At 35.3% G+C, this 1,011,148-nt stretch overlaps 162 protein-coding genes, 8 long non-coding RNA genes, 14 other non-coding genes and 6 pseudogenes across 351 annotated transcripts; 91 read left to right on the top strand and 99 right to left on the bottom strand.

Moving 5' to 3' along the window:
* The first annotated feature begins 6,346 nt into the window (after positions 1-6,346).
* On the top strand, positions 6,347-14,011 carry LOC111782096 (protein BTR1). The gene is made up of 9 exons (XM_023662890.2): positions 6,347-6,594; positions 7,690-7,928; positions 8,012-8,118; positions 11,090-11,283; positions 11,638-11,714; positions 12,646-12,741; positions 12,867-12,928; positions 13,509-13,593; positions 13,679-14,011. Exons 1-9 carry the CDS (start codon positions 6,510-6,512, stop codon positions 13,691-13,693), a joined length of 960 nt encoding a protein of 319 aa, XP_023518658.2. The 5' UTR covers positions 6,347-6,509; the 3' UTR covers positions 13,694-14,011.
* LOC111782103 (uncharacterized) lies at positions 6,601-7,467 on the top strand. Its single transcript, XR_015411655.1, has 2 exons — positions 6,601-6,951; positions 7,034-7,467. It is a non-coding gene; the product is annotated as an uncharacterized LOC111782103 (long non-coding RNA).
* Positions 14,012-14,347: 336 nt separating the features above from the next.
* Positions 14,348-15,309, bottom strand: LOC111808384 (uncharacterized). The gene has a single exon (XM_023694320.2). The coding sequence runs from the start codon at positions 15,165-15,167 to the stop codon at positions 14,526-14,528; it is 642 nt and encodes a 213-aa protein (XP_023550088.2). The 5' UTR covers positions 15,168-15,309; the 3' UTR covers positions 14,348-14,525.
* A 1,497-nt stretch (positions 15,310-16,806) lies between these two features.
* Positions 16,807-19,602, bottom strand: LOC111787424 (beta-phenylalanine coenzyme A ligase). The gene is made up of 5 exons (XM_023667384.2): positions 18,350-19,602; positions 17,930-18,195; positions 17,784-17,851; positions 17,370-17,472; positions 16,807-17,043 (listed from the first exon to the last, which is right to left on the bottom strand). The coding sequence occupies exons 1-5, from the start codon at positions 19,476-19,478 to the stop codon at positions 16,918-16,920; spliced, it is 1,692 nt and encodes a 563-aa protein (XP_023523152.2). The 5' UTR covers positions 19,479-19,602; the 3' UTR covers positions 16,807-16,917.
* A 1,523-nt stretch (positions 19,603-21,125) lies between these two features.
* Positions 21,126-24,977, bottom strand: LOC111802017 (NAC domain-containing protein 53). Its single transcript, XM_023686279.2, has 6 exons — positions 24,620-24,977; positions 24,224-24,501; positions 23,903-24,097; positions 22,143-22,673; positions 21,941-22,061; positions 21,126-21,845 (listed from the first exon to the last, which is right to left on the bottom strand). Exons 1-6 carry the CDS (start codon positions 24,783-24,785, stop codon positions 21,439-21,441), a joined length of 1,698 nt encoding a protein of 565 aa, XP_023542047.2. The 5' UTR covers positions 24,786-24,977; the 3' UTR covers positions 21,126-21,438.
* A 730-nt stretch (positions 24,978-25,707) lies between these two features.
* On the bottom strand, positions 25,708-29,728 carry LOC111803491 (NAC domain containing protein 50). Its single transcript, XM_023687925.2, has 4 exons — positions 29,360-29,728; positions 28,790-29,079; positions 28,282-28,524; positions 25,708-26,662 (listed from the first exon to the last, which is right to left on the bottom strand). The coding sequence occupies exons 1-4, from the start codon at positions 29,580-29,582 to the stop codon at positions 26,078-26,080; spliced, it is 1,341 nt and encodes a 446-aa protein (XP_023543693.1). The 5' UTR covers positions 29,583-29,728; the 3' UTR covers positions 25,708-26,077.
* A 1,677-nt stretch (positions 29,729-31,405) lies between these two features.
* LOC111797120 (zinc finger protein ZAT5) lies at positions 31,406-33,320 on the bottom strand. Its single transcript, XM_023680028.2, has one exon. The coding sequence runs from the start codon at positions 32,598-32,600 to the stop codon at positions 31,605-31,607; it is 996 nt and encodes a 331-aa protein (XP_023535796.2). The 5' UTR covers positions 32,601-33,320; the 3' UTR covers positions 31,406-31,604.
* A 1,966-nt stretch (positions 33,321-35,286) lies between these two features.
* LOC111797112 (putative pectate lyase 18) lies at positions 35,287-38,586 on the top strand. The gene is made up of 5 exons (XM_023680016.2): positions 35,287-35,667; positions 35,890-36,366; positions 36,496-36,922; positions 37,338-37,543; positions 38,247-38,586. Exons 1-5 carry the CDS (start codon positions 35,429-35,431, stop codon positions 38,527-38,529), a joined length of 1,632 nt encoding a protein of 543 aa, XP_023535784.2. The 5' UTR covers positions 35,287-35,428; the 3' UTR covers positions 38,530-38,586.
* Positions 38,587-39,025: 439 nt separating this feature from the next.
* On the bottom strand, positions 39,026-39,098 carry TRNAK-UUU (transfer RNA lysine (anticodon UUU)). Its single transcript has one exon. It is a non-coding gene; the product is annotated as a tRNA-Lys (tRNA).
* Positions 39,099-40,766: 1,668 nt separating this feature from the next.
* LOC111797103 (protein NUCLEAR FUSION DEFECTIVE 4-like) lies at positions 40,767-42,930 on the bottom strand. The gene is made up of 2 exons (XM_023680005.2): positions 42,030-42,930; positions 40,767-41,942 (listed from the first exon to the last, which is right to left on the bottom strand). Exons 1-2 carry the CDS (start codon positions 42,894-42,896, stop codon positions 41,010-41,012), a joined length of 1,800 nt encoding a protein of 599 aa, XP_023535773.2. The 5' UTR covers positions 42,897-42,930; the 3' UTR covers positions 40,767-41,009.
* A 2,668-nt stretch (positions 42,931-45,598) lies between these two features.
* LOC111797095 (protein NUCLEAR FUSION DEFECTIVE 4-like) lies at positions 45,599-47,721 on the bottom strand. The gene is made up of 2 exons (XM_023679993.2): positions 47,203-47,721; positions 45,599-46,976 (listed from the first exon to the last, which is right to left on the bottom strand). The coding sequence occupies exons 1-2, from the start codon at positions 47,669-47,671 to the stop codon at positions 45,667-45,669; spliced, it is 1,779 nt and encodes a 592-aa protein (XP_023535761.2). The 5' UTR covers positions 47,672-47,721; the 3' UTR covers positions 45,599-45,666.
* Positions 47,722-51,311: 3,590 nt separating this feature from the next.
* LOC111797047 (glycine-rich RNA-binding protein RZ1B) lies at positions 51,312-55,950 on the bottom strand. 6 transcript variants are annotated; one of them, XM_023679953.2, is made up of 4 exons: positions 55,210-55,769; positions 53,186-55,134; positions 51,991-52,454; positions 51,312-51,783 (listed from the first exon to the last, which is right to left on the bottom strand). In XM_023679953.2, exons 3-4 carry the CDS (start codon positions 52,449-52,451, stop codon positions 51,546-51,548), a joined length of 699 nt encoding a protein of 232 aa, XP_023535721.1. In that variant the 5' UTR covers positions 52,452-52,454; positions 53,186-55,134; positions 55,210-55,769; the 3' UTR covers positions 51,312-51,545. The 6 variants fall into 6 exon arrangements, with proteins under 6 accessions (XP_023535721.1, XP_023535688.1, XP_023535713.1 ...); XM_023679920.2 differs by lacking the exons at positions 53,186-55,134; positions 55,210-55,769 and adding an exon at positions 55,776-55,950; XM_023679945.2 differs by having other exon boundaries at positions 53,186-55,769.
* Positions 55,951-56,554: 604 nt separating this feature from the next.
* On the bottom strand, positions 56,555-59,650 carry LOC111797031 (ACT domain-containing protein ACR10). Its single transcript, XM_087121576.1, has 6 exons — positions 59,232-59,650; positions 58,815-59,036; positions 57,802-57,907; positions 57,246-57,582; positions 56,887-57,171; positions 56,555-56,807 (listed from the first exon to the last, which is right to left on the bottom strand). Exons 1-6 carry the CDS (start codon positions 59,383-59,385, stop codon positions 56,673-56,675), a joined length of 1,239 nt encoding a protein of 412 aa, XP_086977702.1. The 5' UTR covers positions 59,386-59,650; the 3' UTR covers positions 56,555-56,672.
* Positions 59,651-61,414: 1,764 nt separating this feature from the next.
* LOC111797038 (Papain family cysteine protease) lies at positions 61,415-62,915 on the top strand. Its single transcript, XM_023679909.2, has 3 exons — positions 61,415-62,008; positions 62,078-62,197; positions 62,272-62,915. Exons 1-3 carry the CDS (start codon positions 61,544-61,546, stop codon positions 62,782-62,784), a joined length of 1,098 nt encoding a protein of 365 aa, XP_023535677.2. The 5' UTR covers positions 61,415-61,543; the 3' UTR covers positions 62,785-62,915.
* Positions 62,916-63,193: 278 nt separating this feature from the next.
* LOC111797077 (vacuolar acid trehalase) lies at positions 63,194-66,262 on the top strand. 3 transcript variants are annotated; one of them, XM_087126015.1, is made up of 9 exons: positions 63,194-63,455; positions 63,809-63,882; positions 64,059-64,100; positions 64,486-64,527; positions 64,753-64,836; positions 64,929-64,958; positions 65,158-65,245; positions 65,568-65,665; positions 66,032-66,262. In XM_087126015.1, the coding sequence occupies exons 1-9, from the start codon at positions 63,281-63,283 to the stop codon at positions 66,056-66,058; spliced, it is 660 nt and encodes a 219-aa protein (XP_086982141.1). In that variant the 5' UTR covers positions 63,194-63,280; the 3' UTR covers positions 66,059-66,262. The 3 variants fall into 3 exon arrangements, with proteins under 3 accessions (XP_086982141.1, XP_086982144.1, XP_023535741.1); XM_023679973.2 differs by lacking the exon at positions 64,929-64,958 and having other exon boundaries at positions 63,200-63,455; XM_087126018.1 differs by lacking the exons at positions 64,753-64,836; positions 64,929-64,958 and having other exon boundaries at positions 63,195-63,455.
* A 171-nt stretch (positions 66,263-66,433) lies between these two features.
* Positions 66,434-69,575, bottom strand: LOC111797085 (U-box domain-containing protein 14-like). Its single transcript, XM_087126021.1, is given in 5 exon segments — positions 66,434-67,581; positions 67,583-67,903; positions 67,995-68,411; positions 68,544-68,660; positions 69,151-69,575. Coding segments are annotated over 5 exon segments (1,911 nt in total). The 5' UTR covers positions 69,433-69,575; the 3' UTR covers positions 66,434-66,807.
* Positions 69,576-71,585: 2,010 nt separating this feature from the next.
* On the bottom strand, positions 71,586-72,088 carry LOC111808229 (uncharacterized; annotated as a pseudogene).
* A 1,848-nt stretch (positions 72,089-73,936) lies between these two features.
* On the top strand, positions 73,937-81,548 carry LOC111797016 (amino acid transporter AVT1C). The gene is made up of 13 exons (XM_087118712.1): positions 73,937-74,038; positions 74,312-74,553; positions 75,411-75,757; positions 76,790-77,004; positions 77,188-77,211; positions 78,205-78,385; positions 78,692-78,917; positions 79,042-79,177; positions 79,325-79,348; positions 79,884-80,025; positions 80,114-80,157; positions 80,237-80,299; positions 81,155-81,548. Exons 2-13 carry the CDS (start codon positions 74,372-74,374, stop codon positions 81,251-81,253), a joined length of 1,683 nt encoding a protein of 560 aa, XP_086974838.1. The 5' UTR covers positions 73,937-74,038; positions 74,312-74,371; the 3' UTR covers positions 81,254-81,548.
* Positions 81,549-83,002: 1,454 nt separating this feature from the next.
* LOC111808452 (lysM domain receptor-like kinase 3) lies at positions 83,003-84,510 on the top strand. The gene has a single exon (XM_023694438.2). The coding sequence runs from the start codon at positions 83,120-83,122 to the stop codon at positions 84,419-84,421; it is 1,302 nt and encodes a 433-aa protein (XP_023550206.2). The 5' UTR covers positions 83,003-83,119; the 3' UTR covers positions 84,422-84,510.
* Positions 84,511-85,684: 1,174 nt separating this feature from the next.
* On the top strand, positions 85,685-87,825 carry ZR3 (Zim17-type zinc finger protein). The gene is made up of 2 exons (XM_023694427.2): positions 85,685-85,874; positions 87,122-87,825. Exons 1-2 carry the CDS (start codon positions 85,811-85,813, stop codon positions 87,586-87,588), a joined length of 531 nt encoding a protein of 176 aa, XP_023550195.2. The 5' UTR covers positions 85,685-85,810; the 3' UTR covers positions 87,589-87,825.
* A 3,205-nt stretch (positions 87,826-91,030) lies between these two features.
* Positions 91,031-103,734, bottom strand: LOC111795121 (thioredoxin-like 3-2, chloroplastic). Of its 26 annotated transcripts, none has more exons than XR_015422066.1 (9): positions 103,139-103,732; positions 102,896-102,970; positions 102,748-102,814; positions 102,224-102,241; positions 102,041-102,140; positions 99,528-99,761; positions 92,727-93,114; positions 92,552-92,610; positions 91,031-91,681 (listed from the first exon to the last, which is right to left on the bottom strand). XR_015422066.1 is itself a non-coding variant. In XM_023677416.2 (6 exons), the coding sequence occupies exons 1-6, from the start codon at positions 103,477-103,479 to the stop codon at positions 101,627-101,629; spliced, it is 606 nt and encodes a 201-aa protein (XP_023533184.2). In that variant the 5' UTR covers positions 103,480-103,731; the 3' UTR covers positions 101,185-101,626. The 26 variants fall into 26 exon arrangements, 3 of the variants coding, with proteins under 3 accessions (XP_086981990.1, XP_023533184.2, XP_023533174.2); XR_015422067.1 differs by having other exon boundaries at positions 91,031-91,602; XR_015422049.1 differs by having other exon boundaries at positions 91,031-92,915; positions 93,006-93,114; positions 99,520-99,761.
* Positions 103,735-105,060: 1,326 nt separating this feature from the next.
* On the bottom strand, positions 105,061-106,369 carry LOC111795152 (GCN5-related N-acetyltransferase 8). Its single transcript, XM_023677429.2, has 2 exons — positions 106,356-106,369; positions 105,061-105,813 (listed from the first exon to the last, which is right to left on the bottom strand). The coding sequence occupies exons 1-2, from the start codon at positions 106,367-106,369 to the stop codon at positions 105,228-105,230; spliced, it is 600 nt and encodes a 199-aa protein (XP_023533197.2). The 3' UTR covers positions 105,061-105,227.
* Positions 106,370-107,536: 1,167 nt separating this feature from the next.
* Positions 107,537-108,423, bottom strand: LOC111795115 (GCN5-related N-acetyltransferase 8 pseudogene; annotated as a pseudogene).
* Positions 108,424-109,261: 838 nt separating this feature from the next.
* On the top strand, positions 109,262-110,301 carry LOC111795091 (synaptotagmin-3). Its single transcript, XM_087128213.1, has 3 exons — positions 109,262-109,666; positions 109,761-109,889; positions 110,104-110,301. The coding sequence occupies exons 1-3, from the start codon at positions 109,319-109,321 to the stop codon at positions 110,230-110,232; spliced, it is 606 nt and encodes a 201-aa protein (XP_086984339.1). The 5' UTR covers positions 109,262-109,318; the 3' UTR covers positions 110,233-110,301.
* A 1,009-nt stretch (positions 110,302-111,310) lies between these two features.
* LOC111795161 (cytochrome C oxidase assembly protein) lies at positions 111,311-114,215 on the bottom strand. Of its 4 annotated transcripts, XM_087128271.1 has the most exons (6): positions 114,070-114,211; positions 113,734-113,825; positions 113,106-113,488; positions 112,212-112,424; positions 111,612-111,738; positions 111,311-111,522 (listed from the first exon to the last, which is right to left on the bottom strand). In XM_087128271.1, the coding sequence occupies exons 4-6, from the start codon at positions 112,403-112,405 to the stop codon at positions 111,448-111,450; spliced, it is 396 nt and encodes a 131-aa protein (XP_086984397.1). In that variant the 5' UTR covers positions 112,406-112,424; positions 113,106-113,488; positions 113,734-113,825; positions 114,070-114,211; the 3' UTR covers positions 111,311-111,447. The 4 variants fall into 4 exon arrangements, with proteins under 4 accessions (XP_086984397.1, XP_023533215.2, XP_023533207.2 ...); XM_023677447.2 differs by lacking the exon at positions 113,106-113,488; XM_023677439.2 differs by lacking the exons at positions 113,106-113,488; positions 113,734-113,825 and having other exon boundaries at positions 114,070-114,215.
* Positions 114,216-114,780: 565 nt separating this feature from the next.
* LOC111777473 (BTB/POZ domain-containing protein At5g03250-like) lies at positions 114,781-117,708 on the bottom strand (annotated as a pseudogene). Its single transcript, XR_015420752.1, has 4 exons — positions 117,403-117,708; positions 117,090-117,159; positions 115,664-116,887; positions 114,781-115,551 (listed from the first exon to the last, which is right to left on the bottom strand). The product of XR_015420752.1 is annotated as a BTB/POZ domain-containing protein At5g03250-like (transcript).
* An 8,023-nt stretch (positions 117,709-125,731) lies between these two features.
* On the top strand, positions 125,732-128,588 carry LOC111809967 (GATA transcription factor 8). Its single transcript, XM_023696472.2, has 4 exons — positions 125,732-125,966; positions 126,290-126,346; positions 126,437-126,686; positions 127,446-128,588. Exons 3-4 carry the CDS (start codon positions 126,450-126,452, stop codon positions 128,259-128,261), a joined length of 1,053 nt encoding a protein of 350 aa, XP_023552240.2. The 5' UTR covers positions 125,732-125,966; positions 126,290-126,346; positions 126,437-126,449; the 3' UTR covers positions 128,262-128,588.
* Positions 128,589-131,727: 3,139 nt separating this feature from the next.
* LOC111787481 (mRNA-decapping enzyme subunit 2) lies at positions 131,728-135,201 on the top strand. Of its 2 annotated transcripts, none has more exons than XM_087123362.1 (9): positions 131,728-131,903; positions 132,397-132,548; positions 132,678-132,805; positions 132,922-133,017; positions 133,707-133,859; positions 134,147-134,250; positions 134,342-134,409; positions 134,592-134,777; positions 134,893-135,201. In XM_087123362.1, exons 1-8 carry the CDS (start codon positions 131,824-131,826, stop codon positions 134,738-134,740), a joined length of 930 nt encoding a protein of 309 aa, XP_086979488.1. In that variant the 5' UTR covers positions 131,728-131,823; the 3' UTR covers positions 134,741-134,777; positions 134,893-135,201. The 2 variants fall into 2 exon arrangements, with proteins under 2 accessions (XP_086979488.1, XP_023523225.1); XM_023667457.2 differs by having other exon boundaries at positions 131,730-131,903; positions 134,882-135,201.
* A 3,320-nt stretch (positions 135,202-138,521) lies between these two features.
* LOC111808048 (putative aquaporin PIP2-1) lies at positions 138,522-140,672 on the top strand. Its single transcript, XM_023693829.2, has 4 exons — positions 138,522-138,894; positions 139,240-139,535; positions 140,156-140,296; positions 140,397-140,672. The coding sequence occupies exons 1-4, from the start codon at positions 138,588-138,590 to the stop codon at positions 140,514-140,516; spliced, it is 864 nt and encodes a 287-aa protein (XP_023549597.1). The 5' UTR covers positions 138,522-138,587; the 3' UTR covers positions 140,517-140,672.
* A 683-nt stretch (positions 140,673-141,355) lies between these two features.
* Positions 141,356-142,672, top strand: LOC111790298 (caffeoylshikimate esterase). The gene has a single exon (XM_023671162.2). It carries the CDS (start codon positions 141,496-141,498, stop codon positions 142,495-142,497), a length of 1,002 nt encoding a protein of 333 aa, XP_023526930.2. The 5' UTR covers positions 141,356-141,495; the 3' UTR covers positions 142,498-142,672.
* A 1,509-nt stretch (positions 142,673-144,181) lies between these two features.
* LOC111802165 (WPP domain associated protein) lies at positions 144,182-154,302 on the bottom strand. Of its 3 annotated transcripts, none has more exons than XM_023686433.2 (4): positions 145,596-148,700; positions 145,263-145,389; positions 145,024-145,125; positions 144,182-144,915 (listed from the first exon to the last, which is right to left on the bottom strand). In XM_023686433.2, the coding sequence occupies exons 1-4, from the start codon at positions 148,178-148,180 to the stop codon at positions 144,829-144,831; spliced, it is 2,901 nt and encodes a 966-aa protein (XP_023542201.2). In that variant the 5' UTR covers positions 148,181-148,700; the 3' UTR covers positions 144,182-144,828. The 3 variants fall into 3 exon arrangements, 1 of the variants encoding a protein (XP_023542201.2); XR_002816226.2 differs by lacking the exons at positions 145,024-145,125; positions 145,263-145,389; positions 145,596-148,700 and adding exons at positions 150,408-150,507; positions 153,371-153,456; positions 154,150-154,302 and having other exon boundaries at positions 144,239-144,915; XR_015421405.1 differs by lacking the exons at positions 144,182-144,915; positions 145,024-145,125; positions 145,263-145,389; positions 145,596-148,700 and adding exons at positions 148,826-148,958; positions 150,408-150,507; positions 153,371-153,456; positions 154,150-154,302.
* Positions 145,278-150,499, top strand: LOC111802195 (uncharacterized). Its single transcript, XR_002816229.2, has 3 exons — positions 145,278-145,410; positions 145,515-145,587; positions 150,359-150,499. It is a non-coding gene; the product is annotated as an uncharacterized LOC111802195 (long non-coding RNA).
* A 6,111-nt stretch (positions 154,303-160,413) lies between the features above and the next one.
* PLP6 (PATATIN-like protein 6) lies at positions 160,414-165,210 on the top strand. The gene is made up of 3 exons (XM_023686459.2): positions 160,414-162,119; positions 163,022-163,322; positions 164,487-165,210. The coding sequence occupies exons 1-2, from the start codon at positions 160,986-160,988 to the stop codon at positions 163,292-163,294; spliced, it is 1,407 nt and encodes a 468-aa protein (XP_023542227.2). The 5' UTR covers positions 160,414-160,985; the 3' UTR covers positions 163,295-163,322; positions 164,487-165,210.
* Positions 165,211-169,394: 4,184 nt separating this feature from the next.
* LOC111796007 (aminodeoxychorismate synthase, chloroplastic) lies at positions 169,395-181,147 on the bottom strand. Of its 4 annotated transcripts, none has more exons than XM_087125585.1 (14): positions 181,017-181,147; positions 179,106-179,527; positions 178,278-178,409; positions 177,968-178,035; positions 177,819-177,883; positions 177,515-177,581; positions 176,994-177,266; positions 176,785-176,911; positions 176,290-176,570; positions 175,467-175,546; positions 175,176-175,278; positions 174,670-174,752; positions 170,168-170,785; positions 169,395-170,037 (listed from the first exon to the last, which is right to left on the bottom strand). In XM_087125585.1, exons 2-14 carry the CDS (start codon positions 179,431-179,433, stop codon positions 169,557-169,559), a joined length of 2,706 nt encoding a protein of 901 aa, XP_086981711.1. In that variant the 5' UTR covers positions 179,434-179,527; positions 181,017-181,147; the 3' UTR covers positions 169,395-169,556. The 4 variants fall into 4 exon arrangements, with proteins under 4 accessions (XP_086981711.1, XP_023534479.2, XP_023534504.2 ...); XM_023678711.2 differs by lacking the exon at positions 181,017-181,147 and adding an exon at positions 180,005-180,205; XM_023678736.2 differs by lacking the exon at positions 181,017-181,147 and adding an exon at positions 178,682-178,730 and having other exon boundaries at positions 179,106-179,244.
* Positions 180,411-184,536, top strand: LOC111796051 (uncharacterized). The gene is made up of 2 exons (XR_002815277.2): positions 180,411-181,377; positions 184,190-184,536. It is a non-coding gene; the product is annotated as an uncharacterized LOC111796051 (long non-coding RNA).
* Positions 184,537-193,206: 8,670 nt separating this feature from the next.
* On the top strand, positions 193,207-201,417 carry ATATH8 (Protein kinase superfamily protein). The gene is made up of 16 exons (XM_087126569.1): positions 193,207-193,675; positions 195,036-195,211; positions 195,539-195,698; positions 195,832-195,884; positions 196,128-196,271; positions 196,366-196,470; positions 196,551-196,676; positions 196,756-196,947; positions 197,032-197,138; positions 197,212-197,374; positions 197,501-197,566; positions 198,598-198,691; positions 199,044-199,156; positions 199,876-199,946; positions 200,414-200,567; positions 200,659-201,417. Exons 1-16 carry the CDS (start codon positions 193,354-193,356, stop codon positions 201,097-201,099), a joined length of 2,487 nt encoding a protein of 828 aa, XP_086982695.1. The 5' UTR covers positions 193,207-193,353; the 3' UTR covers positions 201,100-201,417.
* Positions 201,418-201,806: 389 nt separating this feature from the next.
* Positions 201,807-204,460, bottom strand: LOC111789687 (uncharacterized). The gene is made up of 6 exons (XM_023670342.2): positions 204,066-204,460; positions 203,783-203,810; positions 202,805-203,035; positions 202,561-202,624; positions 202,415-202,480; positions 201,807-202,253 (listed from the first exon to the last, which is right to left on the bottom strand). Exons 1-6 carry the CDS (start codon positions 204,188-204,190, stop codon positions 202,198-202,200), a joined length of 570 nt encoding a protein of 189 aa, XP_023526110.2. The 5' UTR covers positions 204,191-204,460; the 3' UTR covers positions 201,807-202,197.
* Positions 204,461-205,046: 586 nt separating this feature from the next.
* MLO12 (Seven transmembrane MLO family protein) lies at positions 205,047-210,783 on the bottom strand. 2 transcript variants are annotated; one of them, XM_023662505.2, is made up of 15 exons: positions 210,277-210,783; positions 208,711-208,768; positions 208,376-208,608; positions 208,147-208,263; positions 208,016-208,076; positions 207,398-207,486; positions 207,118-207,192; positions 206,939-207,033; positions 206,821-206,870; positions 206,684-206,724; positions 206,424-206,597; positions 206,300-206,335; positions 206,026-206,093; positions 205,877-205,937; positions 205,047-205,725 (listed from the first exon to the last, which is right to left on the bottom strand). In XM_023662505.2, the coding sequence occupies exons 3-15, from the start codon at positions 208,601-208,603 to the stop codon at positions 205,291-205,293; spliced, it is 1,530 nt and encodes a 509-aa protein (XP_023518273.2). In that variant the 5' UTR covers positions 208,604-208,608; positions 208,711-208,768; positions 210,277-210,783; the 3' UTR covers positions 205,047-205,290. The 2 variants fall into 2 exon arrangements, with proteins under 2 accessions (XP_023518273.2, XP_023518265.2); XM_023662497.2 differs by lacking the exon at positions 210,277-210,783 and adding an exon at positions 209,082-209,514.
* Positions 210,784-214,068: 3,285 nt separating this feature from the next.
* LOC111803921 (tetraspanin-6) lies at positions 214,069-216,427 on the bottom strand. Its single transcript, XM_023688540.2, has 3 exons — positions 215,832-216,427; positions 214,591-214,916; positions 214,069-214,327 (listed from the first exon to the last, which is right to left on the bottom strand). The coding sequence occupies exons 1-3, from the start codon at positions 216,324-216,326 to the stop codon at positions 214,288-214,290; spliced, it is 861 nt and encodes a 286-aa protein (XP_023544308.2). The 5' UTR covers positions 216,327-216,427; the 3' UTR covers positions 214,069-214,287.
* A 1,541-nt stretch (positions 216,428-217,968) lies between these two features.
* On the bottom strand, positions 217,969-222,791 carry LOC111789129 (serine carboxypeptidase-like 27). The gene is made up of 9 exons (XM_023669787.2): positions 221,828-222,791; positions 221,653-221,748; positions 221,447-221,539; positions 221,281-221,366; positions 220,907-221,167; positions 220,653-220,780; positions 220,479-220,574; positions 218,797-218,902; positions 217,969-218,459 (listed from the first exon to the last, which is right to left on the bottom strand). The coding sequence occupies exons 1-9, from the start codon at positions 222,186-222,188 to the stop codon at positions 218,316-218,318; spliced, it is 1,371 nt and encodes a 456-aa protein (XP_023525555.1). The 5' UTR covers positions 222,189-222,791; the 3' UTR covers positions 217,969-218,315.
* A 2,705-nt stretch (positions 222,792-225,496) lies between these two features.
* On the top strand, positions 225,497-233,805 carry LOC111780021 (uncharacterized). The gene is made up of 4 exons (XM_023660274.2): positions 225,497-226,199; positions 226,415-227,260; positions 228,277-229,434; positions 230,323-233,805. The coding sequence occupies exons 1-4, from the start codon at positions 226,040-226,042 to the stop codon at positions 233,193-233,195; spliced, it is 5,037 nt and encodes a 1,678-aa protein (XP_023516042.2). The 5' UTR covers positions 225,497-226,039; the 3' UTR covers positions 233,196-233,805.
* A 1,713-nt stretch (positions 233,806-235,518) lies between these two features.
* On the top strand, positions 235,519-240,015 carry LOC111808494 (protein IQ-DOMAIN 2). Its single transcript, XM_023694505.2, has 6 exons — positions 235,519-235,680; positions 236,022-236,127; positions 236,223-236,492; positions 237,385-237,612; positions 238,084-238,203; positions 239,096-240,015. Exons 2-6 carry the CDS (start codon positions 236,056-236,058, stop codon positions 239,729-239,731), a joined length of 1,326 nt encoding a protein of 441 aa, XP_023550273.1. The 5' UTR covers positions 235,519-235,680; positions 236,022-236,055; the 3' UTR covers positions 239,732-240,015.
* Positions 240,016-241,329: 1,314 nt separating this feature from the next.
* On the top strand, positions 241,330-248,600 carry LOC111778634 (uncharacterized). The gene is made up of 8 exons (XM_023658570.2): positions 241,330-241,658; positions 241,778-242,938; positions 243,490-243,907; positions 244,762-244,906; positions 245,089-245,204; positions 245,303-245,381; positions 246,126-246,359; positions 247,871-248,600. Exons 2-8 carry the CDS (start codon positions 241,825-241,827, stop codon positions 248,225-248,227), a joined length of 2,463 nt encoding a protein of 820 aa, XP_023514338.2. The 5' UTR covers positions 241,330-241,658; positions 241,778-241,824; the 3' UTR covers positions 248,228-248,600.
* A 370-nt stretch (positions 248,601-248,970) lies between these two features.
* On the bottom strand, positions 248,971-251,243 carry LOC111778624 (ATP synthase subunit d, mitochondrial). The gene is made up of 5 exons (XM_023658557.2): positions 250,999-251,243; positions 250,083-250,164; positions 249,508-249,572; positions 249,346-249,432; positions 248,971-249,272 (listed from the first exon to the last, which is right to left on the bottom strand). Exons 1-5 carry the CDS (start codon positions 251,167-251,169, stop codon positions 249,171-249,173), a joined length of 507 nt encoding a protein of 168 aa, XP_023514325.2. The 5' UTR covers positions 251,170-251,243; the 3' UTR covers positions 248,971-249,170.
* Positions 251,244-251,644: 401 nt separating this feature from the next.
* On the top strand, positions 251,645-259,457 carry MUS81 (Restriction endonuclease, type II-like superfamily protein). 2 transcript variants are annotated; one of them, XR_002812582.2, is made up of 15 exons: positions 251,645-251,969; positions 252,478-252,566; positions 252,672-252,750; positions 252,826-252,912; positions 252,989-253,114; positions 253,975-254,209; positions 254,482-254,614; positions 254,857-254,978; positions 255,361-255,506; positions 256,454-256,511; positions 256,867-257,025; positions 257,571-257,650; positions 258,308-258,427; positions 258,506-258,592; positions 259,079-259,127. XR_002812582.2 is itself a non-coding variant. In XM_023658544.2 (15 exons), exons 1-15 carry the CDS (start codon positions 251,773-251,775, stop codon positions 259,187-259,189), a joined length of 1,947 nt encoding a protein of 648 aa, XP_023514312.2. In that variant the 5' UTR covers positions 251,646-251,772; the 3' UTR covers positions 259,190-259,457. The 2 variants fall into 2 exon arrangements, 1 of the variants encoding a protein (XP_023514312.2); XM_023658544.2 differs by having other exon boundaries at positions 251,646-251,969; positions 258,190-258,427; positions 259,079-259,457.
* Positions 259,458-260,437: 980 nt separating this feature from the next.
* Positions 260,438-263,830, top strand: LOC111778596 (uncharacterized). 2 transcript variants are annotated; one of them, XM_023658532.2, is made up of 5 exons: positions 260,438-260,678; positions 261,661-261,766; positions 262,003-262,124; positions 262,230-262,351; positions 263,344-263,830. In XM_023658532.2, the coding sequence occupies exons 2-5, from the start codon at positions 261,661-261,663 to the stop codon at positions 263,651-263,653; spliced, it is 660 nt and encodes a 219-aa protein (XP_023514300.2). In that variant the 5' UTR covers positions 260,438-260,678; the 3' UTR covers positions 263,654-263,830. The 2 variants fall into 2 exon arrangements, with proteins under 2 accessions (XP_023514300.2, XP_023514291.2); XM_023658523.2 differs by having other exon boundaries at positions 261,636-261,766.
* A 710-nt stretch (positions 263,831-264,540) lies between these two features.
* LOC111778577 (uncharacterized) lies at positions 264,541-276,570 on the top strand. Of its 2 annotated transcripts, none has more exons than XM_023658490.2 (14): positions 264,541-265,313; positions 265,736-265,825; positions 266,936-266,998; positions 267,599-267,685; positions 267,765-267,917; positions 268,001-268,158; positions 268,814-269,048; positions 269,323-269,433; positions 270,504-271,562; positions 271,683-271,943; positions 273,094-273,279; positions 273,483-274,637; positions 275,190-275,528; positions 275,750-276,570. In XM_023658490.2, the coding sequence occupies exons 1-14, from the start codon at positions 264,897-264,899 to the stop codon at positions 276,110-276,112; spliced, it is 4,677 nt and encodes a 1,558-aa protein (XP_023514258.2). In that variant the 5' UTR covers positions 264,541-264,896; the 3' UTR covers positions 276,113-276,570. The 2 variants fall into 2 exon arrangements, with proteins under 2 accessions (XP_023514258.2, XP_086982089.1); XM_087125963.1 differs by having other exon boundaries at positions 265,178-265,313; positions 265,715-265,825.
* Positions 276,571-277,007: 437 nt separating this feature from the next.
* LOC111778587 (HIT-type Zinc finger family protein) lies at positions 277,008-280,159 on the top strand. The gene is made up of 5 exons (XM_023658503.2): positions 277,008-277,225; positions 277,327-277,399; positions 277,560-277,713; positions 278,397-278,438; positions 278,665-280,159. The coding sequence occupies exons 1-5, from the start codon at positions 277,152-277,154 to the stop codon at positions 279,546-279,548; spliced, it is 1,227 nt and encodes a 408-aa protein (XP_023514271.2). The 5' UTR covers positions 277,008-277,151; the 3' UTR covers positions 279,549-280,159.
* An 887-nt stretch (positions 280,160-281,046) lies between these two features.
* Positions 281,047-281,908, top strand: LOC111778570 (uncharacterized). The gene is made up of 3 exons (XR_002812577.2): positions 281,047-281,221; positions 281,316-281,379; positions 281,577-281,908. It is a non-coding gene; the product is annotated as an uncharacterized LOC111778570 (long non-coding RNA).
* Positions 281,909-282,596: 688 nt separating this feature from the next.
* Positions 282,597-286,309, bottom strand: LOC111778564 (U-box domain-containing protein 24). 2 transcript variants are annotated; one of them, XM_087125953.1, is made up of 4 exons: positions 285,328-286,309; positions 284,954-285,254; positions 283,018-284,411; positions 282,597-282,711 (listed from the first exon to the last, which is right to left on the bottom strand). In XM_087125953.1, exons 1-4 carry the CDS (start codon positions 286,072-286,074, stop codon positions 282,697-282,699), a joined length of 2,457 nt encoding a protein of 818 aa, XP_086982079.1. In that variant the 5' UTR covers positions 286,075-286,309; the 3' UTR covers positions 282,597-282,696. The 2 variants fall into 2 exon arrangements, with proteins under 2 accessions (XP_086982079.1, XP_023514240.2); XM_023658472.2 differs by lacking the exon at positions 282,597-282,711 and having other exon boundaries at positions 282,899-284,411.
* A 3,411-nt stretch (positions 286,310-289,720) lies between these two features.
* On the bottom strand, positions 289,721-290,572 carry LOC147793813 (uncharacterized). The gene is made up of 2 exons (XM_087123919.1): positions 290,407-290,572; positions 289,721-290,128 (listed from the first exon to the last, which is right to left on the bottom strand). The coding sequence occupies exons 1-2, from the start codon at positions 290,510-290,512 to the stop codon at positions 289,884-289,886; spliced, it is 351 nt and encodes a 116-aa protein (XP_086980045.1). The 5' UTR covers positions 290,513-290,572; the 3' UTR covers positions 289,721-289,883.
* A 666-nt stretch (positions 290,573-291,238) lies between these two features.
* On the bottom strand, positions 291,239-295,950 carry ANNAT3 (annexin 3). Of its 2 annotated transcripts, XM_023658423.2 has the most exons (6): positions 295,605-295,946; positions 294,332-294,477; positions 293,052-293,279; positions 292,261-292,473; positions 292,074-292,163; positions 291,239-291,619 (listed from the first exon to the last, which is right to left on the bottom strand). In XM_023658423.2, exons 1-6 carry the CDS (start codon positions 295,777-295,779, stop codon positions 291,416-291,418), a joined length of 1,056 nt encoding a protein of 351 aa, XP_023514191.1. In that variant the 5' UTR covers positions 295,780-295,946; the 3' UTR covers positions 291,239-291,415. The 2 variants fall into 2 exon arrangements, with proteins under 2 accessions (XP_023514191.1, XP_086980042.1); XM_087123916.1 differs by lacking the exon at positions 292,074-292,163 and having other exon boundaries at positions 295,605-295,950.
* Positions 295,951-299,762: 3,812 nt separating this feature from the next.
* On the top strand, positions 299,763-303,098 carry ANNAT4 (annexin 4). Its single transcript, XM_023658435.2, has 6 exons — positions 299,763-299,916; positions 301,073-301,248; positions 301,340-301,564; positions 301,935-302,168; positions 302,377-302,448; positions 302,718-303,098. Exons 1-6 carry the CDS (start codon positions 299,874-299,876, stop codon positions 302,925-302,927), a joined length of 960 nt encoding a protein of 319 aa, XP_023514203.1. The 5' UTR covers positions 299,763-299,873; the 3' UTR covers positions 302,928-303,098.
* Positions 303,099-303,852: 754 nt separating this feature from the next.
* LOC111778545 (annexin-like protein RJ4) lies at positions 303,853-306,419 on the bottom strand. The gene is made up of 6 exons (XM_023658443.2): positions 306,240-306,419; positions 305,995-306,140; positions 305,503-305,721; positions 304,708-304,920; positions 304,437-304,529; positions 303,853-304,245 (listed from the first exon to the last, which is right to left on the bottom strand). The coding sequence occupies exons 1-6, from the start codon at positions 306,313-306,315 to the stop codon at positions 304,045-304,047; spliced, it is 948 nt and encodes a 315-aa protein (XP_023514211.1). The 5' UTR covers positions 306,316-306,419; the 3' UTR covers positions 303,853-304,044.
* A 4,053-nt stretch (positions 306,420-310,472) lies between these two features.
* Positions 310,473-319,419, top strand: LOC111794810 (agglutinin-like protein). Of its 4 annotated transcripts, none has more exons than XM_023676965.2 (9): positions 310,473-310,820; positions 313,485-313,827; positions 313,963-314,083; positions 315,048-315,339; positions 315,426-315,515; positions 316,752-317,402; positions 317,457-317,644; positions 318,578-318,962; positions 319,070-319,419. In XM_023676965.2, exons 1-8 carry the CDS (start codon positions 310,797-310,799, stop codon positions 318,930-318,932), a joined length of 2,064 nt encoding a protein of 687 aa, XP_023532733.1. In that variant the 5' UTR covers positions 310,473-310,796; the 3' UTR covers positions 318,933-318,962; positions 319,070-319,419. The 4 variants fall into 4 exon arrangements, with proteins under 4 accessions (XP_023532733.1, XP_023532749.1, XP_023532742.1 ...); XM_023676981.2 differs by having other exon boundaries at positions 310,475-310,820; positions 313,485-313,770; XM_023676974.2 differs by having other exon boundaries at positions 310,475-310,820; positions 317,487-317,644.
* Positions 319,420-321,084: 1,665 nt separating this feature from the next.
* On the top strand, positions 321,085-324,582 carry LOC111788670 (E3 ubiquitin-protein ligase DIS1). 2 transcript variants are annotated; one of them, XM_023669103.2, is made up of 4 exons: positions 321,085-321,563; positions 322,483-322,709; positions 323,664-324,050; positions 324,138-324,582. In XM_023669103.2, exons 2-4 carry the CDS (start codon positions 322,500-322,502, stop codon positions 324,456-324,458), a joined length of 918 nt encoding a protein of 305 aa, XP_023524871.1. In that variant the 5' UTR covers positions 321,085-321,563; positions 322,483-322,499; the 3' UTR covers positions 324,459-324,582. The 2 variants fall into 2 exon arrangements, with proteins under 2 accessions (XP_023524871.1, XP_023524879.1); XM_023669111.2 differs by lacking the exon at positions 321,085-321,563 and adding an exon at positions 321,595-322,302.
* A 605-nt stretch (positions 324,583-325,187) lies between these two features.
* Positions 325,188-328,706, top strand: LOC111791725 (putative ADP-ribosylation factor GTPase-activating protein AGD11). Its single transcript, XM_023673198.2, has 9 exons — positions 325,188-325,577; positions 325,666-325,792; positions 326,053-326,137; positions 326,905-326,980; positions 327,090-327,253; positions 327,334-327,580; positions 327,732-327,848; positions 327,940-328,035; positions 328,127-328,706. Exons 2-9 carry the CDS (start codon positions 325,720-325,722, stop codon positions 328,406-328,408), a joined length of 1,140 nt encoding a protein of 379 aa, XP_023528966.1. The 5' UTR covers positions 325,188-325,577; positions 325,666-325,719; the 3' UTR covers positions 328,409-328,706.
* A 772-nt stretch (positions 328,707-329,478) lies between these two features.
* Positions 329,479-332,091, bottom strand: LOC111795751 (uncharacterized protein At5g39865-like). Of its 6 annotated transcripts, none has more exons than XM_087128660.1 (3): positions 330,891-332,091; positions 330,293-330,361; positions 329,479-329,822 (listed from the first exon to the last, which is right to left on the bottom strand). In XM_087128660.1, exon 1 carries the CDS (start codon positions 331,725-331,727, stop codon positions 330,945-330,947), a length of 783 nt encoding a protein of 260 aa, XP_086984786.1. In that variant the 5' UTR covers positions 331,728-332,091; the 3' UTR covers positions 329,479-329,822; positions 330,293-330,361; positions 330,891-330,944. The 6 variants fall into 6 exon arrangements, with proteins under 6 accessions (XP_086984786.1, XP_023534105.2, XP_086984785.1 ...); XM_023678337.2 differs by having other exon boundaries at positions 329,479-329,709; XM_087128659.1 differs by lacking the exon at positions 330,293-330,361.
* Positions 329,479-337,092, bottom strand: LOC111795776 (cytochrome C oxidase assembly factor). Of its 8 annotated transcripts, none has more exons than XR_015422974.1 (8): positions 336,979-337,092; positions 336,226-336,443; positions 335,850-335,954; positions 333,812-334,135; positions 333,360-333,407; positions 332,088-332,312; positions 330,293-330,361; positions 329,479-329,822 (listed from the first exon to the last, which is right to left on the bottom strand). XR_015422974.1 is itself a non-coding variant. In XM_087128671.1 (5 exons), exons 3-5 carry the CDS (start codon positions 336,292-336,294, stop codon positions 334,094-334,096), a joined length of 216 nt encoding a protein of 71 aa, XP_086984797.1. In that variant the 5' UTR covers positions 336,295-336,443; positions 336,689-336,733; positions 336,979-337,039; the 3' UTR covers positions 333,835-334,093. The 8 variants fall into 8 exon arrangements, 3 of the variants coding, with proteins under 3 accessions (XP_023534123.1, XP_086984797.1, XP_023534138.1); XR_015422973.1 differs by having other exon boundaries at positions 329,479-329,709; XR_015422971.1 differs by lacking the exon at positions 330,293-330,361.
* Positions 337,093-337,436: 344 nt separating this feature from the next.
* On the top strand, positions 337,437-349,303 carry LOC111790251 (F-box protein At3g54460). Of its 13 annotated transcripts, none has more exons than XR_015419872.1 (12): positions 337,439-338,207; positions 339,324-341,918; positions 341,998-342,211; positions 342,304-342,552; positions 342,678-342,737; positions 342,834-342,964; positions 344,189-344,303; positions 345,451-345,763; positions 345,840-346,366; positions 346,477-346,557; positions 348,172-348,272; positions 348,588-349,303. XR_015419872.1 is itself a non-coding variant. In XM_087121342.1 (8 exons), the coding sequence occupies exons 1-8, from the start codon at positions 337,630-337,632 to the stop codon at positions 345,616-345,618; spliced, it is 4,110 nt and encodes a 1,369-aa protein (XP_086977468.1). In that variant the 5' UTR covers positions 337,439-337,629; the 3' UTR covers positions 345,619-346,370. The 13 variants fall into 13 exon arrangements, 2 of the variants coding, with proteins under 2 accessions (XP_086977496.1, XP_086977468.1); XR_015419839.1 differs by having other exon boundaries at positions 345,451-346,111; positions 346,253-346,297; positions 346,477-346,515; XR_015419816.1 differs by having other exon boundaries at positions 345,451-346,111; positions 346,253-346,297.
* Positions 347,679-348,910, bottom strand: LOC111790276 (two-component response regulator ORR3). The gene is made up of 5 exons (XM_023671143.2): positions 348,795-348,910; positions 348,559-348,674; positions 348,405-348,482; positions 348,227-348,297; positions 347,679-348,093 (listed from the first exon to the last, which is right to left on the bottom strand). Exons 1-5 carry the CDS (start codon positions 348,898-348,900, stop codon positions 347,907-347,909), a joined length of 558 nt encoding a protein of 185 aa, XP_023526911.1. The 5' UTR covers positions 348,901-348,910; the 3' UTR covers positions 347,679-347,906.
* A 2,785-nt stretch (positions 349,304-352,088) lies between the features above and the next one.
* Positions 352,089-354,867, bottom strand: LOC111790287 (Major facilitator superfamily protein). 2 transcript variants are annotated; one of them, XM_087121411.1, is made up of 5 exons: positions 354,708-354,867; positions 354,168-354,637; positions 353,461-353,738; positions 352,840-353,180; positions 352,089-352,755 (listed from the first exon to the last, which is right to left on the bottom strand). In XM_087121411.1, the coding sequence occupies exons 1-5, from the start codon at positions 354,832-354,834 to the stop codon at positions 352,217-352,219; spliced, it is 1,755 nt and encodes a 584-aa protein (XP_086977537.1). In that variant the 5' UTR covers positions 354,835-354,867; the 3' UTR covers positions 352,089-352,216. The 2 variants fall into 2 exon arrangements, with proteins under 2 accessions (XP_086977537.1, XP_086977572.1); XM_087121446.1 differs by having other exon boundaries at positions 352,840-353,177.
* A 12,591-nt stretch (positions 354,868-367,458) lies between these two features.
* LOC111790243 (glycoside hydrolase family 2 protein) lies at positions 367,459-374,526 on the top strand. Its single transcript, XM_023671108.2, has 18 exons — positions 367,459-367,661; positions 367,749-367,881; positions 368,264-368,503; positions 368,878-369,024; positions 369,104-369,182; positions 369,450-369,633; positions 369,760-369,825; positions 370,465-370,704; positions 370,797-371,003; positions 371,416-371,719; positions 371,877-372,036; positions 372,123-372,231; positions 372,382-372,517; positions 372,621-372,676; positions 372,760-373,059; positions 373,153-373,275; positions 373,372-374,064; positions 374,213-374,526. Exons 2-18 carry the CDS (start codon positions 367,752-367,754, stop codon positions 374,381-374,383), a joined length of 3,345 nt encoding a protein of 1,114 aa, XP_023526876.2. The 5' UTR covers positions 367,459-367,661; positions 367,749-367,751; the 3' UTR covers positions 374,384-374,526.
* Positions 374,527-381,996: 7,470 nt separating this feature from the next.
* Positions 381,997-383,797, top strand: LOC111790742 (protein LATERAL ROOT PRIMORDIUM 1-like). The gene is made up of 2 exons (XM_023671773.2): positions 381,997-382,889; positions 383,246-383,797. The coding sequence occupies exons 1-2, from the start codon at positions 382,235-382,237 to the stop codon at positions 383,476-383,478; spliced, it is 888 nt and encodes a 295-aa protein (XP_023527541.2). The 5' UTR covers positions 381,997-382,234; the 3' UTR covers positions 383,479-383,797.
* Positions 383,798-384,946: 1,149 nt separating this feature from the next.
* On the bottom strand, positions 384,947-389,272 carry LOC111790741 (phosphatidylinositol 4-phosphate 5-kinase 6-like). The gene is made up of 8 exons (XM_023671771.2): positions 387,511-389,272; positions 387,133-387,300; positions 386,895-387,060; positions 386,571-386,687; positions 386,304-386,497; positions 386,028-386,152; positions 385,859-385,925; positions 384,947-385,675 (listed from the first exon to the last, which is right to left on the bottom strand). Exons 1-8 carry the CDS (start codon positions 388,653-388,655, stop codon positions 385,387-385,389), a joined length of 2,271 nt encoding a protein of 756 aa, XP_023527539.1. The 5' UTR covers positions 388,656-389,272; the 3' UTR covers positions 384,947-385,386.
* A 7,893-nt stretch (positions 389,273-397,165) lies between these two features.
* LOC111790237 (Eukaryotic aspartyl protease family protein) lies at positions 397,166-399,549 on the top strand. Its single transcript, XM_023671096.2, has 3 exons — positions 397,166-397,714; positions 398,428-398,902; positions 398,988-399,549. Exons 1-3 carry the CDS (start codon positions 397,217-397,219, stop codon positions 399,341-399,343), a joined length of 1,329 nt encoding a protein of 442 aa, XP_023526864.2. The 5' UTR covers positions 397,166-397,216; the 3' UTR covers positions 399,344-399,549.
* Positions 399,550-401,130: 1,581 nt separating this feature from the next.
* Positions 401,131-403,039, top strand: LOC111790229 (uncharacterized). The gene is made up of 2 exons (XM_023671083.2): positions 401,131-401,913; positions 402,473-403,039. Exons 1-2 carry the CDS (start codon positions 401,338-401,340, stop codon positions 402,887-402,889), a joined length of 993 nt encoding a protein of 330 aa, XP_023526851.2. The 5' UTR covers positions 401,131-401,337; the 3' UTR covers positions 402,890-403,039.
* A 7,094-nt stretch (positions 403,040-410,133) lies between these two features.
* Positions 410,134-412,869, bottom strand: TFIIIA (transcription factor IIIA). Of its 2 annotated transcripts, XM_023671065.2 has the most exons (6): positions 412,698-412,869; positions 412,079-412,213; positions 411,111-411,393; positions 410,779-411,017; positions 410,543-410,686; positions 410,134-410,456 (listed from the first exon to the last, which is right to left on the bottom strand). In XM_023671065.2, exons 2-6 carry the CDS (start codon positions 412,211-412,213, stop codon positions 410,310-410,312), a joined length of 948 nt encoding a protein of 315 aa, XP_023526833.2. In that variant the 5' UTR covers positions 412,698-412,869; the 3' UTR covers positions 410,134-410,309. The 2 variants fall into 2 exon arrangements, with proteins under 2 accessions (XP_023526833.2, XP_023526840.1); XM_023671072.2 differs by lacking the exon at positions 412,698-412,869 and having other exon boundaries at positions 411,111-411,677; positions 412,079-412,218.
* Positions 412,870-413,547: 678 nt separating this feature from the next.
* On the bottom strand, positions 413,548-423,521 carry KEG (protein kinase KEG). The gene is made up of 16 exons (XM_023675078.2): positions 422,492-423,521; positions 421,618-421,977; positions 421,290-421,520; positions 421,016-421,147; positions 420,590-420,926; positions 420,327-420,484; positions 420,028-420,185; positions 418,457-418,578; positions 418,175-418,309; positions 417,164-417,288; positions 416,885-416,989; positions 416,567-416,800; positions 415,937-416,270; positions 415,678-415,866; positions 415,267-415,572; positions 413,548-415,149 (listed from the first exon to the last, which is right to left on the bottom strand). The coding sequence occupies exons 1-16, from the start codon at positions 423,241-423,243 to the stop codon at positions 413,932-413,934; spliced, it is 4,896 nt and encodes a 1,631-aa protein (XP_023530846.2). The 5' UTR covers positions 423,244-423,521; the 3' UTR covers positions 413,548-413,931.
* Positions 423,522-424,725: 1,204 nt separating this feature from the next.
* On the bottom strand, positions 424,726-425,472 carry LOC111779029 (sigma factor binding protein 1, chloroplastic-like; annotated as a pseudogene).
* Positions 425,473-429,748: 4,276 nt separating this feature from the next.
* LOC111780125 (transcription factor TGA2) lies at positions 429,749-434,964 on the top strand. Its single transcript, XM_023660422.2, has 11 exons — positions 429,749-430,156; positions 430,375-430,491; positions 431,809-431,866; positions 431,952-432,045; positions 432,292-432,363; positions 432,449-432,508; positions 433,130-433,207; positions 433,295-433,346; positions 433,524-433,795; positions 434,279-434,527; positions 434,609-434,964. Exons 4-11 carry the CDS (start codon positions 431,980-431,982, stop codon positions 434,753-434,755), a joined length of 996 nt encoding a protein of 331 aa, XP_023516190.1. The 5' UTR covers positions 429,749-430,156; positions 430,375-430,491; positions 431,809-431,866; positions 431,952-431,979; the 3' UTR covers positions 434,756-434,964.
* Positions 434,965-435,911: 947 nt separating this feature from the next.
* LOC111810255 (LYR family of Fe/S cluster biogenesis protein) lies at positions 435,912-439,108 on the bottom strand. The gene is made up of 2 exons (XM_023696946.2): positions 438,803-439,108; positions 435,912-436,288 (listed from the first exon to the last, which is right to left on the bottom strand). Exons 1-2 carry the CDS (start codon positions 439,013-439,015, stop codon positions 436,103-436,105), a joined length of 399 nt encoding a protein of 132 aa, XP_023552714.1. The 5' UTR covers positions 439,016-439,108; the 3' UTR covers positions 435,912-436,102.
* A 526-nt stretch (positions 439,109-439,634) lies between these two features.
* Positions 439,635-442,150, bottom strand: LOC111810128 (protein unc-13 homolog). 5 transcript variants are annotated; one of them, XM_087122685.1, is made up of 6 exons: positions 441,958-442,150; positions 441,682-441,866; positions 441,440-441,552; positions 441,106-441,281; positions 440,961-441,025; positions 439,635-440,213 (listed from the first exon to the last, which is right to left on the bottom strand). In XM_087122685.1, exons 3-6 carry the CDS (start codon positions 441,445-441,447, stop codon positions 439,941-439,943), a joined length of 522 nt encoding a protein of 173 aa, XP_086978811.1. In that variant the 5' UTR covers positions 441,448-441,552; positions 441,682-441,866; positions 441,958-442,150; the 3' UTR covers positions 439,635-439,940. The 5 variants fall into 5 exon arrangements, with proteins under 5 accessions (XP_086978811.1, XP_023552519.2, XP_023552599.2 ...); XM_023696751.2 differs by having other exon boundaries at positions 441,682-441,819; XM_023696831.2 differs by having other exon boundaries at positions 441,682-441,799.
* A 131-nt stretch (positions 442,151-442,281) lies between these two features.
* PRMT3 (protein arginine methyltransferase 3) lies at positions 442,282-446,172 on the top strand. The gene is made up of 7 exons (XM_023696629.2): positions 442,282-442,691; positions 442,828-443,361; positions 443,457-443,554; positions 443,727-443,805; positions 443,892-444,152; positions 444,224-444,391; positions 445,430-446,172. Exons 1-7 carry the CDS (start codon positions 442,380-442,382, stop codon positions 445,886-445,888), a joined length of 1,911 nt encoding a protein of 636 aa, XP_023552397.2. The 5' UTR covers positions 442,282-442,379; the 3' UTR covers positions 445,889-446,172.
* Positions 445,724-453,717, bottom strand: LOC111809917 (retinoblastoma-related protein). 3 transcript variants are annotated; one of them, XM_087122662.1, is made up of 20 exons: positions 453,435-453,717; positions 452,982-453,090; positions 452,780-452,884; positions 452,552-452,694; positions 452,356-452,452; positions 452,204-452,250; positions 451,871-452,069; positions 451,276-451,342; positions 451,025-451,204; positions 450,730-450,923; positions 449,763-450,642; positions 448,929-449,091; positions 448,760-448,832; positions 448,344-448,520; positions 448,141-448,260; positions 447,913-448,060; positions 447,698-447,810; positions 447,439-447,554; positions 447,115-447,291; positions 445,724-445,862 (listed from the first exon to the last, which is right to left on the bottom strand). In XM_087122662.1, the coding sequence occupies exons 2-19, from the start codon at positions 453,078-453,080 to the stop codon at positions 447,138-447,140; spliced, it is 3,075 nt and encodes a 1,024-aa protein (XP_086978788.1). In that variant the 5' UTR covers positions 453,081-453,090; positions 453,435-453,717; the 3' UTR covers positions 445,724-445,862; positions 447,115-447,137. The 3 variants fall into 3 exon arrangements, with proteins under 3 accessions (XP_086978788.1, XP_023552284.1, XP_023552199.1); XM_023696516.2 differs by lacking the exon at positions 445,724-445,862 and having other exon boundaries at positions 446,910-447,291; positions 452,982-453,104; XM_023696431.2 differs by lacking the exon at positions 445,724-445,862 and having other exon boundaries at positions 446,910-447,291.
* A 2,477-nt stretch (positions 453,718-456,194) lies between these two features.
* Positions 456,195-460,129, top strand: LOC111781494 (putative choline kinase 2). Its single transcript, XM_023662124.2, has 8 exons — positions 456,195-456,433; positions 457,172-457,590; positions 457,703-457,824; positions 457,918-458,113; positions 458,744-458,861; positions 458,938-458,985; positions 459,520-459,620; positions 459,771-460,129. The coding sequence occupies exons 2-8, from the start codon at positions 457,237-457,239 to the stop codon at positions 459,882-459,884; spliced, it is 1,053 nt and encodes a 350-aa protein (XP_023517892.1). The 5' UTR covers positions 456,195-456,433; positions 457,172-457,236; the 3' UTR covers positions 459,885-460,129.
* A 718-nt stretch (positions 460,130-460,847) lies between these two features.
* LOC111787189 (proline-rich family protein) lies at positions 460,848-463,083 on the top strand. Its single transcript, XM_023667311.2, has 3 exons — positions 460,848-461,176; positions 461,632-461,766; positions 462,571-463,083. Exons 1-3 carry the CDS (start codon positions 460,997-460,999, stop codon positions 462,976-462,978), a joined length of 723 nt encoding a protein of 240 aa, XP_023523079.1. The 5' UTR covers positions 460,848-460,996; the 3' UTR covers positions 462,979-463,083.
* A 777-nt stretch (positions 463,084-463,860) lies between these two features.
* LOC147793812 (DNA-directed RNA polymerase III subunit 2-like) lies at positions 463,861-464,865 on the top strand. Its single transcript, XM_087127765.1, has 4 exons — positions 463,861-464,041; positions 464,162-464,279; positions 464,412-464,530; positions 464,724-464,865. Exons 1-4 carry the CDS (start codon positions 464,010-464,012, stop codon positions 464,863-464,865), a joined length of 411 nt encoding a protein of 136 aa, XP_086983891.1. The 5' UTR covers positions 463,861-464,009.
* Positions 464,866-466,198: 1,333 nt separating this feature from the next.
* LOC111808869 (uncharacterized) lies at positions 466,199-475,087 on the top strand. Of its 8 annotated transcripts, none has more exons than XR_015419996.1 (12): positions 466,214-466,319; positions 466,474-466,550; positions 466,644-466,732; positions 467,885-468,071; positions 468,165-468,274; positions 468,393-468,478; positions 469,628-469,681; positions 471,619-471,757; positions 473,225-473,414; positions 473,506-473,627; positions 473,733-473,875; positions 474,734-474,872. It is a non-coding gene; the product is annotated as an uncharacterized LOC111808869 (transcript). The 8 variants fall into 8 exon arrangements; XR_015420000.1 differs by having other exon boundaries at positions 466,396-466,550; XR_015419999.1 differs by lacking the exons at positions 466,474-466,550; positions 474,734-474,872 and adding an exon at positions 474,949-475,087 and having other exon boundaries at positions 466,199-466,319.
* Positions 469,314-478,677, bottom strand: LOC111808859 (uncharacterized). Of its 2 annotated transcripts, none has more exons than XM_023695069.2 (13): positions 478,499-478,677; positions 477,469-477,561; positions 476,710-476,844; positions 475,237-476,145; positions 474,921-475,011; positions 474,768-474,841; positions 473,054-474,047; positions 472,664-472,962; positions 472,065-472,171; positions 471,179-471,323; positions 470,352-470,504; positions 469,549-469,709; positions 469,314-469,470 (listed from the first exon to the last, which is right to left on the bottom strand). In XM_023695069.2, the coding sequence occupies exons 1-12, from the start codon at positions 478,535-478,537 to the stop codon at positions 469,575-469,577; spliced, it is 3,174 nt and encodes a 1,057-aa protein (XP_023550837.2). In that variant the 5' UTR covers positions 478,538-478,677; the 3' UTR covers positions 469,314-469,470; positions 469,549-469,574. The 2 variants fall into 2 exon arrangements, with proteins under 2 accessions (XP_023550837.2, XP_023550846.2); XM_023695078.2 differs by having other exon boundaries at positions 475,237-476,142.
* A 927-nt stretch (positions 478,678-479,604) lies between these two features.
* On the bottom strand, positions 479,605-483,161 carry LOC111778801 (carbamoyl phosphate synthase small chain, chloroplastic). 2 transcript variants are annotated; one of them, XM_023658779.2, is made up of 11 exons: positions 483,020-483,161; positions 482,618-482,831; positions 482,389-482,521; positions 482,123-482,211; positions 481,980-482,040; positions 481,811-481,878; positions 481,585-481,713; positions 481,392-481,501; positions 480,937-481,284; positions 480,671-480,836; positions 479,605-479,827 (listed from the first exon to the last, which is right to left on the bottom strand). In XM_023658779.2, the coding sequence occupies exons 2-11, from the start codon at positions 482,760-482,762 to the stop codon at positions 479,778-479,780; spliced, it is 1,299 nt and encodes a 432-aa protein (XP_023514547.2). In that variant the 5' UTR covers positions 482,763-482,831; positions 483,020-483,161; the 3' UTR covers positions 479,605-479,777. The 2 variants fall into 2 exon arrangements, with proteins under 2 accessions (XP_023514547.2, XP_086977819.1); XM_087121693.1 differs by having other exon boundaries at positions 482,618-482,828; positions 483,020-483,126.
* A 168-nt stretch (positions 483,162-483,329) lies between these two features.
* Positions 483,330-484,309, bottom strand: LOC147793811 (F-box protein At2g35280-like). The gene is made up of 2 exons (XM_087127762.1): positions 484,257-484,309; positions 483,330-484,077 (listed from the first exon to the last, which is right to left on the bottom strand). Exons 1-2 carry the CDS (start codon positions 484,307-484,309, stop codon positions 483,330-483,332), a joined length of 801 nt encoding a protein of 266 aa, XP_086983888.1.
* Positions 484,310-485,456: 1,147 nt separating this feature from the next.
* LOC111807811 (putative F-box protein At1g67623) lies at positions 485,457-486,422 on the bottom strand. The gene is made up of 2 exons (XM_023693691.2): positions 486,370-486,422; positions 485,457-486,192 (listed from the first exon to the last, which is right to left on the bottom strand). The coding sequence occupies exons 1-2, from the start codon at positions 486,420-486,422 to the stop codon at positions 485,457-485,459; spliced, it is 789 nt and encodes a 262-aa protein (XP_023549459.2).
* A 1,482-nt stretch (positions 486,423-487,904) lies between these two features.
* LOC111808029 (F-box protein At2g35280-like) lies at positions 487,905-488,880 on the bottom strand. Its single transcript, XM_023693805.2, has 2 exons — positions 488,828-488,880; positions 487,905-488,652 (listed from the first exon to the last, which is right to left on the bottom strand). The coding sequence occupies exons 1-2, from the start codon at positions 488,878-488,880 to the stop codon at positions 487,905-487,907; spliced, it is 801 nt and encodes a 266-aa protein (XP_023549573.2).
* Positions 488,881-491,112: 2,232 nt separating this feature from the next.
* On the bottom strand, positions 491,113-492,134 carry LOC111776506 (MIZU-KUSSEI-like protein (Protein of unknown function, DUF617)). The gene has a single exon (XM_023655973.2). The coding sequence runs from the start codon at positions 491,990-491,992 to the stop codon at positions 491,270-491,272; it is 723 nt and encodes a 240-aa protein (XP_023511741.2). The 5' UTR covers positions 491,993-492,134; the 3' UTR covers positions 491,113-491,269.
* A 1,268-nt stretch (positions 492,135-493,402) lies between these two features.
* On the top strand, positions 493,403-494,380 carry LOC111807904 (F-box protein At2g35280-like). Its single transcript, XM_023693724.2, has 2 exons — positions 493,403-493,455; positions 493,633-494,380. The coding sequence occupies exons 1-2, from the start codon at positions 493,403-493,405 to the stop codon at positions 494,378-494,380; spliced, it is 801 nt and encodes a 266-aa protein (XP_023549492.2).
* A 1,487-nt stretch (positions 494,381-495,867) lies between these two features.
* LOC111807759 (F-box protein At2g35280-like) lies at positions 495,868-496,832 on the top strand. Its single transcript, XM_023693630.2, has 2 exons — positions 495,868-495,920; positions 496,097-496,832. The coding sequence occupies exons 1-2, from the start codon at positions 495,868-495,870 to the stop codon at positions 496,830-496,832; spliced, it is 789 nt and encodes a 262-aa protein (XP_023549398.2).
* A 1,811-nt stretch (positions 496,833-498,643) lies between these two features.
* On the top strand, positions 498,644-499,635 carry LOC111807706 (putative F-box protein At1g67623). The gene is made up of 2 exons (XM_023693549.2): positions 498,644-498,696; positions 498,864-499,635. The coding sequence occupies exons 1-2, from the start codon at positions 498,644-498,646 to the stop codon at positions 499,633-499,635; spliced, it is 825 nt and encodes a 274-aa protein (XP_023549317.2).
* A 2,955-nt stretch (positions 499,636-502,590) lies between these two features.
* Positions 502,591-505,865, top strand: LOC111776488 (WAT1-related protein At5g07050-like; annotated as a pseudogene). The gene is made up of 7 exons (XR_015420239.1): positions 502,591-502,881; positions 503,003-503,065; positions 503,188-503,304; positions 503,434-503,674; positions 504,419-504,580; positions 504,684-504,835; positions 505,491-505,865. The product of XR_015420239.1 is annotated as a WAT1-related protein At5g07050-like (transcript).
* Positions 505,866-507,737: 1,872 nt separating this feature from the next.
* On the top strand, positions 507,738-507,809 carry TRNAK-UUU (transfer RNA lysine (anticodon UUU)). The gene has a single exon. It is a non-coding gene; the product is annotated as a tRNA-Lys (tRNA).
* An 87-nt stretch (positions 507,810-507,896) lies between these two features.
* On the top strand, positions 507,897-507,968 carry TRNAK-UUU (transfer RNA lysine (anticodon UUU)). Its single transcript has one exon. It is a non-coding gene; the product is annotated as a tRNA-Lys (tRNA).
* A 90-nt stretch (positions 507,969-508,058) lies between these two features.
* TRNAK-UUU (transfer RNA lysine (anticodon UUU)) lies at positions 508,059-508,130 on the top strand. Its single transcript has one exon. It is a non-coding gene; the product is annotated as a tRNA-Lys (tRNA).
* A 557-nt stretch (positions 508,131-508,687) lies between these two features.
* Positions 508,688-514,452, top strand: LOC111778984 (cytochrome P450 714C3). The gene is made up of 7 exons (XM_023659007.2): positions 508,688-509,059; positions 509,781-509,980; positions 510,494-511,141; positions 511,253-511,403; positions 512,337-512,513; positions 513,133-513,296; positions 513,927-514,452. Exons 1-7 carry the CDS (start codon positions 508,780-508,782, stop codon positions 514,032-514,034), a joined length of 1,728 nt encoding a protein of 575 aa, XP_023514775.1. The 5' UTR covers positions 508,688-508,779; the 3' UTR covers positions 514,035-514,452.
* Positions 514,453-515,293: 841 nt separating this feature from the next.
* Positions 515,294-518,756, top strand: LOC111807077 (cysteine proteinase inhibitor 12). Of its 2 annotated transcripts, none has more exons than XM_087122281.1 (4): positions 515,294-515,678; positions 516,170-516,389; positions 517,099-517,244; positions 518,404-518,563. In XM_087122281.1, the coding sequence occupies exons 1-4, from the start codon at positions 515,448-515,450 to the stop codon at positions 518,431-518,433; spliced, it is 627 nt and encodes a 208-aa protein (XP_086978407.1). In that variant the 5' UTR covers positions 515,294-515,447; the 3' UTR covers positions 518,434-518,563. The 2 variants fall into 2 exon arrangements, with proteins under 2 accessions (XP_086978407.1, XP_023548422.1); XM_023692654.2 differs by having other exon boundaries at positions 515,295-515,678; positions 518,426-518,756.
* A 1,206-nt stretch (positions 518,757-519,962) lies between these two features.
* LOC111779979 (uncharacterized) lies at positions 519,963-524,109 on the bottom strand. Its single transcript, XM_023660200.2, has 6 exons — positions 524,024-524,109; positions 521,741-521,813; positions 521,558-521,651; positions 521,170-521,283; positions 521,040-521,094; positions 519,963-520,851 (listed from the first exon to the last, which is right to left on the bottom strand). Exons 1-6 carry the CDS (start codon positions 524,054-524,056, stop codon positions 520,375-520,377), a joined length of 846 nt encoding a protein of 281 aa, XP_023515968.1. The 5' UTR covers positions 524,057-524,109; the 3' UTR covers positions 519,963-520,374.
* A 2,099-nt stretch (positions 524,110-526,208) lies between these two features.
* On the top strand, positions 526,209-533,582 carry LOC111804466 (type I inositol polyphosphate 5-phosphatase 12). 4 transcript variants are annotated; one of them, XM_023689284.2, is made up of 11 exons: positions 526,216-527,494; positions 528,016-528,268; positions 528,885-529,692; positions 530,304-530,428; positions 530,583-530,667; positions 531,137-531,302; positions 531,405-531,445; positions 531,526-531,793; positions 531,957-532,080; positions 532,152-532,512; positions 532,990-533,582. In XM_023689284.2, exons 1-11 carry the CDS (start codon positions 526,699-526,701, stop codon positions 533,260-533,262), a joined length of 3,300 nt encoding a protein of 1,099 aa, XP_023545052.2. In that variant the 5' UTR covers positions 526,216-526,698; the 3' UTR covers positions 533,263-533,582. The 4 variants fall into 4 exon arrangements, with proteins under 4 accessions (XP_086981584.1, XP_086981586.1, XP_023545043.2 ...); XM_023689275.2 differs by having other exon boundaries at positions 526,215-527,494; positions 531,137-531,445; XM_087125460.1 differs by lacking the exons at positions 532,152-532,512; positions 532,990-533,582 and having other exon boundaries at positions 526,210-527,494; positions 531,957-532,084.
* Positions 533,583-535,834: 2,252 nt separating this feature from the next.
* LOC111810195 (protein ELC) lies at positions 535,835-537,602 on the bottom strand. Its single transcript, XM_023696809.2, has one exon. The coding sequence runs from the start codon at positions 537,384-537,386 to the stop codon at positions 536,118-536,120; it is 1,269 nt and encodes a 422-aa protein (XP_023552577.2). The 5' UTR covers positions 537,387-537,602; the 3' UTR covers positions 535,835-536,117.
* Positions 537,603-538,189: 587 nt separating this feature from the next.
* On the bottom strand, positions 538,190-541,942 carry LOC111798347 (uncharacterized). 3 transcript variants are annotated; one of them, XM_023681438.2, is made up of 2 exons: positions 541,754-541,942; positions 538,190-540,267 (listed from the first exon to the last, which is right to left on the bottom strand). In XM_023681438.2, the coding sequence occupies exon 2, from the start codon at positions 540,248-540,250 to the stop codon at positions 538,379-538,381; it is 1,872 nt and encodes a 623-aa protein (XP_023537206.2). In that variant the 5' UTR covers positions 540,251-540,267; positions 541,754-541,942; the 3' UTR covers positions 538,190-538,378. The 3 variants fall into 3 exon arrangements, with proteins under 3 accessions (XP_023537206.2, XP_023537196.2, XP_023537215.2); XM_023681428.2 differs by lacking the exon at positions 541,754-541,942 and adding an exon at positions 540,979-541,576; XM_023681447.2 differs by lacking the exon at positions 541,754-541,942 and adding an exon at positions 541,358-541,576.
* Positions 541,943-543,389: 1,447 nt separating this feature from the next.
* LOC147793810 (uncharacterized) lies at positions 543,390-550,317 on the bottom strand. 7 transcript variants are annotated; one of them, XM_023656057.2, is made up of 12 exons: positions 550,177-550,317; positions 548,808-549,095; positions 548,104-548,158; positions 547,736-547,771; positions 547,584-547,628; positions 547,273-547,356; positions 547,035-547,118; positions 546,858-546,896; positions 546,383-546,482; positions 545,333-545,483; positions 544,289-544,410; positions 543,390-543,721 (listed from the first exon to the last, which is right to left on the bottom strand). In XM_023656057.2, exons 2-11 carry the CDS (start codon positions 548,984-548,986, stop codon positions 544,374-544,376), a joined length of 810 nt encoding a protein of 269 aa, XP_023511825.1. In that variant the 5' UTR covers positions 548,987-549,095; positions 550,177-550,317; the 3' UTR covers positions 543,390-543,721; positions 544,289-544,373. The 7 variants fall into 7 exon arrangements, with proteins under 7 accessions (XP_023511825.1, XP_086985340.1, XP_086985336.1 ...); XM_087129214.1 differs by having other exon boundaries at positions 547,035-547,097; XM_087129210.1 differs by lacking the exon at positions 550,177-550,317 and adding an exon at positions 549,511-549,659.
* On the bottom strand, positions 550,078-553,687 carry LOC111776715 (Tetratricopeptide repeat (TPR)-like superfamily protein). The gene is made up of 2 exons (XM_023656040.2): positions 553,578-553,687; positions 550,078-553,099 (listed from the first exon to the last, which is right to left on the bottom strand). The coding sequence occupies exon 2, from the start codon at positions 553,076-553,078 to the stop codon at positions 550,766-550,768; it is 2,313 nt and encodes a 770-aa protein (XP_023511808.2). The 5' UTR covers positions 553,079-553,099; positions 553,578-553,687; the 3' UTR covers positions 550,078-550,765.
* Positions 553,688-554,692: 1,005 nt separating this feature from the next.
* On the bottom strand, positions 554,693-559,780 carry LOC111790086 (mediator of RNA polymerase II transcription subunit 15a). Its single transcript, XM_023670890.2, has 7 exons — positions 559,521-559,780; positions 559,078-559,173; positions 558,081-558,265; positions 557,713-557,991; positions 556,540-556,779; positions 555,921-555,997; positions 554,693-555,267 (listed from the first exon to the last, which is right to left on the bottom strand). Exons 1-7 carry the CDS (start codon positions 559,678-559,680, stop codon positions 555,051-555,053), a joined length of 1,254 nt encoding a protein of 417 aa, XP_023526658.2. The 5' UTR covers positions 559,681-559,780; the 3' UTR covers positions 554,693-555,050.
* A 1,489-nt stretch (positions 559,781-561,269) lies between these two features.
* On the bottom strand, positions 561,270-562,184 carry LOC111807647 (uncharacterized). The gene has a single exon (XM_023693455.2). The coding sequence runs from the start codon at positions 562,182-562,184 to the stop codon at positions 561,270-561,272; it is 915 nt and encodes a 304-aa protein (XP_023549223.2).
* Positions 562,185-564,639: 2,455 nt separating this feature from the next.
* LOC111791778 (uncharacterized) lies at positions 564,640-567,554 on the bottom strand. Of its 5 annotated transcripts, XR_015420250.1 has the most exons (4): positions 566,292-567,554; positions 565,895-565,942; positions 565,531-565,656; positions 564,640-565,401 (listed from the first exon to the last, which is right to left on the bottom strand). XR_015420250.1 is itself a non-coding variant. In XM_087122078.1 (2 exons), the coding sequence occupies exon 1, from the start codon at positions 567,420-567,422 to the stop codon at positions 566,301-566,303; it is 1,122 nt and encodes a 373-aa protein (XP_086978204.1). In that variant the 5' UTR covers positions 567,423-567,554; the 3' UTR covers positions 564,640-565,401; positions 566,292-566,300. The 5 variants fall into 5 exon arrangements, 1 of the variants encoding a protein (XP_086978204.1); XR_015420252.1 differs by lacking the exon at positions 565,895-565,942 and having other exon boundaries at positions 565,531-565,721; XR_002814695.2 differs by lacking the exon at positions 565,895-565,942 and having other exon boundaries at positions 565,531-565,653.
* A 1,653-nt stretch (positions 567,555-569,207) lies between these two features.
* On the bottom strand, positions 569,208-570,735 carry LOC111783884 (uncharacterized). The gene has a single exon (XM_023664730.2). It carries the CDS (start codon positions 570,606-570,608, stop codon positions 569,487-569,489), a length of 1,122 nt encoding a protein of 373 aa, XP_023520498.2. The 5' UTR covers positions 570,609-570,735; the 3' UTR covers positions 569,208-569,486.
* Positions 570,736-571,491: 756 nt separating this feature from the next.
* On the bottom strand, positions 571,492-578,817 carry LOC111795836 (uncharacterized). Its single transcript, XM_023678449.2, has 9 exons — positions 578,582-578,817; positions 577,533-577,675; positions 577,270-577,367; positions 576,883-577,109; positions 575,076-575,645; positions 574,174-574,322; positions 573,613-573,825; positions 573,059-573,208; positions 571,492-571,952 (listed from the first exon to the last, which is right to left on the bottom strand). The coding sequence occupies exons 1-9, from the start codon at positions 578,778-578,780 to the stop codon at positions 571,857-571,859; spliced, it is 1,845 nt and encodes a 614-aa protein (XP_023534217.2). The 5' UTR covers positions 578,781-578,817; the 3' UTR covers positions 571,492-571,856.
* A 2,226-nt stretch (positions 578,818-581,043) lies between these two features.
* On the bottom strand, positions 581,044-585,247 carry LOC111795864 (Gag-Pol polyprotein/retrotransposon). The gene is made up of 9 exons (XM_023678489.2): positions 585,127-585,247; positions 584,896-585,024; positions 584,293-584,344; positions 584,107-584,158; positions 583,233-583,328; positions 582,717-582,770; positions 582,470-582,535; positions 581,460-581,538; positions 581,044-581,374 (listed from the first exon to the last, which is right to left on the bottom strand). The coding sequence occupies exons 1-9, from the start codon at positions 585,184-585,186 to the stop codon at positions 581,297-581,299; spliced, it is 666 nt and encodes a 221-aa protein (XP_023534257.2). The 5' UTR covers positions 585,187-585,247; the 3' UTR covers positions 581,044-581,296.
* Positions 585,248-585,882: 635 nt separating this feature from the next.
* SAC3C (SAC3/GANP/Nin1/mts3/eIF-3 p25 family) lies at positions 585,883-590,090 on the top strand. Its single transcript, XM_023678469.2, has 8 exons — positions 585,883-586,377; positions 586,712-586,812; positions 587,426-587,647; positions 588,485-588,706; positions 588,815-588,900; positions 589,039-589,135; positions 589,534-589,626; positions 589,721-590,090. The coding sequence occupies exons 1-8, from the start codon at positions 586,056-586,058 to the stop codon at positions 589,865-589,867; spliced, it is 1,290 nt and encodes a 429-aa protein (XP_023534237.2). The 5' UTR covers positions 585,883-586,055; the 3' UTR covers positions 589,868-590,090.
* Positions 590,091-590,920: 830 nt separating this feature from the next.
* Positions 590,921-595,842, top strand: LOC147793809 (Pentatricopeptide repeat (PPR) superfamily protein). 16 transcript variants are annotated; one of them, XM_087127297.1, is made up of 7 exons: positions 590,921-591,321; positions 591,670-593,781; positions 593,921-594,070; positions 594,166-594,254; positions 594,781-594,987; positions 595,107-595,134; positions 595,703-595,841. In XM_087127297.1, exon 2 carries the CDS (start codon positions 591,683-591,685, stop codon positions 593,741-593,743), a length of 2,061 nt encoding a protein of 686 aa, XP_086983423.1. In that variant the 5' UTR covers positions 590,921-591,321; positions 591,670-591,682; the 3' UTR covers positions 593,744-593,781; positions 593,921-594,070; positions 594,166-594,254; positions 594,781-594,987; positions 595,107-595,134; positions 595,703-595,841. The 16 variants fall into 16 exon arrangements, with proteins under 16 accessions (XP_086983423.1, XP_086983416.1, XP_086983419.1 ...); XM_087127290.1 differs by having other exon boundaries at positions 595,107-595,175; positions 595,703-595,835; XM_087127293.1 differs by having other exon boundaries at positions 595,107-595,175; positions 595,677-595,796.
* On the top strand, positions 595,729-599,282 carry LOC111799823 (protein NCA1). Its single transcript, XM_087127451.1, has 8 exons — positions 595,729-595,867; positions 595,958-596,342; positions 596,441-596,675; positions 597,044-597,189; positions 597,679-597,766; positions 597,851-597,997; positions 598,450-598,599; positions 598,689-599,282. The coding sequence occupies exons 2-8, from the start codon at positions 595,981-595,983 to the stop codon at positions 598,758-598,760; spliced, it is 1,200 nt and encodes a 399-aa protein (XP_086983577.1). The 5' UTR covers positions 595,729-595,867; positions 595,958-595,980; the 3' UTR covers positions 598,761-599,282.
* A 940-nt stretch (positions 599,283-600,222) lies between these two features.
* On the top strand, positions 600,223-606,535 carry LOC111800310 (sphingoid long-chain bases kinase 1). Of its 3 annotated transcripts, none has more exons than XM_023683951.2 (9): positions 600,223-600,405; positions 600,490-601,350; positions 601,434-601,805; positions 602,110-602,203; positions 602,317-602,354; positions 602,986-603,132; positions 603,778-603,877; positions 604,640-605,574; positions 605,701-606,535. In XM_023683951.2, the coding sequence occupies exons 2-9, from the start codon at positions 600,868-600,870 to the stop codon at positions 605,848-605,850; spliced, it is 2,319 nt and encodes a 772-aa protein (XP_023539719.2). In that variant the 5' UTR covers positions 600,223-600,405; positions 600,490-600,867; the 3' UTR covers positions 605,851-606,535. The 3 variants fall into 3 exon arrangements, with proteins under 3 accessions (XP_023539719.2, XP_023539728.2, XP_023539710.2); XM_023683960.2 differs by having other exon boundaries at positions 600,223-601,350; positions 605,701-605,854; positions 605,953-606,535; XM_023683942.2 differs by having other exon boundaries at positions 600,223-601,350.
* A 707-nt stretch (positions 606,536-607,242) lies between these two features.
* LOC111807839 (uncharacterized) lies at positions 607,243-607,973 on the top strand. The gene has a single exon (XM_023693722.2). It carries the CDS (start codon positions 607,326-607,328, stop codon positions 607,857-607,859), a length of 534 nt encoding a protein of 177 aa, XP_023549490.2. The 5' UTR covers positions 607,243-607,325; the 3' UTR covers positions 607,860-607,973.
* A 5,129-nt stretch (positions 607,974-613,102) lies between these two features.
* LOC111799328 (katanin p80 WD40 repeat-containing subunit B1 homolog KTN80.4) lies at positions 613,103-621,052 on the top strand. 2 transcript variants are annotated; one of them, XM_087125815.1, is made up of 19 exons: positions 613,103-613,383; positions 613,743-614,004; positions 614,271-614,401; positions 614,841-614,958; positions 615,101-615,327; positions 616,529-616,631; positions 616,811-616,881; positions 617,007-617,081; positions 617,176-617,319; positions 617,457-617,682; positions 617,826-618,377; positions 618,506-618,565; positions 618,669-618,787; positions 618,888-619,016; positions 619,598-619,672; positions 619,757-619,869; positions 620,260-620,376; positions 620,479-620,547; positions 620,640-621,052. In XM_087125815.1, exons 2-19 carry the CDS (start codon positions 613,977-613,979, stop codon positions 620,701-620,703), a joined length of 2,421 nt encoding a protein of 806 aa, XP_086981941.1. In that variant the 5' UTR covers positions 613,103-613,383; positions 613,743-613,976; the 3' UTR covers positions 620,704-621,052. The 2 variants fall into 2 exon arrangements, with proteins under 2 accessions (XP_086981941.1, XP_023538621.2); XM_023682853.2 differs by having other exon boundaries at positions 613,729-614,004.
* A 598-nt stretch (positions 621,053-621,650) lies between these two features.
* Positions 621,651-625,696, bottom strand: LOC111799337 (uncharacterized). Its single transcript, XR_015421838.1, has 4 exons — positions 625,138-625,696; positions 622,900-622,958; positions 622,138-622,258; positions 621,651-621,913 (listed from the first exon to the last, which is right to left on the bottom strand). It is a non-coding gene; the product is annotated as an uncharacterized LOC111799337 (long non-coding RNA).
* A 2,090-nt stretch (positions 625,697-627,786) lies between these two features.
* On the top strand, positions 627,787-632,767 carry LOC111805077 (phytochrome-associated serine/threonine-protein phosphatase). 2 transcript variants are annotated; one of them, XM_023689954.2, is made up of 11 exons: positions 627,787-627,851; positions 627,939-628,065; positions 628,709-628,855; positions 628,959-629,026; positions 629,358-629,415; positions 630,443-630,553; positions 630,711-630,761; positions 631,420-631,563; positions 631,635-631,730; positions 631,818-631,889; positions 632,225-632,767. In XM_023689954.2, exons 2-11 carry the CDS (start codon positions 627,985-627,987, stop codon positions 632,306-632,308), a joined length of 912 nt encoding a protein of 303 aa, XP_023545722.1. In that variant the 5' UTR covers positions 627,787-627,851; positions 627,939-627,984; the 3' UTR covers positions 632,309-632,767. The 2 variants fall into 2 exon arrangements, with proteins under 2 accessions (XP_023545722.1, XP_086983415.1); XM_087127289.1 differs by lacking the exon at positions 627,787-627,851 and having other exon boundaries at positions 627,859-628,065.
* Positions 632,768-634,158: 1,391 nt separating this feature from the next.
* Positions 634,159-640,387, top strand: LOC111780697 (uncharacterized). The gene is made up of 11 exons (XM_023661172.2): positions 634,159-634,480; positions 634,684-634,967; positions 635,065-635,259; positions 635,698-636,044; positions 636,492-636,783; positions 637,279-637,437; positions 637,860-638,225; positions 638,715-638,780; positions 638,986-639,034; positions 639,211-639,334; positions 640,049-640,387. Exons 1-11 carry the CDS (start codon positions 634,174-634,176, stop codon positions 640,128-640,130), a joined length of 2,271 nt encoding a protein of 756 aa, XP_023516940.2. The 5' UTR covers positions 634,159-634,173; the 3' UTR covers positions 640,131-640,387.
* Positions 640,388-644,900: 4,513 nt separating this feature from the next.
* Positions 644,901-647,073, top strand: LOC111788236 (uncharacterized). Its single transcript, XM_023668521.2, has one exon. The coding sequence runs from the start codon at positions 645,007-645,009 to the stop codon at positions 646,789-646,791; it is 1,785 nt and encodes a 594-aa protein (XP_023524289.2). The 5' UTR covers positions 644,901-645,006; the 3' UTR covers positions 646,792-647,073.
* Positions 647,074-651,006: 3,933 nt separating this feature from the next.
* Positions 651,007-653,065, bottom strand: LOC111806578 (protein ASPARTIC PROTEASE IN GUARD CELL 2). Its single transcript, XM_023691953.2, has 3 exons — positions 652,545-653,065; positions 652,109-652,428; positions 651,007-651,942 (listed from the first exon to the last, which is right to left on the bottom strand). The coding sequence occupies exons 1-3, from the start codon at positions 652,954-652,956 to the stop codon at positions 651,217-651,219; spliced, it is 1,458 nt and encodes a 485-aa protein (XP_023547721.1). The 5' UTR covers positions 652,957-653,065; the 3' UTR covers positions 651,007-651,216.
* A 1,997-nt stretch (positions 653,066-655,062) lies between these two features.
* LOC111788785 (uncharacterized) lies at positions 655,063-657,900 on the bottom strand. 3 transcript variants are annotated; one of them, XM_023669299.2, is made up of 7 exons: positions 657,304-657,895; positions 656,924-657,026; positions 656,781-656,846; positions 656,381-656,551; positions 656,070-656,166; positions 655,358-655,492; positions 655,063-655,261 (listed from the first exon to the last, which is right to left on the bottom strand). In XM_023669299.2, exons 1-6 carry the CDS (start codon positions 657,827-657,829, stop codon positions 655,367-655,369), a joined length of 1,089 nt encoding a protein of 362 aa, XP_023525067.2. In that variant the 5' UTR covers positions 657,830-657,895; the 3' UTR covers positions 655,063-655,261; positions 655,358-655,366. The 3 variants fall into 3 exon arrangements, with proteins under 3 accessions (XP_023525067.2, XP_023525085.2, XP_023525077.2); XM_023669317.2 differs by lacking the exon at positions 655,063-655,261 and having other exon boundaries at positions 655,391-655,528; positions 657,304-657,899; XM_023669309.2 differs by lacking the exon at positions 655,063-655,261 and having other exon boundaries at positions 655,425-655,562; positions 657,304-657,900.
* A 706-nt stretch (positions 657,901-658,606) lies between these two features.
* Positions 658,607-662,228, top strand: LOC111780513 (transcription factor SRM1). Of its 6 annotated transcripts, none has more exons than XM_023660977.2 (3): positions 658,607-658,882; positions 659,753-660,181; positions 661,404-662,228. In XM_023660977.2, the coding sequence occupies exons 2-3, from the start codon at positions 659,808-659,810 to the stop codon at positions 661,891-661,893; spliced, it is 864 nt and encodes a 287-aa protein (XP_023516745.1). In that variant the 5' UTR covers positions 658,607-658,882; positions 659,753-659,807; the 3' UTR covers positions 661,894-662,228. The 6 variants fall into 6 exon arrangements, with proteins under 6 accessions (XP_023516745.1, XP_023516726.1, XP_023516737.1 ...); XM_023660958.2 differs by having other exon boundaries at positions 658,608-658,882; positions 659,712-660,181; XM_023660969.2 differs by lacking the exon at positions 658,607-658,882 and adding an exon at positions 658,931-659,085.
* A 1,381-nt stretch (positions 662,229-663,609) lies between these two features.
* LOC111777657 (putative GEM-like protein 8) lies at positions 663,610-664,954 on the top strand. Its single transcript, XM_023657361.2, has 4 exons — positions 663,610-663,815; positions 663,901-663,984; positions 664,242-664,519; positions 664,598-664,954. The coding sequence occupies exons 1-4, from the start codon at positions 663,677-663,679 to the stop codon at positions 664,766-664,768; spliced, it is 672 nt and encodes a 223-aa protein (XP_023513129.2). The 5' UTR covers positions 663,610-663,676; the 3' UTR covers positions 664,769-664,954.
* A 1,962-nt stretch (positions 664,955-666,916) lies between these two features.
* Positions 666,917-668,157, bottom strand: LOC111777649 (putative GEM-like protein 8). The gene is made up of 4 exons (XM_087125928.1): positions 667,994-668,157; positions 667,826-667,909; positions 667,291-667,568; positions 666,917-667,212 (listed from the first exon to the last, which is right to left on the bottom strand). The coding sequence occupies exons 1-4, from the start codon at positions 668,127-668,129 to the stop codon at positions 667,042-667,044; spliced, it is 669 nt and encodes a 222-aa protein (XP_086982054.1). The 5' UTR covers positions 668,130-668,157; the 3' UTR covers positions 666,917-667,041.
* Positions 668,158-670,370: 2,213 nt separating this feature from the next.
* On the top strand, positions 670,371-671,701 carry LOC111777644 (putative GEM-like protein 8). Its single transcript, XM_023657335.2, has 4 exons — positions 670,371-670,557; positions 670,663-670,746; positions 670,925-671,202; positions 671,292-671,701. The coding sequence occupies exons 1-4, from the start codon at positions 670,419-670,421 to the stop codon at positions 671,463-671,465; spliced, it is 675 nt and encodes a 224-aa protein (XP_023513103.1). The 5' UTR covers positions 670,371-670,418; the 3' UTR covers positions 671,466-671,701.
* A 1,624-nt stretch (positions 671,702-673,325) lies between these two features.
* On the top strand, positions 673,326-674,428 carry LOC111807421 (GEM-like protein 4). The gene is made up of 2 exons (XM_087125932.1): positions 673,326-673,981; positions 674,077-674,428. Exons 1-2 carry the CDS (start codon positions 673,805-673,807, stop codon positions 674,248-674,250), a joined length of 351 nt encoding a protein of 116 aa, XP_086982058.1. The 5' UTR covers positions 673,326-673,804; the 3' UTR covers positions 674,251-674,428.
* A 115-nt stretch (positions 674,429-674,543) lies between these two features.
* On the bottom strand, positions 674,544-677,017 carry LOC111788341 (RNI-like superfamily protein). Its single transcript, XM_023668669.2, has 2 exons — positions 676,206-677,017; positions 674,544-675,761 (listed from the first exon to the last, which is right to left on the bottom strand). The coding sequence occupies exons 1-2, from the start codon at positions 676,576-676,578 to the stop codon at positions 674,869-674,871; spliced, it is 1,266 nt and encodes a 421-aa protein (XP_023524437.2). The 5' UTR covers positions 676,579-677,017; the 3' UTR covers positions 674,544-674,868.
* Positions 677,018-677,693: 676 nt separating this feature from the next.
* LOC111788352 (FAD synthetase 2, chloroplastic) lies at positions 677,694-681,642 on the bottom strand. Its single transcript, XM_023668670.2, has 5 exons — positions 681,303-681,642; positions 681,174-681,208; positions 679,807-679,942; positions 678,841-679,016; positions 677,694-678,741 (listed from the first exon to the last, which is right to left on the bottom strand). The coding sequence occupies exons 1-5, from the start codon at positions 681,545-681,547 to the stop codon at positions 678,236-678,238; spliced, it is 1,098 nt and encodes a 365-aa protein (XP_023524438.2). The 5' UTR covers positions 681,548-681,642; the 3' UTR covers positions 677,694-678,235.
* An 836-nt stretch (positions 681,643-682,478) lies between these two features.
* LOC111788331 (myosin-1) lies at positions 682,479-695,070 on the bottom strand. Its single transcript, XM_023668662.2, has 24 exons — positions 694,701-695,070; positions 693,625-694,009; positions 692,881-692,982; positions 692,655-692,798; positions 692,407-692,557; positions 692,288-692,315; positions 691,735-691,900; positions 691,562-691,625; positions 691,443-691,456; positions 691,260-691,344; positions 690,348-690,451; positions 690,086-690,224; positions 689,271-689,389; positions 688,453-688,605; positions 688,251-688,340; positions 687,645-687,722; positions 686,796-686,954; positions 686,252-686,458; positions 685,574-685,779; positions 685,344-685,479; positions 684,600-684,729; positions 684,368-684,514; positions 683,834-683,901; positions 682,479-683,494 (listed from the first exon to the last, which is right to left on the bottom strand). Exons 2-24 carry the CDS (start codon positions 694,003-694,005, stop codon positions 682,838-682,840), a joined length of 3,528 nt encoding a protein of 1,175 aa, XP_023524430.1. The 5' UTR covers positions 694,006-694,009; positions 694,701-695,070; the 3' UTR covers positions 682,479-682,837.
* A 7,085-nt stretch (positions 695,071-702,155) lies between these two features.
* LOC111810498 (pentatricopeptide repeat-containing protein At3g09040, mitochondrial-like) lies at positions 702,156-705,455 on the bottom strand. The gene is made up of 2 exons (XM_023697209.2): positions 702,544-705,455; positions 702,156-702,409 (listed from the first exon to the last, which is right to left on the bottom strand). Exon 1 carries the CDS (start codon positions 705,257-705,259, stop codon positions 702,893-702,895), a length of 2,367 nt encoding a protein of 788 aa, XP_023552977.1. The 5' UTR covers positions 705,260-705,455; the 3' UTR covers positions 702,156-702,409; positions 702,544-702,892.
* Positions 705,456-705,681: 226 nt separating this feature from the next.
* Positions 705,682-705,753, top strand: TRNAT-UGU (transfer RNA threonine (anticodon UGU)). The gene has a single exon. It is a non-coding gene; the product is annotated as a tRNA-Thr (tRNA).
* Positions 705,754-706,507: 754 nt separating this feature from the next.
* LOC111778416 (transcription factor TCP7) lies at positions 706,508-708,210 on the bottom strand. The gene has a single exon (XM_023658223.2). It carries the CDS (start codon positions 708,006-708,008, stop codon positions 707,256-707,258), a length of 753 nt encoding a protein of 250 aa, XP_023513991.1. The 5' UTR covers positions 708,009-708,210; the 3' UTR covers positions 706,508-707,255.
* Positions 708,211-709,611: 1,401 nt separating this feature from the next.
* On the bottom strand, positions 709,612-712,750 carry LOC111780037 (uncharacterized). The gene is made up of 4 exons (XR_002812790.2): positions 712,613-712,750; positions 712,240-712,539; positions 711,906-712,109; positions 709,612-710,014 (listed from the first exon to the last, which is right to left on the bottom strand). It is a non-coding gene; the product is annotated as an uncharacterized LOC111780037 (long non-coding RNA).
* On the top strand, positions 711,200-713,499 carry LOC111780028 (sugar transport protein 10-like). Its single transcript, XM_087128132.1, has 3 exons — positions 711,200-711,670; positions 711,785-712,104; positions 712,225-713,499. Exons 1-3 carry the CDS (start codon positions 711,541-711,543, stop codon positions 713,314-713,316), a joined length of 1,542 nt encoding a protein of 513 aa, XP_086984258.1. The 5' UTR covers positions 711,200-711,540; the 3' UTR covers positions 713,317-713,499.
* Positions 713,500-714,255: 756 nt separating this feature from the next.
* Positions 714,256-720,555, bottom strand: LOC111801371 (RING/U-box superfamily protein). The gene is made up of 7 exons (XM_023685351.2): positions 720,103-720,555; positions 718,943-719,279; positions 718,804-718,844; positions 714,973-715,014; positions 714,781-714,902; positions 714,589-714,697; positions 714,256-714,517 (listed from the first exon to the last, which is right to left on the bottom strand). Exons 1-7 carry the CDS (start codon positions 720,370-720,372, stop codon positions 714,467-714,469), a joined length of 972 nt encoding a protein of 323 aa, XP_023541119.1. The 5' UTR covers positions 720,373-720,555; the 3' UTR covers positions 714,256-714,466.
* Positions 720,556-721,153: 598 nt separating this feature from the next.
* On the bottom strand, positions 721,154-723,595 carry LOC111808168 (BTB/POZ domain protein). Its single transcript, XM_023693994.2, has 2 exons — positions 723,016-723,595; positions 721,154-722,194 (listed from the first exon to the last, which is right to left on the bottom strand). The coding sequence occupies exons 1-2, from the start codon at positions 723,484-723,486 to the stop codon at positions 721,322-721,324; spliced, it is 1,344 nt and encodes a 447-aa protein (XP_023549762.2). The 5' UTR covers positions 723,487-723,595; the 3' UTR covers positions 721,154-721,321.
* Positions 723,596-724,067: 472 nt separating this feature from the next.
* Positions 724,068-728,951, bottom strand: LOC111803176 (thioredoxin-like protein YLS8). The gene is made up of 3 exons (XM_023687468.2): positions 728,507-728,951; positions 725,797-727,467; positions 724,068-725,668 (listed from the first exon to the last, which is right to left on the bottom strand). Exons 1-2 carry the CDS (start codon positions 728,624-728,626, stop codon positions 727,159-727,161), a joined length of 429 nt encoding a protein of 142 aa, XP_023543236.2. The 5' UTR covers positions 728,627-728,951; the 3' UTR covers positions 724,068-725,668; positions 725,797-727,158.
* Positions 724,589-726,549, top strand: LOC111803145 (chaperone protein dnaJ C76, chloroplastic). Its single transcript, XM_023687433.2, has 4 exons — positions 724,589-724,933; positions 725,006-725,262; positions 725,505-725,688; positions 725,789-726,549. The coding sequence occupies exons 1-4, from the start codon at positions 724,589-724,591 to the stop codon at positions 726,401-726,403; spliced, it is 1,401 nt and encodes a 466-aa protein (XP_023543201.1). The 3' UTR covers positions 726,404-726,549.
* LOC111803154 (nicotinamidase 2) lies at positions 728,476-730,632 on the top strand. 4 transcript variants are annotated; one of them, XM_023687444.2, is made up of 3 exons: positions 728,476-728,617; positions 728,948-729,638; positions 730,539-730,632. In XM_023687444.2, the coding sequence occupies exons 1-3, from the start codon at positions 728,606-728,608 to the stop codon at positions 730,562-730,564; spliced, it is 729 nt and encodes a 242-aa protein (XP_023543212.2). In that variant the 5' UTR covers positions 728,476-728,605; the 3' UTR covers positions 730,565-730,632. The 4 variants fall into 4 exon arrangements, with proteins under 4 accessions (XP_023543212.2, XP_023543219.2, XP_023543224.2 ...); XM_023687451.2 differs by having other exon boundaries at positions 730,535-730,632; XM_023687456.2 differs by having other exon boundaries at positions 730,408-730,632.
* Positions 730,633-736,744: 6,112 nt separating this feature from the next.
* LOC111806537 (ferric reduction oxidase 2) lies at positions 736,745-740,284 on the top strand. The gene is made up of 7 exons (XM_087122871.1): positions 736,745-736,969; positions 737,046-737,151; positions 737,231-737,392; positions 737,465-737,699; positions 738,050-738,377; positions 738,461-739,405; positions 739,973-740,284. The coding sequence occupies exons 1-7, from the start codon at positions 736,813-736,815 to the stop codon at positions 740,110-740,112; spliced, it is 2,073 nt and encodes a 690-aa protein (XP_086978997.1). The 5' UTR covers positions 736,745-736,812; the 3' UTR covers positions 740,113-740,284.
* Positions 740,285-750,087: 9,803 nt separating this feature from the next.
* LOC111809812 (zinc finger CCCH domain-containing protein 46) lies at positions 750,088-754,216 on the top strand. Of its 3 annotated transcripts, none has more exons than XM_023696263.2 (7): positions 750,088-750,480; positions 750,728-751,945; positions 752,024-752,209; positions 752,283-752,462; positions 752,566-753,141; positions 753,229-753,423; positions 753,512-754,216. In XM_023696263.2, the coding sequence occupies exons 2-7, from the start codon at positions 750,957-750,959 to the stop codon at positions 753,582-753,584; spliced, it is 2,199 nt and encodes a 732-aa protein (XP_023552031.2). In that variant the 5' UTR covers positions 750,088-750,480; positions 750,728-750,956; the 3' UTR covers positions 753,585-754,216. The 3 variants fall into 3 exon arrangements, with proteins under 3 accessions (XP_023552031.2, XP_023552022.2, XP_023552014.2); XM_023696254.2 differs by having other exon boundaries at positions 750,089-750,389; positions 752,283-752,468; XM_023696246.2 differs by having other exon boundaries at positions 750,089-750,480; positions 752,283-752,468.
* Positions 754,217-757,451: 3,235 nt separating this feature from the next.
* Positions 757,452-759,836, bottom strand: CKX6 (cytokinin oxidase/dehydrogenase 6). Its single transcript, XM_023696283.2, has 5 exons — positions 759,257-759,836; positions 758,779-758,906; positions 758,428-758,688; positions 758,063-758,325; positions 757,452-757,980 (listed from the first exon to the last, which is right to left on the bottom strand). Exons 1-5 carry the CDS (start codon positions 759,834-759,836, stop codon positions 757,659-757,661), a joined length of 1,554 nt encoding a protein of 517 aa, XP_023552051.2. The 3' UTR covers positions 757,452-757,658.
* LOC111809849 (uncharacterized) lies at positions 757,791-763,754 on the top strand. 6 transcript variants are annotated; one of them, XR_015422944.1, is made up of 4 exons: positions 757,791-757,931; positions 759,204-760,360; positions 761,045-761,134; positions 762,555-762,632. XR_015422944.1 is itself a non-coding variant. In XM_087128575.1 (3 exons), exons 1-3 carry the CDS (start codon positions 760,208-760,210, stop codon positions 763,263-763,265), a joined length of 339 nt encoding a protein of 112 aa, XP_086984701.1. In that variant the 5' UTR covers positions 760,034-760,207; the 3' UTR covers positions 763,266-763,412. The 6 variants fall into 6 exon arrangements, 2 of the variants coding, with proteins under 2 accessions (XP_086984701.1, XP_086984705.1); XR_015422941.1 differs by lacking the exon at positions 762,555-762,632 and having other exon boundaries at positions 761,045-761,220; XR_015422942.1 differs by lacking the exon at positions 762,555-762,632 and having other exon boundaries at positions 761,031-761,220.
* Positions 763,755-763,883: 129 nt separating this feature from the next.
* Positions 763,884-768,731, bottom strand: LOC111809831 (glycosyltransferase-like KOBITO 1). Its single transcript, XM_023696271.2, has 11 exons — positions 768,301-768,731; positions 767,871-768,020; positions 767,729-767,781; positions 766,784-766,892; positions 766,534-766,668; positions 766,336-766,380; positions 765,289-765,476; positions 765,068-765,209; positions 764,783-764,829; positions 764,619-764,706; positions 763,884-764,376 (listed from the first exon to the last, which is right to left on the bottom strand). Exons 1-11 carry the CDS (start codon positions 768,646-768,648, stop codon positions 764,092-764,094), a joined length of 1,590 nt encoding a protein of 529 aa, XP_023552039.2. The 5' UTR covers positions 768,649-768,731; the 3' UTR covers positions 763,884-764,091.
* A 262-nt stretch (positions 768,732-768,993) lies between these two features.
* Positions 768,994-772,973, top strand: UBP24 (ubiquitin-specific protease 24). Its single transcript, XM_087118910.1, has 8 exons — positions 768,994-769,362; positions 769,901-770,566; positions 770,709-770,893; positions 771,108-771,355; positions 771,597-771,742; positions 771,867-772,043; positions 772,424-772,736; positions 772,767-772,973. Exons 1-7 carry the CDS (start codon positions 769,348-769,350, stop codon positions 772,610-772,612), a joined length of 1,626 nt encoding a protein of 541 aa, XP_086975036.1. The 5' UTR covers positions 768,994-769,347; the 3' UTR covers positions 772,613-772,736; positions 772,767-772,973.
* Positions 772,974-775,969: 2,996 nt separating this feature from the next.
* LOC111794972 (LOB domain-containing protein 1-like) lies at positions 775,970-777,156 on the bottom strand. The gene is made up of 2 exons (XM_023677195.2): positions 776,801-777,156; positions 775,970-776,441 (listed from the first exon to the last, which is right to left on the bottom strand). Exons 1-2 carry the CDS (start codon positions 777,107-777,109, stop codon positions 776,124-776,126), a joined length of 627 nt encoding a protein of 208 aa, XP_023532963.1. The 5' UTR covers positions 777,110-777,156; the 3' UTR covers positions 775,970-776,123.
* A 4,655-nt stretch (positions 777,157-781,811) lies between these two features.
* LOC111794895 (uncharacterized) lies at positions 781,812-788,857 on the bottom strand. Of its 2 annotated transcripts, XM_023677092.2 has the most exons (4): positions 788,725-788,857; positions 787,320-788,489; positions 782,992-787,232; positions 781,812-782,770 (listed from the first exon to the last, which is right to left on the bottom strand). In XM_023677092.2, the coding sequence occupies exons 2-3, from the start codon at positions 788,475-788,477 to the stop codon at positions 783,000-783,002; spliced, it is 5,391 nt and encodes a 1,796-aa protein (XP_023532860.2). In that variant the 5' UTR covers positions 788,478-788,489; positions 788,725-788,857; the 3' UTR covers positions 781,812-782,770; positions 782,992-782,999. The 2 variants fall into 2 exon arrangements, with proteins under 2 accessions (XP_023532860.2, XP_023532851.2); XM_023677083.2 differs by having other exon boundaries at positions 782,992-788,489.
* Positions 788,858-789,927: 1,070 nt separating this feature from the next.
* Positions 789,928-792,381, bottom strand: LOC111794925 (putative RNA-binding protein ARP1). Of its 3 annotated transcripts, none has more exons than XM_023677124.2 (6): positions 792,035-792,381; positions 791,747-791,900; positions 791,501-791,627; positions 791,338-791,389; positions 790,979-791,210; positions 789,928-790,477 (listed from the first exon to the last, which is right to left on the bottom strand). In XM_023677124.2, the coding sequence occupies exons 1-6, from the start codon at positions 792,191-792,193 to the stop codon at positions 790,446-790,448; spliced, it is 756 nt and encodes a 251-aa protein (XP_023532892.1). In that variant the 5' UTR covers positions 792,194-792,381; the 3' UTR covers positions 789,928-790,445. The 3 variants fall into 3 exon arrangements, with proteins under 3 accessions (XP_023532892.1, XP_023532900.1, XP_086980653.1); XM_023677132.2 differs by having other exon boundaries at positions 789,928-790,500; positions 792,035-792,325; XM_087124527.1 differs by having other exon boundaries at positions 790,979-791,207; positions 792,035-792,322.
* Positions 792,382-797,794: 5,413 nt separating this feature from the next.
* LOC111794949 (nuclear transcription factor Y subunit B-1) lies at positions 797,795-802,275 on the bottom strand. 3 transcript variants are annotated; one of them, XM_023677168.2, is made up of 7 exons: positions 801,879-802,275; positions 801,522-801,754; positions 801,233-801,362; positions 800,846-800,851; positions 800,644-800,727; positions 800,475-800,516; positions 797,795-798,131 (listed from the first exon to the last, which is right to left on the bottom strand). In XM_023677168.2, the coding sequence occupies exons 1-7, from the start codon at positions 801,897-801,899 to the stop codon at positions 798,090-798,092; spliced, it is 558 nt and encodes a 185-aa protein (XP_023532936.1). In that variant the 5' UTR covers positions 801,900-802,275; the 3' UTR covers positions 797,795-798,089. The 3 variants fall into 3 exon arrangements, with proteins under 3 accessions (XP_023532936.1, XP_023532952.1, XP_023532945.1); XM_023677184.2 differs by having other exon boundaries at positions 801,926-802,232; XM_023677177.2 differs by lacking the exon at positions 800,846-800,851 and having other exon boundaries at positions 801,879-802,262.
* Positions 802,276-802,462: 187 nt separating this feature from the next.
* LOC111794909 (D-aminoacid aminotransferase-like PLP-dependent enzymes superfamily protein) lies at positions 802,463-805,973 on the bottom strand. The gene is made up of 8 exons (XM_023677105.2): positions 805,799-805,973; positions 805,000-805,480; positions 804,619-804,736; positions 804,374-804,495; positions 803,636-803,721; positions 803,145-803,254; positions 802,997-803,029; positions 802,463-802,725 (listed from the first exon to the last, which is right to left on the bottom strand). The coding sequence occupies exons 1-8, from the start codon at positions 805,887-805,889 to the stop codon at positions 802,669-802,671; spliced, it is 1,098 nt and encodes a 365-aa protein (XP_023532873.1). The 5' UTR covers positions 805,890-805,973; the 3' UTR covers positions 802,463-802,668.
* A 746-nt stretch (positions 805,974-806,719) lies between these two features.
* LOC111778014 (sporulation RMD1-like protein, putative (DUF155)) lies at positions 806,720-809,948 on the bottom strand. The gene is made up of 7 exons (XM_023658020.2): positions 809,474-809,948; positions 808,977-809,085; positions 808,737-808,896; positions 808,157-808,305; positions 807,913-808,064; positions 807,196-807,310; positions 806,720-807,081 (listed from the first exon to the last, which is right to left on the bottom strand). Exons 1-7 carry the CDS (start codon positions 809,896-809,898, stop codon positions 806,944-806,946), a joined length of 1,248 nt encoding a protein of 415 aa, XP_023513788.2. The 5' UTR covers positions 809,899-809,948; the 3' UTR covers positions 806,720-806,943.
* Positions 809,949-811,311: 1,363 nt separating this feature from the next.
* On the bottom strand, positions 811,312-814,062 carry LOC111795283 (ethylene-responsive transcription factor RAP2-7). The gene is made up of 9 exons (XM_023677613.2): positions 813,262-814,062; positions 813,085-813,110; positions 812,965-812,995; positions 812,759-812,846; positions 812,528-812,673; positions 812,398-812,444; positions 812,227-812,318; positions 811,923-812,024; positions 811,312-811,618 (listed from the first exon to the last, which is right to left on the bottom strand). Exons 1-9 carry the CDS (start codon positions 813,720-813,722, stop codon positions 811,382-811,384), a joined length of 1,230 nt encoding a protein of 409 aa, XP_023533381.2. The 5' UTR covers positions 813,723-814,062; the 3' UTR covers positions 811,312-811,381.
* An 11,777-nt stretch (positions 814,063-825,839) lies between these two features.
* LOC111795280 (Zinc finger C-x8-C-x5-C-x3-H type family protein) lies at positions 825,840-830,894 on the bottom strand. Its single transcript, XM_023677598.2, has 8 exons — positions 830,612-830,894; positions 830,398-830,482; positions 830,148-830,288; positions 829,962-830,050; positions 828,974-829,162; positions 828,679-828,809; positions 828,499-828,601; positions 825,840-826,182 (listed from the first exon to the last, which is right to left on the bottom strand). Exons 1-8 carry the CDS (start codon positions 830,777-830,779, stop codon positions 825,997-825,999), a joined length of 1,092 nt encoding a protein of 363 aa, XP_023533366.2. The 5' UTR covers positions 830,780-830,894; the 3' UTR covers positions 825,840-825,996.
* Positions 830,895-831,578: 684 nt separating this feature from the next.
* On the bottom strand, positions 831,579-835,971 carry ELP6 (elongator protein 6). Of its 2 annotated transcripts, XM_023677586.2 has the most exons (6): positions 835,638-835,971; positions 834,938-835,010; positions 832,776-832,981; positions 832,541-832,684; positions 831,923-832,010; positions 831,579-831,831 (listed from the first exon to the last, which is right to left on the bottom strand). In XM_023677586.2, the coding sequence occupies exons 1-6, from the start codon at positions 835,872-835,874 to the stop codon at positions 831,806-831,808; spliced, it is 774 nt and encodes a 257-aa protein (XP_023533354.2). In that variant the 5' UTR covers positions 835,875-835,971; the 3' UTR covers positions 831,579-831,805. The 2 variants fall into 2 exon arrangements, with proteins under 2 accessions (XP_023533354.2, XP_023533346.2); XM_023677578.2 differs by having other exon boundaries at positions 831,579-832,010.
* A 746-nt stretch (positions 835,972-836,717) lies between these two features.
* LOC111782315 (putative serine/threonine-protein kinase PBL7) lies at positions 836,718-840,908 on the bottom strand. Its single transcript, XM_023663180.2, has 5 exons — positions 840,734-840,908; positions 839,619-839,818; positions 838,569-838,758; positions 838,060-838,451; positions 836,718-837,339 (listed from the first exon to the last, which is right to left on the bottom strand). Exons 1-5 carry the CDS (start codon positions 840,831-840,833, stop codon positions 837,073-837,075), a joined length of 1,149 nt encoding a protein of 382 aa, XP_023518948.2. The 5' UTR covers positions 840,834-840,908; the 3' UTR covers positions 836,718-837,072.
* Positions 840,909-843,761: 2,853 nt separating this feature from the next.
* LOC111782292 (Ypt/Rab-GAP domain of gyp1p superfamily protein) lies at positions 843,762-857,003 on the bottom strand. 2 transcript variants are annotated; one of them, XM_023663157.2, is made up of 19 exons: positions 856,718-857,003; positions 855,930-855,999; positions 855,156-855,791; positions 854,877-855,062; positions 854,676-854,789; positions 854,189-854,247; positions 853,811-853,877; positions 853,628-853,679; positions 853,424-853,516; positions 853,167-853,250; positions 852,821-853,045; positions 852,636-852,727; positions 852,026-852,087; positions 849,551-849,620; positions 848,767-848,847; positions 848,588-848,689; positions 846,551-846,693; positions 845,923-846,040; positions 843,762-844,110 (listed from the first exon to the last, which is right to left on the bottom strand). In XM_023663157.2, exons 1-19 carry the CDS (start codon positions 856,786-856,788, stop codon positions 843,961-843,963), a joined length of 2,475 nt encoding a protein of 824 aa, XP_023518925.1. In that variant the 5' UTR covers positions 856,789-857,003; the 3' UTR covers positions 843,762-843,960. The 2 variants fall into 2 exon arrangements, with proteins under 2 accessions (XP_023518925.1, XP_023518916.1); XM_023663148.2 differs by having other exon boundaries at positions 852,636-853,045.
* Positions 856,889-861,725, top strand: PGPS2 (phosphatidylglycerolphosphate synthase 2). Its single transcript, XM_023663168.2, is given in 10 exon segments — positions 856,889-856,944; positions 857,076-857,128; positions 858,802-859,103; positions 859,105-859,420; positions 860,159-860,256; positions 860,373-860,423; positions 860,527-860,640; positions 860,872-860,928; positions 861,016-861,101; positions 861,200-861,725. Coding segments are annotated over 10 exon segments (1,254 nt in total). The 3' UTR covers positions 861,321-861,725.
* A 619-nt stretch (positions 861,726-862,344) lies between these two features.
* GSTL2 (glutathione transferase lambda 2) lies at positions 862,345-865,772 on the bottom strand. 4 transcript variants are annotated; one of them, XM_023670634.2, is made up of 10 exons: positions 865,510-865,772; positions 865,086-865,160; positions 864,877-864,937; positions 864,641-864,727; positions 863,840-863,938; positions 863,663-863,756; positions 863,497-863,573; positions 863,150-863,257; positions 862,866-862,946; positions 862,345-862,574 (listed from the first exon to the last, which is right to left on the bottom strand). In XM_023670634.2, the coding sequence occupies exons 1-10, from the start codon at positions 865,704-865,706 to the stop codon at positions 862,563-862,565; spliced, it is 891 nt and encodes a 296-aa protein (XP_023526402.2). In that variant the 5' UTR covers positions 865,707-865,772; the 3' UTR covers positions 862,345-862,562. The 4 variants fall into 4 exon arrangements, with proteins under 4 accessions (XP_023526402.2, XP_023526395.2, XP_086981736.1 ...); XM_023670627.2 differs by having other exon boundaries at positions 863,663-863,762; positions 865,510-865,769; XM_087125610.1 differs by having other exon boundaries at positions 863,663-863,762; positions 864,882-864,937; positions 865,510-865,650.
* Positions 865,773-866,384: 612 nt separating this feature from the next.
* LOC111781318 (Protein phosphatase 2C family protein) lies at positions 866,385-870,509 on the bottom strand. Of its 2 annotated transcripts, none has more exons than XM_023661851.2 (5): positions 869,718-870,509; positions 869,037-869,578; positions 867,824-868,206; positions 867,495-867,731; positions 866,385-866,962 (listed from the first exon to the last, which is right to left on the bottom strand). In XM_023661851.2, the coding sequence occupies exons 2-5, from the start codon at positions 869,359-869,361 to the stop codon at positions 866,738-866,740; spliced, it is 1,170 nt and encodes a 389-aa protein (XP_023517619.1). In that variant the 5' UTR covers positions 869,362-869,578; positions 869,718-870,509; the 3' UTR covers positions 866,385-866,737. The 2 variants fall into 2 exon arrangements, with proteins under 2 accessions (XP_023517619.1, XP_023517626.1); XM_023661858.2 differs by having other exon boundaries at positions 867,824-868,191; positions 869,718-870,508.
* Positions 870,510-870,743: 234 nt separating this feature from the next.
* On the top strand, positions 870,744-874,872 carry LOC111789577 (Nitrilase/cyanide hydratase and apolipoprotein N-acyltransferase family protein). Its single transcript, XM_023670223.2, has 9 exons — positions 870,744-871,028; positions 871,557-871,693; positions 872,007-872,135; positions 872,343-872,401; positions 872,601-872,713; positions 872,790-872,882; positions 873,019-873,121; positions 874,171-874,253; positions 874,602-874,872. Exons 1-9 carry the CDS (start codon positions 870,807-870,809, stop codon positions 874,641-874,643), a joined length of 981 nt encoding a protein of 326 aa, XP_023525991.2. The 5' UTR covers positions 870,744-870,806; the 3' UTR covers positions 874,644-874,872.
* Positions 874,873-875,829: 957 nt separating this feature from the next.
* LOC111807721 (uncharacterized) lies at positions 875,830-879,448 on the bottom strand (annotated as a pseudogene). Its single transcript, XR_015422650.1, has 6 exons — positions 879,308-879,448; positions 878,787-878,917; positions 877,779-878,130; positions 876,750-877,618; positions 876,390-876,612; positions 875,830-876,099 (listed from the first exon to the last, which is right to left on the bottom strand). The product of XR_015422650.1 is annotated as an uncharacterized LOC111807721 (transcript).
* LOC111807713 (LisH/CRA/RING-U-box domains-containing protein) lies at positions 879,308-884,073 on the top strand. Its single transcript, XM_023693559.2, has 7 exons — positions 879,308-879,693; positions 880,097-880,291; positions 881,130-881,252; positions 882,452-882,637; positions 883,190-883,323; positions 883,647-883,833; positions 883,926-884,073. The coding sequence occupies exons 1-7, from the start codon at positions 879,379-879,381 to the stop codon at positions 884,025-884,027; spliced, it is 1,242 nt and encodes a 413-aa protein (XP_023549327.1). The 5' UTR covers positions 879,308-879,378; the 3' UTR covers positions 884,028-884,073.
* Positions 884,074-884,739: 666 nt separating this feature from the next.
* Positions 884,740-887,685, bottom strand: LOC111800490 (uncharacterized). 4 transcript variants are annotated; one of them, XM_023684217.2, is made up of 7 exons: positions 887,579-887,685; positions 887,283-887,394; positions 886,531-886,570; positions 886,254-886,349; positions 885,784-885,977; positions 885,620-885,700; positions 884,740-885,469 (listed from the first exon to the last, which is right to left on the bottom strand). In XM_023684217.2, the coding sequence occupies exons 2-7, from the start codon at positions 887,387-887,389 to the stop codon at positions 884,875-884,877; spliced, it is 1,113 nt and encodes a 370-aa protein (XP_023539985.2). In that variant the 5' UTR covers positions 887,390-887,394; positions 887,579-887,685; the 3' UTR covers positions 884,740-884,874. The 4 variants fall into 4 exon arrangements, with proteins under 4 accessions (XP_023539985.2, XP_086981519.1, XP_023540002.2 ...); XM_087125393.1 differs by having other exon boundaries at positions 887,603-887,676; XM_023684234.2 differs by having other exon boundaries at positions 886,531-886,781; positions 887,603-887,621.
* A 776-nt stretch (positions 887,686-888,461) lies between these two features.
* On the top strand, positions 888,462-897,482 carry SAC3A (SAC3/GANP/Nin1/mts3/eIF-3 p25 family). Of its 2 annotated transcripts, XM_087126783.1 has the most exons (14): positions 888,462-889,072; positions 889,875-889,996; positions 890,093-890,741; positions 891,330-891,755; positions 892,227-892,328; positions 892,725-892,822; positions 893,395-893,578; positions 893,840-894,325; positions 894,449-894,589; positions 894,732-894,791; positions 895,037-895,167; positions 895,782-895,915; positions 896,021-896,250; positions 897,051-897,482. In XM_087126783.1, the coding sequence occupies exons 1-14, from the start codon at positions 889,016-889,018 to the stop codon at positions 897,150-897,152; spliced, it is 2,922 nt and encodes a 973-aa protein (XP_086982909.1). In that variant the 5' UTR covers positions 888,462-889,015; the 3' UTR covers positions 897,153-897,482. The 2 variants fall into 2 exon arrangements, with proteins under 2 accessions (XP_086982909.1, XP_086982908.1); XM_087126782.1 differs by having other exon boundaries at positions 889,875-890,741.
* A 574-nt stretch (positions 897,483-898,056) lies between these two features.
* On the bottom strand, positions 898,057-903,531 carry LOC111798612 (Pre-mRNA-splicing factor 3). Of its 2 annotated transcripts, XR_002815728.2 has the most exons (7): positions 902,666-903,531; positions 901,103-901,387; positions 900,525-900,968; positions 900,234-900,428; positions 899,986-900,146; positions 898,571-899,765; positions 898,057-898,291 (listed from the first exon to the last, which is right to left on the bottom strand). XR_002815728.2 is itself a non-coding variant. In XM_023681862.2 (6 exons), exons 1-6 carry the CDS (start codon positions 903,401-903,403, stop codon positions 898,889-898,891), a joined length of 2,700 nt encoding a protein of 899 aa, XP_023537630.2. In that variant the 5' UTR covers positions 903,404-903,531; the 3' UTR covers positions 898,348-898,888. The 2 variants fall into 2 exon arrangements, 1 of the variants encoding a protein (XP_023537630.2); XM_023681862.2 differs by lacking the exon at positions 898,057-898,291 and having other exon boundaries at positions 898,348-899,765.
* A 328-nt stretch (positions 903,532-903,859) lies between these two features.
* Positions 903,860-907,336, bottom strand: LOC111806545 (Protein kinase superfamily protein). The gene has a single exon (XM_023691912.2). The coding sequence runs from the start codon at positions 906,531-906,533 to the stop codon at positions 904,065-904,067; it is 2,469 nt and encodes an 822-aa protein (XP_023547680.1). The 5' UTR covers positions 906,534-907,336; the 3' UTR covers positions 903,860-904,064.
* Positions 907,337-911,333: 3,997 nt separating this feature from the next.
* LOC111801105 (structural maintenance of chromosomes protein) lies at positions 911,334-924,945 on the top strand. The gene is made up of 18 exons (XM_023685091.2): positions 911,334-911,649; positions 912,261-912,482; positions 912,970-913,065; positions 914,036-914,088; positions 914,590-914,686; positions 915,533-915,606; positions 916,375-916,492; positions 917,187-917,297; positions 917,423-917,499; positions 918,162-918,228; positions 920,598-920,663; positions 921,074-921,181; positions 921,274-921,404; positions 921,572-921,638; positions 921,738-921,805; positions 921,889-921,979; positions 924,149-924,219; positions 924,334-924,945. The coding sequence occupies exons 1-18, from the start codon at positions 911,500-911,502 to the stop codon at positions 924,731-924,733; spliced, it is 2,067 nt and encodes a 688-aa protein (XP_023540859.2). The 5' UTR covers positions 911,334-911,499; the 3' UTR covers positions 924,734-924,945.
* A 1,546-nt stretch (positions 924,946-926,491) lies between these two features.
* On the bottom strand, positions 926,492-931,554 carry LOC111790601 (uncharacterized). Its single transcript, XR_015423323.1, has 2 exons — positions 930,155-931,554; positions 926,492-927,044 (listed from the first exon to the last, which is right to left on the bottom strand). It is a non-coding gene; the product is annotated as an uncharacterized LOC111790601 (long non-coding RNA).
* On the top strand, positions 928,145-929,303 carry MAKR4 (membrane-associated kinase regulator). Its single transcript, XM_023662602.2, has one exon. The coding sequence runs from the start codon at positions 928,145-928,147 to the stop codon at positions 929,192-929,194; it is 1,050 nt and encodes a 349-aa protein (XP_023518370.2). The 3' UTR covers positions 929,195-929,303.
* Positions 930,718-930,834, top strand: LOC111782867 (U5 spliceosomal RNA). The gene has a single exon (XR_002813213.2). It is a non-coding gene; the product is annotated as a U5 spliceosomal RNA (small nuclear RNA).
* Positions 931,555-931,781: 227 nt separating the features above from the next.
* Positions 931,782-934,167, top strand: LOC111788741 (uncharacterized). Its single transcript, XM_023669211.2, is given in 6 exon segments — positions 931,782-932,018; positions 932,021-932,047; positions 932,143-932,192; positions 932,685-932,820; positions 933,672-933,778; positions 933,854-934,167. Coding segments are annotated over 6 exon segments (522 nt in total). The 5' UTR covers positions 931,782-931,858; the 3' UTR covers positions 933,896-934,167.
* A 301-nt stretch (positions 934,168-934,468) lies between these two features.
* LOC111782889 (U5 spliceosomal RNA) lies at positions 934,469-934,584 on the bottom strand. Its single transcript, XR_002813219.2, has one exon. It is a non-coding gene; the product is annotated as a U5 spliceosomal RNA (small nuclear RNA).
* Positions 934,585-935,258: 674 nt separating this feature from the next.
* LOC111782879 (U5 spliceosomal RNA) lies at positions 935,259-935,372 on the bottom strand. The gene has a single exon (XR_002813215.2). It is a non-coding gene; the product is annotated as a U5 spliceosomal RNA (small nuclear RNA).
* Positions 935,373-936,604: 1,232 nt separating this feature from the next.
* LOC111782902 (U5 spliceosomal RNA) lies at positions 936,605-936,723 on the bottom strand. The gene has a single exon (XR_002813221.2). It is a non-coding gene; the product is annotated as a U5 spliceosomal RNA (small nuclear RNA).
* Positions 936,724-937,420: 697 nt separating this feature from the next.
* Positions 937,421-937,538, bottom strand: LOC147793808 (U5 spliceosomal RNA). The gene has a single exon (XR_015413611.1). It is a non-coding gene; the product is annotated as a U5 spliceosomal RNA (small nuclear RNA).
* Positions 937,539-938,609: 1,071 nt separating this feature from the next.
* Positions 938,610-938,722, bottom strand: LOC111782908 (U5 spliceosomal RNA). Its single transcript, XR_015413612.1, has one exon. It is a non-coding gene; the product is annotated as a U5 spliceosomal RNA (small nuclear RNA).
* Positions 938,723-944,152: 5,430 nt separating this feature from the next.
* Positions 944,153-946,205, top strand: LOC111809428 (exocyst complex component EXO70H1). The gene has a single exon (XM_023695893.2). It carries the CDS (start codon positions 944,297-944,299, stop codon positions 946,127-946,129), a length of 1,833 nt encoding a protein of 610 aa, XP_023551661.2. The 5' UTR covers positions 944,153-944,296; the 3' UTR covers positions 946,130-946,205.
* Positions 946,206-947,475: 1,270 nt separating this feature from the next.
* On the bottom strand, positions 947,476-949,088 carry LOC111787528 (large ribosomal subunit protein uL29). Its single transcript, XM_023667520.2, has 4 exons — positions 948,933-949,088; positions 948,644-948,779; positions 948,336-948,492; positions 947,476-947,746 (listed from the first exon to the last, which is right to left on the bottom strand). The coding sequence occupies exons 1-4, from the start codon at positions 948,934-948,936 to the stop codon at positions 947,672-947,674; spliced, it is 372 nt and encodes a 123-aa protein (XP_023523288.1). The 5' UTR covers positions 948,937-949,088; the 3' UTR covers positions 947,476-947,671.
* A 595-nt stretch (positions 949,089-949,683) lies between these two features.
* Positions 949,684-954,601, bottom strand: LOC111802475 (spliceosome-associated protein 130 A). Its single transcript, XM_023686862.2, has 4 exons — positions 951,384-954,601; positions 950,753-951,244; positions 950,309-950,463; positions 949,684-950,214 (listed from the first exon to the last, which is right to left on the bottom strand). The coding sequence occupies exons 1-3, from the start codon at positions 954,396-954,398 to the stop codon at positions 950,326-950,328; spliced, it is 3,645 nt and encodes a 1,214-aa protein (XP_023542630.1). The 5' UTR covers positions 954,399-954,601; the 3' UTR covers positions 949,684-950,214; positions 950,309-950,325.
* Positions 954,602-955,144: 543 nt separating this feature from the next.
* On the top strand, positions 955,145-955,882 carry LOC147793807 (dirigent protein 9-like). Its single transcript, XM_087127562.1, has one exon. The coding sequence runs from the start codon at positions 955,145-955,147 to the stop codon at positions 955,880-955,882; it is 738 nt and encodes a 245-aa protein (XP_086983688.1).
* A 1,182-nt stretch (positions 955,883-957,064) lies between these two features.
* LOC111780850 (dirigent protein 24-like) lies at positions 957,065-958,949 on the top strand. Its single transcript, XM_023661240.2, has 2 exons — positions 957,065-957,295; positions 957,849-958,949. The coding sequence occupies exons 1-2, from the start codon at positions 957,110-957,112 to the stop codon at positions 958,827-958,829; spliced, it is 1,167 nt and encodes a 388-aa protein (XP_023517008.2). The 5' UTR covers positions 957,065-957,109; the 3' UTR covers positions 958,830-958,949.
* Positions 958,950-959,648: 699 nt separating this feature from the next.
* LOC111789995 (glutathione S-transferase DHAR2) lies at positions 959,649-962,629 on the top strand. Its single transcript, XM_023670754.2, has 6 exons — positions 959,649-959,918; positions 959,992-960,082; positions 960,149-960,292; positions 961,348-961,465; positions 961,551-961,691; positions 962,357-962,629. Exons 1-6 carry the CDS (start codon positions 959,861-959,863, stop codon positions 962,444-962,446), a joined length of 642 nt encoding a protein of 213 aa, XP_023526522.2. The 5' UTR covers positions 959,649-959,860; the 3' UTR covers positions 962,447-962,629.
* Positions 962,630-963,649: 1,020 nt separating this feature from the next.
* LOC111808986 (uncharacterized) lies at positions 963,650-964,500 on the bottom strand. Its single transcript, XM_023695270.2, has 3 exons — positions 964,377-964,500; positions 964,202-964,307; positions 963,650-964,007 (listed from the first exon to the last, which is right to left on the bottom strand). Exons 1-3 carry the CDS (start codon positions 964,437-964,439, stop codon positions 963,868-963,870), a joined length of 309 nt encoding a protein of 102 aa, XP_023551038.2. The 5' UTR covers positions 964,440-964,500; the 3' UTR covers positions 963,650-963,867.
* Positions 964,501-968,495: 3,995 nt separating this feature from the next.
* Positions 968,496-973,615, bottom strand: MTP11 (Cation efflux family protein). Of its 4 annotated transcripts, none has more exons than XM_023685362.2 (6): positions 973,338-973,615; positions 972,437-972,546; positions 972,103-972,348; positions 970,035-970,115; positions 969,621-969,854; positions 968,496-968,983 (listed from the first exon to the last, which is right to left on the bottom strand). In XM_023685362.2, exons 1-6 carry the CDS (start codon positions 973,504-973,506, stop codon positions 968,636-968,638), a joined length of 1,188 nt encoding a protein of 395 aa, XP_023541130.1. In that variant the 5' UTR covers positions 973,507-973,615; the 3' UTR covers positions 968,496-968,635. The 4 variants fall into 4 exon arrangements, with proteins under 4 accessions (XP_023541130.1, XP_086983500.1, XP_086983499.1 ...); XM_087127374.1 differs by lacking the exon at positions 973,338-973,615 and adding an exon at positions 972,841-972,996; XM_087127373.1 differs by lacking the exon at positions 973,338-973,615 and adding an exon at positions 972,673-972,823.
* A 2,450-nt stretch (positions 973,616-976,065) lies between these two features.
* Positions 976,066-976,226, top strand: LOC111782847 (U1 spliceosomal RNA). Its single transcript, XR_002813209.2, has one exon. It is a non-coding gene; the product is annotated as a U1 spliceosomal RNA (small nuclear RNA).
* A 1,876-nt stretch (positions 976,227-978,102) lies between these two features.
* On the top strand, positions 978,103-982,614 carry MKP1 (mitogen-activated protein kinase phosphatase 1). 2 transcript variants are annotated; one of them, XM_023686330.2, is made up of 5 exons: positions 978,105-978,433; positions 978,810-980,535; positions 980,644-981,418; positions 981,822-981,983; positions 982,431-982,614. In XM_023686330.2, the coding sequence occupies exons 2-4, from the start codon at positions 978,911-978,913 to the stop codon at positions 981,876-981,878; spliced, it is 2,457 nt and encodes an 818-aa protein (XP_023542098.2). In that variant the 5' UTR covers positions 978,105-978,433; positions 978,810-978,910; the 3' UTR covers positions 981,879-981,983; positions 982,431-982,614. The 2 variants fall into 2 exon arrangements, with proteins under 2 accessions (XP_023542092.2, XP_023542098.2); XM_023686324.2 differs by having other exon boundaries at positions 978,103-978,433; positions 978,810-981,418.
* A 165-nt stretch (positions 982,615-982,779) lies between these two features.
* On the top strand, positions 982,780-988,462 carry LOC111807128 (uncharacterized). The gene is made up of 6 exons (XM_087127521.1): positions 982,780-983,959; positions 984,049-984,136; positions 986,074-986,144; positions 986,417-986,470; positions 987,520-988,179; positions 988,385-988,462. The coding sequence occupies exons 1-6, from the start codon at positions 983,294-983,296 to the stop codon at positions 988,460-988,462; spliced, it is 1,617 nt and encodes a 538-aa protein (XP_086983647.1). The 5' UTR covers positions 982,780-983,293.
* A 1,025-nt stretch (positions 988,463-989,487) lies between these two features.
* On the top strand, positions 989,488-991,013 carry LOC111807095 (large ribosomal subunit protein uL23). Its single transcript, XM_087125595.1, has 4 exons — positions 989,488-989,602; positions 989,706-989,748; positions 990,184-990,547; positions 990,743-991,013. The coding sequence occupies exons 2-4, from the start codon at positions 989,736-989,738 to the stop codon at positions 990,825-990,827; spliced, it is 462 nt and encodes a 153-aa protein (XP_086981721.1). The 5' UTR covers positions 989,488-989,602; positions 989,706-989,735; the 3' UTR covers positions 990,828-991,013.
* Positions 991,014-992,141: 1,128 nt separating this feature from the next.
* TRNAG-GCC (transfer RNA glycine (anticodon GCC)) lies at positions 992,142-992,212 on the top strand. Its single transcript has one exon. It is a non-coding gene; the product is annotated as a tRNA-Gly (tRNA).
* A 951-nt stretch (positions 992,213-993,163) lies between these two features.
* PHIP1 (phragmoplastin interacting protein 1) lies at positions 993,164-995,782 on the top strand. Its single transcript, XM_087116684.1, is given in 7 exon segments — positions 993,164-993,635; positions 993,638-993,824; positions 994,233-994,248; positions 994,250-994,405; positions 994,917-994,963; positions 995,050-995,243; positions 995,246-995,782. Coding segments are annotated over 7 exon segments (1,272 nt in total). The 5' UTR covers positions 993,164-993,328; the 3' UTR covers positions 995,611-995,782.
* A 1,057-nt stretch (positions 995,783-996,839) lies between these two features.
* Positions 996,840-1,000,968, top strand: LOC111804801 (PIF / Ping-Pong family of plant transposase). Its single transcript, XM_023689597.2, has 2 exons — positions 996,840-997,465; positions 999,673-1,000,968. Exons 1-2 carry the CDS (start codon positions 997,324-997,326, stop codon positions 1,000,713-1,000,715), a joined length of 1,185 nt encoding a protein of 394 aa, XP_023545365.2. The 5' UTR covers positions 996,840-997,323; the 3' UTR covers positions 1,000,716-1,000,968.
* A 1,009-nt stretch (positions 1,000,969-1,001,977) lies between these two features.
* Positions 1,001,978-1,004,341, top strand: LOC111804810 (uncharacterized). The gene is made up of 3 exons (XR_002816579.2): positions 1,001,978-1,002,156; positions 1,002,764-1,002,842; positions 1,003,628-1,004,341. It is a non-coding gene; the product is annotated as an uncharacterized LOC111804810 (long non-coding RNA).
* A 2,893-nt stretch (positions 1,004,342-1,007,234) lies between these two features.
* Positions 1,007,235-1,008,043, bottom strand: LOC111804792 (zinc finger protein ZAT12). Its single transcript, XM_023689585.2, has one exon. The coding sequence runs from the start codon at positions 1,007,934-1,007,936 to the stop codon at positions 1,007,382-1,007,384; it is 555 nt and encodes a 184-aa protein (XP_023545353.2). The 5' UTR covers positions 1,007,937-1,008,043; the 3' UTR covers positions 1,007,235-1,007,381.
* Between the last annotated feature and the right edge of the window lie 3,105 nt (positions 1,008,044-1,011,148).

Below are 1,011,148 nucleotides of genomic sequence, written 5' to 3'. Positions count from 1 at the left end.
ATAGTAATTACCAAATATGGATAAGAATATTTTATGACTCAAATTAAGATTTGTTTTGTAACGGCGCAGATCCACCGCTAATAGATATTGTCTTCTTTGGGTTTTCTTTTTCGGGCTTCCCCTCAAGGCTTTAAAACGCGTTTACTAGGAGGAGAAGGTTCCACACCCTTATAAATGGTGGTTTGCATAACAAATTATAGGTTCGTAGTATAAGTTAGTATAGGTTGAATTTCGTTTGCATTCAAAGCATAGATTAGTTTAGGTTGAATTTCTGTTTGCATAATTAGTATAAGTTAGAATAGGTTGAATTGTAATCGCATAATAAATCATAGGGTAGTATAAGACAGTTGTTTCAGTGTTGTTCTTTTTCCTTTTTTTCCCACGAGTTAATAAAAGACTGGCGTAGGTCACATTTATGATAAGAGCATATTTAATGTAAATTCCACATTTCAAGGTATAATAGTAACCTTAGATTAAATAAATAAAATTTAGAGTTCTTACGTGTTTAAATATATTGAAGGATGAGGTTGCATTGTTATATTTTGCTATCAATTAGAGGACTCCTCCCATACTGACGCATAAGCAACCAACTGGATCGACCCAATAGTAATCGGGCTCATTCAACTAATTAGTGATCTCTGGTTCTATTTAAGATAGAGATGTCTGTGAAGAAGTCAGTGAATTGGTTGATTGAAAAGAGATCAAGCAAGAGGACATCTCACAAAAGAAACTTTCCTCCAATCAAATCAATATTTTAACTGACTCAATATTTTAACCGACTCAACTAAGATTACAATGTTGAAGAAATATTTTTTTTTTAGTTCATGGTTCTAAAAGTAGCAATTATATTAAATAATATTTATAAATTCGGGGTCGCAAGTCACGCATTCATAATACACATAAATCCAAGAGAAAAAAAACCCAGAATATTATAATGAGTTAGGTAGATACTAAATCATATGGTATAAGTGCCGTAAGACTGAAGAATCATATCTTATAATTAAAAACTATACATAATCAATTAAATGTCCATTAAAAAGCAGACAACTGAATTGAAGGCTAAATTCAGTAATGTGCATTTACAGACAGTGGATTTGTCTCATGTCGACGACCGGTTTTGTCGCCGTCTTCGAGGAAAGCTAAACTACGGGGTTTATGGCCAAACGACATGTCGGAGAACCTGGAAACCCCGACAGACCAGTGTGGGCTTAGAGATTGCAGAAATGGTGGACTGTTTGGGAAGCAGAACCCACGTTGGAAGTTCTGGGTTCTGGTTTGGCCCTTCTTGGGTTTTCAAAGGTTCGATCATCAATGAGAATCCTATGCTCCGTTGGGACATTCGGAATATGATATTATTCGCTTTGAATTGATTAATTTTTTTAATTTTGTTTTAAAGAATCATATTTTTTTTAACAACGATAGGATTTGACTACCACAAAGACTTGTCGATCAACGAACAACAGTAAATTAGGTTTCAGAGAATTCAATTCCCGTTCTCAACCCATGACCAATATGAGCTCGAGGTTTCTTCGTAACTCCTAGAACTTCTTTGTAATAGCTCCGTTACATGCCTCATTCCATAAGGAACCTCAAAGTGGCTCTATTTTATTATGTTCCATCTATATCCCAACTTCATTCATTTAATATCCGTGTAGTATCATTGAGATAAGAGATGTCATTTCTAGCGAAATTACAAATATTTGCAAAATTCAAATTAAGATTTAAAAAATATATATAATTTTGTTCAAAGTTATTATAAAGAAATTATGATAAAGCGATACAATTTTCAAAAATAAAATATTTGTCAATCATAATCATAATTTTAATTCTTTTTATAATTAGAATTTAATTAAGAAAGCAGATAGCTCCACAAAAGATGCAAAATCTATAATAAAAAAAAGTGTAAAAAGAAACGGACAATATTTTTTTAAACAAAATTATTATGAAACGAGAACTTAAACGACATGAATGAATTTTGATAGTTAAGAAATGAAATTAGGATTTAATAAGCGAAAATGAGAGTTAAAATAAACAAACGAGCACTTTCTTTAGTTTCTAATTAAGAAATCAAAATGGTACACATGTCTTATTCATGTCCAAGGATCCCTAAAAATGAGGGCAATTGGAACTGCTAGGTGTGCTCCATTTGTTGCAGTTCAATAACACGTGCCACATGCCAATCATTCTTTTTTAACATAAATAGAGTTTTTAATTTTCAACCATACTGAGCGGCCCGTCAGACCGGCCGCTGCAGAAAATGATTGTAGTGTATTACGGTCATGCTTGTTCAAGATAGACCGTGACACGGTGAAGTTAGCTGCTAAGTTTTACTCTATCTTTAAAGCAGCAAAAACAGAAGGATCCAAGTTCTAAATTGTCTATAGTCTCTCCCAAACATCTAAAAGAAAGTTTCCCATCACCAGCTCAGAATTCAACCTATGATTGACAAGAATAAATAAAATGCAGTTAAAAGTACATTTACTCTTTGATCAGAAGTCAGATCAGGACATGTTACAAAAAGCTGGCTTCAAGAATAGCCTGAACGTGATTCCTGACAGTCCACAGTCAGCTGCACAGTAATTAAATACAGTATCTCTCTCTCTCTCACTGACATATGAGAAAGAGAAACATTTTGGCACAAATGGAAAGAGAATCTGAGGAAATGATAAAATTCCATTGGAAAAAAGTCGAGTAGATTAGAAAAGAAACACCCAAGTTGACATAAACAGGAGGAGAATTGAACTGACTAATTAAAGAAGCCTTCCATCTAGAGGCTGAGCAGAAAATTTGTCCAATTTCCTTAGGTTGAAATGTAAACGAAAATTCTTGATCCTTTTCTAGCCATAATCCTCAATCGATGGCCTTAACCCTTCACTAGTTTTGGAACAACAAAATTGTGAGATCCACATCGACCAAACATTCTTTATAAGGGTGTGAAAGTCTCTCCCTTTTAAAAACTTTAATGAAAAATTCGAAAGAGAAAGCCTAAAGATGACAATATGACCTTAACCCTTAACTAGCTTCGGAACAATAAAATTTTGAGATCTCACGTCGGTTGTGGAGGAGAACGAAACATTTTTTTATAAGAATGTGGAAACCTCTTCCTAGGAGACGCGTTTTAAAAACCTTGAAAGAAAGCTCGAAATGAAAAGTCCATATAGGAGCTAGTAATGGGTTTGAGCTGTTATAACAAATGGTATGGAGCTGGATAAAAAGTTAGGATAAGGTGTCCATGGCATTAAAAGAGCTGCACCAACTGAAGTTAAAGGTGCAGTTGGACTTTGGAGGCAAACTCAGAAGTGAAGAATATACAAACAAGGCAATCAGCATCTTTATGACAGAGATTACACCACAGGGGTGTTGGGAACAGTGATATTATCTGTTTTTTTTTTCTGAGCTAATTACCATGGGCAGGGACTAGGGAGACCACAAGAATTTTTTAATTTTCTTAAGAGTTTAAGCCTTCCAAATTGAATCAGATAAAACAAACGAGCTGCCTACTCATGAGCTGGCCTCCAAGCAAGTCAAGATAAGGAGAAGTCCTTGTTTATCAAGCAAGTCAAGACAAGGAACCATCCAAGAAACAGGAGATTAGGAAACAAATCAGAAATAATCTCAAGAACATCAAATGAAAAAATAGTCAACATGAATGACTTTCTTTTTCTCCTTTTATTTACATGTATGTCACGATTAATTAACAAGTCTTCAAATGTTTGGCCGGCTGTGCTTCTTGAGAGATAAAATGGCTTGAAGGGTTAGTTGACCAAGAATAGTTTAGAATTTCAGAAAGAGAGAGAGCTGGCTATGAACATTTAGAGACTAAAATTGGAAACCTTGTTTACTCAACCGCCTGCACCTCCCCTTTGAACTAAACATTTGAAGTTTTAAACTACTAAAGCATATCAGAGCATAGCACAAAAGGGTATTTCTCAAATATGAAAGAAAAAAACGGGAGGAAATAGATAGAGATTATAAAGATTAGCAAACTAAAAGCCTGGCATTTGAACAAGAACAAGATCAGCCTCCTACTGGGTGATTACTACAGAGACAACAGAAGGAATTTCTATAAGAATGTGAGGTCTAGATGTCCAAACCGAAACAATTAGGAAATTGAAAGGAAAAATCCCTTTAGATCCCTTTAGATTGAGGAGTAGATTAGCCAGGAAAAGATTTCTACATTATACACCCCATATCACTAGATTTTCGATAAAAAGAATCTTCTACCCATCACTTTAACCCGGGAAGAACTCTTCCCAAGGCTGCTTGTGAGATCCCACCCACGAAACAATTTTTATAAGGGTATGGAAACCTCTCACTAGCAACGCATTTTAAAAATCTTGAGTGAATACTCAAAAGGAAAAATCTAAAGAGGACAATATCTATTAGCCGTGGGCTTGGACCTTTACCATGCTAATACCACGATCTTTAATAGGATCTGGATGCATTTTTTTTTTCTTTTGATCACTAAGCAGCAAAAGCAAAAGGATAGCCACCCAATCAATGACAATTACAAATCGTGACATTGACTGTTTCATAGATTTTGAAGGTTGTGATAATCTATTCAAAGACTAATACAGCTGCCACAAGGCCCCAGATAAATTTATTAACCACTAAGATAAAAACTAAATTTGGCCGTATTACGCTGTATTCCCTGTACCAATACCTATCCAATTGATTCTCAAGCAGATATAGCAACAAACTATTCCAATATGAAAGAAAAAAATATATATATATATCTACTCAATCGATAGTATGTTTCGTTGTCATGAATGACGAAAGAGAAAATTTCAATTTACTGAGTATCACTATCGGCCATTAATTTGGCCATTCCTCATGGCTGCAAAAATCGAACATCCGAATATATAAGAAAGCGACTGGAAACTAAAACTGTAATGATCTTCATGGAAATGGATGTGAAAAAATCGGAATAAGAGAAAATAATTAAAAAGAGAATTAATACAGCTTGTAACCTTGCCGGAGAATATCTCAAACTTCTATGGAAATCTGCTTGCTTCGATCAATCAACAACGCCTGGGGAAAATCTGGATGGGCACTAACAGATTAATTGCAGGCTCTCTCAGTCACCGGACGGATTCGTAGAACAGACAACGAACGGATTCGTCAGAACTCAAAACTTCCCCGCCATTTCATTGCGAGCGGGAGCTCTGCTTGTTCACTCCTTTTATTTTTTATTTTTATTATTGTTATTCTTTATTTTATAAAATATCTTCAAATTTAAGCTTATATTAAACATGAAATTAAACGATTAAACAATTAATAATCCTTTTTTAAAATTCAACAACTTATTTGAAACCATGGTTATAATTGAATTTGTAATTTAATATTTTACTGATTTTTAAGGTTGAAACTCCGAACAACATCGTCAGACCTGCCTCGTCCCTACATCCATAAACATCTAGACCATTTACTCAGTCGAGGTAAGGTGGAATGGGCCAAGAAACATTCTTATTTCCAATGACATTCAATTACGTGTTCTCGGCTCGAGACCCTTCGATTACACACTCACCTACAAAAATATATTAGAAAATTTTAAAAGTTGAGTAAACTAAATTCACAATTTAACCATTTTTAAATTTTTTCGGTTCATAATTTTTTTTTCTGTTTTCATGAGCAATTTTAACAATACCATTTATTTTTTAATATCTCTGTAAATATTTATTACTATGGAGCAACTTTGAGTTTTTTTTTTTTATGCAAATTATAGATGAAATTTTGAACAATAAAAACGACATTGGAGGAGTACGTTTGAGTCAATGCCACGTAGATACTCTGTTACAAGCGAGAATCTGGATCTTAAACCATTTTTCGAGGTGAATTTGACGTCCATGCTAATGCCACGTAGGTACTCAATAATTACGTTACGCTCGAGAATATGGATCTTAAACCACTTTTCGAGGTGATTTCGTAGGTTACCTTATCATTACAGCAGACCCAATAGAAATAAATAGCTTAAGACACTAAGTGGATTGAAGTCCGAGTAAGACCAATGCGATTGGAGCTTGACCGAAAGACTATAGAACTACTAAATAGACGATGAAATAATAAATTAATTATAAATTTTGGACAACCATTTTATTATACAAATTTTTAAAATTTCGAATATTGAACAAATAAAAAAAAAATATTACTCTAATTTGGAAAGTGGATCTTGTACTTAACCCTAATAATTACGTAAAGACTCACTCGCAGATAAGGGTTTTCGCGCCCCCAAAATATCTTTATTATTAAAAAAGAAAAAGAAAAAAAAGAAAGAAAAAATTGCATTTTTTAGACAATCCAATAAAATAATTAAATATACAAAATAAAAAGGAAAAAATATAACTGCATATTCAACTTGAGCTTCCATTTTGGCTTTGGTGTTGAACGAGTCGAGTTTTTGCGAGCGCTCTGCCACACCTTCTTCCCCATTTATCAACTACTCTGCAACTCTATCTCTCTTTCTCTCTCGCCGCCGCCGCCGCCGCCGCCGTGAAGGAGGAGGAAGGAGAATGGAGTCCACCGAGTCCTCATACGTCTCGTCTCCGGAGGCACCTATGAAGCGATCTCCACCGCCGCCAAAATCTCCGAACTCAGGTATCTGATCTGATTTTAATCGCTCTTTTACTGTCATTTTCAACATTTTGATTCCTACTCTCACTGTTTTGTAAGAATTGTGTATACTTGGAGCTGTTCTTGTATGCGAGTGTTTTTGTTTCAGATCGGTTTGTTTGACGAATGATGCAATTGCGTCTTTCTCTTTCTCTCTCTCTCTCTGTTCAACCTTCTTATTTTTCTTATTATTTTTTGAATTTAAACCCTTGCCTTAAGTGTTTTGTTTGATTTATTTGTGCCGTCGGAGGGAATGAGAAATCGTGCAATTTCGACCTCCAATGGCCTGGAGACTCCTGCTTCTTTGCCTGGAAAGCTTAGAAGAAGAGAGTCTGACTTCTGGTAGGTCTTTTTTGTTTTTGGTCTGGGGGAAGGATTAGTCTATTGAGATTTATCACAGTTGACCGAATGAATTGGGGAGCAGTTGTCATTTTCTTTAAGTGCCATTGCCACCGGTTCACCCGTCGATTGACAACAAGCGCACTGCGTCTCCTGGTGTATGTCATAATAGTCGAAAGTTCGCTATCTTTGGTGATTGGACAGCAAGTAGAAAAAGGATAAGTTTCAAGTTTGTTCAAGCAGAGTATTTAAACTGTCTTTTAACCATTGGTTCTTCTATAATTTCACGAAGGCAGCTGAACGTTGAATGCTCTTTGCACATGACGAACTTGTTTTTCCCGTGTATTTCTTATTTTAATTCCTGAAATTGCCTCAATGAGAATCTGTATGACGATTTCTTCTAATAGGGATTGGGATGTAGATAAAAACCTTTCCTCAATTCTTCTTCACCATTGATGTTTATCATTTTTTCTTTTGTGAAAACGCAGTAAATAGTCTTATGTAAAATTTGATGAGAAAGCAAGGATTCATAAGACGTTCTATATTTACCACCTACACTGGAATATGCACGATTCTTTACAATGTATAATTATGATTTATGTCAAAGGCTTTAGCTCTGTCACATTCTCAACATTGTAGATTAATTGATGGTGCATATGTGCCGTACATTTTGCGGATATCAAGATTACTTCCTTTTCTGCTTATGAATGTTGTCTCAGTCATCCTAATTGCTATTGTCAGATAATATGGAAAAGGCTACATATATTAGGTTTCTGGTATCAAACGCTGCAGCTGGTTCTGTAATTGGGAAAGGTGGTTCAACAATTAATGATTTCCAGTCACAATCTGGTGCACGAATCCAGTTGTCAAGGAATCATGAATTTTTCCCTGGAACCACTGATAGGATCATTATGGTATCTGGAACAATAAATGAAATACTGAAGGCCATGGAACTCGTTCTTGCCAAGTTGTTGAGTGAGGTAACCCCACTATACAGTACAAGTTTACTCTAGAATTTAAATGTTCACTGTTTATGATTGATTAAAATTGTGTTTGCTGGTAGCTTCACGCTGAAGAAGTAGATGATGCTGAACCGAGAACAAAAGTGAGATTAATCGTTCCCCATAGTTCATGTGGTGCTATAATTGGCAAAGGAGGATCCACTATAAAGTACGATGATTATTCCTTATTTTTCTAACACCATGGTTACTAATTGCTTTATAATTTACTAGCTTAAACGGTTTATTATTAATTATAATTCGGTTAAATTATTAGTTTAGCCCAAGTTGTAAAAGTGCCTAATTGATACATGATCTTTTAATTATGTGTTTAATTATGTGTCTAATAGGTCCATACATTTTGAACTTTGTGTCTATTAGGTTTGTGAATTTTAACAAAATATTAAAATAGGTTCAGGACCTATTACACACAAAAAGAAAAGTTTATGGATCTATTAAACGCAAAATTGAAATTTAGGCTTTTTAAATTTTAGGGACCTATTAGACAATCTAAGATATTAAGGTTTTAAGTATCTGTATTTATTCAACTTACAGATCAGAAAAAAAAGTGCTAAGTGAACATTTTTTTTATAGTTCCTTGAAGGTATTTTCTAGCTAAATTTGTATGAGGGTTCACTTTCCTTGCACAGATTGTTAAACAACTGCTGGCTTGTTTATCTAGGAACTTTTCCCTTCAACTCTATGTCTATATAGGTAATTGTGTAGAATGCAGATTTAGATCCTATTATGCTAGTTCTTGTTTATGCTTTTATTGAAAGGAGGTACACATTCTCGTCAGAATCCATTACTTTCAAGTTTCTCAGTCATGTCCAGGAAGAAAGTACCACTTGATAGATTATGCTGTTTTCTATTTGAACTCCACTTAATTACTGTTAAACATGGTTCAATCTAATATAGAACAGATTCTATGCTAGTAAGGTCACTCCTTTTTTTTTTTTTTTTTTTTTAAGAAAGAAATTGTATTAAGAGAAAAAGAAAGGAAAATACATCCTAGGGGCAGGGGGTTGAGTGAAATTCCTCCCACAAAAAAGCTAAAAGAAAGAGCTTTCCAACAGTTAAAAGTTGTGGAAGGATTGTAATTTCAAAAATAATTCTTGTGACTAAAACAAAAACTCTACCAAGAAACGGTAAGCTATATATATACTTCAACAAGAAAGTCTCAAAGAGGATGACTTATCTTCAAAGATCGTCTGATTTCTCTCCAGCCAATATTTGCCTTTTTGGACGCTTCCACCTCAAGAAACTTCAAGGAGCCAACCATCAATAGTCTTTGGCAAGTAGCCACACACACCAAATATGTTCGTAAGGGAATTCCACCCATTGACAGAAAAGGAGGAGTGGAGAAACCAATGGTCTAAGTTCTCTCTTCATTCCTAAGACAGAGGCAACGGGTTGAGGGAAACTGAGCCCAACTTTGACAGTTTCTTTAAAGCCAATCTTGAGTATTCTAACCTCTATGGGCCAACGACCACATATTGAATTTGATGTTGTGACAGATCTCTTATGTGTTAAGTTTTATCAACCCATAAATGGTGTATGTTAGATGATAATTCCTCACAGCAAGCAAGTAATGGTACTGTAACAATGTTGTTTAAGGATTTCAATCTTGCACGTGACTTTTGATTTGGATGACAAAATGGATTTCCTTGGGTTTTCATATCATGGTTAAGGAGTAAATGTTTGAGTATCAGAGTGTTGTGTTCGTGAGGTTAAAAAAAATAAATAAATAGGAGAGAGAGAGTCTGCCCATAGATAGATGATCTCAACTTGTTGAGATTTAAGTATGGAATAGAAGGTTAAAGGATGGAAATAATTGTTGCCTCTAGGATGGTTATGCCGTCTTGTCTAAGCATATTGAGTGGCATTCCTTTCGTTGCATACACACATTGATTTAATGAGTGTACCTTTCCTACACATACAGGATATGCATAAAACAGTTGTAGTTTATCTCAGTCAGGTAATTGAAGATTCCAGAACTATATGAAGAAAATTTGTCGCGTTGGATAAATGACTCATAAATGAATGGGAAAAAGAAAAGGGAAAGGAAGAAACATAAGGGACAGAGTTTCCATAATCAGAGAAATTTGAAATTTACATAAATCATGCTTTATTACTCTGCTTCTTTTCTTGGCTAGAAGATGACCTAATCCTTGACTTTTTAGGAGCATCAAATAATCATTCCATTGGCTTCTGATTCAGTTTAAAATTGTTGCCAAAGATTTGGTAATTTCTCAATAATTTTTTTCATCTTAACCATCTAAGTGTTAAAATAGCCATCTTAATAATAAAAGACTCAAAGGGAATGAGGTAAATTTATGGTGGCCACATTCTTACGAATTTATTATTTTAATATCCTACTATTATCTTTCCAACCAAATGTTATAGGATCAAATCGTTGTCATGTGAGAATGTATGTGCTCGCCAAACCAAACACTCATGGATATAATTTATTTTTGTTTGCATCTTTGACTTTTTCTCTATCATTTTTCATTTGTGCACAATCATTTATTTGAATTCCAAATTTATCATTTGATTTTTATATGAACATAATATCATTTGATCTTTGGAGTGACAGGCCAACTTTAGCAGCTGCTTAAGTTTTGAGCTCTTTAAAATGTCTGATCATCAGAATTTCCAGAAGAAAAACTTCTGCTTATTTCATGTGCACTACATCAGAAAATAAGACTGACAGTGACAGTTCCGATTATGATTTAACTTATCATTCCAAAGATTTTTTTTTTCAACTTGATTTGCATTAATGATTTCTAGTGGTTAGTAGTATTTGGTTTTAAAACTTGTCAGCTGGTATTATTATTATTTCTTTTTTATATGAAACAGAACTTGTCAGCTGTTACTGGTTTGGCCAAATTCCAATTATCTTTTTGGTGTTTCTTGATTTGTCTTGTAACTATACCTCCTTTGTAATTAACGCAAGTTTGGTTAGTTCCTTGGAAACTCCCAATGGAGGTTAATAGATAGGTTATGTCTTTAGGTAACTTTCCATCTAATCGACAAAAAATCAGTCTGATTGAAAACTTGTATTCTGTCATTTATGGTCGCCTACCTTAAAAACACCATAAAAGTGTGTTTTTGGGCACTAACGCACCTGTACCATTATGCAGGACATTTATTGAGGACTCTCAAGCTGGCATTAAGATATCCCCACAAGATAATAACTATATGGGATCCACTGATAGGCTGGTGACGCTGTCTGGAACCATAGAGGAACAGATGCGAGCTACTGACTTGATTGTCTCAAAGCTATCTGAGGATCCACATTACACCCAGTCAATGAATTATCCATTTTCACACCCGAGTATGTCTTTATTTAGCTTTTCTATTTCATTGTGGTATTATATTATTCCGAACAAAAACTATTAAACGCTCACTTGCATTTTGTGGTTCACAAAATGTCCATCTTTTTTGGGGCACTTTCTTTCATCTGCTATATGTGATGCTGTTGCCTTTTCTTTGTTATGACATGAGTAATTTATGCTTTTATGCAAATCAAACAGGTATTGTAGTTGTAGGTTTAAATCACAACTGAAGAAAAATATTTATACTTAAGAAAAAGAAGGAAAAGATGAATAACTAGCTTTCCCGCATGTAAATTCTTGCTGTTCTCGTTATTTTCCTTAGCCATTTAATCTTTTACTTGCTTTTGCTACAGCATCATACAATGCTATGAACAATGCTATGAACTCCGGATCCAACGGAGGAACTGGAGGGAGGTTTCAGAACAACAAGGTTTGTGATACCATGGAAATTATCACTATTGCTGACCTTTCTTTCACAATGGATTTGGTACAGGCTTATGATACCATGGCAATTTATATCGTAATTATGAGATTTTCCAGAATGTAATTGAGAAATAATTAACGATGGTTTTATGTGGATGATAGATTATATTGTCTGAGCAACATTCCCATGCCATGCGTAGTATTAACTAATATAGTTGATGTTGACGATAAAATGACTTAAATCTCATCAATGTGACGCTTCTGTTATTTTATGACTTCCTTACATTCAAGAATTTCCTGACGCCAAAATTAGGCAGTAAATATGTTCCTTTGATACTGGATTTCTTTGTCAATGAGCAAACATTCACTGCGACAAAAGGCTAAATTGCAGAACAATGTGGATTAGCTGTTCAACTTTCAGTAGGGTAAACAGAAGCGAAGTAATGATGAAAAAGAAAAGAAGAGTGAAAACAGGAGAGCGAGTAAATGAAGCCATTTATCATGGTGCAGAACTCAATTGAGCTTCATGAAAAAAACCGTAGATAGCCTTCCTGTATTATGGTGGTCTGAAAGAGAAATTTTATGCATTTTCCGTTCTTTGTTGCTGTTTAATCCATCTTTTTGTTGCTGTTTAATCCATCTTTTTGTTGCTGTTTAATCCTTCTTTTTGTTGCTGTTTAATCCGTCTCTTTGTTGCTGTTTAATCCGTCTCTTTGTTGCTGTTCAATCCATCCCTGTAGACTTAAAAGAATCTAGATACTGGTTTTCTCTTTTAACAACTATGTTTCTCTCTGTCCCTCCAACTAACTGCTGAAAAAGTGTTTACAATGCATGCAACTGCATGAAATGAGGACTTTATGCAATTGCACATATATATTTCTTATACTTCTCTGTGACTTTATGATATTGCTGACAGAAGATCTTTTGAAATTGTCTAGGAGGAACGGAATAACTCCTTGACTATTGGCGTTTCAGATGGCCACATCGGATTAGTTGTTGGTCGTGGTGGAAGAAACATACTGGAAATTAGTCAGGTTTGTGTAAACCCCTCCACCTCCAATGCTTCCTATTTCCTTTCCGTGCAAGGTTGATAATATTCAAGTCACAAATGTTACTTCATGTATTACTTTTTTACATTCAAAAGCGTTTCTTATTACAGGCTAGTGGTGCCAGAATTAAGATATCTGATAGGGGAGATTTCATGTCCGGAACCACTGACAGGTACAGAGGTTCTTTTGATATATTTACTCCCTTTATACTGTTGGTCTGTAAGTTCTTCATGGTAACAGTTGTATACTTGATTTGGAAAAGAAATAGGAAAGTTTTAGGGAAATATGCAACTGTTACCATGAAGTCAAAGGACTCCAGTGAAGCAAACATAAAACGTAATGGATAATTATAGAAGTCTTTACGCATGCAGAGATCCAAAGAGAGGCATGATATGTAAAGATTTTTGTAATTATCATTAGGTTTTATCTTGTTTGATTGGAGCCTTTCTTTGACCAGCCGACTCTTTTAGGGTGTTTCTTTTTATTAAATTACAAATTTAGTCCGTGCACTTTGAGGTCTTTCGTCTGTTGGATTCTAAACTTAAAAAATTAAGTCATTAAACTTAATTTCATTTTATTTTATGTCTAATGGAACCCTTTTCAATTATATGTCTAGTACGTATGTGAATTTTAAATAGTTTGTAAATTTGGAAGATTAGAGACTAAATTGGTACAAATCTCAAAGTTGAAGAACTAAAATTTTAATCTAACACTCATTTTTAATGCATACTTGATTGGTCCACAATTTGCAGGAAAGTAACGATTACGGGTTCACAAAGAGCAATCCGTGCTGCTGAATCGATGATTCTGCAGAAAGTAGCATATGCTTCTGAGAGGGTAATGCCTTTGAAATCCATTAACGATGCTTTGTACAGTTCTGTTACGATCTATAGCATTTTTTTTCGTTATCGAATCGATGCAGGTTCTAGCACAGTGATAGAATGGCGAAAGCTCTGAATGTTTGTAGAAGCAAGGCCGGGAGAGTTTCAGTTTTACCATTGAGGGAGAGCATGGCAATGGCAATGAGCGGAAAAATAGAGTTAAGATGTCCTGGTGCTCTCTAATTTGATTGATGAGCCAAATAGAAAGATTAGCAGTGTCAAGTTGTTTATACAATTGTAGCCTTGAATTTATTTTATATTTATGTTTTGAGCTTTATCTCTATTATATTGTTTGAACCTGCCTTCTCTTCACAACAGATTGTAGCTTCTTAGGATGTTCTATTTTTATTAATTGGTGAATTCTTTAGTCTTTATGTTGGGGTTTGCTGAGAGATTTTGTTCTTGTATGTTCTGTTAGCAATAACTATCATATATATGCATATACCTCCCATGTGGGCTTCTGGGCCATCTTTTGGGCCTCATGAATTTGAGCCCAACTCTATTAGTCGTTTTGCTAGATGTCGACATGTCGGAACTCAATTTGTTGAGTGTTTCCTATCGTTTATAATATTTTATGTTCTACAGTTAAGATAGATCTGGTCTTTTAGATTTTTTGTTTTTGAAATTTGGTTTTATTTCCCCTCTCTATTTTACGTTCCTTTTGATTAGTAGCTTTTATTGATTAAGAGATGATAAGAAAGAGAGTAAAATTGTTAATAACTGGAAGATATATTATTTGAAGCCTCGCAATACAACAAACACACCACATTTTATTATCATCTTTCTAAGTCGACGCTGCTATTACACTCTTTATTTCTTCAAATGCTTACCTCATATATATATATATATATATATATATATATATATATATTATGTTCATGACCATTCTTAATCCCCACCTCCTCCATATCCCGATCCATATCCCGAACCATATCCTGACCCTCCTCCCATTCCTTCTCCGCCCCCGCCTCCGCCTCCGCCGCCACCTCCTCCTCCACCACCCCTACCCCCACCATTTCCATACCCTCCTCCACTCCCATATCCCGAGCCATATCCTGAACCACTTCCAATTCCTGAGCCTCCTCCTCCTCCTCCACCTCTGCCACCTCCTCCACCACCTCCTCCGCCACGTCCTACTCCACCACCAGACCCATACCCTGACCCACTTCCCGATCCAAACCCGTGACCATACCCGGCTCCATTTGCACCGCCGCCTCCTCCCCCACCACCACCTCCTCCTCCCCCTCCACCTCCACCACTCCCGTATGGCCCATATGGCCCATATGGCCCATACCCTTCATCTCCATATCTAGGATAGCCACCATCGCCATATCCCGAACCATACCCAGAGCCATACCCCGAACCATATCCCGAACCTGACCAAGGTCTTGAACCTTCTCCGCCACCTCCACCCCCACCACTACCACCCCCACCACCACCTCCGTACCCCCTAAGGAATCTAGCAGCAAGAGTTAAGTCCGCCATTAACAAAACCAAGAGCACCAAACCGATAGCCCCGGTGGTAGCCATTGATGATTAAACTCAATAACGTAGAGAAAAGTTAAAAGCAGGTTATGTGAGAATAGGAGGGAAGGGAAGTGTTGGGATGCTTTACGTAAGCCAAAGGTTTGATTTTTGATGCGTGGAATTGATGGGATTTATGGTCCCTTATTTATAGGCCTCGCAAAGCTTACGTTTTGAAACTCATTTTGGCAATTCTAGTACCTTCTTCCTCACTTTAGTGGAGTTGGTGAGTGTAGTGGCCATCAAATAAGCACACACTACCGCCCTTCCTTTCCTACCTCTCTACTTCTCTCTCAAATTATTCCCTTTCTCTCATTCCAATTATTCTATCAAATCGCTACCGATTCTAATTGAATTTTTTTTTTTATCGATGAATAAGAGATATATACATTTTTAAATTATATCAAACGATTATTTATGATGAAACCGTCGCATCGTAGCAGTTTCGTTGAATCATCTATTTCGATCGTTCTTAGTTTCATGCATTTTCATTACATAAAAAAAATGCATTTCTTTCTTCCACTTTTTGACTTTTATTACAAAGGCCGTTGTGGTTTGTGTTCATATGTTGAGAAGATAATATTAAAGAATTTATATCTTTTCTTCATGTGCGTACCATTATTATTATTGTTTAAGTGCTTTCACGATCATGTTTGGTGAAGCTTTTTAATTTTAAGTTATTTGGGAGATCATATGAATTCCAATTTATGAACCAATCTATGGGTTAGATAGCAAAATTTACGATTGTTTTTTTATTAAATTATTTAGTTAATTAACCCAAATTGAGATTAACGACCTTACAATAAGATGTAAGATAGTAAACAAATATGTAATGTGTTAACACTGTTAAACTATTCTTTATCTTATATTCCTATATAATGGTTAATTAGAAATTATTAGAAAACCCCAAAAAAATATTAGAGAAATTAACCAACCACAATTTAATATAATTAAAAGGATGAGAGAAGAATAAAATTACTAGTAAATCTATTATTTGATCTAAAATTTAAAAAATTACTAGTAAATCTCTAATCAATTTTACTTTAATTTGAAATTAATTTTATATCTAATATAGACACATTTACAAGCCACGTGTCGTCTTTCTCTGAAGTTATGGCAATGAACCGCGTGAGTCAAAGTGGTGCTTGTGCTTGTTTTATTAATCATTACATAAATTCTTCAGACGGAGAATTTCAAAATAATTTTTTATTTATGACCAATAGGCAATTGACACAACATTGAACCTTCTAGAGATACTTATTTATTTATTTTATTTTTTCAATATATAAAATGTTCACTTTTTAATACGACTTATTATTATCATCATATTTAATAAATAAGTAAATTATAAAAAAAAAAAAAAATTATTAAGAACAATAATTAAAATTTGAATCCAATTCCACAAAATTAAAACTCCAAAAATGAATGGATTTGCGTTAGTGGAAAATTATATCTAATTTCATCCCTTCAATTCTAAAGCTTAGAATGACAAATGGCAGTTCCTTTTGTGGATTATATAATATGGTTCCTTAGAAATCATATTAACATTACCATATGCTCCCATAGGAAATAAATAAATAATAATCCCAATCTCTTGAAATTTTACCTTTTTTGAGTGAAAGTCAGATGAATTCACAACCATACATTTGGAATATATAGGTGAATTTTTGTTATTAATTATTATTATTATATGGTTCAAAGTGATCTCCCATCATATATTATAGATATCATATGAATAATTTATTTTGAAGGGTCTTTAGAGTTTGGACAAAACCTGTTGTTTGAGTTGTGAGACAAGATCCTTCCTCAAGATTTTGCCTGCAAGTGACCTTGGAATGCTACTCATGAATCTCACCCCTCTTATCTTCTTGTAGGCTGCCACCTGAAAATTTTCACTCCTTTAATTACAGTAATTTTTTAAATAAGAACAGTACTAATCTTCATAATTTGAAGCAATTTTTTCAATTTAGATTAGATTAATGATCATAATCATGATCAAAACAACACTAATTATTTATTTTAATTCATATTTATGGTGTGATAGCTGTCCGCGTCATTTCCTAATTAAAGCAGGAGAAAATGGATACATTTGGAGGGTTGCGTGGGCTAGGGCTGATCCATTTGAGACTGGGCCCATTTGAGAATGGACCCATTTGAGATTGGGCCCAATTAGGGCAAAATTAGGAGATGGGTGCAAAGAGGAAGTACCTGGGAAGCGACAAATTGGATGACCTGTTCTTCTGTGAGCTTACAACTGGGTGCTTTCACCACACAAGCCACCGGAATCTGGCCGGCTGCTTCATCCTCAGCTCTGCAAACACGGTACAGTCTCTATATTCAATTCATAGGTTCATTATTTAGGGAATGATCCTGAGTTTATGAGTGAAGAATACTATCTACATTCGTATGTAGGCCTCTTTGGGAAGCCGAAAAGAAAGGCTTATGCTCAAGGTGGTATGTTCATTATTTAGAGAATGATCTTGAGTTTATGAGTAAAGAATACTATTTACATCCGTATGTAGGCCTCTTGGGAAGCCCAAAAGAAAGGCTTATGCTCAAAGTGGTATCTTCATCTAACACATTAAAGAGAAAAGAAAATTAGGAGAAAGAGATTAAACTCACGGTATAACGGCAGCATCTAGAATTTCTGTATGGCTCAAAAGAATTGTTTCCAGTTCAGCTGGAGCAACCTTCGTTGAAAATTTTGAAGTTCTTGAGCTTAATCAGAGTATGATACGATATAATTGAGGTGAGGCGTTTGTTTGTACCTGATATCCATTGTGTTTGATCAGTTCCTTGATTCGATCAACGATGTAAAGGAAGCCATCTTCGTCTATGTATCCGAGATCTCCTGTTTTCATCCATCCTTCTTTATCCATGGTGGCTTCTGTTGCTTCCTTGTTTCTGAGATATTCTTTCATAATTGTTGGACTCTTCAGCCACACTTCGCCTTCCTTCATCGGCGGTTGTCCCTCTCCTGTTTCAATGTCTACGATCTTTGCACAAAATCTCGGCATCAACATTCCACATGAACCTTGTTAGGAATGTGAATCAATGATTAAATTTACAACAATTTTGGATTCAACAGTAAATTTGTAGTCACTTGTTCGATCTAATACCTAATTTCAGATCCACAAATGAAAGACTTAAGAATTAATTTGAATTGGTGATTGCTAATGTTGTAGTACCTGGATGAGCTCTTGCGTCTTTGTCTGTAATCATGCAAGTCGCTGCGCCGGTACTCTCTGTTAAGCCATATCCTGGCCGAAGCTCCACCCATGGAAATTTCTCTCGGAAAGCTTCTTCTACGTCTTTTCCCAGCGGTGCAGCTCCAGATCCAATACGTCTCAGCGATGATAAGTCTGAACCACTGCTCGATTTCACTAGCCCTAAGATCACCGGAGGTACTGCCGGTATGTTATTGACTTTGTACGTTTCAATAGCGTCGATCATGGACTGGAAATTGAATCTCTGCATCAAAACAATGGTAGTTCCTCTGCAGAAGAGTCCGAGTCCGAAGAAGACGAGGCCGTAGATGTGAAACATCGGAACGAAGCACAAAAACACGTCGTCTTGAGAGGAACTCGCGTCCACGTACCAGGTTAGAAGTTCGATAACTGAGATAAGATTTGAATGCGTTAGAACAACACCTTTACTCGTCCCGGTAGTTCCCGACGAGTACAAGATAGCCGCTGTATCCGACTGAGTGATTTTCGTTTTCGGCATTTGCTCAAACGATTCGATACAGGATTCGATCAACTCTTCAACCGACAAAACATCGCCATAAGAAGGCCGAGTAGTTAGAATCGTCGGTATTCCAGTCGGAATCAATTTGTGAAGCTCCTCGGGAGCCGAGATAGCGAGTTTCGCACATGAATCGCTCACTTGCTTTCCGATTTCCGACGCAGTATTTACAGGATTAGCCGTCGTTATCACCGCACCAATCGACAACACAGCCAAACAGATCACCGGATACAAAACAGAATTCGCGGATAAAACGAACACCACATCGCCTTTTCGAACTCCAAGTGCGTGATAAAGTCCGTAAGCGAGGGAACGAGTCGACGCACTGAGTTTTCCATAAGTAACTCGCGAGCTCGTGACCGAGTCGATAAGAGCAACTCGCGATTCGGCCGTCGGAAACTGCGATAAAACGAAAGTAGCCGTGTCGAGGTCTGGACTGGTGGAGATCTTAGGAGCTTCATCAAGCTGGACGAGTGAATGATAAACCGCAGTATTCACATTGTAACCACCCGGAGAGTTCATCGGCCGAAAGTCTACGGCGGCCGGAGCAGTGCAGGATTCTTCGCGGGACATATTTTTGCGTCGACGAGTGAAGGTTCAAAAATCGGTTATCAGTGAGTGCAAAAGGTATCAGAAACAGGATGACAAACTTGTGATGCCTTTGGGCGACATAATCGACGTTTCCTTTATTTATTTATTTATTTATTTATTTTCGTCTTTTACTTTAAAAAAAAAAAAAAAAAAAAAAAGCAAGACAACGAAATGTGGGGTTTTAATTATTTTTTGAACAAATTTATATATACTCGGCCGGCCAAAATTATGGTTAAATTATACCAAAATTAGAAAGAAGTTTCATTTTTAAGCTTAGATTTTAATTAGGGCTGAAAATATTTATTTCTTAAAATTATATATATATATATATATATATATATATACACCCCAATTTATTACCTAATTTCTACTCCCTCAACTAGAATTTTGTATTTTGTGTTAATAAATTTTTGATATTCAGCGCTATAAAAAAATAATCCCATCGCAGAAATCCGAACATTTATCTATACATTCATGAGATAGATCAGCCGTGATTCCCTCGATACGAAAAGAATTATGCACTTCAATCATAAACTAATTCTCTTTCTCTAAAAATATAGAAGGAGGGAGTCTGTGCGCCAATATCTGCCATAAAAGGGCCAAGCCATAACACCAATATCCGCCATAAAAGGGTCAAGCCATAACAGATGTGAAGCTATACGATTCAATTCCAACATAATTACTCTCATATATATATATATATATATATATATATATCCATATTTATTGGTTAAATTTCTTTGAATTATAATTTATAAAGCGCGTTTAATATTATTCTTATTCCAACTCATTATTCTAACTCCCTCTAGTGTAATTACTATTTTGAGTTTTTGATTGAATCTTATTTTAGTTATGATTTTTAAATTATAAATTAAAATTTTAATCTTGTTTATTTAGTATTTATTAATTTATATGGCATAAAATTATAAAGTTCAGAATTTTATTAGTAATTTGTAAAATTTAATGAAAATTCAAATATTAATTTAACAACAATGGTAAATGAATGATGAATAATGAGACAAATCCATTGGAATTGAGCTTATGTTTGCAAATACATGACTTATTATGCTCTACACTTTTCTACAAACAAAAACATAAAAACAAATGTGTGTAATTAATATCAAAAAAAGATTAATTTTTTTTTTTTTTTTTGTTAATTTGATAAAAACGAGGATCACAGTTCACATACCTACTTTAACTACTGAGTTATGCTCTGATTTAATAATAATACATTTGCTTTCCTAACATGTAACATATTTTGGAACAAATAAATCGTCTGTACTTTTTTAATTGCCAGCTAACTTTGATGCAGATGTATTAATGGAACATTATTACATAGTTGAAAATGACGGTGGCTAATTTAGAACTTATTTCATAACCTTTTTTGTTTTTGATAATTATGCTTTTTTCATTTTTTGTTAAAGATAACATTTATTTTTAAAAACTTTAAAACTAAAATCGACTCAAATTTCGAAATTTCAAATAAAGAAACTGTATCGAGAAAAAGAAAAGTCAACAGTTAAACAAAGACGGAAGAGGTTTAGAAGGAAGAATTGTTCGAGTAAATCATATGGCAATTCATGATATTAACGACACCATACAAATGAACTTCGAACTCATAAACACTGATTGATTTGAAAGTATATACCACTGGAAATCCTTATGGCATAGCCAGAGGAGACAGATTTTGCTTATTCAAGATTACAATGGTTCATCCAAAGAAGTTCGCAACCTTTACTCTCATAAAATGGTAAGTACAGCAAAGCCCTGCAACTATCAACTCTGGAAAGTTAAGAGGTTGAAAAGCAAAAGAAGAGAGAGATAAAAGGTTAGCAAACAATTCGTTCACAGTTGGTCTAAATGTGGTTGTATTTGGGAGCCTAGAAAGTTTCTAAACAACCAGCTAAAGCTGATACTACTACAAATTTTCAAACTCGACGAGTCACCTTGAACGGATGCAGCTTCCAACTTTGAAACTCACCGATAGGATTAGAACCCAGAACAAGATGAAGAAGTACATGAAGTAGCGAGACATCAGAGGTCCTGACTTGCTGGAATGTACACCAGTAGTTGGTAACAGCTGAGACGAATCGATGTCACATTCGATGATCCCGTACAAATAGATAAAGTTGAGGTCTGAATTCTTGCCATACAAGTTGTTCACTTCCTCTCCATTTAGTGCCATGTTTCTTATGATAATCATGCCTGCAGTGACACGAACCGAACTTGAAGCTTGTGGAGCTGAATTGAGATGGATTCCAGCATCTTTTGAAGTGAACTGTGAAGCAAATGGAGCAGGAATGCTGCCCAGCATATGGCTTGTATGTTTGAGGAATGGATACTTGATGTCTGGCACGAGAATATAAATATGGTAAGAGTTAACGAACCAAAAACGTCGCAAGTGTCTGAACGGAACGGATAAAATAGAAACTGATTGAACTCACCTGATTCTGCTTTTGGATCCTCCGGTTTTTGCATAGAGGAGGAGGAGGAGGCTTCATTATCGTGACGTAAATCTGCAGTATGTGTGCAGGAAGATGCATGTTCAGTAGCATCACGAGCGACCTAATGACATACGCATTAGTGAGAAGTAAATTCAATGTCACAAGACAATAAAACTAAGTGGTGAAATGAAGCAATATTGACCTCTGAAACAACTGCTTGATCAGGAACAGAACTGTCACTTCCGAGAATTTCAGAAGGATCGAAAGACATATCTTCATTTTCACCGTCTGCGTCGAAGAAGGTAAGATACTCCTCAAGCACGTCAAAAGCAGCAGGATCACTTTCAGTAGGGTTTGAGAGCTCATTGGATTCCAAAAGTAGTTCATCACTAAAAGAAAGATTATCAGAAGCACTAAAGAATGGCTCGTTCAATACGTAACGACCATCCACATCACCAGCATCGACCTCATCAGCAGCATTAGCATCAGCATCATTGCTCGACTCAGCAAGATACTCATGTTTGACCAATCTATCGCGTAACCCACACTCGTCTGGTAGAACAAATAACGTCTGTCCATCAGGAAGCTCTGATGTCTCACATATGCCAACTGCAGCCTTTTGATCATCTTCAATGAAATTGTCAGGCTGCTCAATTGAGTTGCTGGTCTCACCATAATAGAAGTTAAATGGTGGGGGCGGAGCAGTTTCAGATAGAATACCTTCATCAACATTCTGTGGAAAAGAGTTCAACAAAATAGTGATTTATCAAACAGGAAACGATCACGAAGCCATCCACTTCAGTAAACAGAAATCATGGATAAATAGTCTATATCTCAAGGACTAAGGCATGTTGGGTTATGGGGATCCATATCATACAGTTTTTCTCTTTCATTTCCTAGGTTTGACGACGATATAGACTCGTACAACATAACTTAGCTACAAGAATGTCAAATAGTGAACTGAAATGTTAATCATTCTTCTTAATATGTTGCTTTTGACACATTCTTTTATAAGAAAGTTCCAAGCCTAGTAACTTACAAAACAGTAAAGCCATAGTCCAGCTCAATTTAGCATGCTTCTGAAAATTGTTCAAATAAATTGTAGTCAGTTCTCACTCTTTTTCACCCACCGTCCTAATTTCTTTACATTGTCTCATGTTTCCCATAATTAATATTTTTTTTTTCATTTATTAATCTCGCAAATCTGTCTAGTTTCTCACTACATTTTCCACCTGATAGCTATCTCTATGACACCAACATGCACATCATTTTTTCAAGAAACAGATTTCACTGATGTCTAAAACTACAAAATAAGGGCATAGGCCCAAAAAGGGAGTTGCAAAAGATTTCTCCAATTGGTCAAAAGCATAGAGAGATCATAAGAGCAGTAAGTAGACGTACGCTTGCACCAAGACATAGCAAGAAAGACAATTTGTGACCAACTCCTACCACATCACAGGCAAGGTTATACAAACTTGATCTGTTAGCCACTCGCTCGTTTAAATTTTAATCCTAACCAACATGTATATAAGTGGTTTCGACATTTAAAAACATTAACTCTAAGTTTCAGGTAGCATCGTCCATGGTCATAAGGGTTTTTGCTTCAGGCCTAAAGGGTTCTAGAAGCTTATCACTTATACTTCAACGGTTTTGGAGTATTTTACCCTCTTCTTGAATCGTTCAATCATAGTTTACAATTCATGCTCAACCACATACTATTCACTCAACAATTGGGCAAACATTCCTAATAACCTCAGGCAATTGATTAGCGATCATTTTACGTGTTCAAAAGTTCAGGTTCCTTTCAAATCTTCAGCAGTTCTCATATAGATCTACCCATAATCCCCTTCAACACATTCTATGTCATATTTCTGAAACACTTCCTGACGGCAGATATACTACACAGCCATTTCACTTGAAGAGGCGAGTACTTTATAAAATATGACATGGTAAAGTGCATACCTCGCTGAAGTCGTCGCCTTCAACATGAACCCCTCCACCGCCTAGCAATTCATCAGCCACTTGTTCATCACCAGGTACCAGAGGCAGCTCTTCGTTTGCTTCCCATTCCTCCTCAATAAAAGGGGCACCATATTGTTCTCCATTTTTTGGTCCAGTACCACTCTTCTGAAATATCCTACATAGCACAAACGCATCCTTCCAACCCAACAAAGAAACCAAAAGATCCCAAGAAAATTACAACATCATCTTCCAAAAAGGAACAAATCACGAATCGAAGAGACAAAAAAGAGAGAAGGGGCTAAAACTTCGCCCTATTCTAACCTGAACAATTGAAAATTTTGCCATCTCCTCGTCAGTGAGTTTGTATTCGTGCATCACCCAATTGGTGCGTGCACCACGAGGAGCCCGCCCAATATGATACACAAGGGTCTTCTTCATTCCAACAGTCGTCGAGTTATGACGAACCGGCCTGTCCTTTCCCGTTGTCTTCCAGTACCCTTTCTCCGTAGCCCTATTAGTCCTCGAACTATTGCCATATTTCCTATCCAAAGCACTGAAGAAGTACCACTCCAAATCTCTAGTTTTCAGCTTCGACTTCCCTGACAAAGCCCACGATACAACTTCAATTCCACACAAATCCGAAAGAGGAGAAAAATAATTGAAAAAAAAATCAAACACAAATCTCAACAACAGGAGAAGGGAGGGGGGGTGGTTAACCAGGGAGATCCCAGGGTTCTGATTTGTAGATATCAATGACCGAAATAGGGTCAAGACGAAAGGGTTTTCCAGAGACTTTGCGCTTCAGGTAGTAACTGACGAGCTCTTCATCGGTTGGGTGGAATCGGAACCCCGGTGCCAACGAAGTAGCAGAATCTCGACCCATAAATCAAGCAAAATTGGATTTAGGGTTTTGGAATGAAACAGAAAATTCAGATTTGAGATTAGAATCGAATCGAATTGGAGGAGAAATTAAGAAGTTGAAGAGTTAGGGTTACGGTTTGTTCGTTCGGAAGGGGAAATTTTAAAAAAAAAATCTCGAAACGAGGCGGAGAGGGAGAGAGATATGTATAGAGAAATGTCCGTGGAAAAGTCGACTCCGAGGAGGGGGAATGCTACTGTCACATGTGTCGACAAATAAAAGCGTCACAGCGCCTACGTGTCAATAACAGACTTTTTCGATAATTGGATCAACGTGTGTGGCAATGCTGTTGACGGTGACACGTGGGTGACACTAAAATGTCCAATCATCTGTTAACAAAATTCTTGTTGACGTGTCTTGGGTTAGTTTTAGTTACTTTACCTAACTTATTATAAATAATAATAATAATAAAATATAAAAAATATAAAAAATAAAAGAAAAAGTAACTAATAAGAATCAACTTTTTTACCTTTCACTTTATTTTACTATTTATTTCTGTTTACTTTTCTTTATAAAAAAAAAAATGTATCTAACTTAAAACAAATTTTCTAACATATCCTTAAGAGAATTTAAATAGAATATCTTTTTTATTTCACCTTTAAAAAAAAGTAAAGTAATTTTTTAATACGTTAAAAGTACATATGTCTAGTCAGATCCTCGTGCTAATTTTGACTTCATCTAACTTTACACGTGATGTATATATAATAGAAATATTCTTTTAAAATAAGAATATTCATGAATTTATAAAAATATCGAATAGATAAAAAGTTCATTCATGACAAACTAGAAAGTTGGAAGACCGAGCAAATTTAACGTAATAAGCTCAGTAAATAAACATGAAATAAGAAGTAAATTTGAAGGGTAAGAAAAGAAAAGGAAGTAAAAATGACTGGAAATGGGGGGTTAAATTAATAGTTAAGACAACCTTATTTCATGAAATGCCAGCAGCTGAGAAGTTGAAGTTAACAACATCATCAATGGTCTTTAGGCATAGCATAACATGAAGTTCTAACATGGGTTGAAGTTCTTCCAAATTTAAAGGCTTCACTAAATTGATACTCTTACAACACAGCTTAGTTGCTTATTCAACTGAACTAGTTATATTAGTAGCTACTACAACAGCCCGGATTCGAATGCCGATAAAGTACAAAGAGAGCAGAATGGTAGCAACAATTTACAGGGCATAGCCATAGGGTGTTGTCGACATCGTTACGGTCTCCTTATTCAGCATGGTAATCCAGGATTCAAGGATGATATTAATTATTATCATACTTCGACTTCAAATCACTAATTTCCTTATTCAACACGACAATCCGGGATTGAAGGATACTAATCATGGCTCGAGCGCTCAACAGCTCAAACTTCAGTGTCTCCCTTTCCATAGATGTCTTGTGGATCTCATGTTGCAAATCTTGGATGAATTTCAGGATGCTTGGATGAACAGATGAACTAAGATCTGAGGTTTCTAATGCAGGTGGAGGAGCAGGAGTATCCTTCGGTTCTGCAGATTCTAATAGTGAATATTCCACTAAGGTAGAAAGGAAATTCTTTGTTGTTGGTGTTGTCGCACTCGTCGTCGTTACATCCGTCACGGTTTCAGATAAGCTGAGCTCTTCATTTGACATGGATGAGTTCTCAGAACCTTTGGAAAATTCAGAGCTTAGGTCACTTTGCCGCCTTCGTTTATACTTCATTAGCGGGAAGGGTTTAGGATTAGCAATAATGGAGGGTGGGGTATAATCCTCCAAGTTCTCACTTTTGCACATAAACAAAAAGTTGTGAGAGTTTCTTGGAGGATCCTTCGATATAACAGGATCTTTACTGATGAAATGAGTTTTTTCCTGGCGAAACAACACAAAAATGTAACTTATCTTAGGGACAAGAAACCAAAAATGAAAGGCACTTTCAGAAATGTCAACCGACCGTCATGAAGTCGATGTAAAATACATGAACGAATACCCTCACTACATGTGCATTTTCCTGGAAAACGTTTCGAAAAACAACCCGACAAACAAACTCAATTACGCCTTACAAGATGAGTAAACAAAGAGTGATGCACCCCATTGCACAATAGTTGGGTAGATTTCATCTATCAATGAAATTGTTCCTTAATCCAAAAAGAAACAGATAAAGATACTAAAAAGAACCCTCTTTTATCCAATTGATTTTCTAAGAGACATTCTCAACTTTATGGTAACGAATAATCATGGAACCTTCTCAACCTTCCTATGAGATAAGGAAACGGATTCAAAAACCATAGGGCACAACTTTTTCCATGAGAGCTGAAGAAATGGAAGCTTACATACATTCTGAAGTTTTTGGTACCATGGATATTACTTCAATTTTCGACCATTCGATCATTTGGCAAGTAAGGTTTGAGACTCTCGACTGAAATTCGGTATGAAGGATGAAGGGTAGTGTATATTCTCCCAGAATCGCTATATCCTCGGATTCCTGCTTCTTTCGAAGATGGCAGGAGTGACAGACTAAAGCAATCTCCATTGAGGTCCTCGATTGTACACCATTTCCGACGCACAACATGCAGCCATATGGGTTCAACAGTCAAGTCTCCAGTTGGTATCCAAGTGTAGAAGGGGAATCTAACTTGGGAAGTAGGGAAGGCTACATACCAATTAAAGGAGAGTATGAAGGTCCAGGATCCATTTGCAAAGGAGCAACCAAGAAAATGTGACCTTGCAATCAGATTCTATCCGGGACAAGGTACACCGACTTGGGACGGGTGCCTCCTTCGTATCAAAGTTCCACATCCCCATGAAAACTTTCACTCTTTTTAAGGATACCTACCATGAGAAATGCTATTGAGTAAAGAGGAGCACAAAGAAGCACGCCGGACGGCTAAACCTTTCAGCTCCTTTCTTGTGCACCTTTTGCTTGCAGGTTAGATCAAGGGCTGTAAAGCCATGACCTATCTAAATTATATCCTTGTTTGCAATTCCAAATCACGTATCTTAGCCCACTGTCTGTCCTTTCCCCCATTAAACTACTTTTCATTGAAAATTAGTAGTTTCTAATTTCCCAACCCTACTCATTCGGTGCAGTGCAGCGAAGTAATTACTATGGCAATAATAATTAACACTTATAATTCACCGTGATTAGTCAGCATTGATGATGCATATAAACCAAATCAACAAAACAAAACAAAACAAAACAAAAAATCTTCGTATTTAAGCATGGGAGATGCATCCCTGGCTCGAAAAATATATACATGTCTAGAACAGGTTAGCTTGCTGCATCATAGAAAACAAACCTACATTTGATCAAATGTTTTAGATGCGTTATACCAAGGATTCTACACGATGTCGCGTAGATTTTTCTATATGCGGGTATGTAAAAAGAAGAAAATTACTAACTCTGTAACTCATTTATTCATATTATTCAAAACAAACTTCAGTACTTCGCATTGAAATGATTTCCTAACTAAGTTCGAAGAAACACATACCTGAATACCGTCCTTCCCTTCGTCACGTGCACCATTGTTACTACCCTCAGCAGCACAGACACTATTGCTGTTCCTTTCGGACTGTGCATCGTAACTAGCTATTTTACCATCAGCAATCTCTTCTCCAGGAATCAAAACTGATCCAGCATCATCCCATTCCTCCTCAATAAACGGTGCATAACGGTGTCCATTCGGGGGTCCTATATTACTTTTGTGGAATACTCTGCACAAAACATATGCATCCTTCTCCAAAGAAGAGGACGGCGGAGAAAGAGAGCTGAGTAAGAAGCTGAACTCCACATACAAATCCAAACACTATGTTTGCTGAAAAAAGTACATAAAAAAAATAACACTGAATCTTAAAATCGTCACTCGAACTCTAAACTTCACCTAAACATATTTTACAAGTATCAGAATCCGTACATTCCTTCGCTTTTCTAAAGCACAGCACAGCCGCCAAAACAACACAAAATGGACTGCTCATGGAAAATTTTCATGATGGCCTCACCTGCGAGCTTCCCGTTCCTGCTCCTGCTTTCTCCAGTTCTTCATCTACAAGCCTGTATTCATGCATGACCCAATTGGTCCGCTTGCCATCTGGTGCTCTACCACTATGGAACACTAATGTTTTCTTTAAGCCCACAATCCTTGAGTCATGGCGGACCGGCCGATCATTACCAGTGGCTTTCCAGTACCCTTGGCATGTAGCCCTGTTCATCCTAGCCCCATTTCCATATTTCTTGTCCAACAGACTAAAGAAGTAGTACTCTTGGTCCCTGCTCTTCAACCTTGACTTCCCTAAATATAACATTAAAGAACAAAACAAATCTAATTAAAGGACCTGGTTCAGAAACTCAATAAAGAAACATGCAGCCGCCAATTGACCATGGAAGCTTTATAAAAATGAGACCAGAAAGCAAGAAGGCCATTTAAAACTAAATTTCCATCAGTAAAAAAATCAATAGACGAGCGACCAACTAGCTACCCAAAATCAAGCCAGTAGACATATAAACCGAGCATAAATTTGAAGAATCAAAGAAGATGAGAAGAAAGAGTTCGTAAGCAGCAGCTAAGTTACCTGCGAGGTCCCAGGGCTCGCTCTTGTAGATATCGACCTCGGAAATAGCATTGAAACGGAAGGATTTTCCACAGACCTTCCGCTTAAGGTAGTAAATAACGAGCTCTTCATCGGTCGGATGAAACCTGAACCCCGGAGCTAGTGCTGTTGGTGCAGCTGCCTCTGCAGCGACGGGCTTCGTCGGAGCTAGAGGCGTTGATAAAGTCAAGGCTTCCGAACCCATTAGCGAGAATCTCGACTGGTTCTGCGAATTGGAACTACGAGCTCTGGAAATGGAGATTAGGGTTTCCAAAGGTTGAAGATAAGACTTTGATTGGTGCTGAAGAAACTACATAAAGATACCTTCAATTACAAGGGATTCTTTACGGGGAAAGACGAAACCAACCCTGGTTTTGAATTTTTATTTATTTATTTATTTATCTAAATTTGAATCTCCGATAATTACTTAAATTAAGCTATTTCATAATTAATTAAGTTATTTAATGATTTATTTAAGCTAGGATTGTTTAAAGTTTCTTACATTTTTTTTAAATATTTTTATAATAAATTAATTAGAATTAAATGTTTTATTCTATCGTATTACATAAAATATTAATTACCATTAAGGTGGAGAGTGATATTTAAACGACGACATTTTTTAATATATTTAATTATTTTTTTAGTTTACGTAGGGTAAGAATGAAAACGTTACTACAATATTTTGGATAATAATTAATATTTTTATACTTGTGTTCGGTTTGACTTCAGTGCATTTAATAGTTGATAGATCTTGAACGGTTATCTTGAGTTTTAGATCGAACTAATCATTGACACAAATAGTTCATAGATACGACATATTCGCCCCTCCCTCCCCCAATTGCAAGACAGTATGGTTTTGACTAAAAGATTTTTACGTCAATATTACCAAATATAAACTTTTAACAAATTTTTATCGTTTTCAAAATTTTAATTTAATTCTGGTAGCTTAATCGAGCCACTAAAATTATTTCTAAATTGACGTTTTTATCCCTCTAATACTCCCACGAAAAATTATCCGTTCGTTACCAAAAAAAAAAAAAAACATGTGAATGTTGTAACTAGATGTGTCGTTTTTTTTTTTTTTTTTGCAAATATAACGAAAAAAATAAGACACTAATTATCGAGGTATGAGTATGGCGCACGATAGCCGATGTTGGGACTTAGCCTGTAAGGCAAGCAACCGTTGCATCATTTTCCATTATACAAATCCACCAACTTATCGATTTATATTGTTTTTTTATTTTACGTTAACTTATATTCGTAAAATAATTTTAATTTCATTTCTATTATTTTTTAAATCATCTGATTAATTTATTTATAAAAATAATTTATTTTTACTTCTGAAGTTTGACAAATCACAATAATTTTATTAAAAATTTTAAATTTTATAGGGACTAAATTGCAATTAACCTTAAACTATGAGAACTAAATTTAATTTTTTGAGATTATATGGACTAATAATAAAATTTGAGAATTTGAGCTCATGACAACATTTATCATAGCAGAACTTGGCCGGCGTTAAGCTTAAACCAAGCCTTCTTCTAAGCTTTCATTTAACTTTCTGTTCTTCATTGCCGGCGCCGGCACTTATGTGTTTCAGACCAAAAGGATTAAATTGGCAGCTTCTTCTACTTCCCGTCGATCAATTTTCAGAAGGCGGCTGGAGGATTCGGACCGATTCGTGTTAACGATTGGAACGTGATTGCTGTTCCCTTTCTGAAACCAGAAGATGAGTTTGATCTTCTTGCTGGTGATTGGTCTTTCGACAACTATAAGGTAACTGTAGTGATGGAGTTGTTCTTGGACATGTTGGGAGTTATGTTTTTTTTTTTTTTTTTTTTGTTTTTATGTCTTCAGATCCATGATGAATGATCCTATAATCGCATTTAATAGCATCCCGAACATCATGTTGATGAATGGGAAGCCACCTTTCGGCTGCTCTGAAGGAAAGGCGTTCGAATCATTCACTGCTACACAAGGTAACCACAATTTTTCTTATTGTGAAAACCTCTCACTAAAAGAACAAGATTCGTAAAAGAATTTCATTACTTCCATTATAACATAAAAATTAAAAGAATTTGGTGACATTGAAAGGTAAATTTTCCAAACAAGAGGAAAAAAAATGAAGATAAACTCATATAATCACATCAAGTTGATCATCAGTAACAATGATATGATGGAAAGTAAAAAATTTAGGGTGAAAAAATTTTAGAATTCTTATCCATCCTTAGTAATGACAGTCAACCAAAGTCCTGGCAGAAAAAACAAGTGGCTGCTGCTGTTGCTGTTGCTGTTGTTTATTATGTTGTTGTTGTGGCTGCTGGTTTGACTTTATTAAGAATGATTCTCTTTGATCATGTTCTTGAGGAGCAGGAAGGTTGAGATCCAAATCCAAAGAAAGAACACTTCTTTGCCGCTTTGGTTGTCTTTGATCCTCAGTTTCAATAGCCATTGGAGTCAGAGACAAGGCGGTGTTTGTCCCGACCGGCATGGCGCGGTGGCGTCTCATGTGACCTCCCAAGGCCTGCCCAGATGTAAATTCAGCTCCACAGATAGCACACTCATGAACCTTAGCCTTGCCACTGCTATACAAACTCCCCCTCTGATTCAATTGCAGAGAAAGTGAGTTTGTGATATTGTTTCTGAATTGCATCTCTTCATAGTCTGAAGACAAATGCAGCTTCTTTTCAGCTTCCATGGCCTTAGGCTTCTTATGGCTAGCCCTGTGTCCTCCCAATGCTTGAAACGATGGAAATGTCCTATAACAGGTCTTGCACTCATAACCATTCCATCCACTCCCACCCTTTTCTGTTCCAACCGCGACATTCTCCGTTGGGAATCTCCGCACATTGTTAAGATGATGAACCGGTCTGGCGTCGACATGTTTCGGCGGCGAACAAAAGGGTCTCCCTTGAGCAAGGAGGATAAGGCAATTAGCCATGTCTTCTTCTTCTTCAGTGACGATATTGTATGGCTGCAATTCACCACCAGAGGATGAAGAAGTTGAAAAATTGTTCTGATTCTGAATCAAAACCTCATAATCATTGTTCTCTGCTACAGAATTACTGTCATCAACAACAAATCCTCCTTCCCCACTTGAAGAATTGGCTGGAACAGCAAAAGGGATTGGAGAATGAAGCCTTTGGCGCTTGGTTCTCTTGCCTTTGGCTATCAGTGCTTGTTCCTTAGACCCCATGATAGCTTGTTGATGATCAACTTCCATTCTTTCTTCTCCAACCCCAAAATTCCTCTTTCAGAATGGCAAAGGAAGGGAGAAATTGGGAGGACTATGGGTATAGATGTATGAACAGATGGGGTGATGTAATATTTGTTGAATGATTGAATCTCAATAGAACAGTAAAGTACGAATGATTTCGATTTTCCAAGGCTCAGAACATGTGATATATATATAGATATACAGGAAAAGGGGCAAAATGGAAGAGATATAGCAAAGGAAAGAGGACAGAATGAAGGAGACAGAGCCATACAGTAAAACTAAAAACAAGCATTTCGTCGAACAGATTGTGTGCAAAATTAGGGAGGCAGTGTCGCAGAATATTGATGGAGGAACAGCCAGTTTGTTAGCATTTTAGCCCGTTTCACTCTCTTTCTCACACTTTGCCAACCCACTTTAGCAGAGATAGAAAGAGAGAGAAGACCCCAAATGCCAAATCCCATCAGAAAAAACGAGGAAAAAACCAAACCAATGGTAATTTCAGGCCCTTTCTAATTTAAGCCTATTTTAACTTCAGTAGCTCTTGTTTGGGGAAATCGACAGAAACCTAAATTCATGGCTAAGAAAGACTCGCCTCAAATGGCGGATTTTGGAGAGAAACAGAGACATTTCCAAGTCCACAAACAATGGAGTTTCTTCTTCTTCTTCTTCTTCCTCTGTCTTTGCCTCTGCACTCTGCCCACCGCTACTCCAATCACGTCCTTGCACTCATTAATTTAAATTTTAATGTATAACTTTATATTCCTTTTTTAATTCCCTAATTTAATTTAATTTTCCATTAATTCTATTTTCGTCTTTTTACATATGGGTCGAACCCATATCATATTATTTTTACGATTTCGTTTACTTATAACCGACCCTAACATTTAAAATGATAATAGATGTCTTTTTTGATCTACGTCCTTAAATTTTCTAATTTTTTTCTATTTTAATTTTAAAATGTGTATTAAGATTCCGGAGAGACTGTCACATAATAATGTATTAAGATTTTTTTTTTAAAAAAAAAAGGTTTATTTCATATATTTATCTTCAATTATTAAAATTTTCTAACAACTTTGTTTAAAGTTTTAGAAAGAATCTAGCTTTTTTTTTTTTCTCTCTCTTTAAAAAGGGATTTTAATTTGAAAAATAAAAAGAGTAATTTTGAAGCAAACATTAAATGAAAATTATAGGTTGGTAAAGAAATGAAAGGTGGGGCCCAAATGAATAATAATAACGCTTTGACTTGTACATCTAAGCAAAAACTATATTATATATAAAAAGATACACATTATTAGGATGAAATGTGACAACAAAGGACCTAATTTAACCCTAAGTTTAGCATATTTAAATCTAGGTTAAATATTATTAAATATTTTCTAAATAATAAACGTTCAAATCTCTATCCTCCTTTTTCGTCAATTTTTATTTATCGTTCAATGAGTATCGGTGAAGATTCAAATCTCCAAATTTTTTTATTGAAAACGTCGTGACCAATTGAGTTATACTCAAATTTGACACTCTACGTCTTTATTTGAACTGAATAAAAAATATAAATGAAGAATTATATAATATTATACGTCTTTATTTGATGATAAGGGTGTACATGGGTTGGGTGGGAAGAATTTAATCTTTTGACCGGGTGACTCGAGCAACCCAAATAAAGTACACAACCCATTCTTTATTTTCGAGAAGGGTTGGGTTGGATTGTCGAGTTGTTCCTTTTCTTTTTTTTTAATTATATAAAAAAATCTTACTTTGCCACGGTACATATTACATTAATAACTAAAATCTTATAAAATTCAAATATAAAACATCTACAAATCACAAACATTAGTTACAGACGTCAAATATTTATTGATTTTCATAATAATCCTAAAAGTACAGTAAGATAAGATTGAATTACAACTCTATTTTCGGGCTGGTCGAGTTGACTTGACCAAACAAACGCCAATTTTAAAAATCAACCCTAATGTTAAAGGATTAAAATGAAAATTATAAATTATGGATCGATAATTAATGCAATTAGACTAATAATAATACACTTATGGGATGAATGATTTAAATTTGGTAGATTGGTTAGGTAGGGATATACTTTATGGTGTGCTATCATATTTGGAATAGATTTCAAACAAAATAAAGATAACTAAATTAAAGCTATAGTTTGAACCCCACCATATGTATATATTATATCTTTAGTGGGTAATGAATGACCAAATTTTGATTTTTTATTTTTTTACAAAAATTTCAACTCATATATATTATACAAATAATAATGATAACCCGATTGAAAATCTTCGATAAAAGTTTTTGGACTCGATTAGGTAGAAAGAGTGTTATTCATTCATAATGTGAGATCCCACGTCCCTTTGAAATTCCCTAACAAACTTGTTTTAAAACATTGAGGTGAAGCTCAAAAGGAAAAGTCGAAGAACAATGATATATATTCGTGATGCAAAGAACTACTTAGCCCTCTCGTACAACGATACAACGACTCTACTGTGCTGGATGAGAGTTTGTAGTACCCAAAACACTGGAGTTAGGGAACGAACGTGAGAGTTCTAATTAAAACGAAACTTTTCAAAGTTGAAGGACGGATAAAATCGCTATCTCTAAACCCATATATTGGGAACTCGAGGAATAATTCCAAAACCCTAATGTCGGAAAAAAAAAAAAAAAAAAAAAAAAAAAAAAAAAAACAGGGAAAGGAGCTGTGGGTTATAGAAATCAGCTTCCATGGAAGCCCCACCTCTCAGCCATTAAAGTTTCTACTTTCTTTACTGACATGGATGCCAAGAACCCTAATACCCCACCAAAGAAAGTAACCCTTTTCAGACATGTTTTTATTCCTGTTTCAGAAACCAGATTTGTTTCGAACACAGTGTCTTTTTCTTCGATTAATACCGCAGAACAGCCCGGCCAGAAACATCCTCAAATTCCTCGTTCTACCTTCGAGGATGTTTCTTGTTCTTACCGTTCTCTTGTTATGGATGTCTGGTTCTTCTGCTGCTTCTTTCAATCTTACATTACCCCATCAGCATCCTGACCCTGACTCTGTTGCTGATGAACTTCAAAGGTATAATTTAGCATTTTTTAATGTTTTTTCTTCATGATTCTATTGGACATTGATGTTTTTCATCTGGGTTTCTTTGGATTTGTTTTCCTTTTAAGAAAATGGATGAACCCATCTGAAAATTTCTCAGTTTTTACTTTCTTTTCCTGCGTTTTCTCGCCGTCCAAACAAAAACAGAGCATCCTCTGTTTCTCTGAAACCAAACATACTCTGTTTTCTCTGCAGGACAGTCAATGCATCTGTATGGAGAAGACAAATGCTGTCCGAATCGAAGGATCAAACTTCCTCTTGCCTCACCGGAAACCCTATCGACGATTGCTGGCGGTGCGACCCGAATTGGGCGGCGAACCGGCAGCGACTAGCCGACTGTGGCATCGGGTTCGGCCGCGATGCCATGGGTGGCAAAGGCGGCAAAATCTACATCGTTACCGACTCGTCGGATTCGGATCCGACGAACCCCACTCCGGGAACTCTCCGCCACGCTGTGATCCAATTCGAACCCCTGTGGATCATCTTCTCCGCCGACATGAACATCAAGCTCAAATACGAACTTATCATCAACAACTTCAAAACCATCGACGGCCGTGGCGCCAACGTCCACATCACCGGCGGCGGATGCATCACCATCCATTCCGTGTCCAATATCATCATCCACAACATCCACGTGCACCACTGCAAACCCTCCGGCAATGCCAACATAAGGTATGTGTTAGTGTTAAAGCAAAATCACGAAGAAAGAGAATATCTTACCATTACAGAGGTTCGTGATTTTTAACGAATTTGATGATTACTATCGAATATTGAAAAATTTAAGGTAATGGGTTATGATAGGTCGACCCCGAGTCATGTGGGGCATTGGGGGCTATCGGACGGAGATGGGATATCGATATTCGACTCGAGGAAGATTTGGATCGACCATTGCTCGCTTTCATACTGCAAAGATGGGCTGATAGATGCAACAATGGGATCGACGGGGATAACAATATCAAACAGCTACTTCTCGCACCATGACAAGGTGATGCTGTTGGGGCACGACGACAAGTACACGCATGACTCAGGGATGCAAGTCACCATTGCGTTCAACCACTTCGGCGAGGCGCTGAGCCAACGCATGCCGCGTTGTAGGTATGGCTACATTCATGTCGTCAACAATGATTTCACCGCTTGGGAAATGTATGCCATTGGCGGCAGTGCCCGCCCAACCATTAACAGTCAGGGCAACCGTTACACCGCGCCGGTGGACCCTAATGCCAAAGAGGTCTTTTTCTCTCTCTAAACCTTTAAAAAAAAATTATTTGATTTTAAAATATTTTAAAATATTAAAACTAATGGAATAAACATTAAATTTAGAAAAAAAAAAAGTTTTGATTTTTTTTTTTTTTTTTTTTTAAAATGGAATTATTCGGGGAGGGGAGCGGCGGCGGTAGTCATGAGAGGAACTTTTGACTTAATGCGAGAAGTGGGGGAGGGGAGAATTAGATTCCTTATCCCACTTGCTTAGGCGGCGCCTGACGTTGACGCGCAGCCAATAAATCACTATTTCTTAGTGGGCCCTCTGTTTTTGTGCCGCGGAATTTGAGGGAGAAAAAAAACACAACAGAACAAAACTATAATTGGGTTTTTGTTTTTATATTGTTCTGGTAAAGCGCGTTACAAGCCGGTGATGATTATAGGTGACGAAACGTTTAGACACGGCGGAGACGGAGTGGGCGGCGTGGAATTGGCGGTCGGAGGGTGATATTTTGGTGAACGGCGCGTTTTTTGTGCCGTCTGGTGCCGGACTTAGCACCCAGTACGGTAAGGCCTCCAGCGTCGAGCCTAAGTCGGTGGCTCTCATCAATCAGCTCACTATGAACGCCGGCGTTTTCGGCGCCCCCAGGTAACTTTCTATTTTCATTTACTTTTTTTTTATTATTAAAAAAAAAAAATCTCCATTTTATTATCTAAATTAATTACTATTTAATAATTGACAACTAAATGACTTATTAAATATAAATTTTAAAAAATTAAATTTATAATTTAACAATTTTAATAGATTTTTTAAAAATTTTATTGATTAATTTACTAAAAATACATGAATTAATGTTTTTTTTTTAATTAATATTAAGATTTATTAAAAATAAAAATTTTAAAATATAATGTGAAGCTTTTTTAAAAGCTACTTTTAAAGTGCTTCTAAATGTAATAAAAAATAGTCCCAAAATTTGGTGTAAAAAAGGAACAAAGAATGAGGGAATTGATTCAATTGGAACCCAAATTGAGCAACAAATGCATGTGTTTGAGCACACAAAAAGAAAGGCTAAGCTTTTCTTCCTCTTCTCTTCCCTTTGCTTTACAACCATGGGCCCCCCTCCCCGTTCTCGATCGTTCGGTTTTATCTTATCACCTTTAAGATGCAAGATGACTTGCTCTATAGATTAACGAACGTCGGGGTCGAATTTTGATTTTCGAGGCGAATACTCATTTAGGGTTTCATCTATTGATATTGAGAAGAATAACTCGATGTGTATCTTATAAACATTGCGATGTTTATGAGATTCTCAACGATTAAAACTAGTTTTGACAGTTTTTGTAACGTGTAGGTACAATGCAGGTCAAGGAATTGTATATCAAGGGTTCAACGGTAGCAACGGTGGCGATGACAATAGCGATGGCGATGATGATGGCGGATATGGTGGTAACACTGCCATAAATAACAATCCAATTTATGGGAATGGCGGTGGTAGCGATGATGACTACCACGGAATGATATTTAAAGGTGACGGATATAGATCATCATCACTATTGTCGTCGTCAAACTTATGTATCCAAATTATAATAATTTTGTATATAGTAAAAAATTATAGCACTCTATCGACATTATAGAAAATATAAAAGAGTATTAAAAAGCTCATATAATTAAATTAAGTTAAATTAAAGATATCTCGAGGTTATTTCAAATTCTTTAGAGTTAACTTGTTTACGAGTATCATGAACATGCGCTTTGCATTTTTTTAGATATTTATTTTTAAAATAATAAAGCGTTCAAGCCATACATGATATATTTAAATATTAAATAAAAACAGGAGAACGAAACTAAATACAACATAAGACATCTCGGGATGACCGTTCTCTGACATTTTTGTTCGAGATTTATTATTCTTTCAAGGCAGTAGTGATTAAATATTTGATCTATTTTAACGGTTTATTTTGCTTGCGTTAAAGTCATAAATTAAAGATTCCTTCCAAAATGTTTCAAAGTAAAAAATAAAAAAGGTAAAAAAAAATGAATATTAACTTTTTATGGTCAATAGTTATAAATAGAAGTAAATAAAATTAAAATTAAAAAATAATAGAATTTTATAAAAGGGTACCTCCCTTTCGCCGTCTGTGGGAATCGAACCCACGACCACATGGTTAAAAGCCATGCGCTCTACCAGCTGAGCTAAGACGGCTCTTTGAAATGTTTACGAAATTAATTATATATATTTTTTAATATGGATGTTGGGCCTTCGTGGGCTTTTGTTGATCCACAGAAATTACGCCAATCAAAAGGCTATTTATGTCATTACGCCGATCAATCTTGCAAGAGGTCCACAAATCAATAGCCCAAATGTTTCTGTGGATCAACAAAATAAATTTTTATAAAATTTTATTAAAATAATTTTTTCTTTTTAAACTGTCCTTCAATAAAAGATTATTAAATTATTTACTTTTCCAAAACCAAAACTAACGGTTAACTGCCACATCACTTATATGTAGACCATTTCTTTTACGAACCTCGTAAAAAAGGACTCTGTTGGTCTGTGAGGACAATAGTTTCACTTTTAAAAGCTATGTGTAGGTAACATCTCCGTGTTGTAGGGGATGCAGGGAGATCAGGTGCTAGATCCAGATTCCAATTCTTGATTTGAATCCTTATGAAAAATAGGCTATAATGACTCGTGTTAGTCTATGGGAATATTAGTTTTTACTCATAGAAGCTACAACCAGATAACATAACCATGTGTTGAAGCCATCAAGTCCTGATTTCAGATTCCAAATCTTGTTTTTAATCTTTAAAATGACTCGTGTTGGTTTGGGGATAATAGTTTTTACTCCTAGAAGCTACAAGGAGGTAACGTGTAGAGATTGTAGTCTTTACTCATAAAAGCTACAAGTAGATAACGCAACCGCGTGTCGATCTGAACCCTTAAACATGAGACACTGCAATATCATAGAAAATGTGGGTTCGCATCGTTTTAGAATTAAGTATTAGGTTGTTATCTTATCTATCTTTATCATAAGCACTATTTCTATGTTTATCCATTTGTTAAAAACAAACATGAAATCCCGACATCACTACACTTCCCAACCTAGTGGGAATCAAAGTCAAAACCATACCCTCATCTATATAAACATAAACTAAGAACACCTCCTTCTTCATCCTCGTAAACATCACCACAAAAATGGACCCAAACTCTGCACGATTCAATTTACCAAATCCTTCAAGTTGTTTAGAGTTAACTTGGCTGAGATATATTCTTCAAGACTTAAAAGTTCCGTTGACCGAACCAACATTGTTGTATTGTGATAATCAAGCAGTATTACATATAATAGCCAATCCAATTTTTCATGAACATATGAAACACATTGAAACAGATTGCTATATAGTTCGAGAAAAGTTACAAGCTCGAATCATCAAAACCATGTTATGTTTCGACTAAAATGTTATTGACACATGTTTTCATTAAAACTTTGGAAATACAGCAATTTGATTGACAAGTACTACCCAACTTGTTAAGTGTGATAGACAAGTATTACCCAACTTGTTAGGTTGACACGTACTACCCAACTTGTTAGGTGTTATTTAAATGTAATCCGTAGTACTCTTTCCTCATTTGTAGGAGTTAGTTGGTAACATATTTTACGTCGTTTCCGAATTTGGTTAATAGTATATCTTTTATATTTTATCTTATTTTCAAGATTTAGTTGATTGAAATACTCTGTTTTTTCATTCTTTGAGTGTTTTTTAAAATCTCTAGATAAGTTGAGTGATATTTATGTTAAAACTTAATCACGAGTAAATAAACACTTTAATTTCATTGGTTAGTTGACTAGAAGTGAGTCAACGTGACAAAGAGTTATCCTACAAACGTGGAAAAGAGGGAAATTATAATTATGAAATAAAAAATGTCAACCTTTCAAACATAGTTTCCTTCTCTCTCTCGCTGTCACGAGGAAGATTACAATATTCATTAAAGTCAACACTTTTAGGGCTGTTTTTACCAATTTAACCTTAAAGCTTTTAAATTAAAAAAACTACAATTACAATAATCCAAATTAAAGGGTGACCATAACAAACCAATCTAAAAATGCTGACATCATCATTGCCTAATCCCCTGTTTCGAGTCCTCCACTATATCGCCGCCGTTTATGAACCCACCGCCGTCTTCCTTCTCCGCCTTCTCCGCCTTCTCCGCCTCCTCCGCCTCTCTAAATCTCCGATAAATGTCACTCTTATAAAACTTCCTCGTCCTCATCACCAAAACCAAAGAAACCAAAGCCCCAAACAAACTCACCGCCGTAATAATCACAAACGACAGCTTGAAACACACCGTCCCATTACAAATCAACTCCTCCCCTGTTTTTCTTATTCTCCCCGTCGCCGCCAGCTGCTTCTTCGCCTCCTTGTCGTATAAATACCCCGCCACATTCACATTCAGCAAATAAAGCCCCACGGGGCTCGCCACTGACCCGAAATTATACAGCGTCGCGTAATATTTTAGCCCAAAAACCTCTGAGACGATGGCGAAAAGCAGAGGCCATTGGGCGCCGTAGCAGAATCCGGTTAAAACAGAGGCAATGTAGAGGCCGCCGCTCGGGTTGAAGGCGATTAGAAGATGGGCGATGCAGGAAAGAAGAAGGACGATTGTGAGCATTGAAGGACGAGGGAATCTGTATTTGATTAGCAAATGTTCGGAGAGGAATCCGGCCATTACTCTGCCGAGGTAATTCCATATGCTGACAAGCGACACGAATGTGCTTATGCTTTTTTTTGGGTAATCTTGTGACTGTCCGATTTGTCCGAGGTTGTCGATGGCGGTTAGTGTCCCGCCGACGCCGCACGCGGTGGCGAGAAAAAGGAGGAACATGTCGACGCTGAACAGAGCTTGGAGAATTGTCCAATCTTCTCCTCTTTCCGGCGGACTGAACACGTTTTTCCACCATTGAATTTTGGTGCTGCTTGCTGGTTCTGTCTCCTTTGGTTTCTTCGGGAGGAGTGCCATTGGTGTCGTGTTCTTCAACGCCGGCGTCCCCTGTTTTTTTAACGTTTGATCAAAATGGCAACTTTGGCTAACCTTAAAATTTCCAAAAAATTAAAAATTGATTAAATTTTCACTCACCGGCTTGGAGGAAAGCCCATTCTCAATCACCGGAGGCTTATTCAAGCGCCGCCACGCCTTGAATTCCTGAGCAACAACAACCACAATCGGCAAAAGGAGCAACAGAGTAACCACCGCCGCACTGCCACCGTACTCCCCTCTCCCAAAACTAAATTTCTGCTGCAAAATTATCATCAGCATCAAAAACCCAGCCAGCCCCAACGAGATATACAAAAACCTGTAAAAAACCCTCAGCTCATCCTCCTCGTGCTCCACCTTCATCCGCCGCACCGTCGGCAAGAAAATAAACGAAATCACCGCCGGCAACCACCCCAACAACAAAATCAACGATTTTTCATCTTTCCCATAAATCGCATGGTAGAGCTGCGTAACAATGGCCCCACTCAACCCCATGTAGCCCTTAAGAATTCCGATGACGACGCCGCGCCGTTGCGGGTAATTCTTAACGCAGGTGACGAGGGCGCCGGTGTTAGCGAACGTGGTGGCGTTGGCTCCGACACAGATATATAAGCACATGAGCCAGACATGGGTGGGGATCTTCTCGGAAACAGAGAGCCAAATCATGAAGTAACCGAAAAAATTGAGAAGAGCTCCCATGGCAAGAATGGACCATGGTGGGGTTACTTCGTTGATTAATCCGGCCAAGACACCGACAGTGGTGCCGACATCTTTGAAGAAGCTGATGAAATTAAGGGTGGTTTGGTCGTAACCCAATACAGATTTGATGGTGCCGGAGTAGAGGCCGAACATGTAAGGGATGCCGGCCATGGACATAATAAGGAAGGAGGCGAACATCATGAACCATGGCCCTTTGATTAGTTTGAGGGTGAAGGATTTGGTGTTGAACCCTGCAGAGATTGGGTCCATTTTTGTGGTGATGTTTAGAAGGGTGAAGAAGGATGTGTTCTTAGTTTGTGTTTATATAGACGAGGATTTGGGTATGGATTTGACTTTGATTCCCGCTATCTATCTTACTCGCATGTAGCTTCTATAAGTAAAAACTACTAGTCACACCGTCCCACACGATTAAGATCAAGATGTAAAATTCTGAAACGAGGGCTTGAATAAGCTACGTTAGCTGCTTAGAGTGAAGACTATTATCCCCACAGACAAAGTTGAGTCATTTTAGCATTCTCTTTTTTCATAAGGATTCAAATTAAGAATTGGAATTCCAGCACGGGACACCTATGACCTCCTAGCATCCCCTACAACACATAGCTTTTAAGAGCGAAGATTATTGTTCTCACGTACCAGCACGAGTGTAACAAACAAAACATGTTTTACTTTTGAGTTTTTATGATCAAGATGCTGAAACAGTAGGTGCAACATGTTGGTATATGTAATAACTTCGAATTCTTTCAAAATATTCTTAACTATTCTATTTGTATGATCACTCTTATTCGAATGTGGTCCCCATTCATTCATTCTTGTCCCTATGATCACTCTTATTCGAATGTGGTCCCCATTCATTCATTATCGTCCAAATGTCACATACCCACCAGCTTCCTCCTTAGCTCGTCCAGCACTCCTAAAAAACTCCATACCTTTATATAATTGGATTTTTTAATTATTAAAAAAAAAGTACACGCATAGATGATGTGGCAGTTAACCGTTAGTTTTGATTTTGTAAAAGTAAATAATTTAATAATCTTTTATTGGCAGGAATTTCTTCTTCGTCGTCGTGGTTGGTCTTGTTTAATATCACTAAAATAATTTTGCCATTATTATTTATTTTAAATACTTTTTACTTTTCATACGCTTTGCAATTTTAAAAATGTTTTTTTAATTTAAAAATATTACAGCACATTTACATATACATAAAATAAAAAGTCAACTTAGGGGAATTTATTTTAAAATAGATAAAATCAAATTTGATATGATTTTATATTAATTAATTATATAAAATATTTGTTGTGATTCATCAACAATTATATTTTGGTTTAAAAACATCAAAAAACGACGTAGTTTTATGAAAAATATTGGATTTTCATTAATAATAATATTTAGAATCTTGTTTTCTAAATTAGTATATACCAACCACGTAGACATGGAATTAATAATATTAAACGGTGCCGTAATGTAATTAAATTATTAATTATGAAATTAATTATAAAGTAATACAAAAGAAGAAAGCTTCCCCAAATACATACTCTAAATGACAACAAATATTTGTGGTATTTAATCTTTGTTAATTATTCTTAAATTAATTAAAATAAAGTATTTTTTTAATGGATGATAAATAATTGAAGGTTTTTTTTTTATTATATAAATTTAAATCATACGTAGCTCATTTTTTAAAAAGAAAAAAATATTTTAATAAATCTTATAATTTAATTGCAGTTTATTCGAATTTTGTTTAGAATTTTCACAAAGTAGAAATTCATTACAATTAAGTCATCTAAAAAAAAAATTATATTTTGATATTAATGGTTTAAATATTTTAAAATATCCCGTAATTATCTATATATTTTAGAAAAATGATTTAGATACTTTAAGAATAATATTGTTTCGTTTTTTCTATATATACTCCTCTACCCTATCAAAGTTTTCATCTCGAGAAATTCCAAACAGTCTAGACTCAGCTAGAGAAAAGTGTAATAATATTCTACAGAGTGTCTTGTAATCTCTCATAGACTGGTGTTAATAAACAATGTGACTGTTTCCCACGTTGGGATAGTTTGGATAAGGCTTACATCTCCCGACAATGTCATAAACCGTGTCGAAAATGACCATTTCTTTTGATACCATTGAAACGACGTTGGGAGAGTTTATTTCTCCTATCGACATTTAAATAGCTTCGGGATAAGATAATTTTAAAACCCTGAATCAATTTTGAAGAATAAAAGATATTTATAATATTTGGTATTTAAATGTTATTATGGTAAGGACCAATAGGTCAATTTTTTAATGGGTGACAGAAAATAAAATGTTATAAAATTAAGGTTGAAATTGAAAAATGAGACATAGAAATCATATACTAAGCCATAAATACGTAACTTACAAAGTCACGATGTTCAATGAATAGTATTATAAAATATCCCAATAAAAAAAATTAAATTAAACAATACTTCATTTTGCTTTATTTGAAAGGGAAATTCCACCTCATTAATTAATCCAGAAGGACCACGTGGGGACAACCGCCCAAGAAAATAGGGTCTTCCCTCTCATTAAATTATAGCTAAACATTTTCATACTAAACGATGTGGGACAAAAAAAAAAAAAAAAGTATATTTTTTGGTATATTTTTTAAAATTTTAAATACTATATTTTTATTCCTTTATTTAATTTTTGTTTCAATTTAGAGTTTCACGTTAACTTAATTAAAAAACTCGCCTTAGAGTTTTATTGGACCAGCAATGTGCTCTAGAGAAGACGGGAGTCGTGTGACTATTTTAAGGAAAGGCTTGATAGTGTACTTTATTTTCGAAGCGTTCGAGAGCTCTAACAAAGAGAAAGTTGTGTACTATGTCGAGGAAACGATTCAATATTTGTAAATGTCATATTTATTATGAAATAGAGTATGAAAGAGGGCAGAGGGAAATAATAAATCACTGAAAACAAACTTAGAGTTTAATATTTTCTTTTGATTTTTTTTTTTTTAATTTTCTTCTCCTTGTCGGGCCAACATGCTTCCCTATCATTTTCTCGTCTCTTCCGGCGGTCCGGCGGCCACTACAGCGCCATTTCCGGCGATCTCTGTTTCAGCTTCATCTCGAAACTTCTTATAAATATCACTCTTGTAAAAACTCCTCGTTCTAATCACTAAAATCAATGAAACAAACATACCCAACAAAGTAACTCCGGTGATTACCAGAAACGAGAGCTTAAAACACTCCCCTCCGAAGCATTTCAGCTCTTCCCCTGTTTTTCTAACAATCCCTTTTGCTCTCAGCTGCTTCTCCGCCTCTCTGTCGTAGAAATTTCCGGCCACTTTCACGTTCAGAACATAAAGCCCGATTGGGCTCGCCACCGACCCGAAATTGTAAAGCGTGGAGTAATATTTCAACCCAAATAGCTCTGAAATTATGGCGAAAATCAACGGCCATTGTGCTCCGAAGCAGAATCCGATTACGACGGAAGCCACGTAAAGCCCATTTGGGACATCGAATGCTATCATCAAATGGCCGACACAAGACACGAGAAGGGTCATTGAGAGCATTAAAGGGCGAGGGAATTTGTATTTGGTTAAGACGATTTCAGAGACGAAACCAGAGGTTACTCGGCCGAGGTAATTCCATATGCTAACGAGTGTTACAAATGTGCTAATGCTCTGTTTTGGGTATCCTAAAGACATTCCGATTTGACCCAAGTTGTCGATGGCTGTTAATGTTCCGCCGACGCCGCAGATTGCTGCTAAGAACAGAATCAGCATGTCAACGCTGAAGAGAGCTTGGAGAATTGTGAAATCCTCGCCGCGTTCTGGTGGGTTGAAGATTGTTGTCCAGCATGATGGTTGTTTTTGATGCTCTGTTTTTGGGATGTGTTTTTGATGCTCTGTTTTTGGGACTTTCTCTGTTACGATTTGAACAGGGTGATTTGGAGATCTAATGGCGGCCGTGGTGGCGGTGGTGGCGGCGGTTTTGAGGTTCCAGAGATTGTATTCTTCAATGATGACGACGGAGAGTGGGAGGAAGAGGAGGAGGAGGACAACGGCGGCGCTGCCGCCATATCCGCTCTGACTGAACTCTGTTTTGCTTTCTACGATGATCATTAGCATTAGAAATCCGGCGAGGGCTAGAGAAATGTAGAGGAAATTGTAGAAGACTTTGAGCTCGTTTGGCTGTCGGATCACTTTCATTATCCGAATTGTCCGTAAAAATGCAAAGGATATCGCCGCCGGCAGCCATCCGATGAGGAGAATCAAGGATTTGGTGTCGCCGCCGTAAAACGCGTGGAAGAGTTGTGTGATTATGGCGCCGCTCAGCCCAACGTAGCCCTTCAAGATACCTAAATTTAACGGTAAAGTTCTGTCATTTATTTATTATTATTATTTTATAAAACTTTTAAAAATATTAAAAAAAACCCGATAAATAATTAAACTTTTTGATCTCTTAACCGATGATATATATTAAAAATTTTACTTACTTTTGTAAGTAAATAAGAAGTTCGAGCGACTAAAAGTTGCAATTAAATAAAAAAAAATTGATATGAAATGCAACGAACGAATACTTACCGAGAACGACGCCCCGACTCTCGGGGAAGTTCTTGACACAAGTAACAAGGGAACCCGTATTGGCAAAGGATTGAGAATTAGCTCCAATACAAATATACAGACACATTTGCCAAACTTTAGGAGCGGAGATCTTCCGAGTAACAGCGAGCCAAATCATGAAGTAACCAAAGAAGTTCATAACGGCGCCGATGGATAGAACCACCCACGGTGGTGTAACCTCGTTGATAAGTCCAGACAAAACGCCCACGTTTGCACCCAAATCCTTGAAAAAGCTTAACAAATTCAACGTGGTTTGGTCGTAACCTAAAACTGACTTTATGTCACTAGAATACAAGCTGAACATGTAGGTTGCTCCCGCTGCTGCCATGATTAGTAGGGAAGCGAACACCACGAACCACCGCCCTGTGATGACGTGGACGGCGATGCTGCTGATGTCGGAGCACCCGGAGATTCCACCGCCGGCCACCATTTTCGGAGAAAAAAAGGATTTTGGAGAGAGAGAGAGAGAGAGAGGGTAGTTTGGGGTTGTAAATGAAAATATATAAATTTTTTGAAATAAAAATGGAGACTTTATTTGACTTGAAGAGTCCAAATGGAAGATTAATTTAATTCATGTCACTGTCCCATGTCCCCCAGCCCCGGGGATACCCTAAATCCGATCCCACGTGTACTTTCGACTTTTCTTTTTATACTAAATATTGCTCGGTTCTGACTCTAATCTTCAACACGATTATGTTAAAGAAATCTTTTAGATCAACTCGATATTTCGAGTTGATTAAGTTGGAGACTCGAGCAACTAGAATAGAGTTTACAACCTAAACGAACCTGCATTACTAACATAAGTTACAAATGTCAAATATTTTTAAAGTACTAGGATTGTCACCCTATTTTTAAGTCGATCGGTTGATTTGACCAAAAAAAAATGTCAACACGTGAATTGAATCTAACTCAACTTGGGTTAAATTATCATCTGACATAAATTAGATTTAGATGAGATTAAATTTTTTAATATTTAAAATTTAATATATACATATGACAGTAATTATAAATAAACCAAAAATATATTTATTTATGTCTCCACTTGTGAAATTTAATGTTTTTTTAAAACATAGATTTATGGGATAAAACAAAACTAAGCTTAGACTAATTTATTAATTAATATATGTATTAAAAATAATATAATGTAAGCACAAAGTCCAATACGAACATTATCGTACAAGGATTAAAATATTTAAAATATTTAAAATATTGAAAGAAATTAAGAAGATTATTCAATAAGTAAATTAGAATTATCACATGTTTGCAGTTTAGTCCTTCATTTTTTAATATTTATAAATTTATTCACAACTTATGCTATATTATCCTTTTTCTGACTCGGTCGGTCGTGAGTTTATTTTATTAAAATTCGAGTTATAGAAAGTTTCAGGTTAAATCCGTTCAACCGCTAAAGTTTTTATATCTATTTAGTATCAACGCATTCATTTTCAATTTAAAAGTTTTTTTTGCCTATTTTTTTAGATAACTTCAAGTTAAGCTTATGTAATTCGGGTGTGGATGATCCTCGTTGAGTCGGGTCTAAGGTAGAGATGACCTAGTTGATGTGAATAACTAGCACATAGAATTTTTCTCGATCGAAATATGACGTGGGTCATATTATTTATAAGGAACATAGAAGGATATGCCACCATCTGGACGTTTAATATTTGGATTTACGTCGTTTTTCGTACATCTAATGATGTCTCGATCGAATCTGTATGTTGTAAATGTTTGAAGTACGACTAAAATTTTATATTGAGTAGCTGTAGACAAATTCATCCAAGTGAAATGACAATTTTACCACTAGTATTAGGCCTTTTGGATGATTCAAACAACAAAATTATGAAAGGTTATAAATGTAACTTTGTTCACCAAAATCGAACAGATCCTCATAAGTCACTTTGAATCTGAAAGTGACTTCAATTCAAACACGTTCGACTCCTCATTTTATGTCCGTATGCCCACAAGTCAGATCGAAGCTTTAAACTCTTTCTTTCCATGTAGGGCAATGCTAAAGAGAGAACGGGATGCATCGAGACATCAAACAACGAGACTACATATCAACTTCTACTTTACTTCTTCTTCTACACGATTAACAGACACTTTTTGATACTCAAAAACACCATAAAATCGAAAGCTAAAAAATTTATTATATATTTTTAAAAGTTTCGAGATTGATTTGATACAAATAAAAAAATTGAACAGGTTTAAAATTATACGCTTTACATTTGAATGGTCTTTATAAGACAAATAAACTCAATAGTCAAAGTTACGTAATAGAGAAAAGAAAATGACGTTTAAACCTTATTATATAACTCATATATATTAATAATATATATACATAAATAGTTCCGCTTATATAAAGACTTTTTCAACTATCCTATATTAATTACACCGTTTTTTCTTATCATTTTTTTAATAAATCAATGTTCGGTAATACATATATTTTTAATGTTAAATACTATATTTCTTACATTTATACGTTGAACTAAAAAAATTGAGCTAACCCAAATAAATGTCGGAAACAGAAAGATTCGTATAAATAAATAAATAAATAAATAAAAATGGAACAAATATATTGTGAGATGGAGAAAAGAGTTGGTCAATAGTTTGGCATGGATGCATAAAAAAATAATAATATATTTCAAATCACCAAAGCCTAAAGTCTAATTAAAATATTATTGATGTTAGAAATATTAATATTGTTGGAGTATTTTGTGCCAATGATTCAAGTTTTCGAACTCAAGGAGATTTCTTTGGATTTTTTTTTAATTAATTATATTATTATATGTTTTAAACTAATAAGACATATAATTGGATAATATGAAAATGGGTACTATGAGTCAAGAGGATATGTGCTTACCTGCCAAATTTGACCTTCATTAATGCATTCAAATAAGCCTAAAAACAAGAGGTTAATTAGGTTTTTTAAATGGTCGATATCTCATATAACAAAAACTATTATATAATGTGATGCAATAGTTATAAAATTGGTTTTCAAGAGCAGGGGTTGGAGGCCGGAACAAATGTTATCGGTGCCAACAATGACTCAAGTTTAGTTAGTTGACTTGCTCGAGGACGAGAATAAATGTCGCATAATTACGTTACGAGTCTTCAGCACTAATTAACCTATACTTTTAGTGAAGCTAAAGATTCAAGTCTTCTGGAGATATTAAAAAATTAAACTTTGAATATGTTCTATTATATATTTTAGTGAAATGGGTCTACCCGACTCACCAATAATAATGTTGCAATGTTTCGGTCAAGTCAGTTTAAAGAAGTCCATCAAATCACATCAATATTACATATTAAATAGTAATGGAAATTATGTAACGTTACATAGAAAGCTATGCATAATTAAATATAAATGTTTTTATTTTCCCAAGAACATGGAGGTTGACTTGTGAAAATGAGGCCAGAAGATGGACAGCCTGAGAGTATGGTTTTCAATTAATTTCGTTCCAACAAGCATTCAAGATTCAACCATAAGATAAAGATGATATCAATACATTCAATATTGTTTTATGGTCATCATATTTGCCCATTGTCAATGATTTGGAATTCAACTCTTACACCATTGGACTCGTGGGAGTTTATCCAAAAACGACAGCTGCTTTATTGCCCGATCATCCAAACGAGATATTATTTGAATTTCTGATCTATAGATGACGTAAATGACGTAAATCTTAATTGACCAATGTTCAGATTGACAGGAGAGTTCTTGGTGCTTATCGAGAGACCAGCTTCATAATGACAGATCATCCAAACGAGATATTATTTGAGTTTCTGATCGATAGAAGACGTAAATTGACGTAAATCTTAACTAATTGACCAATGCTTAGATCGACAGAGGCCAATTTCAAGCTTCATACTTCCTCTATGATTGCTCTATCCGGCAGAGAACTAGGTGCTGCTCAATACACAAATATGGAGAGGAGCCTCTTGCTTCTAGAATTGTATTTACTAATCTGTTTTGTGGCTTACGATTCAAACGAGCCTCGGGGGCCCCCCGACTCGACCTTCATATGTCAGCTCAGTACGACAATCAGCTCAACATTTTAGGAATCACAAAATTGTCAACTTAAATCTGTCTCTGTCCATTCATCGTTCTTCAGAGCATTTATCTAGTCTCTGAACAAAAACCCAGATACATGAAAGCTAGACGAAACCGCAACAATCTGTCTGTCGGTCGGTTCGGGCCACGGTACTGCAACTAGATCCTAGATAACTAACAGCACAACACCCAGCATGTAGTACACTTTTACTAGATAAACCAGAAAATGTGCTATCTTCTAACAACAAAACATTCAATAGCGATCAAATGAGGATGGTCGCCCACCTCGGCTAGGGCGATCATAAGGAGTTGGTCTGTTCCTGTAGCTTCTTCCCTCGTCACGTGCTGGACCGCCACTTCCATACTTATCAACCCCACGAGGTCCACCATCTCTATAATACCCCCTATCTTTGCCATAGCCATTTGTGGGAAATCGATCAGAATCGTTATTGTACCTACTGCTACCAAAGCGATCTCCACCAGGTGGGTATCTGCAGATTTACATATAAGATCAGGAATGCAAGGATGGATCAACTATATGATGGTGCAAGGAAATAATTGAGCAGTGACTCAGATTAATCAGCAAAAGAAATGACATAGGATCTCCATTCTGCCCATTTATCAATTCCTAGTGATCATTACTTTAAAGCAAAAATTTTAAGAATATATTATGCACAGAAAATAATATCAGTCAGTACCTTTCACTGACATAGCGATCACGAGTTCCATATTTACTGTCCCTGCTGTTATCAAAACGATCCCGATCTCCAAAGCGCCCGCCACCTTCATAACGATCATCCACATATCGATTATTATCTCCAGCAAAGCGATCCCCACGATCACTATCTCCAAGCCGAGAACGTGTAAGAAATGAGTCTCCTCCCCTTCCTCGGCCACCACCCACTGAAGGACAATCTCTAGCCCAGTGTCCATGACGCCCACATTTGAAGCATTCATCTTGCCTCGCAGATCTATCTCCTCCCCCCCTGTAACCATGGTCTATATCTTCTCCCATTTTAGGTTCAGCCTTGTTCACTGAAATGATTCGTTCTCCAAATTCTCGTCCATGCATCTCTCTGATGGCATCATCCATTCCCCGGCGATCTGAAAATGTAATAAACCCAAAGCCACGTGGGCGGCCAGTATTCTTTTCCAACATGATCTACAGGAACATCAAAGAGGTAGTTTACGCCAATCAATTGAACAGCCAATATAACTTAAATCAAGTCATTAAACCAGAGCTAAAGAACATCTCATACTAATAATGTATACAAGTGACCTACCTGCCATCAACTTAGTCTAAACCTAGACTATGAAGTAAATTTGTCTAATGTAACAAAAACCGGCATCAAAGAAACAGGGATGAAGACCATCACAATTAAAACCGGCATCAAAGAAACAGGGATGAAGACCATCACAATTAAAGATAAATAAACAGCCAAAATTCCCACCTCATATTCAAAGATGACAGGCTATAGCCTAACCACTAATATAAGGAGGCTTTGTTTTGGTATTTAAGATCCTAGTTGACAACCTTGGAGTTAATAGACATGGAGTTAATCTAAGAGCATGGAATACTATACCCACTCTTGGGCTTGAAGCCCACAAATACAATTGTGACAGAGTCAAGATGTATAAATTCGATACCATACAGTTGACATGACCTACAAGTTCGAGGTTTCAAACTCCAAATTATCATAAAACATGGTTACAAGCCTACATTGCATTAAGAGAATGCAGAATAATAGAATAAGTTAGGTACAAGCTGGTGATGGTATACACTATAAAAAGTACAACATCAAAGAGAAGTTGTTCAAAGTTTAAACTTATAGCAATTGATAATAACAGCATAAATATGTTTTAAAATATATAACTAACAGTCGGACAACTTACATTTTTCTTCCATTTATGAAGAACTCATTGCAACATGTTACATAATTCCTTAACAAAACAAAAGAGCCTGTACGTCTTTATCTCTATGTTCTGAAGTGGGAATCTCTTAGACCTCTCTAGTCCCCTTTTATTTAAAGAAACAATTCCATTAAAAAAGTGGCTACATGGACTTCTTCTGTGCAGTCCGGCATCCAAAATGGCACTCAAAGTCAATGTTAACTCAAAAAAACCCAGTACAAACACTTCACTGGATATGTGTATTACTCCAACTATGGGATTTGTTAACCTCAACAAAGCAGTCACATGATCAATCATATTAGGATGTGATGTGAAAGAGATGGTGACATAAATCTCAAAAAAGAAAGACGAATACTTAAAACAACACATCTTCCAGGATGAATGCTCTAGGAGACGAAGGCAAGGTTCACTAAAACAGTAAAATTTCAAGCAATGGAGATGCCAACTTATTCCGTAATTGAGATCCCTTCAGTTTGTGGACAAGAGGCTGTACTGGAAAACTTGATGACGATAAATCTTGCATGGCAACCATACTTAACTAGGAACATATTCATATTCAAGGAATGACAAAGACTGTCAATGAGTATAATATGAGGGAACTAGCACATCAACACCATAAAAAAGGAAAACAAAATAGCAGAGCATTCTTGACCAATCTTCAGGAACAACTTCAAACAACGAGAAAAGGATGTAAACAAATGAATGGAAAACTACAGCTCCATAATTTCACAGGTTGCCACAACCTAAATCCATTCATCTAAATAGCTCATCAAAAAAAACCCCAACCTGCAACACTGCACCTATAGGAACTCAAATTTAACTTCAAATCCAATTGCTCCGATCCAGTACTATACCCAACAAACAGACATTCATAATGCTCGGTCATAACAGAAAACGGAGTCCAACATCAGGGGCCTTAAGAGCTCTGGAAGCTTTGAATGACAAAAATATCCACATCAATGTCCACTGTTCTGTCCACCACATAGTATCTTAACATGCTCGCCACAGAAGACAACTGATCAGAATAGGCCCTCATACTGACATTTACAATTCAGCTGACATCATACAATGTCGAATACATGTCAAACTAAAGACTACCGATGCAGTTTGGCCAATTCTTCACAAAAATGTCTGAGCTGCTAAGCCTGGCATCGCTAGTGCCATTCTAGCCACATTAGCTGCTAAACAGAAACCAGTACAAACAACTTTCGGAGCGTGCCTGGGAAAGTAAGGGACTCTGACAACTTCATCCCAGCAAAATGAAATTCAACAATGCAGTGTCCACTCAAAAGGATGAAATGGTTATTGATTTCCAAAAATTGTACTTTTGCACACTACCATAAATCTTAGCCAAAAAGGACGCATCACTTTTACGTATTCTCCATCTTAGAATCAAACTGACAACTCTCAACACCGGTGAAACTAGCAAATGAGAAAACCGGCTATCTCTCACTTTGGTAATAATTACAGTTATAGATAGGAAAACGAAGAAAGCATTGCAAAGAAGCAGCCACTAGTAAGAAACCATCTTCATACAACATAACTTTCCATCCAATAACATACAGCTTCTGAAGATTTTCTGAGATTAGAGGACTTAGCAAACTCATTATCTGAGTCAATATGGCAATCTATCCCAAACCTTCTGCCCCATGTACATCATCTCATATAACCACATAACCTTCATCATAAATTTTAGTCATACTATTGGTAAGTGCGGTAAGCCAAGGATAAGATACGGTTTCATAATCATCCCAAGCAAGATAAAATTCTCCGAGCAAATACTAGAACGTTTATTAGTCAGATGCTGAAACATTTTAGCGACTTCAGTTTCGTCATCAAAAACATCAACGAACAATAAAACAATAAAGGTCTGCTGAAGCAGGCATCAGCACAGCACTTGTTAAGAGTTCCTCCGGTTTTAAATCATTTATCTGTCGCGAAAAAGTGACAAGTTCTTTTAACCCACAGAAACAATTAGTCGCTGAATTTGCGTATTAAAATCCTACCAAACCCCAATCAGCTAGGCAGGCGACCATATTCCCAATTTCCAGACAGTAGCACTTTTTCTTTGCTAGCAGATCTTAAATCAGATAATAGTTAAGCACATACAAGCCTATGACCAGCATCTTGGTGCATTCTTACGTGGATAGAGAAACCGCTTCCCAAAAAGTTCATTAACAGCATCCTCATTCACAAGGGCAAAAAAAACATCATCAGAAAGAGAAGAGGTTGTTGAAAAATTACAGGTGCCACAAACCAATGCAGAAAAAACACAAAATTATGGCTTTCGATGATAAAAGTTAATCTTGCAATTCATCTGTGGTTTTTTCTATTTTTCATGCTATCATCAGAGGGAAATGTTAATTAGAGGGAAGGGAGTGGAATTTGAGAAATTATATTCTCCATATGAACAATGAACCAGAATGATACCAATCTAATCTATTTTCTTCTCATATAAGAAACAAATGGATTTCTTATTCCAACGTGTTAGGTTAAAACGAAGTCCAATTGCTTCAGTTTTCAGCCATACAGATCAAACCACAAATCAACTAACATACATAAAAATGGTAACCTGAGAATCGATAATTTTGCCGAATCGACTGAAGGCATTCTCAAGCAGACGCTCCGTGATGTCCCACGACAACCCTCCCACAAATATTCGGTACTCCTCTCTCCCAGCCATACCAATCGCCGGATTTCAGAAAAAAAAAAAAAAAAAAAAAAAAAATTCCTCCTGCACAACAAAACCAAGAGTAGTTTCGCAAATCGAAGCAAAATGTTAGACGAAAATCGACGAAAACGCAGAGAATCCAGTGTTCCCTACCGTAAAGAACAATTGATAGCAAGAATTAGGAGAAAATTGATAAGATGGAGAGAGGGAAATACCTGGTTCGCGCGGTTGGAGTGAAATATTCTGATAGATTTCGTTTCTAAAGATTCCTCAATAACCCTAGAAAATAACTACGTAAATATACGCTATATATATATATATATATCGTATATGTTTGGCTTAGATGAAGGAAACTTCTTCATCCATTAATTTAACCAAACTTGAAGGGCTTAAATGAAAATTTTATAAAATTTTGGGTATAATTTATATTTTTTTTTATAAATACTCCAAAATTACACGATGCATCTAAGTTATTTTTTTCATCTTATAAAAATAAATAAATATTATAAATATCATTTAAATTATGCCCTTATACTTTCAAATTATTGTCTTTTTACCCCTAAATTTTAAAATTTAATCAATTTCACTTCATATTTTTATATATTTACCTCTTTAATAAAATATGAACTAATCGAGAATTATAACATTTTAATTATATTTATTATACAATGTGAAAGACGTAAGAAAATGGAGTTTATGGATTAGAACTTAAACTGGCAAATTTTAACGTTATAAAAACAACACCATCAACTCTCATTTACACCCTCCCCAGACTGTACAAACTCTTACTTTCAAGTTCTACCATCCCATCAGTATATTTCTAACGCCCTCTTCGATCTTGGTCTGTTGCACCGAAACGATGTCGCCTTCGTCGAGTAAAATTCGATAAACTTCCCACTCCCGGTCGTGGATCATGTGTCTACCTATCTCCACCTATGAACGAGTTTATCGGTTAGTAGTAAGAACACAACGTTAAGCTATCACTGGTAAGAGTTTGATAATGAACGAGTACCGAAAATATGCTTGTGTTGAGATGTTTAAGTGCCAATGTAATATCGTGGAAGACGAGGGGGCGACCACGGCCAGATAACTCCACTGGGTTAGCTACTAGAAGCTCTGTGTCGGGACCCCTGCTCACTACGGCGACTCGAAGAGGGCGTGTGAGTTCCATTCTTAGACGGGAACATAGAGCGTTTTGCTTGTTTGAGTCGATTATCTTACTGCCATCTGATTGCATTGTGAATAACTCAACATCACATTTTCCTTTTGAATTGATATAGAAGCGTCCATAAGAAACCTGAGAAGTCAATCAAATGCTGTTCATCAAATAAGTGAAGACTCGGCGATGCGAACGTAAAGGGGAATGAATACCTGAATGCTGTAATCCTTCAAAGTTCTCATGATATCATAAACAAGACCTTTGTGATCTAGACAAAGAAGCTGAAGAACGGTGTGAGAACGGCTGATGGCATTGTCCATATCGACAACAACCGAGTTCAAGGGAAGGTGTCGGTTAGGAGGTCCAAATGGCAGCTCCAAACTGAACAATTCTTCAGCAATGGAGGAAGGTAGATATGGTGAGCCTTGTGAGCATGCAGTAAACTCCGGGCCAGCTAATTCGATCTCACAACTCATTAGGACATCTGCCAAAATGGCTTTCAAGCGGTGCATCGTCTCCTCCTGTCTCTTTCTCGTGCGAAGAAGTTCTCTGATTGTAAGAGTTTTGACAGAAAAATCAGAACGGTTTGAACAAGATTGTCTAAACAAGTAAGAGCTATATATAAGCGGAGCATGAGGTAGAAACAGGATCACACCACAAGATTCAAGCAATCCATTCAAGTTCCAGATATTGAATTCTAGATTCATACATATTCAAAGGATATTTATGGCTACGACACAATCTAATACGATATCATGAATGACGAACCTTGTATCGGTTATAAAGAAGAGGTCCATCATTTTTCCATCCGGCGCAGTCGAAACCTTCACCCTTCTTATTGTTAGTTCTAGCTCACAAAGGAGCTCAGACACATCTACAGAAGAAGAACATAATGAAACAGGTCAATTGGCATAGGGTGCAAATATAACTATAATGAAACATGAATCAAAGTTCATTAAAGCTGAAAGTAAATTGTAATCCAGTCAAATGACTCGAATTCAGTTTGGATTGACTTTCTAAATGCCTAATACTTAGAAACACTTTGTTAAACACTTAAAAAGTCGATATGGTGATCCAATGCATGCGCCTATATTGGGTGTCGCGACTCCATCTGCTGTCTTCTTCTTTGAGTTTGGCCTATTTTCTATCGTCTCGACTTTCGGAATTGGCCTGACCCTTGAAAGTCCTATGAAGCTTGTCTCACGCCCCCCTGGATTTGGGTAGAAATCGGTCTTATCAAGGAAAACCTCCCAAATCATGTTTTGATAGGATCAACTGTGTATGTATAGATCACTAGCAAGAAAACGTTGATTTTTGAAGACCTAAGTTCTACACGCATTGCACAAGGTCATGACCGTCACAAATGCAAAGTGACGAATAAGGAACCTAGTGTCAACCCGTCACCGAGAATATCCTATTTTTCAAGAACTAATGCTACCCAACACCTACCATCAAATGTTGCTATTGCTGACATGCAAACCATTAAAGATGGTCCTCGAGACAAAGAACTTGAACCAGATAACAATCCCCAAGCTACTGTTCTTCAACGACCGGAATATTTAGCTATTGGAAAATCGCCTTCGTTTCTTATACGTCCCAAGAACTTAAGTCTTTACCATAAATCCATACAGATTAATCAGGAACTTATAGACAGACATGAACATTAACGAACACATATTGCAGGCACTGAGGGAACAAGACCAATAGAAGAAGATCCAATGATCTTTCAACAAGCATATATGCATCAAACAACGTGAATTCAAAAGATTTCAAACAATTACCATGCAATAAGCCCTTAGGATGAGAAGAACACCAAAATTTCAACAGGAAAACATCTGGAGGTTTCTGAATCTCCTTATCTTGCTGGTAAAAACGTATCCCTGTAGTGGAAAAATGGGAAGGACAAACTTCCAACAGCCTCTTCTTCAACAAAGGCCACCTGGTACTCGGCTTTCCCACAACCCAGAACACTATATAACACCATTTCCCATCCGTCGAGAAATCTGCTCCCACAAAAACATCGAAGAACTTAATCAAGAGTACTAAACGGATCAACAGATCAAATAGAAAAAACCAGAACAATCCCTAATCCATGTTGGATTATATCAAAATCACTACAAATCTCAGAACACACAAGTTTTTCAGTGAAATCACCAGGCAAATCTAAACAAAAATACAAGAATTCTTCAAGGATTTACCTCCTCTTGAAATGCTCAAACCAAAAAGCAAAACGATCCTACACAGATCGGATCCAAGTCCAGTCTTATCAGGACAATTCACAGTGATAACATGAGGATCGCCAGACTTTTCTCCAGGAGTAATAACCACAGAATCCTCATACAAAATGCCCATTGTCTCAGCTTCCGTACACTCTGCCTTCAACCCTTCCCTTCACCATTCAAAAACAGCGAGAAAATCCAACAAGGTGTTCTAATTCTTCGATGAACTGCAGTCTTGCAATGTTTAGTGGAGCAAATGGATTGGAGATGCCGTCCAAAGAAAGTAAAATCTGGTGAAATACACGAAGAAGATATCATCCGTCCCCCCTTTTCCTGTTCTTGTGCGCTTTTTCCCACTGGATTTTCTTTCCGGATTGGTGCCTTTATTTTCCCTTCTCAATTTCTTTTATCCATATTTTCTTTGCTTTTTAGTTGGGGAATTCGGACACACGGACAGCGATATTTAATATTTTTAATTGATAATTATTATTTATTGCAATTTAATTTAAATTTCCAACTTAATTTCAAAACTTTTATAAATCTCTTTTTTTTTTTTTAAATATAAAACAAAATATTAAAGTGGGGTTTTCCCATAAATATTAAACTATAAACTGCAAAATTCAATGAATATACATTAATAGCCTTCTCTATTAGGTGAAAGTTGAAATAATATTGCATTATTGAAAAATACATATATATATATATATATATATATATATATATATATATTTGGAATTTAATTTAATTCGAAACTTTATTATATTTTATTATATCTGCCTTTTAATTATTTTCCATGATATACTAAAAATGTGCATTATAATATTGGTTTTTTTATTTATTAATTTTATAATTTGTGGAATTTTAAAAAATAATAATCAAATTAAAGATTTAAGTAAATAGATATTTAGGCGGCGGGAAAAATATCAGAGATATTTTGGCATGGTCAACTCAAGGAATTAGCGGGTCGGATTCTAAAAAATGGATCTTCATTTTGTCGTGTTTCCGGATATATTGGAACAATATATATCGCTGTTTTACAATCGTATCGCGATATTTTGACGATACATTAGGTATGTCTGCAATTACCAAACACTACCTACATCTGCCACTAAGATTGAGCCACGTGGTTATTCTTCTTATCCAATCCCGCAAAATGGAATATTAGAAGGCGGGGACCACGTCAGCTAAATAAAATACCAAAATTAGTCATTTTATTTTTTTTTAAACAATATTATATTAAATTAATTGCAATTTGAGGTGGCGAATGCTGCGATGAACAAATAGGTGATTAATACGTCGTCGTTTTAGCTTTTAATTAATTAATTTATTTTTTTGGTTGCATGGATAATTTTTGTTTTATTATTTTATTATGCAATTAAAATATTTGTTTTTGTGGAGAAGCCACTTTGAAATAATAAATGTGATGATTTAAATAATATATTTAAAAGCTAATTATAGTCAATATTGTCGACTTGAATGATCATATTAAATTAATTAATGTGTACCTACCATTTCCGAGGTGCTTTATTATATTTTTATTCCATAGTCCCTCAAGTCCACAATATTTACAATATTTAATTATGTTTAATTGTTAGAGCTTAGTTTATAGATTTACAATTATTCACACAACGTTATTTTTTAAATTATATTTTTGTGTTAAATATATTGTGACATATTTAAATATTTAAAGATATAAAATTATATTTTGTGTTTAATAAAATATAAAATTTTAATTTATTGTCTAGGAAACAGTATGAATAAATTGATTTATCCAATAAGTAACTAAGTTTTACCTATATTATTTTTTAATAACTCATAAAAAAATTAAATTGCGAAGAAATAAATAATAGTTTAATATTACATAAAACAAAGACACATATCACTCATCGTTAATACGGCGTCGTAGTGTGCAATACCAATGCAGATCTCTTACTCCTCTATGATACACGAAGAGGCGGATGCCACGATTCATACATGGTCACCACGTGTCGCTGTTATAAGAAGACACCTATATCGACTTGCCACCTATTCTTTCACATCCTCATTTACAATTATACCCTCATGTCGGTTTATCAATTTCCAGTAAGCTTAGGGAGATAACAAATATTTTTTTTTTTAATTTTAATTATTTATTACGTCCAAGTTACCAAAATCAGGAATTCGTAAGTCATATATTTTCATGGACAGAATGGTAATTTTGCACTTGTAATCTGTAAACCGTCACGAAGACGAAGCTAGAAAAGAGGCTGGCAGACGGCAGAAAGCTAACCAAAGCAACACAGAGAAAGAAAATGGAAAGGTCGGTATCCCTCCTTCTAACATGCGCATTTAGTCTCGCATTGCTAGCCTGCGCCACCGCTCTCCGCCAGAGCCCGGAATTCCTACGCCAAGTCACCGACGGCGAGATTATCAACGGTCTCCCGGCGGGGAGCGAGAGGAAGTTCGTGATGTTTATGGAGAAGTACGGGAAGAGCTATCCGACGAGAAAGGAGTATTTGCACCGGTTGGGGATTTTTGCTAAGAATTTGATGAGGGCGGCGGAGCATCAGGCGTTGGATCCGACTGCCGTGCATGGCGTCACGCAGTTCTCGGACTTGTCGGAGGAGGAGTTTGAGCAGATGTTTATGGGCGTGAGAGGCGGCGCAGGGGGAGCGGAGTTGCTGGAGATGAATCAGGCGGAGGAGATGACGGCGGAGGGATTGCCGGAGAGGTTTGATTGGCGGGAGAAGGGGGCTGTTACCGCGGTTAAGATGCAGGTAAATTTGGGTAAAAAAATAAAAATTAAAAAATATATTTAATATTCGTAACTGTTTACGGTTGGGCAGGGCACGTGCGGATCGTGCTGGGCATTCAGCACGTGTGGGGCAGTGGAGGGCGCGAACTTCATAGCCACCGGAAAGCTACTTAGCCTCAGCGAGCAACAGCTTGTGGATTGCGACCACACGGTCAGTACTTTCCTTCCGAATTCCTTCCCTACCCCTAAACCCTAATCCAAATCTGAACCGTTCATCTTCCCCAGTGCGATCCAACGGACAAGACCGCCTGCAACAACGGCTGCAATGGCGGCCTAATGACCAACGCCTACAAATACCTAATCCAATCCGGCGGCCTCGAGGAGGAATCTTCATACCCGTACACCGGCCACCGCGGCGAATGCAACTTCCAGTCCGACAAAATCGCGGTCAGAGTTTCCAATTTCACCACCATCCCTATCGATGAAGACCAGATCGCCGCCCACCTGGTCCACCGCGGCCCGCTCGCCGTCGGACTCAACGCCGTATTCATGCAGACCTACATCGGCGGCGTATCCTGTCCCTTGATCTGCGGGAAGAGATTCGTGAACCACGGCGTTCTTCTGGTCGGGTACGGCGACGAAGGCTTCTCGATTCTGCGGTTCCGGAAATTGCCGTACTGGATTATCAAGAACTCCTGGGGAGAACGGTGGGGGGAGCGGGGTTATTATCGGCTGTGCCGCGGCCATGGCATGTGTGGAATGAATACCATGGTTTCCGCCGTCGTCACTCAGGCCTAGATTTTATTCTTATAGGTTGTATTTCATGTTTTTTGAATTCCGTACTGTTTTAGATTTCCACATTTTTCTTGTTTTTCTTTATAGATTAATACTTTAATTTTATAGAATTAATTAACTATAGGTTTAATATATGTTTTTTTTGTCACGAATCTAAAATTTTATTAGGTAACTATATTATACATCAATTTATAATTCATATAAACTCATAATATTATATGTATTTATGAACAAAATATATATTATTAAAGACATGGTATAATATTAAATTTAAATTTTTGAAATTTTTGTTAGTAAAATATTATATTTTTTAATAATTTTGTAATAAAAATTATATTGAAAAATAAAAAAATTAAAAAACAAAACATTAATTAATAACGTCGATTATGAAAAAATTAAGGACCGACGCTGTTGAGATGGGCTATGGTGAGGACCGCAGAGGAATGTAATTACAGGCGCGCGGGGGCTTTGCGGATAAGGCAGAAACCGGAGAGCTCCAATGGCTTCATCTCTAACCTTCTCTCCCTACCCATTTTTGAACTCTCGCGCGCTCCCATCCACGTTTTTCCATTTCATTATTGGCGCGCCTTCAAGAATTCCGCCGCTATCCGTTTCGTCTACCAGTAATCCCCTCAAGTTGAAGCTCCGACGAACTCTGAGAGCATCTTCTGAAGGTGTGCTCACCGTTATTTTGTCGATTCGCTAAATTTGAGTTTATTCATGTTGTTATCGAGTTATTAGAGGTACTAGATGTTGTTTTCAGCTGTTATCTGTGTTAGATTGTCGTCAGTCGTCTTGATTCCTGCTGTTTCCAAGTGTTTTGTTCATGGAGGAACTAGGATGGTGCAAAATTTTGAAAAAAATGTATAAATAGCAAATGTTTTATGGTTTGATCTTCGAATTGGGTGTCCTGAGGATTCTTTGCCGCTTGAAGTGCGTCTTGGCTTTTACTACTTTCATTCGCGTTTTTCATGCTTAGAAATTGCCGAGAAATTCAACAAATCTGGAATTAATTTCACTTCTACAGGAGCTCCCAACGAGTTAATCGAGGATTCGAAGTTTGTTCCGTTGAATGCTGATGATCCCACTTATGGTCCACCTGTAAGTTCCGGTTAGTTTCAGCATCATTGTTGAAGATCTCTTTTACTTGAGTGTTCTTTTCTCGAAGGGGACATGACGTGATTTTTATTGCTTCTTTTCAGAGAATTTGTTTGATTGTTTATGTCTGTTTATTGTCTAAGAAAACGAATTGAATTTCAGACTGTTCATTATTACAGGCATTGCTGTTACTGGGCTTTGAATTGGAGGATGCAGTGAAGGTAAGCTTTGAGTTTTCCCCCCTTCTGCAGTTCAATTCTTGCCTGTTAATAGTATATTACCTGTTATCCGAAGAGAAATTGAATGTCATTGGTGGTGCATAGAGTTTTTAAGTTTTAGAGGGATAGCAAACTAGTTAAGGAGGTAATTGGTATTTTTTGTCTTATGTCAATTTTGGAAAAACTATTAAACGTCTTAATTTCTCTCATTTAGCTCCTTCATGCCTACTATAACTAGTTATTTCGGTTTTCTATTGGCGGCTTCAAGCTCTTTGATTGGTCTAAGCAAGAAAGATGAATTTTAATTCATTGTTAATCCAAATTAATGAATGCTAATATCGAAAACTGTTCCTAACTCATTGATTTTGTGCTTACATTTTGATTACAGATTCAAGAGCTTTTGAAAAAATTGGACGGTGAATTCATGCAGGTTATTCAGTTCCCATCACATTCACATTCTTTTAGGAAAGTTAAAAGGGTGATGTTGCTAAGAACAGTAGAACAAAATACGTGAATCTCTGCTCCATGTATTGGAAAACTAATTGTGGAAAATGAAGAGGTCGTACATATTGCATGTATATTTAATAGTCTCTGCTAACTCATGGTGCCAAACTACCTGCATAAATAATCTGTGGAACAGCTTTTGTTATTATAGGTTATTCTTTGTACTGAAGATATGATTACTCGGTCTCTGTGGGAAGCAGTTCATACAAACCAACCAGATTTGGCAAAAGTGAAGGTCAAGTTCTGAATTTCCTAAAATTTTACTTGTTTAGAGATATGTGTGCTTGCCAAATTGTGTTCTCAAAAGGAAGGAAGCTTTTGATGCAGGAAACCATATTTCTTGGTATCTTTGCAAAGTTGAGTCTGCATTCTTTTATAGATTGAATTATGCTAAATCGTGTTTTTGTTTATCGGATGAGTGGGGATCTCAGCAACAATCACTATGATCATTTGTAATTTATGAAGGCCTGATAAATATGCATATAACATAGCCTGTAAATGTAATGCTGCAACATATATCGTCACGGTACTCAGTCTATGTATATTATTTCTGCAGATAGCCAAATCATTGCCTCGAATTTGTTTCTTATCCGGTCTTAGCGGAGAGGAAACGATGATGTTCATAGATGCTTTTCCAGAAACTGGTATTGAAGGACTTCCCTCTTCTTTTTTTTCATTTGAAGAAGTTAGAATCTTTTAAAATCCAAAAGTATATTTAAAAAATTGCAAATTCTTGTAGTCTCTCCATATTGTCATTGTGCAAGCAGAATGGGTCTTGTATCATTGGATAATTATCAATGAAATAGTTACGAGCGCCAGACCACAATAAGAGAAGTCAGATGAAATTGAAATCTCTCCCTCCTCTCTCACTTTGGAAAGAGTCATCTCGGGAATTAGTTAGAACTTAGAAGGTTTCTTTCTTATAGATTGTACTTCAACCAGTCTTCTCATTTTCTTTTGGTACAGGACTTGAACCAGCTGTTTTTGCTGCTCTTGTTCCCAACGCGGCCAATAAACCAGTAGAAGAGTTAATAGAAGAGATCATGGGGGACCATGAAGCACTGGTAAGGAAGAATTCGTAGGTTCATTCATCTGAATTTCTAACGCCCTCGGTGGTCGACGATCCGGGACCAATGAAACCAACCCTCTCTGTTTGAACCTCTAAAACTAATTAGAGCAAGATTGCATAGGTTCAAACTGTTAATGAATTGATTTTCAATTCTTTAGCTAGAAAAGTGGATTGATCTTAGTCGCTCAGTTTATAAATCTGTTGACCAATTTTCCTGTATGGTTTTCATTTTATATGAAAGTGATTGAACCCAAATGATGTAGAAAATCCTGAGTTTGATTGAACTGATGATTTTATTTTCATCAATATGGTTATACTTTGATTGCCCCCATCATTAAAGACACCTTGTATTTTCATGCAGACTGGTGCTACATCAGAAAGGCCATAGGCAAGCAGCTCTAGCTAGCAGGCAGATTTGGATTCCCCATTTGTTCCTTTTGTTCTTTGTTTTCTTTTTGATATCATTGTTCCTCTTGTTGCCTTAAATCCAATCTGGATTTGTCTTAGCATTTTATTCAACTCTGTATGATCTTATATCATATGTATGTGGTGAACATTATTGATGGTTAATATTATACAAATTGAATCTGAAGTTTTGTTTTTTTCTCCTTTCTTTTATTTCTCTGGTCTATTTTAAATGTTTAGATCCCGACCAATAACTATTTGAAATTTTAGTTTTCGAAAAGATAAATTTTCGACTTCGATGGGGCAGATTCCGAACGTGAATAATGCTCCTCTGAATCTCCGAGCGCTCAGGTTCTTGTTCTGATCATTGCTTCATAAATCACTACCTATTTCTTTTAATCCGACTCATCAAGTTCTCGTTGTCAACTTTTCAGGGAACAATCTCAGTAGGAGCTCATAAACATCCTGAAAAGTGTGAGTTCCTTTCACTCTAGGGTTATGTTATCAGTGGACGATGGAGATCGGATACTGGAAGAATTGATTTGTGTTTTTAATCAGTTATGTCATGATTTATCTTACAACGGAGTTTCATGTTTATCTCCAAAAATTCAAGCTAGAGAAACAGAATTCTACTGGGAAAGTTCATCATAAATACAATAATATTATGATATGAAAAAAAGAGATTGTATGATGTGAGAACCAAATAGGCTTCTGGACTGATGGCAAGATTGTTTATAGATTAGCAGATGGTTCATCAAAGAGTTGAAAGAGCTCTAGAATGCTTCCTGCTTTCCTCTTTGCTCTTTCTGTCCCATTCTCAGATACTTCCTTTAATGCCACTTCTGCACCATGTTCCCTAGCTACCTTCAACTGCTCAAAATCAGTACTGCAAAGCGACCACAACACAGCAGCAGCATTCTCCTGGTTTCGTGGAGAACCGGTTCTGATGAACTCTAAAAGAATCGCTGTCGGCTCAGTTTGCCTTATTGCCATCTTCCCTTCATGGTGAGTTGCAAGAATGGCCAAAATGGCTAGAGCTTCATCCACCATGCCACCTCCAGCATCTTTCAGAAATCCCATAAGTGGATTAACAGTGCCTGCTCTTACTGCTCTAGCTTTGTTTCCTTGATAGATTGAAAGATTGAAAATAGCAGCGGCTGCATCCTTCTTCCCTCTGGGTGTACCTTCACAAAGCAAACTGATAAGAGCAGGAATTGCCCCGGCTGCTCCAATCGCAACCTTGTTCTCGTCGATAACGGATAAGCTGAAAAGGGTTGCAGCTGCATTTTCCCTTGCCTCCATACTGCCATTCTTCAACACTTCTACTATGGCAGGTATGGCTCGTAAATCGACTATCGTTCTTTTATTACCATCGTTGATTGAAAGATTCAACATTGCTGTAACTGCATGCTCCTTGGTCCTAGTATCATTTGAGGATAATAGTTCGACAAGGAATGGAATGGCTCCTGCCTCGGCAATACAGATTCGCCTCGGCAATACAGATTCGGTTATCCGAATTCCTCTTCGCTAGTAACCGGAGCTCACCTGCAGCTGATCTTTTCTGTTCTGTAGATCCATTTACCAGTTTTACCAGTAAAGCATCGATGGCCGCCCGATCGCAGTCTGAAATACTATTTCCAGGTTTCTTGTTTACACAGCTACCTTGCTTGCTTGGCAGTTCAACGCCATTGTTATCACACCACAGAGCAATCAGGCTCTTCAAAACATAATTTGGGGTTAAGGCTGTACGGACTAAAACCTGCTGAGATTTTGGACAGGTTATGTGCCCTGCATCCAACCATTTCTGAATGCAGGATCTCTCATAAGTCTGCAAAAGGTAACAAAACAGTCTATGAACGAGCATAACAATGGGTAAAACAAAAAACACTAGCATTGCAGCAGTCACTTTGGGCGTTCACCTGCCCGGTTGAGACGATGACGGGATCCCTCATCAATTCAAGAGATATGGGGCATCTAAAATCGTCCGGGATGACAGGAGATCTGTGTTTAATAATGATACTTTTTTTATCTTGGAAAGTTTCAACTTCTGGGTTTTCTGTTTGTACAAAATCCTTCAGCTTCTTTAAAATGGATGACATTTTTCCGAAAACATCCCCCGGGTCTCCATCGCTCGAGATCACCAGCTCATGGATCGCTAGAGACTCTTTCTTCAGATCGTTTACAGTCCGAAGATGCAACTCTTCAGAAAGTCTTTTTATCATTTCAAGGTCAGGATCTTTTTCTTCCTGTAATATGGTTAAATCCTTGTCTAACTGTGCATCAGCTAAATGTAATGTCTCCTTCGCTCGTTTGAATTGGGATTGAACAAGTTCAATCTGAAATAGATGATGTAAGCAGTTATTCATGGGTACTAAAATGACAATCTCAACTCTCTCACGGGAAAACTCCAAACAAAGGCACATAGAAATTTCAATCACAAAGAAAATTCGTAGAGGTTATAACTATACCTGTTCCCGAACCTCGTCTGGGATCCCGAGCTCGTCGATGGGAAGCTTGTCGAGTGCTGCTGCAATATCTTGTGTCTTATGTTGAAACTCAAGTACTATTTTCTCCAATTGCAAAGCCTGAGACACAAAATGGGAAGCTTACTTGAAAGTTGATATCACCATTCAAGAAAATTACTCATTCCCTAGTGAACACTCGACCATGAGGTTGTTCTTCAAACAATGGCACAAATATGAACCGATATTAACAACCAAGCTAATGATCTGTAAAAGTAAAAGCTCACCGCCATCCAAAATTGTTCTTTTTGGGCTTTCCCCTCAAAATTTTAGAATACGTCCACTAGGGAGAAGTTTCTACCCTTGAATGTTTTCTTCCTCTCTCCCCTCTCCAACTGAGGTGAAATCTCACATGATCGGCCATGTAATTTCATATAAACCGCTAGCTCTAGACTTTCCTTTTCGAACTTTCCCTCAAAGTTTTAAAACACGTCTGCTAAGGAGATGTTTTCACGCTATTGTTACTTCTAATTCTAGTTCAATCGTCTTAGATTCTCGACAACTAAACAACAAATTTAAGAACAAGAACCTCAGGGAAAAACAAAATGCATACCTGATAGAGCTTGCTACCTCGGTTGACCGACCTAAGAAGCTCCATAGCAGAATCCAAAGCAGTTTTAAGCAACTCCAAGCCCTTAAGAACATCTAATCCAAGCTCTTCTTCTCCATCTCTCAATTCCTCAAACATAGGACTCAACAACTTGACTCTTCGAATCAGCTCCCCATACATCTTCTTACACACGCCATTACACTCACCAAGCTCCGAAATCTCCCTCACAAACTCCGGCAGTTGAGCCACCACCAAATCTTTCAACTCCTTCTCCGACCGACCCATTTCGATATTCTCCAAAATGGTGAAGAAACGCTCTCGAATTCTTACCCAGTTGTGAGGAGAGTAATTGAATGGTTACGGACTATAAATACATCTAATGTAACAAGTTGAGTTCAAATGAAAAGATATGACTTCGTCTGGCTATGAGTTGACCAACAACAACATTAGAATAGGTCAAAAGTCAAGAGGTTGGCACTATAATAATAATAAATGGAGTTCATATATTTTTCTTTAAAAAAATGTTATAATATTATTTGTGTCATTTTCATTCCGTACGGTTAATTGCTTAAATTTAATTTAGCTACTTCCTATTAATCTCAAATTTAGTCCTATTAAAAATTAATTTTATCAAAATCAAAATTAATGGATTAAATTATTAATTATTGTGTATATATCAATATCAACTTCTATTTTTTTTAATTATTATAGATATTTATATGAGAGATATGACTAATTCTAATATAAAAGCCCGGGCCCGCTTACGAAAAGTCGAAATGATATTAAACCTTTATATATATATTATGTACGCGCGTATATATATCCAAAAAAAAATCATACACCACCTTTTATTTATTCAGTTGAAAGTGTCTATTCCGAGAAAATGGCTACATTGTATAAATAAATAAATATATATATATAAATTCATACACCACCTTTTATTTATTCAGTTGAAAGTGTCTCTATTCCGGGAGGAAATGGCTACATTATATAAATATATATAGTGGAAATGCACCCAGAGGAGGAGTTTAATAGGCAATACATGAAGGAAACGAAATGTCCCTATATGCAGTTAGTCTGTTCTCCAATCCGTGTTTAGATCTGGGGAGTTTAATAGGCAATACATGAAGGAAACGAAATGTCCCTATATGTTTGCACAGAAGGGTAACTAACTGATTGTCTGTTCTCCAATCCGTGTTTAGATCTGGATCTGGACATTACAAATTGACGAAGCTCAACTACATTTTGAAGAAGTAGCTACATAAAAGAGTGACTACCCTCTAAGCCATCACCATTAGAATAAAGGTCTTGTGGCGCTACGCCACGAATAGTTAGAATCATATTATCATGCAAAGAAATCTATATATATATATATATATATTTATTTATTTATTTATGGAACCATTTGAAATTATAAATATTATAACATTACTATAAAATTTATAAAATTTAGAGGATATTATTTAAAGAAAATTAAATCTTTTTCGAAAATATAAAATATTCCGAATAAAGTTACATTTATTTTATATCAAGATTTGATTTACTATAAAATTTATAAAATTTAGAAGGTATTATTTAAAGAAAATTAAATCTTTTTCGAAAATATAAAATATTCCGAATAAAGTTACATTTATTTTATATCAAGATTTGATTTAATTGAAAATATTTTTTTAATTAAAAGGTATATTTAAAACCTATTAATATTTTATATGGATTGTGATTTCATTCGAATCTTCACCCTGTTACATATAGAACATAAATGATGTAAAATATTTCCTTAATGATAATGTTAAATAACATAAGATCTTTTAATTTGACATTTACTCCATTTAAATAAATAGTCTGTAAAATTGGATTAATTAATTAAAAAATATTTAATTTCATTGATTAATTAATTCTCAACTACTTTTCTTTAAAAAAAAATTTATCAGATTAATTAAATTAAATGTTCGTTTTGATTAATTAATCGAATAAAACAAATATTTAAAATTATGGTAAAACTAATTGAATTAAATAATTTAAATTTTGGTAAAATCTTTTTAGAACCATCATGAAAGCAACACAAACTAAAAATAAAAATACAATTTATTTTATTCATAATAATTATTTTTTAATAACTATATGTTATTGAGATTAAATTTAAAATATAGTTTTCGACTTTCTTTTTCATTTAAATAAAATTTAAAAAGAAAAAATCAATTAAACATTTTTTTATAAACTTTTAATTTTATTATATTGGACTCTAATGTTTGCTATTTATCGACGATATTATTTTCAATAACTTTTGTAAATAAAAGATGCAAAAAATAATACATAATAAGAAGAAGAAAAAAAAAAAATAAGAAGAAGAAGAAGAAAAAAAAAAATAATAATAAGAAGAAAAAAATAATAATAATAAGAAATATATATATATATATATAATAGATTAGTTCAGTAAATGGTACCGATGAATTTAAATCCGAAACAGCCCGTCGTCCGTTGTTGATGGATTGAGATCCCAACCATTCTGTTCTCGGATCTCCGCCTCTTCTTCCGGCGTAAAATCATTGGTAATGTTAAGTATCCTCCGAATCTCCTCCGGACTCTTGCCGGAAATTTGATCGGCGATGCTCTGGCAAGTTCGATGGAGCAATCCGATGACTTCGAGGTAATTGGCCGCCATTACAAGCTCCGTCGTCACTTCCATATTTAGATCATTCATAAACTTATTCTCCCAATCTCGGACTTCTTCTTTCGTCAGTTCATCATCCGCGTGCTTCACGATCCACTCGATCACTATCTCTAATATTCTTCCGCTAACATTTGGCAGCGGAATCACAATTTCGTCGCTATCAGATCCGAAATCTTCAAGAAAGCTCTTAATCACTGCGGATTGTATCGCGATCTCCTCGCTTACCTTGAAAATTTTGTTGTCCGATGATTTTAGTTGAAAAGTTCTCATAGCGATGGTCGAAGAACAGAGTCGAAAAACAGAATCGAATAAACAGAGATGATTTTGAGAAATTTTGAAGATGAATGAACGTAAACAGAACTAACTCAGTTTTGAAGAATTTGAATGCGAATGAACCTATTTATAAAGGGATTAGGGTTTTGTTTGATCAATTCATATATCCCAATCGTTTTCCAAATTTTATTTTATTTTTTGTAAAAAAATAAAAAATAAAAAATAAAAAAAAATCCTTAATTATTTCGTTGATCAGATTTTTTTTTAATGATATTAAGATTTTATTTGTGATTTTATTGGAATTTTAATAATTTCCTTGCCGAGAATATCTGAATATTTTTTTAGTTTAATATTTATAAATAGATTTGTTTCTAAGTTCGATGAAATTCAATTAATTTTAAGTTCTATTAATTAATCTAATCAAATATTTAAAATTTTGGGTGAGATTAATTAAACGTTTTTGTTTCTTTTTTAGGGTTTAATTAATGTGACGTTTGATTATTTTTTTTTTAATGATTAATCAACTAAATAAAATATTTAAACTCTGATAAAATTAATTAATTATTTATTTATTTGCAAATTCAATTTTTTAATCTTATTTGAGATTTTGTTGAAGTTTATATTATGTACAATTGTCAAAAATTGGTTGATAAAAGTCGAGGTTAAAAAGGTCATTTTGCTTAAATATTATTGAGATTTTGATGATAACTATTTAATGAAAATGTCGTATTCCAAAGTTGATTGTGTAGCAATTTACATGTAAACCCCTAATAAAATTGTTAATTATATATTTTTGATAATATAATATTAGCATATAAATGTAATGAATAATGCTCAAATTAACCTTTTAAAAATTTATTAGATGAACACGACTCTCTATAATAGTATGATATTGTCCACTTTGACATAAGCTCTCACAGCTTTGTTTTGGGCTTTCTCAGAATGTCACATAGGAATAGAAACAGTATTCCTTGATTATAAATCCATAATCATTCTCTAAATTAGCCGATGTGGGATTTTCATCCTCCAACATCTCCCTCGAACAAAGTACGTCTTCCCTTAATCAAGGCTCGACTCCTTTTTCTTTTGGAGTCTTAGTCATTTTTTACTATGCCTTCGAGGCTCGAGGCGGGAGGCTCGACTCCTTTTTCATTTAGAGTCCTTTATTCGACATTTAAAAATTCTATTAACATGACTAAGTTTAGAGCATGACTGTGATATCTTAGAAAATTCTTTAATTTTTTTAATAAGATCCGACCAACTAAAATATAAATATTGAAAAATAATGAAAATGAGTTGAGTGAGATAAAAATAAAAGAGTTGGGACTGATATGTTCTTATTTGTTCTATTTGCACAACGACCCCAAATTTCTTTTATTTACACCACGACCTTTCTAAATGTGGCATATTACAAATCAGCATCACTGTGTTTCTTTTTATTTTATTTTATTTTATTTATTTATTATTATTATTATTATCTTAATCACTAATTAAAAATAAATATTCTATAAATGTGGCATATTAAAAAGATCTATTTGAAACTTGGAACAATAAAATTGAAACTAAAATTTTGTAATTTAGTTGGTTATTACAATAAAAAATATATATATTTTTTAAATATATATTTTTTAAATATATATTTAAAATAGATTAATATAATACTAATATCATTTAATCGTGATCCATGTGATTTTTTTGGTAGCTAAAGTGATGCCAATAATAAAAAGGCTAATATTTGTTTTAGTTATTTTCTAAACCCAGACAAATAATATATATTTTACCAAATTTAAAATGGCCAAAAAACAGAACAAGACAAAATGAGTTGGAAGTAATAGCTTTAGAGGGAAAGAGTTATTTATATGAACGACAGAGAGAAGAGAGCAGAGAAACAGGAGCAGAGCAAGGCGGTAGCCGACACTCTCCGATCTTCGTTCCACTCAACTCACGGTTCGTTTTCACTGAAACTTTCTCTACAGATTTACGGTTTCTTTCATGCCTTTTGACTTGTAATCAGATAGAAAATTTTCGATTCTGTACCGCTTTGAATTTGTTATCTATTGTAATTTTCGTTTTGTAGTTAATTGAACTTGTGTTGATTCATTAGCGATTCTTGTGTTTACTACGGATGATTGAGTGTTGAAGTGTGCGCGTTGTGTGATTTTCATCCGATCGTTTTTTTTTTTTTTTGTTTTGTTTTGTTTCTGTTGGTTCGATCTCTAGGTTGTTCGTGCTCTGCGGAGTATACTGTAAGGAGAACGGAAAGATTGGAGGACGGAGAGGATGAAGAGTTCTGTTTCGGAACAGAGTTTTTTGTATGAGAGTGAAGACGAAGAGAATCCGGAGAATGTAATGCATAAAGATAAAGACGATGGAAACGATTCGGATTCTTCCGATGCTTCGACTGAAAATCAGAGACGGAGCAAGCCTAATTCATACACCACCGCTTGGCCTCAAAGTTACAGGTATCAATCTCTATCTTCGTATCAATAAATTAATGCCCTCGCTTCTGTGCGTTTTGTTTGTTCCTTTTACTTACTTCTCTATGAATATCTGATCTATCTGTTTGAGACTCCGTCGATCCGTTCGTTTGATTAGAAAATATTCTCGATTCGATCACGCTTTGTACATGTCGTTTTAGTTGGTTTTGTTTCTGTTACAAAAAAGTTCTTCCGACAACACAAAATGGGAGGTCATTTCATATTTTTTTCTTTTTTATCTTTTGGATTTCTAAATTTCCGGTAGAAATCACTTTTTAGCATTACAATCAAACTCGAGATTGAAATAAATCTTATATTACTCAAATTGCCTATATTTTGATTCATAAAGTTAGTACGGATGCTAATAATATATTTGATTAGTTTTTTGGATGACATCCTATCTTTAACTCATTTGATCGCACTATAATTTTTTAATATATTCATTTTTTTACTTTAATAGTGAGAATAAAAGTTTGAAGTGTGCTTATGATAACTAAACTTTTAATTTTTTATTCAGTAAGTTCATATACTTTAAAAACCATTTAATACATTCAAACTTTTAATTATACGTATAAACAGTTATGAATTTTCTGTACATATTTGACATTAAGAAAAACTAGAATTTTATAATCCCAATCCTGTATCTAATTAGTTAAATAATTTTTTTTTTTTTTAATTTAAGTAAGTTAACAAAAGAAGGAAATTGGAAGTTTAAATAACTAAATTACAAAATTTTGAGTTTAAATTTGTTTGTATACAATACTGTAAGCTAGAGTTTGATTGATATGCTCTACGAGCTTTTGGTAAAGCTGAATTTGGGGCCTATTAATTGTATGTTTCAGACAGTCAATGGATATGCTGGGCAGTGTCCCATCGCCTAAAATCGGGATGTTGGGAACGTCATCTTTAACTGGATGGGGCAGCTCATTCCTGTCCTCTTCGTTAACCAGAAGGCACACTTCTGAGACATTAGCTTCTGCGACAAAACCGCTGCTGCCCACGGTGGCTGACGAGAAGAAAGACGAGCAGCCGCCGCCGCCGCAGCAGCAACGACTTAGCTCTCACTCTCTGATTCTCCCTTTCACTTCAAGGAGGGCATCGGCCATTAAAAAAGATGACAAACTTTCCACAGTCCCACACGAGTTTCCGACTGCTCGTCGAAGCTCATTCGGTCAAGCCTTGCTCAATGGTTAGTCCTGAACTATGACATTTTAATATAATATTATGCCCAATATATTCCTTGCATCTCTGATCTCTATCTCACTAGAAAAACATTCCGTGGATGAAATGATGAACATCTGAAATTGGGACTTTTCCATTAGCTGTCGTTTCTGGTAACGAGTGTTCTGTTGATTTTTGAATGCTTTGGAAAAGATTTTGGACTTTTGATAATACTTCAAAAAAATATTTCAAATAACATAATAATTATACTCGTATTTCACACGACCAAAATCCCTACTACTATTTGGTTTTATATATTGGCTACCTTATTATTGTTTGATTGGCTTTGTCAGCATTTGAAATTAATATGTCCAGAGGGTCTAACCACGTGATATTTTTGCATGCCGTCCTGCCTTTTCTTTTCTTACCTAATTCAGCTAGCTTTTTTTACACGATTGAGGGCTCCTTTTTTTGTCCTCTCGAATAGATAAAACTTGCTACAAAAAGTTCATAGATGCGGCGATTCTGTAAAGTTTGTCCTAGAGCAAATAACTCAGACACGTGATTTCCATGCCCACTTTTTATTACTGTTTTGTGTTTTCGCTTAATGCTGACAATAACCTAACCCCCCCATGTGCCTATCATATCACCACCCCCCACATGGAATAGCTTCATATCCGTTAGTGTCATTGGAGCACTTTAGCAAATTACGTACATGAACGGAAATCAGGCCCTATTAACTTTTTTGACCTATAAGTTGCTTCATGTGGCACCACTCTGACATGACCCACACGGATAAACAATTCAGAGCGTTGTGTTGCCTAATTTAGATAACCTGTTTTTGAAGTGTAGGTTTGTGTGTAGCCACGGTTTTGGAAATGGGGAAACCGCCATAATTATGAAACAGAAAAAACTAGTGGGTCCAACCAAAACTATGAGGAAAATGGAAGGCGAAATAGTGGGGGTCCCACCAAGTTATAGAAAGCAAAAAAAGGAAACTCGATTTCAGATGATTCGGTTTCGGTATATGATGTTGATGTTGATGTTGATGATGATGCAGGTGGAAATGTGCTATGTGGGGTTGGAATACTATCGACGCCTTTCGCAGCGAAAGAGGGAGGATGGCTTGGACTTTCAATTTTGCTCTTATTTGCTGTGCTCTGTTATTATACTGGACTCCTCCTTCGCGACTGCATGGAAAGTAGACCGGAGCTGGATACTTACCCAGACATCGGCCAGGCAGCCTTCGGCACCACCGGTCGAATCATCATCTCGGTATGCCATTTAAATCATCTAATAATATCATTTCATATGTAAAGTAATCAATTATAACAAATTATTCTTCTAATCTATAAACATTCATGTTTAAAAAACGAGTTGTTCAAGGTCTATACTGCTAGATAGGTGTAATTAACATAATTAATAATGTTTTGCTTTTGTTTGTTGCTGTGGATGCAGATAGTTTTGTACCTGGAATTATACGTAAGTACAGCTATCTCCATTGAGTGAGTACGTGTTATTTGTTTTGTTCTATCTGATTAATTAAACCAATGGTTGTTGGATGAGTTGGTGGCTGATTTTTAAAATGCTGACCGCTGACTGCTCCTATAAGATATTTTGACGCCAGGATTCGCGGGTCCACGTGGGTTCCTTTCCGTCTGCAACTCCCACTTAAAACTTTCATTTTTGGTTGAATTACCATTTGGTCCCGATTGTTTTGAATTCATTTTAACTTGGTATTTATTTTTAGTTTTGATCTGGATCATAGAGAGGTCCCATTTAAAATTTTTTAAAACAAAGACTAAATTGAAACGTAATTTGATCAAACATTCAAAAATATATATTTTTTTTTATTTATTATAGTCTATTTTTATGTACGTTATTTTATTCTATATTATTTTTTTAATTCCAAAGTGAGAGATACAAAATTCTACCTTCATTTTTTATATTTTTTTTTCTATACATAATTGTTTTAGTATTAAGATCATCATTTAAATAATCAATTTTTCTTTAAATTTTATATTGTTTTTGTTAGGTCAATAATTGTAGAGTAGGACGACGTTGAACCATCTATATTTGAGTTGGTAATTCCAGTTAATTATGCTTAGATTGGCTTAATAGATATTAATTATCTCCCTTTATATTTATATAGATATATTTAAAATTTATAAAACTATAAGATGAAATAAATAATCAACTGAATATAGTGAATTAATCCCTAGCTCTCTCTCTTATCAGGAGATTTTTACAGTCTCCTCTTTGGAACTTGAAGTTAAAATAAATAGATTTAAATTTATCTCCCTAAAAATTATTATATAAACTAACATATTTTCTACACCCTTCACTCTCATTCCAATAGTCCAGAAAAGTATGGTCATTTTCATTAGCTATGAAAATATTATGTTTCATTAGTTGTTTAGTATAATTATTATAGTGTTTTTAGTAGACAGTTAATAGAATTTTCTCTTCTTTCAGGCTGCTGGTATTGAGCAAATAATCTTGGAGAGTGATAACTTGTCTTCTCTATTTCCAAATGCCCATTTAAATGTGGGTGGATATGAGTTAAATGCACACCTTTTATTTGCTTTGATGACTGCTCTTGCTGTTCTTCCTACCGTTTGGCTCCGGGACTTAACCATTCTTAGCTATATCTCTGGTAAGTGGTAAAGAAGCTAGTCTAGGGGTAGCAGAAATTACATTTCTTGAATTATCATCTTCATCCACTGTTCGTCTTTCATTGTTGATGTGCAGCACTGAATCATCAGTTACTATATGTATATATACTGCTAAATTTTGTTTTTATGGTCTTTCAAAAGTTATAGTATTACTTTTTTTATCTTAATTTCATAAATGTTTCAAAACTGTCGAGGTGGAAATTCATTAGGATTTTGGGTGAAAATTGGGACATGAAACAGTACAACGGTGACCTAAAACATTAATTTGATTCATTTTGCTGCTTCAGCTGGTGGAGTTATCGCATCAATATTGGTTGTCCTATGCTTGTTCTGGATTGGGTTGGTGGATGATGTCGGTTTCCAAGGGAAGGAGACGACGACGTTACTGAATCCTGCAACCCTTCCTATTGCTGTTGGTCTTTATGGCTTCTGCTATTCTGGACACGCTGTCTTCCCCAATATTTATAGTTCAATGGCAAAACCAAGTCAATTTCCGGCAGTCCTCTTAACATGGTAATGTAAAATGCTGAACTATGATTAGCTATTTATATAGATGCATATGACCTTTATCATGCAGTGAATGAATAAGAAGTTTCATGCTCTCCCGTGAATAAAACCATTTCACATTATTGTGCAGTTTCATTGTTTGTACTTTGATGTATGCGGGAGTTGCTTTGATGGGATATGCAATGTTCGGAGAATCCACGTTGTCACAGTTCACTCTTAACTTGCCAAAGAACTTGGTTGCATCAAAAATCGCCGTCTGGACTACGGTAAATTCTTTACAATTTTGATACCCACAGCTTTGTAATACATGTCATGAACTTTAACATTAGCCTTTCATGAGATTTGTTATTTGTTACTGCTTACTCTGTAGCAGTGGCTAATGATACTTCGTCTCTGATTTTTGTTCTTTGCAGGTGGTTAACCCATTTACCAAATATCCTTTTATCTTTCATGTAGAACGTAATGCACTATATTCCAGTTTCAGTATAATTATGAACTGATGTATAATTTGAAAAATATCTGAAACACCGTGATGATATGATATGTCCACTTTGAGTATAAGCTCTCAATCCTCCCCTCAAACAAACTAAATCATAGAGCCTCTACTGAGGACCCTGTGAAGCCCTCGAACACCCTTTGTTCGACACTTGAGTCACTTTTGACTACACATTCAAAGTTCGCAACGTCTTTGTTCGATATTTGAGGATTCTATTAACATGACTAAGTGAAGGACATGACTCTGACACCATGTTAGGAATCATAACTCTCTACATTTACTTTAAGCATAAACTCTCGTGATTTTACTTTTGCTTTTTTTTTTCAATAGGCCTCGTACCAATGGAGGTGTATTCCTTGCTTATAAACCCATAATCATCTCCTAGCGAATGTGGGCTCCCTCCCAACGATCTTTCAATAGGTCCTAGATTTCTGTTATATGAACAACAACTATTTTTCTTAATGAAATCTACATATGCTTTGACGGTGACTCCAATTGCAATGAGTCTGGAGGAGCTGATACCATCAAATCATCCCCAGTTTTTAATATTCTCAATCCTTATTAGAACAGCTCTTGTCATCTCCACCTTGCTCGTGGGTCTCAGCGTTCCTTTCTTTGGTAAGTACTTACTAAAGATTTCTTACTGACAATATCTATAGGTTTGAAGAGAAGCGTCATACTAAATATTGTTAATCATCTTTGGCAGGTCTGGTTATGTCGCTCATCGGCTCACTTCTGACCATGTTTATTGTAAGCTTTTCTGCAATGCGTGAGTTTGTTAACCAAGCTGTTCTTGTTTATAACTTCGTTTAAAACTTCACATTCGCAGAGTTTAATACTTCCATGTGCTTGTTTCCTGAGCATCCTCAAAGGGAAAGTAACTCGTCTACAGGTAATGTTTTTCTTTTGTTGCTGTACTGATATATACTGTGTGTGAAAATTTATCTATTCCTGATGATAGAATTTTGAGTGTTTTTTTAGTGAAAATTTGATCACGAATCAGAAATTTATGTATAATCCTTGCAAACAAGAATCCGAAATTTTCTTATGAAAAAAAAAAAAAAAAACTGAAAAAACTATAAAAAAAATAAAAAAAAAGAAGAAATAAGACTTTGTCACGTGATGAATTGTAGTTAGATGATTAGATCATTGCACAAAGATCGGTTGTAACGCGGATCCACCGCTAGCAAATATTGTCCTCTTTGGACTTTTCCTTTCGGGTTTCCCCTCAAGGCTTTAAAACGCGTCTGCTAGTGGAAGGTTTACACAAAACTTATTTTATGAAGTCTATTACCTAGTTGGAGGAAACCGCGTGAGGCTGGTTTCACATAATAGCGTAATCTTCCGCTCCTATCGGTGGAAGGATAGTGGGTTGGATCTCCTGGGCCCGGAAGAGGGGTGGATTGTGAAACCCTCTAGCAGACGGTTTTAAAGCGTTGAGCGGAAGCCCGAAAGGAAAGCCCAAAGAGGACAATATCTGCTAACGGTGGATCTGGAGCATTACATCGGTACAACCTATGCATCGACTTTCATTATACTATAAATTTGATGTTTCTTAATACGACCACGTAAATAAAAAAAAAATATACCTATTTTTTACGGTTCAATTTAGTTGTTCAATCATAATTTGGCACGTGACTATTTGTTTATTTAAATTTTAGAACATTTTTCTATTGTATTATTGGAATGATCTACAGAAGAATGTTTGGAGCCACATTGTTAGAAAATAACATATATTTTTGTGCAGGGAATAGTATGTGGCATAATCATAATAATAGGGCTTATAGCAGCAGCCTTTGGAACCTATTCTTCCGTCTTAAAAATCGCCCAGAATTTGAGTTCCTGAGGAATTTGGATTGGCATTATAATATGGTAATTTTATCCACCAGCCTGCATTATTTATATTTATTGTTCTTCCTTCCCAGTTTTTTTTTTTTTTTTTTTTTTTTTTTTTTTTTTTTTTTTTTTTTTTTTTTTTTGAGAATAAGGGGTTCTCATTATAGAGTTTCATGTGCTGTATTTTTCTTTTTTTAATATTTTTCAACATATTATTTCTATTATTGTTTTATAGTATAATAAACTTCCATAGAATTGTTACACTCGTTAATTAGTTTTCATACAATTTTCTAGCTTTGGTTCTTTTCTTTTGTATATATAGAAACTATTTCTTTTAAATATTTTTATATTTTTGTAAAATATATGCGATTGTAAAGGAATCAAATTTGGTAAACTGTATGTGGTTTTTGAAGTTTTATTAGTTCATTCTTTCAACTTTAACCTTAATCTTTTAAGTGTACCATCAATCTTTACCACTTTTACCTTTTTTTAGGACGGTAAATATGGTGATAATGATTGAACCATTGGTTTCATGAAGATGAATTACCCCGTTTGACTTAATTTAATATTTTTTTATAAATTTTTAGTACATGTCAATACTTCAACTTGACTTTAAATTAAAGCAGTTTAATTAAATTTGAGTAAATTGTTTTTGAAAGCGTCTTCGATCACTTAGAAACAGGTCTTTCATTTTAAAAAGTTCAATGATTCGGGATAAATATATATAATATAATTTTTGCAATATCTTCATAAAAAATCACTCTACTTTTTCCATCATTCTTCATTAAATAAGATTATCTTTTTCTTTCTTGATATTTCAATTTTGGTCGAAGGAGATTCCTGCAAATTAAATTGACATCACTATGTCCCGAAACATTGCATAACTTCCTTTAGAGTTCGACATTTTTGTTCTTAGAAAAAAATGTTATTTAATTATTAAATATATTTTGTCACTTTCTATATTTTAAGATTGGCGGTATATTACTAGAATATATGGCTTTATATCTATATTTAAATGGACTATTTAATGTCAAGATAAAAAAAAAAAAAAAAAAAAAAAAAATTATACCTGCTTTTATTGTATTTGATATATTTTTATGTTAAACTTTGTCTAATAAATCTTATATATAAATATATATATTAAAATATTAATACTATGCCAATATTTTTAAATTCACTATCAATCATCATCATTAATTATCATTCCTATTTGAAGCATTATTTTATTTCCTCATTTAAAAAAGAAACCTCCCCCATATATGAAGCTATAAAGCAATGTACCACTAAAAAACCCTTAATAAACACCAATAAAAAAAATAAAATATTATATTATAAATTAGTCCTTTTCATAAACTTTATAAATTTTAAAAATAGTGCCAGTTCTCCATGTCTAATAATTTTTTTAATTTCTTATATAATAAATTTATTTGACATTTTTCAAAAATAAAATTCGATATTTTAAATATAATTTATGTGATTTTTAAAAAATGGAATAGTAACATATTTAATAATTAATTAATTAATTAATCAATTACAAATTTCTCCCTAGAGAAAAGGCCCACAACAGTGGAATAGCCGGAGAAGAAAATTCCCGTACGATTTTGTTTATCTGTCTTCTTCGTCGTCGTTTTGGGTTTCGTCTTCTCCGATTGACAGCAACATTACTGAAAATCCTCTGTACCAAACCCTAAATTACTTTACCACCTGCGTTTCCGCTATTCAAATGGTCGATTTCGACGCCGCCGCCGCCGCCGTTTCTTCCTCCTCCGACGATCTGGTTTGTTCTATGATTCTTTGCCCCAATTTTTCGTCTTCTTCGAGACGTTCTACAGGTCCATATGTTTTCTGATCTTCAATTTTGGATTTCGTCACTCCGATGTGCAAGACTAAGAAAAGTACGGACGTGATCAATCCTCCGAGCCCTAGATCCTCTCGCCATCAACGAATGTCGAAATCCAACGCCTCGTCTTCCTATGTGGATCCTTCCAGTTCTGTGAATTTCACGAGTTACAATATTAGCACTACCGATACTAAATCCAGCACTAAGAGCTCGTCGAAATCTTCCAGTTCTAGTCGAGCTTCGCTTGTCAGTTTGAAGAATTCGCTTCCGGATAATCCTCTCATTTACGAGTTTTCTGAGATTCGTTCCGCTACCAACAATTTCCTCTCCAAACCGTTCTCTTCGTCGTCGTCTTCCTCTTCGTGGCGTTGCTTAATTAGGGGGAAAGACGCGATCGTTTTTCAGCGGAAATTGCTCCGTCCGATTGAGTTACCGGAGTTGAAGCATCAGTTGTCTGTTATCGGCCGGAGCCACCATAACAGTCTGGTGAAGCTCCTAGGCGCTTCGATTTCGGGGGATTACGTTTATCTGGTGTACGAATTTATCGTCGGAGCAAACTTGGCGGAGTGTCTCCGTAATCCGAGAAACCCCAATTTTACCGTACTTTCGACTTGGATTTCTCGGATGCAAATCGCTACCGATTTAGCGCACGGACTTGATTACATCCACCATTGCTCTGGTTTGAACTCCAAATTCATCCACAATCACATCAAGAGCTCCAGCATTGTAATCACGGAGGAAACCCTAACTCCGAAAATCTGCCACTTCGGCACCGCGGAGCTCTGTGGCGAGACAGCAGTGACAGAGGAGGAGAATGAAGAAGAAGAAGAAGAAGGAAACGAATCAGAGATTACGACTTACAGGCGGCCGAAGCGGCCAAACGTTAAGAAGATTAAACTGGAAGGAACGAGAGGTTACATAGCGCCGGAGATGATGGCGAATGGGACGATGAGCCAGAAAATCGACGTTTATGCGTTCGGAGTGTTGATTCTGGAACTAATCTCCGGCGACGAGGCGTTGAAGTTCATTCTGGAGAAGGGGAATCGCGGCGGCGGGTATGTGAGGGTGAGTGTAATAGAGACAGCGAGAAAGGCAGTGGAGAATGGAACCGGCGGGATTCGGACATGGGTGGATCGGAGATTGATGGACTCATTTCCGGTGGAGGTGGCGGAGAAGATGGTGGTGGTTGGGCTGGAATGCGTGGAGGAGGACCCAGATAAGCGGCCGGGTATGGGTCGGGTCGCGGGAAAGATTTCTAAGCTGTTTCTGGAATCGAGCCGGTGGGCAGAGAGCATTGGCAAATCACTCGACATGTCGGTTTCTCTCGCCCCTCGGTAAAAGGTGATAGTGAAACGACAGTCGGTACAAACTTCCACTGCCTCATTTTTTTTTTTTTTTTTTTTTTTTTTTTTTTTTTTTTTTTTTGATACTTCATAATTAATTAATTGATTTTTGAAGAAGTGTTCGTGAGAATTTTGGGATATTTTAACTTAAAATTTTTTTAATGGGGAATTTTGAGAGATTTAAATATAAGCATCTTTAATTTTTTAAATTATAAATTTAGTATTCAATGTTTTATGTTTCATATCCAATTGTACTAAGAAAAAAGAATAAATACTATATATAAAAAAAAAGGTTTTTAATGGATTGGGATACCTATATTTAAATACTTGAATATAAAATAAAGTTCTTCTATATATAAAGATAACGCAACTTTAAATCCATCGCTGTCGACCAACCTGTAATATAAAAAATAATATATTTATTTTATTGTTCAAATATTCAATCTTAGTTTTTTAATTAATTATTTAATTTTTAATAATAATTTTAATTATTTTATTTACTACTGTAATACGTGGTTAATACGATTCAATTTGTAATTTTTATGATTGGATCCGTATAATTATTATATATATTGAATTCGTATAAAATTAGACCATAAAATATTTTATTTATTTTTATAGATTTATTAATTAAGAAGATTAATATTTTACTATATAATTACATGCGACTTGATTTTAATTTTGAGAAAACAATCATCTTTTATTTATGAGGATTTGTCTTTTGATTTACATATCGAGAACTACGAATATAATTTTATCTAGAATAAGTAGATTAGTAATTTTTTAAAGTGTTAATCTTGAGATTTAAATAATTGGGCCCTACTTTCTCACTCGACCCAGAGGTAATTTATTATTGGATCATAAACAAATGTTTCGGTTCCATGAGAGAATTAGTGGTACCTAGAGGGATGAGATATAATTACAAGGGTAAAATAGACTTTTGACTAGCTAGTGAAAGATCGATTTTCTTATAATAATTGTATCAATTGACATAATTTATCTTAGAATGCATAGCAACTCTTAGTCTAGATAGAGCGACGTATAATTAGTCCAGATTGAATAAATTTTTTAATTATTTAAATTAATATTTAATATATTAAATACATAAATATACTTTTAATTTGAAATATACTGACTAATATTTAATATATTAAATATATTAATTAAAAAAAATAAAATTAATATTTAAGTATGGGATATATTAAACCTAAATAAATTATTATTATTATTTGCAGGGGTTATTTTAACCAAATTTTGGTTACCCGATTTAATGCGAAAGTATAATTGATGTCGAACTTCCAGAGGAACCCGGCCGTTCTGGTATACGCACACCCGGCGATGGAAATCTGAACTTCCTCACTCGGAGCTCCGTTTGCAGTCTTCCATGGCGACGAGGCGAATTCTCTCTCTCGCTTTGCGTTATCGATCGCAGACCTCTCTTCCGCACGGTGAGCTTCCATTTCTCTTCTCTTGGTAAAACCCTAATTTTAGACAATTTTTCTCACTCCTATCTATATATGTTTGCCTGATTTGTTCTGGTACTTTGCTTGTTATTTAAATCGTTCCAGAATCATAGGAATCTGTTATTTGTTTCTCTATCCCCTCCATTAGTGGGTGAATTTGGTATTCTCCGATCATGGGAAAATCTTGTGTCGAAGTGGTGAAATGAGTATATTGGTAATTTATTTTCTGACTTCCCAAAGACTTACCAAAGAGGATTAAGGGACAATTATGTGTATCTATGATCTAATTGGTTGAATATTCTGGGCGAGTTCTTTCTGTTGTTTTCGAAGTGAAGGGAGTTGTGTCCATGATACTCTTTTATAAGTGTTTTATATGATTTATTTCAAACTCCGCTTCAGCGGATAGCGGATGGATAGCTTAAATTTAATCTTATGTCTAACACTTTTAAACATTTTGAATCACTTGGAAGGGGGTGGGTTGCCTTGGAGGCACCATAGATTGCACTGTTGGCATGGCGCTTTTGAGTGCCCCTAACTGGGGCCGTAGATCGAGTTCTGGGCTAAGGTTACCGCCCTTCAAAACTCCCTAGGAGGTGGGATGCCTTGGAGGCAGCATAGATTGCACCGTTGGCAATGGCGCTTTTGAGTGCTCCTAATTGGGGCCGTAGAGGGCTAAAGTTGCTGAAAATGACCAAAGAACAAAAAAAGCCAAGAACATATACAGCATAAAATCTTTTAGTCAGGCAAAAGAAAGGGTTTGTGATGCCTGCTCTAAAGGCTTTCCAAGAACTTCGTTGGGTGGAAAAGTCTAGACTAGAGCCGATGACTCGTGTGGAAAAGTCTAGACTAGAGCCGATCGACTCGTGAAGAGATAAACCGCTAGAAGCCATCAAGAAAAAGTCCCTCCTCTTTTTGTTTGCCAGTAGAGCATTAATAAGGTTACTAATTTGATCCATTTTCCCGAGCAAACAGAGTTTGAACATATAAATCTCATTAGCGGCTCGTGAGCTTCATAACAGACAATTTGAGGTCTGGTTAATTTGGTTTTAGCAGTAAAATGGGACCGTTTGTGAAGCTTCGGGTGTTCTTCCTTTAAAATGTTTGAGGAAATTTTCTTGTAGCTTTAGAAGAATAAATATTCTTGGATTCATTTCATTATCTGATGTCTGATTCTTGACGGTTTCTTTCATCTTTTTATTTATAGTTTACATTACTACAAATTTTGATTGCAGAAAGGACTTGCCAGATTCACCCGTTTGCAAATTCATGGTTCTTGACTGGGCAAAGATTTTGGATAAGAGGTAATCAGAGCCTAGCAAACTCATCAATTGCTGAGGATTCTAAAGATAACGAAGGCAACTCTGTTCATGAAAACAAGGACGATGGTTCTGCTGTGAAGTACTCTGTTCTGTCCAACTTGAAATCATCCCCTAGGCATGACCTTGCCATGATCTTCACTTGCAAGGTCTGCGAGACAAGATCAATCAAGACAGTTTGCCGTGAATCATACGAGAAGGGCGTGGTAGTGGCACGTTGCGGTGGATGCAACAATTTACACCTTATTGCAGACCATCTTGGTTGGTTCGGCGAGCCAGGCAGCGTCGAAGACTTCCTGGCTGCTCGTGGTGAGGAAGTCCGCAAAGGTTCTCTCGATTCTCTGAGCTTGTCCCTTGAAGATTTGGCTGGAAAGAACTCCTGAAATTTTGGATCTATACCACAGCGTTGAAATCAAAACGTAGAGAAATCTTGAGTAGTTTATAACTCGAGCATGGTTTTGGTTTCTCTGGACGTATTGATATCAAATTTGGAGTATAATGATAATATGGTAGCTGAAATACTAATTAGTAGCATTTTATGTTATGATTTACTGATTAGTTTATCAGTTTATTACTCTCGTAAAACATGAGTTTAATAGGAGTTCAATTGCCTTTTGATATACTATTTGTACGTTCCATTCATCAATTTTGCAACCATAATAAAAAAGGTAAAATATGTGTGGGATATCACATATTTAAAAACAACTCATGTGAAACTAAGCTTGTTTGGCCATATACGACATTCATGAGTGCATATTCATCTAAATAGAGGCTCTAGCTCACTTTACAATAGAGAATCAATATTTCAGGATACAATTATCAAATTATCATATTTAAAATAATTATTATGTCTAAATAATTATAATACATTTGAAAAAGCTGTTAATGGTGTATTTATTTTGATTCTTTAAATAAGAAAAAAAAAATACCATTTTCAATTTTATAATTTTCTTTTTTACCTACCCTAAAAAAAAATTCATTCATTCAACCATTAAAAAATTCCAATAATTGCTTTGATTAAAAAAAAATGATTATTTTTTTTAATATATATTTTTAGTGATAATTCTTTTTATTATAAATTTACATCACATTATTCAACTATTTATTATTTATATAATAATAAATTTTTACAATATAAAAAGTATTATTTAAATAATAAAAATTATTATTATTATTATTATTATTATTATTATTATTATTATTATTATTATTATTATTATTATTATTATTATTATTATTATTAATACGCAACACTAATATTTCAAAATAGTAACTAGTGTTATATGACAATTAATATACTAACTTAATCGATTTTGTTGAGGAAAACTAATTTATTAAAACAACAATTTTGATGTTAATTATATAACACAATAAATCTGTTTGATTGACACAAAAATTTGGGACATGCAATTGATCTAACGAATACAACTACTATTTTTTTGATGACCATCACATCAAGCTTTTGAGACAACATTTTGTACGAAACAAACTGATATTTTGCAACATTATTTCTAAATAAAAGCATATCATATTTCGTAATCAATTATCATTTTGAGGCAACATTTTGGGCATTATCTTATCAAGACAACAAACCAAACGTAACACATTGAGACAACCGTGGAATCATCATAACATCTAATTGGTTAACCACAATTTCGAAAAACTAGTAATATTTGAACAATTGACAATTCATGATAGTTATCCTCACAAAACAACTAATATTTTTCAGATCATCATCAACCGAGACATTCAATATTTTGGGGTAAAAGAAAACAATATTTCAAAATAATTAGTCCATTTAGACAAACATTAGATTCAATTGAACCAATTATGTCTAAGTCTAAACAACTATTATAATTGAGGCAACGAAATAACTACCATACCAACATAAATAACTAAAGATATCAAAGCAGCTAATATTTCACCATGGTCTGATTATAATTAAACCCTAAACTTAATTTCAGAACACCATATTGTTGTACATCAACCAATATTGTCGTACAACTATCATGACGAAAACCTATCGAGACAACCATTATTGCCATTATTTTGGATTCTATTTCGCCCCAAAGTATCATTTTTAATACATCTGTGGGGCAAGCTTAGACACATTGAGTACATCATATTCATATTTTGGATTCTATTTCACTCCAAAAATATCATTTCTAAAATCAACAATTATTTTGGATTCTATTTGGCCCCAAATTTCAATCCAAAAGTATCATTTCTAAAATCAACAATTATTTTGGATTCTATTTGGCTCCAAGACATGGTTTATAATACACTGAATGCGACATTGGATCTAGAATTTGATACCCAGGATTCTATTGAGTCTAAGATACTATGAGTATCAAATTCTATCAAAAAATGGCCGGGAGTAATTTGATACTCATGCAATAGGACCAAATACTTTGATTTTATCTACATTCCTTTCAAATTAACTCATGCAATAGGACCAAGATACTTGATTTTCTACATTTTCACAAACATGATCATGGATTACGTATCATACGGATAATTTTACTTCATGAATATTAGAATTGGCGAGGAATATATTGAGACACTATCAAATAGTGGCAACCAAATGTAATTATAATTGAGATTACCGATATTTTGAGAAAATTACGAACGAGACAACAATTTTGTCTACACTTATTATACCAAAAAAATTTAATATTTCACAACGATAATTGTTAGACAGCCAATATTATAAGATAATCAATATTTTGAGCAATTATTATCAACCACTATGCTTAGACAATTATTGTACCAATGCATTCGATATTCCACAATCATCTTGAACAAGTATTTCGAAAAACAATTATACTGTATTCTATCATCAAGGCAATGTTTGGACAATTATTGTACAAAAACAACTGATATTCGCAATAATTATCATTCCAAGAAAACAACTGTCTAGATCATTATTGTATCCAGGATAATTCACAACGCAAAAAGTATATTTAGACAATTATTGTACCAAAACAACCAATATCAAGGCAAAAATTATATTTGGACAATTATTGTACCAAAACAACCAATATTTCACCAGTCTGGACAATTATTGTACCAATCCGATATTTCGCAAGAATTGTAATTCTAAGACAAACAATATTTCGAGGCAATTATGCATGGACAAATATTGCCAAGGCAACCAATATTTCACACCATCAAAGCAACCATTATGTTTGAACTATCAAGACAATTATTGTACCAAGAACCGATATTCCACAACAATTATCATCCCAAGACAACCAATATTTCGAGCAACCATTATTTTGGATTCCATCAAGGGAGCCATTATATCTGGACAATTGTCAAGGCAACTATTATGTTTGGACAATCGTTGTACCAAGACAACCGATATTTTGCAACAATTATCATCACGAAACAACCAATATTTCGAACAAGTATTATTTTGGACCATTATGTCTGGACAATTGTTAAGGCAACTATTATGTATGGACAATCAGTGTACCAAGACAACCGATATTTCGCAACAATTATCATCCCGAGACAACCAATATTTCGAGCAACCATTATTTTGGATTCCATCAAGGCAACCATTATGTCTTGGACAAATAATTGCCGAGGCAACCGATATTTCACACCATCAAAGCAACCAATATGTCTATGTCTGAACTATCAAGGCAATCATTGTACCAAGACAACCGATATTCCGCAACAATTATCATCCCGAGACAACTAATATTTTGAGCATTATTTTAGATTCCATCAAGGCAACCTATTATGTCTAGACAAATATTGTCCGGGAAACCCAAATTTCACACCATTAAAGCAACCATTATGTCTAGACAGTTAGTGTACCAAAATAATCAATATTTCATATTTCATAACAATTATCATTTCGAGACATCCATACTTCAAAATAGTATATCAAAGATTTCGACAACACAACACACAACTAATAATTCAAGACAACCGAGACCCTTGGAAAAAGGCATAGATCTACTGGAAAAAGGCTGAACATTAAAAATTGTCATGAAACCCTCTCATAAACAAACTAGAAAAGGTAAAAATTACCTTAGCAATTTGATATAAATCTAAAAAATCAAAGGGTTTTGAATCAAAACATCATCCCTCATACCCAAAATGACTTGTTCCTAATTTTTCTTTCAAAAAAATAATTAATAAACACTCAACTGATTTGGTTTGAACATCACTACAAGCATGTTTCTAAACAAAGATTCCACCTAATTCATGTTGACTACAAGCCACAGACAAAAACACCAGGACAAATAGAATCTCAAATTTAGTTGTCGACACGTTTAACACCTTACTAAATAACTAAACATTAGATTCGATGGAATTTGATGAAGTAACACAAATGGACCATTCCAGACGTCTTTCAAAGAAAGAAGAGAAAGAACTCAAACCTGACCCATTACAAAAGAACCCTCTTCATATTAGTATTCGTTGAAACAACGATACCTACCAGTGGTCAAGAGTGATAGGCTGAATAGACACCAAAATATGGCCATTAGAGAAGCGTGTGTGATAAAACACCCATTAGAGCAATCAGTCAAGATGGCCTTCAACAAACCCAGAACTACTAGCAAAGTGCCTCAAACAAAGTAAGATCATGAATATGGACAAAAAGGCAAGGTAACATATTTTTGATACTAAGTTCAAGAGAATAATATTTGGATTAAGAAAATAACATGTTTTAACCAAAGCATTGCTCTCAAAGATAATTGTCTTTAAAAACCAACTCGAAACAATCTCATGAATCAATGAGAAGCGTTAAAATAAGCATAGCTTGACATATATAAAATAAAGCAAGTTTTTATTAACGCACCTAATTAAAAGCATGTTTCTAACAGGTTAAAAACAGTTTTTGAAATAACCATTGCATCTCAGGAAACAAAAAAAAGTATTGGAATTGATGTAAGCCGCTCGTACCCATTTCTTAAAGCCATATTCTGTCAGTCAAGAAAATACATAACAAACTTGAAAAACCAAAGAGACAAGCCAGCAAACCTGAGGCATTTGATTAGAGATTCACCGCACTTGTTTAACACCAGACAAACCACATAGGCATATAAAAAAAAAGGCCTAATCCACAGAGGAAAGAGAGGTTATCCCAGGAGTCTAGGACAAATCTATGGTTTAGCCATGCATCTACCACAATGTGACAGCACATTCAATACTTTTCCAAAAGAAAATACTAAATAAAACACAAGAGATCAAATGACAGACCACCAATAAAACTCCAAGATATAAAACTTTTAAAGTTTAAAATAGTTCACATGAACCACATGAGACAAGAAAACAAGGTCCTTTCAATGATTTTGCTAAAACAGAAGGAAAAACCAAATGATTTACCTTAATTCATCGAAATAAGTGGTCCAAGGACATTGATTGTAAGCCACCTAAACCAAAATCTATAACAATTAGAACCATTGCATAGATTAGTTTCATTAGACACGAACGAGGATAGCTTGAACAACAAATTTGCGGAAAATTAGCGAGAAACCCATTAAGAAAAACCTCTTCATACCAATATTTGTCGAAGCAATAACACTATTACCACAAAGGTGAAAATACCTACACAAATAGAGTCTCACATAGAGCAAATCAAATAAACAAAACAAACCTAATTAGCAAGGACTCACCATGTTTAACTCCATTTTTAATAAAAGGACTCGGCCCTGTTCTTCAATGACCCAAAACAGTTTTCTTTGCATTTCTTGAAACCAAAAACAGTTTAGGAATTGATGTAAGTCAAGAAATTACATAACAAATTCAAAAAACCATAGAAAATTATAAGTCAGCAAACCTGAGGCGTATGATCGAGATCCACCGCACTAAATCAACCGTCTTCTTAGGCAAACTGATCTAATACATGATATTCTAATATTTAGCAAGAGAAACAGTCAAATCCTCCCCTAATGAAAAAACCAGCTTCTCATTAGTAAAGGGAACAAATAAGACTCCAAGGAAACCAGAGAAAAATTAAGTTTTCAAAAATAAAAAAGAGGCATAATAACATACCCTAGGTGACCGTACATTCCAAGACAACCGATATTTCAAACAATCACTATTTTTTATTCTATCTGAGCAACTATTATGTTTGGATAGGTACCAAGGCAACCAATATCGGTACAATTAATGTATCGATATTTTGCAACAATTATCAAATTATCATTTCAAGAAAATCAATATCTCCTGCCACCATTATGTACCAAGGCAACCATCACAATTCCGAGACAACCAATATTTCAAACAACCACTATTTTTTATTCTATAAAGGCAACCATACAGGACAGTCAATGTACCAACAAAGGCAATCGATATTTCACGACCAATATTTTGCAACAATTATCATTCCAAGACAACCAATATTTTGCAACAATTATCATTCTAAGACAACCAATATCTCAAGCAACTATTATTTTGGATTCAATCAAGGCAACAATTATGTTTAGACAATTATTGTAGCAAGCAATCGTCATCATTCCAAGACACCAATATTTCGAACAATCACTGTTTTTTATTCTATCAAGGCAACCATTATGTCTTGACAGGTAATGTACCAAGGCAACCGGATATTTGCAACAATTATCATTCCAAAATAACCATTATTTTGGATTCTATCAAGGCAACCATTATGTCTGGACAATTATTGTATCAAGGCATCTGGACAATTATTGTATCAAGGCAACAGGTATTTCGCAACTATTATAATGTCAAGACAATCACATTTTAAAATAGCATATTAAGGCAGACATTATGTCTGGACAATTATTATATTAAGGCAACCGTTGTGTCCGGACAGCTAGTGTGCCTAGTCAACCGTTGTGTCCGGACAGCTCGTGTGCCTAGGCAACCGTTGTGTCCGGACAGCTGGTGTGACTAGGCAACCGTTGTGTCCGGACAGCTGGTCACGCAACCATTGTACGGACAACTAGTGTGCCAAGGCAACCGTTGTACGGACAACTAGTGTGCCAAGGCAACCGTTGTACGGACAACTAGTGTGCCAAGGCAACCGTTGTACGGACAACTAGTGTGCCAAGGCAACCGTTGTACGGACAACTAGTGTGCCAAGGCAACCGTTGTACGGACAACTAGTGTGCCAAGGCAACCGTTGTACGGACAACTAGTGTGCCAAGGCAACCGTTGTGTCCAGACAGCTAGTAGGCAACCGTTGTGTCCGGACAGCTAGTAGGCAACCGTTGTGTCCGGACAGCTAGTAGGCAACCGTTGTGTCCGGACAGCTAGTAGGCAACCGTTGTGTCCGGACAGCTAGTAGGCAACCGTTGTGTCCGGACAGCTAGTAGGCAACCGTTGTGTCCGGACAGCTAGTAGGCAACCGTTGTGTCCGGACAGCTAGTAGGCAACCGTTGTGTCCGGACAGCTAGTAGGCAACCGTTGTGTCCGGACAGCTGGTCAGGATACCGTTGTGTCCGGACAGCTGGTCAGGATACCGTTGTGTCCGGACAGCTGGTCAGGATACCGTTGTGTCCGGACAGCTGGTCAGGCAAGGCAACCGTTGTGTCCGGACAGCTGGTGTGCCAAGGCAACCGTTGTGTCCGGACAGCTGGTGTGCCAAGGCAACCGTTGTGTCCGGACAACTAGTGTGCCAAGGCAACCGTTGTGTCCGGACAACTAGTGTGCCAAGGCAACCGTTGTGTCCGGACAGCTAGTGTGCCAAGGCAACCGTTGTGTCCGGACAGCTAGTGTGACTAGGCAACCGTTGTGTCCGGACAGCTAGTGTGACTAGGCAACCGTTGTGTCCGGACAGCTAGTGTGACTAGGCAACCGTTGTGTCCGGACAGCTAGTGTGACTAGGCAACCGTTGTGTCCGGACAGCTAGTGTGACTAGGCAACCGTTGTGTCCGGACAGCTAGTGTGCCTAGGCAACCGTTGTACGGACAGCTAGTGTGCCTAGTCAACCGTTGTGTCCGGACAGCTAGTGTGCCTAGTCAACCGTTGTGTCCGGACAGCTCGTGTGCCTAGGCAACCGTTGTGTCCGGACAGCTCGTGTGCCTAGGCAACCATTGTGTCCGGACAGCTCGTGTGCCTAGGCAACCGTTGTGTCCGGACAGCTCGTGTGCCTAGGCAACCGTTGTGTCCGGACAGCTCGTGTGCCTAGGCAACCGTTGTGTCCGGACAGCTCGTGTGCCTAGGCAACCGTTGTGTCCGGACAGCTCGTGTGCCTAGGCAACCGTTGTGTCCGGACAGCTCGTGTGCCTAGGCAACCGTTGTGTCCGGACAGCTCGTGTGCCTAGTCAACCGTTGTGTCCGGACAGCTCGTGTGCCTAGTCAACCGTTGTGTCCGGACAGCTCGTGTGCCTAGGCAACCGTTGTGTCCGGACAGCTCGTGTGCCTAGGCAACCGTTGTGTCCGGACAGCTCGTGTGCCTAGGCAACCGTTGTGTCCGGACAGCTCGTGTGCCTAGGCAACCGTTGTGTCCGGACAGCTGGTGTGACTAGGCAACCGTTGTGTCCGGACAGCTGGTCAGGCAACCATTGTACGGACAACTAGTGTGCAAGGCAACCGTTGTGTCCGGACAGCTAGTAGGCAACCGTTGTGTCCGGACAGCTAGTAGGCAACCGTTGTGTCCGGACAGCTAGTAGGCAACCGTTGTGTCCGGACAGCTAGTAGGCAACCGTTGTGTCCGGACAGCTAGTAGGCAACCGTTGTGTCCGGACAGCTAGTAGGCAACCGTTGTGTCCGGACAGCTGGTCAGGCAACCGTTGTACGGACAACTAGTGTGCCAAGGCAACTGTTGTGTCCGGACAGCTAGTGTGACTAGTCAACCGTTCTGTCCGGACAGCTAGTGTGACTAGGCAACCGTTGTGTCCGGACAGCTAGTGTCAACCGTTCTGTCCAGACAGCTGGTGTGCCTAGTCAACCGTTGTGTCCGGACAGCTGGTGTGCCTAGGCAACCGTTGTGTCCGGACAGCTGGTGTGACTAGGCAACCGTTGTGTCCGGACAGCTGGTGTGCCTAGGCAACCGTTGTGTCCGGACAGCTGGTGTGCCTAGTGTGCCTAGGCAACCGTTGTGTCCGGACAGCTAGTGTGCCTAGGCAACCGTTGTGTCCGGACAGCTAGTGTGCCTAGGCAACCCTTGTGTCCGGACAGCTAGTGTGACTAGGCAACCCTTGTGTCCGGACAGCTAGTGTGACTAGGCAACCCTTGTGTCCGGACAGCTAGTGCGCCTAGGCAACCCTTGTGTCCGGACAGCTAGTGCGCCAAGGCAACCCTTGTGTCTGGACACAGCTAGTGCGCCAAGGCAACCCTTGTGTCTGGACACAGCTAGTGTGCCAAGGCAACCCTTGTGTCCCGGACACAGCTAGTGTGCCAAGGCAACCCTTGTGACCCGGACACAGCTAGTGTGCCAAGGCAACCCTTGTGTCCGGACAGCTAGTGTGCCTAGGCAACCCTTGTGTCCGGACAGCTAGTGTGCCAAGGCAACCGATGTGTCCCGACACAGCTAGTGTGCCAAGGCAACCATTGTGTCCGGACAGCTAGTGTGCCAAGGCAACCGATGCGTCCGGACAGCTAGTGTGCCAAGGCAACCGATGCGTCCGGACAGCTAGTGTGCCAAGGCAACCGATGCGTCCGGACAGCTAGTGTGCCAAGGCAACCGATGCGTTCGGACAGCTAGTGGACCAAGGCAACTGATGGGTTCAGACAGCTAGTGGACCAAGGCAACCGATGTGTTCGGACAGCTAGTGTACCAAGGCAACCGATGTGTTCGGACAGCTAGTGTACCAAGGCAACCGTTGTGTCCGGATAATTATTGTACCAAGGAAACCAACATATCGCAACAATTATCAATCCAAGAAACTAGTGTACCAAGGCAACCGTCACGTTCAGACAGCTATAGTGTACCAAGAAGGCAACCATCGCGTCCAGACAGCCAGTGTACCAAGTCAACCGTCGCGTCCGGACAGCCAGTGTACCAAGGCAACCAGCACGTCCGGACAGCCAGTGTACCAAGGCAACCGGCACGTCCGGACAGCCAGTGTACCAAGGCAACCGGCACGTCCGGACAGCCAGTGTACCAAGGCAACCGGCACGTCCGGACAGCCAGTGTACCAAGGCAACCGGCACGTCCGGACAGCCAGTGTACCAAGGCAACCGTCACGTCCGGACAGCCAGTGTACCAAGGCAACCGTCACGTCCGGACAGCCAGTGTACCAAGGCAACCGTCACGTCCGGACAGCCAGTGTACCAAGGCAACCGTCACGTCCGGACAGCCAGTGTACCAAGGCAACCGTCGGACAGCCAGTGTACCAAGGCAATCGTGACAGCCAGTGTACCAAGGCAACCGTCGGACAGCCAGTGTACCAAGGCAACCGTCGGACAGCCAGTGTACCAAGGCAACCGTCGGACAGCCAGTGTACCAAGGCAACCAATATTGCGCAACTATTATTTTGTATTCTATCAAGGCAACCATTATTTAGTATTCTATATCAAGGCAACCATTATTTTGTATTCTATATCAAGGCAACCCTTATTTTTTGTATTCTATATCAAGGCAACCCTTATTTTTTGTATTCTATCAAGGCAACCCTTATTTTTTGTATTCTATCAAGGCAACCGTTATTTTGTATTCTATCAAGGCAACCGTTGAGTCCAGACAGTTAAAAGTACCGAGGCAACCGTTGAGTCCAGACAGTTAAGAGTACCGAGGCAACCGATGTGTGTACCAGTGTACCGAGGAAAAAGTTGCGTCCGGACACAGCCAGTGTACCGAGGAAAAAGTTGCGTCCGGACACAGCCACTGTACCGAGGCAACCGTCGCGTCCGGACACAGCCACTGTACCGAGGCAACCGTCGCGTCCGGACACAGCCACTGTACCGAGGCAACAGTCGCGTCCGGACACAGCCACTGTACCGAGGCAACCGTCGCGTCCGGACACAGCCTCTGTACCGAGGCAACTGTCGCGTCCGGACACAGCCTCTGTACCGAGGCAACCGTCGCGTCCGGACACAGCCTCTGTACCGAGGCAACCGTCGCGTCCGGACACAGCCACTGTACCGAGGCAACCGTCGCGTCCGGACACAGCTAGTGTACCGAGGAAACCGTCGCGTCCGGACACAGCTAGTGTACCGAGGCAACCGTCGCGTCTGGACACAGCCAGTGTACCGAGGCAACCGTCGCGTCCGGACACAGCTAGTGTACCGAGGCAACCGTCGCGTCCGGACACAGCCAGTGTTCCGAGGCAACCGTCGCGTCCGGACACAGCTAGTGTACCGAGGCAACCGTCGCGTCGGGACACAGCTAGTGTACCGAGGCAACCGTCGCGTCTGGACACAGCTAGAAGTTATTGATATTGGAAAGGGTATGATATCTTTTTTCAAGTTAGGTGTACCGAGGCAACCGTCGCATCTGGACACAGCTAGTGTACCGAGGCAACCGTCGCATCCGGACACAGCTAGTGTACCTAGGCAACCGTCGCATCCGGACACAGCTAGTGTACCTAGGCAACAGTCGCATCCGGACACAGCTAGTGTACCTAGGCAACCGTCGCATCCGGACACAGCTAGTGTACCTAGGCAACCGTCGCATCCGGACACAGCTAGTGTACCTAGGCAACCGTCGCATCCGGACACAGCTAGTGTACCTAGGCAACCGTCGCATCCGGACACAGCTAGTGTACCTAGGCAACCGTTGTGTCCGGACACAGCTAGTGTACCTAGGCAACCGTTGTGTCTGGACAGCTAGTGTACCTAGGCAACCGTTGTGTCCGGACAGCTAGTGTACCTAGGCAACCGTTGTGTCCGGACAGCTAGTGTACCTAGGCAACCGTTGTGTCCGGACAGCTAGTGTACCTAGGCAACCGTTGTGTCCGGACAGCTAGTATACCTAGGCAACCGTTGTGTCCGGACAGCTAGTATATCAATGCAACTGATATTTCGCAACCATTATTTTGTATTCTATCAAGGCAATCATTATGTCTAGAAAATTATTGTAACAACGTTACAAATATTTCGCAACAAAAATTATTGTACCAACGTTACAAATATTTCGCAACAAGACAATCAATATCTCAAGCAACCATTATTTTGGATTCTCACAGGACAACCGTTATATATGGACAATTATTGTACTCAGGCCACCAATATTTTGCAATAATTATCATTATAAGACAACTCATTGAATGTTTAAACATCAAACCAATTGTAGGCGCATAGAAGCATCAAATAACATCCGAAACTGCATCTAAAACTAAAGATTACTTAGAACTCCAAAAACTTTATAGACTCAAGAGATACGTTATGTGATTACGTATTACTACGAGAAATCCGAAAATTAGGGTTTCACAGTAAAATCATACCAGTTTACCTTCCATTCATGATAATGCCCCAACAGTATTCCGCTTCCTTGGCATTCGACCACCATTGGACCCCCACATTGGGATGGAGATAATGAACAAAAGTCCCGAGGATTCTGTAAGTGGCATTCGAACCACGATTGGAGGCCCATTCATGATAATGCTTCAAGAGTAGAAGGACGGCTTAACAGGTACTAAAAGTGGGCTTGCGACCTAGACTCTAAATTGTTTGAAATTGATGGATTCTGAAAAAATCATACCAAAACCTAATTAGACTTCAAAAGAATCAAGATGATTTCGCAAATAGAAAGAGGTAAAGCGTAATCGATTATTATAGAAAAATCATGATGAATTCACAAAGAGACGACGGAGATTCAAGACCTAATCGACTTTAGATTTCCGAAGAGAAAAACGAAAAACGAAAACCTAACTAGATTTCCGAAGACGATTTCCCAAAGGGAAAAGAGGGAGATCGAAGTCAAGGGCGACGGAGAGTACGATCTCGACTGCCGATCGTTTCAATTCTACGAAGGCTGAAAACCTAAACCCCAAGAGCATTCCGAAGAAATTGGATGATTTGCAGAGAGAGAAGAGAGAAAAAACTAGAACTGGTAAACCGGGAATGGAGAGCGGCGAAGACAGCGAAACAATTTATAGAGAAGCCAGAAAGATGCGGCAAAATAGAGCCGTTACAGAAGTGGCGTGAAGAAGAAGCCACTAAATAACTAAAATAAAATAATTAAATTAGTTTTAATTTTTAATTTAAAAATACTGGTCTGGGCCTAATTAATGTGGAAATGGGCCAACAAAATACCCATAGGGCCTTCAAAGCCCAACTCATCACCCAATTAAAACGAGTGATAGCCACATGGTTAGGTATTTAAATCCTCAAATTAGAAAAGAATTAAAATAAATCCCAAATTAAAAAAAGGTACCTTATTTCAAGCTATATAAATATTTAATTGAATTTTAAAAATTCATACCCACAGATACTTTACTTATAATGAAAAAAATTAATAACATGGACAATCATATCTCATACCCATATTTTGTAGATTTATGAGATAACTAAAGCTCATTTAAAATTAAATATGCATGACCAAACAAAATGGAATGTATAATTTTAAATTTTAAATAAATAAATTATGAATCAAATTTATGATAAACAATAAGATTATTAGATTTTGAAAGAAAATAATAAATTATAAAAATTATAAAAAAAAATAATAATAATAAACATCATTCCTAATTAATGCAAAATTTAGATTTTAAAAACATTAAAAAATAAAAACAAAAAACAAAAAACATTGTTCCTAATATATACAAGTTTTTATATTCCTAATATATATGAAAGTTTAAAAATTTATCAAATTACAAACTTAGAAAGGGTTTTAGACAAATTTTCACTATAATCACTTACTAATCAAACGTGAATTTTCTAGATCGGTAATTTTACCCATAAAAATTAATTATATTTTTAAATTTTAAGAACCGACCAACCCAAATTTAAAATTTAAGCAATAAACTAAAAAAAACTAAGTTATCAAATTCAAATGACCAATTAAATCACAAATACCATGGATTTGCCATGTCACATCCATGAAAATAACAACCATATTTCAAAATAGCCTATCAACATAGCCAATGTATTATACAAAGGTAACCGATATTTTGCAATCACTGTGATTTTGAGCCCTTCGATAATTCAAAACAATATATCGAGCCAACCAATATTCTGAGAAAACTAGACTATTAAAACAACCATTTTAATGCCTATACTATCTACGGCTTTGCTTGCATTTATGTCGTACCTTTTCAAGGTGGTGTCGTACCTTTTCAAGGTGGTATCGCTCTTTAAATGTTGGGTCTACTATTGCTTAAACTACTTGCTTAGGATAAATCATAGGAACTTATAGATGTTCATATGTAACTACACTATGCTAACTCTAAGTGATCTATTTTCTCTCGCTTTTCAAGTAAGGTCGGCAAGAAAGCGGATGTTGGCATTCATGCTAAAGCTCCTAAAAGAACTCTTCTATAAAAGGCACTCGAGCAACTAACTGATGTTGAGCATGAGTTTCTTATTCATAATGCGAGCATTATGGATCTTCTAGTCTATAAAAAGTTGAAGCCCTTTGAAAATTGCCGACCAATATTTCAAGGCAACTCATCTTTTGAGATGAGCATTATAAGTTCAATTGAGGCAACCAATATGTCTAAACAATTATTAATCGACACAACTGACCTTTTTGAGACAACTATCATTACAGGAAAGTCCATTCTATTAAGACAACCATCAATTTTGAACAATTATTATAACCGAGAACAACCGATATTTCGAGACAACTATCATACTGAAGCAACCAACTAATATTTTCAGAAGGCTTCAAAAGGCTAGTCAGGCCGTGTTCTTTATGTTGATGAATGTAAGCAGAAGGGAATTTCTATGAGATGCTATCAATCAATTCAAATACCACTAAGTGGGTAAGAGGATGAGGGTAAAAATGAATCGTAAGTCACTCGCCTGTTAGCTCACGTTCGATCATTTTCTGAACGTCGTTGACAACTAAATATGCTTTGTAGAGACCAATCACCTCGTCTTGTTTCTTACCATCCTTCCATAGCTGCAATGAACATAATCAAGATCTTGATATTAGAAGAGATGAAGGTTTCCAACGTTAACATATCTGATTGTGAAGAAAATCACCTGAATAGCTGGCATCTTCTGGAAGATTCAAAGACGAACGGTTGAGATACACAAGAAAATGCAAGAAATCAAAATAATCAGAACATGTATCACTCAACCAAGTATAGAAAGTGTAACAACCTAAGCCTAAGCCTAAGCCCACCGCTAACAGATATTGTACTCTTTGGACTTTCCCTCTCGGGCTTCCCCTCAAAGTTTTAAAAAGCGTCTACTAAGGAGAGGTTTCCACACTCTTATAAGAAATGTTTTGTTCCCCTCTCCAAACGATGTGGGATCTCACAAAAGGATTTCACGTTTGCAAACAATAAATGAAAGATAAACAGATCAAGCAGTTTATTCAATCAACTCATCCATCAAAGTAACACAAGCTCAACATGTCCTTGGACTCCTATGTTCAAACTGCAAATTGGAAACGTTCCTAAAGGTAATGAAACACAAGTTCTAATTTCCATTGTAAACAGAACTCAAGTAAAATCCTACCCAAAGAAGATCACTATAATTTGCAAGCTTTGGAAGGAACTTACAGCTAATCCGGCACGAACAACTAGCTTGTGTGGCACCATATTGACATTAATGCAGTAGAACTGCAATCTAAAATTCATCAAGAACAAGCACAACTTCAATAAGGACTTAGCCATTTGGTTGGTCAAAAGAAATGGGCTAAGAGCTAACCTGGGGTAATAATCAGCAGCCAATCTTTCCAATTGGGGTATCAAATAAATATAATTTCTGCACCAGTTAGCCATCCTACATCCACATAAACTCAATTTTCAACGAAACAAGGTAAAACAAAGAGAAATGTTCTTGAAAGGCTTGAAGGAAAGCTGTTGAAAATTATCAGAATTAATGTACAACAGAGGTTGTTATTCTGTTTCAGTGAAACCCTAGAAAAGCCCAAAAGAAACGTATGCATACCATACAAGAATCACGAGCCCGTTGTGTTCCTCCGCATCTGCAATAGCCTGATCGAATTCAAGTTCGCTGCTAATGGACTGGAGCTCCATCGAAACAGGCGATTCATCTCGAAATTGCAGGGAACTCTCTTGCGTCCAAGCTCCGAGCAGCGAAACCTTCTCATCAGTCACATAAACTTTCTGGGAAAGCGGCGGAAATTTTCGGGACAGAGAAAGCTTGTTGAAACCATAGGCGGGGAGCCTCGCGGGCGGGAGCAGGAGAAGCGAAGGAAGATCATAAGAACCGTCGAATTTGGGGAAAAATTTCACGCTTGCGAGGTGAAGAGGCAAAGCTTTCACCATTTCAGATGGAAAACGGAAAAAGGAGAGAAAAATTCAGAGGACAGCGGCTGGTGGGTTAAATCGGGGTGGAGCTGACGACGGCGGCGGCGGCTTAGAGAGGGTTTCGGTGGAGTCCCACCGGGAGATTCAGAGTAGTTCAGAGATTGTTCCGATCGATCTCCTAAACCGGAAAATCTGAGAGAAACGCCATTTGATTTTGTTGAAGAAAACAAAAAGGAAAAGAAAAATTAAGAAACCCAATAAAAAAATTATTTTATAATTAATAATATATAAAGAATCTATTAAATATAAAATTTAAAATTTAGAAAAATTATTAAATATATAGAGATATATATATATATATATATATATATATTTTTTTTTTTTTTTTTTTATATATTAAGTCTATTAAACAATCTTAAAATTTTAAATCAAAATAGACAAAAAAGAATTAAAATAAATTTAACCGACAAAAAAATAAATAAATAAATTGAAGGCCGAGCGGCGGCAGCCTGCCGCATGCAGTGGTTGGACTTTTTTTTATTTCTTGGAAATTATTATGAAAATAGTTCATGGTACAAATTGAATATACAAATTGAAAGGCCTCAGATGTGTTTATGGACTCCCCATTTGGCCCAACTTCCTTGGGCTTGGGCCTACCAATCAAAAGCCCATCAATGGCTATGCCTTCTTTTTAAAAGTGTTAATTCTCACCGACATAGCTGCTCGTGACATCTCTGCTGCTGCCACCAGCAATGGCGGCGACTTCGAACTCTCACCGCCAGGCCAAGCCATACCACTCACTGCCTTTCGATACTCCACCATCCGCTTCACCTCATCCAAATGGCTCCCCTTCAATGTCGCCGCCGCCGCCACTACTTTATTCGGCCGTTACAAATGTTGAATGCGGCCGTGTCGTTATTATAGCCGTTTTTTCTTTTTTTCCTAAATTAATAAAAAGACCTTGTACTATGGTTTTCTTAATTTAAAAAGTATTTAATATTTCTTTTATTCGTAAAAGAAATATTATTTTTAGAGTACCACGAATAAATTAAAAATATAGTTTCAAGATTTGGATTACCTTTATTATTATCTTTTTTACCATAATCCTAAAATTTGACTATATTCGTTAATGTTTCACGTGTTTTCTAAAAAGATATCCACAAAGGAATAAAAACTTTTTTTTATATAAAAAAAAAAAGTAAATATGGCATACATTTTTTTCCGTAAAAATCGGATTAATTTTATAAATGCAAAAATTACAATATCATTATCACATTATCTAAATATTTTAAAATAAATCTTAAAATTTTAAATAGAAATTGAGACATAGAACCATAGGATGGTTTATAACGAAAAATTTATATTGTCATACTAGTTTAAGTCATTGCTACCCATTTTATGTACTAAAATTTTGTCTAAAAATATAAATAATTTCTATTTTAAAATTTCAAAAATAATATTAAGAATATTTTGAAATAAGCTAATAAATTCTATTTATTATAATTTAGCCATAAATATACTATAATATTTTTATATTTGTTTAAAAATCTTATTTACATGAGAAGTTTCCATTTAATTCAATTTTTAAAATTACTTAAATTTGTTTTACAATAATTTTATTTATTTATTTATTTATTGGCAATGAATTTGTTGGGAAATGTCCATGCATTTATTTAGAAACAAACTTTAAAAGTTTGTATAGGACACGATAATTTAAATATTAAAAAAAAAAAAAAAAAAAAAAAAACAGTAAAAACTCCTCTGTTTCAGTCATCATTTTGATGAAGCTGAAGAGCATCGCCGGTGAGTGTATAGATTTTCCTCTCCACGGTTTGGGCACCCATGTCTTCGTAAAAGCGCATGGCATTCACGTTCCAATTTTTCACTAACCAGAAAACTTCACAGTAATCCATTTTCACCGCCTGCTTCGCCACCGCCGACAGCAACATTTTCCCGAACCCCTTCCTCCGGTTACACTTTCTCACGAAAAAGGCCTCCAGAAAAAATCCCGGCCTCCCCGTATACGACGGAAAATTGGGGAAAAACAGAACAAATCCAGCAACGACGACGTTTTCATCTTCTGATTTGAAAATCTCCCCATCTGGATCGTCCACCGGATGCTCGGAATTGAGCATTCGAACGACGGGGATGTAATTAGCGTTAGAGTTATGAGGAGAATCTTCGGGGAAGGGTTTAGTGGAAACTTCTAGAATGAAAGTGGTGACGGATTGGAAGGGCGGAGAGGTGAAGAGATGGGCGGAGAGATCAGATTCGGTGGTGGAGCAGACATGAGAGTGATTTTCGAAGGCGGCCATTTGGTGGATGAGCTTGTGAATGTGAGGGACGTCGGAGCTTGTGATCAAATTTGAATAGTAATTAATGTTTATAAAAATGGAATTAAAAATAAAATAAAAAATAAAGCAAATGGTATACAAAAAAGAAAATTAAAAAATTTAAAGTATGCTATTTTCACATAATTCAAGTGTTTGAAGACTATATAGTAACATTAAATTTTTAATGTATAAAAATTATGTTGGTAGAAGTTATATTATTATTATTTTTTTTTTTTTTTGTTAATAAAATATTATTTGATTTTTTTTTTTTTTTTACTTATTTTCATTTAAAATTATATTAAAAATAAAAAGTTATCATTCTTTAAAAAGAATAATCCGAAGATTTGGAAGAATTTTATCTCAAATCAAAATTTGGACATATTATTCCAATTTTATTTTAAACTAAAATTTCATAAAATGGTATTAAGTAAATTTTTTTTAGTTTTTATTTTAAATAAAAATGTGAAATATTTTATATCTTATCTTAACCGTCAAAAATTGATATACTGATATATAGATGAATACAGTTTATTTCGATTTTTTCTTTCTCCTTTATATTACTGATAATTATTCATTGCTTTTTAAATACCTTTTACCTTCCTTATTTCTCTAAAAAGGTTCCTTATTGAAATCGATGAAAGATATGAAAGAGAACTTATATTCGTTCTCTAAATATTCTGCAAAAGAGAGAGCTATAAATAAATAATAACTTTATAATATAAATAATAAAACATTTATAACATTTTACATTATGATTATATCCAATATTATTCAAAATGATGTAAAGAAACAATATCAACTGTAAGAGAACATTTTTTTTTTTGTTGGATTTATATAATTTGTTTTCATTTTTAAAATATTTATTTTCTAAGTATTGATTTAATGATTGAGATACGATGTCAATAGGTAGCCAACAAGATAACGCCACAACGTAGTTATGTAATGAATCATTGTCATGTAAAAGTATGAGAGGCGAAGAAGAGGAGGAATACGGAACGGCACCCACCTTTTCGACGAGGTACAAAAACGATAAGGAAATCGAACGGACGACTTAAAGGGCTGCTAAGACTACCGACAATGTAAGACTCTCCACCACGACAAACTAAACGGTACACTTTTATATTTTAAGTTAAAATAGTTTAATAATAATTGACATGAGATTAGAGATTTAATATTCCTACTCTATGTTTACCGCACGATAAGCTAAACGGTACACTTTTAAATTTTAAATTAAAATAATTCAATGATAATTGACGTGAGATTCGAGATTTAATCTTCATACTCTATGTTTACCGCAGTAAAACAAAGTAAACTTAAAAGTTAAAATATGAAACAAAAATATTGTTTTTAGAGTACAATCATTATTATATTTTCGACTATAATTCTAAAATTTAAATCTCTTTTATAAGGTTTCACGAATTTTTATTAGTGTAAAATGTCAAAAATAATATTGCAATTTTTAAAAGGATAAAAATATTTTTGAAATAAGTGAATTAGTTCGATTTATTATAATTTAACCATAAATATACCGTAATACTTATTTAAAAATCTTATTTTCATGCTAAGGTTTAGTTTAAAAAAAAAAAAAAAAAAAAATTAAATTTGAAAAAATGTGAAAAGTTTCCGTTTAATTCAATTTTTTAAAATTACATAAATTTGTTTTAAAATAATTATTTTTTTGCCAATAAATTTATTGGGAATGTCCATAAAATTTATTTAGAAACAAACTTTAAGCTAAGAAGCTATTAAAAGTTTGGATAAGACACGATAATTTAAATAAATAAAAAACAGTAAAAATTCCTCTGTTTCAGTTATCATTTTCATGAAGCTGAAGAGCATCGCCGGCGAGTCTACAAATTCTCCACTCCGGCAACATTTGGGCACCCATGTCTTCGTAAAAGCGAATGGCATTCACGTTCCGATTAAGCACCACCCAGAACACTTCACAGTAATTCATTTTCACCGCCTGCTTCGCCACCGCCGACAGCAACATTTTTCCGAACCCCTTCCTCCGGTAACACTTTCTCACGAAAATGGCCTCCAGAAACAAACCTGGCCTCCCCGTAAACGCCGGAAAATTGGGGAAAAACAGAGCAAATCCAGCAACGACAACGTTTTCATCTTCTGATTTGAAAATCTCCCGATCTGGATCGTCCACCGGATGGTCGGAATTGAGAATTCGAACGACGGGGATGTAATTAAGGTTAGAGTTATGAGGAGAGTTTTCGGGGAAGGGTTTAGGGGAAACTTCTAGAATGAAAATGGTGACGGATTGGAAGGGCGGAGAGGTGAAGAGATTGGCGGAGAGATCAGATTCGGTGGTGGAACAGACATGAGAGAGATTTTCGAAGACGGCCATTTGGTGGATGAGGTTGTGAACGTGAGGGACGTCGGAGGGAGCGGCGAGGCGGATTCGGGAGAACAGAGGAGTGCCGACGGGTGTCGAATCAGCTGGAACTGTGGAAGCCGGTGGCAACGGAGCGGCGGTATCCATTATAGCTGATCGGTCCGATTGAAGTTACTGATGAATCGACAGGTCCGCTTCGGATGCCGAACATGTTCCCCAAACATCCTTTTTATTGTGCAGAGGCAATTAAAAGTTTTAATTTAAAAAATTTTAAGCGTTGAAACTAAGATTTGGAAGAATTTTATCTCAAATAAAAAAATTTGGACATATTCCAATTTCATAAAGTTTGTATTAAGTTTATTTTTTTAATTCAACCTAAAAAAAAATATTAATTTTATAATATAAATAATAAAACATATTATAACATTTTACATTATAACCATATTATATTAATTATAATTTATTTTTATCTTTTGAAATATTTATTTTTCTAAGTAGGAATGCGAGGATAGGGATAAGATGTCAATAGCTTAGCCAATAAAGTTTATTAATTACAATTTATTATTATTTTTTTTTTCACCTATCTTATTTTCAATAGAATGTTTGAATATAAAATTCTAAAATTAACATAAAAATAAATAAAATAACAAAAAAAAAATCAAGAAAAAGCTCCAACCCAAAAATAAATTACACATCAATTATCCTTATAAGAAATATGTGACATTTTACGTTGAATTACATTTATGCCCTTATATTTTTTCTTTCTTTTTAAAGTATAATAAAGTAAAGACGGAATATATATATATATATATATATATCATATTGGAGTAGTTGCAACTAAATATCAATATTTTCTTTTTTTTTTTTTTTTTTTTGGTCTTTCTCTATTTTTCAATATTTATTTAGAAGTATTAAATAAATATTGAAAAACATTCTTTCTAATTTTATTTAATAAAAAATTACTATTAGGATTTATTTTATATTTATTTGATTCCTATTGTTTTAAATTCGCGTGAAAAATGATTATTAACTATTCTAGAACGAAAATTTAATGGTTATAAAATAAATTAATTATTATTTTGGTTTAGAAGTATTAATTAATTTATTTTTACTATTAAGGGTATATAACTATAACTTCTACTAATTGTGACAGGTTGGTGGCCATGATAGATTGGGAATGCAATTAGTTCCTCTAAAGCTGCTTACACCCTATGAGACCAAGGAACTCGTGCTTGATTTGCTCAAGAACACAAATATCAATGATCACCAAAACAAGAAGCCCAGAGGAAAACTTGTAGTTGAGCTCATGTTTACTCCTTTCAGAGAAGAAAGCATGAAATATCTTGAAAACTCAATCAGTGAGGTGAAGAGTGAAGGCAGAAGCAATGGTCCGGCAGAGAATCAGACATGGGGTGGAGCAGGTGTATTATCTGTGACGATCCAGGGAGCTCAAGATGTCGAAGGGGAGAAGCACAATAATCCTTACGCTGTTATACACTTCAGAGGAGAGAGGAAGAAAACGAAGGTGATCTTTCAATTTTGTGACATCTATCGACTGTTCTTTGATTTATCTGTGATTATTTATCGTTGATTTTCTTCTATTGATTTTGTTTCTGTAGATGATCAAGAAAACTCACGACCCCTCATGGAATGAAGAATTCCCATATATGCTGGAGGAACCTCCAATTCGAGAAAAGATCCATATTGAAGTTATAACCAAACGGAATGTCTTCAGTTTTCTGCAAAAGGTATTGTCCCAAGTAGACTCACACGATATTAAACTAAAAAATGACACTTTTTCAAATACAAGAACCAAATAAACACAAGCCACAGTTATATTTTAAAACTCAATTGGTCAATTAGAGATGAAACCATCGTGTAAGTTAATTCATTTTTATGAAGTTGTTTAATCGTTGAGCTTAAATATGATCACAGAATAACTCGTTATTGAAATTAATACAGGAATCATTGGGACACGTGGAAATCAATCTCGACGATGTTGTAAACAACGGGAGGATAAATGAGAAGTACAATCTAATCAACTCAAAGAACGGAAAGATTCACGTAGAAATGATATGGACAATGGCTTAAGAATTGAGTGATACAAATTTGTATGTACAGTGTGAAGTGTAGCCGTGGATGAAAGCTCTTACAGAATCATTTATCAGCTGTGAAAAAAATAATAAAACTTGTAACTCAACTTTCCAATCAATTATAATTCAAGAAATTGCAAAATAGCTTGTTTGTTAAAAAGGAAAAAAAAAATCATGTAATTGTTTGTTAATATCTATATAAGCTTTTTCCTCACTCACCCTGCTATAGGATGTAACCCTTAAAGGGATTAAGCAGTCACCGAAGGAAATGCCACTACGCCTTCGGTATTGGCGCACAGTGGATGGTGCCTTACATCACAGATTGTGCCTCTGATGATATATGTTAACAACGACGAAAACCATCACATCAGAGTATTAACATTCACAACCTTAGTAAGGAGTAAGGGTGGAGCTTATTGAATGTCTAAACGTCATACCTCCGTATCTCTACCCCGCGCTGCATGAGGATAGGCCAAATGCAGTAACCGAAGGAAATGCCACTACGCCTTCGACTTGTGCGCACAGTGGAGGGTGCCTCACCGTAAAAGGAGGGTCCGGTCTACGATGCAACAGTAAACTACGTATCCGGAAGGTGTAAGGAGTAGTATGTGATACATTGGTTTGAGTTAGGAGTTATTGATAGTGGAAATGGTGTGATATCTTTTCAAGTTAGGAGTACATGAGAAGGATGTATATTTTGGGTTAATGTGTGTGTTTATGATTTTGTTTGTAATGAAGGTAGTTGTTCGTACCTGTACTCTTAAGGGTACGTTTTTGAGGAGAGTACTTTTTTTAACATAAATATTAATTTTATGTTTAATAACTCTTTAAACTTTTAATTTTGTATCTATTAGGCCATCTAATATACTACAAAATTCAATTTTAATGATCTATTAGACATAAACTTGGAAGTGAAGGGTAGACGCCCCAAAGTCACAATTTTATTATCATTTCTAAAATTAAAAACAATAATTTTTTTTACAAAAAAACAATTAAATAAATAAGCATAAAAAGGTTGAAACAAAGAGGTCACAGCAATATGTAGAGAAAAGATAAGCATAAAAAATTCCAAAAGGTTGAAACAAAACTCAAAAAAGGGAACATTCTGCTCATTCGAAAAGGATGTTTATTGTCATAATCTTCAAAAGGAATTACAAGTGAGGATACAAAATACCTGAACTGGTGTTGTATGCAACTTTTGGAGGGCTAAATTTCAGGATGTTCGATCAGTGGGCTTTGGAATTCTCTTGTATTCATAGTTGTTGATGTCTACCTTCTCTTGTAAAGCCTGAACACATCAACAACACAATCAGGCGCTGTATATGATGATGAAACTGAACATCATAACAAATGAGTTGCAATGAATAAGAGTAATACCCTCAGTTCTTCTTCTAACGATATATTTTTCGGCTTATACGCATCGATAGGTCCCGTTCTTGACAGGGCTTTTCTCATCTCAGTGATCTCCCATTCTTGATCATCTTTCACCTTTGCAATATCTTTACTGAACTACAATGCAAATTCGACACGTTTTTAAAAAGAATTATCAAATGGAAAAGCAAACATGGAAACATTACAACAAATATGATCTTGATAATATTTATAGTGTTGCTGTGCAGATAGCTAATTAAAAGTCTACTCCAAATAGAACGTTCCAAGATATGAAATAGAGAACCAGACAGTAGTGAATATTAAGTTGAAACGACTGCACACAGAATTTTCATTCTCGAAGCATTTTCGCATCGGTTCTCAAATCTCAATTCCATGGACTCGATGACCACTTCCAAGGCAAAGTCCAGAATCTTTCCTATGTATTATACAGGTTTTCCGGGGTTATACACCGAGGCATCATAAATCCAGAAGAGAGGTATTTCTCCACTTCGAAAAGAAGATACAGGAAAATTGAAGTGATCTCCTAAAGAAGGCAACACCATCACTTTGAATCATAAACTTCAAACAGTACCAGCAACCACTAACCTTCCTTGCAAGAGATGACCAAGACCAACTGCCCCAAGCACAGTGAGAGAGATCATTGGAAGTCCATATCTGATAAATGGGTGTCTTCTACCCCATCTTCTAAACATGGATGGAGACGACCGAGCTGCATTGTTGGCAGAGACACTCTTCTTTTGTTCTGTAGACTGACCCATTCCTGCCTCAGTGCTGGTCATTGTGCGAAATGTTTAAAACCTGAATTGAATGAACGTAAGAAAAATGCTAATGGTTGCAATATTCAAGTGATAGAGAATAGAAGGTATTTCCAAACAAGACAAAATTTCACTTGTTATTTGTATGACTTAACATCTACTTCTAGTGTAACGTATATTATGTCTGTCGTTCAATATTTATATTATACTGATACATCGAGTCCAATCGAACTTTGCATATGAATTTATGATGTTTGATGTACGAATGTAATATTTAAAATGTACGCAGAGATTCAAAATGAACCCAAACAAGGATGTCAACGGAGCAGAGACAGCCCTCTAATATGAAGGAATGAATTGGTGGAAGACTTCAAGCAACAAATAGCAACGAACAAATGTGAGCGGGGGTTACCTAGATTTCAACTAGTGGTATACGGTCTAGTAGTGAGGATTGAGAACTGAAATTGGTAAAAAAAAATTGAACTCTAGTTTGCTCTAAACACAATACAATTGGCGGCAACAAATAAACAAAGCAAGAGATAAGAACACCAACATATATACGTGGTTCGACCTTTTTGGCCTACATCCATTTTAAGAACAAGCTTATGAGATTTTAATTAAGATCATCAAGCACCAAATACAGAGTTATGATGGGATCAATAAACCCAATGGACTGTAACCCTTCTGAGCCATTCAAACCTCCTCGAGAAGAAATCGATTATACCTCAAACCTTGACTGATTTGAGCTCCAATCAAATACCCCCCGTGAAATCTAAAAGAAAAACAGCCACCCACGTCAATTTAGTCACTGTACCGTGACCACACCGCCTGTGCAAACTACTGACCATGACCCACACACAATCTCCACCACTGCTGAACAGAGAGCCATGAATGCTGCTCTAGCCTATGAAATTGAGACCCACTGCAAGACCCACACCTGCATTTCAGCCTCCTACACCAAGACGCACAGCCCTGTATTTTTCTCCTTCAAATTTTGGCGTAAGTGTGTTTTTCCCACAGCTGCATTTCTCTCCCTCTCACATGCTGCGTAAGACTAGAGGATGAATGTTTAAGACTTAAAACGCCCCACCTTGACCTTAAGATAACCTGGCATATTAAACAAAATCCAATGCAATCCTCAAGTTTTTTAGGGGCAAGGTAGATAAGAGCAATTACCCAAGCTGGAGCGGCCATGAGAAAACCCCTAACTTATGGAATAATGGTTAATTTTGATACTCAAAGCATATCCTCATCAGCCACCACAACAAAGACCAAAAGCTTGTAACTATGCCCCATTTCAACTAAGAATTTTTCCTACGCTTAAAACCAAACAATCTCAGCAAAACACTTACCCAAGCCCTAAGATCGTTATGGCTCAACATCTCCTCTTTCAGCCATCTCCAGTTGCCAAAATTATTCCCTCTTCTTCTCCAGCCTTCGGTTCCTAAAGTAAATTCACTCCATCTTTAGTATATATATAACTCGAATGACCTAATTCCATCCTTTAGTTGAGCCCCAACCGTACGAGGTAAGTCCGAAACAATAACATAACTCATACACAGAAAACAAGATAAAAGCACAATTTCAAACATCAAACAAAATTTCGCCCGAGAATGCAAGATTATGCCTCTGAAACAAAACGGAAAAGCAAAAACGAAGCACTACAGAATAAGAGAGAATATCTTTACCATGCTACGCCAAACTGATCTCCTTGACGAACAACAAGAAAGAGATGGAACTAAAAAAGAATCGCCCGATCGGAAAATCTAATTCAAACGCAGAGAGATAGAGAGAGAGAGAGAGAGGGAGAGGGAGACAGAAGATAAATGTTAGAAAGGGGGAAGCATCTCGGACCTCGGTGCTGACTCCACTTCGTATCGGGCCGAAACAAAATTCAGCTTGAACTAATTTGGGCCTTGGCCGAATAAGGCCCAATAAGCCCAGATTAGATCTATTGGACTAAACTTTAATTGGGTTTCTATAGCCCTGGATAAAGCCCAATAAGCCCAGGTTAGAAATTTACTATTCCATCAACTTGGGCTATTTAAATAATCTCTTAATTTAATTATTATTCTTAATTAACTTTTAAATTTAATTATTAATCGTTAATTCGAAAGAGGTGATAATAATTAAATATTTAATAATACGAGTCTATCAACTTTTTCGCCCATTTTAATATATATATATATATATTTTTTTTTTTTTTTTTTTTTTTTGTCAACATAAACCTACATAACTACATAAAACAATAAACTATTTTAATTAAATCCACAAAAATACATTTTAATTAGACCCATAAAAAACACATTTATTTAATAAGTTTCATGATCATTTGTAAATAAAGTAAATAATAAATAAATAAATAACTGAAATGGTTCTTTACTATTAACTTTTCATCTATTAATTTGCTATAAATTAATTGGAAAATGATGAATCTATGATGGAATAAGCTGAGAATTACAATTTTTTTCCCAAAAATTTCAATAGAGTCTCCACGAATGTGGGAGGGCTTTTTGAAGCATTTTGTGATCTTCAAGAATAAAGGTTAGTGAATTAGAGTTTGGATTTCGCTATCAAATACAGCATTACAACCATAAACACACACAACACAAAGCTATATCGACTCGTCATGATGTTCTCTGTTGTTCGTTCGTAAGCGGAGACGTCGACGACATTTCGTGATCTGGTTTCGAGTTTATGAGGAGCTTGGATGATTTCTGTTCAGAATTCTTGAACTTTATTCTTAAACCCAACTTCTTCAAGATCATGTTCCATCCACCCTTTGTCTTCACCAGCTTGTCCAGCTCTTCCTTCATGCTCAAGCACTCTTTCTCCAGCTCCGACACCCGCTCTTTCATGTTGTTGTCGATACCAAAAGCGCGGTTCTCAGTCGTGCAGGCATTGTCATATGGTGCTGCATTGTTTGTACCACCAAGTGCAGCCATGTTCCCACTGATGTTATGTGAATTCTCAATATTGTCCGAGAGAAATAACCAACTGGCTACCGACGTTCGGAGTCGAAGTTGTTCGAAGAAAAGTACTTGGACGACGACACGAAGCGGTAATCTTTCGTTTTGGGCTGCATGGGTGCTGGCTTCCAATGACAGCTTCTGGCAGTTCATAAGCCTACAGATTTGTTCTCTTTCAGAGTCTGTTAGCCAGTGATGAGCCTGACACAATGTGCAAACAAAGCAATATTAGAAGTCAAAAGCAAACCAGAAGCAAATCTTATAGAACATCTTACTAAAGCTCTTAAACTTGAATCTTTCTTGTAGAAGATACCTTGAGGTAGATATCGATAGCGCGGTAAATTCCATCGTCGAGCGGTCTGGCAAAATCAGGAATAGCTGCAGCTAGTGACTGAAACTTTGGTAACTTGAGATTAACATCTGGTGCAACTTCAGCAAGATATCCATCAATGAGATTAGCCACCATTGTTAATGGAGCAACTGAATTGGATCCCATCAATTGCCCATCCTCAACTCTAGTCAAAATGCAATCGCTTCCATTTCGATCAACTAGCATAAAGTGATCAAGAATTCGCTGAATACAGTCGATATCATACAACGTCTCGACCGAGTACCCCATATTTGGTATCAAAAGATCTTCAAGAGCCGCTTGTTCTAACTGTGCCCCAATGCGTTTTTCGAGATTCTCCCGACACGAGAAGCTAGCATGTAAAATCGTGGAGGTTCTTAGAAGCCTAATCAGGAACTTTGTTGGTGTCACACCCTTTTGATGGGGAAGTAATTCGACTATCTCTTCAAGAAGTCTCCTTTGATCGACTTCCGACGAAGCCGAAGCCGAAACATTCAAAACCAGCGCGCTAAACGTTCGATCATCGTTGCTTGCTTGCCTTCCCAACAAGGGAAGGTGCCTTCTAGCATAATGAATGAGAGAGCCAGCAATGATATCAGGCTTCATGCCTCTTGATCCAACTTCCAAAATCAATCTTTTGTAAAGAGGCAATCTAAGGAACGACACATCTTCGAACCACCAATCGTCCTGTACTTTTCGTGATCTCGACGATACATGAATTCCGTTCCAAAACTCTGTACCTTCAGAGCTTTGCATCGATTCAGGTCCCGAAACAGGCCAGCTAAACAAACTTGGATCAGAACAAGCTTTCATTGCCAAAGAATTTATACATCTTGACACAATATGAAGCTCCTCAGCATAACACAAAATCCCTTCACATGTTTCAAGAGCTTTAATCGAATCCGTCCAGTTTCCAAAGACTTCGTTCAAGAAATTCTCGCATTGCATTATAAGATTTCCATTTCCAAAATCCTCGTTCATTCGAAGATACTCCGCCGCGCACCTCAGCTCGACTACATTGAGTGCAGTGAGCTCAAGTTTAACACCATAACAAAACTTAGCTACAAGTAAAAAGGCTTTGGCTCCACCAGGAATGTCATGAAGTTTCATAACACATTTTCTATCATCCTCTCCACAAAATTCCCCAATAAGTTGTTCTAATACTCCACTTCTGGATAGCAGAGGAAACTGAAGCAAATACAAGCAGTAGGAAACTATGACTCAAATTTTCAATTTAGCAAAAGAACATGTCTATCACAAAGGAGAGTTCATCAGAATAACCTCAAATGTCCTAAAAAACGAGTAAGCGTTCGTACGAAACCGAAACCTAGTAAGCTTTCGTAGTCCGATAAACAGATGAAGGTGAAGATTATAATATCAAATTGCTCACCTTATGTAGATGAAATGAGGTGTTTCCAACTTCAACAATGATATCACTTGCAAGTCCAGACGAACAAACCCTAAATCAGAGGGAGTTCATTTACAACGAGAATCAAAATGTCTAAATAATGAGAACTTATTAACAACACATATCATTGACTCTAGAACAATAAGATTACACCAAGAATTTCAGATGAAATCAACTAAATCCACGAACGAAAACCAGCAACACTCATTTCGATCGAAACAGAGAAAAGAACAACGAACAGTAATCATAATCCATAAGAATCAAAAAGGAATCCGTAAACGAAGAAGAAACAGACCAGGAATCGCCATCGCAGTGAAACACTTCCGATTTAGATCCAAGCTTCAGAGATGCCATGGAAGAAGAGTATCTTCTCAAGCTCGACTCTCCAATGTCATAGGCATAGAGATTCACAGCGAGGATTAGAGGATGAAATGGAAAGAAACGAAGGAAGAGTTGTTGTAATTTTTGAAATGGATTGGATGTTTTGAGGCTCTGGGTGAAGAAGAGCGATGGTCCCGAGTCCAAAGGAGGAACCTAGGAGAAAATTCAGTTGCTGCAGTTACACGTAAAAGGCAGTGTTTGGCAATTTGCAGTTATTTGTTTTTCATTTCACGTTGGGATTTGGGGAGCACTTACATACTTACTTACAACTTTCAACATAATAATACGTTTCGAGAATTAATATGAATATCAAATATGAAATTGGCATATTAGTCTACGCCCACTTTTGTATGCATGGAGATCATAAAATTGGACCCCATTTCCATAAAAAAAGGTGACAAAATTTGTTGTTTTCAATGAATATGTTTTTTTTTTTTTAATTGAGTAATACTCGGATGGTATTAGAGCCCTGCTTTAAACTTTGTCGTGCCGATAATTGATAAATCCTCAAATGTCGAACAAAGGATTCTAAAAGAAAAGGTGTCGAGCTTCCTCGAATGCGTAGTCAAAAGACTCCAAAGGAGTCGAGCCTCGATTAAGGGGAGGCGTAGTTTGTTCGAGGGGAGATGTTGGATGATGAAAGTCCCACCCTGACTAATTTAGGAAATGGTCATGGGTTTATAATCAAAAAATACTCTCTTACGAGGCCTTTTGGAAAACTCAAATCAAAACCATGAGAGCTTATGTTTAAAGTGGACAATATCATACCATTGTAGAGACTCGTGTTCGTCTAACATGGTATCAAAAGTCAAGTCTCCTCAGAAGTCGAGCCTCGATTAAGGGGGAGCGTAGTTAAAAATTTATTTTTAAACTTTTAAACATTTTAAAATAATGGTTAATGACACATGGAAAATGATTGGAATCATACTTCAAAAAATAAATAAATAGATGAATTGTGATATAAAATAACAAAAAAAATTTAAAATTTTCAATATTATTAAATATAAAATTGAAAGTTATGAACTTTGTTACCGGTGGTTTCATGGCCAAGCCCAACAGGCCCAACAGGCCCAAAGAATCTAAGGATAAGAAAGCCCAATAAAAAAGAAGTTGATCGAGAGCATGCATATCAATGAAACGAAGTGGGTCCCACATTTTTTATTAACACTTTTTTATCTTCAAATCAAATCTCCATCTGCAAAGGTCTGTTGGGCTTCATATTTAGAAGCCCATTTAGCCCAAAATTGGTACCCGACCCGGCCCATTTTCTTCGGAAAATGTTACTGGATATTCAAATGATATTGAAATGTCTTAAATTATTATATATTAATGATTTTGAGGTAGGAGAATTGAAGCATCATACAACCAAATTAGAGGCTTTAAAGTGAATGAAACCTTATTGATTTCATTAAATATAAACATATTATGTCAACTACTTCAATTTCAAGTTTTAATTTGGGTCTTCTCCTTCCCTTTTACCTACCCATATGTTTTCTCAATTAAAACCACAATTTTTAGTTATTGGATCGCAATGAATTCATCACAGATGTTCCAAAGTTGATTCTATACCACGCTTATAAAAATCAAATCTTTTGATTGCTACGTTACATCAATCAAAGAATTCATTGCTTCGTGTTCGTGTTATTGTTTTGTAAATATATTTAATAAATTATTTTAAAAAATAAAATAATTAAAATTATAAATTAATTTGATATAAATTTAAAGTTTGTTAGTAGGGTTGTGAATTATAAAAAATGCAATTCACATCAAAATTAAAATATTTTGGAGCATATACAATTTTAGCCATTTTAAATTAATAAAAAATAAAAAAATAAAACCGCGTAATAATAATAATAATAATAATAATAATAATAATAATAATAATAATTCTTGTTTCAAGGCCTAGTTATCGGCAGATATTATGGTAGTCTACCTCAATGTCACAACATTTTTTTGTTATACATATATTATTCTCCTCAATATCACCATCACAAATAACTCCACCTCCAATACATATCTTCCACGTGGCAACCTCCAATTTAGTTGACTTTTGACTCCAAATAATAATACCACTTTCAATTAGCATTACAAAATTTGGCTTCATTTTTCTAAACCAAATTTTCAACCATTTCCAATACATATTTTGTTTGCACCACTCAGTTTATGCTTGAATTGATTAACGCCAAAATATCTTACCTTTGAAATTCTAATCATTACGTAAAGTTGTAATTCTCTATAAATTTGACTGACTGGCACATAAGAACATCATTTTCCAAACTGTTACCATTTATTCAATCTTTGACTAACACGGAAAAAATAATTTTTTTTTCTTTTTTATCTTGAAAATTAAATACTTTAAGTGATAATGAGCAAATATGCCCTAATTTTTTTTTTTTTTTTTCAAAGGGAAAACTCCTCCAATTTGCGTATTTGAATTGGGCAATGGACAAAAAAGTAAATGTGAAATTGACAATTTCTTTTTTTGAAAATTGGATTTTTTAATTTAAAAAAAAAACAATTATGGAATGTGACGGCAAAGCAGTTGTGGGGATGTGGAGTCCCATGTTGTAATCCACCGACGGCGTTTGTGACTCTCACGCATTAACTTTTTGTCCAAAGATGGTAACCGGCTGTAACAGGTACCCAAACCGGTCAACTTTCTTGCGTTACCTTGTATACCCGGTAAATTCGTCGGTGGTCTTAATGTTGTATCGGCTGTCGGTACCGACAGTTCGATCTGTTTCTTTCACAACCTGTTTCCCGTTTTCTTTTTTTTTTTTTTTTTTTTTTTTTTTTTTTTTTGTAAATTTTAAAATCTTTTATGGGAAAAAGGTTTTTAAAATGACATTATTTGGAAAATTATTTATTGGGATCTTATAAGAATCAATCCCCTTTTCAAATGTCTAACAACAACAAAACTTATTAAACTAATTGGCGTGACAAATAACAAATATATATTCATATAATTTATATTTGCAAACATTTATTATGTGTGAGATATTTATGTCCATAAATACTTTATTTATTTAGCCACTATTTAATAAATATTCCATTTTAAAATTTGTATCTATTTTGAATTTAAAATTAAAAAATTACTAGATTTATTAATATAATATTAAAAAAATTTAAAATTCATTTATTAAATAGACCCGATTAAAAAATTACAAATCTTTTAGATATAAATTGAAAATCCCGAGACTTTTTTAAGTGAGAATCGTCAACGGGAAAAAATGTGTCGGTGATTATGACTCTGTCCTAGGAGGATCTAAGCCTAAGTTTGGCTTTAATTGAATTGTAGGCTTCGTATTAGTTTTTGTCCGTTCGAAATAAAAGTATATATGAAAACTATTTTTTTTTAATTGATTATTTGAAGAAAATAAAAAATTATATAATGAAATATGTGATTAATTAGCGAAGCTAATACGTTGAAGGGACATTTAAAAGCTAAAAAGATGAAATGTCATATATAAAAGGTACGAGATTCATTGATTGAAAAAGATAATTTCTTTAAAGAAATAAAGTAGGTCTTTCCAAATAATTATTGCTTTTTATTTAAGAATCCTATTTTGAGAAAAAATAAATAAATCAATTATATTTTAAAAAATTATAATATGATTTTTTATTAATAGAGATCTTTTTCTATAAACTAAATGAGGTAATAATGAAATTATATTCATCTAACCTATTTTTGCCCATCTACGCTCTTATCACTTTTTATTAATTTTTTAAAAAAATTAACTATTATTAATTTTTTTTTTTTTTTTTAAGAATGTATATATATATATAGACAGTTATTTATAGGAATTCGATTCCTACAATTTTTTTTTTTTTTTTTTTTTTTAAGAAATTTCTACGGTGATCCTCGTAAAACTAAAATGATAAACATCGTGGAAATGGCATCATAATAAGACAAAGAGATAGGAACAGAGAACTCTTCCTGTCCTAGTCAAATTCCGTATATGTCTCTCCTTTAAACTATAGAGTGATATTAAAAAGTTATATATGAGTATTGTAATTTAAATTAATTTTTTTAATCCTTAAAAAATATAAATTATTCAAATTAAATTCACATCTTTAAATGAAAATCGTAATAATATTTTTAAAAATACAATAAAATAAAGGTAAAAGCATTAGGAAACTCTTTATGTTTAAATATCTAAAATTTGTAATTACATACTTTGCATTTGTTCTTAAATAGAACGATGGTACGGTAATTGACCATAACTATTTTGGCCCTTCTGATCGTAGATCTAACATCGTGTTTGTCCAGCTCTTAGCACGTGGCCATCACTCATTAGTCTACATTTTAGAAACAATGAGCATTAAAATATCTTATTAGAACCATTCGAATTAAAATCGGGATTAGTAAATAATTAAAAATGGATATAAATCTTGAAATTAAAGGCTGACATTGTTGATATAAAACGCATGAATTTGTTCATCATATTTATGTATTTTTTTAGTCTAATTATTGTTCGAAATAATTATAATAGGTTAAAATTTAAATAAATATCGAGATAAAAGAATTATGGTATTTTAGAAAGTTTTAATTTTGACCTATAAAAGTGATAAAATTAAATATCGATGTTTTATTAATAATTTGAAACTATTTTCACTTTATTTAATTTAAAATCAACTTAATATTACCTAAAATTATATTAATCTGAAAAAAGAAAATTAAATAGAGTTGGAGTAGTTCAAATTTAATCTGCTGCAGGGGATAAAAACCCAGCGTCGGGGAGCTGAAGGGATGGCGCTGATTCTGTGCGCGGGCTCCACGATGAGCTCAGTCAATCAGCCAATCAAGCTGATCAAACTGCGGTTCCAGCGGATGAGAAGGAAAAGGAACGTGGGAGGTGGGTCCCATTTGGAACAGACGTGGCTTCTTACATGCCTGCACGACTTGCCACGTGATCACTCACACGTACTTTGCTGTAAATTGCCACGTAAGTGTAGTACTATTGTCGTGAAGTTACTTTAATGCCCCCACGGGAATTGTAACGGATAATTTTGTTATTTTTGTACAGAACAAAGAGTTACGTAGTCAATTGAACTAAAAATAAATAATCATACTAATAAAATACGTCGTCGTTTCTTTTATTTCGCTCATGGAACTCACGTGCTCGTGTGCGTGACCACCACGGCGCCATCGGTGGAATTCAAGCCGACAATCGGCGCGTGATTACACGTTCCTACTCGCCCAAAAATTACTAAAATTTCAAGTGACACCTCAACCACATGTAAGATCCACTTAAATACAATTTGTAATCATATTTTTCTTTTATCGATTTGTTTTTATATTTTAAAATATTTATTTTAGTCTCTAAATTATGAAAATATACGTTTTAAATTTTTTAAAATGACTAAAGTATCCTTAAATTTCTTAAAAGGGACAACCTGAACACACTACTGATAAAATAAAAAAAAAAATCCTCTTAACACGACAAAAAATCTTGTCATTCTTATTAAGAAATCATAAGAACGAAACATCCTCTAATATTCGATTTTTCGTTAATTAATAATTGAATTTTGAAAAAATAATGAGGAATTAATTAAGGGGATTTGCCCTAAATCAAGGCTACATATGGCCTAATAATTAATGTAAATATGAGAATAGGGGGAGGGCACAAAAGCATGTGCTTGTGGCTGTATTTTGCTGCCGACACTTAGAAAATATATATGATGCAATTTAATTGTTGTTACATTTATGAACATATTGTAGTCCGATTTCCTGACAATGAGAGGAAAATCAAAGTGATTGGTATCGTTCATTGTTTGTGCTCATCGAAAATCTCTTCATTTCTTTCTTTATATTATACATTAATTATAAATCATAAATGTATAGCGACATAGGGCGAATAGGCCCACATGCTTGATACATATATATATAACGTTTAATACATATCTCGATTGGTTAAAGCACGGGAAAAATATTTTTTTAGATCCTATGTTTCAAAATGTTACATTTTATCTTAGAGTTTCGAATTTTATTTTTTTGTTGGTCTCTCGGTTTGGAATATTACATTTTTGCCCTTGATTTGATCATTTAGTTGCGTGAATTACGATTCTACCCCTTTGATGACACTAAATTATACATAATTAATTTAGAAAAATTAAATTATACATAATTAATTTTTTTAAGCCTTCAAAAAAGAGCTTGAATTGAACTCAAGGAATGACTCTCAACGTCGATCAAGGTAAAAAATAATTACAGAGATCAAAATAAATAAGACATACCTTAAAATTTAGTAAATTAAATATTTATCGAATTATTCGTGTTTTGAAAGTGACGATATAGATTTAAAACTATATATTATATTCAAGAAATGGTTCACTTTTCATAATATTTGCTCGAAAAAAAGTGGTATGCATTATAGCAACATCGTATCCACAACGTCAAAAAAGAATTAAAAAAATAAAAAGAAAGAAACTTTGAAGAACCCTAAACACCAAAATCAAAGATATTTTTTCAAAGAACAATTTCTTTTATAAAGAATGGATTCAAAGAGTGCATCCCAAGTCAAGTATGAGAGAGAGAGAAAAAGAAAGTGAAGAAATTAAAACAAAGGTTCCTTAGAGAGAGAGAGAGAGAGTGATATAGAAGGAATAATTATTGATGGTTGATGAAATAAAATAAAAAAATAAAATAAAAATAAAAATAAAAAAGTATTTATTAAGTCATGAGAGAGAGAAAATGAAGAGAGAGAAAAAGCCCATCATTCGAAAGAGGCCCAAATACTTTTTTTTTTTTTAATAAAATAAAATATTGGTTGTGCTGTCAATTTTATTAACCTTCCCCAATTATATTAAAAACTAATAAAATTATTAATATGGTAATAAAAATCTCATCTAACTCATTTTCTTATTTGTCCAAATTAACTTTTTTTCCTATTTCTAAACAAACAAAACCCTTTTCCTTTGTTTTCAAAATCAACCAAAAAGCGTTTGATGATTGAGTGCCAACAAGAAAACACATCTTATTTAATTTTTTTTTTTTTAAATTATAAATTTAAATTTTATATTTTTACGTTAATTAATTCAACCATATATTCGAATCACTTACATTTTGAACGACTATATGTGCATCAGCTCGTTCAAAGCTAATATCTCAATTTTTTAAATTAATTTTATGTAAATATAATTATAAATAATAAAATTATCTAAAATATACTCAATACTTATCTAGTAATTTGTCGTGTTTATTTGTCTAATTTTATTTTTATGTATAAAGTAAATATAAAGTTATATAATAATAGGCTGGAATAATAATTGGAAAAATAGTAATAATTAAACTAATTAAAAAGAAATCTTAGCTTTAAGCGTACTATAGGTAATGTGATGTACGAACCATTAAAAACATGTCACATGATTATAAATTAATAAAATAAATAATAAATAAAATAAAATATTGGAACAACCATGCACCGACATTTCTCATTTTAACTGATTTACATTAAAAAAAAACAATAATTATTTGTAAAGTGAGTTAATTAATTAATTAATTAATTAATTTTTTTCAGTATTTATAAATTGATGTTATTATTGAGGTGGGAGTCCAAGCTTATGTTTTATCGAATTTTAATTGTATTTTAAATAAAAGAATTTTTATTTTATTAGTATTTTAAATACTGGTTGATATTGGGTTTTCCTTTTTAAAAAAATTATATTCCACGATAAATTAGAAACTAAAATCAAAATTTAAAGACGATTAAAAATCAAACTTGTATCTCGTACATCGAACATGTCACCTTCGAATACCAAATAAAAAAATAAGAACAAAATTTAAAGAGTAAAAGTGGGATACTTTACCTTTTATAAATTTCAAACTTTCTAAACTTGTTATAACACAAGCTTCTTAAGTTACGATACCTTATAAATGAATCTCTAGATTTTGCATTTTTTTCGAGTTGAAAATGGTGAATCTATGCCCGAAGTACCCTTTATTCTCTTCCAGTCAGTCAAAGAATAATTAAAAACCCCATTTGATAATCATTTATTTCAAATTATCATTAAAAAAAAAATAGGAGAAAACAAATGTAACCTAATACACATTTATGAACTTGTTATGAACTTGTTTGAATGTTTAAGTGTACTCAACAATGAACACGAAAAGTATCCAAAACTTATCCTTAAACTCAACTATGCTCAAATTGATGAGGACCATGAATGGGGTGGGACCCGCAGAGTAATTAGAGGAGAGAGAAAGGGAAGACTTCAACATCAAGACAGAGAAGAGAAAGAGGAAGAAGAGGAGGAGGAGGAGGAGGGTGTGTGAGCTAAAGGATAAAACGGGAAAGGACAGCTAGCAATGAAGGAGGAGCCTCACCTACCGTCACACCCACATCTCTTCCCTTTCATTTCATTTCCTTTTCCTTTTTAGCTTCTCTTTCATCCATACATAAACTCAACCCCATTTCTCCTCTCTCTCTCTCTCTCTCTCTAATGGCTTCCATTTCGACCTGTTAGCCCTGTTTTCAGGTGGGTTTTCCTCCATTTTTAATACCTCGTTCTAAGTTCTTGAGCTTTTCGGCATTGAAATTTGCCTCTTTTTTCAAGGCTTTATGGGCAAAATTTAATGAAAAAGAAGCGTTTTCTTGACATAGCTTGGAATGTGGAGAAAATTCAGAAGAACAGCAGTTTTAAATTCTTGTTTTTTTTTTTTTTTTTTTTTTTTTTGGGTGTTTTCCCAAATTTTCAACCGATAAAAGTAATTACAGTAACCCCAATTTTGTTTATACTTTCTAACGCCATTATAAATCCAAACAGAGCTCTCTTCTTCAACCCCTTTGTTTCTTTTGCAGATTCTTTAGCCTCAGATTTCCCCCATTTTCCCTTCTCTCTTGCTTCACAAATTCAAGGTTTGTTCTCAATTCTTTAAAGAATTTGGAGTTTGGTTTAATAAACACAGCCCTTCATCAGCTTCTTACATTTCTTTCTTTCTTTCACAGAAAAATCGGCAGAATGATCGGAAATAGCTTAGGCGACGAGATAGATTGCGGCAGTTTCTTCGACCATATCGACGACCTCCTTGATTTTCCGGTGGAGGATGTCGACCTTGGCTTGCCGCCGGTGAATCGCGGTGACTCGGCTAACGCATTCCCAACCATTTGGCCGACTCACTCCGAGTCACTACCTGGGTCTGTCTCGGTCTTCTCCGCTAATGACAACGCCGATTTGTCGGCCCAGCTCTCTGTTCCGGTTAGTGTTTCATTTTTATTTACCCGCGGGTGTTTTTATCATTCCTCTCTTGAACCGGCCCCCGAGTCGACCCGGTCGCCCCAATAAAAAATTATTTTAAATATAGAATTTTAATAAAAAAAAAAAATAACATTCTTTTAATCTGTTACGAATTGGAATAATTGCATCATTTTTTCCAAAAATAATTATCAAAATTTTAAAATTTCAAATAAAATTGACAACGGGGCGTCATTTTTTTTTTTTGAAGACTGGGTTAAATTAGGTGAATTTTGACATTGTTTTAGATGATGTCGTCATAGGATATAATTAAGTGTAGAAATCGACAAAATTATGTTTTAATTGATTGGGCTGTCCACCTGGCAGGCCACGTGGGGGGCATGTTATGGTGGTGCCTTGTCATTTTACCCTTGATTGTAGGAAATTTTTTTAGTACAATTTTATTATAAAATAAAATAATACATTCATTAAATGACGTGTCAAATTATTAATTGATATTAAATTTTCTTGTTCGATTGTACCGCCAATACACATTGAAATTCATTTAAATTTGATTTTTCTATTATTTCAAATTTCAAATCCCGCACAGTTGAGGGTATTTTGGTCATTTCACTCAGTCTTCTTGGGATCTGTCCCTTATAATATGAGGAATGATAAGTTATGGAGAATATTTTAATAAAATTAACACAATTAAAAATTATTATTTTTAAATGGCGAAAAATAATAAATATTATTACATTTAATTATTTGGTTTAATTACAGTATGAAGATATTGTTCAACTTGAGTGGCTATCAAATTTTGTGGAGGATTCATTCCGTGGGGGAAGCCTTACAATGAACAAAGAAGAGCCCAAGGACTTGACTTATAACCAATTCCAAACCTCTAGCCCAGTTTCTGTGCTTGAAAGCAGTAGCTCTTGCTCTAGTGACAAGAGCCTGCCGTCTCGCAGCAGCCCCGAACAGACCGTCGCCACCCCGGGTCAGCAGCGTGGCCGTGCTCGTAGCAAGCGGCCTCGCCCTGCAACCTTCAGTCCCCGGCCACCAATTCAGCTCATTTCCCCTGCCTCATCCGTCACCGAAACAGCCACTCCTGATCAACCATTGCAGCTTGCCCCGAAAGCCCCATCCGATGCCGATAACTTCGCCGAGTCCCAGCCTTTGATCAAAATGCCGAAGCATGGCAGTGCGTCGGGAATACAGAATACCAAAAACAAGAAAATCAAATTGTCCTTTTCGCTTGCTCCATTGGACGCAGCGACGGGGAACCAAAGCTCGCCATCATCAGTAAGAAAATGTATGCATTGTGAGATAACCAAGACACCACAATGGAGAGCAGGACCAATGGGACCAAAAACTCTTTGTAACGCTTGCGGTGTTCGGTATAAATCCGGTAGACTCTTCCCTGAATATCGACCAGCAGCAAGTCCAACTTTCATCCCATCCCTGCACTCAAATTCCCATAAGAAGGTGCTCGAAATGAGAAACAAGGTCAACGAGAATACAAATGCAATCACCATAAGCGTGCAACCCGAGCTCATTCCGAACACGAACAGCGCAATTTCAATGGATTATATGTGAGAAGACGAAGGAAACGTCGAATCCGGGGATTCGACGATCTAGTGCTGCTGAGCTGTGTGGTTCTTTCATGTTTATTTTAGGTGGTTGGTTGTCTTTGTGTACAGAGGGAACGCTTAGGAACTCATTAGATGACAAAGTAGAGAAAGAGGAGAAACAAAAGTTTTAAGTTTAGGTTTCAGTCTAGTAGTGTTTGTTTAGTTTGTCTTATGCTGTCTCTCTTCTTTCTATTTTGCATTCTTTTCCAATTTCTTGGTAATTCTTTTTGCAGTTCATTTGTAGTCAGATTTCTGAGCTTTTTAAGTAATGAAATTTCAGGTCATTTTGCCTCTTCTCCGTCCCAACGTTCGCTATTCGATAAGCATTCAGTAGGGTCGGGCTCTAATAAGTCTTTAAATTTTCAAATATTCGACGGGTCTTCTTTAATTTTCATTGCTTTGAAGACCCGTAAAGCAATTTTGACCAAAAAAATTAAAAAGTTATTGAGAAATAATAATAATAATAATAATTTAAAAAAAAAAAAAGGACTTTCCTTCAATCTCTCCATAATTTATGGTGAGGATTGATGAATTTAATTTGGTAGCCTTTGCGTCAGGTTTGAGTTAAGTAATTGCAATGATACAAATGAGGGGCTGCTTTAAGCAATTTGGAAGCTTGTCCTAATCCGACCAACTCTACCAAATTCAACGCTCATAATCACTATTACTTTGAAAATCTGCCACTTGTATTATATAATTTGTACTAAAAGTGTACGCTGACGGCGATGTGCAACAGTCGAAAGCGTATAATATCTCCTAACGGTAGGCTAGGGTTGTTTCAAATGGTATTAGAACTAGACAGTGAGCGATGTACCAACGAGAACGAGGTGGATTGTGAGATTCCACGGGAAGGGAATAAACTCTTCATCCACGTAATGGAGGTATTAGGAACCGTTTTGATTTTATTGTGAATTAAAAGAAAGACAATAAATAGAAGAGTAAGAACTCTACCTTTGTAGAAACCCTAGCTTGCAAGACTCCTCGGAATATTCCATCCATGCAAAAGTTCTTCAACATTCCACAAGATCTTCCTTACTATGACTCGAACACAAGGTCAAGGCTTGTGAGAGCCTCTTGAAAGAAAATCCCAAAGGGATTGGAAAAGAGAGTTTCGAGAATTCTCTCTTCAGAGAAACTAAGAGAGATTGATGTATCGTTGGCTGAACGCGAAAGTTTTATTTATAGGGACTCTTCGATAATATTTACCAAATAATATATTTGCATGTTTAATATATTAAGATATTATCTTTTCTAAAAATCATAAACATTCTAATATATATTTAATTAATTTGAATCTCTTTCAAATTTCAAATATATTTTTATCGAGTGTATTTAATATTTAATTGCATCAAATATAATAAATATAATTTTAATTTAATATATCTAATATATTAAATATTAATTTGACATTTCAAATTAAATTTAATAAATTGTACTTCTTACTATTAGCTAATAAGCGGACCTTATGAACCTACAGATTATAAGTTTCAATGATACAAAATTAATTAATTAAACTCTTTAATTAATAAATTTCCATTCATGAACTCTACGTTACTCCACTATATACCTAAAGTTGCACTTTTATGCACTGTAGGACAAGTTATGTCCATTGATATAATCATTACAAGCAAGTCGATCCTTCACGAGTTGTTCATAATTACAGCTGTGTCAAAAGTTCGTTTTACCCCTGTAATTACATATTTCACCTTAAAGTACAATTGATTATCTAATGAACAATTTGTTTATGATCCAATCATAAACAAGTCCTTCTCAGGCAAATGAGAGGGTGGGGCCCATTTTCAAGTCTCGAAATCATTACTTAATAGAACAACTCATCTATTTTCCTTATATGGAAAAGAGGGAATTTCATTTCATGATATTATGTTCCGAACTCCCTATTTGGTAAGTCCCCACAATGGTAGACATATTGAATCGGCTAAAAAAAGCCATTCTCACCCATGTAAATTAAAGGACAAGCCGTCACGTACAGGAGTTCATAACTCACTCAGGATTAAAATCGAGCCGCGTATGATCATCATGTGAAATATTAATCGTCTCAATTAACTGATTTATAAAAAGAGATTAAAATATTTATTGGTCTAGTTTTATACAAACTCATTGTATAGGATACCTCCGCTTATATGTCTACACATGAACGATTTGGATCAAAATATTTGTAACGATTACAGAGTGGGCTGTATCAATAGTATTATTACGATAAAGCACCCAACCTTATCCATATACTATAGAATCTTTAGGTTATTACTTGAACACGATCCTCTTGTATGTCAAACCACATACGGTTCAAAATTACATTAATAACTTTGGATTTTCATACTATGGATAACAATTAAATTACAAATAAAAAAATAAAAATTAACGTTAAAAACTAAATAATTAATTAGGAGGCTTTAGGACATAAATCTCAACGCTAGTGGATTGGAGAAGGAAAAGAAACATTTCTTATAAGGGTATAGAAACCTTCTTGAACAGAAACATATTAAAACCGTAACCATGATGCTAACAATCTAAAGTAGAAGATAATATCTGCTGGCAGTGACCTCAAGCTTTCAGAATTTTATTTTATTTAAATTTACTTGAAATTTCTTATTTGATTACGAAATTCAAATTCAAAATTTAAAAGAGGTAGGAAGAACAAAATCAATGATTGATGTTACTTTAATCGAAAGGATGGTGAGAATTTTTTTTTTAATAACATGAAAAGATGTTTCCTCAAACACAAAAGACAAAATTGTAAGATTTGTTGAATAATTACAATTAGAAAAAGACATTAAAGATTGTTAAAAATGATTAGTTAGGTGGCATTAACCCAAAAGTCCAACCACAACCAACCTCACCTCACTTCTCAAGCTTTAATTTGGTCACTTGAGTGAAAAAAAATTAAAATTAAAACAAGGTGTGACATCAATTTAATATTCATCATATTATATACAAAACTATATATTTAATTAATGAAAATAAGATATAATTATAAATTAGACCTTACTTTATATTTAATTATAATTAAAAAAAAAACATAAAAAAATATAGATTTATGGAAAAGGGGTCTTCTCAGGTCTATAGGGCTAAAGTCTTTAGTCACACGCAACAGTAACTGCCCACTGCCTAACTAATATGATTTTATTTATTTATTTATTTATTTATGGAAAATAAATGTTTTTTTTTTAAAATAATTTATTTAATTAAATTAAAAAAAAAAGAGTATAAATTGATAAATATTCACACAAAAAATATAATAACTTTATTATTAATCGTAAAGTGAAAAAGGAAGGGCAAAATTGTAATTTTATAATTTATTCGCTTAATTTCTAAACCAATATTCCGTCCGGCCCACTGGCAACAAAATGGGCCAAACAATTATTCGATCCGACTCGTCGGCCACTACGCAAAAGGTCGAAAGGCAACGCAGAAACTGACGACGTGTCGGCTCAGTTCTCTCAGTTCTTTAGGTAAAAGACGAGCAGAGTGTGAGCGGCAGATTCTTAATCAAAATCAACTAAGAAGCCATGGCCGGTATTCATCAGCCCGCTAATGCGTCGGTGAAGAACGGTCTTCCTCCCCAAGAACTCCTTGATGATCTTTGCAGGTACTCACGCTTTGTTGTATTTCTCTCTATTTGATTTACTGGTTTTGCTGCGAGTTATTGGTTTGTTAGATGTGGAGATTTTAGGGTTCTTAGTTGAAATTAATGCGAGGTAGTTTACTTTGATTGTCATTATTTTTCATCCGTCAACTGGTTGCCATTTTCTAAAGCGAGTGATAATAATTCCTCTAAAAGTGATTGTCCTTGAACCTATTTTGGCGGCCTGTGTTCATTAAAACAATTGAACCAATAATTTAGGTCTAGTTTTTATCAAAACAGAGAAATTCATAGATATAAGTAGTTTTTTGAGCTTGAGGCTACTGAACAAAAATATTGTTCGTCGTGGTAGAACTAGTTTTTATGAACTTAATTTTCATAAACCCTAAAACAAGAGCTTATCAACACCTTAATTGTTTTTTTTTTTTTAACTGCATTATTGGTTGGAATAAACAAGTGTTTAGCTCTAAGATCTGTCATTTTCTTGTTGATTATGCAGCCGATTTGTTTTAAATGTGCCAAGGGAAGATCTACAATCATTTGAGAGGATTCTGTTTCTAGTTGAATATGCACATTGGTTCTATGAGGACAACTCGGTAGAGAATAACCCTTCACTGAAGTCCTTCAACTTGAAGGAGTTCACTTCGTTGCGTATCCTAAGGATAGCGTAGTTTATGGCATCTCTGTCGGCTTTAACGCTGAAAGTATCTTACAGAAAGAGCACAAAATGCTTTTACTGTTTTTCCTGTATATATCGTTGTCTTCCTTAATTTTCTGTAGTATTTAACAGTTGCGACGTTTTGAAACCATATGTGCCCCACATAGATGACATATTTAAGGACTTCACTTCCTATAAGCTTCGAGTTCCTGTCACTGGGGGAATTATTTTGGATGAAACCTTTGAGAGGGTAAGTGTTGGATTGAAAAAGGGTTTTATTTTTCATATTTTTTCCGTTAATACTGTGATTGATTCGGTTATAGTAATACTATTTTTGTGGTTTCTTTTGTTTCTGCAACCAAACAGTGCTTACTGGTGAAGGGATGGAAAGGGTCAAGCTGGAGTTTTCCTCGTGGAAAAAAGAGCAAGGATGAAGAAGATCATGCTTGTGCCATTAGAGAAGTAATCTTTTCTTACTTTTGAACTTTAATGACAATAATTTAGTATTTTTGTGTTTGAAAATGCCAACATTTACTGAGAAAAATGAAAGAATACGTAAGGATATTTCCAGAAAAGAAAAAACGAAAGAGTCTCCGGACGTGGCGTTAGAAGACCTTAATTAAGGAGGGCTTTAGTAAATTTGGAGTGTAACGTAGCTTGATTCTTTCTTTGCTTCCGTCGCTCAGTACATCCCCACTACTGACCCTTACAAACCTTTTGTTTAACTGTCAAGATATCTTGCTCGGTGTGCTTGTTACATGCTTAAATTTTTTCTCAGCGTTTCAACGAGAGGTACAAAACAGCTGTAAAAAAGGGTTGCCATTAGACAGAGAAAAAAAAACACTAAAATTCTTTGTTACAATAATTCAAAGGGAATAAGGCTCGAACTTCCTCCAAGAACTCACCACACCTCTTAAAAACTCTCCTATTTCTCTCCTGTTCAAGGAAAGGAGGGTGAAATAGCAGCTCCTGGACCCTAAATGATTATACCTCCCCCTATGGCACGGTCGATTTAAGCTTCATGGACTTGAGAACTGGTTATTTGCCATCTTATATTATTTGTATCAAGCAAAAACAAGCATCTTAGAGGTTTAATTGTTTCAGGGCTTTAATGGATCATTTATGGAATATATTTTACGTTGAGATTGTAGGTTTTGGAGGAAACTGGTTTTGACGTGACACCGTTCCTCGTCGAAGATGATTTTCTTGAAGTGATGTTTGGACAACAGAGAGTGCGGCTTTACATTATAGCTGGGGTGAAAACTGATATCCCCTTTGCACCTCTAACGAAGAAAGAGATCAGTGTATGTATTCCTTTTCCATTTTTCTTTCGTCTTCAAATTTGGAATTTTGATTGCACTTTTTATATTTAACGCTCGATTTGGTTCAAAACTATGATTTCTGCACTTTTCTACCTTATCGTTTATATTTACGACGTTTATCATTGATAATGGGGTGATTGGTATGCCTTTCAAGGCCTGAGTTGAAGTAATCAGTTCTTATAATGGACACATTAAGAGTTAAGCTCATGCCCAAGTGCTTATTTTGCTTGATAGGACCTCATTCTTATGGATATGTTTTTTGTAAGCAGGAAATTGCATGGCATCGACTTGACGACCTTCTACCCGCAAGTGACGATGTGATATCTCATGGAATCACCGGCCTCAAGCTTTACATGGTGGCTCCTTTCTTGAAGTGAGCATCCTTGTGTAGTTTTCTTGATTCCCCCAGCAGGCAATTTTGAAATTAGTTTATGTTTAATGGAGTCGACAATTTTGAAATGCAGCTCGTTGAGATCATGGATCTTGAATCATCAGCCGCCTGTGAATCCTAACTTCGACATGCATGTAAAAGGTAATCCGTTCATGACTTACAAGGTTCCGATACTAAACATCGATATCGCCATAGCCAACTCAATCCGTGTAACCAAACCTGTTTTCAATAATTTGCAATACACTTAGTTTACTGACTTTCTCGCATTCTTTCCCAGTGAGCGACCTATTTCATGATTATAAACTTTTTTACTTCTCATTCAGGAGTCACCATGTGGAAGGTGAAGAACAGCTCGATCGTTTTCGACAGCCAGCAAACAAAATTTGATTCTGATCCTGGACAAAGCCTCAGAAACTTCAAATTTGATACAGCCTCTATCTTGCAGGCTATGGAAAGTGCTTTTGCTGCTTGAGTTTCAACAAAAGCCTCGAACGCCTCTTGTACAAACGGTCGGTAGCTCAGTCTCACGTCGTTTTTTTTCTGCCATATGCAGTATATTTAGGTGATTTTTGTGTATATCTTGTCTGATTTTTGTTTTTGATTTTAAATGTAGATCATGTACAGACTCGTTTAGCCATCATCATATTAGCTAGCTGGTTTCTAGTTGTACAGAGATGCAAACATTGGAGATGTAGGGTTTCTTTCTTCTTGAACCCAAGTTTTGCGGCCCAGGTATGTTTCATTGGCCGTTTTAGTTCCCTCACTTCCGTACCGTTGAAATAATAATTATATCAGAAATGAAATAATAAATAATATATATATAGGTTAAATCAGATTTAACCGTTAGAATTTTGAAATTTGTGTCTATTTGAATTTTTAATGTAATAGATCAATTAATTTTTAAAAAATAATTTGTTAACGGTTCATTGTACACATCTCAAACTTGATATTTGTAATGTAACATATTCTAATTGGGGGTTCGATGATCGAATAACTAAATAGTTGTTTATGAATGAAAACAAGTGCTAAATTATAAAAATACTATCGAAATTTGTTTACTTTATATTTAAAAATACTCTTGTGTTTAGTTAAAATATTATCTTGATTTTCATAAATGTTTCGAAGCGTACAAGTTTTCAAAGTTATAACAAGGCAGCTCATGCCTTAGCATATCATTCACTCTCACATGGTCGAGAAAGGATTTGGGTCAAGAAAGGATCATTTTCGAACCAACTCATTTATGTCTTTAAACGTTCAGATACTATATCAACTAATGATTAATCAAAACATTATATTAAATTTACCTATTCCAATATTCATCCACGAAAAAAGTATTCCAAATAAAATATTCCACATGTTTTTAGTTTTTTCCATTTGTTATTTTCAAATTTTATTTTTGTTTAAGATTCCGAAAATCCCGTCAACGGTCGCTTCCAATAATTTCCCCAATTATTTTCTTCAGTAATTTCGTAGAAAAAGCTTGAAAAACACAGGCAAGTAGGCCCTTTTTTTCCTCTTAAATGATTTTGTTCGTAAAAATTTCTATAATGGCTAAGAAAATTCATCCATGCCCTCGTCGAGATTATTGAACTACGCATTAAAAATAAACCGACCTTTCATTCAAATCACGTTTAAATATTAACAAAATATTTAAATATAAATATACAAAGAATAAGATCAACATTGCTAAAAATTATTATTGGGAATTTAAATGTAATTCAACATATATCATGGAAGAAAAAATATTAAGATTCAAATATTTTTCTATCATTGAAATTCAACATTAAAAAAAAAAAAAAAAAAAAAAAAAAAAGAGGTTAATTAGGTATTAAAAAAATGCGTAAAAATAACTGGTTATTCCAATCCACCAATTGAAAGAGCTGTCTAACTGACAATAGAAGACAAGTGCTGTGTTTTCTTGCCTTTCAATTCTTGGTTGGCACATCATTATAGAGATGCTGCTCATAATTTTTTCAACTCTAATAATTATTATTTCCTCTTCTTCATCACAATCACAAAATATAATTAAAATATATATTTTTATATACAAATTACAAAGTATTTGGTGAATTCATATTCAAATAATAATAATAATAATAATATGGTTGAAATTTGTTGTAACCATTGTTTTTTTTTCTCAGTTTCTGTACATGCTCATTGTTGTCAGTAATTTATGTTGTCCCCACAACATATAAGATTTAAAACTCGATTTTTTTAAATTATTAAATCATAAAACAAGTAGACATCGTTCCTAAAAAAAAATAAAAAAAAAAAAAAAATTATTTAATTTCAATAAGAATTTAAATATTATTAACTATTGATTGTTAATAAATGATGAGTAAAGGGAAGGCAAATATAAAAGGAGGTGGTTTATTTAAGCAACTAATGCGCCACTTTCTTAAAAAACAAATGAAAATACGTTAAATCTTCCATTTTTAAATTCCAAATAAAAAAACTATGTAATATATATTGCAGATATTTTTTGTAATTAATAAGGTTGTGCCATTTTTTTAAGGGGAAAAAAGGATTAAGAATGTGCCTTACATAAGGCAGTCTACAAATCTTGAGATTGCTTATAAATTAAAAACAATTATTTATTTAAAATAAAATATTGATCATTAATTATCCACGTGAAAATTCGTTTTTGTGAACAGAAAAAATAGTTGGCTCTGATTTGTCGAGAAATAAACAATATATTTCGAAGATTATTATCGTTATCTCATTCTGATATTTAAATAAAATAATAATAATAATAATAATAATTTGGATATTACTGTCCGGAACATAAAGATATTGCTATTGTCCGATTTGTACGTGATTATTTCTGCACTTATCTGGAAATAATTCAGTACGGCCCAGACTACAGGCTTTTGCCTCTTTCTATAACTTCAATTATATATATATATTCAGTGAAAATAATATTTTTTTAGTGTCACAATATTTACGCCAGTAAAATTTAATATCTAATGGTTACGATCGTACATCTTAAACTATGCGGCATCGTGATTTTGACGCAAGCTTTAAGAGTCATTCAAGCTCTATACTCATTTTTCACATAGTTTTGTGACTTTGTCATACCATCTCTTATGCAAAATCCAAATTTATTCGGCCACACACATTGTTTATGCGTGCATGTTCGATCTTTGCAACCTAACAATGTCGTATCTCATTGTTGTCTCGGTTCCAACACACGACCCATGCATCATGATGTCATCTTGACTTGCTCGCACACATCCGTTGGGAACAGACCTACGTTTCGAACATTTCATTGGGACGTCCCGAATATCCATCTATTCGAGCTCTATCGAAGCTTTAGTCATTCTAGTGTATCAAATAGTAGATGATTTCTAGTTAGTTGGAGATCGAAGTAATTATTATAAGTATTTAGGGTTTAAAAAATATGAAATTTGGTGATTAATTTGCATCAATCAAATTTGAATTTATGTTAAAATTAATTAATTTCTATATTTTTACTTTAATTAATTATTATTTTGTTTTAAAATTAGTAAAAATAGAATAATAATAATATTTTTTTTATTCGAGAGAGTAAAAAGAAGGTGCTACCGGTACGTACTTCGAAGATTTTCCACGTATTTTTTATTTATTTAGTAAAAAAAGTAAAATAAATAATGTAGGTAGCAATAATTCAGAGAGAGCAAGACAGCGCCACGTGTCGAAGTAGGAGAAATCGGAGCCGTCCACGTTAAGAACGTGTAATTGGCGGAAAGACGTTGATGTTTGACAGGAAAGAAGAGGAGGGGGTTGGCCTAGGGAAGAGTGTGTATTGAGCGAAGGATGTAACGATGACCCATGGAAGAGAGGACGGTGTCCTTATCTGGACGCCCTCCGTACCCTCTGCCCTCTGAAACCCTCCCTCAGCTCCCCCACGCCCCCTCTCTTTGACTCCCCACCATACCCTTTCCCCTCCCGGCCCCTACTCTCTTCCCCCTTCCCATTTAATGTCGTAATTAAATATTCATTTTAAGAAAATAATAACCAAATAAAATATATATCTATTAATTAGCAACAATATTTAGTATACACACCATAGCGTGACAACATCATATAAGAAGCTATTTCTCATGCTAAAATTATAATTTATTATATATATATAAAAAAAAAAAGACGAAAATAACAAATATAATAATGGGGGTACAAAGAAGAATAATTAAAAGAAAAAAAATAAAAATAAAAATAATAAATTACTTAAACGACAATACATCCCTCCATATAAATCCCCCACCCTCCTCTCCTCCTTTCCTCGCCCAGACTTCAGTCCCTTTCCCAATCTCTCTCTTTCTGATTTCTTTATTAAGATTATGGCCAAAGACGACGCGACGGCGGCGAGAGGGTTCTCAGGCAAGGACTACCACGACCCTCCACCGGCTCCGCTGTTCGACGCGGCGGAGCTCGGCAAGTGGTCTTTTTACAGGGCCATCATTGCCGAGTTCATCGCCACTCTTCTCTTTCTCTATGTCACCATCTTGACTGTGATTGGCTACAGTAGCCAGACCGATACTGACAAACCCGGCGCCGACGCTTGCGACGGCGTTGGAATCCTCGGCATCGCTTGGGCCTTTGGCGGCATGATCTTCGTCCTTGTCTACTGCACCGCCGGCATTTCAGGTCAGTGTATCAACTGTGTAATAACGTGACCGACTTTAAATGGAAACATCAGGACCACAGAATCACACTACATGCGTTATAATATATTTTTCTGTTAATAATCGTTTAACTTTTAATTTTTAAAGTACTATTAGCTCAAATAATGAAATAAAATAAAATATATTTATTGTTTTAAGAAAATTTTCCTTTAGAATTTATCTACTTCCATATTTTGCTCGAAATATAGCTTTGAAATTATTTTTATTTTAATAAATAATATAGATTAGTTAATAATATTATTTTTATTTGGAATTTTTTTTAAAATCTGGTATAATTTGATGTATTTATTAATAAAATAAACTGCAGGTGGGCACATCAACCCGGCGGTGACATTCGGGCTATTCTTAGCCCGGAAGGTGTCGTTGGTGCGGGCAGTGGCGTACATGGTGGCTCAGTGCTTAGGGGCCGTATGTGGGACGGGGCTAGTGAAAGCGTTCCAAAAAGCCTACTACCACAAGTACGGCGGCGGTGCGAACCAACTCGCCCTCGGCTACTCTAAAGGCACAGGCTTGGGGGCTGAAATCGTCGGTACATTCATCTTGGTCTACACCGTCTTCTCCGCCACCGATCCCAAGCGAAGCGCCAGAGACTCCCATGTCCCTGTACGTCGTCTCTTCTCTTCTTAAAATTATCTTTTTCGTCTAATAATAATAAAATAATAATTTTAAAAATGATCATGGGTTTATAATCAAATAATACTCTGTGAGACTTTTGGAGAAGTTCAAACCAAAGCCAAGAGAAATTATACTTAGAGTAGACAATATCATACAATTATGGAAGGTCGGTTGTGTTCGTCTGACACCCGAGATCCTAAAACTCAAAGTTTTGTTTGTATGGTAAGAAAAATGGTGGCTTTTCTCCATATATTGTGGCCCAATGCTTTATCTGAGGACGTGGCTTTTTCATTCCCCATGCAACACTCGTTTTAAGAAGGGGCATTCAATGTGAGCCTGTACCTTACAGCTCACAACCCTTTCCGCGTCCAAGAATAAAGCTGTATAATCTTGGACGTGTGCGTGACCATTAAGCCCGTTCCCTGTTTTTTCTCTTGCATTTTGGGTCAGTTTAGATTCCAATATTTATCTAAATTTTCAAATAATATTAATATATTTTTCTTCATTTATTGTTTTTATTATTATATTATGGGTTGAGGTTTCACGTTGCCTGACCATCACCTCTTTGGCCTCATCATTTTAATTATTTTTTTCTTAAAAAAAAAAAGGTTTTGGCTCCACTCCCAATTGGGTTCGCTGTGTTTATGGTTCACTTGGCCACGATCCCCATCACCGGCACCGGCATCAACCCTGCTAGAAGCTTCGGCCCGGCTGTTATCTTGAACCATGAAAAACCGTGGAATGATCAAGTTAGTATCTCTTATATATCATATCTATTTTAATTCACTAAATATTGTTCCATTAAAATTCTAACCAAGTCTGAAATGGGTTGTGGGGGGGGTTTTGCAGTGGATATTTTGGGTTGGGCCATTCGTGGGAGCCGCCATCGCAGCCTTCTACCACCAGTTCATTTTGAGGGCCGGCGCCGTCAAGGCTCTGGGCTCTTTCAGGAGCAGCCCATCCGTTTGATCGCATTCCAAAATCAAAGCCCATTATAAGCACTTTTATGTTTTAGTTGGGGGGCGATGGTTAAAAAAAAATGGTTTATTTTTCCTTTGTTCTTGTAGAATTTAACTTTTAATCTTGCCTTATTGTAGCCACTTGGCTTATCAATGTTAGTTCTCTTTTGCCGCTATTTCGTTGCCCAATAATCTTATCCCTATGATACTCCTCTTCAAATATTTAAAAAATTAATTAATTTATTATTATTCTCTTAAACTAATTTACATCAAATAAATAATTAACTTATCTATTACTGTCAATATAAAAATAAGACTAAATTAATTAAATTACCTTAATACTTTACATTTTGTCTCACAATTACTCATACAATTTTAAAAATACAATTATTTTTAATTTTGACTTAATTATTAATATTTTGTTTCGATAAAAGGGTGTCAAAAATATTTTGGAACTTTCAAAATGATTTTAAAAACATATTTTCACCCTTTAAAGATTTCATTAGTATTATAAACTTTTTTAAAACTTAAAAAAAACACAGAAAAATTTAAAAATATATTTACTACTACATGTAAAAAATACTAATAGAATTTGAGATAAAATATAAAATTTATAGATATTTTTATTAATTTAACATATTTTGAGTTAATTCTTAAATTTTATTATTTTAGGGTTTTAATTTCAGTAATTAATACAAATAATTGTGATGAGAACTTTGGTGCAAATTAGTGAAAACTAATTTATGATAATTGATTAAAGTTTTTAAAATTAATTAATAGACATTAACCAAACAAAAAAAAGGGAAGAAATTCTTTAAGGTATGTGATAAAAATAAAAAATTAATGTCAAAACTACTCCCAAGCATACCTCAAATGCGTTACCTACCAGAATCACATCTCTTTCACTTCCCATTCCTACTTTTTCCCTCCCTCAAAAGCGCAAATTAGCTTTCCCGCCCTGCAACACTAACATATCCTCCGACCGGGAAATGGTTCACCCGGTGGAAGACGCCGACGAGCGGAGCCCCTTCGGCTCTCTTACGGAGGACGAGTTCTACACTCGCCATTCGGTGAGTCACGGCTCTGAGTTCATCACCAATTCCAGAGGCCTTAAGCTGTTCACTCAGTGGTGGATCCCTCTCGCTCCGGTCAAACCAATCGGAATCGTCGCCGTCGTTCATGGCTTCACCGGCGAATCTAGCTGGCTAGTTCAACTCACTGCTGTGCATTTTACCAAGGCCGGATTTATCACTTGCGCTATCGATCATCAAGGCCATGGATTCTCCGATGGCCTTCAGTATCACATACCTGACATTAACCCCGTTGTGGACGACTGTATTTCGTTCTTTGACGCGTTTCGTGAGCGTCACGCGCCGTCGTTGCCTTCCTTCCTCTACGCCGAGTCGCTCGGCGGTGCGATTGCTCTTCTGATAACGCTCCGTCAGAAATCGACGACCCAGGGCTTGCGATCGTGGAACGGTGTCGTTCTGAATGGCGCCATGTGCGGAATCAGCGCCAAGTTCAAACCGCCATGGCCATTGGAGCACTTTCTGTCCCTAGCCGCCGCTCTGATTCCGACTTGGCGCGTGGTTCCCACCCGCGGATCTATTCCTGAGGTATCCTTCAAAGTCGACTGGAAGCGGAAGCTTGCGATGGCGAGTCCTCGACGTGTGGCGGCGCGTCCTCGCGCTGCGACGGCACAGGAACTTATGAGAGTGTGCAGAGAGTTGCAGGAGAGGTTCAACGAGGTGGAGGTTCCTCTACTGATAACGCATGGCGGCGGCGATGTGATCTGCGATCCAGCGTGCGTGGAGGAGCTGTACCGACGCGCCGCCAGTAGGGACAAGACGCTCAAGATATATCCAGGTATGTGGCACCAATTGATTGGAGAACCTAGAGAGAATGTGGAGCTTGTTTTTGGGGATATGGTTGAGTGGCTCCGAAGTAGGGCCACCGTAGATGCCTCTACAACGGCGGCCGGAGGGGAGTGAGCCGCCGTCGAGAAATCTACAAACAGCCTTAATTATTTCGGTTGAGTTCCATTGCAAGTTTGATTAGGATGAATTCTACAAATTGTTTTTTTTATTTATTTTTAATTTTCTTTAAACTAAGGTGATGGCATCATTTTAACTAAAAGTAATTAATATTAAAATATTAGGTTTTAAATGGATGTGAACAATGGAAAGGACCATTTGGGCTGGGCTTAGGCAATAATCTAAATGGGCTTGATTGAGCCCATTAAGTTTCTAATATGGTGGCCCGGCCTATTAGTCATTAATAAAACGCCGCCGTTTTGCGTTAAACAGACACAGACCAATGTACGATTTTCTCCTCGGTAAAAAAGGTTTAATGTGACACAGTCACTTGACCGCTGGGTAAAACGTCGCTGTCTGTTGCAACTGCGTACGCACTGTACGCAAAACGCCACCGTTTCGATAGCCGTGATACTATATAAAGGCAGGAGCGGGTACTCGGCGTCACTTCTATGTCACAAAATTGCGCGCGAATAAATGATGGTTTCTTTTAAAATTGCTCCGACGAGATTTACGATTATACAATGGTTCGACCTTCGAAGCTCTGGTGGATTTCGATATCGTAAACAGGTATTTCAGATGAACGATCTTTTGCGATTCGTTGTTTTAGTCAGATTTTATTATCGGAAGACTTAATCGTTTCTTCTTTTATCGTTAATCGTGATTGCTATGTCTCATAATTCCTTCTTACTGTTCGATTTTGATTAGTCGACCAGGAAAATCAAATAGTTCCTGTCATTAATTATTGTGATTCCTCAGGATCAAATAATTTCTTACATTAATTACCGTGATTCCTCAGTATCAAGTAGTTTCTTAAATTAATTATTGTGATTGCTCATTATCGATTAAAAGTTTCTGTTCCTCGATTGGATTAGATTAGGTTTCAAGTTGATTGATTTGATCCATCCGTTGCTGACTTGTGCCTTGTTTTTAAATATCTCCATTTGATTTAGGATAGATTTTCTATAGTTATTGTTATTTTGAAGACAATTTCGCGTCGGCGTTGCTCTTTATTGACGTGTGAATTGAATAGTTAGCCGAACTGTGTATCGTCGATCTTCAGCGGTGGTTTCTTGTTTATCACTATTTCTCTTTGGTGTGATCCGCTTTCTGTTAATGTTGTATGTAATCTTTTATTGCGCTCAGACTGTGAACCATTATTTTAAGTAACTCTCTGACGAACTTCTTATCCTTCTTTGTATTTCATACTACCTAATTTTCTGCAATTTTATGTAATGCGATTGCAGTATCTTTTGGATTTATAGATTATTATGTCTTGCAAATTTTAGTTTTAGAAAGTTTTATATATTCAAGGATCGAGTTGCTACCGCTTGAGCTTAACAACATTACGATTTGAATTTTGATTCTGTTATTTTCGATTGTTACATGCATTTAGAAGCACTAGGTGTCATATTCTCTAAAATATTTTTTAAAAGTTATTGTTCTAAATTAAGTTTCTCTTTATCATTTAATGGAATGCTATAATATTTCTTATTAACTTTGTCAAAGTTGTCAGCGTCACCATTTTCATCATTTCGGATGTTCCTGTTTCTTTTTTCATAGTCTTAATTTTGTGTGGATTTTAGTTATCCTTTAATATTTTTTTTCCATCATTGGTAGATTCATAATTGCTATTCGATTTTGATATATTCTAAATATGCATGTTGAGTTCATGCAATAATAGGTTTTGTTGACAATACCGTCCTGAGTAAGCAAGAACCAGTAAACAGTAAACTAATGGCAAAAATGAGTAGAGCGTGCTTTCTTTTGGTTATTAGACTCGTACTTCCCGAGTTCATGAGCTTCTTCACTGGTGTACATGCTATTTGTTATATAGGAACAAAGGAAACTTTCATTAAGTGAGGAAATATAAAAAAGAATGCTTAGTTGTATTAGAGTGAAGGGGAATACAAATAAAGTTATTCCAAATTGCTTTAACTCAAGGAGAACCGAAGTTAGTAAAAGATTATGCAAATAACTTAAAAGGAAGCCTTAAAAACTTTCATATCTTAAAGTTTCTCCACCTTTTATATTCATAAAAAAAAATTTGGTGTCCGCATGGCGAGGACTATATTTTATTTAAAAAAATTTCACCGTGAAGTACTCAAACATTTTCTGAAAGTGAACCTTTTGCGTTCCCAGAAGTATGTACTTGAAATTTTGGTTTACCTATACCACCAAATTTTGTTAAGTTAGCAGTTTCGTTGTTGCTGAAACATCATCTACTACTAAATAAATCCTATAGAACAATTTCCTTTGGGCCTAAAACAGATTAAAAAAAAAAAAGGGTTAAACATCAGAGCTTGTATCTAATTTTTTAGGTGGTGTACTAAGTACTGCTACCTGCTCCTTGATCAACCTGAGAATTTCTGAGACCTGCAGAGATATTGAAAGAAAGTAACAGTTAAAAATTAATGCAAGTTAATTGCTATGAGATTGGTACATAAACATAGAATAAAGAAAATAGACTTGGGGAGCTATTACATCAGAATATTGCTGCAAAACCGGTGATTGTTGATTCAGAATCAAGTATACTTTCTCAATCAATCTAAGAAGTATATCCACTTGATCCCCTAGAAGATCCACCTAATGTATATCAAATAGGAAATGTGGGAAAACAATTAAATGACAGAAAATTGTTTTCAGAATTGGATGTATCTTTGAATGCGTGGGGAATATGTATAATGAAGGAAAAATATCTGTATTAGAATTGATTATAGAACCTCATTTTCAGCTTTTCTGAGATTTTGGCATCTTCTGATGAAAGCCTTCTTATAAAGTGATTCACTTTCTCGCAGAGAAGCCATGACTTGAGGAAGTGGATATAAAGTATGCTTCATTTCTTCCAATCTATCAACAGTAAAACATGAGGTAAGTTAATTTCCTTTAAACAACAAATTTTTGTCCAAGTATTTCAAGGGTTGGTTTTCTCTTGAGGAAGTAAACTTTGTTTAAGCTATTTGGTTTGATAACAGGTGGAGGTGCAATTAGCACCAGTTTTTTCCGCTCTGGAAGATCAAATGAAACTTTACCAGAAGGCACTATGAGGTTAGTACCTCAGCGTTAATTGTCCCAACTTTTTATTTGCCATCAGCTCGAAATCATAAAATATATGTGGAAACTCCAGAAGTTTTAGGCACTTAGAATCTGACTTGCTTAGCTTCATATTATGAAGTTCTGATAACAAGAACTTCGTATCTGGTACATTTTCCAAATCCGGAGAAATTTCAGAAATTTTTTCCGCTTCATCAACTATAGTTTCTAAGCTAGGTTTCAACTCGCCCACAAACAACTTGTTATTGAACTGCATCATAGTTTTCTCTAGCTTATTACTCAAAGAATTGAGAACGCATTGAATGTCTTTCAACTCTACGGAGGTAGCTTTACTATTACAATCCATTATCTCAAGACTTGCACTGAGCACCAAGTTTTCCACTACTTCAATGCCTTCTGAAAGCAAACTTAGTTTCTGACAAAAACTTCCCGGACCAATCTCTGTGCCTTCACCTAGTGTTTTCCTAGATGATGTAATTTCCGTAACGTCACTATCCTGAGTTGGGACATCAATATTCTTTTCTCTGTCACAGACTTCACTTTTTGCCTCATCAAGCATAGTCCAATAAATTTCTTCCCTAATTAAAGTTTCCAAGTTAGACGCCTCTATCGTGTCCTCCCATTCCGTAACCATTTCCCTCAAGAAAACTGAGCAGACATCTTCTTTAATTGTAATTTGGGGAAGAAAGTCGTTGAAGAATTTGGTATGTGGACAATGGTTGGCTTTGTAACAGATGCTTTTGATTGTCTCACTCAAGACGAACCAAGATATCTCTTCTCTAAGAAGTATTTCAGATGTATGTTCTATTATGTTTTTATGCCATTCCTTCAGCATTACCGTAAAGGGGATTCCATAAATTTCCTGCCTTGTTTCGCATTCCAAACATCGAGAAGGGTTATTATCAGATGTCAAACCTTCCAGATAGAGATTTTCGTCCTTCACATCCTGCAATCTGTAGCCTTTCATTGCCTCCATGAAGAAAATATGATATATATCATCTTTAATTTGGGCTTCAATCTTGTAACTTGCCATGGTTTCATCCAACTGATTGAACATATCCCTAATGAAAATTCTGCAGATACCATCAGAAATCAGCATCTCCAATTCCCAGCGACTCAAATCATTACAAAACTTTTCTCTCACCCCTCGGAATAAAGTGGTGTAAATTTCTTCCATCATTATGTTTTGAAATTTGATGTCCTCTCTCTGGTGCGTTAGCATGCAGATTTGGTTTTGTATTCCTCTGTTTTCTTCATTCCGCAGTTGATGCATCTTGCCCCAGATGTCTGCCAAAGTACCAACATCTGATTTCTGTCTACGATTTTCTGTAAATATTTGCTCCCCATCTTCTGGAGGAATGTCTTCTTCATCAAAATCCCAATTTTGGCCTAAAATTTTGTTAATCCGAGCATTCAAAATCTTTAAATTCTCTAGTTTTTCTAGTACTTCTCGGAACCTACTTTTCAAGCTTTCAGGACTTTCCTCTCGAAGCATTTCTGGCCTCAAATGAACCAGTTCTTCTGCTTGGTTCTTTACCATTTTAGCAACATCATGCCTACCCTCCTCTTCTAGCAGGTTTTCATCCTTGTTTATCCCATATTCTGAAAATCTACCATCTAGATCTACCTGGGAACTCTTCTCCTCTTTTTGGGGCTGTATTTCATTTTGGCTAATGAGAGGCTTGAGCTCCTCACACAAACCTATGGCTTCATTCATTAAATATGACCAATGTTCATTAAAGGAAACTGAAACTTGGTTCTCTTTCCTTCTCGCTTCTGCTTCCAGATCCTCTTGGCAATCCCTCACAAATCCATTAAGACATAATGATATTATATCATTCTCAATACTTGATTTTACTTGCTGCTCTATTGGTCCCATGTCGGAACAGAAAATGGCACTCTGCATCTTTCCAAACGCAATGTCAAGAGTTTCCTTCAAAATATCAATGTCAGACCCCATCTCTTCAACTTTTAAATCGTTGATACAATGATTCCGTCTGTTCTTCACCTTAGGCACATAATCATCAAACTCGAGTTTTTCTCTGATCTTCCAAACCTGTCGATCCACCGAGTCTTTTAGTTCACAAAATTCCCCATCTCTATTGTCATCCTCACCTTCATGAGGGCTAAGGTTGGAACTTCCGGCACTCCTTGATCTTGCTTGCTCAAGATCTTCCTGTGAAGAAACTAATTCCTTTTCCGTAAATTCCAATGCCTGCCTTAACTTCGACTCGCTCACAAATCTATCTGCCAACTCCCTATCTTTTTGTAGGATAGCCAGCTCCGATTCATACAGACGTCGTTGAAGGCGGTTTCTTATTTCGGCCAAGCCTGCAAGCACTTCTTCATGACTGCTCTCCGGATTGTGACTGTCCGTTTCTTCTTGAACAAACGTGATACACCCATCCAATTGCATTACAGACAACTCGTAGAATTTTGATATCTCATGTAATCTTTCTATAACGCCTTCTCCAGACTTGACTCTTTCGTGAGCTTTGTCCATAGCACGATGCACAATCCACATCATGGTTGAATCCACTATGGACACTTTAAAGTTGTCATCGATCACACCAAAAATTCCATCCATGTTTCCTCTGAAAATCGAAGCTCTGGAAAGGACAAGTATGAAGTTTTTACGTAGGTATGGATTTCAGGGTGTCAAATTCCAAGGCATCGAGTATAGCTCCGATCTTAAGCGTTTTGCTTCCGTGTAGGTAACTCTTCCATCTCTTATATTAATACGTGGACTGCAATCGCATTAGGGTGTTCTTACAAATAGCCGAATTGGAAGGATCACGGTCCTTCAACTTAGCTTAAATAAACCAAAATCCAAAACCACGTGCCCCATGCGTACTTGGAAATAGTAGGATAAGTGGATAAACCCGTGGCTATTTATAGTTTCTATCGGCGGTGGTCGGGAATTGTTTTTTTTTTTTCTTTCCTATCCCCGAGAGAAAAGAGACGAATCTCTTGGTATTATTGGTGGTGTTTTTGTTTCCTCTCTCTAGGGAAACGTACGGATATATCTTCGGGGATGGTATGTTCGTGATAACTATTCGTCTCTACTCAATCTAAAATACTAATTTCTTTAAAAAAGAAAAGTTAAATTTTGAATCAAATGAATTCTGAGAGAGAAACTATTTATTTATTTATTATTATTATATTATTATTATTATTTTTTTTTTTTTTGTACTTTGATATCTAAAACTATTACAATAGTACTTTAGTAGAAAAAAAATATGTTATACAACTTGATGTCTTAGGGAGGTTGGTCTTCTAAACATTATGCGTGCTCCCCCTTTCCGTTGATCTAGTATTCCCAAAAATTATGCCAGCGTCGTATTTGTTGCTCAGATCTTAGACATCTACCAAATATACATAAAGACATCAATAACATTAATTGATAGAAAGTATAAATGGAAATAAAAAAAATAGTGTCTAATCCTCGTGTTTTATGGTTAGGTTGAAGGAAATTGGTCTCACCATAACGTTAATGAATAATTCATGACTTTTAAAAGGACTATTATTTCATTTTACTTTTTTTCATCTTTAAAAGTTTTTGTTAAACATTTTTCCCTCACCATAACTTTAGTTTACCACGATTTATTCATTATTTTCTTTCGAAGGTAATTCTTTTTTTTTTTTTTAGTGTTTTAATGATTCTAAAATTAGTTTTTAATCTTTAATAATAGCTAGTTGGAAATTGTGGCGTTTTTTCCCTCCTTTTTTCACCTCGATTTCTCCCCCAACTTTTTCACTTATACCTACATTTTTATTTAAAATAAAAAAATGCTATAAAAATAAGTCTTCTTATAGATAATTATCAAATAACATTTTTTTTTTAGTTTTGTATAGAATGAAAAAAGAATGTTCAGTGGCATTTTCTGTTTTCTATCGATTAAAAAGTAGGGAGAGAAAAGAATAGATGGTAGAAAAACCAATAACCAAAAATTTTCGGTTATCATACAAAAGACAATCTATTGAACTTTTAAATTTAAATTTTGGATTGCAAGTAAATTTTAAAACTAAAACTCTTTCTTCAAAATTCATTTTCTTCTCACATTCATTCATTCTTTTCCATCTTAGAAAATCTAGTTCTCCTTCAACAATTGTTTATTTAATACTGTTCTTTATAGGACGTTTATCTATAAAAAGAAAAAAAGATTTGACTTCTGAATTTCAATTCTTTTATACATTTTCTTTTAAGATGTTTATTTTTGTCTGACTTTTGTTTTCTAAGCCTAGGAGATCCTCTTAATTCATCTTTCTTTTTTGTTGCATCATTCTCTTTTAAGTTTATCTCCAATTCTAAAAATATTTCCTAAACTTCAAGTGCTTCGTAATGAAAGAAATACATTTGTAAATTAAATTTTTTTTATTTTTTATTTTATTTAATTATTTTGTTTTAAAAGAATAGAAATTCTGTATAACACCCTCCCACCTGAAAGTTAAACATTACATATGAACGCTTATGCCGTATAATCACGTTAAATGGTGGGAACAAAAGATTGTATAAAGCCTAGTACTAAACCGAACCGTGTAGCCCTTTTATTAAGAAAACTTTTCTGCCAAATGGTTGTATAAACATAAGGGGAACACATCATATTTACCTTAATTGTTTTGAGCAAGAAATTTGAAATTATCTCATTACGAGCTTTCTGAAATGCTAGCACCAAATTATTGCTAAGATTATTGATCTTTCCTTTCTGTTTAGAATTCTTGCTCTATTAATATGAATAATTTTGAGAATTTTCTGACTTTGTAGATGTGCAAGAAAGAGAAAAAGAAAGAAAAGCGTTGGTAGAGGAACAAACCTCTGCGACATGTTGCAGTTGCAATTACTTCGCTTCAAAGCTTATGCATCAAATTCAACATCAACGCGAAGTCCAGTTGCATATTGGTTCGAACTCATTCCTAAAAGATAGTGCAAGATGTAAACTATCGAAAAGTATGCACACAATAAAGCAACATGCAGAAGCTTTTAGTCTCAATGTTTTATTAACAACGTTTAAGTTTCGCTCATGATTCTCAAACCTATATTACTAGGAACAAGAAATGTGTACACAGTCCTTTTGATCAATCTTCATGAGTAATTTTAAACTCACAAAAGCAGTTCAGCAATTTCAAAATCCCTTCTAAATATATACTTGACCATAACATTTATGGCTTCGATTAGACACCCAAACCGAACCAAACCAGTTACACCCCTGATGACCATAAGTTGATGGAGTACTTCGGACATGTAAAATGTAAGTATAGAAGGGTATAAAACAAGTATTCAGCATTACTAACGTTTTAAAGATTAGTTAAATGATGCATCTAAAGCGATTTCTATCTATTTTAGAATTCTCAAACCACACTTGGTAATCAAGGTTGTTAAAAGACATTCCTAATAGGTACAATCACTCTAAAAACTTTAACCAAATACTAAGTTTTCGTAACATACTTTTAGTCATCTACAAGTACTTTGTAAAATACAGACTACAGATGCTTCTAGTTTCTAGAATTCACATATCACCACAATCAATATGTTAAAATTATTAAAACTAAATCACAAAAATGAAACAAATGAGAGAATACTTGCAGAGAGAAATTAACAAGAGACTCGTTACTGTAGAGAGACTAATACAAACAAGTGTGTGTGAAGAGAGTAAATTCGAGAAGGTAGTGTCACGAAAATTAGTGAGATAAAATGGGTGAGAAAAGCTAGAGAAAGAAATGGTGCGAAAAGAGAAATTAACGAGAACAAAACTGTCAAAAAAGATATTAGAAAGAGAAGAATTAGAGAACGAAAGTTTGACAAAGAAAGTGTTGAACAAAAAAAGAAAAAAAGACATGAACTAATTTCTTTTTTTGAAAATAGTGTTCTTACTTTATTGAAAAGTGTTTTAAAATAGTAACCAAACACAAACATCTGAAATAGGAACTAGGAAGTGCTTCGGATCACTTAGAAAGTTGAGAATTACCTAAATTGTCTTGGGTTATATGAATATTATTTGGTTTCTATGACACAGTACATGCAACCTATTTCTGTAGTGTTGTACATGTGAGAAGATGTGAGTGGGATATTCTCAATAAAAAAAATATATTATATAGCGCAAGACCGAGATACATATTTCCCCTCTAGACAATATATAAAATATATCAATCATAATTTCCTCAGAAAAATATATATCAATCAAAATGATCACAAGACTTGATATCTACAAGTTCTCTCATCTGTATGAAAATAAACGAGGATCTCTTCCTTAGAACTAAGGATAAGGAAAAAGTGAGTTTTGGTTCAAATCCCTTAAAAGTTTGTTCCATCAAAATTTCAACTCTTCAATTGTTTTGATTAAAGACAGTGGGGATTCCAACACTAATTCTTTGAGGACTTTCTTCTCTCGACCTAATTGTGCAAAAAAAAAGGATAAAATTTACACAACATTTTTTATTTTCAATACATCTGTTGATAACGAGTATTTTGGACACTGGATGGAAGTGAACTAAATGTCAGCCCGTACAAATCTCTCTAATCTAACTCCATTAAGAGTAAAGAGAGATTAAAATAACAAAAAACTTAAATATTCCAACCCAAAATCATTTGGTGTCAACTATTGGACCACTCTCTTAATCCGAAAATGTTTGGAGCTACCTTTGGTTGGCAACCCTCTCAAGCATAGGGGTACTGTAGTTTGTACGGTTAAGTGCTAATTTTGATGGAAAAGAAACCAAAGAACACTCGGTGATAAATCCAGAAAATTGAGAAGTTTTAGGATGTCGCAGTTTTGAGACTTCCCAAGATCTTTCATTGTTCCCTTCACTAAAGCTCTTAGAATTTTTTTTTTTTCTTTTTTCTCTCAACTTCAATTCAGTTCTTTTTCTTTTCTTTCTTTCTTTCTTTCTTTATTTATTGGAAGTGTTAGTAACTTAGGATAAGCACGGGGAGCAATAAAGTCATAATCAAAAGAAGGCTGATTGATAACTGGAATTTTCTGATTTTGTATCCTTAACTGGCATATGATTTACTCAGGATGGTATTTTAAGCAACTTAAATTATTCCATAAGTATCGTAGTGTATAGACTGAACAGAGTACATTAATAATAAATAACGAAAAAAAGTCATTCTATATATGACGAAAAACATCAAAGAACAACATAAACCTAAAGGAAATTAAGACTATTAAGAAACAATAACACGTCGAATGTCGAAGGAAGAGAATATTTAAACCAACAATAATGTTTTTTGGGAGTTCAAGCCTAGAAGCAATTAGGACTAACGAGAAGCAGGAAAATTGTTTTGTATAAGATATTTCAGATAATATAATTATGTACAATAAATTAAGACTACTGGAGATGGTTAGACGTGAACTATTGAAAAATAATGACTCAAAAGTTAATAAGAGAAATATCATGCTTAAAAAACTTATTTTAGGAAAGTTGTTTTATACAAAATATTTGAGATAATATTACAACCAGAGAGCTCCTAAATAAATAAAACCGAGACTCAGATCACAATGTTGATAGGCAGTAGTAACTCTTATCTTTTCCTTTTCTAAAAAGAAACGCAACTCAAGCCTCGAATGTACGAAATCTAATGAATCAGTGCAAGCTTCTACCGGACATAATATTCAACAAATCGAAAAGTATCACAGTTCTAATGCACAAAAATGAAATAAATTAGCAAGAAAAAAATTCAGAGAAGTTTGCTAGATTTTCGAAGTACTTGCTTCACGATTTGAACTTTATAAAAGATTATAACAGTATCACGGTGTAAAATCATCAAAATACGTACCAATAAATATGTTCCGGACCTTCTGGTAGCAATTCAAAACACGCATCCACGTAAATCACTCCCGACGCCAAATCGTCTTCAAAATTCTGAGATAAAAAATAAATATCTGAACGCTCGTCGAGGAATCATTTTTAATTTAAACTCAGAAGAACAAGGACTACAGCGATTTATGCAAAACATAAGATAAATTATATCGAGAGAGATTCTATTAATCATCGGAATCGTGCACAAGAAACAAATCGATATATGATTCAGATCAATCAACTAACACACCTAAGTTAATTTGATCGACGAACAACAAAAAAATTTATCATCAGAGTTACGACACTGAGTAATAACGATCGCTAGTTAAATAAACGATTCGGTTTCCTCTCCGACTAATCAAAATCGTAAAGCAATTAAGATTCATAAGACTACACGACTATTGATTGAAGAAACAATATGTTCAGAGGGAGTCTAATTTGAACTCACGATAACCAGCACTGCCGCAGCTAGTTCGAAATGGCAAAATCTAAGATATTAAGTATTGAGACATCAGACCGTACACATCATAAGAGATAAATCGATCAATTAAAATACCTAATCTAATCCGATCGACGAACAAAACTTTTCATATCAAGGATTACGAGAGTGAGAAATCACGGTTATTAGTTCAATAAACGATTTGGATTCCTCTTCGACTAAACAAAATCGTAAAGAACTTCGTATTTACAAGACCTAACAAGAAACAATATCGTTTTGTGAAAGGAATCACTGGAAGTAGAACGGCGCTTACTTACAGCATCTCGAGCAACCAAAAACTTCAAACGAAAAATCAGCGCACTTCTCATCAGAGCAATTTCAACTTTCGCGCGAAAAAATGGCTCTCGTCAGTATTCCAGTAACCACTATTTGCCTTTATATAGAGAATCCACGAGGGCACTTGCGTTTTTATTTACGGAGGAGTATAAAACGTCGGCGTTTTAAGTTGACGCTCAGTAGACCCGGTAATGATAGAAATTAATGGGCTCAAAGATCAAAACAAAAACTCAGACCAAATTCCAGGCCCGGCCCAAATGCTCTTCCTAACGTTCCATCCACACCCATTTATAAGTAATAAAAAGCGAATAAAATTATAAATTAAAGATTTAAAAACATGAATTTAACATAATTTAAAATATAATCATGTATTTTAACTTCAATATCAAGATACACTAAAAACACATAAATCTTTATCTTAAAAAAATTATTGTTTTGAATTACAAAATTCAAAATATAATTTAAATACATGTAAATTTGAATCGAGTATTAATATTTTGTAAACTGATATTAAGTGTATAATTATTAAGAACGTATACTATTTAATTACTTAGTTTTGACATAAAAACCAGCCGGCTAAGCCTGCCATACTTTGCTAAAATAATCTTTTGATCGATAAAAGTAAAGTTTTGAAGGCTAATTTATACATTTAAATATAAGACCCAATAAATAAAATTTACATAAATTTTATGCACACAATAATCTTAAAATTGCAGACAAATAAAACAAGACAGAACATAAATTAAAAGTGTATAAATATTTGTGTTTATGTGCATCTTTATCATAGGTATCCTCATGGCAAGAAGGATTGGAATTTCCGTTTTTATTCTCATTTTTGTGTTCTTTAATTTCACAAATTTTACTCTCTCTCAAGATGCATCTCCTCCTCCTCCTCCACCACCGCCGTTGAATACAACCGATGGTGCACCGCCGCCGCCGCCGCCGCCATCAAACACAACTGGCAGTCCACCTCCGCCAGCGCCATCCAACACAACTGGCAGTCCACCTCCGCCAGCGCCATCCAACACAACTGGCAGTCCACCTCCGCCAGCGCCATCGAACACAACTGGCAGTCCGCCTCCACCGCCACCATCGAACACAACTGACGGTCCGCCTCCGCCACCATCAAATACCACTGAGAGTCCACCACCGCCACCCGACACCAATATCTCACCACCCGCACCTTCGCCTGACGTAAGCTCATCTCCGGCGCCGGCGCCGGCCACGAACAAAGCATTGAATGAAAAGGGTGGTGCAGATTCAAAAGGACTGAGTGGCGGACAAAAGGCAGGCATTGCGTTTGGAGTGATTATAGGAGCAGGCTTGTTGGGATTCTTGGGATTCATTTGCATCAAACGTCGTAGTAATTCCAGAAGAAGCCGCTATGGATATTCCGCAAGAAACACAATGCTTTAACCCAATGTTTTTTTTTATTTTATTTATTTTAGTCTCTATAATTTTAATACATTTTAAATTTAATCATTTCAATTTAATTTTTATTGAATTTGGTTAAATTATAATAATAATAATTTTCATATAATAAACATAAAAAATAAGATATAAATATATTTTATAGTTTATAAAAAGATTGATAATAAAGATGGGCTTAGTAGCTTTTTGTTATTTCTAAAAGCGGCCCAGTTCATAAACCAGAGAGCTTTAAGTCAAAGGAAACCACCTACTTTGTTGGAGTCGGTCGTGAGAGGTAGTTAGTATCATTGGGCACTGATCATCGATCCCATGCCCCATGCCCCAATTGTTAGATGAACGCGACTCTCCACAGTGTTCTTATGGCTTTGCTTTGGGCTTCCCAAAAGGCCTCAGACCAATGAAGGTAGTATTTCTCACTTATAAACTCATGATCATTCCCTAACTTAGCTGATGTGGGACTTTCATCATCCAACACCAATAACTAGCTTTGGTCCCAACTATAAGTTCTCAAAACTCGAGTCTCAATCACCTATCGACCGTTGATACTAACCGTAGACTAGGAATGAGGATCGATAACCAAATGGAGAGTTAGTGGCCATCGATTGAGGAATGGTAACTAACGATTGAGACTGAGAACTGGTGACTGGGATCGAGAACCGACAATTTGAAACCGAGATTGGGACGGGTGGTTGATAAGATCCAAACAAAAGTGAAATTGCAAGTAAGTTACAGCTTGTCAAGATTATAAGTTTGGATTTTTTTTTTTTTTTAATTTAAATTTTTGATAAAAAGAAAAATAAAATAAATGGCGATGAGTTGAAGATAGAATAGGCACTGGCGATGTGAGCGAGAGGTACAGGTTGTAGCCGAGCAGGGAGAGAGCGATTGGAGAAAAAAAAAGGAAGCGAGGAGAGCGATGAGAGAGATAAATGTTCGATTTTTATGGCTTAGTTTCCAGTCTGTCTCCTTCTTAAATAATGGCATCCTCCATTCCCTGCACACTAACTGCCAATTTCTCATTAAAACTTCCCCATATCCCTCCATTCCCAGTTCTTCTGTCATCTCCAAATTCTAATGCAATTTCTTCCCCCACACAAAAAATACATACATATATATATATATATAATTAAAAAAAAAAACATTTACTTCGAAAATATCCCGTAATCATCAACTAACTTTAAATTTGGTTAGGAATCACGACTCTCCACAATAGTATAATATTATCCACTTCGACCATAACCTCTCATGATTTTGCTTTGGGTTTCCTCAAAATGCCCTGTAATAATAAAGATAGTATTACTCGCTTATAAACTCATAATCTTCCATTAAATTAATTAATGTGGGACCTACTTCCAATAATTCTCAACAAATCTAAATCGTGTATATATATATGTATATTTTTTTTTGAAGTATAATATTTTCGTGAATGATATATATTTTAATCTAATGAATTATGTTTATATTTATGATATTAGCTTCTTAATTTATATTTATTTTAATATTAAATTTGTTTTCGAGGAAGAAAATAGAGGGACTTATCCATTTATCCAAATATTTGGAAGTAAGCATTTAGTATTGAAATTTCTGAATTTAGGCAACTTTTATGGTTGGCGTGTGGTGTATAAAAATAAATTTTAGAAATAAAATTAATTGAAATCATTTATTGTGAGTCGTTCTCAAAATAATATTTTGATTTTTGTTTTTTTAACTATATTTTTATTATAAGTACAGGTTTAGATAATTGTTGTTTTCCATTAAATTCTAGTCTCTATATGAAAATTATGATAATTATTTAATCAAGTATCAAAATATTAATTTTGTGATTTATTAAAAGTAAAAGCAAAATAGAATGAAACTGAAATAAAAAATATATATTAGGAAAATATTAAAAAAAAACTCGGCGTCAATTCCCAAATATACGTTAAGAAAAGTGAGATAAACCAAATAATAATAATAAATAAATAAATAAATAAATTAAATAAGTAAAGTAGGTTATCATTAGTTCGTGGACTACAGTAATTAAATTTTGATTTTAATTCTTTTGTTTTGTAAAAGTAATTCCAAAAATAGAGATGCATAATTTTTTAAAGTGGGACTAAACTTTTTATATGTTACAATTTTAGAGAGGAAAAAGACAAATTTAAAATATTAACTTATTCTTTTATATATATATATATATATATAAAAGGTGGTCCAATTACTTATTTATTTGTATTTTTTAAATGTTAGTCGAATCCATAAGATAGAATATCATATTATTAAAAGAAGAGCTAAATTCCATTGATTATAATAATTTTGTAACCGAAATTATTGGGTATTTTGCATTAATTATACTTGTCTTCAAGACCGACTACAAAAGGAAGTTACAACACAGTAAATGTAAATCTGTCGCTTTTTATATTTATAATTTATATATTTTTCAAAACATGATAAAAAAAATTCCGAATATTATTTAATTAAATTAAATAATTCACTCGCATAGGCTTCGAAAGAAAGTTCAACCTCTAAATTAATCCAATTATAAACATTTAAATATAATTATTAATTTAAAGTTTTAATGGATAATATTCTCACCATATTGAATAAAAATTAATTTTTCGTCAATAAAATATGACAATAGTTAATTAAACTACGCACCATTAAATTTAAATTATGCTTATAAACATCGGACATATTCATTTTGACCGTCGAACATTAAAATTTATTGTAAAAATGTATTTGAATTTTTCAAATTGTGTATATAATATTATTTACAATATCATTTATGTAAATTAATATAATAACTTATGCATGATTATATAAATAATTTTAACTATATAGTTTAAAATAAAATAAATAGGCACATAATATCTTGTATCTTTCTTTAGTTTTTACATGTAAATATATATTTTGAAATAATTACAGAGTTTAAATATTTTTTAAATAAATTTGAAAATATAAAAATAAAAAATAAAAAATATTATCATCAAGTAAAAAATGAAAAGAAAAAAAAAAAAAATCGGAATATTGGAAATACACTAAGCAACATAGGAAGATATATTCTAGAGTACGGGACCAAAGGGATATAGTAATATTATAGACCCTACGCTGTGGGAAGGCTACTCGCCAGCACGTAAGCAGACAAGTGGGCCCCGCTGAAATCCAATCCGAAGGGTATTTTGGTCAGAGAGAGGAATTTGTAGAAAGACGTAATGTTTTTCTCTATCAGTGCAAAAAATAAAATAAATAAATAAATAAATAAAGAGATGGAAAAAGAAAAATGGAAGACCAAAGCGTGTTCATGTTGAGTGCGTCTCCATCTCCTCTTGCCGACGGGTTTGGCGGTGGGCCCCACAGTAACGACAAGAGTGCGGGAGAGGGAAAATAAAAAAAATATTATTATTATTTTTTTACCAGCAAATTTGACCGTTCCTCGTGGTGAAAACAAGAGAACACAAACCGTTGGATTAAATCACCGTCAATCCACGTGGACACCTTTCCGATCGTTGAAAAAATTAACCGAACACATGGTTATGTGCGGCTCGTTAACCTACCCCCGGGGTTTGGTTTTTCACAATTAAATGTAACAACAAAATTCCTAGTTGTAACACTGTCGTATGTGACCATGGATAATAATAAAACGGTGTGGTATACGTCCACCGGGAAAAAACAAAACGGTGTCGCATGTTGTATGATTTTTTGACTTTCTGTTTTTTTATGATGATGGTAAATAATTACTAATTACTCTGTTATTTATTTACTCTCTTCCTATTTAAAATTAAAAATGTTGGTTCAACATTATAAATATTATAAAATTTACTGAGTTTAGTTTAGAGTTTCATGAGCCCATAATTCAAATTTATTTATAATATAATATAATTTTTTAAAAACTCCAAATTTTAGAGACTTGATAAATTTAAAGTTTGCAATTTATAAATTTTAAACTCCACAACTAAATTTGTAATTTAATTTAGTTATTTTATTTTTCAAATTTATCTTATTTCTTTTGTCAAAATTGTGGCACACTACAATTGCAATGGAATCTAATTTTCAAATATATTAATTAAATAAAAATTACGTTAATCTAACCTAGTTTTAATTTTAAATATTGTAATAATTGTGAACAAAGAAAAAAATATGAATAGCAAATGGTTAGATTACAATTTAATCCTTTAGAATTGTAAATTTTTTTTAATTTAAAAACTTTGTAATAATTTTTTTATTTTTAATTTCATTTATAATATAAGCTTAAGGGCGTGTATTAATTTATTATTTAGGATAGATCTCTAATTTTTAAAAAGATTTTATCGATTTCAATTTTGTACTATATTTAAAATTTTAAAGAGTCTACTGAATATAAATTTAAAAATGATGTTGGGTAAAATTCTAAATTTTATAATTTTGGTTAGTTTAATAAATACAAAATTAAATTTCATAATTGAAAGTTTTAAGGAGGTTTATGGGCCATGAAATTAAGTGAATCTTTTAGAAATAGATGGTAAAATTAATGGTTATTTTAATTCAACAAGATCAAACTCTGTTAGTTGGTGAGTATATGCATCCATGTCTGTTAAACTAGGCTGAGGCCGACACCTAAAATTTTGGTATTAAATTTATAAGGGAAGAAAAATATATTTTTGCTAGGGAAAGTAAATGACGAAAATACCCTAAACTTCATCGCTCTCAAAATACTGGATAGCCACTATTTATATTATATGTTGGGAGGGAGAGAGAGGGAATATAGGCGTGGCTTCTTTTAGAATATAAAAATGGTAGCACAATAATAATAATAATAATAATAATAATAATAATAATAATAATAATAACAATAATAAAGAAAAACAGACATGCTCTGCAACGACTGAAATTTGGCTCTTCGTCGACCTCTTCCTCCTCCTCTTCCTCCTCCCGCTGCCGCTATTTCGTTGGCTTTTTCTTGTTTTTGTTTCTCTGTTGGTTGGCCGCTTATTCTTCCATTCGCATCTTCCTCCCTTCCTTCATCAAAAGATTTCGAAACCTTTTCCAGAAAAAAGAAGAAAAGGAGGAGCGATTACCAATTTGTTTGACCCACTACCAAAAGAGAGAATCGGTTGAACCGGAATTCCGTCTCCATGATACGAGGCAGCTTTTTACAAATTGCTTTTAGGTTTACCCACTTCTCTCTCTCTATCTCTAAGTTGGGAAATGGGGGGCCATAGATTTCAGGGGGTCGATTAATCAGGCAATTTCTCGACACATTTCGGGGCCTGGTTTCGAAATTGAGAGCTCGATGTTCATTTCTCTGAATGGCGTGATCTTCGAGGATTAATTTGTTTGATGTATAGTTGAGCTTTGGGTATAACGTGTTTTCTCTCCCGGGATTTTCTTTGGTTGAGAAATCTTTTTGTGTTTTTTTTCTCATCTGGAAATGACGACCAATTTGTTGGAAATGCAAGAACCGAGTATTGATACGGATAAGTTGAGCTATGAGATTTTTTCAATTCTCGAGAGTAAATTCTTGTTTGGCTATGACGATCAGAAGCTTTGGATACCGAAGCAGATCTCTCCGGTTATTGAATCGATGCCTGAGGTTCATCCCCGGCCGGATGCTCAAGCGGACGCCGTGAATGGCGTTTCGGCGATTAAGAATCAAAGGGGGAAAATCTGCATTCTGAGCATCGATAGCGGTGGCATGCGGGGGATTCTTTCCGGTAAGGCTTTGTCGTATCTTGAACAAGCTCTCAAGACGAAATCCGGCAATCCGGACGCTAGAATCGCTGATTATTTCGATGTTGCCGCCGGGGCTGGCATTGGAGGTATTTTCACGGCGATGCTTTTTGCGACCAAGGACCAGAGCCGTCCAATCTACAATGCGGAGGAGACGTGGCGGTTTCTCGCCGAGCAAGGGAAACGATTCTACCGTTCGTCTTCAAGTCTCGGCAACGCCTTTCTCCGACGGCTACGAAAACCTAGCGGCTCTTCCTCCTCCGCCACTGCTACTGCCACCGCCGGTTTGGAGAAGGCGATGAAAGAGGCATTCGAAGAGAACGGCAGAACGTTAACGCTTAAGGACACTCTTAAACCGGTTCTAATCCCTTGCTACGATCTCTCCAGTACAGCGCCGTTTCTGTTCTCTCGAGCCGACGCTCTCGAGACAGAGAGCTTCAATTTCCGGCTATGGGAGGTCTGTCGAGCCACATCAGCCGAACCAGGCGTGTTCGAACCAGTTCCAATGCAGTCCATCGACCACCAAACACAGTGCCTCGCCGTCGACGGTGGATTAGCCATGAGCAACCCGACGGCGGCGGCGATCACGCACGTGCTGCATAATAAGCAAGAGTTCCCATTCGTGCGAGGGGTTGAGGATCTTTTGGTTCTGTCTTTAGGGACCGGTCAACTGTTCGAGGTGAATTACGATTACAATGAAGTGAAGGGCTGGAAAGCGAAGCAGTGGGCTCGACCCATAGCTCGAATCTCCGGCGAGGGCGCGGCCGACATGGTGGACCAAGCGGTGGCCATGGCTTTCGGCCAGTGCAAGAGCAGTAATTACGTGCGAATTCAGGTACGGAAACACTCTTGTTCTGGACTCCCCTCCCCTATGAGCATAAACCCTTAATCAATTCGTAATAATCTTTTTTACTCTGCCTTTGTTTTTCACTCTTTGTTCTATTCTGGGTGAATATTATATGTGTCGCTGTTGGACATGGATTGATATTGGCGTAATAGGGTGCAGAAGATACTGTGGACAGCCTGTGATATGGTCTAGAGATAATCCACCATAACTTCAAAACTATTTTTTTACATATATTTTTAAATAGAGATTCAAATTCATGATCCATTGGTCTTAGAAGACCCGAATCATCAATCAATCCAAAAACTTAAGCCGATGAGTTACGTTCGCAAAACGTGTTTTAGATGGTTTCACTTTTAAGATTGTGCTCCAATCTGTCTTTTTCACCAAACCCATCTTTTATAGAACAATATAATGATCTAAATTTCAACTGTTTGAGCATTATTTATCTTGATCTTTGAAAGGAACCGTTCTTCATTTCTTACTTTACCAACACTTTTGTCTTTGTGAAGGCTTGATGTTGACCAAAGGATCTAACAATGAAATTGATTTTGTGGTACATGGTAAAACGAGCTAATCAAGGAGAGTTTGTATTATTTTTCTCTGCTTTTAAGGGAACTAAAACGTAGACTGTTTCCCAATTCTTGCGCCAAAAGATGGTAAATTTTGGCACTTTACTTTCGGATTTGCCCTTCTTTTTAGTATTGAAGGGAATGAAAAAGGTACCCATCGCTGGCATGTCTTCTTACGGAATGGCTATTACTCTTGTCCATATATTTTGGGTTGCTTTATCCCAATTGGGACCCATTTTGTCATTAAATTTATGCTGTTTTAAAGCTTTAGATACCCATATTATGAACTTATTAATGCTAATTATTTGTGGGGTTTGGCAGGCAAATGGATCCAGCAATGTTAAGTGCAGTCCCAATGTGGAAATAGATCCAAGCCCTAGCAATGTAAATATGCTGCTTGGATTAGCAGAAGAGATGCTGAAACAGAAGAATGTTGAATCTGTTCTGTTTGGAGGGAAGAGGATTGCAGAGCAGACTAATTATGAGAAACTTGATTGGATTGCTGCAGAGCTTGTTCTTGAGCATCAGAGAAGGAGTTGCAGAATAGCTCCTACTGTTGCTTTCAAGCAAGTGCTACCCTCCTCAAACCCATAGAGAGATAAACTCCAAGAGATAGAAGAAGGTAAGCATATATATATATATATATATATATAGCGTCTTTGTTTTCAATTTCTCTGTAAATTATATTATATTCCTCAACGATCGATCCATTAGCTTTATTTACTTTTCTCTATATAATCGACGTGTCGGGTCATGTCCCATTTCTTGCATTATGCTCACGTTCCAATGAAAATTTGAAGAGTATCCCAAACGCCCCTATGAGATCCCACATTAGTTAGAAAAGAATATCTGCTAGCAGTGGGGGTTTAGGCTGTTACAAATGATATCAGAATCAATCACTAGTCAATGTGCCAGTGAGGACACTGGGCTCACAAGGAGAGTGGATTCTGAGATCCTACATTGGTCGGAGAGGGGACGAAACATTCCTTATAAGAGTGGAAACCTCTCTGCAGACACATTCTAAAACCTTGAGGGGAAGTCTGGAAGCGAAAGCTCGACAATATCTACTAGTCAGTGGGCTTGGTTGGGCTGTTACAGTCCCAAACCCGACCAAGCTTAATACATAAGATTGTCAATTTGTGGGTTTGTGTGGGGTTGTCCTAATCCTTGTGGTAGCTCAGCAAAAGGGTCAAAAAGGCAATGAATATAAGCCTGCTTTGTTTGGTTTAAACGACTAGAAAATAGGTAAGCTAGGGGAAGGCCACCGACACTTGGTAAAGCTGGGAGAATTAGAGGGTAATTCTAGTCAATGTCTTCCACATTGAGAGTAGGCACCAAACCTGTCATTCTGTAGTGCACAGCCGTTTTATTAGGTTTGACCAATGGGATAGGAACAAGCCTTACCCATTTATTTTTCCATTGCACTTTAGTCCCCAACATTTGTAATTCTTTGCTATTTAGTCCTTAAGATATAACTACATTCAGAAATAGGGGTTTAGGTAAAAAGCAAAAGGGTGTAGAGGTAAAAGTTGTGTGTAAGGTAGAATACATACTGAAATCAACTTTTTGACAGACAGTAAAGCAGTAAAACAGGGTGGGGAGTCAGAGGTAAAAACCCCTCCAAAGGGAACATTTTCAAAAGCTACCAATTTTGGTCAGAGAAAATGGTTACCCCATTCAAGCACGCCTATATTTTCCCATTTCCTTATAGTTAAATTAGAATGTGATTAAGAGGGTAATTATTGTGATTAGAGTCTAATTAGTGATTGTTTATTATTACGTGCAGGGAAAATGAGACGAGATGTCACAGAAAGAAGAGAGAGTATTAATATTATTATAAAATTGTATGTGGAATTGAAGGAAAAGGAGAGGGACAAAATGGTCAGAAAAGGGTGAAAAAATCTTAGTGGGATACTTTGCCTGCCTAAGGCAAGGCAGTGTGGTGTCCACTCCACCCTTTGTTCTACAATGGCCAACCTTCTAAAACAACCAAAAAAATATTCAGATCTCAAAGCTGTTTTGCAAGTCAAAACAAAATATTTCAGAATTTCGTGTTATTATTATTATTTTTTTTTTAAAAAAAAAAATATATTTGAGAAAATTCTAAGCCAAATTCCTTTTTTGATTTTTGATTTTTGATTTTCAGTCTCTTTCGGTATTTATTTGTTTCAGCGACCGACAGTTTCCTCAAGAATGGTGTTTGGATTAACGCCTCAAAATTAAAGTGGAATTTTTATTTTATTTTTTATTTTTTATTTTATTTATAAGACTTGTGGAGCCCATTCCTTAATGAGACACAAAATTAGATTTTTTTATTTTTTTTATTTTCTTATTTGATTGTTAAATTTTTCTTTAATCAACTTTATCTCTCTCTTTTTCTCTCTCCTGTTTTATTTTTTCCTTTTTAAATTTGTATATCTTTGTAATTAGTAAATGGTTCCCAGAGAATTTGGTGTCGGAGTTTCTTTGGACATTGGAGATCATTTATATCAGATGTTTTTGTTTAAGATCGTTCATGTTTTCTGATTGGATCTTTGATGGAATGCTCTACTTGATTGATGTGGGGGAATTTTTACAAGCGTTTGAACCTCTAGGTATAACTTTACTAATTGAGCTATATTCACGTTTGTCGAATGTAACTGGCTTAATATACATTAGTATGAAAGTAAGTTTTTTAATAGCTGAAGAAGGGATAGTGTACTAATGCGATATTGTGAAATATCTACTAGCAGTGGGGCTGTTGCAAATGGTATTAGAGTCAGACACTGGACTATGTACTAACGAGGAGACTGTTCCCCGAAGGGGGGTAGACACGAGGCAGTGTGCCAGTAAGGATGCTGGCCCCGAAGGGAGTGGATTTGGTGGGGTCCCACATCGATTGGAGAAAGGAACGAGTGATAGCGAGAACGCTGGGCTCCGAAGGGGGTGGATTGTGATATCCCACATTGGTTAGAGAGGAGAATGAAAAAACATCATTTGTAAGGGTGTGAAAACCTTTTCCTACCATACTTGTTTTAGAGGCGAAAAGGAAAACCCAAAGATGACAATGAGAAAGCTCAAAGAAGACAACATAGGCTAGCGGTGAGCTTGGGTTATTACATATATGTAAAGGGAGATAGGTGAGTTTGGTTGGTAGGGTGTGAAATTTTTTTCGGTTTTGACATGGAAGGTGTGCACTCAGTTGAGCTATATACAAGTTGATCCAACGATGTAGTAACGACAAGTTCCGAAAGAATGAAATTACGTAGTAGTAATGCGTCGTGAACGGGAAAGTTGGTGGGGGGTGGGTTTGGTTGGTTGGTAAGGTGGGAAATTGTTTTTGGGTATTGGCATGGTACTGTGCGCATGGGGTTGGCTTTTTGAAAAGGAAGAGATTGTATTGGTTTTATGAATCTCTTCTTTATTTTGTTTTTCTTTCCACTTCATTATTAGGGAATATAAAGTCAAGGGTTTTGTTGTTGCTAAGGCCTTTGTGGGGAATTAGAGTTATGTTTCACTCTCATATTTTGATGCGCATGAAACCTCTGTATAAAAAGCAAACTCCATGGATCCTTCTTCTTCAAGAAACCATAAAAATCATCAAAAGTGTGTATTGAGGACGAGGATGTTGAGCTTAATCCCCTGTGATTGAACCATCTAAAAAGAACGTGTAATTTGTTGGTATAAGTAGTGTAATAGCCGAAGCCCACTGTTAACCAATATTGTCAGTTTTGGCCCATTACGTATCCCCATTAGCCTCAATTTTTAAAATGCAGTCTACACAAGCTTATATAGAATGCTTCGTTCCTCTCTCATACCGATGTGGGATCTCACAATCCATCTCCTTCAAGGCCCAGGGTCCTGGCTGGCACTCGTTCTTCTCTCCAATCGATGTGTGATCTCATAGTCCGCCTCCTTATGGGCTCAACATCCTCATTGACACACCTCCCGTTGTCCACTCCATCTTCGGAGCTCAGCGTTCTCTGACACACAGCCCAGTGTCGGGCTCTTATGTTGTCAACTTCCCCCTACCCGATAGTTATATAATGTAAGCCGTTGTTGTTGCCTTTTTGCTTGCATCATATAATACCAATTTCAATCTTTCAAATCCTACTTTCAAAATTCTCTTTCGAAATCTATCTACCCCCATTTTCTAAAACTTTCTTATTGAACTGGGGCTAGAATCTCGAGTATACGTCGCTTGGCCGTAAGCGACGCAAGAACGAATTAACTTAATTCACTCGTTGTTGAGAAGTGAGTGTAGCACAATCGTAAGTCCACGGCCATCAAAAGTGCGATTGTGATAAGTCTTTTCTAACCATCCTATGCTCGTGATATAGTGTTTATTCATTTATGTATGTCACCTTGAATGAATTAAAATTTTGTAGATTTTTAATATTTTAATTTACCTAAAAAAAATGACTATTTTAGTCCAATTTAAATTATTCTAAAAATAGAAATTATGGAATTTACTAAATTTTCGTCCAACCTAATTGGAAGGCCTATAACAAATCCCAAATTAAGCGGAAATTAGTCCGCATAAATTGGCTTTTTTAAAAAGGTAAATCACGGACCGAAGTCCCAACCTAGCAACCACTACGGGAGACCAAAATTACTGTAGTAATTAAATCCCGTACCGTCTTTTTACTGTTCTCAGTTAATTATATTTCAAATTTAGCGCCTGAATGGTCAATTTCTTTCAATCTATTCACCAAAAGCGATAGAAAAAGAGAGTTAAAGAAGGTGCTTTCACCCTCAAATTTGACGTTTACTTTGCTTTTGATTCACAGCACCTGCAATCATTTGGATATTATAAATTTGTTTTTTTTTTATATAATTATTTTTGTATTTAGCTTGATTTGGTTAATTTAAAAAATAAAATAAGAGGAAATTACTATATTCTTATAATAAATTAGGAAATTACTTATGAACCAAATTATTAAAAAAAAAGAAGTAAATAAACATTAAAATTCAACACATCTCTAGTCTCTGCAAAGTAATTTCAGCATATTTTGTTTTCACTCGTATATATATTATAAAAAATTTCAAGAAGTAGCTCAACATAAAACACATTTAGTTTCTATAATTGAGTTACTGAAAAAATGTGCATTTTATTGGTACAAGTAATGACTTTAAATTCTTTTAAGTTTTTCTTAGTTATTCTATTATCAAGATTTCTCTCATTTGGATATAATTTCGGTTCATTTATGTAAATTTTAAATCAAAGATTTTATCGGACAAATATGATAATTATGTTCAAAATTAAATATTGTTGGTTTTATTACTTTGTTTATGAAAAATTTAATTAATAATAAAAATCATATTAAACAATTAATATAATATAAAATACTAATTTTAAATGTACAAGTGAAAGATCATTAAGTATAATTACTATATTGATATTAATAATTTAATAAAAATAAACAGTAACAACAATACCTAAATAAATAAATAAGAATATATAATAGCGGTGTTAAATTTATGACATGACTCACAAAACGAACAAAATTAGTATATATTTATTCAATCCACTTGCATTTTTAAGAAGAAAAGAAAGAAATTGACGGTTGATTAATACTTGAACGTAATAAAATAATGATGATAGAGACCAAATTATCAAATAATTGGATGCTTTATGAAATGAATTATATAATAAGCTTCCAAAACAATACCCTAAGTTTTGTTAATTATCGCAATCAAATCTTATTGTCAATTGAAAAATCATTGTTCTTTCTGAGCTTTATAAATGAGACATAAACCTCAATCACACAAATGCAAGTGATATTAGTGGTGTTTTGCTTTTGGAGGGCAAATAATTGATTAAAAAAATAAAAATAAAAATAAAATAATTATAATGTTGGTTTGGTCAATAATTATAAATAATTGGGTGTGAGTAAGGATTAAAGAAGCTTATCCCTTCTGCAAATTATGACTCCAATTTATCACCTTCATATCCTGTCCCCCTCCTACTCATCATTTCTTTCACAAATTAATACACTAATTTTAATTTTAATTTTAATTTTAATTTTAATTTTAATTTTAATTTAATTTAACAGACCAATTTTTCACTTGGGTAATAGAAAAAAGACATTAAAGCTATATAAAATTAGTTATCCTAATTTAAATAATTAATAGTAGGCCGTAGACCACCGTACTTCTCATAACTTCAACCCCAAGCAATTTACTTGACCCTTACCCGCTCAATAGCGGATCTAAAATTTTATATAGGGACAAGTTACGTTTTGATATTAGTTAAGAACGAGAATGATGTTAGTTTTATTTAGAAAGTATTTTATTAAGAAGAAAGGACTCAAGCTCCTCGAAAACTAGGGTAGACTCGTCCTCGAGCTTTCCAAAACCTATGGTAAATGTGTTGGTGATCTTCCTAAACAATAATTCTGTCGGGGATCATTTGATAAATATGTAGTTTTTTATTTTTTTTTTTTCTTTTAACTATTCTTATAAAAACTAGTCTACATCTAATTTTCTTCATTTTATCAAATTTTTATTAAAAAAAATTAAAAGAAGAAAATTTAAATTTAAAAAATAAAAAATAAAAAATAAAAAAACAAAATCAAACTGGAAATTAAATGATTGATCCAAATGAACTCCAAAATGTATATAAAAAATGGAGGAAAACAAAGAAAAAGCAAAGAGGAAGACAAGGTATAAACAAAATCAGGAGGAATAAACTCATTTAGGAATGCAACAAAAATAAACAAAATCAAACTTTTATATAACTGAATGCGTTCTGCTATTCTGTAATACAAGACATCTTTATGATATATATTTTAAAATACAAATAAAAGAGGGAAAAGGAAACTATGGGGATTTGATTTTTGAAGGCTAAGATCTGATGAGGTTCAAGGTAAAAGTTCTAAGAGAATTCCATAACCACCCGGGAGGGAGCATGTGTTTTCAACACCATTTCTTCATATTCATCACTAGGATCTGAGAGGGCAATAATAGCTCCTCCAGCTCCAATGGACGCTTCACCTTGATGTAAAACAACTGTTCTTATCACGATATTAAGATCAAATGTCTGATTGTACGAGATATATCCAATGCAACCTGAATAAATACCTCGAGGACAATTCTCGAGGGAGTCGAGGATTTCCATGGACCTCAACTTTGGTGCTCCAGTCATTGAACCACCAGGAAATGCTGCTTTTATACAGTCAATGGCGCTTACATTTGGCTGTTTCTTGCCTCGAACTGTGCTCACCATAGTATGCACAGTTGCATATGATTCTATGTCCATGAGAAGTGGAACATGAACAGAACCCGGTTCACACACACGACCGAGGTCGTTCCTTAGAAGATCAACGATCATTAAGTTTTCCGCTTGGTTCTTTTCACTATATCAAGAGAAATCAATCTAATAGTGAGCAAAAATGAGGTTACCAATGATAATATCTTGTCAAAGAAAGTCCCTATTGTACTTCAATTACTAGCATTGTTTTTCAGCACTAAATTTGAAGAACATACCTATACTGCAACTGCATTTTGAGCAGTTCATCTTCCTCTGTTGTCACTCCTCGCTTGGTAGTACCTTTAATGGGTTTCGCTTCCAGCACACCATCCCTATTCAACTGCAGGAACCGTTCTGGTGATGAACAGCAGATACATATATCTTCTTTTGAAAAATTTAGCCAAGCAGCATAAGGTGCCGGATTTCTTTCTCTGAGCCTGAGGTAAAGTCTCAGGGCATCAGTTTTCTCAATTTTTTTCCTAATTTGGGTTGTGAGGCACAACTCATAGCTTTCGCCGTCTTTGATGTATTGCTTACACTTCTCGACATCGCTCATGTATTCCTCCATCGATTTCTCGGCAACAAACTCGACCTTACACTGAGTAAATGACACATTGAGTGAACTTTCTTCAATTAACTTCTCTGGAACAGAAGTTCTCAATTCCATAAGTTTGAGCTCAGCATCGTCCAACCAAGATGTAGAAGTATTACATTCTTCATGTATGGATAACAAGTAAACATCATCCGAAGAGTGATCAATGACCAAAAGATTGTCAGCGAAGAAAAAACACGCATCTGGAGTTCTGGACTTATGTTGGTTGTACGGTGCACCACATTCTACTTTGAGTTCATATCTACAGAATATAGAGGGTTATGTTAGAAAAGTGTCATCTATTTATTAGCATTGCCAATATTGTGGAAGATCTTTCGTTTTGTAACCATTCCAATATTAATTGTTCATATATACTCCAGCATCTAGAATGACAAGCTACGAGAGGGACATCTGAAAGCACATCAAAATGCGTAAACCCATATATAAAGTTACCTAGCACCTATAACATACTCTTAACTCTTATAGCTTGCTTGTAAGACAGTCTTTGTAGTTTTAAAACGATAGTCAGGTGGTTTGAAAATGTTCAAATTATAGTCGAATTGAAATCACTATTCAGAGGCCCAAATTTGTTTCAGAAAGAAACTTCAATTTTTCTAATCTGGGTCATCTGAATACTAAAATGAAAATAACTTCTAAAAAATAGTTCCACAGACATATTGTCATTACATTCCGTAGTTGCTCAGTCAGGGTTTATGGCAGTTTTCGGAGGGTGTCAGAGATCAATTTCTTTGACCAACAGGAGAGCCCTTCGCCAGTGGATAAAGAAAGGACTCGGTTTAGATAGGGATACTGGAGCTGCACACAGCAAGGAAATGCAGCGAGTTGGCAAGCATTTTATGTCTAAAAGAGAATGAAAAGGACAGGACAGGGAGGTACACCAGAGGAAAATTACGTTTAAAGCTTCAAATATGTCTGTGCTCCAAAGCTCGGGGTTCGAGAAGGGGGCAATGAGCTGTTTATTTTTTATTTTTTATTTTTTGTGTGGATTTTTTTCCTCTAGGGTATCGGCCATGGCTTTCAATTTTGAGTTAAGTTTGTCGTTCTAGATGCTGCAACACTCAAAAGAGAGTGACACAAACACCAGAAAAGGAAGAAAGCATCAACACGCAAAGGGAGTAGCACAAAAGCTACGAAGCCAAAGACGAGAGCAATAGCCAAAAGCCCAAACAATCCACAACTCAGGGCCAGAGAAAGCCAAAAAAGCAGCAGCTGCGCCCAAAAACTGAAAACCGAGGAGCTAAGCAAAACAAAAGATAACCACTTCAGCCCAGCCAAAGACAAATGCACTTCAAGGAGAAAAGAAACAACATCAAAAACCAAACCCCCATCCTCAAGAGTTGATCTCGTAGAGTTCAGTGCCACATTTCTTTAAAAAAGAAGAAGTTTTTTCTTTTCCATCTAATATGTTGATGCGATTGAGACAAGACTCATCTAACAAATTAAGAAGATTTAGTTTGTTCTTCAGGGAGTTTTTTGATTGAGGGATTATTGACTAAGATCCTTGCTGATCGGTTAAAGAAAGCACTTCTTACTACAATTTCTGATTCTCAAGTGGCTCTCGTTGAAAGAAGATAGATTTTGGATCAAGTCCACATTGCCAATGAAGCTATTGAGGACTTAGGAATTGTAAGTAGGTAGAAGATATTTTCAAGATCTAGAAAGCCTATGATCATGTAGACTGGGACTTCCTAGATAAAGAGCTCAGGAAGAAAGGGTTTGGTGACAAATAGAGAGCTTGGATCTGGACATGCACAAGATTTGTCAATTGTTCCTTCCCCACCGGCAAATCAAGAAGGTGTAATAGAGGGCTTTCAAATAGGGAGCGATAGTATATACCTCTCTCACATCTATTATGCTGATTACACGATTTTTTTCTATTTTTAGTAAGGAAGAGATCTTTTGTTAATCTTAATCGATTCTTATTCTTCTTTGAGGCTATGTGGGGTCTAAAAAATAATGGAGGAAAATGCTTGGTTATTCAAGCTGTCTCATTGGGTTTAGCTGTTGGGGTATAAAATGGGTAGTTTTCATCTTTCTATCTTGGTCTCCCTTCAGGGCATAACCCCGGAAGTCTGATGGGAATCCTAGTGTGGAAAAGATACAGAAATGTCTCTTTGAAAGAAATCCTTCTTCTCTAAGGGAGGTAGGCTGACTCTTTATCCAGTAGGACTATTTGTCGAGCTGTCAAGGTCAGTTTTATCGATTATGGTTGATGATTTTGGGATGCTTCATGAAAACAATTGGCTGAATACTCGACCGGTTGGTCGCGGTTTTGGTGGCTTTAGGATGTTGATAGAATGAGATGATATGTTGTTGCATGACGCTAGATGGCCAAGCCTTGACGACAAAGAAAGAGATAGCAAAAAAGATATGGGAAAAAGGAGAGATAGAAAGGAACGTTTAGGGAGAAAAAGATATAAAGAGGAAGGGACGAGAGAAGGGTTAAAGATTGAAGCACAGTGAGAAAGAGAAAAGAGAGAATAAAATATTTAATGACTAGTTTTCCTGAAAAAAAAAAAAAAAAAGAGTGCACACCACAATGTGCAGTGTGCAGTCCACAAACTGTAGCGCAACACTCAACAGCATTTTTTTTTTTTTAAATACTGAAGGATGAATATCAGCCGGTTGGTCAGAAACTTCCCCTCTGACCACTCCGGACCAACACACTAGTTGGTTTTGCATATAGCAAAACCGCACTGACCAAATTCTTCACAAAATGACCGACCAATGCCAGTTTGGTCGATCGGGTCCGTTTTGGCCTTCTGTTGTGCACCCCTACTATCCCATCTGTGAATTAGGTGATATCTAAATTAGTGGAACAAAGAGGTTTAGCGATGGGTAATGAGTAATCTTAGATTTGGTAATGAAGCCCCATTGGCTAAATGGTAATGGTGCTTCCCATTGGAGCCTAATGCCCTACCACATAAAGTTATTAAGAGTAAGTATGGCTTCCACCTAGCAGTTTGTCCTTTTCGTCTTCTTTAGGTTTTGTTCAACCTTCGACATTATGTCCCTTCCATCGTTATTGGGGGATTTCTCGATTATCTCAAGGAGGGATTTTCAGTTTTGGGCTCCTTGTGCTCGAAGGGTTATTCTTGCATATCATTTTTCCTTTTTTTGAGTGATGCCTCTTCTCCTTAGGCCCCCTCATCATTTCTCACTTAGAAAGGTAAAACTTCTCAAGGAATGCTATATTTTTTGTGGGGCATGTTTTACCCGGGAAGGTTAACATGACTGACCGTATTTAGAGGCATTCGTCTTTTTTGGTGGGACCATATTGGTGGCATCATCGGGAGGCACACAACCAAAGATCTTGATCATATTCTTTGGAGATGCCAGTTTATCTTCTTCATTGTGGGATCACTCTTTAAAGCAATTTGAGGGTTCTCTCCTCATAGTGGAGATAGTGCTTCCTTCATTCATGAGGTCTAGTTCTTTTGTTCTTGTCCTTTTGTGATTAAGGGCAACTTTGGTGGAGAGCTACTTGTTTTGCAGTCCTTTGAAGCATTTGGATCGAAAAAGGGGTGAAGAGATCTAGTGAGGATTTGGTCTTTAGTGAGGTTTAATGCCTCATTTCAAGCTTAAGTTTCGCTAAGCCTTAATGTTTTGGATTGAAGCACCTTCCTATATAGCTAGTTTGTGGCTCCCTTGTTGTTTTCTTGTATGCCCATTTGTTATTTTATTTTCTTTTATGTTTCTCAATGAAACCAGTGTTTCTTATAAATATAGATTAATTGGAGAAGAAATGAAATTATAAGGGTTCAAATATAGAATTTGCTATTTTGTTACCATGTTGAATCCCTCATAAACCCAAAAGATTAAGTTGATGGGTTATGGTACATTTAGTGTTACATTAATACTTAAAAAAAAAAAAAAAAAAAAAAGAACGCCCCAACTTATTATTTGAAGAAAACAATCAGATCCTCTTTGACAATTTATCCCGTCAGAATATAATCAAATAATTAAACCATGAAAGTAAACCTCCCTCAAAATAGTGAAAGGACCAAAAAGACAGCCTCGCAGTACAGCTTTACTGAGCTGTAAAGAAGCTGAAACTTCCATAGTTGCATCATGGCGAGTGAGAGCAAAACGATGTAATATATTATACTGATAGTAATCACTTACCCGAAGTAGCCAACATATCCACCATGAAAGTCAAATGGAAGCTCGTCATAGTCTTCCCTTTTGTATTGAAAAGATGAAAGCTCCTATAAAAATTAAGCATCAAAATACTTGTTTCAGCAATTACATTGATTAATATGTTCATATCACTATTAAAATGGATAGAAAGATTCAACAAAAGATGCACAATACTTCCAAGTTATAATCATGATGACAAACGTTCATTTACAAGAAGGTAATTGAACAAGTTGCATCTTCTCCTCACAAACAAATTGAGACCAATGGTTAATGTCCTTAAAAAAAGAGCAGAATTGGAATCCCAAAAGAGCAACAAGAAGATTAATTTCTAGACCCCAACCTAGTAGATCTTTGACTGCTGACTGATATCCAGTAACAGCTTATGTTGAAGAGTAGTAGCATTGAGTTTCAGATTACAAATTCTTGTGCAGGTTGTAGACAACAAAACCAAAATCCTTCAATATCGTACGATTCAAGAAATATTCAAGTACCTTGTTTAGATAGTCAAAGAAACCATCATTCAAAAATGTTTTGGTTGCTGATCCTTGAGCATCTTCAATTGACAGGTAGCCTCCTCCTTCAAAAGGATGACCACTGAAAAAGAATGTAATTAACTTCGAAACCAGCAATTAAAGATAGATAAGTTATATCGTGTTCCCTTCTGGAGCATTACACGTTTAACTAGGTATAACCAAGAAACTAAAGGATCACGTAAACAAACGAATAAATCCTAACATAATCTAAAAACCAGAGGAAATAGTGGGCAGGATTGTAACTCCAACCTTTCATCTGATAACTGGAAAACCATTTGCTTCCACAGTGATCCACCTTTTCCTCCCATAAATGAAAATCGCGCTCTTCCCTATATAAATTCAGCATTAAAACAGACGTTGATGAATTATTCATTCGAAAGTAAATAATAATAATAATAATTATGTGAGCAGTTGGACCAATCTTGGTGCATGATCTTTAAATGGACGTGTACCTGTAGAAAGCATAAATGATTAAATATAGAGAGAGCTTGCTGAAGTCTTACAATAGTACTGATAGTTCTTTTTCAGATGTAAAGTCTTAAATAGATGAGAATTTGATCCTCCATTGATGAGCCAAGCATGGCTTATTTATAGGTTACAAAGACATTGTATGAAAAAAGAAAAGACGTCACCGGTGTTAAAATAACTAAAAGAAAGATGGACTTATAAATACAAAGTTATAACTTACAACGCATCTACTGTTATTCTTATTCCGAGATTTATCTTTAAAAACAGACTGTAATGCTAGATTCCCTAACATATATATGTGCCTCATATTCATAATTAGTACTCCAAGTAACGATTAGTTTTCCTCACACAAAACATAACCTGTATTATTCATTTCGTTTAATAGCCAATAAATATGTGTAGAACTTGCAGATATGAACTTCACCCTCATATTGCACAAGAGATCGATCATATTACACCCTGCTGCAGTCTAATGAAGGATTGGCACTTTTGAGAAACTATTCAAAAGAATCTTTGAACCCTACCATTGCGAATCGAGAATGCATGGGTCATATATAAATCTATAATGCTAAACGTGATTAAGTTACTCAAGAGATGACCAGACCTTTTCAATCGAGGAACTGTCCAGCCAAAACGTGTTTTCAGCTTTATGATGTCCAAACAATTGATAAAATATATTTCTAGCTCCACCAACTTCAGAAGCTAAATGATCGTATTTCTTCCAAGCCAACTTCAGAAATTTGACTCCATTGCTGGGATATGAAAGATTCACAAGATCAAACAGGCCAACACCTTTTTTACCAACTCCATTATGTCCAATACTTCTACTGGGAAAAGTTCCATGATTTAATTGAGAGACAGGTTTCCTTAGCCTTATTTGATTTCCTGGGAAACCGCAAACATATTTGTTAAGTTTATACCCCAACATGCAAGCTTAAAAAACACTTGATGGCTCAGTATAAAATAATGACAGAAATGAAATATTTGCACTAGACTAAAAGCATTCATTCTCGAAGTCATCTAGTTCAACGAGGAAGTGTCAAGTGTAGGGTGAAGGAAGTCTGCACAAGAAAATAGTTTGAAACCACAGAACTTTTACCAGAATAATCTATATTTTCTTTGCAGGTGACTAATGGTCCATAGTTAAGCCAATGATCCTCGGTGATTTCTCTAAAATTCTTAAATATCTCTCTGCCATAACTGGTTCCAATGCTCTCTGGATGAAACTGCAGGTCATGTAGAAACATAAGTAATGTAAGCATGATAACTCAGAGCTTGTTAATCACAAACAAAATAACCATACACCACCTGTACACCATAATGAGGCCTGACGGAGTGCATAACTGCCATGAGAACTTTTCCATTTTGCATATTTTGATGGCTGTTGAGAGGCCAAACACGTAGAGATTTTTGTACTTCTGACATAGAATCACTAGAAACTATGTCACGAGCATCTGAAATTGAGGAAGCATTGCTAATTTCAAGAAATGATTGGGTATCTGTGGAACACGTCCATGATATAGGAATTAGTTCCTTGGGAAGCGATTCGGGATCTATTACAAGTGAATGATATCTTACAACCTGCAATAAGTCAGCCACACATATTACTGTGATATTATTTTAGTCCTTTAGTCCAAAACAACGTATTCTTTCCATGGTAGTCAATGTCAGTAAGTAGAGGTTACTATAGAAGAATGATGAAAATTCTGACTAATATTTATTTGGAGCATATGAAGAGCCGGGATAATGAACAGAAGCTAATATACATCATATTACTTTGTAAAAATAAAAAGAAGCAACAAAAATAACAGCATGAAAATAAAATGGACCTTGAACCCTGAATTTCTCCCAGATGGTATGCCATTGAAAAGACTACAACCATTGTGCTCAATTTCACTGTGCAAAGTTAGAGGGGGAAATAAGTGCATGGATGAACACATCATATTGACCAAAGTTAAAAGAGCCGATAACAATTATTTAAAAATCAGAAGCAATTCGTATCATTAACAAGAAACCTGCAGGCTCCAATCATAATATTTTATTTTGTAATTCACACTCCAAATGGATGAACTTGTTCACCAAGTAAGTGAACAGAAAATACCCAAGAAACTTTCTCTACAGCACCAAGCTTACCTTAGGCGTCCATGGACTGGCTCATTAGCGTGAACAACTTTAGCACCATGCACATAACCTAAAGCCTGTAAAATGAAAAGCCATCATATGTATAAAGAACGTCATTTAAAAAAGAAGTGCAAACTGCCCCTGAGAAGGAAAGGAAATACCTGGTGCCCGAGGCAAACACCTAAAATGGGGATATCCTCGCACTCATGGAGTAGACGTAGGCATATTCCTGAAAGATTAAATAACTACATTTTGTTTTTGTTTTTTTTCAAGAAATAAGTTAAAGCTCAGAACAAAAAAAGTAATTGACCAAGACTGTGATGTTAATGCAAATACCATGATAGATAACAATATCAGTAACAGAGTGATGGCCATATTATTCCAGTCAACATTTCAGAATAATCCTTTGATGGAAATAGACTACAGAAGGGTAAAAATGCCACATTCATATCATTATCTGTAATCTCTCACCTATATCATTGGCACATGTTGGAGAACCAGGCCCAGGTGATATAACAATATTATCAAATGCCTTCTCTTCATACAAGTAATAACATAAATCTTCCCATGTCCATTCATCATTTCGTATGACCACAGGAGGCACTAGCACAAAACCAAAGAAGTATAAGAGAGGCGCAAGAGCAGTTTCATACTCTATCATTAACATCAATTAACTATACACCCTCGTTCATACAAGAACAGACAAATCTATGAACAATGTACGTGCTGAAATGGAAATTGTGTCAGATGAATTAAAGATTCGTCTAAGTTGCCATGTTTTGTGGACTAAACTATTAAGTTATAAGCCTAGTCCAAAGTAAATTATTGTTCATAAGAGTGTCAAAGAGATAATAACAAAAATAAAAGCTCTTAACTGTGAACCTCCACAGTTCTTCATTAGGCGTAGAGATGATCTGCCAAAACCTGGACAGCCAGAGAGCTATGAGTGTCGCTCATGCTTGGAGAAACTTCGTGTTAATTTTTCAAATGGTTCGTGACCTGGGGATTTATTGATATCTTGATCTTCTATTTTAAAATTGAACATAACTTGGAAGACCACCTTAAGTCAAAACAGGCTGAGAAGTATATACTAACAAACATGAACAAGTATAGAAACACGAAATCAAGGAAAATGAAGCAATAGCTCACTCTAATAAAGAAAAGTGAAAAGCAAAAACTTTATAAAGAAGAGACTCTAAAGCATAATGGATATGCATGAACCGCAAACAACGATCATGAGTGATTCGGATGGTATGCAAAATATAAACATAAGCAGAAACGGAGATAGAGAAGACCTACATCCATTGATGACAGACAAATCTTGGTAAATATTGTATGTGTAACTATCATAGTTGTCGATCAACAACGTTCTCACAAACTCGAGCTTCAAAGGAAGCTTATGTAGCTGTTTCTTCCTCATGAACGATCCTTCCATGAGCTTAGAAGTTGTCGGACAAGATAAAGACAACATTCCAGCATTTTTCCTTAATGCTTTACAGTGCCTTTTTTGTTCGAGATAATAAATTCTTACAAAATCATTTGATGTGAGTGAACTCAAGCTTGCATACACCATACTGCCATCCCGAAATTTGAGCTCGGATGACAATGAACGTAAACCCGTAATCATTTTTGTTTTTTTCGTTTTTTTTTTCTTTTCTCTCTTATGACCGTGTTAATGGATAGTCATAATTCCATCTATGGTTTCCACCTCCCTTCCAACTCTGCATAAAAAAAGATACACAGCCAAAACATTAAAATAACAATAATAATAATAAATGATCAATCAGGTTCCATTTGAATGGTCACAACAACTACTCAAGTCACTCGATCTAGAAGTTAATCAAACAGTTGGAGATTTCAATCAAAATCAGACAAGATCTGTAAACAAAACCCGATTCTTCTAGTTCATTTGGAATTTCCAGCTCTAAACCAATACAGTTATTAGCAACATTCAGTTCAGAACGTTCAATCGAATCTCCTAAATTCGATTTCACACGTTGCAGAGACCAAATTCAAAAGCCTTCACAATCCTCGACATGAACAGCACCATTTACGACTAAAACAAGCATCAAAATAGGCAGAAATACAGGGTAAAAAGAAACAGAGATGCAAACTCAAAAGATTCCGTATCAGATTCGAACAAAAACGAACCAAACAAAGGAAAGTGAAGCTGAAACAACTGCATTAGATAATCAAACCTCGAGCGTGGACCCGGGAGTGGAAGAGCGGCACAAGAATCGAGGGAATAGAAATGGCGGTACTTATTGTGGTATGGAAAAGGGCGGGACGTGCTCTCTGATTGACCAACTGAATTTGATACGGACATTCTTCGGTTGAAGAGATACTCTACCGACTCCAAAATCATTGTATGAGGTTATCGTTTGATCCAATCCCTTCTTTTTTTTCCTTCCCTAATATGTTTTTTCTTTTTTCTTTTTTCTTTTTTTTTTTTTTACTGGAAAGTCAATAAATTATTAAATTTAAATTATGAAATTTGATGTCTATGTGGTACACAAACCCTAAAACCTGATGTTATGGTATATTTATGTGAGTTATTTTATAATTTTTTTAAATTATATTATTGTATTTTTATATTTTAAATGTAATTATTTAAATGTAATATTTTATTCTATGGTCTAAGAAAAGCAATGCTTTTCAAATGAATAATTTGACACGACTTAAAAAAAAATGTATTAATGCTTTATATACGTGGATAAAAAATGTATTAGAAAGTAATTAAAAAGACATATGCTGCCACGTGGCAAATTCCCAGCCACAAATATTTATTATAAGAGATAAAAAATTCTTTTTTAAATGGAATCCTTAAAATTGCGGGTGAATTTATGAAAATAAATCAATTAATAATAAATAAAAGACTCAAATACTAATTTTGGAGATTTTGCTTTCCTTTTAATACCCTTCCAATTTGGCGCGAACCACTATGATGCTTTCCATGTTCTTACGAGTTACGAATCCTAATCGAGTTCTCTTTTTCCTCTCCATTTTGATTCCACTCTGTTAGCCATTGATTTCGAACTACACTCATATCTCTCTCTCTCTTTCTCAATCGCTACCGGAAATGAAGGTGAGGTATCGTGAATTCTAGGTATATGAAATTGGAGTTCGAAACGAATCGTGCTCCGGAAAATATTGAGAATCAAAACTAATTTACAAGCAGGAAGAGCGCTTCAGAGTTTGACGGAATCTTACATTCGAATGGAGATTTGCGTTTGATTTTGTGAACGATCTCGAAATTCTTGGTGGCGATTGCTTCGCGGTCTTCTAGTTTGATGCAATGTTAAATGGAGAGGTAGTTTTTGGAGTTTATAGGATGGAGGTAGGTTCGCGATCTTCCTCGCTTCGTCGTAATTCGGTGAATCTCTTACTCGATTTCTGTTATCTTCTCTTCATCATTTATTGTGCTAATGTAATCTCTAATTTTGATCCGGAAATGCTGTGGAGGATTGCGCTGAAGAAATTTGTTTGTTACTTCTGTCGACGCGGTGGCTATTGGAATGAAGCGGCGCGAGATGCATAATTTTGAATTTGATCTTCTTCAAAGATTGATGAGGTTTGGCTTTTAAAATCATTTGTTTTTGCCTTCTTAAATTAAGAATCGGAAAAGAACAAGCCTGAGTAGGTTTTAGTTTGATTTTGATGATGATCAGAACAAAAATATTAATGGAAATGATGTATTAAATACAAAATTGTTGACTAGCAAATAAACTAAATTCAAACTTGAAACGGTTCCGCCGCGATTGATTGAATTCTTTAGAGATCAAGTTGAAAGTTGAAACTAAGCTCAAAACAATATTTCAAAATTTTATTTTCCTTTTCGTTTATTTTTCGGACCTATCTCCCTTTTCAATTTTATTTATTTACTTTTAAATTATATTATTATTTTTCCATATTGCCAAATTTCACTATATTTTTCTGCATCCTACTCCTCACTATCATCATTTTCTTATTTATTTTCAATGTTAGATTACTAATTTTGTTGTATTAATGCTTTTCTTTTTCGTATTAGTTTCATTCTCCATTCTTTATAAAATGTTGCAGCTTTTATATTTTAATTACATGGTACACAAATTATATAACTTCATGTATATTCTTTGTCATTAGTATAGGTTAGGAATCACGACTCTCCACATATGATATTGTCCACTTTGAACATAAGTTTTTCATGGTTTTGCTTTGGGCATCTCCAAAATGTCTCATACCAATAAAGATAGTATTCCTCACTTATAAATTCATAATCTTTACTAAATTAACCAATCTGGGGACTCATACCCAATAATCCTCAACAATTCTTTTGTTGGACCAAGAAATCTTAGATAACACAACTCTTAAAGTAATGCTATACTATTTTTCCTTTTTTTTTTTTTTTTTTTAAATGCAATTATGAGGAGAGATGAAAACTTTAAAAAGAATCCAACATTATTGAAGATCCACATAAATCTTATAAATAATTGAATTACTTTTGCATCATTTGAAATTTTCATTTTTTATATATATTTTTATTAGCATTGGGCCCGATTGAATCATATGGCCCGGGAGAATTTTGGGTCGTGTGGAGTCCAGGAGATTCTGTAACAATAAAATATAGAAAAATCAAGCGAAACAGTCACTTTGGAGGTTAATTAAAAAAAAAAAAAAAAACATATATATTCGAATTCATATCCTTCCACCCTTAAAAACAATAATGGATCTAAAGTTTAACATTTTCATAACATTTTTAGTGCTCAATTTTGAGTTTGGAGTATAATTTTCAATTAGTTTATATATTTTTTAAAGCACTACATTTTTTCCAGAGTCTAGTTTCAATTTGATCTATATAAATGTACAAAATGTTAATACTTTTATCTTTGGAATTTGAGTTTGGTTTCTTTTTTATTTTACACTTTTATTTTTGAATTTTTACTAAGCTTACATTTTGATTATTTGTGCTAATATTGTGTGGGTTAATTTTTAGAGATTAAATGTAATGATCCAGATCCACTACAAATATTGTCCTCTCTGAGCTTTTCCTTTCGGGCTTCCCCTCAAGGCTTTAAAACGCAGTCTACTAGGGGAAGGTTTCCACAACCTTGTAAAGGGTGGTTTGTTCTCCTCCCCAACCAATGTGGGACATCACAATTCACCCCCCTTCGAGGCCTAGCGTCCTCGCTGGTACTCTTTACTTTCTTCAATCGATGTGGGACCGCCCCTAAATCCACCCCCCTTTTGGGGTCTAGCGTCCTTACTGGCACATCGTCCGGTGTCTGGTTCTGATACCATTTGTAACGACTCAGATCCACATCTAACAAATATTGTCCTCTTTGGACTTTCGACTTTCGACTTTTCCTTTTGAGCTTCCCCTCAAGGATTTAAAACGCGTCTGCTAGGAAAAGGTTTTTACATCCTTATAAACGGTGGTTTGTTCCCGTCCCCAACCAAGGTGGGACATCACATTAAAATAGTTCTTAACAATAAAATTAGTTAATCAGCTGATAGTTGATGGGAAAAACTAAAAAAACAGTATTACAATAAAAATAAATAAAAAGTAAAAGAAGAAGAAAGAAAGAAAAAGGGATATAGATAAGTACAAGTGAAAGGGGAAGGATGTGTGGTAGGTGTTGGGTGTTGGGTATTGTGGGGCTGGAGAGAGAGTGTAAAGGCACATGATGGTCTGAGGCTGAGGCAAACAAACTATATATAAACTTGGCATGATGAAAGATATTGGCAGCAGGGTGGGTGCATGAATGGGCTTGTTTTTCTGCGAGGGCTTCGAGGAGCAACAAATTTGTATTATTATTATTATTACGATTAGGTTAAAATATCATTATGATCCCACTATTATTTTTAACATTATTATACTTTGGTCCTACTTTTTCATTTTTTTTTTTTAATTTCTAAAAGAGATTTTAGATTAAGGACAAAAATAATATAAAAATTAAAAAATGACTGAAATATTAAGGGAGGGAGAGAGGGTATATATATATATATGTATGTGTGCAAAAGAGATGTCTGACAGGGCAGGATTCCCACATCCAAAGCTCTAAACTATACAGAGAGGCTTTGAATTTGGTTAGCCATTTTGAACATATGAGTTTAGTTTGCTTTCCTTTTGATGGTTTGCCATTTTCTACATTCATGGAAAGGCAATGCCACAAGTTCTCCCTCTCCCTCTCCACTTTTTACTACTGCATGCTTTGCTTGCCAGCCTTTTCAATTTCCATTATTATTATTCTCTCTCTCTCTCTCTCTCTCTCTCTCTCTCTCTCTCTCTCTCTCTCTCTCTCTCTCTCTCTCTCTCTCAAATCTTTACTTTCATTCCAAACTGCCCATATGCCTCTTTCTCTACTCTCTGGGTTACACTAACATATTTATCTTATCTCTTTCAGTTTCAAAACGCACGAATTTAACTCATGAACATTCAAATAGCATTCGTGTCAAAAGAAGAAGAAGAAAAAACGTAGAGCGGTGTGAAATTGCCTATTCTTCGCTTGTATTAGATTACTAAAAGATAGGATTTTGGAGGTAGATTATGTATAAAGTTTGAACATGTATGGGCAAGAGTAACGACTCATGCTCAATATTCAAAATTCGGATTTGGCGTCAAATGGCTCCTTGCATTTTTTATGGTCATGTTACCTTTGTAATCACTTCTTAAGACTATTCCTTCACTTCTTAAGAGTGAATGGGTGGGTGTAACGACTCATGCTCAAGATTCAAATGGGCTTGACACTAATGGCCCTTTGCATTCCATGGTTACGTTACCTCTTCCCTCATTTTATATGAGTTAAAGACTATCTCTACAGATAAATATGAGTCATTCCAGCATGCTTTGTCTTCACTCACATGCATTCTTTTCGTTATTTTTCATTCTATCTTCATCTCTATCATTCAGATGTAATCTCGATTTATTGGTTCATTCATGTACTTTTTTATTTCCACTTCTAGTGAATTTTATACTAAATTAACAGAAGTAAATAGAATGTATTGAATAAATTCAGGTACAATTTCATCTTTAATTGTATTGAAGTTTATCTCACTTGTTCTATTCCACGACCATTTGAGAATCACGGATGCAATAGGTATGGAGATTCTAAAATCATTTAAATTTTATTTTGATAATTTTAAATATTTTAAAGTTATTTTTAATTAACCATTTCAAAATAATTCATAAATATTGATTTGATGTAAATTAAATATAGTGTGATTAAACCATTTTATAGATAACCATATTTTTACCTTTTCTTTTTTAACTATTCTATTAATAAAATAAAATATTTACAGTAAATCATATTATCAATAATTAATGTCACACATGATCGACCAAATTAATATTAAATCAAGTATAATTAAATGAATAAAATAAAATTATGAATTTTATTAACAATCACATAGGGATGCATCAACGAAATTAGAGTAAGATTCCAATAAATTAAAGTACTCATTAAATTATTTTTAAAATCAATGGAAAACGGAATAATAAATTAATAATACTACACATTCCTATTTGACTACTATTAAAATATTTAATAAATTATATTAATTCCCAATAATTTTCAATATTTTATTTTTAATTATAAATTTTGAATCTGACACTGTCCATTTTCTGCCCTAAAAACCCCTTTGGAAGAGCATTGTTTTGACAGCTAAAGATTCTTTTGCAGACATTGACTCTTCATTGAAACAATACACACTGATTTCATTACAAATTAAAACATGTTTTTTTTCTGACCCAAAATCACCATTTGTTCATATATCCAATCTCTTCAATTCAAACCCAATGAATTGGTAATCTTGAAATTTTTTAGTTAGAATTATAAATTTCGAGTTTCGTTTGGTTTTTTTGTAGTGTAGTTTTAGGGTTTTACAAATTCCCGATCACATCACTAAATTTTGTTTTTCTATAGCAAAGCTCGTACGAAATGTCGACATGACATGTTCACCACTAGTAGATATTGTCCGCTTTTGCCCGTTATATCATCAACCTCACGATTTTAAAACGCGTCTGCTAGTAAAAGATTTCAAATCCACCCCATTGGGAGTCCATCGTCCTCGTTGACATACCGTCCAATGTCTAGCTCTGATACCATTTTTAACAACCCAAGTCCACCACTATAAAATATTGTCCGTTTTGACCCGTTATGTATCGTCATCAGCTTCCGTTGTTAGGGAGAGGTTTCTACACCTTTATCAAATATGTTTCGTTCCTCTCTCCAACTGATATGGGATCTCATATTCTATGAACTAACTAATAGTGGATTTGCAACGTCAAACCACTGAAAATTCTAACGATAATTTTACACTTATGGCTTCGTAACCTAACAAATGTGACGTATAGTTTAGAAAGTGGACTTATTCCTCATAAAATTTTAAATTATAGATCTATATGATTCGATCAAGAACGACTATAAATCAAACGTTGAATTATAAATTTCTAAAATTCGAAAGAAAACAAGTGGAAATCTCTGTCGTCCCCTAAAATTTTATAAAATAAAACAATAAAGAATGTGATTGAAATAAAAATTATAGAAAATTAATTATTAAAAAAAAAAAAAGTGACGTGGATTGAAAGAAAAGATGGTGGTGGATGGATACTTTATGGTATTTTCCATATTTCCCCCATTTTTTAATGGTTTAATTGAGATTTGAAAGCATAAAATAAATGCAAATGAGGAATCATATGTGTTTCCAAACACTCCAAGACAAAATAAGATTCACAATACAAAAGCATATCAACCCTTTCTTATCTTACCAACTTACTTAACCCCCTCTTTCTCGAGATTTGCTCGGGACAGTTAAATCAATGTACTTAACGTTTTTAAAACAAAGTAGAAGTTATAACACGTATTTCGACGATGAATCGATCTGATGATTAATAGGGAAAAGAACAGTTGTGTTTGGCAAATTTTCCTTTTAGTTTCAGGGGTATGTGACGACTCGAGGGCCCAAACCCTAAATAACTCCCTCTTTGTTTCCCAAACGGGGATGCCCGTTGTCTACGCCAGCTCGATGATCTATGCATGATCACGATGTTTTTCCCGATCTAAAACGGTTAAAGTAGGTGATAGCTAATGTGTGGGTAGGGAGAGTGTTGTTAGAGGCAAAATATGGGGTGAAATTTGAACCCCACAAAGCTCCCATTTTTACATTGTTTCTGTTAGACGAACACGACTCTCCACAATGGTATGATATTGTCCACTTTGAGCATAAGCTCTCATGGCTTTGCTTTGGGCTTCCCAAAAGGCCTCATGCCAATGGAGTTAGCATTCCTCACTTATAAACCCATGATCATTCCTTAAATTAGTCGATGTGGGACTTCCATCATCCAACACCTCCCCTCGAACAAAGTGCGCCTCCCCTTAATCGAGGCTCGACTCCTTTGGAGTCTTAGTCATTTTTGACTGCCTTCGAGGAGGGGCTTGACTCCTTTTCTTTAGGAGTTCTTTGTTCGATATTTGAGGATTTGAGGATTTACCAATTTATTGGCACGACTAAGTTTAGGGCATGGCTCTGATACCATGTTAGACGAACACGACTCTCCACAATGGTATGATATTGTCCACTTTGAGCATAAGCTCTCATGGCTTTGCTTTGGGCTTCCCAAAAGGCCTCATGCCAATGGAGTTAGCATTCCTCACTTATAAACCCATGATCATTCCCTAAATTAGTCGATGTGGGACTTCCATCATCCAACAGTTTCCACCACAAAAACCCCACCATTCATTAAGCTTCCTTAATTCCCTATGTTTAGCCCTCTTGTTTTCTCCCTCTCTTTCCCTTCTTCCTTGTGGATATATATACCTTCCCTTCTTCCTCTCCTCACCCCTTCTCAATTTTCACATCTCTCTCTCTCTCTCTCACTCACTCTCTCTAGGATCATGTTCTTCCATCGAGGCTCTCTTTTACGAGTCTCGTGTTGTTTCTTTTAGAATCTCGGTTCTCGATTACTGGGTAGAGGTTCAAATTCACGATCTCTTACTAGAATTAGAGATATCTTAATTACTGGGTTATGTTCGATTATCTTAACATACGAGTTCTTATTAGAATTGGAGGTATTTTAACTACTGGGTTATGTTCGAATTATCGTTTCCTCCCTCGAGGACTTCGTTCTCGAAAAAAAATCTCATGCAAAAAGCTCGTATCATTCTGATTTGAGAAACGCTCGTGTTTACTACATGCCTGGCTCCCTGTATGCCATTTGTAGAGCTCATCCGACTCTCCGATGGGCCTCCGCAGATGGCGTATGAGGAGCCATGCATATACCTAATTTCACCTTCCTCACTCCATTCTTTCATTAGGGTTTCATCAAACCCACCAAAAAAAAATTAGGGTTTTGGTCAAATTTTGAGGGTTAAAAGTAAAAAGTGTTTCTTTTGAGGGATTATTTGTTAATAACACAAATTTTGCAGGAAAACCCAGAAGTTACTGCAGAGAAGAACAAAGAAGAAGAAGAAGAACGCAAATCTAACCGTGGGATCTATTGGCCAAATCGACGGTAAAATTTTGTAACTTTTTTTTTTTTTTTTTTTTTTTTTGTAGAGAGATAAAAAAATGAAAAGAGTTTTGTTATGAACTGACACACGCCATAGAAGTTAGAAAATCTGTGTGTTTTTCTGTTCATCGGCCACCGTTCATCTCATCTCATCGCACGCTTATATTATATCTCAATATTTTTTGTGTTACATTTTAATAAATCTCTTACATTATGGTTTAAGGTAAAAAATTTCATTTTTTACGGGCCGAGCGAAGTGGAGATTCTAGCATTTGATCGTGCTTTAATGAATTGAGTTGCCTCCGAGAGTTAGAGGACTTTGTCTAGTTTTAATTTTTTTAGTTCATCATATTGTAAAGAAATTCGAATCTCTGACCTCTCGATAAAAAATATATGTTTTTATTATATTTAATATTATTAACGAAATGGTGACGTGGGATGTTCATCGATGCTTTACCATATGATATCCAATGGGGGTATGTGTCGATATAAACTTTAGGTTATATTTTTATTTTAGTTTATGTCGTTGATATTGCCAATAGAATAATAATAAGGTGACATGATTATTTTGATTACGTACCGAGCAGTTTAATTATTTTATACCTTGAACTTATCTGAAGTTATCAAATAGATATATGTTAAATCAGTATCTCGTTATTATTTTAATGATATAATTTATCTCAATGGACGTAAAATATGTATTATCGACCAAAATATTAAAGTTTCGAATTATCTAACCTACCATACGGTCATTTGACACTATGAATATCATGAAAACTTTACCGTTTCAAATTTTAACGAAGGATTTGAACATTTTAAAAGACTAAATTAAACTATGTTCACAACGTAGATGCTTACGGCTACAGTTCAAGGTGGTTACTTATGAAAGGATATATCTATCTATATATAAACGCTTCCTATCATTAATTCATAATGATTTATATCTATAGTTTGATGGCTCCCACATGTCTGAATTAATGCACGGTTTTATCAGGTGATTGTCTTTGTTGGAGTAAATTTTCTTATCTGACATTTCAACTCGAACAATTATATCTATTTCGAAAAAAATGACAAAATAAAAATTAGCTTTCTTTCTTTTTACCGAACAGTTTGTCAATAGTACATTACAAATAATTAGGCATAAAGGTGTTTTTTTAAAAAAAAAAAAAAAAATTATTGCGTATTAGTTACAGTATTCCACGGTAGGATCGTCTTATTTCATATCCTCTGTTAAATTAACCGGTAACTAACATGAACCGCAAAATAAAATTTATAAAAAATATGTATCAATATCTCTCCTAATATTTATGTGATTAGACTTCATGTTACGGTTACGAAAAACTTTAAATTTTTATTATTTTAAGAAATTCTCGAGCTCGTGGTAAGTAATTTATTAATATTATATTTTATTGAAAAATAGGTGGAAATCCTTAATGAAATAAAATTAAAAGATTAATAATAATAATGGATGAAGGGATAATGTAATGTGTTATGTTTTTTTAAGACAAAAGAGATGAGAAGACAAATTTCTGCGAATTTGGACATAAAGTTAACCGACACACAGGCTGTAGAGTCCAATGGAAACAGGTTGCCGATAGGGAGAGAGAAAAATAATAATTAAAATAAATAAATTATTTAACGAAAAAATAAAATAAAATAAAAATGTTTTTTATTTGTCTCATTAACAACCTGTTTTTTTTGTCATTTTATTAACTTATTCTTTGGTCTACTTAATGTTTTCAAGCATAATTGGATTTTACCCGATGCCCACACATTTTCTGTTTTTTACTTCCAAAATTAAAAATTAAAAAGTAATTTTTTTCAATTTTTTACTATTTTTTTAATAATAATAATAATATAAAAATAAACCGTTCGTTATTAACCATGTTTGAAACTTAAAAAGATAAATAAATAATTTATTATTAATAAATATTAATTTATACCCTGGAGGGTTGTATAAATTAAAATGGGTGAATTTAGAACATTAATTTATTTATTCAATTTAAAATAAATTCAAAAGCACTCAAATAAAATTCTTAATTCTCCAAAAATATGTTGGAGCATTAAGAAAACTTTCGGTAAAGAAAAAAATTAGTTTTTTTTTTTTTTTTTTTTTTTTCATATTTTAATGTCTAATTAGCGTTAAATTCCGTCTATAAATTGTTTTTGAATTTTCAAAATTATAAATTTAATTTTTGTATTTTCAATTACTAGAAACCTTTTGTTACCAGTGACACAAACAATATCTATTAATAATGAATTTGTGTTGTTACAAATGGTATCAGAGCTGGACACCGAGCGATGTGCCAACGAGAATGTTTGGTCTCTACGGGAGTTGATTGTGAAATCTCATATCGGTTGGAGAGGAGAACAAAACATCATTCTTTATAAAAAAACATCAGGAGACTGATGACGATACAATATAAGCACAATATTAAACATAAAATTAAAAATTAAAAATTAAAAATCTATTAAACATAAAATTTTAAAATTTGAACTAAAATTTTGAGAATTTAGTATAAAAGAGTGTCTAAAGCAATGGGTATGAGTTGGTTATATGTTGTTATGCGAATGACTGCAAGGGTAAGCAAAGCGTGGGTGTGATACTGATAGGAGAGGTAGGGCGAAGCACACACGTCTGCCCAGGGCTGAGCCCGCACAGAAAAAGGGAACGCTATACGTGAAAGTGAGAGGTCATGATATCATTACATACGCCTTTAACTGCCGGATAGATATTCATACCAAAAACAAAACAATATGGTTCAAAATCTGTTTGAAACGACTTTTTAATTGAATTTGAGAAATTTTACGTATTGAAATTATTATAGTGAGGTAGGGTTTGTAATTTTTCTGAAAATTTATTAATTACATTGGGATGAATTCGCCAATAATTTCTTGTATAGTAAGAGAATTTCTCTCATCTTCTCTCCCCGACACACCCAAGAAAAGGAGAGGTCAAAGACGGAATCTAATCTCTTCTTTCTTTTTGTTTTTGTTGCTCGCTAAAGGACGAAGGAGATAGAATAATGGTCGAGCGAATACCAAAAGAAAAAAAGTGCAATTCCCTTTTCTTTTCATCCACCGTCGTGTCAGTGACAGAATTTAAACTTCTAATCTCTTGATTGATACTCAACTTATGAGATCACAGACCAAAACATTTCTTATAAAAATCTCCCTTACTGTGGAGCGGGCGACAATAATTAAAAAAATTATATAATTTAAAAAAAAATCAGTAATTTACCCTGATTGGATGGTTTTGTACAGAATTTTTGGGGAATCTTTCTCATCCTCCTCATGGAGATGGACCACAGCAGAGGGGATGGTGTTTTGGTTTTGGTTTTAGTGGTTAGTGTGTTTTTGTGGGGTTGTCTTGTGGCATTCAAATTGGGGTGCCAGTGTCAGCTTCACAGAATGGAATATATGTATATAAATAGACCTATATTACACAATATATATATATATATATACATCATATATCATATATTATATAGTTTATGTCGAAACTTATATATGTATGTATATATAAATAACATATATTATACAGTCAAAGCATAGTCAAATATATGTAACACATCAAGCACACTGCCCTGACCCTATCTCATCTCATCTACCCTCCCTCTCTAGTCTCTTTCTTTCTTTCCTTTTCTCTTTCCAACAATATTTACCCGAGTCACTTATCCTTAAATCTGTCATTAAAATTTTGACGGTCGAGAATGAAAAAAATTTATATCGTTTTCTCTCTTTCACTTTTTCTTTTTTTAGTTTCATAATATGTCGTGGGAGAGATTCAGAGATTCAAATTTCTAACTGTTAAGTCCGTTGGATGATCATGAGTTTATAATCAAAGAATATTATCTCCATTGGTGTGAGAGATTTTGGAGAACCCCAAAGCAAAGCTACACGAGCTTATGCTCAAATTGGACAATATTGTCATTATGAGAGTAGTATTCATCTAAAATGGTATCAGAGTCATGCCCTGATGGTTTATTAATAGTTCATTTGTTGTTTTTTTTTTAATAAAATGTTTATTAATCACAGTGGATAGATGCAATTCCGGTCCATTGGGCCTTAACAAACATGCCGGCCCAATATCTTTTTAGCTTAGAATTGAACAATAATAATAATAAATTAACTTTAGGGACATATATTAATAATAAATTAATTTTAGGGACATATATTTAACTTTTATTTTCCTCCTTTTTTTAATATAATTTTGGTAATTTTTCAATTTTGACTTACTCAATATTTTTTAATATATTAATAATAAATTAATTTTAGGGACATATATTTAACTTTTCTTTTTCCTTTTTTTAATATAATTTTGGTAATTTTTCAATTTTGACTTACTAAATATTTTTTAAAATTCACCGTGCATGGATTAATTTTAAAATAAGAGGAATATTTTAGAAATCTAGCCATTATCTATTGGGATTTTGGTGGTTGGCTCCTTTGTCATCAAGTCACTAACTTCTTTAACCATCAAATATTAGGCCGATGTAACCATTATCCATTCGGGTTTCGGTCGTCGGCTCCTTTGTCATCAAGTCACCAACTTCTTTGACCATCCAATATTAGCCCGATGTTAGCCTCCATACATGATCTTAGACTTGCGAAAGTTCGAGAATTATTTAGATATATTTTTTATTTTTTATTTTTTTGTTATGTGATATAGTGGATTACAAAAGATAAGATAAATCTTCAAGATAAGCTAACGAGATAAAAGAATGGTCAACCATGGACCCAAAGTTTGTGGGGTGGAATCTCTAGGTCAAACTTAAAAAAAGTCAAATCAGATTAGATCGGGAGTGAAATCTAGCTGATAATCCAGCCACGACTAAGTTGTACACTAGAACTGGACACAGGCGATCGCGGCTCCTCAACAATCTACCACAGCCACAGAAGGCGATTACAGTATGAACACATTGTACTATGCTTCAGACTCCGTTTCAACTTTCAACCGCCATTCTTCGTTTCAATTCATTTCCAAAGCCCTCTCAGAATTCCCGATTGAAATTCCTGCTTACAAGATTTTAGCTACCGGCTCATCTTACTCCGTCGTCAATGGCGGCAATGGCGATGGCGGCATCTTCATCGTTTTGCCGACCTCTGCCTGAATTAGCCTCGGGGCGGGCCAGGAATCCGGCGTTGCTGAATAGGAGGAGGCCACGAGTTGTGGCGAATTGGGGGCATTTCGGGGATGTGGTTCGCAAGGATGTGGAGTTTATAAAGGTTGGATTGAACAGAGGGATTCGGTGGGCGAATGATGCTTTTCGAATTCCGCAGGTTTCGAAGACCGTCGACGATCTTTTATGGCTTCGCAACATTGAGGATCCTCAAGCTGTTAATCTTCCGACTCCTTCTCCGCCGCAACCTTCGTATCCAGGTTTTGCTTTCTGTGCCCTGTTCTTCAGATTGACGATGTTTTCAATTTTACCTAGAGAAAGCATTTGGTTATTATCTATAGGGATATGAAACGATGCTTAGCTCATTTGTAAACCAGCTGATTGATCGATTAACGTATAATTGTGGAATTTTCATTTGCCTGACCTCATCCGTAATGGCATTCTCAATTGATAAACGTAGCTATGCAAGATTTTGTGGACGGAGCCTATGATAAATTTGCACCGGTGGGTTCAATTAGTAAACAAGAAAACAAGATACAAAGAAACATTCATAACAAAGCACTAGTCTAATGCTATATGCGTTTGACTAAGACTCACAACAGAGATGGAATTTTTAAATGGAGAAATGTTTTGAGCGTTTGGAACTATAAGCAAGTATGAAAGATTCAAAATTACACAACAAAGGTTCAATTATTTGTTCACTTTGAAAATGCAACTAACAAAATAGCAGCGCTTGGAGCTGGGTTGGCTTTGGTTAAGTGGTGTGAACAACACTAGGGTTAGGTAAGATGTAACGGCCCAAGTCCACTGCTAGCAGATTGTTCTCTTTGGGCTTTCTCTTAAGGTTTTTAAAATGTGTCTGCTAAGGAGAGGTTTCCACACTCTCATAAAGCATGCTTCGTTCCCCTCTCCATCCGATGTGGGATCTCACAATCCATCCTCATTCGGGGCCCAGCATCCTCGCTGACACTCGTTCCCCTCTCCAATTGATGTGGGATCTCTTAATCCACCCCCCATTCGGGACCCAATGTCTTGGTTGGCACACCGCCCGGTGTCAACCCCTTCGAGGTTCAACATCCTTGCTAGCACGCCACCAAGTGTTTGGCTCTGATACCATTTGTAACGGCTCAAACCCACCGCTAACAAATATTGTCCTTTTTGGGCTTTCCCTTTTGGGCTCCCTTCAAAGTTTTTAAAACGCGTCTACTAGGGAGAGGTTTCCACACCCTTATAAAGAATACTTTGTTCCCCTCTCCAACCGATGTGGAATCTCACATAAGATGAGGGGAGAGCATGCATAAGCAATCTAGAACGTTGTAATTTTACTTGAGAACTGGTCCATATTTTGTTGAATGAAATAAGTAATTAAACTAAAGAGGCAAAAAAACAATAAATAATCTTCATTTAAGTAAACTATTAATATTGACTTATTGGGTACTTAATGCAAACCAAGCTCCACACCTCAGGAAAAATAACTTGGCTTCTCAAACTTAACTTAACAATCCTAGGAGAGTCAATCATTTCATTCCTACATGCTAGCATGTTTACCATCCATATCCCATTTTTATTGTAAATAATGTTCGTTGTTACTTATATATGAACATACCATTCTGTATGCAGAACTCTCTGGTGTAGATTTGTTCATGGCTGATCTTAAAGCCTTAGAAGCATATACCGTTTATTATTATTCTCTATCTAAAATTTGGACAAAACCACTTCCTGAGGTCTATGATCCACAAAGTGTTGCTGAATATTTCGGTTGCAGGCCTCATGTCGTGGGCCTTCGATTGCTAGAGGTATTTTTTAATCTCACGTATATCATGTCTGTGTTGGTTTATTCGCTTCATTTGTTTCTGTGTGAATTACATTTAGCTGTTCGGGAATTGAGGACAAAATGTGTTAAGAGAGATCTTGAACTAAGAAATAGATTCTAGAAGCTAAACTAAAAAAAAGATATCCTAAGCAATTTCAATAATCGGGTTCATTAATATTCTTGAGAAAAACTAAAATCTGTTTCCTTAGAAAATAATGAGCTTGGTTTTAGTTCAATCCTGAATTAGCCATTATACCTGAAATTGGATGAACTAGATGTTTATTGCATTTGCCACGTTTTCTATTGGAAGGTATTTTCCTCCTTTGCTACTGCAGCAATAAGGATTCGAATGTCTAGAGTTCAAAAGTTTCTGGGGCCAGGCTTAGATGGAGAAAACGATGAATCAAAATCCAAATTTGGGTCGGTGCTCAAGGAAACCCTCTTAAACTTGGGCCCTACTTTCATCAAAGGTCTGTAACCCCAAGTCAGTATCTTCTAAGTTCCATTTTTCACATGAAGCGTGGCATTTGTTCCTGCAAACCACGTTATGGTTTTATCCAGACCGAAAATAATTGGTATGCTAACGTTGCCACTCTAATGCAGTTGGTCAGTCCCTTTCTACAAGACCCGATATCATTGGTAGTGAAATTTCAAAGGTTAGACAAAATATTCTTTCTTATATCTCATCAAATTACTTTTATCGAATATCACAGAATCTAGATTTGTTTTTTTCATCCTTTCAGTATTTTCTGAATGACATTTATTGGAATTTTGATATTCATTAGTGTTTTCGTGCATGATCTTCTGTTGACTTATTCTCTTGTTGTTCATTCAAAGTAAAATGTAATGACTAGTTTGTTATTTGTTTCTTTGTCTTGTATTTTATATTCTAATTGCAGGCTTTGTCTGAGCTACATGATCAAATTCCTCCTTTTCCCAGGACCATTGCTATGAAAATTATTGAGGAAGAATTAGGTTCTCCAATAGAATCGTTTTTCAGCGACATCTCTGAAGAACCTGTGGCTGCAGCATCTTTTGGTCAGGTGTCTTTGTATTGGCAAAAAAATTCCACTTGTAAATGCTTGTTCACATTTCAATATGGGGGTTGCTTAAACATTGAGCGTTTTAAACATATAGGTCTATCGTGGAAGTACACTCGATGGCATTAGTGTGGCTGTGAAGGTTCAACGCCCTAATATGCTTCATGTGGTCGTGCGTGATGTCTATATTCTTCGACTTGGGGTATATATTGTCCTTCAATGGTGTATAATTGTCTTCATATACATTTATATAACTTGCTTTAATATAAATGATTTTTTCAGCTTGGATTCTTGCAAAAGATAGCAAAGAGAAAAAGCGACCTTCGATTGTATGCTGATGAACTAGGGAAAGGTTTGCTTGGGGAATTGGATTATAATTTAGAGGCCACCAATGCAACAGAGTTTTGGGTAGGCACTTCCTTCCCTGTTGTTCATCTCTCAGATATGCTAATAACATTATATCAAACGGTTTTTACTGCTTGTGCAGGAAACTCATTCCCATTTCTCATTTATACATGTGCCCAAAGTTTTCAGACATTTAAGCCGAAGGAGAGTCTTGACTATGGAGTGGATTTCTGGTGATAGTCCAACTGATTTACTCACTATATCTACTGAGAAAACAAGCTCAGCGTATTCAGAGAGGCAAAAAGTTGACGCCAAAAGGCGTCTTCTGGATCTGGTGTGTTGAATTTGCATTGCACAAACTATTTTGTGTTACTGGTGTAAAATTAATTAATAGGTTATTATACATTGTTTCTTCCAGGTTAACAAAGGAGTTGAGGCAACATTAGTCCAGCTTCTCGATACTGGATTACTTCATGCCGATCCACACCCCGGAAACTTGCGTTACATACCTTCAGGACAAATAGGGTAATTTTCATGCCTGACAACGTAAGTATAGAATGTTTTCTATTGAAGATTCATTAACGTTTTATCCTGACAGGTTTCTAGACTTCGGTTTACTTTGTCGGATGGAGGAGAAGCATCAATTAGCAATGCTTGCGTCGATTGTTCACATTGTAAATGGGGATTGGGCTAACCTTGTTCAAGCTCTTGCTGAAATGGATGTTGTGAGGCCAGGGACTAATTTACGACGTGTTACCTTGGTATCATATTTGCATCTCCACTCATTATGATTACTGCTGTTTGGTTAAGATAAAACCAATTTCTTTTCCCAGATAAGAATCTCAGCCCTCTGCGTGTAATTTGACCAGTGACTGATCATGTTTCAGGATTTGGAATATGCCTTGGGAGAATTAGAATTTAAAGATGGAATTCCTGATGTAAAGTTCAGTAAGGTAAGATTGAGTGAGTACTTGCTAGTTGTTCTTTGGAACGTGTCATAAGATCTTGACAGCAATACTGCGTGTTAGTGTTATGGTTTTAGCTTGACAGCAATATTGTGTGTTAGTGTTATGGTTTTAGCTTGATGTTGAATTCTTGGAGGAGATGAGTAGAATTAACCAAATGAAATTTGAAACCAGAAGTTCAAGTATAGCTTTTTATTCAATGCCAATGGTTATTTTGATTTATATCCTTGGTAATTAGCTTTCGTGTAACATGCTATGGTCTCAACACCCTTACGAAGTAGTGATGAGTTTCACGGGCCTAGGTAGGTGGCCACTATGGCTTAAACCCATTCCTTCTTAGTTCTTATGTAGTTGGGTCAGGCGAATGTCCTCTGAGATTAGTCAAGGTGCACACAAGCTAGTTCGAATATTCACGAGTATAAAAAAGTAATAATTAGGGATTGCAAGCTTTGATTGTAATTGCACCACTATTGAAGGAAAAACTATTGCTTGCAAGTTTTAGAGGTCATCAAATGAGTGGTACTAATCTCTCAGCGCTCGGTTAATGCATGTGCTTGATTTCATTCTTGAATCTAATGATCAATAAGGGTCATGAGATAAATAGAGGGCTTAAACGAATTGAGTTCGTATCATGGTGGCCAAGTACCTAAGATTTAATATCCTATGAGTTTTCTTGGCAATCAAATGAGGGGTCATGTAGTTGTTCCAAGAGATTCGACGAGGTGTGCACAAACTGACCCAAACACGTACGGATATCAACAAAATAAAAAATAAAAAACGTTCTTGGATTTTATTATAAATAACTTTCTTCTGCAAGTGAACTAGTGTAAATTCTGAATAAGCATATATTGTATTACTCTTATTCATCTTATAACTGCAATGTCTTATAGTATCGTGTTATTTCTCCCAGATATAAGGTCATCATTGTTAAACATGCACTTTATTTTGTGCATTCGAGCTTAGCAAACGTTAGCTTCATATTTATTTGTGGCTGAACCCTGGTGACTACTTCCATTTAGGTTCTTGGCAAAATCTGGTCTATAGCCCTCAAGTATCAGTTCCGCATGCCTCCATACTATACACTAATGCTACGGTCTCTTGCCTCCTTGGAAGGTTAGCTATTACATACCATTTCTTGAATCGATTTTGCTTTTAGATAAAAGTATTTCTAGTAATGTTTATGCATAATTTCTCAAGGCTATAACAAGAAGGGTTCATTTCACCCTTAATGAATGGAACTTCAATATTATAATATAGCGTGCCAGGAGGTTAAAAAATACCGATACTATACGACAAGTCTCATGCTCACATATCGTGAAGAAAAAAAGTTTTCATGTTCATACATTTTACGAATGATTGATAACATTTGAAGGCCCTCATTTCCATCTTTCCCATAATTTATATGATGACCATCGGACTTCTTCATTTTAATGTTCAAATTTCATTCTTCTTTTCATATCCTCAGGTCTGGCACTAGCGGCAGATAAAGATTTCAAGACATTTGAAGCTGCATTTCCTTATGTAGTTCAGAAACTTCTTACTGAAAATTCCATCCCTACCCGGAAGATATTACATTCGGTATTCCACGCTCTAAAACTTCAATAATAACTCAGGCTTATGACTTTTAACTCCGTTGATATTTTTTGATGATAGTGATATTTTATAAGTTATAATAGTGATTGGACTGCATTAGCTGTAGAGCTGGAATATCTAATATACTTCGTCATTCGTACTGTTTTAATTCTTGTATTATCGTTTTCGTACGAGTATTCCAATTTTTCTCACTGTTGCATCATTTATATTTGCTTCCCACTATTCATTGTGCAATTCGTCAATTCAGCATAAGCAATTGAAGTTGTAGTTGTTCTTTGAATTCAGAAACTTCGTCAATTCAGAAACTTCTTACTGAAAATTCCATTCCTACCCGGAAGATATTACATTCGGTATTCCACGCTCTAAGAACTTCAATAATAACTCAGGCTTATGACTTTTAACTCCGTTGATATTTTTTGATGATAGTGATATTTTATAAGTTATAATAGTGATTGGACTGCATTAGCTGTAGAGCTGGAATATCTAATATACTTCGTCATTCGTACTGTTTTAATTCTTGTATTATCGTTTTCGTACGAGTATTCCAATTTTTCTCACTGTTGCATCATTTATATTTGCTTCCCACTATTCATTGTGCAATTCGTCGATTCAGCATAAGCTATTGAAGTTGTAGTTGTTCTTTGTAGAAAATCTCAGAAGATGGCGCAGTCTTTCAACTTTCACCAATTCATTTTACCTTGTAGGTGGTCCTAAACAAAAAGAAAGAATTTCAATGGAAAAGAATTGCTCTTTTTCTCCGAGTAGGTGCAATGAGGTATGATATATTCTGTTTCATTGCGCCGTTTTTTGAATTCATAATGCTCTTCTACGCTCTCTGATATGTCGGTCATCTAATGGGGGAAGTGTTATATTTTTCCAATGTATACATAGCTACTTGTTTATACATGTGGATTAAGGAGTCGAGCCAAGAAATGGTGTTTGGGTTGACAAAACTTGTCCGATTTTTAGTTCAACAATTGCAGGGTGGAAGATTTGAACTATGGTGCTTTGATTGGTAATTAGTAATTCATCGAGCTATATCGAATTGACAGCCTATCTAAGATCATTGGAATAAGCCATGACAGTCTAGAGATGTAGAAACTTGGTGGAGATAGGGCAGTGTTTTACATCCAAAGACAGAAACTTGCTTCAAGAATACAGTCATTATGATGAACTTCATCATTTGAACTTACTAAGGACTTATTTATGAATCCAAAAGCCTTTTTATGTATTGAATTGCAGGAAAGGTTTGCAACGAATGGCAGCTCCACATAATGAGGCAGCCATTGAATATTCAACCGTTAAAGCTAACAGTGACCTTGATGTTGTAAATTTAATTACAAGGCTATTGGTATCCAAAGAAGGTGCAGTGCTTAGAAGACTTGTAATGACCGCAGTAAGTGTAACTATCAATCTTTTCTTCCTATCTTGGTTAAATAATCATGTTCTTGACCAACCGTCTGATAATGTGAATCTTGGTGAAACAGAATGGAGCTTCACTGATCCAAGCAATGGTTTCTAAAGAGGCAAAGTTCTTCCGTCAACAACTTTACACAATTGTGGCTGATATAATACACCAATGGGCACTTAGAACACTAGGACAGGGCAACCGAGCTACCGAGCTTGGTACGACGGTTAAAACAGGAATTCCATCCGACAGGAGAGGAGGGTGGAGTAGTTCACAGTTAACAACAGGCCAAATTGATTACAGTTCCTTCTTGAATGACCGGCGGATCAAATTGCTTTTCTCTAAGGTGCTCAAATCAGCTGGCAAAAAACCAATTTTAATGCTCAAGTTCTTCTGGACGTCCATCATAATTTTGGCAACAGCTTCTGCAATGGCTTGTCACCGGACTGTTGTGTCCTTGTCTGAACTCTATTTGGGTCCCATATCACTTGCTCCCAAGCGATACGCAGTTCCTGCATGATGTCGTTTGTGAAGCACGTATGGTAAGAACTCTGCTTAAACCAAGCTACTTGCACTTGCGAACCAGAAAAAAGATTGCATCATATTTTTGGGATATTAAGGATGACTTTTCGTGCACCAGGCGCTGTATGTATTAGAGACTTCGACGCATCAAATAGAGAGCATATAACATGTATAGTATTCGCGGTTATTGTTAGAAGCTTTGGCATTTGATCGATGGATTATGTTCTTGAATGTTTATAAAAATGTGGATTTTGTTCTCAAATGTCAATAATTAACAAAAACACTAGAAAGTAACATCAAATTGTACATTCCTCAATTATTGTCATCGTTTTCTTTCCTTGTTCGTTCTTTACATTCTCCATGAGCAGCCAACAAACGAAAATAATGATCGAATAGAAGTTCCATCTCGAATATAATTAGATACATGTTTAGAAGTTCCATCTCGAAAAGAAGTTCTTTACACTCGAGTTGGATTCTAATCACACTAGTTGGCTCCCCATGAATATGCCTTCTTTTTCAGGATCAACACTTCCATCTAAGTTATTGTCCCAACTTAAAACCAAATCATATTACCATTGTTTTCTTTTTTTTGTTCCTTTTTCCTTCATGCTCGATGCAAATCGACTAGAATTGTAGATAACGAAAATGAGGCAAACATTAGAAAATAGACAAAATAATTAATATATATATACACACACACTAGGAAATAGAAAAACAAATGAAATAAAAAACGAGAAATGAGAAACGAGAAAATGAATACAATTTTTTAGGAAAATCAGATAACATAAAGTTCTCGATCCATCACCGTCTCGAGTTGAAGAGAATATGGCTTATAGTATCAAATAGCACAAGAGTATGCTTCATATTTTGTAAAATATTACTATTACCTAGCAATTAATTACAGAAGAGTGGAATTAGCTCTACGTGAAATTCATTCTCCCAATACAGCAGAGTTCATGTCACTATCTATAATCTCTATTTTTCTCTCTATGTTATGAAGTCTGAGACCTTTTTTTTATCTCGGAGCTTTACAGTAATTGTATGGCAACAGACGATATGGTGTCAATCTTTTGTTCTCTACTCGGGCTTTTTGAAATCAGCCGTCTAAGGCTGCACTAGAAAAATACTGTTTGTACACCATCTTTCTGTAATCTAGAGAAGAGAACAAGAAAATTGGTAAACGGCTTAGATATATGCCATTCTTACTCCATGTTTATCATGAAAAGAGAATCAAAGGAAGAAGTTAAAGCTTATATTTTTAGAAGTAATCAGACAAAATAAGAGTTTTTGGGAGATAGGGGCTTGAGTCTAACCTTCCTTGTTATTGTCATTCCACAGAGTAGCAGCATAGCTGTTGAGAGGACTCTCTGGGTTGGGCTCTGCAAGTAAACACAACTTCATAAGGGTGAGAGGATCAAGATTAGAAGATTGTCAAATTTGCAGGAAGAAACGAACAAACCTCCTAATAGGCTTTGAATAGACAAAAGAATGGTTCTACAATCGTATGCCGAAGACCACTTGTCCTATCGAAAAAAGGAAGTTACATCAGATATCAGGAGATTTGGAAATCCAACTAAATAATGAACAACGAAGGAAAACGTCAAAAAGATTTCCTAGATTCAGATTACGGGTAGTTCCCCCTTCCTATATGCAATAATCATTCAACATAGAAGCAAAAACGCCGCTGCATATTTAACCGATACCTGGAGAATGTCGAGACATATGTTGCCATATTGATCGACATTTGGATGGAAGCACAACGTCTCGAACTTAACAAGGGGTGGCTTGAAAGGATAGTCCATGGGAAAATGTAAAGAGAGTTTGTAAGACAAACCCTCATATGCAGTTCCTTTCCCACCCTCAATCGTGCCTCTCCATGTGAAAATGCCCTCACCTTCTGGAAAAGCTGATACACCAAGATCACCTCCACTCATCTATAGTAGAGAGAGCACCACCAAACAAATATGGTTAATGAACTATCCAGAAGGCAAGAAATTGTACCAATGAGAAGTGGAACTACAAAAAAAAAAAAAAAAAAAAAAAGAGTTTGAGCTCTTTTGGCTGACTTTTAGCCCTTTCGATAGGGCAGCTATCCGCATGTGTCCCAAAGTGCCGTTCATTTGGCAGCAAAACCTCATTCAACAACCAGGAATGAACTTCTTAGAAGACAACAAAACCCTGGTTTCTAACTCTTTCCAACCATTTCATTGTTTTGAATTTCAAGATGTAAATGTAACAAACATTACTATGGCATAACAAGATTTAATAGAACCAAACATTCAGCATGATGCAGCATTACAGAGAAATGTAAAGTTGAAATCCAAGACGCCATTATTTGACTAATGATCGTGCATACATGATATCAAGTAGCATAGAAGCCGCAAAACAGAATGTTAAAGTTCAGAGAACTGACGTCGGGACAAGCTAAACTTATTCTACAAGAAGATCAAGGAGTATGAATGTGGCAATGGTGCTGCAACAAAAGGGGAAGAGCAGTAATTACATATTTTCCAAATGAAAAACGATCACCAAACTCAGCAGGGAGAAACCCTAAAATTGCTTATTCTGAATGTTTCAACCAACTACGCGCCATGAATACCGACTCAAGATGACCATATAATACCTAAAATGCAAGAATCAACGAAACACCACGAGAAATGTAAAACCAAAATGAAACGTACCATCAGTGACATCAATTCCTTTTGCAGCCTGCAAGCCAAATAGAGGAAGATGTCAAAATTCCATAACTACAATCGCGATTAATAAGAATTCGTAGAGAGCTTGAATCAGAAGCCATTACAGAACAGCCAATAGCGTATTAAACACAAGAAAGTAACATCAAATCGTACATTCCTCAACTCTTGCCATCATTTTCTTTCCTTTCTTGTCCACTCTTTACATTCTCCATAATCGCGTAAACGAAACAATCAATAAACCAAAAGAATGATCAACAAGAAGTTTCACCTCTGCGAAACAGCGTTGGAATCGATAGGATTAGAAGACGCCGCAGGCTGCTTCAATGGAGAACTGGTTAGATGATGCTGTGTGATTGACGAGTTGTCGGAAGTCGGATTGGGTCTCACCTCCATTTCCACAACGATCAATAACAGAAAAAAAAAACCTCTCCAATTAGATCCAACAACGAACCAATGCACAACACCACCGTCTTAGACTCGAAATCCACCAGAAACAGCAAGAAAAATTCCAATTCGACAAGGAAATCGAGTAAAAACCACTGATACTTCACTTTCTTTCTCTGTTTTCTCGAGAAAATTCTTCAGTTCGTGGAGAAGTCGATGGAGACGTGGCCCGTAGGGATGTTATTGTCGATTGGTTGAGACATTTGTTAGATCTCATTCAATCCATTATTATTAAATTATGGAACTAACTAATTATTTAGTTCAAGTTTTTTATTAATAAAATTCAAATATTTATTTTATTTAAAATTTGTGACTCTTTTTATTTTATAGAAAAATCACATTAAAAAAAACTTAATTTTAAGAATTATAAAATTAAAATAAACATATATATTGATTTTTAAAATTATTGCTAAATTCAACCTAAATTTTTTATGAATTATTAGTTTCTTTAGAGAATTAAACTGCATTTCTTGGGAGAATTAAAATTTTTAATTCTCATATAGAATGTTTAATTTTATTTTAATGAAGTAAGTCAAATTAGCTATAATTCACGAACCATTTTTAATTGATATAGAATTCAAAATTTGATTACATTTGCATATAATATATGTCTATACTAATTAAGTGATGTTCAAATTGATCAATATAAATATTTAGTAAAGTCAAATAATCAAACTCGATGACTTTCATTACTACGTAACGATACCAAAAGTGAGCATAGCTAAGTTAGTGATAATTGGTATGTATTCCTTTTTTTAAGTCGGAAGTTCAAATTTTTATACCTCGTTTGTGTTACACAATCGTGTTCGATAATAGGGGAAAGAATGGTTTGTTGTCAATTAATACTCAGAAAAATTGGGAAAAGCAGTTGGTTATTTTATACCAACATGAAGCACAATAAAAGAAGCTAGTTGCTATGCAGTAGTTATAATACTGTCCTGTCCTTAAGTGTATAAAGATTATACAGATGTAGTATTTGCTGCTCTGTACGCCAAGAACGTGCAAGAATATCTGGTGGGACGATCGAGATCCCATCTCCCATGGCTAAATCATTTGGCAAATGAGAAGTCTGAGGGGCTTTTGGTGATTTCGTGTTGAGCACGAACAGGACGTGTTGTGGAACCGGTCTCCGATGAACTCAGCTGTTGAACTGTCATCTCCTGTTCTCTATTCGTCACAGAATGTTCGAGTTCTTGATGATCATGGGCTCTACTACTATGGTGTGAAGAAGGAGGCATCTCTTCAATGTCCCAACGATCGGGTTCGCCATCGGATAGCCTGGGAGATGTGCTGCTGTGCTGCTGTTTGTGCAGAAGATGAATGGGAGACATGCCGTGTGTTGGAGTAGTCGGCCTGCTTGAGAAAGGCGAGGTACTATCCGGGTTGTGCGGGTGCTTCGTGTTCTTCTTGGCATTGTGGTGCCAGTTCTTCAACGCCGACGCCACTCGGTCGTTGAAAATGGTTGGTCTCATGTTAGTGCCCATCTGGATCAAGAGTGCATACAAGGTAAATGGCTATTCTATTCTCTATTGGAACTATTTTGAGTTTCAGATTTACACAAGAAAAAAGTTCATAGCATAAATGATCTTACAAAGGGTTCAAAGTAAATAGAAGTAACTTTTGCTTGATGATTACCTGAGTCACCAAAGCATAGAGTGGGAGTGTCCCATAACTGCATAGAACATGAATGATAATCCTGGAAAATTTATCGATTTCAGTTTCAGTTAGCGGATCATAGACAGGATGAAACTCGGGTTCGTTTACAGATCATCTTATGAACTTACCCCATTAAGAGCCTGATGACAATATCTTCAATTCGCTGATGGAAGCAAGCTCTCCACTTAAATGCGTACTGAGAGAATTAAACACAGTATTAGAGGAAGTTTGCTGCATATGGTTCAATGTAACCGCTCAAGCTCACTGCTAGTAGATATTATCCGTTTTGGCTCGTTACGTATCGCTGTCAGTCTCAGGATTTTAAAACGCGTCAGAGAAAGTTCAAAGAGGACAATATCTACTGGCAGTGGCTTGAAAAATGACCGTGAGAGAATTGCTTACTGAGGTCCAAGCAAAGAAGGCAAGCTGAAAAGCATTCTGCAAGCACACAGAGTGAATGTCATTTTCTCAGGGAGGAAAACAAATTATTAGTAGAAACACGAGTCAAACTTTTTGAAAAAAGTACCGTAAAGAGAACGAAGTGAATCAGGAAGAGAATAAGTTGCGGGCGTCCGAACCAAAAGAGGTCATCCCGGGGCTGAACGGTGGGAACACCCTTCACAACATGGCCCCTTTCTTGAATTGTCAGTCCCATCTCGGTTATGATAACTTGTAGCTTCGTTCCGACCAATAGAATTATCTGGCATTATATACACGAGGAAAAAGTTGAACGAACAATGAAACGAAACTAATGCTTAAAAATAAACGACGTGGCAAAATGCTTACAATTAAGGAGATGAAAGGCATCCATAGATACGAATACCACCCTGAAATGGAATACCGTTCCTGAATAAGTACGAGATTGAAAGGAACTAAAGCCATGACAAGTACGTTTCTCTGAAAGGCAGTGATTGTAAGCTTACCATTTGTGTTGGTTAGGATTAAGAAAACAGCAAATATCCACATCGCTGGACTGCAGATTAGAAGTTGGTCAAAATTTTTATAGTGAGTCAAATTTATTTATATAACTAAGAAACAAACCTAATCCCCACGACAACTTTGAAGTCATCTTCGAGAGATCTGCTAATGTATTTGTGAAAATCAAATTTTACTTCACTTCCAGGTGGCAAATGTGCCTGAAAAATGGCTCAAGTTATAAGTATGGACTTGCAGAATCTTTATTAAGTCGATGCAATATCAGTATGATATATTTTGCTTACAACGATGAATCCATGTCTCAGTGTCATGTAATCAACCTTGGTAACTGATCTAAAGAATTGTCTGAAGAAACAAACCTACGCAACAGAACATGGGGTAATGAACATCATGTATATTGTCACTGTTGCTGCAAATTTCAACATGTATTTAATACCATAAAAGCATAAAGAATAGTGGGGAGTTCAAACTATATGATTGGACCCAGATGCGAATAATTTGAGTGGTTGTCAAGTTCATATTCATGAGAAAATTTCTTGATTTAATTTTGTGATAAACACTCACAATCCAGAGGGAAATTGGTGTACGACTCCAAAAGCTCAAGTGTCGGCGTCCAAACGTGGTATCTCTCGCAAATCTAAATCTTGCTGGATCTGCAAGACAGAAGTTATCAATTCATAAGTTATGAATTGCCTAGGATTTCTAATGAATACATCTGCAATTAGAGATGATAACAGCATGAAAAAAATGATATGATGTATCCTTGAAAATGGATCAAAATATTAACAATCAAAAAAGGACTTCGTCCCAAGCTGTTGAAAAACTATTGGCAACTTGTATGAGATGCTATCAATTAGTCATCCAAAAAAGCTCACTTAAGGGAGGTATGTGAGTGGTTCGTTCTAGGAACAGTGATTCGAGTAAAAAATGATTTGTCTATAAGTTAGTTTATTAAAGGTAATCTTCATATGATCACTTTAATATTTGGTTTTACATTCTTAAACGTGATTTTCATATAATCAAAACTAAAAATTAAAAGCATTTGAGCATTTTTTTTATAGTGTTAGCCATTTCAAAATCACTCCCAAATATGACTTTAACAGCTATGATATTTGTAACCTTATGAGTGCCTAAAGCACGGTAAAATCTAGCCATTTATATGGATTTTGAGCGATACTATACCATTATAGTACTGGTATTCAATGGTCTTTGTCTCGTCCTCCCAGGCCTTCCATTTGCTCATCTACAATTAAAAGGAATTCATGAGATAGATCGAGGGAAAAGAGAGAGGCGTGGAAAGGGTTAAAGACTACCTTTGTTCTGCCCAAAGCCAAAATGGTGATGCAGTATAGAATATGGAAGGCAGCCAATACAAAGATGAAAATATGGAGCTGGTGAATTCCATATGCCGACACAAAAGCGAGTTGGCCCTGCAAAAATTTTCAGCAGATAGCTTCAAATCACTTGGGATATAAGCTCAAGCAATTTCTACTTAATGGCAATTACATTTTTGCTACTCCATAATTAAAGAGATTGTTTCACCTTCTTGGCACATGCATCATCTCCTTTTGAAGCTAAAATACGCCTTGAACCATAGTCAGGATCTAAAAATTCAAGGAGTTTAAGACGACTGTTCTTGGTAACCTTTACTCCTTCCTTAACTCTTGCTGCACAGGGAAGCCAAGTTGCCGCAAGCTCCTTTGAAACGCAAATTTGAGTGACAGCATCTTGGCCTATCGTCAGAAGTAGGGATATAAATCCCAACAGCATAAGCTCTTCAAGAGACCACCGACAAGATAGAAATAGTCAGCTCAGCCTTTGACACAAGAAAAAAAAAACATTCCCAAAAGATTGTGGTGGCTAGATGCGTCTAATACCTGCTTTAACCTTTTCTAGAGCTTCAACAAGAGCTGGCTTGTGCTTTTTCTCCAGCCACTACACAGAGTTAATTGACATAAAATACTAGATTAATCAAGCTACACAGAAGCACAACTTCAGGAAAAGATAAAATTTTTGCAGTACCAAATATTGATAATGCACAATAAAATTCTAGCATCAAGCCAAAATCAACATTCTACTGAATTTCTGTACTTGAAAAAAACATGATCCTTAAGCTCAGATTTAAAAGTTCAAGGCCAAAATGAGTATTGCTCAACTGGTTATGACATATACTCTCGACCCAGAAGTCAGAGATTCGGATCCCGAACTCAATAAGATTTAACAGTATGGGACATCTCGGAACGCTTACCTTTCCAGTGAGGTGAATGACATGTTCAATGAAGATTGAAATAACAACCAAGAAAAAACAAACAACCGCAACAGCCCAAGTTGAAGTATCTTCCAAAGTACGCTGCTCTGTTCCACACTCAGCCATTGATAATGGAACTTATCTCCTTACTAACAGAAACAAAGCTCTCAAGCTTACAGCGAAGAATGAAATTCTAGGAGGAGAAGGATGAGGCAAGTAGATGCAAGGCTCCACTGTCTTCGTAGTGCATTTATATTTTCTTATGCATGTGGAGAGGAAGTTAGTTAAAGACTTAAAATTAAGCATGGGAAAGTCTTCGACCAATGAACGAGGAAAGTGAATGATGACTCACATCATCCTTTTGACCCTTTCCTAGAAGGGTTTGTCAAAGGATGGGAGAGAAAAGGGCCCTTGTTATATTGAGCTAGACTTGAGGCTTTACTTTTTGAAAATTAAATATAAATTATGTCTTCCATTTTCAAATCATAAGTTGATTTTCGTATCTACATGCTTTTTAATTTGTTTCTAAGTCAGAGCAAAGGGTTCGGCAAACTTGAAAATTATGGTTAACATTAATGTTTGTGATAATGATTCGATTTTTTTCTTGCGCTATTTCTACTCAAATTTCTTCGCAAAATTCAAGCTAAGTTTTAAAAACTAAAAGAAAGTAGTTTTTTATTTTAAGGATTTGGCTATGAACTTAAATGTTTCTATAGAAAAGTCGAAAATCAATGTACAAACATAATTTTCAAAACCATTGAGCTATCTCAAGTTGACCCATTTGAAATCATTACTAGTAACATCGATTTGGAAGATGCATAGGCTTCATTATTTTAAGAAACTATAAGGCAAAATCAGAAAAAGATAAATAAACTACATTCAAACATGTGACTAATAGTTAGGATGAATAAATTGATACAAAACAAAGAGGCAACAGAACATTCTCCTCAAGAAGCTGATGAAAAGGTATTAAAATTGAACAAAGCAAAACAATAATCAACCCCAAATCAGGAAATTACAGCACGTAAGCCAACTTCAATAAGCTGATCAGTCAATCAATTAATCATGAAATTAATTACTGCATTGACTATCATTCCGTATTAAGACCTCCAAGTTCTGTATAATTATCCTGCAAACAGCTACTTTGAACTTATCAAATATATCCGAACAGTTCAGCAAAATTTATTGACCTTACCAGCCGAGCAGCAAAATTTGAGGCGTCAAAGTTGACGAGTCATTCTCCACTCGACATCAGAAGGGCCCTCCACTACTTCAATGCTCGTTGAATCCCTCGCCCAGTGGATGAAACAGGACAATTTCACGCGCGGCACAATCGCATCCATATTGGCGTCTTGCTCTAATCCGAAACTCGCAAACAAATTAGGGGAAAATAACGAAACAGCCCCATTTTCTGGAGTCTTTTTTGGCCGTCGATTTTCGGGAACTTGTCGCTGTTAGACTTCGATGTAGAATACTTGAGGGCCAGGGAGCTCCCCAAAATTGACCGTAGATTGCAAGAGAAAATGCTCGGAATAATTTTCTTTTCTTGCTTCAAATTCTCTGAACTAATTCTTTTCAGCGAATCCTCTTCGAGTCCTGAAATTAAACGATCTGCTAGGATGTAAACTTTTTTGTTGATGAATCGCCTCTATGAATCATTCCTTGAGGCTGAAGAAAATCAATGCATAACTCTGAACTTCAATGTTCTTCACATGCTTTCATGGATTTTACAGATTCATACAAATTTAGTTTCCAATGAAATGAAAAATGTGGTAAAATTCTTATGGAGTTTCTTCAAATGCATTAAGGATTAAATGTATTCATAAACTATTATTCTAATTTAAATTTCAAAAATTAATATTTTTTTTTTTTACTCTATATTAATTTTTACATTTAAATAAGTTTTAAATACATTAAATAGTCACAAAATTAAAATAAAAATCTAAATTAGTTCATTTATAAGAATTTAAGGTTTAAATTTATACAATTTTTAATTTACAACCTAAATGTATAAATTAATTCTTGTTCAAAAAATAAAACATTAGATATTTTAAAATTGAAATTAGTAGGTCTAAGTTGATGTCAACAATTTAATTTAATTTTAAATTTAAATTAATTGATTTGACATACATATATAAGTCAATTAATTTAAAATTATATATTATTAAAAATCAAGATCTACTAAATCATACAAATAAATTATTATTATACTCCTTTCCCTTTCTCACTCCTCATTAAATTATTATATTTCAAATATATATATTTTTTTTTTAATAACACTTTTATCTCTCATATTTTTTAATTTTTATTTCCCATTTTTTATACACGTGTTATTTGTTAGAATTATTTAAAAAATGTTTAATATGTCATAAACTTATTAAACATAAAATCAACCCTTTAACTAATTATTTAATATTTTTAAATTCAACGGTATATTTATTATATACTTTTATAAGGAAATTAAATTTGTAATTTAATCCAATATTTTTAAATTATATTCAAATTAAAAGGAAATGAATAAATTTTTATATTCGAGTTTGTAATATTTACTCGTATTTTTAATAAATTTGAAACCAACCATATATATATATATATTCTTTATTTTTTATAATAAAAAAGTAAAAAGAAATTACAAGAAACATTATCCCAACCTTAGAAACCAATCCAAGGGATAACAGAGGGAGCTTTCGACACGCAATAGTCACATCCCCTAATAAATTAGACCATTGCAACTTGCAACACAAATAAATATCATTAAGAAATAGTCTTTTTTATTATATATATATATATATATTTATTTATTTATTTATTTTCATATATCCAAATTAAATTTATTTTTCCCTTCATTCTTTGTCCTAGTTTGAAATTAATAGTCATAAGAAAAGGAAAACACAATTCTTTTTTTTTAATTCTCAAAATAAATTAAAAAACCATTTTTATTTTTATTTTTCATTTTAGTCCTTATTAAAATTTAATTATCCCATTTTTTAATAATTATTAAAGTTAGTTCTAAAAAAATATTTGCATAAATATTATATTTTATATATATATCTTATTTCCCATTTTTGTGATGAAATATGAAATTTGGACATCATTATTTATTTTTATTTTTATTTTTTAAAGTTGAAAAGTTAAAAATAAATAAAAATATGATTTAATTTTAGGATAAATATTCGAACTACAATTCATAATATATGGATAGAATATACATTGCTAAAAAACAAAAGTGACCGAACAACAACATCGAATTAATTCACGACGAGTTTTCAACGAAAGGATATGAAAGAAACGTTATTAATTAATTCAATTCAATCATACACACGTAGTAGAACTCGTAAAATATCTTATATGCATCGAACAGAAATATCTCATAGTAACCTTGAACTTGACCCGACAGTATATTTGAATCGAGACCGGAGTAGCTAGCTAGGTGTACGTGGCTTTAATGTGGTCCAAATTTGTTGTTCTTTGTAATGAGTTGGAATTGATTGCATCCCAACCCCCTCTTTGTAATGCCAACTTGCAAGGGCAAAGAGGCAATGCAATTGGAGGGTAGGGCCATGATCATGTTTGATACTCGAATTAAATGCTAATAAGCTTAAATGCATTATTTATTTTAACCTAAAAATAGGTGCATTAAAATATATTGATATATAATTAGATAAAATTTATTTAACACTTTTTTTTAAATCTAAATAAAACTTATTTATTTAACACTTATAATAATAATAATAATAATAATAATACCTTTCGCTAAAATATCCCATAAAATATACATGAAGTGGGCCCCACAAGGAGGTGAAGGATTTGGATTGGGCTTTCACTGAGCCCATTTTGTGAAAAACCATGGGCCCTGATAATTGCCTTTCCTCAAATCACAGGCCCAATAATTCTTTTTTTTTTTTTTAAATAGTGTATTTAAAAAAAGAAATATAGAGAATTGTTATCGGCTCCTTTTATTGGTTGGTGTTGTTTTCTTTTTATTATTATTAATAATATCAATTTATCTATATTAATTTTAAATTTATTATAAATTCAAATTCTTCGCCACAACATGACCTACTGGCAAGCTTCGGCGAAACGAAAGAAAAGAAACTAGCTGATTCAGAAGTATATGCATCTTGATTCTAACTCGATCGATCTTGTAAATGACTTTCTTGTTCAGAAAGAAAAATTGTAGCTGTTAATTTTTGTTTGTTCTACCTCAATTTCCCGGTTATGAACATCGAACCTTTTTTTTCTTTCTTTCTTTTTTTTGATTTAATTCCGGTGCTCGTAGTTCTACCTTGTTTTTAACTTACATTTTCAAAAATCAATTTTTAAATTTAGCTAGTTTTTTAGTGATAATTTATTTCGAGTCTCAATAATTCACTTATTTTTTATAAAAAGAAAAAATTAAAAATAATATTGAAAATAAAAAGAATAAAAACTTTATTCCTTCACGATTTCCATTAGAATTCGAATCACATCCTTATTTACTAGAATTTTCCTCGAATAAGAATATTAATGAGACATTTGATAATTACAAAAATACCACTGTCATATTTACAAGTAATTAAAAATATATTATATAAATAGTATTTAATTTTAATTTTAAATTAAAACAATAAAAAGGCAATAATAAATTAAAATTATGGCTAACTAATAAATTATTATTGTAATATTTTATTTTATATTAATAAATAATAGCTAATCAATCTACAACTCAACTTTGTTAAAAAAAATTATGAGTTTTTTTAATTTAATATATATTTTTAAATAATATATTCTCGTATTTAAGAATCTATAAAAATTGAACTAGACATTTTTTTTTCGTACAAGAGAGATTTGAATCTCTAACCTCAAATGGGTTGGACTAGTATATGTCGATTATGGTCGAGCTACGCTGATCAAATGGGAAAATCGATAAAATCAAACTGACCTAATCAGAGTAACTTATGCATAAGTAAAAGAAAAATGTTTGAAAATTTGAACCTCTAACCGCAGATGTATTGGACTAATATACGTCGATTATTATTTAACTAGGCTACTCAAATGAGAAAATCGGTAAAGTCGAGCTGACCTAAACGAACCGACAAATGTTCGAGGTAGAAAGGTAAAAGTCGTTCTTTATATAGGAAAATGAAAAACTAGCAAAAAAAAAAAAGAGTTTATACAAAGAAAAAAGTAAGTAAAAAGTGAAGAAATGGCGAATATTTCTTCTATCTTAATAAAGTTGTTCTCTCTTGTCATGCAACCATCTCCACCTGCCAAAATAATAATAATAATTAAATAATTAATATAAAAATATTATATAAATTAACAGAATCTAATTCTTTTTTTAACTTTTTTAATTACTCTCAATCAAATCGAAACCATATAATTATTAAAGAATCTAATTCCTCTTTTATTTTGTTTTTTTTAATATGTATAAGTAATTTTATTAATTAAAAATTGTATTTAAAGTATAAAATTTAAGGACTTTTTTTTTTTTAATTTATTTTGAGAAATATCAATTTAGAAAACGTACCAATAGTAGTCCCATCTTGGTCGAACTTTGGTCATCCGGTTGTGACCATAAGGGTAGTCGGTTTCGGCCCTCTTGGTGTTACGGAAGGCACAGCAGCCAACGGAGTAAACACCGATGAGGAGGACGACAACGACGACGTTGAGGACGGAGAGCTTATGCCAGTCCCTTCGAACGTCCTCAAGGACACCCGCCTTACAAGAGTCGCATTCGTAGCACAGCAAGTTACGGGCATTGTTCCACCGGTAGCAGTCGGGATCCTGAGCCACCACCGCCCCCGCCGCCATCATGTCGTAGTTGCACACCGTTGGCGGCTTGCAACAACCTGACTGTCGACATAAATTTCCTTTTAAAAAAAAAAATAATAATAATTATGCAATATGCATCTCAATTTCTTGTTATAATTGTAGCCCATCCTCTAACAATTATCTATTATTATATGAATTAATATATATATATATATATATATATATATATACATATATATATTCTTGCATACAAATTATTTTTACTCTTTAATTCATTTCAACCAAAATTTACGATTAACCCAACGAAAATTTACTATTAACTCTAACTCTAAGAATTATTGTATAATAACTCAAGCCCATAGCTAGTAGAAACTGTCCACTTTAATTTGATAAATATTGTTGTCAGTCTTGTGAATTTAAAAACGCGTCTACTCACGAGAGGTTTCCACATGTTTATAAGAAATATTTCGTTCTCTTCTCCAACCGAGATGAGATACCACAATTCACCCTCTTGTGGGCCCAACGTCTTCACGTGGAATCTCACACCCCACCCCTTTGATGGTCCAACATTCTCGCTAGCACACGGTTCGGTGTTTGACTTTGGTATCAAAGCCACTTTGAGCAGTGTGTGAGCGAGGACGCCGGGCCCTCAAGGGAGTAGATTGTGAGAGGTTTCCACACTTGATAACAAATATTTCATTCCCCTCTCCAACCGATTTAGAATCTCACACTCCACCCCTTCAAGAACCCAACATCCTCACGTGGAATCTCACAACTCATCCTCCTTGAGGGCTGAGTGTCCTCCTTGCAAACCATTCAGTGTCTGAATTTGGTATCAGAGCCAGTCACTAAGCGGTGTGCGAGCGAGGACGCTAGACTCTCAAATAGGTGGATTGTGAGATCCCACATCAGTTAGAGAAGAGAACGAAACATTCCTTACAAAATGTAAAAACCTCCCCCCTACGGACGTAGACAGCTAAAAAATAAAAGCATCACCTGAATCGGGGTCATATCTCTTTCAAGATAATCAAGAGGAGTCCAAGAAGCAAGCTTAGCACAAGTTTTAGACCCCAAAACACAGCTCCTAATAGTAACCCAATACCTCGGATCCTTAACCCTCTTCCTCAACCAACCCGAATATTGCTCCAAATGGTACTCTCTATACACCCTCCCACCAGGCGCCTCCACTCCACCGCCAGGCCCAGTGACCACAAACCCAAAAATCGTCAGGCCCATAAGCGTGGCAATTAGAAACAACATGACCACCAAGTAAACCCATAGCGCCCACGCAACATTAAAACAAGCACCAATGAACCCCGCCAAAGACACCACCAGTACCACGAACCCCACCACCAGCAGCGGCGTCTGCAAGAAGCTCTCGCACGTCGTGCTGCTTCTTGCCATCCACAGCCCGCCGCCGATGATGGGGATCGAGGCTATGAGCGTGAAGAGGTTCAAGAACCCGATCACCGTGTTGCTGAATCGATACATATCGGAGCTTTTGGGGTTCGCTTTTGTGCAATTTGGTTGGCTTTGTGTGTTTTTAAAGTGGCGTTGGTCTGAATCAGTAGGAACCACTTTATATCTCAGCATGTGATAAGGACTCAACTTTGCTTCTTACACATTAAGGAAACCCTTTTTAATGCTTTAAATTAAAAAAATTTGGGATATTTTTTTTTTTTTTTTTTTTTTTTTTTTATGCACTAATGTGTTTATCTTTACCATATGAACGATAATTAATAAAAATTTCTCGTGACCCGAGAGAAGATACTACTTTATATATAAAAAACGCCTTTTTAAAACGTTATTGGTGAAAGACGATAAGAAAGTATTTTTTAGCTTCTACCCCTAGCGCTTGGACTTGGAAGCAACCCCTCTCCCCGTTCTACCGTCCAAAATATGCCGGCCGGCTCATCTTGACAGCTTCCATTTGATATTGAGAAAGCGGTGGGCCTCAATGAACTCTCCAATAGTGCAACGGGGGATTCGGTATAGCAGTTCACGTTCGGTTGCACATGAGGTCTGGCGCTTAAAAAATAAATTATCGAAAAAATTTTAAAGTTTAAATAAAAAAATATCTTAGAATTTATTTTGATATATATACATACAAAATATGAATTTTTAATTTTCTTTTTAAAGAAAAAAATTAAGAATATAAAGTGCTTTTTCTTAGTGGAAGATTTGGTCTGAATTTTCTTTGCTTTTTTTAATTGGGCGCCGTTTGGCTTCTACAAGAAGCGTAATCCAAACGAGAATTAGTTTATTCGTGAGTGGAATAGAATATTGGCGTTTCTTTGATCTTTTTTGAACCATTGGTTCAATGGGTTTGTGTGATTCACTTTGCCACTCCACTAACCACTGCCTTCATTTGTTTGTTGATGATGCCAATAATTAGGGCTAAGGTAATGATGCCTTATTTTGGATGCTTCCGTTCTTCGTTATCTTATGATTATCTTATCATTTGTGGACGCATTTTTCTAAAGTCGATTGCTATCATAATGTCAAAAGATATTTCACTCTCGTTTATTACATTATTTAAGACTATCGTTGTCGAATCTAACGTTAAAATATGCTTTATAATATAATCAGGTAAGTATGAGAGAACGAGTTACCTCGAGAAGGTGTTTGTTTTCTTTCTTTTCAACAAATTTGTGGGTGAGAAATAGAATGTAAACGGGTTGTACCTAAAAAAATTGACAAGTTCGTTAGAGCCGAGAAAAATAAACTGGATAAGGGAATCTCTCTAACTCTTGATATTCACAAGAAGTGGGTTGTTATATGATTAGATATTGTATCTCATCTATAATTGTAACCGCTCAAGTCCACCAAGTCTACCGCTTGCAGATATTGTCTATTTTAGTCCGTTACGTATCGTCGTCATCCTCACGGTTTTAAGATGCATCTGTAGAGAGAGGTTTCCACACCCTTATAAGAAATGTTTTGTTCCCTTCTCCAATCGATGTGAGATCTCACAACTGTGTTTAGACAAAACATACGACCCTGCAACAGCCCAATAGATTAGAGTCTGCAAGCCAAAAGGAAATCCTTTCCTTTCATCATTTATTTCCTATGGAAGCAGCTCAAACAAAACATATCCATCAATTTCAGAACGTTCGGGTTCAAAACACGCAGCTGAAAAGAACCGAAACCGAAATTTCGGGTGTCTGAGTGTTTAATATGGCAGATCAACAATTTCTAGACATTCAATCCTGTCAAAGAATCAAGCTCTAAAAGTGAGATTTTGTTATCCCACAACTAAATTACATGATGTTACCTTATTCAACACGTTGAAATTTCTTCATAAAACATAACAGAATATGACGAACGGAGAACTAATAAGATAAGAATGGTGATATTCAAAGCAAAAACAATAGCACTCGAGATGAATGCTTCTCACAATCCAGTCTCGTCTCGTCTCGAGATCTTCTGTACATAAATTGTTCTATTCTTCTTTCGCTGTAAATATGATTACGACAATCTTCACGAGCGTGGCAGGGGCTTATTCTCCAAGAACGATCGGAAAAGAATGAACGCTTGGCGAGGGCGATGAAGCGGAACCTCATGCCCCGCTCCAGCCACGGTAACGAACGTCAGCCCTTTGTAGATTTGGCACCACCCACCTACCTATATCCCCATAAAGCTAGCTTGTAAGACTTATGCAGAACCAACCATTATAATAACACATTACAGCAAAGAGTCTTTCCACCAAGAGACAGGAACTAAGTAAAATACACAGAATAAAGTAAGATGATAATAATGGTTGCTGTTATCATGATTGGGTTAGGTTGCAAATCCTAAAATAATATCTTCTTTTCACTAAAGTTAAAGGGGAAAAGAAGGAGAAGCAATGGTAGTGGTACTAATTATGAAGCTTTGTTTTAGAAAACTATCTTCACAAGGACAAGCAATGCTTCAAGTTCAGTCTATAAAGCTAGAAATGCTTCTTGTTTTATGAACTAACCTTTCCATGGTCATACCAAGGGTACCAGTTGCTTAACGTTCGGAGTTTTAAAGCATCGATAGAGTATCGTGTTGCTGTCACGGGAACCACTGAATCGGTGTCTCCACTGAAGGGGGAAAATTCATCAGAATCAATAAGTGAATGTCCTGAAAATTATGTTTTGAATAGAAGAATAAAAATAAAGGATTCCACAAACTCGCAGTTAACGACGCTGTTCTTTTAGCAAGTTTTGACTCGGTGGATGTGAACTGTGAGATCCCATATCTGGGGAGGAGAACGAAGCATTCTTTATAAGGGTGTGGAAACCTCTCTCTAGCAGACGTGTTTTAAAAACCTTGAAGGGAAGCCTGAAAGGGAAAATTCAAAAAGGACAATATCTGCTAGCGGTGGGTTTGATGGGCTTGGGCTATTACATGAACCATCAGACAGACAAGAACTTCTTTATTCTAAACTTTTCGACTTTTGGTTTGTCTTCTATTTGATATTTTAATTTTAATGCATCCTTTAAACAAATATTGACAATTGCATCAGGCAGAGCCTTGGCTGCTGCCTACTTCAGATGCTTCACAACAAACAGGAACCTATACAGAAAGCTGTTTTGTAGTCCTTTTCCTACTGTTAATGTAAACAACGCAAGTCTACCGCTAGCAGATGTTGCCCACTTTGGCCCGTTGCGAATCGCCGTTAGCCTCACAGTTTTAAAACACATTTGTTAGGGAAAGGTTTTCATATTGTTATAAGGAATACTTCGTTCCTTTCTCCAACCGATGTGGGATCTCACAATCCATCCCCATTGGGGGCCTATCGTCCTCACTGACATATCGTCTAGTGTCTAGCTCTGATACCATTTGTAACAACTCAAGTCCACCGCTAACAGATTTGTCTGCTTTGGGCCCGTTATGTATCGCCGTCAGCCTCACGGGTTTAAAGCGCGTCTGTTAGGGAGAGGTTTCCATACCCTTATAGGAACGTTTTGTTCCCAGGTTTCCATACCCTTATAAGGAATGTGTGATGTTCCGCATTGGTTGGGGAGGAGAACAAACCACCATTCATAAGGATGTGGAAACCTTCCCTTAGCAAACGCGTTTTAAAGCCTCGAGGGGAAGCCCGAAAGGGAAAGCCCAAAGAGGACAATATCTGCTAGCGGTGGATCTGGGGCGTTACAGAATGTTCCCTTCTCCAACCGATGTGGGATCTCACAATCCACCCCCCCCTCTCAGAGCCCAAGGCCATCGTTGGCACACCGCCTAGTGTCTGGCTTTGATACCATTTGTAACAGCCCAATTCCACTGTTAGCATATTTGTCTGCTTTGGCCCGTTACGTATCACTATCAATCTCACGGTTTTAAAACGCGTCTGTTAGGGAGAGGTTTCCACACCCTTATAAGCAATGTTTCGTTACCCTCTCCAACCGACGTGGGATCTCACAGTTAGTGGAGCTGAGCACTAGCAAAGTGTGTTTAAAGAAATTCACAAACAGATGCCAAATAGATAATAAAGCAAGGGAGGATATGCAAAGCCGCCAACTTCCCATCATTCAAACTGCAGAAATCCTATAGCATTCACTACTTATAATGGGGCAGAGCTTCATGCTGCCTAAGAAAGAAAGGGTTGCCTTTCAACAGGCTCCATCAGAGCAATATCCAACTATATCAGGTAGAGCTAGAAAAGAAATGTTCTACCTGAATGCCCAAATTCTGAGACCAGCACCAATCAGTTCTTGATATATTGGAAGCATAGAAAGCGGAGAATCGGCCCAGTAGCTTCCCACAAGATCACTATAAATTCGAGTATTCAAAACGTTAAGCATGCGCCCGAATAAAAGAACGACCTTAAATATGCCATATAACACTAACCTGCATGTACTCCATGGGTAAGTTATCCCAGTAACATTAGCATGTAATGCCTTCTGAACATCAGGGTGATTGAAGTACACTACGGAATGCCTCTCCGTGCAGGGATCATAGGCTCTCGACATCCATGGCTGAATTTAATGTAAAAGATCAATATCAACAAAACTCTTGCAACGGTCGAAAAGGCCAAATCAGATCTAGATTCTTGCAAAATCTGACAGCATGTAGTGTTTTTCGAGAAGATTTAACGTACTTACATAATGGCCCCTTAGGTTATGTCTCAAAGATGCAGTACTATTGCATGGACGAGTGTAAATGCTATACGGATCGATATTTCCTTGTTCAAACTCCGCAACTGTAAGAGCTTTCTTGCATTCTGCTGATGGGTGCTGAGAGGATCCAAAATCACAAGAACGTCGCAGCAGGTGATACGTAGAATCAGATATCAGTCCGTGAGTCCACCAATACTCAAATGTGCCAACATAATCGTGGTAGTCATCCGTAACAGCATTCCCCACCTAAAAAGGAGAAGCAAGACGGATTCGTAAAGCCATTGAGCAATAGTTGATTTAAAGTAAACATCTCTCAGTTCAAGGCATCAACAACAATGTTGTCGACTCGAATTCGTTACCATAAATCCCTTTAAATTTATGACCGGGTTCTGAATTCCCTTGTTTCTTTCATAAATTAATTGTGATAGCTGAGGAACATAATGACCTGAACCAGAAGATAGATTGATATCAAGTTTCAAATAGACATTAGTTCTTGGAAGTAGAGAACGCAGAGAAACTCCATACCTGCATAACTCTCTCCAGTAATGTAGAAATCCCTGTGCTTGTACTGCGGAAACCTTTCGAACCAATTCACTAAAAATCTATATGAATCTTCAGCTGAAGTTTACAACAAAAAAACATCCAAATCATCTTAACATTTCATTGTTCATAGTTCAAGTAAATGTTTCTTAATCTGTAATTCAATGAGACCATGTCAATTCAGAAACTACCTGTTTTCTGGTCACCTGCAGTGTACAAATCCGAGGTAGTATTTGAGTATGAAAAGCCAACACCAGCTGGGGATTCAAGGAACAGCAAATTTGCCACTGCAATGGATGAAATGAGATAACGTTAGTTGTTTGCATACAAGTAGATTAAGAAAGCTAAACAACCCGACAAACGTACAATTGTTCCAAGCAAACGGATTCGAGTAAAGAGTCCTCCCATCTGGCTTAATGTGGAACGGTCCAATTTCTTCAGCTGCTCCATAGGCAACAGAAGAGCAACCAGGGCCACCATTCAGCCACAATACAAGAGGTCTTGACTCAGGTACACGGCTAGCTGGTGTCTCAGTCAGCCAATAAAACAATGCCCTCCCAGCTTGCTTATCTACAGTAACATAGCCAGAATACTGAGCAAAATCCACATTCTTTGGCTGCCCTGGTAATTGGGTGATTCTATCTCTATCTTGCTCAGCATTATACGATCCATAGCAGACTCCCACGAAAGAAAGAAGGCAAAATAGATAGAAAAACGAGTGACCCATTGTCACAAATGACAAAAAATGGAAGTTTCTTAGCTTACAGAATTGGGATCTTGAGATTGATGATGAAAAAACAAGTCAAAAACTCAGATCCCAGAATAGCTCATGCTTCTGGGTCCTCACAGAATTGATCCTATAGAGTAGATAAGACACGAACATATAGACTGTTCAGTCAAATTCGTTGAAATCCGTGTCGTTTTTTCAGTAAATCATGGTCGGCATTGGCCTGAAAGTGATTTGTTGTAATGAACAGTGTCTTTAAATGGGTTGTTCATCAAACAACCGCCTCTTATTAGATTGAATTTTGTTTGCTTCAGTCAGGCAACTTGGTAGAACAGAGGCAGCACATGGGGTTGCCTTAATTAAAGCTTCAGCGCCGATGAATTTACTACCATATTCAATTCCAACAAACACCCAGAAAAATGAATCCAAAAAATCAAACGAGTGAATGCTGATAAGAACATTGTTTTGAATGATGCATGCGGTGAGATCTTCAAGTACACGGGTTTACAGTAACTGACTCAATTACTAATGAGAAGAATGGATGAAAAAAGAGAGGGAAAAACGACAGGAACGTAAGAATCAAAGGGGGGAAAAAGTGGGGAACATAAAAGTAGACTCACAGATGCTTCCGGCAGTGAAGTGTGCAGTGTACTGGAGCTGCTGCTGCTGCTGCAGCAATGGTGGGTGGGCGGTGGTCCATTGAAAGCTTCTCCAGAAACGAAGGACGGGACGGGATGGGTTCAATTTTTACTGCCAAATCCACTTCCTCCCATTTACTTCCTTTTAGATGAACACTTTCAGCGTAGGAGAAGCTCTTATCTATCATCCTATCAATACAATCCTAAAATTTCGAATGAAAGTGGGAAGGTATTGTGAGACTCGAAGGTATAGTAAAATATGATTAAGACTCATAAGGGAGGCGTATTTTGTTCGAGGGGACGTGTTGGAAGAAAGTTCACATCCTCTCATTTAAGACATGATCATGAGTTTATAATCAAATAATACTATCTCCTCCATTAGTACGAGAACTCTTGGAAAGTCCAAAGCAAAAACTAAAGAGTTATGTTTAAAGTGGACAATATGATACCACTGTGGAAAGTCGTGTTCATCTAACCCTCTTTTAATTTTCTTTTAATTCCTATACTTTTAAATATTTAATTATAAATTTAATATTTATAATTATAAAAAATTAGAATTAGTGTTTATAATTTAAAAATATTACGTAAATTTAAGGATAGATTAATAAAATATATATATAAGTTTGTTTGTATTCTATGGACCTTTGGGCCAAAATGCTTAGGCCCACTTGATGGACCTTTGTACCTTGTTGGTTTTCTTTTAAGCCCGAACCATTTTAAGGATACCAACTCATAATCGATAACATTCGAACTCACATTTCGCACGAGTTCATTCGAGGTTTTTCTCTTTTTCTCCAAAACGTTGCAACACGATAACTCGTAATTTCATCAATCATGCTCAAACAACATACTTAATTGGAATATCGTTACAAATCTACTTGTCGTGAGTGATACTGTTGTAAATTAACTCTTTTTACTTATTATTTGTCTCAACGTGTACACTAGCTCGTTGTTTAAGTGAGTAATAATCTAATGGATTTAAGTATAATTTTAATTGAAATATTTAATGATTTGTTTCATTTTAATTGTTTTTTAGCTTTTAAATATGTATATTTAATTAATTAATTTATTTTTAATAATTAATAATTTAGACATTTAATAATCTAATAGATAAATTTAAATACTATTTTAAATACAAATAGGAAAATTATATATTTGAAAGTAAAAAGGACCAAAACGTAATTTTAATAAAGATAATAAAATTGATTAACCCAATGCACAAATAATGATTTATATATTTTGCACTTGGGGCACTAGCGTAATATTAAAACAATAAAGGGGCAAATATGAAAATCAAAAGTCAAAAGGAAACTTCGCGAAGGTAGAGGAATTTAATTTAATATTTATAAAGAGACGAGCCGCACGTAACCGACGGGCGCCGGAGACGGCGGGTAATAGATTCTTACGTCACCCGTGGAAGGAGAGAGTCACTCGCTAGTAGACGCGTGATCGACACGTACTTTTTATTTATTTATCTTGTCAAATTAATATATGGTTTTGTTAATCGTAACTTATTCCTCAACTTTGTTTTTACTCATAGGAGAATTCTAAAATTAAAAAAAATATATTTATTTAATTCTATAAAATGTAAAAAAAAAAAAAAAAAGAATTTTAAAAAGAATTTTATATTATAATAGTTTAATTAATTTTTAACAAAATTTGTATTTTTATAATTATTATTTTCTTTACTTTTGGTGGGGAATAGTTCGAAACTTGAGAGTGGGTGCAGAGAGCACGTGCTCTGGTTTCGTGCCTTAAAACTGTTCACGTGACGATGACGTGGCAACTTATTTTATTGTCAATTCCGTCGTTTTGTGGTTTGACTCCGTCTATTAACGGGGGAAAACGGAATAAAAGGCCAATCTCAGTTGAAGGCGGGAAATGCTGAATTATAGCGAAAGTCATCCATTTTGGGTCGAAATGACGTAATTGTCCCTTGGATTAATTTTGTTCTTACTGATTTATAATAACTAAAAAGGAAAAAACATAAATTTTAAAAAGAAAAAAAAAAAGAAAATTAAATTTAACTTCTAAACTTGTTTATTATCTTAACCCTAATTTTTTAAAAAAGTGATAATTTCAACATTAATAATATTTAATTATTAAAACCATAGAAGATTAGAGTTAAAAAGCCTATTTATTGAAATTCATGAATTTTTTAGATATTAGTCACTTTTTTTTTTATTAAAAATAATAAATTTATGAAAATTTTATGTTATATTTAATTAAAAAATTAAGACATAATATTATTTTTTTAATATTAGACTTAATTTTTCCCAAGTTTATAAATTTCACATATTTTTGTAAAATATATTTAAATTACAAGCTAAAATTTAAAAATAAAATTAAAATTTCAAAATTGTGGTTTTCAAATTAGCTGAGAAAATAATATTTTTATGATTTTATTATAATATAAAATTAAAATTTAAAAATAGAGATTAAAAAAGAGTGGGGGTAGAGAAGGGAATAAGTTATAGATGCAGGGGCAATTTAGTAATACAGAAAGTAGAATGACGAGGACGGAAAAAAGAGTGAGAGAATAAAATACAGATATGGTGAGAGAAATATAAAGGAGGAAAATAACTTCTTTAAAAAAATAATTGATTTTCTTTTATTTTATTTCCCGGACTTGTAGCGTGATTGGAATGCAGTTAACAACCGCGTTGAGATCCGGATGCCTCTCTCTCTCTCTCTCTCGCTCTCTTTTTGCTCAAGGATCTATTTTGTTCCTTATCGTCTTGCTTGCGCGTTCTCTTTTGAAGCAGATTTTCCACCAGCCAAGAAAGAGAGATAAAGGAGTCACTAAGAAGATTGCTAACAAACCCTGGGGGAAGTGGAAGAAGAGGAGGAAGGAGAAGAATTCTCTCTGTAATCGTCTTTTTCATCTGATTCAAGCCCTACAATTCATTTGCAGCGCCGAGGGTTGTGTATTTGGAGGCTTAAGGAAGGGGATATTGGTTGCGAGGGTTAGTTTGTGGGGGCTATTTGAGTCGGTGCTCAAGTTTTATGAGCTTTTGATTGTGTGATTATGTGCCTTGCGAACCACAGTTCTGGTTTGTGAGGTGGATGAAATTGGTTGCCCAGTTGTTGGAATTGGAATTGGAATTGGCTGTGGTTGTGGGGGCGAGGTGCTAGGGGTTTTTGTACTGGTTTTTGTGTGTGTTTGTGGGGCATCCGTTGTTCGTTGATGCTCATGCAATTTTCTTGCTTTTCATGCCGCCAGAACCTTTGCCGTGGGACAGGAAAGACCTCTTCAAGGAGAGGAAACACGAGAAGTCGGAGGCCATAGGGTCTGCGACCAGATGGAGGGACTCTTATCATGGATCTCGCGAGTTCAATCGGTGGGGTTCTGCTGATTTTCGAAGACCTACTGGTGAGTTTTGATTTTACTCTATTGTTTCTCGTTTGAACTTCTTAGATCTCTGGTCGTCTAATAAGCAGGTTTCATTATCGTCGTTTTTTTTTTTGGTTAAAGCTTTGGTTTTATTCCTTCTCTGTGATTTTGCCTCCTATCCCCCAAATCTGCCCGTATGTTTTTTTCTCTGCTGGTATTGATTATCTATGTCGTTCTGTATTTTCCCCCTGAAGGTCATGGTAAGCTGGGTGGTTGGCACCAGTTTTCTGAAGAAACCAGTCACGGTTACGGGCCTTCTCGGTCATTCAGTGACAGGGTGTTAGAAGATGAGAGCTTCCGGCCGTCAGTTCCTCGTGGAGATGGAAAATATAATAGAATCGGAAGAGAAAGTAGAGGTTCTTTTAGTCAGAGAGACTGGAGAGGTCACTCCAAGGAGAATAGCAAAGAATTCGGAAACCCGTCCCGAAGGCCATCATCGCAGGATGCAAGTTCTGATCAGAGGTCATTAGATGATACGGTGACATATTCCTCTCCTCAATCTGATTTTGTGAGTGTGTCAGATAAAATTCACTCTAAGGACCGTAACGATAAGGTTGGTGGTGTTTATGGGTTAGGAAATGGCCCGAAGTCTGATGTCGAAGTTTCCCTCGGCTCCACTGATTGGAAGCCGCTTAAGTGGTCCAGATCTGGGAGTTTGTCTTCTCGAGGATCTGCTTACAGCAGTTCGACAAACTCGAAGAATGAAAAGACTGATTTACCTCATAGAGTTGCATCTCCTTTACAAAGCCCTTCTGCTGAAGCTGCTGCCTGTTTGACATCTTCTCTGCCTTCTGAAGATGCAATTTCAAGGAAGAAGCCAAGGCTTGGATGGGGTGATGGATTAGCTAAGTATGAGAAGGAAAAAGTTGAGGTTCCTGATGGAAGTCTGAGAAAAGAAGTGACTGTTCTTTCCAGTAGTAGTGCTGAATTAGCTCATTCACTTGGTTCAAACTTTGCTGAGAAAAGCCCCAAAACTTTGCCCTTTTCAGATTGTGCATCTCCTGCAACGCCATCCTCTTTTGCTTGCAGCTCATCATCAGGTGAGCCTTTTCCATTGAAAAAACTTTATAGACGTGATATTTTAGTGTCTTTAAGTGCTTTATTCTTGTAATTAGTTTAGTGTGTGTGAAAATCATTACAATATTTATGCGTAACCTATTCTTACAACCTTTTATTAATTCCTTAACTATTGTGCTAGGCTCAAGTTGGCATAGTCAATTTAAGATTTAAGAATGGGAAATGGGATTGTAATCTACTATCGATTTTTTTTTTTTTTTTTTTGCATGGATTATGTGTGATGTTGGCTGTACTGCAGTTTTACGATGACACATGCAATTATTAGGTGGACATTTATGCATGTGCAGTTAAAGGTTTTGATGGTTGTAAAGAGAATTTTAATTGAACCTGGGCAAAGCAACTTGTATGCAGTAGAAACATTGAAGTGAAGGGTAAGAAGTTGGAATTAGCTGGTGGAGTTTGGTTCTGTGCACCTATATCGTGATAAACTTTAAGTATTAGGCTTGCATTAATTTCTCATATATTGGACTTCTTATGTCTTTTCCATCAACTTATGAATCTCGTTATTAAACTATGAACAATTGGTTTGTGTTAAGGTTTATGGGTAGTTCCTCTCTGATTTAGCTGTAGACCTTTTCGTTTCCTGTATTTTGTAACTACCTTGGCACAAAACTTTTATTACCTAATACATTCCTTCCGGAACATTCTAATTATAATGTCCCGATCAATTGTGGTCCTTTGATATTCTGATTCAGGGTCTTTTTGGGTAATATCTTCCCCATAGCCCCTGTTGGTTTGGTTGCGTTTTGTGGGGTTGCTTTTGTTTTTCTCTTTGTTTGCTGAATTGTAGGTGCCTCAAATCTAGAAGAAAGTAGTTGGGTGGGTACTTTTAGTAGCCTTTCGTGATTATGAGTGAAGAAGTATATACTTGAATTTCAATTTTAGAAGTTGTAGTATCCGTTTTATTTCTTTCTTTCTTGCCTCTGTATATGCTGAACAATTTTTTTTTTATTTCTTCTTTTTGAATTGAATTCAATAGGCTTGGAGGACAAACCATTTAGTAAGGCAGCAAGTGTTGATGGCATAATATGTAGTTCACCTGGGTCCAGTTCACAAAATCATCTTCAGAAATTATTTTCTAGTATAGAGAAGGTGGAGATTAGTTCAATTACTAATCTAGGATCGTCACTTGTTGAACTGTTTAATTCTGATGACCCAAGTACAGTAGAATCATGTTTTGGGAAGTCTACATTGAATAAGCTGCTGGCATATAAAGGTGAAATTTCAAAGACATTGGAAACAACGGAGTCTGAAATTGATTTTCTTGAAAATGAACTTAAGTCTTTGAAATCTGAAAACGGAGGGAATGTTTCTCATCCAAAATCTTGCAGTGCCGTGCATTTGGTGGAGAGCGTGCCATATTTCAAAGAACAAGATGGTGTCTCTTGTATTGCCCCTCGTCCTGCTCCCTTGAAAATAGTATCTTCTTCTGATGCAACAGTTGAGAAAATGCCAGTCTGCATTGGTGACATGGGAATTGAAGATGTTGGTACAAAGGCTGATGAAATTGATAGTCCTGGAACTGTGACATCAAAATTTAACGAACCATCTCGAGTAGTAAAGGCTGTTGCATCTAATCTTGTGGAAAATGACCATTGTTCTGAAGCTACAGATTCAATTGTACCTGACAAGATGGAAGGAAGTTTTAAAAAGTCTGGGCCCTTTGTTGATGAACATTTAACAATTGGCTCTGGTAATGAATGCATTCTTGCTAAGAGTTGTACCAGTGAATCCATTTATGGTGATTTGACGATCCAAGCTGATAGTGGATCATCCCTCCGTGATCTAATTTTTGCACGTAATAAAGAATATGCAAGTAAAGCGGCAGAAGTAATTTTTAAGGAATTACCAACAGAAATGTGCAAGATCAGCACTCAAAGCACCAAAATTGTCTCCTGCTTTGAGACAGAGAAACTCGTTAAAGAGAAAATTGCAATGAGGAGGCAGTTTTTAAAATTCAAGGAGAGTGCATTAACCCTTAGATTTAAAGCTTTGCAACACTCATGGAAAGAAGGGTTGCTGCATTCTGTGAAGAAAAGTCGCTCGAGGCCCCAAAAAAAGGAATTGAGTCTAAGGGTGACACATTCTGGCCATCAGAAGTACAGGTCTTCAATTCGCTCCCGTTTTGTACAGCATGGTAAGATTAGTTTCATCTTTCCTTCAGCTGATTATCTTTTCTTTTCCACTCCAGACCTACAATTCTTTTCTATCTCAAACTAATTCTTCAAATGTTATATTTTCTATTTTTAATTAAAAATGATTTACCCTGTTTTTGTTGATGACCAAACTGCTATGTACTTGATTTTCTTTTTAAATTTAAATAGAATGCTAATGATGAAAATCTAGGGAATTTTCTCATCTGCGATGATGTATCATCAAGTATTATTGTTTATTGAAACTTTAGTTTTCAATTAAAAAAAGCCAGCCTGTCTATACACTTCTTGTTGTGATTTACAATTAGTGGGAGCTGTTCTCTTTATCTTGTATTTTATACTTCCTTACTTTCTGTTGTCAGCAGGTTGGTTTTAATTGGTGGATTGTGTTACTAGGCTTGTTATGTTCTATTAAGATTTGATTTCATTGCAAATTATGATAGCGGAATATATATATTTGGCATACAACATGTGAGTATTGACGATCCAGGTTATGTCACAACTTAAAAAAGCTTGATGAGGTTTAGTAAATGTGTTCAATATTTTCCTCGTGGCCAGAGAACTCAGACGGAACTTTCTTCAAAAAGATGCATTTTTATCATTTATTTTGTTGGCAGTCTACGTTTTTTGACATCTTCAAAGTTGTTTGTGGGTCATTAGATTCAGAGCTCTGTAGTAGTTCGTGTTGATGAGTATATTTTCTTCTTCCCCTTTGTGATTGCTTGGTAGCCGACTATTAATCTATCTCATTTCTAAACTGGCACCGTTCTAATATGTTGAATGGTTGAACACACAATTCCATCGTAAATTTTTTCTCTATTAATCATGAAATGTCGTTATGATTTATGAATGCTTAAATTTTGATTTTTCAGGAGAGAGTCAGAACCCTGTTGTTAACTCTGAAATAGCTATTCGTTACTCCAGCAAGCTGCTGTTGAACCCACAAGTTAAGCTCTACAGGAATACTTTAAAGATGCCAGCTATGATTTTGGACAAGAATGAAAAGATGGCATTAAGGTTCATATCTCATAATGGGTTGGTTGAAGATCCCTGTGCTGTTGAGAAGGAAAGGAACATGATAAACCCTTGGACTTCAGCTGAGAGAGAGATGTTCTGGGAGAAATTATCGTTGTTTGGAAAGGATTTTAGGAAAATTTCTTCCTTTCTCGACCTCAAAACCACAGCAGACTGTATCCAGTTCTACTACAAAAATCATAAGTCTGATAGTTTTAAGAAGAATAAAAATTTGGAGTTGGGGAAGCAAGTGAAATCTTCTGCCGTCACATACATGCTAACATCAGGGAAAAAATGGAATCCGGACGTGAATGCTACTTCCCTTGATATTTTAGGTGTTGCGTCAGAAATGGCAGCACAGGCAGATGGCAATATTGGAAACCAGCAAAATTGTAATCGTCATTTGGGCATGGGAGGGGATATTGGTTCAAAAGTAACATGGAGTGCTAGCACTCCTTCAAATAAAAACAATTTGGATGCTCTTCAGACTGAGAAAGAAACTGTTGCTGCTGATGTTCTTGCCGGTATATGTGGTTCAATATCTTCAGAGGCCCTGAGCTCTTGCATTACAAGTGCTATTGATCCCAGTGAGGACCACAAGGAGCGGAAGTGCCACAAGGTGGATTCTGCAACGAAATTTCCTTCTACGTCTGATGTCATGCAGAAAACTGATAATGAACCTTGTTCAGATGATAGTTCTGAGGATGTAGATTCTTCAAATTGGACAGATGAGGAAAAATCGATCTTAATGCAGGCTGTGTCGTCCTATGGTAAGGATTTTGATATGATATCAAGATGTGTCAGATCAAAGTCTAGGGACCAGTGCAAGGTTTTTTTCAGCAAAGCTCGGAAATGCCTTGGATTGGATTTGATACATAATTCTGGAGATGTTGGAACACCTGGGAGTGGTAATGATTCCAGTGGGAGTGGGACCGACACGGACGACCACTGTGTTGTGGAAACCTGTGGAGCCCGCAGCAGCGATGAATTTGTCTCCAAGTCGGTCAATGACTTATCAACTTCTGTTATCATAAATCATGAAGAATCTGTTTCTGCTGTGACTGCCAACATGCGAAATAGTAGTGAATTTGAGGAAAGTACAGCTTTTGAACAGTTGGATGTTACAGGTGCTGAGGCTGTTGGAAACTTGGTTTCTGAGATTTCGAAGGAAGAGGATGTGCCCAATCTAGATTCTCATTCTGCCTGTAGTCTCACAAATCCTGCTGCTTTTCCAAGCCAGCCTGCACATGACCACAAAATTGAAGGCTGTTCTGAAAATACTGAAGCTTGCAAGCGCTGTAACGATCCTGACATTCTGAGACCTGAATCGGTGGCCACAGTAGATGAAAACTCAGCAGCTGTGAGTGAGAGCAGAGCTACAACGGAGCTTGCATTTGGAGGAGAAGAAGACGGAAGTGACACTAATTTACATGGGCAGAGTATGTTACAGCGCTCCGTTCAGGATTCGACTGGGTTTAATTCCAATCTTGCTCTAGAGGCCTTGGGATTTGATCCACAAATTTCACATCCAAAAATTCTTAAAGTGGATTCTGTAGCGAACAAGTCTTGTATCAAGGATGAAAACTCTCTTGTTGTCAGGAATTCTGGTCCTGGTGTCATTGGAAGGGAAGAAATGCTTAACCAAGATATGTTTCCATCAACACTTGTTTTGCAGGGGGTTGGTGATGCTCACCAAAAGCCTATGAATAGAGATGACTGTGCTGATCACCAAAATAGATTGTCGCGCCATATTGAATCATCTGAGTTCCCAAGCAGCTATCCTTTCAACAAACAAATTGTTGAGGACATAAATAGAAATATCAATCACACAGATTTTCCTGCTTTTCAAGGGCTGTCAAAGATCAATTGTAACGGTACATATGTTGCTGAGGACTGCTATCTTCAAAATTGTAACAGTTCCAAGGAGCCGTGCCACCAGGCGGCTGAACTTCCTCTTTTGCCTCGTAATGTAGAATTGGGTCATGATCATCAGAACACTTCATGCAGTGGCAATGCTTCCGATTCGGATGTTCCACGCAGGAAGGGTGATGTGAAACTGTTCGGTCAGATACTAAGTCATGCCCCTTCCCTGCAAAATTCGAGTTCTGGTTCTAATGATTGTGGAGAGGAAAAGGAATTTCACAAGCTGAGGAAATCATACGATATGGGAGAAAATGTTCCGTTAAGGAGTTATGGTTTTTGGAATGGAAGCAGAATGCAGACTGGGCTGTCCGCATTGCCTGATTCTGCCATTTTACAGGCTAAATATCCTGCTGCATTCAGTGGCTACTCTGCAACGTCTCTTAAAACCGAACAGCAGCCATTGCGGGCACTTGCAAATAACGGTGACCGAAATCTTAATGAGCTGGTGTCAGCTTTTCCAACTAAGGATGGAGTGGTCGATTACCAGTCATACAGAAGTCGAGATGGTGTCAACATGCGACCTTTCCCAGTCGATCTATTTTCCGAAATGCATAGAAGAAATGGCTACGATCCGCTATCTTTATCGAGCTTACAGCAGCAGGGAAGGGTGGTTGTTGGAATGAATGTTGTTGGAAGGGGAGGGATTCTCATGGGTGGTTCTTGTACTGGTGTTTCAGATCCCGTGGCAGCCATTAAAATGCACTACGCAAAGTCCGATCAGTACGTCGGGCAACCTGGTAGCACGTTTACCAGAGAGGATGGGAGTTGGAGAGGAGGAGGCAATGGAGATTTAGGCAGCAGCAGGTAGCAGTAGATGTGCACTGGGGGCCCTCACAATCGTTTGGGAGGAGATCCTCGCCTGTATCATATGATTAGTCTGTTTCAAGTTAAGAAGAAGTGGTAGGGTAGGAGTTGAAAACTGAACCAATGGGTTCTGAAAAATCCATCTTTTTGGTTGAAAGAAAAAAAAAAAAAAAAAAGAGGAAGAGATTTTAGGGGATTGTAATATTGTAGCAGTCTTCTGTATTTGTTGTATTTGATTGCAACACAGAAAATAATGTTCTAAAAACTGGGAGCGGCCATAGTCACACAGCTCTCTCCTCTCGTACAGGTCGAGCCTTCCCAACTTCGATAGCCTAACCTACCTGACTCCTGACATTCATTCACCCAGTGGAGGTTAGTAGTTTTGGTCAGCTTCTCCTTTGACCTTTTTTTTTGTTTCTTTTCTTTCTTTCTTTGTTTATCTTATACTAGTTTAGTTGTATTTGTAGGGTTTAGGAGTATTTTGTAGCATTTCCCTTATAATATATAGTCATCAAAATTTGTCTTGTATCATATTTCCTTGTCTGTCTGTATTTTAGATTTTGTATGACTAACGTGAAGAATGATTAATCTTTGCCAATGGGGTAAATTTTTTACTGTGCCTTTTACTTTCACTGTTATATATAACCAATGAATGTGTGAGATATGAAGAATTTTTAACTCTTTTTGGGGTTTGTGGCTGGAGAAATATAGAAGGCTATAAGTTTTCGTCTTTTGAGTATCTTACTCGGGATCGAGTACAAGAATATGATCGATCTTGCGTGCCTTTTACTTTCACTGTTATAACCAATGAATGTGTGAGATATGAAGAATTTTTAACTCTTTTGTGGGGTTTGTGGCTGGAGAAATATAGAAGGCTACAAGTTTTCGTCTTTTGAGTATCTTACTCAGGATCGAGTACAAGAATATGATTAATCTTGCGTGCCTTTTACTTTCACTGTTATAACCAATGAATGTGTGAGATATGAAGAATTTTGAACCCTTTAATGGGGTCTGTGGCTGGAGAGATATAGAAGGCTTCTTGAAGATAAGTCTTGTCTTTCGAGTATTTTACTCGGGATTGTGTACACGAATGATTAATCTTGTCAATGGGGCGAATTTTTTACTGTGCCTTTTACTTTCACTGATGTAACCAATGAATGTGTTGTGAGAAATGAAGAACTTTTTAACACTTTTGTGGATTTGTGGCTGGAGAAATATAGAAGATAAGTCTTCGTCTTTCGAGTATTTTACTCAGTGTCATGTACAGGAAATTCTTCGTCTTTCGAGTATTTTACTCGGGATCGTGTACAGTTAATTTCCTCTTGGCCATGTCATTGTTACAGCAAATTTTTTTTTTTGTAATTTCTTTGAATGGTGGATATAACTTGTTGGGTCCTACATTTTGAATAAATTCTCTTCTGGTGGAATTAGTTCAGTAAACTATCATTGATTAAGACATGAATTTGTTATATTTTCAAGTTAAAAAATTATTTTTCAATATTTTCTAGAAGTAATTATTAAAATGAAAAAAAAAAAGAAAAAAAAAAAGATTTAACATCTTTGTAGGTCAACGAATAATTAATTTATGAATTGAGAATTCTAGGGTGGGCCAGCAAACCGACCAGCAAACGTGGCATAACGTCATAGTAATTTTCCTTATATATATATGTTCTCAAATATTTATTAAAAAATTGTTGAACTTCCTGTTTTATTTTCCAAGGGTTGACTAAATTTTTAAAAATGAAAGTTTCGGAATAATAATTTAATATAAAAGCACAAAACAAATTTATTATTCTTGTTTGGAAATACAAAATTTTAAACAAATAATTTTGTTAAATTAAATAATAAAATTCCAAAAGACTGGATCTTTATTTATATATATATTTCTTAAATATAATTTTGAACTTCTTTTAAAAAAAATTAAAAAATATTTAAGAAATTTCAAAAGTAATATTAAAAAAAGTTTAAAGATGATGTGAGTCGTGGATAGATGGTTTTCGTTTATATATCTCTAAATTTTTATTTTAAAAAAAATATAAATGCTACCTTTAAAATTTTATAATTATTTTTAAAACGTATTTTAAAATTTTAAAATTTTAAAATTTTTTTTAGGTATTTTAATTAATTTATCTCTAAACGACTGTTTTAATAATCTGCTTATTTAAGTATATTTCCAATTTTGGGATGGAATTTGACGTTCCAAATAATATTCTAAGTTAAAACAATGCAATAAGTCAACTTTTATAAACAAATAAACAAATCGTAACAATATTTGTTATTTAAATATGATAAAATATTCCAATGTCAATCAAATATTTCCTCTGCTTACACCTGATTTCTTCTGGTTTCTCTCTCAACATCCCTTCCACCTTCTCCCCCTCCCTGTATTCGCTCTCCACACGCCTTCTCATCGTTTTCTTTCAGATTTTTGTTTTCTTCAACACAAATTTTCGCTTACGATTCACCACGATTTCGGACTTCATGCATAGGTATTCAAATCATTTCTCGTTTCTTCTGCTTCTTCTTTGTTTCTTCCGCTCTTGAGTCTTGATTTTCGATGTATGCTGATCATTCTTTGGTTGAGATTCTGCAGTTTTGTGATATTAGGTGTTGTGTTGATTATTGATGTATATAATGTTTTACTAGAGATTTATTGTTTTTGTACGTGATTTGATGAACTATCTCTATCTATGAATCATTTAATGGAAAGTTAATTTGACATGCCGTAATTCACATTGTTTTTACTTTTTAAGCAATAGATTTCAAATATTTGGTGTTTTGATTTCATTTTGGTTTGGAAATTCATCTGTTCTTCTCTCCCTGCTACCAGATAAAGAGAAAGAAGGCATATGAATAACTAGGAAATGGGGAAGAAAGGGAGTTGTTTTTTTGGAGTGAGGAAAGTTCTCAGTCACCATCATGAGAAGAAAGACAAGGTTTGAATTGAGCTACTTCTGTTGAGATATATTCTTCACTGTTTTACAATCATATGGAAATCTGCCCTTTAACTTCGATTATATTATCTCAACAGAAACCAAACAAATGTAAGAATAAATGGTTCCAAGAGGAGGAGAGTGTGGATGTGATTTCCTTCTTGGAACAATCCCAATTGGAGGTTCTTGCACAGCCTCCTATGATAGAAACAAGCGAGCTTGCGCATTTGGAGGCTGCGGAGCCTTCTCTTGCTGAAGCTCAGCTGGCTGTGGATGTTGAATATCCACCTAGGTTTATCCCTCGTCGGCCAGAGATGTCGGAGGAAACAGCTGCTATTATGATTCAAGCTGCGTTTCGTGGATATACGGTATGCTCCAGTTTACATTGCGGTATTTGTTAGAAATCACGAACCTCTAAAATGGTATGATATTGTCCACTTTGAGCATAAGCTCTCATGGCTTTGCTTTTGGTTTTCCTAAAAGACCTCATACCAATGGAGATAGTATTCCTTACTTATAAATCTATGATCTTCCTCTTAATTACCCAACGTGAAACTACTTCTCTCAAAAATCCTCAACAATCCTCCCCTTGAACAAAGTACACCGTAGAGCCTCCCCTGAAGTTTCCTTCTCTAGAGCTATTGAACAACCTTTCCTTAATTGAGGCTCGACTCCTTCTCTAGAGCCCTCGAACAAACGAAGTACACCGTTTGTTCGACGTAGTATTAAGATCTTTTAGGGATTAGAAACATCAGTAACTGCTGTCCATGAGTTTAAGATTATTTGTTCTTTTTAAAAACTGTTTCTACCTATTGGTAGTTCAAGAAATTTATAGAATTCACAACCAAGTTTTATTTGGAGTTGTATATCGATAGGTCGTACCTTTATTTTCTGCAGAAGGGGTTCATTGTTTCTTCAAAACAAGTTCTTTTGAACACAATAGCTTTAAACTTTGGTGATATATCGGCTGAAAATCCAATTGTACATCAGCCAAGAGGCTTATTTATAGTCATTGTTGCTCATTATTGAGAAATGAGAACCTTAAATGTTGGAGTTTTAAGCTCATTCTTTTTGCTGTTCCTACTGAAATTTCATGAAAGTATTTCTTGTTATCATTCAACTCTGTCCTGGATTTTGAAGAGTTTTTCTTCTACTGGATACAAACAAACATCGGTAATGATTTGCATCATGATTTTCCCCGAGTGTTTTGCATTTCAGAAATGAAATGTATGAATGATTCTTTTGCATTTCTCAATACAGGCACGGAGAGCATTGAGAGCTCTCAAAGCGTCGATGAGATTGAAGGCGTTGGCACAAGGGCAATCTGTCAAACGGCAAGTGGCCCATACTTTAAAATACATGCAGACCATTACTCATTTACAGGCAGAGATTCATAAGAGGAGAATAAGAATGTCGGAAGAAAATCAGTCTCTTCATCGGCAACTTTATAAGAAACGTGAGAAACATGTCGAGAAGTTAAAATCTTCTGTAAGTTCTCCTTTGTTCCAACTGTCTGTAGTGCTTGTATAAACAAGTCTGTCGCTGTGCTGTGCAATTATGAACTTGTGGCCCCTGTATTACAATTACCTTTCTGGTCAGTACTTGAATACGTTGTTTCGGTTGCTACTTGTTCGTGGTCTTTGTATATACATATGCATGCTTGCATCCATACATGTAGTATACAACCCAGATTTGAAGGTTCAAGCCTAAACTAAAGGTCTAATTATCATCATGCTGGTCTTTTTTTCTTTTCTTTCCAGTTTCTTATTTTTGTTCAACAGTAAAGTGTCATTCATCCAAGTGTTGGTCATTGCTGTAACTTCATGTATATATCATTGTAACGATTGCTTTTACACTACCCTCCTTTCTGCCTCCTGCATTTATCTAAGAATCAAACTTCAAGTAGTGTAAATGTGTATTTGTTGAAAACAATGGCGTCCTCCATGACTTGCATTACAGATGGACAATGACTGGAATCACAGCACCCAATCTAAGGCACAAATTGAAGCTAAATTATTGAACAAGCAAGTAGGTGCACTTAGAAGAGAAAGGGCTCTGGCTTATGCTTACTCTCATCAGGTACCACATGTTTTTCTTTATCCCGTAGTATGTGCTTGCTGAGTTTAATTCATAACTCTGAAACACAATGATTTTATTGGTCCGAACTTAGAGGACACTTTACCTGTTGAGTTAATGTAACAGTCCAAGCCCACCGCTCGCAGATATTGTCTTTTTTGGGCTTTCCTTTCTAGATTTTTCCTCAAGGTTTTAAAATGCGTCTCTTAGAGAAAGGTTTTAAAATGCGTCTGCTAGAGAAAGTTTTTTACACCCTTATAAGGGATGTTTCGTTCTCCTCCCCAATTAATATGGGATCTCATAATCCACTCCCTTTGGGGTCTAGCATCCTTGCTAACACACAGTCTCGTGTCCACCCTCCTTTGATGCTCAACCTCCTCGTTGGCACATTGCTGGTGTCTGGTTTGATACCATTTGTAACAACTGAAGCTCATAGCTAGCAGATATTGTCTTCTTTGGGCTTTTCCTTCCGAGATTCCGCTCAAGGTTTTAAAACGCGTCTACTAGGGAGAGGTTTCTACACCTTTATAAATAATTCTTCGTTCTCCTCCCCAACCGATGTGGGATCTCACAGTTAAAGGGTACTTCAAAAAGTCCATATAATTTGCAATCCTGATGGTATTCAATCGTTATGTAATCGCCTTAGTTCTATGATTCTGCTGAATGTATTTCTTTTTGATAGAAAGTTGCTAATGTCTATAGGATATCTCACTGCACTAGCTTTCTCTATAAGGTAGCTTTTAGAAAATCTCTTGTAGGTACCATTAGCTACTCCTTGCAGTTTTGTTCTGCTCATAGTAGGATTGTTTGTCAAGTTCTGTAAACAATAATTTCGATTTGGTAGCGTTCCTTTTAGAAAGTCATATGAAAATAAGTTTTTATCTATCATTAACAGCCAACATGGAAATTTTTTTCAAGAACTGCAACCCCCAGTTTCATGGATCCAAACAATCCCCACTGGGGTTGGAGTTGGTTGGAGAGGTGGATGGCAGCTCGTCCATGGGAACTCCGAATCACCGACGAGCAACTGGATCACATTTCTGTCATGAGCATTGCAACCCGTGCTTCTGTGGTTGATATAATCCAAATTTGTGCTCGTCGTGATCAGATCTTTTATACCAAGCCTTCTCTAAGGTCTCCTACAAGCCAACTGCATAGGCATCATTCTTCTTCAACTTCTAAGCCACTATCTCCCTCATCTAGCAGAAACAAAAAGAATGCAGCCAATTCAGGGATAAGCAGCTGGGGCGCGTATGATGTCAATTCAAAGCTCTTCCGGAGGCATACTATTGGAGGGTCATCACTCAAGGATGATACAACCATTGCCAGTTCACCTTCAGTTTCGAGTCACACAACGCCATCAAAGGCTGCCAAGACTCCGTCCCGGTTTGCAAGTTCATCTAGAACAGAGAAGAAAGGAACAATGGAAAAAGGATCTACAAGTACAGGTTCTGCAAGGAAGCAGCTTTCCTTTACATCTCCTCCTGTTAAGCCAAGGAGGCGATCTAGTCCTCCATTGGTGAAATACTAGCCAAGCACATAAAACCATGAGAAAGTTCGATAATTGATTGATTGATCGTCGAGTTCGTCGAATCGACGAATCCATTCTTTCATCACCTGCATTCTTCAACAGCTTCTATTTGACCATTTGGGTGAGCTAATATATATGTTTCTTTGGTTTTTTTAGTGTCTTTTTTCTCATTTCCCATACCGTTGTTCTTCCTGAAATTCTTGTTTGTTTCTGGGTGGCTTTTATCTATTGAATCCATTTGTATATTTGTTTGTCTATAATATTGTGAGAATCCTTCTAAGTTATAGTATGGATTATGGAGTATGTGCTTTGATTTTAATTTTATTCTTCCTCGGGAAATATAGATCGGCGAAACTATCATCGAATAAGAAAAATTGTAACAACCTTAGCCTACCGGTAGTGGAGTCACCCAGTGAGGAGGTTGAGCTCTTAAGAGGAGTGGATTGTGAGATCGAGTGGAATGAAGCATCTCTTATTAGGATTAGACGCGTTTTAAAATGGTGAGGCTAACGACGATACGTAATGGGCTAAAATAGACAATATCTATTAGTAGTTGCCTTAGGTGGATTATTACAAAAATAATCCATACAAACAAATAAAATTACTGTTAGCGTTAGCATAGCTTAGTAATTGACATATACTCCTTCCCTTGAGATCGAAGGCTTCATACCCTTCACTACGTTGTTACATTAACATTTTTAATGACGGCCTCATATTGAAGTTAATTGAACACGATCACAAAAAGGAGAGCATGTCAGGCTAATAGGCTAAAATGAAAATAATTTAATAAATTTAATTAGAGCATAATGTCATAAAAAATAATAATTTACCACATTGATTTGATTTAAATATTAAGAAAACAATTAAAAAAAAAAAGTATAAATATTTGGGTGTGTTAAGTAATTAACCAAACTTTTGGGGAAAATGATAAATTACAAAGGAATAAGTAGAGGGACCGGAACGCAAATTATGAAAGTTTTTTTTTTTTTTTTTTAAAAAAAAGAAAGAATTAAATAAAGACACGTCATATGGATAAGGAACTCCTCCGATTTAAAAATAAAAAATAAATAAAAAAAACATTGAGAAGCGGAAAATGGGACAGAGCCCAATATTCGAAGCTTCCTCCCGCCCCACCCTACGTAGCGCTTACGTCACATTTATCCGTTTCCATTTTAATTTATTTAAAACCAATTTCCTAAAACATAAAATAAATTTATTTATTAACCAAAAATTCCTAAATAAACAGCTTAATTAAATATATTTATATTTAAATATATGGAAAGTTTTGGACTTGGTTATAATTTTGTAAAGTTTTAATTAATTTAGATTATTTGTTAGTAATTTTTTTTATTCAACTACTTTTAAAAAAAATAAAATTATTAATTTCTAAATCTTTTATTAAAATAAGGAGAGGAAATAAATGCTCAAAATTAATAAAGATGGTTATTATTTATTTGATTCTCGCATTTTTCTCCAATTTATATTAATAATTTTGTTGAAAATATGTTTTATATATTAATTATAAAAGTATAGGTTTGGGTTATTTAAATTATTTTGAAAAAAAATAAATAATAATAATTTAGATTGAAAAAACAAAGAGAAAAAAATGATAGGCTTTTCCGGTCTCAAAACTGCTGGTTCCTTCTTCTTCTGCTTCGTCTGCCACTCGTCTCGCTAAGGAAGCATTAACCAAAGCCTTGCCCCAGATTCCACTCGTCTTCGTCTCATTTTTCCTTTCAATCTCTGCTACAATGGCGACCTAGAACTCTCTCGTCTCTTTGTTTCTTTCTGCAGAAATGGATTGCTCTTGAGCGCTGCCGAAATGTGTGATACGCATCGATTTCAACTTCGTCTCTTTGGGTTTTGTTGGTTTCGGATTCAATTATCGCGGTGATGCTTTTGTTCAATCGGTTTTCCTCACCGTCTGGTAGTGATTCTTTTGGATTTATTGATTGAGAATTTCATCTAGTTTTGTACGTTGTTTCCTTTCTTATTTTAGTTTTATCTGTGTGAATGGTGTTTGGATTACTGGTGTCTGTGGAGCAGTCCGTCGATTTCGTTGAAGATTTGTGTAGTTTTAGTTGTTTTCAGTAATGGTGTCTGCTAATGACCCTATCGAATCTTTTTTCAACTCGATTCAAGTTGTTAAAGAAGCGCTTTCGCCAGTCGAATTGGGCTTCCGAAAAGTAGCGAAAGATCTTGAGTATCGTCTCCCCGGGCATAGGAATGAGGACAATTTCATAAGATTTATTTTGCGACCTAAGGATGAGGATACGCAGAACGAAGGTGTGATCTATGATACGAAGAAGGTGAGTCCCTGTGTCGTTGGGGATAAACGGAAGCAAGGTACAAACGTTCCAGTAAAGGCTTTCTTGGGAAACTTCTCGCTGAAGCCAGTAAATTTGGAGGCTTCCGAGAGTGCATTGGAAGAGGAAGATTTTGCTAAGGAGGAGGCCTCTTGTGGGAAGTGCTTTCAGTTTGCTGTCTCTTGGTCTTTCTTGGTTAACAATGTTGTTCGAGCACTTCCCCGCCCTTTTAAGACAATTAAGAAACGATTACAGAAAACGGATGAGGAAGAAAGGGTAGGTTTGTGCACGAAGCAAAAAGTTTCACGTGATTCAAAACAAAGGCAGAAGGAGAAGCAGCATACTAAATCATTTCAGGAAAGCTTGAGGCACGATGAAGGAAAACGTGTGCCATTTGAGTGCTTAATAGGTTTTGTTTTTTATCAGTTGACACAGAATCTTCAGAAGTTTGATCTTGAGGAAGAAGGAAATGTTGATAAGAGCTATGATACTTCCTCACCGTCACCATTGGCCCCTCAGATTGATCATTTCAAGGCTGTGGCAAGCATTTGGGAAGGTCGAAAAGCAGAAGTAAATGGGTTTTTGGGGAACTTGAGGTTTGCAAGAGTTGGAGGTGTTCCATCAGGCATAGTGGGAGTCAGTTCTTCTGTGAACGAGGGGGATGATGGTGTGTCTTCTGAGAATAGGGAAGAAACTAGTGGCATTTCACCACAGAAACTAGCGAGTGGCATCCTAAGCATTCCTCTCTCTAATGTTGAGCGCTTGAGATCCACATTATCTACTGTGTCATTGACCGAGCTCATTGAGCTTTTACCACAAGTAGGGCGGTCTTCTAAAGATCATCCAGACAAGAAGAAATTGATCTCAGTTCAGGACTTCTTCAGATACACAGAGGCTGAAGGTATGCTCGAATGGTTCATATTCTTTTGCGTTCAACATTACTTTCTGGTTTAAAAATTTAATGTTATTATCTTGCCATTGTTATTTTTCAATTAAATGATATATGTATTGAGCCTGCTTTCTCTGATATTTCTTAATCACATTCTTCTTCAATTAAATGATATATGTATTGAGCCTGCCTTCTCTGATATTTCTTAATCACATTCTTCTCGGAACTTGTACCCTAGAGTGACCAGATGGATCTGTATCAAGGAAAATCCAGGGATCTAAATGATTGATTAAGGACTTGTCATCTTCTATGTTCCTCTTTTATTAACTAAAGCTTATGCCCAAGGTTTTACTGAGTTTCTGTTTCGTCACATCAAGGAAGGCAATTATAAACCTGCATCTGTGATGAAAAGTCATGAGCTCATGGTCATTTCTGACAAAAATGATGTAGTTTGTCTTTTGATGTCTCCATTGATGTCGCCACTCTCCTACTATCACCCAATTGTCCATTTACTTAATTTATTTAAGGGGGAAAAGGTCTGTCAACCTAATGCTCTTATACAGGAAGGAGGTTCTTTGAAGAGCTGGATAGGGATGGTGATGGCCAAGTGACTATGGAGGATCTTGAAATTGCCATTAGAAAGAGAAAATTGCCCAAACGATATGCTCGAGAGTTCATGAATCGCACTAGAAGTCACATATTCTCGAAGTCATTTGGTTGGAAGCAATTTTTGTCTTTCATGGAACAGAAGGAACCAACCATTCTACGTGCATATACTACTCTCTGTCTGAGCAAGTCAGGGACTTTGCAAAAAAGTGAAATATTGGCATCGCTTAAGAATGCTGGGCTCCCTGCTAATGAAGACAATGCTGTTGCTATGATGCGATTTCTGAATGCAGACACTGAGGAATCTATCTCATATGGACATTTCCGAAACTTTATGCTGCTTCTTCCTTCAGATCGACTGCAAGAAGATCCACGGTAAGATGGCTTTTTTAATTTGATATTCTGAGGGTATATCTTATGGTCCAACTTTTTGGCAGTTGCTTGAGGTTCTTTCTACTAAAATATGAGAAAGGAAAAAAAATGAGTTTTTTTCTTTTGCTATATTCATGGAGTAATTGAAGCTTATTAGCTGAAAAGAGTCAACTTAGTTTGCTTGGATGATATATTTTTGTCTTGAGATAACCATATCAAGTGTACAGTTAAAATGGTACCTGACATCAGATTTTTGGATTTAATCTAATACATCACTAGGAAGAATATCTGTGTATAAATGGTATTGTGTTGACTTCTTTTGAGATTTTTGATAATCCAAGTGCCCTTCTTGCTGTATGGAAATTCAAAATTTATGATGTTACCTATCGTGCTGCTAATGATTAACTCCTTACAGATGACATTGTTTCCTAATTGAGTTTTCTAAGGGAAAAAAACAAAAAAAAAATCTATTTAATGGAGTGACCAACTTTCATTTTGTAGGTAAAAGTATAAATGGAAAAGGGTCATACAAGAAACAAGTCTTGAGCCAGAAACTTATAAGGGACTCTAGTTGTTGAGAATTAATATTAGAGGGTACTTGCAAATATTATAGTTGTTATCTGTGATTTTGTGCTTCAGTCATAATTATATTATATCTGAACTTAAAGGTATATGGCATATATCTTGTGTGGTTATTTTCACTTTTCTTATGGCTATCATAAAATTGGTTAAGTTGTATAGTAATTTTAGGTAGCCAATGGTTAGAACTTGCTAATTTTATATTGAACATGAATTTAGGATTTGTTTATGATTTACCAAGATTTTTAACGTTATAACTTCTTTAATAATGGATACAGGAGTATCTGGTTTGAAGCTGCTACAGTTGTTGCTGTTCCACCACCTGTGGAAATACCTGCTGGCAGCGTTCTAAGATCTGCATTGGCTGGGGGTCTTTCTTGTGCTCTGTCTACTTCTTTAATGTTCCCAGTCGATACAATTAAGGCAAATTCTTTGAATCAATTTTAATTAGTCTTGGTTAAAATTCTCCCACTTGTCCTATCATGATATACTTTTTCAAGGAAAATTTCACTTTTTGATTCTTTAAACTTCAGACTTGTTGATGGTTTGATCTCTTCTCTACAATATGCTCATCTTGACTTTTTTTTCTTTTTCATGGTTTTCAGACTCGCGTACAGGCATCAACATCAACTTTCCCTGAAGTCATATCCAGGATTCCACAAATTGGTGTGCGAGGTCTATACCGAGGTTCAATTCCTGCCATTCTAGGACAGTTTTCAAGGTTATTTTCTTTTCACCAAATCATCACTAATTAAATCGAGTTTTTTGATGTACCATATTGGGTATCAAACTGTTGATACTTTCTTTTTAATCTTGTAGTCATGGTTTGCGAACTGGAATATTTGAAGCAACGAAACTTCTTTTGATAAATGTAGCTCCAACACTCCCAGACATACAGGTGATTTTTAGGTTTCTCTGTCTGGTTATCATTATTTTAATAAACATTTTTGGTAATTGATAAAGTTACAAAGTAAGTATCTAAATCAAGTGGTCATGATCTTTTCACTAGCTGGTTGCTTTTGATTTTTCTTACACCCTTCCTCTTGTATATTTTATTTGGACCTTCATGTATGTTGTTTAGAATGTTAATAGTGGTGAGTATGACTTGCATCTTCATGTACCTCATGGTATGCACAAGTTGCGTCCATGAATTTTAATGTCTCAGTGGAGACTTTAATTTCCAATCTTCGTATTTCTTTCAATTGGGCATAAAATATTGACATCTACTTATCTGGAAGGTTGAAACTATGCGGTTACTTTAGTCCATTTATTTTGATTTAGATAAACTCACCATCTATGCTAGTTTATCTGCCTTGATAAACTGGCTAATTTATTTTAGGCAACTTGTTACATGATATATTGATATATAGTAAAGTTAGGGAATTTTATGTGTTTTGGTATCTCTTACGTATTGTTATTTATATACTTCAGCACAAGCCCAAAGCTTCTCCTAAAAAATGTATAAAATTATTAAGAACTATGATTCGACTGTTACGTAGACCATCATGCACGCTCTTCTGCATAAGATACACCCACATTACAGATGCATCACCCCCATTTCTTCATTCAATTTAGGATGTGTTCTGCGACCTATTATGATGCACCATGGGATCTTAGATTAATGACTCAGCACTTTTTGTAGGTCCAATCCCTTGCATCGTTCTGGAGTACATTTTTGGGGACTGCAGTGCGGATCCCATGTGAGGTATTGAAGCAGAGGTTGCAGGCGGGACTCTTTGACAATGTAGGTCAGGCAATTTTGGGGACTTGGAAACAAGATGGCCTTAAGGGATTCTTCCGTGGGACCGGTGCCACTCTTTGTAGAGAAGTTCCATTCTATGTTGCCGGCATGGGACTTTATGCTGAATCGAAAAAGGTGTGATTTGTATTCCATCTATCAACCTCTTTTCAAAATTAAATTTTCCATTACATTTTTCCTACAGCAATTCTTTGTTGTAGCTTATTTACTCGTCTTTTTTAGATCCATGGTCAAACCATATGAGATTCTTAAACAAATGGCTTGAAAATATAGGTCGACCACCTAATCCATCTTTTTCTGGGAAATGGGACAACTTGGCCAAAGACTATAAGTCATCTTTTTTAAAATTCTATTGGCATCATTAAAACCTCCTGGACAATGCATAGTTTATACAAAGAATTTAACTTATTTTTGGTACTTTATCCCCCAATATTTCCTCAGCCACATCTTCCATAACTATAAGGCAGCTTGTCATATTCACTAAGTGAAAGAACAAAGAGAACTGAAAGTATTACACTGGATATAAGGACCACAATCTTCTACCTTCCCTAGTATTAATGCGAACTCCAATTTGTAGCTGGACTTGTTACTGGAATTCCTCTTCTAATTTATTTATTTATTTTTGTTTAGTTTCTCCCCAATAGAAAATTCCTATTGGCTTTGCTCTCCTCTCAAACATCTTTCTTCAGTACATCTCTTCCTGTATCAAAGAAAATCTTCTAGGTAAAAAATGCATAGGAGGTTATGGTATTCTCCCCGTTTTCAAGTTTTCAACTCTAATTGAGGAACGTTCATCAAAGAGGGGTCTAAGTCTTGAAATAGTCTTCCAAGTGCTGATATAACTTCCCTTAATGACAATTTAATCAGAAATTTCTTGCCATATATGCCTGATGATATTTTTCCTAAGTACCCATTTCTTCACTGGAATCCTCCAAAGCCACTTTACAAACAAGGCCCCTTATTTTTCTTCAAGATATCAACACCTAGACCACCTTTTTCCTGAGGTAAAATCACAGTTGCCCATTAACTAAATGTCTAATATTGTTCTCTATGCCTCCACCAAATAAAAAATCCATCGAGTCCCTTCAAATCAACACTATCGATTAGGATAAAAGTTGGAAGGTCGGAAAATACTGCAATAGCCTACGTCTAGTGTCTTCCTTAGAGAGGTTGAAGTATTTCCATCTTTCCAGTTTCCGTAGCTCTCTTTCTTTAATTAAGTCCTCTTCAGTATACCCTTCAAAGTTAAAATACTTGAGGAACAGCCGACACTCGCAGCCATAAAAGAGTTGTTTGTGGGTCTATTTATTTGGCATGGAGAAACCAAATCTCCTTGCCCCGAGGGTAGTTCCATTCTGTTGGCAAAACTTGGATTCCTTTATTAACCCTTTTGCATGTTCACTTGTGCCCTCTTTTATTTAATTCATTTTTGCTATGAAATTTATGCTTCCTATCAAAGAAAAATGAAAACGAAAATGTACACAAACTAACAAACAAAATGCCTCAATTGTTGTACTCTGGAAGCTACATTAGAATTTGAAACCCATAATTCACCTATTCGTTTAGATCTACCACTAGTCACAATGAGGCGACTGTTGTTGACATGTTCTTTACTGTTTGTTTAAAAGGCTGTTCAGAAACTTCTTTCACGGGAGCTTGAGCCATGGGAAACAATTGCGGTTGGGGCATTGTCGGGCGGGCTAGCTGCTGTTGTTACAACACCTTTTGATGTGATGAAGACAAGAATGATGACAGCTCAAGGTCGATCAGTTGCAATGTCATTTGTTTTCATTTCAATTCTTCGCCACGAAGGCCCCATCGGTTTGTTCAAAGGAGCATTGCCCAGGTTCTTCTGGATTGCCCCCTTGGGTGCCATGAACTTTGCAGGCTATGAACTAGCAAGGAAAGCAATGGACAAAAATGAGGAGCTAGCAGCAGCAGCAGACCAATTGTCTCAAAAGAAAGCAGCAGCTGGTTCTGGTTAAACTTCTCACCCCTTTTTCTGGATGCCTTCATAAGGCCGTGGTTTTGACTGTTGGAGGTATCTCATCCACGTTAACCCGCACTCTCTGTGTGATTGTTCTGGGTTTTCTTTTTGCTCGCACTTTTACAGAAATCAGTTGCGTAGATTTTCATCCGTCGACATCACTGCCATTTCCTTCAAGACTTGATGTTTCCCTCGATCGAACTTTTCTTAGCTTTTTCATTTTGTATGTCGACATTTTGAGTTTCCCTCACTATGGCAATTTAGGTATAAAGAAGGATATATAAACTTATGCCTTAATGTATTTTGCCTGAACAAGTTCAAAGGTGCTCATTTTTGTACATTTATGCCAAGCCAACCATTTTGTTTTCCAATCTTTTCATGTTTTACATACATTTTTAATGTACATATTGCTGGGATCGATTGTATGCTTGATTATTGCTTATAAATGTAATCTTTAGTTGATGATAAAGGCCATTGTTTTCAGACAATCCTTATCTATGCCATTCCAGGATACAACGTTTAGTTCATAGAATGACCAAAAACCTGTACAAGCATAGGCGAAGCCGAAGTTCAAACTATGTATATATTTGGATAAATTCTATGATGAATAATATTCCAAATTTTCTCTTCACTTTGGATTAATCGTGAGTTTGTAATAACCAAATAGTTATATTCCAGGAATTCAAGGCTCTGCACATCTATTTATCGATTTTCAAAACGATAAGTAAGATAACAATCTCATTAAAAAATGTACCTCAGAGTTAATTGGAACTCTGACAAAATATCATTTCGAGGAAAAACTTGGGTTCTCTAATCAACCAAATTGTAGAGGACCTATCTGGTTTGTTTTATTACTGACCAAACATCTGCAGCAAAACAAGTCCCGGAAAGGTTTATGAAATTAAATTCGGAAACTTTGGCGGTTCAACTGTAATTTCCAGTCAATAGCCCCAGTAGTCGTTTCGGATTTCATCATCGAATTTCTTCCTCAGCTCAGGATGCTTCTCAAAGTATTCATCAGCAGTCATGGTGCTGATCTTTTTCTGATGAGAATAACAGGCTGTGAGAATTCGTTTCTACAAAATGGGAAATCAAATAAGCCTTTTTATCCATTACCTTCATTTCTTGAACTTCGACAATCTCCTTCTCCAACCTCTCAGACTCCTTCAGGGATTTTTCTTCAGCTTCCTTCAATTCTACCAGCTGCCACATAAACAATAAATGAAGTACCTGGCAGATAGCAACTCATAGATCTACTAAAATATAACTGGTGCTTACCAATGAATCAAATTTAGGTTTGTACTGCGGAGTCACTGTGTCTACAAACTTGGGGATCTCGATGCCTAAAAAGGAAGCAGTTCAACCAAAGTGTAATGAATGAGAAAGGCAAGTAATAATAAGGGCATTGCTTTGTTCTTCAATGGCAATGCAAAACTATGGTTAACCTGACATGGGACCTTGACGACTATATCTGGGTCTCATTCTATATGTAAGAGATATGGTAGAGGAAAAGGTAAATGTGAGACAGCCTTACTCTTTATCAAGCAAATTACATTAAGACAACAAGATTTTGGGCCTACTAGAACAAGATTTTCAGAGTCCAAATGTGTCCCAATAAAAAGAAATGTTGCCGATGTGCTCTAGACGCCGCGTGTAATCCAAAAATCTCAAACTATACAATGTAGTTATATGATGGTGGATTCCAAAGACTCTCAGCGAAGAAGAGTTATCTTCTGAAGACTCAAATTAGAGAAGCATAACAGGTAGCCATGTGCTAAAAAAAACAACATTGCCTAGTCTAAATATTGCACAGAAAAATAAGTATCAAATGCCAAGTGAATCAAAGGGCATACTGTCATAAGCCTCTTTGTACATGTCGACCAGGCGGGGTCCAATTCCCTTTCTGTAATATTCCCAGTCTATGGGCTCCGGTTCCTGCACAGAGATAAACAGTTTATAACAATACAAATCTTGAAAGTTTTGAACCGAGTCAATAAGGCAGAAATTTTCACTAATAGGGCTTCTTTCAAAAAAAAAAAAAAAAAAAAAAAAAGGCTTCCTCATAAGAGAGAATTTCACTCTATAAACGGCCACACAATTAAAAGCACTGCTTAGTCATTAATATGATCAACTTGTTGACTGATGGTAAAGAAAAGCACAGAATTAACAGGATCATCTTTGGCTATAACTCATAGGAGAAGTACTAACATCTTAATATTTGAGCCATGTTCCAACAATCTCAAGTGCTCTTAAACTGTATGCAATAGGTAATCCATATATGATACCAATAGTTATGATTTTCCATTTTCGTATAAAGAAGACATTGCTCAACCAAGTTAACCGGAGTCATTAAAACTTCTGCACTAATGAATCATATAACCTGTTCTTATCATCTGATGCACGTAACAGTTCTGGATCCAAATAAGTTGGAAATGTTCCCTACAACAACAAACATTTTTGTTTTCTAATTTCCAATTCTACTCTGGACATCTTCCTCAATCAAACAATAACTAAATCAACATTCACCTCTCTACAACCCACAAAAAACAAAATATTACGATTCTCAATTAGTAACATACCGAGAAATGAAGACCAAATTAAACACAGCTACAAATAATTCCGCAAAAACACAATTCAAATCAGAACAATCTCGAAACATTCAAGCCAAACAAAATCAATCCACATCAACAAAAAACCAAATAAAAAGAGAGAGATCTAAAACCATAAAAATAACAAGACAAAAAAGCGAGAATTTGAGATCTTCCACACCTGGCTAAATTTAGTCTGGAGGGCAGAGTTAACCTCCTCGAAGGCTCGGCGAAGGTTTGAGAACTCCTTACGAGCCTCATCGGAGACCAAAAGCTTGGCCATGCCATCCCAATCGATGTTCTTGGATGCTTTGAAGGTAGCATCGGCCACTTTCTTAACGGTGCCGCTCATTTTCTCTGGATTTGGCAGTGAAAACTCGAAAATCAAATCAATGGGAACTGTGAGAGAGGGCAATTCGTTGTGCGCTCAGTTTGTAGCTTCGTCTAAGAGATGACTGGTTCAGAATCTTGGGCCGCTTCTTTTCCTTTGGGCCTCTCGGCCCAATTCGGCCCAATATAAAAAACCTCTTTTTTATTTTATTTTTTTTTAATTTCAACGATATTATTCAATAAATTAATTTAAAGATTTATTGAAAATATAAAAACTAAATTTTGAACCCAAAAAAAAATGTTGTGAGAGGTTGTTTGTTAATTTTTTTTTAATTCTTATTTCTTATTTATTGTCTCGAAATATTAGAAATATAAATATTTTTTAAAAAATGGGTCAAAAAGTCAATAAAAAGATAATATTGTAATTTGTTTTAAAATTTAATAATTAAAACCCTTGATTTTTTTTTTTTTTTTTTTTTTTTTAATTTTTTTTTTTTCTGAAGAAATTCAAAACCGCGAAGCCTAGCGCGGTAATCTGGGTTTCTTTCCATCTCCCAGTATCTCGTTTCTTCACAGTTCCGCCATCAATTTTCCATATTCCTCTTCTAAACCTCGAATCTTCGAAATGGACCGGCAGAGAATTCCGGTCGTCTGTCCGGAGAATGAAGACCTTGCCGCCTTCATGTGGCAGAAGCGGCTAGAAATGGCGGAGACACCCAAAGGAATCTCTGATAAAGTCGATATGACTCTGTACAAAGCTTATTTCAATGTCTGCAACTCCAAGGACTCCATTAAGTCCATGAAGGATCTCTCCCAGATCAAGTACGCTTTGTATTGCCTCACTGTTTCTGTATGTTCGTGGTTTTAGAAAACTGTATCTGGTGATGGAATTGAATGATCGAATGCGAATGCTGTTTAGTTGTTTTTTTTTTTTTTTTTTTTTTTGTTTTCTTTGGGATCTTTATACTGGATGGTAATTCTGTTTTTGTTCTGTAATGCAATGTCATGTCGCTGATTCCGCTTAGGAAACAAAGTCATGATTGAAGTTTGATTGTGTGGGATTGAAGCTGAAGTGTCTGGGTCATAACAAAGATCTTTATTAATTTCTTTTAGAAGCTATACTTCAAAAGGGACTTTTCAATAATATGCTTAATTTCGTTCGAGGATTAGCTATTTTGGTGAAAGAGTTACATTTTACTTCTTCTCATTCTTTTTAATTTAGACGAAACTAGTTGCATAGTGTTTTTCATTCTTTGAATCTATTATCTCGTTAATGTGGGCTTCTGGCTTCTGCTTTCTCTTTTGAAGTATTGATGTTCTAATGCCGCAGAGGCGTAGGGAAGTGGATTCTTAAACAAGTACAAGTTTTTTTTAAGAATGGCTCTGAAGGTTCTGGACCTGAAGAAGTGGCGGGAAAAGGTACCTTACACAAGCTCCGGATTCTAACTTTTAATGGTTTTCTCGTACAAGGAGATGTTTATTGCTTTTCTTGTTGTTTGTCCTTTTTCATGTTTATTCATTTAGGTAAGAAAACAAAGGGAACCAAACGCTATGTTCCACAGAAGAATTCAGTTGCATATGCCTTATTGATTACTCTTTATAGGTACAATGGACAAATTGTAATTTGTTTTGTCGAGTTCTTATTTAAATTCATGTGTAACATACGCTTCACTATTAGGGGTACAACAAATGGGAATGAATACATGCGTAAGCAGGAGCTTATTGATGCAGCTGAAGCAAGTGGTCTTTCTAGGGTGGCAATTGCGTAAGCTAGCTCCTGCATTCTTCTTTATGCTGTACATTTTATCATTTAATGGATGGAGAGTATTTTCCCATTTCAGGCCAGAAAAAGGTAAAGGAAAACCTGGTCAATTTGGAAGCTCTACAAGGGATTGGTACAGTGGATGGAACTGCATGAAGACATTGGTATCTAGAGGATTAGTGGTGAAGTCTAGTTGCCCAGCAAAGTATGGTCTTGGCTCGGTCATAATTTTGATTATTGCCACTTTTCCCCGTTACAGTTATTTTGGAATGATTCTCTCTATATGTCATTACATCATTGTTTCTGTGGCCGCCGGTGGGTACCATCTGATTGTTTAGGACTTGATACTGATGGCTGTAGGCTGTTCTATTGCGTCGTATAAATACCATCTGACCTAAGCAAAACGTTAATATATGTGACAACACATTTTATATTCTTAACTGGTGGATATTGTACTCTCGAACCTTTTTAGATGTAGTAAGTTACTGTAAGAACAAAAATGTTACGTTATAGCTTTGTATTGAATCATTAATCAAGGAAAACGTGTATTTGGCAATATCATGTAGTTTCTCTTGCATTGACCACCGCATGTGGTAGCTTCAGCTTGCTTCACGGGCTACATTATCCTTTTCTGACATATAGAGGATTCTTTTATCTTTAGAAGCTGGACCTTGGAATAATGGCTCCGTACATATATAAATATTATGCAAGTATGGAATTGCACAACACCGAGTTATTTGGCAAAGATTGTTAACACCCTGAAAGAATAAAAATTAATCCTGCAAAGCTTTAAGGTAAACATATTATGAGACTTAACTTACACTAGAATATCACATCAATTGTGCTTAAATCTGCAACTTAAAAGTTCATGAATGCTATTAGTAGTTTTATTCAAACGGGGACATCAACTTTCATGTGGATGAAAGCAGAACTCTATACCCTCGTAATTTGTTTAAACCTTTTTGTCTTTTTTTTATAAGCCATGTTTGAATAATATTCCAGATTATGATCACTCTTTGTGTTCTATTATTTGCAAGTATATGCTAATATTTTTTGCTTTAACAGATACATGCTTACAGAGGAGGGGCAGCAAGTGGCACGTGAATGTCTTATGAGATCTGGACTGTTAAATTCAGAAAAGAACTTTGACACTATGAAAGGATCGTCTATTCTTGAATCATGCGATATATCTGATCGCAGTGCTAATCATCTTGATTCAGATGTAGAAGTGACTTCACCATCTATTTGTCGGAGTAGTCAAAATAAATCAATCGATGTTCCCCTTGAATCACTTGAGAGGGTAATTCAAAAATTTAGATGTCACCTTTTCGTCAGTGATATTCACTTAAAATTATTTAGCTTGAGAAATATGCAAATTGAGTATTCACAATTACACTCATGTATTGCTATGGCACTAGGGTTGCTCAATAGATACAACTCATTAACCATTGTTAGTTTGAACTCCATTTGCTCTTCACCAAAGCCTCAAGCCCTACCCAACTGGGCATCCCTTATGCGCAATTCACCATCTATTTCCGTCTCTTTTTTGTTTTTTTTTGTTTTTTTCCCCAGTTTATGCGCATGGGCTACTCTAAGCATCAAGTTCTTGATTCCTTTAAAGAAGTTTCAGAGGATAACCCGAACAAGGATATCTCATCACTTTGGCCAGCAGTCTTATGTCGCCTTCGTGAAGATCTTGTTTACGGTTTGTTCTTATAACTCTTAGTAGGAATTTAAAATATTGCCACAACATTTGATTAGTTTCTAGAAAACTAAACCAAATATGGCTTTGAGCGTTATCACCAAAATCTGGGAAAATATGGTCATAAGTTTTTGATAGCGTAAGCCTGTTTATTATTGTAACCATGAAGGATATGGAGTAATTGTTTTCCCTTTTTTTCTTCGAAAATACTGATCACTAGATTGATAAGTTGTGGATATACACAGGTCAAGTAGAAGCAGTTGGAAGGGAGAATAGGTCGACAGGTTCTAATGAGGGACATGTGCCAAAGATCGTTGTTAGTGATAATGGAGAGAGATCTTTTAACTTGAGAGCTTGCTCATCATCTGTGAGTAGATATTCTAACTCTCTCTCACCCCCTCCCCCCAATAAAAAGAAAAAAAGAAAAAAAGAAGAGGCTCTTTATGCAAAAGAAAGCACTTCATTAGAAAATTGGTAATCCGTCATCTTTCTGTAATGGGTGCCAAAGATCGTTGTTAGTGATAATGGAGAGAGATCTTTTAACTTGAGAGCTTGCTCATCATCTGTGAGTAGATATTCTAACTCTCTCTCACCCCCTCCCCCCAATAAAAAGAAAAAAAGAAAAAAAGAAGAGGCTCTTTATGCAAAAGAAAGCACTTCATTAGAAAATTGGTAATCCGTCATCTTTCTGTAATGGGTATAATATTATATTATGAAGCCGTGAAGCTTATTGTACTTTGTATTTATAGAATCATTCCATCACTGAATCCCGTAAAGATGTGAAAGAAAATACGAACATCTTGAGCATGCCACCTTTGAGCTTTGGTGAGAAATTTGAAGATGCTTATAGCATAGTCTTGATATTGGACGATCGAGAACAGTTTGCCAACCACAGGTCAGTAATTCTGATATATAATTTAACATGTCTAAATTTTAAATTGACCATTAACAAGGTAAAAAATTGTTATACGGCTGCTTCCCTTATACTATACTCAAAAAGATGAATCTATCATTTCTTCTTAGTCATCTACTGATGATAATTCTATGAATCCTGATTTTTATAAAGAAAATTGTTCAAACCTCCTCTATAAAGCAAGTGGGTAGTCAAAACTTATCTAAATTAGCTTCATCAAAGCCTTTAATCCCCTTTTTAGTAGCCATAAAGTTTTCTCCCCAAAAGGTACTTTTTTTTATTCATGAGGTAACTTGATGAAAGACCCTACCTTTCATCTTTCTCCCTCTTGGTGTGATGACTTCGATTCTGAATTTGAAGTTAGCCCAAGTAATTTGGAATCTCTTGCATAGGCTATGGATAGTCACTTTGATGATATAACATGTCTAGATTGTCAATTTTATTTTATAGGATAAAACACATTTTTAGAATTTCAAGGTTTGAACTTTTTGAATAGAGTAGAGCTGTTGCACCTTAGTTCAATTTGCCTTTAACAAACAGTGCTCGTGTTTTGTGTATTAATCAATGGAAAGTTTGAACATTTTTGTTCCTCACCATTAATTAATGAAAATTTGTATCTTGTTCAAAAAAATGAAACAATGCTCGTATTTCTCTTGGACTTTTGGTCTATTCCCTCCTGTTTTTCACACCTAGCACAAGCCTCCTCTTAAAAAGCCGTATGGATATATTTTGTAATTTTTATTTAGGGGTATTATTACGTCGGTGATATATGTGAATGACAATATTACTAATCAAGGACTCTGGAAAGCTTGTCTTCCCTTTTATGTCACGTGCTTGCAAACTTGCAGTTGTTTGTTGAAATTTGACATTTTGTTATTCTACTTGTATTTTGATTACACTACTAAACTATGTATGTCGTGGTTTTCTAGTTCTCGGTCTAGGAGAATGATTGAGAATATCTGTAGCCAATTCAAGATCCAGATTGAGGTAATTTTGTTCTATTCTTCTGTGAAAGTTTCTTTTGCATAATGCATTGCTATGTTATTAGGTTATGGATTAAATTTGATACTTATTGTTCTCAGCAATTCAGGCATATGCCGATATTATTTTCAGCACTTTTGACCAACTTTTTGAATAGTAATGATATTATACTCGGTAATGTATGTAACAATGAATATCCAGTATTCAACATAGAACATCTTGAGGACCATGTGAAACAGCTTATTAAAGTGTGTTTTAGCATTTGCACATGGTGACGTCTGTTTATTCATGTCAGCAGTTCGCCTAGTTCCATATTTACTATTTTACTTGGTTATGATTGGCTCACCCAATTTTTCTTCAGATTAGGAGGCTTCCGGTTGGTGATGGAATCTGGATAGCTCGCCATAAACATCTTGATAATGAATATGTTCTTGATTTTATTGTTGAGAGGAAAAATATTGATGATTTGCGGTGCTCAATCAGGGACAATCGCTATAGAGACCAGAAATTAAAACTTTTGGTAACTTTTTAACTAATTGATATTTTTCTTATTTCCCTCTGGTGGTAGCTGCATTCTGTCAATCTAAGAAATGTATTTTTCTCTCCTCTCCTGAATCAATTGAGGAATTTCGATATTGATATGCTATGGACTTGTTGAGAAATAGGCTTGTAGAATCTGTCACTACTTCCATTACAAAACTGGGTTTTGTTATTAATATGTTCGTTCCCGTTTCTATAGCTTTTAGATGGCAGCTCAGCACTGCTACGATTATTTCGTATTGCCACCAAGGGATTTTCTGTTAGGTTCTGTTTCATTTAGTCCAATTTTTCTGGGGACTACGTGGATGTATCATGTACAGCTCATGTTGAAAATTGACCATGCATGGTTGAAAATCGTTTGAAAATATTGGGCTAAGTTTGCTTAAATGCTAGTCCATTTGTTATTATTATCATTCGGCATGAATATTATGGGCAGAATACTGCAAGATGCAGATCCTCGCGTAGTTATTTATCTTTGTGGCTAGCTTCTTACTGATTAGTGCTTCTTGCTTCTTGTATCATTAGAGATGTGGGCTTAAAAGGATGATATATCTTGTGGAAGGTGATCCCAATTCATCTGAAGCGGCAGAAAGCATCAAAACAGCGTAAGTGTGGTTCCTCTTTTTTATTATGACAAGCATCAAGAAAAATTGGGTTCTTTGTTCCTTATGATCTTCATGAGTAAAGTGATTTAGTTACAATTATGAAATCTGAAATCCCTTTTATATTAGTGGTTACAAAACGTGGTCTCTTAGTTAAGAATGAGAGAAAAAAGATGTTATGAGTTTGATCGTGTGAGTCTGTTACATGGGTGGGGCCTGCTTAGAAAGGAATTGGTAGGCATTGGTAGGGCTAGAAAGGAAATCATGTAAATATGGTTAAATACTGTAGCATGAGAGGGGGCAGGGCAAGTTTCTCCATAGGAGTGATTAGGAAGCTGTCGAATTCTCCCTTTACTCTGTTTTTTTTTCTGACGAAGAATAATCGAAAAACGTTCGATCATATAGTTTATCCTGTACATTTTATTTCATCAGCTTTTTAGGTTGTTTTTGCATCTGATTCTCATCAAATTACCCCCCCCCCCCCCCCCCCCCCCCCCCCCCAAAAAAAAAAAAAAATATGGTATGTTTTTTATGTTCTGCAGTTGCTTTACAACAGAGATTTTAGAGGGATTTGATGTGCAAAGAACCAGTGGCTTGTCAGATACACTAAAGAAGTATGGTTATCTTACTCATGCAATTACACAATACTACATATTACAGGCATCTGATGAGCGTCTTAGTCATTTTGATGTCTGTCCTCGTCTCGATGTATTTATCAAAAAGTGCCAAGAATTGGATAAGATGACGGTTAGTGATGTTTTTGCACTTCAGCTCATGCAGGTATGTTTATAAAGGAAAGCAAAGTTCATTCTTAGAATCCTATGATCATTCATAGTCTAATGGCATCTATGTATGCAGGTGCCTCAAGTTACAGAGGAGATTGCGGTCGCTGTTTTGGATTTGTACCCCACTCTTCTATCACTTGCCCGAGCATACTCTCTTTTAGTGAGTTCGATTTCCTTGTCTTTTATTTCATAAGGTTGCTTATCGTCCTTCTGATTACGCGCTTACTGGGAATTGGGATAGGTTTAAGACATATTTGTTATATATAGGTGAAGGAATTAAGTTCCCATCTACTACTCAAAACCATATAATTGACAAAAACTGTTAATCTACGAACATAAGACAGAGTACTTTTGGACAAGTCATATTTAGCGAAGCTTGAGGTTAGCAATCACTTTTGGGTGTGTTTGGGACTCACGGCTGCATAAACCCTGTTTCATGAGCTTAGGCTTACGAAACCCACCTTTTAATATTACATACAAATATCCATAAATTATTATACCCACAAAATAAGTAAAATTTCACAACCCAAAATATCTTTAATTCATTCCTTATACAACGAAAACACATATTATTGAAAACGTGAGCTAATAAGAGAAGCGTGTGTATTTTAAAGTAATTTCTTATTGTTTTCTAATGAAAAACTAGGACGATAATGTCACCCAACAAGAAGAGATGTTAAGGAGACAGAGCAACAATTTGATCAATGCAGCTGCTAGCCGGAATATTTTTCATTTGGTATGGGGTAGTGGGAAATAGTTCGCATATATCCTCAATAAACTGGCTTTTGATGGCTATGAGCTTCATAGTTACTGCTGTAAGTATGCTTATTATTTATTTTAAATGCCATGTTCATATGCTATAGTTTTCTCAGGGTTGTTTGTGACTGTACCATTTGACGAAGCTAAATAGGCTTGCTTAGTTTCTGGTTTGAGAAGTGTGTCTCTAGCTAGTGAATAGTTTTAGTTTCATTACTGGGATAAAGCTACATCGCTCTCCCCGATAGAAATTTGGTTAAACCGTTGAACTTTGCCCTTTGTTTCAAATGATCACTGTATTTGATCTTTTATAAACGTTTCAAAAGTACTCTTAAAATAGAAATACTATAGAATTTCATACTTAAAATTACATTTGGGGATTTCAAAGCCAAAGCTCATGATATTGATGATGATGATACCCACAATTTAAGGATTTGAATGCCTTTTAACTTTCTTCTTCTTTTTGTGGCCATTTTTTTTTTAAATTTTATTTATTCTCTTCAGGTTTTGTTCTTCCAGTTTCTAAGCTCACCATTGTTGTACATGGAGCTCTATTACTTATGGGGTTCAGTTTTTTTTGTTATCTAAATAATATGTTTTTTTTTTCTTTCTTAAAAGAGTAGTTTTTTTCGTTTTTTTCAATGAATAAAATAATTATGTTTTTTTTAATATATTAAAAAATTAGCGTAAACAAATAAATAAGAACTATGAGGCTTGATACAAATATAATTTTATATCTAATATGTGAGATCCTACATCGATTGAAGAGAGAAACGAGTGCTAGCAAAAGATCCAAAGGTGGGTAGATTGTGAGATCTTATATCGATTGGAGGAAAGAGTGGAACCCAACAAAGGCCTTTTAAAATTTTTAAGGGGAAGTTGAAGAAATCTAAAATAAATTTTGATTAACAATAATGCAAAAATATAAAATAAAAGAAAATAAATTTCCAAGAAAAACAACTTCAACCTTGCTCAATTTCTTTTCAAAAATTTTCATTTATTTTTGGAGTATTAAAATGTTGATTTCCTATTGTAATTATTATCAATATATATTTAAAATATTTACTTTTAAATTTTTAATGAATAACTTGTATTAAAAAAATGTAAAATATCATAATAAATCCATTAATATTTTGTAAATAAAAATATAATAAACACTTCTTTTGCGGTAACCGCCCACACCAATCCCATCTCTGATTTTTTTTCCCGTCTCTTTGATACTTCATCTCTGTCGTTGCCGATCGCCGATCGCCGATCGCCGCCACGCCTCGACTGCACTTTTCTTTCTCTTCTTCTTTATCTCACTCTCTGCTGCAACCTCACGCCGCCACGCCAACCCGGTGCTTTCTCCTTGTTGCGGCGCCCCCTTCTCCACCAATTTCAATCTATCCTACTTGCCGTCCGCTCCATCTCTCAGTTATCCGTATCAGCACGCACGGCTGACGGCGCGGCCTTGTTTTCGCCCAACGCTTTCAGCTCTTTTTCTCGCGGTAATCAGTTTATTGCTTTCTCTAGTTCTCTCCCTGTGTACATTGAATTCAATCTACACAATGGAACCTGTATAAAAAGATTGATAATGCATGCCCGTTTGATGCTAAGATACTCAGTGGACATGAATTGTTGATGTTTAGACGTTAACAGAAATGCTATCCTACGGTTGGTTATTTTGATTTAATAGCTGATAGTATCTTTAGTATTTATGACGTGGTTGGAGAACCCATTTTGAGTTATTTCCCTTAGAAATTAGTAGATGTGAATTAAATTGGAATTTTGCATGTTGAGTACCGACCTTAGGCTGGAAACTGAATAATAGGAATGATGCCCAATGCTCTAGGTGTTCTTGCTTGGTTGTAATTCATCAATTTCACGGCTGGTGATCCGTTCTGACACAGAATCTGAGTCTGGGTTTTAGAAATTGATTGAGAAGAAGTTTTGTTTGTGATGGATTGATGATATAAATGGTTTATGATTAGCTCAGGTTTTGGAATACGGATTTAGCTAGATAAGTGAATCTGGCGATGTTCATAATTTTGATTTGGGTATCCCACCTCTCTTCCTCTCCTTCTCTTCGTACAATTGATCTTTCCGCATTTCGGTTATTGGGGTGTTTAAGCTTTCTTTGAGCAAAATTGGGGCTTTAATTTGTTGTTCTAGTTCTAGTTTTATGAAAAGATAATGACATGGGAGATTGTTGATGGGCGAAGATGTTTTGCTGACACAGATGTTGTAATAGAATTGCCAATCGTTTAGTTCTAATATGACCATTGGTGTATGAAATGCTTATCTGTTTTTGTGGAATTGAGTGTATAGGCTCAATGCTCCTAATAATTGGTTTTGTCGAGAACCATTCGTTTATTTTTTTCCCCTCTATGTTGAGATAATTTAAGTAACTGATTATTCTTTGAAATTGAATTCACAATAAAGTTTTCTTTTATTCGTTGCTGAAGATTAAAATCGGCCTAATTCTGATAGATGGAGGGTACCATTGCTGAAGAACTTTATTCCGAGAGTTTACAGTCAACAAAATCAAAATTGGCTGATATGTCATTATCTGATTACAGACAAAATCGGCCATCAGGTATTACTATTTTTTCAATAATGCCTTAGTACATATAAAAGGGAACCCCACTAGAGGGAGGTGCTCCAGTTAAGTAAAACAATACTCAAAAGAATAGTTACCAAAGATTCTTGTCACCGATGCCCACAGAAACGTATAATCTAGCAAGGGACCATACATCACAAATTATGCCTAAAAAACGCTGTCATAACTTGACCTACGTTTGTAGGATTATATGAATCAGGGTCTGGTTGCAGGTTCTGCTGTGAATGACTCGTTTGAAGATGATGGATCTTTATGGGGTGGTTCGGATGAAGGCTTGGAGGAAACATCTGATCTGGATAGGGAGTGGCATAGAAGACACGACCAATTTCATACGGTAACAGATTAACTATTCTATTTATCTTTTTCTTTAATAAATGGTTTCACAAGAGAGGATTTAAATGGATTTCATGCTCCTTTTTCACTCTTGAATATCGTTTAGATTGGATACCGTGATGGTTTAATTGCTGGGAAAGAAGCTGCATCTCAAGAGGGATTTAATGTTGGCTTCAAGCAGTCAGTCTCTATCGGATATAAGTTGGGTCTTGTCAGAGGTGTTAGCAGGTTAGGAGAGAATAAATTTCCTATCATTTTACACATGCATGAATTCATACGTATCTCTTGAAGTTTGTGTCAGCAAGAATTTTGTTATTTTCTTTTTATTTTAACGTGAAAGAACACTGGGTTGTTGTAATTGAACAGTTATATTATATTGCTCCTATGTTCTAAAATATGTGTTATTTGAGTACAGCTGACATTTCAAAAAGTCTGTCAAATTTTTAGTCCTTCGGGCTCGTTTGAAATGATTCATTTTGCACTTAGAAAGTCATTTCAAGTCGGCCCTACATGATGTTGCATTCTGTATTGTTAAGAGAGCCCGTCAAGTATGACATGCAAAGAGGTGTAGGGTAGTATTTATGAAACCACATCTGTCTCGCAGTCCCTGTGCAGCACGCATAGGGTTTCTCCAGGACCCGATTTAAGTCAGCCTCATATGTCGTGCAACAAGTGTCAAGTTGGTAACCTGCATTGCCTTTTTCACCCTCTTTCTTATTTCTTTCCTTTGAATTTCAGTCTAAGCCCATGTCGTCGTTCCTTTGGTGAGGATTGAGCTATTGCTGCACCTAGCAAAATTATGCATATAATTAGATGTTAAATCATAATTTAGGTGGGCGATTTGAAATGCGAATTCTTAGTCGAATAGTTTGTTTGATAGGCTGTTTTCTTTGCGACTTATGGAAAATTTTGGCTGAACAGAAATAGGAGAGTCGTAGTGAAAAAGGAAAGTTATTGGAGGAGTTGGGACTGACCAAGTTTAATATCTCTTTCGATCTTCTGTGTCATCAAGGCCTTCAGCAATTATGTTTCTCGTTGTTTTGAATTGGAGCATCCTTTTGTTATTCTTTCTTTAATGTTTCTTTTTATATTTTGCTTTTTTGTATTGCCTTCGTGCTGTTCTCAATGAGAGTTGTTCTTTTCATGGAAAAAAGGCCATTGGTCCATTGTTCTTGGTAATACTGCCTTCTACTGAATGTTTTCGTTTTCATCTTCTGAAGTGTGCTTGCTTCCCTTCCTGATGACTTGAAAGAGAAGCTAGTAGGGATTGAAGAAAACAGAAGTAAATTCCAAAGCTTGTATGAATCTGTGAACTCTCTTTCGACAGCAGATGCACTTAGGCTATTCCACAACGATATTATGGCACAACACACGAAAGAAGAATGCGTCGATGCAAATACGAGTTCGCAAACAATAGATTTGTTGAAGCAAAATTCAGATAACAGTCGTCTAGGAAAGTTCTATGGAGAGCTTCAAGCACTGTTGCCCACATCACCTGCTCTGAATCTTCATTTACATGAAGAACAGTAGATTCAATGCAACTTTTGTAGGTTCAGCATTTGTTATGTTGAAATTTTGGGTATTGATCTCTTCTGTCAGTTATGTATAATATTTACATTTGGGAATTTCCATATTCTCCTTTAATCCCGAACCCCAACCAACTCAAAGGAAAGTTTTGAAATCGATATGCTCTAAAATTTTATATTAGGTTGATTCTATACGGTTTTCGAGTTTTTGGATGTATATAATTTTTAATCTAAATGCCTTGTTCTTGAACAAGGTTAGTAGACCGAATTTTTTGCATGCCTGGTGTGATGATGTATTTGTTGCCTTGTTACTAGTATGTTCGGCTAAAAATGGAGAGTCGATGATTTTTACATTTGAAAATAGTAGACTTGCGATTGTGCGGCACTTGCATCTCAGCAACAAGTGACATATGCTCGAGCTTCTGGTCCCGGTTCAAGAATAAAGTTTTAGAAAACAGGTAGAGAGATTTTAAAAGCAAGATTTGAGAAATTAAAATTTGTGTTATATGGGAAGGTAAGCAAAAGACAACGACAACAACTTGCTACATATAACAATCGGGTAGGTTTTTTCTAACATGTTTAGTAATGGTCGGGTAGGTTTTTTCTAACACGTTTAGTGATGGTTATAAAGCTCTTATTTAATGCAAATAAGACCCGTATTCTTTATCAAATTATTGATTTTAATCTAAAATAATTTTAGTGAGTTGATTTTGTGATAATTTTAAATGAGATAAAGTGAAAATATTCATGAGAAGAGAGTCTAAGTTCAAATATAAAATATTTAGATTTAAATTCATATAAATTATAATTTGAATTTTTAATTAATACAATAAAAAGTTGACAATATAATTGGATTTTTTTCAATAATAAAAGAAAGAGCATGTAATTGAGGAAATTCTATTGAAAATTTCACCAATTTTCGCGTTCCAAACGTCTTGGGATTGGAAGTATAAGGTATAAGACGATCACCCGCCCTGGTCGGGTGACGGTCATTTACGCCGACGCCGGCGACTCTTCTCTCAATCAGTAAATTTCGACCGCCACGGTGAAGATTTTCCTCGTTCATCGACTCCGGCCAGTGACCAGGCCGTTTACATCGACTCTGCTGCTCCTTTGAAACCCAGCCCCCGAGGTTTATCCCTCAGTAAGTCCATCCCTCTAGCTAAAACCCTGCACCAATTTTGCGAACTCTGGAACCCTAGACCTCCTTCCTCCGCCGTAGAAGTTAAGGTTTCCAACCACTTACAATGCCGAAGGTGTATGGAACTGGTGTTTACGATTTCAAGCGCCACAGAGTGGCGGAGTACCCAGTTGAGTCCAATGAGGTCGACGACAAGCCCGTGGAGTCTTTGCCTGGTGCGACACTGCCAAACACTATAACGCTAGATGAGATTCAGCGAGACCGGCTGACGAAGATTGCGACGGCGAACTGGTCGAAAGTAAGCGACCCTTCGAAGCCTGAGAAACCCTTCGATCCAGAGTTAGTAAAGAAGATTTATGAGACGGAGCTTTCGGTTAAAGAAGCGCGGAAGACCGTGCCTCTGCAGAGGGTGATGATTTTAGAGGTCAGTCAGTACTTGGAAAACTATTTGTGGCCTAATTTTGACCCGGAGACTGCGACGTTCGAGCATGTAATGTCGATGATTCTCATGGTAAATGAAAAGGTGATTATTCTGTGAGAGAAAGCTTTCTGGAATTCATTAACTGATCTCATTAGCATTTCTCCGTTTAAATGTACTTCTCGTTGTGTTGTAATGGAAATCTGTAAAGCATTTAGCCGGAAATGCGAAGTTGCATGCTAATTCGAAATTCCGTAGTGTTGCAATAAGCTTTGCACGGTAATTCGTGGTTTCTGGTAGATGCTCCTTTGGAAGAAGGAGAAAAAGAAAAAACCTCCATTTCCCCCCTTTTATATTGATGTGCGTTCAGGCACAATTTTATTAATTTTATGAAAAACTGAAGTGAATATCGTAAGAGCTCATCCAGAAAGAACCTTACCATTCTTTTATTGTTGTCATTAGGTTATAATTTATTGAAACAGTATATTATTGTTTGTTTCTTACAGATTGTAATTTAATCTTGGTAGTTTCGAGAGAATGTAGCAGCTTGGGTATGTTTTTATGATCGGAAAGACATCTTTAAGGGGTTTCTTGAGAGGGTTCTTCGACTGAAGGAGGTTAGTTTTCTTTTGATTGACTTGTTTGGTATGCCGTACTTGTGAAAATTGATCCATTGATAATTTTAGCTGAAAGATTATCATCCTTTATTTTTATACTTCATTCTTGATTTATGACATTGATATATTTGTGTGTGTTTCATTGAGAAACCATTGTCATCCAAAAGAATGTAAATTCAATGAGCTATATAAAAATAGAAGCCGATCCAGGGAATTGAGCTACCAAAAGCTGAAAATTATAGGAAAAGTCTCTAGCCGCTTGCGGTTAGAAATAGAGAAAATTAGGAAAAGATTTAGTTACTACGATCCAAATAGATTGGAGTATTTTTTTTCTCATGTTTTTTAGAGGCTTGAAATCCGGAGGAAAGTAAGCTTCTTTACTTAGCTCATAGTCTAGGGAAGGACTTGTTCTCCTATTGTCTTGTAGAGAAAGAAACTCAATTCTCATTCTTGGCCTGAATTGGTGTGTTTTGTCTAGTGTCTAAGCAGAAATTGGGAACGTTTTTTTTTGTTTGTAAACATCATGGATAACACATCCCTTTTGTAAATTTCAATCATCAATGAAATTGTCTCATATAAAAAGGTATACATATATATATTTTGCGGTTGTGCCTTTTATTTCCAAAATATGGTATTGCATGGGCAGAGCTTTAATGTGTTGCAATGGTTGAAGAAGAAGATAGCCACCTACTAGCTTTCTCAGTTGTTCTCATGTTTCGCTAGTTTGGGTTGTTTTTGCTGTTCTTTTTTGCTACTATCGGTAGTTTTTTAGTTCAAGAATATGACTTATCCTCTTTTCTTTTCTTTTTTTGTTAATTGTTTTTCTATTAACAGAATTGTCCTGCTTCTGATGAGAACCATTTTAAGTAGGACGAGTTCTCTCTTTACTTTATGCCATTGATTGGGTATTCCGTTTTATTGTATCTTCGAGATTCTGCTTAAATTATTTCTCTTCCCTATTGTAAGTCCCAAAGTTGTACTTTTCATGTCATCATATGAATGTCTTTTTTTTTGTAATAATATAGACCAGATATTACTTTATTTTTGTTTAGACCTTAATTTATCAGTTTTTTTTAATCTGAAAATGTAACTACTTCTATTATGATGTAGGGAAGAGAAATAAGCATTGCGGAGAAGACAAATTATCTTGTTTTTATGATTAATGCCTTTCAGGTATATGGCATGTTTATTTCAATTTAATTTTGAACAATTACTTGCTGTTTTACCAAAGGCTACCTTTCATTACAGTACCCAAATAACCTTAGTTTTGTGATGAGAAGGATGACCATATAATCTCTCTCTCCCTCTCAAAAAAAAAAAAAAAAAAAAAAAAAAAAGAAGAGACCATATAAGAATTGCTCAATTATATCTTTACTTTTATGAGAATTGAAAGTCTCAAGAATACTAAGAACGCTAATCCAAGCAAAAAGGCAATCGACAAACTAATGATCGGTAATATCTAATATGGCAATCTTCCTTGCATCTAATACACAAAATAGGAGAAGTCGAAAAACTGAATTTGGACTTAATCTGTTGTGTTTACTGTTTACAAATTACAGCTCATAATGCAAGAGTATATAATGAGTTTTTTCCCTCCAAATTGCTTTGGAAAGCATAGGGCCTGTTTATGCATGTCAATTAATTTACCTTTAATGAAATGAAATAAGCTAGTAGTCAATAATTTTTCTAGGCTGGTGATCGTGCTTCTGCCAACATCTCCCTGTATTGTTCTTCTTTTATATCTTGTTGATTTTTGAAAACTAACTTCTGCAGAGCTTGGAGGATGAGATTGTCAGTGAGACTGTATTGAGAATAGCAGGCCTGCAGTCTTGGCACAGTTTATCTTATGGCCGTTTTCAGGTATGACATGTGCTCTGTTGCTAATCTTTTCTTGCCTTTGGAATGTGTAACAACAATTTTCTCTACCATTAATCTGCAGATGGAGCTTTGCCTTAATACTGATATAATAAAGAAATGGAAAAGGATGATAAAGAGAGAGGCTAAAGAGTTTATTAAACGAGGGGAAGTTTATGATCCACTGTCAACTCTTGAAGTGAAGTTTTTAAGAAACCTCATTGAAGAGTTCCTGGAGGTTGCCTGTCTCTCTCATTTAGATTATTTTTGTAATTTTTGTGCAAAATCTTGACTATTATTTCTCTTATCTTTGGGAACCAGGTTTTGGATGGTGAAGTGTTCCCTCAAAGTAACTCAGGTGATGAAAATGATCAATTTGTTGCCAATGGATTGATAGATGGAGACAATGCTTGCATTTTGTATTGCGAGAGGTTCATGGAGTTTCTGATTGACCTTTTAAGTCAACTCCCTACAAGGAGGTATACTTAACTGCTGTGTCCATGATATTACATCCTTTGTTTGAATTTAAATCTTGATAAATGGAATTTTTCATAGTTTAATTTTTGATGGATCTATGTGCAGTAGGTCTTAATATTATTTGACCAGTTATGAAATGATAATTTATCCTCTCTCTCTCTCTCTCTCTCTCTCTCTCTCTCTCTCTCCTGAGATCCGTTAGCCTTCTGCTGATGTTGTTGGATTTCTCTCTATTATAGTTGACCTTCAATAGCTTTCCTTTTGCCCAAAAGTTGTTAATTTTATTTAAGTTTTATTTTCCCCCAATTTGCTGGTGAATAAACTACATAAATGGACTCTATGCGTATTGTGGTAGTTATCTCTGCATAGTGATTTTTTTATTTTCTTTATTTTGTTTGTTTTGATGAGAAACAAGAAATCTATTAGAGAGGGCCAAACCAAGGGCCACAAAAAACAACCTAAGGGTGAGGGTAGAGAGAACCCCGGCCAAAATCTAATGAATGAGTGCCTTCCAATTGCATATTGGATTTGTTTTGTTGATCTACTTAAATTGATTGTTGGGGCACTTGCTTTAGTTACATTTTCATGATGATTTTTTTTAAATGTTTATTCTTTTAATCATGTTTGTCTCTTTTGTACCCTTGTTGGACCATTCAGATTCCTTCGACCTCTTGTTGCTGATGTTGCTGTTGTTGCCAAATGTCATTTAAGTGCTCTTTACAAACATGAAAAAGGTAAACTTTTTGCTCAGCTGGTTGATCTGCTGCAGTTCTACGAAGGATTTGAGATCAATGATCATGTTGGAACACAGTTGACGGATGATGAGGTTCTCCAATCTCATTATGACCGTGTCCAATCTTTTCAGCTTCTTGCATTTAAGAAGATTCCAAAGGTTAGTTTCTAAGTTGATTCAGAAGCAAAAAGGATGTTTAGCCGTGCAAATGTATGTTTCATTTATTCCTTTCCATCGTAAACAAATAATACAATGATGACTAAAACAATAGTTGCCAAGGTACAAGAGGGTATGACTTCTAAAGTGCAATGAAGTAAAAGGCATATTTAATTTTTTATTATTATTCTTTTTACTAATTCTGTTTTTGATACTTCTAATTTAATTTTTAGGTATGGCTAATGTATTTATCACTCTCTTCCTTTTTTTTTTTTAGCTGCGGGAACTCGCATTGGCCAATGTTGGTTCAATTCATAAACGCGTTGACCTTGCCAAGAAACTATCTGTGCTTTCTCTTCCAGAGCTGAAAGATTTGGTTTGCTCTAAGGTCTGTGAAATACCTGACTCTTAACTGCTATTATTCTGGGATGATAAAAATATAAAATTGAATGATGAGTTGATCGTTTTGTTCATATTTCCGATTTATCAGAAAGAAGGAACTTATCAACTTCAATATCGCTATTGTTGGACACATTTCATAGTTTTTCTATACTTATTTTCAGATAGGGACACCCCCCAACCTAGGGTAAGGATTAATAAAAATGGCGTATGATTAGGGAACTGTGATCAATCCTGCATGAAAATGTAATGGAACAGAAAGAACTTTCCCTTTGTCTATTATACAATAGTTCAAAGCTAGGAAAAAGACTTGCATATCGTTTCTCATTTCGTTATGAAGTGTGCAATTGATCTTTTGAAACTAGAATCATGTAGTGTGAAGGCAATATTCAGGTTATAATATATTGTTAGGAATTCTGTTTGGGTAGAGGTTAGAAATTTTTTAGGATACTGGAGGTATATTACTCTTGAGTCGAGGTCTGTAGTAGATGGTTATAAATAGAGGGATAGATGTACGTGAACGATGGTGCTTAATAGTTCAGCTTGTTTATTCGAGGGTTGGTTTCAAGCTCCTCTAAATTCTTGGGGGCAGTTTTTTGTATTTCCTTGTTCTACAAATTTGTTTCTATCACGTTATTGTCAACTTTTTTTTCTTTGGGAGAGAACCAGACTTTTTTCCCAAAAACAATAGGATATACAAAACAGAGGACAGGGCATTCATTCGATGGCCAAAGGCGCTTATGTAAAGCTACTTAAATTGGTAAAATCCAAGAAAGATGTATAAAATACAGAAGTTCTTAAAGGAAAAGGTGGATAAGAAGCTATAGATCTTCCTAAATGGAAAGACCATCTGTAGTCACTTCATTTTCCCTGAAAGAATATAAGATTCACGGAAATTATGAAACGTACCATAGAGAACTCTTTTATTTTCTTCTCACCCTCATTTGTTTTTTCACTTATCTCTCATTTGGTTTGCTTTATGTGACAGTTTGCTGCCAGCTTCTAATAACAAATAATTTTAAGCTCCTTTTTGGCTAAAATTTGGTGTTGCTTATGCAGCTCAAGTTAGTGTCAAAAGAAGATCCTTGGTCGGATAGAGTTGATTTTTTGATTGAGGTTGTCGTTTCCTTTTTCGAGAAGCAACAGTCTCAAAAGGAAGCCATTAATGCACTTCCACTATACCCAAATGAGGAGATTATGTGGGATGAGAGTGTTGTGCCAAGCATTAATTATTCGGGGGAAGGTTGCTTGGCACTTCCAAAGTTAAATTTACAGTTTTTAACGCTCCATGACTATCTTCTGAGAAATTTCAATCTCTTCCGCCTGGAATCAACTTATGAGATCCGTGAAGACATTCAGGAAGCTGTACCCCATCTCCTTGCCTACATTAATAATGAGGGACAAACTGCTTTCCGTGGCTGGTCAAGAATGGCTGTGCCTATTAAAGAATTCAAGATTACTGAGGTAAAGCAGCCAAATATTGGGGAAGTCAAGCCTTCATCTGTAACGGCAGATGTCACTTTTAGCATTTCTAGCTATAGAGCCCAAATAAGATCTGAATGGAATGCTCTGAAGGAGCACGATGTTTTATTTTTACTTTCTATTAGTCCTTCATTTGAGCCTCTAAGTTCAGAGGAAGCTGCCAAGGCTAGTGTTCCTCAACGTCTTGGCCTTCAGTGTGTACGTGGATGTGAAATTATTGAGATTCGTGATGAAGAGGGAACTCTGATGAATGACTTTACTGGAAGAATTAAACCGGATGAGTGGAAGCCTCCTAAAGGGGAATTGAGAACTGTAACTATTGCTTTAGATACAGCACAGTACCATATGGATGTCAGTGCTATTGCAGAGAAGGGTACAGAAGATGTTTATGGGACGTTTAATGTCTTGATGAGGAGGAAACCGAAGGAAAATAATTTTAAAGCTATTCTGGAATCTATCAGGGATCTTATGAATGAATACTGTATAGTTCCTGATTGGTTGCATAATATACTTCTTGGTTATGGGAATCCTTCTGCTGCTCAATGGTCTAACATGCCAGATCTTTTGGAAACAGTAGACTTTAAAGATACATTTCTTGATGCCGATCATTTGAAAGAATGTTTTCCAGATTATCAGGTTAAACTTTTTTCTACTTTTTATTTAAAATGATTTCTTAAATTAGTGAATTAATATCCTTGCCTCTGGTGTATATTATCAAAAGTATCCGAGTCTAAATGTATATGTTCATTTGTTCAGGTCTGTTTTACAAATTCAGATGGTGAGGAGATTTTGCACCCAAGTTCCCCTTTCCGTATTAGGCTTCCTAGAGTTCTTAGAGGTAGCAATCATGCCCTCCCCGAGAATAAGAAGTCTTCAGGCATTTCAAAGGATGATGTAAACATGATGGATTGTGCTGAGAAGGAGAAGCTTATAGTTGAGGCGTATACTCCTCCTGACCCGGGTCCTTATCCTCAAGATCAGCCAAAACAGAACTCTGTCAGATTTACTCCAACACAGGTTCTTTTTCAACTTTTTGCTCATCCTGTTTTTGCTCTCCTTTTTTCATGCAAAACTATTTTGACAGCTGTGAAGTGTAAGACTGTTGAAAAATTCTATTTTCTTGGATTTGAGCAACCAATCAATTATATGGCTTTCAATATTGTTGCTACCTGCAAAAGAAAGAAACAAAATTATTTTTTATCAAGATTATTGAAGAATGAAGATTATTCAATTTCTTAGATAAGATTTCTGTTTCAAATATGCTCCCACATAAGCCTTGGAGGAACTCCTTTGATCTTTTAGGAGCTGCAAACTAATAGTTAAACATGGCATAGACCTTCCTCCATGAAACTGAAAAACAGACTACTCAGCAATTCTTTGGAAAAATCTACATCATCTAAGGCTTAAATATCTGTACAAGCTTCTCCCTTAGACTTCAGAGAAATAATAGGAATTTTAGGGAGGTCCAGAATTCGGGTGAGGTTTGGGAATTCGCAAGTTTAATGCTTCTTTGTGGACAGCGGTCACTAGACATTTTTGTAATTATGGTCTTAGTTTTGTTCTTTTTTATTGGAATCCCTTTTTATAGCTAGCATGGGGCTCTTGTTAATTTTTGGCCTGTATTTCTGTATGCCCTTGTATTCTTTTATTTTTTATTTATTATTTTTTTTATTTTATTATTATTTTTTTTTTAATGAAAGTTTAGTTTCTTACCAAAAAAAAAAAAAAAAAATGCACATTTAAGAAAATGATAAGGACTAGTACTTAAAACTGGATTTCCAATCTGTACATATCACAATGAGTTCATAGCTGGCTCTTTCATGAAATAGACTTTTCACTAATATATGGGAAAAAATGGGATTCTACCCAATCATTCCTGCAAGAAACTACTCCATATATTTGCATTAGTCGTGGTCGAACTGTAAGACTTGGAAAGTGGAACTCAAATTATAAGTCATTTTGCATTACATTTCTTTAAACAAAGTTATTTATTTTTTTGATGTGCATTTAATTTTCCTGTCCTTGTGCCGATTTTATTTCAGGAATAGGGAAACTTGGTGTTATGGAATGCATAATATACACATGGACATCGTTTCTATTAGAAAAGTTGGTGGAACTCTCTATTTGAATTATGAGACTAACCTTGTTTACTTCTTTTTAACTATAGGTTGGAGCAATCATCTCTGGTGTTCAACCTGGATTAACCATGGTTGTTGGCCCCCCTGGTACTGGAAAGACTGACACAGCTGTTCAAGTTCTAAATGTTCTTTATCACAATTGTCCATCACAGAGAACATTGATAATCACTCACTCAAATCAAGCTCTGAATGACCTATTCGAGAAAATAATGGAGGTAAATGAAGAAAACTGAACTGTTACTATCTTATAATTAATTAGGTCACGCCCTGTGTGTGAATGAGTGTGAATGTGTGTGGGCACTACGGTGTTTAGTTTTGTATACAGTTCATAATTTAAGCTATCATGGCGCATATACTTTTGAATCATATATTTATATATGTATGTATATACTTTTTCTGACCTCGCTAATGATCTCAGAGAGATGTTCCTGCCCGCTATCTGCTTCGCCTTGGTCAAGGTGAACAAGAGTTAGCTACTGATCTTGATTTCAGCCGGCAAGGGCGTGTCAATTCGATGCTTGTGCGAAGGTTGGAATTGCTAAGTGAAGTGGAGAGGCTGGCAAGATCTCTCCAACTCCCTGAAGACGTTGGATATACTTGTGAAACTGCTGGATACTTTTGGTTACTGCATGTGTACTCACGCTGGGAGCAATTCATAGCCGCCTGTGCTGGAAATGAGGATAAATCAAATTTTGTCCAAGAGAGATTTCCCTTCAAGGATTTTTTCTCAAATTCACCAAATCCAGTTTTCACAGGTGAATCTTTTGATAAAGATATGCGGGCAGCTAAGGGGTGCTTTCGTCATCTTAAGACAATGTTTCAGGAGCTTGAAGAGTGTAGGGCTTTTGAATTACTCAAGTCTACAGCTGATCGTGCAAACTACTTGATGACTAAGCAGGCAAAGATTGTTGCAATGACATGCACTCATGCTGCCCTAAAGAGGAAAGATTTTCTTCGGTTAGGCTTCAAGTATGATAATTTGCTAATGGAAGAAAGTGCACAAATATTAGAAATTGAAACTTTCATACCAATGTTACTTCAGAGGCAGGAAGATGGTTATGCACGTCTCAAACGCTGCATTTTGATTGGTGATCACCATCAGTTGCCCCCAGTTGTGAAGAATATGGCTTTTCAAAAGTATAGCCATATGGATCAAAGTTTGTTTACAAGGTTTGTCAGATTGGGTATTCCTTATATCGAACTCAATGCTCAAGGTCGTGCCAGACCAAGTATAGCCAAGCTTTATAACTGGAGATATAAAGAATTGGGAGATCTTCCTTATTTGAAAGAGGCAGCAAGCTTTCATAGAGCAAATGCTGGGTTCTCATATGATTATCAGCTAGTGGATGTGCCGGACTACCAAGGTAGGGGTGAGACTGCCCCTTCTCCTTGGTTTTATCAGAACGAGGGGGAAGCTGAATACGTTGTTAGTGTGTATATTTATATGCGTTTACTTGGGTACCCTGCAAATAAGATATCCATCTTGACAACTTACAATGGGCAGAAGCTTCTAATCCGAGATGTTATTAATCGTAGATGTGTACCATACAACTTCATTGGTGCCCCTAGCAAGGTATCTCCAAAATGGTTCATTTTATTCAAGCAATTACATTATTTGTTGCTTATCGATTCTGAATTTTTTAATCAATGGAGTCAGTATCCTTGTACACATCTTTTTTAGTTTTCTCAATTGTTTAGTTACTACACAAACATTTGTTGTTGGTCTTTTGAATTGATGGTTTAACAAAACAGTCTAGGACGTGGATAAACTACCGTTTCTTCACCTGTCATCTTATTTTTTGAAGTTTAGGGTTCTTCCAAGACAAAAAAAAAAAAAAAAAGCACTCCGATGGGTACCCTTGAGTCTTCTCTTTGTTACAATCTCTATTGGTGTAAACGTATGGCTCCTTTTAACAACTGCAGCCTAAACTCTCTTTTGAACTAGTTGGAGAAACCATTTGTATTTCCTTTGTATGTGCTCATCCTTTGAATCATTTCATTTAATATTCATGGGACTGAGCAAGTGCCTTGCGTTCCTTACGTTTGCATACATCTAATCTTAACTTTGCTTCCTACATATCTGTAATCACTTAATTAACAGATCTTGTTTGATATTTGAATCTAGGTGACGACAGTTGATAAATTTCAAGGTCAGCAGAATGATTACATATTACTGTCTCTAGTTCGAACCCGCTTTGTGGGGCATCTTCGTGATGTTAGAAGATTGATTGTGGCCATGTCTCGTGCTCGACTTGGTTTGTATGTATTCTGCCGCCGGTCTCTGTTTGAACAATGTTATGAACTACAGCCAACATTTCAACTTCTGCTTCAGAGGCCTGACCGACTTGCTCTCAACTTGAATGAGATAACATCTTACACAGAACGTAATGTTGCAGACACTGGTCCTGTTTACCATGTGAGTGGTAGCGAGGAGATGGCCAGCATTCTGGAACAGCTTTATCAGGTATTATCACAAACTTATCGCTTGTTTCAAATAGCTTTTGAAAAAAATGTTCTTTAATTGAAATTAATTTTCTTATCAGCACCTCTGGAAGAACTAATTATATAAAGTGGGTTTAGTAAAAAGCTTATTTTGAGTTATTTAGATCATCAAATGTGATTTTTTTTGTGTTCTTATGTAATTTGTGTGTTAGTCATGCGGATTGCTGAACTTTTTCCCTGCAGATTCGGATCAGCAGCCACCCATATGATGGGTATATCACACATCCGGGCGATGACATACAGCAAAATGATGTTCCTGCGCAAAATGATATGGATACAGAGCAAGCCAATAATGATAGTGTTTCAGACACCACCGTGGAAACTTCAAAGACCGATGGCCTTGCAAATGGTACAAATGGTACAAATGGAGATTCTTCAATTGAAAATGGTTCAACTGGGAATGAAGATAACGACGCTAAAAAATACGGTGGGCCGAAGGAGGAGCCTATGCTCGAGGATAGTTCGACTAAGAACGAGGATAATGAGACTGATAAAGATGATGGAAATACTATGCTGCAGGAAAGAACAACTACAATGGAAGAATAATTTGGTTTGTTACCTCATTGACGTAATTGGTTTCTGAAATTTGAAAACTACGATTGACACAACGACGACAACAACGCTGTCTCAACTGCCCGATGACATTAGCAATTTTAGAGAAGAGGACTGAACACTGATAAACTTGTAGGCGATCAAAGATTCAAGACGAGTGAGTTTCGAGCTGATCAGTCACTCTCCATCTTGTCATCCGAAAGGCATATCTTCGGTAGAAACACGGTTTTGCAAGGCTGCAAGAGATCGCTCGACAGACCGTCCTCAGGGAAAGAAGCCAAACTGATTTTGTTATTGAATCTCATTTCTAGGTGCTCAATATTGCGGGTATTCTGTGGAATTGGATTGTATATTTAAAAGCCTTTCATGTTCAGTAGTTTCAAAGTTTTTGATTTTGTAAAAGCGTAGCTTTGAGGGTTAAATGAGTAGTAGAGATTATAATTATAATATAATTTCCACATAATTGATGCAAGAAATAATTATAATATTCATGACGAAAAATTAGTGATTTAAATTATAAATTTAGTTTTTAAAATTTTAAAATTTGATATTTATGTATATTTTGACCTTTCAACTTTAAAAATAAAAAATTCTGCCTCAAAATTAAAATTTTTAAAATTTATGAATTTATTAGATATAAAATTTAATTTTTTATATAATAAATCTTAATTTTTTTAAAAAAAAATCGAATTTAAGCGAATTCTATAATATATATATATATATATATATATATTTTTTTTTTTTTTTTTTTTTTTTTTAAAAAAAAAAAATTAGAAATCATATATACTCAAAACTTATTAGTATTATATAAATATTCAAATAATTGTATTTTTCCAATTTTAAAATTCACCAGAAAATGATTCTAGAAAGTAGAGAGAGAGAGAACCCCAAGGTTTATGCTATGAACATTCCAGTCTTAGGGTAATCGCCATTCCTTCATCTTCTCCTCGTTTCCGTAGCGCACCTTCTGAGTACTCGCCGAATCCGTTGAAGCTTTTTTTTTTTTTTTCTTCTTCTTCTTCTTCTGCTGGATATGGGGGAGGAGATACGAACCTCTGTTGATTCGTCTTCTTCCGTCAATCTTCCTTTGCGGACCGTCTGTCATGTGTATGCCATTCTCTCATGGATTCATCTTCATGATTTCTGCTTCAAATTTGTTTTTCTCAATTTCCTAATCTCATCCTTTTCTATTTCGAATGCTAATGCAGGTGCCACAAGCAATTTTCACAGTATACGTGTCCTCGTTGTAATTCTCGGTACTGTTCTCTGCAATGTTACAAGGTTAGTGGGAAAAAAAAAAAAAAAAAAAAAAAAAAAAACCATGCATATTTTGGTCATCGGAATATTATAGTTTCATTGAGTTTAATTTTTAGGATTCTTTTAGGTTATTAGGAAGCTCTATTGAGTGGTTTATTTACTTGAATTGTTTTTGGGCTTGCAGTCTCATAGTAATCGTTGTACCGAGTCCTTTATGCGAGAAAATGTTGTTGAGGAGCTGCGGCAATTGCGGACGGATGATCGTACTAAACGTAAAACGCTTGACATTTTGAAAAGATTTCATTCGGAAGAGGAAATGGAAGACTTGGATGAGGATGGTATGTGGTCGCAATCCTTGATTCACCACTATTACTTTTTCGTGGCCAGGATTAGTTGTCTGTTGGCGGATTTTTAGCAATGTTAAAAGGGCTATTGAGGCTTATGCCTTGAGGCACAAGTTTTACGCCTCTTTTGAACCTTCAGAGACTTGTGCCTCTGTGAATGATTAGAAGAATCATATTAATTTCCCTCATCCTTCAAATAAATAATGTTCGAGTTGTCACAATGTGAACTGTTGCTACTTCTACTTCTATAACCTTGAAAGCATTGAAGATAAAAATTTATGGTATAAGTCGATTCAGTTATTGATAATATCGATTTCTATTTAAGTGGCGATTGATGAGGTGATTTTTTTTTTAATTTACTTCTATATGACTATTATGTTTAGTAATGCTTAGTCCTTAGAATTTGTAAAGATGTCATTGATTATATTTGAGGCTTACGTCTCATACTTTCTCAAGATCATCTTTAGCCTTTTAAAACATTTGATTCTAGTACTTGGTTGAGTGATGCTTTGCTTCTATAGTTGAGCCATGTTATCGTTACTTTTATAAGTTTTTTAATGATAAAATTGAAATGAAAATTTCTTTTTGTGAAGCTATTTTAACAAAGTTTTGTCCTTAAATCTTCCAACAGCTTATTATCTGCTATAATATGACTAAAGACTTTTTGTGCCTTGCAGATTCAACTTTATCCGAGGAAACTATTGAAAAAGTTCTTGCTGGTATGTTCCTTGGAATCACTCAGAAATCATTTATTGTGATAAGTCTTGATTCTACCTGAATTTCTTCCAATGCTTTTGAACAGATTTTTCAACTCTTCTGTTTTCATGATGTGTACTCATCCATTGGGTTTCTACAAGTTCATTTTTTTGAGTTTCGACTATCTCCAGGTGTTAAATCGTCTGATTCACATAGATGAACATAGATTTTTCTTCCTAATTTCTGCAGGTGGCCAACTCAGTTTTGATGATCTGTCTGTGGAGGAGAAGAAACGTTTCTTAAGAGCTATGGCATCAGGAGAGTTAAGCAAAATGATTGAACCTTGGGAAGCTTGGTGGACGAAACCTTCTGCTAGAACCATATCTCTGAGCAAAGAAGGAACAACACTTGTTCAACTCCATGCTGAGCAGCAATCAACAATTTCACTAACAAGTGGAGTAGAAGCGAACCAATCAAGTGAAATTCCACGAGCACCCGATACCCCATTACCTCTGCTTAGCAAGCTTAGTTCTGCAAAGCCATCACCTCTCTTGGCTGTTCATCTGGTTGATATCATCTATAGTTACTGTTTCACACTTCGCTTGTATAATGGAGACTGGCAGTCAGATGCTATAGGATCAGCTCTGGTTGTTTTGAGTGTCTCCTCTGTCTTGGGCCAAAGTGGTCAACCAGAAACAGTTCTAGAAGCCCTATCATCTTGCTTGGAACAAACCTGCTCCCCCGCTTACCGACACGTGGGGGGCTTGCAGCTTGGATTGAGTATTATCGACGATGTTGCAATCCTGCTTTCTCTGGGCGGTCCTGCTTTAGTGTGCTTGCTTTGCGACTTGCAGAGGCTTATTCAAGCTGGGGAAAGAGATTTGAAATCAGAAAAGAGGAGAAAAAAATCTAGATGGTCAGGCATTGGTACTAAGCTTAAACACGCTGACAGGAAGATCTTTTTCATCATGTGCTGGGTTCACGAGCAGCCAAGTGAAGCTTGGTCAACTTTGGAGAACATTGTGAAAATGGAGAAGAGTTCAATAATGGAGTTTGAGAATCATAAAATGTCTACAAAAATGGATAGCAAGGCCAAAAGAAGCGACAAAGTTTTGATAGAGGAGATAAAATGAGAATGTGCAAACAATGTGTATTTGTTGTGTATTATCTTTGCCCTGGTATACATTAAGGATCCATTATGGCTTGGAGATCCTATATATTTGAAGGGTTTTGGATAGCCTATATGCTCAATCCTTGGAACAAATATAGAGAGGGAATGCCACAACTACGATATGAGTGGCTGTTGTAATTTCTCAGGTGCTAAAAAATACATCAAACAAGCTCTTTCAGGGGCCCTGTCTCTTACAACTTACAGACAGTCTACCACAAGACCTATACTTCCTCAGAAGCCTCCTTCAATTACTCAGTGCCTCTCTTCCTGCTATGCCTAACTGATTGGCAAACAGGCGGTGGATGCAATCTTCAAGAATTTCTATCACTTGCTCGTCTACAAACAGCCCATTACTTCTCTCCTTTGGTGCTTGATTATGACCATTTCCCTTCTTCCTTTGACAAATTTGAATTCAGTGAAAGGTCTGTTTGCAGGCCTATTAGCTTTATAATAGCTTATGAAACCACAAAATATGGACAATGAAGGTAATGTACATTCACAAGATATGATAAAGATATTCCTTTCATCCTTCTATGAAATATGGTTCTTTGGAAGTTATATAGTTGGTGATTATTTCTTAATTCCATCTCTACTACAGAATTGAACATGAGAGTTTCTTCTCATCCAGCTCTTTGCTACAAAATTATCAGCCAAAACCTGATAGGATAATAAGCAAATAAGATAGAAACCTACAATAAATGGCTAAAAGACAGAAGGCATGAATTTTTAAGCTAATGATAGAAACAAGGTAGTTGGCTAACTTTATTTGGATCTTGTAGTTGTCTTACTGACAATGCCATCAAGTTTTTCTTTCAAGGGACAATCTCTGACTGTTTCAAACAACCATGAATTCAGCACAAGTTTTAAATAGGCATCCAATAAGAGAGGTTCTTCTGTTCTTTCCTTTTTTTGCTCTGTTTCTTCATTACAAAGTGATTTCATGCACTTGAGAAATGGATTGCACCACTGTAAGTTACAGAGGGCTTTAGTTAATGTAATATATATGGGCTACAGACCATAGAAGGATCTACATAATACTACACACTTTTTTAAAAGAAACGAAAAGATAAGATAAGGGGAATATATTCAGTATCCTATAAACAGGAACTTAATCTTGACACAATGTTAAGAATGCACAGATTCTCACTACAATGAGAAAATGGAAAAAAAAAAAAAAAAAAAAAAGTTTCGTTCACACCCATTTCAGTTATCTTTTTTGAGCTTCCCCTCAAGATTTTTAAAACGCGTTTGCTAGGGAGAGGTTTCCACACCCTTATAAAGAATGTTTCGTTCTCCTCCCCAACCGATGTGGGGCCTCACACTTTCACTTAGAAACCTCTGTGGGGCCTCACACTTTCACTTGGACACCTCTAATCTTTGTTCTACTTTCTTGAAGAGTGGAGAATGTATGAACTTAGGTGTGAACATACTCTTCATCATGAATAGCAAGATTCTTTGTTAGGTAAAGTAAGCACTTTCTAAGCATATATAGGCAAGCAATATATGGGTTGTTCATTGAAGTAGTGAAACCTCACGGCCACTGATTTGTCTTTCTTCTGATGGCTTGTGAAGACGCAAAGAACAAAGAGTGCTGCCATGTAGCAGCAGATGTTCCAAACCAGCCTCAGCCATCAGGTTTTTTTCAACTCTTTTCTTGTTGTTTGTGTGTGTGTGTGTGTGTAGATGGGGAAAGATTCTTATGTAAATCTTGTTTCAACTCACTTATCAGAAAAAAAGAGTTTTCGATGCCCACATACACAAAAGAAAGGGAACAGAAACTTCCTTGAAGGATGGTAAGTGTAGTTCTCAACCACTGATCTTTCTTTCTGCAGTTTCATTGGTTACAAGTTTTGGTTCACTTTCGTAAGCACTCTTTCTGATTTAGTGTAAGAATTCAGGAAGACTGTCTTTTCATTGTGCAGATGCACATGGTTTTATCTGTTTACTGTGCGTTTCATAAACTAGTAGTGATTTTCAAAATTCTCTGCAGCATCTTTGCTTTGTGCTGTTGCTGGATTTGTGATGCTTGCTTTGATGTTAGTGTGACTGTGTGATTAACATCAGCAGCAGCAGGATTTACGCTATATGCATAGCCAACAGACAACTATCTAGCAATTTTACTGTTTAAGACATGACTGAATGTACTCATGTGATGTGATCTATCTCAAACCAAATATTAGCTGAACACTTTTTTCTCTTCATATTGTATTAGTTCTTCCAGAACTCAGGCAGCTGTTCATATTTTCTTGTGACTTCCAACCTTATAAGTTTGAAGTCAATGTAATGAGAAGTGAAAACATGTGTAATAGAGAGATTTTCTCATCCACAAATGGGTTACGCCTCACCAAGCCAAGAATGGTATTGATTATCCAAAGTATGTAAAGAACCAATCTAAAACGATTTGTTTTCTCGACTACGATGGTAACCGAGCAATTACTGGATCATTGAGAACCAGTTTAGTGTCACCAAGGCAGCCCAAATCTTGTGGTTTAGGAAATCTAGAACAAGACTGATGGAATAAAAGGACGAATTTGATGACGTTCTTGACAAACTTTCATGTTTAGACATTTAAGTGGTTGTGTAAAGATCATTGTTTATGTAACAGCTCAAGTCCATCGCTAGTAAATATTATCCGTTTTGGCTCGTTATATATCGCTGCCAACCTCACGATTTTAAAACGAGCCTGCTAGGGAGAGGTTTCAACACCCTTATAAGGAATACTTCGTTCCTCTCTCCAACCGATATGGGATCTCAAAATCTACCCTCCTTGGGGGCTCAGTGTTCTCGCTGGCACATCGCCCGAAGTCGGGCTCTAATACCATTTGTAATAGTCTAAGCCCACCGCTAGAAGATATTATCCGCTTTGGCCCATTATGTATCGCCGTCAGTCTCACGATTTTAAAACGCGTCTACTAGGGAGAAGTTTCCACACCCATATAAGGAATGTTTCGTTCTCCTCTCCAACCAGTGTAGATCTCACACAATGAAATTACCTTAAATTGAAACTCCAGCTCTTGTCCTAATTGCCTGAGGTCCTTCCGAGAGAGACGTCTTTTTAACAATGGTTTCAAGATAATGTAATGAATTCCAGGTGTTGTTGTGCTGCTCTTCTATGATAAGCCAATCTAGGAATACAGAAGTTCCAAAAAGGGACGTCTTTTTCAACTCTTTTTGTACTTCAAAAGTTGTAAGAACTTGCAAGTATGAATTCACATTCGTATTTCAATGCAAAATCTTTGGAGGAACTGAATAAGTAAAGCCTAATGCATCCTTAACTACAATGGTTTATGCTGATCAAACTGGACATGAATGTTCAAGGACAAAAATCATGGTATATATATATATATATACATATATATATCTATGCTGTTAAAATTTGCTCACAGGTACCTAAATTATTGAAGTTGAAATAGCTCCAGCTGTTGTAATACCTTTGCGATGGCTGATTCCAAGCTTGAATCCCCTTTCCTGGATAAATCAACAAGCACTGACCAAGCAGTTTCTCCATATTGGACTCCATGCTCCTCTATTCTGAATATTCTCTCCAGTATCCACAACGCTTTCTGTTGAGCCTCGATGTCGCCTGAGCCTAAAACTTTTAAGATGGCTTGAACTCCACACATCTTAACTATGTACTTGCTTCCATTGTCACAAATTTCATCTTCCAAAAGCGTGGTAAGAGCACTGAGGACGGCTTCATCTACTTCCCTTTCTTTTCCTTCCAAAATTTGGATCATGGGAGGGATTGCATCAGCCTTGACCAAACAAAATGTGGTTTTTATGAAGCATTGCCTTCCATGAACTTCACAAACTGAATCTTTTGAGTAAGGAACACACAACCATTTTGTAGTCCGGGACTTGCTAAGAGAGAGCGAGTTCTGCGACAACTGAGCTAGTGAAGTCGCTGCTTTGCACTGAGCAATGGCTGACTTGCTTGACAGCAACTTCACCAGTAAAGGAATTACCCCTTGTTCTGCTGAATGAAGCTGTAATTTCCTATCAAATGGATTCGTAAACCGTACTAATAAACCCGCTATGCTTTCCGACAACAAAGATACATAAACATCTGAATTATCTAAGCTGGAGTTCATGATGGATATCAAGATGGGTAGGAGGTTTGCTTTTCTCAGCATATCTGTTGCTTTCTTTTGAGTTACAGAAACATTACTCAGTATACCAACTGCATAGACCCTTTCAGCTTTGCAACTTGTAGAGGAAATTATACTCAGAATTACACTGATTTGGCTCTCTTCTAGCTCTTCTGGTGCATCTTTGGATAAAGTATAGAGCAATTTCAAGGCACTGCTCTTGATCTTAGTATTATTTTCCATCAAAAAGGGAAAGAGAAGCTGGATTGCACCACTCTCCACCATGTTTATCCTAACTTCAAGCGCACTGGAATTAGCAACAATGTTATTGAGTGCTTGTAAGAGATGATTCTGAATGACTGGACTTGATAAGTTCAGAAGTGAGAGCATTTGCAAAGCCATTTCATGGTTCATCAGAAATGACTCTGATTCAGACATCCTTGCAAGAATTGCAGCTGCAGGTTCTCGAAGAGTCATAAGCACAGAGGTTACAGAGAAAAGGAGTTGAAGCAATGAAATGACCATCCCAGAATCAATCAATCGCTGGACATTTTCGTTCAAGGCTGAGAGGCGTTGCAATGCGCTTAATGCTGATAGTTTAGCTTCAAGCTTTTCAGTACGGAACATTTGGACAAGGGGTTCAATTGCTCCTTCTTCTCCTAGTGAGGCTTTGCTTTGTTCGGTGTGTTCCATCCTTGATAATCCCGTTGCCATAAGGATCTTATTCATGTCAGAACCTAAAGACATGGAAAGCATTCAGCATAGATAGCTCATGAATTTCTTAACCTTAAAAGCATAAATATCATTCTTTTTATGAGCTAGAAATCCAGTTGTTTATATCTAGAAGCGAATTTGGATCCTCGAGCAATCTAGATTCCTTGTGAGAGGGATGTTCGATGGACACTAGAATCAACCACATACCTCAAAATTTATATGATATCATCCACTTTGGACATAACTCTCATGGTTTTGATTCTAAAATCACCTAGAAGGCCTGTACAAATAGTGATAGTATCTCTCACTTGTACATTTACGATATTCCCCTTATCTAGTCTATGTGGGACGTTGGTTGCCCTGTCAAGCAAAACGCTTTTAACTTTGCAACGATATGATTATTGTATTGAACCCCACTAAATGATAGACATGATATTAAGATAAGGCATTAGTTCTTCTTAACCGAGCTACTATAATTGCTCCCAGGTGTCTAGTCTAGTTCTCAAAGTATGTTCTGAAAAAATAAGAAAAATGCATACTAGTTGGAGTTTTTGCTTCACTTCACCTTCTTTCAAATGCTGTACCATTGGCTTAAAATAGCCAGCTTCTGCCATGTGGAGCACATTCTGGGTGTTCACTGACAATACATTCAACAATTTCCTTGCATTACACGAAGCAATCTGATCGTCCCCATTCAGAATGGCAACCAACATAACAATACAACCCTGAACTCTGCCAAGCCGGCGCCTTACATTAACAAGATCACTGAGTTCCAGCAACAGCCCCACAGCTTCCCTCCTCTCCTCCTCGTCCCCAGCCAAAGACTTGACCAATGTTGACAAGGCTCCCACATTTGATATCAATCCCTGCAAATTATTGTGTTCAGTGGACTGAAAATAATGGATTCAAATCAGATGCAATAGTCTTGTGGTGCTCTACCTTGCTTGCAGGACTGTTACAAACAAGGTACCTAAGTACTTGAATGATTATAGATTGATTCGCGGATTTGCTAGAATCCATACGATTCAGCAAAATCGAAACGATTCCCTCTTCGTTGAGCCATTCATCATCAACATTTTTACTATGTATCAACTCTTTCAACCCCACAACTGCAAGCTTGAATTCATCATCATTTCCATACTTGAGATGATGTGCAATGTCACAAACTTTAGTGCTAACTTGTTGTTCTTCAATCTCTTCCACTCTCAAATCACATACGAACTCCGTGGTTCGACTCGAAGTTGAAGTTGAAGTAGGACTGCAATTCTCACTAAACTTCATGTTCATCAGTTCCTTGTGCAACTCCCCAATCTTCGCTTTGAATTGCGTAGAGACCTCAGCAGTAGCAAACAAGACAAGGCCCAAGGACCGGCCAAGATCATGGGCAATAGACTCAACATGTTTCATCTTTTGGTTGGGGACATTTATCAAACACTTGGCGCGCATTATCTCCTTCTCAAGGGATCCAACAGCTTTTCTGATTGATGGGGTGTCCATAATCTCGTCATACTCCCTCAAATCACTGAAAATTGGTGGGATTTTTTCCAAAACAAGAGCTAATTCATTAAACATCTCCTTTTCTGTTTCAGAACTCTTGGATATGGAAGCTAACTCATCCGTAGATGCTATGATTCCAGAGATAACCTCAGAGAAGGTTCTGTTTTCGATCTCCTTCACCTGTTTCATCTCTCAACTGAGTCTCATGAACAACAAAGAACAGAAATACACAGAAATGCTCAAAAGGGTCAGTGATGAATTCAAAGTAGAAGAGGGAATATAAAGAAACAAGAACAAGAAGAAGAAGAAGATTAGAAAAAAGACAGAGAGTTGCAGTTAAATGAGTAGCTGTAGGCATAAACTTTGAACTGGAAAACGTAATAATAAACGTTAAAGGCATAGTGTTCTGTGGGGCTGAGGACATTTTTGGTGCTTTTTGGAGCATTGGGAAGGAGGGATCGGATAGGAGTGGCGGACGGCCGTGTCGCTTGGCCAACTCCCTTTGTCCGTCCCTTGCACGTTGGAATGAAAACGACCCATCGTTGACCAAGTCTTTTTTATTATTTTATTATTATTATTTTAATTTTTATCAGTAGTTTTGACTTCATTTTTTATTTGGTCTCAAATTATTTGCATTTTGCATTTAGTTTTTATTTAGTTCACTGATTTTAAGTCTCCATTTTAATTTCAAGTTAATTAATTAAATATAATTATGTAAATTTTTTAATTAATTTTAATGTTGATGAAAAAAGTAATTAAAATTGATTTAATTATTTTAAATTAACTAATAAAAAATTAACATTAAGAACTAAAGTGAGCTTTGTAAAAAAATTTTAAGGGGAATATGTAAAATCTCAAAATTCAGGGGCAAAAGTATAGTTTCTTGAAAATATAAGGACCAAATTAAAATTGAAGTACTTTTTATTATTTTTTTTTATAAAAATATACTTAGTGCAACTACCATCTTGAATATATATATATTACAAGATATAATATTATTTTTAATAAAGTAAAAAAGAAAATATTGATTTGTGTAATATGATGTCACTATAATCTATATAAAATGAATTTTTAATTAAAAGGAAAAGGCAAAATAAATTATAAAAGAAAAAAAAAAAGCTTAAATTTCTCTTTCATTTAAATTAAATTGATTTATATGTCCCTCTTGATTCATATAATATACCATATAAATAGACTTCAATATATTAATATTTGCAACCAGTTTATAAATTTTATGCTTTGGTTTGCACTAAAAAATTTATAATTTGATAAAAATAATAATGATAAGAAGTTCGAGTTCACACGTTATTGACTATAAATTAAGTCTTATTTGTCTTTGTCGTTCTTTAATAAATTCAACATTCTCTAAGACAATCCAAATGGATGTTTGTTTGTGCCGTGTATATACACAAGCAAGTTATAAATTATTAGAAAAAAAAATTGGATTAAAGGAATTATAATTTTTTATTAAAAAAAAGACCCGAGAAAAAAATGGGAATAAATATTTTTAGGAATAATCTTTGTTAAATATTTATGAAGTTAATATAATTTCCGTCGAACAACAAAGGTACGTGAGTTTAGCTGACTTATTATTTTTTTTTTAAGATCAGTTATTTAAATTTTCATACCTCATATTTGTTCTACTAAAAAGAATGTGTTTTTTTAACGACTTACGACACGATTTGGATCGTGGGGTTTCGATTTACGTAATGAAACATGTACGAAAAGTTTTAACACGAACAACAAGAAACAAATGTTTCGTTGATATATGAAAAGAAAGAACGAATACTTGTTATATAACATTCTACTACGAACTTCTTGAACCAAGAAGTACTTCATAACGATATCGTTTTTAGTTTTGTGTTTTTAACACCGAGCATAATCCTGTTTCGTTACCGGGCTTATTAGTGGTCGAAAATGGCTCAAACTGTTCCATGAAAGGTATAATGTTTGGATATGAATGTTGTGTAGCATATGATGAAGATGATACCCTTTTGACTCAGCAGATGATAGCTGCAGAAGGAAGAAATTCTCATGTTCTACCAGAAACTTGCTGTCATGCATTCCTTCTCTTTTCCAATAAGCTTTGTGTGTCCCATCTCTTGCATCATTTTCTTTTCTTTTTTCGGGATATTTGTAAATCCTTATCAAATAATGAACCCAACCATAACATTTTTGTATTGGGTTGGTTCGAGTTGTTCGGGTCAGAAGTACAACTCAATGTCAATGTATACAACTCAATAGATCTTTTAAAATTAACAATAAATTCGAGTTGGTTCTGTTCAGCCCAATCTAGTTTTAGGAGAGCGGACAGGAATCAACCCAATCTACAGAATCTTCATTTATTTGAATCAAACTCAATCCAAATAAGCTCGTAGTCCAACCAAATTTTTGGAGTGATTGGGAGTTGGGTTGGTCGGAAATTTAGCCTATTTCATGTTAACTTATAGGGTTAGGGAACAGATGAAAAGGCATACATGATGAAACAAAAAGCGATAGTTTATTATTTGATTGAACACAACAAGAACAAGAACAGTGAAGAGTAGTAGTAGCAAAGGAAGCTGACTCCAAAATAAACTCTTGGTTTCTAAAACTTAACTATGCAGTAAAGCTTATTATTCCATGGCATTATAAGGGCTCATGAGCATAGTTTGTTTCAAGGATGGGTGGGGAACACTGGCGGATAACGAGGCTTTGGAAATGGCTTCTTGAGGATTGGGTGATGCGGAATTGGCTTCTTTGGAGCTGCCTTCAAAAGCGGCTTCTTGTAGAATGGTATGTGGTGTGGAATAAGCTTCAATTTCTCTGCTTCGGTCTCTTCCCCTTCTTCTCCTTTGGTGCCTGCATAAAATGAAGACAGACATGATCAAAACAACAAGCATTTTTTAGCCTGAAAATGACCCAAAATGAGCCTAAAAAGTTGGTGAAGGTACCTTGGGCGGCCTCCAACTTACCCATTTCTTGCTCTGCTGCATAGCAGAGGTTGGCAAGCAAAAGGAAGCAGAGGAGCATGGAAACAGTCTTCATTGCAAGAGGAGACAATTTTGGTGAAGAAGGCTTTTAGGATGAGTTACTCAGTGTTGCCCATACTCATCCCATTTTATAGTGCCTAAAGCTGTGTGATTGCTAACTAAAATTCATGGTTTTTTGACCTCTCAGGTGGCTAAGGGCGTTTGGGAGTGAGTAGGTAATCTCACCACCTTTTTCTGCTTAGGATATGTATTAGTAGCTACCACCTATACTTTTAACGACCATTTACTTACCCTTTCGGGACGTTCGTTGCTTTCATTTTCGGGACGTTTGTTGCTTTCATACTGTCGAAAAAAGAAGGCATTTGTTTCGGTATTTCCTGACCTTTATGAGTATATGCATACATGAGATTCGGCATACAAAACCAGCTTTGTATGCTTTGAATTCATTAGCATTCAATCTAATCTCCAGCTACCAACTATATACTTAACTAACCATCCTTCACTAACCTCTTTTTTCATTATTATGGGACAATGAAATCCTATAACTTCCTCCGATCTCTCTTATTCGAGCCAATTCCTCGACCTTAATCACATCGTGGAATACATGGCACTAGCCAACTCTTTCGAGCCGCACTTGTTTGATATTTTGAAGTTTTACTGATGAATATGTCTTGTTATGCTCATTGATTATTGTTCTACAAACAAGGATTCCACAAACATAGCTAAGTTTAAGACATAACTCGCCAACTGGGATTTCCGGGATTTCACAAACACTCTTACACCTGACCTAACACTTCTCTTACTCTCTCAAAGATTTCTTGGATCAAAATCAAGAGGAGTTCAGCAGTGCTTAAACTGATCCATTGGTAAACGAAGAGAAACTTCATATTAGAAACTTACACAGTTATTTTAACAGAAATAGAAACAAATCTTTATTTGAATTGGAAATAACTTCATCCAATTCTACAATTAAACACACAAACAGTAATAATAATAATAGAACTGAGCCTTCTTTTTTAACATATTTCAAGGATGGGTGGCGAAGACTGGTGGGTTAAGTGGCTTTGGAACTGGCTTCTTGAGGAATGGATGAATGGGGATTGGCTTCTTGAGAAATGGATGATGAACTGGGATTGGCTTCTTCAGAAAAGGATGTTTGTATGGAATTGGCTTTAGAAATGGCTTCTTCAAGTATGGCTTGTGGTGGTGAAGAAACATGAATTTCTCTTCTTGGTCTTCCTCTCCATTTTTAGCTGCTACACCAGCAGCACCTGCATATAAAATTCCCTTCATTACAATCCTTACTATCACTTGGTTTCGTTGGAATTTTAGCCCGAACGATTAGATTCTATAGATCGTAGTAATTCGTCAACCTCTCTGAACTAAAATACAATACAATTTCACTTCTGGGTCGGCCATCTTGACCTCTTATTGAACAACATTAGACAAAGAATACAGAATGTGTGCAAAGAACTACAGTTTTCATTAAAAGGGGTTGAGCAAAACAAGAAAATAAGCCTCAAAATGCTTTAAAATGTAAGTAAAGTACCTTGGGCAAAGTGGAGTTCAGCAACATTTTCCTCTGCTGCAAAGCAGAAATTCAGAAACAGAAGCAAGGACAGGATAATACCCAGAAAAATGGAAGCAGTTTTCATTGCAGAGCTAAATTTGCTTCAAATGTTGTTTGGTTGAGAAGGCTTTGTGATGTGTTTGTTTTGGCAATCCTCATTATATAGCTTCATCAGTGAGGCCTTTTTGAGTGGCAACCACTTTTGAAGCTGTGTTAATGCTGCTAAAATTCTTGGTGTTCAAACTGTTTGATAATTAAGGGGAGTGTCTCTTCCTAGTCTCAGCCTCCTTTTTTGTTTAAGATTCATTATTATTTGCTTTCATCTCCAACTTCTACCTGTACCACTAAACATTTTGTTTGCCTTCTATTCTCTACAGAGACTAGTTCTTGAATTTTCAACGAAACCTTCGAAATTTATAAAATTCAAAAGTTCACTGTTCATATTCTATAAGACGTAAGATTCAATTTTATATCTAAAAGAGGGATCTCATTTACACATAATAATTAAAAGTTTTGCACAAAAAAATATAAGAAAATTTAGTTCTCTTGTTCTTAATGACAAGAATGATTTTACTAAAAGCACTACTTGCATTAAATTCTATCGACCTTTGGTTATTTAATTTTTCGTCAATTTATAGGCAATTTGGTCGGGTTTTCTTTGTAAGTGATTGGAAATATTGCTAAAGTTTCTTCCTATGAACAGATGGGAGCACTTTTTCAACTCCTATAGGCCTAATACCAAGAAAGTCTCAATAACTTTCTTTCTTTCGGATATCTGAAATATGCATTAACGGAATAAAACAGCAGCAAGAAAGAGACAAAGTGTTCCCTTCTTATTATTTCTTATTTCCTGACAATCAATCTTCCAAATATATATACAGAGGCTAACAAGTTATTTATTCCAAGGCCTACAATCAATATCCAAAACCAAACATGGAATTTGCAGTGAGAAAGATGAAGGCAAGAAGCAAAGAGAAGTTGGAAAGAATCAAACTTTAGCTCCAAGCAAGATCATCAACATGTCCTTGTAGTCTCCAGATGTGTCACCAATGACATCGTCGTCGAGCTTGCTTTTGAACATGTTGGCATACTCTTCTCTAATTTTCATTGTGTCTATCTCAGCTCGACTTACAATGGCTCTGGTTAGAGAATCTTCATCTGTTCCAAGCCCAACAATGGCCTTGTTGATTACCTGCAGCAAAATTCCACAATGGAAACTTTTCATGCATGTAAGGTGATAGAAGTATGTGCAGAAATTAGTCTCCTGTTTAGAATTCAACCAAATATTCTTTCCGAGTTGAGTTCATCAATGATCTTTAAATGACTTTATGTGATGTACCATGTCGGTTGGGGAGGAGAAGGGGGAGGAGAACGAAACACCCTTTATAAGAGTGTGAAAACTTCTCCCTAGTAGACGCGTTTTAGAGCCTAAGGGGAAGCCCGAAAGGGAAAGCCCAAAGTGGACAATATCTGCTAGGTGGGCTTGGGCCGTTACACTTTATGTGTTGTTATCAAAATATATAGAGCTCTTGGATGAAACAATCAGAGGAGCCAAAATATGATTGGAAGTATTTCAATCTAATAAAGAAAGAAGATGCAGAGTTCAAGAACTATTTTGTTTTTCCTTGAAGGAAAGAGCATCTCACCTTTGCAAAGTGTTTTTCAGGAGTGTCAATGCACAAAATCGCAATTTTGAAGAGAGATTCTAAATCACTATTTCCACATTTCACAATGTCCTGTAAATGAAATGCAAAACTGAACTTCCAAGAGAGAAAATGAAAAGACAAAAAGAAAGAAAAGAATTTACAAACAATTTGTTATTAAAGGCTGAACCTGGTCAATAGGTTTTCCATACTTTTGCTTATAGCATGCAAAGGTTGCTCTAAGCTGAAAGAAATTTCTTGTGCTGAGTATCCAAATGACACCGCTGTGGTTTATTTGCTTTGCTTTGATAGCATCGTGTAATAAATCGGCTTCTGAATCAGCAACAATACCGTCCACCACCTCTTTATCATGCCTGAAGGAACTCACCATACCAACTAGAAGCTTTACAATATCCAAAACAAAAGGTTCTTCAATATTGCAACCACAACAGTATACAAAGCAATTGGAAAGCAGATAAACAAGTCATCTCTTCAAGTGTTTCAAAGATATACAAAGAGTATCGAACATTTTATGGAGTCAAATTGCAAGTCTGACCAAAAATGTTTCGGTATCGTTACTCATTTCGTGTAATGATATTTGCTAATTCATGAAGATGGAATGTATCTGCAACTATCAAAGCACAATGTTCTAAAGAATTGACCACTTTCTTTCAAGCAACTTATCTATATCAGTTTGGACATACCAAGCATCAATGCAGAAAAAACTATGGTCTCATTTTGTGGTGATTTCATTTATAGTTTTTTAAATGCTTAAACAAATTTCTGTGCTAAAAATAGGTCTTCGAAAATCACTGTTTTAGTTTTCAAATTTTACTAGGATTTGAAATATATTTCTACAAAGTAAATAATAAAACCAAGAACAAAATGTTCATCAAATAGACATTAAATTAGACTCAGCCCAAGAATTCAAGCCCGTGTATCAATTCACTTGAGACTGAGAAATTTTTTTTACAATTGTACCTTTCTAAGAGGCATGGAGACGGTGGAGAAAATGTCTTCTTCAAGCGAGCAATCAAAGAGAGAACAGTAGGCCTGCCTTACTGCCATTAAATGGTGAGGAGATGTTGCACAGGCTATCTCGATTAATACTTGAAGCTCATGGATGCCTTTCTTATATGACCTCAAGGCTTCATTTGCCAATCTGGCATCCCTTTCTGCAGGATCATATGCCCACAAAATTGCCGCTTTCTACTCATAAGAAGCTTAAATTAGAGATGGATAAGGAAAAAGAAGATAGTAGTGGAAATTAAGTGGTTATTGCTCAATGTCAGCTTTAAGAACAACTCCTTGAACATCCAAATTTTCACATCCAAAAGCAGGAGAGAAGGGAAAAAATAACACAAAAAACAAGCAAAATACAACTTATTTGACTACAAAATTGAAACTATTGATCCCTTATAGAACAAGTATCAAAACAACGGAAGAATTTTGTTTGTTCTAAATGCCAATGAAACTTCAAGACTGAAATCTAAAAAAAAAAACAACAAAGGGTGTAACCTTTCTTTCCCTTTCGGGCTTTCCCCTCAAGGTTTTTAAAACATGTCTGCTAGAGAGAGGCTTCCACACCCTTATAAAAAAATGTTTCATACTGTGATGTCCCACATTGGTTGGGGAGGAGAACAAATCACCCTTTATAAGGGTGTGGAAACCTTCCCCTAGCAGACGCGTTTTAAAGCCTTGAGGGGAAGCCCGAAAGGGAAAGCCCAAAGAGGACAATATCTGCTAGCGGTGGATCTGGGTCGTTACAAATGGTATCAGAGCCAGTCACCGGACGATGTGCTGGCCTTCTCGCTGTTCCCCGAAGGGGGGTAGACACGAGGCGGTGTGCCAGTAAGGACGCTGGACCCCAAAGGGGGGTGGATTTGGGGGCGGTCCCACATCGATTGGATAAAGGAACGAGTGCCAGCGAGGACGCTGGGCCCCGAAGGAGGGTGGATTGTGATGTCCCACATTGGTTGGAGAGGAGAACAAATCACCCTTTATAAGGGTGTGGAAACCTTCCCCTAGGAGAACAAATCACCCTTTATAAGGGTGTGGAAACCTTCCCCTAGCAGACGCGTTTTAAAGCCTTGAGGGGAAGCCCGAAAGGGAAAGCCCAAAGAGGACAATATCTGCTAGCAGTGGATCTGGGTCGTTACACATACCCCTCTCCAACCGACGTGGGATCTCACAAAGGGTTGATTGGTTAAGAATGTGGAGTGTGATCGGGAAATGTAAAGAGCTACGAGTAATAAGCATACTCTAAAATCACCAGAGAGTTCATTATTGATGCGATCAATGAGTCCCTCATTGTATAGCTCGACATATGTCTCTCTAATAGCCTTCCTTTGTGCCGCATTTCTTTGTCCTAATATCCTTATCAATGCCTTCTCATCCGTTCCCCATCCTAACACATTATGGGAAATAGTATTAGAAATAGACAACACAAACACCAGTAATGTATCAAGAAGATTGGTGATCAATGACTTGGTGAAAAGTAAATCAAAATCCCAGAAAAAAAATTAACTGCAGAAGAAAAACTAAACTCATTAAATTCTCATTCTGCTGCAGGAAAAAAAAATATATATGGCAGAAAACGTGGAAACTATGAAGGAACTTGATTGCTTACAACTCTAACAACAGCAGCTCGAAAGTTAAAAATGAAGAACTACTAGATTAGAGAGATTTTAACATGTCAATTAAACTAAACTCGTTTACTATTAATTTGTTAACTCTCTTTCTAATCAATCAAATTTTATTTTATTTCATTTCAAAAAAATTTAAAATATATATTATATATATATGTTAAGCAAGTAAGATAGCTTTAAAAAAAAAAAGAGTATTCCCGGGTCGAATTAGATTGGGTTGATATATTAAGAGTGTAAGATAGCTTTAAAAAATATAGTATTCGCGGGTTGAATTAGGTCGGATTGGAATATTTTTTAAACCCGACGCAATGGTTTTAATCTAAATTTTTTTCAGTTAAATAGTAATGAACCCAACTCAACCCAATTATAATTTTTTTAAGTTGAGTTAGTTCCGTCCAAACCAACCAAATTTATTGTTAATTTTGAAAAATACATATAATAAGCTACTTTCGTTTTTTAAATTAGCCCAAAATTTCAAAATACTTTATAATAAACAAAACAGATTTAGAAAACAGAAGGAACAAATATAACGATCCATACGACTCCTGAAAAATAAATAAATAAATCAATCGAATAAGATGAGAAGAAGAAGAGTGCAGCCAAGCCATCAGCCGAATAGTTTAACATTGTCTAGACATAAAGACTCCATTACTGAGAATTGAGAACTCAACTCACGACGATAAAGCTCAAACTATTAGAAAATTAAATACGACTTCAATTCAAACAAAATCCACGCATTACATAGAACTTTAAACAGAAAAATCAAATAGAGAAACAAAAACATGCAGAATCCACAGATAAGTTAATGAAATATCGAGAAGAACATGAAAATCGAAAGCGGAAGATAACTAAAATGAAAATGTTAAAGAGTTCATCGAAAGCAAACCATCAAAAGCTTTCTTGAGCCTATCACAGTCCTCAGCAGGAGAAGGAACGATCTCCGGCACTCTCAGAGTTCCCATATTTTCCGTCAGAAACCTCTCCTCCTCCGGCGAAAAGGAATTGCCGGAATCCGACTTCGATTTCCTCCACGAGAAGCTCTTGAACGAGAAACTGCTCATTTTCAGAGCTCTGAAATGTAATTGATAATACAAAGAAATGAATTTCTCTCTGTTTTCCGTTTGTTTTTCCCTCCCTCAAACTTCGCTACAATACAACGCAATATAGCAGATTTTGTTTTCCCTCAACTCATTTGACGAAAATACCCTTCATGTCCTTCTGATTTCAACCCCATCTTCTGCTCAATGTTTGCAAAGAAGCCCTTACATAGACTCTTTTTTCTATTTCGTCCCTCAATATCTCGGAAATTACACGAAGCTGCCCTGTTTTATGGAATATTACGCTGGGTACAAATTTAGTTTCTGATGAATTATGTCCTGAATTGCAAAAAAGTAACGGATAGGATGGCCACGTTTTCCTCGAGCCGTTAAGTTTGAGTCCTAACAAGAAAAATCAACGACAAAGAGCTTGTATTTACTATGTACACGTTATCATTAACGGCTAAGCTGCAATAAATGGATGGGACAATTAAAAGCTTTTTTTCAATAAAACAATAAAATAATATTTTAATAAATATATATATATAAGCATATTACACAGAGTTTATATATAATTTTGTATATTATGCATAATTTTAATTCGAAGAAAAATATAGAAATTATGCATTATTTAGTAGGGTTTTGATGCTTATCCACATTTCTTTTCTTTTCTTTTTTTAATTTTAGTATAAATAATAATTATTGATGAAATTTAAATAATTTGTGGCCCTTTTGTATGTTTATTTATATTTTTATTATTTTTGTGGTTGTTAATTTTGATGAAATTTAATTTTTCTTGTTGGATATTTGTCTTCAACATCTACTGATTGTTTAAGGAGCAACAAACATGTTTTCTGACTTTTATTGTCTTTTTTTTATAAATTAATTTTTAAAAAATAAAACAAACATACTTTTTTTTTTATTTAAAAAATTATTATTATTATTATCCCACAATTACTTAAATATTCGTATTGAAATAACATTTTTATTATGTATTTTAATTGCATTTTTAAATTTAATCTAACTATTTTTTTTTCTTTAAATTTTTATCATATTAATGTTGGAAATTTAATTTTTACCTCATTACCTTTTACTTGTTGTTTTCAAATATTTTTATTTATTACCTATATTATTTAGGGGTGCTCGAGACATCCCGCATGATATGGTTGAAAAACTTAACGTTTCTCGCTTCTCTTTTTGTAAGAAATAGCTCGAGTGTAAATATGACTTTTATTACAACAACAACGAGTCTTTTACAGTGTGAAACTCTGTACATAATTAAGTTTTTCGTCTGAACGATCTTAACGTATATGATACAACAAAGAAATAACAAAGACAAACAAGCTATCTTACCCCCTACAAAAAAAAAAAATTAATAATAATAATAATAACTTCAATGAATTATAAATCAATTATTGTATAAAAATTTAATAATATGCTTTCAAGACAGTGCTCAGTAGTCAATGTTGTCTTTTAATTTATCAATATCTGATTTTACAAGTTTATTGTCTTTTAATTTTACTCATGAATCGAGAATCCAGACATGGGAGCCATATAATATAATCCCACGTGAAAAACAACAAATTGAAGGGACAAATGTGAAGGGATAAGCCTCATGGCTTTAGTCCTTTCTCCAACATCATCGATTGCCAGCTCATCAATTATTGTCCTCATGTAATAAAAAAAAACATGTATTACTATTTTTAAGGCATGTAAATTGTATGAAATAATGTAAAAACGAGACGGGTGAAAGTTGGATAGAACAATGGAATAAACATGTGTAACTCACTTCAAACGGACAGAAAATAAAGAGAGGATAAGAGATTTTTCCTCATTAGCTAAGGAGGACAGAAGATAAAGATTATATTCCTCTCCTTACCTTCGAACCTCCTCACTCTACTTCTCCTCATTTTATATTAGAACAATAATCCATAAAAATATATATATATATATATATATATATATATAAACCAATAGTTAAATTCGCCATTGTAATTTTTTTTTTCAATATATATATAAATATAAATAAATGATAAGGTTAACCACGTGGAATAAAATAGGGACGGTAATAAAATTAATAATAAGTTTAGTTAAAGGTTTAAATTATATGTTTCCGTTAATAAAATAAAATCATGTTTAGTAGGTAATTAATAGAAAATCGCACGCATTCTTCCCGTGATTTTTTTTTTTTTAATTTATTGTATTTTAGACAATATATATTTTAAATAATTGATTGATTTTATCCAAAGTAATATTGATGGATTATAAAATGAAATTAATTTTAAATTAGCTCGTGTTTAGCTCCTTCATTTACGCGGTCGTATTTAAGCATAATCTTAGTAAGAATCTTAGTAAATTTAGCCTAACAAGTTATTTGACAATTAAATAAATAAAATTTAATTAAAAAAGAAAAATAAGTTGACTATTATAAAATTTAAAACTAATTTATGGAGATTTTATTAAAATTTTGATGGATCTTGTTTTATATTTTAAATGTAACTTCTTATTGTTAGATTTTGCCATAGCAAATTTATTTTGAATTTCAACTTTTAAATAGTATATTTTTGTTATAAAAAAATAAAAATCGTTAATAAATAGGTAATAAACTAAATTTATTTTTTTAAAAATTAAAATATGTGAAATATAATACTATATTTAATATGATTTGATAATCTGATGACTCGACCGATCTGAATAGCCCAATCCAAATCATACTTGTCGGGCTTGTCATATTTTTAACCCGGTTAATTCGACACATTTGAAAATATGGTTACAACCCAACCTAATCCAATCCTATTTAAAGATTACTGTAAAAATTAAGAATATTTAACGTTTTTTACTAATGTTTGTGATCTATTGTGACTTGCAAATGTTTAATATTTGAGTTTTATGAAATTTTAGTTGTTAATGTAATATGTATTATGGATAAATATAATTTTTTTACCTAGTTTAAAAAAAAAAACAACTCAACTTGAAAATAGAAAAGTAGCGTTCTAAACCCTATTTAGTTTGTTCGAGTCACCCACAATCAAAGATTTCTCCAACCCAATCCAATTCAACTCGAGTACGCCCGTGTTTACATTCAACCTAATATATTTAGTGGATAACAAATTAATTTTTTTACCTAATTCTTACAATAATTGCTACACATCAAATTATTATTTCAAAAAATATATAATAATAGGAAAGAAATTTTGGGATAATAATGTGGGTCCCACCGATTTTTTTGGGGGTAGAAATGCAATTTCAGTAGAGTATGGGTCTGTAATTAAGAGAAAGTAATCTGTAAGCGGAGATTTGGAAATTAAACAAACATTTGGGTACGAATAGCAAAATACGAAAACATGAGGACCGAGGAAAGCAAACAAAAACAGACACGTCATTTCTATATTATTGTATTTTAAAAGCGTTATTTTAAATTATTTGTTTATTTTTAACTGACTTTAAAAAAAATTAAACTTAATATCATTTATTACTTTTATTAATAGCAATTTTCCCTCTCCCTCTCTCTTTTGTTTCCAATTAATACTTTAATAAATTACAAAGTAACGTGGCATAATTTTTACAAACTTAAATAAATATTAATTAAGAAATAAATAAAAAAAAAACAATTTAATTTTTCACATATCATAAATAAATCACATGAAATTAAAAGTTTTATTAAAAAAATTAAATTTATTTTATAATTAGTAAAGGGATTATTCTATTTTTAAAAAATACAAATAAAAATTTTAAGGATTCATTTAATTTTAGAAGTGATTTTTAATTTATTTAAATTTTAGGATCAATATTAAAATTAATAATTATTATTAAGGTAAATTATTCGGTTTTCACTCACTACTTAAAAAAAAATATATAGTTTGTATTTCTGTTAATATATTTAAAAATAAATAAATAAAAATAGAAGAGTGGCATTTTATTAACAAAGTGGTTTTAATTCTTAAAAACGAAAATATTAATTTGTTAGGAAAAAGAAGAGTGAAATGACGAAAATGGGCATCTCGAGTTTGTTTTATAACGCGGGAGGAATTAGATGAGGGGATGGTACACTGCTTTTCCCTCTTCTTCTTCGTCTTCTTCGTCTTCTTCTTCTCCGTGATCAAATAAGCAATTGAGAAATGGCGGATTCTGCCATGGAAGTTCTCACTCGAGCTCTCTCAGGTGAACTCCTCATTCCTTCTTCTTCCATTACTCTGCCATTAATTTCCTCTCTCCTCCATCGTTGCTTGCGTTTTCTTTTCCTTCTTTCTCATCCTGAATGCGAAATTCATCGAAATCTGTTCATTGATCTTCATTTTTCTTGACTCGGAATATGGATTGAGTACGTATTTTAGTGTTGGATCGGAAATTTTACTTTTCGCCGGAGAAATATGATCTCTGGCCTCGACTTGTCAGTGTCTCTCTGTTTTTCTTACTCTGTCGCGAAAACTTCATGAACTCTTTGGACTTCGCCGGAGAAAAAAAACTCCGGTCACCATGACAGTTTCTCTCTGTTTTTCTTACCGATCGTTTTCGTAGCACTAGAAATTTACTTCAATAGAATATTGTGATAAGATTTTCTATTTATTGATTTTTGGTTGAACTCTGTGAAATTTACAGAGAAATGTAATCTGGTTTCTGGAATCCATTTTCAGTATTAATTTTCAATCGAATTACCATCCCTGCATATTTTAATTTCGTGCTCTGTTTATTTATAGTTACTTTTTTGCTATAATTTTAGTTATTTTATATGATTTAAAGAAACATATTTACTTTTTTGTAAATGCAAAGAGAAACGAAAATAAAAAATAAATAAATGTTTGTGCTGTATCGAGATTTTTTTTAAAAAAATATACATTTAAATGGAAAAACAAACATTTTAGGCTTTTTTTTTTCTTAGTAAATTAAAATACTTATTGATGACATTATTTACATTTTATTGTTATTTTTTTAATATATATTTCTATCACTTTTTTAATATTGTAAAAATTCTGAATGATATTCGGCTCTCACATTCATACAAGAACAAATTATTCTTAAGGGTGTGTAAACCTCTCCCTGGAAACATTATCTTTATTGACCACGATGATATGTCAAATTCTTTATACATTTCTCAAAATTTAATATCTTGAATAAGAATCCGGCTAATTTTCTTCTGGTTGATTAGAAATCATATTCATGTGTTGTAGACATTTAGTTAATCTTATATTTTTTGACATTGGCAATCATTATATTGTTTAAATTAGAATGGACACATAAAATGACTGAAATTCATGAGATTTAGAAGAAGAAAACAAAAAAGAAGTAATATATTTGAGAAATGTGAAATGAAAAGCAGGGCATGGAATAAACGAGAAGGCAATGATAGAGACATTGGGGAAATGGGATCAGGAGGAGAAGAGATTGTTCAGAAAGAGCAGCAGCCAATTTTTCAGTGAAGATGAACGCTGCTGCTTTGAGCGATGGGAAGAACACGGCATGCGACTGCTCAAACATGAATTCATGCGCTTCAAGGTATCCTTTTTTTTTGTTCTTCATAAATATGGATTACTCATTTCAACCGTAAGAAGCTTGATGTGTCGTTGTCCGTGGATGGATGATGTAGAATGCCGTGGTGCTATGGACGACACATCCATGGGAAAGAGACGCTCGTTTGGTAAAGGAAGCATTGAGCAAAGGGCATCATGGCCAGAACTTGAACATCCTCATAGAAGTGGCTTGCACTAGAACTTCTGATGAGCTCTTGGGCGCAAGGAAGGCTTACCATTCCTTGTTTGATCTTTCCATTGAAGAAGATGTTGCCGCCCACATGAATGGCCCTCAACGCAAGGTTTGTTCTTTTAAAATTCAACCTTTTCATACAACTTCTTCCTAGCAATGGAAATTCCCCTGTTTGTTAACAATTTCTTTTCTTATCCCTTCTTAACGAAAATTAGTTTTCAGTCAAATAGTTATTTACAAATAGGTCTTAGTTTAAGTTCAAGGATAGTTTAAGTTCAAGGATGTTCAAAAAATACAATGACTTGAAAATTCGAACTCAACCCATAAATTTGGTTGATTCATGAGTTCTCTCATCCTTTTAAGTAGTTTATAAGAGTTATTATTGTTAAAAAAATTTACAATTCCAACAATTGGGTAAGATTTAAAGATCTAACTCAAGAACACTTGTAACTTACTCTAATTGTTATTTTGGAATGCAGCTTTTGGTTGCATTAATGAGCGCATATAGATACGAAGGACCAAAGTACAAGGAGGAGACAGCAAAGTCGGAAGCAAAAGAAGTTGCTCATGCAATTAAGGAAGCAGCCACCCAAAAGAGCAGCCTCATAGAGCACGACGACGTTGTGCGAATACTGTCAACAAGAAGCAAACATCATCTCCATGCCCTCTACAAACACTACAACGAAATCTCAGCTGGCCGATCCATTGTTGAGGTACTTTCATTTTCACATGCTACCTAATGCTCTCAGATGAAGAACTTATGGACAATGAAAAATATTCTGTAGGTCCCAAGAATCTTTGATTCAATCCAGGATCCTTTTAACAACATCAGTTTATGACACTTCAATGCATATTTTTCTTCCAAATGAGATAGAAATTTGAATACTGAAGATTGAGACGGTTTTTTCTTTCTTTTTGTAGGATCTTCGTGGCGACTTGAGTCTTCAAGAGGCAGTGTTGTGCTTAGTCAATCCCGTAAAGTATTTCACTCAGGTATGTAAACTTCAAAAACTTGTGAAGTCTGAGTCAGAATGGAGAATGAGTGAGGAGAGATTTCTCTCTGTTAGATAAACAGGGCCGAAGATAGGATTATATTTTTCATTCTTATCTCCATTCCGCCCCGAGACACAAAACTAATTTATTAAAATAGGGGGCGGGGACAAGGATGGAGAAGAATTCTCGTCTCTGCTCCACCCCATGAACATCTCTACAATTTTGCACTAAACTAAAGAGCTTGATTTCGTTATTTTATGTCTTCTTAGATTCTGAATGTGGCATTAAGAGTTGAGGCAGACAAGAAGATAAAAAAGGCGTTGACCCGAATCGTGGTTACAAGAGCAGATAAAGACATGAAGGAGATCAAAGTTGAGTTCAAAAATGAGTATGGAGTTTCATTGGGTGAGAGAATTGAGAGTGTGTGCAATGGCAGCTACAAAGATTTCTTGCTCACTTTGCTGGCAAGATCAGACTGATTCTAGTTACCATGAATGAGTGGTTTTAAGATGGAAATTTGTTGTGTTTAATTTATGTATGAGTTCCCATTCTCTATTGCTTATAATAAATTGAAACATTGTCAAAATTTAAACGCCATGTTACGATTATGATTGTAATTTTATTATTTAAAAATATATTTTTATTTGTCACCGAACACTCTAAAATTTAATTAGTACTTATCATCCACTCGTATGTTTTTTATGATTAAAAGTTTTTTTATGATTAGAAACTTGAAAATCTGCAAACTCTTAATAATTCAAGGATACATTATTGTTGAATATATGACCCATGAATATATGACCCAAAATTGCATAAAGACATTATATTAGTAAGAAAACTCAATGATAAGCTTAATGTAATCATTATTTAATTGAAGAGACTTTCAACCCTTTCCTTTTCTTGATTTTGTCCATATCTCTTTTTCCTTATTTTTGATGCAAAAAGTCTTTCAAAATTAAAGAAAAGGTCCAAAGACAAGAATATTAAGGAACCTAAAGGATCAAAACTTTTCCATTTTTTAAGGTCATTATTGGCCGACAATTAGTGGCACAAATTGAATTATAGCTTAATGGTTAAGATACCTTCATTCCTCCTAATATGTTCCTAATTATGGGTTCGTTGTTCTTGTATTTACATAAGTTCGTAGATTAAACTCAAGATTTGTTTATAACATATAATCCTAGACTGAAGCAAGTATAGTTTAACGGAAATTAGCAAAGATCTGTTCAAATCTCCCTATCACATTTGTTTATTATATACATGTATTAATGTGCTATAACAAATATGAATTTGTTACTATATAGTTTGGCTAAGTTAGATATTAGGTGGGTCGAGATTAGAGGGAGAATAATATCTTAGTAAAAATAGAATACATCTAAAAAAGCAACTACTTTGGGAGAGAAATATAGGAACAACACACCTTAATTGATATATAAATAAGTCCACATTACAAAACCAAAATCAAGCATTCTTCAACAGACACAAGACTCGGAGCACCAGCAGCTTATTATTATTATAAAGCAACTACTTACAAGCCGATTAAAACACACTCAGAGCAAGGATAAAGTGCTTTAAGTAAGTAACTCATCAGCTTACTTAGTTGCCCAAAAGAGCAAGGATGAAGTGCTTGTAGTCGCCAGAGGTCTCCTTGGACACAGCATCATCAAGGGTCACGCTGTTTCTCTTGTGATAAGCCTCCTTTATCAGCCTCAGGTCCTTCTCTGCCCTTGTCACCACCACTCGAGTTAACGCATCCTCGTCGCTCTTCCCGACCTTCTTGATCGCATTTCGCACCACCTGTTCACCATATTTTTTAAAACTATTAATCCAATAATAGAAATGGATGGATTGGTTTATTAGATTCATTCTACATCAAGAAATGGAAGGAAGCTTTTCAGCTCTTTAGTGAAGATTTCTTTAAGAAACACATTAAAACATGCACATGAATAACAACTTAAATCTACTTTGATATGAGTTTCATTCATCACCTTCTCATAGTATTTGACAGGGTCATTGATGCATCGAATAACAGTTCTAAGTGCTTCGGTGAACTCATTGGCAGCTCGGTCTTGACCCAATTGCTGCAACAGAGGAAAAAGAACACCCAAATAGTAAACTTCCAACATAACTCAGCTTCAAAGATGATGGTAATTTAACAAGGAATGTCAGAACGTCAGAATCTCAGAAAGTCTCGGAGTAATATGATCAACATTAATATCATCAATGTAATCTATGATCTTTACACTTAGTTCTATATACCTTAGAGATAGAAATGCCATTGGCATCTTTGTAGCTATTGAAAGTTGCAATCAGCTGTGCCTTACTCCTTGTGGTTAGGATCCTTATAACATCTTCATGATGGAAGGTCTTCTCTTTAATTGCCTTCTCAAGTATCCCAGCTTCCGACTTCGCGAGTCTTGCATCTACCTCTTGACCATTGTAACGATATGCACTCACTAATCCCACCAACAGCTGCAGCAATTATAATAAATCCATCAATCAACAACAATCACAAAAACTATTATCCCCGTTCTTCGGTTCAATTTGTTCATGCCATTCTATACTCATCCTCTTGCCGGCCGGGGTTCCAAATCCTCCCCCACAATTGACTAAAACAAAAGTCATGTGCTAGTAGTATCTCTATGTTTCGAGTTCCATTATTATATTTTAGTCTCTTCCAGTTTCAAATTCCCCCAATATATCAGATCTCTAATAAATTTTTTAATACTGGGTTTTGCCCCTGATTAGAATTTCTTCTCAGTTCAGAACGTGGCATGAAATCTATATATTTAATGGGAAGGAAGATCTCCTCTATCTTGGAGTACTGTTTCAGCTGAAATCATCGAACTCAGACAGTATTGGTATAATAAAACAATAAGATCATAAGTTTTTTATTCTCGAAGTAGTAACTAGAACGATTTGAATCCCCAAAGAAAGATTGAAAAGTTGATCTGTAACCCTAAGCTCAGCGATCCAAATACAGATGATCGACAAAGGAAACCATTATCAATGGATGATCTAGTTAATAAAATGGATAAGGGGCAAGTTACGGACCTTTCGGAATTCGTCGTGGGTGTTGGCGGCAACATCTTCCTCCAAGGATCGCTTGTACCGGTGCTGGTACGCCCTTCTGACGGCCAAGAACTCTTCAGGAGAGTAAATGCAAGATAGTTCAACAATCACTGCAAAATCTTCGATGGGCTTCCTTAAGGCGACATGCGCCAACACAGCGTCTCTGTCCTCTGGATCTAGAATCCATCGGTACACAGCTCTCTGTTTTCACAACAAACAATTGATTAAACTCCGATTCAGTCTGTATAACAATCATATTCTACAAAAAGCGTATAAACAAGAGAACGGGATGATCTCCTCAAAAATTAAGCAGAGAATCCATTGATTTTCGATGATCGGGAACAGGAGAGCAGTATACGTCTATCTGATACTATTGATGAGGGCGATGATGAAGAACATAGCCATAAACGAGAAAAATACGACGATCGATGAACTTTAAAGAGTAACAAGCAAGAATATGATGAAAAGAAGAACCTCAATGTGGCCAGAGAGCTCAGATTCAAAGCGCTTAACAAGATCCTCTTCAAAAAGCTGTTCATAAGCAATCCTGATTTGCCTCCTTTGACCAGCATTTCTGTAGCCAAGCACCGCAACAATAGCCTTCTCATCAGTCCCCCACCCTACAGAGAGAGAGAGAAAGAAAAAACAAGAGATTCAGAAAGATCAACAAAACATGATCCGATCTCAGACGCTAATGAGTAAACGATCCATTAAATCACCTTTGAAAGCAGCTTTAATGGCTTCTGCATCAACATTTGGGGGAGGAACATCATGAGGAACACGAAGGGTCGCCATAACTTCAAACTTGGGATGGATTTTTCAGTAGGTATGAGCAGATTGAGCTGCGGAATGCTCTCCCTTTGTCTCTACCCACTCCTTTAAATACTAAAAAAAGTATTAAGCTTCTCTGTGAATTTACCAGCGCTCGTCTTGAAATCCACGCCTCCATCAGAGATTGCTCAACGTGGCCTGCAATGGAGGCTGCCACTGATCAAGATCGACATGTCGATTTCATATTTCTAAACTAGTTTTTATTTGTAATAATCTTAATTTTTTTTCTTTAAAAACCCAATTTTAAAATATTTTTTAAGATTTTAAAATTCTCCCACTGGATAACTATTGATTTTTGTAATTTTTTATTTTTAAATTAAGTTTATAAACACCATTTTATTTTTAAATTTTTTATTTATTATAGGATAATTTGCTTTTTAATCAATATCAGGTGACCACCATCAAGAACACTACAGATCTGATTTTTAGAAATGACCCACACATGAACTTTTATGATATTTCTCGTCTCCGATCTTTACTAGCGTCGACGAATGTGAAGAAGATTTAAGCTATAACGTCATCGAAGATAACAACCTTAGTGGCGAGGATTTTAAGATTGACTAAAGTACGACAATGGATAGAGCGACACCCACTAATATAAAAATGACTTAATTGTAGTTGACGTTATCGACCCATCAACGATTTTACTAAGGACGAAGATAACAGTAATGTAGGACAGGAAGCGAGAAATATTGTTGAATGCGATTTTGAAAGAATTGCACTCGCTCCAAGGTTTGAAGAACAAATAAGTTTGCGGGCAACAATAAATAAAAGACAACTAAAGATCCACCACTAGCAGATGTTGTCCTCTTTGAACTTCCCCTCAAGGATTTAAAATGCTTTTGGTTTGGCAAGGAAGGTTTCCGGTGTTCTGGACTTCCCCTCAAGATTTTAAAACGTGTCTGTTAAAGAAATGTTTGAGCACTGATGTTTTGTTCTCCTCCCCAACCACCGGTAAGATTTAAATTGATATAATGGGATTAAAATTAATAAATTAAAATTTATAAAATTACTTTCCAAGTTTATAATTAAAAAAGATTTGTTTTAATAATAATAATTAATTTCTTTATAAGGTAAGAGAAAAATATCAATCAAATAAAGGGGAAGATTTGTTTTCCCGCTTAAAATTTCAGCAAGAAGACAAAAGAGTCTTCTTGAACGGTACGGCTCGACACCGACGTCCAATGCCACTCATCATTAAATTAAAAAAAAAAAAAAAAATTAAAATTATATATATATAAATAAAAAAATAATATATATATTATTTTTTTATTTTTTTTTTCTGTCAATTTTTATTTAAATTTTGGAGTTTAGCATTTTTTAATTTGAATTTTTATATTTTTCGATTTTAAATTTAATTTAATCGAATTTTGAGGATAGATTAGGGGTTGAAAAAGGAAAAGAAATTAAAACATTTATTGAAAAAATAAATTATAAAATAAAATAATAGCTGACTCTAATTATTTGCTACGGCGTTAGTCATATATATATATAAAATTTTAAATTAAATTAGTAAAAAAAAATTACAATTAATTTTCCATAGTTCTTTTGAATATGGTTTTTTTTATTTGAAAAATTATTTAATTATTGATTTTGTGCACATACAAATTTCTCACTAATATTAATTTTTATAAAAATGTTTGCAAACAAAATTATTTTTAAGTCAATGAGATTATTTCCATTAAAAATAATGTCCTATAAACTTTTAAATAGGTGTAAAAAAATATCACTAAAATAATAAATAAATAAAAATTAACAGACATATTTGGTTGTGAATTTTAAAAAATATAAAATAGATTAATGATTTATGGAATATAAAATATAAGATTCATTCATTTATTATATAAAATAAAAATTTAGAATTTTATTAGATATTTTCATATTTGTTAAAAGCCTTTTAAATTTATCTGATCCAAAAATTCAAAAAATAGGCAATTAATCCTAAATTTGTAGTACAGAAAAAAAAGCATAAAGGTATATAAAAAGGAAATGGTTGAACTTACCGATAACAAAGCTATATTTATTAATACGTGTTAATTAAGCTAAACTTTAAATTACTAATTATTTTTTTTCCATTTTTTCAATCGAATTATAATTTCTACGCGTGACATAAATTCTACATATTTAATAATTATAAATATGAAAATCAAATCATTCATGTTTGAATTAGTAACTTGATTTATGGGTATAAATCAATGGTTCGACGATAAAAAAAAAAAATAGTGTTATTTTTTTTATAATTCATAAATATTTTTTTTAATGGAGTATTAATGATTTTATCCATATATTTGTTAGTATTTATGATTTAAAAAAAATTAAAATATTAATTAAACTTTTGGTAATTTAAGGGTATTTTTTAAAAATTAAAGGTATTTCTAAAATAAATTATTAACGTTTTTAGATATGAATATTTAAAAAAGGTTAAAAAGGTAATTTAATTATTTAGGGTAATAAATTTAAAGCTGAAAAATATATAAATTAATGAATTGTGGAAAATCGTGTGATGACTCCATGATGACTGGACTTTAGCACTTTTTGGTTGGCGTGTCCAAACTGTTAGCCTGTGAATGGAGGAGCTGTCCATTATTTTAAGGAATTTTCTAGTATAATATATATATATATATATATATATATATATATATATATATTTTCAACAGTTTTAATAGAAAAAATAACATAAAATCAATATATCATCTCACCTAAAATAATTGACATGACAAAGATTATTTGTATTTTTTTTAATTAATCGTTCACAAAATATTCTTATCACTAAATAATAAATAATTAAACCAATGGTTGGTTCGTTCGGGTTCTGTTTAGCTCACAAAATTTATCTTTCTTTATTTGCTACCTAAACGAGGATTTTCAGTCACTGGTCCCATAGATAAAATACACACCCACGGGATCCATCCACAGTTTTCAAAATAAATCTACCAAACATATTTTACAAGAAAAAAAGCCAAACTTTTCTCTTATCAAGATGTAGTTTCCTTTATGTGAGAAAAAAAAGTTACGACCAACTTGCCAAATTTTAGTTTTAATTTTATTAGGATCATTATTTTGTTTTTTTTTCCGTGTCTTAAACACTCTTAATGTCAATTATTTTTGTTAGCAAATATGATGGTTTGAACTTATGAAGTTATTGTTCGTCCAACATTTATTAAATAATTTTAGGTTAAATTATAAAAATTAAATTCCAAGTAATAAATTTATGGATATAAAGATTAATGAAAATGAATTTAATTATATCGGGCTGATTAAATGGATCGAAATTGGAAAAGAGGAAAAAAGGCTGCCAAACCCATTAGGCCCACAATGTGATGGTTGTCTTGTCAGCTGCCGCTCATGATGGGCCTCAGATATGGGCCTTAGGCCCAAACAATCTGATCCAAAATATAATGGACTATTTTGGGGAAAAGAAAAGGAAAAAGAAAAAGAAAAAAAAAAAAAAACACAGAAATTATGCTTTTCAAAATCACATATTTACAGATGTAGAAAATTATTATTTATTGATTTTTTTCATTTATCTTAATTCAACTAAAATTGATTAAATAATAACAATAATTTTCACGTTTTTTAAAATTTATTAATGAATTAAAATAGAAGGACGAAAAATGATATTTTAAAGGTTTTAAATTGAAGACTACGATGGAGAATATTATAAATATTTTATAAAAATGTAGAAACAAAAATAAAATAGAATTGCCAACTCGTCCAATTTTTAAAAATAAAATTTGCATTTATGAGGTAGAAAAATATCAATTTTAAGTAGAAAAGGGCATTAATTTGAGAAAATTAATAATAATAATAATAAATAAATAAATAAAATAAAAAAGGATTTATAGAGTCCGCGTTGGCAGAGTAAAAGCGACAGTTCAGCAAAGCTCCACCACAAATTAAGTCCTCAGCCGGGGCCCACAACACCTCATTGCCACTCATATCTCCAAATGTGAAATGAAATCCAAATGAAATTCAAATTCACTTCCATCCAATCAGATTCCAGTATTTGATCACAGTCTTCACAGCCACAACTTTGGATACAGTTTTCTCACACGTGTCGTCTCTCTCGCTCCTCTACTTCCAACCCTACCACTTCACGTGACCTCACGTGATTCCCTGTTTCAACCAAACCAAATCCCTTGGCTACTCTCCTCCATCCCAAATCCTTCGCCTCCAGAAAGCTCCTTTTCATTTGGTTTTTTCCTGAATTTATCGCGTGGCTCTGTGTTTTTCTGCCTTTTTCTCTCTTTTTCTTCCCCCCTTCCATGTTCCAGGGCTTTTGAACGCCATCCTGTTTCTGGAGGAGTTTGATGCTTTCTGTTGTTGATTCCGGAATTTTCTTTCCGTAACTACTTTTTCGGAGAATTCGGCGATGTGCGGATCAATCTTCGATCAGTTGTTGGATTTGGATTCTGGATTAGAGATTTTGTTTGAGTTTTTCAGCTATGTTTGATTGGAACGACGAAGAGGTAGCCAGTGAATTTTTGTTTTTCTTGGCTTCAATTTTACTTCTGTAGCATGAAATAGTTGTTGATGTTTTACTTTTGTGGCGAGGGAGTGAATAGTGTATCTGGGTGTTGCTTAGCTTGTTTTGTTTATAGTACTGCCATGGATAGTTTTTGCATTGAACCACCGAATCAGTATACCTTACACTTTCATTGGAAAGGCTTATTGCAAGAATGGGAGACGAATCTGATGGATCTGATGCTCAGCTCAGCATTTCATTCCTTAGGCAGTTCAATTTCGTTGAAAGCAAAGGGATGTAATTTAGTGACTCGTGGAATGAGGAAAGTTTTTTTGGGAGGAGCTAGGAGGCCTTTTCGAGCTTTGTGTTGCTGTGGGTGTCTGGCGGGGACTTTAGTATGACCTAATGTCACACGAGATGGAGTGTACTGGGACGGCATCACTTGATCTATGAGGAGGTTTAATAGATTTATCAAGAGTTGTGGTCTCTTAGATCTTCCCCGAGTGAATGACTGGTTTACTTCGTCCAACCAATGTGAGAGAGAGAGAGAGAGAGAGAGAGTGTTTTATTGTAGACGAGATATGTTTTTGTTGTCAAGAGGTTGGTTGGACACTTTTAAAGAAATGAGAGAATCCTTAGGCTCGATAATCATGTTTATCTGCTTGAGTTTAGGCTACACTTTTAGGTCATTTCCCTTCTTGACTAGGTGTAAATGTTGAAGATTAGCAAGTAAGAGAGATTTTGGTTTATGGTGAAATTATCCTTGCTTGAAGTAGTTCAAAAGGATTGGAAATACAGTCTTGGGACCTAGGAATTTTGGATAAAATTAGACTCTTGAATTAAATGAGGAAGGAACTATGAGCAAGGAGTTGAGAGAAGTTTGGTTAAGGTTTAAAGAGGATTTCAAGAAGTTAATTTATTGGGAGGATTCCTGCTAGAGACAAAAAGCAAAGGTTAAGTAGGTTAAAAAGAGCGTGGTTGTGATGCATACTATTTTTTCCCTTTCTATTTTTTTTTAAAAAATTTCTATATGCTTCTTTATCCCTCGCTTCCTCCGGACTTTTCTTGGAAGGTTTATGTCGGTATTTCCTTATAGCCTGGGATCATGAAGGGTTGAAGACTCCCTTAATTTTGGAAGAGAGTGGTCTTTAGCTTTAATGGGAGTAAAGGCCTGATTTGGATGGCTTCACTATGGCTATCTTCACTGAAAATTGGAATAGTTTTAGAGAGGACTTAGGCAAGGTCTTTTTTGAGTTCGTGGAGGGGGATTATGATTCTTCCACACACGAAACTTATATTTGCTTTATTTCCAAGAAGAGAAGGGTTAGAGGAACAGGGACTCTATTAGTCTTGTCACTAGTTTATCTCTATAAGATCATTGCTTAAGTTTTGAGAGATAGGTTAAGGAAAGTCTTTTCTAATGCTATTTAGATTTTCAAGTGCCTTTATGAGGAGACAATTCTTAGATTAAGTTTTCTATTGTCAATGAGGCTACGGATGATTATAGAAGTTCATTGTAAGTGGGAAGAAAAGATGGCCCAGAGGAAATGAGTTTAAGTTGGAGTGGCTACCAATCTAGGATTCATTAGCCTATAAGTTTTTATCTATTAAAAAAATCAATAGATTGAAACCGATAAAAGATTAGAATATGCAACTGAAATTCTTAAGAGATTCAAGTTAAAGAAGAGTACAAATATTAGAGCAGAATTTTATATTTAGCCAAAAAAAGCATGATCTCGGTCAATTTTATTTTACTGGTAGTACAGGTTGTATATGGAACCTTGTTTTGGAACATTTATCTTATTGTTGCAATGGATTTACCCATTCAGATTATAACCACCATTTATAAGTACTCTGGAGTCCTGCGGCGATATGCATCTGCTGTTGTTAGAGTAATCATGACAGATCGGAGCATATAGCCTTTGCTCTTCTGATTTCTGTGGACAATTCATTCCGAAGGTTTTTTTTTTTTTTTTTTTTTTTTTTTTTTTTTTTTTTTTTTTTTGAAGTTAAAAAAAACAAGAAATTAAATTTTCACTGATGGATGGAAATATACATTCCCTAGAAGCCATTGGGTCAAGTTATACTCCTTACTCTGATACCAACTGATGAAAAGAATATTTTTCTTGAATTTATAATCTCATTCCTTCACAACTTTGCAGCACTTGCGTTTGAGGGCAGCGGTTATTGTAGCTAGTAATAGTCTTATACAACGTAGCATTCACTGAAAGTAGAAGATTTAGTAGTGAATACTAAATAGTACATTCAGTTAAACATTCTGAGAAACTTAGGTGAGATCCCAATGTAAGGAGAAAGAGAAGAGGAGATACCTGTAGGGAGCCCAAATTGGTACAAGCTCGACTTTCTCTGTACCTATTTTCTACTTCTTTATTGAAGCTTTTCATTTCAACAGTGAAGGAGCAATTTCCGTTGTTACTTGAGATTGTAGAAGAATAAAGCTCATTGTTTCACGTGTATCTGGCTGCGTGGTTGATCATTTAAGCGATTCTATGATTTAGTTCATTGATTTCTTTCCTTTTCCTGAGCATACAAAAAAATGGGTCTCGATTAGAATGTGCTTGTGACTCGTTGATTACAATTAATAATTACGTGCTACAAAAAAATTCCTCTCTTAAATTGTGATCTTAAATTTATGTGATAATTTCAGCTTGCAAATATAATATGGGGTGAGGCTGCTGATAGTGATGATCATATTGTGCCTTATCGGGAGGCTAGTGAGAATTATTATGACAAGAAAGAATGGCACCAAGACACGGTATGCACAAAACTTATGGAGCAAAAGTCACCTGGGACTAATGTTGATGATACCCATGGAAGAAAGCTGGAAAGCAGTCCTGGCAATGAAGAAGGAACCTCTGCCTCAAATCTCGACAATGATCCATTGGCTGACATATCCTTGTCCAAACCTTGCAGAATTGACCAGGACTCTAATGGTACTGAAGTATCTCATGAATTAACTGAAAATAGCAAATATAATTCACCAAGATATGGTAAAGATATTATATTTTTGATTCTCTGTAAATTCTACAGAGATATATGTGTGCACACGTACAATGCAACATTGACGAGCTTTAGCATAAAGTTCAATTGTGTACTAATTTTTTGAATGACATGTATACTGACAGCTGCGATGATCAAAGATGCCCAAAATTTTCAAAGTACTGAAGAAGGTAAAGGACAGGCTGATTTTGTTGACTATGGATGGGCTAATATTGGAAGTTTTGATGACCTAGATAGAATTTTCAGGTACATCGGTATTTTATTCTCTTAACTCCTTGATTGATGGTTGTATAATTAAAATAAGAACTCATCATTCGTAAGCTCTTTTTTTAACTGAAGTCAAATTATACTCATGATGAAGAGGAAACAAAAATGTCTTGTAACGTTGACCTGAAACAGTGTAGTCATGCAGTGAGCTGATCTTGTTTTATACCCTTTTGGGAAAGACTGTTGTCTTTTTTACTGATGAAATGGAACAGATTCTTGTTGCTTTGCTCCCTTATACATAGACATTCTTCATAAATCGTGAGAGAACACCATGAAGATGTGTGGAGGCAAATAAGGTCCCATAAACCAGCAATAGTTGACTCTGACCCCTCAATCCTAGCCGACCAGGCATGCCACAGCACTGAGTAATCTGAAATAATTCAAAGAATTTTAGAGCGGCCCTTAAAATTGGTACCAATAAGAAGCTGGTTAATTAAGCAAGCTGGAGACTTAAGAAAACTCCAGCTCAACACATTTTTAATGGTAAATTACAATCTAATTAAAGTTTTGGGATCTTAGTAGGTCTTAGTCCTCTTAATCCTCTCTAGCAGTAGCCCCATATCTTTTATCTTTAGTTTCAACCCTGTCGTCACAACTGTAGATACTTGCCCGACAGTGGTTATCATGTGTAATTTTCATTTTACAATTGGATTTTTCCTCTTCTTCTCTAGTTCTTAATCAATTGTCGATTGTTCTTTGGACAATGTTGCAAAATATAATATGCTCGTTTTTTTTACCAAAATTCAATTCTGATTCATTATTTCTATTATCATGTTCAAATTAGTCAGTACATGATCACCATTACCAAAATTGTTGGATAGTCTCGAAGCATGATAGTGCATCAGAGTTTTTCTTTGTCCCGTAGGAATGCAATCTTATTCTTTGAAACGTTTTTGTCCCTATATTAAATCTTTTTTTTCTCTAATCAATGTCAATTTTGTAGCAACGATGACCCAGTATTTGGCCAAGTAAGTCTCAGTGATGCTGATGAGATGTGGTCTTCTTCTTTGAAAGATTTGCACAACAGCCCGATGAAATTATTCCCAACTGTGGAGTCGCAGAATTTGGACTCAGGAGTGGACACTGAAAAGAATCCAGAGTACTCGAAACAAAATGAACAATTATCTACTCTTGCCAGTGGGCGAAGTAGTGATACTGGATCACTTGGGTTGCAGACTGGAAGTGCAATCTTAACAAATGTAGGAGATAGAACTGGAGCTATTGCAAAGGATCTGGTATTAAACATGTTGGAATAGTGCATTTTCTGTTGCTATTTTTTGAGCAAACTGAAAATTCTATGTAATTTGCTTGGCTTATCCAGACAGATCTGGAGAAAATGGAAAAACCATCTGCAGCCACACTTCACCAAAGACCTGATATTACCGTAACTGTCAATGAGTTTTCAAATAAGGTTTGTTTCTCATTTGTTTACTCAATTAATTAGTTGATCATCCTTTTGTTTACTGTATTTCAGCTTTTTTACCTGCCAATGAATATTGAATGTGGAAACAGCAACTTTGTCCAAATACCTGCAATGATAATTAATCTAAAAGAATGGTCAGCATTAGTAGATAGGATGTTGTCATTTTCAATCTACCGTTTTCAAGTAGATTAATTTTCATGTGGTAACCAGGTGGTAAAAAGTATATCCTCGAGTGTATCATCGTTGATATTGAGTGTAAAATCTACAAAACTCTAAGCTATCTGTCATTAGCTTGCAATTCCGATTGATTTGGAAGGTGGTACCTAATGCCCCTGTTCTTTCAAATTCAAGTTTTCTGCAATGCCTTTCTAATTCAACCTCTACCCGTAGGTGTCCTTATATATTCATAGAAATGAAGTGAGAGAATACAAATGGGTGTCCCAAAGAAAGAAAAAAAAAAGCCAACGGGGTAGGCCAATTATTAACTATATACATAAAGGTCTCCATGCCAAAATAATAACACCTAATGACAATTATGAAAGTCCTACGGAACTGCTGCCAAACTGAGGCATTGAGCATAACTTTCAACCACACCTCCTCCCAAGATCCCTCCCACCAAAGGTATGTTCAATCCATGCAGCAACCATAAAGACTTTTAAATGGTTGTAATTTAATGGTAAACTCCAGCAACCATTGGTGAAAAGATTACCAACTCACCATTCACATGTTTACTTACTGCCACGTTTGCTTTAATTTCAAATCTTTATGCAAATTTCAAAGAACTTTTTTGTTTTACTACCAATCAGTCAAATTTGAACTTGTTCCTCTACGATGGAATCTACTCCACTTACAACTCCAAGCAAATAACAAGTACCTTCGTTAGGAAGGTTGTTATAGCTATAACTAGTAGAGGTACAGTCCAATTAACTTGATAGTACTACAATAAACAGTGTACTATATTCAATAATTAGATCTGACAGGTGAGATTACACTGGACTCTACTAAGTTGAAAGGAGCAACAGGCACCGACTTATGGTCGTCAATGTAGTGTTATATAACCGCGTATGCCTTTTTCATTTGCCCACCCAGAACTAGCAACCTTGCTTTGTGCTGGTGGGTTTTACATCAACTTAACTATTTAGACGTCCACTTCTCAACCCTGATAGATGTAGTCATAGTCTTTTCTGTCTGATCTCTAATTTTTATTACTTTTTCATGTTTCAGATTGGTAGGCAGAAAAAAGTGTTGAAATCTCGTAAAAGATCGGAGGGGAGAAGTGTTGAGAAGATGTTTCAAGATTTTCATGGAAACTGGCCTTCACCAACGAACCCAGCAGCTCAGTTTGATAACAAATCACCGCAATACCAACGAAGCTCCAATCCTTTGATGCACCAGCCATTATATCCGATTGCTGCAAATGCATATCCTGTTGTACCCTTGCTGTCCCAAATTCAGCAGGGAGATCTTCAGCCTCAGCCTTTTATGAGTCAAGATATTTCCCCCAGTGGCGCAAATCACGTGGACAAACCGGCCGATGGTTTTGTAAAGTCTCTTACCATGACACCTCAAGAAAAAATTGAAAAGCTTAGGAGAAGACAACAAATGCAGGCAATGCTTGCCATTAAAAAACAACAGCAACAGTTCAATAATCAAGTCTCTGCTACCAGTCAATCCATTTCTCCAAAATGTCCCCAAGAAATTCAGTCTCAGCACATCGAAAAGACTGATCTTGTTTCTGAAGAAATATACACTTTTCCTGCTCAAGATCCAAAGTCACCTTTAGAGCAAGATGATTCCAGTACAGTCTCCACCACGGTTGATCGTTTTTCTATGGAAGATACAACTCTTTGCAGGCTTCAAGAAATTATTTCTAAGGTATACCTGACTTTGTGAGTGGATTATTTTCCTCCTAGAGTAACCTGACTTTAGTTACAATGCCCTAGAAATGTTTTACTACAGCTGGATTTCAAAATCAGACTTTGTATTCGGGACAGCTTGTTCCGGTTGGCCCAAAGTGCAATGCAGAGACATTATGCTAACGACACAAGTAGTTCCAACAAAAGTACCAGAGATGAAAATGAAACCACTGCAAAAGGAGAAATCAATAGTCATTGTAGGTTAGTAAATGCGCTTTAATTCTCATTCTCTCGCATTGAGTTGTTCAAAAAAGATTTTTGAGATCCTGCCTCAATTGTTTTTGCTCATTTGAGTCATGAACTTATCTCTGTGATTTCGAATGTTTGATATTTTATTATCTTTTCAAAATTCCAGCCATATTGAGGCATGCACGGAGCATTTAAGAGACACGTTAGGATATGTGCAAGACAGCAGGGAAACATTTTCTGCTAATAAAATCTAATCTTTTTATGTCAAAACTAAGATTATTACATTGAGGAACCAAAACATTAATAAGTTAGTGCAACATAGTTCACTGTGTTTTAAGGTTCATGGTATGAAAAACTTAATCCACTCAAATTATTTCATAATTAAAAAATAGTCATGAGTGCTTATTCTAGAGAACAAAACAACCTAATTGCAAATAATAGTATTGCTTCTATCTTTTCTTTTTTTTAAATGTATGGTCTTATTTGAAGTACTGCTTCCTAATTTAAGAAAATGGAGAGTTTTTAACGTTGGTTAAGTCTTATGAAAGTTACAAATCTGGTGGGTGAAAAAGGGGAAATTTGGGAGCTGAGATTATAATCAGTGGCCTAGAGAGCCTTTCAATCCCCACCTATTTCACTTGTGTTTTTCAATAAATAGTTCTAGTTCTTCTCAACTCTACTTGGTCGCTTAATATATGGCGTAAGAGCTTGTGCAAACATAATAGAAATCAAGCCAATATAAGGCAAGAAGAGCTCTCTTGATATTTAGTAATAAATTACTTCATATCTTAGTTATAGTTGAATATGATCCTGTGGTTACATCCTAAGAATGGACTTGGTTACTCGAATTCTACATATTCCATCTGTGTTACCAATGATTTGAAGAATTCTAATGGAATCTCTAACTCTGTGATGTACTCTGCATTCTTTTGTATTCTTTTCTAGAATGGCTGGGGAGCCGGATGCTGAAACGGAGACCAACTCCATCGACAGAACTGTGGCTCATCTTCTCTTCCATAGACCCTTCGAGTTTTCACAAAACTACCCTGATGCACCCGAATCGCCAATTTCCGCGAAGTTTTCTTCCGAGCAGAAGGCAGGTTTGAAGAGCTCGCCAATGGAATTCTTGTCTTGCAATGCGTTGGGTAAACATCATATTTCCATGGATGGGTCTAGAAGTTCTTGGACGTCGGCAGAGATGCAGCAGGTAAAAACTAGTCCTTGTATGGACACATCAGATAACACGTCGAATACTGGACTGGTAGATGATGCAGTTCTGGAGTATGAAGCCTCTCAGTGAGGAAATGTGCACGTTAGGACTATCATACGGGTAATTCATTCCTTTATCTCTTCCATGCCCTGTTGTTTGCTTCTCATGCTTGACCATATGGATTCATTAATAATGCAAGATCTTCTTTTCGTTCATCTGCTTACTAGATCATACAAACCACTGTTATGGGAGCTTCAAAACTTTGACTAACTCGTGGATCTAGAAGTATCAAAATCATGGAACATAGATCTGGAAGTATTGAAATCTCGAAGCATACAACATGCTTCTTATGTATTCAGAAAAAAATAAACTCTGAACAACGATTTGGAGACCGACTTGTATGTAACTTAACACGCACCAGCAATAACTGGATTGTGTTATTTATGTGATGCTATGTCTGTAGTGGTGTGAGCGTTTGGATGTTTTATTTCAGTCCGCTTGGAAGATTGAAACATAACATGCAATTTCCACGACTCTCATAAAATGTTATTCCTAGTGATTGAATTGTATTCTTAAAGCACTTCTCTAGTTCTGGTAGGATTTTAGGATATCTCAGTTTGTGTATGCGTAGAACTTTATATTGTAAGTTAAGATTGAATATGATGCGTTGATGAGATGATTGACATCGTTCATTACTTTGTTATATGCATGCTAACTAGATTTTCTTGAGCTTACCTTCATATTTTTCCAGATTTATATCACGTGAGCTATAATTTCAGTGAAACTTGGTTGATATTTGAATAGGAAAAGGAGTGGATCTACAAAGATTATGTACTACGTTTGTTGCCTTGATGCCAAACGAGCCTCTGGGCAGCAACAAAAAGTACAAACGTAGTATCATGCCTATGATTAGTGAACTTGGGATCCAAAAGTCCAAACACAATTTGCTCATGGAGCAAATTATCAGACCTGCTCAAGTTTTGCATACGAAGTCCCTTGATTTGCTAGTATAAGTGATGAATCCAGATTTAGCAGAGGATGGTGCCTACTTATTGGTGATGGCGGTGACACCAGGCCAACAATGATGCAAACTTCGTCGCGTCACTTATCACACCTGTTCGAGACTCACCAATTGAACATACGGTAACTGTTCTTAGACATCGATTTCTTTTATTTGGTTGGAATCTCATTTTTAACAAAAGACTTTTAATATTTATTTCATTTTAGTCTACAATAAAACATGAAAGTTAGAGCCCAGTATCCAAGAGTTCTTTGATCCATAAAGAGTCAATTATTTAGTAAAAACAAAGAATAAATAAATAAATGGCACATGGGCAAGCATTTATTGTTCTTGGTCCTGCTCTTCCCACATAATATTTAATAATTTCAACCACTATTTTTTTTTCTTGATGTTCTCACTTCACTCAAATTGAATTTAAGATCATGTGATATACAATTTTTGCCTCACATAATTTTTATATTATTTCACAATTTTCAATTTTCTTATTTATATGAATCGCTTTAAAAGATAGAGGCATCTTATCTCTTGAGAAACCCGTGTCATAAATTTTTTAAATTAATTAAATTTTATCATATTTCGTTTAGGTTTCAAAATTTTGCTCGATTTTTTAATAGTATATATAAACTAAATTTTAAGAAACTAAAAATAAAATCAACTTAGTCCTTGAACTTTAAACCTAACTCGTTACTATTTTTTCATCCAACGATCCGCTCACTCAATATTTTACCTCATTCAACCTTTGTAGCACTAGTTCAACCATTTTTTTAGTTTGATGTTGTAAGAACTAGAGTCCAAATCATCCAACGTTTAAGATAGTTCACTATGCTATGTTCGTAGTTTTTTTCTTACTATAATTAAACAATGCACTTGTTATAAATTGTTTAAGTATAAATTTAGCTATAGTTGATGCATGATCTAGTAAGTTATGCTCGTATAACTCATCAATTATAAAATAATAATAATAATAATTATTATTATTTTTATATCATTGATTTCATAATCAATGTCAAATTTTAGAAATTACAAAAGTTAATTTCCAAAAGGCAATTTGGAGAAAAAAATAAACAAGTTTTGAAAATTAAAGTTGTCAAAGTTGACCTAATTTTTGTTTCCATTTTAGAGTGCTTTTAAAGCATATATATATATATATATATATATATATATATATATAAATAAAGCGCGTAATTTAACGCAAGAAGACCGGGTGGGTTCGAGTCAACCAATTCAATCATTCATAATCACTGTGTTCAACAGGGCGCTGCCGCTTTCCCCCCCTCTCTTTCGAACGTTCGTTTAAAACAACAAATTTTCCCCTTTTCTCTTTTCTGGGTATTTTGAAATCTTTCGATTAGCGTATGGAAAAGGTCAGAAATCTCTGAGATTTTCGTTTTTCCATTAAAAAATTAAACCGATTTTCGGAATTTCGAGGTCAGTGAAGCCGCCCTGCTTGTTTGTTCTTAATTTCTGCCCTTTTTTGTTCTTTCTCGAGAAAAATCTCTCTCTTCTGCCCTTCAGACGCTCCTCCTCCTCCCCTTTCTCTCTCTCCCATGCTTTAATTTGAATTCTCTCGGCTCCCAAACGCGGTTTTCGTCGCATCCCTTTGTGTATTATCATCCCTTTTTGGCGCTGTTTATTGTCGTACCACAATCAAACTTGCCGTCCACCCAGATTCTTTGGTGGGGTTCTGATTATCTTTTGAGGTATTTCATGATTCCCTTGATTTCTTCATGGGGTTTTGAGTTCTTGTGATTTGGGGTTCTTGTATTTCTTTCTGGGATGGTTTTTATGATTGTCCCGAGATGTTTGAGGCCTTCGTTTCTGGATGTTCTTATCTGCATTTTGTTGGGTTTTTTCTCATTGATCGGTTTACTCTGCGCATTTGTTGTTGTTCTTTAGGCCTCGATGGAGTTCTGGGTTTAGTTTAGTTTTTCTGTTTGGTAATTGAATTGGTTCCATTGGGAGTTTAGTGTTCATCATGTTCTTACTCCTTTCTCTTTTCCAATAATCTTTTAGATAATTGAACAGAATATTGGATAATGATTTGAGATGCTTTCTTTTCTTTTAGTGAATCATCTTTTTGTTAGTTACCCATTGGTTATAGGACGAAACAAGTTGGTTCTCAAACAATCCATGAGAATCCGATACAAATATAGATACAAATGGTCCCATGGGTGCAAGAATTTTTATGAACATTTCATTTATGAGCAGAAGAGCCATTTTCATTTTCAAGGAATGTTCATTCGATTACGTATTAATCAATATTCGAATGATTGGTCTAAAGATTTGTCTAAGTCACCTCGTTTCTTTTTGTCTAACTCAACTCACTTCTTTTTTTCTTTGTGAGTTTCGGGAATATCCCCATTCTTAGGTTCGAGATTCACATCTATGAATTGAAAAGTCCGAATGATCAACTCTGCAATCAGTTGTTAGAATCAATAGGTCTTCAAATCGTTCCTAAGTTGTTCTTATCTGGTTTTGAAGTTATTTCTTGTAACTATGGTTGGTCATTTCATATGATGTTTTGGTCAATACATCTGGGGTAGACCTATGGTTTGACATATGATGTTCTTAATACTTGCAACTTCTTGTTCATACTTTTCCTAATGGTTATGTTTGTAGGCATTTTATTGATAAAAATGTCATCTGCAAATCCTTATTTTGATGACGTTCGGACCAAACCTGAGGTTATTGATCCTCCACAAGATGATGACATGATGGATGTTAGTGAAAGTGTGAGTGATCCTGCTCGAAATGGAGGAAAGCCTAACGTGGCTGTCTCGAGCAGTGTTCGTGAGCTGTTGGAGTGCCCTGTTTGCTTAAATGCTATGTACCCTCCTATTCATCAGGTCAGTTCTCATCTTTTTAAGATCTTTTGAATGAAATTGTTTACTTGTTGGAGATGAACGCTTTGATACCAAATGATAAAGAATCACTGTAAGAGAAGTAAGATTCAGATTAGCTTGTTGATCGAATATCTTAAGACAAGAACACTTATCTGGGTGAAGTAGGTGGTGTCAATGATGGAGTTGGTGGTGATGTTAGTTATGGCAAAGGTTTTGGTGATGGGTTTGGCAGCTTTAGTTTCTGGAGGTGGATTTGGTGGTGAGGTGGGTAGGGGCTGTCGTTGGAGGCAGAAAATGGACGTTCGGCATCCCGAAACTTCGAGAACTCTTATTAGTTATACCATATTATATACACTTTGTTATTTTCACAACATGAAACTGTTCTCATGGTCATGGAAGAGATTACATATATATCTGTTACGAGAACTAAAACGGATTCCCTATAAGTAATATAATCCCGAATCTCCTAAAAACTCCCGATCTCTCTTCAAAGATCGTATGAACGGTGATTCTTTCCATTCCATAGGTCACGTAGAATTTGTGAGATCTTACATCGATTAGAGAAGGGAACGAGTACCAGCAAGGATATTGGGTTTCGAAGGAGGGTGAATTGTGAGATTCCACATTGGTTGGGGAGGAGAACGAAGCATTCTTTATAAGGGTGTGGAAACCTCTCCCTAGTTGACGCGTTTTAAAAACCTTGAAGGGAAGTCCGAAAGGAAAAACTCACAGAGGACAATATCTGCTAGTGATAGGCTGGGCTGTTACGAAGACGATTTTGTCTCTTCTTCCTATACAAAATACACTGGCTTCGTCTGGATTATAATAGCTCGAGAGCTGTCTTCCTTTTGGGCTCAACTGAATGTTCCCCTTGAGTTTATGAATAATGTTAAAGATTTTGGGTAGTCTTTGAGAGTACCATGTGTTCTTATGTCGATTAACTTTCTGTTGTCGCAGTGTTCGAATGGTCACACATTGTGTTCGGGATGCAAGCCGAGGGTGCACAACCGGTGTCCGACCTGCAGGCATGAACTCGGGAATATCAGATGTCTTGCATTAGAGAAGGTGGCTGCATCTCTGGAACTTCCATGTAAATATCAAACTTTTGGATGTGTGGGCATATACCCTTACTACAGCAAGCTGAAACATGAATCTCAGTGTGTATATCGACCCTATAACTGTCCTTATGCGGGGTCGGAATGCACGGTTGTTGGCGATATTCCGTTTTTGGTAGCTCACCTCAAGGACGATCACAAAGTCGACATGCATAATGGAAGCACTTTCAATCACCGATACGTCAAGTCAAATCCGCAAGAGGTCGAAAATGCCACGTGGATGTTAACGGTACTATTCTGCTTCGTCTTATTGTGTCATGTTTTGAGAGGTCGGACACGCACGCAACTGATACCGTTATTTCTGTTTGATCTATAGGTTTTCAGCTGTTTTGGTCAATACTTTTGTTTACATTTCGAAGCTTTTCAGCTCGGGATGGCACCGGTGTACATAGCTTTCTTGCGGTTTATGGGGGACGATAATGAAGCGAAGAACTACAGTTATAGTCTAGAGGTGGGTGGAAATGGGAGGAAGACGGTGTGGCAAGGAGTGCCACGGAGTATTCGGGACAGTCATCGGAAGGTACGAGACAGCTTTGACGGGCTTATTATCCAACGTAACATGGCGCTGTTCTTCTCGGGGGGAGATCGGAAAGAATTGAAGCTGAGGGTAACTGGTAGGATTTGGAAGGAGCAGTAGTAGTAATGTGTTTGTGTTGTATGTTTGTTTAGGTGCTTAGAAGAAGAAAGTAAAGTAGAGAGCCTAATTTTAATGTTATTTTGAAGGGGAAATTCAAATACATGTCTTCTTACTTCTCTCTTTATTTTTACCTTTTTGCCCCTCCCCCTAAGACTTGAATTTACACTTTTAACCCTTGTTTATTGGATATTTATTTTAAAAATAAATAGTATTTTAATAGCCAAAAATAAAAAATTAAAATTAAAATGAAGGGATGAATTGACCATGTGTGTTAAATAATATACATAAACTTGGATGATTGAGCTCGTCCAAATTAGTTCAAATTCATCCAAATAAATTGGTTTAGGCTCGAGAAAAGTACACCATTGGCTCCAAAGTCTAAATTAGCTCAATTTGTCCAAAGCGGAACTAGTAGGTACTCGTACGAAAACAACATTTATTTCCTGACTGATTAAATAATTTAGTTCATGAACTCACAAACATTTATTTATATATATTAAAATTCAGTATACAAATAAGAAATTTAAATTTATTGTAAATTTACTAAATATAAAATTAAAGGTTATTAGATAAGTTTGAAAAATTTTGTGATTTTTGTAATTTATCTAAAAATGGGGGGAAGAAAAAAATTGGGAAAAACACGCGATTTGGATGCGCGTGGTCTTTTAGTAATCAGTCAATAAATAAACAGATAAACTAACTTACCTACCACAAATTCTGTCATCTCCTAAATTTCGAATCCATTTCCACTGTTCACCAAAACATCGTGACCCATTTTTGAGCCATTTTTGCTGTGAAATGCTTTTTTTTATTGTTGGCAATCACCGGACTCATTTCATTTTCTTCAATTTTCTGTTTCGTTTTCTGTTCTAATCCCCACCTAATGCAGATTTCTCTTCGTCTCTTTCGTTACCAATGAATTTTCCTTCGTTTTCCGTTGAATCTTCCCCTGTTTGCATCCTCTGTGTATGTTTTAGGATCCATCTGGTTTATCGTTTTACCCGATGGAACAGAGATTCGTTGTAATGAGCCCTAATGCGATCCCTACGCATTTTCGTACCCTAGATCGTTAATCGGCATTGCAGAGAAGAATCTCGGAGATGAATTGTATTTATCTTGGTAATTTACCTAACAATGTTGCGTACTTTCTATGATCTATTGCCGATTTCAACGTTCTTTTCTTTGACGGTCTTTTGTGATTGATTAGGGTTCAAGCTGTTGGAGTTTTCCTAGGCGTATTTCGAGAGTCAAGTTTCCGCTTATGAGTTTGGATTCATTTTTTCCAGAAATGTCAGCCAAGTTACAACAGATTGATCAAAAGGGTGGTGGTTCAGGTACTCTTTTTCTTCATCATTTCTGGTGTGAATTTCATGTGTTCCTGTAACTATTTAGATTGGGGTTTTGAAATCCTTAATATGTATCCATGGATTTCGATTTTTCATGGCCTTGATAGTTTGGGGTTTTGAAGTCCAAGTTTCATAAATGTAGTGAATGGTCGATTCATCTTCCTCCTTGAATGTTGGAACTGTTCTATATAAATCTTCCAGAATGTCCTGTTCTTACCTCCATATTCCATTACTCCATCATTGATCAGGTACCCAGAAAAGGCTGAAGGATCTCACATCTCAGTCTGCCAATAAATTCTGTGCAGATTGTGGGTCTCCAGATCCAAAATGGGTGTAAGTATTGTATTATATTAGCTATATGGAATACAATTCGTACATAGTTAGGGGAATAATTAAACTGAGAGTTCAGTACTTGACTATTCTGAAAGGTACCATCCTTCCTGAGAAGTTTGAATACTGAATTTAAAATTATTGGGAATCTGCTACGAAGCTATTGAAATCGGTTTGCTTTTATTTTGCTCATTCTTTTTGCTGCAGAACCATGCTTGCGTGGTGTAGTGTTTATATGGCTGACTGCATATCAGCTTACCAGCTCCTTTTTACTCCTAACTTGCAATCTTTCATGCTTCAGAACTTTTTTTTTTTTCTTATTGGTTAAGCATCTAGGACTAGGACCGCATCTGATATGAAACTCTTAGGATTCGATTTAAAAACCTTATTCAAAAACTACAAAAATGATATTAACTTGATGATCAAGATCAAAAATAAAGAAAACTCGTGATTCGAATCACTCCATAAGATAGTTTGATCAAGACTACTTGAATGACTCTGACATGCAAATCTAAACACAAGAAATGCGACGGAACAAGCTAATAGCTTAAGAAGTATAATATGCAACTTTCATTATGATATCCAAAATCTTTTTACTAAAGCAACAACATGAATGACTATTTATACCCTTGAAAATAAACCTTAGGGTAATGACCACTAGCTAATTGTAACTTATAATCTTATATGGATCTTTTAATCCACCACGAAATTTTGAAGGTAGATATCTTAGAATCTTTTGTATTTTGAATGGATTCACTTGTTGGACGCAGGTCTTTGAATTTGGGGGCATTTATTTGCATCAAGTGTTCTGGAGTACACCGAAGCCTCGGAGTGCATATATCTAAGGTGTTACTCCTTTCTTCAACAGCTCTGTTTTGAAGATTATTAATTTGTATTACTTTCTAACATAATCTTGAAAATTATAGGTTTACAATTGATTCTGAAATTATGGCAGGTTCTTTCAGTGAAGCTAGATGATTGGACGGATGAACAAGTTGATGCTTTGACGAGTATAGGTGGAAATACTGCCGTAAACAAAAAGTACGAAGTTTTCATCCCAGACAGCGATAAGAAACCAAAACCAGACTCATCCATAGAGGAGCGTTTGGATTTTATAAGGTAAATCTTTTGTGATGTTATTCTTGCTATAAGCAAATATCATCCAAATGATATAATATTTACATGGTTTGGCTGCACAGGAAAAAATATGAGCTACTGCAATTCGCAAGTCTTGACGACCAGATTTTCTGTCCTTTTCCACCCCCGCAGAAGAAATCATCATTCTGGCATAGCATTTCTTATAATGGAAGCGAAGAAAGAAGGAATTACGAAAAACTACCGACAAAAACTCGAATCGGAAGTGCATTCCGGAACAGCTGGGGAAGAAAAGATTGTGAACCGAAGAACAGCAAAAAGGGAAATGCATTGGTATTAAGCAGCTCAATGGTAATGATCTGTGAAAGTGTTTAATTTTCTGCATTACTTTCCACACACAACTATTCACGTGTTCTTACTATAACTCTTCTCTGTTCATCGTTTTCCTAATAAAACTTAAGCAGAAGAGGTAGCTGAAGTATATGCTGTGTACTGTTTGCAGGCAGGTATGATTGAATTCGTTGGTTTAATTAAGGTCAACGTAGTTAGAGGAACCAATTTAGCTATCAGGGATATGGTGACAAGCGACCCATATGTAATTCTCTCGTTGGGCAACCAAGTGAGACTCCCTAATGAACCTTTTTCATATTGTCATAGCTCCTGGGGTGGGAAATTGCCTGAATTCTCCTGTGTTCTTATATACTTTTCAGTCAGTGAAGACACGAGTCATCAAGAGCAGTTTGAATCCAGTGTGGAACGAGAGCCTAATGCTGTCAATTCCTGATCACATTCCTCCATTAAGAGTGGTAAGTAAGTTGGATGACCTGAAAATACTTCCTAGTTCTTTCTTTCTCTTGATCATGTTTAGTAGGAGGAACTTAAAGTAACTTTGTGCAGATTGTGTATGACAAAGACACATTTTCAACCGATGACTTCATGGGTGAAGCAGAAATTGATATCAATCCACTGCTCACGGCAGCCCAAGCCTGTGAGAGATCCACAGTCAGTGAACCGATGCAGCTAGGAAAATGGGTAGCATGCAAGGAGAACACTCTTGCAAAGGATGGCATCATCACTCTTGTAGATGGGAAGATCCGACAAGACATCTCTTTGAAGCTGCAGAACGTCGAACGAGGCGTGCTGGAGATGGAGCTTGAATGTGTTCCTCTTTCTCAGTAGGCTGAGCCATCCATCCATCCATCCATCCATCCAAAACTGAGCTGTTTACAATATTAGGGAACCATAGATAGAGGTGTTCTTAGAGATTGCTGCAAATCATTGGTCTGAGCAGGGGAAAAAGGTTACTTTTCAGGAATATCAATGGAAGAAGTGTCTGTGCTGAAGAAATTCTTGTGTTCATAGTTGGTTTATGCCTCAATAACCTTCGCTTGTGTTTAAGATTATCCCCCTTTGAATGTTTTTCTGTAAACTATGTTAATATGTTGGAAAGGAGAAAGAACTTGTACATTCGAGATTACTTTACTTCTTTAATGTGAAATGTGATTGTCTTTTCTTTTTCAAGAATCATATCATAAGTTTATCATAAGTTTAGTAGGTGGAAGGGAACATTCATTCATACCTGGAAATGGGAAGCCTCTAGTTTTCATCATTCTTGGTCATTTTGCTGTTGGAGCAGACAATTCCTTGCATCAAATATAATTTTTACTTCGTTCGCGACTTTGCTATGCAATTTTTACTTCGTTCACGACTTCGTTCGCGACTTTGCTATGCAATTTTTACTTCGTTCACGACTTTGCTATGCAATAAGTTGTTTGTTGTTTGACTTTGCTATACAATAAGAAATGGAGTGAAAAGACCAATATAGATAGATAGAAAGCCAATGCTTTTTTCTCTCTCGAAGCCAAGTAGAAAGGTTATCAGTCTACTCGAGTCCTAAAGAAGAAGTCCGTTCAATCGTAGATTCAATATTAACATGGCCACACTAAAATAGTATGTTTTCATTTTACAAATAGGCATATCCCACTAATCAAACAAACAAACAAAATGATATCGTAAGAAAATTTCTCGTTGAGTTACATACTGTCTCCTAATGATCATTTCTTAATAAATCTCGATGACTCAATTTTGAAAAAAAAAAAAAAAAAAAAAAAAAAATTGACCAAGTCAGGCGTCGTTGAAGAAAGAGATTCAGAAGTAGCTCATTATTAGAGATAAATCCTGAACCTGACGGAGCAAAAGGTTCCTTTTCCTGATATACGAAATATGATCGGAATTAATAAACACAGATGATTAGAAACTGTTTGCAGCTCCCAAGAATTCAAATATTCAAATCCATGTACTCCCCACACACATTCTGCTAGTCATAAGCCTGAGATCCTGTCATAAACTTAATAGTAACTATTTTATAACCTTTCTTCCAAAAGCTATGAAAATTCATGAACAACATCCAAATCCATTGCTGATACCCTTCAGTCTACCAGCAGTTAGAGCATTTCTTCATTTCCTCTCCCCTTCATATTCTGCTGCATGAAAAGCCAAAACCATCAGGCCATTCAAACAAGCCATTGGAAAATCCTTCACCAGCTGTGTGTGCTTGCTTGATAAACTGCTTTACTAGCAGAAGCTACAAATTCTGAAGCAGAGAGATTACTGATATCATTATTTATATCCATTGCCAATGCAAGGCAAGAACTTGGTTTCTGCATTCATGGCACAGCTTCAAACCTTGCTTTTAGTTTCTAACCTCTGAAAACAAGAGATTCAGACTTTGGCACTTGAATAGATTATAAAGCAAGCAACTGCAGGCTATTTTGACAAAGAACAGGTCAGGCTTCATTTTCTGTGGCTCACAAAAGTAAATTTGGGTGGGGGAAGGTCTTTTCTAGCTCTCCATCTATCTAACTTAAATTAATCATATGTTTCAACATCTCAGCCAACAGGATAATCTTTAACTATCAGAGGTCAACTTTTTTCAGATGACAAGCATGTACAATGACGTTTTCGCTATCCAACATACCAAAACTAGTAACATTCTAATAAAATCGAAACGATGTTTCTCCTTTACACACAAAGAAACCAGAACAATCTGATATATATGTATACCTATGAGAAGACCAGACAGTAGAAATAATTCGAAGTGCAGCCACATACATGAATCCTCATGAAGAGAGCCTAAAAAACACGAAAACGTGTTACCTCGCCAACAAGGGAGGGAAGGAAATCTCTTACTATCTGTTAGCAATACTACAATACTACAATACAAAAGAAGAAGCAGATGCAATAACTAATAAGGGCCATCATTTCAATAGAATTTTAAGGTAGGTATAGATATATGGGTATGAAACAAAGCCTTTTTAGTAAGAATACATCAATTGCAACCTCTGCAAATTGGTGTTGGCAAATAGCACTAGATATTTACATTCCCATAAGAGGGGAATTAGCCTCCCTGTAACAGGTCAAATGAAAAAATAAACCCAAAAGGAAAAAACATGACTCAACTTTGCAGATTGATAACATACACTATTATCAAAATGCTGTTCATAAAGTACATGAACACCAGTACCCAACTGATGAACACTTGGCTAAACAATAAACCATTAACCAAAGAGTCCAAACTTCAAACTTATGTAGCCACATGCACAATCAATAATGTGAGGGTTTAGTGTTTATTTATCAACAACAATGCATCTGAAATACACACCGAAGAACATCGGTTGCCTCGGTCCTTCCTTCATTCGATCGTTCCAAGAATGTTTCAGGAAGCACATTCTGGACATCGAATTAATCCATTCTCATTGCAATCTAAGCACCTCTTCAAGACTTCTTCATCTTCATCATACAACTTCCTGCTCCCACTGCAAGTCATACAAGGGACAAACCTTACATCTCCACAACCCTCACAGACAAATCCGGGTTCCTGAACCGGGAACCCCTTGAGAATCTTGATTAATTCTCCAGCTTCAAAGAGTTGTTTGATCACCTCGGCTCCTCCCACATGCTTTCCCCTAATAAAAACTTGAGGCAAACTGACATTTTTCTCGCCCATAACACTCTGCAACTCTTTCCTGTAGGCAGAATCCATTGATACATCACGCTCGTCTACCCAAACCCTAAAACCTCGGAATATTACCCTCACGGCATAGCAATCCTCATATGTCCTTCGAATCCCTCGTAAACTGGTCAAATACACCACAATTCTATCCTCAGTACCCGGCAATCGAATGGAAGGAACCCGGAAATCGGAAGCGAAGGATTTTGGGAGTTTAAGCTTGCTTTGAATTTGATGTTGCGATCCCTCGGTGGGCGAAGAAGAAGACTTACCGCTCTCAAACAAATTACACAATTGCTTGACCTTCCCTTTAATCGAATTGGAGGCAGATTTCATGGATTCGAAAGGGCTGTAATACTTCTTGACAGAATCCGTCCGATTAAGGGAGGCTCGAAGGTAGGGTTTCATGTTGGAATCCATAGAGGAGGAGTGCAACGTAACGGAGCGATTGAAGAAGGAAGAAGACTTAGTTCGATCAAATTCCGCCATCGACCCAAATACGAAAACAGGGGAAAAAATGAAATCAAGTCGAAACCCAATAAAAAGCAGGAGGAAAACAACCGAAAAACGTCGAAATGAGAGAAGAAAATGGAAAGAAACCAATGAATCACGACGAACAGAGAATCAAAAAAGAGGGTTGTTTAGGGCGTTTCGATGAGAAAACCGATTGTCCCTGTTTAGGTTAAGGAGGGATAACGGAGGAGTATATGCGTAGCAAGTAAGCGAAGAATGTTGTTGGAAAAGGGTTTTCTAGAGAGAGAAATGGAAGCTTTTGTGAGCCTTTCGGTGGGGGAAATTAGGGTATGGTTTGAGATTAAGAGAGAGAGAGAGAGAGATGATGTTGTGTACCTTTTTGACACGAAGACGCGGCAGGCTTTGTTTGAATTCTACTTGGCGTTTCTTCTTCGTCGCTCGCTTTCATGGCTTTCTCTCTCTACCAGACTCTTTCTCTCTCTACCCCCACTGGAAACGCTCTGGAATTTGCCCATATTTGCCCAAATTTGTAAGTTTCTTATCTCATTCACCGCCAAAACGTTGACTCCTTTGCTTATTTATGCATACATGCCTTCATTTCTACACCACATCATTGCGTATAATTTTACAACTACAAAATTATTTTTAAAATATAAATTCTAATTAATATTATTTTCACTCTAACTTATTTCTCATTTCGTAATTTTTACTTAATAATAATTTTTAAATATTTATGGAACGCATACATAATAAATAAATAAATAAATATATATATATAAATATTTTAAGCATAGAGATATTTTTTAAATAAAGGGAAATTTTGAGAACAGTTTTTTTAGTTAGATTACACGTCCTCAATTTTTTTTTTTTTTTTTTTTTTTTTTTTTTTGTATTCAATAGGTTTAAAAATAATAAAAGTTAATTTTATATCTAATAAAATTAAAAAAATTTAATTTTGAGTTTAATCGTAAGTTTTAAAAGTATTAAATAGATAGTTTTTCTAAAATTTGATGTAAAAAAATAACTTTAAAATTGGAAAACAATAAATGAAAATAGAAGATATTCGAATCCCTTATTTGTTAAGTTATATTTATATCTATTGTAATAATTTTTTGTGTGCGGAAGAAAAATCATTTATTATTCAAAAGGAAAACATTTAATACCATAATTTAAATAAAGTAGTTCAGGTGCTTAACGTGTGTTTGTTTCTTTTTTTTTAATAAAAGCAAGTGAAATAATTACAATCATAAATAGGTATTATAGGCCCCATGTAACAACGATCGATTTAAATACTTCAGTTTCGTAGCTAATTAATTAATTTATATATATATAGATATTAATTCATTTTTTGAAAAGAAAATTTTGTTATTGAAAATTACTTTTTCCAGTTTTAAAATTTTTAAGAAAATTTTGAAGAATAAGGACAATATTAATTTGTCCATACAACATTAAATTTATATTTGGGATATAGTTAAGTTGACAGCTCACACCGAGATATACAACTTGAACCGTAGTATAGAAAATAATTACCATTTTTGTAATGAGATTTTTAATTTTTAATTTTGTAAGACTCAATTTTAAAGAAAAATCAATTAGCTTAATTAGCTTAACAAAATTTAGTGGAATATTTAGAAAATGTAGACATACCATTATAGGTGTGTACTTGATTCATTAACAAAATCAATTTCTTCATACCTGCAAGAATAATTCAAGAAAAGAACGAAGATCAGAAAATTTAACAGTAGTTCGAGTAGTGCCTTACCCTACTCCTCTTTAAGACTCCTCGAGTATGATATTGAAAAGTGACCAAACCGACAACAACTAGCATTGAACCATTTTCAAATTTCTTGGACTTTGTTCGGAATGACATTTCAAGTGATCAAAACATTTTGAAAAAGTCATTTTAAACCGGTCTAACTAGAGCAATCTAGCAATAAACATAGCCTAAAAGAACGGAATAAACTTGCTTATACGCTACAAGAAAACTCAGAACTCAGTTAAGCCATACTCGAATTTACCAATCCAAGCATCTTCCTATAAGAAGGTAAACATGGGAAGCAGAAGGATACAAGTTACTGAATGGTAAGTGAAAAATATACCTTCCTTCTTCTAGTAGTGTATGTAGTTGTGTAAATGGTAAAAATCTTCAGTACTGAACAGCCATGGTAAAGTTAATGCAAGAACCCCAAAACATAAGAAAACACAATCACTCGACCCCCTCTCCCACCATAATTAAAAAGGAAGAAGACATGTTACTGAGTACATGCAGAAGGGCAAGATTTTTACAGGTCATTCATTGCAGACAAGCTTCGAGGCATTCAAAGTTTCAAACTTCTTCCCATGGGATTGCTCCAGGCCTTTCCCAAATCTCCATTCCTCATTCAATAACCCTTGTTCCCCCGAATCCTCGCCCTCATGTCAACCTGGAATTTTGAGGTGCATTGAATCAATTTTAGTACCATCTAACAAGGTTAACGACGTCGAGAAAAACAAATTAAATGACGACAGCCACTGATTTTCAGTTCTTTTTCTTTTGGAAACAGGAATCACTGTTTATTACTATGATAAAAACTTTCTTTAAGGATATACCACATGAAAGCCACCCAGTCAGTCTCAGTCCCTGATGGAGTTTACAAAAGCATTGCCTCCAGAAGGAAGGATTAAACTGAAAGTGCAGTTATTGGAGGCATTATCTACAGGAACCTAGTAAGAACTGCAAAGTTTAGCTAACTCAAAATTTATCCAATCTTAACTCTTATTGTTTCTTTCCAACCGGAGACTCCACCCTAAAATTTGTTTGCTTTGCCCCTTACCTTAAGCAATATCCATAAACAAGATGAAATATATTCTCTTCCGAAGTTCGATCTGAGAAAAACTGTAAATCAGAAGTTTACTAAAGGGCACAGGATAAAATGTATAGTTAGTTCCTTCACTTTCTTCCAAACATAAAGGCACGCTAAAGGGTAAAAAGTTTTGTGACAAAACAATTGAACAACATCGAGTCTTCACCTTTCAGAAGTTTTGAGTCCATGAGAAAAAGCTGTGCGGACTTTTTGGGGATATTTTCCTATTTACCCTTATAGAGATTCTTTCTAGAACACTACTGCTGCATCCATTTGGTATAACACAGATGTTGAGCCCAAAAAAGGGAAAGTCCACAATCTCTACGCCGTTCCAATCCACTCATTTTCTATAAAACCGAGCAGGTCATTTAGTTCGCTAAATTCAAGTGCTGTCAAGTTCCTTCTAATCAGTACATTCCAGCTTCTCGAATCCTCATTTCATAATTCGTTTACTGAACCTCACAGAAAATGGATGAAGTCCCACGGTCCAGTAGGCCAATATCTTCCCATCTTCTAATTTGATAGCAGAATTATTTGTGATGAATCCCCTTCAACTTTGTTATGTTTGATATAGAGATCCATGCCCTTCTGCCTTTTCTTTCGGAAGCAGGTCATTCCCCCCTTATTTTCGATAAATGCAGTTCATTGCCCTGCATTCAAAGACCTCCATACTCATTTTTCCATCAGTGCTTAATTTTTTTCTCCGATTCTCACACTTTGAAGAAGGCTCTTTACGGACTGAAGCATCCTCCATTTTTCTATAGAGAAGAGACCACCTTTGAATTTACAAAGTGGATAAGCTTCCCTATGAGGAGCCATCCAAGAGAAAGTTTCTTGTCTTCTTTTTCAAGGTGTTGTGACGCTGTCATATTTCCCCTAGGCATGGGACAAGAAGAATGATAGATTTGCTAGCACCATGTGACACAAGGTTGACCTTCCACCTTTAGCATAGGGCAAAAATCCTAGCATATATTTCCAAGAAAAATTTCCAACATTCACCCATAGCATTACTTTGGATATCCTTTTGGATAGCTTCACCCATAGATGCTCTCTCTACTTCCCAATGAGATGAGAAAATAAAGAAGTGACTAATCATCTATTCACAGTCCACTATCTTAAGACCAATCTTTACATTATATAATACCACATAAAAGTTTAAACTACGAGTTGCCATGTTGTTGGATCATGAGGTGTATTTTAGAATACTTTGAAGCACCAGTAGCATGATTGAGATCTACTTAAACAAAAAATGAACGCCTGCATGAGGCTAGAGAAGGAGTTCACGAAAACTTGCCTGGCCTCTTTTACAATTGAAATATGTTTCCCTTAATCCCACGCATTCGCTAGGAATGCAAGGACTCTTCTCTCCAGCACATTCCTTGTAAGTTCGGTTCTGGACCTGAAATTACAACAACATAAAGACTGAAATCCATGTTGAAATCAAGCAACGACGCTATACATCCTTATTTACATTATTCGTGATAGACTGTTCTAACATTCATTAATACTGTATAATCTGTCACAAATGATAGCCAAAGAGTAAAAAGGACATTTCAGAATAATAGATGGCAATTCTATAGTAAGATTATCCAAGTACTGATAAGATACATGTCTGCACACGCACACACATAAAGACGGACAAATACAGAGAGAAGATGATTATACAAGACCTTTACACAATCGGATTCGCTGAGACACTTGACCAGTTCCATCGCTAAACCTTTGCAAGACTTCGACATCCTTCCCCTTAATTTTACCCTCCTCAAAGATTCCTGTTATGCCTTGAATCTTCACTTGAAATAGCACAATTATCTTCGTTTACAGTATTCAGCTTTGTGCTCTTGACAATAAATATCAACCGAGCTGATTTTCTACTCGCAGGACTTAACTGGAAACCAGACAGTATGCACAATTCTCCTCAGCGTCAGTGAGGAACAGCATGATAAATCGTGAAACAATCTATAGCACGAAGCAAGGCGGCAAATAACACACCAAATTCATATTACATAGAGAGAGAAAAAAAAAAAACATTGTATCATTGAAATATCTAATTTTTTTTTAATAAACCAATCAAAATCAGTGAAAAAAAGTGATAGAACGATTGATTCTTAGGATATCGGTAAGGAATCCGACCGAGAAATGGGAGCTGGCTTCCAATTAGAAGGCATGGACGCAGAGCTGATTCCAAAATTGAATAGGAACAAACATGAAAGAAGAAGGATGAGAACAGTAAAAAGCATAATAGAACAGAAACGAAGCAAGTGAGAGAGAGCCTGTGGAATGGAGATGGCGGATGGATGCATAGATGGAGACAGATTTGATACAGAAGAAAATGAACACAGAGTTGCAGAACGAAAAGGAAACAGAATCAACAACAGCAAAGAACACGACGAAGCGAATCGAACAGCGACGGAGGAATTTACCTGGCGAGAGGAAACGACGACTACCGATTGCTGTGAACGCCCGACGAACAAGAATAAGGCGAAAGAAGGGGTGACGACTTTCTACAAAGGTTAATTTCATTTCGTGGTTTAAATAAATAAATAAATAAATAAATAAAATTACAATTAGATTTTAGACTCAATTAATAAAAACACCCATAAATATTATACTTTATTAAAAAAAAATAATAATTTTCATGTAATTATTTAAAAAAATAGTTAAAAATAAGGATAAAATAAAAAGACCAAAATTGAAAAATCACATTTGTATTATTTTTAATAAATTTTTTTAATTATATTAAGAGAAAATTATGCAATTAAATTTATTGAACATAAAAAGAATATTATATAATTAGCCGCAGAGAGTTTCCAGATGGGGCCCACATTCTTACCCAATGAAAATTAGAAAAGGAAAAAAAATAAGAAATAAAAAATAAAAAAAGGAAAGCCAACAGAAGCTTTAGAAACCGCTATTTTTTTCTCTTTCTGACCAATCTTGCTGCTATTCCCATGGCGGTCTTCGCTTCGAACAATGGACGCCCGTAGTCTACTTTACAGCAATCAACAAGCGAAAATTTTCGAATTGTGATTTGTTCAATCTCCGTAATCACTTCAATCCAAGCTTCTTCTCTAATGGACGATGACGACTTCTCTGACTACAAGCTCTGCGGCTTCTTGTGTGTGGTTCTTGCCGTTCCTTCGCCGTTGTCGGAACTGGCGGATGCTCTACGTCCAGGTACGCGTTGTTATATCTCTGTTGAGAGTTCTGATGTTTGTTTTACTTCCGAATATGGCGTCGTGCTTACTCCGATTGAAGCAAACCCCAAAACGCTCTCCAAGGCCGGTGTTTCGCCTCAAGATTCTGAGCAATGTAGGGGGACGGTAGGTGGAGAGGGAACTAGTACGGTGGAGAATGGTGATTTAACTCTGAAGCGGAAGATGTCTGCGAGAGGACGTAGGACCTCGGGGAAAAAGAGGACGAATAGGATGGGGCTGGTTCATGGCAGCATGAGCGTTGTGCATCAAATTCACGCTCTGGTAGTGCACAAGTGCTTGAAGATTGACGCGCAGGTGATTTTTGTTGACATTGGCGTTGATGAGGAGGCCCGAGCTGTGTTGTTGGTTGATGTTCATCTTCCCGTTGAATTGTGGTCCGGTTGGCAGTTTCCTAGATCCAAGACGGTTGCTGGTGCGCTATTTAGGCATTTGAGGTGATGGATTACTTTAAGTTCATTCGATTATTTTTTTTTCGGTTGAGTTTGAATTTGAGTTCGTAGTTTTCAGTGACTTTTCATGAACATATTTCATTAGTCAATGTTGAAGAGGAACTCGAGTGGCTAGTGGTTATGTTTCTTTTTTGAATAATCAGATTGACGCTCAAAAAGGCTATCGTTGGTCCAACCAAAGAACTTGAGTATGTTAAGACTATCTATCCATATTAATGACATCATTTATCTTCCAATTAAGGAACCTCTATACATTATGTAGCTTCTTGAAAATGTTTAGAGAACTGATATAAGTTGTAACTCCCTCCATAAAGCCATATAATCCCTTCATAAAATGTATAGACAGCTCATGTTGGTGAAAAAAGTAGAGTCTTCATTCCCTTCATCTAATCTATCTAATCCTGGATTCTTGCATCGTTATTGGTTATCTTGAGCATTCATCTCCATCGACTCCAGCTTCACAAATCTTGTTTGCTCAAAAACAATTTTCTTCTTCGAATTTGTGCATATGGACATTAATCTTCTTCATCAATGGCTCCTTTCTATGGACACCCGAAGTAATTCATTTCACTCTCTGATAATATTCTTAGTAGCCTTTACCTGATTGAGAAATCAGACCTTTTTAGGCTAGAATCCTTCCCAGAGGTACTTAAAAGGAGTGGTACTGTTGTGAAAAATTCTTAAATTTAAAGAAGATAGGACCTATAGATATCGCCCTAGTGATTGCATTCTTAAAAGGGAAGGAATGAAAGGATTTGGAGACAAACTTGAAAATTCTTGATGTTTTGGTCCCTTATTCGTTTATTAATTTCTAATAATCGTTTTGGCAACTTAGACCAAGCAGTTAAAAAAAAAATATATTTTTTTTTTTTAGTTTTTGCAAGAATCAAGATTGGTATAAGTTGTAATCTATAGTCTATTCATTCTTATTTGTTTATTTTTTTTCTTCTGTTAAGTAGGATCTTCGACTCCTACTTCTATTAGCTTTTTGTAATGGATTTTTGTTTCATGCAAATGTTGTGAGTTTATTATTGTTTCAGTTATAAATGGCCTTTTGTTTTAGATGAAATGTTTTAAGTTTATTATCCTATATACTTTCAGTTGTGAATGGCAAGAAAGAAGCTCTCTACTTGTTGGAAAAGATCATTCTCAAGTTGCAGATATGGTTAGGAAGAGCGTGTGGAATCCCGCAGAATGTCATGTCCACAATTGCAAATTGCACAATAGTCCTGGAGGTTCTTCAAATAGAAGGCTCTTTGAACTTCATGAAATATTTAGAAGCTTACCGAGTATTCTTAGGTCATGCAAACCTGAATATACGAGAATACAACCAGAGGATGATTATTCTCAATCAGGCATATGGGACATATCAGATGACGTTCTGATTAATATAATGAAAGCTCTTCGCCCTTTGGATCTTATTAGGGTTGCTTCAACTTGCCACCATCTGAGATCCTTATCTGCATCAATCATGCCATGCATGAAACTCAAATTGTATCCTCACCAGCAGGCAGCTGTTGAATGGATGTTACACCGTGAGCGGAATGCTGAAGTTTTCTACCATCCTTTATATGTACCTTTTTCAACAGAAGATGGTTTTTCGTTCCACATAAATACCGTTACTGGTGAAATAGTCACTCTGGGGACCCCAGCTATCACTGATTTTCGTGGGGGGCTTTTCTGTGATGAACCGGGCTTAGGAAAGACAATAACTGCACTGTCCCTTATCTTAAAGACTCAGGGAACATTAGCAGAACCACCACCTGGAGTACAAATTGTTTGGTGCACACATAATGGCAACCGTAAATGTGGTTACTACGAGGTTAGCAGTAATAGTAATACTAGCACCAACAATTTATTGGTGAAGGAAGCTGTGGGCTGTAGTTCTCTGAAAGGAATGGAGGACTTAACATATCATACACCTAAAAGGGCAAGGCTGACGACTTTGGATGACAGACATACAGTAACTAATGATTCATGTGCTGGCAATGAGATGATATCTCCATCATCTACAGACTATGCAAAAGCAGTTCAAATGGTTCGATGCACTAGGAGCTTGAGTAGTGTCAAGAGAAATCTTCTTCTCACGTATGAAGGAGCATCTAGCCTTTCCAGACACCTGAATACTGGTAAAAAGTCAACAAGAACACGGACAAGGAAGTTGGCTGCTGGGGCAAAGAGAGCTGGTGTGTCTAATGGATTCACAAACAACTATGAGGTGTCTGAGACAACCACTGCAGATAAATTCGAATATAAGGACACATGGGTGCAGTGTGATGCTTGTCACAAGTGGCGGAAGCTTTCAGAAACTTCTATAGCTGATGCTAGTACAGCTTGGTTTTGTAGTATGAATACTGATCCTTTTTACCAAAGTTGCAGTGTTCCAGAAGAATCTTATGACAAGTGCCGTCCAATTACTAATATTCCAGGATTCTACAGCAAAGACACTTCTGGAGGCGAGGAGAAAAATATTTCGTTCTTCACCAGTGTGCTCAAGGAAAACATGGCACTGATAAATTCTGGAACAAAGAGAGCCTTGACTTGGTTATCTAATCTAGCTCCTGAAAAAATTTCAGAAATGGAAACAACTGGTTTAAGAAGTCCTATACTAGCATCTTATGTGGTTCCTGGTAGTGATGTCTGTGGTTTTCATAAGATGTTCGAAGCATTTGGTTTAGTAAGAAAAATGGAAAAAGGCACTATCAGATGGTATTACCCGCATAATCTTCACAACTTGGCATTTGATGTTGCTGCTCTGAAAACTGCATTGACTGAGCCACTCGATTCAGTTCGGTTATATTTATCAAGAGCAACCCTGATTATTGTTCCATCAAATCTAGTTGATCACTGGAAGACTCAAATTCAAAAACATATCAGACCTGGTCAGTTACTGGTTTATGTATGGACTGATCATAGAAAACCATCTGCACATTGTCTAGCATGGGATTATGATGTTATCATTACCACATTTAGTCGGTTAAGTGCAGAATGGGGGCCACGGAAGAGAAGTATATTAATGCAAGTGCATTGGCATAGGGTCATTTTAGATGAAGGGCACACCCTTGGCTCTAGTCTTAACTTAACAAACAAGTTGCAAATGGCTGTTTCTTTGATATCTTCAAATCGCTGGATATTAACAGGAACTCCAACTCCTAGCACACCTAATAGTCAGCTTTCACATCTTCAACCATTACTTAGGTTTCTTCATGAAGAAGCCTATGGTCAGAATCATAAGTCATGGGAGGCTGGTATACTTAGACCTTTTGAGGCAGAAATGGAGGAAGGAAGGTTACTTTTGTTAGACTTACTTCGTAGGTGTATGATTAGTGCAAGAAAGACGGACTTACTATCCATCCCTCCTTGCATCAAGAAGGTAAAATACCTAAATTTTACAGAAGAGCATGCTCGAAGTTACAATGAACTTGTAGTTACAGTGCGGCGTAATATATTGATGGCTGACTGGAATGATCCTTCTCATATTGAAAGTTTATTGAATCCGAAGCAATGGAAATCTCGAAGCACAACAATCAAGAACATCAGACTATCTTGCTGCGTGGCTGGACATATTAAAGTCGCAGAAGCTGGTGAAGATATTCAGGAAACCATGGATATTCTTGTTGATGATGGTCTGGATCCTATGTCACAGGAGTATTCTTTTATAAAATATAATCTTCTTTATGGCGGGAACTGTGCTAGGTATTATTCCACTTTGATTCATGCCGACTCTTTCACAATGTTTTGTTTTTGTTTTATTAATGAAAGAATGCTTGTATAGGTGTGGGGAATGGTGTCGTTTACCTGTGATTGCACCCTGTAGGCATCTTCTTTGCCTTGATTGTGTTGCTTTGGATTGTGAAGGGTGTACCTTTCCTGGCTGTGGTAAATTATACGTGATGCAGACTCCTGAAACCATAGCACGGCCTGAAAATCCCAATCCAAAGTGGCCTGTTCCCAAAGACCTTATTGAGTTGCAACCATCATATAAGCAAGTAGGCTGACTACGAGTGATAGTTACTTGAAAATATGTGGTTTGAACTTTATCAATATATGGCCAACTGATCGTGGTGTGTGATATTTACAGGATAACTGGGATCCTGATTGGCAATCAACTTCTAGCAGTAAAGTTGCATATCTCATTCAGAGATTAAAAGCTTTAAGTGAAGCAAATGATGAAGCTGCTTTGTTCCCTCCCCCTTCATTGACTAAATCTGATGTACTACTGCAGGAAGTAGACCACTCAAGGAATATCACTTCAGATCATGAAATAGTCAGAGACAAAGTTCTTATTTTCTCTCAATTTCTTGAGCATATTCATGTCATTGAACAACAGGTAACCTTTTTCCAATTATTTTATAATGATTATTATTATTATTATTATTATTTTTTTTTTTTTTTTTTGTAAGTCCAGGAATTTTGTACAATTATCTGAACTTAGCATTGTGTCTCCTTGCCCAGTTAACCATTGCCGGCATCAGATTTGCTGGGATGTATAGTCCAATGCATGCTAGCAATAAGGTGTGGCATTCAATTCTATCATGTTCATAACGCGTAGAGATACCTAGGTTTGATGCTGGTGTCGAGGTGTGCATTGATTCTGTTTCACCGGTGCAGATGAAATCATTGGCCACGTTTCAGCATGATGCAAGCTGCATGGTGCTTTTGATGGATGGAAGTGCTGCACTGGGTCTTGATTTGAGCTTTGTAACTTACGTATTTCTAATGGAGCCAATCTGGGACAAAAGGTAATACAAAAGCATTTTATGTTCAAGTCGTTTGATGGATGATTTAGACCTTCGTACAGGACTATATAATAAAAAATAAGTTGTTCTTCACCATCTCAAATACTCTTGCAGCAGATCTGATTTTTTATTTGAGAGAGAATCCTGACCATCCTTCTGTCTTTCATCTGAATGAAGTCTTATCACTTCAAGTATACAACCCATATATAGGGATACCAAGAACTTTCAAACTTGGTAGAGAGAGTAAATAGTGAAAGTGTCTCTCCAAGTAGTTTGAGCATGGATGAATCTGTTTTTGCTAAATGAGAAAGTGGTTAATGAGAAAAAATATTGGTCGAGTCCTGCAGATTTTCATTGAACGATAGGTCTTAAATTAGCTGATTGAATTTTCTCATTCGGTTAGTTATGCTGCGACCTGAGGATTTTTCACGACTCATCTACTGCAATTAGTTTGCACTGTGAAGAATCAGATTTACTAGGCATGTAGCTCTTGCCTTACTGTTGCTGATATATTGTAGTCCACCGTTTTTCTGCAATTAACAATTAGAAAGGTCTGGATTCACAACTCATCTACTGCAATTAGTTTGCTGATATATTTTAGACCATAAGAAAACAGTTAACCTTGCAAGTAGTAAAACATTTTCTCTGAATCCAGACCTTTCTGAAAGAAGTCTTTCCTAGCGATCTGAATTTGCTTTGCAAGAATGAAAAAGTTCAACGAGGGGGATGTTGCATGATGATGAATTGTCGCTTTATGTAGCCAATTATGTCTTTAACATAAGAGCTGATCTTGGCCTCGTTAATTTTGTGAGTGATTAATACACTTTTTCCTCATTTGGTTAATTTTGAAAAACAATCTTTCCTCTTTCCAAATAGTCTTGTATTAAGCTTCTAAAGCACTAGAGTGAATTACTACTTATTTCCTCCCTTATACACCTCTGTTATTAAACATCTTGAAATATTTGAAAAACAGGCTAATTCATTATTTATTTTCATCTTTCTTTGAATGTTATCTTGGTTTCCATCCCATACATTTTCAGATCGTCATGCATTTTGCACTTTTAATCCAAGTAATGGATCAATATTTCTATGCATTTGGCTCTGACTTCTCAAAAGATAAAGCATTAATAACTAATCCATCATGGCTGCGCAGTATTCTTTTTTAACTGCTTGACATAGGATTGTTTTCAGTTATAGTAATTCACTCAATATTTTACTCTTTTTTAGCATGGAGGAACAAGTGATTAGTCGTGCTCATCGGATGGGTGCTACTCGTCCTATTCATGTTGAAACCTTAGTAATGCATGAAACAATTGAAGAGCAAATGGTACAGTTTCTACAGGTATGCCATACGTTCTGAAATAGTAGTGGTAGTGATCTTGCCTTGGGTATTTACAGTCTTGTTATTACTTTTTCTTTTTTTTTTTCTTGTGTGTGTGCGTGCTACATGGGATGGGGAGATTCAAATCGGAGACCTTTTAGTTGAAAGTACACACTTTTTGCCAGTTGAGTTATGCTCAATTCGCTTTGAGTATTAACAATCTCATTATTATGTGCTCTAGTTATTGTAATTTTGCATCCTGTTTCTTGAGCTTGGGCTTTTGTAGGTGCGTCTTTTTTTTTTACTTTCATTTATCTTAATAAAAGCTGGTTTCTTTTTTTAAAAAAACAAAAACCTGTATGCTTGTATAATTATATTACAGCAATTTCTTCCGAAGAATTTACTGAAGTTGTCTTTGATTTCAAAGGTTCAGCTATCAGGATTTGAGGACCTCGGTTCCTCATTCTTGATAAAGCACACCTTTCTTATCTGTTATGTTTTGTTTCACACGCAAGAAACCTTCTATTAAAGTGGAAAACATGCACTTTTAAGCCTCTTTAATTGTATGAGGCACGACCCAAAGAACATCTTAAAGATAACGGCTTAAAATTAAAGAAATCCCTAAAAACCTTATACAAAGTTTCCCTTTCCGTTCTATTTTTAAGTGCTAAGATGCATCTGGATGAAGAGAGCCCGAACATTCTATTGGTCATACCTAGATACCCCAAATATCTTCTTCTACATATTGTGGAGAAGTCCAGAAAAGTAAAGAAAAAGCACCTGGTCCTTTTTTTCACAATTTTGGTATCAACAATACTAGTTCTGGAGGAGGCTGATCTAGGATTTTTCTATTGAATATGTTCAAGATATTAACCTCTCCAGTGGGGTTTAGCAAAAGATAACCCACATTATTCATTTGTCTTAAAGGCTAAATGTTCATATCTCCACCAACATTGTTGAAATAAAAAGAAACAAAGTTGATGAAGGAAGAATTTGGAAAGCCTGATTATGTAGACTAAACTCTCTTTTGCACATTCTATGATTGATTTTTTTCTTTTCCTTAAATGGTTGATTTTTCTGAAACGCTCCAGGTCATTCTTTTTAATGCTTTAAACCTCATTATTTACTCTTTTCTCAACATGCTTTGTTTCCCCCCTTTTAAATGAAGGATACTGATGAGTGCAAAAGATTGATGAAGGAAGAATTTAGCAAGCCTGATTATGAAGGACCACGTGCTCATCGTTCAATGCATGATTTTGCTGGGAGCAATTATCTTTCTCAGCTCAAGTTTGTGAGGACAAATCCTATGATGGAAAAGGCTGTAGAGAATATTTAATTGTACAGTGCAGTTCTCTGACATATCTTATTGCTGTTACTGTAGACATTATGATAAGATTGGTATCACAACTTGAAGGGAAAGATCGAAGCAAAGGGTCTGCAGTGGCTCAAATTCTATTCATAAAAATCAAGAAATAGTTCGTGTATGTTCATTATGTTTCCAGTTCCAAGTTATTGCTGAAGACTAAAGAATTCAATCAGCATATTGTTATTACTTAGGTTTAGAAGAACTTGGATCTGCAAAATGTGTATCATTCAGTATAGTCTCCGATGGGCAGAAATATGGAGTGAGCTCCTGGGTGGATGGAAGATGCTGACTCTCTTCATAGCAAACGAAAAGGCAAAGCATTTTTATTGTAATGGGGGGTAGGTCTCATGAGATCTACGCAGCTGTAGGAATCAAATAAAGCTCGCCAACAGAGTTGTCCGGTATAGTGATTCTGATTCCCTCACAAATCCATTCCTGGTCATAGCAGCAGATGGCAGGCCAGGTTCGAATTCATATTAGACTTTTATTTGTTTGAGTTGCTCCCACACACGATCTTTGGAGGGAATATATCCCCATTGTACACTAATTATCAATTTTTGTTCTGCTTTTATAAGTTGGCTAAGCCATTGAAATATTGGCTCAGGTTGTAATACTGCTGGTGTAAGAATGAAAGGTGTCCATATATGAGGTAGAATGTGTCTGCAAAATTTACCATTTAAAAAATCACCATTTCAAATTGATGGAAATAAATATTCTGGTTAGATGTTTGATCGATTAACCATATTCCTGACAAAGCCTGACTTATCTTGTCCTTTATAAATTATATCTATGTGAATTAACTTCTTTTTTCTCATTTGCTTTATTCAGTATGTAAAAGATTGAAATTAGGGCAAGCATCCAAGAAAGGTTGGTTGATTGAGGAGCTTCCAGTTTCTAGTCTGCAAGAAAGCTAAGATCTCTGTACTTCATTATCTTATTGAGAAGTAACCATGAATTATCTTTAAGTAAAGGATAGAAATGGATAACCACAGTGCTAGTGCTTTTTTACTAACTTTCTGACAAAAATAAAGTTAATATATATATATATATATATATATATATATATATATCAAAAGAAAGAAGAATGAATAGAAGTTCCTTTTCTACCCTTTTTTCCTAAATCATTTAGTCATAATCACCACAAATACTACAATAGGCACTCTCAACTTTGGAAGTTTGACCAAAATCACAATGGCTACACGCTAGCTACTTTTCTTGCCTTCTCTTCTTACTCTTTTGTGGATAAGAATCAATGTATTACTTTCACTAGGATTAAATATTGAGTTATTATATTGTTTGTTTTAGTAATTCTTAGCCTCGTTTGAACATAACTTAGTGGTCAAGCATTAGTGTCTCTTTGTATGCTCTAAAAGAGAATTTATTTATTCTATTTGCATTTTTTACTATGAGTGTCTTTTTGATCTTCAATATTGATTCAAGATCGAATGGTTTTATTCTAACAAGGCAAATATGAAGAAGGAAGAGAATTTTTCCAATATCTTGCAGATTCTCTCCAATCTTCAAGATCTTTCCACTTTCTTTCCTTTCCTTTTATGAGATTAAGATAAATAGAAAATGACAATTATTAAAACATCAAAATGAGAAGTCTGATTCTTTCTTTCTTCTTCTTCTGTTATTTTTTATTATTATTTATTAATTATTTTAGGTAAATGAGAAGTCTGATTCAAAACATGAAGGATGAAGGTTTAAAACCTATAACTTCTTGATTAAGAGTAAATGTTTTATGTCTATTGAGCTATGCTCGTATTGGCGTGGACATTTTGATTAAGCGTAAATGTATGCTCGTATTAGCATGAACATTTAATTTTCTGTCAAGATTTTCGAAAGTTTGAAAACTCTTCTTTTTCTTTTTTCATGGTTGAGATATGAAATCTCAAACTTACCCATTATGACTCCTCTGGAATTCTTCCAAGATTGACAAGCAGTTTCGTGGAGAATTTGGAAACAAGCAAATCTTGACCAAATTCATTCAGCAATCTTATTAGTGGCTCAGTGCCAAAATTGGAAAATTAAAAGACAAAAGATTGTATGCCTTTATTTTGTTTGTTTGTTTTGGTAGAGATCGAATCATGAGTACAGATATCTAAACTACAAAATAATGAGATTTCTAAGCCTAAAAATCCGAATTTTCATCAACTTTGTACATTCAGACATTCAAAATGATTCACTCTTGTAACATTAGAAAGTACATAATAATGGTCATTTAACTCTAAGAACTGATTATGTAAGCCAGAAGTTTAGAGAGGTTCATTGTATTTTGCTCTTGTTCTCTCAGATGATTGACTCTGTTCCATTTCCTTTCTCTTGAGATTGTTGCAATCCATTTCCTTGGCTTTTCCTCTGCATATGAAAGGCTTAAGCTTGTTGACATCAGATAATTTCACTGGTTTCAGCAAAAACTCCTCAGCTCCTTCTTCTAGACATCTGATTCAAAACAAATAACCAAAACCCAATTCAGATTGACATGATTGACATGAATTTACTGGTTGTTTATCATTTCAGATTTGGATTTGCTTGGAAACAAAATGGTTCCTGTTCTAGCTGTTTCCCTCCTCACCTGTTGATTCTTGCTGGAACATTCTCAGAGGACATAATCACAACAGGTATGTCTTTAAGTGAGTCAGATTCCTGCAAAACCAGATAGGATTTTCCTTTTCAGATTGAAATTGGTTGGAAAGTAAGTGAACTCAACCAGAAAACTAAGCCTTATGTTTTGAAAAGAAGAAGAAACTTGCCTTGATCTTTCTTAGAAGATCATAGCCTGTCATTTCTGGCATACAGTAATCTGTAATGATGAGATTAACTTCAATCTCCTGCAATCAAAGCAAAACAAATCAAAACAATGCCCAAAAGAACAACAAACAAACATCCAAATTGGAAATCCTTAACTTGATGATGTTGATGATGATGATTTTCAGGGGGAAAAGGAGAATGGATGCTTCCATTTCTCTCTCTAACCAAACCCAGAAGCTCCAAAGCCTTGCTTCCAGAATCCACAGCCGTAACTGTGAAAAGAAAAAAACCAAACCAAACCAAACCAACTGTTTAGAGCCTAAAATTCAAGCCATTCTTAGAACCCTAGAGAGAGTGAGAAAGAGAGAGAAGAAGGTTCAATGGCAGAGTACCATTGAAGGAGGAAGTTTTGAGCAGCCTTTCAATCAGCTTCCTGTCAACAAGGCTGTCATCGACAGCCAAGACATGGAATTGAGCATTAGAAGAGACAAGGGCCATGGGAATTGGAGGAAGAGGAGGAAGAAGAAGAAGAAGAAGAAGAAGAAGAAGAAGAAGAAGGTACAGAAAGGGGATTGCGAAGAAGGAGAGGAAGGAGATAGGGTTTATAAATGGAGAAGAAGAAGAAGAAGAAGAAGAAGAAGAAGAAAGAAGGCATGGCGTAAGATTAGAATGGGATATGGCGAAATCCTTTGAAAAATTTGACAGTTTGGAAAGGCAGATCCGACAGATTTTGTTACACAATCTCGCGGATCTCTTAGGGTTTGATTTGTTTGAATTCAACTAGAAGCAAGGAAGATGGTGCTTTGCTTTGATTTCTTCTTTTTCTTCCACCCAAAAAAAAAAATCCAAATAGTCAAAGTATAAAATAATTGAGAAATTGAAAAAAGTCTTTTTATATATATATATATATTAAAAAAAAAAAATCAAGTCCCTCTCTTTATTACTGGAATTTTAATTTTTATTTAAACAAATCATAAACTATTAATTAGTCCTTCATTTCATGGTACTAATAATCTTTTTTTTTTTTTTTTTTTTTTTTTTTACTTTTGGGTAATTAATGAATGTGTTGGGTTTTGATTGAAATAATGTTGATTCATTTATTTATTTTCTTACCATATTTATATTCTTCCCGAATCTTATCTAAACCCGTATTAAATACGGATGTTGATGGATATTATTAGTGTTAATATATTTTATATTATGTAATATTTTGTTAATTTTTTTTTTTTTTCTGATGTTTGATTCATTTTTAGTGTTGATGTTGATATCAATAGAGTATTATATGTATGCTCGGACATAGTTTAATGCATAAAGACAACGAAAATGTCTTAAAATTCGACATGAATAGAAGTCGGGTAAGAAGAATATTGAAAATTTAAAAATGTGAAAGAGGATAAATTAAGATAATAATTAAAGGAGATAAAATAAAATAAAAATATTTGAATTTATTTATGATGGAATCAAAAGGGGAGTACAGCCCTACCGTAGGAGCGTGATCCTTTAATCTTTAAGCACATGCAGTGGCCAGCCACCTTCTCAGCTCAAATTCCAGTGGATCTTATTTTCCAAAATTATTGAGATTCTTGTCATCAAATTTTTAGATTTTTACAATTTCTTTTCCTTTTTTTTTTTCCTAACAAGTTTTGGATCTTGATAAAAACTAAATTAAATTCCTTTATCCAAATCTCCTAGAATAAAATCTCTTGATTTTCACTTTTTTTTAATTCATTTAATTTCTGTTTATCTTTAATTTCATATATATAAAGAAATTAAGATGGATTTTGACTATTCAACTTGGATTTGTAGAAAGAAATTAAGTTTTTTTTTTTTTTTTTTTTTTTTTTTTTTTGTAAAATATTAATATTCATTTGGGTGGGGGAGAAATTTGAGGCCTTCTCAATTGACCCAAAAAAAAAAAAGTATTTTCATATCAAATAAATACTTTAAAAAAAAAAATTAGGGTTTGGTAAATATGGTGATATTTGAAAATTTATTTAAACAAAATATTTTGAGAGAGGGAGTTTAATTATTAGGTTTGAAATATTGGATATTTGAGGCATAGCTTCACATCTCAACTTTGTTTTGTTCTTTTTATCAAAAGAAAAAAAAAAGAAAAAAAAAGAAAAAAAGAAAAGAGAATCCAAATTGAATAGAGAAAGCAAAGGAAAAAAAAAAAAAGGTGCCGTAGTATGTGACGACCCGACTTTTCTAAATCTAGACCGACTTTGATCCTCACTAAATGCATGTTCTTATCGTTTTAAAACTCTGAGAAAAACAAAAAGTATAAAAACTAATAAACAATGTTGTCGCACTAAACAAACTCCAAAATATATATTACAATGAACGAACCACCAGTTGCATTCTCTGAGTCGAGTGGACATGGAACCCATCAAACGCTAGATCTTGTGATGAAAACTTACATTAGGGCGACATAATCAAACATAAAAACGAAATAAGAGATCTACAATCTTTTAGTCCTCATTTTCTTCCTAAATAGTTGAACGAAAAATACGAAATCAGGTATATTAAGATAGATCAAATATTATAGGGTTTTGATCGAAAAATTTCGAGCAATTGTTTACTAAATAATAAATTAAAAAATGGGTTTAATTTAGAGATTTGAAAATGACCCAATCCTAACTCTTTTGGCCAATAAAAAAAGAAAATGATTCTTCTCAAGTGTTTTATAACATGTGAAACATTTTTTTTTAGTGTTATCTTAACTAATTTATTAATTCAATTCAAACTTATCCACATTTTTTTTAGATATAAATAAATATGAATTATAAAATAAATGAAAACCATAAAATAAAAGTGGAGAATGTAATGAAATTCTTGCACTATCTTCCAAACATGGGATTCTTTTTTTTTTTTTTTTCCAGATATTAGTTAATAATTTATTAATTTTATTTTAGTTTAATTTCAAATTTAGTCTCAAAGTCAAACTATTATTAAAATGTTATATAAGTGTCACTGTCATGCTTGTCCAAGGCGTGTCACATGTGGCTGTATGTCGGATGTTCTAATTATGTTTGTCCAAAACGTGTTATCCATGACTGCATGCCTGTTCCAAACTCCTTCTATCTGGTTTTGTGATGTCTCACATTGGTTGGGGAGGAAAACAAATCACCATATATAAGGGGTGTGGAAACTTCCTCTAGCAGACGCATTTTAAAGCCTTGAGGGGAGCCCGAAAGGGAAAGCCCAAAGAGAACAATATTCGGCTAGCAGTGGATCTGGGCCGTTACAGGTTTTATGTTAGTAGACCTTTATTATTTCTTATTGTGTCAATACAAGGGTGCATGACCGATCATCAAAATCATCTCTACATCCATCACGGCTAAAATGCCTCAAAATGTACTCTAACGGATGTGACAAGTTGTCAATTCTTCCTACCCGGGTTATATGCTATCAAAGTCGTTGTTACAACATTATTTTCTTTAAAATTGTTTTCAACGTATTTTCTTAAACGTGACCCAAGACTCGAACATACGCCGTTATTGTCCGCAAGTCCAAAATTTACACGACTAACTTGTTTGCTGGGTTCAACTAAGTGTCACACACTGCTATCCCGTTTTAATTAAACCAATAATGTAATTATTTTATAGAATTTGACTCATTTTACTAATCTTTTCATTTAATATAAATATTATCACATCCCAATAAACAAAAAAAAAAAAAAAAAAAAAAAAAAAAACCATTAAAATAACTTTTAACTACAAATTATTAGAAGACAACAAAGATTAATGATGATTAGAGAGATTAATCTCATAATTATATGTTCTCCCTCTAATCATATGATAATGATTAATCTTCAAATCATGTCATCTCCATAGACTCCTTTGTTGCTGTTCTTCCCATGATCTTCACCATCTTTCCCTCCAACTCTCTTATACACATAACCATTGGCAACCCAAATGTAGCAACACAAATTCAAACCGCTCAAACCAGCCAAAACCCAGTAGAAGTACTGCAGTTTTGAACGGTTCAGATTGTCCACCAGCCATTTGTGGCGGCTCGCCGCCTGGACTGCCGAGATGACGGCGGTGCTCAGAAAGTTCCCCATTCCGATCACGCTGATGTACGCCGCAGATCCTATGCTCCTCATGGATTCGGGCATTTGGTCGTAGAAAAGTTCTTGGAGACCGACGACGGTGAAGGCATCGGAGACGCCACAAAGCATGTATTGTGGAATTAGCCACCAGATTGTCATCGGAACCGTCGCTTTCGGAGTGTCGATGAGGCCGTGTTCGGCGGCCACAGCGACCCTTTTGGCCTCTACCAAAGCCGAGGCGACCATGTTGAGGATTGAGATGAATAGGCCTATTCCTATTCTTTGTAGTACCGTTATGCCTACACAAAACATTAATAATCGATATATATTCATTTCCTTAACCTATAATTTGGACCTAATTTCGACTTATATTCAGTACTTACCGGAGTGGTGGCCAGTAAACTTTCGGGCGGAGGGGACAAAAACTCGGTCGTAGAAAAGAACGGTGAGAAGGATGGTGAGGCCGACGACGCCTTGAAGAGAGGCGGGCGGGATCTGAAAGTGGGGGCCGATGGAGCGGAGCATGGTGGAGCCTTGCTTTGTGAAGAAAGTGTGGATCTGAGCTTGTACCACTGCAAACATTAAACAACTAAACCACACCGGAATTAGTCGTCCCAACATCTTTACCTCCTCCACCTCCGCCACCGTGCTTAGTCGCCACGGGTCTCGCTTCTTCCTCGCCTTGTCCTCATCATCTATCAAAGTCGCCTTATCCAAAATCCTACTACAAACGAGATCATATTGTGTTTAATACAACATTACACTTGGCCGATAAAAAAGCGACCTTTAGGTCATTATAACACAATATTCAAATTTTATATATTTATGAAATATTTTTAATATTTAAGAATTTATTAAATTAAAATTTTCATTAAATAACATGGAAACTTAGGCTAAAAAACAAAATTAAAATTTAAAAAAAAAAAAAAAAACAATAAATATTAAAATATTATTATTTTTTGAAAAAAAAGAGAGTTGACCTATGAATGAAAATTAAGACATACCCGAATTGGCTTCTGCGATCCAAAGTCATGGGCTTGTGTTGACCTTCATCCTCATTTTTGGCATGACTATCTTCCTCGTAACACACTCTCCATTCCTGGCGCGTATTATCCACGCGCCACTTCCTGGCCGCCGCCACCACCACCTGTGCTATTCTGGTCAACGGACTTCCGACAGGAATATGGCGTCTGTACACCTTCACTCCGCACAAAAACAGTAGTAACGCCGCCGCCAAAACTCCGGCTAGAATTCCAAAACTCAGTCCCCATCCGATATTATCCTATTAAAAAATTAAAAAAAAAAAAACTGAGATAATTAGATATTTAAATATTAAACAAATTTTAAATTTTATAATATATATATATATATTTTTTTTCTAAAATTGTTCGCTATTCATATCCCAATGCCTATTTAAAGAATTAAAGCAAAAAAAAATTCTTTTTTTTTTGTCCCCACATAAATAAAAAGTTTAAAGTAAAATTTTTAATAAAAAAAAAAAAAAAGCATAATTTTGGTCATCCCATATTTGAACCTATTTTTAATCAAACCGGAAGCCGGTCGATCAGAACCGATTTTAATAAGCCGGTATCAAATTGAGCCGGTTTAATTGATTTTTTTCGGTGATATTTTGTCTTTTTCTTGCAGCCATAATAAATAATAAAACGTTACCACTTCTAAATAAATAAATAAATAAAAAATAAAACAATACCTGAACGTAAATAACCAGAAAGACAGCTAAAGTGGACCCCACCACAAGGCCCACATACCACCAATTAAAGAACGAGCTTTTCCTCTTCCTCTGCTCCGGCGTCTCCTCGTCGAATTGATCGGCGGCGAACGTCTGTACACAAGGACGGTGGCCGCCTTCTCCGACCGACAAAATGTACAGTGCAAAAAAGAACACGGGTTTCCGGTGAGGTGCTCCGATCACCGTCACCGATAGCGTCAACAGCACCATTCCAAGGCAGTATATAAGAGAGGAAAATATTATGGTTTTGAACCGGCCGAGAAGTGAGTCGGCGACGAAAGCGCCGAGTATTGGGAAGACGGCGGAGACGCCGGACCAGTTGTTGACCATCTTGGCGGCGGTGGCGGTGGGTTCATGGAAGACGGTGGTGAAGTACATGATGAGATTGCTGGACAAGCCGATGAAAGCAAATTGCTCGGCGACCTCGACGACTGTCAGAAATGAAAAATTTGTCAGAAAATTGAGAGACCCAGAAAAGGAAAAAGAAGTAAGGAATTTTACATATGACAAAGATTGCAGCTTTCCACCCCCCGGCGGGTGGTTGGGAGGGGCGGTCGGAGTGGTTCCGGTGATCGGGAATTTTGGTGGGGAGGTGGAGGAGAGGGGCGGGGGATTTTTCTTCCTCCATGGGGAATTAATATGTGAATTTTACAATTAAACAAGTGTTGAAGAGGGATATATATATACCCTTTTTGGACTGGTAACTTTTTTGGAGGCCACCAATGGGAATCAAACAACATGACAGTAAAAAAAAATAATAATAACTTTTGTTGTTAAATTTGAAGGTAATAAAGGTAAAAAGTTTTTTATGTAGCTTGTTTAGTTTGAGTGGTGAGGTAAAAGATGTCTGTTTGAGTCGGTAAGAGAGAGGAAGAGAGGTATTGAGGTGAAACCCACAGAAAGAGTGTAATAAATGTTGTGAATTCCAATAATGGCCTTTACAGCCCAAAACTCCATATTTACAATTCATGTAATGTTGAAAGTGACCTACCAGCCCGATCGAGCTCATCGCGGGTAGATATTGTCCTCTTTGAACTTTTCGAGAAAGCTTAAAAGGGTAAATTCAAAGAGGAGAATTTCGGGTACAAGTAGGTTTGGGCTGTTACAAATAGTATCAGAGCTAGACACTCGATGATGTGCTAGTGAGCATGCTGAGTTCCAAAGAGGGGTGGATTGTGAGATCCTTTTTTTTATTGGAGAGAGAAATGAGTGTCCGAGATAATGATGGGCCCCGACACGGTGTATTGAGGGGAAGCTCAAGAAGAACAATATCTGGTAGAATAGGCTTGAGCGGTTACACTTTGAATTTTGAGGTCTGGGTTTGGTAGCGTTTTGGTTTTCTGAGTTTTCAAACTTGATGTTTTAACTAGATTGGAAGTTCGAATCTTTTGTCACCTGCTTCATTGCCTCCCTCAACGAAGGAGAATCGAGCAAACGAAGATTACATGAATAAACCGAGACCACATTCGAATAAAAACAATCAAAAGAATTAATAATTATTATTAACTTTCTTTTTCAGTAGTTCAACCATCAAACTCCCTGACATGAATCGATAGTTATTAGCCGTTTGAACATTGTCGTGTAATTTTATAGGAAATTTTGAAAAAATTAATACAAATGGAAATTCAGTTGAAAATCCCCTTAATTCGAGTGCCACCCAATATGATATTTGTTTCTTTCTCAATAAAACTCCAATATATAAAGTAATAAGTTAATATTAATTATGATTTTTGGTCTATACTTCTCCATTTAAACATTTAGTTTACACGTCATGAGTGCAAAAATTGGGTTTTGTTCCTTATAAATTAGGTAACATATCCGCTCTTAAAACAACTGTCCGATTCTATTTTATTAACAAGTTTCTTCTTCAGTATTTTAAACATAAGAACTTCAAAATAAATAGGTAACGAAGTCATGTTGGAACCATCTAGTATTAAATCTTGATTCGATATCCTGAAAATGCTTTAAGATAAATAGGTAACGTGGTCATGTTGCATGAGAATGTGAGATCTACGTCGGTTGGAGAGGGGAACGAAACATTTCTTATAAGGGAGTGAAAACTTTTTCCTAGTAGACGCGTTTAACGGAGCAAAATAGACAATATTTGTTAGTAGTGGGCTTGAGTTGTTACAAATAGTATCAGAGTTAGACACCAGACGGTGAGCCAGTGAATACGTTAGGACTCTAAACGGGGTGGATTGTGAGATTCCACATCGATTGGAGAAGGAAACAAAACATTCCTTATAAGGGTGCAACCATGAAACTGACAGTGATACATAACGAGCCAAAACGGACAATCTCTATTAGTAGTTGGACTGTTACAGGGAATGTTGGAACCATCGAAACTCAACTCCAAATCTTACCATCTCAAACCGATCTTCACCTCGCGAACAATATTTAAATAATAATAATAATAATAATAATAGTAAGATTGATAATATTATGGTAAGTGGGGGAGACTTAGAGTTATGATTAATTCATTTAAAATTCAAGTTAAAGATAAAATAAGTGACCTCAAATCCAAAGTTTTCAACTTTACAAAGATAATGTTATTGATTAGATTATATTAATTTTCTTAGATTTTGTAATGCTAGGAATTGCCGACTTTCTCCATAATTATACCAATTATTATCAATTTCTTAAGACGTGGTTCTTACATAATTTCTCCTTTGTAGACGTGTTTTAAAACTGTGAGACTGACGACGATACGTAACTGGTTTGGTTATGATCTAAACCGATAAGAAATTGCATTTATTTAAGCTATGATCTAAACACGAACAGGGCAACATAAACGAAATAATATAGCGGATACTCAAAATTTGAAGTGATGGGGCCAACATGGATACCAATACTTCTTACCATCTTTTCATACCTAATCAAATGACATCCCTAAAAGTAGCATCTAGGCTATAAAGAAAATAATGTCGTGATATAAATATTACCCTATGATATGATTATAGAATATTAAGACGTGTCGAGTATACATATGTTATAACTATATAGTATTCATATCGTCGTATAGCTTAGGTTAGCACCATCATGATTTTTCAATGTGTATCAGTATGATTTGAATGAGACGCGCAATTAAAGCATGTTAATTGAATAATTAACGATTTAATTAGCTTTTGTAAATGGCTTTCTTGAAAAGCTTTCCACCATATGGCCATAGATTTTGGTGATTAGATCTTGGTTATAGTATTTTTTGACTTTGTGTTTAAATTGACATAATTTGTTTAGGGTTGGTTCATAAAGGGAAAAAGGAGATTAGTTCTTGTTTAATGCTTGGATGACTCGAAATTAAACTTTTTTTTAGTTATTAATTATGAACTTTCGTGAAAATAACAATTTAGTCTCTGAACTTTAGTTTATAACGATTTAGTCTCTGTATTAACTTCGTACGAGTTCTTAAGTTTTAGTATATTACAATTTAATTCTATATCTTTAATTTTGTGACAGTTTAATCCTTGTTCATGACTGTTGGAAATGGGAACAAAGCATTCTGTCACTAGCAAACGTGTTTTAAAACTTGAAGCGAAAGCCCAGAAGGGAAAGCCCAAATAAAACAATATCTGCTAATGGGTTCGGGCTGCTACAAATGATATCAGACTCAAATACTAGGCGATGTGCAGCGATGACGCTGGCCCCTAAAGGGGTCAATTGTGAAATTTGGAAACCTCTCCCTAATAGAGCAGGACATTAAGCCCCAAGGGCGTAGATTATGAGATCTGAAAACCTCTCCCTAGCAGATGTGCTAGCAGAACACTGGGCCCACAAGAGGTGGATTGTGAGATTTGGAAACCTCTCCATAGCGTAAGTGCTATCAGAACACTGGGCTCACAAGGGGTGGATTATGAGATCTGGAGCCTAGTGTGCAGCGTCTCGAGGATGTTGGCCTCTAAAGGGGTGAATTGTGAAATCTGGAAACCTCTCCTTAACAGAGCAGGACACTGTGCCCAAGAGTGTAGATTGTGAGATTTGGAAACCTCTCCCTAGCAAACGTGTTAGCAGAACACTGGGTCCATTGGGCCCACAAGGAGATGGATTTTGAGATTTGGAAACTTCTCCTTGTACTAGCATAACACTGGGCCCACAAGGGGAGTAGATTGTGAGATTTGGAGCCTAGTGTGCAGCCTCTCGAGAATGCTAGGCCTTCAAGGAGGGTGGATTGTGAGATTCGGAAACATCTTCCTAACAAACGAGTTAGCAGTGGGCCCGAGCTGACGATTTATACATAAAAAAAAACAATTAAAAAAAAAAAAAAAAAGAGACATCACTTTTTAATTGGAAAAAAGATAAAGAATCATGAAGTGGAAACAAAGGTATATATCTAATAAACATTGGTCATAGATTTGGAAGACCCATAAATCATGTGGTGCTAATAAAGTTGTCCCCTTTCTTGCAAGGATGGACTCAACCATTATAAGACAAGAGTACTCACTCTTCAAACAAATTTGTACTCACAACATAGTGCTCACAAAAGCTATGTTTCTTAAATTAAATAAAAATAAAATGGGTTAAGCTTTAAAGTTCGACCCGACCCATAGCTGATATGAAAATTTAAAGTCTCGAATTATAGTCCATTAAGGACTCGAAATATTTAAATTATTTAGATCGGTCCATTAACGAAGCATATATATAGGTAGAGTCTCGTCTAATAAGGCAACGTTTAACCATAGATAGTGGTAAGAAGAGAGAAGTCACACTCAAATTATATTCTTCATTCTATTGCTAAACTATATATTAAAGAAGTGATTATGTGTGTGTGTATATATATATATACCCTATTGGATGTGACCTTATTGGAAATGATGTGGCTTCTTTGTTAATCAAATACATAGAATATATAAATCATTATATAGGGTTGGCAACCCACAAATAGGGACAAACAAATTCAAAGCTAAGGAGAATTTTTTTTTTTTTTTTTAATCGAGTTAAAAGGGATTCTATCAAATCTTTGAATGTTAAAATACCCGATTAGTTAGTGCTTTGAATGAACACACTTACAGAGTGATCAATACGTATAAATTAGGTTAACCCTTACGATTAGGTCACATAACCCACAAACAGGGACACAGAGATTCAAAGCTTGGGATAATCTTTTTCATCGAGTTAAGAGATTCTATCAAATCTCTAGACGTTAATGTGAGATCCCATGTTGATGTTTATAAGGGTGTGGAAACATCTCTCTAACATATGAGTTTTAAAAACTTTGAGGGGAAGCTCTGAAGGAAAAGCCCAAAGAGGATAATATCTGCTAGCGGTAAGGTTGGACTATTATAAATGACATCAGAGTTAGACACTAGGTGGTGTGCTAGTGAGGATGCTGAGCCCTGAACGGCTGTGGATTGTGAGATCCCACACCGGTTGGAGAGGGGAAGGAAACATTCTTTATAAGAGTGTGGAAACATCTCCCTAGCATACGAGTTTTAAATTTTTTTTTAAGGGAAAGTCCAAAGAGGACAATATTTGCTAGTGGTAGGCTCAGACTGTTATAACTGGCACCAGAGGTAGACACCGGGCGGTGTGTCAGTGAAGACGTTGAGCCCCGAAAAGGGATGGATTGTAAAATCTCATATTGGTTGGAGAGGGGAACGAAACGTGTATGAACGTGGGTCCGAAAAAAGCAGGTAATTATTTGAAGGAAGATTTGTGTTAAAAAGATTTGTCCACTTTAAAAGGTTCCTATAAGAATTTCAACTTCCCCAATGTTATTTATTTTATATATTTTTTTTTATGGGTTTTCAGTTCATTTTCTTTCTTGTCTGCCAAACACATAGCTTCCACAGACTAACACACACAGCCATAGACTTAGCTTTTGTGTCTTCCCTTTGTGGAGTATACCTAACCTTTCTCTATGAACCCTATGGTGTGATGGCAAAAGAGGAAAGAGCAAACCTAATCTTCTAAAGAGAGATCTTTGGCCACTCGAGTGTCGGGCAATCGGAAAAAGTCTTACCTTAATCAACTAGGTTCGAGATTAATCGTAGGTCATATGATGAATCGTGAGCTTTGGAGTTTCTTTTGTCAACGTAATTGTGTCGAGATATGTTGTGTTTTCTCGATGGATATAAAAAATGTTGTGAGATATGAAACCCTAATAGAGTAATAAGATGTCTCGACACCTGCTTGACCTGTTATTGTTGGGAGTGCTCCCACGTTGGCTAATTTAGGGAATGATCATGAGTTTATAAGTAAAGGAATAGATCTTCATTGGTACGTGGCCTTTTGCGGAAGCCCAAAGCAAAACCATGAGAGCTTATGCTCAAAGTGGACAATATCGTACCATTGAGGAGATCAGCAATTCCTAACAGTCATCGCCATCAACCTCACGGTTTTAAAACGCATCAACTAGGGAGAGGTTTCCACACCCTTATAACGAAATCTCTCAACGTAATTGCTTTGACGTACGTCTGTTCTCTCGATGCAGAGTAGTAGAAGATCTCTCACACCCTTATAACGAAATCTCTCAACGTAATTGCTTTGACGTACGTCTGTTCTCTCGATGCAGAGTAGTAGAAGATCTCTCACACCCTTATAACGAAATCTCTCAACGTAATTGCTTTGACGTACGTCTGTTCTCTCGATGCAGAGTAGTAGAAGATCTCTCACACCCTTATAACGAAATCTCTCAACGTAATTGCTTTGACGTACGTGTAGAGTAGTAGAAGATCTCTCACACCCTTATAATGAAATCTCATGTACGTGCAAAGTAGTAGAAGATCTCTCACACCCTTATAACGAAATCTCTCAACGTAATTGCTTTGACGTACGTGCAGAGTAGTAGAAGATCTCTCACACCCTTATAATGAAATCTCACGTACGTGCAAAGTAGTAGAAGATCTCTCACACCCTTATAACGAAATCTCTCAACGTAATTGCTTTGACGTACGTTAGTTCTCTCGACGCAGAGTAGTAGAAGATCTCTCAACTTTTCCTAATTTGGCAGGATTTTTGTAACAACCCTAAACCGACATTTTACGAACAACAAAAGCTTCATCACCTTCAATCTATGTCGATACTTTTAAGCCTAAAAAAAAGCTAAAACGTCTTATAACATATAGAATTACATTCAAATTAGGACAAACACACTAAAACCCTGAAGATTTAACCCTAATGTAAACAGTATCCCTCCCTCAAACGATAACGATATACGTATACGTGGAACGATCGTTACCCTGATTACAAATCGAGAAAAAATCTAAAAAGAAAAAGAATGATGTGATAGAAAGAAAAGGGGATTATATAATATATATACATAACTTTTGAAGAGCATATATCTTTAAAGGAAAGAGATTAGGGTTTTAGATGCCACCATGTCTCACAGCATAAAAATTATGGAAGCACTTAGAGGGTTGGGGAGGGCCATGTTGCAGAACAAACTGCTGCTCTACTACTCAAAGCATTAATAGTGCGATTTGAACTGACTGCATTCAACACAACATAACATAAAGAGTACTTATTCAACTTTAAAGGAAATTAAATAAAACTATATAGTCTTTGCCACGAGCATCTCTTGATCTTAGCTAGTGCTATGTGACTCGTCTTTACTGTCACTTCCCTTCAATTGTATATCCATTTTCGACTCGACCCGTTTGATGATTAGTTGATTGAACGGTGTGTGTGACAGACATGCTTGTTGTGTGAGAATATATCTATGATTGGGAATTTCTTTCACATCTAATAAAGGTAGGGTTGATTATATCAATCTAAGAATGAGGCTATATTCTTGATTCCGTTCAAAGATTTAAATTTGAGGTTCGAATAAAAAAAAAAAAATTGTAACTACACTGTTAGCAGATATTGTCTGTTTTGGTCCGTTACATTTTATCGTCAGTCTCACATTTTAAAACTGATGTAAGATCTCACAATCTACCCTCTTGTTGCTGACATATTGCCCGATGTTTGGTTCTAATACTATTGTAATAGCTCAAGCCCACCGCTAATAGACATTGTCCGTTTTGGCTAATTACGTATCACCGTCAGCCTCACGGTTTTAAAACGCGTCTGTTGTCCGTTTTGGCTAATTACGTATCACCGTCAGCCTCACGGTTTTAAAACGCGTCTGCTAGGGAGAGATTTTCACATCCTTATAAGAAATGTTTCGTTCCACTCTCCAACCGATTTGGAATCTCACAATTTACCTCTTTTGGGGCACTGCCCAGTGTCTAGCTTTGCTACCATTGTAACAGCCCAAGTCCACTATTAACAGATATTGTCCGTTTTGGCCCATTACTTATCACCGTCAACCTCACAGTTTTAAAACGCGTTTACTAGAGAGAAATTTCCACATTCATATAAGAAATACATAAAATTTTAAGAAAAGCATAAAAACATTCTTTCAGAACAGATACTCATTACTTTACAAATAGAGGAATAAAAACTCGTTCATTCAAAAAAAAATTCTAATCATGAGCAAGAACAATAAGGTCGTTCGGTTCATTACTAAACTTGATGAACGGATGAATTTGAATTTGATGGGTTGGAAAAGTTTTATGAAAGTAATGTTTGGTCTGTACATGATTCCAAGTTGTTTTGCTGGTTTATTGGGGGTCAAGATGCTCTTTTTGTTGGTTGTTAATAGATGCCAAACAATATATATATATATATATATAAGAATAGATGCATAAAGAATATATATGAAATACATGAACACAAAATATAGTGAGTGAACTATGATGATGATGATGGGTAGAAGAAGAAGAAGAAGATGAAGCACATGATGAACAACACCAAACCTTGTTCATCAACAGTATCATCCATCTTGATTTGACCTTCACTTTACCCAAACTTGCATCACTCTCTTCTTTAGCTAATCATCTTTTCTTCAAATTTTGTTGTTGTTTTGTTAAAGAACCTTGTTCCACACCTACCATGGATTTGGACACCTTTTTTTCTTTTTTTCTTAGTTATTGGAATTATTATATGTTTCCAACCTTCTCTCACGACACGAAATAATTGGGGTCTAGTGTCTTCGTTGCCGCACCGTTTGGTGTCTGGCTCTGATTTCATTTGTAGTAGTCCAAGGTCACTGCTAATAGATATTGTCTGTTATGGCCCGTTACGTTTCATCATCAATCTCATGGTTTTTTTTTAAAAAAGACCCTATTCTGACCAGTGTCTCGTATCGTTCATGACTGGCTTTGATACCATTTGTAACAACCCAAACCCACCTCTAGTAGATATTGTCTGTTTTAGCTCCTTACAATGTTTGTTTTGTTCCTCTCTCCAACTGATGTGTGATCTCACTGTTATTGTTGTTGTGATGTCCCACATTGGTTGGGGATGAGAACAAACCACCGTTTATAAGAGTGTGGAAACCTTCCCCTAGCAGACGCGTTTTAAAGCCTTGAGGGGAAGCTCGAAAGAAAAAGCCCAAAGAGGACAATATCTGCTCCCAGTGGATCTGGGTCGTTACAAGTCTTTCTTCCATCTTAGAATCAGCTCAAGACAAGTAGATAAGGTCATGTTACAAGAAATGTCGTAGCTTTCAAGGATCGAATCAAGATTCCAAATCATAATCCGAATCCTAGACATGAAACGTTACAACATGATTTCTAAGTAAAATCAAAAACCCGACTCTAAAATTAAAAATTCCTTTATAAAAGAAAAAAAAAAAGACAAATTAATTATTTAAATCCCAAAATTAAAGCACCCATCACATAAACTTGATAAGCTAAGTTCAATGATCATGGACAATGAAAAGCATCCTCCAAGTTCGAGTGAATTTCTATGATAAATGTCATAATCCATTTTATTTAAAACATAAATAAATAAATAAATAAATAAATAAATAAATAAATTTATATGGGTGTGACATGATTATTGATGTATTGCCATTAATTTTTAAATTCAAGTATGGACCCAATCAATTACCTCCATACATTCAAACTTTAAAATATAAATAAATAAATAATAAAATATATGTTTTTTTAATTTTTTTTATGAGTTTAAACTTAAAAAAAAAAAAAAAAAAACAATAAAAGGAAGATATATTTGGTAGCCAGTTTAAGAAATTGTTTTATGTGCTTTAGAATTTAAAAAAATAATAATAATAAATAAATAATCATTTTCTATAAAAATAAATAAATAAATACCCTTAACTTTTTTTAAGTAGTTTTTGGAAGGCTGTTATTATTAATTAATTAATTACAGCTGAAAAAAAAATATATATATATATATATATATTATTTTTAATAGTAAAATTAGCCTTTTATGTTAAATCTTATGTTGTTTTTTTTTCTTTTTAGAAAAGAGTCAGAGCCTCTTTTTTTAAAAGCGGTTGTTTCTATTAACGACAAAATGAATTAATGCAAAACGCCGCCATAATAATAAAAAAAAATTAGATAAAATTCAAAAAGAAAAAGAAATAAATAATAAGTTTTTTTTTTTTTTTTTTTAATGTAACCCTAAGTTCATTTTTTTTTTTAAATTTTAAATAAAAATTACAAAATATTTATCAAATTATTATTTTAAAAAATTTAGATTAAGAATGATTTATTTATTTATTCATCTCGGATATATCCTTCAAACTTAATCGTGATCGTGATGTCTCATTCTCTGTGGATGTTGTTAGTCTTGGAATCTGGTCAGCAAATTTATAAGAAAGTAAATGCTAGCAAGTCAAAAAAAATTTAAAAGATTATTAAAGCTGGCAGAAGTTGTTACATTTTTAAAACTTAGAATTGTCGTTTACTATGAGCTGAAACTGCTTCATTGATTATTTAGAATATTGACGAGAAACAAGACCACGGTTTGGTCTATTACGTATCGTTGTCAATCTCACGGTTTAAAAATATGTGTTAAAAAGAGGTTTCCACACACAATCCACACCCTTGGGGGCAGTATTCTAGCTGACACACCGTTTGTTGTCTACCTCTTATGTCATTTATAACAATTCAAGTCCACCGCTAACTAATATTGTCCACTTTGCTCCATTACGTATCACTTTCAGCTTCACAGTTCTAAAACAAGTATATTAGGAAGAGGTTTCTACACCCTTATAAGGAATATTTTGTTCCACTCTCTCGAGATTTCACAAATCTCAATCGAAGATTACCTTCTGTGGCTAGGTGAAGCAATTTTGGGAGACTCTTTTCTCTCGGTTATTTTATTTTATTTTTTAAAATTATCCATTTTCCTCGAGAAAAAAAACCATTAATTCCTTTAAAAATAACCAAAAAAAAAATTAATTAATGGACATAATTTATTAGAAAACCCATAAAAATGATGAGTTTTATTATTATTTTTTGGAATGAAATTTGGAGACAACATCATTATTTTTGTGTGTCAGTTAGATATCTAAAAAATGAAAATGTCTAGATATCACAAATCCAAAGTACCAAAATAATTTCAAAAATCAATTATCAAATTTTAAAATAAATAAATAAATAAATAAATAATAATAATAATAATAATAAAGAGTTGACCAAAAGAAACACAATGAAAGCAAAGAAAAGCAGCTGAGGAACAGAAAGGGTCAAAAGGGAAGGAGCATAAGGAGGCAGCATCGAGGAGAGGCAAATAAGTCCACAAATCCTTTAATGTCTTACACACACCAAAACTCGAACTTATGAGTACATTCATGAACTCATCGATATTGATGTCAAAATGAACACAGTTCAACTAACATGATATACCTATATCTTTCAGTAAGAAGTTAGAGTAAGAGTCTAAGTCTACCGCTAGCAGATATTGTTCGTGTTGACCTGTTACGCTCACAGTTTTAAAACGTGTCTGTCAGTGAGAGGTTTCCACACCCTTATAAAAAATGTTTCATTCCCCTCTCCAATCGATGTGGGATCTCACAATCCACTCCCCTTGGGAGTCTGACGTCCTTGCTAGCACACTGTCTAGTGTCTTACTCTAATACCATTTGTAACAATTCAAGTCCTTGTCCGTTGTGGCCCATTACACATTGTTGTCAACCTCACGTTTTAAAACAAGTCTGCTAGTGAAAGGTTTTCACACCCTTATAAAGAATATGTTGTTCTCCTCTCCAACCGATATAGGATCTCACAATCCACCCTATTTGAGGGCTCAACGTCCTTGCTGGCACACCGTCCAGTGTTCGTTAATAGATATTATCCGCTTTAACCTGTTACGTATTACCATCAGCCAAATTTACATGTCTGCTAGTGAAAGCGTTGTGTGGTAAGCTTGGAGGCAAGAACAAATGGGCTGCCTCCATGATAGGTGTGTGGCACACACAAACACAAACATTTTTAGGTATTTGATAGCCAATAAGAATTGAAAGAGAAACAAGCCAATATTGGTTCTTGCATTATGTCAACTCAAAACCCAACACATAATCATAGCCATACTGATTCAATTCAAGCCTTGTATTTATGTTTTCCATTACCTTTGGGCCCTTAATTTGTATTGTTTTTGCTCATCAAATTTGGCCCATCAATCAATATGGTACTAATATTCAAACCTTATGGTCTTATGAATATTATATTGGTTCATGTAACGTCGACCTACTACTTGAAACGTTTCGCCCACCATCGACTGGTCAGCAATCAAATAGGTAAGTCGTAAGCTCGGAAAAATATGTGCATTGAAGTTATATGTTTCGGTTAATAGGGTTAGCTTTTTGAGACAGGAACAATAATGATTTTTATAAAATAAAATATGTTAAATTCGATGACGATTAATTTTTAGGGACCGAATATAAAATAAAAAATGAAGGGATTGAGATAAAAATTGTATTGAAAAATGTTAAATATATAAATATTATTATGTTTTAAAAAAATGAAAACTATTCTTTAAAATAAATATACAAAAATAAATGAATTTATATACGTGATAATATAAGGTTAATTAGTAACAACATTCCAAATTTGTGCACATAGAAACATTATCCAGAACAACCTTCTATATTTGAAACAATTAATTAATATATATTTGTCGCTTATTTATAATTAATATTATAAAGATAAAGATAAAAATGTTATATAGTTTTGTAAAATATTTTTAATACTTTAAAAATCTTTTTTTTTTAATTTAATTTAGTAAATTAAAAAAAATTATAAAATTATTATTTAAGTTTATTATTATTATTTTTTTTTACAATAATGGTTTATAAAATAATTGGATAAAATTCTCAAATTTTTTTTTTTAATATTAGTTATATTTTTACCGTTTATCTTCTGATATAAAAATATATTTAGGAATTTTAAAATATTTAAAAAAAAAAAAAAAAAATGGAGACAAAGTCAACACTATTGTAAAGACACTTTCCTTGGGGGATAAGATCAGAAACAGATATCCTTCTTCACTCCACAGTTGCCACTCCCTGATTGACATTGGCTTTCAAAATTATTCGTCCAATTACAGTATTTATGTGCGATAATCGGCATTGTTACGTGATCAAGCATTGCCAGATATGAAGAATCTTTCCCGAGATTAAATTTGGATCTAACACTTCGATCGCTCTTTGATCTTCAAACGCTTCAGGTATTGTCTCAGATTTCAGCCATTTTGTTTCTTGGTTTGTGTTCAGATTTCATGGTTTAATGTTGAAAACATTGGTGCGTGCGTTAGGTCATGGCTGTTTTGGGCGCTAAGCTTGTCATTCCCTCTGATAATGGTTACAAGGTGTGGGAAGACCCAAATTTCATCAAGTGGAAGAAGAGGGATTCTCATGTTCCTCTACGCTGCCAGGATTCTGTTGAAGGTATTATTTATGTTCTTAATTTGTCGTTGTGATGGATGGTGTTGGAAAAATAGGTTTTCTCTGTGGATTATGGAAATTAATTGGCTAGAATTTGAATCTCTTACCTTCTGGTTGAGGATTAACCCTTGTTGCCCTTGGAATTTAGAGCCCTTGATGCTGGTTAACATTGATTTTTGAATGCACTTTTGATTATTTGAATGTAAGCAGTCTGCCAGCGAGAGAGAATGGTTTTGGGTGTAACATTTGAGATTATTTAGATGAAGAAAACACTTCTAAATCATGAATGTATGGATCTTTTCGAGTAAAACTAAACTCGTCGTTGTTTGAGTGTTCTTTACCAGTACCCTAATTGCAGCAAATTCTGGTGGTTTGTGTATTTTAGGATGTTTAAAGTACTGGCATGATCGTAGTAAGGTAGATTTTCTGGTGTCTAACTCGGCTGTTTGGAATGATGATGCTGTTCAAAGTGCTCTTGATAGTGCTGCTTTCTGGGTCAAGGGCTTACCTTTCATTAAGTCTCTATCTGGTTATTGGAAGTTTTACTTGGCCGCTAGTCCAACGAGCGTTCCAGAGGATTTTCATGGAAGTGCATTTGAGGATTCTGAATGGACAACTTTGCCAGGTATATTTCAATGCTCCGATGAATCAGTTAGATATCTGTGAATTTGGTGTGGATGACTATCTTTTTTTGCATGAGGCTCTCTATTTCTAGCCTAAACTTAATTAGCCATATTCATAAGGGTGTTTGGAGATACCCTCCAAGGTCCTGCCTGGTGTTAAGATCTCGAGAGCCCCATGACGCCTGGTTTGATGGATTGGTTTATCCAAATTGAATTGTTTTAGTTTAAAAAAGTTGGACCATAGCTTTCTTTTGCATAATGAATCTTTAGGAGAACAAAAGAGGAATAGAGGACATCTGTTTCTCTTCTTTAACGTTGTTGGATAAACACATGTTTTTGTCTGATGAACTTTTTATTTGTTGACTATTTGGAACAGTTCCTTCAAACTGGCAGATGCATGGATTTGATCGGCCCATTTATACCAACGTTGTGTATCCCTTCCCTCTCGATCCTCCGCATGTTCCTGAGGACAATCCTACAGGCTGCTACAGAACTTATTTCCATCTTCCAGAAGAATGGAAAGGTTCTTTTTCTTCATTTTTTTTCTCTCTTTTTTCCTGTTTTCTAGAAAGATAAGAAGCAATACTCATTACATTTGACAGGTCGTAGAATTTTGTTGCACTTTGAAGCTGTTGATTCTGCATTTTTTGTGTGGATAAATGGGAGTCTCGTAGGGTACAGGTAAACGGTCGCTTGTAAGGCAAATTTATTTGTCAGACATCTGTTGTCTTTGATAGTTTTGCTCTCTTTTGTGCTGGTTTTCTTATGAGAAAATAGATTTGGTTTGTGGGTTTTAGTAGACTGTGCCAAATGAACGTGTGGTCATTTGGAGGCGTTTGGTGAAAGTAGTATTTATAGCAACTTCAAAGTTGGAGATTATAGTGTTGAATATGAAATCTGAGACTCCTTCGAAGAGTTAAATTTTTGGTGTGGTTATGGTTAGGTCAGTCAGGACAGCAGACTACCAGCAGAGTTTGAAATAACAGAATATTGCCATCCATGTGGCTCAAAGTCCAAGAATGTTCTTGCCGTTCAAGTGTTAAGATGGAGCGATGGTTCTTACCTTGAGGACCAAGACCAGTGGTGGCTCTCAGGGATTCATCGTGACGTCCTTCTTTTATCCAAACCTCAGGTTTTTTTTTCAATCTTTTCTCTACTCTACTTTCAGTTTTATATGGAAAGTTTTGCAAGTGTTGTTAGTCAGTTATGTTGGTTTGTTTGTGATTGGAGTTGGTTTGTTTGTTTGGTTTGTATGTAGGTATTCATAGGGGACTACTTTTTCAAGTCTCATGTTGGGGAGGATTTTTCTTGGGCTGATATACAGGTACGCTATATGCTTTCGGTACAGACTTTTGTTATTATTTTTTGAATAAAATGATACGTTATCACATTAAGTGTTAACTTACATTTTAAAGTATTTGGGTCGAAATGTTCAATTCGACAAACGGTTGATGCTTCTACTTCTCAAATGGTTACATATATGTGTGTGTATGTATATCACAGGAAAAGTGCCTGATGTATCGAAACAAGAGTTGCAATATTAACCTTTACATTTCATAGATGTTTCAAAACTACATTTGAAGTTGAAATCCGTTAGAATTTTGGATGCAAATTGGGATTTGGAAGGAGTGTGGCAGTATTTGGGTCCCTGTTTTTATTCTTTGTCGTCGCTACATTGTTTCAAGTTCCAATTTTCGTCCAACATGCTCTAAATATTGTTTTGAAACGTATGTGAAAGGTTAAAGGTAATATTGCAATTTTTGAATCAGGAAGGATATTGTTAAAACAGGTAGCAACGGAGTATTTTTTGTAATTTAGCCATAAAAAAATTGGCCCATAAACTTTGATTGTAAAAATAAAACGCTCAAACTTTCATAAACCAAAAAATTGGAGCCTTATGGGCCAGAAATTGATTTTGTTAGCTTGATGGCATAATTTCTCAAACTTCATGTTCATCTTACAGGTTGAAGTGAAAATTGACAACTCTCTTGAAACGAAGAAGGAAAATTTTCTTAACGATTATAAGCTAGAAGCAGTATTGTTTGACAATGGAACCTTGGACAATCATGAAGGCATTGCTGATGTTCTCTCATCAAACGTGGCCAGTGTTAAGCTTTCTCTGCTCTCTGCCACCACCCTGGGGTTCCATGGTTATGTACTTGGGGGAAGAATGGAAAAGCCTAAGCTTTGGTCTGCAGAGCAGGTTTTGAAGATTCTCAATAATCTGCTACTTTCTCTTCTCTTTCTTTGTCACTGCTTGCTAATTTTTAATCTCTTCTTTTTGCTTGCAAACAGCCACATCTCTACACTCTTATTGTTCTTCTGAAAGACTCATCAGATAAGATTATCGACTGTGAATCATGCCTAGTTGGAATAAGAAGTATAACGAAAGCTCCAAAACAGCTACTCGTCAATGGGTGTCCAGTGGTGATCAGAGGCGTGAACAGGCATGAACATCATCCACGGCTCGGGAAGACGAATATAGAGTCCTGCATGGTTAAGGTAACGCTTTATTTTTGTTTGTAAAAATTGAAACAAAAATGCTAAAATCCAATTTAATAAAAGCATAGAACACAATTAGAAAAACTGGTCCCCCAAAAATAGTATAATCTATTAGGACATTCGTAGCTAGTTGCAAATCTTCAAAAGAAAATGGAAACCTAACTAATTAATGGGTTCAATTGCACTATTTATTGCTGTATTAGATTTAAACTACTATGCTCGTTCAAGGTTTAAATTGATGAAACCGAAGTTTAAAGTTTGAATTGACTCACCTACCTTTGTTTAGCGGTATGCATTCAACTTTTTTCCATTTCTTTATTTGTCACGTCTTACACTAAAGAGGCATAGTTTATAGGCCGTAGTGATGATACTCATATGGCGAGTTAGTTGTTTGTTTTTCATGTGGTTGCAGGATTTGGTCCTAATGAAGCAAAACAACATTAATGCGGTGAGAAACAGCCATTATCCACAACACCCTCGTTGGTATGAGCTGTGCGATTTGTTTGGCATGTACATGGTAGACGAGGCCAACATAGAAACACATGGTTTTGATCTTTCCGGACATGTGAAGCATCCAACTTTGCAACCAAGTTGGGCTGCTGCGATGTTGGATCGCGTAATAGGAATGGTGGAAAGAGACAAGAATCATGCCTGTATTGTAGTTTGGTCCTTGGGAAATGAGTCTGGATATGGACCCAACCACTCTGCTCTAGCTGGTATGTCATTTTGGTTTAATTCTATCTTTGAGTTTGTTTTAATAGTAAGAAATACTTGGATACTCTTGTTTGATGCTTGCAAGGCCAATTTTATCTCGACGCACACAATGTTTTTTATTTATGCAAGAAAGTTTTCGACTCATAAACATTGGTGTAGGCTGGATTCGCGGAAAAGATCCTTCTCGAGTGTTGCACTATGAAGGAGGAGGGTCTAGAACCTCTTCTACTGATATAATTTGTCCCATGTACATGCGTGTGTGGGACATTGTGAAGATTGCTAACGATCCCGATGAAACTCGTCCTTTGATCCTCTGCGAGTGAGTCTTGTCAATAACTATGGATAATCCTATAAAATTTTCATTGTTGGTTTTGTTTAATGTTATACATCTTCAAAAAACAATAGGTACTCACATTCAATGGGAAACAGCACTGGGAATCTTCATAAATATTGGGAAGCAATTGACAACACCTTTGGTCTCCAAGGAGGGTTTATCTGGGATTGGGTTGATCAGGTTTTGAGATCAGCTGTTTGTTTGTTCTACTTATGAATTATCTGCTTCATTTTTCTAATTTTATATGCTGCAAACTACTTTCTAATCATTACCTTTGAGGTGTTTAACCCTTTTCTACATTAGTTTCAAAGGTTTTTCTTCTTGATCTAGGCACTATTGAAGGAGGTTGGCAATGGCAGGAAGCGATGGGCATATGGAGGTGAATTTGGAGATATCCCAAATGATTCGGTTTTTTGTATGAACGGTGTGACATGGCCAGATCGAACTCCACATCCTGCACTAAATGGTAAATTGAAAATCATCTTGTTATTTATATAGTGATGTGATGAGCAACACCTTCGAAAGCATCGTGTATGTTACTGACAAGTTTTCAAATTTGCAAAACTCAGAGGTCAAGAATCTCTATCAGGAAATCAAGTTTTCATTCAAGGATGGAACACTTAAGGTTCTTCAGATGCCTGACTAGATTATTTCATCATATATTGAAGCTTGGAGGGAGATGTTTTACATTGAATTTCCATTTTACAGGTTTTGAATGCTCATTTCTTTACAACAACAGAGGATTTGGAGTTCAGTTGGAGCATTTATGGTGATGGTCTTGAACTTGGAAATGGAATTCTCTCTCTTCCTGTTTTAGGTCCTCAGGGAACTCATAATATTGAATGGCAATCAAGTCCATGGTATGATCTATGGGCTTCATCACCTGCATTAGAGTTCTTTCTAACCGTATCTGTGAAACGTCTGCACTCAACGCGATGGGTCGATGCTGGTCACACCATTTCGTCATCACAAGTCCAGTTGCCGATGAAGCGAGAATTTTTTCCTCATGTAAGTGCTTATATACATTGTTTAAAACTAATTCAGAGAGTTTACCATTCCAATAATATAAATTAACTGTGGAAAATATGTAATGATTTGCAGTCCATCAAGAATGAAAATTCTACTTTACTTAGTGAAATTCTTGGGGATACGGTTCGAGTCTACCAGCAGGACTTATGGGAGATTAAATTAGATGTTCAAACTGGAACACTTGAAAGCTGGAAGGTAATATAATATATGATTGGATTTTCACTATGCCCCTTAGCCCCTTAGGCCGTTCCAGAGAACTAGGGAGTCCTGATGTTGAGTATTGACTTGTAGGTTAAAGGAGTTCCTCTGATAATTAAGGGCATCATGCCTTCCTTCTGGAGGGCGCCTACTGATAATGACAAAGGTGGAGGTTCATGTAGTTATTTTTCCTTGTGGAAAGCTGCCCATATTGACAGCCTCTCTTTCACTGCCGAAAGATGTTCCATACTTAGTACAACAGAACATTATGTGAAAGTTGCGATCGTTTTTCTCGGTGTCGGGAGTGATGATCAGCAGGCTTCTTCCTCTGACTCGGAGAAATCAAATATCTTAATTCAAGTGGATATGACATACACGATTTTCGGTTCTGGAGATGTGATTGTGGACTGCAAAGTACAACCAAGTCCAAATCTTCCTCCTTTGCCACGCGTGGGAGTCAAGTTTAATCTGGATAAATCTATGGACCGGGTCAGATGGTACGGAAGAGGGCCATTCGAGTGTTATCCTGATCGAAAAGCAGCTGCTCATGTCGGAGTTTATGAGAAGAACGTATCTGAAATGCATGTTCCATACATTGTCCCTGGAGAATCTTCAGGCAGGACTGATGTCAGGTGGGTAACTCTTGAAAACAAGGATGGTATCGGAATCTATGCCTCGATATACGGAAGCTCGCCGCCTATGCAAATGAGTGCAAGCTACTACTCCTCTGCCGAGCTTGACCGTGCAGAACACAACGAGGAGCTTGTTGAGGGAGATGACATTGAGGTAATTATATCTGTTTATCCAACATAACTTCTGAGCTAAAAGTTTCTTAAGAATGTGCTGGTTTGATATCCTCTGATCTGATTCTTCTGTTGACTTTTTACTCATCCTGTACGTTCTAAGCTCTTAGTTTCGTCGTGGTGTCGTGTAGGTTCATCTCGACCACAAGCACATGGGTGTGGGAGGAGATGATAGCTGGTCTCCCTGCGTACACGAGGAGTATTTACTTCCTCCGGTGCCGTACTCGTTCTCGATCAGGTTCTGTCCAGTAACTCCATCTACTTCTGCCTATGATGCTTACAGATCCCAACTTCCAGTGTAGTGAATTTGGCATCAACATTCAACCAAGTAAAGAACTTATTCCTGGTTGTCTGTGGCTCACATTAAATAAACATTACAAATAATGGCAGTGTTGCTATGGATTTCATGATCTTGTTGAGATAATGGATATCCCTTTGTTGTTTCCATCTCATTTTGATATCTGGGCTCTTAGTAGCTGAAGATTTTGGGTACCTCTAAGACGAGGTGTGGCTGAAGAGAGTGAGTTTTGGAGTTTGAATTAGGGATAGACACAACAGACAATTTTGACCTAGAACTTTAGGACGTGTTTCGATCGTGTCCGTAATGTTTATGCCATTTTTTATCCTCATACCTTCTTATTACTTTATGTGTTCGTTCAACTTTGGTAGTTAGATTGAATACGAACGGCTGACTTACCTGCATTTTCAAGCAACGTCTCGAAGGGTTGACTTTATTAGGAGGGTTTTTGGTTTTATTTTGTGAGAAAATCAATATGAGTTCCTCTTCGATAAAGTTTCCATCCGACATATTGTTTCGTTTCTCCTTCTCCTTCTCCAAACTTGAGAACTGAGAACCCTGTAAATGCACGTTCGATGAAATGCAAATTCAAAATGATTAATATATTAAAAGAAATTAGAAAGAAGGATAATAATATTAATAAAAAGGGTTAGAAATTATAGCCATTTTTTGTTTCATTTTGTTTTTCTCCGGCGACAAGGGTTTTGTTACGATCGGAAATATAAGCTTCAACGTTCATATCGTCGACGGTTTTCCAGGGTCATAGTCATAACGGTCTTCAGAGCCGGCTGTCTCGGCCGCCGCGGGCGCGTATTTCACTCGGGCTTATATATATGTATATATATATATATCTCCCGCACTCACACTCTCTTCTTCAGCGCACATTCTCACGCTAGAATCAGAGCGCTCCATCAACGTCCTCTTCCCTTCCGAGTGTTCGTTGCCCAAACCGAAGGCTAGATCGTGTACAAGGCTCCATCGACGGCCTCTTCTCTTTTGAGTGTTCGCTGCTCAAACCAAACGCTACATTGTTACCAGGCAATCGGAGGAAGAGAGAACAGAACCCAAAGGAGTTTCTCGCCCCCGTCTCGGTGATGAAAAATAGAGGTGAACTACCTTCATTCCGCCTTTTAGTTTTATGCGTGGTTTGGTCGCTGTTCTAGGTTTGAAATTTTAAGGTTACAGTGATGATTTTGCTCTTTCTTTGGGTCGAAATTAATATTTGAAGTAGTACTGTCTAATCAGGTTTAATTTTGAGGCAAGTGAATGAAGTATTGTGATTATTAAATTGGGTACTTTCTTAGAACGGTCTATGGATTTTCTTCGATGATATCCGTAAAAAAGAAAAAGATCTCATTATAGGTTGGAATAGTCAATTGGAAAACGGACACTTGTTGGATTCAAGTTATAAGTTGTCATATCACAAAGAACATGAAAGAATTTGAATCAAGATACATTGAAAGCGAAGAATTGTTGAAGTTGAGGCATAAGGTATCGAAAAAAAAATGAGGTTTGTGAAATTTTAGAGGGACGAACGAAGCACTAGAATAAAAGCCAAAGAATAGTAGATAGTATAGGGTTATTCTAGAAGCCAAAGAATAGTAGATAGTAGGGTTATTCTAGAACTTGGATTGTGTTGGATGAAGCAAAATTACAAACTACAAGTCCATACGAAACTAATTTCACAATAATTATGTGTAACTCGTGACCCCTTCTTATCTGTAAGAGTCAATAAAGAACCGAGAGTTAATACCTTCACCAGGCTGCATACATAAAATTTTCTAATTTTCTCGCACAAATTGAGCCCTGCATGAACGAGGTATAAGTCAACTATCTCTATGGTCCTAGGACGCAAAAAAGTTAACAACTATGTGAATCTTTTCCATTTGGTCCTTTTTATGGATGATATAGAAACGAACTTTTCTTGAGGATGATGAAGTGTGATTTGAGGAAATTTAAGTTTAAAAGGAGTAATCGGACGGGCGATCATGAAAAGAGGTTTGAAATAATTTTAAATAAAAAAAGGCGTTGGAACAAAAGATATTTAGGTAATTGGTGCCAGAGAAAAGTTGTATTGTATTGGTCGTTAAGCGAGATAATGGACAATCTCTTGGATTTGTTGAGTTTAAAGGTCATACATGCAAGGAAGAAGGAAAATAAGATTAGGAAAGCGAATGAAGTGTTAATACAATGTATGAGGATAATTTGTCGGAATTATGAACGGTTATGATTATGTATGTAAGGATGGAAGGAAAATAAGTTTGTATACGAGAATTGTGGATTAAAGTATGAGATTGACTCCCTAAGTCCCTAAGTTTTTAGAAGTAGATGCAAGTTTTTGTGTTAGTTGGAGTGGACATAATGATTGAGGTACCAAAAACTAAAAGTTCATTTCTGAGGCAGCAAGGATAGAGGGTTGTAAAGGATTTGCAAATCTGGGTGGGAGTGTTTGGATAAGGACACGCATATATTGTGGTGGATGGAGGACTGTGTGCTGAATTATAGATATTAGCCTAAAAGCTGAAGGATTCTTTGGAACGTTTATTTTGAAATTTCATGGGAACAACAAGGTTTCCCTATGGTTTCATAATTGGGGTCTTTTCTTTGCCACAAAGTTTGTACAAATGGTAAATCCTTTCCAGCTTTCTCTCTTCTCTTTCTCTTTTCGTAAGAGTCACCCTTAGATTACAAATGTGAAAAAAATATTGTTCAAATTATTACAAAATGTTGCAATTCATGTCACATTAAAGAAGAATCAAGCTTCATTTATTGGTAGATGGTTATAAATTTTGAGTGGATGATATTTTAGAGTTAAGGTGTTTCTTTCATTTATTTTAAGGCTTATTTACATAGTAGCTCATTATGGTCATAAAGTTTATGTTACTTTTGTGAAAGAGACTTGAAAAATGTAGTAAAAATGAGCATTTGTGCTTTTCTTTAACTAAATGGCTAAGTTTATTTGCAATTCTATGTAGTTTAGGTTGCCATGTTTAGAATCACTCAAGCTTGACAAGCTTGTGGAATGATTTGAACCTCAAACAAATGTTCTTTCCTTGAAATCTTACTTGTTTGAGATTCGAATCACTCCACAAGCAAGTCAAGCTTGAATGATTTTAAATATGCAACCTAAACTACATATAATTGCAAAGAAACTTAGTCAATGGTTAAAGAAAAGCACAAATGCTCCTTTTTACTATATTTTTTACAAAAATAACCTACTTTGTCTTTATATAACCTCAAAATTAAAACCCTTAACCTTCTATGAGGCACTCCAAGAGTAGCAATTGTTACCAATATGTATACTTTAGCCATCATGTAAATAAGCCTTAAAATAAATGAAAGAAACACACAACTCTAAATTATCATCCACCCAAAATTTGTAACCATCTAACAATAAATGAAGTTTGATTCTTCTATAATGTAGCTTGAATTGCAACCTCTTGTGATAATGTAACATTTTCTTCACATTTTCTTTGAAGCTTATATTGCATGATTGATGCCAGGTTGTGGCTAAGGATCTTTACTTGGTCCTCTTCGAGCCCCTAATCATGACAACTCATTGCCCCTAATCTTGTTTATGTCTCTATTTGGTTTCATGCATACTCTTCTTCGTGTATTGGATGTGCATCATCCTCCTCGGTCATATCATGACACTTGTCTGTCTTGACCCTCACTTGGCCAAATGGGTTCCACTCGCGTGTCACTGCCTTGTCCATTTACATGTGGGGTCACATTCTACTATTAGGCTGTGGATGGAGTGGAAACCGCTGTTAGGCTGCTAGGGAAACCGCCTAACAAATGTTCTGCCTCCCCCAGCCACCACTGTTAGGCTGCTAGGGAGTGTCCTGCCTCTTGACTATGTTATGATCAAATGTTCTTAAATCTCCATTTGTATTTAGCGGGTTGATTCTGTGTAGCATTACATAGACAAATACTTCTACATGAGTGCTAGCCATTTGGATAAGAATCATTATGATAGGTTTTAATTTGGGTGGGATTTGTGGAGGTGAGGTTGGTACATGTTTATGCCTTTCTTGGTTTCTGTTTCTTTAATATTTAGATGTTCATATTTTTCAATTATAAATGAGTTGATGGGATATTTTTATTTGCTAGAATGAAGATTCATAGCTATTAAACAACACTTCGAATCCAAAAATCCACTCTCCTACTCCAACTCTCTGTTTTTATCTAGGTGATGGTTTCTTCTATCTACTAGATTAAAAGGGGGATCTGCCATTGCCAGGCTAAGGATATCATGTGTGGCAGTTGGGGGAGCAAACTTAGATTCCAAGAGGTACCTCTCACTTTGGCTCTAACATAATTTTGTGCATACATTATTCTCGAATTTCTTTGACATGAACACTGTTTGCTGGTCAATATTGAATGTGAATACTAACGTGGAAGGCATATGGCTACGCTCACAATAGTTCAAGGTTCAATGCATAATATGACATTCAGTTTCCAGCAGTAGCTTGGCTATCTACTTTTTCAGTTTAGACACTGCCTTCAATGAGGTTTAATCAATGACATTTTCATTTAATATATTTGTGCTCTTTGCTACTGCCTTTGCATATTTTTTTTGGTTCATCAATCAACACTAATTATGACTGGAATTTTTTTTTTTTTTTTTTTTTTAGGTACAGTATCAAAACAAAACAAACTTGAAAACAAGTTGGCTTGTTTCAAATATAAATCAAAACAAGTTGGCTTTGTCTGTTTGAAAGAAAGTAAGAAAGTAAGAAAGAAATAATTCTGTACATCAACTTTATTTCTTTATATTTTGAATGAAATTTAGTGAGTGTCAATCAATTAATAGTGTCCAAGAAAAAGCAACACAGAACAAACTTACTTAAGCTGCTTTAAATTTCTTTAAACTAAAATATTAAGCTTTCTTTGGATAATGATTTTGTTTTTTTTTTAGTTAAATATCACTTACATCCATCCATGAATTTATTTGTTTGTGTGTCATTTTCTTAGATAGCCAACCATATATTGAAATCTAAACAAAACTAGCCGCTTGTATGATTATTATTTTCCTTTTTATCTTTGAAACTTAGCCGAGTTTGTTAGCATACTAGAAAACTAAAATTTGTTACCAAACAAGGCGGGATCATTGTCTACTTTGTTTGAAGGGTACAACTTTTAGAGGGAAAAAAAAAAAAAAAGGTAAAGCATGGTTTGGTTTAGGTGAGAATAGGAAGAAGAAAGAAGCATGGTGTTATAGGTGATTAGTGTTGGTACATATTCGTATTGGCATTTTGGGGTTGATATTGAAAATATGGTTGGTTTGGGCTATTATAACCAAAGTCCTATTCCACTTTTTTACCTTTGAATTTGCTTCTCTTTCTCTTTTTCCTATCACTTTCTCATCCTACATCCATATCTGTTTTCTTTTCTTCCAATCTAATTCCTATTCTTCATATCTATTCTTCTTAGTTCTTGATGAAAATGATATCCTAGATACAAAATCTTTCTTATTATTGCAATGCAATCTTATCTTTGTTATCGTATTGGATCAATATGTTTATGAGAATATATTTCATTACTATTGACATGATTAAGTTATAAGTTTAGTTCTTGAATTTTCAAATTCGTGTCTATTCATCCTTCAACTTTAATAAGTGTCTAATAGATTTATAAATTTTCAATTGTGTTTCATTCTGAATTTGGTATCTAATCATTTCTCAATCTAAATTATTTGATTAAAAAGTTTTCTTTTAAATTCTATGGGTGTAATAAAATAAGCTTTTAGCAAACAATTGAAAATAAAAAACAGAGCAATTTTGTTATTATTGGATCTTAATAATTTATATTATATTCATCTTATTCACAAGGAAGAAAAGTCATTCAAAAGTTTGGGGAAATGGCACTTAAACCACTTCCTTCTCAAGAATACATATTTGTATGTGTATATATATATATATATATATATATATATATATATGAATTTATGATTGGATTTTTTCAACCACCCAACTAAATGAATGATCATTTCATAAAATACTTTTAATAGCTTCAAAATTAATTCAAATTGGGATTACTTTCCCATCAATTAATCATTATTTACAGATTTATAAATTGCATTAAATCATTTTATTTTATTTTATTTTCCTTTTTGTATATTGATTTCATTATTGCTCAATAATAATCCAAACCTTGATTATTAATGTTAGTTAATTATTAGTTTTATTGCTTAGGACAATTTTAGCATTGAATTTATTATAGCTCAATAACATGATCTTATTTTGTAATTTAATTGTTTTGTTTTTTATTTTTAACAGAGGTTATGGAGTAATTATTATGTAATAAAAGGTGGGCAGTCCCCCACAAGTGACCCATAAAAAGTAAAAAGAGATGCAGTTAGGGGGTGAAAAAAGGTGAAAAAGATAAAAAAAAAGTAAAAAGTAAAAAGAGGGATTAAAAATAATAATAAATAAATATATGATATGTTTTAGGGGGGACAATAGGGCATAGGGAGAGGGCTATGTTTGGAGGGGTTAGGTGGCCTATTCTCTCTATCCTCTTCACTTTTATATAGACATAGGTGTCGCTTTGGGTAACATTTGGATGAATCTAGGTTTGCCCATAATAATACACTTTCGAATAACTCTTTTTTTTTTCTCTTTTTAATTTTTTTTTTTTAAAAATAAAATAGTATTAGCTATGCCATGTGTGTCCCTTCTTATCTAGTTATATTTCAATTTTATGTTGCTATTATTTTAATTAAATTAAAATATGTTCGTTTTAAAATATTATTTCTAAACTATTAAAAAAAATTAAACATAACTTTTTTAAATACCTAATTTTTTAGGATTTGATTTTGCCCATTTCCAATAATTATATATATATAAAGAATATGAAATTTTATTTATTCTACGTAAATTTTCACACAAAAAGATATATTACATTGTTTAATATTTATCAAATAAATAATATTTCCACCTATTATTTATGATTTTTTTTTTTTTTTTTTTTGTCAATTTTTGAAAACTTTTTTTAAAAAATAAATGCATTTTTTGTTTTGAAAATTGTATATCACTATTTTGTAATAATGGAATATAGAAGTTTGTCTGAATTAGATCAAATATTTTTTTGAATTAACAAAAATTTATAATTAGGGGAAAATAAAGCATGGGATGATTAATTTGAGGTAAGTGGAAGGCAAAATGAATCACCTTCTATTATTATATTATTTTAACTTAACAATAAACCAAATAAATAACTCTTTATTTGATTTGACAATATTTCTTATTAATTAAATAAGTAGTAAATAGTGAAGAAAAAAAAGAAAATAATTAAAAATTACTCTCTTAACCTTATACAGTGTTCCGTAATTTTTTTAGTTTAGATTTTTTATATATTGAATTGAATTTTATTTTTTATAATGATTAAATTTGTGAATTTTAGAAAATATGGAAGATGTTAAGAATCTATTAAATTTAAAATTAAAATTTTGTGTAAATTTAATAAATAAATTAATTAATTAATTAAAAAAAAAAGAAAAGTACACAATATTGATAGGCATAGCAGAGTTTGAAGAATGAGCTTCATCTTCTTCCTTCCTTCCCGCTCTCTCTCTCTCTGCCTCTGTTCTCTGTTACTGTGAAATGAGAGAGAATTCCAGTCCATGAACAGAGCAATAGAATTGCTTTTGGTTTAAGAAATTAATTCTTTTTCACCACACAAACACACACACACACACCGCAAAATCCCCACCTCCCAAACAAACTGAACTCTGAATTTCATCATTTAAATAATACTGTTCTTGGCCTTCTCGCCCCAATTCAGAATAACCCTCTTTCGTTCTCAATCTCAATTTCCAGACCTTTCTTTCTCCTTTTGTGTTAATACAACAATGTTGGGTCTCCGTGATGTTCTATTTATAGCACCGACGCCTTCTTCTCTTCACCAACATACCCAAATCATTTCTTCTGATCATCACCCATCTCTTCCTCTGCCCTCCTCCACCGCTCTTGGCGTCAGCGTCGGTATTTTCCCCCTTCTTGCTGCAGCCCCATGTCTCCAGCCGCCGCCTAATCAGATGCCTGGTGAAGTTAGTGATCGTAGTCGGAGTTTGGAGAATCTAAAGAGAACCCAGGATTTTGGGTTTGGGAAAGGGGATTCGTTGATCGGCGGTGGTGGAAATCATGGCTACGACGACCAAGTGAAAGGCGATGGTGGCGATGGTTCTCTGGGTGTGTGTAGAGACTGTGGAAACAGAGCAAAGAAGGAGTGCGAGTATCGGAGGTGTAGGACTTGTTGTAAAGGACGTGGGAATCATTGCTCTACGCACGTGAAGAGCACGTGGGTGCCGGCATCTCGCCGCCGTGAGCGGCAGATGTTGGTGGTGATGGATGGCGTCGCCACTAGTGGGTCTTCTGGTTCTTCTTCTGCTGGTGCTAAAAGGCCTAAAGTCTTGATTCCCTCACAGACTGCTGCCGCCGCCGCCGCCGCTTCCACTTCCAACGCCACCACTCCCCGGAGCTTCGAAACAACCTCTAGTCATCAAGGTAAACCTCTCCCTAACTCTCTCTTTCCATTTCTCCATTTTTGTATCCTTGTGTTTCTTACTGAATTCAGAATCATGAGCATCAATTATGAGATGTTTGTTCACTCTGTTTTTCACTCTGTTTCTCTCTATGTAATGATTTGGTTACTTGTGTCTTCATGTATAATGTTAGAATAGTGCTGATGAACTTAGGATTAGTTGGGAATGCCTTCTCAAATGCTTAAAACGAAAGCTTTCGAAGTGTTGAAAAGGGGTTTTAAGCGTTTAGAAAGTCATTCCAAAGCGACCCATGATGCTAAAACATACGCTTATATACTCAGTTAACCACCATTGGAATTCTCATGACTTTGAAACCAGATGCAAGCTTCAAGAAGTCGTTACCGGGGCAAGTTCGGGCTCCAGCCGTGTTCAAGTGCCATAGAGTGACAGCCATTAGCAGTGGTGAAGGTGAGTTAACTTACCAAGCAACAGTCAACATTGGTGGCCATGTCTTCAAAGGATTTCTTTATGATCAAGGAGCTGATGTTAAAAATGCACTCCCATCTATTTCACAACTCCATTTGGAAAGTGGTAATCACCTCAGGGATTAGACACATTCCTGCTCTCTTTTCTATCACTCTCCTCTTCCTCCCTGCTGAGGATCACCTGAAAACTCGTTCTCGGCCACCCGAAAATATCACATCTCTACTAGATTTCAGTGATCTGCTATGTTATCTATAAGTTCTATATAGTTTTCATGATGAAATGCAATGAATCTGCACTAAATAGAACACCAAAGTGCATAGTTGTAATAGGATCTTCTGTTCTATAGTTTTTGTAGCCCCTTAAGCTAAGATTTCTCAAGTCCAATCTTAGTTGGATACTGATCTTCTGTATATTACTGCTAAGAAGATGTGTAACTTTCATCTACCTTGTCCTATCTCTTCTTTGATTGTCTATCTCGAAAAGTTTTTAGAAAAAATGAAATCATTGATCTTCGATCAATAGAACATCGAGCATCTTCTTGCGAAATGCTGCGATGGTGGGACAGAGATCTTCAACTTTGAAGATTTTCACTGATTTGGAACTTCACCAATTATGGAAGGGCTTCATTACATGTAAGTCATTAATTTGATCGAGACGACCTCGATGGTGAATGTGTAGCGAGAACCCGGATAAGTAAAGTCGGACCCCACACGATGGACATAAGCAGAAGATGAAAGTAAGTGTGAACTCCAGTTCCAAATCCATTGCTTTCTTATTTCGAGTTAGATGAACACTAAAAACTGAAAGGTGGGAAGAAGTGGGAAGAAGAGTAAAGCAGTGAAGAATTACCAAAACTTGAAAACAATTAAAAGAGAAGCATTGATGGAGGAGAGAAAAGGATGAAGGAATGAATGAAAACAGTGTATCATTAACAAGAAGCTATGCATTAAAAGACATGAACAAGATCAATAGGCTCACAAGAAGATGTTCGAGTCTTTTCGTGTAGGACTTGTTGGCCCCTCGTTGTACCAAGACGTTCTTCGAGTCGTTTTCTGTCACTCAAAGTAGTAGAGGTAAGAAGGAAGGAGGAGGAGGGGGGGCCTCTCCTACTCACTCATTTACTCTTCTTTACAAAACCCTTTTTATAACCTCCCTTTTTATAACCTCTTTGCATTGAGTAATATTTAGTACTTAGGAAAAACATCCCATCATTGCTTCCTTTCTTTTTCAATAGAAAACTAAAGTAAAGTGAAATATAAAGTGAGCCAAGGGAGACATCTCCGACCCCGTTTAGCTAACATAGAGAAATCTCTCCACTCTCTCCCTCATTCCCTGTTTGAACATAGATTCCTGGACATCTTAGCTACCGCTATCCTTGAAAAATCTAAAGAGCAAACGAAGAAAAGAGATGTAGTCTCTCACTTGGTCTTTTGAGAGGAGAAGACAAAGAAGAAAGCGTCATTAACGCAAGTTTGTTTGCTTCCTACGTCCTTACTAGTACTAGTAAAGAGACTCTTCGACCAAAGAGGCATCCTGGTAGGAAGACCGACCACTAATATTTGAAAGTTTGGACCCAAAATGAAGTCGAAAAAGAGAGAGAGAAGGGCATCATGATATGATTTCATATCAATGAGTGTAGAAATGAAGAGTGGAGAAAGAAATAAATATAATTACAACTTAGAATTGGGTTCTCAACCTTTGGTTAATAAATGAATTTACAAATTAGTAACAGGTGGGTGAGGTGAGGGTGACAACTCTCATCTATATAACTTTCTAAATCATATCATAATTTTCTAATAACTCTCTAACTTTGAAAGAAAAAAGAATACAATGCATAATTGGCCAAAGCTCTACATGGTTACCTTAATTTATACACCAAATGGTTGCTCTTTCTTTCTTTTTCTGTTCATTTTTCTGTGGCTGAACGCTACAACTCTATCAAAAACCCGATATCATTTCTCACAACGGACCGACTGTACAAGGATGGCCACTGTCTGCAAATTTTGATGAATTGGGTCAGTATAACAACTTCTTCAAGTGTCTTCTAAAAAAATTCTGAAGATGAAATCTCGAAAGCGTTTTGAATATTGTTTTGGATCAACAGCAGAGATCGACGATGGATCGTATTGGAATGATTTATAAGCATGCTCCAGTTTCTTGCTGATATCATAGTCTTGTAGTATGTCGATTATACCAAAGAAAATGATCACATCATGCAACTCCCCAGTGGGTTCTCCTACTAGCTGAGTTTCGGGCTCTCCATGTCTCACCGTCCGCTCTACCCGTGCTGGCATATTGATGCCTAGACTAATGGAAGCCCACCTGCATAAGTAAATGTTCGGACTTCAAGTTTGGTTCGGTGATGATATTGAACAAGAAAGCATCAAGTTTAGAAAGCTAATAGATCAGTAGGAATGTTTCATTAGCAAAATATCGAAAAACAGCACGGATAGTCGAATTTCGATTTTAGGACATGAATATCAATAGTTCATGAGTTCATTCTACCTGGCAGAGTCTTGTTCCTTATCTGCTCTCGACAGACAATCTGTTTCGCAGTCAGAATCTCTACTTCCTGAAACATACATCGTCGAATATCAGATGCGTTTTACTGAAACTATGATTTGGAATAAGAAACTCGAGGTGCTTAAGAAATAATCAACTGGACAGCAGAAACCTGAATGATGGCTTTCGGGTGTGCTCGCTTCCTGATACGAAGTTTCTTGGAAGTGAAGACCAACTAGTAGACTATAGTCCATGATTCTCTCCTGTTCAAGAAAGTCACAATCCTTGTCTACTTGTCTGTATTCAAACACAATGGAAAAAAACCAATAAGAAGTGTAGTAATGAACTTAGCTCATAGATTGAGTTCAAATCTAGCTTGAAATCCTTTGTCATGAACAGAAATGAGTAGCAAAAAGCTGGTAAGGAAAGATGTTGAGAAGGTCTTTACCTACAAAATTCTTGAAACCAGATCTTCTGCAACCGAAATATGTAATTAAGGTCAAGATCTTTTAGGGTGGTTGTTCCATCGATTTCGGCCTCTGGTTTGTCGGTTATACGACCAAGAGACGAACCTTTCAAGTCAAAACGCCTGTGGATAGTGTATTCGGAACAAAACAGATTTCCCATTATCACAAATCGCACCTGTAAAGTAAGAAAATCTGTGAATTGAAACATCCATGGCAGCCATTGTAATGCTTTAGTATCCTTTTAGTACCTTCTTTTGTGCAGTCCCAGTCACTCTCACACAATGAAGGCCATAAAATTTCGTGACGAGTGTATTTTCGAAGGACCGAACGTGCTTGTAATAGGCTGGAAGCATCCTCAAGAGAACCTGCATGTATCTTGGCCTGTTCAGATTGGAATATATTCAACTTACAGAAAATGCATACTTGTTCTAGAGGGAATTAGGAAAGCCTAGGATAGATGCAACAGCCAGCAACTGAACCGAGCATTCGAGATCGCAAAAGAGTACTAAACTCAACAATCAATAAGGCAAGAGATCAGAAGTTCTAAAATTTCAAAAGATGTGGAAACTAACTTTAACTTCAGCCTTCCTCATGGTTTTAATCATGTATCTGTCATCATGGGTTAAATAAAAGAAACTCCCGCTCTTTCCGGGGGAAGAGAGTTCCCGAAGGGCGTCGTTTCCACATATCGATAGCATGTAATCAGCTGGATCGACCTCGAACAGTTTCCTAAGAGTCCTGAAATTACAAATTTGAGGTACTAATAAGACAGTGTCATTCACTAAGAGATTATTCACTTTTAGCACTGACCTGAAGACAACAGGACAGTAATCCTTCCATCTGAAGTCAGAAGATTGATGAGGAGGCGTATGCTTCGATCCTTCCGGTGGAAACTTCGTCCACACTTTCTCCTTCGGATCGAAAGCCGACGACTTCAGATCAAGGGACGTTGCTGGAGCAGGCCTTCCAACAGAATGCCTGTGCTATGGAGCAAAAAGATCACCAAGTTGAAATGAAAACATTGGCTAATAGATACACATTTCATTGTGGTAGAGGTAGCTTCAAACTTCATGTTCCATATGATTGATACAAAATCAATGTGCCCCATTCATAACTTTCTCAAGAACATGTCTTTGAACTCATAAAAAAGCAAAGAAAATGCAGCAGAAAAGGAGCAACAAGGTTTACCTGATCCCCAGCTGCAGATTTAGCATGAGTTCATAGTTCTTATGTCCCTTTGATATTGTAACGCCTTGCCTATTTGCTGACTGAAATCCACAAGTTGGTTGTCTTTTCCCTTTGGAGTCCAAATCTTGGAGACGAGTTCCTTTCCCATTTCTCGAACTTGGTTCGTTCGAACTGTCATTAAACGATTCAAAACTAGCATTGCTGATTTTACCATCAACCGATGTTCTTCTCAATCTCCTAATCCCATCACTCCCTTTCCTCGAAACAGTTTGCCTTGGGAGTGAATCGAGGTCGAGCCCCGACCAACTTATCATTTTCTGCGACGGATAGATCAAAATCCTTTCGCCTGAACAAATTACACAATCATTCAAATACTCGCCTAAAAGCTCACGAGGATTCGAGCTCATTTCAGCCCCTGAAGTATCAGATGGATAAAAATTCCCAGTCAGCTCTGTAGAATCCTTACTCCAAACACCAACATAAGAACTCCCATCAGCCCATCTAAAGGTTCCATCCCCTTTAGGGAACCCTTCTTCCCAACACCCATCATATCGATTCCCATCGTTCCAAACCATACTCCCATTGCCACTCATCTTCCCATTCCTCCACTGTCCAACGTAATGATTCTCATTCTTCCATTGATACCTCCCCTGCCCATCTTGACACCCTCTACGCCATTCCCCTTCATAGTAATCCCCATTGGCGTAGTTTTGGGTGCCTTGTCCATGTCTCAAATTCATCACCCAACATCCCCTATAGGTATCCCCAGATGAACCAGTGTAAGTACCTTTACCATCCATATAGCCGCTTTTGAAATCCCCTTCGTAAGTGGCTCCAGAAGGCCAGCTGAATTTCCCCTTCCCTATGGTCTTCCCTTTGTACCATTCACCAACGTACATACACCCATCGGTCCAAAGGTACTTACCATGGCCGTGGGGCGTGCTATCCATCCATTGCCCTGTGTAGAAATCGCCATTGGGGATCGCTTTCTCCGTGTGATGAAGCTCACCAGGACCAGGCTCGTCGTCGGCTGGAGCGACAGACATTGCTGCAAAAATGCTATTAGCCCTCTTCTTCGCTGAGTTTTGTGTTTTTCTCACGGTTGCTTCCCAAGCCTTCACGATTCCGGCGTAATCCTTGTACATTATCACTCTGAAACTTCTCTCACCTCTCTCTCTCTCTCTCTCTCTCTCTCTCTCTCTCTCTCTCTCTCTCTCTTCCTCTCTCTGTCTCTCTTAACTCTCCCTATGTCTTCTCTGCCCTTCCTTCCTCACTCTCTTCCCCCATTTTCACCTGATTTCAAACAAACCCAGATCACAAAAAATCTCTATAATCGATGATGAATCTTGAAGAACAGGAAAACAAAAAGGGGGGAAATGGGACAAGAAAATCCCAGAAACTCAGAAACAGAGAGAGCAATGGAGGGAATCAGAGGAAGAGGAAACACATTCATTCAGATTATATGAAATGGGTAAGCATTCATTCAGATTTTGGAAAACAAAAAATGGGAAGAAGAAGAAGAAGAAGAAGAAGAAGAAGAAGAAGAAGAAGAAGAAGAAAAATACAAAAAAGATAAACAAAGAAGGGAGGTGTTTTGATCGATGAGGAAAGCAAAAGGTTGTTGGTACCAATGAGTGATCTCTTTTTCTTTGTTTCTGTAATTTAATTTTTTTTCTTTTTTTTCTTTTTTTTTAATATTATTTTAAAATTTTAGAATCGTTTGGACCAAGAAATTCAACCCCTTTTCATCTCTCCCGAATTCGGTTCCTAAATCCACTAAAAACCCCAACATCTGGAAGGACCAGACTGTCGCTCATTATTCTGTGTTTTTCTGTTTTTTTTTTTTTTTTTTTCTTTTTTTCTTTTCCTCATTATTTTCTTTTTTAAAAAAAGTCAAGATATCCACCCAACACTCAAATTCTGATCGGTATATTTTTATATTTCTAACATTCAAATTCAATAACGTTCGAACATAATTTTTAAATACTCAAATTTCTAATATAAATTAGTTTTGCGCAGAGATACGTCGGGAGCTAAGGTAAATGAAACGTACAAAAATAATTTTAAAAATATCCCTCCAAGAAATCATGAGACAAATAAAAAATATATATATTTTTTTTTTTTTAATTATATTTTGTGAACAATGGAATTTGAAAGTTGATTTAATTAATTAATTAATTAATTAATTACAATTTTTTGGGAGACGTGCAGGCTACTTTGATTATCCGAACTAGGTCAAAGCCCAAAAGGCCCACTTCAATCCCAAAAGAATTATAAAAAATAATAATAATAATAATAATAAAATAAAAAATGTGGGGCCAAGATGGGGTTTTAGTGGGTTTAAAAGTTGACACTTGTCCTATTATGAAGTAATGAATGCATGATGATGATGATGACGATGATGGATTATTCAAATTATGTTATAATATTTCTCTATCTTTCTTTTTTCTTTTTCTTTTTCTTTTCTCCCTTTACTTTCAACTTATATTATCATCTTTTTTTTTTTTCAAATCAATTTATATTACCATTTAAAAATACTATAACACGTCTACTAGAGAGATTTTCACACCCTTGTGAAGAATGTTTCATTCCGACTATAACGAAGTCGGGTATTTGGAGTTACGAAGGTGTGGCCAATGTTTCGTTCCCCTCTCCAACCGATGTGGGATCTCACAATTTACCCCATCAAGACTCACCGTCCTCGCTGACACTCGTTCCTCTCTCCAATTAATGTGGGATCTCACATCAAAATTAATCAAACTCCTCTAACAAAAACGACTATTTTTTTTTTTTTTTTCGGTGGGTCAAATACAAGAAACGTTTAAAACCAAAGGGCAATTGATGTGGGGGATAAAGGGTGGGCATTGAGTTAATTAGAAAATTTGTAGGGCATATGGCCTAAGGAGGGGCATGGGAATTTGCCAACAGCTGTGGAAGAGAAGATTGGAAAGGGAGGTTGTGGAGGGGACAAAGGTAAGTGTGTTGTCCACATAAATAGAGGCAAAGTGTTGATGATATGGAAGAGACAAAGGGACCAACCATCAAGGTTTTCATGTCTACGACGTTATGTTATGCTCGTGGGGTTGCCTCTCCCCTTTCCATACGATACTACTCTTTTTGTCTCTTCACTGATCGAGACATTTAAAAGACCTGAAGATCGAAACAATTCGATCAACCTTGTGAGATCCCTCATTAGTTGGAGAGAGAAACGAATCATTCCTTATACCCATGTGAAAACCTCTCTCTAGTAGACACATTTTAAAACCGTGAGATTAACGGTGATACGTAACAAGTCAAAACAAACAATATGAGCTAGTAGTGGACTTGAGCTGTTACAAACCTAATTCTACTCAACTCAATATTTTAAAATAAAAAATGTAAAATTTTAATATTTTTTAAGTAGATGGCTACGTGAAGTTTGTAGCCTCTCATTACTTGATGTGGTCGATTCCTGTCTATTGACAAACTTTACTGGACACCGTGTGAGAAAAAATGAGCGACACTTATTAAGTCTTCAACAATAAAAGAGCGTTGAAGACAAAGTGATAAAAATAAATAAACAAGTCAAACATATAAATAACGGCACTCGAGTTTGTCTGTTTGACGTCTATTCAAGCTTAAACAAGTCCACGTGATTAGATTTCGAATATTAAATTTTGGATGTGAAATTTCCATCCCGAAAGTGAGTAGATCAAAATATATGAATAAAAAACAATAAACTAGTCTCCAATTTTTATATAAATTAATTAATGATAATAAAAGAGCGTTGAATAATAAATATTATAAGCTCCCATAACAATATCAAACATAGACTTTATGATAAAAATAAATAAATAAATAAACTAAATTATTGATAAAGGACGGCGAGGTATATGTGCTTGCACGCTCGCACCTGCCCGCAGCCGCCACGATATGGGAGGCGGTTGCCGTCGTCAGCAACGGTCGTTCTTTTTATTATTATTATTATTATTGTTAGTAATATTAGTTTCTAATTGAAATATCTTAGGATTCATCTAATAATTTGTTGGAGTTATGAACTTAAAATTTTTAAGGTTATTCTTTATCTAAAACTTTTTTTTTTTAATTTTAAAAATTAATTATAAATTTAAATTTTAGGTTGAATTAAAAAAAATTTAATTTTCGAAACTTTAAGTAATTTAAAAAATACGATGATAAAGTAGACATAAATTTTAAATTTCTGAGACTAAATTTATAATTTAATATAATTCTATCGAACATTTTATTATTAAAAAAATGGATTTAAAAATATTTTTTAAGATTCAATAATTGAGGCATTTTTATATTTACAACCTTTAAGGTAGGCACACTCAAAAGAGGATTTGTTGTTTCTTTGTCATTAATGTTCAAATAATATGGGATTATCATGCGATTATGTTTTTTTTATTCGATGAAATTACGAATTTAGTCCCTAATTTCACGTAAGTATATTTAGGCTTAAATATCAGTTTAATTTATGAACTTTCAACTTGAATAGATAAATTTTGTTAACACGTGAGAATTTGAATTTCGGACGTAAAAAAAATATTACATGTCAATTATTGCTAAGTTAGGCTCGTCTTCTGAAATTGTACATGTCAATTTAGTTGGTGCCCGAGGCTTATGATAAGGCAAATAATTGCTTGTAGAAGTAACCAAAACCGAGAAGGAAGTGCCATTTCTACACTGCTTTGTCTATCCCTCTTTAGCTCAAAAGTTAGCATAAAATTAGGTAAAGTATGAAAGTGAAGCTCAAAACACTCCCAAAAGGACACAACTTTATGTGTGTGTGTTTCAACATTTAAGCATTAAAACGTGTAACTGATAGCTGCATTTTAGCATCCTTTACCCGTTCTTGAACACTTTTGTGTTTTGAACTTTCATAAAAGTAATGATGTAGTCATTGATCTTTAGTTCATAACTTTAATCTTTGTTATGAAAATCGTATCAAAATCGAGTGTCATTTGACTTCTGGTCTATATAGTTTAGAGATTAATTTTTCTATCTATGTCGGTAAGAAATTCTATTCAATCTTAGTAATATTTAATCGGGACTAAATTGTTATAAGTTAAAGTTCAGTAACTTAATAGTTACTTTCATGAAAGTTTAGAGACCAAAATTAGTTTTTTTTTAAATCGATCTTCATCCATCTGTTGAAGGTAAAAGTATCTATGTTATCCATTTTAGCCCGTAATGTATCGCTATCAGCGTCACGATTTTAAAACGCATCTACCATAGAGCGGTTTCTACATCTTTATAAAAAATGTTCGTTCCTCTCTCCAACCAATGTGAAATCTCATAATCCATTCCCCTTGAGAGCCAGCATCCTCGCTTACACACTACCTGGTATCTGGTCTGATACCATTTGTAACAGTCCAAACCCACCACTAGCAGATATTGTCCTCCCGTTACGCATCGTTGTCAATTTCACAGTTTTAAAACGTGTCTACTAGGAAGAGGTTTCCACATCCTTATAAAGAATATTTTGTTTCTCTCACCAACCGACGTGAAATCTCACAATCTATTAAACCCCTATTGGATAGGTCAATAACCACCAAACTATGTTTCCTTTTGCAAAATTATGTATGATATGGGCCATCATAATGTTTTCTAAAAGGCCAATATATTTTGGGCCCATTGGTCATTGGGCTTTATTCTCAATTCGGGCCCAGCACAATAACTTTACTGATGGGCCTATATATCCAATACCTGGCCCATGTAATTATTGCCATTAAGAAGAAATGATTGCTTATGGATGATTTAAAAACTAATTATTGATTTATTAATTTTAATATACATTTATTGCTAATTACATATTGATTTATCCTATGCACGTTTTAATTTTAACAAAAAAAAAGTTTATAAGATGAAATAATATATTGGGAAATTTGTGATAATATTAGATTAAAAAATGTGCTAAAGTAGTTTATTATTATTATTTTAAATAATAATATGAACAATTTAAGTCTTTTTATTTTACTTAATTATTTACTGTAAAATAAAATTAAAAAAAATAATAATAAATAAAGCGAATTTATTATTACTTATTTTAACCAAATTTACTGTAAGAATAATTATGAAATTCACCGCGGAAGATTGTCGGCAGAGTAAAAAAGAGTAAAAAGGAAAAAGGCGAAAAAATGCCCCTCGTGAACCAAAAGTGAATACAATGGAAAATCCTGCAAAAAGCTGCCATCATCCTTTATTTCCATTTATTTATTATTTCTTTATTTAATAAAAAATTCAAAATAAATGGGTTTTTTTTTTTTTTTTTTTAAATTAAATTTTACATTTATGTTTATAATAGAAGTGGTAATCCAAATATAATATTTTTAAAAATGGAGTTTATAAAACAAGACAAAAATTTGGAAACAAAAACCAAAACTACTCCAAAGGTATTATTATTATTATTATTATTAAACTCCTTTTTTTAATTTTAATTTATTCTATTAAATTGGAGTGACATGATTATGTTTTTTTTTTGGGGGTTAAACTTTAATAAACAAATGTATAATAAGAAAATTATGTCCCTTCCAATCAAATCATAAAGACTAATTTAATTTAGCATATTTAATTTATAGATCTACATCATGTGACCTAAATTCAAATTATCAAAATTTTTGTAAAATAAAATAAATATTAATTTAGCTCATTATTTAATTTTAAATTTTACTTCATTCTATTAAATATTTGAATTTTTATTTAATTAAATTAAATTTTTTATCGTGTCTTTCAAATGATCTATTAGACATCAAATTAAAAATTCAGGACACATATTCTATACCAAACTGAAGTTGAGAATTCAAGAACTCGCTCGACATTTTTAGAGTTCAAAAACTAAATAGATACAAACCTAAAAAGTCAGAAACTAAACTCGTGATTTAACCTAATAATAAAACAAAGGAAGATTTTTTTTGGTGACATCTCACATTGGTTCGAGAGTGAAACGAAACATGTTTTTATAAGAGTGTGGAAACCTCTCCTTAGCAAAAGCGTTTTAAAAACCTTGAGATAAAACTTGAAAGAGAAAGTCCAAAGAGAAAAATGTCCATTAACAGTAGACTCGGGTCATTATCCACAAGCATAAAAGCATAAACCCTTATAGCTTTTGTTTTTCGTTTCATCCCAGATGCTTCATATGAATAGAGATATTACCCTTCGTTTATATACTTATTGATCTCCTTTTACGTGCCACGTTATTGGGAATCTCAGAATAGCTCGGAATAGTTGATTTTGAATTCGTATGGTTTTGAATCTCTTCATTATTTGAAATTAGAAAAAGGGTTGTTCGTGTTGATGTGATTGAAGTTATGATTGGTGAGTAGGGGGAAGCAACGTTGATATTTTGAAACAAGATGAGCAAAAACCCTAATTGCTTGGCTCCCAACACATAGTCGAGCCCTTTCCTTTGCCAAAGACAAGCCATGTTTGTTGATAGTAGTGCAATCACATGCTATTTCATCACACATTTTAACTCTTTCCCACAAAACAATATCTTTTTTTTAACCCTTTTCCTCTTTCTTGTTTAACTTGTCCTTTTTCTTTCTTTCTTTCATCCTTTAGGTCATGAAATGGGTTTGATGTTGATTTCGTAATGGAAAATAAAGTCTCGTTTCTCGAGCCACTCTTGGCATATTTCAAATTATGTACAAGATACGAAACTCTAGAAAACAACAACTCTGTCCAACAATTTTTTTAAAATATTGGCATATTTCAAACTGTTACAAGAGTGTGTAAACCTCTCATTAGTAGACACATTTTAAAATAGTGAGGCTGACAATGATATGTAACGAGTCAAAACAAACAATGTCTGCTGTTGTTACACTCATTTACTATTCTCTTCTAAATTGTAAAAATAGGGCAAAATACTATAACTCCAACTTAATAGTATTTTAACCAATAATATATCATTTAATAGTGTAATAAAAAAAAATAAAGGGAAAAATAAAAATAATAAAAAAAATGATATCATTATAATTTGTTAGTATATATTAATAATTTTTGTATTTAATGTAAGATATGGATTGGAAGCAGAGATCTGATCCCCAACTCATAATACAAAATTTCAGAATTAATAAATCTCTCTTTATTTGGGTTTTATTCCCATTTCAAGTGGGAGCTTCCCAAGTAAAACAAAATAATAATAATAACATTTTTGTTTTTTAATTAAAAGGAATATGATGAAGATCTCACTTTAATTTAATAATGTTAATATATATAATCATGGCATTTGAGCCAGATTAGATCTCTTTCCAATTAACTTTCATCAAAATGATATAAACGATTTAAAGAACTCAAATGGATGAATGTTTAGGATGTCCCAGTGAAATGTTCGACACATGGGTCAGTTCTCAACGAATGTGTCCAAACAAACCAAGATGGTCGATATGTCCCATGCATGGGTCGTGTTGTTGGGAACTGAACTGACAATGAGATGCAACGTTGTGTCGCAACGATTGAACATGCATGCACGAACAAGTTTGGATCCTGCACAAGCGATGTTTGGTTGGCAAAGACAAACGTTACCAATAGTTCGACAAAACTATAAAATTAAACGAAAAATGAATATGGAGATTGAATTCTTCTCAAAGAAACTCGGAGTACATGACTAAATTTATAATTGAAAGAGAAGGATGGGGAAGGAGACATGGTGTGTGATAAAGGGGGCATAGGCATGAGAGGTCCAACCATAGAAATATAAATGGAATCCAGTCTGTAACCCAAACTCACCCTATGTTCATCATGATTCCACCCCCACACCATCAATTAAACTATATTATTCTCCCATAATTCTATTTCCCACTCAATATTTTACCTAATTTTTCTTTAATATACTCAAATTCTCCTTTACAATCAAATTTTCCATTCTCAGATGAATAAATTTGGTTCATTGACAGATACTATTTACGGTAGAAATAGGATTATATCCTCACACTATCGTTGCTGATGTCTATATAATCCACAGAATTGGTGCTCGTGGGTACCTGTCCTATGTAAATGGGAATTCTCCATTTAGACCGAAAATGAGAATGAGGCCGGGATGAGAATTATATATACAGTATGCTTCTTCGTCTTCATCCTTGCCTCACTTACTATAAATATAAAATATATTTTCAAAGATAGTCTTTTTAAATTAAATTATAAGTTTCAAAAGTTTTTATGTTTTTAAAGTTCTAATGCTTTTAATATCTTGCTTTAATTTAATTGAGTTTTTATAATAATAAACGTACAGAGAGTAGATAATGAAATAGGTGATAGGAATGAAGATGAACAAGGCTTCTCTGTCCCCACCTCATCTTACAGCTGAGGCATCCTAACAGACCGGTACCATTAACATCCTTTCATTTATTACCACTTGTACAACATACCACTTGTTTCTGGAATGCTTCCAATTTGGAAGGCCCATTATTATTGGAAAGCTAACCATTATATCAATTAGGTCAGTTAACTTTAAAACATATACAATAGGTATTTCAACCTTACTAACTCCTGTAATTAAAAAATAAAAAAATAATAATACTTCTAATTTTATATTTATATTACATTTTATAGAAATTTCATTTTTATTTTTTTTTAACTTAATATATTAAAGGAAAAATAAAAATTTAATTAATTAAGATTAAATTGTTTTCTATAAATATCTTGTCTCACATTCTTCCCCACATACCCTTTCTTCACTTCCACACTCTCTCAGTCCCAAATTGAAGGCATGAAGACAAAATCCCCCTTCTTCCTCGCTCTCCTCCTCCTTCTCCTCTCCATATCCGCCGAATCCCTCCACCACCACCACCACCACCAACACCCCAACTGCAACGCCGCCGCCGACCGCAGCTCCACCCTCCAAGTGTTCCACATTTTCAGCCCCTGTTCCCCCTTCCGCCCCTCCAAGCCACTGTCATGGGCCGACAATGTGCTCCAAATGCAGGCCAAGGACCAAGCCCGCCTCCAATTCCTGTCCTCCCTTGTCGCCCGCAAGTCCGTCGCCCCCATTTCCTCCGCCCGCCAGCTCATCCAGAGCCCCACCTTCGTAGTCCGAGCCAAGATCGGCACCCCTGCTCAGACCCTCCTCATGGCCCTCGATACCAGCAACGACGCCGCTTGGATTCCCTGTTCCGGCTGTGTCGGCTGCCCTTCCGCCACCGTCTTCTCCTCCGATAAGTCCTCCTCCTTCCGCCCCCTCCCCTGCCGATCCCCTCAATGCAACCAGGTACCTTCCTCTGTTCTATTTTAATGCAATTTTCAATTTTTCCTGCTTTTATTTTTCCAACTCACCAATGTGGGGGCATTTCAATTCCCATTATTCTACATCAAACCTTTATTATCGAAGTGCACGCGCTCACGCGCTGCCTGTATCGGTGGAGAGGCCAGATATCCGTTGGAATATTCAATGATTATAAACCTACCTTTATTCACCCACATAGCATTCCCCTTTTAGTTGGTAATATGTGGGGTTCCCCTCTTTATTATGCCTTTTTTTATAAAAAAAAATACTTTTAATTTTATTTCTAAATCCAATAAAATAAATTAATTGAATATATTTTTTTTGAAAATTAACAAGAACTTCGGATGCTTTTGTAGAATCAAATCCATGTTCCCACGTGCCAGTGTCCTTTCCTTGAAGGTGACACGTGTGTCCAAAACTCCATTCCTCGTGATACGAGCCCCTCTTTATCACGTCAATCATGTAACAAATCAACTATTTCTTAAATTATTTTAAAAGAAAGGAATTAATTTCGGTAAAAGTTAAATAACAAATTATTTATTTATTTTTTCATTTTTGGATTTCTCTAGAATCTATGACTGTCAGTGAGTCACCGACGGGAACGTTCAGTCACGGGCCAAAAAACTTCTTCCCAACAATACTTAAATCGTATTATTAAACGTCGCACGTTAACGGCACGTGACCCTTTTGTTTATCAGGTACCGAACCCCAGTTGCAGCAGTAGCGCGTGCGGCTTCAACTTGACGTACGGAAGCTCGACTGTAGCGGCGGATCTGGTTCAAGACAACATAACTCTGGCCAACGACTCGGTTCCGGCTTACACATTTGGGTGCATCACGAAGGCGACGGGTAGTTCAGTGCCGCCGCAGGGACTATTGGGCCTGGGTCGAGGCCCATTATCGCTTTTGGGCCAGAGCCAGAGTCTGTACCGGTCCACATTCTCGTACTGCCTTCCGAGCTTCAAATCGACCGGCTTTTCTGGGTCGTTGCGTCTTGGGCCTGTGGCCCAGCCCAAGAGGATTAAGTACACGCCGCTGCTCCGAAACCCGAGGCGGTCGTCTTTGTATTATGTGAATCTAATCGCCATCAGAGTCGGCCGGCGAATCGTCGATATTCCTCCCTCTGCTCTTGCTTTTAACTCTGCCACCGGCGCCGGCACCATCATCGACTCCGGTATCGATTTAAATAGATTTTAAAAATATCTTTAAACTAAATTAATAAAAATACACTTTTAATTTTGAAAATATCTTTAATTCAGGGACGACATTCACAAGGCTGGTGGCACCGGCGTACACGGCGGTGAGGAACGAATTCCGGCGAAGAATAGGCAACGCAACCATCTCATCCCTCGGCGGCTTCGACACGTGCTACACAGTCCCCATCATCTCTCCCACCATAACCTTCATGTTCGCCGGAATGAACGTCACTCTTCCGCCGGACAACTTCCTCCTCCACAGCTCCGCCGGAACCACCACCTGCCTCGCCATGGCCGCCGCCCCGGATAACGTCAACTCCGTACTCAACGTCATTGCCAGCATGCAGCAGCAGAACCACCGCATTCTCTTCGACGTTCCCAATTCCCGAATCGGCGTCGCCCGCGAACCCTGCTCTTAAACCGCCGTCGTCCGCCGTATCATCTCCAGCTCCGGTGATATTTATTTTTGTTGGTTTTAGAATAATAAGAATGTGTGGTCATCATGGTTTGGTGGGGGGATGGGGAAAAGGGTAAAGTAGTAATTTTACATGGCTGTTTTTATAGTTGTGTTGTTTGGGATTCTTAAGGTTTTAGCTTATTATATCATGGATGTCTTAAAAGCAAAGCTTTTTTTTTTTTTTCAGTCTACCACTAATAACTTAAGCCATTACGACGATCTAATGTTAGATCTCAAGTCGGTTAGAGACGAGAACGAATCATTTTTTACAAGAACGTAAAAACCCTTTATTAATAGACGCGTTTTAAAATTGTGAGGCTGATACAATTTTTTACAAGAACGTAAAAACCCTTTATTAATAGACGCGTTTTAAAATCGTGAGGCTGATACAATTTTTTACAAGAACGTTAAAACCCTTTATTAATAGACGCGTTTTAAAATCGTGAGGCTGATCGCGATATGTATCAGGCTGAAACGGATAATATCGAAAGTAAAAATAATTGTATAAATTATTAAATTGAAACAAATTTTTGATGGGTTTTGATTATTCCTTTCTAAGAAATAGTGGAAATGCCAATATTTAGAAAAGTTCGACATTTTTTATTTTTAAAATTTTTTTGTATATTAAATAACTAAAGTACATAAAACATTTTCAAAATAGATTACCCCTTGGATTATTATTTATGGCAATTTTATAAAATAAAATTATTTTTTTACTTTTCATATCGAGAAAATAAGCTCTAGAGTAGAATTAATATTTACAAACTTATTTTTTTTAAATAAAAAACTAAAATATAGATAATTATTATTTTACTTAATTTTCATTTATTTCTAATAAAAAAAAAAGTATAAAGCAAAAGGGTTTGAAAAAAGAGGAGGAGCATCCAAAAAAGTGCGACCTATAAAATTTCTAGGGTTAATTCGTTTTAGGGTTTTAATTTCCTACCACATTTGCTGGTCGTGATGGTGGAGATGGTACTTCCAGTTAAGTTAGTGGTAATGGTGGTGGTGACGGTGATGGTGAATTAGAGTGGTCGACAAACCCATGTGCTTGTCCCACTACCTTCTTACTCTCCCACCACTCTTTTTTTTCCCTCTTTACGAAGAATATAATATATAAAAAAACCTATAGTTTGGGTAACCATTTATTCCAATAAACTTAACCATAATTACCATTTTATCATCAAAATCAAATTAAAATTAAATCTTATGATATTTATAATTCAATTTTAAACATTTAATTTTTTTTTTTTTTTTTTTTTTTTTTTTTTTTGTAGAATATTGAGTAATATTATATATATATATATAAAAAAAAAAGACATATATGCTAAGTGGATATTGATGGAGTTGGCTTGATATCAAAGCTAAGAGGCAAAGGGAAGAGGTGATATGAATTCATTTTCCCTTTAGGTTGCCCACTTACCTTTTATTGCCTTTTCCCCTCCCAAATGCTAGTGGTTCCATGTCTCTTTCTCATTTTATTTTTTCAAATATTTTAGATTCCAATCCAAACCCAACACGTTTACGGTAATTCATAATTTGTCAAAATTATTGACTCACAAAGATTCGAACTTTTGAACCTTTAATCATGAACATATATTGTGCTAGCTAGACTAAGAACACTAACGCACTGGCTGAAGTTTTAGAGGTTCTTTTTTATCATAAACTTTGTGTCTCGAGAATTCACTGATACCCTCTTCCAGATTGAGAGTAAAAATACAACCCTACCCTTACCCTTGAGAATAGACGTAAATCACACGAGTGAAGCTGGTCGAGACCATCGAGTTTGGTTGTCTCTATAGTTGGCCACTAGCAAGGGTATTCTCTTTCTCTCACTAGAATGCTAGTGGTTTTAGTCTTTAAAGATGTTAGCAGCTAAGTAACAATAAAGCTTGCAACTTTATAACTTTAAAACTTAAACCCTTCAATTTTCTCTTCCCCCTATCTCTCACTCCCATGGAGATCAAACCCACTCCTTCATCCCCACTCAACTCAGAAACCACCTCCCCTTCTCTACTATTTAACCACCACCACCACCTCCCCTCCGCCGTCGACGCCGCCGCCGAAACCCCATCTCCCAAAAAACCCCCTGCTTCCACCACCGGCGCCGGGGACCGGCTGAAACGAGATGAATGGAGCGAAGGCGCAGTGTCCACCCTGCTGGAGGCTTATGAATCGAAATGGGTCCTTAGAAACAGAGCCAAATTGAAGGGTCATGATTGGGAAGACGTGGCCCGCCATGTCTCTTCAAGGGCCGATTTTACCAAATCCCCCAAAACTCAAACCCAGTGTAAGAATAAAATTGAGTCCATGAAAAAAAGGTACCGCTCTGAATCTGCCTCCGCCGCCTCCTCCTGGCCCTTGTACCACCGCCTTCATCTCTTGCTCCGGGGAAACACCCTCACCCCTCCACCGCCGCCTCCGACGCCGGTCATTCTTCTGGATCCTCCCCCACCACCTCCCGCTCCACCGCCGTTTCTGCCGGCGCAAAACTCCCTTGGGTCCAATGGTGTTGATCGGATTAATCCTAAGGTATCAACTTCCCTTAATTCCCGTTTTTTTTTTTTTTTTTTTTTTTTTTTTAATTTTTATAGTCAATAAATTATTTGAAATTTTAGTAAGATTTCAAATTAAATCAGCAAACATTTTTTTACCTTTAATTTAATAATTTGAACTCAAATTTATTAAATCAAGGATCTAATTCAAATTATTTATTTAATTTATTAAAATTTATTTTTAAGAGTGATCCGATAATAAATAATAAAAAATAATTATATAATTAAATAAAACAATAAACTATATATATATATATATAATTGTATTTTTATAATTAATAATAAATTTGAATGGATTTGGTTTAACCATCTCAATCCATAAAATTTTTATTTATTTGAATTCAACCTAACTCAAATAAATTTATATCGAATCTAAAGGGTTGAATTGGGCAGATTTGATTTCTGAAGTCATCGAATGTTTTGAACCAACCTCTTTATCAAATGGTTACTTTAATTTTTTTATCAAATTTGTCCGGAGTTGTTGATTTGAGCGTTTTTGTTGAAGAATTAAAGTAGGAAAGTAAAAATGATTGCAGGAGGATGGGGTTGATAATGGAAGAAGAGATGAATCAGATGAGTTATCAGAGAAGAGCAAGAAGATGGTAATAGAGACAGACAGTAGCACACCAGCAATAGTATACAGTGACAAAGATAAGGTATCAATGAGGCCTAAACAACCAACAAAAATGAAGAACAGCAAGAAGAAGAATAAGTCGACGAGGCTGTCGACCGAGGATTCGTTGGAGCAGATCGCCGGGAGCATACGGTGGTTGGCCGAGGTCGTGGTGCGATCGGAGCAAGCTCGAATGGAGATGATAAAAGATATTGAAAAGATGAGAGCTGAAGCAGAGGCTAAAAGAGGCGAAATGGATCTCAAAAGAACACAGATCATTGCAAATACTCAATTGGAGATTGCTAAGCTCTTTGCATCTGCTACCAAACCTATAGATTAATCACTAAGGATTGGTAGAACTTAACTTCAATTTTTATTCATCCAATAATAAAATTGATATCAATCTCATAGTAACATATAACTCCTATTAATATCAATCAATGTAACCTTCTCTTTCATTTCGCGTATAAAAATATCGCTTTTTTACTAATCGTTTGATGTTATTGATGTTGAACTTCGATCTACTATGAGTTTGTATGAAAGTAGAAATTGAACGAAATTGAACGATATCCGGTCAAATGAGAATGGTGCACTAATGTGGTGCTAAGTGTCACGGTCATGTTCGTCCCAGGCGTGTTGCTCATGGCCCCATACCCATGATAAACCAAACCCTTTATGTTTTTCCATGTTCTAGTGTTTTACTTTTATATTTCTAGAAAGTATGAAGTTTCGGAAAAATCATGTCTAGGTCTGCCAGACATGAAATGACTCCGAATGTACTATTTGGGGATATGACTAATTGTCCCCTACCAAAAAGTTATAGACTGTGAGCTGTTGTTGTTACTCTCTTACTTGCATATATAACGTCTCTTTCAAAAATCTCTCTGCCTTCGTTTTCTTAAACCGAGGCTAGAGGCTCGAGCATACGTCACTTGGTTGTAGGGGACATAAGAACGAATTGGCTTAGCTCACTTGACGTTGGAAAGTGAGTGTCGCATAGTCGCAAGTTCGCTGTCATCAAGAGTGCGATTGTGACACTAAGCTACTTATACTTTCATGTCCAAGCGAGTGTCGGGTTTGTCAACAGCTTAGACAAAAGACTAGATTAGAGTTTGTCGAGAATCTCATTAGGGTTCTTGGCATGTTGTAGGTAAAGGAAAACGATTGCATCAACGGTCCATTTGGATTTGATTGTCCTTTTTCAGCCTTCGACCAATTCTACCCTAATCTTGACTCGATCTTATAACTGGGGCCTTATCGACGGGCCTTAGGTCTCTACCAGCTTTGAACTCGATCTTATAACTAATTTTAGTAATTATGATAATTTAATCTCCAAATCTATAGTTTTTGAACTCTAAAATTAATAAACATAATTTCAAGGAAATAAAAAAATAATATATATTAAACAACATATTAAAGAGAAAATGGGCCGTCGGCCCATTAAAATTTGCTTATTGACCCAATTGAAAGCCCACAAAATTTGGGTGACATCACATCAATTTTCACATGATATCATTAAGAAATAATTAATAGTAAAATAGAGGAAGAAATGCTATTAAAAATATTTTAAACTTTATTATTCAGATTAAAATTTTAATTTTCAAATTAGTTAAAACAATCTTTATGTGGTTAGATATATATTAATGTCACGTCCATCACATCATATATATAAATATAAATTTAATACCGTGGTAAAAAGTGGCCAAGTTTAGAAAATTTCTTGGGATTAACGATATACTATAATTAGATAATATATATATATATAATATATTTCTCAACTCTTATGCCACATTTTTTTCTTCTCATCAATCGGTTCATGTTTCGATTTTTAATTTAGCTACTTCTAGATATATAAAATATCACTTCCATCATATAATAAAAAATTTAATTCAATACCGTACCAAAAAGTGGACAAATTTATAAATTTCTTCCGAATAATTATATACTATGATTAGGGAATATATTACCCTTTAAAAAAGCCATTAATATATATTCATTTTTGTAAAAAAAAAAAAAGAAAACTTTTTAAAGGGTATTTATGCAAAAGAATAAATATATATAAATTTAAGCAGTGATATCGACTGTCGTAAATGTTAATAGTCAATAAAAATTTGTTCCTAGAGACCCGTATAGTTCTCTTTTTTCCACCACAATACTTTTTCCACGTGCCTTCTTCCACTTATATATACGCACGTTACAAAGTTTTAAATAATATAACATATAACACCTTAATAAAGAAAGATACGTTAATAAATCAATGTAAATAATTTTTAAAGTAAATTCTAACTTTTTTTACCGAGTAAAATTTATCTCCAATTGAATTTATAATTAAAATTAAGTCATAATAAAATTTTGAAATTATCCATTTTCTATTTAATATAAAATTAAAGATTTGGAATTTTATTACACACCAATTAAATATAAACACCATAAGGAAAAAAAAACATTACCGAAAAACTCAGAATAGTAATAAAAAAATTATTTTCATTATTTTCACTTTTTTTTTAACCTTCATTTTCTACATCGAATATAGTAAAAAACTCTTGAAATTAGCCTTCAAAAAAAAAAAAAAAAAAAAAGATCGCCGGCCGCCGGAAGGCACAATGTTACTAAAATTTCCGTCATAAATCGAAATTATCGACGCCGACATCGGAGGGAGAAAAGGCGAGGATGAGGAGCGCCGCCATGAGTCCAACCGGAAAGAAGAGAAGCACAATCGGAGGGGGAGGCAGCGGCGGAAGAACCAACGGCAGAACTACCATCGAGACCGCAACGGCGGCGAGGATGAAAATGGACACTAAATTGAAGCAACGTACCATAGCTATTTTCCGGCGGCAGGAGATTGTATCATGTCCCTGAGCGGCGGCGTTGAGTGCGACAAGAATCCGATGAAGGCGGCGATTTTGGATTTTTTGGAATTCTGGATCGAAGTTAACGGAGGCGGAGAAGTTGTGGTGGGTGGGGGTTTATATAGGCGTCTGGACCTCTGATTATCTAAAATTAAAAAATAAAATGGAAAAAGCGTTTCTGGAGGGCGGCGCGTGCATGGCATCTGTGTGACGACGAAATAAATCACCGCCGTTTGATTTTCTACCTTCTGGGACCCACAGATGCGTGTTTTCTTTGATTTTAAACTCTTTTCTTTATTTATTTAATCATATTAATGGGAAATTAATTTTTATCTTTTAATAATAATAATAATAATAAATGTTCATTGTACCATATTAAATTTTAGGCTTCAATGCTATCCACATGCATATACATTAGCTTTGTCATTTCCGTTGATGTAATTTCTAACGTTTATTTTATTTAATTAATATATTTATGTCCCTTTTAATTTATTTAAATCAAAATATTATTTTAGTTTTTAAATATCTGAATAACCGTTCATGTTAGTTTGTAACGGTCCAGATCAACCGCTAGTAGATATTGTCCTTTTTGAGCTTCCCCTCAATGCTTTAAAACGCGTATACTAGATAAGGTTTCCACACCCTTGTAAAGGGTGTTTTGTTCTCCTCTACAACTAATGTGGGACATCATAATTAATGGTATCAGAGCCAGACACTGGACGATGTGTCAGCCTTCTCGCTATTCTCCGAATGGGGTAGACACAAGGCGATGTGTCAGTAAGGACGCTGGACCCTGAAATGGGGTGAATTTGGTGATACTCCCACATTGATTGAAAAAAGGAAAGAGTGTCAGCGAGGACGTTGGGCCCCGAAGGAGGTGGATTGTGACGTCCCATATTGGTTGGGGAGGAGAACAAAACACCCTTTATAATGACCGTTTTAAAGCCTTGAGGAAAAGTCTGAAGGGAAAAATCCAAAAAGGATAATATTTGCTCATCTGGCCATTACTTATTTATTTTTGTCTTTAACTATAATCTTTTGTAAAATTAAATTAAAGGATTCTGTAATAAACAACAAATCACGTAATATTCCACAAATAAAATACTCAAAATCATATTATAAAATTCAATTCACATAATATTCCAAAAATAAAATACTCGAAACCATATTATAAAATTATATTATTTTTTAAGGACACTTAAAGTACCTAAGTACTTTTAAAAATTGTAAAAGTATATAAATATTATTAAATTAGTGAAACAAATATAATTATATCTCAAATAATGAAGTATTGGAAGTTGAAATTTCGCTTTTTGTATATTAATAAATGGAAGAGAGATTTATTAGGATTTTTCTAAATAAATTAAAAAAAGACATATAATTAAATAAATTCATTGAATAAAAAGCCTACAAACAAAACAACCCCACACTTCATATCATAAAATAACTACAAAATCTAGATTGTATATATCCATATTTCTTTTATTTAAATTTCACACAATAATGATGTAATATTCAAAAATATTGTTTTATTTACATAAATATCGGTCATGTTATAGAGATATTTTATCAATAGTTTCATCTCGATATCGACATGGACGTTAACATATTAATTTAATTAATCATAAAAATTAAAATAATTTATTTTTATATATATAAATTTTTTAAAGAAAAACACATTGAAGTTTCTGGGTTTTCAGTGATTCGGTTGGTTTTGTTTTTATTTATTTCCTGATGGGATTTTGGCATCCGTTCTTTGTATCATAAATAATTCAGAGAAGAAAACGACATCGTTTCTGATGCCGACGTGTCAATAACACCATTTATTAATAAAATAATTTAGTTAAATCTAAATATTGTCTTTTTCAAAAAAAAAAAATGAATATTAAAATTTTGGTGTACTTGTACGGAAGGAGAATCGAACAAATTCTTAATATTTGGATTCCCTTTTTATCTTTTTCATAACTACATATTTTATTTAATTTAAGAAATGATCATGAATTTACAAGTGAGGAATACTAACTCAATTGGAATAAGGTCTTTTAGGGAAACCCAAAGCAAAGGCATGAGAGCTTAGGCTCAATATGGACAATATCATACCATTGTGGAGAGTCGTGTTTGTCTAATAAGTTTATCTATTTTTATTATTTTTGTAGCGACTAAATTTATAATTTAATACTAATTTTAATTTTAAAAATTAGGTTCATAGAATAAAATTACAAGTCAAATTTGGCATGTTATGGTAAGATGCAATGGCACCTACTAACCTTTCCAATTTTCCCCAATTTTCACCGTTTTTCCTCCATCCTAAATTAGGGTCAATTTCATATTTTTGGATAACCATTTTTTTCCCTAAATTTAATTTTTTTTTTTATTTTATTGGCTGAAATTAATTTTAAAAAACTATATGAGTGGTCTCTCGACTCATACATTGTTTATAACGTCATTATAACGTCATTATTTTCACTACTATTTAAAAATTTTAATAAATATTACTTTGTTATTATTATTATTATTATTATAAATAGAATAATAGTTGGGCATTTTTGTAATAAATATTGACTTTCAATAATTAATATTTTATAATTTGTCTCTAAAAAAATATAAATAATCTTTCTTAGTAAATACAAAGTGAGGAAAGGATTAATTTAGCAAATTTATAACTTTCCTTAATGTTTTTAAATTTATTCAATGTATTTACTACAAAGTAAAATCCAATACTTTGCTTACACGCCATGCTTTTCTTATACCATATTTTTAGCTAATAAAAATAAGTCACGTTATAAAGTAATTCCTACTTGTTTGTGTACATATAGCTAAGTATCAAAGTATGGTTCGTATGTTATTAAAAATTTAATTTATTTTTCATTTAATATTTATTTGTTAGAACACAGGTTGGGATATAGAAATTTGACCTCCGATCTTAAGAAAATAAAAAATTGTCTCCGTTATTCCAACTGTCTCAAAAATATCTCGAACTTTACATCATTTCGACTGTTTTAGAAAAGATCGAACTTTACATTATTTCAACTATCTTAGAAAATATTTCATGTTCTACGTTATTCGAACCGTGTCAGAAAAATATCTGGGGTGAATGATGTGACATTTAAAAAATAAAAGAAATAAAAGAAATGGTAAATATGGTGAGTTAAAATCCAAGAAGGGTTAGTTGGTGGGAATTAAACAACTTGATGGAAAAATGAAAAAAATAGTATAAAAATAGAAAAATATGATTCTTTCAGGGTGTTGCTTGGAAACGACATATCGTCCTAGTTCAATGCATAAGTTTGGGGTCTCCCCCGTTTTTCGCTAAATTTCGTTGTGGCGGCGCGTCGCACCCACACGAGCGGAAACAAGTGAGTAAAATTCCGTTCAATTTGCTCTCTTTTCTTTTCGACGATTCACATGTTAATTATCCATGCATTGCATTTGGTTTAAGGTTTTTTTTTTTCTTTTTTTTTTTTCGGTTCTTTATACAAGTATTAATAAATATAAAAATTAAAATGGAGGGTAAAATTGGTACCGAAAAATTTAGTCTTTAAAATTTCAAAAGAGTCTCTAAGATTGAAGAAATGTTCTAAACGATCTCTCGTCTCATTTGAATGTCACTTAACCTAATAATATATTGACATGATGGTTGATGTGCTTAGTAGACTTTAATGATGTTGTTGTTTTAAGATGTAGATGACTGATGTGATAGTCTGTTCTCTTTTCTTTTACGACCATTCCCACAATCTCTACTAACTGATGTTGAGTTCAACATCAGTGTTATTATAAGTCTAGCCTTCTGTATTCTCTACGCATTCACATCCTAGATCTAAATATGAAGAACATCTAGCTCATTTAAACCTTATCAAGTCTTCCTCGTTCCAAATCTAGTTCCTTGTCGAGCATCTTGTTTGATGGAATGAGAATCAACAACGGGTGCTAAGAGAAACGAGATAAGACAAAATTACAATTGGTTAGAGGTAAAGAACGAGAGAAGAAGAGAGAACCCAAACGATCAAATGAGTTCTTGGACCATTTTAATAATAAAAGTAGGATGTTTTTGGTTCATAAATGGTAGTGTTCAATTTTGATTTGAAGGCTTTAAGTTGGATGGACAAGTGTTTAACATGAAACGTTTGGTTTCCTAATGGTTGGCCATTCAATCATATGAAATTAATTGAATATTATCATAAAAATTCCTCTTCCCTTCACCTTTTAGGCATATTTGGCATTGTGAATGTGTATATTATATGATGTATAATTTAGGCATGTTTTCTTTTTCCTTTTTATAACTTTTAACATTATCAATTTTTTTATTTTTATTATCAATTTTTTTATTTTTATTAATTAAAATATATTATGACTTTTAACAATGGTCAAACTTTGACTTTGGGTCGAGCTTGGATCAAACTAGGATGGTTTGATCCACCTTTTAAGCTTGTGGCTTATAAATTTATAAAAATTCTAACCAAAGATGCTTACACGTCGTCTCTCTCCAAAAGGTTCTTTTTCTTGCAATTTTGGGCAATATGTTAGGCAAGGCAATCAAATGAAATGGGAGTCTTTTAGATTCCATGCACCACGTTATGATATGAACAATCAATGTCCATGATTTAAAGCCCTCACGTCTTGTTGAACTCATAGAAACCAAAAGAAACACTTCGTGGAACAGTAGACGACTGGCCATTGCTTGAGGCCAAGAAAAAGTTCATAGAAACCAAAAGAAGAAATGTAAGAATTTCTTAAGGAACCAAGAACTTGAGGATTTTACTGCCAATGAACACAAAAAATACACGAGTCTTCTATTTTGCTTGTGGTAAGGGGAGGGATTACATTGTAAAATACAGATTCTATACATTTAATGAACAGAAGGGGTTGGCTCCTTTCGAGTAGAGAGGCCTTCAGACAAACCAGACAAGACACTTAACATTCCTCATCAATCATGATGAAATCCAACTCACTTGGGGGGGTAATCCTCTTCCTTATAAGCATTTCAACGGTTGGACGGATCCTTTTTCTCCCTCCCCTTGGCTTTGACCGGAATTGTTCATCAGCTGCTTCAAAATCCCCCTGATCACAGAGTAACAACACGCTCCCCTTTAACGATCTATCCGAAGGTCAAAAGTGCTTGTAGAGTTTACCAAATGAGAACTTACATTAGTGTAAACATGCTGGCCCTTCTTCTCATGATTATCTCGAACATGCTTGTAGCCAAATCTCATGCCACAACCAGGGAAACCGCAAGCAAATGGTTTTTCACCGAGATGCACGACCTTCATGTGTTGGTGGAGATTTGAAATCTGAGAGATTAATTGAAGAGAATATGTCATCCCAATAGCTCAGCTAAAAGTAGTTTCACCAATGGAAGAATTTACAGAGTCTGGCTACTTACTGTTGAAAAAACCTTACTGCAGCCCTCATGCGTACAAGGAATTGCCTCTGGTGAACCTTGACTTTCATGCTTTTGTCGTAGATGTTGCTTCATGTTCTTCCTCAATTTTTTTTCCCCACAAATCTCACAATTTATGTATTGGTGGCAGGACTGCATATGAGCCTGGAGGCATTTCTTGTTGGTAAATGTTTTCATACAACCCGGTTCAGCACAACATGCCTCTATTGAGTCTAGCTTAACTGAAGAATAGGAGAATTTGAAATTAATACATGAATATGTTAAGAAAAATGGTCAAAACTAGGTGATTATAAAAGTTTTAGATTAGAACTAACAATGGGAATGTTCATGCTTTTGCAGTTGAGAGGCATATCGGAAAACCTTCCCGCATCCATCTTCAGGGCAAACAAACTGCTTCTGACATTCTTCGGGAGGAGCACCTCCTTCATGGCATTCTTTTAAGTGTCTATTTACACACGATATATATGCAAATTCACGACTACAACCTTCAATAGGGCACTTGATTATCAATCCTTGATGATGGAGAAGGTGGCGAGTCAAATGATCCTTTCTTCTGTAACTAGCTTCACAACCATCTATGGAACATATATATGGCCTCTGCATTAGAATAATGCAATAAAGTTGGTCAGCTTCTGAGTGTATTGGCTAAAAAAAAGCCTCTTCCACAGCATTCTCAATTACTAGACTTCAAACCTCAAACTACTGTAGCGTGACCGAGGCCCACTTGATGGAGCTTCTCAGGAGGTCTCCCAACCTGATACTGATCCAATCAAGTGAGGAAAATGCAGCCTCGTGCATTTTGGAGTTCTTAATGTGGGATCCAATGCTTCACGCTCATATATCCAGGATCACATTATTTCAATATATTTAAGGAGTTGTTCCTGCAAAACCAATCAACTTCAATGCAAGAAAAAAAAAAAATTGAATTGACATGAAGAACTTTAAAATAATTCATAATCAGATGGACAGCCATGTAAACAATAAATCACACAGTTCCCTTCAATCCGATATTTGAGAAGCGGAAAGGGTAATTGGAACCAAAAGCAAGCATCTAGATGACCATCGATACCCTCATGAAGCAAATTAACCGCCCACCAAAGAATCATGATGTATATTCTGCATAACTATTAGTATATTGCACTTGAAATAGATCAAACTTGAACGCCTTGGATGATAAGTATGCTGGTGAATCCATTAGCACACAACTAGCAATATAGACATGAAATAAACTACACTTCTGTACTATTAGCAAAGGATCACATGATTAAGTAAATGAAACTACCTCAAGCGAATGGCTTTGCATATGTTGCTTCAAGTAAGCAGGTTTTCTGAACTCAGCGTCACATTCCTGGCAGATATTGGATTTTCCATTTTTTGTCTTATCACCTCCTTCATCATTATGTTTCCCACTCTCCATCTATAAAATGAATAAGGTAAATAAAAAATGCATTCAAATAAACAATTTGCCTCCGGTCATAAAATAAATATTAATAAATCCCTTTTGGTAAAACGAAGAAAACCTTCGTTTCAAAAAGACAGTCAGGCTCCAGGATAAAACCCTAATCTGTCTAATAACTCCCCTAAAACAGCCCCAACGCAAACAATAACTCCCAGCATGAACTTATTCTTTGCCAACTTTGAATGAAAACCTAGATCGCAATCTATGCTCAAATCCAGCCTCAATCAGTCAATAACGATGTAAACGAACAAATTCCTAGCCTATGTAGACTCAATCGAAATCTGAACAGAACACAACACTGACCCTCCGTTTCGTTGACCCGTATTCGGAAGGATTTCAACTTAAAATCCACCGAATTCCAAATTCACCTTACTTGGAAGTTGATTGAAAGAATCCAAAGAGAACAAAGGAAGAAGAATAAAAACACAAGATCCAGACACACCTTCAGGACGTGCGTCAGAGAGATTTCAGTGGCTGGAATGCCAACAAGCAGCTGCAACGGCAACGATGGAAGGAAGAAAGAGGCTCGAAGGTACAGTAATTGCAGAAATAGCTACGTCCACCACTGAGAATTCAGCTGTGTTGCTCGGCTGCTCTCGTCTTCCCTCCAAACTTTACGAAAGCCATATATATACACACCAAGGGGTACAAGCCCTAGAGAACCTCATACGCGGACGGTGGACCGCTACACTTTTTGAGCCCAGGCCCAATAACTCTAATTCAATAATATAATATAATTTATTTTATTATTATTATTATTTATTTATTATTTTTTTTTTTTTGCTTTTTGAAACAAAGATAATGTTAATTCTTTAATTACTAAAAATATCACCTTTTAACATTTATTTAAAATCAGATTAAATGTTTAAATATTCACTTCCACAATAATTAATATAATTATTGATTCATGTTCGTTTGTTTAGAGACAAAACTATAATTGTGCCGACATAATATGTAACGACCCAAGTCTACCACTAGCATATATTGTCTCTAAATTTTCCCTTTCGGGCTTTTGACGGAGGGAGAAGTTTCCACACCCTTATAAAAAATGTTTTATGTGAGATCTCACAATCCACCCCTTTTAGGGTCCAGCGTCCTCGCTAGCACTCGTCCCCTTCTCCAATTGGTGTAGGACTCCTCAATCCTAGTTGTGAAATCTCACATCGGATGGAAAAGAGAAGAAAATATTTTTTTATAAAGGTGTAGTAACTTCTCCATAACATAAGCATTTTAAAACTTTGAGGGGAAGCTCGAAAATCTTACGAAAGACAAGAAAACAGAATGAAGAGAAGTTGAAAATATTAATGTTTTAGATGTTCTGTAACTAAAAATATTAGTGTTCAATTTGTACAATGATGAGAATAATGTAATGTTATGCATATGTATTTACCTGGGAACTCAGTATGGTTACCGGCTGCTATAGATATTGTTCCTTGTGTTTCCTATGATTATATAATAAGCTAAGTCAGTTACATTCTTTCCCTTATGCCTCCTCCTCTACCTATCCACCGTACATCTCGGACTACAAACGGTAATAAACCCGTCTCCCGTACCGTCCCAAGGATGTTTCATTTGCATAGTGCGATCGCTTTAGCAGCAAAAACAGAGCTAAAGGAGGAGATGAAGCCAACTTAGGTGAACATATGGCACTGAGGGTATGGCAAGGCGTCGGCGTGTTAGTTCTCATCGAGAACAATATCTGCAGGATCTCCGATCCATGGTTTACCCTCTCTCCATCGAAACTTGATTCGCAACTTCCCGTTCGCGTCGACTCCAACTACTTGGCCTTTGCTTGCATGAGTCTCCATTCCCCATCCCCAACGTGGTGCAACAAGCCCTTCTCTAATCTTCACTTTGTCTCCAATTTTGAATGGTCTAACTCGTTCCATTTCCCATGCCTTGCATAGCCATAGCTTCTTCTCCATGAAGCAGAACGAAACGAAAAGTTCTCCGTTTTCCTTGCGATGAACCACCCCAATGCTCAGATGATTCACCTCTCCCCATTGATAGGTCGGTGTCGAAACGGAAGGCTTGACTCGAACCCAGTCTCTGACATGAAATTCCTCTTCTTGTATCGACTCTACTTCAGCAGGATCCAGCATCCAAGCTTTTGACCCGGCTGCAGTATATATCTTGAGCTTTCCATCTGCATCAATGGCTGATATCATTCCAACACTATCACTATTGTGCCCCGACCAACCAAATCTTGGTTGGTTTATCGACAATTTAACCCGAACCTTTTGTCCGACCGCTAACTGGTCCACCTGTTCTAAATGGGTAATAGAGTCGACCCAACTTTCTTGCTCCCCACAGAACAGCACACTAATTCTTCCATTCCATTCATCCCCTTCAAACCGTAACCCTTGCACCACTCCGATGCTACCAGGTCCTATTGATTTCCATTTGTTCGAATTTTCCCTCAATCTCACCCATTCTCCTGCCTCGAACATTTGTTCGATCTCAAGATCTGCAGGGTCGCCCCTCCACAACCCGGCGACACCAAAAAACGCCACCCTAACTTCACCATCAGAATGCACACTGGTTATGATGCCACGTGAATCAGATCGAGCCCCTCTCCAACCCCACATTGGCTCAGATAGTCCCGGGCGAAACCGAACGTACTGCCCAACTTTATAGCACGGAACCTTCTCAACATCCGAAGCATGAGCAAGCCACCTGTTTCTACGAGTACAGCAAGCCAACTCAAGGAATAGATAGTCCTGTACACTATGAACTACTGCAAAACTATCTCTTCCAGCAATATTCCAGTCATAAGTAGGCCTATTTCCAGTATTAGGCTTCGAACGTACCCAATCACCGACTTCAAATCCCGAAAGTTGTTCGGCATCCCCTGGACAAACTTTCCACAAACTCGGTCTCCCTGCCACCTTAACCTGATGAACAATAAACAAATCTTAATCCAGAGTATGTGTGGAAGGGGCAACAGAAATATCGATATCGATAACAAACTTATGGCTTCTTATGCAAAAATAGTAGTATGATATTCTCACATTCAATCCACCGTCCATGTCGACTCGAGCTATTTTTCCAACCGTAGCAGGGGTTTCGTTTGACCATCCTAGACGAGGCTGAGTGACAGAAGGCAGAATATGTATTTCTTGACCGATTTCGAAAGGAGGAACCTTCTCAACATCGGTCACCGAGCAAACAAAAAGTTTGCTCCTGAAACAGAAGGCAATGCCCATCTCTACATCTTCCTCCAAGATATGAATAACTCCAATGCTGTTCCTTGAGATATCCTCCCATCCATATTTTGGAGATGAAACTGAAGCTTTCACTCTAACCCAGTCACCTACCTATGAAAAATAATGATATTTGAAGAGAAGGAAGGGCATGGTCAAATAATGAAGCAACTAAAGATCAAATCGTGTGGTAAACGCGTATGGAGAAAAGAAATTTACCTTAAAATCATCAACCTTTTCTATGTCGGAAGGATCGGCTTGCCAAGGAATTGGACGATCCGGTATATCGATTATGAGGAGACCATCACTCTCAATTTCGCTAATTCTTCCAACACTATGATGAGTCTCACCACCCCAAGCGTATCGAGGTTCTGCAACCGAGCGCTTAACACACACCCGATCACCGATCTGTAATTGGGATCTATAAGTATCAGAAAAATGAACAACCAAACGAGGATATACAAATGGATCACGTTACCTTAAAAGGAATGACAGGTTCAACCTCCTCTGGTTCACAAAGCCATGGATTTGGAAGATAGCTTAGTTCTAACAATAAGCTACCATCAGGTCTGTTGCAGTAAACTATACCAATGCTCCCTGGCGTTACAGATCCTAACCCATGCTTCGCTGTAGTGAGAGTCGGACGGATGCGAACCCAGTCTCCAACCTTAAATTCTTCGACTCTTTCCATTTCAGCAGGATCAGCTTTCCATCCTCTCGATGCTCCAGGGAATCCAACACGGAGGATTCCATCGTCGTCTACACATAAAACAGTTCCAATACTGTCACGGGATTGTCCACGCCACCCAAACCTGATATAGCACAGATATATTAGTATCATCACAAAAAGCAAAATCAATAGACTTCAAAAAAACAGGCAGATATATTAGTATCATCACAAAAAGCAAAATCAATAGACTTCAAAAAAACAGGCACAGCCACATCACGTGTCAGCAACAACGATCCAATTTTTATAGTTTCGAAGTTTTCCCTTATTCTTCTAGGCTAAAAATAAACAGATCGCAAAATATGAATAAAAAATCACTATTCATCAAGCCACGAGAACACGAACAATTAATATGCGTAGAAATTAGTGTGCGTGCATAACCTGGGCTCTTTTACATCATTTTTAAGTTGGACATGTTGTCCTCTATCCAGCGGGATGACTTTTATAACTTCGTTTGCTAACACGTGAACTTCTCCGGAGCAAAATGAAACCATGAGGTTGTCCCTGTCCAAGATGCTTTGCACAAAACCAACGCTCTTATACTTCGCACCTTGCCAACCATAAGTCGGAGCTGTAATCGTTCTTTTGAATTTTACCCAGTCGCCAATTGCGAATCTAGTCATGATTGAAATTTACGAACTGTAATTCTTATAATAATGAACATAAATAATTGTATAAGTATGCAGTTATTGACATTACATTGTAGGAGACAGATGAATGCCCCTAGACGCCAACGCCTCCCACAATTCTTCAGATATCCATTCCCGAGGAAGGGCCTCCAAAAAATCACGCAACGTCTTGCCACTGTCACCAGATAAATTTTCTCATCAATAAAAATGATGCTTAAACTCTCCTTTCTATGCCCACAGCATTGAATTTAGATGTCGTACATATAGAACGTTACATTATTTACTGGCAAAACTTCGATCGATTCAAATACAAAACATTAATAATATGTAACAGCCAACTGGTACTTGCCTGTGGTTTCTGACTTCAACAGCAGCATCTGTGTTCCTGAGCATCACAATGAGCCACTGAAGATTTTCACGTATCATTTTGGCTGCATCTGCTGCAATATGGAAAGCGTTATCGCCTTCATCGTCCTAACAGCAATTGGCAAGAATTGTAAGCAGACAGCATAAGAAATTCCCTTTATGAAAGAAAAGAAGATGAAGCATCAGCCATAAAAACTCAATAGTGTAACAACTCAAGCGCACCGGTAGCAGATATTGTCCTCTTTGAGCTTTTCTTTTCGGGCTTCCCCTCAAGGTTTTTAAAATGTGTCTACTAGGGAGAGATTTCCATACCCTTATAAAGAATGTTTCATTTTCCTCCCTCCCTAAGCGATGTGGGATCTCACAATCCACCCCCCTTTGGGGCCCAACATCCTTGCTGGCACACCGCCCCGTGCCCACCCCCTTCAGGGTTTAGCCTCCTCGCTGGCACATCGCCCGGTGTTTGGCTCTAATGCCATTTGTAACAACCCAAGCCCACCGCTAGCAGATATTGTTCTCTTTGGACTTTCCCTTTCAGACTTCCCCTCAAGGTTTTTAAAATGCGTCTGTTAGGAAGAGGTTTCCACACCCTTATATAGAATGCTTCGTTCTCCTCAACCACCAATGTGGGATCTCACAAATAGTCATCAAAAAGCAACTCTTTTAATTGGAAACATTCATTGACATGAATAATATGGACAAATTATCGTATAAAGTCAATAAGAAATACTCTCGATAACATGCTCAGAGCATAAAACATCCTTAACCTACGAAACCCACAAAGAGGCCCTTTATATCGTATCCTATCCGATATACTCTTTACATGTGTTCCCTACTTAATTCGATTTGTTTATTGTCCCAGCAATGTTTGTGAGAACTTTCTTAAGAAAGAATCGGTTTCACTTCGTAACACAAAAATGTTGATTCTTTTCTCTTTTCTTTTCGGGGAGGGGGTGTTCAAAGACAAAACGATCTTATGAAAATTTGAACGAACCTGCAAATTATAATTTGCCCCGGAAGACAAGAGCAATCCAACACATGAGTTCGCTCCACGGGCTAATGCTACATGAAGGGGTATTGTATTGTGCACATTGCAGATGTTGACATCCACCCCAGCATCAAGAATAAGCTGACCACGCGATTTTTTTCAAAATTCAGAACTAAATAAAGTGGGTATGCAGGAAAATAAGGGGGAAAAGAAGTAAAAGTTGTAAGAGAACATATTTATTCTTAACATCCACGTGCACGAGCATTATCCATATATTTGTTATAGTACCTTAACCAATTCGACATCGTTAGCCATAGCGGCAGTGTGAAGAGCTGTCCGACCATGCTGGGCATCCTGGGCAGATGGATCTGCTCCAGCATGAAGCAACAGCTTAACTAGACTTCTTCCATCTACAAGAAGCATGAAGTAACAAATAAATGGTGCAACTACTGGGAAACGAAATACGATAAAAGAACATGAAATTGATAAAATCATAAAAATTAATTTTAAAAACAAAAACTAAAAACGGAACTGCACCAAGACGTATATTTTGCTCTCTTTGTCGTTCTAGAAACTCTCTCTTATCATACCCTTTCCAGTCTCCTGTGAGGACTCAAGGATCAACCAAAAGGAAGTGGGAACAGAAGATAGCTAGATTATCCGACTGCGAATACATTAGCTTAACCTATGAATATGGATGATTATACACACAACGCTACATATAAAAAAAATAATCTACTTCAGTGGCAGCTAGAAGTGCAGAGCTTTTATTCCACTAAATTTAGAAAGATACATCAAGAGACCAAGAGAAAATCTAACTGAGAGTAACATTGGTAAGAATCACAGAAGAACGATAGTAGCATCAACATATGGAACTACTGGATAATGAAATACTTGAGTTATTCAAGTAAAAAGGCAAGTGCCTTAGCTCCACTTTTCTTTAGAGGGTATAGGTCCACAACTACAATTAGGGATATTATTATTTCTCCGCATCTTTTAACATAGAAATCAGGAGAAAATCATGCTAAATAATATCATATAGGACCTAGAAGAGGGTAGTTGGCTAATTCCTGGATGTTGCATTCACTTCAGAAAATAAATAGACTGCTGAAAGCAAGCTACATTATAGACTCGTTTATAGAACTTCAAAATTGTGAAATCCCACATTGATTGGGGAGGAGAACGAAGCATTCTTTATAAGGGTGTGGAAACCTCTCCCTAGCAAACACGTTTTAAAAAGCTTGAGGGAAAGCCCAAAGAAGACAATATCTGCTAGCGGTGGGCTTGGGCTGTTAAAATGGTATCAGAGCTAGACACCGGGCGATGTGCTAGCGAGGAGGTTGAGCCCCGAGGGGGGTGGACATGAGGCGGTGTGCTAACAAGGACGCTGGGCCCCGAAGGGGGGTGGATTAGGAGGGTTCCACATCGATTGGAGAAGGAAACGAATGCCAGTGAGGACGCTAGGCCCCGAAGGGGGGGTGGACTGTGAGATCCCACATTAGTTCGGGAGGAGAACGAAGGATTCTTTATAAGGATGTGAAAACCTCTCCCTATCAGACACATTTTAAAAACCTTGAAGGAAAACCCGAAAAGGAAAGCCCAAAGAGGACAATATCTGCTAGCGGTGGGCTTGCGCTGTTACAAAAATACTCCCCCCGAACGCAAAATCAACTCCTTGATGTCCATTGCGCACATAACTACAATAATTGTCTTTTTCCATAGTATTTAATAATCAGAAAATTAAGAAGTAGAAGTTGGCCTACCTTTACAAATTAGAACTCTTAACATCCATGAGTTGGCTAATGAATTTCACTAAATGCAACTATTAGCAATATTAATTGACAAATTGCTATTATTACCACTTTCACGATCTTTTTTTAGAGCAGCAGCCATACACAATGCGGTTCCAGCTGGGCTCGGAATGTCAATTGCCTCAGCAATCTCTTCAGCGGTTGCAATTTCCATCCACTTTTTAACGACGACGACATTACACGTTGACACGCACATGTGCAAGGGTCTGAAAACAGAATAAATAGAAATATGAAGGTGCTCCAAACATTTATTAAGGGAACGAGAAAGAAAGCCTAACGTCGGGGGTCAAGAAAAACTCCAAACAACTCATGAAAAAAACCATCAATTAAGTAAATGTTTTACTTACGTAAGATTTTTTGAATTCAATATAGCCATTGATCTACATCCCCCGTTCTCCAAAATTATCAGAGCGCAATCCGAATACTTCTTGGTGACTGCTCTGTGCAGAACTGATTCACCTTCATCGTCAACTAGATTCGGGTCAGCTCCAGCCAACAGTAACTCCTATACAGATTTCAGTACGAAGGGATCTGATCAAATTTTGTAAGAAATTAGAAGAAAGATGTCTACCCAAACCACATCTGATAAATAGAGTTCAACAAAGCCTACACGCATGCAATCAGGTTGGCCATGATAGGCACAGACATGAGCAATGGACGGCCCGAACCCTTCCCTCAATCTAGAACAAACGTTTGCACCTCTTTCAATGAGAATACGAACACATTCTGGGGATCCAGCAGCTAAAGCAAACACTAGTGGAGGATCCCCATCTTTGTCCAAAATGTCGACCTTAGCCTCCTTGAACTCCAAAATAGCCTCTACAATTTCAGCAAAGCCACGTCGACAGGCCAGGTGGAGAGCCGTTTGACCCTCGTCATTTTGAGCTTCTAACAATTTAGAGATTAAGCTGCTACTGTTTCTCGATGCAGCTTTTACAAGAAGATCTCTGCATAAGCAAAAGGGAGGAATGTTAAGTAAACTTTATTATGATAAACCTTAACGATTACAACAATTTTCGGACAATGATCAACTTGCCTAACACCACTGCTGTCTCCATCAGACACAAGACGATGCAGATGACCAAGGTTATAACGAAAAACTTCAGTATCAGACATGAGAGAGGTTTCAGTTTCTATGGCATAGGGTCCAGAGCATTTAGCCAAGTCACTGCTTTTACATAAATAAGACGAGAATTTGGGTAAGAAAACAAGAATAAAAGCACCGAAAGCTGCCTACGCTCTTATCGCAGTAGCTCCAAAATGCAAAGACGAGATGTTCTGATGTGCGAACAGGTAATTGAATTGCTTACTTATCAGAACTTGCAGAAAGGCTCCGTGGAATCTCTTGCAGATAGCGAAGGAATGTCGTTAGCATTTTGTTGAATGTAGGCCTTTTCACAGACTTGAACTGCAAGCAGTCACCGATCATTTTCCACAATTCTCTAGGTATCCCGACACCTACAATGCTTGCATATTGTGGAGGTAGTTTCTTAGCCTTTACAACGGCTCGGTAAATTTCCTCCGTGCATAAACCAGACCATCTGCAGAACAAAATCAATATTAGTAAACCTACCCGACAACCAGAATCGATGAAATAAAAAGAAAAATCACTTTACAGGATCCAGTAGCCACACATACGGGATAGAACCGGTACACATTTCCACCAACGTACAGGCAAAACTCCAAGCATCCGATTCTACAGAAATACCAAGCCCATCGTCCCAGAACGTCAGTGACTTCTTAACAGGCTCCCACGCTTCAGGAGCAGCATAATGTGGACTTAGCATCGCACATTCCATGCACAAATGCGTCTTCGATGAATCACAATCTGATCTAGCTTTTGAGCACATGGGCTTCTTTAGTATAGCAGCAAGTCCATAATCAGAAACCACTGCATGACCAGTAGCATCCAAAAGAAGGTTTGATGGTTTTATGTTCATACATACAACACCAGCAGCATGCAGTTCAGCCACACCTCTTGCAACGTCCACACCGTACCTAGCATTGGCAAATGCATGAACAATGTGAAGAAAGTTCATAGTAAGCTAGCTAATACCAATAATAGTTGCTTCCATTTCCTGAAAGAGCTGATTCCTCTAGGTTAATGAGATGGATACTTAAAAGAATCAGCGACATGCCTCGAGACAGCGTTCAAATGGGCCAATAGTACCATGCCCCCCAGACTTGATCCAAACTTTTAACTTCATTTTTCCAGATTCGTCTATTATGCTCGGTCTCAACGATTCATATGAATGAGCAAAACAAAACAATCGCCATAACGGCTCATACATATCCTTAAAGTTGTGATCACAGAAATCATGCACTACAAATCCTTTTATGATCTAGGAAAGAACTAATCAAAATCATACACCTCCAACAGCCTAAGATTTGGCAAACAATTATAGAACACGAAAACAAGAAAAGGGGGCCAAAGAATCCACCCAAATGCTAAGATTTATAGTAAAGAAATAATTAAGAACCAACAATTCCAAGCACAAGATCAAGTCAAAACCTCAGTATTTGCTCCAATGTCAGGCGCCCCTCGTTCTCCTGCATCTTGGATTGAACAGAACCGTAACACCTATCCATAACCAGATACAAGGAGCCATCCATTTCCATTGCCCCATGAAATGTACACACATTCCTACACCACATGGAAGCCCGCCGCAAGCTCTCGAGCTGCTCAAGAACCCAACCCAAATCCATATCATCACCCACTGCCACTTTCTTCACAGCAACCTGATGTCTACACCTTGTGCTCCCATTTCCCATGCCGCCAAGCACCGCAGTCCATATTTCAACGCCATCCCTTCGACCCTCCCCTATTTGACGCAATAGCTTCAAATCCTTATGTACTCCAACATCTATCACCGGCCCGCACCCTCCCGAGGTCGACGTACAGGATCCGCCACTCCAACGGCGGCGAGAGAGCGATTCCTCATCGGCATTCACCTCACCATCGCCGTTTTCATCGTCTCTCTCATCATCCGTGAAACCACAATCGAATTCCGACGCCGCTACTGCCGTTTTCGAGCTGGAGTGAATCAATGCAAGTACCGCAAAGTTCTTGCGCAGGGCTTGAATGGAATTCCCTACCACCGACACATATCGACATCTCGGACACGACAGCCTCGTGTCGGACGAAGCTATGAACATCCGAGACATACAGTCCGCACAGAAACCATGGCCGCAGTGAAGTAAAAGCGGCACTCTATCTTCCTCGTTGTACCGATTCTGGCACACGGAACAACAGGGAACTTTCATTTCTTCCACTTCCAGTAATCTCCAACCCCTAAAAACTTACCCAGAAGAAATCAAACCAAACAGGAACAGACCCAGAGAAGTTGTAGCTCGAAATTTAAGCTCAATCGATGTGGGGTATGGCAAGAGCTACGATTGAACCAAGTGGGAGTTGAATTCCAGATCCATGAGGTTAGTTCCAGGAAGAATTGCTAAATGAGAACTGAAGCTACCTACAGCTATGCCCGAAAATGGTAAAGTGGAGAGAATCGACAAAAGAATCCAACGGAGAGGGAGAAGGATTTTAGGGAGAAAAAAATAAAAAATAAAAGTAAGAAAAATTCCATTTTTCTTTTTTAACTTTCAGTGACTTTGTTCCTCTTCCGTAAAATCATGGTTTAATTATTATATTCTTTCTTTTTAATCTCTAAACTTTTATAAACTTTAAATTAATTTTAGACCTTTTTATTACTTACATTTCTTAATATTTTTATTTTATCCTTCAAAATCATCTAAATAAAATTATTACTTTCAAAAAAAAAAATCACTACAATATAATAAAAATTATAATAGATCAACACATTTTTTCTATAATATATTATTAATCATTGCATTTTAAAAATTTGCATTAATGTTTTCTAAATTAATATCTAAATTGATTGTTTGTGAAAGCTTTTAGTTTAAATTAATACATTAATCCGTTTATTCATTTTATTATTACAATTTTAAACTTTTAATTTAAAATTTTATGCATTTTGTTCTTAAGTTAAAAATTATATAATTATTCTCAAAATTTTAATTTTGTATTTAATAAGTCTATAAATTTAAAAAATTGTCGAATAGATCAAATATGTATTGTATACAAATAAAATAATAATAATAATTAATTGTGAAAAAAAAAAAAAACCAAAATTTTAAAGTTTAACTTTTTCATAGTTGTTGAAATTTTTAGCCATTAAGTTTCAAAATATTCATTTTAGTTTCCAAAATAAAAATATAAATTAATTTAAACTAATATTCAGTCGATTTCTAAACCATACATTTTGGATGGAATAAGTTATCGAAATTTTTTAATCATACATGGGTGAACTTTCTGTTTGTGTCCAAAATATCTCTAAGACTCTATTAGTGACGACAGTTTATATATAAATATTGTTTGTACCTATCCGATAATTATTTTATTATCCATTTTTAACAACATTTTCAAATAAATGCCAAATGTTGAAAACTAAATAAAATAAGTTTTAAAAAAAAAAATTGTTTTTGACTTGGATAAGAAAGCGTGAGAAAACAAATGTATATTATATATATATATATATATTGTTTCTAAAATTGATTTTTTTATATTTCTTAATTTTTTATTAAGTTCAGCGTGGTATATATCTAAGCCAAGTGTGTCCCAGATTTAAAGAAAATTAAGTGAATATTCAAATTTAATACCAAATAATTAAACAAATTAATTTTTATTGGGACATTAAAAAAGATAATCACAAACAAAAAACATGATAAACCTCGAATAATTCTCAAATTTTATTATCAACAACAAAAAAATGTGATAACGAATCAACGATCCATACAAATCCACGTCTTATTATTGAGTTAAAATAAAAAATAAATAATAAAATGGGAGAAATTATAGGGTACGACGAATCTACAGTAGTGCACTTAAACCTGGCATCTCAGTCTGTAGAAGACTCATGCAAAAAATCCATGGAGCATTTCTTCAAAACTCGCATCGAAGTTCTGCAGAACAAAATCATCTTCCGGCGGAGCAACCAACGATTGATACGCCGCCGTTTCGATCTTTCCCGCCACAAGACGATGGTCGCGATCAATTAGATTGTCATCGCCGAGGATTTGGTAATCGAGGAACGCGGACGATTGAAAGTTCCGATCTCCTGCGATGAGTTCCATGAAACTCTCGGCGTCGGAGTCCTGGCCGGTGAGTTTCTGGACGAGAGATCTAAACTTCGAGGCGCTGGTTTTCACCTTCATCGGACTCGAAATGTACACGACTTTGAAACCGGCGGCCGATTTCTTGGTTCTCTTCGGCGGTTTTTTGCCGATTACATCCATCTGATTCTTCTCCTCTTTTGAGGGAGGTTAAATTATTGCAGTTCTTATGAGTTTTGTTGGAGTGGAAGGATATGGTGGATTTATAAGGAAGTACGGATAATGGAGCGGAGAAATTTTCTTGGGAAACAAACAAGCGGCGGTTTCCGGGAAAGTCGTGGGTGGGAAAATTGAAGGGAAAAGGAAAATTCTTAATGAATGTGAATAAAATGGGAAAAAGCAATAGATGGTTCTCTAGCCACGGGGACAAAAATAAAATATCTCGTCCAAATATTTATTTTAATTAAAAAATTTAGTTTTGAAAATATAATGGATGGGTTAAAGTTAAATATATAACGGCTAAGACTTAGTTGATATTGTCCTCGGTAGGTTTTCTTTTTCAGGTTTCCCCTCAAGATTTTTAAAACCATAAAGGTTTCCACAAACTTATTTCGTTCTCCTTCCCAACCAATATGAGATATCACAATCTACTCCTCCCTTCAAGGCTCAGTGTGCTCGCTAGCACTCATTTCTTTCTCCAATCGGGACCCCGCCAAATCCACCCCTTTGGAACCCAGTATCCTTACTGGCACACTGTCTTGTGTGTTTCCCCCTTCGGAGAACAACCTCCTCGTTAGCACATCGCCTTGTGTCTAGCTTTGTTACCAGTTGGAACTGTCTAGACCCACTGTTAGCAAATACTGTCCTATTTGGGTTTTCCCTTTCAGGTTTTCCCTCAATTTTTTTAAAACGCGTCTGCTAGGGAACGAATTCCACACCCTTATAACAAAACTATAGTGTACGATTAGGTTTCGTGTGTATTCAATTAATTTCAAGATAATTATTGAATTCAATTATAATTTTAAAGTTGTTCGAACCATTGTCTATTCAACTTATGCATACAAAAGTGTTCACCATTAAATTTATATTGTAACCATAGACTTATGTGGTTTAACACGGGAGACAAATATATATTTTAATTCAACTACTGAAATAATAATTAATTATAACATAATTTACAACGGTAAAATTGCATACTTCTAACGAACCGGTTGAGTTTTCTCTAATTATGACTAATTTTGCATAAATGCCTCCACTTGATTTTAATATTTTCCATTGTAAATTTCTAACATGTAGCTTATTTGGATGATTTTAATGTTGTAATAATCCACGTGGAAGTATAAGTCAAATACAATATTCAGAAAGGTGACAAAAACACATGGCCTAATATGATAGGTGATGTAAGGTAGGATAATTTAAACAATTTTCTTAAAAAAAAAACGTTTATAATTATTACGTCACTGTGAAATATTACAAATAGTAGTCGATGACACAATGATAGAGTGAACGTTCGGAACTGATTTTTTAATATAAAAAATTAAAAATATATAATTTTTTAATTAAACTAAAGCCGGTATCTAATTTTGACAGCGAGAGCTCGTTGCGTTCAAAGCAATTAAGTCACGTGGGCAGCCTCGTCTGACTATGAATTTATAGGTTTCCCGAACATTAGTTTAAAGACGTGTCATCTATTTATTGGCTGTTATATCTTTCCTGGACATCTGTCGTTTCATACTGTGGAAATATGTTTAATTGAGACTTGGAGTAAGATGTAATCATCCTCCATTTCTTATTTTTAATTTGTTTAATATATATACGTGGATTTTTTTTTTGTTAATTAATAAAAAGAAGCCTTTATATAAAAATATCTTTAAATTGTTTAAAAAAATATATTTTCCCATTAATTCATTAATTTTAGATGAAGACGGTTAATAATTTGCATTAAAAAAAAATAGAGCTTTTAAAATATCTTAAAATTTTTAAAAATTCATTAATACTCTTAGATTTTTTATAAACTTAAAAAAATACATTATAGGTTTTTTTAAAAAGTTTAAAAATAACTTACGTGTTAGTATCAGGTTTCATAATACTTATAACATTTAAATAATTTACAATGATAGACAATTTTCGTCAATATATCAACAATAAACATTTTAAACCAGTTTAAAAATATTGAAAAATATTTTTAAGTTTAATTGTATTTTTTAAATACTAGTAAAAGGGTATTTTAAAAATAAAATAGGTTTCCATCCAAAACTAATAATAATAAATAAATAAAAGATTTTAAATATTTTTTGGGACATAAATTTAAAATTTGATTATGTTGTTTGACATTTGACGAAAAACTGAAGTGTGTGGCCCTGATTGCCCAATCATTGAGATCATCGTGGTCCAAGATTATTTATTTATTTATTTAAATTAAGTACGGAGACTTGACCCTTTCTTTTTTTCTTTTTTTTTTTTTTTTTTTATAATTAACTTTGTAAGAAAAATAAAAAACCAAATTTTATAATAATTTGGAATATTTGACCTAAACTACTCCAAATTGCCCGTTTGAAAATATATACATATAATAGTGTCGTAGAACACGTCTGTATAAAATACTATTTAATATTGAATATGTGAATATACTTTAAAAACATCATTAAAATAAAATTTATTTATTTTTTTCGATCGAGTTATAACCTATCTTTTTTATCTTATTTCTACCCATTTTCATATATTATGCTAATGTTAGAAAGAAAGAAAAAATGTATACGGCTAAAGATAGTTAACTGTTCATTATAAAACAAATATCTAGATATTTGCTTTATATTACGGCTTACCATATTTTCCATTTTATTAAACACAAATATATGGTATTCATTTATTGTTATTTTCATATTATTTGTAATTTACATATTTCCCTATTCAGTGAAGGAGAGAACTTTCACCACCATTTAGATGGGTGGATTCAACAAATATTCATATATACTTATATTTATAATAATTTAATTTATTTGATGGATATCTGAGGTTAATATAGGAACAAACTCTAATTACAAAAGAAAAGTGCGTAAAAACATTTTACAAAATTAGAGTGATTATTTTAATAGTGATTAAATTAAATATGCTATTATTAATATTCGTTTAAAAATAATGGATATTTTATTGGACACTCGTATACTCCAATTCTCTTGATCTTTGTCAACGATGGGATAAGGCAATGTGCCAAGAAATTCTTGGATGGTACTCGTCAAAATTGTTGATTGAAAAGCGAACAATATCAAATTTAAATGCAAATTTTGGCATGATTAATGGATTATTATTTTATTTCACACATTAACATCAAACACATTTCGTCAAAAAAAAAAAAATAAAAAAAAAAAATCAATGTTTAGATTTCAAACACGACAGTGACGGATTAATAAATGATTTGAATAGTCAATTATAATCGTTCAATTGGTTAAAACATATATTTTCGACCCATAAATTAGAAGTTAGAACTCTACCCTTCATATTGAATTCAAAAAATAAAATAAATAATCTGAATGGATGTGAATAATTCGGTAGATAATATTTTATTTTTTTCTTTTGAAATTAAGCTTACGAATAATGTTTCCACATACCAAATTCTCTATTTACATTTAAAAAATAAACATAATATGAATTGAATTTATTTGTTTTATTTTACGAGAGCTAATTTTCCTACTAAATATCTTAACAAGTTCTTTATAAATATATCTCGTTCGAAAAAAAAGGTCACGACCAACGATCTGTTAACAAAAATTGATGCATGCCACTCTAGATAGTCTACTCGTCTTTACACGTACGAGAAATCCCCTCATGATGGATAAGAAATGTCAGCAACGTGAGCTAGCTTTAATTCTTTATAATGTCTATCTTATCTCCGGGTTTTAAAATTTTGGAAAAAAATAATAATAAAATAACAATAGTGAAAAGAAAATAGACACGAAAGCTTGGAAGCCACAGTTTGGGTCAAAAGGAAGGATACAAAAAATTAATAAATTCGCTTTCAAGTTAGGAAAAAAATATATGATATGGTCATGTAATCACATGTTATGACCAAGAATCCCGAGGGCGAATTTGTCATTAATATATTGTTTCACAAGAAAATAAAAATTATTACATCATTTTCATTTTGTTTTAGATTTTTTTTAATAAGTTAATAATATGTGACATCGAGATTTGAACCTCTTATCTTTTTAGTTAATAAACATTATCTTTGTGAAGCAAAGAGGTATTGAGTCAATGATCTTTGCCGATTCCTAACAACATTGTGTAACTCGAAATCATCGCCATATAGCTAACCCATGAGATTACTAGCAAAACAACGCTCGTAAGAAGTCGAGAAATATAGACTTAGCTCAAGAGTGCAATAGTGTTTTTTTTATTGAACTCTTAAGTTATGGCTCGATTCTAAATAATTGGAGAGTGAACCGCTGTCGAATTATTTAGAACGTGTTCATCTCTCTCATTATTCCCCAAAAGTAGAGATTTTTTGGTGCTTCCCAAATGAGTCGTCAAAGGATCGGTCAAACCATGAAGCTACTGGAAATGGTGTATTATTTCAAATTCAATCCCATGCCTAAAAGTGGATCACTGCCTGCGCTGAAGCTACCAAAGAACAACACCCACAAAAGTAACCATTTCAAACCCATACAGAATTAGAAAAAAGGGCAACGGGTAATAATTGGGCATTGGAAAGCTGAAGATTGCCACGCAAAAAGAACGTCCTCTTGAGATTGGCACACACCTCAAACGTCCCTCTCCCCCTCACCTTTCCCACACTTGAATCCAAGTAATACACGAGCGCCCTCTCAAATCCCCCCACCATCTTCCTCGTCAAACCTTTTACTGCCTTTACTTTCCTTTTAACAGAGCCCCATCTGTAAGCAAGCGCTTCCATGTTCTTGATTTTGGGGACGGGGGGCCTTCCAAATCTTCCAATTTCCTCCATTTAGCCATCTGGGTCTCGCTTATTTGGGGTCAAATACGTCCTGATATGCCATTTTGACTTGTTTTGGGCGATCTTGACATCTGGGTATTGTTGGTTTCTGTTTATCTTTGTGTCCCATTTTGACTTGATTAGGATCTTTACTGAATTTGATCTATTTGATCTATGCTATTCGATATGGCTCATACTTGATTATATCTTCTCTTCGAGGCTTCTTGCTGTTTTTTTCCTGGCATCATCGGTTGCTATGCTTACTTTTAGTTGATTAGCTAAATTTCTGGGTTCTTTTGATTTTGATGTCTTAGACTGTTCTTCATGACGGTTGTTGGGCGAGTGGACCAGGCGAGTTGAGGAAGACATGAGAAGAAAGTGGCAAGCGGGATGCCAGGTTTTGCTTCAGAGATATCCATTTGTAGCTAACTGTGAGTTCCTTCCCTTATGTTTGCTCATATGGCTGCTCCAACTTGTGTTAACTTGTAACTCTCTAGCTACTTGTCCTGTCGTTCCTGTAATACTCAGAACATGAGAATCAATTTCTGAGCTGCTGTTTGCTTGTTTACTTGCTGCATTCAAACACAATGATTGGTTCAATTGCTAGTTGGGTTCGAGTTTTTCGATAGGAAATAACTCGTCGAAGTGTCAGTTCCTGGTACTTAATTGCAAGTTCTGGTCAAACATGGCTAATCCCGTTAATGGAAAGGGCTGTTACAAATGGTGTCAAAGCCAGACACTGGGCCCTTAAGGGGGTCGATTGTAAGATCCCACATCGGTTGGAAAAGAGAACGAAACATTGCTTATAAGAGTGCTGAAATCTCTCTCTAATAGACGCGTTTTAAAAACCTTCATGAGAAGCCCGAAAGGAAAAGCCCAAAGAGACAATATCTGCTAGCGGTAGGTTTGAGCTATTACAAATGGTATCAGAGCTAGACAACGGGCGGTGTGCCAGCGAGGACGTTGGGCCCCCAAGGGGGGTGGATTGTGAGATCACACATCGGTTGGAGAGGAGAACGAAACATTGCTTATAAGGGTGTGGAAACCTCTCCCTAATAGACGCGTTTTAAAAACCAGGGGAAGCCCGAAAGGGAAAACCCAAAGAGGATAATATCTGCTAGTTGTGGGCTTGAGCTGTTACAAGAATAGTGATGCAACGACGACTTATCATTGCTTTGAAGCATATTCTTCGTCGAAACCTTACCGTCATGCCATATTAGTCCTTGGATCTAGCAGTGGCCACAGTTTTCTATTCACACCATTAAAGAAAAAGGACTGCTTGATTACATTTCCAACTCACCTCTAACAACAACTGATAGTTTCTACTTTTCTGTTCTTAGCTTCTTCACTCGGTCAAATGGCGTTTTTCTTCCAACTACGTAGGTTTCGTTGACCGCGACCTTATAAAATTCGTTTAACTCAAATAAAACTGTGATGGCCCAAGCCCACCGCTAGCAAAAATTGTCCTCTTCAGGCTTTCCCTTTCGGGTTTCCCCTCAAAGTTTTTAAAACGCGTCTGCTAAGAAGAAATTTTCACACTCTTATAAAGGGTGTTTCGTTCTCCTCCCCAACCAATATGGGACATCACGAAAACGAATTGTATATAAGAAGAAAAATGGTGTTTATAGCTTTAGTTTATGTTTGCTAAACGGAACCGAGTGTAAATTCGAGTAAGAGAAAAACACACGCACGCACGTTTATGCATATCCTCTTTTATTGGGTAGTAATATGTTGTACTCCTGATGCAGAAACTGTGCTTAAAACCCCTATTAAGAAGGCAAACAGTTACTTGTAACCTTCAGTAAGGTGAGTTCTATTTGATTGCTGGTTTTGTGTCCTCTTATACTGCCACAACACGTCCCATGATGCCCTTGGTTTCCTTATCTTGCAGTATTAAGGACAACCTCAAAGTATATGCCATGACTGATGTCAGTCCAAGGACTGATATCTCTACAGACGTCGACACAGATGACAAAAACCAGAGGGTAATATGTCTTTCATATTCAAATTACGTGCTATCTTGTCCATCTTTGTATTTACATGATCATTACTCTGAGATCTCATATCGGTTGGAGAGGAGAACGAAACATTCTTTATAAGAGTGTGGAAACCTCTCCCTAGCAGACGTGTTTTAAAAACCTTGAGGGAAAGCCTAAAGAGGACAATATCTGCTAGCGGTGGGTTTGGACATATACACATATACATTTGATCTTTTTCTTCCACATTTACAGCTCGATATGGTTCAGTGGAACACGGTGGCTTCTGATTCGAGTGATAGAACGAAAGATAAGTCCGATCAGAAGGTTGTACTCAGTACATTAGTTATTTAATCTTTGCTGTGATGACCTTGTGTGATAAAAATGGATCATTATATTTTTCTCTTCTCAGACTCTACGTAGGCTCGCGCAGAATCGTGAAGCTGCCCGAAAAAGCCGATTGCGAAAAAAAGTAGGCCTTATATTTCTCCTTCTGTTTCTATTCCGACTCTGGCACATTGCTGTCGTTGCTGTTATTTAGTTTAGAAATAGAAGCTTTAAATTAAGAAAATACAGTAACCGCCTAAGCCCACTACTAGCAGATATTGTTCTCTTTGGACTTTTCTTTTCGTACTTCCCTCAAAGTTTTTAAAACGCGTTTGCTAGGGAGAGGTTTCCACACCCTTATAAAGCATGCTTCCTTCCCCTCTCCAACCCGACGTGGGATCTCACAGTCCACCTCCCTTCGGGGCCCAGCGTGCTTGGTGTCCACCCCTTTGGTGCTCAGCAGCGCGGTGTCTAGCTCTGATACCATCTGTAACAGCCCAAGCCCACCGCTAGTAGATATTGTCCTCTTTGGACTTTCCCTTTCCGATTTTCCCTCAAGGTTTTTTAAAATGCATTTGCTAGGAAGAGGTTTCCACCTTATAAAGAACATCCCATTCATCTTAATCTTATCCATGATTAGAGGCTTTCAGTGTTGGTGCCACTACCATATTGTCCTATACTCTCTATTAAATGAAAACTTAAAGCATAGTCATTATGTTAGAAGATCATTAAATCCAACTTGTTCTTCCATCTTGTCTGTATGTAGGCATATGTCCAACAGCTAGAGAGCAGTCGTTTGAAGTTGACACAACTAGAGCAGGAGCTTCAGCGAGCACGGCAGCAGGTTGCCTGCATTGTGTTTCTCTGTTGTTCTCTATCACTCAAGTTTGAATCTCTTCAAATTTCTTATAAATTGTGTCCTCCTTTTTAGGGAGTGTTCATATCAAGCTCAGGAGATCAGGCCCATTCGATTACTGGAAATGGTATTTGAATTATTTTGAATCACGATATTACTTTCACGAGACGTCGTAATCTGGCACGATTGTTATTATAACTCGATCTCGTTTATCCTGATTATGTTACTTTTTGGCAGTAAGTGTTTTGTTTTAGCTATCTTTTCAGTTTGAAGTTGCATAGCATTAGCTGCTACACATTTGCAGGGGCCATGGCATTTGATGTGGAATATGCCCGTTGGTTGGAAGAACAAAACAAGCAGATCAATGAACTAAGAGCAGCAGTAAACTCTCATGCAAGTGATACTGAACTCCGAATGATTGTCGATGGCGTCTTGGCTCATTACGATGAGGTTTTTCGGCTCAAGGGCATCGCTGCAAAGGCTGATGTTTTCCATTTATTGTCTGGCATGTGGAAAACTCCTGCTGAAAGATGTTTTTTGTGGCTTGGTGGTTTCCGTTCATCGGAGCTCCTAAAGGTGTGCTCATTTATTGTCTCTAGATCCCATATCGGTTGGAGAGAAGAACGAAGCATTCCTTATAAGAATGTGGAAACCTCTCCTTAGTAGACGCATTTAAAAACTGTGAGGTTGATGACGATACGTAACGGGCAAAAGCGGACAGTATCTCCTAGCGGTGGGCTTGAGATGTTACAAATGATATCAAAGTCAGACACCGAGCAGCGTGCCAGCGAGGACGTTGGCCCTCAAGAGGGGTGGATTGTGAGGATCCCACATCAGTTGGAGAGGAGAATGAAACATTTCTTATAAGAGTGTTGAAACCTCTCCGTAGTAGATGCGTTTTAAAACCGTGAGGCTGACAGCAATACGTAATGGGCCAAAGTGGACAATATCTACTAGCAGTGGGCTTGGGCTGCTTTAACTGATGTTTTGATGTTAATACGAGTGAGAAGTAAAGCTCTGAGTTTTAAGCATTACTAAAAGATTGGAATTCCGTTGCAGCTTCTTGTCAATCAATTAGAGCCCCTCACAGAACAGCAGTTCATGGGCATATCCAACTTGCAGCAGTCTTCACAACAGACTGAAGATGCATTATCACAAGGCATGGAAGCATTGCAACAGTCGTTGGCCGAGACGTTGTCTAGCGGATCTCTTGGCTCCTCGAACACATCTGGCAATGTGGCAAACTATATGGGTCAAATGGCCACAGCCATGGGCAAATTTGGGACTCTTGAGGGGTTTATTCGCCAGGTATCTTTCATGATGTGTTCTTAGATGCATACGATGATCAAATTTTCATTATTGCTTCCTTTTCTCCCTTTGGAATTGTAGGCTGACAATCTACGGCAACAAACACTGCAACAAATGCATCGGATATTGACAACTCGTCAGTCGGCTCGTGCACTTCTTGGCATTCATGATTACTTCTCCAGACTACGAGCCCTTAGTTCACTGTGGCTTGCTCGCCCAAAAGAGTGAATAGCTTATTGCTTTCTCCTCAATTATATTGACAACGCTTTAGTTTTCAATTTTTATGTGTGTGTCAGATTATATGGTATCAGTCTTGTGATGATCTAGAGAGGCTACACTCTGTATATATCTGTATGTTGTTTACGGCAAGTCCATTTTTTTGGATACAAAACAATTCTATTCCTAGATATATGCAACCTTTATGTATTTGATTTGTAGATTCATAATGGTCAAGACATAAACCTGTGCCTTGTAAACTCATGCTCAAACATGAACTTAGGCTTCTCAACTCTTGAGTTATGAGTCTAATTCGAAAGCCAATTGTTTCTTATGCCAAAAATTCCTAAAGATGATGAAATAAAACAAAAGCATCAATAAAGCAATGGAAAAGCATCTTATATCTTATACTCACTAGGAGCATAGAACATTCAAATGTCGTACTTTCTTTTTGTGCTTTTTTTGAGTGGGCTGATCAAGAGAACAGATGTTCATCTTATATCTTATACTCACTAGGAGCATAGAACATTCAAATGTCGTACTTTCTTTTTGTGCTTTTTTTGAGTGGGCTGATCAAGAGAACAGATGTTCAGAACCTTGACCCTTTTAAAAATATCTTCACAGCTTTCAGTCATCTTACATCTAGTTGTTTCGGTTTTCAGTTTTCTTACATCTAGTTGTTTTGGTTTTCTTACACCTAGTTGCTGTTATCTTAAAGAATTCTCAATTGATAGGATCTCGAGAAATTTTGCATAAACTAAAAAAAACAATAGACTAAAACATGCTTCATCTCAAAATTGAGTCCCAAAATCTCGCTTTTTTTTAACTGGATGTAACAATCTTATTGTCAGTGATGTAACAATCTTATTGTCAGTCACTTCTCTGAACATTATAAGCTTACTTGCTAAGTACCTTTTTAAGCACTTAAAAAATCATTATTGAACACTTTGGAACTTCAAAAACTAAAAATATATCAAAGATGAGATAGATTGAGAACAGTCTAAATGGTTTTTGTGCACACTTCACCCCACAATTAAGATAATTGCTAACGTAATTTGTGATCTTGATATAATGATTAGAACTTATAAACATGCCAATGATAAAACGAAGACAACTGGAACTAAAGCTAGAGTAGACAACCATCTGGGCTTAATAATTAAAAACGGTGTAAATAGAACCAAAGATCTTGGATTGCTTTGCTTCTGTAAAAGCTACAGCGGTCATAATATACCAACAATTCAATCCAACAAAACGATCAAATAGGAGTGTTCATTGTCCAGAGAACACATAGTTTCTTCATTATTTCTCAAGATCACAAATAAAAACTATGGATGTTTCACATTCAAGGAAGGATGAAGTTCAAAAGTAGTTACTCTTGTAGAAGTTTTTGAGAAAATTGGATATGCCCTGATCCTTGGAACCCACATCTTGCACGAGTCCTTCGCGACCAACCACATACTGACCGATGATGTGATGCCGTTGCTTTGCATGTTCGGTAATGTTACCGAGCTCTTCCATGCCCTTGAAAAGAAGCATGTCAATCACCTGTAAACTTGAAAAGTCAGAAACTGTAAAAATAATCTTCACATTCGCAGTCCAACTCCAAGACAGTGTAAAGAACAGAATCTTATGAAATTAAAATAATCTTCACCTACAACCTCCATTCCCCGAATGCAAATTATTTTCGAAGTGCACCGCAAGCTTCTTACTCGGGGCATGAGGTGTACAACAGATATCAATTGATCGAAGCCACTATCTCTCTCTCCCTCTCTCTCACTCACACACACTTCTACATGTATCTATGAGATCGAGTATGAAATTCTGTTTACTCAATTTAAATTGAGTATCCGTTCCCCTCCCTTTCCTGCTAGGATTGAAAATCCTGTATTTTACATATCCATAAGATTGAGTCAATGGGTTTCCAAAATGGTGTAAAAATAGGTGTTTTGAATCATTACTATTTGACTCGAACTTGTTTTAAAAAAGTCGAGGCATTTCGAATTGTTACACACACACAGATATGCAGAAGTGCTCACATTGTCAGACCACTGGCTGAAAGGAGGCTAAACCTACCCTGCCCGTCACCATAAGTGGAGCACCTCCGCTAAAAAAAATATTCGTCTAAGTTTCTAACCTTCACCAGCAGTTTCTTAATAACAGTCCTAGAAAGACCCTACTACCAAGCGGCTTCTGTAACATGTTACACTTAATTTACCACACACAGCGAGATTTCTACACATAAACTACAACTTGTAGTTCTGAAAGATTTAGACCCCACACTATGCCATAAATGAGACTCTGCCGTTGCGAAGCGACTGGAGGAGTTCCTTTTTTTTTCCCTCACGGTCACTTGGTGATCCGCCATGGATCGCCTAAAGCCAGTGATTTCCCCGAAAAACGGAGGAAAAAAAGAAAAAAAATCCAACAAAGTTGATTAAATTTCCCATGGAAGCAAAGTATCTAAAAGGTTTAAGTTGTTTGGATCGGCCATCGAGATGTGTAGTAGTTAATACCAAAGGAATGATTTACAGAAGAAACACAATATTAAAACTAATTCCTTGGGTTTGTCAAATAAACATGCTTGTACCTTTAATTACTAGAGGTGGTAGTAAGCAAACGGGGTGCAATATTCTAGAAACCTCTGATGTTCAAAATCATCTACGCTTCATTTGGAAATCAAGATGCCCCAGCAAAAAATCCAAGGGAAATTGGTCAATTGTCAAGAGTCAAACTGCTAATCGCATTCTTTTCGGGCGTTTTGTCTTTATAAAATAATTTGAACTCACCTCTAAAGCAATGAACACAGAGAATGTCTCCATCACATAGATGATAGCACAAAAATGACAAATTTACAAGTAACATTCAACTGGCAGCAACTGTAGATCACCAAACAATAGGTTCCACCATAAATAGATAGTAACCATAAGAAAGACAATAAACCAATGGAGTACCAAGGTTTGAGGAAACAAATTGGCGGCACCCGATGAAAAGATGAAACAATAGTAAATGGATAATATGGCACAGGCATGAATTATATCTAGTAATTAAAGGTACATGCAATTTCTTTTGTAACTATAGCTAACCATGGTCCAAATCAATTCAAGAGCTTTCCTTTAGTTGTTTGTGGAAGGGGGTTCTCTCTTCTCCCTTGCCCTTAGGCTGTTAATAATAATTTTTTTAGAGACAGCATATCTATCGATTCATCAGATACTCTCACATACCAAAAAAATTTAAGATTATGGTAATATCATGAAACTTTTGCATCATAACAGAATGCATTGATAAATGGAACATATAGCAGAGACAATACACAAGGGACTTAAAAAGAGGCACCTCAATTAGAGCTGGAGTTGATTGACCAAAAAATAAAGATTCAACTCTCTTGTTTCTTTCTAACCGAAGACTCCAAAAAAGAGATCATTTTTTTAAGATTGCAGCAGCAGAAAGAAGCAATTAAATGAGTTCTAGGCCTATATTCTTTCAAACTTGTATTTGCACGCCTATCTTCAATGAACTCCTTTGAGAAAAATTCTCCCAAAAAGTCAACAATTGATTGTTTGTCCAAAGAATCCTACCATCAAATGCACTGAAAGAGCTCATACACCGTGAAACAATATCCCAGAATTAGAAGGAATAGCCCCCCAACTCATCTACATTTTCAACCCTATCTAATGTGCCCAATCTTTAGGAGGGAGAAATCATCTGGTTGCGTTGCAAATGCAAGACTGCCAGAACACCAATATCTATTTGACTCGGCAAAAATAACTCTCCAGAATGATAGATTTACAACGACGACAAGAACGAGAAAGATAAACCCTCTAAACTCCTTTATTCGTTTTTCTATTTCTATAAAGCTTTCGTTTCTAATTGATGGAAAAGATAGCTTCAGAAATCCTTTCTCAGACGTCTCTAATAGACACGAAGACAAGAAGTCCCCAGAGTTTATCCACACCACTAAGGAAATGAAGGATTCAACAAAACTCCCGAAGACGCTCCCAAATCATATATAAATTGACAAAAATTAAGAAAAAAATACAGTAAATTGCAGGAAAGAGAGACCTTAGGGTCCGTAACGTGGGAATTCTTGCGGATCTCGGAGGCGATGGTAGAGCGGATCTGAGAAATAGTAGTGACATCGTCTAAGTTATAGATGTCCATGATTGCAGGCAAGGATCGACATGCTGATCTGAAGAAGTCGAAGACTCGATTCCGGGCTTCTTCCAGACTGGCGGAGTTGGGCGGAACCTTCAGACCTCGAACTGTGAACGCCATTTTTTCTGAGTTCTTCTCTCTGCCTTCGCCAACTCAATGAGTGAACTCGTTCGGCTATTGCTGTTCGCGCTACTCCTCGCAGCCTCCCACGCGCCTGGTTTATATATAAGAGCAATTTGATGGGATTTAAACCATAAAAATTACATTTGTTTTATGGATTAAAATTAATTTGTTAAAACTAATTATTAAAATTAAAAAGTCTAGTTAAAAGCATTTAAAACAATTTTAATTCGTAATATATATATATATATATATATATATATATATATATATATATATATATATATATATATATATAATAACGATAATAATAATAATTATTATTAAATTCATATTTGAAATAAAAATTTCAACCAACTAAATGAAATAAAATGATAATAAGATCTAAAATTATTTAAAATTATACTTAATGCTTCACTTTAATCATTTAAAAGTTTAAAGTATTTTAAAATATAAAAAACTATAGCGATTTAAATTTATCTGAATTTTTTTTTTCTAATTTTGAAACATTCATAAAAAAAATAATATTAAAACTTTTGAAAGTATATTAGTAATTTTTTAATGGTAAAATTTAGAGATATTTTAAATAATTATATCTAATAAAATTAAATTAAACATCTAAAAAAAGTATATATATATAAAGTATTTGAATCATTGTCATTGAACTAATGACATTTAACAAGAAGAGCATTGACATATCTAAGCAAACATAAGTTTACTTCAAGTTTTATGGTCCATTCTCGTGCAAATTGCAACTAAAAAGAGCTCATGACCTTTCGAAATGGATGGAAATGTCTGACCGTTCTTCCAAACGCATATTAAATCTAATCTCAAAAGAAGTTTGTAACTCGAGTATTACATTTCATCACATTCAGCAGTAACACGAGCCAGCTTCGGTCGGTTACCGGGGCCGGTAGCTACATTTTCAATCTTCCTGACGACCAAAAGGCCGTCCCCCAGCACCCTCAATGCCATACCCAATCAGTCCCCGAGCTTGTGAGGACTCCAAAGACCCTGATCTAGATACATTCGTTTTGGTTAGCGACGGTGTGGGGATAGGTGTTGGTGCAACTACTGCCGGAGCTGTATAGACAGGAGGAGGTGTGGAAGCAGAAATAGGTGGTGGTGCCCTTTTTGGAGGTGGCCCGGAAGAATCTAAATCCGTAACAAAAAATTCATCCCCAGAACCTGAATTATTCTGGATATCAAGATAACTTATAAATTAGCAATAGTTTATTAACACTCATCCTAGAATTTGATCTAAAAATCTTGTTCAAGAACGAGATCTTTACATTTAAATTATTCAACAACCCCAAAAATAATAAGGAATCAATCCAACCCCAAAAACGACAAGGATTCATACCAACCCAAAAAACGACAAGAAATCAACCCGAGGAAAAATTTTGGAACAGATTATCTTGATGATCAAGATCAAGAGTAAAGAAAACTAATTTTTAAACTAGTGATTTGAATCAATCTACATGATAGCTTGATCAAGATTACTTGAATGACTTAGCATGCAAGTCTAAACATAAGAAATGCAAAAAGAACATGCTTATGGCTTAAGAAGAACAGGCTTATGGCTTAAGAAGCATAATATGCAACTTTCATCCTAACGTCCAAAATCATCTATTAAAACAACATCATCTATTAAAACAACATGAATGACTATTTATAGCCTTGAAAAAAGGTTATTGCAACTTTCATAGCCTTTAAAACTGAATATAACTTGTAATCTTAAAAATAATTCTCTAAAACTTAAAAAAAAAAATACAATAAAGCCTCCTTAAATCTAAACAACATATATGGATCTTGTCATCTACCATAAAACCTTTGTGACATGATTAAAACAATATATGGATCTTGTCATCTACCATGAAATCTTTGTGACATGATTAAATCACCTTATTTCGTACTGAGAGAATTGCATGTGAATCAAACTTACCATCTGAGGGAACCCTGTAAAGCCATGGTGATCTCTTATGGCTTCGGATAGGTCAAGAATTCCACCTATTTCGACAGATAATAACATAAGAATGTTTTTTAAATAAACGAAACTAAACAATATCGTTATGAACACTGAAAATCACCTTTTCTAGCACAGTTAAGAACATAATCCACACTAATTTGGTCTAGATCCAAGTCATCGAGTGTGACTGCCCCAGGAGGCATTACAACCTTCTTAATCAAGCCACTAGCCAGTACAAAATCAAGAAGTATTTGTCTGTCCCGCCTGCAGCGTTGCAAATCCTCGATGGCGTTTTCCCTATATGGAATGAACACTACGTGGTTCATCCAAAACCAAAACAACCGAAATGGAAGTGCAAACAGGCAAACAACACTAATAACACTAAAATGATAGCCATTCTATTTCACTAGCTTCCATTAAGAGAATAGCCATTAGACATTCGGGAGATTACTTACTCGTCCATGGTGAAGCGAAGCTAGATGATACTAATACTGAAATCCCTCAATTTCAGACTATGTCAATCCGTTCCATCTCTAAGAGCTACAAATTTTTCTGATAGCAAAGCCAACTGGAAATCGAATTCATGAATTAGAGCTTTGCAAACGCACGTTAAACGTAATAGTTTCAAGATCAACGACTTTTCCTGTGCATTTAATCTGTTGTAAAATTAAGTTCAGTCCTGGAACCCTAACCATACCTCGATTCACCACAAATGAGTGATCTGAGCAGAGTCCACCCCCTCCCAGTCCAAGCTGCCCAGCGGTGGCACGAGCTGCTCCGACGGTGACTGCTAGTTGACCATAAGCCACCGGATCCTGCAAATCGAAGTAGCAATCTGCAATTAAACACTCCGTTCGATTCAGTTCGTATCAAATTCTGGAACTGGCAGAAGTAGAAGCTTCAGAAACAAGAAAACTGAAAGAAATTCCATCGGAAGCTTGAGAGACAGTAGAAATACAACTTCCATTAATACCTTCGCACAGCTGCCTGGTCGAAGAAAATGATCGTCGAATCAATGGCGATGAGACTACCAGTCTGGCTATCTATGGAAGCTTGAATCGGGAAAAATGGCCGCCTGAGCTAAGAAATCGGAGTTTCATCTAATCCTCTCGATCATTGAAAGATGTAAACGTTATATTAGTCAAACTCTTCCTTCGCCTTTTATTCTTTTTTTCTTTTCTTTTCACATTTTAGCTCGAAAACATTATAATTTAATTAATTGAAAAATTCATTAAATACGATTTTTTAATTACCAAATAAATGAGATAAATATTTTTTTTTAATTAACTTTAATATCGTCCGTACGACATGAAAGGCAAAACCCTGGGGACTGTACTTCATAGGGTTTAAGCATCGCCGGCATTTCCTACTCTGTTTATTTTCTCGACAGACACCATGGATCGATTTCCCAATGATCTCGACGAAGAAATATGCATCACGGAGAAATTTGAGAGAGAGGAAGACGACGACGACGAGCAAGAAGATGGAGAAGACGGCTGGGATGATTGGAATGCAGACGAGGAAGGAAGCGAAGAAGCATTTGATTCGAATTTTCTGTGTCTTTTCTGCAACTCGAAGTATAATGACTGCGATGCGCTGTTCAATCACTGCAACTTGGTTCACTACTTCGATTTTCATGGCATCAGGAGGACTCTGGGTTTAGACTTTTATGGTTCGTTCAAAGTTATCAACTACATACGATCTCAGGTAAGCCAAGTATTTTTTTTTTTTTTTCTTTTTGTTACAAATTCATGATGATTTGATTCGGAAGTCTTAGCTTACAAATCTTGTTAGCTGCTGAAAAGGTGTTAGCGTGTTATTTACGATTTCTGGTTATGATCAGGTAGCAGAAAACAGATGTTGGAGCTGTGGTTTCTTGTGTCAATCAAACCAGGATTTACAGAACCATTTACACAAAACACTAAATCTCAGTGACGTAAAGGCTTTGTGGGATGATGATAAATATCTAAATCCCTTCAGGCAAGACGATCCGCTCCTGTACAGTTTTGCAGAAGACGAAGAGGATGATGAAATTTCACTCATTAACAATGATCTTCAGAGGAGTGCGGGTACCGAGGGAGGTAATTGCAATCGTGATGAAATGAGTAGAGAAAATCTTCCATTTCATCCAAACCAGAACAAAGAAAATGGAATGGAAGATTGTTGTTCATCTTTACATGGTTATTTGAATGCTCCAAGCAACTTAGAGGCTGAGATTGAGAATACTGTGAAAACCACAGAAATCTTGGGACTGAAAGACGATCGATTAAAAATAGCCAGACGAAATGTTGATAGAATGGATATCAAGAATGCAAATGTAAATTACTTTGATTCATATAGCTCTTTTGGCATACACAGAGAGATGTTAAGCGACAAGGTGCTGTATTACCTCCCAGTTTGCTTTTGAATTTAACATCATAAACTGATATTTCATTTTGAAGTGATATATCATCGACATTACCGTTTATGCAGGTCAGAACGGAAGCCTATATGCATGCTATTTTGCAAAATCCATCTCTCTTCCACAATGCAGCTGTGATGGATGTAGGCTGTGGAACAGGCATACTTAGGTGAGCTGGAAATAAACTGGTGCAGTTGGCTGCAATTTCTCATTTGAGCTTTCGAAATCGATACTCGTTTCTAAAAATCTCAACATTACCATTATAATAACAATTTTTCAGCTAAGTTTGGTTATCTAAGTACAATTTTTATGTCTCTTAATCTGTTCCTCTTTCTTTCTAGTCTCTTTGCTGCAAAAGCGGGTGCATCGAGAGTTCTTGCGGTTGAAGCGAGTGAAAAGATGGCTACAGTGGCCACCCAAGTAGTGAATCAACTTCAGTCATTTAGTTTCTTTATTTCTCTGATGATTTGTTTTACAGTAGCTCATTTGCTGGGACATGGTTACAGATTGCTAAAGACAATGGCCTCTGGCGGAACGGGAAACAGACTGGAGATTGCGGCGTGTCAAGTGGGACTATAGAAGTGGTTCATGGTATGGTAGAAGAACTTGATAAGAACATAGAGATTCAGCCTCACAGTGTTGACGTATTAGTGAGTGAATGGATGGGGTATTGCTTGCTGTATGAGTCAATGCTCAATTCAGTGCTCTTTGCGAGGGATCGTTGGTTGAAGCCTGGAGGTGCAATCTTACCAGATACTGCCACAATTGTAAGTCTGCACTATCAAGGTCTAATTTTGAAATTATAGTTCACATAGTAATTTCTCTATCTACTTTTCAGCTTGTTGCAGGATTTGGAGCTGGTGGAACTAGTCTTCCATTTTGGGAAAATGTGTATGGTTTCAGCATGTCTTGTGTTGGGAAGGAACTTGTAAAGGATGCTGCCAAAGCTCCCATCGTCGACATTGTGGATGCTAATGATTTGGTAACTAGTACTGCAATTCTCCATGTAAGTAATACCCAAACAAATTTTTTTATTAATTGTCAACGCATTGCACTCAACTACTACAGCTTGGTGAAACATTTTCTTCATGATTCCTAGAATCATGAGTGTTCTTCCTTCTAGATCAGGAAGAAGAATACTTGAGAAGGGACGTGATAGATACTGGGGCAAAAATATTTTAATGTGTTAACTACATTGTTTGTGAATACTGTTTTCCCATTTAGGAACGCTATTTCTTGTATCATCGTGCATTGTGCATCTGGTGGGTCGGACTCTTGGTCTTCATTACTTAGTGATTTCTCCCTCGCTGAATAGATAAAACTTCGTTCCATTGTGCTGGGTTGGTAGGTTTCGTGTACTTTTTGTCCTAGTTTGTTTGATTTTGTTTCGTCTCTTATCTCTTCTGCAAATGCTTGAAATGCTCAGCGAGTCCTAGGCTGTTTCCACAATTACTAGATTAGTGCGTACCTTCATTTTTAAGGATATATCATATGTATGTGTGAGATCCCATATCGGTTGGAGAGGGAAACAAAGCATTCCTTATAAGGGTGTGAAAACCTCTCCCTACTAGATGCGTTTTAAAATCGTGAGGCTGACAACGATATGTAATGGGCCAAAACGGACAATATCTGCTAGCGGTGGGCAGTGGGCTTGGGCTGTTACAAATGGTATCAGAGCCAAACACTGGGCGGTGTGCCAGTGAGAACGTTGGGCCTCCAAGGGGGGTGGATTGTGAGATCCCACATCAGTTGGAGAGGAGAAATTCCTTACAAGGGTGTGGAAACCTCTCCCTAGTAGACGTGTTTTAAAACCGTGAAGCTGAGGCAATACGTAACGGGCTAAAATAGACAATATCTGTTAGCGGTGGCCTTGGGCTGTTACAGTATGGTTTAGGATGATCGGAGTGCATTCTGAACACTCTCGATATCTTGTGGATACCAAAATGGTTTGACTGGTTTAATCTCGGCTGCTGTTTTCTTTCTTTTCTGTTCTAATTTTGCTTGGGAGTTGATGCCTTCGTTTTTTTCCCCCCGTATTGTACAGACTTTCGATCTTGCAACTATGCATCCTGATGAAGTAGACTTCACTGCAAGTACGGACTTGGAACCAAATTTACATTATCCTTCAAGCAACTCAGATAATGTTGAAGTTGAAGCATCTTGGTGTCACGGAGTTGTCCTATGGTTTGAAACTGGTTTCACAAGCAGATTTTGCAAGGAATCACCGGCTGTTCTGTCTACATCTCCCCACACTCCCAAAACTCACTGGTCTCAAACCATATTAACCTTCACAGAGCCAATTGCTATAACATCTAGAAAATCTGCCACCAACAAATCAGCACCAGTAGGTAGCCATGCCTCCCCTGCTGTCAAAGTTCATTTACGCCTTAGCATTGTCCGTGCGCCCGAACATCGAAGCATTGATATTTCACTAGAGATTACTGGGATTGCTGGTGATGGTCGGAACCGCGACTGGCCTGTACAACTTTTCACATTAAGATAGGAGTATGCAAGCGTAAATGACAGATGCTTGAATCATGAATCAGCAGTTTCAGGCTAAAAAGTGGCCAGATTTTAATGATCTTTCGGGGCTTGTACTATCTCCATGGGTCGCTAGATAGTAACAGAAGATTCATCCATGGAGGTAACCAATTTTGACTCTTGATTCTTGATATGCAAGTTATATTAATAGGTATTGAGAATGTAAACGAGTTAAGCTAGTTAACTTGAGAAGCATTTGCTCTGTGATTCAAATAATATCATGGTGTATTAGTTTTGTTTTGATTATTGTATTCTATTGTTCTTGCATTTTCACAACATAACGAGGAGTTTGGCTTTTTAGGAATTCACTAAATCTGCCTATACAATTGCTTTGTATAATGAACCCTAACCCTTAGACAAATGTTAATTAGATGAAATTGAAAGTTCGGGATAAGTGTTCATATGCCAGCGAAGTCGATGGTATAATTTTGAAGATTTTCTAATTTCCATTGTCTAAATTTTCTCGACTAACTCGACTTAGCAAAAACAAGTGCTGCACAATTGATAGTATTACATTCTGGTTGAGCTCTTTCGATATTTCAATGTCCGTATTGAAAATCAGTATCTTCAATGGTTATTTATATTTCTAACCTTTTTTGTTTAAATAATATTAAGTTTCAAGATTATTTTATTTGGTCTCTAAAGTAAAAAAGTCATTTTCGTCTTGTTATATTATTTTTTCATCTAATATCTGCTTTCAAAATGTTTCTCATTATTTTAAAAAAAAAAAATTCAAGAGCTAATTAGTCATTTTAAAATTTCAGACCAAAAGACAACAAAATCAAATGCTCCATGACCAAAATGAGCATATCATTTTCTGAACTTTCAAAGTTTAGAGACAATGAAACGGACGAAAGCTTCTTCATCTAAAATCATTTATATACACCTTGAGAAAAAACAACACGAACTCCTTGTTACATAATACCTTACCTAAATCATTGGCACATTTACTTGTAAATGGTAACATATAAACACAGCTGCAATGAAATCAAAACCTCAAATTGAACTAAAACTAATTAATTATAATAGGCAACTACAAATTTCAGATGGGTGGCTAAGACAAGGGGAGTGGTGGCGGCCATTCTACACAATAACTCACCGCTCAATACAATACCCCCGTGGTAATACAACTTTAGAGGCAAGGAGAGATATATATATATATATATGTACATATTTAGATATATGTACCTGAGGGCTTGGGAAATCTTTAACTAAGAATCAGGTTGTTCAGCTTTAATAGGTGCACCTGAGGATGATCCACAACTTCCATTTTGTGGGTAAAGGCTGTTCGCCACCAGGGAATCACTGACCAAACCAACGTCTGCGTCGTCAAAATTTAGTGTGCCTCGGAGTTTCCGTGGTGTACTACGTGAAGAAATGAAACAAAATTCTTAGCATAATGATGTCAACCATTCCAAAAACTAGACGATTTTGTTTTTAGTTTTCTGTTAGAAAACGAAAAATCAAATGATTATCAAACGTGAATACTTAACATAATAGAACGAAGCATACCTTTTCAAACGGTTGTTTATGGCAGTAAGGTCTTTTGAAGGGCTTTGAAACGCATGAGTGCTCTCTCCAACGCAAGCGTAATAGCTTTTTGAACTATGTGAAATCAACGCATCCATCTGATCACAAGTTTCAAAATTTGGTTAAATATTACATGTGCTACAACTCATGGCAACGTTAAATGAAAGATCTCGCAGAACTATATCCAGATAAAACGTCTCAAAGATAGAAAATGTGTGCAATGGCATGCCACCACAGATACCTTTGATGATCTTAGTGGAGAGACGTAGACATTATGTACTGAAGATACTTTCTTCGGAGACATGTCGGGAAGACTTGGAAAAGGCGATATCTTAGGTGATCCCGGGCACGGTGCTAATCATTAGACACAAGAAGACCAAAAGGCATATCAAGAAACGATAATAAACTGCAAATAGGACACCATCATTACAGTTAAATAAACATGATCAGGTGTACCATTGTTGTTGTTGTTGTTGACTTGAGGAACTCTGTCAGTTTTCGTGGTTGATGCAGCTGGGCCAATCTCAACGAGCAAAGGTTTTATTGAAGGGATAAATATTTCATTGTAGAACGTAATTATATCCACGTGATCCTGTCCTGATCTCTGAATCCAGAGCATTCTAGGAGTTATTCATTAAACTCTTTTTTAAATAAAATAGAATAAAACATACAAAAACAGCGTACCCCATTACGACGTGCTGAAGACCAATCAACAAACACATTTCGGAAGATTTGAGGTTTGCATTGTGGTTGCTTCCTGTAGTTGTATATGATTTCCTTAAACGTGAGGCTCAATTGAGATATCTGCAACATTGTTGTGTTAAGATAAAATAAATAAAATGAACCAAAAAGCATCGAGATCTCTTTCAACATTCTTTAGAACAAACCTTCGCGACACCATAGAAACAACAAAGAATGATCTGGTCGATGTGACGATTAAATAATAGTGATGTTTTTTGACCGAGTATCCGTTGGAAAAGGCAGTAGACATTCTCCCTGATCTGGTGAGATAACTGCAACCTTTCCACCATACCATTGACTCTAACAGCAGCCAACTTGGTGATCTAAGAGTTGAAAATCATGCGAAGCACTTATTACGAAAATGGTTGAAAAATAATAATCATAGATAGCGATCTCATATTTTCAAGAATGAATAACAAATGCAGGTAACACACGCATTCTCCCCAAACTTCAATCACATTGTTCAAGAAGGCAAGTAAGTTCATAAACTCTTCGAATTAGGATGTCCCAAATGTTTTATTATCTTGATACCACGGTAGTCAGAAAATCATGTTTCTTATACCTTGCTAAAAAATATGTTAATTCCAGTTTCAGCGCACGTTTCACCACCACCTCCGGGATTAGGCCGAGTAGGACTGAAAATAAAGAGATAAAGCATGGAAATAATAGTTAGGGAGTAGTCAAAAGAGTGACATTTGAGCAGTAGCACTTAAAATATGCCCCGATTATACCTTGCAAATGCTGACTGTAAAGGAGGTGGCAGAAGCTTAGACTTGATATTACTGAAAGCCAGGAGTCGGTCCTTCACTGGAGAAGTAAAAGAATTCCGTTCCACTAGCACACTTCTTAAATCTGTGCACAATCTTTTGGGTGACCTTATATGCCCATTTTGACCTGAAGGATAATCATAAAGATCCATATTCATAGTCGAGTGAAATAAGAGAAACATATTTGTTAAATTAAATGCAAACGTTTGAACTCAGATAGACTCTATGGCACTCAAACTGTAACAGCTCAAGCCCAAGCCAAAACCCACTACTAGCAAATATTGTCCTCGGATTTTTTCTTTCGGGCTTCCCCTCAAGGTTTTCAAAATGCGCTTGCTAGGGAGAGGTTTCCACACCCTTATAAGAATGGCTTCGTTTCCCTCTCAAATCGACATAGGATTTCACAATCCACCCCCTTCAGGACCCAACGTCCCCACGGGGCCCGACATCCTCGCTGGCACATCACCCAATGTTTGGTTCTAATATCATTTGTCAGCCCAAACCCACCGCTAGCGGATATCATCCTCTTTGGGCTTTCCCTTTCAGACTTCCCCTCAAGGTTTTTAAAAGGCGAAACCACCCTTATAAAAGAATGCTTCATTCCCCTTTCCAATCCAGGTGAGATCTCACACAAACATTTCAATCTATCAAGACAAACACAAAATTGATTATTTCTGTAAGCGCTAAGATGACAACTAGACTATGTTTAGCAAATGCTGCATTTTACCAGTCATGTTCAGGTGCTAACTAATTCTATTTTAATGATATAAACCAAAGATGAAAACTCTATTCCGTTACCTGGCAAACTCTCATGCTTCTGCAAACTAGGCATGGTTGATACCCCAATACCAGAAAAGTTAATTTGAACAGCAATTGCATCCAAAGATGGCATGGGTTCGGCTAGTAAACCCAGGCGATTAATTTCTGCAGCAAGGGCAGGTTTAGCAACAACCAGGGAGTTATACATTGATGAACCTTTCTCCCATACCATGCTCTCTAATAGCCGTTCTTCCAAAGAATTAAGATGTCGCCTCAGCTCTCTAGGAAGCGACTCTTCATGTCTAATAAAACTTTCTATCACCTTACTAAGGTCAAAAGCGGTTATTCCAGTTCGCTCCAATACAGCAGGAAACAACATTGTAACAGTTTTATGAGTCGCCAAAACCAATTCGGCAGAACAAGCCAGCATACATCTATGGAACCTCTCATTAGTCAGCAAAGAGGTCAAATTAGTCACATGCAGCATCTGAGACTCTGCTCTGCACATTGCTTCCAAAACTCTATAATATAACTTCAATGCTTCTAGTCGCCGCTGTTCTGCCCAGATGTTATCCATGAGGTTCGCACTTTGTAAATTTCCAGCTATACAACGCTCTCCAAGAGCGCTATTTGGAAATATAGCCTCTAATATTATATGTGCCCTGCGAACGACATCATTAGTTACATCCCTATCACAAGAGGCTAAAAAGCGCTCCATCTCCGCTGAAGGTTTTGCTGGAAGTGGAGAAATAACCGTTCTGAGCCACTTTGCCGTTGTCATGGCTGTACTAACAGGCGTGGCAGCAAGTTTCGCGTTGCCACTATTAAGAGTACCATTGGCGTGTGAACCAGGAGAGCGAAGTGGTGACATTGGACTGGTTATTGTCCTTGCAGGTGAGCACATTGAGTCGAACTTCCTCTGAAGAGATTAAAACCAAAATCATAACCCATATAGGAACATAAGAAAATAAAGTATTGGAAAATTTGCAAACTCAAGAGAAAATACCTTGAAGCCACTCATTGCAACAGCACCTGCAGACAAGCTACCCGAACCAAGTAAACTGTCCTCATCATTAACAAATACCCGCTCATCGAGCTCACCTTTATTATGAATTGCATCTTCATAGTCCTTTTCCAGAATTTCTAAACTGGATGAAAGAGATGACTCCTCCATTAATCCTTCAAAGCATATCAAGCCCTCTGTATTAAAATGCAAAAGGAGAAAAAAGGAAATTTTATGAAGGGCGCAGAAAATCAATAGAGTGCAACTAAACCATCAAATGAAGCACATTGGAGCTGACCAGTGTCAATATTCTCCAAGCTTTTACTATTACACTCAGACGCCGAACGCGGCTTCTTCTTCAAAATATCTTCTATCAAACTATTTGCTTTATCCATTATTTCCCTCAGTTCATCCTCTGAGGTGTCATAGACATTACAAAGTGATCCAAGCAGATCCACTCCTTTTCCACCTTTCTTAACTGGACAAAATATAAACACGGTAAGAAACTACAAGAAAACTATGACAAAATATATACAGAGAGAAAATTACCAAAGCGTTCCGAGTCAAGAATGTTGAAGTTTCTGAAACGAACTGGAATATGAAGAATTAAAATAGCCTGCCCAGGAGTTTAATACTAGTAAGGGCACAGTCATTTGCAAGCATTAAATATCAATGTCGATATCAATATCAAGATTTCAATTTTACAAATATATTGAGGGATATATTGATAGTATCAATATCGAAAAATATTTTTGTAAATGCAGATATACCGAAAAATCATTTAAATCAATAATTAAAGTGTTTTAACTATCAAACTATGTTACAGATCTGCTTATTACTATTCATATGCATATTATGATAAATATACGATAATTTCCTATTATATAAGATATTGGAGATATCGCTTAATCCTTAATATCGATGTCAGGCCCTCTGATTTACAAATATTTTAATCCTTCGTCATTTGTACATATATTCAACATTAGATTACATAAATCTGATATTTTAGCCCACTAATTATTGTGTTCAAGTTTGACCAACAGAAAAAATAACTTAAGAACGACATTGATCCACGCATGCTAATTATACAATTCCATTATCCCTAATTACTACATTCATAGATTCATAGAGGAATAAAACTCACCAAAATGGAAACCAAACCATTAGTGCAAGTCACCAAGTCCTTAAAACGACTGAAAGAATGTACACGAAGAGCCAAAAATAACAACCATCCAAAACGATGGTAATCAGACAAGTAACCCGTAGGACAGGATAAAGCTGACTGCTTTTCAACATTAGCATCACTGGTGGAGAAGAATTCTCGGTAGACACGCTTATAATACCTTGAAAAATAGGCGTGATATAAAAATTTGCACAATGCAAACAAACAACAAGAATAAAAGACGCTATGACCAAAAAAAACTAATGTAGAGGCTCTAACAAATCTCACAAAGCACAGAGAAAAAAGAACACTAACTTGCTTAAGAGGCTCAAATGAACGAAGTTAGCCTGCAACTCCTTTGCCTGCTTAAATGAAAATATACAAGAAAAACCATAAGTGACAATTCAAAGAAATACATAATGACATTATAAATAAGCCCTCAAAATGTATGCCTAAGATTACTGTACCTCTAGTCTATTCTCCCAATCTGCACCATAAAGATTACTTAATACTGGACCAGCTTTAACAACAAACTGAGGAAGCTCTTTAAAAAATTCTACAATGCTGTATGATAAGCAGGGGGAAAAAAATTAGTCTATACAGATAGAAGTGAGAAAAACAAGTTTAAAATAAAAATAGAAAACAGTATGAATAATAACGTACTTCAGCTTGCAAACTCTCAATATGTGGCATAACGTGAAGCTGTTGTTCTCAGATCCCTGATGTGAACTTTCTGAATTCTTATCTCTCAGCCTCTTCACGGAATACAAAACAAAGGCGGACCAAAATCGGTTGGCTTCTTCGGGCTGTTGAAGTAGAACTCGATTAGATTCAAGGGAAATTTTCTCAAAAAGAAGAAAGAATCAACCTTGAAGATGATAAAAAATATACAATTCCACTCCCAATTGCTGATATATTTGCCACCAAAAGGTGCTTGGTCTCTCTATATAACTTCAACGCTTGATTACAACAATTCTCGTCCAGACGTAATCCGTTCTGCAGTCAACATTGAATTACAGTAGAAGTTGATGTAAATGAATGGACGCATTCACAAAAGAATAAAAATTGGAAGACATTAGGAGAAAAAAAACACCTCACAAAATTCTGAAAATTGAACTTCAGCGGTGTCTGTTGCGCCATCAGGAAGGCAAATGTTTGTACCTGATGGCTTCGTTTCCTCCACGTTTTCCATGAATACAGCCCTAGGAAATTCGAACTGTAAGAACAAATGTTCCGAAGCTAGTAATTTGGGCGCCAATAACAGCAGTTCAAAAATGCGAAGACTACAGTAAAAACCATTCTTCTAGCGCCCACCCCCCTCCCCCACGTTCATCCAACGAGTAGGGATACTACACCAACGGGAAGTTCCATACTCGTTTTCTCAGCGAATCCGCGACCAATTACTTCTAATCACCTCTATTCCCTCCAAAACGCCCGTACGAAAAAAAATGGAAATGAGTTTATATCGAATGATTGACCAGTTACCGATAAACTCATAGTGCCGGAAGCACCATGCCATTCGGCGGTAGAAGGGATAAAAACGCACCTTAAGAAGAACGAGAAAAAAGAAACGGAGTGAAATTTCTTGTCACAGTCTTCAAGAAATCGCTCGGATCTCTAATTGAACTCCCACCAACCTGCAGATCCAGTAAAGAAACCCTACCAATGGCCTGATTTCTTCGTGGAGACTGAATCAAATGAAGATTCTTGAAGGGCGTAACTCTGAACCCTATCTTTCTCACTCTGTCGCTTGTTCTCTCAGAATTTCCCTCGTTCGCTTCTCTCTCTAAACATTTTCGGCCTTCTCACTCTTCCAGGGAAACCCTTTAGAGTGGTCTCGCGCGGGAAAAACAACAACATGTCATGACACCATGCCGACATACATACATACATTCCCAACCAATGTGAGAGCGACGCGTGGAATACGTTAGGTTCTTTTACCGCCAAAATTTCCTACCGTTACGGGATTGGCTGAGAGGCACTCGGGTATGAAGAACTGGGTAAACGCCGTTACCGCGAGGTGACGGAATTACTTTTTTTGTTTTTTTTTTGTTTTTTTTTTACACGTTAAATTACCAAATTTATCTCAATCGATGACAATTAAAATAATTTCAATTGTAATTTAATTATAGTTTCTTGTTATATTGCCAAATTTTATTTATAGTACCATTAAAGGTCTGTTATTTAATTTATTTTATTGATTGAATATATATAGGTCTAGAATTAAATAAGAATATAAATGGGCTGAATTTGAAGAAATTGAACATATGTCTGTAATATACTATATTATTTGCAATTCGACTATGTTTGGTGATACAGAGGTTGAATTTTTTTTTTCCATACATGGTATTTGTTGGGCTATAATATATATATATATAATTAATTATTTAATTTGATGACCTTACTCGTTATTTATAATTAATTTTTTTGTACAATTTTATTAAACCTATTTATTTGAGAATAATTATTAATATTGATGGCTAAATAAAACGCATAAATATTTATTTGAGAATAATTATTAATATCATAAATTTAATGCATATTATTTATAACATACTTATAAATGAATTAAAATTTAATGCTATTAACAAATTATTATATTGGGTATAAAATTTATAAGTATTTTTTTATTTAATATAATTTACTCTGTCATATACAACACTATACCACATTTGATTTTTGAAATTTAAGTTGCGTTGAATATTTATCTATAAAAGTTTGTATAATTTTATTAGAATTATGTGAGGATAATTATTAAAATGATTGCAAAATAAATTCTACACCCTAAAATTTAAGGTACATAAATAAAATTTGAATTAAAATATAATTAGTTAAATTATTTTAAAATTTTGGGTTAATAGATAAAATAATTAACTATTTTACTCGTGGATATGGTTCCAACCTTCGTCCATCCTTAGAGACATGGTGCAGATGTATGGTGTACTTTGCTCGAGGGGAGGATGTTAATGATTATTAAAAGCATCACTCATGAATTTATAAGTAATAAACACTATCTCTATTAGTATAAGGCTTTTTAAGAAACCAAAAGCAAAATTATGAAAGCTTATGCTGAAAGTGGACAATATCATATTATCGTGGAGGATCGTGATTCTTAATAATGTTCTCAAACACTAGACATGCTCGATAGACGACCAAATTCCCCTGGAGATAAACAAACTTATCTTCAAAGTATTTATAAAGCGTGATAGACGACCAAATTAAATAAAGCGTTTTAGCAAAAGAATTAATTTAATAAAAATATTCAAAATTGTGATATGTTCATCTTTAAAATATATCTAAACGTTCAACCATTCGAAGTTATTTATAATTTTTTTAAAATTAAAATTACCTTTATTATTAATCTGGGATGGAAATAATAAAATTTTAATTTATAATTAATATCTTTAAACTATTTAAAAAAATTTAAAACTTTATTTCGCTTTAAAATAAAATTAAATACTATTATCATTAGTATATGGTTGAAACCATTAGTATCACGTTTTAAAATGTACGCCAACCTAATTTTCTTCATTTTTATATGAGAAAATTACTTAATCTCGACATGATTCAATACTAAAACTATATTTTTATTTTAAATGGTAAGTATTTAAATTTTATATTTAACAGATTAATAATTTTTTAATTTTATATTTAATAGATAACTAACTTTTTTTAATTTGTGTTTTAATAAAGTTTTAAAATTTATTATTTAATAAATAAATTTATGGCTAAACATTAAGATTATAATAAATTTATAAATCTAAAAAAATTGAAAGTTTATAAATTAAATTTATAATTTTAACATTTAAAATACTAAATAAATATTATTTTTAAAAATATTAGTTGTATTTGATTTTGAAAAATAAATTTATATGATTTTTTTAGTAACGTGATTTTTTTTTTTTTTTTTAATATAACGTGGCTTTCTCTTCTATTTTCAGAAGACAATTCTTAGATATTACTAATACCACTGTCGGCTAAAAACAAGATAGCGCATGAAGAATGTGACACGTCATGGGCCACGTGTCGCCAGCTCATTGCGAACTGTACATGAGACAGCTACTTCAGCCAAGAAATATTCGTCGTCGTTCAAGAAGAAGAAAAAAGAGAGCCAATAATTGGTTCATCACTTTTATAATTTGTTACAACATTTATGTCCGTAAGATCTCGCGATCTCAAAATCCAACGGCTGAAATTCCTTCTCCGACGTGGAATTATTACATTAATAATTTTAAAAAAATAATGAGTTCCAATGCAGGGTGGGAACGTTTGTTTGTTTGTTTGTTTGTTTTATATAATATCAACGGAATCTAAATTTTGCGGCAATTTCTGTTCTCCCTGTTTGAACTGAACAAAATTTTGCATACTTCTTCATTTTTTTTGCCGCTTCAGCGAGCGCGCATCATATAATAAGCTTCCATTGTGTGAGATTCTCGGTGGTGGTGTTCTGCAGAATCGAAACCTTGAAGTTGCTTCAAACTTTTCGGGAATTTTCCTCGTTCTTCAACTTGTTCTGATTCCGTATCCGTTGATTTCATTTAAAAGGTTTGGCAATGACTGGCGCTGTTTTTGATTCTTTGCCTTGATCATATATTGCTTGCAATGTTGACAATTATATAGGAAGGGTTTTGGTTTGTATAGGCTAGCTTGATCTCGTATATGGCTCGGCACTTCTTGCGGTGAAATGATTTTCGAGTTTTATGATTTTTTTTTCTTATCGAGTTTTGGAGGGATCTGAAATCGAAGGCATGTTAGTGCAGCTTGCCTGATAATTTTTTAAAAGAAGATTTCCTGTTTCATTTGATTTGTGAGATAATAAGGCATTGGGGGAATCTATTACGTTTCCTGTATCATAAAGATTTTTATAATTTGGAAGATTCTTCGTTGATTTGCTGCATTTTTACGATTACTTTTTGTTTATTGTATCATACAGATTCTGTAATGTGGCTGTCTTCCATGTGTGTAAATTAGAGAGGATTTTCCTGTCATTCTATTCTGCCTTTGAAAAATTGTCGGTATATTTCAGTGTACCAATGGATATTTCTTTCTTATGAAAGAAGGAACAATCATAATTTCTAGCATTTCTCTATCATGCTGTGTTGTGTTAAGGGCATAAGCAACTCTGATGTTGACCATTTGCAGTTGTTTTTTTCTTTCTCCTACAGAGTTTTAAATTTTATAGTTCTTTTAAATTGAATTTCTTCTTGTACGACGGTCAGGATGTGTTGAATATAATGGTTCTTTAAGGAATTGATTTCAACTATTGGTTTCTGAACTTTTCAGCTTGGATAAATTCACCTTGAAGAAGTTTGTCGTGATATCGATTTTCTGTAGCAATTGGTTTAAGTATGGTCACAGTGGAGAATGCAACGAATAAGAAATATGATCGTCTACCTAGAGAAGCAAGGGAGATTTTGCAGTCATTGGCTACCAAATGGGGAGACGAAATTGATTCAAGTGCATTGCAAATGATCCCTTTGAAGGGAGCCATGACCAACGAGGTCTTTCAAATTAAGTGGCCGACTAAGAATGAGGATGTCTCTAGAAAGGTTTTAGTTAGGATTTACGGTGAAGGTGTGGATGTGTTTCTTAACCGAGAAGATGAGATAAGGACATTTGAATTTATATCGAAGCAGGGGCAGGGACCTCGCCTTCTTGGGCGATTTTCGACTGGTCGAATTGAAGAGTTCATCCGTGCAAGGGTATGCAGATTTTATTTTCTTAGTAATGATGCTGTCACGTCGATATTAATTTAAGAATACTCGTTTTTCTTCTTATTGTGTTCCTTTAATCTTGTTGATACGTGACTGCCAGACATTATCAGCAGTGGATCTACGTGATTCAGAAATATCTTCTCTTATAGCCATTAAAATGAAGGAGTTCCATAATCTTGATATTCCTGGTCCGAAGAACGTGTGCTTGTGGAATAGATTGCGGTATGGCGCTTTATGGGCAAATATCTTTTAGTTCTCTCCCTTGCTTGTTATAGTTCTTATAGTTCTTAAATACTTTCCTTTTTGCAACATCAGAAATTGGCTAACTGCTGCCAAAAAAATTTCTCCACCTGAAGAAGCCAAAGCCTTTCGCTTGGATTCTATGGAAGAAGAGATTTCTGCATTGGAAAAGGACCTCTTTGATGATCATCAAACTATAGGTTTTTGCCACAATGATGTACAGTACGGAAACATAATGCTAGACGAGGAGACTAGATCAATAACTATAATCGTAATATACTTTTCTCCTTGCTTAGAATTTATTTTTCTTGGAATAGGGGAAATGCATGTCTATGTTTTTTTTGTTTAAGTGGTCCGTTTGATGAACTGCATTGCTTATAGATAAAATACAAATTGCTCATTGTAACAGTTCAAGCCCACCACTAGCGGATATTGTCCGTTTTAGCCCATTACGTATAGCCGTTAACCTTACAATAAAACATATCTGCTAGGGAGAGGTTTCCACACCCTTATAAGAAATGGTTCGTTCCCCTCTTCAACCGATGTGAGATCTCACACCCATTATCATTGGTCTATTGAAAAATTCATTAATGAGAAAAAATGGTATATATAAGAGGACAATTACCTATCCCTCGTCTGTTTTCTTTTGTTATTATGAGATGCCATACCTCACTTTGGAAGAGCAAATCTGTATTCAAGATTTGTAATCTGAAGCTAGTAAGTCATGAAGACAAGAACATGTTGCCGTTGCTTGAACTATTGCTACTTTAGGATTATTCATTCATGGTTATTATTATTGTTCTCCTTTATCTGGAACCCATCTGCAAGCTTAGCCATTTAGGCAAGAGAATGTAGATTTGAGTCACGTTTCTCATTTGCTTTTCATTCTTCTCTTTCACAGGATTACGAATATGCAAGTTATAATCCCATAGCCTTTGACATTGCGAATCACTTCTGTGAAATGACCGCGGATTATCATACGGACACTCCACATGTTTTGGTCCACACCAAATATCCCGGTTTGTTTCGTGTAAATCTATCAGTATGATTTTATGCATTTGTATGTATCAATATTGACTTCTTTTTGCCTAACAGGTTTGGAGGAGCGTAAAAGATTCCTGCAAAAATATCTGAGTGCTTCAGGTAATTTTATAATACCTACTATAGAATATGAATTATGAACTGTTGGCAAGGAACAGAGTAATCAACAGCCATGTTCACTTCTTGGTTGTATAAACACAATATAAGTTGTGCTCGGTTTTGTTTCCTTAGGAGTTGGATATTTTTTTTAGTACAACAAATGTGGGGTATGGAGATTTAAACCTCCGATCCAATTACTACCAAGTTGTGTTCATATTGGTCTTAGAAGTATATTGTTTTATTACCTATTTGGATTTGAGTCTTTGACCCCTTATTGCATCTGTTAATGGCTGTCAGATGCGCTTAAGTAAGAATTTTATTTTTTGTACTTCGTTAATTTCCTTCTGCACTTTTTTGCTTGCTGCCTTTCCCTGTCTTAAATTTCTGGTGTCTACCATTTAGGGAGTACGAAATTTGCAGTGATTGAAATGGATTTTCTGAAAAATGAAAGATGCATTTGTATGAGACTATATCGTTTTAAGAATTGGAGGTGGTGTTCTAGATTTGGGACCTCACATTATGTTACACATATTGCAGGTCGTCAGCCCAGTGATGCTGAGGTAATGCAATTAGTCCAAGATGTCGAGAAGTATACTCTTGCTAGCCATCTTGTTTGGGGCCTCTGGGGAATAATATCGGTAATTTCGCACCTCGGATACTGAATCTATGCAGTCATTGTAGTTATTAGCCTCTTTTTTTTCTGAAAAACCATGTATTATTTGTGTTTTATTCTCTGACTCGACTCCTGAATGACGTCCTTATCATCGATACATTCATGTCATTTTCAGGAGCATGTGAACGATATCGACTTTGATTACATCGAATATGCGAGGCAGAGGTTTGAACGATATTGGACTAGGAAACGTGATCTTCTCGGTAAAGAGAAACCGACCCGTGATTAGTTGGTGTTGAGTTTTGGTTTCCATGTGAAAATCAGTAGGAAAGTTTGTTTATGGTTTTGAAGGTTCAATGATTAGAATTTTGATCTTTCTCTGAAAAGCTTTTGTAATTGACCTCCCATGGTGAACGGTCGCTCCACATGATTGTGTTGTGTGTAATAATATTAAGTGAATAAATAATTTTGTTTCTGTAACCAAAAAACTAAACGAGATGATGTTAATAAATCCAATAATATTAATTTGTAATATATTTTTAATGTTCTATTTTTAGTATTTTATTTCTTTGTTGTACTAACAATTGCTATTTTTAATGTTTTATCCTTTTCTTGTGCCATATTTTTAGGAACAAGTAATCCTCTTCTATTTTTCATAATTTGAGGAATTATTCAGTTGAAATAGGTGAAGTATTATTTCATTTGACTTTTTGAATTTTTATTTATTTATTTGTATTTAAATTAAATGTAATTTCGTCTGGTTCTTTTTTTAAGATTTATACTATCGTGGGATAACACGTGAATATGAAATTATAATTCAAGCTCAATATACATGATAATAGGTTAAACTTAAATCATATTAATTTTTTTATATAATTATACGATAATGGATTAAACAAATCATATCATATTAAATTTTTTATATAATTATAAGTGGTTTTAAATATGTGCGTTCGTAAATTTATTTTGGGGTTTTTTAAGATTTATAAATCAACCTCTTTTTTTTTTTTTTTTTTTTTTTTTTTTTTTTTTTTCTTTAGATTTATAATGTCATGTGATGGAATATTTAGTCCACACATAAATGAATTTATGGTTCGTTTTTCTTAACTAAGAAAAATAATAATAAAATTCATTTAAACCCAGAAAATCCATTGTGAAAACGGACCAACAGGATACGAACACGTAGCCGTTCCTAATGCCACTCAATTCCCACGCCACAAAACGGCCATCCAATGTAGAAATATCTTGTTTCTCTTAAACCCGGAGGACATCAGCTAACAAAGGACACAGCGAGAGGAAGAAAGTTCACGAACTCTCTGCTCCTTTCTCTGAATTCCAAAGCAGTTTGAATCTGTGAAGACATTTCGAGTTTTCTGAGGCATCGACAAGCGCTTTGGAGGAATGATGGCTTGTGCTTCACAGGCGCTGATTGCCGCTAATTCATGCTCGTTTCTGAGCCAACGAGCCATTAGAAAGTCTCAGAAGCTCTTCAATCAGAGTGCTTCCAATCTAATTTTCACGGTCAGAGCTTCGTCTGAAGATTCCGACTGCAATGTCGACGAATGTGCTCCAGATAAGGAGGTTCGTCCGCTTTCTCGTTGTTGGATAATTCGCAATTCCTTTTGGACCGATTGAATTTCATCTTAATCTTGTTATAATTGATTAGAATATGTAATTAAATGTTGTAGGTGTAGCTAATTGTTCGACAAGTGCTTTTCCTTAAGCTAATCCTCTAATCTGCTCTTTGTTTATCAATTTGATTGATTAAGTAGTTGAATTTTTATAATTTGAAATTCAATCGCACAGAAAAAAACTGTTTAGAAGGCAAAATAAAGTTTGGCATAAATTTTTGAGACTCAAATTGGAGTACACTAGATTTACGATTATACTTGTGACTTAACAAGATATTTGATTTTACGGCTTACCTTCTGAGCATTGATAGGCACACAAGGAATTTTCAGATGATTTATGCTGTTCTAATTTGTAAACGATATAAAACTCTAACATTGCGATGTGTATTGTAATTGGTAATGCAGGTGGGGAAAGTTAGTATGGAATGGCTAGCAGGGGAGAAAACTAAAGTGGTTGGGACATACCCACCGAAGAAAAAAGGGTGGACAGGCTATGTGGAGAAGGACACTGCAGGACAAACAAACATATATTCCGTCGAAGTAAGTATGAATTTTCCAATGAGGATCAAAGTTTTATTTCTGGATTATATGTTTATCTGTAGTACAATTTGAATATAGGGATCGGGGTAGGCGTTCATTTGATCTAGTTAAATTGTATGATTCTGTTTCTGAAAGTTTTAGCAGCCAAATTTTTGTAGTTCTACATGTTTGTTTCATGAACTGATAGCATTTCACGATCGGTTTGAGTGAAGATATTGTTGAAAATTATTAAGAGAAGTAGTCAAGTTGACTAATTAAGAGGAACATCATGGATTTATACGTAAGGAATACTATCTCCATTGGTACGAGGTCTTTTGGAGAAACCAAAAGCAAAGTCACAAGAGTTTATGCTCAAATTGGACAATATAATTCCATTGTGGAGGGTCGTGGTTCCTAATCGACATTGTTTTTTATCATCGAGTATTTGAGATAACAAGATAGTTGCATTTTATCTGGTCGGTTTTGATGTTGTGCTGAGCTGCATCCAGTGATTGATTTGTTTCTTATCTATTCTTTTCTTGGACGTGTTTCATAACCATTTCGTTTCTTAAATTAAGCTTATAAACACTATTTCTAAATTCTACTATATTCGTTTTATTTTCTTACCTACTTGAACATGTTTTCAACAATTTATGAAAATTTGAAACTCGATTTTTGTTTTTGAAACTTGGTTTCAAAATGAAATGTTTTTGTTAAAGAAGGTGAAAGGCTTAAATTATACCTCTGTTCTTCCTTTCTTTCTTTATTTGTTCCCTTGGATGTTAAATCACCCACCCAGGCTCCTTAAATTGCGTGTACTTGCAGCCAGTAGTTTATGTAGCAGAAAGTGCTATCAGCTCGGGGACTGCAGGGACTTCTTCAGAAGGGGCTGAGAACACACTGGCAATTGCTGGTGGACTTGCACTCATTGCAGTTGCTGCAGCTTCATCTATACTGCTTCAAGTAGGTAAGAAACCACCCGAAATAAAAGTTGTTGAATACACCGGACCCTCACTCAGTTACTACATCAACAAGTTCACTACACCGGCAATTCTCCAACCACCGGTACGAGCCGAGTCCGAATCCGAACCCGAATCCTCCTCTCAAGTCGACAGTGTGGCTCCTGAAGTAGTAACCGAGGTTCAAATTCAATCAGACATTGTTGCTCCTGAAGTAGTAACAGAGGTTCAAGTTGAATCCCAAACGACCGAGCCTTCCTCTCCGGCTAGTTGAACCAAATTCATGTGAGTTTCTCTAGAGGTTTTACTTCTGTATTCATCTGTTATGAATATTGGTTCTCGGCGATTACACTACAAATGAAAGCATGATGTTTGCAGATGTGCTGTACTGCCACCCCTTTTTCTTGCTGCAGTTGACTTTATTTACTTTTTTTTTTCTTTGTTATTATTTTAGGCAATAGACTTTATTTATTTGAATAACAAGTAAATACTACAGACTCTTGATTTTGATTAAAATCGTATGGCTAACATTATAGATCCTAGTTGGGCTCTTTGAACTGCGAGCACGAAAAATTGAGTCACGGTTCATATTTTTTCTACATTGCTGTGACCAAATATTGTTTTGCTCTTAATCAGTTTTCGTTCGGCAGATATCAGGTACCATCAACGGCTATTCACTTGCGTTCTCGAGTAGTATTCGAAAAGCCATCTTCTCTTTCCAATATCTCGATGATCCCTTAGGAAGTACTGTTGGGACTTGAATATCGATGAAAGAGAGCTTATAGTACGTATGGAATTAAAATCAAAACCCTAGTTGGGCTATCTGAAGCACCCGCGCGAAATATTGAGTCATGGTCGATATTTTTTCGACATTGTTGTGAGGAACGTTTAAATTTGACAATTTCGATACATACGATCGTCAGCAGCTAAAAAATATTTTACTTTTGGCCTGTTTTCGTTCGACCGACGTTGAGGTACCATCGACCACTATTATTAAAAAGTATTTAAAATTTGAGACAGTACAGATATTTTGAGAAAACTATCTCGTAAGTTCAACCGTAATTGACTTCCATACTTCAAGAAGTAAGAATAAAAAGCGCGCCTGTTAAAAAATTAAATTAGAAAAAAAAAAAGAAAAAGAAAAAAAAAGAAGTTAAAACAGCTATAAAAAAAGGCAGGGCGACGAAATTCTTTATTCCGCCAAGCAAAAGGCTTCGGGAATGTTTTCGCTCTCTCCGAAACAAGTCGGTTTTCTTGTTCCTTCGAGTCTCAGAAGTTTCAGAATCAATTACAATCTCGGAAGCCATGGTTGTGAAGCCATCGGAAGACGCTTCGATGTTAAGCCATCCGCATTCTCTCATTATCTTCGTCTCTTTTGGCTGTATCGAAGCTGAATTGCAGTTTTCTGCCATTGTTAGTTACTGATCAGTTAATTGTTAACATGAAAAAATTTGCAGGAACAGGAAGCAAGTCGACGATCCTAATCCAATCGATTCCGATATCGATAAGCAATTCTTTAGCCTTCCTATCAAGTCAGCCGTTGATAAGTTTCAACGTCTTCCTGAACTTTTTGAGGTGTAAATCATCACACTGCTTTTGTTTGTTACGATTATCAGTTTAATATGCAGATGCACTACAACGGTATTTCTATACAATGCGTTTGTTTAAATTACAGCCTATGATTATTGATGAACGATCTGGTTGCAGGTAAGAGGTCTGGTTAAGCGGCACTTGGATTCCTTTAAGTACGTCGCGAATATTGAGATAAAAAAGATTGTCAAGGCCAATGATCGCATTGACTCCAGCACTGATCCGAGTATTTCATCGTATATAACTGTTCTCCTTTAGAGAATTGAGTCACTAAGTTGTAAATATTTTTGTTTACTCCTCTGTTCATCTTTACATATGTTTATTTTAATATCCCTGTGGTTTACAATCGAGTTTCTTTTGTCTAGGCCCCTGGCACTGTGGAATGGATTTCAGTGGTTCAAATTGAGTAGTTCTTCCCGATTATTGCAGGTTTCCTGATGTAAGAATCGGCGAGCCTTCTGTGACCGTGAATGCTGTCAGTGAAACTATCAAGCCTCATGCATGCCGCTTGTCCGACCTGACAGTACGCTTCCTTTGTGATTGTTTCCATTTAGTCGAGCCTCTGGATTGATTTCCAAAATACTTATGATCCCTGACTGTTCTATTGTTTCAAAATTTCAATTGAATCAACATTTTTCATCGTGTTAATTGACCTAAGTTGATATTGTACTCTGCTGCAGTCAATACTTTTTTTTATTATAGTTTAATCATGTTGATTGAATGGTAGATCATACAAGGAATTTAAATCTTTGTTATTTTTCTGCTGAAATTCTTTTGTATTTATGCGTTAGATATGCTGCTCCAATACTAGTTGATATAGAGTACATCGAAGAAAGTCATTCACAATGGGAGGAGGTCAAAATGTATATGTCGTACGTCATGCACAAGTAAAAGTCATGTGACGTCAAAAGTTGAAATGTATATTTCGAAGCATAGAGAACACTTCATCCAGATCAGCTGAATGATATGGATTGACTTTAACCTTTCTCACACGAACCACTGCAAATTCAAATACTTGAAAGATTAGATACAAATCTAATCTCTAGATAAACTTTTTAGGATTAACTAAAGATAGATAACTACAAGATAAAGAATATGGATATATTGGAACAGATTTGTATCCCTTGTCAAACATTACGAAAATTTGAAGGTTTAATCCTATTTTCAGTCCGTTTTGGTCCTTATACTTAAATGTCCATTTTGGTCTTTATACTTTCCGTTTTTGTTCAATATGATTGTTGTGCTTTCAAAATATCCATTTGGTCTATGTACTGTAAAGAAATGGTCATTTGGTCCCTGTTTGTAAACGTTAACACACCTTTTGTTGTACACAGGGAAAACCTGTACAAAGTTATAGCTGTATTTCACACATATTTAAACAAAAACACTTGCGGAATGTGCGCTTAATTTTCTCAAGAATACATGACCTCTAGAGCCAAAGATTTGGGCAAAGCAAACCTATTTTTGGCAATACACACTCTGCATGTTAAATAGTTGAAATGCGGAAAGGACATTTCCCATACTATTATTCTCTGGAGCCAAAATTTGGCGCTTTTCCTGTTAGAAGCTGATATGTTCTTTAATTGTCTAGGTACAACAGGTTGCCCATTACAAGCGTATATATTTATGGGACCAATTTACTACCAAAAGTTAAAACACAGGGTAAGCTTCTGTCCCTATTCTATTGATTCCTGTTTTCTACCCTGTTGTGAATTACTGTTACCTTTTAAAAAAAGCTTGCATCATTTCATGATAAATAGGTCTTGGAAAAAATGCATGCTAGAGGTAATGGTCTTCGAGTCATGTTAACTAGACAACCAACAGAAGGGAGAGCTTGGAATGGAGGTTTGATATCTTTCCAATTACTATTTTCAAGTCTCCTTAGTGTAAGAGCATGGTTAGATAGCTGTCTATTTTCCAGGACTGCGAATAAGAGAAATGGAACGCAATTGTTTGATTGCTTGTGGTGCTAGCATGCTGATTTTCGAACACTTAATGATCTCAAATGAACCTTTTGAAGTTCAGGTACTTCGTCTTGTTTGTATTTATGCATTCCCTTCTGTCGTTACATACCTCTAAATTCTTGTTACGGCGAATGAAGTAGGAGCGTTTCAAGTACTAAGTATACTCACTCTTTGGTGATAATGCTCAACATTGTTTCGTTCTTGTAATTTTGAAGAAAAATCATTGTAAAATAGTTTCAAAATGGGTTTGAGACTATTCCAGGCATAGGCTGCAGAGTCTAAAGATAGACAGGTAGAGATGACCCATTTGTGAATACTTCCTTTATCTAAAAAAATGATAATATTGTGTATACTTCCATATGAGGCTCCCCACTTATTGGCACAGGTCCGCGGACTTTGTGGCTTGTTGGGATATTACAACCACAAGCTAAAAACGGGAATTTGTTCATATATGCGTGCAAGCTCTTAATCCATGTGGGTAGTTTTCTTCCTTTTTTTCCCCTCCATTTTCTTTTTTGTCTGCATCTCAAAGTCATGCTTTACATAGGTATTTTCTTGTCAATTTTTTTAAGGTTTTAGGTAGGTTTCATCATTCGAGTTTGATTTTCTGTTGATAATAAATGCATATATATATATATATATATATAGAAAGTAGGTATTCTGCCATTTTTTGCCACGTTGACAGAACTTAACCGTGACACGGAGTAGAAATACTCATTACTACTTCAGGTAAAGAAACGTGCAAACATTAGGAAGATGCATCTTCCATCATCTCAAACCTTATCACTAAAGAGCATGACTGATCTTAATTGTTCCTTTTCCTGCCACTGAAACCTGTGTTCTATCTGCAATAGAAACATCTTTGTTATTTGTGCAGTGACTACTGAGTATTTTACTCATTCGGTCGTGCCTCCATAGTCTATTCCGAAGTTCCTCTTAAAAAAATCAATAAGTGGAAGGTTGACTAGTTTTACCCTAGGCCAAAGAATAAATCACACCTTGATTAGTAGCTGGCTTAACAAATGTTCCAGGCAAGGATTTTTAACTTCCCCGTTTATTCTTTATTGAACTGAAGTTCATCAAAGGGCTCTTAATTGGAATGAGTCAGATGAAATCTCACTTCGTTCCACCTTTATTTGACCAATTCAGATGGTTCTTTCCAGAATTTGAGGGTTTACATAAAGCTTCCAATGTTTCTCTCGGTATTTCTCGGTTATTTGCTGCAAGAACACACAAGGAAATTTCTGTTGATGGGTTTAGTTTTGAACATAACACACATTGTTTTTCGGGTTCGTCGTGGCTCACCAATGTGACTTATTTGTTCGAGCTGTCCTAGCAGATCCTTCTGTGGTCTCATAACACTTTGAGTTCTTACAGTATCAAATCCTGCTTTAAGTTCGATTTGGAACGTATCATGATGGAAACTAGAGAATTGAACTGGGAATTATATTATCTTACTCTTGAACACCCTCCTTGTATAACCATTTAATTACAAACAAAATTCTCACCTAATTAGCTCATTAGCTATTGACTAATATAACCTTAGTATTTTATATTTCTATCATTTACCTTATTTAATATTTTTTGAATATTTAACAAATTCACCGTGATTACTTCTATATGTAGGAACTTCAATCTATGAGTGACGTTCCTCGCTTAAAACTAGTAGAAGCATGACCCGAATCAAAGCCTTGATTCAAACTAGTCAAGACTGTACAAAAACGAAAATTTTGGCCCAGTTATCCAAATTGCAGACAGCTTTATGCACGCTATTCTGAAGATTGCATCACACAGGATAAAATGAGGCCTTTAGGTTTCTCCCCTCCACTGCAACAGCTTTTACTTTGCTCGCTAACTCCCTGTCTCTTTATGACAACTTGCTGCTAAAATTTATCATCTGACTCAGGTTCGCACATGCACAACAAAATGTCACCAAGAGGCAAATGCATTTCTGCGCATCTAATGCACATATGTTAGACAGAAAGAACAATGACAAAGGGAATCTCATATCATCGGGTGAGATCATGTTTATTTTAGAGGGTTCTAAGTTATGCAATTGAAAATAAAAGATTCTTAGTCTTCGTTTGAATTTCATTGTTAGCTATAAACTTATATTTGAACGTTTGATTCGTAGAATTTTGATTATACTGATCAATTACCATCCTGAATGGAACAAAATTCGCAAGAATTTATCAGCGGGACTCGAGGAACAATACAGAGGTAAGAGTTTGTTTTTAATGACTCTTTAAGCGTTTAAAAGTATGAGTTTGTTTTTATTGACTCTTTAAGCGTTTAAAAGTATGTTTTTAAGCATGTTTGGAATAATTTTCTAATGCATGTTGGTAAATGTGTTTTTTTAATCCTTTCGTTTATTTATTTTTTGAACATTCATTTTTCAGTTTTGAAAATGTGTTGGATAACTTTTAAGTTCATTTTTCAAACAAGTTTTTTTTTTTAAATATAAAAAAGGGGTAGTTTTTGTAGTAGAATCTCACTTTCTGCTTGACAGAATATATTTTTTTCATTAGCCATATTCTATTTTATTTTTAAAATTTCTTCAACGTACATAGAAAATCTTTATAAAAAATTATTTTATTTTTCTTATTAGTAGGTAAGATCATAAATCGATAGTTTTATATGGTTGATAAAAAATACCATTAAATAAAATTCTGCATCTTTGTAGTCTTAAAAAGAGTACTTACAACAAATAGTTTCTAAACAAAATCTGGTTTTTTAAAAAGCAAGCCCAGAATCAAAATGTGTTTTTAAGTTTCAAAAAATTAGTTGGAGGAATATAAGTTTTACACATGTTATAAGTAATTTTTCAAGAACTATGAACACAAGTTTAACATTTTTACCCTGCGTATATTTAGACTTTTAAAATAATATTATTATTAAGATTAAAATATTATTTTGATATATGTAATCAATTTTAGTCTGTGTAAATCTTGGAAACATATATATGTATATTTATTTGTTCTTGCATGAAATCTATTTTTATTATTTAATTAATTTCTCTTATAGAACAATTAATTTTTCTAATTACAAATTTGAGGGTTTGTAAGTGAGCTATTAGATTACATTTTGCATTAGTACTTTTAAAAAATTCGCAACCCACGAGTCTTTTTGAGGGTTTGTACGAAAATTTACAGGAATTACCTTTCGCCATCCAACTCAATAAAAAAAATGTACAGCCCAAAATCCAATCTATCCTGCAAATAGTAAATGAATATTTGAGTTATCAAATATTGACATTGACTAATGCTTTAGGCTTTGTATTAAAGATTTACCTCATAAATAAGTCTGAAGCAGCGACTTATAATTCCACGCTAGTTTCTCTGAAAGCTGGAATATTTGCCGTTTTTGTAGATTGTACAGAAGACGGCCGATTGTTGTTTGTGAAAGGAAGGAGCTCTCCCAAGTGTAAGCTCTTTATGACCCATTTTGTAGACTGTAACAAGGCAGAGAGCAAAAGAATATGATTTAGGATTAAACAACATAGATAGGCTTATTTTCATCCATCTAGTTACGCTTTAAAAAGTGGAATAAAGGAAATTGTTTGGTTCCTTTATCGTTTAAAAAAGAACACTAAGAAAAATGACTGAAAATACCTAAAAAAATGTAGATACAAGGTTGCAGGAAAACGGAGACCGAAAACTAGAAAATTCATAAAGAAATGCCAAAAATTGGACGTTAGGGAAATGAGACGTAATAAAAATTGAAGAAAAGAGTAGAGAACAAACGACAAGAAAATAATAAGGAAATGAAATTGCTCGTGCTAATCTGAGAAAAATGGAGATGAGTATTGAATTCATATTAAGTATTACTATAACTTAATAAATTAAAATAAATGAGCTTGATAATTGTGGAGAGAGAGAGACTTAGTGCATGGAGGGGTAAAATTGTAAGAAGATGCATAAAACAGACCAGCAAATCTAAAACTGAAAATTTTAAAAAACTTGGATATTTTTGAAAATATGATTTTGAAACAACCCATGTCGCATAATTTTGTATGATTTTAGTTATCTTAATAGTGGATTGCTTTTTCTAATAATTCAACCAATACGATTAGGAAGGGTAAGCAATTAGTTACCATCAAGGGTATCCCTTGTTCCGAGGCACACTGCTTCAAGTGACGGGATGCCTTGTACTCATCTTCAACTACGATGACTCCGACTGAAATCTTCTCCCTATTTAGACTCTTTAGTAACCATTGTAAGGTCTTGAATACCTGTCCACCTCCATGCTGAGTGAACAAAAGAAATCGAAAAGACCGAAATTGGTCAGCTCCAAGGAGTAGAAAGTACATTATCAGATGATACATTGAAAGATCGTTGGAAAACAATGTTTCAGCAATAAAATGACATCAACTTTCAGTCCTTCGATTGTTTCGGTTTGTGAAAATGACAAGATGTTCAATATCTTCCTATGACATCTCACTTTTCCTAGGAAGGTAAAGGAGTTATTGAACATAGCCTTAACAGGTGGTATGTTATGGACAAATCTCATTGACTTTCCTTTGAAATTGATCGAATGAAAGAAAATAAAGAGTACTCACGAATAAGACACAAACTTATATTATACTCTTCAAAAAGTTGTTTATCACGTCATTCAGAGTGTAAGGTGTCTAATACTTTTTGCTTCCTATAGTCATACCTCCCTTAGGAAACTCACTGCAAGGGTCACCATTAGTCTTGAAATTCAAATTTCCATATTATAGCAGCAAACTTGAAGGTAAGATTAAAGAGTACCTCTGATAATTTTGAGAAAAAAGTTCTAAGAATGAAGGAAATTTTGTAATGTCATGTCAGAAAGTCATGCATAACCAGTACGGTTGATCATGGTAAATAAATAGATGGCGAGAAAGGTAAGTCAACGGTGAGTTTAGCTTCAAGAATCGGTAAAAGGAGCAAGCCTTACCATTAATACTTTCGTCAATTTGGTGCAGAAACCTTGTTTCCCATGAAGCATGACTCCCACATTCTCAAATATATATCTTCGACTACCATGTCTAACTGATCTTCCAATTTGAGTACAATCAGCTTGATTTGATATAATCGTGTACCTTAACAGGGGAAAAAAAATCAAATCAGCCTCAGAAAAAGAAATATAGAAGTACAAAAGTTCAACCTAGAACAGCTATGTAAATATCAACAATTTAGAATTGGAGTAAAATGTTCCCCATCTTTATATGTCAAGCCACATACAGACAACGCCTATGGAAAGAAAATGGTAGCAAAAATGAAATTGAAAAAAATTCCTTGCACTAGTCCATTTTAAAAGATACGAACACTTTATCATAGTTAGATCTAGATGTCGTTAAATATCCAAATGAAATTTTACCATTTGCACTCTGATAGGTCCATATTCAGATCTACATAAGCTAGATGGAGAAGAAAATCAATGGTGTTCTGAGCACATTGGCAGAGCAACAGGGAAAAAGTTTCTAGAAATTACAGTTGGTAGAAAGAAGGGGGCAACGAGTTTGATGACTAACTAGTATGTAACCTAGTTTGTTATCTAGTGTTGTTTTAAAAATGCCTCGGCTCATTATCTCTAATCTAAACATGGATTTATTTTTGGACTCTACTAAGTTATAAGACTACTATGTGGCTCTTATTTATGTATAGTATGTGTTATTATTTACATGTGCAGTCCTCTTTTTCTTTTTTCTTTTTTCTTTTTTTAAATAATTGTAGATGGTCTTTTCTTATATGAGAACTTGTATTTGATTCATAAGATAGTAGAAAATATAATACTCTTTTCTTCTAAAAATTCAAGTGAAACAAGTATAAGAATAACTTACTTCCACGGTGGTAACATGGAACCAGCTGCAATGGAATCTGTAACCCAACTGACATTGACTATAAGGGCATTCACCGCACACCCGTATAAGAATTTTGTTGTTTGGAGCTGAAACAAACAAGTAAAATTAATCAGATCAATAAAGTCTATGTAGAGGAACGAAAATAAATCCAGACATTTTTTTATGGAAAGCATGAACGAAAAAAAAGAAGGGTCAAGAAAAACATCCCAAAACGAACCACACGACCTCACCTTCAGGCCTATAGACTGGTTTCGGCTAAGTCTTAAGTTTTAGAATTTGATTGAAAACAGATTTTCCCTTGAAATTTTTTATTTGGAAAACTATGGAGTTAAAGGTGATTCAGATAAAGTACAATTGCAAGAAAAATGCCTCTACTCAGACCGTGTGATTTATACTATATAGGAACGCAAAGGAAAAATCAAGGCAGCCTATTCTTTCATTAACGATAGAGCAACAAGTGGTGGTGACTTTTACTGGAGAGTTTCCATTAATCTTATCAGAGTAGAAATATCAAACCACAGAATCACACGATTATAGGAAAGCAAGTAAAGAATGATAGTAGCTTGCAGGGAACCAACCTTATTTGAAGAGAGAATAACAGGAGGCCCCTTACAGTTTGATTTTGACATCTTTTTCCTCCTTGAACTTGGACAAGGAATGTCGGGAAGAACTATACCTCCGTTATTCCATAATAATGCATCAATATCCTTTTCTTTACGACTAGAAAATCCTGTTACCAAGAACTGTATGCCTTGAAATATTAATTTCTTCCCACTCCTACAGTAGGGACTCTTGAGATGACCTTTACCATCACGATGACTAGATACTACACATGGATTAGAAAGCTTCCACTTTTTACCAGTTCTGAGAGTAGAATCTGCATTCCAACCGAAAGGGAAATTTATTAAAAAAAAAAAAAAAAACAAAGTAAATCATGCAAGTAACACCAACAATATTCCAACCCTTACAATTTTTTGAAGGATGTACTTTTTGAAGTTTCGAGTTTTCTTGAGGCTGATCATTAGCTTCTAAGAAACGGACTCTCTTCTGCATCAACATATATGGCTCAAGGGTATTCTTACTTTCATATTGCATCTTCATGGTGTTTTCGACCTTTTGGGGATCTGATATAGTTTCAGTTCCTGAACTCTGCAGATGATCTTTCTTGAGACGGGATTTCTTCATTATGGATTTAGATACCTGCAGACCCTGACTTAAGATGTCACGAGTTTTCCTTTTCTTCACTGACTGAACAAGGAACTCACTCCCATCACCTGCAACTTCATCACTTATGTTTTTCAGTTCTGCTATTTCCTCAACCAGATTGTGGTCGGTATCAGTTTGGCTCTCCTCCACAATTTCTGTATTTCTAGATTTAGTAGGCTGAGAGGGTAAAGTCTCCATAGAATTTCTTTTGCAGGAAATTATTGTACAATCCAGACGTGAATCTGATGATAACAGCCTCATATTGCCTTGTAGATGATGTGAATAATCGTTGTCCAGTCCCCCTTCCAAAGTACCATGAGTGGGCAAAATTGTGCTGTAAGTTTTTAGTGAAGTTAGCTGCTTTCGAATTGAGGGTCTAGAACCTCCAACATCCACAAAGGTGCCTAAGCATTCTTTCGTACAATCTTTTCCTTCATTCAGATTCTGTCCAGTACAATCAGTGTCCAAAGAAATGCTGCACGGAACAAAAGAACAAAGAGGATCGACCAAGGATAGGCTGCATTTCACGACATCTTCAGCTACAAGCGAACCTTCGTCACCATTTTCATCTAAATGACCAAAAGGTACACTTGACTGTGAAGCAACTAGAAACTTAGATTCACATCTTTGCACACAAGAGTTCTCGTCTGGAGCTATATCAGCAGATTCAGAAAGAAAGCTTGTTTCATTAACAAACATCGAAGGAATGGTTTTTCCATCAACATTTTGTCTCAATTGCTCAGAAATGTCTTCTTCCTTACAAAAGGGAAATGGAAGAGGAAAGGCACAATCAGAGTAACAATTAGACGAGAAAAAGTTGATTAAACTAACAAAAAGGAAATGAACGGGGAAGGAGAACCATAATAGTGATTGTTAAATGAAACACTTGATTGTATGACTAGGCATCACAAGTGGAAATGAAACTTGACCTCAATAAAGTAGAAGTGAAGAAGAACAAGTTTTTGGGGTGAGGGAGTTCCATCAATGAGAAATGCTAAATGCAACCCTCCACGTTGAAGGGATTTATAGAAACAAAAGTACATTAAAAGTTACCACCACCTTCGTTATATTATTGGTGAGAAGATTAAGCTTTATGTCATAAACAAATAAGAATGTGGATAAAAAAAAAGAAAAAAAAGATTCCGAATCGATACCTTTGAGTAACCATTTTCACATAATGAACCTAGACCAAAATTTCTAAAATAAATCCTAGTAAACTCAATAGATCAATATATCACATGGTTTTTAGTATTGTTTTATAAAATATCCTCGCTGTGTTCTTTCAATTGCAATTGAATCAATTTTGCTATAACACTTGGAAATGAATAATAAAAAAATCCACCAAACAGAGATTGTTGATCTTGAGCACTGAGTTATTCTCTGTTTAACACTATCAAACTCCAGATTTCAACATAATAATCTAAACCTAATGTATGAAACAGCATGGTAGATTGTAAATAAGAGTGGAGTACACACCTTACCTGACCAACCACCCAGCCAACGACTCTTAAATCTGTCGGGAGTTAAGAAAGCAGCTTGTTCATCATTTTCTGGAAATGGGAAGAAAACTATTTAATACTTAAGCCTGAATATTCTCATACAACAAAAATACATATCAAAGTGACTCACTTGCTGACACTGTATTGCACTCATGTAGGTTGGAGCTTTCCTCGGCATGATTCATACACAAATTTGTATTAACCACAGACGACACAGTTCTCTGCAGTCATGATATCATATCGTTGTTATTAACAGCTTAAATAGTATTCCATGCTATTTGTAATGCTAATCCCCAATACTAGATTTATCTGACAATTGATAGACACTGGAGAAAACCTATTACACTTCTTTTTTAAGTGGATGGTCTTTGATATGTCTCCTTCAAAATATTTTGGATAGTAGCATTGGGAAAATCTCAAGATGGACATGTCCTTTGGACTTTTACCTGGTTCACAACAAACTCGTCTGATTCATTCCGAGCTGATTGTTGCGACATTGAGCCATATTTACAATAGTTCGGACTAGCTGAACCCAACACATCATGATCGGGAAGTTGATTATGAATGTTACAACTCAGATGTTGCGAAAGCATGCCCTCAGGTCTTGGCACAACAAGATTCTCTTCCGACTGTTGCAAGGATAATCCATTCCCTGAAATGTTTGGTTGACTTGGCATATCTATAGAATTACATTGACTGCCATGTGTGAATTGATTTTCATTGACAGGAGTATCTTGAACATCAGAACATATTGTTTCACACCGATCACTGCTCAGAATACTGCAAGGGAATCCTACATCATCGAATGCATCTCTCATTAATAAGTCATCCAAATCTGAAAGAGAATCGCTCAAGTCCACTTCCTCATTTAAGCTTTCATAGGCACTTTCCAGCAACTCAACACGAGTTTGTTTGACCCTGATGGAAACTTCAAGGACAGATTCAACTGATACTGCTTCAGAGTCTAGCTCAGCCTTTAACAAATCATGTATAACCAATGCTTCAGATGCCACAACAGAGAGCTCAATTGCATTGTTAACTTCAGCATTTTTTAGGCACCCAACATCCGATTTTTCTCTCCATCGATTCACATTATCTTCAGTATTGGTCACAGATTTACAGACAACATTGTCCACAATATCTCTGTTGCTAGAATGAGGTGACAAATTTGCATCACCAGCGTTAATGCCCTTTCGGAACGAAATATTTACCCTGGGATCAAGTGATGCTTCAAACATATTGGTCGACTGAACTTTATAACATTCAAGCAACTCGTGAGATCCATCCAAATCTTGAGTTGGAGTACATTCCGAACCACCATATGATGAAAGATGCAAATGAAAATGAAGTGCCTGCTTTTGTTGTGAAAAAAAACCAATGAGAAAGACATGGCATCATATTACTTGTGTATTTATTTAGAAAAAGTAAAACAGTTGTATAAATGTGCAGATATGAATCTACGGAGTCCTCACTGTAATGATAGATAATATATTAAAAGGAACATTTATTAGTTTTGAGTTCTTTAGTTAATATTTTAATCCAAAATCTTAAATATGCATGAAACTGTTATGTTTCAAATCAAAAACAGGAATCAGTTGACTATTTATACCATGTCTGTACATCCATAAGATTCTCATGCATAGTAGTTGATTTTCTCACTAAATACATACATTCCTCGAAGTTAGTGATAAACAGCAAATCTAAAACTAATTCTTTTTCCATTAAGTTCCAGTTTAAAAGTATAATTATTCTTTATTTATATCCACGTCATTCTACCAGTCTGCCAGACTGTTTACTTTTGCCAAAGAATTTTTGCTTACTGCTATCTTTCGCTTGTTCAACCATCTAGCTTCAAAGAAGACTACTTTTGAAATTCACATAAAAGAACCCCATATCAGTAAAATGAACCACAAACTTACATTATTAGATGATATAGCTACACTTTCTGGTATGCTGTCCTGTCCTGATAGAAATAAATGAAAATCGTTGCATCCACCATCTCTTGGATAGAGATTTGCATCTTCCAGATTATTGATGATACCGTGCCCAAATTCCTGCAGTAAATATGAAGAGAGGCATTAAAACATTTTAGAACCATGTAATCCCTCCAGGAAGTGCTGCTAGTACGCCTGCTAACCCTGAAATAGAGTAACATCATGCAGTGCTATATTCAGATACCAATTCTCTTTTGAACCGATACTGAATTCCCACATCAACCCAAGCAAATCACGTTCTTTATATGATATGAAATTTGGAACCATCAGAACTATACTGTCAATCTACAAAATAAGGTTCTGATAACACCAGCAGAAAACATAAACAACTGGAATGTATCACATCAAAATTAAAAAGATCTACTAAACTAGACCATAGAGGTTGTAAGCACTTAAGCTTTTTTTTTAGTTCAACAATGCTTGGTAGAGATTTGAATATTTGACTTTTAGGACAGATGTATAGTTAACAGTTAGTATTTGATTATGAAATAAAACCAAACACATCTCTACAATATGTTAATATATTTTCCAAATTCTTTTCCATTTCAGGGCACTCAGCCACTACTGGAGCGAATGCTTACTCGTTCAATTGGAGAAGCTGGAAAAAAAAATCCTTAGTCTTAAACAAGGATTGTGTATCAAAGAAGGCCATGGTAAATGTAAATACCAGAGATGGATGTCAACCTTGATTGCTGACTCGTAATTACATTCTATTTCTTGCTCACTGGATGGTGTTGCTTGATTGTGCTGAAGCCAGCAAGGAAGCCACGCTAAATCCTGTAAATAGTATATATTAGAACAATCAAATAGAGCTAGTATGCCTATTAAGGTGGCCACAAAGCCACGTACAAGACTGACTTAAAAATTCAATCTATCTGATTCAAGACCATACCATAAAAGTATGGCTTAAAATACTGCAGATATTTCTATCAGAAACGGAGCTGATCAGACAATGAATTTCAAAATCATGCAAAACATTTCAAAGAATAAATTCGATATAAATTCTTAGGCAGTACATTGTATAGATATTAGATAAAAGAAAAATCAGTTCTCGTGGACCGCTTGCCCAACATGCCTAATTCTGAGGAGCTCCATACATTGTTCTATTCCACTAGTTTAATACGATGAAATTTAATTAAACCTTCATGAGGCTAAACATACAAGAACTGAGCAGAAATCACTGAAGGTTTCAGGTATTAACGATTTATAATAACTGGCAACAAAGAAAAAAAAAACGTACTACTCGAAAAGAACTGAGGAATAATGGAGGCAGAATCATGATTCCGTTTTCGTAGTAATATATTAATCGAAATATCAAATAAAAAGAGCACCGATGATTGAATTCGCATGAACATTCACGCAAGTCGAATTGTGAAAAATCTGAGATACCGCACAATCCTAAAGAATCATTCAAATTTCTCAAAGTATTGCCTCGATTTGTTCTCAAACGAACGCGATTCAATTCATTCATCGGTCAAAACAATATTAACGAATACAACACTGAAAACGTCTTCAGGCATCCGCGATCGAAATTTAACCTTAATTTTCTGTAGGCAGTGTAATTAAAAATCAATCACAGCATAGTTCATCTACTATTTCTTTGGTGTTCCAGAAAACATAGGACGTGGCAATGAAAGTAAACTAAATGTACGAGAATATTATCGGTAAAATCGAAGCATCATTGAATTCAAAAAGGAGAAATGTGAATGTTTACCTCTGAGAATTGAGGAGCACGAAGCTCCAATGTTTCCATCCGCAAGTTGAGGAACAAATCAACGTTCAAGTCGCTTAATCCTCCATGGAAATCGATATCGCTGAGAGAGCGGCGGCGTAGAGAGAGAATAGAGAGACAGAGAACTGGCGCCAAAATGAACTTGGAAGAGGCGGGTATTTGTGTCTTAAATAAATAGTTCCTTGTGCAGCCGTACTTGAGCGTCGATTTATTCCAATGAAACTTCTGAAAAAAAAAAAAAAAAAAAAATCAATTTTCACATCCAAACCTGCAATCTCTATCCATTTTAATCTAAAAATTTTTATTTTATTAAATTAAACATTAAATTTTCAACCTTGCAATTTTAATTTTAAACTTTAACAAATATTACAATTTTAACTATTTAACAAATTTTCACTCTAAATACATTTTAAAATAATTTCATATGCATTCAAGAATTATATAAAATATGCACGGTATAAATTAATAAAGTTTTAGAGAAAAAAAAAGTATTATAGTAAAATTTTTAATTAAAATTTATAAATTTTTTATTTTTGTGTAATTTTTTTTAATGGAAGTGAACGAACCTATGAATAATTTTACACTATTTTATGTTAAAATTAGAGGATGAAATAGCAATTTTAAATCGAGGTTAAAAACTATCACACTTATTTTTTATGGTCTAAATTTGACCAAATCTTTTAATTATATGGTCAAAATTTAAAAAGTATCATAGCCTAAGTAATTTTTTTAAGTCCCTCTCAAATATACAATAAATTAACAATCAAAATCGAGCATTATCTAAATTGGGGACTTGTTTGTTTAATCTTTATTTTTATTTTTATTTATAAATAACTACTTTAATCATGAATATTTATCTTACTTGAATAATTAATTTTTAATATTAAAAAAATTACAAAGTAACAATCAAAATCGAGGCAAACATCAAACATCATGACCAAAAAAAATGGAGGAATATAAATAAACTGCTCGAATAAAACGAAGAATAAAAATAATTACAGTTCAAATTAATGCCTTCTACATAGCATCATATTTCTTTTTATTTCTTTTTTCAAAATTCAAGAGGAAAGAAAAAAGAAATTATGAAATGTTCCCAATTAAGTAGAAATTATTATTTTAAAAATATATTTTCAAGCAAACCACCTGGCTTAACAATGATCAGATAGAGGCAAACAGTTTATCAGAGGGCAAATATACAGTACTGTCCCTTTTCATAACACCACCACTCTCCCTATTGAAAGCATTACCTGCTCTGATCAAATCAACTATTTCTCTTTTCTTGCTTCATCATCTCTATGAAATCTCCAAAAACTGAAACAAAAAAAATTGGTTTTGGTCAGTCACAAAGCATTCAAAAATCAACTCAGCATAAAGTTGCAAATTCCATCATATAGTTTGTTTATTTTTCAAATCATTCAATGTGCCTTCAAATGATAATTTTATACACTCCCTGCAAATCATGACTTTCTATTGACTAGATTAAACAAACATTCACATGACACGTGGAAAATGAGCACTCGGGTTCAAAATCAGTTCCAAACATGTCTTTAATCATTCAAAGTCTCGTTTAATGATGTAAAACCATACATTAAATTGATTTTGAATGATTAAAGAAATGTGTTTGAGAGTAGCTTTAAACATGGAAAAAAATGATTTTAACCCATGTGTTTGTGTCCAGGGCTCGTGCTTCTTAGGTTTTAAGAGAGGTTTTAACAGAAAGGAGCTATTTCTTTCTTAGAAGTTATAACAGGAATGTTGGAATCTCTTTGAGTACGATTTAAAAAATAGACAGCTTAAAAGGATATGATTTAGAACACAATGCATTCTTCTGCAATCTGCAGAATTCTATCATTATTTGGTTTAAATATGGCCAATTTTCTATTCTAGCCCCAAACTACAACAATTTATATTTTAACCCCACACCCTTTGAAGTTATATCTATTTGTCCTTTTAACTTAGGTAACATCAATTTTTGTCTCCAATTGTCAACTGACCTCCATATTTAATCGCTAAAATGATGATATATAACAAGAACCTAATAGCTAGGATGCCAGAAGAATTCAAGAATCAAAAGTTCGAAAATCAAAATAGGAAACAGATAAAAAAAAATCAGAGACCAAAATTGTTTGGAAGTTAATATAAGATGTTTGTTACCAGAGTCAGAATCATGAGGTCCGGGGGATGCTTCCGGATGGTATTGAAGAGACATAATCTTAAGCTTTGGGAAAGCAAGGCCAGCACAACTTCCATCGTTAAGATTGATGTGGGTTACCTCAACGCCCTCGGGGAGGGATGCGGGGTCGACTGCATAGTTGTGATTCTGCCACGAAAAACACAAAAGTGAATGCAATGAAGTCTCAATCAAAACCATAAGAACATGAATGATAATATGAAGTTGATAAATTTCGATATAGCCACACCTGAGCACTAATTTCTACACGGTCGTCACGGAAGTTGCGTACGGGATGATTGCCTCCATGGTGACCAAATTTCATTTTGAAGGTCTTACCACCTAAGGCCTGACCAAGCAATTGATGTCCCATACAAATTCCGAAAACAGGTACCTTTCCAAGTAGTTGCTTGACCGTTTCAACAGCATAAGGAACTGCTGATGGATCACCGGGGCCGTTGCTGAAGAGAACCCCATCTGGCTTCAACTTCAAGGTCCCCGATGCCGCCCATGTGGACGGGACAACAGTAATTTTGCATCCATAAGATGCCAAACGCCTAAGTATGTTACTCTTGATTCCGAAATCATATGCCACGACCTTTTTTAACACAAAGTATCAACGTAAAGGTGCATTGCCAAAATACAAAATAAGAACGTTCATAGCAATACAACTAAAATATGATCTTAAGGTTCTTGCACACTCACATGAAAGGTCTCTGAACTGTGCCCACCAGATTTGAACTCCCATTCCAAACTTGTTCTATCCACCCATTCATAAGGAGATTTGCATGAAACGCCACTAATTAAGTCAACACCTGCCGAACAGAAGCAAGAATATTCCTCATTGCTTCCAGCATTATATGACTGACAAATAGCATTTTTTGCACCAAATCCTTACCAACAATGTCCCATGACCGAGACATTTCCAATAGCTCATCATCAGATTTTGATTTTTCAGTGCTTAAGACACCAATAAGACTTCCATCTTCCCTTAACCGGCGAGTAATAGCACGAGTGTCGACGTCATCTGCTCCATGACGAAACAAACACAAATTTTATAGATTAGAGAATTTAAAAGATTCTGCATATTGTCATTAGAAAAATCCTAATATAAAGTTACTTACAAATTCCCATGATGTTTCTCTCAGTTAAATAATCACCAAGCGTCTGTTTACACCTCCAATTCGAAGTGCTGGAAGAACAATAAGTGGAATAACAGAGGCCATAAGTTACAATTACACTAATCGACTACTTAAATAATTTGGTTAAACAGAGTAAGAGAAGGAAATGCACCTGATGCTTAGGCTTCTGATCACCAGGCCAGCGAGAAAGCATTCCCGAGCTTCTTCATCATCTAATTGGAAATGGTACTCAGTCAATATTATTAAACAGTTCTCAAGACAACACAACACGACGAGTTTGAAGGCATGGCGTACCGAAATTGACACCAGTATTGCCAATATGAGGATTTGTCATCAGCACGAACTGCCCGGCATAGCTGGGATCTGTTAGAATCTCTTGATACCTGCAGATTCATCGTGTCAAGAAGCATCGATAAACATCATAAACTGTTAATTAATAACTGAAAAAGAAAAATGTTCCATCGTCATAGCAAACTATCTCTACTTCCAATTTGGATTCCCGAAGTAATGGCATGATATTTACATAGAAATCGGCTAAAAGCTCCCACAAACATACATACCCTGTCAAAGAAGTGTTGAAAACCACTTCACCAACTTGGGTTCCCGAAGCGCCAAAAGACTTGGCCCTCCAAATTGAACCATCTTCAAGCACCAGCCGAGCATCCGACACCTTCCATGGCCTCTCTCCCAAATCTTAAAACAATGCAACAAAAAAAAAAAAAATCATAATCATTCAAACAGTAACTGAAAAGAGTAAAAATCCAACAAAAAGAGAACTCCTCCGAGTACCGATAGTGGCAGCGCCATGGGAGGAAGAGAGAGGAACAGAGCATCTGATAGAGAAATCCCTAGATTTCTGATGTCCTTTAGGGTTTTTGAAATGAAAACAATTCAGTGAAACTCCGGACACCAAGTCCATAACTCTGATCGCCATTGATCAAGTGTGCGTGCTTCAGAAAGTAGCGGAAAGAGAATTTTGGCTTCTTCAAGTGGTGGTCGCCTTCTGAGAGAAAGAAGAACGGATAACACAAAGAAACTCAAAATCCAAAAGAAGAACAAGTTGAAGTTGGAGTAGCAAAACAACGAATCGCTAAAGAACACACACATCCAAATCACAGCGCACTGAGAAATGGAAAACAACATATCGAAAAAAATCACTCCGAATTCCCGAGAGAGAGAGAGAGAGATTACGTCTGGAGAGGCGTCAACTTCTGATGCTTTCGCCTGGTTTCTTGTTGTGGTTCGGTGCGTGGGGCTATGGCGATGGGTTTAGGGTTCTTTTGCGAACAGAGAATTATTCGAATTGTGGAGGCTATTTTCGTCCTTTCACAAATTATCAAAATCAGCTTAAATTACAAATTTAGCGCCAAACTTTCATATTTTTATTTGTTTAGTTCTTCTAAATTTATTCGGTTTAATAGTGATTCTTTCAAATGCGCTAAAAATTCATATAAATAAAAAAAATTATATTTAGGTTATATATATATACCCATAATGGTAATTACAAAGGCCCTAACCTAATATCATAACTCCCGGTTCTAAGCATATTACAAAATCTCAAAACTTCCTCATTCCATTTACACGCTTCGCACGTGTGTTCTCCATAATAATCATCCCCATCGTTCTCATCCCATCTAATTCTTTTCACGTTCTTCTTACAACTATTCTTAACTACACTCTCACAGTCTCTCTGGTCACCGAAATCTTTTTCCGACAATGAAATCTTGTTCTTAACCCAAAGATAACGAACAAATTCCTTAACTCTCCGACGACATTCAGCCAGTTTAAACCCTAATTTCGCCTCACAAATCTTCAAGAACTTCACTCCCTCATCCTCCAAACTTGTTGCGTACAAAATGATGCCGTATACATAACAAGCTTCCATGTAGCCTTTTTGGGCAGAAAGCTTTAAATATGTCATTCCAAAAGCTTCTCTACAATGGGTGAAGAATTCTAGCATCCCCTTTCGGTATAGAGTCTCTGGGCTCCCGTTGTTGTTGCATTTTTCCATGAACGACCAAAACTCTATGCTGTTGTTCCATAGAAGCTTCTGGAAGTTTCCAAGGGACACGTGCTGGAATATGTAGCCATGACTTGATGCTTTGAGAAAATCCTTGGTGGCTAATTTGGCTTGGACTAAATCCGTGAATGAAAAAGCGGCAACTTTTGCCATAACTTCGATCAATAAATCATTTGGGAGTGATTCTATGGCCGATGGAGAAGCACTAAAATGCGCCATTTTGGTTGTCCTGCACATCATAAATTAGAGAGAAACAAACTTAGAAAAGAACTCGAGCCGCTGCCAAATCGTCAAAAGTAAGTCACAACCGTCGTAATAAATTTATTATTGAAAACAGGTAGACGAAAAATAATCAAATAATTTTTATTAATAAAAAAAAGTATGCATGCAAAAATTAATTTAACTTACCTTGAAATTTGAGAGTCAAGAGCCTGGAATTTTCGTTTCAGGGAATCGGCCATCGTGCTACGATCTTCAAGCTTTTCACTTATGAACGGCGTCGTTTCACTATTTATAAAGAATTTCACGAATATTTTGATCGAGAGAAGTACGTCGGCGTCGTTTCGCTATTTATAAAGAATTTCACGAATATTTTGATCGAGAGAAGTACGTTGGAATTTGTTTATGAATCTATGTATGAATCAAATGAAAAAAAAAAAAAAAAAAAAAAGGTGCTTCCTCAAATATGTTGATTGGAGGGAAAATGGGAAAGTTTATATAAGGAAAATATTTTGATTTTTCTCAAGTTTTGAATTTCCTTTTATCTTATTACGAAATCTTTTTTAAAAACAAATCGAAATTAAATATTTATCTACATTTTTTTTTAATTTAAAAACTAAAAGGAAAAAATATTTTCTTAAAATTTAAAGAATATGCTTAAGTCCTCATCATGGTCCGAGGATTTTATCAACCACAATGGTATGATATCGTCTACTTTGACCATTAATTCTCATGCCTTTGTTTTCAGCTTCCTAAAACACTCATGCTAATGGAAATAGTATTCCTCATTTATAAACCCATGATCATCCACTAAATTAACCAATGTGGGATTCACTCTCAATAATCCTCAACATTATTTACCTATATTAACTCACTGATAACAATAATTTTTATGTTAGATATTTAAAATTTTAATTATATTAGTAGCTTTTAATTAATAGTCCCAAAACTTATACACATATTTAGTAAGTAATTATTATATGTAATCATTCATAAAGAAATAAGCTACGGATGCTGTGTTTTTTTAAGTTTCATTAATGGAAAATATTTTGTTTTTTCCTTTTTGGTTTATATTTCCATTACCTAACACCATAAACCTAATTTCAGTTTTCCGTCCCCATTTATTAATATTTATGTTTAAAATAAATAAAGCGTCTCGTACGAAGAGGTTTTATACGTCCTTGTTTCGTTTTTCTCCCCAATTGATATGAGATCTCACAACGTACTTTCAAGTTCGGACTTTATTATAAATATAGTAATATTTTTAAATAAATTTCAAATTTGAATATTGACAAGCTTTGACGGTTAATTAATTCAAATATATGAACACAATTATAAAAAAATACAAATAATTTTATTATTAAGCTAATAATGGTAATTACAAGTGCCCTACAGCATATCATAACTCCCGGTTCTAAGCATATTACAAAATCTCGAAACTTCTTCATTCCATTTACACGCTTCACACGTGTGTTCTCTATAATAATCATCCTCATCATTTCCATCCCATCCAATTCTTCTCACGTTCTTCTTACAACAATTCTTAACCACACTCTCACAGCTCCTCTGATCACCGGAATCTTTTTCCGGCAAAGAAATCTTGTTCTTAACCCAAAGATAACGAACAAATTCCTTAACTCTCCGACGACATTCAGCCAATTTAAACCCTAATTTTGCCTCACAAATCTTCAAGAACTTCACTCCCTCATCCTCCAAACTCGCTGCGTACAAAATGATGCCGTATACGTAACAAGCTTCCGGGTAGCCTTTTTGGGCAGAAAGCTTTAAATATGCCATTCCAGAAGCTTCTCTACAATGAGTGAAGAATTCCAACATTCCTTTCTGGTATAGAGTCTCTGGGTTTCCGTTGTTGTTGCATTTTTTCATGAACGACCAAAACTCTGGGTTGTTGTTCCATAGAAGTTTCTGGAAGTTTCTAAGGGACGCGTGCTGGAATATGTAGCCATGACTTGATGCTTTGAGAAATTCCTTGGTGGCTAATTTGGCTTGGACTAAATCCGTGAATGAAAAAGCAGCAACTTTTGCCAGAACTTCGATCAATAAATCGTTTGGGAGTGATTCTATGGTCGGTGGAAAATCATTGAAACGCGCCATCTTGGTTGTCCTGCACATCATAAATTAGAGGGAAACAAACTTAAAGAAGAGCTCGAGTCGCCAACAAATTGGGAGAAGCAGGTCACAACCGCCGTAATAAATTTATTATTCAAAACTCGTTGACGAAAAGTAATCAAATAATTTTTATTAATAAAAAAGCATACATACAAAAATTAAGCTAACATACCGTGAAATTTGAGAGTCAAGAGCTTGAAATTTTCGTTTCAGGGAACCGGCCATCGTTCTACGATCTGCAAGCTTTTCAGTTATGAACGGGATGGTTGGGAGTGTTTATCAAGAATTTGAGGAATATTTTGATGGGAAGGAGCAGAAAGGAAGCAGTGAGATGGGGTTTTAAAGGAAAGAAAAAGTGTTTCGGAAGAGGAAAATATGTTGTTTGGAGGGAAAATGGAAGAGTTTATATAAGGAAAATATTTTGATTTTTCTATTCAGTTTTGAATTTCCTAATCTTATTACAAAATCTTATTTTAATTATCTTTTTAAAAAAAAAAACAAATCTGAAATTAAATATTTCAAAATTACAGCCTTTATTTAATTTCTAATTGTTATTACAATTATGTTTCCCTAAATCTTGGGTTTACTCCGACTATATTTACTCGGTTAATATTTCTTTTTGTGGATGATTATTTAAAAAAAAAATCATGAATTTTCTTATTTATCTGATCTACATTTTTATGAAATATTCACATTTAAATATTTATTAAACTGTTATTAAATTCATATTTGAAAATTTAAAGATTATAAAGTTTATAACTATAATTAGGTTTTCAAAATTTAAAAATTAAAAAGATAGAATAGTTTAGTAAAATCTATTTTTGTAATAAAAATTTATTTAATAATATAAATATTTAATTAAAAAAATAGAATCTCCCTGTTATAAAAATTACAAGAAAATATAATACACTTTTCAAAAATAAAAAAGAAAGACAAAACAAAATAATTATTAAATGAGGTATACAATATCGTACGTTTTAATACTTATATATCATTCAATTCATTTTATTAGCTATAGAAATATATATAATTAGATCTATATAATTAGATTAAGAGACATATCTGAAAAGTTCTTAATTATTTACTTTAATGATAATAATAATTTTTGTTTTAGCTATTTAATTTTTTTTATTGTATTAGTAGCTTTTAATTGATAGTGTCCAAACTTAGAACACATATTTAGTAAGTAATTATTAAATATAACCATTTAGAAAGAAATAAGCTGTAGGATGGTATGTTTTTGTAAGTTTCATTAATGGAGAAGATTTTGTTTTCCCTTTTTTTGTTTATATTTCATTTACCTAACAGCATAAAACAATGGTAGTAAAAGTAAATTTATTGTTCTTATTTCAGCATTATAGCCGACCCATCGCATGGTGTTTGGTTCTAATATAATTTGTAACGGTCCAAATCTAATGCTAGTAGATATATATATATTATTATTATTTTTTAATTTATTATTTTTTTTATTTCTCTTTCGGGTTTTCCTCTCATTTGGTATGTAGAGGTTTTCACACGTTTAAAAAAATGATTCGTTTTCTCCCAACCGATGTAGGATTTATAATATATTTTAGATTTTATTATAAAGGTACTAATATTTTAAAATAATTTCCAATTTTAAATAGGGTTGATAATTAAATCATTCAAATATATGAATACAATTATAAAAAATAACGAAGAATTCTATCATTAACTTCATAATGGTAATTACAAGTCCCCTTCCATAATACCATAACTCCCAGTTCTAAGCATATTACAAAATCTCAAAACTTCCCCATTCCATTTACACGCTTGGCACGTGTGTTCTCCATAATAATCATCCTCATCATTCCAATCCCATCCAATTCTTCTCATGTTCTTCTTACAACAATTCTTAATCACACTCTCACAACCCCTTCGATCACTGGAATCATTTTCCAGTACATAAATCTTGCTCTCAATCCAAAGATAACAAACAAATTCCTTAATTCTCCGACGACATTCAGCCAGTTTAAACCCTAATTTTTCCTCACAAATCTTCAAGAACTTCACTCCCTCATCCTCCATACTCGTTGCGTACAAAATGATGCCGTATACGTAACAAGCATATGGGTAGCCTTTTTGGGCAGAAAGCTTTAAATATGCCATTCCAGAAGCTTCTCTACAATGAGTGAAGAATTCCAACATTCCCTTTCGGTATAAAGTCTCCGGGTTTCCGTTATTGTTGCATTTTTCCATGAACGACCAAAACTCTTTGCTGTTGTTCCATAGAAGTTTATGGAAGTTTTCAAGAGATGCGTGCTGGAATATGTAGTTGTGGCTTGATGCTTCGAGAAATTTTTTAGTGGCTAGTTTCGCATGGACTAAGTCGGTGAATGAACAAGCTGCAACTTTTGCCAGAACTTCGATCAATAAATCGTTTGGGAGTGATTCTATGGGCGGTGGAGAAGCACTAAAACGCGCCATTTTAATTGTCCTGCACATCATAAATTAGAGGGAAACAATTAAAAAAGAGCTCGAGTCACTGCCAAATTGGCAGAACCGGGTCGCAACCGCCATAATAAATTTATTATTGAAAACTCGTAGACGAAAAATAGTTAAATAATTTTTATTGATAAAAAAGCATGCATGCAAAAATTAAGGTAATGTACCGTGAAATCTGAGAGCCAAGAACTTGAGATTTTCGTTTCAGGGAACCGGCCATCGTTCTACGATCTTGAAAGATCTGTAAGTTTTTCCCTTATGAATGGAGTCGTTTGGTTGTTTATCAAGGATTTCAAGAATATTTTGATCGAGCGAAAAGGAAGCTAGAATTTGTTTATGAATCAAATGAAGTTTTAAAGGAAAGAAAAAGTGTTTCGGAAGAGGGTTTCACGTTCGGTTTTGAATTAGAGACGTTCGAATCAAATATGTTAGATTGGTGGGGAGATGGGAGAGTTTATATAAGGAAAATATTTTTGATTTTCGTATTGAGTTTTGAATTTCTTTATCATATTACAAAATCTGATTTTAATTATCTTTTTTAAAAATAAATCTGAAGTTAAATATATCAAAATTACAGCCTTTATTTAATTTCCACTTCTTATTACCATTATCTTTCCGCAAATAGTTAATATTTATTTTAGTTTATAATTATAAGTAATTATTTTGCATCTGTTTATTTTTTTAAATCAAATTCTTTAAAACTAAAATTGAAAATTTGACTTAAAATTAATTTTAAAAATATGTGAAAATCGTAGCAAAGAAATTAGGAAATTGAAAATTAAGCTTATAAATACTAACTTTACCTATTGATTTCTTTATTTTTTTCATATACTTTTTTTAATGAGGTTTTCAAAATTCAAACCAAAATTTAAAAATTAAAAAGAAAAAAATAGTTTATATACTGTACGTCTTCTCCAAAGTTCGACATTATTTAATTTTTTAATTTTAAAATAATTTTGATCGTTTGATAATTATTTTATTTTTAAAATATTAGGCTTATAAATATTTCGTCCATTCATAAATTTCTACGTCTTGTTATCCACATTGATTGGTACTCGATTCGAGATCCCATTTTGATTGGAGAAAGGGACAAGTGTCAGGGAGAACGGTGAATCCCATGGATTGCAAGATTCCATCTCCATTAGATGAGGGAACAAAACATTATTTATAAAGGTATGAAAACCTCCTTAACAGACGCGCGCTTTAAAAAACTTACATGAATATTATTATCAATATTTTAAAAAAAACAATAATGTGCCGTGGGGCGTGGTGTTAGGTGATAGAAGTGGCTGAGCATCAATTTTGGAGACAGTTATTTACTAATTTTGTGACAACATTCAAGTTATGTCCTCCCATGATTGTGGTTGATTCCTTTTAATTTTTTCCCTTCAGGTTCATTCATTTTAGAGCAATTAAAAGTTCTAGAAAAATAATATCAATTAAAAAATCATTAATATTTTTACTATATGTTTGGTATAGAAATAGTTAATATTATTTTTAAAAAATCTACTTGAACTTTTAAATAGTCGGTGAGGAGAACAAAATATTCATTGTAATGGTGTGGAAATCTTTTCCTAATAGATTGCGTTTTTAAAAAGGGAAAGTCGAAAACGAAACATCTAAAGATGACAGTATCTGTTAACAATAAACTTAATGTAAGGACCCGAAATTTTCTACTTAATTTAAGGTCACTGTTAGCTAAACTAAATCGAACCTTTTTGTTTTTTCTATTTATATTTGTTTTTGCTGGAAATAGGGAATTTTGATAAATTAGTTTTTATTTTTCTTAGCAATTAGTTCTGACCAATTAATGAATTTTATCTTTTTCATGTAGTATCTTTCGAACAGGTAAGTTAAATAAAACTAAATAATTGGATAAAAGAAGAGAGATCTGAGATATAACTTATAGAGAAATCTCAAATCTCTCCCCTATGTAAATCTTCATCCTCTCTTATAAATTCATCTTCTATAAATTTAATGTGAGGTATTCCTGGTTTCTACTGACATTTTTTTCATTTCTGTTTCATTTTGGTTGAGGAGAAATTATTGGAGGAGTAACAATAGTTAATAGTTAGTTAGCGGAGAGAAATGAGGAAGAATTATTTTTATTTTGTTTTATTTATTTATTTTAAAACATAATAATAATTTTTATTTATTTATTTATTATTATTATTTTTGGGCAAATAGTATTATGGGCAGTATGCCAGAGCCAGAATGAGGATGGCCCCCAAGTTGGTGGACCTAGTAGATTCTGAGATCCCACGCTGATTCAAAAAAGAGTGAATTATGAAATTTCACATTAGTAATAACGAGGCATTACACATTTTAAAGATATAGGTCAGCCGTGAGCTTCGGAAATATATTTTTATTAATTTAACTAATTTTTTTTTTACAATATTGCAATAATTCATGGGTTTTTTCCACTAAAATTGTCAGTAAAGAATTCAGTTTTTTCAACGTCAGAAAATGAAATTTCTCAAACGATTTTTACACGCCATGATACATTTTTCCGACGCTATCTTCAAAGCATCAAGAAATTAACATTAATATTATCAGCTAAAAAGAAAAATAACCAAAAAATATAAAATATAAAAAATAAAAAATATTATTTAAATTCTAACCAAGAAAACACTGAGTTCAGCACCATTATTGCTATCGGGATTCATCATGTAGAACGTCTCGGAGTCCTTGGATCCAGTCACTCGCTCAAAATACGCTCTCATATACGTCAATTGATCGCCGTCCGCCGTCTCCGCCGCTTCCTCCGCCGGGATCACGCCGGCGCCCATCGACACCGCGTTCAAAGTCTGCATAATTTTCATATCCTCACTGGACGGATCTCTCCGAATTCCATATCCCGATTTTCTTCCATTACAGTACAATGTCCAAATCGGCTCTTCCAGAATCTTCCTCTTCTCCGACGGCCGCTTCTCGCACTCCAACGCGAGCCTGACGAGCCCTTGCCCCATGTCCTGGAGGAGTTTCCCCGTCGGAATCGCCAGTTCCAAAATCAAAATCGGTAGGCACCTAGGGCTTTCTTGGAACGCCAAATTAACTCGCGATTTCCGGTAACCGAAGATCGTTCCAGTGATCCGAGCGCCGCCGTGTACGTAGCCGTCGTGTAGCCGACTGCCGTTTAGTGGAATTCGACACGCCGGCGACAGAATCGGAAGTGTACGGAAGACGGAGCGGACTTGCCGGAGGAGTTTTGTAGGCTTTGAGAAACCTGATCGTTTTGGAGATGGTTGGAGTGAAATTTCCGGCAGCGGTGACGACTGCGGAGATGACCGTAGAGGCGGCGCCGGCGAGGGGGATTTTCTCGGCTCGGCCATTTTGGGAAAATGGTGGTGGAAGGAGAGTTCGTATAAGAAGAGGGAATTTGTTGTGGCATCCACGATTGAATCATTTTAATTATAATTATTAATATTATTATTTTTCGTGAGGCAAAAATAATTTATTACGCATATGTATTTTTTCTTAAATACATTAATATGTTGACTATTTTTATCATTTTTTTTTCGATTTAATCGGTCTAAATAAATGATTTAATATTTTTTTTCCTAAGTAGTTAGACTTAGAAATCTGGAAAATAATTTACATATATAATTATGTCTAGATATATATATATATATATACACATATATAATATTGTAATGTTGTTTAATAAATTAAATAGCTAGTTTTTTTTTTTTTTTTTTTTTTTTAACAATTGTAGCAAAAAGAAAAAGCCTAAAATAAATAAATAAAAAATCCCATCCCGAATTTATTTATTGAATTAGTACATATATTTTAAAATTAAAACACGTTTGAAAGAAAGTCTATTTATTTATTATTATTATTTTAAGGATTAAAGAGAGAGTTCATAAATATTAATAAATGCGGACGGAAAATTGAAATTAGGTTATTTCTTTCTAAATGATTATATTTAATAATTACTTTACTTAATATGTGTTCTAAGTTTTGGTGCTATTAATTAAAAGCTACTGATATAATAAATAATTTAAATAGTTAAAACAAGAATTATTATTATCATTAAAGTAAATAATTATGAAGTTTTCAATCTCTTAATCTAAATATATATTCGATTTTATATACTTCTATAGTTAATAAAACGAATTGAATGATATAGAAGTATTAAAACGTCCATTGTCTACACCCTATTTAATAATTATTTTGTTTCGTCTTTCTTTTTTTAATTTTAAAAAGTGTAATATATTTTCTCGTAATTTTTATAACAAGGAGATTCTATCTTATTTTTATTAAATATTTATATTATTAACCAAATTCTTATTACAAAAATAGATTTTATTAAACTATTTTATCTTTTTAATTTTCAAAATTGAATTAATAACTGTTGATAAATATAATTTCAAAAAGGTGAATATTTGATAAAAATGTAGGTGAGATAAATAAGAAAATTCATTATTATTTTTTTTTAAATAATCATCCACAAAAAGAAATATTAAAAAATATTAAAAGAGCCAATGATTTGCGGAAAGATAATGGTAATAAGAGTTATAAATTAAATAAAGGCGGTAATTTTGAAATATTTAACCTCAGATTTGTTTTTAAAAAAGATAATTAAAATCTGATTTTCCTTATATAAACTCTCCCATCTTACCACCATCTGACTTATAAACAAACTCCAGCTTCCTTTCTGTTCGATCATAATATTTCTGAATTTCTTGATAAACAACTCAACCATCCCCTCCATAACAGAAAAGCTTGCAGATCGTAGAACGATGGGCGGTTCCCTGAAACGAAAATCACAGGCTCTTGGCTCTCAAATTTCACCGTACATTACCTTAATTTTTGCATGCATGTTTTTTTATGAATAAAAATTATTTAACTATTTTTCGCTTACGAGTTTTTAATAATAAATTTATTACGACGGCTGCCATCGACTTCCACTGATTTGGCGGTGGCTCGAGCTCTTCTTTAAGTTTGTTTCCCTCTAATTTATGATGTGCAGGAAAACCAAAACGGCGCGTTTAAGCGCTTCTCCGCCGACCATAGAATCACTCCCAAACGATTTATTGATCGAAGTTCTGGCAAAAGTTGCAGCTTCTTCATTCACCGACTTAGTCCAAGCCAAACTAGCCACTAAAAAATTTCTCGAAGCATCAAGCCACAACTACATATTCCAGCACGCATCTCTTGAAAACTTCCAGAAACTTCTATGGAACAACAGCAAAGAGTTTTGGTCGTTCATGGAAAAATGCAACAACAACGGAAACCCAGAGACTTTATATCGAAAGGGAATGCTGGAATTCTTCACTCATTGTAGAGAAGCTTCTGGAATGACATATTTAAAGCTTTCTGCCCAAAAAGGCTACCCGGATGCTTGTTACGTATACGGCATCATTTTGTACGCAACGAGTATGGAGGATGAGGGAGTGAAGTTCTTGAAGATTTGTGAGGCAAAATTAGGGTTTAAACTGGCTGAATGTCGTCGCAGAATTAAGGAATTTGTTTGTTATCTTTGGGTTGAGAGCAAGATTTATGTACTGGAAAATGATTCCAGTGATCGAAGGGGCTGTGAGAGTGTGATTAAGAATTGTTGTAAGAAGAACGTGAGAAGAATTGGATGGGATAGGAATGATGAGGATGATTATTATGGAGAACACACGTGCCAAGCGTGTAAATGGAATGGGGAAGTTTTGAGATTTTGTAATATGCTTAGAACTGGGAGTTATGATATTATGGAAGGGGACTTGTAATTACCATTATGAAGTTAATGATAGAATTATTCGTTATTTTTTATAATTGTATTCATATATTTGAATGATTTAATTATCAAGTCAAGATTCAAAATTGGAAATTATTTTAAAATATGAGTGCATTTATAATAAAATTAAAATACATTATAAATCGTACATGAGTTGGAGGAAAACGAATCATCTTTTCTAAACATGTGAAAATCTCTACATACCAAATGAGTTTTAAATACCTTAAGGGGAACCCCGAAAGAGAAATAATATATATATATATATATATACTAGCATTAGGTTTGAACCGTTACAAATTATATTAGAACCAAACACCGTGGAATGTGTCAATTAGGATGAAACTTACAAAAAAAAAAAAAAAAAAATCACTCTCACTGCACATGCTGTTAGGAAAATGAAATATAAACCAAAAAGGAAAACAAAATCTTCTCCATTAATGAAACTTACAAAAATATAACATCCGTACAGCTTATTTCTTTCTAAATGGTTATATTTAATAATTAGTTCTAAGTTTTGACACTATCAATTAAAAGCTCTACTAATACAATAAAAAAATTAAATAGCTAAAACAAAAATTATTATTATTATTAAAGTAAATAATTATCAACTCTTCATATGTCTCTTAATCTAATTATATATATTTCTATAGCTAATAAAATGAATTGAATGATATATAAGTATTAAATCGTACGATATTGTATAGTATTTTTAAACGTCTTGTCCGTGCATTGTCCATTGTCTACACTTCATTTAATAATTATTTCGTTTTATCTTTCCTTTTTATTTTTGAAAAGTGTATTATATTTTCTTGTAATTTTTATAATAGGGAGATTCTACTTTTTTTAATTAAATATTTATATTATTAAATAAATTTTTATTGCAAAAATAGATTTTACTAAACTATTTTATGTTTTTAATTTTTAAATTTTGAAAACCTAATTATAGTTATAAACTTTCATAATCTTTAAATTTTCAAATATGAATTTAATAACGGTTTAATAAAATTTTAAATGTGAATATTTCATAAAAATGTAGATCAGATAAATAAGAAAATTCATGATTTTTTTTTTAAATAATCATCCACAAAAAGAAATATTAACCGAGTAAATATAGTCGGAGTAAACCCAAGATTTAGGGAAAGATAATTGTAATAACGATTAGAAATTAAATGAAGGCTGTAATTTTGAAATATTTAATTTCAGATTTGTTTTTTTAAAAAAAAATAATTAAAATCAGATTTTGTAATAAGATTAGGAAATTCAAAACTGAATAGAAAAATCAAAATATTTTCCTTATATAAACTCTTCCATTTTCCCTCCAAACAACATATTTTCCTCTTCCGAAACACTTTTTCTTTCCTTTAAAACCCCATCTCACTGCTTCCTTTCTGCTCCTCCCCATCAAAATATTCCTCAAATTCTTGATAAACACCTCCAACCATCCCGTTCATAAGTGAAAAGCTTGCAGATCGTAGAACGATGGCCGGTTCCCTGAAACGAAAATCTCAAGCTCTTGACTCTCAAATTTCACGGTATGTTAGCTTAATTTTTGTATGTATGCTTTTTATTAATAAAAATTATTTGCTTATTTTTCGTCAACGTGTTTTGAATAATAAATTTATTACGGCGGTTGTGACCTGCTTCTGCCAATTTGTTGGCGACTCGATCTCTTCTTTAAGTTTGTTTCCCTCTAATTTATGATGTGCAGGACAACCAAGATGGCGCGTTTCAATGATTTTCCACCGACCATAGAATCACTCCCAAACGATTTATTGATTGAAGTTCTGGCAAAAGTTGCTGCTTTCTCATTCACGGATTTAGTCCAAGCCAAATTAGCCACCAAGGAATTTCTCGAAGCATCAAGTCATGGCTACATATTCCAGCACGCGTCCCTTAGAAACTTCCAGAAACTTCTATGGAACAACAACCCAGAGTTTTGGTCGTTCATGGAAAAATGCAACAACAACGGAAACCCAGAGACTCTATACCATAAGGGAATGTTGGAATTCTTCACTCATTGTAGAGAAGCTTCTGGAATGGCATATTTAAAGCTTTCTGCCCAAAAAGGCTACCCGGAAGCTTGTTACGTATACGGCATCATTTTGTACGCAGCGAGTTTGGAGGATGAGGGAGTGAAGTTCTTGAAAATTTGTGAGGCAAAATTAGGGTTTAAATTGGCTGAATGTCGTCGGAGAGTTAAGGAATTTGTTCGTTATCTTTGGGTTAAGAACAAGATTTCTTTGGCGGAAAATGATTCCGGTGATCAGAGGAGCTGTGTGAGTGTGGTTAAGAATTGTTGTAAGAAGAACGTGAGAAGAATTGGATGGGATAGAAACGATGAGGATGATTATTATGGAGAACACACGTGTGAAGCGTGTAAATGGAATGAAGAAGTTTCGAGATTTTGTAATATGCTTAGAACCGGGAGTTATGATATGCTGTAGGGCACTTGTAATTACCATTATTAGCTTAATAATAAAATTATTTGTATTTTTTATAATTGTGTTCATATATTTGAATTAATTAACGGTCAAAGCTTATCAATATTTAAATTTGAAAATTATTTTAAAATATTATTATATTTATAATAAAGTTGGAACTCGAAAGTATATTGTGAGGTGTCATATCAATTGGGGAGAAAAACGAAACAAGGATGTACGAGACGCTTTATTTATTTTAAAGTGAAATATTAATAAATGCGGACGGAAACTGAAATTAGGTTTATGGTGTTAGGTAATGGAAATATAAACCAAAAAGGAAAAAACAAAATATTTTCCATTAATGAAACCTACAAAAACACAGCATCCGTGTAGCTTATTTCTTTATGAATGATTACATATACTAATTACTTACTAGATATGTGAACTATTAATTAAAAGCTAGTAATATAATTAAAATTTTAAATATCTAAAACAAAAATTATTATTTAAGTTAATATAGGTAAATAATGTTGAGAATTATTGGGAGTGAGTCCACATTCGTTAATTTAGTGGAAGATCGTGGGTTTATAAACGAGGAATACTATTTTTAATGGTATGAGGCCTTTTGGGAAGCCCAAAGTAAAGTCATACCATTGTGGAGAATCATGTTCGTCTAACGTATGGTATTAGAGTCATGCCCTAAACTTAACAATGTCGGAGTTTATGAGATCTTCAGATTTAAAAAAATAATAATAATAAACTTTCATAATCTTTAAATTTTCAAATTTAAATTTAATATATGTCTATAAATATATATTTAGAAAAGTGAATATTGGATAAAAATGGAGATAAGATAAATATTTAACTTTCAGATTTATTTTTAAAAAAAGATAGTAAATTTTCTATTCTTAATCTTATTTAATAACTGTCGATAAATATATATTTAGAAAAGTGAATATTTGATTAAAAAAATGAATATTTGATAAAAAAAAAAAAAAAGGGAAATAGAGAATAAATATATATTTAGAAAAGTGAAAATTAATATTTGATAAAAATGAAGATGAGATAAATATTTAACTTCAGATTTATTTAAAAAAAATAATAATAAAATTTCTTAATTTTAATCTTATTTAATAACTGTCATAAATATATATTTAGAAAAGTGAATATTTGATAATAAAAAAAAATATTTGATAAAAATGGAGATGAGATAAATATTTAATTTCAGATTTATTTTTAAAAAAATAATAAATTTTCATAATCTTTAAATTTTTAGTCAATATTTGATAATGATGTAAATGAGATAAATATTTAATTTTAGAAAGGATAATAAACTTTCATAATCTTTAAATTTTCATATTTAATAACGGTTGATGAATATATATTTAAAAAAATGAATATTTGATAAAAATGTAGATGAGATCTTAGATTTATTTTAAAAAAAGATAATAAATTTTCCTATAATCTTTAAATTTTTAGATTTAAATTTAATAATTGATGATAAATATATATTTTAGAAAAAGTGAATATTTGATAAAAATGTAGATGAGATAAATATTTAAGTTCAGATTTATTTTTAAAAAAAGGATAATTAAAATCAGATTTCGTACTATGATAAGGAAATTCAAAACTCAACAGGAAATTCAAAATATTTTCCTTATATAAACTCTCCCATTCTCCCTCAAATCAACATATTTTAGGATTTTTTTTTTCATTGGATTCATAAACAAACTCCAGTTTCCTCACGACTTCTCTAGATCAAAATATCCGTGAAATTCTTTATAAACAGCAAAACGACGTCGTTCATAAGTGAAAAGCTTGAAGATCGTAGCACGATGGCCGATTCCCTAAAACAAAAATCTCAGACTCTTGACTCTCAGATTTCAAGGTACGTTAGCTTAATTTTTGCATGCATACTTTTTTATTAATAAAAATTATTTAATTATGTTTCAATTTTCAATAATAAATTTATTATCGCGGCGACCCACTTTTGCCGATTTGGCAATGGGTCGAGCTCTTCTTTAAGTTTGTTTCCCTCTAATTTATGATGTGCAGGACAACCAAAAAGGCGCGTTTCAGTGCTTCTCCATCGACCATAGAATCACTCCCGAATGATTTATTGATCGAAATTCTGGCAAAAGTTGCAGCTTATTCAATCAAGGACTTAGTCCATGCCAAATTGGCTGCCAAGGAATTTCTCAAAGCATCAAACCACGACTACATATTCCAACACGCATCCACTGGAAACTTCCGTACTCTTCGATGGAAAATCGACCCAGAATTTTGGTCATTCATGGGAAAATGCGTCAACAACGGAAACCCTGAGGCTCTATACCGATCGGGAATGTTGGAGTTCTTCTCCCAGGGTAGAGAAGCTAATGGAATGAAATATTTAAAGCTTTCTGCCCAAAAAGACTACCTGGAAGCTTGTTATGTATACGGCATCATTTTGTACACAAAGAATCTGGAGGACGAGGGAGTGAAGTTCTTGAAGATTTGTGAGGAAAAATTAGGGTTTAAAATGGCTCATTGTCGTCAGAAAGTTGAGGAATTTGTTTATCATCTTTGGATCAGGAACAAGATTTTTTTGCCGAATAAAGATTCCAGTGATCGGATGGGCTCTAAGAGTGTGGTTAAGAATTGTTGTAAGAAGAACAAGAACGTGAGAATTGGATGGAATTGGATTTATGATGATTATTATGGAGAGCCCACGTGCGAAGCGTGTAAATGGAAAGAGGAAGTTCTGAAATTTTGTAATATAATTAGTCGGGAGAGTCATAGAAGTGAGAGAAGAGAGAGTCATGATATTCTATTAGGGCCCTTTTAATTATGGGATAGAATTATTTATATTTTTTTAATCGTATTCATATATTTGAATTAATTAATTTTAAAATATTACTACATTTATAATAAAGTCCAAAATGTATTGTGAAATATCATTTCGAATAGAGAGGAGAACGAAACATTCTTTACAAGGAGGTGTGAAAACCTTTTACTAATAGACCGATTTTAAAAACCTTGAGGGAAACCGGAAAGAAATAATATATGTTAGCAGATTTGAATAACTGGTAGTTGCATTAATTATAATTTATATTAATAGTTATGTAAAGCTACAAATCCTAATAAATAAGAAATAAATTATTAATTAATTGAACAAATCTTCAAAATATTTCAATAAATTTAGCTTTTAATATGGAACAATATCAGTCATATTATAATAAATGTTACTTCAATGTATAATTACCGAAATATCCCTTGAGATAGATCGCTATCCATTTTGCTAGTAGTTGATGAATAAATATTTGGAGGTTCTTTTTAGTGCTCCACTTTATTTTTATTTTTATTTTATTTTATTTTGGAACGACATCAATATGAGAATCAGCTACTCTTACGTGGGAATAAAATAATAGATTTTATTTTTATTTTGAATAATTATTCTGTATATTTTCTCGGGAACCACATATATATACATATATATATATATATATATTATCCACAATTAAGAATATGCATCGTTGGGACACTCAAATAATGATGAATACATAAACGAACCGAGACTACGTCTAAATGAGAGCGATCTTGACGATAAGATGATTATGCACTTTCATTTTCGATGATTTAATCATAGAAACTTTAATGTTAAACCTGCTTTATTTACAGTAATTCTATATTAAATGACTTCTTAAAAAAATTGGAATAAATTCGTAACGAATTAATTAAGCGTAAATCCATATTTATATTGTAACACGTTTAGAAGTTTCTTAATTAATCATATAATATTATGTGTTCATATGATTATATGAACGTGGTAAGTAGGACAAATGAAAATATTAAGATTGAGGATAAGAATAGAATCATATTTTATTTTAGTTCTCTAATCATGTGTATGCATATAGAATAAATGGCTAATCTCTCCAAATTAATATTACACCAATGTATATGAACTAATATATACGTCTGTGGGCAAACGTGCAATGAGCGGGAATCATAAATAACGATGCAATGAGCCGAAATCATAAGCAATAATTCTAACTCCTCTTGAATCAATATAGTCAACGCTAACTCAAAAATGGCGAGATTGTAATCTTTCTTAGAAGGAAAAATAGTTGCAATGGAACGATTCATACCCACGATTCAAATTCGACATTTGATGCCCCGACACATTTTCTTGATTACGTTACCTACTTGATTTGAATTACTTCTAAGAGTGAAGACGGTTCTCATAAATCTGCATATATAATTACACGTTTTTTATATGACGAAAGTGCATCTTGTTAGTATAGACATAAATTATTTAATGTTTTTCTATTCATTATTTATATTTATTTATATTTATAATTTTTTTCACCCCACTTGGAGCTTGAGTCGGATGCCCTCTAAGTTGTATGACGCGTATCCCACTCCCATTTTCAATATGCTGTTCGGAACCTTCCATTATTTCTTTTATACGTTTGGATCTATATATTATTGCTTTAATTAATATAATTAATATTCTTAAACATTTTGAAATGTTATAAATCTTGTTTTTTTTTTTTTAATAAAAAAATATTATTAGTGATTTTCACCCATATTTGCATTATAACTCAATGGGGTTTATTTTAATAAAATAATTATGCTTCCAAACAATTTTTTTGTTTTCTATTTTTAAAATTTAGGTTAGTATAATTTTTTTTATTTATAAAATTTAAATTCTTAGAAAATTTCTATAAAAAAAAATATTTTTTTATGGGTCATCTAGTTTTATCAATTTGTATCAACAACTAAATTTTGAGAAATTATTGGGTGAGACAGTCACAATTAGAGTGTCAGTGGCAGTTCTTTGGATAACTTTTAGATATTGTTGGATCGGGCTTTCACCCATTGCCCAAGATTTCTCACTGCTATTCCTGTAGGAGTTCAAGTCGTGTCTCAGTCTTAGTGTGGCTGATCATTCGAAAAAGCCAGCTAAACGTCATTGGCTTGGTCAGCCTTTCTCGAACCAACAACTTAATTCTAGTTTCTACGAAGGCTCATCGAACAACATAACTTGATTCAGGATTTGACCCGAATGACAATGTTAAGAGAATAAAATTTGAGATGGAAGATGAATAAGAGGGTTAGGGGGGAGATTCAAATAATGAGAAGCAAATAGGATGGGAATGAGAGAAAGAGGATGATGAATTAGTATCCACTACAGAGAATTTGGGAGGAGAATATGAATAAATATCTTTTTTTTTTTAATATTTCTCTCTCATTCATTACATATTGCCATATTCCCAACATTCCCAAAAAAAAAAAAAAAAAAAAAAAAAAAAAAAAAAAAAAAAAAAAAAAAAACTTATTTTCCACAAAGGAAATTACTCCTACGTCATTATTAAAGAATAAAAATAAATTAAAGAAATGGAAAATCTAAAAAGCATAATTCTCTAAAATCTAGTTTATAAGGGTATTTTCGTAATTTCACTCCTAAGTATATTTTTTTAAAAATGAGAATTTGGGAATTTTTAATTTTTATGTTCAAGGTATATTTGATTGCATGCTTATAATTTTTTTTTTTTTTTTTGTTGCTTCCTACAAAATTTATTTTTGAAAAATTAGTAAAGAAATTGAAATAAAAATATTTAATTAATAAAAACTAATTCAGAAACAGAAATTCATGAAGAAATATATATATATATATATATTAAGTTAAATTAAATTATAATTGGAATCTCATAAAAAAAAAAAAATCAATGAGAAAGATTCCCTCAAGAGCTGTATAAATATCAGTTGAGCTTTCCCAGTTTTCTCTAAACACAAAGCTTCCTTCTCCAAAAGCACTTCCTCTCTCTCCTCTTTTCTTTTCTCTCTCTACTTTCCTGGAAAATTAATTCATTTTCTCATATTTTCCCGAGAAAATGGGAAAGCTAAGCTTTAGATTCCTTGAGAATTCAAAGCCTTACTTTGCCATGATATCCTTACAATTTGGATATGCTGGCATGAACATCATCTCTAAGGTCTCTCTTAGTAGAGGGATGAGTCATTACGTCCTCGTCGTTTATCGACATGCCTTCGCTACCGCTTCTATTGTTCCCTTCGTTCTCTTCTTTGAACGGTAATGCCCCGTTCGAAGCTTTTATGAAAATGTTCTAAATAATGGTTATCAAACAGGTCTTAAAGTTTGCTCGGGAATTGAAATGGGTTAATTTGTATTGATCTTTTTCAATTGATTTCAGGAGAGGACAACCGAAGATAACACTCAAAGTTTTCATTCAAATATTTGTGTTGGCTTTGCTCGGGTGAGTAATTTTAAAAGTATAAAAATCCGTTTTTGATATTACGATTCAAAAGTTCGTCGTAAACGATAATCACAACGAGCATTATATTTTCATAATCTTTTTGTTTATTTTGCTTTTCGCAGCCCGGTAATCGATCAAAATTTCTACTACGCCGGGTTGAAATATACTTCGCCGACGTTCTCTTGTGCCATGAGCAACATGCTGCCTGCAATGACATTCGTGATGGCTGTGATTTTCAGGTACTTAGAAATATACAAATCCCAAAAAACAAAAAAACAAATGTATAGTTTCTTTTTGTAGATCAAAGGCTAAAAAATTTTCTTTTCTTTTTCTGTTTGGTTGGTGGGAAAATGAAAAATGGTCAAAAGGATGGAAAATTTGGAGATGAAGAAACTGAGATGCCAAGCAAAAGTTTTGGGAACCTTAGTGACAGTGGGTGGAGCAATGGTGATGACTTTGTACAAAGGTCCACTTGTTCAAATGCCTTGGTCTAAACATTCTCATCACTCTAATCAAGCCTCTGATGATAAAGCCAACAAAGATTGGTTCAAAGGCTCCATGTTCCTCATCATTGCCACTCTTGCTTGGGCTTCTCTCTTTGTCTTGCAGGTAATTTAGTACTTCCCTTTAAATTCTAATACGTCGACCCCGACCCAACAAAACCCGCGTCTTGTTTCGGTTTGTTTTTCAGTAAATCGAGCTGTATTTGTCGAAAAAGGTCTTAGAGCATGTGTTATGAGACCTCACACTGATTGGAAAGGGGAATGAAGCATTCTTTATAAGGGTGTGGAAACTTCTTCCTAATAAACGTGTTTTAAAACCGTGAGGCTGACGATGATACGTAATGGGTCAAACCGGACAACATTTGCTAGCGGTGTGCCAACGAGGACGCTTGGTTCTTAAGTGGGGTGGATTGTGAGATCCCACATCGGTTGGAGAGAAAAACAAAACATTCTTTATAAGTGTGTGAAAACTTCTCCCTAGTAGACGCGTTTTTAAATCGTGAGGCTGATGACGATATGTAACAGGCCAAAGCGGACAATATCTACTAGCGGAGGGCTCGGACTGTTACAAATGATTTTAGAGCTGGACACCGAGCGGTGTACCAACGAAGATGTTGGACTCCGTGAATTGTGAGATCCCATATCAGTTAGAGATGGTAACGAAGCATTTCTTATAAGAAATGTGTTTTAAAATCGTGAGGCTAACGGTGATACGTAATGAGCTAAAGCAGACAATATCTACTAACAGTGGGTTTGAGTTGTCGTGTATTGACCTTCATTTACGTTACAAACGACCGACGTTATATAAACTAGCAAGTAAGAATGGTGTACTCTTTGTTTTTGGGTGCAGAATCAAGCATTGAAGACATACAAGAACCATCAATTCACTCTCACTACACTTGTATGCTTTGTTGGGACTTTGCAAGCCATAGCTGTGACATTAGTAGCTGAGCACAAAGCTGTTGTTTGGAGAATTGGTTGGGATATGAACCTCCTCGCTGCTGCCTATGCTGTAATCTCTTGTTCATATCAATTTTAAATTATTATTATTATTATTTCTAACTTCTAACTGATATATTATTACTTTATTATTATTATTATTATTACTTTGGTAGGGAATTGTGACATCAAGTATTTCATACTATGTACAAGGGCTAGTGATTATAAAGAGGGGACCTGTATTTGCAACTGCATTTAGCCCTTTGATGATGATAATCGTGGCCATCATGGGCTCTTTCATCCTCGCTGAAAAGATATTTCTTGGAGGGTAAATAATTTTTTAATCATATTATATATATATATTTATCGTGAGATCCCGCGTTGATCAGACATGAAAATTAAGTATTTCTTATAAAGATGTGAAAATCTCTCCCGGACATACTCGTTTTAAAACCTTGAGAGGAAGCCCACCCAAAAAAGTCAATATCTACCAGTAGTGAGCTTGATCCATTACAAATGGTATGAGAGTCAGCCATTGGGCAGTGTGCCAGCGAAGACGCTGGCTCACAAGGGATAGATCGTAAGATCTCACGTCTAGAGGGAGGAATGAAACATTTCTTATGAAAACCTCTCCTTAACAAATGAGTTTTAAAACTTTGAAGTTAAAGTTTAAATAAGACAATATTTGCTGCCGATGAGCTGTTACAACGTATATAGCCTAAATATCTTTAAATTAAAAAAAAAAAAAAAAAATTATCCAAATATCGTATAATTTTTATTTTTGAACTGTAGGGAAGAGAATAAGAACGTAATTACGGGTTACACGATACTTCCAACCAGTCGAGAATATTCATACCCGAAGATACATTATGTAAAATTAATAAAATTTCAAATTCTTTGGAATTAAAATCTCTACTAGGAATATATAAAGGCATCATAAAATTCCCCATTAATTAAATTATTGGATTTTTGTGATGTGACAGAATAATAGGATCCATCTTCATAGTGTTTGGGCTATATTCAGTTCTTTGGGGAAAGCACAGAGAGAATTTGGAGATCAAAGTCGGTGCTGCCGCTGCTTCTTCTGATGAAGAAATACCACAACCAATCAAGCCTCCTTCTCAACCAAATAATAATAATAATAATAATAATAATATTGCAAATAATTCAATTTTCATTTCCATGCCTGCCCCTGAAGACCCCATCAAACCCAACCAAATCCGAGAATAATTGAAGGAAAAAGGGATGTTGGAAGGGGCTTTTTTGTCTTTTCATACTTATGATGTTTGAGTTCTTCTATTTTGTACTCATAATATTTGTACTAATGAAAATATGAAATAAATTGTGATCTTATCTGATTTTGTGTTACTCATAATATTATTTAAATTAATTTTTAAAAATCAGTCACATATTTTATTATTTTAGCTACCTTAATAGTTTTAGAATAAGAAATTGGAGTTACACCTAACTTTAGGATAAAAATGGTAATGCATATATTATTTACATTTATACTCTCTTATTATTAGTAGTATATTATTTTAATTATATAATAAGATATATATATATATATTTTAATTCCTTTTGCATCCATGTGGTGGAATTTGCTGACATATACTAAAATAATAATGCAGATTCCACTAGAATCAAATTTGTCACAATGGGATTTTTTATAATTATAAATATAGTTTAATTCATATTAATCTTTATAGATACTTTTTTTTTTTTTTTTTTTTTTTGTACTTTTTTTCACATCTTTCATTAATTTTAATGTTTATTTTAAAGATAAATATACTCGTGAAAATCGTGAAATATTATCTTTATTTTTGTTAATTTTAAAAATATCTCGATGGTTTTTTATTATGATACGAGGATATTGTTTATAAACTCTTATAATTTTAGGTTTTAAATTTATAAGTTTATTGAACTATTTTGTTCCTAAATTGATTTGTTGAGGGAAAATTAACCATTTTCCATAAAAATATTTTGTATACACATTATATGTAATAGCAGGTTCATCGTGGAATATGAATAATACCTTTATTTATCATCTTATCATTTGATTCCTTACGAAGTTACAAAACGCTGTTGTTTTCAAAACATCATCCAAAGATATTATCTATATTCTTTTTCTTTTGAAATTCTAAATAAATATATAATACCTTCTAGATCTACATAGGTATGTTGTCCTTTCTTTTATATATATATATATATATATTTATTTATTTATTTATTTATTTATTTACAAAACAAATCTTAAATTATAGAATTTGGTTTTGTGTTGAATGTAACAAAGAATTGTTTCAATCGAGTTCTCGTGAACAATTTACATTCTTATTATTATTATTATTTATTTGTTAAAGTAGACAGATATTAAATAATTATTAAATTTAAACAATTTTATAATTAAATGGGTTTGATTCTAGAAATTCTAGATAGTTTAAAGAGACTATATTACGACACTTATTTATTTTACAAATTTGTAAGTTTGGAGCGAGTGATTAATTAAATTGAAATCTCGAGGATTGATTGTAACAATTCATATAGTTTAAGGGCGAGTCTAATGATATTAGAGATAGTAGCCACTAAAATCTCCTTTGTTCGAGTTCGTGGATAAGAAATTAGGGGTTCGTGAGTTGAGTCGAGTCGAGTCAGGTTGGAATATTTTTTTGTACTCAATTCAATTGTATGGGTTATAATTTTTTTCAATTCAACCATCAATTTCTTAGGTTGTTTCGGATTGTTTAGTTCATTTATTCAATTTTTTTTTTTAACAAAAATAAAATATTAGTTTATAAAACAACGTTTTAAACATTCAATGATATTTCAAAATATATTTTGGAAACTTACCTAACAAATAATTAAAAATAATTTTTATGAGGGGCTAGAGAATAGATAATAAAAAAATAAATTAATTATGAAATTAAATAAAAATAAAATAAAATATATGTCTACAAATTTTTAAAATTAAATTATGAAATTATATAATTATGTATATTTTAAAATTAAATTCTATTAAACCCAATTTAATTTTAAGGAAATCTAAATTAATTTAATGTATTAAATTTTCATTTATTTAAACTTAACAAAAAAAAAAACTTAAATAAGTTTATAATCTAATCCAAATTCGTTATGAGTTTTTTTATCCTTAAGGTAAAGATTTCCATACGAAGTTAGCCTAATTTAATATAATTAGTATAAATAATAAACCGAGTCTCTCATTACGTAACCAAGCCGTCTTAGCTCAGTGGTAGAGCGCGTGGCTTTTAACCACGTGGTCGTGGGTTCGATCCCCACAGACGGCGAAACATTTTATACTGCTCTAAATGATCTTGTTATTTGTTTTTATCATAAATTTTGGAAAAGCTTCTACTTTCTCAATTCACAACCGAGCCGTCTTAGCTCAGTGGTAGAGCGCGTGGCTTTTAACCACGTGGTCGTGGGTTCAAACCCCACAGACGGCGAAATTGTTTTTTCTACTCTAAATAATCTTGTTTCCTTTTGTTTTTACTATAAATTTTGGAAAATTGTTTACTTCCTCATTTCACAACCTAGCCGTCTTAGCTCAGTGGTAGAGTGCGTGGCTTTTAACCACGTGGTCGTGGGTTCGATCCCCACAGACGGCGAAACATTTTATACTGCTCTAAATGATCTTGTTTCCTTAGGGAATTATGCTTAACTAGTAAATAGAGAGTTTTTTTTATATATTTAGTTGCTCGATCTCCCATTTAAAATTTTATCGAAAATAAGTATCGTTTTTACGTAAAGGCTTCTAATTCGACAAATTGAGCCAATTCTAATTTTGATTTGCCGACTATTTGTTTCATGGCTTTGAGCTGAAATATACAATCTATCACGTTTAATAATTAGTCATATAATTAATATAGGTTCGTTGGTTAATGCATCTACTAATTATTTTGAGATCGAAAATTCAACAAAAATATATTAATAAACAGCAGGTACGTGTAAATAAAAAAAATATATAACAAAAATTATACGATAAGTTAAACATGTAGATTCGACTATAATTTAATAAAAAAATTATCCTAAAAAATAAAAAATGAATAAAACTTCCAATATTCCATCCACGTGGTGCAATATAAACCAATTACTAAACACTTAACATACACCTGGCCGCAGAAGATTCACTTCTCGTAAAGTCGGCAAAACTATCGCCATAATCGCGGCGGCGGGTTGGCGGCTTAGAAAGTGAAAGAAAAAAAAAGCGCTGAAGTTCTTACAATTTAGTTCGCTTTCCTTTCCACCGATGAGAAAATGAGCTCGAAATGCGACGGCACTACTCATCTCGAAATTCTTCTCCGATCGGAATCTTCCCAGAACTGTATCTCCGAAGAGAAGTCCCGGATTCTTGGGGATTTCGTCACTCGCGAAGTCAATGCGTTCCTCTGGTTTTCTCTCATCGCCATCACTGTGGTTCTGATCGGCAAGGTTGTTGAGCTCTTCAGATTGTGGTCGAAGGCGAAGCAACTTCCCGGACCTCCTAGTCCGTCTTTCTGCGGTCACTCCAAGGTCATTTCGCGCCGGAATCTCACGGGTGAGTTGTAAATTGAATGTGATCTATGCGTTTCTGGCTTGTTTGATTCTGAAGCATGTGGTTTTTATCGTGGAAGGAGAATGGATGGAAGAGGAGTTATGTTTTTCTTGATTTGCTTAGGCTGCTGCAAATTTTTTTTAGGATTCGATAAAATTGAATCTAATTTCCATTTTAGCTGTTATTGGATGCCGATTGGAATCAACGACTCGTGTATTCAAATTTGGAGCAACTGGACTGTTCCTGCACTGTTTATTGTTAAGAAATAAAATTCAGTTGATGAGATGAAAATTTTAAATGCTCCCGTGGGACAACAAAAAATAGCACGTCTGAATGGGAAGAGATGGTAAAAGGAAAGTAATAACAAAAATCCTCAGTGGCTCGTTCGCATCGAGTTAATCCAAAAAATACCTTCTATTTGCTTCTGAACGGCGCAAGGGCTAGGGTCAACGACGACAGGTTGTCCTTGGAGTGTGATATTGTTCTAATCAAATATCCGAAATAACTTCCAATAAGGTCCGAGTTTGCCAAGTGCAATCACGATCAAGGAATGAATATCAGTTCTAATTATGAGGAGCGAGGATCATATCCTGCTTCTAATTGCTTATATCAGTAAATTTTGCTTATTTACTTGGCCCCTCATAAATCTGATCTTCTAAAATGGTATGGCATCTGGTATTTACTCATATTTCCTCTGAAATTGCTTTACTCTTTTGTCCTGTAGATGTATTATATGACTCTCATAAAAAATATGGACCAGTCGTCAAGCTATGGTTGGGTCCCATGCAGCTTTTGGTGTCTGTAAAAGAGCCAGCTCTTCTCAAAGAAATTCTGGTGAAGGCCGAGGATAAATTGCTTTTGACAGGAAGGGCATTCAGATTGGCATTTGGGCGTTCAAGTCTCTTTACTTCCTCTTTCGAGAAGGTACAAGTCTTGTACTTCCCCTCTTGTGTTTTATTCAAATTTCTTGTAAGGCCACAAATGTTATGGTATATAACTGATTGATTTTTGTGGGAGCAGAAATAGATGGTGTCTCTCATTCAATCATTTGATCAATAGGAAATATTAGTACATTAGTAAAGATTGAGTCACTTGTTTTAGGAGAGTAACAATTTTCTTCTTCATTTGATTTTTTTTCTTAACGTTTGAAGTATGAATTGCGATCTCATTAACCGGAGTCCTGTAGGCTGTAAGAATGTGCTTTTTGAGTTTTGATTTCTGTATGTTATGGGACCTAGTTACGTGTCATGTCTGGAGGAGCTGCTCTAGGCAGCCATGTAATCATCTGTTTAGGGTGGAGGCCAGAACATATTAGATTGAATCCAATTTCTTCTTGTTTTCCTTATCATGTAATTATTTCACGTTGATATAAATGACATAATTGTGTTAGGACTCTTGAATTAGTGCTGATTATCTTACTTTTCGTCTCAAGTACAGGTGCAAAACAAAAGACGGTGGCTAGCAGAAAAGTTAGATGAAATATTATTCCAGAGAGCTAATGTTTTTCCTGCAAAGGCTGTAGATTATTCTGTAGGGAGAGTGCAAGATATTATGATTGAAGAAGGTGTAGATTGTAATAAGGTTTCTCAACATTTGGCTTTTACATTGTTAGGGTGCACACTTTTTGGGGATGCTTTTTTGGGTTGGTCCAAGGCAACCATCTATGAGGAACTTCTGATGATGGTTGCAAAAGATGCCAGCTTTTGGGCCTCCTACAGAGTTGCTCCTTTCTGGAAACAAGGATTCTGGCGGTACCAGCGCTTGTGCATGAAATTGAAATGCTTAACACAAGATATTGTTCAGCAATGTAGAAAACATTGCAAGCTCTCCTCTCACTCCCAGAATCAAAACCTTCAAAATGAAATCAAAAGTACTGGTGTGGAGGCTGAATTTGTCATACCACGCTGTCCTGCTACCGAGATGCGTAATAGCTGTTTCTTTTATGGTCTTCATGATCAGGTTAATCCTAATGAAGAACCAATTGGAAATATTATGGGTGTGATGTTTCATGGATGTCTAACTACCGCAAATTTGATTGCTTCCATTTTGGGAAGGCTTGCCACAAATCCTGAAATACAAGAAAAGGTAATTTTTTTTTGTTAAATTGTTCTATCAATTGATTTATGAGTCATTTTTCACATTAATGGACTAAATAGTTGGTATTCTAAAGAGTTGGAATAATTCATCTTCATACAGATCAACTCAGAACTAAATATAGTACAACAGGGCTCGGTGAAAGATCACCAGAAAAATGTTGATAACATGCCGCTTCTGTTGGCAACTATATATGAATCTGCTCGTCTTCTGCCAGCAGGGCCTCTGTTACAAAGATGTTCACTTAAACAAGGTATCTCACTTCTTTTATAGCTTGGTGTGTATTGAGAATCTATAGCTGCTTTATGGAAAGTAGTAGTGCATTGGTCCTTTTCGGTCTTTTTATTGGACATTAAGATGAGGTGCCAAGGAATTGATAATAGCGGACTCATGTCTTTTAGTTTTTAAAATTTGTTATTTTTGGCTAATATAGGGATGGTGGGTATAGACCTAATGTATACGTATGGGTTGTGAGTTCAAGTACAGCTACCATCTACTTATAGTATTCTCATTACGTGTTTTATTTTATTTTACTGGTTAAAATACCATTTTCGTCCTTGTAATTTGGAACTCATTCTATTTTAGTCGGCATGTTTTTAAATGTCAAAAATTAGTCTCCGTAGGTACAATAAATCTTAAGTTTTGTTTTTTATGAAGTTAATTTTTATTGAGTTCAGATAAATAATAATAAGAATATTTTTTTTATTTAAGAAAGCATACAATGTGAATATCTTTCCCTAGTTTATAGATGGAAGACTAATAGTGACTAATTTCTTTTTAAGAAAAGTTAACCATAAACTAATTATAGGGGCTAACTTTAATATTTATTGAATGTGAGACTAATTTTGGACCGTTGGAACTTGAAGTTACATGGATGGAAATAAAACAAGTTTCAAATTAGGACTGAAATGGTATCCAACCCATTTTCAGTGTCATGTTACAGATTCAATAGCTTTTTTTGTTAGATTAGCCGAGTTGCATTTAAATTGTCTTAACCTAATGCATACATATGGTTGCATTTTAAATCTACTTCTCCTCGTCACATCTTGATTTTCATCCAAGTAAACTACTTGTGAATGATTTTCGGCTTTATGGTCATACATCTGCCAGTATTGTAGACTACTCTTGACCTTCATTGCTTTTCACTGCTTGTTTAGTCAGCTCTTTCCTTTTCTGCTGCACCCAGATTTGGTCCTAAAGACTGGTATAACCATACCGACCGGAACTTTAGTTGTTGTACCCTTAAAATTGGTACAAATGGATAATTCAAGTTGGGGAAGTGATGCGGATAAGTTCAATCCTTACCGTTTTTTATCAGTGGCTTGTAATGGCGCGGATATGAGTCAGCGAACATCACTTGCAGGTAAGTTACTACACGCTTAAGGACTTCATGCTTGCATAATCTACTACCTTACAACTCAGTCCACTTTTGCTTAGCTCCTTCCTTTGGAACTCTTCAAAATGTGGAACTCTTTTGTCTTTTCATTTGAAAGAGGTCTATGAAATTTTATTGGTTATTGTTCCAATTCCGTCACTGATATACTCGCATCTAAACATTCAACATTGAGTTTGACTTATTGCACGACAGGGTGGGCTAATCAGTTTAGTGGGGAGTTGGCTATGTTTTGATTTTTTGAGTAATATGACTCATGAGTGACTGTGAACAAGACTTCATTTTTTGGGACTCTATCAGAGTAGAGGATGTAATACAAAGTCTTTGATGTTCGTCTTTTTTGTTTATTGCCCCTTTTTTTTTGGGGAATGCATTTCTAGAGTTCCATTTCTTTTAATTTTGGTCTATAAGTTCTATTTGGATTGGGATTTTGTCCACCCAGACGCATTATTTTCCTTTATATTTAACCACTTAAGAAAAAAGCATACAAAAGAAAAATGCAATTTGAATTTTTTATGAAGGTTGTGGTGTCAGCACAATTTATTGCAATAAAATGGTCTAGATTGCGTCTTAATGTGTCGTGATGCAGGAGAAAATGCTGGGGACGAAGGAGAGAGCTCCTTTGTTTTGAACGATCCAACCGGCAATGTTGCCTTTCTTCCCTTTGGCTTTGGTGCACGTTCCTGTGTTGGTCGGAAATTTATCATACAGGGAGTAGCAACACTATTTGCCTCTTTGCTCGCCAACTACGAGGTTGGTAGTTTTTTTTTTCTTATATATTTTTATATATATTAAACTGTTATAAAACAAATATCCCACAACACAAAAATTCTTGCTTCTCAACAGTGAATAAAAAATAGATTGATTGAGTTAGGCGGTTAAAAAGACCATGTAAATAATAAAAGGCTCAGATGAATTCATCGTAGAATTTAATATCCTATATGTTACTTTGACAACCAAATGTAGAAGGTTCAGGTAGTTGTGTTAATAAAGATGCGTGCAAGTTGGCTCGGACACTCGCAGATATAAAATTAAAAAAAAAAAAAAAAAAAAAAAAAAAAAAAAAAAAAAAAAAAAAAAAAAAAAAAAAAAAAAACTAACATGTTATTGTTAACAATGAAGATAGAGTAAATTGATTGAGTTCTACTTTCATGTCATTCTCCTTGTCCTCATCTTTTGTTTTGGGAAATTCACCAAGTTGTGCTCTCTTCCAGTACATTTTAGAATATATTAAACGATTGGATTCACCTTAGTCTAAAAACTTCAGCTGTGTTTTTGGAACTGTGGCTTCCGAAGTAGTTGGTGACGCCCTGAATCTTGAGCCATTTTTAGGAGTCATTGAATGGTTTCATTGATTATTGCCCTTTTCATCACAAATTGTAGATTAAACTTCAGTCAGAATCCAAGAATGACTCGAAGCTGTCATCAAATACCTCTGCATCGCAAATGCTTCCGAATTCGAAGATAGTCTTCGCAAGGAGGAACAGCTAAAGAACAAGTAGCTAAAAGCTCACACCCACATAGGATATAATATATGTATTTCAGGTCAGTTTACTAATATTTTCTGTGAATAGTTCTTACGGGGAGTTCTGTGTTCTTTCTCCCCCGACTCGTTATGGGAGGCTGGGACACATGCTTTTTCCCTCCCTATGCTTATAGGAGCTCGAGCACTGCCTTTTCACTGTTTTATCACGTGTTTTTTAAGCGCTCGAGTTCTATTATTCTGCGGGGCCTTATACTTCCCCATCTGTAGATTCTGAATTGTCTCAAGTTCTAGAATAGTTCAAGTTTCTTTTCTTTTTTTTTTTTTTTTGTTCTCTCACTCTCCATGAAGGGAAGGGTTTCTTGTGTATTACAATGTGTACTGAACAATGCTGGACTCAATGTACCATGCTTGTTGCATATATAATCTCCCATGACTGCATAGCATTTTTTCTCTTTGATTGTATGATTAAAGATGGAGTATCTTTAGGTGTTGCATTTTATTATGTTATTATTTTGACTTGCAATTGGACTGTGTTATCCTTTTGACCCTTGGAGGTAGAGATAGGTAGAGATGTCTACACGGTGGGAACGGGAAAGTCTTCTCCATTCTTGCCCCATTCTCACTTCTTATTTCATTTTCCATTATTTATATAAATTTTCATTTATTTTTGTGCAATTTTTTCACTATATAATATATAGATATACATACACCAGTGTGACCGAGTGAGGATTAGGGTAGGATTTGAGTGAGGAACGAGGTAGGGAATTTAACTCCCATTCTCATCCTCATTTAACTAATTATTTCCTTCATTTTTTTTTCTCATTTGAGGTACAACATATGGATCAACTCTGATCTTGTCAATTAAATAAATATCTCTATTTGGAGGGTTCTAGACATCGAAGGCCATATAAATAGTGGAAAGACGGGTTAAATGATTTAAAGAAAAAATTAAATGCGAGTTCTTATATCAAATGTTTAAATAGCCGTCCCTATATTCAATAGTTCTTCTATTATTTACTAGTGTTAGTGTTCAAAGGATATAAAAGGTTTGGATTATTTACCAAATTTTGGTGGAAAATATTCAAAATATGAAATACTTTGCTTAAATCATTTATTTGTAGGTATAAATAAATAAAATTAAGTCCTAATTCTTTTTTTCATTATTATAAAATTTGTACCACATGGAATTATTCTTTAAAAAAAAAAAAAAAAAAACAATTAATATACTGTAATAAAGCAACTAAAAGAAATTGATTCGTTTCCCAACAAGTAAACGCTTCGTGGAGCAGTTTCTCGATTGGCACGAATTCACGTTCTCACCCTCGTGGCGCCAAGAGAGAGTCCCGTTCAATATCTTACAGCGAAGGATTTCACACAATCGACCGATAAATGAGGAATAGTTGAACCACTTCTCTGCGATGAAAAACGATTCTTCGATTTGGTTTTCTTCATCGACGCTTTTGCTGTTGTTGTTGCTCTCTTGGATCGTTCTTGCAGGAAACGCATCAGCTCACTTTTGCGCTCAACAAGACAATCCACTGCTGATGGCGTCCACACTTGGAGGCGTGCACGATTCTCAGGGAGCTTCCAACTCCGCCGATGTCGATGAACTCGCTCGTTTTGCCGTTGATGAACATAACAAGAAAGAGGTAAACCGCTTCTCTCATTCTCTCTGTTTAAACGAGTTTGTTTTGTACTCGGATGTTTCTTTATTTTGTCGCGTTTCGTTGATTCTTGTTGATGGCGTGTGTGCTGTTAGTTCCCGATCTTGTTCTACTTGTGTTTTTCTATGGATATATGTGTATCAGGTTAGTTCGCGATTGTGGATTTTGTATTCACTTGTTCTGCTTTTTGGTGCGATCGGTTTCTGTCGGAGTCGATGATTAGTATCCAAATGTGTGGAACTAAAACTGTATGATTCTCATCGTCTTCCCGATGACTAAGGAGGAAGCTTTCCTTTGACATATATCTATAATAAATTCTAAGGCGTTTGAAATTTCTAAATTTGATACCCACAAGCATAGTATTATTAAAAGTTCATCTTGTTCCTATCTCTTTTCATTCAACTGTAGTAACACACACATACTTGAACTTGTGTTATACATGTCTACGATGTATTTATCTTCCCATTCCTTTGCAGAATTCGCTTCTTGAGTTTGTGAGAGTGGTGAAGGCGAAAGAGCAGGTAGTAGCTGGTACACTGCACCATCTTACTGTTGAGGTTGCTGATGCTGGTAAAAAGAAGCTGTATGAAGCTAAGATCTGGGTGAAGTCGTGGATGAATTTTAAAGAATTGCAGGAGTTCAAGCATGCAGGCGATGCCCCCTCGTTTTCTCCTTCTGATCTTGGTGCAAAGAAAGGTGGCTGACATTCTTTAACTTATGCAGTGTCGTATCATTTACAATTTAAATTATAGCTTTGAATATACAACCAATGTCGAATGCATTGTGCGGAATTTGTGGACTCACTATTGTCCTTGTATGCCTGGGCTTAGAAAGGCTTTCGATTTTTTTTATCCTCCTCCTCGTTCTTGCCATTTCGGCATCTTACCTTCCATGAGCACGAGTTCTGCTATTCCCCTGATTTTAGTAGGTGCCTATTGGATCAGCATCTTCTGGATCTTTTTCACTAGTGGTTTTTCTTGCGCCTCCAGTGTCAAGAGTCAAAGAGTCCCAAGGAAATCAGGGTCGCAGCCAGCCCTTGCACCTTGCTCTTCTAATAATAAACTATAGGAGGTTCTTTTGGTTGTCCTTCATGACTTCAACTTGCAGGCTGATACCATCTGAAATTACGGTTTTCAATCTTTTCTGATTTATTAAGGATTGGTATTCTTGTAGTTCGTGTGAACCTACTTGCATCAATCACTATTTAGCTAATTGTAGTATCTATCTTACAGAGCATAAGCCGTCCACTGCGATTAGTGTTTTTACATGAGCTTATTAACATTCTTGTATGGATGTTTATATTCTTATAGACCATCAAAGCTGTAACTTGTTGGAAATCCTTGTAACTGTTTTTTCAGATAATCATTGTTATTTATCTATATTATTGACCATGGTTAGAAATTAGGTGATCATCCTCAGGGATGGCGAGAAGTGCCACCACATGATCCCCACGTTCAGGATGCCGCACAGCATGCTCTTCGGACCATTCAGCAGAGGTCTAATTCTCTACTCCCCTATGAACTGCTGGAGATCGTACATGCAAAGGCAGAGGTAAGTGCATTATGGTTCTTTTGCATTATATTTTGTTTCAATGCTGAAGTTTTCACGACTGTGGAGTTGGTCTATTGTGTCAAGAATGTTTTTTCTTCTTGCATAACTGAAGCTTTTGTCATTTTTTAAGAAAAACAAATTTCATTGATAAAATGAAATAAAAGGAGCAAATTCTTCCATTCCTCATGCCCCAAAGTGACCAGAGAAAACTCTATTTGTTGTAGGGGGTTTGTCGATAAGCCAGCACCAATTGGTTTATGATACTTTTTCTTATTTTAGTTGGAAAATACGTTTTTGGAGAGGGCACATGGGAAGGGGAGAGGGTAGCGATGACGACAAGGTTAAAATGGAGAGGGAAGAGAGCTAACATGGCGGGCAGTTTTCAGTTGGCTGGTTTTCAATAGTCTTAGTGGATCGACAGACCGATCATCAATTTTGCCAAAATAGAAAACTAAGGTTGACCAACGATAGCATAAAATGGACCAACTGGATTCAATTTCGGCCAATCAAGTCGGTTTTCGGTCCAAATGTGTTCACCTCGTTTATAGCATTTCACAAGTTATTTTCCTTAGATAAGCATCCTTCCAAACACTTCCATTCTTTATTTTATATTTTAGACGTTTATGATTGACGATAAAGTTACATTCACCTGATTTATCTGTCCCTGAAGGTATCTGAGTCTGAATTTTTGTAGGATTCACTTTTTAACAATTCACTGCATTTTCACCCCTTTGTTTTAAAGCTTTTACAATAAGTTCATTTTGATTACCTCAACTTTTAATCTACCACTTATTTCAAACTAAATACTAATGACATTCCCCCCCGAGAGAAAGGTAAGTTGATCAAAGTATTGGAAAATAGCAGATTTAGATCCGAGATGTTCATTCAATACCCCATATGTGTAGTTTATGAAAATTTTCTATTACAAATCTGGTCGAGTTCTGTTTAATTTATTATTGTATGTGTATATATAATGCTAATGGAGGGATGCAGTCTAGGTAATCTATTCTATTTAATTTTATTTTTTTTATGTAATCGTTTTAGCTTACATTAGTTACCCTTAATTGTGTTAGCTGCTTAGTATACAAAGGTGTTTACTCTGTTATTCCAAAGTTAATAAAGATTTGAGGTATTCTTTGGAAAATTCCACACCATGAAGCCTCAAAATGCTATAAAAACAGGTGATTGAAGATGCTGCAAAGTTTGATTTGCTTCTAAAGCTTAAGAGAGGGAGTAAAGAAGAAAAGTTCAAGGTGGAGGTCCACAAGAACAGTGAAGGTAACTTCCTTCTCAATCAGATGGTGCCAGATCAGTCCTAAGCGAGTTTCGAATGCGCAATAAAATAAAATAAAATACGATACGGAGTGAGTTTATGTAATGATAGAATATTTGCATTTGCTTCCTTTAAAGCTGTATCCTATGCAAACTTTAACCTTGCCTTTTGAACCTTTGAGACTTGTATCTCCTCCGCATATAATCTCATGAATAAAATATGGAATCACCTGTTTATTAGGTATTGGATCTTTGATTTTCTTTTCTGGTTTCGCTTTTGCTATTTTGTGCTTGGTTTAATGATTTAATGGTATTTTTTTGTTTAGGTGGAATAATAATCTAATTGGATAATCGATGTATTTATAATTTATAAAGTCTAACTCAGTCTAAATTAATGATTTGAACAAAATTAAAATTTGTGCTTATATAAAATTTTTATGAATAATTTCCATTGTATATATAGTGTTTTGTGCTTATATAAAATTTTTATGAATAATTTCCATTGTATATGTAGTGTGAGAACAAATCACCCTGGGGGAGTGGAAACCTTTTCTCTAATAGACACGTGGAGTGGAAACCTTTTCTCTAATAGACACGTTTTAAAGCCTTGAGAGAGAGCCTGGAAGAGAAAGCTCAAAGAGGATAATATCTGTTAGCGGTGGATCTGGGCCGTTACAAATGGTATATCTGGGTCGTTACAAATGGTATCAGAGCCAGACACCGGACAATGTGCCAACCTTCTCGCTGTTCTCCAATGGGGGTAGGCACACAAAAGGGGTAGCACACAAAAAGGGTAGACACAAGACGGTGTGCCAGTAAGGATGCTGGCCCCAAAGGGGGTGGATTTAGGGACGATCCCACATCGATGGGAGGAAGGAAAGAGTGACATCGAGGATGCTGGGGTGGATTTTGATATCCCACTTGGGGAGGAGAACAAATCACCTTTTGTGGGTGTGTAAACCTTCCCCGCAGATGCATTTTAAAGCCTTGAGGGGAAGCCCGAAAGGGAAAGCCCAAAGAGGATAATATCCGCTAGCGGTGGATTTGGGTCGTTACATATAGTATTTATCAAACCATGGGGATGAATTTTAAATACTTGTAACTTTGCGTGGACACCTCAACCTAATGAACACATTAGTCCGTGGACACCTCAACCTAATGAACACATTAGTCCAATCAATTATAAAGATCGACTTATAAGAGCAGAAATTCAATATGATAGTTAAATTTGATAAAGTGGATCTTTTTTATTTCATTTTCATATTCATTAGGTATAGGAATTTGTCGATATTTTGTTTGTAGACGTTCTATAGGCTCGGTAATTAAAAAAAAAAAAAAAAAAAAAAAAAAAAAAAAAAAAAAAAAAGGGCAATTTAATGATAAAGTCTTAAGGTCAATGCATCTTCTGATTCGATGCAATCTTGAGCAATGGCAACAACACCCATGGAATTCAATGTTGGAATACCAACTAAAATATGGTTATCTTAAGTAAATTAATTAGCATATTTCAGCTTCCAACAAGGGAAAAGAAAAAAGAAAAAAAGAGTACAGTCCTACCCTTACACCAAGGTTAACTCTCTTCACATGGATTACATAATGAACAAGCTATAACTTTTCAACAGCTACAGACCTAATGTTAGATCGATAAATCATTTACTTAGAACATTAAGAAGAAGAAAAAAAAAATCAGAAAATGATGAACTACATAGGCCATTGTAACAGATTGAACTCCAATCTCTGATTCTTCTTATTTTCTTTGCCTACTTTAAACTGACCTCCTCCCTTCCTATGTAGTTTGCTTCAACTAACAGGTTTTTCTCAGCACATTCAAGGCTGGCCGGCCGGACCGCCGATCAGGTTACTCCTCTTCATCATAATCTTCCTCTTCCTCGTCTACTCTTGTGCTGAGATGTGCATATTGGAGAGGGTCAATTGCCATTTTGTCCACATCAGAGAGAGGCCAGGCAGGGAATTCGTCAGCTGCTTTAGCCTCGGACTCGGTAGTAGTAGGCTCGGCTGGTTCTACAGGTACATCTGACATTGCTGCTGGTACAGTCTTCGAGTCTTTGCTGGCATTGACATCGGCATTAAGATCGATGTTTTGGATAGTTTGATTGTCTTCGCCAACTTCTTTTGGTGTTTCACTAGGCTCAATGTGAGGCTCCATGTGCACATCTTGGTTGGGATTCTTGTTCGTGTTCTCTATAGATGTGCAAGGGTCGACGTCGGGGTTAGGTTGGAAGTTGTCCTTTTCGACTGATCGAGCAGGTCGTCCACGACCCCGTCCTCGTCCCCTTCCTCTTCCTCTACCAGTGCTACCATGGCTCATGTCATGCTGGGGGAGAAAAAGGAAACAAATCACTTTCTCATTCTAAGTGAGATTCATCTTTCCAGTCCAATAAACATTATGCATTTGATGACACCACAAGAACGACAACAACTATTTCTTGGGTCTTAGATTTTTCTGTCCACGTCAAAGAAAATAAATACCGAGTCGTTTCATTAGGAGGAAAGAATAATTACCGTCTTGCTCTTCTTCATCTCATCAATGTCATTACTTTCATCAGCAAGGGGTTTCCTGATCAGATATTAAGAACGTTTAGTTATCCATGGATCTTAACAAAATAGGAACATGAAAATAAGAAAATCATACCTCCTCTTTCTATCATCAACAGCACCATCAGAATGACCATGACCATAATCTGGAACCCGACTAACAATATCCCTCAGAAAATCGAAAACACTATAGCTTTGTACACAGTGCTTTCTGTAATAAAAGTTAAGAAATAATGTTAAGACAAATTGATGGCCAAAAACATAACAATCAAGTTCGGGGACACAAACAAGGAAGGGGAAACAGAGCTAGTATTTGATACCAATTACCAATAGGGTGGTAGAGTAACCCAAGGGATTAACTAGTTAGATGCTAAAGGTAAGTTCAAACCAAAAATCTAAAACACAAAAACTGTAAATTTTCTGAGTTTGAAGGCACGGCTGTCACGAAACATAAATAAAATAAGTCGGTTAAAATATGCCCTTACAGGTGCAACGAGTTCATTGTCTTCGCTCCTCTTTGTAGAGTTATCTCATATGTACGATCACACAGGTCTTGCAGGAACAGTTCCAATGCTTTAGCTGGTATTCATGTACAAGATACATTAGGAATCATATATTTCTTAAACGGAACACCGTATGACATTAAACACTCTGTAAGATTTGCTTACAAACTAAAACGGGCACTGCAAGTGCTATCTTTCCCACGTCCTCATCTGCTTGCATTATCTTTTTAATTCGTGCCTGCCAAATTTTATCATTAATCAGATAACAAAAAACTGAAAATCTTAACCGGATTTAAGGATTCAATTGAAAGTTTAAAGTTCAATTGAAATGAACGCTTATTCACACTTTAATTGAAGAAAGTGAGTCCATTATCTATTCAAAAAGTTCAGCTCTTTGAAAGTTTTTTATAAACCTTCCAAAACATAAAACCCTAAAGCAACTTAAATCATCAAGTAAAAGCCAAGCCATAATATGTCCAAAAGAGGGCCTCTTTTGATCCTCAACGACTACAAGGTAAGGCAACAGCAAGACCAATGGAGTCTTAATTCATTCAGTGATTTAACATCAATTCATAACATATTGAACTACAATTCTTCATAAGGTTCCAAGAAATCATTTGAGTACTATTTAATGACGGACCACAGATGGAAATAAAATAGAGATTGTTGAAGAACACCCTTAGGAAGTGAATAAAATGTTCCCTTTGCATTCTATGTTGAGATTCATTTTATTTTATTTATTTAATGAAAAAAATACAAAAGGCTCAACAACAAAAAAAAAAAAAAAAAACAGCCCATTGAGATGTCTAATGCAACATTTTTTATGCCCTATAAAATAAACACAGGGAAGCAATACAATAAAAAAAATAAAAAAATAATAATAAAAAAAAAAAAGAATACTCATCATAAACCATTATGTAAACCATCAAGATGTTCTGTCCTCATCAGTTTAAAGTAAGCAAACCATGACCCATCCAAATTTAAAATTTGAAAAAAAAAAAGAAATCTTCACTATCTTTGTCTATAAAAAGAAGAAAAGGTTTCCAACCAAAAAATATGTGAACTAATCATCCATAGACCTCATATTTCTAGAGTTTCTATGCTTGAAAAAGATAGCTGAAATGTGTATATTGTAGAAGAAAAGGTCATCATAAATACTCAAAGCAACATGCATGATTCATGCATGTCAAAAGATAAGTTTTTAAGGATTGACAAAACAAATTGACAGACATCTTATAAGAGACCTAAGAGTCCAAGTAAAAATTATGTAGACATTCATCAGTACAAAAAGACAAGGAATCAACTTTTCAAAGCCTAAAGCAAAGACAAAAACTACTCCAATTGACACAAATCAACAAAGCATTGCAATTACAAAAACAATTATACAGAGCGTTGAAGCACCTTGCGCCCCACAATTTAATCATTACCCGGGTTTCTTGTCAATCTCAAGCTTTCCCCTCAAAAATAAAAAATGTAAGGTACAAACGTCTATCTGGAACCAGCGTTTAAAGGATCAAAGTAGAAAATTGGTTGTTGTATAGGAAAAAAAATTACCATCCAGTAGTTTTCTACTAGTTTTGCAGTTACAAATTCAAATCAAGAGGGATGTCCCGTTATTGGATTTTCAGTTAAAACTTTCTAAAAGATGTCATAGTTTCAGTACAATGAAGAGAATATGTGGACAAAACATAAGGCAAATAATAATGTTACAATTTACTCACTAACCAAAATGTTGTCTTGAAGTATCTCTTTTTCTGTATGTCATGGTATGTCTAGTTAGAAAGGAACAGGAGGGTATATTTAGGAGAAGAAGACCTAGTGGGAGGATTCCAGGTTCAATGCTCACTACCCTGCCTCCCCTTGAGCTGTTCATGCAACTTGTTACAAAGGGTTCTCTCTCTATAGTTACAATTAATCTGTTATCTCTTTTAGTAGCTTCATTTTGTTGGCAGGACCAGTGATTTATTTTTAAAAGAAAGAACACTACTTTTGCAACCCTAATCACTATGCATTACCCCCTCGCAGGACAAAACTTTAAGAGCACTACTGCGTCAAATGTAATGATTAAATTCATCCCAAGGATCCTTAATTAATGTTTAATACAATGAACTGAGCAGGACAAGTTGCAGATGAACAAAACTGCAGAGTTAGCTTAATTGACACAGAAATGAATGGAAAAATACATCTCTTTTTTTATGAAAAAAACCCTTCATATCAGGAATACATCAAAACGATGCACGATACCTACCAGATGAAAGAAAGAGGGGAAACAGAATTAGAAAGAGAGTGCACAAATCACCGGACGAAATTGTACGACATGATCTCTTCGCCATAGAAGAAATGAACAAACAAAACAATTTTCCCTTTCAATTTACTAAAAACACAGCAGAATTATCAAACCGATGGAAAGTAAAAACCATGAAAAGAGAAAAAAAACAACGAACTTACAGCAGGAAAGCGGGTATCGAGCTTCTTCCTCATGGCGTCAGATTCGAGACATTCAAATGGATTAAAACTATAAAAAAATCGAAGAAACAACAGCAGAAAAATGCCAAAGCTTCAGCAGAATTCGATTACCATTGCTATCAATAAGCAATCAACACAGAAATCTTTCGAAGCATTCTCAGATCCAGGAAAATTTAGGGTTTTTATCATAAATAGCTCTACGATGAAGAAATTAGAAATGGAACCCAGAAATCTAAATATTGTAAAAGTAGCTCGACGTTGCTGACCGAAAAGACAATAATACCCCAATTTGATGACCTGGAACACAAATTTTACAAGTAACTTCAAAACGAAGAAGAGCGAGGAAGAGGAGGAAAAAACTAAATATATTTTAAAAGTTTTTTATTATTTAACCAATTTTTTAATATAAAAATGTATTTTTATTGAGTAATTACATAAAATTGACTAAAAAAAATATTTTAAGTACCGAAAATATAATTTTTTTTTAATAAAATTAAAAATAATAATTAAAAAAAACGCAAAAACTAAACGTGTTCTTACATTCAAAATTAAAATGAGGAAAGTTCCAAAATTAAAATAAATTAGTTTTCTGTGTTTTTTAAAATTAAAAAAAAAAAAAACAAAATTCAAGAGAAAGAAACTTACAAAGAGACTCGATTTCCAAGGATGATCCATATGGGTATATTTCAAAATTTGTGAAATTCAGTGTTATTATTCCAAATTTTATAATTGATTTTTTCCCTTTTAATAGAAAAGGTAAAGGACTCGTACTTTGAATATTGCTAAAGCTAAAGGCGCAATGGTGGCTAAATCGAATATCCTCTCACCAATAAAAAAATCACATTATTATTTATTTATTTTTTTTAAAAAATCAACTATACACAAAATATAAAATTATTCTAAATAAAAATGGTTAATTTTAAATTTTTAAAATGCATTTCATAGTAATTTTATCTTTAAAATCGTTCTCTCTATAAAATATATTTATGATATAAGAACATACATAAATACAATATTAAATAACATACAATATGGAAATCAGGTGTATCTTATAGGTTCACTGTATATCAAAAATTTATTTATAAAATTTAACGAGTTGAGTTATACTCAAATTAGTTACAACAATATTTTGCGACAATTCGGTGATTTTTAATAATAAAAAAAAGTTTAATTAGAACTAATACCCAATCGATTTGATTCCAAGTGATGATATATGATTTGATTATTTTATTAAAATAAATTAATGGATTGATTTTAACCATATATCAAGCATCAATTTATTTTAAGCCAACATCCAAATCCAATAGAACAAAATAAACAAAGCTAGCTGCATTCATATTATTTTAAAATTTGGGGGATTAAAAGTAAGAAGGTACATTAATAAAAAAATTAAAATAAAAAAAAACTTTGGATTAAAAAAATATTTCCACGTGTCTAAACTTTTAAGAAACTTTTAAGAAAGTATCAATTTAGCCCCTCAATCTAATTACATTTGCAATATAGTTTTTATATTCAAAATTTAATAAATAACGATTTAATCTCTATATATTTTAAACTTTGTAATAAATTGATCTCTGCCTTGAAAATATTTTCAAGATTTAATTTAATGGAATTGTTTGTTCATATAGATTAATAAACTGATTGTGGATCGAATATATTTATAAACGACAGAGGTTAAGTTATTACATGATAAAAATTCATACTTAATTTTGATGTTTTTTTTTTTCATGTTATGAAATAAATTGTTATGCACTTGAAGTATTAAATTGTTGCAAATTTAAAAATACAAAATTTAAATTATTATAATTGAAGTTTAATAACGACATCTAAAAAATTTGTATCTATGAATCATGCCGATAGTAACTCTAATTCCATAATTTACTTACTAAATTAATAAAAATATTCATAAATTTCGTACCTATAAAAAAAATATTTTAAATTAAAAAAAGTGTACTCCAAATATTTAAAAATTACTCTTCAAATTTAAATAGTTTAATTACTATCCTTTAATTTTTTTAAAATTTTTTAAAAATACCATCCTTTAAAAAATACATATAAATTTTTAAAAGCATTATTAATACTTTTAACTTTTATTAAAAAGAAGTTAATTTTTTTTACAATCAATAAGGATAAAAACGTATATTGCAACTGGTAAATCATTTAAAATTTTTAAGGGTATTACTGTTAGGGGTATTTTTTTCAAATTTTAATTTTTTTTAAAGGAAATTAATGAAAAAGTTTAAATATAATAAAGTTTGAGAAATATTTATTTTTAGAGCAAATAAATGTATTTTTATGAATTTAATTTAAAAGAAAAAAAAAAATGGAGGAATTACCGGTAGGTGGGAGAACGCAATGGTGTCCAGAGGAGTCTGTAATGCTTCACCTTGCTTCCCGCTGTTCCTGTTACATTTGCAGAATCCTTCAATTCTCTTCCATTATCCATGTTTCTGTTTCAACAATTCTTCTCTCTCTCTTCCTTCTCTTTCGGATCATCCCTTTGGACTCTGTCCCGTTTTCCCGTTTTCCCAATTCCCAATTCCCATTCTCAATCAACACTCTTTCCTTCTTCCGCATTCATTCAACAATCTTCGCATTTTTCCTCCATACCCATTTCGAGATTTCTTCTGTAATCGACCTTTGCTTTCTTTTTTGTTATGGACGATCGGATTGAAGACGATGAACGGGAGGCGTTGGCGGGGTTGAGTTCCGTCCCTCCTCCTCGGAAATCTCATTCTTACAGCCAGCAGCTTCGAGCTGCCTCCGATCAGAAGCGTCAGCAAATGCGCAAGCACAGTCTGGATGAGGATCAGATTCCCAAGATTATGGATTCCTGTCATGCTTCTACTGATGATGATTTTCTTCCCTATTCGACCACGTCGGCCGTTAAAGGTGAGGAAAATCCCTCGCAGAGACTGGACCAGAACCTCTGTATGGACGGCGGCGGAGGCCAGGAGGATCCGCGGCAATCGCAGGCATTGGCGGAGTTTGTTGGCAGTGGTGGCTCCACGGGGGTTTTCAAGGTTCCGATTCGCGCCTCAGTTCATCCAGGCCGGCCAACGTGCCTGGAGCTGAGGCCGCATCCATTGAGGGAGACACAGGTAGGGAAATTCTTGAGGAACATTGCGTGTACAGAGACGCAGCTATGGGCAGGGCAGGAATGTGGGGTCCGGTTCTGGAATTTCGAAAATGCTTATGAAGGTGGTAGTGGACTGGGCGGGAGGGTGAGAAGGGGCGATGAGGATGCTGCCCCGTTTCATGAATCCACCAACACCTCGCCCACCACGTGTTTGATTGTTGACAATGGGAACAGATTGGTGTGGAGTGGGCATAAGGATGGAAAGATCAGATCATGGAAGATGGATCAGTCTCTGGATGAAATGCCTTTCAAGGAGGGGCTTTCATGGCAAGCCCATCGTGGCTCTGTTCTTTCCATGACCTTAACTACTTATGGTAAGCGGTCCTTTTCCCAAGAAAACTCAAAAGATGTCTACACTACCTATTTAATAACTCACTCGATATTGTCCACTTTGCTTTGGGCTTCTCCAAAAAGCTTCATATCGATGAAATACTATTTCTTACTTATAAATTCATGATCATTCCCTAAATTAGTCAATCTAGACTCCCTCCCAACAATCCTCAACATTTTCCGTCCTAGAAAATTACTGTTAATTTCTTATCTATGTTATTGGAAATTCCATGATAAAGAAAAACCAGGCAATTTTAGTGATGGCATGAATGCAGAAATAGAAGAAATCAAATGGGATCACAGCCCATCTGGCATTTGTTTCAATATGAATTGTACTGTGTAGAAAACTGGGATTGAAGATCATAGATTCATAATGCAACCAGTTTTATTTTTCATTGAAATACTTTCTTATATGAACCAAACCATGTGATTAGAAGGTATTATAAGTTACAAGCAACTTTGGCCATACTGATTTTGACTTACTGTATTCACTTTGATTTCACAGGTGATCTGTGGACAGGTGCTGAGGGTGGTATTATTAAGGTCTGGCCATGGGAGGCAATTGAAAAGTCTCTTTGCCTTTCGTCGGGGGAAAGGCATATGGCTGCTTTACTTGTAGAGAGGTCATATATTGACCTGAGGAGTCAAGTGACAGTTAATGGTGTCTGCAGTATATCTTCTCAAGACGTAAAGTGCGTGTTAGCTGATAATGTTAGAGCCAAAGTTTGGTGTGCTGGGGCCCTATCATTCTCTCTATGGTAGGTATTCACTTCAGATATAATTCTCTGTAGTTCAATGGTTATATCAAATCTTAAAACTATTATGAATATAATCTTAAATAATCAATAGACGTTAGGAAAAAAAAAAAAAAAAAAAGATTTACTCTTGAATTAACTTGGTCATTATAGTTCATACCTCCGGCTTTTAATTTGATCAAATCTGCCTTCATATTCAAATGAGTGTTGGAGTGTGATTGATTTGTTTCATCATGTTTTAGTATACCACAGCTCCTTTAACCTTATAAATTTTCAACCGGAACATACCTCAATTGGTTGTAGCATTTATCCCAACTAAAAGGCGAGAGGTTCAAATTCTATCCAAATATGCCGTTGAATTAAAAAAATAAATAAAAGAAGAGAGAAAACCCTATGTGAATTTGTCAGTTACGAGGGTATGACTGATTGTTTCATAATTGCTGCAAAACTAGTCTTCATATCTCATAGATCACGACTCTTCGTAATGGGCATATTAGAATTGAACCAAACATCATGAATCAAAACCCACCTTTTATTGCATTTCTTTCATTCGGAATCTTACTAATTGTGCTAGAGAAGGAGAAAGAAATGAACTTCATTCTACTATTTTATGCTACAGGGATGCTCAAACAAGGGAGCTTGTAAAAGTTTTTAATGTAGATGGTCAGACTGAGACTCGAGTTGATATGTTAACATCTCCTCAAGATCAAACAATGGAAGATGAGATGAAAGTAAAATTTGTTTCCACGGCCAAAAAAGAAAAACCACAGGGCTTTCTCCAGAGGTCACGCAATGCCATAATGGGAGCTGCAGATGCAGTTCGTCGAGTTGCAAAAGGAGCAGGGGCATTTACAGAAGATATCAAGAGAGTAGAGGCAATAATGCTGGCCAAGGATGGCATGATTTGGAGTGGATGTACAAATGGTATGTTAGTGCAATGGGATGGAAATGGAAACCGGTTGCAAGATTTTAACCACCACCCTTATGCTGTTCAGTGCTTCTGTGCTTTTGGGACACGGATATATGTGGGCTATGTGAGTGGAGTTATCCAAATAGTGGATCTTGAGGGGAACCTAGTTGCAGGATGGGTTGCTCATAGTAGCCCTGTGCTAAAAATGGCTGTGGGTGCAGGCTATGTTTATAGCTTGGCTAGCCATGGTGGAATTCGCGGCTGGAACTTGACTTCTCCAGGACCCATTGATAACATAGTACGGACAGAACTGGCTGCCAGAGAGGCGATATACACAAGAAAACAAAATGTCAGAATGCTGGTTGGCACATGGAATGTTGGACAAGGGAGAGCCTCTCATGAAGCACTGATGGCATGGTTGGGTTCTACTGTCTCCGATGTTGGCATTGTCGTTGTTGGATTACAGGAAGTAGAGATGGGTGCTGGTTTCCTTGCCATGTCTGCTGCAAAAGAAACTGTAAGATCATCTGCACTCTTTAATGTGTATTGGTGTCTGATTGTTGTTAAGCTTGTTTGTCACCATATATATTCTTAACATCGTGATTTAGGTGGATCAATGCCATAAATTTCATCAGAAGTAAGAAGTTATAACCGTTTTCTATTAACTAACTCATGAACTAAGCTTGTATGCTCCTGCAAGCTTGTTATCTTTGAGAATATTTTGGTATAGCGTGTGATGATGCAATGTTTAGCCAAATTTTGGAATGAAATTCTTCTATGTTGGAACTTACTAAATGGAAAATCTTGATAGTAAGTTCACTTTAGTGTTATGACTTGTATGTATTGCTTTCACTTTTCTCTATGTTTCTTAGCGGTGAACAATCTATACCATTGTAGCTTTGTATATTTCTCACCTGCATTACATCTGTTTGACATTCTGTTAATTGATAATTTGTGTTTAGAAAAATCTCTCTAGCATCCGTCGAGGAACTTGACATGCAAAAACACACGTTCGATTATTAAGTTGCATATGCATCATTTTTAGTCATTAAAAAATTTCCGCCTTTTCCAGAAAAAGAAAAGAAGAAGAAAAACAAAAGTTAATGCCTAACATTATGTCAACTGCAGGTAGGACTTGAAGGCAGTGCTGTAGGACAATGGTGGATTGATACCATTGGAAAAGCCTTGGATGAAGGGACAACTTTTGAACGCATGGGTTCCAGGCAACTGGCTGGCTTGCTTATTTCTCTTTGGTTAGCACTGTAATTTGAGCATTAGATGTAATTATTCTTTTATAACATCTAGAATAAGTTGTTTGTTCTATCGAACGCTTAATGGAATTTTTGGTTAACTCTCTCATATTTGTTTGGACTATTTCTAATTGCATATGCTGATATTTTATGTCAGGGTAAAGAAAAATCTTAGAACACATGTTGGAGATGTTGATGCTGGAGCAGTTCCTTGTGGTTTCGGTCGTGCAATCGGAAATAAGGTTTGTTCATCTTTGAGAAGTTTGTTAGTTTTCATGTGTAAAAGTTACTTAAACATAATATCTTGAATAATCTGCTTTTTGTGACCTTGAAGTGGCTGTAAAACTATCAAATCTGACCGCTAGGCATCTTTGTAGGTTCCCTGAAACTGAATGTTTGTGGAATGCTTTGACTTCAAAAGAAGTCTAACTTAGTAGCTTAAAAAATGTATCAAGTTGACACATTTCGATAATTTTAACATCAGGGTCATTGTTAGAGAACTTGTTGTTTGAGATATCTTATGACAATGATGAAGTATTGAAATCTTTTGTGTATCTTTTTACTTTGCTCATTCTATTTTCGGTTCGAGATGGCGATTTTTTGGTTAGAAGATATATTTCAATTGTTGAATGATTTCTTTTAGTCGTAGTATTTGTATTTCGTGTGCTCACCACTTTCCAATATATGACTCGGCTAAAACTGGTCCGACAGGGAGGTGTAGGTTTGAGAATCAGAGTCTATGATAGGATAATATGCTTTGTGAACTGTCACTTGGCTGCACACTTGGAAGCAGTAAATCGTCGTAATGCCGATTTTGACCATATTTATCGAAACATGGTCTTCAACCGGTCATCTAACCTTCTAAATAATGTAGCTGGTATGGTGCCATACCTGTTTTTGTCTTGCTCTCTTGCCTTCTCCACATATTTATTTTGGCTGCTTTACTCTTCTGGCTTGCCGTTGGCCCTCTCTGTTGCAGCTGGTGTCTCAACTGCTGTTCATACACTTCGAGCTACAAATGTAAGTCTTGATGATCAATACAACAGCATTTTTACCTACCGTTTGACCGTCCACTCTGTTTATCTCTTTCTGGTACCTAGGTTGCTGCTGTCAATCCTGAAGAACCAAAACCTGAGTTATCTGATGCAGACATGGTTGTGTTTTTGGGTGATTTTAATTACCGGCTCTTCGGCATATCATATGATGAAGCACGAGACTTTGTTTCTCAGAGATGCTTCGACTGGCTTAGAGAAAAGGATCAGCTTAGGGCTGAGATGAAATCTGGTAAAGTTTTCCAAGGCATGCGTGAGGCACTCATTCGATTCCCTCCTACATACAAGTTTGAAAGACATCGACCCGGCTTAGCAGGTATACAGCTAAGAAAAGAAACAGATCTTCCAACTATCAGTCTTTTGGATTAAGTATAGGAAATCTTAATTCATATTTATCAATCTGATCTGCAATTCCTTCAGAAGGTTCATCATGTTGTCTGTGGCTAAACTTGTTAACATTGTTCACATACCTGTTTCAGGATATGATGCTGGCGAGAAGAAGCGTATTCCTGCCTGGTGTGACAGAGTAATATATCGTGACACTCGGTCAGCTCCAGTGACTGAAAGTAGTTTAGAATGCCCTGTAGTATCATCTGTTCTATTGTGAGTATGAGCTTTTTGAGAAGTTTTCTGTTTTTAAAACTTTTTGGTTCTGAGACTCGACGCACTCGTAGGTATGAGGCTGTCATGGAAGTGACCGACAGCGATCACAAACCTGTCAGATGTAAATTCAACATTCAGATTTGTCATGCTGATAGGTCAGTGAGGAGAAGGGAGTTTGGGGACATTATCAAATCTAATGAGAAAGTGAAATCTATTTTTGAAGAGTTATTATACATTCCGGAAACCATTGTCAGCACCAACAGTATAGTTCTACAAAACCAGGAGTCGTTTGTTTTATGCATAACCAATAAATGCGTGAAAGATGTGGCTACTTTTAGAATTATCTCCGAAGGTCAACCCCCTGTCAAGGATGAAGGCGACGTGCGCGATTATCATCCAAGAGGTGCCTTTGGCTTTCCTCGGTGGCTCGAGGTATTGTCTTATGCCTTCTGGTTAAATGTAAATGCTTGCAAATTATTAATGGCCCGAGTACCATATATCGGTTTAGGGGAAGAATGAAGAAATTTGGTAACGTAACAGCTTATAGAAATTCGGTTTTGGACTGATCTTTGGTCGTTGAATTTGTTTTGGATCGAATCGATGGATAAGTTACTGAACTTTGTGGAGGATCTTATATTCATGCCTGATAAACACGTTTCTTTATCCGACTTCTAGTTGATTAGTGCATGATTTACAGTCACGAGCTTACCTTAACGACGTTTATTGTTCTTCTGAGTTTCTGCTCTATGACAAAGTTGAAACTAATTTTAGGACGCTTAACCTCCACATAGCTGGCTATGTGGTTGGGTTGGTCCCCTTCACATGTAAGGCAGCTCCAATGCATTAGGCTCCTGCTAAGGACTCTTCCCTTTGATATTTCTCTTAGTCTTGTGTTCTTTCTAATTGCAGGTATCACCAGCTGCAGGTATAATTAAACCCGAGCAATCTGTCGAGATAACGGTAAACCATGAAGAATCCCGCTCCCAGGAGGAGTCTGTTGATGGCATTCCACAAAACTGGTGGTGCGAAGACACACGAGACAAGGAAGTTATGCTAACTGTCACTATACAAGGAAGTTGCTCGACACAATCGTTCAGTCACCAAGTCCGTGTGCGCCATTGCTTCTCAAACAAGGCAGCAGCTCCCATGGAGACTAAATCCAACAGTACTAAAAAACCATAAAAGGATTCTTTGATTCTCTGGCAATTTTTATTTTCTCATTTGGTCCATAGCTTCCTATGCTCAAAAAAAGTCTTTGAAAATCGGGAACGAAAGAACGATGATACGAGTTAGGAGGTAGCATATTTTCAACATTTCTTAGGAAATCAAAGTTGTGAGAAATCTTATGCAATTTTAGTTAAACCAGTATGCATTTTTATGTAAATAGGCTGGCAATTGTTTTAGCCATCTTAGTACACAGGTAATGTTATCCACAGCTTATATTTCGGTTCTCAGATTCTTTCCAGTTAAAAGATACTGTAATTTGTAGATCATTTTCTTCACCATTGTACAAAGAGATTCTACATGCATAGAACCGCGTATCTGCAGAACTCATGAGATAACTTCAATTAATTTTGGCTCAAATAAACGTGAAAACTCATTTTCTAGTACAATAAAAGTGAAGATTTTGAACTTTTTTCTCTGTTTCTTTCTTTCTTTTTTTTTTGGCTGAAACTGCTATATATGTTTGGTGTGGAAATTGGTTTTTCTTAAAAGCGAGGCAATGGATTCAATTTCTCGACCAAGAACGGATAGCAACTGGTAAACGAATAACTAAGCGTCTATCTATTAGAAAACGAATAACTAAGCGTCTATCTATTAGAAAACGAATAACTAAGCTATTGCCTTGAAGATGGCTGCTGGCACAACTAGATGGTTCCTTACCACACCAAAGATGAACGTGCCATACATACAGCTAGATGGTTCCTTACCACACCAAAGATGAACGTGCCATACATACAGTGTATGGAGGTATTTTAGGATTCTAATCTACTGCATCGAAGATCAGAACGAGCTTACCGGCAGACCATTCTAGTCCCATACATTTGAAATTTGTTTTCTAAAAATAAGACAAGACGCCAAATGTGTAAAAATCATGGAGAGGGCTTTCTGAACATTAATATTGAATTCATCCCCTGATTGGAAGGATAATTTTGAATTGAAATGGACGCCTTGTGAACCTGTACCTGCTGACATCTTTATGGAGAGGGCTTTCTAAACACTGACGTGGGGGTAATTTACACCATCATCTATCCTCCAATTATGCATCTAAGAGGAGTGTTATGAATTCTAACCCAACCACCATAAAAGGGGACCAAATTAATTCTACTGTGTTTACAAACGTCTCATCTCGAAGCCATTGTTGCAATCGATTTTCCAAAAGAATTTTTCGGAGTTTAGAGAAAGAAAAGCATGTCTTCAGCTGCCATTTTCATGCTTTCTCCTCAAAGGAAAGGAAAGGAGGAGAAAAAGAAACTAGAAGGTAACCCCTCACTGTCAAGAGCTAATATTGTCACAATCCTCCCAGTGCTGAAATTAAACACACAAAATGTTCATGAAAATCAGCTGGACACATCTTGGAAAAGATGCAATTATCAGGAATGAGCAAAATCTGGTGAAGGGGAATTCTGTAGGACACTGCAAAAATGCACAAGAAAGCACACGGGGTATTATACAGAACAAAGCAAGCATTTAACTAAATCATTTCATTTCACATCCAGGAATCCTCATATGTTTCTTTCTACCAAAACACACCACACAACACAGAGGCTACACTCCCAACAATCCACATAAAGACAGGTTAAAAGCAACACTCACCTTAAAAAGCTAAAGGAATTAAAGATTCTAGTTCTTGAAGCTACTTGATAAAAAAAAATGCACCATTGAGATAGGAAACAGTAAAAGGAGGTGAACTTTTCCGATGAAATTTAGGAAAATCAGTTCTAGTAAGAACTATGAGCCAGACCGAGAATCTAACTTTGACTTGGACGAGACACGCACATCCAAATCTTTCAAAGAGGATAGGGAAGGAAGACGAGATGAGCCGAGTCAACGAGGCAGCAAACATGACTGGTCTGTAAGGCAGAGCAAAAGGAGTTCAAGTACTGCACCCTAGAGTCAACTAGTAAAAAATGAGCAACACATTCAGAGTAAGGATATCAAGCTTCCTGGTGAGAGATTTTTTTTTTGGTTCTTTTTCCCTATTTTGTATCTCTCACACATGAACTAGTCAAAGTGTTCCCTATTGTAAAAAAAAGGGGCAAGGAACAATAACTTGGAGCATGACTACATCAATGAGCTACTCCACAACAAGGTTTCTGCTATGAGGTATTCATCGAAAGAGTACAGAGTTCTTAAAGCTCATGCTCATCAACGCCCATCTAATCAATGTATAGAGCACAAAAAATTAGTTGGATTTCTATCCAATTCTTCCTTGTTATTTTTCTTGTAATATTATTACATCTAAAAAAGAGCCTGACCGATCGAGAGAGAGAGATCAGCATGATAATGACATGATGCAAATTCAGATTGTTAATGCTTAATCACCATATCAGTAAATGTCATAGGAAGCACCATGTCTTGATACTGACGGACCACACAGTAATGTAAAGCAGGTATTATAGATCAAGAGAAGACATCAATCAACAACCGAGACTGTTTTCAAGAGAGAACATCAATCACATGAGCACAATAAATCAATAGATCTAAATAATCAAACCCAGAGAAATTGTAAAGATCAAATTCCTTACCCCAATTATGAAAAAAAAATACTATCATTCACATCATATTGTAGAAGACAAATGATTTTGACACAAATATTATTCTTTGGTACATATATCTTTCCAATACCCATACCCCTCCAACGGTGAAATGCGTGAACATATTTGAAATGGAGAATTAAAAAAGGGCAAAATTCACAAAATTCTAACCATCCAGTAGTACCCTTTGAAGGCCGTCCAAATAGCAGAAATCAAGCAGTGCATAGCTGTGCACCATATCAAGGCAACAGGGCTGAAGGGAAAAATTGCCACAATATTTCAGCCATTAGTATATTGAGAAATCCGGGAAGCCATGTTAGCAACTTGAGTTTGCAATTGAGATGCCCTGACTTTGGCAGCAGTAGCGCGGTGAAAAAACTGTTCCCTTGACAACAACCTCACATTCCTTAAGTACTGATCGAATTGTATCGCCCCATCCTGCACAGCCTTATCCAATGAATATATAACGTCTTCTATTGCCAAATCCGAGGCAGTACACTCGAGCATTTGCTTTGAAAGCACATCGACACATTCAAATGCGTCATCCGCTTGGAAATCACTGCTAATCTTACCCTCGTTGTCCCTCAACCAAGCTTCCAAAACATCGGCATTCATCAAAACCATCTGTAGTTTCTGCTCTAAACCCTCCTTCTCATCTTGCATCTCTTTCAAACCTTTGTCTAGCTCCTCCTGCCTCTGTCTCAACACTCCCTGTGCACCAAAAAGACCTTCCATCTCAGCCTCCCTAGTCTTTCTTATCCCCACAATATCGCTATGCACCATCTCCACAAGCTTACTAATAGCATTTCGTTTGAAAACTTCATTGGGATCCTCCGTATGAGGCTGTAGACGCGCGACAGAAGCAACATCATTACCACTACCATAGGGCGACGGCGGGTAAGCCCTCGGCGGAATTCCAGGGCGTGGGAAAGCAGCAGCCCCCATATTTGAAGCAATCGAAGAATTCGCACTATTACGCCCAAAACTAGAACTAGGACTCGGAGAAGGGCTAGGGCTAGGGCTAGGGTTAGGATTCGGCCTCCGTTGAGAATAAAGTGGAGGGTCGCGACCGAACATAACGCTCAAATTACGAACCAATTCAACCAAATTAGAGCTCGGATAAATCCAATTTTGCAAATAAGGGATCGAGACCATACCGGAGGGATTAACATGAGGATGGGAGCGCTTGATGATCATATCCCGAGTTGGGTTCACGTAAACGCAAGGGGGGTGCCTAGGATACGACTCCATGAGCCAAATAACAACCGGAATGTTGTAGGTAACACCTTGGAAGGACATGGGAACGGTGCCGTCGGATTGCAGAAGGTTGATGGATCGGCCATCGTTATGCGTGAAAGTTGCAGTACGAGGGACCAAAGACGGGAAGGCGGTGGTGAGGGAGACCAAGTGCTGGCGGATCAGCCACTTGGTGTCTTCGGAGTAGGGGAGCGCGGAAGGGCCGCGCTGAGAGAGGACGGAGCTGAGGAACTGCTGGATTATCTGAGGATTCGGCGGCAAGGGATCGAAGTGAGACGGCGACGGTACCATAGCATAGAAATTGACGATTCCAATTTTGGTAACTGTTTGTGATCCTTCGATTGATCTAAAGGATCTGATTGCCGGAAATGGTAGAGAAATGTCGGAGAGCTTCGGGGAATTGGTAATTGGGAATTTTACAATCACAAACGAAAATGATACGCGAAAACGGAGAGAGAGAGAGAGAGAGAGAGATCGAGAAGGCGCGAGTCTTAGTGAGGAAGAAAATGGAAAAAATGGAAAAAATTAAATAAAAAAATTAAAAAAGAAGAAGAGAAAATGAAATGGGGCTTCCTTCAAATTAGGTTAAATAATAAATGAATTTCTTTTAAATAATCAATTTAGTTTAATATTTTAAATTTTTTTTTATCTATTTCATTTTTTAACTTTTAAAATTTACTCTCTACTTTTATATATTTTTTTAAACATAACGTACTAACAAATCACATATTGAAGATTTTATGAATATAAAATTTAGATAAATTAAATTTTAATTTTTTTTGAATTTGTCAAAAGATACTAGAATTGTTTAAAAATAATTAACTTAGTTTTTTGAATTGAATTTGAATGAAATCAAGCAAACTATTTAGCTACAAATTAATTCATAATTAAATATTAATATAAATATACAAATTAATTCATAATTAAATATTAATATAAATATATATATTTTCCTTTCTTTCAAGTTCAAGTAACTTCAACGTAACTTTAACCCATTAATTTATGATCGACGATTAACTTTAACGACGAGTAACTTTCACCAGTTGACTTATGACCGACAAACGACTTAACCAGTTGAGTAAAAGAAATGGCGGTTCTTTAAAATTTAAAATCTATATTAAAACTAGGCAGGCAGCTGATAAAGATAACATTGAAGGCGCAGGAGAAAGACAATAAGATTATTAGTCACACTAGTTGAGGTGCATCTTTGATTTGGCAAGCTACAAACAAACAACAGGGAAGGCCATAGTAACGATGATCAGGCACACGTTTTTACACTTAAACTAAGGAAATGGTGATGTAACAAGCTGCCTGGGGGCACTGAACAGGTCATTTCCTGCAAAAGGTGAGGTCCAATCGCGCAATCCACCTGAAGGTGACATATCTTTTACACCTCCCCCACCCTGCACCCTCCTTCCAGAACTATTCCTCAACGGAGACGACTCGCTCAATCGGGAACTCGGGATATGCAGAGTCCAGTCTATTCTGTTGTAATCGCAATACGGCATCAACCCCCCGATATTCCAGTCCATTTGTGACAATAACCCAGATGTTTGTACTGGTGAGCCTTGGCTGAGGTTGGAACTTAATCCATAATTAGAGGGGACTGCAAATGAGGATAGAGTTCCACCACCAGCTCTCCACAAACTTTGCGCATCGGAAGGAGACGAGTGCGACAAAGGCGCGTTCTCTTTCGCCCATGTAATATCTAACCCAGACATGAATTGTGGTTGATTATGGATAGCCTGATGGTAGATCTGCTCCAGCTTTCTATGTTCGGACCCAAGGCTCATCGTGCTATTGTTGTGCAGCAATGTGTCACTTGAAATGACATTTTTGATGGTCGGAGCATTGTTCGAATACCATGGAGTCGTTCCAGGAAGCATGGAACTGGAGACAGCGTTCTGCAACCCATTTACGGGTTGAGGCTGCTGCATAAAAACTGGCTCTACTGGCTGCTCTTGTATCTCTCGCCGAAGATTGAACGCCTCGCTTTTAGAAACACCGATTTGAGCCTCTGCCTTTACATGTGAATGATGAACTACAGGCAATGGAGGTGTCGAAGTTGATGAAGAAAGGCCTGATCCTACAGCAGGCCATCTCTTCTCCCCTCCCCTTAGCAGCCTAGGTGGATTTGTCGTCTTCGAGGACTGCTGTATACTTCTATTGCCTGCTTCTAACCATGCTGGTACTGTAATTACAGCACTATTACAGCTAGACTCTCGATCATTTTTGTTCGATTGCACTGCAAAGACAGATGCAGAGCCAGGCATTTCTTGAGCTCTTGTCATACATTTTGTTTCACCAACTACATCGTGACTCGACTGACTGACAGATTCTTTCTGCTTTTGGTCTCTTAACATACCTTCTGCCTTACCCAGATCACCTCCACAAGCAACCACAGCTCTTTCGACCTCTTGCTTTGAGAATTTGTACCGCGCTTCAAGAGCTGAAATATGAGCTAGTTCACTGCTAATATCAATCTTCAAGTTACCCACACTTGTAGAATTTGCGGTATCCTTGTTACGGGCTTCTTCCTCGTTTCCTTCAAAGAGCCAGGAGACTGATTCCTCTAGCTTACCCTCGTTTAACATCAGTGCCATGGTAGCTCTTTCCGGAGAGAACCCCATAGTAACTAGTTGCTGAGAGAGAGCTTCGAGCTTTCTGGACATTAGATAACCCTTGCATCGTTCATGTAACTCCTGAGCACGTTTCTCTTTCTGTCTCTGGTGTTTCTTCTCATTTTTTAGACGAATCTTCTCCCGCTTTTCATGGTCACATCCAGATGCCCTCTCCTGATGGTTTGAAGAATCAACTGTCTTCTCTTTTGGGTCCTCCGACTCACCAGAGCAGCTACCATTGTTGGAAGACAGATCAAAATCAGATGCTGTACCACGTGGGCTGCTCGAGTGGTCATCTGTATCTTCCATATTCTGGAAGTGACCAATGTCCGAATGCAGCAAAGATGCGGTTAGTGTTGATGATATCTCGACTGTATGAACCAATTCATCAACTGGATTGTGAGCAGTAGTTGCTGCTGAACTCCTGTTTGAATTTTTAGAAGCAGAGTTTTTTGAAGCCTTCAGCTGTTTCTTGGCAGCAGCCCTAGCAGAAGGCTTATCCTTGGAGGCGGACTTGGATTTTGACACCGGCATCTTCCAAGATTAAGTAACTATTGACAAAAGACATTGGGAATCAATCCTTCAGTTAACAATAACCAGTGCAAGACATATAATTACATTTGCAAATTGATTGTATAAATAAGGAAAACAAAGACCTTTTCACATTCATTGTGTTAGAAGAGCCAAAAATATTTCAATAAAGTAAGGAATGCAGTGATAATATATATTAAATAAGAGAATTCAAATGCAACAACTGATGTTCTCAAAGATGTAACCAAGCTAGTTATGCAACTTCTTGGGAATTCTAAAGAAAACTAGCTTGACATTATCGCCATTTACTTCACATATAGTATTCTGTGTGTGCAGCCTAAGATTCATGAGAGACATGCAATTGCACGTATGGCGACTGGAAAGAAAGACGACCTCACAGGCCCCGGGCTGGCTTTTTGGGAAGCCCGTTTTTGCAAGAAAAGTAGAGATAAATGATTATGGCATCTCTCTTTCAATCTAAACGAATTTCACTATGGAAGATTTCGGAGACCCAATTACTAACCTTCAGCATTGAAGGAAATGGGGAGGTGAGAAAAGTAACATTTCGATATGGATAATCCTCACAAACTATTCTTCACTCGTGGATCAAAACTCAGAAACAGAATATTCGATTCAAAAGGAAAAAGGATGAACTCCAAAGCTTATAGTTACTATATTGAATGTGATGAAACGTGATCAGTTTCAAAATATACATACAACAAATGACTTACGAATAATGCATGCCATTGACTTAACATCTTTTCCCTGCATCTAAGAAATTCAAATATTTCCTCGACATCCAAACTCCACAACAGTTTTGATAGCTTTTACAAAATAGGGAAAGTGACAAGAATTGCCAACTGCGATTTAAAAATGTTGAAAGTGTGTTTCGCCAGCCAATATATCTTCAAATTAGAACATATTTTCGTAGGGTGCGCTTATGGATTTTCCACCAAAAACGAACTCCAAATCCAAGAATGAAGAAATCAGAAACAAAAGAGGAAGAAGACCTAGATCAACAAGGATCAAACAATTGAGGAAACTCGTACACAAACATAGAAGCGGAGAAACTGAAGACATTAACCAACCGGTCACATTCCAAAATCACACCTCATTTGAACAGAAACAACAAGACGAATTCAGGAAAAAAATTGAATCAAACTAACAAACGAAACCATTTCCCTCCAAAACATAACCACAACAGATCCAACAATCCACGTTCACGATCTCCAGCGCAGAGAAACAGAAATTTGTCCAAAACCCCTATCAATGGAACCTAACAAAGAAACCAAAAACCAAAAACCAAGCCGGAGCAAGAGATCTCCATCCTTCACTCCAAATCCACAAACCCCCCCCCCCCCCCCCCCAACAAAAAAAAAAAAGCACAACCAAACCCCAAAATCAAGAAAGAAACACCGAATTCATAAGCATCCAAACACGATCGCAGAGAAGCAATGTGAGAAAGAGATGAAAACAGAAGATTGAAACAGAGATCTAGAAACTGACCAGTTAAGAGAATTGAGAGAAGGAGGAAGAGGAAGAGGTTGAGAGATCGAAAAATGGCGATGACGACAACCGCTATGAGGTCGCCTTCGTTGTCCTTTCTCCCTTTTAGAAGCCTCTCGACCTTTCTTTGTCCCTTTCTGTTTTCTTTCCTCTCGTTTACTGTTTTCACGTTCTTCTTCTTCTTCTCTCTCTCTTCTTCTTCTTCTTTCTTTTTCATTTCTTTTTTTCTTTTTTTTTTTTCTTCCCCTCTTTCAATAATAAAAATAATTAAATAAATAAACCAATTTTCTGGCTCAGTTTTCACACGTGTGAGACACAACGGTGGCGTCTGGATTTAAATGTCGGTTTGACATTCATACATTTTTAATTACATTTTTTTCTTTTTTTGAAAAATGATGAATCACTAGAATTCATTATTAATTTAAAAAAAATCATTTTTAAGTTTTTGAAATGTAAATTTTTTAAGATAAATTGAATTATAAATAAATATTTTAGTAACCCTGTCAACAAAAAAAAAAATGATAAAATCTCAAAATTATTTAAAATGTTAAATACTCTAGAAAAATATTAAGAATAATTTTAGAAAAAAACTATAAAAAAAAACGTTTATAAAAAGTCAATATGAACCTAATCATTGTATTTTTCTTTTTAGAACATTTTTCATGAAATATATATATAATTATAACACAATAAATTTGGTAATTAATTACCGATTTAAACATAATTCAATATTTAAAAAAATGGCTATTATATTTTTTTAATAAAATAAATAAATCAGAATAAAAAATAAAAAAATGTCTGGAAGCTTCCGAGTTCGACGGCGGTTTTAGGGGCTGCGAGTTTGGGGGTAAGAATCGCAGCCGACCAATCTTCCCCTTTAATCCGCCGTAGGATGTTCCCATGCATTGCCACGTAGACCCTCTTTTTAAATTTTTTTAATTCTTTATTATTTTAAAAGTTTTAATTTAATATTTTTAATGACTTTTAAGCCGTTTTAATTAAATAAAATTAATATTTTGAAAGTTCTGAGAAAAAAAAAAATGTTGAACTTTCCATCTTTGAAGCAATTGGTTGGCATATCACGTTACTTGGTTTATACTTGATTAATTTTTAATAAATGAGTTGTAAAAAATTAGATTAAATTACACGTTATATCAAATTAAATAACTAAACTTTAAAATATATCTAATAAATTTATTTTAAAAAAAGCGTGACGTTTTTATACAATATTTAAAAAAATTTATGAAGAAATTAAATAAAAATAAAAGTCTAAAACTTATTTGGCATGTCATATTCTTTTCATATTTTTCTGTTGAATTTTATGTTCATCTACTTTTTCTTTCCTTATCGATTCTAATTCAAGAGATAATTGTCCATATATTGATAATAGATGTATGAATTCTCGAAAAAAAACGGGAGGTTGGTTCATGCTAGACGTTCAGACCTATTACACTACTGGCTAGATGACCTTTGAATTTAGCAACGTCCAATGACTATTCAAATGGATCCAAATCCTACCCACCCGCTATCATTCTTGGTCTATTTTGAAGGTTCATTTTTTATACGCATAATCAAAAGATGGAGCAAATTTGGAAAGGGTGTCACAATCTTGAGTTAAAATTAGGCAACAAGTTAATTGCCAACACATAAAGAAGATATGTAATTAATGGATATGAAATTGATATCTTTTCCCCTATATGCATAACTCTATTGGCTCAAGATTTAAACAAATTAACCTCTATTAGAAGTGGCATCCAAATTATTCAAGACGAGAGAAGGGAAAATACAGTATTAAATATAGAAAAACAAATCATCTTTAATCTTATACGAGTCGAGACCTTAATTATTTTCAAGAACGCTATTGAATAGGCCGAACTAACCTCTAGCTACTTTGATGCTTCTTGCTAGAGTTGCAAGTTGTATCATCCGTTCAACGACCTTAAGCTTTTAACGTCATCAAGTTGAACTCTACTGTATTAACGAACAACTTTCGTTAATAGGTAGCAAGATTAATGGCTCATCAAAACCGTATTTAATCAACAAGATATTCAAAAAGTCATTGCAGTATAAAGTCATAGCAGTAATACAACTAAAGTAGCAACTGTAAAACTAGCACCAAAAAAATAGTATAACTTAACAGAAGTGTTTCCAAGTCAAAAATTTGTAAGTAATTGGTAACTCGATCAGTCCATGGAGGTATTTTCATTACTACTATAAGGTTGAGATTTAATGGGATGAATTTAAAGATTGAACTAGATTTGTTCCGTTAGAGTAAACAATATTCTTTTTCTTGTTAAATCATAGGAAAAAAACATCACCACGTCATAACATGTTACATAAGCGCTCAACAAACCAGACCATTTTTCATGTTTTTCTATGCATAAGTACGAGGAACCAAACTTAATTTTCAACAAGAAAATAGTTACACGAAATACTGGACGATTCACTACATGAAGTATTTCATTTCTAAGCAGTGGCCGCATACAAATCAATTTTTTTTTATCATGAACTGAAGACAAGTGCATAGGTTTTTACCTTGATTTTTCACCTTTACAAGAGTTGAAAGCTTCTGTACTACATCTGAGACTAGCTCCAAGCACAAAGAAAGGGCAATTGGCTACTAGTGACATGATTCATTCAACGATGACTGCTGCTTCCTGTAATGACATAAAACAGTTGAAGGATATGAAGCAAATAAAGGCCACTTTGCTAATTATTTACTGATTTGAAGTGAGAGGCATCCAAGGGGTTCTGATTTGATGAAGGGTTTGAGATATTGGAGGATGCTTAATTAAGTCTTTGGTTCCAAATTCCCAACGAAAGCTTAATAATTTAAAACCATTGTTCTCCCGGGATGAGTGGGGTGGGTATGAGCATAATGCAAGGAATAGGCCTCCATGCTTCAATTATAAAAAGATATTAAAATTGAGGTTACTAATGGAACCGCCTAAACCTATGCCTAGCAGATATTGTCTTCTTTGAAATTTTCCTTTCGGGGTTTCCAAAACACGTCTGTTAGGGGAAGGTTTCCACTCTCTTATAAAGAATGTTTCAATTCTCCTCCCCAACCAATGTGGGATCTTACAATCCACTTCCTTTCAGGGCCCAACGTTCTTGTTGGACTCGTTCTCTTCTCTAATCGATGTGGGACCCCTCAATCCACCGCCCTTCGATACACAACGTCCTTGCTGGCACACCGCCTCATGTCCACCTCCTCTTCGGGGCTCATCCTCCTCGCCGGCAGATTGCCCAGTGTCTGGCTCCGATACCATTTGTAATAGTCCAAGCTCGCCGCTAACAGATATTGTCTTCTTTGGGCTTTCCCTCAAGATTTTTAAAACGCGTCAGCTAGAGGAAGGTTTCCACACTCTTATAAAGAATGCTTTATTTTCCTACCCAACCGATGTGGGATCTCACAACTAACGCATTCAGCAAACAAATATGAACAGAAGGAGCTACAAAAAAGAAAGACTACAGACAGAATTGGACAAATAAGAGGCGATTGGCAAACTGTCCATCAGATACAAGCACTAATCTGAAATATTTTTCGTAGTAGGCATGGATACTAGAAGTCCTCACCATTCTAAAGCTTCCATCGCCCGTGAAGCAGCCAACTTAGAAAGTTGAGATATTCCATCAAAGTTCTTTTGCTTCATAAACTCCTTATTAAATATTGCATCAGATAAAACTACCGAAGATGCTCCTTCTCTAATGTAGTCCCCAGTAGATTCTGTACAAATTTAGAAGTAACAAATGAATCTCAGAATCAGCTCAAGTTATATCAAACTGGTAAAAATAATTTCTAAGAACTGACTAGCCCAGAAAACAGAAACAGTGAACTGAAAAATGAAAAACGCGACACACGAACACAAGCTCTGAATTACTTTGTTTCAAGATAACCTCAACCAATTTAAGAAAGAACATAAGTTATAATATAACAGCCATCTTATGCTACTTTTGCAATCTTCTTAGTCAGAGTGTTTGAACATAAGGGTGCGTTTGGTTCGTAATTTAAAAAAAAAAAGTAAAATTGAAAACAAGAGATTCCATCAAAATTTTATTTCATGTTTGTAGTGTTTTTTATATATGTTTGGTAGTAGAATTAGGTAAAGTATAACAATTAAATTAATTACTCAAGATATGCTTAAAGAAATATTTATAAACCATCAAAATAGTTGTAGTTACCAACTAAACATTAAGTTGAATTTCAACTATTATTAAGAACATATTTCATGTTATAAATTTAGTATAATTATTATTCAATATCATATCATTTATAAAATATTATATTATAAATATTTTAATTTAACAAAAGAAATGAGTTTATAGCATGAAATACTATATTTATTATGTTTTTTCGTTTCACAATTTACTTTCATTCTTTTAAATTTCAAATTCAAAATTAGAATACATTAAAAATACAAAAATGTTATTTTTCACAAGAATTTGGATCACAGAATTCAAAAACAGTTTTAAAAAATAAATCTACCAATCAGATATTTGCTTATCCATTTGATTCAATGAATCTAAAAAGATAAAGAATGCATATCGGTAGAGTTAACTAGATGCTAATACAAAAACAAGTATGAGTTGGAGCTTAGGAGCAAAGAGTTCAAGTTGAGTACTGACCAATAGTTATGCCTTGAGAAGCAACCATTGAGATATGAGGAAATGGCTTCTTGAGGGCTGATATATATTTGATACCACCTAATGCAGAAACTGGATAAACCTACTTTTCAAGATTAAAAATCAAAATGAATCCATAAAAAATGATAAAGGGTAGAACCATATTTTGATGTCAAAACCTTGCAAGCAAAAGAAAAATTGTAAGCACTCAAGAACACAGCAATATAAATTACTTGCATAAGTTTTCTGTTCTTATTCTTCATAATTGTATACCAATCCAGTAATTCCCATTCAGATTTTTCCATGGGAATTAGTTGTACAGAAAAGCATCAAGAAATGAAAAGTATGTTTATGCAGGACATTTGTGTTTTTTTCTTTTAATGTATATGAGTATAATTTTAATCCTGTTTCACTTGCGATAAACCACGAACTCCAAGAAATCAATGATCTCCCTAAATCAGACAAGAAATTTACTTACTTTAACAATCTGAGCACCAGCTTCATATGCAGTCAGTACCTGTAAAGTATACACATAACTACTTACAAAGGTAATTTAAAAGATTCAAAAACTCTTTGTGGCAGAAGCAATGATTTCATATGTAAAAAGGAGGAATCCTTGAGAATTAGAAAGGGGCCAAAAGTGTTATTCAATTACTTCTGTCGGGGTCATCACACCAGGTATATACAAGAATTCCCCTTCAAGATCATCCATGATACCCTGTGAATCAGTAAAAATAATCTAAAAGGAGAAATATCTTCATAGTCTCTTTTAGTTGAAGTCAAAAACGAAAAATCACAATAGAAAAAGAAAACATGAAAAAGGGATAAAGAGGTTTCAACATATGCATGTAAAGGTCGCTGCGGCATATAAGCAAAAGTAAATGTATGCTTACCTTCACCATAGTGGGACTCATTAGAAACTTGGCTCCAGCTTCGACAGCATTCTTTGCATCCTTAACATTAAGAACGGTCCCAACCTGCACAATATTTGGGAATCTTCAGAAGAGTTCAACAGGTAACCATCCATCTTTTTTGAGGCTGACAAGTTGCATTTTAATAAGCATTTCGATTAAAGATATAGTTCATCCTAACTCATCAAAGGTTCAAGGGAAAAGGCTTCACAAATTTTGACCTAAGTCTGCCAAGGAAATATTACAAACATTAAGAAATCATCACACGGACAAACAGCAAAGAAAATAATTACTCCCAATGTTCTTGTAGGATAGTCTTGCAGCAACTGTTGTAGAACCTGTTTCAAATTTTATAACACAGAAAAAATAAATAAAAGAATGAGTATGACAAATACTTACAATTGATAACAACTACAATGTCAAGGAAAATATTCTCTACAACAACCTCAAGCACACCTGGTGTCGACATAACAATCTCGAGCTGCACAGCGACAGAAGAGGAAATAAGTTAGAAACCATCAATCAATGCATTTGAAGGAAAGGGAAAAAAACTGTTTCGTTGAATAAAGTTGATGCTCTAGTCACTTTGGTTATAATTTTTCATGCACTTGCCACTTAGAAAAGCATTTTAAGGGCAACTTCTTGAACTTTTTAAATTCTATTGATCATTTAGAAAGGACCAGCAATAAGAAATCATACATCAAAAGAATATTTGAATCTATCCGTGAATATTACTCATATCGCCAATTCAAATACAGTTTTCATTTACAGATTAATTATGAACAAAGAAAACTTCAAATTAAGAGCACTCACAACTGATACTCCACCATTTAGCGCAGCACAAGCAGCACTCATTGCCAGCTCCGCACTATAGTGAATTTAAAAAAGAATTAAGGTGCACATCAAGGCTCTAGATAACTCAAGACAAATGATATTGAATTTCTTGACACTAATAAACTTCGACAGCCTAGACTTCTTTATATTCGAGAAAAAAACATGAAGGCATGATTGAGGGGTCTCTGAAGGACGCAGGAAGTTTGGCCAACTTTGATGCCTTTCTTTGGATCCACATCATTAACACTTTTGTAACTTATCTTTTATACGAAATGGCTAGGTTGGGAGCTCCTTCATTTAAGCCTACACATTTCAATTTCAATGCGTTTCTTTACTATTTAAAAAAAACATCTGCAATGATTTCCAAAATTGAGGAGAGCATCTACTTTTGCAAACTATTGAAACTCAACATCTAATAAAACAATGAAAATGTATGTTACCATAAGGTTGGTGCTATCTAACCTTTTTTAGTAATATAATCACGGAAATGGTTTATATAGATAACAGGCCTTGCTATCATTTATTAGCTAATCAGTAAAACATACGTTGACAGTAGTGAGAACATTGGCTTTACCTGCTGGACATCAAGAACCAATAGTTCGATCTTGTGAAGCAGAGAGTTTTAAGAGAATCCAGCACCACGATATTCTAAATGCAGAAAATGTTACATAAAAATGGGTTACCTGCTAGCGCGAAGGCAAGCAATGACTCCAGAATTGTAAATTGTTCTCAGGGTCTTGTCTTTGGGAGAAACTGGTAGCTGACTAGAAGCACAAGAAACTCTAAAGCGAGCAAATGCGAAAGGGTTCCAACACCCAATAGCAGGCAAAGACCACATGCTGATTCTCCTAGAAACCAACATGTACTTCAAATATAGTCTTCTGGTTGTTAGAGAAGTGTTTTATTCCAGCCAATCAGATACACTGATGATGATGGATGTCACTTCAGCAGTCGTGGATTCAAGGGAATATCTACCATAGTGAAAAAATTTATAATGTTAATGGAAAAGAAAGGTGATGAACAATAGGATACACGAAATACTAACAGCAAATAAGTTTTTTGTAAGATGAAAGCTGATATGACAATTATAAGTCAAGAGAAATGGACCAGAGGACAAAATTCTGCAATCCATTTTTATTGATTGAACTAAAGATGCTCGTATGGAAACCAGCAAAGAATTTAGGCACAAGGAATGCAGCCCATGAGAATAATGTGAAGTAGCACGAGAGGATTAAAATAGAGAAAATACTGTTTCAGAAAAAAGCGATCAGACAATAAACAATGCAAATAAAGTACAAAATTCAAAGGGCCATGTGAAAATGATTATGGACAACTAATTATGCAAAAATATGTACATGACCTTATCTAACATCATGTCAAACTTACAGAAATTTGCAAACAATTTTCAGCAAAAAGTTGTTCTAATTTTCTGTTGCCCCCTTCAAGTGGAGATTTTTGTTCAATGATCTTGGCTTCTTTTCCAGATGTTCTTCAATATTTCCACAGGTTCATGTATCTTATTTTCCATGACAGAAGATGAGGGGAGTCTGGTAAGTAAGCCACTATTACATTGCCTCTTGTGAGGACTTGGATTGTTCACAACGATTGAATCTTTGAAGAGAAAGTTGAGAGGCTCAAGGTTCAGTATATCTTACTCATTTCTCTCCTCTGAATCATGTTTTCTAGATAACTGTATTGAAACTTTTTCAAGTCAATGAAGACCAATTGGGGCAACGCTTCTATAAGCTTCACTGCCTGATAGATTTGGTAGTACACTGCCTTCGTTTCTTCTTTTCTAGTATTTTATTCATATATATCTTTGTTTTTTTCCACAGGAGAAAATAATAATGCCAACAACAAAAAGAAATACAAGGAATTACATAAATGTTATGAATTCAAGAAACATTAGTAACTAAACTTGAGGAAGTCTACTTAAAGACAAAAGAACGAGGGTCTGATGAAATCTAGTTGGTTAATATAAAGACAATGATTACAAAAACAATATGAATTAGAAATTGCATAATGATGGGTAGCCTCGTCATTTATACTCACTCAAATGGAGAAGCTTCTCGTTGTAGATTTGTAAAGGCATAATGATTGGTAGTCTTTCCTGTATCCATCTTGTCTTGGTTTTTCTTGTTCTTTTCTATTCTTTCTTTTCTCTTTTTTCTTCGTACAAAAATGATAACAAGCTGCAGGGGTTTGACTTTTTCTCTTTTCTGATGTTCGACAAGGATCAATACTTGAATAAGAAAATGACTGCTTATCCTTCATGGAGGAGTAAATCATCTATGGTTGACCTAAAGAAAGGCATGTTATCCTGTAGATAACAAACAGTCTACCCATTACCTGCTTAAAGTATCCCTTGCAGTTCAACTCGGTACTGTGGCTACAACCTTCATATGGAACCAAATTGTTGTGTGTACTTGAGAAACTGTGGTACCATACATCAACAAGTAGGAACCAGGACCGACCACATCTTCACCTCCTAAAGTTTGCTGCTCAGTTGTTGAAGGAACTGAGAGAATATTGATACAAGTGTCAATGTAGAACACAACTTTATCCTATTCATATTGGAGGTAAAAAATTATGAATGAATGCAGATGGATACTTGGGTATTTGAATGTTTGACGCCTATTGACTACCAGTAATCATTGCACGAGCATAAACCACCCATGAAATGATGAAAACGATTAGAGTCTCTAATGACAATCTCCTTCTGAAGTAGCCTTGAAGCTAACTTCATGAAATTATGACAATCTATACAAATTCGGATGTTTTTCATAATCCTTATAGGAGTACTATCACAACCCAAGTTGTTATCATTCATTACAGAAAAAACCAAAGCCAGCTTCTCGCTATGATGATATAGCTGCTCCTCTTTTTGCTCTTGTTCCACATCATGGATCGCTAAGCTTGTCTCGGGCACATAACCGATTTCCTTTAACCTCCCAATGAGCTCTTCAAGTTCATTGCATATTACCTCCCTCTCTGGATGATGGCGACCTCCGGATGCAAACTCATGTACTTGATTTTCTATTTCTACCCAACTTAATCCAGGTTCCTTTCTCACTCTAGACCCTTTCATTTCCATTCTAATTAAGTCTGCTTCATAAAAGCTACCACTTAAGCAATATAGATTTGACATTTGCACATAAGCTAAGGAATTGCTAGGATCTAACTCCTTCAATTTATCAGATGCTAATTTGGCCAATTGTGTTGCGCCATGCTTTTTACATGATCCCAGGAATGAACTCCAAACAACATAATCAGGTTCTATAGGCATTTTACTTATAAAATCTTCAGCCTCTTGAATCCGACCAGATCTCCCCAAAATGTCAACCATGCAAGCATAGTGATCTAGTTGGCAAACAAGTCCATAATTTGTAATTGAATTAAAAAGGTTGGTCCCTTCTTCCACGAGCCCTGCATGGCTGCATGCTGAAAGAAGAGAGACAAATGTAGTAGAATCAGGTGGCACAGTCATCTTTGAAAAAAGCTGCAAAGCAATCTCAGCTTGGCCATGGACAGCATAGACCTTCATCATTGTGTTCCAAGAAACCAAATCGTGATGTTTCATTTGATTGAATACTTTCTTGGATGAAGTAATTGAACCACACCTCCCATAAGCATGAATCAAGGCATTGTTAAGTACAGTGTCATCCTCAGACATAGATTTAATTAGCAGTGAATGATATGTTGAAGCATGCTTCTCTGTTAGGAATCCAGCACAAGCCTTTAATACAATCGAAAAAGTGTGTCCATCTGGAGTTAAGCCTTCTTGTCGGAACTGACAAAAAAGGGAAAGTGTTTTCCCAGGGTCATGGTCTACAAAAGCTGTCATGATGCTGGTCCATAAAACTATATCCCGATTATATCCTGCTTCAATAAAAAGCCTATAACTATCCGCAATGTCTCCTCCAAGTTCAGCATAAGTTTTTAACAATGCAGTAATTATTTCAACTTCTGATGTGAAAGCAGTTTTTAATGCTTGACAGTGTAATTCACGACAAAAGCCCAAACCAAGATCAAGTTCATCCCAATTGCAGAGACTTAAGGAAGACAAAGTGCTTAAAAGTGTTGCACGATCAAATCCAATTCCTTGACGATTCATTTGCATAAATAAATGGACAGCACAATTTCCATGTTTTCGGAAACAAAACCCTGAAATCATCGAGTTCCATGTTATAAGGCTGGGATTTTCTATGCTCTTGAACAGAGTCCAAGCATCATCTTTACTATCATTAAAAGCACCACCTTTAGAGTAACTCTTGCTATACATGGTAATAAGAGCATTTGCAACATAAACGAAAGCATCTAGTGACCTTTTCAAGGCAAACCCATGTATCTGCCGCCCACGCTCACCATCATGGTCACCAAACGAGGTAAGCAAACTTGCAACTGTAAACTCATTTGGCCTGTGATCTACCAACATTCTCGAAAATATAAGGAAGCACTCATCCACATGGCCATACTGAGAAAGTCCCGAGATAAGCACAGTCCAAGAGACAAGGTTTCTCCTAGGCATCTCATTGAATAATTGGTAGGCATAGTCTAAATGACCACATTTACAGTACATGTTGATAAGGTGATTGGTAACAAAGAGGTCAAATGATCCCATGGGATCCAGGGACATCATGTAACGGTGTAGTACTGCACCTTCCCGGAGGCAGCGGAGGCGTGCACAAGCATGGAAGAGATACGCATAGGTCTGGAGGGAATGAGGCTGTCTAGAGTAAAACAGTGAAAGAGCCTGCTCAAGGTGGCCACGCGTGGAAATCACGGGGGATCCAAATAGATAGTCATGACGAAAATCATCTGTCCTAAAAGACACGATATCGCCTTCTGCCCCCGACCTCCAGAATCTAAGTTGGGAACCAAAAGCATACTTACTTGGGTACAAAACCAAATTCCGTTTGGCAAGAAATCGAAAATGAATTGACGTGAGATTCATGAGGTCAATGAACCTATCAGCCTAAATAAACAGATAGAACATTATTGTACCACTCAGGCATTTCATCAAACACTTAAAATACAAAAACTCAGCACCTCAATTTTCACCAACACATCACGAAAAAAAGAAACCACTTATAAGCTTCCAAAGAAACACTCCAGAATTTCACTTCCACAAACACAAATATAAATCTACAAATTACCCTTTTCTCATTGACATTCTCTTATCTCGATAAGCCACTTAAAATTCAAACTCAATAAAGAAAAGGGTTCTTCTGAAACGCTCTTCCCTTCATTCCGATTACAACATGAAAACATTCAGGTTTAGCAGACGAGGGAAAACAGTATACATATCCATAAGAATAAACATTGAAGAAATAAGTGCGTAAAGTTGTATAAATGTAGTTATGAGCTCAGCATACGAAGAAAGTGAAGAAGAAATGGAGTCGCAAGCAAACAATAAAGAAACTTAAGAATTTGGTGGAGTTGAGGAGGAAGACCTTAACAGATATTTAGCAGAGAAAACGGCATTGATTTGCGAGCCCACAGAGAGAGGCGATGGACTGGTTAGAGCGCGAAGGGGAAAGTCGGAGTGTATAAAATAATAAAATAATGGAAGCTTAATTTTTATCATATATTTATCATTTTAAAAAATTTCATCTTTTTATTTTCTTCTTTCCTTATTTAATTTTTTTTACATTATTAAAATAACATGAAATCTCGATTCCATTTTTTTTTTATTGGTAATATTTAGATTCAATTAAATATTAAATATTATAGTTGCCATTTTCCAAAAACACCCCGCACGAAATGGGAGGGACCCAAGGAGTTGATGTGGGCTGGCCGACCTTTTGGGTTTAAATTGGTTTGGGCTTCTAGGAATTAGGCCCACTTTCTCGAAGCAAGGCCTTTTTGGGTTTAATTTGGGTTGGGCTTCTAGGAACTAGGCCCATTATCAGCCAGCACAGAGCCTTTTGGGTTTAAGGCTTCTATGACCCGGACCCACCAGCTCCAAGCAAGTATCGTAATAAACAAACAAATATTTGTAAAATGTCACAAAATAAATTTATTATATCATACAAATATGATCTGTCTCATTTTAAAAAATTAATTGAATTTTAAATATGTTTAATCAAATTTTATAATTTTAATCTTATATAAAATCCTAGACTTTAAATCATCCAAATAATCCAGGATTAAAAACATAAAATTGGATTGAATAAACTCGATACATTTTTTTCTACTTCTTCCTTAATTTTGTTCTTCGCTTACGACCCCGGTGGGTTCCTTAACCAAGTCACTGCCTATGAGTCACCGGCCCATTCGTCAACAGGTACGTGGTCAAAATCTTGGTCTCTTCCCATTGCTTGAAAGCTTAGAGTTTCATGTTCTATTTCACTCTCCGATGGAGGTTCTTTTCACCCTTCCCTCACGGTACTACTTCAATATCGGTCAGTCACCGGAGTACTTCGCAAATTGAAATTGAAAATTAGATTTAAAATTTAAAAATCCAATGATACAAAGCTTAAAAGTTTTAACTTTCCTATCTTATGTGCTTTAAATCTTAAATATTTTAGTAGAAAACATAATTTACCAAAACAATAGCCAAAGAAAATAACAAATATCTCATCCACAAACATTTTAACTAACATTTCAACAGAAATCCGACGACTGACTCAGCTCAATTTCTATTGAATCCTGGACACCTAATTCTCTCAGACCCTAATTTGATGAACACTTTTTTTTTTTTTTTTTTTTTTACAAGCCTAACAAGATTTTTGGCTTTTTCCGAAGCGAAATGTGCAAGAGATGCAACTTCCCTCACCCCTCAAACCCAAAACCCAACCATTAGATTTCAAATGAAGTCTCTCACTTAGTTTTCTCTCAATGCCATTAAAATAAAAGGATTAGAGAAGTGAAGTTCACCCATTACAACCATCCTTCAATGGCAGTTGTCGCTATATGCTTATTTGTTATGACCAAGCAGTATGAAGACAGTCCTCCCACGAGCCATACTTTGAACTAAAACTGCCACCTCCGTTCTGTCGAGCATACTCCGAAATGACGTCTCGAGCACACATGTCCCATGTCCTGGCCACTTCACTTATAGAGAATGGATGTGCAAGGCTTCGGACAGACATGTTGAACTTTTCCCTTGCCTGCAATGAAAGGTCTTCGCAACCTGTTGGACTGAAAAAAAGAAGTGAATTTATAAGTTAAAGGATGAAATGTGTTATGGTTTGAGATTCTTGAGAATAGAAAGTCCAATAAACTACGAATTCAGAGTAAAGTTCTCGTACAACTATTAGAAGTGTTTTCCAATGGACATATTAAGTGGTCTTAATGGGCTTATAAACTTTTATAGCCGAAAAGTCGAATGATCAATGCATTTGAGCGAAAGTACCAATTGAAAACACTTCATGAACGTCAATAGGAGCATAACTCAACCAGTTAAATGAGATATATACCCTCGACCAAACTAGTTAAGCCTTGCTCTCCTAATCGACAGAGTTGTCCAACTCAAATTCAAGATCTTTAGATGTATACCACATTCTTGTGTGCGCGCCCTTTTGATTCATTGTGGTTCCCATAAATTAATAAGGTTGCAAAAAAATGTGAATCTAATAAACTAGAAAATCAATATCAACCAAAAAAGGCTCATCTAATAATCATTACGAGTGACCCGACTCGATGACAATGCACGAATAGCAAAGCCAAAATCAAATGAAGGATTGGATGTTGCAAAAGGGAAATAAGAACCTCAAGTATAAAAGCTCAAATCATATGATGGTATCATAAGTGAATTCTTGCTATTAAATAGGAGAAAGGATAAATCCTCTTACCAAGCTTCCATCTTGAATATTGGAGAAATGTGCGGATAGCCTATGGGAACAAGCAACTTTAAGGGATGCATTGCCAACTGCATATCATATGAATAAAATAAGAAAGATGGAGTGGAGTAATTAATACTAGGTTTAAGTACAAATTTGGTCCTTTTACCTTTAGTTTTGGTTTACTTTTAAAATATTTACTTTCAACTTTTGTTCATTCTGGTCCATGTGCACTCAAAACGCTTATTTTTTTAGTCAATGTACTTTTGAATAGTGACCATTTTGATTCCATTTCAAAGTTTTAACAAAAATTTTATACACAATTGAAACTCTTTAATACAAATTTATGAATTTATGGCTATACTTTAAGAAGATTAAAGAAACTCTTTAATACAAATTTACAAAGTGTAATGCCAAAATTTTGATTAAAAAAAGGATAAAAATGAAAATGAAGGGACCAAAATGATCGCTTTTTAAAAGTATAGGACCAAAATGAACTAAAGTTGAAAGTACATGTACCAAAATAAACAGTTTAAACATACATGTACCAAATGAATCAAAGCTAAAAGTACATGAACCAAAATAATATTTGAAATAACAAATCATATTAAATATAAATTGGCTCAAGTACCTGAACAGCTGAAGTTTGGGGTGAGATTAAATGTGAAAGGGTACACACAGCACCAAAAGAACATTCGACTAAGATCCCTTCACTTCTGCCAATTGTAGCTGCAGAATCCGTCGTTACCATATCTTTGTCACAAATAGACACCTCTGTATAAATCAGCTGCTCATTTATCCTCCTAATTTCTTCCAATAAAGATTGCTTCACCGGCAATGAAAACCCATGCCAATTCGAATGTTTGGGAGTCTATATTAACATATGCATTTGAAAGAATATCAAAGAAATATGTCGTCAATAATAGGAAGTTTATAAAGAATATCTATCTGAAATTGAACAAAGTAGTTGTTTGATACTACAAGACTAATTGTGTTCAAGATATTATAACGATGAAATATAAAAATTACCCCCTAAAATTTTCTATTAAAATACATTTATTCTTTCAAAAGTTACAATATTACACTTCATCTTTCACAAATTTGAACCCTACCTTTGGAGTAGAATTCCTTTAAAATTTGAATGGAAGTTGGAGTATGAAACGGTGAGGGGTGACCTAAAATGAAAGTTTGAATCACCGAATTGTTCTAGGTCATTGCCACACCTTTCTTAGCCCCCATTTCCATTCGAAATTCCAAAGTATTTCTAAGTAAGGATAGTTTCAAAATGTTAATGAAAGGTCAAGAGTAATATTGCAACTTTTGAAAGAATATGGTATATATAATTTAGACATTATAATTTCTCATACATATTATCCTTCATATATCGATTCTATGCATCAGTCAAGATGTATCAAATAAAATAAAGGATCGGGTCAAAACTATCATCGATGGATCTTGTTAATCACTTTTGAGGTGTAAAGTTAATTTCACATTCATGAGTAAAGTGCTTCACACTTTATTTTTTCAAATTAATCAAATAGAATATTTACAAAATTTATCAAAATTAAGCTCACAGTTATTACTAATTGGCAGTTCATGATCACATTTGCGAAAACCGCTTATTGGTTCCCTCATGCAATTTTATCTTTCAAGTTCAAATCATAGATATAAACCAAATAGATAGTCGTTAATCCAACATAACTCAGTGAATGAAACACCAATTACCATCCCAAGGGTTGATGATTCGATTCTCCACAAAAAAATTTAACGGGACAAAAAAAGAAGCAAATATATGGCCACTCACCTCAGTTATTCTTGACCTTTGAGTAAATAATGAACTCAAGTCAAAGCCTTCACAATCCATCAAACATCTGTAGTGTCTTGTTCTCCTTGATCCATTAGTGCCTCCAAATCTTGAACATTTTCTTCTCAGACGAGATGCAACGGTGCCCGCCAAATCCATGCCAACTGCACCTTTTGACTTGTTAAGAGGCGCTGATGAAGATACTCTATCAGTCATACAGACAATAGAATCTATGTCACTAACAGAAGCACTTAACGCTTTAGGTGACATTACGTTTACCTGAGATTGAGCCAAGAACAGCATTTTTATGATGTACATAAAAATTTGTTCTTAAGAGAAATGAAACTGAAAAACCTTTTCCAACGAACCATCTTAATTAAACGTTGAAGAGGAGTAACACAGCACTTGTCATTATCACGATCTGAATCTGTTACCTCCTCCAAAAGGGATGAAGGTGACATTCCAGGGGTGGAGATGAACGCCTTTTCTGCTTGGGCAGCATCATTTACAATTGGTGGGTAGAGAAAATTCTCCAAAGCCTTCTCGAAATCAACTAACAAAAGCAATGGCAAAACTTTAGGGCATTTTTGGGAGAGATTTAGAAAGGATTAAAATCACTTATGTCATTTCTAAATCACTTCAAAACATACATTTAATCATTTAAAAACAATTCTGGAGTGATAATTTAAGGCATGCTTTGAAATGAAAATGACAAATGTACTTTTAACCACTCCCAAACATATCTTTAGTAGGAAAAAATGTTGCTGATTATGTAAACAGGATAATACAAGAAAATAATTGGAAATCCTCGACTTGGTTAACTTGTTCTTTGCAATAACCCACCAAGAAACGTCACAACCAGTAGTTACTGAACAAGGAACATTTCTAAGACATCGTACTCAAAACAATTTCTCCAAAAATTTTCCACAGCGAACAAACTTAATTGAGCAGATCAAAGAATTAATGCAGTATATAGTTGAAATTTCTCGATACCTAAAACTTTTACTACTAATACCCCATTCAATGACCATTTTGTTTTAAGCACATTCGAATTCTAAATCAAATTTCAAAACAAAGCCAAAATTTTAAGAACTACTTTGATTATTTTTCAAAAACTGACTTAGTTTTTAAAACGTTTTCAGAAAGCAGGTGATAAAAGTAACAAAACTACGAGTGTAAGTAGTCTTTATAGGCTTAATTTTCAAAAACAGAAAACCAAGAACAAAAATATTAATCAAACCCGGCCTAAGCAATTGCCTTCATCGAGTTATAACTAAGTGAGGCATTCATGTAAAGAAACTTCAACAGCCATCCAATTTCATTTTACTCTTTTGAAGGAACAGAAATCGGTACTCAATTCCTTACCGCTTCCATTTTCAAGTAAACCAGGCAACATTATCCTCCACTTCCTGTAAGCTAATTTCCAAAAATCGCCCAAATAGATCTCGAAGATCCTTTCACCTGAACATGCAACACAATCAATCATAAAGACATAGCTAAAAAATGTGATTCAATCGAAGTTCCACAACTTCACTGTAGGATAACTTTCACTCACCATCACACCATCACAAGTAAGAAAAAGAAAAAAAAAAAACTCAGTTCCACAACAATCATCACAAGCATAAATCACAACGCAGAGAAAAAAAAAAAAAAAAAAAAAAAAAAAGAAGTAAAAAACCATCATCCAACTCACATGCCACAAAAAACGGAGACAAGCGCCGGCGTTACAGAGATATTGACAGAGAGATGATACTGAGGCAAAAAGAACAAAAAAAAAAAAACGCAACAAAAACCGATTAAACAAATACCTTTAGGGCATATCGAGAAGAAAAGCCTCCATAGCCAAACTGATTGAGATCGGAAATGGTGGCGAGTTGCCTCATCTTCATGCGCATTATATAGTGATATGCTTAAGGAGCAAGCAAACAAAGAAGGAAGAGGACGAACAGATTGGTTGTTCGAGAGCATACAGCTCACATCCGCGCCATTACAACAACCCGTACAAAATCCAAACGTCTGTCACACTTTTCACTTTCTAACGCCCATTGTGAAATATTCATGACCAAAACCAACAAATTGACTTTGTTTGTTTTTGAAATTCGAATATATATATATATCAAATATATATTTACATACATACATACATATATATATATATATATATATATATATATATATATATATGTATATGTATGTATGTATATGTATGTATGTATATATATGGAGAAATAAATTTCACTATGCTCGGATTGATCATAAATATTTGCTGTTTTGACTTTCGAGTCATACTTTTAACTTTTATTTATTTTTATACCATATTTGTCCGTTCGTTTTCATTTAAATTTTAACACAACCCTTCATTTGCTATATTTCTTAAAATGTAATAACAAATTTTTATAAGGTAGAAATTTGTGTTAAATTTTGCCTATACAATCAAAATGGTATTTTTATAATATATATATATAGGTACTGAAATAAATATTTTAAAAGAATATGAACAAAAATTAATAAAATTAAAAGTATAAAGACCAAATAAAAAAAATGAAGTATATATATATATATATATAATTTTAAGGTATATTTATATATAATATAGTAATAATAACGTTACACTGATTCATCATATACTACATTGACATTATCGAAATTAATATAATAAACGAATGAGTTCAAATTAAATCAAAATTTAGAATTTGCACAATCATTTTTTATATTTTAATCACGTCCATACAAAATATGCAAATGATTAAAATTATTGTCGCGTGTAAATATGGAAATAAAAAAAGAAAAAATAATTATTAATTTAAATAGGTTTGAAACATGAATAATTGCCACTATTATAAAAAAAAAAATGATTTATAGTTCCTAGACATGAAATGCTTGTGAGAAAAATAAAATAAAAATTACAAAAAAAAATAGATAAATTAAAATAAAGTTAAAAAAACAATGAACAGCTCAAATAAAAGGAAACATGAAAAGAATGAAGAGATAAAATACAATTGGCAATAAAAATATGAGAAATTTTGGGTAAAAATAAACATAAATATAGATAATATATTAAATAAAATCCGGAAATCTTTTGCCAGATAATAGATTACTATTAATTATAATCTTAGTATATAATTAATGACACGATTAATTACGTTAAATTGTCGATGATTATTAGGAAATAAATTAATTAATTAAAATAATATTATCAATGAAGATCGAGCTAGGAAAAAATAAATTAATTACTTTAATTTGTCCATGTCTTTAAATGAATGTTTATCCTTTTGCGTATCTTAAAATTTGTTATATAAAAAAGGAATATAATCTAACAAAAAATAATAATAAACAAATTAAAAATTGTGCATAATTTGTTATTTTATATATATATATATTTTTTTTACGTACAATTTTAGATTTAAAATTTTTTATTAAATAATTTATTGTAATTAATTAAGGTTGCTAGCTTTTATTTATATAAATCATGTAGAATAAAAAGGGAATTACAATAAAATTAAAATTTTTTTGGCAAAGGAAAAACCAACACAACATTATGAAGATTAAACCCTAAATTAAAGCTTGAGAGTTAAATCAACTTCATCGCTGTCTTCTACGTGGTGATCCATTTTTAACACGGGCGAATCTGAAAGGTTCAAATTCGGTATCGAAATTGGTCTATCTTCGTCAAATCGTCGTATCGATTCTGCATTCATTGCAGTCGATAATCGAAATCCACCGTTATGAATTTGAATTCCCTCCATTTTCAGCCTTTCAAATGTCGATAATTTTGAATTATTGTTATTGTTAGTCACCATCACTGGTCGAGAAGCCCAACCACTATCTATTCCGCCATGAAATTGCAACGCTGGTGACCCGAGCCATCGGTACGACGATGGTTTGTGAATCATTGAATCCATTCGTATTCCAAGTGATTTTCCAAGCGATGATCCGTAGAGTGGATGAGGCGAGAGGGTAGAATATGGATTATAGTATGATGTCAAGTACGGTGGCCCGACTACATTGTCGCCGCTAACGAGTTCCATTCCTTGGCGGCGCTTGGCCATGGCTCGTTCTTGCTTGTGTGCATTTTGGTGGCCACCTAGGGCTTGGGATGTGGAAAATTCCCTCTTACAAAAGTTGCATGAAAAAACCCTAGCTTTTGAATTTGAGGATAATTCATTTGCATGACCTTGAGAGGAAGAAGAATCCACCGTCGCCGCCGCCGCTGGCGGCGGCGACGACACTATCCTCTTGGAATTCAAAATCTCCGGCGACCCATCGCCGGACTCTTCATTGTTAGAAAGCTTAAGATCCAACAGCAGCCGTGAGTTAGACTCCTGCGACTGCCGATCACCACCATTGATTTCATCGGCAACGATCATCTCCATCTTCATTGTCACCGGGCTGCCACTTCCGCCGTCGGACGCGGCGGAGATACTAGAAGCTTCAGAAGGGGAATTATGATCATCCTTACCAGTTTCCGCCATTGCCGACCAAAAAAAAACCTTCAAAAAAGATTTTTTTTTTTTTTTTTTTTTCTCTCTCAAATTTGTGACAGAAATTGAAAGGAATGAATTGGGTTTATATTTGTGGTTGAAATTAATGTAATAGATTTGCAATTAAGGTAAGAAATCTCGAGTCGCAATAATTACCATGAAAATCATATATATATATGTATTTTATTTTTAATTTTAAAATTATTTGTTCTTGAAAAGCTATGGAGCTGAGATGAATTATTATATGAAACTTCGAAACTCTTCAATTAAAAAAAAAAAAAAAAAAAAAAAATCTGCCAGTAAAGAAAATGATTCATGAGTTTGATCTGAAGAAGGCATGAGATAAAACACCATCCCATCTCATTCATTAAACTTTCCAAAATTGATGAAATTAAGATTTTATTTTTTTAAATTTAAAAATTGTGTGTTCATGTTCCTTTGTTAATTATTATTAGGGATATTGTCATGGAGACACATTTAATTTCCTTAAACGACACAAGGACAACATATGACTTTTAGGGTTCTTTCCTGATTTTTTTTTTTTAAATTTTAGTTATGTCCTAATCATGAATTAAATTATAAATTTTAATTTCTAAAAATATTTAATAAATTCTTAAACTATATAGTAAATAATATCTTATATATATATATATATATATGAACAAATTTAGAGATTTAAAATAATAATTAGTTTTAATTTTTTTAATTTCCAAATTTTTAAAAACATTTTAATAAATGATTTTATTTGTATTTCTTTGGTTTTAAATTATATATGATATCTCAAACATTATTATCATAATTAAGCCTTGCCATGCATACAAATTTGAACTTTCAAAGACAGTTATCTTAATTAAAATTAATTAATTAAATAATAATAATAATTAATAATTATCATAATTATCATAAATAGCTGGCTTCCCATTAAATTATTCTGCCCTTTGATTCTGTAACCAATCCTTTAGGTAAATTGATTTAACCAAGTTTATAATTATTCACTTTTGCAGTTACTAAAATTTCCATCTTTTTTCTAAAAATAATATCTTAATTAATTTTCAACGCTAATTAAGATTTATGCATCCACTTAGCCAGTTGTAATGATCTTCAAGTTTCCTAATACAAACATTATTTTATTTCTTTTTTCCATTTATATTCTAAAAACTTAATTATATGATTTTTTTTTTTTTGTGGAAAAAATATATATAATTTTTTAATTACATAATGTTTTTTAAAATGTTGATGTCGATATATATTTCTAAGAAAGTAATAAAAAAATTACTTAGCTTAATAAACAACATTTTTTACGATGTTAGGAAAATATGAATAGTAATAAAAATGTGAGCTCGAATTTTAAGGTTAAAATGGTACGAGTAAGTAAAACTAGATAATTATCCTATCAATATATTAGGTAATATTAATTGAAAAAAGCCCTAATTAAGGTAAATTATAAGAATCATAACCCTATGCACTGTTACTAGATTACTTGCTCACTTAGGGTTTTTTTTATTTAATTTCTTCAATTAACCTTATAATTAAATTAATTTAAATTTTATACAATGCATTTAAAACGTACAAATTTTAAGTGATTTGAACTTTCGAATATCGAGTAAAAAAACTACATGTCAATTACGGTTTAACTATAATTTTTTTCGTGTTCATTCATTTGATGAGCTAATTTAGCTAAATTACAAGTTTAGTCCTTAGTTGGCCTTCCAAATTTATAAATTTAGTCGCTAAACAGTGATAATTTTTTAAATTTCAAGGGTATATTAGATATATTTTTTTTAATGTTTAGGGACTAAATAGATACAAATCTGACCGAGAGATTGTCCATTAATTTTAATCCATATTTATACCTTTGATTAAGAAAAAAAAGTTGAATTTTGGGAACGCCATTCCAGAATTAAAAAGGAAGGTAATTGTTTGCAACCCTTCGTACAAAGATTAGCTCTTCACAACCATTCACGAGGATGAAAATGAATGTTAGTGTATGGTAGGTGTAATGAATGTTAAGTTATATATATATATATATATATATATATATATATATATATATATATATATATATATATATGTATGTATATAATCTATACTCGAAAAAATTTTAGTACTACGAAAAGATGCTGACGTGGCAACATACTACATATTTTCTATAAAAAAAAAAAAAAGACATCATAATACAAAATTTCCTTTTTAAACCTTATGTTAAATCATTTAATGAAAGGGAATGAGAATTATAATTTACTAGTTTCAATTATTTATTATTTATCTTTAATTTATCTTTTCATTGCATTGCTTCTTTGTTTTTTGGTGGGTCTCATGTCAATTTAAAATGGAAAATCTATATTTTTAAAATGTAATTTGTCAAAATATATATTGAAATTAGGATGGAAAATCTCATTGTTTAAAAATAAATAAAGAAATAAATGTTTTATGTATTACGAATTCGTTTGGGGATAATGTGTTTTCCATGACTGGCGTTGTGAATTGATGATGCGTACAAGGTGTTCGACAGAATGCCTCAGAGAGATTTGGGGTGCGATTATGGCTGGGTTTTCTCAAAATGGCTCTGCAAGGAAGGCACTGGAGTTGGCTTTGAGGATGCAAGATGAAGGCCAAGGCCTGATTTGATTACATTTGTTACTGTTTTGCCTGCTGTTGCTGATGTTCGTTCATTCGTTCGTCACGGGTATGCCATTAGAGCTGGGTTTGCAAAGCTTGTTAATATTTCAACTGCTCTGGTTGATGTGTACTCAAAATGTGGGTCAGTGGAGAGAGTTAGATTGAATTTTGATGGAATGGATCAGAGGACTGTTGTGTCATGGAACTCCATGATTGTTGGATATGTGCAAAGTGGTGAACCAGAGATGGCTGTTGCAGGAGGAAGGGATAGAGATAAGCTAAGCAATGTAATACTTGTGGAAGCTTTGCATGCCTATGCCGATTTGGGCGATCGCAAGAGGGAGAAGTTTGTCGATAAGTTAAATCTTGGTTGTGATGTTTCTGTCATGAACTCATGGATCTCTTTGATATAATGTTAAAAGAGGAACAATCAAGCCAAATGATATATATTTTTGTGTCATCTCTACCCGCAGTCACTCGGTATGGTGTGAGGGACTCTACTATTTCAAGAAAATGGATTAAAGCCTTCGATGGATCACTACACTGTCATGGCCGACCTTCTCGATCGAGTTGGTAAGATCAAGGAAGCCTGAGATTCTATTAAAAACATGCACATTAGTTTGGGAGCACAACTCATTTACAATCTAAGAGAATATATGCCTTTTTTGAAGAACTTAGAGATGAAATCAAGGTAGCTGACTATGTGCCAGATACTAGCTCGATTCAAGATGTAGAAGACGATGTGCAGGAGCAGCTCCTCAATAGCCATAGCGAGAAGCTCGCCATTACTTTTGGTCTTTTAAATACCAGTCCTGATACTACGATACACGTTCGAAAGAACCTACGAGTGTGTGGAGATATGCATAGATTTCATCATTTCAAAAATGAAACTTGTTGTAACTGTAACACCTGCCATTGATAATGTATAGCAAAAGACATCATGAACACTAATGTTTGTGATTGTTCCAAAAGAAATGAACAAAATACACAATAGAACTGAGAGAGTAATTGTCTAAGGTCTACCCAATATTAGATGTAAAAGAAGCATAAGAAATTGATATGAACATTATGAGCTGTCCCTATTGTTGCTATACTTTCTGCTCAGTTCGATAAAGCTCGGTTCCACAATTCTAACTACAAATGAAAGTGAATCCATTCTTTTTAATTCTAAAACGAAACAACTTAAAAAAGCTCAAGAAGTTGTAAGAGAATGAGCCAGCAGCCTAAATAGGAAGGGAAAAAAGCCTCCCATTTCAATATATCATTGGATTCAGAATTAAGGCTACATACTTAACAATGGCATGAGACAAATAGTAAGAGATTTAGCTAACAGCCTCAAATTGTAAAGGGAGAGAGGTCTACCTCTGTGAGAGAGAGATCTTGAAAAGCTCAAGAAGCAGTGTTATTAGACGATAAGACTCCCCCATTTCAAAATCATGGTACTAAAATTTAGAAGATAAGAAGAATTTGACTTACAACCTTCCAATCCTATAGAACAGGTCTGGATTCGGCTGTGGCATTGCCCCTGTATATGTCCATAAGATCTGGGACTTCATCCAAATGCTTAAGAACATAATTCTTCACAAAAATTCTTTCCCCTAGAACAAGCAACCGAGCAATCTTTCTGTTCTCAATCAGTTTTTTGACCTTCAAAACCTCAACAACTTTGAACCTTGGCCGGAGACGCTTGTCCAGTCCAGACATGAAGAACGTGGGGTAAGAAATTACAGTTTCTGGGTCCAATTTTGCAGCGTTGAAACAGAAATCTGCAACAGCCCTCATTTTCTCCTCTGAACAAGCTAAACAATATGGGTCTCTCTTAAATGCTGTTAAAATCTCCTTCTCAGACCATCCCAAACTCTTGAAAACATTTATTTTCTTCTTCCAAGTTGTGTCATTCATGGACAACACTACACGAAGCGCACGAACAAACATACGAGTCTGTGGTTCAATGCCCAATTCCTTGACCTTCTTCACTGCACAAACCATTCTATCAACCTTTTGCATAATAGTTCTTGGTTGCTGCCCAATCAATTTCGATATATTCCTAGAAGGTACCCCTTCACCGAGCAACACATTAACGTTAGATTGCATAACACCCTTAAAATCAAAAGTTAGAAGCCACGAAGATCGACGAATAGCAAAATTAGCCTGCTCATCCGATTCAAGCATTTCCTTAATGAAACAAAACGATGGTTTCAACTGAGAATCTAAGCCCCTCTGCAGAATAGTGGGGTTCGATAAAATTACCTTGGGAAGTAAAGGGCCGACGAACCCAATTTCCTCGAGGAACTCAAATTTAGGCTTCAGATTGCTGGAGACTCTCGATTGAAGGATTGAAGGTCGCTTCGCGATCAACTTGGCGATCTGCGAATTCTCGAATCCATATGATTTCAAGAAACCAAGAACGGCTTCGTACTTCTTGGCGCTTTTTTCATCGAATTGGAGCTTTCGAAGGGCGGAAGAAGGAGAATCCGTAGCAAGCCCACAAGAGTTCTTGAGGAATTCAATCGTAGACACAGACGCTAGAGGCAATGTAGAACCAGAAACCGTATTGATGAACCGATTTTGGATGAAATAGAGCAAAAATGTCGAGGAAATTTTAGACATTTTGGGATAGGAATGTCGAAGTTCAAGCAATGGTTTTAGTTAGGGTTTTAAGCTCCAAGAACAGCCGCAGAGTCGAAACGAAAAAATCCCATTCAATGTCGGATTTTGAAGTCGCAGACCTTGCAAATTTGGGTGTTTTTATTTCCCAGTTCGAATATATATATATATATGTATATCAAAATTTTAAAAATAAAATAATATTACTCTTTGTCTTTTAACTTTTCTTTTTCTTCCTTTTTTTTTTTTTTTTTTTTTTGGGTGAGTATTCCAATATTTAAATTTTTAGTCAATTAAAAGGATAATAATTTCACACCTATGAAAGTGTTAAAAATGAAATTTTTATCCCTTGATTTATGTTGAACTAATCTCGTGTATGATCGTCATTGTAAGTTTCAACTGTTTGCAGTTTACATGATCGCTTATAGAATCTCCCTGGACTCTTTCTAAAAAAAATAATAAATAAAAAGCTTTTTGCAACATCAACGGCATGAATATAGTTTTTTTTTTAATCAAACGATGTTCGACTTGCATATGTTAAACTTATACCTAGCCTTTCTTCCAAGACATTGGAGATAATTTTCCGGATACAAGATCAAGGCCAAAGGCCTAATTCGTTGACGTTGATTACTGTGTTTGAGAGAATGTTGGAGGTGTTAAGAATTCGTCGATCTCTTTGGTAAAATGTAAAAAGGAGCCGTTGAACCAAATGATATTACATTTTGATGTGTTATTTCTGTTAGTCATCACTCAGGTCCAGTGGACGAGACTTAACTATTTAAAGAGCATGAAACAAGACTAGATTAGAGCCTTCGATGGGTCAATACGGTGCCATGGTCAACCTTCTCGGTCGAGATGGTAGGATCAAGGAAGCCTGAGATTAGTCCAAGGATTACAATATGTGGTGCCATGTTGGGTGCTTGTAAAAATTCACAAAAACATTGAATTGGGAGAGAAAGCAGCCAACAAATATTTATGCATATACTTCAAAGTGGGGCAAGATGGCTGCAGTAACAAAAATAATGGAGAAGAAAGGGCTTCAAGAAACTCATGCACAATCCAATAGAATATATGCTTTCTTGAGGAACTTAGAGATGAAATCAAGGTAGCTGACTGCCAAATACTAGCTCGATTCATGACGTAGAAGACGATGTGCAGGAGCAGCTCCTCAATAGCCATAGCGAGAAGCTCGCCATTGCTTTTGGTCTTTTAAATACCAGTCCCGATACTATGATACACGTCCAAAAGAACCTACAAGTGTGGAGTTTGCTACAACCAAGTATATGACTATGTTTGCTACCACTCATTCCATTCCTTGATACATTTATGCTATTATAATTAGATGCAGACAATTTTCATATGCAAAACTCATAAGAAATGGTTATTATCATACAAGATTTAAGCAGACTATAGAGTTAACTTGTAACTAAGAAGCTAACATGATCATAATTCTTCCAGTGACACAAAAAAAACTTGGTTCGAATCTCTTACTTTAGAGAACCGTGTACTCAACTTCCATCGGTAGATTCATAGTAAATAATAATGTTTTTTATTGTTCCAAAAGAAATGAACCGAAGACACAATAGAGCTGAGATGGTAATTGTCTAAGTTCTACCTAATATTAGAGGTACAAGAAGCATAATAAATCGATATGAACATCACGAGCTATCCCTAATAAAACCTATGGTTGCTATACTTTCCGCTCGGTTCCACAATTCCAAATGCAAACGAAGTGGGTCCATTTTTCTTTTCTCGTTCTAAAATGAAACAACTTACAAAAGCTCAAGATGTTGTAATAGAATTAGCTAGCAGCCACAATAGGAAGGGAAAAAGCCTCCCATTTCAAGATATCATTGTATTCAGAATTAGGCTACATACTTAACAAAGCCAAGAGACAAACAATAAGAGATTTAGCTAAGAACAGCCTCAAATTGGAAGGGAAGAGAGGTCTACCACTGTGAGAGGAGAGAGATCATGAAAAGCTAAAGAAAACGGCTCTCCCATTTCAAAATCATGGTACTAAAATTTAGAAGATAAGAAGGATTTGACTTACAACCTCTTCCAATCCTATAGAACAGGTCTGGATTCGGCTGCCGCATTGCCCCTGTATATGTCCATAAGATCTGGGACTTCATCCAAATGCTTAAGAACATAATTCGTGACAAAATTTCTCTCCCCTAGAAAAAGTAACCAAGCAATCTTTCTGTTCTTAATCAGTTTTTTGACCATCAAAACCTCAAGAACTTTGAACCTTGGCCGGAGACGCTTGTCCAGTCCAGACATGAAGAACTTGGGGTAAGAAATTAAAGTTTCTGGGTCCAATTTTGCAGTGTTCAAACAGAAATCTGCAACAGCCCTCATTTTCTCCTCTGAACAAGCTAAACAATATGGGTCTCTCTTAAATGCTGTTAAAATCTCCTTCTCAGACCATCCCAAACTCTTCAAAACATTTATTTTCTTCTTCCAAGTTGTGTCACTTATGGACACCACTACACGAATCGCATGAACAAACATACGGGTGTGTGGTTCAATGCCCAATTCCTTGACGTTCTTCACTGCACAAACCATTCTATCAACCTTTTGCAAAATAGTTCTTGGTTGCAGCCGAATCAATTTCGATATATTCCTCGAAGGTACCCCTTCACCGAGCAACACATTAACGTTAGATTGCATAACACCCTTCAAATTAGAAGTTAGAAGCCACGAAAATCGACGAATAGCAAAATTAGCCTGCTCATCCGATTCAAGCATTTCCTTAATGAAACAAAACGATGGTTTCAAATGAGAATCTAAGCCCCTCTGCAGAATAGCGGGGTTCGATAAAATTACCTTTGGAAGTAAAGGGCCGACGAATCCAATTTCCTCGAGGAACTCAAATTTAGGCTTCAGATTGCTGGAGACTCTCGATTGAAGGATTGAAGGTCGCTTCGCGATCAACTTGGCGATCTGCGAATTCTCGAATCCATATGATTTCAAGAAACCAAGAACGGCTTCGTACTTCTTGGCGCTTTTTTCATCGAATTGGAGCTCTCGAAGGGCGGAAGAAGGAGAATCCGTAGCAAGCCCACAAGAGTTCTTGAGGAATTCAATCGTAGACACAGACGCTAGAGGCAATGTAGAACTAGAAACCGTATTGACGAACCGATTTTGGATGAAATAGAGCAGAAATTTCGAGGAAATTTTAGACATTTTGGGATGGGAATGTCGAAGTTCAAGCAATGGTTTTAGTTAGGGTTTTAAGCTCCAAGAACAGCCGCAGAGTCGAAACGAAAAAACCCATTCAATGTCGGACTTTGAAGTCGCAGAGCTCGCAAATTTGGGTGTTTTTTTATATTTTCCATTTCTCTATCTTGGAATATATATATTATCAAATTTTAAAAAATAAAATTTAAACTAGAAAAATAATATTACCCTCTGTCTCTGTCTTTAATTTAATTAATTTTTTTGGGTGAGTATAACGATGTTGAGCAGTGTTCTACAATGGGTGGTAGTTTTGCAATCGTAAGATGAAATTTTTTCATCTTACTTAAAGCTAAAACAGAAGGCCATATAGGGCTATTATATTTGCATCCCCTAACGTCAAAGTGGTCTCAAGTGGCCATCGTGTTAAATAAGTTTGAACAGTTTGTAACAAAAGGATCGTTTATGAAAGCTCCTTTGTTTTTTTGCATCATCTATGACGTTGGTGTAATTTTTTTAAAACGATGTTCGACTTGGATGTGTAAAGCATATAACTAGCATTTCTTCTTAGACATAATCAACCTCTTTTGAATATGGTTAACGACATAGGTCTAAATTCACTAAACTATGTAAACTTTGACAAACTTTTATTTATTTCCACAAGTAACTCCTGACTTAGATAAGAGAAAAATAGGACTAGCATCTTAAAAAACAAAATATTTGTCAAATTCAATTAAAATTCAAAATAAGTTTAGAGGGAAGTGATTTTAAGAATAACAATCACTTTTTTGAATACTTTTCAAGATCACTCGCAAACCTGTCCTAACTTAGCCCATAATCAAACCAGGATCATGTTCGTAAACAAATTTATGATAAATCAATAAGGTCGTGAATGCAGAGCTTTCTTTGCAAAGGAAATTCTTCATACATTTTAACATATCCTCTTTGAGTACAAACATGGAAAATGGATCACATGGTAGAATGAGTTGAAAGCTATAGACTAACAAATATAGGAAGCAATTTGGAACCATTTTAATGGCCACATTGAAACAGTATATATAACAAAAACGAAAAGTACTTCTCAAGTATAATAAGGTTGAAACATCCTAGCTCCTAACAACACATAATATCTATCTATTCTATTATCTCTTTTTCTTTGCTATTTAGAGATGAATTTCCCAGTGGTTTCCAGCAAGATTTGGTTTACCTGGCGGTCGTTTATTGGATGAATGGTCGCCCGTGATTCGAAGGTGCTGATTATCCATTCGTGGGTGTAAACGATTCTGCTGGAGAGAAGTCTTTGCTATTGCCCGTTGGGTCACCATCCATTAGGTAATTGAAGTATTCTAGTACCTATTAACATGTAAAGAAAATAATGTTACAAAAGAATAACTGGGCAGAGGATAGGGATGAAGTCAGAGATTTTAATTAAAAGGGATATATCTTATCTAACAATTCACCGCTAGCAGATATTGTCTTCTTTGAACTTTCTCTTTGGGGCTTCCCCTCAAGGTTTTTAAAACATGTCCGGTAGGGAGAGATTTCCACACCCTTATGAAGAATGCTTTGTTCTCCTCCTCAACCGATGTGGGACCTCACAATCCACCCCCCCTTCGGGGCCCAACGTCTTTGATGGCACACTGCCTCGTGTCCACCCCCTTTTGGAGCTCAGCCTCCTCGCTGGCACATTGCCCGGTGTCTGTCTCTAATACCATTTGTAATGGTGCAAGCTCACCGCTAGCAGATATTGTCTTCTTTGGACTTTTCCCTTTCGGGCTCGCCCCTCAAGATTTTTAAAACGCGTCTATCAAGGAGAGGTTTCTACAGCCTTATAAAAAATGTTTTGTTCTTCTCCCCAACCGATATGGGATCTCACCTTTTACCTTCTAGACGAGGAAAACATTAAAACCCAAAATATTTGTCTTCTTGTTTTTATCTTCCCCCTTTTGTTTTTTCTCCTCCCCTGACAAAGGGAGGATGTTGTCCCTAGTCGGAGTTTAAGTAGTGAAAGCTATTGCCAACAGTGATGCAATGGAGAGAAGCTAGCCATAGAGACAAGAACAATGAATATAATACTCTCAAATTGCATGGTCAATACTTCATTCAAATTGGTTTCAAGTGAAGTGCAATACATAAAAGAAGAAACTAAAATGGTCATCATAAATAGTGTAGAACCCTTGTTTAACTAAAAAGTTCGATACTGAACTGTATGCATGGTATGAATTCATAATCAATCCAAGGAATAAGAAACGCGTGACTAGCCACGTAAAACAAAAATGTGAACATCAAGGCTCTGTTCGACGAATTTTTTTTTAAAATTGTGCTTGTTTTCTCACCATATCTTAGTGCAAATAACCTTAAGTTTTAAAAACTAAATGACTATCGAACGAGTCTAAACAATGCAGAGGTGATAGACAAATAAAGATATGAAGCTGAAAATATATGGGGAGAGTGTTCACCTTGGTCATAGTTATTCTCTTGCGAGGATCCTTCCTCAGACATTTTACCACTACATCAACCATCCAAAAGAGTTGGTAGAAATCATGGCAGTCTGCTATTCTTGGATCTATTAAATCAGGGTAGTTTCTTTCCTTCAGCAATGGTCTTGCCTAAAAAAACACGTAGCACAACTTCCCTTGGTAAATCTTAAAAACATGAAAATATCAGGTACTTAATGCACACATACTGGCACTCAAGCAGATTGGAGTTTGAACAAAGGATCTTCTACTTTTATACCATGTTAAATCACAAATGAAATCAAAAGTTTAAGCTGATGAGTTACAGTAAATTTAGTTTTATCATATTTTAACACACATTCAGTGAATTCCACTTATTTACCATTCTCATTCATTTGTTCAGAAAAGACAAACATCAGGGCTACATACTGATCACTTATAGTGATTATTAGCTTTATTATATTTTGTCACATTTAACATACAAGTTTTATTAAGATAGCTCCTATTAGAATATGACGAGCAGATCAAAACATCTTAGCAAAGAGCTTATTACTTACCCAGCCCACAAGACTCTTTCCTTCAAATATCATGTCCGTGGTCCTCAAGCCAGTAATAAGCTGTAATAAGACCACGCCAAAGGCATAAACATCAGTTTTGGTAGACACTTTACCAAATTCTGCATATTCTGGTGCTAAGTACCCCAATGTCCCAACAACCCTCGTCTCTGCAGAGTCTTCATACTGAGTTCTTGCTAGACCAAAATCTCCTAGCTGAATGTAAGAAAAGAAGCAGCAACATTTAACTGATTTCTTAATGTAATTCTATAAATTCAATGGAATTCTAAAGTTCCACGAATCAACTAGCACACGATTGAAAGTTAAGGGATTCATTAGACATAAAATTTAAATTAACATTTGATAGGTCAATTAATTTCTTAAGATTTTGAATTTGATGGACGCATTAGACAAACAATTGAAAGTTAACTTATTAAACACTTTTCAAAGTTAAAAGAAACTAAATAAATACAAACATCAAAGTTTTAGACTAAACTCCGAACACAAGCTAAAGGAATTTATAATCGTGAAAGGACCATAGTCGAGCACGAAGGAAATTATTACCCGTGACTCATAATCATGAGTTATGAGGATATTATTTGGTCTCATGTCTCTGTGGATAATGTTATTTTCATGCAAATATTGTAAGCCTCTAGCAACTCCTCTAGCTATCTTCATCCTCTTTTCCCAACTGAGAGGTCTGCGTGCAGTCCCTGCATAATTCCACCAAAAAGAGATGTGTTTCATAACTACAACTTTTAGTTTATTTACAAAGAACAACAAAAAACATATAAAATAAGAGTAAACACAACAAACATTCTCCTACATAATTAATTCATTTGTTTTCATTTTTATATTATGAAAGAGACATAATAATGCATTTGATAACAATAATAGTTTTAAACTATGCATTTTTTCCTTTTGTAATATTTCCCTTCAAAATTTCAAATGAAAAATTGAACATAGAATGGAGTGGCAGTCTCCTATAACGGAAATTTAGATGACCATGTTGTTCTTGGTCGCTACCACATTATTTCAGGTCTCAATCTTCATATGAAATTTATTCTAAAAGTAGTTTTGAAACATTATTGAAATGGAAGAGAATATTGCAATAAGGGTATTTTTTAAACATAGGTTTTTGTTTTTTCATATATATAGTTTTGCCTGAAAATTATCTTTTCTTATCAATTGAGATTTAACACAATTTTTAAACATGCTCAACAGAGTTCAACTTCAAATAGGTAGTGAAATCATCCTCCCCAACCTAAATTGTAAATAGAGTTAACTAATCAATACTAAGATATAATATGCAAGGTTGATAATAAGAAAATAGAACTGCGATCAATTTCTCAAACCAAATGCCAAACAAATAACCTAAAATATATTTTCCCATGATCCACATACAGTTTTTTTAAACAATTCTGAAAAACAAAGTATATTACCAAGCTCCATGCGGAAATCCTTACTTGACAAGTGCTTCTCCAAGGATCCATGGCAGACATACTCATAGACAAGCAGCAGCCTGCGAGTTGCTTCTCTACACGTACCCAAAAGCATCACCAAATTCTCATGGCTTACTTTGCTTAGAACACTAACCTCAGATCTGAATTCCTTTTCTCCTTGAGAACTCGCAAGTTTATGTTGCTTCACAGCGATTCTAATCCCATCGATTTCACCGCGATAAACCGAACCAAATCCACCTTCCGAAAGGAAATTGCGATCCGAAAATCCATTGGTAGCCGCATGAAGCTCTGCGTAAGTGAAATCCCTCCTCCATCCAACAAAGGGCCGTCGGATGTGGCAAATCGAACAGGCAGAGATTTTGAAGTTATCATCGGAAATGGAGAATGGGCAAGAAGATGAATCTCCACCTCCTGAAGAAGCCTCTTTCCGCCTGAGAACTTGCAGAATCGAAGATTTCGATTCTTTGATATTATAGCTCGAGGATGATTTGCAAAGTGAAGGTGGTTTCTTGTTGTTGCCAAGGCGCCATCCCAACTGCGTCTCGAAGAAATCTGTTTCTTCTGCATCTTTTTCTAAACCAAAAACGCCCAAAATGAAATTTTGAACATACAGGAATATTTTAGGAAATTTCCGCGCGAAAATTCAAGTCTATTTACTGATTTTTTTTTTTATTTAAAAAAAATCAACTTTTACCCCTAAATTATTAATATATGGTAAAATATTTTAATATTCTATTCAAATTAAATCACGTATAAATAAATGAATTTTTTATGAATTTTTTTTGGTTAATTTAAATTAATTTAAATTCATAATTATTTCTTGAAAACAAAATTTAAAATTTTTGAAACATAACGTATATTAAAAATGCAAAAAATAAATAAATAACCTGCATAACTTAAATCGACGATGAAAGTTCAGAGACTAATTTAGGGAATGATCATGGGTTTATAACGAAGGAATACTTTCTCCATTGATGTGGGGCCTTTTATGGACGCCCAAATCAAAATCACGAGAGCTTATACTCAGAGTGGACAATATTATACCATTGTGGAGAGTCGTGTTCATTTAACAAAATCAACCTAATGCAATATTTTACGATGGGTTGAACTTAAGTTCATTATTTAATAAAACTAAAAAAAAAAAATTACAACCCGAGTCATGTCTAAAAAATGTCTAAACCCGACACAATTTTACTCACGAACACACTTAATGTACGTTTCTTCAAAAATTTACAACCCAAACCATGTCTAAAAAATGTCTAAACCCGACACAATTTTACTCACGAACACACTTAATGTACGTTTCTTCAAAAATTTACAACCCGAACCATGTCTACAAATGTCTAAACCTGACACAATTTTACTTACGAACACACTTAATGTACGTTTCTTCAAAAATTTACAACCCGAACCATGTCTACAAATGTCTAAACCTGACACAATTTTACTTACGAACACACTTAATGTACGTTTTTTAAAAAATTTACAACCCGAACCATGTCTAAAAAATGTCTAAACCCGACACAATTTTAGCCACGAACACACTTAATGTACGTTTCTTCAAAAATTTACAACCCGAACCATGTCTAAAAAATGTCTAAACCCGATACAATTTTACTCACGAACACACTTAATGTACGTTTTTTAAAAAATTTACAACCCGAACCATGTCTAAAAAATGTCTAAACCCGACACAATTTTAGTTACGAACACATTTAAATTGACGGGTATTTTGTATAATGTATTTAAGATAACCCATTAAATGCAAGAATTAAGAACACAAAGGAAGGAAAGAAAGAAAGAGAGTTACTGGGTGGAGAGGTTTGAGTTTGGTGAGGGCTTCCAGGTATCATCTCAGCATAGCTAAATTGATGGGAAGGGGAGGCTTTGGCCAACTCCTTCTCCTCCTCCTCCTCCTCTCTTCCATATTCTATTCCCAATTTTCCTCTCAATTCTACCACTCTCTTGTCCTTTTTCATTCTTGATATCTTGCAACTCAAATTCTTTAGAAAGAATTTTCGCTCTCTCTTCATACGTCTACAAATTCGTAAATTTCATACAAACATTAGCTCCCGTGTGGTGTCCTTTTTTTTTTTTTCTTAAAATTTAAGGTTAAAATTGATGTAATTGGACGAGTTTACGAGTCGAGTAACGACAAGAGAAGGACTAAAATAAGATGAATTGGGTTGAGATTCACCTGTCGAGGATGACCCAAGTTGGTTTATAACTCGTAGCAGCTTCGAGAGCTACTTTCTTTGCCGAAGGCCCTGCATGAACTTCCACCTTGAATCTTATCTAACAAATTTACAACAAAATAGGCTCAATATTTTAAATAATGAACTAACACGACGAGACAAAACGGGTCAAAATGAGCATATACTGTACTCTCAACTAAAAGGCTTGAAGTTTGAATCCTCTTAGATGGATCGGGCTCGGTCATTTAAATTAAAGTTTACGGACCTTTTTGAGTTCACAAAGTTGCAAAATTTCAGGCATTCGTTCATTGTTAGTGTATTCTTCCAATTTCCTTGCGCTTTCCTTCGCTATCAAGTTGTCGTTCAGCCCTATCATAGAGTTTGAGTCCACTCGCTGCTTGTGTCCCACTGGTGAAAACGAACAAAAAAACAACGTTCGTTTTAGTAGAATAAAGAAGACTTAGATATCATTTTGGTCGATATATTTTGAACTTTAGTTCATTTTGGTTATACTCGACTCCTCCAAAAGAAAAAATGTTCAAATTCTCGTACTCTTCGTTAACCTAAAATAACAAAGAAAAATCTTGTTCGTTCTAGTTTGAGAGCTTTCAAAAGGTCCCTGTAATTTTAAAAAAATGACTATTTTGATTCTTATTCAAAGGTTTCAAACAAAAATCATATTCCGAGATGTCTTGAGAATAAAGAGGGAGCAGAGACAGATTTCTTCTCATCTATTAAATTTGATCATGAACAAAGATTATCTTTCCCGACCCACCTCCCCCCAATTCCTACCACGCCTCACTTATTATACACACACACATATATATACATACACACAGTTATAAATATACATATATATATATATACACACATATACATATATATATATATGGCAATCCAATCCCCACAAATTCCACTCGGGTAATCTCGATTATATTCTCCGACCCACATCACCTCAATTCCTACAAAGCCTCACTTTTATATATATATATATATATATATATATATATATATATATATAATAAATTATGGCAATCCAATCCCTACAAATTCCACTCGGGTAATCTCGATTTTATTCCCCGACCCACCTCGCCTCAATTCCTACCACGACTCACTTATTTTATATATATATATATATATATATATATATTTTGTAGGAATGGAAAATGAAATATGAGGTAGGAACGGGAACAAAGGCTTCTTAATCTCTACCTGTCCCGTGAACATCACTAATCATATCTTCAAATTTAATCGGTATATTTATCCAAATTCACTGTAAAAAGTAAAAAAAGGAAAAGATGAATGAAATCTTACACATGGAAGCTTCCATCAAAGCATACATACTAGGATTATTAACCTGATGAAGAACAAGTAGTAGCTTTATTTCATCTCCCTTTCTAAATCCACAGTTCCTCACCATCCATTCAATCGATCCCATCCCTCCATTCCAACTCAACTTCCTGCTTCCATCTTGGATCACCATCACTTTCTCTCCTCTTTCCTCCTTCGCCATCCTCGTTTTTCAAAACTTTTTGTATAACAACGTTTCGAAAACAGTTATTCAGACAGACACAATTTTTCGGCCTTGGCTCGGTCACCGAACCGATTCAACTTCTAAGAAACTAAGAACAATGCTTTGAACGAACCGATTTCAAACCCGAAAACGAAAGAGATTTGAAAGAGAAGACGAACAAAAAGGGAGAGTTGATGGTTAAGTATAAGAGAGGCCTCCAACATCATTACCAATTTTCTCTTTGCAACTATATAGTTGAACCAACTAATTATTATAATTATTATAATAAATAGTTTATAATATATTAAGGGTGTAACCCAAAATTGAAAAATCTAAATATAAATGGGTTGAGTCGGGTTGAATTGATTTGACGTTTTTATAAGACTTTGGTTTCGTTGAGTTTTCTTAGGTTTAATATCGGTTTTAAAGTAATGTATGTATATAATCTAAAGTTTTGAGTCGACTTTAATTCAACAACTTGTGAAGGATGGAATTCAAACATTTGACCTATTAGTCGAGAGTATATGTCTTAACCAGTTGAGCTAAGCTTAAAATTGACAATTAAATTGATAACTGCATTTCTTTTCATCGATAATGGGTGTCGAGACCTAAAGTTAAAAAACTAAACTATTATTTTCGTGAAAGTTTCGGAACCAAAAGTGAGACCTATCGTCCATCAATAATTGACGTCGGGACAAGCGTAACGTCTACTCGTAAGATAAAAATTCAAATAGGTAACTTTACATGTACATATAAATGAATTACTAGCATTTCACTATGTAAATCACATAAGAAAGTACCTAAGCTTGGTTTTTGTACTTTTCTCTTCAATAAGTCTTCATTGATGGCTGGCATCTCTCATCTCATCACCAATTGATGACCCCAAAGTTTCTTCTTTACAATTGTTTTTTATTTTGAAAGATTCTTGTTGTAAGAAAATTATTTGTTTTGTTTCATTGAACATGGCAGCTGATTTGGTCCGGGTGCACTTTTTCGTTTTCGTTTATATTTATATAAGGTAGGGAATACACAAGTTGAATTGATATTTTTTGAACAAGTTAGATGAGTTGGAGATTCGAATAGCCCGAATAAGATTCACAACCTAACCATCTGTTTCGAGTTGGGTTGGGTTGAATTTGGTTGTCACGTTGTTTGTTTTTTTTTTTTAATTAGTTTTAAAAAATCTATTTATTCATATGTCTCGTTAATAACTAAAATATCATGAATCTTAAATATCAAACATTCACAAGTTACTATGCAAACATCTGTTACGAACTTCAAATATTCTTAAAAATAAAAAGAAAAATAAAAAAATCTAACCGTTATGGTTTGGGTTGGATGATGCGAGTTTTTCGGATTATATGAACACCTTTTAATATATTAGATTTTTTTTCCTAAGTGTATCTATATTAATATATTGTGATGATACAATTTATGTTGGTCCTCATTATATTAATATAAGGTGTCAATCATATGTTACCATCATTTGAATCTTATTACTTGGCATCATATTGTATAATAATTAAGTAAATTATGCTATTTTAGTATAAGGTATCAATCAATTTCTTTCAAACTACATTTCGTCTTGGTTACGTCCAACAACTTGTTCAATAACCTTTTGCATTAAAAAAATAAAAACATTTTTTTCTTTTATTATAAATATATTTTTTCCAATATTACATGTTCTTTTTAAGTGATACAATTATTTTCCAAATATTATATTCTCACCTTGAAACCATAAAATTGCCCTTTAAAAAACAACTGCAAAAAATACCATTTTTTTTTTTTAAAAAAAACTATATTTCTTAAATATAAACTACTTTATTTATTTATTTTATTTTTAAATATCTTCTATACATGTCTCTGGTCGGGCCTTTGTAACATATTTTAATAGAAAAAATAATTATAAAAAAATAATGTTTTAATTATTTATTTGGAATTGGAATCTTACTGACTGACAGGCAATGGTTTTAGACGAGAGAATCAATGTGTGAAGGGTTGGAAAATAAAAATTAATTAAAGAATGAGAAAAAAAAAAAGTAAAAAAATAAAATTCCGTTGCCTATTTATTTATTTATTTATTTATTTATTTATTTTACCTCTAGGCTCTAATTCATACCTTCCAATGGACTCAATTTGGAAGAAAATTAACATTTAAGACTGGTTTAATTAATTGTTCTAATTTGAGTTAGATTTAAAATTAATTAACAAATTTCTTGAGAATTTGAATAAAATAAACGTTTCAACGAACGAAGGGTAAAGATTGAAATATGAAAATTCAAACCTAAATTTGAATTGTGTAACATATTCTCGACAATAACGACAATCTCGTTGATAAAACGTATCGTTTTGGTTAAACCTCCACCCTATGTTTTAAAATATTGGAAATTTTAATTTTGAAGGAAGAAAAAAAAGGTGATAGCCTTCAATATTGAGGACAAGGAAACACTCATTGGGAATAGGGTAATGAATGATGTGAGAGAAAAAGTACTTACTTTCCAAGGGAAGAACCTGTCTTATGCTGAAAGCAGAGTAACAGCAATGAATAACAAGAGAGACAATCCTAAGCAGAATCCAACAATCGCCACAACTGCCTGGAGATGGGTTAATTTTGAGCATAATATCAATGAAATGAAACAAAAAACACAATGGATGTATTGAAGTTTCGTTTCTAGTAACCTTCCCCTGAGACTTGAAGTTGTATTTGACCGTGAACCACGACAATCCTCTGTCGACCAACGGCGCCATAGCAAGAGCTCTGCATGAATGAGGAGCTTTGGTTTTAACAGGTTGCTTCCTCGTTTTAGGAATTGAAATGGGAGTGAGATTTAATATCCAACGACTTTGGATTCTGTTCTTGAGAATTAAACTTGTAGAACTTCCATTTTTTAAAACACTGACCGGATTTTAAATATATATATTTTTTAACAAAATCAATCTTGAAAATAGATTTAAAAGAGCAAATGAGTTGTGAGATCTCACATCGTTTGGGGAGTAGAACGAAACATTCTTTATAAGAGTGTGAAACCTAACCCTAGTAGATGCGTTTTAAAAACCTTGAGGGGAAGCCCGAAAGGGAAAGTCCAAAGAGGACAATATCTGCTAAAGGTGGACTTGGGCTGTTACAAATGGTATCAGAGCCAGACATCGGGCGATGTGCTAACGAGGAGGTTGAGCTCCAAAGGGGGGTGGACAAGAGGCGGTGTGCCAGCAAGGACACTAGGCCCCGAAGGGGGTGGATTGGGGAGTCCCACATCAATTGGAGAAGGGAATGAATGCCAACGAGGACGTTGGGCCCGAAGGGGGTGGATTGTGAGATCCCATATCAGTTACAGAGGAGAACGAAACATTTTTTATGAGGGTGTGGAAACTTCTCCCTAGAACCTTGAAGGGAAGTCCGAAAGGAAAAAACCAAAGAGAACAATATGTACTAGTAGTGGGTTTGGGTTGTTACATGAGCGTAATGAGCGTAATTATAAATATAGAAGACTGAAAACAAAGATGTTATCAAGTAGGCCTTTCTAAGTTATGGAAGTTGGGAAAAAAATGCAAGCATTTAACAAGTGAATGCCATTTGCACTAAACAAGTTGAAGCTTACAGTTCTCTTCATATAGTTGGGTTGTTTAATGATGAGCAGAATCACGTACCAGAATAGTAATAGATAAAAAGCAGGAATATAAGAGCTCACCCTGCCGCTCTTGCCAGCTTAGTAACTTGGCTTCCAGCCCAGACTGTAGCCATTATCTTGAGAAATCTACAAGGTAATAATGTGTCAATGTCTTATTATAAAACTCCATCCTACACAAATATTTTTTTCGATATAAAACCAAGCTTTCATTGAGAAAAATGAAAGAAAACGACCAAAATGATAACCCAGCAAAAGGAGTAATGCAACTAGCCATATAAAAAGGGCCTCCTACAATAAAGTTTTTCACCTTCCAGCAGCTGCAACATAGCCCATTTTCGCAGGTGGTGGTGCAATGTAGAACCTAAAATGCAAGTAAGTAATATGATAACATGACCGAGTACACTGCTAATGGAAAAGTGAAGAAATAAACAGAAGACAAACAATAGTATGACATAGAGAGTGCTATTATTATTATTATTTTTAAATAATAATAACATAAAATAAATTATCGCCCACTGATCGGTGGTAAAGGTGTTTTTAATCAGAGTCCCACTAAATTGATCGGGTTGAGGGAGGTGGAAGCATCCAACTTCCAAGAATTGCTTTCAAACATCTTACTGTAGTTTCTTAATTCTTACCTATCTATATACAATTTCCAAGCCCAATCATCTGGTTCCTATCATTGCCATCCCCGAACATCCAATTCTAATCACCAACACGCATACCAAATAACCTCCTAAACTTATGAAGCCTTTAAGTCTCTCCTACGTAGTAGCAATTCATAATAGTAGTAACTAAGTAGTAAATACAGAAATGGACTCACCACACAACAAGAAATGTTGTAAGATAGTAGACTGTATTCAACAATCCATAAGACAATATTCCAGAAACTCCATATCTCCTCAATTTATCCAGCACCCTACAAGATGAACGTGTACTAGAATAAATGAGCGAAAATGAAATGTAATGTCTCCAAGCCTGATGTATGCCTAATATGAAGTATGCACTGATGCGTCCAATAAGATAAAGTCGATAAGATATTTGTTTCATTTCAATAAGGCCAAGAAGAACTTTGTTTCCTTTCGATAAAGTCAAGCAGATTTTGTTTCATTTCGGTAAAGGCAAGAAGAGTTCTTCGTTTCCTTTCAATAGAGCCAAGAAGATCTTTGTAACATTTTGATAAAGCCAAGAAGATCTCTGTTTTATTTCATGTGGTTGCTAAATGGAAACTTTGTTTCCTTTTCAATTTATAACTTTATGTATTTTGTACCCAACATTTATGTACTGCAAAATTCTAGAATCGCAAAGCTGACTTGACTTGACCAATAAGTAATGATATTATAAAAAATAAATATGAAAAATTGCCTGTCTGAGGGCTTTGACTTACTCTTTGATATGACTTATTCTTAGGGGATCAAATATATTCTGAGACCCCCTTTTTTCTTAAATGTAAAATAATCTACCAATATAAACTAAAAATGACAATAACCAACAAAACAGTACAAATATTAGTGGAACATGAAGTAGACTATTTTTGTTGCTAAGCTTTGTTGAACAAGTATGACTTTGATTAGAAACTAAAGAGTAGAGAGAGATTGAGCAGAAAAAGGAAGGTCTCACCACCTCCATTGCATTATTAACAGAAAAAAGCAGTAGCCTTAGAATTCACCAAATATATGCAAGGCAAGTAGTAGTACTCGATTGATTTTCGCGGATGTTTTTGATGATTTTCATTCTTTTCCATCGAACCTAACAAGAGAGAGAAGGAAAGGGATGAGAATTCGTAAGTTCTTAATCAAGAATATGACATTTGAAAATCTAAAGTTCACTGAATGCATCAAGACTCAACCATGAGTTCATAGGTTCGGTTTTTTATGCCATACCTTCAGTTTCATGATTGGAAAAGCCATTTTCCGATTTCAATGGATCATTGGCCTATAACAGGACATTGGCAGTATCTAATCAGTAATACATACGCTTGTCCAAATGCAGGAACATTCGTGCCTAAAATTTCACTACTGCCACATTCTATTCATATAAACAACTGAAGTCAATAGAAAGTAAACCAACAGTTAAACATGCAAAAAATCTTCATAGAAATAATCTTCCAGCGACTTCATAGAAGTTTCAGTTCCGAAATATAAGAAATTATAACCCAATTCAAACGAAAACAGTGATGGGGCCAAATGGAATGCATAGAACCAAGCATACCATAGCATTCATTGCCAATTAGACAAAAGAAAGACATGATGGTACTCAGAGGGTGCAAAATCAGGGCAATTAGAAGTTTGAAACATTATTATCGCTCCGCGGACCGAACAATTCAATTGGAAAGAGACATAAATAAGCAAAACAACACAGAAACCACCCCCAAAAATTAGGGCGTAGATTCTGAAGCAAGGGGACAAAACACCATAGAACGAAAGAATTAAACTGCAGAAAGTGAAGGAGATTGCTGTGTTGCCAATTCACTGAGAAACACTTACGCTAATTTCGGCATTGTTAAGGCATTGTCGGATGCTAGGGTTCCGACTAACAAAAATGTTAATCGGCTTTGAGACGCGAAATGGCGGGGAAGCTCTGAAAATTGTCTTCGGCTGCAATTTATTCGAACCCTGAAGAATAATAATTCGGGAAGATGATAATAGAAATTAAAATGTTTACGCATTCAGATTCTAAAATGTCGCAGAAATTTCAAAATCGAGTGAAGCTTTTACCGCCACCGGGAAAACGACGCAAGGGATGGCGCCATTGGTGAGCTTAAGTGGAGTTGGCATTTGAGAGAGAGAGAGAGAGAGAGAGAGAGAGAGAGAGAGAGAGGATGATCAAATGTGAAGAGAACTAGAGTTTTGCAAATGATAAAAATGGAAACTTTTATAGCAAATTTTTAGACCAATTCCATTAGGTTGAAATTTTTAGACAAATTCGAAATTTTAGTTTGTTAAGTAACAAGCTAGTAGATATTGTCCATTTTAGTTTGTTACGTATCGTCGTCGGTCTCACGGTATTAAAATTCGTCTATGGGGTAAAGGTATCTACATCCTTATAATAAAATGTTTCATTCCCATCTAAAAATGATGTGGGACCTCACAATCTTAGAAGCTAGCTTGATCGGTTAGAGAAAGGTTCTCACATCCCTTGTAAGAAATGTTTCGTTTCTCTCTTCAACTTCTATAGGACCTATCTAGTTACATTTGACTGTGCAATTTCATAAATATTTTAATATTATTATTAGAATAGAAATCTATTAGAGCTTTGGATGAAAAATGAGAAGACTTGAAATGATCCGGACAAAATTATATCTCCATCTCAGTCATAGACCACTGCTGTATGTTAAAATATTTATATTTTTAAGAGTATTTTTTAAATATTTAAGAAAAATCAAAATAATGTTATAAAAGCAATTTAGCAAAATAATATTCCTAATAAACTAAAAGAAAAAGATTAAATCGTTAAGAGCTCAATTGAAGTTTTGAGATTAATTTGGATAATTGGCTGCCCTTTCCCCTAATTCGTGACATTTTTGTATCGTTCTTCCCGAAAACAATGGAGAATTTGCAATTTGTAGTTGTAACAGGTGCATTTAGGAATTTAAGATCGAAAGTTGATTCTGCGCGTTAATTGAGGGAAAGTTTCAAGTTCATCCATGGAGAGGACGGAGCGTCAACGTCGAAATCATCCTCCGTATCGTTCGGCTGCACCATCTGATTCGGCCGGATCTTCGAGCTCCATTTCCCGCAGATCTTATTCCAACCGCAGTAGAAACACCGACTACAAGCATTCTAAGTACAATACCAACAGTAATCTCAGCTTTGAGGATGATGCTGACTGGCGTAGCAGAAGAAGTAGCGATAGTAAAATCTATTTACAGAAGTTAGAGGCGAAAGAAGACGACGTTGGACATGATGGCCGTTCTCACTTCGATCTTCCGCCGGTATTAGTCGGCACTTGTCCTTCCATGTGCCCTGGTAAGTTGAAACCGTCCACATCTTCCAGTTTCTTGATCTTTGTTGTGGCGAGACTATTGGACTGTATAAACGCTCTCAAATCCTTTTTTGTTTTCTGTAAACATTTATCAGTTTCTTGATCTTTGTTGTGCCAAGGAAATGTGTAATTCTGTGCTATATGACAAGCACATTAACTCATGCTCGCGGGCTGAGCTCGATTAATCCTCCAGACTGCTTAATTTTTGTTGGATTGGTATTTCGGTTTTGGGGTGACACTGTTACACGAATGTTAGCTTCTTCTTCTTCTAAATCATATGTTAGCTGCTTTGTTAAGAGTTTTCATATTTGTAAACAGAGGCAGAAAGAGCACAGCGTGAAAGGCTGCGAGATTTGGCTATATTTGAAAGGCTGCACGGAAATCCTAGAAAAACATCTCCAGATCTGGCCGTCAAAAAGGTATTATCTACTGATAGTTGCTTTATGTTGCATCTGAATGCCTCTTTTTTGGTTTCTAATGCTAAACATCTCGGCCCCTTCTTTTATATTTTCTTGGTTGGAGGAAGTGATTTGTAAACCATGTTCTTAAAGTTAAGATACAATTCTTACTGCCAATTACCAAAAAGAAAAGGGGGAGAAAGAAGAAGAAGCTATTGCATATGAATTTGGCAGTATATTGGAAGTATGCAACTGTCAATTAACTCATTTAGGGGCCTCCAACAATTTATTTAGTTTCCATTGTCGTTGAAAAAGTGTTCTATGATGATCCTTCATCTTTCTGGTGAACCTCTTTTTGCGATTTAGAATTGTTGTTTCTCTTGTGAAATTTTCGGACTAATTTGCAATATTGAATTCGTTAATCGTGCATGGAAGTGAGTATCACTACTTTGAACAGAATGATAGCTAGGCATTTGCAACTCCCAATGACTTGAATCCTCTATTGTCATTGGCTCGTTCTGCTCGAATATAGATTAATAATTTGTGATATCGTTGATCATGATGGATAGATTGGTTTTTTCTTTCACCACATTTCTTGGTAGGTATCATCTGCAGTAACATTTCACTTGTTTAGTTCTGCAGAACAATGTCCGCCAAGAGTGACCAAGCATTAGATGTGCGGCCTCTACCTGTACTGGAGAAAACATTGAAATATGTCCTGAGCTTTTTGGATACTAAAGAGCAACCTTTTGAAGTGATTCATGACTTTGTATTTGATAGAACAAGATCTATAAGGCAAGACCTCAGCATACAGAATATTGCTAATGAGAAGGCCATCTACATGTATGAAGAAATGGTCGGTATCATCTTGTAGTTGTTCTATTCTATGCATCACTCCCTTTCCTAGAAGTGAAGTATTTTGAAACTTGATTCTATGTAACTGTGTTTTAGGAAACTATATAACTGATCGTGGGGCGTGTGCTCGGTCCTTTGCAGTAGTTGTCTTACTCGAAATTGTTTATTTCCTTTTATGTTCTTAACTTAAATACCCCACCAATTAGTTTGTGCGGCACCTGGAATCTCGTGCTCTTGACTGCCTTTGATATGCGCAACTCTTTTCTATTATTCTGATATCAGATGTTCCTAATTCACCCTTCGTTTTTTTCGACATTTTTAAAGAAACTAACGATGTAGTTCAGAAGTTACTGCCATATCCACTACCTTTATGAGGCAAACAACGAGCTTTGATGGAAAGATAGGGCCCTAAATGGGTTTTAGGTTAGCCCATTTGCCTCACTTAGTTTTTGATGATGTTTAAGGAAAATAGACATTCAAAGATCTAAAAGTAATTGCAAAGCTTTTGTTGGTTTTTGTCTTCTTTCTTGTATGCCTTGTATCTTTATTTATTTATTTATTTTGGTTGCTAGCAAATATGGATTGTGTCATTATGCTGATGAATGAATTATTAGACATTCATCTTTTCAGATCACATTTCAATTACTGTTTAAAACTTCTGACCAATGGTCTTTAGTGTATAAAATATTTGGAACTGTACTGCAGGTTGAACTTAAAGACTTCAAACATGTAGAAATGCATTTTGAACCTCAAAGTTTGCGAACTGTTTGGTTAATTTTGTTGGAGTAGATGAAAATGCACCCCTATTTTCATTGATCTTGAATCTTCTTCATTACAGGTTAGATTTCATGTCACATCACACCAGAAGCTTTTAAATGGTGATAGTAATTCAAATGCTTCCTCAATGCATCACCTCAACATGCAGCAGCTCTCAAAGGCTTTGATCACACTACTTAATCTCTATGAAATTAACAGATCCAACGGTGCTATATTTGAAAATGAAGCCGAGTTCCATTCATTGTATGTGCTGCTTCATCTGGATTCTAATAGCCAAGCAACGGTCTGTTCTCTAGCTTACTGAAAGCATTGATAATTTTTGAATCAATACAGTACAATCTACTGTTAGCTGTGTCCTATGAGTAACACATTGCTGTCTCTAATTTGTCAGGGGGAACCACTTACTTTGTGGTTTCGTACTTTACGGTCTCCTGCGATCAAGTCAAAGGAAATGCGTTTTGCTCGGACAATTTTACGGTATACTATTTTCTTCTGAAGATTTGTTTGTTTTTTGTGTTCCAGTAATGCCTAATGATGTTTGGAGAGAAGTTTCCTTTTCTCATCTCACAATCTTCACTTTTCTTTTCTATCTGCTCCTGCCGTTCATTTGAACAGATATTTTCGGATGTGTAATTATAAGGGTTTCCTTTGTACCATAGGAGCTGAGGCTTCCAACCTTCAATATTGCATTCTTGAACCTTACGTTAATGAGGTAACCATAATCTTGAAACTCTCCCCTTCGATAGTTTAATCTGAAATTTGTATACATGAAAGGATAAGTCAAAGGGATGAGAAGGAAGCCTTCAAGTTGGCCTTAATAAAAAGTTGTTTGATTTCAAAGTCACAATTTTGATGAATGTTAGAGCGTTCAGGTCTCGACAAGAACGAAGAATATAATTTTATGAACGTTAGGGCTGTCAGGTCTCGACAAGAATGAAGAATATAATTTTTATGAATGTTAGGGCTATCAGGTCTCGACAAGAATGAAGAATATAATTTTTATGCATGTTAGGGCTGCCAGGTCCCGACAAGGACACTTAATCATTTGGTTAGAAGAAAGGGAACTCGATCGTTTTTTTTCTCCTAAGGCATTTATCGCTCACTATGCAGATTCGAGCATTAGCTTTGTCTTACATAAACAATGGTGGATACAAGCTTCATCCCTATCCTCTGGTGGATCTATCCATGCTTTTAATGATGGAGGTATAATAATAATTTATGACATAACTTATGATCTTCTCGATCGCTTATGTAAAGATCTGCAGTTGTTTATTATAATTTTTCAAGCTTATTTCAGGAATCAGAAGTGGAATCATTTTGCAAGGCCTGTGGTCTTGCAACTTCTGAAGATGAACTAGGAAACATGTCACTTCCTACCAAACAAACAACATTTTCCTGTCCCAAAGGAGCGTTTCAAAGATACAGCTTTGTGAAGCTGAAATAACATCAAGGTGGCTATCTTTACAACCCATTGTTTCATCATTTTTCTTTATAGATTCTTAGGGCTTAATTTCTGGTAGGACTATTCTATACTGTATTATACAGTTGTGTTCTGTGAAAGCTGTATTATCCCATAATTTATATTGTATTGTTGTCTTATAGGGATAAGAACTAACTATGTAGCATCTATATATGAATTGTATAATGTCATGATTTTATTTAGACGATTTTGAGTTTATTTAATTTGATGTATTGTTAATGTTGGATGATGGAAGTCCCACGTCGACTAATTTAGGAAATGATCATGGGTTTATAAGTGAGGAATACTAACTCCATTAGCATGAGGCCTTTTGGGAAACCCAAAACAAAGCCATGAGAGCTTATGCTCAAAGTGGACAATATCATACCATTGTCGAGAGTTGTGTTCGTCTAACAGTTAAAAGTTTGAGATTTTAATTAATACCACTCGAGTTTAGGGTATAAATTGATTTTTGCTCAATTAAATACGTTAAAATGCTTATAATTTAAGTTATATTCACATTTGTAATGTTTGGTTGCTTCTTTGGTAATATTTCATCGATTTTCTTACAATATAATGAATATGTTGATCCGTCTCTTAGGTTGATATTGAATCGATAAACACGTGAAAAATAGCGCAAAAAATGTTGACATACTTGAAAGATAGAGAAATTTAACGGTGCTATCTACTTAAAATCTTATATTTAGAATATTTGAAGGTCATATTATCGCTCATTCAAGATATAAAATAAATAATATGCATAACCGTCTCAAAGTCATTTATTAAAACTTTGTTGAAAAATAAATTCTAAATTGGAGTACTTTTTTATTTCTCTTTTATTTTTCTTTTTAAAAAAGAATTATATTATAATTTTGTTTATTTTGAATGATTATTTTTAAACAAAAATAATTTTATGTAAGTGATTTTGGGTTAGTTTCAATAAAATGAATTAAAACAAAATTGTAATTAAAAAAAAAAAAAAAAAAAAAAACATTCAGGCATTTACAAAAAATTGTTTATTTGAAAGTGCCTTTGGTGGTCTAAAAGATTGCCGTCCAAGTGAGAGAGGCAGCTGCGGCTTGGCCTGGTTGCCGCCTCAACCCATCCCCATTCCATCCCCAGCGAAAACTTGCTTCTTCACTTCCAAAATTTTTATCTGCGAATTTTTCTCTGAAATTAGGGTTTCAGTTTGTTAAATCCCTAATCATATCGTCTATGCTCGTGTTAATGATTCCGAAAATCACTTCCATGTTCCTTTCGAAGTACCGCTGCAACTACTGCAAGTTGAATTTCTTCCGCTTTTCTGCATTTTTCTCGATCAATCGGGCCCGTCATTGAGCCTTCAGTATTTCATCGTTCTTCTGAGGCCTCTGCCATTTTGGCGCCTTCAACTTTTGAGTGCTTTGGCTGCTTCATCTCGTCATCTCCGCATGGTTCAGGTATGTTAGTGTTATGAACACATATAGTGCATTTCAAATTCTGATAGCAGCTTGAATGTTGTAACTTGCATTCTTTAGTCGAAGTTTCCGATTTTTGTGATGAATGTACTGGGGATGTTTTGCAATGAACAGATAAGAGAAATATGGTGATGAAAAATAAATATTGAGTCAACATTGTTGTATCTGCTTTCAAACGGGATTAGGATTTCATGTCATCGCCATTCAATTTATATACCAGCTTTGAAATTTTGATGGCTATGTTCTTCATAAAGAGCTTTGTAATCAGAAGAATCATGATGGGTCTTTTGATATATGGCTACTTTTCTTATTTAGCTCATTTGTTTATAGTTTCTGATTCTTCATGAAGAGTGCATTTTCAATAATAAATTTCTGCTCCAAGCTCAACTTTGGAAGAAAAAGACCATGCAGATATTTTGCAACTGCCAATTCTGCGTTGTCTTCTTTCAACTATGCGGACGAGGACTGCTTTACTTCTGAACTTCCTGCTGCTACTAACTCTGATGTTGACTCTGACGAACAAAATTATTTTGGCAATGACGTTCAAGTTTCGAAACGCCTGAAAGCTGATGATCATGAAATGAAACTGATAAAATTGATACTTGGGAACCATGGGTTTAATCTTGGTTCGCATCCAAAACAATTGGAGATCGTAAGGATTTTGGATATTCTATTTGAGGAGAGTTCAGATGCACGACTTTGTCTTTACTACTTCAAATGGTCAGGATGTTTATCTGGATCTAATCGGTCGCTGGAGTCAATCTGTAGGATGATACATATTTTGGTTGCTGGGAATATGAATCATAGGGCAGTTGATTTAATGTCACATCTTGTTAAAAATTATGGTAGTAAAGAGGGCTTTTCAACTATATTGCTGAAACTTTTCTATGAAACACACCATGAAAGGAAGACTTTAGAAACCACATGTAGCATGCTGGTTGACTGTTACATCAAGGAAAGAATGGTAACGGCTGCTCTTATATTGATGGGTCAAATGAAGAGCTTCGACATATTTCCTTCTATATGGGTATACAAGGCGGTGATACAAGCTTTATTACAAACGAATCAGTCGGAGTCAGCCTGGGATCTTCTAGAAGAAATGCATAGGCAAGGTATAAGTTTAAATTATTCGATTAATCTATTTATTTATCATTATTGTGCAAAAGGTAATCTGAGCAGGGGGTGGAAAGTGCTTTTGGAGTTGAGGAAATTCGGATCCAAGCCTGATGCAGTTGATTACACAATTGTGATCAACTCACTATGCAAAATCTCTCTTTTAAAAGAAGCCACTGCCTTGTTGTTTAAAATGACTGCTTTTGGTGTTTCCCCTGATTCCGTTACGATGAGTTCTGTTATCGATGGTTATTGTAAACTAGGAAAGTTGGATATAGCTTGTAAAATATTGAAGTATTTTAGGCGTCCCTTAAATATTTTTATATACAATAGCTTTATAACGAAGTTATGTATGGAAGGAAACACGGTAAAAGCTTCTGAAGTTTTTCTTGAAATGTCTGAGGTGGGCTTAGTTCCTGACTGTGTTAGTTACACAACCATGATAGGAGGCTATTGTAAAGTGGGAAACATAAACAGAGCATTTTCTTACCTGGGGAAGATGTTAAAAAGTGGAATGCGACCTTCTGTTATCACGTATACTTTGTTCATCGATTACTTTTGCAAGTGTCGAGATGTGGAAATGGCTGAAGTTATGCTCCAAAAGATGATTATTGAGGGTTTAAAACCCGATGTTGTCACGTATAATATTTTGATGGATGGATATGGAAAGAAGGGCTACTTGCATAAGGCTTTTGAACTTCTCGATACGATGAGATCTACAAATCTTACGCCTGATGTTGTGACGTATAACACTCTCATTAATGGTCTCGTTACGCGAGGGTTTCTTCAAGAGGCAAAGGATATGTTAGATGAGCTCAACAGGAGGGGTTTCAATATAGATGTTGTCACATACACTAATATCATACATGGATATTCGAAAAGGGGAAACTTTGAGGAAGCTTTTCTTGTTTGGTTTCATATGACTGACAACTGTGTAAAGCCTGATGTTGTTACTTGCAGTGCTCTTCTTAGTGGGTATTGTCGAGAACGGCGTATAGACGAAGCAAATGCTCTATTTTGTAAAATGGTGGACATTGGGTTAAATCCAGACTTGATATTGTACAATACTCTAATTCATGGATTTTGCAGTGTTGGTAATGTGGATGAAGGTTGCAATTTGGTAAAGAAGATGATCGAAAACAGTATCCTTCCGAACAATGTTACTCATCGTGCACTTGTCCTCGGATTTCAGAAAAGGAAGGTTATCGATCCAATAGAGAGTGCCACTTCTAAGCTTCAAGAAATCTTGCTTGCATATGATCTGCAGATTGATGCCAATGGATATATCTAATCTTGGAGAAACAAGATGATCGCAGCATTTTGCATGTGGTAAGCTTCTCTTATACATATGCATTCTTTCTCCTATCCAATAAGTCATTAACTTAATCATAAGCACTAGCAGAATCTTCATTTCAGTTGAAGCCATACAGTTTCTAATTTATGTAGCTTTATGGTACTCATTTTCCAGGCCAGTCCCCTAAATCATATTATTCAAATATTTTGAATCAAGGATTTCTCGAGCATATCGAATGCTCCCGGTCCGAGTTTCTTGGGAAATTGGGGCGGAGAAGCAGCCCAAGGAGGCTGAATTTGGCAAGGTTTTCCGAGATTGAACCAGGTAACCTTGAAGAGTGTCTATGATACTACTTTGAGCTTACATGCTATAACTCATAAGCGAAATATCTAGTTTCAATGTGGCATGTTCCTTACCAGGTGTTGAAATTTTTTCTTATGGATGAGCTTAGAGTGTGCCAAGATGCAAGGAAGTCATGCCTACTCCATCTTTTGAATCGGAAATTCAGGTAAGCTTTCGACTCCGTTTATCTATAATTCCTATACAACTTTCGTACTTTAGGCTCTGTCTGATAACCATTTAGTTTTTTTATTTTTGAGAAGTAAGCTTATAAACACTAATTCTACCCCTTTTTTTACGAGTGTTGTCAAAATTAAAGTCGCGTTTTGAAAACAAAAAGGATTAGTTTTTCTAAAACTTATTTTGTTTTTAGAATTTGGTTAATGATTAAGAAATTGTGAGAAAATAAGCACAATTTTTTTGGGAATTTAGTTCACATTATTTTGCTTAAACAAACAATGATTTAACGTGTTGGACACGGGCAATCCTACCGACGAGGGCAGACGAAAATGACCATTGTGCCCCTCTTACCATGTAAAGTCTAGATGCTGGTTCTGGGTTTGATTTGGTAATGTTTCTTTCAATCCACACACATTGCGTTTCTTATGTTTTGTTTTTGTAATTAAAGAAATGAAAGTGTTCACTTGACCACAGAATATAATGTATGTATCTTCCTATGTTTGTTCTGTTCTCAGGAGGATCAGCATCGAGGGTTTCAAATTAAAAGTTCATTCTATTTCTAACCATCATCGTGATGAGTTGACCTACTGATGAACGCGAGTTATGCAAATAAATAATAAATGGCCTAGAGAGAATAGGTTCAAGTCATGACAATCGGATCATGGCCTTACCACTCGGTCTCCGATGGGCAGCGGGTTAAGTTATTCCAACCCAAGTTTATGGTAGGTTGTCGAATTCTTACACCAAGAATAGTTCAAGGAGAGCTGTCGAGTTGCATTATCTTTATCGTCTTATATGGTGAGATGATTTGCACAACTTACGTTTCTTTCTTTCTTTATAGGTTGAAATCAGTATTTGGGCTAGTTTACGTGAGTTATCTCTTAAAACAATGACGTGACCTTCCAATATTGTGAGCTTGTGAAATTTGTAGTATATTCAATATCATAATCGCTTCTTTACTCTTTCAACTTTACTACATCGAGTTGTATCAAAATCTTGAAAATGTCGTGCTCTTCACTGTTTGAGTTAACTCGCTAATTTATTTGTTTAATCCTAGGAAAGCAATTAGGAAAATTTAAGGATTATTGGTAACCATTTAATTTTTAAAATTATATTTGTTCTTTTTTTGTAACTGCATTTTTTTTTCTCGATAAATCTTTGAATTTTTATCTAAATTTTAAAAATAAAATAAAAAATAAATAGGTGAGAACAGTTCTTATAAACTTAATTTTTAAAAAAGTAAATGGTTGTCTAGTTATTTTGTATTTGATAGTTTTTTTAATTATCTTAAAAATGTTTTTAACTCGTGGAATATAGTAATTTTAATAGGTAATAAGTCATTCAATTTTTTGCAATTTAATGTATTTTATAATTTTGTATTATCATTAATTACACTAACGGAAACGGACAGATATGGACTTTCTATTCTTTCTACAGGTCGCTCGTGTTTATATTTTATACATTTGGAGAGCTTTGTGCATATTTTGAGAATACCGGTGGTTGGGAACCCGACGCGAACCGGGAAGTGACTTTGTATGCAGAATTCTACCGAGTCCTAGGGATTCTCAATTCGTGCGAGCTTCTTAGGGCATTGATTTTCAGGTTTCATCTTCGTCTTTGTTTGTGAATTCGTTGAGTTCTTTCAATTTCGATTATATAGAAACAAGAAGCTCTAAATTTGAGTTGTATTAGAGGGAGATCGGTCGAGAATCGAGATGACTCCTGTTTGTCCCTCCGTGAAATCTGCTCGTCCCGACGGCGCTTCTTCACGGAAGCAACAAGGGGAATCTGTTTGTCCGTTTGCGAAATCCGGCTGTTCCGATGATGCTTCTTCAAGAAAGCCGCAATCGGAGGCTGCTTGCCCGTTTTCGAAATCCGCTTGTTCGGACGATGCTTCGTTGACGAAGAGTCCGGTTGAGGGGGAGAAAGGTGGGGCCGATGCTGCCAGTGCCGGTGGCAAGTGTCCATTCGGATATGATTCTCAAACTTTCAAGATTGGCCCTCTGAGCTGTATGATTTGTCAGGCACTTCTCTTTGAATGCAGCAGATGTGTCCCCTGTTCTCACATTTTTTGCAAGTAATTAATCAGCTTTGGTGTTTCTTATCTTCGTTTTGTTTTTCTTTTCGAGATTCCTTCGGTCAATTGTTTGATTGTTTCTTCTTGAATTGAACTAGAGCATGTATATCGCGTTTTAATGACTGTCCCCTGTGTGGAGCTGACATTGAGAAGATTGAAGCAGACGCGAATCTGCAAGCTACGGTTGATCGCTTCATTGAAGGTCATGCGAGAATCAAGAGACCCCAGGTGAACTCAGACAAAGAGAATGAGGAAGTTAGTGAAAGTAAAGTAGTAATTTATGAAGACTCATCCATGGAGAGAGGTGCTTTCTTGATCCAACAAGCCATGAGGGTAATATTCCTTGTTCATTTCTTCCTGCTTCGTTTTTTGCTTGTGATATAAATGTATGTTTGAATATCTCACTGCAATCAATTGGATGTTGCTTCTTTTATTTGAACGATCTAGTCAGTGAGTGGTGTGAGCTTCATTTTTATAGGGGTTGTCTGAAAATATTTGATTGAAGAGCGTAAGGATCATTTATCCAAATACCATTTACAGAAAATATTTTGAAAATAAGTAGCTTCATCTGTAAGAACACACAAAAAGAAAGCAAGAAAAAACAACTTTTTGGAAACAGTTATCCAAATACCATTTACAGAAAATAAACATCCCTTTAGTTTTTGTTTTTGAAAGTTTTACAATCTGGTTTTTAATCGCAGGCATTTCGTGCCCAGAATATTGAAAGTGCCAAATCCAGGCTCACTGTCTGTGTTGAAGATATTCGAGATCAGTTAGAAAGAATGGGCAATTCATCCGAATTGTGCTCACAGCTTGGAGCGGTTCTCGGCACACTTGGCGATTGTTGGTATGTTGGTTCTCTTCTCTCTTTTACGACGGGGCATATAGTTTCTTAAAGTGCAGCTTTCCTTGAATAAACTCTTAGGTGGTGTGGTTTTAAATGAGACGTATCTCTAAGAGTCTCCTACCTATTATTTTGTTAGCAATACAATTTAATTTAGTTAGTTATCAATGAATCTTGGGGGGATGCATGGGAGATTGAACGGTATATTGGTAGTTAAGCATACAACAAGCTGACTTTACTCGGGATTTTTACATCGGATTGTATGCGTAGGTAACCATGGGCCCCATGGCTAACTAAAACTTTTTTCAGGCAGTCAGATTCTGAAGTTATCATTCTAATGAACAACTAACACTTGTACTATTGTGAAATCCTGATGTGAATATTCCATTGAAAATAACCATATGGATATTATGTGGCCGCCAATTTTTAAGCTACTAAAACAATACTTATAAATCCTGATGTAAATTTCTGTTGTTTTATCCTATTTTACAGTCGAGCAGCTGGAGATGCTAGTTCTGCAATCATTCACTTTGAAGAAAGTGTAGAGTTTCTCTCAAAGCTGCCTGAAAAGACTCGCGAGGTTCTTTATTCGAAACTTTTGAGTCAACATTGTGAATTACTGCTTGCTTTTGAGATGCTTAGTAACCCTTGTTTCTCCCTTCAGATTATTCAGACACTTTCTGTATCACTAAACAAAATTGGTGATCTAAAGTATTATGAAGGAGACCTCCAAGCTGCAAGATCTTATTATCTCCGGTCTCTTAATGTTCGTCAAGATTGGAGCAAGCATCATCCAGATGATCCAGCTCAGGTTTGTGATTGTTAATTTCTAGAGGTTACCTGGTTAAATAAACCTCTTTCCAAGAAAGAGTAGAAGAACTAAATCAATCATTCATTGTTATTAGCGAAATCCCAATACGTTTTCTCTTCGGATTAGAATTTTCCAGAATGAATGGCTATTTTGGTGAACTCAATGTAGTCTAGGTAATTAGTTGGTTCAGTATTCTGCAAGTACTTATGATTGACAATTTCTAGAATCCAAGAACTGGTGAGTTCTAGAAAGAGATGGCTGCAGGTTTGAGACGGGTATTTCGAAGTTTATGAAAAATGTGGGATAGGATGTCTAGTCTAGGTGACACCGTTCGTATCGTGCCTTACAAAGACTTCGGTTGTGGATTTTATTGTTGCATTAACATACATTTTTTTAAAAAATACAGCACGAGTTTCTCATATTTCTGAAATGGACCTTATTGCTTGCTACAGATCCTAGATGTGGCTGTTTCACTTGCAAAAGTTGCAGATGTAGACAGCGGTCTAGGAAATGAAGATATGGCAGCTGATAGATTTCAGGAAGGCATAAAGTTATTGGAATCATTAACACTGAATTCTGAGAATCCTGGTCTTGAACAGCGAGTAAGACTTTAGATTCTTTGCTTGCTTCTTACACTTAATAGTGTTCATATCCATCAAATGTATGATGAACTTTCATATTTTACTGGCAGCGTCTATCTGTTTTGAAGTTCCTTGAAGGTCAGTTTGCCGAGCGACAAAAGCCTACTCGATCCAGTTGCTAGAGATCATCGTTCCAATCTTAGTTAAGCAAATAAGCTCCTTTTAGCCGAGCAACAGGGAAGGTTGCGAGCGCCCGTCTCGAATGCTCTTATCGTGTTTTCTTCAGGGTATAGTACAGAAGCATCCATAACCGATGTCGCTTTATTCACATAGGCATGAATCGACCTGGTAGTTGTGTGAAGCCGTGGCCTTTTAAATCTGTCTGCTGGTCAGGTCTCTTGTGTATAATGTTTCTCTTGCCACCGCATAATTTCCTTCGGATTGAGCCGACCTCCGTTACGGTCGTTACCCCCACGCACTTCTACAGTGAACTTTTTAGCTAAGGTGCATCTCTAAAACAAATTGGAAGTTAATTAGTTCAGGGTTTATATTGTAGATTTCGCCCATTCTTTGTCATTCCATTCCCTTTTGCTGGTAGATGAGTTTCTTGGGGAAGATGATTGGATTGTTGGGTATGCAATAAATATTGAAAATGGTGATGAGACGGCTTACTACAATGATTTATACAGGGAAAATATGAGTAACTTGTAAGCTTCAAAGTACATAGTCTTTAATAAATAATATTTAAGAATTATTAAATAAAATAAGTTAAAGTTATGAACTTTTAAATTCGTATTTATTTGGTGTACCAACTTTTAAAAGTATAAATTTAATTACGAGTTTTTATGTTTATTTGATCTCTAAACTTTTAAAAATACCTAGTTGTGATTTTGAAATTTTATTAAATTTTATAAATTTATTGAACATACAATTTTAAAAAGCATTAGACATAAATTTTAATACAAAAAAGTTAAATTACAAATTTATTCTATAAATTTTGAATTTTGCATTTAAATTTTAATTTACAAACAATCAAAGATTAATGATGATTATAATTATTTTATCAACGGAGCTAAAATTAATTAAAATAATTTATTAATTAAATTATTTATGAATTTTTAAGATCATGTCTTTCCAACATTAAAATGTGTTTTAACAAATATTTTAATTTTAAAGATTTTTTAAAGTGGAAGAATTAGAGTCTAGACATAATTTATTTGTTTTTTAGTCAAAATATACAAACTATAAAAAAAAATATATTAAAATTGTAGGGACAAAATGAAATAAATACAAAACTAGAATTTAAAATACTAAAATTATTTTAATTCATCTATCTTTCTTTGTGTATATATATATATATATATATATATATATATATTATGCGCTTTTTAATAATTAAAGTCACGTACCTAATTTATATTTAAGTGGTAGGATATATTTATTTTAAACTTTTTAAGTGATGGATAAATTAAGAAAGAGAGTCAAATCATGAAGAAAAAAGAAAGAAAAAGAAAAAGAAAAAGAAAAAAAAGGAAAAATAATATATCTTATTATTTGTTGTTTTCTATTTTATCCACCAACTACTCCACTAAACTCAGCACGAGGGGATTTCTTGACTATAAAATGGAAAATGGAAAAGGGAACAAAAATAATAAACAATAAAGAAAATGGAACACAAGGTGAGGTTCCTCGCCATTAAAGCCAAATTTTTCATGGTGCCCAGCTCCGAATTACAGAGGCTTTAGGTTTCAGTGGGCATCCTCTTCATTTCTCCGCCAGAAAAGCCATCTGGCGAGCGAGGATCTACGGCGGGCATGGACTGAATTGGTAGGGTTGTTTATCGAAATTTGTCCGCGGTTTTTTCTCATTCGACTAGCATAAGATCTGAATTAGCTCCCTAGGTTTTTTCAGGCACCTGCATTAAAATTCGGTCTGAATGATCGATTTTTCTCTGTTTCGTTGTTTGATTGTTGAATTGAAGGCCATTTTGGATTCCCTAGAATTTTGATTTACGTGCGCTTGTTGGTTGATCCGATCCCTCGCGTAATTGCGTAGGTAATTGTAAGGTTTCATTATTTGAATGAATGGATTTTTAGTTCAGTTGGAATTCAGGAGAGTCGGATTGCCATATACAGCTCATTTGTTGTTCGTTTGAAAAGAAAAATTATTCCCTCCATCTTCCTTCTCGTACTCATCCTTGGTGTATAGAAGACATTGAGTGCGGGGCTCGGATGTGCGTGTTTCTCGCGGTGCTTGTTAGTTCATATATTCGGGCGGAATTGTGTAGATATGCAGCAGAGTGAGGGCCTCTCTAGCAATAGTTATGAAAATGATATTTCTTCGTCGTCTTTGAGGCTGACAACGCCTCAGAAGTCTATTAGGCGATTGGGGCTGTGCTCGCAAATAGCAACTGGCGGACAACACTCCTCGCCTATCGTCTTCCCAGAGAAGCGCAGCAAGGCCAAGTCTTCATCCAGGCGAGGGAGTGAGATTAATTCCTCTATCCCCAAGTTCACCATGACCTCCTGTGATGATCTCGACAAGCCGAAGAGCTTCGAACACAGGATTGACATAGGTGGAGGAGATGAAAAGTCGGATTTATTGGGCTATACGGTATTCTCGGGTAAGCTAGTTTTGGATAAGAGAAAGAATTCGGACAAGAATACTTCTGTTGACACTGGTGTAGCCAATCAAGAAGGTTTTGATGCTAAACTTACTAGCACGGCCTTGGTATGGGGTTCTCACATGCTACGTCTGGAGGATGTCATTTCAGTAAGCTTTCTTTACATCTCACCAAAACACAAGGCCCAAGATTTTCTGTTAGACGTATTGATGAATTGATGATACTATGACAGGTCTCGTACAATGTTGATCTCAGGCATTTTACAATTCATTCATATCCACTGCAGAAAGGTCCTCGTGGTCTTTCTTGTTTTGTGAAGGCCAGGAGAAAGCAAATAGATTATCGCTTTTTGGCTTCCAGCGTTGAAGAGGCAGTTCAGTGGGTTGGTGGTTTTGCAGATCAGCACTGCTATGTAAACTGTTTACCTCACCCCTTACTGTCATCAAAGAGGCAGGCATCTTCAGAATTAATTCCGGTTGATATACCTCCTGAATTACTTTTCAAATGCAAGAATCCACCAAAGATGCTTGTGATATTAAATCCACGCTCTGGACGGGGTCGGTCAACTAAAGTTTTTCACGGGATTGTTGAACCAATATTTAAGGTATGGTTTATCCATGCACTAAAGTTGAATATCAAGCACTCTGTTTCCATTCAACTAGATTTTCCCCTAAGCTAATATCCAACAAATAACCATGGAGTACAAGGCTTTTAATGACCTTTTGTATTAAGATTTACTGATATAGTGTAAAGTCAAGATGGAAGTTGACATTTCTACTCTTGATTGAAGTTGAAAATTTGGATCTTTTCTGTCCCTGGGTGAATTGATTTGGTAATTTTACCGTGGATTATAAAGACTTGCAATCTTTTGCTTATTATTTATTTACTTATTTTGCAAAACTTAACAGCTTGCAGGGTTCAGATTGGAGGTGGTTAAAACGACATCTGCAGGCCATGCTAGGAAGCTCGCATCTAGTGTTGACATAAGCAGTTGCCCTGACGGTATTTCTATTTGATGTGTTCTATTATGATAAACAGATGTTATTTCTTTTTTATGTATATATCTGATTATCTTTTCCCTCTTTAAATAATGAACCTACCCCTTCAATTTTCAGGAATTATTTGTGTGGGAGGTGATGGGGTTATTAATGAGGTTAGCCACATCTATTTTTATTTCTAATACTTCTCTATGGGTATTTGTTGGCGCTCTTTCGTGTAATTGTGTAGTTTTGAGTTGTCCCCTTTTGTTTCAGCCCTTGATTTTTGTGAGGCATCTTTTGTTTCTCTCTTTCATTTCTTTCATAAAAAGTTAGTTGCTATTTTTTTTTTTTTAAAAAAAAAAAACAATTGCTTTATTTTAGTTTTTGGCTTTGTATTTTTTGTATTTATTAGGTTAAATTACAATTATTAGGTTAAATTACAAGTTTAGTTATGCACTTTGAGATTTTTGTCTATTTGTTTCATGTATTTTCAAAAGTGTCTAGTAGGTTCCTAAGCTTTCAATTTTGTGTCTAATAAGTCTTTGAACTTTCAATGGTCCTTGAAAACTCAAATTCTTTTTAAAAATTAATTGAGCTATCACATATAAATTTGAATTTTATGCCTTATAGAATTCTAAAATTTCCATTTTATATCCGTTGATCTATAAATTTGTAATTATTTATAGTTCAGGACTAAATAGACATAAATCTTCTCAAAATTCAGAGACTACATTTGTAATTTAACCTATTTCTTAAATGGTATACTAAGAAATATAAATCACATCAACCTTGGTGGCTATGCAGGTTTTGAATGGTCTATTAAGTAGAGACAACCAGAAGGAAGGAATTTCTATTCCAATTGGAATAATTCCTGCAGGTTCTGATAACTCGTTAGTTTGGACTGTTCTTGGAGTTAGAGATCCAATTTCCGCTGCAATGGCTATTGTGAAGGTGAAATTTTTTTTCTGGTCTACTTAGGACGTTTATAAAGTTAATACTGTGAACAATCTTTTATGTAAAAAAGAAGTTATACCATGAACAAAAAGATTTCTTGCACTTTTTTGTTGTATTCCTGGAGATAAATGAAAAAGCTTTCATGACTAGGAACCTGGTTACAATGCAGTATTTGTCTAGATTTGTTGTTTATAAGATTTCTATGCTTTTTGGAAGATTTACTCCTTTGATATTTCCTTGTTGTATTTACTTTTCTAATTAAGGTCTGTTCTTGCAAAGGTAAATATCGGGGTTTATGTTTAGTGTCCCAGGAAAAAAACGTAGATGAGAATATACTTATGTGGAAGTAATATTATTCACCTCCTATATGAACGTATGTGTAATTCCCGTAACAAAAAGTCAATTGCATAATGATGTTACTGCTAGATATCTGCTTGTACATTCATGCTTGTGTGCAAGCACAGCTCATCACACCATGTCTGCATACTACCTAACTTTTTTTTTTAATAAACTCCACATTGGTAAATATTATATAGACACTGCTCTGACCATTCCTTACTACCTTCATTTTGATTCTTTCAAGATTAGTTTTATTAGCTATATTTCTCTCACTCATGCTGTGGTATTTTTTTTAATTCATAGGGTGGTCTTACTGCAACCGATGTTTTTGCTGTTGAATGGATCAAATCAGGTGTTATCCATTTTGGGTTGACAGTCTCATATTATGGATTTGTCAGTGATGGTAAGTAATGATACAGGAGTTCATTTTATCTTTAAGATTATTGTTCTGAACCATTGTCGAATGCACTCAAGGGTGAGATGAATGAGGGCCTCTCTTTGTTAGTGTTCATGGAGGTTGTTCTTTCCCCTTATGCCTTAGCTATCAGTTTTTATACTTTCTACATTTAAAATCGTCTACCATACATTGCATGATATCATTCGTTGTTCTCTTGTCAATTCACAGCTGTGATGTAAATTCATTCCCCCTCTCTCTCTCTCTCTGAGTTGATTAAAATTTCAAAAGTATTTTGCAAGAATGAAAGGTGAAATACTAAACAAAAAAACAACATAGATTAGATGTAACCTTTGTAAGCTTGATTTTAAGAAATAAAAAAATTAGAAACAAAATAATGGGGCCTACTTTCTTTTTGCTATCAAGTCATCATTGTTGGAAATACCTTGTTCTTCTTCTTGGGGGGCAATCCTCTCCTCGTGATTTTTGGCAGCCAGCGGTAGATAAGTTTGAATGAATTATTTGTTACTTGAGGCTTCAGAAATATTTTTCTACTATTGGTAGATAAGTTTGTGGTGAGTGTTAAGCTGCAGATGGCTTTTGAACAGGCTGGCCAGCCTTCACTTGGATATCTTACACCAACTTTTGTAGACGTCACGTTACTTTTCTTTTCCTTATAGGAAACTAATTTCCATTGACTACTTTGTCTTATTGATGAAATGGATTTTGTTTCCATCAAAAAAATGATGTGAATTTGGCCATTTGTTACAGTGTTGGAACTTTCTGAAAGGTATCAGAAGCGATTTGGTCCTCTACGTTACTTTGTTGCGGGAATCCTCAAATTCTTATGCTTACCGAAGTATAGTTTTGAAGTGGAATACCTTCCTGCATCATTAGAGGATGATGGAAAATTCTCTGCTGAGCGTGAAGTCGTAGACATGTCAGATTTATACACAGATATAATGAGGAGATCAATCAAAGATGGCATCCCCAGGGCCTCTAGTTTATCAAGCATTGATTCAATAATGACTCCTAGTCGAATGTCTGGTGGAGACTTGGATACAACCTGTAGTAGCACTCGTGCTAGCACTGAACCATCCGAGTATGTGCGTGGTCTTGATCCTAAATCCAAGCGCCTTTCATCAGGAAGGAGCAATGTAACAGCAGAGCCCGAAGTTATTCATCCACAGCCACCCTTTTCAGCTACTCCCAACTGGCCAAGAACCAGGTCAAAGTCCAGAACAGACAAGGGATGGACTGGTTTGATAACCACACAAGATACCACTAGATGTTCTTGGGGCAGTGTAAATAATGACAGAGAGGATATATCTTCAACACTGTCTGATCCGGGTCCGATTTGGGATGCAGAACCAAAGTGGGATACTGAGTCTAATTGGGTCGTCGAACATCCAATTGAATTGCCAGGTCCAACAAATGATGCAGAAGAAGGTCCAACAGAGCAAGTTGTGCGTGTGGTTGAAGATAAATGGATCACTAAGAAGGGGAAATTTCTTGGAATCATAGTTTGCAACCATGCTTGTAGAACTGTTCAGAGTTCTCAAGTAGTGGCCCCAAGATCTGAGCATGATGACAACACTCTTGACTTGCTTTTGGTTCATGGGAGTGGACGACTTAGGCTGTTGCGATTTTTTTTGCTGCTTCAGATCGGTCGACATCTTTCACTGCCATTCGTTGAATACGTCAAGGTATGTTACTCTACATTCCCATTTAGCCTTGCATTTCCAGGCTGCAATTAGGATTCTGTAAAAGGGTGAAAGTTATTGTAAAGTTGCAAGCGACATGAGCTAAAACATTGTTTGTTCACAATACAGGTGAAATCGGTGAAGATTAAACCTGGTAAGCATTCACGCAGTGGGTGCGGCATTGATGGTGAGCTTTTACCCCTCACTGGCCAAGTCGTTTCGTCTTTGCTTCCAGAACAATGCAGACTTATTGGTCGATTTCCCGGCCATCACGTATAACCAAGTAATCCTCTTATCTGAAATATTTTGATATGCCACTGACTGATCATAGAGTTCCCGTTAACTGAGTCGTTTTTCGTCATGTGGTTGTGTAACATGCAGCTCAATCCTTTATAGCATAATAGAGAATCTTTGTGCATTATTTCCTACCCATTCCCATCTCACAGTTCTGTTCTTCCTTCGAACAAATTGAGGTCTCTGTAAATCTTTTGTTCAGAAAACACGTCGGGTCGCCTTTTGCCCTGCAGTTCTATCCCCTCTTGAATTCCCCTGTTGTGTATTTTTTACCCCCATCATGTCTGTTCATTGTACAAGCGTGACAAGCTTCACACTCAGCTCCCCGATCCACTCGATTTAGTTCTATTTACATTCTTCACAAGTTTTCTGGAGATACTTATATTGTATATACGTGATTGTGAACTTTTTTGGTCTGCCCTTCTCTCCTACTTTCCAGCCCTACCCCTTCGATGTTCTAGTTATGTCTATATCAATCCTAGTGAGTTCCTAATTAGTTATTAGCGATTGAAAATGTCGAGTAGCGTGTCGATGAACTAGTTTGAAATATAGTTGACATATTTCTTGGTAGATCTGTATGGTTAATATCATTTGTTCAGCTGGTTTCTGGTTGATTAATATTATGTGGACTTGAAAGGCTTTGATCAAGAGTTTGAATATTTTCACTTCAGCTTGAATCTGTGCCTAATAACATTAATGGCAGAATCATAGAATCATTGACATTAAGCATCCATTGATCTGAATTATGACGACTCATATATATTTATTAAATTAAAATTTCTAAACTTATTTTAAAATTAATTGATGATTAGATATTAATGTGATTTTTATGTCTATAAACTTTTAATTTAATTTAAAGATTAAATAACTATAAATTAATTTTTATAATTCATGGATTAAATTTATAGTTCATATTTTTTAATGGTTTAATGTTTTTTTTTTTAAGGAAGGGAAATTGTAGATAGCTATGTTTTTAGTTTTAAATATCCTAAATATAGCCAATTGAATCTTTTAGAAACATATTATTATTATTATTGATTTAAAAAAAAATTAATCGAAAATCCTAATTTCGGACGACTTGTCGTAACGTTGAAATGGAGTACGACAGCGCGATAACCACACGTTCAACATAAGCGCGAGATAAGGATGGACACGTGGCGCGTTTATATTCTCTTGTTCCAGATAAGAAGGAAAAAATAAAAAAATATATATTCTCATTTCTATTTTCCTTTTCCTTGAAAAAAAAAAAGAAAAAGAAAAAGAAAAAGAAAAATAGGAACAAAATCAAATTGGCTCTTCAGGAATTGAAAAATATCGTAAGGGCTGTGCGGACAGTGCCATTAAATTAATATAATAAAATGAAAGGATGAGGAAATTTCTGTTCATATTAAAATTTAAAATTCTCAATAATATATTAACTCCTTCCCTCTTCCGCGAAAGTCTCCACCGGCGACACAGAGATGATCACTATGGCGAACAGTATCGGCGTGATACCAACGCCGGCGCCCATGGCCACTCGTCCTGCCTGTTCTATGACGGTATTCTCTAGTACTGATTTCAAATCGTCCTATTCCCCGTCCGTGAGTTCTCTATCGTCAGTTGTTGTTAATCCTTTCAACTGCTCGATTACAAGAGGGAGAAGATTCTTCAGCGAAGTTACAGTTAAATCAGATTCCGGTACTTTGTCTTCAGCTGCTGCTGTTTCGGCGGCGACGACGTCATTGTCGGAGGATGAGACGGATGAAGCGGCTGCCGCTAGAATTGGAGCCAGAGTTAGGGTTAAGGTGCCTTTGAAGGTGTATCATGTTGCTAAGTTACCGGAGGCGGATCTTGAGGGGATGGAAGGAGTGCTGAAGGATTATGTACGTGTTTGGAAGGGGAAGCGTGTATCTGCTAATCTTCCGTATAAGGTGGAGTTTGTTGTTCCAGTCGAAGGCCGTCCACCGGTCAAATTCGTAGCTCATCTTAAGGAGGAAGAATTTGAATACGTTTAATCAGGCTTGTTATTCCTAATCTTCTTTACTCTAATGAATCACTAGGCCAAGGCAATTATTGTTTTTTGGATCTCAATATTAATACAAAGCTCCCTTGTGCAGTATTATTACCAACCTTTAAGGTTTGATCTTCTTCTATAGTTCATCTACACCATTTAATCTTTACCTTTGTAATGTAGAAAATTGCTCGAGTGTTCTTCTTTTGAGCTAATTAAATCTCTCGATTATCGATGTGGCTCTGTAAAATAATTGAACCAAGACAGGAGGTAAATGTAGTCACGAATCAAATGGATTCAAAATTGGTTACTCTTGTATGGCTGTTGTGTTTTATCTTCTACTGGGAGGGAGGATGGGGATTTGAGGTGGTTGGTATCGAGCAATGCCCGTGAGCTTGCCTTCCATTGTGAAGATAAATGCTTGCTTCTTGTGACTTGCCGCAGTTTATATTTGCTTTGTGTGAGAAATTTCTGTTTGTCCAAAATATCTAACATTCTTTAATCATGTTTGTACGAAATAATCCTCCATTTGTAAAGAATTACTGATGAGGTGAAGAATTATTGGGAGAAAATATGAAGCCTGGTTCGAGATGATTATTGAGGAGTATGGACTTGAGGTATGTAGTACCCATTTGATGGATCATACTTGGTTATTGCTTAATATGATCTTTTGATAATTGTTACAGCCACTTCTTGTGTGTTCTGGTTTTGGTGGTTGGTTGATTAGGTATGTCTAAGTTGGGTTGGTCCAAATTGTACTGATTTTATGAAGAGTTTCTCACAAAGCCAATTGAATTGTATGGAAGCATAGCCTCATCTTTACATCATACGTACATTTAATTGTAAGAATTCAATTGGTTCTAATCATCTGGTTGATTTGGCTTCAGATCGTCTACATGTCTAAAGGCCACATGAGATCCATACAGCATATTCTTGATTTACTTTGATGTAGGATATTAAAATAGTCCATTACATCCTCAATTAAGGGGAATATATTGTACACCAAGTCTTGTACTGTTCTTGAGTTTCTGAAGAAGCTTGCTAAGTTCTAGATTTAGAGGTCAATACATTGAACTTCTTCTAAACCCATGTGTTTAACCACCTGTTATTCATGAAGAAACTACCTATTCATGAAGATGATCCGAAGTAAAAATATGTTAAGGGCGAAGATGGAGGGATGGAAACCTAATATGAAATAGAAGGTTATTTGTCCTTTGAAGTTTGTAACCTTTCGCTTGTTGCTAGTTTGAAGTTCTTCATGATGACCTATGTCTTAGCTCAAAAGTTTATTTGTTGTGTGAGATCCCACATCGGTTGGAGAGGGGAACTAAACATTCCTTATGAGGGTGTGGAAACCTTTCCCTAGTGGATGTGTTTTAAAACCTTGAGGGAAAGCTCGGAAGAAAAGCCCAAAGAGGACAATATCCGTTAGCGGTGGGCTTGGGCTTGGGCTGTTACATGTTGAGACTGTACAATAATCAATTAATTGTTTGTTCATTGAAAGCTCCAATTGTATATTTTCTTAGTGGAATGTGTGCAAAACATTATATATTTTTGCATGCTTTGAATGCATTGCATTTGAAAAGTGATCGTTAAATCTCTACGAGCAAGAAGGGTAGCATCTAATAAATTTTCGTGAAATTCAATGAGAAGTTTCATCTTTGTTGCGTGAAGTATCAATTGTTCAATTCTAGTGTAGCCTTTGGTCACTGCTTTACTTGAACAGGTTCTGTTATGTAATTTGTATGTATGTGTCTTTGAGTTCTAAAGAGTAGCCTTTGGTCTGTGACTGCATTTATAAATGCTATCTGAGTACATTTAATTAAAATAACTGACTACAGATAAGCATGGAACTACTGACAGAGAAAATATGAAGAACCACAGACAGAACTGGTGAACTCTCTGTCTCTCTCTCTCTCACACTTCATTATGACTTGTTGAAATTCTCATTTATATTTCGTTTTTCAAGTAATTGAATCTGAAACTGGAAAAGCACAAGGTAGGCATGGGCTAGAAGTGCTTTCTGAATAACGTAATATAACATCGAGCTTAGTCGATGCTATATAAATGCCTGCATTGTTGAATTGAGAAAACGACGAACATCGAACACTTGAGAGGAATATTTGTTTTCTTCTAGGCCCTTCTGGCGACCAATAAACTTGGCATGAGCCACACTCGACTTCATTAATCAGCTAAATCATGAGGATATAGCAATGGAGTCATTATTGCATTAATCTATAGGAGTAGGAGCATATGTTCATTGTCCTCTTTTGTTATTACTATGATTTGTTTTGTTGATTTTGGCAAGTTTAACCACTTCATCTGACATGGGTTAGATAGAGTTGGGTGTTTGAAATCATTTAGATTGTTGGATTAGTTTCATCCAACTGTTGTGAGGAGTTTGGTGAAGTTCTTGCTTGCTTGCTTGCTTCAATTTCAATTCATTTCCCCAACTGAAGGCCTTGAGCTTCCACCTCCTAAAGTCTTGATTTAGAAGATTATCTAAGCGAAGGGCACAGGTTGGGTTAACTTTCCTTATTAAATGAATGGTTTTGGTGAATTTTCATGCCTGGAAATGGCATCGGAAGCTACTTTATAGAATGTTTTAGGCTTATTATGAATTTTAGATGATTTTTGTTAAAATATGTACTTCGGCTTTGGAACCTACTTTGTAGCATGCCTTGGACTCATGAAAGGTGCTTTCTGAATTTGTTTGTTTGTTTTTTTTTTTTTTTTAATTATCTAATCCTATACAAAGTATGGGGACTTTTTTAAAAAATACATGATGTTACATTATTGTTAAACATTCAAACAAATTAAAAAAATTTAAGGTTTTTTTTTTTTTTTTTTTAATAACTATTTATGTTTATAAAACATAAATTTGAACGTATTTAATATCTATTTTTATTTTAACTTTTTGTAAAAGGAAATATTAGGGAAAAAAAGTCAAATAGATGTGAAGGTAAAGCAATAAAAGTTTAGAGAGAGATATATAATTTTTTTAAAAAGAGAATAACTTTATAGATATAGAAAAAGTTAGAGCATAAATGCTTAATATAGGAGAAATAAATAAATATTAAAGATCAATAGATCTATTAGATAAATAATAATAATAATTAATTGGAGAACAAGAGAAATATTAGAGAAATCAATTTACGTTTAATAAACTTTATAACAATCCAAATATTGTCTCCGTTGTTATATTTTTATAATCTTTTCTTCTTTTTTTTATAAGTAATTTTAGTCGTTCTCCCAACTAGTCGGTATATTTGATACATTTTATAATTTAATACAAAAAATTGTACTAAATGTTTAAATTATGTTACAATTGATTTGTTTTTGTTGAAATAAATAAATCCAATTGTTATAATTTGCATGAATTTAGTTTATGTCCATACATAAAGTTGTTGGATAAGGAATTATGGGAATGTTGTTGAATTATTTAATTCAAACAAAAAGACAATTAGTTTTTTAAATAATCATGTGGGTTGTAATAATAAAGCAAACTTTATTATTGTTATTATTATTATTATTATTATTATTTAAATAAACATTAAATTAAAGGAAAGTTTCTCCTTGGCGATTCACAACCCAAAATCTCTGTGGATACCTTGTGTGAAACCAAAGCATAAATAATAATAATAATAAATTAATTAATTAATTAATAATATGTATGGCTCTCATTATTTATGTCTCCTTTAATGTTGGATAAAAAAAAAGCATTTATTATAATATTTCAAACTATTTACATTAATAGTTTGGCATATTATTATTATTTTTTAAAATAATATAGGTTAGATGAAGACGACTCTCCACAATGGTATAATATTGTTTACTTTGAGCATAAACTCTTATGACTTTGTTTTGACTTTCCCAAGAGACTTCATTCCAATAGATAGAGTATTTCTTGATTATAAACTCATGATCATTCCTTAAATTAGTCGATGTGGGACTTTTTTCATCTAATACCTCTACTCGAACAAAGTACGCCTCCCTTTAATCAAGGCTCGACTCCTTTGGAGTATTAGTTATTTTTTACTATGCCTTCGAGGAAGCTTGACTCCTTTTCTTTTAGAGTCATTTGTTCGACATTGAGGATTTACTAATCTATCAACACGACTAAGTTTAGGGCATGACTCTAATACCATGTTAAATGAACACAGCTCTCCACAATGATATGATATTGTCCACTTTGAGTATAAGCTCTCGTGACTTTACTTGGAGCTTTTATCATCCAACAATCTAAACATAAATTAGTGATATTTTTATCGCACGAAAAGAAATTAACGTTCATTTTATTTAAACAAAATCCCTCGATCATTTTCTGAAAAATAAAAATAAAAATAGGGGAATTAAATTGAAAATTTAAAAACATAAATAAAAATCTGAAAATAGATTGAGTTCATTGAATGGTGGTGTTTTGGAAGCTTATCCCACCTTCCTCACCCCATCAATTTATGGTTCAATTATTTGTATTTTTGTGCGATTGATTCTTTAAAAATGTATAATAAATAATAACCAAAAATAAAAATAAAAACCTCAATATTAGTTTGCAAAGTGGTTGTAACGTTCCCACTAATAATTATTAGAGGTTTCAATCACCGACATTATATTTATATTTATTCGTTTATTGCATTTTTAATATCATTAGGACAATTTATTTATATTTATATATTTATTTATTGCCTTTTTAATATCATTAGTAAAATTAATTTTAAATGCTAATTATCAAATTAAAAAATCCAAAGTTCAGTAAAGTATAGCTTCTCCTTCCTTTTCACAAATTTTTAAATCAATAAAGCAAAAATAATTTAATTCCTTTATTAAAAAATAATTAAAAAAAATTATATTTTTACCACCAAACTTAGCAATAAAACGTCGGTTTTAAGTTAAAAAATTAAATATAGTACAAAATCAAGTGTAATTAATGCATAAGATCCACAAATAAATAAATTGTTCAAAACATGCAAAATTTCAACCAAAATTCAGCTGAGATTCATTAATTTCCAAATAATAATAATGATAACAAAATAAATAATAAATAATAAATAATAAATAACCCAAATGGGCCGATCTGATCCAACGTGGCCCATTAGACTGGCCCATGAATCCCCGCACGGGATAGTTCGTGACACGTCGCTTTCACACGGACCAAAACCACAAAAATAATTTAAGAAAAAAAAATATATAATTTTAAAATTTTCCTTTTGTTATTTATTTGAATAAAAACGATGTAAATATTATTTATTTATTAGTTGGCGGAGGGAGAGGGAACACAAAACGTGAAAGCTCTCTTCTCTGATCAAATCCATTTGTTTTCTTTTTTTTTTTTTTGAAATTGAGTTTAGGCCTTCTGTCCTTCTCTGTCCCTCTCTGTAAGAGCTTTTGCTTCGGCGGGATATGGCTATGGCGGTGCTGCTGTAGGTGGAAGAAAGCGAAGTGATTATTGACGCCGCTGCCGTCGCCTCCGCCGGCGTCTCTGAACTTTGACCGACGCCTTAAACTTGGAATTTCTCGTTTCAAATACTGTACTGTGCTATTCTCTCTCTAGCTTTGCGTTTTTTAAATTTGGTTTTGGATTTTTGTTTTCTGTTGCCGTTGTGGTTAATGTGTGTGAGTGTGGAGAAAGATGAAGCTAGCAGTTGGAAGCGTAGCGTGTTGTTTTTTTTTTTTTTTTTTTTTTTTTTTTTTTTTTCTTGACTTGCTTGAAGTAAACTGATGAGGCTCTTTTCTGGTTTGCTTCTTTGCTTGTTTGTATGTTTTTTTTTTTTTTTTTTTTTTTTTTTTTTTTAAATTCTTTTCCTATATTTGATCTGGCTGCTGGTGATTTCTTGATTAACTTTTATTTTTCCTTTGGAAATTTATGTTTGCAGTGACGATATTTTAGGCTGGGAGCGGTGGTGGAAGAATTGGCGGAGTTTGCTTTTGAGATCTAAGGTGTTGTGAGTGGAGATCGTCAGTTCTTGGAAGTTGTTGATGAAGCAGTGTCTCTAATTATTGCGCTATTCTCGGATTCAAATACTTCGGGAATGTGCACAGTGGAATGCCTCTCAATTCCGATTTCTAGGTTTCCTTCGCGTTCTGATGCTGTTGTTGGTCTAAATTCCTGATTATACATGCCATGACTACCAAACGGGCGTACAAGCTACGTATCCTTCCTCAATGTCTCGGGTTCAACTAGGGAGTTTAAATGTTCGAACGGAAATACTATTAGACTTGATCTGCTTGTATTGCTTCGTTGTTTTCACTTTTTGATTTTCATTTTCGTCTCTCCATCGGATCTCTGAGTGTGTGAATGCGAGTATTATGTTCTTATTCCAAAGCATTTGAGTATATGGTTTGCCAATTAGAAATAGCTTTGGCTTACAGTTGAGGAAGGCTCCTTCTTCGTTTGCCTTAACAATTATTCAAACAGAAGAATTTGTGGCACATTCTTCCACTGTCAATTGCCTGAAGATTGGAAGGAAGTCATCCCGTGTTCTTGTCACAGGAGGGGAAGACTTCAAAGTCAATCTCTGGGCTATTGGTAAACCCAACGCCATACTGGTATGTCTCAATTTCTACTGTTAATGGCTTCCTATCTCTTGGCCCTGGTTAGTAGAGTACAGAATTTGTGCAAAAATATTCTTACAAAGATTGAGAAACTAATTATTTGATAGTTTTGTCTTGTACTTCTACTTCTTCTGAATTCTTTTTCTTGAATCACATGCATCTTGTTTTATTATAGCACTGCTAATAGATCTTGTGATGAAAACAATATGCAATCTATTTTATTCACGTTAATCTCTCCCAATCTACCCAAAAAAAAAAAACAAAAAAAAAAAAACCATGTGCATTATGGTAAATAGGAATCAATAGATATAGATTATGCTATTTTAAATTTGAAAAATATTAATGCAGACTTGTTTTTCTAAAAAGCTAAAATAGCTGTGTTTGTAAGTATCATGTTTCTTTGCACTTTACTTAGTTGTACTTTCACATCCAGAGTTTGACTGGCCATACAAGCGGAATAGATTCTGTAAGCTTTGACTCATCAGAAGTGTTGGTAGCTGCAGGGGCAGCTAGTGGCACCATCAAGCTTTGGGATTTGGAGGAGGCTAAAAGTATGTTTTCTATCACCTCAACATATTTCCTTCTTCTTCTTCGACAGTGTCCAATTTGATATTGATGATTTCCATGGATAATTGTACTGTGAAGTTTACTTATATTTTCCCTTTTATGGATTTCTCTTGTGATATTTCCTAGTTGTTCGAACACTTACGGGGCACAGATCGAATTGCATTTCTGTGGATTTTCATCCCTTTGGGGAATTCTTTGCTTCTGGGTCCTCGGATACGAATCTTAAGATATGGGATATCAGAAAGAAAGGGTGTATCCACACATACAAAGGACACACTCGAGGAGTCAATGCAATCAGATTTACTCCCGATGGCCGTTGGGTTGTATCTGGTGGAGAAGACAACACGGTGAAGGTTAGACATTGTTTTTCTTGTAGTTTAGGTTCATGAATTATTACTTTCTTTTAAGAGGAGAATGACAAGTTATTTCCCAATAAAACCTATGGAGCAAGTATAGCTTATTAGTCTCATTTTTCTAACCAGAAAAAGTGTTAACTATTTTGTCTTCTTTATGGTTCTTACTAACAAAGGATTCTGGCCCCAGAGAGCTTTCGTTTATCTCTATTACCCTTGGTTATAGTTTGAAATCAGGATTTCTTGTCCCCATTTCTACTAATACTTCTTATATAATTTGTTTCTTTGAACGTTTTTCCTCAATTTGTCTTCCTAGAAGTGTCTAAGCATTGGGCACAAACAACTTTGATGTATTGTCGGGTGCGAAGTGAGCTGACTTTCACTAGCGTTGCATCATTTGCTTAGGTGTGCTCACCAAGGATACTCTTTAATACTCAAATACTTCTTTCTAATTCTTTTTTTTTTTCACATCCTACCATTCTCTAACTTTTATTCTCTTTAGCTCTTTTTCTCCTTTATTTTACTAGCAGGTGATATTCATGTGCTTAAATGGTTATAGATCACGACATTGATATGCCTAGATATTTACTCTTCTAGGTATATTTAACCATTCAATGTTTTAGCTTAATTAGGTTTGGACTTCACTTTTCACCTTACAGCCTAACCATGGAGGAGCTTTTGTATGGAAATGTATTGGCCTTCTGTATGGTGTTTGATGGAGAAGAATGAAACTATTGATAGTTGGTTTGATGATTGCGATTTTTCAGGGTTTGTTTGGTTTAAACCACTGTGAGCTTTTTGTGTTGTGGGTTCTTCCATCAGATTTATTCAGTGGTTTTCTTTTAATGAACTGAAAGGCATTGGTCTATGTGGATTTGAGCCAATTGACTCTACTGTGGGGTTCTTTACTTTTTTCCTTTTTGGTGGGTGAGTGCAACAGATCAGTTGAATACAAATTTGATAATTCTAATGTTTTTGGCAACGAAGGTAGAATTTCAGTTGTAGACTTGCAAACAATTTTGATGTAGGTCATTTTCTTTATTATATAATTTGTATTAACGATTATATGTTTATTATGTCATTTCTAGAAAATGGTATATTTTATTCTCCTGCTGAATTTGCTGTTGTGTTTTCATGTAATTTTCATTTCCAATTCAAAAGGAGCCTTCTAGTATGTCTTTAATGTATTTTAATTTAACAGCTCTGGGATTTAACAGCTGGAAAGTTGTTGCATGATTTCAAGTCCCACGAGGGTCCGATTCAGTGTATAGACTTTCACCCTCATGAATTTTTGCTGGCAACAGGTTTGTTATACACTTTTATCCTAGTCCCTCTCCTACAATGTAAGCAAAAAAGAATTATGTGGAACCGTTATCGAATTATGTGTATTTCAGAATTCTTTTACTTGAGGCCTGAAATTTAAATCGTGGATTTTTCATATGTGAAATACTGTATCTGCTTGTAATTTCTTTTTGTTGATCAGGTTCAGCAGATAAAGCGGTTAAATTTTGGGACCTAGAAACCTTTGAGTTGATTGGTTCAGCTGGACCTGAGGTATCTTTCTAAATGCAATTTTCTTGTCCTCGCTTTTGAATAAAAATGCCTAAGAGTGAATATTTTGGTAGAGGACTGTCTTATAATTTCTTTTAGGAGATCTCTTATTCTTGTGTCTGTTTCAGACCACTGGTGTCCGTTGTTTAACTTTTAATCCTGATGGGAGGACACTGCTTTGCGGATTGCATGAAAATTTGAAGGTAATATTTTGTGTTCAAATGGCTGTTCATCTCTCTAGAACTGCAACCTTTTCATTTTTTTAAAATTTATTTATACGATGGTGCTACTTCGTAGGTTTTCTCATGGGAACCAATAAGATGTCATGACAGTGTGGAAGTCGGTTGGTCCAGGCTGTCCGATCTTACTGTTCATGAGGGGAAACTTCTTGGCTGTTCATACAATCAGAGCTGTGTTGGAGTGTGGGTTGTAGACATTACGGTACAATGCATTATTCATTTACTCTCTGTATAGAGATTGCCCACCTAATTGTTCCAGTTTTTCACGATTCTTTTACTCAATTCATTATTCATGAAAAACGAAATCCCAATGTAATTACTTCCTTGCCTCTTGCACAGCGCACAGAACCCTATGCAATTAATAATGTTAACAGACTAAATGGTCGATTAGAGCCTAAATCCAGCAGTAATCTACCACTGCAAAATGAAAGCAATGCCAAGGCTGGTTTTGGTGGATTGTCAGTATCACAAACTTCTGAACCACAACTGAAGGAAACCAAAACATCGGGAAGGTTGTCAGTTTCACAAAATTTAGACGTTGTCAAGGATCCAAAATCTTTGTCATGTAAGCAATTTTCTTGACTTTATTTTCATTTATAGGATTTCACTTCTTCGTATTGGATTTTTCTTGTTTTTTATTGCACAACCTTTCGATTTACTAAAACTTGGAGTAAACATCCATGATTTTGTTTACCTTACTGGTTGAAGCCACAGGAAATGGACCAAGTACTCCTCAGAGGATCAATTCAAATGCTGGCCCAAAGACTAATTCGGTTAGCTTAGTAACAGTACCTAGTGCAGTGGTACCAAAGAGAAACTCTGTGAAGGTTACTTCAGCATTCAACAACCCAATCTTCAATAAATCAGACGTGATACCTGTAATTGTACCCAGGACAAGTTCAAGGCACGAGCACGACGATTCTAGAAAGGATTTTGATGTTGCTGGAAGAGCAGTGGCAGTACCCAGGACAAATTCAAGGCACGAGCAGGATGATTGTAGAAAAGAATTTGATGTTTCTGGAAGAACAACACCACTACCCAGGACAAATTCAAGGAATGAGCAGGATGATTCTAGAAAGGAATTTGATGGTGCTGGAAGAGCAGTTCGAGTACCATTGCTATCGAAAACTACTGATAATAGGAGGTTTCCAAATGGTAGAGACGAAGTGGATAACCCAATTATCTCCGTCCTTTCTGAATCCAGAGGTTTGAAGGCCAATGATATGGGCACCATTGCAGATAATAGGAATTCCTTGCATGGTATTGGTTCAATTCAATGACTATCTGCTCCACAGAAGATTCCTTGCATCTTTACGTTATTTATATGCAGTTTTTTTTCTTTTTATTACTCTTCTCTCATGCTTCTGTGTTACTTCTCTTTGTTCTAGATGAATCTCGAGGGCGTAAACTAAGCCGGGACACATCTTTTCCCGAAGCGACAAAAGGAGGTATTGTCATACTTAGATCTTGTTTGTTTGTTTGTTTGTTTGTTTTTTTCTTCCCTGACTACAAATAGTGCCTTAACAACTTTTATTTTGGTAATATATGTAGGGAGAATACGTTCTCATGTAGATTGGGAGAAAAGAGAGAGATCTAATTTTAGCCGGTTGACATACAATGCCTCCGCTGGAAGAGCAGCTGCACTGGAAAATCTTCCATTAAATAACGGGGTATGAACTCATTTGAATGCTTACCCTTTTTGTTGTTCATAATTCGTATATTCAATCTGCTTACACTTTTGTTCTCTTCCTTAATCTGATGTTTTGACAGAGAGATTATCATCGATCTCCCGAGAAAGAAACAGTAGCACCTGCAAGCGATGAGCATACCATAGAAAATGTTCTACAACAACATGATCAGTTTGTCAACTCGATGCAATCTCGGTCAGCAAAATTACAAGTAATGAGAACTTTCTACTCTTAACTGCTGCGTGCGTACATTTGCAAAAAAGATTTAATTCTTATTTTATACATTTATGATGGTACATAATAAGTTAAACTGTTTTTGATCTTTCAAATTTCAAACTTGGTCTTTAAAACTTTTGAATTTTTTAAAATCCACAGATCTACTAGAAATCCGTTTAGTGTTTTATTAGATATAAAATTCAAATTTATATTTATTTTATAGGTAGATTATTTCTTTAAACAAATGTGAATTTGAGTTGAGACACCTATTAAATACTTTTAAAAGCAAGCTTATTATAATTTAAGCTATAGAATATTATAAAATATGATATTCTTTTGTTAATCTTTTATTAGCATTTTTTATGGAACATAAATAGATAAGAGTTTTTTTCTTAAAAAACCTTTTCATTTAGAGAACTACATGAGTTGGCATTAGAGTAGAGTCTTGTTTAAAGCGTAAAAGGGATTATGGCTCATTGAGGCACTTGCGCGTTGGGTGGTAATTATGATCGCTTCAGTTGCTATTTGTTATAGCTCGACTTTTTAAAAATAATGCATTTGATTCTTCTTTTCTAGGCAGTGTATAGATATTGGGAAAGGCATGACATCAAAGGGGCTGTTTCTGCAATGGAAAAAATGGCCGATCATGCGGTAACTATAATTTTTATTTTTTATTATAATAATAATAATAATAATTATTATTATTATTTTAAACATGGGTTCCCGTGGATGCAGGTTGCTGCCGATGTAATTAGTATTTTGACAAATAGAATTGAAGTTGTCACTCTGGATATCTGCAGTTGTATTCTCCCACTTCTTTCTGGCCTCCTTGAAAGTGACTTGGACAGGTCTCTCTCTCTCTCTCTCTCTCTCTCTCTCTCTCTCTCTCTCTCTCTCTCTCTCTCACACACACACACACACACACACACACACACACACAAGAGGCTAGGTCGTCGGCTAATTTCCATATTTTGATAAATAAAAAAAACTTTATGGTTTGTGTTTTTTTGGAAAACTTATTTTGAAGTTAAACTCTTGACACTACCTAGGGGTTCCGTTTTGATATCTTTTGAAATTAAGCTTATAAACTACTTCTATCTATAGGCTTTGTTTTGTTTTGTAATCTTACTTCCTAAAAGGATTCAAATATTTCTTAAGAAATGTGAAAAGAGCCTTAAAGAAAGTGTGAGAAAACAAAAACAGGATGTAACTATTCTGTTTCATCTGTGGAACAATAGGTTTTTAGACATTTCTATGGAAATGCTAGTGAAGCTGGTGAGGACGTTTGGTTCAGTGATCTATTCAACGTTATCGGCAACATCATCTGTTGGCGTGAACATTGAGGCGGAGCAAAGGTGTGTGTGTTCACTAATAAGCTTTTCATCATCATCATCATCATCATCCCCAGATTGCTCTTACACTTTATTCTTGAATTAAATTGAGTGTTTTATTGGTAGGTTGGAGCGGTGTAATATCTGCTTCATCGAGCTTGAAAAAGTCAAGCGCTGCCTGCCAGCTCTCATAAGGTACTCTAATTATATGAAATATCTTAGTTTAGGTAAGCATAGTTTCTAAGTAATTGGAGGAGAAGCAGTAATTATGTGTTATTTGGGCGCAGAAAAAGGGGATCGGTAGCAAAGTCAGCACAGGAGTTGAATCTTGCACTGCAGGAGTTTCAATGATTGTGGGGATTGAAAGTATAGTACTAAGTAAAAAGGAAAGTAGAGGCAGTATATTGACGACGCGAGACTGACTAATTCTGCACATACCTCGAAACATACACAAAAAAGAAGGGCTAACTGTGTAGCAGCAGGGAATTGAGTGAGTTGCCATTACCACCCTGACCTGACCTGACTGACCCTTTCTTTCTTATGGCTAACCCTCCTACCACCCTCCCTTTTCCCCTGAATGTTGTACACCATTATTACCACTTTGTTTCTGAATATTATCAAAACTACTCGTTGTCTTTGGTTCTTTCTTGTAATATCACACACATCCAATTCATTATATTTTAAACTTATTTCTGCTGCTTGCTTGCTTGTCCAAACTCAATTAAGTTCTACTATTGGAAGTCCAGAAACCTATAACATATTTTCTCTGAAAGTTTAGGACTAAATCAATATAATAATTAAATCTACTTATCATATGTTTTGCTTTTTGATACCCTGACCTGTACTGAAACAACTTTTTTGGGGCTGGGGGCCATAAGAATGATATAATGGAGTGATAAGCATGATGCATATGTTTAAATCCTCTTTGTTCTGTTCAAGGATTCTCATGACCATGAGGGCCTCTAATCGTTTTCTGTTTTAGAATGAAAGTCCCAATTTTACAAAATAGAAATCCTTGATTCAACAGAGGAAGGCCAATTACCTTTTACCTTGGGTTCTTTTTCTTTTCCGGTAAGACATTTTAATTAATGAAACATATGGAAGAATTTAAACCTTTAACAGGGATGATATATATTTTAACTATGGCTGTGGGACATTTTTTTCCCTAACAAATTGAGGTGGGCATAAGAACGAAGATTTTCACAACTTAACTTAGCTAAGGCATTACTTGCTGGGCTACTTTTTTTGGTTCAATCCTCCCTCCAAGATTCTCACGTCTAATTGGTATTACCTTTCCTAAAGGAGAAGAGCGTGTGGGCCATTTTTTTATTTTCTGAATGCAAAATTCTCAAACTACCTGATCTAAGCCTAAAAACTTCCTACTATTCTGGCGGAAGTTTAAATAAAGATGAAGATTTAGGATATAGAGGAGGCATTAAATACACCAAGATTCTAAAGAAGAAAGATTTTGAAATACTTTACCATTCTCGGGGCTTGTCATCCCTTCTTCCCAATCGCTCATTCGACTCCTCCAAAGATGACTTATTGGATGGCTAAATATCTGCATGTCAAAGTAAAAAATAACAAGTTCCTCAATTAGATAGGATGAGTACCTACTATGAGCTCAGAACAGTCCAGCAGTTCAATAGTGCATCAATGGAGAAATAATCAGACGTACCTAGGTCAACCCTGACATAAATTATCACAACTTGTTTGAATTCCATGCAGAGAAGCATACAAATTAACGTCGAATAATGGAACACAGTTAATTTCAAGAAGTCTTACCTAACCCGGCCCCAGTTATCCTGAAACTCTACATCACTAATATCATGAAATGATGGCTGCATCACTTCAAAACCGTTATCTGCATTATAGAGGAATTGCACTCCATGGCTGAATTCGCCAGCTGCAATTATTTGTTGTTTGAGTTTGAGTAACAATTCAATGAAAAAATTTAATCCAAAAATTTTGCAATTCACGCAGCAGCCATAGATTTGGTCCCATTAAGTCATTAAGAAAGGTGTTAGAGACTGACCACCTAACCGGGTTGGTTTTGCCGTCCCTATCTTTTGGGAATCAGCCAAAAAAATGGAGAGAATAGAATGGTTGTAGGATATTTAAACAGCCTTCGAATAAACCAAATCAATTTGCAATTGAACGTGTTTTTCCTTTGCCCAAAATAAAAGGAAGCGTTTTTATAACATTGACCAAAGTTCAGTTTCACAATAGTTTGAGCCTGTGATCCAGAGTACCTCCAAACTAGGGTGCCTACTTTCAACCATATAAAGCTAACAAGATAATTAAGTAGTTATGCAGTACGTTCATCATGTAAATATTATCCCAAGACAAAATATCATACGTAGAAGTATTGAAAAACTGGCCAAGACCTTCCCTCTTTCCAATACATAAGTAAAGAAAATAACTGAAGAATTAATTTATATTTGCTTAAGAGGTGAAAAGAAACATGTTATTGACTTCAAATAATGAAGGTAAGGCACTTTAACGAAGTATAAATCAATTAGGTTCAAAGATGTATGAAGAACCTACAAATTTGAAGAGTTAAAAGTCCTCCAATCGACCAATGACAAATACCACGACTGGATAACCTGCATGTTTACTTGTAATGTAAGTAATATAGGCTACAAGTTAAAAGTCGTTCATGGATGCAAGAGAATGGGGGAAAATAGAAGATGATCATTATAAAGTTTAAGCAGCTCAAGGAAAATAATAATTGACAGGGAAAATCAATCTAAGGCAATAAGAACTAACATACACCGCCAATAAGATCAACATCTCAATCGGATGGTGATCCAATCAGCTCAAACATATGTAGGAATCAAGAGGATTGAAGCTGTACGGAAAAACAGAGGCAAAAGGATGGTCAGTAACTTAAAATGGTAATGTTTAAACGTCTGAAAAGTTAATGAACAATTTGTCACCACATCGATGATAATATGAACAATTCTCTCTTCATTAGCAGCTTAGTAATATGTGACTGGGTTTACTCTTCCTCATGTTTCATTAGGATGACTGAACAATTTCCAAGACATGCAGCGAACAGGCGTGAAATGTAAGTGCATAAAAAACAATGGTTAAATTTAAAAATCAGCTAATCAAGAAACGAGGACCAGGATGCTCAAAGATCTCAACAAATGTATAGCAGAACTCCAATATTACTGTCCTGGGATAGTGCAGTTCTGCACTGGACTACTACCAAATTTACCCCACCAAAAAAAAAACTTAATGTATGAGGTTTTTAAGTGATTATATAGTCATTGACATAGAAATTTATCATGTTTTAACATTTAAATTATGACCAACCTCCATCAATATACGTCATCTAGTTAACTAGTACACTCATGAGCGAATAGATAAATAAACAACCAGAATGCATATTCCCATCCCCAAATTAGCTCAGAAGACAAAAAAAGCATTTATAACCATGATATTGCCCGTAATGCAGTAGCAATATCCTATCATTCTTTAACGTATCAAAAGAATGTAAAAGAATACAATAAAAAAATTGATGACTTGCACATTTGGGAAACCCGAAGTTGGAACTAAATTCTATCACGTATGGAGGCCATAAGAAAAACGTATTTACTTGAGATACAGCTGCTTTAAAAGAGAACTTGCTGGACTAATAGAACCCAGGACCCGAAACCTTTTGGGCCTTAAACGTTTGCTTCAAAACAAATTTGAAACCTGAGAAGTTGAGAAGAATGAAATCAATTTAAAGAGTAGTGGTCGACGGCTGGAAAAATGGAATTGGAAATGGGGATGAAATCTTTTCTTTTATGATGGAGGCTTAAGCTTTGACGTTGGCACCAGAAATAAGGTTATACCACTAGGGACAAAAAAGGACAGTAAAGAAGGGGCTATTTGTTAAATAGATTACTCTCTAACAGGATGAAACCTGTTTTTTGGAAATCTCTAACCTTCCTCCGAACTCTCTTCAACCTTCCTCAATCACATTGGAGGATGTAATTATGTACAAAGAAAAGGAAACACCATTATTTAACAGGAATTGCATGAAAAGTTTTAGAAGTTTTTACTCTTCTGGTTAATGCCTCACAGAAAGAAGCTTATTCCGTTCATCAGTTCTACGGGAATGCAATCAATGTTCGCCGCATGAGACTCGACAGGTTTTAATACTCTAATAAGAAGTTAACGGCTTGGGATTGACAATAGATGTGAAATAAGTTTATTTACAAGATAGTTCTGTACGAATTACTAGTCATATGAGATCTGCAGCACAGTGTTTTGAAGAGACAATACTTGAATATAAGTCAAATGAGCGGCTTATGAAACAACAACTAATAAAATAGTTCCGTCGATCATCCAGAAATTGCTCCTTCTTGAGTTAAGAATGCTACCTAGCACTTTTCAAGTTTCCATGATATGACACATCCATGCACGACAGTATGCACCATAATCAACTACATCAACAAGATACATAATGACAATCCTACTCGATGCTTGTTAATAAGAGAAAATAATAAGGCGAATCCTATCTTCTCAGACGTCATACCGACGAATTAAGAATACATCAAGGAAACACTAAATCCTAAATTGCGAATATGCTACAATCTAGTTTCAAGCATTTTGTTAAGGTTTCTCGTCTCTCAAACCTAAGTGAAAAAATCTGAACAATACGTTCTAAAAACTGACACAATAAGAAAAGTGCAAACAGGAAATGACGTAGTGAATGAGCAAGTATAATTACAACAAATCGATAATAAAAAAATCAAATGAAGAAGATGAGTATATGCTAGACCGATATACCTTGTTCCTCATTGCCTCCGATTGCCGATGCTATCGCTAAGAACAGCGCAAAATTCCGCCTCGTTTTTGCAGGCATCTTCTAACAGTCGGCCGTTTTCCCGGCGATTTCACTAGCAAACAAACAAACAGAATGAAAACAACGCAACACACAATCATACAGAAAAGACGGCAAGATAATTGTGGAGACGATCATGTTCCTGTTTGCGCTTCTCTTCGCCAAGCTTAAGCAATCGACGACTTCTAGCAGAGGTTCCAGAGCCATCGGCACCAGCTTCTCTATTCCTCTAGTTGATGTAGAAGTGCTATCGGCATCGAACTTAGAATCGTCGCCATTTTCAGAAAGCAATACACGAAAACGAAGTGAAATTGGTTGAAATTCACGGTTTGAAGGAAGATTCTTGTTAGAAGGAAAATTGCAACTGGAATTGGCATTCGTAGAAGGCAACCCTAATCGGACGCCCTTGAACACGACGCTTTCTTTCTGCTTTTCTCCTTGTTCTTCCCGCGCCAATTCTTATGAAAGACGATTCCCTCGTTTCCCAACCAATTTTAAAATTACAGTTATATACGTGGGGCTTCAACAATTTCGCACCGCGGGAGCGATTCTTATATTTTACGATTTAAATATTATTTTGGTTTATTTCATTCAATAATTAATCCGTTTACGTCTAATTTTATACTATAATTATTGTATCAGTTAAATAAATTTATACCAATAAAAAAGTTGAATTAAATATGATTTTACACGTTCAAAATATAACATATTTGGTAGGTTTGAAATATAAAAGTTTTAAAATGTCGACATTTACCCTAATTTGAGTCACTATAATTAAAATTTTAAATTAACGTCGGTATAAATTAAAATCATAAAATATCGTTTCGTTACTAAGTTTGAAGGGTTAAAATTCTAAAATATAAAAGGGAGGGTGAATAAAGACAGTGTGCTAAATCCATTGTCCATACTTAAAGTTTAGAGTAAAGCTTGTGGTCACTTGCTACGTCATGGGCAGGATGAAAACCTACAAATAAGTTGCTTACGGAGTATATTTTATACTCATTCCTTTATTTTTAAGGTGTTTGTAGACTGTCGATCGAGGTGGAGGAGCATTTTGAGAGTTGTGCAGCCACAGGGGTTCATTCCAGAATGTTAGTTAATTTTTACATTTTTTAGTTTTTTTTGTTTGTTTTTATTTTTTTATTTTTATAATTGTATTTCCGTTATAATATTTTGAACAATATCATTTATTAATTTTGGTGTTTTTTTTTCCTTTCTTATTTAAATTTCATCAGAATTTTATCTTTTCTTTTATTGGCTGCAATGATGAAAAAAAAAAAAAAAAAAAGAAAAGAAACATAGTTGATATTTAAAATTTGAAAACGAGGAGAACTTTTAATATTAATTATAAATATGAAAATAGAAAACACACATTAAAAAAAAAAAAAATTAAAATTTTAAGACAGCGAACCGAAAGGATTAACTTACCCAAAAAAAAAAAAATGACATCTTAGTCTATCGTCTACTTCAATTGAAAGAGAACGATAAATTATCAGATGATGATTTATTGAAATGAAGTACACGACTAAACGACGATAATTATAATAATACATACAGTAAATGACGTGATGTCTAAATTATATAATGGTTAGTTCAATTGATGTTTTTTTCAAGAAAATAAACGAAAACCGTTAAATAGACACCAGTTAAATTATGTACATTTTATTAGACTATTTATCATTAAGTTAAGTGTACCAAAGAAAATGAAAGATGAATTCGACTGTAAACACTCCTTATGAAGACGACTGATTTCACTCTTTTACTCTCCTGTAAGAAAGGAAAGACTAACGATTCATTCTCCTTCAAGTGTTTCAAGGAAAGACGAAACAAGAATAAGAGTGAACGAATCCTGCCCATGAACCTATCGGTCTCACGCATTGCCTTCCCCTCTCCCTACCGGTCTCGCTCTTTCACCCCTCTCCAACTCTGTAAAGCTGCTTCAATTCCATTGCCTGAACCTGATGATGTCCCTTCTCCCTATTTATTCCTTCTTGAATGAACTCGGAGGTAAAGAAGTTGCTCTTTTCTTGAACTCGGTAATGAGGAAGGAAAGAGAGAGAAGCTCATGAACCTGAACCTGAACCTTAAGCAGAAGAAAGAAGCCCCGCATTCTCTTCCATCCTTTCTTTGTCTTTTACCGCTGAGTGATTGAAAAGAGAAAAGAGACCCATAAGGAGAGTGAGTATGGAGCTGTTCTCGATCCGGCCATGCGAATATAAAAGAATCCATTTTCCACCGAAATCCTCTGGTCGTGGGCTGTCTTCTTAATAGCGAATGAAGTAGAGCCAGAATGAAGGGGTGATGATCCCCGCCCACACAATTGGTATACATCAATTTAATAAAAAAAAACTTAATAATATCCGTATATTATGAAGCGAAACGGATTGAGAACTAATAAAAATTTATAATCTCAAGTAGATTTTTTATTTTGTGTATCAAAGGACAAAAAAAAAAAAAAAAGTCAATTGTGTAATTCAAATAATTGGAATGTAATTAAAAAAAAAAAAAAATCGAGCAGCTATGGATTATATATCAATTTAAGAAATGAATAATTATTTTGATTGATTTATTTATTTTTACAAAAATTTTATTTATAAAACAGAGGTGTTTTTCTCTGAAATTAACAAAATGGGGGCGGTGGGTTGGACGGATCTGTTTGGTGAGCGTCGGCTCGTTCCACTGAAATTTCAATTTCAATCGGCTAATCACAGCCTCCATATAATTAATCGGAGTTTTCTCTCTCTAGGGTTGCCTTTTCTTCTCGTTCCATTCTCCATTGTCGCTCTTCTTACATGGATTTGGACCAGTGGATCGCTAAGGTCAAGGAAGGCCAGCACCTTCTTGAAGACGAGCTTCAACTTCTTTGTGAATTCGTAAGGTTTTATTGTTTTTATTCCCACCCTCAATCAGTTGTTTTCGCGATTAATCTTCAAACCCGTCCGTATCTGAGGATACTTAGGGTTTATACATTTTGGAACCTCGTGTGTAAAACCTTTCTGTATCTTCATTGATGCTGCGGCTTTTGCTTCTACTAACAGGGTTTATGCTTGATGTTCCTGGATTGAGTTTTTAGTTTCTTCAGCTTTTCGCGAAAATTTATCGCGTAGCTCACTGGTTTACGTTTATTGTACACGAACTTTGCTTCGATGAAGTTTTAGAGAAATGGATGTTGAGGTTATTAGTTGTATTCCCAGAGATCAATTTGGGGTTCACATGTGGAATTCTGATTGGGAATTTTCGACATGGTGTTTGTGCTTGTGTATATTGACGGGGATGCGCAATACGCACTCTCGCCTAAGAAGTCACTGTTTATTAATCGAGGTCAACACTTACATTGTAAATGACATTATCGGTTGAAACTTGAAAGAATTTGATTATTCGTTCGCTGGTTTATTATTACTATTTTCATTGGATTCTTATTGGCAATATCTGTATGCGTGGGTGCATGCGATGTTAGGAAATTTGGATAACCTAATGAATTGGACTGTTAATGGATTCATGCTCTCTGCATATCAGGTAAAAGAGATCCTCATTGAGGAATCTAATGTGCAACCTGTCAACAGTCCTGTAACGGTTTGTGGTGATATTCACGGTCAGTTTCATGACCTGATGAAACTTTTTCAGACCGGAGGTCATGTACCGGAGACAAATTATATTTTCATGGTATGTTTTTTTTTTTTTTTTTTTTTTTTTGGACAATTTGGACAATTTATGACAGTCAATTGATGATCCTATGGGGTGGTTAATACTAACTATTCATTGTCAGGGTGATTTTGTTGATCGAGGTTATAACAGTCTCGAAGTTTTTACGATTCTTTTGCTTCTTAAAGCCAGGTAATGTTTTATGCTTGCTTCTGGGTTTGAAAATACTCTCCATGTTTGCAGGGCCATATAATTCATGTTTGTGTAATTTTATGCTCATTATAGCTGAAGATGTATGCACCTTTTGTTTTGTGAGAAGAGGGTACTTGCTCATTTTATCATTTAGCCCCTTGTTTCATAGGCCTTTTATATGGGTTGCACTTATTTGTCACCTACTAATACAAAAGAAGTCCTAAAAATTTATTTGCTATGATTTTCATTTTCTATTCTGTTATTTGCTATGAAATTCTTTTGAAAGACCAACAATATTTCCTTTCCTAAGAAAATTTATTTGTCTTCTTAGATATCCGGCTAACATCACACTATTGCGAGGAAACCATGAGAGTAGACAGCTTACACAGGTTTGAATCTTCTGTTTAGTCTATTGAGGTTGTGATGCTATCTCTCTTATGAAGTGATGTATTTCAAACCTACATGTCTATAATGGAAAAGAAAGGAGATGAATGTCTGCTTTTAAGACCCATACTTTTGATAGACCCTGGATTTGCATTGTTGGATAAGTTGGAGAATTTAGGCATTCAACAAGCTACTTTTCCATCTCATCAATTTCTATTCACCTCCTGAAAACAATGTGAAGAAAATGCCTTTTCTCAAGCGCACAAGCATTTTGAAAGTCACCATAAATAGTATAAAAACACGGTAGAATTTAGGCCTTCAACAGTCAATGTTCCCATTTCCATCCAATGTTCTTTTCCCTTCTGAAAACAGAGTCGAGAAAATGCCTTAAAAAAAGGTCACAAGTATTCTGAAAGTCCGTATAATTAGTAATGGCCATCCTTGCATTTGCGTGTATTCTGCATCTCAACTATCTGGCACCTCAAATCTATCCATATATCTGCCCTTTTTTGTGTGGCTAAAGCACTGGTATGAATAAAATTGTGCATTAAAACTTTCCTGCTTGTGTAATTTTGGTATGGCCATGTCTGGATTAATGGGAGTTTTGACTAGGGCGGCAAGGACCTTGGATTACAGTTCAACCCAGTGAGGAAATGGGCTTAAAATCTGTTGAGGTCATGAAATTGGGATAATTATATTATTGGGGACAGATTGTAGCCATAGATTTGAATTTAGTGAATAGAAGGTTTGGGGATTGCTCAGCTAGAGAAGAAGGGTTGATCTTGCCATTATGTCGAGTTCTAGTCCCAAATGCTGTTTTACATGCATTTTCCACCGACATAGTTCCAGTCTTTATTTTACTTTATTTCCTCCTCTTAACATGGAACTTATTGAGTGGAGATCATGTTATTGCTCCATATTACATTGAAAACTTGATCTTCATACTTTTTTGATAGCATGAATGCTGATATCATGATATGAAGGTTTTGAACTTTATTGTAATATCCATTGGTTCTGCAATTTTCTTGCTAGGTTTATGGTTTTTATGATGAGTGCCAGAGAAAGTATGGAAATGCTAATGCATGGCGGTACTGTACAGATGTTTTTGACTACTTGACACTCTCAGCAATTATAGATGGAACCGTAACCTCTCTCTCTTGTTGCCTTCCAAAACCCCCACCCCTGACTATGTGATCTTATGTGCATGGATATATGCAATTGATTTCATAAACGTGCGAATTATCATTGCTGGGCGCCCTTATGTGATTATACATTTTTATTGGTTTTCTTATCATCTCAGGTTCTCTGTGTCCATGGAGGGCTCTCTCCTGATGTTCGAACCATAAATCAGGTTTCCTTATATTCTTTAAAATTACAACCTATCTCTCTTGTCCTATACCTTTTTTTTTAAACCCCCTAACACTCATTATATATGTATGCATCAATTTATTCATGTGAAGAGGCAGACATTTTATGAATATAGGTTACATATGCCTTATTCAGATAATTCGGTATGAATTGTCCAAGTTTTCATGTGCTCGAGAAGCATTTCAGAATGTAAATAGTGGTACCTTTTTCCGTTTGAGTAAACCTGTTTTAGAGGTCAGTGTATCCTTACGGTAGGATGGTTCCAAAAACCAGTTAATCATGACTTATTGTTTGTTTATTTCCACTCTGATTTAGTAGATTGTCCATTCTACCATATGTGATTGAAACCTTCTGCATTATATGGCAATATCAATGCACAGTCCTCTTACTGGTATTTAGATCTGTGCAGATCTTTTTGAAGAAATGATGGGAAAAAACTTATATAACTGCAGCTTGGCATTTGCCTTGTGAACACTTTCACACACCTTACGAAACACATTTGAAATACTATAATGTCCGATGTGATATGATTTCCTCGTATGAACTGTTGAATAATGTTTCTTAATCCTATTTTCCAATGGATCAGTTTGGAACTTTACTGGCTTGAGGCCTTTCTTCTACCATTTTTCTTCCGCTGACAGATAAGGGTGATTGATAGAAATTGTGAAATTCCGCATGAGGGGCCTTTTTGTGATCTTATGTGGAGTGATCCAGAAGATATTGAAACATGGGCAGTGAGTCCACGAGGAGCAGGTTGGCTTTTTGGTTCCAGGGTTACTTCTGAGGTAATTTTATCTGTTTAGAAGTTAAACCGTACAACTTCCTACGGAGCTTATGCAGATTTTATTTATTGCAGTTCAATCACATTAATAAACTTGATTTGGTTTGCCGAGCACATCAACTTGTACAAGAAGGTCTCAAGTATATGTTTCAGGATAAAGGCCTTGTGACTGTAAGATTTAGAGCCAAAGTTATTATTTCTCTGTATAATGATAGACTTTATGTGGTTGATTGAGTCATCTCGTCCTTGAATTTGCAGGTATGGTCTGCTCCAAATTATTGTTATCGTTGTGGAAATGTAGCTTCTATATTGAGCTTTAATGATAATATGGTGAGTATTCACTTTAGTCATATTATTTTATGTTTTGAATGAAGAAAAGTATTGGTCCTTCGGTGTTTTAATCCGTTGAAGCACCATTACGTTATGATTTTCATGGCATTTGCTTTTTCAATATTTTTTATATTATAACAATAAATAGACACCAAATATCTTTCAATCTCTCCCCCACATTTCATGGTCAAAGGAGGGGGTAGCCCATTGAATAGTTTCTCCATCTTTAGAGTTTGAACCACTGGGTGACTACTCTTCTAAATCAAAGTTTTTAATTACATTTCTTCTAAAATGCAAGTATCTTATTCAACAAACCGTTTGTTAACTTCAAACAGGAAAGAGAGGTGAAGTTCTTCACTGAGACAGAGGAGAATAATCAGATGAGAGGCCCAAGAACAGGAGTTCCATATTTCTTATGATAAAAGGGGGGTTGATTATTGGCCATATTTGTGAAAGTATCAAGCTATCATGATCGGGCGACAAAATCTCTTTAACAAGGAAATCTTGAATTTGTTGTTTGCAGGTAGATCATTGTTCTGCTTGGGTGGATATTTCCTCCTAGGCTGATAAGATAGATACTTTGGGCTGTTAATTACGTTGGCAGTAGGTAATTTATTTATTCAGCAGTTTGCATTCAGAGTATGTTTCTTGTTGGGACCGCTTTAAATTCATTTGTGTATTACTATTGAAAAAAAAAAAAGGGAAAAACTCGGCCACAGTCACGCCTGTGCATCATACTGCCTGTTGAGCATGTTTTGAGAAGTCAGATTCAACATTAATCAGTGTAGAAAGTATGTATGGATGAGATTAATCTGTTTGTGTTACTTCTGGAACACCATAGTTTGTATCTTGTTTGCCTCTATGGCTTCCTTTCTCTATTCCATGATATCAAAATTGTCTCTCTAAGGCTGGTTTGGAAAGACTTTTCAAGTGCTTTTAAGTACTTGAAAAGTCCTTCCAAGTAATCTGGAAAATCTACTTGTCCTTTTAATTATATTTAAGATAATGTTGCTAATTGTAGAGCCAAAGGTAGAAGCCAAAAGAGGGGGAAAAAGAAAAAAAAAAAATTCATGTTAGAAAACAAAGTCTTCTTGAAAATGGTGTATCATAGTCTATTTCTTATTAGCTGAAGGTATTAAATGATTACTGTTCATCTTCAAGTGTTGGAAAGCTTTGATTTGGTGATTGAATGTGACAATCAACAGTGATTGTATAAAAGTTCATTGATGATAGAATTGATGTTTTCTTTGAGGTAATAAGATCATAGAAGTAATGTAAATGATGAGATTAGTACGAGATTATTATTGGCTGGCTAGCAAGTTTGTTTCATAATGTAATTGTTTATAGCGTTATTTTTCTTGAGTTTACAGTTTTTAAAAAAATATTACATACGGATACAAGTTGAGATTTGATGCTATTAAATCTTTCTATCTATATATGTTTATATATAAAAAAGCAATTACTCGAAGTCAATATAAGCAAATATAGATGCACGAAAGGTGTTCAAGGTTATTCTCACGAGGATAATTGGATGAAGATATAAATAAAAAGGCACAAAAAGAAGGTTATTCTCACGAGGATAATTGGATGAAGATATAAATAAAAAGGCACGAAAAGATGTTCAACAATATACTTGAAAGGTGTTCGACGACGTTAATCCCATGAGAAAAACATAAATGAGTACAATCAAATACGAACGCAGAAAAGATGTTCGACATTATTTTCACGGGAAAAACGGATGAAATGAAAGCAAACCTAGTTTGTCGCCGATGTTAAAGGCCTTCCCGGAAGCCCATGTGCCATAATCAACGCCAAGGGACCAGCCGGAAGTATCTCCGACGGTGTGAACTGTGGCCAAGTTCGGGTGCACCATGCAGAACCCAAGTGCCAGGAGGCAAACAAGTCCGGCATGGAAGCTAGCCATTGAAGGTAATTAATTTTAACAAAAATGGTGTGCATTAGAATAAAGCGGGCAAGAGAAAGACTTGAGGATGGAAACAGAGGATTTAAGGCTTTACATATATGTAATGGGGAAGATGAAGTTTTGGTCCCAATGTTTATTTTTAGCCTAAAAGTTCAAAAATGAATTTATAATTTACCTTTAATTTTTTTCTTCTAATTTTATCGAGGTAAGATGTAAGAAGTTTAAATTCATATTTACAATAATAATATATATATTATTTTTGAAAAATATTTGCTTCAAATGGTATATATGGATAAATATTCAATGCATAAAATAGAAATTGGCGTATTTTGAACAGTTTGAGAAAACATTGTTGACTATATGAAGCCACTTCAACAAAATGTCATATTTGGTTTGGTTAGAAGAAGCGCTATTCTCTTCATTCCTTTTGCCGGCTCTCCGTCGGTAGCTTCATTCCGTCACTTCCAATCGCCGGCTTCATCGACGGTTGTCACAATGAGCTATTCTCACTCTCCTCCGGTGGCTAAGAAGGTGGAACACAAAATGGAGTTGTTTGGGGATGTAAGGATCGACAATTATTACTGGTTGCGCGACGATTCTCGCAAAAATGCCGATATCATTTCGTATTTGCAGCAGGAGAATGCCTATACTGATTTCGTCATGTCCGGTGAACTATACTTTACATTTCGTCTTGGTTCTTGAATTTTTACTGGTAGTTTTACTGGTAGTTTATAAGAAATTTATGAATCAGTGATATGGTAGCATTGAATAGGAGTATTGTCATTTGATCTATCTTTTGATTTCTGATGATTTGTATCTAATGAGGATATTTCGATGAATGTGTGCGTTTTTCTTGATTCATCGATCTAGGAACAAAGCAAGTGGAAGAACAGATTTATGGTGAGATAAGAGGACGAATCAAGGAGGATGATATATCTGTGCCTGAGAGAAAAGGCCCTTACTATTACTATAAGAGGACTCTAGACGGGAAAGAATATGTTCAATATTGCAGGCGTTTTGTACCCCGTGGTGAAGAAGCTGTCTCTGTGCACGATGTCATGCCTACTGGACCTGGTGCTCCTCCGGAGCATGTTATATTGGACGAAAATGACAAGGCACAGAACCAATCCTACTACTGCATTGGTGCCTTTGAGGTATTGTAGGCGTGGATCTGCTTCCGAATTTGATCCTGTTTCTCTTAGACGAATTTTTAATTTAAGGATGTTTACATTACGGCCATTTCTTCTCTAGGTTAGTCCAAACAACAAGCTAGTGGCGTATGCAGAAGACACTAAAGGAGATGAAATCTACACGGTCTATGTTATTGATGCCGAGACTGGAGCTCCTGTAGGAAAACCTCTTGCAGGCGTGACATCGTATCTCAAATGGGCTGGCAATGACGCTTTAGTATACATCACAATGGATGAGATTCTTCGACCTGATAAGGTGATCTTCTATATTTTTCATCGATTTTACCGTGGTTCTCTCATTGGAAAAGCACTAACAATCATTTAGTTCCTGAGGCCTATCATACCCAATATCCTTGTTGATTGTTCTGTGCATTCAGAATCGACTTCTAATCAAATAGTAGGTAGATTCGTTAAAAAGAAGATGTCCTCTATACCATTAGAATAGCTTGCACTTCCTCTAGTTTCTCTTTTGTAATATTGATATAGATTATAATATCCTAATAAGTTGATATCAGAAGAGTTTTTATAGTTGTAAAGAGCACTGCTCAGAGTACATATGTTGGGTGAAAATACATTCAGTATCTGCATTCTGATGTTCCCATAAATATTATGGTCAAAATTCACATTAAAATTTTCATTTCAACGTGTCAGAATTTCAGATGTTGATCTAGTAAATTTTCTCCCCTTTCAATAGGCATGGTTACATAAACTGGGAACAGAGCAGTCAACGGACACCTGCCTTTATCATGAAAAGGATGACATGTTCTCTCTCGATCTTCAAGCTTCTGAGAGCAAGAAATATTTGTTTATTGCATCTGAAAGTAAGTTTACTAGGTTCAACTTTTACCTTGATGTATCAAGGCCAGAAGATGGGCTTACTGTCTTGACACCTAGAGTGGATGGAGTTGACACTTTTCCCAGTCATCGTGGAAATCATTTTTTTATCCGGAGACGAAGTGAAGAGATTTTCAATTCAGAAGTAGTAGCTTGCCCTCTCGATAATATATCAGCGACAACGGTTCTTCTTCCGCACAGGGAAAGGTAGTGATTTGTATTCTCTTATGATACTTTATGATGGACCTGATGGTATAATGTGAATTGAAACAAAATTGGAAGTGATGAGCTGATAGTTAATGACTTGAATCAACTAGCCTGAAAACATATTTTTGTATGAACTTGCTGTTTATTTATTCTATTTGTTGGAAATCTGTTAGGGCAGCTATTTTTATAAAGTGAAAGACCCAACTGATCTGTATCAACTATAATTAGGATTTTCATGTTCACTTGGTCTGACACTTTGTACTTATTTTGATTTAGGTTCAACACAAAAATGAACTTATTGTGCTGTGAATTTGATTTTGTCTATTAAAACTGTTGAAAGCTTCTTAATTAGCTTATGTTTCAATATCTCTCTCTATTATTTCCTGCAACCAGTCGAGGTAACGAGCTTGTCATTGGGGTTTATTAAGTTGTTTGAATACTGTCCAGTGTGAAAATCCAGGACATACAACTGTTTCTTAACCACATCGTTGTATTCGAACGTGAAGATGGTCTACCAAAAATTGTTGTCTATAGCCTTCCTGATATTGGAGAACCACTTAGAAGCCTTGAAGGTGGACGAGCTGTGGATTTTACTGATGCGACTTATTCAGTGGATTTATCAGAATCAGAATTCTCTTCCAGTATTTTACGGTTCTGTTACAGCTCAATGAGGACACCCCCCTCTACATACGACTATGATATGAAATCAGGAGTTTCCATTCTAAAGAAAGTTGAAACAGTGAGTAGTTCCGCAATCATGGTTATGTTGTTTTTTCTTATGACGGGGATTGCCTCTAGGTTTAAATGATTGTCAAAAGAAAAATATCTATCTATTTATCTATCTGTCTATATATATATAAACCAGATACAAATTTCTATCGTCTGTTTTTTTCAATCCACTAACTACTCATTTGAGGCAAGGAAAATATGTTATTTATCTAGTCTTTCTAAAACCATTGCAAATTTCTTCAACTTTCTGTACATTCTTTTACTCTCTTTTTTTCACTTTTTATACTTAAGATTGTTATTCCCTTATGTAAATAATTTTGTAATATTTTACAGAAATCTTCTCTGTCTCTTTGTTGAAGTCATGCCTTTTCACTATCCACTTTTTTATACTTGAGAATTCCTGTTGTCTCGCAAATCCAGAAATCTTAGTTTTCCCTCCCCCATCTGGGGATTCGAATTTATTTATTTGTCTGTAACATAGTGATATTTTCACAACTTCTATCAGGTGTTGGGAGGTTTTGATACTAATAAATATGTCACAGAGAGGAAATGGGCAACTGCTCTAGATGGCACTAAAGTTCCCCTATCAATTGTTTATCGAAAGGATCTAGTGAAACTTGATGGTTCTGACCCACTTCTACTTTACGGCTATGGTTCTTACGAGGTAAAAAGACCCGTGTTAATCAGATTCTAGACAGATTTCAGGATTTTGAAGTTATTTTAAAGTGAGTGTTTTTGTTTCCTGGGGCCTCCCCCTGTGGATCAGAGTTTTGTTGATGGAGCTTTAATTAATGTAAAGTTATTTTCCTATGTTAATTGATTTATCAAAATTTTCAATTCGGAAATATTTATTTATGCATTGTAATACATTCTTTGACGATCTATGTTCCATTCTGATTTCCTAGTTTTTGCTATAATTATGATCTCTTCCAGTTGCCAATTTACCGATCTTAATTATTTGCATAGGACATGACCTTGTACCTGAATCTTTCCGTGTACTTTCTTCTTGTTACTTAACAGTGTTATGAATTGAAACAATGATTGTACATGGACATGGTCTTGATATGAATTTCATTCTTTGAACAGATATGCATAGACCCTAGTTTCAAGGGATCAAGGATATCTTTGTTAGACAGAGGTTTTATTTATACAATAGCTCACATTCGTGGAGGTGGTGAAATGGGGAGGCAGTGGTACGAAAATGGAAAGTTACTGAAGAAAAAGAATACATTCACGGATTTTATTTCTTGTGCTGAATACTTGATCGAGAATAAATACTGTTCAAGGGAAAAACTGTGCATTGATGGAAGAAGTGCTGGGGGTTTGCTTATTGGTGCTGTTCTAAATATGAGGCCTGATTTGTTCAAAGCTGCAGTTGCTGGGGTACCTTTTGTAGATGTTCTAACGACCATGCTTGATCCGACAATTCCCCTTACGACTTCGGAGTGGGAGGTAAATCTCATCCCTACTGTACCTTTCGTAATCCTGTTAGTAGTACTAAGCAGTGAGGTAGTCCAATTCCTCGGTCGGTACATAAATAGACCAATTAAGGAGGACTCTTAAGGTTTAGCTTATGCTAGAAATGGCTTAAAATCACTTCCGGGTCCCCAAATTATTGTGCTATTTTGAACGAGAGTCCAATGTAGGTAAATATATATTAAAAAGACAAAAGGGTGGAAAATGTTTCTGTTTATAGCACGCACATAGAAAGCCATTCCCAAATACGTTCATATACTTGCTACAATGCTTTCGTTACATTTCAACTTTGGTTCTTAACATACGAAATTCGCTTCGCGTGCGTAAATATTTCTACTTATCCATTATCATTTCTTTTAATTTTTCCCACACTTTTCAACTTTCGTTTACTGAAAATATGTTATTTAATTTATTGCAGCGCCTATTCTTTTTGACCTGCTTCTTACCGTCTTTTGTATTCTGCAGGAATGGGGTGACCCTAGGAAGGAGGAATTCTACTTTTACATGAAATCATATTCGCCAGTTGACAATGTATGCACCTCACTTTTTTTTTTTTTTTTTTTTTTTTTTTTTTTTTTTTTTTTTATCGACATTCTGTTTCGGGATTTCCACCTAATCATCGACTTGATTTGAACTTGATTTTGGATCATTCGAATGTATCGGTGCTTATTTGTTTCACAGAATATTTTGAAACTTTTGTTTTCACTAGGACATGACTTTATCTGCATTTTTTCAGGTTAAGGCTCGACATTATCCAGACATACTTGTTACCACCGGCTTAAACGGTAAGTGTGAATGCTTAAAACTTCACTCCAAGTAGAGCCAATCAATTTCCCTGTTTATTCATCCTGTGCACACAATCTCCCTTCATATTCAGAATGGACAAGGAGATTGATGAATATATCTATATTTTTTTAGAGACAAATCTTCAAAGTGTCAATTCCTTTTGTCCATGTGGCAGATCCCCGTGTTTTATATTCAGAACCCGCTAAGTTTGTGGCAAAATTAAGGGATATGAAGACCGATGATAATCTTTTGCTTTTCAAATGTGAACTTGGTGCCGGACACTTTTCAAAGTCGGGAAGGTAATTATTCTATGGTTGATTTCTTTTGTAGGCCTTACTTCATGATCTGTGTTCTCTTGCTTGTTTTTATCTCATCTCTTTTTGTTGCTTGTGCCTTTTTTCTTCTTTAATATGATAGTAAAATTATTCTTACTTAATTGATGACATTAACTGCTGCCTTTTATTTATTTATTTATTTACAACTCTACTGTAGATATGGAGAAGAAACACTATGTTGAACTCTGTTATGATTTGTCACTGCCTATTTCAAAAACTGTAATGAGGAGAATTATAACATTTAAATCATTGTTTATTTGTTCATAAGCCTGTAACTATTGAAGTAGAACTCCAATTTTCTTTTATTTATTATTATTTTTTTTAGTGTAGGACCTTTATGTGGGTATAGAAAAGCTAGATTTTTAGTTACTTCGTATTCTCTTGGATTTGAGTCATTTTCTTAATGAGTGTGGAACTCCTTTTTGTGGAGTGCTTTTTTGCATGTCTATCCATGAAAGTCTGATCTCTCATAATTCTCTTTTTTTTTTTTTCAAACATAGGCCACCCGTGGTAGTAAACTTGGAAAGATATAAAAAGGAAAACAACCTTGAGAATACAAACTGAACATCATGGCATTAATCTTTTGTTATTAAAAAAAGGAAAAAACACGCTTACATTTTGAAGTTTTTCATCTTTTTTTTTTTTTTTTTTTTTTTTTTTTTTTTTGCTGCCATGCAGATTTGAGAAGCTACAAGAGGATTCTTTCACGTACGCTTTTATACTGAAGTCACTTAACATGGTTCCTGCTCTCGGAAATTGAGCAGAAAAGCCGCCCTTGATGGATAACAAGTACCATCTCTAAACTTTCATTCTCTATTGATCTTTCTAGTGAATCTTCCTTTATGAGAAATGGGGGCCATATTTGTACTGTTCTTCATTACCTTAGCATTAGTTAAGCTATTATGCTATCTTAAGGTTACTAGTTAACACTCGTGTGCATTTGCACAACATTTTAAGAGATTTGAAATTAATCCAAACAAATTCACCCTCTCAATACCGGAGGGACTTTTATTCTTCCTTGCCACTCCAAAGAAAGATCTATTCTTTTTTATATTCATGAGCATTCTAACTGGTTACAAACATCATATTAAAATAGCTTAGGACTCCTAAACCATCCACCATTACATACTCGTAGAAATGCAGCCGAAATGTGATACTAGTTAGGAAATAAAAGATAGATGGTAACCATTATTTTCGTTGGTATGAAATCCCTTGAATAGAATTAAAAGTGAAACAGTATTTTATTTCATAGAAGTTAGGGCTTGAATTTTGACATGCATTACAATTATCTATGATTACAATGATGTTATTTTTGTTCATAGTTAAAGAGGGTATTAGTTATAGGGGTAAAAAGTTGATTGAACCTTGATTTGATTGATTTGATTAGATGTGTTTGGTGTGTATCTGTTTTATTAGATAACTTAGAATCTAATGCATGACGTTTTATATGTTTATTATGTAACTACATTTGAATAAAAAAAAAAAATAGAGTGAGATTTATATGTTGCTTTTAAATTGTTTTCATAAAAGTGTTAATGGAATCTTCGGAGAAGAATAATTTTTATTTAGGTAATTTATTTGATTTTAAATTAAGTAAAAATAGATATAAATCACTATTAAATTGTTTAAATTGATTTAACCTTTTCTCTCTTTCATGAGTTTGCAAATATATACATATAGAGCATGTTAATTGTTTCGTTTATCCCTTATAAAATTAGTATCTAAACCGTTTTTGTTATCTAGTTATATGCTCTTAACTATTCGGAACGTCTCTTAGCAAATCATGACTATTGGTAGCTTACGACCATTAAGTAGAGTTTTTATTAACAATAAGTGGAGACATGAGAATTCGAACTAATGATTAGATGCTAATTATCACTAAACTATGTTCATCTTATCTGACTTTAGTTCTTTTGTACTTTAAGTTTTAGTAATGATACTTTAGTAATACGAGATGTGGCTTATTATTTTAATAAAAACCACAATATACAGTGAGGTTATAAACATCTCAATAAAGGAAGACCCAACTTATTAGAGGGTCCTTTCCTTTTATTAAGAAACCAAACTTTATATTAGAGTAAGAAATCCAGCTGCATTATTGAATCTGCTTTATTGGGAAATGAAGCAAAAACTTTAACAAAGAGAAGAAGATTATGAATGAAATTAAATTAGAGAAGAAGATTATGAATGAAATTAAATTATAAGATCTGCTTTCCTTTGCTTCCTACCTAATATCACATGCATCCTCTTAAGCTGTCATAAAATACATTGTTTTATTAACGAAATTTATCGTATGAAATATTAATTAAACATTAAACATGAATGCGTCCTTTAAATTGAGATGTCAGTTTGTTATTGATTATTTACGTATTATATTGGATATGAAAACTAAGTAAAAAAGGAAAATATAAAATGTAAATTTTGCGTACAACAACTAAAGTCAGGTCTATCTTAGTTGGTAAGCCTTTTGGTATCAAATTTTATGGAAGTGGACTTTTAGTGGCAAAAAGAGAAAAGAAGGGACCAAACTTTATGTTTGATTGTAGCTGGCAAAATAAAATTTGGTTTATAAATGGTTTTATTATCTCAATTTGCACTAAAAAAAATAATTTCTAGATGAAATAATTGAAGTGTTATATGTTTTTTCTTTGATTGATGTGTTGATGTGTTGTTAAATGATGTGACCATTGACTCATATATTAAAAAAAAAATAAGAGCAATTAATAATTCATCTGGTATATATTTTAATAGAATTTAGATCATTAGACTTCCCAATTTTATTTTTTATCCATTAAAAATTATAATTTTATCTTTTATTATAAATTTTTTGGTTAAACTAACAAAGTTGATACCAAATTTTAGAAGTTTATAATAATATATTTGACAAACTAAAGTTTATAATAATATATTTGATAAATTTTTAGATTTGTCTCTAATTAATTAATTAATTGATTTATTATATATAAATTTAAATTTCATTGAATGTAATTTAAAATTGTAATTTTAAAACTTTAAAGATCAAATAGACATTTTATCAATATATTTTGTAGTATATAACAAATAAATTTAAAAATTGCTTCTTGATTAAAAAAATAAATTGTATAACCAGATTAAAAAAAATTAGTAAATGGTTGAATAATAAGAGACATCTCTTTCACATCAAGTTGGAATTTAAAATCAGAAAAATAATAAAAAATAATAATAATAATAAAAAGGTATTAGGTTGGAGAAGGGAGGGACCCTCAAAATGCAAAACAGATGAATTTCAATTAACTTTTCACTATTTTGGACAATTATCACTTGGGAAATGGGGTTTACACACACCTTTTTTTAATTTTTTCTTTTTTTTTTTTTACCATCAAAATTCTGATTGGACCAAATTATTAGCCACCCGCAATCACCGCTGTTTTATTTATTTTTTAATTACATTATAAAATTACTTCCAAGTTTAATTTTAAAATATTATGTTTTATATAATATTCAATAGGACTATTTTAAAGAATTTTGAGAGAAATTTTGACTTTTATATATATATATATATATATATATTAGTTTTTTTTTTGTTTTTTTTTTTATTTTTTTTTTTATGGAGTTCAATATTTTTACAGGTTTTTTCTTAATTAAAGAATTATTTTATTTGTATAATGGGATTTTTTAAAAAAAAATTATTAATTTATTATTATTTTGTGAAATATTGTACAATGAGAACTTTATTAACATAAAATTGGTCAACATGAAACCACTTTGGACCTTAGCCTTGACAAGTTAGTCAACTGATTGTTGAATTTTCACTCTAATGGAAGCTTATTATAAGACATGATTACAAATTATATTATTATATGTCATTTAGTGGTTTATTTGTAAAAATGGATAATTTTAAAGTTTAATTATGTAAGAGTAAGTTTAAAAAAACTAATTTTAAATAAAAATATTAAAGAAAACATTATAAAATTTTATACTAAAATTTAAAATTTAATTATATGTTCAATCATACTCAACAATTTATTTACAATAATAATAAAAAAATTAAAAAAATAATTAAAAGGGAGCAAGAGATGAAGAATATAATATCCTGTCTCCATTTCTATTTAAGCAACAAAAAAAAAAAAAAAAAAAAAAAAAAAAAAAAACTCTTTATTTTCTATCTCGAGAGGATTCTCGAGGTAAATCCTCTCGAGATTTGACACAAGTATCAATTCGTCAAATTGAAGGAATTATAGAAACCATAAGATCAATGTACGTAGAACTAAGATGATTATTTCCAATATATTATGCTTTTTTAATCCATATTTTCCATCAAATAAAGAGATTTACTCATCTCAAAATTTAAGTCGAATGGTTTAAAAAGATCAAGAATTTATTAAATTCCTTGTTGTTTATTATTAGTATCTTATCATAATTATTTTTCGATAATTAGTTGAATATTTAGAAGACCCCAAAGTAAAATTAATTGATATCAATAACAAAAATAATATAAATAAAATAAAAACATAGGGATTTCTACCCAAAAATCAAAATTAATAAGCAAACATGCAAATATAATTAAAATTTTGTTACTTATTCAAATAATGAGTGTACCATAATTGTATGTATTTGGAAATGGGGCAGTTCACAAAGTCCAAGGTTTTTGCATAAGTGAAAGTGTTGGATTATTATTATTATTATTATTATTATTATTATTATTATTATTATTATTATCATCATTATTATTAATCACACTTTGGTATATGCTTTAATAAATGGTATCATCATTGTGACTATTTCATGAATAAATAAATCTCACCCCAAAGTTCAACATGCCTTTAGAAAAAAAAAATAAAAAACTTAAAAGTGTTCCCACCAAATCATTACAATACAATCAAACATAAACAAACTATATAATAAAAATGTTAAATTCTTTCTGAAGTTACAATATTACCATTGACATTTCATAATAGAAATTGGGACTCGAGTATCGTTGCACCTGTTTCAGGTCTCTACTGTAGTGTTAATGTTCGGTAATACTTATAATTAAATAGATGATATTTTTACTCAAAACACTAACCCGATCAAATTTAGGTCAACTTTAAAATGATAATTAAGGACCTAATCCATAATTAATTAACTAAAGTTGAAAAAAAAAAAAAAAGAAAAAAAGAAATGATGGGTCCTGGAAATAAGTATGATAAGTAAATGTGAGGGTTGATTTTTGTTCAAAGGCTAAGGAATTTGAATACAGTGCGCTCCAACTTTCAAATGTAATTGGGATCCTTGTGATCCAACGGCTATAAATTTAAATATTAAAATAAATAAATAAATAAAAACTCTGCATGTGAAACTATTTAAGCTTATGATATTCAAACTTTAATTTACAAATTTCTTACTCTTTCACTTTCTCCAAAAAGCACTTCCTTCTTCTTCTTCTTCTTCTTCTTCTTCTTCTTCTTCTTCTTCTTCTTCTTCCTCTTATTCGTCTTTTGTTCTTTATAAATACTTACTCCAATTCCTTTTCATCATTATTCCTTCTTGTCTACGTGAAAGAATAGAATAAAATTGGTTGTCTCTCTGTCTGTCCATCACTTTTTCCACCTTTTTCCCTCTCCCTCTTCTTCATTTCACCACAATTCTCGGATCTTATCATCACCCATCTCTCAAAAATGCACTCTCTCAAATGGGTATTGCTTGTTTTTCTCTGGTTGTGTTGTGTGTCGCTGGCCGTGTCGATGCCTACGATGGCCCCGGTTTGTGCAGAGGAAGATAGAGCTTCATTGATGAGCTTCAAGGCCAGGATTGTGCAGGACACGACGGATATCCTTGTGTCGTGGACAGGTAGCGATTGTTGCAGTGGTGATTGGGAAGGCGTGGCGTGTGGTGCGACGGGGAGGGTGACAAGCTTGCAGTTGCAGAGACCAGAGAAGAACAGTGAGCTGTTCATGAAGGGTACATTGTCTGCTGCTCTTGGCAATCTGCATTTTCTTGAGGTAATTGTGATAAGTGGAATGAAGCATATCCGTGGCTCAATTCCTGAGAGTTTCACAGCCCTGTCTCGTTTGACCCAGCTTGTCCTAGAGGACAATGCCCTTGGAGGAACCATCCCTTCAAGTTTAGGTCACCTGCCCTCTCTCCAGATCCTCTCTTTGAGTGGCAACCATTTGACAGGCCAGATTCCACCCTCCATAGGTAACCTTATGAACCTTGTTCAGCTAAATTTAGCTAGAAATTCACTTTCTGGTCCAATCCCACAGAGTTTCAAGACGTTCCCTAGCTTGGAATATTTTGATCTTAGCTCCAACGAGCTCTCTGGTGCCCTCCCTGATCATGTGGGTCAGTTCAAAAACCTCACTTATATTGATCTCTCAAACAACCAGCTTTCAGGGCCAATACCCATCTCCATTTTCAGCTTGCCCAAGCTTTTGGACATGTTATTAAGCAACAACAGACTCACAGGAACCATTCCAGTCCAAATTCAAGGCCTCAAATCAATCAATACTCTCTCTCTCAGTGGCAATCAGCTTAGAGGTCAGATTCCAGCATCCATTTCAAAGCTTCAGAATCTATGGAACCTTAATCTATCAAGAAATGGGCTGTCGGATCCATTGCCAACCATTCTTGCAAGCAACATTCCATCACTTTTGACAATAGATCTGTCTTATAACAGCTTTGTTTTTGGGACAGTTCCTGATTGGATCAGAGACAAGCAACTCTCAGCAGTGCATCTTGCTGGGTGTGGCCTCAGGGGAGCCCTCCCCATCTTCAGAGCACCTGATTCTATAACTTCCATAGACCTCTCAGACAACCAATTCACAGATGGGATATCAAATTTCTTGACAAACATGTCTAGCCTGCAAAAACTCAAGCTCTCAAACAACCAGCTGAAATTTAACCTCTCAGAACTCAGATTGCCAAATGCTCTATCCTCTCTCGATCTTCACTCAAATCAGATTTCTGGGTCACTTTCTAACATCTTAAATGGTAAAACCAGTGGATTCTTAGAGGTAATTGATGTATCAAAGAATGAAATTACCGGCGCTATTCCAGAGATGAACTCTGGCTTGGGATTGAAGGTCCTCAACATTGGGGGAAACAAGATCAGCGGCCGCATTCCGAGCTCAATCTCGAACATAGAAGAGTTAACAAAGTTAGATATATCAAGAAATCAAATACAAGGAACAATCCCCACGAGTATTGGCGCTCTGGCAAAGCTTCAATGGCTGGATATCTCCATTAATTCTCTCACAGGCAAAATACCAAACACCTTGTTGGCAATCCAGTGGCTTCGACATGCGAACTTCAGATCGAACAGATTGTGCGGCAAAATCCCACAAGGGAGGCCGTTAAATGTGTTTCCAGCCGCCGCTTATGCCCATAATCTGTGCCTTTGTGGGACGCCATTGCCACCCTGTAGAGAAGCAAACGAATGGCAAACGAAGACGAAGCAGTGAAAGCAGAGAAGAAAAAACGACTGCCCATAACAGGAATCGCTCGTTTATTACCGCTCATCGTCTCAAATGAGCCCCCACGGCGAGGAGCTAGGGATCCAGACCTCCGATCTGCTCCTTAAAATAGATAATAATTTCCATTTCTTTTTCTTTCTTCTTCTTCATCTTCGCGTTGATTTTGATTTTGATTATATGGTTAACTTACCTTGTTTACTTCATGAAATTTGATACTCCTCCCTCGAGGAAAAACATATAACAATTTTATTTTCTTATTTGGTTAAAAAAATAATAATTTGGTTCTATTCCATTTCTCTTTTTTTTCTAAATATTTTCTAAATTAATCCAAATTTTTAGAACTTTTTTATTATTATTATTATTATTATTATTTAAAATCCTTCCTAAATTCTTTATTTTAAAATCGAAAAAGAGACTTTATTTAAAAAGCATTTAAAAAAAATAAAAATAAAAATTGTTCCACTTGGAGACAAAATAGTAGGAGGATTTTGGGCCTTAGGGCCTTGGAAACTTAATATGGGCCGTACGTTGGGTAAATGGGCTTCTACCTTGACCTTCGAGCCCAATTCAAAATTAAGTAGTGGGCTTTTTTATTTTCTTTTTTTAGATTTGGAGGAGAATAATAGAAAATTGGATAACATTATAACATTATTTTCTATATACTACCGTTTTAAAATTAATTTATAATTATTTCCTAAAATATTTCCACCTACCTCTTTACCTAGTAGAGGCCAAATGCCGACAATAGCGGTTAGCAATGAGCTTTGGCTATGATACCATTTGGAGAGCAGTGTCCTTGCTGGTACACTGCTCGGTATTTGCAATAAGTCAAAGCGGACAATATATATCTAATTTAATAAATAAAAAAAATTGCCAATATATCCTTATTATTGAAAAAATAAATAAAGGAAAAAGCCATATATTTGAATATTAAATCGAAGATACGAAATAACTAAAATAACCCAAATAAAAAATGTTTGAACAAGAGCTATAATTATAAAAGCTCTAAATTTCCTAATCCATTTCTCAAAAGTTGATGAATTTGAGAAAAAAAAAATGTTAGGTTTGTTGGATGAAGGTCTCACATCTGAAATAGATCATCTCTTTATAACCCATGAATATTATCTTTATTGGTACGAGAGATTATAGTCAAAGTAGACAATAATCATTGGGAAGAATCGTGCTCATCTAACCCTCTTTTTTGTTCCCAAACCACGAACAAATACACACAAAAAAAAAAAAAAAAAAAAAAAAACTTGTTTCTTCAACAAGAGAATCCAAAATTGCCATTGTCAAAGTTCAAGGCATAACTGAAAGGGTCATAGTGAAAACTGAGCCGCCTCTTCCTGTGGGAGCCTGCTGCCATGTGGCGGCGGAAGAAGCTTCTGATCTTCCTCTTCCCGCTCAGCACCGCCGCGTCGGAACACAATCTGGGCACCGCCATCTCCGGGCAGGAAGAAAGTGAGGAAATTAGAGAAATGGGAAGGAGAAGGGTAAGGTGGTATGACAGTGAGTATGAGAAAGAGATAGATATAGATAGTTATTGGGGTTTGGTCTTCGTCTGTTCTCGAAAGCTGCTTCTCATTCTAACTCAATTTTTTGGGTTATTAAACTTTTACATCACAATTCATATTTATTTATTTACTAATATTTTCAAAATTTTATGAAACCAATTATTATTTATTGAATTATAGTGTCCAATTATTTATCATTTTTTTAATTTTTGTTTTATCTTTACAAATTTTAAATTACAACAATTAAGTTCTTGAAATTTTATAAATTTTAGGTTAAAAACACTTTTGATGATGAGGCAAATAATTAAAATTTTTAAAGAATAATGAGTATAAAAGTTATTTGGTGTTAAAGAAAATTACAACTCGAACAATTGAGTAAAGTCTAGAAAATATCTTACCATACAATATGAATTTTAAGAGTAAGTTATGAAGAATGTTATTGAAATTAATCGGTAAAATTCTATTAAATTGAACTCAAGTTGTAATTAATTTTGATTTTGGCTTACCAAAAGGGACCATACCAATGAAAATAGTATTCCCTAGACCTATTATTTTCCACTAAATTAACGAACGTGGGACTCACTCCTAATAATCCTCAATTTCCTATTTCAACCACAACTTCCTGCTTTCAACAGCCTCCAAACCATCGTCATTGCTTCCGAACCTTAAACAACCACTACTAGTCCTCAAGTCACAAATCGGAAGTCCCAAACTAATCCATACATCACCGCAAGTCGCAAGTCTGTGAGCCTAGCATTACCACTACCCCAATAGTCCCACTCGTTTCTATTGGTATCCCACTTCTATTTCTCATTTTTAACCGTACCCAAGAGTTAAAAAAGATAGTAAAATAACGGTTTTGCTGCAATTTTATGTTATTTTGATTGGAGTGTTATTTGTTTTCTCCCGTTGTTAAAAAGATCCGACAGATTTTGTGTTGGACTTTGAAAGAACCGTCACAGCTCGAACTGTCATTTTCATATATTCAGAACTTTGCAAGTAAAAGTTCATTGATCCATCACAATCTGTTGACCATACCCAATTTATTTAGTCAAAAAAAAAAAAAAAAAAAAACATAAATTATAGCATTTTCCTTTTTATTTTTATCATTTTAAAATAAAATTATTATTTATATTTTCTAAAATTAATAAAACAATATTATAATTTTGTTGATATTATATGTCGTCTTTTTCATTTTGCCCTAAATTCTGAATTTCTATTTATCACAGATGAGTTTATTTTCCTTGCCACCTCATGCCACGTGTATTCCACGTATTTTATTTATTTTTTAAAAATAGATGCACACAAAGTCAAAAAGATAAAAAGGACAGCCACGTAAAGTTATTAAAAACCACACACCCCACACAAAACACTCTCAGAATTGTCTGTCCTTTTGGACAAATACATCTGTCAAATAACAACCAAAAATTCCTCTGTATTTCTCTCTCTCAATTATTTTCTCGTCTAATCACAATCATTTAACACAATTAAGTAGACGACATTCGTATTTATTGCCCTAACGGTGAAATGATCGAGGATGAGGCGACCTACATATGGTCGACCAAGACACGATGTGAGATCTCACATCGATTGAAAAACAGAATGAGTGCCAGCGAGGATTTAGGGTTTAAAAGAGGATGCTGGGGTTCAAAATAAGCATCTAATTATTTAAGATCAATTTTATGTTTGATTTTACCATTCTAAACATGACTTTTAAATAACCAAAATTGATTATAATAATTAAGATTATTGTTAGCACTAATTTTAATCATTTTAAAATTTGAACGATATCTTCATTTTCATTCATAAATTAAAAAAAAAAAAACATATCGTATTATTAGACAGTAATATTTTTCTTGTCGTTAAGAACATGGTGCAATTTACACGGGGCCACAAAGAAATAGTGAACCAAAAGAGTTCTTCACCTCGTGATGCCTTCACATGTCCATCTTACAATTCTGCTTTTCAATCCCATCATTCAAACGCCCACTGTAGCACTTGTGACACTATCAAACATAGGCATCATAAGATTAAATATATTTGTCATTATGTCCTAAACTTTAATGTCAAATTTATAGTATGTTGGGTTCATTTTCTAAATACTTATAAAATATGATCTACTAAAAATAATATTATCAGTCGACATATCGCTATTTTATTGATATATATTCATAAAATCTCAGTTTCAATATCGATATCAATATTCTAATTTATTGAAAAATAAAAAACAAACTAGTGGTTCAATTAAATTAAAATGTACTTGTTATTGGTTTTTTTTTTTACGAAATTTCTCCATTAATTTTCTGTTTTTTTTAAATCATAGAAACCAACGTTTTTTTTTTTTTTGGAAATGCCAAGGTTGTAATTGGTTATTCAATCTTTTTTAGCCATTTTTTCAAAGATCTTTATTATTATTATTATTAATAAAATCAGAACACTTGAGTGGACGACCCTTTATCTAACATCTAGAATTCCTCGAATAATGTGATGTCTCACACCGGGTAGTAGTGAGACATCGTCTTCATTGAATTGGAATTTATGTTGTGGTCGGCTACTAAATTTTTTTTGATAAATTATAGACATTGAAAATTATTACTTTTTTATATATTTTTTTTAATATGACAATATAAAAATCGAGATGGACAGACAGATAAATATATGAATTGTTTTCAACGCGACGAGTAATATATGACAAGAAAAAATAATATTTTTATATTACATTACAAAAAGCAAAATGCTACATTAATAGAAACTATATATATTTTTTTACCATATAGAAACTATAATAATGCCAAATAAACATTATTTTATTTACATGTGATTTATCTATTAGCTTTGAAACAAAATAATAATGTGATTTAAAGACTGTATTCCAAATCTTAATATAGAATTTGCTTATTTAGCAAACATTTGGGCCAAATCCCACGAAACCATTGGCCCCATCGATTGAAATTTGAATACCTTCCTGCTGGATGTTTCCGATTATGGAAAGTCCCGACGGCGACGGAGCAAAAGCGAGGCAAAAAGTTCCGGCGCCGTTGACCGGAATCAAAAAGTTTTTTGCTGGTAACGTCAGAACCGGCCCGTCGGAGAAGTAAAACGACACCGTTGGCACCCGTATGGACTCGAACCCATTGAGATCGAAACACGTGTCGAAGATCGACACACCACCAGCGCGTGGGAGGTTGTTGGTTTGGGCTGTGAACGCATCGCGGAATGCCTCGTAGGCTGCCGTTGGTAGACGCGTCACAGCAGTGCCAGTGTCCATTACGACGCCGTTAGTACCGTACTCGGAGAGCTGAAAAGTTTCTTCCGGTATCGGAACTCGAACGCCACCGACGCCGACGCCGGCGAGTCCGATGTAGTAGAAGCTCGGGGCGCGTGGGTTTCTAATCAGGGAAATCCACGTGGCGCCTACCGGCATTGCTCCACGACCGAATTCCAATGTCCCGGTCGAGCCCGTATCTCGGCTCACTAAACAGTAGCTGAATGCACCACCGGTTTGACCGCCGAGCTGCCCGATGAATGACATTGAGCCTCCTCCGAGACCGAGTAACCCAGCGGCCCCTATAAACATGCCTTGATTCGTGTGACCGCATCCAATCGCCACGTCACGAATCATGACCTGGTTGAAAATTTTAATTAATTATTAAATATAAAAAGTGTAATAAATTTTTTCACGAAAAATTGAAACCTTTTTTTAACTATGAACAAATTTTATATTTATTAAATATAAAAATTAAATTAAAGTTTATAAAATTTGACTTAATATTTTGAGGTATAGTGCTGACCTGGCCCATGGTAATAGTTTCGAGGGCGAGAGTGCCTTTAGTGTAAGACCCGTCCCCATAGGACACCTCATATCGACACCGTCCAGCGTGGCAGTCAGTGTTATCAAGGCGGTCACAGACGGCGGAGCCACAAGAGACACCGGCGAAGGAGGAGGAATCAGCCGGGTTGAAAACCGGGTCGGACTGTTGGTAGCATTGGGTACAAGGTTGACATTGGACCCACACAATATCACTACCGGAATCAATCACCATGTACTGACTCCTCGGCGGGCTCCCAACTCCGACCCGAACAAAAAACTCTCCACTCCCTTCTTCCATCCCTAATTCCAAATCCAAATCATTTAACCAAATAAATAAATAAATAAATAAACATTTCAGGAACACACACATAAACTCAAAATTATATATAAAATAAAAAATAAAAAAATTTCCTTGCCTGAAACGACATCCGTGGCAAAATTGGCCACCTTGTAACTGTTATCTTGCGCCGCCGCGGCGGCGGCGTGAGATAGGCGGCGGATGAGGGTGGCGACTCTTATGGCGTCTCTTTTGATACGTTCATTGAAGGCGTGGCGATGGGCATGGACGTGGGGTAGTTTATCTCGGTGGAGAAGGTTGAGCTTAAGCGTAGTATTGTGGAATTTTTGAGCAGTGACTTGGAGGTGGGCGTCGGAGAAATTAAGGGTAGGAAGAATGTGAGTGTGATTAAGCTCCAATTTGGTTGGTTTGACATTAAGGTATAGGAAGTTGGGCGGCGGAGATGGGCGGGCTAGGGCGGCGGCGGCGGCCAAGAAGAGGAGGAGATGGAGAAGGAGGAGAAGGGGGGAAGAGGGGTGTTTAAGGAACATGGTTTTGAAGGTTTGAAGTTGGGGATTTGGATTTGGATTAGGTTTATTTGAGGAAGAAGATGGAAGTATTAAAGGCGAGAAAGATGAATATTTGAAGAAGGAAATGATGCGTAATGAAAATGTAATTATGGGTCCCTTTTATTTCTTAAATCATTTGGAGTTTATTCACAATCTTAGGGGCAATTTTGTCCGTGTTTCTTCAATTATTTGCTTCATTTGTCCTATCTTTACAAAAAAGCAAGAGAGTGGGAGTGGGTTGCAGAGAAAAGACTATTCTTTTCACGATTATACCCTTACACCCTTACGTACATGGTTACCAGATACCTACGAAGAGGCACCGTACAATATTTGTATGGTTTTAACCGACGATTTTTTTATGTGCATCTCATGTTCGGTGTGAATAACGAGAAATACCAAAATAATAATAATTAGGGGTACAAAGGTAAAAATCAAATTAATTAACTTCTAAAAAATAATTATTCAAACTCCCATTTAAATTAATAGATAGAAAACCTACCCTTATCTTATTTCGCCTTTTTATTTATTTTTTCTTAAATTTGTTTTTATTTTATTTAATAAATATTTAATGAATTCACACACCTTGTCTTTAAAAAAAAATATATATATTTAAAAAGGGCAATAATTTCGAGTATGTGATTAAATTATTAAATCACATTTTAGTTCTTTTATGGAGGTGAAGTCCACTCAAAATATCAACTAACATCACTAATTAATCATGTGTTAAAAAATAAATTTATTTTATTAATTAATCTCATCATAAATCAATAATTGTTTGTATATTTATAAAAAAAATGTATAAAAATAGTCATTGAAAGAATTTTATTTTAATTTATATATATATATAAGTATAACATATTATTAAATTAATATCTCGTTTAAAAATTATATATATATATATATATGTCACGCGTGATGTGAAGGCAGAAGAGTGCATATCCAGTTCATTTGTAGTTTGCCAAAAAGTTGGTGGCCAATTTTTTTACTCCTCTCTCTTTCTCAATTATTTTATTTTTAAGTTAAATTTAGTAATTTTTTTAAAATAAAATTTATTTTTATTATTCTATTTCAACTTTCTTCCTTATTCCAAATATTTATACTCTATTTTAATATTTAATCTTTTGTTTATTTTTGTTAAATTATTTTAACAAATAATGACCAATTAATGGGATGTAATTTAGGAACGTAATTAAAATTAAAGTTTAATTAAAAAAACTTACCATTAAAAATTGAGAGTAAGAGAGAGAGAATGGATAAATTTAATACAAGAAAAAAAAATGCTTTATTACAATGAACAAAAAGATGCCTAAATTTATTTTTTTAAAAATAAAGCATTACTAACTAACACCACCTTTTACATCAAATTGAGTGCATGCATATTTTTAATATATATATATATATATATATATATATAGATTTAAAAAGGCTAAAGGGGTTGATTATTTTAAATAATTAATATGATATTAATACCTAACACTTTATTTTTGTAACTATATGTTTTATTTTTTATTTTTTTAAATAAAACATTGTCCACTAATCAAATATGTCATTTAATGGTATGGATTATGTAGATTAAAATAAAAGATATTGGAAAAGCATATTTATAAGATAATTAAATACGACAAGACCAAACAATTTTGGTCGGATTATAATTATATTTTTAAAATATTAATCTAAGTGGAACATTCGAAATATCACAAACAAATGCACGAGTGGATACTACTTAATTAAATACTAATAATTGGACAATTATTATCTCTAAAAGCTTCACTTTTATGTAAAAGATATCATTTTTTTTTATTAAAAATATTAACCAATTTATTGCAATTTTCTCTATAAAAATCCTTTCAATCAATCATGTTCATCAAGGATTATATGTGTTGATTATATATCAATTTAGATTTTAATTGCAATATATTTACTTAATTATTGTGTATTAATCAATTAAGATATGATTAACTAATTTCATTAATTCATCAAATGTATAAGAGATGAAACGATTTTAGAATTATAATAAATTATATTCTTGTATACAAAAAAAAAACATTGACCATACTCCTATAATTTTAATTAAAATAACAGCTAATATTAAATTTAATTATTTTAGAGCTATGAGTAATATTTGTTTAATAATTTATTACATTTATTAATTATTTTTAAAATTTGACGAGGAATCCAAAAGAATCACCTATCACTAATATTATTTCTAAAGCAAAATCTCTTGAAAATTGTGGAGCTTTCACGACGTCGTTTTCGTTTGTCGCATATTCTGTTTTCTTTAAACAACCTGCAAGCCATGAAAGAAGTTGTGAATAATCAACAAGAAGATGTGAAGAGGATGAAGGATGTAAAGATTACAAGTAACTTTCCTGGCTGTTCTTACAGTATCCAGCTAACGAAATTCATCGTGGTACGGATAGTAATCCATCTCGTATTCACTAAAAACCGAGCTATAGAACACAAACGGGTTGTCGATCATGTCGTTCAAAGTTAGGAGTTCATCATTATCACTATCTGCCTGCAATTCACAACGCCAAGAGTCTGTTTTTCAGGCCTTCAAAACGATTGAAATCATTCATCTCATGAGCCTAAGAATGTTAACATCGGCTGTAAAAATCCAAACTCACAGCTAGCAAATATTGTTCTATTTGGACTTTATCTTTCGGGCTTTCCCTCAAGATTTTTAAAACGAGTCTGCTAGGGAGAAGTTTCCACACCCTTATAAAGAATGCTCTGTTCCCTCTTCAACGATGTTGGATCTCACAATCCACCCCCTTCGGAACTCAGCGTCTTTGCTAGCACACCGCTCGGTGTCTGGCTCCAATACCATCTGTAACAGCCCAAACCCACCGCTAGCAAATATTGTTCTCTTTGAGCTTTTCCTTAAGGTTTTTAAAAGGTGTCTATTAGGGAGAGGTTTCCACACCCTTATAAAGAATGTTTTGTTTCTTTCTCCAACCGAGGTGGGATCTCACACTGGTGATCCCGACTTTTGTTATGTATAATTTTGTGAATTGGTTAAACGACTTAGGACTGTAAGACGTTTCTGAAACAACATGAAAGCAACAGAGCCAAGTTTTATGAACTAAAAGTACCTGAGAGATGATGTATTCTGCTTGTTGTCTTGCATAGTAAGCTTCTGATGGATGGATCTTTCCAATAACAGGCAGCAGTTCTGTTGCTGAAAGATACCTGCAAAGAAGCCGGGAACAATATTGTAACAGTTCAAGCCTACCACTAGTAGATATTGTCGTCTTTGGGCTTTCCCTACTAGGTTACCCTTCAAGATTTTAAAACGCGTCTACTAAGGAGAGGTTTCCACATTCTTATAAATAATGCTTCATTCCCCTCTCAAACCAACGTGAATCATTTACAATAAAAAGACATATATAGGAACAATGTTTACCCATCTTCGTCCTTGTCAAGCTCTAAGAACATCTTTTTTGCCCGTGCCTCCATTTGATCATCATCCGAACTCAACGAACCGTAATCTTCATCGACTCTTCTTACTAAGTCGAAAATTGCCGGGGAAAACTCACTGAAGCTGAGCTTTCCATCTTTGCTGGTATCTCTTTCCCTGATTGATAACATTATAAAGCCAGCAGTCGACAAAATAATCTAGTAAGACTGAATCAATTCGAACTTTAACCTTTCGAGACCGTGTTCGAATCTTGTCAATCCAAGGCTCTCTTTGCCGTGTTTTTTCGGTTCATGTAACGGTTTCATGATGTTAAACCATCATTATAGCAACAGTTGAGTACCAATACAAACTACAGAAGGCCAAACTTAAGAAGCAATCTATCTACCTTACAACATCTCTACACAGCCATAGAAGCAGCTTTGGATTCCTGCTGTCAGCAGGATGCAAGAAGCTGAAAACGAGCAGATCCAGTAAGTATCGATATCGAGTAAGAGAAATCGATAAACGACGAGCTCTTTTGAAGCTTACTCATTAAATTCAGACATATCCAAAGCCCCATTCCCATCAGCATCTGATGCATTGAAATGCTCCTCATTCCACCAGCCAATATCATAGCCGGAAGAACTATTACCTTGATGAACAATTCGGACATTAAACATCAAAATATGTGAAAACTAAGCCTATATGAAGTTATGGATTCCACTTTCTCTGTACAATACTACACAAATTCCAATGTTCATGAACAAATGGCAGTGGGAAACAAAGATATCATATCAGATAGTATAGAATGGCCAAAGAAACAGAGACAAGATACTAAAATACAAATTCAGAGGACCCCAAAATGAAAGAACACAAAGAACAGTATAATCCAAATGAAAAGTGAGGTATAAAGAAAGGAGATGATCTACCAGCGGCCATAACCCAACTGGGGGGCTCGTACTCGGAGAAGGAAACAAACCCATCACGATCCTCATCGTGAGTTTCAAATTCCCTTTCAGTCCGATGCAGAGCCGCATTCATGGCCTGCTGCCAGTTCCAGCGAGTCAATTCCTCAACAGATATAAACCCATCGGTAGGGTGCACATCGATATTGGGGAAAAGAGAGGACAATCTTTCGGTGACATTAAACCTGCCCTCATCGTTTATGAACTCCTCCCACTCTGGGTGGGAATCGGCGGCATCGGATTGGGAAGGGTCGAGGGAATGGTTCTGCCATTCCTCGTCCTCACGGCGGAGTTGGATGTTGGCGATGAGAGGGTCGAAGGGGGCGTAGTGGTCTTGTTGCTGACGGTGGAGTGGCTGATTGAAGGTGAAGTTGGAGCGGAGGCGGAGGCGGCGGTGGCGAGGGGTGATGCGTCGTGATGGGGTGTGAAAGAAAAGGATTAGAAGAAGGGAAAATATTGATATGCCGATCAAAATTGAGAGCTTCCCCATTTTTTTGGACGATTAATTGTTTATTTATTTGGGAAATTGCAGAGCTTCGTGTTTTGATTAATGAAGCTGAAAAGCACAGATTGTCATTAGATCAGTGTGCTTACATCCAAATGGGTTTTATTTTATTTTATTTTATTTTATTTTATTTTATTTTATTTTAGTTTGAGTTACAAATAAAAGAAAAAGAAAAAAAAACCCACTTAATTTAATTAATTTTTTCAAATCGTTTTCATCTCTCACGTTTTCTAAAACACTTTCGCTAACGTGACTCGAACATATACTGACGTTGTCTGCGACGTTCGAATTTCTCACGATTTAACTTACTGGGTTAGAACAAATGTCGTACAATTGCTGTCTTACTGTCGTCATAGTGCAATTGTGACAAGATGAGGAATACACACTTGATTTCAAAAGAATTTTACAGAGGAAAAAGAATTAAATGGGAACCGAGGGAAATGACAAACCATCCCCTCCCCCATAACCATGATGATTTCAAGGTTTCCATACGTCTTCTACGACATGATTACTTCATCTACTCGTCTCATTGTTTTTAATACTATTATGAATTTGATTCGAAAGCTCCAAAATTTCTGTTTAGAGGTATATATTTTTAATAATTTAACCTAAATAAAAAAAAAATTAAAATCTTCGTGATCAACTGCAAAGCCCAATTAATCATAAACAAATTGAAAATCAAAACCCAATTATGTTGATTTTCTACCAGAAATTCTTTTAATTGAAACAATACCCTGTTTTTGTAATTTTGTGTTGGTGAAATTGGCAAGATCAATTGCTTTGGAAACACTCAAATCACGAACGCCAATGGGTAGAATTTGGGTTCGGCCCCCTCTCGTTTTCTGCTATGCAACTAATTTACAGTTGCCCATCTACCCGCTTCCTTCACCGTTCCATTTATTTGGCATACGATCAAACAACTTCAAAAGAAATCATCAAATTTCAATCGCCCATTGCTCGCTGCTGCTTCCTCCATGGATTTCTTGTTCTCGTGTTCATAAAGACTCGCAGATTCTGTCTTTTTGAACACTACAAAAGGTTTGTCCGAAGTTCTGTCTCTATCAGCTGTCTTATTTACAGTAAGTAGTTGTTGGGCATGGGACCTAATACCCATCAGAGTCCCCTTTTCGTAGTAAAACCCATCATCGTTGCTTGTAATTTCTAAACCTACCTTGTAAAAATCTACTGAATCAGGGCCCCATTGTTTGAATCCCTCCCTTTTTTGTTTCAACTTTCTCTGGGTATGTTTCTAAGGCTGAGAGGAAGTAAGAACAGTGGATGTTTTGATTCTTACTCATTTAGGGCTCTTTGTGCTACTAGATTTGGCCATTTTGATCTTGTTTGTGGCTATGGATTATGAGTTTCTGGGTTTTTCATCAATCAAGGGGTTGAAGAACCAGGCGCTGTTCTTTATCATTTCTGGCTGTTCTTGAATGAAAGAGTAGTAAAAGCACATGGGTTTCATTTTCCTTTGCTTTTTAGTGCCTAGAATCTATGCTCTGAAGGGATTGAAGCTTTTCATCTCAACTTTGCATCTTTTTCTCTTTTCATTGATTCCAAATCTTATCTCACAATGAACTGTAAGCTGCTTGTGAAATGGTTTTACTATTTGAGCAGCTGAAGAACATAGAGCCTAAGGAGGTAGTTGGCTTTTGGCGGCTGTTGTTTTTTTAGGTTCATAAAAGTAGATATCAATTTATAATGTGTTCTTGTCAAATGATACGATGATTTCTTGATTCATCTTTGTTTGATATTTGTTGTTGTTCTTCACAGATTTCATCATCAAAGGATTGAAATTCTTTCCCATTATATCTTTTGCTTTCTTTTGAAAATTGATGTGTTCTCTTACTCTCCAATGGATTTTCAGATTTTCCCCATTTCCTAAAGCATTCTTGACATGGATTTTAGATCATAGCAGAGCTTCATAGATTTGTTTGTTCTTGGAGAATAAGCACAAGGCTAGATGACGGTGGACGAAAAGAGTAAGAGCTCGATTTGGAGCCGAGATCAGGACAAGGCGTTTGAGAATGCTCTAGCCACTTATCCAGAGGATGCTGCTGATCGTTGGGAGAAGATTGCGGCGGACATAGCTGGAAGAACAGTAGAAGAGATAAAAGATCATTACAAGGTGTTGGTTGATGATGTTAACCAAATTGAATCTGGATTGGTTCCTCTGCCGTGCTATAGCTTTTGTTCTGATGGGTCTCCAAGTGATGATACTAAAAAGAAGGGAGACCACCATGGGGTTGATAATAGTGAACCTTGTTCTGGAAATAAAGCTCCAAGATCTGACCAAGAGCGTAGAAAGGGGACTGCATGGACAGAAGATGAGCACAGGTAAGCTTTTGATGATGTGCTTTTAATTCAGCTCTCTCATTCCTCATCATATCTTCATATCTTGTATGTGTTGATGGTAACCTCATCCAAACTGCAATGGAAATGGGGCAGAGAGAAGTTTCCATCTCTTTTCTCAACTCTCTTCCCTTCTGTTCTATGGTTTGAAGTTCTAAGAATGAGATTGTAAGGACCCAAATTCACTGCTAACAGATATTGTCTTTTTTGGACTTTTCCTTTCGGGATTTCCCTCAAGATTTTTAAAATACATATTATAGGAAGAGGTTTCCACACCCTTATGAAAAATGTTTCGTTTCCTCCTCCAACTGATATGGGATCTCACAATCCAACCCCTTTAGGGTCTAGCGTTCTCACTGGCACACCCCACCTGGTGTCCACCCCCCTTCAAGGTCCAACATCCTCACTGCCACATCGCCTGGTCCACCTCCTTCATGACCTAACGTCCTCGCTGACACACTGCTCAGTGTCCACCCCCCCTTTGAGACCAGTGTCCTTGCTCGCACACCATCTGGTGTCTGGCTTTGATACCAACTGTGACAACCCAAGCCCACCGCTAGCAGATATTGATCTCACAATATTGTGAGATCCTACGTCGGTTGGAGAAGGGAACGAAACATTTTTTATATGTAGAAACTTCTCCATAGCAGACACGTTTTAAAAATCTTGAGGGGAAGCTTAGAAGGGAAAGCTCAAAGTAAACAATATTTACTAGAGGTGGGCTTGTACTATTACAGGATACTATAAGTGGTCAGCATATTAGCTGCAGTGAGGATATTCCTTTTTCTTTTCTGTTTAGGCACATCACAAGTGGTTCAAACATACCTTCTCAGTCTTTGATCATCTACCCTTTGGTTACCCAGATGAAACAAATTTTATTAGACGAGGTTAACTACAATTGTTGAGAATTGTTGGGAGAGAGTCATACAATAACTAATTAAGGGGAAGATTATAGGTTTATAAGTAAGGAATATTATATCGATTGATACGAAACATTTTGGGGAAACCAAAATAAAGCCACGAGAGCTTATGCTCAAAGTAGACAATATCATACTGATTCTTAACTATGGTTCTAAGATGGAACACTGGTATATTTGCACGGTTGTGCGTTTGTATAATTGTTTTTACTAAGAAGATCTTGCCATAAATTCATTAATCATTTTGGGATGATACCAAGGCTTTACTTTGAGCATTTGTTACCAAGCAGACTATTTCTTCTGGGTTTGGATAAATATGGAAAAGGAGATTGGCGAAGTATTTCCCGGAACTTTGTGGTGACGAGAACACCGACTCAAGTGGCAAGCCATGCACAAAAGTACTTCATTCGTCTGAACTCGATGAACAAAGACAGAAGGCGGTCGAGCATCCATGATATCACCCGTGTCGATAATGGAGATGTATCTGCACATCAAGGACCAATTACTGGTGAAGCAAATAGTTCTGGAGGAGGAGGAGGAGGAGGAGGCTCTACCAGCAACTCCTCCAAACAGCCATCTCAACCACCTACTGGATCATTCGATGTCGGGATATACAGCGCTCTAGCCGTCGAGCAGCCCGTAGGAGGTCCCTTTGGTCCGGCAGTTGCCACTCCGGTTAGTACTCCTCCAGCAGCACATACGACATATGCAGTCAGATCCCGTGTAGTGAACTCACTGGTTCCTAGACCACCAGTGAATATGAGCTCCATAACATATTAAAGGTAATGTGCTGTTCTGTTGTGGCATAGCTTATCTGAAGAGTGGTCTTATGTTCTTGTTTGGTCTCACAGGACATTTACTTGTTAGTACTTGTTTCATGAATGAATCATGTTTGGGATTCAATGTTCTTTTCCAAGCCATTGGATTAAGGTTGTTTCATAGGAGTGTTGAGAACCAAATCGAATCGACTTGGATCCAAAGTCGAGCTTGTGTTGGGTCGGGTTGATTTTTGCAGCAAACCGACACGACCCGTTTTCTTTATAGGATTTTTGGAGGATACAATGTACAAGTAATAGGGGTGGCTTGGCAATTTGAAACCAAACATATTGATATCATTTTTGAAAGATGGTTTGATTTGAAATTGGATAATTTGCCTTTTCTTTTGTATGTAAAAAGCAACCCATCATATCAATACCCCATTAAGAAACAGAATTTTCTCTCTCTCTTTTTTTTTTTTTTTTTAAAAAAAAAATCCTAACGAAGCTTCTCGAGTCATCTCCACATTCCCATCGCTCTTAGAGATGTCTACGGGATCTCCGTTTTCGATCCCATTTAACTTCTCACAACTCTCTTCTTCATTTCCATTTAGATGATTTTCTATTTTATTTTGAGCATATCTCTACAAATTAAATAGACATCTCTAATTACTCTGTTTTTTTTTTTTATAATTTCTTTAAGGGTTTAGGGTCTGATTTACTCGGGTGTCACATCTTAAACCATTTTGAATAATGATGCAGATTTTAAGAGCATGCGATATGATCGATCATTTGACTCGTTCGTTCCTCTTTTGGCTTATCTTTACTTAGAAAAATGTGGGTTGTCATGAGAAAGCAAACAAACCACCTCAGAGAAAGGCATACAAAATCAGTGACTTTATATGTAGGAGAGAAAAAGGCGAGACTTGGGATAACGTATTATATGATGAATTATGGTCGGCAAAGAAAAATGCATGAATTGCATTGCATGGACCTCCACCTCAGCCCTACTTTATCCACGTCATGCCTTCTTGCTTTTATCACCCTTTTCTTTTCTTTTTCTTTTTCGAAAAAAAAAATATATATATTTTCATAAGATGGGACGTGGGTTAGAGACGGAATCATTCCTTATTAGGGTATAAAAACCCTTCCCTGGTAGACGCGTTTTAAAATCATGAAGCTAACGACAATACGTAACAGACAAAAGTTGACAATATTTGTTAGGGTTTGAGATGTTACACGTACAGTGTTATGATTTAGTATTGATTTCAACTATAAACATGGATGATTGATCGTATACAAAATCTTTTCTTTATATACCATTGTTTAGAAGAATTGATTTCTCGCATCATCTTGTTTCAAAGAATCTCATACTAACGAACATTGTCTTTTATTTATATACCATTTGTCGCTATCACGTTTAAAGCCCATGTGAGACGATGTTGATATCTCCGACATGAACACGTATACCCTTAAACGTTATGTCATGAAAAGGGTTTTTTTGAAACAAACCCATTCTTAGAGCTTAAGCCTTTGAATGGATTTTAATTATTCAAGTGGTCACAAACAGTTGATGATTAGTTGGATTTGGTATGCTTTGTTGAAGAGGGAAAGAGAAGAAGGGTCCCTCCATAGAAGTTGATGATGAGGCAGACATGACTCAGCTCACAAACCAAAAGCTTTAATTTCATCCCTTTAAATACATGAACTCAATTCAATGATCATCCCACCAGATTCATAGCCTGCATTCAACAATCTCTAAATCTTTCGAAAAAAACCATTACTTTCTGTTTCTTTGATCCAAAAAAATGAAAATTACAATTCAAGAACATGTTTTTGGAGCTCAGATGAAGTCTTTGGGTCTTGCACGAGCCAGATTCCTGGCTCATCCCTCCAAGCATCTCCATATATCTTCTTTAGATGATGGGTCTCAATCAATTAAGAAATGTAAGCTTAAGAAGAACAAAAAAAAGTGTTCTTTTTTGGTTGAATCTATGAATGATTTGCTGATTTGGGTTTTGAATTGTTTCAGATAATGGGAAAGATTGGATCTTGAATCGAGTCCACAAAAATGGGAGAAAACCCGACAATATCATCCGTGCACTCCGAGAACATGGTAAGTCATCTACAAAGATCCGAGAGCCTTTTCCAACCGTACTCCAAAATTTGAATTAGGATTTGAAATTCGAACGTGACATTCACTTTGATCTAAGCTAATACGTCGTAGGAATAGTTTTCTCACTTAGAAGCAGCTTAATTGAAGCAGGTGGCATGATCTGACACGATTAGAGTTTCAAATACTTAATTCAAATCGTGGGGTTGGAACGTTAAATATATGATTCAATTTCTTATAATTTGGGGTCGGATTTGCAGTGAAATTAGGGGCGAAGATCACAGAAACAGTAAAGGGAAAGTTGAGCTTAGGAGCAAGAATTGTAAGAGTTGGAGGAGTGAGGAAGATCTACAAGAAGCTATTCACAGTGAGTGAAGGAGAGAAGCTTTTGAAGGCATCACAATGCTATTTGTCAACAACAGCTGGGCCTATGGCTGGCCTTCTCTTCATTTCCACTCATAATATTGCCTTTTGCAGTGACAAATCCATCAAATTCTCTTCCCCAAATGGCGAAGAACATGTTAGAATTCACTATAAGGTAATTAAGCTCTCCTTAAGAATGCCTGTTTTTTTATTAATTTGTGATTTGTAAGCTTAAGATGAACAAATTTTGCAGGTTGTGATACCAAATGAGAAGGTGATGAGAGTAAATGAGAGTGAGAATGTGAAGAAAGCATCACAAAAGTACATACAAATAGTGACAGTGGACAAGTTCGAGTTTTGGTTTATGGGGTTTCTGAATTATCAATCAACTTTCAACTCTCTTCAAGAACTACAAAAAAGATGACTTTGAGCTGTCTGCTTTTCTCATGGTTGGATGATGGAAATGTGTCTATGAATATGCAATTTGAAGCATGAAATAGTGATTGTTTTGTACAGATTATTGGAGTAAATTACTCCATTTTTATCCTAAATTTGAAATTTTGTATCAATTTTCACCCATCGAATCACTTACGAGTTGATGTCATGATCATATATGTTCCCACATCTCTAAAAGATGAGCATTAAAAAATGATAGGCACAACGACCCTGAACATTGATATGATATTGTCCACATTACTCGTGCTCTAGAACCTTCGCCTAAACATGCTCACAACTTATTGTTCGGACATTTGAGGACTCTAATACTATTGATAGAAACAACAACCCTGTAACGGCCCAGATCCACCGCTATCAGATATTGTCCTCTTTGAGCTTTCTCTGTCGGACTTTCCCTCAAGGCTTTAAAACACGTTTGCTAGGGGAAGGTTTCCACACTCTTATAAATGATAGTTTGTTCTCCCCCCCAACCAATGTGGGACATCACAATCCACCCCCCTTCGGGGCCCAACGTTCTCGCTGACACTCATTCCTTTCTACTCTTTTTTTTTTTTCTTCAGGTGAGTGTTCCCATGGTTCGAGGCGGGAATGCGTGCTGAATCTTAATGTCACAGAGGAGTGTCCCGGGGCGTCTAGGGGTCTATGCATATTTTTGTTTAGATCTATCATGCATTATTTTGTAAACGATTTACATACTTTTCATAGAACTCATATGCTACTTGAACACCTTGTTTTGAATTTCAAACTTTCTACATAATTGCTAAAGTTTTTTCTTGTGATTTCGTCTTGTCCCTTTGCTTTTACATGATTTCATTGCATAGTCTGTTGGTCTAGCCCTTGATTTCGAGATTCAAATTTTGGGCCGTGACAGACCCTCCACACTAATATGATATTGACCACTTTAAGTATAAGCTCTCGTGACTTTGTTTTTGTTTTCCCCAACAAACTTCGAACCAATGGAAATAATATCTTTCAATTATAAAACAATGAGGCTGACGACGATACGTAACAAGTCAATATCTGCTAGTAATGAACTTGGGTTGTTACAAAGCTCAACGATTAAAATAGATATTTTGAAATCATAAAGGATCCCGATCTCAAAAAGTTGAAGAACGAGAACGAGATTTAAAGCTAGAAAACGAGATTGAATTAGTTTGTGGAATGGAAATTAGGATGTTATATATATAAGTGAGCAATGATGATGGATTCCTTCCTTTTTGCTTTCATGATAAGGAAATGAAAGTGTATGAGGTGGTGGCATCACATGCAACACTTTCAGAGCTGGAAACTTAATTTTATAAGTCAGCAAAGATTTTCTTAAGCTTTTTATAGGTAATGGGGAAAGAAAAGCAATGTATGAGTCAAATAAACCACCAAATCACATGCTTTTGTCTTCAATGGCTTCACCACCATACACAACAACAACACCCACCCAATTCCCAACTTCTTGGATCCTCATGTGTTTCAATCTATAATCAACAATCATTTTTTTAAAAGAGTAACATATCTTAAGTCCGATTCCGGAGAAATCGAAGAATTTATCAAGAATCTTACAAGATCCATTAGAGTCAATTCAATCAGAAAGGGAAGGCCCCCTGTCTAGACGACATTTCAGGAGTTTGAACACCATCTCATTTCAACGGTAAAGATTCTTCAAATAGTTTAAATGAGTGAAAGAAGAATCCCTAGACCCGACCAATTCTGATTCTGAATTATTCATCGTTATACCATAATATACTCCTACCTATAGCACCGACAACCGAAGTCAAGCATACATACGATAACCCATGTGTGAATAGTTGCATCTAACATCTTTGCTACCTCTAACCCTTAGTTATAAAGTTTTTATGGTTGGTAACCAAAAGTTATCGATTTTTTGAAATTCTTAGCTTAATCCTATGCTTTCATGGACTCAGAGTTCCTAAACTTAAGAGGTGTAGTTCATTTAGATACGTCTCCTCTACTTGGATGTAACAAATGGAGATATTGAACCACTCTGAGTACCTTTAAGAATGGTAATACGTACTTTGTAACACTCGCGTAAATGAGGAGTACATGAATGAACTCAGACCATATCCAAATGAGAGATGAACAATTGATCTTTTGGAGAATCCTGAGCTTAATTTTGTCATGAGATAGAATCAATAATCTATACAAAACAATCACTATTTCATGCTTCAAATTGCATATTCATAGACACATTTCCATCATCCAACCATGAGAAAAGCAGACAGCTCAAAGTCATCTTTTTTGTAGTTCTTGAAGAGAGTTGAAAGTTGATTGATAATTCAGAAACCCCATAAACCAAAACTCGAACTTGTCCACTGTCACTATTTGTATGTACTTTTGTGATGCTTTCTTCACATTCTCACTCTCATTTACTCTCATCACCTTCTCATTTGGTATCACAACCTGCAAAATTTGTTCATCTTAAGCTTACAAATCACAAATTAATAAAAAAACAGGCATTCTTAAGGAGAGCTTAATTACCTTATAGTGAATTCTAACATGTTCTTCGCCATTTGGGGAAGAGAATTTGATGGATTTGTCACTGCAAAAGGCAATATTATGAGTGGAAATGAAGAGAAGGCCAGCCATAGGCCCAGCTGTTGTTGACAAATAGCATTGTGATGCCTTCAAAAGCTTCTCTCCTTCACTCACTGTGAATAGCTTCTTGTAGATCTTCCTCACTCCTCCAACTCTTACAATTCTTGCTCCTAAGCTCAACTTTCCCTTTACTGTTTCTGTGATCTTCGCCCCTAATTTCACTGCAAATCCGACCCCAAATTATAAGAAATTGAATCATATATTTAACGTTCCAACCCCACGATTTGAATTAAGTATTTGAAACTCTAATCGTGTCAGATCATGCCACCTGCTTCAATTAAGCTGCTTCTAAGTGAGAAAACTATTCCTACGACGTATTAGCTTAGATCAAAGTGAATGTCACGTTCGAATTTCAAATCCTAATTCAAATTTTGGAGTACGGTTGGAAAAGGCTCTCGGATCTTTGTAGATGACTTACCATGTTCTCGGAGTGCACGGATGATATTGTCGGGTTTTCTCCCATTTTTGTGGACTCGATTCAAGATCCAATCTTTCCCATTATCTGAAACAATTCAAAACCCAAATCAGCAAATCATTCATAGATTCAACCAAAAAAGAACACTTTTTTTGTTCTTCTTAAGCTTACATTTCTTAATTGATTGAGACCCATCATCTAAAGAAGACATATGGAGATGCTTGGAGGGATGAGCCAGGAATCTGGCTCGTGCAAGAGCCAATGACAGCTGCATTCCAAGAACTTGTTGTTGAATTGCAGATTTCATTTTTTGGATCGAAAAAAATGAGAGGTTTTAGAAGGTGGTAGGGTGTGAGAGAATGGAGTAAATGTATATTTAAAGGGAACAAGTTTGGTGCATGGAGAGATGGCGAGTTCCAATTAAAGCTTTTGCTTTTGCTTTTGCTTTTGATTTGTGAGCTGAGTCATGTCTCCCTCATCATCAACGAACATGGAATAACAACGAATCCATCTTTTACCTATTTTACTCGAGGGGTAAGCCCAAAAAGGAAAAATCCAAATAGAACAATATCTGTAGTAGTCATAAGGGTTGGATTGACCCAAAGAAAATAATATCTGCTAGCAGTGGTCACAAGGGGTGGATTGTGAGATCTCACGTCGATTAGGGAGAGAAACGAATCATTCCAACTAATCATTCCTTGTAAGGGTGTGGAAACATCTTCGTAATAGACAATTTTTAAAATGTTGAGAGAAAGTTTGAAAGGGAAAGTCTAATAAAGATAATATCTGTGGACAGCGGTGGCCTTGAACCATTATAATTTGATTAGGTTATGGATAACAATGTAATTGAGTTATTTTTGGAAATGGATGGATAAATGGGTGGAAAAGAAAGAAGATGCATGTATTTCATGGATGGCGATTCTTGAATTTGAACGTTACTTTCTTTCTTGATGACCAAATTCAACCAAACAAAAACATGGTTTTTTGCTTATCTTCTTTGTGGGGCTGTCTTTTTTCCTTTTGCAATTGATGAATGACTCATCATTCACTATCGCCGACATCTCCCTCTTTATAAATTATAATTAAAAAAACATAAATTTCAAAACAAGAAATCAAGTGAAGCGTTTTAAAAACAGGAGCTTGAAAGGGAATGTCTGAAAAAAAAACAATATTGACTGACGGTGAGCTTGGTGAGCTTGGTCTGTTACAAGACATGACACCTAAAGACAGACAAACACGCTTAAATATAATGTTCTTATGATTTGAGCTACGAAAAAAATCGAGACGATCCCAAGAAAGTGGGGGAATTTGCAGGGTGATCGGGGGCGAATCAAAGACAAAGGAAGAAGCAGGAGGAGAATGAGAAGGTGATATTAAAGTTAGAGATAATGGGAAGCACAGTTTTGACACAAAATATGGTTTAAAAAGTTATGAGAAAGCATGTGATTTGGTGGTTCATTTGACTCATCCATGCCTTTTTCTTTCCTATCATTATCTAAAATCTTAACAAAATCTGTGCTGACTTCACAAACCCACCTGGCCACCTCCCAAAGTTGCACATGATATCACACATCCAAACTTTCCTTATCACCAAGGGAAATGGAATGCTATCAAACATCACTGCTTACAAAACATGCCAACTCCCATTGCCTTACTTCTTTAATGCATCAATTCAAATCCGTGTAACAACCCAAATTCACTACTAGTAGATATCGTCCGTTTTAGTTCATTATGTATCACCGTCGGTTTCACAGTTTTAAAATGCGTATGTTAGGAGAGGTTTCCACACCCTTATAAGAAATGTTTTGTTTCTCTCTCAAACCAACGTGGGACCTCACAATCAACTCCCCCTATAGGGCCCAGTGTCTTCTCTAGCACCGTCGAGTGTCTGGTCTTGATACCATTTGTATCACTCAAACATATTGCTAGCAGATATTATCCGTTTTAGCCCATTACGTATCACCATCAGTTTCACAGTTTTAAAACACGTATGTTAGGGAGAGGTTTCCACATCCTTATAAACAATATTTCATTCCCCTCTCCAATCGACGTGGGATCTCACAATCTATCTCTCTTGGGGCCCAGCGTTCTCACTAACACACCACCCGATGTCTGGCTCTAATACCATTTGTAACAGCCTAAGCACATCTCTAGTGGGTATTGTCTGTTTTAGCCCGTAATGTATCGTCATCAGTTTCACGGTTTTAAAAAGTATCTGTTAGGGGGAGGTTTCCACGCCTTTATAAGGAATGTTTCGTTCCGCTCACCCACCCACGTAAGATGTCACATTAAGCTAATAAATTTTATTAAAAGAATGGTTTCTAAAATGATCATAAAACAGTTAATGTTTAGTTGGTTTTGTTGAAAGGCAAAGAAAAAAAAAGGGGGAAAGATTTAAAATTTGTGTAAAATATTGGTTTTGTTGTCGGATAGTTGATGATGAGCAAGAGATGAGTCAGACAAAATGAAAAGTAAAAGCTTCCAACCACACCCACCTCCTAACTTCTTCCCTTTAAATACATTATGAACTCTCAATTCATTCATCCCACCAACACTCTCTCTCTCAAACTCTCTCCCAAACTTCGATCTAAACACAATGAAAACTACAATTCAAGAACAAGTTCTTGGAGCTCAAATGAAATCCTTGGCTCTTGCTCGAGCCAGATTCTTGGCTGATCCCTCCAAGCATCTCCACATATCTTCTTCAGATGATGGGTCTCAATCAATCAAGAAATGTAAGCTCAAGAACAACAACAAAAAAAAAAAAAAAGAAAAAAAAGGTGTTCTTTTTTGGTTGAATCTATACATAATTTGCTGATTTGGGTTTTCAATTGTTTCAGATAATGGCAAAGATTGGATCTTGAATAGACTCCACAAAAATGGGAGAAAAACTGACAATATCATCCATGCACTCCGACAACATGGTAAGTCACCTACAAACATTCGAAATTCGAACGTACCGTTTTACTACTTATAAGATTGAAAGCTATCCTAACCTATCTACGTACGTGGTAGGAATGGTAGGAATAGTTTTCTCTCTTAGAAAGCAGGTGACACGATTAATGGTTCACCATTTGTAATAATTTGGGGTCGGATTTGCAGTGAAATTAGGAGCGAAGATCACAGAAACAGTAAAGGGAAAGTTGAGCTTAGGAGCAAGAATTGTAAGAGTTGGAGGAGTGAGGAAGATCTACAAGAAGCTATTCACAGTGAGTGAAGGAGAGAAGCTTTTGAAGGCATCACAATGCTATTTGTCAACAACAGCTGGGCCTATGGCTGGCCTTCTCTTCATTTCCACTCATAACATTGCCTTTTGTAGTGACAAATCCATCAAACTCTCTTCCCCAAATGGCGAAGAACACGTTAGAATTCACTATAAGGTAATTAAACCCTCTTATTTCCTTGATATTTTGTTTGATATCTCTCTTTTTAGCTAACTAATCCTTCCAAAAACTATGGCTTTTTTCAGGTTACAATTCCATTAGGGAAAATAAGAAGAGTTTTTGAGAGTGAAAATGTGAAGAATCCATGGGAGAAGTACATAGAGATGGTGACAGTGGATGATTTTGAGTTTTGGTTCATGGGGTTCTTCAATTATCACAAGACTTTCAACTGTCTTCAAGAAGCTCTTTCTCAAGCTTAGAGAGATTGATTTTGAATTGAAGATATGTGTAAAGTTAGGGAAGTTTTTGAAGCAAATTCAATATTTAAATTTGTCTTCCAAGAACCCAAGTTTTTATTAAATGGATTGAGATGTGTTCATCGGGTTTAGGATGTATGGAAAGTTTGAAGATCATCGGAAACAGATGTCAACAAAAGTTGAAAGTTTTGTACAAATTTTTAAAGTTCAATAAAAAAGAACTTCTATTTTATTCTTAATTATGATCGACATCACTCTAACCCTGATCTTGTTTGCATGAATTTTGTAAACGTTTATAGATAACAACGGAAGTCGTGTTTCTAATCTTGATTTTCAAAAATGAAAGACCAAGATCCTGTTTAATAACTATTTAGTTTTTGGGTTTAGGGTTTTGAAAATTATACTCTTTTCTTACAAGTTCTTCATTAGGTTTTTCGTCTTTCCAAACCGTAATAGTCCAAGCCCACCACTAACAAATGTTGTCCGTTTTGGCTCGATACGTATCATCATCAATCTCCATGACTATCAAATTAAACCGAAACGAACTTATCAACTCGATTGAATCAATCACACCCTCTAACCCTACCAAAGGGTCACATTTGGTAAAGAAAAGCTCCCCTTTCCAATGTGGTGGAAGGTTTGATGTGGAATTCCAATAACCCTAAAAAGCACAACTTTTAAATATTATGTCTTCAACACTTCTGACTGTATTCCACATAAACCTTTTTCTTTTCTTTTTAAACAAATCTATCTTTACCAATTACTTTACATTTATGTTTATCGAGTTAGGTTTGGTGTTACTTTCTCTCCGATAATATCAATTTGACCTGTTACGTATCGTCATCCGTCTCACGGTTTTAAAATGCGTCTTATAATGAATGCTTCGTTCCCCTCTCCAACTGATTAGGGATCGATCTAAATAAACTTTCGGGTAGGGTTTGGAGACTATAAATCGGCTAACCTTGGCTGTATACGTTCTTCTTATACCCAATCCATATGCTAGAACATAGATTCGAAAAATTGAAGAACCAACGGATATGAGAAAATTCTAAGTTCAATATTAGCGGAGGTATGGTTTAAAAGTAAGATAAGCTTTGACTACATAGGTTCGAAAACCTTTGCTTTTGCTTTTTTAATTCAGAAACGACCAATCATAAAAGTCTATTCTTTCGTCTAATTATACCTTTTTTTTTTTTTACTATACTCTTTTATTTTTATATGGGGAAATGACCAACCATAAAAGACAGCTCTTTCATCTAATGATTCCTAGTTAATGGCACGAGATAATTTAGGGCTACGAATTTAGGGAAATGACCAACCATAGAAGACCGCTATTCTTTTCTTTCCTATCTTTTAAATTATTGATTATATCTATAGTATTTAAATGACTATAACACCGATTCTTCTTTCATTAATTATATATTAAATTTTGGACCAACGGTCAAATTTCTATCGGAATAAAACTTATTAACTAATTTAGACATATATTTGGAATAGAGATATATTGTATAGTTGAATGATGTGTTGTCAACTTTGTTGGTTCTTTCTATTTTTTAAGTTGGTATCCTATTCACTGACACCTCATTCTTAACTTAAGCGGTTGAATTTTTTGAATGTTTCAACATTGACTGCAATCCCCGCGTAATGGAACCAAACTATCTCCTTTTATCTTTCATTTTTCGTTTACGTGACTCTGTGAATGAAACCTAAAATAAATCCAAAGCTGAAGATCTCTCTCTGTCCTGTGAAAAAGCTTGACAACTCTAGTTCAAATTCGATGTTTAGACATCTTAGAAGAAAAGTTGACAGATTCATTAATGGAGTCTTTGAACGTGGTAAATTGCAATGTTTTTTTTTTTTTTTTCCCTCTTGATTTGAGAGATCTCTCCCTAAATTTTACTTTCTCTACTACATGATTATGATGATGGATTGGATCATCCTCGAAATTTCCATTTCTAGACATGTACGAATGGCAAAATCTCCCCCCTCCCCACAATTCAATTGACAATTGTTATGCGTTCATCTAAGCATGATTCAACCAGTTGCTTATACGTTCATCTAAGCATAATTCAACCGGTTAAATAAGAAAAGAAGGATCACAAAGCTCATAGAACGCTAAAACCAAAAACTAACGCACTCTTGTTTGTTTCTCTATAAACAAAGATTGGCTAACGTATAACTCAAAACCAAACCCGATTCAAATGATTACTTGCTTGATGGTTACAACGGAATGATGTCGTGCAGTTAAACTGTCGCCGAACATCACCGAGAATTTGAAGGGAAAGCTGTGGTCTGGGGCAAGACTTGTTCAGTTTGGAGGAAATGAGAAGATCTTTCAGAAAATGTTCAATCTCAGCCAAGGAGAGAAGTTACTAAGTTGTTCACGCTGTTATTTGTCAACCACAGCAGGTCCCGTAGCAGGCCTCCTCTTTATCTCCACCCATGTGGTTGCCTTCTGCAGTGACAGACCAATCGTCATCTCTTCTTCAGAAGGAGAACTGGGCAGATTGAACTACAAAGTAATATTATACAACATCCTTCAACATTCACATTAGACTCTCCCTCAATCCCTGTGGTTGCTAACAAGCTTTTTGTACTGTGCTTCATTCATCAGGTTATGATCCCATTGAAGAAGATGAAGAGAGTTAACCAAATAGAGCATATAAACAATCCATCAAAGAAGTACATTCAAGTGGTGACTGTGGATGATTTTGATTTCTGGTTTATGGGTTTTCTGAATTATGAGAAAGCATTCAAGTTCCTCCAAAAGAAGGTTTCTAGAGATTGAGAAGATTGATCTGAGAGGCTCCAAGGAAGTGCCATCCAGGAAAAAGTTATGAACATTGTAAAGATTCTATTGGGGACGGGAATATAACTCGTCTTAAAATATCAGATATCATCAATTTCTCAATATTTTAATCACAGATTTGATCCATCCTGTTCAAGAAATCTAAATGTTTGTTGAATGAACTTCTAATTAAAACACAAATCACTCAAACAGACGCGTCTCCAAGCTTAACTCTTTATATAAAATCCAAGTCATAACTTCAGATGGTCGAAAGAGATAGATTTGAAGAACAATGAAGAACAATGAAGAACAATATTATTCATATCCACACTAGATAACAAATTTCCAACATATGAATGTTGAAAGAACAGAGAAGAAACATAAGCAAATGCAATATACATCCACGATCTACGAGCAAACTCTACACTATAAATTACGATGGTAATCCCCCCCGAAAATGACATTAGAATGCTTATTGATCCCCCCAAACAACAACATTAGAATGCTTATTAACAGGATTTCTAACTGAAGTGGTGCGTACCCGATGAAGCAATCGAAAAATGCTGTCTGAAAGACTTTGGGGGATGAATTGTTTCAAGATTTTGCTGATATTGGGTCTCAGAGAAAAAGATCTGGCTCGCATAAACTTCCTGTAAAGTTCACTTTACATGATTCAGGAAACTGCAATCCAGCCTCATCACATCCAGCCTTGGTAATATGAGGGCAGGACCTCACATCCAGATATTCAAGAGAATTGCACTTGTCAACGAGAATACTTAACGTGGCTAACGTGACCTTCGGGCAGTTACTAACCTTCAAAACCTTCAAATTCACCTCAGTACCATCGCTTCCCAGAGTATGGAAAGCAGCATCTGTCACTTCCTCACAGCAACCAATGTCGAGGGCCTCCAGATTGCTACATTGGGTGAATATGCACCTCAATGAAGAATCGGTTACGTTCAAACACCAGTCCATACGCAAAGTTCTGAGATTACTTTTACATGCTCGTGCAAGCTTTTGAATAGATTCATCAGAGATGTCCCTACAGCCACCTATAATAAGAGTCTCAAGATGATTGCAGAACTGAGCCAGTGACAAAATGGAGTCATCTTTAATTTTATAGCAATCCAACAACTTTAACGTCTTGAGAGAGGATGAACAAGCCATCGAGACACTGGATATGCCAATGTCGCCAACATTGCTGCATTTATTAACATCTAAAAGCTCGATCTTCTGACACCCTTTGACAAGTTCTGTTAGTCCTGAGTCAGTTATATTTGTGCAGCCCTGTAGACCCAATTCTTCTAAATCGTGGCAGTTTTTAGAAAGAGTTTTTAATAGCCCATCTGTAACCAGTTTGCAGCCAGCCAGATTCAAGTTTCTTAGGTCGTGACATCCTTCTGCAACAGCTGAGAATCCCCTGTCGGTCAACTTTCGGCAATAGGACACGTCCAACGACTGCAGTTTTGAAAGACTGCTTCCAATTGCTACTATTCCAGAATCAGTGATGCCTGCAAGCACAGATGCAAAAAAAATGAAGATATCAAACATATGCATAAAAAAGAACACCAGCAACTCGCTTGTGGCCACTGCCCAGTTCATATCATAATAATTAATCACAAATAAACTAAACAACTTCACCAACTATCCTTTTGTGACCAAATTTTAAGACCATGACAAGATCATTTCATACCACAGGCTCACTCCTCTTTGGTCCAAGATCAATGAAAACTTAAAAGGAAACAAAAAAAACGACCCTGGTGTTATTTTTAAAATGCTTCGAATCTTCTAAATCGTTTAAGTAGATGTCTATCTTAAAACCCAAAGCGTTAAAACTCTTGAGATTTAGAATCAGTAGAGAATTAGAAGATAAAACATAGACTTCACTCAGCTGCACACGACCATGAACATTATAGCCAAAGCAGAACATACATATAGTAAGCGGAAGTAGCTACCTTTGCAATATTGAAGATTGAGGACTTTCAAGTACTGGAAACCATTAGCGACGACAGAAAGATCGGAGTCCGAAACACCCGGATAAAAAGACCTAGAAGTAGACTGCGAGAGATCCAATTCCAAGAGGCGCGAGAATCTGGAGGCCATTTTTCGAAGCAGGTGAGGACCCGCACGAGCTGAGAGCTTCTTCCTCTCGTTGCTCTGAACTCGAAGCCATCTCTTGCAAACTAACCCAAAAATCTCCTTGTCTTTGTCCCTCACAATCTTATCCAGTATGGATCGGAGCTCGTCATCGGTCAGAGTATCATTGATACAGACGGTAACCCCAGATGAGTCGGACCCGAGTTCCAATGCCGAATCAGTGGAAGCCATATCCGAAAAATTCAGAGCCAATTTGAAGAAGGGAAGAGTGAAGAGAGAGAGATTAAAGATTGGGGCTAAATAGAAGAAGCCCTAATTTGCTCGTAATTGACATCGTAGTGAAGAAGCCGAGGAGTCTTGATTGCTGATATCTCCAGATAATCTTGTTAATGGAAGTTACATAACTACCCTCACCAACCACAGCTAACTTCTTTGATGATGGGGGTATTTTCGACATTTGGTTATATGGTTGCTTTTTTAAATATAAAGTGAGCTTTTTTATTTTCTCAAATGATTATATGATTAGATAAAAAGAAAGCCAGTTGAGAGCATTTTAATGATTGAAGCCAACTGCCATGTTCATGTTTCTTAAAACCTCAACTACCAATTATTAGAGAATTTTAATAATTGAATTTGTTTTAATTATTATAATATCTCAAACCCGACATTTCCTAAAATATAATGATATAACGCAATTGATTAAAATATATATATATACACACGGACTTAGGGTTCATCTTTCCTTTTCATGGAGAAATCATTTTAATGGAAGTAGAATGCAAGCAAAAGGAAAAGGGATGGAGCTTCAGCTCCAAAACCTTTAAAGCTGAAATAAGTACAGAAATCAGTGCAAAAGATTATCAAATAAGCTAACTCCACTACACTCGAGATGCATAGACCAATGATTACTGATATTGAACTTCAAGACATCGGATCTGTGCACTAATAAGTTAGCTAAAGAGAGAAAGTGTAACAGCCCAACCCCACCACTAGCAGATATTGTCCGCTTTTGACCGTTACGTATCACCGTTAGCCTCACGGTTTTAAAACGCATATACTAGGGAGAGGTTCCCACACTCTTATAAGGAATGTTTTGTTTCTCTCTCCAACTAACGTGGGATCTCACAATTCACCCTCATTGGGGCCAGCGTCCTCGCTGTCACACCGCTCGGTGTCTGGCTCTAATACCATTTGTAACATCTCAAACCCACAGCTAGTAGATATGGTTCGTTTTGGCCCGTACAAAGTTCAAAAGCAAAATCATGTTCTTGCAGAAGGGAACCAAGAAATGTAAGACAACATGGGAAAACATGGCTACAGTACTACCTGTCTTACATTTCAAGAAGCAAGTGAACAGGGTCTAAATTTTATGTTAGAACTCAAAATGGGTTCAACAGCTTTTGATATGTAGAAAAAAAAAAGAAAACTTCCAAGCTATTTGTCCCTAAATAAATTATAGATATCATGTACAATGCCAACAGAAAACGATGCCTCTGAGTTATTTGTTTCCAGATAAATGAACATAGAGACATAAATATAATAATTCCTTGCAAACAACGTGCTTTAGTTAATACATATAAAAGTACCTTCGGGTCATATGCATCTGTCGAACAGCTGAAAGGAACTATTGAGCTTTTCCTGCCAAAATAAGTAGTGTTTCTTCACAGAACCAGCTGTAAATGATGAAGCATTACCCACATCGGCCCGTGACCCGTGTTTCGTGTCTGCAAATATTTAGAACATAATTGCTGAAACAAGCTCCATACCTCTTTGTAAGAATAGATATGAATCTCTCTGATGCATATAATCCAGAATCTCTGGGATCCGACATTTTAGTTTGTGGATAAGTGATCTCATCAAGGAATTCCAGGAGGCGAATTGAACATGATCATGCTCCTTCATGGTCAAATTCAACACTTAAGTAGTTTTGTGTTCCTACGGGATGACGTGTGCCTATATCGTCCATTTCTATGTGAACATGAGTCGAGTTGATAACTACCCGACATGGGATTAGATCATCGTCACTTGTACAGATGAAACACTTATTATAGAGACCTTCTTTTGGCGCTAAATTTAACAAACATGATTTTGGGGCAGACACTCTGCTATTGCTATTGCTATTGCTTAATCCCTCTAGGCCTTTTGCCATCAAAATAAGGCGATGTCTGCGGCCTAAAAGCTCAGAGACATACTTCATATCTCCTATGGAAAGGGCGTAGCGAACCCGAGTAGATGACACTTGTCCTCTCTCCATTGAATTGGTAGAATTAACAACTTTTTGGTTTCTGTCCATCACAGATTTTATAATATAAGCACCTAACCCATATTCCTCACACAGTTTCACTAGCTCCGCTGCATCACCTGCTGCTTTATATCCAAACCTATAGCTTTCACCTGCAACCATCGTCGATCAAAGCCTCGAAACGATCACACTTTACTCAAGTCCAAGATTTATCAATAAAGACTTGTACTACACATCTTAATTTAATTTACCTGCAACAACTCCACGAACGCCAAGCTCCTTTGATAATTTCTCAACAAATTCTCGTGGAGTTAGATAACGAACGCTTGAAAATTGAATCTGATATTCGGATGGAGCTGAGTTTCGGCAGTATGGTGCCCATGAGGAAAGTACTCGCTTCCTATCACATTGAGCCACTATGGGAGCCCTGTTCAATTAACTAACAGATAAATAATTAACTCCAAGACTATAATTCTAAGTACATGTTCAGAACAAAGGAAAGAGATTAGAGATCTGCAATTGAATAAACTCAACACCTTCATTACAAATCCTCAGTTAATATAACAGATGGTATTCAAAGCCTCGTCCTGATTCTCACATGGTGATAGCCAGACATTCCAATTGAAAGAGCTTTAGTTTGTCATTTTGAAGATACTGTTCTTGCTTGTTTTTAGCTATATGTTCTTGTTATACTCTCCTGTTTTCTTTATTTCTTTCAATTTTTGTTTCCTTTTGGGAACTTGTATCCTTGAACAACAAATTGCTCAATTGCTGTTAAACTACGTTGAATATCTCGATCAGTGACCTCAAATCTTTCCTCCATTCTTTGCTGCAGATCGTTGACAGCCAACCATAATGTTGAGTGCTTTGCTTTCTTTCTGCTGTTGCTGCACACGCTAATTCTTGCTGGCCATCAACTTAATGTTCTAGGATAATAACTACACCTTTATAACTTGCAAGACTTCCATTGGAAACTCAATGTGAATTACTAATGTTACAAATGTTGTTGGAACCAAATTCAATTAGAATGGGCAAACCTTCCACAGGGAAATATCGGGTAGTTGCATATATTTGCCCATGGAATAAGTAAGAACCTTAGAAAACAATCAAAAACTGCATAAAATTTTATTTTGTAAGGTCATTGTCAGATGTGAATTTCCTACCATTTATGACGAAACAAACAATAAGTAACATAAAGAAAAACGCATTTTGCTTACCTCGGTTCCCAACCGAGTACTTCAGCAATTCCAACGAATGACAATAGAAATGGAGATCCAACCGTTGAAGCTTGAATTGCGAGCTCTCGATGTCCAACGTGAAGAGCATCAAATTTTCCTAATGCTACTATTCCTCCTATGAGTGACAAAAAAAAAATGATCATAAAAACCAGTCTCAGACTAACCAAACTACAAATAATAGGAGAAAATGATCTTTTCACAACTGAACGAACTTTCTTATAGCAAGCTAATCCAAAAGAAGGGGAAAAAAAACCTTCTCACATAATACCCAAACTGGAGTAACTAGAGCTAGAAGACAAGAATTCATCTAATACTATGACTTGTTGGGGATTATTAGGAGGGAGTAATGAGCATGGGTTTATGAGTAAGGAATACATCTCCATCGGTATGAGGCCTTTTGAGAAAACCCAAAACAAAGCCATGAGAGCTTATGCTCAAAGTGAACAATATCATACCATTGTGGAGAGTCGTGATTCCTAACATGACTTACATTCCTAAGACTATCAATCAAAGCTACTAAACACCCAGCTGACCAACTTGGTTAGCTTGCTTTTGGCTCCTTTTGTTCGGTTGTCCATTTTGTAGCCTCTTTTGGATCCTTTCATTTTTTTTTTATTGAAATCTTGGTTTCTTTTTATTAAAATAAACAATATTTAAGCTTTTGCTACTTGCTCTCAAGTTGGTGACTTCGTAAGTGTAACGACCCAGATCCACCGCTAGCAGATATTGTCCTCTTTGGGCTTTCCCTTTCGGGTTTCCCCTCAAGGCTTTAAAACGCGTCTGCTAGGGGAAGGTTTCCACACCCTTATAAATGGTGGTTTGTTCTCCTCCCCAACCAACGTGGGACATCACATAAGTGTATTATATTCCATTCCTACTTGCTATGTTAGCCCATCAATTATTTTCTAAGCACATCAACTGTTTGACCATTAAGTAAAACAAACACGCATCAACAGCCTAAATCTTAGGATCATCGATGGTGTCAAGATCTTAGGCGCTTAGTTCATTAATGTTTTATTTTTAAACTCTTCTAACATTTGAAGCCTTGTCTTTATTCGGGAGTTACGTTTTGCTCCCACTCCCTTTTGGGGGCTTGAATCTTTAAGAGAAAAAAAAAAAAACCCCATTCTAATGTATTGCATATAAATCAGAGCTACTTAGAACATACATTATAAGTACACAGCCATATAATCAAAAGGTTGTTCAACTTCAATCTAACCCAAAATCACCACAAACTTCCTACACATTAAATAAGCGGAAAATTAAGACGAAGATAAGAATTAGCATTCTTCCATAAAATTAACGACAGATTCAGGAGAAAATAGAAACAACAAAGGAAAACAAACCTGCCACAGAGACTTCACGATCATCCTCTCGTGAACTGGGAAACAAAACGCCAATTGGTAAATTTGTAGTTAGCAAGAAAACAACACGGACAGCGATAAGAAATCGAAGGACATGAAATGGGAAAGTACCCAAAAGAATCGGAGATAACGGGGATTTCTCCGGGGGAGGTGGAGGGGATAATGGAGCAAAAGAAAGAAACCCCACGTGGTTGGGAGCGGCGAGAAATTGAAGGGAAATTAGAAGTGGGCTTGCGAGACCATATCGGAGGAAATAGAACGACGGGGAAGGAGGTAAGGCCTGAGGTTAATCCGAAGCCAAATTGAGAGTCGCACTCCCGGAGATGGTGAGAAACGCGAGCGCCGGCAGCCAACATCGCCAGCCGCTTGGGACCGAGTGGAGGCGGCAAGTGGGGAGTAATGAGAGGCGCAGACTTTCACTGTACCCTTTCAACGTTGTAATTTTAGCGTATTTATGTTTATTTTAAACGTTTTTTCATAGCCTTCCAGCCTTTACCTGCTTTTAATCCAGTCAACTCGATCCTTTTTAAAAAATAAAAATAAAACTTTTTATTTTCCTATAATATCTTAATTGATTGATATATTAATAGGTCTCTCTTCAATCATAAATATTAAACTGATTGTTCGAATAATTCATTAAAAATATAATAAAATCATTTATTTACTTAAAACATTAAATTAAAATTTGAAATTTTAATATAATTTTTTTAAAAGTATAATAATTATGAAATTAAATAAATATATAATAAATATATAATATTTTTTTAGAGTAACCTTAGAGTAAATTCATGTCGGAACCAATACATGAACCAATTCAACCTATAAAATCTTTATTTATTTAAACTCAACTCAATTCAACAAGTTAGAGTGATTGGATTTTTCAAGTCAATGCTCTTATGAACACTCTTATGAGATCTCACATCGGTTCGAGAGGGAAATGAAGCATTTCTTGTAAGAACGTAAAAACCTATCTCCAATAGACACATTTTAAACCCCGTGAGGCTAATGACAATATATAACAAATCAAAACGGACAAATGAGGCTATTGGATCGAACGAAGTTAAAAGGTAAAAAAATCTAAAATATAGTTATTGATGTATATTCCTTCAAAACAAACACTGTTCTAGAGTAAACTTGAGGTGAGGCCCCTCCCAAAATCTTCCTTATGAGCCATTCATGAGTTATTCTACATTAAACAGAACTGTTGGCTAATAATGCAACAATCTTTGCTTCATCCAAGGCTCTGAAGATCACTTTTTTTTTTTTTTTCTGGAGGGAAGCATACTATGAGAGAAGAGAAAGCCTCAATATCTATCAATATAGAGATTGTTAAGTAGTAAAAAAAGATATACATATTGGAGATTTTGGACTCCAATGGCACTAACTAAATCACTTGAAGCCCTCCAAAAAGAAACTTGTAATGGAAAAGTTAGAACAGAACTCTTGCAGCAGTTCCTCCTTGGCAACAACTATAGGGTTGCTAAGAACAGTGTAAATAGGTATTAGCAGCACAACAGAATACCCTTTCTTCCTGATTCACTGGCCCAGTGAATAGGAAGACCCATCATTTACAAGTTCCCCAAAAATAAACCAACTGCTCAGAGAGAAAACAGTGTAATTTTTAGCTATAACTTGATTTCAGTTGTTTAACTATACCTTGTGCTGTTCCTCCTTCCCCACCATTTCTTTTTCACTCTATCCATGGCACCTTCATTCCCAAGCTTATTCAAAATCACTTTTGTTTCGCGCAGCCTTCCCCCGTAATCTTTCTTCCATGCTTCAAACATCTGCTTCAACCTTCTTAGTTCCCTATCTGGATCAAGACTTGCCTCGACTTGACCGGATTTTACCTCTACTAAGAACTTGGCATCGTCGCCGAAGACTTGACTTCTTTGTTCGAATTCTTCGGCCAAGCGGCTAATGACACTGAGACCTGCATTCATTGGTCTTACTCCATTGCTTTCATTAGTTGTGTTGTTGCTACCCACTTCCCAACTGTATCCTCTGTCATCACTTGCATTGACTGATGCATCAGAATTTCTCTCTGAATCATCAACTGCTAAGCTTTTCTTTGCAATGGAGAGGCTGGACTGCAGGGATCTCATTTGTCTCTGCCACACCTCTTCCATTGATTTCATTTTCAGCTCATACTCTGACCAACGGTTCTCGTACTGCTGGAGGTGCTGGTGGAGGATGTCGTTTTCCTCTTCTTTCTCTCTCAAAGCAGCCTCTGCCTTCAGGACACGGCGCTGTAATTCTGAAAGGAATGATGCCTTAACAAGCACCTCACCTGACTCGTTTGCCTGTTGGAAGTTCGAGATTTTGAGTAATCACATTATACAAACATATAAAAAGGATATGAGGTTAAATAAAATTCTTTCAAATGAAATGTGAATAAAAGAAGGAATATTATTTCCTTGTATATTAATAGCTGTAGTTTCATTTTTAGACTTAGTCCAATTACCGATTAATTGGATCTATGATAGGCATCCTTCTCGTATAATACTAGAAAATTACTCCCATACTAAGTTGAAGTGGAACAGCATGAACGACATATGGAAGTTTTGGGCAACCATAAAATTTGAAGACAAAAATGATAATCAGAGAATGAACACATAAAAATCAAAATGCTGAAAGTTTACCGTCAGGCCACCAGGTTTCATTAATCCTATATCTCCTGAGCATCTCCTGACCAAACAGCCACGGATAACTGAAAGGTAACAAACATTGGACCAAATCAGTAAACGAAATCAGAACTCACGAAAAACAGAAATACAGCCGGAGATGTCCAGTCCTGGCAAGGCAATCTAAATTCCAGTTAGAAGCTGGTTACTTTTCATTGTTTATTTTACTAGACTCTCTAATTCTGTACTGTAAATGCTTCATTTGTTATAATAAAAACATCTGGATTTAGAAGTGTATCCAGTTATTGTTGTAGATTGTTTGGGAAACTCGGCTGGTTTTAGGCATCCAAGTCAGTACGCACAAACTCCAGTTCCATGACCTCCCCACCAAAAAGTGCACAGTTCAAGGGCATAAGAGTGGGCATGCACACTAAAGTGATCTCGGATAATTGAACACTGTTTTGTATCAAACTCTCGAGAATATGAACTGTAGTTAGTTTCTTCCTTGTGAAATCATAAATCCAGTAGAACATTTAAGAACAGGCTCTTTACCCGATTGTATCAGAAGTGATGCATCACAGACTTTCTTCAAACGTTTTTCAGCAATTCTGGCTTTCACACACTTCTGAATAGAAATAGCAGCCCTATGCCTTCGTATCAAGATTGCATATTCTTTTCTGGTTTTCTCCCCACGTGCAACTGCATGAGAAATTAGAATAGTTCAAACTCTGTATCCCAAGAACTAGAAAATGCTGGTTCTAAGTCAACAAGGGAGGCTAAATACATGACTGAAGTACGAAAATCCCTTTCTTCAGCTCTTTGAGATGGCGACGAGCTAGGTGCCCTCTATAACAGCTTTGAACACAGAGAATCCCATGGAGGGTGCGGTTTCTTGTATCTTCAAGCATTCCAATCTACCAGATTATTTTTTATAAAAATTTGATTAGTTGCACTAGTCAGTATTATATGTCAAGATATGGAACTTACTATGTACAAAATAGATATATATACAATAGCACAAAATAAAATTCAACGACAACTAAAATTATATAGAAATAAGTTTAAATTTTTATTTCTAAACTGGTATCCTTAGTTTTTTTTTTTTTTTTTTTTCTTTTCTTTTTTTACCATTGATTTCTAACTCAATTGAAACCAAAGGAAAATGGCAAGTGCAACATAAGCAACATAATACGATTCAGTCTTTGGGATGAAACTTGAAGTCACCATGATCAAACATGCATTACTGGCTAAGCACACTTCTCTTCCGTGAAAAATTGGAGCTTCTTGAACACTTGTCTACACTTGTTAAACTCTCATCATTGCCCACCAAATAGGCGGTCGGCAATTAGAAGAAAAAAAAAAGATAATTAAATAAATGAAAGATTATATCAACTCTTTAATTACATTCCCTTCTGTCTAGAAGCTGGTATGAATTGCTGAACTAGCTCGGTGAACAGTTTAAAATCTTACCCAAATAACCTTTCCTTAATAGAGCAATTAGTATTGATAAGAAACACAAACATTTTACCTGTCCAGTTCGGAAGAACAATTTTGTATAGCCAACTTGGTACATTTCCGGCAATATATTGAATTGATGAAGAATCGCAACTGAGACACTTAGTGGATCCTGCGATGCAATGCTTTCTTGCAGAAGAAAACCATACCTGATGTCCCACACCAAGAGCCATGCACAAGTTATACATCAATAGATGTTAGAGTGGAAAGTTTTAAAAATCATAAGCAATAACCCAGCGCTACCTTCTAGCAAATTTCTGATGTGACATCCGGGTGGGAAAACCAGCTCGTGATATTCGTACCACTTCTAGGACCCCACAACATCTTAACTGTTGTAATACAAGTCCTTGCTCCGACAATCTGGGAGACTGAACATTGTTGGGCTTGATGCAACGGATGAAATGGGGCGTTGTATTTTCAAGACGGTGCATCAATTGGAATAATTGACCCTAAACAAATTCAAATCTGTTAACTAAAGAAAAAGGTTCAATATATGACAATTCAGTGCCTAAAACAAAATAAAACTCCAAAGAGACCCTCATTGTATCTACCTAGTACTAAGAAAAGCTCAAACTCAAGGACTCAGCACTCTACTGTCTTGAAATTTACTGTTACTAAAACAAATGACCATTTGAGATGTCTGTCATATTACCAAATGCATCAAGAACAACTAGCAACGATTTCCAAGAATCACACAAACATCTGAAGGAAGTAAACAAGATAACGTTTTTATCCTCACTCCAATTTGAGCTATTGTCTTATTTTTTTCCTTAATAAACCGTTGATATTATTATGAACAATCTTAAGAAACAATGTCTTATAGATATTGCAAAAAGTCAAATATCAAAATAAGTACCCATTCAGGAAATATCATGCCCATGATGCGATTGAATGATCAATTAATTATGAAAGACAGATTACCTTAAACTTTCTTGCGACGCTTAGTTTTTGGGATTCTGCACCACCAGACTTATGTAAAGGGCCACCTATGGACTTTCCTGATTGAGTTAGCATGTTGGATGCAAAAATTTGAGGAAGATGACATGAACATGAGGATAGGAGTTGTATGGAATCTAAATGTAGCAAGTCCCTGTTTTTCTCCAGAAACCCAGTTGTGTCATAAGTGACCTGAATGAAGACCCAAATGCAACTATCAAAAAGTCAGGAAAAATGAACTGAGGAAGAGAAATTTCACCAAAGACTACCAACAACTTGTCACACTCTTTTTGCACCAGGCAATGATATTTTCCTAAACATTTGTCAATTTAACAGCATCATGCAATGATCCATCACAGAAACAGAAAGAAATTAGAGACAGTTAATTGAATCGAGTCAGGGGCCATTAGGATGGCGAAAATCCCTGTACTAAGTGATGAAAGTTCACATAAATAATAAAAATATAATAAGTAAACTCCAATAAGAGTAGAAAATAAATAAATATAATCTGTCAGTGACATGTAAATACCTCTCCTGCATAATGACAGACAGTGAAGGCTTTCTCTCGTTCTCCTCTAAAAGAAGGATTGGGTGCCAAATGCTGCTTAAGCTTGTTCGCAAAGGTCACATCTGTGCCATTTGGAAAAGTAGACTCCTCATCTAACAGGGACAACAATCCCAAAGGTTTCTGCGTAGAAATTACAAAAATACTTCAAGGAAAGCATGGTGTACACCTTTTTTCGAATAAAACATCACTCATTTCAGAGTAGTCCGGGCTAATAACTAAGAATAAACAGCAGCACTTGTTATAGGCTACTACGCAGACTATATCAGATGTCAGTAACTTAATAGTTAAATAGGAGATTAGGGCAATTCAGTATATGACTTCTTTGACTGAGAATGTACCGGGTAGGGCCTAGATTGCATATGTAAGTTTTTTCAATTAAAAACCCAACCCTTTTCAGTGAAAAATATGAAAAAATAAACAAGATCTGACATGTTATTGGCATGGAGTTGTGTAGTATTTCCCTTACAATTCTGTTGATATTCAAAAGAAACAATAAACCAAAAGTCACATGAGCTTCCAGCCAATTCAAGAGGGCTCGTAATCACTCCCCTTCACACTTGCCCCCTACAAAATTTACCCATCCCCTATCCACTAACTCTCAGGGACATATTCCTTATTTTACCCTTGCTAATATATCTATTGACGATCAAAGGGTTTACAAACTGCAGTTATAATCAGACATGGTATGCTGATTTAAAGCAGTCTTGCTCCGAACCAACAATCAAAATTCAGTGAACTTGTGTTACAGTTTTAAAAGACCAAGAGATGGTGGTGCAATGAGTCAAAATTAACAAATTATAAGTTCAATACCTTTTCAAACAGACTGAGACAATCTTGGTTGTCGTCGAAATCAACTTTTGCCCAGTCGATTCCATCTTGAATATATTCCTGAAATGCGTTGTAAGCTTCAATGTAAAGCATAAAAAAAGCTTGTGCCATAGGAATTAAAAAATGAGACAAAATTCTAGTTAGTTCCTTTTCCTTTCTATTAGCCAGCTTAATGCTGGGCATAATATACTATAATACCGAACAACCCATAGTTCACAACTAATCATGTTATTTTGCTCTTGTATGACCTATTCCCCGGTAAGGATCCACGATCTCATGATTTGGTAAATTTTAGTTTTGTATCCCATTGCCATCCATAGGTCTTTTTAAGAAATATGGTCAAACAATTCTAGGTGAAATATGCATAGATAAAAGCTATGAGATTTCTCCCAAGTTACATTCCTAAATTACACCAAATACTAAATTCAGATAATAGCTACTCATTCATCGGAACTTAGACTTATGTTAACCCTCAGTATTTTTCTGAAATAGGACCAAGAAGAGGACAAACGGCTGTTGCATTTCAATGAAAAGTAATCACTTGAAATCATTTCAGCTTAATTAGAGTATAATCAACTGGACAGTTACCTCCTGCTCCAGCTTAAATAGATGACGATTGAAATGCTGCTGTAGTCTCTCATTTGCATAGTTAATACAGAACTGTTCAAAACTATTCCTCTACAAAAGTAAGGAATAGATAGGGAAAAGATATTAGGATGAAGATTCATATACATGCACATTAAGTGAGTAGAGTCTAGAGAGAGAAATTAGGAGCTTAAATGAGGCATACATCAAATGATTCAAAGCCATAGATATCAAGAATGCTGATGGATCTGCCAGTGCGCCGTTTGCCTACAGCAAGAGATTTGTTAATTTGTTCGACCAGCCACTCAAACAAACAAGCGTAAATTGACTTTGCCAAAGCATCTCTAGTGTCAATTGCCTGCAAGTCAAAGAATGACAAAAATGAAATCTGATGTAGGAGTTTTCACAAACATAAAAGTTAGAAGCAGTCTACCATAATCTGTCAGATGGTTGGAACACCAATACGAAATAACTAAGTATAAATTAATTAATAAGGTTTAAGCTCTATTTTGATACCTAATCAAGAGCTAATAATACAGATGTATAACAATGCAAGACTGACAAAGCATAAATCCAAATGGGTATGCATGTTGATGAAACCAAAGCCACGCTATAAAAACAAAAGAACAAGCACTGGTTATGTTCTTTATTGCACAACGTTCCGTGCGTTTGGTATAGGCCTCAACAGATTTGGGCCCGAATGGTCTAATCATTCCCCAACAACTTTTCAGTATAACCTTTCCACCAAAATCACTCACCTTTGATGTAGATCTAAAAATTGTTTCTATTCGACACAATCTCTGTGAACAAATAGGAATTTAACAGTAGAGAGTTCCATTCACAATTTGGAGTTCTACTTACAACTAAATCCAAGCTAAAACTTCAGTCATAAATAGTTGTAATTTATTGTTTAAACATAACTTGAAGGTGACTAAACATGTGTTTCCTGATGGAAGTTAGTTTCTCCCTTACTTATGGACCCCACAAAATATAAAGTAAGATTTTCCTGAACAAGTTTCTTGCCTGAGATAAAGTAAGCTTTTGGACAATGCTGTCGTTCCCTATTCTCATTTTTCGAGTTGATAGAGCTAGTTTAAGCTCCTCAATCTCACACCCAATAAGTTTAGCAACAGTCTGTAAACCTGAAAACCATAATCCAATTGAAGCATAAAGCTCAAGATACACGTTACAACAGAACATGAATAATAAAAAGGAAACCAACTACACAGTTATATTATCATGCAAGTAAATACTGTAATCACAAGTAGACGAATGATATCGTAAGTCACTATAATGGGAGACCCATAGAATAAGGAAAGTCATAGACGTAGTTCTAGAAATTATTGTCCCAAGGATGGGAATTACTTGTTCTCCTTTGTTAAAGGCCTACAATGGCTTCCTTATTAAAATATCAATTTTTATCTAAGGACAGGTAGTATCTGTTTATTCTTCATGATATTAACCATAATTTTTATCCCGCTTTTTAAATTTCAAAGATGGGAAGCTAATTTGATGTAGAATGAGTATGAGGAAAATGACTCATCCTTCCTAAACACTAGACAGAATAATGACCATTCAAATTGCATTGTAATTTGTTCATTTTGGTTTATCTGATACTCATCTCTTCTATAGGTATCACACAGTTATTCATGGGCTGTAAAAGCATCCCTTTGTCATTATGACTGACAATATTCATTTCATGATAATTTAAACCTCGGTAAGTCCTTACATAAGAATATAAGTTGACAAAGAGGATGAAGAAAGTGTCCTCAGTGTGCCTTTCGTGTTCAAATCCATGCTACAAAGTAGAAACAAATTTCACATTAACAAATTCTAACCTTCATCTTCCACAGCCTCCACATGATTTTCATTGTCTATAACACTAAAGGAAACATTTCCCAGCCAAAGAACAGCAGCAAGCATTGCAAATACACTGTGCTGGTCTTCTTTACTAATATGTACGACATCTAGTGCTTCCTGAGAAGTAATGACAGGTACATTAGAGAAAAATTTCTACTTCAAACGCATAAAGACTAGGTAAAAAGGATCAAAATAGATAATTGGTCAGTATTTATTTAATTAAAGATTGAAAGAAAGTACCATGACTACACGAAACTCCTCCGCATCATTTACTCTACTTATTGAAATACAACTGCTCTGGCTGAGGTATTTGTACTCTTCCGCTCTTCTCAAGTTTAGCCTCTCTGCACACCAAAGTTAAACCAAGATGAGATGGTGCCGCAGATATGAGAACAAGATATCTAGCTGAAACATGGGACAGAATTCTATACCTAGGGTGAGTTTACAGCTAGCTATTATTAAACCCTGGTGGTACTTTTTATCAATCCGTAAAACAATGAGAAAAGGCAGTTTATAATTACATGTAGATGAGATTACTTCAAGATTTCAACAGAGGAAAATAGAACCTAACTGCTTTTACATTGTGCAATGAAATTTCTGCCACAGAATAAAAAACTAGATCTCTTGTGGAAAGTTGCAAACCATGCACCGGCGTAAATATCAGAAATGTGAAATCGTAGCAAAAAGAGAATAAGTAGAAAACCTCAAGAAAATTTTAATTTGCTTGAATGTGTGGCATATAATGGACCCTTTTTAATTCGTATACAGTTTAAATTTAAAAACTTTGACCAAACAAAAGAAAAACTATCAAGCACAAATGCATTAAGACAAGCCTACATGTGCAAGGACGACCAGTAGCATCGCTCTAAATGTTAGCTAGTACATGCAACTCAAGATAAGACCACCGAAAATAAACAAAGAAAACAAGAGATACAGTGCAATCCATATCAATATGAATAAATGTTGCATGATGTGCAAACTATTAAATAATGAGTAAAGGAAACACTACTAACAAGTTAGCTTCAATTGCTTCAGTTAAAAATGAAGTGAATAAACTTCTGATAGCGATACATCCATAAGATATAAAAGCACAGTCCCATAACAAGCCAAAATAATGCCTACAAATATCTAAAAATTGGAAAAGAGGATTACCTTTAAGTGCAGGCGGAGCCCCACTACAAAGTTGATAAAAGATGTGGTATGACCTCTCTCCCTCTGTGCATTGGACAACTCTGGACTGTTGAAGAAATATATCATTCTCAAGTAGTCTTATAAAATATAAAAATAAAAAAGGAATTAAATCAGGCACATCAAAGGGTAGACTAATAGATTTACCTTTTCAAGCAAAACTGTTTGGGGTTCATCAAGAAAAGAACAATCAAAGTCAGATTTACCATCTCAAATAAAACATACATTGAAAACCAATGCAGAGTCCAAATTACAGGAAAGCTTACAAGTTTGAATATTTGCACCGGATATTTTCCCAGTTTCACTAAAATGGATTTCTATCAATTTTCCCTGCAAATGTTAAATTCAACTTTAAAAAGGCTGTCGAACCTAAAATTGCAAGTAGAAAGCCACTTCAATACAACACAGCCATGTAAAGAAGTCAATGAGAGGAGCTTACAAAACGGCTTGAGTTATCATTTCTCAATGTTTTTGCATTTCCAAAAGCTTCTAAGATAGGATTGGTCTTTAATATCTCGTATTCTATTCCACTTCCACCGCCAAGAGCCGCCAAATATTGCATTGCTATCTTTGCTGTTTCAGTTTTTCCAGCTCCACTTTCACCGCTGAGTATGAAGGCATTATAAGGACATGAATGATACGGAGAATAGAAAATGACCTTCATGCTATTCACACCACCCGCATGTTATTTTATGATACCACTAATAGCCATATGGAAAACATGAATTCCATGCTGTTGTAAGCTCCAGGAGACATACCACATGGTTGGTTCTATGTTGTCTAAAGATATTATTATAATAGGAATTCAATCCATTGGGTACTGAGCAAAGCTATAATCTACTGCTAGAATAACATAAAAAATAATTTCCTTCGCTCTTTTAGATGAATGCTATTCTTATATGCTTGAACAAGAAAGTGAAAATTGGAGAGAACAGCAAGGAATTAAAAAAAAAAAAATCTGTGCAAAAGTGGAAAACATGCATCAGCATTACCTTATTATAATTGATTGATTTACTTCATCTGAAAGCGAAAAAAGAGTCCGTAAGAAACAGAAAAAATAACAGCCTAAGCACAAATTGAATCTCATAAAATATCAAGGGCATCAGGAAACCTCGAATCATCTCTCTTATGGCTGTATCCGTAATGGCGTATACGTGTGGGCTCTCAATTGTTTTGCGTTTATATGCTTCAATGTAATCATTTCCATACAAATCAACTTTCTTAAAAGGATTGATAGCAACCAGAACTGGTCCTGCTTTTGTCTGAAGATCCCAAAATCATACCCATATCATTACCATTAGAATAGCTTTTAAGCAGACTCTTGACTAACTACTATATAATAAATTTTCAGAGACTCACATATATAATATCTTGATTATATCTGTACTCAAGATCATATAATACTGAAGGCTCATTTAAATAGCTAAGTTGCATAAGATCATCAACGCCATCAAGGATATCCGGATTTGCAGGAATCAAATCTTCAGCTTTCACCTTTAACACCTGCAACCATCCGTATGGTATAGGCAACGAAATGTCAATAACTTTCTTACAGCTAAAGCTTCTTACAAACTCAATTTTTCACCTTTCCATCAGTCAGTGAAACAACTGACTCTGTTCCCGCCGTTGACAGTATCTTTACAAGATCCCAATTTCCATTTGGAAGTTTAAACCAAGACTTGAGTATCTGAAATAGAAAAATTGAGCGAGTCTTTAAATCAAACACTAGATATTTCAATTAGAAGGGCCAACTGAATACAATATTTGTTCACAAGATTATGATTAAATGAGAAACTCGTTGGTTCACAATAGCTTGGAAAAGAAAGGTCTATACAAGTGAGAGATTTTTTTTTTTTTTTTTTTTTTTTTTTTTTTTTTTTTTTTTTTTTTTTTTGCTTTTGGCATATCCATTGCAAATTTATGAAATAAAATGTCAGAAGCACAATGAAAATGTATATTATATGAGATGCATGAAGAAAACAGAAGCTAATAATGCTTGAACTACCAAATACGGATGAATCTTAAGTGCATTTTCAGAAAGAGTGATCTAAGTTGGAACTAGTCAGTAAAATGTAAATGAGTGGCGAAGATACATAGCAATGCAATTCTTATTGCTCGAAACAGCTTTGTTGTAGGGCCAAGGGAACATCGATAATACAAAAGGGTAGGTAACGATAATCAGCTCATCATGAAGATGCAGTCCAAAAGGTTCAGAAGAAAATAATCCAAAAAAGAAACTGAAAGTTGTGGTGAACTAAAAATAAAATCTCAGATACCATTATCCTGTGATTAAAATAGATTGAAACAAGTAATATATGGCCCAAAATACCTTCCTTGGCGTGTAGGAGGATGTGTCACCCCACCTGCGTTCACTCTGTGAAGCCGACATTGAAGGTGAAGGTAAAGGCATAAAACCATCTTCTCCATCATCCACGATGGGTCTTTCTTCCACTGTTGTAATATTGTAAATATATGGTGAGTCCTCATTCAGCTCATCAATATTGTTCATACTGTATTGAAGTCGATTGACGCCATCATCTCTGGCAACACCATTTTCGCCATCAACTATCGATCTACCTTCCATGTTTTTCACATTCTGATTATAAGGCTCTTCCAAAGTTTCAGCAGTTTGCGGAATCATGAACCGAGAATTAACTGGCATGGATTTCGTAGCTTGCAATGAAGGCATCACCTGGGATTTCCGAGACATAGTCCTGAAAATTTATTCATAATGGCATACTGAGCATTGGCAGGTAGCATATCTTATGGGTATCACTATTGGGATAAAAAAACCACTTTACAACCAAAAAAGAGTCTAATCAAACTTCAATAAGGTCCCACGCGAACGACTCATCTGACGAACAAAATGGCGGGGACCATGCTCTAAGATTAAGATGCAGATTCAACTGATCCTGGTTAGTAGGCCACCATTGACAAGTTCAACACCAAGAAAAGCCTCAATTCTGAAATACCCTAAGCCAATAAAGAAAGCAATAAAGTTGGTTCGAATCAATTGTTGAGATAGGACTCTGCTTTAACCCATGAACTACGAAATAATAACTCCTCGATCTGTAAGCTACATTCCTTAAAAGCTAACCACTCATCAGAGTTAGAACTGCTTCTTCAATAGATCTTTCAGTTGAATCCACCCTTTGGGAGCTAAAGTGGATCAATAAACAACATACACAACTAATAGCATTAAAAACGAGTTCTACCAAACTTCAGCAAACAGAAGAAAAAAAAAAAAAAAAAAAAAAAAAAAAAAAAAAAAAAAAAAAAAAAACTAACAACATAATCAAAAGGAAGAACATCAACATGAACCAGCACTCATTTGATTTGTTTCCTCTGCAACCTACTCATGGCCAAGCCGATACTAACGCATTGATCTAAAATTCATCCTCTTACCTCTAAAGAGCTGAAAAGGCAACAGGAGCAACTCCTCCGAGAAGAATGGAGGCAAGATCGAGTTCCTAGAACTAACAAACGAGAAATCTGGTCAGAGCTTCAAAGAAATGAGAATTCAAACAAAAGAAGCTCGGGAATCCGATGCAAGCAGGTGGAAGACTAGTGTGAATGGAGAGATTGCTTCCAATGCAGGTTCAGGGAAACCTAGAAGCCATAGCCACAAAGATGTAAGGTTAATGGAGGAGAGAAATCAAGGCGTTGGGGTTGTGAGAGGAGGTTGTTTGGATTGCGAGAAAGTTGAACTGAGAAAATGGAAAAGAAAATCCAAAGCGTGTAGAGATGGAGAGCAGCTTTTGCTTTGTTATTTTCCTCTGCTCCACAGACAAATTTACATTTTCTTTTTTCTTTTTTTTTTAACAACAAAAAAAAACCATTAAATTTGAATTTGAATTTGTATTTAATTTTCCCTGCCCAATAGAAATTTTGTGGCTTTGGATTTTTTCTTTTTGTGTCGGAGGAAATTTTGTCCCATTGACGATTTTGCCCTCCGAATTTTTACGAATGCCCATTCGTGCCCATTGACTAGATCTCCAAGAATATTGGTCCAAGACCGGATTTTAAATTATTTATTATATATAGTATATATTATAAATTATATTTATTTAAATCTTAGCGCGAGTAATATAATTTTGATTAAATTAACGTATGTTATTTTCTGTTCGTTACAAGTTCAAAACTTTATACTTAATAAAATAGTAATTAACATTTTAAGTATATAATTTAACTTTAATTTTAATTTAGCTACGATCTTTTAGATTTTTTTTAAAATTTTATTATGTTTTTTAGTATAACATGTCAAGTACGAGAATTTAGTTAGGATTGATATTCCCAAAATCTCACTAATTATTTTTAAACGGTTTAAAAATATTTAGATTAATTTAATATTTGACGACAAATAAAAAAAATATTTAATTATTGGTATGAACGTTTGGGCTCTAATAATTGAACGTATACTTCATTATCGTAAACTTACAACTTCTTAATTTATTTTCCATGCTACTAGAAATGATTAAATGTCTATTTTTTTCATAACCACTCTTAAATTTCTTAAAATTATTTGTTGATGAATTATTATCCCATACCAACTCACTAACTTCATTAAATTTTAAGAAATGTTTTATGAAGTTATTTTAAAAAAAAACGCCAAAATCTAATCCATTTATTTAAATAAATACAAAAAAATTAACACAATAAATATTTTTTTTTCTCAAATGCCAAAATTAATATTTACCTAACTTATTTATTTTTTAGGGTTATAATTAAACCTTTAATCTCTTGTTAAATATTTTATATAAAATTAATAAATAATACATGGCTGATTTATTTAGAATATTATAAGAAAAGTTTATAAGCTAACGTGGGATTATAAATTAAATAATTTAATGAAATTTCGGTGATTAAATTTTTATAGAATAATTGTAAAAGTTTACATGCGGTAATCGTTTAGAATTGCATTGCAGAAATTAATACTTTAAACGAATAATTAAATGAGGAGGGGCAAAATGGTCATTTAGGTCAATAAAAATCGTCTCGTTAGTCTTCACTTTGATGAAGAGAAGCGGGCAATAAGGGAGGGAAGCGGAAATCAAGGACGAAACGTCGGCGTTTAGTAATGGCGGCAGATGGTTTAAAATTAAAGCCAATAACCTTGTGGGTACACATGACTTAGCGTGAAAGCGGGTGCAGATGATTATACCTCCCACTGACCAGGCAACCCATATGAATGGACTCTACTAATGCAGTGTTCGTAAAGCGTCACTGATTTATGTCTCTTTTTCTTTAATTGTCAGTTTCCGACGTGTCACGATGACGTGTCCCCTTCTCCGACTATCATAGCCTCCAAATCACTCCCCTGGTCCCACACGTACAAAAGTTGTATTTTGTAATATAATATAATACCCACACCCCTACTTTAGGGATTTAATTAAATTATATATCATTTTTAAAATTTATGATATTTATTTTTAGGTTTTTAAATATATGGCCATGCTTATATTTTATAAGATTAAATAGTATAGTAACTTATTAAAATGATCAAAATTATCTTCGATATTCAAGATTAGCAAACATCTAAATTAAAAAAAAAAATGTTGTCACGAGATGTGTTTGAAATTTCTGAACGTATCGTTATTGTATACTTTGGCCCGTAACATATCGTCGTTAGTCTTACGGTTTTAAAACGCGCTAGGGAGAGGTTTCTATACCCTTATAAGAAATGTTTCGTTTCCCACTCCAACCAATGTGCGATCTCATATTCCACCTCTAATCCTCACTGGCACACTACTCAGTGTTGGGCTCTAATACCATTTGTAAAAACTCAAGCCCACCGCTAGCGAACATTGTCTGTCATCGCCTATTATGTATCGTCGTTAACCTTACGGTTTTAAAACACATGTACTAGGAAGAGGTTTCCACACCCATATAATTCGTTCCCCTCTACAATCGACGTGGGATCTTACAATTAGGAGGCTGACAGTGATACATAACGAGTCAAAACAAACAATATCTACTAGTAATGAACTTAGCCTGTTACAAAATAGGATTGAATGTACGAAAAATAACGACATAATCGAACTTATATGTATTAAATTAAGTTGAACATCTATATATAATAATCATGATCAACATGTTTCCTTATTAGGAAATCATGGATATACTTTATTAAGTATGTCCTTTTGGTAAGGGATAAAGTTTAGGGTTTGTAATTTAGACACCTATATATTACTTTATTATAAAATTGTTATTATATGCTTTTAAATCAAAATATTAGAATGTTGTAACATTATACTAATTTATAAGACAATTTATGGGGTGTTTTTTAATACACAAATTAAGGAACTAAACAAACTTAGGAGCGAAATTAAGTGCAATGAATGAGCAATTATAAGTAGAGATCTGAAAGAAAATGAAATCATGATTATTTTATAGTAATAATTATATAAAGAGTGATAGAAAGGGCCCATATGTTTAAAGTGTATTTTGATTCTTTTATTTTTATTTTTTAATTTTTAACATTATTTAATGAAGACAACCTACCTAAATTATGAGTCCAACTTGGTGGGGTTTATTATATTAACAACTCTTTTTCTTTTTCCAAGTAGCTCACATTTTATTGTCATCACAACTCAATCAATTTATTATTAAAAAAATAATCATAATTAGATTTAAATTAAGTGGAACCACTAGGTCACGGGTTATGGTGTTACAAACACGGCTAGCTAAGAGAAATTCCTTAACCCGTGTTGAATCTGGAGAGAACGATGGTCTAATTTGAATCAACTTTGGTGCAGGTCTACTTCAATGGATCGTGTTACGTCACAAGAAAGAAAATTTATATTAGATGCATTAATACGTCAGTTAGTGATAAGAATCACGATGTTCCAAATGGAATTCAGAATCAGAGAGCTCAATTGATTTCAAACCTGTCGCATTAGCGACTCAAGCACATCAACATTGGTTAGAAAAAACTACGTTTAATTTCATGAATTATAAAAAAATTAAATCCACTATAAATACCCACAATATGTTATGTAAAATTCAGATGGGTAGATGAATGTAATTCAGATCTCATAGTGAGAGACGAGCATCATATTTGTCATTTCTAAGTTTCAAACAATTCTTGTGGTAGAATTGCACTCGAGCCATTCAATCAATCATTTATCAAGTTAGATTGTGGAGTGACTCAATTTAGAACAAAATTTTCAAATCTTGTTTCTAGATCTTTGATCGTAAGAGGTAGTCTAATTCTAGACTTATCTCTTGATTGATCTAAATTTTGTATAAGGAGATGTTAATTACTTTAATTCAAGGATTCTTGTTTCAACGTAAACTTGGATTGTTGGACTGAGGATTAGGGTTGTCTTATTAGTTAGGGATAATATTTATATTACAAGAATATAATTAATCAAAATCATATTTTATATATATATCTTAAATAAATAAGAGTAAATTTAAATAAATACATTTATGAAAAAAAAACTGATGAGAAAAAAAAAGGCGCCAAGCAAAAGGGGATGAGGGTGGGACGGCTACAGTAGCGCCACATGTGCTGCGTTGGTCCGAACCGCGGGAAGGACCAACCCGCGACCGGCATTTTGTTGCCTCTTTTGGCCGGTCTGTCCCTCTGAACCACAAACGTCAATTTCAAATCGGCCCTCCCTCTCCTTTGTATAATATTCACATCAATTTTAATTTACAAAATATATTTATTTTTGAATGCCACGTTCTATAATTTTTTTTTTTTTTTAACAAAAACGAATTTTTATTCATTAATTATCACGTCAATTTACACGAGTGGCACTGAAGTCAAGTACGTGTTTAAATTTGAATGTGAATTTTCATCCACGATTATAATGAAAAAATGTCGATAAATATTTTAAAAATAATTTCAAATTTGAAGAATTAAAACGAAAATTTTGAACCCCACGTTATTTGGTTGGTCTATTGAGTTTCGAGTGTCGCGTTTATTTGAAAAGGGTACGAAATGATGGATTATTTATGAGGTTGCGAATTTTATTTATTTTTAAATGGGAATTTGACAAAATAGCTTACAAGAAAAAGGGACCCACAAACAAAAATGAAAGGGACAACTTAAAGACTTAGAGACCCTCTTTTCCTTTTGCTTTGGTTCAACAAAATTCCCCCTTTTTTTCTCTGACATTTATTTGGTGTTAAGAAATTCTCATTTTTAAGTCATCATTATCTATTCAAACATCCAAACATTTTCTCATATTTGTCTCCACCCTCCTTCCTAGCCTAGATCGAGGGCGGGCGAGTTTGACTTTTAAAGATTGACCCGTGTTAGGGAGAAAGGCGACCCATTTTGGGTGTAGAGCCTCTCCTTAGCAGACACATTCTAACGATAGTACTTAAGAGAGGCCTAAGTGGACAATATCTGTTAGAGGTGGGTTTGAGTTTGCTCTTAAGATAGCTACATGATATGTGACACAATCGCACTTTCGAAGGCAGCGGACTAGCGATTGTGCGGCACTCACTTTCCAACGACAACTGAGCTAAGCTAATTTGTTCTTGCGTCGCCTACGGCCAAGCGACGTATGATCGAGCCTCTAGCCTCAGTTTTAAAAGAAGGTTTTAGAAAACGAGGAGAGAGAGATTTTAGAAAGAGAGATTTTGGAAAGAGACGTTATATAAGCAAGCAAGAGAAAGATAACAACGGCTTAGCATATATAACCTTGGGTAGGGAGAAGTTGACAACTAGTCATATCCCCCTATAGTACATTCTGAGCCATTTTATGTCTGGTAGACCTAGACATGATATTTTTTTAGGTGTCATACGCCCTAGAACTACAAAAGGAAAAACACTAGAATGAAAAGACATGACAAGGGTTTGGCTTGTCATGGGCAACACGCCCTGGACGAGCATGACCGTGACAATATGCACATAGAGGGAACGACCTCTAATATTATTATTTATTTAAAAGAAATGAAAATGAATAAAAAAAAAAAAATTGTTTTTAGGGTTTATGCATTTGGGCTGAGTTGGAATTGGACCAAACTCATCACATGCAATAAAATAAAAAATAAAATAAAAATAAAAATTAAAATAAAAGGAAGAAGTAGAAGAAGAATAATGTATAGAAAAAGAAAAGTGTAGGGCATGAATGTTCCCATGTGTTTATCTTCCCCATAACCCACAACCTATTTTATTATTATTTTCTTTTTTTTTAATTAAAAATTTAGTGTAACGTCTATTTAGACCACAAACTGTCTAATAGATTCTTAAACTTTAAATTTTGTATTCAATGGGTTCTAAAAGTTGAGAGATCGTTTAAGAACGTATTAGACACAGATTCAAAAGTCGGGTAATTAATTTTGTTTAGGATTGTGGTGGGCAAGAAGGCAAACCAAACCACATTGAAGCTCAATTATTAAAGCTCATGGCTTGCTAAGTGTGCAAAACCTTTTTGGATTCTGGAAAAAAGTGAGGGTTTTAGATGACTGATTCATATCTATTTATGTTTTTTTTTTTTTTTTTTTGGTTTTAAAAAGTTATTGTGCTTTTAAAGCTGATTGGGATTATGTTCAAAGTTGATACAACCCCACTGAAATTACCCAACTTTTTTCATTATTTTTCCTATATTATTATGTTCATCAAGTGAGATTGCTGCAAAGAAAAAGGTTAGAATTGTAAGGCTGCAAGGGAAAAGAAGAATGGGTGTACTATTCTAGTACATAATAATTTGAGTCATGTTCATTCATTATTATAACTAATAATTTTAGTTGAGCAAATTTTAGTAGTGATTATTTTAGTAATATGGTAGTACTCGAAAATTCGTGATGTTGGTATGGTGTTGCGGTTTGTGTGTTTGAGGAACTTAGCGTTATGATAAGTGGTATTAGAGCTAAAAGTTTGGCCTAAGTCATGGTTGGTAGGAAACAAAAACAGTACGCTAGTGTTGTCTAGAGGTTTGATAGGAGCAGATTTGTAATTGTGTAGACTCTTTGTTTGTGAGATCCCACATCGGTTGGAGAAGGGAGCGAAGTATTCGTTATAAGAGTGTGGAAATCTCTCCCTAATAGACGTGTTTTAAAATTGTGAGAGTGACGACGATACGTAACAAGCGAAAGTGGATAATATTTACTAGTGGTGGGTTTGGGCGGTTACAAATGGTATCAAAGTTAGACACTGGACGGTGTGCTAATGAGGATGTTGGGTTCTCAAGGGAGGGAGCGATGGATTGTGAGATTCCATATCGGTTGGAGAGGGACATTTCTTTTAAGGTTGTGGAAACCTCTCCCCGTTTTAAAACCGTGAGGCTGACGACGATACGTAACGAGCTAAAGTGGACAATATATGCTAGCAGTAGACTTGGACTGTTTAAATTATTACACAACTGAAGGGACAAATTTCGAGTAAGTAGGTTGTTTCTTCTAAGAAAGATGAGTTGATTAGGCAGGCCAAAAGATGTAAAGAATGTAGAATGTGTCGTGTAATTAGATATATTTTGAGGATGAATTTCAGGTATAATGGAGGGTTCATGCACGGTTGTGGTCTGACATGTTGATGAGTACTGCTTCATACGCAAGTATGTGAAGACTCTTTACCGTAACGACAAACTCGAGCTTTTAATACATTGTTAGTTGTCTCGAGTAATTGTAAATTTCAATTATTAATTTCTTTTTTTTATTTTTAGAACACGAGAAAGTTGATTATAAAAATTAAGTACGAGTAAAATAATCTTTTGATTAAGGATGATATAAGTTAATTAATCAAATGTGTATGATAAGTTAATTAAAAAAATGATTGAGGTAAGAGACAAAAAATGATTAACAAAGCACGTTTGTACGTATCTTTTCAATAAATAATAGAAAACATGAAATAATTACATAAATTTCATTTTAAAAAATAATAATAAATAAAAAAAGAAATGGATAGAAAATCAACATTTAGTAGTTCGGGTTGACCCACGGGCCGATTTGTTTTGGCCCATATCAGGCCCAATCTAACGGGCCGAAACAATTTTAGTCTCATTGGATTAGGTCCAATAGGCCCAACCCATAAACCAACCAAAAAACCCAACTTTGCTTGCTGGTTAGCTGAAGTCATTTGGTAAGCTGCAGCTCACAGCCTCACAGTGTTTGTCACCATACTTTGGGTAGCTTCCTCTGTCACCCAACCAGAGCTCTTCCTATATAAAAAAATCCATGTAACGACTTCAGAAATATCACCTTAATTTAAGGGTTCGTTTGAAACGACTTTCTAAGGGCTTAAAAACACCGTAAGAGAAGAGAGATTCCGTATTGCAACTTGCAAGTAATGTACCTGAATTTAGTACGCTGAAAAACCTCGGTGATACGTGTAGACCACGGCAACTCTCGGAAAGAGATTTTTGCCACGAATGCAAGTGAAAAGCACCTCGAGGTTTCACATGAGAATTTTAAGTGAGTTTTTTTCCACGTTGGAACAATAAGTTTCAAAATCTCCCAAGCCCACCATGGCAACTCTTCGAGCTTTCCCATATGGGCTTCCTCTAAAAGTTTTAAAACGCGTTTGCTAGAGAGAGGTTTTCGCACTCTTATAAAGAATGTTTCGTTTCTATCTCTAACTGATGTGGGATCTCACATATAGTTCGGGATTCAAACGTAGAAAAGACGATTCCATTTCCTTTTTCTTATGTCTCAACCCTGCTATAGCCTGGGTCTTTCAGAACCTCTCTATCTGTCATCCCCTTTCTTATCTTTGCAGCATCTTCCCAACTATTCCCTTCAGTATACACCTTTGACAATAACACAAAGGCTGCATCATTCTGGGGAGCCAATGAAAGCAACTTTTCAGCAGTCCATCGCCCCAATTCTCTATTCCCATAGATCCTACATCCACTAAGCAAAGATCTCAATATGGCAGGCCAAGGTGAAAACGGCATCGACTCAATTACATATCGAGCGTCGTAAAGGAATCCATTCCTCGACAGCATATCGACTAAGCAACCATAGTTATCACGAGACGGTGTGATATTATACTCCGACTTCATAGTTCGAAACAGAGAACGACCTTGTTCTATAAGACCAACGTGAGCACAGGCTGAAATAACTGAGACAAATGTGGCTTGACTAGGCTGTAGATTAGCATTCCTTATTTTCTCAAAAACTTGGATCGCTTGCCAAGCAAGACCATGATGAGCATAAGCCATGATCATAGAGTTATAAACAATAATGTCATTGGACTCACCTGACTTCTCAAATGCTCGCTGTGCACTTCCTATGTCGCCACATTTTGCATAGGCATCTATAATGGCACTAGCGACATGCACATGGAGCCCAAATCCCATCTTTTCTGCAAGTGAATGGATAGCCTTCGTTTGGTGATAAGCTGCACTGCTAGAACAGCCATTCAGTATGCTGCTGAGAATAAACTCATCAGGCTTCTCATCAGATTCCATTAGAACATTCAGAAACATAAAGGCTTCATATGTATGATTTTGGTGCACCAAGGCAGATATCACAGCTCCCCAGGTCGCCATATCTACACTCTCAAGTTCATTAAAGATCTCAAATGAACTTTCGAGGAATCCTATAATGATATAACATTTCATCAATGAACATGAAACATACCTGTTAGAACCAAAACCAGCCTTCAATGAAGCACAGTGAAGCTGTCTGCATAGCCATGGGTTCTCAGATTTGCAGGCAGTCTCTATAATGATGGAGTACGTATATTCGTTGGCTTCGACACCTAGACTGGAAAAGGTCCTCAAGGCTTCCATGTCAAAAGAGTTCAAACTGTATGCCAGGATTAGCTGATTCCAAGCAGATATAGGCTTGAAAACTAGAGAGTCAAATACTGAGAGTACCATCTCCATTAACCCACATTGAGCAAACATACTAAGCATTGAGCTCACAACACTAGATTCATAAAGAAAACCCAAATGAACTGCAAGAGAAAAGAACTGAAACCCAAGTTTACAATCAAGTAGTACTCCACATACCCGAAATAAGCTCGAGAAAGTGATATGGTTAGGCTTCATGCCCTCTAGCATGAACTTGCCAAACAAGTTCACGATTTCTTTCGCATCGTTTTCGTCGGAGAAGCCTCCAAATACTGTATTCCATGATATAATGTCTCTGCTTTGCATACTGTTAAAGGTTTTCAAAGCAGAGTTCTTCCTGCCATTTATGAAGTACATATCCATGAGAGCGTTCATTGGCTCGGTGGATGTTAATCGATGTCGAAGGATGAATCCATGAAGTTCTTTTCCAGAATCCAAATCCTGAATTATTGAGCATGCTTTGATAGCACTAACAATGGTGAACTTGTCCATCTTTATACCCTTGCTAACCAACAAAGATACAGCACTCAGAGCTTCCAAGCCATGGCCACAGTTAGTATAGCCTCCAATCATGGCATTCCAGCAACCAACATCTACTTTATCCATCCATTCAAAAACCAACTTAGCTGAAGTAATATCCCCAAGCCTTGCATACATGCTCAAAGTTGAACCACCAACAAAGACATTCTGCTCTATCCCAAGTTTCCAAGAAAGACAATGAACACTCGAACCAAATCGACAGGCTCCGATATCCGCACACGCCTTCATCACACTACCAAGAGTGAACTCATTAGGCACCAACCCAACCCTCATCATGTCCAAAAAAGTCTCCAAGCAAACTTCAAACTCTCCATTCTCAGCCGCACCCGAAATGATCAAACTCCAAGATACTACATTTCTCAGTGGCATTTCTTCAAACACCTTGAGTCCTTCACACAGAAACCCGCATTTGCAGTACATCTTAACCAGATTATTCATGGAAAAAGTATCATAAGTGAACCCCAGCTTACAGATATGACCATGTATTTGAGCACCAAAAATGAATGATTTTACATTTTCAGACAGAGAAAGAGCAGCGGCAATGGTTTGAGGGTTGTTTCTACCAACTGGGAAATCATAAGAAAAAGATAAGAAGCGTTGAAACAATGGATGGAAGTTAAGGGCTCTGTTAGCTAAGAGAACTAAGCCACTTCCTAATGCTGAGGCTTTCATGACATTGATGTCAAATTCAATTTATAATCAACCCTATTGAGTTGTTCTTGAAGATGGTTGATTCAAATCAACAAATAAGTGATGAGTTCTATAAAAAAAACGCTTAACTGTGACACAATTGAAAGGACGAACACTTAGCTGATCCAAATTCATAGTTTTTGTTCTTCACTTGCTTTCAAAAGTAAAAGGAAGCTGGGTTTTCCCACCCATACATACATACATATATATATATATATATAAACATATTAAAAAATAATTATGAAATCAAATCTTAAATTTAGTTATTATAAATTAAATAATAATATTAATTAAAAATATATTTTAAGATTGTTTTCCGATTTTCCTTTTAAACTAGCTGAATTGTCTTTCCAAAATTAGTATTTATTTTTAAATTAAACAATATTCCATTTCTTTCATCAGTTGCCCCTATAGCTCAGTGGTAGAGCGTCAGTCTTGTAAACTGAAGGTCTGTAGTTCGATCCTGCATGGGGGCAAAAGTATATTTCTTTTGAATTTTTTTAACCTTTTCGAACTCAAGCAAAGAATATGTTTTGCTACATTCAAGTACAGCCTTTTTCAACCCCTAAACTTTACAAATTGTTCAATTTTGATTACTACTTACTACATTTGAATGTAATCATGTTTTCGAGAAGGAGAAGCTGTAACGAGTATGTTACGGGGAGAGCGGACAAGAAGTTTCATCACGTTTTTGACAAGGAGAAGCTGTAAAGAGTATGTTACGGGGAGAGCGGACAAGAAATTCCATCATGTTTTTGATAAGGAGAAGCTGTAAAGAGTATGTTACGAGGAGCTGACAAGGAATTCCATTAATAACTGACCGCTCAAACCCGATCAACTTCAAGTAGTTATGGTAACCACTCACATGTCTCCCTCTTCATTATAGGGAGAGAAGGAGAAAAGTTGGCATTAACAGCACCAGCTCAGTTTGCTTTGAAGCAAGGAGGCAAACTCATGTCTACTCCACCCAACACAGGTTATATCATGCTCTCTTCAAGAACCTTCAAACTTTCTACTCAAATCATCACAACTTTTCCACAAACTTATTACCACAATTCACTTAATTACTGTGAATATATTGGTGTTAGCTTATCGGATATCGGATCGATCGATCTCGATGATGAACGGAAGAAACAGATATCATTAGAGCCATATAACAATGTTGTTTACAGTGCAGAAAAATGATGTAGAATGGGTTTTGTATGAACAGAAGGTAGGAGAAAGAGCAGGTTTTTGAAGAAAACAATGGGATTTTTATTCACATCAGAGAAATCCCAGAAACAATACACTGACATAAGAACAAAAACACCATTATTGTCACGCCAACAATTTCTAAGAATCATTATGAATACAAATGGAAATTTTTAGGGAAAAAAGAAAAAGAAAAAGAAAATGAAAAACAGAGGTCTTACAGAGAGAGAGATTCGAGCTTCCATTCTTCAAATTCGACCGCCGGCCGCCATGGAAGATGATGAAGAAGTTGAAGAAAACGTCTTCAATGGCGCCACCACTGCAATAAAGCTCCGATTCAAAGTTTAAGGAATCTGCCCGCAATTTCGAGCCCAGCGTTGTTCGAGTTCTTCTTGTTCTGTTCTGTTCTGTTCTGTTCTTCGTCTCGGAAGATCCATTTCTACAGATTTTGATGAATTTTCTGAGCGTAATGTTGTAATGAAATGAATCGTCAATTTGCAGCAGCGATTGGAAGCTGTTCTTGCTCTCGTAAGACGGAAAAGAGAAAACCCTAGAATTTTTTCTGGGAATTTCAAACCCTAAACCTCTAATTTGAACGAATCCATCCATGGAAAAACGAAATTGGATCTACGAATTGTAATTCCAAGCAAACTGAAACCCTAGAATCCTACATTCCCACTAGAATTACCGTTGAGCTGCACACAAGAAAGCAATTGACACACAGATATTTGTACAAAATACGATGAATAATAATTTATCCTCCACCATGACGGAGTTCCTAAGATCATCAGCGAGGGTCATCTTCCCGCCGGCCAGAACCACCGCCACCGGACAAAGACGCCAGTAAATTCAGATGACTGGGAAGGTAATTCCCCACTCTCGCCGCCGACGCTTCTCTAATCGGCTGCTGCGGTTGGGCAAACAACGACGCTTGTTGAGAAATCCCCCCGGGTTGAACCACCATTTCTGAGGGAGCCGCGGCGGCAAAACTCCACACCTGCCCATAATCGGGTCTCGCTGGAACCGCCCAGTACCCACCTGGCCCAGTCGGACCCACTCCCGACCCATCGTCCTTACCGCCGTCGTCATCGGACCTAACGCGCTTGCCGAGAATAAACGGCGTGGGGCCCGAGAGAGCCTGGGGGCGAGAGAGGGAGAGAGTTGAAGTGGTGGAAGAAGGGGAAGAGAGAGAAGTGGAGCCGCCATTTCCTCTGACGGAAAGAGAGACGGAGGAGAAATTAGCCGGGGTAGTGCCGGTACCAGTGGCGGCAATAATAGAGGGCTCAGCCTGGCGAAGGAGCCACTCGATGGTCTGGCCATCGGACTTATGACCAAGCTCTCGAGTCAACTGGAATACTCGAGCGGCGCATATGATGGGCATACGGATGCGGCGACCACGACCATCGACCTTGCTATGGCGGTCCTTGGAGGGAGGCTTTTTAACGACGAGGGCCCCATTTGAAGAGGGCTGGTTTTTGGGGGTATCAATGGCGGCGCCATTGGAGACTCCATTGGTGTTGCCAGAATCGGAATTCGACATGAAGAAGAAGATGCAGACTTCAGTGCTTTGTTCAGAGATTGAAGCAGGAGAGGAGATGACAGAAGAAGGGTTAGAAGGAGGTAGCAATGGCTGCCATGGCCGATGGTAGAGAGAGAGAGAGAGAGAGAGAGAGAGAGAGAGAGAGAGAGAGAAGGGTTTTGTTAATGGAAGGGGTAATTCGGGAAGAGAAGAGGGCTAATGATTGAGAGAGGCACGAGCTGGTGGCGACAGAAGGAGGGCACATGGGTGGTGGGGTCCACTCCTTATATCCCCACAGCTCATACTCTCTCTCCTGCAAAACCAAAACCCCACTCTCTTTTTTCTGCGCTTTGTCCCCACGCGCTCAGTGACTGAAATTTATTACGTTAAAGAGATTAAATAATAATAATAATAATCAATTTACCGAGCATCTAATACAGTTATTATTATTTTTAATTTTTGCAGAAAAATATCGTGTAAGCCGTAAAATATAAATAAATAAATAAAACGAGATAAACATCAAAATATAATAAATATTTATTAAGGAAATGATATATTTAAAATGGAGAATAGCTAGCAATAAAATAATATACAAGTAAAAGTAGCTTTCAAAAAATTTATAATGAGATTTTATAATCCAATTAAGACGCCTGCCGACCTTAACTTATAATTTTTTTATTTGCATATTAACCCCTAAAAAATGGGGAGACAACGAAAATAAGGAGATCTTGGAGGGGTTTGATGGATACTTTTGCAAATAATATATTGTCATCATTACCCAAAAACCAATGGTACTTAGCCAACAAAATCCCGTGTAACACGGGCTCTATAATTTCAACTCTTTAAAATATTTTTTAATAAATAAGTTAATGAGGAGGGAAATGTCGTTTTTAGCCTCTTTTTTGGATTAATTTATGATTAATAATTCATTACTTTGGTTTAATATTTTTCTTTTTCTTTTTTAATTTTATTTATTAACCACTACGTTATATTAATTCTATTAATTTAATATCACACGGCGATTTTTGAGGATTTTGTGATTTATATTTTGTACCTTTATTTTTAATGTCTATTTTTTTTTTCTTTCTTTTAATCACTTGTGGTGGAACATTCCTCATTCTATTTTGTTATATTATCAAATCTCACCCCTATACGTTGTACAATTCCAATTTAACTTTAAAGTTTGATTTTTATGACAATAAGATGACAGATCATATATATATATATATATGTGTGTTAACATCTTACAGAGTTCTTTTTAATATAAAATATTATTTAAAAATGTTCAATTTTAGAAACATTTATAAATGTTGGAATAATTTTTAAATAAAGAACAAGATCCACTCTCCCTTCCAAATATTTTCCATAACAAAAAAGTATTTAATATTTGCTAGCGGATATGGATCGAAAATTGTTTTAAAGCGCGTTTTTTCCAGCCCACCTCAAGGGAGCTTCCCCTATATATATATATATATATATAAAGAAACGTGTTTTATAACATTGAGGGAAAACCTGATGGATTGATTCATGAATGGATCCAAAGAGAAACAACATTCAGACTTAAAGCTCATCCTCTCATGAGTTGGATGAGTTTGAATGGAACCGACTTGTTTAGGGAAGAAGAGATAGAAACCACATCTTGAATATTCCAATGGGAAGGCGTTTCTTTAGCAATTATATATATAGTGAATATATAGTGAAGAGTGGTTATAAACTCACCTCCACAACCTATGCTTCCTTATGGAATATTTATATACCATCAAGATTCAAGTCTCAAAACATTCTCCCTACAAACAGGAATGTGTTTAGAAGGAAGCTGGTTGTATGTAGTATTATTATGAAGAGCTTGGAGATGAGGATAACCTGCTAATCTGTAGTTTGGTCAACTCGAAATGCACCTGGCCAGATGCTTTCAACAAGCCTGACAGACACCTACACGACCCGATTGATTGGGCTCCAAACTCCCAGAAAGATTACATGACTGCGCAGGGGATCCGGCCCCCATGCTTCGCATGTTGATGCAGCTCCTGTACAAAACTCATAGGTATTGGGAGACAATAAATGAGGGAATTAATATGGGAAAAAAGAAAATTACCCAAATTCTCATTCCTACTAAAAGAAATGTTGATGAGATGAGGGAGTGGGTGTTTTAATGTATGGGAGCGAGCAGCGCCGCTCTGGTAAGCGGGCCGTCCTTGGGAATCTACAGAGTATACGTATATGGCGAGAAAGAAAGGTTACTACTCTCTTTCTTTCCCGTGTAATCAAATTACCAACCATTTGTAAGTCCGATTGACTCGAGACGGACGCACCAAACAAGGCCTAACATCCAGGTTCCACCCACCCCCTTCCCCCCAACATCTCAGAGCCCCCATTTGGGTTATAAGCCAGCATTGCCTGGCTCGGCGACCCTTTGATTCCCAAACTCAAACTGGCAGGCAAACCCACTTTAGATTCAACTTTTTTCGGGACAATTCATTTTCTAATTCATAGAATACAGCACCAGCAAATAAATGGGTAAAATTTACTTTACCCATTTAATGTTTTTTCCAATTTTTTATTAAAAAGAAACTAGCCTACTAAATACTATCAGACATTAAATCAATTTTGTACCTAATTTATTAATTACTTCTTAAATTTTTTTAATATGTTCCACTTTTATCTATTTGAAACAAATGTCCCCAATCTGAGCATCTCTAGTCACGTATGTTTGTAAATAAAGAATTATTATGAATCGAAGTACTTTAATTCCTTAATGAAATTAATTGAATTTGTACTACGAGGTTGGGTTAACCAAATCCCATAATCTGAAAACTACTTACGGTCGTAAAGTAACAACCATAGAGCTTTCGTACTTCGATGTCAAAGAAGAAAGAACAAAACCCAGAATGCGAACCTCAACAGTTCCTGGATATCTTAATTGGAAGATAAGAATTACTAATGATCTGATTATCCCAATAATAGGAAGTATGCGAAAACTTGTGTTTACAATCCAAACCAAGTAACCAAAGAAATAGCGGCAAATAGGAAGTTTTCTAAGTTGAGCCTCGGAAAGATGGGGTAATCCCATATTTTTTGGACATTGTTCAACAGAATAAAACTTCCAGAATGGAAATGTTCTAAAAATGGCGTCCGATTTAGATAGCCAGAAGGCATTTGAAACCCCTATATAAGAACCCAACTGAGGCTTGGGAAAATTAAGCCCCAGGGCTAAGCTGAATAAAACCTGTTCTTTCCTGAACATGACATAAGGGATTTATTTTTTTCTTTGTATTAGTTCTTTCTCTTTTGTCTCAGTGGATTTAAGGGTCTATCAGTTTCTTATAAATATATATTATATATATACATCTATATAAATTATATACTATATAGGTTTATCCCTTTCTGAAAGACCCCCAAAAAATCCACTGGTGAAATCTTTTCTCCTTCAATTACCAACAAATTTCTTGAAAGAACTAATATAAAACATATTTTATACACAGATTAATATCTAGCTACATTCGTAATCCCTAACATTTTTTAAGGAAAAAAAAAAAAAAAAAAAAAAGGAGAGATGGCTGGAGGAGGATTTGTTGTTCAGGAAGGAAGGAACTATGAGGGTGGAATCACTACATTTGTACTTGTCACCTGTTTGGTGGCTGCCATGGGAGGTCTTCTCTTTGGTTATGATCTTGGAATTTCAGGTTTGTTTGTTTGTTTGGTAGCTTTTGATCCTCGATCCTCTGAGTTTAAGTTTTTTTTTCCCCCTAATGGAAGAAATTTGTTTAGAACTTTTTGGCTTTGGGATGTTTTGGCAGGTGGGGTTACTTCAATGCCAAGTTTCTTGGCTCATTTTTTCCCATCTGTTGTGAAGAAGATGAAAAGTGTCCATGAAAGTGAGTACTGTAAATTTGACAGTGAACTACTAACATTGTTTACCTCTTCCCTTTACCTTGCTGCTCTGGTGGCTTCCTTCGCCGCGTCCGTCATTACCCGGAAATTTGGCCGCAAACCATCCATGTTTATTGGAGGTCTTTCCTTCTTATTTGGTTCCATTCTCAATGGTGTTGCTAATAGCATTGCACTGCTCATCATTGGCCGTTTGTTGCTTGGCGTTGGTGTTGGATTTGCCAATCAGGTATGCTGTCATTACAGAAATACAGACAATATATTAAAGAAATGAATCGATTCAATGCAGAAGTAGCAGTAATTGTTTACTCAATTTGATTGATTGAATGGATTTGTTTTTGGTGTGCAGTCTGTGCCAGTTTACCTTTCTGAAATGGCACCAGCCAAAATCAGAGGTGCTCTGAACATGGGCTTCCAAATGGCCATCACGATCGGCATCTTGGTGGCGAATCTTGTAAATGTCGGTACAGCCAAAATCGTAGGCGGATGGGGATGGAGAGTCTCACTGGCTCTCGCCGCAGTCCCCGCCGTGATGATGACCGTCGGATCCTTCTTCCTTCCCGATACTCCTAACTCCATTCTCGAAAGAGGATACACAGAGAAGGCTAAGAAGATGCTACAGAAAGTTCGTGGTACCGACGATGTCCAAGAGGAGTTCCAAGACCTAGTCGATGCAAGTGAATCAGCAAAGATGGTAGATCATCCATGGACCAACATAATGAAACCACAATACAGACCTCAACTCGTGATGTGCGCTTTAATCCCATTCTTCCAGCAACTAACCGGCATCAATGTCATCATGTTCTACGCTCCTGTTCTGTTCAAGACTCTCGGATTCGGCGACGACGCATCTCTAATCTCTGCCGTCATCAGCGGTGGCGTCAACGTCCTGGCAACCCTAGTCTCAATCTTCACAGTCGACAAATTTGGGCGAAGAATCCTGTTCCTGGAAGGCGGAGTACAGATGTTTATCTGCCAAATCCTAGTCGGAACGCTAATCGGCGTTAAATTCGGACTCAACGGAGAAGGAACCCTATCAAAAGTCGACGCAAACATGATTCTATTCCTAATCTGCGTATACGTCTCGGCATTCGCCTGGTCTTGGGGACCATTAGGTTGGTTGGTACCAAGTGAAATCTGCCCGCTGGAAATCCGATCTGCAGGACAAGCAATCAACGTATCAGTGAACATGTTGTTCACCTTTGTCATCGCTCAGGTGTTCCTGTCGATGCTTTGCCACATGAAATTCGGACTGTTCTACTTCTTCGCAGGGTTTGTGTTGATAATGACCGTGTTCATCTATTTCTTCTTGCCGGAGACGAAGAATGTGCCGATTGAAGAGATGAACAGAGTGTGGAAGGCGCACTGGTTCTGGACCAAGTACATTCCTAACGAAGCGGTCATCGGCGGCCCAGTCGAAAAGCACGGCGGCGATGTATGAAGAAATATATAAACCTCCCGGAAAATTAAATTAAAAAAAAAAAAAAAAAAAAAAAAAAAGGGGAACAAACGAGCAATTTTTATTTATTTGATCTTTTAGCCTCATCCATTTCTGTAATTATGTTTTCTTTTCTGATGGGGCGAGCGCTTGTTTTTCTCCTAATAAAAATATATATTTATCTAATTATTATTATTATTATTATTTTTTTTAATTTATTATCCTACTATATATATATATATATATATATACACCGGTACTGGTGAAGGTTATAGATTCGCTCAAGAGGAAGAAACTTATAATATCGTAGCTGCTCATGGTTATTTTGGCCGATTGATCTTCCAATACTAGTTTCAACAACTCTCATTAACAACTCTCATTCTTTACACTTCTTCCCTGTAATAGGTATCTGGTTCACTGTATGACTTTCTAACTTAAATAGTTCGATTTCAACCAACCTATAGTTGATAGTCAAGGTCGTGTAATTAATACTTAGGTTGATATTATAAACCGTGATATATATATATATCACACGCAAAAAGGAAGTAAAGAGAATTCAAGTATTATATATGTCATTAGTCCGATCCTTTGTAGGAACTACTCAATCTCAAATTCGTTGTTCTTGACTCTACTTCACCTTAATTTTTATTTATGAAGTTTTGAAAAATCCAAACATCTCAGAGATCGATAGTCCATTGATGAGAAGGGACTGTAAAAAGCTTGAATCCAATTCCTACAGTGCCATTTCGTTTCACTTCGTTTCGTGAGAGTGCAAGATGAACAAACACCTAAAGCGCGATTATATCCTATTTATATCCACCTAAAGTACATGATCAACGTAGGATTCATCCGAAGAGTAAAAGAATAGCCTGCAAGATTTTTCCAAATTCATGGCTCTTACACACTCAACACGACAAGGCAAGATTTGGGATACAAACGAGAAGCTCAAAAAAGAGGGGCAAAAAGAAATAGATTCATCCTAGGGGCTTGGTTTACAGAATGAAACCCGAGATAATAGTGTACGTTTTCCACAGATATTTGAACTGAAATGGGTATTGCAAAACCATAACAAACAAATTAAAATCCTTCGTGATTTAACATAATATATGTAAAATGTTTGATTTAGTACAATTCAATACCACATGCTACACAACTAACTGCTTCCCGTAGCCGTGGAGACTTCAGTACTGCAAACAGGGCACACCTGCACAACACCAACCTTTAGTCGTCTCGGCTTCGTGATTATTGGTAGGTGCATGTAGTAAATGGGCATACCTTGTTTATTTTTAACCAATTATTTATGCACTCCGAATGGTACGAGTGTTTGCAGGAGAGAACAGTCAAGGTTTCGTCGTCCTCAAAATCCAATCGACAAATCACGCACCTGAAAAGAAAAGACGAGAGTCATAAGCTAATCGAGCAAGATGAGAATGGCAAAAGAGACCAAAACTCCCTGAGATCACTCACGAATCACTGCTTCCAGTCTGACCACTCCCTGCCTTGAAGTTTATGGAGGGTAAGGAAGCAATTGTATCAGCAGATAGCCCTCTACTCTCAGTTCCTACCACTTCACCCAATGCAAGCAACTCCTGAAATATTAACAATCCTCTCAGGAATAAACAACAATAAAGCATGGGCACTCCAGCCAGCCAAACTCACCTCGTATGACAGTTCGTCTGGGTCAACATCCTCCCACGTATCCTGCAAACCAAACCTTGATGAGTACTTTTGATAGACCAATAAATCAGATATGTCATCTAATATTCAGAGTATAGCTACTTTCTGGGTACAGAAGCCTATCCCACAGTGCTCGTATGCCACAATTGCTCTTTTGAAGTGTAATGAAGGCAATGGGGAAGACTTGTTTATATTCATCAAAGCACTGGGTGACAATCCAAGTCCAACAGCTGAAATTTGAATGGTGATGCTGACTCGCTGTTCACAGAAACAGTGAAACACATTGCCTTGCCCTCTCTTATTGAACATGGATTAAGGTGGGAAAGGTCTGAACTGATGGGGGGAATACGGAAGCTTCTAGATTCAATGGTAAGGTTTCTGGAATAAACACAGAAAATCCTATTTGTTTTAGAGTTAGAGGTTGGCATCAGGTTGAAGTGTCATTTCACTGTGTTAATCCCAACGTAGGATGGAGGCTCTCAAGGAAGATAACAGGTTAAATTCTTGATCATTCTAACATCCAGCTTTTAATTGGCAGGGAAGACGGGCAGAAAAAAAAACGACTCATTGAGGGGAGATTGGTCATGCGTTTAAACTTGTAGATGACAACAGAAAGGGGACAAGACAGACAAACAGACAAGGATAATAACAACATTCAAACCACTAGTCAATGTCCAAATGGAGTGGACTCCAGCACTGGCAAGAATTCAGCAGCTTCTCATCAGAAGGATACGTCTAAGGATGTCTTACTATAAAAAAGTTGGGATGAGTGCTAACTAGATCACTGAGGGCTTGAAATCTAAGTGGCTGAGCATGCACAGTGGACATTTTCATAAATAACTGCAGTGTGGTTGAGATGTATAAATGTATTGTCCACAGATAAAACAAGAGGGGAAAATGATCCAAGGAGAGGCCTTTGAGGTAATGGAAGCTGATCGAGGATAATAGAAGCTTTCCGGCAGAAGCAACAGATTGTAGTCAATGCAGGCTCCACGTAGGCACCAATTTCCAAGTTAGTCCACATATGATTATCCACCATCAAAAGACCAAATCTCCTTTAGTAGATAGGAAGCTAGTGAGGTCCTTGAAGATTTTCATCATGCCGCCCATCCTGGTCATCTGTTGATGTGAGCATTGTTCTGGTGGTATTTTGATGGTTGATCTACCCTTGGAGCCTTTTCTTTTGCATAAGAAGAACTTTCACCTTGATGGTTGAACAGAAGGGAGAAGGTTATGAAGGTGACATTAGCCACACCTCCAGTTAGAAAAAAACGGATGGCTGTGACAAACTATGTTAGAAGCATATGGATCTTCCTCAGCAGGTGGAGAATGTTACTACTGTAGTTGGAAGATATGGCCAAAAAGCAGAAGATAAAGAAGCAAAAAAAGTGGAGGTCGCTTTCTCTTGCGAGTGTAAAGATAAAAAGATAACTTTTACAAGAATCAAAGGCCTTTTTTCGTAATCTATTTGCTGCTTTTGGGTTATGGGAGTAGTGGGTGATTTCAACGTCACCAAACAAATGGTCTTTTGAAGATCCTCATGCAGACCTAGAACAAGAAGTCAATGCCAATGCCTTACTTAACTAATACAGATCTTCTATTAGTTAACTTAGTTGACAGCAATTTTATAATCAGGAATTTGACTATGTCAAATTTGAGAAGCAGAATATTTTTCACCAGTTGAAAAGATATATTCTATTCGGTATAATGGACCAACGATACGATTTCAGAATCTGAAGTTACAAGGCAACAGAGTGATCGGCCTTGCCCTACAATTTTATTTATAATCATACAGCAAGGTAGCCAATTCTCACGGAGAATACTAACATGATATTAAAAAAGATACCCTACTCAACAAGACAGAACGCTTTATAACCAACACCAGCCCATTCTCACTAACAAAATACTTCGGGCCCTACTACACATTCCTGATTCTCTTACGTGTACACACTTCTGTAATTGGGGGCCTATCAAAGAGTCATCTTCAATCACTATCCTACTGAAATCACCCTGAATGGCCCATTCCATTCGCTGAAGTTGAAAGCTACAAAGACAATCCCTAAGAGTCGGACTGATAGACTTTTAATAAACTCCACTAAAAGGATGATCCAAGGGAGAAATATTTTCAAAGGCAACTTCATATAGTCTTAGATTGGCTGGCTATTTCAATGAGTTGGTTATTAAGGGTCAAAATATTTTCAAAGGTTTCGTAAAAGTATTCCAAACCTTACAGAAAGATGAGAACAATGCTAATACCAACGAAACTTTCATCTGCCTCATCCACGAGAATATTCATTTTCAAGCTGTTTACAACTTCCCATGCTGGCTCGACCATAGTGTTGGCCTCAACAAAAATGTGGGAGAAGCCTTTTTTTTTGGGGGGGGGGGAAGAACTCGAGCAAGTTATACAGAAAATATCCTGCCAAAGAACAAGATACCGAGAGGGAGCCCAAAAACTAACTATAAATATGGACTCCAATCCAACAAAATCAAACCAAGACTATAATGATAAAAAAGTCTATTGACCAATGCCCTCAAGGAGACATTGCTAAATCTAGCTTCCTCACACACCTCCTCACTCAATCTCTCTACCTCTATAAAAATCCTGATATTTCTTTTAATCCAAATACCTCAAACAGCAGCAAAAAAAAAAAAAAAAAAAAAAAAAAAAGATTGCCACAAAGGCAAAAAATTGTGGCTTACCAAAATTATCATAGATATTAACATGGTTCTCCTAAATGCTGCTTTGACATAACATGCAGCCTGAATCTCATTCTCATTGGTGATTACAGTGGCTATGCCCATGGATTTAGGCACAAACCAGTTTTCCTCACATCATGTCAACGAATACCTCTTAACTTTTGAAGCTCTAGTTAATATTGAGAGAATACTAACAATATAGAAATACATCATCTTGGAAGGAGGATTTTGGGTGGAAAAAACGAGCCTAAGAAGCATGGAGACACAAGGATGCTTTTCGAAGGAGTAATTGTGGTTAACATAAACACACAGGACAGTTTTTGTTTTTTTAGGAAAAGAGAAGTGACATTAGTCAAAAGATAAGGAGCAGAAAAAGAGTAAGAAATTCCTCACGAAAATATGGGAGCTACAAAAAAAATCCTAATTTGCACAGATCAAAGAAGAAGAAGTAAAATCATAAAAAGGTTGGACAAAGAACACCACAAAAAAATTAAAAAGTATATATATCTGACAAGATCCCAAAAAGCATCCAATCGAGAACAAATTTTGAATCATACTAGAACTTGTGAGTGAGGAAGTCAGGATCTTATGGCCAAAGGTAGAACGATGGATGGAACTTCTTTTCTACAATCAAGCACTTGAGGGTTTGGACAGAGGGAAGTAAAAAAAAACAGATGGAGACCAGTTTTCATTGTGAAAAATGAAGGTATACAAGGAACCATAAAACAGGAGAGGCCAACAAACGGAACCAAGCAAACAAAACTAACTATAAAGATAAGGGAATAGAAAGTTTTAGCTGCGAGTCTCTTCGGATCAATAAGTGAATTTATAAGTTGTGGCTTCTGAGCTACCAAAGAGGGGAAAGTTAAAACAATGTTTTCCACATAGACTTTCCTCAATCTGCGTCAATTCCAGTTCTGCATCTAGCTACTTAACAGTAACAACAAGGATTTCCACATAAGATTTCCCTTATTCCGCATGAATTCCATACGGTGAGGATTTTCAGGATCAACGTTGTCTGTTTCAGTAGTTCTAAGTGAATTTAAATGTACAAAGTGTTAATAAAAAAAAATTGAGTGCAACAAAAATGAAGTGGAAAATTAAAGGAAATACCTGGGAGTTTTCACCTTGATCATCCGTGTCATCTGCATCCTCTACGACAAGATAAAACAAAATATTTTAGTCTTACAAGATTAAGAGATCTATACATAAGTATCCATTACAAAGGGAGCCAGATGGCACGTATACTCACGATCTTGTAATCCTGCAAGGGCCAACAATCTGGCAGCCATTTCTCTATCTTCAGCATCTTGTAAGGCTCTAGCATAAGCCTCGTCGCTTGAAAAATTACCTGGATCAAGTTCAAAGTTGGGATTGTTATCTTCTCCATCTTCATGAGCATGCACATCAAACACATCATCATCATCATTGACATCTGTTCCATCAAACTCGTCATCATCCCCATCAGATTCTGTATGGTCATGGGGATCACCAAAACCATCCTCATCGTCTAATACATAACTTCCAGCTTCCCAGCTTCCAAAATCACTCCCCTCACTCGTCATTCTGAGCATCAGGTATGCTCTTTCCTGCTCATAATTAGCCATTGTCAATTCAAAATATCACTAAAAACCTTTTTTCTTGCAAAATATAGAGGCTCCTACAACCAAAATAAAGACAACCATCCTGTGCAAATAAGATGCGGACATAGTCTATGCAAATTCTCCCAGTCCATAACTCTTTCAATTGCTAAAAACATGATAAGAAAAACTCAAGATTTAAAAACAAACTTTCAACTGAACAACAATGTAGTAATAAGTCAATCAATCATGCATCTTATATATCCTCTTCTCTCTATAAGCATGAAGATCATCAGAACCAAATCAGGATTCAAACACTTGAGACTAACTGACAAGCATTTGCTCATAATTAACAAGACAAATAATCAAACAATATCGATAGATAAAGGAAAAGAAACAAAAGCATGCTCATAATACAATTGATGTTTTGCTTGTGAACAACTTCCCCAGCAAGCCAGCAGAAAATTAATAAAGTCAAATGAAGTCGATGCAATCAAGGACAATAAAACACAATCAGATAATCAATAAGTTAAAATTAAATCCAGAACCTAAACAACAAATACACTCTCGTGATAGTTATTTGCTACTGAGAAAGCCACAAAGGAGAACATCAAGTCGATCACCCAATCAAAATTCTTAAAAACCCGCACGGGAACAAAATCAATATGAGATTTCCATCAAAAAGCTCCAAAAGCAGCCGACAAGAGACCGAATTGAACACAGAACAATACGAGAAAATAAAATAAAAAAATAAAGCGGAAATTGAAGAGAACAAGATTATAAACAGTGACATCGAGAGAGAGAGAGAGAGAGAGAAGGAGGGAGAGAGGACCTGTTCTTGAAGGGTACGAGCGAGGGCAAGGTCAGCATCGACCTGGGTGAGATTAGTGAAGGGAGTTCTGGAGGAGTGGCGAGAAGGGGTTTGAAGGGAGGTGGAGTCGGATCCAGTAGGGTCATTCTGGGGGTCTGCAACAGAAGGTGGCGATGGATTGGAAGTGGGGTTTTGTTCATGGTCGGAAGAGGCGGTGGTAGTGGTGGCCGGGGTTGGCTTGACTCCATCGGAGCCAAGTTTGGTGGCGTTAGTGGTGGTTTCGTTCTCCATGAAAGGAGATTGAGAGAAATGGGAGATTTCGATTTGAAAATTGGATGCAAGCAAGAAAAAGAAAAGGAATTAGGGAATTAGGGGAATCGAGAGAATGAGGATCGAGGATTTCACAGAAATTTCTTCAAGGGAAGAATCTCCGAACACGACGAAGATTATATTTGTCTTCACACCCAATTTTCCTTTTCCCTTTAATATAAATATATGAAGAAAATTACCCCCAGAATTTGACAACCTTTCTTTTATGTAATTAACTTCAAATAACAATTATTAGAACTTGCCAAGTTTAACCAAAATTAGCTTAAAATATATATATTTTTTTAAATCCTTATCAAGAAAATTCTTTATATTTAAACATTCAAAAATATTATTCCTACGTTAATATGCACCAAGACCATGATCCCTATACTGCACGTTATGGTCTACATAGCAAGAACCCGCTCAAAATTACAAGATCTCTCGTATGACTGAGTTTGGCAATGACTCGAATCCATTTACAATCCCGAGTTCCCAAACACATTGCACTTCCAATCCAGACACATTAATTTCATACCAGACATGTTTTATGTACAATATTTGCAACAAAATTAGAATTATTAAAATAAATAATGTTTTATTTTAAATAAGTCGTATCAAAGTCAACAAATATGTATGATATTCAATTTAAACTTAGTCAATACAAATTAAATATATATTTCATTTTTTCAAGCAGTCATTGAAAAAAAAAAAAAACTACCCAATTTTATTTTTTTTTAAAATAATTTAAATAACACCCTTTCAATTTGAAAATTATTTATATTTAAACATTAAAAAAATATTTAAATATAAATAATTAAGATGAGAAATTAAACTAATCTGAACCCTAACTATTTATTCAATACAATTAAATATTTCACAAATTTCAAACCATCTGTAAAAAGTAAAACAAATTCTTCCATGGATCCACCGATCAGCCGGTGAGTTGTCGAGTCGAATTGCACCAGCGATCGTAAGACGGCTGAAGATTGGGCCATTCGGAGGCGGAGATCGCGTAATCTTGGAGCCAATTGGTTAAGACGAGTTCCTGCTCCATCGGCGGCAAGGTTCCGATGATCTGATTCACGGCTCTTTCGGTTTCGTCCTTCTCGTACCTCATCAGCGCTGGGAAGGTTAATCCGTTTCGGGCGTAGCACAGCAATGGCAGCCATAGCGATAGCATTCTGAATTTTACTTCCGATGTTATCATCTCCTCCATTTCTTTCCCCGCCAGATCCTGGAACAGAGTCGCTGAGATCTTGACGAAGCACCACTGGATTCTCGGATTACAGCCGACGGAAACAGAGGCCAGGCAGCCGGCGAAGCTCCACTGTAATATAGCTTCATCCACCGCACCGTACTCCCGTAGCTTGTTCGTCATCCAAATTAACTCCTGACCGAGCTTCTCCGCTACCACATCGCCGCCGAATTCCCCCTCCATGATTCCCGTCTCCGATCTCCTAGCGTTCAATGACTCCGCCTTGGGGACGATGGTGCCGACGGCACTCACGGCAAGATCCACCAATTTAAGGTACGGAGTGACGTAGGCTCCGAATGGGAGGGCGGCGATGATCCGCGACGGCCATGAGCCGGCTCTGGTTCGTTCTTCGAAATCTCTGGTCCGCTTGAGTGAGTCGTATAGGAGCGTAGAGGTTCGGGCGAAGGCGGCGGAGAGGGCGAACCGGTTCACCTGCAGAAGCTCGAACTGGCCGCCTTTGGCGTTTTCGTCCATCATCTTCTCTGCCATTGCCATTGTGAATTGGTACTTCCGGCAACTTGCCGGCATCTCGTTCAGGATCGCTAAGATCTGCGCCATTCATTTCAAATTTTAGTTAAATTATAGTTTGGATTAACTTCCAATTAAGCCTCGACTAATTAAAATTAGTGGAAAATCATAGCAAATTAAAATAAAGTTTAAATTGGTGTAAATATAATTTATAGTTTAAGTAATTATATTATCCACTTCTTATAATTTACCACAAAAAAAGAAAACATTCCCAACCCATGTGGACCCAACTTCTCCAAAATGGATCCACGTGGCGAGAACCGCAAACTACGAAGAATTAGAAACTGACACGTCATTTCATCGTAGCCATGAACATGACACGTGGCATAACTAGAACCATTCATGCCGCCGCATCGCCCCAACTTCAGTGAAACCATAACACAGGATTCGAGGCCAAGAAAACCTCGTCATTATTTTTGGTTAATTTTTGTTTAATAATTAATAATTGGTCAATTTCAATCCCTAATTAAATTAAAATTTTCCTACCATTTGAAAAATATTATTCTATATTTAATTTTTTTTTTGGAATTTTCTATAATTAACCAATCTAAACTATTATTTATAATCCCAAAGCTTAATAAATCTATATTACAAAATAAATTTACTAAATTGAAAATATTTTAAAGCTTTTATTAATTTTTCAGGTGTTCAAAAGTAAATTAATTAATTTTCTACATTAATTTAAACAAAATCACATTTTCAATTACAATAATATTGATTTTGAAATTTATTCGCAACAATTAATTTTTCATATTAAATTTTTAATTTTTGTATTAAAAAATTCGAAAATTAATTAATTCATCAAAAAAAAAAAAAAAAAAAAAAAAAAAAAAAAGGCTTACTTGAGAGAGAGCTCGGGTAAGAGGCTTAACAGAGGAACCGCCGAAGTCAACAGTTTCAAAAGGAATCAAATCCAATTTGGAAAGCGAAGCCAGTGGCGAAGGAACCAACGCCGACGAGGGGTCGGAAGACGGCGGCGGCAAGAGCAGAGGCGGCGAACTCCCAGACCCACCGCCGCCGCATATACGATTTAGCAGGCGGCGAGAAGGGGCGAGAGCAATAGGGAACCAATCTATGACAATTCTCAAAACCCAAACCGTAAACCAAGAGGTGAGCATGAGCATGAAGCGGAAGTGGTCGGCGGGGCGCCATTTCCTGCCGGAAAGCTCGTTTTTGGCATTAGAGGCGACGGAGACGAGCGAATTAGCGGCGATATTGACTGTGGACATGAAAAACGAGTTCAGGAGAGACGAAGAAGAAGAAAAGGGTTTTCTTCTATAGGCGTAGGCTAAATCCAACCCATTCGCCGCCATTGAGAGGTGAGAGGTTTGAGAAATAAACAGAGACGGCCGGACGGAATTTCAGCTTCTCCGGTGGTGCCGATGAAAGCTGGAAATAAGAGCTTCAAAGTAATCGTAAACAGAGGAATTATAAGATATATATAGAAATAAAGGAGGACAAAGGGGGTGTTTAATTAAATAAATTAATATGATAATTGGCTAAAATATATGTCGGAAATTATTTGTCGTTATTTTCTCATAATTAATATTAAATTATAAATTTATTTATATTTTTAAAGATCAATATTTAGTAATAGTTTAGGGCCTTATAAGATAATATTAAAAGTATATAGATGTAGCAGACACTTTTTAAAAAATAGTGATTAATAGTAAGTAAGGTTTAAATATAACATAAATGAAGACTTAAAGGAAGAGGAAAGGCATGTGTTTGGGATAGGGTTAAAGGCGGCAATATGGAGTATTGTTGTGTGTGTTGGAGAAAGTGCTTTGTAATGAAGTGAAATGTCCAAAAAGTGCATTGCTTCGTGTCCAAACTTCCATGTAAAACCTGCAGACTTATTTGAACTAGTGTACAACTTCTACACCGACTTCAATTATACTTAACTTTAAAGTATTCGGAATATTTAGAACTTTCCCATTTGATTCGTACAATGTTATTGCGAGATTTCACATCGATTGGAGAGTGAAACGAAGCACTTCTTGTAAGAGTGTGGAAACATCTCCTTAATAAACGTGTTTAAAAACTGTGAGACTGACAACAATAGTATGTAGCCAGTAAGGACGTTGGGTCCCTAAGGGAGGTGGATTATGGTTCTCGAAGGAGCTCCAAGACATCAAGAACGTGTCAATCCAATTCAATTTCTGTGTTCCTTCACTTTTTCTAACTCGACCTATTAACACTTTCTTTTCGATCGAGAGTCGAATCTTACACCGTTAATAGTACATACGAGAGATAGCAAACGGGTGGTCTCCACAAGGAGTAGTCTCATAGGATGCATCAAAATATCTCACCTCCTCTTGTTTCGTCATAAAATATCTTCCTACCACTTTTCTAAAGCCATCTCACAACCATCATCTCACAACTCCTCTCTTATCCTTCTTGAAAGCTTGGAAGATGAGTACCTCATGGCTTCCTCTGTACACACACACTGCGGCTGCAACCGCAAGACAGTATCCAACTCAAACAAAGTTAGGATCCTACAACTCTTCAACTTCCAGAAAGCCTTATGGCAACACTTTGTCATGCAGGGCAGCTTCTTCAATTACAGACTTTGATCTATATGATCTTCTGGGCATCGACAGCTCCTCTGATTCATCACGGATCAAGGCAGCCTACCGTGCCCTCCAAAAGCAGTGCCACCCCGACATCGCCGGACCTGCTGGCCATGACATGAGTATCATTCTCAATGAAGCATATTCACTTCTGTCGGATCCTAGTTCTAGGCTGGCTTATGATAAGGTCAGAACTCAAATACACTAATCTACTTTGTACAATTCGATTCAGAGACCATGGTTTTTGACATGTCCACAGGAGCAAGCAAAAATGGCAGAACTTCGAGGCTACACAGGGAACCCTGTTTATTCAGTGTGGCTCGGGTCGGAAAACGAACAACGGGCGGTTTTTGTAGATGAAGTGAAATGTATTGGCTGCTTGAAATGTGCTTTATTTGCCGGGAAAACCTTTGCTGTTGAATCTGTGTATGGGAGAGCTAGAGTTGTGGCACAGTGGGCTGATCCTGAATATAAAGTGATGGAAGCTATTCAAACTTGCCCAGTTGACTGCATTTCGTGAGTGTTTACTCAGCCAGTTAACACTTCTTGGGCTGATTAGCTTTATAAGTTGTTAGGAATCACGAATCTGCACAATAGTATAATATTGTTCACTTTGAGCATAAGCTTTCAGGCTTTGCTTTGGGCTTCCCCAAAAGGCCTCGTACCAATGGAGATATATTCTTTATTTATAAACTCATGATCATTCGGGACTCACTCCCGATAATCCTCCACATAAGAGTCTTCTTTTTCCGATACAGGATGGTGGAAAGGTCAGATTTAGCAGCCTTGGAGTTCTTAATGTCAAAGCAACCGCGTGGAAATGTAAGAGTTGGAATGAGCAACGCAGCTGGTGAACGAGTGTCGAATATCTTCACAGACGTGAAGAAATTCCAAGCCAGATTCAAGGAGGCTATGGAGAAAGCTTCAAAAGAGCATTCCAAGGTTAGATCCAAATAGATACTAATCACAATAAGTTCAATATCTCCAACTCAAAATGGCTTAAAATTAATGATACCCTTTATTCTACAATGGTGTTTTACAGGGGCCAACCTTTGAGAATGAAGCTCAGTTGGCTGCAATTCAGACCATCAGATCAATCTCAAATTGGCTATTTTGGCAGACAGCCACGCCGGCTGGACCTGGATCAAAACAGGGCCAAAACCTGACGCACATCGCCACCAAATCCACACCAGAAATCAACAGGCTTCAGGCTGCTGTTACTGCAAGGAAACAAATCAGGGCAAAAGCTGAAGACAGAAATAGAGCTACAGCAAAATATATACACAAGGATGATTACTGGGTTCCGACCACTCTTGCACTTCCAACCTCAACTCAAACTCCAAACAGCACAATCTCAAAGTCAAGAGTGGAGACCAAACCTACCAAAGAACCAAGAGGCCTTGGTGATGGTGGTCATGTTAGCCCCATGAGGTTGGCAATACCAGTTTCGATATCGATAATCGCAACTGCTGCGATTCAGCAAATGATGAGAAATGATGGTGCCAGCAGCTTAAAGGAACACATTGGCGGTTCTATGGCTCTAGAGTTGGTTAACAGTCACTGGATGCAGGTTATGCTAACAGGCGTCACTTGGTATATCATTGGGATGGTTGTAATGGGAATGGTAGAAATGATTGGAAGAAAGATTAGGGATTGAGAAGTACACATGTAGCAAGGCTATCCAGATGATAGAAGTTGCTTACATAGCTATAGCTGTACAGTAATAAAAATGGAAAAAGACATGACAGAATTAAGAAGCAGAGTGTATTAGACATGGTAAACAAACTTTATATTTGTGTATCATACCCATTTCCTCACAAATTAGGCGGCTCGTCCATTACATCATCACAACGTATGTTAGAAGGTATTGTCCTCTTTAAGCTTTCCCTTTGGACTTCCCTTCAAGATTTTTAAACCACGTCTGCTAGAGAGAAATTTCCACACCCTTATAAAGGGACTTCCCTTCAAGGTTTTTAAACCACGTCTGCTAGGGAGAAATTTCCACACCCTTATAAAGAAGACGTGGGACCTCACAATCCACTCCCTTTGGAGCCTAGTGTCCTTGTTGACACTCGTTCCATTCTCTAATCGATGTAGGCTTCCCAAATCCACCTCCTTATTGTGAGATCCCACGTCGATTGGGGAAAAGAACGAAACATCTTTTTATAAGGGTGTGGAAACCTCTCCCTAGCTAAGGGGAAACTTTAAAGAAAAAGTACAAAGAAGACAATATTTACTAGTGGTGAGGCTTGAGCGGTTACAATCAATGAGTCAAATGTTTTGAGACACGTAATGACATCCAAATATACCATATCCATTTTTTGAGTTAATGTACAGATTTTCAAGATGCGAGGTCTTAAATTTATGATGATGGACTATATGGATTGATTGAAGATCAATCCAAACAGAGATTTAGTAGCGATATTTGGTTGAATAGTCCTTAGGTGCAATGACCAAACCACGACCTTTCCTTGCTCCACGATAGACAGTCTCAATAATATCAATGAACTCTTGCTTATCCTTGAGTGCCCAGTTAATCTTATTGTTGTTACCAGTACCAAGATCAATCATTATGTGCTTGTTCCTAAAGAAGAACATGACAGTAGAAGGATCATAGAGCTCGTACATTGTGTTGAAATCAGGAACCTCTGTGATATCCACAAGGTATATTACTGCAAAGTTCTTAATCGTCTCTGCAACTGAGGCCAACACTTCATCCATCTACATCAAAAACATATCAAACTATAAAATGTGACTAAACAATTAACATAAGAATGTTGGAGACTGGAATTTAGATTAATTATATAAATCTTTTGACTTTCTTTAAATAATTTCTGCACCCAAATTAGATGCATTTAAGTCTAAAAGTAAAAAAAACGTTGACATAAGAAAGATGGACTCTCTTTGAAAATTTGTATACACCCGGCCACAAGTCATAGAGTGATGGCTAATAAGCTAAGTTAGTGCTATAAAACCGAGTATATTAAAACGGGTTTACCATGTTTGAATAAATAAGAAAAAGTGCTACATCATAATAACTATTAAACAATTTTTAACTCAATTTTTCTTTTAAAAAATTAATTTGTGTATATATAAATTTGAAATTTTAATAGAGTAATTTGAATCTCAAACTTAAAATTTCATAAATTAATTATATACTTTTTTTAGAGACTAAACTTTTAATTTAACTCGAAAAAAAATTAAAAAAGATCAGTAACTTTCAACTTAAAAGTGTCAAATTCAAATAAATAATTCATTATATTTAGTTGGGATTAATTCATTATAAATTATGAAATATATAGATTAAATTGTAAATTTTTTAAAGCAAGAGACCAAATAAATGACTAAATTATTACCAACGTTAAATATAAAATTAAATCCTTATATATTAAAATTCACAAACTAAATTATTGTTTCTAAATTAAAAACTAAATTGTTAACTAAAAATATACTTCTTAATCTAGTATAAACAAGACCTTGAACTAAATAATAAAAAATGGAACGAACTAAATGAAAATAATAATTTAACAAGAAAAAAAGAACTCTATATATATATATATATATAGATAGATAGATATAGCTTCGTTTTTCTTTGATCTCTGCAAAAAATAGGGAAAAGTTTGGAACAAGAAAATCGTCGTCCTCTGTATATTGATCACCGAAGAGAATCGGAATCGGCAAGAAAATGCATAAAACCTCGACGCTATGAAAAGCGATGAAAGCGAGGAGAAGAAGAGTTAGGGATTGGAAATGAGGTTACCTGCATACAGGTGTCGTCCCAATCATGGCCGAAGCGGATGATGACGACGCGTTCTTCTTCCGCCAGAATTGCTTGATCCACCGCCCAGCCTGAGTGCAGATGCGGCAACAGGTACGACATCTCCACGCCCTAAATTCTCTCCCTCGCTCTTTTTCTCTCTCTCTCAGAATCACCAAATTTTCGCTCCCAATTTTAAACGGAGAGCTTCTCTGCGACGCACTCCCACAACCGAAGCCTCTAGAACGACGTCGAAACTGCCTGGCTGTTACACGCCCAATCCATTCGCTCCACGTGTTACCTCCTTTTCACCCTTCCAAAATCAATTAAATTAAATTAATTATTTTTTAATTTTAGAGGGAGAAGAAAATCTTTAATAAGAAATAAAAAATAAAAAATAAAAAATTCAGTCTATTTAGGTTTCCTCGTCTTCTTCAATCTCAGATCCCAAACTCAGAGCTCCGATTCCGACGAAATCGCCTTATATCGCCACAACCGACGATGGATAACCCCAAATCAAGGGCCGCCGCCGCCGACGCCGCCACTGCAGGCGGCGGAATCTGTCCATCATACAAGAAATACGAGATCCGCCACCGACTCCCAAATCCAAAAATCGCCGCACTCTTAGTGATCGACATGCAGAACTACTTCTCCGCCATGGCCAAACCCATCTTCTCCAATCTCCTCACCACCATCCGTCTCTGCCGTGCTGCCTCCATCCCCGTCATCTTTACCCGCCACGCCCACGCCTCTGCTTCCGACAACCCCATCCTTAGCGAGTGGTGGGACGGCGATATCATCCTCGACGGCACCCCTGCCGCCGACCTCATCCCTAATCTCGACCGGCAGGCTACCGACGAGGTCATCCGGAAGAACACCTACAGCGCGTTCAGGAACACGCGACTAGAAGACTGCCTAAAAGAGAAGGGCGTGGAAGAGGTGATTGTAACAGGGGTTATGACGAACATCTGCTGCGAGACGACGGCGCGTGAGGCGTTCGTTAGAGGGTACAGAGTGTTCTTCTCCACCGACGCGACGGCGACGGTGGACTTGGAGCTACATGAGGCAACATTGAAGAATTTGGCTTATGGGTTCGCTTACTTGGTGGATTGCCAGAGGCTCCAAGAAATTTCAGGTAATTGAAACTCCATGCCTTATCTACTACTAAGTTTTATTTTCTCCAAAATAGTTGGAATCATTTCAATGTTGGTTAATAATTAGTTTTAAAATGTTAATCAATTAGCAATTGGAATGTACAAGTGATTGTAGCTGATAGAATATGTGTTAGTGGTCATGGGGCTGATTGAAATGGACATTTGTCAACGTAGAGTTGACTTTAGAAAAAAAGAATTATACGAACCAAAGTTCTAGCTAGCTAGCTGATTTAGTCAACCCATGCAACTCATAAGAGTGAATATATTCTTTGAAACCATGCAAACAGCTATAAATAGATATCAAGCCCTCTTAGTTTCTGCAACTATTTGAGTTCAAATGAAGAAGAAAAGCTAGACATGGAGGAGGGTTGGGTTGAGTTCTTGTTTGCTGGGACTCATCTTTGGCTTATCTTCTTCTTACATTCTTTCTTAAAAATCCCTTTTAAAGTTTGGAAGGAGTGGTTTGATCATTGATGTGGTGTGCGAAGAGAGATTTAGTATGACACGAAGAGTGTTGTTTGATAGCCAAAAATGACTTGTCTGCTCCTCCAAATTATGGCGTTTTTAAGTCCGTATTTGATTTATGTATCGAGCAGGCAGTTATTTTGGCTAAACTGACAAACTCTTCTCCATCATTCTAGATCTTCTCCTTTTCTCATATTCAAAAAGAAGATTACTCCTCGCATACTATGATAACAATCATAGTTATTATATTTTGGGTTAAAATATTGATATGCTAATGATTTTTAGGCTAAACATGAGTGTAGTTCGACTTTCAACAAAAAAATCAGATGTTTGATCTCCGGTTTTTTACTTATTTTCGAACACTTCATTCCAAGACTGAGGTACGTATATAAATCGTTATTTATTATTTCAGGTAGGTTTTCATGGTGAGTGGATCAAGTGATATAAGTATTGTATATGACAAGTTTCTAGATAAGGAATTTATTTTAATAAAACATCATACTTCGCCTACATATTTGTCAATTGTCTGTTCCATATCTTCCGAATCATATTTGTCTGTTCCATATCTTCCGAATCAAGGCTTCAAATGTTTGTTAAAGAAACGTTAAGGTCACAAGATTATAAAAATGTCACATTAGTGGATATTTTAGTTCAAATTAACATATGATATATGAAAATGTCGAGTTATCCATTATGTTGATGTTGAACTTATGAGCATATGAAAATAAATCGACATGTATATATAGAATGTAAAACCGAGTTCTAAATCAAAGACGTTCAACCGAAGAAAAAAAAAGATTTCCCATTTTCATCTTATTTGTAGAAAATGTTGGTCATTTCCATTTACCATATGCATGAAAATATGATAGTTAAATCACATATTCACAAAATTAAAGTTGTTGTAATTACATAAGGGCTTACTACAAATCCAGCAAAGTTGGACCATCGTTGAAGTTTGCAATTGTGAAAAGACATCAATCTTACAATATACTTCACCGAAGATGTGAAGAAAATGTTGTTAAAATTGTTAAAAGATATTTAAATTCATGCTACATTGAAGAAGAATGAAACTTCATTGTTATAAATTTTGGGTGGATAATTTTGTGATATCCCACATTGGTTGGAGAGGAGAACGAAACATCATTTATAAGAGTGTGGAAATGTTTCCCAAACAGATGCATTTTAAAGTCTTGAGGGGAAACCCGAGATCTATTAACTAAGTTGACTTTGCAAGAAGTATGTACAAATCAAAGTTCTAGCTAGCTGGATGAGTCAACCATACAACCTATCATATTTGACCACCAAGAATTTGGATCCATATCATAGAAGCTTGAAACGGTTGAAACAGATCCATGTTTAACCGAAGTGCTTGAGACATAGAATGTTCAAATTTCTCATATCAGCTCCAACCTGAAATGACAATCTTCCAAATCTAAGAACATATAGGCAACCAGAGATCATAGTAAGAAATCAATAAACAGCGAGCACGCGCATATACCGCCATTTTCGATGGACTACACAGGACCAAGTAGCACGATTCGTCATCAGCTTGTTGTCCCAGTTTTGTGACCGAACTTCGGCAAGAGATTTTGTATCATTGCAAAATCGAAGTCGGGTGGCAGCCAAGCAAGAGTAGAACTTCACTAGAGGTCTCTCAAGCATTTTCTCAAACATGTTATCGGCACGCTGGAATAGCCCACAATTTGAAAGAACAATCGCAACAACCCCTACCCTATTTCCAACTCGACCATAAGAACAAACTTCGGGTCGTGGATTTCGTTTCTCTGTAGAACAGAGCAGACGATTTTCGGGTTTAGCTTCCTTAAACTCTCCTAGTCAACCCAAAGTTATCCAAAGAGAATACGTGCAACATGAACAAGAAGAGTTTGTCAGATTAGCCAAAAAGACTGCCTGATTAATACGAAGCTCATAAGTTCTAAATCACAAAACGTGATCTTTTGTTCATCACGACAACAGGCAAGTCATTTTTGGCTATCAAACAACACTCTTATCTTCACGATGCATCTCTCTTCTTCCCCATTTCTCGACAATAATGAGTTTGATAGTCTCCATATTTATAGCTATAAAAAGCAAGGCAAATGGGATGGGAAGTCATGAAAGGAATTTACCTATATTCTTCAAAGTTGCATGATGGCATCGTGTCGGTTTCAATCCAATTATTCTCGTAAGTCAACTCCTTACATATTATGAAATGTTAAAGTTGACTTTAATCAATTCATTCTTATAAGGAATAACGACGTGTGCTGACACGTTGAGTCAACTTCACTCAATTTTATTCTTCTAAGTCAACGAGAAGTGATAGGGTATCGAAAAAACCAAGACACAATTCAAAATGGTTTACTCTTCTTAACTTAAACGTGCAGTTGTTATACATAAACGTCCTAGTTTACTTGGATGTTGACTCTAATAAAAGAAAATAAAAAGTAAATTCGTATATAATTTTAGTCGACTTATGAAGCAAGTTTAGGGGAATATATTCCAATTACTTTTCATATCCCATTTGGTTGAAATTTGTATATAAAAGCTGGTGGAGTCCCGGTGCTCAAAATTGTGAATCGAAGAAGGAAGATAGATCGAACATGAAGATCTGAAAGTTTGTTTAGTGAGCCAAAGATGACTTGCCTATCGTGAAAGCATATAACGAAGGGTTTCTCGTCCAAGAAACTCTTAGTTATACATTTTATAGGCAGTTGTCTTTGGCTAATTTGATGAACTTTTATCTTTCATGTTCGGTCTTTTCTTCTAATATTTTCTCAAGAACGCTCGAAGTTTTTGTGAGGAGGTTAAAAATATCGAAGATTGTAGACAAGGAAGAAATAAAGTGAAAGAGCGGTATAGTATGAGAAGATAAGAGCATTGTGCGATAGCCAAAAATGACTTGCCTGCAATAGCTCGTATGAAACTTTCTCGGTTGCATTGATCAACCCTAGTTTCCAATGCTGGCAGGTCATTGAGGCTAACTTACGAGTTCTTTTCTTTCATGCTAGACCTTCTCTTTTAAATAATTTGACGTACAAGATATTCATCGTTTCAATACTTGATATGGTATTGGGTTTCACGTGATGAGAGGAAAAGAATTTGCGTCAGAATTGGGTAATTTGCACACCTACTGCCTTCCTTGGATGTGGTAGTCGTTTCTCAGGCTCCCTCTCCGAAATCAAACTCTAATTCTCCATCACCTGTCACCACCATAGTACCACCATAGTAGGCCACTATCCTACCATCGAAAGTTGATAGGGCAGAAATTTGAACGATAGGTCCCTAGCACGATGATCGTGTGATCCGTCGAATTATCATGAACCATCAGAACAACGGACAGTAGCATTTCATTTTTTTTAATTATTTTGCTCGTGACTTAAAAAATATAAGAACTTCTGTCCTTCTATTTTATCATCCTTTTCATATTGCATGCTGACTTAAGGCATGAGTTAAAAGAATTTAACCCGATGAAACTAGCCATACGTCGGAGACATCTTTTATGTAGGATAATATTATAAATTAAAATTTCAAAATATTAACATCTCCCTTCAATAAATTTATTACTAAAACTATTTTTTACTTTGTATTATATAAATAAGGCGATAATATGATAACATTAAGATTAAAAAAAAATGGTTAAAAGTTTGTGGTAATTAAAATAAAATTATATATTATTATTTTATTACAAAATCTCACTTTAAAGTCAGATAAACTACCAAAATCTCACAAAACGACAAAATAGCTTATCACATAATTCTTTTAAAATTAATAAAAAAATAGAAAAATATGAAACGACAGAAAAAAAAAATCTATTAATTCAGGAAAGTTCAAGACTTAGACGGATATATTTATAAGATTTAAATTTTAATTAACATATTCGAAATAAATAATATTTTTTATTTATCTTGATATATATATCTAAAATTTTCAAACAATATACTTTGATTAACAAAATATATAATATTTAATCGCATAGTAAAACCACATATAAAAATATATACAACTATTTCTTTTAGAAAACTATTATCTATTTCAAATTATTCGAAAAGAAAATATATCATGCAAATAAAAATAAATTGTCATATTAGACCAAATGGTTATGGTTACCGTAAATTTTTGTAATAGTACCACTTGAGAACGCATAGCATAGAAGATAATAACGTTACCATCAACCCAATATTATCCAGAAAGAATATGTGCAAATGAATAAGAAGAGCTTGTTAGATTAGCCAACTCACTGCCTCGTTATTATGATGCTCATAAATTCTAAATTATAAAACGCTATCTTTTGCTCATCGAAATCGTAGGCAAGTCATTTTTATCTATAAGAGTGAGGAAAACTCTCTCTAGTAAACGCGTTTAAAATCGTGAAGCTGACAGACGATACGTATGGAATTAAAACGAACAATATATATTAACAGTGAATTTAGAGCGCTTAAAAAAATTAATGCATTTGATACTATTGAGTTTGATAGCTATAAAAAGCAAAGCAAATGGGATGGGAAGCCATGAAAGGAATTTACCTATATTCTTAAAGCTGCATCGTGGCATGGGTAAAGTAACACTTCATAATTCTATTCGCTTCTAGATATGTTTAAAGTCGGTTTCAATTCATCTCTTCTTTTAAGTTAACTCTTTATCGAACTAATTTTGATCGAGGTTTATCTTGACACGTTGAGTCAGTTCCAATTAATATATTCTTTTAAGTCAACGAGAAGCGATAGAGTAATGAAAAATTAAGATTTTATTCAAAACAATTTACTCTACTTAATTTAAACGTGTTGTTGTCGTGCATAAACATCCTAATTTACTTGGTTGCTTAATATTAATATTATACCATTAACAGTTGACTTTAACGGAATTTGTATATCATTTTAGTCAACTTATAAAGCAACTTAAGCGAATATATTCCAATTACTTTTCATATCCCATTTGGTTGAAATTTGTATATAAAAGCCCCTGGAGTCCCGAGTCCCAGTGTTCAGAATTGTGAATTGAAGAAGGAAGATAGATCGAACATGAAGATATGAAAGTTTGTTTAGTGAGTCAAAGATGACTTGCCTATCGTGAAAGCATATAACGAAAGGTTTCTCGTTCGAGAAACTCTAAGTTATACATTTTATAGGCAGTTGTCTTTGGCTAATTTGATAGACTTCTATCTTTCATGTTCGGTTTTTTCTTCTAATATTTTCTCAAGAACGCTCGAAACTTTTGTGAGGAGGTTCAAAATATCGAAGAAGTAAAATGAAAGAGAGGTATAGTATGAACAGATAAGAACACTGTGTGATAGCCAAAAATGACTTGTCTACATGGCTAGTGTGCAACTTTCTCGGTTGGTTTGATCACCACTAGTTTCAAATGTAGGCAAGTCGTGGAGGCTAACTTACAAGTTCTTTTCTTTCATACTAGACGCTATCCTTTAAATAATTTGAAGAAGAAGAAGATCTCGATCATTCCAATACCTAATACAGTATTAGTCTTCACCTCGCTCTAAGTACTCCGACTTTTCGTAAATGGGTAATTCACGAGTCATATATTTGTGTGTTTAATTCAAATATGTGACGGAACCTTCATGATCACTTTTGTTCTTCAACTTGTAAGATGTTATCTTAATTCTCCCATTGACTTGGGAATTTAGATACGTATGGGTAAGAAAGAATCTTTAATTTTGATACTCATCTCCTCTCGCAACTCGAGATATTGAATATATTCCAAATTAAAAAGTTTCGAAAAAGGGTGAATCACGATCGGAGAAGATTGTACCCTACCTGGTCGATATAAAAAATTTAGACTTAAAATACTAAATTTTAAGGTCTAACATAAACGTTTTATAACTACCATTAAATTAGGATGGGAAATAATCGAATTGAATAATTTTTTTTTTATAGGAGAATTTAAAAAAATAATTGAAAAAAATATTTCCACGTGTAAGAGTGATTAGGCACGGCCAAGTGTCGGTTTGTGCACGTGGAAGGCACACTAAATCCACTAACCACACATCAAACCCCACGTGGCCTTCTTAATCACTCCATAATCTTGCATTTTTTTAGCTAATTAATCACATCAATTAGACACACTAATTAACGTTGTTTCAATCCCAACCGACCAAACCATCCTTTCTTAAAAACTTAAAAAGTCTTCGTTGTCTCTTTGTATTAAATATTTTAAATTTTAAAAATTAAATATTTAGATTTCTAAAATGTTTTCGATTTATCTAATAATTTATGTTTCGAATTTAAAAAATATAAATTTTATGACGATCAAATACGAGCAATCCATTAATTAAATAATTAAAAAAAAAATGGTGTAATAATTCTCCTAAACAATATTAAATATATAAAATCATTCATCAAATCTATACAAGCATTCAATCTCTTTCACTTGAATTTTAAATCTTTTACGTAAAATCTCCTGCATGATTCTTGCTGTGTGATCGAATCTCACTCATCCAATCGCTGACCTCTCCACACAAAGTCAACTTAATCCCTACCTCAAATCCTACGTGGCAACATCTCATTGGACAACACCTTATATTATCATAAAAATGCCCTCATCCACTGCCATGAACCACGCTTATAAACTTCCCTTCATTCCCTTGATAATATAATTAAGCAATCCCAACATTCTCTCCCTATAAATATCATTCCTTTCACTCAAATTTCTATATTACTTTGATTGAAAGAAAACACCATGAGAGTTTTGAGCTTAGCCATTAGGGTTTTGGTGTTCATCTTGTTTGTGGGGTGGCTTTTTATTTGGTTCATGATGCCCACTAATACTTATAGACATCGATGGCTCCCCAAAATTCAAGACAAGAGTCGTCATTCGTCCTATTTTGGATCCGAGGGTATTGTTTTTTTCTTTTTTGTGTAATTTTTAAGTTTGATGCAAAGTTTTTACACGGGTGTTTTGTTTTGGCGCAGGAACTTCTCTTTTGATGTATACGTTCCCCATTTTGTTCATTGCTGTTTTGGGATGTGTTTATGTTCATATTGAACGAAGATGCAAAGAACAAAACGTGAAAATTAGGTAAATAGTTGTGTTATATAGAGGTTGTTTTGTAATGTTCTTATTTAAATGAGTTTTGTTTTGATCTCGATTGGAATAGAGGAAATGATAATGGTTTGGCGATGTGGAAGAGACCCGGGTTCGTGAAAGGGCCACTCGGGATTGTGTCGTGGACAGAACTTGCGTTGCTGGCTATGTTTGTGGCACTTCTAGTTTGGTCATTTGCTACATATTTAAACAATAGCTACCACAACGAGAATGAGTAAGAACAACGATATGCAATAGTTGAAGTTCTAAGTAATTAATCAACTGAGAACTTTGATGTTGATGGCAGGTGGGAAAGTAGATTGGGAACTGCAGCGTATTGGCTTGGAGTTGTTGGGAATATTTGTTTGGTGTTTTTGTTCTTTCCGGTGGCACGCGGGTCGTCGTTACTGCCGTTGCTTGGCCTCACGTCGGAGAGTAGCATTAAGTATCATATATGGCTCGGTCATATGACGATGGCGTTCTTCTCCGCTCATGGAATCGGCTTCGTTGTCTATTGGGCTGCTACTCATGATCTTTCTCAAGTGAGTATTCATTATAACATGTGATATCCCACCTTGATTGAAGAGGAGAACTAAACATTTCTTATGAGGGTGTGGAAACCTCTCCTAATCATGTGACTAACGGCTATACGTAACAACCAAAGCGTAACGGTTGCAAATGGTATAAGAGCAAGACATCGGGCCGTGTGCTAATGAGGACGCTGGTCCCCTAAGGGGAGTGGATTGTGAGATTCCACTGGGGAGGGGAACAAAACATTCCTTATCGGGTGTGGAAACCTGTTCCTAATAGACGTTTTTGAAACCGTAATAATAACGACTATACGTAACGAGTCAAAGTGGACATTGAGCGGGTACTCTTTTTGTTTTGGCAGATGCTTGAATGGGCTAAAACAGATGTATCAAACGTAGCAGGAGAGGTATCATTAGTGTGTGGACTCATAATATGGGCAACAACATTCCCTAGCGTCCGAAGGAAGTTCTTTGAGCTCTTCCTCTACACTCACCATCTCTACATTCTCTTCATCGTCTTCTTCATCTTCCATGTCGGCATCTCCTACGCCTGCATTATGCTCCCTGGTTTCTACCTCTTCCTCCTCGACCGCTACCTCCGCTTCCTCCAGTCCCGCCGCCGTGTTCGCCTCCTCTCTGCTCGCCTCCTCCCCTGCAACACACTCGAGCTCAACTTCTCCAAACACCCAGGTTCATCAAATCCTCCATTTTCCCCTTCTTTTACCACCAAAACCCACATGGGTTCTCACCATTTTCTTGTTTTGTTTTGTCAGGATTGAAGTACACCCCTACGAGCACTCTGTTCCTGAACATCCCCTGCATCTCGAAGCTCCAATGGCACCCGTTTACCGTCACATCCCACGCTGACTTAGAACCAGAGACACTCTCCGTCGTCATCAAATGCGAGGGAACATGGTCCACCAAGCTTTACCAGACGCTTTCTTCGCCATCCGCCATTGATAACCACCTCCAAGTCTCCCTCGAAGGCCCCTATGGCCCTGTTTCCACTTCCTTCCTCCAATTCGACTCTCTTATTATGATCAGCGGCGGCAGTGGCATAACCCCTTTCATTTCCATAATCAGACACCTCATTCATAACTCCAATTCCCATCAACAAATCCCCAAACTCCTCCTTATCTCCGCCTTCAAAAACTCCTCCGAGTTGACCTTCCTCCACCTCCTCCTCCCACTCTCTGGCGCCAACACTCTGGAGAATTTCCAAATCGAGGCCTATGTGACGAGAGACAAATCCCCTAAAGACGAAAACCCACAATTCAGAACGGTGATTTTTAAACCCCATGAAGGGGATTCCCCTGCGACGGCGATTTTAGGGCCCAATGGATGGCTATGGCTAGCGGGGATTATCTGTTCATCATTCGGGATTTTCTTGGCTCTAATGGGGATTGTGACAAGATATTACATATACCCAATTGATGGGAATTCAAACGATGTGTTCAATTTGAGTTTGAGGTCGTTTTTACACATGTTGGGGCTGTGTTTATGCATTGTCATAGCGGCGACTGCGGCGGTGATTTGGAACAAGAGGAAACTAGCGAAGGAAGGCCGGCAGATTCAGAACGTCGAAGGGACTACGCCGAATGCGTCTCCATCGGCAATGGGATTTGACAACGTTGGCGAGATGGAATTGGAGAGCGTTCCATTTGAAGCTCTTGCACAATCTGTTCATGTTTATTATGGGGAAAGGCCCAACCTTCCAAGTAAGGCTTCCATCAAAATTTTCAAACAACTATTTGTTGGATTAAAAGAAAAGTCTCACCGTACCCTAATTTAGAGAACGATGATGGGTTTATAATAAAGGAATACTCTCTCCATTCGATTGAGACGTTTTGGGAAGCCCAAAGCAAAGCTACGAGAGTTTATGCTCCAAGTGGACAATATCATACTATTGTGGAGAGTCGTGTTTGTATAACATGGTATCGAGTCATGCCCTAAACTTAGTCGTGTCAATAGATTGGTAAATCCTCAAATGTCGAACAAAGGACTCCAAAAGAAAAGGAGTCAAGCCTCCTCGAAGGCATAGTCAAAAAATGACTAAGACTCCAAAAGAGAAGGAGTCTAGCCTCGATTAAGGAGAAACGTATTTTGTTTGAGGGGGGTGTTGGATGAAAAGATAAGTCCCACATTGGCTAATTTAGGGAATGGTCATGGGTTTATAATCAAGGAATACTCTCCCCATTGGTTTGAGAGCTTATGCTCAAAGTGGACAATATCATACTATTATGGAGAGTCATGTTCGTGTCTAAAATTTCTTGTCTTATTTGTAGGAATTTTACTAGAACGCAAAGGGGAAAACGTGGGAGTTCTTGCATCAGGCCCCAAGAAGATGAGGCAAGAAGTTGCAGCCATTTGCGGCTCTGGTTTGGCTCCAAATCTCCATTTTCAGTCCATCAGCTTCACTTGGTGAACAATAATCCAATACCCATAACAACCTTCTAATCATATGTGTTTTTGTGTTTTTTTTTTTGTGTGTTTTTTTTTTTTTTTGGTTTTTTGTGTAAGTGAAGATGAAATGTCTGAATTAGTTTGTTTCACTTTTTGTAAGCATTTAAATCGTTTCATGAAAACGCGTTCCGGTCTATGTTCCACACGACAGACATTCATTTGAGTAATAGTTAAACAAAAGCGTTGCCGTTATATTCCATATGGCAGACATTCACTTGAGCAATAGTTCGAACAAAGTATCGACGCGTTCGTTCAATGAATCTGATGAAAATATACATTTGATACACAATTCATTGAATTTGATTCGTAAATTCCGGTAAAGTTATTTAAAGGCGATTTTATACCTAAATTAAATTTAGTTTCCGACAAAATTTAAAATTTAAAATTCTTGTTAAAATTAATTGATAAATGAGCTAAGATTATAATTAATTAAATAAATGAAAGAAAAGAGTGTGTAGTGTTATTTAATAGGTACAAATAATCAATTAATGCAAACAAAAATAAATTGATGTTTTTTACATTAATCATTAGTTAAACAATCTAATTTAATTACTAAAAACAATTAAATAGTAGAAAAAAAATTAAAGTCAAAGAATAAACGAAATAAATAAATAAGGATAAATACAAAACATGTAACGAACAGCTCAGCAAGTATACTTTTCCTTAATATTATATAATGTTTTATTTAATAATTTTATATAATTTTTTAAATATTTGTATTGTATTTATAATTTCATTGGATGAATATTACCGTGAACATGGTTGGGGGCCACAACAACGGTTGGGTGTGGCGGCGTGTACTGTAAACGAACGCAGAAATTTCTCAAGAAATTCTGAGAATGCCAAAAGATCGAGGAATTCATGATTCCTTCCCCTACAAATTTCAATTTTAATCCTATTCTTCCTCCATCCTCGATCATCAGTTACAGTGACCAAAAATCCAATCCAATCCTCTTACAATGGCGCTTCAATCCGACTACCAACTCACTGGCGCCGGCGACGATGAAGCCGCCGCCAGAAACAGGAAAAAGGCGACCGTATGTGAGCTCTCTGCTTCTCAGACTGCTCGTATTACTCAACAGTTCGATCACTCTTTCATTGCTTGGATCTTCGGGAAGGACGTCCGTCCATGGAGAATCGCGTCTCTTCTTCGCCGTCATCTTTGTCTCACCGGAACTGTTAAGGTCTTTGAGCTAGGGCTTGGCTATTTCGTGCTTAAATTCTGTGAGACTGATTTTTTAGCTTTACAAGACCTTCCGTGGTCAGTTCCTAATCTCTGCATCCATGTCTCTCCATGGACTCCCGATTTCAAGCCATCGGAAACCATCCTTTCCTCTGTTGATGTTTGGATTCGCCTACATGAGCTCTCCATCGAGTATTACGACGACGAAGTTCTGCAAAAAATCGCGGAGGCGATCGGCGGCGTTCTTGTGAAGATCGATCCGGTAACTAAAAACCGGTTGAAATGTAAGTTCGCTCGTATTTGTGTTAGAGTAAATTTGTGTGATCCTCTTCCATCGATGATTAGACTTGGTAAAATTAGGCAAGAAATTGAGTATGAAGGTTTTGAGTTGCTGTGCCCTAATTGTAGCCGTGTTAATGGTTTGAGACATAATTGTTTGAATTTGAATGTTCCCTCTGGTTTTTCTGGATTCAATCCCCATAGAGATAAACCACACCACCATGGAGCTCGTTCTTTTAAGCAGCCGTTGATTCCTTCTGAATCTTCAGCACCATCACCTGGGGGATCCAGATTCCAAGTTCTTGATTTGAATTCGAATGAGTGGCCTAGCCTTGGTGAATCTGGAAAAGCAGGTACGATTATAAGAACAAGTTCTTCACCTGTTCATGTGAAAGATAAAGCAATTGCAAAGAAAAAGGAGAAATGTGGAGTCTCTGTTCAACCATTGCCTAAAGAATCTTCAAAAGTTACCATTAAAGATCAGTTGAAGGCTGCAAAAACCAGCAACAACCCCACCGTGAATGAGCAACCACCATCACCAACTCCAAGCATTCCACCCCTGCAACCATGTCCTGCTTCTGAGGCTATCCTCAATTTCCATTCAGCTGCCATCCAACGCTCGACGAGAACGAAAGAGATAACCGACACGCCTTCTAAAGAGATCAATGTCGATAGTTGCCCCACTGTTTACACGATCGACCCGAAGATCACTAGCCTCGACATTGCTTTATCAGAGACACAAACAACCTCAATCTCAAACCAAATTCAATATGCAATCGAGTTCGTTCCGACTACAAGAGATGGCGAGAAGGGCGGAGTTGATTTGGGATCAGAATCATGTGGTAACAAGATTTTGTGCTGGAAGTTTCATTGGACTGACAATGAGAAGCTAATACGAGCATTGAAAGATTTGATTAAGCTACACAAGCCAAGCATTGTGCTGATATTTTGCACCAAGATCAGTGGTGCTGATGCGGATAAGGTGGTGCAGGAGCTTCCTTTCTGCTGTTCTTACTACAGAAAGCCTGATGGCTACAGTGGTGGGGTTTGGCTGTTATTGTTTAACCAAAATGTTGAAACTAAAGTGAACTCATGCAGCCCACAACAGGTTTGTGCATCAATATATTTTGATTCTAAAACCAATCTAGCAGCGTTTAATCCTTCAGGTGTGAAGACCGAAACATCGTCGGGACCGTGGGGGTCGCCGTTCTTCCATACTCCGACCAACTGGATGACTTCAATGGCATACTGATTGAGGGAAAAACTGGGAAATGTAAACAAGTATTAGACACGATCTTCTTGGGACATCTATAAGCCCAAGAACTGTTATTGCTTCTTGATTTGATTATGTTCTGATCTTGTAGCTTTGTTGTTGATATAGTGGATTATTGGGAGGTGGATTTAGGCATTTATCGCTGATCCACCCAAAATCTTGTGTCCATTTGTTCTTCGCTCTCTTATCCTTGGGCCGACAGAAGATAGGGCCTGCCAATTAGAAAACCAAAAGCCCACCTTTTAAATGAAAATGGGCTTGGGCCCAAATGAAATGAAAATGGGCTTGGGCCTAAATGACCAAAACTGAATGATAAAAATTAATGACAAAATTGACCCTACGTTGTCCTTGCATGCCAGTTGCTTTATTACCTGTTACTTTTCCATCATCATTACCTTCCCAATTTAATAATATTTCAAAATTAAAATAATAAAAATTATATAGGGGTTAGTTGGTAATGTGGGCCCACCCCATAAAGAGGTGATGTGTCAATTACTGTATAATTCTTATTATAAAATTAAAATGAGTAATATTTATTTATTTATTTATTTGTTTATAAAAGGAAATTTACCCTGGATGAAATCTTATCCAAAGAGATTAATTAAAATATAAACCAAACTCTCTCAACTTTCATATTTTAATTTTATTTTTTTATAACAATTCTTCTTAATTATAATTTTACCTTAATTGATCTTAATTGTTATTTAACATGGGAAAAAAAATTACTATTATTGTTATTTTGTTACTTTTTACCGACCGAAAAGGACTCCTCGTGAAATACTGTAACAGCCCAGATCCACTGCTACCAGATATTGTCCTCTTTGGACTTTTCGTGACTGCTAGGAAAGGGTTTCCACACCTTTATAGATGGTGGTGTGTTCTCCTCCCAACTAATGTGAGGCATTCATGCAATTTTTCATTTTTTTTTTAACGAAAATAATCAACACATTAGTCTCTAAATATTTTGCTTTTCCCAACTTTTCACTGTAAAATTAAATTATTTACACATTAAATTGAAATTATTATAATTTTAAACTAAAGAGTAAATATTAAATTATTATATTTACGAAAGTTAATAAAATTAAAATATTTTTTAATAAACAAATAAATAGTTTAATTTTAATTTTTTTTCTCACTCTTTACTAAATTAAACATGTGAATCTTTAGCTCTCTTCCCAATCCTAACCACCATGATAAAAATAAATAAATATTAATAATGTCTCTTTTCTTTTATCAAGAAAAATGTTTCACCTTCTTTAATCAAAGGGCAAAAAAAGGGAATACAAAGCAAAATTGGGCCAAGAAAAGAAATACAAAAAGTTGCTAGAGGGACAAAAATGTTAAAAAAAAATAATAATGGGCCATTTTTTGATGTGGATCATAGCTTTTATGAGAAAGGGTAGGTGTGTTGATAATGGTGGTGGGAGACAGTGTGAGTTAAGAATTGGGAGTAAATTTATGCCCACTTTTTCGTCCAAATATAACCGTTCACACCCACCACTAGCAGATATTGTCTGTTTTACTCCGTTACCTATCATCATCAGTCTCACAATTTTAAAACGTGTCTATTAGGGATAGGTTTTCACACTCTTATACGAGCTACTTCTCTGGTTATCGACCTCTAGTCATTTGATCAATATATGTCAATTATCCACCGTACATCCTACCCGTGTTAAATTGACTTGAATTGGGTCAATATACTTTTTGAACTCCATATGCTCATTCATGTTTAGCTGGGCGGTGGACCCAACTCAACTAAATCATAAAAGCATATGAGATATATAATTGTGTTTGAATTTTATATAGTAGTCGAGTGTTTCGAGTAGTCTGCTTTTTCAAATATATTTATACTCCTTTCTTTTTAACCTTATGATTGTATGATTGTAGATGTGACGAACCTTTTTTTAGGAACTCCTAGTTGCAAAAAGCCTATTTGACCCTTCTTTTACATTTAAAGCCCCCACTTAATCATTTACCAATACATACATATAATTATATATATATATATACCTATTATATCTACGTATAATAAATTTTAATGTCAACCACAAACGCTTTCTATTTTTTTTTCGTTTAATGTGTTCTACTAGCTATAGTTTCTCGTGTTTTTCAAAGCTATATATTTATTTATTTATTTGAGTACAATAATATATATATTTTTTTTTTATAATGAAGTTTGGGGAAAAAATTAGAAAATAATTGTAAACTAATTGAATTATTTGAAAATTAGTTTGTATTTATTACTCAAATGCTTATAAATTGTAATTTAATTACTTTTTTATATATAAAAAAAAAAAAAAAAAGTGGGTCTTCTAGAATCACACAAGTGGAAGTATTAAAAAAGAAAAAAGATTTTTCCTTTTTTAAATAAAAATATATTTTTTTTTCATAATAATTAAAAAAGGGGGAAAATTGATGTGTTGAAAAAAACAGAAACTGCATATGAAATGAAAAAATCCAAAACATGACAGGGATTCATCAAAAACAAAACACAAAGTCTCACGCGCCTCAAAAAGGTGAGTGACGAACACGCGCCAATAATAGTAAGCCTATTTGAAGCAAGAATTACGGAATTGCCATTCCTGGTCGCAACCAAAATAAACGGCCAACCAGGGACAGTATCTTTGTCCGATGTATCACACTCACGTTTTTTTTTCTTTTTCTTTTATTTTTTTAGATTACTAATTCAAAATTACCCTTTTTTTTTTTTTTTTTTTTTTTATTTAAACTTATAGCCTCTCGATCAATTATACATGTTTCATATCAGTTAAATTATACTCGTGTTTGATCTGATTTTAACTATTAAATCAATGATATATATGTTTAACATTAGTTGTGCGGAGTTAATCATATCTACTCGACCTTACAAATTAAAAAAATAATATTTATAATAGTCAAAGATAATAGATATATACTTAGGATTAGCCAACGTAATAAAATATGAGATATAATTCTTTGTTAGTATATTAATTTTTTTTTCCTCATTTAATGACAATAATTTAGAGGGAGGGGGAGAAATGGTCCTATTGACCAAGTCAAAATTCAGTTATTTATTAATTTCGTATATAATTGATACGTGACAATTTATAATATTTATTTAATCAAACATTTTTAAAAAGTGAATATTGAGTTCGTGTTGGTAGGTGAGATAATTTTTTATCTTAGAAATACTTAAAAATGAGTAAATATTAGGCTCGTGTTGATTAGTCATAATGAGTATTTTTACCGGACTAAGATTAAAAATAAAAATAAACTTTCTCGAGTAATTATTAAAATTATTAAAATGACGTATAAATTACAACGCAATGAATAAAACATCATTTGTTTTTCCCTATTTCTTACGTGTTTTTTTCAATCTCATCAATCAATTCCCTTATCTCCAACAAAAAATCCGACAACATCCCCTCCTAAAGCCAAAAAAGAAACATAATCATCTCTGTATTCTAACAAAATTCCATTTTTCTTGCCTCATAATTATTATTTTTTTGACAATCAATTTTATGATTTTGTGAAGACTTAATATTTCTTTTTTTCTGTCTACTATTAAAAATATTTGTATTTTTTTATCTTCAAATTTTATAAAAAAATAACTTAATCCACGAGTGAGATCTCACATTGATTGAAGAGGAGAACAAATGTCAGTGAGGACGAGTGCCACCAAAATGGTGGATTGTGAGATCCCCCACATCAATTGAAAACAGAAAACATTATTTACAAGTGTGTGGAAACATCTCCCTAACAGAGCGTAGAAACCTCTCCCAACTAGATACGTTTTAAAAAAACTTGAAGGGAAGCCCGAAGGAGAAAGCCTAAATAAAATAATATCTGCTAGTGGTGAGTTTGGGTTATTACAAATGATATCAAAGTTAGATTCTGTGCGATGTGGCATCAAAGAAGGGTGGACACGAGGTTGTGTGCCAATAAGGATGCTGAGCCTTAAAAGGGGAGGTGAAATGAAGTGAATCGTGAGATTTTACATCGGTCTCGAAATTAAACTAAAATGACAAAAAAATAATAATTAATTAAATGGAAGTGTAATATTATTAAATTAAGTGTGGTAAGTAATAAAATAGTACTAAAATCAATGCCATCAAATGAAGAGAAGTGATTGATCAACCTTCTTTAATATCTTTCATTTAATCATAATGCCCCTATAGTACTTCAACATTAAATTAATCATATTCATCATATACTATATGATGTGACCCCAACTATTTAATTTCCTCTAAAGTTAGTTTTTACATGGTGCTTATTAAAATCTCTTTTTTTTTTTCTTAAATTAATTTATAAAAATATTTTATCAACTACAATATCATATTATAAAATGGATATGTTACTAATTTGAAATTACTGTATACATAAAAACATAGCTATATAAAACTATTTATATGATATAAAATTTTGAAGGTCAAACAATTATGTTATTAAATTAGTTGGAATATTGAAAACAAAAATAAATGATGAGAGAAGAAAAATAGTTAATTAAATGGTTTAGAAATTAGAATATAGTTGTCTTGTCATATGAAAATGCATAGAATTTCAATATGATAGCTACATGAGTAATGAGTGTGGAGGGTGGAGCAATGGGTAACTGACACGTGTAATTTAAAAAGAATATAAATAATCTCTCTTTTTTTTCAAAATTTATTCCGTCTCTCATGGATCAAATTTATTCTCAAGCCTTCCTTATTAGGGCGTCTTCGAGTTCACAAATTCTAGTATGGATTTTAAGGCTCCTTTGATTATATCGGTGCCAATTTTTAAATCAATGACGTAACGCTAAATAGACAATGACCTCGTAGTAAGGTAAAAAAGTAATTCTCAAACTAATAAACAGAAGTCATTCAATTTATTTGGTGAACAACCGTATCATATCATAGAACAGTAAATAAAATTATAGATTTATCCTAAAGTTTTGGTTTTGATTTTTATAATAGAATTGTCACGTACGAAATTAAATAAAATGTTATCTTTAGTTGTATCTATTTATCTCAATTATATATATATATATATATTTATTTATTTGGCGATTGTGTGTTTGTAGATAGCAACCTTTTGTCTATTAAGCTTTATTATTATTATTTTCCTTTGAAAGAAATTAGACAGATAAATAAATAAATAAATAAAAATAAAATGAAGAAAGAGAGAGAATTTGGTCATGTGTGTTCACATCATCACATGCATGTGTGGCATTTGCATTATAATTCACACAAATTATTTATAAAAATAAAAAATAAAAAATCATACGAAAATTTGTAAATAAATAAAACAAATATCCCCTCATTTTCTAAATACGACATCTTTTTCTTAATGTTTTCGACAACATAAGTAAAGTATATAATTTAAAAAAAATAAAAAAAAAGGACCAAAATCAATGAATTAAAGATGAATAAAATTGGAAATAAAATAAGAACATAATTGAAATTAGTAACGTATTTATGGAAAGATTTTTACACGTGGAAATAAAAACCAATGATCATACATTATAATAAAAAATTAAATAAAATTCTTAATATTTAAAAATAGAAAATTAAAAAGGAATATAGTATCTAAGACAATGGCAAAAGAATTTGTGTTTATTATTATTATTATTATTATTATTTAAAAAATAATAATAAATATGAATTTGATGAAGGGCAGAATAATGAAAGTGCATGTGAAAAAGCCAAAGTGAAATTCTTTTTGAAGAAAAAAGGAAACAACTTTTTGCAAATTCCAAATACTAACCCTACATCCTCACCAAGCCCCACAAAAGTGGAGAGAATAAAATAAAATAAAATAAAATAAAATAAATTCTCGTATATTCACTAGGGTTAGAAATTACGACTGTGTCTACTTTGAATATCAGCTCTTCTGATAAATATATGATCTGGTTTTACAACAATTGGTCGTATATTGATCGTGACTAATTAATTCGGAAATTGATTCGAAAGTATTTTGTGCAATTACTTGGGCTTTAAAACCAAAAAAGTTTCATTAATTCCACCAAACTGGATTAAATAAATATCAAATAATTTGTAAAAAAATTTATAATATGATGCAAGTGGTTGAAAATTATTAAATAATTAAATAAAGTTGATTAAAGGCATTTCTTTGTGTATGTGAATCATTAGAGAGAGAAAAATTAATAAATAAATAAAATAAAAATTATAGTGGTGGGACAAGATGAAAATAAATAACATGAACAAATTAAAAATACCTTTTTAATTATATTTTTCATTTTTTTTTCTTTTTGGTTTTTGTCTCTAATTCTAAAAAAAGCAATATTCTTTATAATATGTATTTTATTTACTAAATATTTGAGTGGGGAACCTCTTAAAATTTTGTACAAAATATACGAGTGACATAAAAAAAAAAAAAACATGTTGAAAAGGTTTGTATTGGTCTATGTGGGTAATCTTCGCTCTTAAAACACCTCAAAACAGTAGTAAGACATATGATCGTGTCACAGGAGATGAAGAGGGCTGTGGACCATTAGATGGCAAATATGGATTCCAAATCCATGTCGTAGGGAGGTATGAAAATGTAATAGAAACTGTTTGTAAGGACCGAAAATAAACGTGCACACAGATAGTTTTTAATAAATTTATAAATAGTTTTTTAATAAATTATTTTATAGGGATAAATACAGAAAAAGAAGGGAATTGAAAGACAGCCAAGATTCTAAATAAATAAATAAATTAATTGAATGATTTGTAAATATTAAGATTATAATGTTTTTTATAACATTATTTATAAATGTATTATTCCTTTGCAAAATAATAATAATAATAATAATACCAAAATAATAATTTAGAAAACATGAACAACATCATTGTATGGAGACAAAGCTGATATAAAAAAACATAAATTTATTGTTTTTCTAAAAATCATATCATTATTATTAATTTAATAATTTGAAAATGAGAGTATGGTGGGACATCATTTTAAAATATACAATTTCAAGACAACATATAAATAAATAAATAAATAAATAAATAAATAAAAGGAGATACGTAATCTTTAAAAAATTAAATATAAGAACAGTGGGCTCCACACCACACCGGTTGTCACTATCATCACGGCCTGATTTGAATATATAACGCGGGACCCGGCGGCGCGTTTACTCACGCGCTTCACTGTAAACGAAAAGGTTTTTCTTTTTTTTTCCTCTGTTCTTTCAAGCCTGTCTGGTTCTGGACATGAGAATGAGCTTAATTTTTTTTTTAAATTTTTTTTTAAAAAAGAAAGAGAGTCAGAGGTTTGGGGCAAGTGAACGTGCGCTATTTGAACCACAGATCTGGATCCACCCCAAAGCATCAAGCGAACAAACCCCTCTCTTTCTCCCTCACTTTCTCTCTGTCTCTCTTGAGGGATTGATTTTCTTTTCTTTTCTTTTTTCTTTTGAATTCAAAGGAGAGAGAAGGTAGGAGAGAGAGAGAAAGAGGAGTGAAAGAGAAAGCTCGGCTTCAGAAAACAATGGCAGACTAGCAGCAGAAACAGAGTTGCAGAAGCAGAGTTGCAGGTTTCTTTGAACACCCAAATAATGCCTCTCTTCTTCTTCTTCTTCAAAAACTAAAACCCAGTTCAAGGAAGGCTGTGGTGTCACTTTTATGGTAAACAGTTTAAGCTTTTACCATTTATTTGCCTCTAGAGATCTTCATGAACTATGAACATTACATTTTTCTCTGTTTCTTCTTCTTCTTCTTCGTCTCTGTTTTGTTTCTTTTACGGGTTTTCCCTTTAATGAAGGAAGCTTTTTCTTTTCTTTTCATCTAACCCACACGGGAATACTTGTTGTGCCACCAAACTTTCTCCTTTAACCCTTTTTCTTTACCTCCTTTTTTGGGTATGTTGTTTCAGGAACAAGCTTTAGAGAGTGAAGTGAAGCTGTGCCTACTCTGAGCCCATCTCATCTCATCGCTTTGATTGATCTCGACAACTTGGGTAGGTGAAACGTTGAGAAACAAGGAAACAAAGAAATCGAAAAAGGAAAGAAAAGAAGTTTTACTTGTAAAACATTTTACTTTTCTCTCCAAAACCAGCAAAACACAAACCTCTTTCCCTTCTGCTCTGTTTTTTTCTTCCGTCCATGGATTCTTATGAAGCAACAAGAACTGTGTTCTCTAGGATTCAGAATTTGGACCCTGAAAATGCTTCCAAAATCATGGGTCTTCTTCTGATTCAAGACCATGGAGAAAAGGAGATGATTCGATTGGCTTTTGGCTCTGAATCTCTGCTTCACTCTGTAATTCTTAAGGCCAGGAAGGATTTGGGCCTCCCGTCGGTTAACTCGCCGTCGACTCCCTCGACGCCGAGTTCGTCACCTTCTCCGTTTTCTCTTTCGACCAATCCAATCGCTATTTCCAGGCAGAGTTCTTCTTCTCGGTTGGGAATTAATCTTCCTCCTTCGCTTACAATTCCTAGCCCTTCTTCTTCCAGCTCTGCTTCTTGGGCTCCTGGTTTTAACTCTAAGCTTCAAAGTTTTGATGATCATTTGATTAGTCCTGGGAATTTACCACTTGGGTCGTCTTGTTTTGGTGCTGGAGGAACTCCGACGGCTGATATTATCGATGAATTTCAGCTTCAGGACCAGCTTTCATTTCTCAACGACGGTTCCCCGACAATCGGCGTTAAAAATTCCGACTTGTTTTTCCCGCCGGCGGATTTGTCGTCGAGTCCCACGGGTGGGTTTGGGAACTACGGCGGTGATGCCAGTTGGGATGGAGGGCCGTTCCACCGTCGGAGCTACTCTGTGAACGACGCCGGTTTGGGAACAGAGGATCTGAATTGTGGGTTGGGTTGGAAGCCTTGTCTGTACTACGCTAGAGGGTTTTGTAAGAATGGAACCAGTTGTCGGTTTCTCCATGGCGGCCTTGGAGACTCCGACGGCGGCGCCGCTGTAGGCTCGCCGAGTAAGATCGAGATGATGGAGCAGTGCCACGAGCTTCTCAGATCCAAATCCTCTGCTCAACAGCGACTCGCCGCTGCTTCTCAGCTTATGGCCTCTGCTAATTCCTTCCCTTACTCTCCTAAATCCATCAACTTCCTTCTCCAGCAGCAACAAAACAATTCCCAGAGGTATAATATTTTCATTTTATGCAGAATGTCCAGCGATTTATACAGAAAATCTCATCTTTTAAACCCATCTGTTTGCAGAGCCGCCGCCGCGGCGTTAATAATGGGGGAAGATCTGCACAAATTTGGTCGGTCCAGCCGGCTTGAGCAAAACGAATTCTCACTGAACGGCGGTGCCGGAATCGTCAATCCGGCGTCAAGGCAGATCTACTTGACTTTCCCGGCCGATAGCACATTCAAAGAAGAAGATGTGTCGAATTATTTCAGGTTTCTTCATTAACCCAATTCTTTATTTTGTGAAGTTCATCTTCCATTTCTGAAACTTGTTGGTTTTCTGAAGCATGTACGGCCCAGTTCAAGATGTGAGAATCCCTTATCAACAGAAGAGAATGTTTGGATTTGTCACTTTTGTTTACCCTGAAACTGTGAAGCTGATTTTGGCTAAAGGAAATCCCCATTTTGTCTGTGATGCTCGTGTTCTTGTTAAACCTTACAAGGAGAAAGGCAAAGTCCCAGACAAGTACAGGCACACTCTGTTTCACTCTGTTTTCCTCTGTTTTGCTCTGTTTTTCCTCTTAGAGTTTGTATGTGATAACTTTGGATTGGTGTGGTTGTTCTAACAGGAAGCAGCAGCAAATCGATAGAGATTACTCTCCTTGTGGAACTCCAACTGGGTTGGATTCCAGGGAGCTTTACGATCATCTTCAACTCGGGTCGAGAATGTTTTATAATTCTCACCAAGATCTGCTATGGCGAAGGAAATTGGAAGAACAGCAAGCCGATCTTCAAACGCTCGATCTTCAAAGTCGACGCCTTTTGAATCTGCAGCTTCTTGATGTGAAGAAGAATCAGCTCCCCCACCACCACCGTGCACTTTCCACCGGCAGCCCGATTCCTTCTCCGACACATTCTCCGAACCCTTTTGCTCAAAATCACATCTTCCCCACCATTCGTAGCAGTAGCAGCAGCACCACCTCAGACATCTTGAGAGGTGAGGTCCATAATCCCATCTCAGGTTGTGGTGCTACTCCCGTGCCTGTTCGGACACCACCGCCCATAGTCACGATGTCGTCGACCGATATGCCACGACAACCATCACCAGTCGATAACGGAACCTCGACCAACAAGTTCTCATTGAATGGTCAAGGAGAGCATGAGAAGGAGATATCCCAGATTGAAGACAGTGATTTACTTGAATGGTAATACAATTGATAGTCCTTTTTTGATCTTAAGGTTCTTCTGCTTTTAGTTTAGATTGTTCTCAAGTGTAAAAATTCACATCGCAGCTTTGAACATAATCTCCCTGATAGTCCCTTTGCATCACCTGCAAAAGCCCCTATCGACTACGCAGCGACATTCTCCGTCGAGGAAGCAGCAAATGACTCCGACGACGCGTCATCATCGTCAATACTCACACCAACTCCCTCTAGGGAAGTAGCAGCAGCAGCCTCCTTCAAATCCTTCAATTGCCAGATGCCAAGGTGAGTACATACAAACAAATATACAAACAGCTCAAGTTGTTGAATCCATGTTACTTGACACATACAAACAACAATCAATCTGGTACAGGTTCCCGACCGGGCACAGCACGATCGGGATGTACGCGGGGACGGGCGGGCCGACATGTCCGGTGGGAATTTAGCATCCAAAGCAGGAGGAGGAGGAGGAGGTAGTGTTAGTTGGAAAAAGAAGTGCATAGTTGAATTAACAATGATGTTTGGTGAATTGGAGGAAGGAAAGAAAGAAATAAAGTAAAGAAAGAAAGAAAGAAAGAAAGAAAAAAAAAAAGGTAAAAGTGTAAGCATATGAACACAATATCTATAGAGAATGATGAGCAGTAGCAGCAGGAGTAGCAGCTCCAGACAAGGCTCCTCCAGCAAGAACAGTATAAAAGAGGAAGGTGGGGGGTCACCCATTAGTCTTGTTCTTCTTTGTTCCTGGTTTATTGTTGTTGTAGTAGCAGCAGAGCTGTAGAACAACCCATCTCTCTCTCTTTAAGAATTTACAGTAGAAAAAAAAGAAAAGGACACAGAAAGCAAGAAAGCAAGAAAGAAAGAAAGAAAGAAGTTTTTTTTTTCTTTTTCTTTTTATTCCACAGAGTACTCATAATGTGTAGTAGTAGTAGTAAGAACAGTAAGAACAGTAAGAACAGTAAGAACAAATGGCAGGGGATGAAGATGATGAAGATGAAGATGAAGGAGATGATGGGGTGGAGACTGTAATATCCAAATTTTAATTTCATTTTATCTTATACTTTTCTTTTCTTCTCCTTCATCTCGATCTCGATCTTGTTCTCATTCTCGTTCTTGATCTTATTCTCGTTCTCGTTTTCAATCTCGATCTTGTTCATTTCTTGTTCATTTCTTATAAATATGACTATGATTTTGAAAATCATTGTAATAAAAGTGGGAGAACTAAGTATAAATTTGATTGTTAGAAAATAAAAAATGAAATTGGCATCAAATTGGGTGTTAAAAGTCTTATTTTTATTTTTGGAATTTAGCTAGAATTTCAAATACATTTCAGAAGGTATAATAATTAAGGAAATAAATAATAATTGCTAAGAAAGGTAATTTTTAATTTTTTAATTAAAATTTCAAAATTTGGATAAAGATTGAAATAATAATTAAAAAAAAAAAAAGAAAAAGAAAGTGAATAATTTATTTATTTAATTATTTAAACATTTTAATATTTAGGCTTTTTGCATGTGTGGGAGAAGATTGAGAGATAAAGGCTTCAATTTATTTATTTATTTATTTATTTATAATTTGAGTGGTTATTGATGGAATGACGAGGAGAGAGAGAGAGAGAGAGAGAGAGAGAGAGAAAATCACATGGGGTGATTGGAGAGGGAAAATGCCAGCTTGTGAGTGGGACCCACCCACCCCTTCTCACATGGGATTCCAACCCCTCCATACATGCAAAAAAAAAAAAAAAAAAAAAAAAAAACTTTTATATATTTATATATTTTTAAAATAATTAATTATTTCTAAAAATAATACTCTCTATTAATTTTTTATTTTATTTTAGAAATTTTAAAAATAAATTAACAAATTTCTTTTGGCATGAAACTTATTGTAATTATTTAGTAAAATTAAGATTTATTAAAAACACAAATAGAATAAATAGAATTAAAAAAAAAATGGGGTGTTTAAGCTTTTTTGTCTGAGAAAAACAGGAAAAGACATGGACCCTTCATTCCTTTTTCACTTACTTTTTTTTTTCCTAAAATATATAATTTATACACACACGTACGACAAAACTGCACGCTTTTATATATATATATATTTATTTATTTATTTTTATTATTTTAAATTAATCTCTCTCGAGGTTTGTGGGGGCTAAAAACAAAATCAATGTGTTTACCGTTTGTTTTACTTTTTATTTTTTTATTTTTTATTTTTACGCTTAAATTAAATTTAATTAAAATTTAATAAACTTACGATATAATTATTTAATATTTATTAATTAATGTAAACTAAGCTTATAACTAAAATTTAAATTTACAGGAATCTGGAGACGCCTTCTCCCGCGAATTTCTACTGCCGAAGTTGCAATTGCGAGAGTCCTTTAGGTCTTTGTCGGCGACGGCAAGTTTCCGCCATTTAGGTCTTCTTCTCCGACTACGATCCTTCTTCCTCTTGCTTGTTTGCTAATTGTTGAAAGGAAATTTACATTTACCGCTTTTCTCTTTGTCTTGATCTGAATAAGATTCAATCGGTTCTCCTTTTCTGATGCTGTTACTACGCTAGTGAACTTTAAAGATTGAAATTAAGAGTTGTATGTTTGGTAGATGATGTTTGATTGGCGAAAATTTTGAAAAGGGGAGCTGGTGAGGGTTAATTGTGTTTGCAAAATCCTGTGGAAGCGGATTTTGTTGGTGAAGTTTTGGAGTCGATCTATTCTCTCCAACTATGGTACTCTCCTTGAGTTTCTTCTTAAATTTTTGATCGTGAAAATTGAGTTCTTGCTGTATTGAAAAATATTAGCGACATGAAAAGTTATTGTTGCTCCTTTTTTAGTTTTTAAATTCAGGGAAGAATTAGAATGGAAAGGAACTGCTTGTCTGTGATCTACATGACATCTAGTATGAACAGACACTGATATTTTAATGAACAATGATGATTTACTCCTTGCCTTAAACCTTATTGCTACTGGTCATATTTGGTGAGACTCGAGAGAGGAAACGTGTCTTAAGAAATTTAAATGAGAAAAGATTGCAGATATAGATATTATGGGGTGGTTTAAAAGGTGAAAAAGAATTTGATCATCCGCCCTTACTCGTTCCAACTGCAAGTTGACTGAGAAATGGAGAAGGGTTGAAAGTAGTACATTAGAAGGAACTTGAAGCTACCTCAATCTAGGCACTGACTTAAGTATCAGAATATGTTGGGTAGCACCTATTGGTGTCAGCTTCTGGTTTGCAGGTCGGTCAACCCTTCAACTACGTCTTCTGGTGATCAAAATATCAAGTCCATATATAGAATAATTGATATTTTCTCTGGCTTGCTATCATAACACTCATCTTTTAGAGCTGATAGGCCAAAAAGGATGTCTTTTCTAAATTATACTGGCAGAAGATTTTGCAGGCTGATACGAGTACAAATTTCTTGAAGGGTAAGTGTAACAGCCCAAGTCCACCCTAGCAGATATTCTCCTCTTTGGGCTGTTACAATTAGTGTCAGAGTCAGACACCGGGTGGTGTGACAGCGAGAATGTTGAGCCCCAAAGGGGTGGATTGCAAGATCCCACATCAGTTGGAGAGGGGAACAAATCATTGTTTTATAAGGGCGTGAAAACCTCTCCTCAGCAGACGTGCTTTAAAATTTTTGAGGGAAAGCTTGAAGAGGACAATATCTGCTACCGGTGGACTTGGGCTATTACAACCACACTTCAAGGAATGTCACCATGATCAGAGAATAGTAGGCATGTTCGCAATGTCATTTTGCTGAGGAGGAAGAAAGTATACTTCTCGACTCCTCGTAGCTGTCGACTAACACGTAGACAGTTTTCTACAGAGGGCAAAGTTAAAGCAGTGCAACAATCGGGAGAGATGCAAGAAAGTTGAAATTTCATGGAACTAATAGAAGACTGAAACTGGTTATAAATTTGATATTTGTTGTGAAACTGACCAGTTGGTATGAGTATGGAATTTTTCTTTTGATTCCATGTGTTTGCTTAAAGCACCTTTTTTTTAATGCTAATAGCAACTGTAAGAACTAAGAAGTTATCGCCTTCTTGATTCATATTGCATATTTTTCGTGAGTTCAGTTGAAACTATTCGTTTGAGCTCTTTATCGATATGTCACTTTTCTATGGCTGTTTGCACAAGAATGCAAATGCAGAGATGCATAGGTGAATAAAAACTTGCTGGTTCGTTAATTTACATTGGTAAATTTTCCAATCAAGGTAGCTTCTGAACTATCCATATCTTATAAACGACTTTGTTTTCCTTGATTTATCATAGTAATGCAGTATGATACTACAAAATTGATATATGCACCTACCATTGTTCAACTGTTCCTCACCGCTTTCCAAATTTAGTATATAAATTCACTTTTTTACACCTCTAATTAAATTTGAATTATCCTGCAGTTACCTTGTTAACCTATACTCTAGGAAAAAAAGGCGCAGAATATACTAGCAAATCTACAGACAGCAGACGACTCCTGCATTTTATGATGCCTTCTCAAGTTGAGTTGAAGTGTGGGAGCCATCATGACAAGGATTTTGCCTTTTGGAATATTCTTTGACCTGGAGCAAGTATTGCCAAAGGGTCATAAGCTTTTTTTCTCTGTACATATGTTTCCCACATTGGGCCAAAATGGGCCTGCCATTCGTTCCTTGTAGTATAATGTGGCAAATATTGTTTTGCTCCTAGATTGGCTGTTCTACAGAATTCCAGAATTCTCATGTTCTGAGCTAAGATGTATTCTAAGCTGTCGTTTCCTCTAGAAAAAGGAACTGCAGAGGTCAGAAACGCCACCAGGTAGAAAATCTCCTCCTCTGGAATAACTACAGAAGTTCTATTATCCCACCTGAAATTCAGAAATAATTGAATCAACACAATACTTATGGCAAGAATATTCTAGCCAGTAACTTAGTTAGATAGTGAATTACTTTGATTTGTTAAGTGGATAGATTAGGACTGGGCCGTTGCTTGTTTCCTTCAGGATATTGCCGAAAACCCCTTCTGCAAATTTTTTTATTTTACTTTTTGGAATAAGGAGATTCAGCCATGGGTGTGGGACTTCCCACAAGCCTTTTGACTGTAGTTTGACGGCTGATACTTGAACTCTGTCCAGGAATTCCACATATGTAACTTCTGATATGAAAAGTGTTGATGGGATATAACTTAACTGAGACAATAAGCGTGTGACTTCCTGCATAGTAAAAGCATGTGCATATGACATCCTCTGAACAAAATATATTTTTCCATGTATTTATTTGATCCTTTTTACATAGATTTAATGTGAGTACTTTACCTGATCGATAATGTTGTCCTCGGTGTGGTGAAAGTACTTGGCCAATTCTAGGCAATAAAGAATTTTTCCATCAGACTTGAACTGGCTAGCTTGAACTTGGTCTTGTGGATTGAATGATGATCTCCAATTATTCAAAAGACCAGTTCTGTTTATTATCACGAATCCCTCAATGTAGTCGAATGTATTTTCTGCAGATATCAAGAGCTCCTGCTCTGAGGAAAAAGTAGTGAAGTCTAAGTACAGCACCCTTATCCATTTTACCTGTCAAAGATAGAAGAATTGTGTTAGAACAGTCCTTCATAAACACTTTAGAGAAATCTTCCAAGTTTCCTTTACAAACAATAATCTTACCATTGTTGGCGCTGGTTCAAGTAGAATTTTTGCCCTTGTGATAATTCCAAACTGGCCTAATCCTCCAAGAACACCGTAAAAGAGGTCACTGTTCTGTTCCTTTGAACAGCTTACCACATCCCCTTTTCCTGAATTTAGTTTCAATCCATTTGTCAGTAAACGTAATGTTATGCTGCCTGGTACCAGCTCATTTTTTGATAAGTTTCAACTGTCTTTAATGGCTTTATGATTGGGTGATGAAATACATACAGTAAGAGAACTTGGCAACTTAATCGGCCACCTATGGGACATGGCGTTAAGACAAGTCAATAGTTTGCCACTTATCTTTTCAAGTTCTTTCCCTACTTTTGTTTGCCATTCATAGTGCAATTATTAACTGCATGGATTTCCTTCCCAATTACTCTTAACATTTTACATGTCCACAGGAGCCAGAGACATAGTCTTGCAAATGTATAGTATAATGTATATGGCAACGAACCTGTTACAACCTCCAGCTGATGAACGTTGCTGATCTGAGGGCCATGCCGAAATGCCTGTCCGCTGATCCCTGCATTGGATAAAGTACCTCCAACCGTTAGATGTAGGTAGTCTGTCCATGATTTTGGTGTTAATCCGTATTTCAAGCTCTCGTGCAGGATATTTATCCATAACTCCCCTCCAGAAACATCGACGTAAGTAAAGTTTCTAGTATGAACCTGCATTTTAGGGTCCTGAAGTGATTCCATGTTAATCACAACTCCTTGGTGGGCCTGCGCTTGGCCATGGAGCGAGTGGCCATGGCCTCTAGCTGCAACTGTGAGCTCTGAACGAGGTCCCATCTTCCAAATATGCTCTATAGTCATGGCGATATCAGAAACTGATGATGGATGCAGTACTGCTGCAGGGTAATATTGATATTGATTACCGAAGTCTCTTGCGGCAAATTGCACTTTGTCAAACTCAAAATGCCCGTTGATGGAAAGCATCTTCAGTGACGAATGGATGCTTGTGAAGCATAGATTCATCCTAACAGCAATACAGCTCAGGAACAAAAGCATAAAGCTTCGGATGGAAAGCATGCTGTTTTGTTATTTCTAACGAGCAAATGCACAAGAGGTGTAGGAGGGCCTTGAAAATGCTGAACTTGAGGTGTATTTAAAGGGAGATTAAGATTATAGCGGCTGAGTCATTTAGACTTGAGTTGGGAGAATACGTATGAAGACTGCCTACTTAGGGAAGAGTTTCGGGATTTCCTTTTTGTTTCTCACTGACATTAATTATGAGGTTACTCTTCTTCAATCCTATTATTGCCGGAATTTAACATTGCGTATCTAGTTTCAGATTCAGTCAGAAGAGGATACTAGCCCATGTTGATTCATTGGAGACGAAGACAGAAGGATCAGCAGGTCGTCAGAGGGTCCATTATACACGTGATATTTAAACTGCCTGCATGATCTTGAGAGAAAAGAGATATGATGGGGATTGTGTCGGACCCCGTTTTGTGGCCACTCTTTACAGGTCAAGGAGAAAGGAGAGCGAACATGGGGCTGACAGCTTCGTGGTGGCACTCAACGCCTACTCTTTCTCCTATCGACTTCCACAGGTTTGAAACCCAAGTTCCCAACAATTTGACAAGTTTGAAAGATTCGATCTTGTTTATCTTGTTATCTGCCATTAAAATAGTGCAATTATGGGCTTTTTCCCCTTCTGTTGCAATTTGTATGTGAGAACCAATGAGGTTTTTACAAATTTCAGAGAAAAGCATCTTTCCCCTCTTGCCTTTATGCTACATGGCCCTCTAGAAAATGAAAGACAAGAAAATTAGTCAATATCTACATCATGTGGCACCCGTGATGCAGTTCTTCTTCCACGATAATAAGCCTCAAGGAAATTTGCATGTCTTCTTCAATCTTAGATTGGCTTGGCATTGGGATCCAATCAAAATCTGCCTAATGGTTTTCTTTGATAGCCACCTGAATCTCTAGAGTTTTCAGTGTTCTGACAACATCTATATATCATGCATTCAACTTATTTAACTTGTGGCGTTACAAAAGCGAAGCTATTTAAGGTTGTTACAGGTTGTGGGCTTATTGGAATCAAAGGGAGGCTGAGAATGAACTGTCTCCCATTACCTGACTAATAGATTTATATTCCTTCGTTAGTTGCCAAATTATCATTATGTTTAATTCCCAATGCGAACAAAGTTGTGGCAAATTATTATCATGTCTCTGTATGGTTTTTTTGTTGTTGTCGAAGTTCACTAGGACTGCAAGATCTCACTTTGCAGGGCATAGGTAGGGGGGTAGCACTCAAGCCTGGATTTTTGGAGTTACCCCATTGCACCCAGGAATATGAATCCGTTTTTGTACAAAACTAGGTTCTTCAACTTCTTCACTTTGAGAATCATGCACAACTGGATTCCATTTTTTTGCCATTTCAATGCTTATCATTCATTTTGGACTATTTTGGTCGCTTGCTTGTATTTGTTTCTGTGTGAATCTTCAGCCTCTGCATATATTCTGAATATTAGACATCATGAATCCACCTGCAAGAAAATATCTAGTACTAGGATAGTATGATTTTTTTTTTTTTTTTTTTTTTTTTTTTTTAATTACCATTCATTACTTGTCATTAAGACAAGTATTTAAGAATTGTGTCAAATATATTATCTAATGATGTATTAATTATGTGTTACTATAATATTTGATATTGATTTATAATATTAGAAATGTCTTAGTTTTACGTATTGATAATATGTTAATGTCAATGAAAATTTCTAAAAAAATTATAAATAAGTTAAAAGTTTCATCTTGTTATTATGTCTTTATTGGTGACATCTATTGCTTCTTCTTTATGTTTCATTTATTTCTTTATGATGTAATGGAAATGTTGGACGACCCCACAGATTCAAGCCTCTAAAACTCCTACACGTTGACCTCTACAAATTATAAATTCAAAGAGTAGGTTACAGAAATCTGAACTTATAAAAACCATATGCTAAGCATTTCCTTATAGTCAACATCAGTTCATCCATTTTGGGTATTGCTCCAATCTTTCTGATAGCTATATGTTTGTTCCATTGCTTAATGTGGCTTTCCCTTTTTTTTGTCACTCTCATGATATATAGTTTGATGAACAGTCATCAAACAAATGCATGCATCTAATAATTAGATTTTGCCCTTACTTGTTGCATTTTTCCAAGTCCGTGTCTTCGATTTGGAAATGAAATGGAAGAAGTTCGTTCAAGTTAGGCTAAATTAATGGAAGTGTTTCTTAGTTACAAGAAAAGAGAAGTGCCTTTTTATTTCTCGTACCAAACAATTTAGACGACTTAATCTTTAAAGTTTATAAACATATTTGATCTCTAATCAATATCCATATACATGTACTAAAAATTTCACTAAATAACATTTTTCATTATAAACTTCGCATGTTTGGTAGAAACTAATTCATTATAAGCTAAATTAAATGATGTGATATTAATACTAATGAACATATATACATTGATTAGTTAGCTCTAATCCATCCAATACACTTAAAGTAATAGCATCAACTATATGAAATGAGTTTTTCTTAATCATTTATAGAAATTAATTAACAATAACTTTCACAAGATTCTTGTTTGATTGGGTTTCCTAATATGTCGTCTTAAGCTGTAAGCAAATACCTTAGTCCACATAGGAAAGTAGTGATTGGGGGAAAGTGTCACTTCTGAATGAGTCCCAACCCAATGGCTTGTTTATGGAGAATATCTTAATCTAAAGCTGATTATTTAACTCATTTCAATTTTGTTTCAGGTCAAAAAGTCAGTTCCTCTCTGCCTGCCTGCATCTAAGTGGCGTATTCAAACCACATTAGCTTGCTTGCTTGCTTGCTTGTTGAGGTAATGCCATGTGCTACTTCTTTACTGAATTGGGTAGGTGCGGATCCAATTGCGAAGATTCTGAGTTTGGCATAGACTTTAATGTTGCTTGCTCAAATTGGAGTCTCTCAGGATCTTCTTCTCTTTCAAAATCTTTGTGCTTTTTCTTTTTGGGTTCGTTATGGGAGAATGTAGTCGGGTACGATTGTCTAATGTTTTTGCTCTTAGACATATACTTGACTCGAGTGCCGGGGTGCTTGTTCTCGAAGTTGAATTTTCAACTTGTGTTCATAGTGTTCGAGCTTTCAAAGGAGATTTTGGTTTCAGATCTTAATTCTTTTTTAGAAGTCTTCTGCTTCTGCTTCTGCTTCTGCTTGCTTGCTTGCTTTGAGTTCTAAATTTTCAACCTAGAAAATGGAGGAAAACACCTCTATTCACAGTCTTCCATGGGCTTTGTCAACTTTGGAGCCAAACCCATTGGGCTAGCTTGGTTTTGGACCTAACTTTTTGGGCTCAATCCCTTCAATTTGGTTTTGGTGGCTTTAGGCTTTGGAAAAAATCATGGAGCAAAGAGGAGGAATATGAAGTTAAGAAAGCATTTATACTCAGCTGTCCCATTGAATGGCGTCTCTGTCTGAAAAACTGACCGTTGAAGCTTCTCAACATTAATCAGACCGTTGGATGGGAGTTTCAGAGAATATATAAATATCAAACCTTACCTTCAGGAAGAATAAGCCCACTTCCTTCTTCCCCATTTCTCTGTATATACTCTCTTTGCTTGCTTGTGATCAGAGATGGGTTTGGTGATGGTGATCTCTCTGCCACTCATTTTCTTCTGCTTGCTGCTCGGTTTCGGGTGTTACTTTCTCGGCCGAGCAAAAGGGAGACGAGACATAAGGACCAATGCTCAGACATTTGGGGTGCCCATGCCGCCTCCCGGTATCGCCACCACTCATTCCCTATCGCCACCGCAGCCAATTTTCAAACCTGATAATGCCATCAATGTTTGATTAGTAATCAGATCTAAGTTCAATTCTTCACTGTACTCTTTTTCTACTGCAAAACCCAAATTCGCTCACGGGGTTCTTTTTTCTGAGTGTGTGTAAATTCTATACTATCACTTTAAGCTTCAATACTCCATGATGAATCGTTTTCCAGTTACTGTCTGTCTATCCTACAAATAAAATGGCCTTCGAAGTTGGCCGCCATGTTGATTCCTCAACCCTTCTGCACCTGCAATGCTTGGTTAAAGAACCCCATAAAATATTTAAATAACATACTTGAAATTGATTGCATAATTTCATAGTTAGCACAACGTATTGTTTGTATAAGGAAGAAAGAATGCTTCTTAATCTGCTGTTCCTTTCTCACTCCTAACAGCTCTTGGTAGCCAAGTATTGTAACGTGAAGGTAGTAAAAAGAATCTACACCATAATCCGGAGACCAAGTAACGAGAGTTGGTTTTACAAGAATCATATACCTCCTACCAGGTTGAGAGTTTCTACGTCTATTCCTGGAGGAGATTGTGGCGGAACGGCGGGTTGATGCCACTCATCAGGTTCAATTCCCAGGGCCTTCCTAGCAGTTGCTTGGTACTTGTTACTTCTAGATGGAAGGGATTGAGATGCAACGGCTTTGCTCGAGTTACTGCTGGAGATAGAGATGGATGATAAAAATTTCTCCTTTGAACGAGTTTCAGAAGCAGATGCAATAACAGACTCGAAGACGCCACTCTCCCTTAATCCCTGTATAATCACCTGAATCAAAAAAAGATGGGAGAATTTTCAACTGGGTGCAACAAGTTCGATATTAATCCACGATCACTAGGCATCTGATCACTAATTCTTTTCAGAATATGACATTATAATTGTGAATGAGGTAAGGATTCTAACCAACATATAGCAAAGATCATTGATATCTCATGCTCAAAATGAACTGTCTCAATGAACAAATTAACTCTTTCTAATTTGTCAGTACAGACATCAAATAAAATTCTTACCTTAGGAGCATTAATTCGTGTTAAAATGCCCTTCTTCAACAACTTTATTTTTACGTCTTTGTCGCCCCACACAACATGTTCTCGGTACCTAGTAAAGAAGCAAATCTGTCAATCCAAAACATAAACTAAAAAAATATTTTCTTCATAAAGAAAGAGACTAATACCAGTCTACGATTTCCTCCTCGGTTGCAGTAGAAGCAACTATGAATGCCTGCAATTCATATAGTTGCTTAGAAATTTAAAAATGATGGGATGGGGTCATCAAAAAGTAGGACATAAAAGAAACTCCAAGTTCTGGATGGCAACTTGTATGAAGAAAAATTTGGTCCCAAATCTAGGAAATAAAATTGATTTAAACAATTATCTCACGCAAAGTTGCATAACTCTGTTCTAAGAAGCTTTTTCTGTGGACAGAAGCTTTAAACAAGATCAAGAAACATTGAACTCACAGTTCTATCAAATTCCAACATAAAGCATCTTTTAACATCATCTTTGGTAGGTTTGCACCCACAGCGGTCGCGTCTAGAGGTCAAGTCAGAAAATTTTGCATATGTGTAGTGTAATACGGCAGCTTCCTCCAATTTAATCTCACTGTCAAATATTTACATGAACACAGTTAGTGCTGCAAAATAGCTATCCTGAAACTATAAGTTCACAATAAACAACTTACTTTGGGGTTTTCATGTAATTATGCCATCTATGTGCACCATTTGGACGAAGATGATCTTGAATTCGAGCAGCTGATTTCCCGTTTCCATAAGTCAAAAAGTAATTTGGGTTACCACGAGTTGATTCTTTGTACATGCCAAAATATGTATCCTTGGGCAGGTGGTCAAAGTTTTTTTTGAACATTGATACCTGAGTTCATAGAGTAATCTCAAAATAGTAGGTGCACATTTTAAGAACAAGCAATATCTAATTCTTTACACAAGCTTCATCTTTATATATAAAACAAAATATAAGACTCATTACAGCTAAATGCTTCCGATTAAACACGAGATATCCATATGGTAATATTCATTACAAAATATGACACTTGAATGGCAACTAATGAACATCATTTCCTGTTTAAAAAATGCAACCACATTATCACAACCACTTCAATCTCATTAATATCCTCCTCCTCTGGTTTGGCACTCATTCAACTACTCTAAAAGCGCTCACCATGTGTCCTGGAAATAATTAAAAAAACTGGGAAGGCAAAGAGACCAGAATCATTTTGAACAATTCTGCTTCTTTTTTTTTTTTCTTTCTTTTTGTTTTTATTATTTCTTTTTCTTTTACGGAACTTGAATATAAGACACCACAAAATATAGCTCAAAATCGAAATGATTTAAATTTGACCTTCTAATGATTTTAAATTTCTTTAAATTGGGAGTATAGTTTCCAGAAACAACTCCATGAACTTTCATAGTTTTTATCTATTCATAAAAACCAACGTCATTAGGAAGAACGAGAGAATAAAAGCAAGCATAAAGAATGGCCCATCGCAATGAAAAGAAAAAATAGATTTATACAAAGGACAACTACATGCGTCCCATATATCAGCAAGCAATAGAAACCAATTTTGCCTAACTATGGTAGTTGCATGCAGATTTTATATTTCAATGTTTGTACAGCCCTTTGCAAATGAGGTGAAAATCATGGTGGATAAGAAATCGAAATTTACAGCCAAACAGTAAGTAAAATAATAAGAACGGACAGTGAAAGAAACTACCTCAGTAAAAGGTTCCTTTATGTCATCTCTTTCAACACTGCTTTCCTGTATAAATAAAATCAACAAGACAATTAGATTTTGGCTCACAACGTTAAAATGTAAAGAAAGAAAAAAATAACATCGACGAGTTCAAGTAGCTTCACCATTTCACAACAAAAATAACAAATTACAAAATAAAAAGATACAATGAACACATACGTAATTGGGAAAAATAACCATATCGACATTTCCAGGCACATCATGCAGCAACTGCCTCAAGGAGTACTCTTGAGCACCGACTGGATGTACCAACTCATCAGTATCAAGATGAATTATCCAATCCACGCCAGCATCCTAATATTTTAAAAGGAGAGAGAAGAAACTAAACAGCACAAGTTAATAGTGATACATTAGGGAATAAGTACAAAGCAGCAACAGAGTAATAGCCATGAGAAGAACACATTCATACCCTTGCCATAGTAATAGCCATCTCCATATTGAGAGATTGTTTCACAAATAGTTCATAATTGCAAGGCTTGTAAAAGAAACCAGAAAGCCATGTTTCATTCCAGATCCGACTGAAGATTAAAAGAAAATAAAACCAGGTATACACAATGAAAAAAGAGAGTTAAGAAATAACAAAACATAAAAAGGTAATAACAATACTCTTTAACAAATATGATAATGATTTCCTCCTCTAGAAAGAGACCCTCCACTAGCCTCCCTAAATGGAATACGTGTGTGCGTGGATATTTTGGAGAAGCTTCTTATTCTTAATATTTCCATTACAAACCTTCCTAGGAGAACTAAAGCAATTTGCACAGCCACTGTGCGGCCACAGATTTAAGAAGAAGGCTTCCATTCTTTGTCTAATGCAGACTTTGCTTCTTTTTTTTTTGGGGGGGGGGGGGGGGGGGGGTTGGAAGTTTGGTTGATAAGTAACGATGAGCATCTTAAGGATGGTATCTCGGTTCATAAAGATAATTGGAATTGGGCAATGCTCGAGTCTTCTAGTAGAAGCACTCTTGCTAAAACTTCTGTAGTTATGATTATTTCTTGACAAATGCCGATTGATGTGTTATTGTTTACTTCTTCACATCAAGATTTCCTTTTCTAAAGCACTTATCATGCATCAACAAAAAGCTATTGTGTCTGTATGTGTCCTAATCTGTTATAATGATTTACAAACAAATGTTGTATTAGAATTCAGAAGAAGATAATGGTGCAAGAGATCATTTAATGATCGTGAACCAGTAGCACATCTTACAATAACTAAGTTCTAGAGCTTCCAGTCAGATGCTATGGCATTGCTAAAGAAAATAGAAGAAATGAGCACTTCCTTAGCCCTTCCATTCCCCAAAATGAGTTGGTTCTTATATTTTCTATACTAAAAAAAATGGCAGAAGTTTTACACCTTTTTGCCTGCAGCTCCTCTAACTCTCTTGTTCTGAATATCAACTTCACTCCCTGAAAACAGCGTCAAATTCATGCTTAACAAATTTACCACAATGAAGGTTAGCTCCAACTAGGAGTATTTGTAGAGCATTTGAACTCACAGGAATTAACTGCAAAACTCTAGTCACATCAGGAGATGCAGCTTTTCCCTCCACAAAAAGAAAGAAGAGTGAAACCCCAATGACCTTGTGATAGAACATCCAAGGCAAGATTTGCTCCAATCCTGCCGACGTACTTGTTGTAATGCATATCTACACATCGAGAGGACAAAAGAACGAAGCATAACAAAGAAAACAAAATTTAGTTTTATTCATTCCCATCAAACTCAGCATAAGGAAGCCTCAAAATTCCCATCAGAAAACAAAAATTGTTATTCCCTTTCTAATCAGTCATCAGAACAACCACCTTCATAACCATTTTCAAATTCTCATCTACATTCCACATATATGAATTACTAATACAACACATAAATCAACTTCACAATTCCAGTTAAAAAGGAAATTCCATAGAAGAAGAAGAAGAGCAATAGACCTTGGGCTTCAAATTCGATCCGCGATCGAACTTCCAGTCCTGATAGTACGGGAACGATGGCGTAACACTCCGGCCAAGATTGAGGCAATCAGAAGCGGAAGGCGTGGAGTGGCGCGAAATCGGGGAGAGGGGTGAGGATTCCATGCCAGGGAACTGGTAGGATCCCGGAGGAGACCAGCGGGTGGCGGGATCGGTGAGTCCGCCGCGCCATTGGAGGACAAAAGCAAGAGCTGCGAGGGTGAGAGGGAGGAAGGTTAGAAGAAGAAGGAGTCTGGAAGTAGAGGATGAGGAAGACGGCTGAGTCTGGCGAAGTGGGGTCTGCAAGTGATTGTAGTTCGGAATCGGCATGCCGCCGGCGAGGATCCTTCAGATTTCCAACTGTAACTCTCCGATAGCGGGGAAACTAACATAAATGATTATTGCTTTTATATACGAAGAAAAAAAGCACCTAATAAATAAATAAATAAATATATATATATATATATATATATATACACACACACACACACACACATATATATTTAAGTTTGTGAAAAAAAGACATTTATTATTTTAATTATCCGTATTTATCGTAATAAAAATGTGTAATGATTGAATTAAGTTTAATTTTATCATATTTTTAAGTATTGAATTAAAATGGAAAATAATTTAAGGTTATTTTAGATTAAATGATTGATCATCCGTGGCTAGGGTTTCGAATTTCCAAATATTCTTCTTCTTCTTCTTCTTCTTCTTCTTCTTCTTCTTCTTCTCGTTGGTGATCGGTCGATGCTTTGTGCTGTGGTTCTGGTCGGTGAGGAGGGCCATAGAGAGGGTTCCATTGTCAAACGCTCTCTCTCTTCACCCACTGCTCAGTTTCTTCTCCTTTCATGTCTTCAGTCGGTGGTTTGCCATTATCTGCTCCTCATTCTTCAGGGTCTTCTAAAACCCTAGCCGTTCACTCCGCTTCCTCCCCTCCATGCCTGCTTCCTTTTCTCCTTCTTTATAGTCAACACCCCTGTTTTCATCTCAGGCTTTTTTCCTTGCAATTCCAATCCGGTTTCAGACATGAGCGATTCTAAGGTCCGCTTTTGTTTTTGCATTTACTTTTATTGGATTCTTTAGCTTTTGGTCGTCGGAATGGAGTTGATGGTTTTATCTGATAAGAAGCATGCAGCTGCAAGTATTTCATCAAGTTTACTCTTTTGACTAAATGTTAACAATTAGAAAAAAAAAAATCATATGGGTGAACTTTTGCAATTTTCATGGACCCATTTAAATATGGAATGCATGGCTGAATTATTATGCAATCGAGATGAAAAGCCATGTTGATTTTAGGAAGCATCTAAGGCAATGCATTGTCTAACACATTGATATATGGAAACTGTCTTCGAGTGTAGATGGTTTTTCCCGTCTTTTGTTCTTAGTTTTTTCAATTTATTATTAGACATCAGTTGCGTTTTTGCTTTTGTTACATGCCACTTACTAGCTAAGGTCAATTTTTTGTTACGAGTATTCTTACTATTTGATAAAATGGATTTGAATGATTTCATTGTATTTGTTAATGGTTTCTGCATTGGTATGTTTGAGACCTCTGGACTCATGGACTCTTTTCTGTTAGGTTCTATTATTCGGGTCTTTCACTGAAGACGAAACCATTTCATGGATACTACCTCAGTCGAATATTAATCCCGGAAAGCTGGTCGACAATGTAAATGTGCAATTTGGTTCTCTGAATGTTACAGATGGAAAATCGCTGGGCAGTTCTGCTGACAGTGAACCGAAAGGACCCTCTGGTTCCTCAACGGGATCCATAACTTTGGAGTCTGTTGATTTAGCTAAGGATGATACTGAACTGGAAACTGTCCAAAGAAGAAAAATTCATCCTCCCCTGGAATCAGGAGTGCCAAAGGAGAACGGAAGTAATTACAATTCCAATCAAAGCTCCTCTTGTACTAGTGGAGTGACTGAAACGAATATAGATGACACTGATGCTTTGTCATCATGTGTATCAAATGGTCAGAACAATTCTTTAAATCGGTTTTCAAAACTGATAGCAGAAGATAGCATGCCAAATGGTAGTATTGATCATTTGCAAGACATTGTTCTCGAAGAGAATTTCAGAAGGGCATCCAATGTCTCTGTTGCCTCCTCCACTAAGTACCTACCTCGAGGTTTAATAAATTCAGGGAACTTATGCTTTCTGAACTCGACTCTGCAAGCTCTTTTATCATGTCCTCCCTTTGTTGATCTATTGAGAAACTTAAGGAATCGTGAAATCCCCAAGGTCCTTGTCCTTCCTGTTATATTCTGTTTTGTTCCAGTGATATAAAGAAATCACAAAGCAAATAGATATGGAGTTACATGGTTAATGACTGTTGTTTCTGTAAATATATGGCAAACTCTTGACTTTGTCATTTATTTTTCAGGCTGGTTATTCCACACTAAATGCATTTGTAGAGTTCATATCTGCCTTTGAAGTACCTAGTTCAAGTGTTCTGAGTAAGGATGTCGCTGCATTTGATGTTGGGAAGCCTTTTAGCCCTCTCATGTTTGATGGCATTCTTAAAAATTTTAGTCCAGATCTACCCTACGGTATCAAGGGCCGTCCAAGGTTTGTTGATGTATATCTTTTCATTTCAATACTGAACTCTCATCCTTGGTTGTGGTTTTTTTTTTTTTTTTTTTTTACTGGAACTTCAATAAAAAAAACGAGACTTCCACTGATATGATGTCTATTAGAAATTATAGATTCAATTATCGCCTCTAAAATACTCTTTATGCTTGAAATAAACGAATCTTAAATTCCTGTCATTATGCTTATCCAGGCAGGAAGACGCACAAGAATTTTTAAGTTTTGTCATGGATCGAATGCATGCTGAATTGCTGAAGCTTGATGGAACGTCTTCAAGTATGAATGGAGGTAAATCTTTTGTAGTTGCTTCTGCCGAAGATGATGAATGGGAGACAGTTGGGCGGAAGAACAAAACTGCAGTGATGAGAACACAGAGTTTTGTTCCTTCAGAGTTGACTGAAATTTTTGGGGGGCAACTGACAAGCATGGTGAAAGCAAGAGGTAGGTAGTATATGCTCCACCATACACATGGGCACAAGAGTCATGGGTTTTTGGTCTGCTATTGTTTTGGGTTTTAAAGCGAATGGAGGATTGTAAATAATTTTGGTTTAGAATTTAATTAGTATCTTGGAATCCCTCTAAAATTCAATGGACAGGAACCAAATATTTTATTGCTGTCTAGATACTTGCTTTTTCTTGATATGATCACCTCTGATCCATTTTCTTCTATGGGATTGAGTAGGAAATAAACCTTCAGCTACTGGCCAGCCATTTTTTTCACTGCACCTTGATATCTACCCTCAAGCTGTTCGCACTATCGAGGATGCTCTACGTTTGTTTTCTGCACCCGAAACTCTTGAAGGGTACCGGTCATCAGCTGCTGGGAAGGTGTACTATCTTGTGCATAGCTATAGAATCCTCTTTCTGATGTGTGAATATTGAGTGCAGACACTCTTCACTAAGCATACTTTTAGTCTCATATGTTTCTAAAATTTAGATATATTTTATGCAGGCTGGCGTTGTGTCTGCTAGCAAATCTGTGAAAATACAGAAACTGTCCAAGATAATGATACTGCACCTGAAGCGTTTTGGCTATGGAAGCCACGGAAGTACCAAGTTGAATAAGTCTGTGCATTTCCCACTTGAGCTGGTTTTAAACCGCGATCTTCTTGTGTCGTCCTCCACAGAGGTACTTGATATTCGACCCTCTTACGTTACTGTTTTTTAATACCTAAAGTTCATAGTCAAGTGTGAGATCCCACATTGGTTGGAGAGAGGAACGAAACATTCCTTTTAAGGGTGTGGAAACCTCTCCCTAGTAGACTTGTTTTAAAACCTCGAGGGAAAGTCCTTGAATGGAAAGCCAATAGAGGACAATATCTGCCAACAGTCGTAGTGGACTTAGGCCGTTACATTGAAACTAGATTGCCCTCTCTAATGGTTTGTGGTCTTTAGAGAGAGATTGTGTGTGTGTATTGGGGGCGAGGGGTGGGGTGGGGTATTGGTATCAACTATATCAATTGGAAAGAAAGCTAGCTAATTGTGTTCTTGTCATTGCAATTCTTTCAGGGTAGGAAATATGAACTTGTGGCTACCATAACCCATCATGGAAGAGAGTCCTCAAAGGGACATTACACTGCTGATGTTCGATACCATAACGACCAATGGCTTCGATTTGACGATGCATCTGTCACTGCAATCGGGAAAGATAACGTGTTACATGACAGGGCCTATGTTCTCTTCTACAAACGAGTTTAAGGTATCAAAACTTGGACACAGAGTCCTTTGTGGATCAAATATGATATCAACTTGGAAAATTCGTTCTGCTATCGAGGCATGTGGTGATAGAATATGATGATTTGAACTCGTTATCTGTATCAAAGTTTAGGAACTAAATTACGTATTCATGAAGATCAAATTTTGCAATTTGCAGCCCCTGGTTTTTGTTCTTGTTTTTGGTGGGTTTATATTACTAGTAAATAGTACATTGTCTAGTGGTGCAACAATTATAAAATACTAAGTCAAAGGTTAAACAATGATATACTTTTTCTATCAAGGGCACAACACAAAATTTGTACTTTACATTCATTCAATGAATGTCTTGAATGCTTTTTTGTTCTTTCATGTTTTTGCCCTTTTTTCTTTCTAATCCATGTTCAACCTTTCAATTTTATCCTCTTGTGGATTTTTTTTTTTTTTTTTTTTTTTTTTTGTCATTTGTTAAGAAAATTTGAATTAAAAATTTACCCCTTACCCACCTCGAAACTTGTAGTAACTTGCATTTACTTACATTTACCAAAGATAAACCCGAGCTCTAAGTTATGTGTTCGAATCTTTACCAAAAAAATTTAAAATTAAAAAAAAAAAAAAACATTAATACTTTTTAACATAAAGTTGAATTCTAAGTTTATTAATGAGGCCATATGTATATAATTAATGTGTGTGCTACAATCCCAACAAAATTCCAAAAAATAAGGTTGACCACCAAATTAAAATGAAGGAAATATAGTCATTTTCTTTGACATATTTCACATTAATTGTTGATCTTAGTTAGGATAGACTTCAATTTGGGTGCCATTAAATTAATTACAACTTTCTATATTTCTCATTCGTAATCAACTAACGAACACAAACTCCATTTTCACACACCTTTTCTTCTTTTTTTTTTCTTTTTTTTTTTTTCATCCTTTTATAATAATTTATTCATTTTTCAATAATTCAAAGCTTTCCCATTACAAAGAGAAAGAACAAGACCAATATTGTCAATGAAGTCAAAACAATGATCAAAAAAAGAAAAGGCTTTAATTTTTCTTCTTACTATATGATATAATGTGGAAAAATGCTGCATTTATTTTTATATAAAAAAAAAGTATTTAAGAAAATTAAAATATATATTAAAAAAGAGAATACATAGTTAATAAAAAAAATGAATAATACGATGTAGATTTGTAGTTGGACGTTTCACCTAATAACACGACCATTCATTTGTCTCATTTACCAAAGTTTGGGAGTTATTTTAGTTCATTATCTTTTACATTTTTATTATATACTTTTTCTCTCTAATTTATGTGGTCTCAAATTTTATACAACAAAGTATTTTATTTTCTTATTTTTTATTATATTAAAAAAAAATTTAAAAAAAAAAAAAGTCTAATGTGGCTGCAAACCAATTTGGTCCGAGTTGACAAATCCGTTTGTATATATACAGTTACCCAATATCTTTATTGATCGACTTAGATATATCTCAAAATATCGCATATAATATATATAAATAAATAGTAGCCTTTTATATATATATATTTTCATGCTTTATCCTCGTTCATATGTTATAAAAAATATATATTTCAAGAGATCTCTCCACTTAATATACATATACTTTTTTAAATATTTTTCAAGAACATAAAATTGTCGGCCACGTTGATATTTATAAATATTTCCATTATTTTTAATTATTTTTTTAAATAAAGTTAGAGCCTCGTAAAATATCATCATCAATCACAACATCACGAATCTAAAACATAATAAAAAACAGACAAAATATGAGAAGCAAAGTATGAATGTGTCATTATTTTTTTGTGTACTTCCAAAATTGATTCCTAACAAATCTACAACAATATCTTTCTTTTCCTTAATTATTATTTATAATTCATTATTCTTTTATATATATATATATATATATATATATATATATATATATATATTATATTAATTTTTCTTGCTACTTCCATATTATTTTGAAATTTATTCCGTTGATTTTGAATCTAAATTGATTTACACTTGAAAATCTACATTAATTTGAAAAGTAAATTAAATTCTTGAAAATTTTGGACGGGGGAGATCTCTTTGAACGTGTGGATGGGATTTACTTACAAGGTTGCCCATTGAATGGGCCGACATGTTTGTGAAAAAAAAAAAAAAACAAAAATATAAAATAAAATTTTCTCATATTTCCGCCGACACATCGGTAATTTTCGTTCTTCGCTTAATTACAAACTTGATTTTAACTTATATTCAGAACAGGAAAAAAAAAAAAAAACGCGTTATTTAGGTCGGTGAATTTTAATTACTCATCTCGACTCTTCGACTCTTCTCAGTCATTTATATATCTATTTTTTACTCCTTCGTTACTTAAGTTATTTATTTATTTATTGATAGTCAATAATAATAATAATAATAATAATTAAAGATATGATTTAATTCATGTGTTTTGTTAAGAAAATAAGAAAAAAAAAACAGAAAATAATAAGAAAATTATTTATAATAACAGAAATTTTAGCGTGGTAATGGAAACTTATGCATGCAATAATGTAATAATTTAATTCATTGAATCAGTAATTTGTTTTTTACTTTCCACTTATGTCACTCTCAATATAATAGTAATAATAATATTATATTTCTCTTTCCCTCCCTTTTTATTTTACAATAAATAATAATTACTATCAAATTCTAAATTTAATTTTTTTTTTAATTTTTAAATCTACAAACCCATCATTTTTTAAGATTGAAGTAATTTAATGATGCCTACTTACTTTTATTTTTTTAATAATTTTCTTCATTAAAATTTTAAATTAATTTTCAACACACTATTGGAGTTTTTTATTTTTTTTAATTTTATTTCTTCTAGATGTTTGAAAATGTGACCAAAATGAGAGAAACTAGAGCCAGTTGAAAGAGAATGGGAAGAAAGTTGCAATTAAGTCAATTTATGGTTGCAATTTTTTTTTCCTTTTTTTTTTTTTTATTTATTCCTAATATATTTATTAAATAAATAAATAAATATAATTTAGTATCGTAATTAATTCCAACATGTTATTAATATATACATATCAGCTCGCAGTTATTTTAGGTTAAAAGTGAGTTTCATGTATGAACATGTCGGTCTATTAAAAATAAATCTCTCCTTTTTTTTTTCTGTAAAACGACAACTTATTTCCTTTTTGAGGAGTTCTTTATATGCTTTGGTCCATTTTTAATTTATGTAATAAATAAATGGGTCGGACTCCAATTATTATAAAATTAAGATAATATTTATTATTTAAAATGAAAAATAAAAAATTCACCATTGAATTGAAACTCGATTACAATTATAAGGAAAAACTTTTGATCCCATTCGATAATTTAGTTAAAATAACTAACATTATTATCTTGTAAATCATCAACATTACCATTTTTATATATATATATATAAAGTATAATTTTACTATAATAATTAACTTAAATCCTTCTCTAACCCAAATTAAATATGATTCCAAAACAATTAACTTTGAAATCACGTCCAAAGTGGCTCCCACGGCGAGCTAAGGGCGGCGTCGTCGAGGAAGCAGGTAGTGTCGACGAGTTGCGGCGGCCAAACGGGGTCCGGCGATTGCCTCATTTCCATGCAAATCAAAGCCAATAAGTTGGCTTGTTGGTGCTGCATATTAGCCACCTCCGCCCTCGCCTTGGCTAGCTGGGCTTGCAGCTCGCTCACTTGCTTTTGCAGCTGGCAAATAGCGCCGGCGCTGCCGTACACTGGATCTCGCAGCCGAGCATTAGCTTCGTATACCATACTGCTCACTGCATCTGTCCTCTGACACTCTGGCAGCTCCTGCAAATATTAAGAAAAAGTTAATCTTTAATTAGTTGTTTAATAATAAGGTTTAGAGGAAAATTAGAGAGACCAAAGTTGCATTGATTACGGGATTATGTCCCATCAAAAGTCAAACCCAGTTAAGTCAAATCAACTCATTTCTTTTTTTAGTTAAATCCGACTATACCCTTTTGTTTATTTTTAAAAATACCAAAAAAGTTAATTAATTAATGTTTTTTTCTACAATACATGGAATTACTAATAATAATTTCCTAACCTTAAACTCTAAACAAAAATAGATTGGAAGGACAAATTGGGGAATTTCAAAATGTGGGTGTGACTTAATTTAATAAAAAAAATGAAATTTTTGGGCATACTTGCAAGAATTTGATGATATTGCTAGCTCCGAAGACTCTATGAGCAATGGTGAACTTGAGAGGCTCGGACGGAGGGAAATATGGAGCCAAAACGCACTTCTCGACGCAGCGGCGGCGGAGGATCTTGCAGGCGGCGCAGGGGCTGAGGATCACCGTAGGCGGCGGGGGAGACGACGGCTGAGAAGTGGGTGGGGAACCAAAATTGGTGGTGGCGGCGGAGGAAGAAGAGATTGGGGAGTAAGATAAGGGGTGGTTTGGAACAGTGATCGGCGTTGAGGGAGCATTAGTACATTTGGCCAAGTAAGCCATTTTTTTTTTCTTTTCTTTTGCTTTGTGATTTTTTTTTTTTTTTTTTTTTTTGTAGAGAGAGAAAATGAGGAGAGAGAATTTTCTGTTTGGAGAATGAGAAAATGAGAAGGAAAATGAGAAGGAAAATTTGTTTAGTGTGTTTGGAGCAATGAAAGAGGCTGAGAAGCTCTTATAAACACACAAGATTTTAGTGGGGAGAGGATGACTTTGCCGCCTACGTCATGCACACTATTGCTTACGTCATTAATTCTAAAATTCACCAAAAAAAAAATATAAATAATAAAAAATAAAAAGAAGCCATTGCTTCCAATTTACTTGACTCTTTGCTTTATTCCATTAAAGTGAAACTTTAAGTTAACAAATTATTCTCTATGGATGATTTGATGGCCAAATCACATCTCTTTTAGAAAAATAGCTTCAATTAAAAAAAAAAAAAAAATCAATTTATTCCGAGTATTTTTTTCATGAGTTTTAAATTTTCGACCCATTTATAAATTAAAATAAATAATGGGTTTTATCGTGAGATTCCACATCAATTAGGAACAAAAATGAAACATTCTTTATGAGTTAAAGGTCCCACATCAATTAGAGAAGTGAACGGGTGCCAACAAGGACACTGAGCCTCGAAGAAGAGTGGATTGTGAGACCCCACATCGATTGGGGAAAAGAACTAAACATTCTTGTCAAGGGTGTAGAAATCTCTTTCTAATAGATACGTTTGTAATAATAATTAATAATTTGGTAATTTCTAGATAATAATAAAAAAGTAGGTTTGAAAATTCCATGCATGACCCTTACTTTGACTTGGTAGAATGGGTTTGGACTGGTTTATTAGGCTTTTTCCCAATACTTTAATGACAACTAATCACTGACTAATCTTGATTTTCAGTCCATTTCATTTTTCTATTTTTTTTCTAAGAAAAATAAATTAAAAATAAAATCACTATCGAACACGTTAAATATCTGCTGTAAAAGGAAAAAAATACTCTCGACACCTACGCTTGACAAATCAAATCAACACATCTAAAATTATTATTCGGATTCGTAATCGTCACCGGTGATCCAATCCAAACTTTACGGAGTGTTTTTCAAAAATTAGGATTGGACTTGTGGGGAACGAGACAACGTAATCTTCTTGCCCAAACAACCAACTCTTGATGTGTTAAAGTGACAGTGACATTGGACTAATTCAATTTTTTTTTTTTTTTTTTTTTTTTTTTTTTATAGAGCAAATTTTCGTGTGGGAAAAGAAAAACCATTAGGCTCGTGGGAAGCAAGAAAGTGATAGAATGAGAAACCGCTTCATTTTTAGGTTAAATTATACGAACAATAAAAAAAATATGATTAAAAAAACGAGTCGAATTGTTTTATCCTTAAACTTTTACTATCGTAAAATTGATTTTTGTTAAATTAATAAGATTTTTTAAATTAAATACCATTCTCGTTCATGTTTGGATGAATCTTTTAATGGGTTAGAATTGGAATTTTCTCACATTTTAATAGAAACCATCTTGTCGATAGTCAAGTTTCTCTAATTAAGACCTAGTAAACAAGCTCTCGGTCTCTAATTCATTTGACAATTAATTCAAATACTAAGCGACAATAATTAATTAGTCTCCTTAAAATCAATCAATTAACTCGTATTTATTCAAACATTCATGACTAAATAATAAATAAATGAACTTATTTTCTAATTTATTTTGAAATTATTAGGGTTATATTGGTAATTCTGACTAGAAGCTTCTTTTTTGGGAAAAAAATAAATAAATAATGAACAGTTAGGGTATGAAATGAAAGGGAAAAAGTGGAAAGGGATTAAAGTGAAATGAGTGTGAAGTAAAATGGCATCAAAATAAAGAAAGGGGGTTTTCATTTAGGGGCTCCAACTTTTAGAATCTCCCATTTCAGACACCTTTCTTTTTTTTCTTTTTTTTTTAATTAAAAAAATATAAAAATAATTAAAATAAAAGTAAATAATTTGCATTAAAATGGCTCTCATTGTGTGAGACAACCAACCTAATAAATAAAATTTGTTGGCACAAAATTAGGGTAGCTGTCACCTACCACCCTAACCCAAACTCTTTTTAGACACAACATAGATACCCAATTGAACCCTTCAAAAATATTCGTTCATATTAATTACTCGTAAAAGCTTAACCACACTTCATTATGTTTTAACATCGGACCTTTTATATTGTTAGACGAACACGACTCTCCACAATGGTATGATATTGTCCACTTTGAGCATAAGCTCTCATGGCTTTGCTTTGGGCTTCCCTAGAACGCCTCACACAATGGAGTTAGTATTCCTCACTTATAAACTCATGATCATTCCCTAAATTAGCCGATGTGAGACTTTTATCATCCAACACATATTTGTGTCTATTTCTTTTTCTAAATTTTAAAAAATATATAATAAATCTTTAAATTTTTAATTTTGCATGTTTTTTAATATTCAAATTTGTATATATTGACGGGTTTAATATTTAAATGTAAAAAATTATATAAAATTTAATTTTATATCAAAATATCAGCTAATTTTTTAAAATATTAAAAAAAAAAAAAAAAAAAAAAAAAAGAGGAGTCTTTATAACGTGTGGACCTTTAGCATTGGGTGAAGAAATATTTAGTTTTGCTTTACTGTAATCAAACTCAATTATGAAAAAGATATGTTTTCTAATTTCTTTTTTATTTATTTTTTTGATTTATTTATTTTATTTGTAACTACCAAAATGGGTCTTTTTGCATTTTATATTTGAGTTTGACACAACTAAGTAACCACTAATCAATATTAAAACCCACCATTAACCCAACATTAAACCTTATTATGCTGCTTAAACCAACACACTTTCTTCCCTCCCTCACCTCACTTTTAAATTATTTTTGTATTTACAATTTGATAAATATTTTTTAAATAAAATATTAATGAGTTTTATCTAATTTTGTAATAAAAAAAAATAATGAATAAAACCATTTTCACACCAAAAGGGACTGTAAGGGTTAAAAATCTCTCGATAACATACAAGATCGATATTGGTATCATCAAATATTCTTTTAGGGAAAAAAAAAAAAGAGAAATTAAAAGTTTATATTTAGATGTTATAGAAATGTCAAATGAATGTCAACATCACGTGCACCATCACGAGACCTTCAAAATAGAAAGTAGATAACCAAACATTCCAACCCTTCTTTCATATATATATTTATATAATAAATTAATTAAATTCTAAATTTAATCTTTTAGAGCTTATGTCTATGTCTAAAAAAATTATTAAATTTTTAATTTATGTTTAATATGTTTGCTGAATTTTAAAAAATATTTAATAAATTATTAACATTTTAACGTATTTAAAAAAAAAATACATCAGTAAAATTTGTTAATATTTCTGAAAGGTGAAGGACAGCAATTTAAGTAAGTTTGTTAAAAATGTGGGAGTGACACGTGGAAGAGAGAAATGGGGATTGGTCCAAGTGGCATTTTTTAAAAATGTTGTAATTAAATAAATAAAAAAACTGGACTCCATTAAAATAATTTGTGGGATAAGATAGAGAAAAAGAAAGTCCACGCGTCGTTGCTTACTTGGACTTAGCGTTGGCGTTTGGGAACTCCCCAAATTTCTTTTTTAAATAATTTAATTATCGTATCCTATGCTAATTTAACCAGCTGTGAATTTAGGGCTTAGGATGATGACATCTGTGCTAAGAACAAGCTGAAGGTGCTTCCAACTCATCTCCAAAGTACAATCAGTACTCCACGTATCAATCTAGATGGATTACAAGTTCTATGTTATATGGCTAAGATATTCATTTCATAATGACCACAAAAATAAAACTTTACTTTGTTGTTCTCTACACAATGGAGAGCAAAAAACAACGGTTAGCAAATGTTTTAGAAACCCGAAGCAAAAAAGGAAACCAAACGACTCCTTTAATGCCTAATACATGATACGGATGTTGATGATGTTGATGTTGATGTTGATCTGAACGATTTCGTTGCTAGATTGTGAATGGAAGATAACCCAACAACAACAACCAGGCATAATGGATTTTCACACATAAGATGTTGCCAAATGAAGCTTCATGTCAGCTAAAAGTGAGGAAAGGTGGTATAAGATAAAGATGATGAAATCATGTTTGTTGCCAAACAAATACAAGAAAAGGAATCAAAGAAGAAGATTAGAATCAAAAGCACCCAAGTTTGGGCAGTGTAGAATGTAGAATGTAGAATGTAGAATGTAGAATGTAGAATGTAGAATGTAGAATGTAGAATGATGATGCATTGATTATTATTATTCTACAAAAAGTTGGGTCAAAATCCATCTTCTGAGGCCTCACCATCCACTTTTCCAACCAATCAAAAACCCCTTTCAAACCAAAGTAAAGCTCTCTTCACTCATTTCATATCAGTCAGTCAAAATTCCACGTTATTCTATTCTTTCATCCCTTCTAAACTGGGTTTAATTCCATCAACCCTATGTTGCTCTACTTTACTGATAAGAATCAGCGGAAACAATATATACATACATACATACATATATATATATATAATGAGAGATGATAATGAAGAAATATGAAGTGAAGGGGGATGCAGGGCAGGTATGATGTTGGTTGATGGACAGTGGGAGTTGGTCTGTCAGTGGATCTCTACTTTCCCCTTTTGACTTCTTCTCAATCATAATACTATAAACACAATCAAATCAAATTAATCCAAAACAAATATCTATAAATTTTATGTCCCATCATCAATTCACAAAAATGGGTTTGAGAACAGTGAAAAGGTTTTAAGAACAATAAGCCTATGGACATAGTCCCATACAGAGGGTACGGAATGAAAAGATAAAAGGGGAAATACTAATTGATCATACTCAAAGGGATTCTCTTCGGGACTACAACAGTGTTTCCCAGAGTTTGTTTGGACCACTTCTTTATGGAATTCAAATCTTCCAAATGCGCATTTTGTGTGGACATCTTTTTGTAGAGTTGGCTTCAAACAAATAATGTCGTTATTCGACCATACAGGACGTCCCTTTCTACCCTTTTGAGAGCACATGGCAGATGGGGTTTACAGGGAAGAGAGACTCAGAAGGAAAAGGTACAAACTTTAACCTGAAACACTCCCCTTTTAATTTCTTTCTAAAGCTTTATTTCATAATTCAAACAAAATAAAAACGCCCAGGTTGCCAAATTTCAGTCATCAAATCAAAATAAGGGCCCACGATTCTAAGAACTTCATGATTCCAACCTCCTAGAGGATTCCTATACATTGGAGCAACAACTATCCAAGAAGGAAAGCTAAAGTTTCAAAACCGTTTGGAAGTTCCAAATAAGCTCCTCCATGCTTACACTTCAATGGCTGTGATTGCAAATGTCATGTACAATGCCCGATGTATCAGATTCAAAGGCTGGCCTCCGCCAAAAAATATCAACCGAAAGTAGGAGGAAAACTTCAGCGAACATAAATTTACATAAAACTAATTCTACTGGGGAGGATCTAAGTTACAGTATTAAAACCTGGCAATATTTAGGAATGAAACGAAGGGGCCAAACCTCAAGTAACCCTGAATGGAACTGATGGTCCGGTTACCTCTTCTGGCGCCTGTCACGTTATTCTCTCGTTAGCGGCACTGTGTTCTTCGGTTGGCTATTGCATTTCCTCGTAATCTGAAATATTGTGAAATGATCAACATCATAGCCAAATATAAAAATGGTAAGATTGAGCAGATAAGAAATACAGGGCCATAAAATTCAGTGTGTACTGAGTGAAAATGTGAATTACACAATCTTAGTTCTATCTTTAATGTTGAAAGCACACCATCCCATTCCTCAAGTAAAGTAAACGAGAGAATAATCTGAAACTGGTGGGCAAAGTAAAGTAAACATACCTGAAAAATTAATCTGTGTTCTTTGCCAAAGATGAAAGACCAAGTTGCATCTCCTGATCCTTCGTGGGGGCAGGAATGGTATGTGTCTCTGAGTCTGGAATTGCGGCAAGATCAGATTTCATTGCCTGATCCTGGGCAGGATGTTTTACGGCAACATCAGATTTTACGTCCTGCTCTTGTGTGGCAAAATTGGATTCTGTCTCCCGCTCCTGGTTAGTGGCATCATGATCAGCTTGCAATTCGTGCTCATGATCAGATTGTCCATCAGACTCATTGGATGCAGCCTCACAAGATTGCACTGCATGCTCCCCATCTGCATCATTACCACATTCCATCTCCTGCTCCTGGTTTGTGGCATTATCACATTGTATCTCCTTCTCTGGACTTGTGGCACTGTCACATTGCATCTCTTGCTCCTTATCTGCTGCATTGTTGCATGGCTTCTCCTGCTCCAGATCTGTTGGAGTGTCCCACTGCTTCTCCTGCTCCTGATCTGTGGTATTACCATATTGCTTCTCCTGCTCCTGATCTGTGGTATTACCATATTGCTTCTCCCGCTCCTGATTTGTAGGAATGTCATACTGCACCTCCTGCTCCTGATTTGTGTTATTACCATATTGTACATCCTGCTCTTGATTCGTGTCATCATTACATTGCACCTCAGTCACCTCATTCGTAGCATTATCACGAAGCAGATTCTGGTCAAGTTCTGGAGCAAGGTTAGACTGCACATCCTGCACTTGGGATGTAGGAGACTCTGACACAGCCTCATGCTCCTCCTCAGTTGGCACGTGATCAGGTTGCAGCTCCTGCCCTTGCATAGCATCCTTATCATGTTCCAACTCCAGGACCAAGGTACAATCTGGCTCAGTCTCCAGTTCCTGGGCTGAGGCAAGAATAGGCTGGGTTTCTTCCTGAACCTCCTCACCAGTCAAAACAAGTGGTTGTGTATCGTCTTGTCCATCAGCTACAGTAACAGATTGAGTGGCCCTCTCATTTGCACCAGGATCATGCTCGGACTCATGTCCCACCGAAGTGTCAAGAACTTGTGCTTTCTGCCCCTCTGTAAAGACAGGAGCCAGCTGAGTTTCTCCTTGAACCTCCTCCCCCATTAAAACAACAGGCTGTGTGTCTTCTTGTTCATGAGCTGCAGGGGTAACAGATTGAGTTTCCTGCTTGTTTGTTCCAAGAACATCTTCCTCATACCCAGCATGTTGTGTTTCTTGGTCCTGGGGGGTGGAAGGAACAGGTCGCACCTCCTCGTGATGTGTAGTGCCACCAATAATAGCTAACTTCTCTTGCTCCTGGCTTGTGGAAAGAACTGGCGGAGTCTCCTCCTGGACCATGGAAAAAACTGGCTGAGTTTCCTGCTCCAGGCTTGTGGCAGGAACAGTTGGCTTCTCGTGATGAGTTGGATTACGATCGGCTTGCATCCTACCCAGTTGGGCAGTGTCAATAATAGCGCGTGTCTCCTGCTCCTGGATTGTTCCAAGAATTGACTGTGAATCATCTTGGAGTGTAGTAATAGCTGGTTGTGTCTTCTCCTCCTTGATTGTGGCAAAAACTGGTGGCATATACTGCTCGTGGGATGAGGCAGAAACTGGTAGCTCATCATGATGAGAAGTTGAAGTATGATCCGCTTGCATATCCCCAAGCTGGGTTGAGGTGAAATTATGATGCAATTCCTGGTCTTGAGAAGTAACAAGACCCGATTGTGTCTCCTGGTTTGAAGCAAAAACAGTTTGCGGTTCCTGATCATGCACCGAGGAAAGATGAGACTGCCGCTCATATTGGATTGTTGAAAAACCAGCCTGCATCTCCCCAAGATGAGCAGTGTAATTAGATTTACTCTCCTGGTCATGGTGTGAACCAAGAACAGATTCCATTTCCTGGTATTCAATCGTGGAAAGATCAAGTTGCATGTCCTGGTCATGAATCGAAGATAAATCAAGCTGCATTTCATGGTCGGGGAAGGAGGATAAATCAAGTTGCATTTCCTGGAATTGAGTCGTGCTAAGATCAAGATGCATTTCCTGATCCTGAAGTCTGGGAATTGTAGAAGCTTTAAACAGCGTAGAAGGAGTATAACTAAGCTGATAATTTACAAGTCTTGGTCCAAAGATGCTGAACCTTCCAGCACTGCTATAAGCAATTTCCCCATCAGAAGATTTTTTGAAAACTACCCTTGCACGACCACCCTCCCTGTCAACTTCTGTCTCAGATTCTCTCAAGGGTCCAAACCGCCTAAACATATTATTCAGGGTTTTTTCTGATGGCACAGAATCCACCTCAGAAAAGTTCATTACTAGTTCTGCAGGCGATGGCTGATCTACAAAGCTAGTATACTTTTCAGCTGTCATAGCATGATTTCCAGCAGAATGTCGCTTCTTGTACGGCCTGCGACTCCCATGAGGAACCTTTTCTGGCTCTGCAACTGCCAGTTGGTAATCTCGTTTTCTGTTTTTACGAGGTGGCTGAATTTCAGTCCCATTTTGGATTACTCTGTCCGTCCAGTAAGTGTCGCTCATATCCTCAAATTCAAAAGTATGTGGTGAAGCAACAGTATTAGTAAATTGTGCTTTCCTCTTACCACTGATTCTGCACATGGCCTCCTCAATCCCAGGCTGCTGCTTCAAAATCAATGAATCTCGAAAATCGGTGAAAAAACTGAAAATTACGTTCAAGAAGCTGTATTCCTTCATTGGATCGCTTGCTACTAGTTGAAGTTGACCTAGCAATTCATCCACCGAGGAGTACTCTGCAGGAAAATTTACCCTTCCTCTTTGGGCATCATCAAAGTTCTGGAGGAAAACATCAGATTCATAAATTGCATTCCCATCAAAACTTCCATCTGCCTTTTGGAACCTCTCACTATTAGACTTGACAATTGGAGGCGTACCAGTCAACTGACTTGCAACCCTACGAATACAATCGCCAATTTTGAAGGACTGTTTAAGAGGTGCGGTTGCAGAAACCTTTGCCAAGGATATAGTTTTCCTTCCATCTGGAGAACCAGAATCATCAATAGGATGTTCTACAGTCTTCCGTCTTTTTGAAGAAGGCGACGCCAATGTGGAAGTTATCCTTGCATCAGACCAATTTTCTCCATCTATATCGTCAAAATTTTCACCCATTAGTTCATACAAACTCTTTTCTTTTTTCTTAGGATATAGACCATCCTTCAAATTATGTTTGCGTTTATGACAAGAACTACTCCGACCTTCAAAATTCTCCTTACGTGGGGATGTCTGTGTATCATCCTGACAATGAGCTGCATGGTGAAGAAAATCACTTGATTGTATTTCACTGCCTAAACTGTCTAACTCTTTGTCTGCCAGCCCCCCACAAAACTGGAACTGTCGCAAGCCACCAAATTGGAATTGAGGCAGGCCATAATAACCCTTTAGACGATAAAACGCTGTCAGCTGTGCCTTAGCTATCACTAGTTCCAAACGGTCACTGCCATCAGATGGAAACTTAGCCAACTCCCTGATATATTCAATTAATTTAGCTGGTTCAAACGATGTGGCACTGGAAGATTTGTCTACACCATATCTTCTAGATGATTCTTCTCGAATACCAGCATTTTCAATAACCTGACATTTAATCATGTCATATGCTTCTCTGGGTGTGCAAGCACACGCTAGTCCCAATTCTGATCGTCTAGAGACTTCTTCTAGAGCACAATCAACAGCATTTTGGAAAGCCTCTGAATGGCTTTGCATCTCTTCTTCGGAGAAATTTGTCCGAAATGGCTTTAAATGAGACACTTCGTTCCAAGCAAATGTTCGATCCCCAAAATAAGCAACCAAAAAGAAGTCATTTTTATAATATTTCATTGCCTTATCAGAAGAATCAGATGGATCAAATATCTGACCTGGCCACCAAGGATGGCTCCTCACTTTACCCCACACTAAATCAGAAACAGAAAAATCACCTTCATTCTCTGATGGCAGGTGATAACGAGCTTGATGCAATTGTACAGAACTTACAGGATTCTCTGCTGCACATTCAACAACTTCATCATCGTCATTATCAATACCTGTCACATCTTCTTCCATTTCTTCCTCGCCATGTAAACCCACCTGGTTAACATTGAAACACTGATCAACTTCCATTCCTTCCACATTCTCAAAATCAGCCAAATTAGTATCAATAACAGCATTTTCCTCAACTTCTACGCCAATGCCCCCTCCTTGTCCATTGGATTGCGGATCCGACTCCATATTCCTGCATTCTATCTGCATGTTCAAATTTTGATCATTTTCAGCAGAAACTTCAATACTCGGAGCCAAAAATTTACCATCATTTTCTGCTGCAACAACTACCTCAGCATCCTGGTTTGGTTGACTTGATGATATTGAATCCGTACTCGCCATATGTTCAGTAACAGCTGTAGATTGGTCTGAATTCGCCACATTTTCAGGAACAGCTATACCTGGATTCAAATTCTCACTATCAAGCACCTGTGCTGCTACCTCGGGGACTTTAACCGACTTCCCATCCCTCTCCAAATTAGAAAGGACTTTCTCTGAACCATCGCTCTGAGAAATAACTTCGGGATTCAATTCTTTTTTGGTAAACATGTCAGGAGCTTTTTCAGTAGCATCTTGGCCCTGTGAATTTGAATTTTCACTACCATCTGAAGCTACAAGTCCTGTACCCTGCAGATCAACTGGTGTATCAACAATTAGCTCACCTTCCACCACACTTTTTTGGCCTGTTTCTTTTTCCAGACTTCCTTCCCCATCACTTATTGAAGCTTCCTCTTTTACAAGTTGGCTTACCCCATCTGCATGCACTGGGTCTTCTTCAACCCCATTTTCTGTGGGAGAATGAACATCCACTTTCTTAGGTTCCCCGTTGTTCAAAACTTTATCATCTGGACTATAACGGACTAAAATACCTTGACTACGTACCACCCGAGTATCTAAGTCCGTAGCCTCCTTGCTTCCAGTGTTTTCCTCGTCCACATGAGCAGCTTCAGTCTCTCTCTCCACATGACCAGAAACTGTTGAAGAATCATCCGCCCGAGCATCATTATCAAGGACCATTGCATCAACGGCTCTTTCATCACCCTCCACAACTTCTTGAGACGTTTCTTTTATTGATTCCCCAACCCCTGATACTCCCTCACTTTCCATGCCACCAGAAACCCCCACATCAGGCTCGTCAAGGACACCGACATCATCCCTCTCCACACTGGGCTCCTCCCCAGTTGAACCGCCATCCGAATTCGCAGCTGTCCTATCAGTACATACACCATCAAAATAAACATCCGCACCCAAAACCTCCACCATAATATCCTCACCACCACCATTACAAGCCCCATCACCCCCCTCCGCTCTCCCCGCCTCCTCGGTCAACTCACTCTGAACCCGCTCCTTCCTAACACTAACACCGGAATCATCCATTACATGCTTCCCAGCAGTGACAGTTGACTTCGAAACACTGCCAGAAGCATCTCTCTCGTCCGGCTCTTCCATGAAAAACAGAATCTGAGCAATTTTTTCACAAAAAGGGAGGCGAAAAACAAGGAAAAACAATCAACAAAAGCTCAAAAAAAAAAAAAAAAAAAAAAAACTCAGACAACAGCATAAGCCCTAATTAAGAAAACCAGTCGGGATCTAAGAACCGACAAGAGTGAAAATATAGTAATTGCGAAACATAAAACACCATTAAATTAGAGGTAAACAGAGAATTGCAATGAACAGAGAAAGGAAACGAGTGTACCTCACCGGATCTTCTCAGAAAAAAAGAAAATGGAATTTCTGTGTGAAAGAGAGAGGGTTTGGGTTTTAGGGAGAGAGATCCTGAAATTTATTTTAGATGGAAGCTTTCGAAACTCAAAAGAGTTGGAAATAATAATTTTATTTATTTATTTATTTATTTATTTATTTATTTGTTTATTTAAAAGGAAAAATAAAATTAAATTAAATTAAAAAATATCCATCCTTTTTTTATGCTACTTTCTTTCTAACCTTTCAGTGATCGATGCGGCTAAAGCTTACTCTAAATTCTGAACGCTTTAATAAAAAAATTTATTTTACTTATTTTTTTGTTTAATTCAAATTTATTCTTCAATATATCATTTATTTTAATTCTATTTTTTAACTTAATTTCTTATTCACTTAAAATTTATGCGGTAAATCTCCACTACCTCTTCATTTTATCCACAAAATTTTATGGAGCCAAAATTTTAACATTTGACCTATTAATCGAACGTACGAGTCTTAAAAGTTGAACAATGCTTTTAGTTAACTCGAGAGTAGCTATGGACTGTATCAAATGAGGAAGGGGTGAAGGGAAAAACGAGAGAGAGAAAAAAAAATACTGTTTTTTCATTTATTCTAATATATTTTTAATTTTAAAATGTCACATCAGCTCTCACTAACAATGGAACGGATTTTGTTAGTTCATACAACAAAATGAGCATTTTCTAAATGTTAGAGACTCGAGCATTCAATTTTGAAACGTATAGACTAACTTAACATAAACTCCCAATATTAGGGACTAAACGTGTAAGTCATCTTAAATTTTTGTATATCAACTAACACGTCAATTTACAAAAATGAAATTATGAACAGGGTAAACATGTACATTTCAATTTTTACACATCAACTACCGTGTAATTCTCATAATTATCTTAACTGCGAAAAAATACGAAAAAAAAAAAAAACATTTTTGAACAAGTTGAGCAAAATGTAGAGATATAATTGATGTGGATATCATATAACTTGAAATAGTATAAGATGTCAAATCAAATAATGATTTTGTGTAAGTTGGAAATTTGCATTTGGTACTTTGCCTTAGTCCTTCATACTATAAATATAAATTATTAATTTCCTACAAATGGGAAGCATAACCTTAGGATTCTTAATTTCCTACAAATTAAAAAAAAAAAAAAAAAAATCATATAAATTTGAGCACAAACACTGCACCACAAGCTCAAAAATTGACACGCAATCTTATAATTCATGGTTTCTAACGTGCAAGCTTTTTACCTTAAAGTAAGCAAAGAGTTATTGAAACATATTTCAATGTTTCAATCTGTACGTTGAAAGCTTCTATGGTCGAACTGATTCGAGACGGGAGATTCGAGCTTATAAGAGCTTAAGAGAGATGGGTTTGGGGGAGAGATAATGGCAACAAAAATGAGTTTATAATTAAAAGAAGAAAGAAAGAGAGGGCTACAACAGATCAGCCTAAAAATAATGTAGTTCTGAGCAGCCCCCCACCCCCGACCCACCCAGCGTCACCTTGTCTACTCTGTTATTTTTTTCTTTTCCCTTGTCTGCCATGTACTGAGAGAATGAGATGTTCAGATTTTTAAAATAAATAAATAAAAATGTCCCTCCTTAGCCTCTGCCTGCCTGCCTGCTTGCCTGCTTCCCCCTTTTGTTTATACTTAATTCTTCCCTGTTCTTCTTTCACCACCACCACCACCATCATCATCATTCCCTGCATCCTCCTCCCCCAACTCTACCTATTATTCCACAACCAAGCAAACTGTTGTTTGTAATATCAGTTTAATGATCTACATCTATATCGTTCAACAAAATATAATAAGATATTGTCCACTTTGAACATAAGCATGACCTCTTACCAATGGATATGTATTCCTTATTTAACAAATTCATGATCAACCGCTAAACTAGTTAACGTGGACCTCGACAATAAGCTCAATTAATTTGATAATTGCACGTGGGTCTGAGGAAAGCAAGTTGGCAGAGGGGGAGGACAGACCCTTTTACTAAAACTACCCTTTCACGTGGAGGAGGAGAAGGAGGAGGAGGAGTCTGATCTGTTTTCTTTTTCTTTATCTTTTCTTGTTAATAACGTTTGACCATTGACCAAAATCCGTGTTCTTCTGGACATCATGCAAAAGGCAAAACAATGGGCGAAGGACAGCAGCAGTAATTCTATACATCTCTATCATCCCAACAAAACGCAATAACTCAACACAGAAATTGAAGAGAAAACGGACCTGGGTTGGGGCCAACGGATGCGGGTTTCGACATGATGGAAGTGGGTGGAACCGCCGCAAATGGCACAGCCGCCGTCGGACTTGGCGGGAATATGTGTGCCGGCATCCCCATCGCCTGTGATTGATGGTAATGATACACCGGGTACATCGGCATCAATGTGTTCGCCCCCACCATGGCCTGCCCCGGATATATCTGCGCGTAAGGCCCGCCGTTCATATACCCCACCTTCTGCTGTTCATCACCAAAAAAAAAAAAAAAAAAAAAAAAATCATTATCTAATGTCTAATGAATTTCAAAATATTTAAGAAATAATTGATTTATTAATTTAAATAAATAAATAAAAAAAGGAATAACTGACATGGTTGTAACTGATATCGGTGGCGATGTAGGTGGTGGGGCTTGGGGAGTATCTGTAAGAAAACGAAATTTACGTTGATTTACAAGAAAATACCAAAAATAATACTAAAGAATCCCTGGGCAATAATAGAGTACGGAAGAGTGCATAGGATCTTGAGGTATACCCATAGAAAGGGACGGCCTGATGAGGCTGATGATGAAACGCCGTCGGATGAGTCCCCGCCGGGTAGTACCACTGCACGTGGTTTCCCGCAGCCGCTGACGTCGTCCTCGGCGCACCACCGTTTGATCCTTCAAGGAATCACAAACCATATTCAGATCTTCCTCAACTTAATTACGAAAATGCCATTCACAAATACTGAATTGACCAGTTTCTTCTTCGAGAGAGAAGAGGAGAAGAGTGTGTTAACCTGGTTGAGGACCTTGCGGAGGAGTAGCCGAAGCCGACCTAGAGGATCGTCGAGCGCCAAGGGAAGCCAGATTACAGTTGGCTCGACGGCCATTGATGATCGGAGCCGAATCCTCACAAGCCTTCTTCGCCGATTCTGCGTCCTTGAACGTGACCTAAAATCGAAAACATCAAGAACATCAAGAACATCAAGAACATCAAGAACAAACTCGAGAATCATCAATGAAGCCAAAAATTAAAATAAAATAAAATAAAATAAGAAAGAAATCCGTAATTCCTTGAGACTTACGAATCCGTAGCCCTTGGATCTGCCGGTGAGTTTATCGGTGATGATAACCGCCTCGAGAATGTCACCGAACTTCTCGAAGTGATCTCTCATGGCTTCCTTGGGAGTCTCCCAAGCCAAGCCCCCAACGAACACCTTGGTGAAAGTGGTATCCCCAAACATGGCTGAAGAATGGGTGGTGATTAAGGGAAGGAGGGAGAAAATGGTGGTGGGGAAGGGAAGAAGAAGGTTATATAGGAAGGGAGAAAGGGAGAAGAACAGAGCATGAAGAAGAAGAACAGAGTGGTATGGAAATAAAGAAATGGAAGAAGACAGAGAGACAGAGAGGCTGACAGATAGGCAATTGCCCAACCCTGGCTATGCCTATCTATATACTCATCAACGTGAACACACACAACCATTTCTTTTTCTTTCTTTATTTATTTATTTCGATTAAAATTAATTTTAATTCGGTAATTACCTACAAATTACAATTATTAAATACTAATAATCTTACCTAATTAAATTTCATATATTTATTTATTTATTTATTTATTTATTTATATAGGATTAGTTAATTAGGAGTATGTATATATATATATATATATTTATTTATTTATTTAGTTATTAATTTATATTTATATTTATATTTATATTGTAAGTTAAAATTTTGAATTTTTAATAGTAGTAATCTTGACTAAAATGTTTGAAATTCAAAGTACGTTGTTTATCCATAAGGAAAAAAATATATTGTGATGTCTGAGTAAAGTAGATGTCCAATCAGTACAATATATGAACGAGAGTGATCGTGAATATATGAGTCGACCGTCCAATTAGTACAATATCTGAACGAGAGTGATCATGAATGTATGAGTCGACCCTTCATTTTTTGTGACATTGTCATAAAAACTCTAAAATTAAGCATGTTTTGGTGTAAAGTTATATATATTAGGTAATCTGTTTAATTTTTTATTACCATACATACGAGTGAGCACAAAACATCTTAAAATGACATGCATTGGTTTATGACAATAGTTTAAGTCAAGTAGATTATTGATTTTTAAAAATAATTCAAGTTAATTGAGTAACGTAATCATAGCATAATGTTGGATCATAATAGTTTGTAAATGAGACACCACGCGGTGTGCCAGTAAGTTGGTTGGTTTGAGAGGACAACGAAACATTTCTATAAGAGTGTGAAACCCAAACAAGAGGTGGTGTGCATTCATATATATATATATATATTGGATAGTCTTTATCAATATTCAATATTAGTGATTAAATTGCTAATTTATTCCTAAATTTTTATTTATATTGGATCCGTATATATATAATTATTTATAATCTTATAATTTGTATAAATTAAATATTTTTCTTTTGAATAGTTGTTTAAAAAGCTGTATTTATGTGTTTTTTTTTTTAATGAATTATAGAATAAAACCATATTATTAAATCAATAGGATTTTAGATAAAAACAATGACAGAGCTGTTTACATATATAAAAAACCTTGTTGTGTTATGGAAATTAAGATTTGTTGGGTTAAAATTAGGAAATTTTTATTTTATGATGAAAAAAGTTGGGTTTTTAACAACTTTGTTCAAAAAATGCCTATAAATTCCAACCTTTATTATTATTTATAATTTTGATAAATATTTTCAATTATAAATTAATTTAATAAAAAAATATGAAATTATACACTAAAATACAGTCAAAATGACAACATAAAAGTTTTATAACCGCTCTTGAATTCCACTTTTTAAAACTTAAATTAGTATAAAAACAAAATTTAGGAGCTGGAGGCTAAACACATTTTTTTAAAAATATATTTACTGGTAATAAATTTAATATATTTAGTTTAAATAGAATTAAAATTACATATTAAAATCAACACAATTCAACAATAATTATAAAAAGTTTATATATATAAAATACAAAAACAAGTTATAATATTGGATATTGTTTATTATTATTATTTATATTCTTCGAAATTAAATTAATAAGTGATAAATTAACGGAGAAAGAATTTGACTTAGGAGTTAAATTTGTATAGTTTAGAGTTCGGAAACTAATCTTATATTTAATATGAAAGTTCACTTTAAATTTTGAATTATTTTTTGAACTCGAACAAATTCATAAATTTATTATAAAATAAAAAAAAAAATTATATATAATTGGGGGAATAGATTTTAACGAATAAACTTATAAAATGATAAAATAAATAAAAAGATAAAAAGAAATAAATAAGTAAATAAAAGGAAGAGAGAGTGAGAGAAGGAAAATGGGCACTCCCTACAAAGATACGGGCAGCCTCGCGTGGATGTCTTGTACTCATTCATTCGTTCCTTCAATTATAACAACGCACGTGACAAATGCCACGTGACATACACAGTCAGCTTTCTCTCTCTCTAGAACTAGGAGGGAGCATAGGACAACGTGGCCAGCTGTAAGAGAGCAGGACGGGTATTTTCGTAAATTCATCCTTCCTTTTCTTTTATTTTTATTTTATTTTTATTTAAGGTACTTTTTGATTTTTGACCATTAAAAAAAAAAGAAAGAAAAAACGAGCCTCTGCGATCCCATGCATCAGACCCCAGCCATTGCCAGTGCACTACACGTTCTCTATTTCTGTTATTTGTAGTTTTTTTTAATTATTATTTTATTTTTTTTTTCCAAATTTTCTATTTTATTTCGTGAGGGGATTAATGTCAAAATAATAACCATTCCTTAATAACTAGCTAATATATTTGAAAGTGTTTTGACAAAATAGACATTTAAAAAATCGAGGAATTAAAATGGTCATTAGACTTCAAAAAAAATATTTGATAGATAATTTTACTTTTTAATTTTGTGTCAATAGGTCTCATATTTTATTTTTTTTTAAAATTTTATGTTAAAATTTTATATTAATTTTAAATTTTGAGATAACACTTGTAAAAGGGGCTTAAAATTTATTGCATATTATTTTTTTATTAGAAAAAAAGCAGAGAGTAATATTAAAAAATGTCTGGGCAGAGCCCTCAGCAAGGGGTGACGTTCCTCTCCGAGCTGGATCTTCAGTTTTATAACAATTCTCTCTCTCTCTCTCTCTCTCTCTCTCTCTCTCTCTCTCTCTCTCTCTCTGGTATTTGCTAAACTACCAAACAGCAACCTTTTCTACTTTGACCGCTTTATTTGAATGATTTTAAGATTAGTAGTCGTCTTTTGCCAAGAATATCATAACAAAATACAACTTTAATTTTCTTTTTCAATTTTTAATTACAAGAAAATAATAATTAATACACTTTTTCTACATTGTTTCTTTATTATTTTTTTTTAAATCAACATATTTACACATAAAAGTATTTGAAAAATATATTATACCTAGTGACTCTTAGTAAAAAGATCAACTAAAAGTGAGAATGATAGAAACCAAAACAGAGATAATCTCAAATGAGAAAACTTACGGACATAAATGCAACCAAATCTAAAACTTGAGGATAAAAAAAGGTATAATTTATTTATTTATTTTCATTAATGAAAATATTAAAAACGACAAGTGTATGTCATAGATTCATAACAATCTATTAGTAATGGGCTACACAATAAATCATTGCTTTGCATTTAGTTAAGCAAAGTGCAAATCTTCAAGTTTGATGCTACGTGTTATGGACAGTATGATTTGTACATGCAAGTGAGGTTGTAGCTATGAGAAAATCGAGCCTATGCTTTAATCTTGCCATAGAATAAATTTAAAACTATGAAATTTATAACATTACCAATAATGGAGTTGATGGCAGTATAGAGCTAGTAGGAGCAAAGCTCACACACACCGACTAATAAAAGATGGGACAAAATTCACCTGATTCTCCGAGTTGATTCAAAAAAAAAAAAAACAAAAAAATTCAAACATTTAGTCCAATAGCCTTTTCTCATTCAATCAAATCAACTACTTAAAACCTGGCTTGCCAAATTACCTTTTCTAAAGAATAAAAACAATAATAAAATTTCTTTTATAATTAGGTTGAAACATAAAGAGAGAAAGTAAGTTAATATTTAGGAAAAGAAATAAAATATTGTAAAGCTCGAATCAACTTTAAGACTATTCTTACTATTCTTAAAACTACAATAGCTTTCAATATATGAAATCACCTTTTCAAAAGGAACATTTTCGTAATTTGATGGTTGGAACACGAGATAAAGGATCATTTTCTGAATTGACGAAGATGCAATTTCTTCTAATCACCTATCAGTGCGAATGCAATTTATGTTCTACAGATCCTAGCCATTTTCAGAAATACTATTTCACCAAATATATTGTTATATCACAAAAATTACCATACCCTTCTAAATACATAAAAAAAAGTTGCCCTATTAAGTTCTGAAAAGTACAATATAAATACAAAAAATCCTTAATTATTGGGCTAGTTGGGCATTGATGATAAACCATAGATGATAATAAAAAGAATAGGCAAGAAAAGTAATAATTGTGAGAGAGAAGCAAAAAAGAAAAAAAAGAAAAAGTTAGAAGAAATCAAATCAAAGAGGGATAAAGTGTTAATTTGGGGAGAGGAAGAAGAAAGGATTACTTGAAACACAGCTGTGGGATTCATGAGTCCGTACCAAACACCCAACCAAGTGGGGGGTCTGTGGAAAGCGTTGCCCCAATTGGCTTGACCTAAGTGGACTGACAGATTGGAGATCTTCACTGGTTTTAATGGAATGGAAACACATTTAAAGAGAAAAAAAAAAAGAGAGAAAGAGAGAAGGGTACCACTATAATGTTTCTCTGACTGTGATCTCAGATCACGTGCTAGTCATGTGACTTCTAGCCTGGTGATTTATGTCCACCACGTGCTCCTGCTTCTTCTTGCACAGTACTACAGATAATAATAACCATGCTTCCACTTCCAGATAAGTTAAAGTCCGACTGTTGCTCAGCTATTTTGGGATATCAAACGGACCTACCCAGAAGAGAAGGTAATTTGAATGTGGCCGATTTCCCCTCTTTTGCAATCAGTTTCCCTACAGCACCTGCTGCTGACGCTAATTGTCCCCCCTTCCCAAGTGTGTGTGATTTCTCCGTTATGTATGGCCGTGCCTCACCTCAGGGCATATCGGTTGAAGTAGATTCTTCTTATCAATCAAAACCCCTTCCCAAACAAACAATCATGCATCTTCATTTATCAAATGCCTCAATTTTCTTAATGATTCACTAACTGAAGTAAACCCTAATGGTAATGGTAACCTACATATACTATTTCAAATCCAATATATAAGCTACTATTTTATTTTGAATTGACAGTCTCTTCGGCCAAAATCTCTTATTCAGAACCTGAACAAAACATGCTAGTTCATATATATATTGATTGCCTTGAGAATCAAATCACAGATCTTTTAGTCAAGAGGAAGTGAAGCATAATATGATCTTACCAAAGTTCTTTTAAGGATGGAGAATCGCTGAGCTGCTTTGATTGGTTTGCTTTCCTTCCCTCAATATTTGTTGGGTTGGGATTGGGGGACCCGAGCAAGATGCTTGCTAAGAAGATTGCAGTGTCCACCAACAGCGCCCCATCTGTCCCTCCAAGTCAAAGAAACTTGCAGTTGACCTACAGTCAGATTCCAGTCAAGCATTCGGATGAAATATCAGCCAACAGAATATATATGCAATATGAAATATCAGCCAACAGATTTGTATGTAGAGAGAGAGAGAGAAGACAAATTCATGGTAAAAGGGAAGGAGAGGATAAATGTAGCACTTTCTTAGTCGTTCGAAACCAGTGTCATTAAAGCAAAAGCAACAGAAGTTGGAAAGAGAATAATATTTCCAGTTTTCAAATTACTGAAGCAACTATACTAAATTGAAGGTCCCAAATTTTACAACAACTTTAGCTGACGAGAGCATCAATAAAATCGAAGCCCACCTTAAAGCCCAAACCAAAATCAAATCCAGAACCAACACAGAAACCACAAAAATATAGATTACAATATCATCTCATATCATAATAAATTAGCCAAATCGATTGTAAAGATGCTATATAGGCGTTGAACGCTTCTACCAGCCTCAGATTTCAGGCAATCCAAGTGGGATGCAGGTGACTCCTATTCATTATTCTGCATTGAAGGAATGATCAAATGCTGTCCCTGCAAAACATAGGATGCCGGGAAATAATAATAGAGTCAGCCAAAACATTTATCAGACAACTAACCTCAATAAAACAATTTTTTTAAAAAAAGATATATATTGGTAGATGGATATCAATGCTGTGCATTTGCAATAGAGGAAACAAACAACCATTTGCTCAACCATAATGTACCAATAAGCAAAAGAATCAAACAGCCAAATTAAAATTAACATTTGAGTTACCCTCACGTAGACACCTCAGACTGCATTAAGAATTCACCTTAGTAATTAAAACCAGCAAAACACATTTCATAATCCAAAACTACCGGTGTAAAGGCAACCTTTTGATCCACAGTAGATAGTTGGGAAGGGCTTAAATCTCAATCAAATAAAAGAGAAAATTGACGATCAACTACATGTTACTCAGTTTAAAGAACTTGTCGAAAGTTTAAATGAGCATAAAATGCTAAAAATAGAAAACCCACTAAAATTTCATATTTCAACCCTTCTTTTCATTCTAGCCCATTTCAATACTGACGATCTACAGATTTCCACCAATTTTAACAAGGGGTTACTGTGCAGAGCGCACAACTTTTAGTATTAAAAAAAAAAAAAAAGGAGATCGTAAGACATTCGTTCATATATGCCGCCATGAAGATTTGTACTCATAACCTTTAGGACACCCTGGTTCTTCAAACCACCAAGCTCAAAGTTAGTAAAGGCAGATTATGTCATCATAATTAATAATCACTGCATCAATGAGACATCAACTCAAAAATTGATGTTCATGTGAGTAACAACCTCAGCGCGGTAGCTGCTCCTAATAATTTATTCTCCTTGTAGAGGTCCATATTTAAGTCTTGCAACATTCAACTATTTGTGATTACTAGTGGTTGGTGGAATTACTTATAATTAGAGCTCTTTTGATAGTTCTATTAATATATTTGGAATGAATTTAGGGATTAAATCCTTCCAACTTTTGTAACCCATATTCTGTTTTTTTTTTTTTTTTTTTCATTTTGCTAAATTGGAAGTCATATTTTATAACAAAATAATTTAGAAAAAAAAAAAAAAAAAAAACATTAACGCCAAATTAACCAAAACTGAACATTTAACCACAATCATAAAAACAAAGTCACACAACCGCCATAACTCAAAAATCTTCATGGCCTTATTAAATGATTTAATATCCTTGCATAAAGAAGAAATTATGATATGACCAACTACAGGGAAGAACATCTTGCATAGATATTTCATTGCAACTAGAAATCTATGTGACAGGTAAACAGGCATATCTTCCTATACTAGGACAAATAGCGAAAATAGTACAATTCAAATTACTTTCTGTTCTAAAGAGAGCAGTGAATCAACGTCAGAGGTAAACATGCTTCTCACACAAAACCCTATTATGACAAGTAGCAAGAAAACTAATGCAATTCATTTTCTTTTCATCCTAGAAAACTAAGAAAGCAGAACAATGAAAGGCCAATAAAAAGTCGTATTAGGCATTATTTCAAAAAATGACAAGCCAATAACTATCACATTCAAGAAATGTTAGATAGAATACTGTCCCATTCTTCAATTAAAACTTCCTCGATTGTGAAGCATTTAGATCAAACAGGCAAGGAACAGCTATAGAAAATTCAAGGGAAAAAAACTGTTATATAGATATTTACATCGTTATAAATAGTGGAATTTCAAGCTCACCGTTCCCAAGATCTCAAATAATCTTAAACTAGATGTAGGACATTGTTCCAAATGAAAAGTATCTTCATACAGATTTCTTTCTTTCTTTCTTTTTTTTTTGAGAAAATGAAATCTTCTTTTCTGAACAATGATACTGTAAGACAAATTTAAATGTCTAAAAATTCCTCCGAGGAAAAAGAGTGTGTAGAATTTTTTCTTGACTATGGGATGTTTGAAAGGTAGAACAATAAAGTTCTTTTCTTTAATAATATTTCTTATAAACATTAAAAGTATATCATTTCAGTATCATCTACCAATGGTTGGCTTGGTGACATTGAGCATGTGGAAAAAACAAAATAAACTTTGGGGAATGGATTCGATCTCCATATGTTGGTCACCTACCACCTAGGATGAAATCCTACTAGACAAGCTAACTTCATATGACAAGCAAATGTTATAATAATAATAATTAAAAAAAAAAAAAAACAGGTAGGATATATGTATATATAAGGGAAAAAGAATAATGGGTCCATCTTCTAAGCAACATTCAAAAATAAAAGACAATGCTGGTAATAACAAGTGAATAACAGCTACAAATTTCAATCCAATTATTAGCAATGAAAAAGAGGGCGTTCCTGAACAGCATGTTGACAAGTTGAGAGAAGAGAGATTATTACTTGGGTGTTAATGTAAGTCAACGCTCCCGACTGCATGTATTGCTGCACATATAGTTGAACCAAAATCAAGGTATGATTACATATAAAGGGTAAAAAAAAATCAATTCATGTGTCCATGATGATAAAAAAGAATTTCTGTAAACAAAGATTCTACAAAAAGTAACTAAACCTGGGAATTTTGACCAGGCATGGCCCCAACTGCATCTCTTTTAGCAGATTCGTCACCACCCCTAGAAGATCCTTTAGCATCACACTGGAAAAGTTTGCATTCAACCAGAAAAGCTTAGCCATACTTTTCTCTCAAAGAAAGCTCAGATTAGGGGGATACAATAAACACTAGAATACTAGGTTTAAGAGCTGGTTTCAATTACCTCCAACTGAAGCAACACCATTGCCCCCACCAAAAAAAGTGAAGGAAAAAAAAAGGAAAAAAGAAAACAAATGTGAGCACATCATAGTGATGAGGTCAAACAAATTATATACCCGCACAAAAAACGTAACAGACCAAATTCATTCAAAACGTCAGGATACAAGCATTCACTGATCAACAGCGAAAAGTTTTAAGCACTCGTCCACCAGTTGAAGCACAAATCTCAATCACTAAAAGTAATCGAAAGTGCGAGAAGAGCTCTAATTGCTATAGTCATGGACGTCCACAATAATCCGCATAAGTAGTGTCCGTGTACAATTAAGTCTAAATGTGAGGTGCAAGAAAACGTAAAACAAAAAGAGAAGCTAAAAATTAGAAACAATTTTACCTCTCTGTACCTAGTAAGGTACGACTTAAGCGGATCAATATACTCCTCAAATCCCAACGTCGCCATTGCCCAAAGCAAATCATCGCCATTAATAGTCTTCCTCTTTTCCTTCTGGCACTTGTCACTCGCCCTACACAAAAAAAAAAAAAAAAAAAAAACAAAAAAACAAAAAAACAAAAAAACAAAACAGTCCAATCGACACTAAAACACCAGAAATTACGATCCGAAAACAGATTAAAAGAAAGAAAAAAAAAAAAAAAAAAAAAAAAAAAAAAAAAAAAAAACGCACTCGCTAGTGACGAAGCTAATGAACTCGGAGACGCATTCCTGGACAGTATCCTTAGCGTCTTTAGCGATCTTGCCATTAGCAGGCAAGGCCTTCTTCATGATCCGACTAATGTTAGCGATCGGAAGAAATCGGTCCTGTTCGCGAGCACCACCAGTGATAGGGCTCTGCTCGCCGCCGCTCTCGTGACTGCCACCGGGCGGACTGGTGGGAGGCTCCGCCATATCAGCAAGATCCTGAATCAATGAAGAGAAAAACAGCAAGAGCGAAAGAAAACAAGTGTGAAAAGAGAAGATGTGAAGAAGAAGAAGAAGAACAACAACAACAAGAACAAGAACAAGAAGAGGAGAAGAAGCATACGTGTAACCCTAAGTCTGGCATGGAAGAGAATTGAGAGAGAATGGTACCTGACAGAGGTGAGTGAAAGAGGATAATTTTGTATTTGGCGCGCTGCTCTCAGAGGAAGGAGACTTTGTTCGAGGATTTCCTCGTTTTTTTTTTCTTTGATCGGACGCTGGAGAAAGGAGACGCACAGAAAAGACGGCAAAGGAGCTTTCTTTTTTTACGACACCCGTTGCTTTCCTTTTTTTAACTAATTTTGAAAATTCTTTATTTTACTTTTTTTTTCTTTTCCTTTATAAACTCACTCTAATTATTATTTATACTCTTTAAATCATTTTTAGTATTTCATTTTAATTCATAAACATTATATCATCGGTTTATTCGGTCTCTTATCTATTTACTTAATTCATAAATATTTATACAAAATCACAAATTTGGATTTTTGTATGTTTTTTAAAATATAAATTAAATGATTTTGAGTAGAAAGTAGAAACTTTTATTAAAATGGAAAATTAAAAATAATAAATGTTAAGGGCTTTGCTAAACCCTAACTTTTATAAACTAAACTATGATGCTTTGCTAAATTTGGGGATTAAAATGGGTTTAGAAACAAACATGCATACAAGTAAATTTGGGTCTCTATGAATGGATGTAGTAGTTTATGCATTGCATATGCCTCTTAATTTGCTGCTAATTATATTTACAATTTACAACCATATGACTAAACTCACAGCATTTCATAGATTTATAACTAAAATGCATACAATTCATCATATTTTGATCTAAAAAGAGTTGTTTATAGCACCTTTTATACGTAGTAACCAATCGGGAATGCTTCCTCAACAACTTTCTTCATTATCTCTTTCTGCTCCAAATACAATCACAAAAGTTGTCTGTGTTAGTTCACCACAGTTCTACAGACCGTGTTTGACTCACAAATTAGTATAATGTTGATTTTGTTAAGTTCGAAATCACTTCAACCCATGTTTTTAATATTTTAAAATCGGTTTAATCAACTCGATAATGTATGCTTCACGGTAATCTTGGGTAAAATGATTTTAACTATTTTAAAATCACTACTAAATAGCGGGATTAGAAGGCAAACGTCCCAAATAGGCAACTGGCAATTGTTTTACCTGGATTGTGCTTGTGATGATTCCAGGAGCATCCTGTATTAATCAGATTCACAGAAGAATTCAGACAAGAATCACGGAAGCAATAATACATAAAGTCATAGAAAAGGGACGTTTGTTTTGTTTTTAAAGCATTGAAACTTTTATGAACCTTAAACGACTTTTTGTTCCATGATATCTCACGCCACGTTTTCGACTCGAGTAAGTCCCATATGTTAGGCATGCAAATAGTATTCACGTGCTCCATGACTCTCAAGCTATCTGCCAAACATGTAGAAGACTTCAAACTCCCAAAAGTATATGAAGTAAAACTTCTCATACTTTACAAAGATATCAATGCTCCTACGGTTCAAAGGAAACGTGAAATGGTGATGATGGATTGCAAGAGAAACAATGGATGCACTTTCTTGAAAAAATGTACCTCCAGAACAGTAGCAAGAAGAACAAAGCAGCTATGAATGTCTGAATGAAGATGTGAATAAACTTTATAACTAAACAAGAGGCAGCTAATGATAATCAATAAAGATAATGAGCCTCCTCGTTACTCTTCGGCATGTCGATAAGAGGGAAAAAAACACTATTTAAAGAGCCAAAAGCGCAAAAGCAAGTAAACCATGAGAGAAGGAAAACTAGCAAGCTTACTTGTAACAAATGCTTCTTCCCACATTTCATTACTTGACCAAGTAGGTGCAACTTCCCGAAATGGAATGTCGATGCTTAAACAAGCTCTACAAAACATGTTCACATCAGATCTGTAAAACAACTAAACAAGAAGTTCCTGCAGTGCTAATGTTTTGTATGATTGTAACCCCTTGTTTTACTTTTACACGAATTTTTGCTTCTGAAAATTCATCTCCAATGTCTTGGTTTGTCTATATCATACTAAATTCATCTACAAATCGAATTAATTAAGAGAATCCTGGAAGTACAGCTTGCCCACTGATTTAAAAGGCATGCCTAGGTGATCTTCACCTAAGGTGTAGGGGAAGCCAACCTTTGTAAAGAACACCTACTTGGTGCTTGACACATATAAGTGCACAAGTTTCTTGTTCTTTTTCAAGAAAACGTTGGATGCCTATTCATACAAAACAATCTCTTGAATAAAACAATCCTTGTCAAGCTCTTTATAGCCAAAATGATGGTTAAATATATTGAAACTGCGAATTGGTGGACAACCGAACCCATTCGACTAATGTACATGTACTAAAACTGAAAAGTCCGAGTTAAACTATAATTTCATGTTTATAACATCAACAAGATCGAAACCGACTTCATATCTCACACTTTCAGGAAAAAAAACTACATCCTAGAATCTGAAAGTGAAAATAAAAAATAAAGCAGAAACAATAATATGATGATTCGAAATGGGTAGGAACATACTCAACGACTAATTGACGAATAACTCCAGTCAGAACACCGTCGCTAATGGGAGCTGTCTGCAGTTCAAAGGAATGTGTACTTGCAGAATCAAGGAGGCTTGTTCCTTTAGCTTCATTATTATCCTGTAAAAAACTTCCAATTAACACTTTATGCTCATACAATTTCGGGGGACAAGAAAATATTGTCAATATTTACAAACAAAAGTAACTTATTCAAAGACTGGCTTAAAGAAATTGATGCATCACCTTCCGGCAAACAACAAAAAAGTTAGTCAGGCAGCCTTCAAGTATCTGATCACCATCATTTGACAACAAAAGCTCAGTCACAGAAGGAGGCCTCAATTTTTCCAGAGACTTCCTACGCCTGATAAAGTTCACAAAGAACAAACCAACAACAAATATAGAATTGAATACCCCAAAAAGTGCTTAAACAAAAAGCCAAAATCATAGCTTAAACTATTCATATTTCATGTTCCAGTGAGAAACTAATTACTCTTCATTCCAACCACTCGTTTTGATCCTCCTAACTGTTCGAATCAGAATATTAACTGTTTCTTGCTCTTCCATTATTCCTAATGTAACAGTGAACTATGTCCAATCCAAACAATCAAAGTTGTGCACTCTCACCTAACCCAATCCGAGTACTTTGCCGCAGCAGCATCCCTTCCTCGACCCACGACGGCCAGATTTGCACCATTTTCCGGGACACCAAATTCACGAGGAACATAATTACCAACATGCGTGTGCACACCAACAGCCTCTTTAACTCTTTCTACATCCACAACACCGTCACTTTCACCCAAATTTTCCAAATTCACACTTACAAGCACTGTAACTGCCAATTCTTCTTCCCCATTTCTCTCATTTAATGCTACCGGTAACACTTTTCTCATTGAATCATCGACAAGCGTTCGAATTGCTGGTTTCCAAGGAATAGAATCAATCGGCGACGGTATTACCAGTTTATTGGTTGTTCTGTTCGATTCAGACAAGAGTTGAGGAGTCGAATTTGATAGAATTTTTACCGATTGAGTCAGCCTTTTCATGTGCCTATCCCAAAACAGAATGCTCGACGCATTGTTATGGGTCCGAGTAGTGGTATAAGCGCCTGGAATAATTGAAATTAACAAGTCAACAACAGCGAAAAACTATCCCTAACACAGGACTCTCCCTCAGTTTTTCAAATAATCAAATCGCTTAGCCAAGCAACTTCAATCCAAAACAAAGAGTCAAAAATCATTACGTTAGATATCATATGGTTATCCGATGATTCCCTAGACCCTAGCTCTCCTTACTACAGACAACAAACACAATGGATTGGGAAAACGCAAAATTTCCTCAGAATCCAAACACTTAATTCGACTTTCACCAAACAGATACAGCCGACCATTTCTGACAAATCAAAAGGCAGCAAAATATGAGTTACCAGGATGAGTTTCAAGGAAGGTGGCGACAGGAGGAACTTCGGAGCCTTGCAAAAGGACGCCATTGCTGAACAAGAATCGGAAGCTTGTCATTTCTTCAATTGATGTGATCAGTAGGAACCGAGGGAAACTATATAACGCAAATCGTCGACCCTTTTTTTTTTTTTTTTTTTTTTTTTCCTTTTTTTTTGGCGCCCCGCCAATCGCCCATTTGTCTCTCTTTAAAAAAAAAAAAAAGTTAATTTAAATATGAAAATGAGTCTTTTTTAAAATAAAATAAATTGCGTAACTTATTTTCTTTTTCTTTTTTTTTTGGAAAAATTCTCATTTTGATGTTCTTTTATACTAGTTTTCATTTTTCAATTTAATTCTTAAATTTTCAAACGTTTAGTTTTTATTTGACCTTAGATTTCAATATTTTATAATATTCATCTTCTATCTTCCATTAATTTAAAATAATTAGGATGTAAAATTTTAAATTAATCTTAATAGTGATAGAAAATAGTAAAAACTAATTTAATTTAGAAAATTAATTAATAGGAATTAATAACAAAATCAAAAGTAAGTAGTTAAAAAAAAAAAAATCAAAGAGTAGAAGTGTATAAATCTAATTATTCAAATTATTCAATCGTAAACCTTCATGTTAAATCGAGCTTGAGACATTTTTAAACTGAACCTAATTATTCAAACGTAAACCTTTTCAATTCAAGCAAGTCTTATTAAATAGGACATACATGAGTTGAGTTGGTTTGGAACACTCCTTTAGACCAATCCGAAACTTTGGATTGGTTAAGTTGGTGAACCAAGTAACTCGAATAAAGTTAACTCGAACCAAGTTCATCTTGCTAACACTGTTAAAGAAAAAAACAAGCACCCTAAGCTTTTGTTACAAGTCAAATGAATGTTGAGCAGTAGGAGGAAAATAAACAGAAAAAACTGAGATCCATTTCTTCAAAGAATGGTAGAACTCTTAACTATAAGCACTCTGCACCCTTAGAGTGCAATCCGGTAACAAAAATTCGTTAAAATTATCGGAGTCGTATAGCAGAACGATCCAAATTTACATACCTATGTACATTGTACATATCGCAGTCGCGATATAAGTACGAACCTCCTTCCAACTCCAACAATCAGGAAGCAAACAGTGCTACAGATTAGCTGCTGATCTATGAATAATGTCATAAATTGAGAGTAAAATTTCTGCACCTATCAGTGCAATGATCAGCCATTCCAAAAAATCTGATTTCCTGTTTTGCAGAATCTCCTGTAGGAAGCGAATATTATGCTGACAAAAACAAAAAAAAAAAGGTGGAGTTCAAGATGAATGAATTATATATCCTTATCGACGAATAAATAATCAAGATGAACGTATAGTTTCATCTTAAGTAGATGGTACTACCTCCACGAACTTCAATTTGAAATCCAGACTAGCGAATCTCTGTGTTAACTCAAACTCATCTCTAAGATATTCCCATATTTGAGCATATTTTGCATCCTTCCACGCAATGTCTGATCTGAAAAACGCAAAAACGAATAGATGTCTTTAGATTATATGCAGGAATCAGGATAAGCAAAAGGAAACAGTATGCTCACTGAAAAGTGCGCAGATAATACAATAGCATCAGTTTTCAAGATTTAACATAGTGTAATATCCACAAGAAATAACCTAAGGAATAAGTATTAGCGAATTATGTCAGAAACCTCTTCTTTTGAGATGGTGGAAAGTAGAAAAGAACGAGAGTTGTATAAAATGACAAGTCCAAGACAACAAGCCAAGAGGGGCACTAAAACGAGCCAAAATAAGTAAGCAAACAACACAAAATTTGTAAGAGTCCAAGCCCACTGCTAGTCGATATTCTCCTTTCTGGGCTTTCCCTTTCGAGCTTCCTCTCAAGGTTTTTAAAACCCGTTCTCTAGGGAGAGGCTTCCAAACCCTTATAAAGAATGTTTCGTTCTCCTCCCTAACCGATGTGGGATCTCACAGAATTACCACTTGAACAGCTATTTTTCGTCTTGTTCGATCATTTAAAAGTACATCGTCTCTTGTGCAGATTTCATAATATAATTCTAAACATACATCAAACTAACTATTAACAGCAGGAAATAACTAACCAACCTCTCAAAAAGCCCAAGCTTGAGAATGACATCAGCAAGATTTGAATTTGCCTTTCCCACCAACTGGAAAAGTTTCTTCCTCTTCATTTTGAACTTCCCAGTTGCTTCCATTTCACGGTTGATGTCAGTGAATTCAGCAACCATCCCATCAACCTTTGAAGAAAATGTTAAGAGCACGGTGGGATCATGTCAAATATCATCAACATTAATTGGTATTAAAATGTCTGGTCAGATATGGTAACTACCTGTCGTCCATAGTAATCAAGAGCGATGCTCTGACCAAGAACACTACCTATGGTACGTATGCCATCAATATTCAAGTACTGCAGCATTATGTAGTCCAGTCCCCCTTCCATCCATGTATTTAAGGCAGCCTTCTCTCTCACCTCATACTCTACAAACTCAAACAGCTTCAAATTCAGACAACAATAGACTTCCACACTACAGTATTTTTAAGTAACACACACTACCAAAATAGCAGGGGAACATACTTAAAGGAACCTGAGAGAAGTAAAGCAGGACTACTTTTCGTTGATACGGACATAAATGAACGTGTAACTTTTTTAGATGTATATAGTTCTTTTGACAATCTTTTAAATTGTGTATAGCATATTACATCAAGTCAAAGTGCCTCTCATTGATATTGTTATGAAACAACCCTACAATTCTAATCAACTTTGACGGGCTGTTTCTTATAAATGGTTTGATGAAGGAAAGATAAATGAATCCTTAGCGTTTTATATCACTACAACCACCACCAATAAGAACAATGATAATAACTCCAGTAGAAATAAATTTGTATAAAAATACATTTGAATTTCTTACCATCCTTTCTCATTTCAGGCAGCAATCCGGATGCATGTTTCTCTACAATTTTCAAATACCCATCAACCTCATCTTCACGAATGTTAAACAGCACAATGGAGCCATACTGAAAAACTACCATGTAAGAGAAGTCACTTCCGCTTACGCTGGCGCCAAGAGTCTGAAACAAAAAAAGAACAGTCTTCAAAGTGTACTCATTCAACTAATCATGAACGATGATCCACTAGATAGCAAGCTTACGTTCACATTACAAAGATCCCCGAACTTAAGGACTACATAATTCGTCATACGTGATGATGGCGGGATAAAGTAACGTTTATTTTGATCCACCAAGCTTCTCAAATCCACACTGAATCAAAGAAAATATGTGGAATGGAGAATAAATCAGAAACACACAAGTTTGTAACCCACATTGTGATGACTTAAACTTCATGCAAATCCTTAGTTTACCTTTTAAAGTATTTTGAAGCTACACGCTAGACAAATTCCAGAACCATTGAAAAATAATGAAAAATGAGTATAGTCATATAGAACTGCAAGAGGTGAAGGGAAAGAAGAAGAACAAAACGACACCACCTGGCGATTGAATTACAGAATTCTCGGAAAAAAATTCACAAACACTTTCCGGAATGGAACACAGTAAAGATAAATTTCAATTAATATTCCTTGTATGAAAAAACAAACACAATTGATCATCCCAGGCACCAAAATAACAAAAGAGTGAAAGAAATTGCAACCTAGTGGAGATAAAGTACGCTCTGACAGGAATAGACGGTCTAGAATCCTCCTCGACTTCATCTGCTTCACCCTCGCCAATTCCCTCTCCAACCTCCGAACACGAAACTGGTTCATTCCACTCCAACGTGTGCACCGAAGAGGTAATGCACCTTGCCAACACCACCACACCGCAACTCGACCCACCAAAGCGTCGAATTCCAAAGCCAGAACAAGAAACACTCGATAAACAGTTAATGGTAGTACAAAACACTAGGGTTTTGGAGAGGGTAATCGAGTGAGGCGTCGGTACAGGCGAGACGAAGGTCGAACTCGATCGAGCTAAAAACGAACGGCCAGAGGAGAACAGAGGCGATGACGAAGAATAAGCAAAGAGATTCGGAAGGAGGCGTACGGACCTCAGATGGGCGTCAATGGCGCGCCACATCTCTTCGTTCGATGTTTCCGTGACGACGACAGCGAAAGTTCTAACATTTGTTTAAGAAACCCCACCCTGCAAAGCTTTGTTCTCTCAATCCTGGGCTGGGCCGTTTGCTAAAAGTTTCTGGGCTTCACGGCCCATTTAATCTCTGGATTTTCTTTTTCAATAAAAAACCCATTAATAAAATATAAACTTTCTTAATTTTAAACTTCTCAAAAAACCTAATACTAATAGAGATAGTATTCCTCACTTAAAAACTCATGATCTTCTACTAAATTATTCAATGTGGGACTTACTCTCAATATTTGGTAAATGGCAAGCAAATATTTTTTAACAAAAACAGGAAAACGTTAAAAAATAAAAAATTAATAGATATTGGACACTATATTTTATAAATAAATAAATATATATATATATATATATATATATATATTATTGTGTCGGCAGCTACCAAAGCAAGTTGCGTACAAGAAACAAGTAATATAAAATCCTTCCTTTTTTTTTTCAACCTTTTCCACTTTCACATTTTCTTCGCATTTAATTTTAAAACATATTTTAAACGTTAAATCAATTTTAGGAATTGAATTACTATTTTTTTTAATTCCTTTTGTAGCCGATTTATTGTCAACTCAATTGAAAATAATTTTTTTAAAAAAACATCCCTTTTTATATTTTTATTTAGTATGATTTTAATTTTAAAAAATTAAAAAAATATATTAAAATTTTATTTCTAACAAATCATAATTTATTTACAATAGATTTACCATTAATATATAACTTTCACATTTTTCTAAATTTATATATATAGGATTCCAATCTAGTCAATGCCAAACAATCATTAGAACATTTTTTTTATTATTATTTATGATATGATTTTGTCTTTATAAATAATTATTTAATGTTCCATGACTCCATATAAAATTTTAAATAATATTTTTCACTAACAAACAATAAATAAAAAAAATTCAAACATCCCAATTCATGAAAAAAAAAAAAAAAAATTAAGGATCATCATCTAAAGTCCGTACATACACTATCACGAACACAATACATAACTACCGAGAAACATAAAACATTCTCTCTTTCTTACATCTACCGATCATTAAACTTAGTAACCACAGTGTAGAAACTACATTATCTACACGATTTCTTGAGTGAAAATAGTATCTATCTATTATTTATGTCTCGATTAGTTGAATAATTGTTAGATAGGACGGTTGAGGATTGAGGATTATTGGGAGTGAGTCCCACATGGGTTAATTTAGTGGAAGATCATGAGTTTATAATATAAGTGAGAAATACTATCTCTGTTGGTATGAGGTCTTTTATGAAAGTTCAAAGCAAAATCATGAGATGAGTGTTATTATCTAACTGAACTATGCTCGAATTGATTATTTTTTCTATTTATAAAAAGGTTGGAAATAAATAAATAATTAAGAATTATTTATGTCATTACCACCAAATAAAGCACATAAAATATTAGTGGTGGTCAAGAAATATTGGTGTAAGGCGTTGGAAGGCAGTGATTAGTGTGGAGAGGTGTGTTGTTTTGGGCATAAAATGAACCAAAATTATAAGAGGGAGAGAATCCTGATGATGCTGCACTCTTGGAACCATGGCTTTCTATCTTCTTAGTCTTTTCTTCGTTCACATTTCCTTCTATCGACCTCGCCGTTTGCCATCTCCAACCCGTCGACTCCTTGTTTCTCGTCTCTCTCCCTCTTTCCTGTCCAAAAAAACGACATGAATCAGTCATTTTCGACTCTAGACTTGTACGATAAACTTATGTTAATAGAATCAAACTGAAGAACTGAAGCACATGAAACTATCCACTTAGTTGAGAATCTCCACTATCCAGATACCACAATAAGACACGCGAGCCTCACGGTTTTAAATAGTGTCAACTAGGGAGAGGCTTCCACACCTTATAAAGAATACTTCGTCTTGAATTGATGTGGGATCTCACATATACTAATCGTGGCATAAACTATGCCTAGATATCTAAATTCCAAATTTCTCAGAAAAATTACCTGATTATGCGGTACAAAAGCAGAGTAAAAACTAGAGAACACAGAAGGAGGAGTATTAGGTTGTTGTCCGGTCATTCCATGTGCATAGCCATTGTTTTCATTCTGCCACCAAACACACATAACATGAACACATTTTTGACTTGATGGAACGAGCAAATAAAAAGTCAACAACAAAATAGTTACAGAATGAGACGTTAATATTTTTATATTATTATTTAGAATAAGTAGCTATTAAGAAAACGGATACCCACCACGTGAAATTAAATTAAATTAAATTAAATATAAATAATAGAGAGAGGGCCACCTTTGGTCTCTCAATGTTGAGCTTTTGAGAAGAATTACTAAAATGGTAGTTGAAAATTCCTCCAATGCTCAAATCAAGATTATGTCCATTGCCTACATTTAAAGCAAAATTATTTTATTATAATTATATATTGTAAAAAAAAACATTTAATTCCTTTTCTTTTTCTCGTACCTCCATTACTTGCATCCACGGTTGTCTCGGACCTTTCCTCAGTTCCCCTGAAAATTGTTGAATTAAAACAAGTTCATTTCCGCCATAACTGAAAGTGCATATCAGTGTATATCTTAAATATTTTACTTACTTATTTCCAATAATTTGATTCATTTGAGTTTCCCATCGTCCATATCTTTGAACAGATAGTCCTCTTAGCTTTGATCCTCCACGAGAAATTCCAGAACTTTGTCGACGTAGAACATGCACAAACTCTTCTTTGTTTAGATTCTTTGTCTGCAAAAAGAAAAAAAAAAATAACCCTTAAATTATTTCTTCTCGAATTCTTTAAATTAAAAAAAAAAAAAAAAAAAAAACTCACTTGTTTCATATCTTCGTCGTAATCACTTATATTGAAGTTTATATCTGCATCGACTCCTCTAAATTTTATAGCCGCTCGATCATAAGCCCTGTTGGCTCAAATTTCCAAAAATTAATATTGAAATTTAGATGCATATATAGTTTTTTTAAAATTTTATAAAAAAAAAAAAATTGAAGAAAATAAATAATTAAATAAAAATAGGTAACCTTGCTGCAGCATGGGCTGTGTCGAACCCGCCTGGGACAATTCAAACCCAAATTACTCATTAAATTGAATGTACAAAAAAGGAAATAAAAATTGGACTTTTATTGTTTTTTTTTTCTTACCCAAATAAACTTGTTTCCCACAATCCCTGACAAACACAAAAATCAAAATTATAATTAAAAAAATATTTTAAAATGTTTCCACGAAAAATAAAAATTCGAAATTCCTAAATTGGGAAAGAACTAATTATTATAATTATTAAAAAGTAACACTAAATTTTATTTTTTTAATTTAATTACCAAATATGAGATTCCCATCTTCCAGTACGCCGGTAAAACGTAACCCCACGGTACTGCGAGCTTCTGGACCGCGGCCCACGGCGGCTCTTCCTCACCTGCTGTTGTTTCGGCTGCGCAGTTTTCAGCTCCGGCTGTCCTCCACCGCCACCAGAATCCGCCGTCGGCGACAGGTTCAACCACTGTGTCCTGAGTATCGGAGACCCAGAATCTCCCCACCCACCGGCAACCGGGAAAAGCGGCTGGGTGACTAATTCAGGCACTGGACCGCCGCCGACGCCGCCGGGACTTTCCTTCTTGAGAATATCGAAGATTAAAACAGAGGACTCTTCATCTCTGCTGTTGCAGACCTCATCGGCATTAACGACAGAGGAATTCGAAGTCTCCGAATCCTCCATTACGATCCGATCCGTCGTCGCTTCGTCACGATTCATAATCGAATCGTTAAGATTCAACATCATCATTTCTTCTTCTTCTTCTTCCTCCTCCTCTTCAAAAACAGAGCAAAACAGAGCAAAACAGAGGAGAAAAAATCTTTTTTTTTTCTTAATTTTTATTGAAAAGAACAAAGACCCAGAATTCCTCTCGCCATAAAAAATCAATCTAAGAACCCAAAACCCGAAGAAATTATGAAAAAAATTAAAAAAAAAAAGGGATTTAATTGTTTCTTCTTTGGGAGTTGTAGGAAGCTTGTAAGCTGTAAGGCTATGGCTGAATTTTGAAGAGAGAGAAAGAGAGAGAGAGAGAGAGAGAGCAGAAAACTGAAAAAGTAAGTAGGTGAGAGAGAAGAGAGGTCTAGAAAAAGAAAGAATAGATCTTTAAACTGTGAAGGCCAAAGGGATTTTAGGAATATTTTTAAACCCATTCCTTTTTTAGCGTTAAATTTAAAGAATATAATAATAATATTATTATTATTAAATTAAAACAGTTAAAGTTGGATATTATTTATTATGCGATACCCAAACACGGCGCCGTGCTCAAGATGTTTATGTTCAAACCAATTAAAAATTAGGTTTCAATTGTATTCCTTTTTTGTCGTTCCAAGTGTTTTTTTATTTGTTTTTTTTTTTTTTTTTTTTTACTTTTTATAAATAAAAAATCATCTTAATAAATAAAATAAAATAAATAATTTTTTTTTATATTTTTATATGGAATAAAATTGTAAGGTCGGAGAAGAAAAAAAAGTATATTGTAACTAATATAATTTAGTAGGGAAGATAAGTATAAGATGCTTATTACCTATGTTTGTTAGTTAATGTCTATGTGAATTGGGTCGAAGTCAAAAGCAATTTTGAGAGAATCTTTTAACTATTTACAAAAATATGGCTTTGTCAAAAAAAAAAAAAAAAAAAGGACAATTTTCTATTTTTAATTATAACAAAATTCTTTTGTGGCTTAATTTCTACCATTTTCCTTATATTTTATCATATAATTTCAACCAAATAATTTTCGAACTTATTCATATATGCTATTAATATAAAAATAACTTTAATAATATATGTCACATTATAAATATTTAAGGTTGGAATAATAATTAAAATAAAACATAATTTAAATCAAGATGATATTTTAATCTATAGTTTTTGGCTCGTGAAAGTATTTGAATAGAAAATAATAATGTAATAATAACTATGGTCTATAACATTAAACTTTGAAACCGTATGGTCCGACCTTAACAAGTACTCGTCTCAAAAGAAAAGAAAAAAAAAACTTACCTAATTTGGCAAATTTAAAAGGAGGAACCTAATATAAATAATTAAATTAAATGTTCAAATAGACCAAAAAGACATAAATTTATTTGAAAATAAATTGGTTTGTACGTTGCTTTTTTTTTTTTCTTTTTTTTCCAAAATATGAATGTATTTGGTAAACCCTCACCCTCACCTAGCCGCAATTAATCCTCTATTTCATTGGTCGGTCACCTATCTAGCGAACCTCAACGGTAATTATAAACACACTAATTAAGTCTCTTCTTTATTTTCCATATGTTTTTAAATAATCATTAAGTCGTACACGTGTCATTTTCTTATTTGTCCAAACGCACAATTGCCGAACCTCTGATCTCACGTAGGCTGATCCTACACAGACAAGTTGACTGTACCTAGGTTTTTGGAGTTTTTCTAATATTTTAATGTAGGACCGTCATACGTGGCTAGTCTGGATTTGAACATACGACGTACGAGATTCAACGGATCCAACGGTTAGAGTTCATTGCGTCTACCTATAGACTATACCTTTAAAGCTGGCTTCCCACTAATTATGCTGCGGATTTAATAATATTTCCATAAAATATATTATATCTGCTAATAGATATTATCATTTCTGTGTTTTCGCTCAATGTTTTTAAAACACATATATTCGAATGAGGTTTTCACACCATTATAAAAAGTGTTTCGATCCCTTCCTCATCTGATGTGGGATCTCACACATCTCATCGAAGTATCGCATGCTTCTCGTAGCCACCACTATCTTGCCTTGCATCACATTATACACCTATGCTCTTCATTCCCTGCCACACCCCGACAACCCAATCGAAAATTTAAGGGTTAAGATTGTGAAATAATTTCAAGTTCCTTGAATTACCAACTTAACCAACTCGAGATTTTGGGTTAGGTCCAAAAATTTTAAAATAAAATAGGCTTTTAAAAAATTTAAAGTACAGTGCTCGATGAATCCCATGCTAGTTTTTATTTATTTATTATTTTTTTTATTTTATCATATATTATTATCTAAACCATGGATAACTTGTACTACTTATCATAACTCTCTTCATATATATATATATATCATAATGTAGAAATTATTTTAAATATTAAAAATGTATAATAATGTAAGACCTCCCTAACATTATTATATTTTTTATATTATTTTTTACAAAGATAATTTACATGAAGTATTTCTTCGATATTCTTTATTTTTAACCTTAATTAAGGTCGGATTTTGGTGCGTAAACTTTCAAAATGCTAGCTTAAAAGCATTGATATTCCCACGTACTACCATTCAAAACATATATAGCTTTAAACCACGCCCCATTTCAAATTTTAATACATTTTTCAAGCCATTAGTTATTTTTGGTTTGAACAAGAACGTAGTTCCATATTTTTTTCTTTTACTTATTAAACCCCTTTTTATAATAATACAAAATTATATATATAGAGAGAGAAAGCATAACAATTAAAGGTCATTATTAGTCGATATTGTCTGTTTTAACCTATTATGTATCGTCGTGAATCTCGAGAGAGGTTTCTATATTAAATATTTTATAAGACGTGTAAAAAAAAAAAAAAAGTTAAAAAAAAAGTTTATGTGGGGGTAAAAAGGGAATTTTGGGAGTAGCAATTTCGTAATTAGAATCCAATCAAATCCCATTCCACTCATACCTCAAACCAACCATTAATGGAAATTTCCAAAAGAGGACAATTATAATTTGTGGTCCCCACATGTCTTTTATCTCTCTTACTTTTTTTTTTTTTAAATAAAAATAAAATCTCTAAAAAGAAGGGGAAGAAAACAAAGATAATCATCAAACGAAGCATCCTGAGCATTGATTTGAGAATGAACGGCTGAGATTTGTGGGGTTGAATTTTGATAGTGATAAGAAAGGAAAGGGGCAAGGTTCCAAAAGTGGGGGGAGGGGGGGGATGGATATGGAAAGATTCTTGTGGTTGGCTGACATTAATTTCAAATCAAAAGAATAAAAAAATAAATTAAAAAATGAACGGTCATGATTGCATCACATTTTGCAGCTTTTGATTCATTGTTTTTTTCCTTTTGCAATTTTAGGGTATCGCTCACCATTGATTGGACATTCTGTCTCCATTAAGGTTTCTCTCTCTTCCCTAAATTATTGATACCCTAATTCTCATTTAAAATAAAATAAAATAAAAAAACAAAAATTCCATTTTTTTTTTAATTTTCTATTTAATATATCTCTCAATTTTTCAATTTTATGTCTCGAACATATCAGATAATACGGATCGAATAAAAGATCGCACTTATTTACTATTTTTTTTGGACATTACTAGGGCCGAGTTAAGTACTTGCTGCTCGTTAAACTCATAACTTATTGTTTATTAAATGAGCTTTTACTTTTTATTTATTTTTTCAACTTTGTTTTAAACATTTTTTTAAAACGAAATTAAAATTTTTAATTTTATTTTTTATAAATGGTGTATATTTTCACCATTTCAATAATTAAACGATAATAATTATCTCATAAATTAAAAATAATTCAAAGGTAACACTCATAACATCATTGACTAAAGGACAAGTTCGAAATAGTGAACAATAATTTAAAAAGCATGAAAAGGAATATATTATTATTATTGTATTATTATTGAATTTGATATAAATGGAAATATTATATTATATATATTTTGGATTCATGTGTTGTCCATTTGCTAGTAATTTAAGAAATCTTCTTGAAACCTCTTATGTTTGGCCCACAAATATTGATAGACATATACATTTCAAGGATAGCCCTATATGCATGTCCAAACAACCCCCAAAGCAACGCATACATATCCTTAGTGAATCCCATGTTGAGTTCGATAATATTTTCTAATGACTTTAATTCTATGCATCTCGATTTTAAAATATATGCGCACAACATAATAAAATATGTAATTAACGTTGTTGATGGTCCAGACATATAAATTAATATTAGTAACGTAGACGTGTATCGAAACTAACAGTTATTGTGATTAAAAGGTGGGTATAGAACATATATAAACAAAACCAAACGAAATTGAGAGTTCGAGAACCTATGATCGGGAACAGGGTCATGGGGGTAGAGAAGTAATTTGGGTACGAGGGGTAAAATGGGAATTTGACATAAGAAGGGGTGTGGTCCCTCCCAACTCCTGAACTCCAAGATAGTAATACACTAATAATAATAGTGCCATTTAAAGAGAGGTGCCTTTTGGAGTAAAAGAAGAGACACTTCATATTTTCTGCACGTGACTTTCCACCTTTACTCAAAAAAGCAAAAAAAAAAAAAAAAAACTTCTCTGTAGTCACTTACACGCTAATCATTCAACCGTGATTTCACAATTGTGGGTCCCGCCAGAGATCGACGGTTCATAGGGAGTGAGACGCAAATCAACGATCGTATATCCGCACGTGTCGTTTTCACAGATGGAATAATTGAGACCTGCGTAATTTTAAATAATGTTGCGTAACCTTTCTGTAAAAAAAAAAACAAGATAAAATCTGAACTACGCCGCTGCGGTTTGGGGAAAACGACACGTCATTTATGTCATATTTTGTTGGGCTTAGTTTCCTCCCATAAAAAAAATTAATAATAAAATAAATAGATATTCTTAATGTTAATATTTTATTTTTATTAAATAATTAATTAGAACAAATTCATAATTTCTTAAAATTGTTTGGCTTTAAAAAAAATACTATGACTTGAATAATAAATTATTGTTATGACGTAGTTTTAAAATCTGAGATCGATAGAGGAAAAGAACCAAACATTTTGATAAGGATGTAGAAACTTTTTACTCGTTTTAAAACCTTTGAGGGAAAGCCTAAAAAGAACAATATATACTAGCGGTGAACTTCAACTGTTACAAATGGTATAAGACTCGAGCACCGAATGACACACTCCAAAGGGTATGGACACAAGACGGTGTACCATCAAGGTTGTTGGGCACCGAAGGGGAGTCCCACATCGATTGGAGAAAGAAACGAGTGCCAATGATGATGCCTGAAGGGGTTGACATGAGGTGGTCTGCCAACAAGGATGTTGAGTCTCGTAGGGGGTGGATTGGGGGAGTCCTGCATCAATTGGAGAAGGGAACGAGTGCCAGCAAAGACGCTAAGCCCCGAAAGGGAGTGAATTGTGAAATCCTAAGAAGGGAACAAGTGCCAACACAGATACGAGGCTCTGAAGGGAGGTAGGTTGTGAGATCTCACGTCGATTACTGTGTGTATTTTTTCTTCTATAAATAATGACCTTGTCGTACTTTAAATGATTTGACTACTATTTTAACTTCATATGGATTAAATACATGTCCATTTTAAGACATTTAAAGTATGGTATAGTTTCAAATTTTACACGTAAGTTAGTGATAAACTCTAGTTCAAATCTCTCGAAATGTAGATTGTTACAAAACTACATTGTGGTAGTTTTACTAATCTCACCAAAACTTTATCGTAAAAATGTAAAATCGAGATAATAAGTTTAACATAAGTTAAAAGATAACAAGATTAATTTCATCCACGCTACAGTTTAAAATAGAAACAAGCTAAAGTTTAAAATCATCATAAAAATAAGCTTGAACGAACAAATCACGTGTGATCACATGGAGGAATCACAGTGTAGAAAGAGAAACAAGCTAGGGTAGGAGAAACAGCCGAAAAGAACAAGATTCCATGTGTATTGAGAGCGTATTAGGTCAAGTCGTGTGAGCTAGACAATGTGATCGATCTTTGCATGTGCTACACGAACGCGGCTAAGTAAAAATAAGTGTCCGTGCTTATATCATTTCGATTCTCTTACTCTAATTTTATATGTATCAATATTTACGAGTATTCAAAATAGTTAATACACACCGACTAACATCCACAATATTTATTTGTCTTGAAACTCGTGGACGTTTAGTATTTGAAGAGGTGGTGATATTTTTCAAAATATTTCATAAATGCTTAAACTTTATTCTATGTTATTATATACTCAACTACGAGACTTATTTTAAGTTCGGAAACATATATAATTAAAGTTTAGGGTTTAAATTATAACTCGACCCATATTTATATTTATTTAGTTAAATGACAAATAGAATGATGCATATATGGAAATATTTATTTTAAAAAATATTATTTAATTAGATTTGACTTTTTGAATTTTTTTTTTCAATTAAAAATTTGAGTGGTCCTTAAATAAATAAATAAACAAATAAAACCCATCATATTTGCCATCCATTAAGCATAGGATTCCCTTTTATATTTTGTATCCACCAGGCATTTGATTTTTTACTTTATTGCTAGTTTTTAATTATTAAAAAAAAATACAATTTTGTGATTAAATATTACTATTTATTTTTAATGTTATTTTAAAATCGAATTTATACCCTTTTTCTAATAGTTGAGAATTTTTCGAGTCAAAATTCTTAAAGTTGAAAATGAATTCGATAGTTACGTGAAAAAAAAAATATAAATTATGTTACAATTAAATTTAGACCTGATAAAAAAAAAATATATTGTCGTTAAATAAAAAAAAAATCTTGTTCGATGATATTTTTACAAACCCAATAATATAAACGTGTTACGAATATAAATAATTAATATATTTAGCTTAATATAAAATCAATTTAAATTTACTTAAATTGAAAGGGACAATATATATATTTTAAAATAATTAATAAAATATTATTCAACGTTGCGGTAATTACAGAGTCAAAAGCAATGCATGGGAATTGTTTCTTGTAACAACTAGAAATCACTTAAAAGAATAAAATAAACAGAACAACTTGGGGTTTATAATAATAATAATAATATAATAATAATGGAACAAAATTAAAAATTAATTTTCTAATTAAGCAAAGTACGGAATAATTTATTTAAGAAATTCCGTACTTAACTCCCCTCATTCCTATTAGATTCCTACTTTTCTATTTCTTTTTCCTTTTTTATTATTTTATGAATTTCGAAGTAAAATATAATATACAATTAATCTAACTTAATTGTTTAAATTACTCGAGTTGAAAATTATTTATTTCTTTATATATTATCTTTATTTTAAAAAAATTAATACCACGTATCCATTAGGCGTCGTGAAAAAGATTAAAAGCTAGATTCTTTATAAAAAAGGGATTGAAATGACTCGACTTTAACTAGAGATTTAAAAATATTAATTTTAGAAAAAGCAATGGAAAAAAGAAAATGACAGATTATTACCTTAAATGGATAATGAAGTTTGTGGAACAAATGTATTATTTAATTACTGACCAATATACCATCCATAAATTATAAATATTTAGATAAATTATAAATTTTAAAATAAATAAATCACTAAGCTTTTATTAATAAATCAGAATTAAAATGTTTTAAATAATGTATTAATTATAAACAAAGTATTAAGTTCAAATATTCATTTGATACAAAATTTAAAATATAAACCTCAATAAAAATAATAATAATTTAGACGGAGGGTACGAGGTTTCTGTGCCCCCGGCTTATGACGTGGCCTCGTTATCTCCTCTCATATAGCGTACATACATACTTATTCCATCCCTCCATCTGTAATTTTAGCCCTCTATTTTTTTCTATTTATTAAAAGCTTTCAATCTCAACCGCACACGTGTCTTTTTTTTTGTTCAATCCGAAGTCATACTCGAAGACTATTTTAAAAAATAAAATAGATATTTGATAATATTTGGACAAAAATGAAATTTAAACTTAAAAAATCTAGACTTGTTTCTTTGTTCGAGAGACTTAGTCGGGTGAGTCGGGTTAGTGAAGTTTGATGTTTTTAGTTTATGAGAATATGAATCGTAATAATTATATCTATGTGATTGACGTCTACATCGTTTTAAAAGTTAGTGATTAATGTTCACTTATTTTTCGTGTCAGTTTGGAAACTACTCCACGATATGTCCCTACAAAAAGTAAAAGTAGATTTTTCCCAACAGCTCGATCTTAGATTTCATATCGACGAGTCCTATGAGCTTATGTTTTTTTTAGTAAAAAACTTAGGAACAAAAATGGTCGAAAAAGGAAAGAAAATAAATGTTGTTTTTTTTATTTGGAGCCAGCTGTAAATATAAATGTGCTCAATTATATTGGTCTGTTTTGTAGGACATTATTTTGACGTTTGTCGATTCCTTTGTCTGTCTGGTTTGCCAACAAATGGGAGCAACAAAGATATGGCCAACCATCTCCTCTCAATTTATCTTATTGGTTAATTTTAATTTTATTATTTCGATTTCTTCCGTTTCTATGATTTTGATATAATGTTTATATTTGGAAAAGTCACTATCACGTTATAAACGATCAATAATTCAAAAGAAGAAATATTCCTTCTTTTAAAACATCTTTGGAAATAGATTTAATAGATATGGAGTGGGGTTTGTATATCAAAGAATAGTACATGTAGCTATGGATCACGGTTCGATGGAGACAGGGTGGAGTCTATATTTCAGAGATGGGAGCACGTGGCCATAAATCACGATAGTTTTCTTTATGTGATCGTAACTCTTTGTTTCTTTATTCGTTAAGCCATTCGGACTTCACGTTTAAAAAATAACGTTTAAGGCTATCGAATTTGCTAAACGTTCTATATTGTTCGTAATCTAATTTTACCTAATAAAATAAGTGAAAAATATGTTCGCTTTATTTGATTGATTCGTAAAGACAAAGCATATAATAAGGCAACCCTAATAACATTCCCTATCATAAATCAATTGCATTACACAATCTTCTTATTCTTTCTTTTAGTGTTCTTTCTCTTTTAGTCTTTGATTCTCGATCAATTAAAGCTCTTCCACTTCCTTTTTAAATTATGCAAAAATATTATAAAATAATTTTATTCACTTATTTTCTTCGTTTTATTCACAATAATTATCAACATTTTAATTTTTAATATAAAGACTTATATGATCTTTGGATTTAATCAAAGGTCCCTAATTTATTAGCTAACGTTCTTAGAATTATCCTAATTAAGGTGCTGAAAAGTAGGGTTGAATTCAATTAAAATTAACAAAATTTAAATAATTAAATGAAAAAATATTTTCATTTTGATAATTAATTTAATAAAAAAATAAAAAGAAAAAAATATATGAATTTATGATATTATAATAATAGAGATTAAAAAAATTGTTGTGATTGATGAAAACCGCCAAATAATAGTGTCTCAAAGAAACCTTATCCATTATTTAAGGAAAAATAACTAATTAATGAAATAAAATATTATTAAAAAAAAAACAAATATTTTATTTTTATTTTTATTAATTAAAACGTACATAACATCAATTATCATACAAATTAAAACAAAATATTAAAAGAAGCTGGTCGAAAATCACTGTCCAGCTACAAATAACCAATCGCAGATCACCACGTGGACAATTTCCAGTTAGTACCAAATTTGAATTTGGAACCGATACTCTTAGCGTGATTCATACGCGCGTCATTTATTGGCAATTAACGTCACTGCTTAAATCACAGGGATTTTATTAATAATATTTAAGTCTTAGACTTTATTATTTAATTACTTACATTTATTATTTATATATCACAAACAATTAAATAATAACCGGTTATTCAAATCCCAATTTATTTTTAAAACCAATGCAAGTGAAGTTCTTTTTTTTAAAGCTAAATTCGAGGTTCCGAATCTTTGACTTTTTAGTTGATATCACGTATTTTGTGTCGGTTGAGCGTGTTCTAATACCTTATTTACCGATTCCATCGTAGCGAATTTCTCAAAATTATAATCAAATTTTAATTAAATGTAACGACCCAAGTAAAGGATTCAGAATCAAATTCACCACCTGAAGGGCCATGCATTATCCTGCATCCCCGTGAAATGGTCATGTTATTCCGAATCTTTGACTTGTTATTCACTCATTTATATTACCCATCATTTTAATTATTTATTTCCAACATAACTTATTGGATTTAAAATAAACTTAAAAGCATATTTTATTTAAAAGTCGTCATGCTCGATCCACGTCGATTTCTAATTAATTATTATTATTATTTTGTTTTTTTAACAAAACTTTAAAATAAAAATAATTTATATTATAAATTGACATAAAATTTTATATTAAGTCAATGATGCCGTTCATCTTTTTAAGGTACGGCAACTATGAAATTAAGTACCGTACTTATCTTCTAAACATTTTGACTTTTTTAGTTGGTAATAATTATTTAGAATAATATTAAATTATAAATTGAGTTTCTATAATTTTAAAACTTTAAATAACACTTCTTACTTCATTAATTTTTTTTAAAAATTATGTATTTTTTTTTTCACTTCTACAACATTTAGAGCAATAATATTACAATTAGTTAATTATTTTGTGGTATAATCTGAAATTACAAAATTCTAAGATTAAAAAATGGGTTAATTTTATAAGTTGGAGTGTCAAAAATTTATTTTATTTTTTAAAAAACTAAAATATGGCAATAAAATCAATAAATGTGGAGAAATTTGAAAAATTAGAGAGGCAGATGGGCCACGTGGATATTTATTACTAATTGGACAAAACTCCAAAAAAAACAAACAAAAAAAAGACAAATTAATTAAGATATTTTTTTTTTCCGAAAATAAAAATGAATATATATATTTTTTATGGCGAAAAGGGTACGAGGTTATCAACCCTCCTGCATCCGACGACGTGGCCACTTTCTCTCCCTTCATCTCCTTAATTATAAATTTATTTTATTTTTTCGGATTTGACCCCATTCTCTACATTATTTACCGAAATGCCATCACCTATGGAGAAAGAATTTAGAACTAAATTTGATTTTCAAATAAAAATGATAAAATTAAGAGTTTGATTCTTAAACTTTTCTATTTTTATTATTGATAATAGTTTTGACTAAATCGAAATTTACATGATTTAAATTTGGGAGAAAATCCATTAAAAGTTTATATATATTTAAATTATTTATTGGGTTAATAAGAAAATTACCAACCTTCCGACCTCACATAAAGTAAGGGATTACGGGGAAAAAAAAAGTCTAAATGGGCCTTGGAAGTAAAAGGATGATTCTCAAGCCCAAAAGGTAATCTAAATGGGCCGAACCATGAAGGAGTAGTTTTGTTCTTAAATATTTTGGTAACATTACCATTTTAATTTTACTTCAAACTTTGTCAAATTATATGATTTTTCACTTTAAATTTTCAATATTATTGAACTAGACCCTAAAATATTGTAAATATTACATTTTCTAACAACTATATCATTTTATGCAAATTCATTCATTAATTTTTTTTTTTTAAAAGGAGTAATGTTTGTATCACAATAACCCACTAATTTCTATAATATTAAGTTTTAAACAAATTTTAGTTTGATTAGTTCACAAATTAACCATTGATTATTCTTTTCAACTCACATATTTTAATCGAAAACTGGCTCTAATATAGATTTTTTTTTTTAATAAACACATGGTTTATAATTCATTGAAGGCATATGAAATATTTTTATAATGATCTTTCGATTGAAAGTTTATCAAATGGGCAAAATGGCAATATTTTTTCAAGTTTAAGGAAAACACTACAACACTTGCTTAAATATAATGGTGAAATTTGATGAAATTAAAATTTTAAAAGTGAAAATCGATATAAGCAGGTAAAATTCATCAAAAAGTCAAAAGGACAGCTGAAAATACCTTCACAAAAAAAAAAAAAAAAAAAAAAAAAGCTTAAATTTGTAAGCAATAATGAGTAGTAGTTGAGATTAGGGTATAAAACTGAAAAACCTGAAAGAAAAAAAAAAAAAAACGGCTTTAAACCGATCAAACTGTTGTTAGTTTGGGTTTGAAACGGATGAGTTTGGGAGATTCGGTTTGTAAATGAAAAAACACCGAACACTGAACACATGAAAAGAGTGAAGAGAAAGAAGCACATGGAGTCAAAATTTGAATATGTTATATGGCAACCAGAGTCGGTCCAATCCCAGATAAGAGAACATAAAAACTCAGAATCCATTATGTTCCTTAATTTTTTAACAAACAACAAACACACACTCTCTCTGCTACAGTGAACAATGTCTCTCTACCTCCCTCTCAAGAGGCCTCGATACCTGGCTCCCCGATCTGAATCGACGTTCTGGATAAACTTGCCTCAAGCTCGTTTAGCTCATCAAGATCCAGTTCGTCGTCGTCGTCGTCGTCCTCGTCCAGGAGGACATCTTCAGAATCATCAACAGCACTTGTTGAGGTACTGGGTCCACCCGTTGCATTATCTTTAGCCTGAAATTGCACGTGGTCATTAAAAGGATGAGAGTTGCACGATCAGTTCACCAAACAAATCAACTGGACTTGAATTTGTACGTACAGTCAGCTAACTGCTTTAATGGGAAGCAAAATAATAACTAACAAAAAGAAACGTATTGAAACCATCTACAGTTGAAGATGAGAGAGATGTTTTGATATTGAGATAACTACAAAAGCAAACCTCCTGGGTTGCACAAAAATCTCTCTAGCCTCGAACTATACCAGGGCATGAATCTAGGGGCCATGATCACTAACCACTTGGTGGAATGGTCTAAAGTCCACAATCAAGTGCTGCTTCTTCCCAAGCCTTATTGGGAATGCTCCAACAAGATCTAACCCCACGGAAGGCCAAGTAGATCCATTCGACGTTAATTCCTCTAACATATAGTGCCAGTAGTAAACTTATGGGCATGCTTTGTTTGCCAACGTCCTACCTCTCAAATGATTTTACCAGTGGTTGAGATGTAATTAGACATACAGATCCTCAACTTCTCCCAGATGGCATAGCGCTACGGTCTCAAGAAGGAACGTCTATAAAGCTATCCTTTGATTGGTATGATGAAGCTTCCGAGTGACTGCTTTATCAACAGAGTTTCTTTCCCAAGATCCTGTAGCATTAGACAAAACATACAGTTCTTTCTCTGCTTTAAGAGAGTCAAACTTCCTCAGTGGTAATAGCATGTATCTAGCACAAATTAATCAAGGAGGACCCAAGATTGGCAAGGGTATCCGCACAATTGTTCTCTCATGGGAGAAATCCTAGTATCTCTACATTTTGGTATCAGATCCTTTGAAAGAATGAGAGAGAAGCTGGCAAAGCTATAGCATTCAGGCTTATTTTCAAATTTGAAAGCTTTAAAGATGTACTCTCACATCTTCATGGTTCTGTCAAGTGTGATAGATAAGATTGATGGATGATTTAGAGAGATTTCCTTAAATGGGAAGGATTATAGTGCCTCCAAGTCCAAGGGTAATAATAGCATTTGGATTGGACGATGAATGAGAACTGAGATCTCATATTCATCACATATTCAGGAAGAATCTCAATCATGATGGGTCAGACTAGCGGTCATTGAGCCAGTGCTAAAAGTAAAGTGCTTAAATGAAAATGGATATCAGGAAAATATTTCGAAAGAAGAGTCTCATCAATAGAAAGGTGGAGGTGGGCCACCCTCACCAACAGATAGGTTTTTTGTTCGTCAGAACAGCTAAGCTGATTGTAGAATTTAGAAATTAGATCAACCAAGGAGTGTCACTAATAAAACTTAGTTAGAACGCATTGACAAGCAGTCGGAGGTTATTTCAAGGTCATTGTCCAATATATTTTGGAAGTCCAAAGTTCACAAGGTGAAACTCTATATTTGGTCAGCTTTTCTTAGAAAGTTAAATAAATGAGGCCCATCGCTAGCAGAGGAACCCCTGTTTTAAATCATTTGCTAAGCTGGTGAGCCTTTTGCACCCAAGATAATGAAAACCAAAACTCTCTCTTATGCTACTTACCTTTTTTCTGAGCGAATCTGGATGCTCTTCACTTTGTGTAACTTCAGAAGTGAGCTATTGAGATTTCTACCGATAAAGTTTGTTCAAGTAACCGCTAAGTTAAGCCTTCAAATCAATGAGCTTATGCTATCTAATGGTGTCAATGTGTTTGGGGAGAAATGAGAACTTTTCAGTCAGTATGGGTTGGGTTAGAATTTTTAACTTGCTGAAGTAGTGAAACCTCAAGAATGATTTCTTGTACTTCAACTACACCAACATCATATCTTCTGGTCCCTTCGTCGGATAGAACTACTTGTCCTCCTTTTCTTATTTCTCTTTTGAGGGACGATATTTTTTCTTGAACCACTAAAAATAGCAATACAAACAAAATTACAGCTATCACTACAGAAACACAAAGAATATAGACAACATATTTTCAATAACCAAGTCTAACTAACATACTTCAAAGTGGTTGGAGCACATGGAATAAATCAATCTGTCTAACGATTGGAAATTTCCATCGCTAAGACACTGACAGGCTTGGATAAAAGAAACTATTTCTTTCCTCAGATACCTCTGCGTAGCATATTACATTTGCATATGGTAAGCAGTAACATTCAAACCATCCTCATATTAAAACAAAGGGGTAGGTGCATAAAAAGTGATGCCCAGAAATTTAAATGTTCGACTAAAAAATTCATCAGGGAAGAATGTGGTCATGAAGTCACTGTTCACATGGCATAACTCATGAATAGAGTCGCAAATGACTCTGAAGAAACAAGCAATCTGTATAAAATTCACACATAGGATTACCTTTGGTTCATCGGCTTCAGGTTCTTCTTCTCGCTGATATTTTTCATATGCCTCAGCATCATCCACAAACAAGCTTGCATTCGCAAGAAACAACTCCCGACCACTGGAAAAAAAACAAAAAGCTTATGTCACTATTAATTACTTTATAAAAGTAATTAGCTATATGAGTAATCTAGAAACCTCATGCGGTCATTCTTAGCTCTCTCTGCTTGTTGTGCAGCCAAACCAGCATCTCTTTCATCCATCTTTTTCTTCTTCCATTGGAAGAAAAGCTCCGGAGTAATGGGAGTAGTGGTTTTAACTTTTGCCCGCTGGGATAAGCAAATAAACATAGTAAAAAGATGTAGCGTGAAACTGAAACCCAAAATTGAAAAAGAGTAAAAGGCTGTAATTTTTTTAAAAAGCATTTTCTTGTTTGGTTTAAAACGTCAACAGGAGAATAAAAACCATAAGCAATTAAATTGAATTGAATCACCTCATTCTCAATCTCTTCCTCTATGGCAAGCTTTTGACTCTCCTCTTCGAGCAGTTCCTTCATTTGTGACTTTAAAACATATCCTGGAGGAAGAGCATGTCTATAGTGGCAATCTTTACCACCATTAGGACACACCCAAAACCAGCCATACTGCTTCTTCTCCACTGCTTCCAGAAAATGCTTGCAGACCTGTAAATTATCCATTTTTAAAAGATCATTAAAATAGGATACTAAATTATCTCAACTATAACAAGCAATATACAGTTGTCTAGAAAACCACAAGGATTTTAGAAAGACCGCATGTCAGCACAATATAATAGCATAACTCAATCACTGGAAGTGGAAACATAATCCATGCGTTGGAAACAGAAGTTCACAAATAATAGTTCTAAAATTAAGTATTACCAATATGAGCTTTTTTTCTATTCACCAGCAAGCTTCACTTCTACAGTAACAAGAACGTCAAAGTCAGTTCTTTCCAGACCCATCCCTTAGACCTTCAAATTATAAGTTGGCGAAAATCCTAGCGCATGCCCAATTCTAAAAAAATACCCTAATTTTTAATTCACGAGAGATTAGACATCATAACCTTGCCCAACAATGTCACCACAAGGAAACGTATTAGTTTCCAGTTAATACATAAAATATGGCTGAAGGCAATGCCTTGAAGAAGCGAGGCGTAAGCCTGAATAAAAAATGACAAGGCATTGAATATAAAGTATAAACCATACACACAAGTGAACATCAACGTTTTTTTTTAACACTACAACAAATTCATTTTAGTCTTCTAGTCAATTCGAGGTGTAGAAACTTTAATGCATTGTCATGAAGGCTTAACCCTCTTCTACAAAAGGTGTAAGACTCTTACAATTCAAAGAAAGGATGATAGATAAAGGGATTGCATATTTGAGTTAATATGTCAGAAGTAACAAGCTCAGACAATGCAATTTAACGTAAGAACGCTATGAAGGGGACATGAGAAACATACAATCTCAGTTGGCTTGTTGAGGTTGTAATCATTCTTTTTTGATTCGATGACCTTCTCCAATGTCTCTTGATCCCAATCCTCCATCGTATCTAAGGAAAAGCATTGGCCGTGAAAAATTTTTAGTAAAAGTATTTAATAAATGAAAAATTATATGACTTGTAGAAAATAAGAATGTTAATCTCTCACCTTCATCACGCTTATCACTATATATATCAATCTTTTCACCCTTCCTCTGGACATTCAAATCATGTGAAAACTTGCATTTAAAACCTTTCGTACACTGTCCCGCTTTAAAAAACTCACAAAGTATAGACTTGGGATCAACACCTAACCAAATAACCAAAATCCAATATCACATTAGTTCAATACGAAAGCTTCGACGCAAACAATAAATCTGAACTAAAACCAAAGACGAAAAGTAATAAATCGCACATACCAACGGGTACTTTGGGCTGACTAACAGCAATCTTGAACAGGTCATTTAGCTCCTTCTCTTTAGCTTTTTCTTCCTCCTTCTTTTTCTGCTTAATGCCAAAACCAATCAATCAGCTTCTTCTCGTTCCGAAAAGTAGAAAAAAAATCATCAGAAAAAGAGATTAAACTGTCCCCTTAATTAACCAGCAGAATAAACTTGGAGCGGAAAACCGGACCTTGGCAGCTACTTTCGGGTCGACCTTTGGCTGGACAGATTGCTTGAGATTCTGGACATATTTCTGGACGTTTTTGCTCTTATTCTTGTTCTTGAGACCGAATGTCTTGTCTTCAACGACCTTCTGCTTCTTCGCTAAATCGGCCTTGGATTGCTGCTTCGGCGGCATGCTTATTTCGAATTCAAAGTCGATCGGCAGCCAAAAAACCAAGGAAACCCGAAGACGAATAAATACCAAGGCAGAAATTTCGCTCCAAGAAAACACGATATTCGATTTTAAGGGTTTGTACGAACAGATTTAACTTTGTATTGTTTAAATGACAGTCCTGTCCTCCACTTATTGGTGGCCTTTAGCTTTCAATTGGGCCGACCCAACGAAGGCCCATCAACTAGCGGGCCCTAGAAGGCAATCACTAAACTTTCAATTGGGCCGACCCAACTAAGGCCCATCAGCTAGCGGGCCCTAAAAGGCAATCACTTCTTAGTTCTTTCCCCAACTAATGTAGAATTTTGTTTGCACTCTTAACATTATCACTTTGATTTCCATTTGCACTTTGTGAAAATTAAATCTCATATTGGTTAAAACAATAGAATTCATGATGAAAAACACATTGAATTGTTGTTAGAGCAAGAAAAAAAAATAGATGGTGGTGCTTAGACACTCGATGCATCCCCTCAATCGTTCTACAAATTAAGTCTATGATTGATATACGGTCGTTCCTGTCCCAAGCGAAAACTAGAATAAATAAATTAATTTTTGCAATGCATCGAAGTTTCTACTAAAGATTAGATCTCGAGCCAACCTGAACACAGTTCAATTAAGACATATCAAGATGTTAAAGGTCTAAATCAAATTCTAAAAATTTAGGACCAAATTGAAAATGCATACCAAAGACAACCAAATTTTAACTTATAAACTCTTAAACTATCTGTTAGGATAAAACTAAAAATCAGCGGCTATTGGATAATTTGCAATAACTGAATGTTCATATTTATCAATACTGACTTTGGAAACGAAAATAGCAAATAAATAAGCAATTTTTCCCTTTGTTATAATGTCAAATAAAGAGGTAGGTTTCACACAGAACAAATCGACTGTAGAGCAAGGAATCTATACTGTCCGTGATGATCTCAATAGAGCGCCTTCCTAGTTGCATCACGAACAGTATCAACAGATGCTCGAAGTCGGGCAACTTCACCGGGTTAAGAGCCAACATGGTACTACACAAAAAGGTATAATTATCAAATCTGTCTACTTTTCTTGCCCAAGGCTTTCCTCAAGCTCTGCTTCCAGAATAAAAAAATTCAGTACCATTTTCCTTGATGTAAAATTGAAAATTATGCACTCTGTTTCTTAAGTTTTCTTGCAGGCCTCCGACTGGTTTGTTCAAAACTGTCAGCTGCAGAGAGGAAAACGAAACCTGATTATGATCATGATTGCCCTAACAATGAGTGGCAGCAACAAATGTGAATAAAATCGGGTCAAACAACGAAGCGGGAAAAAGTATGCTAAGCAGCTTGATGATGTAATCGATATTTAAAAATTTATTAGCATTATATACAGTATCTTTAGTCTCAACAGCATATACTACCTAAGGTTACATCTAAAACAGCCTGGTATAAACAGGCACTGTTACAGGGAAAGAGTTAATGTCATCAACAACCCCTCACATATAGTGCCAGAAATCTGGAGGAAATGATAGGTAACTAAGGGCCTCTTTGGAACAACTTTTTAATGCTTAAAAACAGTTTAGAATGATGGTTTGGAGTGACTTTAGCACTAAGAAAGTCACTCCAAACAGGCCCTATGATCGGGAAGAGTTGTTGCACAATTCTTGACCAAGGAAGATGTAGGAGAAATAGTTCAAACATAACTAGGCGTAGAAAACAAGCTGATTAACATGAAAGTTATAAAAGCAAGAAATGGCACCTGCCCATGAACGTCCTTTGCTATACCAGTGGCTAGTGGGCCTACTTTTATCAAAACGTCAGCAAGGTATTCCATCTGTAGAATCAGTGGCCTTTCGATGTCCAGGTAAACATCTTCGTGACTAAGTGCAATAATGGAACAACCCTGTGGCAAGAGCAAAGTATGAATACTGGAGGTTAAATATAACAAGGACATGTGAAGAAGAGAAGAATTCAGTACGCTTAAAGGGTCTTACAATTTCTGATGTTAAAGTGTGGCAATAATGAAGGAAGTCTAAGACATGATTTGAAGAACCATTGGCAGCAACCTCCAGAAGAGGTATATCATCAATCACAATGGTGACATGCCTTTTGTTCTCTTGAATTAAGGCACTAACAGCTCTCTGAATTTTACAGTACAGTCCAACAAGAACACCTTCACCAGTTTCCTTTCCACTTCTATCTGGTAGCAGAAAAAACTTGTGCCATATCAAAGATTTGGTGCCATGAAATACATAATGAAAAGCCAAAAAACAAGCACCTTTCGGACCAAAAAGGAACGCATGACAAAAAAGCTCTATAATTGGAAATACTCCAATGTTCTTTTTTTTTTTTTTTCTTTTTTTTTTTGGTTCTGCTTTGACAGGAAACGATTTCATTGATCGAATGAAATGATACAGAATGATGTCCCAACAATAGGGATTACAAATGCTACATATATATATGACGGTGGCCATCAAATGCTTATAAATGCTACACTCTCCAATCTCCTCATTTATTACTGGTCTCTGTTTAATGGCAGGCGAGATGAAAAGATCATCACAAATTTCTTTTGGGAATGGCTCAAGAATCCAAGATGGAGAAAGGCATGCACAATGTTAGTTGGGATATTACCAAGAAGCCCCTTTTACCTTGGAGGCTTGGGCATTGGCAGTGTAAAAGGAAAAAAATGAAGCTCTACTTGCCAAATGAATTTGGAGATTCACTAATGAAAGACAAACCCTTTGAGGCAGGTTACTATGTCTAAGTATAACTAATCTGACCCTTGCCATCGACAGCATCCTCCTTCCAGGAAATTCTCTTCCAAAGTCACTTGGCCATATATCTCCAGCTATCCATCAGTATTAAGGACCTTGGAAAGCAAAAATTGGTGATGGGAGAGAGAGATCCTTTTAGAATGAGCAACGGACTGGTGATGGCTCATTGGCTCAATCGTTCCTCAATCTTTACAGACTTAACATATAAGCCATATGCTTTCATCTCAGAAAGATGGAATCAGATGAGATTAGTAATGGGCTTCCTTGCTGCATCGCTTGAAACGGTAATTCTTTCAAATGCTATGGATAGATGGGTTTGGCTGATGGAAACATCAACCATTTTCTCGGTGGAGTCCTATAATCAACATGGCCAAAACAACAAAAACATGACATAGACCCCTCTACAATTGCCTTTGTGATGGAAAATACCGTAGGAGTTTCGGAAACTCAGCCCACAAGAGTATCAACACCAATAACAACAAAAGAAGTTACTGCATCAAAACTTATCCTCATCAGTCTGTGTTTTCTGCTGGAAAGACACAGAGTTGCAAGGTCACCTCTTTATCACTTGTTCCTTGGCTGGGCACTTCTGGTCCTCGGTTTCAGAAGCCCTTGGTAGGCACGTTACATGGCCTATCATCATTCGCGAATTCCTCTCCTACATGCTCATGGGCCAACACTTCATGGTTCAAAAGAGGACCATTTGGAACTAGCTTATCAACACCTTTTTATCGACCCATTAGAAAGAGAGGAACAGCCACGTTTTCAATGACTTGGGTTCTCTTTAATGCTTTCGGTCAGTGTAAATGTGCAAAATCCTTCAAGGACTAGGCTCACTAATCTTTTAGCTACGAGAAGAATATTTTGTTATCCACTATGAATATTTGGAAGTTTTTGTTTCCTCTTTTGTTAATTTCATTCATCAACAAAATTCTTGTTTCTTTTCCCAAAAAATAAAAAAATAAAAAAATAATAACAATAGTAGAATGAAAAGATGAAAAACACGATAAATTTAAAAAGATGAGGAAACATTTTTTATTTTATAGCAAAACTGAGAGAAAAAAAAAAAAAGAAAAAAACCTAATAGCCATCTTTATTTCATGGTTATCCAGATATCCAAGCTCAGTAATGAGGAAGTAATGGGGGGTCAATGAATTATGAAAAATAAATTCTTCGCTGCAAGTGTAGAAAGGGTGGGGGACAACCTACTTCATCAATAGCTGGATATGCAACCAATCCCTTCTAAGTGTAAGTAAATCATCATTTATACAAGTAGAAAATAAAGCTACTCCAACAGATGCAGAAAAGAACGAGAAGTTTGAAAAAATGGAGGGGGAATAAGATAAAAGCTTAAATGATGATATTATACCTGGTTTTCTCACCTGAACAGCCCACCGTAAGCATGTCTAAGAAAAAGAACCTATGGCTGTCCCTTTGAGCAGCTAAGTTACACCCCTGATTAAAATATAGTTCTACAGATGAATACTCTCATTCTGAACACTAAATTAAAGTAATTAAATGACAGAATTTCAGCACGACAGATAACAGATGAATGAGAAGAGAGATCCAACATCAAGATATTATTGTCAATTTTTATCACTAAAAGCTAGATAAGTCAAAATGTTTCTTTATAAGCTTATCAATCATCATTTAATAACGATTTGGTTCTTGAAAAAATAGCTTATTTCTTTACCATTGAAAGATTAGTGATTATAAACTTAATTTTCAAAAGGCCAATAATCAAATTGTTATCAGACTTAATAATTTCATAAACTATATTCCACTAAAAAGAATACCAGTCAATCGTCCAATAACGAATTCTTTATGCAACTCGTGAATATGTAATTCTTAAAACTTATTATGTTGATAGCAGCCTCGAGGAGTTGAGAATTCTCCGTTAGTCCTGCTATATAATCTTGTAATAAATTTCCACCACGGTTCCTCTCACCAACAACCAAGTTCAAGTGAGCAATAGGAACTCATACCACAATCGAAAAAGGTCCGTCGCCAAACTCAAACCAACAAATAGCAAACATCTAAGCTATAAACATCCACACACATGCATAAATAGCGAGATCGCACCAGTTTCCTGAGCACGCGGTCATAGTGAACAAAGGACTGAGAGAATGCAATGAAGATGACGGCATTGGAAGAGTGAGGAGAAGAAAAGGCGCGCTTGAGGAGGTGATGAAGAACAAAAGCGCCGCTGGTTTCAACACAATCCTCAACAAGCAACAGACGGCCGACCAGAGGGGAGAGACTCGTAGAATCATCGAGACCTAGAGCTTCATCAAGCAAATTCGAAGTCATTCGGCTCATGATGGTTCGAGGTTTTAGGGCGGCGACAGGCGGAGCAGAGAGAGAAAGGAGAAACCAAATATATAGTAATTTTTCGTTTGGTTCCTAATGTGGTAACTGGAAATGCTTCGCGGTCCTATGCTGTATTTAATTTAATTTTTAATTTTTTTTTTATAATTCTGTTTATTTACTTTCCACTCATATTTTAAATGAAGCCCTTTTTTTTTTTTAAGTAAACAAAATAAATTATGAAAATTTATTTTTAATTTTAGAATTTGATTTTTTTTTTTTAAAAAAAGGTGAACAAATATAAACTCTTCAAAAAATAAAAATAAAGCAAAATCGTTAATGACTATTGGTTGTACTATTATGACGAGTTTTTGTAGTTTGAAATTTGTAATGATTTAACGAGGTCCATTTCTTCGATCGTTTTTCACTCGCAAATGTTGGCTTGCTGATCTCGAGAATTCAAGTCAGACCATAAGCCTGCGCTTATAAAATGCAACTAGTTATGCTTACCCACGTAATTGGAGTCAATCCAAGCATAACTCCTTAAATAAGAAACCCATTCCGAAATTTAAAACTTGATTTTTCGATCCTATAACTGTTGAGCCCCCCCAAAAAAAAAAAAAAAAAAAACAGAATCACAGCCATAAGTAGTAAAAAGTTGATATAAAATTTGAAAAGAAGACAAAACAAGGGAGCAATTGTGTTCCATATTTGTTCTTGGCTCTGCCCCTCCATATCAGAAACACTTCACATTTAAAGCCTGCATATTTGTAGAGTAATTGCTGCCCAAATTCATTGCTGAGAACTAAAAAGAATGAAAATGCAGAAGGCATAGGCGGCCGGCGGCGGCGGAGGTGGTGGTGGTGTAAGAATGCTTGAAAGCTTTTGCAATTCAAAGTGTATACATTCACAACTTGAATCAACAGCAAATCCACAGGAAGACCTATTTCTATATAGCTACAAAAGCACCAAGCTCAATTGTACATACATAAAGAATCTTGTGCTAGAAGGAAATGGCTTGGAACAGGTGAGGAATAATCATAAGAATTATAACAAAAGAATTGAATTTTTTTTTTCTAAGAACAAAACCTGGGGGAGAGTAGAGGAGCTATCTGGAATGCAACTGCACCACGAAACATGCCAGGATTCTTGTTTCATATACTTGTCTGATTGTTAGAATTTGGTTTCATGGTAGCTTCTTTTTTAAACTTCACAGTTCTCTTCTAGAAGATCTAGATGTGGACGAGCTACTGCGGGCGCTTTGAACTGGCTGCGTTTCAGGATCGCATTTTTGGGAGGCAAGATATGTGAGGGCTGTGACGACATCGGCGATGAGGGGACGCATATGAGGCTGTTCCTGAACACACATTGCAGCTACTGCAAGAGCTTGATATAAGCCTCTGACTGGGTATTGTCCTTGGAGCAATGGATCGGCCATCTGTGGAAACTTCCTTCTGTCTTTAAATAAGGGTTGTGCCTGAGATGAAGAAAAGTAAGATTTTTTGGACAACAAACAGATGATCCTCCCCTTATTTACTCCGGGACATATAAACAACTATATATAATGTCGCAAATCATATCATTTGGCAGAAATTGTATTTGAAAATGCAGCACATTATACATTTACTTGGATTCAGCTCAGGTATCCGAACTAATATTCCAAGGAATCTTTAGAAAAATCATAGTCTTTAGAATAGATACGAAAAAAGATAATATCGGGTCCACAAAATTCAAAATTTCAAGAATAGTAAATAAGGAAGGTCACAGCTAAAAACAACCAAGCAAATGACAGCAGTCACAATCATGGTTCAGCTTCTTAATAAACTTCTTGTTTTTACGATATAAATATCATATGTAGGCACGAGTATATTTAGTCTATCATCAAAAGAACCCAAAACAACCGTGAATTTTCAGTTTTCTTCATTTGGAAACCGAACCCGCCAAACCAGACTGTCTTCAACCCAAACCAATAGCGGTTTCAGTGGGTTTGAGCGGTTTTTTCGGTTTTCACTTGCACCCCTAGTGCTGTGTGCATGCGTAAGTTGTAATTGGATCGTGTGTGAAACAAGTGAGCTTACAGATCCCACAATTATCTTCACACGAAGATGATCTTTAGAACAGCATATTAATGTAAAGAAGTAAGAGCGGAAGGCATGAACTGGATAACTAAAGAGGAAAAGGAAGAGCTGATTAGTACCCATGCCACCAAATTATGTTCCCCTGCGGCTCTTGAATTGTCAATAGCTTTTCTGCCAGTAATAATTTCAAGCAGAACAACTCCAAAGCTATAAACATCTGATTTTAAAGTGAGCTGGCCTGTCATTGCATATTCAGGAGCACAGTATCCATACGTTCCCATCACTCTTGTGGACACATGAGTGTTATCCCCCACGGGACCTAATTTTGCCAAGCCAAAATCGGATAGCTTAGGATGGTAATTTTCACCAAGCAGGATGTTAGAGCATTTCAGATCACGATATATAACTGGGGGGTTAGCTTTGTCATGCAAGTACTCTAAGCCCTTTGCAGCACCAGCAGCTATTTTCATTCTTATATTCCAATCAAGTCGTTTCTTGTCGGGTGGGAGATCTGGCACAAGTATTTTATGATGGTGTCATTAACTCAAAAGAAACAAGATTAAAGAAGAATGCAGAAGGGAAAGATGATTGAAAAATGAAGGTAATAGACACTGTGGTAGATGCAAACCATGTAGATGGTCTTCCAACGATCCCAATGGCATGTATTCATAAACCAAGAGTCTTTGATCGCCATCCGCACAATAGCCAATTAAATTAACAAGATTTGGATGATGGAGTAGGCTTAACATTAGTACTTCAACGAGAAATTCCCTGTTCCCTTGTAGCCCGTTTCGATCAAGTTGCTTGATGGCAACTACCTGTATTCAACAAAATCACAAGGATCAGAACCTCCCTGCAGCGTTTCAAATAAAGGCCTTCAAACAAATGCAGTAAATTGGATATTTAGTCCATTTCCTCTTTTCTTTAGATTTTATGTCTGTCTTACGTGCGTGAGAGAGAGCGTGTACTCAATTTTACAGCTTTAAGTTCCTTCCCAGATAATTAGACAGCTACAGTCAATACAAAATTTTTGCAAATAAGTCCATTTCTTTCGACAGGTGCAGCTCAATATATTTATCTTGAGAAAAAATATTCAGGTTGAATGATGATTTTAGCAACTAGGAAATCACAATAACAATTCTTTTTGCTAAGAACTCCATTTCTGCAGACAGTTTCAATTATTTCTCAGACTAAAGAATGGATGAACTGTTTTAATTCAGATGTGCCACCAATAAAGCATTGTTATAGAATGATTTGATATTCAATATGAGCTGCAATAAGATCAACAGCACCGGCAGGGGTGCAAAATTAATGCTAATATGCCAACTTAGCTATCTTCGTTCGCAGTTATGCAGATTACTAGCCAATGCTAAAATTTCATCTTTTCTTAAAGAGAATGACATCGTTGATAGGATTGAGATCAACAATATTGGTAAAAAGGCTTTCCACCAAAATGTATCCAATAGAATAAGAAAACTATGTTAGAACATTTAGGATTGTTCAACCTTGCAGCACAGATAGCAGAGACATCCAATGTTACAAAACTTCATGGATAAAGAAATAGAGCAATAGAAATTTAACCTTATGAAAACAAACTTGACTTAGAGTTTAAGGTAGTAGCGAACTCGATCATTGTCATGATTACTCAATGATGAAAAAAAAAAAAACTAAAATCTACCTGATTTATGCTCTCCAATCGTCCTTTATATACTTGACCGAAACCTCCTTCACCTAAAAGACAGTCGGCTCTAAAATACTTTGTTGCAGCTGCCAACTCTCGGAATGAGAATGTAATTGTTTGTGCTGCAATCTGATCAGAACCTTCATCTTTTAGAGCCTCGTTCTTCCCATTAAATATCGGCTTTACCATTAACTTTTCTGCATATAAAAATGGGTTTACAGAACAACATTCAATAACAAGTTTTGCAAAGGAGTAAAAGGCAATTTTGATAATTAAAACACATAAGCATCATTGAAAATGAAATAATAGATAACATAGAATGATTAAACAACATCCATCAACAGCAGTAGCTGCATTGCAAAGCAGACCAGAAATGCATACAAACAACACGTTTTTTCCCCCAAAAGAAAAAGATGCCACCTAACAATCCGATAACCCAAAATGAAAATTTTGATGCAACAACACAAAGAAGTAGTATAGTCACCTAAGAGAAGAAGAAGAATATGATGAAAAGAGAGAGAACCGCGGAAAGTACATGGAATCAAATTAAGTTTATAACAGAGTAAATAATCCAAGATCATCATGTACACCAAAGCAAAACAATTCGAAATGGGAATTCTTAAAATTGGGTTTATGAAGCATCTAACTGAGATATTTCATAATTCACTAAAAAAGAAACTGCATCAACGATTCACTATGAGATACCAAAATTTCAAACCATTTCAAAGAGCCTGCAACAATCCTATACATAAAAAAAGAAATTAAAAGAAAGGAAAGAAATAAATAGACTCCAAGAACAAATCCTAAAGGGTCAAGACCACCTAAAACTCCTTGTAGCTGCTTTCTCTAACTCAATTCAAGCTATAAAAACACCCAATAGCTCAAACAAAAACAAACTCGAAAAAAAAAAAAAAGGGAAAATTAAAACACCTCCCATTCAAATCCTTGCAAATCCCCAGAAATGGCAAGACCATTGCCATTAACGATGGATTTCCTATCCAAAGTTGAGTAAACTAAACTCCGCAGTGCACATTTGCATAAAAACTCGAGTAGAATCTCCAATTGAACGCAAATGAGAGCGATAAATTGTTGAACATTGTTCATAAATTTACCTGAAGTCGATGGGATCGGATCATCGTCCTTCTTCTGAACCTGCTGCTGCTGCTGTTTTCCCCTCTTATTTGAACCTCCAGTACAGAGAAACCATCCCATGGCGTACTCTCTCTCTCTCCCGTACCTCACAGAGTATCACCGAAGTCCACAGAGAGAACTGAGAGAGGGAAGGTTAAAATTGACGCCCAAACACGCTTATATCTTTTCTTACCAGGCCCTTTTTTGCAGATACATCCTTTTATTTTACTAAATTTATGAAATATCCCCATATTTTTAAAATTTCTATTCAATGCACAAAAAGTGGGTGCTAGTCGCAAATAAACAAACCTTGAGGATGAGTTAGAAAATCTTAAAATTTCTAACAAGTTTCCAAAATTTTATTTTCTAGGTCGGATACATTTTTCAAATTTTCAAATTTTTAATTTTTAAATTATGCGAATTTATTAAAAGGTAAATTTGATATTTTATATATCATGTTTTAAAATAATTTTTAGACATAAAATATACATAATTTAATGGTTTCAAATTTTTTTCCCTCTTCACTCTAAAAAAAATAAAATAATTTTTAATTTAAAAGCCTCTTTTTAAAATATAAGGACTAGAATGATAATTTAACAAATTTATGGATCTATGAGTAAATAAATGGAAATACAAAATAATTTTAAAATGATAATAATACGTCAGTTTTTTTTTTTTTTTTCCAATTTAATGATTTTTGTTGTTTCTCAATAAATGTAAAGAAAAATTAATACAAAATATTAAACCAAAAAGTTCTGAAATGGGAAATTTTTAACAAAGGAATGTCAAAACAAAGTTTTTAAATATTTTACCTTTTAAATTGAAATAGCTTACCAAAATATGGTAAATAAATTTTCAAATAATATTCTTAATTAATTATAAATTCAATCCAGAACTTTTTCATTTGTGTGTATTTTATTTTATTTTTAATTTGAAAAATAAAAAATTCTCCCTTTTAATATATTTTTAAATTTCTAATTTTGATATAATAAATCATTCCTATATTTATTTTTTTATTTTTTTTTCTTTTCAGATCATAGATACTAAATATAAAGTTTAGAGTAAAGTAGGACCTACTTAAAAAATTGAATCAAAATGATAATTAACTTAGACTCTTTAACTCGTGTTCTCTTTCCCTCTCTAAACACTCCTTCCACTCTTCTTCCACTAGCTTTCTATCTCGTTTTTTTGTCGAGTGACGACAACGAATAGAATTATTTCTTTTTCTTTTAGCAACGTATAAGTATTTACAAGGTGTAGTATTTTTTTGGATGTTGAATAAATCAAGTGTAGAGAAGAGAGAAATTGAACGAGATCGTGAGAGAGTGAAAGGGAAAACTCGTGAGAGAGAGTGGGAGCGAGAGCGAAAGTGAGAAAAAAATATGGTAACACCAGCAAAAAGTTAGAAAGCATGTTCGTTTGGAAAAAAAAAACGTTTGAAATATTTTTAATATAATAATATTATAAATTGTAATTTTATTTATTTTAAATTTAAAAATGACTTATAGTATACTATTTTTATTCTCACATTTACATTTTTTAATTCAATTTTCATACGTAATTATGAATATTAAAAAAGAGTTGATCATGCATAATATTAGTTTTTTTTTTAAATAAAAAAAAAATTTAAGGACTATTTTTTTTGCAAATATTTTTGAATCTCAATAAAGCCTAACTTTATCTTTTTGCTAACCACTAATTATTCCTTCATTCACATAACTTCATAATTAACCTACCAACCCATCGCAATTATCGCTGAAATTACAATATTAACTTCTATTATATCAAAATTGTTAGATGTCTTCCCAATATTTTATTTTTAAGAAATATCCTAATGTTTTAGTTGTATTATTAAGTTTATAATAATTTTCTTATCCACGGGTAAAATTGATTTGGATAAGATCAAGTCATAAATAAACTTTTAATTTTAATGAGATTTATTGCGGCCGTGACTAAATTGTTACAAGTTTAATACATTGAGGGAATTATTTGTACAATTATTCTCAATTTCATGTGATTGCTCTCAAATTTATTAAATATTTAATTATAAGTTGAGCTTACAAACATAGAAGCTTAAGAAAATTTGAAAGTCTGACCGATAATAATAATTATTTTAAAAAATGACTTCAATACATGTCTTTAAAAAGAAATATATTAAAAAAAAAAACACAATTTCATAATTTGATTATTACGGATCTAGTTTTAGAAGACATTATTTAAACCTCTATTTGTAATTTTTAACATTAATTTATACCGAATTAAAACCCCCCAAAACAAATTCACGACCACAAAATTTGTGTACTTACAACAAAAAAAATTTAGTGTATGAAGTGCCGTACTACCAAATGACTATTTTTTAAAAGTACATGGATCAAAATGATTGTAAACTAAACCAAAGTTTAGAATATACATTTAATAGAGCGATTAATCTTTTTTACATTTTGAATGCATATCTTAAAACGGATCAAATACATTTGAAGTACATTTCCAAGCCATTTACTGTTCTACTAAAAAATGGCCTTACTCAAGGTTGGATCTTAGTACAGGCTATTATATTTATTGCCCAGAAGCTGCAAATGGCAACAAACAGTGTCCTTTAACATGTTCTTGGTCACCAACCAATTACAGTAAGCTGACACGTGGCAGCCAATTGGGACTCCACCTAATTTCATGGTCAGCCTCAGGCCTTTGAATTATGAGAGGGAGAATTAAATATGTAAAGTCAAAAAGTACATGAACAACAGAGCAAGCATTTATGGAAAGTTGAATAACAACAGCATTATAAAGACACAGAAACAGGGGTAAGAGCCTACCGGTTTTGTGGACAATCTATGTTCCCAACTTCTCTGACCTGTTATTTTGAAATGCAATCTGTGAGGATTAGGAATTTTTTTCAAGTCTTTATGAGGGCCTAATGGGAACCGTACTTAGAAAGGATGATGGCATGACAAGATTTTTTTTAAATACAAAGATTTTACAATTATTATCCTGTAATTTAACCAAACAAACAAAGAATCAACCAAAAAATTGGTTCTACCTGGTATCTATATATATATATATCATATATCTATGCTGATAGAGAAAAGATAAACATATCTTAGAAACTATTGTTGGGAGTGGTATATAGATACAGAAAATGCAACTCCAAAATGATGGTGTACTGCAATTTGTATTGTATAGATACGAGTACCATTTTTGAGATGGAGTTTTACTCGTCATGGAGGCCGTTGATGTGTTTCTGATCAACGCCTGAATTTGGTGACTCTTCTTCAGTAGTTTTTTTCTGGATTGAAGTTTCCTCTTCGGTAGTCTTGCTTCCATCATTTGGATTTGGGTCCTCAACATTGGATGGTTTTCCCTGTGGGGTACGAAGCAGGCACGACGTTAGAACACTGGGTTCGAAGACACTAAGGAAGAAATAGTTTTCATCGCATTAAGTTGATACATAAGAACATGCATACTACTACGTTACGTTTACAGTTAGTTAAAATCAGTGTTAAAGGACTGTGCATTGAAAAAGAATGATAATTGAAAGAATCAAATTGATAGTCCGGCAATGAGACAGCTTGTGTTTAAAGAGCGGGTCCCAAACTCCAAACAACCTATGCAGAAATTTAATAATTTAAATATAGAGAAAATTTCAAGTACCAGACTACAAGAGATATTATTATGGGTGGGGTCTCAGTTGTGCACCCCATGACCTATTTTGAATATGAACTCGGCATAAAAAAATAAAAAAATAAAAAAAAGCTACACCAGACAACTCATTGAAGAACTTGATGCCTAAAATACACATGGCTTTTTTCTTTTTTGGAAAGCAGACTGGCAGGGTCTAATCAACGGCGAGAGGAATTTACAAGACCAAAATGCTATAATTACCCTTTGACTCAATTGGCTGCTGATCCACATAACAAGGAAACCAGTAGTGCGTCCATTTCTCATAAAAGGATTAAGGTTATCGACTGATGGTCTCTTTCCAAAAAAAAAGCCAGTCTCGTCAGGTTTCTTTTTTTAACGTAGCCGGGAAGAAAACATACAGTTCCTATGCTGCAGTTCCCGCAGCAGGCTCGTAAAGCCTCAGTCTTTAAGTGAAACAGAGACAAGCGTAGGAAGAAGAAAAAAGCCAGGCAAGGACCATAGTTTTTCTTTTCTAAATATTAATTCATCCATGAACGGGTGCTAGATACTCTTTTTTATGAAGGTATAATACTTACCATGAACGGATGTGTAAGACAGAGTGGAGGCTTTCATCTCAATAATTGAAGGTTGTGTCTAGAATTATTAGGGAAAGGGCTTGAAATAGGTAACTTGGCTCCACACTCTCTCCTTAAATAAGGTTTTTGGATTGTCTCTTGCTATTGTTGCAGTTCTTGGAAGCAATCCTTCATCCAATATTTCATGATAGAGGATGCTTCTTTGGCAAGTTGTTTTCTTGCATATTCCAAAGAAATAGGAGGATCCTTGAAGGATTAAAGAGTGTTAGGTAGGACGTTTGAAATATTATGTCTTAACTCCTAGCCGAATGTCTGCCTTGATCTCTGACCCTCTAGTCCCTTATTAGCTTCTTCTTCACCTTAATAACTTAATGGATAAGTTTAAAAAGATGGAAATCTTAAGAAGACTAAAATGCACTGAAGCTAGGAGTTAAGACTAGGATTACAAAACGTTTGAAAGAGCGTTTGGTAGGACGTTTCCATCTTAGTAGAATATAGTCCGCATCTTCATGTAGAGCTCCTAGCACATAAAATTATTTTGTAATCCTAGTCTTATGATCAACCTTGACCAAAACGCTTTACTCTTATCCAAAGAGAAATATTTTTCTAATTACCAACAATAGAATCCTTTCTTGTATATGCTGGCAGTTCCCTGCGTTTCACGTTTCTTAGTTTTAAAAGCTATAGGAAAATTGATAAGCATATTTTTCATATTCAGATGAAGATTTAATACAAAATTTTCTTACTTATTTATGATACAAATTTATGGTTGGGGTTAATTAAGAGATTTTGTAATATACGGGAATATTATTAAAGAAAAAATAGTCACCAAATTGTAAGTTTTTATAAGTCCATAACTTTGCATTAAAAGGAAATCAGATACTTCGAGAAGAAAATATTAGAATGAGCAGAAAGAATAGACCTCTATGTAAAGTAAAGGGAAATTAGGCAGTAACCTTGTTTTTATCACGCCAGCCAAACCCAAATGGTCGACCAAGCAAACCTATCTTTCTTGCAGGGAAGTCCTGTGCAGACTCTTGACTGCTCCTTAATGAAGAGTCCGATGGCAAGGATCTGAAGAAAAAAAAAAAAAAAAACCCTCATTTCAACTTAATGTAGATTTTATTTACAGAAGAAACATGAGCATAAAAAATAAATAAAATCACAAGCTTGTCCCACAAATGTTAGTGCGGGTTTTATAAATGAACCCTTGTTCTTCTGCCATGCATTTCCTTTGATCATACTATTAACCCAAAATTATTGCCACCAATTTATGGGAAGTCAAGATGAGGGATTTCATTTTAATAATAATTTTGAAGTACACTCGAACATTCTATGGGAGAAAAAAAAAAAAAAAACAAGAATCGATAAATTCTACGAAAACTTAAAAGAACAAGAACTACAACTTCCACAAAAAGAGGGATGAAACCCAACATCATAAAAATGGATCATAAAAATGGAATTGCAAATATGAATTAGCAATTAAAGAACAAAACATAACAAACTAAAGGTTTTCTTCAGTAACTAAAGATGGAACCAGGGCGCCTGAAAGAGATGGGATTTTAAAAAAAGTTAATTACACACCTAGGAGAATGTACAGAGCGGGGAGAAGGCTGTGCTTTGAGTTGGCCAGACTGGTACTGCAAGGTTGCCTCCAGCATTGATTCTGCCATAACTGCTCTCTTCTCCATTTCAGCAAGCGCGGTAGTAGCCTGTTCATACTTTTCCTACACAAATACAGTCGTTGTAGCATAAGATCAGCACAGAAGCAAATGATCCAATCACTAATAACCAGAGTTGGGGACCTAAACCTAATGCTCATTTTTAAAGTTAAAACAAATACAACTTTGTAGTAAACGTTATCAAAATACAATTACAAGATGACAAAAGATAATACTATAACCTAAGGGGTTATGCTTCTTTTTCTTCTCAATAAGAAACAAACTTTCATTGACGGATGTAAAGGAGGTCTGTGCCTTTTATTTGTCAAGGCTTGTATGCAATATGAGCAAATTGGTTATAACCTTCTCAATATTCAAACCTACAGTTCATAGCTCCTAAATGGAGTTAAATCCTTCTAAGATTGTTCATTTTATTTTGTTCTTGTGAGGAAAATAACCTTCTCAAGTGGTTAAAACTTAAAAATTACTTTTGAACTCAATTAGGGTCTAAGAAATAAATCGCCACTGTCCTTGCTTTCATAACATCCAAGAAGTGAAAGTCAACCATGTGACATTCATTAAATTGTGTTGCAGGAAGCTGGCCTTCAACTTACCTGGAACTTCCTATGGTGAATAATTCTGGATCTGTTGCCTTCAGACCCCATGGACTGATAGAAGTTCTTGTGTACATTTTAAATGGAGCTGTTTGGTCTTCAGGGAGGCAAACCAAAGCGAGTGGAAATCTGGATGGCAGAAGTCTTAACTGGATGGTGGCTTGAAGACAAAGCTAAATTGCTATAGATTAACCTGTCAAGGGCAATCCTTTGGCTGACTTGAAAGAAAGAAGCAAAGGAGTTTTCTCAAATAAGAATACTTCTTTAGCTTCTTTTTTTTTTTTTTTTTTTTTGGATAAGAAGCATGACTTTCATTGTAAAAAGGGAGAAGAAAAAAGGAAGGGGAGATGAGATATCCCCACACACCAACGGGTAACAAAAAAAGATGCCCTCCTTCTTTAGCCTATTTTTATGATATTGTACAGTTTACGGCCTCAAACTGGAAATGTATCCCATCAGAGATTTCTTACCGAAACGAAATTATCGATCAGAATTTTTTTTTCCCTAGGAAGGTGTAACGTCAAAAGTAACATTAGGTACATTGGGCAACTACGAACCTATTAACCATAGTAACAAAAAGGAGGGACCAATTTACTCCAAGTCAGGGCTAGCCAAAACTATGATTAGTGTCAGTAAAGATAGATGAATTCCTGTCTAGCCAAAGGGACCATATAAAGGCGTAATTGAAGTTTAACCATAATTTTTTTTTTTTTCACTTTCTGACGAAATCAATTAGAAGGTTCCCCGTGGATCAAAGATTAGGCTGATAACCTTTAAATTTTCCAATGACTTACTCAAGAGGCTTCCAGGGATCAAATCGCGATATGCCAACAGTGTATTATGACAATAGGGTAAAGGGATCAAATTAATTCTAAGAATATCGATGATCTAGATAAGGAATCTTGGCTGTCTTTTTTAAAGGCATATGCCCATTTTGATGCAAACTTTACTCAGAGGTTGAAACGGAGGAATAGATGACAATGATTCTCAATCATATCATTGAAAGCATCTCCTTTATGAACTGGATTTTGAATGGTGCATGAGCTTTTTCCTACAGATCTCTCTCACATTGTTTCCATTTAATATCTTCTTTTCTAGTGGCATCAAGGCATTTAAGTGCAAGGGTATTAAATCATGTGAGTTTTCCGACAACAAAGTGAAAGGAATCAGTTGTAGTTAAACAAATAAGTTGAAGGTGGTATTGGAAGGAAAAGATTTCATATAAATCACCCCAAGGACAGAAATTTCTATTACAAATATTACGATCCATCTTTTCTTATTCTTTTCTTACCTCTAATAGAGAATTTAGAAAGATGCATCATATAAAGCGATTAACAAGAGGTAACCTGAAACATCTGAGCTGCATATTTTTGTGCTGCAGAATCTTGCTCAGCAAATCTTCGAGCATCTTCAGTGAGTTTTTGCTCTTGTTCAACCCGCATCAAGACCTAAAACAAAGCATGAATCCTCATGAATGAAGAAAGATAATCAAAAGTACATAGAGAAGGATAATAATGACAGAAACCTGTAGCATTGCCGTTTCCTGTTCCTGTTTATCGGCAAGTCCCTGTCGAAGCTCAGCAACCTCTTGTTCCAATTGCTCAACCTGCGCATCAATGCAGTTACTCAAACAAGTAAACACTACGATAATACTGGGAAATATATACTTTTTGTACTTTTGCTTACGTTTACATTCTTTTTGTCAGTTTAAAAACATAATGAATTTAAGTCATTATATGTTAGAAAACTATTCGCTGTTACATATTAACAATGACCACTTAAAACAACAGAGAAAATATAGAACAGCAAAAAATTGATTGTTTCCATTTTAGATAACTTAAAATAAATAATGCAAGAAAAAACCAGAATAATCGCTAACGTTTTAGATAATAAAAGTAACAAGCAGTTTTAGCAATAATTGTATCAACTAGCTCTAAATCTCTAGTTCAGAAGCCATGCGTAGAACTTTACGGGTCAGATTTATTTATAGACTATTTCAGGTGCATTTATTTATAGAATTCCTACATGTCACTTGCAGGCTACTCACTTACATTTATTTATTAAAATAACAAATAAAAAAGTGGCAAGAATTGAAAATTTCTAAGCCGGCAAAATGGTTAACGCCCTCCCTCATCTTAGTACTATAGCGAGTAATCCATAAATGAATGGAAGTTACTAGCTATTTCCAAGAAGGAAAGTTCACGCCAATAAAGGTTGAAGATATACAGAAATTTTCAATCAACAGCACGAGATGCTTAACACGGAGGAAGCAAGAAAAGAACTCAAGTCTTAAGTTATTTTTAATATACCCTAGCACTCAACTGCCGACGATTATCCTGCTTAACCATCTCCATTAAAGCAGTCTCCAGCTCCTCCGCTCTGATAAAAGTACAGAAAGGTCATGTATAATTGTAGAAATAAGGAATATAATAGAATGAATGTAAGGGTAGTCGATATAACTGTAATCTAGAGAGCCTGTGAAACAGTATTTTGAACACGACTGCACCACACAGAACTAGATCTCATTCTATTTACTTTCAGGATCTTTTTTATCATTTTTAAACTTTTTTTTATCATTCCTTGTTCAACTCACTCTTATTTTTCACTGATGATAGTGCTTAATGGAAGGATATCAAAGATTCTTCGCATGCAAATCCACTTTGAATTACTTAAAATATATTCGGTAATGCTTGTCACCTTAAGAAGTAATTTAAAATGCTTAAAATCAATTTCTAAAAGAATAATTATGTTTTGCTGAAAAATAAGGAAGACATTTTGAAAGAAACAAAAAGCAGTTAAAAGTTTTTTTTAAAAAAGAAAATTGACAAGTGCTTTAACGATTTCTTTTGACTTAAATACATTATCAATTAACCTGATCACATACGTTGCCATTAACTTTTTGTTCCTACGAATGAACATGTTTTATCTCTCCCCTCTCTCGCCTCTTCCCCTCCACCACACCAACCCTTCTCGCCGAAACTTGCTACCATGACACAAACATCACTCCCTCTACTTTTTCCCACCATGTCTAGGCCTAAGCGTCCACTGGAAGATGGGGGGCTTGGCATTGTTGACATTAGGCTCTGTAATAAAGCTCTCCTGGCTAAATGAATATGGCGCTTTATACAGGAAAAAGGGGCTCTATGGAGGAAAATCATCAAGGCTTAATTAGGATCTCATCATAATGATAAAAAGCCATCCACTAATCATCATGTCTCCTCCAAAAACCCATGGAGCCACATTCTGAAACAGAAGGACCCTTTTTATAGCAACAATGAGTGCATTGTTTCGACGGAAAATCCACCTCCTTTTGGTTTGACCAATGGATCAGGATTGATTCTCTCAGAAAGAGCTTTCCTAACTATTTTTCTATTGCTGAATCTAAACATGAATCCATTTCTAATGTGTGGACCCGCGGAAATAGCTCTTAGACTTTGAACTATAGGATGAATCTCAAAGATGATGAAATTGTTGAGTGGGCCTCCTTTTCTCAGATGGAAGCTTGAGAGTAGTGGATTCTTCTCAACAAAATCATTGATCTCGCACCTCTCTTCTGTCTGCTCCTCGCAAGAAATGGATCTTTGCAAGAAAATGTGGAAGTTCCCTTGTCCTAAAAGAATCGAAGTCCTCCAATGGTAATTAAGCTACTCTTACCTCAACTCTATAGATCAACTACAAAAGAGGGGCCCATGGATCAACCTTTTCCCTTCTTGTCGCTGCCTCAACACTTGGGTGGATTAGAATATTACTGATGGATCATCCTTTCAAATCTACAAAGGAGCTTCTTTGGCCTAGCATTATCAGAGCGGTTTTACGGAAGACTTGGGATAAAAGAAATGCAAGAATTTTCCAAGGCAAAGATAGGCCCTTCAGGGAAGGTTTAGAGTTAACTATTTTCCATGCTCCTTTTTGGTGTAAAAACGTACAGCCCCTTAGTAAGTCCCTATTTAAAATTCCCGGTGCAAATTGGAAATGCCTCTTGCATTCCTATGAACGGGGCCAATTTTGTACCTCTTTGGAAAATTTCACTCAATCAATGAAATTGTTTTTAGCCAAAAAAAAAAAAAAAAAAAGTTATCAATTATCTCTTTCAGTGCATACTTTCTTTTCTTAATTTCACTCTGAATGCATTTCATCAATTACTTTTACTTGTTTTCGCTCGTTAGCTTTGAAGTTCTTAATTTCACTAACATCCAAACTAATTTTTACCATTTTTAGAAAGGAAAACGAGAATAGAGAATGTTTAAAAGGTTGTGAGCCGCACACCTTGATGAGGGCATTTCACTCACTCAGCTTCACTCCTAGGCATGCCAACATGAAAATAAACACTTTCTTCCAACAATTTCTTTCCGTACATACACCCTCTCATTAATCTCTTTCTACATGCACTTTCTTCGTCATTCCATATTCTATTAACATAGACACATTCTCTCAATGATTGTATCTCTACACATTTCTTGCTTGTGTAATTCACGTGCAATGCATACTTAATGGTCTTTTTATTTTACATTTAAAAGGCTCTTTTTTGTTCTAATTAAATTGACCTGAAAAGAAGTTCATGCTACAGCCAGTGAAGTTGTTTGTTGAATGATGGTGGTTTAGAATAACTACGTATGACTTAGATTTCATAAGCGTCCATCACAGAGCTAAAATTTTCAATAATGTTTTGCATCATTGCCACCATAAATCATCACAGCAGCATTAAAAATTGTAATTGAGTCATGAGGAAAGATGTGTGAGCATACACAAGCCACAAAAAACTAAATTAAATAAAGAGTATGTACCTTAAAATAGAAGATCGCTTCTCCTCCAACAGTTTACACAATTCAACCTTTAACCACACTACCTGCATGTTGTAGGTAAAAGTTCAAACCAAAGCTAGCAATAAAGGTTCTTTTATCAACTACCTCTTGAAACTCAAATATCAGTCAAAGTTCATACGTAGAAATAAAATCAAGGAAATCTTTTCAAATTCCTGATTCAATCTATATATATGAAATTAACATGCGCAATCAATCCTACAAAAAAATCCAGAACCATTGAAGAATCTCAGTTGCTATTTAGCATGTATGCCTTCTGGGTCATGATTCGCTTTTCAGCTAACGAGTTAAAGCCAATACTTTGAATATCTCTATGACAGAAAAAGAACAGTTCTACAGTAACATAATAAGCTAGTTTAAAAATTGATTGATTTATTTCTTTAAGTCCATAAACAAAATGTGCATATTCTAGTTTCTAAACCTGATATCAATGTCCCACTAGAAATGTGGGTGTAAGTACTCTTTTAACACAGAAACAACCACTAGGATTACCAACTGAAAAGCAATGTCATGAAACATTAATTCCTTTAAACCCGGAGAGAAGGCTGAGAAGAAAGGGTAACATATAAACGACCTGATCTTGAAGATCGGGAGCAGAATCAATCTCATCTTCCCCAGGCAATGTAATAAGAATTTCTTCCGCATTGGTGGAACCAGACTCGGGGCCTGACAAACCACCATTTACTTGTGAACTGTTCATTGTTTCTACCATCGAAGATTTTGAATCATGCTTAAAACTATAAAGCTTAGAAGCTAAACCCTGAGAATCCTTCCATGCTCGAAGCCCCTTAGATCTTTCCTCAATAGCAGTGACTACAGCTGGTCTATGTTTAGTTCTCAGCTCTCTTAATCTAGTTTCATTAACATTTTGGAAACCCATACAGGCAGTCAATACAAGTTGGCTGCTGTCAAATGTTGAGCCAGCAAGTGACTGCAGCAAAGTTACAGCATCTCCAGCATCCTTTGTAGTAACCAACGCAGGGCCTACAAGTAACTGAGAACCAAATGAAATTTCACGAAGCATAACAATCTATGGTAGAGTGCATACTGTTGTATGAACAAATAAACAAAGGATGAATATAAATGAATTGCTTTCATCCAGTACCATATAGCTCCATCAGTGCCAGTGCTGTTCTGAAAAGCATCACACGGTTTCCTTCAAAAAGAAGAACATCCCAAACTCGAAGAACTGAAATCAACAGAAAGAGGAGACAGTTGACAGGCGACTTCATCAAATACCCACATAATTAAATAATAAGATAGTGAGCAGGAGTCAGCTAGATATTGCACCACCGGGATGTTAGATATAGTGAACAATTCATCAGAAAATACAAAATAAAAAGATACAGTATAAAACCTGACCACTTTCCCATGGCAGCATGTTCATAAATATGGATAGGAACCACGGCCCAGTAACCCATGCCACCTGCACTCCCAGGTAATCTAGATGATTGACTGTGGCAGAAAAGGGAAAAAACAATAAAACAAAGCACGAGAAAAATTCTTGACACAAATCACTTTCCTGCATTCAAAATCAATAAAAAAAAATAACGTGGATGTACAAACCCATTTTAGGAAATCTCTCACGCACCAACTCCTCAAATACAAATTGATCTACCTAATAAAGGAAAAATCATCAAAATTATTGTTAGTATTCAACCGGCTACAAATTGTAAAATTTGTAGGATAAATATGAGGGGGCAAACAGATATAAGCATAGCCAATAACTTAAGCAAAAAGATTACATACTTGAGATTCAATCATTTCCTCGGAGTAATACCCATCAAAGTAGTCATCAATAATTCCCATTAAGGCCCTAAAAGATTAAAATGTGGATAACCAGTTAGATTGGCATTTAGAGGGATGATATTATAATCTCCAAAAGCCTCCATGTGCAGCACAGTTTATGTATTCCCCTAAAAAAATATTACTAAAGAAAAGAAAGAAATTGCTAAATATGCTGCCATAATTTTACCCACATTCCATCAGCAAAAGGCACTCCAATATAAGTGTAGACCTACTCACCCACACCCCATGCCACAAGATAATAAAGAGAGAACAGAAAGAAGTTGAAGTAGTAGATCATGTCCGCCAAGGAAACCATAACAAATAAGTACCAAAACTTACCAAAAAGCATTTTCTTCAGGCATGAGAAGCAACAATAAGCCAGCAAAGAAATTCATAGCCTGAAGACGGATAGAAGTTTGAACCATCAAGATGTAGGCCAGAGAGAAAGAGCGTGGAATGAAACATCATCTATTGGCAAAAATTCCCAAAAAAAATTGAGCTACTGTGGTCTCTCAAATTGCTTTTCCTGTTCGTTTCTTATAAATGAATATAGTATCAGTTCGTACAAGTCTACTGTGAATTGGAATAGCCAAAGATTGACTCGATGAAGGCCATTATATTTGGAACCTTCCCTCTTTACAACTATTAATATCATGTTAGTTTGTTAATTTTTCAGCACAAACAGTGCAGCTACAGGATATCAATCTGAACAAACAAAACAAAAAAAAAAAAAAAAGAAAAAAAAGAAAAAAGATTTGAGTATTACTCAAGGTCTAAAAAGTTCATGAGTTTCACAGCCGTTATGAGGGATGTCTTAAAATATTACCTGACAATATCCAACAGAGGGATTATGTCTAGCATATGCAGTCAGCAAACGCCTTAATGCATTTCTACCATCCACATCCAAAGCAGGATGGCCAGGAAAAGTGCGAGGCAAATCCTGCATTCAAAATATGGATATAAAGGGGGTTTCAAGAAAGCCAAGTGTAGGGATGCATAAAAGAGGCACTGAGGACAATGCAAAGACCTTTTCAATTTGCCCTTTCCATTTCTCAGTTGTACACACAGAGTCAGTAGAAGACCCTTTGCTGCTGCTGTCTGATTGAAGACTATGATTTTCCGCGTTGTTCTCGGAATTTGTATCTGAGGCGAGGAGATCTGTGTAATACTTTTCAACCCTCCTTGCTCTAACCCCTACAAAAGCCTGCCAAAGCTGACATAGCACATAGAAGAAGCAATTGAAAATTTTAGTAGACTGAAGCACTGGTTGATAGCCGAAAGAAACTAAGACAGAGATAATTCCTACCTCACCCCGAAGAGCCATTGGCACCCCACCTCTCACAAGGACCTCCAGCTCCTCTCTCCATGGAAATGATGATTCGACAGGCAACAAAAAAGCTGGAATACCCACAACAAGGCCATTGGCATTGTCACTTGAAGGAGCCTCTTGTGCTGGATCCGACTTCTCCACATCATAGAACTCATCCTCAGAGTCCTCCTCAGACGCTCCACGAGGCGATTTAGCCTCTTCTATAGCAGAAAGCAACTTTCTGGTTCCAGTGTCGTGATTATGATTTGATAAATCCTTCTTTTTCTTTACACGAACACTCATCATATCTTCAATTGCTCGAAGCGATGGTCTAATTTCAGTCCATATTTGAATCTTGTGAGTTTTTGTATCCTTTTCTGATGACACATCTTCATTTTTCAAGCCATTAGCATTATGAAGGACATTATTACTGTCCAAAGCTGAATTCTGACTGTTTGAATCTTCTCTTTCAGTGTCCTCCTCTATAGTAGAATCTATCTCTTCCTTGACAGCTTCTACATGTGATGCCTTTCTATCGTCTTCCACTGATAACTCATTAACAAGTGACTGAGCAGACTCTGCTTGACGATCCAGGAAGGAGTTCCATCGTTCTGATCTCTCCTCCTCTTCCTCCTAAGTTTACAAGTACATTAAATGAACAAGGTACTATATGCATTTTTTTTTTTATGGAAAATTTAAAATGTAAACAATAAAAACCTAAAGTCCCCAATGTGTACGTTTCAGGAAGAACAGTTATAAGTGGAAGAAAACCTTGTATATATTGGCATACTCTCGGTATCTTTGTACATGCTGAGGTCTCACAGCGAACCCGTATGCATCCCTGTACCAATATCAACCAATTTTTCAATGCACGAAAACCATCAATAGATAAGGTTGGATAAAGGAAAGACCAAATAAGCCCTTTCTTAATGTATATACAAATGGAAACAATTCTAAACCGAGCCTAGCATAAAATAGAAGCAGATACCGCAAAGTTGAACTTCTAAGGCTAACCCAGCTTAAGTTACCTGCCGTCATCCTCCAACGACTGGAAATTTAGACTAGACAATAACATATTATGATTTCTGAATGCCGAATTCCACTTTCCATAGCGTTCGACAATAACAAAACACCCTTTCACTTTTCAATTACAAGCCTATCTAGATTGAATCCCGATACGCACATTAATTTCCAAAGCAACCCACCGTCCGAAGCACAATAAATCATAAAAACAAAAGGCATGTATTTCTCCACGACTCCAAGAACACGAAAAAACACACCAAATTTCACAACCAACCAAAACTAATGTTCATCAAACCAAACCACAAAGCCAGCTAACCCGATACGATCGGGAAATCCAACGGTGCAAGCTAACAAAATAAACGCCCGTAATGCTGTCACGTAAACTGAAATCCGCTAGATCAGATAGAGACGATGTACGAAAAAAACCCTACAAACGAGAAAAACAGATAGCTCGAGACATTGATTCCCATGGTTTCGGAACACGTGGAGGTACCAAAACCAATGCAAGATTCTACAAAAATGAAGGAAGGCATTACCTCTTGTGATCAAAGGCGAGGAGATGGTTAGCGGCTTTGCTGGCAGCCTTCATTGATGAAGATTGAACCATACAGAGAGGTTCCCGCGGAATAGAAGGTGGAGATCTCGGATTTCCCTTGATATTCTGCAACTGAATTCAGAGAGAGAGAAAGAGAGGAAATCGGGGGTACATGAAGCGACTGAGAGAGAGAGTGAAGCACATGGAAATGGCCGAGATTAGCGTCACGTCATTAGGGGTGGTGCCTCTGGTAACTTAGCACAGAGTTCAAGATAATGAAGACCAAAACGAACCAAAAGCCAAAGCCAATGAGAATTATAACTGCTTCTGCTTTTTCTTTTTTTTATTTTCCTTTTTAGCTCTCTTGATTTTCGTGTCCTTTTTGGTAATTTAACAGTGGCTGGGGAAAAAAGTATCTGCTATTATTTGGACATGTCGGCTCGTGAACATTTTCATTACATCTTATTTATTTTTCTTTTTTTAAAATATATTCTTACACATTTTATTGCCAAAAAAAAAAAAAAAGTTACAAATAATTACTGTTGAATAAATTTCCATAAAATTTAATTTTAAAACACAATATTTAAAATTTATTAAAAATATAAATATTGAAGGGTATATAAGTATTTAAATTTTGTACTTGAACTTTTAATTTTATGCCTAAATTTCAAAAATTGAGATTTTATAGCTTTATTAGGTATATAACTCATTAATGAATTTAATATGTAATAAATATATTAGACACAAAATTATATACGGCCTAATTATAATTATAAACCGCCAATTTAAATAACTTTCTTTTTTCGTAACAATTATTCTTTTTCTTTTTAATCCAAACAAATTAGTTTTTTTTTTTGTCACAGTTATAATAATAATATTAATAAAAAATATTATTTGTTGAAAGTATATTCATTTAAATTGAATGAAACTCAAAGGGGCTATACCTATATATATATATATATATATATATATATCACAATATAATATTTTTCGTCACCATGAAGTTACATTTCAAAAGTGAATAAATGATAAATAAATACATTTGGGGGAGCTGAACTAAGAGATTTATTTTTATTTATTATTAATTTTTTATGTATAAAACACGCTTTTAATAAATAATAATAATAATAATACCGTAATTAAATGATTCCGGTGGGTATCGCTCGTGAAAATAAAATAAAAAAACGGGTCATTATTCTCGTGAATGGATTATGCAGATAAAAAGAAAGGGAATTAATGAAATTAAGGCAAAATGACTTTAATAACCCTGGGAGTAGAAAAAAAAAGTATCCGAGGAAATTTTCGGATATTATTTATCCAATCGTTTTATTATTTACATCGCGGTCCTTTATTTTACTGTTAATTACAAAGTGAACCTTGTGGTTCGAGTTGTAATTACTGGTTGATTTGTGGCCGTTTTTGCGAAAATAAAAATAATTATTATTTGCTCCTTTGTTTTTCTTGTCGCTGCGTTTTCAGAACAACTTTGGCTCTGTGCCCTTGTCCCCCGCATTAAAGGCGGGAGATCTTTATTTTTTTTAACAAAATTAAAAAAAGAAACAAATAATTAAATCTAAACATTCATTAAATTTAGATAAATAATGTGATCCTGTTGACATTTAAGAAAATCAATTAGAAAAAAAAAAACATATTTCTTTAGATATAATCAATTAGATGATCAAATTCTAGTAGTACTCTTGAGTCGTTTCGATGCGAGTTTAGTTCGTTCTTCGTATGATAACGAAGAGATTTGACTAGGGTGAGCGTTGTTTTGTTAACTATTGTTCTCGTTTCGATCTTGTTCCTATGTTTTTTTTATCTATGGTTGTTTTGTTTACATCACGATTTTGAGGATTTCCTTAAGTTCATAAGCCAGCGTCCCTCTGTTTTAATTTTAAGAGTATAATATATTCAAAAGAACAACAATAGTTTTGTAAGGATGATATTGCAATATCTATGGAGGGATTGATGAATGAAATCAAATTGTATAGAGAAGAACGACCCAATCGATCTGCCAGAGAGTTCGGACCAAACACGGAAATGAACACCAATTTTCAAACGGAAATCAATCAAATTCATGAAAAGAATCTCCAAGAATTCCAATCCAACAAATCCCCTTTCCATCCCATCTCAATTGGTTCTACTCCTCTCCCTGCAGAAACCTCTCCAATTGGTTGCGCTCCATTCCCGCCACCGCCGAACGCCGCAAGTCCTCTCCATTTCCCGCAGCCGGACCTTCCCAACCGCCGCCTCCGGTTGCGCTTGGATGCGGAGAGAGAAATGCAGTGACTTATGGGGGTGGAGGAGGTGGAGTTGGACGGTGGACGTTAGGACCACGCGCTCGACTCTTGTACGATAAGGGGCCTTCTAAAAATTTAGGGTTTTTGTAGTGGATATAAATGTTTTTCGATGGGGTCTAAAAGGTCTTATACCAATTCGACCGCAAAAAGAGGAGGGGTTTTCGGGTCAGGGTCAGGGTCAGGTTCTGATTCTGCTGCTTCTCCTCCATCTGCCGGCTCTGAATTTGTGGCTGATATGGCTACGGAGAGAAAGGACCATAACCATGGCTGGTTCCAAGATGACTTGCACATCGAGACTCCATCGCCATTAATGCACCAACACGAACCACAACATTCCAAATTGCTGACATTGCCCACCATTTTGACGCTTGCTCGAGTAGCCGCTGTCCCGATATTTGTCTGCAGTATGTTTTAAATTTCTGCCTCTTGTTAATCGCAATTATGTCTGTTTTAATCATCTGATTGAAATGAATCGATACGCCACGAACCGATCTCTAAATGTTGTGCGTTGCGTGTTACGATGTGTATTTGGCCTGACATTGGCTCCGATCAAAGGCGTAGGGCATCTGGATTGTTATCTCTGGATTTGTTTTGGAAATCGGTGTTACCAGTTCCTGTGTGTGTTTGTTCTAACGATTGTTTAAGGCGTTTCATCCATAAATGCGTTGCGTTACGTTACGTTTTATTCCAAGGAAAATTTATAGCTATTCTTTTTGCTTTCTTTTGTGTAAATATGGGTTAATTTCACTCTTTGATTTAGTTCTCTTATCATTGGACTAATTGCTCTACTGCAACTGCTTATGAACTAATTGCCTGTAACTAATGATTCTAGAGCTTCTTATTATGCAAAATCTTCCAATGATTGTGGATTTCAAGGATTTATGGTGGCAGCATGTTATTAAAATTAGGCTGCTGTATCAAGTCTAATGCATTTGGTTGTAAAAAAACACCCATTTTAGTGATTGTTTTATTGGTGATTGGTTGTTTGTTCATAAAAAAGGAAATCACACGTTTCTGATTCTAACCTTCTATGTTGGTGATTGGTTTGTTCATCTCATAACCGGTTTCCTCTAGATTGTAGAAATCAAAGTGAAAGTTAATTTTAGTGTTCTAATCATAACACTATATGCTTCTGTTATTAGCCTTCTATGTTGATAACTGGTGGGGAACAACTGCAACAACTAGTATATTCATTGCTGCTGCAGTTACCGACTGGCTCGATGGTTATATTGCTCGGAAGGTATGGTCTTCGTATGTTTGTAGTCAATATCTAATATGGTGGGAGAAGCCTGTGTTGGCTGTCCATTTATAGCTGTCTCAATCAGTTTGGTCTTAATCTTTAAATTCATTTATCAGATGAGGTTGGGTTCGGCTTTCGGTGCGTTTCTTGATCCAGTAGCTGATAAGGTTGGTTCTTCTTCTCTGTTTAGGTTCTCAATCATGAGTTTGATCTTGTTAAGTTCAGATATGGTTCAAACATTATTAATCAACCATCGTTCCTTCACTACAGCTTATGGTTGCTGCTACACTGATCCTACTATGCACACAACCCTTGGAGGTTTCTGTGTTTGGTCATGTTCCTTGGCTTCTGACTCTACCTTCAATAGCAATTATTGGCAGGGAGGTAATTAGACTCCCTTGGTCGCCACTTACCATCTTGTTTGCCTGATATCAACCATTTTGATTCAATACTTATAGATTTTATGTTTTTTTGTTAAACCTTCAAATTGAGAATGCTTACTTTAATTGTTAGTTTGCTCCTTATGTACATGAGGTATGGCACACTGCTTTTCTTTCTCTTTGATTCATTTATGAATTTATAACGGATATCGTATCGATCGATTTGAATATGTAGATAACCATGTCGGCCGTACGAGAATGGGCTGCTTCCCAAAATGGTAAACTTTTAGAGGTTTGTATATACCAAAATAAAACCAATTCAGTTTGTTTGAATTGACAAAGCTTTTAACTTGGGGAGCTTAAAATTTGAGAAACACAGGCTGTGGCCGTAAACAACTTGGGGAAGTGGAAAACAGCGACACAGATGATTGCACTAACCACACTTCTGGCTAGCCGAGACAGCAGGTAAGGTTCATTTTCTTTAGTTCTTCGTTAACCATCTTTCACAGCTTAGACGACACAAGAAACTCTCTTGAATATATTTCATTTTTCTTTTCCGTTAGTCTTGGAGGATCTGGAGTTGTAGTAGCAACTGGTGTGGTGTTGTTGTACATATCAGCTTGGCTTGCTTTGTGGTCACTATTTGTTTATTCCAGAAAGATCTCGAAAGTTTTGTTTCGCTAGCACATCTCGACCCGACATTTCAATTCTCTTCATTTTTGTTGGACGACGCCTGCAAAAGCTAAAACGAACCGATTGCTTAATCCGTAAGTGGTGATGCCCAAAATTTAGAGATTGTTGAAGCCATTTTCACAAGTAAGTTGCAATCTATGGAGGGTTTCTAAGAAGACAGCAGCCATAGTTACTGACCTGCAGAAGCTGGAAGTTTGGAATGAGGTCTGGATGTAACTATAAGTTTACTAACTACTTAAAAGAGTAATTATAAAGTGGCATTTTATCTCATCATGCTCATTGATATTCAAATTCAATCTCTTTGACTCTTCTTGTCAATGCTGAGATAGACCTGATATTTTTCAGGGGTGCTAAGTTTTCAAGTTTTGTAGATATAAATACATATATTTATATTTATATTTTGTCGTTTACATTTTTAGATTGAATTTATTGGAACTTCTTTGATATATATATTTCTATTTGTTTGGAAGATACACTATCTAATTGAAATAGGTTATTTTGTCCCCTCGAAAATAAGGCTGTTTGGATATGTTATTTATATTTTTTTTAGTTTAGTTATGGATCGAATGACCGAACAACAATGAAAATAATAAAAAAAACTTTATTAGTTCACAAAGTTTTGATATTATATTTAGTACGATTTTTTAAAATGTTTAATAAGTTGTTCAAATGTTTCATTGTCATCACCACCCCTTGACAGAAAAACCGTCACGGGCTAAAGAGGACAACTTTATTTTGATTTGTTAAAGAATTTGCCACTTCGTTTCCTTCTTGAGGTGTGAATATGACATGCTCACTTGAGTTTCATGGTAGTGAATTAAGGCCTTCAGAGAAACCGTCACGGTCTAAAGAGGATAACTTTATTTAGATTTCTAAATGTTCCATTTGATGTGCATGCTTCGTTAAAGAATTTGCCACTTCGTTTCCTTCTCGAGGTGTGAAGATGACATGCTCACCTGAAAGGTGATTCATCGTAGTGAATTGAGCCCTTCAACCAACCAACCAAAGGAGTTCCTTTGAGGGAAATTGGACTGTATTAGTAAGAGTTGTTTCAAAGGAGCGTTTTTAGACAGATTCGTTTTGGTTCTTTCAATAATCCATCTAAAAAAATGAACAAGGTGCTCCTTTCCTTTAGTTAAATAATAAGTTATCTCATTACAAGAAGCAACATCACACGTGATGGCACAGTGTTCACTTGACCATTGCCATGGGGACCCTCTGCTGCTGTGGCTTTCACGAAGGGCTCTGCACAGCAAAAAGAAAAAACCATATGATAATCATTTCAATCAATTCATCAAATTTATCTAAACTTCTTTTCATTCTCATGATTCAATTCTTTAATAATTGTTGCGCACATTGGCTTTAGAAAAAGTTCATCCATTCACGTGATAAAAGATGGATTTAAAATGCAATTGGTAGCCTCTAAAGTAGATCTAAAGTTACCTCTACGTCTAACAGATAGTCGAGATGTGTTCAAGTTGATCCTAACCTTCACAATTTTTTTTAAAAAAATATTGGAATATTAGAGAGTATTACCAAAAACCGCTTCTTAAAGTTATCAACATGCTCCCGTGGATCGCCCTTCGTTTGTTGGTAACCCTCGATCTTGTTCATCTCCTAAGAAACAGAAAGTGAGCCAATATTTTGGGAAAAAGTTGTTCAGATATTATTCATTTTACAAGAAATGATGAGATCAATGTATGAAAATCATGATTTATAGCCATCCCAATTGCTCTTGGTTACATCATTCACAAGTCTTATGATCGAGGAAGAGTAAACTAAGAAAGTTCTTAAAGATCAGAAAGGGATGTTCTCAGTACCTCAATCCAAGCTGCCAGCTTTGGCCTGCCAGCCGTGATATCATATGTTTTTACTTCCAATAAGAACGGCTGATACCTTTCAATAAACGGAGCATAAGCTATATCCACCTGAGAGCCAACAAAAATTATACCATATATAATTTATGGGACAACATCGGTAACAACCCAAACCCACCGCTAATAGATATTGTCCGTTTTGGATTTTTCTTTCTGAATTTTCCCTCAAGATTTTAAAACACGTCTAATAAGGAGAGGTTTCCACACTCTTACAAAGAATGTTTCGTTCTCCTCTCTAACCGACGTGGGATCTCACAACATCCATCAACGTAATTGAAGACGTTACTTACCAAACTAAACTGACCTAGAAAAAATGGGCCATCTCCATATTTTGAAAGAGCTGATTCGATGTAGTCGAAGGCCACGTCTGAGAAAAGATATATCATTTCAATGATTCAACTTGGTTTTCGTGTAAAAAGGACATGGAAAAGGAAGAAGCTGCTGCTAATATCTTACCAGCTTCATTTCGGTCTCCTTTAAATGAAGACACCACGGATCCCCTGAAAGAGTTCACGTAGTTCATCAATTCTTCAGCAAACTCTCTCCTTCCCTGATCCTATATATTCAGATTTAGGATGCTTCCGTACTAATGGATATTTAACTCAAGCTGATGAGGCATTAAAAAATTCTTACCTCAGGAAATAATGAAGGCCCCTCAAAATTGCTGTCAATATATCTAATCAAGTCAAGACTCTCTCCTTTGACCTCATTATTATGTTCAAGAGCTGGCACCTGCACTAATAATCGGAAGTCAAAAACATCAAAGAGGAAATAGATAGACAGCAGCTTATTTTGTTATTTCCCCTTCATGGACAAATAAAACTTAATTGTTGTTATTTGACTAACATGATTATAATTCATATATGGTGAGATCCCATATCGATCGGGGTGAAGAACGAAACATTTTTTTTAAGGGTGTGGAAACCTCTCCCTAGCAGACACATTTTAAAAACCTTAAGAGGATATTGTCCTCTATGGGCTTTCCCTTTTAGGCTTCCCCTCATCGATTGGAGAAAGAAACGAGTGCTAACGAGGACGCTGGGGCCTCGAAAGGAGGTGGATTGTGAGATCCAACATCAGCTAGAGAGAAGAACAAATCATTCTTTATAAGGTGTGGAAACCTCTCCCTCGCAGACACCTTTTAAAAACTTTGAGGGGATATTATCCTCTTTGGGCTTTCCCTCCAGGCTTCCCCTCATCTGTTGAAGAAGCGAATGAGTGCCAGCGAGTTCGCTAGGCCCTGAAGGGGGTGGATAATGAGATCCCCACGTCGGTTGGGGAGGAAAACGAAACATTCTTTATAAGGGCGTGGAAACCTCACCTCTCCCTACCTGACACATTTTTAAAAACTTGAGGGGAAGCTCCAAAGGGAAAGCCCAAAGAGGACAATATCTGCTAGCGGTGGACTTGGGCCATTACATTAAAAATCTTTACCTTGTTAGGTGGGTAAACTTTTTCCTTGTACCAAGATGGCCTATCTCGGAGATTTATTGGAACCAATTGTATCTTATTCTGCAAACCCTGCTCCAAAACAATATTATGAACATATGATTAATGTCAGAGAGAGCCATGTTGATTCTCAAAATGCATCAAAAGAGACAATAACCTGACATGAGAAACAACAAAACATGCCTAATAGTGAAAGTTGTTTGGCGAGTGAGAGAAATAACCTTACAGTTCCGAGTAATCCAAACACGCTGCGCATAAGGGCATGTATAAGATATGTAAAGCCTACAATGTTGAAGAAAATAGCAGGATTATCAGCATCACATAGACATCCAAACGAAGCATAAAATCGGCACAGCATTTGTATAAATAACAAGGAATTTGCATATGATAAAATGAATGTTAAGAATGGATGCCTGAAAACTGAACCAACCTCGTTGTTCCATCAAAGATAGGAGGTGGTTCTGAAGCCGAAGTGAGGGCTGGGGGAAGAACTTCCTGAAAAGCTCTTTCACGCACGAAATAAAAGGTGAAAACACAAATAGATATCTAAATCAAATCACTAATATAGATTCAACCAAATCGCTTCTCTTATTTAGAACTTTGCAACTTTTCCTATGAACCGTCAAGAAAATTATTGAACTCAAAATTGTACTATCAATTTTGTAATAGAATCTTAATCCTCAATTCCGTTAAATTTCTTATGCCTTCCAACATTCAAATACCCCGAAAATCATTCGGTTCGATAGCATTCGGGAAAAACAAAAAACAAAAACAAACAAACTTAACATTCGCTATTCGAAGGAACAGAAAGAATTTCATTATAACAGAGAAGGAAGGGAATAAGCTAAACATACTCAGCAGCAGACATTTTCACAGAAATTACAGGTCTGGCTGTTCTTCGAGATACTTGTCTTTGAAGCTTAAGAGGAGAAATAATGATGCTGGAGAAGCTTAATCTCGGGGATGAAAACGGAATGCAAGGAAGTGAAACATCTGAGCAAGACGATGGCTGTGAGACGCCGATGGAGCTGCCGAGTGTCCAAGTCGCCATGATTATGATACGAATTGCTCAGTTTCTTTTCTATTTGTTGATAATATTATGAGCAGTTCTTGGTGCACGCTGCAAGATGAAAAAATAAAAATATTATTTATCAATTAGATACTCATATATTACCAAGATTAGATTGTGAAATTTATACTCATATATTATTTATCAGTTCTTAGCTTTCTCTAGGATTGTGAAATTTTACCAAGATTAGATTAGATACTCATATATAATTTTAGTTCTTCAAACATTTATTTGTTTATTTTTAAATATTTAATTAAATTTTGCAAATCTCTCTTCATATATATATTTTTTCAAAAATTACTTTTTGAAATAAAATATATATTTTTAATACATTCAACAAGACATTCATTATCATCTAAAAAAAAAAAAAAAGATATTTAATACTCATACATTTAACTAATAGAATTCTTGAGTATACCCATTGTCTGTGTTCGGCTATAGCGGCGATCCCTGAATCTCGAGCCACGTAGCATTTCAACTCAGTTCCAACAATGCACTTTTCGGACCGAGAAAGCGGGACTGCTTGACGTTGTTACTCATTTTTATGATCCAGGTGGATTAAAATTTGGTTTGAAAATTGAAATATATATATATATATATAAAGTAGGGATTGAAGAGTCATGAAATATTATCTATGTCTCTATAGAATTGAGAGAAATGTGAATAAGGAGAATTTCTTAAGAGGGAAAACAGTGGTGGTGCTTGCTGCTATACATGAAAAAGGAAAACACAAAAGTAAAAAAGAAGAAAAAATAAAGAGGGGAAGGGGAAGGGGAATGGGTAATAGAGAAAAGGGGTCATGGTGGTTTCCAATTTTTCCTCTTCTGAACACAAAACAAAAAAATAAAAAAAAAATAAAAATAAAATAACAACTTTTGCAATACAAATGAGAAAAAAATGGGGGGAATGGAATGGAATGGAATGGAATGGATGTATGTAAAAGCACATGAGATGACACCTGCTGCTGCTCATTCATATCATGATGATGATGATGCTAATAACGCTTCAACAAACTACGATCTAGCCAGGATACCAGAACCTCCTCTGATTGAAAGCATCGGTCCGTAGCTCGGACTTCGACTAATCAAATGCGAATCCAGGAACAATACTACAACAGTTATGTCGTCGTGAAAATGCCTTCTTACCCCGCGGTCGATCTTCTTCAAGTCTGTGTATCTCATTTCTCTTTTCTTTGCAGCTCCATGAAGGGCCGCTTTAACCAGTTTCCTTGCAACCCCCTGTAATAATTAAGTTAGATTACCAACTTTTAATATTGTATTTAATACGTCCTTGAAGTGAAGCTCGCCAATGGAAAGAAATCTTTTCTACAGTGAGAGGTAGTCTACTCGAATGTAGAGAGATGGCTATTATCTGAATAAACCAAGAAAGATGTATGGTCTAATGAGACTAGTAGTATGAAATATTTACTCATGGGTGGGGCAAGTTCTATTCTAGTTCATGGTTTCTCTTGGCTAGAGATCGATTTTCAAGAAATAGTAAATGGTCTTCTCAATACACAAAATGTACGACTTCCTAGGAATTTCAATTGCACTTGTTCATCATCACGGTAGGCATTGGGTTCAAGCTTTTCCTAGCCCTTTCTCATCAATGGACTCCTAACGTATATGAAGGAGTGCGGTTCGTTCGATAACTTCCTACCATCTCTGAGATGTTTGGATTTTTCAAAACTTCATGGTCATTCAGAAGAGAAATACTATCCCAAGAAGCAAACAGAAGAGCCAAGCAAAGATAGAGCAAAAGAAAACATACGTTACGTGGACAACTATGGACGATGTCGACAGCTTCCTGATTGCTTATATACTCCCAAAGACCATCTGAAGCAAAGATAAGGAACTGATCCTCCGGATACAGTTTCTGCACTACAATAGCAGGCTCGGCTTTAAGAATTGGCTTGTGGAATGGTTCTGGTAATCTGAACTTGGGCAAGAGAGGCTCTCGGTTGAACTCTGTTTTCTTCAGATAAGCATCACCAAGGGATCTTGAGACCTACATCACCAGGAGAGTGATACTTTCTAGTAGGGAAATGATTTTGTAATTTTATATCAAGAACAAACGAACGAACAAACAAACAAACAAACCTGTATAACACCCTTCACGCGCCACACCTTGTGCTTTAGCACAACGATCTGCGGATCACCGGGATGCAACGAGTGCAACTCCTCTCGCACAGATTCAATACTAGCATTGTGCTCAGATGACAATTGGATGGCTTTAACCTCTTTATGAGTTTTTTCAAATCTTCCCAACACCACTCTAGAATCTCCAGCATTTGCAATATACAGTAATCCACAACATATTATGCCTACCAAACAGCATGAACCAACCGAAGCAATTTGAGGCTTACTAAGCCATTGTTTCTTTACAAGAGACAAAAATTCCTCCTCTGTCTCCAAGAATGCTTTGTTTATAATTTCAGCAGATACTCCCCGATTTTCTGGAATAAATTCTGCACCATGAAAAGCTGTCAAATGTAAACATTCCAATTAGCTATATAATGAAAATTGGTAGGAGACCATAAAACCACTCACTAACTCACAACCACTCTCCAGGAAAGACCAATATACATCTTTCCTTCCATCATTTGCTTTCGGAACTCTATACTAATTTCCGCTACGATCTAGATGCTTTAGGTACAAGAACATACTTTCGATTCCCGTATTGAAGATTCCCAAAACATTTGATAAGTCACCGAATTCGGAATCGAAAGAATAATGTCACTTTCCTCTAAACCTCTAAATCAGCAATAGCAAGTTCAACATATTGTTGAAGGCAAGATACTTTTGGTCGAACGAAAATGTTTGAGGTCCACAAATCATCTCTCGTTCTATTTTACTCGTTTTGACAAAAAAAGACAAATTTCACAGGATGCAATGGTTTCTCTCAAGCACAGAAAACATTCATTTCCACTTAATAGTTCCTTGCATATGGCGCAATCTCATGTCCTTCAGCTGAGACAATCAAATCCTTCTCTAATCCATCATATAAGTCAATGTTGAGTATATATAGAAAAGAAACAGAACCCGTTTCATTGACCGATGGAATAGAATACAAAAGGAAGTCCTTCCTGTCAAATAGTTACAAAAATTAACTCCATTCTGATAAAATGATGAAGCAATATTCATGTCTCATGATCAGGATCCGTTAACAGTGATTCTCCCTCAGGGTGCATCGACACACTTTTCAAAAGTCATCACAAACTCGATATTAGACTACAAACTTAGATGTTGATCTAACTAGGACAATCAAATGATATGCACAGAAACATTCTGCATAAGTAAATGTAAGACTTACTCTTCATGTTATTGAACAGACGATCACTTATGAATTCTGCAGCTTCAGGTCCTCCATGGCCATCATAGATTCCAACGAACGTCCCAATGGGACCTGATTCAAATGAGCTCAGTGGCCCTGACTCGAGTTGGCTACGATCTTCCAACAAATTATTTGCCTGAATAACCGCCATTGAGAATTCCCCATTAATATGGCGGCCAGAATCCTTGTACCATAACAATCCATCAACCCGACCACTCGCATCCCCACCTCTGCTGGAATTTTCACCTTCAACAGAAGGTTTCCAGCAAGGTGATACAATCTTCATCAAAGTTTCTGATACCATCCCTTACATATTCTCACCCAAATGATCCAGCACCAAAAACCATTCTTCGAACCGAGCAGAAGGATAGTATTAAAATCAAAAGTTCGCTTGATTTCGTTCACAAATATAGGAATCGAAATAACAAGTTTCAGATATCAGAAAGCCATTGATCAGAGCAGACACCATTAATGTTTCAATCAGAAAACATTGAGTTTCTTGATGGCTATACGTAGGAAAACTGCAAACACAATGGCACAACAAATGAAAAGACAATTCAAAATTCACAATATAGAACAGTATATAACTAAAATTGAATCGCTAAGTTTACAAAATTGAACCTATGAACCATAAAGAATACAAAAACACCAATAACAAACCTTGATCACTGATTTCCGATAGATCTTGCAGGCCCTTTTCTGCAGAACTGCTCAATTACAGATGGATGAACATATTATATGATGAACTAAAAAAGGGAATCGATTAAAAGAAATTCGGGTGTTCTGACAGAAGGAAAAGAACTGTCAGAACGTTGAAACGGGTAGATCTGAAAAGAGAGAATTCCTGAAGCTTAATTGGCCCTCCTCCTCCTCAGGGTCCTTCCTTCTCTTTTCTATTTTCTTTTTTTCTTTTTTCTTTTTCTGTTTCTTTGAGCCAAAGAAACAGATGGATCACTCTCCAACAACAGAACCCCTTGGTTTGGAAACAATTTAAGAAACTAAAAAAGGAACCTCCCTCTCGGAGGGCTCTTCTTGGCTGACTAAATCAGGCACTTTTCGGTTACGGTTTTCTAATTTATTGCCCGGACTTTTTGACTTTGACCTTCAACGAATCCGCCATTCTTGGCAAAAAGGAAGAATAGCAAAAACCCTAAGAAAATATGAATCGAAGCAATTCCAAAAACAAACAAAAGAAAAGATCCTCAGATCACTTTCTCGAGAAAATGAGGGTAAATTTTCCGGGAAAAGTTAGGAGAGAGAAATCGAAAAGGAGAGGATCGAGAAATGAAATGATAAACCCTTCGAATTCAAAATCAAATGTAGAATCGTTTGCCGTCGATTCATTCAGAAAGGTACTGATCTGGCACAAACATCTGGCATTCGAATATTCAGAAATTCCATTTCGCATACATTCTTCCATTTTCAATCGCTTACTTTTTGATGCACTGCATAAAATTTAAAATATACATATTATTATTTAAATATGTATATTCTTTTTTTTGTTAAAAGTATGTTCGAATTTTATAATTTAAATAATGCAAATTACAAAAAAAAAAAAATATATATATATATATATATATATATATATATATATATACATATTATTATTTATATATATTTTTTAATAAATAGAATAGTTGAATTTTTTTGTTAAAATTAAAAAATGTATATAAACGTCGAGGGAAAATTTTCAGCAACGTTTTCGCTCCTTGAAATTTCAGGAAAATATGTGGGTGCGATCAACCTGAGATGTCCGTTTCTCCGTGGCTATCCCCCAATCAGACTCTGATTCGATTCACTATTCCGACTGTTTCAGCTCGAGATCACCTTCCGTTGATTCGTTCGAATTTCGCAACCGCGTTTACCGGTGGATCGGACATGGCAGTTAACTCCATTCGTGTCGCCGTCGCTCAAATGACCTCCATTAACGACCTCTCTTTCAACTTCGCCACATGTTCTCGCCTCGTCAAAGTATGTTAACTCAACAGCACTCTTCGTTGTTTATGTCTTAATCATCATTTTATCTCTGCATTTGGCGATACCTTCAATGTTTTGAAAACCTTTCATAATTGTTCGGAATATTATGAATCAAGGTCGTTGACAGCCTAATTTCTGTTTGAAATGCTTGTTTGAAGTTATTATGGGAGTAAATTATCCATCCTACTGTAGATAGAAAAGAATAAGGAATATAAATCTCTGATTACGAGGTTAGCCTATCGAGATACTACTTTGAGACAATATTCTGCCGTTTTCCGCTGACCGCACGTTTCTTCTTCTTATTCTTATTCTTATAATTTTGCCCGGGTTTTTGTATTATTTGTTATGTGTATGCAATTTATCTTTGTGAAGCTATGAGCTATTGATTAGAAAATGGTGGATTTGATGTCTGAATGATCGATTTATCCAAAAAAAAAAAAAAAAAAAAAAATTAATATTCCTGTTTTGAAATGATTTTGCTTTCAGCTAAACAAGGTAACACGATTATTTACATATTCATAGGAAGCAGTTTCAGCAGGAGCAAAACTGGTATGCTTCCCAGAGGATTTTTCTTTTATGCCTGCCAAAGATGGGGAAGGTCAAAAGATTGCAGAGCCTTTAGACGGACCAATTTTGAATCAGTACTGCTCTTTAGCAAGGTTGTTCATAATTATTCGGCTGTTAAATCTCTTTCTAAGTCACAAAAAAAAAAAAAAAAAAAAAAAAAAAGCGTACTTTTTACTTAAATTTTAATCTCTACCATCATACTATTTTAGGGCATCTTTTTCTTCAAGTTGCTTCTCTATAGATATATTGCAAACACGCATGATTGATAATTCAAATTGGTTTCAGTTCGTGATAATTCAAATTGGTTTCAGTTTGTGGTTATAGGCACAATCTACAGTAACAAATAGTGATTTCATGAACATCTTTTAAACGTCTCCTAATTTCTGTGGACTTCGAGTTTTGCAGAGAATCCAGCATATGGCTATCACTAGGAGGCTTCCAAGAAAAGGGACCTGATGATGAACATTTCTACAACACACATGTCATAGTTGATGACAGTGGAACTATCAGGAGCACTTATAGGAAAATACACTTGTAATGCACTTGCAATTTATTTTATATTAATGCGTGTGTTTGTTAGAGAGAGACGGGGATCATATACTTTTGCGCACTTGATTGAATTATACATTTTCAGTAGTGAAAGTTACTTCATTTGTGTTGGAAGCTAATGTGACTGATGAATAAATTTCCTGCATTATTTTGGATGCTTTGTCTTTATGCTGTGCAATTTTTTATGAAAAGGTTTGATGTCGACGTTCCTGGTGGAAGAGTATATAAAGAAAGCAGCTATACAAAGGCAGGTAACTTCCTTGACATCTTATGAATGCAGAAACGTGTATAATGGTTCACTGTCATTTTCCTTTCTTCATTATGTTAAGAAGCTACCCTAGAGTGGCTACAATGTCAAAGGAATTTGCGGTGAAGCAATGTGGCGCGAGTCAATTTTATTTAATGATTTCAAAAAGTTCTGTTCATCCTAATAAGTTGTTTATATTTTAGGAGAAGACATTGTGGCAGTTGACAGTCCTATTGGAAGACTTGGCCTGACTGTATGCTATGATTTGAGATTTCCAGAGCTCTACCAGCAGTTGAGATTCCAACACAATGCTCAAGTATGAAAAATTCAAGTGTATATTGAGATAAAATTTTCCTAGCTGCTAGCATCTGAATTTGGATAAAAACTGGCAGGTCTTATTGGTTCCTTCAGCTTTTACAAAAGAAACTGGGGAGGCACATTGGGAAATTCTTCTTCGTTCTCGAGCAATTGAGAATCAATGCTACGTAATAGTTCCTTTCAATTCATACACTTGGATACCGGTTTCACTTTTGTTTAAAGGATGTTGGTGGGAATTGACTTTGAAAGTTTGTTATTCCGCTTTATTGCTACTTCTACGCTGATAAAATAAACATTTATCAGGTCATAGCTGCTGCTCAAGCGGGAAAAGCTATTGGGAAAAGAGAGAGTTATGGTGACTCCTTAATCATTGATCCATGGGGAAAAATAGTCGGTCGATTATCTGGTGAGGACCGTTCTTTCGCCTTCTAATTCATTTTTCACCCCTTTTATGGCATGCCAAAAGGCGACACTAATGATAGTCCCACTCACTATGAATCTCATCACCATGAAATGATCTTAAATGTTCTCAGTTACTCTCAGAGATACTAGCAGCCTGCTAGCATTTATTACTTCTTTAAAATCTATGTAAATGAATCAATTCTCCTAAAAAATCAACTTATATTAATGATCTTAGATAGTAAGGAAGCATAATGTCCTGATGTTACTGTAAAGTTATCTCTTAATGTAAACGAGGAGATTCTCTCTAAGATTTATTTTTTATCGTTTTAAAATTTCATCGTGGTCTGATGCCAGGGATGCCTCGGGGTGGCAAATTTTTTTAATGAATAATAGTGTAGTACCAGTTCTGCACTGCTTACAGTAGCTCTAAACTTTTTACCATGCTTACAAATTATTTTCTGCATTGTTTTTTCACTTTACATACTATAAGCAAAGGTTCATCCTGTCGATTTTTTGTAAAAACTCTAACAACGAATAGATAAGGGGTAATTAAACAAAATGTTGGATAAAGTATTGGTCTGCAACTGAAAATTGTTTCAATACTTCAATGTTCTCCATTGAAGATAATAATCAATATTTCTTGAGCTGATACTTTATCTTGTGCCCGAAGTCAAGATGGTGCATATTCTTTTGAAGTTCGACAAGGGAAATAGTTTGTTGAGTGGCCGCAAGTAGAAGCTATTGATGAGGGGATCATTGGTGCTCAATCTTTTACATATCTGCAACAAGCTTGTGGTTATGGCTGTTATAAAGTAAAATACTTTATTAAATTACTAATCACAATTAGTCTGAATAAATGAATTAATAATACTGCATGAAAGAAGGTGATGGAGACCTCCTCGCATTTCATTTGCTTTGCTCATCCTCTTTTATCACTAGAATCATCCGTTTTTGTGGCCAAGACAAGTAGCTGCAACTATAAACCAATTTTTTGTAAACTCTTTGTAGTTTGTTGTGTCAATATTTATCCCTCTCATATTTCATTTATTTCAGATCGATTAGCAACTGGCATTGCTGTAGCAGACATTGATTTTGATTTGATCGAGTCAGTGAGGTCAAGGCTTCCAATTGCCCAGGTAAGTTCAATCAAGTTTATTTACACAGAACCAGTGAAAATGGCTATTATGTTCTGGTTCGATTGTCCTAAAATGTTCATTCAACTATAGTGAAGGTCATTAAAAACATCTTTTTCTTAAATAATTTTTATTAGCGTATAAAACTAGTTGGACTGGTGGGGTTGATTTATAGAAATTTTAATTTCCTCGTCCCCCTCATCTCTTGCGAGGTATTTCTATTTCTTAAAAGAAGTTGCTTTGAATTTCATAAATCACAAGCAACTTCTTTTAAGAAACAGCAATAGCTCGCAAACAACAACGTTATTTCAGAATTTGCCTATTTATTCCATAATTCTGCTTTCTTTTCAGCAACGGAAGCCCTTCGACTTCTGGAAACCAGCATCAATGTGACTCCTTACAGTTCACTCATCCAGGTGCATTTACATTGTTTTTAAGCTATCATACATTTCTTCCTCAACTGGGTGATCAATTTGATGTCTATTTAATGTCAACTGTCTGTATCTATTTAACCTCTAAAAGTGTACAATATGTATGTATTGAGGTTTGTTGGACAAAAAAGATTGAAAGTTTAGAGACTTTTTTGATAGTTTTTAAATAAAATGGACATTTTAAATTCAAATTTAAAAATTTAGGACTATACTACTAATTCAACACTCATCTTTATTTATTTATTTATTATTATCTTTATGTTTAAGAATTTCTTTGTGTTTAAATAGAAATTTTCTTTTTATTGTACGAGTAGAGGTGAGCGTGTGCAATAATAACCTTCCAGTGGACAGAGCACTAATGAGGTAAATTAGTATGGAGTTTAAATATATATATATATATATATACACATATATCAGAATTTTAGTACTGGTATTTGAAATTAAGTTGGATTTTGATTGTACTAATTTCTTAAAATTTGGAACTACTCAACTCTTATTGGTTTTGAAATTTAAGATTTAATGAGAAATCGTACTCAATCTGAACTATTATAATGAAACTCAAAATAAAAAAATTTTAAATTTTAAATTTTAGTTATAAGGAGTCTATTTCAAAATTTTAAATTTTAGTTACCTAAGACTTCTCAAGGACAAAGAATTAATGTTTTTGTACTCTTTGAAGTTGAAAGTTCACTTTTACCATAAGTCTTTTCTTTGACTCGAGGACGGTAATGAATTTAGCCAAAAATCAACCTAAATCAAACCTCTTTTTTAACTGCATTATTATTGGTAGCTAAATATCCTTATGAATTTGCTCTCAAAATATAGCATTACACATTAATCTGAGGACATGGTGAAGATGTAAAAATAGTAAATGTCCTCCATCAGCTATTATTTTTTAAGCTAAAAAGTGGACAATCCTTTCACACAGCGGGACTAATATTTAGTTATATAACCAACATTTTAAAATCAATGTACTATTGAAACCCATTAAAGATAAATTTGGTAGTCCTAAAAGTGAGCTTAGGATTCAGAATTGTCTTTAATGATTTTAGCCATCAGAAGCACTTTTCAAAATTCTATAGCATTTTATTAGAGAAGTAAAAGTAAAAGTGATTTCCCCTAGTAGAAAGTACATTTTTTTAAAAATGATCCTAAATATAATAAATGGCAATCAGTGGAGTAACTCCATACCAAAAATTTACCTTTTGCTCATGAAGATACCCAAAATTCACTTCATACAGCAGCAAAATCCTCTTTTTTCCTTTTTTTTTTTTTTTACTGCAGTCGAAATTCCCACGTGAACTGGGAGGAGCAAGAAATTCAATAGATTTACTCCCAAGTGTGTCTTTCAATATTGTTATCTGACCTTCCTTCAGCAAAATGTTCTCTTCCAATGCCTCTAGCTTTGACAAATAATCCTGAGCACGTCAACCACAAAATTGATGATCGATGGAAGGGATAGAAGAAGAGAAATTTAGAGAGAAAGACACTAGCTAGTTCATATACTTTCCGAGTACAGCTCTCTATACCCAAATAAAATATTAATGGTTAAAAATAAATGTGGAACCATAATAGACAATTAGAATGGATATAACACATGCTAGAACATTCTTAAATTTTCACAAAGTATCAGTCATACAAACTAATGATAAAGCCATCGCATTCAACAAAATTTATCTTCAAGATCAAGTTGACAGCAAGAAACTACCTGAAGTTCGAGATCTTTCATCGTATGAGTAAGGCAGGAAAGGCTATCACCAGGCAGGAAAGGCCATCGCATTCTGGATTTCACATTTTAGCAGGAAAGGCCCTCTTACTGCTGTCACCAGTTCAGCTTGCAACTGCTCCACTTCCAGCTCCTTAGAGTATAGTTTCTCTCTCAATAGTCTTGAAAATAAAGTTTCTGCTTCTAGCTCAGATCTTAAACCATCCTAGGAAGTAAAATAAAACTGTTAAATGTCCCAGCATAGTAAACAAAATCAACTCTATGATTTGTAATGTCAGAATAATGTTCAGAATAATGTTCAGAATAATGTCCCATTTCCGGGGATAATGAGAAATTATTCACCTCTGGATATTGACTATTGAGTTGTAGTGCATTGCTTACACCAAAACTCAGTGAACTGGGATCAGACTCGCTTGCAACAATATAGATAGTTTCTGTAAACTCTTTGTCAAGCTCTCAATCCTATGCTTGAAGCCCCGAATTTTCGTTTCAGATTCAAGAAAAAATTGTCCATCCAAACAATTCTTGATATGCTCTATTCTATGCTCGGTTGGATGAAACCGACCAACTTTCTCTTTGATGAACTCAAGTAAGTTGGAACAAAATTGAGTTGACATTTAGCAATACCAGACCTTGATTTTGAAGATGGTAAACACGAGTTGACATTTCACTATCCAACTTGATGGTTATATCACCACTCTCACTCCCATTGTCTGTAACTTTGATGGGTATATTTTCACCAAGCTCTTTAGAGGTCGCTTTAGGCACAGCATGATGTTGTGAGAGTCTGTTAACAACGGTCTTTGCAATACTTCGAGGTGAGTCATTCCCAAATCCATATTCTCCCACTTCTTCAGACAAGAAACGAGGAAAAGAACATTTAGCTTCTCTTGATGAATAGAATCTGGGTTTATCTGTAGCTGTTGTTGAAGAAGGTGGCAGACACTGTGCTCGAGGAGGCCGCCACCCGTTACTTCTCTGAGAATACTTATTCATGGATCCATTTATTTCCCGATGTTGTTCACCATCAATGTAGCGGGCTAAGACTCCATTTGAAACAGTACTGGAGCTAGTGGAAGAATTTCCTGACGAATCATAGCAAGTTCTGGAGCATGGCCTAACAGGTCCCGAGCTATGGTAATCATTTGGCATTTCCATCTGCGCATGCTTTACCTTGAATTTCATCTCTCGAGATGGACTTTGACAAATAGTAAAAACCACGAGATCACAAATTAGACTACAGAATAATATGATAAAAACCAATTAAAAGATATATAATATTCTCCATGCAATTCAGTATACATTTTTCATCAAACTATATGATCTCTGATCGTGATCTTAATATTTATCAGAATAAACATCCTTACCAAGATGACTGTTCACGTTGCCGTCTGGAGCCACTGCTAGCATTACCAGGAGATCTACTTGGATCACTCGAACTATAGAAGTTTATTTGAATGCAGCGGAAGATAATGACCGGGTCCTTCTAAGTTTAGGACTGGTGCTGGACCTTTCACTATCATCTATTTGCTTCCTTGGAACATTGGGGACTACTTCGCTGTCATTTGTTGATGGAAGAGCTAATTTCTTTTTTCCCATTGCAAGTGGCAAACGATCTAAAACATAACTTCTTCATCTTCAGTTCTGATGTTGCTTATTGAAGTTTCTGTCCTTCAATCCCAATACTTTTCTCTATACCGTGTCTAATACATTCACTCTAGACCTAAAGAAAAGCATCATTAATGGAGAGACACAGGAAGCAAATGTTGAAGATACAAGCATAAATACAAAATTCTACCATTAGAACGACGAAAATTTTCGACACATAGAAGAATGATAGAGAGATCGTTTCACTAACGAAGATGACTAGACTTGGAAATTATCCAAAACGAAAGTTTACAACGTCACCATGTACAAACCGCGAAAAAATGCAGAACAGTTCAAAATCTGGATTTTCATTCACAGTGTTTCAATCTTACGAAAAAGTGTTTCATGGAATCCAGATTTTCATTCACAGTGTTTTATTTGGTCGTCGATAAATTATACACGATAACAAAACAGAGGTTGTAAAAACGACTCGTCGAGAACAAAACCAAACCCGAACAACAACGCATTCAGCTCTGATCGAGTCAATTTCCTCTCTCACTGCTACATTTCCTTCCATCAATAAAGAAACTCCAGAACAACAGAAAACCGAAGAGAAAATTGCACGTTCTCACTTCACTCACTATTCGATATGCTAAACAGCAAGGACAGTGACGACAAAATCCTCCTCAACTTCATAAAACTATAGAGATTCAGAAAGTACATGAAAAACAACTCACAAATAATATCGAACTGATTGCAGAAATCAAAACAGCCATAAATTCGTCAACATACCGAAGACTGCTCGAAGAGTTGCCGGCATCACATGACCGGCGACACAGGAATTACAGTTCGGCGACAGTGATTGAGTGAGAATATTGCGTCGACCCAACGTCCATTGTCAAGATTTCTCTTCCTTCGCTTTCCTGTTGCATCATGGAAAGGATAATTTTTGTCCGAAGGTATTATTTATATCTTTTTTTGGTCCCGCTAAAAAAAAAAAATATATATATATATATATATATATATATATTAAATTAAAATAAGCATTTCATAAAACTTTAATTTGTCATTTATTTCGAAAATTATAATATTATTTATTTATTCAAAAATCATAATATTAACTTGTAACATAATATAATTTCAACTATATAATTTTCAAAAGAAATATTAATTAGTATATAAAAGTAAAAAAAAATAATTTATATTAATTAAAATAAATAAAAACAATATATAATTTTGGTTCATATTATGGTAATTATGTACGGAAATCCAAAAATTATAATAATTTTGTTGATCTGATTCATTTCCGGTACCTTTCGTCCAAAACAATTAAAAGAAAATTCCTCTCCAAAATCCACGTCTCTGTTTCTCTCCCTTTGCGTCCATGGAGGTCGATGCCATTCCCAACGGCTCCGCCTCTGAAACCGCCATGGAAAATGCCGCAGCCGCAACGATTAGCCCTACGCCCTCCAAGATTAGCGGATTGGCTGAGTCTCTAAAGCTGGAACATCAATTTCTTAGGGTTCCCTTTGAGCACTACAAGAAGACGATTCGAGCTAATCATCGCGTTGCTGAGAAGGAGGTCTCTGCTGTGATATCCAGCGTTACTGATGCCGCCGATCGCGAAAACATGTCGAGGGAAGAGGCCGTACATCACTTCACTTCGCTTGTATCCAGATTGCAGGGGTTGAAAAGAAAGGTAGTTGGTTCTAGGTTTTCTTTTTTCATTTCTTGTCGTGAACCTTCTTTGTAAATTCTCTTGGAATAGGTCAATCTAGCGACGAATAGCTATTTTTAGGATGTTTCTTTTGCCTTATTTGTAAAAAGAATCACCGTATTGCACCCATGATTTCATCTGATGCTACTCGCGGGCCCGGATTTTCTTGGTGTCGTTGAATATTGATGAAGTATTGAATTGGATTATTTGATGTGGTTCCGGACCAGGGTGATCCTAATATTAAAGTGAGCAAGCACATAAGTCTATACTGGTAGCTAGTGAGAACTGTGCTGTTTAACTAACTGAAAAATATATATATTTGTTTGCCTTTTCTTGATAGACTGATAAGGAAAGAACTCATCTTTCGTTTCTTTTTGTTGTTAAGTTGGAAGAGGGTAGTCGCACCGAGCAGATGCAAGCACAGAAGTGTCGCGCCAGACTCGATCATTTAGAATCGGCTGATGCTGATAATTTGGCGGAATGGAACAGCACACGCTTGAAAAGAATCCTTGTGGACTATATGCTGCGGATGTCATATTTTGACACTGCAGTGAAATTATCAGAGAGCAGCAATATTCAGGTTTTTACACTTGCTTGAATTTGATTGTGTCCAGGTTCTTTTTGTCTGTAAACACTTTGTCTTTAAAGAATTAATGCCTGCACATCATTTATATACTGATTTAACGAGGATACGTTTCGTTTGAAAGAGGTTCTTTATTATAATATTTTGTTCACAAGCATTTGAGGTCAGTGTTACTTTAGTTTAGTTTGTCATATAGATCGTTTTGTTGTTAATTGCTGACCGATCACTTTCTTGCTTCCTTCAAGTAATAGTGTATCTAATGATTAGTATATGCACTAAAAATTTTGGCTGTGGTAAAAGGGGGTACCATCTTTATTTGTCTTGATAAAAAAAAAAGTGTTTCCTGATAAATAAATAAAATAATGATGAATTTTTCATGGCAAATTGAACATGGATAGGAAAGTTTACGACTTCATGGCAGATATTTTATTATTCTAGGTTTCAGTTAAGTGGAATTGAAAAGGGATCCATTTCACACAAGATGGATGTGTATTCTGTAGATGTACTGCAGTTGCATCAACTGATAAAATGCATGCTCTTACATTCTTGTGCTCTTCTTTAATCTGTTTTTTAATCAGAAAATGTATTTTCATTGAGATAAAATGTAAGAATGTTAAAGAGAGCAAAAAAGAAGCACAAGAATGGGATTGTCTAGACCCAATGCTAGCTATACAAAAAAGGGGGTCTAATCGAAAAGCCCTTGTTCTGGTGGAACTCATCTGAGAGTGCATGTAATATCTGTTGATTGTTAAGAAGAATAAGAAAGAAAAAAGGAAAATATTTTTGCATTCTGAAATATGCAATCTACTTTTGACTAGTCAGTCATAAATTTCAGGATCTTGTCGACATTGATGTCTTTCAAGAAGCCAAAAGGGTTATTGATGCCCTTCAGAACAAGGAGATAGCACCTGCACTTTCCTGGTGTTCCGATAACAAGTCGAGGTTGAAGAAGTCCAAGGTATATGTGGTGGTTCTCAAGAGTCTTTCATTTACATAACTGATCCATTCCAAGGTATATCAACAATAATGATGCTGTTGAGTTCTTGTGTTATAATTTGTTTGTCATGTTATGTTTCTTTTAGGCTTGATATGTGTTTTGTTGCAACTGTATTAGAAATTGTTTAATGCTGGGAGTGTAATTGTGTGTGGTTTCTCAATGAAAACTTGGTCATTTATTTATAAAAATTAAAAATAAACAGGTATGGTGTCTCTGTTGGGTTTGTGAATCTTCTGTACCGAATTGGGTTTATTCGAAGGCTATTCCTTATGAAGTAAATTCATGTTTGCTCTTATATTTTCTGAAATTTAGGTAGCTTTTCAAGGTATATGGAATGAATATTAATAATGGATTGTCCTCTCAAAAAATTATTAATGATGTGTTGAGAATTTAATTCTAGAGGAGCATCCAATAATTCATAATTATCATTAGTTGAACATGGCCCGGGGTCAATTTTTTTAACTCCTGAGTTATTGTTTATCTGTTCTATTATGGAAAGAAAAAGGTATTGTTTTTATAAAGATTTTATTTGAAGTACAAGTGTTTTTGATTGATCACTTAATGGATGATTGTTCAAGATCTATTGATATTAGCACTAATTGGTTGTTACCATTAAGTCATGTCAGTTTCTTCAGCATCATACCATTGGTTTTGTAATTGTATCAATATAAAACTAGTTTAAGGATGAAGCATAGACAATGAATTATAGTGTAGTCGTTCAATAAAAACCAATCAAACACTTGAGTATTCAGTTTAGGAATATGTACCAATACAAAACCATTTGTTTATCAAGAACATTGTAACTAGAACCTTTTAGCATTAGGATGCAAAGGTTGTGGGATATTTCCATTCTTGAGAGGATGGGTGAATGTCATTATTGGTTTTGAGAAATTTCTTATTGTAGTGTAATTCATTTCAAATCTGCTCCATTTTAAAAAGAAATTCCACTTTCTCCTTCGTGGATATTCAAATTTATAGCTATAATATTCTCTTACAATATGTGGCAATTAGTTCTATGCTTGTAAAGTACCATGGAGATATTATTGTTCTGTTGCCAATATATTGTCATGTAACTGAATTTTTGGAACGATTTCAAATGCAGTTTTGGGTTACATGAGTTCTTTCAGCTTGCGTAACTTCCTAATTTTTATTGATGACAGAGCAAATTTGAGTTTCAACTGAGGCTTCAAGAGTTCATAGAATTGGTACGAGCTGACAAGAATATGCAAGCTATTACATATGCACGGAAGTACCTTGCTCCCTGGGGAGCCACCCATATGAAAGAACTGCAGCGGGTCATGGCAACATTGGCTTTCAAGAGTAGTACTGAGTGTGCCATATACAAGGTGAATCATCTTCTTGTTTCTATCAGTTTGCACAACTTAATTTCATTAGCGCTTAGAACAGAAAGCTACACCTTTTTTCTGACTAACTAGAATATATATTTTAAAAACTTTATGTTAGTTTGAACTATAAATAATCACTTGAGGAAAATTATATCCTATCGAAGTGACAGTTAGCAATTGTTTTTACTTTTCCCCATGATGACTGAATGCCCGTTCTTCCTCCTCCCCTTGGAGGCCGCTCAGAATTGATTATGATTTACTATTTATGTATAAAATCACAATAATGGTTCGTTTCCTTCCTGTTTCATCATTTTCTACCTCCTAATTCCATTTCCCTTTTGATTCCATCGTGGCTATTAAGAGGGAAACATTATTTGGGAAAATCTTATGTTTGAATATCTGTCCTTCCTGAAAGTATTTTAGATGAAAGTAAGTGCGGTTATCCTAGTCTTCCAGAATATGATGGTTTGTTCTGGCCTTTTGTTTGTTCATGATATCGAACCTTGTACTCTGTCTAAGTTGATATGAAGTGTATTAAATTGTGTTTTGTAGGTCTTATTTGAACCAAAGCAGTGGGATCATCTTGTGGATGTATTTAGACAAGAGTTCTGCAAAATATATGGCATGACACTCGAGCCATTGCTAAATATTTATCTGCAAGCAGGCTTGTCTGCTCTCAAAACTCCGTATCCTTTGTTACTGTCTCATATACGTGTGATTCACATTCACTGCAGTTTAACTCTTTCATCTAATTAATAGACATGCAGAAACAAAAGAAGAAAAAACCCTTAACTTGGCACGCCAACTCTTGTAAAAGTGAGGAGTGCTTCTGAAAATTCTAAGTTGGAGCACTCTCTGGTGCTTGTTCAAGAAGTACCTATAGAAGTTTTTCACCTAGAAGTTTTACTTCCCACAGTCATCTTGAATTTAATCCTAAAAGTGATTGCATCTGAAAGAATCTTTCACTCTTCTAGTATGAATACAGATAAGTTTGCCTTGACCTGCTTAGATACTGCTATGAGGATGATTGCACCAAGGAAGACCCACTATCGCAAGAAAGTTTTAGGAAGCTGGCAGTGCCGTTGCCTTATTCAAAGCAGCATCATTCGAAGCTCGTGTGTTACATAACGAAAGAGCTCATGGACACCGAGAACCCGCCACAAGTGCTTCCGAATGGTTATGTCTACAGTGCCAAGGTTAGTATCATTTTGTTTGCATAAGATAATCTGAAAATTTACCCAAGTTCATTTTGAAATGTTCAGTTTGTGTTTGGTATTGGCGGTGGCAGGCTCTGGAAAAAATGGCCAAGGAAAACAGCGGTAAAATCACATGTCCAAGAACAGGATTTGTGTGCAGTTATTCTGAGCTGGTGAAAGCATACATATCATAGCGTTGCAACATTATTGATAGGTGGAATGCACATTTCCTTTCGTCTCTGTACTTTGTTCCTTTACTGTTGGTGATCAATATGGCCCCATGAACTTGTGGAAACATATTTCAATGTTTAGTAAAAAAAAAAAAAAAAAAAAAAAAAAAAAAAAAAAAACCGTCTATTTTTACAGGAGATATTTCCTTGCATTTTCGGAGAATGATGACATGTAAATTAAACTATAGCTGTGTTCTTTATGCTGCTCTTATCGCTTCACTGGTGGGTGGAAAATTGTAATTTGACTTAGGCATGACATTTAATAGAAGTGGTATTTTTCTATTAACGAAAAGAAATTCTTGGTTATAAAATATACATCCAAAAACATTGCAGATTTTGTAATTAACAGTTCAGTCTGCAAACTTTAGTTTGTGATAATTTGTTTTTGTATTTAAAATTTTAGAAAAATTGTGAACAATTGGCAATAATAGTCCCTACATAATTAAAATAATCACTTATTTTGAATAATGTTTAGTCCTTTGTTCTGTTGCAGACTAACACTAGAAATAATAATGCAAATGATGCTACGAATTGCAATGACCATTGAGATGGTAATTTCAAAGTACCCAAGCCAACTCACAAGAGTTGAAGCTTGATCGAGAAAGTGGCTTTTAATGATAATAAAAAAAGTACTTTTAGAGGATGAACATTTATCGCAACTAAGACGGAAGACAAATAGGCAAAAAATGTGGTGCCAATGAACATTTGAGATGGGATTCAAATCACAGTACAATTCTATTTTAGAAGTCTCTCTTAGGCACAAGTCATTTATATCATATTCCAACGCAAACGCAGAATAATGAACTGTTTATTAAGCAGACTCGCTGCCCCCCCTTGGAGAACCATTATTATCTTCATCGTTTACAGGACTCGCTTCTTCTCTGGGCAATGGACTGGGGCTGTGACTGTAGCCATTTTCTTCCCTCCGATAATTCCTACTTCCACCACCATTGAAGTCCTCGCCTTCATCCATTGGGCTCCTGCTCCTATCCATTGGACTCCTGCTCCCATCTACTGGACTCCTGCTTCTACCTCTTGGACTGATGCTCCTACCTCTTGGACTTCTGCTGCTCCTACCTCTTGGACTTCTGCTGCTCCTACCTCTTGGACTTCTGCTGCTTCTACCTCTTGGACTCCTGCTGCTCCTACCTCTCGGACTCCTGCTGCTCCTACCTCTCGGACTCCTGCTGCTCCTACCTCCTCTTGGACTGTCTCGCTTTCCAGGGGACAGACTGTGTCTTGCTTCTTCTGGACTCCTCTCATCAGGTGTGGGGCTACGTTTCATAGCTTTCGAAGGAGGAGGTGACAAACTATGCCTCTTTGGGCTTGACCTGCCTCTCGGACTCCTTGATCTTTTATCTGATCGTTCAAGGCTTCTCTCTCTTTTTACGGGTGATCTAGAACGACTGTAGACACAATAAACAAATTCTCAGGAAGTTAGTTAATGAAGTCCAAAAGTTCAAAACTGAATCAACAAACTCATGATGTGAGGCAATGTGAAGAAACATGAAAACTTCAATAACAGGATAAATGAAAAAGGTTCAATTGAAACAAACCTGTAGCTACGACCTCTGCTGTAACTACGACTGCGGCTTCTACCACGGCGAGGACTGGGTGAACGTGAGTAACTTCCACGTCTGTACCATACAGTTTTTTCTCAGAATGATAAACAGTAGAAAAAAAAATTAGTGAAGGAAGACAATTTCAAAAGATGACATACTTCAATTTCTTAGGACTGTTCTGGCAATTCTTTTCTATGTGACCCCGTTCACCACAGCGATAGCACTTATTTTTCCAGTCTCCAGCCTTGCAATCTCTAGCCCAGTGGCCATCAATCCCACAGTTAAAACATCGCCCAGTTCCAGGAGGGCCTCTACCAAGATATTCACGAGATCCACCAGGACCACGGGGTACCTATATCAAAATTGGAAAATTTAATGACATTAAAAAATATAAGCAAAATAAACTCACCAGAGCAAGCCAGGAAAAGAACACATAATAGCCTTAGAAAAAAATGAACAAATGTGACTACGAAAAGACTGAAATTGTATGAAGATTGTCTTCCAAGTTCCACGTTCCAAAATAATATTATATTAGCACATACAAGAACAGAAACCACCAAAAGACAACCGTCTGAAAGAAACTACACAGTTTATGAAAGGTTTTGTCTGGAAATATTATGGTACATACCCCTTTAGCTATTTCCACAATGATTCTACTTCCTTGAACATCCCTCCCATTTAAACTATATCTTGCATCGTCAGCATCTCGGGGATCACTAAACTCCTGTTATCAGATGTTTTGAGCAAATAGACCAAGAAAAAATATTACGCTTGCAAAAATTGACAGCAATAGCAAGACAGCAATAGCACCATACAGTAGAGAAAAAGTAAGACAGCAATAGCAACTTTCCTTGAAAGTATAGCCTGAATAATAACGTTGGAAAGAGAGGGAGGGAAATACATACAACAAATGCATAGTCTCGCTTCATATCCACATCGCGTACTCTGCGCAAATTGGTTCCAGAAACAGGTAAGGCCATCATTTGATACAAGTATCGAAGGGTTGACACCTCGCCCCTCATAGATGAACTAAACACCATTCTGACATTCTTGGCATTTCCATAAAAACAGGCAATAACATAATAGAAAGACTCGCCAAATCCACCAAGGGAACCCTCTCACCATAGACCTCCAGGTTTGGCATAAGCCAAAAAACCTTCAACAAGATCACTCAAGTTAAACCACACAGACCCATCAACAATCCACACTTTCACGGATATATCAAAATAGTCATTTACAGTCGTGCACCCAAAAAAAGGGCTTGGTAAATGCCTCAAGAGGTCTCGAGAGAAGTGTCAATTAATAATTTACTCTGATAATGATGTTGGCAATAGCATAACCGGGACAATAGAAGTATACGAGGCATAACTAAACACACATACACTTTTTGAATTCAACAAATTAATGTTAGCACACAAATTCAACCAAGGATGAACAGTATATCCGGCTAGAATCTACATCTGTAAAATACAGCATAGCTAAACACACATACACTTCCAAATTCAACCAAGGATGAACACAATATCCGGCTAGAATCTACATCTGTAAAATACAGCATAGCTAAACACACACACTTATCGAATTCAACAAATTAATGTTAGCACACAAATTCGACCAAGGCTGAACGGTACGGTACATCCGGCTAGATTCTGCATACCTTCCATAACGACTGAACAAGTCATCCAGATCACGGGACCTCGTCCGTGAAGACAGGCGCCCAACGTAGAGCCGAGTACCACCGTAACGATCGTCGTACCTTGGCATTTTATCTACAATTGACAATCGCAGTACCACCACAATCAGTGACAGTATAAACAAACCAGTAACTATTTGTTTAATCTAAATAGAGAGTATATAAAACCTTAATTGCGCTAAAAAAAAAAAAAAAAAAAAAAAAAAAATCAATAGAAAAATGCCATGAATTTTGACTCGAATGATTCGAGGAGAGCAAACCTAGAAAATTCGAAGGAGGCGCACCTGGAAAGAATACGAAACCCTAAATTTCCCGTCTTTAGCATAAAAAAAAATGATTTCCGTAAGCCGCTCCAGATATTTTTATAGTGATTTCTTTTTCTGGAACAGCCGTAGGCCCAATTTTACATATAATAATTGTTGTGGGCTCAATTCTTTGAAGCCGGCCTAAAATAGTGGGCTCAGTTCTTTGGGCTCAATTCTTGTTGTGGGCTCAATTCTTGTGGGCTGCGCCGCCTAAAACAGGTTGATTGGGCTACTTTTAAGCCCAATAGATAACTATTTGGTATTCTTGTATTTTTTAGGTTTAAAAATTTGACATGGATTTTATGTTTAATAAATTTAATTTTCAAAAATTAAAAATTAAAATCCAAATGGGTCTAGATTTGGTACTTTTTTACTTATTTATTTAGCAACTTAATATGTCACACTAACAAATATAAGGAAATAAATGACTTTTATTTAAATAAAACGGTGAGAAATATAAGGTATATCGTTGAACTAAAAAATATATAATTATTTTTAAGTCAATTTAAGAAATATTAAAATACAAAATATTTATAGACATATTTATAATTTATTTTACATCCATATAATAAGTAAATAAATAAGATATATTTTAAGATAAAATAAATGGTAAAAAGTGTATCAATTTTTTATATAATTATATTTAATTAAAAAAAAACAAATTGAAAGGTGGTTTTTTTTTAATTTTAATAAAAACATTTCCAAATTTAGGACATAATGAAAACCTAGGGGCGATTTTGTATAATTTAATACACAAAATAAAAAATAAAAAGCGAAAATGCAATTTGACTGATGCAACTGTTCGTATAAATAAAATAGTCAATGCGTTTTAAGACGGGAAAGAAAAATTTTGCAAGAGAAAAACGGAAAAGGGCAAAAGAATACCAAACTAAAAATAATCATCCCCCTCCACTTCCAAAGATTTCCCTCGGTTTCCGACGCGTTTCTGAATCTCTTTCCCTCTCCGATAAAACTTCAGTTCGAATCCATCCCTTTTATGTGTGCTTTGGACTGATTGCATTTGGAATTCTTCGAGATTCTCATACTTTCTAATCGTTTTGCAATTTGGAAATAGTTTGTTTTGTTATTGTGCTGTTTTAGTTTTTTTCTTTTTTTTTTTTTTTCGTTCTGATCTCCTCGAATTTTTGTTCCCGGGTTTCTTCAATCGACTTCCGATCGGCTGATTCCGGTGTGAGAAAGTTAGTGCGTTTAGTGTTCGATTGTTCATTGTTGTGACGCTTCAGGATAGATTGGGGACTTGATTTTGGTAATTGTTTTTGAGAGTCCGTTAGGGTTTTGCATCTTTGGCGTAGAGAGAATTGGTTAGACTAAATTAAAAACCTTAATCCTTGCTTATAAGCTTTTGCTTCGTTCCGGGATGCTAATTTGACGATGAATCAAGGCGGCAATACTGAAACCTTAGTTCCTGCGCAACCTAGTTCGCTCGAGGTAATATATCTATTTCATTCCATAGCTTATAAATGTTATACATTGTGTGCTATTTTATATTGATTTTCGTGGTTTACTTGGAATTAAACTGTATATGAAACTCGAAACAAAACGTGTTTGGCTCATTCATAAGTCGGAACCGCTTTCTGTTTTGGTACTTAATAAAGTCTGTGGATGTGCCCATACGAGTAGTGGAAACGTGACCTATTCTTCTAGTTATCTATCTCTGTACTGTGTTATTTCTACCTTGAGATTTGTTGATCTTGAACCTAATTACTTTATATGTTTGCTTTGCTTCTTGCGAAGAAATATTTGAGTTTTTTGTACACGCATTTTTAAGATAAGGGGGATAAAGAAGACCGAGTATTTTGTTCCTTCTTTCATTTTTTTGGCATGATTTTGGTGGAAGACTGTGGATTGCATTTTCCCAATCTTGACTGCAATAGTATAACACACTAGCCAAGTTGCATGGATTTAGTTATATTCTGGTACCCTAACATAGGTACAATCACAGGAAAATTAAGGGGGCCTTAGAATGATTATTTTGAGTACTCATGTTGCATTAAAAACTTTCGTTAAAGCAAGTGGCGATTTTAGCTTGTGCTCATAGATGACTATTATTTTATTTCATGTGTGTATGCGTGTTATGTTTATTTATTTCTGGCTTTTGTAATCAGAGACATGAAATCAATATTTCTGTTACTGCCTGGCCATTTAGATTTTCATTGCATACAAGTTCAGTGGAGTTGTATGTATGATGGCAATGCTGACCTAATATATTTCCATATATATTGTTTTTCAGAATCAACACATTGGTGACGGAAATCAATCAGCGACGACATCAACATATCTGCCTTTGACATCCGCTCCAGAAGCCATAGCATGGGCTAATCACAAGGTGGATGGCAGTTCCAATGAGAATGGGTTGCTCCCAAATTCCACTTTCCAATATAATCAACAAGTGCTCCCACCTGCAAGAAATGTACAAGATGGTCTAAACGTGTCTTCTGTTGCTTGTAGTTCATCAAGTTTTGTGACATCAAATGCGCCACAAGATTACAATGCCTATGCACCATATTCCAATTCTTCTGATCCTTATGGTTATGCAAATGCCGGTTACCAAGGTTACTATAACAACTATCAGCAGCAACCCAACCATTCTTATTCACAGCCTGTAGGAGCATATCAAAACACAGGTGCTCCTTATCAGCCCCTTTCCTCATATCAAAATACAGGGTTTTATGCTGGGTCTACAAGTTATTCAACCACTTACTACAATCCTGGTGATTATCAGACAGCTGGAGGTTACCCAACTAGCAGCTATAGCAATCAGACTACCTCCTCATGGAATGGTGGCAATTATGGAAATTATGTTCCTAATCAGTATTCTCAGTATACAACTGATTCTAGTGAAGCTTACAGTTCGAGTTCTACAAATGCAAATTCTCTACAGTATCAACAACACTACAAGCAGTGGGCCGATTACTACAGTCAAACAGAAGTTAGCTGTGCCCCTGGGACTGAAAAACTGTCCGCGCCGGGTACTGCTACTGCAGGCTATCAGGTTCATGGTTCAACTAATTATCCTGCACCAAACAGCCAACCTCCACCTTCATATACCCCCTCATGGCGGCCAGAATCTGGTTCATCTGAACTGGTTTCTGCTCAGGTTTGAATTTCGTTTTTACCATGTATATGATTGGAATAACTTCTTGTATAAGGGCATGTATATTTTTAAAATTTTCTTTTATGTACTTGTGGTATAATTGATATGAAATTTATTTGTTCTATCTTGAATGTATATTTCATGCTTCTGTAGAGATGTGATAGGATAGCCAAATGGGTAATTCTGTCTGCACTTAATTCTTTTAGTTTAACCATGATTATCTGTTTTATTTTTCTGCTCCCTTTTTCCGTAATTTTGTACCTCTCTTCAGTTGTTTGAACTCATATTCATTTTGTCTCCCGTAAACCCTCGCATTTAAATATTGACTTTTGATTCTTTGATAAAAAAGTTAGAACTGACATGGCCCATGGTTCATCTTATTCCTCTAATTGTCGATTTTTTGCTGTTTTATGTTTTTTGCAAGCTCAAAATTCTGCCCTTAATAGTTCTTTGCATAATGTTGATTACTTTCGTGACATCCTTAAATAATTGCAATTTATTGCTGACAATGCTTAAACTTTGTGGTTATTTATAAAATTTGCAACGATTATTTGGTCAGTTGAACCACTATTCTTTTGCCCTTTTTTCCAGCCTGGTGCTGTAAGTAGTGGTAATCATGATGGTTACTGGAAGCATGGGACTCCAAATTCTCAAGTGCACCTTACTAATGCTACTCAACCTCACTTTGAAAAGCCTCTAGATTTAAAAACTTCTTATGATAGCTTTCAGGATCAACAGAAAAGTGCAGGTCCCCAGGGGCCTAATTTACAATATCCAGCACATTTGGCTCCCCAGAGCTATCAGTTACATTCACAATCTGTTCCACCTTTGGAAGCTAGAAGGACCAAGCTGCAGATTCCAACAAACCCTAGGATTGCTTCCAATTTGAGCATACTAAAAACCAGCAAGGATAGCTCCACAGCTGATGCTGCTGTACAACCTGCTTACGTCAGTGTTTTGCTGCCGAAGCCAAATGAAAAAGAATTGTCCAATGATACTGCAGAGTCTGTCCTGAAGGTTCTTTTCTCATTTACTAATTTTTTTTTCCTGAAAATAAATGCACTTTTTATGTATTTATGGGCCACTTGTTATAACAATGTACTGAAACGTCAACATATTAAACCATAACTCAATATCCCTCACATTGTTTCAAAGTAGTCTGAAGGATTGATATCCATAGCCGCAGAAAGGCAGCAGTGATCATTCTTTGTGCTTTTCATTTATTTAGTGTTGAATGTGCTATATAGAAGCCAGTGAAATTACAAAAGCCTAATGCTTCCTATTTGAGTTTTAGCTATGAATTCCCTCGTACTTATGAATACGATAAAAGAAAAAGGTGAGAAGTCTTGGAGACATGAGGGAATTCGGAACTTGGTGTCCCTTTTCAAAGTTGTGGGGGTTATATGAAATTTTCATCTATTTGATTTTTTTTTTTTTTTTTTTTAATATATATATAATAAGATGTATATATTTTTTTTTTACTTGCAGCCTGGAATGTTCCCTAAATCATTGCGTGGTTATGTTGAGAGGGCTTTGGCACGATGTAAAGATGAGAAGCTGATGACATCTTGCCAATCAGTTCTGAAGGAGGTATTGTGCTTTGATTGAAGTTATTGCACAAAGCAGTATAACTACTTGAGTTTGTATTTATTATCTTCAAGCTTCAATTTTGATCAAGCGTGTCATTGTCTTAATCTTTTAGTTTGTTTGTATATGTCAATTTTTTCAATCAAATAGACATTGTATAATCCCACCCCTTTTTTTTTTTTTTTTTTAAGTTTCGTCCTTTATCCATTAATTTTTAAAATAATTATGTTATCTAAGGTTCATTTTTTGGTGGTTTCCTTATAAACTATTTGTTATATAAACTACACAGTTAGCTATCTTTTCTTTGTACAGCTTCTAAATATTGGTGCATATTGCCTTTGCTTTTTAGTGCATCAAATAGACTTTGTTTGGCTGATTAGCTCTTTCTTTTCATTTCAGATGATCACAAAGGCAACTGTTGATGGCACGCTTTATACAAAAGACTGGGATGTTGAGCCTCTTTTTCCGCTGCCTAGTGCGGATGCAGTTAATTCAGAGTACTCTCTCTCTCTTTCTCTCTCTCTAAGCTTAAGTTGGTGCCTATTTGTTATATGAAAATTTAACTACTTTTATTTTTTATATGATATTATATTGTATCATAAGAAGTGGCATTAGTTTCACTTCGCATGAAAATTCTTCGGTTTATTGGTTATCATGTTTCCCTTCCCGTTCACTCTTCTATATTTCTTATAACCCAAAGCAGTAAAAAATTGTAGACCACGGGGTAATGTCTCTCTCTCTCTTTCTCAACTGGAAGCTTTTAAGCCAAAAATATCCATTTTAAAATATATGGATAAGAATGCATTTGGAGAACATGAGAGTTGTTACATTCTTCCTCTCAATGGATAGAAAATTATTACCAAACCCAAATATTTTTGTTTGCATAGGCGTTAGATATGGGTTGAGTGGTTTTGAATAAAAATCTCTAGTACAAGTGGTCTAAAATTTCATTTCAGTGCTGATAATAGGAAAGATTTTTGTCTTCGGTATTATGGAAAGCATTTGAGTTCCCTTGTATCGTTTATATCCTGCAATATGGAAACAGAATCTGAGGTTTAATTTTCTGCAGCAATTTACATGGTTCAACTCCTCTTTCTTCATTGTCGAAGTCCAAGAGAAGCCCAAGCAGAAGATCCAAGAGTAGATGGGAGCCTTTACCTGTGGAAAAACCAGCTGAAGCACCTCCTTCTTATAGTAATGGTGCTGCTACAAAATATGGTGGCTGGGCCAATGTTAGCGAAAGGGACAAAAAGGTAAAGGTCTTTCCTTACTTCACTTTGGCTATTACCCTACCCTTCTGTAGATAGTTTCTCTCTCCTTATTTTTATGATGTCGTAATAGTCAATCTTGATTGCTGTTATACTCTTGTTGCTATACACTGGATAAGATATGTTTCATCTTTGTTGCCCCATTTTCCAAATATTGAAGGTCTATAATTTATGAATGTTTGGTTGATAATCATGTGCCGTCTTAAATAGTTGTTTAAGCTGCTTGACTTGAGAAATCGCATGCAGAATTTATCTGGGAATTCTGAGACAAAGGATGTGAGCAATTCAAGATTCACTCTGTGGAATCAGAGAACTGTGGGCAAGATTTCCCAAGGACCAGCAAAGAAGCAGCGAGTTCTTGATGGGAGTCCACTTGATAATGATGGGGCATCTGGCGATAGTGATAAGGAGCAAAGTTTGACAGCATACTACTCTGGGGCCATGGCACTCGCAAACTCGCCTGAAGAAAAAAGGAAACGGGAAACCCGATCCAAGCGTTTTGAAAAAGGGCATGGCCATCGTGGAGAAAATAATCACTTCAAACCTAAAAATGCTGGAATTGGAAGCTTGTATACTCGAAGGGCTAGTGCCTTGGTTCTTGGAAAAAATTTAGAGGACGGTGGCTGCAGAGCTGTTGAAGACATTGACTGGGACGCTCTTACCATTAAAGGGACTTGCCAGGAAATTGAGAAACGTTATCTCCGTCTTACTTCTGCTCCTGACCCTTGCAGTGTAAGCATTAATATCTAGCATTTGTTCTTTTCAGGACAATCATAATTGAGATTGAGTGAAAATAGCAGATGGTAATTTTTTCTATGAACTTTATTATGTTCATTTTGTATCTTTCCTTTACAGGTAAGACCCGAAGAAGTACTGGAAAAATCTCTCAATATGGTTCAAATGTCTCAAAAGAATTATCTATATAAATGTGATCAATTGAAATCCATTCGTCAGGATCTGACTGTACAGAGAATTCGCAATCAACTAACAGCTAAGGTATACTTGTCATCTCTCTTTATTGGTTATAGAGGATTTTTTTTTTTTTTTATCGATACTCAATGATCATGTGCAATTCCATGTTTATTTGCAAACCCATCTTCCATGTGGAATTATTTTAACGCTTGGTGAAATTTCTCAGGTATACGAGACTCACGGTCGAATAGCCTTAGAAGTTGGTGACCTGCCGGAGTATAATCAGGTTTGTGTGGAAATATAATTGCTGGAGTTTCAATTTGAGTACACAGATACCATCTTCTTGACTTTTGTTCCTTCTTTATTTATTTTTTTGTAGAAAAGATGACTGCGGTCCACTGTTTAATTTTAAAGTCTAGTGGTTTAGTTTTTTTACTTTAATGATTTTGGAAATCTTTTCCTGGTTTATAAATTCGAAGAAGGAACTATGTAAGAAGATTCAACTTTCAAGCCTATTTTCTGTGCTTTCAGTGCCAATCACAGCTAACGACTCTGTATGCCGAGGGAATTGAGGGATGTTACATGGAATTTGCTGCTTATAACTTACTCTGTGCGATCTTGCACTCTAACAACAAAAGAGATCTATTATCATTGATGTCAAGGTCAGTGGAGCATCATTCCCTGTTTTTCTACATTTCTTTATTTTGTTAATTGGTGCGCCCAGCATTATGAAAGATTAGTCACCGTCTTGTAAAATTTGAATATTTACTGTTTGTGGTTTCTTTGGATTTAAGTTCCCTCAATTGAAATATTCAAATACTATGTGAACATGGAAAGGTTATTCAATTTGGTTACCCCTTCTAACCAAGGATGTGGGCTAAAACACAGTTTTCAAATCTTAACTCATACTAGCTGTTACATCGTTGAACTATCCTTTAAAACAAGTTTCTCGTGAATCTAGGTGTATCTGAAGTCAACATGCTCTTTAAAAGCCCATGTTAAATTGAAGTTTCTTGAGTAATTGAGAGCATTTATGTCCCCCGCCGGTGTTGCTTTCTTACAAAATTTAGCTAGCATGTGACAAATCTGTGGCATCGAGTAACGGTTGTTGCTCTGAATATGGATTCCTGGTTAAGCTTTTGTTGGTTTAACTTATAGAATCTTAGTTGTATTCCACTTGCTCCATATTTTTATGAACAAAGTTGATTTTTTTTGTCGAATCTTAGTTGTATCCACTTGCTGATTTTTTTGTTGAATTTCCTTGTCCTGAGGAAAGGTTGTCAGATCAAGCAAAAAAAGATGTAGCTGTTAGCCATGCTCTCGCAGTTCGTGCTGCTGTCACCTCTGGGAATTATGTCAAGTTCTTCAGACTGTACAAAGCAGCTCCCAACTTAAATGCATGTCTGATGGGTGGGTCCCTTATCCATTAAAGTTACTTAATTGAGAAATATTATGCTGGTAAATGCCAGTTGTTTTAAAGGACAAACCAATCATTTCTCTTTTGCCTCTTTGCAGATCTCTACTCAGAAAAGATGCGTTACAAAGCTCTAAATTGCATGTCTCGTTCATATCGCCCTTCTCTACCTGTTCCTTACATTGCTCAGGTCTTAGGCTTTTCTACTTCATCTGGAGATGAAGTTAGGGACAAGGACGTGGATGGATTGGAAGAATGTACGGAATGGTTGAAAGGGCATGGAGCTTGCCTCATAACAGATAATAATGGAGAGATGCAGCTTGATGCAAAAGTAAGTTGATTCTCGCCTTTATAATAATGGACGTGGATGGATTGTTTATTTTTATTTTTTATATAATGAATAACCAAGGGCCCACTAACAAGAAAAGCGCACTAGAAGAGATACTCGGTTTAGAAAAAAAAACAAAATCCTGGAAGGTATTTACAAAATTCTACTGGAAAAAAGCGTGTAGTTTTGCTTTAGTCCAAAAATCCCCAAGATTGTACCACTCCTTAAGTTTCCTGGTTGGTAAAGAGCGAGGTCAAGTCTTGCTGACCACGTATGTAGGGTATAATAGCCTATAAGTTAGCTGGGTAACTATAAATAAAAGGGTTAACCAGTTGTCTTGGAAGAATAGTAAAGGCAAGATGGCTAGGCACACACAGATATTAAAAAAAAAAAAAATTATGTTCCTCTCAAGTCGAATACTTCACAAAACAGCAGAAGGAAAAAGAAAACCTGGATGCCAGAGAGCATTTCCTTCTATCTCGAATCCCCTATGCTATCAACTAGAAAGGGTCGTAAAAAAGAACAATATGGATTAAAAGTGTAACAAGTACGTAAATAGTGATTCATCTTTATCTTTTTTGGACCATGTGCACGTATTATTAAAATTTTGGCTTAAAGTACATCGTAGTGTTACTTAGGCTGACATATCATAGTAGGACGCCTCATTTCCAAAAAGAATCGAATGCACGAGTCATGTATAATATGTAAAACTTGTTGCATATTTTGAACTCTAGAAGTGGTTTATAACATAAACTTTGATATTGTCTCGTGTTTGAATGTGATGACTCGATTTTCGTTTGCAGGCTTCATCTACAACTCTCTATATGCCAGAGCCTGAAGATGCGGTGGCTCATGGAGATGCAAATCTTGCTGTGAACGACTTTTTTACACGAGCATCCTCATAAAACAAAAGAAAATAAAGTAGGTGCATCCTGTTGTTCCTAGCAAACTGGACACTTTTACTGTCCTCAACAAGCTGATGTAAAAAACAAAGGATGCTTCATATCGACCGAACTTTCGGAGGAAGATTACAGTATTCCCATCTCCAGTTTGTAACAGTATAGAAGGATGGACAGGTACAGTGTTAAGATTTGAGTGAAACTATCAATATATGCCTTAAATGGGAGAGAGGAATAGCATTCTGTTCAGGAATCATCGTAACTGTTCATTATTTATTGGTATTACTAGCAGTAGCAAAGATTGATAGAAATAAAAGTAAATTGTATTTTAATGTATGTATGAGAATCGTATGTGATTTGAATTTTGCTATTAATTTTTTCTCCTTCGAAAATTGATTTTGTCCTGTCTGTTTTTTGTTTTTGTTTTTGTTTTTGTTTTGAAACTTTTTAAGTTATTAAAAAACAGTTTTAATGTAATTACCTGTTTTAAAAAATAAATAAAAATTATAGTTAACATATAATTGATTTAAGTTCACAATTAATTGTTTTGATTTTAATTTTGTCTTTTTCTATCTGACTTATTTGACAATTGCCTTACACACACGGTGGGCTAATGGCCGAACCAGGCATAATTATCAAATTAAAACAATAAATATGTTCTCAAAATATAAATAAATAAATAAAAGTACGCAAATTTCTATTTATTTATTTATTTATTTGGCGAACAGTAATTTCTATGGATACATTTGAATATTCATTTTTATATAATAAAAAATAACAGTTTTATGGAGCCCAGGAGGAACACATTTTTCTCTCTTAAATATCATGTTTGAAAGCAGTATAATCTGGAAAGAGTCCGCAACACTTCCTAAGGTTATAAAGATTATCAAATTAAATTTTACTACAAAAGTAAAATGAATAAAATATTTGATAGACGTGAGCCTTCAGTAATCCACATATAATTTTTCCCTTCTTCCATAAGGTCGGGAGTTCAAATTCTTATACCATACTATGTACTAAAAAAAATATATGATAAGTATTTGATGGTTGAAAATACCAAGATATATGAAACTCACTCACCCTTAATCATGATGAAATTTTATCGGCCATGACTTTTCCGCCAATGATTCAAATCTCCTATGAACCTACAATTAAAAAGAAACAAGACGATAAAAGGAAGAAGCGAATCTACCAGAGACAGTTTAAAATAACCACATGGCAATGGTAGTTAAAAGACTAAAAAAACTTTTCGTTTTGAGTGGAGAATTAATTACTTAAAGCCACCTCCCCTCATCTATCTACCAAATGGAATGGATTATCAAGCATTCCTCAGTTATGAAGGGTGGAGAAAAGAGTCACAACTCTAGATTTTCTATAAGCGTACAAGAAATGAGGACTACTATAGACGAATTGGGGCATAATACCATTTTCTTGAGATCATCTTGGGCTGATAAGATTTCCAAGTTGTGCTTTGCTACCGACTGATCATCAACAACTACAAGATTCATTTCTTTCATACAGAGGTCGGTTCTTGTTCAAGATATCAGCAAAATTTCCAGGAACCCTTCGGATAGGTGAGTTGGAACATAATGAAATCTTCTCACCTATCAATAGAAACAGCAGGCAAGACTAGCAATACTGTGATGATATGTTTGCTTTGAACAGTTCCGCATTTCCTGTATCTCTACCATACAAGACCCTGACTGAATCACATCGCATCAACTACCAGTGCAGAAGTTTGATTATATTTGATCATCAGAGAAGTTAACGGCAAGGTCCCAATAATGACCGACGCCAGCATCAGCAAAAATCTTCCGAGCAGCTGCCTCGGTCATGCACTCGTGGATAGAAAATCTATTGAAGCTAGACTTGGCAACACTTCCTTGCCATACCAATGAACATTTGTTGACAGGCTTGTCTTCATGTTCCTCCTCCTCGTCCTCCTCTTTCACAGAATCGGCCCAATTTATACGCCTGAGCATAAGCTTCCCATACCTTTTGATGGACTTGCTTCCCCCTTCAACGAACAGTACACTGATGCCATCACATATCACAGCACATCCAGACAAACGGTTCTCTCTAGCATTAACATCGACTTTAAACCGGGCCTGTGGGTGTGATAAATCATTGATTTTGTAAACAGACACAATTGTCTCAAGTGAACTTGAATCATCAAAAAGTTTGCGTTCTTTCTTCTCGCGGCCCTCTGCAGGGGTAAGTTTTCGTGCAACATTTCTATCTATGTGAGCTTGTTCCCTCTCAGCAGCTGCAGCACGAATCTCCTTCTCGAGTTTAGTAGGATCTTGGGTTGCTTCTGAGCCAAGAACTTTCATCAAATTGCTCATTTTAACTTTTGGTTTAGGTGGTTCTATCAGGCCTTGTCTAATCATTTCCTGTCTATCTTTCTCCTTTGCTAGACGACGCTGTGTACGAAGTTTTTTCTGCTCCTTCTTTGTTAGCTTTAGGGGTTGAGGAGGTGGGGGAGCTGGCTCAGCAGGAGGTTCAATAGGACGAGGATGCTCCACATATATAGTAATCTTATCCTTCCTTAATTTTTCATTGGCCACAACACCATCTCCCACATCCTCATATGTGCCGGAATGCAAAAGGGGGACATCCCTAAATATTTTTATAAAATAATAGCATATTAAAATTGAATCTCAGAAGATGCCCCAATATAGCTAGAAATTAACACAATGCTAAAAATAAAATGACTACACAACAGGAGAACGGCAAAAATGGATGTAAGCAGTTTGAACTCCTAGCTTACAATTTTTTTATATATAAAAAACAGAACATAAAAGTTCAGGAAATACCAGAATAGAAAATAACAGCTTACCACCACTCAATTTCAGGAATTGGTTCTTTCGTTTTTTCCTTCACCATAACTCTCTCTGATACTTCGATCAAATTCGGATTTATATCAGGTGCAGCCTTTGCCTTGGCCAATTGTGCTTGCTTCTCTTTTCGTTCTTTAGCTTGTGCCTCTCCAAATTTACTCTATAATGAAAAAATAAGAGATTTTTCAATATGAAGTATGCAAGCATTCTTACGCCAAAAAACAAATGTGAAAGAAACTATAAGTACCCTCAATTTTATGGTTTCAGCCTCCTTAGACCATTTCCCTTCCTCAACAAACTGGAAACTCATTCTCTTCGGCCTCAGCAATTTCGTTTTATTTATACCCATCCTCTCATCAAAATGAGGGTTTGAATCTGGATCCACATCAAGTTCAGGTTTAAGAATCTGAAATGCATCCTTTTTTTGCTTGTTGATGTTAACCTGCGAATTTAAAAAATATATACAAGGTCAATCCATTCAAATTTCATCGTTAATAAAAATAAAAAACTCTAAAAGTTTTATAAGTTCATTCCAAACCTTAAGAGTACTAAGGTTGCTGGGTTTGGTTATATTGACAACATTTCCTTGTTCGTCAATTTCCCTGCCAAGTGCATCAAGACAAAGAACAGGGGCCTTGACTAGCTTCTGTGGAACAGCAACGTCCGTTGCTGTGTTCCCTGGAAACAAATTTATGAGAGGAGCAAACTCTGGATCCTGTCGAAATCCCATCCTAGCAGCGAGCTCCTGTGCACGTTTGACAGCTTCAAAATGGGGTATAGAGGTAAGGCCAGCCAGAACATTAATACCACCATCAAGTGCACTGGCAGCAGTAGGTAATGTTGACAAACTTGATGCTACCCCGATTGAAAGGGTTGTAGCATTATTTGTAGTTGCCGATTGCCCCAATACACCAGGTTTAGCTTTCTCCTCCGATTTCACAACTGAGCTGCTTGCAGAACTTGACCCCCCAACCTTCTTCATCTAAAGGATCAAATAGAAACACTTGATACACAGACGAAATACCCCATACATGCATCCATATATAAGTAAAACCAACATTAGAGTATGGGGAAGATAGCTAGGCTGGATCAAAGTATCTCTGTTTCCTAACTTACCAGAGGAATTTTCTTCAACTTCTCGGCCAATTCTTTCTGCATCTGTAAGGCTTTCTTAGCTTTAGCTAAAGCATCGAGAGAGAGATTTCCACTTTTCCCAGCAGTTGAAGATGTCCCATCTGTACTAGATTTTCCATGAACCTCATGAGATCTGGTAATACTAACTCCCTTATTTTCATTTGTGGTAGAAATTGAAGATACCTTGATAGGAAGGGGATGACTATGGTGTAAAAAATTCTGGGGCACACTTGCTGATGACATATTGATGGGTTCTACCATAGCTCCCTGCAAGATTATGACGTTAGCTCCTTGAGTTCACTACTAGCCACTGCCTAAAGGCATCATAATCATGAAAGAATCTCAATATTATAGAACTAATCGATATATACATAATACCAAAACAAATGTAAACAAGGTAAGAATCACTATAAGGAACCTGTGCGTACGTTATAAACCATACAATTAACAAAGGTACAAAATATGTCTGCTCTGATATCCAAGAAACATCTAGTAACCTCAGTCTCACTTCCACTTCAAAATTAATGACTAGAAGATTGTCAGGATGCTTGATATACCCATGAATGAATAAAAACCCATACTTGAATATAAATATTTCTTCTTCGAAACAGAATACATCCCCTCAAAGCTTAAACTTAGAAAATTCATTATGGTACAACTTTAACTTGCATAGCTTAATCAAATAAAATCCCTGAGCTTATATCCATCTATCAACAGCACCTAATTAGAATAAGACTATTGTGAGCATAATTGGGAATTTCATACTATCAATGAAATGGGTTCTTATACAAAGAAACATAACTTGTTCACGACTATACATTTCATAGCCCTATGAATAATACACATCAAACTTGTTCACGACTATACATTTCATAGCCCTATGAATAATACACATCCTGCCGACAAAAATTCTCAGGCTTCACTATGTTTAGAGAGAGACGAGTTTTCCCACACAAAATCCCCCTCTCATAAAGAAAGCCAAGAGGTCACACAACCACATTATAATTAATTTCCTGCAAGTTCCGGAAAACAAGGATTTAATTACTCTTTGGATCTGATGCATCTTTCTTCAGATAAATTTACACGCAAAGCTCTAAAAGGAGGAAAAGAAAGGGATGTTGAGCGGGGGAAATTAGTTAGAAGGAATGTTAGTGAGGGCTCAAGCCCATGTAGCGACCTCAGCAAGCCTAAGGGGAGAAACAACATAAAGTAACAGAGAAGAGTGAAGTCAGCGAGGAAAGAACCTTGAAGTGTTCAGGAGATACGAAGGAACTCTGGAAAGTCTCCTCAAATGTACTTTGTTCCATTTTTCAGAAACAAGAGACACTTTCCCCACCACTGATGATTTGAAAACAATGGAACTAATTGAATTACCAAATGAAATGTAAAGTAAAACACAGTGGCAAGCATAGATGACAGAACCTGATCGGTACGTGAACGCTTATGAGCAGTTAAATGGTTTTACAATCAGTGGCAATGTTTTATGAAGATATTATACTAGTGTAATTCATTACGATTAAAATGGAGTATATGCATGGAACTTACATTCCCCAGTGACCCTTTATCATCAATGGTGCCTCCAAACTGAACTTTCCCATCCTCGGCATTTCCACCATTATCCTCTTCCTCTACCCTATCCTCAAACCGCTTCCTCTCCCTCCTTCCCCTACCACTCAAGTTCGCTTCGCCATCTTTCTCATCGTCAGCCAATCTCCTCCGCTCCTTTTTCGCATCCGTCTCAGCTCCATTCACTTCATTCCCATCTTCAATCCGTCTAAGATCCTTTCCATCTTCCGAAGCCCTAGCCTTCTTCTCACCGCCATCAAACCTATCCTCACTTCCTCCCCTCTCCTTCCTCTTGTTTGAGCGTACAGAATTCTGGGTTGGCTCGAACGACCCTTCCTGTTCATGATCATTGTCTGATTGCTCGTGCCTCACCTCGCGCAGCTTGCCCCGCCCTTCACTTCCCTCTCTCACCCCTCTCGGTTCATTTGACCGCTCTCTCTTAGACGAATCCCTGTCTCTACTTCTTTCTCTATCCTCCCTATGATCATAAGACCTTTCCCGCCGATGTTTGTGATCGCGCGGCTCATGGGAACGCTCGCGCTTCGAATCACGGTCCGATCGATGGTGCCGCCGGCGATGGTGGTGATCGGATTCACGATGCTTTTCATCCTTAGAGAAATGCTTTTCCTCGGCGTCTCGACTTCGATGCTTGTGGTCTCGAACGCGTTCTTCCCGAGAACGCTTGCTCGATTTCTCCTTCTCGGAAACCCTATCCATTTCCAGGCGTCCACAGGCTCTGAACCTGAACGTCCTTCCCCCTTTCTTCTTTCTCTCTGTCTAGGGCTTCGCTCTATCTACTCCAGATGAGTGAGAGAGTTCGTCCGGGCCGGATTGGCAGAGCAATTGCGGCTCACGTTTATGATGGGGTTTTCTCGGTTCTTATGAACCGGCCGGCTGAATTTTGAACCGTGACATTGAGATATTCTATCCGCCGCCACTCCACTCAAGCAAAAACTCTCTCAAATTATTAAGTTGTCTATAAAATTGTCTCGCAGTTAAATTAATCTCTAAAATTTTAATTGTTTAATAGATTGAAATTCCAATATTACCCTTAACATTTTATAATTATAAGACGATAGTATAAATTTATTCGAATATTATATTAAAACTAAAACATAAAGATAAAATGACACTTTGGTGACCCCAAATGAAATGAAAACTCGAACACCGCCATACCATTTAAGTTCCGCTACGATTATATTCCAACGGTACCAATATTTTCACTATTTATAAGAAATATATATAAATCAATTCCATCACCTTAAACAATGTGAGATGCACCATAATACAATACACATAACAGAATTGAATTCCTTCACTTTTATACAAAATCTACTGATGATTCATTCGTGTGTTCTTCTCTAATGATGAGTGTAGCCTATCTCATATCTTCCCTCACCATTTGAGCAAATACCTTACTCATCGAAACACCGGCGATATCGACAGCACTTCCCGTGCTGAATTGAGTCGTCGATACACTCGCCTCCCAACTGTTGGAAAGATCAGCTTGTGAGGATGATTCCTTTAAATGAAGAGATCTTTCATTCCCTTGGAGTTGGAGTGCACACTCCAGATTCCACAGAATGTTTCCCATGGTTGGACGATCCATCCCGCATTCTGCCAAGCATTTCTCTGCTGTCTCTACGTATTTTCTTAGAGATTCTGGCTCGACTTTCTCGACAATACGAGCATCAACGATCGCCTCCAGCTGATCTCTCCCCTTCCTCATCACCCATTCAATTAAATTCACCTTTTCCCTTGGAAGAGATGGATCAATGACAGGCCTACCGCAAAGGATTTCAAACATTACCACGCCAAAAGAGTACACATCTGATTTTTCGGTTAGTTGCTGCGTCGTTAAGTACTCGGGATCGAGATAGCCAAAGCTTCCTTTCACCGCTGTACTGACATGAGTCTTGTCGAATTCCGGGCCGATCTTCGAGAGTCCGAAGTCTGCAACTTTGGCCATGTAGTTTTGATCTAGAAGAATGTTTGCAGTTTTGACATCTCTGTGGATGATTGCCTTTGTGGAGCCAGTGTGAAGGTAGTGAAGTCCTCTAGCTGAGCCAATGCAGACCTCAAGCCTTTGTTTCCAGCTCAAACTTGGAAGTTCTGATCCATACAAATGGTCTTTGAGGGTCCCTTTTTCCATGTACTCATAAATTATAATCATCTCATCTTGCTCATCGCAGTACCCGATCAGAGATACCAAATGACGGTGGCGAAATTGGGATAGCATCTCGATTTCGGTTCGAAACTCTGCAAGACCCTGCTGAGATTTCGAAGTCCCTCTTTTCACTGCCACTTCTGTGTTGTCCCTTAACATTCCCTTGTAAACTTTCCCAAACCCTCCAAGGCCAATGGCTAAACTTTCACTAAAATGATCTGTAGCTTCCAGAACAGCTGCAAGAGGATATCGATAACCAATTTTCGAGCTCGAAAAGCCAACAGATCCAATGATATACTTGCTTTCTCTTCCATTCACACCATAATTGTCCTCTTCCTTCGAGTGGCGAACAAGCACCAATCGCCTTCTTCTTCTGCACAACACAATGACAAGAGTGGCCAAAACAGCAGCAATAAGCAGTCCAGCAACCAAGCCTGCTATAAGACCAACTTTCACATTGGAAACTTTCTTCGAGTCTAAATCAAATGAGGGTTCGTCAAGGCTCCCCCGAGAATTGCTTATTTTCATGATCTCGAGCCCATTAAGAATGGCAGCTGAGTACTCATGAAAGTTGCTAGGGCCAACGCTGATTTTGAACTTAGATCTGTCAATTGGACTGGCTATGGTGTCCAGGACATAGGGTGCACCTAGGATGCCTGAAGTGAGCTTACCAATATCAAGATGATCTTTAACCTTCCATGAGTTAACATAAACATTGAAGGACAGCGATCCGAGAGAAAGATCTATAATATCACAGAAATGATAACGAATCAGATATTCATAGCCAGGATCGACGTCAAATGACCACGATACATTCACATTAGCATTCGCATCCGCATCAGCTCCTAATTGAGTTGCTGTTCCATATACAGAACGGGGGGCCATAATTTCAGAGTCACTTGTCATATTCACTTTTGTGAGATTTGACACAAACTTTCCAACGATGACCTGATCATTATGCATCAAGAATGGCCCATCCGCAACCCAAAGGCGTGAGAGAGTATCATCATTCGGATACACAGTTTCATTGCCCATATTCACTCTAGCAACAGTCTCCAAAGCCCTGTTCCCCAAACTTCTTACAAGCTTCTCAACGGTGGGAACACTCGAGGGAATCAGTTCATTAGGGACAGAAACAACTTCCAAGGCATTGATGAAGGCAAATGAATTCACCATGGGAGTGAATGTAAGAACAAGATTACTGGAAGTAACATTCAGAGAATATTCCTTGATTACCGAGCCACTGTCCATCTGAAATTCTTTGAGAAGGGTGATATTTTGAGCAGAAACTGAGAATCTAGCCAAACTCAAGTCCATGTTTCCAGAAACAAAAGGGTAAAAGTAGAGGCGGATCCAGTGCCTGCCCTGCTTCTTTATTTTGAAGTTGTATTTGGAAGTTGTTTCAAATATTTTTGCAGTTCGAAGGAGAGATGAGAATAAGAACAATGGAGATGAACTAGATACGTTGCTTGTAGTGGAAAGAGATTTCCCATTTGGGTTGGAAAGAATATTAGATGAAAGATCATCAGATATAAATAGACGATCTCCCACTGTACTATTGGAGGATGATCCACAATCGATCAGAAAATTATCATCGGGAGTGAACCCTGATGAAAGAGATGATGATAAGCACAGACCACAAAGGATCCAGATGAGAAAATGATCATTTGAAGCTCTCATGGCGGCAATCTTTCAGAGATGAAGCGAGATTTACAATGAAGATGATCAAAACAGAAAATAGATTGAAAAAAAAAACAAAAAATCCAAGAATCCAGAAGGCGATTCCAAGAAAAACAAGGGCCCAATGAAGAAAGAATCAATCACCGCAGAAGGAAGCCTTCATTGTCCGCCATTAAAGCAAGAGTAAGAAACAACCTAGAAGAATCAATCAGCATGCAACAAAACTCAAGTCGATCAAGAACATTCAGAAATGGAAGCAAATTTGAGATTCCAAGAGACAGATGAACTGGAAAAAATAGCTTGGAACACGAAACTCCAAACAAAACGAATCCAATTACCAAGATCAAAAGAACTCAGAAGCCAAAACAAGTGAACAAGCAAAAGAATCAGATACCATCCGCCATTAACGCAAGTACTAAGAAACAGCCAGGAGAATCTCACTCTTAATTACAATCAAGGACACTCAAGTCAATCCAAGCAATCATGCAAGCCAGAACGATAAAGGCAGATGAAATCGGTTCGCTTCAATTTCAAAGAACCAAAAAGCGAAACAATAAACAACCTATCACGTTGTGTTTGACAAATTCCAGGAATGCGACTGAAAAAGCCACAAGGGAAATGGAAAGGATGAGCAGATTGGATAAGCAAGAGCGGGGTCAAAGTCGTTTGAAGGAAGGGCTCAGAACAGCTACGGCGATCGATGACTCGAAGCGGAGGGACCCATAGGCCCACAGTTGGTAGAACGGCCATTGTTTGGTATGAAAATGGCGGAGAAGCTTCGTGCTGGTGGGAACAATGGAAAGGATACGGACGAATATTTTTTCCCGCAAAATAATTAAAGAGATCTTTTAAAAAAAATTATTAATTCTAATCTCTTCGCTTCTTCTATATAAATATTTCATTAAGATTAGAGCAAGATTAGCCTGTGCTAATATTTTATAGATTAATTTTTATTTTTAACGAAATAACTATTTAAAATAAATTATAAAATTAACTTTAAAAAATTACAAAAATATTAAGGGAATTTACCGTGAACGATATTATTACCGTTATTATCCTCTTTTCGAGAATAAACAGCTATGAAAGGTTGTCAGTGTCAGAATTATGAAATAGCGCGTTTTTTTCCTTTTGGTTCATACGAGGGAGACCACTTTTTTATTTATTTATTTTTATTTTTAATTGACAAAATAATTCAATTTGCTTAGAGATGTCCCACGAGAAATTTTGATTTTATGTGGAAAATTATTTTCGGTTGTTTTTTAAAAATAAATTATATCTAAATAGAATAATTTTTCAAAATGTTTAAATAGGTAATTATAATGTAATTTTTATTTAAAGTAAATATTGCACCTCCTCTATAAATTTTAATATTACATATGTAATATAAAAAAATAAAAAGTGGGTCGAGACGAGGAATTTAAATGCCTAATTTAATCTTTGTACTCTTTCTCGTTTAACCTACAGAGATAGAATCTTTTAAATGTACACGTTCTAATGTAAATAGGGACTTTCGATTCCATGGAATAAATTGACATTTTTAGATATGCATTTTTCAACTGTTAACTCTCCCGAACAATATCGTTGTTTTTCTTTGTCTTAACCTGTCCTTTTAAAGAATACTTTTGAAGTTGCAATCAAATTTTAAGAATATAATGTCACAAATATGAGATAGAGACATTAAAAAATTCGACGTATAAAATATATTATCAAATTATTGAAATCCTATGAAATGATGATCATCATTTAGTTGGTCCAACCATTATGCAGTGGAATATAAAATTATTAACTTTAAAGCGTATAAAAATTAGTCATTTAGTTCACAAATATTTAGATTTGTGTCACATAAATCATATACTTGTAAAGCGTATAATAAGTCTACAAACTTTCAATTTGCGTTTAATAAATCTTTAAACTTAGTTTGTGCCTAGTAGATCTATGAACTATAAAACGTGCTAAATAAATTTATAAATTTTTAATTTTTAAACTTTACTAACTGACTAATAAATATATAAATTATCTATTTGTGTCTTTTATTTTTTTCATTTTGTGTCGAATAAATTACCTAAGTTATAAAATCTAATATACAAAATATAAAATTACTTATTAAATACTATTTAAATTTTACTGAACTATTATTAGATAAATAAAAATATATATATATATATATATATATATATATATATATATATATATATATATATATATATATATATATATATTCCGATTAAATATGTAGTTTAACCTAAATTAATTACAGTAATTATTATTTTAGCAGAGACTTTGAAAACTTCAAACTAAATTATTAGAAACTAAAGTTAATTAGATACATGATTTTCAACGCCAACGGTTTGATTATAATATGGCATCGAAGGCATAGTGAAGACCAGAATGCCTTCAACGTTCTCGTTTGGACGGCAGTTCACCAATTTTCTTCTGGTTTGGGTCAAACTTATTAATGGGAAAAATGTGTCAATTTAGGGTCCACTCTAATTTCAACCGAGATGACTTTATGAATCGTGTTACATGTGGAAAATTGTATGCATAATTTTAATTTCATAAATATAAAATCAGTTTAGAGCGAATTAATTAGAATAATTTTGAGAGTAATATATTAAATAACTTTGTTTTGAGATAATTTAAAATACTTCACACTATCTAAAAAAATAATTATAATAATTCTATCGAAAAATCACTCCCCATTCTTAAATTTTTATAAATATAACCGTTCAATTTTTATAATAATTTAGATGGTTAAAATACTTGGTAAGGATTTAATGTGTTTTGTGAAAATTAAGGTTGTCACTGTGAAGCTATAGTTAAGGTGCACGGAATCGTACCGTCTAGCCGTTTCAGGGTATATGCCCATAGCCATCCGTACGTTTGCCTCTTAATAACGTGAACGGGAAATGCTTGCTTCCATTCTTTCTCCTCAAGCGGAGTGGAACCCAAGAATCAAAAGAGGGCAGACTTGATTCAACAAGCAATCGAGTTAATATTTAATAATTGATAAACTAGTTATAGATCTAATGAACTTATAAAACTTAAAATTTAAATCGATAAATAATAAAAATTATCATTTAATCCCGGCTAGAATTTAGCTTTTGAATCAATAAAATTTAAAATTTCTATATTTTTTTTTATATAAAATAATAAATTAATCAATAAATATGAAGTAAAATTGTAAGTAGAGTAGATAGAGTAGATGATTATGTTTATGTTTACTTTACACCTAAAATATAAATCAATTTAATTTACAAAAATTACCTTAACTATTAAGTTAAGCATCTTATTTTGAAATGAAAACAATTTTTTAAAAATAATTTTGTTTTTTTCTGTAAACATATTTGAAATTTAAATTTTATTTTAGTATAATTTATTAAGTTATTATAGGTAATAAAAAGTAGTTCTATTTAATATGAATAAATAAGAATTAGTTTTTTAAAAATTATATTAATCCCTTTTAAGAAATGATAATTTGAAATATAAAAAATGCTTTAAAGTTTTTAGCAGGAAAATCTTCGTAATATATTTTAATAAATTAAAAATAGCATATTTATAATCGATAAAATTATTGATATATTTTATTATAACTAAATAAATATGTGATCTAAAATAAATCTAAGTATTATAATATATACATATTTTTAATTATAAAATAGTCCAAATCTATCCATAAATACTAAGATGAAATTATCAAGTTTATCATGCAAAATCAAAATTAATTTTATTTAATCATCAATGGATATAAATAATATAAAATATATATTAAAATAAAAACTAGAGATTAAAGTCTTAACGGCAGGGTTAATTTTTAAATTAAGTTTGACAGTGACTGTGAAATGCATTGAAAAAGTAATGCTATTTAGTTGTTGAAGTTAGTTAGATTAATTATAAATAATAGGCAATTTGTAACTTTTAATCAAAAGTCAAACTGTTAATTTGTCAGGTGCCTCGCACGAGGTTTGAATATTATGGCTAATTCCACATTATATATACATAGTATATATATTCAAATATGAATTTAGATCTTGCATTTTTTATGATTACATTTATTAAATTCCCAAATTCTGAATAATTTTAATTTCATTCATCAAATTCCCATTTTAACTATAAAATTAATAAATCGGGAATTAATATAATTATAACGAGAAAATTTGATTAAATTAATGAGTTTATTGATATGTTTATTTTGTCCTCTCAATTGATTTATCAAAAAGTTTAGTTTTTGTTTTTAATAATTATTGGGTGAAACCTATTTTTGTTTTTCAATTTAGTGAAATTCAATTATTATATTTGAAACGACAGTTAATATTTATTTTTTATTTTTAATTATATGTCTGTTTAGTCCTAAATTAGTGGTCTAGTGAGACAATTATAAACTCCGACCCAACTGTTAAACGGGTAAACTTTTAAAGGCTCGTATATTAGATCTCTGGATAAATGATCCATTATAGTTCAAAGTCTAATATTAGAAATAATATATATATATATATATATATATATGAATTTCTTTTTTTTGGAGGATTTTTTTTTTTAATGATTTAGTCAAAATATTAAATCTTGAAAATGTTTAGTAAACTGAGAATTTTATTTAATTTTGAAATGTTAATTTTCCTAATAAAACAGGTGGCGTGTGGCAATTGAAATTGGGCCTGGTTGGGAGAGTTCTACATGGAACTGGGCCGCGAGAGTACCATATGAGCCTGGGTTCGATCCACCCGTTATCTGAAAGAAACTTCGAAACGTCAGCGTTTCGTTCTTCTGCATCGCTGACCCTGCCCGATTGACTTTGATGCTTCCCAATTCCCGAGGCACACTTAGCGACATTTTCTGCAGAACACATAAACCCCTAGAGCTGTCTTCCATTCGGGATAATCATCTTCCTCCATAGCTAATTTTCTCCTTCCTCATCATTCACTTGCTTATTAATTCCCAAAATCACGTTACAGAGAAGAAGGAATTCGAAATGTCGTGGCTGAGATTGGCAGTGAGCAAAGCAGTGGAGGCTGGGAACAACAACAACCTCACTCGTGTCGTCAAGAATTATGCCGACACCGTCGTTCACCACGCCGGCCAGGCCGTTGCGGAGGGCGCCAAGATTCTCCAAGATCGCATTGTACTTCCTCTGTTTCAGTTTCATTTTGTTCCCTTATTGATTCTGTTGGTTCTGTGTCGTTTTGAGCTGTGGTGGATTTTGGAAACGTCGGATTAATCTCGTTTAATTTTGTGCGTTTTTCCTCGCGTTGATATCTTTCTGCATTTTGCTAAGTATTAGCTGAAATCTCACACGGAGCCATTTAGAAATCGACTTGACTTTTGTAGAATCTCTTGTGAGAACACGAGGATGAGGTGAATTTCGGAGTATACCTAAGGGTTAATAATTATGAATTTAAAAAACTAAAACGGAGAAATGGAAAGCAAAGTGCTGAGTATCTATTTCGGAGGCTTTCCATGAAAACAAAGTGCAAACCTATTTGATGTTTCGGGGCTCTGCCACCTAGAATTTGTCTTCCTAGAACTTGATTAAAGATTCAGAATATCCATAGTTCAACCTGATACCTAATTTTTCTTTCAACCATTTAGTTTCATCTTTTACCGCAGGGTCCTGGATTTGTTTCTGAGTATTTTTGGTTGGTTCTGCTGCTTCTGCTTAACCTCTTACGGTTTCCTACCAGGGAGATTGGCTATTATATAATTCAGTCGTCTTTTCGGCTTTTATTGATGTAGGGGGCAAAAAATTTCAGAAGTGTTAAGCAGACTATTCAAAGATTGGAAGAAGCTGCTATGTCTTGTAGGGGCCCTGAAAGAGCTCAGTTGATGAAAAGATGGTTGGTTGTGCTTAAAGAGGTCAAAAAATTATCTGATGCTCCCTCGGAGGAGAAAGCAAAGACCCTGGAGCAACATCTTGCTTTTGAAGATGCAAAAGAAAACCCAAGAAAGCCTGCTATTGTGAGTGAAAATGTTTCTGAACTCCTCTCCCTTCAAGTATTTTTATAAATGTTTGTGCTGATTATCCCTGCCTCACGGGCATATATCATTTTCATGAATTCCACATTCTAGCCTCGTAGATTTTAAAATTTGATATTGAAGTTACTTTGCACACTGGTTTTACAATGTTATGGAGAGCCAGAAGGATATCTAAGCCAATGACTATGCATTCTTTCGTGGTGCAGCAATTAGAGATGTAAATTAAATTCAGTCGACCTTTATTTATGAGAGGTTTTAGTTAATTGACTTGTAATTTCAACAGGCCACATCTTTTTCGTGATATCACGCACAAGCAATTGAAATTTTGAAATATTTATGAAGTATTAAAGTTAATCTCAGGACTACCTAATTATCATTCCAAATTCGCAAATACATTTCAATTGTAGTTAGTCTGCAAAACTTCTTTACCTATGTGTTATTACGTTCTGTCCTTTGCCATCATGAATAGGTTTTGTATTATGATCCTGACGTTGGAGGGGAACCAATGAACTTTTGTGATGTTTTTCTTCAAAGTCAAGCTCTGGAGGGAATTACAGTATCTATGGTATGTTAATTTTATGATGTTCTTTCTCTAGATCTATGACTTGTTCCCTGGAAAGCTGCAGTTCTGCATATTTAGGGTCACCTTACTATGGTATTTTGAATGCACCAAAGAGGACAACATGATGTATTGTTCATTAGTAGGAGGTTTCTGCCTTTAGGTTTTGATAAGGGATGAAGAACTTATTGGGCCCAAATTGAATGAGCCGTTTTAGCTTTTGACTAGGATGGAACAGTCGTCCGAAAATTCATGTGCTATTTATTATCAAATTTGTTGATGAAGGAAAGCATAGTCCATCAAATAATATGAATAGTTTGTTAAGAAATAAAAAGTAACTCTTGCATTATCAAACATGACTATGAATATAAAATTTGAGAGAAGGAAGACCGTTGCATGGTGAGTTACATTTATAGTCTTCTAAATTTGTCTGGAATTCAAGATTTGTATTCCTTTTGAACTTACCTTATTGACAACATTGGTCGAACTTGATATTGGACCACCTAAGAATCTCTTTTTTCAAAAATCAATGTAACTGTGCTATCTTAGTGCTGATTGTCGTCTAATTTTTGTTAAGGGGGATATGGAAATTTATGCAAAAGCTACAAGTTCCTGAATTTTTTCCTTTTCAGTTATTGAGTTATACATGTTAATTAGATCTTATTCAAAATGGAGAGGCATCGCATGGTATTTGTGTGAGTTGGAGACATAAAAGGTTGTACTAGCGATTGATGATGGAAACAAGTTCTAATTCCACCTTCTTTGACGTGACTTTTGAATCAGTTAGATTTATTGAATATGGAGGAAATGAATGCAAGCGAGACATCATATTTTGAATTGTTAGGCTGCTATCTTATCATTCACCATTGTTTTCAATGTGTTCAGACCGTGGGTCTGAATTTCTGGTATCTACTTCTATGTTTTTTAATTGGTCATGAAGGAGATACCAACAAATGAACTATTTTCTGTGCCACAGATTCTTGAAGCGCCAAATGAGGAAGAAGTGTCTCTTCTCCTGGACATGTTTGGGTCTGTTCTTCACTGAAGCTAATAGTATAGATCATGATCACTGTCATCTGAGTACTAATTATTAAGAATCCAAAAGATACACAACTTCAAGTTTTCATTATGTTCATATTCGTTTCACAAAAAGAAAAGTTGTGTTCATATTTATGAAGTTAAGGGGATTATTTTATTTTATTTTCAATAATTCTTTCCATATGCAGATATTTGGAGTTCTATATTTTAGTCGTATCACGACGAGGGACCCTGACCATCTCTATCTTTACTTTTCTTTGCCTCAAACTGTTCCTTAAATTTGACTTTTGATTTTCAGTCAACGAGTCATCTGATCTAGCCTATTGTGCCTCTGTTCCAAAATCTCTTATCTTATCTTGTTTTTGTCCTTTTGTTCTTTTCTTAGTTAAAAAATTAACTTGTTTTGGTTTCTGATGGGGATATGAATCCTACTCTAATATTTCTTTGAGATCTGCTTTTTATTGAATACATTTCTAATAATATTTCCTGCAGATTATGTCTTGTTGGAGGGAAGGAAGTTCATAATGCAATAGTTAGCAGCATACAAGATCTGTCAAAATCTTTTTCCAGCTATGATGACGAAGTATTGGTAATGTTTTAAGGATTTAAACATATATGGTCTGTCTTCAAGTTTTCAAATCCACAAGGATCATTCTACAATTACTTTATGCATAAAAAAGCTTTCTTCTTATTTCTCGGAGGATTTCATCATCTAAACAAGTACAAGTTGTAACTAACTAGGAGTTTCGTAGGCTGTCTACATTCCTTTTTTGGAAACCGAAGTATCTCAGGCCTTTCACAAGTCGCTGATTGCTTCAGTGCTTTTTCATTTTCTGTTCATATTTTGATGTTAAGAGATGTTATATTCTGAATCACAAGAGATGTGAAGAATAACCAATGGCAATAGTTATAACCTAATGAAATAAAAGAGTTACATGACAAGTTAGGAGAGAATAGAAGGGTTATTTATTTATTATTTTTTTTTTTTTGTGGGGTCTTTGCCTGGGGCTTGTTCGTTTGTGGGGTTTTGGTGTGAGAAATGATAAAATGTTTTGGGGAAAGGAGATGTGTTATTAGTAATGTTTGGTTCCTTGTTAGATTCTATGTTCCTCTTCGGGCTTTGATGACTAAGTTTTTCTATAATTACTTGTGTTAGGTCTTTTTTTGTTGGATTGAAACCTCTTTTTATAATTTGTTGTTTGGCTTCCCTTGTTTTGGGCTTCTCTTTCTCATAGTTCGGTTTCTATAAAAAAGTGTTTTTTCTTTTTCATATTTTTATCAATCACAATATGTTACAAATTCAACTCTAGTAGTCTTCATACGATCTCTGCTGTGTGGTTTTATGAATTAGTAAGACAGGGCTGCTAGGCCTATCACATTTCCCCATTCCATTTCTTTTATTTGTGCAAAGTTTTACTGGAGAACTTAATTACAGGTGAAACGGGAGGAATTGCTCCAATTTGCACAAAGCGCAATTTCAGGGTTGAAGATCAGCGCTGATCTTGGGAGGTGGGCAGGAAATTAGTTATTTTGTTCTTTACTTCTTGGTCTCTACCTGTACAGCTTTGGTATGAGTTTGATGTTATATTATTTATTATCTCTGCTATATAGCGATTATATTTATTTAGTGGGTTTTGGCAGCCTTAGGGATCAAGGGTTTATTTTAGCCTTCTTTTTTCATTTAAGAAAAGGTTTCTTTTTGTTTGATTAATGTCTATGAGGGAGCCCCCCTCTATGATCTCCTTACTCACTAGTGGTATTTAAAATCTTCTCAGGCCTCTCTCTTATAAACAAATTTTGGTCATGTTATGCTTCCTATTGAAAGAATAAAAGTGCCCTGCTGTTATTCCATCTGACCTCTACATTAATCCTGTCATACCCATAGATAGTGAGCAAGTTGAAGAAAAATGAAGAACAGTTGGAGACCAGATACCTTTTGTTTTCAGGCCTGGTTTTAGAGGATGAATTTTCACCTTCAAGGATAATGTACTATTGTCTTATATTTTTTACCTTTTATTTTCTTGTTTTTATACCTCTGCATGCTAGATATCTGCTCAATAATTTTCAGTTTTTGTATGCATTTCCCAAGTAATGAAGAGGATAGAGAGCGCCCTAGGTCTAGGCGGCATGATAAGGAAATGATTTTTGGGAATGGAATGTTGTCTCTTTCTTTGAACTACACCTGCTAACACTCATTTCACAGGGGAAAAAGGAATTGAAGTTAAATGGTCAGAATAAGCTAACATCTCTATGATTTGTCTGGCTTTCTGGTGACAGAGTAGATACTGAATTGTCCAATTTGAAGACAAAACTCGAAGGAATGTCAGCTGCCCGGATGTCATCAAATGCAGATTATGGCAGGACATCAGAAGAAACCACAATAGAAACAATTGAGGTGAGTCAGTTAATGGAAGTTATTATTATCAATATTTTTTAATAGAACTATGAAACTGAGTTGCAAAGGTAAATGCATCTATTAATGCTTTGGGCTGTAATGATGCATTTTGAAAAGAAAAGAAAAAAAAAGTTTGACTGAAGCATTTATTTTGTATGCAATGGACTAAGCATTGTTTACAGGCAGTTTAAGTATTTTAATTTTTTTTCTAGAATTTCTCTAACTATTTTTTATTATTGAAAATTTTAAAAAGTGCTTGATAATTGTTTAAAAGCTCTCTTAAAACTTGAAACACCACTACGAGTTTATAAGAAAAAGTTTTCTCCTACATAAATACTTTAAGAGGCATTTCAAACATACTTTTAGTGCGGCTGATAAATATGGCTCGAATTCTTGATGATTTTCGGAGCAGTGAGCATCTGTTATCCTATTGTTTGAGTTATTCATCCAACGACAAACATTTAAAATTTTTAAAATTTTTCTTCTCATTCCAACCAGCTATTATTAGACTGGAACGTCCAATTTACTTGGTTGACCTTTGTTTCTCTGAAAAGTGATATCTTTACATTTTGTATCTATAGCCTGTAGTGTCGAGTTATCACCTTGTGATATGAACTGTCAAGTAATGATCATTTATGAATTTGACGGAGTGGAAAAAGCTATTTGGGAACTCACTGCCCCATCTATGTGGCAGGCATTGAAAGCCGCACTCTCTCACATACGACTTTGTTCTAGAGTGGAAGGACTTTTGCTGAAGAAGAAATTACTAAACAATGGAGATTCTCCTGAAACTCATGCTCTGAAGGTATTGATCTGGAGATCCCTTGATCCTCAGTCAAAATTTTACTTTGACCCATTGTGCTTGTTTAAATTTAGCCTATGGGCTGCAATAAGTGGTACATAGCTGTAAACTTATCTACTCATATACAGATTGATAAATTGAAAGTCTTGTCGGAGTCTCTTTCAAACTCCTCTGTGAAAGCTGAAAAGCGCATTACAGATCATAGGTAAAGATCTCATTATCTTAAATGGTAATGAATTAGAATTCATACGTGTAGCTGCTTTTCCTTAGCTGAGATATGTTGCTATTCTCTGTACTATCTGTGTAGGACTTCACACGAGATATTGTTTATAGCTTATCAAACTCTTTTCCACTTGAAGCGCTTCTAGTTGATGACTGGTTTTTTTAAGCTCTTGGAAATGCTTTTCTTATCTAGCTTGTGAGGGGTTTTCTCAACCCCTTGCCTTTAGGCTTTGTCTTTCTTTCAATATATCTGTTTCATTTTTTTTTTTTGTTTTTTTTTGAAGAAAAAGTACTCAGTGGCCGAAGGGTGTTTTGGGTTTCTCCATTGCCTAGCACCTAGAGATTGTAAGGACCGATGGTGCATTTTTTCTGCATATCTGGAAATTAGAAATAAATATATTTATTTGTCATCCTAGGTAGTTGCAAAAAGCTAAGGAGGTGGGACATAGGAAATAAATATATTTTTTTGTAGTTCTCTTATTTCTTATATTTGCTAATTTCTTATTGGAATGGAATTACTTCTTTCAAATCCAACTTGTCCTTTTAGGTTGACATTTTGTCTTTTTAAAAAGTGGTGCACCACAGGTGTTATTACTTTCATTTCATGCATATTTTTGATGTTTTCCCCCCTCTTTTAATTTGCAGATCGCATAAAGAGGAAGCCCTAAATGTTCGTCTGACCAAAGCAAGTGAAGTTGGTGCAAAAGAGAAGGTTAGGTGTTGTTTGGAGTATTGTTTAAAAATAGTTTTTGGCTTATTAGAATAAAGTTTTTTTTTTTTTTTTTTTTTTTTTTTTTTTTTTTTTTTTTGTACTTTAGAAAATTATATCACATCTGGGGGTGGAGATTTGTACTTGCTTCCTCTTCGAGGAAGTAGAGATTAACTGTTTTGTTATGTGTCTATATTGATGAAAAATAGGATTTTTAATTTTTTTCAAACTATTTTTGTGGGATAAGAAACAGAAATATATAAACAAAAACTACCACACAACCTAAGGGCAAAGGGGTGAGGAGCCCCCAACTCAAAAGAACTAATGAAGCACTACCTCGAGATAGGATTTGAGTTAGGCCATAATTACAATGGAATATCTCGTCTTTTGGACACCACAAGGAAGAAGTAATTTGTACATTGTAGCAAAAAGCTCAAAAGTATAGGACTTATCTTTGAAAATCCTCTTTGGATAGGGTACTGGATTGGAGGCCCTTTCTTTAGAGGCGCTCCTTTCTTTGTGGGCTGTTTTTCTTTTTGGTGGCTCATGTTTTCTTTCATTTTATTCCCAATGAAAGGTTATTTCTTATAAAAAGAAAAAATCTTCGAAGATCCTCTCATTTCTATACTTCTAATTCTTCAAGACAAGCGTTCAGGCAGTACACCTCCACAAAGCAAAAAAAAAAATATATATATATAAAAATAAAAGAAAAGGCAAAAGACAATAAAAGATATCTTCACCCATCAATTTAACAAATTAAAAATAATAGAATATAATTAATTTTTTAATGAAAAAACCTACTTTCATTGCGAAGGAAATGAAAGAATAGTAGGACATCCCAAAAAAGAAACAAGTCCAACAAAATGGACCCAACTAATGTGAGGGGCTCTAATCAAGAATCAATAAGAATAAGACCTGGCGAGTAATTACCCAAAAAAAAAAAAACGTCACTGACGCTCGAAGAAAAATATCAAACCTAATGAGGGACCATACATCGACAGGGTCCTTCTCCACTTCTCTAAAGTTCTTATTGTTCCACAAAAACCCTTCTCTTGATGAGGCGGATGAAGAAGGAACTCCTTGATCATCTCCAAGTAGTTTCAAATTACTTGAGCAAACGAACAACTCCAAAGAATATGATCCAAGTTTTCCTCCGCCCTGCAATAAAGAATGCAACAAAATGGACCTACCAAAGAAGGCATCTTCCTTGAAAGTGGATCAAGGATGTTCACACTTCCGTGGATAACTGGAAAACGAAGAATTTCCCTTGCTTTAGAACTTTCACTTTCCATAGAGCAGAAAGACTGTCACCAGAGGGAAAAAGGTCTAATAAGCAGCAAAAGAACAAGTACTCGAAAAACAAACATCTCTTCTCTCTTTTCTAAGCTGAATCTCACCGATCAAAAGCAGGAGAGTCATTACATCCATTGGTTTTCTATTGGACAAAAAGTAACAGAAAATGACGAAAAAAGAGGGAGGGCTTCCAAAATGGAACTAAACATCAGTCACAAAGCAGTTTTTCATAGAGGACAAATGATACAAATAGAGAAACATAAAGGAGAGGGGTGTATCCCCTACCCGCCTATCCTCTCAGAAGTATGTTTCCTTTCTGGTACCCACAAAACAATGAACAAGGTTAGAAAAACAAGAGAGCTCATTTACAGTTTCTTTTCATAGATTTCTGTAAGTGCCTTTAATCCTCTCCAGCATCCACTCATAAGGATGAGGACCAAACTTGCTCGTTATAATCTAATCCTATGCCAATGGGTAGTCAACTCAAGGGGGAATCGCCAGAGCATTTTTCCTAATAGGGCTCTGTTACGAATCCTTAGATTTCCTAAAGTCTAGCCCCCAAGGTTTACCAGCTTCCCCACCAGCTCCAATTCACGAGATGCCCTCATTAGCCCCTCCCCATTCGAAGTCCTTTACAAGTCTCTCACGACTTTTACACACACAACACAAAGCTCTGAAAAGGGAAAAGAAGTAGATAGGCATCCCATTCAGCTGCGAATGAGGGTCATTTTGCCACCTCTAGAGAAAAAACTTTTCTTCCACGAGGGCAGCCTCTTTTTACTATGTCCAAGGGGTATAAAATAATTATTAGGAATTAGATTGCTAAACATTTTTTATAAACAAAATTTAAGTATAATTCTTAACATCAGTCAGGATCTTGATCGTGTTTTTGATCGTGAATTGTATTGAGGACCTACTTTGCAGCCTTATCTTATTGTGTATGTTCAATCATATTTTATACCTATTTTGAACTTTGTGTTACGTATGTTGTAGACTATAGAGATGTCACTTAATTATGACCATACAGGTTATTACTTGGTATGTTAAAAACTCGAGTTTATGTTTTCAATTATTTGCAGGAACTAACTTCAGAAATTGCAGAACTTGAAAGGCAGAGAGATGATATTGAAGCTCAATTAAAAAAGGTTTTTCTCTGTTTTCCATTCCTGATCTTTTGGTTAACCATGATACAATGAAGAAATGAACCCTTTTCACTTGTGCTGCTCATTCACTGTACTTGTACCTAACTTTTACGCTACAGTATTTTCATTGATACCAAAGTCATTCCTGTGCCTGAGATAACCGAGATGCCTGAGGATTTTCATATAAATTTGTAAATATCGTGGCTGTAAACTCTTGATGTTTTTGATCCCTTGATTGAGAGAGTTCACTATGATTTTTTCTTTATCGGACGTAATGTACATTTTAGTTAGTGGATTATGAAGTTTGTTTATCCATAGAATATTAAATGTTATGTTCTTTTTTCCACTTTCCACATTCTTGTATTACGTTGAACATATGTAGTCACTATATGGTATATGGTATTATGCCATAGGTTAATATCTCCTTGGCTGCTGCGCATGCACGCCTTCGTAATATGGTGGAAGAGAGAGATCAGTTTGAGGAGGCCAACAACAAGATTGTTGCACATTTAAAGACAAGGGTGCATTTTTTGTTTGCTTTTGATGTATCATTATGTTATTTTCTTGTACTTTCTCATTCTCATCCATTATATATTCTCTCTGAATGCTTTAGGAAGACGAGCTGTTGAAATCCATTGCCTCGTGTAAGACAGAATCAAATGTTTTGAACATTTGGATGAACTTTTTGGAAGATACGTGGAATATCCAATGCCTGTATAGAGAAAATAAGGAGAAGGAGGTCAAGTATGTATTTTAGGCCATGCTTGTTATTTTTCATCAACTTAGTATTAGAACTTTTCCAAGAGATTTTTTGGAGTGCTCTAGTGATGGAATATGCAGAAGAGAATTGTACAATGTTTCTTCTCTCAATTGAGTTCTGTGAAACTTGAATACTTCTTTTCTTTCTGAAGTGATGCGTTGGAAAAACATGAAGGTTACTTTGTCAACTTGGCTATCGATCTTCTATCTGCTTATAAGGTATTTATAATATTCATCAAAGAGTACATGGTGACTTATAATTTATGAATAAGCTCTGATCTCCCATGTCTGAAACCTTGCACGGATAATCTGATATAGAAAGAGTTGGAGCCGTCAATCAGCCGTATTGAAAAATTTGTGGAGAATTTAAAGAATTTGAGGCAGAGGTAACTTTTTCCCTTTTGTCATCAAGATCCTATTTTTTTTCTGAAGCATGGCTTCTTCTTATCTATCAAATCACTCTGGACAGGTCGCAGGAATCCACACTGGAAAGTGACGAGTCAAAAGTTCTTAGCCCTACAAATAATATTGAAAAGGAGTATCTAGACTATGAAGCAAAGGTATAACTTTCGATTACTTATCCAATTTTATTTTAATTTCAATGTATGATGCGGTAGGTGAAGAGACTTCGTGTAAAATATGGTTCCCATTGCCCATCAAAATATGTATATTTTGAAACAGCTTATCCAACAGTATTATTTTTTCAATTATAATGATGCTGTGAATATATCTTGTGTAAACTGAGCTGATTACTGGTCATTTTTATAATCATTTAGATAGCATATATAAGCAGTAATCTGCTCATATTACACTTTTTCACATATTCAGCATGCTTAAAAGATGGAATGGCAGCATAACTAGTTCCTGGTTTACATTTGTAATAGATTTATTTATTTATATTATTCTTTTGGGTTAAGAAACATTTTGTTGATGTGATGAAGTTACAAAAAGTGAGAGTAGTTAAGCTAATTATAATTATTGTAAACAGACGAGGATGCTTCTTTCGAAAGTAATGGGGCAGATTCATAGATGGTAGACACTTGGGCTTGACTAATAGGATAAGAAAACTAAAGTTTCTCAATGGCAGAAATCTAGGCTTGACTATTCGTTAAATTCTTTTGGAAGTAATGGGCAGATTCATGTAAACCTTTGTGTCATCTCAACTCAGGTTCTCATTAACCTTCTTTTTTTTGGCATAAGGTGGGATGTTTGGTTTGGTTCCTCATTTAATATTCTGTTATTCCTATTTTTCAGCAGGAATGATTCTTTAAGAAAAGAAGGAAAAAATGATGCTTGTGCTTGGTTGTAATTGAATGACCTTTTCTGCCGTATTAATTTATATAGTTGGTGCGATCTGTCCTATCAAAAAGGTGAAAAAGGGAAAAAAAAAAGTAGTAGTTGTGATGTAGTAACCCAGTGTCTAATCATATTGACATGTGCATCTAATTTCTTCCCTCTGAAATGTCTCAATTTCGAATTTGGAGAACCCCATTGGGTTCTAGCCACTTTCTAGTCGATTTCAGATCTCTTACCATCAACAGAGCAGGGTGTTACATTGTACATTTGCTTATCATGCTGGTTTCGTTGGTTTTCTGGTCGTGTCCTGCTTCCCTTGTGCTACCTTACCATATTCTCCGACTGGTGCATATGCTAAGTTCTAGGTATTTTTTTGGAACCTATCTTAGAAAAATGTTGAAAATAGACTTCAACTGGAAATTGTTATCTTCGTTTGAGGAAGACTTACCTTCATCCAATTACTTTTGAGTAGGATTCCTATCTGCTACTTTTTTCTGTTAAACAAATTGAGCTCAGCGACTGATGTTTTGGAGAAGTGAACGAGAAATCCTTGGTAGTGGGTGGATAAGGGAAGCGGTCTCTTGGGCAGCTGGGATGATGTGGCTAAATCTGTTTGTGTGGGAGGTCATCAATCGAGAACCTTCAGATTAAAAATATTGGCTTCACATGCAAAGTTGTGGTGTCTTTGGAAATCCGTATCTCAGAGCATATCCCCCCTCCCCCCTCCTCTTTTTTTTCTTTTTTCATTTTTCTATTGGGAATGGGCTGTGCAAAGTAAAGGTGGAAAGATGATGATATATATTTTGCAAACTTAAAACTTGCTCAGGAGAATTAAGAGGTCTGTTATCGTATGCCTCTGGCCTCATTTCCTAATGCCTGCTACTAGCGGGTGGTATGGATCATAAGGTTATTGTTTCTTTATTTTATCTCCTTGCATTTGGCCAAGTTTCTTCTAACCGTCTGGGAAATTTGTTCTTGATTTGTCGGTTGAGCTTCTGATCCCTTCATAGTAGAGGCAAGTTTTAGTGTTTCAGACCTTGTACTCTTATGTGTGGGGACATTTATGTGGAGAAGAATAGTAGATATATTCAAGATTGTTGGGATATTTAGAATGCTGCGCAGTGCTTCAATGCTTTTCTTTTGGTTTCTACTCTTTGTTTCGAGTCGTTTCTTGTTTTTTGATGTATGGATCATTGGGATGGTTATGCAGGACTCGTAAACTTAGAGCAGGTTCTTGCATGGGGCTTGTTTTTCAGTGCAGTTATTGGCTTGTTGTGTATCTACATCTTTTTCGTTTTTAATGAATGCTTTGTAAAATATTGTCACAATTAATGGGCATATATCCGCTGCCTACAATTTTCCTGCCAAGTGTAATGTTGACTTCATCTCGGATGTTTGAACAACTATAACCTTGATTTGTTATCTTGCTTCAGATTATTACTACCTTCAGCGTTGTGGATAACATGAAAGAGCAGTTTTTGGCTCAACAAACTCAAGTTTCCAGGTAAGATATGGATGGAAATTTTGTGATATGCATTCTTTTCTAATTCTGCCTCACTCCTCTTTTGTCCCATTTCATTATTACCCAAAAGCAACTCTTCTTTTTACCCCCATTCAGGAAGGATGATTCTAGAGTCCAAGAATTATTTGATGATATTGAAAAACTACGGGAAAAATTTGAAGCTATCGAGAGACCCAATCTAGAAATCGAAACTCCACCTCCAAAACCAGAAAATGAATCTAGAGAGGAGGTGCAGAGTAGTGTTCCCCAACCTCCGCTGGAAGACAGCAAGAACCCAAAAGATGAAACCGGTAATTATCTCAAACCACCTGCAGTCAAGGCAGAACAGACACTAGACACTGCAGCTGAGCTAGCTCAGCTGGAATCAGAATTCGGAAAAGTTGCTCACGACTATTCAGCAGAAGACATTGGTGAATGGGAGTTCGACGAGCTCGAAAGGGAACTGAGATCAGGTGACTCAAAGACTAGCTCTGTCATACTATGTACGCATGAATGAACCAAACTAATTTATTATGAAGAAAGGTCGTAGGTTTGCGTTCGGCATTCCCCCAAAACTGCAAAATTGGATCATAATCTTTCTCTTGTAATTGTTCTTTGTACATTTTGTGGTTTTTTTATTTGTTCACTTGTATAAATTCTGGAACATTTGTGTTGTAATATAAAAGCCAAAGAAGGGAAACAGTCAAATCAAGAAGACTTAATATGCAAGTAAGTCCAACCTTTTAGATAACTTTACTGCAAGGGGTAAGTTTTTAGTTTCTTAAGCAAACCATACCTTAGTGGGAGACCCCAATGTTTCCTGACAGATTAGTTGGTGTGGGGTTAGGAGATTTTTGTTAATATTGATATGTGCCAGAAAGGTTTCCTGATATGGTAGTTCTGGAATTTGTCTCATCTTTTGAAGGACACCATGATGGTGAATGAGCCTTCTCTGTCCTCAAGGATAGGTCACAGAAAGTAGTGGGCTGAAACATGCCTGGCCCAAATCTTTCTTGAAAGGGCAGCTTTGAAACAGTAGCAGTCATATCTTTTTGGCTGCAACTAATTGTTTTAGAGTTGTGGGATAGAGAATGAAATTTCTACTTCCAATAAGAACCCTAGCTTGATAATAAAAAGGGATTCTAGTTGTCAACCCCCTTAGGCCTTGGCCAATAAGAAGATAGCTTTTCATCCTGATTTTCTGGGTGGTGGGTCTCTGAGATGGATCTTATTTGTGGCCTCTCTCTCTTGAATTTCTATGTTGATGGTTGATTAAATATCTGAGTTACTTTGTTTTGTGGTGCCAGTGAGCTGGCCTCTCACACTCTATGCTTGTCATAAAGGGTTACTTATAAACTTATACTTTACTGATTTGTTCTTTCGCAAAGCATGTTGTTAAATTTTTAATTTTGTTCTGAAAGCGTGTGGTTTGTGAAATCTAAAAGTTAAAATTTTGTTTATTTTAATGATATGCATTAAAGTATATGGGTTCCTTTAAAGCTTATCGACAGGAGGGCTTAATTTGCTTATTTATAAACTATGGTAATGATTGGAATGTTTTTAAAACGTAAAGGTACAATTTTTGTAAATTAAGTAAAATCATGAGGTCTGATTACAGGACCCTCCCTCAATGGGTCGTTGGTACTTTTTTTTGCATTAAAAAAATGGAATTTGCAGCAATCCTTTTCATCTATAAACCAAGTTGGCAAATTAGAAACTCCTTTGTGATCGCAAGTGGGTTTTTGTTTGTCTTTTTAATGGTTCATTTTTTTTAACACAATTTTAAATTTTGTTTTGTGGTTTTGTTGTTTTTTTTTTCTCTCAGGGTGTACTGTTTCTAGAAATTTAAATTGTTTGAAAGAATTTTATGATTTATGAATATTATTTTTAGATTGAGATTGTCTTTTTGCTTGATCCTATAGGATAACTTTAAAAAGAATTATCATATTTTAATTATTGTTGACAACTGATGCTGATTTAATCATAATTTGATTTAATTATAAATTATGATTTAAGATTGGGATACAATTTATTGACATCTCACAAAATTTTATCCATGACATCAGAAACTTAATTTGACGCCTTCAACCACTCATGAAACTTAATTTGACGCCTTCAACAACTCATGAAACTTAATTTGACGCCTTCAACAACTCATGAATTGTGAAAATTGAATGTGCTTAAATACAAAAAACTAAAAGTTCAAATTCAACACTTCAAATTCTCAATTCCAAGAAATAGATAGGAATTCTCGAAACATAGGCCGATTGTGTAATGATAGGAAGGTTTGCTAAGTATATCTTTTGCGATATACTTACAATTCATTAAATTCAAAATCGAACACATTTGACAAACTCAGGTTTTTATTACATATTCCTTGGTTCACTATAATCCGAACACAAACTACACAACTACGAGCTACCGAACTCCAATCGTTAGATCAAACGAGTGAGCGAATCATTCCAATCAAGTTCAATACATACATACTTCTCAGATATATTCCCAGAGCACACAGACTAGAACCTGACAAATTCTAGAGCTTCCTGTTTCTCACCTCTTAAGCATTTCATAAGTTGTGGAGTCCATGTACACCCTCCGAGGCTAATTATATCAAAACTGTTTGCATTTTGGAACTGAGGAACTCTAAAATAAGTTTTATCTTCGAAGAGAGTGAGACGCAGCAAAAACGTGGAGAATGTAGTAAAAGGAGAGGACAATAGCAAAAATCTCAAGCATTCAAGGCAAAACTAATCCGGAATTTCCCTCCTCCACTATTAAATGTCTGGACATTGTTAATTCACTGTAAGGTCATCAACTTTTTCCTATTGCTTGAATTTACAGGAGCAGTCTAAAAGTAAGCATTTGTGTAAAACATATAAAACAAAAGGAATGGAAAAAGAAAAAAAAAAGGAAGAAAGATTTGAACACTAGCCAATCAGTGTATTTGGATGGGAAAGTTATTAAAAAGTAAAGCCACCCAGGAATTCAGTAGAAAGAAAGAAAATCAGACAAAAGTGCTTCTGGAGCTCAAAGTAATGTTCTAGTTGAAAGAGGAGCTGTCTTCAATCATATTCTTGTTTATTAATTTTTTTGTCAAGGGCCACATGGAAATATGAAGGAGCTAGCATGCTGTATGAGAGCAGAAAAGCCAGGTTTTGGGGCATGGTTTGGTTCTTAAATCTGATCTTTGTCTGTAGAGCCACACAGCTGTTGAAAAAGATGGCTAAATTACTTGTTTTATTTAATTTCAGGTGCCTGGTCTAAGAATCTTAGATTAGCATTTAGAAAGGAAACTTTGTGGTTTATCCCTTTTACTCTAAGCTTCAGAATACACTGTTGTTTTGCTTGAGTTCTACCTTCTATATCTATTCCTTTTGGAATAAAGTTCAATGTCTCAGCTAACCTAACCCTTTTTGTTTATTTGATTATAATTTTCTGCCTAAGAAACATTTCACCCAATTTCAGTGATTTGCAAGCAAAGTAAGCCCCCATGAAAAAGAAGCAAAATTTCACTATTTTAAATTCTGAATGGTTTTCTACATCACTATAAAAGAATAATACTAAAGAAAGAGACCAGACTATTTTAGTGCATTCTTTTGTAGTAGCACAGTGAAAAGCAATGAGAAATCAGCCACACACAAACAAATAAACAAATAAACAAATAAACAAATAAAGAAAATGAAACTAGTTCACTAGGTGTTAAAAAAAATCACTGAGAATTAATAAAATTGTGATATGGGTCAATGCTGGTCCAAGCAGAGTGGCTCCAATTCTGTTCTAATTTCCTATTTGAATGCCTAGTTTATTCTCTATAGACCTGATATAAAGTCAAGCATCCTCAGTTGTAAAGGTGCTCCTACCCTTGAATCACCAGATAAAGCACAGTTTCATATAAGCAATTCCAGAGAGAGAGAGGGAGTTACTAGATATGGCTTTTGACATCCCATCTTATGATCCATCAGATGATGACTATATAGACATGGAAATTGGTTCATACACCAACTTTCTCTGCGACTCCAAAAGCTCTCCGCGCCAATCCAGAGAGTTCGAGTTTCAAATGTCTATGAATTCTCGGGGGAGAGAACCGACGACTTCTCCAGCTGATGAGCTCTTCTACAATGGGAAGCTTCTTCCCCTTCATCATCCCCCACGCCTGCAAATGGTAGAGAGACTCTTGCAGAAGTCTAGTTCTGATTATGATTTCAGAAAAGACACTTTTGAGGAATTTTTCAGCACTCCGTTAACCACTTCTATCAATACACCTACAGCAACAAGTACACCTTTTGATTCTTGCAACATTTCTCCTTCCGAGTCCTTTCGGATTAGTAGGGAACTTAACCCAGATGAATATTTTCTAGAGTATTCAGCAGATGCGAGCTATTTGAATGGTGAAAGCTCAAAAAAGTCCTGGACTAAAAGGCTTAAACGTTCTACACTTGGTCTTAAGTTGAAAGCTTCCAGGGCTTACATCAAATCTTTGTTTACCAAAACAGGTTGCTCAGATGAGTCCTGTGCAGTAGCTGCAAAGATTGCAGATGAAGGATCAGCTTCAAAAGCCAATGAATGTTCAAAAAAGGGCGCCAAAGTGGAAAAGAGAAAGCCCTTTGGACCAATTTCAAGCTCCATCTCCAATTCCAACAAAGACAAAGGCAATACGGAAAGCAGCAGTAGCAATAGAAGATCATTCTCATTGGTCATTAAGAGGCAACCAAACATCAAACCATCTTCTGCATCATTAAATCCCACTTCCTCTTCATGTCCAAACAATTCGAGCGGGTATTACCTGAAGAGATGTGGCAGTGTGAATTCAGAGATTGAGAACTCAATTCAGGGAGCAATTGCACACTGCAAGCAGTCTCAATCTCAGCAACCATTGCGTTCAAGGAAGACAGTTAGTGAAGTTGGAATTTACTTATTATCATCCTCCAGCCTTACAGTTTCTGATGATCAGGAAAAACCAGAACTTTGCAGGGGCTGATAAAGACTGATAGAGAACAAGAAAGTACAGACATAATATATCAATGACATCTTCTTCTTCTTACAAGAGTCCTATCTTGGGTATGCTATAAGTCAACGCAAAATGTTGTTCATGGCTATCTGTAATTTGTACTGTCGAGTACAATATGTAGAACTGTGTGAAAATGCAACATAATGTCAGTCTTAACCAATTTCAGCAACTATTTCCGATCTTTTCATTAGATAAATCCAAATCTCCAATAAATAAGGACCAAAGACGTCCTTCTATGTAATCAACCAAATCCATAAAGCTGGTTATACATTGAAGAAAGCCCCTGCTTATCGCACTCATGAGGGTAAAAATTTCCATTGTGTAGGAAACCATCATTGGTTTGGGGAGGCTTTCATGTTAGGTTTCGTAAATTAGGTAATGTGCTTGAAATTGTGAAGTCTAGAATTGGAATGCCTGCACTTAGAATATACACAGGCTTAGTTCTCATAAAATCCAGATCACCGAAGAAAATCCTACATTATTCATTCTCGTGCAATGTAATGTAGAATCTCATGCACTCTCCATTAATCTAGCTCAAATCCACACAACAAATTGACCTGAAAACTTCCTTATTCTCTAGATATCGCCCAGTAAAAAGTCATTCGCGAATTCGACTGAATCAATTCATCGAGTATTCAATTAGTCAGGCGCAAACTACACTATCCAGAAACTAACCTAGAAGACGGCAATGCATGCTACTTTCTTCTCGATCAACAGACGGTAAAGTGGAGTCTCGAAATTCAAATAATAGGCAAAATTATCATGTTTTCTAAAGAAAATCTTTCGATAATCGATAAGTTTACAGTTCTCTAATCATAGAAAAAGAAACAATCAGGACTCCGAACAACTAGTTATCTGCCTCCCAAAATTAGAGCAACAACGATACGCTTTGAGAAATTGAATATGGAAAAAGGAAAAGAAAAGACTAACCTGAAGCAAGCGCCGTGTTCACAGCCATGAAAATGCATCACGCACTAGCTAGTGTATCGCAAATTAATTGTATAATGTGTTGTAGATGAAAATGCATCACGCACTAAGAGATACGAGTTCCGGATTCCCGTTCTAACACGTTGAACCAAAAAAGGAAACTAGATTCAAATTATAGAACCATATTAAAAATCTAAAGATTCCACTACAATTTAGTACAATTCCTTAATTAATTTGTGACAAATTTTGTATTATTTTTGTCGATTACATACATGAATTCTTAAAATTATTTTTCTTAGTGTTTCAATCCCTTTCTCTCTTCTCTCCCTTCATGAAGCCTACGGCGGATGCTGAGAGCAGAGAATCGGAGGCATCCACGAGGCGGACTCGCGGGTGGCCTGGTGGAGAATTTGAGCACACCGAGAAGGGACAAAATTATGAGGGCGTTCTGTAAGGAACAAAACTCAAGGGTGTTGGAGCAGTATTGTCCCACATCGGTAATGTCTGTGTGTTCGAGAATTCCCAGAGGTATAAAAGGAACCAGCCAGTGGAGGGAAAAATCACGGAGCCGTGCGGTGAGCACAGAGCGAACTATTCTTTCGCCTTTTACTAAAGAATACCGTGTGCTCTCCGCTCCAAAGCGACATACGCCTATTTTTGGAGGGTCCTAACTTCGAGGTGGTCCCTACATTAATTAGTTTAAATTTTTTAATAAAATGAATGTAGTCTAAATCTATTAATAAAATCTTTCTGTTTGTTATATGATGTTGTATGGATCGTGGGGTGTACGGTGGTTTAAGTATGAATATTTTAAATTCTACTTGCAAATGGATTTTGAAATTTTGTTGTTTAATGTTTTTTCTTATTTATTTTTGTATATTATATGATTACCCTTAAGAATTTAAAATGAAATGGTTAATGTTTGGGTGGCCAGAATGTTATGAGAGATTGTCGTGAGAAGTAAGAACTAATATATCTTTTGTCGTGAGAAGTAATCTTTTATGAGAGATTGTCGTGAGACTCACATTTCGGTACAGTGAAACGTGTAACCCGTCTGTAACTACATTTGTTCCTATAATTTATTTCACCCGTCTGTAACTACATTTGTTCCTATAATTTATAGCTTAACAGAACGCACATCAGCAAAGAGCAACTTGTCCATACAACGAGCGGGGAGGATGACACTATTGGACAACGAGCGGGGAGGATGACACTATTGGTAAAGACCGTCTGATGAAAATGCCGCAGGAGCGAAGCGTGGTAGGCCTGCGCCGAGGGAGCATAGCATGGACGGGAAAGGTAGCTCAGATGGTGGACAGTCAGGGGAGGCCGGGTCATTTGATGGAAATAGAAGGCTTTTCCTGTTATCAAAGGACCTATGAAGCAAATGGAAGGGAGTGAGAAGTAAGAACTAATATTTTAAACCTCAAATTCCATCCATTTACTAGACTATACATTGATAAATTAATTTATTTTTTTATTGATTTAAACTCATCGAGGATAAAAATAAATAAATTAAAAATAAATTTAGAAATTTATTCCATGTTTTAAAATAAATATATATTTCTTTTAATGTTTATAACCTAAGTAGCACCAATTTTAAAATTAAGAACTTCAACTAAACTACGATTTTTTATTAGTTTTTGTTAAAATGTTAAGTGAATACAAAAGCGATTACCTGCCCGAGACCTGAGAAGCCCAAAAAAGATGGTGAGAATTCACGTCAAACCTGGCGACGATTCCGGCGGCAACGAGTTTCTCTATGAGTGTCAGAGCAACTTGTTGATCGGAGAAGTTACTTCGGAAGTCGTTCAAATTTTCAATCTCCAATCTAAAATCCATCGGCTTGTTTCAGAACTCCAACCCCGTCACTTCCCCTTTATGGCGATCCCGAAGGTTTGGAAATTAGCAATTCGAACAAATAATTTCTCTTTTTCCTGATTATGTTTCTTTCTCCTTTGTAATCATCTTATGATGGCTGTGTTGTGAAGCTACGCCTCTTTTGAGAGCTTTATCAGAAGCAAAGTCGTACGCATCTAAGGTTTCTTTCTATTCCCTTCTTGTTTGGATGATGAGAAAATCGTAGAAAGTTCTGTTGTTTAGTTAACCTAGATTGTGGAGCAGAATAAATGCAAAATCATCGCGATTCCAAATTGTTTTTTCTTGTTGGATTTTGTGATTGACGTCCAGGCATTCCATTTGAAATCAAAACTATTTTAGGTTTGAGTTTTTTTTTTCTTCAGAAAAATGGAATGCTGTGCCTTGTAGCCTATTCTTTTGCATCTTTTAATGAATTGATTTGTTTTTTTTTAAATCTTTCCTCATTTGAAATCAGAACTGTTTGAGCTTTGAGAGAGAACTGTTCTCTATCTTTTTTTGCATCTTCTCATTAATTGATTTTCCCTTATTCGAAATCAGAACTGTTGCTATAGCTTTGAGAGTAGAATTTTCTTCTCTAGAGAAGGGAATATTGTAACTATTAGTCTACTGTTTTGCATCTTCTCATTGATTGATATCTATTTTCTCATTACAGGACATGGTTATCCACAATAGGCCTTTATCATATCTTGTGTTGAGACACCATTTTGAAACTATTGAAAGGGAATTGGCTGCAAAGTTTGATTTATTGGGTGTTTCTGGTTCCACTCACTATCAACAACTTTTATCTGGTATTTTCATTTTTCTCCCTTTGCTTTTTAGTTCTTTACCTTTTATATTGTAACACATAGTGGTTCTGTTTTGGTTCCTATCAGTTCTATATTATTCGAGTTTCTGAACCTTAATCAAGCTCCCTTGTCAAGTTTGTTTGGGGTTCAAACTGACAAACTTTATCTCAACTGCAAATATGTGTGCTCAATCCAACATGTATCTTTTTTCTTTTTGTCAAATTGTTAGTTTAGTCCTTTAGCACAAAATTGCAACTGACTCAAAAAACAAGAGCCCATAGCATAATGGTGTTTACTGCTTGTTTTTGGTTCATGTGCCCTTGAGATATGAACTTCTGTGCAATGTTAACATGAAGAATATCTGGTTCATATCAATTCCCCAGGGGAACAATATTAAATTTCAAGGAAAATTATGTCAAAAGAAGTTTCTAGGGGTAGCTCTCTCTTGAGAATGCATTTTCCAATGCTCTTGATAGAACTCGGATATATTGAAACATAAAAGATTACTGAATTACAATTGAACTCCTGGGTAGTATTAGAGGTACTTGGAACCTCCCCTCTCTTGAGATGCCACTCAAGCCTAAAGCCAGTGAACAATTGTGTACCTTCATTCCTTCCCTTTCACTCTATTTGTAACAAAACAACTCCTCCTCAGCTAAAATATTAATATACCCACAATACCTCATAATATTCCCACTTATGTTTGATACTTGGTGAAAGAGATCCATTCACACATCATGTTCACTAATTTTTTTTAACTGTTGCTCAGAAAATAAATTGCTTTGTTTTAGTCAACCTTATAATTCTCAATGAAAGTGACTAGAAACGAGATTGTCTATTATCTCATCTTTCAGATGTGGGACTTCTTAATGAGGATACGACTCAGCTAAAATTAGCAGGAAAAGAGCTTATGAGGGAGAAACAACTCAGTGATTACGCTGGAAGAAATGAGAAAACTAAGGTATTTCTACATTTAGACTGTTCAATCAATTCGTTTTCTTCATATAGAGGATTAATCACTCCAATTTACTATCAGATCGTTCTCAAACTACAACCAAAAATCATGCCCCCGAGTTGAATACTGGTACTTCGAAGATGTCGACATACGAGAGCACTGTGCTTGAAGGCGTTCTATAAAACCAGAGTACCTCTCTGCATCCCCCACATGGTGTAGTCTAAATCTCTGCTTGTTAGATGGAACTTGGGGCGATTCTGAAGTAAGATGGAAAAATGGACAAGATTTTGGATGTGATGAAGTAAAAAGATCTAAATATTTTTGCTTTCTAGTTCTGCAACTCTTTGTTGGCTCATGTATTGTGTCATAAATCAGATGGATTTTGGATCCTTTTATCATTTGTGTAATCGCTGCTCTGATGGATTTTGGATCCTTTTATCATTTGTGTAATCGCTGCTCTGATGAATTTATTATGTAAGATCCTAAGATGTTAGGTTCCAAATTCGTTAGGTTCAAACCAATCAAAGAAAAATCATTCTGGAACGGACTAAAATTCCTTGAAAATTGTTCTGGAACGACCAAAATTCCAATTACTATCTCTCCAAAAGTCGTTATAGATACACAAATAAAAATAATTCAATAACACATTATAAATAATGCAATAAAATAATTTGGGAACTCTGGTTGATGTGGGGACACAACTCATGAGAGGTCCCCTCCAAAAATAGGCGTATGCCGCTTGGAGCGGCGAGCACACGGTATTCTTTAGTAAAAGGCGAAAGAATAGTTCGCTCTGTGCTCACCGCACGGCTCCGTGAGAAATAAAGGTATCGTTGATGGCTTTATATATGCACAGGAGAGATTCACTCAGTATCTTCTTTCCGATGTGGGATTCTCACCCTCGTATTATTGTCTTTTTCATCTCTCTTTCCATTGTTTGAGGGAATTCCAACTTCTTTTCCTTTTTTTTTTTTTTTTTTTTTTGTGAACGGTTATTATTTGTACTACTATTTTATTAAGTATTTTAAATATTCTTTTGCTAATGGCACAATCTATTTATAAATTTTTATATAAAATTACTAATTACTGTATTTTCTAAAATTTTTTATCGACACTCTCGTAAAATTTGGACCTTAGATTATTTAAATAAGCTCTTGTTAGAGCATAATTTCATTGCAAATTTATGAATAAACTAACCCAGAGTCAATACAAGTCGCATATGACTCAATTTTTTAAATCCAAATCCAAAAGACTTGAATTTTTTTTAAAAAAAATCAGTATCTCAATATAATATAAATTTACAATGTAGTTTAAACTAAAAGGAAAAATAAGGGAAAAAACGGAGAAACCATGAAATAATTATCCACTCCACAAAATTAAATATTATAAAATATTGAACAATGAAAAAAAAAAAAAATTGGATGTTGATTCAACAATAAAAATTGAAAGCCAGTTAAAAAAAGCTTGGGATATTGATTGTAGGGACCAATCCAAAGGAAGGACCCTCCAAAAATAGGCGTATGCCGCTTTGGGCGGCGAACACACGGTATTCTTTAGTAAAAGGCGAAAGAATAGTTCGCTCTGTGTACACCGCACGGCTCCGTGCCTTCGAAAAGATACGTTGGTGGCTTTATATAGGCGCTGGATGGATCCACTCAGCAGCCTTTTCTCGATGTGGTAATTCCAATTTCCAAGGATATTATTATCTTTTTTCAATTTTATTATTTATTTATTAGCGCTTTCCAATTTTATTTTGCGGGTATACAGGTCCCATAAACCAATAAGAAATAGCCACGTGGGATCCCATTCAACAATAGTATTCATCCGATTATCCGACTTCCTTTATAAATAATCAGAATTTGCTGTCTAAACTTTTATTTATATTTTAATGTTATACATGAAATGATGCACCAATTAATAGGCAATGAACGCATATAATTGAAAGATCATGTTTCCTCTCCAAGAGTCTGCATCATGTTAGTATCAATTGTATTTATTACACTCAAAAAAATCTTTATACTTAAGAGTTGTATCCCATAAGGAAAAGAGACGGGGATTAGTATAAATTGTTTTGAAGAAGCTCTTTTAAATATTTATTTGTCACTCTTTAATAAATAAATAAAAAATTTAAAAAGTATAGGAGTTCATGGGTTATCGTAAATCAAGATCTTCAAGATCTAAATTTATGCTAGAGATAGAAAAAAATATATTAAATCACTTGAATAAGCTTTTGATAGTGCACAATTTCATTGCAAATTTAGGAAATGAAAGATATGAACTCTAATAAATCTGAAGTAATTAATCAAGGAAAGTATTTTAAGAAAAGAGACGGTGTTACAACAATGCATCATTACGAGCAACAAAAACTTCAAATTGCATATCTATAAATCATTTTTAATTCTTGAACTTTAGTTTTCTATGTATGTAAATCATTTCGAGTCATCATTCATTAACCGTAGTTTATTTTTCATTTTTTCTTAAAAATAAAAAATAATATTATCAATTGCTCCAGTTTTTATCAACTTTAAAGAATTCTCCATACCTAGCCATCGTCCCATTCTATGGCAATAATACCTTTCAATACTAAAAATAAGTTCCATACAATTAGGGAGTGATCAAGCTTAAATAGAAAAGAAACATCAAAAGTCATATAAATGTATGTAGCACCAACAGAAATTTCTGGCTTTAAATGTTCTGCTCATAATATAAAACAATTATGTCAGCCTGATAATTCTTCAAAACAATTCACTTCAAGCTAAGAGAAAATAGCCATTGAGAGTGGAACATATTAAAAGTATGAAAAAATATCTTACTGACTAGAATTGATGTGAGAACCTTACCCGAAGGAAGGATCCCTCCAAAAATAGGCGTATGCCGCTGTTAACGCCGTGCACACGGTATTCTTTAGTAAAAGGCGAAAGAATAGTTCGCTCTGTGCCCACCGCACGGCTCCGTAATTCCAAGCGTTGAGCGTGGGTGCCATTATATAGCAGCCGGACAGGTTCTTTGCAGTACTAAATTCCGATGTGGGAATTCCACTTCTAAGTTCTCTCTAATTTCTGTCTATGAAAACTCAATGACATGCGAACGTGGGATCCCTCCTAGTTTTCTATGAACTTATTTTATAATAATACAAGAATATTCCGAATTTGTTTTCAGGAGAGTAATAAATTTCGTCTTTATTTATGTATAGATATTATAAATTTATTATCAACATTTGTATAGATATAATAAAATTATAAATTTATTATCAACATTTGACAGAAAAAGAAAAAGTCGTAGTGAGTCTTTGTTAAAGAAGCTAATTGTTTGGACAAGCTCATTTGCGAAGCTACCTTGAAAGGGCTAAGAAGTTTGCAGTACCGAGGTTATCTATTCATGAAAAACCGTCTATTTTGAAGGAATTTTAATTGGATTTAAAGGGTTTGCTAGAATTGTGTCATTCAAAGCCAAATAAAGCTAACACCTTCTAAGTTTGAGTGATGAAATAGTTCACAGTTCTCAATTATATCCTCTACCTAATATTTAAAGAATTTATTTCATTAAAATTAATAAATATATGAACCGATGAGATTTAAAAGTAAACTTGGAAACTAATGATTTATTAGATATACATTATTAATAAACATTTACTTAAATTGACGTAGGAGCCCCTCCCGAAAGAGGGACCCTCCAAAAGTAGGCGTATGCCGCTTGTGGCGGCGAGCACACGGTATTCTTTAGTAAAAGGCGAAAGAATAGTTCGCTCTGTGCTCACCGCACGGCTCCGTGAGTTTGGCAATCTGGCGCTGCCGCACTTATATAGGCGCTGGATGGAATCATGAAACCCACTTTTCGATGTGGGATTTTAGCTCCCAGTTTCCGATAAAATAAAGCGCATGATTGCATATTTATGAAGGGTCACCATCCAAGTATCATTTAGTAAAAGTGTAATATATATATAGAGAAAATTTATATTCTTACAAATATTATGTAAAAAATACTTATTTTTGTTTATATCTTAATTTCAAAATATTACTTTTTCTACTCTTAAACTTTGAATTATGATCTCATTTAGTCCTTTACACTTTACTCTTTATATTTTTCATCATATACTCACTTTTGATATCCTTGATGGTAATATATATTAATTAATTTATAAGAGTTAAATAAGTTATAATTAAATTATTTTCATTATTTTTTCATTATTAAATTAATTTTAGAAAATCACATCATAGATATTTTAAAATTAATTAAGTGAAAGTTCACATTAGATAGATAGATTAGAGTAAAACTATATAACATAATTTAAAATTAAGAGAGAAGAGTATATAAATTAAAGTAGAACTAGTGAATTATTACTGAATTAATAATTTTTTCGTATTAGAATAAAATAATGATTTCAGTTGTCACCAAAATTTTCCAAATCTTTCTCAATTTTTAAAGTAAATTTCTCAGAATAATTTAAATTTATTAATATGGGTATTTGGATGTTATTTGTTGAATCGACAGAGAGGGACTTGTGAATGTGTTATTTTGTTGTTGACTGTATGCCACGGACTTGAATATTATATTTGCTTATGAGTTTTTTTATATGTACTTTTTTCAGTTTTCTTCTAATTTTTTTATTTATTTTAGAGGGAATTTTAAAATATATTTTGATAAGTGTTTTCTAGGGGGAAGTTTTAAATGAGAAACTTCCATGTTCAAAGATCTTGGAGCTTATTCAAAGAAATAAATGTTAGAAGGCCACTTCTAATACTAATAATATTAATATTTAGTAAAAATATGATAAGAATAAACTAATTAAATTTTCAATTATTTTTAATCTTTTGAGACTTAATTTGATGTTGGGCTCAATCCCAAAGGAAGGCCCTCCAAAAATAGGCGTATGCCGCTTGTAGCGGCGAGAACACGGTATTCTTTAGTAAAAGGCGAAAGAATAGTTCGCTTTGTGCTCACCGCACGGCTCCGTGCTTTCAAACTACGACGTTGGCGGCTTTATATAGGTGTTGGATATGTGTCGTACAATGAATTTCTTCGATGTGGGAGCTTGTCAGCAAGTTATATCAATTTCTTTATAAAATAAGAATTCCCATTTGTTAAAAACTGAAAATTCATATGCATTGCAAAAAACACCTCTTATTGAGTTATAATTTATGGTTTTATTTTAGTTTTAATTTGTAGTATGTTTAAAATAAATTTTTAAATCATTAAAAATGTATTTTTTAACCCTATTATATGATTTATATTTATGAAGTTAATTTGAACCTAATTTGATTAGTTCAAGGGATCGAATCCTTTCACTCCATTTTTTTTTTTAAACGTGATTGAATCTATGAAATATAAAAACTATAGAAAACGAGATTTATATTTTTTTCTTCATAGATTCCAAAGTCACCCAACCATATGACTCAATCCAACATGAAAACAAATGATTGAAATAGGTTGAGTTGTAGATTCAATTTGGGTAATTCTATCACCAATCCAATTAGCTAGATAAGGGTGTATAGACTATTCATCTTTTTGTCTTGTCTTTAAAACTATATTGGTAGTCGAAGCTTGAACGTTCAAGTTTGTTTTAATTATTTTCAATAAAGTATAATATGACATGCATGATCTTATTAGTTTTTTTTATTTTATTTTATTTTTTATTTTTTATTTATGATTGTTTTAATAAGATTCTCTTCAAATATCTTGTGTATCTAATTAGTTTAATCACAAATTAAACATATATGGTGGGTTTTCAATTATGAATATTTGCTTTAAAATAGTCTTAATTTAATGCCAACAAATTATAAGAATAATTAGATCCAAATTTAACCCCAAAAAAAATGTATAATTGAGAGAAAATGGTATAAATATAAAATTTTAGAAATAAACTAATAGCACATGTGGTGAGAGAAAAGGTAATATAAAAATAAATTAGCAAACGAGAGTGTGCTGTACAAAAAAAATAAAAATAAATAAATAAATTGAAAAAAAAAATCTAATAAACCTCAATTTTTTGTTTAATAAAATAAAAAAAATATATATTTCATTTATAATGAATCTCCTAATTTGATATTTTTAAAGTTTACGATAAAATTGAAAGTTTAATATTTCATTAATATAAATTTTAATTTTAAAAAGTTGACTTTCCATTTGAAAAAAAAAAAAAAAAAACACAAGTTGGTTAAATAATTATTATCATTATCATTATTATTATTACTGTTACTATTATGTGATTTCAAATAGTTGGCCATGAACTAGGCATGACGAAATTATATACATATTCTTAATAAGCCATGGAGAGTTTTTCTTATTAAAATAACACAATTTTTATGGGTGGTCAATCACATTTTTTTTATTCACATAATTAAATTATTTTGTGGGTGGATTCTACTCCTTTGATTTTTTTTTTTCAATAATTATTAATTACTTAATTCATATGAAATTTAATTTGACCAAGTCAAAATTTGGTTTAAATGAATTTTTAATTTTTTTAATATATATATTTAAGGAGACAAGAGTATAAGAATATATAATCTTCAAGCTTCAATTTCATAGAAATTGTTATGAATATTCCATTCTTTAGAAAGGGTTCTCATTGATTTTCTAAGAGAACAAATTTGGTCAATTTTGGTTTATTGAAACTAGAATATGGAACTTGTTTTATTATTGTTTTTTTTAAATAAAATATAGTGAAAATTGTTAAATAAATAAATAAATAAAAATATATTTGACTTTATTTCTTTATAAAATATGTATAAAATGAAGTGTCATGACTAAGATAATCCTTTTTTCTCGATTTTGTGGATATTGCATAAATAAATAAATTAATTAAATTAAAAATTAAAGCAAACTATTAGAAATTTGGTGTTTGTTTCCTAAGAAAAATAAATTATTTATTTTATTTATTGTTTTTTTTTATTAAAGTTGACTAATAAGATCAATACAAAGGAAAGTTGGGTCTGGTTCTCCTAGCACTAAGTGGGAATGGGCTTCGGCAGTAATCTCTTACTGGTTGACTGCGTTGACTTTCGAAACACAAATTAAATGCGACTTCACATCTCTATGTACTACTTGTTACTTGTTAGGATAAGAAATTCATAAGCAAAAGAGGTTTGTTGATGCGGTTTAGCGTTGAGATTATGGCGTAACGACATCGATGTTTGTACCAAACTAATGCAAGGTTAACTAGCCGATGTGCTTATATGTAGGGATAGATTTGACATAAAAACTCATTGTCGTACAAAATATCATCAGACTTGACATAAGGATTCACGTGCTTATTTCCTATATAAGACAGAGACACTCCCTTCGTAAAGAAGAAAGAATGGTAACATAGGTTTTGAGGTGTATGTGGTCGAGTACATACACCTATAAGGGATTCTATGACGCTGAAGAACATAGCTCATGTGATATCTTACCTCTATTGGAGAGGAAAACAAAATATTCTCTATAAAGGTGTGAAAACTTGAATTCGTGAAATTGATGGCGATACATAACAAGCCAAAACGCACAATATATACTAGTGGCCAAAACATACAATATCTACTAGTAAGTATGGGGCGGTGTGCCAGGGTGGACGCTGGCCTTCCAAAGAGATAGATTGTGAAATCTCACATCCATTGGAGAGGGGAACGGAGCATTTCTTTTAAGGGTGTGGAAAGTGCTTTCCACGATACGTAATGAGTAAAAGCGGACAATATCTACTAACGATGAACTTGAACTGTTAAGCTCACGTTTCCTTGCCTTTTCCAACACCGAAAAGGACTTAAAAAGGAAGTCTTCCTTCAACCTTCACACCATTAAAGTAAACAACATTAAAAACAAATAAATAAATAAAAAAGTAATTATATTATTTATTTGATTATTTTCCCAACTTTTTTCCATGTAGCATTATTTTTATATTTTTGGATGGTTTTCCATTTTGGGAATCTTAAGAAAATAATATCTCAATTGTGTGGTTGTCATTACATGATGATTTTCAACCCCAATATATATATATATATATATATATATATATATATATATATATATTTGGTTTATGGATGAATTAATTACATCACAAAAAATCATTTATTTTATAAGTAAGAAATAAATATATTTTTGCTTTTTTTGTTTTTAAGGGGATTTGAAAGATTTTATATCAATTGTATCTCTATAGTTGTTGATGGATATAATTGGTCAAATATATAGGGGTGTGGGTAACTTCCCTCCATTATTTTATGCTCTTTTATCTTACTCCATTTGATGGTCAAGTCAATGATTCATGATGAAGAAGTGACATAAAGCTTAAAAAATATCATTTTTTAAAATAATTTTATATATTAAATTATAAATTTAGTATATGGTAGACTTTGTAAATATACTACAAAAATCATTATCATCCCGAAAATAAACAAATAAGCTCTTTAAGGTAAGAGTTTATATTGCACCTAAAATTATGAGTCGGTCGTAGATGATCATCTTGTAAATATTAATTGATTTACAAGAGAAGTTATATATTTCATGATCCAGTTTCGTGCAAAGCTTCACTATTTTATCTCCAACCAAATCCTAGTATTTTCTGGTTAAGCAGTGTATTGACCTTGTGAGAACTTGAGCTTTTGTCGGGTGCATTCTTTTAGGTATCGACACCACTTCAACTTTGGAGAACTCTCGTATCAAATTCCAATTTTGACTCACACCAATAGTATTGGGTACATAGGACAATGACTAATCAACTTTCACAACTAATTAAGGTGGAAGTAAAAAGTGTGAAACCACTTTGAATTCCGATTTCTCAAATTATTCGAGGAGGGTTGCTTCCCAGTGTGCCCAATGCTAGCTAACAACAACAATCGATAAATGATTGGAATATTTAAGAAACCTAAGATGATCCACCTAAAAATCTATACGATTAGAAAAAGAATCCCGATACATTAAAAATAATCTAAAAGAACCCACATCAAATTATCAGAAAAATGTTCGTGAAACCCGTACCCATGTTACTAGGATCGATCAATTAACAAGCATTAATTGCATCCTAAACACATGCATTAGCTGAGACGGATGTGACCGACCTCCTGACTTCTCACTTGCATTAGTATATTTCAACATTAAAAAAAAAAAAAAAAATCACAGGTATCATAAAGTTACCCAACAACTTTTGTCGATAAAATAAAAAATCTTGTAACTAGCCTGTCATAAGTGTTATCAAGCTCGTTTGATCTTCCTTATTCAGTCAAAAGTAACCTAACGTGCTACGATCCATCCATTTTGAAAGAGCCAGTAACTAAAAGGTAAAAAAAGAGGGGAAAAAGTGATTAGGAGTGAATGCATGTAATTAATTAAACTCCAATTTGTGTTAATTTAAGTCCATCATTAATCATGTAATATGGTTTACTTATGACTATTATTATTACAAAAGTCACTGGTACCAAAGTCAAATCATCCATAGATTAAAGGGAAATATATATATTATATATGGGACAATTATCCAAACAATGAAACATTCAACATATGAATAATAACGTTACTCATAAATTTACGTATATTATAAGTGTCGCCGTTAATTATTTTTGTATTATAATTTAATATATGTTCTTCTTTTAACGGTCAACTTCAACAGAAATAACAAAATAATATTAGTGCCAACAGATTAAGGAATAGTTCTTGGAAGTTATTTAAATTAAAAAAATTAGCCTTTTTATAAATATAGTTGGTTATTTCAATGATGACTTGTTATACAAGTCACATACTAGAATCAACCGTTTCAATTTAATAAAAGTGCAAATTGTTTTTTAATACTACGCCCTATAATTTCCAATTTTTTAGAGGCTAAATATACATTTTAATAATTTATAATTTTTTAAATTAGCCAATTTTCATAAGCAAAAAATTAAATAGAAATATATTTAAATTACAAAAATATATTTAATTAAGTTTAAATTTATTATTATTAATATATTAGGTTTGCATCAATGATATTTTTGTTATATTTTATCGTTTTTCTGTGATATAATAGAAATATCGATTCATTCCTTAATGTTGAATCCATGAACATATGAAGATATCGATAAATCTCGAGACATCTATGGTTGACCCTTTGCCAAACTTCCCGCTCCAAATCATATAAACATAGAGTTTTCACGTCTATTTCATGTCTCATCACCAAAAATATTAATCAATTTTTAAAATTTTTAATTTTATGGGTAAATATGTCAAACCCATTGAATTAAAATATATGGGTTTATGTATCATAAAGTCAATTTACAATTTTAATATATATAAAAAAAAATTAATTAATTAATTATAGTTTTAAATTTTATGTTAATGCAATAGTTATGTGAATTTTAAAATTTTTGAAATTTAATTTAATTATAAATAAAAATAAAAATAATCAAAACAATATGTTGAGTCGGTCAATCTTCGTCGTTGAAATCATCCCTTCCCCTTCCTTCTATAAATCCCTTCAGTTCATACGCTTCACAGCCATAGCCATCTCTCAGAGCTTTCTCTCTCCTCTGTATCTCTCTCTCTCTCCTCTTGCAATCATTGTTGTTCATTTCAGTTCCAATGATACTCTCTGAGGCCCCAAAGAGTAATAACAATACCAAATTAATGCACATCAAAGAATTCTTTGGCTTCTCCCATTCCTCTTCCTCAAAATCCCTCCATTCATTTCAGAGCTCCGACCGCCGGAAGCCACCGCCGTCGAGCTATGACTCTTCCAAATCAGCGGCCATGGAAGAAGCCATCGTAAACTCCGAACCCATCATCACGAAATGGGACCCGGATTCCTCTGAGTTCAATAGAATCACCTTCCTCTTCCGCCATGGTCGAGCGGAATCTGACGAGTTTGTCAACTCCGTCAACAGCCTCCGGCGAGCGATGGACTTTTTCATTTCGGAAAATTCCACCTCCCCTGTTCTTGTTCTAGCTCAACAATTGATGCAGGCCGCCATGAGACGACTCGAGAAGGAATTTTACCAGATTTTGAGTGAGAATCGCCAGAATTTGGACCCTGAATCTATCTCCAGTAGGTCCTCCGACCGGTCGACGGTCGACGGGGAAACCAGTGATTTGATTACAGAGTTCGATAGAGTGTCGGCGGATTTGAAATCGATTGCTGATTGTATGATCGATTCTGGGTATGGGAAAGAATGCGTTAAAATCTATAAAGTGATACGAAAATCGATCGTTGATGAAACTCTGTACCGCCTTGGAACAGAGAAATTCAAAATTTCGAGAATTATGAGATGGAATTGGGATTCACTCGAGCACGTGATCAAGAATTGGATGAACTCAATTAAGATCGCTGTGAATACTCTGTTTCGTGGCGAGAAAATTCTCTGTGATCATGTTTTTTCGCGATCGGAAATTATCAGAGAGTCCTGTTTTTCCGAGATCACAAAAGATGGTGCAATCGCTTTATTCAGATTCCCGGAATTGATCACAAAAGGGAAGAAAGATTCCGACAAAATCTTTTTGTTAATGGAGCTTTACGAGGCGAATTCCGACGTATTGCCGGAAATTGAAGTGATATTCGACTCTGTTTCTACATCCGCCATTAAAACGCAAGCTCAAACGTCAATGGAGAAACTTGCAGATTCAATCCGCGATATTCTCTCTGAATTTGCGTCGACAATTCAAAAAGATTCGTCGAAAAATCCAGCCCCCGGCGGCGGAATCCACCCACTGACCCGATCGGCAATGAACTACATTTCGTCTCTCGGCGACTACGCCGGAACCCTCTCCGACATACTCACCGCCGAAAACTCTCCAATTCCATCGTCGTACATGGAAACCATCGGTGCAGATGACGCGCTATCATCGCCGGTGGCAGCTCAATTGGGGTGGCTGATTTTAGTCCTCCTCTGCAAACTTGACACAAAAGCAGAGCTGTACAAAGACGTATCGTTGTCGTACCTATTTCTGGCGAACAACCTGAATTTCATCGTGAAGACGGCGGCGACGACGAATTTGAATACGTTGGTAGGCACCGAGTGGGTGACGAACCACAGGAGCAAGGTGAAGGTGTACGCAGCGAAGTACGAAGCGACGGCTTGGAACAGAGTGGTGAATTCGCTGCCGGAAAGTTGGTCGGAAGAGACGGCGGCGGAGGGGCTGAAGAGGTTCAATGCGGCGTTTGAAGAGGAGTATCGGAAGCAGATATCGTGGAGAGTGGAGGATGGAAATTTGAGAGATGAATTGAAGACGGCGATAGCGAAGAAGGTGGTGCCGATTTACAGAGAGTTCTACGAGGGGTGTGTTGAGAAGGTGAATGTGGGTGTGGAAAGGAATGATCTTGGGAAAGCTTTTGGTGTGAGATTTTCTCCCGATGATTTGGGGAATTATTTGTCGGATTTGTTCCATGGGGTTTCTCTTTCTTCTTCGCAAAAGGGCTAAAAACCAAGGATGAGGTGGCTTCAAATGATAGGTCCACGTTTGAAAATGATAAAATTCAGATTTTCTGAGTTGGATATGATATATTTTTTTTTTATTACCATTGACCAACTCATGCCATTTACCATTTATTTTAAATGGGATTTATCGACTTTAACCCTGTTCGCTCCTTAGCACGATGAAATTGCCATTTATTTTAAATGGGACGATTATGACCCTACGCTTCAATGACTTGATATGAAAGACAACCAACTCTACAACTTTGGTGCCATATCGAAACCCAATTGAATATGATTGACATCACTACTATAATTGCATGACACTTCTTGAAAAGTGATAGTATTACCAGACCTATTAGTTCTATATATTACTATCATGTCAAGCAATCATTAAAGGGTCAAACTATATAAATGACCATATTTAATTAGCGGTTTTGAAAAACGGGCAAACTTCTTTAAAAAGGGTTAAATTCCACTTTGAAATAATGGACTAAATTATCTATGATCCAAAACCTGCAAACTACCCTTAAAAATAATGGAGATTCAAATGAAATCAAAGTACGTATAAATTTCAGTTTGTTCTCCACGGATATTATAATGGCTTCCTTTATACCGCTCAGGAGGGTGTTAGATGCTGTTGACGAACAATGCTTTGAAGCATTCTGCTTTCCTGAAACTTAGATGTGTTCCATTCTTGGAACACATCTGTGATCAAGCAATGAAGCTTTATGGATGTTGCAAACTCCAACTCTCACCATCAACCTTCAAAGTCTACTGCCTCGAATCTTGCCGAGGAACTAATTCACTAAAGCACTTTTTTTCCTCATGAAAATGAGTTACACTATCATCTCTTTTTCTACATATTAAATTTAGCCGGTGTGAAATAGACTTAGTCAACAATATTCCATTCTAAAAACCTTGAAGGAAGCCCAAAAAGGAAAACCCAAAATGGACAATATCTACTGGCAGTGAGCTTAGACTTTTACCTGATGTCATTCAAGACCCAATGCAAATAACTTTTCAAGTCTTTAAAACACTTTTTTAACATAAAAAAAGTCAGTCCAAAACAGACCCATGAACATAAGCCACATGACTGTAGTAACAAGAGAGTTAACACAAGTATCTCTATCCTTAACTCAATCGAATTGCTTGATGACTAAAGCATTGATAAAGAGTTTTGATCAATCTAATCAATCTGATCATCCAATCCTATTAGTCAAAATTTAAGCTCTGGTAACAAGAGACAATATCCAAATGCTGCAAATTTACAGCTTGATGCATCAAAATCTCAATCCATATAAACGACGAACACAAAAAGAGATATGTTCAAGATTAGGCTGCCTAAAGACATTTACCAAAACCATTTCATTAGAACTTGGGAAACAAAAGTATTACATGGAAAATGGAAAGACTTCATCAAAGTTCGGAGATCTAACAATAAGATTGAAAATAGGCACTCAAGTCCCAATAAAGTTATAGATAAATCAAAAGCTAAAAGAGTAGAAGATGCATGGTACCATGGATGAGCGATCAATTCCCTCTAAGCCTACACCTTAATAGCGTACTTCCTCAATGGGTAATACATTTCTTTCTTCTTCTCTCGCTCTGTCTTTAGAGATGCCTGTAAAACACATTACAAGAAGGTTTAATTCGGGAAAGGAGGGGGAAATCAGTCTAAACAGCTTACTGTATTTCAATACAACGATTTCAGAATTCCGATCATTCAAACTATTCGTTACCGAAAAGAACCGAGTGATGAATCACATCTCAAATGTATGCGTTATAAATAAGGCATACAACTGAGGGTTTTGTTCATAGTACTAAGGAATGAAAAATAGTTGCAGGGCTCTAGTTCTTGAAGCATTATTCTGTTCAATGTAAAATCCTTTTAACTTTTCAAATTCCGGGGCTCAACAATCTCAAACTGACTAAAGCAAGGAAATGTCAAAGAAATGGCGAAAGTGATCAAACTGTACATGATAGACACACAAAGCTTCAATGGAAATACAACATTAACAATAAAATCATACCACACAACAGAATCCTTAACCATAAAATATAGAAAGCAAATTCATAGACCATCCAGCAATGTGAACCAAGCTATTGACGAGGAACCAAACATTTAGCAGAAATTTAAGCATAAAGACAAATACAAAAGCGGTGGAAAGAAAATATATGAACATGTAATTTCCAATTAAGAAAGCACTTACTTGGTGCTTGGTAAGCCTTCTACGAATGGCCCTGGTCTTCTTGGGACGTAAATCAAGAGGCAAAAGCTTCTTCTTCTTGTAAGCTTCCCTAAGAGCTGCCTTTTGTTTCTGAGAAATCACTGTCAACACCTGAGCGATTGATAACCTCACAACCTTACTGCAGTCAAGAACCACCAAAACAAACCCCATAAACATCCCAGCAAAAATCCAGACGCGATAAAGAACAACAATCAATATACATACAAAAAACACAAATACACAAATATATATATATATATATATATATATAGAAAGAGAGAAGAAAGTACATTTTGGAGAGCTTGTTAGGAGCACCACCAGTGACCTTAGCTACACGGAGCAGAGAAAGCTCCGCCTTAAGGTCCTTAAGCTGGGTCAAAAGATCCGCCTTAGACTTCTGTCTAAGCTCGTGAACCTTAATTCTCGCTGCGCTCAATCAAAAGAAAAAAAAAAAAAAAAAAACATCAACAGCAAGTAAAAAAGCGACAACAAAAACCAATCTCAACCGATGAATGTTCATCGACAACCATGAAATTACGAAGAAAAAGCTTCAGTTAACCAAACGTCGTAAGATTTTACCCATTAGAATCTGATAAGCAGATACCGGCTGTGGTGTTTTGGGATTTGGCGGAGGTCTGCAACTAGCACAACCCTAGGTTGAAGAAACTGGAGAAGATCAAACCTATTTAAGACGCCCCTAATTTCCTTCCTCTCAATTGGGTGGGCCGTTGCTCGATCTGGATTGGGTTTTAACCGATTGGCCCACTAAGAGTACTTCATATGGATTGGGCTTAAACTGTTCGGCCCAATACGCTGTTTAACTTCGTAAATTAATATTAAGACAAATTAGAAAATATACCTTCGTAAGTCCTTTATTTAAAAAAAAAAAAAAAAAAAAAAATACTCTTATTTGAAGTTACAATATTACCCGTAAATTTTAATACACAAGAAATTTAAGGTAAAAAAATTATGACTCTAATATTAAACAATTAGTAATAATATATATATTAGTAATACTATCTAATATAATTATTTAATTTTTTGTTTCGATATTCAAAATTGGATATATATATTAAAGAAACTAAGGCCAATAAATGACAGTGTCTCTAAGACTAAAAGGCTCAACATATTAATGCGCTTTTCACCCTTATGAGTTAATGATTTTTTATAGTACATGTTTTGATTTAGTGAAAAGCATATGTAGATTGGCTTTTTAAGTTTGTCATCAAATTTCAAGGATAACTCTGAATAGGCGATGTAAACTACCAAGTTCAAGTAGATAAGGGCCGAGAAAATTTCAAAAGGATCGAAAAGAATACCCACGACGAAAAGTTCATGATGCATTTAAACTCTTAATATTATGTAAATATGTACCGTTCATTTGAGTAAAAAACAAGTTTTTTACGACCAAATGTAGAAACAAAATAGAACATATTTGACACTCCACTTGAGATTCCACTCGAGATTTATGAACAAAAGGTTTGAGGCATATCTAAAGAGAGTGTGATATTAACTCAATAACCTCAGTTCAATAACCTCAGTTACAATTAATAAGCCTAAATCTATAAAGAACTAAATTTCTAAGGCATTACTATACTACACTTTGCAAGAATCAAACTTGCTTGATCACCCCTTGATGAAAGTATATGTTTCCCTATTAGAATGAAAAAATAACCCCCAGAAAAGCCCACTTCCTTCCTTCCTTCCATCCATTATGAAGTGCACTGAATTACACATCTCAAATATAATAACAAGACTCTACATTGCCATACCTCCATTCTTCTCAAACCAGATGGTCATTTGCATGTTTATCCACTTCATTAATGTCAGCTTATCTAAAGCTAGCTTCGCCAACTCTGTCCTGCAAATTGCAACCATTGAAGAACTAACACAAATTCACTACGATACGTCGATACCAAGGAAGTCGTTCTTAAACGCTAAAGACAATTCTTCACCTTCTGCGGTTCGTCTCTCAAATAATCTTGTTTCGTACTTCTTCGAGTTTTTTCAGTATCTCTCCTGGAGTACGGTCCAGTTCGTCAGCAATCTTTCTCTGCATATCCAGAGGAAGGGTTGGGAACTGCTCGCACAGATCCCCATCAATCACATCCTGCAATGATCCATCAAGATTTGGAAGAAAATTGGTTGGGTTCTCAAATGAATGGCACATATGATAAGACATTAATAGAAGAAAAATAAGCATCAGTTGAGTAATGGAAGTGCAGGCTAAGATCAAGTGACAGCAGAAATTTCAGTTTCGACTTAAAGAACAGCCAAGTATGGTTGAAGAGCACATTAATATAGTCCACAACTATTCAAGCAATCAATCAAAAGCATCTACACAGAAGGAATTTAAACAAATTCAAATAAACAAGAATCAGTAGCAGCACAGAACTTACCTTAACAGGAAAATAAGCTGATCTATAACCCATATGATCTCTTCCACATAAAGGTGGATGCTCCTGCCTCATATGCATCTCCAAGTGAGAGAAGAAATCAACATCATCACGGGAGGTGAAAGCGTGCAATGCCCCCAAGCTTCCCATCACTGTACCGTACAAAATGCATTCTCCACCCCCTGGAATCAAAGACGCCTTTTGCAGCGACGTGACCATGTCACCGATGTGAAATTGTATGATCTCCTCAACTTTGTTAGGAGCTCCATTAAGCTTTCCCTGCTCCCATTTTATCTTTCCACCTGTTGGATCTTCTTCAATCTCATCTGAGACATCTTGTGGTAACCGCACAAAATAGATATTTCCAAACTTATCAGCACCAGCCATGGTGTCAAAATCCACATGATATGATGCCGTAATCCATCTAGGAACAGAATCATCAGCAAATATGTATAGTTGATTTTCATCCCGCCTATACTTGCAATAATGGAAGGACTGTAAAACCAAACGAGAAAAAAGTTAGTGTCAACTGTCAAGTTAGCGCACACAACACAAAATAGGTGGAACATGCATGCAGTAATCTTCCTTGGATAGACACAATTGAAGCACAGATTAATATTATATTCAGGCATACCTCCTGAATGTCGCCAACATAAATTCGATCACGGTATGTCTGAATAGACACAATTGTATTCGGGAACAACTTATTTTCACATTTCCTAAGCAATCTTCTTTTCCCCAAATCATACAATCTGAGCACGGATCCTATTCCTGCAAGTAATCTTCCTTGGAACTGAGCTAAAGCGAGAGGAACACCTTCCACTTGTGTCTTGTGCAAAAGCTCAAGGGATTTTCCATCCTCCAGAAAACGATAAATATGAATATATCCAGCAACTAAACTCCGTTTTGGGAAAAACTGCAGCCCCTTTGCAGTGCCAACAGCTAAAAGGGTTCCATATTCCTTGTCGTGGAAATTCACGGTACAAACGCTGAATGCCGCTTCACTGTCCTGAAGCTCCAGCAGACAAGTTGTCGTGGCTGACCTAGGATCGAGAACTCGGATGCAAGAAACCCATTTTTCAGACTCTGCCTTTGGGTAACCATAATGCTCATCAGATAAAGGATCGTCCTTATCCTCATCATCTCCACCATTCTCCATTTGCTCCATTGAGCCATGTCCATTTTCCCCAGCCCCTGCAGCCTCAAAGCATTCTTTTCTAGCAGCTTCTCGCTCTTCTGCAGTGAATGCTCCCTGATCACTCTCAATAACAACCAATAGTTTTCTCCTAGGATGAAGCACAAATTTTCTTGGGGTGTACCTAAGAGGAATGACTGTTTCGTTAAATGTTTCTCCCAATCTCTCGATGGTAAAAACCCTCAAGAAACTGCCAGCCACAGCAACTACACCTTCTGCACACTGATCCGATGAAAATGAGGAGGCATATTCAAGAGTTTCATATGATAGTGGCGTCAATAGAAAATGCCCTTGATGAATATATCCAAGCCAAGGTCTACTTGAGAGGCAAAGAATTGCACGCCTCCCCCTCAAAACAACAGAAAATAGTTTCGGTGCTCTTAGTCCTAAGAACCGGGATCGGGAATCAGAAAGCTGGCCTGTCACCATATCCACTACTGTTCTGAATAAAACCCCAGAATGCAATGCAGCATTTAGGAAAAGGCTAGCAGGATGATCTGCACCATCCTCCCCACCTACTGATGCCAACACTTCAAGAAATAGGAGAGATTCTGGAGCTGCAGAAACACTTTGCACACTTAAAATCTGCATACAGTCATCAGGATCCAATGATAGAATTCGTATCGTGTTGTCATAAGAACCAACTGCTAGGAAACGTGAACGCTGTCTTCCTTCAGGTACAGGGGCAATGTCCAAGCAAGCCACATCTCCAGACATTTCATGCTTCTCCACCTCTATTAACTGACCAGTCATGTCCATCTCAAAATAAATAAGCTCACCCCCACTCAGGGCAATCACCACTTGAAGCCTATTAGAACCAACCTTAACAATGGTCCTCTTGCCCGAAGTTCTCCATTCATTAATACGCCCATCTTCCCTAATATGCCTAATACCGTTAGGATGGACTTGCATGAGAGAATCATCGCCTATCAAAGAAACAGCAAGGGAAGGGGTCGTGTCAAGAAACCCACTATCACTAACTTCTTCAACTGTCTCACCAATAGAAAGAACAAGCGTTGCATTAGCAAACGACACAACAATGTATGCATCAAACTCATCATTGATGTTCTTTTTCACAGTCCAAACAGCACTAGGAACACCAGGAAGCTCTGACACAGCCATTTCACTGATGGCCAAACCAGGTCTCAATATTCGCAAAGATGATCGAGGACCACGCCCACAGAGAGTAAATATCTGGGGTGTTTCCTCCTCAAAAAGATTAACAATTTTCATGTCCATTATAGGCATTAAGCTCTCAACTTGATCAATCCTAACAAGATTTTTAAGTCTCCTAGGCTGAAAAAAGACAGGCTGAAAACCTTCTTCTGTTTCCATCAGAGTAGCCGATGAAGACTCAACATCAGCATCATCCCCTATGGATTGAAACTGGTATAGTGAGTGATTTCCAAATTCTGAGGCAGCAAATAGAAATCCTGATTTCAGTACACACATTGAAGCTGTAACTGCAATTGTATCAAAATACTTGATCTTCAGTTCTTTGACACTGTCATTGTTGTGTTCCAAGGTAACCTTAAATATATCTCCATACTCTGTCTGTAAAAGAAAGAAAAACATTGTTTTTTGCTTATGCATTGCTGCTGAAACTATAAGCACACCACGTTCAGCAGGTAAGTCTGCACGTCTAGGAATGACCGCTCTCACATCTGGATGTCCCTGATTCTTATAAATCACAAAATTTTCAGCACAGACTAACACTCCACTAGGACCATCCCCACCTCCAGGGACAGTAACAAGCATATTAGCACCATTATCAACAGGTTCTGACCACTTCCTAGAGACGTGATTGAGACCGAGATCAAGTTCATAAAATGTCAAATGCTTCTGGGCCTCGCTTGCTGCCACCCCCGTAGCATCCTGATCTGCCTCCGAGTAATCCAACTCAATAGCAGCAAATATTGGATTGTCAAATCCACAATCAACTCCACAAATTGAATAGACTATCGTATGCGACTTGTGAGCCTCCAATGGCGAAGAAATAGTAAGCCTCGCTGCTGTATCTCTGTTCAAAACGTAAACAAGCTTCTGCTTCTCACATGCCCCAATCATAACAGCCCTTCCTTTTGGATCAACAGCCAAAAACTGCCCCGGAACAATCCGGCGACAACCAGACTTCCCAAAAGTCTCCTGATGTATCTTGTCAAACACATTTTTATCCTTATTGTACTCCAGAATGACAATTCGACCCGAATCAGACCCAACAACAATATAATCTTTGAGAGCCCCAGTAAGCCTAAATTGAGCTAAAGACCGAATAGCACCAAAGATTTCAACAGAAAGAAGAGTTTGGATCTTACCACTATCATCTGGACGAATGAGATCCAGGACCTTCCCTCTGGCCACAACTATCTCCTGCGTCTTCCCACCGGAGAAATTCCCATTTATAGCAAAAACAATCCCGGTAGCTCGTTGCAAAGTGAGGTTATATAGGTACATAGCTCAAACAATTGCCAGCGGGTGCACTCAACTATGTCGACCGAAATCAGTCTTAGGGATTAAGGTAAAGAAATGGCGGTTCTAAATGGTATCAGCAGAACTTCGCCATGAAGATGAAGGTAACGAGAGGCCTTTAGTTTATGGGAGTTGGAGGTGTAAACCCCTGAAAATGAAAAAATGCGTCAAAATTGCGAAAATTTGAGTGCAGTATAAAACCTAGTCCAATTGAAGGGGACGATGAGCGCGGCAAACAGATCTGGGCCAATTCCCGGCTTCGTTCAAATCTAACGGCTCAGATTCTGAATGAATGATCGAGCTTATGAATCCGTGATGCACAGGATTACTAAATATTTTTAATTGATAATTTTGAGATTCTTAAGTGGTAGTTTATTACAAAAATATAATAAATTTTAAATGCATAAAAATTTAATATTAAATGCTTGTGTATATAAATATTTTATTTATTTACTTTTGATATGGTATTTATAAATATTATTCCCAATCAACTATTATCTTTTAAATATTAAATATTCTATTATTTTAAAAACTATTGTTAATTATTCCATTAATCTTAATTAGTGAAATATTATGATTTATGAATGGTTCACTAAATCCACTAACAATGTTTAGTTAATCACTTAGGAAGGGATCCACCCAAACCAATTCATTACCAACCAAACCCTTTGCCTATAAAACTAGCAATTAAGAGATTTTCTCATGTTCATATGATATCCCCTTGCGAACACATGGCCAACCTCCATTTTGATTCTTTACTAACTTATTTTCTCTCGTTTTTGGCCATCGTTAACCTCTCGTCCTCCACTCGGACCTTCGAAAACCCAGTTCGAAACCACCACCATAGCCATCATAAGCTTTCGTTTTTAATGAGAGATGTGTTCGATTCAACTTCTCGCTCCTCTACGTCCAAGTTCCCAGCAAACACCAAAACAACGGCTAATCAATTACCATTTTCAAAACCCTTAGGGTTTTTTCTACCCAGTGGAGGAATTCCTATACCTGAAGTCTACACCACCACGACGAAGGCATCTCCCACTACTGGAATCTCTACTCAAACACCTGATCTATCAACAATTGGAATATCATTTCCTATTAGGGCGATTCTCCAAGAGTTAGAGTATGGAATTGTGAGAGAGATTGATGAAGAGTTGTTCGGAACTTCGAGACGTAAATCACATGTAGTTATTGGGAGAATAAAAGGGTTGTACGTAGAAAACAACGAAAATAGTGGTGAGCCTATAATAGCTATGAGGGTGTATCTTGGTAACGGTGAGATTAAGGATGGGTTAAAAATGTTTGGCGTGTATAAGAGTAATCATGTAAAAGAGTCTCATATTACAATAATCGGTGGCATGGGCAAGTACCTTGGCGCTAATGGATATGCAACTTTGAAGAAATCATTTAGAACAAAGTTGGGAGCAAATTATAACAAGTTCATAGAGTTGAATGTTTACTTAAGTAAATAGTGTATTTGGTGGCATGGGGGCATTTTGGTAATTATGTTAAGTGATTATTTTTAACCGAAAAAACTACCATTAATAATAAGAAATCTAGTTATTTTAAATTTTTGTAATTTTGTTGATGTTTAGAATTGTGCATGAATTATTTAAATGACGTGTCAACTCAATCATAATTTAAACAAACGAAACATTAAAATTTTAACATTTTAACATTATATTTAAAAAGTTAAAAAAAAAAAGTTAATACTTGTTAAATTAAAACATCATAGTATAATATATTATAAGTTATATGATATTGATAATTACCATTAAATTTTTTACTTAAAAATAATTTAGTTTCCAATTCACCTCGAAAATGTGCAAAATATATTCTTCGTTCGAGTTCATGTCATTTATTAATATTTTTAACCATAAAGTTTTTTCCTTTTAAAATCATTAACGATAATTCATTTTCCTATCTTAATAAAATGTTATAATTTAAAATTTAATATAATGTTATACACGAACATTCACATATCAAAATTGAAAATAACATGATTACAAAATAACCTGTATTTTATTTTTGATCTTCAATATTTGTAACATATAAATCTTCAAACTCAATAATAATATTTTATACAAATTAAGAATATATATATAAATAAAAGTGAGGCGAGAATAGGGGAATATAATCTTGGGCCGAGTTTAGTCAATGAGAAAAACTTTCTCCCTATTCTCTCTCATTCTCAATATTTATAGCTTCGATGTCTCGAAACTTGCAGGTTAAGTTAGTAATATTTTTGGTGTCGATGTTCCAAAACCTGGTGGTTAACTTGGTGCATTCTAAATACTCAACTCACTCCGACTAATTTATGTTATGTCATAATTAGTGTTTTTTAGCTTTGATGTTCACGAACTTGCATTCAACTCACTCCAACTACTCTTTGATCTCTCTCGTTCTCGAGTAATTGTTTAGGGTATCATTAATTGAGAAGTTCGAACAAATCCATGTTACACCAAACACAAATTTAGTTAACAATATCAGTATGGAAAAAGGAGCAGATTTTGATGGAGGTTTAGGTTTGATTAGAACCAAAAAACCAACTCCATTTTATGTTTAATCATTAATTACCAGCTCCAATTAAGTGCCTTCAACTTGGAATAATATAAGAACCCACAACCCTTCATCTTCTTCTTCATCCAAATCTTTCAAACCTCAATCAAATTCTCTTCTCTGAAAGAACACAAAAGAAAATGGCTAAAATTCCTGTCTTTTTCTTCGTCTTTTTGTGCCTGGGTTTCAGTGGTCTCAGATCCTCCACTTCTGCCAGGCTCCTGATGGATGACGAAGTCGACGCCGAGTCTCTGCCTCAAACGGCGCCGGTTGCTCCTCCTCTCTCCACCATCCCTGCGCCGGCGGCCACTTCGCCGGCAACTCAGGTTCACTTTTTTTTTTTTTTTTTTTTTTTGTTAAATTAATAAAAATATGAAATTTTGCATTTTGGTTTGATAATAACCATTAATACTTTAATATTTCATTAATACCTTTAAATAATTTTAAAAAATTTAAAAATTAGTTTAATTTTTTTAAAACATCTAAAAAAAAATCTCTTACATTAAAAAAAATAATAATAACATTAATATCCTTCATTTTTAAAAAACTAGGTTTGAAAACATTTATTTTTTAAAGAAAAATATTTTATGCCGTAAATAGATAGACGGTTTTCTTCTAATTAACTTTAAAAGAATTTTAAAAATTTAAAAAAAAATTAATGATAAATATATTTTTGAACTTTTAGAGAAAATATATATATAATATTTAAACTTTTTAAAATGTATCGGCATTTTTTTTAATAAATACAAATTTTAATGTTTATGAGTATTTTTATTAATTTAGTTTTTTTTGGATTAAATTCTTATGAGAATTTCAAAATTGTAATTTTTATGAAGAATATCTTCTAATTGGTGTTACTTTCAATTGTATTTTATTCAGGTCGGAACAACTACGCTACCGTCGACCACGGGGAGCCAGATTCCGGCAACCACTCCAACCCCGGCAGCCACCAACGACGAGGAAGACGACGACACGGCAGTACCCCAAACCAACCCACCAGCAGCAGCAGCCAACAATCAAGGGCCAACTGAAGATGAAGAAGAAGATGACAATTCAGCTACTCCAGCCGCCGCTGTCCCCACATCAACACCTCCAACTAAGCCCCTTCCGGCGGCGGCGGCGGTGGGTGTAACGGGCACCGAACCAATTTCATTTTACATGCACGACATCCTGGGAGGGTCCCATCCCTCCGCCAGAGTAGTGACCGGAGTGATCGCGAATTCCGACGACAGTGGCCTCGCATTTTCAAAGCCCAACGACAACTTATTCCCAATCCAAGGAACACTCCCCTTACTCAACAACGACAACCTTAAAAACATCATCAACAACAACAACAACCTCCCTTTCCTTGCCGGCTTCAACGGCGCCTCCCAAGGGAACAACTTGCTCCTCCAAAACAGCGCCAACAACGGCATCCTCAACGGCGATGAAGACAGCCAGCCCTTTGTCACTGCCGGCCAGCTCCCATCTAGAGTCACCCTTCAGCAGCTCATGTTCGGCTCCGTTACCGTGGTCGACGACGAGCTGACCGAAAGCCACGAGCTTGGCTCGGCTGTGGTGGGGCGTGCGCAAGGTTTTTACTTGGCTAGCTCGTTGGATGGGACTAGTCAAACTGTGGCTCTGACGGCTTTGTTTCACGGCGGTGGACATGAACACGTGGCTGAGGATAGTATAAGCTTCTTTGGGGTTCATCGGACGGCAGCGAAGGACTCGCAGATTGCGGTGGTGGGAGGGACGGGGAAGTATGAGAATGCTAGAGGGTATGCAACGGTGGAGATGCTTCATCATGAAGTGGATCAGCATACAACGGACGGTGTAGATACTATTGTTCACTTTAGTGTTTATCTCTCTGAGGAGTGATTTGGGATTTGAGATTTGCTGCTGTTGATTGTCGTGTTTATGTATTTTAATGAAATGTTATGTTATTGTGTTTCAACTAATGTCAAATTTAATGACAAAGTTTGCTTTTAATTTGTCTTATTTGATACCTGTCAAAAGTTTTTAGGAAAACGAGTTATTCCACGCCTTTAGAAATGATCTTTCGTTCTCCTCCCTAATCGATATGGGATTTCACAGTCTACCCTCTTTCGGGTCATTCCCTTCTCCAATCGATGTGGGACCCTCAATTCCTCCCCATCTCATGGGATCTCACAATCCTCCACCCTTCTTCTTCAGGGTCGTTCCCTTCTCCAATCGATGTGGGATCATATTCGAAGCGAAAAAAAATGCATCTTTTCTTCGTTCTCTCCACATCCAACACCTCCCCTCGAACAAAGTGCGCCTCCCCTTAATCGAGGCTCGACTCCTTTGGAGTCTTAGTCATTTTTGACTGCCTTCGAGGAGGGGCTTGGCTCCTTTTCTTTAGGAGTTCTTTGTTCGATATTTGAGGATTTATCCATCTATTGGCACGACTAAGTTTAGGGCATGGCTCTGATACCATGTTAGACGAACACGACTCTCCACAATGGTATGATATTGTCGACTTTGAGCATAAGCTCTCATGGCTTTGCTTTGGGCTTCCCCAAAAGGCCTCATACCAATGGAGTTAGTATTCTTCACTTATAAACTCAGGATCATTCCCTAAATTAGTGGATGTGGGACTTCCATCATCCAACAATTCGAAGCCCCATATATAAAATTTCTTTTTCTTTACTTTTTCTTGAGAGGAATCCCCTGCATCTTATCGATCAAATCTCTCGAGATGCCAAATTCCTGTCTGAGGGCTATGGAATTCTTGTCCTCTTCCTATCATTTCACCGCCCCGCCATGGGAATTGATACCACATAACTTAAATATATACCCAAATTCCCGCACTCACTCCTCGCTCACATCCTCTGTTTCTTCTGTGATTTCCCGTTTCAAAGCTCCCCACCTGCCCCTTCGATCAGAAAATGGCCATTGAGGTTGTCGTCAAGGCTGCAACTGGTGCTCCCGATGTTCTTGGAGACTGTATGTTCTTCTTTCCCCTTTTTTCATCTTCTCAGCAGAATTTTGTTTGATTTTTGTTTTCCCTTTGTTGTAGGCCCTTTCTGCCACAGGGTTCTTTTAACTTTAGAGGAGAAGAAAGTTGCTTATAAATTGCTTCTTGTCAATCTCTCCGACAAACCCAGTTGGTAATATCTCGAAATTTGGGTTGGAATTAAATGGGATTGTGTGTTGATTGTTGATGATTTTGGCAGGTTCTTGGAAGTGAGCCCAGAAGGGAAGGTGCCTGTGGTGAAGTTTGATGGCAAATGGGTTCCTGATTCTGATGTCATTGTGGGGATTCTTGAGGACAAGTATCCAGACCCCTCTCTTGTTACTCCTCCTCAATTTTCTTCTGTGTAAGTTTATGCCTTATTTAAGATTTTAACTGTGTACAACACACTATTCTCGAAAGTCTAAAAAGACAAAATTTGGTAGCGGTTGACTTGGGCTGTTACAAATAGTATCAAAACTAGATAACGAGCGGTGTGCTACCAAGGACGCTGGCCCCCAAAAGGGGTGAATTGTGAGCCTCAAGGGGGTAAATTGTGAGATCCCACCTCGGTTAGAAAGGAGAACCAAACATTCCTTATAAGGGTGTAGAAAACTCTCACTATCACACGTAGGTAAACGACCCAGCCCTACCACTAGCAGATATTGTCCTATTTGGACTTTCCCTTTTGGTCTTCCTCTCAACTTAAAATGCTGTCGGCTAGGGAAAGGTTTCAACATCCTTGTAAAGGGTCTTTTGTTTTCCTCCCCAACAAATGTGGGACATCATAATCCACCCTCCTTCCATCCCCCATTTGAGGCCCAACGTCCTCGCTGACACTCATTTCTTTCTCCAATCGATATGGTACCGCCACCAAATCCACCTCCTTTGGGGCCAGCGTCCTTACTCGCACGCCACCTCGTGTCTACCCCCTTTGGGTAACAGCAAGAAGGCTGACACATCATCCGGTGTCTGGCTTTGATACCATTTGTAACGACCTAGATCCACCGCTAACCTCCTTGGGCTTTCCCTTTCAGGCTTCCCCTCAAGACTTTAAAACGCGTCTGCTAGAGAAGATTTTCACACCCTTATAAAGGGTCTTTTGTTCTCCTCCTCAACCAATGTGGGATATCACACATTAACTCCGAGATACCACATAGATGATTGGGGAGGAGAACAAAGTATTCCTCGTACGTATGCAGAAACTTCTTCCTAGTAGACACGTTTTAAAAACTTTGAGGGGAAGTTCAAGGGAAAGCCCAAAAAAACAATATCTGTTAGGAGTGGATTTGAGCCGTTATGCCTTATTTTCTTAATAGTATTGCTGAATTCAGTACTCGGACATGGCATTCCCAATTGTGTTGCCTCATGATTTGGTTCCGAGTCTGATACAAATCTCCTCTTCTTTACTTGGGCTCACAGGGGATCAAAGATAAACGGTGCTTTTGTAAAATTCTTGTTGAGCAAGGACCCCAGTGATGGTTCAGAGCAGGGTTTGCTTGAAGAGTTGAAGGCGTTGGATGAGCATCTTAAGGCTCATGTATGTGTGTGTATTATATGAACAACTACATTAAAATGCTTATGGTTTCACGCTTCTCATTTTTGGCAATGCCCAATGCTGTCAGGGTCCTTATGTTGCTGGGCAAAAAGTAACTGCTGTTGATTTGAGTCTGGCACCAAAGCTGTACCATATTGATATTGCTCTTGGCCATTTCAAGAAGTGGGTTTTTCCCGAAAACTTACGGAGTTTATCCGCATACAAAAAGGTACGATTTAGTCAATACTGGCGTTAGATAGCTTGTCGTGAATACTTTTCATACATTACCCACTTCGATTCATCTACGTATTGGATTCATTTGGTTCGTCTCCCGTATTGATACATGAATCATCTTAATTCATATATGAGAATTAGTATCGATATGCCTATATAAAGGTTTGTCTAGCATTGTTGTGAGATGTGGAGCTAGACGGTTAGGAGAAAGTTCTGTAAGTAAAACTTTATAGTGTGAGAGATACACTTATAAACACTTTGGTCATAGTGATTGGCTACGACCCGTGAATGTAGTGAGACTTTCCTCTCTCCGGATCATGTAAATCTTTGTGTTTCTTTGAATATTTATGTTCGTGGGTGTGGGGGTGTGAGTGCAATCGATCTTGTTTCCGCTTATGCAACAAACTTTCGGTAAATTTTGTTCTTATGTTAAGTGTAGACGAACGGGTTCAATGAAACTACTCCCCTTAGTTTGTTCATCTAGTTTCTTGGAGTTGGAAACGATCAGGTTCGATATACGTTCGATCATAACAAAGAAAAGGGAAGTATTCAAACTCAACATTTTAGCTCGAGAAGACTAAATGGACCAAAAACATAAATTTTCTAGTGAATTATCTTGAATTAGGAAAGCATACAATGGTCGGTTTGTTTATTGTGCAGTTGCTTTTCGCTCGAGAATCGTTCGTGAAGACGAAGGCTGTCCCAGAACATGTAATTGCTGGTTGGGAGACCAAGGTGAATGCTGCTTGAACCAGGACATGTTTTCATCCCAAGTTATGAACAGCACTGGACGTTGGTTGCCCTGTTTTCCTATGCCTCAATAAAACTGTATCACTATGCCTAAATGGTGTATTATCACTCTACTTTGCCTCATCATTAACAGTACTTATATTATATCACTATGCCTCAATAAAACGGTGTATTTCCCTCCCCTGCCCTTATGTAAATACTCTCGACCGTCGCTTGAGTTCAGCTCTACGAAGTTGTGTATGGTTCGTCGAGAGGTTCAAGCCACCATTCGGGATCATTGGAACCTAAACTAGTATGTTATTGTATAATGATAAGTTCCATCACTCAAATTCAACTCAGGCAAGTTATGTATAATTGGTTTAGAGGTTCGAGACACTATGTAGGGTCATTGGGACCTAAACTAATATCGAGTGTAGAATTTGATAGCTTCAACTCCATTATTGTATCACAACGAGCTCTCGAATATGAGTACGTGGACATCTCTAAGTATTAATTTTATACCTTAATTTAATACTTAAATGAAAATATTAAATTGAAGATATATATATAGATACATGCCACGTGGACATCTCTAAATTGATTTAATTATAAAATTTTAAATTTTAAATTGTTGCAATTATTAATTTAAAATTTACCATACATTTAAAATATTTATTATATAAGATTTTATTACCCTTTTTGTTTTTTAAAACGGAATAAGAATACAAGTTTTAATTTCTAATATCCATTCTCAAAAAAATTTAATAAGTAACAAAAAAAAAAAAAACATTTCATTTATTTTTATTTTCTTTTTATTTCAATATCATACCTAATTCAAACATAGACGACACGAGTAGAAGCAAGCAAATTTGAATTTAAACGCAGCACGATGACTCTTAGAAAAAAAAAAGTTTATAATTTTGATAGTGAGAAAGCTACTCGTCCCCAACATTATTTTTCTTCACTTATGTCTTTACTCAATCAACAATCGACGATAGGAGAAGAGTCTTATGTCACAATCTCAATTACCCTACAAAAATTTACCCATCAACATCTTGAATCTAATCATCCCTTACCAAGGCAATACCGAACATGAGCAAATTACCAAACTACCCTTTGGATATTATATAGTGAAGTCAATATAATTCGTCGAAAAAAATTTCATTCACTGTTTGACATAAAAGAAATATTTACGAATGATGTGAAGACTATGATACCGATGAATTACGTGTCAAATGTTGAACGTAAGACATATGTATTATTATAATACTCAAAAAAATGGTAAATTATTTTAGGCTAATATTTGTACATATATTCCATTTTAAACATGTGTATAGAAATGAGACAAACAAAAAAAAAAAAAAAAAAAAAAGTCATAATCTATAAGTAATTGATGCATGCATGTGTATGGATCGGTCACCTAGTCATCACCTAGTCAACACCTACTCGTCAGTATGTTTAGATATCATCCGTTGGATCAACTGTCTTGTCTCTTCTTCAGCCAGTATTCTATCATTTCTGCTACGAGATTCTAAATAAGCTTCAAAGAACTCTCTGTTTTCTTTCTCTAGTTCCTTCCACACTGTTACAAAGAAATAATAAATTATCTAATAGATGGTAGATTTTTAAAATCAGTATGTCATCTAATAACCCTTTGATGTAGATTCGAATTACATTTGTAATTGCTCTGAATTATACTGAACAATGCACAAATTGTTAGCTATGTTGAAGTAGTGATGACGGGTGGGAAGAAAAGAAGGAAAAATGGGAACGAACCAGTTTCAGTGATTATCGGGGTGATATTAGCGTATTTGGAGAGAGCTTCTATGCACTCCTCTTTATTCATGTGGACGATCAAGCAGTTCTCGATCAGGTGTTGCACCTGAAAGCGAACGGAAATAACGTTGATACACGTTAATAATAAAGAACACGAAAGGAAATGAATGGTTACCATATGAATGTAAGCAGCAGAAGAATCAGCCATGAAATCTGAATTTATATGCATTACGCCCATCTGCGCTCAAATATATATATAGATTCATTTAGTGAAAAGGGATTTGATAACGCTACACCGACTGGCAGCAATGGAGAGGTGAAAGCGTTGTGCTTATAGGAAATTGACTGGTGGGGTCAACCAGTAGCAGCGTACCACGTGGGCAATCGGTGATAATTGGTGCAGATGGGATTCCTGAATGACCAATCATTTGTCTCGTTTTGAGCCTCCTTACCACGTGATCTGTGGGCCCCCACCTCCAGATCAGAAAAAATCACAACCCCACGGCCAACTCACCAACAACCATTTACCCTCTCCCATCTTCTTGCTTACAGGTAAACCTAGGTTTACGTTTACCTACGTGTCCATAATATATATCCACGTGGACAATTAAGTTCCAACTCCACATTTCATCTTCTTAGCAGTTTTTAAAAATTAAATAAATTTCATAATTTATAATTCTATAAAATTTTAATCGTTGATTTATGCCTAATTGACATAAATAAGTGATCTAATTGTCGTTTAAAAAATTTACAAATTAATAAGACCCAAATTAAAACGTTAATATCAGTAAAAAATTTAAATAATTAAATAATATCAAATATATAATTGAGTTATTAAACTCGAATTAAAAGTTTATGATATAATATAATTCTGGAGGTTGCATTTTACTATATTAATTAATTTAGAGTATTAAAATATGAAAATAAATAAATATATTTATTTATATCTCTAAATTCAAATAAATTTGGATAAAATTAAAACAAAGGGTAAGATCTAATCTAAGTAATAATTAAACAGAAAAAGTCAAATGAATTGAATCACAGGTAAGTAATTTTATCAATTAAAGTGAAGTGACGTAACCTTATCTAATTATTGATTACTTAGTATTATAAAAAGCTAAACATCTTCCTTTAAAGTTAAGACGTAATTAATTACTGATTACTCTTTTAATTTAACCTCCAACATAATTGTACTTCGGGGGCAACAATGCAAACAAAAAGAAGGACAGGGGTCAAAATCGAAGGCAACTTTCAAAAGTGGTCCAAAGAGTAATTAGAAGAAAATTTTGGGAACAGTATGTGGGGCCCAGGGAATGAATGGGGGTGTTGAAGTTGCACACGCAACCACTGGTGTAACCTTTTCTATTTTGTCATTATTTTCCATTATTATTATTATTAAAAATATGGCAATTTTTATATTTGAAAATTTTAATAATTTCAAGCATATTTAGTAATTAGTTTTTTTATAAAAAAAAAAAGAATATTTTTTTTACACCAAATTAGAGTATATATATATTCTAAGTTAGCTAATTATGCTTATGTTGATAATTAAGTAATTAATTTTATTATAAATATCACATCGAGAAATTTAGAGAGGTTATTTACCTCTCAAAATAAAAAATAAAAAAAATAACCAAATTGTTATACAATAACCTTTTAATCTTATAACGGTAATAATTTAATACGTATGGTTAAAGATACGGTAAAGTTTTAATAAATAATTTGGATTTTTTTTATAAATATATAATAAAATTCTATTCTTAATTTTAATAATTATTTTCATGGTACGAAATTTTTACTAAAGTATTTTTATGAATGATAAATATATTTTGCCCATCGAAGTTAGTAGAAACCCTAGTATTTGAACGTTTATAAAAGCGTAGCTAACATCCAAATGAAAACATCAATTTTCGTAGAATAACCGCTCTAGACTTTACGCTCATTTTTAATAAGAATATTTATTGTATTTGTATTCAATCCAAACCATACGAAAAGTCTAGCATCGTTGCAGTTCGATTCTTTTTAACAAAAAGTTAAATCAGGTAAAAATATATGTTTAACGGCTTAGCCTCCTACAGATACTTTGTAGAAGGCCGAATAGGTGTTGAATTTGGTTAACCATACATTGAAATTGAGCTAAAATGAAAATGGTTGGAGTCTCACATATCAGGAGTAGTATATAAACGAGGAACATTATGTTTTGCCCAAGCAGGCAACCCACCACTAGCATATATTGTCCATTTTTGTCTGTTACGTATCGTTGCCAGTCTCACAGCTTTAAAACGTGTCTACTAGGGAGATGTTTTCACTCTTATAAGAAATGTTTCGTTCTTTCTCTCCATTCGATGTGTGATCTCATAATCTACCTCCCTTGGGGACGAACGTCCTCGCTGGCACACCGCACGGTGTCTAGCTTTGATACCATTTGTAACAGCCCAAGCCCACTACTAATAGATATTGTCCCTTTTAGCACGTTACGTATCGTCATCAGCCTCACGATTTTAAAACGCGTCTACCAGGGAGAGGTTTTCACACTCTTATAAGGAATGTTTCGTTCTCCTCTTTAACCGATGTGAATCTCATATCAAAGCTATAAAAATTTATGTTCAAAGCGAATAATATCATATTAATATGGAAGGTCGTTTACAACACGAACATGTTTTAATCCACCCTAGCGCTTTTTATATTAAAGTACTTGAACGTTATTGATTTTTCTAATTATGCAATTCAATTATTAATACATGCCAATTCTTTTAATTTGATGGGACCTTGACCAAATATTGATTCTAGAGTTTTTAATAATCTCATTGAATAATTATGTTTTCTTCATGATTCACGATATTGAATGAAAAGTCGAGAAGGATGTAGTTAGAGATGTCGTATAAAATTTTCATATTCTAAATAAAATGAACAATTTTTAATATATTTTTTATCTTTATTTTAAATAAAATGGTAATAAATGAATTGTTTCACATTAAATATCCTAAGTAACACTCCTAATGAATCAAATATATTTTTTAAAAGAAAAAAAAAATTATGTTTTCAAATTTTAAATATAATAAAATTAAAATATAGAAACTAATATGACATAATAACATACAAATATATATATATATATATATATTTAATTTATTATTAAATATAACAAAAATATCAATAAAATACAAAAATAAATTTTAATTTATTATTTTGAATAGATTGTTTAATAGATTTTTAAATTTTAAATTTTATATTTAATAAGCCTTTAATTTTTTAATTTGGTGTTTAACTTAAAAATTTAAGAAACTATTGGACACATAGTTAAATATCCGATGAAATTTTCATTTTTATAATTGACTAGAAGCATCCTGAACGATCTTAATCTCTTATCATGATTAATATATTTATTTTTATAAAATTTAAATCTCGTAAAATTTCTTTCAACGTCAATATTTAAGATACCGACACTCGAAAAGGGGTCACAACCCGACATGGGACACTTTTCTTGTTTGGGGCAGGTATTTTGTCAATAATGTCATCAAACAATGGCACAAAATCTGACAACATTGTATTACATTAAAAAAAAAACATTAATTTAAAAACAAGAAACATAAGTGCATCAATTAATCCAAATAAATAAAATTCCCATCCATCTAAATACTAATGATACAAATATATCCATGTTTTTTATTTTATCTAATAATTTGCGACACGATAATCTAATTATGCACTAATTCGATCATCTCAGATCGATATGGAACGTTTTTTTCTTATAACTTATTTCTTTTCTCTCAGAAATTGAAAATTAATATTTTTAATATAATATATATGACGATTTTTATTGATAAAAATTATAATTAATTAATTTAATGTAAGAGAACCCATTTTTATTATTATAAAATAAATTTAGCATTATATAATGTAGAGCTTAATTAATTGATTAATCAATTCAAATAAAAATAAATAAATATTTTTACATGAAACATTAATTAAAACTAATATTGATAATTAATCAGATATAAAATATTGATTATAAATGTAAAAATTAAAATTTAATAAGTTTAAATAATATATATTTATATCAATGATTAATTAATATTAATTAAGTTATACTTTTAGTGTTCACCTCCCACGTATAAAAATCTCACATATATGGATTCCCTCACATTAAAGCAAGACTAATCAACCAAAATAAAATATCTACACGGAGTAAATTCCAATTATGCCCCTCTGCCTTGAAAGTAGATATTTTGTTTAATCAATCACTCGATCAAAAGTTCAGATATTCAAATCTAATAGGGTGAATTTGAACGCATTGGGCAAATTTTGTGAGATCATGGATAGAATCAGGAACAAATTTACAAGACAGAAAACGATGTTATTGCAGTTTTACTACAACATAAATGAACATGCGGGATTGTAGAGTTGAAGAAATCACCATGTTTGTGCCTTGTTCTAAAAGTGTGCCTGTGCGTGCTCTGGTTTATGCTTGTACTCGTAATCAAGATGAACAAATGCCCTCTCAATTTCTGGTAGCAACTCGAGCTTTTCTTGTAGTGATTCACCTATGTCGTGAGCCTCTTCCAATGGCATGTCTCCGGGCAGGACGATATCGACTTCGACAAAGTAGTGTGATCCAAATGTATATGCTCGAACTGTGTCAATGTGTTTGATGGCCTTGTGGTGGTTCCAACATAGGTAAGTGAGCTTCTGTAGGTACTCGGGGGCAGCAGATCTTCCGACAAGGGAGTTCACGTTTTCCAATACCGTCATCGACCATGTTCGTATAGTGTACAAAGCCAGCTGCAGCAATTTACAGAGAACACTGAATCAACATGGGTAACTTCTACGAAGTTGACAAGATTAGAAACTAAAATGAAGAACGATAATCAGTTATACAAATTCGGGTGCTGCATATTATTTTCGACCAAAACCTCTGTGGTTTTCAACTTATCCAATTGTGCCGGTCCAAGTCCAAGCCCACCGCTAGTAGACATTGTCCGCTTTGTCCATTTATGTATCGCCATCAGCTTCATGGTTTTAGTACACGTCTGCAATGAAGAGGTTTCCACATCCTTATAAGGAATGATTCGTTTCCCTCTCCAATGAATATGGGATCTCACAATCCACCTCCCTTTGGGTCAGCGTCCTCACTAGCACACCGCTCAATGTCTGGCTCTGATATCATTTGTAACAGTCCAAGCCTACCGCTGACAGATATTGTCTGTTTTCGCCAGCACAGATATTGTCTGCTTTCTCATTCTCGGGGGGCTGTATGCATATGTATCAGAAGTTCTAGACCTTTATAACCAAGATGCACATTAAACTAGATCTGCTCTTAAGGGAGTTCCAAATTCAGCAAATATGAATACTGAAGGTCAACATACAACAGCAGGGCATGGACAATATGGAGAGAGAGAGAGAGAGAGCTTGCACTCACAATAATAGCTCCAAGAGGGTCGATCCAGCCAGCTATATAATTAGCAAGAAGAGCAGCCACAAGGCCGATTGCATTGGTGACTACATCAAAGAAATGATCTTGAGCATATGCTTTGATTATCTCGTTGGTAAAAGCCCGGCAATAAAGCATTAAGAGTAGTTTCACCAGAGTAACTGAGAGCATAATGCCCATAACCCATCGCTCTTGCTCCTTGGTTAAGTTGAACACAGAATCCTGAAATAAGAGTAAGATGTTTAATAAAAAAGATAGATGTCAAGCCTTCTGAGCAATCTGGAGCAATGTCGTGGAACAAAAATCTAGTCCAATTCACTATCTAGGGACAACTTTTCTGCTAGAGCGATGAACTTGGGGAAATTTCACGAGAAAAAGAGAGATGATTCTCTAACTACTTACGCCTAATAAGAGAGTCCGAATTGACTCCAATATTATCTGTAATCCAAGAGTTGCCATGACAGAGGCAAAAACAAGAATGCCCTGCACACAACAAAAAATGGAATAAGAATCCTCCAGCAGTGACAGCTCACAACCAATAGATTATAATGATAATAGTAATAAACTTTTAAACCCCCTCATTCTCATACTGCCCTCTTTGTTATTGAGAGAGTAGTTCTTCACGATTGAGTTCAACAATCGGAAACTTTGGGCCTTCCACTCTAACGGGAAGGCAAACATACTAGCTATTTAAGAAGCACAAACTAGGCTAGCATGTCCATATCTGATACATGTCGACACTTGGACACTCGGCACTTATTGGACACACATCCGACACTCGCGAGTACAATAGTTGTGTTAGAAACTAGTTGCAGAAAACCAAAGTAGATCCAACATTGGTTAGACATGCATCAAAAGCTTAAGTATACTAAATAGACAAATATATGACAAAAATACTAAAATTTGAGAGTGAAATATATAAAACTAATTTTTTAAGCCTACAAATCCATAAACTCATTGACTTTTAATTTTCTTCTCGTTTATATATCTGTGTGTAGGTGTCGTTGTCATGTCGACGTCCTAGATTTAAAAAAATGATATCATATTTGTATCTGTGCTTCTTAGCTAGCTATCTTCCGTGATAGCAGTCTGTCCTAAGTATCAGTATCAATATGAAGAAGTCAACTGAACCTTTGAAAAATAAAACCCAATCTTTTAACTGCAGTAAAACTCCTGACTTGAGTATCAGATATATAATTAAGAAAAGACAAACACAATGACTCAAATTCTGTAAGATTTAACATCGGGTTGTATAACTAAATCACCAGCAACCATATATCATCAATCATTAAACCATCCAGAGAAACAGCAGCAAACAACTATATGAACTCCATACAGCAGAATGATCAACGCAGTTCTTCTCCCCTTCAAAAGTGGAACTTTTGAGTGCAATCCAATTTTAGTTTATATTAACTTGATATGACAACTGTTTCACCAAATAATGTTAGATTAAGCTTGTAATTGAATCGATCATTTTGATGTTGAAAATCTTTTGCTTGCCCAACCAGCGGCATCCGAAAGCAGTTTAAATTAGAAATTGATCATAGTACTAAAGCCATTGGAAAGAGTATAGAGTATGTAAGAGCCAAGCCCACCGCTAGCAGATATTGTTTGCTTTGACTCGTTATGTATCATTGTCAGCCTCACAGTTTTAAAACGTGTCTGCTAGGGAGAGGTTTCCACACCCTTATAAGGAATGCTTTGTTCTCCTCTCCAACCAACGTGGGATCTCACAATCCACCCCCTTTGGGGACCAGCGTCCTCGCTAGTACACCACTTAGTGTCTGGCTCTATATCATTTTATCGCGACCCCATCGCCTTCATCCTCTTAATCACGGTCCAAGATTCATAGCCTTGAAAATCGGGTCGTGACATGTAGTGCACAAAAATTGAAGTACGTGACAAGTTGAAATTTTTTTCATTAATGCCACATAGTAAGTGAAATTGCATAGCTCTTAAACAAATATAGCTTTAGAAGCTTCCCATGTTCTGCAGTCTATAATCCGTAAGGAAAATATGAACAAAAAGTATAATCCAGTTTAAAGGCGATTAGAAATTTTAAAGACAAAATAAAGGAATTTCTATGGCCATGTTTGATAAACATTTGGTTTTTCGTTTTTTTTTTTCCCCTTTAAAATTAAGCTTATCAATAAAATCGAACCCAAGTTTCGGAAACTACTTTTTATGGATTTTTTTGTTATTGAACTTTTGGATAAGAATCCAAATGTTTCTTTGAGAGGTGAAAATCACATAGAAGAAACAAGCACAATTTTCAAAATTGAAAAACTAAAAATGAAATCATTTTTAAAATTCCCAATATTGGGAGAAGAACACAAGAGAAAACAAATTTCACTACAAGCCAGTGATCAAAGAGGTAGTTGCAGGCAGGGTATAATAAATCTATATCTATATATGATCATTTTTTTCACCACGTCAAACAGTAGACAAAGGGAGTTGCAAGAGAACTGACCAAAGGCTGCATACGTTTCTTGCCAATAGGATACTGATACGGGTTTGGTGTTTGCATGGAAAATGCAGTAAACCATAGGATGAAACCAGATAAAAGATCAAGAAGTGAATCCAGTGTGGAAGCAATTATAGCAAGGGAACCACTTCTGATGGATGCATATACTTTAGCTGCAAACAGAACCAAATTGGCAACATTTGATAGTCTGATTGCAAATGTTTCACTCTTAGCTAACTTTTCACGTTCTTCCTGCAACCACCATAGCCATATTCTGGTTTTGAGCAGCGAAGAATGTCCTAATCATTAAGAAAGCATAGAAGTACAGAACAACATCAACCTTTGACATTCCAGGAACATAACCACGATCAGCCAACGCATCCATTTCATTAAAGCCCTCAAGCATTTCTACCTGCTGCTGGTAGTACTCAGCTACATAATCTTCAGGAGCTGAATTCACCAAGAAAAGTGTCGAGAATAAGATGGATGAAGTTCTCAAGATATTTTTGTTCATTACTTTCATTCTTCCACTACAAATTCAAATCTAGCCATACAAACAGATACATGAAGACATACACATGCTTTACAAAGGCAAAAAAAAACGTATGCACGAACAAACTTGCAACTTCAAGGACCATGAACTACCCAGCAAAACGTGGAAACCCAAAATATTGGGAACTGCTGCTACTTTCTATGCCACAATCAATGCCTCGGGAGATCTTAAATATGGGGAAATTACTCAACTGTAAGAATCAATCAACCACAAAACATCCACATCCAATTGCAGCAAAAATAAATAAATAATTCTCCAGCTTCTAGTTCAGACCTTTGAAACTTTGAATTACATATTCTCCTCTCCAAATTTTAAATTCATCCAAAGAACGGATAGGTCAATCGTTCATTAAATATATGAAATAAACAAATGGGATGAAAAGAAAAATTCCACCATCTCAGGTCAGAAATTAAAGGAAGTGGCGAAGTGGCAGAAGAATAAATACTCTTCACAAAAACAAAATTAAACGAATATATGCAGCAGCTAGGCTAAAAAGCAAATTAGAAAGAGAGAAAACAACAGCCCAAGACGTAAAAGGAATATTTCCAGTAAAGAACAAGGCACTCAGACCATCGAATACGATATTGACAAAACAAACATGGATCGCTAACAAAAAGAAGAACAAAAGTGATTCAGCCAACAGAAGGAACGGCAGAAGAGGAGGAAGAGAGAGGGGAATGGAAATTACTCAAAACCCCAAGGCAATCATGGAGAGCACGAGAGGGTTTCTTCTCCTTATGCTCTGGAGATAACTGAAAGCCATCGAAGTTCAAGCGCCATGAGAGGTCGCCGGCGGTGGACTGGAGCAACAGCGAGCTCTCCTCATCATTCTCTACGGATACAACGGGCGGTCCCATTTCTAAGATCAGTGAAAATGCGAGAATAGTAACAATGGAGGAATGAAGAAGAAGAAGAAGAAGAAGAAGGGGGAGAATTTTGGTGGTGCAAATGGTAAATTTAACGAGAATTTGTGGGCATTTTGGCAAAATGGAACTTCGGTTCGTTCACTGTGTAGTTCGAAATGCCTGCACCAATAAAGTGACTGTATTTCCAAAAATAAAAATCAAAATCAAATGCCACGTGTACGGTTCCTGCGTCTAGAATATTATTACCATCTTTGACTCAGCTTTCACTTCCCTTTTTTATAATGTTAAATTAAAAAATTAACCTAACATTTTCTCAAATGAAAAAATATTTATATTATTATTATTAATTTTTTCCTTATACTAATTATTTCAATAATAAATACTAAATTCATATAAATAATAGTTAACAAATTTTAATTTTTAATTTCGTGTTTAATAGAATTCTATAAATTTAAAAAAAAAATGAACTAAATAACACAAATGGAAAGTATTTCTGTAAAAAAAACATCTAAAATTGTCGTACTGAATCTTGGAGATGCAAAATGATCTGAGCCGTAGGATCGATCAAGAATATTAAAACTGAGTGGGCCCACGACTGCCCCTACCTTTTGGGACTAAAGATCTTTTATAAGAGAATTTTTTTAAAGTGCTACTAAGGTATATGGAAGCTTCTTGGACCCTCATTCTCTTTGGTTCGTTGGATTGAGAGGTCTCGTTGGCCCCACTGAATATATATATATTTACATTTTAAAAATTATAAATAAAGGCGGCTGAGATTTGCGTGGGGGCAATTTGTGGAATAAAAAATCTGTTTGGTTACGTGGATAGCAGTAGTGATTCAAGTGGATAAGCGTCATATCAAATGTGGTCCGTGGGAATAGCCGAGTAGTGGCGTCTACATCACATGGTCGGGATCCTTTTGATGAGGACTTTTTTGTCTTTATATTTTAAATATTAAATTTTATTTTATACTTCCATTAATAATATAATATATTAATTAATACAAAATTATATGTGTTTCAATTAATTAATACATTATTTTGATGTTTAGTAAATGAGTCATAAAAGTATGTACATATTTGAAATAGCTAATAAATAATAATTTAATGCAAATAAAAAACTATGCCAGCTGTTGAAATAATTAAAAAAAAAATGGGGGGTTTTAATCTATAGTGCTATATTAATAGATCTTGAAAAAAATAAAAGCAAATAAAAAATGTGATATTAATATGCATAATATGCTCCTTTGACAGCGACTTCCACTAATACCTTATGAGAAAAAAATGCGTTTGAAAAAATATTTGGGAAGAATTTATGTTTTATTGACGATTAAGACATTATATCATACTCGATTTATTAAAAATTAAATAATATATAAATAAGTTAACAATATTAAATATATACCATATTTGTTTATAAGATTGATTATGTTTATGGATTACTTTAAAAGCATAATTTTAAAATTTTCAATTTATGTATATTGTCATCAACTGTATTAAAAATGATTTTGTTTACTAATTGCAAATTTTTTTAAAAAATTAAACTTATTGTTTTAAATATATCAATATAATCTTTTATTGTTTTTTTAACTGTGAGAAAATCCTGAAGAAACAGCTTTAAACAAGTATTAGGTGTAAATTAATCGTTTTAAAATGTAAATTATAACTCGTAGATAAATTATGGACATTGAATTAAATTATTTTCTAATATTAATGGACGCTTTCATATAAAGTAATGAATGAAATGGATAATACGTATATGAATTGATTAGATTGTATGGTCTATCTTTGCATGTAAGGTAGATAATCTTCCATTAAGACAGAGGACCACTTTCAACTTCACACTTCTATCCATTTAGATATGCACATGCTTTATAATTAAATTTATCAATTTAGGGTTTATTCTAAATAATTGTTATTTTTTTTAGTAAAACATATTCAAATATTTGACATATGAGATATGTATTTTAATTTTTTATATTAATTTTTTTTTATTTGTACACCAATATCGATGAATTTATTTTTGGTAGTACATGCCTGATGAGTATAATGAGATATATACAAATTTAATTCTAAAGTCACGTGTTGAAATTTATATTGAAATCTCAATTTTTGAAGTTACAGTCTGGAGCCAAATCTGAATTCTATGAGCTTGTCTCAAACACTCATAACGATATTGTTGCTTTTAATTTTGACTAGGCCTAAGCTTGGCTTTCATGCATCAGATTGATCGCACATAGGGATCACAACCTACGTGACATTTCCTCTCTCCCTCAACGTCTATCATAGGACACACTCGCATCGTGAATTGTCACGCTCTCCCTCTGTGAGGCAAAGTAGATATTAAACAAATAATTATATTTTACTATGAGATCACCATTGAAACTAATGAAACGAGTGAATGCTTGAAAAATTATTGTAATGTAGTTGTGACCAAATAAATGGATTGGGAGTAATTCGTTGAATAAGCGGTGTCGTTGTCCCACATCGGTAAACCGCTGAAGGAAAGGAGCGCTGAGGCTATAAATTAACAGGCGAAAGGCCGTAGAACTCACTTACCTGGATGGGGATATTGGACGATCATTAAGGCCCATTTCCTAGGCCCGCGGCCTCCATTGCACGTAGGATGGGTGCTGGGCTTAAGGCCTGCCCATGTGGTGGAGCCTACATCATAATTTGTGTTAGCGGGGATCTGCGTACGCGCGGTCCCTTCAAACCATAGTTCCAAAAAATTTCGTATGTAGAAACGGTACTCAAATTCTAATTATAATAATTTCAAATTTATTTTAATATGTGAAATATTTGATTTTTTATTTAAATATGGTTTTCTTTTAATTTATGCTTTTAACTCATTTTTAAAAATAATAATCTATTACTGTATCTTTCTATTGGTATCTACAGGTTGCGTGATGGGGTTTGTCCCAAGGCTGTTGCGGATGGTTTTCGATGCATCTTCAGTGATCAGTATGCTTTGCTATCAGTCAATGTTTGAGCGAGTACCGAACTGATCCCATCTCCCTTGCTCAACAGGCGCCGAGTTGAGGCAGGCTGCTTCGGTCAAGAACATTGCACGTTATACGTTTCCTATCAAGTTATATCTAGAATGTAATAGTTCAAGTCCAACGCTAACAGATATTATCCGTTTTAGTTCGTTACGTATCGCCGTCACTCTCACAGTTTTACTATTAAGGAGACGTTTTCACGCCTTTATAAAAAATATTTTGTTTCCCTCTTCAATTGATGAGATCTCACGTAGGAACTGTGAGTTTGATCCCAACAAAATTTTCCAGTTACCTAAATGTATATCGGTTATTTCGTAAGATTAGTCAAAGTGTACGCGAAGTTCATTCGAACACTCTCGTTCGAAACAACAGTGAATTTAGAGTTAGATTTGAATAGTTTTGATATTATTTATTGGATTTGGTTTGTTGTTGTTGGCACATCAACATCAATGGCATGCCATAATCTTGACGTTGGCTGGACACTTTGCTGACTAAATTTGAAAATTGGTCTTTCTATAGTCCCACAAGAAGTTTCCCTTTTCCCCACTGCACAAAGAAATTATGGTCCTATCCAAATCACAAGTTACTTGAACTTGAAGGAATCCACTAGGAAAACTGTTTGAACCAATCCTCACGGCTCTCTTTATGACACACAAACTGTTGGTGCTAATAGAAGATTTTGGTGAAACAACGTTAAAAGGGTAGTGACCCTATTCCCATGCCAACGAGAACATAATTCAATTGTTTTTTATCAAGAGGTCAGAGGTTCGAATCTTCATGCTCTATGTCACGTTCTCACTCTCATGATAACAAGACAATGATTGTGCAACACTTATTCTAACCCAACGAACAAGTTACACGTATGACCGTGACACCCTACATGTTTTTAAGGTATTATTTAAGTCGAGAAGTGCAGAGGAAGTTAGAAGTAGAACCTATCCCCTTTATGTTAAATTTACAATTTTTTAGTACGACAAGTAGAGTAAGAGAATTTGAACTTTGATCTTAAAAAAGGTAGTACGTATCAATATCTCATCACACTATTTCACAGCTTCCGAGCCCTCTTCTTATTATTAGTAATAAGCTAAGACACTTGAGTGCTCTATACAATACGGCCGAAAAACCGATCTTAAAATTTTGAAGTGATAATTACATGTATGACCTTTGGGCTTGTCTTGTGTATGGATCAAATGGCATATGAGACAACCAAGTTGACATGCTTTTGTTTTGTTTAAAAGCTTATTGGTCAGTTGAGGTTAATCTTCTTCTTATGGTCATCTCATCAAGAAAGTGGAGAGACTTTTTCAACCATAAATTAAAATACAAAGAGAATGGTTGAAAGAAATGAGTAAGAAGAAGCAATGATTGAATAATGCCAAAATATCACATGATTTTGTGGTAGAAAGTAGACCCATACCTTTTAAATTTTCTAAATTATAATTTTAGTCTCTCGTAAAAATTTTCAATAAAATGACTAAAATTACAAGAATTTGATCGAGTTGAGTGACAAAGAACGTTCCACTTCAAAAGAACTCATTTTCATTATGATTTATTTATTTTTTAATTTAAAATATTTATTTAGTTGATCCATTGGTGTGGAATGCTCCAACTCGATGGTTAGGAAGTGAATTTTGTGAAATGGGTTCGTTTTGGCTTGCGTTCTAGGGCTGTTCTTAAATGGAGCCAGAGAATTCTTAAATGGAGAATGGGAGTAATAAAAAGTGTGAAAGGGCCCAGACATTGAAATCTGGTTAAATGCAATTTTCTCTACCTGTGCTCCTCTTTCCTCTCCACAGCCAGTCTCTCTCTAATTCTCTCTCAGATTATACTAAAACGTCTCTGCTCTGCTCTGCTCTCACTATCTCTTTCAGTCACTCACTTACTCACTCCACTGCACCTCCTCTTTCATTTGATTTTGTAAGTTGCAAATCTAAACTCTTCATCTCTTTTCTCTTTGATTTCATTGCAAACCCTAGAAATCAAGCACTCTAAATTGCTTTCTCTTTTTCAAAGTCGTTGCTCTGACTTTTCTTCTTTTGTAGATTATCGAAGAGTTGTGTGTTGTCAGAGTTTGAGATTTGTTGTTTCTTTGTTGTTCTTTAATTCTTGCAATTTGGTTTCTGGGTTCTTTTTTATTTCATCTGGGAACTATGAAATAAATCGTGGGCATTACTTAATTTAGTTCTTCGAAGTGTTTTCTTTGACTTATTTTTTGTTACTGCCCTTTGGTTGATGTTATTGATGTTGATCTGATATGGGTCTGACTGTTTGATATCTGTTTATATGATTTCAGCGCAATATGTTCATTTTTTTGTCCGGGTGAAAGAAGTTAAATTAGGGTTTCTATACTTTCTTGGGCTTCTTTGAGTTATTGTCTGTGGATTTTGGACGGGCATGGTGGGCTCCGAGGACTCTGGTACTTCTGGGGCCGCAGTGCAGCTCTCTGGCAATCGGAAATTGTTCTGGCGCTCGGCTTCGTGGTCTGCATCACGTTCCTCCCTTCACCACCCGGAAGTGAACAGAGAAGGTGGAGACCCCAATGGGAATCTTGGTGATAGCAGTGGACCAAGCCGAATTTTCCCTGCCCCATTAACTCCAAGGTCGCAGCAGCATTGCAAAGCGAGGTCGTGTTTGCCTCCTTTACAACCTTTGTCCATAGCTCGGCGAAGCTTAGATGAATGGCCGAAGGCGGGATCGGATGATATTGGTGAGTGGCCGCAGCCTCCTACACCAAGTGGCAGAGGAAATTGCGAGAGGTTGAAACTTGATTTGTCGACAATTCAGAGAAACCCGGATAAGAATTGTGGGCTGGTGAAGAGGGATAAGATTGCTTTCTTTGACAAAGAGTGTTCAAAGGTGGCTGAACATGTATATCTTGGTGGTGATGCGGTTGCTCGAGATAGGGATATACTTAAACAGAATGGAATTACTCATGTGTTGAATTGTGTAGGTTTCGTTTGCCCTGAGTACTTCAAAGATGATTTCGTGTACAGAACTTTGTGGTTGCAGGATAGCCCTTCTGAGGATATTACCAGTATACTTTATGATGTTTTTGACTACTTTGAAGATGTTAGAGAACAAAATGGAAGGGTTTTTGTTCATTGTTGCCAGGGAGTATCGCGGTCGACGTCGTTGGTGATTGCCTATCTTATGTGGAGAGAAGGGCAGAGTTTTGATGATGCATTTCAATATGTAAAGGCAGCAAGAGGTATTGCTGACCCCAATATGGGTTTTGCTTGCCAGTTATTACAATGCCAAAAGAGGGTCCATGCTTTCCCTCTTAGCCCAAGTTCACTGTTGAGGATGTACAGAGTTGCTCCACACTCGCCATATGATCCTTTGCATTTGGTCCCCAAAATGTTAAATGATCCTTCTACCTCATCTCTGGATTCTAGAGGTGCATTTATCATTCATGTACCCTCTGCCATATTTGTTTGGATTGGTAAGAACTGTGAAGCAATCATGGAAAGAGATGCGAGGGGAGCTGTTGTGCAAATCGTTCGATATGAGAAGGTGCATGGGCCTATTTATGTAATTAAAGAAGGGGAAGAACCAGCCAACTTTTGGGACTCTTTTGCAAACCTGTTACCTTTAATGGATAAATCTAACAGTAAAATTAATCTTGGGGAATTAAGAGCTAAGCCTTATCCAGGGGAGAGGAGAGTTGATTCCTATGATTTAGATTTTGAAATTTTCCAGAAGGCTATTACTGGTGGTTTCGTTCCTCCATTTCCTTCATCTGAGAATGAGCATGAAACCCATCTTCCTGTCAGAGAAAGCAGTTGGAGTATGCTTAGGCGTAAGTTTGCCTCTGGAAATATGAGAGAGTTTGTATCAGCTCCACGGATATCGCTCTCTAGGGTCTATTCTGACTCGTTGATGATGGTGCATTTTTCTGCAAAACCTTCATCGCCTTCAGCAATTTCTTTGTCTTCGTCATCTTCTTCGCCTATCCATCTTTCGCCAGACTCCCTTTCTTCTGATTCAAGTTCAAGTTCAAGTTCAAGTTCAAGTACCAAGTATTTTTCAGAATCCTCTTTAGATTCTCCTTCTGCTTCTTCACCTACAGTTCAAGTTTCTTCAACTCTATCTAGTTTTTCTAACATGCATCTTATCTCATCCAATAGTTCCTTAGAATCGATGCCCGATGGTCCAGAAACTCGTGATGCAGTCCCTTTGGAATCAAGTTCTCGGTCATTCTCATTCCCATCCAAAAAGTTCTCACCTTCTCTTGCAGAACGCCGAGGTAGTGCAAAATCTCTGACATTGCCTACAATGCCTTGTAAAATCAGAGCAACAAATAGTGCCTCAAGGTTTCTTGCCACTCAAGAAGATGGTAAGAGGAAAAACAAGATTTCTTTCTCTCTTGATGCATCATTTAATATGAAAAAGGGCTCAGAGCCTATGGATAATGTTGAAGATGAACAAACAAGTTCCACTCAGAATTTCAAGAATATCGAAAATGGAATGGATGTACGGGTAGGTTGCATGGCCACGAGCCAGGTCGAAACTGAAGTTGCTGGACAATCAGCTGGTTCATGGAAAAGCTATCCAAAACATTTTGAAGAAGGCATGGTATCCACTGTGTCAAATGGGAAGCAAGATGCTGAGTTTGTCCAACCAATGGTATACTGTTGGCCGGAGTTAGCAAAGATTGCAGCTTTTGACACAAGTTACCTTCATTCTAAAGCTGCCGTAGTGATTTTCTCTCCAAGTAGGTATTTAGGCAAGAAGGATGACATGATGCTGTATATTTGGGTAGGAAATTCTTTTGACCATGATTTATCTCCGATTCAAGTAAAGAGGGACAAAGACTTGGTTGATGTAGAAAAGATAGACTGGGTTAAAGTTGGCCAATATGTGCTTACTGAAATAGGTCTGCCAGAAAATACAGAAATTAAGGTACTTTGGACCGTATTCTTTTGTTTTACTACGATACTTGGATCGTTTTTTTTTTTTGAAACTTCTGCTGTTAATCTAGGAAGGAGGGAAAAAATATTGTTTTATTGCTCTAAATCTTCAAATGCCAAAACTTTGTGGGTGTGGTGCATATATTCGTTGACTGTTTTTCTCCCTAATTCACCCACAATATTTCTGTGTCTAATTCTCGAAAATATGTTCTTCATGGAAATAGAAATGGCCTGGAGTTGTGCAAGGCACCATCTAAATAGTAGTGACAATGAATTGTTCTTTGTAGCTTAATTTTCCTCAACATGTTATGGGTTTATGCCTTTGTTGTTTTTGATCCATTTCCCCATATATGATGTATGTTTTGATCTTCCCTACAAATTTCTTGTGAAAGCAGATCGTTAAAGAAGGTGAAGAATCTGAGGAATTTCTTGCACGATTGAGTCTTTTGTAGCCCCGCTGCTAAGATACATTCCCTTGATTTGGTAACGAAGATTATTCGATTGTCGAGCTGGCTTAGCAAGCCATGCTACTTAGTCATTTACCGAAAATGAGTGAGGTAAGCATGCTGGACATTGTTTGACTATTTTGATTCTCTGCTGCTGCAATCCTAGCCTTGTTCTCACTTTGTTTTTCTTTTACTGCTTTCTATAGTTTTTAATGGCTTTCTATTGGGTTGGACCATGCACTTCAATGATGGGACCATCCCTTGTTAATTTTTTGAGGGTTGGCCTGATTAGGAATGAATTAATCATGTAGTCTGTTGATAAGGTCGCATAATTTGGAGATAAAACTAATCTAATCCTGCCGAATGTCATGTTAGTCGGTCGACATTAGAAAAGAGGGCAACAAAAACAAGAACTAACCAATAAAAGAGCCTTCACAAAACACTTAGTGTCTAAATGAGCCCTTTTAAGTTAGATCATTCTATTTTGTTAGCCTTCTGATGAGTCCATGAGAAGCTGAGTTTTGATTGATTTTTGGACATTGGTTGCTTTGTTTGCAGGAGACTCTTGAAAATCCAAGTCGTTTATAGCAAAAGCCTTAACAAGTTGTACAGAGCTGTCACACCCACCCCTCCCCGTAATTCATATTTGATCTTGTAAACAGTTTGCTGAAAGGCCCTGGCCCCGCATACGTTATTGACTTTTGGCTTCTTAATAGGATCAATCAAATCTTTCTTTAACTCCTCTTGGCTTCCTTTCTCTTCTCTCAATCTGAAGCTATGTTGAATGTCTATGAATGGAAACCCGACAATCGGGTACCGAGGTTCACATCAAATCCTATTTACACATTTCTTAACTTTCACTCATTCAAACTCATTCACGTACTCTTCCTTTATTCCAGTATATAGCAGTATATAGCAGTATATAGTATTTATCTTTGCTATAGGCGAATATGAATATGTCTCTGTGTAGACCCATAAGTTTTAATATGGTCCTTTTGCAACCAATATTGCTTCTAGGCGTTCAATACTATCATCTTCCTGTTGCAACCAACCTTACAAATGACTCGTTTGATTTAGACAAGCGATGGTTAGACATATAGTTTCTCATGATATCAACTTTACTTGACATTTGTAGATCATTAGACCGAAAATGTTCATATGGTTGTTCAAGGAGATCATGACCTTTTATTGAGAGTCTGAATTTCTTCACATCTCTCCCCCTAAGTTTAGACAGTGAAAACTTGAACCTTGGGAAGGGACCAAATGAAAATTCAAAGCATTTATTTTTCTTATTTAATGATTTTACAGTACAACAGGGGTTTCCAAGAAAAAAGAAATAATGAAGGGTTGCATGCATCATCATACCTATCTCCCCATCCATATTCAGAATCTCTGTAATCGAAGCGTCAAACAAAAAACCAATGAGAACAGTAAAACCCAAGTATCAAACCATGTCTATTCAAAACCAAACTGAAATCCTAGTGCGTTTTAAGCTTGTCATAGACAAAAAGAGGAAGAAAATCCTATATGCTGAAGCCGACAAGAACTTCTTCGATGTCATCTTCGCCATACTTCGACTTCCTGTTGAAGATGTCGTCAAGCTGCTCTCCACCGGCCAAGACAGCCCCATGGTTGGTTCACTTGGAAGTCTCTACCGCAGCTTGGAGACCTTGAACATTACATATTATAACCAAAATCAGTTAAAGGCCGACCTCCCAACGCCCATTACTCAATCCCAGATCCTAAGACTCTTGCAAAACGATCCTTCTTCAGGACCAAAGACCTATTATGCATGTTCTAATAATTCTTACTGTCGTTATAGTTTTAGTGCTACATATAATATTGAATGTCCCAAATGCCACTGTAAGATGGTTAGCCCTGCATCATATGTGTCCGAACCTAATGAGGCACGACCCATTGTGGGAGATTTTTTGAAAGGGGGGACTGTTACGTACATTGTGATGGATGATCTTACTGTTAAACCATTGCCCTCTTCCACTATCTCCATTTGCACCATGTTTTATGGGCTAAATTTGGAGAATGTTAGGCAGCTTGGCGTGGAGGTTATCGATATGGACATGAATGACGTATGTGATCCAACATTTTTGTTGCTTATATTTCTCTCTTCATTTCATAACCATTTGAATTTTTGTTTATGTTATGTTGGGTTTTGTAGTGCTTGAATCTTCTAAGGACTTCTCTACAATCAACCACTGTCCTGAGCGACTTGTTTCTTTCCAGGATCAACTTTCCACAATCCTCTGGTATTTTTACAATTGTTTCTCGTATATTCTACAATATCAATACCCTTCTAATAATTGAATTTTTTGGTGAATAATTAACTTTTAGTCCTACTACCTCATTTGAATCTGTTCTCCAATGTTTATTAATTTATAACAGTGGTGGAAGAAGTTATGGTATAAAAAGATGAGCATGGGTGCTGACAACTTTTGGAGATACATGTGAGCTTCCCCCCTTGTCAAGGAATTTAAGGTTGTTTCAGAAATGTATATGAAATCAATGGATCTTTGGACCAAACTTGTTTTCAGAGATCTGCTCTGCGTGCTAAGATTGTTGGTTTCCATGGTTTTATTCAAGCCGTCATGATGCTATGTCGTCTATTTTTATTTCATTTATCAATATAGTTAATGTCTTCTATGTTTAATTAGACATTTAAATATCTGGGTTTGACCATCTGCTACTGGTCGGCTTTGTGGTTTTGTCATCTCTCTGTTTTTTGGTTAGGTTATCTTTCTTTCTTAACTACTCATTTGAATTCTATATAAAATTCCACACCCTGTTCTGAAATTCCCTTGTTGAACAACATTTGTCTGGAGTTGTCGAAGAACATGATAGGAATATATGAGATTGACTGAAAACCTTAATCGACACGAACCCAAATGTCAAGAAAACAAATTTTATATGCAACTACCCTGGCCTTGTTTTATTCATTTCGCCGCCGGTGCGTCTGGATTCCGTCGGAAAAAACTGGAAATTAAACGGATTAAGCTGTAGGTTTACCGAAACGTTACAACAGTGTGGGTCTGTGAGACGACGCAAGCAGGACTTGCATTGAACTGAGGAGATCGATAACGGCGATGTAAACGACGTCGGCGAGTTGGGTGGAGAAGTATGATCCATGGGGTCGAATCCAAACCCAAAGACCAGCAACCAATACCTAGTCCATTCTAGTCCAGTAGCCTAGAACCTTTTTACTCGGCCCAAAAACCTGCTTTCAAGCCCAATTAGGCCCAACCCACTAAACACTACGCAGCCTTGCGCGTTCTTTGTAACAACCCTTGACCTGCTCTAAGACCTGCACGTGTGTCAACGTCCTTAAGTTACGCGTGTCAAAGTCTCTAAGTGACACGTGTCACTTCTGCAGACGCCGAGTCTTTCGGCTCCAGCGGATAGTCTACGTGCAGTCCCCCGGCTAAAAAAAATGGTATTCGGCATGGTTAGACATTTTTGACACCGACCTTTCTGATCTAATTTTGACCTAATAGAGGTAATTGAGGTCAGTATAATGTACTATTTCCGAACCTCAAGTTAAATTAAATTAGAAAAGTGAATTAGTAATGAAGCGAGATGGACGGTTTAATACAAAACAACTCCTGACGATATTTGGAGCAACTTTGGAGGATGAATTCAAACTTACAGGGAAAACACTGGTTAAGGTCAACCAAGTAAGTGGTCTTACTATCGGATCATTTAGAACTTATATGTTGTATGATGACACGTGCCCCATGGTTTGAAAGGTTGTGAAATGATATGTTTACGATATGATATGTGAATGATATGATATACCTAACAACATGTAAGTGATATGATATATGAGTGACATGATATAAATTATGATGTAATATGATTAATGATACGGATCATGTTGTGACACGATTTATGATATGATATGTTTATGTTATGACACATGTTTGATATGATAAGGTATATAATATGATTGTCATGCAATATGATGTTTTGGCATATGCACTCCTCGATCTATGCAAGGAAAGTTATGGTAAAAATGATATGATAGGAAGAAAAAATGAAAGGGTTGTTTTACATGATAATGAAGGAAAATGTTAGGACTTCATGCATAATTGTTCATACATCAAGGAATTCTTCTCTTTTTATGATGGTACAGACGAGTACATTATGAGATAGATAAATGATTATTATATTTATTATAATGTTGCAACAGTCACTATTCCTAACAGGTATCCTACAGCAGCTCCAGAGAATGCTAGCCCGACCAAGAAAGGGGCCCATGAGGTGTGCGAACCGACTGGTGGGTCCATACTCGCACGTGCAGGCCGTGTGTAGAACAGCGAGGAATCCAAAAGAACCGACTAAAATTCGTTGCATAACACTTATTACATTTCATGAATGGGATTAATATCAAAGCTTTATAAATATTTGAAAACACAAGTAGTAAGCAAGAGGGAGGTTATGTAAAGGGTGTGGTGAGTTATATGGTGATGGATGACTTGAGGGTGATGCCTATGTCTACCATCTCTTGCGTTACTCTGTTGAGCACGTTTAAGGTCAAAGAATTGGATGGTTTGGAGGAGGAACTTGTCACTTTGAATGTGGATGAGGTAACCTATGATGTTTTTTTTTTTTTTTTTTTTTTTTTTTTTTTTTTTTTATATATAAATGTTTGGTTTTTTGTTGTTTGTTGAGTTGGTTTTGTTTGGTTTTATTTGGTTTATGGAGTGAAGTTGCTGAGAGCTTCTCTTCAATCCAATGCTGTTCTTACAGATGTTTTCCTTGGGGGAAGATAGCGCGACAATACGATTAGAATAATTGTGGGTCTACTATCGGCATGGTTGGAAGAGTTGTCTTATGTATGATGACGCTTGCTCAGTGGTCTCTACAGGTGTCATATGTTTGATATGATTGTTATGTTCAATGATATGATATGTTATGAGATGTCATGTTGCACTATGATATGAATATACTCGACAATGAAATGTTATGACATCCTACCACACGTATGGAAATGAGGGGTTTTATGATACCACACGTATGCATATTGCCTAGTTTAATATATGAGGAATGAACGAGGTTGTGTTGCATGATTTTGCTTAACATGAAAAGTACAGAGACGTCATGCATAATTATATGTTCACATGCATTGGGATACTTCATCTTTATGATGAGTACAAACACATACATTATGAGAATGAGATGATCATCATGTTTGGCATGGTGCACGACGGTCACAATACCTCCGGGTTTTTGGCCAATCTAGAGGAGCTAGCCCAACCAGTTGACCTAGGGGGTGTGCGAGCCGGCCTAGTGGGCCCACACTTGCACGTGTGGGTCGTGTATAGAAAGGTACTACACATTCAATTTGAACGAACCTTGACAAGTGCTATCTCCTATCAACGCATCGACTAACCTTTTTGAATACTTTTTAATTCACTTTCATTTTTTTTATATCCAAATAAAAACAAAAATAGTATTTTCAAACATAAGTATAATAATTATCCGTATGGAATTGGAAGGGGCGGAATAAAATTGGTTGCATGCATGCACATAACACTTATTACATTCTAACCACGCGCCGCCTTTGGAACTTTTCATTTCATTAATGGGGTTGATATCAAAGCTTTATAAATACGTGGTTGATATCAAAGCTTAGTTAGCAATAAGAACAATGGCTCAAAATGGTGTGACAATGAAGCTTCTGATAGACTCAAAAGGGAAGAGAGTAATATTTGGTGAAGCAGACAAGAAGGTGATAGACTTTCTTTTCCATCTACTCTCCCTTCCTCTTGGAACTGCATGCAAGCTTCTCCAAGGTCAAGTCATGGTTGGTAGTTTGGAAAATCTATATAAAAGCGTTGAAACTTTGGACCAAACTTACTTTCAGGCAGATGGGCAGATTAGAGACAACCTTTTGAAGCCCCAAGTTGTGTCATTTTGTAGCTCTACTATGCTGTTGCCTTGCACTGCTGATCCACCACCTTTGCCAACAGTTTATTTTTGTAGTCATCCAAGTTTCTTTAGTAATAAACGATGCCGCTCTATCTACTCCCATGATCCTAACGAAGAATGTCCATCTTGTGGTAATGACATGAGCAGACAGCTTGATTATTTGGAGCCACCAACGACAAACACGACCAACACAAGTAGTAAGAAAGAGGAAGGTTATGTTAAGGGTGTGGTGAGTTACATGGTGATGGATGATTTGAGGGTCATGCCAATGTCCACTATCTCTTGTGTTACTTTGTTGAACAAGTTTAAGATCAAAGACGTGGATGCTTTGGAGGAACAACTCGTCACTCTGACTGTCGATCAGGTGACTTATGTTCTGCTCTATATCTTTGTCAATGGTTATGCATCGTTAAATTATATAATGTTTATTATGTTACTACCTGTGAATGTAATTTTTTAATTTTTGGTATCTTTTACATTATCAATATATATTTTTTTATTGTCGTGTGATTTTAATGTATTCAAATATGATAGCTTGACTTTGTTTTTTGTTTGATTGTATTTGGTAGGGACTTAAAATTTTGAGAGCTTCTATGCAGTCGAAGACAGTTCTAACAGATGTTTTCCTTGGGAAGAAGATGGCATGATAGTATTATCAGGACCGTTATGTTTGTTGTTGTTGTTTTGATGTTATCTTTTATGTTTGTTTTCGTAGTTTTTTATGTTATTTTATATTTTAAGTTTATGAATTTTGGTTATTAATATATTATTTGGAAGTGTTAAATTTCTTTTTTTTTTTCCTATTTAACTCTGATTTTTGTTTCTCGAGTTTTGATTCTCTAAAAGAGTGACCTTACCCATTCCTATTTTAAATAATTTAGGTGTAAATTTAAATAAAATTAAATTTGGTTATAGACATTTTTTTTTTATTTGTAAAATTTATGTAACTCATTTACCCTTTTAAATTATTATTATATTAAAAATATTTGATATTTATAATGAGATATTTTAACTTGATATTTATGATTTTATAAACTTTTAGTTATTAATCTATTATGTATGATTGTTGTTTTTTTTAAATAATTAAAAAAACAATAACTCAACAATTTTGAGCTATTTAAAAAGATTTTTTCAAACAAACTCAATACATTTATCCTTAAAAATATATTTTAAGACAAAAATACAATTTTAAGTTTATATTAAACATAAAATCGGTAGTTATATTTCATAGATTAATTAAGTTTAATATTTTTTTATTTAAAATACAATTTTAATATATTTTATATTTGAAATTGTCATTACTTTAATATTAATCCAAGTCAAAATTTTATTAATTATATTAAATATCACAAATTTTTAAGTTAGCGTTTATTTAGTTTTTAACTTTTTGAAGTTAATATATTCTCAAATATTTTATTTTGTGTGAAGTTTTTAAGTTTTTTTAGTTAAAAGGTTTAAAATTTGAAAAATTTATTTGATATATTAAACTTAAATATTATATGGTATGAAATATTTTGTGTATTAGATAGGTGAACATTAAAAGAATATATATTTAAAATTTAAAAACTAAATTTGGATTAAATTGGTAATTTAATTTATTGGGTTTAAATACTGACGTGGGCTGGCAAATTTGATTGCTTTCGACATTCTTGGGCCAAGACCAAAGTTTCAAGAACAAAAGGTCAGGCCCAGTTTCAAAATCGACCATCGAAGGCCGTATCTAAGATCTCCCTTTTAGAAACCCTAATTCGGCTGCAACCTCCGTCTCACCATCATTCTCTTGGAAGGTATGAATCTTGTTCCTTCTTGCCATTGCTGCTAATATTTTCCTCTTTCTTCCTTCCTGCTTTTGTTTTTTCTTCTCGTTTTGATTATTTCTTGTGCGACCAGGTTGATTATTCTGGTCCAGGATCTTCAGCAATGGCTCCTAAAGGTTTGCCCGCATTTTGATTTTGTTTGAATGCGAGATGTTCGTTTATTTCAATTCGTACTTCCATTTGTTTCAATCGAAGTTAGGTGCCGTAAATACGTTCCCAGTATTCAAAACCTGGTTTCTGAAATCTACTTCTGCTCTGAACTACAACAACTAGTGATTGGTTTATGGGAGTATAGTTAGCTGAAGGGAATAATATCTAGATTTTTCAGTTTATTTGGGATTTAAATCCTCTCTTTTAGGTTGTACTTTTTTCTTGCTTGATGAAAAAAAAAAAAACATCATTTTGAAATGGTTTAGGAAATTTTTGCCATGTTCTTAATGTATTGAATATACTTGTGGAATCCGAGCTTAATAAACTGCGCTGGGTAATTTTGAGCTTTGGATGCTCTGTTTCTGTCCTTAATTTAAGGGATTTTATCTCATCTTTTGCAGCTGACAGTAGCAAAAAGGGCGATCCCAAGGCTCAAGCCTTGAAGACTGCCAAGGCAGTGAAGTCTGGTCCAACATTCAAGAAGAAGGCTAAGAAGATTAGAACATCAGTCACATTCCATAGGCCAAAGACATTGAAGAAGGATAGGAATCCCAAGTATCCCAGGATCAGTGCTACTCCAAGGAACAAGTTGGACCAGTATCAAATTCTCAAATATCCACTGACCACAGAATCTGCAATGAAGAAAATTGAGGATAATAACACCCTTGTTTTTATTGTTGACATTCGTGCCGACAAGAAAAAGATCAAGGATGCCGTGAAGAAGATGTATGACATTCAGACCAAGAAAGTGAACACTTTAATCAGGTATACATTGTTCATAAATTTCTATTTCAAAATGTTCATCATCAACTATAATCTAATGGTTGTTGGGGCCTGATTGTGCTTATCATTTGACCCTTCCATCTCCAACCCGTGTACAAATTCAATATTATCGATCCATTATGATGATGAATGATTGGATGCCCTAATGTATGATCCTACATTCTTCCTGGAATGCAGGCCGGACGGAACGAAGAAGGCGTATGTTAGGTTAACTCCAGATTATGATGCTCTGGATGTGGCGAACAAGATTGGTATAATATAAACTGCAGAGCTTGAAGCTGCTAGTATTTTCATTGCAATTGTTACATGTTTAAATTTTGGAGAGCATTTTGCAGTAGGACCCAAGTTTTATTTAGCTTTTTTTGTAGTATGTATTGGTACTTGTTTGCTCAGAATACATGGAATGATGGATTATGAATTCCGATAATTTTCTTTATAGTTTGCTTCAGACTCCATTATGCCATTACTGAATTTTGGTCTTTACAGCTTCTTTTTGGTTTCTTAATTTATGGTATGCAAGTCTTCGGGGATCGATATGTTCTATGAATACCATAATAATAACATTATTTTAATTGATGCAGATAGTGGGTCCTTCCCAAGTGTAGTAGGTCACCCTTTAAGTTCGTTGGCTTCTTCCTTGAATGAAGCATTGTATCTGGGTCCTTCCTAATCTAAGTTAAATAATAAAATGTAGAGGGAAATTAATTTTTACCATAAACTTTTAATTTGAAAAGATGTATGAAAGAGTAGATATTGTCTGTTTTAGTTTGTTACTTGTCACCCCTACGATTTTTAGAGTTTTAGTTTGTTACTTGTCAGCCTTACGATTTTTAGACACATTTACTAGGTTGAGGTTTTTATACCTCAGATTTTTATGTCTTTATTAGTTTAATGGTATTTTTTTTTTGTTCTCGAATTCACATTTAATTAAAAATATAGAAATAACATATAATTAAAATTAAAAAATATATATATTTAGAAGTAAAATAGATTTATAAAAAATGATGATGAGTATACCAACAAAAAAAATAATAATAATAATAATAATAAAAGTGAGATAATTCAATCCCTACTCTATTTACAAATTTATGCTTTTAAAGGTATAAATAATTTTTACAAATTTATGCTTTTAAAGGTATAAATAATTAACATGTACATATCTCATTTTGTTTGGTTTATTCTTTGACGGCTCCGCTCCCCACCCACAAAAAAAAAGAGACTTGTTCTTGCTCTCCCAATTTAGGAAGACAGAAATCGCCGGTTGTTTCATTGGTTCCTCCCAACCTGCTCTTTTTTCTCATATCGCGCGCACATCTTCAAGAGAGGGGCCGAGTACATAGACGAGGCGGTCCCGGGAAAGCCCATTCCCTCGTGGTCACTCCTTTACATACATCGGTTGAAGAAAAAAGGTTCAATCATGCATTTGTTGTACTAAAAAAATATATAAATAAATATAAATCTATATACTTCAAAGTACAATTTCAAATGTATAAACAATTAAATTACATACGAATTTTAAATTGTTTATGCAACTAAAATGATACTTCTTATTAATATAATCGCAATAAAACAACAAGCACCAGTGGTCTAGTGGTAGAATAGTACCCTGCCACGGTACAGACCCGGGTTCGATTCCCGGCTGGTGCAACCAATTGGTCTTGCGATGAAGAATTAGCGCTGACTGTGATCAGGGTCGATCACAACCGTCCGATGTATTCTGGCGAAACCATCAGCGTACCAGAGCCTGACCTTCCTTTTTTAGACTTTTTTTTTTTGCTTTTTTACATTTTATATACCACTCCCTAAGTTTCTACAAATAGGTAAGCTATTTAAACTAAAAAAATAATTGTGTGTTATTATCCATTATATTTTATTAGGTATGTACATGTAAATGTAAATATTTACAAATTTATTTATTTCAAATGTATAAATAATTGACATGTACTCGTTCTTTTGAAGTTTTGAAGTCGAATGTTAAATCTTTATATCCTTGTATTAAAAACAAATACATTATTAATAATCTATGTATTCCAAAGTACATACCTAAATTACCTAAATTGTTATTTATTAAAAGTCACAAACTAAGTTGTCATGCAACTAAACAATCATGACTCGTGAGAATCAACTTGTTATATGACTAAAATCGTTTCTAACAAAATAATAATAAAAATGCACATTAACTTTATAATTTATCTTAAAAAAATACTTATAAACTTTGAAACGTTTCAATAAGATTATTGAAGCTAAGTTCCAATTGGAGAGGAGGAGTGATCAAAGCTTAGACAATCAAATTAAAAAAATAAAAGAAGAAAAAATCATTTTTTATCAAAACTTCAAATGATTTAAATAATATAATCACAATATTTCAAGAAGCACCAGTGGTCTAGTGGTAGAATATTACCCTGCCACGGTACAGACCCGGGTTCGATTCTCGGCTGGTGCACTCGCGGTCTTGCGGTGAAGAATTTAGCGTTGCCTGTGATCACGGTCGATCACTACTGTCCGATCTTCTGGCGAAACTATCAGCGCATCCGAGCTTGACCTTTATTTTTAAAAAAAGTTTGGTCGAAATTTAAATTATGGTTAAACCTCAACGATCAATGATTAGAACAATTAAATTAAGATATAAACCTCAGGCGCTGGAAATAGGTTTTAGTGGGTAAAATCGTAGAACTCTCGAACTCGAATTTCAGTAGACCTTTCTGGTTTGCTTCTTTGGCTGATTTGATCTCTGCGTCCGTTTATGATTCTGCGACTGTGAACATGGTTTTGTCGAACAAAAAGTTGAAGCAGAAATTGAGAGAAAAGCTAGCCAAATCGTTAATTTCATCAGTCGCCGGCAAACACTCCAACGCTGATGCTTCCGGTGAACCGGATACAGAATCTCGGCGAGAAACCCTCAAAGAGCTATTAGGAACCGCTACTCGCCATGGACCTAGATTGTCCAAGCGAGAGAAACGAAGAGAATCGGTTATTTCGACAGCGTCGGATGGGAATAAGGATGAGAAGAAGGAATATGAGGATCAGGGATTGGGAGAGATGAAGAGAGAGAAGAAGAGGAAGCGAAACGAGAAAAAGTGGTTGATGGGTTGGAAGAGGATAATGAGAAGGCCAAGAAGTTGAAGAAGAAGAAGAAGAAGAAGAAGAAGAAGAGTAATAAGAAGGCAAAAAGTGGCGAGGAGGAGAAGGAGAAGCAGGGAGATGTAGCTGGGAATGAAGTGAAACGGCAGCTTGAAGAAACTCAGAATAATATAGGCAGGTAGTTCATGTTCATCTCTTATATATCTCAGTAGCTTAGCATTTCCTTTCGAAAACTTCATAATGAATTAATCATAGTTCATCTGGAAATGGTTTGTCTGTGGTTATTTACTGTTAATTCTCGAGGAGGAAGAAACTGTATTACTAATATGAAATTGTTGATTAAGGAATGACTTGTGCTTGATGAAGCTTCAAATCTCTTTCTCTTGTGTTAGTTCCTTTGTAGATATTGTGTACACAACAATGCCTAAAGAGCTAATTATGTGTTTAATATACTGATCTGAGGAATTTGTAATGGTATCATGTCTTAGTCCAATCTGTATTATCCAGACTGATAGATGTATTAGTGCTGCCCCCTCCCTCCCTTTTGATCACATAAATTTACTTGTGTTCTTGCAATATTCCCCAGTGAAGTAAGTGAAAATGGTGGCTACAAAAGAGTATGTTGGAGGCATTCCATATTATTCAACTGAGGACGATATTTGTAGCTTTTTTGAAAGCTGTGGCACTATAACCGAAGTTGATTGTATGAAGTTTCCAGAGAGTGGCAAATTCAGAGGCATTGCAATATTAAGTTTCGAGGTATGGTAATCTGATTAATATGAACTTTTATTCCTCTTAGTAGCTATTAAGATCAATCAACTCTTGAAGATGGTTCATGATTTATACTTTGTTCTAAGATCATAGGCTTACTGAGAGTGAATGAGTGCAAGTGTTGGGTCCTTTTTGAAGTTAATTGAGGTTAGAAAATGCGGATTTATAAGGCATTATGACACTAAGATTTCCAAAGTTTAGCCAAGGACCAAGACGTATATGAACATTATTAAAGAATATTCATATGAGCATATAATTAGTATCTAGCATATCATCTTGTAAGTCTGCTTCATTTGGCTTTTTAAGCTAGAATCAGTCAAGATTCCATCAGTGTTGAAAAAGTATCAAATATTGCTGGTGTGTTCTTCTTTGTAATAGAAATAGTTACCAGAGTTGTGTTGGGGCTGGTGTGGGGATTACAATTTTACTGAATTTTGGATTTCTGGAGGTCAGATTTCTTTAGTTTTCGAGTTACCTTACCACTGTGTACCATTTGCAGACCGAAGCTGCAGCAAAACGAGCACTAGCCATGGATGGAGCTGACATGTGAGAATATGAACAATTTGATATCATGTCGCCATTATACTTTCTGTCCTTTTCCACCATCTTATTACAAATTATTTCTTATGTAGGGGGGGCCTCTTCCTTAAAGTACAGCCCTACTACAAGGGAACTCGAACGAGTAAAGCAGTCGATTTCTCTCTGGGAATCGTGGAAGGCTACAACAGAATCTATCTTGGGAATCTGTCGTGGGATATAACTGAGGATGATCTGAAGAAACTCTTCGCTCACTGTAACATTGCATGGATACGTTTTGGCATGGACAAGGGACAGGGGAGTTTTGTGGCTATGCCCACGTGGATTTCTCCGACAGTGTCTCGTTAAAAACCGCGCTCAAGTTAGACCAGGAGACAATTCATGGCAGACCTGTCAAGGTAAGATGCGCGGTTCCGGAGAAAGGAACAGAAAGAGGAGGAGGAGAAGCAGCAGCAGCAGCAGCAGAAACAGAAATAGAAACAGAAACACATCCAGAAACGCAACCAAAACCTGTGCCTGAAATGAAGGAAGCTGGAACTGGATTAAGCTCTGTAAGTGGTAAGATAAGAAGAAGAACATGCTACGAATGTGGTGAAAAAGGCCATCTTTCTTCCAACTGCCCAAAGAAGCTGCTTGCGGATTCAATTGCAAGTTAGTACAATCAATGCCCTCTCTTTGTTTCTTGTGTGCAGCAAAATTGGACTGTTGAGATTTTTTCTTGCATTGTATGCTATTGTAATCTGATGATTTGAATCACTTACAGAAAGGTTAATATAATCTAATCTGACTTGGAAAAATATATTTATACAAATTCAGATTATTCTTTCATTGGATATTGCCATCTCATCTGGGTACCTTTTTTTTTTTTTTTTTCTTCTTCATTTCGAGTCCAAAATAGTGTGTTTTAGGAACTTTGTTTCTTGATTCGAAACTCCGGCTAGATCAAGTAAGGACAAGTTTAGAATGATCTTCAAAGTGCTTACAGTTTCATGAATTTGCATGTTTAAATGTGTTATTTTGTGCAACTATATTTAAATTATTTACATTGTTGAAACTTCATCCATCTGATCGATCGTGGGCTAAGAAAGTTGTCAAAAAAATTGATGTTGTTTTTTCTCCGGATCTCTACACTCTACTTAGGAACCACTACTCTACACAATGGTATGATATTGTTGCTCACTTTGAGTAAAGTTCTCGTGACTTTTCTTTTGGTTTCTCCAAAGGACCTCATACCAATGGAGATGTATTCCTTACTTATAAACTCATGATCAACTCTTTAATTAGTCGATGTGAGACTCTTTTTTCAACAATCCTCAACATACACAATCTATCTCTTCGTGCCAAAACCCATTCACCATATTTGGATGGGAAATTTGCCAGAAAACTACATACTTCCCACCAAACTATGAAAGTTAATATGTGAATTCTGAATAATTGTTAAAATTCTGAAAAATTTTGTTTAAAAATTCAAACAAATAAATTTGTGACATGAAATAAAATGATATACAAAATCTAAAATATAAAAAATAAAATAAAATAAATATTATATAGATAATCATCTATTAAAAATTAGTTCAACCAAGAGATATCAAATGTCCCCTCCATTAATATAGGCCTTAATACATATTTCAAATTCAAATCAAATACAATTTAATTTTAAAATTTTGGTGGGTAAATAACTTTTTTGATTTAAAAAAAAAAACAAATTTCATATAAAATAAAATCTTTGAATAGTATAATTTTAAAAATTCAGTACATCAAATTGGAGAATGAAGATTTAAACTTCCATGTTTGAAATGTGTTCTACCAATTTAAAACTTTTTACATAACAAATAAAATATTGTTTAATCACTAATTTCAAATTCACCCACCTTTACAATATCACAATATATAAAAACCCAATTATTAGAATGTACGGGTTTGAATTTGATAATCATTTAGATTAGATCAAGATTATCATAAGAGGGAAAAATTAGAAAAAGGAAAGGAAAGATTTTTTTTATTATATATTTTATATTTTTTCACGACTTGTTGCTTCCCTCAACATGATGAATTGGCCAATGCATCACTTCTCTTTCTTTTTACAACTTCCATTGCCTTCCTCTAAACTTCTATTCCATCTTCTTCCATTCATCATTGCATGCTTTGGAATCAAAACCAGAGGAAATACACACATACCCATCAATACCCATCATGTCTTTTTAACCCAAATACTTGAACCCCTCCTTTCCTTTTGAGTTATTGTTTCATAAATTTCGAATTTGAGCGTTTTTCTTTATGTGAATTCTATCGTATTCTTCGATTCTCTTCGTGGGTTCTTGTGGGTGTTTCTTCTTTTGCCTCATCTTTGCTTCTTTTTCGAGTTTCTAATGGGACCCATTAGAGGGTTCAAGAGGAAGAAGCAGAAGAAGGCACAGAAAAAGGTTGTCCAATATGTCTTCGCTGCTGCTTCACTGTCGTTTCAGCCACAGCCCTTGGATTGGTGGGATGAGTTCTCACAGAGGATTACTGGTAAACCACTTTTTGCTTCTCTTCTACTTGAATTTGTGCATTGTTATTGCTCTTAGTTGCTTTCTGTTTATTGGGTCTCTCCGTTGAATTCTTTTGCTGTTTGGTGAGCTTTTTGGACGGTGGTGGAATGTAGTGTTTAATAATCATATATCTTTGATGCCTGCAATTATAGAACCATGATATGTTCCTAATAACATTGAGAGGGTTAGAAGGGGCAGCCTGTTGAAGTGATCCTATGGGCATGGAGATGGATCAACCCTGTTTAGCAGCAGATATTAGCTTAGATATGTTAGTTCATTTGATAATTGATGTGTACAAGTTGTGGCTACTCACTTAGCTGGTTTATAGAGTGTTAACTGTGTTGTGTTCTGATGTTCTTCTTTTTCTCATTGAATTGTTGAAATATTAATTATTTCTTAGCTGCTCCTACTTTTTTGAGCTTTGGTCACTGGAACGGCCCCAATCCCACCGCTAGTAGATATTGTCCTCTTTCGGCTTTCCCTCAAAGTTTTTAAAACGTGTCTACTAGGGAGAGGTTTCCACACTCTTATAAAGAATGCTTCGTTCCCCTCTCTAACCGATGTGGGATCTCACAATCCACCCCCTCCGGGGCCTAGTGTCCTTGCGGGCACTCGTTCCCCTCTCCAATCGATGTGCGATCTCACAGCAATAAACATCTTTAGAGAATTGAGTCTAATGTGATCCAAAATGCTCGTTTTATTCTTTATTGATTCGTATTAAAGATATCACTCTGAATATATAGTACCTTGAAGTTAGAATCAGTCATCTGTTGACATTTGTAAGAAGGCAGTGTCTGAGAAATGGAAGATGAAGAAGAAGGGCGGGGGATGAACAATATTCAACTTCAAGTATGTGTTTTTTATGGTCTGCTGTTGTTTATGCATAGAAATGGAAGGATGACTATAAATATCTTTATCTGGTTGTTTTAGAGGCATCTTGGAAACGGGTATGTTTAAGTTTCGATTCGAGTCAATGTAGTAATGCTACAATGCATAGAAGTTCATAGAAAATGGATCTCTTCTAGGTATTATAAGATTTGTTTCAACCTACTGATATGGCTAAGTGCTCAATATTTGATTTTGGTACTCCAGAGGACCTAACAACATGATCAAAGTGGGTAGGTTTTGTTAGATGTTAGTAAAGCAAGAAGACTAGATGAGCTTTTAACGCATGCTGGAGTCTAGTTTCACTAGATATCAGTTCTTATATTTTGATATTCCATGGTTCTGAAATGTTGGGTACACATTTAGCAGTTACTTTGTTCTGGCCATGATTTATGATGCAACAAGTAAATCTTTACTTTTAGCTTAAAACCAACGGATTTGACTATGGATTTGACTAAATATGTGGACCTATGTGTAATAGCCCAAACTCACTACTAGTAGATACTGTCTTCTTTGGGATACCCTCTAGGTTTTAAAACGCGTATGTTAGGGAGAGGTTTCCACACCCTTATAAAGAATGTTTCGTTTCCCTCTCCAATCAATGTGGGGTCTCACAATCCACTTCCCTTGGGGCCCAACATCTCGTTGGCACACCGTCCGGTGCATGACTCTAATACCATTTGTACTAGCTCAAGCCCACCACTAGTAGATATTATCTTCTTTGGGCTTTCCCTTTCGAGCTTCCCCTCAAGGTTTTAAAACATATCTATTAGGGAGAGGTTTTTACACTCTTATAATGCTTCGTTCCCCTCTCTAACCAATGTGGAATCTCACAATTCACTCCTCTTGGGCGCCCAGTGTCCTCGTTCGCACATCGCTCGGTGCCTGACTCTGATACCATTTGTAATAGTCTAAGCTCACCGCTAGCAAATATTGTCTTCTTTGGACTTTTTCTTCCAGACTTCCTCTCAAAGTTTTAAAACGCGTATGTTCAGGAGAGATTTCACACCCTTGTAAAAAATGTTTTGTTCCCATCTCCGACCAATGTAGGATCTCATACAATGTCTTTGTCGAATTTTATCGTCGCATCGAGTATAAGTACAGCATTTCTTCTGGCGTTATGCTCACAAAATTTTACTTTATCTTTGTTCGGTGATCAATGAGTTGGATATATTGATCTGATATTGTCAGTTGTTCTTTCTGTCTGTCATATCTGAAAAAGTACAATGCCTTTTCTTAGTAGCAGAACATTTGCAGCAGGGACTGATTATGAGTTTTATCCTTGTTTTTGCCTCCAATCAGGACCATTATCTCAGTCCAAGAACACAAAATTTGAGTCAGTTTTCAAAATTTCAAGAAAAACATTCAGCTATATCTGTTCTCTTGTTAAGGAAGCTATGATGGCTAAAACCTCAAATTTTACCGATTTAAACGGCAAGCCTTTGTCTCTAAACGACCAAGTCGCCGTTGCTCTTAGGCGACTTTGCTCCGGTGAATCATTATCAAATATTGGTGACTCATTTGGAATGAATCAATCATCAGTTTCTCAAATAACATGGCGTTTTGTGGAGGCAATGGAAGAGAAAGGCATCCGCCATCTCTCGTGGCCTTCGACAGAAGAAGATATGGATCAGATAAAGTCCAAGTTCCAGAAAATCAGAGGTCTACCTAATTGTTGCGGTGTAATCGAAACGACGCACATTATGATGACTTTGCCAACGACAGAATCTGCAAATGGCGTCTGGCTTGATCGCGAGAAAAACTGCAGCATGATCTTGCAAGTGATTGTAGATCCAGAAATGAGATTCTGTGACATCATAACAGGTTGGCCAGGAAGCTTAAGCGATGCACTCGTGCTTGAAAGCTCAGGTTTTTTCAAACGTTCACAAGATGGCGAGCGGTTGAACGGAAAGAAGATGAATCTCTCAGAAAGTTCAGAACTAGGAGAGTATATTATAGGAGACTCTGGCTTTCCACTGTTGCCATGGCTACTAACTCCTTACCAAGGGAAAGGCCTTGCAGATTACCAGACCGAGTTCAATAAGCGCCATTTCAGTACCAGGTTGGTGGCTCAAAGGGCATTGACAAGGTTGAAAGAGATGTGGAAGATCATTAAAGGGATAATGTGGAAGCCTGATAAACATAAGCTACCAAGGATCATTCTTGTTTGCTGCTTACTTCACAATATAATGATCGATATGGAGGACGAGATGCAAGACGAAATGCCGTTGTCTCATCATCACGATCCGAGTTACCGACAACAAAGTTGCAAATTCGTTGACAATACTGCTTCGATCACGAGGGAGAAACTTTCCATGTACTTATCTGAAAAGTTAACACCTTAAGAGAATCTGGTCGTGCACGAAAACATTCTTTTTTTTTTTTTCTTTTTGATAGATTGATCTGTGCTGCTGTTTATTCAAATTGCCCAAATTGTTGTTCACTCATTTAGATGCTATTGATAGTTCATTATAGATATCTCTGGTGATTATATGGTCTGCTAAATCTAAACAGATAGATACCCAGTTTCCTTCTCTACAAACATTATGCTGAACTGTTTGGAACTTTGAGCTGAAGAAATTTCACCTTCACAACTGTTCTTTGTCCCTCTCATAATATGTTTATAGTTTTCACTTTCATCCTACTTGTTTTATAAGGTTCTGATCTGTTATATGTGTTACTCGAAATGTTAGCTTTCCAGGACGGTATTAGCTACAGTTGTGTTTGGATTGACAATTTTATGTTTTCGGTTGAGGTTGTCTGTTAAGTTTTATGTGTATACATGGGCTGGAAATTTGGACCTCTAACACATGTATATATATATAATCCAACCTCCGACACATGGGTTGGGAGGGCCAATGCCTCGATTGAACTCGAATGGATGGATGTTTGTGATGTCTGAGATTATGAACAAAACGTGGGCCCGTTCTCGATTGCATGACCGAGTGAGCTACTATGGCCGACGATGCCCCGTGACTTGGGATGGCGTCAAGACATGAGGGCTATGTTAATTGGGAACCAAGATGATGTTGGATGTGATGTGGCATTGAGAGACCTTAGCCACGAGTATAAGCAAGGTTGAGCCGAATGACTTGACCTAGTGTAGAGGCAAGTAGGTTGGTTGTGTCGCAAATGATTGAACATGAATGTGCAGGCAGTGTGTGTGCCCGAACAAATTTAGATTATGCACAAGTGATGTTCGATTTGTGAAAGCAAATCTTGCCTAAGGTCTGACACAGCCATAAAGCAGGGCAAAATATGAATATGAGGTTTGGATTCTCCTCAAGACTTGATGTGAGTGTGTCAATATCACGATGCGGCACGATTGAAAAAGTACGCCCCGTGGAAATATTATTGCATTGATAACTATCTATCAAATTAAAAAAAGAAAAAAATAAAATATTAGTCATAATTTCTTCATCTAAACATTGAAATAATTATGAAAAATTATTATTATTATTTTGGCGCGACGTATGATATTGTCCGCTCTCATGGCTTTGCTTTGGGCTCTCCTAAAGGCTTCTTACCAAGATGGAGAGTGTATTCTTTGATTATAAACATTTGGAGAGTGTATTCTTTGATTATAAACCCATATGGAGAGTGTATTATTTGATTATAAACCCTTGACCATTCCCTAAATTAACGAATGTGGGACACTTTCATCCAACCGGGATTAGGGGAGGAAAATACTGAGGCTGCGAAGATATTTTTTGTGATGAATGGAAATGGAAGTGTAGCATTTGACGGAAGACGAGAAATTCATGTCCGCCGGACTCACCATTGCCAGTAAACCCCTTTTCTTTTTCCGCATTTTGCTTTGATAACACTAATTGCTTACTTGAATCATGCTTGAAATTTCGCGTTTAGGCTTCCTAATCGTTGGAATTTCGTGGCGATTCTTCTGTATTATAGTCAATCCCCTACGGTACGATTTGGTAATCGTCCTAAAATACCACCAATTTCCAATTACCTTTTGAAGTTCGCGCAAAACAGGAACTGGATTTTCTTTGTTTGAATATCACACGTGATTTCTTTCCTGAATTAAATCATCCACCTCTTTTCTCCTTTATCTCATGTTTAAATCCCTAATTATGATGAGAAGATCGCTTCCTTCTAGGTGCGGTATCAAGAAATCAGCAGGAAAGTACACAGAAATAACCTTTGTTGTTAGTTCCATTTATACTAAGCAACAATTTCCGTAGTGGAGGGACAAATTTTGTTGCTATCAATCTGAACAGAAACAAAAACTACGCGTCGTATGAACATTTGACCATCGAACTACAGGGGAGAAGTTTGAATGCATGGTTTTGTGTTACAGCCATGTCCTGATAGTGTGGCGGCAAGTTGTTGGGTTGATGATTCATAATGGAACTTTTCTTGTTTGACTTTGCAGTTCAAGGAAGGATGGCGTTCTTCAATTCCTACTGAACTTTTGTATTATATGCTGACTATTTGGGGTCCGTACATCACAGGTGAGGAAACTAAGCTGTTAGAATTAGTTTTGTTTCGTGGAAGCTACGGAGCTTTAGATTTTCAAAGTGAAAACCAAGCTTAGAAATGCTTATGTTCTGCTTATGCTTATGCTTATGCCTTGTGCTATTATGGGAGCTTGGAAACTCTATATTTGGCCCCTAAGACTAAGAACTAAGAACTTCCGTTAGTCTAATAGTAAATTTAGAGTGGACCTCTTGCATTTATTTCTGATAGGTTTGTTTATTAAAAGCTACTTTTGGCCTTTGGGCCATCCAAAGTGTCACAGACAAAAACAACTCTGTTGTGGTTAGATATATGATTGAGTTTTCAATTTTGTTCATCATGTTTGTACCATTTTGTCAATTTCTGGACTTCTGAATCATTAAAGACAAAATTGAAAAATGGTGTGAAGGACTTAATTATGGGTGAAGTCTTGTGGTTTTCTAAACTAAGTAGCTTTTCTTTCAATCATTTCGTAGTTGTAGGCATGTGCTGGACCATGTTCATGTACTGGGAAGTAGTATATGGCTGTGGTCGTGAAATCTGTCTCTTTTGTAATGGGAACTTAACAACAAATTTACAACTACCATTGCCATATTGGTCTTATTTTTTGCCCAATTAGAAAATTCCCTGAAGGTGGATAAATTGTTTAACGCCATGGACTTTTGGTTTCTGTTTGTGTGAACTAGTAGTTTAAAAATGCAGCAGCCCTTTTTGTTTGTTCTTTGTTTGTTCTTACTGTTTTCCAGGTGTGCTGCTTAACAACCCAGAATTTACATTTCAGATCAGCGGTGTTATGCTGAAGATCTCGAGACACCTGGTCAAATAGGTAATAATAATTCTGGTCTTTCTATTTGATGTCCAAACCTTTGAGACTTCCTGCTTGGATGAGATTATTTGTTATGAGAAATGGGGTTATGTAAATGGTTGCCTCCCTTTTAAGGACATGGGAGTGTGAGATCCCATGTTGATTGGAGAGGGGAACGAAACATTTTTTATAAGGATGTGAAAATCTCTCTCTAATCGTAAGGATGACTACAATATGTAACGGGCTAAAGTGAAAAATATGTGCCAGCGGTGGGCTTTGACGGTTACAAATGGTATGAGATCCAGACACCGGGTGGTGTGCCAGCGAGGACGCTGGCCCCAAATAGGGTGGATTGTGAGATCCCACATTGGTCGGAGAGGAGAACGAATCATTCCTTATAAGGGTGTGGAAACCTCTCCTTGTGATATGTAATGCGCCAAAACAGACAACATTTGCTATCAGTGGACTTGACTTCTTACAGAGAGAGTTCAATTACAATTTATACTCCGTCTTGTCATCATCAAGATGTCATTAAGGCCTTGTAACAGTTGAGTTCAGGCTAATGGGAAATAAAAGCTGCACTTGATGAACTCTTAATCTAGTGGTAAATGACACTAAAAGTCATTACTTGCTTAAGTCAATGCATATCTCTCACCAAGCCACCAATAAATAAGATGAGAATAATATGAAGTGGACTATTCCTAATCTTGCTGATGATCATGGAGTTGACTTTTTTAGAGCCTCACGTCTTTTTACCTCTACGCCTTGGTACTCGTCAGTAGAGGTAAAAAGATTTGAAGTACGAGTATGTCTGCAAAAATATACGGTGGAAAGATTAATGAATATTATATTATTTTTTTTGCAAAAGTTAACCAGAAGCTAACCCAATGCACTCGATAATTAAAATTTTGACATTTACAAATATAATAAGTCTCAAATTACGAAATTAAAACTCGAGAGGTCCAAAAAGCTATCAATTTAAAGGATCTTGAGTTGAATCTTTTGTTCTTTCTATATAATTAACAAATAATTGAATCAATTAATGCGTTTGGAAAATTTTAAATCAAAGATTTTAAGATAATTAAAAGAAAAAATCCAAGATGATTTTCTGTTTTAATATGGAAAGATTTTCAAGTATAAAGTCAACACACGTGTGAGAGCCTACTTTTGGATATTAAAATTGGCAAGAAAGTCAACTAGAAATTAGTAATTTTTTTAAGTCTAATTTATAATTAATGGGTAATTGTTTTTTTTTAAAAAAAATATTTTAATGAGGTGACGTATATATTAACAATATTTTCTAAAATTATTATGTTATTAATATTTATTACATTAATTATTATAGAAATGGAGGCGGTGAATCTAGTCTTGAATGTAACACTTTCCAATATTTTCTTCGCGTATTTTATAATCTTCATAATATTATTAATTTTCCGCTTTCAATTTCAACGTTTTTCCACTTTACCCACCAAAAAATAATCTAAATCAATCCACAAAATTTAAAAATAATTAGTGTTCCGCCAATCCGGTCTCGACAAATGGCGCAACCCTATTGGCTATGACTAATAATGGAATTTCAAACAATTTCATTTTGAGAATGTCTCGAGTTAGGTTGTCGTGCATCCTAAAGTTGGACCATTTCCCTTTGTGTCCTATGGGATTTTTGTTTTTCCAATTTATTTTTTCAATCAAAATTTCAAATTTAATTTATAATAATAATAAAATATACTAATTATTGTAATATTTTTTAAAGATATAATTAGACATAATTGATCAGTGCAATTAAGCTGTATTAGTTTCTTCATTTATTTTAAATATTAGGTATCAATTATGTTACCCTAATTAATCTTTCCTCGATAATCAAATTAAACTAATCTCATTTAAATAAAATAACTTTAAAATCAAATATAGTTCGGTACATAAGACACTCAAAAGTCGTCCATCTCTATTAAACTTTATTATTTTAGGTAAATATAAATATTTGATTTATTAATTTTATTTATGAGCTTTTTAAAAATAAATACTACGTTATTTTGTTATTATTCGAAATTCAATTTTATGTGAATGAGATTTTTATTAGTTAATATAAAATTTTCTGCTATATTAATTTAATGGCTCTGTTTTGTTGACATAACAATGGATAAGTTCACAAAAATAAAAAATAATAATAACAATTGTATTTAAAATTTATATTTAATAGTAAATTTATCTCCTATAAGGGTATATTGGTCTTTTTGACACATATATTTCCGATGTAAATAGATTATGTTGTGGCGTTTCTTAATATTTTATTATCATAATCACTCTTATTCTAATGTAGTCTATCCATCTTTTGTTAATACCTCATAAAAAAATATAATCAAATCACATAATTATTATAGGTTTATAATCTTATAATTGAAAATAAATTATGTAATTGAATTAATAAATAATTAATTAAAATGGGAACAAAAAAACAAAAAAAAAAAGAATTGGACAAGTGGAAAAGGGTTTGTTTTTGTTGGCGTAGGGTAGGTGTATGGAGTCTCGTGCTACCATATACAATTCACCAATTAATTTGACAATTTATACATTCAACTACCCTTATATTCATATTCCTCCTCTTTTAAATACAATATATACCCAAAAAATTAATTGATTAATTACTTTTTTCCCAAAAGACAAAAAAACATTGGAATATATATTTCACTAAATTATGTGTCACTACTTATTTGGGCTGATTTAATTATTAAAATATTTAATTTCATTTTTTAATATTGGCTAACTTTAATATATATATATATATATATATATATATATATATATATATATATATATATATATATATATAGCTAAAGCTTTGCAAACATTTCTGTTTTTTTTTAAAAAAGTATTTAATCTTTTTAAGAAAAATCATTAATTATTATGAAAGTCTTTAGAATTATTATTTAACAAAGAAAATCAAAATTAATTAAGTCTTTAGTTATTATCCACTTAGCCTTATAAATTGAGTCAGTCGAGTGACTAATGTTAATTAATATTTCCGTTAATTTTGAGAGAAAGAAAAAACTAGTTTATACCACGATTAATTAAAAAAAAAACTTCGAAACTGATTTTTTAGAAAAAGAAATTAAAACCATTTAACAGTTTTTTTTTTTCTCTCTCTGTTTTGTTAAATTCACTGTTTCATGTATTAATTATTAGTCGAGATTGATGATTCTCGGAAACAAAATCCTAATTAAATAATAGATCTTAAATATTAGAAATGCTAAAGTTGTGAAATTCTGTATACGTGCAATGTAATTGAAGAAGAAAGATGAAAAAATTGATTGTTCAATGGAATTATTTCTTGAAATTAATATGGACTTAAAAGTATAATGATAGAATATCAAAATTTACCGAACACCACAATGAATTAAAATTGATTTCTAAGAGATCGTGAAATGATCGCATACCAAATTAATTGAATTATACGCTTTAATCGCCTCTGGATTTGAAATGCTTGAGCTTAGATCAATGGAGAGATATACGCCAAACTGATGTAAAACGGATTTTCACATGAGTTATCGATGAAATTGAGAAATCGGATGCAACAGAGATTGAATTGAAGCATATGAAAATCTGGATTTATGTATGTACTATATGTTGTGAACGAACAAAGAGATGAAGATTACAGTATCAAAAAGGAAAAAGAAAACGCAAAAACTAGTATAACTCATCGTGTTCGATCTGATTGAATATGAACTCCAATTCAGAAGAAACAATCAACCATGGAAATACTCTTTCCAAGCTGAAGAAACTGTTTATCGTTCTCGGACGGAGTCAAATTCAGATCCAAGCACAGAATCCTTCCACCGCCGTTCGTCTTCTTCACCGCAGGCGGTTGAGAACGCGGCGGATGAGATAAACTACTCGGATGATTTGTAAGTCGAGCGTGATCGGTCAACAGCGTCGTAGCTCTATGTCTCCTCATATGTCCACCAAGCGCTTGACCAATCGCGAATTCCAATCCACAGATACTGCACTCATGCGTCTTCGGCTTGGTTGGAGATCCTTGCGATGAAGATCCATCGGAGTTTCCGCCGTCTGGTCCTACAATTCGCGGCTTCTTGTGACTGGCGCGGTGGCCGCCTAGGGCCTGAAACGACGGAAACTGCCGATTGCACGTCTTGCACTCGAAAACACGATTCGGTGAAGACGACAAAGACGATTCGAAATCTGTAGTAGTGGACGCGCTGCTACGAGAAAGTAGCATCAAGCAGTTCGCCATGGTTGTTATGCTCTCAAGATCTCTCTCTCTCTTCATGATGATGGAAGGAAATGTATTCTCTCTTTCTCTCTGTCTTCGTGAAGAAGGTGGAAACGGAAATGGCGTTTTCGTTTCGATTGAGTGAAGGAATAGAGTTTTGAACCGGATTGGTTGCGTTGATATTTATATACGTGAGGAGAGAGAGAGGGGGGAATAAGTTGACATTTTAGAATGACATTTGTGCCCTCGGTTTCTTGTACCAGAAGTAAGACGGAATACTGGAAAAGTTGGGAATTAAAAAAGCTTGGCAAATGATAAACTGAGTGAGGGCAGTTTTGTCATTTGAGTGAAAAGAGATAAAATGTACGCGTTAGCATGAGAACATAACCGCGTGGCTGAGTTCACACGCTCTTTTGTACTGAGTGAGTAGCCGAGTTCCCTTCTTCTTCTTCTTCTTTTTTTTTTTTTTTTTTTGATTCAATCCTTCTAGAAGATTCCAACTCTTTCATCATGCAATGACACAATTAAAAAATAAAAAATAAATCTAACGTACCCAAAAAGGTCCGTAAACCATAACAGTCTGACCCACTACTAGCTAAAGGAAGTTTTTCTTAATTTCCATTTTCAAGGGTGGTGGGATCTCACAATCCACCCTTTTGGAAAACGAGCGTTCTTATTGGCACAATAGATATTGTTTGTTTTAGTCTGTTACTTATCATCGTCAACCTCACGATTTAAAAATGCATTTATTAGGAAGAGACTTTCATACTCTTATAAGAAATATTTCGTTCTCCTCTCCCACCAATGTTGGATCTTGCAGCAGTGGTAGCTTGACTAGTGAAGTTCAATTAATCTAATATTTTTGGGGAAATTTTTTGCTTATATTTTTTTTATTATTTATTTATGGTATTTTTATTTGGAGAAAACAAAATTAATGATTAGAAGTGTCTAAAAATTCATTTTATTTTGCAAACTTAGTCGTTCATCTATAAAGAGGCTCTATAAAAGGGTTTAGGGATAGGGTGTGTGACCAATCAAATTTAACCAATCAACATTTTTTTTCTTTTTTTTTTTTGGAATCACTCAACATTTAATTAAATTAAATTTAAAAAAAAAACGTTTTTATTAAGCATTCATTTAATAACGATGTCGATTTTTATTTTTATATATTATTTAAAAAAATTAATAATTGATATTCAATTACACTCTAAAATTTAATTTTCATTACATACATTTTTCAAAATGGTAAAAATAACCGATTTTTTTTTTAAAAAACATCCAATTTTTGTTTTAAAATTTGGCAACGAACATATATTGATTAAATTTCTACATGTAACTCTTTTTGTTTATTAAACTCAAACAACACATAACTTACATTAATCTTCGAACGTCATGAAATTCTTCATTTATCCTCTTTAATTATTAAAGAGGGAGTTTCATTATTAATTTAACATTTTCTTAAAAAAAAATGGAAAGAACTCATTTGGTCATCATTAAAACAAAGAGAATTTACAATGAACAAAAGAGGTGAACACGGCAAGTAAAACGCGGAGTTTAATGAAGGGTTGACCGTTGTACAACTTGTACTTAGCCACTAACGGCGCGCCAGCCGCCAACCAAAAAAATTAAATAAAATATTTCAAAAATTACATAAGTGGGGACCATCCGTATTTTTCTTTTAAAAGTTAATGCTTACGTGTACGGTTTCCCAATGACTGGTCTATCCAAGTCAACATAGTGACGTGGGGCGTGTGCTGAACACCACGTGGCAAATACCAATTGGCAAGGCATAATTTCTAGGAAACTTCCTCTTCTTTCAATCTCAAATATTTAATTTCTTTTTTTTTTTTAATTATTAATGTCTAATATTTTTATAAAATAAATAAATAAATAAAATATTCCTATAAGAAATTTGTGAGATAAATGCAAATACTTTATGTGGCTTTTATAGGTTGTTGGTTGAATGTGTCCAATCAGAGGAAGATGACAACATACTCGAGTCAAATTATGAAGAGTCCTTGAAAGCGGATCTTGTAATTGGTGGTTGAACCGTTAGGTTACTCGAAAGATCCTACTCCGTGCGAAGGAGGCTGCCTCGAGCTTAGTTTTTGAATTTTATATTTGTGTTAAATAATTTCTTCAATATTAAAAAATATATATATCATATGTATTTTCTATTTGTATATAAAAATGTCTTCGATCCTATTTCTAATAGCTTAAACGGTTGCATTCAATCCTCTCGATTAGATATCGTACATTTTATCGTTATCTTTTATTTGTATTGCATTATTAAAAAAAAAAAAAAAACGATAAGAGTTGAGTTATGTTGTACATTAATTACTTTTATGGTGCGAAGATGTTATTGTCGATCACAACATAGATTCATATGTCTATTCCCTGTTGCTTCATTATCACATACCACTAAACGTCTTAAAAAACGTCAATTTCGACTATAACTATATATTAATATATGGTTTATAATAGACTACTTTTGTATTAAACACACAACCATAAAACAAAATTTATAATTTTTTTTTTTACAGTATAATAAAATTTTGTTTATTGTCGATTTGGACATGGATTTGACACATAATAACCCTAACATTCTCTAACGATATGATTAGGTCTGACATTTGTTTTGTCATATGATCATATTATCGACTTGTCTTGAAATGCTTTCAATACTGAAGATTATGTTCTAATATATTTTGTTCTTACTCGTATGTTTTTTATGATTTAAGTTACTTATTTTGTTGGTACAGATAATAACAGTCTCACCCATTTTTATGGGGTAAAAATGTGCAAATATGAAAATTTTATATTTAAAGGGGCGTTTTGATTGGATAATGAGAGAGAATAAATCGGCTTGTGAAAATTTCCCTCGATTTAAAGGCGTGGAGTTATAAAGATATGGGCTTGCTTATTATAAGCCCAATTCAGATATCTTATTGGGCTGCATTTCTCGGCCCATATTTTCATTGTTTTATGTTTTTAGTCGAAGGATTACTGTTACGGAAGAAAATAAAAGGTATTAATGACATCATAAATTAATAAAATGTATGATTTAGTATTTCATATTTAATATAATAAAAAAAATTCATTTTCATTTTTCAAATAAATTTAATGATGTTTTATAAATAAAAATATAACTTAATATAATTTTTATTAAAAAAAACGTAAAGCATACTAATAAATGGAATAGTGTTTCATAAATATTTCGAATAATTCAAATTTCAATATTATATTTTAAAATTTTCAATATTAAAGTG

This window comes from Cucurbita pepo, chromosome 1, assembly GCF_057944985.1.
Source record: "Cucurbita pepo subsp. pepo isolate OVF chromosome 1, ASM5794498v1, whole genome shotgun sequence".
NCBI classification, from domain to species: domain Eukaryota; kingdom Viridiplantae; phylum Streptophyta; class Magnoliopsida; order Cucurbitales; family Cucurbitaceae; genus Cucurbita; species Cucurbita pepo.
Note: the sequence above shows the minus strand (reverse complement) of the source record. Positions and strands in the feature narration are given on the sequence as shown.

What these genes read in the sequence shown, in the direction of transcription:
- LOC111782096 (XM_023662890.2), top strand. Translation starts at nt 6,510, where the DNA reads ATGGAGTCCACCGAGTCCTCATACGTCTCGTCTCCGGAGGCACCTATG. An exon ending in AAAGGAGGATCCACTATAAA is followed by an intron (nt 8,119 to 11,089) that starts GTACGATGATTA and finishes ACCATTATGCAG; the next exon opens with GACATTTATTGAGGACTCTC. An exon ending in GGAGGTTTCAGAACAACAAG is followed by an intron (nt 11,715 to 12,645) that starts GTTTGTGATACC and finishes GAAATTGTCTAG; the next exon opens with GAGGAACGGAATAACTCCTT.
- LOC111808384 (XM_023694320.2), bottom strand. Translation starts at nt 15,167, where the DNA reads ATGGCTACCACCGGGGCTATCGGTTTGGTGCTCTTGGTTTTGTTAATG.
- LOC111787424 (XM_023667384.2), bottom strand. Translation starts at nt 19,478, where the DNA reads ATGTCCCGCGAAGAATCCTGCACTGCTCCGGCCGCCGTAGACTTTCGG. An exon ending in AGACGCAAGAGCTCATCCAG is followed by an intron (nt 18,196 to 18,349) that starts GTACTACAACAT and finishes ATTCCTAACAAG; the next exon opens with GTTCATGTGGAATGTTGATG. An exon ending in CTAGATGCTGCCGTTATACC is followed by an intron (nt 17,473 to 17,783) that starts GTGAGTTTAATC and finishes CCGTGTTTGCAG; the next exon opens with AGCTGAGGATGAAGCAGCCG.
- LOC111802017 (XM_023686279.2), bottom strand. Translation starts at nt 24,785, where the DNA reads ATGGGTCGAGATTCTGCTACTTCGTTGGCACCGGGGTTCCGATTCCAC. An exon ending in AGAACCCTGGGATCTCCCTG is followed by an intron (nt 24,502 to 24,619) that starts GTTAACCACCCC and finishes GGGCTTTGTCAG; the next exon opens with GGAAGTCGAAGCTGAAAACT. An exon ending in GGATCCAAAAGCAGAATCAG is followed by an intron (nt 21,846 to 21,940) that starts GTGAGTTCAATC and finishes TTCTCGTGCCAG; the next exon opens with ACATCAAGTATCCATTCCTC.
- LOC111803491 (XM_023687925.2), bottom strand. Translation starts at nt 29,582, where the DNA reads ATGGGTTCGGAAGCCTTGACTTTATCAACGCCTCTAGCTCCGACGAAG. An exon ending in CGAGCCCTGGGACCTCGCAG is followed by an intron (nt 29,080 to 29,359) that starts GTAACTTAGCTG and finishes TGTTATATTTAG; the next exon opens with GGAAGTCAAGGTTGAAGAGC. An exon ending in CAGGAACGGGAAGCTCGCAG is followed by an intron (nt 28,525 to 28,789) that starts GTGAGGCCATCA and finishes TCTTTGGAGAAG; the next exon opens with GATGCATATGTTTTGTGCAG.
- LOC111797120 (XM_023680028.2), bottom strand. Translation starts at nt 32,600, where the DNA reads ATGGAAGTTGATCATCAACAAGCTATCATGGGGTCTAAGGAACAAGCA.
- LOC111797112 (XM_023680016.2), top strand. Translation starts at nt 35,429, where the DNA reads ATGTTTTTATTCCTGTTTCAGAAACCAGATTTGTTTCGAACACAGTGT. An exon ending in GTTGCTGATGAACTTCAAAG is followed by an intron (nt 35,668 to 35,889) that starts GTATAATTTAGC and finishes TTTTCTCTGCAG; the next exon opens with GACAGTCAATGCATCTGTAT. An exon ending in TGGACCCTAATGCCAAAGAG is followed by an intron (nt 36,923 to 37,337) that starts GTCTTTTTCTCT and finishes TGATGATTATAG; the next exon opens with GTGACGAAACGTTTAGACAC.
- LOC111797103 (XM_023680005.2), bottom strand. Translation starts at nt 42,896, where the DNA reads ATGGACCCAATCTCTGCAGGGTTCAACACCAAATCCTTCACCCTCAAA. An exon ending in ATGGGCTTTCCTCCAAGCCG is followed by an intron (nt 41,943 to 42,029) that starts GTGAGTGAAAAT and finishes TTAAAAAAACAG; the next exon opens with GGGACGCCGGCGTTGAAGAA.
- LOC111797095 (XM_023679993.2), bottom strand. Translation starts at nt 47,671, where the DNA reads ATGGTGGCCGGCGGTGGAATCTCCGGGTGCTCCGACATCAGCAGCATC. An exon ending in GAGTCGGGGCGTCGTTCTCG is followed by an intron (nt 46,977 to 47,202) that starts GTAAGTATTCGT and finishes CGTTAAATTTAG; the next exon opens with GTATCTTGAAGGGCTACGTT.
- LOC111797047 (XM_023679920.2), bottom strand. Translation starts at nt 55,886, where the DNA reads ATGGCTGGGAGAGAGGAGTACCGAATATTTGTGGGAGGGTTGTCGTGG. An exon ending in GCAAAATTATCGATTCTCAG is followed by an intron (nt 52,455 to 55,775) that starts GTTACCATTTTT and finishes ATGTTCCTGTAG; the next exon opens with ATCATGTTGGAAAAGAATAC. An exon ending in GATCGCTATGTCAGTGAAAG is followed by an intron (nt 51,784 to 51,990) that starts GTACTGACTGAT and finishes GTAAATCTGCAG; the next exon opens with ATACCCACCTGGTGGAGATC.
- LOC111797031 (XM_087121576.1), bottom strand. Translation starts at nt 59,385, where the DNA reads ATGGGCATTTTGTATGAGGATTCTGTGGTTATTACTCCTGGAGAAAAG. An exon ending in TTCTTTATAACCGATACAAG is followed by an intron (nt 57,583 to 57,801) that starts GTTCGTCATTCA and finishes TCTTACAATCAG; the next exon opens with AGAACTTCTTCGCACGAGAA. An exon ending in TCAACACAAGCATATTTTCG is followed by an intron (nt 56,808 to 56,886) that starts GTACTCGTTCAT and finishes ACTCGTTCATAG; the next exon opens with GTGGAGATAGGTAGACACAT.
- LOC111797038 (XM_023679909.2), top strand. Translation starts at nt 61,544, where the DNA reads ATGGAAAGGTCGGTATCCCTCCTTCTAACATGCGCATTTAGTCTCGCA. An exon ending in TTACCGCGGTTAAGATGCAG is followed by an intron (nt 62,009 to 62,077) that starts GTAAATTTGGGT and finishes ACGGTTGGGCAG; the next exon opens with GGCACGTGCGGATCGTGCTG. An exon ending in TTGTGGATTGCGACCACACG is followed by an intron (nt 62,198 to 62,271) that starts GTCAGTACTTTC and finishes CATCTTCCCCAG; the next exon opens with TGCGATCCAACGGACAAGAC.
- LOC111797077 (XM_087126015.1), top strand. Translation starts at nt 63,281, where the DNA reads ATGGCTTCATCTCTAACCTTCTCTCCCTACCCATTTTTGAACTCTCGC. An exon ending in TGGACGGTGAATTCATGCAG is followed by an intron (nt 64,528 to 64,752) that starts GTTATTCAGTTC and finishes TTGTTATTATAG; the next exon opens with GTTATTCTTTGTACTGAAGA. An exon ending in CAGATTTGGCAAAAGTGAAG is followed by an intron (nt 64,837 to 64,928) that starts GTCAAGTTCTGA and finishes CTTTTGATGCAG; the next exon opens with GAAACCATATTTCTTGGTAT.
- LOC111797016 (XM_087118712.1), top strand. Translation starts at nt 74,372, where the DNA reads ATGAAGAGTTCTGTTTCGGAACAGAGTTTTTTGTATGAGAGTGAAGAC. An exon ending in CGGTCAAGCCTTGCTCAATG is followed by an intron (nt 75,758 to 76,789) that starts GTTAGTCCTGAA and finishes ATGATGATGCAG; the next exon opens with GTGGAAATGTGCTATGTGGG. An exon ending in GGAAAGTAACTCGTCTACAG is followed by an intron (nt 80,300 to 81,154) that starts GTAATGTTTTTC and finishes ATTTTTGTGCAG; the next exon opens with GGAATAGTATGTGGCATAAT.
- LOC111808452 (XM_023694438.2), top strand. Translation starts at nt 83,120, where the DNA reads ATGTGCAAGACTAAGAAAAGTACGGACGTGATCAATCCTCCGAGCCCT.
- ZR3 (XM_023694427.2), top strand. Translation starts at nt 85,811, where the DNA reads ATGGCGACGAGGCGAATTCTCTCTCTCGCTTTGCGTTATCGATCGCAG. An exon ending in GCAGACCTCTCTTCCGCACG is followed by an intron (nt 85,875 to 87,121) that starts GTGAGCTTCCAT and finishes TTTTGATTGCAG; the next exon opens with AAAGGACTTGCCAGATTCAC.
- LOC111795121 (XM_023677406.2), bottom strand. Translation starts at nt 103,479, where the DNA reads ATGGTGAAAGCTTTGCCTCTTCACCTCGCAAGCGTGAAATTTTTCCCC. An exon ending in GGGCTCGTGATTCTTGTATG is followed by an intron (nt 102,971 to 103,138) that starts GTATGCATACGT and finishes ATGTGGATGTAG; the next exon opens with GATGGCTAACTGGTGCAGAA. An exon ending in GCTGCTGATTATTACCCCAG is followed by an intron (nt 102,815 to 102,895) that starts GTTAGCTCTTAG and finishes GATGAATTTTAG; the next exon opens with ATTGCAGTTCTACTGCATTA.
- LOC111795091 (XM_087128213.1), top strand. Translation starts at nt 109,319, where the DNA reads ATGCAATTAGTTCCTCTAAAGCTGCTTACACCCTATGAGACCAAGGAA. An exon ending in GAGAGAGGAAGAAAACGAAG is followed by an intron (nt 109,667 to 109,760) that starts GTGATCTTTCAA and finishes TTGTTTCTGTAG; the next exon opens with ATGATCAAGAAAACTCACGA. An exon ending in TCTTCAGTTTTCTGCAAAAG is followed by an intron (nt 109,890 to 110,103) that starts GTATTGTCCCAA and finishes AAATTAATACAG; the next exon opens with GAATCATTGGGACACGTGGA.
- LOC111795161 (XM_023677439.2), bottom strand. Translation starts at nt 112,405, where the DNA reads ATGACCAGCACTGAGGCAGGAATGGGTCAGTCTACAGAACAAAAGAAG. An exon ending in GGTCATCTCTTGCAAGGAAG is followed by an intron (nt 111,739 to 112,211) that starts GTTAGTGGTTGC and finishes ATTGTAGTTCAG; the next exon opens with TAAAGATATTGCAAAGGTGA. An exon ending in CGTTAGAAGAAGAACTGAGG is followed by an intron (nt 111,523 to 111,611) that starts GTATTACTCTTA and finishes TGATGTGTTCAG; the next exon opens with GCTTTACAAGAGAAGGTAGA.
- LOC111809967 (XM_023696472.2), top strand. Translation starts at nt 126,450, where the DNA reads ATGATCGGAAATAGCTTAGGCGACGAGATAGATTGCGGCAGTTTCTTC. An exon ending in CGGCCCAGCTCTCTGTTCCG is followed by an intron (nt 126,687 to 127,445) that starts GTTAGTGTTTCA and finishes GTTTAATTACAG; the next exon opens with TATGAAGATATTGTTCAACT.
- LOC111787481 (XM_087123362.1), top strand. Translation starts at nt 131,824, where the DNA reads ATGGCCGGTATTCATCAGCCCGCTAATGCGTCGGTGAAGAACGGTCTT. An exon ending in ATGCTTGTGCCATTAGAGAA is followed by an intron (nt 133,018 to 133,706) that starts GTAATCTTTTCT and finishes TTGAGATTGTAG; the next exon opens with GTTTTGGAGGAAACTGGTTT. An exon ending in CTTCGACATGCATGTAAAAG is followed by an intron (nt 134,410 to 134,591) that starts GTAATCCGTTCA and finishes CTTCTCATTCAG; the next exon opens with GAGTCACCATGTGGAAGGTG.
- LOC111808048 (XM_023693829.2), top strand. Translation starts at nt 138,588, where the DNA reads ATGGCCAAAGACGACGCGACGGCGGCGAGAGGGTTCTCAGGCAAGGAC. An exon ending in CCAGAGACTCCCATGTCCCT is followed by an intron (nt 139,536 to 140,155) that starts GTACGTCGTCTC and finishes AAAAAAAAAAAG; the next exon opens with GTTTTGGCTCCACTCCCAAT. An exon ending in AAAAACCGTGGAATGATCAA is followed by an intron (nt 140,297 to 140,396) that starts GTTAGTATCTCT and finishes GGGGTTTTGCAG; the next exon opens with TGGATATTTTGGGTTGGGCC.
- LOC111790298 (XM_023671162.2), top strand. Translation starts at nt 141,496, where the DNA reads ATGGTTCACCCGGTGGAAGACGCCGACGAGCGGAGCCCCTTCGGCTCT.
- LOC111802165 (XM_023686433.2), bottom strand. Translation starts at nt 148,180, where the DNA reads ATGGATGGAATTTTTGGTGTGATCGATGACAACTTTAAAGTGTCCATA. An exon ending in TCAGAAAAGCTGAAAATGAG is followed by an intron (nt 145,126 to 145,262) that starts GTTCTATAATCA and finishes GATATACATTAG; the next exon opens with GTGGATCTTCTAGGGGATCA. An exon ending in TTTTGCAGCAATATTCTGAT is followed by an intron (nt 144,916 to 145,023) that starts GTAATAGCTCCC and finishes ATATCTCTGCAG; the next exon opens with GTCTCAGAAATTCTCAGGTT.
- PLP6 (XM_023686459.2), top strand. Translation starts at nt 160,986, where the DNA reads ATGACGACCAATTTGTTGGAAATGCAAGAACCGAGTATTGATACGGAT. An exon ending in GTAATTACGTGCGAATTCAG is followed by an intron (nt 162,120 to 163,021) that starts GTACGGAAACAC and finishes GGGGTTTGGCAG; the next exon opens with GCAAATGGATCCAGCAATGT.
- LOC111796007 (XM_087125585.1), bottom strand. Translation starts at nt 179,433, where the DNA reads ATGATTACGGGTTTACGTTCATTGTCATCCGAGCTCAAATTTCGGGAT. An exon ending in ACAGTTCCTCGATTGAAAAG is followed by an intron (nt 175,547 to 176,289) that starts GTCTGGTCATCT and finishes GAATTTATATAG; the next exon opens with GGAAGAGCGCGATTTTCATT. An exon ending in GGATATGTTGGCTACTTCGG is followed by an intron (nt 170,786 to 174,669) that starts GTAAGTGATTAC and finishes TATATTCTGTAG; the next exon opens with ATATGAACTCAAAGTAGAAT.
- ATATH8 (XM_087126569.1), top strand. Translation starts at nt 193,354, where the DNA reads ATGGCGGCAATGGCGATGGCGGCATCTTCATCGTTTTGCCGACCTCTG. An exon ending in TGGGCCTTCGATTGCTAGAG is followed by an intron (nt 195,212 to 195,538) that starts GTATTTTTTAAT and finishes TTCTATTGGAAG; the next exon opens with GTATTTTCCTCCTTTGCTAC. An exon ending in CTGATGTAAAGTTCAGTAAG is followed by an intron (nt 197,567 to 198,597) that starts GTAAGATTGAGT and finishes ACTTCCATTTAG; the next exon opens with GTTCTTGGCAAAATCTGGTC.
- LOC111789687 (XM_023670342.2), bottom strand. Translation starts at nt 204,190, where the DNA reads ATGGAGGTGAGACCCAATCCGACTTCCGACAACTCGTCAATCACACAG. An exon ending in TATGTCTCGACATTCTCCAG is followed by an intron (nt 202,625 to 202,804) that starts GTATCGGTTAAA and finishes TTTTTTCGATAG; the next exon opens with GACAAGTGGTCTTCGGCATA. An exon ending in GAATGACAATAACAAGGAAG is followed by an intron (nt 202,254 to 202,414) that starts GTTAGACTCAAG and finishes TCTCTTCTCTAG; the next exon opens with ATTACAGAAAGATGGTGTAC.
- MLO12 (XM_023662497.2), bottom strand. Translation starts at nt 209,207, where the DNA reads ATGGCTGAGTGTGGAACAGAGCAGCGTACTTTGGAAGATACTTCAACT. An exon ending in ATGATGCATGTGCCAAGAAG is followed by an intron (nt 208,264 to 208,375) that starts GTGAAACAATCT and finishes AAATTTTTGCAG; the next exon opens with GGCCAACTCGCTTTTGTGTC. An exon ending in TTCACTTCGTTCTCTTTACG is followed by an intron (nt 206,336 to 206,423) that starts GTACTTTTTTCA and finishes GTGTGCTTGCAG; the next exon opens with AATGCTTTTCAGCTTGCCTT.
- LOC111803921 (XM_023688540.2), bottom strand. Translation starts at nt 216,326, where the DNA reads ATGTATCGATTCAGCAACACGGTGATCGGGTTCTTGAACCTCTTCACG. An exon ending in GAGATATGACCCCGATTCAG is followed by an intron (nt 214,917 to 215,831) that starts GTGATGCTTTTA and finishes TTATGTCGACAG; the next exon opens with TCAGGTTGTTGCAAGCCGCC. An exon ending in CCAAGATGGGACTACTATTG is followed by an intron (nt 214,328 to 214,590) that starts GTACGTTTTCTA and finishes TTATTTTGGCAG; the next exon opens with GTGGAGATGGTTGCATGACA.
- LOC111789129 (XM_023669787.2), bottom strand. Translation starts at nt 222,188, where the DNA reads ATGGGTCACTCGTTTTTCTATCTATTTTGCCTTCTTTCTTTCGTGGGA. An exon ending in TCCGTTTGCTTGGAACAATT is followed by an intron (nt 221,749 to 221,827) that starts GTACGTTTGTCG and finishes CATCCATTGCAG; the next exon opens with TGGCAAATTTGCTGTTCCTT. An exon ending in TACCCATGGAGTACATGCAG is followed by an intron (nt 220,575 to 220,652) that starts GTTAGTGTTATA and finishes TCGAATTTATAG; the next exon opens with TGATCTTGTGGGAAGCTACT.
- LOC111780021 (XM_023660274.2), top strand. Translation starts at nt 226,040, where the DNA reads ATGCCGCCAGAACCTTTGCCGTGGGACAGGAAAGACCTCTTCAAGGAG. An exon ending in TGATTTTCGAAGACCTACTG is followed by an intron (nt 226,200 to 226,414) that starts GTGAGTTTTGAT and finishes TTCCCCCTGAAG; the next exon opens with GTCATGGTAAGCTGGGTGGT. An exon ending in TGCTTGCAGCTCATCATCAG is followed by an intron (nt 227,261 to 228,276) that starts GTGAGCCTTTTC and finishes TGAATTCAATAG; the next exon opens with GCTTGGAGGACAAACCATTT.
- LOC111808494 (XM_023694505.2), top strand. Translation starts at nt 236,056, where the DNA reads ATGGGGAAGAAAGGGAGTTGTTTTTTTGGAGTGAGGAAAGTTCTCAGT. An exon ending in CTGCGTTTCGTGGATATACG is followed by an intron (nt 236,493 to 237,384) that starts GTATGCTCCAGT and finishes TTCTCAATACAG; the next exon opens with GCACGGAGAGCATTGAGAGC. An exon ending in TCGAGAAGTTAAAATCTTCT is followed by an intron (nt 237,613 to 238,083) that starts GTAAGTTCTCCT and finishes CTTGCATTACAG; the next exon opens with ATGGACAATGACTGGAATCA.
- LOC111778634 (XM_023658570.2), top strand. Translation starts at nt 241,825, where the DNA reads ATGGTGTCTGCTAATGACCCTATCGAATCTTTTTTCAACTCGATTCAA. An exon ending in TCCCAGTCGATACAATTAAG is followed by an intron (nt 244,907 to 245,088) that starts GCAAATTCTTTG and finishes CATGGTTTTCAG; the next exon opens with ACTCGCGTACAGGCATCAAC. An exon ending in ATTCTAGGACAGTTTTCAAG is followed by an intron (nt 245,205 to 245,302) that starts GTTATTTTCTTT and finishes TTAATCTTGTAG; the next exon opens with TCATGGTTTGCGAACTGGAA.
- LOC111778624 (XM_023658557.2), bottom strand. Translation starts at nt 251,169, where the DNA reads ATGAGCGGCACCGTTAAGAAAGTGGCCGATGCTACCTTCAAAGCATCC. An exon ending in TCCAGACTAAATTTAGCCAG is followed by an intron (nt 250,165 to 250,998) that starts GTGTGGAAGATC and finishes ATCTCTGTGCAG; the next exon opens with GAACCGGAGCCCATAGACTG. An exon ending in AACCTAAATTTGATTCATTG is followed by an intron (nt 249,433 to 249,507) that starts GTAAGCACCAGT and finishes TTTATGTGGCAG; the next exon opens with CTGGTAGAATTGAAGGAAGC.
- MUS81 (XM_023658544.2), top strand. Translation starts at nt 251,773, where the DNA reads ATGGACCGGCAGAGAATTCCGGTCGTCTGTCCGGAGAATGAAGACCTT. An exon ending in AATTCAAGATCCAGATTGAG is followed by an intron (nt 256,512 to 256,866) that starts GTAATTTTGTTC and finishes ATTTTTCTTCAG; the next exon opens with ATTAGGAGGCTTCCGGTTGG. An exon ending in ACCAGAAATTAAAACTTTTG is followed by an intron (nt 257,026 to 257,570) that starts GTAACTTTTTAA and finishes TTGTATCATTAG; the next exon opens with AGATGTGGGCTTAAAAGGAT.
- LOC111778596 (XM_023658532.2), top strand. Translation starts at nt 261,661, where the DNA reads ATGGAGGGTACCATTGCTGAAGAACTTTATTCCGAGAGTTTACAGTCA. An exon ending in CAGACAAAATCGGCCATCAG is followed by an intron (nt 261,767 to 262,002) that starts GTATTACTATTT and finishes GTCTGGTTGCAG; the next exon opens with GTTCTGCTGTGAATGACTCG. An exon ending in GACACGACCAATTTCATACG is followed by an intron (nt 262,125 to 262,229) that starts GTAACAGATTAA and finishes AATATCGTTTAG; the next exon opens with ATTGGATACCGTGATGGTTT.
- LOC111778577 (XM_023658490.2), top strand. Translation starts at nt 264,897, where the DNA reads ATGCCGAAGGTGTATGGAACTGGTGTTTACGATTTCAAGCGCCACAGA. An exon ending in TATCTTATGGCCGTTTTCAG is followed by an intron (nt 267,686 to 267,764) that starts GTATGACATGTG and finishes ATTAATCTGCAG; the next exon opens with ATGGAGCTTTGCCTTAATAC. An exon ending in TCAGATTTACTCCAACACAG is followed by an intron (nt 271,944 to 273,093) that starts GTTCTTTTTCAA and finishes TTTTAACTATAG; the next exon opens with GTTGGAGCAATCATCTCTGG.
- LOC111778587 (XM_023658503.2), top strand. Translation starts at nt 277,152, where the DNA reads ATGGGGGAGGAGATACGAACCTCTGTTGATTCGTCTTCTTCCGTCAAT. An exon ending in TTGCGGACCGTCTGTCATGT is followed by an intron (nt 277,226 to 277,326) that starts GTATGCCATTCT and finishes ATGCTAATGCAG; the next exon opens with GTGCCACAAGCAATTTTCAC. An exon ending in GGAAGACTTGGATGAGGATG is followed by an intron (nt 277,714 to 278,396) that starts GTATGTGGTCGC and finishes TGTGCCTTGCAG; the next exon opens with ATTCAACTTTATCCGAGGAA.
- LOC111778564 (XM_023658472.2), bottom strand. Translation starts at nt 286,074, where the DNA reads ATGAAACAGGTGAAGGAGATCGAAAACAGAACCTTCTCTGAGGTTATC. An exon ending in GTAACAGTCCTGCAAGCAAG is followed by an intron (nt 285,255 to 285,327) that starts GTAGAGCACCAC and finishes AATAATTTGCAG; the next exon opens with GGATTGATATCAAATGTGGG. An exon ending in GGTACAGCATTTGAAAGAAG is followed by an intron (nt 284,412 to 284,953) that starts GTGAAGTGAAGC and finishes CCATGTCTTTAG; the next exon opens with GTTCTGACATGAATAAGATC.
- LOC147793813 (XM_087123919.1), bottom strand. Translation starts at nt 290,512, where the DNA reads ATGAAAACTGCTTCCATTTTTCTGGGTATTATCCTGTCCTTGCTTCTG. An exon ending in TGAACTCCACTTTGCCCAAG is followed by an intron (nt 290,129 to 290,406) that starts GTACTTTACTTA and finishes TTTTATATGCAG; the next exon opens with GTGCTGCTGGTGTAGCAGCT.
- ANNAT3 (XM_023658423.2), bottom strand. Translation starts at nt 295,779, where the DNA reads ATGAGCAGTTTCTCGTTCAAGAGCTTCTCGTGGAGGAAATCGAAGTCG. An exon ending in GCTCAAGAAAGCTTTTGATG is followed by an intron (nt 294,478 to 295,604) that starts GTTTGCTTTCGA and finishes ATAATGTGTTAG; the next exon opens with GATGGGGAACGGATGAGAAG. An exon ending in ATGGAAAACCTATTGACCAG is followed by an intron (nt 292,164 to 292,260) that starts GTTCAGCCTTTA and finishes TTTCATTTACAG; the next exon opens with GACATTGTGAAATGTGGAAA.
- ANNAT4 (XM_023658435.2), top strand. Translation starts at nt 299,874, where the DNA reads ATGGCGGATTCTGCCATGGAAGTTCTCACTCGAGCTCTCTCAG. An exon ending in ATGAATTCATGCGCTTCAAG is followed by an intron (nt 301,249 to 301,339) that starts GTATCCTTTTTT and finishes TGGATGATGTAG; the next exon opens with AATGCCGTGGTGCTATGGAC. An exon ending in CTGGCCGATCCATTGTTGAG is followed by an intron (nt 302,169 to 302,376) that starts GTACTTTCATTT and finishes TTCTTTTTGTAG; the next exon opens with GATCTTCGTGGCGACTTGAG.
- LOC111778545 (XM_023658443.2), bottom strand. Translation starts at nt 306,315, where the DNA reads ATGGCGACCCTTCGTGTTCCTCATGATGTTCCTCCCCCAAATGTTGAT. An exon ending in CATTAAAGCTGCTTTCAAAG is followed by an intron (nt 306,141 to 306,239) that starts GTGATTTAATGG and finishes CTCTCTCTGTAG; the next exon opens with GGTGGGGGACTGATGAGAAG. An exon ending in CCCACGACGAATTCCGAAAG is followed by an intron (nt 304,921 to 305,502) that starts GTCCGTAACTTG and finishes TAATTGCTGCAG; the next exon opens with CTGTTGGTGGGATTAGTGAG.
- LOC111794810 (XM_023676965.2), top strand. Translation starts at nt 310,797, where the DNA reads ATGTTTGATTGGAACGACGAAGAG. An exon ending in GACCTAGATAGAATTTTCAG is followed by an intron (nt 314,084 to 315,047) that starts GTACATCGGTAT and finishes TCAATTTTGTAG; the next exon opens with CAACGATGACCCAGTATTTG. An exon ending in GAAATCAATAGTCATTGTAG is followed by an intron (nt 317,645 to 318,577) that starts GTTAGTAAATGC and finishes ATTCTTTTCTAG; the next exon opens with AATGGCTGGGGAGCCGGATG.
- LOC111788670 (XM_023669103.2), top strand. Translation starts at nt 322,500, where the DNA reads ATGTCATCTGCAAATCCTTATTTTGATGACGTTCGGACCAAACCTGAG. An exon ending in TGTACCCTCCTATTCATCAG is followed by an intron (nt 322,710 to 323,663) that starts GTCAGTTCTCAT and finishes CTGTTGTCGCAG; the next exon opens with TGTTCGAATGGTCACACATT. An exon ending in ATGCCACGTGGATGTTAACG is followed by an intron (nt 324,051 to 324,137) that starts GTACTATTCTGC and finishes TTTGATCTATAG; the next exon opens with GTTTTCAGCTGTTTTGGTCA.
- LOC111791725 (XM_023673198.2), top strand. Translation starts at nt 325,720, where the DNA reads ATGAGTTTGGATTCATTTTTTCCAGAAATGTCAGCCAAGTTACAACAG. An exon ending in GAGCGTTTGGATTTTATAAG is followed by an intron (nt 327,254 to 327,333) that starts GTAAATCTTTTG and finishes TTGGCTGCACAG; the next exon opens with GAAAAAATATGAGCTACTGC. An exon ending in ACATTCCTCCATTAAGAGTG is followed by an intron (nt 328,036 to 328,126) that starts GTAAGTAAGTTG and finishes AACTTTGTGCAG; the next exon opens with ATTGTGTATGACAAAGACAC.
- LOC111795751 (XM_087128660.1), bottom strand. Translation starts at nt 331,727, where the DNA reads ATGGCGGAATTTGATCGAACTAAGTCTTCTTCCTTCTTCAATCGCTCC.
- LOC111795776 (XM_023678355.2), bottom strand. Translation starts at nt 336,294, where the DNA reads ATGTCGAAGTCTTGCAAAGGTTTAGCGATGGAACTGGTCAAGTGTCTC. An exon ending in GCGAATCCGATTGTGTAAAG is followed by an intron (nt 335,955 to 336,225) that starts GTCTTGTATAAT and finishes TTGTAATTTCAG; the next exon opens with GTCCAGAACCGAACTTACAA. An exon ending in TCAATTGTAAAAGAGGCCAG is followed by an intron (nt 334,136 to 335,849) that starts GCAAGTTTTCGT and finishes TCAAAATTCCAG; the next exon opens with GTTGACATGAGGGCGAGGAT.
- LOC111790251 (XM_087121342.1), top strand. Translation starts at nt 337,630, where the DNA reads ATGGACGATGACGACTTCTCTGACTACAAGCTCTGCGGCTTCTTGTGT. An exon ending in TTCATGTCATTGAACAACAG is followed by an intron (nt 342,553 to 342,677) that starts GTAACCTTTTTC and finishes CTCCTTGCCCAG; the next exon opens with TTAACCATTGCCGGCATCAG. An exon ending in GAGCCAATCTGGGACAAAAG is followed by an intron (nt 342,965 to 344,188) that starts GTAATACAAAAG and finishes ACTCTTTTTTAG; the next exon opens with CATGGAGGAACAAGTGATTA.
- LOC111790276 (XM_023671143.2), bottom strand. Translation starts at nt 348,900, where the DNA reads ATGGCCCTTGTCTCTTCTAATGCTCAATTCCATGTCTTGGCTGTCGAT. An exon ending in ATCTTCTAAGAAAGATCAAG is followed by an intron (nt 348,298 to 348,404) that starts GCAAGTTTCTTC and finishes CTGGTTTTGCAG; the next exon opens with GAATCTGACTCACTTAAAGA. An exon ending in GTTCCAGCAAGAATCAACAG is followed by an intron (nt 348,094 to 348,226) that starts GTGAGGAGGGAA and finishes GTTTTGAATCAG; the next exon opens with ATGTCTAGAAGAAGGAGCTG.
- LOC111790287 (XM_087121411.1), bottom strand. Translation starts at nt 354,834, where the DNA reads ATGGAGGAAGAAAAATCCCCCGCCCCTCTCCTCCACCTCCCCACCAAA. An exon ending in TTCTGGTTATTTACGTTCAG is followed by an intron (nt 353,739 to 354,167) that starts GTATTGTTTTAT and finishes ATTTTTTAATAG; the next exon opens with GATAATATCGGATGGGGACT. An exon ending in GTTTACTGGCCACCACTCCG is followed by an intron (nt 352,756 to 352,839) that starts GTAAGTACTGAA and finishes TGTTTTGTGTAG; the next exon opens with GCATAACGGTACTACAAAGA.
- LOC111790243 (XM_023671108.2), top strand. Translation starts at nt 367,752, where the DNA reads ATGGCTGTTTTGGGCGCTAAGCTTGTCATTCCCTCTGATAATGGTTAC. An exon ending in TTTCTTGGGCTGATATACAG is followed by an intron (nt 369,826 to 370,464) that starts GTACGCTATATG and finishes TTCATCTTACAG; the next exon opens with GTTGAAGTGAAAATTGACAA. An exon ending in TCAAGGATGGAACACTTAAG is followed by an intron (nt 372,677 to 372,759) that starts GTTCTTCAGATG and finishes TCCATTTTACAG; the next exon opens with GTTTTGAATGCTCATTTCTT.
- LOC111790742 (XM_023671773.2), top strand. Translation starts at nt 382,235, where the DNA reads ATGTTGGGTCTCCGTGATGTTCTATTTATAGCACCGACGCCTTCTTCT. An exon ending in AACAACCTCTAGTCATCAAG is followed by an intron (nt 382,890 to 383,245) that starts GTAAACCTCTCC and finishes CTTTGAAACCAG; the next exon opens with ATGCAAGCTTCAAGAAGTCG.
- LOC111790741 (XM_023671771.2), bottom strand. Translation starts at nt 388,655, where the DNA reads ATGTACAAGGATTACGCCGGAATCGTGAAGGCTTGGGAAGCAACCGTG. An exon ending in TGAGGAAGGCTGAAGTTAAA is followed by an intron (nt 386,688 to 386,894) that starts GTTAGTTTCCAC and finishes AGATACATGCAG; the next exon opens with GTTCTCTTGAGGATGCTTCC. An exon ending in CTGGGACTGCACAAAAGAAG is followed by an intron (nt 386,498 to 386,570) that starts GTACTAAAAGGA and finishes CTTACTTTACAG; the next exon opens with GTGCGATTTGTGATAATGGG.
- LOC111790237 (XM_023671096.2), top strand. Translation starts at nt 397,217, where the DNA reads ATGAAGACAAAATCCCCCTTCTTCCTCGCTCTCCTCCTCCTTCTCCTC. An exon ending in GATCCCCTCAATGCAACCAG is followed by an intron (nt 397,715 to 398,427) that starts GTACCTTCCTCT and finishes TTTGTTTATCAG; the next exon opens with GTACCGAACCCCAGTTGCAG. An exon ending in CGGCACCATCATCGACTCCG is followed by an intron (nt 398,903 to 398,987) that starts GTATCGATTTAA and finishes TCTTTAATTCAG; the next exon opens with GGACGACATTCACAAGGCTG.
- LOC111790229 (XM_023671083.2), top strand. Translation starts at nt 401,338, where the DNA reads ATGGAGATCAAACCCACTCCTTCATCCCCACTCAACTCAGAAACCACC. An exon ending in TTGATCGGATTAATCCTAAG is followed by an intron (nt 401,914 to 402,472) that starts GTATCAACTTCC and finishes AAATGATTGCAG; the next exon opens with GAGGATGGGGTTGATAATGG.
- TFIIIA (XM_023671065.2), bottom strand. Translation starts at nt 412,213, where the DNA reads ATGGAGAGTGGGAAACATAATGATGAAGGAGGTGATAAGACAAAAAAT. An exon ending in TGCAAAGCCATTCGCTTGAG is followed by an intron (nt 411,394 to 412,078) that starts GTAGTTTCATTT and finishes ATTCTAATGCAG; the next exon opens with AGGCCATATATATGTTCCAT. An exon ending in GCCAGCATGTTTACACTAAT is followed by an intron (nt 410,457 to 410,542) that starts GTAAGTTCTCAT and finishes CTCTGTGATCAG; the next exon opens with GGGGATTTTGAAGCAGCTGA.
- KEG (XM_023675078.2), bottom strand. Translation starts at nt 423,243, where the DNA reads ATGAAAGTTCCCTGTTGTTCCGTGTGCCAGAATCGGTACAACGAGGAA. An exon ending in ATGTGTACCGGTTCTATCCC is followed by an intron (nt 421,521 to 421,617) that starts GTATGTGTGGCT and finishes TTTGTTCTGCAG; the next exon opens with ATGGTCTGGTTTATGCACGG. An exon ending in ACATGGACGGTGGATTGAAT is followed by an intron (nt 415,150 to 415,266) that starts GTGAGAATATCA and finishes ATTGTTCATCAG; the next exon opens with GTTAAGGTGGCAGGGAGACC.
- LOC111780125 (XM_023660422.2), top strand. Translation starts at nt 431,980, where the DNA reads ATGACTGATGTCAGTCCAAGGACTGATATCTCTACAGACGTCGACACA. An exon ending in AAAGCCGATTGCGAAAAAAA is followed by an intron (nt 432,509 to 433,129) that starts GTAGGCCTTATA and finishes GTCTGTATGTAG; the next exon opens with GCATATGTCCAACAGCTAGA. An exon ending in GTTCATCGGAGCTCCTAAAG is followed by an intron (nt 433,796 to 434,278) that starts GTGTGCTCATTT and finishes ATTCCGTTGCAG; the next exon opens with CTTCTTGTCAATCAATTAGA.
- LOC111810255 (XM_023696946.2), bottom strand. Translation starts at nt 439,015, where the DNA reads ATGGCGTTCACAGTTCGAGGTCTGAAGGTTCCGCCCAACTCCGCCAGT. An exon ending in CCCACGTTACGGACCCTAAG is followed by an intron (nt 436,289 to 438,802) that starts GTCTCTCTTTCC and finishes TCAAGTTTACAG; the next exon opens with GTGATTGACATGCTTCTTTT.
- LOC111810128 (XM_087122685.1), bottom strand. An exon ending in TCTTAACTGTGCTAGAAAAG is followed by an intron (nt 441,026 to 441,105) that starts GTGATTTTCAGT and finishes CTGTCGAAATAG; the next exon opens with GTGGAATTCTTGACCTATCC. An exon ending in TTACAGGGTTCCCTCAGATG is followed by an intron (nt 440,214 to 440,960) that starts GTAAGTTTGATT and finishes CTTGATATCCAG; the next exon opens with AATAATTCAGGTTCTGGGGA.
- PRMT3 (XM_023696629.2), top strand. Translation starts at nt 442,380, where the DNA reads ATGGATCGATTTCCCAATGATCTCGACGAAGAAATATGCATCACGGAG. An exon ending in TGTGGAACAGGCATACTTAG is followed by an intron (nt 443,555 to 443,726) that starts GTGAGCTGGAAA and finishes CTTTCTTTCTAG; the next exon opens with TCTCTTTGCTGCAAAAGCGG. An exon ending in TACCAGATACTGCCACAATT is followed by an intron (nt 444,153 to 444,223) that starts GTAAGTCTGCAC and finishes TCTACTTTTCAG; the next exon opens with CTTGTTGCAGGATTTGGAGC.
- LOC111809917 (XM_087122662.1), bottom strand. Translation starts at nt 453,080, where the DNA reads ATGGAAAACGTGGAGGAAACGAAGCCATCAGGTACAAACATTTGCCTT. An exon ending in ATTGGGAGAATAGACTAGAG is followed by an intron (nt 452,251 to 452,355) that starts GTACAGTAATCT and finishes TCATTTAAGCAG; the next exon opens with GCAAAGGAGTTGCAGGCTAA. An exon ending in CTTGGAGAATATTGACACTG is followed by an intron (nt 450,924 to 451,024) that starts GTCAGCTCCAAT and finishes ATTTTAATACAG; the next exon opens with AGGGCTTGATATGCTTTGAA.
- LOC111781494 (XM_023662124.2), top strand. Translation starts at nt 457,237, where the DNA reads ATGGTCACAGTGGAGAATGCAACGAATAAGAAATATGATCGTCTACCT. An exon ending in AAGAGTTCATCCGTGCAAGG is followed by an intron (nt 457,591 to 457,702) that starts GTATGCAGATTT and finishes CGTGACTGCCAG; the next exon opens with ACATTATCAGCAGTGGATCT. An exon ending in GCCTCTGGGGAATAATATCG is followed by an intron (nt 459,621 to 459,770) that starts GTAATTTCGCAC and finishes TGTCATTTTCAG; the next exon opens with GAGCATGTGAACGATATCGA.
- LOC111787189 (XM_023667311.2), top strand. Translation starts at nt 460,997, where the DNA reads ATGATGGCTTGTGCTTCACAGGCGCTGATTGCCGCTAATTCATGCTCG. An exon ending in AATGTGCTCCAGATAAGGAG is followed by an intron (nt 461,177 to 461,631) that starts GTTCGTCCGCTT and finishes TTGGTAATGCAG; the next exon opens with GTGGGGAAAGTTAGTATGGA. An exon ending in CAAACATATATTCCGTCGAA is followed by an intron (nt 461,767 to 462,570) that starts GTAAGTATGAAT and finishes GTGTACTTGCAG; the next exon opens with CCAGTAGTTTATGTAGCAGA.
- LOC147793812 (XM_087127765.1), top strand. Translation starts at nt 464,010, where the DNA reads ATGGTTGTGAAGCCATCGGAAGACGCTTCGAT. An exon ending in CCATCGGAAGACGCTTCGAT is followed by an intron (nt 464,042 to 464,161) that starts GTTAAGCCATCC and finishes AAAAATTTGCAG; the next exon opens with GAACAGGAAGCAAGTCGACG. An exon ending in ACTGATCCGAGTATTTCATC is followed by an intron (nt 464,531 to 464,723) that starts GTATATAACTGT and finishes CGATTATTGCAG; the next exon opens with GTTTCCTGATGTAAGAATCG.
- LOC111808859 (XM_023695069.2), bottom strand. Translation starts at nt 478,537, where the DNA reads ATGGAAACATTGGAGCTTCGTGCTCCTCAATTCTCAGAG. An exon ending in GTGCTCCTCAATTCTCAGAG is followed by an intron (nt 477,562 to 478,498) that starts GTAAACATTCAC and finishes TACTATTTACAG; the next exon opens with GATTTAGCGTGGCTTCCTTG. An exon ending in ATTACGAGTCAGCAATCAAG is followed by an intron (nt 476,845 to 477,468) that starts GTTGACATCCAT and finishes TATTTACTGCAG; the next exon opens with GAATTTGGGCACGGTATCAT.
- LOC111778801 (XM_023658779.2), bottom strand. Translation starts at nt 482,762, where the DNA reads ATGGCGATCAGAGTTATGGACTTGGTGTCCGGAGTTTCACTGAATTGT. An exon ending in ATCAGAAGCCTAAGCATCAG is followed by an intron (nt 481,879 to 481,979) that starts GTGCATTTCCTT and finishes TTGTTCTTCCAG; the next exon opens with CACTTCGAATTGGAGGTGTA. An exon ending in TCGGTCATGGGACATTGTTG is followed by an intron (nt 481,502 to 481,584) that starts GTAAGGATTTGG and finishes TCTGTTCGGCAG; the next exon opens with GTGTTGACTTAATTAGTGGC.
- LOC147793811 (XM_087127762.1), bottom strand. Translation starts at nt 484,309, where the DNA reads ATGGCCGATTCCCTGAAACGAAAATTCCAGGCTCTTGACTCTCAAATT. An exon ending in CTTGACTCTCAAATTTCAAG is followed by an intron (nt 484,078 to 484,256) that starts GTAAGTTAAATT and finishes TATGATGTGCAG; the next exon opens with GACAACCAAAATGGCGCATT.
- LOC111807811 (XM_023693691.2), bottom strand. Translation starts at nt 486,422, where the DNA reads ATGGCCGGTTCCCTGAAACGAAAATTTCAAGCTCTTGACTCTCAAATT. An exon ending in CTTGACTCTCAAATTTCACG is followed by an intron (nt 486,193 to 486,369) that starts GTATGTTAGCTT and finishes TATGATGTGCAG; the next exon opens with GACAACCAAGATGGCGCGTT.
- LOC111808029 (XM_023693805.2), bottom strand. Translation starts at nt 488,880, where the DNA reads ATGGCCGGTTCCCTGAAACGAAAATCTCAAGTTCTTGGCTCTCAGATT. An exon ending in CTTGGCTCTCAGATTTCACG is followed by an intron (nt 488,653 to 488,827) that starts GTACATTACCTT and finishes TATGATGTGCAG; the next exon opens with GACAATTAAAATGGCGCGTT.
- LOC111776506 (XM_023655973.2), bottom strand. Translation starts at nt 491,992, where the DNA reads ATGGCCGAGCCGAGAAAATCCCCCTCGCCGGCGCCGCCTCTACGGTCA.
- LOC111807904 (XM_023693724.2), top strand. Translation starts at nt 493,403, where the DNA reads ATGGGCGGTTCCCTGAAACGAAAATCACAGGCTCTTGGCTCTCAAATT. An exon ending in CTTGGCTCTCAAATTTCACC is followed by an intron (nt 493,456 to 493,632) that starts GTACATTACCTT and finishes TATGATGTGCAG; the next exon opens with GAAAACCAAAACGGCGCGTT.
- LOC111807759 (XM_023693630.2), top strand. Translation starts at nt 495,868, where the DNA reads ATGGCCGGTTCCCTGAAACGAAAATCTCAAGCTCTTGACTCTCAAATT. An exon ending in CTTGACTCTCAAATTTCACG is followed by an intron (nt 495,921 to 496,096) that starts GTATGTTAGCTT and finishes TATGATGTGCAG; the next exon opens with GACAACCAAGATGGCGCGTT.
- LOC111807706 (XM_023693549.2), top strand. Translation starts at nt 498,644, where the DNA reads ATGGCCGATTCCCTAAAACAAAAATCTCAGACTCTTGACTCTCAGATT. An exon ending in CTTGACTCTCAGATTTCAAG is followed by an intron (nt 498,697 to 498,863) that starts GTACGTTAGCTT and finishes TATGATGTGCAG; the next exon opens with GACAACCAAAAAGGCGCGTT.
- LOC111778984 (XM_023659007.2), top strand. Translation starts at nt 508,780, where the DNA reads ATGAGCTCGAAATGCGACGGCACTACTCATCTCGAAATTCTTCTCCGA. An exon ending in TTCGCGCCGGAATCTCACGG is followed by an intron (nt 509,060 to 509,780) that starts GTGAGTTGTAAA and finishes TTTGTCCTGTAG; the next exon opens with ATGTATTATATGACTCTCAT. An exon ending in AAGATGTTCACTTAAACAAG is followed by an intron (nt 511,404 to 512,336) that starts GTATCTCACTTC and finishes TGCTGCACCCAG; the next exon opens with ATTTGGTCCTAAAGACTGGT.
- LOC111807077 (XM_023692654.2), top strand. Translation starts at nt 515,448, where the DNA reads ATGAAAAACGATTCTTCGATTTGGTTTTCTTCATCGACGCTTTTGCTG. An exon ending in TGATCTTGGTGCAAAGAAAG is followed by an intron (nt 516,390 to 517,098) that starts GTGGCTGACATT and finishes GTTAGAAATTAG; the next exon opens with GTGATCATCCTCAGGGATGG. An exon ending in TCGTACATGCAAAGGCAGAG is followed by an intron (nt 517,245 to 518,425) that starts GTAAGTGCATTA and finishes CTATAAAAACAG; the next exon opens with GTGATTGAAGATGCTGCAAA.
- LOC111779979 (XM_023660200.2), bottom strand. Translation starts at nt 524,056, where the DNA reads ATGAGGAAGAAGCTCGATACCCGCTTTCCTGCT. An exon ending in TGCAGTGCCCGTTTTAGTTT is followed by an intron (nt 521,652 to 521,740) that starts GTAAGCAAATCT and finishes CATGAATACCAG; the next exon opens with CTAAAGCATTGGAACTGTTC. An exon ending in ACAATGAACTCGTTGCACCT is followed by an intron (nt 521,284 to 521,557) that starts GTAAGGGCATAT and finishes CTTTTATTACAG; the next exon opens with AAAGCACTGTGTACAAAGCT.
- LOC111804466 (XM_023689275.2), top strand. Translation starts at nt 526,699, where the DNA reads ATGGACGATCGGATTGAAGACGATGAACGGGAGGCGTTGGCGGGGTTG. An exon ending in GGCTTGCTTATTTCTCTTTG is followed by an intron (nt 530,429 to 530,582) that starts GTTAGCACTGTA and finishes ATTTTATGTCAG; the next exon opens with GGTAAAGAAAAATCTTAGAA. An exon ending in ACATCGACCCGGCTTAGCAG is followed by an intron (nt 531,794 to 531,956) that starts GTATACAGCTAA and finishes TACCTGTTTCAG; the next exon opens with GATATGATGCTGGCGAGAAG.
- LOC111810195 (XM_023696809.2), bottom strand. Translation starts at nt 537,386, where the DNA reads ATGGTACCGTCGCCGTCTCACTTCGATCCCTTGCCGCCGAATCCTCAG.
- LOC111798347 (XM_023681438.2), bottom strand. Translation starts at nt 540,250, where the DNA reads ATGCCGGTGTCAAAATCCAAGTCCGCCTCCAAGGATAAGCCTTCTGCT.
- LOC147793810 (XM_023656057.2), bottom strand. Translation starts at nt 548,986, where the DNA reads ATGTTGGTTTCTAGGAGAATCAGCATGTGGTCTTTGCCTGCTATTGGG. An exon ending in TAAATGGTGGAGTATCAGTT is followed by an intron (nt 547,772 to 548,103) that starts GTGAGTGCTCTT and finishes GTCGCTGTGCAG; the next exon opens with CTCGAGATTGTTATGTCGAC. An exon ending in CGACACCAGGTGTGCTTGAG is followed by an intron (nt 547,629 to 547,735) that starts GTTGTTGTAGAG and finishes AATTTGAAACAG; the next exon opens with GTTCTACAACAGTTGCTGCA.
- LOC111776715 (XM_023656040.2), bottom strand. Translation starts at nt 553,078, where the DNA reads ATGAATCTCACGTCAATTCATTTTCGATTTCTTGCCAAACGGAATTTG.
- LOC111790086 (XM_023670890.2), bottom strand. Translation starts at nt 559,680, where the DNA reads ATGCTCTCGAACAACCAATCTGTTCGTCCTCTTCCTTCTTTGTTTGCT. An exon ending in CTTCTCGATATGCCCTAAAG is followed by an intron (nt 559,174 to 559,520) that starts GTATTTGTTTAA and finishes TTGCATGTTCAG; the next exon opens with GTGAAAGGATCTTCGAGATC. An exon ending in CCCAAACTTCAGCTGTTCAG is followed by an intron (nt 555,998 to 556,539) that starts GTACTTGAGCCA and finishes TATGATATGCAG; the next exon opens with TTGGCAATGCATCCCTTAAA.
- LOC111807647 (XM_023693455.2), bottom strand. Translation starts at nt 562,184, where the DNA reads ATGGCGGAAACTGGTAAGGATGATCATAATTCCCCTTCTGAAGCTTCT.
- LOC111791778 (XM_087122078.1), bottom strand. Translation starts at nt 567,422, where the DNA reads ATGTCTAAAATTTCCTCGACATTTTTGCTCTATTTCATCCAAAATCGG.
- LOC111783884 (XM_023664730.2), bottom strand. Translation starts at nt 570,608, where the DNA reads ATGTCTAAAATTTCCTCGAAATTTCTGCTCTATTTCATCCAAAATCGG.
- LOC111795836 (XM_023678449.2), bottom strand. Translation starts at nt 578,780, where the DNA reads ATGGCGAAGGAGGAAAGAGGAGAGAAAGTGATGGTGATCCAAGATGGA. An exon ending in TTTGATGGAAGCTTCCATGT is followed by an intron (nt 577,676 to 578,581) that starts GTAAGATTTCAT and finishes CGTTTTCACCAG; the next exon opens with TGGGACACAAGCAGCGAGTG. An exon ending in AACTCAAACCTCTCCACCCA is followed by an intron (nt 575,646 to 576,882) that starts GTAACTCTCTTT and finishes TTTTTGGTTTAG; the next exon opens with AAAAAGATGCAGAAGAAACA.
- LOC111795864 (XM_023678489.2), bottom strand. Translation starts at nt 585,186, where the DNA reads ATGCCAACTCCACTTAAGCTCACCAATGGCGCCATCCCTTGCGTCGTT. An exon ending in ACAACATTTCTTGTTGTGTG is followed by an intron (nt 582,771 to 583,232) that starts GTGAGTCCATTT and finishes CTTGCATTTTAG; the next exon opens with GTTCTACATTGCACCACCAC. An exon ending in ACTTCAAGTCTCAGGGGAAG is followed by an intron (nt 581,375 to 581,459) that starts GTTACTAGAAAC and finishes ACCCATCTCCAG; the next exon opens with GCAGTTGTGGCGATTGTTGG.
- SAC3C (XM_023678469.2), top strand. Translation starts at nt 586,056, where the DNA reads ATGGAGAGGACGGAGCGTCAACGTCGAAATCATCCTCCGTATCGTTCG. An exon ending in TTGTCCTTCCATGTGCCCTG is followed by an intron (nt 586,378 to 586,711) that starts GTAAGTTGAAAC and finishes ATTTGTAAACAG; the next exon opens with AGGCAGAAAGAGCACAGCGT. An exon ending in CCATGCTTTTAATGATGGAG is followed by an intron (nt 589,627 to 589,720) that starts GTATAATAATAA and finishes AGCTTATTTCAG; the next exon opens with GAATCAGAAGTGGAATCATT.
- LOC147793809 (XM_087127295.1), top strand. Translation starts at nt 591,683, where the DNA reads ATGAAGAGTGCATTTTCAATAATAAATTTCTGCTCCAAGCTCAACTTT.
- LOC111799823 (XM_087127451.1), top strand. Translation starts at nt 595,981, where the DNA reads ATGACTCCTGTTTGTCCCTCCGTGAAATCTGCTCGTCCCGACGGCGCT. An exon ending in TGATCCAACAAGCCATGAGG is followed by an intron (nt 596,676 to 597,043) that starts GTAATATTCCTT and finishes TTTTAATCGCAG; the next exon opens with GCATTTCGTGCCCAGAATAT. An exon ending in TGCCTGAAAAGACTCGCGAG is followed by an intron (nt 597,767 to 597,850) that starts GTTCTTTATTCG and finishes TTCTCCCTTCAG; the next exon opens with ATTATTCAGACACTTTCTGT.
- LOC111800310 (XM_023683951.2), top strand. Translation starts at nt 600,868, where the DNA reads ATGCAGCAGAGTGAGGGCCTCTCTAGCAATAGTTATGAAAATGATATT. An exon ending in CATAAGCAGTTGCCCTGACG is followed by an intron (nt 602,204 to 602,316) that starts GTATTTCTATTT and finishes TTCAATTTTCAG; the next exon opens with GAATTATTTGTGTGGGAGGT. An exon ending in CTGCAATGGCTATTGTGAAG is followed by an intron (nt 603,133 to 603,777) that starts GTGAAATTTTTT and finishes TTTAATTCATAG; the next exon opens with GGTGGTCTTACTGCAACCGA.
- LOC111807839 (XM_023693722.2), top strand. Translation starts at nt 607,326, where the DNA reads ATGATCACTATGGCGAACAGTATCGGCGTGATACCAACGCCGGCGCCC.
- LOC111799328 (XM_087125815.1), top strand. Translation starts at nt 613,977, where the DNA reads ATGACTACCAAACGGGCGTACAAGCTAC. An exon ending in GTAAACCCAACGCCATACTG is followed by an intron (nt 614,402 to 614,840) that starts GTATGTCTCAAT and finishes TTTCACATCCAG; the next exon opens with AGTTTGACTGGCCATACAAG. An exon ending in CTCGGTCAGCAAAATTACAA is followed by an intron (nt 619,017 to 619,597) that starts GTAATGAGAACT and finishes CTTCTTTTCTAG; the next exon opens with GCAGTGTATAGATATTGGGA.
- LOC111805077 (XM_023689954.2), top strand. Translation starts at nt 627,985, where the DNA reads ATGGATTTGGACCAGTGGATCGCTAAGGTCAAGGAAGGCCAGCACCTT. An exon ending in CTTTTGCTTCTTAAAGCCAG is followed by an intron (nt 629,027 to 629,357) that starts GTAATGTTTTAT and finishes TTGTCTTCTTAG; the next exon opens with ATATCCGGCTAACATCACAC. An exon ending in TGAGCTTTAATGATAATATG is followed by an intron (nt 631,890 to 632,224) that starts GTGAGTATTCAC and finishes AACTTCAAACAG; the next exon opens with GAAAGAGAGGTGAAGTTCTT.
- LOC111780697 (XM_023661172.2), top strand. Translation starts at nt 634,174, where the DNA reads ATGAAGCCACTTCAACAAAATGTCATATTTGGTTTGGTTAGAAGAAGC. An exon ending in CATATTCGCCAGTTGACAAT is followed by an intron (nt 638,781 to 638,985) that starts GTATGCACCTCA and finishes GCATTTTTTCAG; the next exon opens with GTTAAGGCTCGACATTATCC. An exon ending in TGTTACCACCGGCTTAAACG is followed by an intron (nt 639,035 to 639,210) that starts GTAAGTGTGAAT and finishes TCCATGTGGCAG; the next exon opens with ATCCCCGTGTTTTATATTCA.
- LOC111788236 (XM_023668521.2), top strand. Translation starts at nt 645,007, where the DNA reads ATGCACTCTCTCAAATGGGTATTGCTTGTTTTTCTCTGGTTGTGTTGT.
- LOC111806578 (XM_023691953.2), bottom strand. Translation starts at nt 652,956, where the DNA reads ATGTTCCTTAAACACCCCTCTTCCCCCCTTCTCCTCCTTCTCCATCTC. An exon ending in TGCCACGGATGTCGTTTCAG is followed by an intron (nt 652,429 to 652,544) that starts GCAAGGAAATTT and finishes ATTTGGAATTAG; the next exon opens with GGATGGAAGAAGGGAGTGGA. An exon ending in AAACTATTACCATGGGCCAG is followed by an intron (nt 651,943 to 652,108) that starts GTCAGCACTATA and finishes ATTTTCAACCAG; the next exon opens with GTCATGATTCGTGACGTGGC.
- LOC111788785 (XM_023669299.2), bottom strand. Translation starts at nt 657,829, where the DNA reads ATGGGGAAGCTCTCAATTTTGATCGGCATATCAATATTTTCCCTTCTT. An exon ending in CTGTGTAGAGATGTTGTAAG is followed by an intron (nt 656,552 to 656,780) that starts GTAGATAGATTG and finishes GTTATCAATCAG; the next exon opens with GGAAAGAGATACCAGCAAAG. An exon ending in CAGAATACATCATCTCTCAG is followed by an intron (nt 655,493 to 656,069) that starts GTACTTTTAGTT and finishes TGTGAATTGCAG; the next exon opens with GCAGATAGTGATAATGATGA.
- LOC111780513 (XM_023660977.2), top strand. Translation starts at nt 659,808, where the DNA reads ATGACGGTGGACGAAAAGAGTAAGAGCTCGATTTGGAGCCGAGATCAG. An exon ending in TGGACAGAAGATGAGCACAG is followed by an intron (nt 660,182 to 661,403) that starts GTAAGCTTTTGA and finishes GTTACCAAGCAG; the next exon opens with ACTATTTCTTCTGGGTTTGG.
- LOC111777657 (XM_023657361.2), top strand. Translation starts at nt 663,677, where the DNA reads ATGAAAATTACAATTCAAGAACATGTTTTTGGAGCTCAGATGAAGTCT. An exon ending in GTCTCAATCAATTAAGAAAT is followed by an intron (nt 663,816 to 663,900) that starts GTAAGCTTAAGA and finishes GAATTGTTTCAG; the next exon opens with ATAATGGGAAAGATTGGATC. An exon ending in ATGTTAGAATTCACTATAAG is followed by an intron (nt 664,520 to 664,597) that starts GTAATTAAGCTC and finishes CAAATTTTGCAG; the next exon opens with GTTGTGATACCAAATGAGAA.
- LOC111777649 (XM_087125928.1), bottom strand. Translation starts at nt 668,129, where the DNA reads ATGAAATCTGCAATTCAACAACAAGTTCTTGGAATGCAGCTGTCATTG. An exon ending in GTCTCAATCAATTAAGAAAT is followed by an intron (nt 667,910 to 667,993) that starts GTAAGCTTAAGA and finishes GAATTGTTTCAG; the next exon opens with ATAATGGGAAAGATTGGATC. An exon ending in CCGTGCACTCCGAGAACATG is followed by an intron (nt 667,569 to 667,825) that starts GTAAGTCATCTA and finishes TCGGATTTGCAG; the next exon opens with TGAAATTAGGGGCGAAGATC.
- LOC111777644 (XM_023657335.2), top strand. Translation starts at nt 670,419, where the DNA reads ATGAAAACTACAATTCAAGAACAAGTTCTTGGAGCTCAAATGAAATCC. An exon ending in GTCTCAATCAATCAAGAAAT is followed by an intron (nt 670,558 to 670,662) that starts GTAAGCTCAAGA and finishes CAATTGTTTCAG; the next exon opens with ATAATGGCAAAGATTGGATC. An exon ending in ACGTTAGAATTCACTATAAG is followed by an intron (nt 671,203 to 671,291) that starts GTAATTAAACCC and finishes GGCTTTTTTCAG; the next exon opens with GTTACAATTCCATTAGGGAA.
- LOC111807421 (XM_087125932.1), top strand. Translation starts at nt 673,805, where the DNA reads ATGTTCAATCTCAGCCAAGGAGAGAAGTTACTAAGTTGTTCACGCTGT. An exon ending in TGGGCAGATTGAACTACAAA is followed by an intron (nt 673,982 to 674,076) that starts GTAATATTATAC and finishes TTCATTCATCAG; the next exon opens with GTTATGATCCCATTGAAGAA.
- LOC111788341 (XM_023668669.2), bottom strand. Translation starts at nt 676,578, where the DNA reads ATGGCTTCCACTGATTCGGCATTGGAACTCGGGTCCGACTCATCTGGG. An exon ending in CAATCTTCAATATTGCAAAG is followed by an intron (nt 675,762 to 676,205) that starts GTAGCTACTTCC and finishes CTGTGCTTGCAG; the next exon opens with GCATCACTGATTCTGGAATA.
- LOC111788352 (XM_023668670.2), bottom strand. Translation starts at nt 681,547, where the DNA reads ATGTTGGCTGCCGGCGCTCGCGTTTCTCACCATCTCCGGGAGTGCGAC. An exon ending in GTTATCTCCGATTCTTTTGG is followed by an intron (nt 681,209 to 681,302) that starts GTACTTTCCCAT and finishes TTTGTTTCCCAG; the next exon opens with TTCACGAGAGGATGATCGTG. An exon ending in TCGTGAAGTCTCTGTGGCAG is followed by an intron (nt 679,943 to 681,173) that starts GTTTGTTTTCCT and finishes TGTCACTCATAG; the next exon opens with GAGGAATAGTAGCATTAGGA.
- LOC111788331 (XM_023668662.2), bottom strand. Translation starts at nt 694,005, where the DNA reads ATGTCTCGGAAATCCCAGGTGATGCCTTCATTGCAAGCTACGAAATCC. An exon ending in AATCAATCAATTATAATAAG is followed by an intron (nt 691,901 to 692,287) that starts GTAATGCTGATG and finishes CTTCATACTCAG; the next exon opens with CGGTGAAAGTGGAGCTGGAA. An exon ending in GTCTCAGTCTGTTTGAAAAG is followed by an intron (nt 686,955 to 687,644) that starts GTATTGAACTTA and finishes ATTTCTACGCAG; the next exon opens with AAACCTTTGGGATTGTTGTC.
- LOC111810498 (XM_023697209.2), bottom strand. Translation starts at nt 705,259, where the DNA reads ATGAAAGCCTCAGCATTAGGAAGTGGCTTAGTTCTCTTAGCTAACAGA.
- LOC111778416 (XM_023658223.2), bottom strand. Translation starts at nt 708,008, where the DNA reads ATGTCGAATTCCGATTCTGGCAACACCAATGGAGTCTCCAATGGCGCC.
- LOC111780028 (XM_087128132.1), top strand. Translation starts at nt 711,541, where the DNA reads ATGGCTGGAGGAGGATTTGTTGTTCAGGAAGGAAGGAACTATGAGGGT. An exon ending in TTATGATCTTGGAATTTCAG is followed by an intron (nt 711,671 to 711,784) that starts GTTTGTTTGTTT and finishes ATGTTTTGGCAG; the next exon opens with GTGGGGTTACTTCAATGCCA. An exon ending in GTGTTGGATTTGCCAATCAG is followed by an intron (nt 712,105 to 712,224) that starts GTATGCTGTCAT and finishes TTTGGTGTGCAG; the next exon opens with TCTGTGCCAGTTTACCTTTC.
- LOC111801371 (XM_023685351.2), bottom strand. Translation starts at nt 720,372, where the DNA reads ATGGAGAACGAAACCACCACTAACGCCACCAAACTTGGCTCCGATGGA. An exon ending in ATCAAGGTGAAAACTCCCAG is followed by an intron (nt 715,015 to 718,803) that starts GTATTTCCTTTA and finishes TTTGGTTTGCAG; the next exon opens with GATACGTGGGAGGATGTTGA. An exon ending in CAGACGAACTGTCATACGAG is followed by an intron (nt 714,903 to 714,972) that starts GTGAGTTTGGCT and finishes TTAATATTTCAG; the next exon opens with GAGTTGCTTGCATTGGGTGA.
- LOC111808168 (XM_023693994.2), bottom strand. Translation starts at nt 723,486, where the DNA reads ATGGCGGCGAATGGGTTGGATTTAGCCTACGCCTATAGAAGAAAACCC. An exon ending in TTACCCGAGCTCTCTCTCAA is followed by an intron (nt 722,195 to 723,015) that starts GTAAGCCTTTTT and finishes TGAATGGCGCAG; the next exon opens with ATCTTAGCGATCCTGAACGA.
- LOC111803145 (XM_023687433.2), top strand. Translation starts at nt 724,589, where the DNA reads ATGAGTACCTCATGGCTTCCTCTGTACACACACACTGCGGCTGCAACC. An exon ending in TGCCCAGTTGACTGCATTTC is followed by an intron (nt 725,263 to 725,504) that starts GTGAGTGTTTAC and finishes TTTCCGATACAG; the next exon opens with GATGGTGGAAAGGTCAGATT. An exon ending in CTTCAAAAGAGCATTCCAAG is followed by an intron (nt 725,689 to 725,788) that starts GTTAGATCCAAA and finishes GGTGTTTTACAG; the next exon opens with GGGCCAACCTTTGAGAATGA.
- LOC111803154 (XM_023687444.2), top strand. An exon ending in GAGGCTCCAAGAAATTTCAG is followed by an intron (nt 729,639 to 730,538) that starts GTAATTGAAACT and finishes TATTTCAGGTAG; the next exon opens with GTTTTCATGGTGAGTGGATC.
- LOC111803176 (XM_023687468.2), bottom strand. Translation starts at nt 728,626, where the DNA reads ATGTCGTACCTGTTGCCGCATCTGCACTCAGGCTGGGCGGTGGATCAA. An exon ending in GGGACGACACCTGTATGCAG is followed by an intron (nt 727,468 to 728,506) that starts GTAACCTCATTT and finishes TTTTTGATGTAG; the next exon opens with ATGGATGAAGTGTTGGCCTC.
- LOC111806537 (XM_087122871.1), top strand. Translation starts at nt 736,813, where the DNA reads ATGAGAGTTTTGAGCTTAGCCATTAGGGTTTTGGTGTTCATCTTGTTT. An exon ending in GAACAAAACGTGAAAATTAG is followed by an intron (nt 737,152 to 737,230) that starts GTAAATAGTTGT and finishes CGATTGGAATAG; the next exon opens with AGGAAATGATAATGGTTTGG. An exon ending in AGCTACCACAACGAGAATGA is followed by an intron (nt 737,393 to 737,464) that starts GTAAGAACAACG and finishes TGTTGATGGCAG; the next exon opens with GTGGGAAAGTAGATTGGGAA.
- LOC111809812 (XM_023696254.2), top strand. Translation starts at nt 750,957, where the DNA reads ATGGATTCTTATGAAGCAACAAGAACTGTGTTCTCTAGGATTCAGAAT. An exon ending in GATGTGTCGAATTATTTCAG is followed by an intron (nt 752,210 to 752,282) that starts GTTTCTTCATTA and finishes GGTTTTCTGAAG; the next exon opens with CATGTACGGCCCAGTTCAAG. An exon ending in TTCAATTGCCAGATGCCAAG is followed by an intron (nt 753,424 to 753,511) that starts GTGAGTACATAC and finishes AATCTGGTACAG; the next exon opens with GTTCCCGACCGGGCACAGCA.
- CKX6 (XM_023696283.2), bottom strand. Translation starts at nt 759,836, where the DNA reads ATGCTTTCCATCCGAAGCTTTATGCTTTTGTTCCTGAGCTGTATTGCT. An exon ending in TCAGCTGGAGGTTGTAACAG is followed by an intron (nt 758,907 to 759,256) that starts GTTCGTTGCCAT and finishes AACTAAATTCAG; the next exon opens with GAAAAGGGGATGTGGTAAGC. An exon ending in TATCCACTTAACAAATCAAA is followed by an intron (nt 757,981 to 758,062) that starts GTAATTCACTAT and finishes TCTGAATTTCAG; the next exon opens with GTGGGATAATAGAACTTCTG.
- LOC111809849 (XM_087128575.1), top strand. Translation starts at nt 760,208, where the DNA reads ATGATCTTGAGAGAAAAGAGATATGATGGGGATTGTGTCGGACCCCGT. An exon ending in TCTCCTATCGACTTCCACAG is followed by an intron (nt 760,361 to 762,554) that starts GTTTGAAACCCA and finishes ATTTTGTTTCAG; the next exon opens with GTCAAAAAGTCAGTTCCTCT. An exon ending in TTGCTTGCTTGCTTGTTGAG is followed by an intron (nt 762,641 to 763,165) that starts GTAATGCCATGT and finishes TGGTGGCTTTAG; the next exon opens with GCTTTGGAAAAAATCATGGA.
- LOC111809831 (XM_023696271.2), bottom strand. Translation starts at nt 768,648, where the DNA reads ATGCCGATTCCGAACTACAATCACTTGCAGACCCCACTTCGCCAGACT. An exon ending in GAGGAGCTGCAGGCAAAAAG is followed by an intron (nt 766,893 to 767,728) that starts GTGTAAAACTTC and finishes TTTAATCTTCAG; the next exon opens with TCGGATCTGGAATGAAACAT. An exon ending in GAGGAGGAAATCGTAGACTG is followed by an intron (nt 764,707 to 764,782) that starts GTATTAGTCTCT and finishes CTTCTTTACTAG; the next exon opens with GTACCGAGAACATGTTGTGT.
- UBP24 (XM_087118910.1), top strand. An exon ending in GGTATCAAGGGCCGTCCAAG is followed by an intron (nt 770,894 to 771,107) that starts GTTTGTTGATGT and finishes ATGCTTATCCAG; the next exon opens with GCAGGAAGACGCACAAGAAT. An exon ending in AAGCATGGTGAAAGCAAGAG is followed by an intron (nt 771,356 to 771,596) that starts GTAGGTAGTATA and finishes GGGATTGAGTAG; the next exon opens with GAAATAAACCTTCAGCTACT.
- LOC111794972 (XM_023677195.2), bottom strand. Translation starts at nt 777,109, where the DNA reads ATGGCTTACTTGGCCAAATGTACTAATGCTCCCTCAACGCCGATCACT. An exon ending in ATATCATCAAATTCTTGCAA is followed by an intron (nt 776,442 to 776,800) that starts GTATGCCCAAAA and finishes TAATATTTGCAG; the next exon opens with GAGCTGCCAGAGTGTCAGAG.
- LOC111794895 (XM_023677083.2), bottom strand. Translation starts at nt 788,477, where the DNA reads ATGGAAGAGCCGGACGAGAGAGATGCTTCTGGCAGTGTTTCGAAGTCA.
- LOC111794925 (XM_023677124.2), bottom strand. Translation starts at nt 792,193, where the DNA reads ATGTTTGGGGATACCACTTTCACCAAGGTGTTCGTTGGGGGCTTGGCT. An exon ending in GATCCAAGGGCTACGGATTC is followed by an intron (nt 791,901 to 792,034) that starts GTAAGTCTCAAG and finishes TTTCGATTTTAG; the next exon opens with GTCACGTTCAAGGACGCAGA. An exon ending in ATCCGTTGGCCCCAACCCAG is followed by an intron (nt 790,478 to 790,978) that starts GTCCGTTTTCTC and finishes GTGGAATAATAG; the next exon opens with GTAGAGTTGGGGGAGGAGGA.
- LOC111794949 (XM_023677168.2), bottom strand. Translation starts at nt 801,899, where the DNA reads ATGCCAGACTTAGGGTTACAC. An exon ending in TGCCAGACTTAGGGTTACAC is followed by an intron (nt 801,755 to 801,878) that starts GTATGCTTCTTC and finishes TCATTGATTCAG; the next exon opens with GATCTTGCTGATATGGCGGA. An exon ending in TGACTTACATTAACACCCAA is followed by an intron (nt 798,132 to 800,474) that starts GTAATAATCTCT and finishes TATGTTTTGCAG; the next exon opens with GGACAGCATTTGATCATTCC.
- LOC111794909 (XM_023677105.2), bottom strand. Translation starts at nt 805,889, where the DNA reads ATGACAAGCTTCCGATTCTTGTTCAGCAATGGCGTCCTTTTGCAAGGC. An exon ending in TTTTTGTTGTTTGCCGGAAG is followed by an intron (nt 804,496 to 804,618) that starts GTGATGCATCAA and finishes AGTTTTTTACAG; the next exon opens with GATAATAATGAAGCTAAAGG. An exon ending in GGAAGAAGCATTTGTTACAA is followed by an intron (nt 803,255 to 803,635) that starts GTAAGCTTGCTA and finishes CATGTTTGGCAG; the next exon opens with ATAGCTTGAGAGTCATGGAG.
- LOC111778014 (XM_023658020.2), bottom strand. Translation starts at nt 809,898, where the DNA reads ATGTGGCGCGCCATTGACGCCCATCTGAGGTCCGTACGCCTCCTTCCG. An exon ending in GGGATCTTTGTAATGTGAAC is followed by an intron (nt 808,897 to 808,976) that starts GTAAGCTTGCTA and finishes TTTTTGTTTCAG; the next exon opens with ACTCTTGGCGCCAGCGTAAG. An exon ending in TTGATTACTATGGACGACAG is followed by an intron (nt 808,065 to 808,156) that starts GTAGTTACCATA and finishes TTTTCTTCAAAG; the next exon opens with GTTGATGGGATGGTTGCTGA.
- LOC111795283 (XM_023677613.2), bottom strand. Translation starts at nt 813,722, where the DNA reads ATGATGATGTTGAATCTTAACGATTCGATTATGAATCGTGACGAAGCG. An exon ending in TGGGAAACAAGTTTATTTGG is followed by an intron (nt 812,996 to 813,084) that starts GTAAGAAAAAAA and finishes GAATTGTCCCAG; the next exon opens with GCGGGTTCGACACAGCCCAT. An exon ending in AATCAAATTATTGGAAATAA is followed by an intron (nt 812,445 to 812,527) that starts GTAAGTAAAATA and finishes AACAATTTTCAG; the next exon opens with GGGAACTGAGGAAAGGTCCG.
- LOC111795280 (XM_023677598.2), bottom strand. Translation starts at nt 830,779, where the DNA reads ATGCCGCCGAAGCAGCAATCCAAGGCCGATTTAGCGAAGAAGCAGAAG. An exon ending in TCAACAAGCCAACTGAGATT is followed by an intron (nt 829,163 to 829,961) that starts GTATGTTTCTCA and finishes GATAATTTACAG; the next exon opens with GTCTGCAAGCATTTTCTGGA. An exon ending in CTGAAGCCGATGAACCAAAG is followed by an intron (nt 826,183 to 828,498) that starts GTAATCCTATGT and finishes GTGCAATTTCAG; the next exon opens with GCTAAAGATAATGCAACGGG.
- ELP6 (XM_023677578.2), bottom strand. Translation starts at nt 835,874, where the DNA reads ATGAGCCGAATGACTTCGAATTTGCTTGATGAAGCTCTAGGTCTCGAT. An exon ending in ACCGCGTGCTCAGGAAACTG is followed by an intron (nt 835,011 to 835,637) that starts GTGCGATCTCGC and finishes TATTTTAATCAG; the next exon opens with GGGTGTAACTTAGCTGCTCA. An exon ending in CAAAGGACGTTCATGGGCAG is followed by an intron (nt 832,011 to 832,540) that starts GTGCCATTTCTT and finishes TCCTCTCTGCAG; the next exon opens with CTGACAGTTTTGAACAAACC.
- LOC111782315 (XM_023663180.2), bottom strand. Translation starts at nt 840,833, where the DNA reads ATGGGATGGTTTCTCTGTACTGGAGGTTCAAATAAGAGGGGAAAACAG. An exon ending in GTTGGAAGACCATCTACATG is followed by an intron (nt 838,452 to 838,568) that starts GTTTGCATCTAC and finishes TACTTGTGCCAG; the next exon opens with ATCTCCCACCCGACAAGAAA. An exon ending in AACATAATTTGGTGGCATGG is followed by an intron (nt 837,340 to 838,059) that starts GTACTAATCAGC and finishes TCTTCATCTCAG; the next exon opens with GCACAACCCTTATTTAAAGA.
- LOC111782292 (XM_023663148.2), bottom strand. Translation starts at nt 856,788, where the DNA reads ATGGTTCAATCTTCATCAATGAAGGCTGCCAGCAAAGCCGCTAACCAT. An exon ending in ATGCAGCTCAGATGTTTCAG is followed by an intron (nt 846,694 to 848,587) that starts GTTACCTCTTGT and finishes GTATTTGTGTAG; the next exon opens with GAAAAGTATGAACAGGCTAC. An exon ending in CGCTCTGTACATTCTCCTAG is followed by an intron (nt 846,041 to 846,550) that starts GTGTGTAATTAA and finishes TTTTTTCTTCAG; the next exon opens with ATCCTTGCCATCGGACTCTT.
- GSTL2 (XM_023670627.2), bottom strand. Translation starts at nt 865,706, where the DNA reads ATGGCGACTTGGACACTCGGCAGCTCCATCGGCGTCTCACAGCCATCG. An exon ending in AGGAGACCGAAATGAAGCTG is followed by an intron (nt 863,574 to 863,662) that starts GTAAGATATTAG and finishes ATCTTTTCTCAG; the next exon opens with ACGTGGCCTTCGACTACATC. An exon ending in AGCTGGCAGCTTGGATTGAG is followed by an intron (nt 862,947 to 863,149) that starts GTACTGAGAACA and finishes TCTGTTTCTTAG; the next exon opens with GAGATGAACAAGATCGAGGG.
- LOC111781318 (XM_023661851.2), bottom strand. Translation starts at nt 869,361, where the DNA reads ATGGTATCAGAAACTTTGATGAAGATTGTATCACCTTGCTGGAAACCT. An exon ending in TCTGTTCAATAACATGAAGA is followed by an intron (nt 868,207 to 869,036) that starts GTAAGTCTTACA and finishes TACATTTGACAG; the next exon opens with CTTTTCATGGTGCAGAATTT. An exon ending in TCCATAGTTGTCCACGTAAC is followed by an intron (nt 866,963 to 867,494) that starts GTATGTTTTCTT and finishes TAATTATTACAG; the next exon opens with GGGGTTGCAAGGAAACTGGT.
- LOC111789577 (XM_023670223.2), top strand. Translation starts at nt 870,807, where the DNA reads ATGTCCGTTTCTCCGTGGCTATCCCCCAATCAGACTCTGATTCGATTC. An exon ending in CATGTTCTCGCCTCGTCAAA is followed by an intron (nt 871,029 to 871,556) that starts GTATGTTAACTC and finishes ACATATTCATAG; the next exon opens with GAAGCAGTTTCAGCAGGAGC. An exon ending in CAAGGCTTCCAATTGCCCAG is followed by an intron (nt 874,254 to 874,601) that starts GTAAGTTCAATC and finishes CTTTCTTTTCAG; the next exon opens with CAACGGAAGCCCTTCGACTT.
- LOC111807713 (XM_023693559.2), top strand. Translation starts at nt 879,379, where the DNA reads ATGGAGGTCGATGCCATTCCCAACGGCTCCGCCTCTGAAACCGCCATG. An exon ending in CAGAGAGCAGCAATATTCAG is followed by an intron (nt 880,292 to 881,129) that starts GTTTTTACACTT and finishes CATAAATTTCAG; the next exon opens with GATCTTGTCGACATTGATGT. An exon ending in GTTATGTCTACAGTGCCAAG is followed by an intron (nt 883,834 to 883,925) that starts GTTAGTATCATT and finishes TGGCGGTGGCAG; the next exon opens with GCTCTGGAAAAAATGGCCAA.
- LOC111800490 (XM_023684217.2), bottom strand. Translation starts at nt 887,389, where the DNA reads ATGCCAAGGTACGACGATCGTTACGGTGGTACTCGGCTCTACGTTGGG. An exon ending in TTGTTCAGTCGTTATGGAAG is followed by an intron (nt 886,571 to 887,282) that starts GTATGCAGAATC and finishes CAATTTGCGCAG; the next exon opens with AGTACGCGATGTGGATATGA. An exon ending in AGCAGAGGTCGTAGCTACAG is followed by an intron (nt 885,470 to 885,619) that starts GTTTGTTTCAAT and finishes TTGTGTCTACAG; the next exon opens with TCGTTCTAGATCACCCGTAA.
- SAC3A (XM_087126782.1), top strand. Translation starts at nt 889,016, where the DNA reads ATGAATCAAGGCGGCAATACTGAAACCTTAGTTCCTGCGCAACCTAGT. An exon ending in GCGGATGCAGTTAATTCAGA is followed by an intron (nt 892,823 to 893,394) that starts GTACTCTCTCTC and finishes AATTTTCTGCAG; the next exon opens with CAATTTACATGGTTCAACTC. An exon ending in GCAATCAACTAACAGCTAAG is followed by an intron (nt 894,590 to 894,731) that starts GTATACTTGTCA and finishes GAAATTTCTCAG; the next exon opens with GTATACGAGACTCACGGTCG.
- LOC111798612 (XM_023681862.2), bottom strand. Translation starts at nt 903,403, where the DNA reads ATGGATAGGGTTTCCGAGAAGGAGAAATCGAGCAAGCGTTCTCGGGAA. An exon ending in ATAAAGGGTCACTGGGGAAT is followed by an intron (nt 901,388 to 902,665) that starts GTAAGTTCCATG and finishes ATAATCTTGCAG; the next exon opens with GGAGCTATGGTAGAACCCAT. An exon ending in ATTCCTGAAATTGAGTGGTG is followed by an intron (nt 899,766 to 899,985) that starts GTAAGCTGTTAT and finishes AAAAATATTTAG; the next exon opens with GGATGTCCCCCTTTTGCATT.
- LOC111806545 (XM_023691912.2), bottom strand. Translation starts at nt 906,533, where the DNA reads ATGAGAGCTTCAAATGATCATTTTCTCATCTGGATCCTTTGTGGTCTG.
- LOC111801105 (XM_023685091.2), top strand. Translation starts at nt 911,500, where the DNA reads ATGTCGTGGCTGAGATTGGCAGTGAGCAAAGCAGTGGAGGCTGGGAAC. An exon ending in TTGAAGCTCAATTAAAAAAG is followed by an intron (nt 920,664 to 921,073) that starts GTTTTTCTCTGT and finishes ATTATGCCATAG; the next exon opens with GTTAATATCTCCTTGGCTGC. An exon ending in TTGCACATTTAAAGACAAGG is followed by an intron (nt 921,182 to 921,273) that starts GTGCATTTTTTG and finishes TGAATGCTTTAG; the next exon opens with GAAGACGAGCTGTTGAAATC.
- MAKR4 (XM_023662602.2), top strand. Translation starts at nt 928,145, where the DNA reads ATGGCTTTTGACATCCCATCTTATGATCCATCAGATGATGACTATATA.
- LOC111809428 (XM_023695893.2), top strand. Translation starts at nt 944,297, where the DNA reads ATGATACTCTCTGAGGCCCCAAAGAGTAATAACAATACCAAATTAATG.
- LOC111787528 (XM_023667520.2), bottom strand. An exon ending in CCTAACAAGCTCTCCAAAAT is followed by an intron (nt 948,493 to 948,643) that starts GTACTTTCTTCT and finishes TCTTGACTGCAG; the next exon opens with TAAGGTTGTGAGGTTATCAA. An exon ending in GAAGGCTTACCAAGCACCAA is followed by an intron (nt 947,747 to 948,335) that starts GTAAGTGCTTTC and finishes TGTGTTTTACAG; the next exon opens with GCATCTCTAAAGACAGAGCG.
- LOC111802475 (XM_023686862.2), bottom strand. Translation starts at nt 954,398, where the DNA reads ATGTACCTATATAACCTCACTTTGCAACGAGCTACCGGGATTGTTTTT. An exon ending in ATGTTGGCGACATTCAGGAG is followed by an intron (nt 951,245 to 951,383) that starts GTATGCCTGAAT and finishes TTGGTTTTACAG; the next exon opens with TCCTTCCATTATTGCAAGTA. An exon ending in CAGCTTATTTTCCTGTTAAG is followed by an intron (nt 950,464 to 950,752) that starts GTAAGTTCTGTG and finishes GGATCATTGCAG; the next exon opens with GATGTGATTGATGGGGATCT.
- LOC147793807 (XM_087127562.1), top strand. Translation starts at nt 955,145, where the DNA reads ATGGCCAACCTCCATTTTGATTCTTTACTAACTTATTTTCTCTCGTTT.
- LOC111780850 (XM_023661240.2), top strand. Translation starts at nt 957,110, where the DNA reads ATGGCTAAAATTCCTGTCTTTTTCTTCGTCTTTTTGTGCCTGGGTTTC. An exon ending in CCACTTCGCCGGCAACTCAG is followed by an intron (nt 957,296 to 957,848) that starts GTTCACTTTTTT and finishes TATTTTATTCAG; the next exon opens with GTCGGAACAACTACGCTACC.
- LOC111789995 (XM_023670754.2), top strand. Translation starts at nt 959,861, where the DNA reads ATGGCCATTGAGGTTGTCGTCAAGGCTGCAACTGGTGCTCCCGATGTT. An exon ending in TCCCGATGTTCTTGGAGACT is followed by an intron (nt 959,919 to 959,991) that starts GTATGTTCTTCT and finishes CCTTTGTTGTAG; the next exon opens with GCCCTTTCTGCCACAGGGTT. An exon ending in CCTCCTCAATTTTCTTCTGT is followed by an intron (nt 960,293 to 961,347) that starts GTAAGTTTATGC and finishes TTGGGCTCACAG; the next exon opens with GGGATCAAAGATAAACGGTG.
- LOC111808986 (XM_023695270.2), bottom strand. Translation starts at nt 964,439, where the DNA reads ATGGGCGTAATGCATATAAATTCAGATTTCATGGCTGATTCTTCTGCT. An exon ending in CTGCTGCTTACATTCATATG is followed by an intron (nt 964,308 to 964,376) that starts GTAACCATTCAT and finishes GTTCGCTTTCAG; the next exon opens with GTGCAACACCTGATCGAGAA. An exon ending in CCCGATAATCACTGAAACTG is followed by an intron (nt 964,008 to 964,201) that starts GTTCGTTCCCAT and finishes TCTTTGTAACAG; the next exon opens with TGTGGAAGGAACTAGAGAAA.
- MTP11 (XM_023685362.2), bottom strand. Translation starts at nt 973,506, where the DNA reads ATGGGACCGCCCGTTGTATCCGTAGAGAATGATGAGGAGAGCTCGCTG. An exon ending in ATGTTCCTGGAATGTCAAAG is followed by an intron (nt 972,349 to 972,436) that starts GTTGATGTTGTT and finishes TGGTGGTTGCAG; the next exon opens with GAAGAACGTGAAAAGTTAGC. An exon ending in TTCGGACTCTCTTATTAGGC is followed by an intron (nt 969,855 to 970,034) that starts GTAAGTAGTTAG and finishes CTCTTATTTCAG; the next exon opens with GATTCTGTGTTCAACTTAAC.
- MKP1 (XM_023686324.2), top strand. Translation starts at nt 978,911, where the DNA reads ATGGTGGGCTCCGAGGACTCTGGTACTTCTGGGGCCGCAGTGCAGCTC. An exon ending in CAGAAAATACAGAAATTAAG is followed by an intron (nt 981,419 to 981,821) that starts GTACTTTGGACC and finishes TTGTGAAAGCAG; the next exon opens with ATCGTTAAAGAAGGTGAAGA.
- LOC111807128 (XM_087127521.1), top strand. Translation starts at nt 983,294, where the DNA reads ATGAGAACAGTAAAACCCAAGTATCAAACCATGTCTATTCAAAACCAA. An exon ending in TCGATATGGACATGAATGAC is followed by an intron (nt 983,960 to 984,048) that starts GTATGTGATCCA and finishes TGGGTTTTGTAG; the next exon opens with TGCTTGAATCTTCTAAGGAC. An exon ending in CCAAGAAAGGGGCCCATGAG is followed by an intron (nt 986,145 to 986,416) that starts GTGTGCGAACCG and finishes AGCACGTTTAAG; the next exon opens with GTCAAAGAATTGGATGGTTT.
- LOC111807095 (XM_087125595.1), top strand. An exon ending in AAAGTGAACACTTTAATCAG is followed by an intron (nt 990,548 to 990,742) that starts GTATACATTGTT and finishes CCTGGAATGCAG; the next exon opens with GCCGGACGGAACGAAGAAGG.
- LOC111804801 (XM_023689597.2), top strand. Translation starts at nt 997,324, where the DNA reads ATGGGACCCATTAGAGGGTTCAAGAGGAAGAAGCAGAAGAAGGCACAG. An exon ending in GTTCTCACAGAGGATTACTG is followed by an intron (nt 997,466 to 999,672) that starts GTAAACCACTTT and finishes GCCTCCAATCAG; the next exon opens with GACCATTATCTCAGTCCAAG.
- LOC111804792 (XM_023689585.2), bottom strand. Translation starts at nt 1,007,936, where the DNA reads ATGAAGAGAGAGAGAGATCTTGAGAGCATAACAACCATGGCGAACTGC.